The 870,711-nt window shown below is 37.9% G+C and overlaps 1 protein-coding gene, 1 non-coding gene and 2 pseudogenes across 4 annotated transcripts; 1 reads left to right on the top strand and 3 right to left on the bottom strand.

Annotated features, from left to right (window-relative positions):
• Positions 1 to 126,406: 126,406 nt before the first annotated feature.
• CNBD1 (cyclic nucleotide binding domain containing 1) lies at positions 126,407 to 632,746 on the top strand. 3 transcript variants are annotated; one of them, XR_009490548.1, is made up of 14 exons: positions 126,407 to 126,571; positions 149,527 to 149,599; positions 188,370 to 188,477; positions 211,025 to 211,183; positions 398,464 to 398,609; positions 409,127 to 409,305; positions 469,616 to 469,753; positions 472,292 to 472,424; positions 519,724 to 519,833; positions 522,173 to 522,323; positions 568,145 to 568,212; positions 581,871 to 581,977; positions 610,875 to 610,934; positions 632,374 to 632,401. XR_009490548.1 is itself a non-coding variant. In XM_059874508.1 (13 exons), exons 1-13 carry the CDS (start codon positions 126,484 to 126,486, stop codon positions 632,488 to 632,490), a joined length of 1,530 nt encoding a protein of 509 aa, XP_059730491.1. In that variant the 5' UTR covers positions 126,407 to 126,483; the 3' UTR covers positions 632,491 to 632,746. The 3 variants fall into 3 exon arrangements, 2 of the variants coding, with proteins under 2 accessions (XP_059730491.1, XP_024857670.2); XM_059874508.1 differs by lacking the exon at positions 581,871 to 581,977 and having other exon boundaries at positions 632,374 to 632,746; XM_025001902.2 differs by lacking the exons at positions 188,370 to 188,477; positions 581,871 to 581,977 and having other exon boundaries at positions 632,374 to 632,746.
• LOC783984 (colipase-like) lies at positions 355,026 to 355,396 on the bottom strand (annotated as a pseudogene).
• On the bottom strand, positions 369,475 to 370,214 carry LOC100137877 (ornithine decarboxylase-like; annotated as a pseudogene).
• Positions 632,747 to 666,497: 33,751 nt separating the features above from the next.
• On the bottom strand, positions 666,498 to 666,569 carry TRNAC-GCA (transfer RNA cysteine (anticodon GCA)). Its single transcript has one exon. It is a non-coding gene; the product is annotated as a tRNA-Cys (tRNA).
• Positions 666,570 to 870,711: the final 204,142 nt, after the last annotated feature.

The raw sequence follows: 870,711 nt of genomic DNA, 5'->3' as shown, positions 1-870,711 counted from the left end.
GTCCTGGGTGTTCATTGGAAGGACTGATGCTGAAGCTGAAACTCCAATACTTTGGCCACCTCATGCGAAGAGTTGACTCATTGGAAAAGACCCTGATGCTGGGAGGGATTGGGGGCAGGAGGAGAAGGGGACGACAGAGGATGAGATGGCTGGATGGCATCACCAACTCGATGGACGTGAGTCTGAGTGAACTCCGGGAGTTGGTGATGGACAGGGAGGCCTGGCGTGCTGTGATGCATGGGGTTGCAAAGAGTTGGACACGATTGAGCAACTGAACTGAACTGAACTGAGGTTGCTTATTGCAGAAAAGCCTGTAATTTACAGATTTATGTGGCATGGCTGGCTGGAGATGGGGTAACTTTGTAAGGAAGCTTAAAATGGAGATATCCTCAAACCACCTTGCTTTCTCTTTTTTATTGGCCACACCATGGGGTTTCCCAAGTGTCTCAGTGGTAATCTGTCTGCCAATGCAGGGGGCTACATATTTGATCCCTGATCCTGGAAGATTCCCTGAAGAAGGACTCCAGTATTTTTGCCTGGAAAATCCCATGGACAGAGGAGACTGGTGGGCTACAGTCCGTGGTGTCACTAAAGAGCCAGACATGACTGAGTGACTAAAACAAAAAAACGCAGCATGTGGGATCTTAGTATCCCGACCAGGAATTGAACCCATGCTCTCTGCAGTGAAAATGCTGAGTCCTAACCACTGGATTGCCAGGAAAGTCCCAAATATTTTAATTTGTTTCTTTGCTGAGTTGGGTTTTAGGTGCATCATGCAACATCTTTTGTTGTGATGCACACGCTGGTTGTGGCCCACGGGCTCCCGGGTGCCTGGGCTCAGTAGTTGCTCCTCATGGGCTGAGTTGCTCAGCGGCATGTGGGATCTTCCCAGACCAGGGATGGAATCCATGTTCCCTGCATTGCAAGGCAGAGTCTTAACCACCAGACCAGCAGGGAAGTCCCTCCCACTGCCTTCCTTTTGTGAGAAATACTTTTGCATACAACACTCAAAACCTCCTTGTACATCTGAAATAAAAATGTGTCAAAATGCAGGGAAACTGTACAGTTTTAAATGCTGGGTCTGATGGTTATCAGTCAGTTCAGTTCAGTTCAGTCAATCAGCCGTGTCTGACTCTTTGCGACCCCATGAATCGCAGCACGCCAGGCCTCCCTGTACATCAGCAACTCCCGGAGTTCACTCAGACTCACGTCCATCGAGTCAGTGATGCCATCCAGCCATCTCATCCTCTGGCGTCCCCTTCTCCTCCTGCCCCCAATCCCTCCCAGCACCAGAGTCTTTTCCAATGAGTCAACTCTTCGCATGAGGTGGCCAAAGTACTGGAGTTTCAGCTTTAGCGTCATTCCTTCCAAAGAAATCCCAGGGCTAATCTCCTTCAGAATGGACTGGTTGGATCTCCTTGCAGTCCAAGGGACTCTCAAGAGTCTTCTCCAACACCACAGTTCAAAAGCATCAATTCTTCTGCACTCAGCTTTCTTCACAGTCCAACTCTCACATCCATACATGACCACTGGAAAAACCATAGCCTTGACTAGCTGGACCTTTGTTGGCAAAGTAATGTCTCTGCTTTTCAATATGCTATCTAGGTTGGTCATAACTTTTCTTCCAAGGAGTAAGTGGCTTTTAATTTCATGGCTGCAGTCACCATCTGATGGTTATAGCTTTTCCCAAAAAGGATGTTTTATAAATGTTTGACAGTGACCTGTATCCACTGAACCATTAATGCAGTTTGCTGTGATTTGGTGGAGTCTGATTTGACAATTCAAACCTTAGGATTTATCACAGATCATAAGAAAATTATACAGATATTGATTCAAGCATCTTTATCAATAACTTAAAATACTTCCAGTATCTTGATCTTTGTCAGTAGCATGGTGTTCACATAGGCATTAAAATTACAGATGATACTTTCACTTTGTTTAGATCAGTTCAATCAATTAGTCAGTTCAGTCTCTCAGTCGTGTCCGACTCTTGGCGACCCCATGGACTGCAGCATGCCAGGCCTCCCTGTCCATCACCAACTCCTGGAGTTTATTCAAACTCATGTCCGTTGAGTCAGTGATGCCATCCAACCATTGATCCTCCATCATCCCCTTCTCCTGCCCTCAATCTTTCCCACCATCAGGGTCTTTTCCAATGAATCAGCTCTTCACATCAGGTGGCCAAAGTATTGGAGTTTCAACTTCAGCATCAGTCCTTCCAATGAATACTCAGGACTGATTTCCTTTAAGATGGACTGGTTGGATCACCTTGCAGTCCAACTAACTCTTAAGAGTCTTCTCCAACACCACAGTTCAAAAGTTCAATTTTATGGCTATAGTCACCATCTGCAGTGATTTTGGAGCCCCTCAAAATAAAGTCTCTCACTGTTTCCTCATCTATTTGCCATGAAGTGATGGGACCAGATGCCATGATCTTAGTTTTCTGAATATTGAGCTTTAAGCCAACTTTTTCATTCTCCTCTTTCGCTTTCATCAAGAAGCTCTTTAGTTCTTCACTTTCTGCCATAAGGGTGGTGTCATCTGCATATCTGAGGTTATTGATATTTCTCCTGGCAATCTTGATTCCAGCTTGTGCTTCATCCAGCCCAGCGTTTCTCATAATGTACTCTGCATATAAATTAAATAAGCAGGGTGACAATATACAGCCTTAGCATATGCCTTTTCCAGTCTGTTGTTCCATGTCCAGTTCTAACTGTTGCTTCCTGACCTGCATACAAATTTCTCAAGAGGCTGGTCACGTGGTCTGGTATTTTCTTCTCTTTCAGAATTTTCCAGAGTTTGTTTTGGTCCACACAGTCAAAGGTTTTGGCATAGTCAATAAAATAAAAGTAGATGTTTTTCTGGAACTCTCTTGCTTTTCCGATAATCCAATGGATGTTGGCAATTTGATCTCTGGTTCCTCTGCCTTTTCTAAATTCAGCTTGAACATCTGGAAGTTCATGGTTCATGTACTGTTGAAGCCTGACTTGTAGAATTTTGAGCATTACTTTGCTAGCATGTGAGATGAGTGTAATTGTGCGGTAGTTTGAGCATTCTTTGGCATTGCCTTTCTTTGGGATTGGAATGAAAACTGACCTTTTCCAGTCCTGTGGCCATTGCTGAGTTTTCCAAATTTGCTGGCATATTGAGTGCAGCACTTTCACAGCATCATCTTTCAGGATTTGGAAAACCTCAACTGAATTTCATCACCTCCACTAGCTTTGTTCTTAGTGATGCTTCCTAATGCCCACCTGACTTTGCGTTCCAGGATGTCTGGCTCTAGGTTGGTGATCATGCCATTGTGATTATTTGGATCTTGAAGATCTTTTTTGTATAGTTCTTCTGTGTATTTTGCCACCTCCTCTTAATATCTCCTGCTTCTGTTAGGTTCATACCATTTCTGTCCTTTACTGTGCCCATCTTTGCATGAAAAGTTCCCTTGGTATCTCTAATTTTTTTGAAGAGATCTCAAGTCTTTCCTATTCTGTTGTTTTCCTCCAATTCTTTGCACTGATCACTGAGGAAGGTTTTCTTATATCTCCTTGCTATTCTTTGGAACTCTGTATTCAAATGGATGTATCTTTCCTTTTCTCCCTTGCCTTTTGCTTTTCTTCTATTTACAGCTATTTGTAAGGCTTCCTCAGACAACCATTTTGCCTTTTTGCATTTCTTTTCCTTGTGGATGGTCTTGATCCCTGTCTCCTGTACAATGTCATGAACCTCTGTCCATAGTTCTTCAGGCAGAGTTCTGAAAGTTCAGCAAATGGGAAACTGGAAAGAATTTTAGAATTAGAAATGTGAATTTTGGCTCATTCTTTTTCACTGGGTAGATGTGTTAGCTGGCTTCCCTGGTGGCTCAGTGGTAAGGAATCCACCTGCCAATGCAGAAGATGTGAGTTTGATCCCTGGGTTAGGAAGATCCTCTGGAGAATGAAATGGCAACCCACTCTTGCATTCTTGCCTGGGAAATCCCAAGGACAGAGGAACCTTGTGGGCTATGGTCCATGGGGTTGCAAAAGAGCCAGCAAAACTTTGTGACTAAGCAACAACAACAAAGATGTGTGAGTTAAATTGAATCTCTTGCCTTAATCTGGAAATGACATGATGGGGCAAAATGATATTTAAGTTTCCTTCTAACTCTAAATTCTCTGATTTTGTGTACCACAGAAGAAGACAGGAGAAAGAAGAGGGTTGCTTTTCTGGGTGAATTGGCTATTGGAATTTCACCAAGAGCCCTCCAAATTTTTTGTGCAAGGTTAATTGCTGCAGTAGTGACTGCCAGCCCAAGTAAAGACAATCATGCTCCAATATGAATCTGATCAATATGTCTAGATGAAAGCCCTCAATGACTCTTCCTGCTTTTGCTATCATGTCCAGGCTACCATTCTGACCTTTCTTGCCCTTTAAAATTGATCCTTCCCTAACTCTTTCATTTCATGTATAACCCACTCTTAGCCCTCACTGAATTATTCGTGGTAACTTGAATCACACTTCTTTCTCTTACTATCCATGTCTTTCTCTATACATGTCTTTGCTCACAGGTCCTTCTCCTGCCTAAAATCCTGTTCCACTTCTTATCTATCTACCTCGCTGGGTATTTTCTTCTCCCAGCTTTTCTCCCAATAAGTGTACATATAATCCTTTCTTTGTTGTTCCAGTTGTACCTTGTGCCACATGCACACTTTCACTTTATCAATTTTCATTTTACAACCATTTCCAGATCTCTTTTTCCTGTGAAAGAGTAAGCTTGTTCAGGTTGAGGCTGAACATTTTGGTCACCTTCAAATCCCTTTTGCCTGACTCAATGCTAGTATATTCTAAATACTACATGAGTGTTTGTTGAATTAATAATGAGAAAATGATGGTTTAGACCATCTCTTAGCTCAGAATTAATTATAAAGAGGTTGTCTGTGACAGGAACAGCTTATAAGAAGCAGAGAAAATGTCTCTGGAGGACAGAGATGTTCAGTCACTAAGTGGTGTCCAGCTCTTTTCAACCCTGTGAACTGCAGCCCACCCAGCTTCCCTCTTCTTCACTACTTCCTTGAGTTTACCCAAACTCCTGTCCATTGAGTCAGAGATGCCATCCAACCATCTCATCCTCTGTTGGCCCCTTCTCCTCCTACCTTCAATTTTTCCCAGCATCAGAGTCTTTTCCAATGAGGCAGCTCTTCGCATCAGGTGGTCAAAGTACTAGAACTTCAGCTTTATATATTATGGTCTCATTAACTTTTACGAGTAGTTACTCATTGTATGCAAGACTTGATTTTAGGCTGAGCATGGTGTAGGTTAAGAGAAGTATACATAAAATAATGATGGATTTTACAATGAACCATGTTTTAGATTTGATGAACATGGTTTATAATATTTTATATATAATTCTAATGTGTTATTCTGAATATGTATATATCTATACAAATATATGTAATTACACATATGTACACAGAGGTGGTAACAGAGCCATACTAAAATAAAAAGAATCATTAGTGGCAAATAGTACCATATTCTTCCTGTTTAGCTTCAGTAGAGCATTATCAATCATAGCAATGTTACTTGCATTATCTTTTTTGATTTTTGAGTTTTCTGTTAAGTTTACAAGTAGATTTTAGCTTTATAGTTATATAAAAGATACAAGCAAATGGAATTTACATCTAGTTCCAGGTTTGAACATATTTATATCTTATTCCTACAAAATTATTCAAATCAATGTTGGAGGATGCACAATGAAGTTTCCACTTAATAGAAATTCAGACATTCTTTGCGAAAATCTTTGTTGACAGGATTTCAGACATTGCCATTGAAGAGTGATTAAGAGGAATTCTTAATAGTTTTAAAACCACAGCTTCTGTTTCTGAGAGGGTGATGGGTTGGAACGAAATTTCTTTCTTTCCTTTTGGCAGACTATTGGAAACAACCCCTTCACAGACCACAACCTTGTCATGGAAAAGGGGGCTTGCATAACTCAATGAAGCTATGAACCACGGCATATGGTCCCATCACTTCACAGCAAATAGGAGGGAAAAATTGGAAATGGTGACAAATTTTATTTCCTTGGTCTCCAAAATCACTGCGGATGGTGACTGCAGTCATGAAATGAAAAGATGCTTGCTCTTTGGAAGAAAAGCTATAACAGACCTAGACAACATATTAAAAAGCAAAGACATCACTTTGTGACAAAGGTTTGTATTGTCAAAGCTGTGATTTTCCCAGTAACCATGTATAGAGGTGAGAAATGAACCATAAAGAAGGCAGAGTGTCAAAGAATTGATGCTTTGGAATTGTGCTGGAGAAGATGCTTGAGAGTCCTTTGGACTGCAAGGAGATCAAACTAGTCAATCCTAAAGGAAATCAACCCTGAGTATTCACTGACAGGGCTGATGCTGAAGCTGAAGCTCCAGTACTTTGCCCACCTGATGTGAAGTGCTGACTCTTTGGGGAAGACCCTGATGCTGGGAAATATTGAGGGCAGGAGACGAAGGAGGCAACAGAGGATGAGATCGTTGAATGGCATCACTGACTCAATGGGCCTGAGTTTGAGCAAACTCTGGGAGACGGTGAAGGACAGGGAAGCCAGGTGTGCTGTAGCCCATGGGGTCACAAAGAGTCAGACATGACTTAGTGGCTGAAAAACAAATTGAAGACAAACTAAGATTATATTTTCCCCTATGTCTACCAAAGATAGTAATATTTAGATAATTTTATGAGATCACTCTGAATTAAATAAAAATAATCTGAATATTATTTCAATAAAAGAATAGTAGCCACTAAGTTATAAAGGAAACAGCTGGTTTATAATAGATAGCCTAAAGCAACAGCTTGAACGGAAACAACCACGAATTTCCCTTTCTAGGTTTTGGGAGCAGTTTTCATTTTAGGAGATGATCATTAACTGATAACAAGACTGAAGTGTGACCAAGTCCTGAAAAATTTACTGTTCAGTTCAGTTCAGTTAAGTTGCTCAGTCATATCTTATTCTTTGCAACCCCATGAACCACACAGCACACCAGGCCTCCCTGTCCATCATCAACTGCCGGAGTCTACCCAAACCCATGTCCATTGAGTCAGTGATGCCATGCAACCATCTCATCCTCTGTCGTCCCCTTCTCCTCCTGCTCTCAATCTTTCCCAGCATCAGGGTCTTTTCAAATGAGTCAGCTCTTTGCATCAGGTGGCCAAAGTATTGGAGTTTCAGCTTCAACAGCAGTCGTTCCAGTGAACACCCAAGCCTGATCTCCTTTAGGATGAACTGGTTGGATCTCCTTGCAGTCCAAGAGACTCTCAAGAGTCTTCTCCAAAAAAGCATCAATTCTTCAGTGCTCAGCTTTCTTCAGAGTCCAACTCTCACATCCATATATGACTACTGGAAAAACCATAGCCTTGACTAGATGGACTTATGTTGACAAAATAATTTCTCTGCTTTTTAATATGCTGTCTAGGTTGGTCAAAACTTTCCTTCCAAGGAGCAAGTACCTTTTAATTTCATTGCTGCAATCACCATCTGCAGTGATTTTGGAACCCAGAAAAATAAAGTCAGTCACTGTTTCCACTCTTTCCCCATCTATTTGCCATGAACTGTTGGGACCAGATGCCATGATCTTAGTTTTCTGAATGTTGAGCTTTAAGCCAACTTTTTCACTCTCCTCTTTCACTTTCATCAAGAGGCTCTTTAGTTCTTCTTCACTTTCTGCCATAAGGGTGGTATCATCTGCATATCTCAGGTTATTGATATTTCTCCTGGCAATCTTGATTCCAGCTTGTGCTTCTTCCAGCCCAGCATTTCTCATGATGTACTCTGCATATAAGTTATATAAGCAGGGTGACAATATACAGCCTTAACATACTCCTTTTCCTATTTGGAACCAGTCTGTTGTTCCATGTCCAGTTCTAACTGTTGTTTCCTGACCTGCATATAGGTTTCTCAAGGGGCAGATTTTGTGGTCTGGTATTCCCATCTCCTTTAGAATTTTCCACAGTTTATTGTGATCCACACAGTCAAAGGCTTTGGCATAGTCAATAAAGCAGAAATAGATGTTTTTCTGGAACTCTCTTGCTTTTTCCATGATCCAGCGGATGTTGGCAATTTGATCTCTGGTTCCTCTGCCTTTTCTAAAACCAGCTTGAACATCTGGAAGTTTACAGTTCACATATCGCTGAAGCCTGGCTTGGAGAGTTTTGAGCATTACTTTACTAGTGTGTGAGATGAGTGCAATTGTGCAGTAGTTTGAGCATTCTTTGGCATTGCCTTTCTTTGGGATTGGAATGAAAATTGACCTTTTCCAGTCCTGTGGCCACAGCTGAGTTTTCCAAATTCGCTGTACTAAATACATTATATTTAGTAAGAAGGAAAGCAGATAAATTATGCATTTTTTTCAATTATAAAAATTCAGGAAAAAAGTACTGGATACTCAAGACACCTGAGAAACTGATTTTGGCACTCATCTGCAAAATAGAAGATAAAACAACAAGCTCTTAAGGATTTGGGGAAGATTTCTAAAGGTAATGAATAGGATGACTATAAAAAGTATCTGAATCAAATCATTCTTTTTTTTGTGGTTGAGTAATATTCCATTGCATACATGTACCACACTTCTTTATCCATTCATCTGTTGATGGACATTTAGGTTGCTTCCTCATCATGGCTATTGTAAATGGTACTGTAATGAAAATGTGTCTTTTTGCATTATGGTTTTCTCAGGGTATATGCCCAGGAGTGGGATTGCTGGGTCATCAGTTCAGTTGAGTCACTCAGTTGTGTCTGACTCTTTGTGATTCCATGGACTGCAGCATGCCAGGCTTCCCTGTCCATCACAACTCCCTGAGCTTACTTAAACTCATGTCCATCAAGTCAGTGATGCAATGCAATCATCTCATCATCTGTCACCCTCTTCTCCCACCTTCAATCTTTCCCAGCATCAGGGATTTTTGCCCAATGAGTCAGTTCTTCACATTAGGAGCCCAAAGTATTGGAATTTCAGCTTCAGCATCAGTCCTTCCAATGAATATTCAGGACTGATTTCCTTTAGAATTGACTGGCTGAATCTCCTTACAGTCTAAGGGACTCTTAACAGTCTTGTCCAACATCACAGTTCAAAAGCATCAATTCTTTGACACTCAGCTTTCTTTATAGTTCAACTCTCACATACATATATGACTACTGAAAAAACCATTGCCTTGACTAGATGGACCTTTTTTGGCTAAGTAATGTCTCTGCTTTTGAATATGCTATCTAGGTTGGTCATAGCTTTTCTTCCAAGGAGTAAATGTCTTTTAATTTCATGGCTACAGTGATTTTGGAGCCCCCTTAAAATAAAGTCTGTCACTGTTTCCACTGTTTCCCCATCTATTTCCCATGAAGTGATGGGACCGGAGCCCATGATCTTAGTTTTCTGAATGTTGAATTTTAAGCCATATTTTTCACTCTCCTCTTTCAGCTTTATTAAAAGGCACTTCTCTTCATTTTCTGTCATAAGGGTGATGTCATCTGCGTATCTGAGGTTATTGTTATTTCTCCCAGCAACCTTCATTCCAGCTTGTGCTTCATCCAGCCTGGCATTTCCCATGATGTACTCTGCATATAAGTTATATAAGCAGGGTGACAATATACAGCCTTGAAGTACTCCTTTCCTGCTTTGGAACCAGTCTGTTGTTCCATATCCAGTTCTAACTGTTGCTTCCCGACCTGCATACAGATTTTTCAGGAGGCAGGTAAGGTGGTCTGGTATTCCAGTCTCTTTAAGAATTATCCACAGTTTGTTGTGATTCACACAGTCAAAGGCTTTGGCATAGTCAATAAAGCAGAAATAGATGTTTTCTGGAACTCTCTTGGTTTTTCGATGATCCAGTGGATGTTAACAATTTGATCTCTGGTTCCTCTGCCTTTTCTAAATCCAGCTTGAACATCTGGAAGTTCAGGATTCATGTACTGCTCAAGCCTGACTTGGAGAATTTTGAGCATTTCTTTGCTAGCATGTGATATGAGTACAACTGTGTGGTAGTTTGAACATTCTTAGGCATTGCTTGTCTTTGGGATTGGAATGAAAACTGGCCTTTTCCAGTCCTGTGGCCACTCCTGAGTTTTCCAAATTTGCTGGCATATTGAGTGTAGCAGTTTCACAGCATCATCTTTAAGGATTTGAAATAGCTCAACTGGAATTCCATCACTTCCACTAGCTTTGTATGTAGGGATTCCAGGATGTCTGCCTCTAGGTGACTGATCACACCATCATGGTTATCTGGGTCATGAAGATCTCTTTTTGTACAGTTCTTCTGTGTATTCTTGCCACCTCTTCTTAATATCTTCTGCTTCTGTTTGGTCCATACCATTTCTGTCCTTTACTGTGCCCATCTTTGCATGAATGTTCCCTTGTTATCTCTAATTTTCTTGAATATATCTCTAGACTTTCCCATTCTATTGTTTTCCTCTATTTCTTTGCACTGATTACTGAGGCAGGCTTTCTTATCTCTCCTTGCTATTCTTTGAACTCTGCATTCAAATGGGCATATCTTTCCTTTTCTCCTCTGCCTTTAGCTTTTCTTTTTTTCTCAGCTATTTGTAAGGACTCCTCAGACAGCCATTTTGCCTTTTTGCATTTCTTTTCCTTGGGGATGATCTTGATCACTGTCTCCTGTACAATGTCATGAACCTCCATCCACAGTTCTTCAGGCACTCTGTCTATCAGATCTAATCCATTGAATCTATTTCTCACTTCCACTGTATAATTGTAAGCGATTTGATTTAGGTCATACCTTAATGATCTAGTGGTTTTCCCTACTTTCTTCAATTTAAGCCTGAATTTTGCGATAAGAAGTTCATTATCTAAGACATAGTCAGCTACTGGTCTTGTTTTTGCTGACTGTATAGAGCTCCTCCATTTTGGCTACAAAGAATATAATCAATCTGATTTCTGTATTGACCATCTGGTGATGTCCGTGTGTAGAATCTTCTCTTGTGCTGATGGAAGAGGGTGCTTGCTATGACCATTGCTTTCTCTTGGCAAAACTTTATTAGCCTTTGTCCTGCTTGATTTTGTACTCCAAGGCCAAATTTGTCTGTTACTCCAGGTTGCTCTTGACTTCCTACATTTGCATTCCTGTCCCCTATAATGAAAAGGACATCTTTTTTGGCTGTTAGTTCTTGAAGGTCTTGTAGGTCTTCATAGAACCATTCAACTTCACTATCTTCAGCATTACTGGTCGGGGCATAGACTTGGATTATTGTAATGTTGAATGGTTTGCCTTGGAAATGGACAGAGATCTTTCTGTTGTTTTTGAGATTGCATCCAAGTACTGCATTTTGGACTCTTTTGTTGACTATGAAGGCTACTCCCTTTCTTCTAAGGGATTCTTGCCCACAGTAGTAGATACAGTGGTCATCTGAGTTAAATTCCTTCATTCCAGTCCAGTTTAGGTCGCTGAGTCCTAAAATGTTGATGTTCATTCTTGCCATCTCCTGTTTGATCACTTCCAATTTGCCTTGATTCATGGACCTAACGTTCCAGGTTCCTATGCAATATTGCTCTTTACAGCATCGGACTTTACTTCCACATTCAGTCACGTCTACAACTGGGTGTTGTTTTTGCTTTGGCTCCATCTCTTCATTCTTTCTCCACTGATCTCCAGTAGCATATTGGGCACCTACTGACCTGGGGAGTTCCTCTTTCAGTGTCCTATCTTTTTGCCTTTTCATACTGTTCATGGGGTTCTCAAGGCAGGAATACTGAAGTGCTTTGCCATTCCCTTCTCCAGTGGACCACATTTTGTCAGAACTCTCCACTGTGATCCGTTCATCTTGGATAGCCCTACATGGCATGGCTCATAGTTTCATTGAGTTAGACAAGGCTGTGGTCCATGGTAGCTTTATTTCTAGTTTCTTAAGGAATCTCCACACTGTTCTCCATAGTAGCTGTATTAATTTACATTCCCACCAACAGTGCAAGAGGGTTCTCTTTTCTCCATGTCCTCTCCATCATTTATTTTTCGTAGAATTTTTGATGATGGCCATTCTGACCAGTGTGAGGTGATACCTCATTGTAGTTATGAATTTGAATCAGTTGAACTGAGGCAGAAGAACCTAGAACCTGTTGTATAGAGTGAAGTAACTCAGAAAGAGGAAAACAAATATCATACATTAACACATATATATGGAATCTAGAAAATGGCACTGATGAACGTATTTGCAGCAGGAATAGAGACACAGATGTAGAGAATGACTTGTAGACACAGTGGGGGAAGAACAGGGTGGGACACATCAAGAATAGCGCTGAAATACATACATTACCACGTGTAAAATTGATAGTTATTGGGAAGTTGCTGTATAAAACAGGAAGCCCTGCCTGGTGCTCTGTGATGCCCTAGAGGGGTGGGTGAGAGTGTGGGAGGGAGACTCCACAGGGAGGGGATATGTGTATACTTATGGCTGATTCCCTCGTAGCTCAGATGGTAAAGAACCTGCCTGCAGTGCAGGAGATCCGGGTTTGATCCCTGGGTTGGGAAGATCCCCTGGAGAAGGGAATGGCTACCCACTCCAGTATTCTTGCCTGGAGAATTCCATGGACGGAGGAGCCTGGCGGGCCACAGCCCATGTGGTCACAAAGAGTCAGACGTGACTGAGCGACTAATATCCATTGTTGTACAGCAAAAGCCAACACAATATAGTAAAGCAATTATCCTCCAATTAAAAATTTAAAAATTTTAAAAAGATGTGAAACAGTCATATGGTATCTAGTAAAAATGAAAGTGCTCAAGAAATACTTGTTAATTAATTGAGTAAAACAAATTGTATTTCCGAGAGCAATAAGATTTAAAACACTCTGTTTACTAAAGTGTATAATTTTACTGAGCAATAAATATTTGCATTCTTGCTGCTAGCTGTTGTCAGGGATATAGAGATAACCCACGTGTACCCTGTGACACACTCAGAGCCTTCAGAGATGGATAAACAATCACAAGTCACCTTCTCTAATGGACAGATGTGAGTAATGTTATATTAATAGCAGCACAGAACAGCAGGTGACTGAGTCTGCCTAGGTGTGAGTGAAGGTGAAAATGTTGGTCGCTCAGTCGTGTCTGACTCTTTCTGACCCCATGGACTGTAGCCCACCAGGCTCCTCTGTCCATGGGATTCTCCAGGCAAGAGATGAGGTGGATTGCCATGCCTTTCTCCAGGGGATATTCCGAACGTGGGTCTTCTGCATTGTCAGCAGATTCTCTGCCTTCTGAGCCTCCAGAGTGGGCCGTAAAATGGAGAGTAAATCTTTGCAGAGGAGTTAATGCTCACGGTGGGTTTAAATGAGGAGGAATTCAATGAGTAGATGTGGAAAAATAGGACATTCCAGACACAGAGACAGCATGCAGTTAACTAAGATATTACAGGTAAGTGGCAGTTACTGTGGCCAGCACATTGCCCATAGGAGACATGTAACAAATCTTTATTAAACTAGTGGTGAATATTAACAATAAATATGAATATATACATAATTTTCTTTACATTAAATATTAGTCATAGTCCATATTATTTCCAAAGAGGACCAAAGACATTGATTTTGTATTCTCTTCATTTTATAGTTAGCAAAATCATTAAAATAAAAAACCAAATAGTCAAATAAAATCCCCAAATATGTTTTTCTTGAGTTGATGACACTGACTATTTGATGATCTTACAAAGTAGATTTATAGCAACTTGGAGAAAATTTTCCATCATAAAATATGTATAACACTATTAAGAAATATTTGATAGTATGATTTTATGTGATGATAAATTTAGAGTAGGTATTTTTTTTTAATCACCTGCAGGTGTAATGGGACTAGATGTAAATCAGCTGATATGAAGAATTTTTGAAACTTAAGTGATTTTAAATATAGTATTTCAGTGAGTAGAAATACTCTCTCTGATTATAATATTTGCATTGCTTTTAATTTATAATTAAAATGCATGAGCAGCAAATGTAGCAGATATTAAGGGTAAAAATGCCTTCAGGAAATTGTTAATAACTAGTGGCATCTGTGACTAATGAATTCTATATTGGTTTAGACTGTGACTAATAGAATAAATGTTTTGAAAAAATCCTTATGTTAGTATTTTATAAACAGTAATCAGGTCATGATGGATTTGTTATGTAGAATATGGATAGGGTAACTGTGTGAAGTTCCCTTAGTCTTTTACAAAGTTGATTAGCCTGTTTCAGTATTTGAGTCCAATTATGGACTATCATTGCATATTTATTTATTTATTATCATCAAGTGAGCTAACTGAAAGCACTTCAGTTAATTGAACATCATGATCTACTGTTATGTAAGAAGATTAATAGTGCATTTCGTAAAGAAGATTGTCTATATACAATTAGCTCCCTAACTAAGCTGCTTTCCACTGGATTTTTTGGTTTTCTATATTCTAAATTTATCGGTGATCTAAACCTAATGTTTTAGAAATTTTTGAGTTATGTTAGGATGTTCTTAGTCCTAATAATATATCCAGCACTAGTGAAAGTTGGAGTTGGTTTATGACTAATACTGCTGGTTATCTCAATAATAAAAGCAGATATATCCTTGACCCAACATGAGGATGGTACTAGTTTTCAAAATTTACCAATAGTGAAAACTTTATTGATTTCTTAGGTTTAAAGGATGAATATAATATATAGCAATTTGAAAAATTTTTGAGGAAGACGATCAGTTCTTTATTTAGAAGCCAGAATCGATTTCATGTTTGAGTTTTAGTCTCCTGGTTCTTACAGTCTGCCGGATGTTTAATTTGAAATGTCTTGTGCACTTTATGATCAACCCACTTAAAAAGAAAATTTATCTTCCTTACCATCAAACTAGTAGCTTCTTCTGATTTCTTGTTTAGTTAAAGGCATTATCATTCCTTTAATTTCCTCCCGTGCCCTAGTGATATGAATTATGTACCTGTTTCTTTGATTCTTCCTTTACAGTTTCTTCTCTTATCCATTCCCATTTTCAACATCGTCTCTAAGCACTTGGAGATGCTTTACTGCTGTTATGATGTCTGGTTGGCCAGCAGAAGCCATGCATAATGTTCTGAGGCCAGCTGGTTAGCTTGCGTATGTGAAGGCTGGAGACGCCCAGCCCTGAAATGTAATGAGGAGTCCCACAGAGCAGTTGTTGGAGCAGTGTTGCTCATATTCTTCTGTAATTTCAAAGAAATCACTGGTTTCATTAAGTATGAGTTCTAACATTGATCTATAAATATCTCTCATGTTGGCTCTTGCGATGCACTCATTAGAAATTTAAAAATAAACTTCTTCTGAAATAATTTAAAATTTAGAGGAAAGTTACAAGGACATGGCACATAAATCAGTATCTGCTTCATTAAGATTCCCCAACTGGAATACATTTTACTATATTTGTTCCTTCTCTGTCTCACTGTTTCTCTGTATACATACTAATTACCATAGTATTTTCTTGAATCATTTGAGTGCAAGCTGCAAACATGATACCTCATCACTCTTAAGTATTCAATGTGTGTTTCTCCAAAAAAGATTCTCTCCTACATGACCACAGTTCAAACCTCCAAATCAGGGACTCCATATCAATATGACATTGGTAGAGCACTGTTGTCCAATCCCCAGTCTGTTTAAATTTTGCAAAACTGTCTCAACCATTTCTCCTTTTCTTCCTGGTCCAGAGTCCGTTCAGGATCATGTGTTGCAATTAATTGCTATAACTCCTCAGTCTCCTTAAATCTGGAATGAGTCCTCTATCTTTTCCTGACTTTCATGACTTTGACAGTTTTTAAAAGAACTAGCCTATCTTTTTATAGGATGGCATCATCTATTTTATACAATTTTGCCCAATTAATATTTCTAAAAATTTTAATCAAACCTCTCAGATAGTACCAGTCCAAATCTCACATTGGCTCTCTTACATTTACAGTTGAGTTAGGAGGTTAAGGAATTTTCAAATGTTGCTTTTGTAGCTCATGTCATTTTTTAAATTTCACCACAGGTTATACTCCTATTCATCCATTTGCTGATTTGGGGATTCATTTATTCAGTCATTGAAGGCCAGTGGCATTTCATGTGTTATTTCACTTAAGGCTTGTAATACCTTATCAGATTAAGTTTTTATTATTGGCCCCAATAATCAGATGAAAAATGAAGTTTACAAGAATCAAGCAATTTGTCAAAAGTCAAAATAATAAACAGTATAGCTGGGGCTCTAATGCCAAAGCTATGATGCTTTCAAGGGCTTATTTACTGAGCACTGGTGATGCTGAAATTGAGACCCCTGTTGTTCAAAAACTTGCAGCTTAGTGGAGATACAGGCATGCAGATGGAGAGTATAAATATTTAGATGTAGGGAATATAATTCATTCATTTTGAGTCCTGGCACTGCCTTATAATATGCAATCATCCAATATGCCCTGCTAAATAAATATATGGATTAAGTGGAAGGGGTTAAAAAACCCCGCTTAATTAGTTACTTAATTATACCTAAGATTTGCAAATCCATTTTAACCTGAAGAATATTTTAATTTGAATAATCAAAATAGCTTACATTTAAAACTGTGTAATTTTAAATCAATTAGTACTTAAATGAGTGGTTACAAGCTATCTGTACACAGGCAGACAAATGTAGAGAATTTTGTTTGCTACTAGTGAAGTTATATAATACATTATTAAATGAATCTTGTGCGAATCTATATTGAGTTAAATTATTGCATTTAATTCAAAAGATGCTTTCCAAATTTTACACCTCACTTTATTTCTGTAGGGTATTATCAGTTATGTAATTCCAGATGTAAGTTTATGTAAAGTTTCTGTTATGGCCATTTCTGATTCCACAGAATAGTTGTAACTAAAGGGTTTATGAATGTCAACTAGTCTATTCATTTGTTCCTAGGATGTGTCCCCAAAAGAAACTTGTTTGCATTCTAGTGGAAATCTATACCAATGAACTCATTTTCTCTTAACATTTTGATATTTAGTGCATTTATTTTTTTGCATAAAGTTGAAATGTCATCATGAATCATTAGAAATGGGCAACTTGACCTAGCAGGAAACATAAGAGTGTTTGAAACTAGGGAGTGTGGATTGAAGAGCGAGTTCCAGCACTTACTGACTTTGGCAGCTCACAACTTTCATGAACTGTAATTTTCTCTTCTGTGTAAACAAGATAAGCATGCCTTCTTTATAATATTTCCATCCATAATTATTTTTATGTTTAATTAAATGATGTTTGTGACAGTAATCTGTAACATTGAAAATGCTTGATAATAGAAGTTTTAATGGTAATTATAAGTAATAGATTAAAAATAATAATGAGCACAATATTGAGCACATTATATCAGAACACTAAAAATAGGTTATCCTGGTTCATTGGTATATATATATAGATTTAGATATATAGTTGGTTAATGGATAACTTTGTTAAACCCTGTTATTGTAATTCTGCTGCTGCTGAGTCACTTCAGTCGTGTCCGACTCCGTGCGACCCCATAGACGGCAGCCCACCAGGCTCCCCCATCCCTGGGATTCTCCAGGCAAGAACACTGGAGTGGGTTGCCATTTCCTTCTCCAATGCATGAAAGTGAAAAGTGAAAGTGAAGTCGCTCAGTTGTGTCCGACTCTTAGCGACCCCATGGACTGCAGCCTACCAGGCTCCTCCATCCATGGGATTTTCCAGATAAGAGTACTGGAAAGGGGTGCCATTGCCTTCTCCGTGTTATTGTAATACATCAAGATAATTACTTTAAAATCATTTTCTCTAAGATTTCCTCAGTATTTATTGTAGAGGATCAGTAGCTTATTCTACAAGCACATATTGAGACCACAATGAGTTAACACTATCTCAGTTCAGTTCAGTTCAGTCTCTCAGTCGTGTCCAACTCTTTTCGACCCCATGAATCGCAGCACGCCAGGCCTCCCTGTCCCTCACCAACTCTCGGAGTTCACTCAGACTCACGTCCATCGAGTCAGTGATGCCATCCAGCCATCTCATCCTCTGTCGTCCCCTTCTCCTCCTGCCCCCAATCCCTCCCAGCATCAGAGTCTTTGCCAGTGAGTCAACTTTTCACATGAGGTGGCCAAAGTACTGGAGTTTCAGCTTTAGCATCATTCCTTCCAAAGAAATCCCAGGGCTGATCTCCTTCAGAATGGACTGGTTGGATCTCCTTGCAGTCCAAGGGACTCTCAAAAGTCTTCTCCAACACCACAGTTCAAAAGCATCAATTCTTTGGCGCTCAGCCTTCTTCACAGTCCAACTCTCACATCTATACATGACCACAGGAAAAACCATAGCCTTGACTGGACAGAACTTTGTTGGCAAAGTAATGCCTCTGCTTTTGAATATACTATCTAGGTTGGTCATAACTTTCCTTCCAAGGAGTAAGCATCTTTTAATTTCATGGCTGCAATCACCATCTGCAGTGATTTTGGAGCCCAGAAAAATAAAATCTGACACTGTTTCCACTGTTTCCCCATCTATTTCCCATGAAGTGGTGGGACCAGATGCCATGATCTTCATTTTCTGAATGTTGAGCTTTAAGCCAACTTTTTCACTCTCCTCCTTCACTCTCATCAAGAGGCTTTTTAGTTCCTCTTCACTTTCTGCCATAAGGGTGGTATCATCTGCATATCTGAGGTTATTGATATTTCTCCTGGCAATCTTGATTCCAGCTTGTGCTTCTTCCAGCCCAGCATTTCTCATGATGTACTCTGCATATAAGTTAAATAAGCAGGGTGACAATATACAGCCTTGACGTACTCCTTTTCCTATTTGGAACCAGTCTGTTGTTCCATGCCCAGTTCTAACTGTTGCTTCCTGACCTGCATATAGATTTCTCAAGAGGCAGGTCAGGTGGTCTGGTATTTCCATCTCCTTCAGAATTTTCCACAGTTTATTGTGATCCACACAGTCAAAGGCTTTGGCATAGTCAATAAAGCAGAAATAGATGTTTTTCTGGAACTCTCTTGCTTTTTCCATGATTCAGCGGATGTTGGCAATTTGATCTCTGGTTCCTCTGCCTTTTCTAAAACCAGCTTGAACATCTGGAAGTTCACAGTTCACATATTGCTGAAGCCTGGCTTGGAGAATTTTGAGCATTACTTTACTAGCGTGTGAGATGAGTGCAATTGTGTGGTAGTTTGAGCATTCTTTGGCATTGCCTTTCTTTGGGATTGGAATGAAAACTGACCTTTTCCAGTCCTGTGGCCACTGCTGAGTTTTCCAAATTTGCTGGTATATTGAGAGCAGCACTTTCACAGCACTATCTTTCAGGATTTGGAATAGCTCAACTGGAATTCTATCACCTCCACTAGTAACACTATCTAGTCACCAAAATTTGTATGGAGTCCTGAAAGTGAAAGTGAAGTTGCTCAGTCGTGTCTGGACTCTTTGCAACCCCATGGACTGTAGCCTAACAGGCTCTTCCATCCATGGGATTTTCTAGGCAAGAGTACTGGAGTGGGTTGCCGTTTCTTTCTCCAAGAGATCTTCCTGACCCTGGGATTGAACCCAGGTCTCCCGCATTGTAGGCAGACCATCTGAGCCACCAGGGAAGTCCTCATATATTACTGATGGGTGTATAAATGTTATAACCACTTTAGAAAATTGCCAGTTTCTTTTATTTTCAATTCAGAAATTGTATTACATTATCCTTGTCTTACTGACTCTGTTTTATCACAACATATCTTGTTATACCAATTACAACCCAACATCCACAATTGTCCTGGGCCATTGGAATCTGCATCTCTCCCTTCAGTTTCTGGGAAATGAATAAAAGATCTCTTTCTCTATGTCTATATTTTACTCCCAAAGCTTAGTGAAACTAGAGTGTGTTAGTTCTAAAAACATTTCTTTTGCATTTTTTGACTAATACATTCACACATTCCACAGTTTTGGGTTACTGGCCTTTATATCCCACTGAGAGATGTAAAGATTTTTAATAGTAACATTTTAGGCAGTGGAAATGGCAGTTTTCATAGCTGAACGAAAAGCATCCCTGTTTATTTGCCAATAATCCAGATAAACATGAATGGCATTATTCTTCAAAGAGTCTAGTGACAGCTGGCCTACAAAGTGTCACACGGCTGCTGAATCCTGTTTCTTTAGCATGTAACCTACTTCTCTTTCATTATTGCAGTTTGAGGCATGTGCTTGGTTGTGTTTCTCAGTTTCTAATGTGGTTAAACTGCATATTTACTCTATGACTCCTCAATTCTCCTCCTAGAAACTCACCCAACAGAAGTGAGTGCTTCTGTCCACATAAAGACTTGTATGGTAACATTCATTGTTAGCTCGAAACTGGAAATAACTCAAATGTCCAGTTTTGAGAGAATAGTTAAAACTGGGGCCTATTCATAGAGAGAAATATTTCAAAGCAGTTCAAAGGAGCAGACAAGTGATGTATACAATAACACTAGTGTATCTTAAAGCCATTGTGTTGAAAGAAATGAGACAAAATAATGCATAATTAATGATTTAATTTATATGAAGTGAAAGAACAGATTAAGCTCATCCCCACTAATACAAATTCAAATAGCAGTTGCCTCTAGGTGGTGGGTGGGACTGTGGGTATGGGGGGAAGCTGACTGGAAAGGAGCAGGAGGGAACTTTCTGGGGTGATGGAAATATGCTAAATCTTGATCTGGATGATGCTTACCTGGAATTACTATATTTGTTAAAATTTAGTGGTCTACATCGGAGAAGGCAATGGCACCCCACTCCAGTACTCTTGCCTGGAAAATCCCATGGATGGAGGAGCCTGGTAGGCTGCAGTCCATGGGGTCGCTAAGAGTCGGGCAGGACTGAGCGACTTCACTTTCACTTTCCACTTTCATGCATTGGAGGAGGAAATGGCGACCCACTCCAGTGTTCTTGCCTGGAGAATCTCAGGGACAGGAGCCTGGTGGGCTGCCGTCTATGGGGTCGCACAGAGTCGGACACGACTGAAGCGACTTAGCAGCAGTGGTCTACATTTCATATTTACGCATTTTATTGTATATTAATTATAGATCCATAAAGTACTGTGAGCTACATTACCACATTTATGAGCTATAGTGTGTGCTTTTTACTTTGAGGGAACATCTGATGTCTGGGTTAGTCGGGTAAAGTCCTGGAATCCACTCACGTCCTCGTGGAGGTGCAGAGTGGGGGAGCAGCTCTGGATACACAGCGGCGGTAATCCTCCAGTGGAGGGATATACACCGGCCCAGCACACTGGATGGAAACGTTTACTTAGTTGCGTGATATTTTCAGCAGGCTTCTCAGAAGCTAACTCTAGACTGCTGAATGCAAACTTGTGAAGTCAGGCAGGGGCAAGGAAGAGATATAAAGGTCTCTGGGCTTTTTCATACGTCTGTGGTCAGCAGGCAGGTCAGCTGGCTCTGGCAGCTGGTGGATTTAGTCTGATAGTTGGTACGATGTTGAGCCGGCTTCCTTGATTCTCTTTCACGTGGCTTGTCATTCTTCATTTCACTTGGGCCCTTTTACATGGTAGGGTCAGAGAACCAAGAGAATCAAGAAATAAAACCTTTATATGTGAGTTCTTTTCATGTCTTTTACAGCACTTTGGGTAATATTCTGTTGTCCCAAAGCACATCGTATGTTCAACTCAGTTTGAATAGTTAGCAAAGTTAAATTCCATCTTTCAATGGGAAGGAAAGAATTTAATAACATTTTTGGGTAATCTATATAAAGATCTCCACTCAAGATTTATTTTATATATTTACTTTCCAATTTTTTTTTTCATAAAACACCTTTTCTTAGAAGTTTCTAGGCAAGGTAATTTGTAATAGGTAGTTAAATAAGCATCAAGTCATATTACAGAATTTAATCACAGTTTCAACTTTAAAAGCCTAGGGGCAAAAGGGAAGGCTGGCTGGAATAAGATTTGGGAAAACTTTTACAAACTAAAAAGAAATTTGTTATGGCTATATTATGAGTGTTATGGGCCTCCCAGATGGATGAAAACCCCGTCTGCCAATGTAGGGGACGTAAGAGATGTGGAGATGATCCCTGGGTTGGGAAGATCCCCTGGAGGAGGGCATGGCAGCCCACTCCAGTGTTCTTGTCTGGAGAATCCCTGGTCAGAGCACCCTGGCAGGCTAGAGTCCATGGGGGTCAAAAGCAGTCGGATATGACTGAAGCAATTTAGCATGCATGCATGGGTATTATGGTATGGGTATATTTTATCATTTTTATTATTTCTTTTAGTTTTATATAAGAGAATGTCAACTCAAACTAGCTTAAGCACAAAAGAGAATTTATTAAAGGGATATGGAAATGACTCATGGATCCCAGGGAGAATGCTATCTTGCCCTCAGGGTTCTGAAAAACCTCTATCTTCTCCAATTATCGTCTCTTCATATCTCATAATTTTTTTCTTTGGCTCGTCACTCTGACAGAAAATGACTTTTACCAACACCTGGCAGCCAATATGCTACAATTTAGAGTCTTAGAGAATGAACTCTGACACAGGTCCAAAATTTGGGGTGCTGATGGGCCTGCTTGTCCTTGGCTAATGCTCATTCCTTGAGGTCAGGTGAAGCTGCTCAGTCATGTCCAACTCTTTGCAACCCCATGGAATGTAAGCTACCACGCTCCTCTGTCCATGGGATTTTCCAGGCAAGGGTACTGGAGTGGGTTGCCATTTCCTTCTCCAGAGGATCTTCCCAACCCAGGGATTGAACCCAGGTCTCCCTCATTGTAAGCTGACGCTTTACCGTTTGAGCCACCAGGGAAGTGAAAAGTGACTGTTCTCATGGCTATGACGTACATGGAAAAGCAACGATTTCAAGACACTTTTGGGAGAATATACTAGGAGGATATGTGTTGAGAACATTCTATGTAGCCTTATGCTTCACATACAAATAGTTTTTCTTTTTATATGTACCTCTGCACCAAAGTTGTTGAGCTATTTTTTTAATCACCAGTTCAGTTCAGTTTAGTTCAGTCGCTCAGTCGTGTCCGACTCTTTGCGACCCCATGAACTGCAGCATACCAGGCCTCCCTGTCCATCACCAACTCAAGGAGTTCACTCAAACTCATGTCCATCGAGTCAGTGCCATCCAACCATCTCATCCTCTGTCATCCCCTTCTCCTCCTGCCCTCAATCCCTCCCAGCATCAGGGTCTTTTCAAGTCAGTCAGTTCTTCACATCAGATGGCCAAAGTATTGAAGTTTCAGCATCAGTCCTTCCAATGAACACCCAGGATTTGTCTCCTTTAGGATGGACTGGTTGGATCTCCTTGCAGTCCACAGGACTCTTAAGAATCTTCTCCAACACCACACTTCAAAAGCATCAATTCTTCCGCAGAAAGCTTTCTTTATAGTCCAACTCTCACATCCATACATGACTACTGGAAAAACCATAGCTTTGACTAGACATACCTTTATTGGCAAAGTAATGTCTCTGCTTTTTAATATGCTGTCTAGGTTGGTCATAGCTTTTCTTCCAAGGAGTAAGCATCTTTTAATTTCATGGTTACAGTCACCATCTGCAGTGATTTTGGAGCCCAAGAAAATAAAGTCTGACACTGTTTCCCCATCTATTCGCCATGAAGTGATGGGACTGGATGCCATGATCTTAGTTTTCTGAATGTTGCGTTTTAAGCCAACTTTTTCACTCTCCTCTTTCACTTTCATCAAGATGCTCTTTAGTTCTTCTTTGCTTTCTGCCATCAGGGTGGTGTCATCTGCATATCTGAGGTTGTTGATATTTCTCCCAGCAATCTTGATTCCAGCTTGTGCTTCATCCAGCCCAGCAGTTTCCTATGTTATACAGCAAATCTTTGTTTCTTGTTGCATATCTATGTTTCAATTAGAAATCTAGCATTCTATTTCATAATAAGTCAAAAAAGTAGAAGCAAAGTGTCATAATTTTTTTAGTTAGGCAAAAATTCATGAGTTTTCTAAAATATATATTGTATATATTTGTATATCTGTAACAAAAGCTTTTCTACTCCACTTGAAAAAGACTTGAGAAAGAATATCAAAAAAAAAAAAAAAAAAGGAAGAGATGGAGAAACTGGAGAACATAAACTAAATGAAATGGAAGCTCAGAATATGAAATAGAAAAATCACAAAATAGATAAAAGATCATCATAGCTCGACTATAAAGAAAGCTGAGCACCAAAGAATTGATGCTTTTGAATCGTGGTGTTGGAGAAGATTCTTGAGAGTCCTTTGGACTGCAAGGAGATCCAACTAGTCAATCCTAAAGAAAAATCAGTCCTGAATATTCATTGGAAGGACTGATGTTGAAGCTGAAACTCCAATACTTAGGCCACTTGATGCAAAGAAACGACTCATTGGAAAAGACCCTGATGCTGGGAGAGATTTAAGGCAGGAGGAGAAGGGGACGACGGAGGATGAGATGGTTGGATGGCATCACCGACTCAATGGACATGAGTTTGAGCAAGCTCCGGGAGTTGGTGATGGACAGGGAGGCCTGGCGTGCTGCAGTCCGTGGAGTTGCAGAGTCAGACACTACTGAGTGACTGAACTGAACTGAACTGAAAATATCATCATATAGTCCAGTTGTTTTTAAACATTACTGCCCATTAAAAACACACCTGGAGCTCTGGAGAAGAAAAAGAAATAAATATTGAGCATTTGTCTTTTTCAAAAAATTTTAAGGTAATTCTGATATGCATTTGGATTTTGCCATGTGATTACAGACTTTTCTATTAGATCTTAGTTTTGGTGATACAGAGTTCTATTATTTTTCTGTTGACCAATCATGATACAATGGTGTTAAGTGAGTAATAGTTACCTAATTACAATAGTAAAAAATGTTTATCAGTTTTCACAGTCAATAGCCAGGCAAAAAATAAAAGGTAGTCACAGTTGTAAGTCATAATGGGAACATGATTAACCTAAAAATATAAAGTAATTATGTAGAATTTAGGGGGGGAGGTCAAGCAGAGTGATGTGGTAAGTGAAAGTGCACGAATGCACATGTTTTCATCTACCAGCCAGTCTATGTCTTTTAGTCAGTGCATTTATCCATTTACATTTAAGGTAATGATCGATATGTGTGAACCTATTACCGTTTTCTTAATTGTTTAGGGTTTATTTTCTGTAGGTGTTTTCCTTCTCTTGTGTTCCCTGCCTAGATAAGTTCCTGCCTAGATAAGTAGTGGAGAAGGCAATGGCACCCCACTCTAGTACTCTTGCCTGGAAAATCCCATGGATGGAGGAGCCTGGTAGGCTACAGTCCATGGGGTCCCTAAGAGTCAGACACGGCTGAGCAACTTCACTTTCACTTTCATGCACTGGTGAAGGAAATGGCAACCCACTCCAGTGTTCTTGCCTTGAGAATCCCAGGGATGGGGGAGCCTGGTGGGCTGCCATCTACGGGGTCACACAGAGTCAAACACGACTGAAACGACTTAGCAGCAGCAGCAGCAGCAGATAAGTATGGCAGCAGTCTGCTCTAGGGATGATGGATTTTTTTATTGTGGATTATTATTTAGTATTGTCAGTATATGATAATAGTAAAATTATTATTTTTTAATTATCTAAGGGTAATACAGCCCTCTTGTTATTTATAAGGGACTGTCAACTTGCATTACCCCTTCTTGATAAAGCCATTTACCTTCTAATATTTTTTAGTAGTATTTTTAAATTAATGTTTCTGCCTCTTTATTTTTTCCACTAGTGGCTTGGATGATATCTGTTCAGTTTCTATTTGTTTTATGGTTACCCTGATAATGCCTACATTTATCCTCAATCTATCAAACTCTGTTATACAATGCCTTCACTCCTCTCTAGGACAATACAATGACTTTAGAATATTTAACTACAATTACTCTCTTCATGACATAAATATTATTTATGTTTTATCTCTCATAATCTTATTAAAATCACATAAAACATTATTCATGTTATTATTTTTTATAGTCAAAGGTCTTTCTGATTTACATGCATTATTTATCATGTTTAGCCCTTTAAGTTTTCCTGCATCTTAGACTTTTCATCTGACATAATTTTCTCTTTTCCTGAAGTATATTTATTGAAGTTTCTCTCATGAGAGTTTGCTAAAGACAGATTCCCTCATTTCTTTATTTGAAAATGTGTTTATTTCACCTTCATTTTTGAGAAAATGTCTTTCAAGATATATTCTTTCAGCACATTGACAGGTTATTATTTCCTGGCTTCCAGCATTACATTGGAGAAGTCAACTCTTTAAAACTTGACCTTTGAAGATAATCTTTAAAGATCGTCTATCTCATGTTGTTATTCTGCAGATTCACCATGCGTTTCTTAGGCGTACCTTTTTATTTATTTCTGTAAGATCGCTGGGCATCTTTAATCTATGGATCTGTGTCTGTAACAGACAGCGGTGTTACACTGTCTCCCAGTGGCCCCTGCCCCCGTGCGTCCATGCCCTTATTTAGTCCTCTACCGCATTTATCCGGTTGGCTTGTGTTGGCAAGTAGAATATTGCAAGAGTGATGGCATGTTACATCTGAGATTATTCCTCAGATCTCTCTCCCACCCTTTCTCTCTCTCTCTCGGATAATGTTCTCTGGGGAAGTCAGCTGCCGTGTTGTTACATATTGTTACTCGCACTTCTGATGGACCCCTGTGATGAGGAATTGAAGCCTTCCACCAACAGCCCTGCTGGTGATTTTGCGATCGTGCCCTCACCCCAATCAAGCTTTCAGATGACTGATTGTAACCTCATGACATGCTTTAAGCCAGACCCATCTAAGTCACTTCTGAATTCCTGATCTTGTCTTTGTAAAATAATACATGTTTGTTGCCTAAGCCAATTTGTGTTCATCATTTCTGGAAAATTCCCAGCCTTATCTCTTCTACTATTGTTCCTGCTTTGCTCTGTTCTCTCTGCTTCTTTTGACTCTCTCGTGTAAAAATCGGTTTCATTCCCACTTTATTTTCCATTTTGATTTGTCACATTGTGTTGCATTCTATATAATTTATTCTGACTCTACCTCATGAAATCTGATACTATTGAGAAATAAAGTCTGTCAAAACATTTTCTTATCACATTGATGAAAAGTATATACAACTTTAACTTTGAGGGGAAAGCATTTGCTTTAAACTTAATTAGCCTGTGATTATCTTTTTTATGAATATAGATGCAAAATTATCAGCAAAATATTAGCAAACCAGATCCAACAACAATAAAAAAATCATATATCATAATCAAATGGGATTCATTCCAAGTTCACATGATGTTTCAACATATGCAAATAAATCAATGTGATATACGACATCAAAAAAAGATAAAACCCACATGATCATCTCGATAAATGTAGAAAAAGCATTTGACAAAATTCAATATCCATTCATGATAAAATCTTTTACCAAAATGAGTATAAAGGGAACATATCACAATATAATAAAAGCTATAAAAAACTCACAGTCAATATTATACTAAATGGTGAAAAGCTGGAAACATTCCTGCTACAATCTAAAGCAAGACAAAGATGCCCACTCTGACCACTTCTATTCAACATAGTACTGGAACTCCGAGTCACAGCAATCAGACAAAAAAGAGAAATAAAACATATGTATATTGGAAGAGACATGGTAAAATTGTCATTGTATTCAGATGATATGATACTGTATATAAAAAACCCTAAAGATTCCACCTGAAAACTACTAGAACTGATAAATGAATTCAGCGAGGTAACAGGATATAGTATTAACATATGGAAATTGGTTGCATTTCTTTACATTAACTATGAGATATTAGACAGGGAATGTAAAAAAAAAAATCTTTTAAAATCACACTAAAAAAAAAACCCAACAAACAACACTTTAGAAATAAATGTGACCAAGGAGGTGAAAGAATCTAGTTTTAGCAAGAATCTTTCTAAGTTTAACCAGAATTCTCCACCACCATCAATATCTGATTATCTTTCATATTTGATCTTCTTTCTCACTCCTCACTGTCCTCCATGTAGTATCTCATCACACTGGCCTTCCTTCAGCAAGAATCTTGTTAGATCAGTGAGCAAGAATTATATTACCTTTTAGTAATTTTCTACCACTGACTCCCTGGCTTGTTCCTTAGCTATAAAATTCTGACTTTCCTTTGTTATATCTGGAACTGAGCCCAATCTCTCCCCTACTGCAAAACAGCCTATTGTGAGCATTCCTTTGAATAAAGTCTGTTTTAAAATTTTAACAGTTTCATGAGGAACTTTTTCTCTAACAGTTTCATGAATAATTTTTTCTCTAACTGTTCACCACCACACCAAGGCATGGTCTCTGTCCCAGTTAACTGTGGCTTCTGCTTCACCAGATTCTATGTGGTTCCTGGGTTCTGACCTTGACCCCCAGATAAGCCATCCAAGTGAAATTTCAAAATTTCTTGCATAGACAAATACCTTCAAAGTAAACTTATCTTGTGAGTTTGTTTACCCTTCTAGATTCCTATTTTCTCCTCAGCCTTGGCCTAGAAATTTCCTACCATTTGTCAGCTATTTTTCAGTATTTCCAAGAGAGTACTTTTCACATTCCTGGTCAAATTCATTTGATAGGGTTTGTTTGCATACCTTCAGCTTTCTCTCTTACAGAATGAGAACTATAACATCACTTTTACAATCTGGTAACAGTTATTAGATGAGGATGAGATGGTTGGATGGCATCACCAACTCAATGGGCATGAGTTTGAGTAAACTGTGGGAGTTGGTGATGGACAGGGAGGCCTGGCGTGCTGCAATCCATAGGGCAGCAAAGAGTTAGACACGACTGAGTGACTGAACAGAGCTGAACTGAACAGAACAGTTATTAGATAGCATGTTAACACAAGAGAATAGTCTTCGAGCTCTTGGACTAAATCTTCCTAGCGGTGGTGCTGGTGGTTTTGTCACTGAGCTGTGTCTGACTCTTGTTCTTCATGCACTGTAGCCTGCTGGGCTCCTTCTCTGTGGGATTTCCCAGGCAAGAATACTGGAGTGGGTTGCCATTTTCTTTTCCAACTGTAACCCCTGCCATTTGTTAAATTAGCTTCTGCTCAACTGCATGAGAAGGTGCCTGACAGGCTTTATAATCTTAGCTGAATAAGGAGAGGAGAGATTCTGACTGAGTGAAAGCTCTCCCCCTACCTCCACTCCCCAATTAGAAAAGGGAGAGAGAAAGTAGGATAATGGGGAAGGTGTGAGAATGCCTCTTGGTCTGGCCATTTGAAGCCGAGATAATCATCCGCAGTTGACTGTGAGGGACAGAATCTGCTCTGGGCAGGAGGCTGTGTGAGACCAACACAAGGAGGGCTGTGCTGGGGCCCAGGAACGAGGTCTGCATGACTCCACATACGCATTCCCTCACTTTGACAGCCCAGAGTCCCTCCATGTCTGAGGTACGGACAATGACGTTGTCATGAACTACAATGGCAGAGTGAGAAAAAAGAAGAAATAGGCAGTTTTTATTATATATGTAGAATGGGTAAATGACAAGCTTCTACTGTGTAACATGGAATTATATTCAATATCCGGAGATAAACCATAGAAGAACATGAAAAAAATGTATATATAACTGAATCACTTTGCTGTATAGCTGAAATAAATACAACATTGTAAATAAACTATACTTCAATAAAAAAAATAAAAGAAATAGGCAGTTTTTGTGGGCAGTGTACATGGATAAGGTAGAGCCAGACCAGGGGATAAGTTACAAGGAATAGGCTGAATTTTCCTTCTGCTGACAGTCTTGATTATGATATACTACTTTGGGGACAATCAGGGATCAAGGGAAGGCTTTCAAGAGGAGCTGAGAGACCACGGTGCCCTAGAGGGGACACTTGAGTGTTATACCATTGAGATGATACTAATAGCAAATGTTTACATGACATTTACCACATGCAAGGGACTGTCTTAGATGCTTTACCTGTACATGAAGACAAAGTGAAAGTGAAGTTGCTCAGTTGTGTCTGGCTCTTTGTGACCACTTGGACTGTAGCCAACCAGGCTCCTCCATCCATGTGATTTTCCAGGCAAGAATACTGGAGTGGGTCGCCATTTCCTTCTCCAGAGGATCTTCCCAACCCAAGGATGGAACCCAGTTCTCCCGCATTGCAGGCAGACGCTTTAACCTCTGAGCCACTAGGGAAGTTCCTTTACATGTACATGAATCCATTGAATCTCCACACCACGTTGTGAGGTAGGTGTTATTACTTTACAGACAAAGCACCTATGAAGCCAAGAGAAGGTGAAGTGGGGTCTGAATCCAGGCAGAATGGCTCCCGCGTCTGTGCTGTCAATCGCCATGCTGTGGTGAGATTCACGAGTCCACGTGAAGAACTCAGAAACCTCAAGGTCATTTGTCAACACAGCATCCAATGAGGGACTGCGTGCAGATATTGAGTAAGGCCCTTCACTTTTGCTCAAACTCTGAAAACTGAGCTTTTATTTTTTTAAAAAATTTAAGAAGTATGAAAGATGGGATGCCACCTCTCAGAAATCACGCTTTAATTAGTTTCAGATACTTCCCAGGAAATCTAGTTTTCAAAATTTCCCCAGATGATTTCATCATGCAGTCCAGTGTTAACAAACATTGTTTTAACAAGACTTTTTCCATTAAGTTAAACATCCCTTGAATGATTAAGCAACCTGTTCTCAAAGTATGGACCACTCTCTTCCCCCGATTTCGTCAACAGTACCTGGAAACCTGCTCTGCTTAGTTGCTCAGTCATGTCCTACTCTTTGCAACCCATGGGTTGTAGTCCACCAGGCTCCTCTCTCCATGGGGATTCTCCAGGCAAGAACATTGGAGTGGGTTGACATGCTCTCCTCCAGGGGATCTTCCCAACCCAGGGACCAAACCCAGGTCCCCCTCATTGCAGGCAGATTCTTTACCATCCGAGCCACTAGGGAAACTTGCTAGAAATGGAAATTGTTTGGCCCTACCCAGGCCTATTAAATAAGAAACACTTTTATGGGGCCTAGTAATGTGTGTTTTAACTGGTAATTTTCTTGGTAATCTGATGCATGTTAAAGTTTGAGAACCACTGATCTAAAGACGCTTACTCCTTGGAAGAAAAGTTATGATCAACCTAGATAGCATATTGAAAAGCAGAGACATTACTTTGCCAACAAAGGTCCGTCTAGTCAAGGCTATGGTTTTTTCCAGAGGTCATGTATGGATGCGAGAGTTGGACTGTGAAGAAGGCTGAGCGCCGAAGAATTGATGCTTTTGAACTGTGGTGTTGGAGAAGACTCCTGAGAGTCCCTTGGACTGCAAGGAGATCCAACCAGTCCATTCTGAAGGAGATCAGCCCTGGGATTTCTTTGGAAGGAATGATGCTAAAGCTGAAACCCCAGTACTTTGGCCACCTCATGCGAAGAGTTGACTCATTGGAAAAGACTCTGGTGCTGGGAGGGATTGGGGGCAGGAGGAGAAGGGGATGACAGAGGATGAGATGGCTGGATGGCATCACCGACTCAATGGACGTGAGTTTGAGTGAACTCTGGGAGTTGGTGATGGACAGGGAGGCCTGGCGTGCTGCAGTTCATGGGGTCGCAAAGAGTCGAACACGACTGAGCGAATGAACTGAACTGAACTGAACTAATCTTAAGTAATTAGCACAGCTCACTTGTATATAAGTTTCACTCTGAAGTCATCAGTGTTAAATGTTAGGTTGCTTAAATGTTTTTCCTCTGTTTTGAATACTAGATTGTTATGTTATAGTTTGTATTTATCCTGTATTTTACCCATCTAATTCTCGACATTATTAGATAAGCTCTCAGTCTGTCCCTTGTAAATCCACGTTAAGAGATCTGGTTTGGATAAGGCTGCATTGTCTTAAGCTTTATGCTGCATTTTTCCTCGATGAGACATACATGGGAATTATGAATAATTCATCATCTACCAATAGCCTGATAGTGTTTTGGTTAATTAACCTAAAATGTAGGAAAACAAGATAGCTTTTATTAAGAAAATATCTCTGGGGAATAAGTCAGGAGGTAAAAAGTAGTATATAAAATCTAGTCTCCTGTCACTTTTCTAGCTTTTTTTGTTATGTGAATTATAGTAATTGTTGCAGTAGGGAAGTAAACACTTGGGAAATCAGCTGGTGGCTTAGACAAGGTTGGAATCATTATTTGATATGGTCACCATGTTACCGTGTCTGGTTCTTGGCTCTGCAGGCTGAGAAATTAATTAATTTTTCAAGCTTGCCCTTAGGTGATATCCTCAGGGCATTCTTACTACATCAAACCCCTAAGAGACTAGTGTGTTGCCCAGAGTTCTAACTTATTAACTTATTTTAAATAATTAACTTTCAGGTAGGGTAGAGTGAATTCTCTTTCCTTTCAGCAAAGCCATAAGAAAAGACAAATTGTAATTAAAAGGATGCTTGGTGAGCATAGAGCCAGTCCAGAGGGAATGAATTGAAGGATAGATGTCTATTGCATCTGTCTTTCACTTGAGGTTGTTTATGAGGGGGAGAGGTACTTATTGCTAAAATCAGAATATGTTGTTCTCTGGGTTCTCCTGGATGCTTTCTTTTTAGAGAACTCTTCCTATTCTTCCTGTTTGATCATTCACTTTTTCTTGATATATATTCTCTCTTCATTATGGAAACAATGCAATTTATTTGATTATATGTTCTAATCATCCTTTTAAAGAGAACTAATTTATTGAATGTTGATTTTCTATACTTTCATTTTATGTTCAAAGTATGCTTTGAATATGTGTGTGCGTGCATCTACTTGCTTGTGGAAGTGGAGGTGAATAAGTTGACTGCAATTATATTGTGTTTTATTAAATTTCAGTTCAGTTCAGTTCAGTCACTCAGTCGTGTCCGACTCTTTGCAAACCCATGAGTTGGAGCACTCCAGGCCTCCCTGTCCATCACCAACTTCCGGAGTTCACTCAAACTCACGTCCATCAAGTCGGTGATGCCATCCAGCCATCTCATCCTCTGTCATCCCCTTTTCCTCCTGCCCACAATCCCTCCCAGCATCAGAGTCTTTAAATCTAGGACACTATTACTGAGAAAAAATAATTTGTAGTACTAAGGAATAAAACTGTGCTAATCATGAGACAATGCTTTAGCACTTAGACGCTTTATTTTATATTTATAGAATGAACACTTTTAAGGACATGCACCCATCTCCTCCTGCGAGAGCACCAAAATCACAACTAACAGTTGAACAGCCATTGACAGGAGGACACTGGAGCCTACCAAAAAAAGATACCCCTTGTCCAAAGACAAAGAAGAAGCCGCAGCGAGATGGTAGGAGGAGTACAATTCTGATAAAATCAAATCCCATGCCTGCTGGAGGACAATGGTACCATAGAAGTTCTTGCACTGTTGTGAAGGCTCAGAACCCGAAGTCAGGCTATGCAGCCTGGGGACCCGACAAAGGGACTGGGAGTCCCAGGGAATCTGACCTTGAAGGCCAGAGGGATTTGACTACAAGACTTCCACAGGACTGGGGGAAACAGGGGCTCCAGTGTTGGAGGGGACACACAAAACCTTGCACGCACCAAGACTCAGAGGAAAGGACCAGAGAGACCCCACGGGAGACTGAAGCGAAACTACCTGCGCGTGTTGGTGGGTCTCCTGTGGAGGCGAGGGTCAGCAGGGGCTCACCGCAGGGACGGGGGCATGGCAGCAGCTGTCTGGGAAGGTCCCCTTTGGAGTAAACCCTCTTGGAGGTCACCGTTAACTGGACCATAGAGCTGTGGACGTGTCACCTCAGGCCAAAAAACTACCAGGGAGGGAGCACAACCCTGCCCATCAGCAGATAATTGGATAAAAGCTTTACCGAGCAGGCCCTACCCACAGAGCAAGACTCAGGTTTTCCCACCAGCAGTCCTACACAAGTCTCTTAGCCTCTTCCATCAGAGGGCAGACAAAAGAAGCAAGAAGAACAACAATCCCACAGTGACTAAAATAGGAAATATTTGAAGAGATAATAGCTGAAAACTTCCCTAACATGGGAAAAGAAATAATCAGCCAAGTCCAGGAAGCACAAAGAGTCCCAGGCAGAATAAACCCCAGGAGGAACACACTGAGACACATAGTAATCAAACTGACAAAAATTAAAGACAGATAAAATATTAAAAGCACCAAGGGGAAAATGAGAACATACAAGTGAACTCCCATCAGGCTATCAGCTGATTTCTCAACAGAAACTCTACAAGCCAGAAGAGAACGGCACGGTATCTTTAAAACGATGAAAGGGGAGAACCTGCAACCAAGAGTACTCTACCCAGCCAGACTCTTATTTGATGGAGAACTCAAACGCTTTCTGGACAAGCAAAAGTTAAGAGAATTTGGCACCACCAAACCAGCTTTACAAGAAATACTAAGGGAACTTCTCTAGGCAGAAAACAAGAGACGGAAAAGCCCTAAATACAGAAAATAAACCCAAAATAATTAAGAAAACAATAATAGGCTCATGTGTATTGATTAAAGACACCAAAAGACAAAGGCTGGCTGAGCAGATGAAAACACGTGCATGTAGGCACTTCCGCTTAACACATCACTCTGCTTGATCTCCCCCAATTGAATGTAATTATTTTATATTGTTAGGTTAATCATGTTCCCATTATGGCTTGCAATAGTAATTATCTTTTACTTTTGTCTGGCTATTGATTGTGAAAACTGATAAACATCTTTAACTATTGTGATTATATAACTATTACTCAATACCATTGTATCATGATTGGTTAACAGAAAAATAATAGAATTCTATTCTCACCAAAACTACTATTTAATAGAAATACCTGTAATAACTTTTTAAAATCCAGATGCATATCATCAGAATTATCTTGACATTTCTTGAAAAATACAAATGCCCAGGTATTTTTTTTTTTTTTTTTGGCCAGAGCTTCAGATATGTTTCTAATGAACAGCCATGTTTAAAAACAACTGGACTATATGAGGATCTTTTACTTTTATCTAGTTTATTTCACTTTTTATATTTCCTATTCAATGCTTTCATTTCATTAAGTTTGTGTTTTCCAATTTTTCCATCTCTTCTTTTTTTATTGATGTTCTTTCTCAAGCCTTTATCAAGCAGAGTAGAAAATCTTTTGTGTATATATATACATATAATATTATAATATATATTTCAGAAAAGTTATGAATTTTTGCCTAACTAAAAAATTTATGACAGTTTGATTCTACTTGTTTGACTTAGTATGAATAAAATGCTTGATTTCTTTAAAAAGATAGATATGCAACAAGCAACAAATGTTTATTGTATAGTACAGGGAATTATAGTCAACATCTTATAATAATCTATAGTGGTAAAAAATTTCAAAAATAGCATATATGTATATATATAGCTGAATCACACACACAAAAAGAATTCTACTTTCTGAAATTTATTGTCTATCTTTTTGCCAGTTTTTCTAAATGTTTATTGTCCTATTGACATTTAATAACAAGGTATGAGACACAAATTTTTAAATATATTTGGGTAGGATATATAGATCTATTATATTTAAGTTATTAATGACATCAGTCAAGAGGCTCCTATTTTTTTTCTGCACTTAATAAAATATTCTCAAAGAAATATTATTACATCTCACTATAATTATATATTTTTTATTTTCCCTTATATTTCTTCTGATTTTTCTTTATGTATCTTTGTTTATTTGTTGTTAAGGTATCTAATGGTTCATGAAGTCTATCTTCTTTGTGAATCGTACCTTTATCTTTAAAAATATTCATCTTTGTTTCATTTAAAATAAAAAAAAAAGAGCACTTAGGTTCATTTAAACATAACTGAACAAAATAATATATAACTCCTTTTCATAATTTAAATATTATGCCAATAATATAAAACATAAGTTGATTAAAATACTTTAAAATTGGCTCAATAACAGAATTCCTATTTTTCTGAATCATTTTTTCACTTAGAGCCACTGACAGGTGTGTTTTCAATACAATGTCACCATCAATGATGTCAAAAACATTGATGGTTCAGTGTTTACTTAAAAAGTGATACATTGGTAATCATTTTATGTCTTTGTAAAAATTTATTGAAGTATTGTCAATTTGCAATGTTGTGTTAGTTTCTGCTGTACAGAAAAGTGATTCAGTTATACACATATATTCTTTAAAATTGTGGTTTATTACAGGATATTCAATATAGTTCCCTGTGATATACAGTAGGACCTTTTTGTTCATTTTAAAAGTTTTGATGCTGGTCCTTTTCTATCTGATTCCTCATGATTATACTTTTTTCTTCCATTGAATCACAAGTAGCTGGAAGGTAAGTGTTTCTCTTCAAAGACAGCAGGAAGTTTTTTTTTTTTTCTAGTTCATTAGCATATAATTGACATATAGCACAATATAAGTTTAAGGTGTACAGCATAATGATAGGAGAAGGCAATGGCAACCCACTCTGGTACTCTTGCCTGGAAAATCCCACGGACAGAGGAGCCTGGTGGGCTGCAGTCCATGGGGTCGCTAAGAGTCGGACACACTGAAGCGACTTAGCAGCAGCAGCAGCAGCATAATGATATGACTTACATACATGATGAAATTATTACCACAGTAAGTTTAGTGAATATGCGTCATCTCATAGAGATAAAATATTAAAGAATTAGAAAAAATTTTCCTTGTGATAAGAACTCTCAGGATTTACTCTCTTAAAACTTTCATAAATAATGCACAGCGGTGTTAATTACATTTATTATCTTGTACATTACATTCCTAGCAGTTGTTTACCTTATAGCTGGAGATTTGTACCTTTCCACTGCTTTGTCTCATTCTCCCTTCCTCTACTCCCCACCTCTGGTAAACACAAATCTGATCGATTTCTGTTTGTTTATTTGATTTTGAAGTATAATTGACTACAACACTATGTTAGTTTCTGTTAAATATAACATAGTAATTTAATGTTTCTATATATTTCAAAGTGATCACCAGGATAAGTCAAGTTATGAGGTGTCACCATACAAAGATATTACATAGTTAAAAACTATATTCCCCACACTGTACATTTTACACCCATGACATTTATCTTGAAACTGAAAGTTTATACTTAATCTTTCTCACTTCTTTCTTTCCTCCCCTAACGTCCTTCCCTCTGGCAACCTATTTGTTCTCAGTATCTATAACTCTGCTTTATTATGTTCATTTGTTTTGTTTTTCTATGATACATATAAGTGAAATCATACAGTATCTGTCTTTGTCTTAGCAGATTTTTGATTAATGATGGTCCTTATGCAACATATAAATTGATCACACCACCTTTCTTTAATTACTTTGATTTTTTTTTCTATTTATTTGGAGGGAATTGGCAATTTTCTCCACCTTCACTTGCATTGCATGGTGTGGGGAGGTAATATACCACATTGCAATACCAGCATTACCTGAGAGTTCATTAGCAATATAGAATCTCTCACCCACCCAGACTCACTGAATCAGAATCTGCCTGTTTAACAAAATCCCTAGGTGATTCACAGCCTTTGACTGTGTGGATCACAAAAAACTGTGGAAAATTCTTAAAGAGATGGGAATACCACACCACCTGACCTGCCTCATGAGAGTTCTGTATGCAGGTCAAGAAGCAACAGTTAGAACTGGACATGGACCAACAGACTGGTTCCAAATCGGGAAAGGAGTATGTCAAGGCTGTATATTGTCACCCTGCTTATTTAACTTATATGCAGAGTGGTAGTGGTGGCGGTTTAGTTGCTAAATTGTGTCCAAGTCTTGCAATCCCAAGGACTGTAGCCCACCAGGCTCCTCTGTCCATGGGATCCTCCAGGCAAGAATACTGGAGTATATGCAGAGTACATCATGAGAAATGCTGGGCTGGATGAAGCACAAGCCTGAATCAAGACTGCTGGAGAAATATCAATAACCTCAGATGTGCAGATGACACCATCCTTATGACAGAAAGTGAAGAAGAACTAAAGAGCCTCTTGATCAAAGTGAAGGGGGAGAGTGAAGAAGTTGGCTTAAAACTCAATGTTCAGAAAACTAAGATCATGCCATCTGGCCCCATCACTTCATGGCAAATACATGGGGAAACAGTGGAAACTTGAGAGACTTTATTTTTGGGGGCTCCAAAATTACTGCAGATGGTAACTGCAGCCATGAAATTAAAAGATGCTTGCTCCTTGGAAGAAAACTTATGACCAACGTAGACAGCATATTAAAAAGTAGAGACATTACTTTACCAACAAAGGTCCAACTAGTCAAAGCTATGGTTTTTCCAGGAGTCATGTATAGATGTGAGAGTTGGACTATAAAGAAAGCTGAGCGCCGAAGAATTGATGCTTTTGAACTGTGGTGTTGGAGAAGACTCTTGAGAGTCCATTGGATCGCAAGGAGATCCAACCAGTCAATACTAAAGGAAATCAGTCCTAAATACTCATTGGAAGGACTGAAGCTGAAGATGAAACTCCAATACTTCGGCCACCTGATGCGAAGAAGTGACTCATTGGAAAAGACCCTGATGGTGGGAAAGATTGAAGGGAAGAGGAGAAGGGGACGACAGAGGATGAGATGGTTGGATGGCATCACCGAGGAGATGGACATGAGTTTGAGTAAACTCTGGGAGTTGGTGATGGACAGGGAGGCCTGGTGTGCTGCAGTCCATGGGGTCACAAAGAGTCGGACACGGCTGAGCAACTGAACTGAGCTAAGTGATTCAAGTTAGCCAGGCATCCCAATGCATCACAACTTCATCTATTTGTAGGACTCTTTCTTTCTTAATTACTGTAATGTTACTGACTGCTTCTTTGCAAGAAAATAAGGATTTGAGGTAATTTCTCCAACAATGATTATTATTTACTTATTTCCCCACTCCTCTATTTCTATGTATTTCTGTACACTTAATAAGTTAGTTTTAATAATAAATCATAGTCTAGTTTTTTGAAGACATTTTAAATCATAATCTACTCCTAATACCAAGAGTACATATAACTCAATTGAAACAAAAACGGTATGCACAATTATGTATGATCCCTGGTACAGAGTGGTTGCAAAATGATGTAGCTCACTTTTAGAATGTTAAAATATAAACAAAATGTGTGTGTTTTAGGGTTAATGACATATGACAATTATTGAGTTTCATATTAGGCTTTTCCTGCTCTTTGCTTCTTCACTATTTTATCCTGAAAGAAAGGAGATGGCAATGGAATTGAGATTTTAACTTTAGTCTTATGTTTAAAGGATGAGAGTTCCCAGATTTTCCAGACATAAGAACAGGGAATAAAACTGGTCTTCTCATGGTTCCTTGGTGGCTCAGATGGTAAAGAATCCACCTGCAATGCAGGAGACCTGGGTTCCATCCCTGGGTCTGGAAGATCCCCTGGAGAAGGGAAAGGCTACCCACTCCAGTATTCTTGCCTGGAGAATTCTATGGACAGAGGAGCCCTGAGGGGTACAGTCCACTGGTGGTAAAAAGTGAGTCATGACTGAACGACTGACACTTAAAAAGTTGGACACGACTGATGTGACTGAGCACGCACGCGCACTGGGAGAAGATTTTAGGATGGGAGATCAAGTCTGTGTCTTCAGAGCCAGTTTGTGAAAATGCTTTCCTTTTAATATTCACCTTCAACAAGCAATAACAATTTCTCCTACTATGTTGTAGTCACAGGTCTTGCTTCTCAGGATTTCCCAGGCTCTTTGGATGAGGGTCTTACATTTGATACTTGCACTGCCACAGATTCCATCAGGTAAGGTCAGTTGCTAGTCCAACAGAGCGACTTAGGGTCTAAGGCCAGAGCTTAAAAACCTAGTTGGATTAATTTGGCTGGGACTTGCCTGCTGGTCCAGCGGTTAAGAATTCATCTGCCAATGCAGGGACACGGTTCCTTCCCTGGCCAGGAAAGATTCCACATGCCGCAGGAAAACCCATGTGCCGCAGCTCCTGAAATCACGCACCCCAGAGCCTGTGCTCTGCAACAAGAGAAGCCACTGCAATGAGAAAGCCTTTATGTGGATGTGAAGACCAGCACAGCCAAAAAATGAAAATAAAAGTTAAAAGCATTAGTTTGGTTGGAGTAATATAGCGATATGGATTTAGTTTAGTATAGAACTGTTGGATTGCCCACTTCTGATCTTTTTCTTGGTGGATTCTCAGGTGGTTAGGGCCTATGGGATACTCGAAACATGAAAGAGTTGGAATATTGAGCATAGACAATCCAAGTTCATCCACCTGAAAGCTTCCAGGTCTTAAATGCCTCTTTAATTTTTAGGCACTCACTTTTTTCCTCCTCTGTGTTACCAAATGCCTTGCTCATTGAAATTCTATAACATTTCTGGGCAAATTTGACCTGTAGGTCACGCATTGATGAAAAATATATCTTTCTGAACTTTAGTGTGTCTTTCAAAATCTTTAGAGAAAATATTCATGCTGAAAGGTAGCCCATATAAATTCTACTAGATTTGATTTTCTTAAATTGATTGTATAAACCTTGTTAATTTATTTTTCACTTCAGATATTTTTATATTAAGAATAAGTGATTACTGGGGGGAAAATACACATCCATTTTGTGGACAAGGTCCTGTAAGCCTCAGGGCTCTTACACATCAAAGAAAGTTTTTTTTTTTTTTTTTTTTTTTTCAGTAGAGGATGAAAACAGGAGACCCGTTGTTTGCATTGACCTTTAGTAACCTGAAGCTCCTTGGGAAGCTAATATGTGTCATGATATCAAAGAGATGTATTCCTTAAAGTTCTCTTGTTCTTTGCTTCACCAATATTTCTTTATTCTGCATTGACACTGAGATTCCTGCTCTTTTATCATGAATATTTAAAGCTTGTCACTATAAAAATCACATTAGCTAGTTACAGCAGGAACTTGGATATCAAAGGGTGGAACTGAAATAGTCAAAAGTGAAAAAACAAAACAAAACCATCAGTTGGTCATTTACACATGAAATTCAAAATTTGAAAGCCATGTGGATTTATTGTACTTACATTATTAAAATGTTAGGCAGCTTTGCTGTAGCCCAAATCATCCTTTTGAAACATTTGGATGGAAACTTATCGATGCATCAACTGGGACCCTACTTGGATGTCATTTGCTTACCTTAATGTGTAATGTTACACCATTGCAGTCACCTGGTTCTCTTGAAGCTTGTTTATTGCATAATTACAAGGTTACAGGACACCAGGTCTTTTGAGATTTTGGCACGAAGCCAATAATTTTGTTCTCTTTTCTTGCTGTATTTTGGAACTAAATTAACACAAAAATTGATAGCTGCTTGCAAGATATGAAGCAAGCAGCTTTGCAATATGGCTTATGAAGTAAACAGCATTTAAAGTGAATTCAAAAGCGTGTTTAGTGCATTATTACATGTGGATATTAGAAATCCAAGCAATTAGAAAGGGCTATAGTCAAAGCTATGGTTTTTCCAGTCATGTATAGATGTGAGAGTTGGACTATAAAGAAGGCTAAGTGCAGAAGAATTGATGCTTTTGAACTGTGGTGTTGAGGAAGACTCTTGAGAGTCCCTTGGACTGCAAGGAGATCCAACCAGTCCATCCTAAAGGAAATCAGTCCTGAATATTCATTGGAAGGACTGATATTGAAGCTGAAACTCCAATATTTTGGCCACCTGATGCGAAGAACTGACTTATTTGAAAAGACCCTGATGCTGGGAAAGATTGAAGGCGGGAGGAGAAGGGGACAGAGGATGAGATACTTGGATGGCATCACCGACTTGATGGACATGAGTTTGGGTAAACTCCAGGAGTTGGTGATGGACAGGAAGGCCTGGCATGCTGCAGTTCATGGGATGACAAAGAGTTGGACACGACTGAGTGACTGAACTGAACTCAACTGAGAAAGGGCTATAACTAACTCAGGCTTCTACTCTTCAGAGATTATTCCTGTTAAAAACCTTACTTTTAATTTCTTTCTCTCCATATGGGTGGGTATGTATATAGATAGAAATTAATAAAAATAGATATGATATTTGGGATTATCTATACCTACTATATACTTTTTTATTTAGTAGTAACACATTATGAATCCAGTAGATCAAACCAGTTAATCCTAAAGGAAAGTAACCCTCGATATTCATTGGAAGGATTGTTGCTGAAGCTAAAGCTCCAATACATTGGCCACCTGCCATGGAGAGCTGAGTCACTGGAAAAGACCCTGATGCTAGGAAAGATTGAGGGCAGGAAGAGAAGGAGGTGACAGAGGATGAGATGGTTGGATGGAATCACCGACTCGATGGACATGAGTTTGAGCAGGCTCCGGGAGAGGGTGAAGGACAGAGAAGCCTGGCATGCTGCAGTCCATGGGGTCGCAAAAAGCTGGACACGACTGAGTGAACAACAACATCGTGAATAGCATTGTGTCAGTAAGTGTTGTGCTACAACCTTGTTTCTCATGCCGTGTTAATTGTGTGAACTTAACAAATTCTTAGTGTTGAATACTTTCTGATGAAACGAAAATTTACTAAACTGGGTCCTAGTTACTTTGAACTTTGGTTAATAGACTGCACCTGCAGAGTATTAAGCAGCTTGGAAAAGGAAAAGGGTTCAGGGCTTAACTGTATGTTGCCTGCATGAAAGATACGCTAGGAAATAAAATGGCCTCAACTTTCAGCTTAAAGAATGAGGATGGTAATAGTACAAAATGGAATACAGTTTTCTTCAGCTCTCCTGCAGATTTAAGGAAAAGAACTCAGACTCGCATTTAGGCAAGACTCTGAAGCACACCCACTGGATTTTCCTGCCTTTGGGGAATCTGGAGCTATTAGTCATTCTAGAGAAATTTAGACTTGAGAAGATTGTGTAAGAACAAAAGAATAAAGATCAAATTTCAAAAGTTGTTTAATCTTGAGACTATGTAATCAGATGGAATTGCTGACAAGTAGCTATTTCATAACGTTCCTGAGCTAGAACTAGTTCATGCAACCATGATATGGTATAAGTAGATGATAGAATGCTTTTTTTCTTTTTAAAAATTGATTCTGGACTTCTATGGTCATTGAAGGAAATAATTTTTCTCCAAATGATAGTTTATACTTTTAATAAATATTCATTTTTAATCTTAATACTATGTTTTAATATGACTATATTTAAATATCATATGAAAAATTCCTTCTTTACAGGTGTATGCCTGCTTCTTTCAAGCTCTTCATGCTAATTTTATATATAATCATATATATATAATATATTCATATATGGGCTTTCTCATGTAGCATCTTGTAAGAATGAAGCTTTCAGGAAGCTGTTCTTTTCAACTGAACATACCCTCGTACCTATTTATCCCCTACTATCTACACATTCTTCATCTTGTTGTTTTAATATAAACATGAGTGGAACATAGGTATTTCCTTGCTGGGCCTTGTAATTTTTGCATGAAGTTATGCCTATGTAGATGTAACAAATGCTAGTTAAAAAGCAGCTTATGATAGGGAAAAAGTTTAAGAAAGTATTCTGGGAGCATTGAGAGGATAAGATAAATTTAGTTTTGATAAGGAGAGGTTTTGGGGGTAAGTGAAGATTTGAGACAGATCTTAAAGGAGGAGCAAAGTCCAGTAGGCAGATAAGCAGAGTATCAGAAGAAGAGGTCTTATAGCATAAGGTTAAGTGTGAGGATGTTACCTTTAGACAGTTAACATCAAATTTGGGCTTTCTCTGTTCTAACCATGGTTTAAGTTCATAATCTCTGTAAATCTGTTTCCTTCTCTAACGAATAGAAAAATACTATGAATACTATCTAGGCTTTTCAGGAGAATTAGTGGGATAATATTTGTGCCAAATAGACATTCAATAAATTTCCATGATAATTATTACTACAATCTAAGCCCCAGCATTTGGGATAAAAATTTGGCATATAAAAAAAGGCTAAATAAAGATTTCTTAAGTGAAAAATATTTCAACTTGAGCAAAGATATTGAGAAATGTGTATAGGACAAGCTGGGGGAATGGTGACGAGGTTTGGATGATTGTCCATAGGATAAGCATTGACAGTATTGATCTAATGAGTTTGTATGAGTGAGTGGCTTTGAGAGAGGTAATGAGGGCATAAACTACGGCTCTCAGTGAAGTCAGATGAGGGAGGTGGATTGAGGCTGTAGAACATTTAAAGAATCTTATGATGTTTGATGTAATGTGAGTCAGGGAAAGTATGAAAATGACTTTGATATTCATAAGAGAAATATTCCAAAGGTAGGCTTGATGCATTCTACTTAGAATAACAGCACAAACACTGGTTTTGAACAGAGAAAACTTATGCTTATTACTTTGTTCTTTTACTTAACATATTTTTACTTTAGGGAAGTTACTATACCTGTTAAGACTTCAGTCTCTTAATTTTTAAAATAAGAATGAGAATATCCATATATATACATACGTGTATACATATATATATAGTAAACAGTGAATTGCTTCACAGAATTAGTTGATTTTGGTCCACAGATTTTGAAAAAGGTAAAGACTAGAGGCAAATTTGGGAATGGTTTTGCAATGGATGTTATTAGAAGAAAGAAGGATGAAAGATCCATGTAGTACATTTACATTTAGATGAAGAAGCAAATCCAGAGACAAAAGGAAGAGACCAGATAATTGGAAGAATGTAAGTCCACTAGGCAGGCCAGTATCTGTTTCCGTTGCTGCTATATTTCTAATATCTAGATTAGTCTAGGCATATGGTAGGCCCTCAGTAAATGTTCACTTAGGGTAAATAAACAATAGCCAGGAGACTGTAGATTTGAAATAGCAAAACATAGAATACTTACTTTGTATTCTTAAAAAAGTTGATACAGATCAGATCAGATCAGATCAGTCGCTCAGTCGTGTCTGACTCTTTGCGACCCCATGAATCGCAGCACGCCAGGCCTCCCTGTCCAACACCAACTCCCAGAGTTCACTCAAACTCATTCCATCAAGTCAGTGATGCCATCCAGCCATCTCATCCTCTGTCGTCCCCTTCTCCTCCTGCCCCCAATCCCTCCCAGCATCAGACTCTTTTCCAATGAGTCAACTCTTCGCATGAGGTGGCCAAAGTACTGGAGTTTCAGCTTTAGCATCATTCCCTCCAAAGAAATCCCAGGGCTGATCTCCTTCAGAATGGACTGGTTGGATCTCCTTGCAGTCCAAGGGACTCTCAAGAGTCTTCTCCAACACCACAGTTCAAAAGCATCAATTCTTCAGCGATCAGCCTTCTTCACAGTCCAACTCTCACATCCATACATGACCACTGGAAAAACCATAGCCTTGACTAGACGAACCTTTGTTGGCAAAGTAATGTCTCTGCTTTTGAATATGCTGCCTAGGTTGGTCAAAACTTTCCTTCCAAGGAGTAAGCGTCTTTTAATTTCATGGCTGCAGTCACCATCTGTAGTGATTTTGGAGCCCAGAAAAATAAAGTCTGACACTGTTTCCCCAAGTTGATACATTTGGAGGTAAATAGAAAATAGGTAATCTTCCAATACGACAATGTTGTTTAGCCTAAGGAGGAAGGAAGCACAGAAAATGAGGCAAAATAAACAAGCCCTGACTAGTCATCAATTAGGTTTGTAGAAAATAGAAGGCAAGCGCCAAGACTGATGAGTCAGGGGGAAGGAGCTGGTGATGGCCCTGTGCTCTTCTCATGCGCACACTTCTCCTGGGAGAAGAGATCCACTCACATGCTTTTTTTTTTTTAATTTTTAATTTTATTTTATTTTTAAACTTTACATAATTGTATTAGTTTTGCCAAATATCAAAATGAATCCGCCACAGGTCTACATGTGTTCCCCATTCTGAACCCTCCTCCCTCCTCCCTCCCCATACCATCCTTCTGGGTCGTCCCAGTGCACTAGCCCCAAGCATCCAGTATGGTGCATCGAACCTGGATCACATGCTTTTAATGAATGTCTATTGGGATGTGACTCCAAAGTCTCTTCCTTCAGCTGAAATCTTTTCCCTGAGGCTAGAGCTATGTATCTAATGACCTACTCTTACATATTTCCATTTGGATTTCAAAAGAAAACACAAACTTTATTATAAGAACCTGAACTAATTTTCTTTCCCTAAATTACTCTTTGTATCTATTTTCTTTTTTAATTAAAGTTTTAATTTTGAGCTAATTATAGGTTCAAATGCAGTTGTGAGAAATAATGCAGAGATTCCATGTACCCTTTTACAATTTTCCCAAAGGTAACATTTTGCAAAACTATAGTAGAATAGCACAACCAAGATTTTGAATTGATATATTCCTCCTATATATTTCTTTTATTTGTACTTAAGAATTATTATCAAATTATAGGGAAATACTATATACATCAGAGAAGGCAATGGCACCCCACTCCAGTACTCTTGCCTGGAAAATCCCATGGATGGAGGAGCCTGGTAGACTGCAGTCCCTGGGGTCGCTAAGAGTTGGACACGACTGAGCAACTTCACTTTCACTTTTCACTTTCATGCATTGGAGAAGGAAATGGCAACCCACTCCAGTGTTCTTGCCTGGAGAATCCCAGGGACGGGGAAGCCTGATGGGCTGCCGTCTATGGGGTCTCACGGAGTCGGACACGACTGAAGCGACTTAGCAGCAGCAGCAGCACTATATACATAGGGTAGTTAAAAGTTCAAAAGACATGCATAAGTTATGTAGTCATAACAATTATCATTCAAAATTAAGAGTCATCTCTTAATTTTTCTGATTCACATTTTTTTTTTTTTCAGAGTGTAAAAGATGTCCCATTAAAAGGGAGTGGTTTGCCCAGGATCATTCAGTCATTTAGTAACCTTTCTTAGACCATTTTATCATGTCAAAATTGACTTGACTAAGCGCCTTCTGTATATATATTTTTTTGGAGGGACCGGCACTCTCCTCTACCTACTGCCCAAGTCAGAAAATTACCATTTCTCACTCCAATAAAGCATTTATTCATTCATTGTGCTTATGAGAGACAGAATCAATGTAGCTTCAAAACATTCTGGGGCTTATCATATGAACAGAAAGCATACTTTTTGAATACAGAAAATTAAAAAGTATTCAAATGTTTTCTTAGAAGTTAAGTTAATGAAAGATAGTTGGTGCTCTTGATGAGATGGTATAGATTTAACGCTAGAGAGCAAGGACTCTGCTAACCTTTTACGCTATTATGTCCCCAGTTCTGAGCACACGCCTGTTGTATAGTAGTGTGTTAGTTGCTCAGTAAAATCTGACTCTTCATGACCCTATGGACTGTAGCCTGCCAGGCTTCTCCATCCACAGTATTCTCCAGGCAAGATTACTGGAGTGGGTTGCCATTTCTTTCTCCAGGGGATCTTCCCCACCCAGGGATCAAACCTAGGTCTCCCACTGCAGGCAGATTCTTTATGGTTTGAGTAGAAGTCTCTACTTCATGTTTCCCTGTGCTTTACTGATATTTGATTGTTGGTGATGAAGAGTGTCAAGGCATCCTGCACCTTCAGACCCTAACAGCCACATTCTCTGCCCAGAGGCGAGCTCCACATTGGGTCACCATACACCATTCCCCCCGCCCCCCATATGAAGTGGTTAAAGTAACGCTAGGGGATGGGTGATTTACTGTCTTACAAATTTTATCAGAAAATGAGAAACATTAAAAGCAAACCAGCTGAGCATTCAACTTATGAAGTTAGAAACAGAGCAAGAGAGCAAACCCAAATAAGTAGGAGGGAAAGACATAATAAAGGGCAGAAATCCGTGAAATACAGTACAAAGATAACACCAGAAAAAGCAGAGAAGGTTTCAAAATGGATCTTTGAAATGATTAAAAAGATATGGAGACTTCTGGCAAGACTGATAAAAAAGAAAAGAAAATGGCATGCAAATAGACAAAATACAGAGTGAAAAGGGGGAATGTTATAATAACACAGAGATTAAAAATGAAATAAATCAAAACAACCATACCCTAACCAATTTAAAATTCATTGTGAAATTATGTATACATACTTGAAAAAACATAAAAGGGCACAAAAATGGAAGAAATGGAAAATTGAATAGACTAATAAACATATAAATAAATCAAAATGGTAGTTAAAGACTCCTCTTTATGAAACTTAGGCCAAAACATTACCAATCTTTCAAGGAGCTGTTAATTCCAATCTTATAAAAAATTTTCCAGAATATAAAAAGCGGCAAAAGATGCCAAGCCTATTTTATATAGTTAGCTTAAGCCTTATTCTAAAACTGTGTGATGATAGCACAAGAAAAGGTGCCCACTTTACTTACTAACACAAATGTGAAATTCCTTAATAAAAAATCATTAGCCAACTCAACTCAGAAGTGTATAAAAATAATACATTATGAGATAGATTTTATCTAGGAACGCATGGATGTCTGAATATATTAAAACATCTAAGAATTTAATTTATCCATTAATTGACCAAAGTAAAAACATCATAGTTATCTTAAAATTGCAGAAAGATATATTTGATAAATTCTATGTACTATAAAACCCTTAGGAGACAAGATATAGAAGTCTTTAATTTGAAGAGGCTATATACAAATCCTTATTGTAAGCAAACTTGATGGAAAAAATAAACATATTAAAGATCAGGAATAAGACAAGAATTTCTACTGTCACTCTTTTACACAATATTGGATATTCTGACCAAGGCCATAAATAAGAAAAACAGAAATGACTTGTGAGGATTGGTAAGAGAGAAATGCATGCCATAATTTTCATGTATATGATTATCTACTGTATCATTTTCCCGGAGCTGGCATAAAAAATTTAACACAAGTTAGTTGACTCAAAGCAACAGAAGCCTATTCCATCACAGATCAACAGGCCAGAAGTTCAAAATCAAGTTCCAGAATCAGCAGAGTTGATTCTATCTGGACACTCTGAGGCAAATCTGTCCCGTCTTCTCCTAGCTTCTTGTGGTCGCCTGGACATCCCGGGGCTTACAGCCGCATTACTCCAAACCTGCCTCCATCACCACGTGGCCTTTTCTTTATCTACGTGTCTCTACATGGCATTTATAGAAGGACACCAGTCACTGGATTTGGGGCACATGACCTCATCTTAACTGACTACATGTGCACAGATCTTATTTCTAAATGAGGTCACCTTCTGACATTCTAAGTGAACATGACTTTTTTGAGAACACTATTTAATCCAGTACATCTGAATAGAACAAATAAGCCAAGGGAAACAAAAGATGAATTTAGAATGAATATAAAATTTTACACAATCATCAGACACAAAAATCAATGTTTCATAATCAATGACATTTCTCTACACCATATCTAGAAACTATCGTCACAGATAAGATATTCACAATAGCAACAAAGTCCATAAAGCTTATAGAAATAAATATATCAAAGAATACGCAAGATATCTATGAAGGAAATTTAAAGTATATTAAAAGATACACTGTTTTTAAAATTATACAAAAAACATCAGAATAAAAAGAAATATTTCCATATTTTAATGGGATGGCTTAATAGAAAAAAAGTTTATTTTTTATTAAAGTTTAAATTCAATACAATCATAGTCAAAATTCATCCAGTTTTTTTGAGGAACATGATAAGCTTATTCTAAAATGTATGTGGAAGAACAGAGATCTAGGGGTAGAAAAATCAATTATCAAGGAGAAAAAATTATATTTTACACAAACAAGTAAAAAGGTATGTATTATTTAGGCCTATTAGATTGGATACCTATGTGAAGTTGGGGAAACAGAAATGAAAAAGGCAGCTAATCACGAATGAAGAGGCACCTTGCTCAGATCAACGTGTAAATGAACTGAGGCTTAAAATAAGTTATTTTGTGAGCATGGAGTCAGAATAACGGCATTTTTAGAGGGATTTCAGTCTCTATAGAAGGGATAATACTTTTGCCATCATTTCCATGTATTAGGTAGCTGTACCAAGTTTGTAGGAGTTAGTGAACTAAAATGGATGGGAATGGGCGAATTTAATTCAGATGACCATTATATCTGCTACCATGGGCAAGAATCCTATAGAAGAAATGGAGTAACCCTTCTAACCAACAAAAGAGACAGAAATTCAGTACTTGGGTGCAAGGGAGAAAGGGAAATGTATATCTAACTAAATGCAGAGTTCCAAAGAATAGCAAGGAGAGATAAGAAGGCCTTCTTCAGTGAACAGTGCATAAAAATCGAGGAAAAGAGAGAAGGGGAAAGACCAGAGATTGCTTCAGGAAAATTGGAGATATCAAGGGAACATTTCACCCAGAGATGGGCACAATAAAGGACAGAAATAGTAGAGTCCTAGTAAATGCAGAAGAGATCAAGAAGAGATGGAAAGAATATACAGAAGAACTGCACAAAAAAGGTCTTAATGAACCTGATAGCTACGACGGTGTGGTCAGTCACCCAGAGTGAGACGTTCTGGAGTGTGACGTCAAGTGGGCCTCAGGAAGCAACAGTAAAGCTACTGGACGCAGTGGAGAGAAATAGAGCGGATCAGGGGCTCGCGGCGAGGGCAGGGCAGAAGGCTGCTGGCTCAGACGGGAAAGCGGCTCCCTGCAATGCCGAATCCGGGGTCGGGAAGATCTGCTGGAGAAGGCAATGACAACCCACTCCAGCTCTCTTGCCTGGAAAATTCCATGGACGGAGGAGTCTGGTGGGCTACAGTCCACAGCGTCGCAAAGAGTCGGACACAACTGAGCGACTTCACTATCTATCTATCTAGATGGTAGTAGACTCCTCTGAAGGTAACATCTGAACTGAGACCTGAGTGAAGTGAGCTTTGAGGCTCTCAACACAAAGGAGGAATAACCAGTGTGGTAGGAGTGTGCTTGGTGTGTCTGAAGATGGAGAAAGAGGCCCTGGTTACCGGAAGAGAGTGGCTGGAGGAAAGTGGTGGAAGGTACGTTTGGAGGAGTAGCCAGACCAAGCAGTCAATTGCAGGCCTGGTAAGGGCTTCGAACTTAAGCGTCACAGGGAGGGAAAGGCGAGGAGGCACCCACTGTCGGGTGCCTGCACCCTGACGCCTCGCAGCCTCGTCCCAGATCTGGCCCTCCTGGATAGACTGTGTCTCCAGGCTCATCTGCTGTGTCTTTCTCTTCTGTTCACTCGACCTCAGCCGCACTGGCCCCTCTGTGGCTTGCCGGCCGGGCACACTCCAGGAAGACTCGATTCCTCCCTTCATTTCAATCTCTGGTCAAATGTCACCTTCACAGAACAGCCTTCCTGAAGATTCTATTTGAAATATCAGCCTCCATCACTTTTTATCCTCTTCCCACCCTTATACTATGTTTTTTTTTTTTCCTCCTAATGCTTTACACTCTTAATGTCACATTACTGTGCATTTGATTTCTGTTTTTTTCCCGCTAAATTTGCAGGGTCTGGCATATTGAAGATGTTCAATAAGTATTTGTTAGATGAAAGGGTCCAAGGAAAGATTTAGCAAATTCACTTCTATGAATCACATGGGAAACATTGATCAAGTACTTCCTTTGAGACAGACATTATTCTAAAGACTCTAGGTGTGGGAGTGCTAAGTTGTTTCCGTCCTGTCCGACTTTTTGTGACTCTATGGACTGTAGCCCGCCAGGCTCCTCTGGCCATGGGATTCTTCAGGCAAGGATACTGGAGTGGGTTTCCATGCCCTTCTCCAGGGGATCTTCCTGACTGAGGGATCGAACCTTCCTCTCTTAGGTCTCCTGCATTGGCAGGCAGGTTCTTTACCACAAGTGCCACCTGGGAAGCTCCAAAGACTCTCAGTATATTAACTTATTTCATCCCCTCTGTACTTGGAAGTGAGAAAACAGAGGCAGGGAGAGGCCATGGAACTTGTCAAACTCACACAGCTAAGCAGCGTTAGAACTGGGACTTAATCTAGAAGACAGGGCTCCAGAAGTCGGCACTCATCCATGTTTAATCCCATATTCTATTTTTATTTTCTTAAGCTTACTGTTGGATGTTAAAAATTAATATGTACTCTAGCATGCCGTTAACTTTCAAAATTTACTACTGCTCTAAACATGGTAACAAATTGTTTACTTGAACGAACTTTAATATTATTGACAGCTTTATTAGGAGTTTCTGGATAAAATCATAGGAGAGGGAAAAGCAACTGAGCATTTACTAATTTGTTTAGGTCAGGTTGTTAGAGAAGGTAAACGTTTCCATTCTGGTGCATTCATTGGAAACGTATTTTTAACTTGACTACTCTTTTTCCCAATTAATTCTGGAATGAGAGAAAAGAAGGAAGTGACTCATATGGATAAGCTTCATAAGGTGTCACAGGATGAGAAATAGGACAAGGGTCAGTTTTGTAAATTACTAAAAATATGAACTTGGGAAAATTATTCTTAATAAGCAAAAGTGTTGAAATTTAGGGGATGTGTGCCAGATGGTATGATGGGAACTCAACATCATTTTCCCCTTCCTAGGCTTTCTCCTAAATTCTCGGTAATAACATTTTTCCGAATCTCGGCCGGCAGGGTTCTCGATTAGACTCCACCCTGCGGATCACCCATTCTGAGGCTGCAGGTAGTTGACTTCATTGGTGGTAATAAGCCCGCATTTCCTGATTTCCTAAAAACCAGCAGAGACTTTCCCTGACCTGCGCTGCCGCAACTCTCTTAGCTGTGTTTTATAAGCCTCACAGTGTCAGACTTTATTTTTGGGGCTCCAAAATCACTGCAGATGGTGACTGCAGCCATGAAATTAAAAGATGCTTACTCCTTGGAAGAAAAGTTATGACCAACCTAGATAACATATTGAAAAGCAGAGACATTACTTTGCCAACAAAGGTCCGTCTAGTCAAGGCTATGGTTTTTCCAGTGGTCATGTATTGGATGTGAGAGTTGGACTGTGTAGAAAGCTGAGCGCTGAAGAATTGATGTTTTAGAACTGTGGTGTTGGAGAAGACTCTTGAGAGTCCCTTGGACTGCAAGGAGATCCAACCAGTCCATTCTGAAGGAGATCAGCCCTGGGATTTCTTTGGAAGGACTGATGCTAAAGCTGAAACTCCAGTACTTTGGCCACCTCATGCAAAGAGCTGACTCATTGGAAAAGACTCTGATGCTGGGAGGGATTGGGGGCAGGAGGAGAAGGGGACGACAGAGGATGAGATGGCTGGATGGCATCACTGACTCGATGGACTTGAGTCTGAGTGAACTCCGGGAGTTGGTGAGGGACAGGGAGGCCTGGCATGCTGCGATTCATGGGGTCACAAAGAGTCGGACATGACTGAGCAACTGAACTGAACTCATTTCTATTAAATTTATTTCTGGATGAACTACTTTAGACTGGCTTCTGCTTTTCTGACCTGACTCCTAATTGCTGTACACACATTTTCTCAGGAAGAAGAATATATTATTTGATATGTGTTTTATAATTTGTTTCCTTCCACAAGATACTAAAAAAGATTTTTTTTTTTTTTTGGTTAGAAAGTGAATGAAGATATTAGTGTCAATTACTGCCTTAAAATGTTTCATTTGGGTCATTAAAATGGGTAAGTCAAACCAGTTATTTCATAATTTATATTTATATAATATTTATAACTTGTTTAGTACTCCCACAGTTTTTGGAATAAAGTCAGTGGAGATTTCCTTGATAGGTAAGAACTGCCAGATTTTCAGTTCAAAGAAGTGGAAGAACCTTTCAAATATTGTTAAAAAAATATTTGGATGCAACTAATTTCTTCTTCAAAGGAAGATATTTGCACTATCTCTTGATTCTTCTGACCACTCCTACTTTTTTACCACATTCTATGCCACAAAATGACTCATCTTTGTACAGAGATGTTAGTTTACAAAGCACATTCCATATATTGTATCATTGGATCGCACACATTTAAGCTCAGTTCCTATGGTTCCTGTATTTTCTCTTATTGTAGCACTTATGTATTACATTTACATGTTTATGTCTCTTTCACTACCTTTGTATTTCAAACTTTTTTGAGAACAGGAATCATGTCTTAATGATCATTGTCTGACTGATGATTAGCTGGGGGTCAAGCTCTGGGTAGATACTCAGAAGTGGTATATTTAATGGATGGATGAAAGAGGCTGAAATTGAGTTGATTTAAGGTATTTTAGATTCTGAAATCCATGACCTCTATATGGAGTCACTTTACTTCTCATTCAGAATATATTTATGATATCAATTAAGTTGGCAAAATAATTGAAAAGAAAAAACCCGCTAAACCCCACACCATATTTTAAGGAAAGTACTATAAAGGAAAAGGAGATATTTGGCTTTATAGCTGTCTTTACCTTGAATTAACCCCAATTTACCTTTAATACACATCTGCCTGATCTCACCAACATAAATATTCCAGTCTATCCAATAGCTGTGACAAGGAAATGGTTAACAAAAGTAATTCACTTTATGTGCCTAGAAATCTTGACAAATGCTTCCACATCTGAGAAATTCAGGGAAGTAGAGAAAAAGCAGTGACAGATGGGGTGGTTTATTTTGAGCCAAGTTTTAGGCAATCTCTGTGTTGATGAAGAAGAGTTATTCATTCTGGAACACTACTATATGCAAAGAATTACGTAAGTGCTGAAGAGAGGAACGTGTGTTAGCATGGTGTCTGTCCTCAAGAAGTGCAGTGCCTTGCGGAAGAGTCAGATATTCAACAGGTACAATCAGATGTGATAAGTGCTGGATAAACGACAAAGTAAACGATGGGATTTCATATTGAAGGATGCTCTTTATTCTTGGATTATGCTGGAAGAAGTACCCCCTTGATGCTAAGCCATCAGACATAGATCAAGCAGAAAGGACTGATATTATCTGTGCCAATTACCTATTTTCAAGTAAAGTACAGTCTACCTTAGAGGCGCTTGCCCTGGCTTAGAACAATTGATTGGAAACTAAGTGTTTGGAGCACAGAGGAAAAAAAAAAAAAAAAGATCTTACTGGTGGCTTAGACGGTAAAGCATCTGTCTACAATGTGGGAGACCCGGCTTCGATCCCTGGGTTGGGAAGGTCCCCTGGAGAAGGAAATGGCAATCCACTCCAGGACTATTGCCTGGAAAATCCCATGGACAGAGGAGCCTGGTAGGCTACAGTCCATGGGGTTGCAGAGTCGGACACGACTGAGTGACTTCACTATAATGCACACACCCAACTACTTTTTAAGGAAAAAAGAAATTAATCTAAGACTTTCTGTCCTTCCTGTTGCATGTTACAATGAATGAAGTAAAAGTTGCTCAGTTTTGTCTGACTCTTTGCGACCCCATGGATAATACAGTCCATGGAATTCTCCAGGCCAGAATACTGGAATGGGTTGCTTTTCCCTTCTCCAGGGGATCTTCCCAACCCAGGGATCAAACCCAGGTCTCCTGCATTGCAGGTGGATTCTTTACCAGCTGAGCCACCAGGGAAGCCCATGCATGTTAGAGTAAATGAATATAAAAACTGTATATTTTAATTTAAATGTTTAATTTGCAGGAATAGTGCTCAAGAACAGGCATTGGAGGGAGTGGGAAATGTAGTTAAAGTGGAAGTGGTCTTGGATTGATTAATGGGGTTCCTTCACGAACACAAGGCAATTCACGCCTCTATTTTCCACTGAATGGAATTCTTGCAGGTGTGTATACTAATGTTATAGAGTTTTGCTTGTATATCTGTACAAGGAAATTAAAAAAGATTATACGTCATTTTAATTATAGTTAAAAGAGTTTGCATGATTTAATCCACTATTTTTTTTCCCCCCAAAGCAGAGTGACTTTTTATTTTGGTAGACATTTCTTACCAGATAAAGCACATATTCATCAAGAATTGCTGTGATTGCCTAACAGAGAGGAAAAAAACTCTACCCTAAATTAAAAATAAAACCCATCTACTTTAATTATAAAATCAGAATGATTACTACTATTACTGATTATTTAAATATTCATGAGAAAAAGGCTCTAAATTTAGACAGCTGTATTTGAAGATAAGGTATGTTCACATTTCTTATAAAGAGATACAGTTAATCCCTTTCCCCATGGTGGAGCTCTGGGAGAACTATGGAACGTGTCTTTCTTGCTTTCTGTACATTCAAAATGTAGTGAGTGGCACTAAGGGAGTTTTTCTACCAAGTCAAATGAGTGTATCAGGATGCTTTTGCCTTAGATGCACAGAAATAATTTATTTCCTTATTTCTTTTGATTTCACATAATGCTTCAAATATTGACTATCTGAATTTTGAAAATTGACATGTCTATTTTTAAAATATCCACATGAGTGAATGAAATATTGCCTGGTACCCAGGGAAATTCTGTGACTACCTGGAAAGTATTGGAAAACCCATATACCCTAGATAAACTGTTGTTCCAATGCCTAAATGTTAGAACTAAAATTGACTCTAAGGAATAATCCAGTTCAAGCCATGATTTTAGTGACAATGAGTTGAAGGCTCAGAGAGTGGAAGTGATAAAAAGTCAGATTTAGTAGCAGAAATGAGATGGAAATCTAGGCTTCCAGAGTTCCTGGTTAATACCCTTTCTGATGTTTCACCATCCTTGGACTTTTTTAGATCTCAGGGATAAGCATTTCAATTCCCACATCTGGTTTTTCCTTCAAGCAAAATTATTGATTAGGAAATGTGTTTCTGTGCACGTACCTCTTCCTGTGACTTTTTTTTTTCATTCCACTTTCTCACTCTGTTCCTTGTACTTTGTCTTGTTTCTCTTTACCTTCAGAAAATCTGCTACTCCATTAAAGGCTTCTCTTAGAGACTGCCATCTAGTAAATTTGCTGGTAAGACGGGAGGGGGTGAAATGAGATGGACGAATAAAAAGACATTCCATGTCTTTCCCTTGACATTCTCTGAATGCTCTGTCTTGTTTTGATCAATATTTTTCATGAATATTGCTATCACTTTCCCTACTAGATTTTGTGCATCTGGAGGGCAAAAGCCAAGACATTGTCTCACTTTTCTGTTATTTGGCAGGAAAAGAAGTGTGCAACAGATACAGCAAGTGTCAGTACGTTTGTATTTAAGTGGTACTTCAACCAAAGCAGCAGGAGAACACACACCACCCACGAGCTCAGCATCATTTTGCGATGTAACCAAATGTGATATGAATGACATAAAGCTAAGGACACATTTCCATTAATGTTTTTTGAACTTACAAAATCTGCTAACAAGCTATATGCCATCTCAGAAAAGAAGAGCATATGTTGTCCAAAATTTGGTCAAGAACCAAAAACATCACTCAAGATATCTCAAGCAGAAAAGGTTTCAATAAATCACATGAAATGAATTAAACTAGACACATTTAATTCAATAAACTAGATAATGAAGGTAATTAGATGCTTACAAAGCCGTTAGCAGAGCTGGGAGTGTGAAGGTCAGAATAGCGCCTTTTGCTCTGAGGTGTTGTAGTTTTCAGAAAATCTCTGGAACTACAGGAAACTACTGATTTTGTTCACAGTGGAGGGAAGGGCAACCACTTCACTATTCTTGCCTGAGAATCCCACGGACAGAGGAGCCTGGTGGACTACAGTCCACGGGGTTGCAAAGAGCTGGATGTGACTAAAGTGACTTGGCACACCTGCCCTGATTGTGTTCACAGCTGCTTCCAGAGCTGAGCTTGGTGATTCCCAGGAAAGTACCTAAAGGTCCTCCGAGAAGGAAATGGCAACCCACTCCAGTGTTCTTGCCCGGAGAATCCCAGGGACGGGGAAGCCTGGTGGGCTGCCGTCTATGGGGTCGCACAGAGTCGGACACGACTGAAGTGACTTAGCAGCAGCAGCAGCAGTGCAGAAACAATACCCTGGTTTCTGCTTTTCTTTTGCCTCTCAAATTTTATGCAAGTGCTCCCAGCTGGCGCCTTCTAACCTATAATCCCACTCACAGGAATTGTGAAGAAGGTAGCTTTCAGGCTTTAGCTTTGCAACACAAAGGGGAGTCTGGGGCAGGTGGGGAGAAATGGCATCAGGAGTCTAACAACAATCGAACACATAACAATTTCCACAGCTTTTAATTCTTCTGCTTTTACCGATTATTTTAGATTGTATTAATTAAAAAATCCTCCTGAGTGTTTTGTTCATTTAGTCATTTGACAATTTGAGTATGTAACTCATTTATGCATAATACAGTTCTGATTTTGCCAAGAGAGTAGCTTGATTAATTATTCATTAGAATATCCTGTAAGAGAGAACATGATATTTGGGCCATTGAAATAAGTCTTCAAATGAAAAAATCGTGTGGCTATACTCTGACAAAAACTTAACCGCAGGGAAATATTTTGTCTTGAAAGAGTTCTATTTTTGAAAGGAGAAGTATAGTGAATACAAATCATAAATATTTTGGCTTGAAAAAGTTTTATTTTTGAAAGGAAAGTAAGATGAAAGCAAATCATTTATGAAATTATTCCTTTTGCTTTGGGGAGACGCTATAACTTTGGGATTGGAATTTTGAAATAGCTTCCTAGTATAACTTACAGATGAATGATTCTTTGCTTGTACCAATGATAATTATCTAAGTATGACATGTACCTCAAAAACTTTCATGGTAACAAATACACAACTGCTGATACTTGAGGGATAATAAAAGCTCCTTTTATAGAAATGATACTATTTTCCTGCCACTGATCATCACCTTTCTTTGCAAATATTTAATAATTTATACATTTCAAATCTATCAATATATAGAGGTTAAATATGCTTTATTTCCCAGATAAAATATTATTTCCTAATGGATTTAGAAAGAGAGTCACACCAAAGAATAAAAACATGCCTGCACAAATAATAGCTATCTATAAATAGGGCAGGGCTTCCCTGGTGGCTCAATGGTGAAAGAATCCACCTGCCAAGCAGGAGACACGGGTTGGATCCCTGGGTCAGGAAGATCCTCTGGAAAAGGAAATGGCAACTCACTCCAGAATTCTTGCCTGGAAAATCCCATAGACAGAGGAGCCTGGTGGGCTACAGGCCATGGGGTCACAAAAGAGTTGGACATGAGTTAGCGACTAAACAGCAGCATATAAATAGAAAGAGAAATAAAAAAATAGTATCTTTCCACTATTGTTCTTAGAAGGAAAATGGTCCTTTTATGGGTGTGATAGGCTAAAATTTATTAATGTTGTACTGATCACACTTTATTACCTTTGCTGACCCTGAAATTGTCAGCAATAGGATAGGGAGAAGATATTTGTATACACTACATAGGTGGTCTGACTAGAAGACAGTAAGGAAGTGTTCGGGAAAGAGAGGAATTAACAAACAGGAGAGTGTGTGGGGAGGGTGAAAAGTGTTGGAAGAACAAGGATCAGTGAGGGGATAGCATCACCAACTCTATGGATGTGAGTGTGAGCAAGCTCCGAGAGTTGGTGATGGACAGGGAGGCCTGGCGTGCTGCAGGCCATGGGGTCACAAAGAGCTGGACATGACTGAGCAACCGAACAGAACTGAATGACCTGTATTCCTTCAATGCCTTTGGAGAGACATAAAGGAGGCTGAAATTCTGCTTTATTAATTGTTGATATGAGTAATATTATTTGCATCTTTGGACTGCATTCCTTAAATGTAATACAATTCCGAATTGAGCTACAGGGGTTATGGCTCAAACAAGTTTTCTGAGCACGCAAGGCTTATAATTGGATGACCACAGTGGATAGGAGGGAGTCTAAGGGAGAAGAGAATTTCTGCTCCTTACCCATTGAGCTGGTCAACCGTTATGCTTCCTAACTTGGGGAACAGATTTTGCAATGAACACGTCTTCCTTGTGGTATGAGACTTTAGAGGCTGCTCATCTCATACGTCATGGTTGATAGTCCCACAAAAAGGAGACTGACTTTCATAAATATTAGGGCGGTCAGTCAGATAGCTCAAGAAAGCCCCGCTTTTTGTGCAGCCATCCTCTTTGTGTATTTGAGCTTGTGTTTGAATAACCCATGAGTCTTACATGCTGGATAGGGGCGCTCACTGCCTTGTCCGAAAGGGCCGGCCACACTCTTTCCTGACACCTTTCTGTCAGGATTCAGTCATGCACTTTATAAACATGTGAAAGTGAACGTCACTCAGTCTTGTCCGACTCTTTGCAACCCTATGGACTATATAGTCCATGGAATTCTCCAGGCCAGAATACTGGAATGGGTAGCCTTTCCCTTCTCCAGGGGATCTTCCCAACCCAGGAATCAAACCCAGGTCTCCCACATGGCAGGTGGATTCTTTACCAGCTGAGCCACAAGGGAAGCCCCATAAACATTTACTGAGCATTTAATATGTATCAAGAAGTATGCTTAGTTCTGGAAATACAGTAGAGGAAAAGAAAGGTGAGGTCCCAGCTTTCAGGGAGCTGTCATTCAAAAGAGAGCAATGGACATTTAAGAAGCGATAAACCTTAAGATAATCACAGACCCTGACAAGAGCACTGTGGGTAATGAGTAAGGTGATGAGATACAATAGAATAGGACCCCAGGGGCCAGTGTATTCTCCTTCTGGAAAGACATTTCTCAACAATGAGAAAGACTCATCTGTGGGAAGAAAATCTGTTGAAGAATGTTATAGACCAAGAGAGGAGCCAGTATAAAGTTCCAGCCTCTAGAGAGAGGGGACCAGAGTGTGCCAGTATGGTTCCCAAGTTGCAAAGATTTTCTTTGGTAACTCTCTGCCTTCTAATTCTTCCATTTCATAACTTTGGGAAATTTTGCTTAATTTTTCTAAGCCTCAGTGTCTCTATCTTTATTGCAGGATGATAATTTTTTATTGTTTTACTGATTAAATGAGACAATGAAACACCTAGCATGATCTCCCGCACCTAAGAGAAAGTGAAAGGGACTATACAGTCCATGGAATTCTCCAGGCCAGAATACTGGAATGGGGAGCCTTTCCCTTCTCCAGGGGATCTTCCCAACCCAGGGATGGAACCCAGGTCTCCCACATTGTGGGCGGATTCTTTACCAGCTGAGCCACCAGGAAAGCCCAGCACCTGATAGGTATTATGTAAATGATCACTTGTCTTCATCACCATTATTATTAGAATATACTGTAAACTAAAGGTGATGATAAGCCTTCCAGCATTCTATCTATATCTTTTCAGTTTTATCTAGCTTAGCATGGCTTAGGATGCCATTGAAATTAGATTGGAATTGATGTTAGAGCTGTATAATTGGGAAAACATCTGGGCAGAAACAGTACAGAGATTTCTACAGACCTCTCTCTACTCAATCATTTTACTCTATTCATTGAAGACGTTTTAGAAATCACTGCATGAGACAGAAGCACTTTTATCCCAATCCCCTGGCTGCCCCAATCCATATGCCATAAAAAAACAAATTGCCTCTTTACCAACGGTTTGGGAAATTGAGCTCAAGATTTCTAATCAGCTATAGAAAAGTTAATATACCCTATAAATAAGTAATTAATTACCAATATTTTTAGCTTGATTGTCTAGACTGTAATGATTAAACTGAGGACAGATTTTATATTTGGCATGCTGCCCTGAATATTTCCATGAACTTCAAAACAACTCCCCACTCAAATCAGCTTCATTGGAGTGCACAGTTCGATAAGCTGATTTCCTCAACTGTGAAGTCTGGATTTCTTCTAATTCATTTCACTCATGAGACACACTTGTGGAACTCTCACTTATTATTTAAGAAGTACTTGGTGAGGAAAGTAACATGTACCAAGTTTATATTTAAAACTACATATGCAAGCCCTGCCTTACCTGTCTATTCTTCTTTGAATATATCTATCCTTTACTTTGAATGAAATAACCCACGATCCTTCTAAAGATACCAGTAGGAGATCCAACCAGTCCATCCTAAAGGAAATCAGTCCTGAATATTCATTGGAAGGACTGATGCTGAAGCTGAAACTCCAATACTTTGGCCACCTGATGTGAAGAACTGACTCATTTGAAAAGGCCCTGATGCTGGGAAGGATTGAAGGTGGGAGGAGAAGGAGACAGAAGATGAGATGGTTGGATGGCATCACTGACTCTATGGACATGAGTTCGAGTAAACTCTGGGAGTTGGTGATGGACAGGGAGGCCTGGCGTGCTGCAGTTCATGGGGTCACAAAGAGTTGGACATGACCGAGCAACTGAACTGAAGTGTTATTTAAAAGAATTTTCCTGAAAAAATACAAGAGTTTCTATATGGTTAATGGAAGTGGTTGCTACAAATGGCATTGACTTCTGCATCAGACAAAAGCTTCAGTCAGTTTTGCTTTGCAAAGGCAAAGGTTATCAGATATAAGCTTGAAATAATAATGGTTTACCTAACTTGCAGGGAGCAGTTAAAATGCATGTGAAGGGCTAGCACATAGCAAATAAAACCTTCATGATAGATCCAGAGAGAAGCTATGGAAGAAAAGAAAAAGGTTTGTATTTCCGTACTTTTAATGATACTTCCCCCCTGCTTTTCTGGACAAGCGGCCTCACATTTTCTATCTAGCACTGGGACCTCCAGCCTTTCTCATCTCGATGCTTCCTCTTCCATTGCTATTTCTAGTATCTCTCCTCCCTAGGCCTTTACAGTGACCTTCCAGCTGATCTCTCTACCATCATATTAGTTTCTTCTCTTCATCACAGATATCATTTGTCGTTAATATCAGTAGATGATTATTATAACTGTCACTAGGACTTCTAATTGGAGAAGGCAATGGCACCCCACTCCAGTACTCTTGCCTGGAAAATCCCATGTACGGAGGAGCCTGGTAGGCTGCAGTCCATGGGGTCGCTAAGAGTCGGACATGACTGAGCGACTTCACTTTCACTTTTCACTTTCATGCATTGGAGAAGGAAATGGCAACCCACTCCAGTGTTCTTGCCTGGAGAATCCCAAGGACGGGAGAGCCTGGTGGGCTGTCATCTCTGGGGTCACACAGAGTTGGACATGACTGAAGCGACTTAGCAGCAGCAGGACTTCTAATAGTAAGATAAAAGAAGTAACAGTAATAAGGTGAACTGATTTCTGTAAATTATTGCTTTAATAAAAATAAGTTATATGCTGTTATGTTAATATACTAATGAGGGGTTTAGAACGAGTGACTTTCCATGCACGTTGCACAGTATTTTTTTCTTATTTGGATATAAATCGGTTTGCGTGTGTAAAATCTTTTCTAAACTTCTATTCATTACTTGTTTTGCTTTTAGAAATGTTTGTCTTCACAGTTTCAGACACATTAAGACTACTGACCAAACTATATGAGCGTTTTCTAAAATTTGCAATATTTACAAAAGCTGGATCTTGAAGATATTGCGAACCAACTTTATAGGCATAGGCACTTTTAAAATGAGTTGTTTTATCACATCCTTTAAGGGAGAAAGTTTCAGCTTTTAAATAATTGTTTGAGAGCTTTTCAAACATCTGAAGCTTTTCAGTTTATCCCAATTATATTGTTTTGCACTTTATTTCACATGAAATTAAAATTGTAAAACGAATTTAACATCTAGCTATATTTAGTATCTATTTTAATTCTTCTTAGATGGGTCACATAGCGTTATAACTGTTTTCATTAAAGTAAGACACATTCACTGTAGAAAGCTTGGACATAAAGGATACTGAAAAAATTGAAAATGAAAAATTAATAGCAATTAAAGATATTTTAATTGGCTATTTTAAAGAAAAATGTTTATGCCATGAATTAGCTTTCAGCTTTTGAGATGGATGAGCATTATCGGGCATAAGAACACAGGTGGGCTTTTAATTTTTCTTTTGTTTCTCATGTGTTTTATTACAATGGCAATTACAAAAATCAAATCAAATGTTTCTGCCTTGGTTTAATGCAACTATAACTAAATAGACTTAGTTTGAAAAAAGTTATGTAATTAAAGAAAAGGACTTTTAAAAACCTTTTATTATATTGCCAAACAAATCATGAATTTTACTTGTTCAGACATTTGATGTTCTGAAATTAAAGAAACATTTTAATTCTATTATTCATAGAGCATTATGTAAAAGAAAGTAAATCTTGTGAATTAAGTTTTTAGAGAGCAGATTAGGACAAATATTAACAAGAGAAATTCTTTTCTTAAAAATTTTGTTTACAGAATGATAAATGCCACAAGCTTCCTAAGTCCATTAAAGAAAGAATAAGACATCTCTTGTGTTGTAGATTTTGGAGGATTTATGCTCAAGATTGAAAATTTCATACAAATGGCTAACAAACACATGAAAAGATTCTCAACACCACCTATTATTAGAGAAATGCAAATCAAAACTACAACGAGGTATCACCTCATACCGGTTAGAATGGCCATCAAGAAGAAGTCTACGAGCAATAAGTGCTGGAGAAGATGTAGAGAAAAGGGCACCCTCTTGTTGGTGGGATACAGCTGTTATGGAAAACAGTAGGGAGATTCCTTAAAAAACTAGGAATAAATTTACCATATGACTCAGCAATCCCACTACTGTGCGTGTACCCTGAGAAAATCACAATTCTAAAAGACACATATACCTTGTTGTTCACTGTAGCACTATTTAAAATAGCCAGGACATGGAAGCAACCTAGGTGTCCATCCACAGATGAATGGATAAAGAATATGTAGTACTTATGAACAATGGAATATTACTCAGCCATAAGAAGGAATGAATTTGAGTCAGTTGTAGTGAGGTGGATGAACTTAGAGCCTCTTACAAAGAGTGAAGTAAGGCAGAAAGAGAAGACCAAGTATCATATATTAATACATATATATAGAACCTAGGAAGATGGTAATGAGCCTATTTGTAGGGCAGAAGTAGAGACACAGGCCTAGAAAATAGACTTGTGGACACAGCAGGGGAAGGAGAGTGTGGGTGAATTGAGAGACTAGCACTGAATCATATGTATCCCCATGTGTAAAATAGAGATAGGCATGAAGATTTGCTGTATGATGCAGGGAGCTCTAGAGTGCGGTGGGGTGAGAGGTGGGAGGGAGGCTCAAGAGGGAGACGCTATACTTATACCCGTGATTGATTCATGTTGATGAATGGCAGAAACGAACACAACACTGTAAAGCAATTATCCTCCAACGAAAAATAAACAAATTTTTAAAATTGCATTAAAAAATTCTAAGTCAATTTTGAAAAGGTACATAAGAAAGAAGTTAATTCAAAACCAAATTTAATATGTAATAATTAAATAGTTATCTAAACTCCATCTATTAATATTATTCAGAATAAAATATTTCTACAAACAAAATGTATATACAGCTAGTAAGATGTTTACTAAGTTTTTTAAATTTGCCTATGAAGATAAGCTATAAAGATTAAACTGATAAGCTCAACAAGTTTTTCCCTGGTAGTAATCGAAGATAATGAATGAAAGACTGAAATTACGGTCAGTAACCTATTAGCTAAAGTGTGTTGTAAACGTCCAACATTATGCTAAAGATAATATATTCTGTTAAAAACTCAAGAAAAACTATACAGACAGAATATGGTTATGCTGTTACTGATGTATACGTCTTTCTTGAGTTATCTTCACCATGGAGAGGCAGAAAAAGAATATTGTATTAAGAGGAAAATAAAGAGGAAGTTAAAGTGGATTGACCCCAGGGCAGGGAGCCGCAGCGGTGAGGCTGGTTGGGCAGGGGTGCCCTCCACTCCTGGGTGTCTTCCAGCATCAGCTCCAGCCTCCTCTGAACCCCCTTCCCGGCCACTCCAGCAGGGCCTTTGCTTGACCCCCGGCTGCACGTTGACTGACACCCAACAGCCAGTGAAGATGATATGCTCACTGGGAACTGCAGTGGGACAGCCAGGTCACCGGGTAAGTCACCCAGCTCCGCAGGGCGGCCGGAGGGCACGTCCCTGCTGGATAGGGCCTGACGAAGCCTGGTCCACGGGAGCAGAGACTGGCAGGGCACTTCAGTATTCTTGCCTTGAGAACCCCGTACAGTAAAGGAAAAACATGGCCATCAATCTACAGAGGAATTAGAGTTGAATTTTTATAAAATTTAAGAAAGTTTCAATAACTTCCAAATATATTTTATTACAGTGGTTGCAGTGGGATATTTCTTGAATTTCCTATACTAGACTTACAAAGACACTGCATAGGAAATGTCAAGCCAAAGAATTATATAGTAAATGTAAGCATTTTAAATAATATCCCATCTAGGGTCTGAAGTCTTTTATTTCTTTTCCTTTCCCTCTGATTAATGTGGACTACAGGAGAAATCTGTTGTTTCCCATTATGAATTTTTAAAAAGCAAAGGCTTTATTTTGTTAATAGAGAACGTTGACTGTGTATTTTTTTCACATTGTGGTTGTGATATTTTTTTTGTTTTGATCTATCACTTTACCTTTAAAGATTAGGTTTGGTCTTTTATTATTGTGTAAATTTCAGATATAAAACATTATAATTTGACATCTGCACATATTACAAATTGATAACTCCCAAATGCCTACCCAACCACCCAAATGCATCGGGTGGCTCACTTTGGCCACTCGATGCAAAGAACTGACTCACTGGAAAAAACCCTGATGCTAAGAAAGATTGAAGGCGGGAGGAGAAGGGGACGACAGAGGATGAGATGGTTGGATGGCAATCACCGATTCAATGGACATGAGTCTGAGAAAGCTCCAGGAGTTGGTGATGTACAGGGAGGCCTGGCATGCTGCAGTTCATGGGGTCGCAAAGAGTCGGACATGACTGAGTGACTGAACTGAACTGATGATAGCACTTAGAAAATTATCTAATTCCCATTCTTCTGGTGATGGAGAGGCCAGTTTATTGTATAAAGTTTAATCTTCAGGCAATTCTTATAACTAGAAATGTCTTCCTAATTTAATTTAATTGTACTAATTTGTGGCTCAGATGGTAAAGCATCTGTCTACAATGTGGGAGACCCAGGTTCGATCCCTGGGTTGGAAAGATCTCCTGGAGAAGGAAATAGCAATTCACTCCAGTACTCTTGCCTGGAAAATTCCATGGATGGAGGAGCCTGGTAGGCTACAGTCCATGGGGTCGCAAAGAGTCGGACACGACTGAGTGACTTCAATGTCAATGTCAATTTGTTTTTGGTACCTGCGTGTTTGTCCTAACTTTTTTCCTTTCCTGTCATTCTTGAATTATATGGTCCAATTTCATTAATAAAAGTTACCTCTTTAGTACTCAATGGGAAGAGATAGGAGCATATATTAAATAGATGATGGGCAGCTTGTGTACTTTGTATCAGGCTACTTTCTCCACTTAACATGAAACCCATAATGTCAGAAAACTTAGGCCTCCTCAATACAAGGGAAAGAAAGAGATCCAATTTTCAACCATGACTTGAGACCGTTTGATTGAAGAATGCTAACTGATGTTCTTACTTTCCACTGGAGAAGAATACAAAACTCATTATGGGCTGAAGACAGCCTATTGCCCAAGTTATAGGTATATGATTTCTCAGTCCCATGACAGTGATTCTGATATGCCTTGAAGTAAGGGATTGATGCCATGATCTTCATTTTTGAATATTGAGTTTTAAGCAAGCTTTTTCACTTTTATATTCTTATATTTTTTTCTGTATCACCTAACATAGGAACATAGGCTTACCTATATATGTTCCTATGTTAGGTGATACAGTCCTTTACTTCATGGCAAATAGGTGTGGAAAAAGTGGGCTCAGATTTGATTTTCTTGGCAGAAACAGATTTGATTTTCTTGGGCTCCAAAAGTACTGTGGATGGTGACTACAGCCACGAAATGAAAAGACACTTGCTCCTTGGAAGAAAAGGTATGAAAAACCTAGACAGCATATTAAAAACCAGAGACACCACTTTGCTGACAAATGTCCACATAGTAAAAGCTACAGTTTTTCCAGTAGTCATGTATGAATGTGACAGTTGGACCATAAAGAAGGGTGAGCACTGAAGAACTGATGCTTGTAAACTGTGGAGTTGAAGAAGACTCTTGAGAGTTCCTTGAACTGCAAGGAGATCAAACCAGTCCATCCTAAAGGAAATCAACCCTGAATGTTCATTGGAAGGACTGATGCTGAAGCTCCAATACTTGGGCCACCTGATGCAAAGAGCTGACTCATTAGAAAAGACCCTGATGCTGGGAAACATTGAGGGCAGGAGGAGAAGGGGACCACATAAGATGAGGTGGTTGGATGGCATCACTGACTCAATAGACATGAGTTTGAGTAAGCTCAGGGAGAGGGTGAAAAACAGGGAAGGCTGGAGTGCTGCAGTTCATGGGGTCACAAAGAGTTGGATATGACTTAGTGACTGAACAAAAGCAACATAAAAATACCTTTTAAATATTGTAAAGAATATTGCATGCTAACTGTCAATTGTGAGATAACTTGCCAGTGGTTGGCGATTGATATTATATAAGTAATGGAATCTCAAATTACTTAAAATATCAGGATAAATTCAACTTCATTTCTGTCATCTCTGCCCTCTCCCTCCCAAATCTTAATCTGTTTTTCTGAGTGGACAAGAAAGAAATAGAGTGACCAAGCCCAATGATATAGTATTGCACATGTGAACATCACTTGTTCAATTTATTAAGGAATAAAATGACGACCGCCACTGTGATATGAACTGAACAGTGACAATGAGACAAGACAAAACTATAGACGAGTATAATTCAAGGCCACATGTTCCAAGAGACAAGAGTGAAGAAAGATCAGAGGAAAATGGAGATTCTTTTTAAGTAGCAGTCACATTGTGTTGAGGAATAGGGGAGTAGAGAGCATCCAGAAGAACTTTAGGAAAGGAAATGAAGGAAAAATATTGAGATTCATTGTAAATATTGATGGGATGCAGACAGTTGAAGTAGTGTGGGCAGGGTGGAGGAGGGTGAGCCAGTTTGTTGCGGGCACAGACAACATAATACGTTGCATGATAAATCTGAAAATGGAAGTTGAAGTCTGATCAGGGTGGAAGAAAGAGTTAGATTTTATCATCTTAACAGTAGATAATCACTGAGGATTTTGGTTTTAGGGAACAGCTTAATTACAACTGGAAAGCTCCTTAATTTCAGTCTTATTTCTGCCAACTACTCCTTTCTCATGTTCCAATCTTTATTCTTTAATTCAGTAAATATTTACCAAGGTCCTGCTATACATTGAGTATGTTCTAGGCCTTGTGACAACTCAGCACACCAAACAGACAACAACTTCTACCTTTCTGAAGCTTGCATTCTTTCCTTTCATGGAGGATCCCTTCTTTCCATTGTTAGCTTTGTTCCCTGAACATACTTCATAATTAAAAGCCTCTTTAGGCATTTAGGAATAAGAAAGATTAGGGAAGAAAAGAGAAAAGAAATGGCAAGGAAATTGGTGGGATGCTGAAAATTGAGTAAGCGGACATGTCTGAATGGCACTTTTTATTTCTTTGTTAAAAACAGAGGTGTTTATACTCTTCAGTGGTTCAGGCTGCCATAGCACAAGCCTCTTCCATTTCTACTGATGTTCAGGAAGGCACAGGCGGCAAAGGAGAAGGAAAAGAAACAGCTCAACTGCACACCTATACAGCAGCTGAATTTTTCATACCCCACCAAAGCTCTAGTGACTGAGGTGGTAGGTTTTAATTGTCCGAGCCTGACAATTCTATTACCAGGAGCAATAGAATTGATAAAGTTTTGGATGTACTGGATGTGAAAGAAAGGAGCTTCAAATAAGGTCAGGTGACTGAATCTGCCATCTCCGTAAATATAACGCTGCAAGACATCAATATTTCCAATACGACTCTTTGAGAGAAATGACATTATGGTTAGTAAATACAGCATGGTGAATATTTATAGTCTAAATTAAACTTCTGCTAAGAGGTTTGCCAGTTGAATTTGAGCTCACGGTCCTTAGATTCTGAACCACTGGGTTAAACTGACTGGCAAGCCGCTGCATCGGCTGTGGTCTTTGACGAAAGTTAGCCTGTATCTTGAGCGTGTTTGGCATGCAGTAATTGTCTATGGGTCAGGAATGGGTTAATAAGATGGAAGGTTTTTGTGACATGTACCATAGTAAGTTGCTGGATTTTATAAAAAGTTAGGCATGTTAGTGACTTGATGTTGAGTGGGTTCGACTGCCAATATCCTAAGGGTAACACCCTGAGATGAGTTTCCTTAATTTAAACTCTCCTAGAACATCACCTATTTTGTACAGGCGTTTGAATACAGATGAGGCAAGTAGCCTCTAATCTTGTTTCTGAGTCTTTTCCTATTAATGATTTCTCATTTTATACTTTTCTGTGCTCCTTTTCTTGTTTCTTTTCTCCTTTCTCCTTGATTGGTTTATCTAGTGGTCTATCTGTGAAAGGGGCTTCCCAGATGACGCTGGTGGTAAAGAATCTGCCTGCCAACTCAGGACACATGAGAGTCGTGAATTTGATCCCTGAATCGGGAAGATCCCCAGGAGGAGGGCATGGCAACCCACTCCAGTATGATTGCCTGGAGAATCCCATGGATGGTGGAGCTTGGAGGGCTACAGTCCACAGGGTCACAAAGACTCAGACAGTAGACTGAAGCAGCTTAGCACAGGACAATCATTCATGGGTTTTGACAAAGTGAGAAAATGTTTCTCAACAAAAGTGCGAGTGACAAAATGTTTCTTTCACTTAAACATTTAAAGGCTATTGTATGGCTATTAATTGCCTTGATTTCAGTATTGTTGCATTTCAGGGATTAGAGAGGTCAGAGGAGAGGAAAAGAAATGAACAGCTGGTCAGTGGAGCAGACAGAACATACATAACCTTTGTTGATGAAGCTCAGTGTCTTATATGAGCACAGTTCAGAGCACACCAAAACAATGACGACAGTGGTATCAAAGATCACTGATGACAGATTACTAATATATTAATAATAATGATGAAGAAGTTTGAAATCTTGTGAGAGTTGACAAAATGTGACACAGAGACAGGAAGTGAGCAAGTGCTATTGGAAAGGTGGCACTGATAAACTTCTATGCAGTTACCACAGACCTGCAGTTTGTAAGAAGCGTAGCACTATAAAACGTAGTGAAGCATAGTCAAATAGAGTGCAATAAAATGCGGTATGTTGGAGAAGACTCTTGAGAGTCCCTTGGACTGCAAGGAGATCCAACCAGTCCATTCTAAAGGAGGTCAGTCCTGGGTGTTCATTGGAAGGACTGATGCTAAAGCTGAAACTCCAGTACTTTGGCCACCTCATGCAAAGAGTTGACTCATTGGAAAAGACTCTGATGTTGGGAGGGATTGGGGGCAGGAGGAGAAGGGGACCACAGAGGATGAGATGGCTGGATAGCATCACTGACTCGATGGACGTGAGTCTGGGTGAACTCCAGGAGTTGGTGATGGACAGGGAGGCCTGGCGTGCTGCAATTCATGGGGTCGCAAAGAGTCAGACATGACTGAGCGACTGAACTGAACTGAACAGATACTTTTAATTTTGTGAATATTGCTACTATGTTATTTGATCATAATTATAATTCTGCATTTTGGATTCTACACTTTGTCTTAGAGAGTATGCTTTTTTGTATAGTTCATCCTCTTTAATATGTGTACTTTGCCATCCCTTATGTGTGGAATATAAAAAGAAATGATACAAATGAACTTACAAAACAGAAAGAGACAGCAAACTTATGGCTGCTCGCTGGGGGAAGGGAGAGTTAGAGAGTTTGGGGTGAACATGTAGACACTACAATATTTAGAATGGATAACAGCAAGAACCTACTGTATAGCACTCGGCCCTCTGCTCAATGTTATGCGCAGCTGCATGGGAGAAGGGTCTGGGAGAGTGGGTGCATGCATACGCATGGCTGAGTTCCTTCCTGGTTCAGTGTTAAGAGGCTACACACCAATACAAAATAAAGGGTTAAGAAGTAATCATAGAGGTAAAATAAATATATTTCATACCAAAAAAGTGGTTATGGCATCTCTTTTCTTTTCATTTTCACGTGCCCAGTATGTATATGCTCATCTTTTTATTTTTACCTTTCTGCTTTGTTTTAGAAGTCTCTATTGTCAAGCTAATATGTGAATTCACCCCACTAGTATAAAAGATTTGTTTGGTATTTTTGTATTTTAGTATATTACTGTGATTTTTTTGTTTTTACATTTTTATAGTTTGTTTTTGAAACTCGTAATATAGTTTGAATTTGTTTTGCTAATTCTTGTGTAGTTTATAGTTAATTTGTAACATTTATATGCAATTATTCTGATTTTTCCTAATAATTATACTTCTAACTGTAAATTTTTATAAGGAATTATTTTTAATGGAAATTCTATTGACTAGTTACTGTCACTCATAATAAAATAATTATATTTCAATGCTTTCTCACCTTATATCTTTCCTTTCTGTAACTGATTTCAATTAATAGAGACACTTCTCTTAGTTTTTACATTTATTCTTTTTATTATTTTATACCTTCAAGTATCAGCTTTAAATGAATTTTCTTTTCCCTATCCTGCCATAAGAGAAATGAAAATGGGAGCTTAACTTAGAAATACCTTGGACTGGATGTTTTTGTGCATTTTTTCCTGTGTCCTGTGAACCTACAGACTTATTATTTTTGAATTTATGGATAGTTTTCTTCAACCGAATAGTTTTTAAAAATTTTTATCTACCATTATTTTGCATTTCTTTTTTATCAACATCAATTCTGCCTGTAATGAATCTCACTTCTCCATATGTATGATTTTCTCTAATCAACTTGCTCATTTTTATCTTATTTTCTTCCTTTTCCCAATCACATCTTCCATCTTTTACTGTGTTTGCAGCATTATTTACTTTCTAAGTCTGTTTTCCGAGTGGAGCTCATTTCTATGACAGCATTTTTTTCCCATCGTTTCTTTTCTAAGTTCAACGATGTGATATTTTCCTTTATTCTGTTTTCCTACTATTTCTCTCCAGAGCTCACGTCCTTTTCTTTTGAGATTTTATTTTTTGGAGCACTGTATTGATTACATTTTTTTAAATTTTATTTTTAAACTTTACAATATTGTATTAGTTTTGCCAAATAACAAAATGAATCCGCCACAGGTATACCCGCGTTCCCCATCCTGAACCCTCCTCCCTCTCCTACCCTCCCTCTGGGTCGTCCCAGTGCACCAGCCCCAAGCATCCAGTACCGTGCATCAAACCTGGACTGGCGACTTGTTTCATACATGATATTATACATGTTTCAATGCTATTCTCCCAAATCTCCCCACCCTCTCCCTCTCCCACAGAGTCCATAAGACTGATCTATACATCGGTGTCTCTTTTGCTGTCTTGTACACAGGGCTATTGTTACCATCTTTCTAAATTCCATATATATGTGTTAGTATACTGTATTGGCGTTTTTCTTTCTGGCTTACTTCACTCTGTATAATAGGTTCCAGTTTTATCCATCTCATTAGAACTGATTCAAATGTATTCTTTTTAATGGCTGAGTAATACTCCATTGTGTATATGTACCATAGCTTTCTTATCCATTCATCTGCTGATGGGCATCTAGGTTGCTTCCATGTCCTGGCTATTATAAACAGTGCTGCGATTGATTACATTTTTAAAAATTCATGATAACGTTGATGGTCACGGTTTTCATTTGTTTCTTTTTACTAGATTTACAATGTTATATTAGTTTCTGGTGTATGACATAGTGATTCAATAATTTTATAGATTATATGCCATTTAAAATTATTTGCTCCTTTATCAATATTTTTGGGTGTGTTACTAATTTTTTCTGTTTTTTTCACTCCTCTTATTTTCTTTCTGCGTGTTAGGAAAGACTTGTACGATGTCCTTGCGTACTATTACTCATTTGTTTGACGAGGTGGGTTCTAGCTGGACCGTATGTTTTCCTTGAGAGAAAGGCCAAAGCACTCTTTTATGCTGGTATATGTTCTCGTTATAACATAGCATGTATGTGAGTGAGATGTTTATAGTCTACTTCCTCCCAGTCCTCCAAGATTGGCAGCTCTAGGGCTATCAATGATTCAGTCTCTTTTCTCCAACCTGTCTCATCAACAGACTGCTTCCTGACGATGCCGTCTGCCTGCGTGATTCCTCCGTCCGTCTCTGCTGCCAGCTTCTGTTTAATGACAAGCCATTTTGGAGATGCTCCCATGTCCAGCCTGTGCACTCTCTTCTTCTTAGCTTCTGGTTATCTCCAACATTGTGACATAAGTAGGGTTTGTGTTTCAGGGTATTTTCCTCATTTTGAGTAATTTCTGATATAAAATGGGTCAACACTGTTTTAAAACCAGAAGTCTCATTTTCACTGTGGATCTTTGCTTACCTAAATCTCTTGCTTTATTTTCTGTAAATATGGTACCATGATTAGTTGTCTGCATTTATTAATCCATTAATGTATGCACAGTGTTGTATTTTAAAGCAGTTAGTCTTCTTTGTTCAAGGTTGGAGAAATAGTGTGAGGGATCATCTGTTTGTTTCTAAGGTAGGAGCAGAAATTAATAATATCATTATTAACATAATGGCCTCAATACATGTTTTGAGACCTCATTACTGGGATGAGAAACTGGGTCCTATTTGTCACTGGCTATGAAATGCAGAAATACATAGGTAACTCAGTGTTCTCATATATAAAATGGTTTTAAAAAACAGCAGTGTTTTTCATATAATTTTTTATATAACACATTACCTAACACATATAATGTGGTTATAATTGTGTCTGAACATAATGGGTATTTGATAAATGTAGCTCTTATCACATCATTATTTTCACTATTGTTATGCATGCTTTTTTTTTTTCATTAAAACTGAAAGTATTAGTAGCTCAGCCAAGTCTGACTCTGCGACCCCAGGAACTGCAACTCACCAGGCTCCTCTGTCCTTGGGATTTTGCAGGCAAGAATACTGGAGTGGGTTGCCATGTCTTTCTCCAGGGGATCTTCCTGACCCAGGGATTGAGACACAAGGGAAGTTCTTTTTCATTCAAAATGAGTTTAAATAATTATAGTAACCTCTGTTCACTAAGAAAACTTTTGAAGCCAGTTAAGAAGGAGGTGACTAAATTTTAAATTCATAACATTCTAAATGGTTAATTTTTATGAGTCTTTTTGGGACTATTTCAGTCTTCACAAGTCTGCATGAGCAATAATGCAGAGGTCCTGCACTTCATACTTTGTCTAGTTCTAATGCTTATATCTGAAACCCAGGGCTTCCTTATTATATTCTGTGCAATGTTTTTGAAAAAGGTATAGATACATGTGGACCTTGGAGGCAATGAAGTATATAATTAAAAAAAAAACTATATGAAAGCATCTTGTTTTGGAAAATCATTTCATAGCTGCAACAGAAGCTAAGTCTAAACTTGTCATGTTGCATTTTAAAATCTAACTTTTTTTCAGCAGCTTCCCTTCTTTTCAAAATGCTAACTCACAGGAGCAGTGCAAGATGTAATTGAGAGGTAATTAAAATCAAGTCTTAATGTAAGGTTTTGAAGAAATGATGTGAATACTAATTTGGTATAGACTATGCTGAACATTTAGAAGACGTTTAAGAAAGCCAAATGTTTCAAATTTCCCCTTGATTTGATAAAGTCGAAGTGGAATAATCAACAAGAGAGTTTTCAGGTAAGAACTGATAGGAAGAATTTAGGTATAATACTCCAGTACTCTTGCCTGGAAAATCCCATGGATGGAGGAGCCTGGTAGGCTGCGGTCCATGGGGTCGTTAAGAGTCAGACATGACTGAACGACTTCCCTTTCACTTTTCGCTTTCATACATTGGAGAAGGAAATGGCAACCCACTCCAGTGTTCTTGCCTGGAGAATCCTGGGGATGGGGGAGCCTGGTGGGCTGCCATCTATGGGGTCGCACGGAGTCGGACTTTCACTTTTCGCTTTCAAGTATTGGAGAAGGAAATGGCAACCCACTCCAGTGGTCTTGCCTGGAGAATCCTGGGGACGGGGGAGCCTGGTGGGCTGTTGTCTATGGGGTCGCACAGAGTCGGACACGACTGAAGTGACTTAGCAGCAGCAGCAGCATGATCAGTGAAAAGACCAACAACATTAGATGAGCATCCAATTATTTTAGAGTAGAGGTCATATTATTTGTTATCTTTTGGAATTATTTTATTGCACATATTTTTGTGCAGGGATCTTTGATATTTATTGTTAGTTCAATAATCATAGAACATATAGAAGAAAGTCAAGATTTAACTGACTCAGAAAGTTAAAAGAAATTTAGAGGTTATCAGGCACAACAATCCTCTTCACAATACTCGACATAGGGAGTAATTCAGCCTTTGATTAAATTCCACCTGAAGAGCAGGCCAGTCTAATTTGGGACATTTGTAATTGTTATAGAAACTATTGGACAAAAACTTGTGTCTCTGTTACTTAAATCCATGGAATCATTCTTTCCTCCTCTGTCACATTAAGTACAATCACTTTTCCACTGTGAACACGAGCTGTGGGTTACCCAGTACTGAATTAATATGTTCTCTGTTCTGCCCACTAGTGGCATGACAGCCTATTAAATTTTCTCTGTCATATGAACCAGAGGGTATCTTTGATTAAATCTGTTACCATCAATGGCAGAAGTGGAAACACAACTATTTTTCTCACAGTTAAATCCTGAGTGATGAAGACAGCACTTGGAAAAAAATAGAAGCCTTTATGATGTCTACCTACAGTAGGTTATCAATTACGACTCATTATTAGTTCATGAGAGTCATTTGAAATCACCTGATGTGCAGTTATGTACAGTCTAGACAGAAATGGTATGGACCTAACAGAAGCAGAAGATATTAAGAAGAGGTGGCAACAATACGCAGAAAAATGGTGCAAAAAAGATCTTCACGACCAAGATAATCACGATGGTGTGCTCACTCACCTAGAGCCAGAATGTGAAGATCAAGTGGGCCTTAGGAAGCATCACTATGAACAAAGCTAGTGGAGGTGATGGAATTCCAGTTGAGCTATTTCAAATCCTGAAAGATGATGCTGTGAAAGTGTTGCACTCAATATGCCAGTAAATTTGGAAAACTCAGCAGTGGCCACAGGATTGGAAAAGGTCAGTTTTCATTCCAGTCTCTAAGAAAGGCAATGCCAAAGAATGCTCAAACTACCACACAATTGCACTCGTCTCATAGGCTAGTAAAGTAATGCTCAAAATTCTCCAAGCCAGGCTTCAGCAATACATGAACTGTGAACTTCCAGATGTTCAAGTTGGTTTTAGAAAAGGCAGAGGAACTGGAGATCAAATGGCCAACATCTGCTGAATCATCGAAAAAGCAAGAGAGTTCCAGAAAAAGATCTATTTCTGCTTTATTGACTATGCCAAATCCTTTTACTGTGTGGATCACAATAAACTGTGGAAAATTATGAAAGAGATGGGAATACCAGACCACCTGACCTGCCTCTTGAGAAATCTGTATGCAGGTCAGGAAGCAACAGTTAGAATTGGACATGGAACAACAACTGGTTCGAAATAGGAAAAGGAGTACGTCAAGGCTGTATATTGTCACTCTGATTATTTAACTTACGTGCAGAGTACATCATAAGAAACGCTGGGCTGGATGAAGGACAAGCTGGAATCAAGATTGCTGGGAGAAATATCAATAACGTCAGATATGCAGATGATCCACCCTTTTGGTAGAAAGTGAAGAAGAACTAAAGAGCCTCTTGATGAAAATGAAAGAGGCGAGTGAAAAAGTTGGATTAAAGCTCAACATTTAGAAAACTAGGATCATGGCATCCTGCCCCATTACTTCATGGCAAATAGATGGGGAAATAGTGGAAACAGTGGCTGACTTTATTTTTTGGGCTCCAAAATCACTGCAGATGGTGACTGCAGATGGTGGCATGGAATTAAAAGATGCTTACTCCTTGGAAGGAAAGTTATGACCAGCCTAGACAGCATATTAAAAAAGAGACATTACTTTGCCAACAAAGGTCTGTCTAGTCAAGGCTATGGTTTTTCCATAGAATGTGAGAGTTGGACTATAAAGAAAGCTGAGTGCTGAAGAATTGATGCTTTTGAAGTTTGTTGTTGGAGAAGACTTTTGAGAGTCCCTTGGACTGAAAGGAGATCCAACCAGTCCATCTTAAATCATATCAGTTCTGAGTGTTCATTGGAAGGACTGATGTTGAAGCTGAAATTCCAATACTTTGGCCACCTGATGGAAAGAGCTGACTCATTTGAAAAGACCCTGATTCTGCGAAAGATTGAAGGTGAGAGGAGAAGGGGACAACAGAGGGTGAGATGGTTGGATGTATCACTGATTCAATGGACATGAATTTGTGTAAACTCCAGGAGTTGGTGATGTATAGGGAGGCCTGGTGTGCTGTGGTCCATGGGGTTGCAAAGAGTCGGACACAACTGAGTGACTGAACTGAACTAATGTACAGTTTGACTTGCAACTTGAAGTCTTTATTGAGAGACGTTTTCCAATGGGTGCAGCCCACATTCATGATGATCCAACCTTATATTTACCTTTTCCTAATCATAGTAGCCTTTCCTTCCCTCTACCTCCTTCAGATCAGATCAGATCAGTTGCTCAGTCATGTCCGACTCTTTGCGACCCTGTAAATCGCAGCACGCCAGGCCTCCCTGTCCATCACCAACTCCTGGAGTTCACCCAGACTCACATCCATCGAGTCAGTGATGCCATCCAGCCATCTTATCTTCTGTCATCCCCTTCTCCTGCCTGCAATCCCTCCCAGCATCAGAGTCTTTTCGAATGAGTCAACTCTTCACATGAGGTGGCCAAAGTACTGGAGTTTCAGCTTTAGCATCATTCCTTCCAAAGAAATCCCAGGGCTGATCTTCAGAATGGACTGGTTGGATAGCCTTGCAGTCCAAGGGACTCTCAAGAGTCTTCTCCAACACCACAGTTCAAAACCATCAATTCTTCGGCGCTCAGCCTTCTTCACAGTCCAACTCTCACATCCATACATGACCACAGGAAAAACCATAGCCTTGACTAGACGAACCTTTGTTGGCCAAGTAATGTCTCTGCTTTTGAATATGCTATCTAGGTTGGTCATAACTTTCCTTCCAAGGAGTAAGCGTCATTTAATTTCATGGCTGCAAGACCCAATTTAAATTCCATCATTTTCTTAAGGTCGTTTTGTCATGCACAGTGTTGGTAAAACCTGAGCAATCGAAATATGGTGACTGTTTCTTGGCGTACTAGACTCTTCTTGGTAGTGGATCTTCTTCCTTTTAAGGCAATTTCTTTGGAATGAGTTCTGTGATTTGTGGTGCCCCACTGACAAAGCCCCCAAACTTACTCCTCTTCTTTTCAGATTCTTTTCCTTACATTTTCTTGATCACTCTGTTTCTTCCCCCAGTTCCTTGTCACTGCGATCCTTCTACTTCCTTTTTATTTTTTCTTAGTAGGTACTGAAGATCCACTAGTGTGAATTATTAGCAAATGAAAACGAGAGGTTAAGAAGGGCGAAACCTTCCAACTGTCAGAAAGCGAGGGGAAATAATTGTAATCTATGCTTCTAATGCAATAGATCGAAGAAAAACTAAAACAGTTAAGTTTCCATTAAAACAAGGTGAATGTGTATATCCTACCACATGATTTTTGGTATGTTTATATATTTAAAAAGTTTAAATTCATGAGTGATATGTACCTACCTCTTTTTCTATCTATTAAATGATGATTTACTCTTTGCAGATAGCTTGTCATCTTTTAGTAGCTATCCTCTGCTTAGGCAACATAAAATAATTTATTATATGCATTTTTGGAGTGGAAAATTTAGATGATTTTGAATAGCATTTTTAGTTTCTGTTTATCAGGAAACCTGGGGATTTTGTAATAAGAAAATATCTTAGGAAGCCCATTATAACATTTTTACATGCATAATCCATGTTGGTAACAACTGTTCCCAACTGCCATCCGGGGTAATTTGGGTCATTTCTGTAAAACTGTAATGAATCAGGCCTTGTTTTTAAAGAATGCAGTCTGTTCATATCTTCTTGATTTCATAAAACTACGTGATCCAAAGAGATTTTTTTTTTGTTTCAGTTATGAATCTTGAGCATATATTCAACTCCTAAATAGCAATTACTGCAAACAACATAAATGCCTACTTTGAAATTTTGACTTTGTTGATGGTGGTCTGCTCAAAGTGAGTGATGCTCTTTCATGCTGAAGTCCCTTTCTCCTCCATATGTGTCTAAGCAAGGAAAACTAGCCCCTATGTAGTCATCAGCTCCATTGACACATTTTAAGAGATTGAAAAGACAGGTTTTTTGTGGTTAGGCCACAGTTTTCAGACTTCCTCTGACTTTAACTAAAATATTCCTTCAAGAACTTCTTCTGTACATGGAGGAAAACACAGTAATTATACTCTTTTTCTTACTTTGGCATTTAGCCATGGTTGATTAGAATTCTGTTGTTTGGGATGTAGGCCTTCTGATTTCTTTTGTCTTGTATTTTCCTGAGTCTTTAATTAGTGAAGTTTAAAAATAAAGTTTGTATTCAAGCTTAAGCAAAAACCCTGATATATATTAAAAAAAAATTTAAATGTCACTTTGGAATGAACCAATCTAATTTTTTGGGGGGGAAATAGTTTATGTAAGAATATCTTTTTGCTTTCTACAAATGAGAGCAGTTTTATTATGTAAGTTTGGTGAATTTGGGGGCATAGAATTCACAATGCACTTCTTTTGGGTAAAGATCAAAAAGCAATTCTGTTTCTGAAGATATCAAAACTCTGGGAGAAGATTGATAATATATTGCCAGAAAGCTTTTCTTCTTAAATGTGCTCTATGTGCTTTGCTGGGCAGCAAATCTCTGAGAGTCTCCTAATGCTTCCTGACACATTGGTTCTCAACAGTGCAGGCTGATCTTTCAGGTTTTCTGAGTAAAAGCTTTCTATTATAATTACCTAAATCTCTGTGTATGTTCGCATGACAGCATGCAGTGGCTTATGGAAAATGATTATAAATTTTTGGTAAAACATATTCTTCTAAATCTTTAACAGAATGATTTCATTTGCTCCTAGATGTTATTCTTTGGAGATGAAGAAAGTGAGTCTTTGAAGGTTAAGTAACTTGCACAGTCCCGCTGTAGAAAGCACAGGAGCCACTGAGACTTTTTAGTCTAGCGACAGGCTCTTTCCACCAAGCCATTGCTAGTGCTTTGGGAAACTGAACCCAGAGGATACTCTAAATCCACCCTCCCTGTGATTGAAAACACACTTTTGCCTTTTCACTTCTTTGCCCTCTTTTCCAAAGTGAATGTTCTGTTGTGAAGAACTTCTAGCTCCCATGATGGTCTCTAAATTCAGTGTCTGCAGCGTTGATGTGGACGGATGCACACAGTCTAGAGAATGTTATCAAGAGCTCATAAAACCCTTTCTAGGAATAGAGAAAAATATGTAAGCCTCTGGTAACATCACCAAAAAATTCTGCCAGAGCAGGGAATTAAGTCATTGGTGAAGAATAGATTTTCTAAGACACAGTTTATTCAAGGGGGTACTTATGACAATATTCTAAAAGATTATAAAGTCTTTTCCCTAGAAGAGAATTGTATATTTTAACAGATTGGTGGAGCAGATGGAGATTTGACATTCACTACCATAATTTACATTAACATGCTACAAGACAGACTTGCCTTGATAAGAAAGCCCAAACCACTTCAAAAATTCAGAAACAGCTTTTCATCAGTTCATTTAATCTCATTGAAACTTGATTTGATTTAGTCAACTTTGAAAAGAGGGACATCATAAATTTACACCAGGTATGATGATATATTATAGCAAAATCATTTAAAACGTCCCACCTTCAGAAAATGCAATTCATAAAAGTGATGATCTCTTATTGCCAAATGTGTCTATTTCATTATGATGTTCCCTGCTTACTGAAATAGAACAGTGAATGATGCATCTGCTCAAGGAAGCAGAGGAACATTTAAACATCTGTCCAGTATCATAACATATGTTTAAACCTGTACTGAAAATTCCTTTCTTTAATCTTGAAGCCTTATAACTTTAATGGAGTTAAAGTTCTTTGTTTTAGATTTTTCTCTATTTAACATTAGAATTCCCTTATCCTTGACACAGATAATGTACTCCTCACTTTGGAGAACTCAGTCTAATTCAAGATACTTTGTTATTAACAATATTTCAATTATTGAGAGGATTGTAGGAATAGAAATAGGATAGTCAAACAGATGGGATCTAATCATAACCAAAGTGTGAAATAATGGCCGATCATGAGAGGAAAATTATGTGGCAAGTCTTAATAGTTTGTTCAGATCATAATTAGATGTTCTATATCAGTGACTTTCTTAAAGCACATGCTCAGTATATGTCAGGGGACTTTGGTTTGCTTCATATTGATTGGACCTATTACCTAAGTCTCAGGTAAATTAACATTTTCTGGGTTTCAAAGTTAGGCAAATATTGCTCTCCTGAATTTAAACTTAATACAAACAAGGTTTGGGGTCTTAAAAATATGGGGCTGTTTCATAGCATAGCCCTAAACTGCCACTTCACAGTGGCCCTGTTTTAATTTACACAATAATGAGCTACTGGAATTTATTAAGTTGAAACATGAAAATCCATTTGTAGTAGTTTATTGCCATCAAAAGAAAATGTATATCCCCAAATCATATGCATTTTCATTTTTTTACTCTATTGTATACAAGCTAATTTTTCATCCAGTCAGTTGTGACTTGTCTATGAATCATCTTTGCCAAAGTGAAGCAAGATTTATGAATTTTGACACAAACAACAACATGTGGTGAATCAGAATAAGATCAAGTAAATTAGTATGTTCAAGTCAGTTTCACATATGGCCTGGGCTTTTATGAAACTGTGCATAACTCTTGGATAATGTGCAAGAGCTTATAGCACTCTATATAAGGAAGCTATTAATTATCACCAACTACAGGAAAATGTTTTCATGAAACAAAGAATTGTTTGTGAGATGACAAACTCAGAACTCTCAAGGACTTTGGTGGGAAATAAGGTATACTGTGGATCATCTTTTAGGAAATAAAGAAACAGACTGAATGTGGCTTTATGCTGTTGTCTCTTGATTGGCATCTGTGCAGTTTCCCCAGATATCATCTTTACACAGATTCTGACGATGGATATGATAAAACTTTCCTGTGATATGCTCTCCCTGGAGCTGAAATGCATAATTCTAAACTGGGCATATGTCACTTAGCCAGGAATTGTTTCCAACTCACAACTAAATACAGGCTGATTTAGATACACTGCTACTTTGAAATGTCTGTCACAGCTCTTAAAAGAGCTCAATTGTTATTTGTTTTCTATCACATTGATAAGGATTCTGAATTATTAGTTTCTGGCCTGAAATATTCAGCTTAGACCTCTATAGTTGGATTCTTACCCAAAGCTACTAATATATTCATCAGTTATCAAAGTGATAATCTGTCTGCTTGTCTATCACCTGAATGTGAATAAATACATATAAAGATCACTATAAGGAATTGTGTGATCTGTGTCTGATGAGGAATATTGATGTTGAGCTACAGGAAAATGGTAATGAGATATCCTGTAGCCAACTAATAGGGAACTTTGTGTCTTTGGGGAAAATCACCTATTTTTTCAGTCAAGTGGGCCTTAGGAAGCATTACTCTGAACAAAGCTAGTGGAAGTGATGGAACTCCAGTTGAACTATTTCAGATCCTAAAAGATGATGGTATTAAAGTGCTGCACTCAATATGCCAGAAAATTTGGAAAACTCAGCAGTGGCCACATTATGGAAAAGATCAGTTTTCATTATAATTCCAAAAAAGGGCAATGCCAAAGAATGTTCAAACTATCACACAATTGCACTCATTTCTCACGGTGGCAAGGTAATGCTCCAAATCCTTCAAGCTAGGCTTCAATGCAAGAACCTCCATATGTACAACTTGGATTTAGAAAAGTCAGAGAAACCACAGATTAAATTGCCAACATCCATTGGATCATAAAAAAGCAAAGGAATTCCAGAGAAACATCTACTTCTGCTTCATTGACTACACTAAACCTTTGACCTTGTGGATCACAACAAAGTGTGGAAAATTCTTAAAGAGTTGGGAATACCAGACCAGCTTACTTACCTCCTGAGAAACCTGTATTCAGGTTCAGAAGCAACAGTTAGAGCTGGACATGGAACAACAGACTGGTTCAAAATTGGGAAAGGAGTCTGTATATTGTCATCCTGCTTCAGTTCAGTTCAGTCGCTCAGTCGTGTCCATGAATCTCAGCACGCCAGGCCTCCCTGTCCATCACCAACTCCTGGAGTTCACCCAGACTCACATCCATCGAGTCAGTGATGCTATCCAGCCATCTCATCCTCTGTCATCCCCTTCTCCTCCTGCCCCCAATCCCTCCCAGCTTCAGAGTCTTTTCCAATGAGTCAACTCTTCGCATGAGGTGGCCAAAGTACTGGAATTTCAGCTTTAGCATCATTCCCTCCAAAGAAATCCCAGATCTGATCTCCTTCAGAATGGACTGGTTGGATCTCCTTGCAGTCCAAGGGACTCTCAAGAGTCTTCTCCAACACCACAGTTCAAAAGCATCAATTCTTCGGCGCTCAGCCTTCTTCACAGTCCAACTCTCACATCCATACATGACCACAGGAAAAATCATAGCCTTGACTCGACGGACCTTTGTTGGCAAAGTAATGTCTCTGCTTTTGAATATGCTATCTAGGTTGATCATAACTTTCCTTCCAAGGAGTAAGGGTCTTTTAATTTCACGGCTGTAGTCACCATCTGCAGTGATTTTGGAGCACAGAAAAATAAAGTCTGACACTGTTTCCACTGTTTCCCCATCTATTTCCCATGAAGTGATGGGACCAGATGCCATGATCTTCGTTTTCTGAATGTTGAGCTTTAAGCCAACTTTTTCACTCTCCACTTTCACTTTCATCAAGAGGCTTTTTAGTTCCTCTTCACTTTCTGCCATAAGGGTGGTGTCATCTGCATATCTGAGGTTATTGATATTTCTCCCAGCAATCTTGATTCCAGCTTGTGTTTCTTCCAGTCCAGCATTTCTCATGATGTACTCTGCATATAAGTTAAATAAACAGGGTGACAATATATAGCCTTGACATACTCCTTTTCCTATTTCGAACCAGTCTGTTGTTCCATGTCCAGTTCTAACTATTGCTTCCTGACCTGCATACAAATTTCTCAAGAGGCAGGTCAGGTGGTATGGTATTCCCATCTCTTTCAGAATTTTCCACAATTTATTGTGATCCACACAGTCAAAGGTTTTAGCATAGTCAATAAAGCAGAAATAGATGTTTTTCTGGAACTCTCTTGCTTTTCCCATGATCCAGCGGATGTTGGCAATTTGATCTCTGGTTCCTCTGCCTTTTCTAAAACCAGCTTAAACATCAGGAGATTCACAGTTCACATATTGCTGAAGCGTGGCTTGGAGAATTTTGAGCATTACTTTACTAGCGTGTGAGATGAGTGCAATTGTGTGGTAGTTTGAGCATTCTTTGGCATTGCCTTTCTTTGGGATTGGAATGAAAACTGAACTTTTCCAGTCCTGTGGCCACTGTTGAGTTTTCCAAATTTGCTGGCATATTGAGTGCAGCACTTTCATAGCATCATCTTTCAGGATTTGAAATAGCTCAACTGGAATCCTGCTTATTTAACTTATATTCAGAGTACATCATGTGAAACGTGGGCTGGATGAAGCACAAGCTGGAATCAAGATTGCCAGGAGAAATATCAATAACCTCAGATATGCAGATGACACCAATCTAATGGCAGAAAGTGAAGAGGAACTAAACAGCCTCTTGTTGAAGATAAAAAGGAGAGTGAAAATCCTGGCTTAAAACTCTACATTCGAAAAATGAAGATCATGGCATCTGGTCCCATCACTTCATGGCAAATAAATGGGGAAAAAAGTGGAAACAGTGACAGACTGTACTTTCTTGGGCTCCAAAATTACTGGGTATGGTGACCGCAGCCATGAAATTAAAAGACACTTGCTCCTCAGAAGAAAAGGAACGATAAATCTGGACAGCGTATTAAAAATCAGAGACATTACTTTGCCAACAAAGGTCTGTATCATCAAAGCTATGGTTTTTCTAGGGCTTCCCAGTAGCTCAGTGGTAAGAATCTGCCTGCAATTCAAGAGACCCAGGTTCAATCCCTGTGTCAGGAAGATTCCCCAGAGAAAGGCATGGCAACCTACTCCAGTATTCTTGCCTGGAGAATCCCAAGGACAGAGGACCTTGACAAGCTACCGTCCATAGAGTCACAAAGAGTTGGACACGACTGAAGTGATTGAACACACAAGGATGGTTTTTCCAGTAGTTATGTGTGGGTGTGAGTGTTGGACCGTAAAGAAGGCTGAATACTGAAGAATTGATACTTCAAACTTTGTTGCTGGAGAAGACGCTTGAGAGTCCCTTGGACTGCAAGGAAATCAAACCAGTCAATCCTAAAGGAAATCAACCCTGAATGTTCACTGAAAGGACTGATGTTGAAGCTGAAGCTCCAGTACTTTGGCCACATGATCAAAGAGCCGACTCAATGGAAAAGACCCTGATGCTGGGAAAGATTAAGGATAGGAAGAGAAGGGGGCAACAGAGGACAAAATGTTTGGATAGCATCACCGACTCAATGATCATGAGTTTGAGCTGGGACTCTGGGACATAGTGACGACAGGGAAGCCTAGCGTGCTGAAGTTCATGGGATCACAAAGATTCAGATATGACTGACCTACTGAACAACAAGAAATGGAGAAAAGACAGTCTTTTCAATCAGTGGTGCTGGGCAAATTGGACAGGTACACATAAAAGAAAGAAATTAGAATATTTCTTCACATCGTCTGCAAACATAAACTCAAAATGGATTAAAGAGCTAAATGTAGGACCAGAAACCATCTAACTCCTAAAGAAAAAATGTACTTAACACTTTTTAAAATAAATCGTAGAAATATTTTTTGAATCTATTTCCTAAGGTATCTTTTAAAGCAAAGAAAACAACAGGAAGAAGAAACAAATAGAATCTAATTAAACTTAAAATCTTTTGCACATCAAAAGAAACCACTGAAAAAATGAAAAGAAAACCTATTGAATGGGAGAAAGTATTTGTGATTATATGATTGATACCTTTATCCAAAATACATAAACAGCTTATATAACTCAATATTAGAAAAATAACAACTCAATTAAAAAATGGACAGAAGACCTGAAAAATCATTTTCCAAGAAGACATACAGGCAAATGGAAAGATGCTCAACATCACCAATTATCAGAGAAATGCAATTTAAAACCACCATGAGATATTACCTCATACCTGTCAGAATGACTATCATCAAAATGCTATCAAAATAACAAATGTTGGCAAGGATACAGAGAAAAGCAAAGCCTAGTATACCATTAGTAGGAATGTAAATTGGTGTGGTTCCTATAGAAACAGTATGGAGAGTCCTCAAATTGAAAAATAAAGTACTATGTGATCTAGCAATTCCCGTCCTTGGTATGTGTCCAAAGAAAATCAAAACACTAATTAAGAAAGACATATGGACCCCAATGTTTATTGCTACATTGTTGACAATGAGAACCTAAATATGGAAACAACCTAAGTGTTCATCAACAAATGAATGGGTAAAAGCATATATTTACAATGGAATAATCTGTTATTGCAATGGGATAATCTGTTGCTGTTCAGTTGCTAAATCATGTCTGACTCTTTAAGGCCGCATGGACTACAGCACTCCAGGCTCCTCTGTTCTCCAGATTCATGTCCATTGAGTCAGTGATGCTTATCTAACCTCGTCCTCTGCTGCTCCTTTCTCCTTTTGCCTGAAATCTTTCCCAGCATCAGAGTCTTTTTGAATGAGTCAGCTCTTCACTTCAGGTGGCCAAAATATTGGGACTTCAGCTTCAGCATCAGTCCTTCCAATGAACATGCAGAGTTGATTTCCTTTAGGATGGACTGGTTGGATCTCCTTGCAGTCCAAGGGACTCTGAAGAGTCTTCTCTAGCACCACATTTCGAAAACATCAATTCTTCGGTGCTCAGCTTTCTTTATGGTCCAACTCTCACATCCACACATGACTATTGGAAAACCATAGCTTTGACTATATGGACCTTTGTCAGCAAAATGATGCCTCTGCTTTGTAATACACTTGCCTAGAAATATTCAGCCATAAAAAATAATAAATTTTTCTCATCTGTAACAACATGGATGGCCCCCAAGGGTATTGAAGTAGTCAGATAAAGACATAATGTGTGTTATCACTTAAACATGAAATCTAAAAAAAAAAATAATAAAATAAAGCAATTTATATAACAAAACAAAAACAGATACAGAGAATAAGCTAGAGATTACCATTGGGGAGAGAAGTGAGGAGGAGCAACATAGGCAAAGAGGATTCAGAGGCACAAACTACTTTGTATAAAACAAATAAGCTGCAAGGACATATTATACAGAACAAGGAATATAGTCAATATTTTATGATAACTTTAAATGCAGTATAACCTATAAAATATTGAATCTCTACATTGTAGCCTTGAAACTAATAAAGTGTTGTAAATCAATTCTACTTTAATAAGAAAGTTGACCCTGATTGTCCAGCTCCTGCTCTGTTGATGTCCTTTCGACTTGGCAACCGTCTGCTCCTCAATCAAAGGAGTTAGGGTGAGTACACGAGGCTGAGAGGCACTGTGGGAAATCCAAGATGGCCGCTCAGTGGTTCCTGGCTTCGCGGCAAACCTCATTTTCCTCAGCATTCCTTCACGCAGCGCAGTGCTTTTCCTATACTTCACGTGGTAAATAGACATTGTGGGAAGATTTCTATAAAATTGTGAAAATGTTCTACCAGGATTGTCTGACCTTTCAGCACCACAACCCTGAAGAAAATTGTTTTTCTCCTCAGAGGTCTCACCTCTCTCCCTCTGGAGTCTCTGAACACTTGCAAATGACACATGGTACGGGTTACCGAAATATTCTTGTCATTGTCTGTATGTTTTCTGGATGCCTTCTCTTGCTGCAAGGCTCGTGCCTTCACAAAGAAAAAGAAACTGCTCAACATGTGTTTTCCGCTTCAGGGGTAGCCTCCACAAAATCTCCAGGGATCACGGCAGCCATTACACTGGGAAAATTAAAAACTTTTCAAGCTTCTTGAAATTATCACTGTCACAGTCACTCTCAATCATTAGGAAAGACTGTCAGAGCTAATGGAAAAACTGGACTTGAGCAGATTGAGAATTAATTATAGAGGATTGAATGAACTGATAAATACTGTAATAAGTTTTGTCATTTGTCTAAAACGTTACTGGTTTTTAATCTTTTGTTTTCCAAATATAGGGAACTTTTTTTCCAAAACTTACAGTCATTTGGTAGTATCTTTGTAAGCAGAATTGAAACATTCATCTTTTTCTCCCTATATGATCCCTCCAGAATTCAGAAACTCTCAGACTAAAACTGCCCTTTTCCTGAAGCTCTGCAAACTGAAATTAGATAACTTGATATAAACTATGAAGAAGATGCCACAGTTAGGTCATAGTTAAACCTCACATTTAAACAATCATGCCTGATTCTGTAGAAGCCATACAGAAAATTTACCTGAACTCCTGAGGACATCATCAGAGACATTTCAAACTGCAAAGGATGCTTCAGTGACTGACTGCTGCCTGAGCTAAGAGTCTGTTTTATAACCTGGTCCAATCATTAACATTTGTTTGATTGTTTTGTTTGTTTCCAAAGAAGTGCCTCTTACTAAACACCTAATTGTTTATATCATAGGCCTAACTTGGGGAACCTACCTGCGTCACCGCCTCCTGCACTGAGACCCAGTCTGTTTAACTGAAATGACCGGTTTGTTCTCAGAACTGAGAAAATGGTTCAATGAAATGAAGGACTCTAGTAACCCATTCTCTCTCTCCACGGTTACCAACTCAGCGTTTAACATATGAAACTTCCAGGTAAGTTTCAGAGGAGGTAACTGTTGAGGTTTAGAGTGGGCCAGTCAAAAATGTGCCTCAAGGAGGTGTGTTAATTATTTGAATTAAAGTTACTGAAAGAAGCAATCAATGTAGAGGAACACGTGGACCCTCCTTGTTTTCCTGAAAACAGGAAGTGAATCTCCCTTGTGGAAGGTACATTCCCTGCATCTTGGGGTAGAAGAACACCTTCACTGCCAATGGTGGATATTTGGGCCAAGAAGCCTATATAAACAAATCTTGTTACTTTTTTTTTTACTATCCTATTCAAGTTTTGTTTCAAGTCTTCTTTAATTGAGCACCTAAAACCCTGTTTCTCTGTCCTGTCGATCCTTATAAATTTATTGTTTCTTCATCTTTAACCATCTAATAAGCAGAAATTTGTGAGCTCTCCTTAGAGAAGAATGTTATTTTTAAATAAATAAATCATAAAGGTAGTCTAATAATTAGAAATATTAAAGGCTAATATTGATATCTTAAAAAAAGTCCATGAAATCTCTGGATATTGGATGGACCTGTTTAGTTTGTTGGCTTCCAGATTAAGCTACCTTCTAAGACATGGACTATTATTTGCATCACTAATTGTTATCTTAGCCCTATCTGTTAGTTTGATTGTTATGCGAACTAATAGCATTATTATTTCCAAAATATTTGAAATCTTCTGAATCTACTAGAATAATAGTGAACCAGAGACTGGAGACTATTCATCTAGTCTTTGCCTCATCACTTGCCATTCCAAAGAGGTCAACTAGGTTCAGGATCCTGATTGAGATGTGTCTGCCTGAGACCTTAACCCTAAGACCCCTTGTTACTTAAACACAACTCAAGCATGAAACTCTCTTTTCTTGCTCTTTTAACCCTAAGGTAAACTTCCTGTGACAAGTCCATTTCAGCTCTGTGGGACAAAACATCTAACTGATACAAAGGCTTGTTCATCAATGCTTTCTGGAGGAAAGGTTTTAACCAAAAGGGGAAATGATGAGAATTTGAAATCATAATGGAATAATGCCTGTTTAGGCATGTGAAATGGAATTGGGCTGCCACCGGGGATCAGGTCACAGGCATGTCCTTGCACCGCTGAGGACCTGAACTTTGTGAACTATACCAAACCCAAGGACCCCAGCCACGTTTAAAATAACATCTGCTACATACAACTTTGTGGCCTTAAGGTAGTTCTCCCCTTTGTAGTTATTCAGCCATTTTGGACCTCAACCAAGTTCTGCTCAACAAACACTGTTCCTCTTTGCCAGCTCCAGTTATAACCCTTAATAAACAGCTCATGTAACTAACTCTGACCTTGTGGTTTTTGCCTTTATAAGTTTTCTCCATTTTTTAGTCCAATGGAACACAGTTTAAAGGTTTCTTGAATCTGTATCTCCTGGGCTGCAGTCCTAACAACCCTGAAATAAATGCCTCTTTACTTTAATCAGGTTTCTCTTTCTGAAGTTTTGGTTAACAACGGTATTGTCTAAAATATTAAATACAATCTGCCACCAGAGGCAACCAGCTAGTGAATATTACATTCATATGTCATCCTTTAAAAAGCTTATCAAAGGGACAATGCTATGCACTGTGCATCTTTCCCTTTAATATTTAATCTTGGAAATCTCTCCCATGTTAATTATAGATCAAATTCACTTTTTCTAATGATTTCAGGGCAGTCAATTGCATTCAGATGTTCCATGTATCTACTTTTATTCTTAAAACTACTTTAATACTCAAGGAAATTTAGATTATTCCAATACTTTTGCTACCAGAAAATGACTAGTCTTTTAGATATTTTCATGGAATTTTGTAGTATTATCCTTGAGGTAAATCCTTTGAAATGGAATTGGTGAGTCAAATATATGTGCTTTTAAGGTTGTGATATATATTGTCTAATTGCCTCTCCAAAGGCTGTGCTAATTTACATTCTTAATAGTGAATGAAAGCGCCTTGGTTCCCACATCTTGGTCTGTACTTGGTATCGTAAAACTTTAACAATTTTACCAGTCTAACTGATGAAAAATAGTATCTCATTATTGTTTCAATTTATTTATATATGAGTGAGGCTGAACATTTTTCTCTAAGTGTATTGACCTTTTAAAATTTCTTTTTACTTGAGGGTAGGAAGAGAGTATTATATTCATATTACCTTTTGTTCTTATTAATATGGACCTCTTAAATATTAAAAATTATTTTGTCTATCATATATATTGCACACTTTCATCCACTTTTCTTTGGCTTATTTGCTATAATATTAAAAAAATCTGTAATTTAAGTGATTAATTGTATAATTTTAATACATGGATTATGTCTTATCCTTAGAAAATTATTCTTATCAAAGTTGTAAATACATGCACTTAAATTTTTTTTCTAAAATTTTAGTGACTTCATTGTTTAAAAAGGTTTAAATCTTTGAAACAAATAAAATGTGTTTCTCATTGCTAATTCAATTGACTCCCTTCAGTCACACAGCTAGTGAGTGTCAAAGCCTAAACAAAAACTACAACTTTTTGATACATAGAGTCTGGTGTTTCCACTAAAGACTACAAGAGATGGAATCCATTCTGGTCACTTTAAGCAGGGAAGGAATTTATTAATAGAGCTGACATAGCTCCTGGACTTCCTTGGTGGCTCGGTGGTAAAGAATCTGCCTGCCCAGGCAGAAGACGTGGGTTTCATCCCTAGGTCAGGAAGATTCCCTGGAGAAGGAAATAGCAATCCATTCCAGAATTCTTGCCTGCCTGGGAAATCCTACGGACAGAGGAGCGTGGCGGGCTACAGTCCATGAGGTCACTAAGAGTCGGTCGTGACTTAGAAACACTTAACAACAGCACAGCTCATAGGGTCTCTATGGCTTTCACAGAGGAAACAGGGTAGCCTGGTAGTCATGAGTGCCCAACCTGTAGACCTCTGTAATGAAGATGCTGCTGCTGTTGCTGCTTATTGCATGTGGCAGTTGGGACTGCACCCCAGAAGCTCTATTACTGATGCTGTGTTACAACCTGCCTCCAGGGGAAACCAGCTAGTGAATACTATGCAAACACCTCATCCTTTAGTAAGCTTTCCACCTCATTTACCTCTGCCAGCTCACTTGCCAGATCAATTTCCCAGAGTATAGTCTCCATCTTATATTACTAAATTGCAAACTCAACTCCATATGGTGTATTTGATTGGCAAAATTTAGGCTGTGGGTGCATGGGATCCCTGGGAAGGCAGTAACTGGCTTCAAAAAACGTTGATAGCCATGGAGGTCCACTTTGGTTTCCATCCATTCCCTTCAGATTTGTCACTAAGTTTTGTGTGTTGTTGCTTGGGAACAGAGATATCTGTTGCCTACATCATACCTGAGATGAGTAGAATTTTATGGCACACCACTGAAGTTGGAAAGCTCTCTCATTTTTATCAAGAGACAAAAAAGAAATTTAATGTATCTTCTGATTTTGCCTCTAGTACTCAGATGAGGCACATATACTCACAGTAGAGAATTTTCCAGCTGAATAATTTGTTTGAAGTTGCGTTTTAGAATTCTGCATAAATAGAGCTAATTCATTTATAATTCAGTTATTTTCACTCAAAACTAAATATTTGAAAACTTAGATCCAACTTAATGCACCCATGTTGAACATCTATCATGAACAAAGCTTTGTACTGCTATCCACATTCACTGAAGTTGGGAGAATTCTTTTATATCCTGTAATAACGTTTTCAAATTGTATAGTTTAGTATTCAGGAAGAGGATGAAAATACACAATTGTTCATATTAAAAGCATCTACTTTTGGCAACTTTTTGATAGTCTTTGGAACCAAAATATATTTACTTGCTACTATGATATAACTGAACAGAGTCATAAAGAAAAAAAAATTACATCTATAAAATTAAATAGAAATGATAAATCTCTTAAAATACCATACTTGCATATTGAATTATTGAGTGGAAAAATGTATTGACAGTAGATTTGTCAGTTTTAAGCTATACTTCTTTTTGTAGAGCTATTAAACATGAAATATTTTGGAGAAGTTTGAGCCTTACTATGTCATAATTTAGATATTCAGTTGGTGCATAAGATTTCTACCTTTATATTTACTACTTTGACTACTCTCATTTATTACTTTGACTACTTTACCATAAAAATGAACAGGTCTTAAAGAGCATCACATTCAAGTACATGAAGATAGAAATAGTCTGTAACAGAAATGCAGTAAGAAACTCTAATTTTCTTAGAGTTTTCCCTTTGGTTTTCCTTACATTTCATGGAAAATCTATTTTGAAATTGAATATATTTTAATTAAAAAATAATTATCATCAACTCTATTATCAGCTAAAATATAAGGGTTATTTAGAAGTGGGTAAAATAAAAAGCAAAGTGGGCCTGTGCATCCATCTAGTCATTTCCCCTACACTTCAGAGAAGTATTGTGGAATGTACTTTATCACAGTGGTGACTAAGATTTCCAGATTACTGATGATTTTCTTAGGCAAGATTGCTGAAATGGCTTTGGATCTTGTCTGCAGAGCAATGGTTGTGGCTGTTCGGACAGAGAACATCTATTGGACTTCCCTGGTGGCTCAGATGGTAAGTGTCTGGCTACAATGCGGGAGACCCAGGTTCAATCCCTGCGTCCGGAAGATCCCCTGGATAAGGAAACGGCAACCTATTCCAGTAGTCTTGCCTGGAAAATCCCATGGATGGAAGAGTCTGGTAGCTACAGTCCATGGGGTCACAAAGAGTCAGACACAACTGAACGACTTTCTTTCTTTTCTTTCAAGATTGAAGAAAAGGAAGAAGTCTGCATGTTTATAAAACAATCAATCAGAAGTATAGCCTAGAACCAGATAGTCCAAACTGGGTTCCATTACCTGGCTCTAGCAGCAGCAATAATATGTAATTGTAGTTAAAACTGACTAGTACTTTCTCCGTATAATCTTCTGTGGCCAGCCTTCATATGCGTTACCTTATTCAACCCTCACAGCAACCTTGTGAAAGTGGTGCTTTTATTACTTTTATTTAAGAGATGGAAACAGTATCTTCAAGAGTTTAAAAATATACCCAATGTTATATAAGCGGAAAATGAGCTGGGATTCACATCCAGTTTTATAAGACTGCAGAGCTCCAGTTCTAAATCACTGAATTTTATGTTTTTTTTTTCAATAGTATCCTTTTATGCAATAAATATATCATTGCTCTAGATCTCTTAAAGTAGGGGGGAAAAATCAAAGTAAAATTTGTTCTATTTTCAAAGCTAAAAATTTAGTTCTTAGAAAAAGTAGACTGGTCTAATTAAGATAAATCTAGTACTGGTTATATATTCATTCATTTAATATTTATTAGACATCTAAAATAACTCAAGTCCTCTGCACATTAATATTGTTCCTTTTTCCAATAAGATTATAGTCTAATAAGAAGATATAAAGACAGAAATGTATGATTAAATATCAGAGTTTTTATAACACAGATCTAATCAGAGAAGAAAAGAAGGAGGAAGGTGAAATGTGGTGGTATGTGTCGGTATGTGTCAGAATACATGTGGTGATGGCTGAGGGTGGGGTTAGAGTTTACTGAGAAGAAACTCTTCATGAGATAGACGCTTGAAATACGTCTTTGATAGCAAACAGATCTGTTCCAAGCCAACAGAAGGCAGGGCATAGGGTAGGATGGGGGCGTTAGGTAGGCTAGTCAGGGCCACACCAGGGTTAGGAGAGTCCTGGGGAGACGAGACTGGGTTAGCAAAGGGGTGGGGGCAAGGAGGAGCACTGACCATGCCAGGCACTGTGAAGTCAGGAAACTGGGTATTTTAAAAGGTGAAAAAAAGCAAAAAGTGAAAGACACACCTGGAAAGCAAATCAAGAGTTTGGCTTTAATCTGTATGGTGAAAACAGTCACTGAGGAGTTTTAAGCTATGAAAAACATATAATTTAAGTTCTGAAAATATCACTTCATACAAGGATGAATTTGAATTTTGGGGGGAGCCATATGGAAATTTAGCCTAGAGAGTACAAGACAGGTAAAAGAAGTTATTTATGAGGTATGAAAATAAGTTGATAACTCCCACTCCCAAATCATGTGACCATCGTAATCCCTTACCTACAGGACTATGTTTAATTAATGCAGCACAATGTCTGGCAAATAAATACATACTCAATACATACCTGGCACAGAAGTATGGCCTTGAGGTAATTTGAAGGAAAGAGATAATTTTTCAGTGAAGTGAGTCACTTAGTCCTTTCCAACTCTTCCTGACCCCATGAACTTTACAGTCCATAGAATTTTCCAGGCCAGAATACTGGGAGTGGGTAACCTTTCCCCTCTCCAGGGGATCTTCCTGACCCAGGGATGGAACCCAGGTCTCCTGTATTGCAGGCGGATTCTTTGTCAACTGAGCCACCAGGGACGCCCCATGAATTTGCAACAGGGGACAAAGAAAGAAATAAAACTTCCAAGGCCCTGTTTTTTTCTTAAAGTACATTAAAAAGAAAAAAAAATTGTTTGTAGTTTTAATTTACATGTTAGAGTTTTGTACGTATTCTCAGGGGTCAGACATTTTAATGATCTTGGATGACCAAACCTTCCTTCCACGCATTCTCTGTCCTGACTTTACTTGTGGTGTGACCATGTTCATTATAGTCTCAAAGAAGGAAGACAATCTTGTGATAAAAGCAAAGACAACAACCAAAACAATCAACCTGATTCCGAGCATTCCAGTAACTTTTTTGTGTGTGTACCTAGCTGTACCATTAAGTAGTTGGTTTGCATGAGGTGCTTAAAAAGGCCAAAGATAAAGATTTTCTTTTTTTTGTCTATGAAGTTTCTGTTTCTTTATTTTTTGGCCTGTTTGATGTATGTCTGGAACAATGTTGTCCAACAATGAACCAGAATTTTATTTTGCTGAGTTGTTCTAACAACAGCAACAACAAAACAACCCATGTTTTAAGAATTTTCCTTCTAGCACCTAGAATTAATACCTTTTCTATCTCTCTTTTTCCCTTTATTATAGCAATGTCCCTTTTATATAACAACAATTGTAAATTGTTGTTCCCCTTACTTATTGTTTCTGGGAGAAACAATGGTTTTCTATCATTCAAACATCAAAACAGGGTCATTTCAACTATTTTACCTTCAAAGTTCTTTTCCAATTAGTCACATAGCCTATATATTTTTATCCATTTTTTTTTCCATATCTGTGTTCTTTGGGCTAATCTTGTTCCCAAGAGGAACCTTTCATATCTCTTATCTCAATTATTATAATTGCCTTCAACAGGTTCCTTCACTTTATAACCCATTCCTTTTAATTCACATTAAACAGAGCCATGCGATTGATCCTCCAAAACCACAGCTTTGAGTGTATGCTAAAAGTGATAGCAGTAACAATAGCTACAACAAGAAAATTCAATTGCGTCTCACTTTCTTCTAAATTTCTTTGCTTAGCACCCACAGCCCTTCCAGTTCTCACCCAGCTCTTTCCATGGTTGCCTTTCTCTCGTTTCTCTTTCATGCGTCTTACGTCTTTTCTCATTTTATTTCCTCGTCTTATCATCTCAGGCTTTTCCGTCCTCCTGCTTTGCTTATTTTTCTTTGTCAGAGATTGTCTTCCCCAATCTATGCCAGTTGAGATCTTGTTTATCTCTTAAGGCTCTTCCAACATCCCATCTTTTTTGTATTTCCTTCTCAGATTCCTTAATCAGCCATCTCCTTCCTACGAGCTGCATTTTGAAAACAATTTTTTTTTTTTTTTGCAGAAACAAAGCAAGTTATCAAGAGTTTGGTTCTGATGCAGTTATTTTCTTCTGCATAAGTTTATTAACATACAAAAAAAATTGTAGCAACAGCCTAACTATATTTGGCTAGACTCAGAGATGGTTTGGTTGTAAATGGAATATTTTGGACCTCATAATCTTTGATCCACACCAGACTCCCTCTTGTTTATTTGCTTCCCTTCATCCCCATTCCATTTTGTCATTCTCTTACAAAATGTTTGCAGTTTTTTTGTGTGCAAATATATTTAATTTAAATGATATTCTGCCATACATCCCATTTTATTTGTTATTTTCTTGATAAATATTTCTACGTGGACATGTAGCACAGTTATGCTAACTCATACTTAGTATTCCACATAGGGCTGGTTTTCAATCAGTACACAAATGTATGGTCACACAAGTTGTTAAAATATGTGCTTAGTCACTCAGTCGTGTCTGACTTTTTGCGGCCCCATGGACTGTAGCTTTCCAGGCTCCTCTGTCCATGGAATTTTTCAGGCAAGAATACTGGAGTGGGTTGCCATTTCCTTCTCCAGGGGATCTTCCTGATCCAGGGATCAAACCCGTGTCTCCTGTTCCTCCTGCACTGCAGGCGGATTCTTTACTCGCTGAGCCATTGGGGAAACCCCTGTTAAAGCACAGAAATGTCTTGACATGGACTGATGAAGTCTCTCTTAGAGTCTCCTGAGGGCTCCTCTGCTATATCTCTTGATCTCTCCACAATCCAGCATCTAGAGGGATAATACCAAGTGCTTTTTTGGGGGGTGGGCAGATGGGGGTCTCCGGGACCCTGTTTCAGTGCCGAGGCAGGTGTTCACTTTGACAGACTGGGACTGATGCCACTATCTTTGTTATGTATTTCAAGCATTAACCTGATTGGTATGAATCCACCACATTTTGCTTATCTGTTCTTCCTTTGATAGACAACTTGATTGCTTCCAAAATGCTGTTGCTACAAGCAATGCTTGACAAACATCTTTGTAAATGTCCCCTTATGGACATGTGTGAGAATTTCTTGGGATATACTGTCAGATGCAGAATTTCTGGGTCATAGGTTGAAGCTGAGTTGCATAACCACCATCTTTCCCACAGAATGAGCCAACAAAGGAAGTCCAGGAAAAGCAATTTCCTTTTAAGCAGTGTGCTGTGATTTTCACAGAATCTGTTAGATAGAAGAACTTGGTTACATAGTCATGATTAGCTGAAAGAAAAGATGGGAAATGTTGTTTATCTTGCCATGTGCTCAGATAAGTTATTACAGTATAAGAAAAAGAAATAGATTTTATATAATGATGAGCAATCTGCCATGCATGGAAGGGTTAACTCAGCAGGACAGAGTTGCTCAAATCCTGCATACTCCAGAGAAAAGATTATCTTCAGGACTGACCCTTGGCCAGCTCTTGGGAGATGAGCTCTGAGTCCTTGGAATGCCTACCTGGTAAGAGTGTTTTTGTGTGCCTGAGGCTGTAATCCATGAGGTACCAGTTTGATTAGATAAATTATGCTTGCAAAAGGATTTATGGTGAACAATTGTTTTTGCTCTGTGATGGCTAGAGTAGCTGAAGTCAGTTTTGCAAGCAAGCACTGCATACCTGTGTTACTGAGCACCCCCTCAAACCCTGGACTCCAAGGCTCTGTGGACTTCCCTGGTTGGCAATGTTTGGCACACGCTGTTGTATCCATGCAACTCCACTGATAAGGAGACCTAAAAATTTATATCTTGTTTCTCCTGGAGTTTGCCTCATGAAAACCTTTCCTCTTTGCTGAATTTAATAGGTATCTTTCATAATAATAAACCATAAATGTGAGTTTAACAGTTTTTGAGTCTGGTGGTCTTTCTAGTGGATCATTGAACCTGGATGTAGTCTTGGGGATTCCTGACACAGACTCAAATTTCTCCCTTAAAATATTGAAAAAAAATCAACACTTTAATATACTTGCAACCGAATGAATAAATATGTAAAATTTTAATAAACAAGTTATCCTTTCCCCATTTTCAAAATTTCCGAGAATAAATTGGGTATGTGAGAAGTTGTATTAACTCTTCCAAGTCACAAGGGTACTCTGTAGCACAGTGACCCTGGCACTGAATCACATTAGAGTTTCACAGAATAGAATATATCCATACAACTAAATTGGAATCAGACTGATCAGGTCTCAGCAACTGAGGTTGGACGGGGTGGACAGGCATTGTCAAGCACCACTTTACCATACTTGATAAGGTTCACTGCATGTGAGAGCTATCTCAAGGAGAGAATTGGAAAAATAACACCCTTTTACTACTCATCATTTGAGTTGTCATGGAAACTTTGTTTCAACTGGTTGGCATGGTAACCATGTTATCCATGATCCCAAAGAACCAGAGGGTAGGGCTTAAAATTTTGGTACATAATTCAGAAGGTTGCTGATCTTTGATCCAATGCAGTACTTTTCTGATTTGGGTTCTCAGATTTTGTTCTATTTATGTACTTTCTTGAAAATAAAATTACCTGCTTACTATTCTGGATATATGAATCCAACTTGAGTATCTAGCACAATCATTTTGTATAATTGCCTTTGAAAACCATTCGGTTTGCTGTATAGTAATCATAGAAAAATTTTCCCTTGGGTTAATTCCCATTGCCCAAATTGTCTACTTTCTGTTCTCCATGTTTATTTGCACCCATTAAAAAGTACGCATTTTAATAATATCATATATAAAACATGCAATAAAATTATTTTGTTCTGAGTCTGTAGATGACACTGCCAAAGGTACAAGAAATAAAGGTGAATACTTGGAATAAATAGAGGCCAGTGCACCTACTAGCAAGGTCATGCACAAAACCCTTCAAGCTAGGCTGCAGCAGTATATGAATGAAGAAACTCCAGAGGTGCAAACTGGGTTTCAAAGACACAGAGGGCACAGAGATCAAATTGCCAAGCAAAAGAGTTCCAGAAAAACATTTATTTCTGCTTCATTGACTACCCTAAAGCCTTTGACTGTGTGGATCACAACAAACTGTGGAAAATTCTTCAAGAGATGGGGATACCAGACCATCTTACCTGTTTCCTGAGAAATGTGTATGTGGGTCAACAGTTGAACTGGACATGGATCAGCTGACTAGTTCAAAATTGGGAAAGGAGTACCATCAAGGCTATATATTATCACCCTGCTTATTTAACTTCTCTGCAGAATATATGTGAACTTTGCATGTGGAATGCTGGGTTGGATGAATCACAAGCTAGGACCAAGATTGCCAGGAGGAATATCAACAACCTCCAATATGCAGATGACACCACTCTAATGACAGAAAGTGAAGAGGAACTAAACCTCTTGATGAGGGTGAAAGAGGAGAGTGAAAAGGCTGGCTTGAAACTCAACATTGAAAAAACTAAGATCATGGCATCTGGTCCCATCACTTCATGGCAAATAGAAGGGGAAAAAATGGAAGCAGTGACAGAATTTATTTCTTTGGGCTCCAAAATCACTGTGGACAGTGGCTGCAGCCATGAAATTAAAAGGCACTTTCTCCTTGGAAGGAAAGTTATAAAACACCGAGACATCATATTGATGTTTGACAGAAAACAACAAAATTCTGTAAACAATTATCCTTCAATTAAAAAAACAAAAAATAAATAAAAAGTAGAGACACCATTTTGCTGACAAAGGTCCATATAGTCAAAAACTATGGCTTATTCTAGTAGTCATGCACAGATGTGAGAGCTGGATCATAAAGAAGGCAGTTGTTGCCATTTAGTAACTAAATCATGTCCATCTCTTGCGACTTCATGGACCATAGCCTGCCAGGATCCTCCATTTATGGGATTTCCATTTCCTTCTGTTTCCATTTCCTTCTCCAGGGGATATTCCCAAGCCAGGGGTCAAACCTGTGTCTCCTGCATTGCAGGCAGAGTCTTACTGCTGAGCCACCAGGGAAGCCCCAATAAATGATCACCAAAGAACTGATACTTTCAAACTGTGGTGCTGGAGAAAACTCTTGAAACTTCCTTGGACTGCAAGGAGATCAAACTTGTCAATTCTAAAGGAAATCAACTGAAAATTCACTGGAAAGACTGCTGCTGAAGCTGAAGCTCCAATCCTTTCCCCACCTGATGTGAAGAACCGACTCATTGGAAACGACCCTGATGCTGCGAAAGATTGAAAACAAAAGGAGAAGGGACTGGTAGAGGATGAGATGTTTAGATAGCATCACTGACTCCATGGATATGAACTTGAGAAAATTCTGGGAGATAGTGAAGGACAGAGGAGCCTGGTGTACTACAATCCAAGAGATCAGAGAGTCAGATGCTGCTTGGCAACTGAACAACCAAGGTTCAGTTCAAATTTGAGGTTGGAGCATGCGAAGCTGCATTTAGTTCAGTTTTTTCAGGCTGTAGTGATACATTATGATTCCAGAGCAACTAGTTCCTCTGAGATGGTTAGTTTCTGAATGGCAGGATTGACATCTGGCTCATCTTCCACATCCTGACTTTGGTTTGAAGATGACTTTGCATGTAATATAAAACATATTCATGAGGAATATTTCTAACTTTTCTGGCTGGATGACACAAATTTCCGTTCCTAATGGCACCCTGCCATTTTGTGGAGTTGCCTCTCTTCCATCATGCACAGTTTTGGGGGCTGGTGTCAGTGGTAACAACCTCCTCCTGGGAAGGCAAAACTATTGAGGACCTCCTTTTCCCTGCTAGGTGAGGGACTCGTGAACTTAAGCCTGGTCCACTGATCACCCGGAGAACTTGAATGTACTCTTAGTAGCAAGTAATGCTGGGATGGGAGGCGTGGTTGAAGGGTAACAAAGCCATCACCGGAATGTTTATGGTCAAGGTTGGTTGGCTTCTTTGGTTTCTATGGCCTGTTCTCTGCAGCCCGTTGGCTCCGCCCCTTCTCCCACTGTGAGCCTCCAGACTGTAGCAAGTTCTGCAAGCCTCCTAATATTCTCTTCATCAATCCTTTTCATTTTAGATTAGAATTTATTTATATTGCCAATAATGAAGAATCCTGCTGACAGTATATATATGTGGTTTTACTAACTGACATACTAAGAAATCATGAATAAATAAATATGAGTAAATAAATACCTACATCAGGTTCTATGAAAAGTGAAGAAGATAATGATTGTCTAACAGAACTCCAAAAAATACTGAATTTACCTGTAAATTAATCCTTATAGAAAAAAAAATTAGCAGTCTTTACAGGAAAAAATTTAGGGGGATAATGTATTACTCAGATATGGAGAAGAATGATATGTTTCTATAGAATTTCTACAGCTGCTGCCGTTCTGCTATTTATTTCTGTCAGCTGAAAATAGACAAGAGGAAGATTAAATTTAATCCAAAGCAGCCAAATGATTAACTTAGACTCCTACTTCCTAACATTCAATCAATTAATCAATCAGTTGATCATTCAGTAGACATTTATGGAGTTCTTAATATGTCTCAGTCATTTCACTTTGCCCTGTAGGTACAAAGTTGAGTAAACACTCAATGATGACAACTTCCCAGTTCTAAGGAGGAATCAGTCCAGTAGTGAAAGGATAATATATAAGATGAAATAGCGGAAGCTCTGTGTTGGACTTTTGTGCAGATGTCATGAAGGCCTATGAGGGAGCACCTCTCTGGGAAGGAGGAGAGTAAGTATGTCACAGCAGAGAAGATGATGCCTGGGTTCCATACTGAAAGGGAGAAGAGATTTTACAGGTGGAAGGAATAAGGCGTAAGGGGACAGTGTTGATTAGTCATAAGAAATGTATCATGGAGGCTTAGTACAGGTATTTTGAAATAAGTGAGTGGATTGATGAATAATAGTGGGCATGTTACACCATGATTTTGAATTAAATATATTTTTAAAAGATTGTTATGGTCTCTTTTATTGATCCACATAAGCAAATTGTGAATTCAAATTCAGGAATTTCCCTGATCACATTACACAAGAGCAATGTAAATACATCAGCCATTTACGGCATAAATCTGCAAATTTTCTGTAGCAACTCAGAACTTTATCTGAAAATGGAGTTATCTGCTATGAAGAAAACTGATTTTGAACAATAACCATGTTACATTCTTATTCATTAGTATCCAGTAAATCACATTCCTTCCCACAATTTTAGTCATTCGGCCAACTAGCACATCAATTTTATATGGCTTCCATGTCAATTCCCAACTTACTTAAGCCATACAGATGAAGTTTAAAATGCAATGTGGTAAGTTTTCTGGACTCAGCCTTAAGCACATGTGATTTTGGAGTGTGAGGGGAGAGACCTAGGAAGCGTTGACTGAGAAATGTTCCTGTGTTGTCATCATAATGCTGCTAATGATCTTATGTTTACGGTCAACTGGAAAATATTTCTCTCCTCATATGTTTACATTTCCCCTTATTCATTTGTATTAAACTTGCACAAGGACTCTAATGATATTATTTATTATGTACATCACACACTCACTTTCTTTTTCCATGTTCTTTTCTGTCCTGTATCTATGACATGGGAGTTTTCATTTAGCCAAAATCACTTACTATTTTATCAGTCCTACTTAAACAAGTGTGTAAAATGTATGCAAATTAAAGTTGACCCTTGAAAAACATTTAACTTGAAGTGGGTGCATCAGCTTATACATCTGTTTTTTTTTTCCTTTTTTTTTCAGCAAATACCACAGTACTATACGATTTGCAGTTGGTTGAATAAACAGATACAGAATTTTGGATTTTGAAGACAATTGGCAAAATTTTGCTTCCCTGGTGGCTCAGAAGGTGGCTCATTGTCTGCCTGCAACGTGGGAGATTCGGGTTTGATCCCTGGGTCAGGGAGATCCCCTGGAGAAGGAAATGGCAACCCACTCCAGTACTCCTGCCTGGAAAATCCCATGGACAGAAGAGCCTGGTGGGCTACAATCCGTGGGGTCACAAAGAGTTGAATACGTCTGAGTAAGTTCACTTTCTGTAAAATTTTATGGGGACTTTTGACCTCGTAAAAAGTAGGCACCCCTGACGCCTTCCTGTTCAAAAGTCAACTGTATGTGAAAAGACTGTAAGACCATTGTCACTAGGAGTTGAAGGCTTTAGTTACTGTAACTGTAATTAAATATGTCTGCTCACCTTAGAATAGAAGGAATTAAATGGGGGTAGTGGAGAAGGAGATGGCAACCCACTCCAGTATTCTTGCCTGGAGAATCCCAGGTAGGGGGGAGCCTGGTGGGCTGCCGTCTATGGGGTCACACACAGGCGGACACGACTGAAGTGACTTAGCAGCAGCAGCAGTGATCAAAGGGACAGCTCATGTCAAAATTTCTCAGTGTATTTGCACTTATATTCTAGGAATACAGAACATCTACTCTCTTAATGATGAATAACATTGGAATAAAGCCACTGACTTGAGTGTTATGATTTTTGCTGATATGACTGGTTGTTATCCCTACTCTTAAGAGAGTATTGTGGGTCCTGCCTGGAATATGGTAATTGAACTACAAATGTCTGCCGTGGAAAACAGAATGGGATGATTTACACCAACAGTTGGGAGTTGAGGCAATGAAAATACTTAAATGAAAGGCCCCCTTGAATTTATTAATTCCCCAAAAATGTACAGTAACAGCCAGACACACCAGCTTTACTTGGTTGAGTTTGACACACTGGAATTAGGCTATCCTTCTACCCAAATGATATGAGTACTAATGACCCTAGCAAAAGGAGGAGCTGCTTATTGTAGATGGAAACAGTGAGAAAAGAACTTCTGTGAGAAGCAGCAGTCACGGTCTTCTGGGGACAAACCATCTGGGGGATATCTCTCAGCTTCCATATTTGCCTCCAGGGTGGAACTTCATGTGTGCAACATACCCAAAGTAGGTGTTTGGTGAACATGCCCTAGTGAAAGTCAGCTGGAGTTTCAGTTGCCCAGAGGACTAAGTCTGAGGCAAAGACAAGCTGGATCTGTGTTTAAATAGATGCTCCTACCCCAGGCAATAACAAAGGCAGAGGAGATGTCAAGAGGACTATGTGCTCTGAACTTGACTGTGTTTGGGGAATGGGAGAAAGACTAGAAATTCCTCATTTGGAAGCAGATTTTCTCTGTTTTCCCCTGGAGTCATGGCACACATTTTCACCAAATATCTTCACAGAGGAAAACAGCTCTAAAAAGATCCCTCACTTTTCTGTTAAAAGTTTCAACATGTTTTGAAATTTGCACAACTTGTCTCAGTTTGTTCTGAAATTTAGACAGCCAACTTCTTTTTGAACTCAAAATCAGAAAGAAAGAATCTTATTCTAAAAACTTGTTTTTTTAAAACTTCTGGTCAAAATACTCTAACACTCTACTAACAACTGAGTTCTTTAAAAAAGTGATTTTGAGTGCTCTTTTGCTTTTTTCCTGTTGTAATGAAGGATATAACAGCAAGAAATTGAATCTTTTTTGATAAGTAGGACTTCTGCTCCTTAGGTTAGCAAATAAATGGTCTCTTGTTTGCTTCTCTCTCACTCAGCTTTCTAGAAAACATGTTATATATTTATATCTTTGTTTTTTTTTTTTTCTGAGACTAAATTCAGGTCTTTTATTTTCCTCTTTGATTCTCTTTAGCAAATGCCTATATCCATTTAACATTTTGCCTCTTTTTTCAATTGAAATATATGTGACATATAATAGTATGGTGTAATTTTCAGGTATACTGTGTCTTTCAGAGGTGACATTTGCGTACATTATGGGATGATCACTTTGATGAGTCTAGCAACCATCTGTCCCTATACAAAGTTACTGTAGGATTACTGAGCATGTTTCTTATGCTATATATTACATCCATGTGACTTATTTGTTATATAACTGGAAGTTTGTGCCTTAATCCCCTTCACATATTTCATGCTCCTTCCACTCCCTTTCCCTCTGAACTTCTCCTATTGTTCTACCTATAGCCTGCTTTTGTTTCGATTAGTTTGTTTAGATTTCACATGCAAGTGAGACCATACAGTGCTTGTCCTTCTCTGTCTCACTTATTCACTTCTTTTTAGATTCACCCATGCTGTCACAAATGCAAGATTTCGTTTTTTATGACCAAGTAATATTTCACTGAACATTATTTATATATATATATATATGAATAAAGAACATATATGCATATATATGTACACACCACATCTTCTTTATCCATTCATCTATTAATAGATAGCTAAGTGGCTTTTATATCTCAAAACTATAAATAATATTGAAAAAAACAAGGTTGTATATATCTTGTTTAATTACTATTGATATTTCCTTTGAGTAACTATCCAGACATGAAATTGCTGGGTTACATGGAAGTTGTTTTATTAATTTTTTTAGGAAACTTCATACTATTTTCCATAATTGTTGAACCAATTTGCATTCATACCAACAGTATACGAGGGTTCTCTTTCCTCTACAGCCTCACCAACACTTTTTATTGGTTGTCCTTTTGAGGATAACCACTCTCACAGATGTGACATGATATCTCACTGTAGCTTTGATTTGGAGTTCCCTGATGTTTGCTTGATATCAAGCATCTTTTCATGTACCTGTTGGCCATTTATATGTATTCTTTGGAAAAACAATTGTTCATCTCTTTGGGCCATTTTAAAATCAATTTTCTTTTTGATATTGAGTTGTAAGAGTCCTTTGTGTATTTTGGATATTAGCTCATTGTTCCATATATTGTTTGCAAATATCTTCTTCCATTCATTAAGCTTTTTGTTTTCCTGATAGTTTCCTTTGCTCTGAAAAGCATTTTTAGTTTGATGTAATCCCTTTTGCTTATTTTTGCTTTTGTTTCTCCTGCCTGAGGAAATATCCCTCAAAATATTGCTAAGATCAATGTCAAAGAGTGTATTGCCTATGTTTTTGTATATGAATTTTATGTTTCAGGTCTTTAGCCCTTTATATTTTTAAGTCTTTAACCCATTTTGAGTTTATTTTTATATATGGTATGAGAAAGGAGTCGAATTTTATTCTTTTGAAGGACTAGACAGTTTTCCCAGAATCATCTACTGAAGAAATTCTTTTCCCCATTGCCTCCTATGTTGTAGATTAATTAACTATATAAATGTGGGTTTATTTCTGAGCTCTCAATTCTGTTCCAATGATCTGTATGTTTGCTTGTGCCAGAGATATTCTGTTTTGATTATTGTAGCTTTGTAGTATAGTTTGGAATCTGGGAGTGTGATACCTACAGCTTTGTTCTTCTTTCTCAAGATTGTTTTGGTTATTTGGGGTCTTTAGTGTTTCTATACTGGAGAAGGCAATGGCACCCCACTCCAGTACCCTTGCCTGGAGAATTCCAGGGACAGGGGAGCCTGGTGGGCTGCCATCTATGGGGTTGCACAGAGTTGGACACGACTGAAACGACATAGCAGCAGCAGTCAATGGTTACTTGAATACTCACTCACAGTCTGACTTTCCCCATTTTTTTGTACAAAAGTTGTATCATTATGATTTTTAAAGGCACAAATATTAACAGAGGCCAGGATTATTTGTGGGAAAGAGTGATGTTATATCTTCCATTAAACTGCATTATTCTGAAAACACAGATTCTTATTTATGCATCTTTAAGTTTATATTCACCTGTGAGGAAAGTAAATAGAGTATTTGGCTTAAGATTCCTTGGGGACAGGCCTAACCACCCATGAATAATAGCATCTTTATCTTAACCAATTAATTCCTAACCCTTTCTTCCAATGTGAATAATATCATATGGAATTAGAGGACAGTTTTTCTGTCTTCCAAGATCAGAACTGTGTGTTGCAAACACTCTCAAAGACACAAACGAAGAGAGTACACGTAGTTAAAGTGATGGATGCAACTGATACTGAGATAATTAGAAGTATCAGTCTCTTGGAATTTTTCATTTCTTCCAGCAGTAGCCATAGACTGTCTCATCGAATCAAATATTTTTCAGTATTGCATTTACACAGAGGGTCAGGAATCATGTCAGTGTGTGTCTGCCCTAGTTGGGCTGGCATTAAGTACACACAGACCAGTGCACACCTGGTTATAAATAAGGTCTTTAAGAAGTTTTGAGTTCAGCTTTGGCTTCTGGTGAGCTGTACTGATTAACAATTTTCTCTGACCTGCTTGAATCCTTGTTGTGTAGACTCTTGTCTGGGCCCTCATTCCCTCGTGGCCTGCCTCTTTTGCAAGTTTCAGGGTTCCTCTGTGTTACTTAATAGGTAAGACTTCCAATGACTATTCTCCGTACTTTGGAACTCTTATGCTGTACCGCTCCTTGAATTGAACTGAAAAAAGAAAATTATTTGTCAGAGTTGGCATTTTACCCTCTCTGTATAGTTTATATTCAAATTTCATTACTTCATAGTTACATCTTTATTCTGAAGATATTCTAGGGCTGAAAAGTTTTGCAGTGACTCTTAAATCAATTGAGCCATAAGTAGTAATTCTAAAACTAGAAGTCTAAGGATTTTTCAACTTAAAATAGTATTTTTTTTTGACTTCTTAGTTGTTTCAGATATCCATTCTAATGGTTTGAACTCATTCTGAAATTTGCTTTTATTGTAGAGCATGTAATTCAGGCAATTCCCTAAAAGGTAAATGCTCTTAGGAAAGAAAAAAAGAAAAAACACAACAACTTCTCTTTGATGGGAACTCAAATTCAAAGGCCAAAGTTTATTTGTAGTGTTTTGGTTTTTAGCTTTTCATGAATAGGCAGATATGGCTAACAGCAATTCCAGGCAGATTTGACAATTTATCAGGAGACTAAGAAATGACTTTGATGCTTTTGAAAATATAGCTAAGAACGGACATCTCAACTAGGGTCATCATCAGTCAACTGTTCAGCTTGACAGTCTTTTTCAATGTTTAGTCAAGACTGTACTAGGGTATTTTTTTTCTTTGAAGAATCTTTATGATATTTTCCCTAGAGCATCTGCTTTTAAAACTTAAAAATAGATATGACATTCTAAATTTGGATCTCAAAGCATGTCTTAATTAAACTTGGTATCAGTCCAATAAGTATAATTTAATGTGAAATTAGTGACTAAAGCACTGAGAATCTTTTTAAGGTTTTTAAATAATCCATGAATTGCTAATATATCCTTAGCAATGACTGATGCAGATACAGCCCTACTTATTTTCTCTTTACTGTGTAGCTCTCTCAAAATACTTTGATCATCATTATCATCATCATGATGATCAAGAAACTCTAAGGCCAAATTAGAAACATTGTGTGCAGACCTTTTAAAGGAAGTGATCTTTTTCTAGCAGGTGACAACCTAAGAAAAATATTAGCAGTGTAGGTTATTTCAAAATATCTGCATTACAATATGATAATAGTGATGGGTGCCAAGATCCTTCCTTCATTCCATTGTGAAGCCACAGCACAGCTAAAGAGAGGTGGCAAGTTCAGTTAACAATGCATTTAAATTGCCCAAGAAGGGATACACTCAGATTTAAAGGTGAATCCATAACCTGAATTACCAGCAGTAAAGATATAATAGAAAATTATCTAAATGAGTTGTGTTTGCTAAGAAGCACCTAATACAAAACTCCAATTGTGATGAAATTTCTTTTAATTAAATTACCAGTTAAGTCAACAGTAATTTTAATTATTATTTCATCAAAAACCAATGCACTTATATAATTATAGTAAAAATCATTAATAACTAAAAACAAAAATAAAATCTGTTAACCAATGTGGTATGTCCAGAACACAAATAGAAATACTTTGAAAAGATAAGGTTCATCATATATAATGAAATACAGCAAGAATTGTGGTGAGATTTTAGGATATTTAGGCAAATTTTGCTCAAATAACCAATTAATCATCTGAAATGATGATATATCAAATATCATCTCTCTCTCTCACACACATATATGTATATTTATGAAAAATAAAAGAGTCACTCAGATGTCCAAGTTTTTGCAACCCCAGGGACTGTTGCCCACCAGGCTCCTTTATCCATGGAATTCTCCAGGCAAGAATCCTGGAGTGAGTAGCCATTCCCTTCTCCAGGAGATCTTCCCGACCCAGGGATTGAACCCTGGTCTCCTGTAGTGTAGGCGGATTCTTTAGCAACTGAGTCATCAGAGAAGCCCATATGTATATAGGTTGGTTATTGGGCACAAGCTCCCCTTGGAAGGAGGTACCTTCTGAATGCAGATTTTTCTTTAGCTGAGACTAACCTGTTGTTAGGGCAATACATCCTCCCTTGAAGGAAGATTCTGGCAGATCATCTCCATGTTCATAAATACAATTCTATGAACCAGTTTAATTGATATCCTTGGACAGTGCTGGTTAGAAGGAACAAATTAGAAGGAGAGACGTTGCCACATTAACATAAATAATTTTAACCATGTTAAAACTGGGAAGAATTCTCCAAAATTAAAAAAAAAATACAAACATTTAATAGTCTGCCAAACTTAACAACTTAACAAATTCCAAAGGCACTCTTATAGTACTCTAGTATAAAAGTTGATGTTCTTGTTGATAATCCTGAATCAGCAAGCCAGAAAATCTATTTATCAGCTTCTGTTACTTTAAAGTTTAAGTTGAGTTATCTAGAAATATTTTCATCCTTCTTTCTATCACCTTATGCTAGTATTTCAACGTTGGCTGTGGACCAGGTGAGGGGATATAGTGCAGGTGCTGTGGTACTTGCTCTGAACTGTGGACCAGATCTGAGGCCCGCTCTCAAGAGAGACAATGAAGGACAAAGTCCAGAACTGGGCCACCTGTGGAAGGGGCCAAACTGAGGGTGGGAACCAGCTCGGGAATGAAATAGTGGATGAAATGGATGAACAAGAATTACTAGAGCAAACACATACAAGGCAAATCTGAAGGAATTTGCAAGGCAGAGGATGGGTATCCATCATGGGGATTTTTAGTACAATTTACACACCACCTTGAAGAAGGTGAAGAATACATGAAAAAGAGCTGGCGTAGGACCATACTGTGAATGATGCCACGTGAGGAAGCATTGTTAGTGAATTAGTTTTCCGAGGCTGTTGTAACAAAGCACCAAAAAAAAAAAAAAAAAAAAAAAAGCTAGGTGGCATAAAACAAGAAAAAATTGTTGTCTCGCAATTCTTGAGATTAAAATCAGAGGCCAAGGTGTTAGCAGGGCTGTCCTCTCTCTGAAGTCTCTGGAGGAGAATGCTTCCATGCCTCTTCTAGCTTCTGGTGTTTCCTGGCAGTTGCTGGAATTCCTTGGCCTATTGATGTATCACTCCAGTCACAGGGCCATCATCTTGCGTTGTTTTCACATTACTTCCCATCTGTGAAAGTCCAAATTGCCCCCTTTTCATAAGGGCACCTGTCACACTAGAGTAAGGCCCACTCTAATGACTTCATTTTAACTGGATTATCTCTGTAAAGACTCCATTAACAAATAAATCTTTATTTTGAGGTACTGGGAATTAAGACTTCTTGAAATAAATTTCTAGGGCCAAGATGGAGCCACTCCTGGTGGGCTGCCATGTCAGCAAGCTGAAACTTAGACTTCATGTTCCTGTAAATACTTCCCTCAACCAGAAACACAGGGTGTCCAGCCAGGCAAACCCCGACTGCCAAGAACCTGTAATGATTTCTTTGTTCTAAATAAGGTCTGATATGCAACCCCAGCCAATCAATTTAAGCCAAATGCCCTTCCCTGATTCCCTGATTGCCTTCTTTTATAAAAGCTCACAGCCCTGTTCCTTGTTTTGCAGTTCTCTGGACTCCGGAGAGGAGACACTGCCTGCTTCAAGAAGCAAAAAAAAAAAAAATACGAAACCTGCTTAGATCAGTTAAACTGTACTCTTTGAGTATTTTAACAGACTTAAACATGTCATTTTAGGGGACACACTTCAGCCCATAACAGGAAAAGTCTCATCAATCTTACTCCATGTGCTTTAAAGTTTCACAGAGTTCATTCAGGTTGTGCCATTGTGTTGTCTGTCCCTTTTAATTTTTCACTTTATAGATTTTTGTCTTTTCTGGAATTTTTATGACAATTTAAATGAAAGCTGGGAAGAGTTTTCCTGGAGTTGGTATCCAGATGCCATTTTTAACCATATTGTTGTTCTGTTCTTTTGAATGTACTAATATATTTCATGGCTGTTTGGCAGTTTCTCTTAATATTTTTAGGAAAATAAGTCAGATAAGTAAAAGTTGAGAAATGAGGTGGATTTTGGTTGTGTCACTGTAGAATCTCAAATCTCTCGATAAATCCCTTACACCATATATTTCCTGGTTGTTCTCCTTCTCATATCAAACCCTGACTGAAGCAGTTTGACAGGGGAAACAGTAGTTCAGGTTCTGAAAATCAGCTAGATTTTTTTTTATATCCAACCCATCAAAAAAGTGAATCATGTATGATTTTGAAGGACAATCTGATGTATCACAGAAAATGATAAAGCATCAGAATTGTTGTATTCCAAAGCTGTGTTTTGGCTGGCTTTTTCTGGGTAGTTATTTCTCTTCTGTATTTGACCTAATAAAGTCAGGGATTTACTTCAACTAACCCTTTTGTCATGGCCTGTAAATCTGTTCTGTTTTGTTGCAGATACCATGTAACAAAGTAATATTAATAAAAATATTCAAATGGACATCAGCTCTCTTAGTGACCTACAGTTTATTAATACATGAACACATATGCATGCTTTTTATTCAAAGACATTGCCTCTATTAAGGACTAAAGTGTAATTTTAAACTATAGCAGCCACCAAACAACAACCAAAAAACCCAGAAAAATATGACTCCTGCCAGACTTCCTCTGAACAATACGATGTGACTAAAATAGTTCTCTAGAGAAAAAATGCACAACAATGGCTATTTACCTAAGTAACATTTTATGCCAAAATAGCACAATGATTTATAATATTATAGGCCATTTCAGAAGTTGCTACAGGATACCTCGTGCAGATAGTGTAAATTACAGTGATTTGTGGAAGTGTAGAGTGGAAGACTGGAGCAATAAAGAAAGAAGAAGAATATTCTTCCTTGAATCATTGGGGAAAGCACAGCTCAGCACATGTCTCCAGGCAATTTTGAGTAGTACAGTGCATTGAAGTTCAAGTTTCTGAAATGTCAAACCGAAATGACGATGAGATTACATTAGAAAAAAATCAAGATGACAAGTGGCTCATTTGATGCTGTGAATAGTATCTTCATAAAATTCACTTACGGTGTGGTGCACTGGGAAGCACTTGAAGCTCTTAGGTGAAGAGGGAAATAATATTGTTAAATATCTGAGGGGAGGGAAGCAAACCAGGAGAAAGAATTGGGCTGGGCCAAGGGCCAAGAATGTTTAATTTAGGCCTCAAGCGTGAGCCCCTTCCCGATTCATCAGTGACCTTCCAAAAGCTGAAGGTAGGTTGGATGAAGTCGAGAGTCCAATTTTGTCTGCTGTACAAATGAAAAGCAGAATCATCTGTTCGGGAGGTAGAGAGCACTCAGTAGGCTCACTCCAAGAAAGAGGAAACGCCTCACGCCCTTCACAGGCTCTGTGAGTGCTGCCATGTCTGGGCTTCACTCCTTTGGCCACATAATCCTGCAAATTAGGAAGTAAGGATGTGTAAGGAATGGGCAGGAATCATGGGCCATGCACACATCTATGACCTTTCTAGGTGCTTCTCTAGGCAGTTGTGAATATATGCAAGAGAATCTTTAAAATGTCTAAATCATATGAAAGAAAACGCGAGAGAGGAAGAAAAAGAAAGGGACTTTTTTTTTCCTTTTAGATTAGGGGGACACAGTTCACAGCCTCCTGGGTTTAAAGGGAATGTTGCACCTTTAAATTTAAATAAATTTTGAGCACTTGCAGAGCAAAATGTTGGGAATTCAGAGTAATGTATCTGGAGAAAACTCAGGAGAAAAAATAGATTGTTCCTCTAAGGAGCTCCTGGCAGACAGTATCCATACTGTTCAGGAACGATCGCTACTGTGTGTCTTTGTTTAAGAACACTCACTTATTCAGTGGGGTCTTCCTTCCAACAAGAGGCACTGAGATTTAAAGTAAGTTTGGGAAAGTGCTTCTGAAATGTATTTTCCTTTGCTTGAATGGATGATGAACCAACAGGCTGAAGAATCCAGTGGAATTTGAATCCTGGAGGTGAATTTCAACGGCTGGAAGAAGAGAAACTATTTATCATCATCAAGACTGTTTTCAAGTTGTAGAATGGGAACAGTACTAGTTTCTTCCTGGTAGACTTTTGCAAAGATTGAACAAAATAGGGGATAATGCAATAAGAAGTCACTTAGCTTGATAATTAGAATATAGTTCACAGATGTTATCTGTCATTCAACTACTCTCACGAGAATAGAAATTCAAACAGAGATGTCATGAATTAGCCTTTTCTCATAAGGTTATGGAAGTAAACTTTGATCAAATAAACTCAAAGAGCTTGGTAGTAAGTGGAGCACAAATGGGTTTGTGACTTTCAGAGTGAATTTTGAACAGACATTAAAACACCAGGGCACTTCCTAAGCTGGTAAAGTAAATGGCTTAACGTGCAAACCTGGTTAAAATTCTTGGTAATGTAAACATTCTGTAGTCTTTCTTTATTTTATTTAGGAAAAATCTATTTTCAACAAGGAGACTCCATCTGTTTGTGAGTGCCTATAAAGGGAAAGAACTTTAAAGTTGGCAAGAGAAGATATTTTTAAAGTTCTGTGATATATAGAATGTGCTTCAAATAATTTTACCTGAAAGCCATCATGGGAATTGTTAATGCCATCAAGTCTGACAAGGATTTCTGATCTCAGTAGTTTTCCAAACTGCACGTTTGTTATGATGTTTAATTATTTCCTTGAAGAGTTGATTTCATTTAAGATGTTTTTCATTTATAATCAACAGCTGATAACATCTTGATTATTTTAAAAAACCATCTTTCAATGCTCATATGCTCTGCCCTTCCTGCTGAATATTTATATTTTTTATAAGAAGGACTGGCACAAAATCTTACTTTGATCTTTTTGGTTAATATTATTAAGAGTGAGTTTCCTAGGTTGTTCAGTGCTAAAGAATCTACCTGTCAATGCAGGAGATGTAGGTCCCATCCTGGGGTTAGGAGGCTCCCCTGGAGAAAAATGGCAATCGACTCTGGTATTCTTGCCTGTGGACAGAGGAACCTGGCAGGCTGCAGTCCATGGGGTCACAAAGAGTCAGACACAAGCAAGCAACTAAGCTCAGTGCAGCACAGAGTTGATCTAGAGTGTGGCCTCAGTGTTGCAGAAAAGAATCAAATCTGACTGTGTTGTAGAGAAGCCAATTCTAACTCCTAGTTGGAAACTGTTTCTTTGACTTCCTTTTTGTTTGTTTTGTTGTTATAATACATAATAGCCTGCCTCAGAGGACCCTGCCCCTCTGCCTCACGGTACACTGAAGTGCCTTTGTTCAGCTCATAGGTAGAAAATCTGATGCCTGCCCACCTGTGAATAGCTACAACAAAAAGAAGAGATTAACACACCGCTTCCAACAGCTGGCCAATAGGAGAGATGTTTTGCAAGACTGAAGACTATTTCACCTGACTTCCCCACTGCCTCTCCATCTCTGTTTTATCTTTAGACTTCTGTCTCTCATTGCTGCTCTCTCTGGTTCTGTAAAAGAACCTGGCTTCCAAACCCTCAACAATATGGTTACTCTGAGACATTAGTCTGCCATCTTCTCGGTCAGCTGGCTTTCCAAATAGTCTTATTCCTTGGCTTACCTCATCTCTCAGATTCACCGACCTGTTGTGGGGCAAACAGAGCAAGCTTGGACTCAGTAACATTAATTTTATGTGTAGAGCAAAGTGATTCAGTTATACATGTACATATATCTATTCTCAAATTTATTTTCCCATTAGGTTTTAACAGAGTATTGAGCCGAGTTCCCTGTGCTATACAGCAGTTCCTTGTTGGTTATCTATTCTAAAACTCCCAACTTTCCCCCCACCCCCACCTTGTCCTTTCAGTAGCCATAAGTTTGTTTTTTAAGACTGTTTCTGTTTTGTACATCAGTCCATTTGTATCATTTTTTTTTGATTCTGCATATAAATGTGATATCATATATTTGTCCTACTCTATCTGACTTGCTTCACTCAGGGTGATGATCTCTAGGTACATTTATGTTCCTGCAAAAGGCAATGATGTATTGTTGTTTAGTTGCTAAGTTGTGTCCAATTCTTTTGTGACCCCAGGGATGGTATAGCCCACCAGGCTTCTCCGTCCATGGGATTTCCCAAGCAAGAATATTGAAGTGAGTTGCCATTTCCTTCTCCAGGAGATTTTCCTGATGCAGGAATCAAATCTGCGTCTCCTGTTTCTTTATCACTAAGCCACCTGGGAAGCTTTATTTATTTCATTCTTTATAATGGCTTAACTGAATAATATTCCATTGTGTGTGTGTGTGTGTATAGAAATGCAACAGATTTCTGTGAATTTATTTTGTATCCTGCAGCTTCACCAAATTCTAGTAGTTCTCTGGTAGCATTTAAGAATTTTCTATGTATAGTAGCAGGTCATCAGCAAACATTGACAGTTTTACTTCTTTTCTTCTCTGTTTGTCATGGTTAGGACTTCCAAAACTATGTTGACTAAAAGTGTTAAGAGTGGCCATCCTTGTCTTGTTCCTGATCTTAGAGGAAATGCTTTCAGTGTTTCATTGTTGACGATGAGGTTGGCTGTAGGTTTCCCATAAATGGACTTTATTACATTGAACTATGTTCCTTCTGTGCTTACTTTTCTGGAACGTTTTCATCATAAAAGGGTGCTGAACTTTGTCAAAAGCTTTTCTGCATATATTAAGATAATCATAAGACTTCTATTCTTAAGTTTGTTAAAATGGTCTATCACACTGACGTGAGATAGGGCTTCCCTGGTGACTCAGACAGTAAAGAATCTTATATTTCTCTGAGCTTCCCTCTTAGAACTTCCTTTGCCACAGCCCACTGGGTTAAGATCATTGTGCTGTCATTTTCATCTGTCTCTGTGTATTTTTTGATTTCCTCTTTGATTTCTTCAGTTACCCATTGGTTGTCTGGTAGCATATCGTTTAGCTTCCATGTGTTCGTGTTTTTATTCTTGTAGTTTATTTCTAATCTCATAGTGTTGAGGTTGGAAAAAAAAATTGATATGATTTAAATTTTCTTAAATGTACTGAGGTCCAGTTTGTGGCCCAGCACGTGGCCAATCCTGAAGAATATTCCATTTGCGCATGAGAAGAAAGTGTATTCTGCTGCTTTTGGATGGAGTGTTCTATAAATACCAATTAGATCAATTAAGGCCCATGTTTTCTCATTGATTTTCTGTCTAGGTAATCCGTCCAATGATGAAAGTGTGTGGGGTTAAGGTCTCCACTGTTATTGTGGTACTGTTGATTTTTTCCTTTTATGGCTGTTAGTATTTGCTTTATGGGCTTCCCTGGTGGTTCATTGGTAAAGAATCTGTCTGCCAATGTTGGAGATGCAGGTGTGATTCCTAGGTTGGGAAGATCCCCTGGAGAAGGAAATAACAACCCACTTCAGTATTCTGGCCTGGGGCATCCAAAGGACAGGGAAGCCTGGCAGGCTACATTCTAGGGGATCACAATGGAGTCAGACATGACTTAGCAACCAAACAAAACAGCAATATTTGCCTTATATATTGAGCTGCTCCTATATTGAGCATATATAAATTTATTATTATTATAACTTCTTGGATTGATCCATTGATCATTATGTAATTTTTGCTTCTTGTAACAGTCTTTATTTTAAAGTCTACTTTGTCTGATAGGAGTATTGGTACTTTTGATTTTCATTTGTATGGAATACCTTTTTTAAAGATGATTATTGATATCTATGTTCTTAATGCCATTTTGTTAATTGGTCTGATTTGTTTTTGTAGGTCTTTTTTCCTTTCCTTCCTCTTTTGTTCTCTTCTCTTGTGATTTGATGGCTAACTTTACTGCTGTGCTTATTATATTCCTTAATCTTTTTTGTATATGTATCTATTGTGTTTACCATGAGGTTTAGATATAGCAATCTATATATAAACAAAATTGTTTAAAGTTGCCAGTCTTTTGATTTCAGAAGCATTTCTGAATCCTGTATTTTTACTCTCCTCTTCTCACAAGTACTGGTTTTAATATCATATTTTTGTGTGAATGATTTCCTGCTGTACGTTTGACTCTTGGTGAGCGTTTTCATTCATAATTTTCTTGTTTCTAGTGGTGGCCTTTTCTTTTCCACCTAGGGAAGCTTGTTTAGCATTTGTTGCAAAGCTGATCTAATGGTGGTGATTTCTTTTAACTTTTGCTTAACTGTAAAGCTCTTGATTTCTCTGTTGAATCTGAATGAGAGCCTTGCTGAGTAGAGTATTCTTGGTTGTGGGTTCTTCCCTTTCATCGCTTTAAACATATTTGTGCCACTGCCTTCTGACCTGTAGAGTTTCTGCTGAAAAATCAGTTGATTACCTTATGAGGTTCCCTTGTATATTATTTGTTGCTTTTCCCTTATTTCTTTTAATATTTTACCTTTGTTTTTAATTTTTGTCCATTTGATTGTCCATTTGACACTCCATATGTGTCTCTGTGGGTTTCTCCATGTGTTTATTCTACCTGGTATTCGCTGAACTTTCTGGAGTTGGGTGACTATTTTCTCAGCTAGTAGCTCTTTAAACATTTTATCTGGTACTTTCTCTCTTCTCCTCCGGAGCCCCTATAAGGTGAATGTTGGTGCATTTAATATTGTCTCAGCGGTCTCTTAGACTTTCCTCATTTCTTTTGATTCTTTTTTTCTCTGTTCTGTTCTGCAGCAGTGATTTCCACAATTCTATCTTCCAGCTCATGTGGTCGTCCTTCTGCCTCATTTGTTCTACTGCTGACTCCTTCCAGTGTGCTTTTCGCTTCAGTTACTGTATTAGTCATCTCTGTTTGTTGTTTGGGTGGCTCTGGTGGCTTAGATGGTAAAGAATCTGCCTTCAATGCAAGAGACCTGGGTTCAATCCCTGGGCCAGACAGGTCCCCTAGAGAAGGGGATAGGTGCCCATTTCAGTATTCTTGCCTGGAGAATCAGATCTGGGATCTTGGATCATCTTTACTATCATTTTCTGAATCCCCTCCGCCCCCTCCACATGTATATTGCCTATTTCTATTTCACTCAGTTGTTTTTCTGGCATTGTATTTTGTTCTTTTATCTGTGATGTATTCTTCTTCTGTCACATTTCATTTAACTAACTGTAATTGTGGTTTCTGTTCTACACGGTTGTAGTTCCTGCTTCTGCTGTCTGCATCTTGGTGGACGAGACTGGTCTAATGGGCTTGTGCCAGCTTCCTCATGGGAGGGACTGGTTTCTGCCCACTGATGGGGAGAGTTGAGTCTTGTCCCTCTGGCGAGTAGTGCTGTGTCAAGGTCTGTGTTTATTGGGCAGCTGTGGATGAGTAGGCAGCCTGTCTGCTGATGAGTGGGGCTGTGTTCCCACCCTGCTGGATGTTTGGTCTGAGGCATCTTAGACCAAACAGCACAGAAGCCTACGGGCTGTGGGGTGGGGCCAGGTCTTGGTGAGAAAATGGCGCTCTCTTGGAAAGCTTGTGCCAACAAGTACCCCCCCGGAACTGCTGCCTCCAGGGTTTTGTCTCTGCAGTGAGCCACGTCCATAGCTACCTCCACTGTAGTCCCTTCAAAACCAGCAAGCAGGTCTGACCCAGGGTCTTATAAGGTCATTGCTTTTTCTCCTGGGTCCTGGAGTATACAAAACCTTGTGTACCCTCTAAGAGAGGAGTTTCTCTTTCCCCCACTCCTATGGAATTCCTGTTATTAAACCCTGCTTACTTTCAAAACCCGATGCTCTGGGACCTCCACCTCCCAATGTCAGACACCAGGCTAGGGAACCTGACATGGGGCACAGAACTTTCACTCCTTTGAAGAACTTCTGTGGTATAATTATTTTCAAGTTTGTGAGTTGCCTATCTAGTATGGGTATGGGATTTGATTTTATCATGTCTGCATCCTTCTAACCATCTTGCTGTAGATTCTTTTTTTAGTAGGTTCCAGTGTTTTTTGTTGTTGTTGTTTATGGTTATCAGCAGTTAGTTGTAATTTTCATATTTTCATGGGAAGAGATGAGCTCACTTCCCTTAATTTTTATAATTATCCTGTAAATCCTGTAATTATTTTGTAAATCCTATAATTACTTTGTAAGTCCTGTAAGACTGAGCTATTATGATCCCTAAACAGGAACACAAATGTATGAACATGTCAGTTCAGTTCAGTTTGGTTCAGTTACTCAGTCATGTCTGACTCTTTGTGACCCCATGAATCGCAGCACGCCAGGCCTCCCTGTCCATCACCAACTCCCAGAGTTCACTCAGACTCACGTCCATTGAGTCAGTGATCCATCCAGCCATCTCATCCTCTGTCGTCCCCTTCTCCTCTTGCCCCCAATCCCTCCCAGCATCAGAGTCTTTTCCAATGAGTCAACTCTTTGCATGAGGTGGCCAAAGTACTGGAGTTTCAGCTTTAGCATCATTCCTTCCAAAGAAATCCCAGGGCTGATCTCCTTCAGAATGGACTGGTTGGATCTCCTTGCAGTCCAAGGGACTCTCAAGAAGCCCTTAGCTAGGAGTGGCTTATCGTTCTTTGTTCTTATTATCTAGATTTTGAGTCAAATGCTTCTCCATCTTGCCAGTACCTAGGGTTATTTGCTATGATTGTTCAGACTGTTGCTTATTGCCTCTCTAGACCTTGCTGTATTTAAGATTGCATGCCCGATCTAAGGGTTACTGAAGGGTTACATTGGAAATGTGACTAGTTAATTTTATTAATCTAATAAAGCTATTTGGATATAATTCTTGCAAGTCTTTAAACAGACAGGGAAATTGCTTTGGTAAATCTTTTGAAATCCTCTATTAAATCATGCAAGTTTATTTTAAGTTGACATATCTTTCCTAATAAATAAAGATTACAGATATGCCAGAATGAAATACTCAAAATAGGTCTTAATTCAAGCAGGAAGTGATTAGTGCAGTTCTAGAGAAACTACTTTAGCTGTGGCACAACAAATTATACAAATATGTGTAGCCACATCTGTGGAGAAATTTGATCCTCTTTTTCAGGTAAATACATAACCCATTCAAACAGAAGATTATATTTTTCTTATTAAAAATTACTATACACTTAAAGAATATATGTGGCAAGGGCTGTGGGTATATGTCCATGAATGTACTATTACTTAGCTCCATACATGGTAAAAGACTGAATAAAAAACAAGATTTTTTTGAATATAGGTAGTATTTTATTTATACATTATAGATAAGTAATAGTCATATGTGTATATACCAAAATATCATTGTCAATAGGGCCTGGAAAATGAGTTTATTTCTTTAATAACATGTTTATCAATACATTATCCAACTTATCAGTTGGAGTTTAAATTGCTTATAAGTTAATCTTACAGTAAAAATTACTATTTGGAAGGACATAAAAATTATACCTCAGAGCAATTTGCAATAAATGAAACAATAGAATTTAAGTCAGAAGTTAGTGACAATATTTTTGTACTCTGTACTGATTTTATATTAGCAAATTTGACATAAATTGATGTAGGTGTACAGAGTGCCATATAAGTTTCCTTTCTATCCATTCCTATCCATTTCCTATCCATTTTCTATCCATTTATTTATATATGTCTGAATATATAAATAAATACATAAGGATTGTACTTCATTAGTCAGGGTAAGACCATATATGGATTACATATATTTCAGCTAATTTTAATATTACTTTTAATTATTCACATTAAAAAGATGTATATGTATAAATATATTTGAATATTAATGATTTGCTTTGTTATGCTATTATTGTAAGCATCAGTTCAGTTCAGTTCATTTGCTCAGTTGTGTCTGACTCTTTGTGACCCCATGGACTGCAGCATGCCAGGCCTCCCTGTCCATCACCAACTCCCAGAGCTTGCCCAAACTCATGTCTGAGTCAGTGACACCATCCAACCATCTCATCCTCTGTCATCCCTTCTCCTACCACCTTCAATCTTTCCCAGCATCAGGGTCTTTGCATCAGGTGGCCAAAGGATTGGAGTTTCAGCTTTACCATCAGTCCTTCCAATGAATATTTGAGACTGATCTCCTTTAGAATGGACTGGTTGGATCTCCTTGCTGTCCAAGGGACTCTCAAGAGTCTTCTTCAACACCACAGTTCAAAAGCATCAATTCTTTGGCAGTCAGCCTTCTTTATGGTCCACCTCTCACATCCATACATGACTACTGGGAAAATCGTAGCTTTGACTAGACAGACCTTTGTTGGTAAAGTAATGTCTCTGCTCTTTAATATCCTGTCTAGGTTGGCCATAAACTTTTCTTCCAAGGAGCCAGCATCTTTTCATTTCGTGGCTGCAGTCACCATCTGCGGTGATTTTGGAGCCCCCCCAAAATAAAGTCTGTCACTGTTTCCATTGTTTCCCCATCTATTTGCCATGAAGTGATGGGATTGAATACCATTGAAAGGTTGTTGCTGAACCACGAAAGACGCCAGGATTCTTGGCCTCTGGAGGGGAAGAATTCCATCCAGGGCCAGAGATGAGGCTTGATTGCTCAGAGCTTTTGTGTAATAGAGTTTTATTAAAGTATAAAAGAAATAGAGAAAGTTTCTGACACAGATATCAGAAGGGGGCAGAAAGAGTGCCCCCTCACTAGTGTTAACAATTAATTATGACAGTGAATCAAAAGAATGTCTGGAGGTTGTAAAGACCTTACTAGACCCACTCCCATAATTTACATTTTAAGATAACAGGATTAGCCAGAAGGTTTTTTCCCAGAAACTGTCCTCAAGCAGGATACATTATTGTTATAAAATCCTAAGGAATGTAGAGGAAAAAATGTTTGTCCTTTCCGCCTCCTTGAGAATTCCAGACCCCTCTCTCCTTGGGGACCCCTGGACTTCTTATCAAAACTACCTTGGAACTGACTCTCTTACCATGATCTTAGATTTCTGAATGTTGAGCTTTAAGCCAACTTTTCACTCTCCTCTTTCACTTTCATCAAAAGGCTCTTTAGTTCTTCACTTTCTGTCATAAGGGTGGTGTCATCTGCGTATATGAGGATATTGATATTTCTCCTGGCAATCTTGATTCCAGCTTATGCTTCATCCAGCCTGGCATTTTGCATGATATAATCTGCATATAAGTTAAATAAGCAGGTAACAATATATAGCCTTGACGTACTCCTTTCCCAATTTGGAACCAGTCTGTTGTTCCATGTCCAGTTTAGCTGTAGCTTCTTGACCTGCATACAAATTTTCCTGGAGGCAGGTCAGGTGGTCTGATATTCCCATCTCTTTCAGAATTTTCCACAGTTTGTTGTGATCCCACAGTCAAAGGCTTTGATGTTGTCAATAAAGCAGAAGTAGATGTTTTTCTGGAACTCTCTTGCTTTTTTGGATTGTCCAGCGGATGTTGGCAATTTGATCTCTGGTTCCTCTGCCTTTTTTAAAACCAGCTTGAACATCTGGAAGTTCACAGTTCAGGTATTGTTGAAGTCTGGCTTGGAGAATTTTGAGCATTACTTTACTAGTGTGTGAGATGAGTGCAATTGTGCAGTAGTTTGAACATTCTTTGGCATCGCCTTTCTTTGGGATTGGAATGAAAACTGACCTTTTCCAGCATGAACATATATAGTTTATAGACTGTCCTTTCTAGGAACAGGTTGGCCAATGAGAGGACATGTAACACTTTATTTTACATAAATGTTTTGTATCTCTCCAGTTTTAATTTTTATAAATGTCTCGATAATTATACTTTAAAATATAAGTATATGTATTGAATTAATTTAATTTTAATTGAAGCATTCTTCTCTCTGGAATTATTTGAAATATTAATAATCTATAAAAAATTATCATGGTTAATTTCATCATTATTATTATTGGTGTTTGTAATATGGAATGGATACCTAAGGTGTATCTAGAAACACCAACCTATAATATGCTATTGCTGACTATGTAATGGGAAGGGTGGGATTCATATGAAATGTATATTTGAGAAAAAGCTATTATTTAAAACATTTTCAATTCATGTGAATTTCTCAAGGCTTACCTCAGCAATAATAATAACATTACTACTAGTAAAAATGGCAATTGAGTGGTTAGGATCTTAATATTCATTTTTAAATTTAATATTCATAACAACACGACTGAGCGACTGATCTGATCTGATCTGATTGTTACCTTTATGGTGTAGATTAGGATTATGAAATTAAGATTAAGTGACTTGAACAGGATAATTTTACAAGTGTTTGAGAAGTGAGTAGACTTCTGAAGAATATCTAGAAACTGAGATAAAGCTTCAAATGTCTATCAAAGACAAATCAATGATTATGCTATTGTTCTTGGAATGAATTTTAAGATTATTCAGAATATATTGCAAAGACTAATCAAAAACATTTCATGGAAGCTGAATTTGTGATTTCCTGGATTCTTTCTGGACATATACCAGCAGATACTAGCAGATGGTTATGTAGGATCTTGAAGATTACAGAAATATTCCATGGACAGAGGAGCCTGGAAGGCTACGGTCCATGGGTCTGTGAAGAGTTGGATATGACTGAGTGACTATCACATTCACTTTTGTTTTTCAGAGAAAATGAAGTAAGTTTTTAGAATTGCTTATCTTGCTATTTTTTTCCTTAACATTCTTGTTTACTTGCATTAGTTGTTTTCAAGCAAGGTCCAATTTGATGTGAAATTATTATGATGTTAATTTGCTTTCAGTGCATGTTTTTTTTTTTTTTGCAAACAAAATACAGAAAAGAATAAAGGAGACAATGTAGAAAGGGGGGGGGGAAAGAACTAGAAAATAAATAAAATAAGAACTTACAAAATTGGAATCAGAAAGGAAATTGATCAGTAGGAACTTAGGACCTTAGAGAACTTTTCTTTGATCAAAACTACTTGTGAAAGGAAAAAAATCATCTAATACAGCCCCATCTATTTAAAATCCATGAAAACTTCAGTAGCTTACAATTAACTTTTATAAAGATGTACTTGGTTCTTTGAATTTTAAATGTAAGATTGGGAAGAGAACGGATCTGGAGAGTCTGTCAAATGAAGGCATATGAATTCCCAAGGGTTACAGTTGGGATGGCGAGGCGGGAGTCATGCAGATGAAGGTAGCTGGCTAGTGTAGGAAAAATACAAGATTAAATGTAATGAAAAACCTCAACAAATTTGAGTCTACAGAGTTTATAAAACTGGAGACAAGAAAATAGATTCAGTTGAAAAGTTATAGTGCAGTAAAGTTTTTGTTGAGTGACAATTTGATAAGAACTATTATAAGATAAACATGTTACTTTTGTAATGCAGTGAAGTTTTCAATTCTGGCTATTAATGTTTTCCAGATGAAGTTGATCTATGAATAATTATAACTGTATATAATGCTCAGGAATCAGTCATAGCGTTTTTGGGTTATGACCCATTATAGTTATGACACTAGAAAATATTTTTAAATGCCTTCAGAGATGATATGCAGAAGTAAAAGATGCATTAAGACTCTAAATCCTAGCTGTTGTTGGGAGCCTTAATTATTGTGAAGCAGAAGAAAACAAGAAAAAACATATATCATACCTTAGCCGAATATGGTGTATACTGGTGTCTGATCATTAGAAGGTATGTTTTATTGTATGTAGGTAGCCTTGGAGAGCAGTATAAACAGTCCTGTTGCTGCTGTTACATAAAAGGTTTCCAATCTAATGCAGACATTTAGTAACCTGAAAAAAAGGCTCAGGACAGTGAAAGACCAATGACATGAATTCTTCCTTTACCCAACCTGGACTCGTGAGTGCTATGGATTCTGCTGTATCTGCCTGTGCATTATTACTTCCCTCTTCAGTCCTTTGGAGTGGCTATTAATGTTTTCCAGATGAAGTTGATCTATGAATAATTATAACCGTATATAATGCTCAGGAATCAGTCACAGCCTTTTTGGGTTATGACCCATTATAGTTATGACACTAGAAAATAATCCACTCCAGTATTCTTGCCTGGAGAATCCCAGGGACAGGAAGCCTGGCGGGCTGCCGTCTATGGGGTCACACAGAGTCGGACACGACTGAAACGACTTAGCAGCAGCAGCAGCTTAAGTCCTTATTGCTCACTATAGCTCACAAAGCCTCCTTCATAAGTTCCACTGGAATAAAATATCACTCTTCCTGGTCTAGGTTTCACTCTTAGAATACGTATACACACATAGAACTGTGAACTTGAAGATTCCATATTACTTTACCTATCAGGGCATTCCTTAAGGGTTCTGCTTTGTGATGCCTCAAGGAGAGGAGTGGTCATTTGCCTCTTAAGAAGCCTCTGGTCAGCTGCCTTTGAGCCATCAAGATGCCTATGTCTCCTCTTCCAGCAGCCATTCTATCTCATATGATAGCTGTAAGCAATGTGCCTCCTCCTCCACTTCGCAGTATTCCAAGTGAGTGGGGAAAACCTGTAGGGTCTAGCATTTTTTTTTTTTTTTCAATGGTCCTTACCCCAGAGAAAACAAATGGGGCTTTTCAGGGTTGGTAGGCACCCGGGAGCCTTACTGACAACACAGGGGACTGGAAAGAACATAGGGATTCCAACTCTGCTGTGTCCTTCCGAAAATGTTTTTGTTCTCTAGGTTTCCAGTACTTTACTTAGTAAAATGAGTATTTTTATGAGCTCTCAGAGCTTCAAATAACAAATAGTTCAAAAATGGAAAAATACCAAGGCTTGGAGAGGTCGCTTGTCTCACCCGTGAACAGGCCCCTTGCTTTGGACAGGTCTCCAGGTGCCTACCGAGAGTCAGGCTTACAGCCTGTCCTTTGTGAGTTAATTCATGCATAACTTTTACTAGGAGAATTCCTATTTAAAATTTTCAAGGCAAAAAAAGACACAATTCCCATTTTTCTTGCTCTGAAAGTTATTCCCATTTTATTTTAATTTTGTAGTCTTTGGTTTACAATATTAAAAGAACTATACATTTTGAGTTAAACCTTTTGAAGTTTATATAATTTACAGTGTTTTCTCAATTTATAGAGTCAGACTAAACTAGAATATTTTTCTCAAGACCTCTCATCATAGTCATCAAATTCATAGATCTATTATTTGATCACTAATACACTGACTAATAATATGTAATCATCCCAGTGATAGCTGAGATTTAAAAAAATTTTTAGATACTAGCAGTAATTGTGACCTTTTCAACTTCAATAATGCATTTATCTTATTATTTTAATATTTACTGGGCAAATTTCTAGCATTGATTTGAAAAAGCTAACCTATCGTTCTTTTATCTTCCTCTGAGAATTAACTTTTATGTATATATATATATATTTTAAATTAATGAATATAGTCATCAGCAAAAAGTTGCCACAGGCAGCACTTGATACCATTTGAAAGGCTCTACTTAAGCCTTGAACAGTATTAAATGAAGTCCTTATGTTAAATCAAATTTACTCCTATGTAAGCTACTTCTATATGCTTTTATTATTATTGTGCAAAAATTCTTGTATGTAGTCAAAATCATATTTCAGTGTCAGTGAAAATAAATGTCAAATGTAATTTTGTCAAAAAACGGCAGTCTGTACTGTACAGAAAAAAGTTACTCTAAGATGGTTTCTTTTTAGCAGCCTAGGAACTACAGTAGCTGGGAGTTAAAAGATCAAATTAATTTAGAATCAATGGGATGAGATATGAGCTACCCTCTGTAGCGTCTCCCAAGGACACTTAACTTGTGTGAAGTGATTAAAAGATGAAAAATCAGCAGCAATTTAGATCTCAGAACTGAATAGAACATAATGGAAAGGCATGGGGCTCCCGATCGTCCCTTTAGAGTTTCCTGCTTCATGTTCTGTGTGTGACTTCTCTTTAGATACGTGTCCGGCTTGCTTACTAGCTGTGCCTTTGTGCTAACTCTAACAAGTCAGCAATTTCCCCTATTAAACTCTGCTGAAACAATGATCTCATGAAAGTGTGTGTGAGGATGCTTTCAAGCCAAATATGACTGAACCTGAATTATAAAGGAGATATAAGAAGGAGCTACTCAAAATGCAACAGACATAAATAGGAAGGTGCAGTTAAGGACCTTAAATAAAGTCTAGGCATTATATACATTCCAGTTCACAGGGTCAGCTTAGCTATGTTATGTTTAGTGAGTCACGCCTGCCTTCTCTATAAATTTCGTCTGTGGATAACATTTACTGAGGGCTTTCTATAGGCAGTGTGTAAATATTTTGCACGTTATGTTGTTATTTCATTTATTTTCTACAAGAACCCATGAGCTCTGTGGCAAGCAGAATGATGGCCTGCTTACCACAAAGATCCACGTCCTAATCCCTTGAACTATGAGTATGCCGTGTTACTTGGCACATGGACTTACGGTTACAGATGAAATTGAGGCTGTTAATCAGCTGACTTTGAGACGGGACAGTGTTCTGGAATATCTGGTGGGCCCATCATAATCTGAAGGGTCCTTATAAGTGGAAGAGGGAAGCCTGTGCGGCAGATACAGGATGAGAAAGGCTGGATTGGCTATTGCTGACTTTGAAGATAGAAGGAGTCGGTAAGCCAAAGAATTCGGGTGGCCCCTAGAAGCTGGAAAAGAAATGGGTTCTTCTCTAGAGTTTGTGTGGAGAAGGCAATGGCACCCCACTCCAGCACTCTTGCCTGGAAAATCCCATGGACGGAGGAGCCTGGTGGGCTGCAGTCCACTGGGTCGCTAAGAGTCGGACATGACTGAGCGACTTCACTTTCACTTTTCACTTTCATGCATTGGAGGAGGAAATGGCAACCCACTCCAGTGTTCTTGCCTGGAGAATCCCAGGGACGGGGGAGCCTGGTGGGCTGCCGTCTATGGGGTCGCACAGAGTCAGACACGACTGAGGTGACTTGGCAGCTAGAGTTTGTAGAAGGAATGCAGTCCTGCTGACAATATGATTTTAGCTTAGTGAGACCTGTTTCAGACTTCTGACTTAGAGAAGTCTGAACAAAGATAAAAAGTTGTGTTGCTTTAAGCCAGCAGGTCGGTGGTAATTTGTTACAGTGGCAACACAAATCCAGCACATGCTGTATTGTACAGTTAGGGACAGGGAGGCTTAGGCGTCACACTAGTGTTCACGTAGTTGTCAAGTGGTGGAGATTATTCACAGTATCGTCCTTGTTATGAGTTTCCTCTACTCATAAACCAGCAACAAAGTCAGCCGCGCTTTGGCTTCCTCCTTGCCCACCACCCTGAAATCCCTCACACAGTTTACCACTTAAATGATGGTGAGGCATTTGTTTGAATTTTGCCATCTACCTCGACACTCTTGATTTAAGGAAGAGAATATATCACACATCTTTAAATACCAGCCTCCCCCGCCCCAGTGCCATCTCCTTGGCTCTGAAATTCAGACTCACAAACACTCCAGTAGTTAAGCTTCTTAACTCACTTACAAATATTTTCTTTGAAACTTTCAAGCCTTTTACAATCTTTTTGACTTGTATCTCTGGATTCTTCATAATCCAGGAAAGAGATGATTGTTCTCAAAAGCAAAAATGTCATACCACTTTTTATGCTGGGTAAGTTTTCTTTAAAAAATCTTACATGTTAGCTAAAGCTGCAGTAGTTTTACCACCTATGTGAAATAGCATCTAATCTAGGGACGCATTAGATCCGTTATTACTAAGCCGTTGATTTTCTGAAGAGACAAAAGGAAGAAAAAAGTTAAAAATTTTTGGTTTTTTTTAAGGAGACAGAGCGCTCTCCTTTATCATTTGGCTAGAGGAAACCATTTCACACCTATAATTAGTATGGTCCAGTTAGCTACCTTTGTTTGGGTTAATAAGTTATACCTTTTTTTTATTCATACTTATTAGGTTTATCCTTTTGAGAAAGGACAATTCCAAAAGTGTGCTTTGCATTTTGTACTGGTTTATCTGATAATTTCTGCACTTTAACAAAAGGGTTTGTTTGTTTGCTTTCCCAGTAACAAATGGCTTTCAGGTTCAAAAGATGTCAGTGGGTACATTTTGCTTGTTGCAACATATGGGGATGTAGAAGGAAACAAGATAAGATCAGAGATGCTTGAAGGAATTTAGAACAAGATACTACTCCTAAATGAATGCTTTCCTTTGCTTTTTTTTTTTTCATTTTAAGGGCATATGAAAAAAACGGTGTCATCATTACTAACTTTTCAACTGCATTTCCTGTATCTCGAGAGTTGTTATTTCTCTCATAGCAAAATATTAAAAGACCCTCAGAATGTATATTTATCTGTCAGGGGGAATATTACTCCATTTTAAAGTTCTACACTATGCAAATCCTAGGAGTCCAAGTAAGAGAAAGAGGTTTGGGGCTTGTCTGTGGAGAAGCAGACTTTGTAATGTGTAAAGAAAGCAAGGCTGAGAAACAGAGCTGAGAAAGACGAGAATGGGTATTCCAAGAAGGGATAAAAGATGGAAAAAGTGGTCGAGTTATTGTGTGTGTCTCTGGGGGAATGTAATCAATCATCATCCTAATGGAACATAACATCAGACAGTTTAGGAAAAGAAATATTGGAAAGTTGTTTTCTCTACTTTGTTTCAGTTTAAAAGTCACTTAAATTTTTCTTTAAGTCCCAAAGGAGAAAGGATGAATATTTTATTGAAAAAGTAGACTTTTTACTTTGGTCCTCAATGTGCTTATACTTTCTGTTAGAAAATCTTGAATGGCCTTTAGAAATGAAGTTACCGCAATTTAAGTGAAAAAAAGTGGAAGTGTTAGTCGCTCAGTCGTGTCCAACTCTTTGTGACCCCATGGACTGTAGCCCACCAGGTTTCTCGGTCCATGGAATTCTCCAGGCAGGAACACATGAGTGAATGGCCTTTTCCTTCTCCATGGGATCTTCCGGACCAGGGATTGAACCCAGGTCTCCTGCATGGCAACTTAAACTTGAGTTTAATCGTGACTGCGGTGTTCAGGCAGGAGACCTCGAAGAAAATTGCAGCTCATCACAGGTCAGGTCTCTGTAGAGGTCACTCTGGGTCACCCCCGGTCTCAGGCTATTTACTGCTCTGCTCCCGGCAGTCAGCTCTGCAGTAGCTCCTGCTTTAGCCCTCTGGTATTGCCCTTCCAGCCGTCTGTCACCTTCCTCCCAACATACATTGTGGGCCACATTTTCTTGGTGATATGATGATTTAAAAGTAGATCATAGTAACTCTCTGCTCAAAAATTATCAGGGCCCTACTCTCCTCCAAAACTTAGATAACAATTCATTTCCCTCAATCTGACATTTAAAATTTTCATGATTGGGCTTAAGTCTGTCTCTCATGTCATAAACTTTACATTTGATAAAGGGTAAAATGCAGCTAAAATGATTTGATTGATGTTCTTGAAAGCTACCTGCAACACTTCTCAGGAGGATGAGAGAGCTTACTAGGAGTAAACATTCGTGTGACCCTATTTGGCAACTGCCCTCAGAAGACTGTAGGATAGAATCACAACCTTCCAGAAGGGCAGAATCAGGTGCTGCCCTTTTGTGGAAGCAGTTCTCACAGCTGCCAGGGCAGCAGCCCGCAGAGTCCTCTTTGGCCCCCAGGATCAAGGTAATCAGAGTCACAAAGGGCACGGGCAAAATAGTCCTGCCTTAAAAGCCTCATATGAAGAGGAGCTAAAGAGCCTCTTGAAAGTGAAAGAGGAGAGTAAAAAAGCTGGCTTAAAACTCAACATTCAAAAAACAAACATCATGGCATCCTGTTCCATCGCTTCATGGCAAATAAATGTCATGTTTCCCCAAATAAATGGGGAAACAATGGAAACAGAGACAGACTTTATTTCTGGGGGCTCCAAAATCACTGCAGATGGTGACTGCAGCCAAGAAATTAAAAGACGCTTGCTCCTTGGAAGAAAAGCTATGACCAACTTAGACAACATATTAAAAAGCAGAGACATTACTTTGCCAATAAATGTCCATCTAGTCAAAGCTATGGTTTTTCCAGTAGTCATGTATAGATGTGAGTGAAAGTGAAGTCCCTCAGTGGTGTCCGACCCTCAGCGACCCCATGGACTGCAGCCTTCCAGGCTCCTCCGTCCATGGGATTTTGCAAGCAAGAGTACTGGAGTGGGGTGCCATTGCCTTCTCCGATGGATGTGAGAGTTGGACCTAAAGAAAGCTGAGCACCGAAGAACCTAAAGAAAGCTGAGCACCGAAGAACTGATGCTTTTGAACTGTGGTGTTGGAGAAGACTCTTGAGAATCCCTTGGACTGCAAGGAGATCCAACCAGTCCATCCTAGAGGAAATCAGTCCTGAATATTCATTGGAAGAACTGATGTTGAAGCTGAAACTCCAATCCTTTGGCCACCTGATGTGAAGAACTGACTCATTTGGAAAGACCCTGATGCTGAGAAAAATTTGTTTGTCTAATGCTTAGCATTCAAGTGTTTAGTAAATTGACAGAAGAATGAATAAATCTCAATTTGTGGGAATTTTGGTGAAGACTGCTCTTTTACAAATCATTACATAAATAGTACATGCATCAGACACAAGGCCAGGTCATGCTAGTGGTACCTGCCTGCTAATGCAGGAGACCTAAGAGGCCTAAGATTCTATCCCTGAGGGAGGAAGATTCCTTGGAGTAGGAAATGGCAATCCATGCCAGTATTCTTGCCTGGAAAATTCTATGGGCAGAGGAGCCTGGCAGGCTACATACAGTCCATGGGGTTGCAGAGCATCAGACATAACTGAGCACACACACAGAATCACGAGAATATTAAAAGTTGAGTGAGTCTTCCTCCCAGCCCATACTCCTGATCTTATCCTCAGAAGTATCATAAAAATATTTTTTCTCGGAGTTTTCCAAGCATATTCATGTTTATATGTGTTTGAATACACCAAAATACTACTAAAGGATGTTTAAGTTAGTGTGTCTCATCTTCTAATCCACCCTTCTATATTCTGCTTTATGAAACTGGGGCTGGGACTCTGCAAACCAGTTTTTCCCGAGAAGACAGGTGGCCTCCTATCAGGCTCTGTCAATAGCAGTGTTAGAGGCAGATTGGAAGGCAGGAGGCAAGTTAAGGAAAGTGTTTATTCTTCTGATTTCTATTTTTGGTTTTTTTCTCCTTGTTAGTATCTCACCAGAAATGCGTTTTTCACCCAGGCAGTGGCTGGCTGTTCCAGCAGCAGCAATTAATTCCGTTTGCAGTTTTCCCGACATTCTCAGGAACAGCCCCATCACCTCCCTTCAAAAATCCAGTGCCAGCTGCGTAGGCCCTGTCCCCAGAGGGCCATGTTTCAGCTTTGTAGGCCCATTGATCCAGTTTCTAAGTTTTAGTAATTAAACCTCTTTCCTTTGCTTCATCAGCAAGAAATATTGGTGGTAGATGCTTTCTGCATGGTATGTGATGTTCCTTTTTTTTTGTCTTTTCATCTCTTTAATACCTAACAATCCTTTGTATTATTTTTTTCCATTAAAAATACTGATATGGCTTCTGTTTCCTGGCTATTGGATCCTCACTAATGTGGTGGGAATTTGTTTCTAGCAAGTTTTGCTGTTAAAATCAAATAAACACCTTGCATGTACCTTTTAAAGTTGGTAAGCAAGTGCTTCAATAGAACTGCAAGGCCAAAGGATGTGTGCATTTTAAATTTGGTAACTACTGATACTGTCCTCTGAAAGGGCTGTACTAATTTCTAGTCCTCCCATCAGTGCATGTAAACTTCTATTTTACAGCATTTCTACTGATGTCGTGTATTATAAAACAAATGTTTGTCAATAAATTAATTGAAAACAATTTTAACTGCTCTTTATTTTTCTTAAATAGCGAGGTTTAGCATCTTTTCATATATTTTTGGCAATTTGTATTTATGTGAATAGCTGTTTATGTCCCTTGCCCATTCACTAAGGTTTGTTTTCCCTTTTACTTAAAACAACTCTTTGTTTATAAAAGAAACGAGCCCTTCAGCTTCAGCTTTACAAATATTTTTCTCAGTTTGCATTTTTCTTTTGTCTTTATGATTTTTGTGTCTGACAAAGATTTTAGGATGTTTGTGTAGCTTTGTCCTCTGTTATTGATGTTTGCTTAGAATGTCATTTTTCATATCAAGATTTAAACATATTTCCTCCATGCTTTCTCTTAGTGTTGATATAGTTTTATTTTTCAGTGTCAAACTTGTTAAATAAATATTTGGTGCGTCTAAAAATCATTGTGAATGCATTTACTTTAGAATAGTGATGTAAGGCTACAACATAATATTTTTCCAAGTGACCAACCAACTGTTCTAACACCATTTGTTGAGTAATTCTTATCTACTAATTTAAAATGTCAGTTTGTATTAAATACTGGATTTATATCTGGAGTATATTATTACTTTTAACACTAATCTCTTGTTTTCTCTCATCTATTTATACATTCATGTTGAACTTTATAATTTTGAAGCCTTATATTTCAATACCTATTAAGATTAATCTTTACTGATTACTCTTTTTTAGCAGACATTTTTCTGGCTATTCTTCCATTTTTACTGGACTTCTTCAACAAATAAACGTTTTGGTATTTTATCTGGAAAAAATGTGCTAAATTTAAAATTAATTTAAGGAGAACAGACGTCTTTCTGGTGTTGAGTTTTTCTACTCAGGAACTGGTATCTTTATTCAACCTTTCTACTTCCAAGTTATGCAGGTATCCATTTATGACACTCAATAAAGCTTATTCCTAGGCATTTAATTTTTTCCTTTTTATTAGAAAGATCTTTTTCTCATTATGTTTTCTAACTATAAAAGTCATACACAGAAGCTATTGAATTAAAAGATAAAATAAAAAATTGAAGCCACAATTGTACGGAAATGCTGTAAATTCAACATAAAGAAATATACTTTCCCAGAGCCATTTGGCACTCCATCATCCTTAAATATTTCAGAAAAACAAGGACATTCTCTTATTATGTAATCACAGTACATTCATCACAACCAGGAACTTAACACAGATAAATTACTGTAATCTAATCTTTGGACCACATTCAAATTTAGCCAGTTGTTCTTATAGTCTTCTGTAAATAAAGGATTCAATTTAAAATCTCACATTGCATTTCATTGTCTTGTCTCTTTGATCTCCTTTAGTCGGGAACGGTTCCTAAGTTTTCCTTGCATTTCATGACCTTGATGCTGGGAAATTACAAACCATTATTAGTAGGTTATGATTCAGTTTGACTTGTCTGATATTTCCTTACGATTAGATTCAAGTCAGTTATCTTTGGCAGGAATGTCACAGGAGTGATTCTGTGTTCTCCTTCTGTCTTACCAGGTGGTGCATAATTTTACTTTAATCAGTTGATTACAGTACACACAGAGAGCTTTGCTGTAAATTTACTCTTTCCTTTTTTTAAAATTAATAAGTATTTTGTCAAAAAGTATTTTGAAAGTATATAAATATTCTATTTCTTCTCAAATATTTAATCATTAATCATTGTAAAATTATGATTTCCTCATTTATTCAAAAGGGCTTCCCTGGTGGCTCAGCGATAAAGAATCCACCTGCCAAGCCAGAGATGGGGGTTCGATCCCTGGGTCAGGAGGATCCCCTAGAGAAGGAAATGGCAACCTACTCCAGTATTCTTGGCTGGAAAATCCCATGGATGGAGGAGCCTGGCGGGCTCTAGTCCGTGGTGTCACAAAAGAGTGGGACATGATTTAGTGACTAAACAATAACAGCAAGAGTTAATTCAAAGTGTTTTGATGAATTACTATCATTATATGTGTTTATGCCTAAATTGTTTAATTATTCAGTCTTGCCACTGGGAGTGCTCTCAAGGTTGTTAAGCATTTCTTTACTTCCTAGAGCAATAAGATTTTTTTCAGGTTCATCTTGGACTTTTCCTTGCCTGAGCCCACAGACCAGCCATTTTCCCAAAGAGCCCTAGTTCATTTTAATGCAGACTTGGATTTAAAAATCAAGATCAGGTACTCTGGGTACTTTGGGTGTTTGTTGATGTTAGAGTGTTACTACTCCCAGCCCCTCTCAAACAGATTTAAGGAATTAGATTTTACAGTTATTTTTGCTTGCATATCAATTTGTTTCTAATAAAAAATATTTTTGTTTCTATTTTGCTTGCATATCAATTTATTTCTATTGCAACTTAGTGTTGCAACTCTATAGTCATTTTGGTGTTCTCCTTCTATAAGTCTCTTCTCTCAAGTACGAAACCGTCTTCCTATTAATCCAAACGCCTTTGACTAGATCCCCTGTATGTGGCCCATTTTTCGTACCACTACCCCTCTCCTCATCCCCACTGAGGGTCCTACACTCAACCCTGGCACGTCCTGACCCCTCCCATTTCCCACTTTTGTGGTCCTTACCCCTCTTGGCCTCTAATACTCTTCCGGGGCCCACCCCACGTGTGGGTGCCCACCACCCTGGTATTGTGCCTTGGGACACCTTATCATCACCCCACACCTACAGCTGGAATTGACGCCTACCTTTCTCTACTCTCTCAGCAGTTTTGGGACTCGTTGGTTCAGAGGAAGGTAAAAGCTATTGAAAATCTAGTTACTCTCATAATTAGCCACTTAAATTGGTACCCTAAGGGAATTTCCATCTATGAAATTCTGTTTTCTACTTAGATAATTACAATATTATCAAATAATTTTGCCCCTTTTTTCATTCTTTTTTTAACAGGCATACCTTATTTTATTTGTTGTAGATATTGCATGTTCTACAAAATGAAAGTTTGTGGCAGCCTTGCAGTAACTGTCTATTGGCACCATTTTTATCTTTTTAAAAAATTTATTTATTTTAATTGGAAGATAATTACAATATTGTGTTGGTTTTGCCTTACGTCAGCATGAATCGGCCACAGGTATACATGTGTTCCCTGCAACCTGATCCCCGACCCCTGCCACCTCCTTCCCCATCCTATACAGGATTGTCCCAGTACACCGGCTTTGGGTGACCCGCTTCATGCGTGGAACTTGCATTTGGACATCAATTTTACATATGGTAACAACCTCATGCGAAGAGTTGACTCATTGGAAAAGACTCTGATGTTGGGAGGGATTGGGGGCAGGAGGAAAAGGGGACGACAGAGGATGAGATGGCTGGATGGCATCACCGACTCGATGGACGTGAGTTTGAGTGAACTCCGGGAGATGGTGATGGACAGGGAGGCCTGGCGTGCTGCGATTCATGGGGTCGCAAAGAGTCGGACACGACTGAGCGACTGAACTGAACATACATATTTCAATGCAAGAACACTTGTTTACTTCTTGTCTCTGTGTTATATTTTAGTATTTCTTACAGTTTTTCAAACCTTTCCATTATTAGTGTTATATTTGTTATGGTGATCTCTGTCAACTGATCTTTTTTGTCTCTTTTTCCTGAATTTTTATACCTTGCATATTTCTTTTATCAAATCACGTTCCGTGGTACTTGAAGATGTGTGTTGCACTAGTGAATGTTTGTATTCTGTTCCTCAATGTATGCTGTTGCTTGTAGCGTTTCAGCATTAAACATGACGCTGTCTTTTGGTTTTATGTATTCATCAAGTTAAGAACCTTTTTTCGACTTCCGTTATTTAAAAACAGTGTTGAATTTTATTGACGACTTCTGCATCTGTTGAAGTTATGATTTTTAAAATGTTCACTTGTGGTAAATTACATCGTTGTAACTTGAAGTTTCTTCAAATTACTATGATAATCTTAAATTTTTTGTGGGTATGATTATGTTAATATGCTTCTGTACTTAAACGTATTCATTTTTATTTATATATGAGATCAGTATCTGTTTTTCATTTTCACACTGTCGTCACACCTGGATTGCTTTACTTGCTTCATCAAAGAAATTTGGAAGGGTTTTTTTTTCTGTGTTCTGAAACATTTAAATAACATTAGAGTTATTTCTCCTATAAAAATTTTATAGAACTCACCGTGATCACACCTTGCTTTGATACATTTGTGTGTGTGTGTAAGAGAGAGAGAAACTGAACTGTGAGATTACTTTCTACTTCTTTCAAGGCAAATTATTTATTTAGGTTTTGTCTCTCTTCTAGGGTCAATTTAGGAAATATACATTTTCCTGAAAACTCACTCATTTTTAAATCAGAATTTTAATTATTTTGCATGTTGTTGTAAAAAATACATTATCTTTATGATATTTCAAGTTAATTACACCCTAGTTATCTTTCTGACATTGAGTACTTATGACTTTTTTTTGTTTAGATAAGTCAGTAGTTTATTTTTTCCCTTTAAAGAACAAGCTCTTGAATTTGCTTACTTTTCAACAGTTTTTCCTGTTTTATAAGTTCATTAATTTCTACTTTCCTATTTTCTCTCTTCCATTTCTCTTATTATTTTGCTTTTTATAACTTCTTGAGAAGAATGCTTAATTCTTTTTCCTTTATTGTAATATAATATACATATTTAGGGGAGTGTATTGGTTCATGAAAGCATTCACTATTTTTACTTTCTTGATATTTTATAATTTCAGTTTTGATATGCTCTTTGATTTAAGGAATAAATTTGATATATGATTACGTATCTCATTAGCTATGTAAAATAATTATATCCTCAGTGATTCACTTTCCACTTAACTTTGGGGTTAAAAAGGAAAAGAACTTACTGTGGAAATTATTTTGTCTCCTGAGTTTTTCTTTCCAATTAGCTTTTTTTAAACAATTTTTAAAATTGAAGTGAAGTCGCTCAGTCATGTCTGACTCTTTGCGACCCCATGGACTGTAGCCTACCAGGCTCCTCCCTCCATCAGATTCTCCAGGCAAGAGTACTGGAGTGGGTTGCCGTTTCCTTCTTTTAAAATTGAGGTATAGCTAATTTGTTAATACAAAAGCTGAGATTTTTGATTTATAAATTTTAATGCCATTTAATTTGGAAAACATTTAATAGTAAGGCTCCATATCTAAACCTGTATTTCTTGACTCATTAACTTTAGACAATGGATATTGACAATCTAATACAAAATGAGAAAACTTTCTTCATATCTTAATTTGATTATTAATGTCTAATAAATATTAATGTCTAAGTCTTTGGCTAAATTCATACCTTCAAATATTATTAGTACACATCCATTAGTTTTCAAGGTTCTTTAGTCTGAACTACTATCTGTTGTGTGAGGAAATTTATACAAATATGTTTTATACTTTTGCTTCTCTGATGAAACTTCCAATTTGTTACTCATTATTATTTATACTGTCCCCACTAGAATCATGGAGAATCTAAAATTTGTGTTAAGGTTTAAGGATTTACTTAACCCTTGTTAGAACGCATGCTTGCTAAATTGGATCAGTTGTGACTCTTTGAGACCCTATGGATGGTAGCCCACCAGGCTCCTCTGTCCATGGAATTCTCCAGGCAAGAATACCGGAGTGGGTTGCCATACCCTCCTCCAGGGGATCTTCCTGATCCAGGAATCGAACTCACAACTCTTACTTCTCCTGCATTGGCAGGCAGGTTCTTTACCACTAGTGCCACCTGGGAAGCCCCTTGACTAGCACAGTCCATACCATTTAAGCCTTAGTTGTATGTCTATCAAATTGTATTTTTCAGAGAGCTCATGGTACATTATAATCTCTGAAGTTTTTATTTGTTACCTTTATTTTTATTTATATATACCTTATATACTTATTATATATATTTATAAAATTACCTTTATATTTATATTTAAGAAAAATTTGTCTTACTGTTTGTCAGGGAAAAAATTGTCTTACTGTTTGCCAGGACTTTGCTGCAGAGAAAACTAAGGCCAAACTGAGTTTTAACTCTTACAGGAGACACTTCCTCTTTTGGCTGGGTGCTAAAATAATTGTTTACCTTTGAAACAGCAACGTTTAGAAGGTAACCCAGTGCATCTAAAATATCTAGTCTCTTTGTAGATCCTTAACTATGCTTTCTCTTTCCCGTGCTGGGTCATGGTATTTAGTTCTTCAGATTCAGGTCTTTGTATGAGAAAAATGTTCTTGTATTATATATTCAAGATTCCCCCCTCCCCGCCACACATACCCTTACCATTGTTACTATTTCCTTCTTCAGGAATAGTTTTCACATGTAGTGTCTCCTGTCTTCATTTATCACTTTCATCTTTTTTTCTTCTCTATTTATGTGAACATCTATGCTCTAGGACCATATTTTCTTAATACTCTATTGACATTTTTGCTATTTCTAATGTAGATTTTGTTATAATTATTTTTCTTTCCTTTCTTGAATATAACCTGTTCATTTGTAATTTATTTATATAGTTTTATTTATATTTAATGCCTTATGGGTCATTTTTCTTTCATCAAGAGTTTGTGTGTGTGTGTGGTGGGACTTTCTTCCCATTTCCTATTTATTATATCTTCTAATGCATGTTATTTTTCATTTGATAAGTTAAGTGTTTTCACAATTTCTCTTAGAGTATGTTATGCCTAGGTATTAGTATTGTTGAATGATGGTTATTTTTTGGAAGGTGGATTACTTGCAAGAAAAATGAATGAACTAGGGTAGCAGACTGATGGGATTTTCTTGTATGTTAACTGTGAACACTTTCTCATCAGCTCTGTTCTGTACTCTTCCCTAAATTGTATGTCTCTAATTAGTGCTGTCATAATTCAAGTGTCATAATTCTGCCAAGGTTTCTTGGTAGAGATTTCTCTATTTCTCTTTAATGACTGACTGAGATCAGCTGCTTCTGTGATTGTCACCTAACATTTGCCCTCTATTTTACCATTACAACAACCTGACTCCTAAAAAGAATATAAGTACAGGTGGAATTCTTGTTCGACTCTACATTTCATATATATCATGGGCTTAGGGTTCTTGAGAGTATTCAGTCTTGAGACCCTGCCATTCCAGGTAAGAGTTCATCGGTTGTATCCTCCAGGACCCTACAATCTTCCCCTGGAGAACTCTGCTTGTTTCCTCAAACGAGAGAAGTATGCGTATGCTTGCTTCTTTTAAGGTTCATTGACATCACATCATTTGGCTGATGTTCTTCAAAGTTTGTAGTAAGGAAATGTGTTTAATCCTCAGTGTAATGAAGATCTGAATATTTCCCCTTTGTACACTTTTTTACTTAGTGAACTCTTTGCCATGGTGAATAGCTTTTTAATGCCAAAAATGACATTTCTGTGATCTTCAACCTCATGTAGAAAAGAAGGTAAAATGATCCATGTACAGTACCCTACAAGGGGCAGAGTTGTTTCATTTGTTCATCTATTAGCTTTTGGTGGGTATTCTTTGCCATATTCTTTAGAAACTTTATATTCATCAGCTATTCCTGCCTTCATTGGTTTTCCTTGATGTATTTTCCTTGCGTGCAACTGACCTTTGTCTGACATATAGAACAATGTTCTAATTTTCCATTATAATTTAACAAACAATATTTATTTAAATTCAAGCATTGTGTTAAGTTCTAGTGTTTCATATATGAGTGAAGAAGTGGATCCTACCTTTAGGGGACAGTGATAAATTGAAATAAACATTAAGTACAATTGAAAAAATCATAACAAAGGATGATGCTTGCTCCACTACAACTCTTTTCAGGTTTAGTAAAACTGCTTTTTCTGAGTGATGAGAAGTTTAAATGTCACAGACAAGTCAACTTTTGGGATGGATCTAAATGGATGGATAAGCTTTTTTTTTTTTTTTTTTAAGTTGAGAAAGAACCAAAGAGAATATCATAATGAAAGGACTAAATATGTTCATGGAGGAGATAGCAAACGTGTGGAAAATGTGTTATTGAAACATGGGGAGCAAGGGAGATGAACATGGTGGTGGTGTTTAATGAAGTTCAATGAGGTTAATTTATGATTTGGAAAGGCATTGTGTTCCATACAAAGTTATGTGATCACCACTGGGATTTTCTTTCCTTCTCTTTTTTGTGGTCGCACTGTATGGCATATGGGATCTTAGTTCCCCCACCAGGGATCAAACCCACACGCAGTGGAAGTGTGGAGTCTTAACCACTGACTGCCAGGGAAGTCCCTCCCATTGGAATTTTAGAAAGTACTGTGATACTAGCATGAAGGATGGGTTGGGACAGAAGAGACTGGAGTCAGGAAGACTAGAGAGATTATTGCAATAATACAGATGAGACGCCGAGAGGCTCTCAAACACGATTCTGACATGTTGCCTGCATGGGAGTGGCACTTCTTCACAGCGGCCCTATTTGGCGGCTTCACCATTAGGATTGGAGAAGACATGTTTGAAAGATACTTTAGAATACATTTCAAAAGAGGCAGAATGGATGGGTTTCATAACACATTGGCCTTGAAAGGGAAACAAAAGAATGGGACCCCAAGTTGGCGATGGAGTTATGGAAAATAACAGGATTTTCTTAACCCAGGTGGAGGATGCAGGAAAAGGGTCAGGCTTTTGAGGGACAGAAGTATGAGAGGAATTATCACTGAAGTTTTTGCTACCTTGAGTTTGATTTCCCTGGATGATATTCACATGGCTATCAGTAAAGTGAAAGTTAGAATTCTGGGCTAGAGAGTTTGGTGTGAGGATCTGAAGTGTATGTGTGACAGTGGGGATGTGAGTGCTGATAAGCTCATACAAGGAGAGGGTCTAAACTGAGAAGACAAGACAGGGACCCTGAGAATGGATTGGTGGACAGCTTGCTCAGAGGAGGAAGATGGGAGTTTGTAGGGCAGCCTCGTAAGGAAGAGGCAAGTTAGAAAGGCACGGTGTCACAGAGGTCTCACAGGCAGAAACTTCAGCAGTGTCAAACGTCAAACGGGTTAGTATGATGAAGACTGAAAAGAATTTACTGGGCTAGAAACTACAGGATTTCCCATAATTTTTAATAAAGACAATTTTAAACAAATAATGAAGGTAAAAGATAAATTTTAGTGAGTGGAAAAGTGAATGTGAGTTGAGGCAATAAAGATGTAGATGATTGCATTCATCAAGATATAAACAAAGCTGTGTCAACAATTTGTTGTATAACATTCCCCTCATTTTCCCCTCTTCAGTTAATACGTGTTTATTTTAACGTCAACTGCTCAGACAAGGGGCAGAACAACATAGGCCCGCTTGTATAGTTGTCCATGATGGTATGTCAACTTTTATTTTTAGAAGCTCTTCATTGGACACTATTTCTTTGCCTTTTGATGGTTTATTTAATTGAAAATGTTCAAGTGCCTATGTTTATTGAATGTTATTTGAAGAAGAATTAACTTTGGGATTTTAGAAAACAGCAATTAGTGAAGAGAAAAGAATAAACACACTATTAACCATTGACATAGTGAAAGGTTGCTGCTATGAGCCATGAACAATGCCCAGATTCATGGCCTCCAGAGGAAACGAATTCAGTCTGAGGCTTGATCACTCAGAGCTTTTTGTGTAGAAAAGTTTTATTCAAGTATAAAAGAGATAGTGAAAACTTCTGACATAGACATCAGAAGGAGACAGAAAGAGTGCTCCCTTGCTAGCTTTTAGCAAGGAGTTCTGGTGGCTCAGAGGTTAAAGCGTCTACCTGGAAAGCGGGAGACACAGGGGTTCGATCCCTGGGTCAGGAAGATCCCCCGGAGAAGGAGCTGGCAACGCACTCCAGCACTCTTGGCTGGAGAATCCCATAGAGGGAGGAGCCTGGTGGGCTACAGTCCATGGGGTGGCAAAGAGTTGGACACGACTGAGCGACTTCACTTTCACTTATATGCCTATTAGCAAGCTGATGATTAGAGAAAAGAAACACCTCAAAACTGAGAGAGCTGCACCAGGACCCTCTCCCACAACATGCATTTTGAGATAGCAATGGCACAGGGTGAGTCATCCTGGCCATAACACAATGGACATGAATCTTGAAGAAAGGCAGATTTCCAAGCAAATACATAGTTCATTAACATATCCCAAGAAAGACATTTCCATGAGAAAAACTGCATTGGTTAGCTCAAGGTTTGTGATAAAGTCAAGTTCAGGTGGAACCAGGTGTCACCACAACACAAAAAAGAAGCCTCCTTTAATTTTGCGTAGAGAAGGAAAAAACAGAATCTGCCACTCGCAGTTCATCCCTCCTGCCACTTGGGGACCTCTGGCCTCCCACCCGAGCTGTTAACACTCTCGGTAGGTGTGTTTCAGCTCAGTTCAGCCCAGTTCAGTCGCTCAGGCCTGTCTGAGTCTTTGCGACCCCATGAATGGCAGCACGCCAGGCCTCCCTGTCCATCACCAACTCCCGGAGTTCACCCAAACCCATGTCCATTGAGTCGGCAATGCCATCTAACCATCTCGTCCTCTGTTGTCCCCTTCTCCTCCTGCATTTATTCTCTATTATTACACAAATTTAGGCTTATTTATTAATAGAAACATAGAACTAGATCAACTGTCCAAGTATATACAGAGAATTAGTTGCTTATTTATTAATAGAAACATAGAACTAGATCAACCATCCAAGTATATACAGAGAATTAGTTAGACTGATAGTCTCTGATGGACATTTTCCTTTCTCCTACCCTACTCCTTGTTCTTTACTTTAGTCCTATGCTAGAATTCACTCCTACTTATTAGTATAAGAATTGCTATTCTTACTAAAAGTTTATTGATAATGTTTCTGTTACTACTGCTACTTAACCATTTGTACTCTGAATACTGTACTAAGCCAATTTCTACTTATCACTGGATTCATCATTAGAGTAGAGAACGCTACAGTTAATTGCTTTGAAGCAGTCTGTTTTGTAGGCTTCCCAGGCGGTGCTGACGGTAAAGAACACGCTTGCCAAGGCAGAAGATATGAGCAACACAGGTTTGATCTGTGGGTTGGGAAGATCCCCCGGAGAAGCCAATGGCAACCCATTCCAGTATTCTTGCCTGGAGACTCTGACGGACAGAGGAGCCTGGCAGGCTATGGTCCGTAGAGTTGCAGAGTCAGATGCGACTGAAGTGACTTGGCATGCATGCGTACTCTGACATTTTCTCATGGTGTTCTCACATCTTCTCTTTGGCTCCACTGTTCATCTCCTTTATCTTGCCCTATAAGCCACTCAGATGAGCTTAGTCTCATAGTAAATAGTAGTTATGCATTTACAGTATTGTTAAGGCTTCACTTATTCTACGGCTTTCTCTTTGTTTTATGCAAAAGATATTTATCTGTTACACTTTTAAGGGAAAGCTTGTTGGAGAAAAATAATTTAGTCTTCAGTGCAGTTCTGTTCAGTTGCTTAGTCATGACTCTTTGCAACCCCAGGGACTGCAGCATGCCAGGCCTCCCTGTCCATCACCAACTCCCAGAGTTTACCCAAACTCATGTCCATTGAGTCAGTGATGCCATCCAACCATCTCATCTTCTATCGTCCCCTTATTCTCCCGCCTTCAATCTTTCCCATCATCAAGGTCTTTTCAAATGAGTCAGTTCTTTGCATCAGATGGTCAAAGTATTGGAGTTTCAGCTTCAACATCAGTCCTTCCAAAGAATATTCAGGACTGATTTCCTTTAGGATGAACTGGTTGGATCTCCTTGCAGTCCAAGGGACTCTCAAGAGTCTTCTCCAGCACCACAGTTCAAAAGCATCAATTCTTGGCACTTAGCCTTCTTGAGGGTTCAACTCTCACATCCATACATGACTACTGGAAAAACCATAGCCTTGACTAGACAGACAGACCTTTGTTGGCAAAGTAATATGTCTGCTTTTTAATATGTCTAGGTTGGTCATAACTTTTCTTACAAGGAGTAAGCATCTTTTAATTTCATGGCTGCAGTCACCATCTGCAGTGATTTTGGAACCCAGAAAAATAAAGTCTGCCACTATTTCTTTCCCCATCTATTTCCCATGAAGTGATAGGACCAGATGCCATGATCTTCCTTTTCTGAATGTTGAGCTTTAAGCCAACTTTTTCACTCTCCTCTTTCACTTTCTTCAAGAGGGTCTTTAGTTCTTCACTTTCTGCCATAAGGGTGGTGTCATCTTCATATCTGGGGTTATTGATATTTCTCCCAGCAGTCTTGATTCCAGCTTGTGCTTCATCCAGCCCAGTGTTTCTCATGATGTACTCTGCACATAAGTTAAATAAGCAAGGTGACAATATACAGAATTTACCTACTTCTTTCCCTATTTGGAACCAGCTTGTTGTTCCATGTCCAGTTCTAACTGTTGCTTCCTGACCTGCACACAGATTTCTCAAGAGGCAGGTCAGGTGGTCTGGTATTCCCCTCTCCTTAAGAATTTTCCACAGTTTGTTGTGATCCACACAGTCATAGGCTTTGGCATAGTCAATAAAGCAGAAGTAGATGTTGTCTGGAACTCTCTTGCTTTTTTGATGATCCAGCAGATGTTGGCAATTTGATCTCTGGTTCCTCTGCCTTTTCTAAAACCAGCTTGAACATTTGGAAGTTCACGGTTAATGTAATGTTGAATTTAGTCTTATTACTAATTTATACTTATTACTTTATATAAAGATAAAATGTATATTTATATTTTAACATATCTTTATAACACCCATCACAAACAATTCACCATACTGCACAAATATGAAAATATATATCTACTCCTGAAGTAATATTAAGACATGTAAACAAGAGATCATCAATATGTCACTCAGATAAAACACTGGATTTTTCTTCTATTTCAATAATATATAGTGGGCCATATAGTGGGTTTATTAAAGATATATATTGGCTTCCCTGGTGGCTCAGATGGTAAAGAATCTGCTGGCAATGCAGGAGTCATGGGTTCAATCCCTGGGTCAGGAAGATGCCCTGAAGAAGGGAATGGCTATCCACTCTAGTATTGTTGCTTGGAGAATTCCATGGACAGAGGAGCCTGGTGGGCTACAGTCCATGGGATAGCAAAGAGTTGGACAAGATAGAGCAAGTTTAGTTTTTCAATTTAATAATATACAGTGAACCTTTTACATAGTTAAAGATATGCTCAGTTGCTAAGTTGTATCCAACTCTGCAACCCCAGGGACTGTAGCCCAGCCCACCAGGCTCCTCTGTACATGGAATTTTCCTGGCAAGAATACTGGAGTGGGTTGCCATTTCCTTATCCACAGTAAAGATATAGATAAAGATAATTGTTAATTTCACCATGAATTTCAAGTTTAAAATTCTTTATAACCATTCATTTATATCAGCCACTAATCTCTTTTCAAATTTACTCTTCTCAAAATCCTTTATTTTTATCCCCAATATAGGGTTAAGCCTCTTCTACCTTTGCTTAAAGCCCAGATAAGACATATTTATGAAGAGAAAAAAGACTGGAAAATAATATAAGCTTAGTCCTCTTTATACTGTTGAAGCCTTATCCTTCTATTAAATTTTATTACCAGAAATGCTCAACTTTATAATTTCATGGTAAAGTCTTTTGCTTTTTTCCTTTTTAATGAAACTGCATGAAAGACAAGATCTAATATATTGTTCAGTGGCCTTTATGTAAAACCTTTGTGACAAATACCTCTTGGAAATGAGGCTTCCCTCATAGTTCAGTCAGTAAAGAATCTGCCTGCAATGCAGGAGACTGGGGTTTGATTCCTGGGTTGGGAAGATTCCCTGGAGAAGGAAATGGCAACCCACTCCAGTATTCTTGCCTGGAGAATCCCATGGACAGAGGAGCCTGGCAGGCTACGGTCCACGGTGTCACAACAGTTGGACACGACTTAGTGACTAAAACACCAATATATTGTTCAGTGGCTTTTATGTAAAACCTTTGTGACCAAAACCTCTTGGAAATGAGGATCAGTGGAGATTTTTTTTGGTGAATTGTAAAGTATCCTTGGAGAAGGCAATGGCAGCCCACTCCAGTATTCTTGCCTGGAAAATCCCATGGATGGAGGAGCTGCGAGTACTATCTAGCTTATTCTAGATTTTTGAGTTCACTTGGCTGTGCCAAGCCCTGTGCAAACTTGTACCTTCAGATGCTGCAGCTTTCCTCAGGCAAGGTGAACTTTGAATTTTTCTATTCTTTACTGGCAATTCATAGTCTGATAATACCTGTCCTGTGGATTTTATATTTTTGCTTTACCTGAAAGATGAATATATTTACTTTTTCAAAGCCCCTTTCAAAGTCAGAATTTCTCAAACCTTGTCCTTTTCCCAAATCTCTATGGCACCATCCGCCTTTTATGTCCACACCAGTCCCCAGGGCTATTTCTGACCCTGTTCTTAAACTCAGTTAAGAAGATGGACTAAATCAATACTTAGTGTTAAGTCTTTTCTTAACTCATGTATATAAATCTACTATAAAATTTTATATAATATCCTATAATAGAAATATTACTATACTAAAAGTATTTTGATATAATTTAATTGTCACTTGATTCATTTAAAATAATAATTCCATATAATGCTAAAATGCAATTAGCTAATTTTTCCTTAAGTTTTAACTGAGTAATTTAAGTAAGAAGATGCCTAAAATGTATAATTAGAATTTTCAAGTGTATTAAATGGTGATGATTTATGTGGTAGGTAGCAGCCAGTTTTTTGTTTAAATTTTACTAATCTCAATTTTGCATTTAGAAAGTGGTTATCTGCTGTTGATTCATTTTTAGATCACAAAAGGCTTAAACCATTTTTGAAATTTTATGATTCCGTAATCTGGCATTAAAGTGGATATATTTATTGAAATGCGGTCAATGAATACATTTTGACAAAGGGTTAGAAAAGCCTTAGGCCACTGATTTTCTCAGTACCTGTTCACTAAGGGAAGGAGTAATGTGCACCTCAGTGTTTGTTACTGCTTTCCATTCTACAACATTTCCAACAGTATGCATTCTCCCGGGATATGGAGAGGCCCTGTTATGTGAGTGCCCATCTTTGTAATGATGGTTGTCGTCAATATTCTATCTTCCTTTTCATCTCCTTTGAAAGATGTCAGTTCTTTCTGGCACTGAAGGGGAATGACAATTAGTTTGCTTCTTGGCTATGATTACTATCTTTCTGCTTGTAAGGGAGTGTGTGTGATTTGCTTACACTTGAACTTCAGAAGGAATTGCAAAATGAATCCAGACCCTGGAAGATGATTTGTAGAGCTCTGATGAGGAGCTAGCCAACGATGGGGCCCTGCATAGGAATGAACAAAAATGACTAGTATTTCAGAGATAGACAGGGTGATAAAGGGAGAGGGAGACCTCAAGAAAACTCTTGTTTGAATTTTTATATCTAGAGTTCTGGAACCACTTCACGTTTGAAAGGCATAGGATAAAGATTCTGAAAGGCTTGATTCCAGAGAAGTGACGTGATATAAACATTCCATTTACTGGAATTAAACACATAAAATATGCCAGACTAAATCTGACATACATGAAAAACATTAAATTCTTTCCTCTTTTTATTTTTTTTTCTCTTTCCTCTTTTTAATCACCCTATGCAATTGTGCTTGTGTATCAAATAAAGTCTGGTAATACCTCATTTTCATAGTCACTGAATTCCTTTACTATGATGAATGTTTGCAATTAAACTCTGTTTGCAAATTTGGTTAATAAGGTTGCAGAAAATTACATTTTTAATTGATTTTTTTTTAATTTTGCAGACTTGCAAAAATCTAGGCACATTGATTATGGTCAGTTGAATGCATTATGCCACATGAGAGAAAAACAACACAGGTAGGTTATCATGCCTTCCTTTTCCTGTCACTCAAATGAATATGGATATGTTTGTTCCATGGATAAAGTACAGTAATAAACCATTGTTGACTCTCAGAGGTACCTGATTTACCACACAGATAAAAATATCTGAAAACCTGGAGGTTATTTCTCCAGGTTGAAGGGGCAGACTATATATGTCATATTTTAAGGAAACAATTTAGTGTGAAGCACGCATAACTCATCCCCAGCTGGACCCTTTCTAGAACTCAGAAAGCAGTCATAAGAGAAAAAAGCTTCAAATGGTTGAAAACACAAATCCTGAGTGAAATAGGCACTTTAGCTGTGCCTAGGAGATGCCTAGTTGAAATATATTCAACCGAAAGAACTAAAAAAATATTGGTTTAAAGCTCAGGATACTTAAGATATGTGATACTTGAAGATACAATTTTCAAAAAATCTATTTTCTTGTAAACTCCTTTTCCCAAGTTGGATTTTTGAAATTATAAAACTAGCTAGTTTGTTTCCTGTCCATCAGCGTCTATCTATCCTCCTACTTTTCTTCACTGGGAGAGGCCCTTGCCTCATCTTAAGTCATATCCTCTTAACCACTTCAAATTATTTACATCTTCATTGATGTAAATTATTTACATAATTATTACATAATTATTTACAAGTTATTTGCAAATTATTTACATCTTCATTCATGTATTTACATAATTATTTAAAAATTATTACATAATTATTTATAAATTATTTACATCTTACATCTCTCTACTTTTCCTTTCTAGGAGAAAGAGAGGAGGCTATGCTTTTTTAAAAAATTTTTCCAAAGCTTACATTTTTTACTATGCCTTCTTGTCCTTTTTGTACACATGGCATCTTTTGCCATAGGGTTAAGAATTAAATAAACTTACTCTGGAGTCAGGCAAGTTGCCTGGTTTTAATCCCGGCTCAGCCACTTCCCAGCTGTGTGGCCTTGCATAATTTCTTTTTACCTCAGTTTTCTCATTAGTAAAATGGAAATAACAGTCTTATCCATTTCAAAGAATTATTAGGATGATTAAATGAGCTAATGTATATGTAAAGAGTATCTGGTACATGGTAAGAGCTATATAAGTATTTTCATTATTGTTTAAAAAAGCTCACCCAGGCTTTTGACTATTGAATTTATATGCAGCTCCCCCCACCTTTTTTTTTTTTTTTTCACATAAAAGATTTTATGTGAAGCTTTTGGAGCAGAACACTTCTTTTACCCTTATTTTCCTTTTGCTTTCTAGGCCAGTTATTTTATTTTAAAATTTATTTCTAGATTCTACCTCCTTACCTTTGAGGAATCATAATAAGGGAGATTAAATCATGTAGATCTGGGTCTGCCAAAGAATCCATTCTACAAAACTTTTAGCAGCCTTCATCTGTCTGGATTGAGAATCCCTTCCAGGCAGTGTTGCCTCATCAGACAATCGTCTGGTCCGGCTGCAGTCTGGCTGTCCTGCCTCACTTTCTTCTATTTAGTCCCGTGTTTTCTGTGCCTCTCTTAGACACTGTCTGTGTGTGCTCCGTCGCTCAGTCACGTCTGGCTCTGTGGCCCTTTGTACTGCATCCCACTAGGCTCCTCTGACCATAAGATGTTCCAGACAGTGATACTGGAGCGGGCTGTCATTCCCTCCTCCAGGCGATCTTGCCAACCCAGGGACTGAACTTGCCTCTCCTGCAGATTCTTTACCTCTGAGTTATCACGGAAGCCCCTCTCTTTCTTTTTGCAAACACCAGGGGCCCGGAAAGGGGCACATTTTAGGGGGACTATGTATAGGTTTTGGCTCATTCTTTTAGAAAACATTTTGTTGTTGCTGTTCAGTCACTAAGTTGTGTCTGACTCTTTGTGACCCCATGGACTGCAGCACGTGTTCTCCTGGAGTTTGCTCAAATTCATGTCCATTGATTCGGTGATGCTATCTAACCATTTCAGCCTCTGCCACCCTCTTTTCCTTTTGCCTTCAGTCTTTCCCAGCATCAGGGGCTTTCCGGTGAGGTGGGTCTTCCCATCAGGTGGCCAAAGTATTGAAGCTTCAGCTTTGGCAGCAGTCCTTCCAATGAATATTCAGGATTGATTTCCTTTAAGATTGACTGTTTTGATCTCCTTGCAATCCAAGGGAGGGACTCTCAAGGGACTTCTCCAACACCACAATTTGAAAGCATCAATTCTTTGGTGTTCAGCCTTCTGTATGGTTTAACTCTCACATCTGCTTGTGACTATTGGAAAAATCATAGCTTTGACTATACAGACCTTTGTCAGCAAAGTGATGTCTGCTTTTTAATACACTGTCTAGTTTTGTCATAGCTTTTCTTCCAAGGAGCAAGCGTCTTAAATTCATGGCTGCAGTCACCTTCACAAAGTTAGATATGGAAATAGGTATTTAAAATAAGAAAACAAACTACAACAAATTAATAAAGACTTGACATTCAGGTTTCTTTTCCTTCATGAGACTTCTTAAGGCAATTTATCCAAAATACATACATAGAAATTACTTAAGTCTTTCAGAGAGATTTAAGAAAAATTTGCTCTTCCATATTTATTTCATATGTATTATATGTTTAAAATGACCAATGAAATATACTTTTTCCTGTAATAAAAACAGAAAGCCTGAGAATTAAATGACCCAAGGATTAAATTTTTCTTATACATGTAAACTATGAAAGATTGTAGTTTTGGAGTCTACTATTTTCTGGATGCAGTGGAAGGGTATAGAGGCTTCTCATTGCGATGGCGTCTCTTGTTTCAGAGCATGCGCTCTAGGTTGCATGGGCTTTAGTAGTTGTGGCTCCCAGGCTCCAGAACGCAAGATCAAAAGTTGTGGTGCATGGGCTTAGCTGCTCTGCACCATGTGGGATCCTCCTGGATCAGGGTTCAAACTTTTGTCTCCTGCATTGGCAGGCAGATTCTTTACCACTGAGCCACTAGGGAAGCTCAGGTCTTTGTTTTGATATTCAGTTCAATTCAGTCACTCAGTCGTGTCTGACTCTTTGCGACCCCATGAATTGCAGCACACCAGGCCTCCCTGTCCATCACCAACTCCTGGAGTTCACTCAGACTCACGTCCATCGAGTCAGTGATGCCATCCAGCCATCTCATCTGTCGTCCCCTTCTCCTCCTGCCCCCGATCCCTCCCAGCATCAGAGTCTTTTCCAATGAGTCAACTCTTTGCATGAGGTGGCCAAAGTACTGGAGTTTCAGCTTTAGCATCATTCCTTCCAAAGAAATCCCAGGGCTGATCTCCTTCAGAATGGACTGGTTGGATCTCCTTGCAGTCCAAGGAACTCTCAAGAGTCTTCTCCAACACCACAGTTCAAAAGCATCAGTTCTTCAGCGCTCAGCCTTCTTCACAGTCCAACTTTCACACCCATACATGAGCACAGGAAAAACCATAGCCTTGACTAGACAGACCTTTGTTGGCAAAGTAATGTCTCTGCTTTTGAATATGCTATCTAGGTTGGACATAACTTTTCTTCCAAGGAATAAGCATCTTTTGATTTCATGGCTACAATCACCATCTGCAGTGATTTTTGGAGCCCCAAAAAATAAAGTCTGACACTGTTTCCACTGTTTTCCCATCTATTTCCCATGAAGTGATGGGACCGGATGCCATGATCTTCATTTTCTGAATGTTGAGCTTTAAGCCAACTTTTTCACTCTCCACTTTCACTTTCATCAAGAGGCTTTTGAGTTCCTCTTCACTTTCTGCCATAAGGGTGGTGTCATCTGCATATCTGAGGTTATTGACATTTCTCCTGGCAATCTTGATTCCAGCTTGTGTTTTTTCTAGTCCAGCATTTCTCATGATGTACTCTGCATATAAGTTAAATAAAGTGAAGTGAAGTGAAGTGAAGTCACTCAGTTGTGCCCGACTCTTTGTGACCCCATGGACAGTAGCCTGCACCAAGCTCCTCCGTCCATGGGATTTTCCAGACAAGAGTACTGGAGTGGGTTGCCATTTCCTTCTCCAGGGAATCTTCCCAACCCAGGGATCGAACCCAGTTCTTCCGCATTGTAGACAGATGCTTTACCATCTGAGCCACCAGGGAATAAGCAGGGTGACAAGATACAGCCTTAACGTACTCCTTTTCCTATTTGGAAGCAGTCTGTTGTTCCATGTCCAGTTCGAACTGTTGCTTCCTGACCTGCATACAAATTTCTCAAGAGGCAGGTCAGGTGGTCTGGTATTCCCATCTCTTTCAGAGTTTTCCACAGTTTATTGTGATCCACACAAAGGCTTTGGCATAGTCAGTAAAGCAGAAATAGAGATTTTTCTGGAACTCTCTTGCTTTTTCCATGATCCAGCGGATGTTGGCAATTTGGTCTCTGGTTCCTCTGCCTTTTCTAAAACCAGCTTGAACATCAGGAAGTTCACAGTTCATGTATTGCTGAAGCCTGGCTTGGAGAATTTTGAGCATTACTTTACTAGCGTGTGAGATGAGTGCAATTGTGCGGTAATTTGCGCATTCTTTGGCATTGCCTTTCTTTGGGATTGGAATTGAAAATTGACCTTTTCCAGTCCTGTGGCCACTGCTGAGTTTTCCAAATTTGCTGGCATAGTGAGTGCAGCACTTTCACAGCATCATCTTTCAGGATTTGAAATAACTCAACTGGAATTCCATCACCTCCACTAGCATTGTTCATAGTGATGCTTTCTAAGGCCCACTTGACTTCACATTCCAGGATGTCTGGCTCTAGGTGAGTGATCACACCATTGTGATTATCTGGGTCATGAAGATCTTTTTTGTACAGTTCTTCTGTGTATTCTTGCCACCTTTTCTTAATATCTTCTGCTTTTGTTAGGTCCATACCATTTCTGTCCTTTACCGAGCCCACCTTTGCATGAAATGTTCCCTTGGTATCTCTAATTTTCTTGAAGAGATCTCTAGTCTTTCCCATTCTGTTGTTTTCCTCTATTTCTTTGCAATGATCTGCAAGGAAAGCTTTATCTCTCCTTGCTATTCTTTGGAACTCTGCATTCAGATGCTTATATCTTTTCTTTTCTCCCCTGATTTTTGCGTCTCTTATTTTCACAACTATTTGTAAGGCCTCCTCAGACAGCCATTTTGCTTTTTTGAATTTCCTTTTCTTGGGGATGGTCTTGATCCCTGTCTCCTGTACAATGTCACGAACCTCCATCCATAGTTCATTAGCACTCTGTCTATCATATCTAGTCCCTTAAATCTATTTCTCACTTCCACTGTATAATCATAAGGGATTTGATTTAGGTCATACCTGAATGGTCTAGTGGTTTTCCCCTCTTTCTTCAATTTAAGTCTGAATTTGGCAGTAAGGAGTTAATGATCTGAGCCACAGTCTGCTCCTGGTCTTGTTTTTACTGAATTTATAGAGCTTCTTCATCTTTGGCTGCAAAGAATATAATCAATCTGATTTTGGTGTTGACCCTCTGGTGATGTCCATGTGTAGAGTCTTCTCTTGTGGTGTTGGAAGAGGGTGTTTGTTATGACCAGTGTGTTCTCTTAGAAAACTCTATTAGCCTTTGCCCTGCTTCATTCTGTATTCCAAGGCCAAATTTGCTTGTTACTCCAGGTGTTTCTTGACTTCCTACTTTTGCATTCCAGTCCCTGTAATGAAAAGGACATATTTTGGGGGTGTTAGTTCTATTAGTGTGCATTTAAAAAAAGAAACATCAAAATTGGTGAATTTTTGTGTTCAGTTTAGTTCAGTTCAGTTTAGTCACTCAGTCGTGTCCGACTCTTTGTGACCCCATGAATCTCAGCACGCCAGGCCTCCCTGTCCATCACCAACTCCTGGAGTTTACCCAAACTCAAGTCCATCGAGTGGGTGATGCCATCCAGCCATCTCATGCTCTGTCATTCCCTTCTCCTCCTGCCTCCAATCCCTCGCAGCATCAGGGTCTTTTCCAATGAGTCAACTCTTCACATCAGGTGCCCAAAAGAATTTTTGTGTAAGTATTTTAATATTGAAGGTGGAAGAAAAAACATAACGTTTTCAGCATATTATGCTTTATTATTTCAAGAAAAGTAAAAATACAACTGAAACACACCAAAAAATATCTGTACAGTGTATATAGAAGCTTCTGTGACTAATCAAATGTGTCAAAAGTGGTTTGCAAAGTTTCACATTGAAGATTTCTCGATGGACAATGATCCATGATTGAGTAGACAAGTTGAAGTTGATAGAGATCAAATCGAGACATTAATTGAGAACATGCATTGAAAGTCTGCACCAGCTTGGTTATGTTAATCGCTTTGATGTTTGAATTCCACATAAGTTAAGCGAAAAAACCTTCTTGACCATATTTCCACATGAGATTCCTCACTTACACATAGCAAAAATGTTCTGTTTTAAAAACAGATTGTGGTAGGCAATGAAAAGTGGATCATGGACAATAATGTCAAATGGAAGAGATCATGGGGTAAGTGACATGAACCACTACCAACCACACCAGTCTGGTCTGCATCCAAGGCAGGCGATGTGTATATGGTGGGACTGGAAAGGAGTCCTCTATTATGAGTTCCCTCTGGAAAGCCAAAAGTTTAATTCCCTTAAGTACTGCTCCCCAATTAGACCAACTGAAAGCAGCATCTGATGAAAATCATCCGAAATTAGTCAACAGAAAATGCAAAATCTTCCATCAGGAGAACATGCCTGCATGTTTCTTTAATGACCAGTCAAAAAGTGTTACAGTTTGGTTGGGAAGTTCTGATTCATTGCCTGTATTCATTAGACATTTCACCTTTGTATTCCATTTATTTTGGTCTTCACAAAATTACCATAATGGAAAAAAATATAAATTTCCTGGAAGACTGTAAAAAGCACCTGCAACCGTTCTCTGTTCAAAGAGGTAAAAAGTTTGGGGAAGATGGAATTATGAAGTTTCCTGGAAAATAGCAGATGGTATTGGAATAAAACACTGATCACAGGATTCAATAAAGTTCTTGGTGAAAATGAAAAATGTATTTTTTACTTAAATATCAAAGGAATATTTTTGCCAACCCAACACACACACACACACACACACACACACACACACACACACACGTACATATATGTATTCACTGTCTTTGGATAGCTGTCTTTCCTCCCTGTCCAGGGTGGGAAGGGGAAAAAGGGAGGCTGCTATGCCTTACCATTTACCATGTACCTCGTAATGGTATCTTGTACATGGGCTCAATTCCTGCTGTTAAAGCTGCTCCTGTCTACTATTTAAGTGCATGTGAGTTCTTCTCAGTCCTTCTCACTGAGAATCACACACACACACACACACACATGCATGCACATATGCTCAGTCGCTTCATTTGTGGCTGACTCTGCGACCCCATGGACTGCAGCCCATCAGGCTCCCCTATTGGTGGGATTTTCCAGGCAAACCGAGTAGGTTGCCATGCCCTCCTCCAGGGGATCTTCCCAACCCAGGGACAAAATCTCATCTCCTGCGTATCCTGCATTGCAGAAGACACGGAGACGCTAGTTCAATCTTTCCTGAAAAATCTCATGAACAGAGGAGCCTGGCAGGCTACAGTCCATGGGGTCACAAGAGTTGGACATGACAGAGCAACTAAACAACAATATGCATACATCCAGAGTACAACCGTTTCTCACCACTTCTACTAAAACCATCTTGGTCCAGAGCACCAGTGCTCTTGCCAGGATTACTGCAATAGCCTATTGACTGATTTTCTTACTCCATCCCTTGCCCATTTACAGTCTGTAAGTTGGCACAGTAGCCAGGGGAATATTGTCAAAATGTACATCAGAACATGGTTTGCTCAAAATATTCGAATGCCTTCCATATCACTCAAGGTAAAAGCTAAGATGTTCACGGTGGCCTGCAGGGTCATACATGATCTCATCCCACTGCGTCTCTAACCACTTCTGGACAAGACCCTCCCGTTTCTTTTGCTCTAACGCAGTTACCTCCACGAGCCATTCCTACCACACCGAGTATGCTCCTGCCTCAGGGCCTTTGCATCATGCTTTTTATCTGGGATGCTCTTCCTTCAGATGTCTACTCTCCTTCATCCCTTACTCCCCTCAGTGTCACAGGGAAGGACAGAATCTGACTCTATGTTGGGTTGGCTGATTTAACCTCTGCTTTCCATTTCTTTCATTAATATCATCACTAAAAGGATTCTGTCTGTAACTGTGAGCATACACAGTGGTCTGCCTTGGGGAATCCTGCCCATCCACCTGCATGTGAAATGAAAGTGCCTTTGTTCAGCTCACAGGGAGTCACCTTGACCCTGTGAACGGCTGCAGGAGAAATGAACACATCCCCTCCCGAGGCTGGCCAAACCAGGAGACATTTTGCCAGACTTACGGCCTTTTTACTTTACTTCCTCACCTCATCGCCCTTGCTCTTCTATAAAACAAACTAGCATCCAGACCCCAATAAAGTGGTACTCTAGGACCCTAGTTAGCCATCTTCTTGGCTGCCTGACTTTCTGAATAAAGTTCCTCTTCCTTGTCTCAACACCTAGCCTCTTGATTGTGGTCTGTTGTGCAGTGAGCAGACCATGCTCGGACTTGGTTACATCAGGCTTTCTGTGACCAGCCTGTATGAAATAGATACTCTTAGCACTTATTATCCTCTGAGTGTCGCTTTCATTTCTTAATAGGATATCTGGCATATAGTTATACATTTATTTTTGTTTCCTTTCTCTACAGTGAAAACTTCATGAGGAAAAAATTCATTTTATTTCTCATGTATTCTCAGTGATTAGAATAGTATCTGACACATTACTGGTACACTTTAAATATTTGTTGAATAATCTCCTTTATCTGGCATGATAGTTTTCTATAATCTGAATCAATTAATATATTCTTGTTACTACTTGTTGATGTTAATATTACTCCTGAGTGAATATCCCCTAAAGTGCCAAACCTTTTTTATGAACTCCTTTCTCCTGATACTCTTCTTAATCTCCCGTAAAGAAGCTGCCTGCAATACAGGAGACCTGGGTTTGATCCCTGGGTCGGGAAGATCCCCTGGAAAAGGAAATGGCAACCCACTCCAGCATTCTTGCCTGGAGAATCCCATGGACAGAGGAGCCTGATGGGCTACGGTCCATGGTGTCACAACGGTCGGACACGACTTAATGACTAAAACACACACACACACACCATACCATCTTTAATTTTATTTATCCGTCAAAGTCCAGATTGTCTCCCATCAAATGTCATTGTTTTTTATTTTCCTATACATTTGTTTCAGAAAGGCTGTAACCAGGGAGTCTGAATAATTGCATTCTAGCTCTTATTTTGCCATTAAGTGTGATGGAGGTATTTGTAATATCAGTTAAATTCTCAGGGTTCAGTGTTCTCATTTGCAAAAGGAATGACATAAATTTGATCTGACACAAAAAATTTTAGCCTTATTACTGTATAAAGCTGAAGCTATATTTTTATCCACACTTTTATCTTAGTGAATGATAAAATTATCTACACAGCTGTACAAGCCAGAAACTGTTATATCATAAACTCCCATTTTCTCTGCATTTGATAGATAAATTGTAATCACATTACTTATAAGAGCTTTTATAATGGGCTTTTTACATCTCCAGTCTTGTCTCCCAGTGACTCTTCCTTTCCTCCCAGTGATGACATGACTTCACTACACCTGCACAATATTGTTGAGGGTCTTGTACTTTTTGCTCATATTGATGTCTCGGTCTGAATTACCATCTTCCCATTCATCCCCAACTTCCAATAAATAGGTGAACTAATCTTCATAGTCAACCTAAAATCTTCTCCAAGAAGAGTATTCTTCTCCATTTCCACTTGACTCTGTAATATTTTCTATCAGAGCACTCCTGATAATTTATTATGCTTTTGTTTAAAGTCTCTTTTCCTCTATTATAATAGAGATGGCTCTTTGAAGGCTATATTTATTAGATTAAGGTGACTGCCATTATAGATTTATAAGAGAAGTAGATTTAAGGGACTAGATCTGATCGACAGAGTGCCTGATGAGCTATGGATGGAGGTTTGTGACATTGTACAGGAGATAGGGAGCAAGACCATTGCCAAGAAAACAAAATGCAAAAAAAGAAAAATGGCTGTCTGAGGAGGCCTTACAAATAGCTGTGAAAAGAAGAGATGTGAAAAGCAAAGGAGGAAAGGAAAGATATACCCATTTCAATGCAGAGTTCCAAATAACAGCAAAGAGATAAGAAAGCCTTCTTCAGTGATCAGTGCAAAGAAATAAAGGAAAACAATGGAATGGAAAAGACTAGAATCTCCTCAAGAAAATTAGAGATACCAAGGGAACATTTAATGCAAAGATGGGCTCGATAAAAGACAGAAATGGTAGGGACCTAACAGAAGCAGAAGATATTAAGAAGAGGTGGCAAGAATACACAGAAGAACTGTACAAAAAAGATCTTCATGACTCAGACAAACACGATGGTGTGATCACTCACCTAGAGACAGACATCCTGGAATGTAAAGTCAAGTGGGCCTTAGGAAGCATCACTACGATCAAAGCTAGTGGAGGTGATGGAATTCCAGTTGAATTATTTCAAATCCTGAAAGATGATGCTGTGAAAGTGCTGCACTCACTATGCCAGCAAATTTGGAAAACTCAGCAGTGGCCACAGGACTGGAAAAGGTCAGTTTTCATTCCAATCCCAAAGAAAGGCAATGCCAAAGAATGCTCAAACTACCACACAATTGCACTCATCTCACATGCTAGTAAAGTAATGCTCACAATTCTCCAAGCCAGGCTTCAATGGTACATGAACTGTGAACTTCCAGATGTTCAAACTGGAATTAGAAAAGGCAGAGGAACCAGAGATTAAATGGCCAACATCCATTGGATCATCAAAGGCGAGAGAGTTCCAGAAAAACTTCTACTTCTGCTTTATTGACTATGCCAAAGCCTTTGACTGTGCAGATCACCACAAACTGTGGAAAATTCTGAAAGAGATGGGAATACCAGACCACCTGACTTGCCTCTTCTTATTTCAGAAAGCGATGAAAAACTAAAGAGCCTCTTGATGCAAGTGAAAGAGGAGAGTGAAAATGTTGGCTTAAAGCTCAACATTCAGAAAACTAAGACCATGGCATCTGGTCCCATCACTTTATGGTAAATAGATGGGAAACAATGGAGACAGTGACAGACTTTATTATTTTTTTTGCAGAGGTCGGGGGGGGGGGTGGGGAATCCAAAATCACTGCAGATGATGACTACAGTCATGAAATTAAAAGATGCTTGCTCCTTGGAAGAAAAGCTATGGCCAACCTAGACAGCATATTAAAAAGCAGAGACATTACTTTGCCAACAAGGTCTGTCTAGTAAAATCTATGACTTTTCCAGTAGTCATGTATGGATGTGAGAGTTGGACTATAAAGAAAGCTGAGAGCTGAAGAATTAATGCTTTTGAACTGTGGTGTTGGAGAAGACTCTTGAGAGTCCCTTGGACTGCAAGGAGATCCAACCAGTCCATCCTAAAGGAAATTAGTCCTGAATTTTCACTGGAAGGACTGATGCTGAAGCTGCAACTCCAGTACTTTGGCCACCTGATACGAAGAGCTGACTCATTTGAAAAGACCCTGGTGCTGGGAAAATTGAAGGTGGGAGGAGAAGGGGATGACAGGGGGTGAGATGGTTGGATGGCATCACTGACACAATGGACATGGGTTTGGGTAAACTCCAGGAGTTGGTGATGGACAGGGAGACCTGGAGTGATGCAGTCTGTGGGGTCACAATGAGTTGGACACAACTGAGCAACTGAACTGAATTGAACTGAATATGTGTGATCTGATATCTCCTTGTGGTTTTGATTTGCATTTCCCTGATAATTAGTGGTGTTAAAGATATTTTAATCTGTTGATGGCAATCTATATTTCTCTTTGGAAAAATGCCTGTTCAGATCCTCTGCTCATTTTTAAATCAGGCTGTTTTTTTGTTATTGAATTGTATGAGTTCTCTATATAGTATGTGTGTGTGTGTGTGTGTGTGTATATATATATATATATATATATATATATATACACCCACTCCAGTGTTCTTGCCTGGAGAATCCCAGGGATGGGGGAGCCTGGTGGGCTGCCGTCCATGGGGTCGCACAGAGTCGGACACGACTGAAGTGACTTAGCAGCAGCAACATCTCTCTAAAAGGTTTAGATTCAGTCTTCAAATCATATTTTTGCAGTTTAACTTTGTCAAAAAACTTTGTCAAAACAGATCATTTAAGTTTTCTCCAGGAATTTTATAAAATAAAAATCTTGGAATTAACCTTTTATGATTAACTGCAATAGCATGTGGAACTCCTTTGAAAAAAATATAGTTTTAAAGCCATGATGTCATTGGCTAATGCACTTTAAAATAACACTTTGTAGTGGTATTCTCTGAAGACTGATGATTAATCTAACTTTTCATTTAAGTCTAGGGTGTGTTAAATACATTGAGCTTACAACAGAGTATTTTTTTCTTCAACTTAATATTGTACGAAAAGAATCTATACAGTATAATATAAATTAATAGATTATAATATAATAGACAGGAGGAGCCAAGATGGCGGAGGAGTAGGACCGGGAGAACACTTTCTCCCCCACAAATTCATCAAAAGAGCATTTAAACGTCGAGTAAATTCCACAAAACAACTTCTGAATGCCGGCAGAGGACATCAGGCACCCAGAAAAGCAACCCAACTCTTCGAAAGGAGGTAGGAAAAAATATTAAAAACAAAACAAAAAAGAGACAAAAGAGGGAGGGACGGAGTTCCGTCCCGGGAAGGGAATCTTAAAAAGAGAGAAGTTTCCAAACATCAGGAAACCTTCTCACTGCCGAATCTGTGCCGAGCTTTGGAAGCACAGAGGGCAACATAACAGGGAGAAAAAATAAATAAACAATTTAAAACTCGCAGATTGCGAGCCCTACGGTAACTCCCCCAGCAGAGAAGCAGCGCAGACGCCTGCATCCGCCATTAGCAAACCGGGGCTGGGCAGGGAGGCGCGGCGTGGGCTGCATCGCTGAGAGTAAGAATCTGGCCTGAATACCCTGAGCGCTATCTGAGCAAAATAATTTGGGCTAGCAAACCAGACTGTGGGATACCTACCACGCGAAAAGCCAGCCCTAACCTAAGACCGCCAGGCCCGCGCACGGAACAAAGGACTGAACAGAGATAGCCGGCTGCAGACCTTCCCCCTCCGGTGACAGGCAGCCAGAGCCGGAAGGGGGCAATCGCAGCCCCAGAGAGACATTATCTATAAAATTGTAAGCAGGCTTCTTTGCTAACTAAAACTTCTTGGGGGTCTGGACGGTCAACATCTGCCTGAGAAGGTGCGCCGGTTTTACATCCAGATAACCGAGTGGCGGGGAGGCGATAAGTCGCAACATTGGCGCTCGCCTAGGAAGAGCAAATTGGCGCTCGGACCTGGGAAGAGCACAAAACGCAGGCCCAACTGAGTCTGCGCCTCTGAGGACTACCCGAGTGCCTGAACCTGAGCGGCTTGGACCTGGGAGGTGCATGCAGCCCAGGGCCAGCCTCGGATTGTTCCTGGCGGAACAACCTAGAGTCCGAGCAGTGTGGAGAGGGAGGCTACACGCGCCGTGAGCAGGGGCAGACCCAGGGTGGCTGAGGCACTGCGAGCCCACGCCAGTGTTATTTGTTTGCAGCATCCCTCCCTCCCTCCCCACAGCGCGACTGAACAAGTAAGCCTAAAAAAAAAAAAAAAAAAAAAGTGTCCTCCACCGTGCCTTTTGAGTCAGGGCGGAAACCAGATACTGAAGAGACTAGCAAACAGAAGAAGATATAACAGAGGGAAACGCCTTGGAAGCTACAGGCAATAGATCAAAACCCTGTGGTTACTACGGACTACATAGGAAGGGGCCTATAGATCTTGAGAAATATAAATCTGACCAAGGAACTAGCCAAAAATGAACTGAACCCACAACACCCACAAAAAAAAAAAAAAAAAAAAAAAGTCCTAGATATATTTTTAGTATTTTTACGATCATTCTTTCTTTTTTTCTTAATTAAAAAAAAATTTTTTTAAGTCCTCTATTGTTCCTTTAATTTTCACTTTTATAACCTATTACTTTGCAAAAAAAAAAAAAAAGACCCTATTTTTTTCTTCTTCAGCAAACTTCATATATATATATTTTATAATTTTTTGACCTTGTTTTTTTGTTTGTTTGTTTTTGTTTTTTCTTCTTTTCTTTAACATTGTATCTTTGAAATTCCAAACTCTACTCTAGATTTTTAATTTTCGCTTTTGGGTATATGTTATCAATTTTGTACCTATAGTTTTTTTTTATATAATTTCTGTGACTTTTTTTTTTTTCTTCTTCTCTGTTTCTTTCTCTTCTTCTTTTATATAACATTGTATATCTGAAATTCCAAACTTTACTCTAGATTTTTAATTTATGCTTTTTGGTATTTGATATCAATTTTGTACCTGTATTTTCTGTATAATTTTTGTGACATTGTTCGTATTTGTTTGTTTGTTTTCTCTCTTTATTTTTCTTCTTCTTCTTTTTTTTTTTTTTAACATTGTATTTTTGAAATTCCAAACTCTACTCTAGATTTTTAATTTTTGCTTTCTGGTATTAGTTATCAATTTTGTACCTGTACTTTCTTTATAATTTTCGCGACCTTGTTTGTTTTGTTTGTTCGTTTTTTCTCTCTTTCTTTTCCTTCTTCTTTTCTTTAACATCGTATTTTTGAAATTCCAAACTCTACTCTAGATTTTTAATTTTCGCTTTCTGGTATTAGTTATCAATTTTGTACCTGTACTTTCTTTATAATTTTCGCGACCTTGTTTGTTTTTGTTTGTTCGTTCTTTCTCTCTTTCTTTTCCTTCTTCTTTTCTTTAACATCGTATTTTTGAAATTCCAAACTCTACTCTAGATTTTTAATTTTTGCTTTTATGTATTTGTTACCAATTTTGTACCTTTAAGGACCCAATCTTCAGGACCCATTTTTCACTAGGGAGTGAGATTACTGGCTTGACTGCTCTCTCTCCCTTTGGACCCTCCTTTTTCTCCACCAGGTCGCCTGTGTCTCCTCCCTAACCCCTCTCTACTCTACCCAACTCTGTGAATTTCTGTGTGTTCCAGACGGTGGAGAACACTTAGGGAACTGATTACTGGCTGGATCTGTCTCCCTCCTTTTCATTCCCCCCTTTTATCCTTCTGGCCACCTCTGTTACCTTCCTCCTTCTTCTCTTCTCTGTATAACCCCGTGAACATCTCTGAGTGGTCCAGTTGTGGAGTGCACATAAGGAAGTGACTACTGGCTAGCCCACTCTCTCCACTATTGATTCACCTCATCTCATTTGGGTCACCTCTAACTCCCTCCTCCCTCTTCTCTTCTCCATGTAACCCTGTGAACCTCTCTGAGTGACCCTCACTGTAGAGAAACTTATCATCTTTAATGTAGATGTTTTATCAATGGTGCTGTATAGAAGGAGAAGTTTTGAAACTACTGTAAAAATAAGACCGATAATCGGAAGCAGGAGACTTAAGTCCAAACCCTGACTCCAGGGAACTCCTGACTCCAAGGAACATTCATTCACAGGAGCTCATCAAATGCCTCCATACCGACACTGAAACCAAGCACCACACAAGGGCCAATAAGTTCCAGGGCAAGACATACCAAGCAAATTCTCCAGCAACAAAGGAACACAGCCCTGAGCTTCAAGATACAGGCTGCCCAAAGTCACCCCAAAACTATAGACATCTCATAACTCATTACTGGACATTTCATTGCACTCCAGAGAGAAGAAATACAGCTCCACCCACCAGAACACCGACACAAGCTTCCCTAACCAGGAAACCTTGACAAGCCACCTGTACAAACCCACACACAGCGAGGAAACACCACAATAAAGAGAACTCCACAAACTGCCAGAATACAGAAAGGACACCCCAAACTCAGCAATTTAAACAAGATGAAGAGACAGAGGAATACTCAGCAGATAAAGGAACAGGATAAATGCCCACCAAACCAAACAAAAGAGGAAGAGATAGGGAATCTACCTGATAAAGAATTCCGAATAATGATAGTGAAATTGATCCAAAATCTTGAAACTAAAATGGAATCACAGATAAATAGCCTGGAGACAAGGATTGAGAAGATGCAAGAAAGGTTTAACAAGGACCTAGAAGAAATAAAAAAGAGTCAATATATAATGAATAATGCAATAAGTGAAATTAAAAACACTCTGGAGGCAACAAATAGTAGAATAACAGAGGCAGAAGACAGGATTAGTGAATTAGAAGATAGAATGGTAGAAATAAATGAATCAGAGAGGATAAAAGAAAAACGAATTAAAAGAAATGAGGACAATCTCAGAGACCTCCAGGACAATATTAAACGCTACAACATTCGAATCATAGGGGTTCCAGAAGAAGAAGACAAAAAGAAAGACCATGAGAAAATACTTGAGGAGATAATAGTGGAAAACTTCCCTAAAATGGGGAAGGAAATAATCACCCAAGTCCAAGAAACCCAGAGAGTACCAAACAGGATAAACCCAAGGAGAAACACCCCAAGACACATATTAATCAAATTAACAAAGATCAAACACAAAGAACAAATATTAAAAGCAGCAAGGGAAAAACAACAAATAACACACAAGGGAATTCCCATAAGGATAACAGCTGATCTTTCAATAGAAACTCTTCAAGCCAGGAGGGAATGGCAAGACATACTTAAAATGATGAAAGAAAATAACCTACAGCCCAGATTATTGTACCCAGCAAGGATCTCATTCAAGTATGAAGGAGAAATCAAAAGCTTTTCAGACAAGCAAAAGCTGAGAGAATTCTGCACCACCAAACCAGCTCTCCAACAAATACTAAAGGATATTCTCTAGACAGGAAACACAAAAACGGTGTATAAACTCGAACCCAAAACAATAAAGTAAATGGCAACGGGAACATACTTATCAGTAATTACCTTAAACGTAAATGGGTTGAATGCCCCAACCAAAAGACAAAGACTGGCTGAATGGATACAAAAACAAGACCCCTACATATGTTGTCTACAAGAGACCCACCTCAAAACAGGGGACACATACAGACTGAAAGTGAAGGGCTGGAAAAAGATTTTCCATGCAAATAGAGACCAAAAGAAAGCAGGAGTAGCAATACTCATATCAGATAAAATAGACTTTAAAACAAAGGCTGTGAAAAGAGACAAAGAAGGTCACTACATAATGATCAAAGGATCAATCCAAGAAGAAGATATAACAATTATAAATATATATGCACCCAACACGGGAGCACCACAGTACGTAAGACAAATGCTAACAAGTATGAAAGGAGAAATTAACAATAACACAATAATAGTGGGAGACTTTAATACCCCACTTACACCTATGGATAGATCAACTAAACAGAAAATTAACAAGGAAACACAAACTTTAAACGATACAATAGACCAGTTAGACCTAATTGATATCTATAGGTCATTTCATCCCAAAACAATGAATTTCACCTTTTTCTCAAGCGCACATGGAACCTTCTCCAGGATAGATCACATCCTGGGCCATAAAGCTAGCCTTGGTAAATTCAAAAAGATAGAAATCATTCCAAGCATCTTTTCTGACCACAATGCAGTAAGATTAGATCTCAATTACAGGAGAAAAACTATTAAAAATTCCAACATATGGAGGCTGAACAACACGCTGCTGAATAACCAACAAATCACAGAAGAAATCAAAAAAGAAATCAAAATTTGCATAGAAACGAATGAAAATGAAAACACAACAACCCAAAACCTGTGGGACACGGTAAAAGCAGTCCTAAGGGGAAAGTTCATAGCAATACAGGCACACCTCAAGAAACAAGAAAAAAGTCAAATAAATAACCTAACTCTACACCTAAAGCAACTAGAAAAGGAAGAAATGAAGAACCCCAGGGTTAGTAGAAGGAAAGAAATCTTAAAAATTAGAGCAGAAATAAATGCAAAAGAAACAAAAGAGACCATAGCAAAAATCAACAAAACCAAAAGCTGGTTCTTTGAAAGGATAAATAAAATTGACAAACCATTAGCCAGACTCATCAAGAAACAAAGGGAGAAAAATCAAATCAACAAAATTAGAAACGAAAATGGAGAGATCACAACAGACAACACAGAAATACAAAGGATCATAAGAGACTACTATCAACAATTATATGCCAATAAAATGGACAACGTGGAAGAAATGGACAAATTCTTAGAAAAGTACAACTTTCCAAAACTGGACCAGGAAGAAATAGAAAATCTTAACAGACCCATCACAAGCATGGAAATTGAAACTGTAATCAAAAATCTTCCAGCAAACAAAAGCCCCGGTCCAGACGGCTTCACAGCTGAATTCTACCAAAAATTTAGAGAAGAGCTAACACCTATCCTGCTCAAACTCTTCCAGAAAATTGCAGAGGAAGGTAAACTTCCAAACTCATTCTATGAGGCCACCATCACCCTAATACCAAAACCTGACAAAGATCCCACAAAAAAAGAAAACTACAGGCCAATATCACTGATGAACATAGATGCAAAAATCCTTAACAAAATTCTAGCAATCAGAATCCAACAACACATTAAAAAGATCATACACCATGATCAAGTGGGCTTTATCCCAGGGATGCAAGGATTCTTCAATATCCGCAAATCAATCAATGTAATACACCACATTAACAAATTGAAAAATAAAAACCATATGATTATCTCAATAGATGCAGAGAAAGCCTTTGACAAAATTCAACATCCATTTATGATAAAAACTCTCCAGAAAGCAGGAATAGAAGGAACATACCTCAACATAATAAAAGCTATATATGACAAACCCACTGCAAACATTATCCTCAATGGTGAAAAATTGAAAGCATTTCCTCTAAAGTCAGGAACAAGACAAGGGTGCCCACTTTCACCATTACTATTCAACATAGTTTTGGAAGTTTTGGCCACAGCAATCAGAGCAGAAAAAGAAATAAAAGGAATCCAAATTGGAAAAGAAGAAGTAAAACTCTCACTATTTGCAGATGACATGATCCTCTACATAGAAAACCCTAAAGAGTCCACCAGAAAATTACTAGAAATAATCAATGACTACAGTAAAGTTGCAGGATATAAAATCAACACACAGAAATCCCTTGCATTCCTATACACTAATAATGAGAAAACAGAAAGAGAAATTAAGGAAACAATTCCATTCACCATTGCAACGGAAAGAATAAAATACTTAGGAATATATCTACCTAAAGAAACTAAAGACCTATATATAGAAAACTATAAAACACTGGTGAAAGAAATCAAAGAGGACACTAATAGATGGAGAAATATACCATGTTCATGGATTGGAAGAATCAATATAGTGAAAATGAGTATACTACCCAAAGCAATTTATAGATTCAACGCAATCCCTATCAAGCTACCAACAGTATTCTTCACAGAGCTAGAACAAATAATTTCACAATTTGTATGGAAATACAAAAACCTCGAATAGCCAAAGCGATCTTGAGAAAGAAGAATGGAACTGGAGGAATCAACCTACCTGACTTCAGGCTCTACTACAAAGCCACAGTTATCAAGACAGTATGGTACTGGCACAAAGACAGAAATATTGATCAATGGAATAAAATAGAAAGCCCAGAGATAAATCCACGCACATATGGACACCTTATCTTCGACAAAGGAGGCAAGAATATACAATGGATTAAAGACAATCTCTTTAACAAGTGGTGCTGGGAAATCTGGTCAACCACTTGTAAAAGAATGAAACTGGACCACTTTCTAACACCATACACAAAAATAAACTCAAAATGGATTAAAGATCTAAACGTAAGACCAGAAACTATAAAACTCCTAGAGGAGAACATAGGCAAAACACTCTCCGACATACATCACAGCAGGATCCTCTATGACCCACCTCCCAGAATATTGGAAATAAAAGCAAAAATAAACAAATGGGACCTAATTAACCTTAAAAGCTTCTGCACATCAAAGGAAACTATTAGCAAGGTGAAAAGACAGCCTTCAGAATGGGAGAAAATAATAGCAAATGAAGCAACCGACAAACAATTAATCTCAAAAATATACAAGCAACTCCTACAGCTCAACTCCAGAAAAATAAACGACCCAATCAAAAAATGGGCCAAAGAACTAAATAGACATTTCTCCAAAAAAGACATACAGATGGCTAACAAACACATGAAAAGATGCTCAACATCACTCATTATCAGAGAAATGCAAATCAAAACCACTATGAGGTACCATTTCACACCAGTCAGAATGGCTGCGATCCAAAAGTCTACAAATAATAAATGCTGGAGAGGGTGTGGAGAAAAGGGAACCCTCTTACACTGTTGGTGGGAATGCAAACTAGTACAGCCACTATGGAGAACAGTGTGGAGATTCCTTAAAAAACTGGAAATAGAACTGCCTTATGATCCAGCAACCCCACTGCTGGGCATACACACTGAGGAAACCAGAAGGGAAAGAGACACGTGTACCCCAATGTTCATCGCAGCACTGTTTATAATAGCCAAGACATGGAAGCAACCTAGATGTCCATCAGCAGATGAATGGATAAGAAAGCAGTGGTACATATACACAATGGAGTATTACTCAGCCATTAAAAAGAATACATTTGAATCAGTTCTAATGAGGTGGATGAAACTGGAGCCTATTATACAGAGTGAAGTAAGCCAGAAGGAAAAACATAAATACAGTATTCTAACGCATATATATGGAATTTAGAAAGATGGTAACAATAACCCTGTGTACGAGACAGCAAAAGAGACACTGATGTATAGAACAGTCTTATGGACTCTATGGGAGAGGGAGAGGGTGGGAAGATTTGGGAGAATGACATTGTAACATGTAAAATATCATGTAAGAAACGAGTTGCCAGTCCAGGTTCGATGCACGATACTGGATGCTTGGGGCTGGTGCACTGGGACGACCCAGAGGGATGGTATGGGGAGGGAGGAGGGAGGAGGGTTCAGGATGGGGAACACATGTATACCTGTGGTGGATTCATTTTGATGTTTGGCAAAACTAATACAATTATGTAAAGTTTAAAAATAAAATAAAATTAAAAAAAAAAAAAGTAAAAGCAAGCAAAAAAAAAAAGATTATAATATAATATATCTGTTATACATAGTAAATTATGATATATAAATATACACATATGTCATGCTGCTACTGCTGCTAAGTCGCTTCAGTCGTGTCTGACTCTGTGTGACCCCATGATGGCAGCCCATCAGGCTCCACCGTCCCTGGGATTTTCCAGGCAAGAACGCTGGAGTGGGTTGCCATTTCCTTCTCCAATGCATGAAAGTGAAAAGTGAAAAGTGAAAGTGAAGTTGCTCAGTCTGTCCGACTCTTAGCGACCCCATGGACTGCAGCCTACAGGCTCCTCTGTCCATGGGATTTTCCAGGCAAGAGTATTGGAGTGGGGTGCCATTGCCTTCTCCACACATATGTCATAAACATTTTATAAATATTGTATCTCCTAATGTGCAAAGATAACATTCATATTTCTTTCAATTTTCATCAAATAAGTGTATAGATGCTACAACATTTGTAAGGCACATTCAACAAAAAAATCCAAAAGTGGTTGAATAGAGTCAGATTTTATGACTTTCAGGGCAATCACATAAATATAATTGATAAGTAAACATTTTATGAAAAAGCTTATTATCCCCTGAGACTTGTGAGCAGAACTGAGCAGGATGTGGAAGACATAGTGTGCTAGTTAGGATGGTCCCAGCTGCTGTTTGTTGTTGTTCAGTCGCTCAGCCGTGTCCAGCTCTTTGTGACCCCATGGACTGCAGCACGCCAGGCTTCCCTGTCCATCACCAACTCCCAGAGCTTCTTCAAACTCATGTCCATTGAGTTGGTGATGCCATCCAACCATCTTGTCCTCTGTCGTCCCCTTCTCCTCCTGCCCTCAATCTTTCCCAGCATCAGGGTCTTTTCCAATGAATTAGTTTTTCGCATCAGGTGGCCAAAGTATTGGAGCTTCAGTTTCAGCATCAGTCCTTCCAATGAATATTCAGGACTGATTTCCTTTAGGATGGACTTTTTTTGATCTCCTTGCAGTTCAAGGGACTTTGAAGAATCTTCAACACCACAGTTCAAAAGCATCAGTTCTTCGGCACTCAGCCTTCTTTAGGGTCCAACTCACATCCACATATGACTACTGGAAAAAAAATCATAGCTTGACTAGACCTTAGTCAGCAAAGTATTGTCCTTACTTTTTAATATGATGTCTAGGATGGTCATAGGTTTTCTTCCAAGGAGCAAGTGCCTTTTAATTTCATGGCTGCAGTCACCATCTGCAGTGATTTTGGAGCCCAAGAAAATGATGTGTGTCATTGTTTCCCATCTATTTGCTATGAAGTGATGGGACCAAATGCACTGATCTTAGTTTTTTGATTGTTGAGTTTCAAGCCAGCTTTTTCACTCTCCTCTTTCACCTTCATCAAGAAGCTCTTCTGTTCTTCTTTGCTTTCTGCCATAAGGTTGGTGTCATCTGCATATCTGGGGTTATTGATATTTCTCCAGGCAATCTTGATTCCAGCTTGTGCTTCATCCAGCCCAGAGTTTTGCATGATGTACTCTGCATTTAAGTTAAATAAGCAGGGTGACAATATACACCCCTAATATACTTATTTCCCATTTTTGAACCAGCCCATTGTCCCATGTCTGGTTTTAATTGTTGCTTCTTGACCTGCATACAGGTTTCACAGGAGTCAGATAAAGTGGTCTGGTATTCCCATCTCTTTTAGAATTTTCCACAGTTTGTTGTGATCCACATAGTTGAAGACTTTAGCATAGTCAATAAAGCAGAAGTAGATGTTTTTCTGGAATTCTCTTGCCTTTTCTGTGATCCAGTGGTTATTGTCAATTTGATCTCTAGTTCCTCTGCCTTTTCTTGTACACCTGAAAGTTCCTGGTTCATGCACTGCTGAAGCCTAGCTTAGAGAATTTTGAGCATTACTTGCTAGCATGTGAAATGAATACAACTGTGCAATGGTTTGTACACTCTTTGACACTGCCTTTCAAGAATCAACATAATAGAATCTATTTCTTTTTCACATCAAACCCTATAACGCTGTTTCTGATTGGCAGGCTGTTTTTCTGGTTTAGGGACTCAGACTTTCTCCAATCTTTTGCTCTCCGATTTTTTTCTGCTTATCTTCCAAGTTCTCCCTAATAATTTGCTTCATGCTGAAAGGAAAAAAGGTGGAGGATCTCTCATGGAAAGGATTTTTTTTGTGAAGTTGGGGAAAGATTTTGATGATCCCAGTCTGAAGTGGTACACATCCTTCACACCTTATCTTCCATATTCCATTGGCTAGAACTCAGCCAGATACCACAAGAAAGGTTAGGAAATGTCTCCATCTGTGCCTAAGAAGAGAAGGTATGGTTTAGTGTAGTGTAGAGAAGTCTTTGAGATAAATATATGATATTAGATATTATACCTAGAGATGCTGTTATTACTAATCTCTTGCTTTAAGGATAAAGAAATGAGGCATATAAAGTTTAAATGACTGGCTATTTTACATAAAGTATAAAAATTACTATGCTATGCTATGCTAAGTCACTTCAGTCGTGTCTGACTCTGTGCGACCCCATAGATGGTAGCCTACCAGGGTCCCCCATCCCTGGGATTCTCCAGGCAAGAACACTGGAGTGGGGTGCCATTGCGTTCTCTGAAAAATTAGTATACAAGTAGGTTATCTTAACCACAAGACTAGGATTCTTCATGGACTTCCCTGGTAGCTCAGGAGGTAAAGAATCTGCCCTGACTCAGATTCAATTCCTGAGTCAAGAAGTTCCCCTGGAGAAGGGAATGGCAACCCACTCCAGTATTCTTGCCTGGAGAATTCGATGGACAGACAGGGCATTTGCAGAGTCGGACACGACTGAGCAGATTCCTAATGTTACACAATCAAGGAACCCTCCCAAAGCTGTTACTCAGTTGGTGTTCTTCTCTCTGACCTCAGATAGATATCACCCCCAAAATTATTTTGATTGATCCACACACAGAAATTTAGACAGATTTGAAAGTAAGTTACTATCTTAGTCTGCTTGGGCTGCCAGAACATAGTACTTCTTTTTGTTGTTGCTCAGTTGGGAAGGCATGTCCAACGCTTTGCAACCCCATGGATGAAGCACACCAGGCTCCTCTGTCCTCCACTATCTCCCGGAGTTTCCTAAAATTCATGTCCATCCAGTTGATGATGCTGTCTAACCACCCCATCGTCTGCTCCCATCTTCTTTTTTTGCCTGCAATCCTTCCCAGAACCAGGATCTTTTCCAGTGAGTTGGTTATTCCCATCAGGTGGCTGAAGTAATGGAGCATCAGCTTTAGCATCAGTCCTTCCAATGAATGTTCAGTGTTGATTTCCTTTAGGATTGATTGACTTCATCTTCTTTCAGTCCAAGGGACTCTCTTGAGTCTTGTCCAGCACCATCATTCTAAAGCATTAATTCTTTGGTGCTCAGCTTTCCTTATGATCCAACTCTGACATCTGTACATGACTTCTGGAAAAACCATAGCTCTGCCCATATGGACATTTTAACAAAGTCACATTCTCCCATTACAATGGTATCATCTACATATCTGAGGTTGTTGATCTTTCTCCCAGAAATTTTGATTCCAGCTTGTGCTTCATCCAGCCCAGTGTTTCACATGATGTACTATGGATAGAAGTTAAACAAGCAGGGTGACAGCATACAGTGTTGTGGTATTTCTTTCCCAATTTTGAATCGGCCAGCTGCTCCTTGCCTGGTTCTAAATGCTGCTTTTTGACCCACATACAGATTTCTCAGGGGGCAGGTAAGGTACTCCCAACTCTTTAAGAATTTCCCACAGTTTGCTGTGATCTGCAGAGTCAAAGGCTTTAGTGTTCTCAATGAAGCAGAAGTAGCTATTTTTCTGAAATTCTATTGCCTTCTCCATGATTCAGTGAATGTTGGCAATTTGATCTCTGGTTCATCTTCCTCTTTGGAAGCCAGTTTGTGTATCTGGAAGTTCTCAGTTCACATAATGCTGAAGCCTCGCTTGAACAATTTTGAGCATAAACTTGCTAGGATGTGAAAGGAGCACAGTTGTATGGTAGTTTGAGCATTCTTTGGCATTGCCTTTCTTTGGGATTGAAATGAAAACTGACCTTTTCCAGTCCTGTGGCCACTGCTGAGTTTTCCAAATTTGCTAACATATTGAGTCCAGCACTTTCACAGCATCATCTTTCAGGATTTTAAATAGCTCAGCTGGAATTTCATTTCCTCCTCTAGCTTTGTTCATAGCAATTCTTCCTAAGGCCCACTTGACACTCCAGAATGTCTGACTTAGTGAGTGACCACACCATCAGGCTTATCTGGGTGATTGAAACCTTTTCTATATAGTTCTTCTGTTTATTCTTGCTACCTCTTCTTAATCTCTTCTGTGTCTGTTAGATCTTTACTGTTTATGTGTTTTATCTTGCCCATCTTTGCATGAAATTTCCCTTTGATATCTCTAATTTTCTTGAAGCCATCTCTAGTGTTTTCCCATTCTATTGTTTTCCTCTATTTATTTCTTTGCATTGTTCACTTGAGAAAACTTTCGTATCTCTCCTTGCTCTTCTCTGGAACTCTTCACTCAATTCATGTCTTTTCCTTTCTCCCTTGCCTTTCACTTGTTTAAGTCCTCATGCTGTTAATATTTGTAAAAGTCTTCTCAGACAACCATTCTGCAGTCTTGAATTTCTTTTTCTTTGGGATGATTTTGGTCACTGCCTCCTATACAATGTTACGAACCTCCATCCATAGTTCTTTAGGCATTCTGTCTAGGAGATATAATTCCTTGAATCTATTTGTCACCTCCACTCACCTGAATGGCCTAGTGGTTTTTCCTACTTTCTTCAGCATAATGCTATTAACTGTTTTAAATGTCAGAAACTCTCACAGTTCTGGAGGCCAGGCAGTCCGAGTCCAAGATGCGAGTTGATTCAGTTTCTGGTGGAGGTGCTCTTCCTAACTTGCACAGAGGTGCCTTCTCTCCGTGTCCTCCCTTGGCCTGTCTTTGGTGCTTGCATGTGGAGAGAGAGAGATCCTTCTTATTCCTCTGCTTTTATGGTCATCAATCATTTTGAATTGATTAGATACTGATTTGTACAATATAGTTTAGCCTTAATATCTCCTAAAATTTCTATCTCCAAATACAGATGAAACGGGGAACCAGGGCTTCAAAATAAATTTTGAAGGGGTCATAATTCAGTCTACAGCGGTTGCCAATATTCAAACATCACAAATTTTCACATATGTGTTCAGATTTCTGGCTTCTTAAGAAAATGCCCTGCAATATCTAACCACTTTGAACTTCCCTTATTACATGACAAAAGTGGGTTTAAGAGAAGGGCCATGGCTCCCATTTTACGGGCATAATCTCTCCTGTTCACCACAGTCCTCACCTTTTGAAACCTGCTTGGCCAGGGTAAGCATTTAATTTTATGATCCTTGAATATGTAGCATCTTGGACATGGTTTATATTTCTTGTGTGTAAAGCTATTGGTTTGTTTATTTTTACTGAAATATAATTGATTTATAAAATTTTATATTGTGTGTGTGTGTGTGTGTGTGTGTGTGTGAGCTCAGTCATGCCTGACTCTCTTTGACCCCATGAACTGAAGCCCACCAGGCTCCTCTCTCCATGGAATTTTCCAGGCAAGAATTACTTTCAGGTATACTGCATGGTGGTTCGGTATTTTTGCAGACTATATTCCATTAAAAGTTATTACAAAACAATGGTTATAACTCCCTTGCTATATAATATATCTTTGTGGCTAATCTACTTTATGTAAGAGTTTGTATCTCTTAATTCCATACCCCTATCTTGTGCCTCCTTGCTTCTTTCTTCTTACTGATAAACAAGATTTTAAAAAAAAATATATCTCTGAATCTGTTGTGCTGAATACTTTCTTTTTATTTTTTAGATTCCACAAAGACTGTGCAAAATGCACAGTATTTGTCTGACATTTCACTAAGCATAATATTTTCTAGGTTCAGCTACATTGCTGCAAAAGGCAGAATTTTGTTTTCATTGTTGCTGTTCAGTCATGTCAGATTCTTTCCCACCCTACCCACCCCCCCACCCCTCCACTCCCTGGACAGCGACATGCCAGGCTTCCCTGTCCTTTACTATCTCCTGGAGTTTGTTCAAACTCATGTCCATTGAGTCAATGATGCCTTCCAACCACCTCCTCCTCTGTCACCCCCTTCTCCTCTTGCCCTCAGTCTTTCCCAGCATCAGAGTCTTTTTCAATGAATCTGCATTTTGCATCAGGTGGCCAAGGTATTGGATTTCCAGCTTCAGCATCAGTCCTTCCAATGAATATTCAGGATTGATTTCCTCTAGGATAGACAGGTCTAATTACCTTGCTGTCCAAGGGACTCTCAAGAGGCTTCTGATGAGTAATATTCTTATATATATATGACTTCCCCAGTGGCTCAGATGGTAAAGCATCTGCCTACAATATGAGAGGCCAGGGTTCGATCCCTGGGTTGGGAAGATCTCCTGGAGAAGGAAATGGCAACCCACTCCAGTATTCTTGCCTGGAAAATGGATGGAAGAGCCTAGTAGGCTACAGTCCACAGGGTCACAAAATCTTGGGCTTAAGCCATCCTGCAGAAGGGATTAAGAATTCCTGCAGTGTTTATATGGTGTTTGGTGCCAATCAGAGCAGCAGTCCCCAACCTTTTTGGCACCAGGGACTGGTTTCACAGAAGACAATTTTTTGGTGGATGGCAGGGTGGTGGTTTCAGGATGATTCAAGCATGTTACATTTATTGTAGGCTTTATTTCTATTATTATTACATTGGGATACATAATGAAATAATTGTACAATTCACCATAATATGGAATCAGATCATCAGGTATTAGATTCTCATAAGGACTTTGCAACCTGAATCCTTTGCGTGCACAGTTGCCAGTAGGGTTCGATCTCCTCTCTCTATATATACCATATCTTTTTTATCCATTCATTTATTGATGGACACTTGGGTTGCTTCCATATCTTATTTATTGTAAATAGTGCTATAAACTTTGGGAGGCATGTATCTTTCCAAATTAGTGCTTACATTTTTTTCCAGATATATTCCCAGCAGTGGAATTGCTGGATAATATTTTAGTTATAGTTCTAACTTTTTGAGGAAATTCTATAGTGTTTTACATAGCTGTCTTACCAATTTATTTTCCCACCACCAGTGTACAAGTGTTCCCCTTTCCCCATATTCTCAGTAACATTTATTTATTTATTTGATAACAGCCATTTCAGCAGGTGCAAGGTGATACCTCATTGTGGCTTGAATTTGCATTTATGTAGAAATTAGATTTTTATCTCATTTTCATATGTCTGTTAGCCATCTGAACTTCTTCTGTGGAAAAAGAACTATCCAGGACTATTGCTCATTATCAGTTGGGTTGTTTGTTTGTTTCTTGATACTGACTCTTACAAGCTGTTTACATATTTTGGATTTTATACCCAGGCTGCTCATGTCATTTGTAAATAGATTCTCCAATTCTGTTTGCTGTCTTTTTGTATTGTTGACAGTATCTTTTGCTTTGGAAAGGATTTTAAGCTTAATTAGGTCTCATTTGTTTATTTTTGCTTTTATTTCTGTTGGCTTAGGAGTTCAGTTGAGTTCAGTTGCTCAGTCCCGTCTGATTCTTTGCAACCCCATGGAGTGCAGCATGCCAGGCCTCCCTGTCCATCACCAACTCCTGGAGATTACTAAAACATGTCCATTGAGTCGGTGATGCCACCCAACCATCTTATCCTCTGTCGTCCCCTTCTCTTCCCATCTTCAATCTTTCCCAGCATCAGGGTCTTTTCAAATGAGTCAGTTCTTTGCATCAGGTGGCCAAAGGATTGGAATTTCAGCTTCAATATCAGTCCTTCCCATGAACACCCAAGACTGATCTCCTTTAGGATGGACTGGTTGCATCTCCTTTCAGTCCAAGGGATTCTCAAGAGTCTTCTCCAACAACACAGTTCAAAAGCATCAATTCTTTGGCACTCAGCTTTCTTCACAGTCCAACTCTCACATCAATACATGACTACTGGAAAAACCATAGCTTTGACTAGATGGACCTTTGTTGGCAAAGTAATGTCTCTGCTTTTCAATATGCTATCTAGGTTGGTCGTAACTTTCCTTCCAAGGAGTAAGTGTCTTTTAATTTCATGGCTGCAATCACCATCCGCAGTGATTTTGAAGCCCAAAAAAATAAAGTCTGACACAGTTTCCCCATCTATTTCCCATGAAGTGGTGGGACCAGATGCCATGACTTTAGTGTTCTGAATGTTGAGTTTTAAGCCAACTTTTTCACTCTCCTCTTTCACTTTCATCAAGAGGCTCTTTAATTCTTTTTCGCTTTCTGCCATAAGGGTGATGTCATCTTCATATCTGAGGTTATTGATATTTCTCCCAGCAATCTTGATTCCAGCTTGTGCTTCTTCCAGTCCAGCATTTCTCATGATGTACTCTGCATAGAAGTTAAATAAGCAGGGTGGCAATATACAGCCTTGACGTACTCCTTCCCCTATTTGGAGCCAGTCTGTTGTTCCATGTCCAGTTCTAACTGTTGCTTCCTAACCTGCATACAAATTTCTCAAAGGCAGGTCAAGTGGTCTGGTATTCCCATCTCTTTCAGAATTTTCCACAGTTTATTGTGATCCACACAGTCAAAGGCTTTGGCACAATCAATAAAGAAGGAATAGATGTTTTTCTGGAATGCTCTTGCTTTTTCCATGATTCAGCAGATGTTGGCAATTTGATCTCTGGTTCCTCTGCCTTTTCTAAAACCAGCTTGAACATCTGCAAGTTCACAGTTCACATATTGCTGAAGCCTGACTTGGAGAATTTTGACCATTACTTTACTAGCGTGTGAGATGAGTGCAATTGTGCAGTAGTTTGAGCATTCTTTGGCATTGCCTTTCTTCAGGATTGGAATGAAAACTGACATTTACTAGTCCTGTGGCCACTGCTGAGTTTTCCACATTTGCTGACATACTGAGTTACAGCAATTTCACAGCATCATCTTTTAGAATTTTAAATAGCTCAGCTGGAATTCCATCACCTTCACTAGCTTTGTTTGTAGTGATGCTTCCTAAGGCCCACTTGACCTCACATTCCAGGATGTCTGGCTCTAGGTGAGTGATCACACCATTGTAATTATCTGGGTCATGAAGATCTTTTTCGTATAGTTCCTCTATGTATTCTTGCCACCTCTTCTTAGGAGAGAGACCCAAAAACTACTGCTATGATTTTCAGTATTCTGCATATATTGTGTCGAGAAGTTTTATGGTTCCAAGTCCTACATTTAGGCATTTAATCCATTTGAGTTTATTTGTATGGTTTAAGGAAATGTTCTAATTTCATTTTTTTCGTTTATTTGTATGGTTTAAGGAAATGTTCTAATTTCATTTTTTTCACATGTGGCCGTCTAGGTTTCGCAGTATCACTTTTTGAAGAGGCTGTCTTTTCTCTGTTGCATATTCTTGCCTCATTTGGTGAAAATTAACTGGTCAGAGATGTTTGGGTTTATTTCTGGTTTCTCGTTTCTGTTCCGTGAATCTCGACGTCTGTTTTCTGTGCCCATATCATGCTGTTTTGATTACTGTAGATTTGTAGGATCGTCAGAAGTCTGGGAGGGTGATAATCCCAACTTCTTTTGTTTGCTTATTTTAAGATTGCTTTGGCTATTGGGGGTTTTGTGGCTTCATATGCATTTTAGAATTATTCTAGTTCTGTGAAAAGTGTCATGGGTATTTTAATAGGTGTTGCATTAAATTTGTGGACTACTTTGGGTAATATACACAGAATACACAGAAGAACTATAAAAAAAGAGATGGCTGGATGGCATCACCGACTTGATGGCCATGAGTCTGAGTAAACTCCAGGAGTTGGTGATGGACAGGGAGGCCTGGCCTGCTGCGGTTCATGGGGTCGCAAAGAGTCAGAACTAACCTGGGTAGTGTGGCCACTTTAGCAATGTTAATTCTTCCACTGTCAGAGAATGGGACATATTTACAAGTCTTTGTGTTATTTTTAATTTCCTTTATCATGTTTTATAATTTTTAGAGTACAGTTCTTTCACCTCCTTAATTATGTTTTTTCCTAGATATTTTATTTTGATGAGAGTTTATAGGGTTTTTTTTTTTACTATATCTTTCTGATAGTTTATTATTAGTGTATAGAAAAGTAACATATTATTTTATTTAAACTTGTATCCTGCTTCTTTTCTGAATTTATATTTTTTAGTTCTATAATTTTTTTGGTGGAGACTTTAGGGTTTTGTATGTAAAGTATCATGATATCTGAAAAATGGGGACATTTCAACTTCTTCCTTTCCAATTTGGATTCCATTTGTTTCTTCTTCTTATCTAATTGTTGTGGTTAGAGCTTCCAATTCTATTAATATGTCAAATAAAAGTGATGATAGTTGGCATCCTTTTCTTGCTCCTGATTTTATCAGAGAGGGTTTTAGCTTTTCACCTTTGAGTATAATGTTACCTGTGGATTTGTTTTGAATGGCTTTTATTATTTTGAAATATGGTCTCTCTATATCTATTTCAATGAGAGCTTTTATAATGAATCTGCATTGAATTTTGTTGAATGCTTCCCTGCATCATTTGAGACGGTCATGTGAGCTTTATTCTTCGTTTTGTCAGAGTGCTCTATCACAGTGATTAATTTGTGAATATTGAACTAACCTCACATCCCTGGAGTAAGTCCAAGTTGATCATGGTGTATGATCCTTTTCATATATTGTTAGATTCAGTTTGCTAGTATTTTGTTGAGGGTTTTTATATCTATGTTCATTGGGGATAATGGGGGGGTAATGCTCCCCCCTATAATTTTAGGGGGGAGCATCTTTGTCTAGTTTTGGTATCAGGGTAATAGTGGCCTCATAAAATGGGTAGTGTTCCCTTCTCTTTCTTTTTTTGGAACAGTTTGAGAGGGACAGGCATTAGCTTATCTTTATATGTCTGGTAGAGTTCTGCTGTGAAGCCATCCAGTTCTGTATTTTTGTTTTCTGGAACTTTTTCGATGACAGATTCAGTTTCACAGCTAATGATTGATCTGTTCAGATTGTTTATTTCTTTCTGATTTAGTCTTGGAAGATGGTATGCTTCTAGAAATTTGTCAAATTTTTCCAGATTGTCCAATTTGTTGGCATGTAGCTTTTCATAATATTCTCTTATGATTTTCATATCTGTCTTATATTGATGGTGATTTCTCCTCTTTATTACTTATCTTGTTTATTTTGATCTTTCTCTTTTATTCTTGAAGAGAATCTTAACAATTTTGTTTATCTTAAAAAGAACTCTTTTTTCATTAATCTTTTAATTGTTTTTTTTTTTTTTTTTTTTGAGAGTGGGGTCTCTACTTTATTTATTTCCCCTCTGATCTTTAATTATGATGTATCTTGGTGTTGGTCTGCTTGGGTTCATCTTGGGTTCATCACCCTCTATACTTCTGGTATCTGGATATCTATTTCCTTTTTCAGGTTTTGGAAATTTCAGCCATTATTTTTTCAAATACTTTATTGATCCCCTTCTCTCTCTCTCTCATCTTCTTCTGGAACTGCTATTATGAAAATGTCAATATGCTTAATGTTATCACAGGGATCTCTTACATTTTTTTCATAATTTTTCTTTTTGCTATTCTTATTGCATGATTTCCATTGTTCTATCTTATAGATCACTTATGTGTTCTTCTGTATAACTTAGTCTGCTATTCATTCCTTCTACTATTTTATTTCAGCTAGTAAATTGGGTCTTTTTTATATTTTCTAGTTCCATATTAACATTCTGACTGAGTATATTGATTTTTTCCCCTTAATTTAGCTACCATTTTAAATATCAATGCTATGAATTCTTTTGTGGTAAATTGTTTATATCTGTTTCATTTATTTTTTCAAGTGTTTTCTCTTATTCTTTCAAATGAGGTCAGTTCCTCTGCCTTTTCATTTTTCTTAACTTTCTCTGCCCCTATGATCTTATGGGAAACAGTTACCTCTTGTGGTCTTGAAGGATTGCTATTAAATGGGGGCACACCTATACAGACTGCATGTACCCAGTACTTTTGGTAAAGAAGTTGAATTTACGTGGATGCAAGTTGCGGTTTTCTTCAGGGTGTCCTATCAGCTCTGACTTTGGTAGGGGATGTGATGGGGATGGAGGCGCTCGAGGTGCAGGGGGTTATGAAATAGGATTTTCCTGCTTCTCAGTCACCATCAACAACCAATGGGAGTGCTATGTGATCTCAAGTTGCTGGAGCAGGAGCCTTGTGGTTCAGGCCCCAGATGGCTCTGTTACCTTCAAGTGTGTTGTTTTACCCTCTCCCTTTCACCAGACCTCTTGTCCCAGAGGAGGTCCTGGTGAAGCAAGGGGGACTTGGGCTGGCCTCAAGCAGAGCTACAAGATGTCTCTGATGTGCTACTATGCAGACACTTGCAATTGCTTCCCTTGCTGCACTTAGATGTAGCCTTCAGTTCAAGACCACTTTGTCCCTCACAGGTAATCACTGCCCCCAGCCTCCACTCCCACTCTGTTATGGAGCTATCCCACAAGTAGAGGAGAGCCCATGCAAGCTCTCAGTATACACTGGTGGGTAAGGCATGAGCTGCTGTCAGAGATGTGGGCTGCTTCTAATGCACTGCTTCAGTAAGTGCAAACAGCAGTCACTGCCGCCCCACCCAGATTCTTCCCGGTACCCTGTGGCCTCTGCCCCCGTATGCACATCTTTCCCTACTCATGGCCTCCCCAGGTCCTGTGCCACTCTGTGTCATTGAGGGAGGAAGAATGCATGTTTGTTTGACTGGGGATGAGATACATGCCAGGGTATAACCATAGGGTTAGGTTCGGGTTAGAATTAGCCAACTGGCTTTCTGCGTGAATGGAGTCCCGGTTTTCCGCAGCCCACCTTTTAGCTTCAGCAGTCCTCCAGTGAGCCGAGGAGGCTCCTGTTTCCCATGTAGGACCTCTGGGCTGAGACCCCCACACCCAGATCGGGTGTCCCCCTTGTTGTCTCCCTTTTCCTCTGAGTCCTTTCCTGGGGCACGGTCTGACCTAATCATTTTCATTCCCTTGCCACCTGATTATGTGTGCATATTTCTTACAGCCTTGGTTGAACAGGATTCCTTCTGCCAGTTTCTAGTTAATTTTCAATGAGGATTGTTCTTCATATACATATGTTTTGTGTGTGTGTTTCCTTTTTTTTTAATTGAAGGATAATTGCTTTATAGAATTTTGCTGTTTTCCATCAAACTCCAACATGAATCAGCCACAGGTATACATATTCCCCCTCCCTTTTGAACCTCCCTCCCATCTCCCTGCCCATCCCACTCCTCTAGGTTGACGCAGAGCCCCTGTTTGAGTTTCCTGAGACATAACAGCAAATTCCTTTCAGCCATCTATTTTACATACGGTAATGTAAGTTTCCACATTACTCTTTCCATACATCTCATCCTTTCCTCCCCTCTCCCATGCCCATTAGTCTGTTTGTTTTCTGTATCTGTTTCTCCATTGCTCCCCTGTAATAAATTCTTTGGAACCATGTTTCTAGATTCTGTATATGTGCGTTAGAATACGATATTTATCTTTCTCTATCTGACTCACTTCCTTCTGTATAATAAGCTCAACCGCCTCGTCAGAACTGAGTCCAGTGCCTTCCTTTTTATGGCTGAGTAATATTCCATTGTGTATATGTACCATAACCTCTTTATCCATTCATCTATCGATGGGCATCTAGGTTGTTTCCATGTTCTAGCAGTTGTAAATAGTGCTGCAATGAACAGTGGGATACATGTGTCTTTTTCAACCCTGGTTTCCTCAGGGTACATGCCTACGAGTGGGATTGCTGGGTCATATGGTGGTTTTATTCTTAGTTTTTTAAGGAATCTCCAAACCGTCTTCCATAGCGGCTGCATCAGTTTACATTCCCACCAAAAATGCAAGAGCTTTCCCTTTCCACACTCTCCCCAGGATTTATTGTTTGTAGACTTTTTGATGATGCCCATTCTGACCAGTGTGAGGTGGTATCTCATTGTGGTTTTTGATTTGCCTTTCTCTAATAATAAGCAATGTTAAGCATCTTTTCATGTGTTTCATATACATCTATTTTTGGTGTGTTTGAGTGGGGAGATAAGCTACACATCTTCTTACTCCACAATCTTGATTGATCTCCTAAAGCTATAGGTTTTCTCATGTATCTTTTCTTTATCTGCTTGAAGAATTTGGAGTTTTTTCCTTGTAGGTGAATTTCCTTGCAGATTAACCTCAATGAAATGACCAATTTTATTCATAGGCAGTGTCTACGCACACCATGGGAAAATATAAGTATCTTCTGGACAGTGCTCAAATTGTCAAGTAGTTATTTGGATCCATGATCTACTCTCCAACCCTACTGTAGTTCTAAATCTTTCTTTGTCCTTGGCTTTCTAATTATATTTATTTCATGTTTCTTCAAATCTACTTCTCATCCACATTCACATGCATTCATGTACAAATTTCACACGGTTTTAAACAAAAATGCATTCTGACTAAACACATAGGATTGTATGATTTTGTTTCAACAAGAAACTCAGAAATAGGAGTAGTCTGCATTTTGTGATATGGAACAGCCATCAGAGCATTATTTGGCACATAGGACCTCATTCTGAAGACTGACTCTAGCATTTAACTCTTCCATTTTAACCTTTACACATCTTTCACTTCTTGGGAACATTACTTTGGAGACACAAATTATAAACACCAGTTACATGTACACCAGCCATCACACTTTGAAAATTCTCAAGGGTTACATGAAGCAAACATCTTAGCCATACACAGAAAAGAACAAAAGTGAATGTTTTAGCACTTTGATACAAATTTCTTAGCCACTCCAAAGATGATTTATGTAGATTACCAATTGGAATAAGGTTCCAAGTCTTGGAACACTGGATCCATGTAGAATAATAAAAAGATTATGCTTTCGTACTCCTTTGGGCCTCAGTATTATAGTCTAGAAAACGTAGATGACAGTAAGAGTATTAGCTAATAAAATGGTATAAGAATTAAATGATCAGATACATGCAAACTGCCTAGAATAATGCCTTGACACATAGTAAGAACTGACATGTTGATTATTTAGTAGGGTAGCATATCCAAAAGTTTGAGAAAATGGGTTTAGAAGTCAATTTAATTTTCATATGTACCCTTTATCCTCTATTTCCTAGTTAAATGAGTTAGGCAAATTAATATTACTTTTGTAGTTTATGTGTAAGTGGAATTAAATAATACCAATCTTTTCAGCTTGAACCAGGTTGAGAAACATATATGCAGGAAGCAACAGTTAGAACTGGACATGGAATGGCAGACTGGTTCCAAATAGGAAAAGGAGTACGTCAAGGCTGTATATTGTCACCCTGCTTATTTGACTTCTATGCAGAGTACATCATGAGAAACACTGGACTGGAAGAAGCACAAGCTGGAATCCAGATTGCTGGGAGAAATATCAATAAACTCAAATACGCAGATGACATCACCCTTATGGAAGAAAGTGAAGAGGAACTAAAAAGCCTCTTGATGAAAGTGAAAGTGGAGAGTGAAAAACTTGGCTTAAAGCTCAACATTCCGAAAACAAAGATCATGGTATCTGGTCCCATCACTTCATGGCAAATAGATGGGGAAAAAGTGGAAACAGTGGAAACAGTGACAGACTTTATTTTTGGGGGCTCCAAAATCACTGCAGATGGTGATTGCAGCCATGAAATTAAAAGACGTTTACTCCTTGGAAGAAAAAGGAGTTATGACCAACCTAGATAGCGTATTTCAAAGCAGAGATATTACTTTGCCAACAAAGGTCTGTCTAGTCAAGTCTATGGTTTTTCCAGTAGTCATGTATGGATGTGAGAGTTGGACTGTGAAGACAGCTGAGCGCTGAAGAATTGATGCTTTTGAACTGTGGTGTTGGAGAAGACTCTTGAGAGTTCTTTGGACTGCAGGGAGAGCCAACCAGTCCATCTTAACAGAGACCAGTACTGGGTGTTCATTGGAAGGACTGATGCTAAAGCTGAAACTCCAATACTTTGGAAAAGTTGACTCGTTGGAAAAGATCCTGATGCTGGGAGGGATTGAGGGCAGGAGGAGAAGGGGACAACAAAGGATGAGATGGCTGGATGGCATCACTGACTCAATGCATATGAGTTTGAGTGAACTCCGGGTGTTGGTGATGGACAGGGAGGCCTGGCATGCTGCAATTCATGGGGTCACAAAGAGTCGGACATGACTAAGCAACTGAACTAACTGAACTTAATCTTTTCTTGTTATATAAATATAGAATTAGAGAAAAGTAATGTAAAGACCTTAGCAAAATGTTTGTCATATAAGAAATAACAATCCAAAAAACAGATGATTGCAAAATGTGTGTTCCAGATAGAAAAAGAAAGAAAGAAAGAAAGAAAGATCTTAGGAAATTTCCCAATGGTTTCAGTGATTGGAGTTTAGAAAAACAGTAGATTCTTGGTCCGTGCATCTCTACAGAGTCTGAGTAGGAATGAAAATTTCTAATGTCATATAAATCACACATTGCATTATTTGAATCAGTTAAGTTAAATTAAATAGGATTCTTAAAGTATATACTCTGTTTTGTGTAAAGAATTAACATAGTACTTTATGAACTCAGGCCAAGAGAAAAAAGATGCTACAAATATTTTAAAGTGTGGTGCTGTTATTTACATTGACAATGAAACATGGAAATCTTGAAGACTTTTATAAGCAATGTCATGAGGCAAATGTTGATTAAGACGTTTGTCAACGTTCAATTTTAAGTATGATTATTTTTGATAATTATTGATGCAAGCTGTCGAGATGAGCACTCAATATTCTAAAAAACTGACCAAATTTTCATGATGTTGTCAGTTAAAAATTGAATGAAGCAGACTTTTCAGAAACAAGTGTCATTACCTAACACTGACAATTTGCTATATTTCATTAGATTTTGTTATTCACATATTAAAATATTTTCACTGGATTGAAACCTGTATACAAGTAGGAATCACCTGGAGGTTGATATTTAAAATAAAGAAGACTACCTAGACTCTACCTTTGGAGATCTTCCTTCATCAGGAAAAGGATCAGAAATCTATCTTTAAAAAACACCTGAGATGAGTCCAGTGATCTGGATTTCAGAAATGCTGAAATACTGCTTGAAAACATCTTTATTCTGATCCTAAAACAATAGCACATAAGATTTTCATAAATAATTGCAAAGATTCAGATAACTATACTTTGAATAATGTGTATGTAAACTATATATGTGGAGAAGGGAATGGCAACCCACTCCAGTTTTCTTGCCTGGAGAATTCCATGGACAGAGGAGCCTGGTGGGCTACAGTCCATGGGGTCGCAAAGAGTCAGACACAACTGAGCAACTAATACTAATACAATACTAAACTATATATGAATCATCTTGGGAGAATTTTAATTATGTGGTATATTTTATAAGCACTTTAATAAATTACAGAAATAAAATTTTAAGAAGACTCAGCTAAAAAAATAATTTTTTGACAATTAGCATTATCCTAAATTTATTATTCTTAAAATATTTCTCAGTGAAACACACTACAGACAATTTTTATAGTGGATATTTTTTAAGCATAAAATGTTTATGCTTCATATTTTTGTCACTTGCTTTTTTAGACTAAATAGTATAGAATTAAGTTGTATATATTGAGTTTAAAATCTTTCTTTCAGAAGCCTTACGGCACTTATAATAATTTCTCTCTCTCTCTTTTAAGCCGAACCAATATTCTATCAGCACACAATGTGTTTATGAAGCAATATCCTAAAATATTCTTGCAGAAAAAAGTCAGGCTGCCTAAACTTTTCAAAGAGGAAGAGACAAGGTAATGATGTCTTCTTCTGAAAGCAAGCCTTTGTGTGTGCGGATGTGTGCGTGTGTGTGCAGATGTGTGTGAGTGCACAGAAGAACATGTGGAACTCAATACTGAGTGTTTGATCAGTTCCCAGTACTCCATGTTACGGATCCGCCAGGAAAATGGATATTAGTGAGGAAGGCTGAATTCCTACCATAATTCTTCAGGCATTTTAATTAGGTTATATGATAACTGGGACTAATAAATATGTGTAACTTCCCGAATTTTTTCATTAAACAACTATCCCTATACAATAATCTTAATAAGATAAAATACGATTAGGAATGAGAATATAGTAAATGATACAGAGAAAACTAAATAAATTATAATTTGTGAGAGAATATTTCATGTAACCTGAGAATAATCTAGGTGTTTCTGGTTCATTTTGTAAAAAATATATACTACTAAAATTATTCAAGATGACATAAATAAAAGTAATTATGGTATGAATAAAAGAGTTGTAAAAATAACTCTCCAAAAGTATTTTTGAAGCCAAAATAGAACAAAAGCAAAAATTAAAAACTCCTAGTCTCAGTGATATGACTAGATGTTCTTTTTAAGAAAAGGTACTTTCTATGCAATTTAATATTTTTGGAGTATAGAAAATGAATATAGGTTGTGTATTTGCCATGCCTGTATAACAAGATTTCACAAGAATAGCATAAATAAGAAATATCAGTTTTTAGTTATGACTATTAAGACTCTACACATGGACATCACCAGATGGTCAACATCGAAATCAGATTGATTATAGCCTTTGCAGCCAAAGATGGAGAAACTCTATACAGTCAGCAAAAACAAGACAGGGAGCTGACTGTGTCTCAGATCATGAACTCCTTATTGCCAAATTCAGACTTAAATTGAAAGTAGGGAAAACCACTAGACCATTCAGGTATGACCTATATCAAATCCCTTACATTATACAGTGGAAGTGAGCAATAGATTTAAGGGACTAGATCTGATAGACAGAGTGCCTGATGAACTATGGATGGAGGTTTGAAACACTGTACAGGGGACAGGGATCAAAACCATCCCCATGGGAAAGAAATGCAAAAAAGCAAAATGGCTGTCTGAGGAGGCCTTATAAATAGTTGTAAAAAGAAGAGAAGCAAAAAGCAAAGGAGAAAAGGAAAGATATTCCCATTTGAATGCAGAGTTCCAAAGAATAACAAGGAGAGATAAGAAAGCCTTCCTCAGTGATCAATGCAAAGAAATAGAGGAAAACAGCAGAATGGGAAAGACTAGAGATCTCTTAAAAAAATTAGAGATACCAAGGGAACCTTTCATGCAAAGATGGGCTCAATAAGGGACAGAAATGGTATGGATCTAACAGAAGCAGAAGATATTAAGAAGAGGTGGCAAGAATACACAGAAGAACTGTACAAAAAAGATCTTCACGACCCAGATAATCACAATGGTGTGATCACTCACCTAGAGCCAGACATCCTGGAATGTGAAAGCAAGTGGGCCTTAGAAAGCATCACTATGAACAAAGCTAGTGAAGGTGATGGAATTCCAGTGGAGCTATTTCAAATCCTGAAAGATGATGCTGTGAAATTGTTGCACTCAATATGCCAGCAAATTTGGAAAACTCAGCAGTGGCCACAGGACTGGAAAAGGTCAGTTTTCATTCCAATCCCAAAGAAAGGCAATGCCAAAGAATGCTCAAACTACCACACAATTGCACTCATCTCACATGCTAGTAAAGTAATGCTTAAAATTCTCCAAGCCAGGCTTCAACAATATGTGAACTTCCTGATGTTCAAGCTGGTTTTAGATAAGGCAGAGGAACCAGAGATCAAATTGCCAACATCCGCTGGATCATGGAAAAAGCAAGAGAGTTCCAGAAAAACATGTATTTCTGCTTTATTGACTATGCCAAAGCCTTTGACTGTGTGGATCACAATAAACTGTGGAAAACTCTGAAAGAGATGGGAATACCAGACCACCTGACCTGCCTCTTGAGAAACCTATATGCAGGTCAGGAAGCAACAGTTCGAACTGGACATGGAACAACAGACTGGTTCCAAATAGGAAAAGGAGTACGTCAAGGCTGTATATTGTCACTCTGCTTATTTAACTTATATGCAGAGTACATCGTGAGAAATGTCTACTGAAAGAAGCACAAGCTGGAATCAAGACTGCTGGGAGAAATATCAATCACCTCAGATATGCAGATGACACCACCCTTATGGCAGAAAGTGAAGAGGAACTAAAAAGCCTCTCATGAAAGTGAAAGAGGAGAGTGAAAAAGTTGGTTTAAAGCTCAACATTCAGAACATTAAGACCATGGCATCTGGTCCCATCACTTCATGGGAAATAGATGGGGAAACAGTGTGAGACTTTATTTTTCTGAGCTCCAAAATCACTGCAGATGGTAACTGCAGCCATGAAACTAAAAGATGCTTACACCTTGGAAGAAAAGTTATAACCAACCTGGATAGCATATTTAAAAGCAGAGATGTTACTTTGCCAACAAATGTCCATCTAGTCAAGGCTATGATTTTTCCAGTGGTCATGTATGGATGTGAGAGTTGGACTGTCAAGAAAGCTGAGTGCTGAAGAATTGATGCTTTTGAACTGTGGTGTTGGAGAAGATTCTTGAGAGTCCTTGGACTGCAAGGAGATCCAACCAGTCCATCCTAAAGGAGATCAGTCCTGGGTGTTCATTGAAAGGACTGATGCTAAAGCTGAAACTCCAGTACTTTGGCCATCTCATGCGAAGAGTTGACTCATTGGAAAAGACTGATGCTGGGAGGGATTGAGGGCTGGAGGAGAAGGGGACGACAGAGGATGAGATGGCTGGATGGCATCACCAACTCCAATGGACATGAGTTTTAGTAGACTCTGGGAGTTGGTGATGGACAGGGAGGCCTGGCGTGCTGCGTGCAGCCCATGGGGTCACAAAGAGTTGGACATGACTGAGCGACGGAACTGAACTGAACTGATAAGGCATATGTGGGCTTCCCTGGTAGCTCAGCTCATAAAGAATCTGACTGCAATGAAGGAGACCCCAGGTAGATTCCTCGTTCGGGAGGATACCCTGGTGAAAGGAATAGGCTACCCACTCCAGTATTCTTAGGCTTCCTTGGTGACTCAGACGGTGAAGAATTCGCATGCAACACGGGAAAGCTGGGTTGTAAGCACAGCACATACAGGCAGAGAAATAGTGCTAGTTGCTCAGTGGTGTCTGACTCTTCGAAACTTCTTGAACTGTAGCCTGCTAGGCTCCTCTGTCTCTGGGGATTCTCTAGGCAAGAATGCTGGAGTGTGTTGCCATTCCGTTCTCCAGGGGATCTTCCACACCCAGGCATTGAATCCAGATCTCCTGCATTGCAGGCTGATTCTTTACTACCTGAGCCACCAGAGAAGTCCACATATAGGCATACATAAAAAATAAAATGTTTGCAATAGTGTATTAGCATATTGGTACACTACAGTTAAGTTGACTTCATCTCATGAGTACTAAGATTTTTTAGAAAATCTGTTATTAAAATTTTGTAATATTAGTAGCTCAAAGAGAAACTATGTGATGATATCTACAGATGATGAAAAGGCATTTGATTTAATTCAGTATCCATGTCTCATAGTAAAAGCAAAATCAGGCAAGTAAAAATGTGTAATGAATACAATCATGTGACTGTTAAGAAATACAAAATGTTTCTCTCTTTTTTGATCATGAAAAATCATCTGCTCTAAAGTAACAATAAAATATCTTAAAATGGAATTAAGATAAATTACATAAAGTATATTAAGAAATTATAAATCTCATCTACACTTAGCTTACACTGGTCCCTCATGTAATGTGATAAACTCATATATGCCCAGTTGATGAGAAGAGAGCTGCAGTTAATTCAGAGAACATTTGGCAGGATAAAATCATTGAGGAAACAAGAATCTTAGTAGACACTAAATTCCTGCACTATTAAATCATTCACCAATAACCTTTACCTGTTATCATTGTCATATTCTCAACACTTTATAATTCATTTAATTCAAGTGTCCTGTGACAGACACAATAGCCAGACTGAAGTATGACACCTCCTTTGCTGTGGCAGCTCGTGCGAATCCTGATGCCAGGGCATTTGCTAAGCAGTGAAGTAAGACAGTCATGTGCAAGGAGAACAGAATAAATGCTTTATATAACCATTAAAATGACTTGGAGCAATGCTGCACTAATGAAAATAAATGGAACACATGGCAGAGACATAGGGAAACATTGCTACATGAGCAAAAAATGTGAGTGCGGGACGAGAATGAGACAAAGCGCTGTTTGCAACTGTGACCATTATCTAAACTTTTTTTTTTGGGTAGATCATCTAGACAGAAGGTAAACTTTTGGTATATTCACAGACATGGGAAATCAAATAGACACATTAAAAAAAAAAAACTAAATTTTGACCCAGACGACTTGCACTTGCATTGTTATTCCACCCAAGAGCAGAAATGTGTCTTTGGAATTGTCTTTGAACATTGACTGCACTCCAGATTTTTTTACTCAGAAAAAGAGGATAATATTTTCCTACTCAGAGTTATGCATTGAAAGAGTGTTTTAACTGTAATAGCTCTTTATTGAGCTTCCCTGGTGACTCAGATGATAAAGAATCTGCCTGCAGTGTGGGAGACTTGGGCTTGACCCCTGGGTTGAGAAGATCCTTTGGAGAAGGACATGGCTACCCAGTACAGTATTCTGTGTTGGGAGAATTCCATGGGCAGAGGAGTCTGACAGGCTACTATCCATGGGATCACTGATTATTACTGTGGACTGCAGATTTAAACAATAATCACCTCTGCAACAAATTAATAAAAATTCACAGCATTGCTTGCTTCAAACATTTTTAAATAACAAGAAATATATAGACTTTACTCAATGAATTTTTGCATTAGTTTATATCCAAGGAAAAAGAAGTTTAAGATAATGATAATAACAGAAGAAACAAAATGTATCCACAGAACTGTAGAAATCTATGTTAAAGATACATTTATAAAAAAATGTAATTTTTTAGGAGGATGGGAATTTAGATATTTGCAAGGAGGCCTGTATCCCTGTTAATGTCTTTCTTGACTTCTATAAAAATTCCTATTTGATGTTATAGATACTTTAAGGGGACATATGTAATAAAGATAATATTTTATATTATCTTTTGATATTAATATATTCCCTTAATAATATGACTTCTGCACTCCATGCATCATAATGGTTGCAGAGAAAAGAGAAGGATAAATACTGCACTGAGAAGGAGAAAACTATAAAATGGAGGCATATGAGGAAAAGTAGAGATACAGAAGTAGAGGAGGTTAGCTAAGTTTGAAAAGTACTGATCTTCATTCATGCCCACTGGAGTACAAAATGAAGCTGGGCAAAGGCTAACAGCTTTGCCAAGAGAATGCACTGGTCAGAGCAAACACACTCTTCCAACAACACAAGAGAAGACTCTACACATGGACATCACCAGACGGTCCATACCGAATCAGATTGATTATATTCTTTGCAGCTGAAAATGGAGAAGCTCTATACAGTCAGCAAAAACAAGACCAGGAGCTGACTGTGGCAGATCATGAACTCTTTATTGCCAAATTCAGACTTAAATTAAAGAAAGTAGGGAAAACCACTAGACCATTCAGTGGTCATCCAAATCAAATCCCTTATGATTATACAGTGGAAGTGAGAAATAAATTTAAGGGACTAGATCTGATAGAGTGCCTGATCAACTATGGACGGAGGTTCATGACATTGTACAGGAGGTGGTGATCAAACTATCAAACTATTCCCAAGGGGAAAAAAATGCAACAAGGCAAAATGGTTGTCTGAGGAGGTCTTACAAATAATTGAGAAAAGAAGAGAAGCAAAAGGCAAAGGAGAAAAGGAAAGATATACCATCTGAATGCAGAGTTTCAAAGAATAGCAAGGAGAGGTAAGAAGATCTTCCTAAGTGATCAATGCAAAGAAAACAAAACAAAACAAAAAAAACAGAATGGGAAAGACCAGAGATCTCTTCAAGAAAATTGGAGATACCAAGGGAATATTCCATACGAAGATGGGCACAATAAAGGACAGAACTGGTATGGACCTAACAGAAGCAGAAGAGGTTCAAAAAGGTGGGAAGAATACACAGAACTGTACAAAAAAGATCTTCATGACCCAGATAACCATGATGGTGTGATCACCCACCTAGAGCCAGACATTCTGGAGTTCAAAGTCAAATGGACCTTAGGGGGAATCTCTACAAACAAAGCTAGTGGAGGTGATGGAATTCCAGTTGAGCTATTTCAAATCCTAAAAGATGATGCTGTGAAAGTGTTGCACTCAATGTGCCAGCAAATTTGGAAAACTCAGCAGTGGCCACAGGACTGGAAAAGGTCAGTTTTCATTCCAATCCCTAAGAAAGGTGATGCCAAAGAATGCTCAAACTACTGCACGATTGCGCTCATCTCACACGCTAGCAAAGTAATGCTCAAATTTCTCCAAGTTAAGCTTCAACAGTACATGAACCAAGAACTTTCAGATGTTCAAGGTGAATTTAGAAAAGGCAGAGGAATTAGAGATCAGGTTGCTAACATCCGTTGGATCATAAAAAAGGAAGAGAATTCCAGATAAACATCCATTTATGTTTCACTGACTATACTAAAGCTGTCTGTGGAAAATTCTTCAAGAGATGGGACTACCAGACCACCTTATCTGCCTTCTGAGAAACTTTTATGCAGGTCAAGAAGTAACAGTTAGAACCAGACATGAAATAACAGACTGGTTCCAAATTGGGAAAAGAGTAGGTCAAGGCTCTATATTGTCACATGCTTATCAAACTTATATGCAGAGTACATCATATGAAAAGTTAGGTGGATGAATCATAGGCTATACAGATGATATTACTTTAATGGCAGAAAGTGAAGAGGAACTAAAGACCCTCTTGATGAAGGTGAAAGAGAAGAGTGAAAAATCTGGCTTAAGACTCAACATTCAAAAAACTAAGATCATGTCATCCATTCTCATTACTTTATAGCAAATAGATGGGGAAACAAAGGAAACCATGGCAGACTTTATTGGGCTCCAAAATCACTGCTGATGGTGACTGTATCCATGAAATTAAAAGATGTTTGCTCCTTGGAAGAAAGGCTATGACAAACCTAGACAGCATATTAAAAAACAGAGACACTACCTTGCCAACAAAGGTTCCTATAATAAAAGTGGTTTTTCCAGTAGTTATGTATGGATGTGAGATTTGGCACACAAAGAAGTCTGAGTGCTGAAGAAATGTGGTGTTGGAGAAGACTTTTGAGAGTCCCTTGGACTGCAAGGAGATCCAACCAGTCCATCCTAAAGGAGATCAGTCCTGAATATTCATTGGAAGGACTGATGCTGAAGCTGAAACTCCAATACTTTGGCCACCTGATGCGAAGAGCTGACTCATTTGAAAAGATCCTGATGTTGGGAAAGATTGAAGGTGGGAGGAGAAGGGGATGACAGAGGATGAGTTGGTTGGATGGCATCACTGACACGATGGACATGAGTTTGAGTAAGCTCTGGGAGTTGGTGATGGACAGGGAGGCCTGGTGTGCTGGGGTTCATGGGGTCACAAAGAGTCGGACACGACTGAGAGACTGAACTGACTGAATTGAACTTGGGAGCAAAGCCTAAGTATTTAAACAAATATTCCTAGATGACTTTTGAAAATTATTGTTATAGTAAGACCTAACTTGAGCTTCATTCAACATGAAGTGAGAATAATACTGCAGCATTTCTGTGAATGAAGATGCCAAGTGACACACAAAAGCTAAGGCTTTTGATTCCACTTGGCTTGTGTCTAGCATATACAAGGTCCAGAAATGACCACAAACAGTGTTGAGGAGACAATGAGATGCTAACAGCACTGAAGGGCTGTCGGGGAGAAGGGGAGCACAGGTTGCTGAGCACAGGTTGCTGAATAACTGATCCAGGTGAAAGGTAGCCAGCAGGAATGAATGATGTTCCAAAAGTTGCAATCTTTCCTCAGTAGATGCCGGTCTAGGGGCCTGCATAGACCTGCAGTCACGATGCAATAGAAACATGATGATGATCAGCTCGCAGTTCACAGGGAAGAGAAACTTCTTCCTCAGACCATGGTCATATTGGCAACTGGCTGGAAGAAGCACAAGCTGGAATCAAGATGGCTGGGAGAAATATCAATAACCTCAGATATGCAGATGACACCACCTTCATGGCAGAAAGTGAAGAGAAACTAAAAAGCCTTTTGATGAAAGTGAAAGAGGAGAGTGAAAAAGTCAGCTTAAAGCTCAACATTCAGAAAATGAAGATCATGGCATCTGGTCCCATCACTTCATGGGAAATAGATGGGGAAACAGTGGAAACAGTGTCAGACTTTATTTATTTATTTGGCTCCAAAATCACTGCAGATGGTGATTGCAGCTATGAAATTAAAAGATGCTTACTCCTTGGAAGGAAAGTTATGACTATCCTAGGTAGCATATTCAAAAGGAGAGACATTACTTTGCCAACAAAGGTCCGTCTAGTCAAGGCTATGGTTTTTCCAGTAGTCAGGTATGGATGTGAGAGTTGGACTGTGAAGAAAGTTGAGCACCGAAGAACTGATGCTTTTGAACTGTGGTGTTGTAGAAGACTCTTGAGCATCCCTTGGACTGCAAGGAGATCTAACCAGTCCATTCTAAAGGATGGGGAGCACATGTATACCTGTGATGGATTCATTTTGATATTTGGCAAAACTAATACAATTATGTAAAGTTTAAAAATAAAATAAAATTAAAAAAAAATAAAGGAGATCAGTCCTGGGTGTTCTTTGGAAGGAATGATGCTAAAGCTGAAACTCCAGTACTTTGGCCACCTTATGCGAAGAGTTGACTCATTGGAAAAGACTCTGATGCTGGGAGGGATTGAGGGCAGGAGGAGAAGGGGACAACAGAGGATGAGATGGCTGGATGGCATCACCGACTTGATGGAGGTGAGTTTGAGTGAACTCCGGGAGTTGGTGATGGACAGGGAGGCCTGGCGTGCTGCAGTTCATGGGGTCGTGAAGAGTCGGGCACGACTGAGCGACTGAACTGAACTGAACTGAACCTCTCCCAACATATACTCAAACCAAGTTCTGAAAGGAAATGAAATAGAAAATTGACATGACTGAGTCTTCATTTACTTAACAAAAACAAGGTTATTTTACCCTAAATGTTTCAAATTAATGGGACAGACACCATGTGATGGTATAAGTTATTTCAGTCGCTCAGTCTTCTACGACTCTTTGCCACCCCATGGTCTGCAGCACGCCAGGCCTCTCTGTCTATCACCAACTCCCGGAGTTTACTCAAACTCATGTCCACTGAGTCAGTGATGCCATCCAACCATCTCATCCTCTGTTGTCCCCTTCTCCTCCTGCCCTCAATCTTTCCCAGCATCAGGGTCTTTTCCAATGAGTCAGTTCTTCGCATCAGGTGGCCAAAGGATTGGAGTTTCAGCTTTAGCATAAGTCTGTCCAATGAATATTTGGGACTGATTTCCTTTAGGATGGACTGATTCGATCTCTTTGCAGTACAAGGGACTCTCAAGAGTCTTCTTCAACACCACAGTTCAAAAGCATCAATATATATATATATATATATATATATATACACACATATATGTATATATATATAAATAAATTGTCTTCTTTGTACATTGTAGAGTTTAGATAAAATTTAATTCCACCAATCTACTTAGGTGTTAAAATACAAAAACTGCATCCATATAAAAGAGCCAGAGGAAAATGTCCTTTAACAAAGAGAAGCTACAGGGGTTCCTGTCCATATGAAATATGTTATTCTCAATGTTCACATCTCAGGATGCCTGTTAAGGCACAATTAACATGGATACTGACATAACTTTTCTTTAGTAGAAAGCAATTGGAAATCTAATTAGGACATTGTAAGAAGGAAATTTCAGAGTAATGAAAGCAAAAACTAACCTCATGTGAATAGATGTCTACATCATGTATCATCAGGCATGCAAATTGAAACAGTAGTAAGACACCACTATAAACTTATTAGAAGATCCAAAATCCAGAACGCTGACAATACCAAATATCAGCAAGATTGTGGAGCAACAAGGACTCTCATTTATTACTGGTGAAAATGCAAACTGGTACCAGCAGTTTGGTTGTTTCTTACAAAACTCAGCCCACTCTTACCACATAATTCAACAATAACACTTCTTGTCATTTACCCAAAGAAGTTGAAATATATGACACACAAAAGCTGGCACACAAATGCTTATAGCAACTTTATTCATAATTGCCAAACCTGGATGCAATCAGTAAGTGAATGGCTAAACAAACTGTACTACATCAGATAATGAAATATTATTTAGTGTTAAAAAAGAGCCACAGAGCCATGAAAAGACATGGAAGAAACTTAATTGCATGTTACTAAGTGAAAGAAGGCAATATGAAAAGGACACATTGTATAATTCCAACTGTATGATATTCTAGAAAATGAAAAACTAGGGGGATGGTAAAAAGAGTAGCAGTTGCCAGGGTTGGGGGGAAGGGAGGGATGAATGGATGGAATTAGACGATTTTAATGAAAATACTCCATATGATACTATAATGGTGGTTATATATAATTATATGCTTATCCAACCCATAGAGTTGAAGGTCAACACCAAGAGTGAGCCCTAATGTAAGCTATAGGTTTTGGCTGACAGGGATTCAATATAGGTGCATCGATCGTAACGAATGTACTAGACTTGCGGAGGATGCTGATAATGTGGAAAGCTGTGCCTGTGTGTCAGGTGGGGTATATGTGGGAAATCTCTGTACTTTCTGCTCATTTTGTGCAAACAAATACATACAAATACATATAGGAGTTATTTATTTTGTGATCCAAAAAGATGTATGGTGGAGGATGGCAGAATGAACTCTCCTCATGGTCATTTATTATTAAGCATTTACAGAGGTAGCATTATTTGAGAGTCACAGACAGAAAGTTGGCATTGCTTTCAAAACAACTTTCAATAAATTCCAAATCAGTGCTTCTCAACTTTTAATATGTGCATTAATCTCCAGGGTATTGGGAGTGGTTGCTTTTTAAAATGCAGATTTTGATTCAGAAGGTCTAAGGTGGGGTGGAAAGAGTGTTTCTAATAAGCTGGCAGCTGCTGCTGCTCCCGGTCCTTGGACTACAATTGAACTATTCAAATTTTTTTCTTTAAGAAAAGGAAAAAAAAAATTACAGAATTGCAACTTTTTAATGGAAAAATTTAATCCCCCCTTTAAACAATTAATTCATTCATTTATGGTCTTATTTCACTTAGTTAAACTGCATTGCTGTGCATGGTCTTTGGTTAAAATGTACTTGTTTTATTATATTTATAGCAAATATCACGTTGCAGTTAATATGCAGAGTGTGACATTTTGGAGTTTCTGTGGTATATTTTTACTCAGTATATTTTAATGAAGTGCGGCAAGTATCTGTTATCTTTAAAATTTCAATTTTAATTAAGTATAGGATCAGATAAGTAAAAAACATAAGTAGATTGCTATGTTCAGAAGGAGATTCCAAGTTTATAACTTATAACAGATAATGACAGATTTGTAATCATAAATTGCAATATTGTGCAATATCATTTTCTCTCAGCTTGTGTTATATAACAAACAATTGAATGACTTAAGTTGGAAAGAGCGAAAAGATTTTGGGAGTCTGCAAATGGTGTTCTCCCATCCCACCAGCCCCAGGACTCCACCAAGAGTCTTCTCCAAGTTCCAAAGGCAGCCTGACCAGAAGAGTCTGCTGGGATCCTCCTCATGGGCTCAGAAGTCTGTATGCTCACTCAGTTGGTCAAATTACCAATCACTCCAAAAGCTTTCAACATGTGTTTTGTGCAAAAACTGATGCTTTAATTTGGACTTTAGATTCTGAAGAGATTAGGATATCCCAGCTGCTTAAATTAAAGCTCAGAATTTCACTTCTAGATCTAAAAGCAGTGGTAACAAGTGGCTTTGATCTAGATTAAAATGATGTGGAACTTTGTAATTTGTATATTTTCTCAAACATTTTAAAACAATAATTTGGTATAGTACATAAGCTACCTAGATGGATTATAAATTCTTTCTAAAAGTGTAAGTTTAGAAAATGTTGGAAAATAGGAATATTTGGAGATAAAGCAACTGAAAACCTAGGCAAATGAATTCTAATAGATTGATTTAAAAAATCTCTGCAAAATTGATTTTTTTTTTGTTTTTTATTTTCTTCTGAAAATCACAGATCTATTTTGAGAAAATCTATTTTGTTCTTTAGCATTGTCAAAATTACCCTTGTACAACAGGTATATCTAAGTAGTGTTTATTTCATGCTAGCCTGGATCTAGCCTCAAGACATTTAACTATTTAGAAAATATGTATTTAACATTAGAACTAATAAAACTATTCTTGTTATGGTTTAAAACCCATATTTTCACTGAAGTTTTGAGATCTATTGAATGAGATGCTCCCTGTATTTTTAAAAGTCAGAATTAGAACAATTCTGCTTCACTGCATGTGCATACTAAATCACTTCAGTCATGTGCAACCCTGCCGCCCCATGGACCATAGCCTGCCAAGCTTTTCTATCCATGGGATTCTCCAGGCAGGAATACTGGAGTGGATTGCCATGCCCTCCTCCAGGGGATCTTCCTGACCCAGGGATCAAACCCAAGTCTCTTATGTCTCCTGCATTGGCAGGCAGGTTCTTTACCACTAGCATGGCATTATTGGTAAAGAACCCACCTGTTTCACTATTTTATTCTAAAAAGAAAAAGAAATAAAAAGAAAAGTAAAAATTTACACTCTTTGGAAAAAAACCTTATGATACCTCATAAGCTTTGTTTATTTAGTCTTATTCATTTAATATATACCAAGCAGTGACCATGTGCTGAATCAGTCGGGCAGCGTCTCTGTACTAAGAAGGTGCATGTTGGCGTCACTGAGAGGCCCTGAGTAAGAGGGATGAATGAAATGAAATGCGATACAAGTTTGGGGGATGGTTATACTGAAAGAACTTATGCTAGCCACAGATGGTGTCCTGGAAATCAAGGCAAGCATCTCTGAGGGAAGGGATGTTTAAGTTCAAAGATGACTTAAGGGTTGGCTAAAAGAAAGGAAAGAATCTCTGAGGCAGAGAGGCCTGAGTGTGATGCTCTTCATACTGCTGATTATCCAAGGACTCGTGAAGCTCTCCCTACTGATACTCTGCTTGCCCTGTTTAGCAGCTGGGAACAGAAACCTAAAAATGGTATTTTTTCAAAATAGCCCATGTTCTCTGCCACAGATTCCAAGAGGAAATGGTGGCTGGGAGGGGTGCGGGAGGAGAAAGAAAGAAAAAAGGAGGAAAAGAAAAGGGGAAGGAAAAAAGAGAGAGAGAACAAAGAAAGGAGGAAGGAAAGAGGAAGAAAGGGAAGGGAGAAATACAGGGGAGAAACAAAGGACCATCCTGCCAGCCTAGGAGCAGTACTGCGACCTTTCAGAGAATTCTATGAAAGAAAGAGAGGGAACTTTATAGAAACCTAACTGGTTGCTTCAGCCATGGTCTGGGGTCATTCTTTGTGTCATCCTGATGTCATCCAGATTAAAGCCTTTAATATGACATAAATGAAATTCTGTATGGGTTGGGGCGTTATTGTAGCAAAGTGACGGTGATCTGTAGAAATCGTTTATGTGTGCAGGGTTTCCCTGTGTTAAAGTGGACTGATACAGGACAGTTTCAAGTCTGAATCTAAAAACAAATGTCATTTATGTTTATGACTCCCACTGAGGAGTGATCGATTTTGCTGGAAGGGAGGACCTTTGGTTATGCTTCTTTCTTGATGATTTTGGTTAGAAGTATTTGAGAATGGGTGCTAAGAACTGAATTGCCCGGCCTCATAAAGGTATTCTAATTTGGAGTTGTGGAGCAAGTCTGGAGTGGGGAAGGGCAGACAAAAATGGGGTGAAAAAGAAGCAAGAGTTGCTTGTATATTTTTGAGATTAGTTGTTTGTCAGTTGCTTCATTTGCTATTATTTTCTCCCATTCTGAAGGCTGTCTTTTCACCTTGCTGATAGTTTCCTTTGATGTGCAGAAGCTTTTAAGGTTAATTAGGTCCCATTTGTTTATTTTTGCTTTTATTTCCGATATTCTGGGAGGTGGGTCATAGAGGATCCTGCTGTGATGTAACCCTGTGTATGAGACAGCAAAAGTGACGCTGATGTATGGAACAGTCTTATGGACTCTGTGGGAGAGGGAGAGGGTGGGAAGATTTGGGAGAATGGCATTGAAACATGTAAAATATCATGTATGAAACGAGATGCCAGTCCAGGTTCAATGCACGATACTGGATGCTTGGGGCTAGTGCACTGGGACGACCCAGAGAGATGGTATGGGGAGGGAGGAGGGAGGAGGGTTCAGGATGGGGAGCACATGTATACCTGTGATGGATTCATTTTGATATTTGGCAAAACTAATACAATTATGTAAAGTTTAAAAATAAAATAAAATTTAAAAAAATAAAAAATAAAAAAAAAGAAGCAAGAGTAGCCAGGAAATAACTGAGGGGAGATGAGCACCAAGTGAGGAAAACCCCTTGATCCTGGGCAGAGAGGTGAGGGCATTTAGGAAAAGAGAGATCGGTTAGTGGATTTCAAGTACCCTGGTTCATATGTGGTCAGGATCAGTTCAGTCACTCAGCTGTGTCCGACTCTTGGCAACCCCATGGACTGCAGCATGCCAGGCCTCCCTGTCCATCACCAACTCCCGGAGTTACTCAAACTCATGTCCATCAAGTTGGTGATGCCAACCAACCATCTCATCCTCTGTCGTCCCTTTCTCCTCTTGCCTTCAAAGCATCAGGGTCTTTTCCAGTGAGTCAGTTCTTTGCATCAGATGGCCAAAGTCATGTGTGATACAAACATCTAAGATAACCCCAGCATCTGATGAACTCTGCTGTACTTACAAATGCTTTGAATACTTGGTTTAGTTTAGTTTAGTTCTGTTGAGGAAATACAGAAAAAGTTGGTTTCACCTCTGGATAAGCAAGGCATGGAATAAGGAGAGTATTTAAGGAAGAAGCGCAGTGGCAAAGGAGACATCAGGATGTAAGTATAATCTCCTGGGAAATTGCTGGAAATTTAGGAAGAGCTTTCTACTTGCATGAATTTCCATGGGAACTTATTTTAAAAAGATAGCATATGATATTCCTTAGATGCAAAATTTAAAAGAAAATGATGCAAGTGAAATTATTTACAAAACAGAAACGTACTCACAGACTTAGACAACATACTGGTGGTTAGGGGAAAAGGGTGGAAGGAAGGGATAGTTAACTTCAGATTAACATATGCACATTGCTACATTTAAAATGAATAACCAACAAGGACCTATATATAGCACAGTAACTCTGCTCAATGGTATGTGACAAGCAGCCTGAATGGAAGGGGTGTTTTTGGGGAGAATGGATATATGTAAATGTAAGTCTGATCTCTCTGCTGGGCACCTGAGATGATTGCAACCTTGTTAATTGCTTATACTCCAACATAAAACAAAAAGTTTTTTTTTAAAAGAATTAAATAGTGAACAATGTGAAATTATGAGTTCAGTTGAAGAAGTAATGTGAGTGGTGATGTCTCATAAATCCCGTTCATCAAAGACCATATGTAACTAAGAAGAAAAGTCACCTTTGATTTAAAGGGAGTCAGTCCTATGGTTCAAAAAGATATGGTTGAAATTTTGGACTGTCTTCCCTATTGTATAATATTGGTGGCAGGAAATTTTGCTCCCTGTCTCCAAATTGATCCTTCCATTTCCCTAAATTAGGGGTTCCACTCATTACTTAGATTAGCCCTATGGGTTTAAGATTTACTTGAGGAGATTAGTACAAAATAAAAAAGGAAATTCTGAAAATTCACAAGCCACATTTTCTCTGCATTTGATTCTTCAAAAATTTAAAATTAGGTTCAGTTTGTGTGACTCTATAGCTGAATAACTGGAATAGTGTTTATCATTATTTCTTAAGAGTCAGTAATAATCATTAATTCGTATACAGATGTCAAGTAGAGAGCATTAAGTACTGAAATAAGACTGTCCATAGAATGTGGAAATGAGAATGGAAAAGAAACTAAATTGAAGCCATTGAGGGGAATATATAAGAGCTTGACAAATAGCTGATTTTAGAATGCTGAGCAAAAGCAAAGATCAGTTAAAATTAGATGATGTAGATTTGTAATCACCCAAGTGTGTGACCAATTCAGCAATGTTCTTTGGGCGGAAAAAGTAGGGTGATTAAATTGGAAATATGGAAATGATTCATACCTGGGAGCTGAGATAATGAACACAATGAACTCTACTTGGGCTAGATAGTCAAGAAATGTTTGCTAAATTGAATCGTGACTGGAGGGAATTTAGGTTGTAAGTAAAGATAGCACACAATATTCGATTATCATTTTCTAAATATATAGTAATATATTGTTTGATTAAAAATTATCTTAGATATCCCAACTTTTTAATTTGATGCTTATTAATATTTGCAATTAACCCTTAGGAGATAAATCTGTTATAATCTTCTCTAAATAACTTTCTTGTATGTTTGTATAGCTTGTCATATAATCTGGAAAATGTATTGCTGCCTTATTCTGTAGAATACATGTAAGTTCAATGTTCATTTTTAAATGTGGATTTTCTATTGCTCCTTGGAAGTGAAAGAGAAGACATTGAGTCTGTCAAGGACATTAATTTAATAGAAACCAGGGAAATATTGCTTACCTCTGTCTAAACTTAAAATATTCTTTCTTATATTATAAGAGATGACAGGATTCCAATGTTGACTGTCAAGAGTTTATAATGAAACTTGCCTTCAACTCTCCTCAATTTTAACTTTGGATGTATTGGCAACGTGTGGGACAAAGTCAGCACTCTCGCTCAGCACAAAACAAAGTCTGCAACTCACCACCTTCATGCTGGTGCTGGAGACTTACCCTCTGCTATCTCCGTCTTTCGGCATTAGTGATAATGAAGCTAACATCAACAGACAGGGTAGACTTAGTGTACCTGAAGTGACTGGACTTAACTTTTATTATGATAAGTCAGGATGATTTCAGTTTCCTTAAAAAATGACCGAAGAATCCTACAGCAAATATAGAAAGAGTCCATATATTTTTCTGGCTTTAACTACTACTTACTAAAATCTCGGAGAAGGCAATGGCACCCCACTCCAGTACTCTTGCCTGGAAAATCCCATGGATGGAGGACCTGGTGGGCTGCAGTCCATGGGGTCCTAAGAGTCAGACAGGACTCAGCGACTTCCCTCTCACTTTTCACTCTCATGCATTGGAGAAGGAAATGGCAACCCACTCCAGTGTTCTTGCCTGGAGAATCCCAGGGACAGGGGAGCCTGGTGGGCTGCCGTCTATGGGGTTGCACAGAGTCGGATACGACTGAAGCAACTTAGCAGCAGTAAAATTTCTATGGATTGACAAAAAAGTGATGGAGAAGGTTAAAGAAGGATTTTGAGGAATGATAAAATGTTTGTAAGATGGCTAATGCAAGAATATATGGGAAATAAAGTTCTGTGATGGCCTCTAGACTAGTTAGATCTGGGTTTGAACTTCAGTTCTGCAATTTGGTGATTATGGTGCCTTAAGAACATTACCTCAAACTCTGAATCTTAGGCTCTTTATCTAAAATGGAGACAAGAATGCACATGCGAGGGTGATATTGGAGGATTGGTGAGATAATGTATCTAATTTGGCTTTATTTTGCTTAGTGGTGGTGCTAATCGCTACACCTGAGTTTACTGAGGAAAAGAGAAAAATATTTTTTCTATGCAACCAAAATGACCAATAAATAGAACAAAATTTTATTTAAAAAAATCCTAAACACTTTAGATCAGAATTATTATTACCTATATACAAGGAACATAATCACATACATAATTTGTAACAACATATTACATATCTTGGAACAATCTTATCATGTAACAAGTAGGACTTATATGAAAGAAAAAAGAATATTTGGAGGCCTTAGACTAACACAGGGCTTCCCTGATAGCTCAGTTGGTAAAGAATCTGCCTGCAATGCAGGAGATCCTGGTTCGATTCCTGGGTCAGGAAGATCTGCTGGAGAAGGGACAGGCTACCCATTCCAGTATTCTTGGGCTTCCCTGGCAGTTCAGCTGGTAAAGAATCTGTCTGAAAATCAGGAGACCTGGGTTCCATCCCTGGGTCAGGAAAATCCCCTGAAGAAGGGAAAAGCTACCCACTCCAATATTCTGGCCTGGAGAATCCCATGGACTGTATAGTCAATGGGGTCACAAACAGTTTGACAAGACTGAGTGGCTTTCACGAACACTTTCAGTCTACCACAAAGGGCTCAGTTATCAAATCAGACTCAAAAGGATCACAGATCTACCCAGTGTAAAACGTCACTAAAATTTAAAGATGCATGTATTTGTGAAACACAGAGACATAGAGAAGTGAGAGATTACCAGCACAGCTCCCCAGAACAGATGTGATTCACGTCTACAACTCCTGTATGTTACTTTGCCTTGGCAATTTGCACAAGTTAATCACTCATAAACAGATTTTGAATTTTGTATGACTGAACATTTTAGACTATATAATGCCAAAGAATGCTCAAACTACTGCACAATTGCATTCATCTCACACGCTAGTAAAGTAATGCTCAAAATTCTTCAAGCCAGGCTTCAGCAATATGTGAACTGTGAACTTTCAGATGTTCAAGCTGGTTTTAGAAAAGGCAGAGGAACCAGAGATCAAATTGCCAACATCCGTTGGATCATCGAAGAAGAAAGAGAGTTCCAGAAAAACATCTATTTCTGCTTTATTGACTATGCCAAAGCCTTTGACTGTGTGGATCACAATAAACTGTGGAAAATTCTGAAAGAGATGGGAATACCAGACTACCTGACCTGCCTCTTGAGAAACCTATATGCAGGTCAGGAAGCAACAGTTAGAACTGGACATGGAACAACAGATTGGTTCCAAATTGGGAAAGGAGTATGTCAAGGCTGTATATTGTCACTCTGCTTATTTAACTTCTATACAGAGTACATCATGAGAAATGTTGGGCTGGAGGTAGCACAAGCTGGACTCAAGATTGTTGGGAGAAATATCAATAACCTCAGATATGCAGATGACACCACCCTTATGGCAGAAAGTGAAGAGGAACTCAAAAGCCTGTTGATGAAAGTGAAAGAGGGGAGTGAAAAAGTTGGCTTAAAGCTCAACATTCAGAAAACGAAGATCATGGCATCTGGTCCCATCATTTCATGGGAAATAGATGGGGAAACAGTGGAAACAGCATCAGACTTTATTTTGGGGGGCTCCAAAATCACTGCAGATGGTGATTGCAGCCATGAAATTAAAAGACACTTACTCCTTGGAAGGAAAAGTTATGACCAACCTAGATAGCATATTCAAAAGCAGAGCCATTACTTTGCCAACAAAGGTCCGCCTAGTCAAGGCTATGGTTTTTCCAGTGGTCATGTATGGATGTGAGAGTTGAATTGTGAAGAAAGCTGAGCACCGAAGAATTGATGCTTTTGAACTCTGGTGTTGGAGAAGACTCTTGAGAGTCCCTTGGACTGCAAGGAGATCCAACCAGTCCATTCTAAAGGAGATCAGTCCTGAGTGTTCTTTGGAAGGAATGATGCTAAAGCTGAAACTCCAGTACTTTGGCCACCTCATACGAAGAGCTGATTCATTGGAAAAGACTCTGATGCTGGGAGGGATTGGGGGCAAGAGGAGAAGGGGATGACAGAGAATGAGATGGCTGGATGGCATCACTGACTCGATGGATGTGAGTCTGGGTGAACTCCGGGAGTTGGTGATGGACTGGGAGGCCTGGTGTGCTGTGGTTCATGGGGTCGCAAAGAGTCAGACATGACTGAGTGACTGAACTGATAATATTGAATTGTTTCTAGTTTTGCTACATAAATATGATAATAAGGATTATTTTCTATTGTTGACTAAAAAGATGCACAGTGTGAGAGTTGCAAGTTAAGTTTTATTTGGGGCAAAATGAGGACTTTAGTCCGGGAGACAGCACCTCTAATAGCTCTGAGAGACTACTCCAAAAAGGTTATAGGGGGAGGTTGATACATAAGATTTTCATGAAAGGGGAGTTCAGTGCAATCACGTGCATATGTTACAAAAGATTTTCTGCTAGTCACAAGGAGCTGATGTCACCATGAAGGGATTTAATGATTTTCTAGATATGAAGAGACTCAAGGATAGGGGTCATTAAATCAGTTCCTGAAAATATCCAACTATCTGAAGACCTGTCCCACCAGTTTCCCTGGATTGCAGAGATCCTCACTGTCCACACTTAATTCCCCTCAGAGGGTGTTAAATGTTGGCATCTGTTCCAGCACAGGGTTTAATCACCACAGAGGCAGATGGCAAATGGCCTCGTTGTCGTTCAGCTGCTGGCAAATGTTCTTGGCAAGTGCTAATTTGTAGTTGACACTCCCATTTCCCAAAGAGCACCAGACATAACTTCATCATTCAGTCAATCACCATATATGACCCTCTGTTTGTTTCTGTCACTTTTGGTGCTTTGCTATCAGCTGGTTGGCTTCTGGGCTTCTGTCATGGCTCAGCTGGTAATGAACTTGTCTGCAAGTTAAGGAGACACAAGAGACTCTGGTACAATCCCTGGGTCAAGATGATCCCCTGGAGAAGGAAATGGCAACCCACTCCAGTATCCTTTCCTGGAAAATCCCATAGACAGAGGAGCCTGGGGAGCTACAGTCCATGAGATTGCAGAGTCAGACATGGCTGAGTGCAAACATGCCTGCAAGCTGGCAGCAGGTATGACTTCCAGGTTGGCTTCACATGGCTTAAATATCATTGAGGACTACTCTGAATCCTTTGGCTGCCACTTCCCTGGTGGCGTAGGCATTAAGGAGTCTGCCTACAATGCAGGAGACCCAGGTTCAATCCCTGGGTTGGGAAGATCCCCTGGAGAAGGAAATGGCAACACCTTCCAGTATTCTCGCCTGAAAAATCCCATGGATGGAAGAGCCTGGCAGGCTGTAGTCCATGGGGTCACAAAGAAATGGACAGGACTGAGCGGCTTCACTTTCTTTGGCTGGCTTGAGATTTTCAATGTAAAGGCAGGAATTCCGGGAAATTCTTGCTTTTGGCAAATATGATGAACTTGTGCCAGAAGAACATTGGATCAATGGGGACTCACTTTCTAAATTTCCACCCCCCCCAGAGTTCCGTCCACAGAACACTCTTCTTTAGAACATAAGAATTTTATTCCATTGGCATTTGAAAATCAGAGCTGGGGAAAGGAAAGCAGTCGATTGTTTTATACATGAATCTTAAACATTGCTGAGCTTTACTGTACTTACTGTTTATAGATGTAACTAGGGATAGAGTATTAAATAGAGTTCTAGGTTTCTGTGGATAGAATGACTGAGGTTCTCTGAAAATGGTAGAAGGGGAAATAAATTTTGACTCTCAGTTTTATCTTTGTAAATTATGGTGCAGTATCTTTCTGTATCTGTCAGACAAGTAAGTTTTGCTATTAAGCATTAATGTTCTGTGAACTTTGGATTGCAGAAAGCTCTTTCCAGCTGTACTGGAAAGTGGATATGAGTGATTAGACAAATTATGCAAACTCTTTAAGCTGAAATTTCCTTGTCCCATAAATGGGGGATAATATTTATTTAACTTAGTTAATGTTAATGATAAATATGTATATCATGTTTAATAGAGTAGCCAGTACCTTTAAAAAGACTTAAATATAAGTTAGATGTTAATTTGATCATTGTTATTGTTATTCTACATAATGCTTATTTTATATTTAACTTTAAAAAAATTTCATGTTTATAAGTAAAGGTGACTAATCTGTGATCATTTGGATTTTTATCATCTCCAGCTCTATTTTTTTTCTTAAGGATGACAATATTTGTTAGATTGGTTTTCCTTAGGTTTTTTAGTTACCTCTTAATCGGGAAGCTTGGAGCTGGAAGTATAAATGGGAACAGGTCATTCATTCACACATCTCTTGGGGACTTAAATGTATATCGTATGGTAGCACAAGAATACCTTATGGTGGCTGCTTCCAAGATGTTCATAATTTACCAGTTGGAAACAGAAGTTTTTTAAAAACGTACTTTTATCATTGGTGAAAAAAAAAACCTTGCTGGAAAACAACCATGATAAAATAAAGGAAGTGTGGTAACCATTGTCTTAAAATATTTTCCTAAGTATATGTACCTAATTTATTATGGAAAATCTTTTAATCACTTGGGACAGTCATAACATCTATAATCAAATTCTGTACCTAGAAAATATTTTATGTATGGTAATTTTGAGTGATAATTTTGAGACTTTGAGCGATGTGTTTAATTGTGTTACTAATAACCAGAGAAAAACAGACACCGAGAAGGAATATATTATTAAAATGCTAAATTATCTCAGAACAGTGCATTTCTACTCTTGACAATAAAGAGTTCACATCAGTAATTTTTTATACAACATAAAATATTATGCTTCCTTGTTTAGAATACCTGCTGAAGACACAGCAGAAAGTAAACCTCTGCAACCTGATGATTCTCACAATATAGCTATCCATGTTAAGAAAGCGCGAGGTGGGCGCACCTTATACGGACCAAAACAGTATGAAGAGAAGGTAGCGCACTTCATGGCTATTTTAAAGAAACTGTAAGTGTTTGAAATATGTTACTTCTTGTAGTTGGATAATTCTTTTGAATAGCTTTTTTTAAAATCACTGTTTATTCCTATTCAACATGGATAGTCTATTGGATAGGAACAAATCACTACTCTTGCCTCTTCCCCTCAAAACCCAGGGAGAAGTGATTGAGGGTCCCCTTGGGGTGTATTAGTCATATTTACTAACATCATAGATCTTATCATGACTCCATTAGTCACACTGCAATGGGTCTAAATGCTTTATGTAATTCAAACAAAAATAATGCAACTGAAACCTGTTTAATTGATGGATATTTTGTGGTATCTATAGCCCTCCATTTATCTCTAGCTGAACCACGAGCAGATCCACGGCCTATTTGAGTAATGCCATTTAATATATTTTAAAAAATAACTACCTTATACTCTAAAATTTTTCACTTTGTCATCATACTTGAAATTTTAACAAATTGATTTTGAGTAAGAATAGCCTCTTTTTAAAGAAATGTAAATATGCCTGACAAGATTAAGAATACTGGTTATTGATAACAGAGCATTTTGGCTTAATCATATTATTATGTCTTAACTTATACTTAAATTCAGCAGCTCTGAGTAAATAGTGTTAGATGGGAGGAAGGAAAAAAGAGGTTGAAACATTAAAATCGTTGGAAAGGTCATATATGGGGATGTCACCAGAAAGGAAGGCTTTGAACAGGTTGAGGACATTGTAATTGTGAAATGTGTACAAAGAACAGACAACGGGAGGGAGAGGTGAGAGAAAGAGAATTACAAAACTTTCTGTTAAGTTTTGTATTTTGAGGCATATCAGGTTAAATACAACCTTACACGTGTTAGCTAGATCTTGGGTTGTAAGCAACAGAAACTGGCTGGTTAATTAAAACAAACAAACATAAGGAGTGGGGAAAGGGGAAACTTGTGGAGAAATATTGGATAGCTCCCAAAATAGAGAAAGAAGTATTTGATTCTTCTTGGTGTATAACACTGGACTCAGTCAGCTACAACTATTTTTGATTGGAGGTTCTTAGGCTCACACTCTAGTTTCAGAGAGAGGGAGTCAGATTGTTGATTGTTGCGTTTGCTTCCATATTCATATCTTGGATAAAGGCTAATGGGGATCACACCCTTTAATTTACAATTGTACTGAATTTACATTCAATTGGTAAGAGCATTTCAAAAGAGAAAATATCAATGTCTCAGAAAGAGGGGCAAATGGATCATGAATAAACAATATTAAAAGCAATGAATTAAAACGTGATGAAATTTTTATAAATAATTTTGACTGACGTTATTTTTCACTTATTAATGAATTCAGTATATACTTTTGAATCCCTACAGTTTCTGAAAATATCCTTGATTTTGGGATGGCAGTGGTGAATACAATATTTTTGCCCTCATGGGGAGCTTATATTCTAATGTAAGAGGGATAACACACACACACACACACACACACTATATATATGTATGTATATGTATATATTATGTTAGTGGTAGGTATTAGAAATAAAAACTAATGCTGAATATGTGTATAGGGGATGATGGGAATGATTAGAGAAATCATATAATTTAATGAAATGAGAGAGCTAGTGAATCAGATATCTTGGAGAAGTCCATTTCAGGGAGAGGAAACATAAGTGCCAGAGCTAGGCATGACACATGTTTTGTAAACTGGGGAAAAAAAAAAAAAATCAGCAAGCAGGCCAGTGTTGCTTAAGTGCATCGGTAAGGGGAAGAATGGGTAGCAGCGCGTCTTCAGGGTTAGCTGAACCAGATCATTGCTCTGGATCTTGCAGGCTATGGCAGGTTTTCAATCTTGGTATGACAGGCAAATGGGAGTGACATTGTTTTTGTTTACATGGTAATGTGTCATGTATGGAGAGTCTACTGTGGGTACCAGGAGGAGATTTGGGATGACCTGTCAGAAGGCTATATGGAATTGGTCTAGGTGTGAGATAACTGTGGTCTGAATTCTGTTTTTAGGGAGTTCAGTTTGACATGTATCAATAGAACTTGACTTAGCTTTTAGAAAAGTTGTGAGCTGAATAGTTTTCAATTGATATTCCTGGAAGCACATTAGGTTATTAGCTCAACCTGACCCCCAACAAAGATAATGCTGGGCAATTCATCTCATGCTCTCACATGTTTGTATTTGATGACATTGCCTATAACACCACCGGCTTTAAAAACAGAATTATGGATTTCTTTGGTAAACATAATTGATTTCTTTATAAATGATTAATTTCTGGAAAACAAGTGATGTGTATATATAACTGGGGGCGTTGTAGAAAGGGTAGGAGAAGAGACAAACTGATAAATGAGCTGTGAAAAGCAGTTTAAGATCCTCTGAGAAAACTTGGCCCAAATGATTTTTCTCCTACTTTCTCCAATTAAAGATGTTTCCTTTGAGGGAAGGAGGCATCTGAAGATCATTATGTTTCAGTGGAGCAGTGATGTAAAGCCCCTTCTCAGGAATGACTCAGAGGAACTGGTCCCTGAAAGGACATGAGGATTTGTGTCTTTTAGATTTAGGCTGTTTACAGTCCAAATGCAATATGGTTCTTACAGTACTGTTTGCTAGTGAAATGGGGTATAACAGGAGGAAATGTAATCTCAAACTATATTTTAGGGTTACATGCTGATGAGAGAAATATACTTTGTGGGTTATTAATTCTGTTAAAAATGAAAAGTTGGGATAAAAACTAAGTGGAATTGGAGAGGCCCTCTTCTTTACATAAAAAAAAAAAAAAGGTCTTTATTGTGAAGAATTGACTCGTTGGAAAAGACCCTGATGCTGGGAGGGACTGGGGGCAGGAGGAGAAGGGCACAACAGAGGATGAGATGGCTGGATGGCATCATGGACTCGATGGACATAAGTTTAGGTAAACTCCGGGAGTTGGTGATGGACAGGGAGCCTGGCGTGCTACGATTCATGGGGTGGCAAAGAGTCGGACATGACTGAGCGACTGAACTGAACTGGAGTGTCCAATTACTTTGTGCCCTTGTGGACTGTAGCCTGTCAGTCTCCTGTCCATGGGATTGCCAAGGCAACTAATGAGTTGTATGATCTCGGGCTACTTTCTATCTCTTGATACATAATTCACTAATCTATAAAATGGGTACAACTGTTAGTGTCATAGGATCATTGTTGTCGAAAAACCTAAATTAAGTTAATAAATGTAAAGCCCCATGAATATTATTAGTCCATCATAGGTCTTTGTACAAGTCAATCTTCCCTTTCCAAAGGAATCTTCCATGTTATGATAAGAATTTTTTAAAGAAGACTTTGCTATGTACTTCCTATAGCTGAAGTACAAAGAGGTTCCTAGTATTGCAGAATAACAATGGTCATATATATTTTTTTAATTTAAGAAGGAATATGCAGATTTCTCTTAGTTTGTGAATAAATCTACCGTGCTGTGTTTACTCTCTCACTTATGTCCAACTCTTTGTGATCCCATGGACTGTAGCCCACCAGGCTCCTCTGTCCATGGGGATTCTCTAGGCAAAAATACTGGAGTGGGTGGCTCTCTTCCAGGGGATCTCCCCAACCCAGGGATTGAACCCATGTCTCCTGCATTGCAGGAGGATTCTTTACTATCTGAGCCACCAAGGAAGCCCAAGAATATGGAGTGGATAGCCTATCCCTTCTCCAGGGGATCTTCCTGACCCAGGTATTAAACTGGGGTCTCCTGCATTGCAGGGGAATTCTCTACCAGCTGAAGTACCAGGGAAGCCTTTGTGGATAAGTAATTGCTGCTGCTGCTGCTGCTAAATCGCTTCATTCATGTCCGACTCTGTGTGACCCCATAGACAGCAGCCCACCAGGCCCCGCCATCCCTGGGATTCTTCAGACAAGAACACTGGAGTGGGTTGCCATTTCCTCCTCCAATACATGAAAGTGAAAAGTGAAAGTGAAGTCTCAGTCGTGTCTGACTCCTATTATTATTTATTATATATTTATATTAATTTACAAAGGTGCGAGTGATATTTTTATACTAGAGTTTCAGAAACTACTGCTGCTGCTGCTAAGTCACTTCAGTCGTGTCCGACTCTGTGCGACCCCATAGACGGCAGCCCACCAGGCTCCCCCATCCCTGGGATTCTCCAGGCAAGAACACTGGAGTGGGTTGCCATTTCCTTCTCCAATGCATGAAAGTGAAAAGTGAAAGTGAAGTCGCTCAGTCGTGTCCGACTCTTAGCGACCCCATGGACTACAGCCCACCAGACTTCATCCATGGGATTTTCCAGGCAAGAGTACTGGAGTGGGGTGCAATTGCCTTCTCCTTCAGAAGCTACTAGTTGGTCACAAATTAATTAATGTTTAAGAAAATAATATCTTTGTGTCATTCTCCTACTGTTTGGAAATAAATAAATGCTCTCATTACTTATTTCTTGTCATTTTTTTTTTCACTGTGTAGCTATGTCTTAGTCCCTTTGTGTTGCTATAACCAAAAAAAAAAAAAAAAAAACAGACTGAATGGCTTAAATAACAGAAATGTATTTGTCACAGTCAGTTCTGGAGGCTGGGAGGTCTGAGATCAAGGCACCTGCAGATTCCTTGGATGGGGCGGGGCCCCTTCCTGAATCACTGGTGGCCGTCTCCTGGCCATGTGCTCACGTGGCCAAAGTGGACAAAGCTCTCAGAGTGTCTTCTGAGATACAGTGCTCAGTGTGTGGAGCAGGGGGAGAGGGGTTCCCTGAACCAATACGCAATTCAACTCAGTTGTGTTTCTACCTACTCAGAGACAGCACCAGGTTTCATAGTTTGGGGTTCAGATCTGCAAAACTAGTCTTTTCTCCAACTCATTCTCCCCTTTCAGACCACAGTTGAAAGCTTGTGATTCTGACTGACCCACCACAGATTAGAGGTTGCCACAACCCTTCCGTGGACTTCAGATGCCACTCACGAGTCTGGATTGTTGTCTGTACTTCTGACCGACTGACTGTAAATCACAGGCCCCCATGGCCCCTTCCTCAGGTTCAATTAATTTGCTAGAGCAGATCAAAGGACTCAGAGAAACATTTTGCTTACTCGATCACTAGTTTATTATAAAAAAGTATAACTCAGGAACAGTCAGAAGGAAGAGATGCACAGGACAAGGTGTGTGGGAAAGGATGTGGAGCTTACCTGCATTCTTGGAGCGGGAGTGAGTTAAAGTTGCTCAGTTGTGTCTGACTTTGTCATCCCGCTGAGTGTAGCCCGCCAGGCTCCTCTGTCCATGGAACGCTCCAGGACAGAATACTGGAGTGGGTAGCTATTTCCTTATCCAGGGGATCTTTCCAACCCAGGGATCAAACCCACGTTTCCTGCATTGTCATGAGGATTCTTTACCACTGCGCTACATGGGAAGCTCAAAGAAAGAAAGACATTATGCATATTATTTATATTATTGTTTAATAATACATATACTGCTGCTAAGTTGCTTCAGTTGTGTCCAACTCTGTGCGACCCCATAGATGGCAGCCCACTAGGCTCCTCTGTCCCTGGGATTCTCCAGGGAAGAACACTGGAGTGGGTTGCCATTTCCTTCTACAATGCATGAAAGTGAAAAGTGAAAGTGAAGTCTCTCAGTCATGCCCGACTCTTAGCGACCCCATGGACTGCAGCCTACCAGGCTCCTGCGTTCATGGGATTTTCCAGGCAAGAGTACTGGAGTGGGGTGTCATTGCCTTCTCCAATACACATACTATTATTATATAGTACAGCTAATTAATATATATTAAACATTTTTATTGAGGTATAAGTTAGTTACAATAAAATGTATATTTTAACACATTCAATTCGATGCATCTTGACACATGTATACATCTATGAAACCATCATCACTGTATAAATTTGATATGTCTTAACATGTATATATCTATGGAACCATCACCACAATTAAGATAAAGAACATATTCGTCATTCATAAGAGTTCCCTCGTGCACCTTTGTAATCCTCCCTTTACTCAACCTCACACCCACCCCCTTCCCTAAGCAGCCGCTCGTTAGCTTTTGGCCACTACAGTTTCTTTTCAAAATTTGTAGACATGGAATCATACAGCATATTCCGTATTTTAGCCTGGATCTCTCACTGAACACAGGTATTCTGGAGAGTCATTCATGTTGTTTTGCATACCAGTAGCTCATTTCTTTTTTTTTTTTCCTAAGTGGTATTATTACTCAGTGGTATTACTGGTATTATTATTCCTGAGTGGTATTATATTATCCACTCAATAATATGCAACTGTTTTTATCTATTCATCTGTTTATAGACATTTGGTTTGTTTTTAGTTTTTGTCTGTTATACAAAGCTGCTATGAACATTCATGTTCAAGTCTGGACATTTGCCTTCATTTCTGTTAAGTAATGCTCAAACTACCGTACAATTGCACTCATCTCACACGCTAGTAAAGTAATGCTCAAAATTCTCCAAGCCAAGCTTCAGCAATATGTGAACCGTGAACTTCCTGATGTTCAAGCTGGTTTTAGAAAAGGCAGAGGAAGCAGAGATCAAATTGCCAACATCTGCTGGATCATCGAAGAAGAAAGAGAGTTCCAGAAAAACATGTATTTCTGCTTTATTGACTATGCCAAAGCCTTTGACTGTGTGGATCACAATAAACTGTGGAAAATTCTTCAAGAGATGGGAATACCAGACCACCTGATCTGCCTCTTGAGAAATTTGTATGCAGGTCAGGAAGCAACAGTTAGAATTGGTCATGGAACAGACTGGTTCCAAATAGGAAAAGGAGTACGTCAAGGCTGTATATTGTCACCCTGTTTATTTAACTTATATGCAGAGTACATCATGAGAAACGCTGGACTGGAAGAAGCACAAGCTGGAATCAAGATTGCTGGGAGAAATATCAATCACCTCAGATATGCAGATGACACCACCCTTATGGCAGAAAGTGAAGAGGAACTCAAAAGCCTCTTGATGAAAGTGAACGTGGAGAGTGAAACGAAGATCATGGCATCTGGTCCCACCACTTCATGGGAAATAGATGGGGAAACAGTGGAAACAGCATCAGACTTTATTTTTCTACACTCCAAAATCACTGCAGATGGTGATTACAGCCATGAAATTAAAAGACGCTTACTCCTTGGAAGGAAAGTTATGACCAACCTAGATAGCATATTCAAAAGCAGAGACATTACTTTGCCAACAAAGGTTTGTCTAGTCAAGGCTATGGTTTTTCCTGTGGTCATGTATAGATGTGAGAGTTGGACTGTGAAGAAGGCTGAGCGCCGAAGAATTGATGGTTTTGAACTGTGGTGTTGGAGAAGACTCTTGAGAGTCCCTTGGATTTCAAGGAGATCCAACCAGTCCATTCTGAAGGAGATCAGCCCTGGGATTTCTTTGGAAGGAATGATGCTAAAGCTGAAACTCCAGTACTTTGGCCACCTCATGTGAAGAGTTGACTGATTGGAAAAAACTCTGATGCTGGGAGGGATTGGGGGCAAGAGGAGAAGGGGACGACAGAGGATGAGATGGCTGGATGGCATCACTGACTCGATGGATGCGAGTCTCAGTGAACTCTAGGAGTTGGTGATGAACAGGGAGGCCTGGCGTGCTGCGATTCATGGGGTCGCAAAGAGTCGGACACGACTGAGCGACTCAACTGAACTGACATGAATTCTTTATTGATGTAGTCCATTGTTGTTTATTGTTATTTAGTCACTAATTCATGTCCAGTTCTTTGCAACCCCATTGACTGTAGCCTGCCAGGCTCCTCTGCCCATGGGGTTTTCCGGGCAAGAATACCGGAGTAGGTTGTCATTTCCTTCTCCCAGGAATCTTCCTGACCCAGGGATCGAATTCATGTCTCCTGCTTTGGCATGTGGATTCTTTACCACTGAGCCACTAGGGAAGCCCTAAAGTAATCTATACTGCTTATGAATTGCCTTTTAATGTCTGGTTTTACATCTTGAGATTATACTACTTCATTCTCCCTATTTTCTTGTCATTTGAGCCTATTTTTGTCATTTACAGTCCCTTTAGTGGTTTAGTAGAAAATTTAGAGAAGAAATAAACCATCTTTTACTAAAATTTACCTCAAGCCATTAATCTTATTTACAGAAAGCCAATATCCTTATTGACCTTCATTTCTTTAAGTGTCAATGTGGGTAGATGAACTTCCTCTTGAGGAAACATCAATAATATTAATAGCAATAAGAATCAGTTTTTATTGCTATCTTCTAAAAGCATAAATGAGACAGGAAATAATCTAAGCGTTGGGTTTGAAAAAATTGTGCCACTGATTCAAAGTTAAATTGACTAGTGTTTTTTACTTGCAATTAGATTTATAAAACATTTTGAATGTAGTATTCTTAATAAGTAAGCATCCGTTTTTTATATACACATATCCTAGTATGTGTATATACTATATACACAAATCCTAGTAACGCATCCTAATTTCATATTTGTAAATGGTATGCTTTTTGTTTTAGGAACATATATTCTAAGTATAGCTCTCTATGTAGCAAATACATATTCTTTTGTAGAAAAAAGTGCAATCTATACAACAACCTAGGAATATTTGGAATATGAGTATATACACTGAACATTCCAAATAACATCACATGAACAATGTAACTTTTCATTGTCTTCTTTTTTCAGTTATGGAAAGGTTAAGATTACATCTTTGAAATCAGTTCAAATTTTGAATCTGTCACTGAGTTATTAATTCAGAATAAAGTTAAAAATCAAGTCACATTTTTCCTTCTGTAGTCAACATTGTCCTTATCATTAATCACTAAATAACAACAGCATTTGTTTTCTTGGGTTATATGGGTTATATGGGTTAAATGTTATATGGATGATATATTTTTCCTTAGTTTAAAAGAAGAGAATTGTCAGAATGAAAACTATTATAAAGAACACTAAATATCCAATTCCAAATGATTATTCTCCCAAAAATATTTCTTAATACACAAGGACTTTGGATAAATCAGATCTTCAGTATAGAAATAGATTTTTATTTAGAAGTAACCATCTCCTATAGGAGGTCCCATAGGGCTGTATTTCTAAGGCTACTGCCTGTGCCAGAGGCTGCTCAGCTGACTCACCATCACTTATCAGGTTAACTGCTATTTTTTTACAGAGTTAAAAGGTGATACAAAAGCAAAGTGAGACATGCTAGATTCTTCCAATGTTGTTGAAAAATGTAACAATTAAAGGTCCTTGACAGAAAAATCTTTTTGATTAAATTACTTTACTTATATTAAATAATAGTACTTCCACAAACACATATAACTCAATTTTTTCTATTTTCATTGATTTTGATACTTATAAGTTCTAAAAGTCAAATTTATCACCAACTTTCAAGTATTTGCCTTTATTTTTCTCTTCTGACTTCCTTTTTTGATTTCCATACTTGAGACTAGAATTTTTATAACAGTTGAAAATTTATTACTTTAAAGAATAAGGCAAGTTAAACAATGTTCTAAGAATGGCTTTAGTTATGGTATAGTGACCCCGATCCTTAAGGTGACTATTCCCCTGGTTGTGGGCTGTTGCCAGCTGCTGGCTCACAGATACCAGCTCTGAGTGAGGGAGCGATCCAGCCCAAGTTTGTGCCCTTTTGCTGACATTCAGTAACTGAGGTGGATGTTGGAGACTGTTTTATGCCATATTCACATTATGCATTTCTTGACTTTAGCAAATGTCTAGCTCATTGCCCAACTTGTATCTCAATGTGGATTTATGTTCATATTTTAAACACATTTTGAGAAAGTATAAAAGTTTTGCCAGTTTAGATACAAAACCAAAGACATGATCCATGAAAGAAATAATTAATAAGGAAGAGTTTATTAAAATTAGAAATTTCTGTTTTGAGAAAGACAAAGTCAAGAAAATGAGAATGAATTAAGATACATCAAAAGACTGGGAGAAAATGCTTGCAAAAAATACATCTGATAAAGAACTGGTATCCAAAATATACAGAGAAATTATAAAACTAAACAATAAGAAAACAAGTTGATTTTAAAAAATAGACAAAAGACTTTAACAGACACTTCACCAAAGTAAATATACAGATAACAAATAAGTGTCTGAAAAGATATGTTGCCTCACATGTTATCAGGGAAATGCAAGATAAAACAAGCAGGTGATACCACTACACACCCGTCAGAATGTCTGACGTGCAGGACACTGACAACATCAAATGTTGGCGAGGATGTGGAAAACAGGAACTCTCATTCATTTCTGGTGGGAATGCAAAATGGCAAAGCCGTTTTGGAAGAAAATTTGGTGGTTTTTTATAGAACTCAACATCCTCTTTGTCCACGTGTGTTAGTTGCTTAGTTGTGTCTGACTCTTTAGGAGCCCATGGACTGTAGCCCACCAGGGATCTGCTATCCATGGAATGCTCCAGGCAAGAATACCAGAGTGCGTAAGGATTCCCTTCTCCAGGGAATCTTCCCGGACCCAGGGATTGAATCCGGGTCTCCTGCATTGCCAGTGAATTCTTTACTGTCTGAGCCACCGGGGAAGTTGGCAAATGATTGTTCTCACTAACATTTACCCAAAGAAGTTAAAAACTTCTGTCCCCACAAAAATCTGCACATGGGTGTTTATAACAACTTTATTCATAACTGCCAAAGCTTGAAAGCAACCAAGGTGTCCTTCAATAGGTGAGTGGATAAGTAAACCGTAGTAATGCAGACATTGGAATACAACCCGAAGTTAAAAAGAAATTAGCCATCACACCATGAAAGATGTGGAGAGAACTTGATTGCATATTAGTAAGTAAAAGAAGCCAATATGAAAAGACAACATATGATGTGATTTCAACTCTATATGGCATTCTAGAAAATGCAAAACTATGGAGGCAGTAAAACATTCATTCATTGCCAGGACTTGGGCAGCGGGAAGGATGAATCGGTGGAGCACAGACAATTTTTAGGGCAGTAAAAGCACTCTGTACGATATCGTAATGATGAATACATGTCATTATTCCTTTGGTCAAGCACAGAATCTGTATACCAAGAGTGAACTCCAATGCAAATCATGGAGTTGGATAATTATGATGTGTCAATGTAGATTTATTAACTTTAATAAATGTCCTTCTCTGGTGGAGGATATTGATAATGGGGGAGGCTGTGCGTGTGTAGATGCGGGGAGTACATGAAAAATCACTATGACCTCTTGTTAGTTTTGCTCTGAATGTAAAACTTCTCTAAAAGACAAAGACTATATAAAAAAGTTCACTGACTCAGGCAAATCCACAGTTAATATGCTATATTGTATTAAAATTAATGTGGTAGAGTTTATTATAGAGATAAAATATATTTTAACACTTTTGAAAATGACCACAGTCATATGTATTATAGAGTGTATAGTACATATAGTACATAGTCGTATGTTCTAAGAGCCTAACTGCTACTGCTAAGTCATTTCAGTCGTGTCCAACTCTGTGCGACCCCATAGACGGAAGCCCACCAGGCTCCCCCGTCCCTGGGATTCTCCAGGCAAGAGCACTGGAGCGGGTTGCCATTTCCTTCTCCAATGCATGAAAGTGAAAAGTGAAAGTGAAGTCGCTCAGTCTTGTCCGACTCCTAGCGACCCCATGGACTGCAGCCTACCAGGCTCCTCTGTCCATGGGATTTTCCAGGCAAGAGTACTGGAGTGGGTTGCCACTGCCTTCTCTGAAGAGCCTAAAGGGACTACTTAAATTTTTTGGTTACACTTTACTGTGTTTTATGGGGCAAATTATTTGCTATTGTATTATTAAGGGATTTGCAAAGATCTCAAGATCTAGGATAAGAATAATAGTTGATACTTATTGAACTTTGTATTTGTTGTTGCCTTTAATGTTCACAGCAATCTAATTAGGTGGGAGATATTATTTCCCACTCCACCCCCTACAGTTTTAACAGATGAGGAAACTAGGGTTTGCTAGTACTTTCTGGGACTCGAATCTGGGACTGAAACTCAGAATGATCTGAAAGTAAAATGTCTGTTCTCAGCCACTGCAATATACGAATTTGACTATTAATTATCTGCAGAACTTTTGTACGCATAAACTCACACCTTCTGATATACCCACACATGGTACTTTCAGAGTATGTTTTTGAGAGGGAGACTAGACACAGAAGTTTTTTGGAAAATAAGGTGAGACCTTGAAGCTTTACATAAAATTAAGAAACATGAAAGGTCTACGTAACTGAACACATTTGGGTTGATGCAGACTGTGGGAAGCCTGTGGCATTGCTCTGTGTATGCACATGTGTGTATCTGTGTACATGCTGTATGTTTATGCATACTCAAGCCTTCCCAAAGAACAGGGTAGAGATATCTGATTACAAGGGTTTTAGATGCCCTTGGTGGCATAAGTCTCTTAATTCTGTTAATTTAATCTAAGATTTGTTGACATATATACACACACACACACACACACATACACAAACACATACACGCATGTGTGTGTGCTCAGGTGCTTCAGACTCCAAGGACCATAGCATGCCAGGCTCCTCTGACCATGGGATTTCCCAGGTAAGAATACTGGAATGGCTACCCATTTCCTCCTCCAGGAGACCTTCCTGACCTAAGGTTCTAACTCGTGCTTCCTGTGCCTCCTGAATTACAGGCAGATTCTTTGCTGCTGAACCATCAGGGAAGCCTATATATTATATAATATAATATATTATATATATATATAAACTATATATTAATATCTAGTTAATTATCTCCAATGCATGAAAGTGAAAAGTGAAAGTGAAGTCACTCAGTCATGTCTGACTCTTTGTGACCCCATGGACTGCAGCCTACCAGGCTCCTCCGTCCATGGGATTTTCCAGGCAAGAGTACTGGAGTGGGTTGCCATTGCCTTCAACGTAGTTCTTCTTCACTTTCTGTCAAAAGGATATCTGCATATCTGAGGTTACTGATAGTTCTCCTGGCAATCTTGATCCCAGCTTGTGCTTCATCCAGCCCAATGTTTCTCATGATGTTCTCTGCATATAAGTTAAATAAGCAGGGTGACAATATACAGCCTTGATGTACTCCTTTCCCTATTTGAAATCAGTCTGTTGTTCCATGTCCAGTTCTAACTGTCGCTTCCTGACCTGCATACAGGTTTTTCAAGAGGCAGGTAGATTAGATCTTAATTGATTTCATTTTGCAATGCTTTATAATTTTCAATGTATAAGTTCACAACTTCTACAACTTTTGTTGAAGTAATTTCTAAGAATTTTATTTCTAATAGATGTTTTTATAATTGAAATTTTTAAATTTTGGTTTTGAATTTTTAATTTCTTTATTGATTGTTAAAATACTAATTATTGCTTTTCAAATTGACCTATACTATGACCTTGATAATTTAATTTTTAATTCTGCTTGTTATTTCATAGCTTCCTTAGAATTTTTACATATACCATCAAATTATATGCAATAATAGTTTTACTTATTCCTTTCCAATCTTGATGCCCTCAAATATAATTTTAAATAAAATTGAGAGATAGATATTTCTTGCCTTTTTTCTTGATTTTAGACAGAAAGTAATGAGTAATTTACCGCTGAGTATGTTAGTTTAATGTTTTTTTGTAGATTGTTTAACCAGGTTGAGGAAGTTTTTTTCTATTCCTAGTTTACTAATATTTTTAAAAGTTTGTAAATAGAAGTTAAGTTTTATCAAATCATTTTTTCTACATCTACTGAAATTATCTTAAGTTTTCCTACTTTATTCTACCATATTGATTTTCAGATATTAAACTTGCAATCCCAGGTAAATTCCAACAGGTCATAATGTATTATATTTTTAACACATTGCAACAATTTGCTCATATTTTCTTAAGAATTTTTCCTGTTTCTCCATGAGAAGTATGAATCTCCAGTTTTATTTTGTGATCATACTCTTCTTTATTTTCTGAAAGGTTTATACAGGATTGGTTTTATTTATTTAAGTGTTTGATAGAATTCATTGTTGAAGGCATCTGTGTATGCAATTTTCTTTAGGGATGATTTTAAATTATAATTTCAGTGACTTTAATAAAAACTTATTCAAAATTTCTGTATCTTTTTTCAGGTTTGCTAATTTATGATTTTCAAATCTTTGAAACCTATGTTATCAAAGATATAGGTATAACTCTATGTGTGCATTAGTTACTCATCTTGTCCAACTCACAAGATCATGGATGATAGCTCACTAGGCTACTCTGCTCATGGAATTCTCCAGGCAAGAACACTGGCAGTAGGTTGTCATTCCTTTCTCCAGGGGATCTTCCCAACCCAGGAATTGAACCCGAGACTCCCGCATTGCAGATGGTATCTTTATCTAGTCTTATTCTTTTCACGTGTGTGGGATTTGAAGTGATATTTTCTCTTCATTTCTGAATTGCTATTTTGTGTCTTTTTTTCTTAATCAGTCTACTTAGAGGTATATCAATTTCAGAACCAGAAACTGTTGTAGTGTTTGAGGTGGAATTATTAGATCATTTGAGAATATAGTGATGAAAAAGCAGATGTGTTGCTCACTTTTCATGGAAATTACAGTGTCACAAAGTAGTTTGAGAAAAAGCAGGTAAAAATGTAGATAGTACAGCTTATGTTAAGTGTTATGAATTAAACAAATCAGGTATTTTGATAGAGAATAATAACAGGAGTGAAAGATGGGGGTTGGGGCTGCAAATTACAGTCAGGAAGGAGGTCTTTTAGTGGTTGTAATGATTAAGCTGAAATATGAAACATGACAAAGAGCTTGCTGTGTGAATGACAGTGAACCGTGTTCTGGACAGAGGGACAACCTATGTGCGGGTCTCCAGGTAAGAATGCTTTCAGAGTGTTGAAGTAGCTGAATAGAGAGGTCAGTAGGACTTGGAGGGGATGCAAGTAAGTCAACAAGTTTGAAGAACGAGGGTGGATTCAGCTTAAGCAGCAATCTCTGGATCACTGTAGAAACAGTTCTTGACTTTATATATGACAAGCATACATAAATAAATATTTATGAAACAGCATGGTAAGTTCTACAGCAGAAGCATAAACCATAAAGCAAGGTTGACACATTTTTACTTTAAATGTCCACATGTTAAATATTTTAGATTTTGGACCATACAGTCTCTGTTGCATGTACTCAACTCTGTATCATGAAACAGAGACAGGCTATAGTTTTACATGAATAAATGAGCAAGACTGTATTCTTTAAAACAAACCCTGTTTTAGAAAAACAAACAAGCAGACTAACTGAAAAACAGACAGTGAGCTAGATTAGTCCATAGGCTATAGGTTTCTGGCCTTTGACATAAACAACATCTTTTCTTTTAATGAAATGAAAATTCATTAGAATGAAAATCATACAATTGGGAATTTAAGTGGAGTGTTTGAGAATGAGCACTAGTTTTTGAAATAAAAACCGATGGAGGTTACTACATCAGGGCAAGAAAAATACAGGTTATTGCTGGAATGACATGAAATACGTATTTGAAAGGCAGTGTGTATATGGGGAGGTGTGTGTGTGTGTGTGTGTGTGTGTGTGTGTGTGTGTGTGATGTGGAGACAGTGGAATGAACAGAAGGGGACTGGGGAGACAGGAAGTCTTAAAATGTTCTAAGGTGCTTGGAATTGACAGAGATACATTCTTAAAGTATTTTATGTCCATATTTATGTTTAGATAACATTCCTGTGAAAGATGAACTGGAGATGGACAAAGTAGAAATATTTTTGTCAAAAATCCTTGATAGCTTCCTCTTGCTCGTCAAATACGTTCAAACTCCTGTTGTTATTGAGAGCCTCCATGACCTCCATCCATCAGTTCAGTTCAGTTCAGTCTCTCAGTTGTGTTCAACTCTTTGCGACCCCATGGACTGCAGCACACCAGGCCTCCCAGTCCATCACCAACTCCCGAAGCTTGCTCAAACTCATGTCCATCGAGTCAGTGATGCCATCCAACCATCTCATCCTCTGTAGTTCCTTCTCCTCCTGCCTTCAATCTTTCCCAGCATCAGGGTCCTTTCCAATGTCTCGGTTCTTCTCATCAGGTGGCCAAAGTATTGGAGTTTCAGCTTCAGCATCAGTCCTTCCAATGAATATTCAGGACTGATTTCCAAACCAGCTAATCCTCATCCATAATTGCATTCTAATTTAATTTTCCTTAGTCCCTCAAAAAAGTAGCCTATCTTTCAGGCTTGTTCCTACCTGGTAATTTGGTTTCTATTATCTAAAGGCTCATGGGGGTTCCCAGGTGGCGCTGGTAGTAAAGAATCAGCCTGCCAAAGCAGGAGATGCAAGAGACATAGGTTCGATCCCTGGGTTGGGAAGATCCCCTGGTGAACAGAATGGCAGTTCACTCCAGTATTCTGGCCTATAAAATCCCAGCGACAGAGGAGCCTGGTGGGTTATAGTCCATGGGGCGGTAAAGAGTTGGACATGACCGAGTCATGGAGCATACCTATCTAAAAGACCAACTGTCCTTGTTTTTATTATTATTATGACTCTCCCAACATTTTTTATTCAGGAAGAATTTCTAGAGGTTTCCAAAGCCTCTTTTCTTCCCACTCCACCTCTCCTTTGGGGACTGCTGCTCACAATTAGGCAAAATTTACACGCACGTTTGTTGCTTCTTTTTTTTTCTCTTATGGTCTCACCAGAACTATGAACTTTTTGAGCATAGAAATCATGACTTCCTACCAAGCACTGGTCTTAATGCTGAGAATGCTCAAAAGCACAATAAACACATCGATTAATTGATGCAAATATCAATAACACTGACAATTTTACCCGAGCACAAGCTAATGCAAAAAAACTGTAAGCCACAAAAATGTTTTCATTGGGGTTTCTAAAACTTTTTTAATACTCTTGTTTTATATATATATATATATATATACACATTAACTATTTGTACTTTAAAACACTGTAGTGGTAGATTGAATATTTATAAAGTTTTACAGATTCTGTTTTCAGTTTTAGACACCAACATATTTTCTACTTTTGGGCAGAAAGACATGTTCTATCTTAAATAATTAGTTATGAAATTAGACTGGGAGTGGAGAGTAAGCAGAACAGTTGAGTGTCACAAAGCTGACACGGTGAAAGCATAGTGAGGTTAGAGCTTAGACAGTTAGGCATCCTCTGTCTTAAAGACCCAATGCTTTACAGTAATACAGAGTCACAGCTGCAATCTTCATCCTAGGACCATAAGATACTTGCTACCTTTGCTATGGATACACAGTGTATTTAAGAGCCAAGACTCTCATCCCTTTTTGATGATCAACGTGACGTATTTAGAGGAGACTGATTGCTTTAAAAATATAATTATGAAAGCTCTTTACAGAAGACACTTTATATACCTTAGAGAAATTCAGATAATGCAGATCAAGCCTCTTGTGCCTTGTGGCTGATTCATTTCACTCTTCAGTTTCCTGGAGGAGGCCATTCTCCTCTGTCACTGCCTTGGAAATGTGATTAGATCACATTGAGTTTGTCAATGTTCCCAACCCTTTGGTTGGTTTTCCCAAATGTTTAGTCCCCTTTGAAAAGAATTAAGCTAGTTGTTGCTGATGGGGCTTCATTATTCTGTGAAAAAGTAGTTAGAGAGATATTAGCTCTGAGGCAGTTTTCCTACTAGACATGAAACAGGGTCTGTGAAAGCGGTGGGTAGTGTCTGGCTCCTGACTGGTTCTTCTTAGGTCCGGTGTGACAGGACTCATGCATTCTAGTATGACCTTTATTGCATTCTAGCTCTGAGGTCTCTCAGGAGTCACAGTGAGGAGAGGTTATAGTCATTCTCCAAGCTTATTTAACCACCTGAGTCATAAGTCTTCCTCCAGACCCCAGGGTGTCTACTCCCTTAGTGAATCCTAATCTTTCTTGTTGGCAAGGTCGTGCTCACCTTATGATATGGCTTCCTCACCACTATCAGCTCATGGAGGAAAACAGAGAATAGCCTTCAGTGTTCCTTGGTAAGCCCATTTCTTTTTCTTAAAGGCTGAGTAAGGCCAGAGTGCACTCAAGATTCCGTTTCTCCACATCCACATTACAACACAAAGGCAAATCTATACCATAAATACGAAGTAGATACAATTGATTTTCATTCCCTGTGGTTATCATGGTGTATCAAGTTGCTGACAATTCTGACCATTGTTTTCAGAGGAGATATGGGGTTAGGTCCCTTGTGAGTCTCTAGGTTCTCATATTTTGATTAATATATATCCTTGTTTTATGTGTTATTCTGTTTAGAGACATTTTTATTTAACATATGGTAGATTCACGTACATTGAACTCATAGCCAGCAGTTCTAACTCATGCCTAAATGAAGCTTATCTAACATTTTCTCCAGAAGGCACGTTGCAGCCCTCTTACAATTTAGGAATACTAGACAGCAAGTGCAATAGGGAAGAACCTTTTACAAGTTCATGACTAAAGCGATGCTGCCAATAAGCTTAATTATACATAATGGCCCATTTCTGGGAACCCTGCCTTCCAGGCAATGAGAATTAAGCTAAAATATTCTTGTTTAGCTCACAGGAAACATCCTGGCCAGGCCCACCTGTGAATGATTGTATTTATATACCTATATCAATATAGGTAGGGGTACAGATACAGATAGAAATCCTCCCTACAGTCATTCACAGGTTTCACTTTAGTGACTATCAATGAAACTTTTAATTCCTTAAAAAGTCAGGCTCTCTTTTTGTTTTGTCCATCTTAATTATTATTCCCAGTAGTCACTTATCAGTGTTCTTTGTAAGAAGAGGGAAAATAAGAAGAGATCTCTTCAGTTTATTTATCTCAATATTGGGGGGATAATAGAATTCTGCAGATATTGTCATTTGCTAGTATGGCCTTTGAAGGGTGGACTCGGAGATAAGAGCCTCCAGTATATGCCACTGTGCTTCGTTCTGCTATAGAAGCTTTATTTAATTTGATGAAAATTCACATATAAATTGTTTAGTTCTCCTTTCATCTTTCATAGGTTACATCTAATTCAAAACCAAATCTTTCTGAGATAACCCTAAAAATAGAGGGTGTCCAGAATTCGATCCACATGTTTCCTCCAGTTCCACTGGAGCAACTCTGGTCAGAGCCACTGCCGTGTCTCTCCAGGTTCATTTCCATGGACTCCTTAACTAGTCTTGGCTTCTGTTCGTCGTCTGCCACAGCTTGTTCTAAACACAGTAGCAAGAGTGGTCCTTCAGAAGCTAGATCATGTCTCTCCTCTGCTCCAAATCCTGGATGGTTAAAAACAGGAGTTCGTTAAACATTCCGCAAGGCAGTATATGAGTTTAACTCCCTGCTTTTCTTCAAACCCATCATCTCTTAGTAATAGGTCCCACGTTCATTCTATTCCAGCTGCATGGTCTTCTTGCTGTTTCTCAAAAATACCAAATGTATTCTCCCCTTTGCAGTGATTTTTACCTATCCTGAAACCCCTTCTCTCACATATTCTCATGCTAACTCTTCACTGAAGTCTTTGCTGAAATGTTAACTTTTCAATAAAACCTGCCCTGGTCACCCAGTTTAAACTGACAACATATTCTTCTGCCCTGCTTTCCTCACCCTTCTTACTCTAATGTGTTATTCTATATCACTTATTGTCATCTAGCATATTATGTAATTTATTTAATTATGCTTAAGTTCAGTTCAGTCATTCAGTCATGTCCGACTCTTTGCAACTCCACGAATCGCAGCACGCCAGGCCTCCCTGTCCATCACCAACTCCCGGAGTTCACTCAGACTCACATCCATCAAGTCAGTGATGCCATCCAGCCATCTCATCTTCTGTCGTCCCCTTCTCCTCCTGCCCCCAATCCCTCCCAGCATCAGGGTCTTTTCCAATGAGTCAACTCTTCGTATGAGGTGGCCAAAGTACTGGAGTTTCAGCTTTAGCATCATTCCTTCCAAAGAACACCCAGGGCTGATCTCCTTTAGAATGGACTGGTTGGATCTCCATGCAGTCCAAGGGACTCTCAAGAGTCTTCTCCAACACCACAGTTCAAAAGCATCAATTCTTCAGTGCTCAGCTTTCTTCACAGTCCAACTCTCACATCCATACATGACTACTGGAAAATAATTATGCTTACTATTTGTCTATCTTGTTTCATCTCTAGATCATAAGTTCCACAGACATAAGCATCTATGTCTGTCACCAGACATAGATCTTAAGTATCTAGATATGTGCCTGGCATGTATTATGTGTGTAGGAAAATATTTATTGTCTATTTTAAATAGTCAATCATCTCTTTCTCAGGACAGATGATAAGAAAGTGAAATCCAGTCACCTTTTTCCCTTGAAGAAATTACCAGTTCATGCCCATAAAACTTGGCTGAGGGCATTCATTGCTTTATCTCTTTCTGACCTTCATTTTGGAAGGAGTCCAGATTTATTTCAATGTTTGTAAAGAAATGAGGGAGTTAAACATCAAAGATCAGAAAAACAATGTAAAAATATCTTGTTATTTAATATTATCTTGTACATAAATGAAAAGATATGTTGCAAAACATTTTTGATTGTTCCATGTTCTGTGGTTCTTGGTGTTTTAGAATATTTGTGTCAGAACTTTAAAAAAATAAACAACTGATTAAAAAGAAGGGAGCAATTCCTCATTTTATGGTATTCCAAAATACGTAGACCATCAGAATATAAGACTACTTGTTATTGTAACCGGATAATGATAAAAGGAGGTAGCTCAGGATGAAAGAAGCAGTTCAGGAGTTGGGTAGATCTTACTTCATGCAAATCATAATTCTGCTGCTACTTAACCTCTATGTGAGTCTGACCTTTCATAAAGTACTTAAACAGTAAATTGGTGGGCGGAGGTTATTTATCAAGTAGGAGACATCAAAACCTTATCAAAGAGAAAAACACTTTTATTAGGGAAAAAGTAATCTCTTTATTTAAAAAAAAAGGACTTTAACCTATGGAATTGGTAACTTAGACACTAGATGAGATGAAAAGCCCAACAAGGAAACGTTAAGCAACCCAGAAATGACTACAACAGGAGGGACAAAGGGAGAAAGAGGAAACAGCAGAACCCATGAATTAGCGTCACCTCTTAGAAGTGGAAATGATGGGCTGGATCAGAGGAGCCTGACGTCAAGTAGGAGGCTAGCAGTTGCACAAGATGGTGCCCAAGAAAGAAAGAACATGGGATTTCTTTCTGTGTTTCTGGTTTCTCCCTCATGCCTGTACTTGAATTCTGCCCCAGTGCCTCTCAAAGGCCACACCTTTGCAGAAAGAGACAAAACAAGGGGGAGATCAAAGAATAAATCTAACACCAAATACAGTAAGAGTTGACACAAAATATTTGTAAATTAAGCATTATACTTAAAGTACTATTTTGTGTTTTACACATAGTAAATCATAATTTTGTATTATTTTTCATCACCGCAACTCCCAGACTTACGTTGTCTTAGTAAATTCAGTTTTTGAAAATTATGGTTTTTCTCAAAAGATGGATGTAATTTTATTTCTAACACACAAAGCCGCCAAACCTAATCTATATACCACATTTCTTTCCTGTTGAATCAGCTCTCGTGATTGCTGACTGTCTTCAGTGTAAAGTTGAAATTCTTTAGCTCGAAATCAATATTCTTCTCAATGTAACTAGAGCTTACCTCGTCCGCCATTTTCAGCCTACACCAGTTCCCTCTTTCCTCTGGACACAATTTTTCTTTTGCACCTTTGTGCCTCTTCTTACATTACTCCCTATTCTTCTCCCTGTGGCCAGTTCAGCTCCACTGTCCATGCCCAGCTCAAACTTCAGCCCTTCTGGGAGAAGAAACTTTCTTCCGCTTCCAGGTCAGACATGAAACAGGGCAAGAAGCATGGTATGTAAATTACGGTGAGCAACTGTGGAGAACCAAGCTCAAGGGAGCTCCCAGCGTTCAGAAATCAGGGAGGACCCAAGAGGAGAAACTGAGAAGCCACAGGCCATGCGGTAGCAGGATCTCCAGTGTGATGTGACGGAAAACCAAACAGAGCAGCGTTTCAGCAAGAGGGGAGAGATCCTCAGTGTTGAATGGGTGAAGTGCTCAAGGAATAAAGAAGTCGCGTCTGAGGGGGAATTCCACAATTGGTCAGAAACTAAAATAGATGCTCCGTTTCGAATGCTTAGCCTCTAAAAGTGTCCAAGGATACAAAAAAGGATGCAGTTTCATGGCGCAAAGCTTGTCTCAAGTGGCAAAGAAATTCAGGGTAGGATTACTGAGGCAGGAGGGTAGTCTAGGAGAAATTCTACATGAGTTCTGTACTACACCATATGTATTTGAAGACTCAGCATCGAGGCCTCATTTATACAGTCCAACAACACACGCATGGAATAGATATGCTACCTAATGGACATTTGTCAATACAAAAGGTATTGTTACAATGCAAAATGTAGCAGCGGCTCATAGTTAGGAAAATTTCTGTTCAGAGTTCAGTCTCACTGAAGGTAAAAGGAGGGTTCTCTTGGGCACGGGATCCTACAGGTCAATTTTGGAGCTGAGATGCTAGGTAAAGGCAAGACTGTGGAACCTGCTCCAGGCAGCTCTTCCCCTAAATTCTGCCTCAGTTCTGACTGACCATTACTCTGAATTGAGGAGTAAGGGTGCGCAACCTTCTTCAGTAAGTCTCCCTGTTGTCCACGTCCTCATCCCTAACCTTAGTTCTAAGTGAGGTTTCTGGAAGGAAATAATATTTTCCAGACAAAAGACACCACTAGTCCTATTTTCTTTGTATTAATAATTATAGCAAGTGTGAAATGAATGAGCCAAGAAGACAATTAACCTCCTTATTTGCTTTAAATGCTTTACTTCCTAATGTAAGCTGATGAAAGCTAAAAATATGCAACTATTATAATTTTCTTGTTAACATTTAATCGAACATTGTGAAATAAAAATTCATATTATTACTAATGTTCTTAAATATATTCATCATTTATTTTCATATTTTTATACTATAGAGAATGCAGAAATATTAAACTTTTGGATACTCAATTCTCAGCAAACTAGAAAATATTTTCTTAAACAATCTTTAAACTCTTATTATATTTTTCAACTAACTTATGCTTTTAGATTATGTGACAATTTTTCCTTAGTTTATATTTCATATCTTTTGGATATAAAAGTATCTTTTGAGCTTCCAGTCCTAGGTTTCAACAATGGACAGTGACTTTACTCTGAGATTGTAACTTTCCATTTTTGTCCATTGAGTTATCTTTGTCATTTCCCCATGTTACTTAAGATATTTTGTTACATGAATAAATAGTTTCCATATTTATGCTAATTTTCTCTTAGCTTGTGAAATTTAGTTGCCCCTTGTACTTCAGGGGAAATGAAAAGGTTTTTTATTATTGAAAAATACATTTTAGATGACATTCTTAATATTTTCCTTAAAAATTTGGAAAAAATGTTTAAATATTCCTATTTTTATGTTTATAGTAAATTGCATTTTTCTACTTATTTTATCTTATTTTACTTCATTTTTATTTGATGTTGACTAAAAGAGTTTGACTCAGGGTTTGAGTTGCTTTTATTTATTTTATTAATTAAAAATTTTATATAGCTTCTAAAGTTTGCATTCCATTTGTAACTATTATAAAAGATTGGCCATATTTCCCATCTTTTACAATATACCTATGAGCATATCTTACAGCCAGAAGTTTGTGCATTTCATCCCCCAATTGATACATTGTCCCTCCCAATCTCTCCACTGGTAGTCAGTTCATTTGCTCAGTTGTGTCCGACTCCTTGCGACCCCATGGACTACAGCACACCAGGCCTCCCTGTTCATCACCAACTCCCGGAGTTTACTCAAACTCATGTGCATTGAGTTGGTGATGCCATCTAACCGTCTCATCCTCTGTCGTCCCCTTCTTCTCCTGCCTTCAATCTTTCCCAGTATCAGGGTCTTTTCAAATGAGTCAGTTCTTTGCATCAGGTAGCCAAAGTATTGGAGTTTCAACTTCAACATCAGTCCTTCCAATGAATATTCAGGACTGATTTCCTTTAGGATGGACTGGTTGGATCTCCTTGCAGTCCAAGGGACTCTCAAGAGTCTTCTCCAGTACCACAGTTCAAAAAACCTGACAAAGATCCCACAAAAAAAGAAAACTACAAGCCAATATCACTGATGAACATAGATGCAAAAATCCTTAACAAAATTCTAGCAATCAGAATCCAACAACACATTAAAAAGATCATACACCATGACCAAGTGGGCTTTATCCCAGGGGTGCGAGGATTCTTCAATATCCACAAATCAATCAATGTAATACACCACATTAACAAATTGAAAAATAAAAACCATATGATTATCTCAATAGATGCAGAGAAAGCCTTTGACAAAATTCAATATCCATTTATGATAAGAACTCTCCAGAAAGCAGGAATAGAAGGAACATACCTCAACATAATAAAAGCTATATATGACAAACCCACAGCAAACATTATCCTCAATGGTGAAAAATTGAAAGCATTTCCTCTAAAGTCAGGAACAAGACAAGGGTGCCCACTTTCACCATTACTATTCAACATAGTTTTGGAACTTTTGGCCATAGCAATCAGAGCAGAAAAAGAAATAAAAGGAATCCAAATTGGAAAAGAAGAAGTAAAACTCTCACTATTTGCAGATGACATGATCCTCTACATAGAAAACCCTAAAGACTCCACCAGAAAATTACTAGAACTAATCAATGATTATAGTAAAGTTGCAGGATATAAAATCAACACACAGAAATCCTTTGCATTCCTATACACTAATAATAAGAAAACAGAAAGAGAAATTAAGGAAACAATTCCATTCACCATTGCAACGGAAAGAATAAAATACTTAGGAATATATCTACCTAAAGAAACTAAAGACCTATATATAGAAAACTATAAAACACTGGTGAAAGAATTCAAAGAGGACACTAATAGATGGAGAAATATACCATGTTCATGGACTGGAAGAATCAATATAGTGAAAATGAGTATACTACCCAAAGCAATTTGTAGATTCAATGCAATCCCTATCAAGCTACCAATGGTATTCTTCACAGAGCTAGAACAAATAATTTCACAATTTGTATGGAAATACAAAAAACCTCGAATAGCCAAAGCGATCTTGAGAAAGAAGAATGGAACTGGAGGAATCATCTTGCCTGACTTCAGGCTCTACTACAAAGCCACAGTCATCAAGACAGTATGGTACTGGCACAAAGACAGAAATATAGACCAATGGAACAAAATAGAAAGCCCAGACATAAACCCATGCACATATGGACACCTTATCTCTGACAAAAGAGGCAAGAATATACAGTGGATTAAAGACAATCTCTTTAACAAGTGGTGCTGGGAAAACTGGTCAACCACTTGTGAAAGAATGAAACTAGACCACTTTCTAACACCATACACAAAAATAAACTCAAAATGGATTAAAGATCTCAATGTAAGACCAGAAACTATAAAACTCCTAGAGGAGAACATAGGCAAAACACTCTCTGACATACATCACAGCAGGATCCTCTATGACCCACCCCCCAGAATATTGGAAATAAAAGCAAAAATAAACAAATGGGACCTAATTAACCTTAAAAGCTTCTGCACAACAAAGGAAACTATAAGCAAGGTGAAAAGACAGCCTTCAGAATGGGAGAAAATAATAGCAAATGAAGCAACTGACAAACAACTAATCTCAAAAATGTACAAGCAACTCCTACAGCTCAACTCCAGAAAAATAAATGACCCAATCAAAAAATGGGCCAAAGAACTAAATAGACATTTCTCCAAAGAAGACATACAGATGGCTAACAAACACATGAAAAGATGCTCAACATCACTCATTATCAGAGAAATGCAAATCAAAACCTCTATGAGGTACCATTTCACGCCAGTTAGAATGGCTGCGATCCAAAAGTCTACAAATAATAAATGCTGGAGAGGGTGTGGAGAAAAGGGAACCCTCTTACACTGTTGGTGGGAATGCAAACTAGTACAGCCACTATGGAGAACAGTGTGGAGATTCCTTAAAAAACTGGAAATAGAACTGCCTTATGATACAGCAATCCCACTGCTGGGCATACACACTGAGGAAACCAGAAGGGAAAGAGACACGTGTACCCCAATGTTCATCGCAGCACTGTTTATAATAGCCAGGACATGGAAGCAACCTAGATGTCCATCAGCAGATGAATGGATAAGAAAGCAGTGGTACATATACACAATGGAGTATTACTCAGCCATTAAAAAGAATACATTTGAATCAGTTCTAATGAGGTGGATGAAACTGGAGCCTATTATACAGAGTGAAGTAAGCCAGAAAGAAAAACACCAATACAGTATACTAACGCATATATATGGAATTTAGAAAGATGGTAACAATAACCCTGTATACGAGACAGCAAAAGAGACACTGATATATAGAACAGTCTTTTGGACTCTGTGGGAGAGGGAGAGGGTGGGATGATTTTGGAGAATGGCATTGAAATACATATAATATCATATATGGAATGAGTCGCCAGTCTAGGTTTGATGCACGATACTGGATGCTTAGGGTTGGTGCACTGCCCAGAGGGATGGTATGGGGAGGGAGGAGGGAGGAGGGTTCAGGATGGGGAACACATTTATACCTGTGGCAGATTCATTTCAATATTTGACAAAACCAATACAATATTGTAAAGTTTAAAAATAAAATAAAATTTAAAAAAAAGAGAAATATTTGGATACCACCCCCCCCCCCCAAAAAAAAAGCATGAGTTCTTTGGTGCTCAGCTCTCTTTATAGTCCAACTCTCACATCCATACATGACCACTGGAAAAACCATAGCCTTGACTAGGTGGACCTTTGTTGGCAAAGTACTGTCTCTGCTTTTGAATATGCTGTCTAGGTTGGTCATAACTTTTCTTCCAAGGAGTAAGCATCTTTTATTTTCATGTGTTCAGTCACCATCTGTGGTGACTTTGGAGCCCCCAAAAATAAAGTCTCACTGTTTCCACTGTTTTCCCATCTATTTGCCATTAAGTGATGGGACCAGATGCCATGATTGGTTACTCCACTGGTAACCAATAGTTCAGTCTCTACATCTGTGAGATTACTTCTTTTTTGGCTATATTCATGAGTTTGTTGTATTTTTTAGATTTCCACATCTAAGTGATACTGTCCAGCACTTGTCTTTCTCTGACCTATTTCACTTAGCCACATGTTTACCCATTCATCTGCTGATGGACATTTAGGTTGCTTCCATCTCTTGGCAATTGTAAATAATGCCTATAAATTTTGGAGTTCATGTACCTTTTTGAGTTAGTTTTTTTTCTTTCTTTTTTTGGATATACACCCAAGAGTGAAATTGCTGGGTAATGTGGTGTTCTGGAGTATGGCAGTGCTGAAGAAGACTCTTGAAAGTCCCTTGGACTGCAAGGAAGTCAAAGCAGTCTGTCGTAAAGAAAATCAACTCCAAATATTCATTGGAAAGACTGATGCTGACATGAAACTCCAATACTTTGACTACCTGATGCAAAGAGCCAACTCATTGGAAAAGACCCTGATATTGGGAAAAATGGAAGGCAAGAGAGGAAGGAGTGGCAGAGGATGAGACGGTTAGACAGCATCACCGACTCAATGCACATGGATAATAGCAAACTCCAGGAGATGGTGAAGAACAGGGAACCTGGCATGCTGTAGTCCACAGTGTCACAGGAAGTCAGACACGACAGTGACTGAATCAAAATGCTAGTTCTGTTTTTAGATTTTAAGGAACCTCCATACTGTTCTCCATAATGTGTTACCAGTTTACACCCCCACAAGCAGTATATGAAGTTCCCCTTTTCTGCATATCTTGGCCAACCTCTGTTATTTGTAGATCTTTTTGATGATAGTCATTCTGACAGGTATGAGGTGATAGCTCATTGTGGCTTTGGTTTACATTCCCCTGTGATTATTGATGTTGAGCATCTTTTCATGTGCTTGTCGGTCATCTGCATTTCCTCTTTGGAAAAATGTCTATTCAGTTCTTCTGCTTACTTTTTAATCAGGTCTCTCTCTCTCTTTTTTTAATGTTTAGCTGTATCAGCTGTTGGATATTAATCCTTTATCGGCCATATTTGCAAGAATTTTCTCTCATTTGTTTTTTATTTTATCAGTAATTTCCTTAGCTGTGCAAAAGCTTTTAAATTTAATGAGGTCCCATTTGTTTACTTTTTATTTTACTTCCTTTTTTGGAGATGGATCCAAAAAAAGTTTACTACAATTTTTACTAAAAATTTTTTTACTAATTTTACATTTTTTCATTAAATTTTCAAATATCTAGATAAGATATTAAGCAAGTCAACATACTACCCTTTTCTCTTAATAAGATAGTACTCATACAATAACTAAATAACTTTAAAACACTACTGGTACATGAATATGTTTAAATGATATTTGAGGAGAAGGATAAGAGAAGAACTAATCTAATAAATTAATATTTTGGTCTACATATTTATTTCATATAGACTTTAAAAAACACCCAACCAACCCCCTGATGTATTACACTAAGCTTTTGAGATGTTATCTGCATAAACGACTTCTATGAGATGTAGATACTTCTCTTATTGCCTACTAGTCTGAAATGCACAATTATTTTCTTTGTGTTTTAAAATGTCAATTTAGGGCTAATGTAATGGGTTGGTTATCCAATCAGTTTCTCCCTGTTATTTTTTGTTCTAAATGTCATCTTTATTTTAATCTATTTACATTTGTTTCTAAGCATATCGCTTGCTGTTCTCATAGTTTAATGTGTTTTCTATTATATGCTTAATTTTAGAAACAATGAGTATAGAAATCTGGTGGTGAATATGACTGTACTGGTGTTTCTCAGATATTTTACATAGTAATTACTTTCCTTGCCACCCCTTTGTACTTTTTCTTTAGTCTTAAAAGTGCTTCCTGAAGAATTTATCCAGTAAGAGTTAATTTTAGATGTGCTGGGGTTTATTTTTAATGTATATCTGAATCCCCAGTGTTGACAACTCAAATGTATCCCTGCATATAAGGCCCTGCTGAGTGAAATGTTTTGCCACAGCTAACTGTCTGGAAAGAAAAGCAGAAATCATCAGGGAGTTAGCTTGATGTATGAAAGACCCACAGGAAGCAAAATTGAATTGATGTTAGCCAATAGGAGCAATTAAGGAAGAATGGGCTTGTGCCAAAATGTTCCTTGTAAGCTTATTTGGGGAACTTTTATTTCTTAGCCTTCCAAACCACCTTTATTCATCCTTTTATAAACAAAATGTCCCATTCATAATTGCAAAAACATTTCCCTTCAATGCAAAAAAAAATTGTGTTCACATTTTCAATGAATTATAAATTTTTGCTGTCTGACAATCTTGTCTTAATTATGACATCTGTTCTGTTTATGGGCTTCCCAGGTCACTCAGTGGTAAAGAATCTGCCTGGTAAATCAGGATACATAAAATATTTGTGTTCAATCCCTGGGTCAGTAAAATGCCCTGGAGAAGGAAATAGCAACTCACGCCAGTATTCTTGCCTGGAGAACCCCATGGACAGAGGGGCTTGCAGACTACAATCCATAGCATCACAGACATGACTTAGCAACTGAGCAGACACATTCTATTTATAATTAAAAGTAATTACATGTTTAAGTTGAAATGTGTCATGGGTTTTCTATTTTAACTATCCATTTTCTCTTCCTGTTTTGTTCTTTCTTTCTGTATATTATCTGGGTAGCCATGTATTCTTTCATTTACTTTCATTTACAGTAGTAACTGTTATATATAGCCTTGATTTGCTAGTGAAAGTGAAAGTGTTAGTAGTGTTATTAGCTCTGGTGTTATTAGTCCAGTCTGATTCTTTGCAACCCCATGGACTGTAACCCACTAGGCTCCTCTGCCTGCGGAATTCTCCAGGCAAAAATACTGCAGTGGGTAGCCATTCCCTTCTCCAAGGGATCTTCCTGACCCAAGGGTTGAAATTGAGTTTCCTTCATTGCAGGCAGATTCTTTACCATCTGAGAAACCATGATTTACGAGTCTGTGGTAAATTAATGCTCTTCCACTTTCAGAAAATTGAAAATGATCTTAGAACAGTTTAACACCATTTAACTCTCTTTGCCTTTTTTTTTTATCACTTAATTCTACATATATGTTTCTATCTGTCAAACATTATTGGCATCATTTATTATTTAGGCCAATACTCATTTCAATTCACCCACCTATTTATCCTGCTTTGACTTTTCTTCCTCTTTCCCATGCTTGATAGCTTATGGTGAGCCATGTCAGATTCTAGATCTCCGAAGAAGATTTAGCTTCGGGACCAGGGAGCAGGCTTGATCACTCAAGAGCTTTCATGTAAGAGAGTTTTATTAAACTGAAAAAAGGACAGGGAAAGCTTCTGACATGGACATCAGAAGGGGGAGGAGAGTGCTCCCCGCCCTCCCACCCCACAACCCCTGTTAGTCTAAGCAAGGGAGCTACATACTTTTTAAATTGGTTATTACAATAAATCAAAAGAATGTATCAAGGTTTTAAAGATCTTACTAGACCCACTCCCACAATTTACATTTTAAGATGACAGGATTAGAACTAGCAATAGAAAGATCTTACCAGACTCACTCCCATAATATAAATTCTAAATTAACAGGATTAGTCAGAAGGTTTCCAACAAGGAGAAACTGTCCTCAAGCAGGATAGGTTGTTGTTACATAATCCCTAGCACAGAGTTTAAACTGAGTTATTTGTTGTGTAATCATCCATTTTGGGCTTAAAGAAAACAGTAGTTTTATGTGACTAAGACTCAGGAATGTAGAGGAAAAAAGACATTTGTCCTTTCTTCATCCTTGGGAATTCCAGACCCCTGTCTCCTCTTTGCTGAGAAGGCGATGGCACCCCCCTCCAGTACTCTTGCCTGGAAAATCCCATGGACAGAGGAGCCTGATAGGCTGCAGTCCATGGGGTTGTGAAGAATCGGACACGACTGAGCAACTTCACTTTCACTTTTCACTTTCGTGCATTGGAGAAGGAAATGGCAACCCACTCCAGTGTTCTTGCCTGGAGAATCCCAGGGACGGGGGAGCCTGGTGGGCTGCCGTCTACGGGGTCGCACAGAGTCGGACATGACTGAAGCGACTTAGCAGCAGCAGCAGCAGTCTCCTCTCTGAGAGCTCCAGACCCCTCTCTCCTCCTCGGGGACCCCGGACTTCTTATCAACCTGCCTACAAACTGACTCTGTCTGTTCACTTTTCTCTGTCAGGAAAAATTCCTTTCAGTATTTCTTTCTAACTTAGGTCCGCTGGTGACAAATACTTTTATTTATTTGAAACACCTTTATTTTAGCTTTGCTTTTAGAAGATATTTTTACAAGTTGGAAAATTTTAATGTTCACTTCAGTGCATTAAAGTTGCCACAACAGGGTTTTGTCCTCTGCTGCTTCTGTGTCCCCTCTCCTTCCCTTTCCTCATCTCCCTCCTCCTCATCTTCCTTCCTCTCTTTCTTCTTTTTCTTTGACATAAAGTCAACTGAGGGTCTTATTTCTCTGTTTGAAGGGGATATCCTCTCATGACTTGCTGCTTTTAAGTTTTCTTCCTTATCTTTGGATTTTGGAATATTTTTTCCTCTGACATATTAATTTGTTGTTAGTTGATACAGATATGTCAGTTGCTCAGTCGTGTCCTACTGTTTGTGACCCCATGAACCGCAGCACGCCAGGTCTCCCTGTCCATCACCAACTCCCGGAATCTATGCAAACTCATGTCCATTGAGTTGGTGATGCCATCCAACCATCTCATCCTCTGTCATCCCCATCTCCTCCTGCCTTCCATCTTTCCCAACATCAGGGGCTCTTCCAAAGAGTTGGCTCTTCACACCAGTCCTTTCAATGAATACTCAGGACTGATTTCCCTTAGGATGGACTGGTTGGATCTCCTTGCGACCCAAGGGACTCTCAAGAGTCTTCTCAAACACCACAGTTTGAAAGCATTAATTCTTTGACTCTCAGCCTTCTTTACGGTCAACCCTCACATCCATAGTAACCATAGCTTTGACTATACGAACTTTGCCTTTCTCTTCTTTTCTTGGCTATTTGTAAGGCCTCCTTAGACAATCATTTTGCCTTTTTGCATTTGTTTTCCTTGGGGATGGTTTTGATCACCACGGCCTGTACGGTGTTGTGAACCTTTGTCCATAGTTCTTCAGGTACTCTGTCTATCAGATCTAATCCCTTGAATCTATTTGTCACTTCCACTGTACTATGGTCTTTATTTTTGGAAAAACTGCACACAGAGTTTCCTCAAATATTACTTCTTCCCTTACCTTCATTTTTCATTTGCTAGCACTTTAAATACGTTTTAGACCTGTAATCAGTGGCCTATATATTTCCGAAACTACTCTGATTTTTATCTTTTTATTTCTACAAGCTTCATTCTGGCTATTTTCTACTGATTTAACTTCCAATTTACTAATGCTCTATTTTTTTTGTCTAAGCTGTTGTTAAATGTACCTACTAGCTTTTATTTCTGTTATAGTATTTTCATTTTTTTGAATTACATTTTTCTTCTTTATAAATTCCAGTTCTGTGGTAATCTTTATACTGTCATGTCTTCTTGAATATATTGAAAACATTTATTTGAAATCCATGTCTGAAAACTATAATATCTGGATTACTTATAGGTATGTTTCTGCCTTTTTCCCCCTCTTTTTCTCTGCTTTGATTTATAATCATTTGATTTACTCTCATGGCATGTCTAATAATGTTTGTTTGTAAGCCAGTCATTGAGTGGAAGACACTATAGAGACTGAATAATGATATCTTTGATGCAAGAAGATGAATTTTTTTCTGGCAGAGATGATAGGAACAGATCACCATGTTGCAGTTATAGCTGGAAAATTTAGGACTGGATTCAGTCTTTCCTAGGGCTGGTTTTGTTTGTTTTGTCTTCTTTTCCTAAATAATGGCTCTTTAGGTTTTTCAATCAAAAACATGGTATGTTTACTAGGGTTTTCTCCTTCTTGGCAGTCTCTGAATTTCAATATTTATTCTCTTTAGCACCGTGAGATTGTAGAAAACTTTGTTTAGATATCCTGTTAAATTTTATATTTTGTCTGGCTTCTTAGCCTCTTGGCTTATGTAGCTTATGAATCATCAAATGCCTTGAGGAGAAAGCAGGAAAAACCATTTTTCTCATCTCTAAGAATTTCCATCTCTGCAGCATTTTGACTTCATGTCTACTTTAGTTTTCTTTAATACACTAAAAACTGTATGTTTTTTTGTTTGCTTTTGCTAAATGCTGCTGCTGCTGCTAAGTCACTTCAGTCGTGTCCAACTCTGTGTGACCCCATAGATGGCAGCCCACCAGGCTCCCCCATCCCTGGGATTCTCCAGGCAAGAACACTGGAGTGGGTTGCCATTTCCTTCTCCAACGCATGAAAGTGAAAAGTGAAAGTGAAGTAGCTCAAGTTGTGTCTGACCTTCAGCGACCCCATGGACTGCAGCCTACCAGGATCCTCCATCCATGGGATTTTCCAGGCAGGAGTACTGGAGTGGGGTGCCATTGCCTTCTCCGTTTGCTAAATACTCATAAAAATTTACCCTACTTTTATCATTTTTCTTTTTTTCCTTGGGCAGAAGTTATCTGAGAAGACCTACTTTATCATAGCCAGAGCAGAATAATTTAATTTTCGTCTAATATCTTCAAGATAAATCTAAAAAAATGGTTTATTAAATGGGTTAAGTCTTTATTCTCTCTCCTTTGAATAGTCATTTTTATTTAAGAAAAATATTTCATTAAAAACTATATTTTCTTATTTTCTGCTTTTAGAGTTAATGTTAGGTATAGTCAATTTGTTCCAGGACAAAAACTTAAAGAATAAACATAAAGATCATACTCTTTTCAGGGAAGATTAATTGAAACTCTGGAGAAAATAAAGAGTATTAGAAGAATAGCTGAGATAATTGACACTAAGAATAACTGTACATGGAATAATTTATGTTTGAAGGAGAGCAGATTTATTGGAGTATTAAAGCTAAGGAACATCTGGGAACTTTGGTTTTGTACTTTTTTTCTATGAATTAAAATAATCTAGTATAAATAAAACCATGTAGGTGAAATTCTCTAGAGGACATCTAAATCTCTTCTGGGACAAGTTCATCGAGGTTTTTAAATTTACAGGCTATAAAGAATTAGAAAGTCCCTAAGTGAGCAATGAAAACATGCCATCTCTAACAGCAGATGAATGAGCAGGAAATTTGTTATCCAACTTTATGGAGAAATTTCTGGTTGCAGAAATGTTAGTGATTTTGTTGGTTCTTCTTATTGTTGCTGATTTTTGTGAGGGCAAGGCTATACACAATAGTTATAGCTTAGCAGACATCCTTTATTCTTTCAAAGTAATTTTATGCAAGTTAGTTTGAGAAGTTTTCCTGCAGTCAGGAAATGCTCTTATAGTAAATGTATTCTTATTCCTATTATATTTCAATAATTTACTCATACTACATAGACACAAGAAGTATGTGAAAATAATTAAATGTGATTTTGGAGCTGTATTTCTTACATATTTGAGATATTTTCAATTACAGACTTCCTAACCTTTAGCAATCTAATGGATACATTTTCTTATCAAAAGTTGAAATTTAGATTGGTTGATGTAAACCAGTGGGTCTGAACTGGAGATGATTCTGCCTCCTGTGTGACGTTTGGTAGTAGTATCTGGAGATATTCTTGCTTGTCACTCATGTCATGGAGTTCCCACTGGCATCTGTAGGCTAGAGGCCAGGAAAGAGCCTTAACACACCCTTGTGCTGTGCTGTGCTTAGTCCCTCAGTTGTGTCTGACTCTTTGCAACCCCATGGACTGCAGCCCGCCAGGCTCTTCAGTCCATGGAATTCTCCAGGCAAGAGTACTGGAGTAGGTTCCCATGCCCTCCTCCAGGGGATCTTCCCGACCCAGGGAGTGAACCCAGGTCTCCTGCATTGCAGGCGGACTCTCTCCCTTGTTATGGCCAATATCTTAAAGGCATCTCTAGTCTTTCCCATTCCATTGTTTTTTCTCTATTGCTCTGCATTAATTATATAAGAAGGCCTTCTTATCTCTCCTTGCTATTCTCTGGAACTCTGCCTTCAGTTGGTTATATCTTTCCCTTTCTCCCTTGCCTTTTGCTTCTTTTCTTTATTCAGCTTTTTGTGAAGCCTCCTCAGACAACCACTTTGCCTTCTCGCATTTCTTTTTCTTTGGTATAGATTTGGTCTCTGCCTCCCGACCAATGTTATGAACCTCCATCCATAGTTCTGGCACTCTGTCTATCAGATCTAATCCCTTGAATCTGTCACCCCCACTGTATCATCATAAGGTATTTGATTTAGGTCATCCCTGAATGGCCTAGTGGTTTTCTGTGCTTTCTTCAATTTAAATCTGAATTTTATAATAAGGAGCTTGTGACCTGGGCCCAGTTCTTGTTTTTGGTGACTTATAATTGGAGCAGCACTATTTACAGTAGCCAACACTTGGAACCAACTCAAGTGTCCATCAAAAGACAATTGGTTTAAGAAAATGTAGTATATATATATATGTATCCACACACACACAGAATGTAATGTTTCTCAGCTACAAACAGGAATGAAATTTTGCCATTTGCACCAAAATGGGTGGACCTAGATAATATCATACTAAGTGAAGTAAGTCAGACTGAGAAAGACAAATATTATATGATATCATTTTTGTGTGGAATCTAAAAAATAATACAGATGAATTTGTATACAACACAGTAACAGACTCACAGACACAGGAAGCAGACTTAGGGTAAACAAAGGAGAAGGGAAGGTGGGAAAGATAGAGTGTGGGATTAACAGATACGAACCACCACACATAAAATAGAAAACAACAAGATTTACTGTATAGCACGGGGAACTACACTCAGTGTCTTGTAATAGCTTATAATGAAAAATTACCTGGAAAAATATGTGTATATAACTGAACCATTTTGCTATATACCTGAAACTAACACAACCTTGTATAACTGAAACTAATTCAGTTCAGTTCAATTATACTTCAATAAAAATAAATTATTTTGGAGAGTTACATCTTTCTCTTGGTGAGAAGAGAAATAATAGATTGCATCAGATGAGTCCCAGTGATGCAAATAAAGTGAAAAATAGAAGTTTATCTCAGATGATTCCAAGTGGGGTAATCTACCATAAGGAAGAAAAAATATTGGATGCTCTGAACTTTAATGTTTCAGATGAATTTGATTACATTTTGTTTATTCTGGCCCGTCAGTGTATTAAATTCACAAATCTCCAATTGAATAAACATTTATACTACAGGCTTTTGTAGCTGCTGAGATCATACTTTTGAAATTATCCTGCCTGTTTTTATACTATACATTGTCAAATATACTGCCTAACCCTCAGAGAAATGAATATAATTCAAAATTGATTCTCAGTAAACATCTAATAATTGCTGGAAATGTTTTAATAGTCTGTTTAATGGAGATAATTTGAAATTTAAAGACAACTAACATTTGTTTGCTTGAAGAAACAAAATTTGTCTTCTGGATTTGAAAATAGGGAGAGAAGAAAGAAGGCAATTTAAAAAAGGAAACTGTGAGCCCAGCCACCTTCAAATACTACAGTATTTAAATCTTATAGTAAGGCTTCTAAGGGGATATTATTATCACTCTTACAAAAAAGGAATCTGATACTTACGCCATTAGTCTCACTCATAGTGTCCTGGGTAACTTGTCATGTCATCTCTCCGAGATAGAGATGAGACCGGAATTCAGATCCTTTGAAGCAAAGGTTAGGGGTTGTTATGGATGATGGTTTGTGATTCCCCCTTAAGCATATGTTAAAGCTAAATCCCTAAAATAGTGCTAATTGGAGATGGGGCCTTTGGGAAATGACTTGAATATAAGGGTGCCACCTTCATGAATGAAGTCAGTTCAGTCACTCAGTCATGTCCAACTCTTTGCGACCCCATGGACTGCAGCACGCCAGGCCTTCCAGGAGTCAACTCCTGCAGTTTACTCAGACTCAAATCCATTAAGTCAGTAATACCATCTAACCATCTCATCCTCTGTTGTCCCCTTCTCCTCCCACCTTCAATCTTTCCCAGCGTCAGGGTCTTTTCCAATGAGTCAGCTCTTCGCATGAGGTGGCCAAAGTATTGGAGTTTCAGATTCAACATCAGTCCTTCCAATGAATACCCAGGACTCATCTCCTTTAAGATAGACTGATTGGATCTCCTTGCAGTCCAAGGGGCTCTCAAGAGTCTTCTCCAACACCATAATTCAAAAGCATCACTTCTCCAGCGCTCAGCTTTCTTTATGGTCCAACTCTCACATCCACACATGACCACTGGAAAACCATAGCTCTGATTAGATGGACCTTTGTTGGCAAAGTAATGTCTCAGCTTTTTAATATGCTATCTAGGTTGGTCATAACTTTCGTTCCAAGGAGCAAGAGTCTTTTCATTTCATGGCTGCAATCACCATCTGCAGTGACTTTGGAGCCCCCAAAAATAAAGTCTGTCACTGTTTCCACTGTTTCCCCATCTATTTGCCATCAAGTTATGGGACTAGATGCCATAATCTTAGTTTTGTGAATGTTGAGCTTTAAGCCAACTTTTTCACTCTCTTTAACTTTCATCAAGAGGCTCGTTAGTTCTCCTTTTCTTTCTGCCATAAGGGTGGTGTTATTTGTGTATCTGAGGTTATTGATATTTCTCCCAGCAATCTTGATTCCAGCTGTGCTTCCTCCAGCCCAGCGTTTCTCATGATGTACTCTGCATATAAGTTAAATAAGCAAGGTGACAATATACAGCCTTGATGACTGTACTCCTTTCCCAATTTGGAATCAGTCTTTTGTTCCAAGTCCAGTTCTAAGTGTTGCTTCCTGAACTGCATACAGCTTTCTCAAGAGGCATGTCAGGTGGTCTGGTATTCCCATCTCTTGAAGAATTTTCCACAGTTTATTGTGATCCACACAGTCAAAGGTTTTGGCATAGTCAGTAAAGCAGAAACAGAGGTTTTTCTGGAACTCTCTTGCTTTTTCCATGATCCAGCAGATGTTGGCAATTTGATCTCTGGTTTCTCTGCCTTTTGTAAATCCAGCTTGAACATCTGGAAGTTCACAGTTCGGGTATTGTTGAAGCCTGGCTTGGAGAATTTTGAACATTACTTTACTAGTGTGTGAGATGAGTGCAATTGTGCAGTAGTTTGAGCATTCTTTGGCATTGCCTTTCTTTGGGATTGGGATGAAAACTGACCTTTTCCAGTCCTGTGGCCACTGCTGAGTTTTCCAAATTTGCTGGCACATTGACTGCGGCACTTTCACAGCATCTTTTAGGATTTTAAATAGTTCAACTGGAATTCCATCACCTCCACTAGCTTTGTTCGTAGTGATGCTTCCTAAAGCCCACTTGACTTCGCATTCCAGGGTGTCTGGCTTAAGATGAGTGGTCACACTATGGTGATTATCTGGGTCATGAAGATCTTTTTTGTGTAGTTCTTCTGTGTATTCTTCCCACCTCTTCTTAATATCTTCTTCTGTTAGGTCCATAGCATTTTTGTCCTTTATTGAGCCCATCTTTGTATGAAATGTTCCCTTGGTATCTCTAATTTTCTTGAAGAGATCTCTAGTGTTTCCCATTCTGTTGCTTTCCTCTATTTATTTGCATTGATCCCTGAGGAAGGTTTTCTTTTCTCTCCTTGCTATTCTTTGGAACTCTGTATTCAAATGGGTATATCTTTCCTTTTCTCCTTTGCCTTTTGCTTCTCTTCTTTTCACAGCTATTTGTAAGCTCTCCTCAGACAACAATTGCCTTTTTGTATTTCTTTTCTTGGGGATGGTCTTGATTCCTGCCTCCTGTACGTTAGGAACCTCCATCCATAGTTCTTCAGGCACTCTGTCTATGAGATCTAATCCCTTGAATCTATTTCTCACTTCTACTGTATAATGTAAGGGATCTCATTTAGGTCATACCTGAATGGTCTAGTAGTTTTCCCTACTTTCTTCAATTTAAGTCTGAATTTGGCAAAAAGGAGTTCATGATCTGAGCCACAGTCAGCTCCTGGTCTTGTTTTTGCTGACTGTATAGAGCTTCTTCATCTTTGCCTGAAAAGAATATAATCAACCTGATGTTGGAATTGACCATCTGGTGATGTCCATGTGCAGAGTCTTCTCTTTTGTTGGAAGAGGGTGTTTGCTATGACCAGTGCATTTTCTTGGCAAAACTCTATTAGCCTTTTCCCTGTGCTCTTATGGAAGACACCCCTGAGAGCGCTCTAGTCTCTTGCACCAAAGTGAGAGCATAGCAGGACAGGTGTGTGTGAAGAGGGAAGTGGGCTCTCTCTAGACCCTGTACATTCCAGTTCATTGTTCTTGGACTTTTCAGCCTCCAGAACTTTGAGAGATAAATGTCTATTGTTTATAAATTATCCAGTTTATGGCATTTTTTTTTCATAGCAGCCTACGAATACTAAGATGGCGGTCTTTCATCAATTCATGCTTCCTTTATTTGACAGGATACTCTGTTTATGTTTATGTAAGGCTTCAATGAATCTCTCTTGCATGAGAGATTTTCTGTAGATAACAAGTGAAAAAATACACAAACATTGCTGATAAGGGGCTCACAATGCAGACTTTATGGACCTTGTAGATTGAATACAGTAACATGTTAAAAATATAAACAATATTACAGTAAAATATACCTTTTTAGATGATATAAAATAATCATCTCTTAAATATAATATAGAATTTGCAACCTACTGTATTATATATCATATTTTTTTTCTTAGTGTGATTTTTTAATCTGAAAATGAATGTCATAGGCCTAAACACAATTTTTACACTTTGACCTTTTGTACTATTTCCTCACCCTTAGAAAACTGTAATAGTATTTATATATGCAAGGCAATAATCAGATCATGTATTTCCTTAGAAAAATTTTAATTCAAGTGTTCAATTGCCATTAACCATCTCTTCCTTGTAGTCCTGAATATCAAACAGGCCATATCGTACTGAATTAGAATTTCAAACCACTCTCTTGAAAGGAGAAAATGCTTTGTTAGCATGGTTCAGTGTCTTTCTTTCCCAGAAAGCTTAGACTTTATCATTTTAAATATTTATTATGACATTTAAAAGCCTTCTTAGAGTTACTTATTTTTATCATTAGCTAAAAGATATAATCAGATATTTTTGGTCCGAATTGCACATTTTCTTTATGTTGAAAGATAGATTAACCCTGAACAATATTTCACAAAGAAAACTGTCAATGAATTATTATAATACATAAAATATAGAAATATATTTTTAGAATCAAGTATTTCATAATGATTTCTTTGTGTTGATGTTGTTATTCAGTCACCAAGTCACGTCTGACTGTTTGAGACCCCATGGACTCCAGCACACCATGCTTTCCTGTCCCTCACGATCTCCTGGAGTTTGCCCAAGTTCATGTCCATTGAATTGGTGATGCCATCCCACCGTCTCATCCTTTGTTGCCCTCTTCTCCTTCTGCCTTCAATCTTTCCTAGCATCAGGGTCTTTTCCAATGAGTTGGCTCTTCTCATGATGTGTCAATGTATTGGAGCTTCAGTTTCAGCATCAGTCCTTCCAAGGAATATTCAAGGTTGATTGCCTTTAAGACTGTTTTGATCTTTTGGTGTTGAGGGACTCTCTAGAGTCTTCTCCACCCCCACAGTTAGAAAGCATCAATTCTGAGGCTCTCTGCCTTCCTTGAGTACCCTCACATCATTACAGGACTACTGGAAAGACCATCCCATTGACTATACAGGCAATTGTTGGCAAAGTGATGTTTTTGCTTTTTAATATACTGTCTAGGTTTGTCATAGCTTTCCTGCCAAGAAGCAATTTTATTCTAATTTCATGGCGGCAGTAATCATTCACACTGATTTTAGATTCCAAGAAGAGGAAATCTGTCATTGCTTCCACATTTTCCCCTTCTATTTGCCATGAAGTGATGGGACCAGATGCCATGATCTTGGTTTTTAGAATGTTGAATTTTAAACCAGATTTTTCACACTCCTCTTCCACCCTCATCAAGAGGCTCTTTAGTTCCTTTTCATTTTCTGCCATTAAAGTGGTATCATCTGCAAGTCTGAGGTTGTTGATATTTCTCCCTGCAATCTTGATTCCAGCTTGTAACTCATCCAGCCCAGCATTCCGCATGATGTGCTCTGTGTATAAGTTAAATAAACAGGGTGACCGTAAACAGCGTTGCCATATGTTTTTCTCAATTTTGAACCAGTAAGTTGTTCCATATAGGGTTCTAACTGTTGCTTCTTGACCTGCATACAGGTTTCTCAGGAGACAGGTAAGATGATCTGGTACTCCCATTTCTTTAAGAATTTTCTACAGTTTATTATGATCCACACAGTCAAAGGCTTTAGTGTAGTCAGTGAAACAGGTATATGGTTTTCTGGAGTTCCCTTGCTTTCTCTATGATCCAGCAAATGTTGGCAATTTGATCGCTGGCTCTTCTGCCTTTTCTAAATCCAGCTTGAACAACTGGGTGCTCTCGGTTCACGTAATGCTGAAGCCCAGCTTGAAGGATTTTGAGTGTAACCTTGCTAGCATAGGAAATGAGTGCAATTGTCTGACGGTCTGAACATTCTTTAGTACTGCCATTCTTGGGAATGGGGATGAATATTGACCTTTTCCAGTCCTATGTCCACTGCTGGGCTTTCCAAATTTGCTAATACATTGAGTGCAGTACTTTAATAGCACCATCTTTTAGGATTTTAAATAGATTTGCTGGAATTTCATCACCTCCACTAGCTTTATGGGCAGCAATGCTTCCGAAGGCCCACTTGACTTCACACTTCAAAATGTCTGTCTCTGGATGAGTGACCACACCATTGTGGTTATCCAGGTCTTTGAGGTCTTTTTTGTACAGATTTTCTGTGTATTTTTGCCATCTCTTCTTGATCTCCTCTGCTTCTGCTAGCTCTTTTCAGTTTCTTTCCTTTATTGTGCCCATCTTTGCATGAAATTTTCCTTTGTTATTTCCGGTTTCTTGAAGAGATCTCTACTCTTTCCCCTTCTGTTGTTTCCCTCTGTTTCTTTGCCTCGTTCATTGAAGAAGGCTTCTTGTCCCCTCTTGCTATTCTCTGGAACTCTGCATGTAGTCAGGTACATTTAGTACCTTTCCCTTTCTCCATTGCTTTTCATTTCTCTTCTTTCCTCAGCTATTTGTAAAGACTTCTCACACAACCATTTAGCTAGCCTTCTTGCAACTTGTTCTTTGGGATGCTTTTGTTTGCTGCCTCCTGTGCAATATTACAGAACTCTGTCTTTAGTTCTTCAAGTACTCTTTTACTATATCTTATCCCTTGAATCCCTTGAATCACCTCCACTGTATATTCATAGGGGATTTGGTTTAAGTCATACCTGACTGGCCTAGTAGTTTCTCCCATTTTCTTTAGTTTAAGCCTGAATTGCTATGAGGATCTGATGATCTGTGCCACAGTCAGCTCCAGGTCTTGTTTTTGTTGGCTCTGTACAACCTCTTCATTTTCGGCTGCAAAGAATGTAATCAGCCTGATTTTGTTATTGACCATTTGGTGATGTTTATGTGTCAGATCATCTCTTGTGTTACTATGACCACTGCAGTCTCTTGGAGAATTCTGTTAACCTTTGCCTTGCTTCATTTTGTATTCCTAGGCCAAACTTGCCTTACTCCAGGTATCTCTTGACTTCTTACTTTTGCATTCCTGTCCCCTATGCTGAATAGGACATCTTTTTTTGGTGTTAGTTCTAGGAGGTCTTGTGGGTCTTCATAGAACCTTTCAACTTCAGCTTCTTTGGCATTGGTGGTTGGGGCATAGACTTGGATTGCTGTGATATTGAATGGTTTGCCTTGGAAATGAATCGAGATCATTCTGTCATTTTTGAGGTTGCACCCAAGTACTGCATTTCAGACTCTTCTATTGATTATGAGGACTACTCCATTTCTTTATGGAATTCTTGCCCAGAGCAGTAGATAAAATGGTCATCTGAGTTAAATTCTCCCATTCCAGTTCACTGATTCTCCCATTCCAGTTCACTGATTCCTAAAACGTTGATGTTCACTCTTGCCATCTCCTGTTTGACCACTTCCAACTTACCTTCATTCATGGATCTAACATTCCAGGTTCCTATGCAGTACTGTTCTTTACAACACGTATTTTACTTTCATCACCAGACACATCCACAACTGAACATCATTTCCGAGGTTGAAAGAAAGGTTTATAAAATCAAGTTAAATCATTTTAAATGATTAAATATTAAATTAAATCATTATGTTAAATTAACATCATATTAAATCATTAAATATGAAAAATTTTCTTGAATGCATAGAAAGTGACTAAGAAATTTAAAAAATATGAATTAACATCATTTTGTGTTTTGGGAGTAACTTTTGGGTGGAAGAGCAGGGTACGGAGAATTGGCAGATGAAAAAAGTGGGAAAGGAGTTAAAATCTATGATCCCAAATTATATGATTGATTTCTTTTACAAGAGGACTTTTCTAAGCTTTCTGAGAGGAACATTATTATATTTTAAATAGATTTATGAAGTGTTAATTTTTTTCTATAAATCATCTTTTATTTAATTTCAAATGCTTTGCTTTTGTTTTAAATTAAAATAAACTGATGTTATCAAAGCATTCCTTTTGAGACATGTCTTTTTAATGCCCACAAATCAGTAAGACCTACAAACACTGGGAGAATCAAATTTTGTCTTTACAGTGATGATATTCTTGCATTTAATAGAGCTAGAGAGCTATATTTGAGAGAGTTTTCTTTACTTTTCTCTTTTTCTTTTTCTCTTCTCTTCCCTTCTCCTCCTTCTCATCTTTTCCTTTCCTTTCCCTTTCTTCCTACCTTTCTTGCTAAGAGTATAGGGTACCTCTACCTGCAGGGAAAATATGATCTTTTCCATTTTTAAAATATATGTACATAAAAATTCTATTCTAAAACATGGCTAATCTTCAGATAATAAATTTATGTTTAAAATATTTCCTGATTTAAAGAAAAAAAATCAGGGAGCAGAAGAGTAATACTGGAATATTAAAATAAATCTCATCAAAATGACTATTCTATATCCGAGTGAGAAGACACAAAAGATTTCTTTTGTAATATCTCTTTACTCTAATTTGAAACATAAGCAAAATATTTTATTTTAAATGGAAGGTGGAAAAAAAAAGGATATGTTTGTCCTGCAAAATTTTTCATGAAGAAGAGAATTGTTCTTATCTCTCTTTCTCAATCTCTTCCTCGTTTCCCCTTTCATTTTGAAATCTGCATATGTTTCATTTAAAAATACTCTTTCAGGGGCTTCCCTTGTGGCCCAGCGGTTAACAATCTGCCTGACAATACAGGAGACGTGGTTTTGAGATCCCACACGCCACAGGGCAACTAAGCCTGTGAGCCACAGCTATTCAGGCCACGTGCTGCAGCTGCTAACTCCTGTGTGTCCCGGAGCCCGTGCTCCGCAGTAAGAGACGCCATCGCGATGAGAAGCCTGCACGCCGCACCTGGAGAGGAGCCCGGCTCACTGCAGCTAGAGAAAGCCCATGCGGAGCAACGAAGACAGCGCAGTCAAAAAACTAATTTCTTTCACAAGTACTTACGTGAAGACTGAAAATGCAGGAGAGACCAAACAAACAAACGACAAAGGACTCTGAGCATGTACTCTTCAAAGGCACATTAATTGAAACACTAAATACAGGCTCAACCAAAATTATTGCAATTTTTGTATAGTTATATAATTATTAGAAAGTGTGGCAGGTAAATCAGTGTAATTAAGAAAGGTAAAAATAGTCAAAAGCAATTGACCTATGTGAGACAGACAAAGGAAGGGATGAGAAACTGTCTCAAGTACTCTTTTTGAAATTTTTAAAAATATTATTTGGAAAAGATAATTGTGTCATTGGGAATAAAGATTTACAGAAAATAATTTACATATTATTATTTTGCATCTTAATTTTTTTGGCAATTAATATAACAATTATATTTAAATTGTAAGGATATGAGATATGTTTTTAAGATGTATTTTCACTTCCAGGAATTAATTTCTTGAAATATCAAGTCTGAATGTATGTAAAAAATAATTGTAATCTGCCATTAAATTGAAGACCTTTAAAATTTATATAGATCTGATTTGTAATATACTGTGTCAGGCACTTATATGTGTGTTCAGCATTCCATATACAAATTGAAGTCATGAATATAATAAATTGCAATAAAAGTGAAATAAATTTAGATATTCATTTTCTTATTGAATTCTGTACAGTGTTCATTGAATTTAACACATCTGCTGAGTTTTCAGAATTATTATCATCATACAACAGAGATGATTAGTAGTCAAGATAAACACTTCCAAAAGTTTTTTATTTTTTTAAATGCTTGATGACACTAATTTTTTTAAGAAGCCTGCTAAATGTTTTATGGCTGCTGGAATTAATAGAAGTAACCATGGAAACTGTCTTACAATGTTTTGTGGTTGAATGGGATTTAAAATATCCATTTAAAAACATAAACACTTTGACAGCTGTGAGAATATTTACATTTCCTCAAATTTTGATTTGATGGCACTGCTTGGAAAATGGGAGGAATAAAGATTAGAGCAGAAGCTATTCTAGATATTTTTGGAAATCTTATGAAGTGCTCCAGTACTTTGGTTTATCTGTACAGATTGGCCCACATTTGGGGAGGAAGAAAGGAGGAGCAAATCATAAAATTCCAGACATCCTGTTCAGGGGCATGGGAATCGTATTTTCCTTTTTGTTCTCTTGTCTCCATATAGTCTGTTCCTTTTGCTTATTCTTCCCATGTTGGCTCTTTCTAATCTAACTGACTAAACACATTTTAAGTATTTAAAAAGCTTTTAAAGTAAAATTGTCAGTTCATTTTGATGCTCTAGAATTTATCCATGAATGCAGTATATCATTAGAATTCTTAGTAAAACTGCACACCTTTCATGCTATTTAATGTGGGATGATCAGTGATTCAGCTAGGACTCGATATGATGGAAGGAAACCCAGCTCCAGCCATAATCCTAGTGTTCAAGGCAAGAAGAGGGAAAGATGGTGATAAGCATGTCTTCTTCTTAACTGTAACAAAATGTAACTTTCCCAGAAGCCTCCTTCACTAAGCATATTTTTGGTTATATATCATAGTTGGGTCTTATGGATGCTCCCAACTTTTGGAAAAATATAAATATGCCTTTCTTTTTAAATTTATGTATTTTTAATTAGAGGATAATTGTTTTACATTATTGTGTTGATTTCTGCCATATGTCAACATGAATCAGCCATAGGTACACACATGTTCCCTCCCTCTTGAATCTCCCTTCCACCTCCCACTCCATCCCACCTCTCTAGGTTGTCACAGAGGGCTAGATTTGAGCTCACTGTGTCATTCAACAAATTTCCTTGTCTGTCCAATTAGTTCCACTGTGTATATGTACCACAACTTCTTTATCCATTCATCCGTTGATGGACATCTAAATTGCTTACATGTCCTCTGTGCTAAGTCGCTTCAGTCATGTCTGACTCTGCTACTCTGTGGACTGTAGCCCACCAGGCTCCTCTGTCCATGGGCTTATCCAGGCAATATCCTTGGAATGAATGTTATGACCAACCTAGACAGCATATTAAAAAGCAGAGACATTACTTGGCCAACAAAGGTCCATCTAGTTAAGGCTATGATGTTTCCAGTACTCATGTGTGGATGTGAGAGTTGGACTATAAAGAAAGCTGAGCACCAAAGAATTGATGCTTTTGAACTGTGGTGTTGGAGAAGACTCTTGAGAGTCCCTTGGACTGCATGGAGATCCAACCAGTCCATTCTAAAGGATATCAGTCCTGAGTGTACATTGGAAGGACTGATATTGAAGCTGAAACTCCAGTACTTTGGCTACCTGATGCTAAGACCTGACTCATTTGAAAATACCCTGATGCTGGGAAAGATTGAAGGCAGGAGGAGAAGGGGACAATAGAGGATGAGATGGTTGGATGGCATCACCGACTCAATGGACATGAGTTTGGGTAGACTCCAGGAGTTGGTGATGGATAGGGAGGCCTGGCATTCTGTGGTCCACAGGGTCGCAAAGAGTCAGACATGACTGAGCAACTGAACTGAACTAAACTGAACTATCTGGGCAAGAGTACTGGAATGGGTTGCCATGCCCTCCTTCAGGGGATCTTCTTGACCCAAGGAACAAACCTGGGTCTTCTGCATTGTGGGCAAATTCTTTAGCATCTGAGCCACCAGGAAAGCCCCTTGGCTTCCATGTCCTAGCTATTGTAAAATACTGCTGTGATGAACATTGGGGTACATGTATTTTTTTCAATTATGTTTTCCTCAGAGTATACGCCCAGTAGTGGGATTGTCTAATGTTTTAGTTTTTTAAGGAATCTCAATATTTGTTTCCATAGTGGCTGTATCAGGTTGCATTCCCACCAACATTGCAAGAGGGTTCCCTTTTCTCCACAACCTCTCCAGCATTTACTGTTTGTAGATTTTTTGATGATTGGCATTCTGACCTGTGTGAGGTGATACCTCATTGCAGTTTTGATTTGCATTTCTCTCATAATCCATGATACTGAGCATCTTTCACATGTTTATTAGCCATCTGTATGTCTCCTTTAGAAAAAAGTCTGTTGAGGTCTTCTCCCCACTTTTGATTGGGTTGTTGGTTTTTCTGGTATTGAGCTGAATGAACTGCATTTGCATATTTTGGAGATTAATTCTTTCTTGGTTGTTTCATTTGCTAAATATGCCTTTCTATCATGAATCTGTAATGAAATATGGCAAGGGACCAGGGATTGGAAATGGTAATTTTATTATCAGTTGACAGTGTCTCTCCCAGGGACTTAGTCATGGGAAAAAATGGAGAAAAAAGATGTTTTAAGTACATATTAACATTTTAGTAGAAAATTGCCAGTTTATTACCTTGGGATATACTGTGTTATGGAAATGTGTTCAAAGATCCCAGGCTAAGGAGACATTTGTGGGTTAAGTAGTCCAGTATCAGGTAACAAGGAATAAAGTTCTAAAATCCATGGTTGCTTCAACATGAAGTATAAGGAAATTTCTTTTATAACCAAAAGGGACAGAGCCAGTCTGTGTTTTCAAAGAAGATACTGGAAAACTAACACTTGACGTATCTACTGGCCAGACCTCAGTTCTGTGACTGTAGCTGGGTGCAAGAGAAGCAGGGAAGTAATCTCTTTTCTGTGCATCTATGTGCCTGAACAACCTTCTGTTATTGCTATGGAGAAGTGTGTGTGTGTGTTGGGAGGGACAAGTAGTGTCTGGAACATGTTTAACTTTTTGGTTTTTCAGCTTTAGATATTCTCTAGTCACTTCTTACTATAGAAATTAAGGATATCCCATGCATCACTCCCTATCCATACCATTCATGCTTCTGTATCATAATTTTTGATTAAATCTCTTTGGTGTTTTCCATTATTTTTACTGCTGGTTCAGTGGTAAAGAATTCAGTGGTAAAAGCACTGCCAGTGCAAGTACGTGGTTTCAACCCCTGGGTCAGGACAATCTCCTGGAGAGGGAAATGGCAACTCACTTCAGTACTCTTGCCCCTCCCACCGACAGAGGAATCTGGTGGGCTACAGTCCGTGGAGTTGCAAAAGAGTTGGACAGGAATTAAGCATGTCTAATCAGCAACAATTCTTTTTGCAGACTAAACATTAGTCACAGCTGTTCCATATAGCATCCCATTTCCTTTCTCACACAACTTTTTGTTTTTCCTGGAGTTAATAAAGTCTTTAATTTTTTATTTACCTACTTGTTTTTATATCTATCATTAATTTACTTCCAAACTGCTCAAAAGAGTAAGGTTCTCTTACTAGGTCAAATATATCAAATCTATCTATCTATCTATCTACAATGTTTTTGATGCAAGATGCCTGGAGACCTTTGTTTTCCTGCTTCATTTATGATATATGCCGTCCATGCTTGGTGCACATCTGGCATCCTGGGGCTTATTCCCCTTCATCCTGTGAGGTCCCTTTACCTTCCACTTGTAATAGATCAACCTGGAAATTACTACTTCTTCCCAGTTCATTTACTTCCTCCTTTGAGGGCAGCCTTTCCTCTGTGAATTTCTAAGACTGTTAACATTTTTTGAGACCTTGGATATAAAAATATGTTTTTTATTAGTATCTTCTCTCACACTTAATTACTAGCTTGGCTTGATGCAGAATTGTATAGTTCAAAATAAATTTACCTCAAAATTTTGTTGCCTTATCTTTCAACTTCCCAGTTGCTTTTGTGACGCGTTTGATGCTACTGTGATCAACAATTCTTTGAAAATGCCTTTTTTTTTTAAACCAAAGATTTTTTTCTTCCTGGAAGCTTTTAGTATCTTTATTTCTGCAGTTCTGAAATTTCACAATAATTTAATTCTTATGGACATTTTTTTTCATTCATCTTATTGGCCATTTGATTGGCATTTTCAGACTACAAGTTATAACTTTATAAATACAAAAATTGCTCATATTATTTCTATGATAGCTACCTCACCTTTTACATTTTATCATTTTTTTTTGAAAAATACAAATCTTTCAACATTATCCCCCATCCTTTATTGAACTTATAAATCTGACTTTTTTCTTCAAGTTTAGTGTTTTTCAAATATTTCTTTTAAAGGCATCTTTTTATTTTAAGAGTTTAGCATTCTCTTGTCTTTCCTGGGTTACTAGTTTTTTTAAAAAGTATGTTTTCAAATTCTTCAGAGAATACTTCTTGTTGAAAAAGTTTTTTTTTTTTTTTTGTGCTTATGTATTTGTGACGACATTTCATGTTGGAAACTTTTCTCCTTTGTCTAGTTGCCCATATTTAAGAGCAAGGCACTGAAGTGATGACTTAAAATTTTGTTTGTAGGCCTCACATAGGATGAAATAGCTTGTTGCTGGGAATTTCAGTCTTTCTATGTGATTTTCTAGACTGTGTTGTTTTGAAGACTAACCCCACACAGAACGACAAGGAGAGACTGAAGAAAGATTCAGACGACTGCAGATTAATGGGTATCAGGCTTAACAAGCCAGGATTTACATACAAGGCTTATTTGGGGCAGCCTCAAGGTAAGTAGATCTCTGCATGTGCCTGCTAGAGTTTTAGGTGTTTTTAAGAGGCCTTAACTCGGTTCAGCCACATACACTGTCCAGATGGTCTCAACAACACATTGTTTTCTCAAGGCTGTGTCCTTTGAAACTGGCTCCCACTGTGGGGCATTCCAAGGACAGGGGAAAGGAGTAAGGAGCCTCCAGCTTCCCTGGTCCAACTTGAGGCTCAGCTGACGGTCATGCCCTCTAGATGAACTCCTCCTGTAGTTTGGTTAGTTTCACTCTAGTATTATCTTTTAATCTCTGATCTGTTTGTACCATGGGTCAGAGTCTTGATTCCAGTATTCCTGGGACCTGACAATGGGGAAGCTGATGAGCTGAGGGGGTCTCATCGTCTGGTGTTTGGACTTAACACTTACATGGCCCTCTTCTCAATAACATGGCTCTCTGTCTTCTGTTTCCCAGAGTTTGCACAAATTGTTAACCTTCTGGTGTCACCTGTACGGTGTGAGGGAGGGAATCTAGAGATGTAATACCTAGTATAAGCGCATGTTCACTCAGGACTCCTTTTTGTAGCCGTCCTGCCTCTACTTCCCATGAATGCCTTTAGTGAAACCGGTTGCCTCTGATTCCTGAGATTTTCCAGGAGTTTGTACAGTAAATCTTTTACCTTTGTGTGTTTCTTCCCAAGTATAAGCATTTATCAGAGTGGAGAAAGTTGAAAATTAACTCAGTTACTGTGGTCTTTTATTTTTCTAAAATTTTATGACATCTCTTGTCTGCTGTTAACTTTTTTCATTGTTTGTGTATGCTTGAATTTATATATCTTTTTTGGTTCTTTCACTTACATTTTAGTGATAGTTCAGGAAGAGTGAAGATATCTTCAACCTGCCATGTTCAACTGGAAGCTAATTATCTATTGCACATGTGTACATTAATACTCTCTGGTGATTTTTCTGGGTGTATGTATTTGGAATTCAAAAATGATTTTCCTATTCACATTTCTACCTATTCCCAAATTTGCTCACTAATTTAGTTAGTGGATCACAAATTCCTTAAGTTTGTTTGTACTTACTAATTTAAATCTTTTCCTTAGCTTTTTTCTCTTTATTATTTCTGAATACTCATATGGTTGCTATTGTTCAGTCACTAAGTCGTGTCCAACTCTTTGTGATTCCATGGACTGCAGCACACCAGGCTTCCCTGTCCATCTCTATCTCCCAGCATTTTCTCAAACTCATGTCCATTGAGTCAGTGATGCTCTCCTATCATCTCATTCTCTGTTGCCCACTTTCGTCCTGGCCTCAATCTTTCCCAGCATCAGGGTCTTCCAATGAGTTGGCTATTCACATCAGGTGTCCAAAGTATTGGAGCTTCAGTATCAGTCCTTCCAGTGAATATTCAGGGCTTATTTCCATTAGGATTGACTGGTTTGATCTTCTTGCTGTCCTACGGAGTCTCAACAGTCTTCACCAGCACCTCAGTTTGAAAGCATCAGTTCTTTGGCCCTCAGCCTTGTTTATAGTCCAACTCTCACATCCATATATGACTACTGGAAAAATCATACCTTTGACTAAGTGGATCTTTATTGGCAAAGTTATGTCTCTGCTTTTTAATATGCTATTTAAATTGCTCCTAGTTTTTCTTCCAAGGAGCAAGCAACTTTTAATTTCATGGCTGCATTCAACATCTGCAGTGATTTTGAAGCCAAAGAAAATAAAATCTGCCATTGTTTCCACCTTTTCCCCATCTATTTGCCATGAAGTGATGGGACTGGATGCCATGATCTTCAGTTTTTGAACGTTGAGTTTTAAACCAACTTTTTCACTTTCCTCTTTCACCTTCATCAAGAGACTCTTTACTTCCTCTTTGCTTTCTGCCATTAGAGTGGTATTATTTGCATATCTGAGGTGGTTGATATTTCTCCTAGCAATCTTGATTCCAGTTTGTGAGTCATCCAGCCAGGCATTTCACATGATGTACACTGCATAGAAGTTCAGTAAGCAGGGTGACATTATACAGCCTTGACATACTCCTTGCCCAATTTGGAAGAAGTCTATTGTTCCATGTCTGGTTTTAACTGTTGCTTCTTTACCTGCATACAGGAGGCAGGTAAGGTGGTCTCATGTTTCCATCTCTTTAAGAATTTTCCACAGTTTGTTATGATCCACACAGCCATTACTTTAGCATAGTCAATGAAGCAGAAGTAGATGTTTTTCTGGAATGCCCTTCCTTTTTCTGTGATTGAAAAGATGTTGGCAATTCGATCCCTGATTCTTCTGTCTTTTTAAAATCCAGCTTGTACATCTAAAGTCCTCAGTTTATGTATTGTTGAAGCCTAGTTTGACGGCTTTTGAGTATTACCTTGTTAGTATGTGAAATGAGCACAATTATTCGGTAGTTTGCACATTCTTTGTCATTGCCCTTCTTTTGGATTGGCATGGAAACTGACTTTTTTCCAGTCCTGTGGCCACTGCTGACTTATTTGCTGGTATATTGAGTGCAGCACTTTAATGGCATCATTTTTAGGATTTGAAATAGTTCAACTGGAATTCCATCACCTCCACTAGTTTTACTCATAGGAATTCTTCCTAAGGCTCACTTAACTTCACACTCTAAGATGTCTGGCTCTAGGTGAGCAATGACAACTTTGCGGTTATCCGGATCATTAAAACCTTGTTTTGTACAGTTCTTTTGTGCATTTTTGCCACTTCTCTTAATCCTTCTGTTAGGTCCTTGTCACTTCTGTCCTTTATTGTTTCCATCTTTGCATGAAATGTTCCCTTGGTGTCTCCAATTTTCTTGCAGGGATCTCTAGTCTTTACCATTCTACTGTTTTCCTCTATTTCTTTGCATCGTTAACTTAAGAAGGCTTCCTTATCTCTCCTTGCTATCCTCTGGAACTCTGCATTCAGATGGGTATATCTTTTCTTTCCTTCTTTGCCTTTTATTTCTTTTCTCAGCAATTTGTAAAGCTTCCTCAGACAACCATTTTTCCTTTTTGCATTTCTTTTTCTTTGGGATGATTTTGGTCACCACCTCCTGTACAGTGTTACAAACCTGCATTCACAGTTTTTCAGGTATTGTCTTCCAGGTCTAACCCCTTGAATCTATTTGCCACTTCCACTGTATAAGCATGAAAGATTTAGGTCATACCTGGATGGCCTAGTGGTGTTCCCTGCTTTCTTCAATTTAAGCATGTATTTTGTAATAAGGAAATCATGATGATCTCATCCACAGTCAGTTCCAGGTCTTATTTTTGGTGACTGTAAAGAGTCGGACACGATTGAGCGACTGATCTGATCTGATCTGAGAGCTTCCCTATCTTCAGTTGCACAGAATGTAATCAGTCTGATTTCAGCATTGACCATCTGGTGATGCCCATGTGTAGAGTGGTTTCATGTTGTTGGACAAGGATGTTTGTTATGACCAGTATATTCTTATGACAAAACTTTGTTAGCCTTTTCCCTGCTTCAAATTGCACTCTAAGGCAAACCTGGAGAAGTAATGGAAAACCACTTCAATATCCGTGCGTCAAGAAATCCATGAACAGTATGAAAAGGCAAAAAACATATGACATCAGAAGATGAATTACCCAGATTGGTAGGTATCCAGTATGTCACTGGGGAAGAGTGGAGATATAGCTCTGGAAAGAATGAAGAGGCTGGACTGAAATGGAAATGACACTTAGTTTTGGACGTGTCTGGTGGTGAAAGTAAAGTACGATGTTGTAAAGAACAATATTGCATAGGAATCTGGAATATTAGGTCAGTGAATCAAGGTAAATTGGAAATGGTCAAGCAAGAGTTGCCAAGAGTGAACACTGATGTTTTAGGAATGAATGAACTAAAATGGATGGGGATGGGTGCATTTAATTCAGATGACCATTATATCTACTACTGTGGCAAGAATCCTTTAGTGGAAATGAAGTAGCCCTCATATTCAACAACAGTCTGAAATATAGTCGTTGAGTATGGTCTCAAAAATGAGAAAATTATCTCTGTTCATTTCCAAGGCAAACTATTGCATGTCACAGTAATCCAAGTTTATATCCCAATCACTAATGCTGATGAAGTTGAAGTTGAGTGGTTCTGTGAAGACTTATAAGACCTTTTAGGACTAACACCAAAAAAAGATGTCCTTTTTGTTGTAGTGGATTGGAATGCAAAGGTAAGACTATTCATGAGTCCTCCCATTTTGGGCATCAGATTTATCAGAGATTTATCTATTTTATTTTCTTTTTCTAAAACAATACTCTTGGTTGTAATTTTCATTTTTACTATTTTTTTAAAAGATTATAATGGATTAACTTTTTCTTAATCCATTATATCCATTAATTCTTAACATGTAATTTTCTTTCTTCTATTTTGTGGCTCCTATTCTCAATTGTTGAGTTGAATGTTTAAATAACTTATTTTTAATATTTTTCTTTTAACAATGAAAAACAAAGCTTTTAAATCTTCTAGTGAGATTGATGAAATATATGTTTTATTTTGAAGTAGTCTCCCTATTATTAATTTCCATGTGATACATTATTATGGCTTCTAATTACAGTAATTTATTGTTTCAGATTAAAAAAGCAATGTACATATTTTAGAATACTCAGACACAGGAAAGAGATTATATTGTTTAGGGAGGTTGCAGGCAATAAAATGTACAAATGAAAAAGTTGCATTTATTACAATTTCAGTGTAGTCTGAAGTTGTAAAAAATGCAGTGAAGAAAAATAGAAAAGGAAAATGTGCCAGCGGAAAGAGTGGGAAAAACTAGTTTAAATATGGTGTAAAGGAAAGTCTTCTCTAGGAAGATGACATTTGAAAAGATAACTAAATGATGTATAAGAGTGAGCAATGTTTTTTTTTTTTTTTTTTTTTTTTTTTTGCGGGGAGGGCAGAGTAAGGAGTTGCAGGAGCATATCTGAGAGAGGAAACAGCACATATAAAAGTTTGAGTCAGGAATTAAGTTATTTGCAGAAGAGCAAAAATACCAGTATAAGCGAAATGGAATGAGGGAAGAGGAAACTGCCATTAAATGAGAGATAAAGAGTATATTAGGTTTTCAAGATAAGCTATCTGTCTATCTATCAAGGAGATTTATAGTGAGGAATTGGCTCACACAATTAGGAAGCTGAGAAATTCTATGACCACCAGACACAAGCTGGAGATCCAGGAATACCTGTGATGCAATTTAGTCAGAGTTCAAAGGCTCAGTCAGAGAAGTCAGTGATGTGTGTATATCCCGGTGTGAGGGAAGAAGAAACTAAGATGAGATGTCTCACTTTAAGTAGGAATAAAAGAGCAAACCAGTCCTTCCATAGCCTCTGATTTATTTTGGCCTTCAGCAGATGGTGTGATGGCCACCTGCACTGAGACGGCATTCTACTGAGTCCATGGGTTCAAATGCTAATCTCATCTGGAAACCTCACAGACACCCCTAGAAATAATGTTTCGTATGGTCACTTGGTGGCCAGAAAAGTTAACACCTAAAATTGGCCATCACAAAGGATGAGAAAGCTCTAGATTATATGATAGTGCATGGAAAAGTGGATTTGAAAGATGTTGAAGGGTGTTAAAGAAGCATGGGAAATGTTCTTATGTAAGCATTACAAGTATTATCACTGTTTCTCCAGGGATCACCCTGGAGGAATAAAAAAGGAAAGGATGCCAGGTATTCCTGGAATCTAGGAGTGCAATGATGACAGTTACTTTATCAAGGTTGAACTAGCAGAAGAGATGATGAGAAAGTGGTCAGATTTATCATATAATCATAAGCTAATTTTTTTAGCTCAAACATTTTATTTATTTATTTCATTGAAGTATAGTTGATACGCAATTTTGTATTAGTAATAGTCGATGCAGTAGTAAAAGAATCTGCCTGCCAATATAGGAGATGCAGGAGACACGGGTTTGATCCCTGGGTCAGGAAGATCCTGTGGAGTAGGAAACAGCAACTCACTCCAGTATTCTTGCCTGGAAATTTACATGAACAGAGGAGCCTGGTAGTCTACAGTCCATGGGATTGCAAAGAGCTGGACATGACTGAGCATGCACACGTGGACACATTAGTGTTAGTCATACAAAATAATGATTCAGTATTTTTAAAAGCTAGACTACATTAAAAAGTGTTTCAAATTAATGGCCATAATTCCTTGTGCTGTACAATATGTCCCTGTTGCTTATTGTTTTTTTTTTACACAGTAGTTTATATCTATTAATATCCCTTTCCTATTCTACCTTTCCCTGTCTTTCCTCTCCCCAGTGGTAATCATTAGTTTGTTTCCTCAAACTATCTGTGAGTCTGTTTCTGCTTTGCTGTGTATATATCTGTTTATTTTTTAGATTCCACTTTTAAGTGATATTATATAGTATTTATCTTTATCTATGCAGTCTGACTTATGGTGCCTGAGGAAAAAAAATGAATTAAAGTTATTTCTTAGCCTTTGGCCTGAACTGTATTTTTTTTTTTTTTTTTTATTAACTGAGGAGAAAGCTCTGGGAAGAGCAAAGCTTTGGGGGACAGATGAATCAAAGGATCAGTCTTCAATACATTTATTTAGATTACCTATTATTATTTATTAAATATATCTCAGTTGAGAAATTGATTTGACAATGGGATATAAGTACCTGGAGCTCAATAAGGCCTTAGGGCAAGAGATAAAAATGACTTATGAGTAGGATTTAAAACCATGTACCTGAATAGAATCAGCTAGAGTGATTCTTTTAAAGTAGAGAAAAATATTCCAGGCAAGAATTTTACATGGCTCCTGAGAAACCTGTATGCGGGTCAAGAATGAACAGTCAGAATTCTGTATGGAACAACTGACTGGTTCACAACTGAGAAAGGAGTATGACAAGGCTGTTTGTTGTCACCGTGTTTATTAAACTTATACACTGAGCACATCATGAGAAATGCTGGGCTGGATGAGTTACAACCTGGAATCAAGATTGGTGGGAGAAACATCAACAACCTCAGATATTTGGATGATACCACTCTAACTGCATAAATGAAGAGGAACTGACGAACCTCTTGATGAGGGTGAAGGAAGAGAGTGGAAAAGCCAGCTTAAAACTAAATGTTAAAAAAAACTAAGATCATGGCATCTGGCCCCATCACTTCATGACAAATAGAAGGGGAAAAAGTGGAAGCAGTAACAAATTTCCTCTTCTTGGGCTCCAAAATCCCTGTGGATGGTGACTGCAGCCGTGAAATCAGAAGACAACTGCTTCTTGGCAGGAAAGCTATGACAAAGCTAGACAGTGTGCTGAAAAGCAAAGACATCACCTTGACAACTAAGGTGCATATAGCCAAGGTTATGGTCTTCTCTCGTCACATACGGTTGTGAGAGTTGGACCATAAAGAAGGCAGAGCACCAAGAATTGATGCCTTCAGACTGTGGTGCTGGGGAAGACTCTTGAGAGTCCTTTCGATAGTAAGGAGATAAAACCAGTCAATCTTAAAGGAAATCAACCCTGAAAAATCATTGAAGGACTGATGCTGAAACTGAAGCGTCAGTATTTTGGTCGCCTGATGCAAACAGCCAAGTCACTGGAAAAGACCCTGATGCTAGGAAAAATTGAGGGCAGAAGAAGAGGGCATCAGAGGATGAGATGGCTGGATGGCATCACTGATGCAATGAGCTTGAACTTGGGCAAACTCAGGGAGATGGTGGGGGACAGGGCACACTGCAGTCAACAGGGCTGTGAAGAGTCGGACACGACTGGATAACTGAACAACAGCAGAGAGAAAAAAAAGCTAAGTAATAAGCTATATCCAGTAATGCTGTGGAGAATATGAGGTAGTTGGTTGTCAGGGGATGTTTAACTTTAAGAAATCCAATACGTTACATTTTTCTTCCTTTGTGTGCCATTTCTCAAGGATTCTCTGTTCCTTATCAGTTCCTATTTCGGGAACGAGTAGCACTGCAAGCAGTTCTCAGGACTGAGATCATGAGAAAGGGTATCCGCTTGGATTCCTTTCGGTGACTCCCTTCAGTGACTCTTTTCAGCGTCAGCGACCTTGTATGTGTTAGACTATCCATACTGTGGCTATTGATAAAATTTCATCCTGTGTAATAGCTGAGTAATCATCTTACTAAAGATGTAAGCCTGCATTTCTGCTAATAAAATACCCTTGCTCCATCAGAGCTTGGGTACCCGTGTCTTTCTTTCTTTCTTTCATTCTTTCTCTCTCTCTCTTTCACTTTCTTATTGTCGACTCTGGGCCACCAGGTTCTGGCCCATTAAAGGACCGCAACGGTTGATGATTTCAGCAAAACTAAATGACGGAAAAGAAATCTTGATTAAAGTGAATTAAACAGAGATTGGGCAACTACGAACCAGCAAAACTTCTTTTGGAGAGTTTTATGTGATAATAATGCTTATAAATATTTTATGGCCAACAGAAGGTTTTAAGTTAATCTGTTTTTCAGAGAAAAATTTGAAAATACATAGATATGTAGACATATACTATGACTAACAATTAAGTCTTATAAATACTAATTATACAGTGACTATTATATAAATTAAACATATATACCCTACAAGATATAATACAACAGAACTCTAAATATGCTGGTTATACTTTTATATCTTCATATCCTTAGAAATTACATATAATCTGACATTTATTAAAATCATTAATTGTAAACTTAGGTTTACCAAGTTCTTCTTATACTTTTCTATATATAGAATTCAATGCAATGTATTTTACCTATAAACTTTATAAATGTGATTCAAATGTTTCCTTTTTTTGACATTTTAGTTTTATCTAAGTCAGCTCATGTTGTATACACAGTGGCCTTTGGGTCTGATATCAGGATCCAGGTCAGGGCCCTGGAACTCAGCCCTTTGGGTTTTTTAGTAGGTTGGGAATGAACCTTTGGATCTCATGTTCATCACCTGTGGCCATAGGTAAGCAGAACTGTTGCTCAGAAAGCTTACCACCACCTGCGCCCCAAGTCTGCTGGAACCAATGCATATCCTAGAGGCTTGCAGCCCCCGCAACCACTGCCTGCTGGGGAATAAGTTGCTATTTCTTTTTTTTTTTTTTAACCATTTATCATTTCTTTATTATTATTGTTGTTATTATTATTTTTTACTTTACAATATTGTATTGGTTTTGCCATACATCAACATGAATCCACCACGGGTGTACACGTGTTTCCCATCCTGAACCCCCTCTCCCTCCTCCCTCCCCGTACCATCCCTCTGGGTCATCCCAGTGCACCAGTCCCAAGCATCCTGTATCCTGCATTGAACCTGGACTGGCGATTCGTTTCGTATATGATATTATACATGTTTCAATGCCATTCTCCCAAATCATCCCACCCTCTCCCTCTCCAGATGTATAGAACAGTCTTTTGGAAGTTGCTATTTCTAATGTGCTCAGTTTCTCTTCTGTCTCTCCTGATAGTTCTCAAAGCCCCTTCTCTCTTCTCAGCGGGTAACAGTGAGAAACCTGGGGTTTCTCTTCATTGATATGACTTCTGCCATTCCTCTGCCAGAAAGGATTTCTCCTCCCTCTTGAAGAGCAAAGTCCCTGTGTTGACGTCTTCTAGAAAGAGTTGAATGAGGTACTCTTGTTCTTAATGTAGGTAGATGGTTTTAAAAGGATTTTTGTTTTACTTTCAAGATGGCTATTTTTCTTCAATTTTGGTTGTCAATGGAAGCGTATTTCCCTCGGACCATGAAGGCTGAGTCTCAGTGTCATTCCCTTGCACAGTCCTTCTAAGGCCCTGGGATGGATCTTAACCATGTGCTTGCATGGTTGTATAGATTTTTTGGCATTTTTCAAATTAAATTTTTCATATTATGTTTATTAAAGAGGGACTCAGTATAAGTTTTAGGCTCCAAAAAATCTGGATGTGCCCTTTGACATTTTTTTTCTTCTAGTTTTATTGATATGGAATTGATGTACAGCATTGAATAAGGTGTATGACATAGTGATGTGACTGACATACGTCATGAATGATCAGCACAGTAAGCTGAATGAACATCTATGGTCTCATTGATAGAAAAAGAAAAAAAAAATTTTTTTTTGATGATATACCTCAGGATTTGCTCTCTTAACAGCTTTCATATATAATGTACAGTGGTGGTAATATTTATCATATTATATTCCTAGTACTTATAACTAGAAGTTTCTACCTTTTGACTGCCTTCATCCAATTCTCCCTACTTTCTCTTCTCCCACCTTAAATATTTTAAGTCAAATAGTTTTTCTTCTTTCTTTCCCTCTCTTACACTTTCCCTTTCTCTCTTCCTCTTTTTCTGATTGCTTTGCTCCTTCTTTTCTTTTTTCTTAAACTCCTGTTCTGACAATTCTAAAACTCCTGAGAAAAATGGAAAACTCAAGGAGAATAAAACACTAATATTGAACAACTATAACTAAAATGCTTACTGAGCATTTACTAAGAACCAGGAACTGTTAGTTTACACAAATTAATAATCTACGTAGTGCCCGAGGAGAAGGCAATGGCACCCCACTCCGGTACTCTTGCCTGGAAAATCCCATGGATGGAGGAGCCTGGTAGGCTGCAGTCCATGGGGTCGCTGAGGGTCGGACACGACTGAGCGACTTCACTTTCACTTTTCACTTTCATGCACTGGAGAAGGAAATGGCAACCCACTCCAGTGTTCTTGCCTGGAGAATCCCAGGGACAGGGGAGCCTGGTGGGCTGCCAGACGTCTATGGGGTCGCACAGAGTCGGACACGACTGAAGTGACTTAGCAGCAGCAGCAGCAGTGCCTGTGTTCGTGCTGCTGTTTCAATCATGTCTGACTCTGCGACCCCATGGACTGCAGCACACCAGATCTCCTTGTCTATCACCAACTCCCAGAACTTCTTCAAACTCATGTCCATTGAGTCGGTGATGCCATCCAGCCATCTCATCCTCTGTCGTCCCCTTCTCCTCTCGCCTTCAATCTTTCCCAGCATCAGGGTCTTTTCCAGTGACTCAGTTCTTTGCATCAAGTGGCCAAAGTATTGGAGTTTCAGCTTCAGCATCAGTCCTTTCTATGAATATTCAGGACTGATTTCCTTTAGGATTGACTGGTTTGATCTCCTTGCTGTCCAAGGGACTCTCAAGAGTCTTTTCCAACACCACAGTTCAAAAACATCAATTCTTTGGTGCTCACCTTTCTTTATAACATAGAAATATGTTCTTTATATTCATAATGATAATAAACTAAAAATTTTTGAATTAAAAAATGTCTCCAACAAATATTAAAAAGGGTAATATATTTATTGTACGATGAGCTAACAGAATCTGAAACAGAAAATGGGTAAGAAATATAATTCATAAGAGATAAATACAGTTTGTATACTTTAGATCAAAAAAATTTTACACATGAAAGAAGAAGTTTGTCAGCAATAAGTATTTCTCCTTTTGGTTAAAGACTGAAGATAGCCAGCAGTGGGTATAAAACAGGGCTGTCTGAGAAAGTTTTACATTCTGCATCTTTTGCCCCTGGATTGCAAGAATTCTTGGCAGAAACAAGATTTCATAAGAGTGAAACTCAAATTCACCTTTCAATGTAAATTTGATTTGGAAAAGCCAATTTCAGGATTTTTAAACTTGTGCTTGAGACTCTGTGGATGTTTGCAATGAGTAAATAGCATATTCACATCTCTTGCACCAGTGGAAAAACTGTTCTGCTCAACACCCACCACTCAGTGATGGCTTGCCTGAACTTTGTACCAAACAAGAGACAACAAGACACCGGGAGTTAAGAAGTCACTAAATAGGATTACTGTCCTTAAACAAGGTTAATCAATGCCTTCAAGTGGAAAATTCATTTGGATTTGGCTGACTCAGGCTGTATTGACAGCAGGTCACAGAATAATACTGCAAACGGTTTTATTTTTAAGATGCTCTATGAGCCCCACAAATGGCTAGTTTACTTTATTCCTTCTTTTCTAATCACAAAGACTTAATCCTCAATCTCCATTCTCATTGGCCTCCAAGAATAGCCCTCATAATTATTTACACTCATGTTGAATTTACTAACTGTTTAAAAACTAGGGTTTCTTTTGCAATTTGAAATAACTACCTAGTGTGAATTCACCAGGTCTGAATACATTTTGTGTGTCCTATTCTGAGATGGGTTTAGGAGTGTGGGAGTGAGCTGATGACATTTCTAGTAGCTTAACATTTGTCTTTGTTTTGTGTGTTCCAAGCAAGTGTATTTCAGAGACTATGAAACTTGTGCAAGAAAATATGCTTTTAAAGTGAAATGGACGAGAACATTTCCCCCAGTAGTTACATAAAAGAAGAACCAGTAGCTCTAGCTCTGACAGAGGCCGCGTGACTCTCCTAATGGCTTCCCTGCAGGCGCCGCCATAATTATCCTACCCTGTGGTCTGTCCTGTCAGGAGGGCTAAGCTTGACAGGGAAAATGAAATGATCAATGTTATTCAGGATCTATTTTCAGCTGAGCAGTGATTGCTGAGCAGAGATGGTCAATTATCTATTGGTGAGGGTAGGCCATTAGTGACATTAAGGTATGACACCAGCCAAATGAAAAGTGAACTGAGATTGTTGCTAGCCAGCGGCTCAACTTCCACACAAGCGGTTAACAATCATTCAGAAACACTAGCCAGCTTCAGAGGTCTGCAGTGACAACCTGGGTTATTTCCAATTTCCAAGTAGATTTGTACTATTTTGTTATTCAAGGCAAAGTTAATTTCAATGAATAATTTTTATAATGGCAGCTTCTTTCGACACTAATTTTAGGCTTGAGAGAAATGGACACATTAATGCCTGTGTGTATATTTGTGTTGTGTGTTTACAAGTATTAATAAGTGAGCTGATATTGTCATCTTCCTAGAAGGTGCCTAAATTATTAAGGAAGCGCTCACTTTGGCAGCACATACTCTAAGCTATTAAGGAAAATCTGACATTTTCAACAGCTAATATTTTGATTGCTTACTATAAATCAGGTACCTCATTAAAGTGCTCTACATATTATACCTCATTTTCCCCTTAAATGTAAGAAGATTTAAGGTAAATCTTGAGCCTTAGGTTAAAAGTCTTATGCAACTCCACAATTCAAAAAAGAGAAGATAGGTCTTAATACATGTTTAAAAAAGAAGGATTTTGGCTGATTATAATTTTAGTACATGGCATCTACTGATGGGGTTGCCAAGAAAGTGAACCGATAGCTGTGTTAATAGTGTAGCAACTGAAACACAAGAAATCATGGTACAGATCAGACCCATTCAAAGAATGTGTTCACTTTGTGTGTTCTGAGGGAGACTGGCAAATCGTGACCTATGGAGATGAAGGTAAGGGTTACAGAGAGTGGCTTAGAAGTCATATCACACATATCAAGCTCCTTTGGAGTTCAGCTAGAGCTGAAAGCACGAGAGTAGGACAATAGTGATAATTGTCTTCAAATTCTCTCAAACCTCCTTAACACAGGGACCACGTTTCTGTAAAAAGAAGTGTTGATTGGACTTCTTGTGTTGTAAGAGTTGTAATGGCAAGTCTATATGGGCCTCATATGGCTATCCAGTTGTCCAAGGACCACTTATTGAAAAGACCTTGGATTTTCCAATGCTCTGCAGAACCATCTTTGCTTTAGATGAAGTGTTCACATAGTCAAGTGGCTGGTTCTGGCCTCTGTTCTCTTACAGTGTATAGGTATATCTTAATGCTGAGACTGTATCACCTTATAGCATAGCATAGTTAGATTTAACATCTGAAAAGTTCTCAAATCTTGTTCTTTAAGAATCACAGCTATTTTTATTCCTGGAATCTCCGTAAAAAGTTTAGAATCAAGCCTTTAATTTCCAGAAAAGAGGATTTGGAATACTAACTGAGATTCCATTATCAGTATATTGATTTAAGAAAATTCTCTTTCTAGGTAAGGAAAGCCCCTTAGAACACTGCAAATCCACTGTCCTCCACCCTGAAAAACATGCTATTTTTCATGTCTTTTAATTTCTCTATATTTTAAACTCCAAAATACACTAGTATATTTTTTGTTGTGGTTTATATCTGCTTTTATTTCTACTTTTTTATCTTGAAAAAAACCCCAGCCTTTTAGTATATATATATATATATATATATATGTGTGTGTGTGTGTGTATATATATATATATATATATATATTTTTTTTAGCTCAGGTCTTCCAATGACAGATTTAGTCAATATTCTTTGCGTGTCTGAAGACATTATTCCTTACATTCTCTTCCCCCCAGCCTCACCACACCCCCAACCCTTGGTCAGTCACCCTGGAGCCACCCCGCCAGCCTGCAAGATCTCCCCTTGGCCCAATGCCCCGCACAAGAGTGACCGCAGGAGGATCCGGAGGGTGGCTCTTCAGCCCCAGGCCCCTTCCTTAGCTTCACTTTTAAAAGACATTTTCTCTAGGAATCTAATCTGATAGCTAGGTTTTTATGACTAGTTTTGTTTTGTCTTCCATGAGGCTTTTAAAATGTGCGGCTTGTTGCCTTTTATTTCTCAGTAAGACAGGTGCTATTAGAACTTTGATTCCGTTCCGCTTACTCCTCTGCAAACAACTGCACGTGCGCTGCGCCTTCTCAGGGCGTCCTCGATAACGCGCTCTCTGGGTATTTTTCATTCTGTGTTCTTCAGTCTGGCTGTTTTCTTCGATTAGTGTTGGTTCATAAATTCTGTATGTCGTTTCTTCTGTTCCCAACATCTACTCAGTTCTTAATTTGACTGTTGTGCTTTTTCATTTTTGTACTTCTATTTGCTTTTTATAGATTTACCAGTTCTCTGCAGAAGTTCTAATATCTCTTTGAACCATAGTAAGCAAAGTTCATTTTACAACCGATGCCTGATAACTCTAGTATCTAGAGTTTTGTGTTTATTTCTGTCAGTTTTTGTGCTGTTTTTTTTTTTTTGCTTTGTTTTGTTAACGGTGTTTTCTACTCCTGGGCCCAGTTATTTTTATTATTATTTTATGAGCCACTTTTTTGAAAAATAGTAGAAACACTGTGAGCATTAGTGATGCTACCACTCCCAGACAGGATTTACAATGCTTCTGGTAGGATTCTAGGAACAGTATCAATATGGACTTCTTCTTCCAATTTAAGGAATTGAGATGATTCAAGATTAGGCCATATGTAGTCCCTCTGTGATCCTAATTCATTCTTACTCCGAACCTTAACCTTTTGGGCTACCAAAAAATTTGTAGGCTGTTTACTTGGCACGCTTTTAGCTGGCCTGGATTCCAATTTTTGTTCTCTATTTTCTACCTCAAAATGTTAAGAATTAAGAGGTTGAGAGCTGAAGAATTGATGCTTTTGAACCATGGTGTTGGAGAAGACTCTTGAGAGTCCCTTGGACTGCAAGGAGATCCAACCAGTCCATTCTAAAGGAGATCAGCCCTGGGATTTCTTTGAAAGGAATGATGCTAAAGCTGAAACTCCAGTACTTTGGCCACCTCATGCGAAGAGTTGACTCATTGGAAAAGACTCTGATGCTGGGAGGGATTGGGGGCAAGAGGAGAAGGGGACGACAGAGGATGAGATGGCTGGATGGCATCACCGACTCGATGGATATGAGTTTGAGTGAACTCCGGGAGATGGTGATGGACAGGAGGCCTGGCGTGCTGCAATTCATGGGGTTGCAAAGAGTCGGACACGACTGAGCGACTGAACTGAACTGAACTGAAGGGAAAGGAAACTGAAAATACTGAATGTACTTTTCCTCATGGCAATATCAACCCTCTGAAATCTTCGTGTAAATATTTTTATGTTTTGTCCAGGCATTAAAGTTGTCCTCCAAAATTTCCACCAAACTTAGGCGTAAATTGGGCCTTGTCAAAAGGCACATGATTGTGTATGCTGAACTCAAACCTGGCTCTCTCGAATTCTAAAGCACATATTCCTAACCAATATGTGACTTTTTCCTATTAACTCTATATTTAAGTTACAAAGAAGAAAACCACAGTGATTCCTAGAGGTCATGAAGGAAGCACAGATTACTGGAGGTTAGGAACTTCAATACGATCCTACAACAACTTTTGGGAATTCGCCATATCTAGGGTTAGACTTCATCCTTTTATTTTTAGTGACCCAGGATTGTCAGAATGATGGAGGCAAATCCTTGGACTTAGAGTCACAATACCAAGCTCATAGATGGTCATGTGTAAATCCAAATGCCAGCCTACTCAAAATGATCATGAAAAATAGGTTTATGCCAGTCAATTAGTGATCTCTATTACTCTTGATAAGTAACTGGGAAAACGATGAACTATAATTAGAAGCTTGTATGTAATTAGAGCAAGAGTTATTTGGGTGTTACATAGATTACCCTATTCCTAGAACCAGGAGTGCTTAAATCCATGGTTCAGAACATTCTCTTCCCTGAAAGAGCTTTCTTGCCTTATAAATCTGGGGGGCTTCCAATTTTTATCCACTTACAGGGTGTCTCCTATTTCTTCTTATTCCAGTTCTTTCTCCCTAAAGAAATATCTCAGGTACTTTGATCAGAGCTTTAGCTATTCCCAAACTTTTTGACTGAATAATTAGACATTCTTGTTTTATTTCTAGAGTAGTCAATTATTTTGATTGAGTAGGTAGGTTTATTGTTTTAATTTAATGTACAGCTTTATGTATCTTAATTTCAGATAGAAATTATACACATTCTATTGCTTGATTTATTGATAAGCCCCTTTTTAAAATAATTTTACAAATTCTAGAAACTGCTCATATTAAGTTATAATTTAATATTCTGAAAAATAACAATTCTTTCAAAAAGTATGATTAAATCACGCATCTATATGTTTGTATATGTCCATATAATTGGTAAAATATACATTATTTTTGCTTCCTATAATCTACTAATTTTGTTACACTTTATAATACAATTACTTCATTTCTTCAAGCTAGGCAGTTTGTCTTTCTGGGTTTTGCTTGTGAAATAAAAGTTTGGGATTAGATAGTACTGATGGTTCCTTCCAGATCTAAAATGTCATGACTCTGTGATTCATGCGGGCTTGGAAAAGATCATTCCCCTGGCGGCATTTTGCTCTTGGGCATAATCCTCTTGTGTGCCGCTGTCATTAGGGGCATCATCTCTTCTACATGATCAAGCACGTGAGAGGTGAGCTCATTTCTCTAGAGATGGAATATTGAGCGTGTCTACATCTGGCGCTCATATGTGAACAAAATGCTTAAAAATTGATCCTTTGACTGTATTATGCCAGTGAATAAACTTGGGGAAAAGGGGATAAAGCGTCCAAGAGGAAACACAAACATTTCTCAGGGTGTGGGTACACCACGCCTTAAAAATAAAAGTCCACTCTAATAACTGCACACTTTTCATGGAACTACTAATTCTCCTGGTGATATTTTGACTTTGATCTGAAACCCCATGATGTTACCAGAAAACATATGTTGTGTACAATACAACATATCCACTTTGATTTTAGAAAATGCTACTTATGGCAGTTTTAAATGAGGTACAGCTTTCCTTTACACAGTTTAATATTTGTAAAATTTTTAAAAGGACCAATAAGGGAAAGCTTAAAGTGAAAACAAGTTGCATTTAGTCACAAATATTTAAATCATTTTTCCACCTTCCTCCAGGGTAACTGTAGGCTCTCCTTCAGAGATTTCAGAACATTCCTTTCATTTTTCAGTCATCACAAATTAGAATTATTAAACAGAGGCCATTTGTTTTCACTCAGTATTTAATTACTCATAACCTTGTGTTGTTTAAAATTTGCCTTTTTAAAATGTGACTGATCTCCACCCGTGTATTACTTCTTTTTGTAATTTCTCATGCCTCCTAATACATGTTGGTTTTCATCTGAGGAAAGCTAACATTTTCATGTATCTCTCCAATAAAGAGTTAAAATAATCACTCACAAATAGGAGAGACTAGTTTGACCTGAGAATAGTTATCAGGTGAGTTTGTCTTGGAAATAGTTACCTTCAAAATACTAAATAACTGTTATACTCTAAAAAGATGTAATAAATAACCTCCTTTATAGCTTTGGCCAAGTAGACTTTGATGAGGCATTAAGCATATTGGAGGTATGGACAAGGAATCATCTGTTCTTTCAGTATTTAATTGCTTTTCAAATTGCATCCGTGATTTTGACCTCCAGCATAGAGGGAACATGACATACTGGTTACTCATAGAGCAGCAGAACAGCTCGTAGACGTGCACATCTTACTCGTCGGCTCATCGCTTGAGTTGCTCTGTAGTGTCTGACTCTTTCTGACCCCATCTTACTCATCACATCCTGACAAAATTTTGAGTGAATTTAAAAGTGACTTCCACTTTAAATGTGTTTTCAGTAAATTAAGGTGATAATGTTTTAAGTAATATGTTCTTAAAGTGGGAAGAAAAAAATCTTAGTTTTTTTTTTTTTTTTCATTTTGAGTGGATTAAGTGGTCTGGGAAAAAAATAATTGCTTTTCCACTTTCATGTAATTTAGTCTTCACAACAAACCTTTGTGCTTATAATTTTGAAAAAAAATAAGAAAACCAAGGTTACAGGTGATCAGATAACTTACTCATGTGCCAATGTTTATAAATGTTCAGTTTATGTGTGTTTAGGCCACATCGTGAGACTTTTGTGTGGTCACTCATGTTTGTGTTTGGATGAGCTAACTTAGAATATTTTATAGAGCAAAGGGGTGTATCAATCAATAAGTCCATCTATAAGTTTAATACCTCAGAGGAGAAAGATAATTTGTCAGAATCTCTTCTAGGTTTGATGTTCAGTATCCAGTTGCCAAGCTGTGTCTGCCTCTTTGTGACCCCCATGGAGTGCAGCACACCAAGCTTCCCTGTCTCTCACCATCTCCCAGAATTTGCCCAAGTTCATGTTCATTTAACCGGTGATCCAGCCAACCATCTCATCTGTCACTCTCTGCTTGTGCCTTCAATCTATCCCATCATCAGGGTCTTTTCCAAAGAGTTGGATCTTCCACATCAGTTGGCCAAAGTATTGGAGATTCAGCTTCAGCATCGTCCTTCCAATGAATATTCAGGACTGATTTCCTTTAGGATGGACTGGTTGGCTCTCCTTGCAGTCCAAGGGACTCTCAAGAGTCTTCTCCAACACCGCAGTTCAAAAGCATCAATTCTCCCATAGAGTCCATAAGACTGTTCTATACATCAGTGTCTCTTTTGCTGTCTCATACACAGGGTTTGGCAAAACTAATACAATTATGTAAAGTTTAAAAATAAAATAAAATTAAAAAAAGCAGCAATTCTTCGGCACTCTGCTTTGCTTATGGCCCAGTTCTCATATCCATACATGACTCCGGGAAAGACAATAGCCTGGACTATGCAGACCTTTGTCAGCAAAGTGATATCTTTGCTTTTTATACAATGTTTAGGATTGTAATAGCTTTCCTGCTCAGATGCAATCATCTTCTAATTTCATGGCTGCAGTCACCCTCCGCAATGACTTCAGAGATCGCAGATTTAGGGGAAATCTGTCACTGCTTCCACATTTTCCCCTTCTATTTGCCATGAAGATGGGACTGGGTGCCATCGTCTTAGTTTTTTAATATTGAGTTTTAAACTGGCTTTTTCACTCTCTTCTTTCACCCTCAACAAGAGGCTCTTAGTTCCTCTTTGCTTTCTGCCATTAGAGTAGTAGTATCTGCGTATCTGAGGTTGTTGATATTTCTCCTGACAATCTTGATTCCAGTTTGTAACAAATCCAACCCAGCATTTCTCATGATGTGCTCTGCGTATAAGTTAAATAAGGGTGACAGTAAACAGCCTTGTCATACCCCTTTCTCCACTTGAATCAGTCAGTTTTTCCATATAAGGTTCTAATTGTTGCTTCTTGTCCCGTATACAGGTTTCTCAGGAGACAGGTAACACAGTCTGATATTCCCAGCTCTTTAAGTGTTTCCACAGTTTGTTATTATCCATGTAGTCAAAGGCTTTAGCACAGTCAATGAAACAGTAGATGCTTTTATGGAACTCCCTTGTTTTCCTTTCTGATCCAGCAAATCTTGGCAATTTGATTTCTGGTTCCTCTGCCTTTTCTAAACCCAGCTTGGACATCTGGAAGTTTAATAATACTGACACCTAGCTTGAAGGATTTTGAGCATAACCTTATAAGCATTGGGGTGAGCAATTGTCTGGTAGTTTGTACATTCTTTAGTACTGCCCTTCTTGGGAATTTGAATGAAGATTAACCTTTTCCAGTTCTGTGGCCACTGCTGGGTTTTCCAAATTTGCTGACATATTGAGTGTAGCACTTTAATAGCATCATCTTTTAGGATTTTAAATAGCTCTGCTGGAATTAAAAATGTACTTAAAGAACCTATGAATAAAGTTATTTTCTCTTCCCTTCTCAGCCAGGCTACTTCATCTCACTTAATTTTTCCCTCTTCCCAAAGTATTTCTCCACAAGGAAGGCAGAGCTCTAAAAGGGCCTAGATATTACACCCATGAAGCAGGTAAATCTCCAGATCTCCTAGACTAATGTAAGGCTCTCACATAGATGGAAACATAGGAAGCTCCTTTTGGGATTGCCCAGGAATATTGCAAGTGTAGAAACTGTCTTCAACAAAACTGTGTGTTACCTGAGACATGTAAACCAAAAAAAAAAGACCTAGTTGGAAGTGAGAAAAGCAGGCGTGTCTTCTTATAAGCTACACATGCTAATTTGGCGCAAAGATGAAGACTTTTTAAAATGAATAACAAACTTCTGTTTTGTAAACTTATCTGTTTATGTCTTTTGTATGATCTAAATGATTTTGGTGTTATTTCATCATCTATTTGTTGTTATCATGGCTGCCCCTGCTATTGTTATTGTTTTGAAAAATAGTTTTGAATAATTACGACTACAAGGAAGAAATTTTGTGTATGCTCATGTCAGACAGTAAGAAATATAGTGAACAATGGGAATTGGAGTAAACTAGGGCTCTCTTGCCTGGAAAATCCCATGGATGGAGGAGCCTGGTAGGCTGCAGTCCATGGGGTCCCAAAGAGTCGGACACGACTGAGCGACTTCACTTTCACTTTTCACTTTCATGCATTGGAGAAGGAAATGGCAACCCACTCCAGTGTTCTTGCCTGGAGAATCCCAGGGATGGAGGAGCCTGGTGGGCTGCTGTCTATGGGGTCGCACAGAGTTGGACACGACTGAAGCGAGTCAGCAGCAGCAGCAGCAGCAGCATGCAGTATATATATAAAGACAGGTAGAGAGAGAGATCAGCCTTTAGTTTTAACCATATTGCTGGCTGTAGTTGCATTTCATTGTTTAGTTAGCATGACTTTATCTGATAACTGGTGAGTTTGAGTGACTTTTCATTTGTTTATTGACAAATGAAATGAAGTTTTTAAGGAGATCTGTTCAAATATTTTGCCCTTTTTAAAAATTAGATTGTCACCATCTTATTGAGGATATAAACCCATTGTAGGCTGTATGTGTTACAAATATCTTCTCCCACTGTGAGGGTTTACATATCAGTCTCTTAATGCCATCATTTAAGAAACACTATTTTAAATTTTAACATAGTATAATATATCAATCTCTTCCTTTTTTGTTAATAATTTTTGTATCTTGTTTGGGAAATTGAAGCTCTACTGGAGCATTAGAAGATATTCTTTGTTACCCTCCAGAGTTTATGGTTTGTCTTTCACATTTAGATTTATAATTTACTTGAAAATATTTGGCATTTCATTCAATCTGGAGATAAAGCAGCAGTGAACTTGCAGCTTTACAGGAGTCTTCTCATGTATGAAAATAGTTGGTTTCTCCATTTATCAGACATTTTCTATTTTTTCTCAATAATGTTTTATTTTTCTATTTGAATTTGTTAGATTTATTTTATTTAGATTTATTTATTATTTCAGATACTACTGTGCATAGTAGCTTTTAAAATTTTGTTTGAAATATTAAATATATACAACTGACTCTTACATTGATCTTGTGTCCACCAATGTTAGTACATTATTATATTAAATTTTCTTTAGAGTATTCTGTAATTTCTACATATGTAAGCATGCCATTTGCTAGTGAAAACATTTTTTCTATTTCCTCTTCATATAACTTTTATTTTCTTATCTTACTACATTGGACGTAAAATCCACTTATTGTTAAAAGTGATGACAACTGTCAAAAGTCATTGTGTCTGTTAGAGGAAAGCTTTCAGCTTTATGTATGATGATTGTTGTAAAATTGTTTTTCTTATCATACTAAAGATGCTCTCTTATACTCCTGGTTTCCTAATTTTTTTTTTGGGGGGTTAATATTATTGAATTTAAATGAATTATTTTTTATACATCTATTAAGATGATCACATGGATGTTTTTCTTTATTCAATGGTGAATAATTATGTTGGAAAGGTTTTTGAAAATTAAAGCATCTTTGATTCTTATTATAGACCCAACTTAGTTTTATGTATTGTCTTTCAGATTATTGCTTGGTTAAGCTTGTTAATATCTCGCTTAAGACTGTTTTGACTCCTTTCTGTGAGTGAGTTTTGTATTTAATTTTCCTTTTGTGTAGTGTTCTCGTAAGGTTTTATTTTTAAGTTTATGCTTATAAAGTGGACTATGAAAGGTTTCCCCATTTTATTCTTTCTGGAAGCATCTGCTGAAATTTTCTTTTTTCTTTTTAGCTCTATCCCAGGGATGGGGGAGCCTGGTGGGCTGCTGTCTATGGGGTTGCACAGGGTCAGACACGACTGAAGCGACTTAGCAGCAGTAGCAGGGATGGAGTGGCAGTATAAGTTTAGAGTTAGGAGCATAAGTCTTGGCTCTTCCATTTACTTTATCCCTTTGGAAAAAGTACATAACTTCTCTATGTCTCAGTTGCTCATCTGTACAAGGGAATAGTAGTTGTAACTATCTTTTAGAGATTTTATGAGGATTAAACATACTAGTTTTTTGTAAAACTCTTAGAATACTTTCTGATACATAAAAGTACATAATATAAAATTGCTTTCAGCTGTACTTCTCAATTATTCATGAGGTAAAACATACAGTATGCCCATATGCCATTTGCATATCTTCCTTTTGAACTCTGTACACAGGGGTTTTGGAATATTTTCCTGTGTACCTTGTTATTTTTGGCTTTAATGGCTCTCTGAGAGAGACACCTTTAGCCCTTGAGTCTAGCCTCTGTCTTCCAAATTTCCACTAACATAGTGAAGAAACATAGAGATATGTTTGTAAGTGTTGTAAATCAGTATACATTAAACATGCAGATACTTCAAGACATTTCTGAAAGAGTGCATATGTTTTGAGAGAGAGGAATGCAAAGATTTATGTCTTGTGTAGAAAAAGCTGTAACATTCCTAGCATGAAGTGAATGGGAACTACTGAGGAGGCTAAGTGACAGGGCAGAGAGTAGTTTTTAATAAACCTCTGAGAAATGCTCTGATTTCTAGAGTCCAGGCAGAGTGGTGATTCCATAACAATAATTATACCCTACACCTGGATGGTATGTTAATAGGGCCTGATACAATTTGTCCCAAAGATATAATTACCCTCCAAATAGGACTTTTGACTGATGTTATTGGGGGTTTGTATTCTCAGCTTAAATTATTAGGCATCCTAATTGTAATAAAATATTAGATAGTGTAAGGAAATATTAATTAGAATTGTAATTGTAATTATTACTATTCATCCAGTTGAGAGCAGTAAAGCTCTGACAGCCTTATGTCAGGAAAATGTAACTGAGAGATTTATTTGAGAAATTTATGAACAAATATTCACGGTGAAAACTACAGAGGTTTATGAATTAATTTTCTTTGAGACTGTCTTGAATCAGTGTTCATTATTTGAATGAAGAACTGAGCATTCTGAAGTTTCTTAGCTTTGCTGATTTCAAAAGTTGTTGTTGTTTGTTTCTTGAAAACATCACCAAAATAGCATGTTGAAACGAATGGCTTACCACATAAAGGGAGGTATCGATCTTAATGGTGTTTAGTGGTGTCTCAGAATGGAGAAAGCAAAGGCAAGGTATTTATGAGGCTTAAGTGACCTGGATTAACAAGGGTTTTTTCAATGTTTGGGCTTGGTTAAGATTGGTCAAGTTTGGGGATATAATATTTTATAAGTGATAGACCCAGAGAGAAAAGAATATTAAGGCAAGAATTTCTGAGTAAGTCTGAAGATGGAGAAGCTCTGTATAGTTAGCAAAAATAAGACCTGAAACTGATTGTGGCTCATACTGTGAGCTCCTTAATGCAAAATTCAGGCTTAAATTGAAGAGGCTATGGAAAACCACTAGACTATTCAGATATGACCTAAATCAAATCACTCATGTTCATACAGTAGAGATAACAAATAAATTCAAGGCATTATATCTGGTAGACAGAATGCCTGAAGGACTATGGATGGAGGTTCACACCTAAACAAGAAGCAATTACTAAAACCATCCTCAATAAAAAGAAAGGCAATGAGGGAAAGTGGTTGTCTGAGGAGCTTTTACAAATAGCTGAGTAAAGAAGAAAAGTGAAAGGCAAGGGAGAAAGTGAAAGATGTGTCCAACCAAATGAAGACTTCCAGAATATAGCAAGGGGAGATAAGAAGGCCTTCTTAAATGAATAATAATCAAAAGAAATAGAGGAAAATAATAAAATGGGAAAGACTAGAGATAGTTCAAGAAAATTGGAGATACCAAGGTAACATTTTATGCACAAATGGGCATGATTAAGGACAGAAATGTTAAGGACCTAACAAAAACAGAATGGACTAAAAAGAGATGACAAGAATACACAGAAGAACTATACAAAAAAAGGTCTTAATGACCCAGATAACCATGATGTAGTGATCACTCATCTAGAGCCAGACATCGTGGAGTCTGAAGTCAAATGGGCCTTAGGAAGAATTACTTTGAACAAAGCTAGCGGAGTTGATGAAAGTGCAGCTGACCAATTTACAATCCTCAAAGACAATGCTGTTAAAGTGCTGCAATCAATGTGTCAGCGAATTTGTAAAACCTGACGGTAGCCACAGGTCAGTTTTAGTTCCAATCCCAAACAAGGGCAATACCAAAGAATGTTCCAAATACTATACAGTTTCACTCATTTTACATGCTAGATTTAGGAAATGCTCAAAATCTTTCAAGCTAGGCTTCAGCAGTACATGAACTGGGATATTCCAGATACACAGGCTGGGTTTCAGAGAAGCAGAGGAACCAGAAATCAAATTGCCAATATTTGATGGATCATGGAGAAAGCAAAGGAGTTCCAGAAATATATATATACTTCTGCTTCACCGACTACGCTAAAACCTTTGACTCTGTGGATCACAACTGTGAAAATTCTCAAAGAGATGGGAGAAACAGACCACCTGATTTGTTTCCTAAGAAACCTGTATGCTGGTCAAGAAACAACAGTAGAACTGGACACAGAACAATGGACTGGTTCCAAACTGGGAAAGGAGGATATCAAGGCTGTATATTGTCACCTTGCTTATTTAACTTATAAGCAGAGTACATCATGAGAAGTGTTGGGCTGGATGCATCATAAGCTGGATTCAAGATTGCTGGGAGAAATATCAGCAACCCTAGACATGCAGATGATAGCATTCTAATTACAGAGAGCATAGAAAAACTAAAGAGCCTCTTGAAGGTGAAAGAGGAGAGTGATAAAGCTGACTTAATACTCTACTTTCAAAAAACTGAGATCATGGCATCCAGTCCCATCAGTTCAGTTCAGTTTAGTTCAGTCACTCAGTCATGTCTGACTCTTTGCGACCCCATGAATTGCAGCACGCCAGGCCTCTCTATCCATCACCAACTCCCGGAGTTCACCCAAACTCATGTCCATCAAGTCGGTGATGCCATCCAGCCATCTCATCCTCTGTCATCCCCTTCTCCTCCTGCCCCCAATTCCTCCCAGCATCAGAATATTTTCCAATGAGTCAACTCTTCGCATGAGGTGCCCAAAGTACTGGAGTTTCAGCTTTAGCATCAGTCCTTCCAATGAACACCCAGGACTGATCTTTAGAATGGACTGGTTGAATCTCCTTGCAGGCTAAGGGACTCTCAAGAGTCTTCTCCAACACCACAGTTCAAAAGCATCAATTCTTCGGTGCTCAGCTTTCTTCACAGTCCAACTCTTACATCCATATATGACCACTGGAAAAACCATAGCCTTGACTAGACAGACCTTTTTTGGCAAAGTAATATCTCTGCTTTTCAATATGCTATCTAGGTTGGTCATAACTTTCCTTCCAAGGAGTAAGAGTCTTTTAATTTCATGGCTGCAATCACCATCTGCAGTGATTTTGGAGCCCAAAAAAATAAAGTCTGACACTGTTTCCATCACTTCATGGCAAATACACGGGGAAAAATTGGAAGCAGTGACAGATTTGATTTTCTTGGGTTCCAAATCACTGCAGATGATGACTGTAGCCATGAAGTTAAAAGACACTTGCTCCTAGGAAGAAAAGCTATGACAAACCTAGTGTATTAAAAAGCAGAGACATCGCTTTTTCAGCAAAGTCCATGTAGTCAAAGCTACGGTTTTTTCCAACAGTCATGTATGGATGGGAGAGTTGGACTATGAAGAAAGCTGAGCACTAAGAAACTGATGCTTTTGAACTGTGGTGTTGGAGGAGACTCTTGAGAGTCCCTTGGACTGCAAGGAGATTGAACCAGTCAATCTAAAGGAAATCAACCCTGAATATTCATTGGAAAGACTAATGCTGAAGCTGAAGCTCCAATACTTTGGCCACCTGATGCATAGAGCTGACTCATTTGAAAAGACTCTGATGCTGGGAAAGATTGAAAACAAATGCAGAAGGGAGCAGCAGAGAATGAGATGGTTAGATAGCATCCCCGACTCGATGGACATGAATCTGAGCAAACTCTGCGAGGTACTGGGGGACAGAGCATGGGGTTGCAGAGAGTTGGACATGACTTAGTGACTGGACAACAACAAGTGTTCTTATATGTTACCATTTGTATTTGCTATTTCTCATTTTTCTTATGGATTCTTCTTGACCTATTGGCTATAGAGCGTGTTGCTTAATTTCCAAATATTTGGGATTTTCCAAATATCTTTCTGTTATTTACTTCTAATCTAATTTCCTTGCATGTTTTCCATTTGATTTTTAAATTGGTTTGTTTTATCACCTAAAATATAGTTTATCCTAATTAATATGCCTTATGGTTTCTGTTGTTATTGCATGGATTATCCTATAAATGTAAACTGGCTCAAGCAGGTTGATAATGTTATTCAGACACACAATCTCTCCTCTATTTCTTTCCATATATTACTCTGAGTACTGATAGAGTATTTTTGAGGTTCCTAACAATAATTGTAGGTTTGTTTATCACTCCTTTCAGTTGTATAAGTTTTTGCTTCACACATTTAAAAATTTTGTCATTAGAGGAATGTCCATTTAGCATACAAATATGCTCTTGATCCCTTTATAATCCTGCAATGTCCCTCCTGACCCTGGTAATATTTCCTATTTTGTTATCTACTTTGTCTGGTTTATTGTAGCCTCTGTAGCTTGCTTTTGTTTAACGTTTGAATGGTATATTTTACCCATTTATTTTCTATTAAATTTTTTGCATCTCTATATTTAAAGTGGGATTCTTATATTCTGCATATACCTGAATCATATGTTTGTGTGTGTGTGTATGTGTGTGTGTATTTAATTCAATCTCTATATTTTAATTAAAACGCAACACTCGAAAAACAAAGATCATGGCATGCGATCCTATCACTTCATGGCAGATAGATGGGGGAAACAATGGAAACAGTGATAGACTTTATTTTCTTGGCTCCAAAATCACTGCTGATGGTGACTGCAGCCATGAAATTAAAAGATGCTTGCTCCTTGAAAAAAAGGCTATGACAAACCTAGACAATGTATTAAAAAGCAGAAATATTACCTTACCGACCAAGGTCTGTATAGTCAAAGCTATGGCTTTTCCAGTAGTCATGTATGAATGTGAGATTTGGACTATAAAGAAAGCTGAATGCTGAAGAATTGATGCTTTTGAACTGTGGTGTTGAAGAAGACTCTTGAGAGTCCCTTGGACTGCAAGGAGATCCAACCAGTCCATCCTAAAGGAAATCAGTCCTGAATATTCATTGGAAGGACTGATGCTAAAGTTGAAGTTCCAATACTTTGGCCACCTGATATGAAGAACAGACTCATTGGAAAAGACCCTGATGCTGGGAAAGACTGAAGGCTGGTCGAGAAGGGGATGGTTGGATGGCATCACTGACTCAATGGACATGAGCTTGAGTAAACTCCAGGTGATGGTGGAGGATAGGGAAGCCTGGTGTGTTGCTGTCCATGGGGTTGCAGAGAGTCGGACACGACTGAACTACTGAACAACAACAGACCATTACATTTCAGTATGATTGTAATTAGAATAAACCTGCCACTTTCCTGGTTTTTATCTATATGTTCCATCTGTTTTTTTTTTTTTTCTCATTTAGAATTTTCTTTAGAATTGAGTTTTATAAATAATTCCATTTTATTTCCCCTATTGGTTTATCAATTGTAGATCTTTTTAAAACTTTTTAGTGGTTTCTTGAGGTTGTTAACAATGCACAATTTTAATTTTTCACAATCTACCTTTAAATATTATTTATACCATATCACATATAGTATTTAAGTATTATAACAACATATTTCCACTTTCTTATAATTCTTTATTCTTCTATTTCATATACTCTATCTTATATGTTTCAAAATTCACAATACATTGACATTTTAGCCTTAGATAATAAAAGTATCTGTTAAAGCAATTAATAAAAATATTTATATTTAGCTTTATTTTTGTTATTTCTAGAGCTCCTCATTTGTTTCTATAGATGCCAATTTCCATTTGGTAGTATTATCCTACTGGAAGAAATTGAGTTAATATTTCTGGTAGCACAGAACTACTGACTATAAATTATTTCAGCCTTTGTTTGCCCTCAAATATGTTTATTTTACTTTTGCTTTTCATTTGTTTTGAGAGATGTTCTCACTGATATAAAATTCTGAATTAATAATTTAAAAAAATTTTCATTTTAATTATGTTATCCTATTGTCTTCTGGTGTGTATAATTTCAGATGAAAATATTACAATTCTTATATGGGATGTACTATTTTTCTCTGGCCAATTTTTAGATTTTTACTTTTCAAAATTTTTTCCTCTGTTTAGCGAAAATGTGTTAGTTATCATTAAAAAATTATATTGCCTCATATTTTCTGAGTCTTCTTAAATCTGTATTTTGATGCCTTTCATTATTTTTGAAGACTTGCCAATAATTACCTCTTCAGTCAATACTTACTTCATCTGCCTCATTTTCTTATCTTCATCTTTTGGAATCTTTCCATGACTCCTGGATGCTCTATTCTGAATTATTTTAAGTCTCTTTTTTATCTCTTTGGGTTTTAGTTTGAGCAATTTCATTGACCTGCCATCAAGTTCATTAATTCTTTCCTCCGCTATTGTTAAGTCTCCAGTGACTCAATTCAAGGTATTCTTATATGTACCATGCTTTTTATGTCAATCATCATCTTAGTAACCCGAAGGATCATATATGGCTGTGGTTAATTTGGTCTCTTTGTCTTCTTACCAGTGTTTTCCTTTTCCTTGAAGCTTCATTTTTCTCAAAACTTGTACTTCGTAAGCTGACACGTATGTAAGATAGGAGAGTAACAGTGACTCATGCTGGAAGTCGGGCTCACTTTTTCCTTTGTTCAGCTTTTGGAAAGGAAGATTGAGCGGCATTTGGAGCTTTCATTGCTATGGTTACCCTCCGTATGTGTGGTGACCCTCACTTTCCTTATTTGTGTTGCCACTAGAACCTCTCCCAAGGTCCTGGTGAGATCACTGAAAAGTCTGTAAATGAATGTGAACTGTCTTTGAGTCTGAAGCTCCTAATGGTTTTACAATCTCACTATAGTCCTCACTCACATCCTTTTAGAAATTTTAAAGTGATTTTTTTTCTTAACAGTATAGCACCCAGTCCCTCTTCTCATTCTCTGCCTCACTTATACCCCTCTCTCCTTGGATATAGCGGGTTTTCCTTAGATTTTAGGTGCATTTTTTGTCCTGCAAACTCAGCTCTCTAATTTATCTGAAAAATATATACTTTTATAGATTATTTGGCTTTTTCTGATTGTTAGAGCATGGGGAAGACATTCAGGCTTTATACTTGCTAAGCAGAATGCAAATTTTGAAAAGTAGAAAAATAAGGTATATGAGCAGGGAAGAGAATATTTTTTGACAAGTATATAGAGATATTTCTGAAGCAGTAACTACTATATTCAGATTTTCAGATGTTACTATACTGAAATATTGTCTCTTGAGCAATACAAATATTATAAGTCTGCTTTTAAGGCCAAAGCATCATTTATTTTTTTAAATGATGGTTTTACAAAAAATGATTTTACAATTCATTTTATGGGAGTAGATTTGTTGAAAATACAAATTACAGGATTGATGTTAAACCATAAAACAAAACAAAATAATTTAATAATATATGTCATATAGTCAGTATTTAGCTTTGGGAGTTCTGTGAGGTGTTACTAACCAGATCCATTAAAAGTTTATTAACTGCTTGTATTTGAATACTTCTGTTGTAAGTAAAAGAAAATCTGACTTAAACCACCTCAAGCTAAAAAGCAAATGATCTTTCTTGTAAAACCCCAAATTCAAAGGCAGTAAGAATTCTATGCACCGGTTGAACAAGAGGTTCATAATTATTACCAGTGCCCAGTGGCATTGTCTGCAACTATTCCCCTTGGCCTTCCTTTGAGGGTCAGTTTTATCCTTTGTCCAGCCTAGCTATTCAGACCTTACACTTAGGAATGATTCTGTGAAAGGAAGGAAGAGGGCGCAGCATTCAAATGGAAACTCAAGAGTCCTTCCGTTCAAATCAGGTGCGGTCCCATACCTACTCCTGAAGCAATCACTGTCCCCAGGGAAATGTAATATGCTTCCTGAAGTGAAGTCGCTCAGTCGTGTCCGACTCTATGCGATCCCATGGACTGTAGTCTACCAGGCTTCTCTGTCCATGGGATTTTCCAGGCAAGAGTACTGGAGTGGGTTGCCATTTCCTTCTCCAGGGGATCTTCCTGACCCAGGGATTGAACCCAGGTCTCCTGAATTGCAGGCAGACGCTTTACCCTCTGCTTCCTGGATTGGGCTAAATCACAGAATTCTTTCCTAGAAATGTCAGTGAATTAAACATCTTTAATAAAATTAAATACAAAGGAACATCAGGAATACCTGGGAGGCAGAAAACTGGTTGTTAGTTAAGGACTTCTTAGTATCCATTCTCTCTCTCTCTCTCTCTCTCTCTCTCTCTCTCTCTCTCTATATATATATATATTAGTTCTCAGTAGGCACAAAGAAGTAAAGTAGACACTGTGGAGATTTAGAATGCATGGAGAAAATTCACTATCTACATTCAAAAATGGAGCAAAATATGACAATATGTGGCAAAATATCAGTAAACATATTGTTGGGAGATATAACAAGGGAGAACTTTTGGAAATTCTTCTATCAAAATATATTCCTGAGAGTTAGAGGTTTTTAGAGCTTAGAGGTACCTGAGAGATCATTGAGTTCACCTTTCTCATTTTACAGATGAGGTAACAGAGACCAGAAATGCTAAATGATTTGACAAAGGTCATACAGGCAGCAAGCAGTGAAGCCTGAGAGAAGACACAATTGCTTTGGCTTTGAATCTGTAGCTCTTTCCATTACCTTGTTTTATTCTGGAAGAGGAAAAAAAAATTGTGATCACATTATGTGCACATAAAGTCATTTGTCACTATATAATAATCTTTCTCAAGTGATACATTGATTGCAAAAGTCCTATCCTCCCTTCCAAAGGCTGAGTTGTACATATGCCTGCTTATGAATGTCACTTTCACATTGAAAGGCGTATTAGCTTTCCCCCTCTGTTTCAAAGACATTTTTTAAATGTTTCACCTTTGACATTGCTACCTACCAACATTTATGAATATTAAGTAATGTTAGAGGTTAATGCACTGCTAATGATAGGTTGTTGTAACTCAGTTGACCCCTTGGGCATGAGATGTCCAGTAAAGCCTTTTTGCGGCAAAACGAAGTAGTCTTAGTCATACTGTGCCCTACTAAGGACAATGGGATGTTTTGTATATCCATATGGCCTAGATGTCTTTCAGGGTAATCTGAAAAGAGCATTTATGACTTTTATAAATCATTTTTTTAAAATTATTGATGAGTTTACCTCATTTTCTGTACTATGCCATTCATAGTTATGATTCTTTTTAGGACTGCTTGTTTTTTAAATATCATAGTAAATTAACCTTTAATAATATCTAAGTGAAAAAAAATTAAAATCACATCTGAAGGAAATGAACTTATTTTATTAAAAGTAGTAGTAGTATTCAGTGTGATTAAATTTACTAAGGAGGAGTAAACCTGACACTGGTTTCACTCTCATTCTGTTGACACGCTTGCTGAGTCGCCTCAGTCACGCTCAACTGTTTGTGCCACTATGGACTGTCGCCCGCCAGGCTCCTCTGTCCACGGGATTCCCAGGCAACAGCGCTGGAGTGGGTGGCCATCTCCTTCTCCAGGGATCTTCCTGGCCCAGGGATGAGCTCTTGTCTTGTATGTCTCCTGCGTCGGCAGGCAGGCTCCTGCCACCAGTGCCGCCTGCTTCAACCCCATGTCTCTCCATATCAAACACAAAGAGTATAAAAATAATGAATTGAGAGAGTAGTACCACCATATGTATACTACCATATGGAAAACAGCAGGAGGCTGCTACATAGCACAAGCAGCTCAGCTCAAAGCTCTGTGCTGACCTAGCGGGGTGGGATAGTGGGGTGGGAGCGACATTTAAAAGGGAGGAGATATATTTATGCTTATAGCTGATTCACAGTGTTATACAGGAGAAACTAATACGACATTGTAAAGCAATTATATTCCAGTAAAAAGTCCATAAACCAAGTGTTCTTGAAAATAATTTGAAATGTTTAATGCAATAATACAAAAAATGAACATTTATAATTGTCCTAGGTATCTTGGTGGACAGAAGTATAACCAAAAAACAATTTCAGAGGAGAGGAAATTACTTTCATGGAGGAAATTTAGGAAAGACTCCATAAAGAAGAAAGTAGTTGGGTAAGGTTTTTAAAAGGCTTAGTAGAAATTGGAAAAAAAGAAATATTGAAGCATGTAAGCAGGGAACATCACAGAATCTACAGGGAATGGCGGGGTGTCTTGTCAATGGGAAAGATGGATCAATGAAGTGAAGTCGATGGAATCACAGATGAAAAAGCAGGTAGAACATAGTGGAACCAGATCTAATAGTGTTGAGACTAGTATTGGATGAACTATAGACTTGATTCCTTGGTCAGTGATAGTCAATAAAAATACAATCTTGAGAGTCACATGGTCAAGGTATCTAAGTATAAAAAAAGATATTATATTTCAGCTGTATTAAATAGTCTCAAATGTGTGTGTATACACACGTTTGTGTATGTGTGCATGCATGTGTGTATGTAGAGATGGGGTGGGAGAACATGGAAAATAATTAAATGATATTATTGCATATTCCTAGCCGGAGATATTGGAGAAGGAAATGTCAACCCACTCCAGTATTCTTGCCTGAAGAATCCCAGGGACGGAGGAGCCTGGTGGGCTGCAGTCCATGGGGTCGCTAAGAGTCAGACACGACTGAGCGACTTCACTTCACTTTCACTTTTCACTTTCATGCATTGGAGAAGGAAATGGCAACCCACTCCGGTGTTCTTGCCTGGAGAATCCCAGGGACGGGGGACACCAGTGGGCTGCCATCTATGGGTCGCACAGAGTCGTACATGACTGAAACGACTTAGCAGCAGCAGCAAGAATAAATTTGAGAAAAAAATAAAAGTGTCAGATAATTTATGAAAAGTTGGAAGAATGAAGACTGAAAGCAGTTACTGAATTTGATAATTGCAGACCCTTCTTTCTATAAAGACCTGTTTATGAAACAGTCATGAGATAATATTGCAAAATTTGAAAATAAGTGAAGGGTTAGAAAATGGATTTGGAGTTGTAATTCACTCTTGCTTTTTCCCAAAGAATTTTGTATTTCCTTCTATATAAAAATATTTTTATAATATTAGACTTTGACAGTATTGAAAATGTCACTTTTTAATACAAATGTCTTTTATTAATAATGTATAGATATTTGATAACATAGCTAATAAATTCCTCAGATTGGTTATTCAGATATAGTCTGAATACACCTTTTTCATTTTTAGTCACATGGTTCTTCTGGTATACCCTTTCAAAGAATGTAAATGGATTGAGAATGTACAAGACAGGGCATGTTTTAAAAGATAGCTTCAAAAAGATTATTTCCTTTCCCTCATTCTCTAATACATCCTCTGGAGAATGTTAATTTGTTCTGAATGACTGCCTTGTATTGGAGTTAATAACCTTTTAAGATAGTTGACTGATGGTAATGCAGTGTTTACCAACATCTGCTGAAGATGAGGGAGTGATTAAAACTGTATTAATTCAACAGAATATATCAGTTTTCTCTATTCTACTGAATTAACAACTGAGGTGCCATCAAAGTAACAATTATAGTTATATGCTATTGATGTAAAATGTCTATAACAGGATTCTTAAAACATTTTTCAATTTTGTTGAGGAATCATTGAAAAAAAAAAATATATATATATATTTAAAATACCCAATGTAATGATTTTATATACATATACACTATGGAATGTTACCACTTCTCAATATGCTGTGTTGATATTATATACAGTATTGATTTAATTATTCCATCTAACAATTGCAGGTAGATATAGTATTTAACTTTCCTAAAGAAAAAACTAAGACACAGAGAAATTGTATGCAGGAGCAAAGACATAACAAAATGAATAGTCAGGGTAGGGGTTTAGTCTATTGATGCCGCCTCTAACTCCACTCAGTCTCCTATCCTAGAGAAAAAATTTGGTTTTTATATATTCCCAATAATTGGGAAGTTCTTGCATGTACATTTTAAATCCAGAGAAATGTCATGAGTTTTAGGATTAGTGTGTGACCAATTTATAACTGCAAATTGGATTCTAATATATATATATAAGATTCCCAGGTGGCAGTAGTGGTAAAGAAGCTGCCTGCCAATGCAGGAGACATAAAAGACTTGGATTTGATCCCTGGGTAGGGAAGACCCCCTGGGGGAGGACATGGCAACTCACTCCAGTATTCTTGCCTGGAGAATCCCCATGGACAGAGGAGCCTGGCAGGCTACAGTCCATGGGGCTGCACAGTGTTGTATATGACTGAAGCAACCTAATGCACACACACACATATGCATATTATATATATATATATATAATAAAATTCCCCTGCCTCACACCCACTTTGTGGGCACCTACTTTGCTATGAGAGGCATTTTTATTCACTAACATAGTGATCTAAGACGGAAACCTTGGACTCACCTCTGTTCCTCTTCTCACCCTCATTCATGCCTGGTATTTTGAGTTTATCATGGAGCTTTTAACTTTTACCTCCTAAATATCTGTGACAGGGCCTAAGGATTGTTAATATATGAATAAACACAGTATTTTCACCTCTGACTTCTAGGATAAATATATATTATTTCCTTTGTGAACTCTTGGCAACTCCTTTTCTGTAAATAATTTGGTAAAAGGGCCGGTTTTTATAAGAAATACATTAAAAGGGGCTTCCCATTTGTGGGGAACTTGACTTGTTGTTGAGATGAATTCAGTTCAGTTCAGCCATGTCCGACTCTTTGCAATCCCATGGACTGCACCACGCCAGGCCTCTCTGTCCATCACCAACTCCTGGAGTTTACCCAAACTCATGTCCATTGAGTTGGTGATGCCATCTAACCATCTCATCCTCTGCCGTCCCCTTCTCCTCCCGCCTTCAATCTTTCCCAGCATCAGGGTCTTTTCCAGTGAGTCAGTTCTTCACATCAGGTGGCCAAAGTACTGGAGCTTTAGCTTCAGCCTCAGTCCTTCCAATGAATATTCAGGACTGACCTCCTTTAGGATGGACTGGTTGGACCTTCTTGCAGTCCAAGGGACTCTCAAGAGTCTTCTCCAACACCACAGTTCAAAAGCATCAATTCTTCGGTGCTCAGTTTTCTTTATAGTCCAACTTTTCATTTTCTGACCACCTGTGAGCAGTAAAAGGCAGATGAGAACAGAAAGCCTGATGACTTCTTCTGGCTGGGAGAAAGGGAGTGAACAGCCTGGCATTGTGCAGCGCTTAGGGAGTTGGCAGAAAGAAGTGGATGAAACTGCTCTACGGCTGGGAGAGAGCGGCATGCTGACGGGAAAACTGATTGCAGTGAGCAGAAAAGAGAGTGCCTTTGTTTCTCCAGAGAAACCGAAGCAATAGGATGTATGTATATGGGGATAAAGATTTATTTTAAGAGACTCACTCATGTGATCGTGGTGCTGCCAAGGCAATCACCTGCTGGGAAGACTAGAAACCTGGGGAGACTTGATATTGCAGTTTGAGTCCTAAGGCAGCTGGAGGTAGAATTCCTTCTAAAAGCAGGTATCTCAGTCTTTTTCCTTCATGCTGTCAACTGACTGGATGAGGCCTAATCACATTGTGAAGGGTAATCTGTTTTATTCAAAGTCTACTGATATGTAGGGCTTCCCAGGTAGCTCAGTTGGTAAAGAACCTGCCTGCAAGGCAGGAGACCCTGGTTGGATTCCTGGGTTGGGAAGATCTGCTGGAGAAGGGATAGGCTACTCACTCTGGTATTCTTGGGCTTCCCCTGGTGGCTCAGCTGGTAAAGAATTCACCTGCAATGTGGAGACCTGAGTTGGGAAGATCCCCTGGAGAAGGGAACAGCTACCCACTCCAGTATTCTGGCCTGGAGAATTCCATGGACTGTATACTCCATGGGGACACAAAGAGTCAGACACAACTGAGTGACTTTGGACTCCCCTAGTAGCTCAGATGGTAAAGCAACTGCCTGCAATGCAGGAGACCCAGGTTCAATCCCTGGGTTGGGAAGATGCCCTGGAGAAGGAAATGGCAACCCACTCCAGTATTCTTGCCTGGAGAATTGCATGGACAGAAGAGCCTGGCAGGCTACAGTCCACGGGGTTGCAAAGAATCGAACATGATTGAGCGATTAACGCACTGATTTAAAAGTTAATCTTCTGAAGATAAATAAAGCATATCTTCACAGCAACATCTAAATTGCTGTTTGCTCAAACAACTGGGTACCATAGCTTAGCCAGTGGATACATAAAATGAATTATCACAGAGGATTTCCGAGGATATCTCTGTGAGAAGTAGTATGCAAAGTCCTCAAAGTGAAGTTGCTCAGTTGTGTCTGACTCTTTGTGACCCCATGGACACCAGGCTCCTCCGTCCACGGGATTTTCTAGCCAAGCGTACTGGAGTGGGTTGCCATTTCCTTCTCCAGGGAACTTCCAAACCCAGGGATAGAACCCAGGTCTCCCACATTGTAGACAGATGCTTTACCGTCTGAGCCACCAGGGAAGTCTGTTAAAAAGTCTGAAAAGTCCTCAAACCAGTCCTCAAATCCCAAAATGCAGTGAAGAGCACCTTGATTTTCAAAGTTTTGATTGCTGTTTAATGCAATCCTGGCCGGGGGGCATCAGCTTCGATTAAACAACATGTTGAATGCATCCACCTCTTTTCACCACGTTGCTGTCATGCTTCTGTGTGGAGGGTTTCTTTTCGTCTGAAGGATTGTAACGTGGTTACCAGTTAGTCTCCCTGCAGTAACTCTGGTCCTCTGCCCCAATCTTTTTTTCTGCTTTCGTCCTTGAAGTTGATGTGACTTCTACAAAAAACGAGATTCAAGCATTTCCCCCTTCGTCTGAAGAGCTTAGTACTTAGCACTGACTGTAAACTTCTTGACTACATTTCCATCTTCAGCTTACATCGTTTTCTCCTCCATTCTGTGCTTTAAGTGTTCTAGGTCTGTTCCGTTCTGGCCTTCTTCACTTTAACACTTTCACAGTAATTTGCTTTTTAAAAAATTATGCCCAGTGAACTGTCTCTCCTCTCAGCCACACATATTCTTCTACTGCATTTATGATAAGAAACCATTTCCATTTCTTCAGTTCTCAATTTGAATGTCATTTTATCAGAGGAATCTATCCTAACTCCAAGAACAAGGCTGATTCCTCTTTAAATGCTTCCATAAAGCCCTATAATAATTTGTTTAAAAATCTCTATCCCTTTCTAGTCATATTAGCACATACCAGAGATGGAGTAACTAGTGAACTCATGGCTGGACCCACTTCAGAACACGCTTCTACACAGCATCTTTCATAGCGTTCTGTTTTTCTGAAAGTGGCATCTATGACAAGCTCTCTTTTTTCACCCCCCGCTCCCCCGCTTTAAAAACAGTGGATCATGCAGGTCCACTGATGAGTGTGCAAGGGATTTGGATGAACAGGATGTTAAAGGCTCTGGCTTCCCAGAATAAGATGCTATGGATTCACTTTTTAGTGTTTCTTCTCTCTCCTTTACAAGGCACAGCTTTAATTAGAAGAGCTGGGGGTTATTGCAGGTAGGAAGGGCCCAAGCTTTGGGAATATTAAGCATAAGCTCTTAGGCGAATCTCTTTTCAGATCTGAGAGCAAATGCTTCCTTTTCCTGTTACTTTCCCTGATGTTTCTTTCTTCTCCAGTTCTTTTTTAAAATTTAAGTTAGTTTTTTTTATTAAATTTTGCTAGTTAGGCTTACTTTCTTAGAGTGGTTAGAAAAACCATCAAAGAGAAAGAAATGTCATATTTATGCATTCATTTCATAATGAGATGCTAATTTCTTAAATGTTCAAGTTATGTCTAGCCCCTGAGATGTGAGATGACCTAGCCTCATTGTTACAACTGTTCATTGTTTGAGCCTGTAAACCTTGTAAACACAGAGCCTGCAGAACCCTAAGACTTTAATCCAGAAGTCAGCTTAGCAGGAAATTTTGCCCAGGGCTGTTCTGTTAAACCCACAAAAATAATTTGTGCATTGTGGATAAATACCTAGAACCTACTCAAACATCATATTCACAGAAGCAGAGCCTCTTCACCTAACCTGTGAAAGCTTCAGATTAAATGAAGGTTAATTACATTTCCTACTGTTTTGTTTTTACAAAATGAAAAATGCAAAACAAAAAAACTTAGAAGCTGCAAATTAGAATTAACATTTCACTTTCTTTTGGAGGCTAAGAGTTTGTTTATGTTGGCTTTGGATTTCTGGAAAACCTAGAGCTTGCTTAAGATCATACACCTGATGACCTATATTGAACATACTAAACTCATTTAGAAGATAAGCCTGTACTATTTTGGATAACTTCCTATTTGAATATCATCTTTCTTTCTTATTTTCCTTTATTAGATGACTTTCCTCTCTGCTATATATAACAGTCAATAAATAGGTTTTATTTTTAATCTGTGATTTTGCATCATAGATACTAGATATGTTTATATCCTCTAACTAAATTGCCTGTTGATAAGTGCTAATCTTATTGTGTTTTTAACTTGGCCTATGGCAACCACCCAAATTATTATGTTCTGAGCAAATGAGTGAATGGGTGGCTATGTATTTTCTTTGTCTTTAAAACACCCCTTCTTTTTTTGTGTTATTGAATGCACCTTTAGAGGATGTTAGGTCAGTCAGTTCACAATTCTTTTTCCGCTCTTAGACTCACCCTTCAGAGAAGGCAATAGCAAGCCACTGCAGTACTCTTGCCTAGAAAATCCCATGGACAGAGGAGCCTGGTAGGCTGCAGTCCATGGGGTCGCTACAACTGAGTGACTTCACTTTCACTTTTCACTTTCATGCATTGGAGAAGGACATGGCAACCCACTCCAGTGTTCTTGCCTGGAGAATCCCAGGGATGGGGGAGCCTGGTGGGCTGCCGTCTATGGGGTCGCACAGAGTCAGACATGACTGAAGCGACTTAGCAGCAGCAGCAGCAGACTCACCCTTATGCTCTGAGACAGTAAGTCTTTTCAGGTGTTTTTAAATACGACAAAAAGGAACTGATTCTTGGGGAATCAAACAGGGGCTATATTAGTCACCCAGGCTGTCACAGCAAAGACTGTATAGACTAGATGGCTTAAACAGGAGAAACAATTTCTGACAGTTGCGGAGGCTGGGAAGTCCAAAATCAAAGTGCTGGCTAATTGGATTGGTAATGAGAGGCCTCTTCCTTAATTGCAGATGGCCATCTTCTTCCTGTGTTCTCAGGGGGGTGGGGGGACCCTGGTGTCTCTTCTTATAAGGACGCTCATCCATCAAATCAGAGCCCCACTCTATGACCTCATTTAACCCTAATCACTAGCTCCAATTACAAGTCACGTGGGAGTTAGGGTTCAACGTATGGATTTTTGGATCACACAGTTCTGTCCATTGCAGGGGCATTGGGAATTTTTAACATAAAAGTCTACTTTTAATGTGAAAATTATGATTAAATCAGAAGAATCTGAGAAAGAACTCAGCAGAGCTACGGATGTGCAACAGATCCCTTTCCTTCTACGAGTGTGCAACAGATCCCTTTCCTTCTACGAGTTTCCTGCTGTCTAGAATGGAAAGAGAACGGGAAAACCATGCATCTTACTTCCAGCACAATCAATTAGACTCTGAGTTACAGATCACAGGCCAGAAAGTGGAGTCAAGGCGGGGGCTTTGCTTCTTCTGATTCTACTTTTTTCCCCTTACTCTTCCCTTTATAAACCTTTAGTTTACAAAGCTGTGCATAGTGGTAAAAATATATTACAAGGAAATTTGAGTGAAAGCAAATGTAAGTGTCAAAGAACAGTGCAAGAAGCAGTGGATGAAGTAGAAATTAAGGTAAGAAGAAGGGGAAGATCAAGGTATACCAGGACGTAGGCATAGCTCCCTTAATCACATGTCTTTCATTTGACATTATTCTTTCCAGAGCACTTCCTGAGCATGAGCAGTTCACTTTTAGTGAGGGGAAAAGTTTACAGGTTATGTTGAACTTTTCAGGGATGAAGGAAAGTGTTGTGTTTTCTTTTATTTTCTTATGCAATGAACCTTGTGCACATGAGCTTCATTTTGCTTTTCCATTTCAATTCTGATTTTGATATCATGTAATTTTTTCCTCTTAATTCTATACTTCTATTGTTTAAACTAACTCGTGACTTTTTAGTTGGATCTAAAAATGAGTGAGGAGAAAATATTTTTCATAATTTGCAAAAGAAGAAACTGAGGTTCACAGTTTATGCAACACATGAGATCACAGACCTCCCACATGATGAAGTTGATTCAAACCCAAGAGTGTCTGATTCCAAAGACTGCTGTCTTTTCATGTAAAACACTTCAATGTGTACCAAGAAAAGCATTTATATTTCTTCACTTGACAAGCACAGGCTCTGTCTCTAGAGACCATTAAAAATAATTACAGTCTTCATAGTGGGGCAGGAAGCAGTGTTCTGCTTTGATGTATGAGAAGAATAACATTTTAACTATGATTTTTGACTTAATTCTTCATTAGCTTACATCATGTTGAGCTTTTTGGGGAGCATTTTAGTGCAATACATGTGACTACAAATTTGATTAGATTAACTGGCGGTTGATTATGCTTTGCCACAAACTTTCCTCCCTGTTGCCTCAGGTGCTTTTTAGTTTACTGCGATGATCAGCAACTAGAGAGATTTGCACTCTTGACACCTTAGCAGGTAAATTAACTTCACGGTCTGTCAAATTCCACTAGAGTCATCATAATTTTGACCGTGTTGTGACACACAAAGCTTGTAAAGTATTTTAAGTGGCTTGAATATTGATGATACATAAATATGTATGTCTAAAGATGAATACAACATAGTTATGCCACCCTTTGCCTATTACTATAGGGATAAAACTCATTTCATCAATGAAAAATTCCCAGGGATGATCAATAACTTATACTGGAAACAAAGGTGTAACACATTATGATAAATTGTTATTTTAACACTCATAAGAAAATTATAAAACTCATGAATAGGTTATGTAGAAAGAGTATGGAGTTAGAGAGACTTGGGTTCAGATACTAGTTCATTCACATCATGGTTTTATAGCCATAAGCAAGCCTTAGTTTTCTGTACTGTGCTAAGTTTCTTTAGTTCTGTTCAACTCTTTGTGACCCTATGAACCATAGGCCACTATACTCCTCTGCCCATGGGATTCTCCAGGCAAGAATACTGGAGTGGGCTGCCTGAGCCCGCCCTCCTCCAGGGGATTCCCCCCTACCCAGGGATTAAAGCCAAGTCTCTTATGTCTAACCTGCATTGACAGAGAGCTTCTTTACCACTAACTCCACCTGGGAAGTTCCAAGCCTTAGTTTACTCACTTCTAGAAACTTCAGGTTAACAATTATGATAGCTTTCAAGCTTTATTTTTGACAAATATTATATTTGACCATGGGCTTCCCTGGTGGCTCAGATGGTAAAGAATCTGCTTGCAATGCTGGAGACATGGGTTCAGTCCCTGGGTTGGGATGGTCCCCTGGAGGAGGGCATGGCAACCCACTCTATTCTTGCCTGGAGAATCCCCATGGACAGAGGATCCTGGCGGACTACAGTCCACAGGGTTGCAAAGAGACTGACACGACTGAGCAACTAAGCCCAGCCTGTATTTCACCAACTATTTGGAATAAAATAGTTCACAGAAGAGAGGTGATGGTGATCTTGCTATGAACAACTTAAGAGTTTTAAGCTTCAGTTGAATAGACAAACACTACAGTGAATAATAGGTATTCTGAAAACTAACCCAGTCTGGAGTAAGATGGTTCTAAAAAAGTAAGAGAAAACTTTTTGAAAAATGAAACTTAAAACATGACTGTACATTATCTAGTGGGGAGAAAGACCACTTCAGAGACATGGAGCTTTTGGAAGGTATATAGCAGTAATATTATGCCCAAGAGTATAAAGCATATTAGGATTTTGGACTGTTTTCAAAGGTCAGAGAGAAATCAGATAGGATTTGCTTCATTCACTTAGTTATTCATTGAACAACTATTCATTACCAAACTTGTGTTAGGCACAATTCTGGGTTCTAAGAACATAAAAATAAACAAACAGTAAAAATTATTAACCTCATGCTTACATTACAGTGGGAGAAGACAACCTGAAACAAGACTATCTGTTGGGGAAAAGCACATTTAAAATATAAGGCAAAGTTAAGGGACTCCATTTTTAGAAAAAATAATCCAGAATGGCAGCCACATACTAAGCAGATAGGAAGGAACTTGAAGCACTCAGAGAGGGCCCAGATGGTAAAGGACTATTGCGTATTGTGACGACTTTGGCTTTTACTATAAATGAGGTACAAATTCTTGAACAGAGAAATGCTATTTCCATTTTATACTTTAAAAAATAATCTTTGGCAGAGACATAATAGTATCTGTTTCATATTTTAAAGGAATAACTTAGCTACTGACTTGAGAAAAATAGTGGGATAGCAAGGGCAGAAGTTGATGAATCAGGAGGCAGTTGCAACGTCAGACTAAGCCACAGTAACCAAGGTAGGTTTAACCAATTTCAGAGGCAATCAGTAGACACACTCTTGAATATGTTTTGATGGTTGAGCGTTTAATGTTCTCTGATATTTGAATGTGAAAGTGAGAAAATAGAATATCTAAGGAAGATCTTTCACGTGGAGATAGTAAGCGAGTAGTTAAATATGGATGTCTGGATTCAGGGAGAATAGCTATACATTTGGTCATTTTGTAAAGCCACTAGACTGGATGACATCACCAAGGAAATGTTTGTGGACATAAAATGGAAGTTGCAAAATTGACACATACTTTTAAAGTTAAGAGGTCTGGAAGAAGATGAAGAACCAGGAAAACCATTTAAGAAGAAAAAGCCAATTAGTTAGGAGGAAAACAGAAAAAAATATGTATTCCTGGAAGGCAAGTAACAAAAGTGGTTCCAGGAGGAGGACATGTAAAATTCTGCTGAAAGTTTGGGTTAAGTTGAAGACTGAGAGTTGACCATTAGATCTAATAGTGTGGGGCTATTGGCGATGTTAACAAAAGCAGTTTCTTTAGAGTTGAAGCTATGGCTTTTGGTACTGGAGAAGCTTTGTCATTATTACCAATATGCAGATAACAGTATCTTGATAAATTATTTTAAGATTTTTAAAAGAAAACATCTGTTTGAAAAAGCTGGAAAAAAACAGGCAGAAACTGGAGGGAATTTGACCTTTGAAAATGAAAACAATATCAGATGATATTTGTGTATTTGCAACTTTTTTTTGTCCTGATGGAATTCTTGATCTGAGGTCAGGATAGCAGAAATCCAAGTCTTAAAGGCTTACATTGTCAGAGACTAGAGTGCAGAGCTGGCAAAGTAGCTGGAAAATGTAAGTGGAAAACTAGAGTTGGTGAGTCTTAAAGTCTATGTCGTAACTCTACCAAAGGCTTTGTTTTCCCACTGAACTACGCATGTAAGGAAGGTTCCAGTTCTTCTAAAATCAGTAGCTATAAGAAAGAAATGAACAGAAATTTCAGCTTCTGTCTATTGCTGGAGATAGATTTTTGCAATTTGAATCTGACTACCTGTTGGAGCAAAACCTCAATACCGTTCAGAGAAAAGTAAATCCCAGAGTATGTACAATGTACACAGCACAATGCCAAGCACACAATAAAATATTGCTAGGCATAAAGTAGCAGGAAAAAGGTACTCAATAAAAGTATCAATGAATAGAAACTCTAAGACGATACAGATGTTGGAAACAATAGACAACAACTTTCAAGCAATTATTATGTTCAAAAACAAAAAGCAAAACAGAATCATAATGAATTAACAGATGGAGAATCCAAACAGAGAAAGTGTAAAAATGAACTAAATTAAAAGTCTAGAATTAAAAACAAGTAGTATTGAGACATCAGCCTGGTGGCAGGGTAAGAAGCTCCCTTACCGTCTCCCCTGTAATCTACAACAAGTGAAAATACTCATAACTCAATACAGGTTCCTCTGCACCAAGCACCAGGATGCTGGGTAGATCTGCACATCTGTATGTCTGAAGGTGGTGGAACTGAACCCAGAGAGAAGGAGGAACAGGGGAATGCCAGTGGTGGTACCCATGAGCTCAGACCCATGGAGAGACAGCCCCAGAGGACACAGTAGCAGCAGAAAATGTGGAATAAATGACTCCAGCCTACTGGTTGCAGTGGTGCCTGCAGGCACAGGGAATTGGGGAACAATGGCAGGGGGAACTGTGATCCAGTTTTGGCAGGCCCTTGACACTCGGGGGCCCTAGCCCCTGCCCTCAACAGTAACATCTATAAGCCTGACAACTCCAGAACGGCAGAGATGCCCAACAATCCTAACGGCCTCCCCGGAGCTCCTCCTCTCTAAAACGCAATGGCAGTGCCTGGGACACAGACAGCTCTGGGTGCTGCAGAGGTGCCTGCCATCCTGGTGCCCACATCAGCAACACCATTGACAGCAGCGACACCGACAGCAGGGACGTCACTGATCCCAGAGGCACAACCACCAAGAAGGTGCCTGGCAGAGGGTGTGGACGAGAGACTGCAGGCTCGCAAATATAGACAGAGGCAATATTTGTGCCATAGCGCCACCTACTGAAGAAGAAAAGAAAGGCCTCTAACAGCACCTGTTGAAACGTGAGAATCAAACTTCAAAAAAAAAAAAAAAAAAAGTTTTACCCAAATAAGAAAGGTGTTCACTACTACAAATGTGCCAGCAGTGGAAACTCATCAAGCACTGTGATGAAAATGTGGCAACATGGTATCTTTCTCTTTCTCTCACACACACATCAAACACTATTCCCCAAGAACCAAACTTTGAGTTATGGAAGTTTGCAATCTGATAAAGAAATCAGCATAGCTAACATGAAGAAACTCAATGAGCTACAAGAACACTCAAGATGGTACATCAACTATACTTCAATTAAAAAACAAACTATTAAAAAAGAGAAAATTTAAAAAGGCAATTCAATGAACTAAGAAACAGAAGGCATACTTTACCAAAGAGATTGAAACTCTAAACAAATAGAAATTCTTGAACTGAAAAACTCAATAAATAAGATGAAAAATGCAATAGAAAGCATCAAATTACAGCAGACTATATGAAAGAGAGAATTAGCAAGCTTGAAGATATAAATCTAGAAATGATTCAGGTAGAGAAGGAAAGAGAACTAAGATTTTAAGAAATGAAGAAATTATATAAGAAATATTCTATCCCATCAGGTAAGGAAATATAAGTATAATGAGTATCCCGGAAGAAGAGAAGAGAGAAGGGAGCAGAGAATTTATTTAAAGAAATAAAAGTCAGAACTTCCCAAACTTGGGAAAGTAACTGGATATTGAAGTTTATGAAGCTAAAAGAACTCCTAATTATCTCAAAGCAAAAAGACCTTCTCTAAGAAACACTATATTAAAACTGTCAAAAGTCAATGATATAAAATTTAAAAGTAGCAGGGAAAAAAGACAGTGACCTCCAAAGGAATCTCTGTGAGGCAGTCAGATTTCTCTGCAGAAATTCTAAGGACCAGGAAAAAGCTGAATGCCATCCAAAAAGTACTGAAAGATAAAAGCTGTCGTCCAAGAAAACTCTACCCAGCAGTGTTATCATTCAAATATGAAGGAGAAACATTTTCCCAGACAAACCAAAGGCAGGGCACTCATCACCACTAGACCTGCCGTATGAAGATGTTTACGGGAGTTTTCCTGCTAAAACAAAAAGACAAATGTACACAAAAGTTTGAATAACACTATGAATAGATGAGCATAATCAGAAATGGTAACTTTTTATACCATAAGAGGTTGTTAAGCATTTAATTAGAACATACATGTTAAAGAGAAAAATGAGAGCAAAAATGACACCTTTAATCCGGCGATGAACTCACAACATAAAAAAAAAACAAAAAAACACAGTAATTTGAGAACTCAAAACACAAAAAGGGAAGAGGAAAATATGGAACCCATAGAGGCAAGTGAAGAAAACATATTATCAGTCAGAACCCTGATGTGCTTTCTTCAGTATCTTGGAAGTCAGACTCAGTGGGACCGTCACATCACGTTCAGTCCTTTAAGGGACAAGCCCTCCTTCAATCTGCAGCGTCTTCCCCACAGGACAAAAGCGTGGCTGCCCCCCCCCCCCCCCCCCCCCCCGGTGATGAGTGTGGATGCGAGGTCTTCATCCTTAAAGACTCTGCATTTAAACTGACCTTTTTAAGGTTAGGTCTTGGACATGGACAATAAAATTTCTGGTCACACGTTCTGGGTGCCAGCGCTAAACCTCACGAAGCTAAGTCCCCTCGAATGAAGTCCTAGTGTCTTCACAGCAGGAGTCATTGTCAGGGTGCATCTTATTCTGCCAGCTCGGCAGTTTCTTCGTTTTGTCACGCAGCTACACTCGACGGCTCATCACCCTGTAACGCCAGCAACAGCAGGAGCAGCTCTCCCTCTGGCGTTCCCTTGTCACGCTCTACGTGAGAGTCAAATGTAAACGCTTCATTCTGCTGTTCAAATCTGAGACAAACGGTAGATGTTCCTACAGAAAAACATATCTAGGTTATAACCAAATAGCAGCTGTTAGTTTTTTTCTGATGTGTAAAGGCCATCTTGAACTTCGCAATATTTTCATTCTGATTCCACGTGTGGCTCTCCCCCCTCTTTCCCTTCCTTCCTTCCTTCCAGCTTCTGGGACAAGAACGAAAAACCACACTGAACTGTTTCTTTCTCCAGCTTCACTGGATGTGTTGCTGGTTTTTATTATCTTACACCATACTCTGAAGATAAATGTTCTGTATCCTGAGAGGTTCCTATTCTTATGCATTTATTGTATATTTTGCTGATATCGCAAAAACGGTATGTACAAAAGGATACTCTTGGTTTCATCCCCCAAATCTGAGTTCTGGTGTACTTAGAGGACATCTCCTAACCGTGGCTTACCAGAAGGTCTGTTACCTCTCTGCTGCCTCCTTCCCTTCATTTCCTGCCAACCTTCCTTGTGCTCTAGTTTCTAGCAATATTCATTTCTCTTCCTTATGTATAGACGGCTCATTCACACTGGAGGATGCTGTCCATCCCTGATCTCTTTGCCTGTCATGCTCCCGGCTAAAGTATTTCATCTTCAGAGAGCCTGTTTGCAACTACTCTTCTAAAGTTATCATCGCCCATGTCCATTATTCTCTATCTCAGCATCTGGGTTGCTTGCTTTTTTTTTTTTTTTTAAATAGCACTAATACCCTAGTTTGAAATTGTTTTATTTGTAAAAATACAAGCTTCAGGATGGTAGAAATCATATCAATATGTATTATATATCCTAGTAGCCCTATTACCTAATTTAGTATCTGGTGAATCAGTTCAGTTCAGTCGCTCAGTCGTGTCCGACTCTTTGCAACCCCATGGACTGCAGCACGCTGGGCCTCCCTGTCCATCACCAACTCCCACAGTTCACTCAAACTCATATTCATCAAGTTGGTGATGCCATCCTACCATCTCATCCTCTGTCATCCCCTTCTCCTCCCACCTTCAGTCTTTCCCAGCATCAGGCTCTTTTGCAGTCAGGTGGCCAGAGTATTGGAGTTTCAGCTTCGGCATCAGTCCTTCCAATGAATATTCAGCACTGATTTCCTTTAGGATGGACTGGTGAATATACAATTAATATTTGATGAATGACTATATCTCAAGGATTTATCTTGCTGGGGCATTCCTTTTAGCCACCCTTCAGCACTGCAGCACTGGCATTACTTGACTTGGAGCTGACCTCCTGGGAAGACCCAGACTTCTCCTAAGAACAGCTTGCTCCAGCCTGTGCTCTGCAGCACACCCACAAGCCCTGAGCAACTGAAACGCCCTTCATATCCCTGCTATCTGTTCATTTCTTTGCTACCTATCTATGTATCTCTTTAAATAGAATACCTACTTATTCCTCTAGTTACGTGTTTCCTTTAGAGGTGAAATCATGTCATCATGTTCATATAACCAAATAGGAATAATACATACTCTTAAATACTTTTAAATTGATAAAGGAACCCTCTTCTTTCTATTAGTGACATAATAATCTTGTGTACAGGCTGTTCACAGCTGTATTCTAAGAGGCTTGGGATAAATTGACATCTCAATCATATTTGCTCACAAATGTTATGTCATATATGTGGTTTTTAAACTCCCTGCTTAGTCTTCAAACTACTTTTAAAAGTGTATTGAATATACCTAAAGTAAACTTTTAAGCTATGCTTTCAAACAAGATGTTTCTTAAAATGTCTTGTATTCTATAAAAAAATAGGGCTTTGAGGTCAAAGTTGGGTGGACAACTTTAAAGTTGTTCAAATGGTAATTTCCAGGTAGGGGTATATAGCAGAATCACTTGGGGTGTTTCCCCCCCCCAACTTTATCAAGGTACAATTAACAAAAATTGTAGTGTATTTAAAATATACAATGTGATAATTTGGGATTTCCCTGGTGGCTCAGATGGCAAAGAGTCTGCCTGCAATGCAGGAGACCCAGGTTTAATCCCTGGGTTAAGAAGATCTCCTGGAGAAGAGAATGGCAACCCATTCCAGTATTCTTGTCTGCAGAATTCCATGGACAGAGGAGCCTGGTGGGCTACAGTCCATGGGGTCCCAAAGAGGTGGACACGACTGAGTGACGTACACTTTGACTTTTTATATATTGTGAATGGATTCTTGTAAGGCTTTTAAAAATTACTCAAATGACTAGGTCCAATATGAGATATCATGAATTAGTGAGTCTGGCTATTGGTGTTTGTGTACTTTTTAAAAGCTTGCAGATGATTCTGACACATACTTCTTAAGAATCAATACTCTTGGTAACTTACTATCCAAATTTTTCATGAATTAAAGGAACATTGGAGAGTGTAGGAGAGGAAAAGTTAGGAGCTTTTGCTGTGTGAACACTAAGACAGTCCTCAATCAAGGTTCGGGATCATTTTTATTTTGTTAATCTGCTTGATACATTTGCAATGTTGGTAACCTCTTCATATATATGAGACTACTTGCCTTTTGCTTACCTGTAATCTATTACTGTATTTATGATAATAGTGACTTTCTTCGTTTGTGTTAGGATGTTTTATAACTTGCTTTGGTTTCAATGAAATACCTACTTTTCTTGTGTTTCATTGCCTTTAATCTCTTGATCTGAATGCCAGCCACAGTTTTATGGCTTCTACAGCGACAAATGCATGTCTTTATCCATAACAACAACAAAAAGAGCATTTGATACAAGTTTTCTGTACAGCTGGAAAAGGTTGCTTTACTTTATCCTCCACTTTTTTCCACTTGTATATTATTGTTTTTAACAGATTGAAAGAGTTCAGGTATTCAGCTTGTCTAAGTATATAATCAGCTAGACTTAATTGCTACAAAATCTGGAATTTATGAAGATGGTATTTGATCTTGTTTTCCGTTGAAGGGAAAATAAACAAAAGCTGAGATAAGATTCGAAGTATATTGAGCAGTAGGGAGTGATACTTCCAACCCCTAGGGTTACTTCTAATAGACCTCGAAGGACAGTTCACATAGGCCCACAGTGACAGAGAATCACTTCGGCTGATCTTTAACTTCAGTATATTTATGCACAGGGTCTGAGAGGTAACACTCGTGTGTGAAGTATATCTGGCACACTGTGGTTAGGAAATGTGGTTAGGAAATGTGCAGGAGGACTTGGAGAGTTGCCTGCAGATTCTTAATATCTTAATTCGTTAATATCTACACAGTAAAATATTTGCATAATTCAACTCACATAAATCTTATTATAATATAGAGCTGTGCTAGTGTCCCTGAACTGGGTAGAAAACATGTCAGAGTTTATTCTGTACAGAAGCCTGAGCTAGATAGGCTTGAAGACAAACGTTAATAGAAAAGAACAAAAGCTGCCCTGGAGATGGTTTACAATATGCCTCATCCCAGACCTCCTTTGTCCATGATATTCCAGTTTTGCTTCTTCCAGCCTTGTGACCAAACAGCTAAATCATTTGTCACTGCTCATGAATCTGTTTATATTTTTATCCACTTTTCTCTTCACACAAAAAGAGTGGATGACCTAACGCTGTCTGAAGCTCTGCCCTTTGGGAGAATTTCTCCACACCGCCGTCTTTAGGGCCACCCCTGAGTGGGGCTACGGTACAGTAACCAGTGCTCTGAAAACGTGCCCAGTTCTTTGTGGCAGGCACGCACTTGCTTTACAATGTTAGGTACCGCCCTTTGAGTCCTGCGTGCTTACCAGAGATTCTACATGGATTTTTTTCCTAGAAGAATACAAATATTGTTTATTGGTTGAAATACTACCCTTTCATGCTATCTGACATTCTTCTCTCCACCTATCATTTTTTATAATTTAGTTTTTATTTTATGCAGGAATATAGTTGATTTAAAATGTGTGTTAGTTTCATGTGTACTGCAAAGTGATTTGTTATACATATACATACATCCTTTCTTTTACAGAGTCTTTTCCTATATAGGTTATTGCAGAATACTGAGTAGAGTTCCTTGTGCTATACAGTGGGTCCTTATTGATTATCTATTTTACATGTAAGTGTTAAGTGTTAGTCGCTCAGTTGTGCCCGACTCTTTGCAACCCCATGGACTGCAGCTCACCAGGCTCCTCTGTCCATGAGATTTTCCAGGCAATGATACTGGAGTGGGTTGCCATTTCCTTCTCCAGGACATGTAGTATATATGTGTTAATCTCACATGTTTAATTTACCCCTTCTTCCTTCCCCTATTTCCTTTTGGTACCATAGTTTGCTTTGAAGTCTGCAATCTGTTTTTGTTTTGTAAATAAGCTAATTTGTATCATTTAAAAATATTTTAAAATTATTTCCCTTATTTTTGACCCTGTCATGAGGTTTGTAGGATCTTAGTTCCTTGACCAAAGATTGAATCTGGACCCTAGCGGTGAAAGCAGAGTCCTAACTACAGGACCACCAGGGGATTACTGTTTGTTTCATTTTTTTAATTGCACATGTAAGTGATATCATATAACATTTGTATTTCTCTGACTTTACTGCAATTAAAATGATACTATCTAGGTACATCCTTGTTGCTGCAAAAGTCATTATTTCATTCTTTTATATGGCAGTTCTATTTTTATTTTTTAAAAGAACTTCTATGTGCAGGCATGTGTGCTAAGTCTCTGTGTCTGACTCTTTGTGACCCTCTGGACTGTGGTCTGCCAGGTTCCAGAATATTGAAGTAGGCTGCCATGCCCTTCTCCAGGGGATTTTCCTGACCTCGGGATCAAACCTGCATCTCTTACATCTTCTGCATTGGCAGGCAGGTTCTTTACCACTAAGACCACCTGGGAAGCCCAAGGAATTTCTATACTGTTCTCCATAGTGGCTGCACTAATTTAAATTCCCACCTACAGTGTAGGAGGGTTCACTTTTCTCCACACCTTCTCTAGCATTTATTGTGTGTAGATTTTTTGATGATGGTCATTCTGACCAGTGTGAGGTGATACCTCTTACAGTTTTGATTTGAAGTTCTATAATAATTTGTGATATTGACTGTCTTTTTATGTACTTTGGTCATCTGTATGTCTTCTTTGGAGAAAAGTCTATTTAGATCTTCTGCCCATTTTTCGATTATGTTGTTTGCTTTTGTTGATATTGAGCTGCATAAATTATTTAGATTTTGGAGATTGAACCCCTGTTGGTTGCCTCATTTGCAAATATTTTTCTCATTCTATAGGTTGTCTTTCCATTTTTCTATGGTTTTCTTTGCTGTGAAAAGTTTTAAGATTAATTAGGTCCTTTTTTTCTAAATTTTGTTTTTGTTTTCATTACTCTAGATCTTGCTTTGATTTATATTCAGTGTTGTGTCTATATTTTCCTTTGGAAGTTTTACAGTACCCAGTCTTACATTTTGGTCTTTAATCTATTTTGAATTGATTTTTTTGTGTTTGGTGTTAGAAAATGTTCTAATTTTATTCTTCTACAATAAGCTGTCCAATTTTCCCAGTAGCACTTATTAAAGAGACTATCTTTCCTCCATTGTATATCCTTGCCTCCTTTGTCATATAATAACTGAACAGGTGTGTGGGTTTATCTCTGGACTTTCTACTCTGTTTCATTGATCAATATTTCTATTTTTGTGCCAGTATATCATACTGTTTTGATGACCATAGCTCTGTAATACAGTCTGAAGACAAGGTGCTTGATTCCTCTACCTCCATTTTTCTTTCTCAGGATTTCTTTGGCTATTTGGGGTCTTTTGTGTTTCATACATATTGAAAAATTTTGTGCTAGGTCTATGAAAATGCCACTGGTAATTTGATAGGGATTGCACTGAATGTGTACATTGCCTTGGGTAGTATATTTATTTTTACAATATCGATTCTTCCAGTCTGAGAACATGCTGTATCTTTCCATCCGTTTGTGTCATTGATTCCTTTCATCAGCATCTTACAGTTTTCAGAGTATAGGTCTTTTGTCTCCTTGCTGCTAAGTCGCTTCAGTCGTGTCCTTCTCTGTGCAACCCCATAGACGGCAGCCCACCAGGCTCCCCCGTCCCTGGGATTCTCCAGGCAAGAACACTGGAGTGGGTTGCCATTTCCTTCTCCAATGCATGAAAGTGAAAAGGGAAAGTGAAGTCGCTCAGTCATGTCCGACTCTTAGCGACCCCATGGACTGCAGCCCACCAGGCTCCTCCATCCATGGGATTTTCCAGGCAAGAGTACTGGAGTGGGGTGCCATTGCCTGTATTTAATTCCTTTGGTGTGAATGATAAGTAAGATTGTTTGATTTCTCTTTCTGATATTTTGTTGTTAGTGTACAAGAGATTTCTGTGCATTCATTTGTATTCTGCAACTCTGCCAAATTAATTGATGAGCTCAGGGAGTTTTCTGGTAGCATCTTTAGGATATTTTATGTATATTATCATGTCATCTGCAGAGAGTACCAGTTACTTCTTTCCCAATTTGAATTTCTTTCTTCTATTTCTATTTCTTCTCTGATTGCTGTAGCTGGCACTTTCAAAACTACATTGAATAAAAGTGGTGAGAGTGGGTATGCTTCTCTTATTCCTAATCTTAGAGGGAATGCTCTCAGTTTTTCACTATTTAGAATGATCTTTGCAGTGGGTTTGTCATATATGGACTTTATTATGATGAATTCACTCATGGTTCAGAAGGTAAAGAATTCACCTGCAATGTGGGAGACCTGGGTTTTATCCCTTGGTGGGGAAGATTCCCCTGGAGGAGGGCATGGCAACCCACTCCAGTATTCTTGCCTGGAAAATCCCCATGGACAGAGGAGCCAGTCAGGCTACAGTTCATGGAGTCACAGAGTTGGACATGACTGAGCAACTAAGCTCAACAAGCACCTATTTGCTCTATGTCCACTTTCTGGAGAGTTTCTATCAGAAGCGAAGGTTGAATTTTTCTCAAAAGCTTTTTCTTCACATATTGAGATAATGATATGATTTTTATTATTCAATTTGTTAATATGGGGTATCACACTGATTGATTTGTGGCTATTGAAAAATTCTTGCAGTCCTGGAGCAAATCCCACTTGACCATAAGACCCTTTTAATGTATTGTATCCAGGTTGCTAGTATACTGTTGAATATGTTTGTGTCTATGTCCATTAGTGATATGGGTCTGTAATTCTCTTTTTTGTGTGGTATCTTTGTCTGGTTTTGGTACCAGAGTGATGATGGCTTCATAGAATGAGCTTGGGAGTGTTGCTTCCTTTGCAATTTTTTGGAAGAGTTTCAGAAAAATCAGTATTAACTCTTCTCTAAATGGTTGATAAAATTTGTCTGTGAAGCCCTCTGGTTCTGGACTTTTGTTTGTTGAAAGTTTTTAAATCACAGTTTCAATTTCAGTACTTGTGATTCATCTGTTAATATTTTCTATTTCTTTCTTGTTCAGTCTTGGAAGAGTCAGTCTTTCTAAGAATATGTCCATTTCTTCTAGATTGCTTCCTACTTAGAAATGCTTTTGCTGTATCGCATAGGTTTTGGATCATGTTATATTCATTTTTGTATTTTTTATTTCCTCTTTAATTTCTTCAGTGATTCATTGGTTGTTTAGTAACAAATTTAGCGTCCTTGTGTTTGTGTTTTTTACAGTGTCTTCACATGTTCCTCTTTATATTTATTCGGTATTGGACCCTGCACTTCCTGGACTTGAATGAGTGTTTCCTTTCCCATATTAGGGGATTTTTGGTTATTATCGTCTCAATATTTTCTTGGGCTCTCTCTCTCTTCATCTAGCTGTTTTTCTAAGATGAGATTTTGTCTCTTCATATAGAACATATTTCTCTGCTGTTTTGTTTGGTCTAAGTTTCTGTGTTTGTAGCCTCTGTTCTGCAAGGTTAAAGTTCTTCTTTTTTCTGGTGTCTGGCCCTTGACCCTGGACATCTTGGGTTATGCAGTCTTACTGATGGGAGGGACTGGTCCCTGCTCATTGGTGCATGGAGCAGGATCTTGTCCCTCTTGTGAGCAAGGTCATGCCAAGGGGCATATCTAGAGGCGACCATGGGCTCAGGATGACCTTAGGCTGCTTGTCTGTTGATGGGTGCGGCTGTGTTCCCATCCTCTTGGTTGTTTGACTTGAGGCGTCCCAGCACTAGAGCCTGCAGGCTAGAGGGTGGGGCCAGGTCTTGGTGCCAAAATGGCAACCTCCAGGAGAGCTCACGATGGGGGCTCCTGTTTCTTTTAGAAGAGTTATCTCGGCATGCCCCAGACCAGGAAACTCCTGAAATCTTTACTGATTTAGCAGCTATCTCCTGTCTTCTGCAGAATTTATCTGATCAGGCATCCAGAGAGCATGCCTCTTCTTGCTCATCAAGTACGATTCACATGATGCCATTGATATGATGGGCCAATCTGATGGTCCGTGCAGCATCCAGATAATTCGTGTCCTTTGGCACTATTGTGTGACAGAAACTTAAATTAGCCCTTGCATACAGCAGCCATAGAATGTATATGTTATACATCACATGTGAAAGTAACATTTTCTTCTCTTCCTAATGGATATGGAAAAGAATGCATTTGCTGGATGAATAGCTCCACACCTCATAGCAGGGCAATATGAATGCATTCTAGTAAAGATATCACATCTACCATGTCAGCTGCTTTAAGGCTGCCATGAAGCTGAGTTTTTCGCCATCTATTTTTATTCAACATTATCTATCTCTTCAATTTTTTATTTTTATATCTGTGTGGGGCAGACTGATGAAATGAGATATGATGAGAACCACTACCCCTTCATCTCAGAGGGTAAAATTAAACTCTTTAACTAATTTCAGGATTTACTATGTATTTCTTTTTTATTTACTAACTTGGTCTATTTCAGGAGCTTCCACTTGTCTTTTCCTAAAACAATAATCCTTATACCACTAGGCAAGGAGTCAATGTGAAAGTTTTGAAAGCTGCTAAGTGTGTTCATTTAAAAAACACATTCAGGGTTTGAGAAATGACCACTAAGTGGACGCATGGACACAGTAAAAAACTGTGAGATAAACCTTGGCTAGGATTCCATTTATTTTCTGAACTTATCACTTGCAGCTCAAATCCTATATCCATCTGCCCTTGAAAAATATAAGTATTCTCCTTAATCCAAGGTATATTTCCTTGGTTATGGGACCTCTTTGGTCCCATTCTTCAAAGACATCTGGCCTCCCTTTCAGTCAATGCAGTTGTGGTCTGAGAACTAGTTCAGGCTTGAGAACTGGACAGTGGACTGCTTTTCTATAGGATAAGCTGATCAACCTTCTGTTGATTCATTCTTGATCTCTGTTGATTATATATTAAGCAATATTTTTGGTTACCGCTCATCCATCCTTCCTCTAGGATCATGCTGCATGAGTCATCTCCACAGAGGCTCAGATTGTAAAGAACCCGTCTACAATGCAGGAGACCCAAGTTTGATCCCTGGATAGGGAAGATCCCCTGGAGAAGGAAATGGCAACCCACTCCTGTATTCTTGCCTGAGAAATCCCATGGACAGAGGAGCCTGGCAGAGTACAGTCCATGGGGTCACAAAGAGTCAGACACGACTGAGTGACTAACACTTTGAGCCACCTCCATAGATCTGTGAGTCAGGTCCAGCCCTGGTTCTCATTAAGATCAGATTGTCTATAATGGTAGTTACTCTGACATTGTCTCTGACAGTTAAGTGACGTCATATGCTCTCTGATATTCTGGAAAGTTATTGTCTCCATTAATAGCAGGGAGACCAGTTCTGAAACTTTATCTCTACAATACAGAATTCTCCAAAGCACGGGTGCCTCCCTTATGAAGGCATTCCTTGCTGTCCTGATAAACAGAATGTCTTCTGGGTGCTCCTGAGAACAGTGTCAGATGTGGGGTCTTTCATTCTTATGTAATGGATTCACTCTTGCACCCCCACTTTTCTGAGACTTTTCATTCTTTGTTCCACAATTCTGAAATCATTTCTGCATGTAATATAGGCCATCGGCGTCTCTGATCTTTGAGTAGAGATTCTAGTTATTAAAATGCCTCTAAGGGCCATGTCAGGCAATTAAATCCAGAGTCACGGGAGAGTGACCTATTTCTGACAGAAGTTCTTCTAACTAGTTTAACATTCTATTCAGCACTCTAGGATACATTTCTAGGCCAAGCTCCTGGAGAACTAGTTATATCCTATAATCCTTTATCAGAAAATCACTCCCTCCCATAGTGGGCTCAGCAGTTTATCAACGATCCGTCTATTTGACCCTCAGGAGGTTTGACCCCCACCGCTGGTCTGGTGGACAGAATAAGAGGCTCAACATTGAAGATGGCAAGTGCCGTCCTGTGAGACAGCTGCTCTGAGGCCCTCTCACGGTTCGGAGGCCTGGGAGATGCTCTAGATACTTCTGTCAAGTGGAGGTGGGGTATGCTAGCTCATAAAACTCAGGGTAGCCTAAAGTTGTGTGCTTCTTCATTGCAACTGTACAGATATCCATATCTCAAATCTTAAGGTGCCAGTCTTTTCCCAGTAAGTCCTAACTTTGGTATGTGAGCATTGCCAAGGTGAAAATTCAGCTTTCTCTGATGTTCTCTTACTTTTGCAGTTAATTCCTATAATTAATTAGGCCTCAAACAGCACTAGGTGACAGTCTCTTTAAACCCTGCCAAGGGGGCACTCTGATTCCCAGATTTTGCTTTAAACTGTTGATTGACTGATTGGAACCTGTCATTTCTCCCTAATAAATTAGTAGCTCTCAGCCATACCCACTCAATTGTACACTAATTTTAAAGTTACTTTTTCCCTGGATCTATCAAATGCCAAAGACACTAAAGAAGCTAGTACATCTGCAACTAGTCCTGTCCTAGAACACCACGGTGTAATTCTCAGCACCTGCTTCATCACACTGCATACACCACTGGTGACCAGGGCTGGGGCCCTCACTGGGACGACTAAGAAATTCAACTTTAAAATTCTATCTTCACAGTCTACTCTAGAGACATCCCTGCCACCAGCTGTCTCAGGTCAGGTTTCTTACCGGCGAAACTTCAAAAGGGGGTTCCTATGTGAGGTAAGGTTCTCAGGAAAAGCTTGTAAGCGAATGAGGGGAGGAAGCCAGGATAGAGGAAAAAGCTAGTTATCAGTTCAGTTCAGTTCAGTTCAGTCACTCAGTAGTGTCTGACTCTTTGCGACCCCATGAACTGCAGCACGCCAGGCCTCCTTGTCCATCACCAACTCCCAGAGTTCACCCAAACCCATGTCCATTGAGTTCGTGATGCCATCCAGCCATCTCATTCTTTGTCATCCCCTTCTCTTCCTGCCCCCAATCCCTCCCCGCATCAGGGTCTTTTCCAACGAGTCAACTCTTCGCATGAGGTGGCCAAAGTATTGGAGTTTCAGCTTCAGCATCAGTCCTTCCAATGAACACCCAGGACTGATCTCTTTTAGGATGGACTGGTTGGATCTCCTTGCAGTCCAAGGGACTCTCAAGAGTCTTCTCCAACACCACAGTTCAAAAGCATCAATTCTTCGGCACTCAGCTTTCTTCATAGTCCAAGTCTCACATCTATACGTGACCACTGGAAAAACCATAGCCTTGACTAGAAGGCCCTTTGTTGGCAAAGTAATGTCTCTGCTTTTCAATATACTATCTAGGTTGGTCATAACCTTCCTTCCAAGGAGTAAGTGTCTTTTAATTTCATGGCTGCAGTCACCATCTGTAGTGATTTTGGAGCCCAGAAAAATAAAGTCTGATGCTGTTTCCACTGTTTCCCCCTCTATTTCCCATGAAGTGTTGGGACCAGATGCCATGATCTTAGTTTTCTGAATGTTGAGCTTTAAGCCAACTTTTTCACTCTCCACTTTCACTTTCATCAAGAGGCTTTTTAGTTCCTCTTCACTTTCTGCCATAAGGGTGGTGTCATCTGCATATCTGAGGTGATTGATATTTCTCCCGGCAATCTTGATTCCAACTTGTGCTTCTTCCAGCCCAGCGTTTCTCATGATGTACTCTGCATAGAAGTTAAATAAGTCAACATGGCTTCAAATTCAATCTGATTTCACGGGGGATTTTTGAAGCAGGGTGGCTCAGATGGAAAAGAATTCACATGCAATGCGGGACACCCAAATTCAATCCTTGGGTCATGAAAATCCCCTGGAGAAGGGAATGGCTGTTCACCTCAGTATTTTTGCCTGGAGAATTTCATGGACAGAGGAGCCTGGTGGGCTACAGTCCATGGGGTTACAAAGAGATGGATATGACTGAGCAACTAACATTTCAGAAGCATGATTTGTACTAATGAGATTGCTCTCTCCACGAGCAAAGGGGATAGGAAGTAGCTGAAGGTTACCCCAGGCAAAGGGTAGATGCAGGACCACCAGGACATGTTCGGGCAAGTTGACTCATGCCTGTCAAGGACAGTTCTTCTGAGAAGAGTTTCAGTGTCAGCTGCCGGCAGTTATCAGGAATGGGTGGAGGAGCCAGATAAGAGGAATCCAGTGGGAACATCCATGGCATCTGTAACACTCATGATAGAATATTTGAGAGGCAATGTAATGTTAATAGGCTGACCTTTGAAGTATTATAGATCTGCATTCCTTTGGGCAAGAAAATTAACCTTTCAGATTTTGTTTCCTCTACTGTAAAATAAGATAATAACTCATCTTAAATTTGAAAGGATTAAGTGAAGATGAATCTGTAAAGGATCCAATAGGTGCTAAATTTTTGTTATGTTGACTAAGCAAGCAAAACTTGTCTATTTTACAAGGAAAAATATGTATGTTTATTGAATTCTACTTAACATAGAAACTAGTCTATAACTCTTAATTACCTCGAAAAGAAAATGTGGTACTGTACGTCTTATATCAGTGCAAAGTAAATGAATAAATCAGAAAACTGAAACATTGACATCACTGGTAAGAATAAAAAAAACATGTATTATTTAGCCAAGATATAGAAGCAGGTCTTACATATGAATTAAGCAGTGTGATTAATGTTCAAAGAAAGTGAGCTACTATTAGCATTTCTTTTCAGCATACTTCTCAGTACAATTTTTGAAAAGGTTATTGGTGAAAAGGTATGCATGGCGTGAGATTCCTAACGTGCATATAAATTTCTCTTCAAAGTTCGGGATGTCACTTTGTTTCACTAGTGGTTCTTTGGACGTCTTAGTCTGAGTGCCTTAGTTTAGGATCAGGTTTTCAGCCAAGTGATGTGATCTTTTTTCATGGAACACCCAAGCATTATCACATGAGCCCTAGCATTCACTGTAGGCAAGTGATTCATTAACTTGCAAGACAATCGACATGTACAAGGACTGTGTCCTGGTTCTTTTCCCCTCACCTCTTTTCCTTAATTCAATTTCATCTTTGATTTTTATCTGCAAATTCTCATTTTCTAGTTCCCTTTGGTAGCAGGACTCTTGCAAGTGCCCTCTGCACTTGAATTTCTTCATCTGATTATAACAGTGTTTGCATATCGTGAATGAAACAATTTACCCAAGAGCTTTTGGATATCCTTGGTAACTGACACCTGTGCTCTTCCAACACAGCAGCAAACATGTTCACAGCAAACATGTTCACGTCCACGTAATAACTCTTATTATTAACCGCTTCACTTCGGGAGGCTGTCCTCTAGGCAAGCATATTTCTTTCATATCTAAAATAAATATGAAATAAATGTGCAACCAAAATCATATATAAAATGAATATGAAATAAATGTGCAACCAACCTCTAATATAAGTTGTAGCATAATATGATGCCACAAAGCAATCATAAAGATAAGCTGCAACATGCAATTGTTTGTTAAAAGGGATTGATCCTTAATTATCATTTAATCTATATAACCTACCAGAGGTGACATGTAATGACTAATTTATTGAATCCATCAGCAAATGTGGTTAGGAACTATATATATAGACACTAGCTTTTTAAAAATACATCCCTCTCAGGCATACAACTTCTTTTTCACTTAAAAGTGCTTTAGACAATATTCTTTAGAAAAAATTCTCGACATAAAAAAATATGAGACATATACAATACACAATATCATGAATTTACCATTATTAATATCAGTTTCTAGAACATTTAAAACTGTAATGTGTTGTATATGTATATATATTATATATATGTGTGTGTATATATCACATATGTGTTGTGTGTGTCTAACCTTGTCTCTGTTAACTGCATACATTAGGATACCCACTGAATTTAATGTAAATATCAACCACTTTGAAATTACTTGCAATCTATTTGATGGTAATGAATGAACATGAAAATATGGAAGGAAATGGGAATACTTTAAATTGCTCCTAGTTCCTGAGGCTTTCTTTCAAAAAGAATCTGAATTTTCCCATACTAGAAAATGTTTTCCACTAGATGTGGAAAATAGCTGCACGTGTTTCTAGAGTGATATTAAGTGGAAAGGCACAAATACCTGGTATTTGGACGTGTGAAATAGCTCTTAAGATGGGAGTTCCCACTAGACGGCTTATAGATAGGTACCCAGAACTTGAGGTCCAATAAATTTAAGATGATCAGAGTTGTCTTACTTGATAATTCTCTCTCAAAGGCCAAAAATATTGTTGAGTCTTTTGGAGACTGTTTCTCTGCAAGTGTCCATAATTCATATTTATTGTTGTTCAGTCGCTCAGTCATGTCCTACTCTTTGCAACCCCATGGACCGCAGAACACCAGGCTTCCTGTCTTTCACTGTCTCCAAGAGTTTGCTCAAACTCATGTCCATTGATTCGATGATGCTATTCAACCACCTCATCCTCTGTTGCCCCTTTCTCCTCCTGCCTTCAATCTTTCCCAGCATCAGGGTCTTTTCCAAAGAGTTAGCTCTTTGCATCAGGTGGCCAAAGCATTGGAGTTTCATCTTCAGCATCAGTCCTTCCAATGAATATTCAGGACTAATTTCCTTTAGGATGGACTGTTTGGATCTCCTTGAAGTCCAAGGGACTCTCAAGAGTCTTCGCCAACACCACAGTTAAAATGCATCAATTCTTTAGTGCTCAGCTTTCTTTATAGTCTAACTCTCACATCCAAATATGACTATTGGAAAAGCAATAGCTTTGACTAGACAGACTTTCATTGGCAAAGCAATGTCTCTCCTTTTTAATATACTGTCTAGCTTGGTCATAGCTTTTCTTTTAAGGAGCAAGTATCTTTTATTTTCATGGCTGCAGTCACCATCTGCAGTGATTTTGGAGCCCCAAAGATAAAGTCTCTCACTGTTTCCATTGTTTCTCCATCTCTTTGCCATGAAGTGATGGGACCAGATGCCATGATCTTTGTTTTCTGAATGTTGAGTTTTAAGTCAACTTTTTCACTCTCCTCTTTCACTTTCATCAAAAGACTCTTTAACTCTTCTTTGCTTTCTGCCATAAGGGTGGTGTCATCTGCGTATCTGAGGTTATTGATATTTCTCCTGGCAATCTTGATTCCAGCTTGTGCTTCATTCAACCTGACATTTTGCATGATGTACTCTGCATATAAGTTAAATAAGCAGGGTGACAATATACAGCCTTGACGTACTCCTTTTCCTATTTGGAACCAGTCTGTTGTTCCATGTCCAGTTCTAACTGTTGCTTCCTGATCTGCATACAGATTTCTCAAGAGGCAGGTCAGGTGGTCTGGTATTCCCATCTCTTGAAGAATTTTTCACAGCTTTTTGTGATCAACACAGTCAGAGGCTTTCACATCATCAATAAAGCAGAAGTAGATGTATTTTTCCGGAACTCTTGCTTTTTCTATGATCCAGCGGATGTTGGCAATTTGATCTCTGGTTCCTCTGCCTTTTCTAAATCCAGCTTGAACATCTGGAATTTCATAGTTCATGTATTCGTTAAGCCTGGCTTGGAGAATTTTGAGTATTACTTTGAGGAGGTGTAATGTATATTTTACAGGATATACTTCACTGAGAAAATACTTGAGAACTGAGCTTCAAGTATTTCTCACTGAGCTTCACTGAGAAAATACTTGAGAACAGCTTTGAAGGAGGCGAAGGAGGGAGTTCTGCCAGTGTATCCGAGAGGTTAGTCCTCCAGGTAGAGGGCACAGTCTGGGTGCAGAAGGCACAGAAGCCCTAAGGCAGGAGAGGGCTTAGCATTTCTAGCAGGAGCGAGGAGGCCAGTTGTTGCTGGAATGGTTTGAGATATTAAAGGTGTGATGACTTTTGCGTTCACACAATGGGAGGGATTCACGATTCTATATTCAGTGCCCATCTATTGCATGTTCTCGTTTCTGTACTTCTGCTGCCCAGCATCGGGCTTCTTAACTTTAGAAATAGCCATTGCCACTTTTGCCTTCACTTTAATTTTTTTTTCCTTTTTAAGCACACCTGGTAAGAGCATAGTTGCATGCCTAACTACTTTTCCTGACTACAACTTCAGTTTGTCAAAGGCCCTGAATTTTTCTTTGTACTTGCCTTTTTCACAGAAATATTTTTGAACCTTTACTCATAGAAGCGAGTAAAGCCTGATGCACATGTTGCCAGTCTCATTTTTATCCCTTACACTTAGACAGCTGTTCATAGCTCTACTGCTTATGCACTTTTCATTCATTAGACAGTCAGCAACTCCTGTGTACCTAGTACTGTTCTGTGTCTATGTAAGGACATAGAGCACCTTCGAAGCATAAATCTTCAGTGTTCTCGGTTGCATGAGTCCAAAGGCTAGCAATGGTGTTTACACAAGAGGAGAAATAGTAAAATATAGATCCAGGAGTTGCAGTTTTAATAGAAAAAAATGACTTTTTAAATAGACTTTATTTAATTTCTGTCATAACAATTTAAGTTAATGGAGAGTCAGAAGCTATTTTAAAGAGTGAAAAATAGTTGTAAAGCTTTTTCAAAAGGACATATTAGTAGTTGGTGTATATGTATGTATATATATGCATACATACATATACAAAAGTCTGTTTACATTGAAAATCTATATATACACATAGCAATCTTACAGAATTTCTTAGAGAAAACAAAACTCTCTTTGCTTTGGAAGTCTGTTTCACCCACACATGGCTCTGATTTGTTCTGCTGTTCACAACTTATGAGGTTTTTCTAGTGCTGTCAAAATATTTCTCACATCACACAGACATAATAATGGAGAAACTCCAGTGACTTTTGACAGCTGTGTAATGGTCTTTAATGTTAGTATGGATTATGTTGGGGGTTTAAACTATTATTCAGATCAATAGTACTAATGTTGAGCTGGTATTACTATGTTGAGCACATACAATTTGTATCTTCATAACAACGAAAATTAAAAACAGACAAAGGAGAGGAAAGAGAACACTGATATTTAACATAAAAATATAGATTTAATTTTTTACACTAAAGATGATAACAGCTACTTATTATGTAACTGTATTTAGGCAGAGTGATTTTCCTATACTGCTTTAACAAAGTTCCATAATTTGTTATGCTTTTTTATCATTCAATTTAAAATATTTTAAAGTTTATTTCTTGAGTTTTCCTTTGACTTGTGGATTTTTTTAGCAGTGTGATTTTTTTCACTGATACATAATTGATCTTTATTCTAGATACATTATGTTTTATTGATTTTTAAATTATTTCATATTGTTAAAGAACAGTGTTGCAGGATTTCAGTATTTTGAAATTTATTGAGACTTGTTTTATGGCTCAGTATATGGTCTATCTTGGTGAATTTTCCATGTATTCTTAAAAAGAATATATTCTGCAGCCTTTGGGCATATGTATTATAATTGTCAACTAGGTCGAAGAAGATGATAGTGCTGTTCAGATCTTCCATGTCTTTTCTCCTTTTTAAAATCTTGAGAAAGGAATGTTAAACTATGCAACTATAATTGTGAATTTGTTTTTTATTTTAATTTTGTCAAAATTTTCTCAGATGTTTTGAGGCTCTGTTAAATGCATGAATATTTATGATTTTTATTCCTTTTTAGAATTTACTATTTTTTCATTTTAAAATATTTCATTTTCTTGTTGCCTTAAAGTATAACTTAAGTAGTACTAATATTAATCTGAGATTCTAGCTTTCTTACATGATACATGTGGTTTACCTATCCATTCTTTTACTTTCACCTACCTTTATGTTTTATATTTAAAGTATGCCTCTTGTAGAAAGGATGCTATGTCTTGTTTCTGCATACCTTCTGAAAATGTGTATATTTAAAATTTTGAATCCTCAGTTCTGTGCATTTAATGTGCTTATTCATTATGTAGATTTTTGCCTACCATTTCATTACATCTTTTCCATTTTCCCCACGTTTCTGTTTCTCTTGTCATCTTTGTTTCTTATTTTTTGTAAAAGTTAACTCATTTTTGAAAATAAATTTAACTTATATAATAGTTTTGTGATTCTATTTCTTTGGATATCTTAAATGGTTTCTCCAAGGGATACAATATATGTTTTTATCCTTTTTTATTGGACTACAATAGCCTTGCAATACTGTGTTAGTTTCTGCTGTACAGCATCATGAATCAGCTATATGTATACGCATATCCTCTCCCTCTTGAGTCTCCCTCCCATCCTCCATTCCACCCTGCTAGGTCTTCACAGAGCAGGCAGCGAGGCTCTGTTTGCGGACAGTAGCTTCCCACTGGCTGTCTATTTGACACAGGTAGTGTCTGTAAGAGGAGAAGGCAACGGCACCCCACTCCAGTACTCTTGCCTGGAAAATCCCATAGATGGACGAGCCTGGAGGGCTGCAGTCCATGGGGTCGCTGAGGGTCGGGCATGACTGAGCGACTTCCCTTTCACTTTTCACTTTCATGCATTGGAGAAGGAAATGGCAACCCACTCCAGTGTTCTTGCCTGGAGAATCTCGGGGACAGGAGCCTGGTGGGCTGCCATCTATGGGGTCGCACAGAGTCTGACATGACTGAAGTGACTTAGCAGCAGCAGCAGCAGCAGTGTCTGTAAGTCAGTTCTGCTCTCTCAGTTAGTCTGTCCCTCACCTTCCCCCTGCCACGTGTCCACAACTCTGTTCTCTACAGTTATGCCTTTCTCTTTTCCCAGTCTGTTTAGAGTTAAGTATTATATGATTCCATGCAAAATAAATAAATAAATAAAAGCTCTGCAATCGATATTAGACTCCCTTTCACTTCACTTTGGCTATCGTTGTCATATATACTATATCCATAAGAGATATATCTATATACATTGCACTTACACTCTTTTACTTTTGTAATTAAACATTTAAAACTGTTACCTGTAAGTGTTGCTCTTGTGACATCTCATAATTTATTTTTTATAATTCAATTCAGAATATTTTAAAATTTCTCTTGAGCTTTTCTTTGATCCATAGATGAATTATTTTTGTTCTTATGTTAAATATTAGAACATGCACACACAGGTCTGTGTGTATTCAAATCCCATAGTACAATGCTATGTTTTGCTTTAGCTGGTCATAAGTTTTATTATTAGTACAGAGAAAAACATTTGTGCTTATTGACTTAAACTCCATTTCTGATAGTCTTGATTTCCTCTCTAGGATTTGTGTTTTAACTTGATACCATCTTCTTTTATCTAGAGCTTCTTTTATTATTTCTTATAATGTTTTTAGCTAAGGATGAATCCTCAATTTTTATTTATTTATTTTGTTTTTATGTATTTGATTAGGATATTTTCACTGGATGTATAAATCTAGGTTCTCAGTTTTTCTTTTAACACCTTAAATATTTGTTCCAGTTTCTTATTTTGATTTTTTATAATGAGAAATAGATGTTTGTGTTGTTTTTATCTGTAGATAGTGTCTTTGGGGAGAATTGCTTTTAAGATTTTCTTGGCACATTGGAGTTGCAACTGTTTGACTTTAGTATGCATCATAATTTTTTTTTTTTTGTATATACAGTTTAAGTCTTCTTGGGATTACTGAAACTATAACTTTTATATCTTCACTATTTCTTCAAGTACTTTTTTCTGCTTATTTTTTCTCTTCTCTCTCTAAAGGACTCAAATGTATGAATGTTATGACTTGATGATATTCTGCAAATCACTGAAGTTCTGTTCAATGGTTCTTAATCTATTTTCTCTGCTTTCTTCAAATTGAAAAACTTTTATTAATCTTCAAGTTTGATTATTCTATTTTTTTACAAATTTTCCAACTGACCACTCCTTAATGAGGATATATTTTTTTAAAATTTAGATGCTTTTTATTTTCATAATTTTGATTTCATTTGTTTTAATATTTTCTATTTCTCCACTGAAATTTATTTTTTATTTATTCACTACAATCATGCTTTCACATACTTTTTGATAATGATTATACTTGCAAATTTAAAACACTTCTCTGCTAATTTCAACTTCTGTAATATTTTAAGTGTCAAACTATATTTTTTTTAATCTGTCTACTAGTCATCTTTTTCTGTTTCTCATATGTCTAATAATTTTGACTTTTACCTTCAACATTGTGAAGACCCTGGATTAAGTTGTGTTCCTCTCAAAACTGTTGATTATTTGCTTTAGCAAGCTGGATCAAAACTCCAAATTCAGCCTTTTCTGCAGTGAGCAGAAGCTGAGAGCTCTGTTTATAATTTTAGCCTTATCTAGGCTGTTTGTATGTTCCTTTAGCTAGACAGGGTGTCAGGTTTATAGAAGAATGAATCAGACAATAATTTGAAGTTATTGAACTCTAAATCTGATACTAAGAACGGAAAGAGAAGGGGAAAGCCATTTGTCATGTGTGATTCAATCCTGATGCAGGTTTTCCCAAACTATTCTGATGATAGAGCGTTCAGAAGCATTTGTTTAGCTCCTATCTGAAAATTGTTACTTAATAAAGCACTTCACTTTTTGCTTTATACCTTCATTATTTGATGTTAAAAATAGACTAGAAGTTATCAAATATTAAAGTATTTGCCAGACATTAAAAGTATTGATGATTCCTTTATTTTAAATATAAGTTTGTATTATTGGATAAATGTGTATGCTTTTAAATTTGTTCATCAAGTACATTGAAAAACAGCTACTAATAGTGTAAGTCTGTGCTATCTGTATGATTAATTTATTTAAAATGTAAGTTTGAGTTATTTTGCCTGTGACTCGGGTTCTCAGGGAGCCAGCACATTCCCTGACTTTCCAGTTTCCCTGTACAGTGTGAACAGCGTTTGGTAGCAGGTGAGCATACTGATCATTTTGCACATGATGGCGTCTGGAGACAAAGAACAATGCTGAGATTCCTGCAGCCAAGGTTGGTGTGGGAGGGTAGCTAGAGTTTCCAATGATCTGAGACGAAGTCAGATCAGTTGACAAGCTCTCATGACGAGAATAGAAGCAGCAGCCACAGATTCCAACACAACCAAGCCTGAGGACCAAGAGATGCTGATGCCAACACAGGCTAGAAGTTCCTGATCAGCTGCACCTCTTGATGTTGCATTAATATAAACATATCAGCCTTCCCTCTCGAGTCATTGTCATTGCTCAGTCGCTCAGTCATGTCTGACTCTGTGACCCCCATGTGCTGTAGCACACCAGACTTCCCTGCCCTTTACCATCTCCCGGAGCTTGCTCAAACTCATGTCCATTGAGTTGGTGATGCCATCCAATCATCTCATCCTTTGTCATTCCCTTCTCTTCCTGCCTTCAATCTTTTCCTTGCTTGCTTGCTTGCTCAAACTCATGTCCATTGAGTTGGTGATGCCATCTAATCATCTCATCCTTTGTCATTCCCTTCTCTTCCTGCCTTCAATCTTTTCCAGCATCACGGTCTTTTCAAATGAGTCAGTTCTTCACATCAGGTGGCCAAAAAGTATTGGAGCTTCAGCTTCAGCATCCACCCTTCCAGTGAATAATCAGGATTGATTTCCTTTAGGACTGATTTATTTGATCTCCTTGCAGTCCAAGGGACTCTCAAGAGTCTTCACCAACACTGCAGTTCAAAAGCATCAATTATTGAGTGTTCAGCTTTCTTTATAGTCCAACTCTTATATCTATACATGACTACTGGAAAAACCATAGCCTTGACTAGACGAAACTTTGTTAACAAAGTAACGTCTCTGCTTTTTTAATATGCTGTCTAGGTTGGTCATAACTTTTCTTCCAAGGAGAAAATGTCTTTAATTTCATGGCTGCACCCATCATCTGCAGTGATTTTGGTGAAGTGAAGTGAAGCCATTCAGTTGTGTCCAACTCTTTGAGACCCCACGGAGTGTAGCTTACCAGGCTCCTCTGTCCACGGGATTTTCCAGGCAATAGTACTGGAGTGGATTTCCATTTCCTTCTCCAGGGGATATTCCCAACCCAGGGATCAAACCTGGGTCTCCCGCATTGCAGACAAACGCTTTACCATCTGAGCCACCAGGGATTTTGGAGCCCCCCCCCCCCAAGAAAAAAGAAAAGTCTCTCACTGTTTCCACTGTTTCCCCGTCTGTTTGCCATGAAGTGATGGGACCGGATGACATGATCTTAGTTTTCTGAATGTTGAGATTTAAGCCAACTTTTTCACTATCCTCTTTCTCTGTCATCAAGAAGCTCTTTAGTTCTTCGCTTTCTGCCATAAGTGTGGTGTCATATGCATATCTGAGGTTATTGATATTTCTCCTGGCAATCTTGATTCCAGCTAGTGCTTCATCCTGCCCACCATTTCTCATGATGTACTATGAATATAAGTTAAATGAGCAAGGTGACAATATACAGCCTTGACATAGTTGTTTTCCTATTTGGAACCAGTCTCTTGTTCCATGTCCAGTTCTAATTGTTGCTCATGAGGCAGGTCAGGTGGTCTGGTATTCCCATCTCTTTCAGAATTTTCCACAGTTTAAGGTGATTCTATGAAGACCCACAAAACCTTTTAGAACTAATACCCCCCAAAAATGTCCTTTTCATTATAGGGACTGGAATGCAAAAGTAGGAAGTCAAGAAACTCCTGGAGTAACTAGCAAATATGGCCTTGGCGTACACAATGAAACAGGGCAAAAGCTAATAGATTTTTGCCAAGAGAATGCACTGGTCATAGCAGACACCCTCTTCCAACAACACAAGAGAAGACTATACATATGGACATCACCAGTTGGCAAACACTGAAATCAGATTGATTATATTGTTTGCAGCCAAAGATGAAGAAGCTCTAAACAGTCAGCAAAAACAAGACTGGGAGCTGACTGTGGCTCAGATCATGAACTCCTTATTGCCAAATTGAGACTTAAATTGAAGAAAGTAGGGAAAACCACTAGACCATTCAGGTGTGACCTTAATCAAATCCCTTACGATTATACAGTGGAAGTGAGAAATAGATTTTAGGGACTAGATCTGATAGACAGAGTGCCTGATGAACTATGGACGGAGGTTCGTGACATTGTACAGGAGACAAGGATCAGGACCATCCCCCAAAAAAAGAAATTCAAAAAAGCAAAATGGCTGTCTGAGGAGGCCTTACAAATAGTTGTGAAAAGAAGAGAAGTGAAAAGCAAAGGAGAAAAGGGAAGATATATCCATTTGAGTGCAGAGTTCCAAAGAATAGCAAGGAGAGATAAGAAGGACTTCCTCAGTGATCAGTGCAAAGAAATAGAGGAAAACAATAGAATGGGAAAGACTCAAGATCTCTTCAAGAATATCAAAGATACCAAGGGAACATTTCATGCAAAGATGGGCTCAATAAAGGACAGAAATGTTATGGACCTAACAGAAGCCGAAGATATTAAGAAGAGGTGGCAAGAATACACAGAAGAACTGTACAAGAAAGATATTCATGACCCATATAATCACAATGGTGTGATTATTCACCTAGAGCCAGACATCCTGGAATGTGAAGTGAAGTGGGCCTTAGAAAGAATCACTACCAATGAAGCTAGTGGAGTTGATGGAATTCCAGTTGAACTATTTCAAATCCTGAAAGATGATGCTGTGAAAGTGCTGCACTCAATATGCCAGCACATGTGGAAAACTTAGCAGTAGCCACAGGACAAGAAAAGGTCAGTTTTCATTCCAATACCAAAGAAAGGCAATGCCAAAGAATGCTCAAACTACCGCACAATTGCACTCATCTCACACGCTAGTGAAGTAATGCTCAAAATTCTCCAAGCCAGGCTTCAGGAATACGTGAACCATGAACTTCCTGATGTTCAAGCTGGTTTTAGAAAAGGCAGAGGAACAAGAGATCAAATTGCCAACATCTGCTGGATCATGGAAAAAGCAAGAGAGTTCTAGAAAAACATCTATTTCTGCTGTATTTATTATCCAAAGCTTTTAACTGTGTGGATCACAATAAACTGTGGAAAATTCTTCAAGAGATGGGAATATATGGTAACTACTCCTTATGTCAACACTTCACATACTTTGTTTTAAATTTCTCTCCCTCTTTATCTCTCTCAAACATCAACACACATCTTTTACATTTCTATTTAAATAAGAAACAATGATTAAAAAATGAAAATTTTATGTGAATTGATCAAAAGCACATTATAAATGGTAGATATAAGATGCAAATTGTAAATTAAAGTCTCTCTCCCTTCAAAGGAATTTGCTTTTCCCATTTATTCTTGTGGTCTGAAAATACTGATACTTCCTCATTGTATTTTTCCTCACTTAACTGATGGCATATGATTATAAAACTTTGAGCTTGAAGAAGACTATCCTATAAAATATTAAATGTAAAAAAGTCTTGATGATTTAGACAACCTGTTAATATTAAACATAATGATTGACTAAAATATTGATATTTATTGAAGTCACAGTATGGAATGACAGATTACGAGAGAATTTTTGTCTAGAAGAATAAAGCATTTCCTTGTAAATTTTTTATATTCAATTTTTAAAATTATAGCAATATATCAAAATTCATGCTAGATGCATTAAAAATTCAAAGATTCAGCATTTCAGTTGTCAAGATACCACATTATGCAGAATCAGAAACTTTAATAAGAAAAAAATTACCATGAGATAAAATGCGAAGAAGCCCCAGGGTAGGTGTAACTTGTGGCAATATGTTGGTGGCTATTATAATATTTCATCTGTAGGATCTAAATAATTTCTGGACCTTGTCTTTCTATCATAAATAATACAAAGTTACTGTTTAGGTCTGCTAAACCTTTAGCCATTTTTAGGATATATTAAGTTTTTGAAGAAAACTATGGAAGGAACATATCTCCTAAAGTGTTCACTCTAAACATTAAAAAATATATATATTCTGTTAACATTGTTGATTACCTTTAAACATCTATGGGTTGTATAGTTCATAATAGTGTTCACTCTTGGTCTTTTCAAAATCAATGTACTGGAAATGGCTTTAGTTTTGAAACAAGCTGCCTAAGTTTCATTTAACAATATGACTACCAAATAAAAATAGATTTTCTGATTACAGATCTTAATGAGACTTATTTCAGCATCAAACTATATTTCCAGTGATAGAAATCTATATTGTATTCACTAACATAATGGAAGTGTATGTGCTGTATTTTGTGTTGATTTCTTTGTTTCTTGAAAAAGAAGGAACTGCATAAATGTGTATGTTCCTATACTCTTCTTTCTACTAATCATATTATAAAAAATTGGTTCAGTATCTTTCTGTACCTATGTTCTAAATTTTCAGAAAATCAAAGCACATCACCAATTCTCCTACTTATAGTCAAGCTAATGTATATTTCATTTAGGACAGATGATTTTCCACCCATTTTTAGTATTCTTCAGGTTTAAACATTTTCAAAGTCCTCATAAGTATAACTTATTTCAGTAACTGATCTTGTATTGGTCTTCATGTATAATATTTTCAAATAGTGGTGGTTCTAAAACATGAAAATATACATAATCAGTTCAGTTCATTTCAGTCGCTCAGTCGTGTCCAACTCTTTGCGACCCCATGAATTGCAGCACGCCAGGCCTCCCTGTCCATCACCAACTCCCGGAGTTCACCCAAACCCACATCCATCGAGTCAGTGATGCCATCCAGCCATCTCATCCTCTGTCGTCCCCTTTTCTTCCTGCCCCCAATCCCTCCCAGCATCAGAGTCCTTTCCAATGAGTCAACTCTTCGCATGAGGTGGCCAAAGTACTGGAGTTTCAGCTTAGTTTTAGATAAATGAAGAGCAGCAGTTGAACTATTAGCCTAATGTAAAAAGGAAGGGCAAGATCAGTTAGTATAAGTCCTATAGGAACACTCACGAAAGTTTTGATTTGACCTTATGTCTAATTACAGTTTATATTCTAAAAAATTAAAAACAATTTATTTTTAAATTTTACAGTACTCACGGCAGCTCATACTAAATATTTCATGTTTTTAATACTGATCATGTTCATAAATTGCATTTATAATGTAATTATTTCTTTGAAGTTGGGTAGATTTATCTGGTGGCAAAGATTTAAAAAAAAAAATTTCTTTAACCATGAAGCATATTTAAGTACATAAAGCAAACTAGAACATCTGCATTTTGCCATTGCATCAGTTATCTTTATTTTCCCTTCAATGTGCCTATTTTTTAATACATTTGTTAACATTTATCGAAATCCAAGTATTTGGCAAGAGAGAGCAAAAAGAAGAAACAGGGTTACAAATCCGTGAAATAAGGTCATTGTACCACTTTTAGAAATGAGTGGTATTTTTTTTTCTGAGTTTATTTGTTTTTGAAATATACTTGACCTACAAAGCTATGTTAGTTCCTGTTAGACAACACAGTGATTTGCTGTTTCTATATATTTCAAGATAATCACCACAAGTCTAGTTACCGTGTGTCACTATTAAAAATACTATATAGTTATTGACTACTTTCCTCACACTGTACATGAAATGAGTGGTATTGTTGTTTTGAGGAGTAGCTGTTACTGGGCCTACCCACTCTAGTATTCTGGACTAGAGAATTCCATGGACAGTCCATGGGGTCTCAAAGAGTCGGACACAGCTGAGCAGCTTTCACTTTCAACATTTCCACCTGGTTTTGTAACCATGATATAGCCAACTATTAATTTCTAACTTTGTCTTCATACACTTTTGTCCATCATATGCCCCGTGATGTTGGTGTCTCAACTATTCCAAGTATTGGTTCCAGGTTTGTGCTAATTAACCCAGCATAGTATTAAGCCAACAGGACATCTATTAATGGCACCCATATCAACACATTTAACTTAATCAAAGACTCTGAAAATTAAATTCATAGATATGTTCTACTGTTTACTATTAAACATGCATATATTTATATTATTATCAGAGTATTCAAAATAATCTACTTTCATTTGTGTTTTTTTTAAAATACTATTTTAAGGCAACATCACAGGGCCACAGAATAGATCCTCCCAATAAAATAACTGCTAAGTGAAGTGAAGTCACTCAGTCGTGTCTGACTCTTAGCGACCCCATGGACTGCAGCCTACCAGGCTCCTCTGTCCATGAGATTTTCCAGGCAAGAGTACTGGAGTGGGTTGCCATTGCCTTCTCTGAAATAACTGCTAAAGGGCTTTCTAATAAAAGTAAAATATGTCATGGGTAAATTACACCAAATATAAATGCTAATGCATTTTAAGAATTGTTAAAATAAGTTAATTCTCATAAGATAAAATCATAGAAAAGTAAGATGAGGCAATATCAGAAGAGAGAGATCTAAATATTAAGCTAAGATCTAAATAATAAAGTTGTGAGAAATAAAAAGAGAAAGTGACTATTCAATGGTGTGACAGAAAGTAAGCCCAAAAGACTTCAGAAATATGGAGAAATTGAACTGAGTTTTCTCCACCAAGCTTAGGACACTTGAAAAGATCAAAGTGTTCCTAGGTTGCTGGTATTCCTTGGAACTCAGGAAAAGAAAATTCACCTTTAAAAGAAAGTGTCCTCAATTTATGCCCAAAGCGATCTATCTCATGGATGACATTTAAACTTTTGACTTTCATTAAAGCACAAAATCACTCAGCATTTACAGAAACAAGTTACCACTATTAAAATATACTTAAATAACACGTAGCAGACTTATTCCTCCAATGAGTGAATATTCATTGGAAGGACTGATGCCAAAGCTGAAACTCCAATACTTTGTCCACCTGATGCGAAGAGCTGACTCATTGAAAAGACCCTGATGCTGGGAAAGGTTGAGGGCAGGAGGAGAAGGGGACAGCAGAGGATGAGACAGTTGGATAGCATCACTGACTCAATGGGCATGAGTCTGAGCAAACTCTGGGAGATAGTGCAGGACAGCAATTCCCAGTGTGCTGCAGTCCATGGGTTGCAAAGAGTCAGACAGCAGTTAGCAACTGAACATCAACAGCAAATTCCTCCAATGACTTCAGAGACTCTAACGTCAGATTCAAGATGTAAATGAAAAGAAGGAATAGAAATTAGTTAAATATAGGAAACAATAGAAAATGTCTTGCTGAATTTGGAAAAGAAATCCCAAGAGATATTTTAGAAATTAAAACATTATTATGGAAATAAAAACTCACTTCGTTGTTGTTCAGTCACTAAGTCATGTCCGGCTGTTTGCGACCCCAAGGACTGCAGTACACCAGGCATCCTTATCCTTCACTATCTCCCACAGTTTGCTCAAACTCATATCCAATGAGTTGATGATGCCATCCAACCATCTCATCCTCTGTCATCCCCTTCTCCTCCTGCCTTCAATCTTTCCCAACATCAGGGTCTTTTCCTATGAGTCAGCTCTTCACATCAGGTGGCCAAAGTTTTGGAGCTTCAGCTTCAGCATTAATCCTCCCAATATTCAGGACTGATTTCCTTTAGGATTAAGTGATTTGAACTCCTTGCTGTCCAATGGACTCTCAAGAGTCTTCTCTAAATCTCACTAGGTGTAAGAAAAAGAAGACAAATAAATTTTTATAGAAAATAAATTTTATGGTAGAGTTTTAGGAGGTAGTAATTTTAGCATGTGTATAAAAACATAAAAGACCCAGTTAGCCAAAACAATTTTGAGAAAGGATAGAGCTGGAAGAACTGTGCTCCCTGGCTTCAGACCATACTACTAATGCAAAGCTATCATAATCAAAGCAGTATGATCAGATCAGATCAGATCAGATCAGTCGCTCAGTCGTGTCCGACTCTTTGCGACCCCATGAATCTCAGCACGCCAGGCCTCCCTGTCCATCACCAACTCCCGGAGTTCACTCAGACTCACGTCCATCGAGTCAGCGATACCATCCAGCCATCTCATCCTCCGTTGTCCCCTTCTCCTCCTGCCCCCAATCCCTACCAGCATCAGAGTCTTTTCCAATGAGTCAACTCTTCGCATGAGGTGGCCAAAGGACTGGAGTTTCAGCTTTAGCATCATTCCTTCCAAAGAAATCCCAGGGCTGATCTTCAGAATGGACTGGTTGGATCTCCTTGCAGTCCAAGGGACTCTCAAGAGTCTTCTCCAACACCACAGTTCAAAACCATCAATTCTTCAGCGCTCAGCCTTCTTCACAGTCCAACTCTCACATCCATACATGACCACAGGAAAAACCATAACCTTGACTAGATGAACCTTTGTTGGCAAAGTAATGTCTCAGCTCTTGAATATGCTATCTAGGTTGGTCATAACTTTTCCTTCCAAGGAGTAAGAGTCTTTTAATTTCATGGCTGCAGTCACCATCTGTAGTGATTCTGGAGCCCAGAAAAATAAAGTCTGACACTGTTTCCACTGTTTCCCCATCTATTTCCCATGAAGTGGTGGGACCGGATGCCATGATCTTCGTTTTCCGAATGTTGAGCTTTAAGCCAACTTTTTCACTCTCCACTTTCACTTTCATCAAGAGGCTTTTTAGTTCCTCTTCACTTTCTGCCATAAGGGTGGTGTCATCTGCATATCTGAGGTGATTGATATTTCTCCCGGCAATCTTGATTCCAGTTTGTGATTCTTCCAGTCCAGCGTTTCTCATGATGTACTCTGCATAGAAATAAACAGGGCGACAATAGACAGCCTTGACGAACTCCTTTTCCTATTTGGAACCAGTCTGTTGTTCCATGTGCAGTTCTAACTGTTGCTTCCTGACCTGCATACAAATTTCTCAAGAGGCAGATCAGGTGGTCTGGTATTCCCATCTCTTGAAGAATTTTCCACAGTTTATTGTGATCCACACAGTCAAAGGCTTTGGCATAGTCAATAAAGCAGAAATAGATACTTTCCTGGAACTCTCTTGCTTTTTCTATGATCCAGTGGATGTTGGCAATTTGATCTCTGGTTCCTCTGCCTTTTCTAAAACCAGCTTGAACATCAGGAAGTTCACGGTTCACATACTGCTGAAGCCTGGCTTGGAGAATTTTGAGCATTACTTTACTAGCATGTGAGATGAGTGCAATTGTGCGTAGTTTGAGCATTCTTCGGCATTGCCTTTCTTTGGGATTGGAATGAAAACTGACCTTTCCCAGTCCTGTGGCCACTGCTGAGTTTTCCAAATTTGCTGGCATATTGAGTGCAACACTTTCACAGCATCATCTTTCAGGATTTGAAATAGCTCAACTGGAATTCCATCACCTCCACTAGCTTTGTTCGTAGTGATGCTTTCTAAGGCCCATTTGACTTCACATTCCAGGATGTCTGGCTCTAGGCCAGTGATCAAATGACTGTGATTATCTGGGTCATGAAGATCTTTTTTGTACAGTTCTTCTGTGTATTCTTGCCATCTCTTCTTAATATCTTCTGCTTCTGTTAGGTCCATATCATTTCTGTCCTTTATCGAGCTCATCTTTGCATGAAATGTTCCTTTGGTATCTCTGATTTTCTTGAATGATACTGATGCAGAAACAGACACACAGATCAATGGAACAGAATAAGCAATCCAGAAATAAGCAAGTGGTGCTGGAAAAATTGGACAGTTACATGTAGCACCATATATGAAAATAAACTTGAAATGACTTAAAGATCTAAATGTAAGACCAGAAACTATAAAACTCCTAAAGGAAAGCATAGACAGAACATTTTGTAACATAAATCATAGCTATATATTTTTTGGATCTGTATTTTCGAACAAAAGAAATAAAAGTAAAAATAAACAAATGGAAACTAATTAAACTTATAAGCTTTTGCACAGCAAAGGAAACCATCGATAAAACCAAAAAGACAACCTACTTAATCAGAGAACACATTTGTAAATAACAGGACCAATAAGGGGTTAATATCCAAAATATATAAACAGCGTTACAATTCAATGATGGTGAAAAAGCAACCTGATTAAAAACAAGCAGAAGACTTGACTAAACATTTTTTTCAAAGAAGACATACAGGTGGCTAATAGGCACATGAAATAATGCTCAACATTGCTGATCATCAGGGAAATGCAAATCAAACCACAATGAGACATCACTTCATATCTGTCAGCATGGCTATTACGAGAAAGAACACATGTAACAAATGATGAGAAGGGTGTGGAGGAAAGGAAGTGTGCACTTTTGGTGACAATGTAACTTAGGGCAAACTTTGAGGAAAATGGTATAAAGACTTCTCAAAAAAAACTAAAAATAGAGCTACCATATGACCCAACAGTTCCAGTCTTGGGTATATATCTGAAAAACAAAACAAAACAATACTAATTTGAAAAGATACCTGCACCTCAATGTTCATAGCAGCATTATTAGCAATTGCCAAGATATGGAAGCAAGCTAAGTGTCCATCAACAAATGAGTGGACAAAGATGTGGTATATAATATAAATACAATGCAAGACTTCCATGTCATAGAAAAGAACGAAAAAAAAAAAAAAAAAGCCACTTGCAGCAACATGGATGGATTTGGAAGGCATTATGCTTACTGAAATGTCAGACAGAGAAAGGCAAATAATGCATGATATCACCATACGTAGAATCTAAAAGTTGTAGCAAAGTAATGAATATAACAGAAAAGAAGCAGATTCGCAGGTATAGAGAGCAAACTAGTGTCATCAGTGGGGAGAAGGAAGTTGGGAGGGGCAACATAAAGGGAAGGGATTAAGAAGTACAAACTATTATCTATAAAATAAGCTATAAGGGCATATTATACAACATAGGGAAAATAGCCAATATATTGTAATAACTATAAATGGATAATAACCTTCAACAATTATGAATCACTTGTATCATATGCCTGTAACTGACATAATATTGTATATCAACTATAATTAAAAAGAAAGAGCTGAGGGTAGATATTTCAAAATCATAATGGATACTAAAGGAGAGTAGACTACAAAAACCTCTAAATTCCCAAGAAAAATTAATGTCAATTTTAGAAATTATACTTATCAAAAGTATCTTTTATGGATCAGGGCCAAATAAAGACATTTTCAGTTGCACAAAATTCAACACGTGGTCACCAAAGAAAATTTTAAGGATGCATTTTAGGAAGAAGTGAAATAATTCCATAATCCAGGCTTATAATGAAAAAAAAAAAAAAACCTCATAGGCAAATTAACTACATGCAATTCATGTAAACAAAACATCTGTATAAAGTTATAATAATCACATTTGGAATAATAATATACATTTAATTTTGGTCATTTCCTACTGCAACCCTGTAAAATAGATTTATCAATATTGTTTATTTTAAAGAATAGAGATTCAGATAGGTTTATGCCCTAAGATTAATTTAGAAGGGGCAGAATTAGATTTGAACTCAGAATGTTATGTGGCAGCCAAGGAAGAATACTAATCTGGAAGCATGAATAGACAGATTAACATGCTGCAATCTTTAATTTATAGACTGCAGAATCTCTGTGAAGAATGTTGACATATAGCTCAGCATGCTTTTGTGAGTCATATACTGCCAAAATTCTCCAGTCCTAATCAAGAGGGATCTGAATCTGACTCAGAATAATAACTGACATGTGTCCTTGGTCATACAGTTTCCAGATCTGAGTATAAAGGATAAAAAGAAACAAATTTGAGCCCATGTTTTCAGGAGTGTCTGTAAGTTAGTTATATCACCCTGCAGCAGAGTGCTGTGATAGTACAGTTGTTAATCATAGGGATCAGTTTCCCTGGGAAACTTAAGACAATCTAACTGACTAAACAGTTCATTTCACTGCAAAAGGAATGAGGCCCCAATCTGTTCCTTTCAGTCAGTTCAGTCGCTCAGTCGTGTCCAACTCTTTGTGACCACATGGACTGCAGCACACCAGGCCTCCCCGTCCATCACCAACTCCCAGAGTCCACCCAAACTCATGTCCATTGAGTAGGTGATGCCACCCAACCATCTCATCCTCTGTCATCCCCTTCTCCTCCTGGCTTCAATCTTTCCCAGCATCAGGGTCTTTCCAAGGAGTCAGTTCTTTGCATCAGGTAGCCAAAGTATTGGAGCTTCAGCTTTAGCACCAATCCTTCTAATGAATATTCAGGACTGATTTCCTTTAAGGATGGACTGGTTGGATCTCCTTGCAGTCCAAGGGACTCTCAAGAGTCTTCTCCAAAGTCACAGTTCAAAGGCATCAATCCTTCAGCACTCAGCTTTCTTTCTAATCCAACTCTCACATCCATACATGACTACTGGAAAACCCATAGCTCTGACTAGATGGACTTTTATTGGCAAAGTAATATCTCTGCTTTTTAATATGCTGGCTAGGTTGATCATAGCTTTGCTTCCAAGAAGCAAGCGTCCTTTAATTTCATAGCTGCAGTCACCACCTGCAGTGATTTTAGAGCCCTCAAAATAAAACCTGTCTGTTTTCATTGTTTCCTCATCTATTTGCCATGAAGCAATGGGACCAGATGCCATGATCTTAGTTTTCTGAATGTTGAGTTTTAAGCCAACTTTTTCACTCTCCTCTTTCAGGTTCATCAAGAGGCTCTTCAGTTCCTTTTTGTTTTCTACCATAAGGGTGGTGTCATCTGCATATCTGAGGTTATTGGTATTTCTCCCGGCAATCTTGATTCCAGCTTGTGCTTCATCCAGCCTGGTATTTCACATGATATACTCTGCCTATAAGTTAAATAAGCAGGGTGACAATATACAGTCTTGATATACTCCTTTCCTGATTTGGTACCAGTCTGTTGTTCCATGTCTAGTTCTAGCTGTTGCTTCTTGACCTGCATACAGATTTCTCAGGAGGCAGGTAAAGTGATCTTTTATTCCCATCTCTTGAAGAATTTTCCACAGTCTGTTGTGATCTACACAGTCAAAGACTTTGGCATAATCAATAAAGCAGAAGTAGATGCTTTTCTGGAATTCTCTTGATTTTTCGATGATTCAACAGTTGTTGGCAATTTGATTTCTGGTTCCTCTGGCTTTTATAAGTATAGCTTGAACATCTGGAAGTTCACAGTTTGCTGGGGTCCAGCCCCAGTGGATCCAGGGAATTTGAAGCAGGGATGGCGTCGGCGAACTGGATACAATAGCTTTAATTAAATATTAATTAGAGATATAAAGAGTAATAGAATAAGGATAGCTCAGTAGGAAAATTCAGTGGAGAAAAGAGGCTGAATAACTTGGTTTACCTGGAAAGCCAATACAATTTCAAGACAAGAAATTTGCACTACCTACGTAGGCCGCAGGAGTCCTCCCATCCTCCTGAAGGAGAGGAGACACTAAGGCCTCCACGGTCAGATCTTAGAAGCCCAGACATAATTAGTAGGCTTGATGAGCCCCCACTCTCCAGATGGGAATTCAGCCAGAAAGTGAGAGAAAGAACGACATGGGGAGACCAGTCTTTCGAGGAACTGATCCCATTCTTTATTTTCCAGGGTCCGCTTTTATACATAGAGATGTAATACAAAAGTCACGCGGGGTCAGCAGTCCTGATTTTATCAAAATCAGGTGCTTCATACAAATGTATACAAAGGTCTTAGGGGTGTTGCATCATCTTCTGGCCAGGGGGCCTGCTGACAATTTATGACCCTCTCCTTCTGACAGCGGTCAGTCAACCAAAACACTTATTTCTCCAGGGGTGATTATTCTTAAAACAGATGCCACCTTCCGAAGGCGCCAGATAAAGTTACATTCCTATAGGGTGAGGGTGCAGTGGGTTTTAATTAAGGAAAGAATCTACTTAGCCTAAAGTCTAACGTGATTAATATCAAAGGTTAATACTTATTTCTTCTATATATTCATTAATGTGTATAAGGGCAGAGGATGTGGAGACTTAGCAGCAAACATTGGCTCAAAAAATGAAAAACCCTTCACCAATACAATTTCTAATCAGCCCACTATACTATACTAATAATTTCCTAACTTCTCAAAAGAATCTGTTTTTAGAAAGTTTAGAGCATCTCATGCCTCTCACAGTTGGGAGGCTGTGAACAATCACATGTGGCTGGAAGAACCTGTTCAGGCAGGCTAGAGGACTTCCAAAGGAGTTTGTAGGTTGAAACACTCTTGTCACGCCCAGGAACTTTATCAATTGGAGCTGTAAGTTAACTCTTTTTCAGAGAGAGGTGGTGGGGGACAGCGCCCCATAAAGTCAGAGGTGTAGGTGAGAGCACAAAGCAGTAAAGTAGGCAGACTCTGGTTTTGGGGGTAGGTGCTCGAGAATTTCCAGGGGGACTCCTGAGGCTCGATCCCGCCTTTGCGTATGCCAAGCCTCCTTCCTCATGACCTTTGCCACAGGCGGAGTTCCTCACGCTGGCTCCCGGCAACAGTTCACGTACTGTTAAAGCCTGGCTTGGAGAATTTAATTCAAATAACCATTATATCTAGTACTGTGGGCAAGAATCCCTTAGAAGAAATGGAGTAACGATTCTAGTCAACAAAAGAGTCGGAAATGCAGTACTTGGATGCAAGTTAAAAAATGACAGAATGGTCTGTTCCCTTAACTATTCCCAGTATCCAGAGTCATGAGACTCCATATCTCACATATGTGATACTGTTCTACCAATGTCTTACATGCTTTGAACTAACAGTCTTCCTGTTGTACACACTGTCCACAGCCTGAACACTTATACTTAAAAATCTAGGGGTAATTTCTTTTTCTATCTATACCTAGGTAAAACAGATTATTCATTTGTTGTTGCTACCGAATGTATGGTATGTTTTGTTGGTGATTACATGTAACAATGAGCTCACTGATTTCATAAAAAATAACATACCATTGTTATTAGGACTGTACTAGAGGAGAAATGGGAGTCCTTGGATTAAGATCGTAAGATTACTTACTGGCATGAACCTTTTTTAAGTAGCTTTATGACATTTTCTCTATCTCAAGAAAGCTTGTATGATTTTGCATTATTGCTTGACTGAGAGTGATAGGGATGTATTTATAGTTGAACTGTGATAAGAGACTATGTTAGGTAGAGAGTATCTTTGACACTGTATTTGTATAAAAGAAATGTATGTACAACTGGAAATTAGAGGGGGAGATAAAGTGCATGTGTCCATCACTGTCTCTGCAGTTATCATATGCGATGCACTATCCTGACTGAGTAGCCACAGCAAAACAGTCCTTATTTTCATGTGCCTTGACTCCCCTGAGCATAGACACCTGGATTTCTGGGTTAGAACTCAGTCCAAGGGCAGACAATCCATAGATGAACAAGACTTGAGGTGGATTTTTGTGAAGGAGTAAAGTGGGTCTTTCTCTTGACAATTCAAACGAGAAAAACAGTGGTGTGAATCAGGTAGTAATGGGAATAGAAATGGAAATGATGCAGCAAATTAAGAGTAAATGCACAAAGGGTCGCTGATAAGTGAAAATTATGAGGGAACATAAGAGACTTAAAAGGAAAAATAGCAAAATAGAGATCAGCTATACAGAATAGAACAATACAAGTATTTTGTTTACAAAGCCCACAGCAATAAGAGTAAAGATACACTGAGTCAAAAGATGAATGTTCTATAGAGTGAAGATCTACATGACTTTCCACTTTTGCTGTAGTTCCTAGAGTTCCTTGAATTCTAAATGGGATTTCAGTTCTAGTTCCTTTGAGGCCCAACCATATTTGATTAAGATTCTTCTCTTTTTGTGTGTGAGTTGATGTTTCTTTTCTCTCAAGCAAGAGAACTAAGTCTGAATGGCTTAAGCAAAATCTACAGTTCGTTTCAAGATTATGTCAAAGCAAAATCTCACTGGACAGAATCAAATAACAAAGGAATACTTTATTCAGCTGAGACAGGGGTCAAGACCACTGAGATAGAGGAGAGATTAAACTTAACATCTCTGAAAAAAGAAGTGGGAGAGTTTTTAAGTGCTGGAGTGAGCTAGTGAAAGTGCTGGAGGGCGCCAGTGAGTTGTCTATTTCATTAGACCATTTGTCTTTGCTAAATGGCACTTACTGAAGTTCAGTTCAGTTCATTTCAGTTCAGCGCAGTGGCTCAGTCGTGTCCAACTCTTTGGAACAACATGGACTGCAGCATGCCGGGCCTCCCTGTCCATCACCAACTCCTGGAGTTTACCCAACTCATGTTCACTGAGTCGATGATGCCATCCAACCAGCTTGTCCTCAGTCATCCCCTTCTTCTCCCGCCTTCAATCTTTCCCATCATGGGGGTCTTTCAAATGAGTCAGCTTTTTGCATCAGGTGGCCAAAGGATTGGAGTTTCATCTTCAACATCAGTCCTTCCAATGAAAACTCAGGACTGATTTCATTTAGGGTGGACTGGTTGGATTTCCTTGCAGTCCAGGGGACTCTCAAGAGTCTTCTCCAACACCACAGTTCCAAAGCATCAATTCTTCAGTGCTCAGCTTTCTTCATAGTCAAACTCTCACATCCATACATGACTACTGGAAAAACCATAGCCTTGACTAGATAGACCTTTGTTGGCAAGGTTGTCTCTGCTTTTTAATATGCTATCTAGGTTAGTCATAAATTTCTTGCCAAGGAGTAAGCATCTTTTAATTTCATGGCTATAGTCACCATCTTCAGTGATTTTGGAGCCCCCCAAAATAAAGTCTGCCACAGTTTCCACTGTTTCCCCATCTATTTCCCATGAAGTGATGGGACCAGATGCCATGATCTTAGTTTTCTGAATGTTGAACTTTCAGCCAACTTTTTCATTTTCCTCTTTCACTTTCATCAAGAGGCTCTTTAGTTCTCTTCACTTTCGGCAATAAGGATGGTGTAATCTGCATATCTGAGGTTACTGATATATCTCCCTACAATCTTGATTCCAGCTTGTGCTTCATCCTGCCCAGTGTTTCTCATGATGTACTCTGCATGGAAGTTAAATAAGTAGGGTGACAATATACAGCCTTGACGTAGTCCTTTTCTCATTTGGAACACGACTAAGTGACTGAATTGAACTGAACTGTTGTTCCATGTCCAGTTCTAACTGTTGCTTCCTGACATGCATACAGATTTCTCAAGAGGCAGGTCAGGTGGTCTGGTATTCCCATCTCTTTCAGAATTTTCCACAGTTTATTGTGATCCACACAATCAAAGGCTTTGGCATAGTCAATAAAGCAGAAATAGATGTTTTTCTGGAACTCTCTTGCTTTTTCAATGATCCAGCTGATGTTGGCAATTTGACCTCTGGTTCCCCTGCCTTTTCTAAAACCAGCTTGAACATCTGGAAGTTCACGGTTCATGTATTGCTGAGGCCTGGTTTGGAGAATTTTGAGCACTACTTTACTAGCGTGTGAGATGAATGCAATTGTCTGGTAGTAGAGCATTCTTCGGCATTGCCTTTCTTTGGGATTGGAATGAAAACTGACCTTTCCCAGTCCTGTGGCCACTGCTGAGTTTTCCACATGTGCTGGCATATTGAGTGCAGCACTTTCACAGCATCATCTTTCAGGATTTGAAATAGCTCCCCTGGAATTCCATCACCTCCACTAGCTTTGTTCGTAGTGATGCTTTCTAAGGCCCACTGGACTTCACATTCCAGGATGTCTGGCTCTAGGTCAGTGATCACACCATTGTGATTATCTGGGTCGTGAAGATCTTTTTTGTGCAGTTCTTCTGTGTATTCTTGCCATCTCTTCTTAATATCTTCTGCTTCTGTTAGGTCCATACCATTTCTGTCCTTTATTGTGCCATCTTTGCATGAAATGTTCCCTTGGTATCTCTGACTTTCTTGAAGAGATCTTGAGTCTTTCCCATTCTATTATTTTCCTCTATTTCTTTGCCCTGATCACTGAGGAAGGCTTTCTTATCTCTCCTTGCTATACTTTGGAACTCTACATTCAATTGGGTTTATCTTTCCTTTTCTCCTTTGCTTTTCACTTCTCTTCTTTTCATGGCTATTTGCAAGGCCTCCTCAGACAGCCATTTTGCTTTTTTGCATATCTTTTTCTTGGGGATGGTCTTGATCCCTTTCTCCTTTACAATGTTACAAACCTTCTTCCACAGTTCATCAAGCACTCTGTCTATCAGATCTAGTCCCTTTAATCTATTTGTCACTTCCACTGTATAATCATAAGGGATTTGATTCAGGTCATACCTGAATTGTCTAATGGTTTTCCCTACTTTCCTCGATTTAAATCTCAATTTGGCAATAAGAATTTCATGATTTGAGCCACAGTCAGCTCCTGGTCTTGTTTTTGCTGACTATAGAGCTTCTTCATTGTTGCCTGCAAAGAATATAATCAATCTGATTTTGGTGTTGACCACTGGTGATGTCCATGTGTAGAGTCTTCTCTTGTGTTGTTGGAAGAAGGTGTTTGCTATGACCAATGCATTCTCTTGGCAAATTCTATTAGTCTTTGCCCTGTGTCACTGTGTAATCCAAGGCCTAATTTGCCTGTTACTCCAGGTGTTTCTTGACTTCCTACTTTTGCATTCCAGTCCCTTTAATGAAAAGCACATGGTTTTTGGATATTAGTTCTAGAAGGTCTTGTAGGTCTTCATAGAACTGTACAACTTCAGCTTCTTCTGCATTAGTGGTTGGGGCATAGGCTTGGATTACTGTGATATTGAATGGTTTGCCTTGGAAATGAACAGAACAGAGATCATTCTGTCATTTTTGAGATTGTATCCAAGTACTGTATTTCCCACTCTTGTTGACTATGATGAAGTTTCTTAAGTTAGACTTCCAATTTCCACAGAGACTGGGAGATAGGTTCTCTGTCTTGATTACACTTCAAAGGGATGGCTTTAAGGTCCTTGAGGAAGACATTCCTGGGTTGTAAAACAGGCAAGAGGTTACATTTACATCTCAAAGGAGCAGTGAATTTACAGTTAAAATTTTCTAAAGTGAATGCTCTAAAAAACGGTCAGGGATTTATCATCAGGAATAAACCTACTTAAAGTTTAGTTAGATTGAGGGAAATATTAAGACCTTCTTGGTCAATCACCAGAGAGGAGATTTACATCTCAAAGGAGCAGTGAATTTACAATTACAATTTTCTAAAGTGAATGCTCTAAGAAACAGACAGGGGCTTATCATCAGGAATAAACGTGTCTAAAGTTTAGTGAGATTGAGGGAAATGTTAAGACCTTCTTGGTCAATCACCTGAGAATTTAAAGAGCTGAAACCTTGACAATCAAGCTTTAGGGAGGCAAAGAGCAGAAAAGTTGTAGTGACGTTGGCAGCAAGAGGTCTGTGTTCTCCCAAAACACCATCGCAAAGGCAGCATAGTTGGGCTTCTCTGGTAGCTCAGAGGGTAAAGTGTCTGCCTACAAAGCAGGAGAACTGGGTTTGATCCCTGGGTTGGAAAGATCTCCTGGAGAAGGAAATGGCAGCCCACTCCAGTACTCTTGTCTGGAAAATCCCACGGATGGGGGAGCCTAGTAGGCTACAGTCCATGGGGTCGCAAAGAGTCGGACACGACCCAGCGACTTCACTTTCACTTGCTTTCTAACTATGTCTTGGCTGTATCTTTGCAGTTACTTAAAAACTATCAAAAATATCATTTTGACCCAGTTTAGATGGAGTGCATATATATTCATTTTTTCATTCATTCAGCAAGTGTTTACTGAGTGTTTACAATGTACCAGACACTTTCTAAACATAGAGATTTATTCATTAGTGAAGAAAATATTCAAAACTCTCTGTATTTAAATACATAGCAAGTCAACAGATGGGACCAAAATAATTAAACAAAATATTTAGCAGTGGCATCAACCAGATGATGGAGTAGGAATCTTCTTTTACCTTTCTTTAGGATGTTTCTACCATCATTTCCCCACAGAAACTTTATTTTGTCAACAGTCTGCAGGTGAGAGTACTTTTTTGGGAGTTCAAATTTCTAGTAGCGAAGTTCTAGCATACCATTAGAGCAATATCTATATCTGTATATAATATATCTGAGAATGGGTGTGTTAAAGAGGGGAGAAGAATGGTTTCCCGTCATCTGCATCATCCCTTTCCCAAGGCAGCAGAGCTCAGGGCCATGCAGTTTCTCCCGTGGAGGAATGCAAGAACTCAGTGAATGAGTACCCTCCTTCCAGCTCTTCGGACACTGCTAAAGAGGCTCACTTCTTTCTTGCTGTACCTCGAATACTGAAATTATAAAAATGAGAGGGAGGGGGAAGGGAGTGTTTCTCAGAATTCATCACAGGGCAGCAGAAGCTTTATGAACTCCATCAAAAAGTCTACCCATGAGCCACTTGGGATGCCTCAACTGTGATTCTACCAACTGGCACATGAGAGCCCTTAATATTAATCCTCTGTGTTCCTCACCCCTCCCCACGTTTTAGATTCCCCATGCAGCCTCATGCACAATGGTAAGAAGCTTTGGCAGAGGGCTAACACACATGCACAGAAGGCTTGCCGCCTCTGTGGGATCGGAAGAAGCCCATACTTCAGAATTCGGGTCCTGCCCTAAGGGAAACAAACGGGAGGCTCTCAACCCCCAGTCTAGCATTGCAGAATTGAGAGATGGCATGCCACTTTAAATATCCCCTCTCCAGAAGGAGCAGGTAGCGTGGAGCAGGTACATTCAAAGAAAAGTTTTGAGAAAGGCTCAGAATCTCTAGTTAGGCTCACTTGTGAAGGCATTTCTCTATGAACACTAAAGGTCGGTAAAGACTGGAGGAGATGAGCGCTTCTTCAAATGTAGAGACAGTAGTGCAAGACTTTGAGGAGCATGAATGGCCAAAGACACCTGAGCCCCAAAGGTACACAGGGCACACAGTGATTTTTCCATAACCAGCCCCCTAAAAAGGAAATCTAAGGTACCTGGCAAATAATTCAAAATAACTATTTTAGGAAGCTCAGCGAGTTACAAAAAACACAAACAGACCACTCAATGAGATCAGGAATAAATGTGTATGTAAAATGAAAAGTTCAACACAGAGAAATCATTAAAAAATACAAAAGTTCAAGACCTGAAGAATAAATTGAATGAAATGAAAGTGTCAACATCATATTTAAACAAGCAGAATAAAAAAATATCTGAGCTAGTCCATGACATTTATGATATACCATCAAATGAACTAATGTCTTCATTATGGGAGTTTCAGATATAGAAGAGAGGGAGAAAGAGGCAGAACATTTATTTAAAGAGATAGTGACTGAAAATTTTCCAAATCTGGAGACAAATATGGACAACCAAGTGCATACAGATGAAAGGTCCAAAATGATATTTAGCCCAAAGAGGATTTCACTGACAAATCAAACCTTAAAAAAAAAAAAAAAATAGAGAGAGAGACAGTTTTGAAAGTAGCAAGAGAAAAGAGAGGGAGATCATAGAAAAGGAAGCATCAATAAGATTACTAGCTGATTTCTTAGCAGACAACTTACAGGGCAGGAGGCGTGGCATGGGCCTTCCAAGACTAAAAAGAGCTGATGGAATTCATGCTGACTGGACCTGTTTTAAAAGAAATTTGAAAGGGAGTTCTTCATACTGAAATGAAGCTAATTTAGTAACAATAAAACAAATAAAGTACAAAGTAAAGGCAAGTATATAGCCAAATTCAACATACTCTTTTGATGCAATAGCAGTTTATGAATTACTTTTAGTACAAGTATAAACTTTAAAAGACAAAAGTACTAAAAAAAAGCTATAGTTACAATAACTTGGTAATGGGTATACAATTTAAAAAGACATAAATTGTCAATCTTGAATAAAATAGAGCAGAAGTAAAACAGTTCCTTATGCAATTGAAGTTGTCATTATCAGCTTAAAATAGGCTGTTACAACTATCAGAAATTTATGGAAGCCTCATGTTAAAGTGAAAGATGCTCAGTCGTGTCCTTCTCTTTGCGACCCTATGGACTATACAGTTCATGGAATTCTCCAGGCCAGAATACTGGAGTGGGTAGCCTTTCCCTTCTCCAGGGGACCTTCTCAACTCAGGGATTGAGTCCAGGTCTCCTGTATTGCAGGGAGATTCCTTACCAGCTGAACCATAAGGGAAGCCCAAGAATACTGGAGTGGGTAGCCTCCCCCTTCTCCAGCGGATCTTCCCGATCCAGGAATTGAACAGAGGTCTCCTGCATTGTAGGTGGATTCTTTACCAACTGAGCTATCAGGGAAGTCCAAGCTACATGTTAACCATAAATCAAAAACCTATAGCAGACACACAAACACACAAAAGATTGTTGTCATTGTCTGCCGCTCAGTTGTGTCAGACTCTGTGATCCCGTGGACTGCAGCACACCAGGCTTCCCTGTCTTTCACCATCTCCCAGAATTTGCTCAAACTCACATCCATTGAGTCGGTGATACCATCCAATCATCTCATCTTCCATTGTCCCCTTCTCCTCTTGCCTTCAATCTTTCCCAGCACCAGGGTCTTTTCTAATGAATAGGCTCTTTACATCAGTTGGCCAAAGTATTGGAGCTTCAGCTTCAGTATCAGTCCTTACAATGAATATTCAGGACTGATTTCCTTCAGGATGGACTGGTTTCAACTCCTTGCAGTCCAAGGGATACTCAAGAGTCTTCTCCAACACCACAGGTTAAAAGCATCAATTCTTTGGTGCTCAGCTTTCTTTATAGTCCAATTCTCATATCCATACATGACTACTAGAAAAACCATAGCTTTGACTAGATGGATCTTTGTTGGCAAAGTGATGTCTCTGCTTTTTAATATGCTGTCTAGGTTGGTCATAGCTTTTCTTCCAAGGAGCAATAAAGAAATTAAGATATGTCATTACAGAAAATCATCAAATCACAAGCAAAATAGCAAGCAAGAAAGAAGTGAATTTTAAAAAAAAATCAGAAAGCAATGAACAAATTGACAACAGAAAGCCCTTACCTAGCAATAATTCTTTATTTTAAATAGATTAACTTCTCCAATTATAAAATATAGAGTGAATAGATTAAAAAAAGAAAACACACACACTGTATACTCTCTATAAGAGATTCATTTCAGTTTCAAGAACACATTGGCTTAAAGTGAATGTATGGAAGAACTACTCCAAATATTCCAAGCAAATGGAAACCAAAAAAATAAAGAAGATGTGATATACATATATATATGAATATGCATATACATAGATATAGAATATAATAATTCCATTCTATTAATTAATATAATTCTATTATTCTGTATAATATATATAATAGAATAATACTCAGGCATTTGCAGCAACATGGATGGATTTAGAGGGTATTGAAACTGTTAGTCACTCAGTCATGTCTGACTCTTTGTGACCCCAGGGACTGTAGTCTGCCAGCCTCCTCTGTCCATGGAATTCTCCAGGCAAGAATATTGGAATGGGCTACCATTTCCTTCTTTAGGGGATCTTCCCCACCCAGGAATTGAACCCTAGTCTCCTGCATTGCAGGCAGATTCTTTACCATCTGAGCCACCAGTGAAGCTTAGAGGGTACTAGGTTAATTGAAATAAATCAGACCAAGAAAAATGATTCCCATGTGATTTCACTTATTTGTGGAATCTAAAAACCCAAATCAAACAACAAACAAAACAAAACAGAGACAGGCCCATAGTTATACAGAATAAACTGGTGGTTGCCAAGGAGAAGGGTTGTTGTTATTCAGATACTCTTTGTGACCCCATTGACTCCAGCAGATCAGACCTCCCTGACCTTCACTACTCCTGAAGTTTACGCAAACTCTTGTCCATTGAGTAGATGATGCCATTCAACCATCTCATTCTCTGTCACCACCTTCTGCTCTCAATCTTTCCCCACATCAGGGTCTTTTCCAATGAGTCAGCTCTTTGCATCAGATGGCTAAAGAACTGGAGCTTCAGCTTTAGCATCAGTCCTTCCAATAAGTATTCAGGGTAGATTTCCTTTAGGATGGACTGCGATGTGCCCTAGTTGGCCCGTATTAGGGCGGGTGGGTTCTTAGCATGTGGAGCCGTAGTTCCCTGACCAGGGATTGAATCTGGGCTCCCTCCATTGAAAGTGTGGAGTCTTAACCACTGGACTGCCAGGGAAGTCCCAAGAAGGGTGGTAGGGGGACAGAGAAAATAGGTGAATGGATTAAAAGGTGTAAACCTTCAAATCTAAAATAAATGAATCATTTATTACATTATGCGACATAATGTATATGTCAGGAATGGAATTGATGATATTGTAATACTTTATATGTTGCAGGATAATAACTGGTCATACTGTACTGATCATTTCATAATATATAAGTGTATTCAATTACTAAGTTGTCCACTTGAAATTAATGTAATATTGTGTGTTAATTATAACTAATGGAAAGAATTAGTTCTAATTCTAATTAAATAAAGCACATCACTAAAGACAAATAGATCATAGAAGAAATAAAAAGGGAAAATAAAAAATATCTTGAGACAAACAGAAATGAAAGCACAGCATACCAAATCTCATGGGATGCCCCAAAGCAGTTCTGAGATGTGTTTATAAGAAATAATTTCAGTAAGAAAAAGGAAAGATCTCAAATAACCTATTTTTGCTTCTCAAGGAACTAGAAAAATAACAAACTTGGCCCAAAGTAAGTAGAAGGGAGGAAATATTAACAAAAGCCAGAGCAGAAATAAGTGAAATAGAAACCAGACAAAAATACAATATATGAAACTAAGAGTTTCGTTTTTTTTTTTTTTTTTGAAAAGATGAACAAATAAGAAACATTTTTGGTAGACCAAGACAAAAAGATGTCTCAAATTCAGAAATGTAACAATGGATATTGCAACAGATACCACAAATACTATGGGTCATAAGTGACTATTATGAATAATTATACACCAAAAAATTGGATAACCTAATAGAAATGGATACAATTCTATAAGCATGCAACCTAACAAGCCTGAATCAGGATGAAACCAAAAATCTGTATAGAGCAATAGTGAGTAAGGAGATTGAGTCAATAATGAGAAACCTCCCAGCAAGAAAAGTCGAGGGCAGATGATTTCTCTGGTGAATTCTGATAAATTAACACCAATACTTCTCAAACTCTTTTAAAAAAAGGAAGAGGAGGGTACATTCCCCAAATTCATTTTATACATCCAGCATTACTTTATAGCAAGACTATATGGACGTCAAATGAAAAGAAAATTACAAGCGAATGTCTCTGACAAAAAACAGACCACAAAAATCCTCAGCAAAGTACTACTAACTGAATTTGACAGCCCACTAAAAGGATCATGCAATGCAATCAAGTGAGATTTATCCCTGGGATGCAGGGATGGCTAATACATGTGAATCAATCAATACACGTACCACAGTAACAAAATTGTGAAAGTGTTAATTACTCAAGTCATGTCTAATTCTTTGCAACCCCATGGACTGTAGCCCATCCGGCTCTTCTATCCATGAAATTCTCCAGGCAAGAATGCTGGAGTGAGTAGCTATTTCCTTCTCCAGGGGATTTTCCTGATCCAGGGATCAAATCTGGGTCTCCTGTACTGCAGGGAGATTCTTTTTTTTTTTATCCAGGTGACTGGGGAAGGTTTGCAAGAGGGGATTTAATTGCCAAGAACCCAGTTAGAAGGCGGAGGTGCCAGTCGAGGCGGTGGCCGGCCGGGGGCTGGTCCTGGTGGAGGAGCGTCCTGGGGTGTGCTAGCCCGGGTGAGCTCGCTTACTCTGTGGCATGTCAGAGATCAAGGCAGACGCCAAAGTTGGTGTTGGTGATGGAGCCCACGATGGTCTTGTCGACGTCGCAGGTCAGGCCCCGCTCACAGGGACACTTGTAGTCAACCCCATAGAGCGTAAAGGCGGAGCTCTCGCTGTTCCTGCTGGCCTTGGGTGCGCAGCCGGCCAGGCTCAGGCCGTCTTCCCGGTAGCAGCACTTGCTGTGAGCTCACCCTCATCCAGGTTGATTATGATTCCCCGGGGGTCGGGAACTGCATAGACTACTGCACGGGCGACGAGCAGAAGGCCGAGGACCTTCTCCATGATGAGTGGGCACAGCTGGTGTAGGTTGCAACCGGCAGATCAGGTCAGGTGGCAAAAGACAGATTCTTTACTCTCTATGCCACCAGGGGCACCCACCATATTAACAAAATGAAGGATACAAATCATATGATTATCTCAATAGATTATGGAAAAAACATTTGACAAAATTCAACATAAAAACTTTCTATGAGGTGGGTATAGAAGGGATATACCTTCTATAATAGAGCAAATTTTTTTATTGCTGTGATAAATGTCATGGGAATTTAAATAGGAATTGCATTAAATCTATAGATTGCCTTGACAGTACGGATATTTTAACAATGTTAATTCTTCCAATCTGTGAACATGGGATATCTTTCCTTTTGTTTGAATCTTCTTTAGTTTCTTTCTTCAAAATATTTTTCAGTGTATGGATTTTTCACCTCCTTGATTAAATTCATCCCCAAGTATTTTATTATTTTTGATATAATTTTAAATGATAGAGTTGTATTTCTTTTTCAGGTTGTTCTTTGTTAGTGTATGCTGCTAAGTCGCTTCAGTCGTGTCCGACTCTGTGCGACCCCATAGACGGCAGCCCACCAGGCTCCCCCGTCCCTGGGATTCTCCAGGCAAGAACACTGGAGTGGGTTGCCATTTCCTTCTCCAATGCATGAAAGTGAAAAGTGAAAGTGAAGTTGCTCAGTTGTGTCCGACTCTTTGCAACCCCATGGACTGCAGCCTACCAGGCTCCTCAATCCATGGGGTTTTCTAGACAAAAGTACTGGAGTAGGGTGCCATTGCCTTCTCCGGTTAGTGTATAGAAACACAATCAATTTTGGGGGGTTAATTTTGTATTTTATAACTTTGCTGAATTTGCTTATTAGTTCTATCATTTGTGTGTGTGTGTGTGTGAAATCTTAAGACTTTTTTTTTTGCATAAGATTTACATTCAGCAGAGACTGCTTTACTTCTTTTCCAACTTGGATCCATTTTATTTCTCTTTTGTCCAATTGCTCTGGTTAAAACATCCAGTATTGTTAATAGGAGTGGACATCTTTGTCCTGTTTCTGATCTTACATAAAAAGCTTCTATTTATTTACTATTACTATTTTATTTTTTTTTACTATTGCATATGATAGCAGCAATGGGCTTTTCTTATAAAATCTCTATTATAGAAGGTACGTTCCTTCTATACCCACCTTGTAGAAAGTTTTTATGTTGAAAAAGAAAAAGTTATATGCAGGGTGGACCAATGTGGGGAGAATCTGGAGTTGGCTGCAGCATGAGTGGGTGATGATATGAGTGTAATTATGGAAGGAAAGAATTATTAAACCTCAGCCAAAGAGGACGACTAAGGAGACATTTTGAAAACTGGGGTAACCACAATTTTACTTAATTCACAATTTTGAATAGCACTAATCCTATATTCCTTGTCAAGAAGGCTGTAGATTGATAACTCTCAGCAGCCCCTCCATGCAAAGCTGTTTCATAGTTGGTTGTTTGGTTGCTAAGTCATGTCCTACTCTTTTAAGACCCTATGTAGTATAGCCCACCAGGCTCCTGTGTCCATGGGATTTCCCAGGCAAGAATACTGGAGTGGATTGCTGTGTCTTCCTCTGGGGGATCGTCCCGACCCACAGACTGAACCTGGGTCTCCTGCATTGCAGGCAGATTGTTTATGCTGAATCACCAGGGAAGCTCATAAAGCTGCCTATTCTCTACAGATTCCAAATATCTACACATAATTCTACTCTTACATGGTTCTAGTATTTCTATAGTGAGTTTTCAGATTATTTCTGGTTTTCCAAATTTTCATTAATGAACATATGCTAGATTTTAGTCCCTTCAGTCGTGTCCGACTCTTTGCGACCCTATGGACTACAGCCAACCAAGCTCCTCTGTCCGTGGGGATTCTCCAGTCAAGAGTACTACAGTGGGTGGCCATGCCCTCCTCCAGGGGATCTTCCTGACCCAAGGATCGAATCCAGGTAACCTGCATTGCAGGCAGATTCTTTACCACTGAGCCACCAGGGAAGCCTTTCTAAAACAGAAGAAAAAACAATAAAAATGTAAGTTCTCAAGGTTAAATAAAGCAATATATTTATTTATATACTGAAAGCCATTGTGGTTTCAGGAAATTGTGTCCTATTAGTTCTACCTCTTTTAAGTTTTCTAGCCTAAAATAATATCAAAACAACTTCCAATAAACACTCGATGCAAGGAGAATAGATGTAGAAATAGGATTTCCTTCACCTTTGTTAAGAAGGATATTCTATAGCTTTCCTGTATGTGGTCAGCTTGTTTAAAAAGTGGTTTAGGGTGACATGCTCACACATGTTTCTAACTTGACTGGTTAGTATTTACTTTTCAGCTTGTTGAAGGTCTCTCTAATTGGATAGAAAATGTTAGTTACTCACCACAACATAAAATAGTGGAAGGTGACCTGAGGAAAGCACTTTACTAGTCTCTTGGGAAATAAAATTACTTATCTGTAATTGTTTTGCTAGCTGAAGAAATATATCAGACTGCCATTTCTACATGAATTTTCTGGATATGATGTGACCTACGACTTTAATGTCAATGGAAAGAAGCTCTTGTAGAGTTTCTCAGCCTTTTGCATGCTCTAGTTAACCTGAGGGACCTTTCAGCTATAATTCGTAGAGAAAGACTGCAGAATGACGTGGAGGAGGGAAGCACTGAATTGTAAGTCATATGCCAGCAGGCAGGTAACAAATTATGGACAGAAGCATTGGGAATAAGAAAAAAGAAAAGTAAAATATCCCCCTATCACCTTACCTAAAAGCAGACAGTGTCACGGGACATTGATGAAGTAAATGTCATAAAATTCCAGAGTGTTGTCTGGAGCTTGGGTGAGACACGTAATTAATTGCTCATTCATTCAATGACTGCTTGTGGCTCACCTACATTGTATGAAGGACCGTGTCAGGCAATGGAGATGCATCCGTAAGCCAGGTAGACACGGTCCCTGTATTTAGATAGAATATGCAATTAAACAAGCAATAACATGTTGGAGAGAGGTAAACTGTATTTCGAGACTTGTACAAAAATCGACATCTTATCTCATTTTGGGAGAATTTAGAACGACGAAAAGGCATGAATAATAAATAAGGAGTTCAGTGGACTTCCCTGGTGACTCAGACAGTAAAGCGTCTGTCTACAATGCGGGAGACCCGGGTTCGATCCCTGGGTCGGGAAGATCCCCTGGAGAAGGAAATGGCAACCCACTCCAGTACTATTGCCTGGAAAATCCCACGGACAGAGGAGCCTGGTAGGCTACAGTCCACGGGGTCACAAAGAGTCAGACACGACTGAACGACTTCACTTATGGTGCTCCAGAAAGAAGAAACAGTATGTAAAAAGACCAGAGAGACAAGAAACTGGGCTGAAGAGAAGGAAATTCAGGATGACTGGTGCAGAGCACCATGTTAAATTGGAATTGACACCCAAATAAGTCCAAGTGCATTCTTCTTTCTACAATGATTTATCAAATGCCTAACAGTTTTTGATCTAAGATACAAAAATAAAATATTTTCTAAACTTTAGTATCTTCAGTTATGGAAAATAAAATAAAACCAACAGTAACACAGAGTGAAAAGTGATATAATTGTGAGAGCCTGAAGCTCTAAAGAAACACATAAGTAGGAAAATAAGGAGGAAAGTCTAAGAACTGAAAAAGTTTTAAGAGGTGATTCTTGGATCGAATCTTAAAGGGCCATGGGGAGTTGATTAAGGAGGGGAAGGAAGTGCATTTAAGCAGTGGGACAGCGTGTCCAGTGGTTTAGAGACAAGAGAGAACAAGATACATTTCGAACTGTGAGTGGGATGTTTTTACTACAGTAGCATTTTCCAAAGTACGCCTCAGGAAACATCCTGTAAGAAAGAAGGTCTGAAACAGGTATATTGTCTGTCCCATTCTTGGAAAGTCACAATGCCCATTAGCTCAGTAAAAGATCTGAAAATATCTACAATGAATAACATAACACTGTTTGGTTCAGCATTTTTTCAAAATTGCTTTATCTTAGAACTTCCTCTATTATCCTCCTTTTTTGTGGGGGGAGGGATCAGGTGTTGAAACCAATTAAGAATCTATGAAACACAGTTTGGAATTGATAGCAGGACCTCCCTAAACTGGGTGGCAGGGAGTGTCAGAGGATGAGGCCACAGAAGCAACTGCTACAGGTTAGATCACAAAGGCCTTGGTCTGCCCGTCTTGTTGTTAGGGAAGAACGTAACTGGTCTTTCTTCCAGTTGAAAGGAGCCCCACTCGATGATATACCAGGCCTTAGCACTCGCTCCACTCTAAGGGGGTTGGGAACCACCTCTCTGAGAGGTAAATTAGGAAATATTTAAATGGAAGTTTGGGCATATGGTCATCATATTTCCTCTTTTCAACTTAGCTTTTATTGACTATAGTAAGAACACTTGACGTGGGATCTATTTTCTTTAGTTATTGAGCGCACAATACAACATTGTCGATCACAGTATCAGTGCTATACAGCAGATATATAGTCTACTCATCTTCCGGAACTGAAACTTTGTACCTGCTGAATAGCAACTCCCCATCTCTTCCTCCCCCAGCCCAAGAAATCACCATTCTACTCTCTTTTTTTAGATGTCTGACTATTTTAGACTCCTCGCATGAGTAGTATCATGCAGTATGTCCTTCATTGAGTGGTTTGTCTCATTTAGCATAATATCCTCAAAACTAATCCATTCTGCCACATATGACTGGATTTTCTTCCTTTTCTTCAGAGCTAGTACACATACTATATATTTTTATCTAATATATGTACTACATTTTCTTTATAGATCGTTTCCGCATCCTGGCCACTGTGATTAGTGTTGTAATGAACATAGGAATGCAGATACATCTTTGAGTTAGTGGTTTCATTAGTTTTGGATAAATGCCCATAGTTGACTTTGCTGGATAATATGGTGTCACTATTTTTAATCTTTTGGGGACTCTCCGTACTGTTTTCTAAAGTGACTGCACCATTTTACATTTCCACCAACAGTGTACAATTTCTCTACATCCTCATCAATGATTGTCATTTATTTTTTGTTGTTTTGTTTTCCTAGCAGTCATTTTAACAAGTGTGAGGTGATATCTCATTATGATTTTGATTTGCATTTCTCTGATGATTAATGATGTTGAATATCTTTACATGCATTGCCCATTTGTATGAGAAATGTCTATTTGAGTCTTCTATCCATTTTGTTTTTTTAATTGGCTCCATTGTTTTTTTTTTGCTGTTAAGTTGGAGGAGTTGTTCATGTGTTTTGGATATTAGTCTTTTATTAGATATATTGTTTGCAAATATTTGATCTCATTCCATAGTTTGCCTTTTCATGTGTTCACCATTCTTTGCTATGCAAAGGTTTTTTGGTGTTTGGTGTTATATTCAAGGAATCATTGTCATAAAGACAGACATATAGACCAAGGTAACAGAATAGAGCCCCAACATCAACTCAGGCATACATCACAAGTCTTCTAGGACACAAAGGGTAATCTCTTCAACTTATGCTGCTAGCAAAACTGGATAGCAACAACCAAAAGAACGAAATTGCATACTTATCTTAAAACACACACATAAATCAACTCAAAATGGATTAAAGACTTAAATGTAAGACCCGAATCTGTAAAACTCCTAGGAGAAACCATTCTTCCACTTGAAATATGTTTTTAGAAGGGAGCACTCTCTCCAGGTGGGGAAAGATACTCTTGTTCAGCAATACCTAGGGCTGGGATAGTTTTTCTGATTATAGAAAAAGCTTCATTAGTAATAAAGTAATAAAAACAATAAAAAGTAATAAATAAAATAAAAACATTTAAAAAGTAATAAAAATAATCATAGCTTCATTAGTAATAAAGAGAGTGCTTTGGTTATCTATTTCTTATTATCTTCACAATTGGGCAGGTAAGAATGCTATTTATTGTCTTCCAAGAGATCCAGGTATTAAATAATTTGATCGCTATTGCGTAGGTCATTGGGAGTCATTGAAGTATTTTACCAGTGAGCAACATGATCAGACTTGCATTTGAAGGTTTTGATGGCAGTGTAGAAGCTATGCTGAAGGGGCACATGTGGAAGTTGAGAAGCTAATTAAAAAGGCAGAGTCCAGGCAAGAAAAGATCAGAGCTTGAATTACTCCAATGGCAGTGGTAATATGAATAAGGAGATATGGGTATGGTGTTTAGTTAGAAAGTTGAATCAACAGAACTAGGAGCCAAGACGTGTGCGATGTAAAATAGAGAAAATCTAGGATAACTCACAGATTTTTGAATGGAGGTGAATTATATTTGGTTTGATGAAAGTGTACAACCTTATTTCCAGCACACTGAGCTGAACATGCTTTAGAAATGTGCCGGTGGAGGTGTACAGTTGTTACATTATATATATATATATATATTTTTTTTTTTTTCTAAAGTTGAGAGACCTTTATAGTGCAGAAATGCACGCATAGGGGTTGCTCACATCTAGTGATGTTTGAAGTCCTGGTCTCAGTCACTCTTCAGGAGAGTGTGTGGGTAGCGGTCCCACTCAGTATTAACCCCATTATGTGTCTAATGTGTACCAGCACTATAGTCAGGACTTTGCACACAGGTCTCGTTTACTTCTCTCGGTAGTTCTTTAAGGTGAACACAATCACCATCATTTTACAAATGAAACTGGAGTTTCCACTTGTTTTGGCAACTAATAATTCATTTGGTTCATAATTATTTCCAGGATAGCTTACATGTATCCGATAAAATATACTTGTAATCAGACACACACATAGACATGTCTTTGTGGTTTGTTATTGCAAATAGTTTTTGTAGGGGGTGTATATTCAAAGAATGTTGCTAAGTAATGCCTTTTGACAAATTTAATTTTAATCTTGATTGGGATTTCAGTTTGTTATGGGAACAAAGAACAGAAAATCATGGTGCTGTCATTCCCTTTTCGTTTCTCTATCAAAGATCAAATTCAGAGGCATACTTTCTATAGCATTTATGTCAGAAACATAATTCCCTACTAGAATTATAGTAAAAAGAAAAAAAAAAGGAAGAATATACTTATTTTGCACATGCAATTGGAGGTAGGGAAGTGGTCCAGGATCTAGAATTTGGTGAAAATCACTTACTTTGAAGTCTAAGGCACAGAGCTAAATGAGTTTGTGACCCCCTTTTATGGGGGAGGTATTTGGATAGTCGAGTTTAGAGGAAGCCTCTGCACCCATGAGCTTTAACGGCAGATTGACCAGCAGATGAACATTATCTTAAAAAACAGCCTACTCCAAAAAGCAAGTTAATGTAGATTTATCAGCAATTGTTTACGCACCATCTGATTTCTGAGAGTTAAACTTATCAATACTATTTCTTTTCTAATCATATGTGATTTTTTTAATCATTGGTCTGTCTGGCTAACTTTGAATATTCAATAAGATTTTTTTTGTGTGTGTACATACATCAGTTCAGTTCAGTTCAGTCTCTCAGTCGTGTCTGACTCTTTGCGACCCCATGAATTGCAGCACGCCAGGCCTCCCTGTCCATCACAAACTCCTGGAGTTCACTCAGACTCACGTCCATCGAGTCAGTGATGCCATCCAGCCATCTCATCCTCTGGCATCCCCTTCTCCTCCTGCCCTCAATCCCTCCCAGCATCAGAGTCTTTTCCAGTGAATCAGCTCTTCGCATGAGGTGGCCAAAGTACTGGAGTTTCAGCTTCAGCATCATTCCCTCCAAAGAAATCCCAGGGCTGATCTCCTTCAGAATGGGCTGGTTGGATTTCCTTGCAGTCCAAGGGACTCGCAAGAGTCTCCTCCAACACCACAGTTCAAAGGCATCAATTCTTCGGCGCTCAGCCTTCTTCACAGTCCAACTCTCACATCCATACATGACCACAGGAAAAACCATAGCCTTGACTAGCCGGACCTTTGTTGGCAAAGTAATGTCTCTGCTTTTGAACATGCTATCTAGGTTGGTCATAACTTTCCTTCCAAGGAGTAAGTGTCTTTTAATCTCATGGCTGCAATCACTATCTGCAGTGATTTTGGAGCCCCCCAAAAATAAAGTCTGACACTGTTTGCACTGTTTCCCCATCTATTTCCCGTGAAGTGATGGGACCAGATGCCATGATCTTCGTTTTCTGAATGTTGAGCTTTAAGCCAACTTTTTCACTCTCCTCTTTCACTTTCGTCAAGAGGCTTTTTAGTTCCTCTTCACTTTCTGCCATAAGGGTAGTGTCATCTGCATATCTGAGGTTATTGATATTTCTCCCAGCAATCTTGATTCCAGCTTGTGCTTCTTCCAGTCCAGAGTTTCTCATGATGTACTCTGCATATAAGTTAAATAAGCAGGGTGACAATATACAGCCTTGACGTACTCCTTTTCCTATTTGGAACCAGTCTGTTGTTTCATGTGCAGTTCTAACTGTTGCTTCCTGACCTGCGTACAGATTTCTCAAGAGGCAGATCAGGTGTTCTGGTATTCCCATCTCTTCCAGAATTTTCCACAGTTTATTGTGATCCACACAGTCAAAGGCTTTGGCATAGTCAATAAAACAGAAATAGATGTTTTTCTGGAACTCTCTTGCTTTTTCCATGATCCAGCTGATGTTGGCAATTTGATCTCTGGTTCCTCTGCCTTTTCTAAAACCAGCTTGAACATCAGGAAGTTCACGTATTGCTGAAGCTTGGCTTGGAGAATTTTGAGCATTACTTTACTAGCATGTGAGATGAGTGCAATTGTGCGGTAGTTTGAGCATTCTTTGGCATTGCCTTTCTTTGGGATTGGAATGAAAACTGACCTTTTCCAGTCCTGTGGCCACTGCTGAGTTTTCCAGATTTGATGGCATATTGAGTGCAGCACTTTCACAGCATCATCTTTCAGGATTTGAAATAGCTCAACTGGAATTCCATCACCTCCACTAGCTTTGTTCATAGTGATGCTTTCTAAGGCCCACTGGACTTCACATTCCAGGATGTCTGGCTCTAGGTCAGTGATCACACCACTGTGATTATCTGGGTCGTGAAGATCTTTTTTGTGCAGTTCTTCTGTGCATTCTTGCCATCTCTTCTTAATATCTTCTGCTTCTGTTAGGTTCATACCATTTCTGTCGTTTATGAAGCCCATCTTTGCATGAAATGTTCCCTTGGTATCTCTAATTTGCTTGAAGAGATCTCTAGTCTTTCCCATTCTGCTGTTTTCCTCTATTTCTTTGCATTGATCACTGAGGAAGGCTTTCCTATCTCTTCTTGCCATTCTTTGGAACTCTGCATTCAGATACTTATATTTTTCCTTTTCTCCTTTGCTTTTCACTTCTCTTCTTTTCACAGCTATTTGTAAGGCCTCCCCAGATAGCCATTTTGCTTTTTTGCATTTCTTTTCCATGGGGATGGTCTTGATCCCTGTCTCCTGTACAATGTCATGAACCTCATTCCATAGTTCATCAGGCACTCTATCTATCAGATCTAGGCCCTTAAATCTATTTCTCATTTCCATTGTATAATCATAAGGGATTTGATTTAGGTCATACCTGAATGGTCTAGTGATTTTCCCTACTTTCTTCAATTTAAGTCTGAATTTGTTAATAAAGAGTCATGATCTGAGCCACAGTCAGCTCCCGGTCTTGTTTTTGTTGACTGTATAGAGCTTCTCCATCTTTGGCTGCAAAGAACATAATCAATCTGATTTCGGTGTTCACCATCTGGTGATGTCCATGTGTTGAGTCTTCTCTTGTGTTGTTGAAAGAGTGTGTTTGCTATGACCAGTGCATTTTCTTGGCAAAACTCTATTAGTCTTTGCCCTGCTTCATTCTGTATTCCAAGGCCACATTTGCCTGTTACTCCAGGTGTTTCTTGACTTCCTACTATTAGATGGTAAAGAATCCACCTGCAATGTGGGAGACCTGGGTTCGATCCCTAGGTTGGGAAGATCCACCAGGAGGGCATGGCAACCTACTCCAGTATTCTGGCCTGGAAAATCCCATGGACAGAGGAGCATGGTAGGCTATAGTCCATGGGGTTGCAAAGAGTTGGACACGACTGAGTGACTAAGCATAACACATATATATACATTTTGATAAATCTGAAAATAGAAAGTAAATATCGAGAGTGCCTAGTGGGAAACAACAGGAAAGAAAACCCTTAACACCAGTGGGTGAGTTGATGTCAACTGGAATTCCAGAATGCAGGCTGAAGGTAGCCATGATAGGTGGCCATCTTGGCCAAAGTCAACAGATACATTGGTATCCCACATTATGACCACCCTGCTACCTGGAATAATTAACAGCTGCCTACATATAGAGATACATTTGACTTCTTTGTACATTCTGCAGAGTGCAGCAGACGGTGCTTGGCTGACATAAAAGACACTTATTGACGTTCTTCCCTTGCTCTTCCAAATCTCCTTTCTCAAGTGCCTACACGCCGGGGCCTTTGCCTGGTGACTTGACTGGATTCCCAGGGCCACTCTTCCAGTTAAGCAAGCTCAGACTGGTCAGAGGGATCTCAAGATCCTTAGAGTTTGGAATTCTGAAGTCTTTATAATGGACATATTTTCATTCCTAGCACATTTGTCTATTTTTCCTTTCACTGTGCAAAGCAGTTTGATTTTTCTAAGTTAAAAAACTGTTTGGCATGGATAAAGAGCTGTGATTTCTCTCTGTAATACATCTCATAAAGTTGGAGTAAACGGAAGTTGGCCATTCATTCTCCTTGTCAATCACATAAGCTTTGAATCACATAGATGAACTTCAGATTCACTAATTACTGCATTATATTATGATGAGCATGTAACTAAACTTATACTTTTTTTTTTAATTCTACAATTTGGTCGGCTAGGTGTAATAGGTTTTTATACAAAATGTAATGAGTTATTGTGTATCAAGTGCTTAGGATAGTGTCCGATCTTCAGAAGGTAAATAGAGTATACCAAGAGTGTTATTCATTTGGCCCTAGGCTTCATCCCTCTTGGGTCAAACTGCTTGGCGTAAAATATGGAGTCCACACTTTAGCAGTCTGGACTTTGGATAAGTTATGTAACATCTCTCTGGCTCAATTTCCTCTTTTGCTACGAGGGGTTCATAATAAGATCTAGGCTTTAGGTTCATGATTCTCATTAAGTTCATGATTCTCATTAAGGTTCATGATTCTCATGATTAAGTAAGTAAAGCTCTTAGAGTGGCTCTAGATAATCCTGAACCCTCAGTAAGGATTTCTGATGAAATGGATTATATAGTATATCAAAATTACTGGCACTGTGCGGTGTTGTCAAAGGTATCGTGGGAAACTGGGCGAAGCTTACGCTCAATAGAAGGTATAACAATTGTTAAGATAAACTGGGGAGCTGGAGAATCGGTCCAAAGACAGATGCCTGTCGTTACACGGTAAAGCCATAAATACTCTGGTATTATATGTAAAGACTTTTTACTCTGAGACGAGTGCCTAGTCTAATCAGTTCATAGCACTACATAACGATCGTCAGCATAATATCAATTTAAGAGTTTACATTAAATAAACTTTCTGGAGTTAAAGAGAGTGAGCAAAAACTAAAACAGAAGCATTCCTTAGCAAACACCTTCATTGTTAAGCAAGTTACATTATGCAGAAAATACCATATCTCATTTCCCACACAATTTAATAGCCTGCCAGCTATCATTTAGCAGGATCAAGCTATACATCTTTTATACAATTTGAGGAAGGCTTATGGCAACTCATTACTTCTTTCACTTTTTAAAAAGTTTCTAGTAATCTTTTTTCCTTTGTAGTTAACAAGGTGCTGAACTCTAAGTTTTATAGTACAAACTGAGTGTATGATCTTGCCTGGTTTCCTTGGGTGTTTATTTGCATAGATTATGCAAGGTCAGTATTGGATTCCAAGGAAGCATAGAATCAGTTCTAACAGTACTTGCCGTAATCCTTTCCAGTGCGTGACCCTTCAAATGATATCTTAGAATTCCAAGTGGCCTTTGTTAATTTGAATGAAGTAAAACACTATTTTTTTTTTTAGATTAGTCTAAAAGCTATACTTAAAAAACACACACACACATATATGTTTTTGGAATTTTCCTAAGATATAAAAAAATAGACTGATTCAGAAATTATTCTTCTAGCCCCTACATAAAGCAGAATTAAAGCATTGAGTGTTGACTGACGAAATGCAGCTTGGTGCAGTGGGAGACAGGGCTCTTGGCTGTGGGTGTTCCGTCCTTGTGGCTCTGTGAGGCAGGAGTGGGATGGTAGCTGAAGGAACGCAAACTTCCATGTTTGCCTTCTTCTTGGAGATGGGACCAATCTCTGTCACGCCTTTTAAGGTTGTGTTGCTGGATGAATATCCATTCCATCTGCCATAGGATGAAAATTGCTCTTCTAGACAGTTTCTGATGACCTCTGAAGAGCACCTTCTGCAGTTAACCCCTGGCAGTTGGTCCATTTCTTCCAAGAATCATGGCTGTGCCAGAGCCACCACTAATCTGTTTCCTAAATTACTTATGCATTTCTGGCTGTTGGAGCCTTCTGTGATCAAGCAAGTGAGCTGGGCTACCTTATTACCACCAGTGATATAATAGGACTTACAAATCAAAGTGAGTGCTCATATTTTTAATATGTCAAAAAAACCCTATATACATCCCAACACAAGCAACAATAAGAGAATTCTTCTCCATGCCTTGGGTTCAATGGAGTAGTGTGCTAAGCGAAATACGTCAGATCGAGAAAGACAAAAACCACCCAATCCATCTTATATGTGGAATACAAAGATAACACAACAAATCAAAAGTCAAAAAACAAGCTCATAGATAACAGACAACACATTAGTGGCTGCTGGAGGCAAGAGGTGGGGGTGGAAGAAATGAGTGAAGGGGAATCACAAAGTTAAAAAAAGGAAAAATCAAGACTGATTCACAAGTACATTCACAATTAAAATACATTATAAAAAAAGGTCAACCTAACCAATAATTTAAAAAGGTGGATTTAAAAGTGAGATAGTAGGGGATCTGGATCAAAATGGCAGAGTAGGAAGATCCTGAGCTCATATCGTCCCAAGGACACACTGAAACTGCAACCGCATATAAGACAACCATCTCTGAGACCAACCTGAAGACTAGCAGAACAGATTTCCTACAACTGAGGATATAAAGACAAGGCCACATCTGGAGGGGTAGGAGGGCCAGAGATGTGGTCGAGTCAGAATCCACACCCCAGGTGCAGTGACCCCAAAGCAGGAGGGTTATGAAAGCTGCAGAGGTCCCCCAAGGAACGAGACCTCTAACTGACCCCATGCTGGGATCCTTACCTGGGGAAACTTGCACTGGAAGATGAGTCCCCATAATCCTGCCTTTGAAAACCACGGGGTGTATATTTGGGAGAGCCTGAGAGCTGTAGGAAGCCCAGACTCTGCTCTTGATTCATACATAATCGCTTCAAGGCCCAGCACAGGGGCCATAGCTTGAAAAGCATTAGAATGAAGGGGAGATCCATTTGCTAATTTCAGGAAGTGAGCCAGAAAGGCAGAGATCTGCTGGGACTTTCTCCAGGGACAAAAATGCTAGCAGGCTCCTTTTTTGTTGTTGTTTCATATTGATCAGTCCTTCCACTTAGCTGGCCTGGTGCTGGTGGGCACCTTTTTCTCACTCTCCATCAAGGTAACTAACACCACGTGTTTAGCCCCAGCCCAGAATTCCTCTGAGGACCATCTCACCATACCGCTCACACTAGCCTCGAAAGTGACTCCCACCCCCACTCCACCGGGCAGGCCACGCTGACCAGGACCAGTGCGCTTTCAAAGTGGCTCCTGCTCCAGGTAGCCAACCTTTCTCCACTTAGTGGGAGCCTCTGCCAGCGTGAATCTCCCTCCAGAGTAGCTCCTGGCTTCTGGGACGCCAGCCCCCGCACCAGAGTTCCAGTACAGGTGTTATCGGATCTTGCAGCCAGTCCAGGGGCCAGTTCTGTGTTGTCAGCACACGTGCAGCAGTAGAAGCCAGGCCTGACAGACAACCATGTTGGAGGGGCCAGTCTCCCCCAGCTGCACAGTAGCAGTAGTTGCGGTTAAGCCTTGGAGCCAACCCCACCCATCAGCCTGCCTGAGGCAACCATAGCTAAACCACAACACTCTGAGATTCAGGAAAGCCGCCACCAGTACACAGCAAATACATTGAAATCAGCCAGCTGCCACGTCAAAGACACAGCAGGCACCAGAGATGGCCTGGCTGAAGGTCTCAGGATCAGCACAGACATTTTCCATGTGGAAGCTGACATCAGTGACATCAATACTTAGCTCTTTTGCGCATTCCTAAAGAAGCCTGCTAGTTTTGACTCTGGGGCCAAATTTCATACTGAGGTGGCAGACTGCTTTGGAATCATCGGTGGCAACCCACAAAACCGACTTTGCCTTTGGATATGCCCTGGCAACTTTTATCAGCTCGACTTCATTATCAAAAGTCGTCATCTGGATTCCATTATTGGCAGCATACTTAATCTGAGACACTTGCTTATAAGAATTCACAGAGATAATCCTTTCTGGAGGCACCACGAGACTCTGCACCAGTTGTATCCCAGTCATGCTGGCACAGTCAAATCTTATTCCAGTGGAAGCTCAGGTCTTCACTGTGGTTCTGCTCTCATTGCACTTGACTGCATTAAAGGGGATGACCAGCAGAAGAGCTTTCAACCATCTCAATTATTTCTTTAGAATGTCTTCCTGGTCTGCCACGTAGAAAGCATCCTTATCATCAAAACAAGAAATTTCTTTTTTTTTTTTTTTGGTCCAGAATGTCTTTGCAGTAAAGCCTTTGGTCAGGAAATGGCAGTCAAACTGTTCACTACCAAAGTTGTTCATAGTTGCTTGATGTCTTTCTGAAACACAGCAAAAAGGAAAACTAAGAAATTTTAAAGACATTATTGCCAGCTTTTCACAAAAGCAGTTCTCCAGGAATTTCGAGTCCCACTGAAGATGCATGTGCCCTCAGTGCAAGGGAGGGAGTATTCTGACAAACACAGAATTCGTGGTTCATCTTAGAAGGCATGGGTACACCAGGCCGGCCCCACAGAGATGCAGGACCACAGGCTGCGCACTGCTCCGTCTCTGCTCCCATCAGCTCCTCATCCAGCCACTGCCCGCAGAGGGCTGCAAGCCCAAGCTGGCGCTGCAGGGCTGGCAGAGAGGTGTTGCTGGTGGACGCTGAGGAGACTGAACCTAAAGGGACTTTGGATGGACAAGAAAAGGCCATAACTGGAAATAAGAAAACAAGGAAAGAAGACTATCTCACTGATAAAAGCATATATACAGAAAAGGTAGTGGATCAACCATCTATAAATTGAGCATGACATTTAAAAGACAAACAAGTAAAATCATTATACCTAAAATAGTTATGAGATACACACAAAAAATGCAAAATAAGACACCAAAAGCATTAAATGATGGGGGAGGGCAGTAGAAAGTTGCTGCTTTGACAATGCACACAGATTAAATGACTATCAACTTGAAAATATATTGCTATACACATAGGTTGTTATATATGACCTTCATGGCAACCAGAAACCAAAAACCTATAACAGATGTGCAAAAAATAAAGGAAAAGAAATGTAAACATAGCATTAAAGAAAGTCCTCAAATCACAACGGAAGATAAAAGGAAACAGAAAGGGAGAGAGTAGAGCTGCAAAACCAATCAGACTACAAAGGACAAGCTGTAAATAATTACATTTGCTGTGCTTGATCATGTCTGACTCTGGGACCCCATGGACTGCAGCCCGCCAGGCTTCTCTGTCCATGGGATTCTCCAGGCAAGAACACAGGAGTGGGTTGCCATGCCCTCCTCTAAGTGATCTTCCCACCAGGGATCGAACCAAGGTCTTTGTATTGCAGGTGGATTCTTTACCATCTTAGCTACCAGGGAAGCCCAAGTATACTGGAGTGGGTAGCCTCTCTATTCTCCAGGGAAACTTCCAAACCCAGGAATTGAACTGGGGTCTCCTGCATTGCAGGAGACCAGCTGAGCTACCCAGGAAGCCCAAATAATTACATAACTATCAACAATTGCTTTAGATGTAAATAGAATAAGTACTCCAATCAAAATACATAGGGTAGATGAATGGATAAAAAAAAATAAGTAGCTTTTGTTATTTTGAAGTGTTTTTATACTCCTTTATTTTTACACAAATAGTAGTATAAAACTCATTTCCAAAATTGATTTTATATTTTTCTAAAATATGACACCTAAATACATAAATACATTGTTTATCATAGGTATAAACAACAGAAGCATGGAAAAAGCACAAAGAACTTTGTATAGTACATTTTCTTCAGCTCTAGCTTTATCAAGAAACAGTGCTCATCAACACCATCTGAAAATGAAAGACATTATAAAAGGTATATGGATATGCTCCATGACTTCATTTGTAGCAAAGTGACTTTTATCATGAGGGTCAAAATTGACTATGTTCTTGAATTATCAATATATTCTTCTAGAACAATGTTGTTAACAACTTAAAGCAGTAGTCATGATGTTTTAAAATTATTAACAAATGTATACATTATCCAATAGTCAATCTTTACTTAAATCACTTTAAGTCAGAATATAAACCTGTAAAGGAATCTCTGCATAGTAGAATTAGTAAGACGTTGTCAAACAACTAAATTATGGGAAGACTCCTAAACTAGATGAGGCTTCATTTAAAGTTTTCTCTAAGCAGAGATTTTTAACCAGAGGCAAGGTCTTATGACAATTACAAAATCCAGAATGTGTTATAATGGAGATCAATATTTAATGATTGAACTATCTGTGTAGTTCCTTAATTCAAGCATCTTGTTTCTAGGAACTGGTTTAGCTGCTCTAACAAAGAGATCCTAAAATACAGTGAATTACATAACTTAAGCTTTATTTTATTTGCTTGTGTAACAGGCTAGAGAAGTTTAGGCTGGCAGGAGCCTCAGCTTCAGCAAGATATTCAGGAGCTAAATTTGCTTTCATCATGTTACTTGCCATCTCACATATATATAACCCTCCATATATATCTGCAAGGGGAAATGTAAGAGTGGAAGGGGAGGGAGAACAATTTCCTCTTTATGCATGTAATCAGGAATTATCCACATCACCTTCTTTCACTATACTTTGGCAAGAGTTTACACTTGACACAGTCAGCTGCAAGGGAGGCAGCTACTGCGCAGCTAAAACTTGCAGGGAATTCTATTACAAAAGGTAGAAGGGGAGGCTGAGAGTGACAGACAATCTGCAGTCACCCCTATTCTTTTTCATGACAATATAAGGTAGAAGGTATCAGAAAAGACTAGTTACATGACAAAATACACATGACCTGCTTAGTTAGAAGAAAACTCAGAGAATATTGAGCAAACTAATAATTGAATGCACATAAAAGCAGCCTAGACTTCCAAAAATAATAAAGATAGAGAATTTTAAAATTGTTAGAGACACTTTATTGAAGAACTGGAAATTCTAAATCAGTTTCTACAGCACAGAGTGTAACTTATTCAGACAATGTATTATTTTCAGGTATGCCTTACCAAGTAACTTGGCAAATCTAACTACATATCCACTTCCAAGTACAGAAAAAAATAAAATAAAACCTATTATGGACACAATAATATTTTCATTGGTTTATACAGAACACTGTAAAGCTCTGGAGTACAAAATTTAAAGGCCAAAATGTGACGAAAGCATTTTGTGCAGTGTGTGTGCGCAGTCATTCAGTCACGTCTGACTCTGCAACTCATGGACTGTAGCCTGCCAGGTCCACTGTCCATGGAAATTTCCAGTCAAAAATACTGCAGTTGGTTGCCATATTTTTCTCCAGGGGATCCTTCTGACCCAGGGATCAAACATGCATCTTTTGTGTCTCCTACATTGGCAGGAGGGTTCTTCAGAACTAGCACCGCCTGGGGAGCCACAGAGCAGCATGTTATCAGATTACAAAACAGTTTCATACTTGGGTCTTGGTCGAAGTGTTGCTCTGTAAAGGGTCTCTTTATGGAGTTAATTCAGATATGCTGAGTGTTCAAACACATTGCAGGGTCTTTCTACAACAAAATATTAGACATCCCCCCTCTTTTATTTTATTTTTTTTTTGACCTACAACATTATGTTAGTTCGTGTACAAAACACAGTGGTTTTATATCCACATGCATCTAAAAATGGGAATTCCCAGGTGGCACTCGTGGTAAAGAAGACACCTGCCTGTGCAGGAGACATAAGAGCCACAGGTTCAATCACTGGGTCGGGAAGATCCCATGGAGAAGGAAATGACAACCTTTCCAGTATTCTTGCCTAGAGAATCCCATGGACAGAGGAGCCTGGAGGGCTAAAGCCCATGGGGTCACAAAGAGTCAGACACAACTGAAGTGACTTTAGCACACAAAATGATCATCGTGATGAGCCTAGTCATCTGTCACTACACACAGATGTTACAGAATTATTGACTATATTCTCTGCACTGTACATTTTGTATCCATGGCTCATTTATGTTGTAACAAAATTTGTACCTCTTAATCTCCCTCACAGATTGATTTCTCTCCTTCCCATACTGATCTTTCTTGACAACCACCTGTGTCTTCTGTGTATCTATGACTTTGTTTCTGTTTGATTATGTTTATTCATTTGTTTTGTCTTTTAGGTTCCACATAAAAGTGAAATCACATAAGATTTGCTTTTCTTTGACATTTCACTTAGGTCAATATCTTCTAGGTGCATTCATATTGTCACAAATGGCAGGATTTCATTCTTTTTATGGTTAAGTAATGTTCCAGTGCTTATTTACATGGACTGTATAGTCCATGGGATCACAGAGTCGGACATGACTGAAATTTTCACTCCACTTCATATAAATATTTACACACACACACACACACGTATAGAAATGGGATTTCAAAAAAATTTACTTCTGCTTCACTGACTACACTAAAATCTTTGACTGTGTGTATCACAACAAACTGTGGAAAATTCTTAAAGAGATGGGAATACCAGACCACCTTACATGTCTCCTGAGAAACCTGTATACAGGTCTAGAAGCAACAGTTAGAACTGGACATGGAATAATGGACTAGTTCAAAATTGGGAAAGGAGTACATCAAGGCTGTATGTTTTCATCCTGATTATTTAAATGCAAAGTACATCATGCAAAATGTCGGACTGGGTGAATCACAAGCCAAAATCAGGATTGCCAGGAGAAGTATCAACAACCTCAGATATGCAGATGACACCACTTTAATGGCAGAAGTGAAAAGGAGCTGAAGAGCCTCTTGATGAAAGTGAAAGAGGAGAGTTTTTACTGGCTTAAAACTCAGTACTCAGAAAACTAAGATCATGGCATCTGGTCTACCAAGGTCCACATAGTCAAAGCTATGGTTCTACCAGCAGTCATGTATGGATGTGAGATTTAGACCATAAAGAAGGCTGAAAGCCAAAGAACTGATGCTTTCAAACTGTGGTGCTGGAGAAGACTCTTGAGATTCCCTTGGGCAGCAAGGAGATCCAACCAGTCCATCCTAAAGGAAATCAAAGCTAAATATTCATTGGAAGAACTGATGCTGAAGCTGAAGATCCAAACTTTGGCCACCTGGTGTGAAGAGCTGACTCATTGGAAAAGACTGTGATGCTGGGAAAGAATGAAGGAGGGAGGAGAAGGGGACGACGAAGGGTGAGATGGTTGGATGGCATCACCGACTGGATGGACATGGGTTTGAGCAAACTCCAGAGATAGTGAGGGACAGGGAAGCCTGGTGCGATGTAGTCCATGGGGTGGCAGAGAGTCAGGCACGACTTTGCAACTGAAGGACAACTACAACAATATAAATATCCCACCTCTTCTTTATCTGTTCATTTATTGATGGACTCTTAGGGTGTTTATATGTCTTGCAAAAAGTGCTGCAGTGAACACAGAGATGGGTATATCTTTTAAAATTAGTGTTTTCATTTTCTTCAGATAAATACCCAGAAGTGGAATTGTTGGATTAGATTGTAACTTATTTTGAAAACTTTGAGGATACTTGAATACTGCTTTCCATAGTGGCTGCGCCAATTTACATCCCCATTAAGGGGGATATGAACATATTCACTCAGGAATAGGATTTTTTTTCTGAGTCTAAGCTAAAGTAGGTATTGCATAAAAGGAAATAAGCCAAGAAAAAACATATACTTACCACAGGAATATTAAAAAAAAAAAAAACATCCTTAAACACTGACCCACATTGTAGAAACTCAATGAATATTTTAAATTAAATTTTAATGCTTAATATTGTTCAGTATGCTAAAGTTGCAAGGAAATTTATAAATTATTTAGAAGAATTTGAGTAATCAAATTGATATAGTTAAGTTGCAGGTCTGGAAATTAAAATTTCTGATTTTTCATAATTTTAACTTCTTTCTCAAATTTTAATCTTGACTCATAGAAGTCCCACAGTTTTAAGACTCTGTGGACAATTTTTACTGGGACTTCAATATTAATGTTTAATAAAAACAATCCACATTTCTATTCAAATTTCTTGTTATTTTTGGGTAAGTAAGTTATTACTTACCCAAAACAGGTTGCAAACCGAAGAATCATTCTGAAATCCTGTTTCCTAGCATGCAAAACTAACAAGTCACCAAATTATGTCTGACTTTTCTTTGTAGTACTGTTTCTTATTTATGCACATTCACCTAGTTTCTTTGCTATTATGTATTTGGATTGTGAAAAAGGCTGAGCACCGAAGAATGGATGCTTTTGAACTGTGGTGTTGGAGAAGACTCTTGAGAGTCCCTTGGACTGCAAGGAGATCCAACCAGTCCATTCTGAAGGAGATCAGCCCTGGGGTTTCTTTGGAAGGAATGATGCTAAAGCTGAAACTCCAGTACTTTGGCCACCTCATGCGAAGAGTTGACTCATTGGAAAAGACCTGATGCTGGGAGGGATTGGGGGCAGGAGGAGAAGGGGATGACAGAGGATGAGATGGCTGGATGGCATCACTGACTCGATGGACGTGAGTCTGGGTGAACTCCAGAAGTTGGTGATGGACAGGGAGGCCTGGTGTGCTGCGATTCATGGGGTCACAAAGAGTCGGACATGACTGAGTGACTGATCTGATCTGATCTGATCTGATGATATAATTATTGTAAACAAATTCATAGCCACACTTTTATTTCCTAGCTATAACTTTCTGCAAGTGAAATTTCTAAGTCAAAGGTTATAAACTTGTAAAATGAAATAAATTTTTAGCCATTGGGAGATTACATAAAGAAATTAACTGTGACCTTTCTTCATGCTCTGCATCCAGGTACTGAACTGTCTTTTTTGACATCTCCTACTTAGCATACTCAAAATAGAACTCTCGGTTTTTACTGCCCACCTGCCTCACTGTCAATGACTCTAGAGTTATTTTCCATTTCCTTCTCTCACCATACGTCAGATCAAGATTCACTGAAGTGATAAATGTAAGCATTATATTTAATAATTTCTGTCCCTTTTACACCACATGTTGGTAAGTCTTTTTAGGTTTGTCTCCAAAATACATCTTGATTTTGTCTGCTTCATTACATTCACACTGACATCAGTCTCTGATCAACTTGCCACCTGGATACTGTGATAGCCTCCTTTGTAGATTCTTGGACTCTGCTACTTCTGCCTTCTAGTCTGTTATATACACAGCTGCCAGAATGCTCTTTTCAAAGCACAAACTGAATTGCATTGGCTCTCCAGTTAAATCTGCTTACTGATGTACCATTTCTCTTCTAATAAAATCTAAAACAAAACAATTAAAAGAAAACTAAACTTAACAAGTCCACGAGTGACTTGGGGGACCTGGTCCTGCCCACTCTTTTGAAAGTCAGCTCTTCTCATTCTTCTTTGGTGCTCCAGTCTCTGGTCAGCTTCTCTTCTCTTCCTCAGGATTTCTGATCTTTGCGAGTGTGCTTCTTTCTTTTATTTTTCTTTTTTTTTTTTAGTGTGTGGTTGCTTTACAATGCTGTGTTAGTTTCTGCTGGACAAGAGAAGCAGCTATATGTATATATGTATCCCCTTCCTCTTGGGTCTCCCTCCCCAAAATCCTTCTTAGTAATAAAAAAATAAAGATTTAATGCATTATTATATACTCTGTTGAAAAAGGAAAAATGCATTTTGTTGGGGGTGGGTATGCAGGGCTCCCGACACTGGTCGTTCACCGGAAACTTCTCTTAAGAGACGAATATTTAAGGGTAGACAGAAATATAAGGAAGAGCCATCCATAAGTTTTTGTGACAAGAATTGTTGGAAAATAAGCTTATTTCCATTTGGGCAGCCCTTTTCCAACTATTCTTGCTGCAAAAATTTATGGGTGGCTCCTCCTCATACTTCTGTTTATCCTTAAATATTCTTCTCTGAGAGAAGTTTCCCATTGACAACCAATGTCAGGATCTCTGTATCTGCACCACACACACACACAATATTTTTCCCTTTTCAACAGAGTATATAATTATGTATTTAATGTTTATTTTTTATTACTAAGAGAATCACAGCCCATGCTCAGTCTATCATTTTTAACAAAATCTGTAAAGTCATTTTCTTAAGCTTAAATTCAGTAGCTGTTATGTGATCTTATAAAATATTTTAAGTTTTTGGTAGCATAAATAATGCATGCTCTTTGTGAAAAAAATCAGTATTATTTGGAAACATTAGGCATAAAACATATTTACCTTAAATCCCACAACTTTGATATTATCACCATTAACATTTCTGTGACCACTCATTCAAATATGTCTTTAATATCATATTCAAACATATTTATGCTTTTATAAAGAGAAATCAAAACATACATGCTTTGTATGGACATTTATTGTAAACTGTCATTTAAAAATTTGGCTTCTTTCCACCTTTTCTCCTTAAATATGATTTAAAAAAATACTAACACATTGCTATATAGATATTTATATGATCAGAAAGATTTATTATTATTTTACAATATTGTGATAATATTGAGGCACTTTGGATTGCTTTTCTCAATTACCTTCTATATCATGAAAATGTTGCCAGCTTTATGGTTATAGAGTTAATTCTGTGTAATGTATCTCTAGTATTTCTAACAGCAATCTCCCAGTTGAGAGGCATATTCTATGAACTAGGCTACAGTAATCATCCTTGTGATGTTGCTTAAGGGTGAATTTAAAATTTAGATTTGGAAATCTGACTTAAGAACTCATTAACCTAATATGTCTGGTGTACTATAACCTGCATTTTTTGTTTTTGAGGTAGAATATTTCAATTTATAGTTAAAGCTTTTCAGTCTTGTTTTGTTGGTGATACTTATCAATGTACCTGGGATTGACAGGGCTGGGATTCAGAGGAGGTGCCAGAGCATGTGCCAAAAATCTCAGTAGTCAAGATAAAATATTTTTAATGCAAAAATTTTGAAAAATAAAAATAAATGCAAAATTCTATGATGAACAAAATATCAGAATTTTAAATAGATGTGTTTTCTTGATTTATTTTATGATTCTTCATTTTTATTCAATGACAAGTACTGTTATTTTCCATCTGCTCACAGTTTCTGAACCACTGGGTGATCGGGTCCCTACTAGGTGGATTTATGAAGGCTGACAATGGTGTGTGACAATGGTGTGTGAACAGATTAAGCAATGCAGGGTTTTATATTCACTCATGGGTTTTATTATAGACTTTTTTATTAACATTTTCCACTTGACTCAAAATATGGGAGGTATTTTGGTAAGTCTACATACACGGGGCATTTTTTTTTTTTTTTTTTGCTTCTGTTTCCAATTTAGCTCCACATGACAGTTCTAGATGAAAATATTGTGATTTACTCATCTAGAAAATGTCATTATATTTCTTCATTATGTTCCCTTAGTCTTCAATTATTTGAATATCTAGTTCAGTAATAAGCTTAATTAAATCATGCTTGCACTGAATTCAGTCTGTCAAAGATTAAGTCAGTTTGTTAACTTAGGTTAAAATTTACTTTTTTATCATTCTTACATTAATATTTACTGACTTTTCAGCTTTAAATGAATATTTGCAGTACAAAATACAGCAGATATTACTGGTTTCTTCTTATTATTGCTGCATTAATAAATTATGAAAAATAAAGATAACCATAAACAATAGTCAATTTTTAAAAGTGTTATCTCTCTATTCTCATGTAGAATGGCAGGACAGAGGAAAATGATCTCTGGCTTAAGCTGTATCTGACACTGACGCTATCAGTATTATCTTGAAATCTGAGGCTACTCATGTTCATTAAATAATAAGAAAACCAACTATTGGAATTTACAGTGCTGCTGTTATATTACATGAAACAGTATAAGTGAAACTGTTTTGAAAATGTCAAAATGCTATTCAAATTATTCTTGAATGCTATTAACTATGCTATTCTTGAATGCTAATAATTATTCAAATGCTATTATAATTATTCTTATCATGTATATTCATTTTTTTCCATAGAGAGAGAAGGAAACATTATAGGGATATAAAATGGAAGTAAAAATGTAGAAGGGAGTACTTAAGAAGTAATTGTCATGACCCAAATTGTAACAGCATGGCTAGCTCTGCTACTTCCTCAGAATATACTCTTGCTATGAAAACGGTTTTTTCCTAAGAACCTCACAATGTTGAAAATCATTTTATGAAATCATTGTTCCAATGGGAGAACGATTGAGACTTAGAGAATTTTACCCTCAAAATAATGGAGTTTTTTTTTCTATAGTAACTTCAATATGGAATTATTTTAAATAGCAAAACTTCTTAATTCTAAATCTTACCATGTTACTGAGCAAAGCCAGTGCTGATAATGAAGAATATGGTTTTTTTTTTTTCCCAAAACCATGGTCAAAATATTAACACAGTGCGGCTTATCATTCTTATTACACACTTTATAAAAACACATGGCACAAAGTTTTACTACCCATACGTCTTAACATCCTTTTTTAATCACATAGCAACCAGTATTAATGAGATAATGCAATTCATATTCCTTAATTAATTGATGCTATAGTAAATAAAGTTATAAAGTCTTATACTGTAGTAGAATTGAATGTATTATAAAAATATCTTTCTAGTATATTAGAAAGAAGACAGCTCTGAGAATAATTATAACAAAAAAATGGTTTGGATTTATATTGAATGAATTTGGGTAGTTGTTGAAGCAGAGACATTACTTTGCAGACAAATATCCATATAGCCAAAGCTATGGTTTTTCCAGTAGTCATGTGCAGATGTGAGAGTTGGACCATAAAGAAAGCTGAGCACTTAAGATTTGATGCTTTCAAACTGTGGTTTGGAGAAGACTCTTGAGAGTCCCTTGGACTGCAAGGAGATCCAACCAGTCCATCCTTAAGGAGATCAGTCCTGAGTGTTCATTGGAAGGACTGACATTGAAGCTGAAACTCCAATACTTTGGCCACCTGATGCAAAGATCTGACTCATTTGAAAAGACGCTGAGGGCAGGAGGAGAAGGGGACGACAGAGGATGAGATGGTTGGATGGCATCACCAACTCAATGGACATGTGTTTGAGAAAGCTCCAGGAGATGGTGAAGAACAGGGAAGCCTGGAGTGCTGCAGTCCATGGGGTCACAAAGACTCAGACACGGCTGAGCAACCGGATAACAGCAACAAGAAGGTATACAGAGAAGATATAACTGCAATGTGGTAATGATAAATATTAAAGCAAAATTCACTTGCTTTACACAAATTGATAGTCATGCTGCTGCTACTGCTAATTCGCTTCAGTCGTGTCTGACTCTGCGATACCCCATAGACGGCAGCCCACCAGGCTCCCTTGTCCCTGGGATTCTCCAGGCAAGAACACTGGAGTGGGTTGCCATTTCCTTCTCCAGTGCATGAAAGTGAAAAGTGAAAGTGAAGCCGCTCAGTCGTGTCCGACTCAGCGACCCCATAGACGGCAGCCTACCAGGCTCCTCCGTCCATGGGATTTTCCAGGCAAGAGTACTGGAGTAGGTCACCATTGCCTTCTCCGTGATAGTCATGAGGCCTGAAAATAACTTGGGGAATTTATTAGCAGCAGAAGTAGCTAAGGAACATGTGAAATAATTCATTGTGCTCAGTAGCTAAGTCATATCTGACTCTTGGCAAGTCCCTGGACTATAGCCCACCAGGCTCCTCTGTCCTTGGGATTTTCTGAACAAGAATAGTGGAATGGGCTTCCATTTCCTTCTCCAGGGGATCTTCCTGACCCAGGGATGAAACCCATGTCTCCTGCATCTCCTGCATTGGCAGGCGAAGTTCTTTACCACTGAGCCACCTGGGAAACCCTTCAAAATAAGTCATTTAGTCCACAAATACTGAAGGCAAAAGGAGAAGGGGACAACAGGATGAGATGGTTGGATGGCATCACCAACTCAATGGACATGAGTTTGAACAAACTTAGGGAGATAGAGAAAGACAGGAAAGCCTGGTGTGCTGCGGTTCATGGGATCACAAAGAGCCAGAAATGACTTAGTGACTGAACAACGAATAATACAGAATGTAATAAAACCTCGCTTTTATTTGCGTATAGTCTAGTAGGAGATCACCGTCAAGAACAAGAAAAGAAAATACATACAAACACACATATGCATGCAATAAGGTCTCTTGCACTGAAGGCAGATTCTTTACTGTTTGAGCCACCAAGGAGTGTGGGCTTCCATTTCCTACTCCAGGGGATCTTCCTTACCCAGGAATGGAAGATCTTACCCGTGTCTCTTGTGTTTCCTGCCTTGGTAGGCAGGCTCTTTATGAGTAGTGCCACCTGGGAAGACAAAATCATATAGAGCAGTATTACTTTTCCTCAAAGCCTAACCAAACAGATGTTCTCCATATTGTCATTTTTATTTCCAGCCTTCAAAAAGTAACATTTTTTAAAATTGAAATAGTTATATAGCTATGTTTCAATAGCTATCTACAGATATGTTTATATAGTCTCAAATATATAGATTTTGATCAAATAGATATAAACTTCACTATATATTTCAATACTTATATACGTCTTGTTGTGGTGAAGAGGCTTGTGTAACTAATGAAACAATGAGCCATGCCTTTCAGGGCCACTCGAGATGGTTGGGTCATAAAGGAGAGTTCTGACAAAATGTGGTCTGCTGGAGGAAGACATGGCAAGCCACTTCAGTATTTGTGCTTAGAAAATCCCACTGATGGAATGAAAAGGGAAAAGATATGACATTGGAAGACGAACCCCCAGGTCAGGAGATCTCCAATATGCTACTGAGGAAGAGCAGAGGGCACATAATAATGGCTTCAGAAAGAATAAAGCTGCTGGGTCAAAGTGAAAACGATGCTCAGCTGTGGATGTGTCTGGAGGTGAAAGTAAAGTCTGATGAAGTAAGGAACAATATTGCACAGGAATCTGGAATGTTAGGTCTATGAATGAAGTATTTTGGATGTGCTCAACACAGGAGACAGCAAAAGTGACCATCTTAGGAATCAGTGAACTAAAATGGATGGGAATGGGTGAATTTAATACAGATGACCATTATATCTACTGTAGTGTAAGGCAAGAATCCCTTAGAAGAAATAGAGTAGCCCTCATTGTCAACAAAAGAGTCTGAAATGTAGTACTTGGGTGCAATCTTAATAATCTTGATTCATTTCCAAGGCAAACCATTCAACATCACAGTAATTCAAGTCTATTCCCCAACCACCAATGCTGAAGAAGCTGATGTTGACCAGATCTAGGAAAATCTACAAGACCTTTTAGAACTAGTACAAAGAAAAGATGTGTTTTTCATCAGAGGGGAATAGAATGTAAAAGGAGGAAGTGAAGAGATACCTGGAGTAACAGGCAACTTCGGCTTTGGAATATAAAATGAAGTAGGGCAAAGGCTAAAAGAGTTTGGTCAAGATAACATAATGGTCATAGAAAACACCCTTTCCAACATGAAAGATGATTGTACACATGGACATCACCAAACGGTCAACACTGAAATCAGGTTGATAATATTCTTTGAAGCTGAAAATGGAGAAGCTGTATACACTCAGCAAAAAACAAGATCTGGAGCTGACTCACATCTTGAGCTCCTTATTGCAAAATTCAGGTTATTTTGAGGGTCAAGATCCCTTAAAATCATAAGGCATCTTATAATCAAGATCCCCTTTGACCTAAATCAAATCCCTTATGATTATACAGTGAAGGTGACAAATAGATTCAAGGGATTAGATCTGGTAGACAGAGTGCCTGAAGACCTATGAACAGAGGTTCATAACGCTGTACAGGAGTCAGTGACCAAAACCATCCCCAAGAAAAACAAATGCAGGAAAGCAAAATGACAGTTGTCTGAGGAAGCTTTACAAATGGCTGAGGAAAGAAGAGAAGTTAAAGGCAACGGAGAAGGGGATAGATATACCCAACTGAAAGCAGAGTTCCAGAGAATTCCAGGAGGAGAGATAAGAAGGCCTTCTTAAATAAAAAGTGCAAAGAGATAGAGGAAAACAATGGAATGGGAAAGACTAGAAATCTCTTCTAAAAAATTGGAGATATCAAGGGAAAATTTCATGCAAGTTTGGGCATAATAAAGGACAGAAACAATAAGGACAGAAGCAGAAGATATTGAAAAGAGGTCTTAAGAATAAACAAGAGAACTATACAAAAAAGATCTTAATGACCCAGATAACCACAATGGAGTGGTCACTCACCTAGAGCCAGACATCCTAGAGTGTGAAGTTAAGTTGGTCTTAGAAATCATTACTATGGGCTTCCCTTGTGGCTCAGCTGGTAAAGAATCTGCCTGCAATGTGGGAGACCTGGCTTCTATCCCTGGGTTGAGAAGATCCCCGGAGAAGGGAAAGGCTCCCCACTCTAGTATTCTGGCCTGGAGAATTCCATGGACTCAGTCCATGGGGTCGCAAAGAGACTGAGAGACTTTCACTTCACTTCACTTCAAGCTAATGGAGGTGATGTAATTCCAGTTGAGCTATTTAAAATCCTAAAAGGTGTGGGTTGGAGTGCTGCACTCAGTATGTTGGCAAATTTCCCACAGGACTGGAAAAAGTTCATTTTCATTCTAATCTTGAAGAAGGGCAGTGCCAAAGAATGTACAAACTACCATACAACGGTGCTCATTTTGCATCTTATGAGTTTATGCTCGAAACCCAACAGGCTTCAGCAGTACATGAACCAAGAATTTCCAGATGTACAAGCTGGGTTTAGAAAAGACAGAGGAAGTAGAGATCAAATTGCCAACATCCATTGGATCATAGAAAAAGCAAAGGATTCCAGGAAAACATCTACTTCTGCTACATTGACTATGCTAAAATCTTTGACGGTGTGGCTCACAACAAACTGTGGGAAATTCTTAAAGAAGTGAGAATACCAGACCACCTGACTTGTCATCTGGTCCCATCACTTCATGGTAAATAAAAGGAGAGAAAGTAGAAACAATGACAGATTTTATTTCCTTGGGCTCCAAAGACACTGAGGAAGGTCATTGAAATTAAAAGGCAATTGATTCTTGAAAGGAAAGCTATGACAAACCGACAGTGTATTAAAAAGCAGAGACATCACTTTGCCAACAAAGGTATATATAGTCATAGCTATGATTATTCTAGTAGTCATATACAGATGTGACAGTTGGATGACAAAGAAGGCTGAGCGCTGAAGAACTGATGCTTTTGAATTGTGGTGCTGGAGAAGACTCTTGAGAGTCCTTTGGACTGTAAGGAAATGAAATCAGTCTTAAAGGTAGTGAACCCTGGATATACATTGGAAGGATTGATCCTAAATCTGAAGCTCCCATACTTTGGCCTCCTGATGCAAAGAGCTGACTCATTGGAAAAGACCCTCATGCTGGGAAAAACTGAAGGAAAAAGGAGAAAGGGGCAGCAGAGGATGAGATGGTTAGATAACATCACTGACTCAATGACTATCAATTCCAGCAAACTCTGGAGATGGTGGAGAACAGAGGAGCTTGGTGTGCTGCGGTCCTTGAGGTTTCAGTGTTGGACATGACTTAGGGACCAAACAACAACAGTTTTCTTCAGTTTAAAGAAATCAATTCAAAAAGCAAAACAAATTAAAAAAAAATCAATTCCAGTGTCAAAGTTTTTTCTTCCATAAAACAAATAAGGAAGTACATAACTAACAACGTCATGCATTTTAGTATTTCTTTTATTCAATGCCAACCTAAAGGATTTTCTCCATATTGTCATTGTTACCAGTTTTAAAAAAAATAACATTTTAAAAAATTAAAATATTTAAAATAGTATATTTCAGTAGCTAACTAAAGATATGTGTATATTTTTCAAATATATAGATTTCAGTTAGACATAGATATAAATTTTGTTATCTATTTCAATATCTATATATACATCTACTTCAGATAAGTAGATATATAAGCTACAGATAGATACTGAAATACAGCTATATATATATATATATTTATATCTATATATACATATAAATAAATACAGTTATATATATAAATATATATATTTATGTCTATACCTATGTAAATACCTACTCATCCATCCACCTGACACATGTAACTACTTGAAACTTTGCTAAGCATTTATTTCCCCTCAGATCATGGAAATGTTAGAGCTAACCTAATGAAATTTGTTTGTCTATTTCCTTGATCCTAACATTAGATAAGGAAAGAGTACACTCTAAAGTATATGTTAAAGAGGATAATAGGGCATTTCTTATATTTTATTTTTTCTGGCTAGCATTTTGACAGTAACTGAAATGTAGTCACAGTTGTTTGGACGGGAAAACTTTTAAAGTGGTCTCACTAGTCAGCATCCTGACAAAAGAAGTCTCTCCTGTTATGACAGTGATAATACTGCTGGATACCAGTGTTATTCCAGTGGAGGAGTCTTCTTGAGATTGAATTACACTGCTTTTTTCTTGACCCGTAAAACTCACTAAATATATTCCAAACTGATTTTAAAAACTCGGCCTGCTAGATGAAATTGTACAATCTGCTGTAATAGCCTTCTCACTGATCTCAGTGCATTAGTTTTAATCCATCTTCCTTTGTATGGCCAGAGCAAAAAAAAATGCAAATCCCTGTAGTTATTACTCATAATGAAAGTCTTTGGATGACTTTAACTTTTCTTATGGCAAAGTCTAAAATTCTTAACAGAGTTTACCATGCCCCTAGGATTTTACCTTTCTGTCACTTTGGCCTCATTTCGTGTCCTATTTCCTCCTTTGCCTTCTCTGCTCTGATTTGTCTGGAGTGTCTTTACCAGTCTTCTTGAATACTTGACTCTGGACCTTTGGGCATGAAATTCCTTATACCTTCAACACTGGTATCCTCCCTTTCCCCATTGCCCAATTTATTCTTCTGGAATATTCTGGACCCGACTAGACTAGGTAGGTCTGTATTACTTTCCACAGAACAGTGCTCCACCCTTCATAGCAGTTTTACAGAAGTTCCACAGCCACGTGTTCCTGCGTGCCAAGTCGCTTCAGTCATGTCCGACTCTGTGGTGCTATGGACTGTAGCCTGCTAGTCTCCTCTGTCCATGGGATTCTCCAGGCAAGAATACTGGGGTGGGTTGCTGTGCCCTCCTTCAGAGGATCTTCCTGACTCGGGCATCGAACCTGCTTCTCTTACGTCTCCTGCTTGGCAGTCAGGTTCTCTACCTGGGAAGTCCCTCCATAGCCATGTGTTAATCGCTCAGTAGTGTCTGAAGTTTTTGCAACCCCAAGGACTGTAGCCTGCCAGGCTCCTCTGTCCATAAAGTTCTCCAGGCAAGACTACTGGAGTGAGTTGCCATTTCCTTTTCCAGGGGAATCTTCCCAACCCATGGATCAAACCAGGCTCTCCCACACTGTGAGTGGATTCTTTACCATCTGAGCCACCAGGGAAGCCTACAATCCACAGTCATATGTTTCCTTTAATATCTAACTTCTCTACTGTATTTTATGTTGTGGAAGATAAGGAACGTATTTGTCTTTTTCTTTGTTGTATGATGCCAATATTTGGGCTTCCCTGGTGGCTTAGTGGTGAAGAATATGCCTGCCAATGCAGGAACCATGAGTTCGATCCCTGAATCAAGAAAATCCTCTGGAGGAGGAAATGGCAACCCATTCCAGTATTCTTGCCTGAGAAATCCCAAAGACAGAGGGGCCTGTGGGATACAGCCCATGGAGTCACAAGAGAGTCTGACATGACATAGCGACTAATGAACAAAAATGCCGATATTTAGAATAATATCTAAAAATCAACCATTTCACAATGCTATTTGCTGAATAAAAAATGAATGAATGATCAGATAACATGGGCTCTTTTTTAGCTGACCAAAAACAAAATCCAAATACGGGTAGAAACTGCTGTTTGCCTTCTGATTTTAACATGTAGTCATTACATTCCTCTGAGCATAAGAAGAGAAGTAGGTGATTAAGTTGAGAATAATTAAGATTCCTGTCAGTAAAATTGCTTGTCAGTCTCTCTTACAGAAAAATCCATCACATCAGTTTTGTTTCTCGGAAGCAGCTCTTTCAAACGTGTAAGGACAAAAGATGTATGCTAAGTCGATTCAGTCCTGTCCGACTCTGTGTGACCTTATGGACTATAGTCCCCCAGGCTCCTCTGTCCATGGGATTCTCCAGGCAAGAATACTGGAGTAGGTTTCTATTTCCTTCTCCAGGGAAATGTTCTAAACCTCTAAGTTCTAAACCTCTGTGCATTTTGGTAATCCATGGTTATCTTATTTATTGAACCTGAGCACTTTAGGAAGTGAGATTATAGGTGACTTTTGAAATATTTTGAGATCTTACTTACGCCCTTTTTGTGTGGCTACTGTTAACCACTCGGGTCTTAGGAACCAAGTCTGTGAAAGATGTTAAAGAAATGTTCTTTGTTAAAGAAATGTCATGAAGGGTCTCAAAATTCTCTAATTTGGTGTTGGATTCCTAAAGAAATATAAATTAAGTTCTTTGAAACTTGTTTTATGACCTGCTTCTTCTAAAAAATTTCAATCAGCAGATTAGTTTAGTATGTTCTTTAATCACATCCCTGAGAAATGATAGGAAATCTGTTATTTTATCTTGGAGGTACATATCTTTTGATTTTTTTCACACCACAAGGAAAAGCCCTACTCGTCCTCTCCAGACAAAAAGAAGACACATTTAAAAAAAACTCTCTATTTTCTATAATATATACATTCTAAGCTTGAAAAGAAGAGTTAAAGTTGCTGTCACTGATCTTTTAATCTTCAACAGTGTCTAAGAATAGCAAAGAAAGCCCAAACCATCCTGTAACTCTGGTGTCTGCATTTCATGACTGACCAAACCCAATTTCTGGAAAAACTGATAATGATCAACACTTGTCACCTGAATTTGGATGATCAAATAAAATAAATTGTTATTCTGTTCATTCATCCTTAACTGATGAGGCAATTCAAATGAGAAGTCAGACAGAAGGTGATGTGCATATTAATAATCAGTGATTCAAGAAAAATTCTGGTACACACTAGATTCCATGAAAATAATTTTATACTGGATTAGTTGAAAGCATAAAGGGGAAATGGAGAAAAATAAATGACTTTTGGGGAAAATCACATATTTAACTGTTTTAAATAATTTTGTTCCTTTGACAAATAATGCCTTTAAAATGAGTAAGGAGGCCCAAGGGTATGAGTGTGTGCATCCTTTAATTAAAGTGACCTTTTCAGCTGGAGTTTTTTTATCCCAATAATCTGTGGTTCACAGAACATTGGATCAAATGTTATATTCTTGCTAAAACCCAGGAATTTTAGCTGAAAAAATGTTTTTGCATTTCCAAACATAACGCCATCAAGTCGCAGCATGTGTTGGGGTTCCTTGGCGCACCAGGTGGGGACCCTAGGGACAGATATAATCAAATGGAATAGACTCGCCGGTATTCTGCTCCCAGCTGGTAATCCACACTGTAATGTCAACCTTGTTTTTCTTTTCCCAAATTGTAAACCTGAGCAAATTTCACCATGGTCTTTAATTCAGGCTGATACCTTTATTTTGCTCTGTGTTCCTCCTTCATGCCTTAAAAAAATTTCTACCTCTTTTCACTCCAGATTCAAAGACTTCAGTTTTTAATCCAGTCTGATTATTGATGCTATTTTCTTCTTATTGTTTCTTTTGCTTAATAACTAGGCATTAACTCACAGGTAGATTTACCCTGAAGGTAATGAAGCTTTAGGCTTGTCATTTGATGAGCATAGGTCCCTTCCACAGCCCCGGGAGAGGCCTTAGAAATGTATTCACATGGTCATAAATTTTTGTAAAATTCACAAAAGTAAGATATTTTAACTTTAATCGCTTGTTTTCTCTTAGCCTGCCAACTTTCTTTTCATTGCTTGACATTCATGACACCTGGCATAGGAGTGGCTTCTGGTGCTGTGTGGATCCAGTTTAGGGAGAATTGAGTTAAAGATATCATTTTGGTCTAATGGGATATAATTTTTGATTCTTAGTCATTGTTGTACATGCAGGTTATTACTGCTCACTGTTCTAGTGTATGAATGACAGTCTGCATTAACCCTATCACTCACCGAGAGGACCCAAAACATCTAGACTGGATCAGAATTACCATCACCATATGGCAACCAGGTAATAGAAACATGTGAGCAGTCAAATGGTGCATACTTTGAAATGTATCAAGAGAGAATAGAATGCATGGAACAGCTTTTCACATTTTAGGGCTCACGCATGAAACAAATGTGGATTTAGATATTCCCAAATTTGACAAGAATTCTAATGTTTAAAAAAAAACATTTTTAAATTATTGAGAACAAATTAAAAAATTTTTACTCATCAAGCTCATTTTTATTCTTTCAATAAAAATGACTTAAAATTGGTGTCATACAAATAGGCAAAAAAAAATGCAAGAAATACAGTAAAAATTTAGAATAGCAAATATAATAGTTGTTGTTGCTGTTCAGTTGCTAAGTCATGTCCCACTCTTTGTGACCCCATGGACTGCAGCACACCAGGCTCCTCTGTCCTCCACTATCTAGATGTACTTATACAACTAATTAAAAAATTCTGTACTATTTTTCTGGTTTTGATGATGTTTGAAATTGTCTAGCTTTTAAAACTTTTAATTTATGTCCTTGCTTCCCTTCCTCAGCTCAGTTCAGTTGCTCAGTCGTGTCTGACTCTTTGCAGCCCCATGGACTGCTGCACGCCAGGCCTCCCTGTCCATCACCAACTCTCAGATCTTATTCAAACTCATGTCTGTTGAGTCACTGATGCCATCCAATCATCTCGTCCTCTGTCCCCTTCTCCTCCTGCCTTCAATCTTCCCCAGCATCAGGGGCTTTTCAAATGAGTCAGTTCTTTGCATCAGGTGGCCAAAGTATTGAAGTTTCAGCTTCACCATCAGTCCTTCCAATGAACACTCGGGACTGATCTCCTTTAGAATGGACTGGTTGGATCACCTTGCAGTCCAAGGGACTCTCAAGAGTCTTCTCCAACACCACAGTTCAAAAGAATCAATTCTTTGGTGCTCAGCTTTCTTTACGGTCCAACTCTCACATCCATACATGACCACTGGAAAAACCATAGCCTTGACTAGATGGACCTTTGTTGGCAAAGTAATGTTTCTGCTTTTTAATATGCTGTCTAGGTTGGTCATAACTTTCCTGCCAAGGAGTAAGCATCTTTTAATTTCATGGCTGAAGTCACCGTCTATGGTGATTTTGGAGCCCCCCAAAAGATAAAGTCAGCCACTGTTTCCATTGCTTCCCCATCTATTTGCCGTGAAGTGATGGGACCGGATGCCCTGATCTTAGTTTAGCCCTTAGTTTATGTCGTTAGTTTAAGTCCTTATGGACTAAGGAATAAGCTTCCCTTCCTAAATAAATACATTTGTTCCAATTTTGTAATTTATAAATTTATTCTTTATAATTTGTCATGCTCAGTAACACCTGGAATAGTCCCTCCCCTTACTCAATTACCCAATAACTCAAAAAAAAAAAAAAAAAGAATGAAAACAACTATAGTGAAGGTTTAGCTAAGTGAATGGGAACCAAGGATCCAGAATGAGACTACTGGAATAAAATTCTGACTCTACAGTTTCTTATCTATATGACCCTGAACAAATTACCTAACATACGTAAGCCTCAATTTTCTTATTTTAAAAAGGAGGAAATTGGATTTAGGAAATATAAGTCCTTGTAATTTATGATAACATAAAGAATTTTTAAATGGTGGGCAATCAACTAAATAAAATAATAGAACATTCACGTTGAAAGGAACCTTGGGTTTTGTGTGATTTTACTTTGGCCCCGTGACTCTCTCACTGCTCCTTCAGATGTGAAGGAGGAGAATTGGGTCTCGTTTGGAAACTCACCTAGCCTCCCATTCAGTAAACTAGTGTAGGTCTGCTTCCATTTATACACAAGTCTGTGTAAGATTTAGTTTGAGCAAAGTGTTCTGTGACTGTGTGTGTTTGAACACCATTGCTCGTGTCCAATCCTTGTGTGCACACTAAGTCGCTTCAGCCGTGTCTGCCTCTCCCACCCTATGGACTGCGGCCGGCCGGACTCTCCTGTCCATGGGATCCTCCAGGCAAGGATACTGGAGTGGGTTGCTACTTCCTACTCCAGGGGATCTTCCCAACCCAGAGATTGCACCAGTGTCTCTTATGTCTCCTGCATTGGCAGGTAGGCTCTTTATCATTGGGTCGCCACCTGGGAAGCCCCATCCCATCCATATGTATATATAAAACCACTTGAGAGCATTAGTAAAAATATTAAACATTGCAAACAAATAGTCATCTGTTCTCCATATGATCTGAATCTCATATGTGGTAATAAGATGTTATTTAAAAGTAAACAAAGCAATACTGACCACAGAAATTTCTGATGTCCACATCAGAGCTTAAATATTCAATGAAAATGGGATAATGATAATAAGCAACTTGAGGAAACATAAGCTTCCCCCCAGTTCTCAGGGATACTGAAGGAATACCAAGTCTCCCACAGTACAGAAGACTGAGCTCCCTGGTGCCTTCTGTTTGGTTGGATATTTTTAACCATTATTGAAAGAAAATATGCACTCAAACTGCAGGAGGGCTTGACAAGGAGCTAACTATTTGAATTTTTATATACATTTTCAAGGATCTGTTCCATTGTTTTTAATCTTCTAAATTGTACTTTTAATTAGAAAACGTGATTTCTTTATAGCTCTTACTCAAATTGCCTGACAGAATAATCTCAATTCCTCTTTAATTTGACAGCTTTTTAACTATATGAATCAGCTCTGTCCAACAAATATCTTCATTTCCAATTAAAAAATTAATTGTTTTATGACAGGACCTAAAGATATTTTCTTTGATGTTTATAAGTCACTGAGAAGAAAAAGTTAATCAGCCTCTCTGAAGTTTACTTTCAATTTTAGAGAACTTCATGGGCCTTCTGGCAACTCTTCCTTAATACATTTTTCTTGCAATTAGCATTCCTCCTGAAATCTGATTCCAGGAAATATTTTGCAAGTTTTGTTGTTGTTATGTGTGTGTGTGTGTGTGTGTGTAATTGAGTGTTAGAATGATTTGTTCTTCACTTAGCATATTTTAGTATTTCAATTTCTTTTTAATCATCCTTAACTATGTGTCCTTAAGGAAGTAAACCTCTTTTTTAGTTTAAATATTGCTTCATATAACATTTTCCACCGCTGCTCTCTCCATTTACTTGCACCTGCATGTTCTGATTTACTACAATTTTATTGGCAAGCATCCTACTCGAGTTAAATGGCTCTATTTATGTGTCTTTTAATTTAACTTATAATATTTCTTCAACAAAATTTTCTGCACATGGAGTCTGACTGCTTTTCTAGCCACTGCTACAAGGGCCCAGTCAATCCTCTTATACGCTTGAATCCCCTCTTGGGGAGAAGAGTTGTGAGTGGAGTAACAATGGAAGACAAGCACTTTTATGAAAGAGTCTAAATCTTTTTAAAAAGGCCACGTGAGTCTGCCAGTGTTGGAAGTTAAACTTTGTGTAGTCTCAATATTTAAATTGACTAGAAGATGTCATATTGATAAACAAGTGCAAGAAATTTTGCTTATTTTACTCTTCAACCTAGTGAATTAGGGATTATTAGGAAAGCTAGATTAATTGAAAAAAAATGCAGAAGCTCCATTTCATCTACACATCTAAGTAAATTAGTGTTAGGAGTATAGAGACCATAAGAGAACACTAACCACTTTCCCACAGCCACAGATAGGTTTTCTAAAATGATCAAACTCTCTTCTCACCAGCACGAAGTATGATGAATTAGTGGAGAGTGAAAAAGTCAACAGGTTAACAAGAGTTTTACACAGTATAGATCATGTGTCCCTATAACTTGAAACAAACAGAGGTTCAGGGAATGCTAGTGTGAATGCCAATGGCTACACATAACAGAGTTCAGCAGATGCCAGTGCATGCAGGTGCTGGTGATCAGAAGCCACAGGCCTACTTATCATGGCTCTTTCTAAGCTCCTAAGTTTGAGATGATCGCCAGGAGAGCAAGGCATGGAAGAGAAATCACATCATTATTTTGCTTGCAACTGCAATGCCTGAAATACTTGGAATATATTAAGATGTTGCTTTTTGTCACCAGCTGGAATTGGGGCTAGAAATAGAAATAAAGATGAGTAAATGAACATGCAAAGGGGATAATCTTTTTTTAACACCACTGCAAGTGGCCTGATAATTCTTAACAATGATAATGATAAGAATGGCAGTATTAAACAACTCCCTATTTAGTGGTACTAGTTTGAACACTGTAGTTTTTGAAGCATCTCTCAATATATGAATGTCTGCTTTTTGTCTATCTGGTTTCTTTCACTGAAATTTTTCTACATTCAGAGTAGATCAGGAAGATGTGGTAAGAAGGAGTGGGTATGATGTGTGTAAAAGTTCCTGCCAGAAGAGAAATGTAGAGGTTGAAAGAGAAAAGTCCAGTTTAGAGAGAGGAAGTGAAGGTCAGGTTTTCAAAACTGAATATCTTATTCCAACATTTTGAGGATAGTAAACACAAGGGTGTGTGTTAGACTGCGCTGAAAAATGTTGGGATTTCATCGTTTGTCAGGGTGTAGTCTCAGACGCCCTAAAGACAGGTGCCCACAGGGCAGCGCAAGCGAGGCAGGCGCAGCGGTAATCGGAGCCCGAGGCGACTTACAGCCCCTCTCGTTTGCTCATTTTCCAAGCACGACATTCCAAATATTTGAAAATTCTTGAGTGCTTGGGTAGGAAAGATGGAATTAAACTGAAAAGCAGGAATATATAAATCCTTTTTATCAGAAATAGGATTTCCAGAGTAAGATTATGTTAGTTGAAGAAAAGAAATGGTTTTTATTTTCAGTCAGAATATGTAAATGATAAGCCCGTTCTTTTTTTTTTTTTTTTTTTAATCAAACTAATAGTTATAATTTTGGGATGACTTCCAGACTTTTAAACTTTATTTCTTTTAATGCCTTCTGTTAGTAATATTATTTTACAAATGTTTTTGATTGTCCCACCCACCAGGGCCACATGTACTTCCTACTGCTTGTCATTAAGTGAGTGAAATCTATGCTGACTTTGTGCTGTGGGAGGAAATTAGGGGTGTTGCTATCAATTGGAGAATTTAAGGTTCAGCATGGAGTACAGGTCTCCTAGAAAGGCAAAATGAGGACCTCTGTATATCTGCTCCTCTATACAAGCAATGCAATATTGGCAAAAACTGTCAAATTTTTTTTCAGAACTCTGAAATTAATCAAATGCATGCAACAAAATGAGGAGCATTTATTCAAGACAAACAGCAGAGTTTGTAGCTTTTTATCTTGACCTATTTTAACCCTTCCATCTCCAATTCTGCGATGGTCTTGAAAACTGGCAGCCTTGCAACTTCTGGGAGGACAGATTGTTCAGAAGCACCTTAAAAACCCACTGCCAGATCACTGCTACACTGATTTGCCTAGCAGTGTCCTGGAAAACCACATTCATAGGGTTTTGCTGTTATTTGGCCCTGGGAAGGAGGGGAAAAGTTATTTCCAGATTTGCTACATTATCCAAACCGTTCAATTTTAAACAAAAATTATAAGACATGCAAAGAGATAACACGTGTCTCCCATTTGTAGGGAAAAAAGCAGCCAAGAACAAACAATGCCCTTAGAAGATTCAAATGTTAGACTTAGTAGACGAAGATTTTAAATCTACCATTAGGAAGAGGTTCAAAGAAATAAAGGAACCTGTATCTAATGAATTAAAGTAGAACATGAAAACAGCCTCCCCATTGGCAAAAGTTGGGTGACTTAATAGTTCAGGCATTTAAGAAAATCTCCAAACAAGTATTAGATGAATAAGTGAAATGAACAGAGAGTTAGCTGCACACTATGGCTCTGATGGTAAGGAATTCGCCTGCAGTGCGGGAGACCTAGGTTCAATTCCTGGGTTGGGAAGATCCCCTGGAGGAAGGCATGGCAACCCACTCCAGTATTCTTGCCTGGAGAATCCCATGGACAGAGGAGCCTGGCAGGCTGCAGTCCATGGGGTTGCAAGGAATCAGAAACGACTGAGCGACTAAGCACACACACACACGTAGGGCATACACCCTGGTGGCTTAGACATTAAAGGATCCGCCTGCAATTCAGGAGACCCGGATTCATTCCCTGGGTTGGGAAGACTCCCTGGAGGAGGAGATTGCAACTCACTACAGTATTTTTCCCTGGAGGATTCCGTGGACAGAGGAGCCTGGCAGGCTACAGTCCAAGGGATTGCAAAGAGTTGGACATGACTGAGTGACTAACGCTTTCACCCACTCATGAGAATAATAATGTCTCACCACATAGATAATATCGCTAAAAGAAATTACAAAAAGATACAAATACAGATTATGGAGTTTAAAAGTACAGTAACAAATAAAAACTTCACTATAAGGGTTCAACAATAGATTAGCTCTGGCAGAAGGAAAGTTTGATAAACTTCAAGAAGATGTATATATTAAGATGATCCAGTCAGAAGAACAGAAAAAATAAGAATGAAAAGGATGAACAGAGCCTGACAGACCTATGGGACATCACCAAGTATACCAGAATCAACACAATGAGAATCCCAGAGGGAGAGAACAAATGAAAGAGAGAGAATATTTGAAGAGAGAATAGCCAAATATTTCCAATTTGATGAAAAATGTTAGGCTACTCATCCATATTGGTAAATGTGGCTATTATATATATATCTAACAACACAATTCATTTCTGAATCTTCTCTAATCCTTTTCATTTAGCTTGATAACTGGTCAATTTTACCCAGGTAGTAATTCATGGCTGCATGAATTATTATAATATAACTAACTCTGAGCAAACAAAACCCAGTAACTTTCTGGCTTTGCCCAACTATTATCAGAGAAGCTACAGGTTTCCTAGGCACTTGGTCTATCTTTCAAATTATTGTAGGCAATTACCATATCAAATGTCTTAACACTAAAAACATATGTCTGTTTTTAAAATCTGTGATATTATTTCCTTTTCATCCACTGTTTCATTGCTAATCAATGACATTTACTTCAGGATTTGGTTATAATATCATGCCATTTCTGAATACTAGTTCTTTATTATTGCATCTGAATTACACAGTTTTAAATGATGTTAAATGGGATGCTAGTTTACTCAAAACTATTTCTTAAGAATATTTCTTAAAGAGATGGGAATACCAGACCACCTTACTTGCCTCCTGAGAAATCTGTATATAGATCAAGAAGCAACAGTTAGAACTGGACATGGAACAACAGACTGGTTCAAAATTGGTAAAGGAGTACATCAAGGCTGCATATTGTCCTCTTACTTATTTAACTTCTATGCAGAGTACATCATGAGAAACGCTGGGCTGGAAGAAGCAAAACTGGAATCAAGATTGCCAGGAGAACTATCAATAAGCTCAGATATGCATATGACACCATCCTTATGGCAGAAAGTGAAGAGGAACTAAAGAGCCTCTTGATGAAAGTGAAAGAGGAGAGTGAAAAAGTTGGCTTAAAACTCAACATTCAGAAAGCTAAGATCATGGCATCCGGTCCCATCACTTCATGGCAAATAGATGGGGAAACAATGGAAACAGTGACAGACTATTTTCTTTGACTCCAAAATCACCCCAGGTGGTGACTTCAGCCATGAAATTAAAAGATGTTTTCTCCTTAGAAGAAAAGCTATGACCAATCTAGACAGCATATTAAAAAGCAGAGACATTACTTTACTGACAAAGGTCCGTATAGTCAAAGCTGTGGTTTTTCCAGTAGTCATGTATGGATGTGAGAGCTGGACTATAAAGAAAGCTGAGCGCTGAAGGATTGATGCTTTTGAACTGTGGTGTTGCAGAAGACTCTTGAGAGCCCCTCGGACAGCAAGGAGATCAAACCAGTCAATCCTAAAGGAAATCAGTCCTGAGTGTTGGAAGGACTCATGCTGAAGCTGAAGCTCCAATACTTTGACCACCTGATGCAAAGCACTGACTCATTTGAAAAGACCCTGATTCTGGGAAAGATTGAAGGCAAGAGGAGAAGGGGGTGACAGAGGATGAAATGGTTGGATGGTATCATTGACTCAAGGGATGTGAATTTGAGCAAACTCAGGGAGATAATAAAGGACAGGGAGCCTGGAGTGCAGCAGTCCATGGGGTTGGAAAGAGTTGGACATGACTGAGCAACTGAACTGAATGAAAAGTAAATAAATATCATCTATCATAGGATAACTGTGTTTTATTTAAAATTACACATGCATCTTTCAACTTAACATTTATATTCTCAAATGTTAAATTACAGATTCATTTGCTGTGACTGTAATAGCATTTTAAAGAATAAAGAATAAATAATAGCTAAAACATCAATCATTTTACAGTCTAAAAAGGTATTATTATTATAATGACTAATACTGAGAGATATAATCTTAAAACTGAAACATTGAGTTTTCTATTAAATAGGTAAATGCACTATTTAATACCCTATAGTTTAAAGTTTCATGGAGGTGCATCTTTATCTTGAAAGAACACATTTTAAAGATTATTAAGACAAAAGAGAACACTATCACTTATTCTTTAACAATCATTTTAAAAACAAGAATAAACAAATTTGGAAACTCAAAAATCAAGAATTTTTTGGTCTGTTTCTTTGTACTTATGCTATAGTCTCTTAATATGCAACCTTTTTTATTTTAAGGCCCATTCATAGGACTCCATCTGAACACAACATTGTGTGGAAGATGCTGAAAACGATTCCAGATTTAACCTCTCAACTACTTGATGAGCATCTGAAAGTACTTAGTAAGAATGTCATTTCTGAAACCTGGATAAAAGGCAGCACAGGTAAACTGAATAATCTGGAGGAAAATTTGGCAAGACAAACCGTGTATCACTATTTTGAGTTTTCCGTCAGAGTAATCTTAATTTCACTTGACATGCTAGAGTGTACTGTTTGGATGTCTATCATTTGTAAAGTTATACGTAGTGAAACAAATAACACTTCACATTTTGGTAATTAGATTTTAAAGGTCTACAGTGGTGTTTCTCCCTTTTGAACATGTATCAGAATCCCTCAGGACTCACTGAGATGTGTTGCTGTGCTTAGCACCTAAGGTTTCTGATTCAGTAGATTTAGGATGAAGCTTAATTTGCATTTCCAATAACATTCCAGGGGTTTCTGCTAGTCTGGGAACCACACTTTGAAAACCATTCATTGACACACATATTCAATAACAATCTAGCATTGATTTTCATAGTTAAGACAGTACTTATTTGTCAAATAAGTCTAAGTAGTTGACTGACCCAGATATTGAGGGAAAAAAAAAAAACAAAAAAAACTTCAGACAAATTTTAGTTAAGTTTCCCATTTTAATTTCTAGTGCCTTGACCAGGGATATGATGGATGCATTAATAGAAGCATTTTATATGTTAATATTTTGGGGTGGTGGCATATAAATAAACACACACACAGAGTCACACACACACACACCTAAACCAACAGATTTAAACATTATTCTTTTGCATTTGTTTAATACCTATTAGAAAATTATGAAAAGGCAAAAACATATGACACTGAAAGATGAGCCTCCCAGGTCAGTAGGTATCCAGTATACTATTGGGGAATAGCCGAGAAATAGATCCAGAAAAAATGAAGAGGCGGATCCAAAGCAGAAATGGCACCCACTTGTGGCTGTATCAGGTGGTGAAAGTAACTCCAGTGCTGAAAGAACAGTGTTGAATAAATCAAGGTAAACTGGATGTGGTCAAACAGAGATGGCAAGGGTGAACATCGACAGTTTAGGAATCAGTGAACTAAAATGGATGGGATTTAATTTAATTCACATGACCATCATATCTACTAGGGGAAAGCATCCCTTAGAAGGAATGGAGTAAACCTCATAGTCAACAGAAGAGTCCAAAATGCAGTACATGGGTGTAATCTCAAAAGTGACAGAATGATCTCAGTTTGATTCCAAGGTAACCATTCTATATCACAGTAATCCAAATCTATGCCCCAATGACTCGTGCGGAAGAAGTCCATAAAGACCTACAAGAACTTTTAGAACTCACACACACACACACACACAAAATGTTCTTTTCTTCATAGGGGATTAGAATGCAAAAGTAGGAAGTCAAGAGATACCTGGAATAACAGGCGAGTTTGACACCTGTTTGGCGTACAAAATGAAGCAGGGCAAAGGCTAACAATTTTGTCAAGAGAACACACTGGTCATAGCAAACACCCTCTTCCAACAACACAAGAGACAACTCTACATAGAGGCATCACCAGATGGTCAATACTGAAATCAGATTGATTATATCCTTTGCAGACAAAGATGGAGAAACTGTATGCCGCTAAGTCGCTTCAGTCGTGTCCGACTCTGCGACCCCACAGACAGCAGCCCACCAGGCTCCCCCATCCCTGGGATTCTCCAGGCAAGAACACTGGAGTGGGTTGCCATTTCCTTCTCCAATACATGAAAGTGAAAAGTGAAAGTGAAGTCGCTCAGTCGTGTCCGACTCTTAGCAACCCCATGGACTGCAGCCTACCAGGCTCCTCGTTCCATGGGATTTTCCAGGCAAGAGTACTGGAGTGGGGTGCCATTGCCTTCTCCAAGAAACTGTATAAAGTCAGCCAAAACAAGACTTGGAGCTGACTGTGACTCAGATCATGAGCTCCTTAGTGCAACTTTCAGACTTAAATTGAAGAAAGTGTGGAAAACCACTGGGCCATTCAGGTAGGACCTAAATCAAATCCCTTATGATTATACAATAGAAGTGACACATACATTTAAGTGATTAGATCTGATGGACAGAGTACCTGAACAATGGATGGAGGTTTGCAACATTGTAAAGGAGGCAGTGACCACAACCATTCAAGAGAAAAAGAAATCCAAGAAGGCAAAATGGCTGTCTGAGGAGGCCATACAAATAGCTGAGAAAAGAAGGGAAGTAAAAGGCAGAGGAAAAAGGAAAAAAAATGCCCAACTGATGCAGAGTTCTAGAGAACAGCAAGGAGAGAAAAGAAAGCCTTTCTAGATGAACTATGAAAAGAAAGAAGAAAATGATAGAATGGGAAAGACTAGAGATCTCTTCAAGAAAATTAGAGATACCAAGGGAAAACTTCATATACAGATGGGCACAATAAAGGGTAGAAATGGCAAGGACCTAACAGAAACAGATACAATTAAGAAGAGGTGGCAAAGATACACAGAATTGTAGAAAAAAGGTCTTAATGGCATGGATATCCATGATGGTGTGATCACTCACCTAGAGCCAGACACCCTGGAGTGTAAAGTCAGGTGGACCTTAGGAAGTACTACTATGAACAAAACTAGTAGAGATGATGGAATTACAGCTGAACTATTTCAAATCCTAAAAGATGATGCTGTAAAAGAAGACGTTGCTTCACTCAATATGCCAGAAAATTTGGAAATCATCAATAGCCACAGGACTGGAAAAGGTCAGTTTTCATTCCAGTCCCAAAGGAAGGCAATGCCAAAGAACCTTCAAACTACGGTACAATTGTGCTCGTTTCACACACTAGCAAAGTAATGCTCAAAATCCTTCAAGCCAGGCTTCAACAGTACATGAACCAAGAACTTCCCAACGTTCAAGATGATTTTAAAAAGGCAGAGGAATCAGAGATCAAATTGCCAACATTAAAAAAAAAATCCACATATATTTTGTGTTGAATTCTCCACAATGAATGTATATTTATGTGCTAGTGTTTGTAAGTAGCTCTTAGTTTTTTATAAAAGGTTTTAAAACTAAAATTAGAAGCAAATATTGTATTCTCCAGGTATTGTAATGACTTGTGTGAAACCGATAAAATATGAACTTTCATTACTTAACAAAGACCAACTTTAAAATGTGAAGATTTATGTTAAATAAGACTTTGCAATTCATTTCAGTAGTGCATATTTTTAAACACATCAGACATTTTATTATCTGTGTTTACACCTACATGTGCAACAACCCTTCTCTTGAGTTTTTAAGACATCTCATTCTGGCAACTCATTTGTGTTTCACTACCAAAGCAGTCAACTCATTAAATATCTGACCTTTGTAAATCTCTTTGTTCATCCAACTCTAAAACAAAACAAAACAAAACAGGTCCAGCCAGGTGTCTTTCTTTTCCCTTTTTCTTTATTCATGTGTGCACTTCCCTCCCTCTGCTGTTATTTAAAGTATTCCCCCTAGTAACCTCTCATCACCAGGCTGCTGACTTTCAATCTGCTGCTAAGGCTTTGGTTTCTTTCTTGTAATTCTGCACAGCTGTTTGCACCTTCTGGTCTCTTTTCTGATCATAGGATTTTTTATCGTTTCGTCATTTAAGGCAGCTTCCTACTCACTTAGCCTCTCATGAATTGTTTTCTTAAACAATAAAATATTAACAAGAGCAGCAATTTCTTGATTTCAAATACTGAATAATACACATACATATTTCTAGCTTAGGTGAAAATGGTACTAAAAACATGAGTACTATATGACGATCATTATATATAAAGATTATTTATACCACTATAATAAAATACTTTATATATATATAGTACATGTGGTAAACTCTATATGCTATATAGATATAGTTTACTTAATTTAATCAATCCCAAGAGTTTCCCACTGGATCTCATTTTATGGCCCGGGCAGAGGGCATTTTTAAGACTGGCAAACTAAAGTTCAGAAAGCTAAGAAAATTAGCTTAGAAGAGAATCCAATTTAATGGCTAATATGGAATTGGATTATAGATAAAAGTTTTATTAATATCTACCTTTAAATTAACATTGCAACATTGCTATGAAATTATTGATATAGGGATTTTTGTCTCTTAATACATATATGTCAATTTTGCCCTTTTCTTTACTTGAAGTCCATTAAGTCTTAATGTTACTTCTCTGCTATTTCTTTCAATTTATTCCCTTTTAGTCTTACTTTCTATGAGGTTATATCACAAAAACTCCATAGCTCCTCATTTTAAAATATTGTATTTATTTTTAATGCTGAAAAATATGTTTAGATTACTAAACCTTAAACAAATCTTAGCGTGCATAGACTTTATTTTCTGTGGTGGCTTAAATTTCTCATAGCATATAAAACCATAGTAGTTACATCTCATGAAAAATTTAATGGGCACCTTCCCCGTATATAAATTAACCATAATTTGAACAATATGCTCTTACAATAGAAGTAATAAAATATTTAACCTTACCGTAAAGACTATGGCTCTCTTAAAGGCAAACGAGGCCTTGAAGAATGTATATTGATTCTAAAGAGCACATGTGCTTTCGCTGCAACTAAGGCGTTCTCCGTGGGTCATAAAGATTCATCCATGAAAGTTACGTTAATTTTCTCAAAACCTCACAAATGTCTCTTGGATAGGGCGTGCATGTGTGCTTCGTTATGTCCGACTCTTTGAGATCCAAGGGACTATAGCCCGCCAGGTTCCTCTGTCCGTGGAATTTTCCAGGCAAGAATCCTGCAGTGGGTTGCCATTTCCTTCTCTAGGGGATCTGCCCAACCCAGGGACCGAACCTGCGTCTCTCATGTCTCCTGCGTTGGCAGGTGGATCTCTACCGCAATACTGCCTGGGAATCCTCTTGGGTGGGAGGAAGGTAGAAATGAAACTGGAACCGTGAAGTGCGGGGAAACATTGAAAAAAGTTTCTGGAGATTTAATATGGGGTTTTAAGTATTGTTGACTAATTTAAATATTGTAATTAGGTAAGTCTTTTTCATCTGTATTTCTAAAAGTTTATTAAAGCTATCCAAAATTTTTTTAAGTAATCTTTTTATTGGTAAAATTTGGTTATTTATATAGTTTTGAAATTCTAATTTACTTAAACTTGAATAATAAATTCAGCAACATAAAAATATATTTCACTGTTTCACTGAATATTGGAAAAATAAAAAAATATATGTAGATAATTTGACTTAGCATGATGATTTCTGAATTGGAAATTGAACTTAGAAATACATGATTCTCCCAAGAATACATAATGGATGCAAAAATGGGACTAAATACAAACTTCCTAAACCAGTACTTGATCCATCTATAGTATCTTTTTTTGAAAAGAAAAAATTATCATTATGTAGTAAATCATTTAAAATGGTATCTACCTAAAGACCTAAAGGTAAGACTGGAAACCATAAAACTCCTAGAAGAGAACATAAACCAAACAGTCTTTGATATTAATTGTAGCAATATTTTTTGAGTGTATTTCCTAAAGCAGAGGAAATAAAAGTAAATATAAACAAATGGAACCCAATTAAATGTAAAAGCTTTCGCACAGACGAGGAAACCATTGACAAAAAGACAACTTATTTAATGGGAAAAATTTTTTGCAAGTAATGTGATTTTTATATAAATGGAGTTAATATCCAAAATATTTAAACAACTCATACAACTCAACATCAAAAACGTAATCAACTCAATTAAAAATGAGCTGAATAGATATTTTTCAAAGAATACATACAAATGGTAAACAAGCACAGGAAAAGATGCTCAATCTCAGTGTCAGGGGAATGCAAATTAAAACCAGAGTGGAACTCTATGTTACACCTGTTACTATGCCATATGTCAGATAACACAGAGAGCCACTATGCTAGAATGGCTGTCATCGAAGACCAGAAATGACAAATGTTGGCAAGGATGTGGAGAAAAGGAAAGCTTTGTTGGCTGTTAGTAAGAATGCAAAATGGTGCAGCCACTGTGGAAAGCAGTATGGAGGCTTCTCAAAATACTAGTATAAGACCCTGCAGTCCCATTTCTGGGTATTCATCCAAAGAAACCAAAAGCACTAATTTGAACATGCACCCAGTATTCATAGCAACATTATTTACAACTGCCGAGATATGGAAGGAACACAAGTGTCCATCTACAGAAGGATGAAGAAATAAGATTGAATACTATTCAGCCATAAAAATAATATTTTGCCATTTGTAGCAACCTGGATAGACTTAGAAGTTATTATGTTGAGTGAAATAAGTCAGAGTTGGAAAGACAGTTATATGATATCACCTATATGTAATATCTAAAAATAAAACAAATAGGGGCTATAACAAAAAGGAAACAGGCTCACATATATAGAGAACAAACTGGTGGTTACCAGTGGGGATAAAATGAAGAGAGGGGCAAGATAAGGTAGGGTAGAGGATTTAGAAGTACAAATTACCTTGTAGAAAATAAATACACTGCCAGGATTTATAGTCAGTACAATACATGGCATACAACCATGCATGCTCAGTCACTTCAGTCGTGTCCGACTCTCTGCGACTCCATGGAGCATGGCCCGTCAGGCTCCTCCGTCCATGGGATTCTCCAGGCAAGAGGACTGGAGTGGGTTGCCATTTCCTTCTCCACTGATAAAGTATGAAGTGAGTGAAGTGAAGTCACTCAGTCGTGTCTGACCCCCTGCAACCCCATGGGCTGTAGCCCCCCAGGCTCCTCCATCCATGGGATTTTCCAAGCAAGAGGACTGGAGTGGTTTGCCATTTTCTTCTCTTGGAATATAACCATATTTTATAGTAAATAGAAATGGAATATAACCTTTAAAGAATGAGTCACTATGTTGTATATCTGAAACTTACATAATACTGAACATCAGCTATATCTCAATAAAAAAGAGAAAATTATATCTACCTAATATTAATAAAATATTTTCTTTTAAAATAGAGCTCCTCTTTGCCATTTCAAATACAGCTATCATCCTTTATATAAATGGAGTTAGCAGCTTCCACAATAGCTTCGTTTGACTGCTTTTTAAATAAGTATAATTTGGGTACTGATGAGATATTTTCTGACCAAAAATATTTTCCATGGATCTCAAAGTCCCTATATTACTTAAACTCCTTAGTTGGGCTTCCCTGGTGGCTCAGATGGTAAAGAATTTGCCTGTAATGCGGGAGACCTGAGTGATCCCTGAGTCAGGAAGATTCCCTGGAGGAGGAAATGGCAACCCACTACAGTATTCTTGCCTGGAGAATCCCATGGACAGAGGAGCCTGGTGGACTACAGACCATGGGGTCACAAAGAGTAAGACACAACCAAATTCCTTAGACTGCTCGAACTCTTAAGGCCTCCTTAATATCATAAATATTTTTAAAATGTAATATAAAAATCAATACATTTCAAGCAGAATTTATTTAGTTAGATTCACTGTCACTGGGCCAAGGATGAAGGAAAAGGAAAATTTCTTCCAGAGGACTGAAGACTGGCCTTCATCAGTAAGGTGAACATGTTTTGTGAATAGAATTCAGTGAAATTCCAACAATATTCACACAGAAATTGTGTTCAGCTGTGAGTAACAAAGAACTAGAGGACATTAGTTTCTAACATTTTTCAGATTTATTTGTATTTATGTTACAGGACAGTAGCTTAAAGATATGAGGTGAAGCCTCTGAGATTCTCCTCGCATTTTCCTCAGCTCAAATATCCGACACCCATTCTAGCAGGGAAACAGGGGTGATGTGCATATTTGGAAAGCAAAAATCCTCTCAATGTTTTATTAATCAGAATGATCATGTGAGCACACAAGTAAGCATCTCTGGGAAATGAAAGGTGTTTTTTCTTATACAGCCCACATGAAAGCTATTATAAAACAATGTTTCAGACTTCACTGGTGGTTCACTGGTTAAGAGTCTGCCTACCAATGCAGGGGACATGTGTCTGAACCCTGCTTCAGGAAGACCCCACATGGTACAAGACAACAAAGCTCACCTAACGCAACCGCTGAAACCCTCAGGCCGCAACCACTGAAGCCCACACGCCATAGCACTCACGTTCCACAACAAGAGAATTCACTGCAACAGAGAACCTGTGCAGTTCAGTTCAGTCATTCAGTTGTGTTTGACTCTTTGCGACCCCATGGACTGCAGCACACCAGGCCTCCCTGTCCATCACCAACTCCCGGAGTTCACCCAAACCCATGTCCATTGAATCGGTGATGCCATCCAACCATCTCATCCTCTGTCGTCCCCTTCTCCTACCACCTTCAATCTTTCCAAGCATCAGGGTCTTTTCCAATGAGTCAGCTCTTTCCATGAGGTGGCCAAAGTATTGGAGCTTCAGCTTCAACATCAGTCCTTCCCATGAATACCCAGGACTGATCTCCTTTAGGATGGACTGGTTGGATCTCCTTGCAGTCCAAGGGACTCTCAAGAGTCTTCTCCAACACCACAGTTCAAAAGCATCAATTCTGTGCCACTCAGCTTTCTTTATAGTCTAACTCTCACATCCACACATGACCACTGGAAAAACCATAGCCTTGACTAGATGGACCTTTGTTGGCAAAGTAATGTCTCTGCTTTTTAATATGCTGTCTAGGTTGGTTATAATTTTCTTCCAAGGAGTAAGTGTCTTTTAATTTCATGGCTGCAATCACCATCTGGAGTGATTCTGGAGCCCAAAAAAATAAAGTCTGCCACTGTTTCCACTGTTTCTATTTGCCATGAAGTGATGGGACCAGATGCCATGATCTTAGTTTTCTGAATGTTGAACCTGTGGGCCACAATAAAGATTCAGCAGAGCCAAAAATAAAATATAAGTATTTTTTAAAGCAATATTTCTACAGTGCCTTAGTCACATAGATTAGATGTTTAATAAGAAATGATATTGCGCTATCTGGGAAGTATTTATTTTAAACTAAGGCATCCAAAGAAACACAATGTTCGCTTTAATGAAGATTAAAGAAAAGCACTATTTTATAGTCACCATGTACAGATGGCTTAAAGCTCAACATTCAGAAAACTAAGATCACGGCATCCAGTCCTATCATTTCATGACAAATAGATGGGGAAACAGTGGAAACGGTGGCTGACTTTATTTTTCTGGGCTCCAAAATCACTGCAGATGGTGATTGCAGCCATGAAATTAAAAGATGTGTATTCCTTGGAAGAAAAGTTATGACCGACCTAGACAGCATATTAAAAAGCAGAGACATTACTTTGCTAACAAAGGTCCATCTAGTCAAGGCTATGGTTTTTCCTGTGGTCATGTACGGATGTGAGAGTTGGACTATAAGGAAAGCTGAGCGCTGAAGAATTGATGCTTTTGAACTGTGTTGTTGGAGAAGACTCTTGAGAGTCCCTTGGACTGCAAGGAGATCCAACCAGTCCACCCTAAAGGAGATTAGTCCTGAATGTTCATGGGATGGACTGATGTTGAAGCTGAAGCTCCAATACTTTGGCCACCTGATGGGAAGAGCTGTCTCATTGGAAAAGATGCTGGGAAAGACTGAGGGCAGGAGGAGAAGGGGACAACAGAGGATGAGATGGTTGGATGGCATCACCAACTCAATGGACATGGGTTTGGGTAGACTCCAGCAGTTAGTGATGGACAGGGAGGTCTGGCATGCTGCGGTTCACGGGGTTGCAAAGAGTCCAACATGACTGAGAGACTGAACTGGTGTACAGATGGTGTACAAAAGATCCCCTCCATTAAGGACTCAGTTTAGACAAAAGCAGAGAAGGCAAGCAGGTGACATGTCATACGGCATAAAAAGAAAGAAATGCAGGTATCCATTAAAATCAAGTTGTAAAGGTTTTATTTACAAGTTAATAAGCAAATGGTAAGCAAAGCACCACACTTGAATAATGTACTCCTTTGGAGCCATGTAATGTAAATAACAGAGAAAAGAAGCGACATCATCCAGTTCCCATGATGTGCTTCTCCAAAGTGACGGGCTTCAGAAAAACTAAAAGTGATCTGTATTTCGTTCAAAACCTTCACTAGCGAATGAGCCTTCCGACCTTCAGGCATCTATTTGAACTTTAGGTAGTGGGGCTGGATGACAAATTGTGGAGAGTTAGAAAATGGAATAGAAGAAAGACTGAAAAAAAAAACAAAATTTTTTCCTAGTAATGATCCATTTCTCTTTTCATAGTATATTCTTTACTCAGTTCTACGAGTCATCCATCCTGTCTACAGCAAAGATAAATGAAAATTATTAGTGATAAACTGCTACTTATATAAAACAAAAAGAATGGCATTTTTGAAGGGGACAGAAACATTTTAAAAGGTTCAAGGGCTTTTCTGGCACTTTTCTCCTCATTTTGTCTTAAACCTATTAATCTTGATACGTCACCACGATTCTTTCCTAGAAGGTATCAGTTCCATAAGGGGATTGATTACTCTAAATAGCTGTCAGCAAATAGTATTCTAAGTGTAGATATCTTTGTTATTTTTGCTATTTGTCTAAATTTTTGTGATGCCTAACTGCTATATTAAAGTCACTGTCAATGAATAAATAAAAAGAAATCTGCTCAAAGGGAAGCAATTGTAATATGTATTGCAGACACATATACATCAAAGCACCTTTGAAATAAGGTCTATAGTATATCTTGTTTGGTTTTGTTTTCTTTCAGTGATTGGAAATGATGGATTTTATATAATACTGAAAGGCCTAGCTCGACCTCAAACACAAATATATAAAAATCTGATTGAAGAACATGACTCTACAACCTCTTTCATACCTCAGAGTTTTCACAGCTTTGATTTCAGTGAAGAGTTCAGAAACCCTCTATTGGCTGGAGTTGGTCCCATGGTAAGAAATGAATATTTGCTCCTTCAATAAGCAATGATGTATCATTGTTATAAACTTTATCTCTTCCAGATATTTACATATGTCCAGTGTTACCTGAAATATTAAAGCTAATATAACTTTTAAAAATAAAAATTATACTGTCATCACAACTGGAGATGTGTTTTAAAAAAATTAATGTGGGATGCCTTCCACAACATACGGCCCACTGGCGTTTAGTGGTGCATTTGATTACTGAGACAAAGCCATTGTAACTGGATCACTAAGTGAAGAAGGAGATAAGAGGGAGGGAGTGGTTTAAGAAAGGGAACACAGAGGACAGAACATGAAGGGTCTTTTAAATAAAATTAAGAGTGTGTGCTTGTGCTATTTATCTCAAGAGCAATGATAAGGTAATCAAAGGGTTGATTCTATTACAATCAGAAAGTCTCAATTGAAGAAAACACTTTGTTTATATGCAATGTTTGAGGACTATCAACTGGCTCAAATAAAGATTAGTATCTTTCTGGATACCTGGATACCCAACATGAGGGTCAGCACTAGTTCAACTAGAATTGCAGCTCTAAAAGCCAGTTTTGGATGTAGGGTGATCAAGATGCTCAGGGGAGTAAATAGCCAAAGAAACTAATGAAAATCAAATGATTTAGCACTATGGATTGAAGTCAGGAAGACCTAGAATATTCTCAGATTCAAGAAGGATAAGCATGGATAAAGACAATAAAGACAGACATGGATAAAATATTAACTTTTTTTTTCAGTCGTTAAGTCATGTCCAACTTGTTGCAACATCATAGACTGCATCACAACAGGCCTCCCCATCCTTCACTATCTTCCAGAGTTTGCCCAAGTTCACATCCATTGAATCAGTGATGTTATCCAACCATTTCATTTTCAGCTGCCTTCTTATCCTTTTGCCTTCAGTCTTTCCCAGCATCAAGGTCTTTCCCAATGAGTCGACTCTTCACATCAGGTGGTGAAGAATATTGGAGCTTAAGCTTCAGAATCAGTTCTTCCAATGAATATTCAGGGTTTTTTTCCTTTAGGATTAACTGGTTTGATCTCCTTTGCTGTCCAAGGGACTTTCAAGAGTCTTCTCCAACACCACAATTCGAAAGAATAAATTCTTTGGCACTCAGCCTTCTTTAGGATCCAACTTTCACATCCGTTCATGACTGCTGTAAAACCATAGCTTTGATGTTATGGAACTTTGTCAGCAAAGTGATGTTTCTGCTTTTAATATGCTGTGTAGGTTTGCCATAGCTTTCCTTCCAAGAAGCATTGTGTCTTCTAATTTCATGGCTGCAGGCACCAGCTTCAATGACTTTGGAACCCAAAAGAAAAAATGAGACAAAAACATAGAAGTATAAATTGTTGTTGATCACAGATGAATGAGTAATGCTTCTGACCTTCTATCTTGATTGGAATGGAAAAGAATGAACTCACCACTCAGTGGCCACCTACTGTGTTGTTTTTCAGTCATTCAGTCATGTCCAACTATTGCGACCCCATAAACTGCAGCATGCCAGGTTTCCCTATCCTTCATTATTTCCAAGAGTTTGCTCACAGTCATGTCCGTTGAGTTGATGGTGCCATCCCAGCCATCTCATTCTCTGTCACCCCCTTCTCCCCCTGCCTTCAATCTTTCCCAGCATCAGGGTCTTTTCAAATGAGTCAGCTCTCTGCACCAGGTCCCAAAGTATTGGAGCTTCAGCTGCAGTATCAGTCCTTCCAATGACCATCCAGGGTTGATTTTCTTTAGAACTGACTTGTTTGATCTCCTTCAGTTCAGTTCAGTTCAGTTGCTCAGTCATGTCCGATTCTTTGCGACCCCATGAATTGCAGCACGCCAGGCCTCCCTGTCCATCACCAACTCCTGCATTTCACTCAGACTCATGTCCATCTAGTCAGTGATGCCATCCAGCCATCTCATCCTCTGGCGTCCCCTTCTCCTCCTGCCCCCAATCCCTCCCAGCATCAGGGTCTTTTCCAATGAGTCAACTCTTCGCATGAGGTGGCCAAAGTACTGGAGTTTCAGCTTTAGCATCATTCCTTCCAAAGAAATCCCAGGGCTGATCTCCTTCAGAATGGACTGGTTGGATCTCCTTGCAGTCCAAGGGACTCTCAAGAGTCTTCTCCAACACCACAGTTCAAAAGCATCAATTCTTTGGCGCTCAGCCTTCTTCACAGTCCAACTCTCACATCCATATATGACCACAGGAAAAACCATAGCCTTGACTAGATGGACCTTTGTTGGCAAAGTAATGTCTCTGCTTTTCAATATGCTATCTAGGTTGGTCATAACTTTCCTTCCAAGGAGTAAGCGTCTTTTAATTTCATGGCTGCAGTCACCATCTGCAGTGATTTTGGAGCCCAGAAAAATAAAGTCTGACACTGTTTCCACTGTTTCCCCATCTAGTTCCCATGAAGTGATGGGACCAGATGCCATGATCTTAGTTTTCTGAATGTTGAGCTTTAAGCCAACTTTTTCACTCTCCACTTTCACTTTCTTCAAGAGGCTTTTTAGGTCCTCTTCACTTTCTGCCATAAGGGTGGTGTCATCTGCATAGCTGAGGATATTGATATTTCTCCCGGCAATCTTGATTCCAGCTTGTGCTTCTTCCAGCCCAGCATTCGTCATGATGTACTCTGCATATAAGTTAAATAAGCAGGGTGATAATATACAGCCTTGACATACTCCTTTTCCTATTTGCTTTTCCTATTCTGTTTTTTAATATGCTGTCTAGGTTTATCATAACTTTTCTTCCAAGGAACAAGTGTGTTTTAATTTCATGGCTGCAGTCACCATCTGCAAAGACTTTGGAACCCCCCAAAATAAAATCTGTCACTGTTTCCATTTTTTCCTCATCTATTTGCCATGAAGCGATGGGACCAGATGCCATGATCTTCATTTTTTTTTTTTTTTTTAATGTTGAGTTTTAAGCCAGACTTTTCACTCTCTTCTTTAAGCCAGTTTCTTCACTCTTCTCTTTCATCTTTATCAAGAGGCTCTTTAGTTTCTCTTCACTTTCTGCTGTTAGAGTGGCATCATTTGCTTATCTGAGGTTATTGACATTTCTCCTAGCAATCTTCATTCTCAGTTCAGTTCAGTTCAGTTCAGTCGCCCAGTTGTATCTGACTCTTTGTGACCCCATGGACTGCAGCACACCAGGATTCCCTGTCCATGACCAATTCCTGGAGCTTCCTCAAACTCATGTCCATTGAGTCAGTGATGCCATCCAACCATCTCATCCTCTATCGAACCCTTCACCTCCTGCCTTTCAATCTTTCCCAGCATCAGGGTCTTTTCCAATGAGTCAGTTCTTCGCATCAGATGAACAAAGTATTGGAGTTTCAGCCTCAGCATCAATCCTTCCAATGAGTATTCAGGACTGATTTCCTTTGGGATGGACTGGTTGGATCTCCTTGCTGTTCAAGGGACTCTCAAGAGTCTTCTCCAACACCACAGTTCAAAGGCATCAATTCTTTGGCACTCAGCTTTCTTTATGGTCCAACTCTTACATCCAGACATGACTACAGGAAAAATCATAGCTTTTTCTAGATGGACCTTTGTTGGCAGAATAATATCTCTGCTTTTTAACATGGTTAGTCATAGCTTTTCTTCCAAGAAGTAAGCGTCTTTTAATTTCATGGCTGCAGTCACCATCTGCAGTGATTTTGGATTAGAATCTTGATTCTAACTTGTGATTTAGCATTTCACATGATGTACTCTACTAAGTTAAATAAGTAGAACGATAATATACAGCCCTGACATACTCCTTCCCAATTTTGAACCAGTCCATTTTTCCATGTCCAGTTCTAACTGTTGCTTCTTGACTCGCATACAGATTTCTCAGGAGACAGGTTAGGTGATCTGGTATTACCATCTCTTTAAGAATTTCATGGAGTTTCTTGTGATCCACAGTCAAAGCCTTTAGTGTAGTCAACAAAGCAGAGGTAAATGTTTTCCTGGAAATCCCCTGCTTTTTCAATGATCCATTTGATATTGTCAATTTGATTTCTGGTTCCTCTTCCTTTTCCAATACCAGCTTGTACATCTGGATGTTCTCTGTTCATGTAGTGTTGAAGCCTAACTTAAAGGCTTTTGAGCATTACCTTGCTAGTTTGTGAAATGAGCATAATTGTGTGGTAATTTGAACATTCTTTGGCATTTTTCTTCATTGGGATGTACACGAAAGCTGACCCTTTCCACTTCTGTGGTCACTGCTGAGTTTTCCAAATTTCATGGTGTATTAAGTGAAGCATTTTAACAGCATATTCTTTTAGGATTAGAAATAGCTCAGCTAGAATTCCATCACCCCCACTGGCTTTTTTAGTAGTCATGCTTCCTAAGGTCCACTAGACTTCACACTCTAAGATGTCTGGCTCTTGGTGAGTGACCACACCATCGTGGTTACCCGATCATTAAGACCTTTTTTTGTACAGTTCTTCTGTGCAGACCCAATACTTTTTCAATCTGTTTTAGAAAAAAAGAATATCACATTTTGCAGAGCAGCTATAATTAGGGCCATTTCTTTGTTAACTTTATAGTGCTGCTGCTGCTGCTGCTAAGTCGCTTCAATCGTGTCCGACTCTGTGCGACCCCATAGATGGCAGCCCACCAGGGTCCCCCGTCCCTGGGATTCTCCAGGCAAGAACACTGGAGTGGGTTGCCATTTCCTTCTCCAGTGCATGAAAGTGTAATCCACTCCAATCTTCTAGGATCTGGTTGTTTGCTTGTTGAGGACAAAACTCAAGAATTTAATGAAATAAGATGGGACTACCAACTCTGAATCCTGAATTAGGTCTTTGAGTGCAGCAGTAATAGGTGTCATTCTTCCAGGAATGTAGTAGTGTTTTTGTTTCAGCTTTGCTGATGTATAATCTGACAAGAAAATTTGTATATGTTTAAGGTATGTATCTTGATGTTTTGATATATGTATATACGTTGTGAAGTGATCAGCACAGTCAAGCTAATTAACATATTCATCATCTTATATAGTTAGATTGTTGTGTACTTGTAATGAGAACACAATATCTATCCTCCTAGCAAAGTTCAAGTATACACTATTGTGTGTGTGTGTGTGTGTGCTCAGTTGCTCAGTTATCTTTTATTGGTTGTGACTCTATTGATTGCAGCCGAAACAGCTCCTTTGACCATGGAGTTTTCCCAGCAAGAATACTGGAGTGGGTTGCCATTTCCTACTCCAGGGGATGTTCCTGACAGGAATCTAACCTGCATCTCCTGCGTCTCCTGCATTGGCAGGCAGATTCATATTGTTGATTATATTCAGTTCAGTTCAGTTCAGTTCAGTTGCTCAGTCGTGTCTGACTCTTTGTGACCCCATGAATTGCAGCACGCCAGGCCTCCCTGTCCATCACCAACTTCTGGAGTTCACACAAACTCATGTGCATCGAGTCGGTGATGCCATCCAGCCATCTCATCCTCTGTCATCCCCTTCTCCTCCTGCCCCTAATCCCTCCGAGCATCAGAGTCTTTTCCAATGAGTCAACTCTTTGCATGAGTTGGAAAAAGTACTGGAGTTTCAGCTTTAGCATCAGTCCTTCCAATGAACACCCAGGACTTTTCTCCTTTAGGATAGACTGGTTGGATCTCCTTGCAGTCCAAGGGACTGTCAAGAGTTATCTCCAACACCACAGTTCAAAAGGATCAATTCTTCGGTGCTCAGCTTTCTTCACAGTCCAATTCTCACATCCATACATAACCACTGGAAAAACCATAGCCTTGACTAGACAGACCTTTGTTGGCAAAGTAATGTCTCTGATTTTGAATATGCTATCTAGGTTTATCATAACTTTTCTTCCAAGGAGTAAGCGTCTTTTAATTTCATGGCTGCAGTCACCATCTGCAGTGATTTTGGAGCCCAGAAAAATAAAGTCTGACACTGTTTCCATTGTTTCCCCACCTATTTAGCATGAAGTGATGGGACCAGATGCCATGATCTTAGTTTTCTGAATGTTGAGCTTTAAGCCAACTTTTTCACTCTCCTCTTTCACTTTCATCAAGAGCCTTTTTAGTTCCTCTTCCCTTTCTGCCATAATGGTGGTGTCATCTGCGTATCTGAGGTTATTGATATTTGTCCTGGCAATCTTGATTCCCGCTTGTGCTTCTTCCAGCCCAGTGTTTCTCATGATGTACTCTGCATATAAATTAAATAAGCAGGGTGACAATATACAGCCTTGACGTACTCCTTTTCCTATTTGGAACCAGTCTGTTGTTCCATGTCCAGTTCTAGCTGTTGCTTCCTGACCTGCATACAGATTTCTCAAGAGGCAGGTCAGGTGTTCTGGTATTCCCATCTCTTTCAGAATTTCCCACAGTTTATTGTGATCCACACAGTCAAAGGCTTTGCATAGTCAATAAAGCAGAAATTGATGTTTTTCTGGACCTCTCTTGCTTTTTTCATGATCCAGCAGATGTTGGCAATTTGATCGCTTTTACTTAGCATAATGTCTTTCAGGTTCATTTGTATTGTCAAAATTGTCAGAATTTCCTTCCTTTTCACACTTAATAAAATCCTATTGTTTGTGTATATATCGTATTTTTGAGCTCTGTTCACCATGGATAAACACTTAGGTTGTCTCCATGTTTTAGCTATTGTGAATAATGATTCAATAAACAAGGAAATGCAGCTGTCTCTTCAATATCCTGTTTTCCTTTCTTTAGATGACAGCACAGAAATGAGGTTCCTGGATTGTATTGTAGTTCTGTTTTAATTTTTTGAGGGAAGATCCATGCATGTGTGCATGTTTAGTCACTTCAGTCATGTCTGACTCTCTGCGACCCTATGGACCACGGCCTGCCAGGCTCCTCTGTCCGTGGGATTCTCCAGGCAAGAATACTGGAGCAGGTTGCCATTTCCTTCTCCAGGGAAGCTCCATACTGTTTCTTAAATGCTCTACCAATTTACATGTCCACCAACAGTACACAAGGATTCAATTTTCACCACATTTTGCACATTTACCTATTCTTTTTGATAACAGCCATTCTAACAGATGTGAGGTGATATCTTATTATGGTTTTGATTTCATTTCCTTGATGGTTAGTGATGTTGAACACCTTTTCAAGCACTTGCTCGTTTTAATGTATTATTTTGAGAAATATCTATGTAGGTTGTTTTTGCATTTAAAGAATTGTGTTATTTGTTTCTCTGCTATTGAATTGTGTGAGTTCCTTATATATTTTGGATAGTAACCCCTTATCTGATATATGGTTGAAAAATTTTCTCCTGTTATATCGGCTGCCTTTTCATTTGTTTATATTTATTTTGCTGTAAATAAGCTTTTAAGCTTAATGTAATTCTGATGGTTGATTTTTACCTTTGTATTTTTGATATTGTGTCAAAAAAATCATTACCAAGACCAGTTTCAAGGAGCTTCTTTCCTGTGTATTTTTCTAGGAGTTTTGCAATAGCAGATCTTGTGTCTTTAATCCATTTCAAGGTAATTTTTGTAGTGTGCTGTAAGATAAGAATTCAGTTTCAGTATATGGCTATCTGATTTTCCAAGCACTATCTATTGAAGAGACTATTCTTTCCCTGTTGAATTTTCCTGAACCCTTTGTGAAATATATGTTGACTGTATATGGTGGCATTTATTTCTGAGCTCTCTTTTCTGCTCCATTGGTATGTCTCTATTTTTATGCTAATGCCATGTTGTTTTAATTACTATATCCTTGTAGTAGAGCTTAAAATTAGATCCTGTAATACCTCTACTTTTGTTCTTTTGTCTCAGTATTGCTTTGGCAATTCAGTCTTTTGTGGTCCCATACAAATTTTAGGATTTCTTTATTTCTGTGAAAAATACCGCTGGAGTTTTGATAGGGATTACATTGAATCTATATATGACTTTGTATAGTATAGACATATTCATAGTATTAATTTGCTCCAGTCCATGAACATGGGATACTTTCCCTTTGTACCTTCAATTTTCATCATAAACATTCTGCAGTTTTCATTGTACAGATATTTCAGTTCCTTGGCTATATAAATTTTTAATTATTTTATGTTTTTGATATTATTGTGAGTGGGATAGTTTATTTCTTTTTCAGGTGTTCTATTAGTATATAGAAATGCCACTGATTTGTGTATATTAATTTTATATCCTGAGGCTTTATTGAATTTTTTGATTAGTTCCAACAGCTTTTTTTGATTTTTCTGCATATAAGATAATTTCACCTACAAATAATAAAACAATTTACCGTGTCCTTAATGATTTGGATGCCTTTTATTTCTTCGTTTTAACTAATTGGTCTAAGATTTCAGTATCATGTGGAATAATAGTGATGAGAGTGATATCTTTTTCCTAATCTCAGAAACAAAGCTTTCAATCTTTCACCATTGAGTAGGATGGTAGCCATGGCTTTGTCGTAATAGCCTTTATTATGATGAGGCATGTTCCTTCTATACTCAATTTGTTGAAATGAAAGACTGGTATATTTTGTCAGATTTTTTTCTGTATAGATTGGATGATCATATGATCTTTATCTTTCATTCTGAGAATGTAGTGCATCACATTTATTGATTGCATATATTGATCTATTCTTTGCCTCCCAGGGATAAATTCCACTTGGTCATAGTGTACAATTCTATTAATATGCTATTGAATTGGAGTTGATAATATGCACATTTTAACTATGTTAATTTTTCCTATTTGTGAACAAAAAATGTCTCCATTTATCTGTGGTTTCTTTAATGCCATTACTGTTTTATAATTTTTAGTACATATCTTTAAGTTTATTCCTAAGTATTTTATAATTTTTGTAAATGCTTTCTCAATTTTTTTCTATAATTTGCTATTATGTATAGAAAAGACACTGATTTTGTATATTACTTTTGTATTCTGCAAATTTACCGGATTTATTTATTATTTATAATAATTTTTGGTGAAGTTTTTCAGGTTTTGTACATATAACATCATGTCATATACAAGCAAGTTATTTTATTTCTTTCTTCTGATTTGGATATCTTTTCTTTCTTTCTCTCCTTTTTTTTTTTTCTTCTCCTTCTCTTTCTCTTTGCACCATTTCTCTGCCTAGGATGATAGTACTATGTTTAAGAGAAGTGGAAAGAGTGAGCCTCCTTGTCTTGTACTAAATATTTTTAGGTTTTTATTTGTGGATTGCTGTTAAATTGTTACTTTTGTGGGGGGATGAGGACTGGGTGGGAATTCCCAGCCTTCCATCTTGCTGATGTCTATGATATTGTTTTGATTTACTATCTTGGCTAAGGTGGAGGATAGTAGGGAGAGGGAATTTCAGATTTCTACTTGATCTTCCTTACTGATAGCTTTTACCAAAAAGACCAAGAAATCAATATGGGATCAATATCAAGTATCCATTCAAATTACGTATTTAAAGTCCATGGAAGTTGTCATGTGGTGGTTGTATGAATCCAGTGGAGCTACTGTGAACCAGACCTGGACCAAGCTCAGTTTTTTTATTTTTTATTTTATTTTTTTTCCCATTCTGAGTCTTCGTTGCTGCATGCATGGGCTTTGCCTCTAGTTTTAGAGAGCAGAGGCCACTCTCCGGTAGCAGAGTATGGGCTTCTCATTGCAGTGGTTTTTCTTGTTGAGAAGCACGGGGCTCTAGGGCATGTGGGCTTCAGTAGTTGCAGCACGAGGGCTCGGTAGTCGCGGACCCCAGGCTCTGGAGCACAGGCTCAGTAGTGGTGGTGCACAGGCTTAGTTGCCCCACAGCATGTGGGATGCCCCTGGATCAGGGACTGAACCTGTGTTCCCTGCATTGGCAGGTGGACTCTTCACCACTGAGCCACGAGGGAAGCCCCCAAACTCAGTTTTTTATTGTATTCACTATATTTTCTCACAGTAAAGATGGCAATTATGATTGGACTTAATGTACCAGGTTTTAAAGTCTCTACCCTGAGTTTCAGAGTTCAATAGAGTACTTGCTGGGGTTGTATATGCAAGATTATTTGGAGCTATGGTACCCTTATAATAAAATATTAAATCCAATTTTTACCTTTTTCTGTCTTCCAACTATAGAAGAATAGGTTTTCCTTATATGCTACCATGGAGTTCTTTGGTTATATCAATTTAAGCTGATGATGAGTTTTCCTAAAAAATTATTTCCTTTATCCATTGTATTTATATCCCCCCCAAACAGTTATTCTTTTTGAAAATTTATTTTTAATTATAGTTGAATTTCAACTTCGTGTTAATTATTTCTGTATAGAAACATGACTCAGTTATTCTTTTCTATGGTTCTCATTCTCAACATTCTCAACATCTCAAAAGTCTGAGATACTGTAGCTTCCTAAGCGTTGTCTTCTGACAATACCCTAGCCCTGTTCAACACCATTAAAAGTTTTATCAATTGTACTGCCACAGCAGGCCAGGAGCTATCAGTACTAAAGTAATGGCTTTTTATTGCACGCTGGCTGGCAAGCAGTTCATAACTCTAAATCATTCTTTTTTTCTAGTACTTATAAAATATTTAAAAAAATAATATAGATAAAAGCAGACAATTTTGTTGCATGTCAGCAACTCTAGCAATTTTGTTCTTAAGTCTGCTGAAGAAAAAGTATGTGACTATTGCCTATAATTTAATTTGGATTGCTAAAAATATTAAGTATCTTTATTGACTCTGTTTTCTATAGGAAACGTGAGTTACATTTTAAAACATGCTATTCTTTGTCTAATTTTATTGACTTGCTTTTCTGTGTATTTATTTAAAAAATAAGCATTAAATATTATTTATGTTTGGGAGTTTTGTGGTTTTTCACAGAGGGTTATGTGTTATTTTTCCTCCATCTATTTAGCTTCTTTACCACTATTTGCTTTTTTTATTGTGTTGAATCAGAGAATCACATAAAAAAAGAGAAGTAATACTATCTTAACTATTTAATTTAAAATTTTGTAAACAAGTGGGCATTATCTGAGTATAATGAGCATAAAGTGAAAAACATTCAAAGAATCAAATACATTTTTCCTGAGATGCAAACATAGCACACTTATTCCCTGTTACAGATCTAAATTGGACTAAAAAATTGGTAAAGTACAAATAACATTTTTTGTTTTTGTTTTTCTTGATATTGATTTATATAGTAAAGCAAATTTGTTTTGTGGTGGCTCAGACAGTAAAGAATCTGCCTGCAACATGGGAGACCTGGGGTCCGATCCCTGGGTTTGGATGATCCCCTGGAGAAGGGAAAGACTACCCATTCAGTATTCTTGCCTGGAGAATTCCCATAGACAGAAGAGCCTGGAGAGGGCTACAGTCCATGGGGTCGCAAAGAGTTGGACATGACTGAGTGAGTAAGCACATCACCTATTAAGGAAAAGAGAGAAAAAAACATTCATTTACAAGATCATCAGTAAGGATCCTAAGTAGTTTTAAAATCTTTAGTTTATTTTTATTAGTTTCACAATTTTTCAAAGAACACTCATAAAGAGAATCAAGTTTCCTTAGAGTCAACTCAGGTATGATATGGTGTATGTTAACACAAACACACACACACACACACTGCATTTTATACCTTATTTTGTATTTTATACTTTATATGTCCCTATAATTGATATATATTTGGTTATGCTGGTATTTTTATTAAAATGTATTTTTGACATGATAACATTTAGCAACATTATACAAGCAATTTTTAAAAGGAAGCTCTTTATTACTAAAAATAACTTTATAGTTTATTAGTAGAGCTTTTCTTTGAACAATAAACATTTGAAGACTTGTGGAATGAAAATCATTTGATAATGTATATTGAACAATTTGGACCGAGTAGGGTAAAAAAAAAAAACAAAAAAATTGGAGAAGGAAATGGCAACCCACTCCAGTATTCTTGCCTGGAGAATCCCAGGGATGGGGGAGCCTGGTGGGCTGCCATCTATGAGGTTGCACAGAGTCGGACACTACTGAAGCGACTTAGCAGCAGCAGCAGGGTAAAATTACAAAATAGCTTTAATATTTTTAATAACAAAGCTTTAAACAATCTGTGTAGTAGTATTTTTCCATGCTCCCTGGATGAAATCTCAGTCAGATTCCCAGTTATTAACAAGTAGCCTCATTTTTTAGATATTAAAATTTCCAGTCTTATCTTCATATCAAAATTTCAAACTCTCATGTTTGAGAACACAACTTGCATCTTATTAAGCTATAATTCTGCAGTGGGGGAAGTAGTTCACAATAGTTTATTCCCTCTTTCTTACTCTGCATCCTCTTCTATTCATTAACTGCTTTTTCTGCTCCTCTCAGAGGATCAGGAAGGAAGGGAGAATAAATATCAGAGGTGAATTTATGGTTACCGTCAGTGATTTGGTGTCTAAATGCAATCTTTTGTATGTCCTTTCTTCTGTAACTCCCTGGCATGCTCAGTCATGTCTGACTCTTTGTGACCCAATGAACTGTAACCTGCCAGGCTCCTCTGTCCATGCTATTTTTCAGGCAAGAATACTGGCTGCTGCTGCTGCTAAGTCGCTTCAGTCGTGTCCGACTCTATGCAACCCCATAGATGGCAGCCCACCAGGCTCCCCCATCCCTGGGATTCTCCAGGCAAGAACACTGCAGTGGGTTGCCATTTCCTTCTCCAATGCATGAAAGTGAAAAGGGAAAGTGAAATTGCTCAGTCGTGTCCGACTCTTCGCGACCCCATGGACTGAAGCCTACCAGGCTCCTCCATCCATGGGATTTTCCAGGCAAGAGTACTGGAGTGGGGTGCCATTGCCTTCTCCGCAAGAATACTGGAGTGGGTTTTTATTTCCTTGTCCAGGGGATCTTCCCAACTCAGAGACTGACCTGTGTCTCTGTGTTTCCTGCATTGACAGGCAGAGTCTTTACCACTTGAGCCATCTGGGAAGCCCAATGTCTGTATAGTGAGTTATTTAATACAACTTTTATCCCTGGCTTCATGCAGTGGAGACCGCAGAAGTCTCTCTTTTGAATCAATTCACCACTTCAGGCAGATCCCCGGGTTTGCTCCCTTTGCAGACAGTTCCACACTCTTTAACTTTGGTGAGTCCACCTAGCTGATGGGAGAGGGAGAGCCAGACACTTAGCCCATCAGCTTCCTGTCTTCTTGTGACTGAACTCAGGTTTGGCTGCCCACTGATCAACCAGTCAATACTCACAAGGTAGGTGAACGGTTGCTTTCTCAGAGAAAGGAGATTGCTTTCTCAGAGTTCTAGCAACCTGGGGAGAAGGTGGATTTGTGCTCCAGATCAACTCGGAAGAGTCTGCTCGGCTATGACTGCTTTTGGAGTCTCAATGAATCATCCAGGCAGGAAGTTGGGTTCTGTGTCATTTTCCCTTGCATGCAGACTGGCTGACTCCTGTTGATTTTTCTTCAGATGCTATCTTGCCCACGTGATCTGCCTGCAGGATTGCTAATGAGGCTACTGGGAATAGAGAGCTAGTCATTTTCTTACTACTTAATTCTTCATTCTTATTTCTTTCAATCTGGGAAAAGAATCAACAGGTTAGCAAGGCACCATGTGGATTCATTCAGTGGAGAGTAAGTTAGGAGTTAGGTTAAATTATCTAGTGATCTCATTCCTATAATGAAGTTCTTTTAAGGCCAGAGAGGAACAGAAGCAGGCAGACAGGAAAGGGGCAGAAAGAGCTTCTTTCAGTCCTCACTTTGAGCTTTGGGCAAAGGGAAGGAGGAGGAAGGGAGATAACTGCAGGACTCTGACAGCTCTCACTACACAGACCTCTCTGTCTTTTCCATCAGTACTCTGATCTCAGTTTATAGTCTCTCAAGGTGGAAAATGAGCTGAAGTTCACAAAATCAATTTTACGACTGATAAATCTCTATGCAAGTCCTACACATTTTAATTTCTAATACTCTGAAGCAACAGGAAAACTCACTTTCACTGTAGGAAAACTACCCTGAGCACTCTGTTACATAAATATCCATTCAATCTTTATTATGTGTGTATATATAGTCTACTTTATATCACTTAAATTTCTATGAATACAAGTTTAACATCTTAGAATAATTGAAAATATTGCACTTAATATTATATGTGTTTTAGGTATAATATATACTATATAATGTATGTATCCTGTGAGATATTATAGCTTAATATATAATAGAATGTATCTATACAAATGTAATAGGATGTTGTGTGTACACATAAAAAACATATAACACATAGAATGGAATAGATTATATATATTTCCACATGAAATCTTACATATAAAACTATTTATTAATTTTCTTGAAACTCCCCCATTTGACAAACACTGGGATATTGAAATATATCTATATTACTTGTGGGTTTTGCCACACGAAAAATCAGTTTCAACAAGATAGTTTCTCAGAGTAAAAAAAGTTTTTTCATTGTGTGTGTGTTTATGCATGCTAAAAATTCAGTTAAATCAACTAGTTTTATTAAACAGTTATTATGTAAATATTTTTAAGTGCTGTGTTGAGTATACAGTATAATCTTGAAATGGTTAGAGATATAAATTTTGAAATTGTCTACATAGAAATGTGATATTAAATCCATAAGACAGATAAAATCTTCAGGAAAATAGTATTGAAAAGAAAGAGTTGAACTCAAGGAGCAAATCTTGAGTAAATTTCTCATTTGAGAAAAAGGAAAGTAGTCACTATATAGCCCAGCAAAGGAGCTGACTAGAAATATGACAGGGAGAAGAAAATTGCCCTGAAGGTGATATGATTAAATAATTATTGATATTTGGGGCCGTTCCTTTTACAATGAGAACTTTGCATGAACCCCTCATGTTTTCTTGCCTGGTTGTAGGTTGTGACTCTTCGTGAGTATTTTGTTATGTGACTTGGTAACATCCTAGACTGGAGAAAATAGGTTTCCTTTGAGCAGTATAATTTAACTAAAAGTTAAAACTTTTATTTTTGTTTAAATTTATTTTTTAATTGGAGAAAGATTGCCTTACAGGGTTGTGTGGGTTTCTGCTGTAGAACAATAGGAATCAGCCATAGTTTTCCATGTATCTCTTCCCTCTTAAGCCTCCTTCCTCTCCCCTCATCCCACCCCTCTAGGTCGTCACAGAGGGCCAGGCTGGGCTCCCTGTGTTATGTAGCAACTTCCCACCAGCTCTCTATTTGACACTTGATAGTGTATATATGTCTACACTACTTTTTCCATTTGTCTCACCCTTTCCTCCCCCCGCTGATTCCACAAGTCCAATCTCTCCATCTGCATCTCCACCCTCTCCTTGCAAATAACTTCATCAATAGCATTTTTATAGATTCTGTGTGTATGTATTAATACACAATATTTGTTTTTCTGACTTACTTTACTGTGTTTAACAGGCTCTAGGTTCATGCAACTCACTATAACTGACTCAGATTAGTTCCATTTCATGCTTGAGCAATATATATATTCCCATGCTTCTTTATCCACTCATCTGTCAGTAGTCACCTCGTTTGCTTCCATGTCCTACCTATTGTAAATAGTGCTGCAATGAACATTGGGGTACATGTGTCCTTAAGAATTGTGGTTTTTCTCAGAGTATATGCCTAGTAGCGGGATTGCTGGGTCATATGGTATTTATTCCTAGTTTTTTAAGGAATCTACATATTCTTCTCCATAATAGCTATATCAGTTTGCATTTCCACCAACAGTGTAGCAGAGTTTCCTTTTCTCCACACCTTCTCCAGCATTTATTGTTTGTAGATTTTTTGATGACGGCCATTCTAACTGCTGTGAGTTGATGCCTCACTGTAGTTTTCATTTGCATTCTCTAACAATTAGTAATATTGAACATCTTTTCATGTGTTTGTTGACCACCTGTATGTATTCTTCGGAGAAAAGTCTGTTTAGGTCTTCTGCCCATTTTTTGACTGGGGTGTTTGTTTTTCTAATATTGAACCATATAAGCTGCTATATCCTTTGTCTCACTTGCAATTATGTTCTCCCATTCTGTTGTCTTTTAATCTTGTTTATTATTTCATTTGCTGTGCAAAGACATTTAAGTTTAATTGGGTCCCATTTGTTTATTTCTATTTTTATTTCCATTACTCTAGGAGATGAGTCAAAGAGGATCTTGCTGTGATTTATGTCGAAGTGTGCACTGGCCTATGTTTTGCTCTAAGAGCTTTATGGTTTCTGGCTTTACATTTAAGTCTATAATCCATTTTGAGTTTATTTTTGTATATGATGTTAGGACATGTTCTAGTTTCATTCTTTTACATGTTCAGTTCAGTTGATCAGTCATGTCCATCTCTTTGCGACCCCATGGACTGCAGCACACCAGGCCTCGCTGTCCATCACCAACTCCTGGAGTTTACTCAAACTCATGTCCATTGAGTTGGTCATGCCATCCAATCATCTCATCCTCTGTTGTCCCCTTCTCTTACCACCTTCAATTTTTCCCAGCATCAGAGTCTTTTCCAATGAGTCCGTTCTTCGCATCAGGTGGCCAAAGTATTGGAGTTTCAGGTTCAGCATCAGTCCTTCCAATGAATATTCAGGACTGCTTGCCTTTAGGATGGACTGGTTAGATCTCCTTGCAGTCCAAGGGACTCTCAAGAGTGTTCTTCAACACTGCAGTTCAAAAGCATCAATTCCTTGGTGTTCAGCTGTCTTTATGGTCCAACTCTCACATCCATACATGACTACTGGAAAAACCAAAGCTTTGACTGGTAATATCTCTGGTTTTTAATATGTTGTCTAGGTTGGCCCAAACTTTTCTTCCAAGAACAAGCGTCTTTTAATTTCATGGGTGCAGTCACCATCTGCAGTGATTTTGGAGCCCAAGAAAATAAACTCTGTCACTGTTTCCATTGTTTCCCCATCTATTTGCCATGAAGTGATGGGATCAGAGGCCACGGTCTTAGTCTTCTGAATGTAGCTGTACGGTTTTCCCAAACCAATTATTGAAGAGACTGTCTATTCACCATTGTATATTTTTGCCTCCTTTGTCAAAGGTACGGTGCCCATAGGGAATGGATATAGCTCTACTTTGTTCCACTGGTCTATATTTCTGTTTTTATGCCAGTACCATACTGTCTTGACGACTGTCTCTTTGCAGTATGGTCTGAAGTCAGGAAGGTTGATTCTTCCAGCTCCACTCTTCTTTCTCAAGATTGCTTCAGCTATTCAGGGTCTTTTGTGTTTCCATTTGTTCTAGTGCTTTTTCAGTGGTGGAAAATACCATTGGTATTTTGATACAGATTGCATTGAATCTGTAGATTGTTTTGAGTAGTATAGTCATTTTCACAATAGTGATTCTTCCAATCCAAGAATATGATATATCTCTCCATCTGTTTGTGTCATCTTTGATTTCTTTCATCAGTGTCATATAGATTTCTGCATACAGGTCTTTTGTCTCTTTAGGTGGGCATTTTCCTAGGTATTTTATTCTTTTTGCTGCAATGGTGAATGGGATTGTTTCACTAATTTCTCTTTCTGATTTTTCATTGTTCATGAATAGGAATGCAAGGGATTTATGTCTATTGATTTTATATCCCACAAATTTACTATATTTATTGATTTGGGCTAGTAATTTCCTGGTGGCATCTTTAGGGTTTCCTGTGCATAGAATCATGTCATCCGCAAATGAGGGTTTTATTTCTTCTTTTCAGTCTGTATTCCTTTTATTTCTTTTTCTCGTGTGATTTCTGTGGCTAGGACTTCCAAAAATATATTAAATGATAGTGGCGAGAGTGAGTACCCTTGTCTTGCTCCTGATCCTGGAGGAAATGCTTCCAGGTTTTCACCATTGAGAATGTTTGCTGTGGGTTTGTCATAGATGGCCTTTATTATGTTGAGGTAGGTTCCTTCTGTGCCTCCTTTCTGAAGAGTTATTATAAATAGGTGTTGAATTTTGTCAAAAGCTTTCTCTGCATCTATTGAGATGATCGTATGATATTTATCTTTCATTGTATTAATATAGTTAACACAATGATTGACTTGTATATATATTAAAGAACCCTTATATCCCAGGGATAAACTCCACTTGCTCGATTCCTTTAATGTGTTGCTGGGTTCTGTTTACTAGAATTTTGTTAAGGATTTTTGCATCTTTGTTCATCAGTGATATGGTCTGTGATTTTCTTTTTTTGTGTATGGTATCTTTATCTGGTTTTGGTATCAGGAGGATGGTGGCCTCCTAGAATGAGTTTGGGAGTTTTCTTTCCTCTGCAATTTTCTGGAAGAGTTTGAGCAGGATAGGTGTTACCTCTTCTCTAAACATTTAGAATTCACCTGTGAAGCCATCTGGTCTCAAGGTTTTATTTTGTGGAAGATTTTTGATCACAGATTTTATTTCATTGCCTGTGATTGGTATGTTCATATTTTCTATTTCTTCCTGTTTCAATCTTGGAAGGTTGTAGTTTTCTAAGAATTTACTCATTTATTTTAGATTGTCCATTTTATTGGCGTATAGTTGCTTGTAATAGTCTTTTATGATCCTTTATATTTCTGCATTGTCTATTGTAATATCTCCTTTTTCATTTCTTATTTTATTAATAAAAGTCTTCTCTCCCTTTTCTTCTTGATGGGTCTGGCTAATGGTTTGTCAATTTTATCTTCTCAAAGAACCAGCTTTAAGTTTCATTGATCTTTGCTATTGTCTTCTTCATTTATTTTTTAACTTATAACCACTCTGATTTTTATGATTTATTTCCTTCTACTAACTTTGTTTTTGTTGTTCTTTTTCTAGTTGCTTTAGGTGTAAGGTTTAGCTTATTTGTTTGATGTTTTTCTTGTTTCTCTAGGTAGGCTTGTATTAGGATATGGATTGTAAACTTGCCTCTGAGCATTGCTTTTCTGTATCCAGTATGTTTTGAATTGTGTTCATCATCCTGTTTCTGGCATAGACTATGGGTTTAATAAACAATAGTGTGTTATGTGGTGTTGGAGAAGACTCTTGGGAGTCCCTTGGACTGCAAGGAGATCCAACCAGTCCATTCTGAAGGAGATCAGCCCTAAGATTTCTTTGAAAGGAATGATGCTAAAGCTGAAACTCCAGTACTTTGGCCACCTCATGCGAAGAGTTGACTCATTGGAAAAGACTCTGATGCTGGGAGGGATTGAGGGCAAGAGGAGAAGAGGACGACAGAGGATGAGATGGCTGGATGGCATCACTGACTCGATGGACATGAGTCTGAGTGAACTCCGGGAGTTGGTGATAGACAGGGAGGCCTGGCGTGCTGCGATTCATGGGGTTGCAAAGAGTCCGACACGACTGAGTGACTGATCTGATCTGAGTGTGTTATTATTATTGGGTTTCCCTTGTGACTCAGCTAGTAAAGAATCTTCCTGCAATGCAGGAGACCTGGGTTTGATCCCTGGGTTGGGAAGATCCTTGGAGAAGGGAAAATCTACCCACTCCAGTATTCTGGCCTGGAGAATTCCATGGACTATATAGTCCATGGGGTCACAAAAAGTTGGCCATGACTGAGCGCTTTCATTTTCATCATTACTCTTAATGTAATTGCATCAGATTAAGAACAAAATATTAAGAATATTGATGCATACTTCAGGATAATTAACTCTCCTCCAACTTTTACCATGGCTGTTAGGCTGGAGTCAATCCTTATCCTAAACACTTCCTAAAAGTTTTCCACCAAATTAAATCCTACTGGAAACATCATTTCTCAGGTATGATACATTCCGTCGGTCTTCAGCAGCAGTGAGTTTACTCATTGTGTCAGGAACTAGGTATTTTCATTCCCACTTGAGAATCTCTGCTTCTTGAGTAGCATTTTCAGGAGCTATAATCTTGGGAGGAGAAGCTTATATACATTATGGAGACATTCTGTTTTTCCCTATCCTCTCCTTCCTTGCCTCCAAATCACGTCACAGATCTTCCTTCCTGTGTTCCCATTTGTATTGAGGCAGGTTCCTAGCATGTACTACCTAACTTTAGTAGTTAACTCATTAGGAATTTGCTTCTTATTCACTGGTTAGACCATCGGGTCAGATCAGTCACTCAGTTGTGTCTGACTCTTTGCGACCCCATGAATCGCAGCATGCCAGGCCTCCCTGTCCATCACCAACTCCAGGATTTCACTGAGAACTCACATCCATCGAGTCAGTGATGCCATCCAGCCATCTCATCCTCTGTCGTCCCCTTCTCCTCTTGCCCCCAAATCCTTCTGAGCATCAGAGTCTTTTCCAATGAGTCAACTCTTCACATGAGGTGGCCAAAGTACTGGAGTTTCAGCTTTAGCATCATTCCTTCCAAAGAAATCCCAGGGCTGATCTCCTTCAGAATGGACTGGTTGGATCTCCTTGCAGTCCAAGGGACTCTCAAGAGTCTTCTCCAACACCACAGTTCAAAGGCATCAATTCTTCGGCCCTCAGCTTTCTTCACAGTCCAACTCTCACATCCATACATGACCACAGGAAAAACCATAGCCTTGACTAGACGAATGAAAGCTTAATCAGTCTTCTAACAGGGATATCTGGCTAACCCATGATCTTGAAACTCACATTTGTCCTTGTTTGCTCTGGTTATTCTGTATTGCCATCATTGCTAATTAATGTGTCCTTTCTGTCCACAATTTAGTTTTACTATTTCTAGTTATCTATATATCTAGTTACAGCTGTCTATCACAATCTCCAAAATTCCATTTCACTACTTACCAAATAGAATTATATACCTCAATGCTGTAGACCCTTGTATGCTTGCCAGAATGCATCAGTCTGTCTCTCAGTCACATCCAACTCTTTGCGACCCCATGGACTGCAGCACGCCAGGCCTCCCTGTCCATCAACAACTCCCAGAGTTTGCTCAAACCCATGTTCATCGATTTGGTGATGCCATCCAACCATCTCATCCTCTGTCATCCCCTTCTCCTCCCACCTTCAAACTTTCCCAGCATCAGGATCTTTTCCAGTAAGTCAGTTCTTCACATCAGGTGGCCCAAGTGTTGGAAATTCAGCCTCAGCATCAGTCCTTCCAATGAGTATTCAGGACTGATTTCCTTTAAGATGGACTGGTTTGATCACCAGATGTATAGGATAGTCTTACACATCCATATTAAGAAGAAAGTGCACAGTTAGAGACAGAAGGTAAAGAATAAGGGAAATTCTAAGTGCAGGTTGAAGTAATGAAAATTATGATACAAAAGCACAGAGTTTGATATGAAACAATCATAGGCTTGAATCCTGACCCTGCTGTTTACTAGCCATTTGTTCCATTATTTTTCTAAAGCTCTATTTCTGTGTTTGTAAAACAGATTTAGAGGTAGTGATAGTATTATTAATATCCTCCTCTTACTACTCTTCTGAAGATTAAATAAGATGATTGATGAAACTGCTTTCCACAAAAAAAGGGCTCAATACATTTCTGTTATAACTATTGCATAATAGTAACAGATTTAAATTGCCAAATAAACTTTATAGGAGCAATTACTATTTAAGTTTAAAGCAAAGAGTAGTAGTATTAAAACAAAGAGAGTAGTCAACAGATAAAGAAAGTAGTTTGAAATGATTAGATTAGAAATGGATAGAATAAATTAGGGAAGGCATTCTCTGTGTTTATAAAGAGCTGCTAAGAAAATAGAATCAAAATCCACAAAGTATTTTTGTGTGTGTGTGTCAATGAATAAACCTCATGACTAAATAAACACATCTGAGGGCATATTTTGGTAATAATTCTAAAGATAGTTAGGAGAGTAGAAGATCTTGAATTTGGGGTTTAAGGAGTTTGTATTTACTTGAACACTGTGTGAAATCATATACATTGGTTTATACCCACAACAGCATTCAACACAATAATTTAGCTGTGGTATATTTTTGAAAAAATAACAATAGAAGTATTCTTCATGGTGTCTGGTAGATGAAAAAAGAAGGATAATTAGATGATCACTACTATGGTATTAGAATAATATATAATATAGTGATATTATGACAGCTGAAGTACACAGTGATTAAAATTGTATACCTTTGTCATTCAAATACTTTAAATAATGTAATACCAGTACCAGTGCATGCATACAGGAAACAAAATGATATTTATTTGCAATCATTTCGGGAGCTATAATTATATCATTTATATTCTTGCTAAAATTAGAAAAAGCAATGAGTCTGCCTTTTTTTTTAATTGAATACATTGGGTAACCAGAGGTAATAAGCACATGTACATAATTTAATTGCTTACTGAATAAATTTAACTACTGATATTTATGTTAAATATTGGATTTCCCTGTAGCTCAAAGGTAAAGAATCTGCCTGCAATGGAGGAGACCCGGGTTTGATCCTCGGGCTGGGAAGATCCTCTGGAGAAGGGAATGGCAACCCACTCCAGTATGATTGCCTGGAGAATCCCATGAACAGAGGAGCCTGACAGGCTACAGTTTATGGGGTCGAAAAGAGTCAGACACGACAGAGTGACTAACACTTCACTTCATATTAAATATTGATTAATTCCTTTGTTTAATAGGAATATATCCCCTCTCGGAGGACTACTTTCTTGGCCTTTATCAGTTGCTAGCTAGTCAGTCAATAACAAATTGTGCAAGTGAGGATTAGGAGGTAAGGATGGGGACAGAGGTCGGAATTGGTAAAACAAATTTGTTGCTAAAATGCGTGCGTCCTTAAAGTAGAGCAAGCATATTCTGAGCAAGTTAATCACTTGATCATTGAATCCTGAGTTTTCAGTCTCCCTACTACTAAATAGTTCTAATCTGTGTTAGCAGCAAAGATTGTGTCTTTCTTATACCTGAGGGTAATTGAGCCATGAGGATCTTACTCATACTGTCCAAAACATTTCAAGCTTCATCAGATATTTGTATAAATTTGGGGGGACTTCAGAAGCAGTGATAAATGGTTGTTCCCACTGGAGAAATAATACATCATTTTAATATGATAGTTGAATAGCAATTTCATCTCTAGATCCAGAATAAAGCTCAACCAATATTTTCAAATGGTAATTTATTCCAAATAATTTTAAGCTATAGGGTAAGCAGAATATTGGGATATCCTGAAGACTAAAACAAAGTCATGTTTGATAAGCATAAAGAATTTCAGGATATTTAATTTCCAGGTCTCCAGATTTCTGAAAGTAAAGGTTGCCTGATCTTCTAGGTATGCTGTTCTCTAAGCTGGTTGTCTTCCTTTTATTGCCTCTCCATATCAAAATACTTGTCAGGGATACATTCTTCATCCAGACTTCTGATCCCCTCCTTCTCTTATTTCATTCATTTAGGGCTCGTCTTGGATGGTTTTCTGCTATCTTAGAGGTTGGTCTTTCTGAACCCCTGTCTCAACTCTGCATGTTAAGGTGACTTCCTTGAGATTGGGGAGTTTATATTTCTCTGTTGCCTAGCATTCCATAAACTTTTAAGGTGTTCAATAAGAGTAAATCAAATTTAACTTGTATGTACTGCTACTGTTTTTACGGATTACATTTATTTTATCTAAATTTAAAATATGTGCAGTATTTTGTTTTTGAAATGTTAAATATTAGATTACTTAAAAGTTAAAAACCAAAAAGTCAGTCAAAAAAGATGGGAACTTAACATACAATTGTTTCTCCAATCATTTAAAAATTCAACATATATAGCTTGTGATGGATTTAAAACATGAAGGTATTTCTTATCATGTAGAGACCTTCTGTTTTCACAGTTAAAATATGTGGTATAACTAAAAATTAACCTTAAATCATAGAAAACAAACTATTGTTTGAAAATAAGTTAGAAAAAGTAAAAATTATGCTGCCTATATGATATTTTTAATTATGATAGTATGATGACACATTTATAGAAGACTTACTTGGGAAATACAGAACAAAGTAACATATATTTTTGCTATATATTATAATTATTTTTAGTAGATAAATTAAGATTTTTAGTTAGAGTTTCAATACCAAACTCTCAAAGATTAGTAGAATAAATAGACAGAAAAGAAGGAAATAGTAGGCTTGAAAAGCACTATGAGCAATTTCAACATAATTAAAATTTATACAGTTTTCACAAAACAGCAAGATACAAATTCTATTTAAGTTCCCACACACTATAAATCAAGAGACACTGGAATATATACAGGAACAGAAAACAATGTGTAAAAATTTCATCATCTAAAGTTATTATGTTAGAAATCAATATCAAAGATATTTGAAAATAACCTTCATATTTTCACATGCGGTGTGACATTTACCAAGAGAAATCTTTGACTTAGTCATTGAAAGCATCAGTAAACTTAAAAGACTGAAAAACACATAGGGCGGTTGCAGAGAAGAAAGCACTGAAATGAGAAATTAATGTCAGATACTTTAAAACCCCATGTGTTTGGAACTTAAATGTCCACTTTTAAATGATAGGCTAAGAAGCCATAACAAGGAAAATTAGAAAATATTTGTAACAGTAAAAATGAAAAGAAAATTTATCAGAATTTGTTGATTTCAGCTAAAGCTGCTCAATGCAACTAAATAGAATGTGGAATCTTGAATAAAGTATGAAAACAAATAATGGACAGTAACATAAAATTTTGTGAAATTTGAACAAAATCTATAGTTAGTAATACTGTGTCATATCCTTTTTTTTTTTTTTACAACACAGCATTTCTTTATATTCTCAGAACTGGATTACATGTTTCAAACCTCTTTCAATTATTTTCTTAAATGACTAAGATAATAAGCTTTCTAGATTTTAGCAGTAATACTAGATGCCAGAATAAATGGAAATATATCAAAATTTTGAGTAAATATAAATTAGAAATCTAACATTCTATTCATACTTATTCAGACAAGTGGAACCGCATGTGATAAATTTTTGTTAGGCAAAAATATATGCTACCTAAAAAGTATGTTATTTTAAATACATTAAAATTTTTTCTACTACGTTTGAGAAAAAAACATCAAAAATGAGACAGAAAACTTGGAAAACATTAACTAAATTAAATGAGAGTGTGGAAAATTAAATTTAAAGAGTGAAACAAACTAGATAAGAATAAAGGTTATCATATAGTCCAGTCATTTTTAAACATGGCTGCTCATTAGAATCAACCTGGGGTGTTGGAGAAAAAACAATACTTGAGCATTTGCATTTTTTCAAAAAATTCCAGGATAATTCTTATATGCATCTGGATTTTAAAAAATGATTACTGATTTTCCTATTAAATGTTAGCTTTAGTGATATAGAATTCTATCATTTTCTACTGACAAATCATGATACAATGGTATTAAAATGAGTAATAGTACTTAGTTACAGTAGAAAAATATGTTTTACCAGTTTTCACAATCAATAGACAAAAAATAAAAGACAATTACATTTGAAAGTCATATCAGAAACATGACTAACCTAACAATATAAAATAATTACATACGATTTGGGAGGTTGGGTAGAGTGATGTGTTAGGTGAAAGTGTATACATGCACACGTTTTCATGCATCCAACCAGTCTTTGTCTTTTGGTTGGTACATTTAATCAATTTTCATTTATGTGATTATTGATATGAATGGTCCTATTTCCATTTCTTAATTGTTCTGGGTTTATTTTTTGTAGGTCTTTTTCTTCTTTTGTGTTTCCTGTCTAGAGAGGTTCCTTTAGCAATTGTTGCAAAGCTGGTTTGATGGCACTGAATTCTATTAACTTTTGCTTGTTTGTAATGCTTTTGATTTCTCTATCAAATCGGAATAAAAGTCCTTCTTGGTAAAGTATTCCTGGTTGTAATTTCTTCCTTCTCATCACTTTAAATATATCGTGCCATTTTCTTTTGGCTTGTAGACTTTCCATTGAGAAATCAACTAATAACTTTATGGGAGTTCCCTTGTATATTATTTGTCTATTTTCTCCTGTTGCTTTTAATATTTTAACTGTGGTTTGTTATTGTTGTTCAGTCACTAAGTCATGTCCAACTCTTAGTGACCCCATGGACTGTAGCGTACCAAGCTTCCCTGTCCTTCACTATCTCCTGGACTTTCCTCAAACCCATGTCCATTGAGTAGGTGATGCTATCAAACCATCTCATCCTCTGTTACCCTCTTCTCCTTTTGCCTTCAATCTTTCCCAGCAACAGGGTCTTTTCCAGTGAGGCAGGTCTTTGGAACAGGTTGCCAAAGGATTGGAGCTTCAGCTTTAGCATCAGTCCTTCCAGCGAATATTCAGGGTTGATTTCCTTTAGGATGGACTAGTTTGATCTTGCTGTCCAAGGGACTCTCAAGAGTTCTCCTACAGACTTTTGTCAACAAAGTGATGGCTCTGGATTTTAATACACTGTCTAGGTTTGTCATAGTTTTTCTCTCAAGGAGCAAGTGTCTTTTAATTTCATGGCTGCAGTCATCATCCCCAGTGATTTTGGAGCCCTAGAAAATAAAACCTGTCACTGTTTCCACTTTTCCCCCTTTTATTTGCCATAAAATAATGGAACGAGATGCTATGATCTTAGTTTTTGATGCTGAGTTTCAAGCCAGCTTTTTCACTCTCCTCTTTCACCCTCAGGAAAGGATTCTTTAGTTCCTCTTTGCTTTTTGCCATTAGAGTGGTATCATCTGCATATCCCAGGTTGTTGATATTTTTCCCAGCAATCTTGATTCCAGCCTGTGATCCAGCCTGACATTTTGCATGATGTGGCTTCCCTTGAAGCTCAGTCAGTAAAGAATCTGCCTGCAATGCAGGGGGCCTGGGTTTGATTCCTGGGTTGGGAAGATTCCTTGGAGAAGGAAATGTCAACCCACTCCAGTATTCTTGCCTGGAGAACCCCATGGATAGAAGATCCTGGGATGCTACAGTCCATGGGGTTGCAAGAGTCAGACATGACTTAGTGACTAAACCACCACCACCACCACCACTCTGCATATAAGTTAACTAAGCAGGGTGAAGATATCCAGCCTTAATGTACTCCTTTCTCAACTGAACCAGTCCATTGTTCCATGCCCAGTTCTAACTGCTCTTTCTTGACCTGCATACGGGTTTCTCAGGAGGCAGGTGAGGTGGGCTGGTATTCCCATCTCTTAAAGAATTTTCCACAGTTTGCTGTGATCCATAGTCAGAGGCTTTAGTGTAGTCAATGAAACAGAAGATGTTTTCTGGAATTCTTTAGCTTTTTCTATGATCTAATGGATGTTGACAATTTGACCTCTGGCTCCTCTGCCTTTTCTAAATCATCTGGAAGTTTTCAGTTCAAGTACTGTTGAAACCTCGCTGGAAGGATATTGAGCATTGCTTTGCTGACATGTGAAATGAATACAACTGTATGGTAGTTTGAATATTCTTTGATATTGCCCTTCTTTGCAGTTGAAATAAAAACTGACCTTTGCCAGTCCGGTGGCCACTGCTAGGTTTTCCAAATTTTCTGGCATACTGAATGAGGCATTTTAACAGCATCATCTTTTAAGATTTGAAATAGCGCAGATGGAATTCCATGGCCTCCACTATCTTTGTTCATGGTAATGCGTCCTCAGGCTCACTTGACTTCACAGGATGTATGGCTCTAGGTGGGTGACCACACCATCACGGCTAGCCAGATCATTGGCTTTTTGTTCAGTTCTGTGTATTCTTGCCACCTCTTCTTAATCTCCTCTGCTTCTGTTGGGTCCTTGCCATTTTGGTGCTGCCGTTCTTAGAATGCTGCCTTTCTCCCTCAGTTGTTTTCACTCTTCCAGACATGGGGTGGCGCAGCACGTGTCCTTTCATTAGTGGAGAAAGCATTTCCACAAAAAGCCCAGATGGCACAAACCTCCACTCCTGTCTCACTGGCAAGACAGGGTCATAGGTCCGTGGTCTGAATGTTTGTATTCTCTTAAAATGCTATGGTTTCTCCTGTGGTCATGTATGGATGTAAGAGTTGGACTGTGAAGAAGGCTGAGGGCCAAAGAATTGATGCTTTTGCACTGTGGTGTTGGAGAAGACTCTTGAGAGTCCCTTGGACTGCAAGGAGATCCAACCAGTCCATTCTGAAGATCAGCCCTGGGATTTCTTTGGAGGGAATGATGCTAAAGCTGAAACTCCAGTACTTTGGCCACCTCATGCAAAGAGCTGACTCATTGGAAAAGACTCTGATGCTGGGAGGGATTGGGGGCAGGAGGAGAAGGGGATGACAGAGGATGAGATGGCTGGATGGCATCACTGACTTGATGGACGTGAGTCTGAGTGAACTCTGGGAGTTGGTGATGGACAGGGAGGCCTGGCGTGCTGCGATTCATGGGGTTGCAAAGAGTCAGACACGACTGAGAGACTGAACTGAGCTGAAAATGCATATGCTGAAATATTAACACCCAGGGTGATGGTATTAAGAAGTAGGGCCTTTAGGTTATAAGAGTAGAGCACTTTGAATGATACTGAGCCTGTAAAAGTGGCTTGGAGAGACCTCTCAACTGTCTTCTATCATATGAGAATACAAGAATTTTGCAACCTAGAAGAAGGCTTTCACTGCCATGCTTGCACCTTGATCTCAGACTTTCAGCTTCCAGAACTATGGGCAATGTCTCTTCTTTAAAAGCCACACAGTCTGTGGCATTTTGTTACAGCAGCCTGATGGACTAAGACAGTCCACCTTTCAACTCAGAATTGATAAGAGTGAATTTATCACCCTATTAGCCTAGAACAATCAGCCTTCAGCACCATGGGCTTAATCCATGATCCCCAGGCACTTTGAAACCTCATGCCTTAAAGAAACCAGGTTTCTGTTAGCAAGTAAGGCAGGAGAGTGGAAGTGCTGTTGAACAGATGTATATATTTCTGACACAAAATTCTCAGAAGTTAGTTTGGGATTATGCAAAACCTTTTAATAATTCTGTTGTGGTTTAGTCACTAAGTTGTGTCTGACTCTTTTGCGACTCCATGTACTGCAGCCCACCAGGCTCCTCTGTCCATGGGATTACCCAAGCAAGGATGCTAAATAGACATAGATACCATATATAGACAAAGTTCTCCATGAAGACAAGACCCTTGAGACCATTAGTGTAATTTCAGTACCTTCATTTTTGTGGTGTTGTCTTCCTGATATTTTGAGCATTGACCACGACTGGTGCCTTTGTAATACGAGATTTTTTTTTCTTAGGAACTGAAATGACCGCTTCTGTCTAGGCGCAAGTTAGCATTTATTCTTTCCGAATGTTATGGTGCATCTCTACAGCAGATGGCCGGAAATGTGTTCAATCACACAATTTTTCTAACTATACTCTTTGGTCATTTGAAGACCACCATATACAATCAGAAGTTTGGGATATAATCCTTCATGCTCCCCATGTGGACTTGTTCCCATCTCTTACATCAACAACTTCTATACTTATCTTTCTAATATTATACCTTGAATAAGTTTTCTTTGCAGAAACTATTTTTCAATTGGTGATTTGAAAATGATCTTTGTGGAATCCATTTTGATTAAAACATTTGATTAGCAGATTCACGTATTTCCACATAAATTGATAATAATGTGAGTATATTTTATGGAAGAACAAACACATAAAGACATTTAAATTAGATTAAGTCCCTGGTGTGCCTCCTGACATTCCTTTCTAGTTTTTCTATGCTCTTATAACCAGAGTTATATTCATTTTTATGACAACTATGGTGATAGAGGGAGGCCTGGTGTGCTGCGATTCATGGGGTTGCAAAGAGTTGGACACAACTGAATGACTGAACTGAACTGAAGTGGTGGTTCAATTGTGGTTCAAGATATACCAGATTTTACAAAGGAAAAAGGAAAAGGCTTTTTCTTTGCATTCTTACTTAAACATGAAACAAAGTATACTTTTTCATTTTATCCAATTCTATGAAATTGATTCACTATTTAATATCAATGATAGTTGACTTTCAATATTTTGTTATTATAATGAGTTTTAACATTATTCAAAATCAATTATGTTTTTATTTCAACTATTATATGTACACAAAGAAAGACAATTTCATAGCTACACTCTGTAAATATCTTATAATCAGAAAAGCAATTAGCTATTTTACCTAGAGAATAAGTTAATAGAAGCACATAATTTATTCTTTCACTGGTTATTTTAATACTGTTAATTCAACAAACCTTAATTAAGCATCCGTGTTGTGTGTGTACTGACTGCTGAGTATGGAGAAAATAAAAATGAGTTCAATATTGTCATTGTTCTCAAATTTGAAGTCTAATATGCAATATTCATAAAACTTTCTTACATGTTATGGAGAACCGCAAGCTTAGAGGAACATTTCTTGCCTCTAAAGAAATAATTTATAATTATTTTAATAATTATTTTATATTTATTTATAATTTGACTGGGTGCTCAATATATGTACACATAGAAATTATATGACAACATGAGATAATCTTTATGGAGTGCTAAATTAACTGGGACAAAGAAGTTCTACAGCATTTCAGAGGCAGGGGAGACACTATGGGTTTAATGTCAAATAATGCTTGTTGAGAAGGAGGAATTTGTGATAACTTTTAAAAGATAAGATTTGATTATAAAGTAAGGGAGAGGGCACATATTTTGTGTGTGTGTGAAGAATCCTGTTTTGAGCAATGATTTAGATATGAAAATAAACACATACTTGGCAGCTGTGAAGTTTAGAAAATTCAGTGGTAAATGGATAAAGGGCAGAGCTAAAGAAGGAGTAAATAGAAAGTGAAAAGGTAAGACTAAGCCAGATGTCCAAGGGCATCTAAATGATAAGCTGAAAAGTTAACAAGGCAACAAAGTTTGGACAGTTATCCTTCTCCCTTACTCCCCAGAGTCACCTTCTATCCTTCTATCCTTTACTTTTCACCCCAAGGCTAGCTTGTAGGGATTAAATCCAAGGGCTCTTTTGCCCACTGGCCTGCAATTGGATTCAATCCGTGGAGACCAGAAAGAGCAGGAGAGTGGAGGTCAGAGTATTTGTTCCTGATTCCCACTCTGCAGTGTCAGTAGCTGAGGCTCCCATCTGAAGGTCACAGTGCATTTCAGTGGACCTCTCCACACACACATTTCACCTAGTCTTCAGGGGCTCAGAATGCCTGTGCACATCTTTCATAGCCCCTGGATAATACATACTCACATTTGATCTCCCTATATCCTAATAAGTAGTTTCTTCATTCAATTCTTTTCATATTACTGTGGTATTTCACCCCTGACTGATAAAGAGGTAAATATGGAAGTAATTGTTTCAGAAATATTAATATTATGGCAGGGAATCAGAAATAGATCAGCAAACTAGAACTATGGAGAGAATTAATGAACAGAATTAAGCACCCAGGGGGCAAATTCAGGTAATGAAAATACATGAATACTATTAAAGTAGTAATGATGAAAGTTATGGACAATAAAGATGATAACAGCATGTTAAACATGGATTGAACAGTCATGAGAATTGCAAGCATATGAAAATTAAAAGGGAATAAGAATTTGCTTAAATACAGATGTTAGCAACTGAAAGATTTTGTGTCATCAATAAAAACATTTTATCATACATAAAACAAAATAGAGAAAAGATCTCTAAATTAGGCTAGACATTTACTTTATGAATTTTACATGTGTTTTATTTATGGAGACGTGTGATTACTATTACAGATATAAGTCAGAAATGGAGACCAGTGTAGGAATGTTACAAATAGTGATGATATCATGTCATTAGTGTTGAGTTCTAAGATATCAGAGTTATCTAACGTGTAGAGCAGAGATCTGAGAACGAATCACTTGGAAATGCTCCCACTCACCCAGTGTGAGCAGAAAGAGGACGCAGTCAAAGAAACAGAGAAAAAAAATTCCAGAGATAGATGGAAAATGGCCCAGAGACTAAAATTAAAAATAAATAGATAAATAAACCCCAATTTCTGTATTGAGTACCTTATCCAGATTATTTAACTAAATTAATTTCTGTTACAATCAATGATCAATAACATATACTATAATCAAATTATTATATGACTTTTTCTCTTAGAAGAAGTAAAAATAATTATTTTTCTTCCTGGTTATATTCCAATGACCAGTTTTTTAAAAAAATCTCTGCTGCATTGAATAAGCAGATAATTTACTATCTGATCCTATATGTATTAATTATGGCTTAATCATCTACAGTCCAAGCAGGGATTGTAGATTGTATTATAGGCCATAGTGATGCAATCATATTCTGCAGAAGAAAAGGCTCTACCATTTTTTTTTTTATTCACCCAGTTGTGTTCGACTCTTTGTGACTCCATGGACTGTGGTTTCTGTCCATGGAATTCTCCAGGCAAGAATGCTGGAATGGGTTGCCATTTCTTTCTCCAAGTTACCATATAGGTTAACACTGATTTTACCTTTTAATTTCATTCAACCAAGGATTAATAGTCACAAATGTATTTTAAAATCTACAGAAGAGAAGAAATATGTTAAATGTGGAAAGAATTAATGTCTAATGACCTGGGATATAATCCTTGTCTTATTACTTTTGAGCTACAGGAATCTAGGGAAAAGTCACTTAAAACTCTTGAACAGTAGCTAGATGTCATCTATTTCACAGAGAGGTAGAAAGTAAGCAAGGGTAGTTCTACATGTGAGGAGCTGGGAAGTCACCACTCTTTCCTTGAAAGTAAAAAAGTGTACAAACTGTAATATCTACAACTCTTCTTGTATCCATAAAAAAAGAGAGGGCATAGGACAGACAACAGCCTGCAAGATTGAAAACAGATAAATACAGTGAGTCAGGGTTTACCAGAAATGAGGCTCAGGAGTCGAAACTTCTTTGGGAACCAGTGCTAGGGTACAAAAATATGAACTCTGACAAATTGTTGGAAGCCTCGTATAGACAACTCAGTTAAAATCTTCAGAGGAACTCAGTCTTCAGTTTAGTTCAGTTGCCCAGTCATGTCTTTGCGACCCCATGAATCGCAGCACACCAGGCCTCCCTGTCCATCACCAACTCCCGGAGTTCACTGAGACTCACCTCCATCGAGTCAGTGATGTCATCCAGCCATCTCATCCTCTGTCATCCCCTTCTCCTCCTGCCCCCAATCCCTCCTAGCATCACAGTCTTTTCCAATGAGTCAACTCTTCGCATGAGGTGGCCAAAGTACTGGAGTTTCAGCTTCAGCATCATTCCCTCCAAAGAAATCCCAGGGCTGATCTCCTTCAGAATGGACTGGTTGGATGTCCTTGCAGTCCAAGGGACTCTCAAGAGTCTTCTCCAACACCACAGTTCAAAAGCATCAATTTTTTGGCGCTCAGCCTTCTTCACAGTCCAACTCTCACATCCATACATGACCACAGGAAAAACCATAGCCTTGACTAAATGGACCTTTGTTGGCAAATAATGTCTCTGCTTTTGAATATGCTGTCTAGGTTGGTCATAACTTTTATTCCAAGGAGTAAGCATCTTTTAATTTCATGGCTGCAGTCACCATCTGCAGTGATTTTGGAGCCCAGAAAAATAAAGTCTGACACTGTTTCCACTGTTTCCCCATCTATTTCCCATGAAGTGACGGGACCAGATGCCATGATCTTCGTTTTCTGAATGTTGAGCTTTAAGCCAACTTTTTTACTCTCCACTTTCACTTTCATCAACTCAGTCTTAGGGGGGCCTTTATAACATTGTAAGATTTACCTCCAGGATCTTGCCTAGGTTTTTCATAGTAAGTATCAGAGAAAAATCTCCTTGGGCTTCTGGTCAGGGGAGAAGCCATTTTTAAATACACCACAGCACTCTGCTCTTCTTAACAAAGCCTGACCTTAGGGAAAACTGGTTAACCAGAGCCTAACCTGATGGAGTTTTATTGGAGTATAACTGAATTGGGAAAAGGGAAATATCCAATCTAGCCCAGCCTAGCCATCTTGTTCCATATAAGTGGGAAGAAAAACCCTAAGAAACACTTGTGAAATTCACAACCCAAGGGCACAGGCTTTCTAAAAGACTGACACATTCACAGCCTACAGACTGTAGAATGCCTCCTCTCTCCCAAACCTCACCACCACATTACTAAGGGTCTTTTTACATCATATCCTTTTACCCATTTCATCATGTCTGGGCATCAAGAGAAAAAAAATTGCAAAGAGACAAAATATAATATAAAAAGCGTCAGAACCAGACATGAAAAGAATGGTGAAATTATCAGACTAATAATTTAAAACAATGCTAAGGGCTCTAATGGATAAAATAGACAGCATGTAAGAATATACGGACAATGTAAGAATATATGGACAATGTAAGCAGAGAGATGGAAATCACCAGAAAGAAACAGAAAGAAACATTAGGGGTCAAAACATTGTAATAGAAATCAAGAATGTTCTTGATAGGCTTAGGAGACTGGACATGGCTGAGGAAAGAATCTCTTTTTGTTATCTTATTAGAAATCTACAAAATTGAAAAGCAAAGAGAACAAAGACTCAAAACAAAACAAACAAAAGAACAAAATATTCAAAGACTATGGGACAACTACAAAATATGCAATACATATACAATGGAAATAATAGGAGAACAAAAAGAGAAAGGAACAGAAGGCATATTGAAGCAATGAGTGAAAACCACAGATCCAGAATCTCAGAGAACACCAAGCAAGATAAATACCCTCCCACACACACAAAAAAGACAAACAAAAGCAAACAAGCTTTACACATTGGCATTCTATTTTCACGCTACAGAAAATGAAAGATAAAGAAATTCTGAAAAGAGCCCTGGTGTGTGAGGAACCTTATGTATATAGAGGGATAAATAATTTCATCTGACTTTTTGGAAGCCACAGAAGCAAGAGGGGAGTGAAGTGAAATGTTGAAAGTGTTGAGAGAAAAAAAACCTACTGATCTATAATTCTGTACACCGGAAAATTATCCTTCAAAAATAAAGGAGAAATAAAGACTTTAGAAGACAAATGAAAATTGAAGGAATTTATTGCTGATATACCTCTTTTGTAATAAATCTTGAGAAACTTTTCAGAGAGGAAGGAAATAATATAGGTCATAAACCTGAATCAACATAGAAGCAAGGAATATCATTGGGGAAGAAATGAGTGAAAGTTTATCTGTTTATCCCACTAAACAGATATAAGGCATGAATTTCTCCTTTCACAATTCCTTTTCAACATTGTATTGATAGCCCTTGTTAATTCAATAAGGCAAGAATAAAGAATAAAAGTTATACAGGTTGGGATAAAGGAAGTAAACATGTGCTTATTACAGGTGACATGATTATATATAAAAATCTGAAAGAATAGACAGAAATATCTCCAAGAATTTATAATAATATAACAAGGTCACAGAATACAAGGTTAATTTTAAAAGTCAATCACTTTCTTATGTATCAACAGTGAACAAATGGAAATTGAAATTAAAAACACAAAACCATTTATGTTAGCATTTTCAAAATGAATTATTTAGGTATAAATTTAACAAAATATATACAAGATCTGTGGGGAAGGAAATGGCAAGCCACTCCAGTATTCTTGCCTGGGAAATCCCATAAACAGAGGAGCCTGGAGGGCCACAGTCAACAGGGTTGCAGTGAGTTGGGCATGACTTAGCAAGTAAACTACCATCACGTACAAAATTTATATGAGCAAACTACAAACTCTGATTACAATTAAAAGAGGCTTACTCCTTGGGAGGAAAGTTATGACCAACCTAGACAGCATATTAAAAAGCAGAGACATTATTTTGCCAAAAAAGGTCCATCTAGTCAAGGCTATGGTTTTTCCAGTGGTCATGTATGCATGTGAGAGATGGACTATAAAGAAAGCTGAGCACCGGAGAATTGATGCTTTTGAACTGTGGTGTTGGAGAAGACTCTTGAGAGTCCCTTGGACTGCAAGGAGATCCAACCAGTCCATCCTAAAGGAGATCAGTCCTGGGTGTTCATGGGACGGACTGATGTTGAAGCTGAAGCCCCAGTACTTTGGCCACCTGATGCGAAGAGCTGACTCATTGGAAAAGACCCTGATGCTGGGAAAGATTGAGGGCTGGAGGAGAAGGGGATGACAGAGGATGAGATGGTTGGATGGTATAACTGACTCGATGGACATGAGTTTGAGTAAACTCCAGGAGTTGGTGACGGACAGGAAGGCCTGGCATGCTGCCGTCCATGAGGTCTCAAAGAGTCAGACACGACTGAGCAACTGAACTAAACTAAACTCTGATGAATTAAATCAAAGAACTAAATAAATGCAGAGATAGTATGTTCACTATATGAGGCCTCAGTATTGTTGAGATATCACTTCTTCTCACTTGATCTGTATATTCAATGCAATCCCGACCAGATTGCCAGGGAGTTATTCTATAGATGTAAACAAAATGGGGCTTCTCTGGTGGCTCAGATGGTAAAGAACTCACCTGCCATGCGGATTCCTGGGTTCATCCCTGGGTTGGGAAGATCCCCCAGAGGAAGGCATGGCAACCACTCAGTATTCTTGCTTGGAGACTCCCCATGGACAGAGGAGCCTGGCGGGCTACAGTCTATGGGACTGCAAAGAGTTGCACACAACTGAAGCAACTAAGCACGCAAAAACAAAATGATTCTAAATTTTATAAAGAGGTAAAAGCCAAGAATAGCCAACACAATATTGAAGGAGAAGAAGAAAGCTGGAGAATTGATGTAACCCAACTTCAAGATTTACCGTAAAGCCACAGTAATAAAGACAGTATGGTGTTGGTGAAAGAAAAGACAAATAGATCTGTGGGAGAAACTAGAGAGTTCAGAAATAGAGCCCATAAATATGCTCATCTAATCTTTGACAGTGGAGCAAAATCAGTATAAAACAGCAAAGATAGCCTCTTCAACAAATGGTGCTGAAACAACTGGATACCCTCTATCAAAACTAGGAATGCAGACATAGACATTGCTGTTCTTCAGTCATTCAGTTCAGTCAGTCACTCAGTCGTGTCCGACTCTTTGCAACCCCATGAACTGCAGTACGACAGGCCTCCCTGTCAATCACCAACTCCCGGAGCCTACCCAAACCCATGTCCATTGAGTAAGTTATGCCATCCAACCATCTCATCCTCTGTCATCCCCTTCTCCTCCTGCCCTCAATCTTTCCCAGCATCAGGGTCTTTTCCAATGAGTCAGCTCTTCACATCAGGTGGCCAAAGTATTGGAGCTTCAGCTTCAACATCAGTCCGTCCCATCAACACCCAGGACTGATCTCCTTTAGGATGGACTGGTTGGATCTCCTTGCAGTCCAAGGGACTCTCAGGAGTCTTCTCCAACACCACAGTTCAAAAGCATCTTCAGTGCTCAGCTTTATGCTCCAACTCTCATATCCATACATGACTACTGGAAAAACCAAAGCCTTGACTAGATGGACCTTTGTTGGAAAAGTAATGTCTCTGCTTTTTAATATGCTGTCTAGGTTTATCATTGGAGAAGGCAATGGCACCCCACTCCAGTACTCTTGCCTGGAAAATCCCATGGATGGAGGAGCCTGGTAGGCTGCAGTCCATGGGGTCACTAAGAGTTGGGCACAACTGAGTGACTTCACTTTCACTTTTCACTTTCATGCATTGGAGAAGGAAATGGCAACCCAATCCAGTGTTCTTGCCTGGAGAATCCCAGGGACGGGGGAGCCTGGTGGGCTGCCGTCTATGGGGTCACACAGAGTCGGACACGACTGAAGCGACTTAGCAGCAGCAGCAGCAGGTTGATCATAGCTTTTCTTTCAAGGAGGAAGCTTCTTGTAATTTCATTAACGTCCCCCACTATTGTTGTGTTACTGTTAGTTTTTCCCTTTATCTTTTTTAGTATTTGCCTTACATATTGAAGTACTCCAATGTTGGGTACATATATATTTATAATTGTTATATCTTCTTTGACAGTGCCTTCTTAGATACAACACCTTCATAGATACAAGCTATGAAAGAAATAATCTATAGGCTATATTTCAGTAAAATGAAAAACTTCTGCTCTGCAAAAGATAACGTCAAGAGAATGAAAAGACAAATCACACACAAAAGCTACATTAGCTACATCTGGTAATGGTCAGTTCAAAATATAGAAAGAACTCTTCAAACTCAATAACAAGAAAATAACCGGATTAAAAAATACACCAAAGACCTTAACACCTCACTAAAGAAGACATACAGATAACAAATAAGCATACAGAAAGATATTCCACATCATATGTGAAGAAGGAAAATGGAAATTAAAACAACAATAAGATAGCACTACATACTTATTCACAGAGCCAAAATCTGGAATGCTGACACTACCAAATATTGGTGAGTGTGTGAATTAACAGTAATTTTCATTCATTGCTGATGGGGCTGCAAAGTTGTTTAACCACTTTGGAAAACTCTTTGGTGATTTCTTACACTAAGTATATTCTTACTATATGATTCAGCAATTGTGTCCCTTGGTATTTACCCAAAGGAAATGAAAACATGTAAACACAAAACCCTGCATGCATATTTGTAGTAGTTTTATTGATAATTGCCCAAAATTGAAAGGAATAAAATGTGCTTTAGTAGGTAAATGGTTAAACAAACTGTGGCATATCCAGACAATGGAATATTATTCAGTGATAAAAAGAAATGGGCTATTAAGCCATGATCACACATGGAAGAAGCTTGAATGCATATTGCTAAGTGAAAGAAGTCAAAGTGAGGATTACAACAGTATGCATTCTGGGAAAGACAAAATTATGGAGACATTTTAAAAAGTCAGTGGTTGTCAGGGATGGTGGTGAGAGGGGAAAAGATGAATAGGAAGAGCCCGTTCCTAAGAGGACTTTTAGGGCAGTAAACGTATTCTATGATCTAACGATAGATTTACGGTATTATACATTTGACCAAACCCTTAGAATGAACAACCACACTGTACACTTTGGACTGCAGGTGATTATGTGTCAACTCAGGTTCACCTTTGCTAAGAAATACATCCCGTTGGTGAGTGATGTTGGTAATGGGGGAGGGTATGCATATTTTGGAGCAGAGGTTATATGGTACATCTCTACCTTCTCAATTGTACTATAACCTAAAGTGGCTCTAAAAAATAAAGCTGTAGAAAAGGTATTTGGGACACAACAATTGTGACCCATGGAGCCAAGGGACCATCTGAAGTTGGTGAGGAGGATGGGGGAATAGGGATGAGGCATGGAACGTTTTAAGAGAAATCTACAGGAAATCAGAGTTAGAAGGGATACGGAATAAACTCTGTGCATGTTCACAATTTATTGAGTAGGTATAACTTTATTTACTGTTAATGACTTGATCTAATTACATCTTTGCAAGAAAGTCAAGCTGTGCAGTAAAGGGAGAATTAATGATTACATTTACTGAGCAAAAGGATCAGAGAAATAAGAAGTCACTCAGGATGGAATTGGGAATTTTAAATTTTTGAAAAATCTATAAGTGCAATTAGTTATTTAAAAAGTATTGAAATGAATATCTATGGTTATAATTTTTCAGCATTCCTTCTCCTCGCCTGCTCTGTGCCTGGTCTGTGCATTCACAGGGAGCATAAAGGAGTCTATGGTTATAATTTTTCAGCATTCCTTCTCCTCGCCTGCTCTGTGCCTGGTCTGTGCATTCACAGGGAGCATAAAGGAGTGATTGGACCAGCTCAGGCTCTGGAGCCAGCCTGCCTGAGTCCCAGGGCCGCCTCTGCCACTTAATAGCTCTGTGATCTTGGGAGGCTTACTCAGCCTTCTTAATCTCACTTTTGTCACTTTGAAAATGAGTATAGTAATAAACTCATATCATAGGGCTATTATGAGAATTCAAAGAGCTAATATTTGTCAGGTCTTGAGTCCACCGTCTTGTATCAGGAAGCAGTTTATGTCTTTATTAAATAGAAAAATCAAAACGGACTGCTGTTGCAAGATTAATGTACTTAATAACTATCTATTCTCTTATAATATAATCAGTAGCTATAAAAATATAGTATAACATTTGAATCCGAGTGATTGAGCAGCCTCACTCAGTCCCAGACTGCTGTGCAAGTTGCTAATGGTAAAGTTCCTCCCCATTATAGTTGCTGTACATCTCCTGATATTTATTTTCTTTTCAACAAATCCATCCTTCTTGCCCTCTTTGAGCCAAGAGTTTTGACTACTAATATTCTTCCTTTCCATGTCTAAAAATCAGTAATTTTAAAACAAATAAACAAACCAAAACCAACAAAAATCATTTTTATTTGGTTCAGTGCAGCAGACTTTTTTGACACTAGCATCATAAATCTTTAAAGTGTTAGAGATTCTTGACAGCTTGGGAAAGCACATAGTAATACATTTTTTGAAGTTTGCCTTATGTTTTGCTAGAAGTTCCTTTAGCAGATTGCCTTCTATAGCATGCTGTTTTCCCCAAGAGTTGTTTAGTTCTTCCCCTTTTTTCCAGGGCTTCCCTGGTGGCTCACACAATAAAGAGTCTGCCTGCAACGCAAGAGACCCAGGTTTGACCCCTGGGTCGGGAAGATCCCCTGGAGAAGGGAATGGCTACCTACTCCAACATTCTTGCCTGGAGAATTCTATGGACAGTGCAGCCTGGCGGGCTACAGTCCATGCGGTCACAAAAGACTCAGACATGACTGAGTGACTAACATTTTCACCTTTCCCCTTTGTTCAAGCAAAAACCACCCCGATGTTTTATTCAAATGTACTTCGACATTTCAATTCACCCTTCTTTGTAATATTGTTTTCTTACTATAGGACTTCCTACTATATCACTTGAAAGTATTTGAAATTCAACAACCAACTATTTGAGATTGTTTTGCCAAAAGTTTTAGTTTCATTTTAGGTTTGAAGGTTCATTAACAAAAGAAGCCACAGGTTACAACAAATAAGCAATTTAATTTTTTTATAGAAGAGTTATTTGATGTAGTTTCAATATATAGTTATTAAAATTAAAGAAATAGCAGCAATAGAGAGAAGTAACAGCATATACATCACCAAATTGAGCCGGCACCTACATCCAGACTTGAACAGGGCTAGGATGTCCCACATTAACAGTAAATGGAGTCTCAGCTGGAAAAGGGTTCCAGTGCATCCACCCCACGGGCAAGACTTTAAATTCCAGTTTTGGGAGCTCCCCTTATATTCCCAGACCACAAACTGATGGCTACAAGTTGAATGTTGAAAATTATAACTACAGATATTCATTTTCATGCTTATTCTTTTAAAATAACTAATTGCACTTACAGATTTTTCAAATCGTCATCAGTCTGCATGCCAAAATGCAGCTCTGGTTCTACTTTAACTTTTACAATGCTGTTTCATCTTGTGAGTCATGAAACTTCTTAGACCCTCGGGGGTTGGCCAGACCTCCAGGGGCTCAGAAATGACAAGACTCACTCCCTCTCTTATCTAAAGTGCTGCCTGACTTGCTGGTAACAATTGGTGTGATCGAAAGCAGGCAAGTAGTCCAGGTACTGTCCAGGCAGATCAGAAGCAGGTCAGAAGCCTGCTCTCCTGCTTCTGAAGCCTGAACAAGACTACCTCCATTTTAACTTCTCTATCAGATACGTATCTAAGTACAGATATACTGTGAAGACCAGAACCCTTTTTTTCCCCTCCTGTGGGAATAGGTTTGAGCATGAAAAGCCTCTTGGTAACTGGTGCATCCCTCATAGACTCATCACTGCCACACGTGTGAGTACATCACAGGCCTGTGGTTTGCTCTGTCTGTTTCCAATGCCAAAGACTCAAGTACGTTTAGGCACAGTCCAAGAACTATGCTTTATCCCTAGTCAATTATTTATTAAGCACAGTAACGAAGATGGCTGAATATTATGTTTTAACTATATTATTAAAAGATAAAAAATTAGAATCAGAAAGTCAAAAGCTTTCTAATTGAGTTCCAGGATAGGTCCCCTCCCCTTTAATAAAATTACTTTTCAATTATGGATTTAATTATTTTACTTCCTTTCCCTGCTTTTAAGAACCCCATTAACACGGTCTTTTCTAGTGAGTCAGTTCTTTGCATCAGGTGGCCAAAGTATTGGAGTTTCAGCTTCAGCATCAGTCCTTCCAATGAATATTCAGGACTGATTTGCTTTAAGATGGACTGGTTGGATCTCCTTGCAGTCCAAGGGACTCTCAAGAATTTTTCCAACACCACAGTTCAAAAGCATCAATTCTTCGGTGCTCAGCCTTCTTTATGGTCCACCTCTCACATCCACATGTGACTACTGGAAAAATCATAGCTTTGACTATACAGACCTTTGTCAGCAAAATAATGTCTCTGCTTTTTAATATACTGTCTAGGTTGGTCATAGCTTTTTTTCCAAGGAACAAGTGTCTTTTAATTTTAGGGTTGCAGTCACTATCTGCAGTGACAGCCACTAAATGACCTGCAAAACTAAAAATATTTGCTTTCTAGTACACTATAAAAAAGGTTTGCCAGTCCCTTCTCTAAATTGAAAATACTAAAGAACTGACTAAACTGTAATAGAACATTATTGTAAATACCTTGTGGATTTAAAAATAAAGAATTCACAGAATTACAGGAAATAATCAGAAAATGCCATTAATAAAACAACAAGAGAAATATAACAAAATTTTTGTTGCAGTACTTTTTAAAGGACAGTGTACATATTCATTAAAAGGTACTAGAGAAATGTTCATGGACAGGACCATTCAATATTTTAAGATGACAAGTCTCCCAAATGATCTATAAATTTCAAGGAATTCCAGTGGGGAAAAAAATCAAGTATCTTTGTGGATAGTGACAAATTTATTTTAAAAATTATACTAAAGAGCAAAAGGCTAAGAATAGTGTGCTGCTGCTGCTGCTGCTAAGTGGCTTCAGTTGTGTCCAACTCTGTGCGACCCCATGGACTGCAGCCTACCAGACTTCTCCGTCCATGGTATTCTCCAGGCAAGAACACTGGAGTGGGTTGCCATTTCCTTCTCCAATGCATGAAAGTGGAAAGTGAAAGTGAAGTCGCTCAGTCGTGTCTGACTCTTAGCGACCCCATGGACTGCAGCCTACCAGGCTCCTCCATCCATGGGATTTTCCAGGCAAGAGTATTGGAGTGGGGTGCCATTGCTTTCTCCAAGAATAGTGTACATATGTCCAAAGAAGACACTTTGAAAAGGGGGATTTTTCTTACCAGATAGCAAGATACCAAGACTTAAAATAAGCTACATAATCAATATAGTGTTTTTATAGCAAAATAGTGGGTCATAGATGAACACAGTGGCAGCCAGAGAATTCAAAATTAGGTGCAGATGTATGAGCTCTCATGAGAAACAATGTCACAAAGAGCAGTGGGGATAATCAAGACTATGAGCTAAGACAATTGGTTATCTACATGGATAGAAAATATAAAATTGCATGTTTGCTTCCCATTATACGTAAAAATAACTTCAGATCACAGGCTTAATTGCAAAAGGGATAAGCTCAAATATTTTAGAAGATGGTGTGACAGAATTTTTTTCATGATACCATGTTTGCAAATGCTTAAGTATTTTTTAAATGAGATTCTTATAGAACTAAACTATAAGAATATATGGTTAAAGTCAAGAACTTTTTAATCATCTCTTGATACCCTAAGTAAATGAAGAGACAAATATACATTGAAAAAAGATACCTTCAACATACAGAAAAGGCAAAGAACTAATGTCTGAAATATATAATGATCCACAAATCTAAAAGGAAAATATAATAAAAATACAAAACATATAAATCAATCTTTCACAGAAGAGAAACTATGAATTAAATGTAAAGCAAATGAAAAGTTGCTCCACCATTTCATCAATCTAGGAAATACACAGTACGTACATTTTACATTTAAAGTCACTACATCTAAATAACAAAAAGTACTACAATCAGTAGTGTATGCTGAGTCACGTCAGTCATGCCTGAGTCTTTGCGACTCTATGGACAATAGCCCACCAGGCTCCTCTGCCCATGGGATTCTTCACGCGAAAACACCGGAGTGAGTTGCGATTCCCTTCTCCAGGGGATCCTCGAATCTCAGGGATCAACCCAGGAATCTCTTTCGTCTCCTGCGTTGCCAGGACGGTTCTTTACCACTAGTGCCGCCTGGGAAGCTCACAATCAATAGCAGTACTACCAAACTGGAAAACATTTTAAAAAACAGATAATACAAAATGTTTGAGAAGTTTCACAGAAACAGAATGCATTTATGTGGCAGATGGGGTATAAATTAGAACCTGTACTTTAGAAGAGTTTAAGATTAGATGTTAAAGTGCCAACACATCCTATTGCATGGAAATTGCATCCTTAGGCATTTATATTAGAGAAATAGTTACATATGATATGAAGAGTCATGCACAATAATGCTTATATCATCATTGCTTTATACATGCAGACTTATAGTAACACAAATATTCATTAACATTATTTTGAATAAATAATTTGAGTATCATATGCAGCAGTGAAAAGTGAAATGCACTAGGTACTAGGTTAGCATGGTTGAATTTCAAACCTTTATGTTTGTCAGAAAAACAGAATGCTATTTACTCTTATATTTTAAATAATGTGAAGAAAGAGATAAAACCATACTTGCATACTCTGTTTTTAGGGTTATTTTAAAGTTTAAAAAATTAATATACTGATAATTAATATAATGACTTTCTATCTAAATAGGAAAACTTGTTTTCTTTAGCCAGATAGTCAGCACACAGAAGTTCATTTTATTACTAATTTAATTTTTATTGAAGTATAGTTGACTTACAATCTTATATTAGTTTCAGGTGTAAAACATAATGATTCGATATGTCACCTGAAAATTTAGTTTATGGTTATCCACTGAGCTGTGTGCATGAGCTTAAAGGATATAGTCTGGGCTGTTCAGGAGAGTTTACATTGTGAGAGGTGTAACACGTCAAGAACACATTTGCTGAGTTCTACAGGTACTTCTTTTCTTTGCTGATCCTCTTCCTTCCTGCAATCTTAAATGTATCTGTTATGTGAACTAGAAAATGTGTAGCTTGTTAAAAGACTTTGAAAAGAAATTTAGCTCAAAGAGAGAAATAAAGACACACACACACATATAGAACATACAATCTACAAAGTGCAATCAATATCAAGTACTCACACACTCATTACCATGTGATGTGAATGGATAGATGAATAGTTCAGACACTGTGTATTCTGTTACTGTTGTTACTGTTCAGTCACTAAGTCACATTCAACTCTTTGTGACCCCATGAACTGCAGCACTCCACACTGCCCTTTTATTCACTGGCTTCCAGAGTTTGCTCAGATTCATGTCCATTGAGTCAGTGATGCCATTCAACCATCTCACCCTCTGATGCCCACTTTTCCACCCACTCTTAATCTTTCCCAGAATCAGGCTTTTTTGCAATGAGTTGACTCTTCATCTTAGGTTATGGAAATTATCAGTTAAAAATAACTGTGATTGTATTTTGAAGAAAAGAGATGACGGGAGAATCTTACTATAAAACAAAAATTGTAATACAAAACAAAATTTAAACTTTTTGACTTAACAATATAAAAAATTAATAACTCAATACATGTTTATCAGCAGATTAAATACAAGAGAGAATTTCTAATTTAAAAAATAGATTAGTAGAAAAAATTACTGATTACAGAAAAGGGCATATGAATAGTCTGTTCAGTGGCGCAGTCATGTCTGACTCTTTGTGACCCCATGGACTGCAGCATGCCAGGCCTCCCTGCCCATCACCAACTCCTGGAACTTACTCAAATTCATGTCCATCGAGTCCATGGATGAGATCCAACCATCTCATCCTCTCTCATTCCCTTCTCCTCCCACCTTCAATCTTTCCCAGCATCAGAGTCTTTTCAAATGAGTCAGTGCTTCGCAACAGGTGGCCAAAGTATTGGAATGCCAGCTTCAGCATCAGTCTTTCCACTGAATATTCAGGACTGATTTCTTTAGAATTGACTCCTGGGATCTCCTTGCCACCGAAGGGACTCTCAAGAGTCTTCTCCAACACCACAGTTCAAAAGCATCAATTTTTTGGTGCTCAGGTTTCTTTACAGTCCAACTCTCACATCCATGCAAGACCACAGGAAAAACCATAGCCTTGACTAGATGGACCTTTGTTAGCAATCTAATGTTTCTGCTTTTTAATAAACTGTCTAGTTTGGTCATAGTTTTTCCTCCAAGGAGCAAGCATCTTTTAATTTCATGGCTGCAGTCACCATCTGCAGTGATTTTGGAGCCCAAGAAAAGAAATTCTGTCACTGTTTCCATTGTTTCCCCATATATTTGCCATGAAGTGATGGGACCGCATGCCATGATCTTAGTTTTCTGAATATTGAATTTTAAGCCACCTTTTCACTCTCTTCTTTCACTTTCATCAAGAGGCTCTTTAGTTCTTCTTCACTTTCTGCCATAAGGGTGGTGTCATCTGCATATCAGAGGTTATTGATATTTCTCCCAGCAATCTTGATTCCAGCTTGTGCTTCATCCAGCCTGGCATTTCTCATGATGCACTCTGCATATCAGTTAAATAAGCAGGGTGACAATATGCAGCCTTGATGTACTTCTTTCCGGATTTGGAACCAGTCTGTTGTTCCATGTCCAGTTCTGACTGTTGCTTCTTGACCTGCATACAGATTTCTCAGGAGGCAGGTCAGGTGATGGATAGAGGTGATGACAAATTCTGACAAGTTAGTAATAAACTTTAAGGAAAAAGAATAAGAATGGGACAGAAGAAATATTTGGTACTGCCTGAAGTAGTACAGGTTGAAAACATGTTCTCTACTATGAAAAGGCATCAAGCAACAGATTCAAGTTGTATATGAATTACAAGCTAGGCAACGACATCTAGACACATTAGAAACTAATAAAACCAGTCAGAGGAAATCTTAATGTTGAAGCTGATAGAATGGGCACAACCTGTTCAAAGGTAAATCTTGATACTCTCTCAATAGATCATTATGTCACAAAACATGGAATGACGATTATTTAAGTAGTGAGATAAAAGCAGTTGACAATCCATACATCTATAGCCAGAAAAAAATATCTTTTAAGGCAAAATAAATATGTGTTCACACAAATAATAAAGAGAGATCTCATTGCCAGAAGAACTGTTCAGAAAGGAATCCCAAGGCAAAGAAATTCTGAAAGAAAAAAATATATATATTGCCTCAAATAAACTACAAGAATTTAGAAAGTATTGACGAACAAAAGGAATTTGTGGATATGTGGTTAATCTAAATATTCTTTGACAGTATAAAACAGTTTTACCTGTGGAGGTTTACATGTATATAGAAGTGTAACAAAAGTGGTAAACCCAAAAAAAAGAGGATATGGTAAATGGATTTAAAGATATTTTGCATCTTTGCCTTTCTGAAAAGTAAAAAAAAAAAAAAAAAACCTACTAATTTAGAGTATACTCTAGCAAGACAAAGATATATCTTATTGTTACTAGAGCAACCACCAAAAAATAATAATAAATATACTATGCTAAATAAAGGTATATCAAAATAACAGAAAAATGTTTGATTAAAATAAAGCAATGAAGGAGAGAAAATGACACAAAAATAGAAAAATAAAAAACAAAAACAAGCATTAACATGTCAGATTTAAACCTACATGTACCAATAATTACATTTATAAAAAAACAGGTGAAATACTTCAATTACTAAACAAAGGTTGTCAGACTACATAAAATAAACACCCTATATGTTAACACATCTTATTGCAAATATGTAGGAATTTGCAAAGAAAGATAATAGAATATAATAAATCAGATACCACTAAAAAGAAGTCTGGGATAGCTATTCTGATGGTAGGCAACATATGCTTTATTGCAAAGCACCATTAAAGATAAGGAAATATTTCATGAATGTGAAATTATATGCCCTAAAGTTATAACCTGAAATATATTAAGTGAAAACTTATGGAGCACAAAGAAGAAATAAACTCACAGCTACAGTGAGGGATTTCGATGAAATCTGATACAGGCCTAGACCTAAAAAAGACATCAATACAGACATAGAAATTCTGAACAGCACAACAAACTGGATCTAGTAGATTTGTATTCAACATTGCAAACAGTTACAGAATACACACTCCTTTTAAGGGCACATGAAACATTTTTAAAAATTGACTTGATGCTGTCATAAGATGAGTCTCTACAAATTTCAAATGATTGATTCAAGCAATTCAAATTTGAAATCTTCAGTAACCACAGTGGAATTAAGCAAGGAAGGCATCAGATAAACTTGATACCAAGTTCAAGATTAACCTATAATTTTTTTTTTACAACAGGACTTTTAAAAATATTTCATTAGAATATTACTGATCTTAAAGTGGCTGCTTGTGATGATTATGTAACTCAGGCTCACTTGCTGCTGAAAGTGAAGTCGCTCAGTCATGTCCGACTCTTTGCGACCCCATGGACTGTAGCCCGCCAGGCTCCTCTGTCCATGGAATTCTCCAGGCAAGAATACTGGAGTAGGTTGCCATTTCCTTCTTCCTTGCTGCTGAAAATATCCCTATATTGGAGGGAAGGAAACAAATTTCTTTATCCTCACAATCTAAAGTTAGTAATATAATTTTATCATTGATTTTTTAGAGTGCCCATACTTATAAGAGCATTGCATGTTATATAACAAAACAATAGAATGCATACTTTATTAGAAATCCGAGGGGTGACTGATGAACCAGGTGATTTTGTGAAAGAAATGAGATTTAAACTGGGTCTTAAAGCTGGGTAAAATCCAGAAAAGCATCCAGTGTGCTAGCTATTTCAGACAAGTGTTTCTTTTGAACAGTTAAGAGGTGAAAATACCCTGAGGGTGTTTGAAAAAAAAAAAAAAACACTCTTGTTTTAGAGGAAATAAAAAGAACTTCTCCTTCTCTTATTCATTATGATGTCTAGACTCCTCTTGCTAAAATATATAAGGGAAATAAAAGGACATCTTTTGTAGCCAACTTTTAAAGAAGAATTTATTGACTATATCTAAAAGTCAAGTTGATTTGTTGTGAGTTTCACTTGTTGCTGTTCAGTGGCTAAGTTGTGCTGACTCTTGGCAATCCCATGGACTGCAGTACACTGGGCTTCCCTGTCCTTCAGTATCTCCGGCAGTTTGCTCAAACTCATATCCATTGTGCCGATGATGCCATCCAACCATCTCATCCTCTGTTGTCCCCTTCTCCTCCTGCCCTCAGTCTTTCCCAGCATCAGGATCTTTTCCAATGAACTGGCTCTTCGCATCGGGTGGCCAAAGTATTGGAGCTTCCGCTTCAGTGTCAGTCCTTCCAGTGAACAGTCAGGGTTGATTTCCTTTAGGGTGGACTGATTTGATCTCCTTGATGTCCAAGACATTCTCAAAAGTATTCTCCAGCACCACATTTTGAAATCATCGTTGGTGCTCAGCTTTTTTAAGCTGTGGTCCAACTCTCACATCCATATATGACTACTGGTAAAACTATGCCTTTGACCATATGGACCTTTGCTGGCAAAGTAATGTCTCTGCTTTTTAATATTCTGTCAGGTTGTTATAATTTTTCTTCCAAGGAGAAAAGCATCTTTTAATTTCATGGATGCAGTTTTTACTTAGAGACTGCAGAGTTATTAATACAATCTTAAAAGATCAATTCTTTTTCTATAGTAAGAAACATCTTCTTTGACTCAGCATACAAGTTTGGAGCAAATGTACTCAAAGAATTCTTTTAAGTCTCAACCTTTGGGATGACATAGTCCCAAGCAGATTATCCTTACAAAGTTTGTTCCTTCTAGATGTCACAATACGGTCTTAATAAGGCCAAAATCCTCCAAAAGATTATAAAAGGCAACATCTTTCCCTGCCTCTTTTATTTATAACATTGTTAAGAAGGTATCTTCTATATAAGCCTTTTATTTTTTTTCAAATTTCATGATAATTTATTATTATTATTATTTTTACTTTACAATATTGTATTGGTTTTGCCATACATCAACATGCATCCACCACGGGTGTACACGTGTTTCCCATCCTGAACCCCCCTCCCACCTCCCTCCCCGTACCATCCCTCTGGGTCATCCCAGTGCACCAGTCCCAAGCTTCCTGTATCCTGCATCCAACCTGGACTGGTGATTCATTTCTTATATGATAATATACATGTTTTAATGCCATTCTCCCAAATCATCCCCTCTCCCTTTCCCACAGAGTCCAAAAGACTGTTCTATACATCTGTGTCTCTTTTGCTGTCTCGCATACAGGGTTATCATTACCATCTTTCTAAATTCCGTATATATGCGTTAGTATACCGTATTGCTTTTTCTTTCTGGCTTTAAATCATAGGGAAAAAGCAATCTTTTTCTGTGTATAGCAACTGTTTTTAACCTTTTTGGAAACAGAGAGACAACCTTGCAAATCTAATGAAAGCTGCATAAACTCAAGAAAAAATGGAAATTTACAAACAACCATATATTGTGGTGCAAAATATTAGGAGTTTAAGAGTTTTAAAATTCATCCTTACAGGTCAGTCTTGAACCCCTCCTCTATCGAGGCTTTATATTTTCTCTGTCTCTTCAGTCCCTTAAAACAAAGAAAACATGTTTCATAGTGTTGAGAACAAGACCTTTCCTTGGTTTAACAATAGCAGCTGTAATTTTAGTTATTCATCTTGTTTAATGTGCCTGGAAGCTAGAATAAATGGGAAAATAGTACAAGAACAAAAATTGTACCTAAGAAAGTCTTTTTTTTTTTCAGAAAAGTTTATTCTTGAAAATGTAGTTTAAAACAAATCTCAACATGAAGCTTTTATTAAAAAAAAAGTGTGATGGATGTGTGTGCATCTGTGCTCAGTAGCTCAGCCATGTCTGACTCTTTGTAACACTGTGGACTGTAGCCCACCAGACTCTTCTGTCCATGGGATTCTCTAGGCAGGAATACTAGAGTGGGATGTCATTTCCTCCTCCAGGGGCTCTTCCTGATCCAGGGATTGAACCCACATCTGCTGCATCTTCAGCACTGGCAGGTGGATTCTTCACCACTAAGCCACTTGGGAAGCCCCATAAAGGATGGACCAATTCTAATGTTCAGAGGCAAGTTACTTGGATTATGCATTTTTGGAGAAGTTAATTCTTAAATCATGGGAATACATTGCTTCACAATAAAGTTATCTAGCAATTTATTTTTCAGTAAAGTGACATGAGATTTTGGAAGTAAGAGGACATTTTCCTTTTGTGTGCCTCTACTAACTATCCCCCTAAACAAGATTATATACAAAATCTTAAAAATATTTTCCAAAAAAATTGAGAAAGATTGAGTTTTAAATCATTAAAGTAGATTCATAATATTATCTAATTTTAAATTATATTTATTGAAAAAAATTAGAAAATGCAGAAAAGGGCTTCCATTCTGGCTCGGATGGTAAAGAATCTGCCTGCAATGCAGGATACCTGGGTTCAATCCCTAAGTTGAGAAGAGCCCTTGGAGGGGGGTATGGCACCTCACTCCAGTATTCTTGCCTGGAGAATCCTCATGGACTGAAGAGCCTGGCAGGCTACAGTCCATGGGTTCTCAAAGAGCTGGACATTACTGAGCCACTAAACACACACTCACAATAATAAAGAGAATTCTCTGCAATTTCATCATGTAGCTGCTGCTGCTGCTGCTGCTAAGTCGCTTCAGTCATGTCGACTCTGTGCGATCCCATAGACAGCAGCCCATCAGGCTCCCCGTCCCTGGGATTCTCCAGGCCAAGAATACTGGAGTGGGTTGCCATTTCCTTCTCCAATTCATGAAAGTGAAAAGTGAAAGTGAAGTCGCTCAGTCGTGCTGACTCTTCGCGACCCCATGGACTGCAGCCTACTAGGCTCCTCCATCCATGGGATTTTCCAGGCAAGAGTACTAGAGTGGGGTGCCATTGCCTTCTCCGTCATCATGTAGAGGTAACAGCTATAAATATTTGATGTATATAATTTAACATATTTTGTATATCAACATAAAGATGTTAAGAGATAATACAAGCATGAAAAATATGATAATCTTTAAAATTGAAATATAGTTGATTTATAATATTGTGTTAGTTTCAGGTATATAGCAAAGTGACTCAACTGTACATTTAGATTTTTTCCATTATAGTTTACTACAAGATATGAAATGCAGTTCCCTGTGCTATACAGTAAATCCTTGTTGTTTATCTATTTTTATATGGTTCTGTGCATCTGTTAATCCATATTCCCATCTTATCCCTATGTGTACCTCCCCTCCCCTTTTGGTAACCTTAAGTGCAATTTATATGTCTGTTAGTCTTTGTAAATAAGTTAATTTATGCTATTTTTAAATATTCTGCGTATTTCTCTGATTTGCTTCACTTAGTAGGATAATCTCTAGTTCCATCCATGTTGGTGCAAATGGCATTTTCAATTTTTTAAGGCTGAGTAATATTTCACTGTATATATACACCATATCCTCCTTACCCATCAATCCTAAGAGTTGATGGACACTTAAGGTGCTTTCATGTCTTGGCTATAGTGAATCAGATTAGATCAGATCAGTCGCTCAGTCGTGTCCGACTCTTTGTGACCCCATGAATCGCAGCACGCCAGGCCTCCCTGTCCATCACCAACTCCCGGACTTCACTCAGACTCACGTCCATCGAGTCAGTGATGCCATCCAGCCATCTCATCCTCTGGCATCCCCTTCTCCTCCTGCCCCCAATCCCTCCCAGCGTCAGAGTCTTTTCCAATGAGTCAACTCTTCGCATGAGGTGGCCAAAGTACTGGAGTTTCAGCTTTAGCATCATTCCTTCCAAAGAAATCCCAGGGCTGATCTCCTTCAGAATGGACTGGTTGGATCTCCTTGCAGTCCAAGGGACTCTCAAGAGTCTTCTCCAACACCACAGTTCAAAAGCATCAATTCTTTGGCGCTCAGCCTTCTTCACAGTCCAACTCTCACATCCATACATGACCACAGGAAAAACCATAGCCTTGACTAGACGGACCTTTGTTGACAAAGTAATGTCTCTGCTTTTGAATATGCTATCTAGGTTGATCATAACTTTCCTTCCAAGGGGTAAGTGTCTTTTAATTTCATGGCTGCAGTCACCATCTGCAGTGATTTTGGAGCCCAGAAAAATAAAGTCTGCCACTGTTTCCACTGTTTCCCCATCTATTTCCCATGAAGTGGTGGGACTGGATGCTATAGTGAATAGTTCTGCTATAAATGTTGGATTACTTGTATCTTTTCAAATTAAGACTTTTATCTTTTCTGGATATATGCCCAAGTGTGGGATTTCTGGATCATATAACAACTCTCCGCTTTTAGTGCTTTGAGGAATCTCTGTATTCTTCTCTATAGGGGCTATATAGTGCCAATTTATATTTCCATCAACAGTGTAGGAGGGTTCCCTTTGCTCCACACTTTCTCCAGCATTTATTATTTATAGACTCTGAATAATGGCCAATCTGACTGTTGTGAGGTATACCTCACTGCAGTTTTGATTTGCATTTCTCTAATAATTAGCCACACTGAACATCATGTTATGTGCTTCTTGACCATATGCACGTTTTCTTCTGAGAAATGTCTGTTTAGGTCTTCTGCCTATCCTTTGACTGTATCATTTTCGCTTTTGTTGTTGGGTTGTATAGCTCTTTGTATATTCTGGAATTTAAGCCCGATTGATCATATACTTTGCAAATATTTTCTCCTGTTGGGTAGGTTGTTTTTTCTTTTCCTATGGTTTCCTTAGTTGTGCAAAAGCTAAAAAGCTTGATTGCTGCTGCTGCTAAGTCGCTTCAGTCGTGTCCGACTCTGTGCGACCCCATAGACGGCAGCCCACCAGGCTCCCCCGTCCCTGGGATTCTCCAGGCAAGAACACTGGAGCGGGTTGCCATTTCCTTCTCCAATGCATGAAAGAGAAAAGTGAAAGTGAAGTTGCTCAGTTGTATCCAACTGTTAGTGACACCATGGACTGCAGCCTACCAGGCTCCTCCACCCATGGGAGGTCCCATTATTTATTTTTATTTTATATCTGTTGTCTTAGAAGACAGAGAATGTTGTTTTGAACTTGCATTTTAGATGTTTTTTTTTAAAAAATGTCTAAAATTAAACACAAGCTTTCTATTATCATTGAAAAAAATAGAAGGAAGTTTGAAAATAAATATAATAAATTTTCTGTCATTTTCACTTCACCTCTTCTCTGAATAGCCTTGTAATTACATTTGTACAGCTTTTCTTGAACTGACACAAGGATAAACAAATGTATACACTTATACAGAGTACTGTTTTTGTAATCGTTCCTTTTAAAAAGTATTTAAAAAACTAGATTTGCATCTGTTATTTTTTTCATCATAAGCAATGTTAAAATCTTTAGATGTAATTGATTTTTAACACTTTGTTAGAACTTAAAGTTATATGAATGTATATATATATAATTTATTCACATAAACATGTCTGTATACATACATACATAGACATACAAGCTACACACAACACACACCCACATGTTGACCTAAGCTGGGGACCATTACAGGGATCCTGCAGTCAGGAGTTGCTGTAAAGTGCTGCATTAACTTCTTTAAATATATCTCTAAGAAAGCAGTGAACTAAATTTAGATTCTTAGGAAAGGAGTTTCTGGAAAAGTATTTCATATGTTTTGTAATTATTTTAGTAAATATTGCCGATTATTTATTTTCCATTTTTAAAGTTTTGTGTTTTTTGGTACACTTTTTCACCTTATGTATTAAAGTATCTCTCCAGTCTCATAGCTTAGAGTAATTTAGTATTTTCAATCTGATGGATTAATAAATATAAAACTGTTTTCTAGTGAGGTTGAGCATATTTCTTCCCTTTGAGGTTCATTTGACTATTTTCTTCTGGAAATTCTGAAAATATTTTTCTCATTTCTTGTAGTCATTTGCTTTTGTTGTTTTTATTTTTAGGTCAAATTATTAGTGTCATTAGACATTTTAGGTACATAAAATTTTATCACTTCTTCATTTTTATTTCATTGCATTTATTTCTCCTTTCCATTTACAAAGTTCTAATTCTTATAATATTAAACTTGTAATTTGAACTAAGAAAAGCTACATAAATCTTTTTTCTTTCCTAGTTTCAGAGCATAGATATTTTCAAGTATTTTAATTCTATCTTCCTGTACCTCTCCTTGGCATTTCTGTTGTAAATTATTTTAAGTTTATTTTGTTTTAAATGCATTCCATATTAGTTATTTAAAAATTTTATATATGAAAAAAATTTTTTATATATGAAAAAATAAAATTTACATTTACTAATTTTGTCAACTTTTTGCATTCATTCTTTTTGAAATGAATGTTTTCCTAGCTAAAATACAATTTTTAGCAATTTGTTTCACATACTCTCTGAAATTATCATCTTTTTTTAACCCATTCTGTATTGCTTTTTTAAGTAAATACACAATTCTAGTTCTTTGAAAGTTCTTTTTCTTGAGCACTTTGAAGATGGCCAAAGTTATAGAACAGAATGGAAATGTTATAAGCATTAATCACTTAAATTAATTCAATCAAAATAAGTGAGTGTATAAAGAGTGTTAGAAGTTGAATCCTTGCCTGATATTGAGTGTCTGATATTAAAAAATGAATCAAGAAAGAAAACCTTAAGAATTTTATTCAAGGTCATGGATGATTTATGCTTTCATAAGAATTTATTGGGTAACTCAGACTGAGTCTTATTAAAAAACAATTAGAATATTAGGAAAAATGTGTATAAATCATCTGCTGGAAATGATTGATAGTTAATGAGACTAGGTGGCAAGAAGACACAGAAGAACTACATAAGAATGGCCATAAGATAACCATGATAATGTGGGTAATCACCCAGAATTGGACATCCTGGAGTGTGAAGTCAAGTGGTCCTTAGGAAGCATTACTACAAACAAAGCTAGTGAAGGTGACAGAATTCTAGCTGAGCCATTTAAAATCCTACAAGATGATGCTGTTAAAGTGATGCACTAAATATGTCAGCAAATTTGGAAAATTCAGCATTGGCCATAGGACTGGAAAAGGTCAGTTTTCATTCCAGTCCCAAAGGGCAATGCCAAAGAATATTCAAATTACTGTACTATTGCACTCATTGCATATGCTAGCAAGATAATTCTCAAAATCCTTCTAGCTAGGCTTCAAGGTACATGAACCAAGAACTTCCAGATGTACAAGTTGTATTCAGAAAATCCAAGGGTGGGGTGGGGAAAGCAGAGGAAACAGAGATCAAATTGTTAACATCTATTGGATCGAAGAGAAAGCAAGGGAATCCCAGAAAAACATCTGCTTCATTGACTACACAAAAGCCTTTAACTGTGTGGATCACAAAAACCATGGCATAGTCTGAAACAGATGGGAATACCAAACCACCTTAGCTGTCTCCTGAGATACCTGTTTGCAGATCAAGAAGCAAAAGTTAGAACCGGCCATGGAACAATGCACTGGTTCAAAATTGGGAAAGCACTATATCAGGGCTATATATTGTCACCCAGATTACTGAACTTCTATGCAGAGTACATCATATGTAATGCTGAGCTGGATGAATCGCAAGCTAGAATCAAGATTACTGGGAGAAATATTTGGGGTTTTTTTTTGAAAATTAATGACTGTCTGAGGAGGCCTTACAATTAGCTGTGAAAAGAAGAGAAGCGAAAAGCAAAGGAGAAAAGGAAAGATATATCCATTTGAATGTAGAGTTCCAAAGAATAGCAAGGAGAGATAAGAAAGCCTTCCTCAGTGACCAGTGCAAAGAAACAGAGAAAAACAACAGAATGGGAAAGACTAGAGATCTCTTCAAGAAAATGAGAGATAACAAGGGAACATTTCATGCAAAGATGGGCTCAATGAAGGACAGAAATGGTATGGACCTAACAGAAGCAGAAGATATTAAGAAGAGGTGGCAAGAATACACAGAAGAACTGTACAAAAAAGATCTTCACGACCCAGATAATCATGAAGGTGTGATCACTCACACTCACCTAGAGCTGGACATCCTGGAATGTGAAGTCAAGTGGGCCTTAGGAAGCATCACTACAAACAAAGCTAGTGGAGGCAATGGAATTCCAGTTGAGCTATTTCAAATCCTAAAAGATGATGCTGTGAAAGTGCTGCACTCAATATGTCAGCAAATTTGGAAAACTCCGCAAATTTGGACTGGAAAAGGTCAATTTTCATTCCAATCCCAAAGAAAGGCAATGCCAAAGAATGCTCAAACTACTGCACAATTGCACTCATCTCACATGCTAGTAAAGTAATGCTCAAAATTCTCCAAGCCAGGTTTCAGCAATACGTGAACCGTGAACTTCCAGATGTTCAAGCTGGTTTTAGAAAAGGCAGAGGAACCAGAGATCAAATTGCCAACATCTGCTGGATCATAGAAAAAGCAAGAGAGTTCCAGAAAACCATCTATTTCTGCTTTATTGACTATGCCAAAGCCTCTGACTGTGTAGATCACAATAAACTGTGGAAAATTCTGAAAGACATGGGAATACCAGACCACCTGACCTGCCTCTTGAGAAACCTGTATACAGGTCAGGAAGCAATAGTTAGAACAGGACATGGAACACCAGACTGGTTCCAAAAAGGAAAAGGAGTACATCAAGGCTGTATATTGTCACCCTGCTTATTTAACTTATATGCAAAGTACATCATGAGAAACGCTGGGCTGGAGGAAGCACAAGCTGGAATCAAGATTGCCAGGAGAAATATCAATAACCTCAGATTTGCAGATAACACCACCCTTATGACAAAAAGGGAAGAGGAACTAAAGAGCCTCTTGATGAAGGTGAAAGAGGAGAGTGAAAAAGTTGGCTTAAAGCTCAACATTCAGAAAACGAAGACCATGGCATCTGGTCCCATCACTTCATGGGAACTAGATGGGGAAACAGTGGAAACAGTGTCAGACTTTATTTTTCTGGGCTCCAAAATCACTGCAGATGGTGATTGCAGCCATGAAATTAAAAGACGATTGCTCCTTGGAAGGAAAGTTATGACCAACCTAGACAGCACATTCAAAAGCAGAGACATTACTTTGCCAACAAAGGTCTGTCTAGTCATGGCTATAGTTTTTCCAGTAGTCATGTATGGAATTGAGAGTTGGACTATAAAGAAAGCTGAGTGCTGAAGAATTGGTGCTTTTGAACTGTGGTGTTGGAGAAGACTGTTGTGAGTCCCTTGGTCTGCAAGGAGATCCAACCAGTCCATCCTAAAAGAGATCAGTCCTACATGTTCATTGGAGGGACTGATGTTGGAGCTGAAACTCCAATAAGTTTGCCACCTGATGCAAAGAGCTGACTCATTTGAAAAGACCCTGATGCTTGGAAAGATTGAGGGCAGGAGGAGAAGGGGATGACAGAGGATGAGATGGTTAGATGGCATCACCAACACAATGGACATGGGTTTTGGTGGACTCCAGGAGTTGGTAACGGACAGGGTGGCCTGGCATGCTGTGGTTCATGGGGTTACAAAGGGTCAGACACGATTGAATGACTGAACTGAACTGAACTGAACTGAACTGAAAGGCCAGTTTTATTAAAAAATAAAAGCATCCTAAGAACAAAGTCTGGGAGTGGGTGATGGACAGGGAGGCCTGGCGTCCTGCGATTCATGGGGTCGCAAAAAGTTGGACATGACTGAGCAACTGAACTGAACTGAACTGAAGACCAAACAGTGATATATAAATCCTGTAACACATGTTGAATGAGCTACTCTCATCCCAAGAATGAATGTCCATTGTGGCCTTTAACCACACTAAAATGTTAATGAAGAGGAGCATCTCAGTAGCAGAAAATTCAATATTCATTCATGATAAAATAAAAATTAGCACTTAAACATGATAAAAAGCTCACATTCATTTATAATAAAACAAAACTAACAGTAATTCTTGACAAAACAGAAATATTACATATAGCGTTACTATAACATGATTTTCTCAGTTATGCAGATGATACCACTCTAATGGCAGAAAATGAAGAGAAACTAAAGAACCTTTGACGAGGGTGAAAGAAGAGAGTGAAAAAGTTAGTTCGAAACTCAACATTAAAAACACTAAGATCAAGGCCTCTGGTCGCGCCATTTCATTGCAAATAGAAGGATAAAACATGGAAAGAGTGACAGATTGTATTTTCTTGGGCTCCAAAGTCACTGTGAATTTTGAGTCCAGGCATGAAAATAAAAGATGCTGCTCTTTGTAAGGAAAACTATGACAAAACTAGACAGTGTATTAAAAAACAGAGACATCAACTTGCTGACAATAGTCCAAATAATCAAAATTATGGTTTTCCAGTACTCATGTACATATGTGAGAGTTGGATCATAAAGAAAGCCAAATGCCAAAAGATGCTTTTGACTTGTGGTGTTGTAGAAGACTCAAGAGTCCCTTGGACCACAAGGAGATCAAATTAGTCAATCCTACAAGAAATCAACCCTGAAGATTCATTGGAGGGACTGATGCTGAAGCTCCAATACTTTGGTCACCTGATGCGAAGAGCTGATCATTGGAAAAGACCTTGGTCCTGGGATAGATTGAAGGCAAATGGTGAAGGATGTAGCAGAGGACAAGATGGTTAAACAGCATCAGTGACTCAATGGACATGAGTTAGAGGAAACTCCAGGAGATAGTGGAGGACAGAGGAACTTGGTGTACTACAGTCCATGGGGTCGCAGAAAATCAGACAGGGCTGAACAACAACAAACCAACAACTTGCTTTTCCCATTTAACATGTTATACAACCTTTAAGGTCTTAAGCTTTATATAAAAGCATTCAGTTCTGGTTCCTCACCTTGTATGGTCCTGAGTTTCCTATTCTAATATGTGTGACAATTCCTAGACCTCAGACCCTGAGACTTTCATCTAAGTTTGATATTACTCTGGACCACTTTGGTTCCAACAGTTACTTTAAATTCCTTCTTGATTTTCGAACCGGCAGATTCAATTTCAGCTACTCATTCAACTAAGGACAAAATTCAACTGTTCTGTGGATTTGAAGTGGAACAGTAGAGATTCTCCCACATCACTGGTAGCCGGCCATATTGACCTGATGTCTTCTCTGAGAACTTACCCCTGTTTATCTAGATGCCCTTCAGTTTTTCGCAGGCAAACACGAATACAAATCTTCTATGTAGCTGTACACATTCTCACTACATCCTAATAACTTACAGTATGTACTCTAGTGGTAATATTTTTGTTATGCTTAGTATCTATTTGTAGCATAGTAAGTTAGGAGACCCTACACGAATACATATATATGCCAGTGATTTATCCCTGCCTAACAGTATATTCATTTTCATTATTACTACCGACATGAGTATAACAAAATAAATAGAAGACCCATAGATACATGTACACTATTTTCTCATCACTTCAACAAATATTCATTGAATGGCTCTTATGTACAAAGCACTATTTCAGGCATTTAAAATGAATCAGTGAATAAAACAGAAGATCTATTCTTATGATTTATTTTCTTCATGCTAGTGAAAAAATAAAGTTTTCTTGTTTTGGGAAAGTAATATTGGCCAGAAGAAAAGACTTCAGATCCTCTTCTTTCACACACCTGGAGCTTGGCCTATGATACTCCCTTTTGTAGACTCTCTTAGACTGATTCTATCATTGATATTTTTATGTTGATGAATAATGATGAGGTTTAAGTAGTCTTGGTTTTTTTACAGCTTGGACAATGGAGTACCTTTGGAACCTTGGAAGTTGCAGCTAATATTGAATCAGAAACAAAGGAGTATTCAGTGGTGACAGAAGAAGACTGTGAAATTCTTAAAATTCCAGCAAATAATTTTGCAAAGTTAAAAGCGGTATGTTTTTGTTGTTGTTGATGGTGGTGATGTTCAGTCATTAAGTTGTGTCTGACTCTGTGACTCCAGGGACTGCAGCACACTGGGCTTCCCTGTCCTTCACCATCTCCCAGAGTTTCAGTTCAGTTCAATTCAGTTCAGTCGCTCAGTTGTGTGCGACTCTTTGTGACCCCATGAATCACAGCACGCCAGACCTCACTGTCTATCACCAACTCCCAGAGTTCACTCAAACTCACATCCATCGAGTTGGTGATGCCATCCAGCCGTCTCATCCTCTGTTGTCCCCTTCTCCTCCTGCCCCCAATCCCTCCTAGAATTAGAGTCTTTTCCAATGAGTCAACTCTTCACATGAGGTGGCCAAAGTACTGGAGTTTCAGCTTTAGCATCACTCCTTCCAAAGAAATCCCAGGGCTGATCTCCTCTAGAATGGACTGGTTGGATCTCCTTGCAGCCCAAGGGACTCTCAAGAGTCTTCTCCAACACCACAGTTCAAAAGCATCAATTCTTCGGTGCTCAGCTTTCTTCACAGTCCAACTCTCACATCCATACATGACCACTGGAAAAACCATGCCTTGACTAGACGGACCTTTGTTGGCAAAGTAATGTCTCTGCTTTTCAATATGCTATCTAGGCTGGCCATAACTTTTCTTCCAAGGAGTAAGCGTCTTTTAATTTCATGGCTGCAGTCACCATCTGCAGTGATTTTGGAGCCCAGAAAAATAAAGTCTGACACTGTTTCCACTGTTTCCCCATCTATTTCCCATGAAGTGATGGGACCAGATGCCATGATCTTCCTTTTCTGAATGTTGAGTTTTAAGCCAACTTTTCCACTCTCTTCTTTCACCTTCATCAAGAGGCTTTTTAGTTCCTCTTCACTTTCTGCCATAAGGGTGGTGTCATCTGCATTTCTGAGGTTATTGATATTTCTCCCGGCAATCTTGATTCCAGCTTGTGCTTGTTCCAGCCCAGCATTTCTCATGATGTACTCTGCATATAAGTTAAATAAACAGGGTGACAATATACAGCCTTGACGTACTCCTTTTCCTATTTGGAACCAGTCTGTTGTTCCATGTCCAGTTCTAACTGTTGCTTCCTGACCTGCATACAAATTTCTCAAGACGCAGGTCAGGTGGTCTGGTATTCTCATCTCTTTCAGAATTTTCCACAGTTTATTGTGATCCACAGTCAAATGCTTTGACATAGTCAACAAAGCTGAAATAGATGTTTTTCTGGAACTCTCTTGCTTTTTCGATGATCCAGCAGATGTTGGCAATTTGGTCTCTGGTTCCTCTGCTTTTTATAAAACCAGCTTGAACAACTGGAATTTCACGGTTCACGTATTGCTGAAGCCTGTCTTGGAGAATTTTGAGCATTACTTTACTAGCGTGTGAGATGAGTACAATTGTGCGGTAGTTTGAGCATTCTTTGGCATTGCGTTTCTTTGGGATTGGAATAAAAACTGACTTTTTCCAGTCCTGTGGCCACTGCTGATAGCATATGTCAAAATCCAAAACTGCATGAATAGGTGATCACAACTTAACTCTGACCCCCCAATTCTGCTGCATTAGGAAAACTTATTTTCTTCAGTTTTAACAACTTATTCTCTTTCATTCAAATTGCAAAATATATCCATCTTGTATTTCTCTTCCCCTGAAGGGTAGAGGTGAAAGTAGAGGAAGTCTGTATAAATGGTGGATTGGGGGACCACTATGGTCATCCTCTGTCAGAAATTCTTCATGAGATTTAACCCTGGTGTGTGTGCCACAGGCACTGCATAGGCTGAGTGAGATCCTGTGTGGGAAGGAGATCAAGAGACAACCATCTTCTTGATTTAGGTCTTTAATAGTTGAGATTTCTTTTGATGTAGTGGTCTCAGTGATACAGAAGACTTTCCCAATATTCAGTGAAGTGTGAAAGTGTTAGTCGCTCAATCATGTCCAACTCTTTACAACCCCATGGACTGACTGTAGTTCACCAAGCTCCTCTGTCTGTGGAATTCTCCAGGCAAAAACAGTGGAGTGGGTAGCAATTCCCATCTCCAGGGAATTTTCCTGACTGAGGGATTGAAACTGGGTCTTCTGAATTGCAGGCAGATTCTTTACTGTCTGAACCATAGGAGAAACCTGAGATTCAACTTCCTTTCAAATCTCTGGTTTCAGAGTGGCTGAAAAGGTTTCACATATTTGGTTTTATTTTCAAAATGTCAGTAAGTATCACTTATTTGGTCAAATAAATGTTCCATCAGATACAACATTTGAGTGTAGTCAACTATGATAGAGTTCTTTTAAAAATGCTAAAATATTTATAAGAATTTAAAAATAAATAAAAGGTGGGAAAATATTTTAGTAGACAATATGAAGATTAAAATTTCAGTAGGGTTATGTGGTCTTGGTTTTATAAAAATTCAAATATATTCTATTATAGTTTGCATTCATATAACCTTTATTTGTCTTTTCACTGCCATTTGCCTATCTTCTATCCTTTTATCTTTTTTTAATTACTTAATACACAAATTTTGATAGTGACTTTTTGTTTCAGGAAAAGACAAAACTGGAAAATCAACAGAAGGTGAAATTAATCCATAAGTGTCCATATTATGTGGAGTGGCCTACTTTATCCATATACGAACTAGTTACATTCACTAAATGGAAAAAATTTCCCCCAGGTCATGGTGAGTTTAATGCAATTTTTGATTACTTTCTTTACATTATATTATTGAAATTTGTAAGAGCTCATAATTTTAATATTTATTTTATAAATATTATATTAAATATAAAGATATCAAATATTTTATAATTTAGTACTTTATATACTATTTTGTCACATGTGTTTGTCTAATATATTTCATGTTAACTTTCAGTTGGATGTTTAGATTGTTGCTTTTTTAATTAAACATCATTCTGTATTGATTCAAAGGGTGATCCAGAAGTAGAGTTACTTCCACATCCTCTATTTCTCCCCACAATCCCTACCCTTCTTGATTTACCCTTTCTGTCAATGTAAGGACCAAACTATATGGTATAAATGCAATGAGAAATTATAGTCATTTTTGTGTGTGTGTTATCTTGGAAGAACACATACTTAAGTTGCACATTTGCTTGTCTGAACCCATGCTACACATTATCAGGGAAAATATCGTTACACAGAGTAGTTAAGATTAAAAGCAGGAGCCGCAGTAGTGATGCTGCCTGTATTTCCAATATTTAGAGCTGCAATGATGCATGAACATGTTGGATTACATATACACAAAACATGTAGGTGGCATTGAGTCATTTCTACAATATTTTCATCTATGAGAAGTATACTAAATAAGGGATGCCAACTGGAATGGGTTGATTTTGGGTCCCGTGAAATTCATTATGTGAAGCCCTAATCTCTTGTTGTTATTCAGGCACTAAGTCATGTCCAACTCTTGCCACTCCTTGGACTGTAGCACACCAGGCTCCTCTGTCCTCTGCTATCTCCTGGACTTTGCTGCAATCCATGTCCATAGGTTCAGTGATATTATCTAACCACCTCATTCTCTGCTGCTCCCTTCTCCTTTTGCCTTTAGTCTTTCCCAGCATCAGAGTCTTTCCAATGAGTCGGCTCTTCACATCAGATGACCTAAGTATTGGAGCTTCAATAATAGTCCTTACAGTGAATATTCAGGGTTGATTTCCTTTAGGATTGACACCTTTGATCTTGCAGTCCAAGGGACTCTCGTAAATCTTCCCCAGTACCAGTTTGAAAGCATCAGTTCTTTGGCATTCAGCTTCTTTATGGTCCAACTCTCACATTTATACATCAGTTCAGTTCAGTTCAGCTCAGTTCAATTGCTCAGTCGTGTCCAACTCTCTGTGACCCCTTGGACCACAGCAGGCCAGGCTTCCCTGTCCATCACCAACTCCCAGAGTTTACCCAAACTCATGTCCATCGAGTTGGTGATGCCATCCAACTATCTCATCCTCTGTCATCTATACATAGCTACTTGAAAAAATATATACCTTTGACTATAAGGACTTTTGTCAGCTAAATGATGTCTCTGCCTTTTAATACACTGTCTAGGTTTGTCATAGCTTTCTTTCAGGGAGAAAGTGTCTTTTAATTTAATAGCTGCAATCACCATCCACAGTGATTTTGGAGCCCAAGAAAATAAAATCTGTCACTCTTTCCACTTTTCCCCCTTCTATTTGTCGTGTAATGATGGGACCAGATGCCATGATCTCAGTTTTTTTTAACACTGAGTTTCTAGCTAGCTTTTTCACCCTCCTCTTTCACCCTCATTAAGAGGCTCTTTAGTTTCTCTTCATTTTCTGCCATTATAGTGGTATCGTCTGCATATCTGAGGTTGTTGATACTTTTCCCGCCAATCTTGATTCCAGCCTGTGATTCATCCACCTCTACATATAAGCTAAATAAGCAGGTTAACAATATACAGTGGCCTTATCATACTCTTTTCCCAGTTTTTGGAAATTTCCCCCCAAACCAGTCATTTTTCCATGTCTGTTTCTAATTGTTGCTTCTTGACCTGTAGATAGGTTTCTAAGGAGACAAGTACGGTGGTCTGGTACTCCCTTCTCTTTCAGAATTTTACACAGTCCATGGTGATCCACAAAGTCAAATGCTTTAGCACAGCCAGTGAAGTGGATGTTTTTCTGGAATGCCTTTGCTTCATCCATGATGCAGCAATTGTTAGCAATTTGATCTCTGGTTCCTCTGCTTCTTCAAAACCCAGCTTGTACATCTGAAATTTCTCAGTTCATGTACTGCTAAATCCTAGCTTGGGGGATTTTGACAGTGACCTTGATAGCATGTAAAATGAGCTCAATTGTATGGTAGTTAGAACATTCTTTGGTATTGCCTTTCTTTGGGAATGTAATGCAAACTGACCTTTTCCAGTCTTGTGGCCAATACTGAGTTTTACCAATTTGCTGACATATTGAGTGAAGCACTTTAACAGCATCATCTTTTAGGATTTTTAAACAGCTCAGCTAGAATTCCATCACCTCCACTAGTTTTGTTCATAATAATGTTTCCTAAGGCCCTTAGCCGGGAGAAATATCAATAACCTCAGATATGCAGATGATACCACCCTTATGGCAGAAAGTGAAGAGGAACTAAAAAGCCTCTTGATGAAAGTGAAAGTGGAGAGTGAAAAAGTTGGCTTAAAACTCAACATTCAGAAAATGAAGATCATGGCATCTGGTCCCATCACTTCATGGGAAATAGATGGGGAAACAGTGGAAACAGTGTCAGACTTTATTTTTCTGGGCTCCAAAATCACTGCAGATGGTGATTGCAGCCATGAAATTAAAAGACACTTACTCCTTGGAAGGAAAGTTATGACCAACCTAGATAGCATATTCAAAAGCAGAGACATTACTTTGCCAACAAACATCCGTCTAGTCAAGGCTATGGTTTTTCCAGTGGTCATGTATGGATGTGAGAGTTGGACTGTGAAGAAAGCTGAGCACCAAAGAATTGATGCTTTTGAACTGTGGTGTTGGAGAAGACTCTTGAGAGTCCCTTGGACTGCAAGGAGATTCAACCAGTCCCCTGGGATTTCTTTGGAAGGAATGATGCTAAAGCTGAAACTCCAATGCTTTGGCCACCTCATGCGAAGAGTTGACTCATTGGAAAAGACTCTGATGCTGGGAGGGATTGTGGGCAGGAGGAGAAGGGGATGACAGAGGATGAGATGGCTGGATGGCATCACTGACTCAATGGATGTGAGTCTGGGTGAACTCTGGGAGTTGGTGATGGACAGGTAGGCCTGGTGTGCTGCAGTTCATGGGGTTGCAAAGAGTTGGACATGACTGAGCGACTGAACTGAACTGAAGGCCCACTTGACTTCGTATTCTAGAATGTCCGACTCTAGGTGAGTGACTGTACCATTGTGATTATGTGGATTATTAAGACCTTCCTTCAGAGAAGGCAATGGCAACCCACTCCAGTGTTCTTGCCTTGGAGAATCCCAGGGACGGGGGAGCCTGGTGGGCTGCCATCTATGGGGTCGCATAGAGTCGGACACAACTGAAGCGACTTAGCAGCAGCAGCAAGACCTTCCTTGTATAGTTCTTCAGTGTATTCTTGCCACCTCTTCTTTATCTCTTCTGCTTTTGTTAGAGCCTTATTGTTTCTGTCCTTTATGGTGCCCATTCTTGCATGTAATGTTCTCTTGATACCTCTAATTTTTTTTGAAGAGACTTTAGTCTTTCCCATTATACTGTTTTCCTTCATTTCTTTGCATTGTTCATTTAAAAGGCCTTCTTATCTCTCCTGTGAAACTCTGCGTTCAGGTGGGTATATCTTTCACTTTCTCCCTTGCCTTTCACTTGTCTTCTTTTCTCAGCTATATATAAAGCCTCCTCAGACAGCCTCTTTCCCTTCTTGCAATTCTTTTACTTTGTGATGATTTTGGCCACTGTCTCCTGTACATTGCTATCCCCCATCCATAGTTTTTCAGGCACTCTGTCTACCGCATCTAATTCCTGGTATCTATTCATCACTTCTGTTGTATCATCGAGGGACTTGATTTAGGTTATCCCTGAATTGCCTAGTGGTTTTCCCTACTTTTTTCAGTTTAAGCTTGAATTCAAATATAATGCTACTTGGATGTGGGACCTTTAGGATACAATTAAGTCATGAGAGTGGAGTCCTTCTGAATGATATTCGTGCCCTAAAAATTAGGACGAGAAAGAGTTGATCTCTCTTTCTTGGCTATGTGAATATACTGCAAGAAGACAGTTATCTGCAAACCAGAAAGAAGGCTGTTATCAGATATTGAATCTGTTAGCACCTAGTTGTCCCAGCCTCCTAAGTTCTAAAAGAAAATGTTTACTGTTTAAGCCACCCAGCCAGCACTAATCGTTATCACAGGCAAAACTAAGTCACTAATACAAGAGGAGCTATGGTAGGTGGGTCAGAGTTTTGGATCTCATTCAGTCAGGAATCACTATGGTGTCCGACCTCAAACCTGTAGATCATAATTGCAGTGAAGGATGTGATCAGAAGGAGGAGAACACTTCTGAATTAAGTTTAACACTAAAGTTCTAAAAAGAATGAGTCTAATTTATAAATTCCAAAATGTGACTATTCTAATAACAAAACTATGTTGAAAAAGTGGTGGAAACTGGCTATAAGATGTTATTTGAGGAAGTCACTACATAATAGGAAAGTGAGGTGTAGCATAGACTATATAGACATTTCATTTCTTGAAAAAAGAAAAAAATAAGTACATTATGCTTCAAACGCTGAGTCCCTAATAAACCTGTTCAATTTAGTGCTACTCTGCATACTTTGCTGAATTTGTTCCAAGTTTTTTCTGTGCTTTTTATATATTATTTATCAGTTTTTAAAATGCAGTGTTTCACCCACATTTAGCCAAATATTTATTTTCATCTTGCTTATAAAAATTGAATATGGTATGTTGCATTTTCTTTCAAGAAACATTTTTTTCCTAATGATGTATTCATTTTTTGGCCAAAAGTGTATTTAGAAGACAAGTAGTAAACTGATCTGTAAAAAATTGGAATTTAGCATTTGTAAAGTCAGTATATGTATTGTGTAGAATTATTATCTATTTTTTGTTTTTTACTTTACAATATTGTATTTGTTTTGCCATATATCCACATGCATCCGCCACGGGTGTACACGTGTTCCCCATCCTGAACTCCCTTCCCACCTCCCTCCCCATTTTTAAATTGAGTGTTTGGATTTACCATAGGGTCTTCCTTTTGTATTAGAAATATCGACTCTTGGCCCATACTTCAGTTCCAGGGCTATCTTATATAAGAATATTATAGCCTTGCCAACTTAGCAGGATCTTAATAGTTCTGAGATGATTTTAAAGGAAGGAAGAAACTGTAATCAAAGAGTTTTTTCAACTACATGAACCAAAAGGATATGGGATTTGGAAAAAGGGGAACAATCATGGTTTTTTTTTTTTATTTATTTGATTACTAATGATGAATAATTTGTGTTTCAACCTAAAATATTTAACTTTAGCATCAAAAAGTTAAGAAGATCCTGACTTGACACATAGTTTCTTAGACATGCTGGGTTCAAGTTTGTTTTTGGTGAATGTATTTTGCACTAATGGTGGAAACTATTATATTGAAAAATCTGTGATTATATTTTACAAGTCAAAAGTTACATTATTCTTCTTCTGTTCCCAATTGTTTAAATATTTCATCCTTATTCTTTAACAGTTTAAAAAACCATTTTTCCTCCTTAGGGAAGAATGGCAATTTCACTAGATGATTCTCAAAACTTCTTTCATCTCTAAAATACTATGGTTCCCATAAATAAACATACTGAAGTGAAGAATAAGTTCTTTTAATCTAATTTTCTTTTATGGTGCTAGCAAACATGATATATCAAAGAGAAAGCATTAGATATAATCCATCTCAACTTTATTCAAGATTTATTTTGTAGCTCAAATTATACTTTCATTATCTAGGTTTGAAATTAGCAGTTGTATGAATTCCAAAGCATAATTATGTGTGTTTTGATCTTATTTTAGGAAAATATATTGGTGAAGTTTCAGAGAAATTTTGTTATTGAAAACCTTGATAGAACTTAACATTAATCCCTGGAAATCTATGATATAAGTAAAGCTTATTTCTGGCTCTATTCCTGTGTTAACTTGTCTTTTTTTCTGTCTGCTTCATTTGCAAAGGGAGACTGAACATAATGTATGTGTACAAAATCTTCCCTGGTGATCTTTTTTGAGGTGTAATTGACTGGATAATGGCAACCAGCTGATCTCACTAATCAACCTATGTCTATGTGTATCGTGTGTATAAGAACAAAATGGTAAATTCGTTAGACATCAATGAACCATTTGTGTAAATTTTATTGTTATCTTGCTTATGTCAATACGCTCCATGTTTTCCAGGTTGGGTATGATGCAGCAAGCATAATAATTAGAGATACTAAAAATGTATTATTGAAGTTAGTTCTAAAAGATAAAATATGCAAATATAACAATTGTGAAAAAAATCTAGACTTCACAAACCAAAAATGGAGAGTTTTAGCTACAACATTTCTACCTAATGTTTCTAAACCCCAGTTTTTGGACATCTGTCTTTGCAGATGAATTAACTATGGAGGCTACCAAAACTCTTAGCCCCAGGACACTCCCAAGCATCCCAGAACCAGGCTCACATCTTGGAGTGCCAGTGATTGTGATGTGCTTTTCTTTCTCTCTATCTCTCTCTTTTTTTTTTTTTTTTGCATTAAGTGAATATTTTGTAATGTAGCATATTACTTCATTTAATTATTTTAATAGACTTTACTGCTTAAGGAAGTTTTAAATTCATGCAAAAACTGAACAGGAGGTACAGAGAATTCCCATATATCACCTGCCCCTGATCTTGAATGCTATCCTTGATTATTAGAATATTCCACCCAAGTGGTTCCTTTCTTATAGTAAATGAATCTACATTGAAACATCATCAACAAAGCCCATAGTTTATGTTAGCACTCATATTTGGTATTAGACATTCTGTAGCTTGGACAAATAGACGTTTGTCCACCATTTTGGTATTGTGCAGAGTACTTAATGCCTTAAAAATTCTCTGTGCTGTACACATTCATCTCTTCAAACCTCTGGCAATCAGTGATCTTTTTACTGTTTTCTTTTGATTTTGCCACTTCCGTATTGTCACTGAATTGAAATCATACAATATGTATATAGCTTTTCAGATTGGTTTCTTTCCCTTTAGCATTTAAGTTTCTTCCCAATCTTTTCATGGTTTGTTAGTTAATTTCTTCTTAACACTGGGTATATTCCATTGTCTGGATGTAACTCAGTGTGTTTAACTGTTCATATACTGAAAGACATCTTAGTTGCTTTCAGGTTTTGGCATTCTGAATAAAGCTGCTAAAAACATTTGCATGCAGACTTTTCTGTGAACATTAGTTTTCAACTCTTTTGGGTAAACATTAAGGAGTGAAATCACTGGATAATATGATAAAAGTATGTTTTCTTTGTGAGAAAGTAAAACACTGACTTCCAATGTGGTTGTACTATTTTGTATTTCCACCAGCAATACGAGTTCCTGTTGCTCCTTGCTGGCATTTGCTGCTGTTAGTGTTCTAGATTTTGGCCAAATAGATTTGCATCTATTTAGCCAAATAGATTTTAGCCAAATAGATTTGCTTTAATTTCCCTGATGATATATGAGTGGAGTACCTTTTCATGTGCTTTTTGATTGATATATCTTCTTTGGTGAAGAGTCAAACTCTTTGTCCCATTTTTAAAAATTATATATATATATATATTTGTTTTCATATTGTTGAGGTTTAAGTATTCTTTATATATTTTGGATAACAGTGCTTTTCAGATATGTCCCTTGCAAATATTTTCTCCCAAAGTGTTCCTTGTCTTCTCATAATCATAATACAATGTATTTTTGAAAAACAGAAGTCTTTAATTTTAATGAAGACACCACTAGACCCAAGAGACATGGGTTTTAATCCCTAGGGTTGGGAAGATCCCCTGGAGTAGGAAATGGCCAATCCACTTCAGTATTCTTGCGTGGGAAATTCCACAGGCACAGAAGCCTGGAGGGCTACAGTTCATGGGATTACAAAGAGTCAGACAAGACTGAGCTCATACCCAAGGGAGCAAGTCTAGTTGTTCCAGCACCATTTGTTGAAGAGACTGCTTTTGTTTCATAATATTACTTTTACTCCTTTGTTAAAGATCTGTTGACTGTGTTTGTGGAGTACATTTCTGGGCACTCTATCCTGTTTCACTGATGTGTTTGTCTGTCCTTAAGTCAATATCACACTGTCTTGTTTACTGTTGCTTAATAGTGTTTTGAACTCCAAGCCAGGCTTCAGCAACATGTGAACCGTGAACTTCCAGATGTTCAAGCTGGTTTTAGAAAAGGCAGAGGAACCAGAGATCAAATTGCCAACGTTTGCTGGATCATGGAAAAAGCAAGAGAGTTCCAGGAAAACATCTATTTCTGCTTTAATGACTATGCCAAAGCCTTCGACTGTGTGGATCACAATAAACCATGGAAAATTCTGAAAGAGATGGGAATACCAAACCACCTGACCTGCCTCTTGAGAAACCCGTATGCAGGTCAGGAGACAACAGTTAGAAGTGAACATAGAATAACAGACCAGTTTTCCAAGTAAGAAAATGAGTACATCAAGGCTGTATATTGTCACCCTGCTTATTTAACTTCTATGCAGAGTACATCATGAGAAACGCTGGGCTGGATGAAACATAAGCTGGAATCAAGATTGCCAGGAGAAATATCAATAACCTCAGATATGCAGATAACACCACCCTTATGGCAAAAAGTGAAGAGGAACTCAAAAGCCTCTTGATGAAAGTGAAAGTGGAGAGTGAAAAATTTGGCCTAAAGCTCAACATTCAGAAAACTAAGATAATGGCATCTGGCCCCGTCACTTCATGGGAAATAGATGGGGAAACAGTGGAAACTGTGTCAGACTTTATTTTTTTAGGCTCCAAAATCACTGCAGATGGTGATTGTAGCCATGAAATTAAAGATGCTTACTCTTTGGAAGGAAAGTTATGACCAATCTAGATAGCATATTAAAAAGCAGAGACATTACTTTGCCAACAAAGGTCCATCTAGTCAAGGCTATGGTCTTTCCAGTGGTCATGTATGGATGTGAGAGTTGGACTGTGAAGAAAGTTGAGCACCAAAGAATTAATGCTTTTGAACTGTGGTGTTAGAGAAGACTCTTGAGAGTCCCTTGGACTGCAAGGAGATCCAACCAATACATTCTAAAGGAGATCAGTCCTAGGTGTTCTTTGGAAGGAATGATGCTAAAGCTGAAACTCTAGTATTTTGGTCACCTCATGCAGAGAGTTGATCCTGGAAGGGATTGGGGGCAGGAGGAGAGGGGACGACAGAGGATTAGATGGCTGGATGGTATCACCAACTCGACGCACATGAGTTTGGGTGGCTGGTGTGCTGCGATTCATAGGGTCGCAAAGAGTCAGACATGACTGAGCAACTGAACTGAAATGAATTGAACTGAACTTAGATAGTGGCCGTCCTTCAACTTTGTTCTTCACCTTCAATATTGTGGGGACTTAATCAAACACACACACACACACACAGAAGAATTTAATTTGGATTGCATCATATCTATAGATCAAGTTGAGAAGAAATGACATTTTGATGATAATATCTTCCTGTCATAAGCATGAATTGTCTCTCCTTTAATTGAGATTTTTTTAATTTCTTTCCTCAGAGTTTTATAGTTTTCCTTGTATAGGTCTTGCACATATTTATTAGATTTATACCTAAGTATTTTGTTTTGGGGAATCTAAGGTAAATATTATTTCATTTTAAGTTTCAAATTCCACATGTTTGCTGTTAGTTGATACAAGTATTTTTGGTTTCATGAATTTTTTATATTGATTTTTCTGTTTTTTATTTTCTTGATTTCTGCTCCAGTGTTTATTACTTTATTCCTTTTTCTTCATTTGGATTTAATTTGCTTTTCCTTTTCTAATTTTCTAAGTTGATGTTTAGATTTTTTTGTAAGCTATTTCTTTTCTAATAAATGAATTCAATGCTATAAATTTCCCTCAAGGCACCGCTCTCACTGCATCCCATAATTTTGATGAATTTTTGATAAATTGTGTTTTCATTATTTTAACTCAAAATATTATTGGATTCCTCTTGAGATTTCTTCCTTGACCCATGTATATTATTTGGAAAAGTGTTGTTCAGTTTCCACGTATTTTGAAATTTTCCAGTTTTCTTTCTGGTATTGATTTCTAGTTAATTCCTTTGTGGTCTAAGAGCACACACTGATGATTTTTATCCTTCTAAGGTCAAGTCATGTTTTATGGCCCAAAATGTGTTGTCTATTGGTGAATGTTCGATGTGACCTTGAGAGATGACTATTCTGGTGGTGTTGTACAGAGAGGCTCTATTCAGTTCACTAGTGGTGACATTGAATCCAACTAAGTCCTGCTGGATCTTTCTCTTTCTGAGAGAGAGGACTTGAATTCTCTAAACTTGATAGTGGATTTATCTACTTATCCTTGAGGTTCTATCACTTTTGCTTCATATATTTTGATGCTCCGTTTTTAGCACATACATGTTAAGTATCATTATGTTTTCCTGGACAATTGACTTCTTTATCATCATGTTATGCCCTTGTTCATCTCATAAAATTTCTTACTTTGGAGTTTGTTTTTCTAAAATTAACATAGCTATGTGCACTTTCATTTGGTGAGTACTAGTATGGTGTATTTATCTCCATAAAGTTATTTCTAATTTATATCTGTCTTTGTATTTAAAGTGGGTTTCTTGTAGACAACCTATCATTGGGTATTTTTTTTCTTTTTATCCGCTCTGATAATGTTTGTCTTTTAATTGGTACATTTAAACCATTGGTATACAGAGTTATATTGATATAATTTTATAATATTCGCCATATTTATTACTGTTGTCTCTTTGCTACCATTGTTCTTTGTTTCTGTTTTCGCTTCTGCTCATTTTCTGCCTTTTGTGATTTTAATTATTTCATATGATTTCATTTTCTTTCCTTTTTTAACATGTAAGTTTTACTGTTTTCAGTATAAACATTTTTACTGTTTCTTATGGTTGTCCTGGAGTTTACAATATACACTTATAACTAATCCAGGCCCACTTTCAAATAACGCATCGATTTACAGTAGTATGAATACCTTGTATTAGGTTGGCTAAAAGGTTTATTTTTTTTTTTTCTGTAAGATGAATTTACGTAGTGCTCAGTTGTCTTTAACTTCATTTGAAACAGTTTTGTTAGGTTGTATTGTGATAGCTGTCACATCAGCATCATTTTTTTAAAAAATTACCAAAATTGGTGAATTTTTGTGTAGCCACTTTAATGTCGAAGATGTAAGGGAAAAAGCAACATCTTTCAGCATTTATGTTTTATTGTCTTAATAAATATAAAAATGAAGCTGAAATGCAAAAAGAAAAAGAAAAGATTTATGCAGTGTATTGAGAAGGTGCTATGACTGATCAAACATGTCAAACGTGGTTTGCAAAGCTATGTGCTGGAGATTTCTCACTGAATGATGTTGCATGATTGGGCAGGCCAGTTGAAGTCGACAGCAATAAAACTAAGACATTAATTGAGAACAATCAACATTATCCCATTGCCCTATGCAGGAGATAGCTGACATACTCAAAATATCCAAATCAAGCATTGCAATTCATTTGCACCAGCTTAGTTATAGTCATTGCCTTGATGTTTGGGTTCCATATAAGTTAAGCAAAAAAATAAATATATAAATAAAAACCTTCATGATCGTATTTCTGCATGCAATTCTCTACCTAAGCATAATGTAAATGTTTTATTTTTAAAATAAGTCGTGACAGGTGATGAAAACGGATACAGTACAATCGTGTGGGATGGAAGAGGTCATGGGGCAAGGGACATGAACCAGCACCAACCATACCAAAGGCCAGACTTCATCCAAAGAGGGGGATGTGATGTATATAGCAGGATCGGAAGGGATTCTCTATTATGAGAACTGCCACGTTTCCCTGGCAGCTCAGTTGGTAAAAAATCTACCCGCAATGCAGGAGACCCTGTTTTGCTTCCTGGGTCGGGAAGATCCCCTGGAGAACAGATTGGCTACCCACCGCAGTATTCTTGGGCTTCCCTTGTGGCTCAGCTGGTAAAGAATCCTCCTGCAATGAGGGAGACCTGGCTTCAATCCCTGGTCTTGAGAAGATCCCCTGGAGAAGGGAAAGGCTACTCACTCCAGTGTTCTGGCCTGGAGAATTCCATGGACTGTATAGTCCTTGAGGTCGCAAAGGGTCAGACACGGCTGAACGACTTTCACTTTCACTTTCTCTATTATGAGCTCCTTCTGGAAAACTAATTAGTTCCAACAAGTAGTGTTCCTTATTAGAACAACTGAAAGCAACACTTGATGAAAAGTGTCCAAAATTAGTCAACAGAAATGCATAATCTTTCAATAGGAGAATGCAAGACTGCATATTTTTTGATGACCAGGCAAAACTGTTACAACTTGACTTGGAAGTTCTGATTTATTCTCTGTATTCACCAGAAAATGCACCTTCAGATTTATGTATATTTCAGTCTTTATAAAATTCTCTTAATGGAAAAATTTTAAATTTTCTGGAAGACTGTTAAAGGCACCTGGGTCATTTCCTTTCTCCAAAAGATAAAAAGTTTGGGCAAGATGAAATTATGAAGTTTCTTGAAAAATGGCAGAAGATAGTGGAACAGAATGGTAAATACATTGTTCGGTAATGCTCTTGGTGAAAATGAAAAATATGTATCTTTATTTAAAAACCAAAGGAACTCTTTAACCAATCCAATAATAACAAAATAATCCTTCCTCTCACCTCTTCTATCATTGCCGTTACTCATTTTACTCATACACAACATAGTTAAGCAGATGCATATTTATAAGCATACATATTCAAATATAGTATTTCTATTATTGTTTTGAACAAAGTGTTATCTGTTAGATAAACTAAAAAGAAAAAGTTTTTATTTTACTTTAATTTTCATCCTTCCCTGATAATTTCCTTTTCTTTATATAGAACAGAGTTTCTGGCCTATATCAGTATCTTTCCCTCTAAAGAATTTAATATTTGTTACAAGATATTTCTAGGTCTTCAGTTTTTATTTGTCTGAGAAAGTCTTTATATCTCCAACTACTTTTGAAGGATAATTTTACAGAGTCCAGAATTTTCCACTGGTAGATTTTTTTTTCCTCTTAATATTGGCAATATTTTACTCCTCTCTCTTCTGTTTTCACGGTTTCTGAGAAGGAGTTGGTTGTAATTTTTATCTTTGATCTTCCGTATGTAAGATATTTTCCCCCACTCTGGCTTCTTTCAGGACTTTTCTTATCTCTGATTTTCTATATATTGGAAATAAAATGCTGCGATGTAGTTGTTTAGGTTTCTGTTCATGCTGCTGCTGCTAAGTCACTTCAGTCTTGTCCGACTCTGTGCGACCCCATAGATGGCAGCCCGCCAGGCTCAGCAATCCCTGGGATTCTCCAGGCAAGAACACCGGAGTGGGTTGCCATTTCCTTCTCCAATACGTGAAAGTGAAAGGTGAAAGTGAAGTCGCTCAGTCGTGTCTGACTCTTAGCGACCCCACGGACTGCAGCCCACCAGGCTCCTCCGTCCATGGGATTTTCCAGGCAAGAGTACTGGAGTGGGGTGCCATTGCCTTCTCCGTTCTGTTCATATATATATATATATATATATATATATATATATATATATTATATAATATACATATATATATAATATATATGTATTTTTTTTTGAATAGGGGAGGGCACTTATGCTGTATATATCCGGCTTGATATTCTGTGAGCTGCTGAATGAGCATATTGTTTGGTGTCTGTTACTATTTTTGAGAAATTCTGAGTCATTATTAGTTCAAATATGTCTCCCTTCCTTTCTCTCTTTCTTCTTCTAACAGTCCCATTAGGTATGTTATACTTTTCGTAGTTGTCTCACACTTCTTGACTATGCTTTCTTTTTATCTTCTCTTTGCCTCTTACTTTTTGATGTTTCTAATTAGATATCCTCAAGTTCAGAGAGTATTCCTCAGCTGCGTGCAGTCTGCTGATAACCCTTTCATAGACATTGTTTTTTTCTTCTGTTATGTTGCTTTGTATTTCCAGTATTTATTTTTGATCTTTCGTAGAACTTCCATCTCTCTGCTTCCTTTGTCCATTTGTTCTTGCTTGTTGTCTACTTTATTCATTAGAACCCTTAGCATAAAAATTCCTGGTTTGATAATTCTAGCATCTCTGACATGTCTTGCTTACTCTGTCTTTTCTATCTGTGATTTTTGTTTTGTAGTATTTAAATTTTTTTTCTTGATATCTAGGTATCAATTTGCTATAATATGTTTTGGTTATAAGGTTGTAAGGTGTAGAGGGAGGAAGTCTGCACCTTATCATAAGGCTATGACTCTCAAAGGTGAACTTCACATATAATCCAATCTTCTCCCATTCCTATTAGAGAGGAAAAGTGGGTCAGAGTTGACTGGAATTAGGTATTTCCCTTCAATTCTGTTAACCTTTGATAAAAACCCTGTTAGGTTAGACTTGACCCACGTAGGCCTCGATAAGAACAGAGTATTTGGTCCTATTTCATGTCAGAGTATAAGACTGCTGGCAGAGATTCAGGAGGTAAAACTCATAAATGCATGTGGATTCTCTGTTGCTTGGATCCCCGGGGTTTTAAAATCTCACATTTATCTACAGCAAGCCTTCCGCAATTCATTAATTACAGTGCTGTTCTTTCTACTTCAATTCTGGTTCTTATGGAGGTTTCTACTCTAGTAAGTTGTGATTCTCTGTATTTATTTGTTAATATCTTCAGTTCTGTGAGTGGCATTTTGACTTATCATCTCATTTCTCTTATGATTTAAGAATTCTTGAATTTTTTTCAGTTTTCTACTTGTTAGGATGCAGTGGTATCTCCCAAGCTCCTTACATGCTGGACTGGAAAAATCCTTTTATTTTTCTTTTACTCTACTTGTTACTTCTTTAATGTTAGTTCTAGGGCAACCATACACATTTCAATTTATCAGAACCTGCTTCAAATTTACTAACTTATTTCCAGTTCAATATAAAAATACTACAATGTATAGCTCTTTTTCCTCTTTCCCTTTTGTGCAGTGTTATTGCTGTACATATTTCATTAAAATATGTTACAAACTGAACTAAAATTATCATTATTATTTTATGTAGTCGTGTTTTTTAAAGAAACTGAGAAAAAGAGATGGAAAGTATGTTTACAGTGTTTGCTGTTTGATAACCCCTGTCTTAACACTAATCGTGCTATGTCAAAATTAATGGCTTAAGAATCAGTTTTCTTAATAAACTCTGGAATGCATCCATCTTATTTTCCAGTATCCAAAAAAGTACTTAGAATTTGTAGGCCCTTGAAATATATGTTGAATGAAAAAAAATGAATAAATGTTTTGATGGTGGTGTGTGCCTTTAGGCCCTAGTTAGCACATATTTCTTCCAGAAGTAATTAATTTAACTCTTTACTGATCAGTATGGATGGATTGTTGTTGGTGGTAGTTTAGTTGCTAAGTTATGTCCAACTTTTTGTGACCCCATGGACTGTAGCCCACCAGACTCCTCTGTCCATGGGATTTCCCAGGCATGAATACCAAAGTGTCCTCCATTTTCTTCTCCTGGGATAGATGTATTGCATTAACACTAAGCATAAATTTTCTTTGAGGAAAATGCTATCTGTTGATTTACTCTTAGTATACTTATATATGCTGCTGCTGCTAAGTCGCTTCAGTCATGTCCGGCTCTGTGTGACCCCATAGACGGCAGCCCACCAGGCTCCTCCATCCATGGGATTTTCCAGGCAAGAGCACTGGAGTGGGTGCCATTGCCTTCTCCATACTTATATACAGTATGGACCATAAAGAAGGCAGAATGCCAAAGAATTGATGCTTTCAAACTGTGGTGCTGGGGAAGACTCTTGAGAGTCCTTTGGACTACAAGGAGATCCAACCAGTCAATCTTAAAGGAAATCAGCCCTGAATACTCACTGGAAGGACTGATGCAGAAGCTGAGGCTCCAATACTTTGGCCACTTGATGTGAACAGCTGACTCATCGGAAAAGACCCTGATGCAAGGAAAGATTGAAGGCAGGAGGAGAAGAGGGTGACAGAAGATGAGATGGTTGGATAGCATCACTGATTCAATGGACATGAACTTGGGCAAATTCTGGGAGATGGTGAGGACAGGGAAACCTGGCTGCAGTCCAGGGGGTCTTGAAGAGTCAGTTAAGACTTGGTGACTGAACAAGAGCAACATACTTAAACATATTTTGTTGTCAAATTTTGATTAAAACAAAGTTTTTGTTTTAATATCGCTGGGTAAAAATGTAATATATATATATATATGTATGTATATATATATTATTGCATTCAGTCAACCACCAAGAATTCTGGCAGGCTACAACATTTTCAATTCATATCCAGTTAAAATAGAAGCCAGTTTAAATTTGATATACTGTTAATGAGACAGCCATTAGCATGGTATTAAGAATAACATGGAACAACAGACTGGTTCCAAATAGGAAAAGGAGTACATCAAGGCTGTATATTGTCACCCTGCTTATTTAACTTATATGCAGAGTACATCATGAGAAACACTGGACTGGAAGAAACACAAGCTGGAATCAAGATTGCTGGGAGAAATATCAATAACCTCAGATATGCAGATGACACCACCCTTATGGCAGAAAGTGAAGAGGAACTAAAAAGCCTCTTGATGAAAGTGAAAGTGGAGAGTGAAAAAGTTGGCTTAAAGAAAACGAAGATCATGGCATCCAGTCCCATCACTTCATGGGAAATAGATGGGGAAACAATGGAAACGGTGTCAGACTTTATTTTTGGGGGGCTCCAAAATCACTGCAGATGGTGACTGCAGCCATGAAATTAAAAGACGCTTACTCCTTGAAAGGAAAGTTATGACCAACCTAGATAGCATATTCAAAAGCAGAGACATTACTTTGCCAACAAAGGTCTGTCTAGTCAAGGCTATGGTTTTTTCTGTGGTCATGAATGGATGTGAGAGTTGGACTGTGAAGAAAGCTGAGTGCCAAAGAATTGATGCTTTTGAACTGTGGTGTTGGAGAAGACTCTTGAGAGTCCCTTGGACTGCAAGGAAATCCAACGAGTCCATTCTGAAGGAGATCAGCCCTGGGATTTCTTTGGAAGGAATGATGCTAAAGCTGAAACTCCAATGCTTTGGCCACCTCATGCGAAGAGTTGACTCATTGGAAAAGACTCTGATGCTGGGAGGGACTGGGGGCAGGAGGAAAAGGGGACGACAGAAGATGAGATGGCTGGATGGCATCACCGACTCGATGGACATGAGTTTGAGTGAACTCCAGGAGTTGGTGATGGACAGGGAGGCTGGCATGCTGATATTCATGGGGTTGCAAAGAGTCGGACATGACTGAGCGACTGAACTGAACTGAACTGAAGAATAACACCAGGTAAAAGCAGTTTGAAATTCTGTTCTCTTCAAGAAATTACCTGGGGCAAAACATTTTGAATCTATCAAACTAATCATTTTTATTGCTAGCCATTATGTTCATATCTCACTATATATGCAGTCAACTTCTATAATGTAAGGGGATGGAAGTGGAATCATGTCTGATAAATATACATATCATCTCCTTCCTACTTTTTAAATTTGTCATAATACACATTGTTATAAATATTCTCATGAGAAATAATTTTTGCTTATGGTGGACTCTGCACATTGTATTTGTCAGTGTCTCTTCCATGCACTTCTAACCTGTCTTAGTCTACTGTGAAGGCTAGAAAAGCTAAAGACTGCATCTCCTATATCCACTGTAAGTGCTTTAATTTTGATTATGGCCTGAGTGCTGCCTTGCGGATACGTTTACACAAAGTTTGGAAGAAGTCAGGGAGCAGCTCTTCTTACGAGCATATGGTGTTTCTGATCTGACTCCTAGCATTACTACCAATCATTGGAAAGACAGAGGTCTTCTCTAAGAGCTTCGTACTGTGGGGGAACATTCTCACTAATTTTTTTCCCCTGACTCTATAATTGTGTGTTTTTTATTTTAATATTTTCTTTATTTGGCTGCACTGGGTTTTACTTGTGGCATGTGGGATCTAGTTCCCTGACCAAGAATTGAACCTGGGCCCCTGCACTGAGAGCTCAGGATCTTAGCCACTGGACTACCAGGGAAGTTCCTGACTTGAGTTTTGAAACAAGGTTCCATGGCCCTCTGACAGTTTTTTTTTTACATCTTCTAATAAACTGGTTTCTATTTAAATTTAGATAAAAAAAAGCCTATTGTTTGTATTCAGAAACCAAGATTAGTACCCTGGCCGCTTGTTGTATCAAAGATGATTTCTTTTATAAATAAGTAATTTTTCATAATTTCTTCATTTGACTTTTAGTCAAGTAACATTTTTACTAAACATTTATTATGAGAAAAACATGCTAGCTGCTTCGGGGAGATTAAAAGAAGTGCCTTTAAAGTCAGATGAAATCATGTATTTGAGTAGCTATCATGTAAAGTTTGGGCTTCAAAAGTGGTTCATTTGGCAGAGAATCTGCCTGCAATGCAGGAGACACAGGAGATGCAGGTTTGACTCTTTCTGGGTCAGAAAGATCCCAAACCCTCTCCAGTATTCTTGCCTAGAGGATCCCATGGAGAGATGAGCCTGGTGGGCTACAGTCCATAGAGTTGCAAAGAGCAGGACACCCCTGAAGTGACTGAACATGCACATGCCTAAGGTTTGGTTCTGATCTCAAAGAATTAACAATTACAAAAATATATAAGATTGAGAGGGAGAATGTTTTGGACATGATTGGACGGTGCCTGAGAGCGATAGTTGTAGGCAGGAAAAATATGAGTCAATACAGGGCTGCAGATCTTAAATCAAAACAATGCACCTTTCAAGTGCATCTTTAAAGAGTGCCTCATTCAGGTCAGCGATTATTCACCAGCACTGGGAGCTCAGTCAATACCATAGAGATCTGAAGCATTTTAACTGCCAGATTTATATGCATTGCCTTATTTTACGGCAAATGTGGTATCATTAAAGATTTTCAGTAGTAGAAGGGGCTTGAAAAAGGAAAAGTTTTAGAGGAATGAATTAGTCAGAGATATATGAGTGATGAGAGACACTAGAAAACCAGGAACAGATAGTCATCTATTTTGGTAGCTGTTTAGTCGCTAAGTTGTGTCTGACTCTTTGAGACCCCGTGGACTGTAGCCTGCCAGGCTCCTCTATCCATGGATTTCCCAGGCAAGATTACTGGAGTGGGTTACCACTTCCTTCTCCAGGGGATCTTCCCAACCCAGGAGTTGAACCCTCATCTCCTCCACTGCAGGCACACTCTTAACCACTGAGGTACCAGGGAAGCCCATTTTGATAGTTCCGGGGGGGAGGGGGGGTGGGGGTGGGGGGAAGGCACTGGTGATGCTAATAACGGAAGGAGATTCATGTGAGACCTATTTTAATTGTTCGAGGTATTGCATGAAATAGACATTTTCAAGTACATTTTCAGTACGCCCTTGCACTGTTAGCAGCCTACACCACGTTTTGTTTTTGTCTTGCCTTTTTAAAATATCAACCAGAATACGTTTTTGCTGCATAGATATGTGTAGATCTTGGATTTCAGCCTAAACTCTTACTCTAGTTAGTCACCAAGCAGGATTCTGAAGCATGGTTTTAAATGAACCTGTGCTCTCCGTCAATACCTCAGAGTTAAAACAGTTGTACTAGTATTTCCCAAAGGTAATTAAATACAGACTACTCCATCCCCACTTTCAAGACATTTGTGAATGTAAACAAGTATTTTATGTTCATGGAACAGATGCTATTTTTCCTACCCAGAACCCAAAGTAAGCAGAGCTTTCTCAATGACTTGCTACATCTATGGACAGATATTTGTAACATGCTTTCATTGAGAAACTCGGTATTATGTAGTTTTTTTTTGTTTGTTTTTTTACTTCTTACATTGTAAAAGCACATATATTTCCTCTCCTCTCAGTTTGGTCATTAAAGCCCAAGTTCTTTGGTTGTTGCATTCTGTCAATGTTCCCAAAGCTGCTGAAAGACCTGTCTATGACTTGATTTTTAACCTTATTATTATTACTAATTTATATTCTGACTAAAGGATTATATGCTATAGATCATCTAAAGATACAATTTCAGAATATGTGTATTTTTATTATTCTAGCTTATACATTTATTTCTCAAGGTCACTTAAGTATAATCCAAAATTTCTACATGAACATTTTTTTTGTTATAATTTCTTTCACATTTCAAGAAACCTTTTTTTTTTTTTTCATGAAGTGGCTGTCTCTCTCTTTTTTAAATTTTCCTTACAATTTGATAATAGACTTATTTGCTAGAGTAATAATTAATAATGGAAATGTGTAATGACTGTATAAAATTAAACAATTTTATCGACATCCTATGAAAAAGCTTTAGTTTATTATATTAGGTTGGTGCAAAAGTAATTGCAGTTTTGAGTTGTCAAAATTTGCCATTTGATATTTGAATGCCATTCTTAAATAAATGTGTTTTACATCAATTTAATGTGCATTTTTTGCTTTATATATTTTTACCAATGACCTACTGTGTGTGTGTTTGTCACTCAGTCATGTCTTACTCTTTTCAACCCCATGGACTATAGGCCGCCAGGTTTCTCTGTCCATGGAATTCTTCAAGCAAAAATGGAGTGGGTTGCCATTCTCTTCTCCAGGGGATCTTCCCAACCCAGGGATCAAACTCTGGTCTCCTGCATTGAAGGCAAATTCTTTATCATCTAAGCCGTGAGGGAAGCCTTATTACTTGCTGTTTATTTTACATGCATTTTAGACTGTAGAAATTATATTAGACAAAAAGCAAATTCGAGCAGTTTTTTAATTTGAGTTCAAAATTGGTCATAAAGCACCAGAGACAGCTCACGACATCAACAATGCCTTTGGCCCAGGAACTGCTAATGAGTGTACAGCAGCGGTGGTTCGAGAAGCTTTGCAAAGGAAACGAGAGCCTTGAAGATGAAGAGTGCAGGGGCCAACCATCGGAAGCGGACAACGACCTACTGAGAAGATCATCCAGACTGATCCTCCTACAGCTACAGAAGCGGTCCAAGAACTCACCGCCGGTCATTCTATAGTCAACTGGCATTTGCAGATTGGAAAGGTGAAAAAGCTTAGTGAGTAGGTGCCTTGAGAGCTGACTGAAAAAAATCCATGAGATGCACTGAAAACTCCAGTGTCTGCAGCCAGCGTTGGTCAACAGAAAGGGCCCCATTCTTCTCCACTGAGACAATGCCAAACCACACATCACACAATCAACACTTCAAATGTTGAACAAATTGGACTATGAAATTTTGCCTCATTTGCTATATTTACCTGACCTTTCACCAACCAACCACCATTTCCTCAAGCATCTTGAAAACTTTTCATAAGGAAAACGCTTCCACAACCAGCATGAAGCAGAAAATGCTTTCCAAGAGTTCAATGAATCCTGAAGCAGGGATTTTTTCGCTACAGGAATAAACAAACACTTCTCATGGGCAAAATTATGTTGATTGAAATGGTTCCCATTTTGATTAATAAAGATGTGTTTGATTAAATAATCAACAATTGAATCATTTAAATAATGATTTAAAATTCAGAGTCCAAAATTATAGTTACTTTTGCACCAACCTAATAGATGCTGTAATAATTTACCCTAGAAATATTATAGATTGCATATCATTAAATATAATTTTTATTAATATTTTAATTGTGACTTTTTTATTTCATAGTTAATAATTTGCCCATGTAGAAAATATATGAATCTAAATGCATGTAGATAATATCTTTAAAGCCAGACTTTATTAGATCCTGAATACAGTATCTTGAACATTTTGTCAATAGAAAATAAGACACACTGCTATGAAAATCCAAAGATTTGTTGCTTGAAAAAAAGTCATTTTGGAGAAGTTCTTATTTAGGTGACATAACATGTTCTTAAAAATTGCACACTATTGATCAACTTGGTAAATATAAATTTAACAACACAATTAGATTATTTCTTTTATTATGACAGGCATAACAATGACTCTCTAAAGATATATTCATTTCCTAATCCTGAAACCTGTGAGTATTACACATACCTACAACTACCAGCTAAGAAAGGAAAGGAATGCATCCTCCTCGGAGGGAACCTCCAGAGGGAGCTCAGCCACGTCCACACCTTGATAACAGACATCTGCCCTCCAGAACGACCGGTGAATACATTTCTACTGTCTCAGGCCACCTAGTTTGTGACCATTTGTTGCAGCAGTCACAGGAAACTAGTACCATTGATTTTGTTCTGAATCGATTTTGCAATCTGACAAAGGTTTATTAATATCCATGGGATACATCCAAACAAAAGTTGTAGGAATTATGTAGCTTACTCAGAATTAATTAAGTTTTAAGTAAGACAAAGATGAATAATAAGTTAAACACTTATGTAAAGTTAAAAAAAAATACTGCTGATTTAAGTAATTATCCAACTACTAGAGAGTAATAATCAACCATTTATTTAATTAATCAAATCCTTGGAAATATATAGGATACTACTGAATATCATTTAATAATAAAACGTTCACTTATTCCAATTTCCTGTGAGTAAGTAGAAGTCCTCGCGAACAACCAAGGCAACGTTGGAGATCTTTATGAAACACCTTTGTTGTTGCTGGCTGTTAGTCAATAAGTCGAGTTTGATTCTTGTGACCCCATGGACTGAACACCATCAGGCTCCTCTGTCCCTGGGATTTTCCAGGCAAGAATACTGGAGTGGGGAGCCATTTTTCTTCGCTAGGAGATCTTCCCAACTCAGGGATAGAATTCACATCTCCCGAACTGGCAGGTGAATTCTTAACAATGAGCCACCAGGGAAGCCCCCATGGAATACTTAACTTTTTTCTACTTTCCACATATGACTTTTTACCTTGTCAGTGCAAAAATTATAGTCTTTCCTATGAACGAAAATTAACATTTAGCATTCTATCTTTTGACATCCAGAAGCAAATTTGCATTTTGCTCCACACACATACACAAAATCCAACTCCATTTACTCACATTTTCAGTTCAGTTCAGTCCCTCAGTCGTGTCCGACTCTTTGCGACCCCATGAATCGCAGCACGCCAGGCCTCCCTGTCCATCACCAACTCCCGGAGTTCACTCAGACTCAAGTCCATCGAGTCAGTGATGCCATCCAGCCATCTCATCCTCTGGCGTCCCCTTCTCCTCCTACCGTCAATCCCTCCCAGCATCAGAGCCTTTTCCAATGAGTCAGCTCTTTGCACGAGGTGGCCAAAGTACTGGAGTTTCAGCTTCAGCATCATTCCCTCCAAAGAAATCCCAGGGCTGATCTCCTTCAGAATGGACTGGTTGGATCTCTTTGCAGTCCAAGGGACTCTCAAGAGTCTTCTCCAACACCACAGTTCAAAAGCATCAATTCTTCGGCGCTCAGCCTTCTTCACAGTCCAACTCTCACATCCATACACGACCACAGGAAAAACCATAGCCTTGACTAGACGAACCTTTGTTGGCAAAGTAATGTCTCTGCTTTTGAATATGTTATCTAGGTTGGTCATAATTTCCCTTCCAAGGAGTAAGCGTCTTTTAATTTCATGGCTGCAGTCACCATCTGCAGTAATTTTGGAGCCCCCCAAAATAAAGTCTGCCACTGTTTCCACTGTTTCCCCATCTATTTCCCATGAAGTGATGGGACCATATACCATGATCTTAGTTTTCTGAATGTTGAGCTTTAAGCCAACTTTTTCACATTTTATGCAAATCAAGTATATGAAAATACATTTTATTTTCTCTAAACAAACCAAATATGTGGATACTTCAGTCTATAAAAATGCTCAATGATAAATACTTTTTGTTTTAATCAATGTTACCTCTAAATGTTCAAAACAGAATTTCTTTCAATGCTAACTCTTGTACAGCATAACAGTATCAATTGCTCATTTCTATTTTTCAGTATATAAAAAATGTTCTATAATAACTATTATTTTTATAAATAAATAAATAGGCGTAATTATAATTTGGTGTTTAGACCCTCAAAGAAATCTAATGATTAAAGAACAATCTCTATTGAATACTGTGATACACTGTTCAATCTCCCACCTGTGGAACTGCATTAATATAAGTCCTTGCCAGTTTTCATCATGTTTGAAATTATAAACTTTTTGCGATGGCTTTTTTTTTGGAAGATACTTTTATATTTGGAAAGATGTGATGGACAAAGATAAGACACCAGAATTATGGAAGTAGGTGATTAGATATATAGTGTATGGTGTGTTATGAATTTTAAGGGGGATGGGAAGTGATAATAAAAATAAAGTTGCTTTATTTACTTTGAAATTCTAAGGCCTAACCCATTACGGTATGAAATCAAACCAGAATTATACAATAAGTCTGCCCAGGAAAAGAACATGGATTAGACCAAAGGACTCCTTTTCTGTATGATGAGGTCTTGAGTATGTCTAAAAAGATGAAATAAAGAAGTAAGAATGATTCTATCGAAGCAGAAATTAGAGGAAGAGTCTGTATAGTTTGGTAAGACTGTAATTACCTATGATGATCTTTTCCACTGTACCCCTGATGGCTATATAAAGAGAAATAAGTTTTTTTTTTTTAAAAAAAACATGAAACTGAATATATAATTCACAAAGTATTATAATGTAATAATATATGATTTTGCAGAAGTATGCATCTTAGAACAAAGCTGTCCAACTGTAATAGAATAGAAGGCACATAAACATTTTAAAGTTTTTAGCAGTGACGTTTAAAAAAGTAAAAAGAAGCAAATTAAATTAAATTTAATATAGTGCAGTCCCTCCTTATCTGTAGGGGATACAATCCAAGACCTAGAGTGAATGTCTGAAATGTGTATAGCACAAACCCTATATGTATACTGTCTTTTTTCTTATTCATATATATCTATGATAAAGTTTAACTAAACAGGCAGAGTGAAGAGATTAACAACCATAACTAAAAATAAAATAGAATAATTATAACAATATATATAATAAAAGTCGTGACTGTAACCTTTCTCTTTCAAAACATCTTACTGTACAAATTTAATGTCTTTTCCATCTTAACTAAAAACTTACCAAACACTTTGGCTGTAACTTCTGAAGCTGAAGTGTGACCACAAAATTAGCATACATTTCTTTTCCTTTCTTCACAATTTCACAGATAGAAGATTCACTCTTATTGTGTATCTTAGTAACCTCAGCATACTATTTTTTTTTTCCCATTACCTATTAATTCAGGAGCTTTTACCTGTTCATTTAAAGGAAGCACTTACTTTCTCTTTGGCATATATGAATTACTAGCATCACTACTCTTGCAGCTTTGTGTCATAATTAAGTACAATAAGACTCACTTGAACACAAGCCCAGCAGTTGACCTGATTACCAAGATGGCTGCTAAGCGACTAATGGGCAGGACACGGGAGACAAAGGGATGATTCACATACTGGTGCCACAGAGCCGGGCAGGGTGAGATTTCATCAGGCTACTCAGAACAAGGTACAATTTAGAATTTATTAATTATTTCTTGAATTTTCCACTTAGTATATTCAGACCATTGCTAATTATGGAAAGCAAAACTGTGTTAGCTAAGTATATACAATTTCAATAGGCAACCAACATAAAATTACTAATTGGATACTTTGAAAGTGAAGTCACTCAGTCCTGTCCCATTCTTTGAGACCCCATGGACTGTAGTCTACCAGGCTCCTCTGTCCATGGGATTTTCCAGGCAAGTGTACTGGAGTGGGTTGCCATTTCTTTCTCCAGGGGATCTTCCCAACCCAGGGATCGAACCCAGGTGTCCTGCATTGCAGGCAGACACTTTACAGTCTGAGCCACCAGGGAAGCTTAATTAGATACTTTACATCATTTTATTAAGAATAAGTGTTCAAAGTCAATCTTAAAAATCCAATGTGTTTTTTACACTTCCAGTACATCTCTGATTGGCTTCACTGCTTTCCGATTCTCAACAGATGCATATGGCTAGTGGTTCCATAGTGGACAGCAGAGATTTAGATACTCTTCTTGCTATTGGAAAACATAAAAAGAAGCAAAAATATTGATGTAAAAGATTTACAGAACTGGATTTTTAGAATTACTGATAGTAAAGATGAACTATATGTCTGCTTTTGTTAAAACAGATTTTTTAAAAATAATTATAATGGCTACTTCCTAAAAAGTGACTCTAGGTAAGAAGGTAGATCATGGAATTATAAGTTTGTTTTCCTAACTCTTACATTTCAATGTCTTAAATTTCTCTGGAATTACACATTTACAGATGAGTAAAAATGTATGTGTATGCATGTGTGTGTTGGGAGTGGGTAAGATTACTTCAGGAATGTGAAAACCATTACATTTAATATTTTCATTTTCATTTTTAAACAGACAATATCATACTAATAAACAGGTCTATTGAGAAACCACACAACTTCATCTTCATAGATATTAATAGCCCTGATAAAGTGATATTTATATTTCTATAATTATTAGTGTAGACTTTATTTAAATTAAATTATATTCTATAAGCATCAGGGAAAGTGAAAGAAAGTGAAGTCGCTCAGTCGTGTCCGACTCTTTGCGGGTTGCATGGACTGACTGTAGCCTACCAGTTTCCTCCATCCAGGGATCTTCCAGGCAAGAATACTGGAGTGGATTGCCATTTCCTTCTCCAGGAGATCTTCCTGACCCAGGGATTGAACCCGGGTCTCTCACATTGTAGGCAGACGCTTTACTGTCTGAGGCATCAGGGAACTTGGTATTAAAAGGCATTTTTAACAAATTATTAGCAAAACATTTTCAAGTGATTTGATAAATCTGATTTCTAATATTGAGATTATAACTACATTACTATACATTTTTGTAATAAAGCTAACTGGAAATTCCAGAAAGTTAATATATATAAATATATCATAAGTATACTCATTTTATATTCACAAAGGGAAACTATATTAAGGGAAACTGATATTAAGGAAAACTAAAGCTCAAAATGTACTTTTCCAAAATTAGACTTTTATAATATTTGAAATCCAGAATGGACTAATGAAAAAATGAATCCCCTTTCCATTATACTGTCTTATTTCTTCAGGAAGTGTTCTGGTGTTTGGAAAAGTCAAAAGAAAACTGCCCTTGTGTTAGCAGACATAGGTGTGTCAGACTCCAGGCAGTACACAATCTGGAGTTTTGTTTGTTTGTTTCTTTTAAGTCAAGTCGAGAGTATTATTCCACTTATTTGCCATTGTGAACTCTGAGGAATAACTTTCCTTCATCAATTTATATGTCTACTACTCTGCTTGTACTGCTGGCCAAACTTTTCTAGTCCCCATGCTCTTATTAAATCACATTCAATTTATAGAATGTTCCCTGCTTTCTCTTTTAGAAGAAACACCAAATTGTCTAATGTTTTAAGAAACTTTTATTGCTATAATAAACAGTGAGGAACAGACATGTGATTAAAGCCCTCTGTGCCCTCTTCTCTTTTTCTGTTTTCACTTAGGCATTACAGTTCAGTTCAGTTCAGTCGCTCAGTCGTATCCAACTCTTTGCGACCCCATGGACTGCAGCACACCAGGCCTCCCTGTCCATCACCATCTCCTGGAATTTACTCAAATTCATGTCCATTGAGTTGGTGATGCCATCCAACCATGTCATCCTCTGTTGTCCCCTTCTCCTTCCTCCTTCAGTCTCTGCCAGCATCAAGGTCTTTTCAAATGAGTCTGTTCTTTGCATCAGGTGGCCAAAGTATTGGAGTTTCAGCTTCAGTATCTGTCCTTCCAATGAATATTCAGGATTGATTTCCTTTAGAATTGACTGATTATATCTCCTTGTAGTCCAAGGGACTCTTGAATCTTCTCCAACACCACAGAGTTCAAAAGCACCAATTCTTTGGTGCTCAACTTTCTTTATAGTCCAACTCTCACATCCATACACGACTACTGGAAAAACCATAGCCTTCACTAGATGGACCTTTGTTGGCATAGTAATGTCTCTGCTTTTTAATAAGCTGTCTAGGTCGGTCATAACTTTTCTTTCAAGAAGCAAACATCTTTTAATTTTATGGCTGCAGTCATCATCTGCAACAATTTTGGAGCCCCCCAAAATAAAGTTTGTCACTGTTTCCATTGTTTCCCCATCTATTTCCCATGAAGTGATGGGACGGGATGCCATGATCTTCGTTTTCTGAATGTTGAGCTTTAAGCCAACTTTTTCACTCTCCTCTTTCACTTTCATCAAGAGGCTCTTTAGTTCTTCACTTTCTGCTATAAGGGTGGTGTCATCTGCATATCTGAGGTTGTTGATATTTCTCCCAGCAATCTTGATTCCAGCTTGTGCTTCATTCAGTCCAGCATTTCTCATGATGTACTCTGAACATAAGTTAAATAAGCAGGGTGACAATATATAACCTTGACATACTCCTTTCTTTACTTGAAACAAGTCTGTTGTTCCATGTCCAGTTCTAACTGTTGCTTCTTGATCTGCATAAGACTTCTCAGAAGCAGATAAGGAGGCCTGATATTCCCATCTTTTGAAGAATTTTGAAGTTCAAGCTAGAATCAAGATTGCCAGGAGAAATATCAATAAGCTCACATATGCAGATGACACCACTCTTATGGGAGATAGTGAAAAGGAACTGAAGAGCCTCTTGATGAAAGTTAAAGAGGAGAGTGAAAAAGTTGGGTTAAAACTCAACTTTAGGAAAACTAAGATCTTGACATCTGGTCCCATCACTTCATGGCAAATAGATGGGGAAACAGTGGGAACAGTGGCTGACTTTATTTGGGGGACTCTAACTTCACTGCAGATGGTGACTGCAGCCATGAAATTAAAAGATGCTTGCTCCTTTGAAGGAAACTTATGACCAAGCTAGACAGCATATTAAAAAGTAGAGACATTACTTTACCAAAAAAGGTCCGACTAGTCAAAGCTATGGTTTTTCCAGTAGTCATGTATGGATGTGAGATTTGGACTATAAAGAAAGTTGAGTGTTGAAGAATTGATGCTTTTGGTGTTGGAGGAGACTCTTGAGAGTCTCTTGGACTGCAAGGAAATCCAACTAGTCAATCTTAAAGGAAATCAGTCTTGAATATTCATTGGAAGGACTGATGCTGAAGCTGAAACTCCAATACTTTGGCCACCTGATGTGAAGAGATGACTCATTGGAAAAGACCCTGATGCTGGGAAAGATTGAAGGCAGGAGGAGAAGGGGATGACAGAGGATAAGATGGTTGGATGGCATCACCAACTCAATGAGCATGAGTTTGAGTAAGCTCTGGGAGTTGGTGATGAACAGGGCATCTTGGGTGCTGTAGTCCATGCGGTCCCCAAGAGTCAGACATGACTGAGCGACTGAATTGAACTGACTTCTTTAAAAACAGAATGAGTACAGATGCTTCAGTCTAAATATGAGACAGCATGAGGACTAGCTAATGGAAATTACCCCAGACCATATGTCATCTCTGAGTGGACTTAAAAATGGTTCAGCTCTCTCTTGGCAGATGCAACCTTCTACCAGGGTACACAGTATGGTGATGGGGACAGGAGGTGAATTTGAGCCACGCTAATCCCTGCAGGGAGGTGGCTGTGTCTTCCAATTCTCCCTCCTTTTCTCTGGTACTTGTGATGTAGATCTGATCTTGGATTTGTCATTGTTAACTAAGGGGAAAGAGGGCTGAAAATAAGGAGAAAATAATGAGAAATTAAGAAAACAATAGTTGAAGAAATAGGTGAGGGATATTAAGAGGTATAAAATTTCAGTGGGAAAGTAAATGAGTCATGGATATCAAATGTACAGGGCAAAGACAGTCAGTAACTAATATCTTATATTGTAATGATTTATAATGGTGATCATGTTTAAATGAATAGAAATATCAAATCACACTACGTTGCATGTGTGCTGTGCTTAGTCGCTCAGTCATGTTCGATTCTTTGTGACCCCATGGACTGTAGCCCACTAAGTGTTCTGTCCAGGGGGTTTTCCAGGCAAAAATACTACACTGGGTTGCCATGCCCTCCTATGTTATATAATAGAAGTAACTTAGTGTTGCAATTCATTTACACTTCTAAAGCAAACAAATCATAGAAAGGGAGATCAGATTTGTGGTTACCAGAGGTGGAGTCTGGAGGACAGGTAACTGGATAAAAGTGATCAAAAGGTATAAGCTTTCAGTTATAAGATAAATAAATGCCCGGGTTATAATGTGGCTTCCCCCATGACTTAGTGGTAAAGGATTCATATGCCCATGCAGATGCAGGTGATGAGGGTTTGATCCCTTGGTCAGGAAGATCCCCTGTAGGAGGAAATGGCAACCCACTCCAGTATTGTTGCCTGGAAAATCCCATGGACAGAGGAGCCTGGCTGGCTACAGTCCATGGGGTTGCAGAGAGTTGGACGTGACTGAATGACTGAGTATGCAAACACACTCAAGGACAGTGTATGACATGTAAATGTAATTAACACCAAATGTGTTGAGTAAATCCTAAAAGTTCTTATCACAAGAAACATATTTTTGTTTCCATTTCTTTAATATTGTGTCTATATCAGATGAAAGATTTTCACTAAGTTCTGATCATCATTTCATGGGGTACACAAGGCAAATCATTCTGATGTGACAAGTGATTTACACAATGCTATATTCCAACTGTATTTCAGTAAAACTAAAAGAAAAAAATAGTGAAAGTAAAGCAAAACATTGTTTTCACCCCTGGGATTCTTGATTTAACTAGCAACTGTTAATACATGGAGAACATATGTAGATCAGTCACCCACAATTAGCCCTACTTGCAGTTGAAATAAATAGATATTCACCAAAAGTTCAATATAATTATATTTTTGTTATAAAATATTTTTAGATGTTTATGGATTAATTTTATTAATATTATTCTCAAGAATGGAAACTTTAAAAAAATTATTTCTGGGTACGTGAATATATACAGAGTGACTAGATGTAAAGAATGTGATAACAAAAATAATTCATATCTGAATCTGCAAGTACATACGACATATAATACCCAGAACTCTGTAGAATCATTAATACCCATTAATACCCAGTCATATAATACCCAGAACTGTCTGTCCTCATTGCATTTAGAATCCATAGTAAAGAACTTAAAAAAATATTTTTTAAATTGTTTACTGCTAAATTGAAAGCTAGACATGTTAACTTCTAAGAGGCTAAAAATTTACAGATGTACTGGTATGTTAGTATCAGTAAGTGGCAACTTAACTGAAATAAAATTAGAGTCATATAAATGACTCGTTGGTAGATTAAGCCTTTATTTTATTTGAAATGGTTGCCATGTATGTCTCATGTTTTGATGGAGGAATAAGGCCTCTTTGAAAATGGATCCACATTATAGATGTGTATGGTTTATTTTTTTTTTTTAACTTGCATGAATTCTGCTAGCAAGTCATTTAAAGAAGAACAAAAAATAAAATCTTATAGCTAGAATATTTTAGTTTGCAACTCACAGTTATTAGTCCTTTCTGGTAGATTCACCTTCTGATAGATTCATCTTTAGATTTCATAGAAATATGAACTCTTTCATGTGTAAAATATTTTTTAGTTTAATATTTGAATTAAAATTTTAATTACAATGACAAATACAAATAATATGAACAGCATTTCTTAACAAACACAATTGACTGTTGTCAAGAATACAACTCACATGATGGTAATTGAAGGACATGAGGCTATTGAAGTACCACTGATTAGCTGTAGATATTCAATGAGACAAGGGCATGTGTTATGTTTACAGAGACATTTAACTTGTCATATATTAAATGGAGTCTGGTTAAGAGAACTTTTGCTAAAAATTTAAGTGATCAGAGCCTAACAGGAAGACTTTAGGGATTCTAACTTTAGTATATTTTATTGGGTATTTTTGCATTTCCATTACAGAAGTCAGACTCAGTAAATCAAGAATGAGAAACAACAAAACGTAACATAACTAGGAAGCTTAGGAACTTCTCTTTCAGAAACAACTGGACCCAAGATCTGAACTAAATTCACTGTGATTATTTGTTTTAGTCCTTTATTCAGTTTTGCTTTCTCTTCATTTTCTTCTCTACCATGGTTCCCATATTACGGCAAAAAATAACTACAGGATGCATTTTCATCACAGCCAACAATCCCTGTGAACAAGTCCTTTTTCTGATTGTTCCAGGAAAAATCTGGTATGACTCACTGCTAAGCTTGAGTCTCACGTGCTCTCGGAACAACTCACTCTGGCTAGGGTTGGAATTTATTGTTCAGCTGGATCTGGATCACAGTCTTGCCTCTGGAAAATGGTAAAGTCCTCCTAGAACTACGTGGAATGCCAAAGGGGATAAGTGTGTTTCTACGGTGCTGTTGAGACAACAAAAGTACATGCTTTATCCAAGTGGAAGTGTGGTATTACACAACGTTCTTTAAAGCGTTTGTGCAGCACTCAGGCAGAAGTCGTGAAAGCGCCACCTCCAGTGCGGCCCAGCTATGCTTTGTCTTCTCTGCCTTCACGGTTCCAAACCACTTCTGCTTCTGCATCCTGCTATAGCCTCATAGACCTGTCATTTCCTGGTGCCTAAGAAGAGGTATTGTGCTATTAGGTTTGGTTCTTAAAATTACAAACTTTCCTCTAAATTTCTCAGAGGCCATGTTTCTGGCGATATTGCTTCATGTATTTATATTTGCAACTGCCTTCATATTGCTTCACAAAATGTAATCCCCTGCATGAATTTTCTGAAGTCACTAAAATGATTCTTGCTCATTCTTTTTAAAAGAAGAATCTTGTAAGCTTCCATAGTTTCAACAAAGCAAAAATCTGTATCTATCACCTAGACTATCTCTTGGACTGAGTGTTACTGGAAGACTTTTCTCATTTTTCTTTAAAGCAAGTTACTCTCTTGTATTGGGTTGGCCAAAAAGTTTGTTCAGGTTTTTCTGTAACAGCTTATAGGAAAACTTGAATGAATATTCTTGCAAACCCAAAACTTAATCTTCTTGAAGAACCATATCAGTGCTTTGAGATAATAATCTAATTTTAACAAGTTCATACTTTTTTTTTTGGTAAATCTATTTTTCATGACTATGTGTGAGTTACATATGCACAACCTCCTATATTCTTTTGGGACAATAACCACATGATTAGTTTTGACTCTTTAAATATTAGCACTACTGAATTTATATCAGTGGTATTGTTACACATTTTGGATCCCAACCAACTGTTTATTCAAGATTTCCCAAACTACTAGTTAATCACAAAATGATCAGGTCTTCAACTTCTGTGAAATACAGTGGATATTTACATTGCTTGTAAAAAGAAAGAAAATTAAGACTGCTAGGGGCTTAATCTACCTGTGACTATAGTATTCTTATTTCCTATTTTAATGTTTTTGCATGTCTACAGCCAATGACAACCACATGAGCAATTACTCGTAAGTCCATATGTTGTTTTTCAAACTTTAATAAAAGTGTTATTTATATATTTTTATTCAATCTAGGACTTTACAAGACTTAGAAGTTTCAGATAATAGTACTCCATAAAAGTCCTTTGTTGAAACAAGACAAATCTTGGATCAGTAGAGCGCAGACATGTCGAACCTGTTTCTCTCCTGATCTCTTTAGGCTCCCACATTTTACAGAAGCATTTAGGAGACAGTTACAGCTTGTCTGGAAAATTCCATGGAAAAAGAAGCATAGTGGGCTACAATCCACTAGATCACAAAGAGCAGGACACAATTGAGCAACTGAGCACACACACTCATAGAGCAATGAGATTAATAATTGCCCTGAGAAAAATATGCACATTCATATACGTTTATGCTTAAAGGCTATAACAGTTCTGCCTGAAGTTCTCGAATGGCATGCTTTCATTTTTTGAATTATGCATTATTTAAATTTTAACCATGTTTATGAGGAAAATGCCATTTTCCAATGTTTATTTTAACATAAAGCAAATTCTTCACTCAGAAAGTTTGGATAGGTTTTATACTAAAATACCGTGTACCTAAATTCTATTTTAGACAAGACCGTTATTGAACTTGAGAGATTTCCTTCTTTTTACACATACTATATTAATATTAATCCACTTATGTTTGCTTGACAAATATTATTTTAGAAAATGTTGCTGAAACCTATCTGGAAATAATATTTACCATAAAATATAAAGTATAAATCAAATTTGGGTTGCTATTCAAGAATGAATGATGTGTTTGAATAAGGTGACAATAATTATTCAAGTATTTTACACAGAACAATTTTATATGCTTAAGCAGTTGTTCTCAAGAAGTACTTTGGCTCCTTAATTTATTCATGCATTTATGAATATTTAAGACATAGTTTTAAAGAGTAGAAATATAATATGTAATACTTGGACAAATCTTTCAATCATGAAAGTGATATAAATAGTTTTTAATGTGTGTGAACCTCAAGAATATTACTTAACAAACTACCTCAGCCACTCATTCACCTGGGATGTCTTTGAGAAGAAAGTGATATTTTTATCATAGGGAGCACTGATACCTTATATTTTGTTGTAATGTTCTCTTAACTAGAATAATACAGGTTTAAAAATTATTTATTGTTAAATAAGTGGTAAGAGATGTAAAAAATAAGTTAGTTAAAAATATAACATTTTTAATAGTTCATTTACTTTTATTATATAATGATGTTAGAAAAGATATGTCAGCAATAGAAATAATTTGAGTAATACTCACCAAGACAAAAATCTTCCCTTCCATTTTGTATCTTGCATTTTCCTGTCTGGTTTTTTTTTTTTTTTTTTAGAAGACTGATCATATTTAGTGGCAGCTTCTTCTAGAATATTAGTGAGATCCTTGCTGATACCAGAGGTACATGTAATAAAAATGTGAATATTTTAACATGCCTAAAAATAGTTAATTTGATTAAATTTTCATGGAGTAGATTATACCAACGTTGATGCTGTTATTCAGTCTCTCCAATGTTCCTTTCAGTTCAGTCCAGTTCAGTTCAGTTGCTCAGTCATGTACGACTCTGCGACCCCATGAATCGCAGCACGCCAGGCCTCCCTGTCTATCACCAATCCCGGAGTTCACTCAAACTCACATCCATTGAGTCAGTGATGCCATCCAGCCATCTCATCTTCTGTCATCCCCTTTTCTTCCTGCCCCCAATCCCTCCCAGCATCAGTCTTTTCCAATGAGTCAACTCTTAGCGTGAGGTGCCCAAAGTACTGGAGTTTCAGCTTTAGCATCATTCCTTCCAAAGAACACCCAGGGCTGATATCCTTTAGAATGGACTGATTGGATCTCCTTGCAGTAAAGGGACTCTCAAGAGCCTTCTCCAACACCACAGTTCAAAAGCATCAATTCTTTGGCACTCAGCTTTCTTTATGCTCCAACTCTCACATCCATACATGACCACTGGAAAAACCATAGCTTTGACTAGATGGACCTTTGTTGGCAAAGTAATGCCTCTGTTTTTAATATGCTGTCTAGGTTTGTCATGGCTTTTCTTCCAAGCAGCAAGCGTCTTTTAATTTCATGGCTGCAGTCACCACCTGCAGTGATTTTGGAGCCCCCCAAAATAAAATCTGTCACTGTTTCCATTGTTTCCCCAACTATTTGCCATGAAGTGATGGGACCCGATGCCATTATCTTCATTTTTTGAATGTTGCATTTTCATTAGAGATTGAATTAAACACATAGATACACACATAAGATTCACATATATGCAGTATGCAAGAAGATCATTCTGTCATTTTTGAGAATGTAATGTAAATCAAATATTTCATTTGGTAAGCAGATTGTTTGAAATACTAAGGAAATAGGAAAAATATGGCAATTTAATATAATACAGAGGTGTTGTTTCAAAAGATTAGGGAAAAGATAGTTTATTAAATGCCTGATTGTTGGACAAGTATTAAAATGAGACAAATGCATTCAGGTGGATTAAAAGCCTCTGTGTAAACTAGGATGTCATAGCACCATTATAAGGGAACACTGGCAAATTTACTTCCTAACTTTTGGTGGAAGATGCTCTTTTACGCATGGCTAAAGAAACATGTAAAATATCTTTTTGAAACTAAAATTTCAAAATTAAAACTGAAATATTAATCCTAGAATAATAAAAATTCAGTATTCTGCATGGCAGTGTGATTCATAGGTATTAATACATAAAAGCAAGCTGATAAAAATGTTGTACACCTGAGAAAAATGATTCCTAATATAAAATGGCTCTTAACCAATTAATTGTAAAATCTCTGGTGGGTAGAAAGAGAGGGAGAGGAAATGAAGAAAGGAGAATGAAAAGACAATTCTTATCATTCACCTTTGCTCATCGTTTTGAAAATTCAATTTTATGTAATTGACATTTTCTATTTGATTGACAATCATTCAAAATTTCATTAACAAAGATTTTCTAGGATTGGAAAACAAGAATCTTATGTGCTTTTAGGTAGGCATATCACTTGGTTTGACATGCTTCAAGACTAATCTGGCAAAAATCTATAAAAACATAACAATCTTTATATTAATAATTTCTACTTCTAAAAATATATACTACCAGTAAATGTGCACTTGTTTATTCAAAGATATATGTGCAACAATTTTTTTTTGCTTTAGAAAGCAAATATCCATCAGTAATGGGCTGGTTAATAAATTAGGGAACGTTTGTATAATGGGGATCTTCCCAATATAAAGAATGAAGCATATACAGATGCATAATGTACGATCATAAAGTACATTATGCATCTGTATATGTACAAATAAATGTACAAATGCATAATGATATACAAGATACACTGAAAAGTGAAAAAGGGCCAGACAGTGGGTAATTATTACTTTGTATATAATATTTATATTTGATACAGCTAATTAAATATTGATATGAATTTGTAAATATATATTTAATATATATTTAAAAGAATAGCTGCAGAAGAAAGATAATCTGGGTTTCAATCCTGCCTGTACACTTTCTAATTGTGAGGCCTTGAGTAAATCATGTAACTTCTCTGTGCCTTATTTTCTCCTTTGTAAAATGGGGTAATAATCACACTTTGAGCAGAGGGTGTTTTTTGTGTGTTTGTGACTGCCTGGATAGGGATATCTCAATTTTATTAATCTTCTCAAAGAAACAACTTTGATTTTCATCTATTTTCCCTGTCATTTTTCTGATTTCTTTTTCATTGACTTGTACTCCTATCTTTATTAGTTCCTTTCTCCTGTGTATTTTGACTTTAATTCAGACTTTTAGTGTCTTAAGCCAGAAGCTGAGGCTACTGATTTGAGATTTTTTTTCATTTTTAATATTGCCACTTAATGTTATTCCCTCTAAGTCCTGCTTTGGATGCTTATGCAAATTTTGGTATGTTACTCTTTTTGTTTTCATCTTTCAAAATGCTTTCTAATTTTATTTTTCCTCTTTCACCTGTTCCTAGGAAATATGTTATTAAACTTAAAAATATTTTAGATTTTGCAGGTTAATAATTTTAAATTTAATTTTGTTTTAGTTAAAGAACATATTTTGTATGATTTAAATATCTTTAAGCTCATTATTGAGAGCCTCAGATATGCAGATGACACCACCCTTATGGCAGAAAGTGAAGAGGAACTAAAAAACCTCTTGATGAAAGTGAAAGTGGAGAGTGAAAAAGTTGGCTTAAAACTCAACATTCAGAAAACGAAGATCATGGCATCCAGTCCCATCACTTCATGGGAAATAGATGGGGAGACAGTGGAAACAGTGTCAGACTTTATTTTTTGGGGCTCCAAAATCACTGCAGATGGTGACTGCAGCCATGAAATTAAAAGACACTTACTCCTTGGAAGGAAAGTTATGACCAACCTAGATAGCACATTGAAAAGCAGAGACATTACTTTGCCAACAAAGGTCAGTCTAGTCAAGGCTATGGTTTTTCCTGTGGTCATGTATGGATGTGAGAGTTGGGCTGTGAAGAAGGCTGAGGGCCAAAGAATTGATGCTTTTGAACTGTGGTGTTGGAGAAGACTCTTGAGAGTCCCTTGGACTGCAAGGAGATCCAACCAGTCCATTCTGAAGGAGATCAGCCCTGGGATTTGGAAGGAATGATGCTAAAGCTGAAACTCCAGTACTTTGGCCACCTCATGCGAAGAATTGACTCATTGGAAAAGACTCTGATGCTGGGAGGGATTGGGGGCAGGAGGAGAAGGGGACGACAGAGGATGAGATGGCTGGATGGCATCACTGATTCGATGGATGTGAGTATGGGTGAACTCCGGGAGTTGGTGATGGACAGGGAGGCCTGGTGTGCTGCGATTCATGGGATCGCAAAGAGTCAGACACGACTGAGCGACTGAACTGAAGTGAAGCTTATTGAGACTTTTTATATGGCCCAGAATAAGGTCTATGTAGTATGTGTTCCGTGCATACGTGTAACCAATGTATATTTTGCTATTATGAGGTGGAATATTAGTTTTAATTAAGTGTGGGATATTTTGGATGTCATTTCTTAAAGTGCTCGCTCAGTCTTTTTTGGGTATGCAAATAACATGTACTAGATGGATTAAGCCTGTCCCATGGCTCAGTGTGCTCTGTTCTCTGTGTGTCTGTGTATACATGTCTGATCCTCTTTTTTTTTCCTTCTCCACTTCATTTTGGATAATTTCCATCATCATATCTTCTAAGTGACTAATCATTGTGTCTGTAGTGTCTACCGTGTAGGTTGTGTATTTTTCATGTCAGATACTTTAGTTCTCATCTCTAGAAATTTGATTTGCTTTATTTATATTTTCCATGTTCCTACTTACAAATGTTCTCTTTCTACTAGTTTATGGGATGCATATGTAACAAAGGTTCCCTGACCCTTTCTTTTCTCTTCCGGGATTCATATAATGCGTATGCTGTACTATGTGATGATGTCCCGCAATCCGCTACGTTCTCTTCACTTTTCTTACTCTTGTTTTTTTTTTTTTTTTTTATCCTTTTTCTTCTCCTTAATTTCTTGCTCTTAAGCCTCAATAATTTTCAAAGTCCTGTCTTCAAGTGTGCCGATTCTTTCTTATGGCTAGTCAAAAGCTAAGTCCCTACAGTGAATTTTTCAATTCAGTTATTTTAATTCTTCAGTTCTAGAATTTTTATTCAGTTCCTCTACAGAATTTTTTTGATGTCAATTATTTACATGTCTGTTCTCTCTTTTAATTTACTGAACCTATTTATGATGGCTATTTTAAATTCTCTGTTAATTCATATTTCTTCATTTCTTTAGGATCATTTTCTTGTGATTTAATTTGTTTCTTTGAATGTCCCATATTTCCCTACTTTTTGTATGTCTAGATATCTTCTGTCAGAACTTTGGAGTGTGAAAAACCATTCTTCTCCCAGTCTTTGTGACATAGTTCTGCACAGGGAGGAACTTCTTCAGTCAGCCTAGCTAGATATACTAGCGATCTCTGAAGCCTTTTCCGGGAATGCATTTTCTCTGGTCTTGTGTGTTTAATCTCCTTGTTGAAGAGGTTTGCCAAGTCCGAGTCAGGACTGCTGCATACTGTCTGTATGTCGTACTGCAGACTCTGGTACACGCAGGGAAGTGTTTGTTCTCAGTGGATCTCAACCTGGCACCCTGTTCCCGTCAGTGCTCAGTTTCAGACAAGATGCAAATCAGGCAGCACACGGAAAAGCCGGAGCGGTGATGCCTGCCTCAGTCTTCTCTCTCCCCTGAGGGAGAGGCCACAAGCTGTTTTGGACTTTGCTGCACCACGCGTGTTCTGGGGAACATGCTACTCAGCTCTTATTTGTTCTCAGAGGTCCCCAGGCATCTAGATAAAGCTCTATCTGTGCTCTCAGAGAAGCAAGGCGGAATCCAATGGCTCAGGAAGTTCCCCTGAAAGTTCAAAGCTTTGGACATACAGTCCAGCCTTCTCTCTCCCTCCCTGGACAGAAATCAGAAGCAGTAATTTTCTCCTGATCCTGTGGAGTTGTGCTGGGGGAGGGAGTGATGGGGAGACGATGACAAGTGTGTTCCATGGGTGTTTTTTTAACCAGCTTTGATATGGCTGGTTTTGTGCTTACCTGGCTGACAAGAGACTCTTATTTAGTTTCTGGACTTCTGACAAATAGACTTGGTCTATGGATTGGTGTGGAATCAGTGTCTCTGCGAGAGGAAGGAAGGTCTTGGGTTTGTTATTATACCATGTTGCTGAAAACCAACTTATTTTTATTCTGTAATTATGGTATACCTCTACCAGAGACCACATTATAAATCAGTTGCTAAAAACATTTATTTTTAAAAATGTTTTATCTAATGTAATAATGAAATAATATATAAGCAATGTCTACATTTATTATATACTTGTATACTGAATATTACAAAGCATAATTTATACTTACAAACATTGACTGTTACAGTCATCAAGCTTTTCCTATATTTTGCCAGATTTTTAACTCAGAAGCAAACAGTTTTTGCATATTTTCAACCAAAGTTAAATATTATAGAGTTAATGAACTCATTTCCACTGGCTTTTATAAAATTAGCATATTCCACATCAGGAACAGTTTCTAAAGTTATGAATTTTAGTGAAGAAGTGAAATGACGTGAAAGTTGCTCAGTTGTGTCCAACTCTTTGCGACTATATAGTCCATGGAATTCTCCAGGCCAGAACATTCCTGTCTCCAGGGGATGTTCCCTTCTCCAGGGGATCTTCGCAGCACAGGGACTGAACCCAGGTCTCTGGCATTGCAGGCAAATTCTTTACCATCTGAGCCACTCTGGGAAGCCTGAGAATACTGGCGTGGGTAGCCTATCCCTTCTCCAGCAGATTTTCTCAACCTAGGAATCAAACTGGGGTCTCCTGCAATTCGGATAGCAGGCAGATTCTTTACCAGCTGAGCAATCAGGGAAGCCCCTTGAATTTTAATGGAAGCATGATATAATATATTCAATGGATTATCATGTTTTATTTAAGCATTTCCCTATTGATTTTCAAGTTGCATAAAATATATTTTATGTATACATATAATACGTACAGTTTTGTCTACTTATATATTTAAATACCTGATTATTTCCTTAAGAAAAATTCTTACAATTAGATCCATTTCATCAATGTGTCTAAAATGTTAAAGAATTTTGACACATGCTGTAAATTTATTTCTTATAAAACCTCAAACAACTTTTTCATTTCATTTAGACCATTAGTGTATAAAAAAAACCCAGTGTGCAGGAGAATAATATATAGTATATAATGGAGGATGTATCATGTATCAGAGGGGAAAGGCAAGTCATTTTTAAAATAAAAATGTTCTTAGAAAAACAAATTTGTTAACTTATCATGTTAGAATGTATTAATCAGCCTCTACCAGTTCTAAAATTCAAACATGGCATAGGGTAAGAATTAGGTTTTGGGTATATTGAATATATTTGATAAAATAAAAAAGGAAACTTTGACAAAAGTGTTAGAAAATAATCTGCACACATGGGAGGAAGTTCAATAAGCTATTTAACCTGAAAGTATGCTACAGAAGTTACTTAAGATGGAAATGAACTATAGCCTGCCACCTCCTCTGTCCATGGACTTCCCCAGGTAAGAATACTGGCGTAGGTAGCCATTCCCTCTTCAGGGATCTTCCCAGCTCAGAGATGGAACCCGGGTCTCCTGCATTGCAGGTGGATTCTTAACCCTTTGAGACACCAGGGAAACCCAGTTATTAACTTGAAACTAGAAATAGCAATAATGGGTACGGGTATGCAATTTATATTGAGTTGTTTAACATGTGAAAATAATGTGATTAAGAGGAAAAAATAGTTTCAGAGGAATAAACAAAGATATTGTAAAAGAAGATTAATTAAAAAGTTTATAAAATCTAATTTAAACAATAATATTCCATTAAAAAATGAAAATAGGATTTATCACATTTTTTAAAGTTGTTTGAAAAATGTTAAAAATAACAAATTCACACTTTTTTTCTCATCATAATAATGTATACAAAAATGAAGCTGGATTATCAGTAACACTAGTCTAGACTACATTAAGATATACAAAGTGGAATATATCTTGAAATAAATTATTGTGAAGTTAATGAAGTAAATCATTATTTCAAGCAATGAACAAATTTAATTATCATCTAGGTATAAATGGTGCCTAGGTATAAATTATAAATGCATCATACTATTCATGTTCTTTCTTGACCAGTCCATTTAGTACATGATTATTCATCTCTAATACAATATTGCTTAAGTAATTTAACTGAAATCAATGTAGATGATTATGTAGTGTCAGAATGAAGTTGCTAATCAGTGCATCCTTGTGAAATGGACAATTACAATGATTATAATTTATGGTTGAAATATTTTAATATGATTGTCAGGTGAAAATGAAGAAACTGTTTAATATGAAAATAATTTTCTTCTATTAAAAGTGATATTTATAAAGTACTCTTTCTTGCAGATTAATTTAGATTAACTCTTCAGTCCTCTAAAAAACTCTATGAAATAAGTTCATTTTGCCATTTCAATTGAAAATAGAATTTGATTCCAAATGTCAGGCTAAACACAGACATGTATGCATGTGCACACACATACACACACACACAGATATGCAACAAGATTCATCACAGTGCTAAGCAAAAGAAAGAATAATGATATCCATGAATCGGAAATATTTTTGGAAGATGACAAATTACATTTTTTATGTTATTTGAAATGTTTTTTTTTTTTTTAATATTTGTTTGCTTAGCATGTAGTCAATCATTGGTAATGTCACCTAAATTCTTTGATGATCGACCCCTGCTGCATAGAAAGAAATATTCTGGTACTTGACCCATATTTGCTTACTTACGACTACTTTTGTGGAATAAAAATTCTAAGTATGGTAATTATGAAGCTTGATTTATTCTGACTGTGGAACCGTAAATGTAACTGACCTTCCTTTAAATGTTAGTTCTTTCTACAAAACTTTCTCTTTTGTTACATTAATAGCAATGCTTCCATTTCTTAAGCCAACAATTCATAGTTCATGTAAGAAACAATAACTGTGTAAGCTAATGGGAAGCATGACTTAAATATACGTATAGTTATGTTTATAACATATGTATATATAAATATAGTTTAATACTATGGTGGCTATAATTAATGAAGCTCGTCGGCTAATGTATCTAGTAATACATATTTTATTAAGGGCTCAGTTTCCCTAAAATAGTATTTTCATATCTGTGGGACTCTTTTGAAACCTGGATATGCATGAATTTATTCAGAAAGAATTTTTTCCTGGGGATTTAGAGTTGCAAAACAACTTTATAATTTAAAAATCAATGTTTGGTACCTTATAGATGGTGTAGACATTACTCCCAATACCATGAGCTATGGTTAAGAATTTTCAGACAGATTTTCTCTTTTCTTTTTCCAGTCATATAGTACCACAACTAGAAGAGGAAAATATCTTCAGGAACTCTCTCTGTAAGGTGGGATTTTTCCAGTTCACCCCACAAGAATATTGCTCTTGGGGGTTTTATGAAGGAGGATGTGCATGTCTAATCTCTCAGACAGACTTTGCCACTGGCTCTAGGGCTTTCTTTATCCTGTGACTGCACTCTCTTTTTATTTCTAGCTTTTGAGGTTGGTGTTTTTGTCTGTTTGTTTTTGCCTAGTACCACCTCATATACTTAAAAACATTTCATCCAAAATTTTTAGTCATGATGCTTGGTTTCATAAAAACTTAAGGCACCATGCTATGAGCTTCCTCTTGTGCTCAGTTGACTTTTTGAGAAAATTGCAATTCAATATTGAGATGTTGCATTTGTCCATAAAATATTTATTGAATGGCCACTTTGCAAGTAGGTGCATGAATGAAAGGTAAAGATAAAGATCCTTGTCTTGATGGAGCTTGCATCCTAGTGGTTAAAGGACATAACACACAATAAGCACAAGAAATAAATGAGTGAATTAGCATGTTAGATAATAACAAAACCATGAGGAAAAAGAGAATAGGGTAAGAGAGCTGGCAAAGAGAGGGCTAAACTGTAGGATGATCTATCACAGTAGACTTCATTGAGAGGGGGAGATCCGAAGAAAGACGTGGTAAGTGTAGGTGAGTGTGTCTTGGCTATCTGGCTGGGCATCAGATCCCCATAATCTCTTCTGCCCTGACTTTTAAAAGGCTCTCAGTTCAGTTGAGTTGCTCAGTCGTGTCCAACTCTTTGTGACCCCATGGACTGCAGCACACCAGGCCTCCCTGTCCATCACCGGCTCCCAGAGTTTGCTCAAACTCATGTTCATCGAGTCAGTGATGCTATCCAATCATCTCATCCTCTGTCATCCCCTTTTCCTCCTGCCTTCAATCTTTCCCAGCATCAGGGTCTTTTCAAATGGGTCAGTTCTTCGCATCAGGTGGCCAAAGTATCAGAGTTTCAGCTTCAGCATCAGTAAAAAGCTCTAAGCAACAATATTTGTCCTACCTTGGAGCATGGAATGGGAGGAAAAGGGAAAAAGGAGCAAGAATGTGGAGGAGAGAGGAGGGTTCAGGGAATCTAACATCAAGTCTGGACCTTCTTCATTTATCTTAATTTTTAATGAGCAACCAATCATATTCTGTTACTTTCTGTGAAATGATTCTATAAATGTATTGTATTAGTAAATTCTTTTCTTGGAGAGGCTTCCCTAGTAGCTCAGACGGTAAAGAATCTGCCTGCAATGCAGGAGACCTGGGTTTGATCCCTGGGTTGGGGAAGATCCCCTGGAGGAGGTCATGGCAACCCACTCCAGTTTTCTTGCCTGGAGAATCCCCATGGACAGAGGAGCCTGGCAGGCCACAGTCCATGGGGTCAACAAAAAGTCGGGTACAACTAAGCAACTAAGCACACAAATTCTTTTCCTGGAATAGTTTCTGAGGCATGTTCAAAATTTAAAATTTCTTCCACCCATATTTCTCTGAATTTTCTCTATCAATAATTAATATAACCTTTTTTCGCCCAAATCTCATACTTGTGAGATTAGAGAAATGCTCACTTATTTTTATTTCTATGTAATGTGACAAGTATTTAACTTGCATGAGAGAATTTTACATATAGTGCTCATACTTTAGAATAATGACCTATTTTAACCTGGCATAAATTCAGAAGGTGTAGTATATTAGGAAATTAGTCAGTGATCAATTTTTCTGACACATATTTCTATTCAATATTTGCTTCCACTTAGCCATAAGTATTCTTAAATGAGTATAAATATAGATTTTCAAATAATAAAGAGGTAGTGTTTAATATTGGTTAAAGTTTCATTAGTATGGACCCTTACAGAAATACTCAGCATTTGTAAATACAAAGTCGTTTCTAACCAAGATTTTTGTTAGCAACATTGCAACAGCAAAAAAGTATATTCATAAGGAAAACATGTTCAAAAATATTTCCCCAAATTTAAAGTAAAGTTTAAAAGTAGCACTTGCTAGCATTTGTTTCTTTAATATTGTTGTTTTCCTAGTAATCAAGTTTTACAAGAACTGGTATCCATTCAGCTAATGTGTGTTCTGCTAGAGGTGCATCAGTCTTACTGATCCTCTGATACAAAACTGTGTTTTGGTCTGTTAGGCTAATGGACTTGAGCTTATCTTAATTAAGAAGGTGTCCTTTAACAATCTTTCTAATCACTAGTTCCCATCTAAACTGAGACCTTAACTGTTCCAGTGCTGATTCTAATAGCCAGCTGGGAATTATCTTTCTTATGATGACTTCTTCTAACTGACCTGAAAATTGGAATAAAATTATTTTATTAGATTTTTTTTTTTTTACTATTCTCTGGTATATAATAAACAACAAGAAGGAAAAGAACAATACCTGATGCTCCCTTTCTATGAACCCTTCTGATTTTCTTCCCTTTCTTATTTACCTTTAAGATAAAATCAGGTTTCCTCTTTTCACAATGATCTAATAATTTCAGGTTTTAGAATATGAGTGTGAGTTTTGATGAGGCTCTTTAAAAGCCTAAGTTTGAAATACAAATAAACTTTATTTCCTGAATATTACCTTCAAATAATAACGAATAAAATTCCTCCTATGTAGTCCATGACTAAATCTTTCCACTTAAAACTGTATTATAATCCTTTGGATATTTCTATGTTGTTCATCACTTTCTGTGTAACCCAAGAGGAAAAGGTATGGAGATGGCAACATTTATCTTGACATCAATGGCGTAAGTTCTTTGCAATGTGAAGCAGGATCAAAGGCTGAACGATTAAAATTAAGAAACACAAGAGAGAGGTGTTGAATCTTTACAGGCAGTAGGTGCAATTCTGTTCCTAGTCAAATAGTATCTAAAATGTCTTAAGTGTAATGAGACATATTTTTGTAATGTCATTAAATTCAGCCTGCTTACATAGATGAAAAGGGTTTTGCTGTGTTGTCTTCATTAAGATAAACATTTTCTCTGATTAGTATAGAGACTATAGACAATTACTCAGGCGGCAACTGTCCCCTCTAAGGAGGGAGGTTGCCTCATAGGTTTTACTGCAGTGGTTCAGCTTTTCCGTTGTTGCCTTGCCTTTAATACAAAGACAAGCTGATCTCCATTCTCTTTGATATTATACACGCTTCTCTATATTCTATATAAGGCTTGACTTTCAAGAAAAGATTTATGATAGTGCTGCTCGAAAAGTTAAGAATGTGGGCTTCTTTAGTATCGGCTTAAGTGTATCCTTCTCTTAACTATAACATTGCCAGAAGACTCTATGCTTTTCTTTATGTATATTGATTGATTAAAAGAAGTAAAACAATGTCTGCTATCATATCACATTTTGGCAAACGGCTACTCTTTACTCTTTTTAATTGTTGTGTCTATGAAAAAATTCCCATGTCTATACAATTTACACATAAGTCCATAGCTGTATTATGCTCTGATGTTTGAAGATAACTTTATACTGTTATTATTTAATAAACAATGTATAAAACAGTAGAAGAGTTACATAAATTTTTATTCAAGCAAAATAAATGACTTGTGACAAATAACCTTTTACTTCCTTTTTTTATTATACACTTTGAGCTCTGAAGCTCTAAATGTTAAATATTCACAGATTTTTCTCCGTTTTTTCTTTTTTGAGACAGTTGTTAAATCACTGGCAGTTTGAAACAAGTCATGGCATGAATATCTGCACCATGGAAATCATCAAATGCTACAACTGGGGCTTGCCCCAAACTCCTCTTCCTCTCCTCCACCACACAGTTTACTAGCAAACCGTACCAAATTCTTGTCAATGTTTATTTCTATTTTAGGTGCTGGTATAAATATCTGACATAAATTTTTCATATAATAAGCATTGCCTGTATACTGTCATTCATTAAGAAGTTTACTATTAATAGTTGTTGAATTAAACATACCAACTTTTATTGTCCTAGTAACTAAAATAATATCTTCTAGAAACTTATGTGAAACAGTGAATTATCTCTTTTGTTTACAGTGATCGTGGAAAGTGGAAATATAATCTCTTTTGTGGCTTATATTAATTCTGGATATTGTAAGATTTATAGAAATATCATAGGATTTTCAAAACCACAATCAAGAAAAGTGGTAAGTTTTAAATGTATGTATTCTTTTTAACTGATTAATCTACTTTAAAAAATAGGAGATATTAAACATGTTTTTCTTGTGTTTCTTGGTCATTTATTATTGTCTTGTGAAACAGCTGTTCAATTTTTTTAACTAATTTTCATTGCATTTATTTTCTTCTTGTTACTGAGCTATAATATGTAAAATAAATTGTAAGTTATGTTGAGTTGTAAGACTTAGAAATGACCTAGAAGCACATTAAAAGATTCTTGACATTATTTATCAAAGAAATGCAGATTAAAACCACAAAAAAATACTTTGATAAGCATATCAGATTGGTTAAACTATACTTAACATATGACCCAGTAATCCCACTCTAAATATTTACTCAAGAGAAATAAAATCTACATTTACCAAAAGTCTTGCGTGAAGCTTCACATGTCAAAAAGTAAGTAACAATTTAAATGCCCATTGCCAGTGAAATGAAGAGAAACACTGTGGTGTTCTCCTTCACTGGAATGTCATGCCTCAGCCAAAAGAACCTCTGATGCACACAAGAATATGGATGGATCTGGAAGCATTAGATTGGGCAAAAAAGTGAAACTCAGAAGAATACATTCTGTATGATGTCAATTTTATGAAGTTCTAGAATAGGCAAGTTCTAGTTCAAACTGGATTTAGAAAAGGCAGAGGAATCAGAGATCAAATTGCCAACATCCATTGGGTCATAGAAAAAACAAGGGGATTCCAGAAAAGTCATCTACTTCTGCTTCACTGACTACGCTAAAGCTTTTGACTGTGTCGATCACAACAAACTGTGCAAAATTCTTAAATAGATGGGAATATCAGACCACCTTACTGGCCTCCTGAGAAACCTGTTTGTAGATCAAGAAGCAACAGTTAGAACTGGCCATGGAACAATGGACTGGTTCAAAATTGGGAAAGGAGTACATCAAGTACATCAAGGTGTATATTGTCACCCAGCTTATTTAACTTATATGCAGAGTACATCATGTGAAATGCTGAGATGAAGCAAAGATGGAATCAAGATTTCCAGGAGAAATATCAATAACTTCAGCTATGCAGATGACACCACCCTTATGGCAGAAAGCAAAAAAGGAATTAAAGAATCTCTTGATGAAGGTGAAAGAGGAGAGTGAAAAACCTGGCTTAAAACTGAACATTCAAAAAAGAAGATCATGGCATCCAGTCCCATCACTTCATGGCAAATAGATGGGCAAACAATAGAAACAATGATGGACTTTATTGTCTTGGGCTCCATAATTACTGCAGACAGTGACTGCAGCCATGAAATTTAAAAAAATACTTGCTCCTTGAAAGAAAAGCTATGACCAAAGTAGACAACATATTAAAAAGCAGAGACATTACTTTGCCGACAAAAGTCCGTCTAGTCAAGGCTATGGTTTTTCCAGTAGATGTATGGATGTGAGAGTTGGACTATAAAGAAAGCTGAGTGCTGAAGAATTCATGCTTTTGAACTGTGGTGTTGGAGAAGACTCTTGAGAGTTCCTTGGACAGCAAGGAGATCCAACCAGTCAATCCTAAAGGAAATCCGTCCTGAATTCATTGAAATGATGGATGCTGAAGCTGAAGCTCCAATACTTTGGCCACCTGATTTGAAGAATTGACAGATTGGAAAAGACCCTGATTCTGGGAAAAATTGAAGGTGGGAGGAAAAGGGGGTGAGAGAGGATGAGATGGTTGCATCACCGACTCAATGGACATGAGTTTGAGCAAACTCCGGGAGTTGGTGATGGACAGGGAAGCCTGGCATGCTGCAGTTCACAGGGTTGCAAAGAGTTGGACATGACTGAGTGATTGAACTGAGCTGAACTGATAATCAGCAGATAGGATGAATTGTAATAATCTTTTTTTTTTATATTTTATTTTTTAATTAGAGGGTAATTACAATATTGTGATGGTTTTTGACATACATTAAGCCTGGCATACTGCAGTCCACGGGGTCTCAAAGAGTTACCTCATACAAACAACGTATACTAAGTTATGGTTGCTAAATGGTATCCTAGGATGTTGAAAAATGGAATTAGTTCAAGGTTTCATAAACATCTTGGTGGATTAAAACATTTAATTTGTAGATCACTAAACTATGATGCTTTCAATTATTTTATATATGCTGAAATTCTCTTATCAATCTACTATTTTTCTAATAAAATTTAAGTATATGTATAAATAAGTGTCCTCTTGATTTGCATGAAAATGCTAATTTATTTTAAATACCATATACCCAAAATATTTATGAACAGTATGTTTCTGGTGGTAATAATATTTATCCATTACGTGAAAGTGATTTCATTAAACATTATCTGTGTCTATTACAGAAAAAAATTCAGAAACTTGTTTATATGGGTAGACTTAACGAGAAGGAGTCTTTTGGTGAGATAAGTGTTCTTCTTCAAGTTCCTTTCACCTGCACAATAGTTACTGGAAAAGACGTTGAGATGGCAATTATTGAAGATAAGGACCTACATGGTAAATACATAAATGCCTTTTATTTCAACTATTCTGCCATTGTATTTGATAAGTTTTTTATAAGAGTAGTTGTATTTCATAGACAAATTCATATACTCAGGTAAGTATGGGTGTATGTGTGTTATTTACAGAGAAAACATATATAATCCCATTTATAACTTCATAGTTTATCTACATTAATTGTGCTACTTTTAGAATATATTAGCAATATTTTATGGAAAAGGAAATGGCAACCCACTCCAGTCTTCTTGCCTGGAGAACCCCAGGGACGGGGGAGCCTGGTGGGCTGCCATCTATGGGGTCACACAGAGTTGGACACGACTGAAGCGACTTAGCAGCAGCAGCAATATTTTAAAAGACTTGAATCATAAATTACTAAAATCTCTTTGTTAATTCCCTCTATCATTAATGGAAACATTTCCTTCCTTTCTAGATTTTTTAAAACCACTGCTTCTTTGTTTCTTGTTCATGTCAATTTTGTACTATCATCCAATATATAATCCAGATCAAGTGTACATAAAAATCCGTGGCTTGCAGTATTTAAACTTTTATCCTAAATAAATTTTTTTATTGGAATATAGCTGATTCACAATGTAGTGCTAGTTTGAGGTGTACAACACAGCAAAGTGAGTCAGTTATACATGTACACACACCCACTCTTTTCTTTTCCTTTTTAGATTCTTTTCCCATATAGGCCATTACAGAGTATTGCATAGAGCTCCTTGTGCTATACAACAGTTTCTTATTATTTGTCTATTTTATTACTATATACCAAAGTGTGTATGTCAGTTCTAATCTCCCAGTTTTCCTTCTTTATTCCTTAAATAAGTTATAAAGAAGTTATCCTTCTTTATTCCCTGGCAACCAAAAGTTTTTACATTTGTGGCCATACTTCTGTTTTGTAAATAAGTTTATTTATATCACTTTAAGGACTTCCCTGGTGGCTCAGAGGTTAAAGCGGCTGCCTGCAACGCGGGAGACCTGGGTTCAATCCCTGGGTTGGGAAGATCCCCTGGAGAAGGCAATGGCAACCCACTCCAGTATTCTTGCCTGGAGAATCCCATAGACGGAGGAGCCTGATGGTCTACAGTCCACGGGGTCACAAAGAGTCGGACACGACTGAGCGACTTCATTCTCACTCTCACTCTCATATCACTTTTACTTAGATTCCACATTTAAGTAATATCATGTGATATTTATCTTTCTTTGTCTGATTTACTTCAATCAGTATGACAATATCTCAAGTCAGTCCATGTTGCTGTAAATGGCAGAATTTTGTTCTTTTTTATGACTAATATTCCATTGTATATATGTACCACAACTTCTTTTTCCATTCCTCTTTCTTGGACATTTAGGTTGATTCCATGATCTGGTTCTTGTAAATGGTGCTGCAGTGAACATTGCGGTGTATATATCCTTCTGAATTATGGTTTTCTTTGGCTATAGCCTTAGGAGTGAGATTGCTGGGTCATATAGTTATTTTAGTTTCAGTATTTTAGAAGACACACTATATTGTTCTCCTTAATGGCTGTACATTCCCACCAACAGTGTGGGAAGTTTCCCTTTTCTCTACACACTCTCCAGATTTTATTATTTATACACTTTATTTGATGATGGCCAGTCTGACCATGTGAGGTGATATGTTACTATAGTTTATATTTCTCTAATAATTAGTGATGCTAAAATTTTAGAATAATCACCCAGTCATGTGTGATTGACCCTCTAAATACTATAAATATTCAAATAGGATATGCACTTGAATTTGAAATATAAATGATAACATTGATTAAAAGATCTAGAAACATAGAAATTAACATAGGTGAGAAATTTACTTTCAGTTCAGTTCAGTTCAGTTCAGTCGCTCAGTCGTGTCCGACTCTTTGCAACCCCATGAATCGCAGCACGCCAGGCCTCCCTGTCCATCACCAACTCTTGGAGTTCACTCAAACTCATGTCCATCAAGTCAGTGATGCCATCCAGCCATCTCATCCTCTGTCGTCCCCTTCTCCTCCTGCCCCCAATCCCTCCCAGCATCAGGGTCTTTTCCAATGAGTCAACTCTTTTCATGAGAGATTTACTTTAAATAAGCTCAATTAGAAATTTTTCATATTATTTATATATGATTTGGCTGAATTCTCTTTTCTGAATTTCAAGGTTTTTTTTTAAATGTTTCTTAGAGAATATGTATCCTCTACCTTTATAACTCTGGTTTTGTTTAGCTTCAAATTCATGTGTCAACTTTTAGTAGGTATCCGTTTGAAATTGCATTGACTACTTCTTTCCTTCTATGACATTCACTACCAAACCTCTCAAGGTACATGTCACTTAAGAATATGTACTAACTTCTAATTATATTTACAATAGTCTCACTTGACATAGGCTAGATTTTTCTTTTCATGTACCAATGACATTAACTGATGCAAGTTAAATACACTTTGGACTCTTTTGCTTAAAGTAACATATCACACATGAAAGCCCTTCTTTCAAGCATGTATCAGAATCATCTTTGTCATCTGGCAAACTAAAATTCAAATAGATGTCATAGTTTAAGTTTTATTTGTGTTTTTGTGAGTATTCATATTTTTAAATTCCATGTATTTGTTCATTTGGAACTGATGTTATAAACCTACTGACGTGTTGGGTGACTAATTAAACATTTAGTTTTCCAATAATGCATTTTACAATTCCTCTCCAAATTTACTGTTTTTAACAATCTTTAATAGATTGCAACATAATCCACATATGAGAAGAAAACGTTATCTCAGGGATATAGTTCACACTCTATTTACTCCCATATAAATTATGGTAAAGAACCAATATCACTTAAATGATCCAGTTTATTAACGATATTTAGTAAATACCTAAAGGAAGCAGTGCAGTCACTATATTTTTACTAGTAAGTAAAACAGAGGAGAAGGCAATGGCACCCCACTCCAGTACTCTTGCCTGGAAAACCCCATGGACAGAGAAGCCTGGTAGGCTGCAGTCCATGGGGTCGCTAAGAGTCGGACACGACTGAAAGACTTCACTTTCACTTTTCACTGTCATGCATTGGGGTAGGAAATGGCAACCCACTCCATTGTTTTTGCCTGGAGAATCCCAGGGACAGGGGAGCCTGGTGGGCTGCCGTCTATGGGGTCACACAGAGTCGGACACAACTGAAGTGACTTAGCAGCAGCAGCAAAACAGAATTCAAGAAACATAAAAGAGTGCATAAATGCTAAATATTATATATGGAGAATTACATAGAGGAAATGTTCAGTAATTAATTGGACATTATTTAAAAGGACTTAAAGTATTTTTTTTTTCATTTAGATTGTTAACTTTTGGAAAATAGCAAATAACTTGTTTTGTAATCTATGTACATTCTTCTCAGATGTTACCTTAAGTGTCTAAAAAAACTAAGAACAAGATTATTAAGTTTAAGCAGTATAAGTATATATTTTCTTAATATAATGACACTGGGAATTTAGCTTATCTGATTACTATTTTTATTAAGGTAAAATATATCTTTGCCCAGATGCAGAATTTATACCTCAAAGTCATTTAGATTAAAATTATAAATACTAACTACCTTAATTTTATTGATATCTGAAATTCTCATCATACCATTAAAACAAGTGTACTACTTTTGTAATGAGAAATAATTGCTTTCATGTAAAAAATGGATTGCCACTGTTATTAATTATATCTCATTAGACCATGAATAACTGAAAAACTAGGAGACAGCTATGGATTTAAATGGGCTTTTTCTAAAAGGAAAATTCCAATTTCAAGGTGTCATCAGTACACACTATCTGAACGTTTTTGTTTGTTTTTTATTAGGAAGAATATCAAAAGACTTTTATCTCTGATAGTAATTATTTTAATCAAAAACCTAGGAAACCAGGTTTTTTTATTTTACCACAGATAGGTCTTTTAGATGTTTTAGAAGCAATGAATGTATTCTTATTGAAAAGATCTCCATCCCAACACCCTCGGTATTTCTCCTCTCTGCTGAGAAACGTTATAACCGGGTGTCTCCTTGGTAACAAAGTTAACCAGAAAAGCTTAGGCTCTTGAATGATTTGCTACCGTCACTATGCTTTCCTTTCCTGTTTGTTTTTTGTTTCTGTTTGATGATAAAATTGTTGTATAAATATACATTTCCCAGTTAAAAATAAGGTATGACACAATAATTTTTGTCTTGAAATCCTTTTTACTCATTACTAATAATGTCAATAAAGAAACATAAATTAATTTGAGGTTAATTTTTATTTTATTTTGGACAAAGTTTTGTGTGAAAATAATGTATTTCATGTAACTTTCTCAGAAACTAATGTAGTACAACTTCATTCAGTTCATTAGGAATTTCATAAACATATTGAAGAAAAATATATTGTTAACGATAAAACCATTCAAATATTTTAAACATTTTGCGGACATGTAGAAGTAGTTCACAGTTGGGAAATTAAGTTTATTTTATGAAATATCACATATCTTATACATTATATATATGAATAAATGATAACATTAATCAGAAAACAAGGTTGACCTTGGAATTTTAATTATTTATATTAGCTATTGATAATTTTTGTAAAGTTTATGTTTATTTTGCATAAAGAAGTCAATGTTTTGCTTGGGTATTTTCAATAATTTGTTTCATAAACAAAATATTAAACCATTTCAGTTTATGGTTTTGGGGATGACAGAGTTGACTTAAGTCTGTTTTAAGAAAAGAAGCAGAAAGATCTATAACACTCTATTCTCAATTTTAGACTTGCTGATGCTCTACTTTATAATACACATTAAGCTACTTGTTCTACTCAATGCTGTTCTATCATAAATGTAATCCTTGATGAATTATGCAGTCAGTGATTCAAAGGGTGTGTGTTTGCATTGTTCTTCCATGTCTCTCCACAGGAAGGGATACTTGTAAGTAGGATTATTTGCTATTGGTGAAAATGATCTTACACAATTTGGGCACATTTAGTTTAAAAAATTTAACTATAACCATTTTGCATTCTCCTTGCATAAAAAATTAAAATGTTACCCTGGGTTTTTGGGTGCTTCTATTAAAATATAACCACAAACTACTGTATACACCAAAGAAATAACTGGTTTATTGAACAAGTTCAACTTTGCATTCACAAAGCAATTGTGCAATGTCTTCCACATTCTTTGGTATTTTTTCAGTGAGAGGAGTTTTCCCGCTGCCCTTTAAAAACAAGTCTAATGATTTCATGAATACTCTTAAGTCATAAAATATACTAAAATTTATTTTTGGTTTCCAAGTATTCTCAACTGAGTTATTAATGCATCTAACTTGATAAGAAGCATGTATCCAAATTCGATGCAGTGTTGATTGGCTGCTACATCCTTGTTCCGTGTTTTCTTGCTGCTTGTCAGCTGGGGAATCCTTCTCAGCCACTAGAGGCTGCCCCATTCACAAGCCCTCTCCATTTCAGCAATGAAAAACTCCCATCTGATCTCTCACACTGAGTCATTCAAATTTCTTTTCTCTACCAACTGCTTTTAAACAGCTCATGCTGTGGGTGATCTTGTTAGGTTCATCCAGATAAGCTCTCTAGAAGATCAACTTGTTAGTGTCTTACTTTTTTCTGTGAAATCTCTCTGATTTATAATATAACATAATAATGGAAGTCATACCATAATCATGAAGGGCACATTAGAATACTGCTGCCACATTGCTGGGGGCATAATTAACTATATAAAAACCACTTCATTAATTTTCTCCTTTGATGAAGACAGTATACTATGGTGAGAATATCATGAGTGTTTCAGATAAAATTTCAGTGTGCTAATTTATAGTCTGTCATCTTCTGTGGGGCTTCTCTGGTGGCTCAAATGGTAAATAATCTGCCTGCAATGAGAGAGACCTGGGTTTGACCCCTGGGTTGGGAGGATCCCCTGGAGGAGGGCATGGCAACCCAGTCCAGTATTCTTGCTGGAGAATTCCATGGATGGAGGAGCCTGGTGGGCTACAGTCCACGGAGTCCATGGGGTCATAAAGAGTTGGGCATGACTTAACAACTAAACACATTATCTTCTGTGAATTGTGGTTGTAAGAAATTACCCACCCCTAGATTCCAATGTTTTAATGGTAAAACTTGGTATAACAATAATTACTTTCTAGAAGTATCCTGACCCAGATTAAAGCACTTAGAAAAGCATCAGATACACATTCAGACTTGCATAGTCATATTTGGAAATTTTACAAAAATCTGCATATTGGGTAATCAAAATAGCTAACATTAATGATTCTTTACTGAATTAAATTGCTTTATTTGCATTATCTCATTATGACAGTCCTTTGAGTTAAGCTTATTAAACAAATTTTACAAAAGAGGAAACTAATGCTTATAAAGCAGAAGACACTTGACAAATAAACAGGAATTTGCAGTGATGGAGCCGGAATTCAGGCCCAATTCTGTACAAAGCCCATGCTCTTAACTATGCTTCTCACTTTATAGAGGGGAAATTGGAAACTTAGAAAAAGTGAAATATTTAACTGAGGACATTTGTCTAACGTGTCAGAACACATCTTGGAAACCAACTTTCAAGGCTCACAGTTATATAATACTAAGCATTGGTATGCCAAAGCCTTTGACTGTGTGGATCACAATAAACTGTGAAAAATCCTGAAAGAGATGGGAATACCAGACCACCTGACCTGCCTCTTGAGAAACCTGTATGCAGGTCAGGAAGCAACAGTTAGAACTGGACATGGAACAACAGACTGGTTCCAAATCGGGAAAGGAGTACATCAAGGCTGTATATTGTCACCCTGCTTATTTAACTTATATGCAGAATACATCATGAGAAATGCTGGGCTGGAACAAGCACAAGCTGGAATCAAGATTGCCGGGAGAAATATCAATAACCTCAGATATGCAGAAGACCCCACCCTTATGGCAGAAAGTGAAGAGGAACTAAAAAGCCTCTTGATGAAAGTGAAAGGGGAGAGTGAAACAGTTGGCTTAAAGCTCAACATTCAGAAAACTAAGATCATGGCATCTGGTCCCATCACTTCATGGGAAATAGATGGGGAAACAGTGGAAACAGTATCAGGCTTTATTTCTGGGGGCCCCAAAATCACTACAGATGGTGACTGCAGCCATGAAATTAAAAGACGCTTACTCCTTGGAAGAAAAGTTATGACCAACCAAGATAGCATATTGAAGAGCAAAGACATTACTTTGCCAACAAAGGTCCGTCTAGTCAAGGCTATGGTTTTTCCTGTGGTCATGTATGGATGTGAGAGTTGGGCTGTGAAGAAAGCTGAGCACCGAAGAATTAATGGTTTTGAACTGTGGTGTTGGAGAAGACTCTTGAGAGTCCCTTGGACTGCAAGGAGATACAACCAGTCCATTCTGAAGGAGATCAGCCCTGGGATTTCTTTGGAAGGAATGATGCTAAAGCTGAAACTCCAATACTTTGGCCACCTCATGCAAAGAGTTGACTCATTGGAAAAGACTCTGATGCTGGGAGGGATTGGGGGCAGGAGGAAAAGGGGACGACAGAGGATGAGATGGCTGGATGGCATCACTGACTCAATGGACGTGAGTCTGAGTGAACTCCAAGAGTTGGTGATGGACAGGGAGGCCTGGTGTGCTGCGATTCATGGGGTCGCAGAGTCGGACACGACTGAGTGACTGAACTGAACTGAACTGAGGCTAAAATAATGGTGAAAGTAGGCCTGTAGGCCATCTAAATGTCCCAGGAGAAAATGTTTTCTTGCCTTCTCCAGATTTTAGATATCTCTTTCAATCCTGGGTTTTTTCAATCTCTTCCTCCAAAGCCAGCAGTGGCCTACCTCTAAATCTTTCTCTGACTCTTACACTTTGCCTCATTCATCCACATATTTTTAATTATAGAATGAAATTTATATATTTATTTTTTAAAAAATATACACTGCTTAAGGATTGCAGTCTTATTTATAGCTATTACAAAATACTGGCTATATCCCCCATGTTGTACAGTGCCCCCTTGTAACCTATCTTATACCAACTCCGGGAGTTGGTGATGGACAGGGAGGCCCCGAGTGCTGCAGCCCATGGGGTCACAAACGACTGAGCTACTCAACTGAACTGAACTGTACAAAGGTGAGTTTTAATAGCATAGCCTTTCTTGATTTGGATGATGAATTATAGTAGTATCATTTATTGATACTAAGAATTTTCCAAAATAAACTTCAGGAGATGTGTATATATACATATGTGTATATATATATAACAAATTTAAGCAAATCATAAAAATCCTATGTAAATAGTTCCAGGGCTTCCCAGGTGGCACTAGTGGTAAAGAGCCCTCCTGGCAATTCAGGAGACTTAAGAGACACAGTTCCCTCCATCTCTGAGTCAGGAAGATCCTCTGGATGAGGGCATGGCAACCTACTGCGGTAATCTTGCCTGGAGAACCCCATGGATAGAGGAGCCCGGTGGGCTACAGTCCATAGAGTCACAAAGAGTCAAACACCACTGAAGTGACTTCATACACACACAAACAGTTATATGATTATATACAAAAGAATGGAGATATATCCACCAGGTTGTCAACTACTGTTGTCAGGATGTGGATTGAGTAGCATATTTGACTTTTGAAATTTAAAAAAAAAATCTATTAAGAATATTTTAAAGGCAAAAAGATAAACATTGAATAGATTATTTGATTCCCAATTTATGAATCTTCAAAAGTCTCATATTTTTCCAATTTATTTTAGTATTCAATTTTGTAAGATGTATTCATTTTTTAATGTGATTATATTATGAAGATACCAGTTACTTTAAAAATGATAATGGAATTCTCAACAGTTCATTTCAGTGGTTATCCCATCTGCCTCATATAAAGATAGCTGTTTCAGTCTACCTATTCATTAGACCCTTGACTTTATACCTAGTCTCATGCCCATTTGAGATATCTGTCAAAGGAGTTGAACCACACATTTTTAAAGTACTACCATATCCCTGGCACTTTGTTCGGTGCTCTAAAATTGTTTGCTATTTCCCTTTTAGAGAAAAAGAAGTAAGTTCCTTTATGTGTAACTTTTCATCATTATTACTATACTTATGAAAACAAAGAGTCAGCATTTAAAATAAGGTCTTCCTGACTCCCGATTCCTATACTGCTTCTCATACATTTATAATTCTGTTATTTTTCATACTATAATTTTAATGTATCCTCCTTTATGCACATTGAAACTTTTATACTGCAGGAATTCTTTGTGTTTTTTTTAAATTTTATTTTATTTTTAAACTTTACAATATTGTATTAGTTTTGCCAAATATCGAAATGAATCCGCCACAGGTATACCCGCGTTCCCCATCCTGAACCCACCTCCCTCCTCCCTCCCCTACCCTCCCTCTGGGTCATCCCAGTGCACCAGCCCCAACCATCCAGTACCGTGCATCAAACCTGGACTGGCAACTCGTTTCATACATGATATTATACATGTTTCAATGCTATTCTCCCAAATCTCCCCACCCTCTCCCTCTCCCACAGAGTCCATAAGACTGATCTATACATCGGTGTCTCTTTTGCTGTCTCGTACACAGGGTTATTGTTACCATCTTTATAAATTCCATATATATGTGTTAGTATACTGTATTGGTGTTTTTCTTTCTGGAACCTATTATACAGAGTGAAGTAAGCCAGGAATTCTTTGTTTTTGAGTGGCAGTTCACAAGTACAAAACTGACCTGCACTTAGAATTATGTCATCTTTATCAACATCACCAAATTCATACAAAAGAATAAATACTAGCAAATTATATTATCTTGGTTTTAAAGAAACACTATTCAATGTTAGAGAAGTGAGTGAAAGTGAAAGTCGCTCAGTTGTGTCCAACTCTTTGCAACCCCATGGACTATACAGTCCATGAAATTCTCCAGGCCAGAATACTGGAGGGGGTAGCCTTTCCCTTCTCCAGGGGATCTTCCCAACCCAGGGATGGAAGTCAGGTCTCCCACACTGCAGGCAGATTGTTTACCAGTGAGCCACAAGGCACGCCCAAGGTTAGAGAAGGAATGGGTAAAACAACCAGTTGAAAGCAGGGTTCTGTTAGACAATGAATCTTCCTAGTGGTACAATCCAAATCATGTGAAGTGAAAACATAGAATTGTGAAGACGTTTAATGCTCTTTGGCTTCTTAATATTCTTAGTATTCTTCTAGAATACTGTTTATGAGGTACCAACAATTCTTTGATTTTAAAACATAGTGATATAAATTTAACTGCTTGCTAAGACTGATGGTGATTATGAGACCTCAGTATTTTTGACTTGCTGAAAATTAGAGTCAAGGAAGGCTCATTCACATAGCTTTCAAATTCATTTGACATGTGTTTTAAAGTAGATGTACTGCTTGAATAATATAATAATATTAAAAGTAAGAGAGAGAAGTTTAATTATGTATTATCTGCATGTAACATTGTATAACAGAATCCTAATAGAATTGGCTATTTCATCTGTAGCCATTAAATAGTCTTAAAATATTTTGTTCATCTTTCAACAGATATTTATGAATGCCTGCTTTGTAGAAAACACCATTCTAAGCACTGGGGATAAAATAGTGAACAAAACAAAATCCTTGTTTACATGAAACTTACTTATTGGGGGAGATAAATACTAAAAAAATGTATGCATATATTACATGTCAGGCAGTAATGAGTGCTCTGAAGAAAAACAAAGGATATCAGAAGATGGAGAGATGCTATTTTAGACAAAAGGATCAAGAAGGAACCCCTAATAATATGATATTGTACCTGAGACCTGAGGAAAGTGCAGAATGTCTGGAGGAGGAAGGACAGGGTCAGAATTAATGAAGAATGTAAAGTCTGAAGTAGAGCCTGCTGAGAATGATTCATGATCAGTTCAGGGTACTTCGAATGAATGACTAAGCAGGAACATTGTAAGAGATGAAATCAGAGTAGCAGCAGGAGAAAGGTGGATATAGGGTCATTAAACTTAAGGATCTTTGATTTTACTCTGGGTGAGGCTTTGGGGATTTATAAAATGAAGAGGAATATAATCTAGATTTGTTTTTCTTTAATCACTTTAGTTCCATATGGAGAACATATTTGAAGGGCAAGGATTGAAGTGAAAAGATCAGTTGTGAGGGCATTAGAAAGTCCATGTAGAAAATGATGATGGCATACTCTAAATCAACTTACTAATTCAGCAAAATCCCTATCAAAATCCCAGCCTGCCCCTTTTTTTCCTTTTGGCAGAAAATGACAGACTGTTACTAAAATTCATATAGAAACACAAGAGATGCAGAATAGCCAAAATAATTTTGATAAGAAGAAATATGGAAGACTTCCAAACTTTAAAACTTATTGCAAAACTGTGTAGTAGTTGCATAAAGAAAGACATATATCAATGGAATACGACTGAGAGTCTAGACATAAACTTCTTATAGTTACGGTCAATTTTTGACAGATGACAAAATAATTCAAAGAGAAAGAATAGCAATTTCAAAAGTGATCCTGAGATAATTGGGTATGCTCACTCACAAAAATGAAGTTGGACTCCTACTTCACGCTACAGGCAAAAATTAAATTTAAATAGTTGCAAAGACATAGAATTGAATGTAATAACAAAACTAATAAGACTCTTAGGATAAAATTTGGGAGTAAGTCTTTATGACCTTAAGTTAGGTAAACTCTTTTTAATTATGATACCAAAGTACAAGCAAGAAAGGGAAAAGAAGTGACTTATTGAAGTTCATTAAAATTAAAAAATTTTGCATTGCAAATTATACTAACAAGAAGTTGATAAGGCAATCCACAGAATGGAAAAAAGATTAGAAATAATTTTTATAATAAGGTATTGAATATAGAAAGAGTGCTAACACCCCCATTAAAATCAGTGAATAGTCTGAACAGATATTTTTCCAAAATATAAAATAGGGTACTGTGCACATAAAAAGATGCTAAGCGTAATGATTAAGAAAGTGCAAATCAAAACTGCAATGAGATAACATTTCTTTTCCACTATTGTAGCAAAAATTTTCAAAGAAAGACAATAAATGCTTTCAAGGATGTGAAGTAATGGGAATTCTCATACACAACTGATGGAAATACAGAATGGCGCAACCACTTTGAAAAATAACTCGATAGTTCTTCATAAAAACAAACATACCTTTACAGCATAACTAAGCAATTGCACTCGTAGGTGGTTGTAACAGTATTATTCATAGTCGCCAAAACCTGGAAACAAATGTTCATCAACTGATAACATATGATATATCCATACAATGGAATACTGAGCAATAAAAAGGATTGAAGTACTGATTCAGAGTGCAGCATGGATGGGGCTTCCCTGTGGCTCAGATGGTAAAGAATCTGCCTGCAATGCAGGAGACCCAGGTTCGATCTCTGGGTTGTAAAAATCCCCTGGAGAAGGGAATGGCAACCCTTTCCAGTATTCTTGCCTGGAGAATTCCATGGATGAACCTTGGAAACATTGTGCTAAGTAATAGAAGCCAGTCACAAAAGATCGTATATTATGTAATCCTGTTTCTATGAGATATCCAGAATAAAATCTATAGAGATAGAAAGTAATTAGTGGTTGTTAGGACTGAGAGAGAAAATGGAGAGGGATGAAGAGGGACTGTTAAAAGATGTGAATTCTTTTGAATGGTGATAAATATTCTAAATTAAATTGTGGTATGTTTCAGTTCAGTTCAGTTCAGTTCAATTCATTTGCTCAGTCATGTCCTACTCTTTGCGACCCCATGAATTGCAGCACTCCAGGCCTCCCTGTCCATCACCAACTCCTGGAGTTCACTCAGACTTATGTCCATCGAGTCAGTGATGCCATCCAGCCATCTCATCCTCTGTCCTCCTGCCCCCAATCCCTCCCAGTATCAGGGTCTTTTCCAATGAGTCAACTCTTCACATGAGGTGGCCAAAGTACTGGAGTTTCAGCTTTAGCATCATTCCTTCCAAAGAAATCCCAGGGCTGATCTTCTTTAGAATGGACTGGTTGGATCTCCTTGCAGTCCAAAGGACTCTCAAGAGTCTTCTTCAACACCACAGTTCAAAAGCATCAATTCTTCAGTGCTCAGCTTTCTTCACAGTCCAACTCTCACATCCATACATGACCACTGGAAAAATCATAGCCTTGACTAGACGGACCTTTGTTGGTAAAGTAATGTCTCTGCTTCTTAATATGCTGTCTAGGTTGGTCATAACTTTCCTTCCAAGGAGTAAGTGTCTTTTAATTTCATGGCTGCAATCACCATCTGCAGTGATTTTGGAGCCCCAAAAAATAAAGTCTGACACTGTTTGCACTGTTTCCCCATCTATTTGCCATGAAGTGATGGGACCAGATGCCATGATCTACATTTTCTGAATGTTGAGTTTTTTTTTTCTCTTTTTTTTTCTTTAATAGAAAATTATTTAATTAGTATACATGTGTTCCCCATCCTGAACCCTCCTCCCTCCTCCCTCTCCACACACAAAAAGTTTTAAGCCAACTTTTTCACTCTCCCCTTTCACTTTCATCAAGAGGCTCTTTAGTTCCTCTTCACTTTCTGCCATAAGGGTGGTGTCATCTGCATATCTGAGGTTATTGATATTTCTCCCGGCAATCTTGATTCCAGCTTGTCCTTCTTCCAGTCCAGCGTTTCTCATGATGTACTCTGCATAAAGTTAAATAAGCAGAGTGAAAATATACAGCCTTGATGTACTCCTTTCCTGATTTGGAATCAGTCTGTTTTTCCATGTCCAGTTCTAACTGTTGCTTCCTGACCTGCATACAGGTTTCTCAAGAGGCAGGTCAGGTGGTCTGGTATTCTGCTCTGTAAACACAGGCTGCTTTTCTGCATGGGCTTTTCTCTAGCTGTAGTAAACAGGGGCTACTCTCTAGTTGCGGTGCATGGGTTTCTCATTGCAGTGGTTTCTCTTGTTTAGAATCATGGTTTTCGGGCACGTGGGCTCAGTATTTGCAGCTCCCAGGCTTTAGAGCACAGGCTCAACAGTTGTGGTATATGGGCTTATTTGCTCTGTGACTTCAGGGATCTTCCAGGATCAGATATTGAATTCTGCGTTGGCAGGCTGATTCTTTACCACTGAGCCATCAGGGAAGCCCTTTTTGTTGCTGATCCTGTTCATGATATCCGTTGTCTTGGTGCTCCGACTGTTCACTGATCCCAGGGTAGGTGAGACTCGAGCTAAGAGGCTGGAAGAAGATGCAAGGAGCTGTAGGAACTACAGACACGTTTTTTCTCTCCTGGCTGGGACAGCAGCCATAGCAGCAGCCATAACACAACCATAATGTAGCCAGAACATACCCTCATATAACATAACCATGATGTCGAGCCACTGTAGCCCCAGTGTAGCAGCAGCCAGGGCTTTCATGGTGAAGCTCATACAGGGGAACCTCACAAAGTAGCCCATGAGCAAGTGAGTACCCTGGGATGTGCATGCGCAGGGCTGGAAGTGATCTCAGCTGTGACATAATCATTATTTACAAAAAGTGGAGCAAGAGAGCCTGACCATTCCATCTTGGCTAATTTGCACTCCCCACACCCCTATAATCTGAGCCACCAGGGAAGCCATTATGGCTCAGCTGGTAAAGAATCTGCCTGCAATGCAGGAGACTTGGGTTTGATCCCTGGTTTTGGGAAGATTCCCTGGAGAAGGGAAAGGCTACTCACTCCAGTATTCTGGCCTGGAGAATCCTATGGACTGTATAGTCCATGGGGTGACAAAGAGTCGGACATGGCTGAGCAACTTCCACTTTCACTTTGGGCTTCCCTAATGGTAAAGAACCCGCCTGCCAATGCAGGAGACATAAGAGACACGGGTTCAACCCCTGGGTCAGGAAGATTGCCTGGAGAAGGAAATGGCAACCCGCTCCAGTATTCTTGCCTGGAGAATCCCACGAGGAGCCTGGCAGGCTACAGTCCATGCAGTCGCAAAGAGTCGGACATGACTAAAGCGACTTAGCACGCATGCACACATACACGTATTGCAGGCTTTTAATCATTTTAATTTTTTTAATCTAAAAAATGATTATTTGAAAATGGTTTCGCATCAAAGTTTGAAGGTCTTTCTACAGCTTTACTGTTTGTCTGTTTTGTTTTAATGTCATAACTATGAAATGACTAAGTTCTTGGACAGAGGAATTGAAAAGATAGGGATGACATTAACTAGAATCTAGGAGTTTGGGCTGCCGTCTTATGGGGTCGCACAGAGTCGGACACGACTGACGCAACTTAGCAGCTGCAGCAGCAGCAGGAGTTTGGGAGTAGAGTAAAATTGGGGGTGGAATCAAGAATGTATTTTTAAGCATGTTAACTCTACAGACACTAAGTATTATCAGGAGGAGATTTCTGAACAGCAGACTGGCAGCTGTTCATTGTTCAGGGAAAGATGGGGAAACAATTTTTACAGACAAGACTCAAGTCCAGTTCACACTATGACTTAGACAACTATTCTTGGTCTTCCAGTAATATTCTACCCCCAGAAACACTGCATTTGAGCTGTTAATTAGATATAATATGATCCACGTAGTTTTAATTCTTTTTTAAATAACAAAAATGAGAGTTTGTAAGTAGACCTACACACTACATTATTGTTTACTATTGTGTTTTGTCTAACACAAATTTAAGTTCATGACAGTACATAGGATATAATTAAAACTAGGCTTGACAATTTCAAAGAAATATAAACTACACTTTCTTTCTCAGAAGAGATTGTGAAGTTCATTGAAAGTATGGATTGCCAGAGAATGTCAGTTGCACTTAAACAGTGGGAAGTTTAGGAGTAATAAAGGGTCAATATTTAAGATGTAACAGACTAAATGGTAAGTGCAAGTAAGTAAGTGTAGGACATATAAGTACTATACTTTGCAAGACAGAAAAAAAAGCACCTGGGGACTCGGTGGTCATAGAATTACTATAAAAAAAGTGTGACTTTTTTCAGATCCACAGACAACAGATGTGAATACATTGATAATACAACCACTCTATGGATAAATGTATATTAAAAGTAAACATAATAATTAAAATAACAGAAACAATAAAGATGATATAAAATTACAAACTATATTTTTCATGGGCATGATCAAGGGGTATATTTTTTAATCTGTTGATTAGATAAAATAATCATCCATACTGAGTATGTTATGAGTATGCTAGTACCATGGGGAATATTTAAAATCAGAACTGCCTTAAATAATTATATTTTAGCTTCTCCAGGCCAGAATACTAGAGTGGGTAGCTATTCTCTTCTCCAGGGTATCTATCCAACCCAGGGATCTAACCCAGTTCTCCCACATTGCAGGCAGATTCTTTGCCAGCTGAGCCACCAGGGGCATCCATATTTTAGCTTAGTGATATAAAATAAGAAGATTCTTGGTAATATGAAGCCCTGATAAAAATCAAGTAATTATCCCCAACTCTAAACCTAGTAGCTATTTAAATGAGAAATCACCTATGAGCTGGGGAGTAAGGCGGTGTGGTAGGATGGTTCAACTTTGTATAAATGTATTCAGTTCAGTCAGTTCAGTTGGGTCACTCAGTCATGTCCAACTCTTTGTGACCCCATGGACTTTAGCACACCAGGCTTCCCTGTCAATCACCAACTCCCAGAGTTTGCTCAACTCCTGTCCATTGAGTTGGTGATGCCATCCAACCTTCTCATCTTCTGTAGTCCCCTTCTCCTCCCACCTTCAATATTTCCCAGCATCAGAAACTTTTCCAGTGAGTCAGTTCTTCACATCAGATGGCCAAAGTTGCAGCCATCAACTCCAACATCAGTTGGAGTTTCAGCTTCAGCATCAGTCCTTCCAATGAATATTCAGGACTGATTTCCTTTAGGATGGACTCATTGGATCTCCTTGTAGTCCAAGGCATTTCAAAAGTCTTCTCCAACACCACAGTTCAAAAGCATCAATTCTTCGGCACTCAGCTGTCTTTATAATCCAACTCTCACATCCATACATGACTACTGGAAAACCATAGCTTTGACTAGACAGACATTTGTTGGCAAAGTAATGTCTCTGTTTTTTAACATGCTGTCTAGGTTGGTCATAGCTTTTCTTCCAAGGAGCAAGTGTCTTTTAATTTCATGGCTGCGGTCACCATCTGCAGTGATTTTGGAGCCCGCCCCCCCCCCAAAAAAAAAAGGAAAGTCTCTCACTGTTTCCATTGTTTCCCCATCTATTTGCCATGAAGTGATGGGACCGGTTGCCAAGATCTTTATTTTCTGAATGTTGAGATTTAAGCCAACTTTTTCATTTCCTCTTTCACTTTCATCAAGAGTCTCTTTAGTTCTTCTTTGCTTTCTGCCATAAGGGTGGTGTCATCTGCATATTTGAGGTTACTTATGTTTCTTCCAGCAATCTTGATTCCAGCTTGTACTTCCTCCAGCCCAGCATTTCTCATAATGTACTCTGCATATAGGTTAAATAAGCAGGGTGACAAAATACAGCCTTGACATACTCTTTTTCCTATTTGAAACCAGTCTGTTGTTCCAAGTCCAGTTTTAACTGTTGCTTCTTGACCTGCATACAGCAGGTCAGGTGGTCTGGTATTCCCTTCTCTTTAAGAATTTTCCACAGTTTGTCATGATCCCCACAGTCAAAGGCTTTGGCTTAGTCAATAAAGCAGAAATAGATGTTTTTCTGGAAGTTTCTTGCTTTTTCGATGATCCAGTGGATGTTGGCAATATGATCTCTGGTTCCTCTGCCTTTTCTAAATCCATCTTGAACATCTGGAAGTTCACGGCTCACATATTGCTGAAGCCTGACTTGGAGAATTTTGAGCATTACTTTGCTAGCATGTGAGATGAGTGCAATTTTGCAGTAGTTTGAACATTATTTGGCATTGTCTTCCTTAGGGATTGGAATGAAAACTGACCTTTTCCAGTCCTGTGGCCATTGCTGAGTTTTCCAAATTTGCTGGCATAATGAGTGCAGGATTTAAATAGCATCCTCTTTTAGAATTTGAAATAGCTCAACTGGAATTCCATCGCTTCCACTAGTTTTTTTCATAGGGATGCTTCCTAAGGCCCACTTGACTTTGCATTCCAGGATGTCTGGCTCTAGGTGAGTGATCACACCATCGTGGTTATCTAGGTCATGAAGATCTTTTCTGCATGGTTCTTCTGTGTATTCTTGCCAGCTCTTCTTAATATCTTCTGCTTCTGTTAGGTTCATACCATTTCTGTCCTTTATTGTGCCCATCTTTGCATGAAATGTTCCCTTGGTATCTCTAATTTTATTGAAGAGATCTCTAGTCTTTCCCATTCTACTGTTTCCTCTATTTCTTTGCACTGATCCCTGGGGAAGGCTTTCGTATCTCTCCTTGCTATTCTTTGGAATAGAATGTTGAATGGATGATGTTGAAGCTGAAACTCCAATACTTTGGCCACCTGATGCGAAGAGCTGACTCATTTGAAAAGACCCTGATGATGGGAAAGACTGAAGGCAGGATGAGAAGGGGACGACAGAGGATAAGATGGTTGGATGTCATCACTGACTCAGTGAACATGAGTTTGAGCAAATTCCGGGTGTCTGTGATGGACAGGGAGGCCTGGTGTGCTGTAGTCCATGTGGTTGCAAAGTTCGAACACGACTGAGTGACTGAACTGAACTGATTCTTTGGAACACTACATTCAAATGGGTATATCTTCTCCTTTGCCTTTTGTTTCTCTTCTTTTCTCAGCTTTTGTAAGGCTTTCTCAGACAACCAGTTTGCCTTTTTGCATTTCTTTTTCTTGGGGATGATCTTGATCACTGTCTCATGTATAATGTCATGAACCTCTGTACGGAGTTCTTCAGGCACTCTGTCTATCAGATCTAATAGCTTGAATCTATTTCCACTCCCACTGTATAATCATAAGGGATTTGATTTAGGTCATAGGTGAATGGTCTAGTGGTTTTCCCTACTTTCTTCAATTTAAGTCTGAATTTTGCAATAAATCTTGTTTTCAGTTACAATTTGCATTCTCACTTTTTTCCTTCCTTCTCTCTGTGGCTGATGAGAAAGTCTAGCATAGTAATTCTATTCTTTTGTCTGAACTTATCTGTATATTAAGGCTGTGATGATTGAAAAAGGCAATCTAACTAATAGTGTATTTTAAGGTTTAAGAATCTTTGTGTTTTACTTTTCTGGTGCGAGACTGACTATCTGTATATCCGAGGGTGACATAAATTCTTACATAGTTTATTTTTTAACATTTAGTTTAGGTTTCAGACAATTGTTAGGGAAATTAAATAAATAGTTCTGTTTCAGCTTCAGAGACAAAGCAGAGCAGGCCTCTGACCTTGCTTCTAGCCTGCCTGGACACTGCCCAGACTGGGAGTGACTGGGAGTGAGTGTCTGCCAGGAGTGCAAGAGGTGCAGCGCCTTAAATAAGATGTGGGAGGAGACTTGAGATTGCTGAAACCTGGAGGGGGCCAGGGCAATCAAGCCCCAGGCTTAGCAACATTCCCAGTCTCACATGACAAAACCAAGTCATTATCCTGAAACCAAGCTTGCAATTTGCTCACAGATTGATGATGATATCAGTTTGGGTCCACCCTGGGATTATAAGCGGGAACCCCAAACTGCAGTCTTTGAAGTCTCACCCACAGACCTTTTCCCAGTTGGTACTCCAGATGCACTGTGGCAGGGGAATTCCCAGCACTGTTCAAGTCTGGATGTTGGTCAGAATCCTATTTGGTGATGTATCTTCTGCTCTTCTATTTTTCTTTTCTTTTAATGTTAGTATTTTGAAAGTAAGCTAGATAATTCTCTAGTAAATATTTGTATTATTTATTTGTATATAATGAGTGGCTTATTTTGTTAACAGATCCTTTGAACCTGAGATGAAAGTGAAAACTTTTGACAAACATTATTTAAATTCAGTTTATTTGGTTAAATCATTTTGATTTTAATTTTCTATGGTTCTTTTTCTACTAACTCAATAAAAAAGAAAATACCATTTTTACATGGGCTAAAGAAATATCTCTATTGTTTATATGACTGCCATGATGAAGTAAATCAAACTGAAGTATTATTTGTTTCCTCACACTAATAGAGTCCATAGAGTCACAAAGAGTCAGAGAGGACACAGGTAAGGACACCAAATCACCAAATCAATTATTTGAATTAAAGTAAAATGATATTGGTTTAATACCTTGTTCACGCTTTGTTCACTAAACATAGGTCAATAGTTCAGAGTACTTTTGATTAATGACTTGTCTCTTGAGAATCTGACAATGTAAAGTTAAATATATCCTTTGAATTTGGCATATATGAGAATAGACTCCTTCTAGATAAAGTTTAACATGAAAATAGATAGTAATATTTGAATTGAATGTAAAGATCCTGCAGATAGAGTACATAGTTGGTTGTATGCCAGTGATATTGGCAAGGATTTTTTTGGTCAATAATAAAAATATTATTTTTGCTGAAGTTCTATGGCTTTGAGAATTGTTCTGGGAAAATTTTTCTTAAAAGTCGTTTATATGTTACACAACCTACTGAATTGTTCACTCATTTGAGAAATATTTATTGATGTCCTAATGGTGCCAAACACTTTCTTAAAATGCTATAATCAAGATTTACAAAGTCGTTTTGAGCGTAGCAAAGGAAGAGAATTGTTTTGTGTAAAGTAGTGTTGTGAAACCTTGGTGTGTGCCTGTGTCATTTTAATCCTTTGAGACTCTCACGACAGCTAGTGACCATTCCCTTCAGAGGCAAGGCAGGGATGTTACATAGGCTTGCCCACAGAGCCTTTTCCATACATTTTAGGAGCACATAGAGGTTAATGGAAAACATAAAAACATCACAGAGAAGGCTTACGGGAGACATATGGAGGTGAGTTTAGGTGTGTTTTCCTCCAGCTCATTCCTTCCTTAGAGCTCAGAAATTATGGCACACAACCTTCTTCCATCTGTTGTGAGTGTTTATCTATAATGTGACATGATTATTCAGTCATATAAATTAATTTTTTCCAAACACCACATTATTAGTTTTATAGGACTATAGACATTTCCTTTAAATAATTGAGCAAACTTCTGTTAGAATTGAGATGTTGCCTCCTTTCACTGAAATGTCCATGGTCAACCTAAAATCAGATGGTTTTTTTCATGTCATCTTAGATATTTGTCTTTTATACTACTTCGTAATCTAAAATTTTATGACAGAAGTTTTCAAGGGAAAATACTATTTTATTCCTTGTATATCTTCCCTTTTAAAATGCACTTTTAATAAAAAATAACATTTAATATTGTTTCTGTGGGGGGAAAAAAATCAACTATGTACCACCTAAATAGTCAAACTAAATAACACACCTAAAAGTAGTAAAATTTCTCTTATAAATCTCCCCAGTTCCCGCCTTTGAGACAGCCATTTCTTTTTCTTTATTTTCTTCAAGACTTTAAACACGTATTTATATGAGTTTATATAGAGAGTTAACCCTTGAACAACATGAGTTTGAACTGTGTAGGTTACTTATATGCAGATTGTTTTGCAATAAGTATATTGGAAAATTCTTCAGAGATTTGCAATAAGTTGAAAAAACATGCAGACAAGTCACAAAGCCTAGAAATACTGAAAAAAAATTAGTTATGTCATGAATACACAAAATATATGTTGATACTAGTCTATTTTATCATTTATTACCATAAAATATTCACAAATTTATTGTGAAAATTAAGATTTATCAAAACTTCTGCACACAAACGCTTACAGATCATACATGGTGCCATTTGCAGTCAAGAGAAATGCAAGTGAATGTACAGATACAGTGTTAAAGCAAACCTGTGTCACATTAACTCCAGTACATACTGGACTGCTGTCACAATGTCATAGAAACCTCCTGTTGCTGTCACAATGAGCTCAAGAGTTGTGAGTATCTGCTTAAAATTCTGTGTGGTACTAATCATCTTCACATAAGCAGTTGATCTTGGCAGTAAACTGGTATCACAGTAAAAAGTGATGGCTCATTGTACTTGCACTTCTGTCGTTATATTTAGCACGATACCCTAAACCTTGGGTAACGCCAGGAGACCCATATGAAGTGTCACTAGTGATGCCAGAAGTGCTCCAAGAAGCACGAAAATATATGACATTGCAAGAAAAAATGGAATTGCTTGATATGTACCAGTGATTGAGGTCTGCAATTAAGGTTGTCTGCCACTTCAAGAGAAATGAATACAGCATAAGGACCATTATATAAAAAAAGGAAATAAGGAATGCCATTGCTGTGGTCATTCCACCAGATTCGAAAATCTTGTACTTCTTGCAAACTACTTTTTAAAAAAATATCATATTAAAAATGCAGTTTGATGTGGGTACACGACTGGTCTAAGAAAGACATATCTATGAATTTCTAACATGATTTGAGAAACGTGAAGTCATTATATGACAACTTAAAGCAAAAGAAAGGTGAAGGATCTAAAGCTGGAGAATTTAATGCCAGTAAAGGATGGTTTGATCATTGTAGAAAGAAATTTGGCTTAAAAATATCAAGATAACAGGTAACTGAGAGGCAACAGATGAGTTCCCAGATGCTGTTAAGAAAATCATTGAGGAGAAAGGATATCTGCCTGAGCAGGATTTTAATGCAAGCATTCCTGGGGGGGAAAACGCCACAAGGGACATTTATTAGAAAGGAAGACAAGTGAGCACCAGGCTTTAAGTCGGGAAGGAATAGGACAATTTCACCATTTGGTGCAAATGCTCTTTTCTCAAGTGCTTCTAACTTCTGAACCTTGAAAAGATGAATAGCAGCTGCCAGTTTTTTGTTTTTTGTTTTTAATTGTACAACAAAAAGACCTGGACAATAAAACACTTCTTCTGGGTTTGTTCCATTTTTGTTTTTTCCCTGAAGTCGGGAAATACCTTGCCAGTAAGGAATTGCCTTTTAAAGTGTTTGTTTTTTTTGGCGGGGGGGTGGGAGGGGGGTAATTCCCATAGTCACCCAGAACCCCATGAGTTCAGGGCCGAAGGCACCAATGTGGTCTGCTGCTGCTGCTGCTAAGTCACTTCAGTCGTGTCTGACTCTGTGCTACCCCATAGACGGCAGCCCACCAGGCTCCCCCGTCCCTGGGATTCTCCAGGCAAGAACACTAGAGTGGGTTGCCATTTCCTTCTCCAATGCACGAAAGTGAAAGTGAAGTCGTTCAGTCATGTCCGACCCTCAGCGACACCATGGACTGCAGCCTTACCAGGCTCTTCCATCCATGGGATTCTCCAGGCAAGAGTACTGGAGTGGGGTGCCATTGCCTTCTCCGCCACTGTGGTCTACTTGCCCCTAAATACAATGTCTCTAATTCAACCTTTAGACCAGAGGATCATCAGGACCTTTACAATGGACTGTGAACTCTATGGAAGAGAATCCTGATGAAACATCATAAAAGTCTGGAGGATTACACTTTTGGAGATGCCATCACTGTTATAGAAAAAACTGTGAAATCCACCAAACTTGAAACAATAAACTCCTTCTGGAAGAAAACTGTGTCCAGATGTTACACATGACTTCATAGGCTTTACAATAGAGCCAATAAAGGAAATCATGTGGATATAGAAGAAAAAAGAAAAAAGAAAAAGGTGGAGTGTAAAGGGTTCCAAGATATGGATCTTAGAGAAACTCAAGAGCTAATAGACATCACATCAAAGGAACAAAGAGAAGACAATCTGATGGAGATGAGTGCTTCCGAACCAATGCTGAAGAAAATGAAGAAGCAGTGCCAGAAACAAACAAAAGAAATTGACAACGGATGGCCTGACAGAAGAGTTCTGATTATTGAAGCCTGCTTTTGACTTTTTTAAAACATGGATCCTTGAGCATTGAAACTAAAACAGACAGTAGATGAGGGATTGGTACCATATAGAAGCATTTTTGGAGAAACGAAAAAGCAAGGAAATCAGACATAAACTATAATGCATTTTTATAAAGTTACATGGGGTGTGCCTGCCTCTTTTGCCTCCCCTTCTATCTCCTCCACTGCTTCTGTATCTGCTATCCCTGAAAAACAAGACCAACCCTCCTTTTCCTCCTCCTCTTCAGTAGCAGAGTAGGACACAACTGAGTGACTTTCACTTTCAGCCTACTCAGTGTGAAGATGAGGAGGATGAAGACTTTCGTGATGATCCATTTCCACATAACAAATAGAAAATAATCATCATACCATATAGTTAATACACTTCAGTTCAGTTCAGTCACTCAGTCGTGTCCGACTCTTTGCAGCCCCATGGACTGCAACACACCAGGCCTCCTTGTGAATCATCAACTCCTGGAGTTTACTCAAATTCATATCCATTGAGTCAGTGATGCCATCCAAACATCTCACCCTTTGTAGTGGCCAAAATATCAGAGTTTCAGCTTCAGCATCAGACCTTGCAATGAATATTCAGGACTGATTTCCTTTAGGATGGACTGGTTGGATCTCCTTGCAATCCAAGGGATTCTCCAGCACCACAGTTCAAAATCATCAAATTTTTAGTGCTCAGCTTTCTTTATAGTCCAACTCTCACATCCATACATGACTACTGAAAAACCATAACTTTGACCAGACAGATATTTGTTGGCAAAGTAATGTCTCTGCTTCTTAATATGCTGTCTAGGTTGGTCATAGCTTTTCCTTCAAGGAGCAAGTGTCTTTTAATTTCATGGCTGCAGTCACCATCTGCAGTGATTTTGGAGCCCAAGAAAATAAAGTCTGTCACTGTTTACACTGTTCCCCATCTATTGCCATGATGTGATGAGACCAGATGCCATGATCTTAGTTTTCTGAATGTTGAGTTTTAAGCCAACTTTTCCATCTCCTCTTACACTTTCATCAAGAGGCTCTTTAGTTCTTCTTTACTTTCTTCACTTTCACAAAACATAAGTGTGGTGTCATCTTCATATCTGAAGTTATTGATACTTCTCCCAGCAATCTTGATTCCACTTTGTGCTTCATGCAGCCCAGCATTTCTCATGATGTACTCTCCATATAAGTTAAATTAGCAGGATGACAATACACAGCCTTGACATACTCCTTTTCCTATTTGGAACCAGTCTGTTTTTCCATGTTCAGTTCTAACTGTTGCTTCCTGACCTGCATACAGGTTTCTCAAGAGGCAGGTCAGGTGGTCTGGTATTCCCATCTCTTTAGAATTTTCCACATTTTGGGGTGATCCACACAGTCAAAGGCTTTGGCATAGTCAATAAAGCAATAGATACTTTTGTGGCACTCTCTTGCTTTTTCAATGATCCAAGGGATGTTGGCAGTTTGATCTCTGGTTCCTCTGCCTTTTCTAAATCTAGCTTTAACATCTGGAAGTTCACAGTTCATGTATTGTTGAAGCCTGGCTTGGAGAATTTTGAGCATTACCTTGCTAATGTGTGAGATGAGTGCAATTGTGCTGTAGTTTGAACATTCTTTGGCATTTCTTTTCTTTGGGATGGACTTCCCTTGTGGCTCACCTGATAAAGAATCTGCCTGCAATGTGGGAAACCCGTGTTCGACCTGGTTTGGGAAGATCCCCTGGAGAAGCAAAAGGCTACCCACTCCGGTATTCTGGTCTGGAGAATTCCATGGACTGCATAGCCCATGGAGTTGCAAAGAGTTGGACACAACTGAGCAACTTTCACTTCTCTTCTTTGGGATTGAAATGAAAACTGACATTTTCCAGTCCTGTGGCCACTGCTGAGTTTTCCAAATTTCCTGGCATTTTGAGTGCAACACTTTCACAGCATCCTATTTAAGATTTGAAATAAGTGAAGTGGAATTCCATCACCTTCACTAGCTGTGTTCATAGTAATGCTTCCTAAGGCCCACTTGACTTCACATTACAGGATGTCTGGCTCTAGGTGAGTGATCATACTATTGTGATTATCTGGGTCGTGAAGATCTTTTTTGTATAGTCCACCAGGGCTTCCCTGGTGGCTCAGAGGTTAAAGTGTCTGCCTGGAATGCGGGAGACCCGGGTTTGATCCCTGGGTCAGGAAGATCCCCTGGAGAAGGAAATGGCAGTCCACTCCAGTACTCTTGCTTGGAGAATCCCATGGAGGGAGGAGCCTGGTGGGCTGTAGCCCATGGGGTCACAAAAGGTCGGACACGACTGAGTGACTTCTATGTATTCTTGCCACCTCTTCTTAATGTCTTCTGCTTCTTTTAGGTCCACACCATTTCTGTCCTTTATTGTCCCCATGTTTGCATGAAATGCCCTCTTGCTATCTGTAATTTTCTTGAAGAGAGCTCTAGTCTTTCCCATTCTGCTGTTTTCCTCTATTTCTTTGCATTGATCACTGAGGAAGGCTTTCTTATCTCTCCTTGCTATTCTTTGAAACTCTGCATGCAAATGCCTTTTGCTTTTCTTCTTTTCACAGCTATTTGTAAAGCCTCCTCAGACAATCATTCTTTCTTTTTGCATTTCTTTTTCTTGGGGATGATCTTGATTTCTGCCTCCTGTACAATGTCAGGAATCTCCGTCCACTGTTCTTTAGGCGCTCTGTCTATCAGATCTAATTCCTTGAATCTATATGTCACTTCCACTGTATAATTGTAAGAGATTTGATTTAGGTCGTATCTGAATGGTCTAGGGGTTTTCCCTACTTTCTTCGATTTAAGTCTGAATTTGGCAATAAGGAGTTCATGATCTGAGCCACAGTCAGCTCCCGGTCTTGTTCTTGCTGACTGTATAGAGCTTGTCTATCTTTGGCTGCAAAGAACGTAATCAATCTGATTTCCGTATTGACTATCCGGTGATGTCCATGGTTAAAGTCTTCTCTTGTGTTGTTGGAAGAGGGTGTTTGCTATGACCAATGTGTTCTGTTGGCAAAACTCTATTAGCCTTTACCCTGGTTCATTTTGTATTCCAAAGCCAAATTTGCCTGTTACTCCAGGTATTTCTTGACTTCCTATTTTTACATTCCAGTCCCCTATAATAAAAAGGATATCTTTTGGAGGTGTTAGTTCTAGACGGTCTTGTAGGTCTTCATAGAGCTGTTTAACTTCAGCTTCTTCAGCATTACTGGTCGGGGCGTAGACTTCGATTACCGTTATATTGAATGGTTTGCCTTGAAAATGAACAATGATCATTCTGTCATTTTTGAGATTGCATCCAAGTACTACATTTTGGACTCTTTTGTTGACTATGATGGCTACTCCATTTCTTCTAAGGGATTCCTGCCCACAGAAGTAGATATAATGGTCATCTGAGTTCAATTCACCCATTCCAGTCCATTTTAGTCTACTGATTCCTAGAATGTCGACGTTCACTCTTGCTATCTCCTGTTTGACCACTTCCAATTTGCCTTGATTCATGGACCTGACATTGCAGGTTCCTATGCAATATTGCTCTTTGCAGCATCGGACTTTACTTTCATCACTAGTCACATCTACAACTGGGTGTTGTTTTGCTTTGGCTCCATCTCTTCATTCTTGCTGGAGTTATTTCTCCACTGATCTCCAGTAGCATATTGGGCGCCTACTGACCTGGGGAGTTCATCTTTCAGTGTCCTATCTTTCCTTTTCATACTGTTCATGGGGTTCTCAAGGCAGGAATACTGAAGTGGTTTGCCATTCCATTCTCCAGTGGACCACGTTTTGTCAGACCTCTCCACCATGACCCATCTGTCTTGTGTGGCCCTACATGGCATGGCTTATAGTTTCATTGGTTAGACAAGGCTGTGGTCAATGTCATCAGATTGGTTAGTTTTTTGTGATTGTGATTCTCAGTCTGTCTGCCCTCTGATGGAGAAGAATAAGAGGCTTATGGAAGTTTCCTGATGGGAGAGACTGACTGAAAGGGGAACTTTGTCTTGTGCTGATGGGAGGGGCCATGCTCAATAAATCTTTGATCCAATTTTCTGTTGATGGGTGGAGCTGTGTTCCCTACCTCTTATTTGAGTGAAGTCGCTCAGTTGTGTCCGACTCTTTCTGACCCCATGGACTGTAGCCTACCAGGCTCCTTTATCCATGGCATTTTCCAGGCAAGAATACTGGAGTGGGTTGCCATTTCCTTCTCCAGGAGATCTTCCAACCCAGGGATTGAACCCAGGTCTCCCACATTGTAGGCAGATGCTTTACTGTCTGAGCCTAACCAGGGAAGTCATCTGGGGCCAAACTATCCTGGGGGCTTCCCTTGTAGCTCAGTTGGTAAAGAATCTGCCTGCAGTGCAGAAGACCTGGGTTTGATCCCTGGGCTGGGAATATCCCCTGGAGAAGGAAATGGCCACCCACTCCAGTATCCTTGCCTGGAAAATCTCATGGACAGAGGAGCCTGGTGGGCTGCAGTCCATTTGTTTACAAAGAGTCAGGCACGACTGAGTGACCAACACTTACTTACTTATACTATCGTGGAGGTAATGAAGATAATAGCGACCTCCTTCAAATGTTCCCCTGTATGCATTGCTACACTCGGTGCCCTCAAGTGCCCCCAACTCTGCAGCAGGCCACCACCGACCCAGGCCTCTGCTGGAGACTCCTGGACATTCACGGGTAAGTTGGGTCACTCTCTTGTGGGGTCACTGCTCCTTTCTCCTGGGTCCTGGTGTGCACAAGGCTCTGTTTGTGCCCTTCAATCTGTTGCTTATATGTGTGCCTTCATATGAGAATATAATAAGTATGTGGCAAGAGTTGCGTGACACAGTTTTCACTAGCATCTAAGTAGTGGTTGTGTAGAACAGCAGTGCACCACTTGAATTAAGGTGGATAGCCTGTCCTTACTTGGGCATAACGTGAGTGATATTAAATGTAATATTAATAATATGTTCAATTTCTTAGTGTCATAACTTTGCTTTCAGATAATTACATTACTTACAGTATGCCTGTCTCATAATTGGAGACATTGTGTATCAGATTATCATCACAGGTGTTTTCTTAAAAAAATGTAACAAAGCTTCCAATAGTGTATTATGAATAGGAATATAATATGCTGTATGCCATAAAGGTTTACAAGGATTCATTCATTAGTGTTAGGCAAGGCTACCGTGTATCAGTCACATAGATTACACTAGCCCATAGTTTTATCACTGATTTTAGGTGAAACTGTTTAAAAGTATACATTTTTCTGTTTCTGGACTTTTGATTATTTTATTTGTTGATTTATTATTTGAAAAGTTTTCACACTGTCTTAGTTACTCATTTTATAGTACAACTTTATATTTGTCAGGGACACTTCTTCCTTAGTTTTTTTTTTTTTTTATTCTTGTGCATTATTTCTTTCAGAACTGCAATTTTTAAAAAAAATTTTAACCCTAGAAATGAGTAGTTCTGTTAGTAATATTTGTATAAGAGGAGTAAACTGCATCCCATGACTAGAAATGCTGGCATAACTGCTTTAGTGTGCCCATTTTCTCAGTTGTATGTATTATTTCATCAGTCACCTTCATCCAATGCCCTTGCCATAGCCTAGTAAGGCTGTGCTATTACAAAGCAAAACTATTTGTTTTGTGAGAATGAAATCAGAGCAAAAGAAATGATGTGTTTTGCTAAGTGCTGGGAAATATATATGAAGCCTAAGTTTGCCACAAAACGGTTTCCCTCTACACTTAATATAGTTTACCAGACAGTTCATGACAGCAAACAGATCTTATCTCTTTCTTGGTTAGTGTTGGAGATATAGTGAAATTACATTTTATGTTCATTGTCTGCAGAATTCTATGTAGATTTCCTTCCTTTTTTGAAACATAGCATGGATGCAAACCTCATAGATGCAAATTTAGCCATGCCTTCAATTATGCTATGATTAGATTATAATCATCAATATCCTCTAAAATTTTAGATACCAATGTCTTTGTATTATGACCTGGATTATACCTGTGTTAGAGGCCAAGCACATTTCTGCACGTATTTCCTTGTTATATTAATAAATTTCAAATATCACATCTTCTTAACTATCTATTTCTTAGTGACATCTAAATATTTATGTTTGGATTTTGTTAGTTAAACTTTTGAAAAACTAAACTGTTTTTCCATTTCTGGAACTACCTTATTTTATCCTTATGTGTTGACATAGTTTGGACACTCCTTGTTTTGAGAAAATAGATCCCCAGAGAAAATAGAAATTGCCTAGTTATAGGTGAGCCTGTTTGTAAACCAGATTGTGGATCTGTATTAGAAACGTAATAAATACTTTCTCTACTCACTTGAGTTGAATAAAACTTAAAATGTATCCAATATAGATTACTTACGAGCCTCTCGATTTTTAAAAATGTTGTTCAGGCTACCTTTGCTTTCAGTTGCATACATTTCCTAAAACTATAGATTTCCTTACCTAATGCATCTTTATTTAAACCTGCTTCACCCTCTTTTTTATTATATTTCAAAACAGCCTTTCACCATTCTAAGTCTCAGGGAGGGCTACAGGGTTTATACAATTCCTCTGTCTTAGAAGTCTATATTCGCAATGCCACCCATGCTCGATACTTTAAGCAGGAATCGTGTTTGGCTCAAAGGTTTCTTCTTGCCTTTCTTAGTTTTCCCTATAACTTATTGGGCTTTAACTCTATTATCAATATTCTTTTAGACCAAGAATGGCAGTAAATCTAAAACAAACACAGATTTTATTGCTATAACTTTCAAACCCATCTAGTCACCTATGAGGAGAAAATTATTCTCTTAGTGGGACACTTTTCCTACTTCCTAGCTTGCTATTCTTCGATGATGAATTTTTTAATTAAATCGAGGACAGTTTCCACCCCCTAAAGTTAAGTTAAGCATCCTAAAATAAAACTATTTTTTCCATTTATTTTTTATTATAATGGAACAAATATATTTCTGTTTTCTTTTCATGCTTCATTTTATTTACTTCACTGCTTTGACCTGTGATGATTCAATTAACAAGTTATTTTTGTTATTACTGGTGTTCCTTTTATGCATGCATATGAATCATGAAGATTAAATAAGTGAGGATTTTAAAGAAGCTACCAAATGTGCACTAGTCCCAGGGACCCCTGTGTCCTAAGGTGTTGTCAGCCTTGGGCACCTTGCATACACGTGATTTTAAGGTCTCTTAAACACTTCCTGATACCCTTTCCAGTTTTCCCCAGTGCCTCCTTCCAACTTCTTCAATATGTAATTTTTGTGAGGGAAATTCACTTAATGAGATACAAACGTATCTAGAAGAAAGGAGTATGGGGTCAGTGTTTTATAGGTCTGACTCTGGAACAAGCCTGCCAGGTTCCAAACTCTGGATTCACACTTACATTCTGGGCTTTCTTGAATAATTTATGAAGTCACTCTTCAGCTCTGGATGCCAAAAATTCAGTCATCTGGGAGAGGAGGAGGATTACTCAAATATTTGACCCTTGGAAGATCCCAGTCCTGATCCATTCAGAAGAAGGGGCTCAGAACAGGGTCCTGAAGGACGCTTGACATGCCAGTCATCTTGTATTTCGTCATGGGACAATCTGGGGTCTGGACCACCTGAGTGCTCGTGGGATCCTTAAGGTGCTTTCACAGTGGTTATTTAACTTAGATGGTGAGGAAATATTTCAGTATTGTAACTGGTTCAGCTGAACAGAACTATGACTGATACTCAGTTATTTATATCAGGTCCTTTCCAGAAAGATTTTTCTAAGGACCAGAGCAATGATGTCAGGAAAGAATAAAAGAAAGGTAACCATACCAATTCGAAGGTGAAAAAGAACTGAAACCGCTACTCACTTCCCACTTCACAGATTAACATCGGTGGTCAGTGCACGGGCAATGGTACCTCGCGATGCTGCTCCTGCTGCAAGATATTCATTACACCTTACCTTCTTTGTCCCCACCCGCAGTTGTTCTCCAAGACTCAGCAGAGAGTTTATGAGCTACCGATCACTCTTCCACTATAATTATTTTTCTGTTTAAGATAACCAGATTTAATTTCTCTAGTTTACAACTGAGAACACTGTTAAATAATCTGGTACCAGTACTGGATTACTGGCAGTGACATAACCCCCAAGAAGTAAATCAATTTGCTGAAGGACTCTATGATTCTTGGTAGAAAATTGAAATTTTGTTGACATGCTTGGTTAGATTATGGTTTGTTGTACATTTGGAATAAGAGCAACATCTTTAAGAATTTGTTAGGAAAATATCAGGATGTTGCGACATGCTGATTAATTATTATGGCCATCATATGTATTTCCCAAGAAAGAGACAAGTTTAGGCCTCTCTGGACACAAGGAATAAAGAAAAGACAGTTTTTTAAATAAACATTTTCCCCCTGTTGAGGTAAAGTTGATATCCAAATTGATATCAGGATTTCAATTGCTGATAACTGGATTCTTTGCATTGCTGGAAAATACACTGTAATCCAAATTTAAGGTCTGATAACTGACAGAAAGATAGAATTCTTAGAAGATAAGATTACTTAGTCTGAACTCTTAACCCTCTTTTAAATACCTCTGGTTAACCCTGTGGTTTCAACTTCGGCTGCACATGGCTTTTTAAAAAAATAATGATGCTTTGTTTCCAGCCCTGAAATTCTTATTTAATTAACTTTTTAAAAAAAAATTATTATGAGCATTGGTTTTTAAAATGTTCCCTAGGTAATTCTTGAACAACAATTCTTTCTTATTGAAGAAGTCTCTGGAATGTAGCCTGGAGGACAGAATCATATAGGTTTTGGTTTATCTCGGTTTGAAACTGTTAATTTGTGGACTAGAGGGTACTTAGTACACAAAGGCTTGCGGTGAGGAAATAGGAAGGCCTCCATAACAAAAACTGCCTAAGTATCATCTTTGGGCACGGTTCCTAGCCAACTGGATAAAACTGAAATAAGTATATTAGGGGCAGGTTTTAAAGATAATCTTATTAACATAAAACAAGGCTTTAAAGTCCCATATTCTTATTCTTCTCACAGTTAAATCAAATAGTTTCTTCATTACCTAGAACAATGCCTCACACAAGGCAGGCACTCCCTGAAGGGAAGCATTGTTTTTGATGACTATTATCACTATTATCATTGTTATTTTCACTCCTCCTCCTCCTACTATTGAGAGTAAAAGAGTGAGTGTTTTCTAAGTAAATCCCGGACTATCTCAACCACAGTTTTGAAGTGTGTTTTCTTTGCTGCAGCACACAAGATTTGTGTTTTCACAGTTCCTTTAGATCCCTGGCCTTAGTCGCTTCAGTGTCTGACTCTGCGACCCCACACACTGTAGCCCACCAGGCTCCTCGGCCCATGGGATTCTCCAGGCAAGGATACTGGAGTGGACTGTCGTTTCCTCCTCCAGGGCAGCTGTCCTACTCGGGGATCAAAACCAAGTCTCCTGCATCGTAGCTGGATTCTTTACCGCTGAGCCACTGGGGAAGCACAGATGGCTTATTATTGCCTCAGACCAGATAACCGACGTTCTTAATCTTTGATTTTGTGAGAGACCTGAATGAGTCAGTAACTGCATGGTTTGTGTTCTGGAATGAGGCAAGGGAGACATCATGAGAATTACTCATGCTATGCATCTCTTGAACACTCCATCCTTGAGCTATGACAGCTTATTTGGCATGAAATGTGACTAACAATATCAATGGCAGAAGGAACGCCTGCATTTAATATTCTGGCCAATATGCCAGGGTCACTATTTCAGAGATTTTCAAACTATCTCCATTTTTATTGCGATTCACATTAGAAATATTACAATTACAGATATCTATTTTACCACTGAAAATTTAAGCTCTGGTAAACATCAAATATCTGATAACAGGTGTAATTAGGGAGATTAATCATCCAGTGACAATGCGAAATCTCTACCCATTTGCATCTTACTTTCAATATATTTAGGATTTCCCTGGTGGCTCAGACAGTAAAGCTTCTGTCTATAATGTGAGAGGCCTGGGTTCAATCCCTGGGTTGGGAAGATTCCCTGGAGAACGAATGGCAACCCACTCCAGTACTCTTGCTTTGAAAATCCCATGGACAGAGGAGCTTGGTGCAGGCTACTATCCATGGGGTCGCAAAGAGTTGGGCACGACTGAGTAACTTCACTTCACTTCAATATATTTCTTTGAGGACCTTGAAGTGGAGCTTTATTTGGGGATTCACCAAAATGACAAGATTATTTTGATACTTTGCATCATTTGGAGATATATCTTCTTTTAATTAAATAATTATATAATCAAGAGAGATTTTAAACGACCATTCACTTAATGACAGTATATAATCTAAGTTATTGATGCCAACCTTTGTTCATGAATGGGGAATATTTCAAATATCTTATAAACATCTATAATGTGATATTATATTGATAAGTATAGATTGATAAAATATTCAGTGGCAAAATCTGCTATGAATTCAATAACAATTTAAGTGATTTTTGTATCAGAATAAATTTTAAATACATTAAAAATATTTTAAAAACATATTCATTCACTAATATATGGCTTATATGTGGGTTTACATGCCACTGGTAGCATCTTCTTGGTTGCAGACCCAGATTGAGAAACAGGGTATAAATCAGACATTTAAAATACCACAGAAGCCCTTTCTTGACCTTTCCCAGTCATGTAAAAAAAACCTATCTACATCCTCAAAGTAAATTACATTCTTGCTGGCAATTCTGTGAAGTTATGCGCATTTTTAAGTTTTGTATAAGGAAATACAGTGTATAGTTTAAGTTTATGGCCTCTTTTTGCTCATTATTTTATTTGCAAGATTCATCTATGTTGCTGTTTACATTAGTATTTTGTTTGTTTCTATTGCTGAATGATATCCTCTTATCTGATTATACTATACTTTTTAACCAATTCTTTTGCTGATTGATATTGTTGAGTAAATTGGCATTGTTTATAATTTGGATTTGTTATGAGAAAATACTGCCATGAACATTTTGACATTCTAGTAAATGTCTTTTACTGAGTGTATTTCAGGTAGTTCTTTTTCTCAGAATTGAATTTCTAGGTCATAGTTTATGCATATATTCAATTTTAGTAAGTACTGAAAAATGATATGTACACATTTCACTCTTCCTATCAGCCTATATGAATTCTCTTTACTTCCAATCCCTGCAAACTCCTTGTATTTTCTGTCTTTCTAGCAATTTGGATAGGAAGTTAACTCTTTATAGTTTCAATTTGTATTACCTTGAAGAATAATAAGGTTAAATAATGGTTAAAATATAATCATTTGTGATTTGGATATCCTTTTTGATATCCATTTGTTTGTTTGAATATTGAGTGGCCTATATTTTTATTCATTTGTAGATTTTTCAGTAAATTATATACATGAGTCAGATGTATATATTGCATGTATTTTCTCTCACTTGTTGGTTTCAATTTTCTCCTAGTGAATTTCTCTTAATACTTTTGTTAGATGAGAAGTTTTTCACTTCAGTGCCGTCCAGCTCATCATTTTCCCCCTATATAGTGATTTCTATATTCTTTCACTGAAGCTCACGTCTACCCCATATTCTTAAAGACAGTTGTCTACACTATCCTGTAGATATGTTCCTTTATTGTTTCACCTTTCCCCTTTAGTTCTCTTCAATACAATATGGTTTTCATTTTTTTGTTTGTATTTCATGGTTTGAATTCTTGGTAATTATCTTTTCAAATATTGCTTCCTCTGCCTTATCCACTTTTTTCGTGGGATTATGACTCTTGGCATATCAGACATTTTCTGAAATTTTTTCTCTGAATTTTCTTTCCATGCTTAAAGCTAAGCATTTTCTTCTGAGCTATATCAATTCATTAATCCTCTGTGAATAAATCCATATTCATTAATCTTTTAATCTTCTCAATCCTACCTATCAAGTCTTTAATTTTTGTTTCTTATTGTTCTGTAACCACCTTTTTCTTTTTTATTAACAAAAACTGGCTATCTACTAAAATTCTCTATCCTAAAATGCATTTTCCATAAACCTGTAAATCAAAATTGTTGTAGCGTCCTTATAATTTTAACATCTAGATCATCTTCCTAAATCTCTATTTTTTATTTTCTTTTTTACTCTTTTTCTTTTTTTGTATGTATATTTATCTTGTATGGTGATAGCCTGGTAATATGTGATTGAATCCTAATTATTGTGTAAAAATATAGTAGGGTTAATTTTTATTTCTGAATGGTCTTATCTTTCCCGTAGATATTTACTTTTGCATATCTCTGACTTATCTCCTGAATCTAGTATTGAAACTGAGCTAATTTAAAGCTGGGTTTCAGTTGTTTTTCGGGCTGGGCTATTTCAGATTTGCCCTTGTACACCGAGTGTAGCCTTCCAGGATCTGGCATATTAATCAGGTTTCTTAATTGGCCCTGAGCTTCATTTCTCCCTTCCCTGAACTTGCAAGACTGCCAGAAGATTTACATAGCTTCTTAGCCTCATACACCAACCTCTAGTTATTTCTGAATCTCTAGGTTTCCTCGTGCTTAGGAATCAGCAAACATCAGGAAAGAAAAAATGGCACTGAGCTACAGTTTCATGTTCCATTCTCTCTGAGGTTTTTTTTTCCCTCAAATTTTGGTTGTCTTAGTAATTTTCTGATGCCTCCAAAGAGATTTAATGTGTTTTACCCAGCTTTTCCAGTTGTTCCTGTCAGTAGAGTTGGTCTGAAACAAACTAGTCCATCATACGCAAAAGCAAAGTCCCAAATATAATGTATTTTTGATAGGCCTGTTATGGTTTTTTCTACAAGAATCTGAAGAAAGAGCAGCTTTCCATTTACATGATATCACAACTGTCTAACTAAATAATATCAATTATTTTTACTTTTCTTCAAAGGCCTTGTTTCCAGTTAGCATTGTGCTTGCCAGGTACCTCCCTGATTTACTCCCGTTTTGAAATGTAGGAGCCCATGCTGACCATGAATTTTAGTGTAAGCCTTATTATTTTAGAAAATAACAGAATTTTAACTCCTACTACTATACTTGAGACTCCATTTAATTGAAACACTTTTCTGAATCCTTTCCAAGGGCTTTGGATACTTTTTCTATTCTGCTCCCACAGCTTTTATTATATGATTTTTCATGTTTTATTTTAATTATTTGTCTCTCCCTATCACTAGAGTATAGATCCCCTGGAGAAGGTCATGGCACCCCACTCCAGTATTCTTGCCTGGAGAATCTTATGGACAGGCTAAAGAACCTTATGGACAGGCGGGCTAAAGTCCATAGGGTTACACAGGACAGACATGACTGAAGGGACTTAGCAGGCACCACTACAGTATATGGCTATCCAAAGTCATAGCTATGCTTTATTTATCCTTATTTCTGGCACACAATTGAAGATACATATTTTTAATGAATGAATGAATAACATAATTCCCTACATAATCATGTTCAACTTGCAATTCACTAAGAGTATCAACTCCTTCTATCTATAGTTAAGCTTAGACATTTCATAGGCAGGATTAGTTGAGTTACATATATATTCATCTCATTCACAAACATATTTTAAAAAAGTCATTCTACAAAATTTTCACAGTATGCTATTGCAAAAAGATGATTATCTATAACCAGCCAGCTAAGTTGTTCTTAAAAATATATTAATGAACACAGGGTAAATAATAAGCCCCCACCAGAAACTGAATTATTTAAATTTTATTTAGAATTTATTGACAATTTTTATCCTTCTCCTGAGATGTTATTTTTTATTTTAGGTTTTTTACATATATTTCTATAATAATTATAATATATTCATTATTGCTTTCTAAATTGCCACCAAGTTACATGCACTGAAACATTTCTGGTAAATTAGCTGAATTTTCCTCTTAAAAAACCATAGCAGTAAAGTGACAAATGCTATTGTAATGACTTTAGGTACTATTTTCTCATAAATACTAAGATGAGTGGCCTTGAAGTGAATAGCTTTAAATAATATTGCTGAAACAGAATGTGATTTTCTGACACAGATGGCTTTTACTGTATAGAGAAATACTTGACATAAGTTTTTTTCTCTCTCTCTCATTATTGCAACTGATTAAAATTTTATGAGGATTACCTCAACATTCATTAGTCCTTTTGGGGCACAAGTCCAGCAAACTGCCCTTGCCCACTATTAATGATCAGAGGTAACTTCAACACCTTAGATTTATAAGACAATAAAGGTCAGGAAAAAAATTTAAATAACTTAGTCTGGGTTTTTTTTCAGATTAAATTGAGATATTTACCTCCTTCATTTTGTCCATTTTGACAAATTGGGGAATGACATTCACTTTTTAAATATACTGACTATTTTCTTATAACATCCCAATTCCTCTGATATATTATGTTATTTTATACGTGTTCCTTTTAAATATTAAAATTGGAATGAAGTGACATCTGCAAAGTATAAAAATAACAAAAGCAAAGCGGTTAATACTGGATCAACATATCACATCTGGCCAATGTCCATGGCTAGCATTCTACTCTCAAATGTTAGACAAAAGAGTAACATGTGCCTAAAATGCACAAGTAATTTTTATTAAGACAGCTCTGTGCTCTGATGCTTTAACAATCATCTGCATGTTCTCTCTTCATATATTGTTTTCCAAGTTCATGAGAACCTAGATCTTTATGGTACAATTACCAAGAAAAATATGCATTTTCATAATATACTGCTGCTGCTAAGTCGCTTCAGTCATGCGTGACTCTGTGCGACCCCATAGACGGCAGCCCACCAGTCTCTCCCATCCCTGGGATTCTCCAGGCAAGAATACTGGAGTGGGTTGCCATTTCCTTCTCTGTCAAAATATACTGCTGCTGCTGCTGCTGCTGCTAAGTTGCTTCAGTCGTGTGTGACTCTGTGCAACCCCATACACGGCAGCCTACCAGGCTCCTCTGTCCCTGGGATTCTCCAGGCAAGAACACTGGAGTGGGTTGCCATTTCCTTCTCTGTCATAATATACTAGGAGACATTATATTTTCTTATTTGTGTTTCTTGGTAGTTTATTTACCTGTATTTTGAAATAATTCAAGTTTAAATTCACCTGAAGGTTTGTTTTATTTTTAATAACTAGTGTCATTTTAAGTATTTACTTTGGTAGATTTTACTCTCTTATTTAATTATAACCCTTGAATTTTAATTGGTGAGCCTAAACAGCAACCCAAAGAGTCAGACCCAACTGAGTGACTGAACTTAACTGTCTGAAAGACCTATGAAAATTATCTTCCTTAAAAGTAATGGGAACAACATTGGCAAATTTATGAAGATAAAACTTTTTCAGTTTGCTGAAAATTGACCAAATGCTTATAGCGATCTGAGGAGCATTTATTTGAGTATTAATACAGCTGAATCTCAGTAAGACCAGTGAGCACTGTGGCCTTTTCCTTACAACCACGTGCCTTTTCAACTCTGCAATAGCCTTGAAAACCAACAGCCGACCATCATGGTGAAACTGTAATCTCCAGAAAGGCAGAGCAGGTTGCTACTCCTTCAAAACTTCCTCCCCAGAGACCTGTCATTCTTTATCCTGTCCAGGGGTTCTCTGAAAGATTGTCTTTATGTGACATACTCAGCTCAGCAGCGAAACTGAAAGTTGCTCAACCCTGTTGATTCTTTGGGACCCCATGGACCATAGAGTTCATGGAATTCTCCAGGCCAGAATACTGGAGTGGGTAGCCATTCCCTTCTCCAGGGGATCTTTCCAACCTAGGGATCAAACCCAGGTCTCCTGCATTGCAGGCAGATTCTTCACCAGCTGAGCCACCAGGGAAGGCCAAGAATGGAGTGGGTAGCCTATCCCTTCTCCAGGGGATCCTCCCCAACCAGGAATTGAACCAGGGTCTCCTGTATTGCAGGCAGATTCTTTGCCAGCTGAGCTACCAGGGAAGCCCACAAAACCTCTTTTCCCAGGTGTTTTTTGAAAACAGTACGAGTTATTTAAACTGTTGTTTAACCTAGCAGCTGCTGAGGACAGTGGATAACATTTGGAGAAAACAGTAGGCTGAAACATAGCTTCCAATTCATTTTACGAAGCAAAAGCATGAGGTATTATACCTTGTATGAGGTATGATACCAAAAGCAGACAAAGATATCACAAGTTAAGACAATTATAGGCCAAAACCTTTAGGAATATAGATGCAAACTTCCTTAACAAAATACTGTCAAGTTGAATCCTGCCCTTATAAAAAGAAATTATACACTATGACGAAGTAGAATTGTTCCTGGGAATGCTTGTTTATTCTGCATACAAATATCACTCAATGTAATAACTAACAATGTAATGTTTGATTAATATACCATATTGACATGAATAAAGAACGAATATTACATTATTTCTTTGACAAAAAGAATGCTTAATAAAGTAGAAGTTGAAAGAAATTTTTATATCCTGAAAAAGATCACGCATTGGATAATTAGGTAGAAAAAAAAAAAAAAGAAGATGTCTATTTGGAATGGAGGAATTAACATCTCCTTAGGAATTAAAAAAAAAAAAAAACACACAACTATCAGCCAATAAATCAGGTCAGCAGGATACAAGATTAATATACTGAAATTAACTACTTCTGTGCCCAAGCAATAAACAGTCCATGGGGTCACAAAGAGTTGGACACAACTGAGCGACTAAACTGAATATACCTGAAACAACCTGAAAATTAAGAAAATAAGTCCATGTGTAACAGTATCAAAAAGAACAAAACACTTAGGGATATATTTAAGAAACAGAGACGTTTGACTTGTGCACTGAAAACTACAAAGCATTACTGAAACAAAGAAAACTAAGTAAATTAAAAGGTGGCATGTGTTCATTTACTGGCAGACCTAATGCTGTTAAGATAGCAATACTCATCGAGTTGGTCTACAGGTTTGACATCAGTTCAGTTCAGTTCAGTTCAGTCGCGCAGTCATGTCCATCTCTTTGCGACCCCATGAATCGCAGCACGCCAGGCCTCCCTGTCCATCACCAACTCCCGGAATTAACCCAAACCCATGTTCATCGAGTCGGTGATGCCATCCAGCCATCTCATCCTCTGTCGTCCCCTTTTCCTCCTGCCCCCAATCCCTCCCAGCATCAGAGTCTTTTCCAGTGAGTCAACTCTTAGCATGATGTGGTCAAAGTACTGGAGTTTCATCTTTAGCATCAGTCCTTCTAAAGAACACCCAGGACTGATCTCCTTTAGAACGGACTGGTTGGATCTCCTTGCAGTCCAAGGGACTCTCAAGAGTCTTCTCCAACACCACAGTTCAAAACCATCAATAATTTGGCACTCAGCCTTCTTCACAGTCCAACTCTCACATCCATACATGACCACTGGAAAAACCATAACCTTGACTAGATGGACCTTTGTTGGCAAAGTAATGTCTCTGCTTTTGAATATGCTGTCTAGGTTGGTCATAACTTTCCTTCCAAGGAGTAAGCGTCTTTTAATTTCATGGCTGCAATCATCATCTGCAGTGATTTTGGAGCCAAAAAAAATAAATAAATAAAGTCTGACACTGTTTCCACTGATTCTCCATCTATTTCCCTTTAAGTGATGGGACCAGATGCCATGATCTTAGTTTTCTGAATGTTGAGCTTTAAACCAACTTTTTCACTGTCCATAATCCCTATCAAATGTCAAGTTTTTTTTTCTTGCAGAAATTAGCAATCTGATTCTAAAATTAATATGGAAATTATGAAGAATTTAGAATAGTCTAAAGCATCTTGAAAAAGAACAGCTAAGTAGGCAAACTCACACTTCTGGATTTCAAAATGTACTACACAAGCTACAAACAGTCATGACTGCGTAGTACTGGCATACAGTAAATATTAGACTAATGGAATATAATTAAAAATCCAGAAATAAACCCACATAGATGGCACAGTGGTAAAGAATCTGCCTGCCAAGCAGGAGACATGAGTTCAATCCCTGAGTCGGGGAGATCCATTGGAATGGCAATCCATTCCAGTGTTCTTGCTAAGAAAATTCCATGGACAGAGGATCCTGGTAGGCTGCAGTTCATGGGATTCACAAAGAGTCGAATATGACTGAGCACACACACTAGGCTAGGCTATTTATGATTAACTGGTTTTCAACAATAGGGCTAAGACAATGTCAATGAATGGTGCTGGGAAAATGGATATCTACAGGCAAAAGAATAAATTTTGACCCCCCCCCACCAACTATATGCAAAATTAAGTTAAAAATGCATCAAATACTGAAATATACCACCTGAATTTATAAAATTCTTAAGAGAGCTGAATCTTCATGACCTTGCATTAGGGAATGGTTCCTACATATAATACTTAAAGAACAAGAACAAGTTAACTTAATAACATTTTTTTTTAAAGACGAAATTTTGTGTGCATTAAAGTCACTATTAAGAAACTAAAAAGGCCATGCATGCATAAAATGGAAGATATGTGATTTGCAAATTGTATATCTGATTACAGTCTAGTAATATATATGCAGTATATATATACAGTAAGATATATGCAGAACTATTGAAATTCTACCAAAATAATCATAAACATTTAAAAAGTGAGCAAATTATTTTGAACACATGTTTCCAAATTAGGGAAAATGTTAATTAGAAAATGTGATGTCACTTCCATTCACTAGAATGACAAAACAAAAATCACAGACAATAATAACTGTTAATGAGAATGTGAAAAAATTAGAACCCTCATACATAGTTTGTGGGAATGTAAAATGGTGCATTAGAAAACAGTTAACAGTTCTCCAAAAGTGAATCACTGAGCTTTCATGTGGCCCAGTAATATCACTTGTAGGTATATACTCAGAGGAGTTGAAAACATATGTCCACACAAAAACTTTTACATGAGTGTTCATAGCACCAAAGTACAAATAGCCCAACTGTATTTATGAATGACTAAAGAAGCATGGTGCATCCGCACAATGGACTTTGCTTTTGTTCAGTAGTTAAGTCATGTCTGAATTTCTGCAGCCCCATGAACTGCAGAACACCAAGCTTCCTTGTCCTTCACCATCTACCTGAGTTTGCTCAAACTCCTGTCCACTGAATCAATCGGGTCATCCAACCATCTCATCCCCTTTTCTTTCTGCCCTAATCTTTCCCAGAATCAGGGTCTTTTCCAATGAGTTGGCTCTTGGCATCTGGTGGCCAAAGTATTGGAGATTCAGCTTCAACATTAGTCTTTCCAATGAATATTCAGGGTTGATTTTCCTTAGGAATGACTGGTTTGATCTCCTTGCAGTCCAGGGGACTCCCAAGAGTCTTCCCCAGCCTCACAGTTCAAAAGCATCAATTCTTTGGCATTAAGCTTTCTTTATGGTCAAACTCTCACATCCATCCATGACTACTGGAAAAGCCATAGCTTTGACTCTACAGAACTTTTGTCAGCAAAGTGGTGTCTCTGCTTTCTAATAAACTGTCTAGATTATTAGTTGTCTAGGTTTAATAAGCTGTCTAGCTATCAGGAGCAAGTGTCTTTTAATTTCATGGTTTCAGTCACCATCCATAGTGATTTTGCAGCCCAAGAAAATAAAGCTTGTCACTGTTTCCATTTTTTCACCATCTATTTGCCATGAAGTGATGGGACTCGATGCCATGATCTTAGTTTTTGGAATGTTGAGTTTTAAGCCAGCTTTTTCACTCTACTCTTTCACCCCCATTAAAAAGCTCTTTAGTTCCTCTTCACTTTCTATCACTAGAGTGATATCATCTGCATATCTGAGACTTCTGATGTTTCTCCCAGCAATCTTGATTCCAGCTTGTGATTCATCCAGCCTGGCATTTTGCATGATGTAATCTGTATATTAATTAAATAAGCAGGGTGATAATATACAGCATGTGATATTCCTTTTCCAATATCGAACCAGTCAGTTCTTCCATGACTGATCCTAACTGTTACTTCTTGAGTAGCATACAAATTTCTCAGGAGATGGTAAGGTGGTCTAGTACTCCCCTCTCATTAAGGATTTCCCATAGTTTGCTGTGATCCACACAACCAAAGGATTTAGCATAGTCAATGAGCAGATGTTTTTCTGGAACTCCCTTGCTTTCACCATGATCCAACAAATGTTGGCAATTTAATCTCTGGTTCCTCTGCTTTTTTGAAATCCGTCTTGTACATTTGGAAGCTCTTAGTTCACATACTGCTGAAGTCTAGCTCAAAGAGTTTTGAGCATAACCATACTAGCATGTGAAATGAGCCCAACTGTATAGTAGCTTGAACATTGGAATTTCCCTTCTTTGAGGTTGCAGCGAAAGCTGACCTTTATCCAGTCCTGTGACCACAGCTTAGTTTTCCAAACTTGCTGACATACTGAGTGCAGCACTTTAACAATTTCATCTTTAAGAGTTTAAGTGGCTCAGCTGGAATTCTGTCTCCTCCACTGGCTTTTTTCATAGCCAGTGTGTTTGTAGAGCTTCCTAAGGCCCCTTTGACTTTACTCTCCAGGATGTCCAGCTGATGAGTGACCACAACATCCTGGTTATCTGGCTAATTAATACCTTTCTTGTATGGTTCTGTGTATTCTTGCCACCTCTTCTTAATCTGCTCTGGTTCTGTTAGGTCCTTACATTTCTGTTATTGTGCCTATCCTTGCATGAAACATTCTCTTGATACCTCCAGTTTTCTTGAAAAGATCCCTAGTCTTTCCCATTCTATTGTTTTCCTCTATTTCCTTTCATTGTTCATTCAAGAATCTCTTATCTCTCCTTGCTATTCTCTGAAACTCTGCATTCAGTTGGGATTACATTTCCCTTTCTCCTTTGCCTTTCATTTCTCTTCTTTCCTTAGCTATTTGTAAGGCCTCCCATGGCAACCACTTTTCCTTCCTTCATTTCTTTTTCTTTGGGATGATTTTGGTCACTGTCTCTTGTACAAGGTTATGAATCCCCATCCATAGCTGTTTGGGCACTCTGTCTACCCGATCTAATCACTTGAATCTATTCATTCAATCTACTCTATTATCATAAGGAATTTGATTTAGGTCACGCCTGAATGGCCTAGTGGTTTTCCCTACTTTCTTCAGTTTAAATCTAGATTTTGCAATACGGAGCTCATGATCTGAGCCACAGTCAGTTCCCAGTCTTGTTTTTGCTGACTGTATAGAGCCTCTCCAGAGTCCTATTGGCTGCATAGAACATAATCAATCTAATTTTGGTATTGATCATATAGTGATGTCCATGTGTAGAGTTGACTATTGGGTTGTTGAAAAAAGGAATTTGCTATGACCTGTGTATTCTCTTGACAAAACTCTGTTAGCCTTTGCTCTGTTTCATTTTGTATTCTAAGGCAAAACTTGCCTGTTATTCTGGGTATCTTTTGATTTCCTAGTTTTGCGTTCCAATCCCTTATGATGAAAAGGACATCTTTTTCTGTTAATTCTAGAAGGTCTTGAAGGTCTTCATAGAACCCGTCACCTTCAGCTTCTTTGGCATTGGTGGTTGGAGCATAAACTTGGGTTACTGTGATGTTGAATGGTTTGCCTTGGAAATGAACTGAGACCATCCTGTTGTTTTTGAGCTTGTATACAAGTGCTGTGTTTTAGACACTTTGCCTTGACTGTGAGGGCTACTCCATTTCTTCCAAGGGATTCTTGCCCACAGTACTGGGTGTAATTATGTATACTTCCCTTTTATTCTCAAATATGCTCCCATTTGGTTGATAAATTAGTTTGTATCACAAGACTTAAGAGCATAGTATCTTATATTAATAAGCATATGCTGGTATTTTTAGCCTCTGTCATGGAAAGTAATTCTGGCAAGGAATAAGGTAATAGCTTTGGTATGGGCAACTGATAATATCTGCCACTAATTAAGTACTACATAATTTCTAATTTTGAAATTAGACATTGTATAAATTAAATAATTCATACTAAAATTCTCTGTGATTATCTGGTTGTCTGTGAATGTGAATTTAAGAAGAATCCTCAGTGAGCCAAGCCAATTTTATTATCAGGGAAAAATCCAATTTTGTCTTTTTATTTCAAAATATTGATAAAGATATTTTTAGCTGCTTCTCCATTTTTGCTTTTCTATTTCTTTTCATGATATTCTAATATATTTTGTTTGGTTTTCCTGCAGCATTAGACCCAGTGACCAAGCAACTTATGCTTCAGACAGCTAAGCCAACTTTTGGTCATCTGTCAGATGTAAGTAAAATGTTCAAATAATAACACAAATTGCTGTTCATGATAATTAAATGTAAGCATTTATTATGTTTAAATATGCTTGGTTTTCTTGCTAATAAAAATGAGTTCATATTATCCACCACAGAAAATAATGGAATAGGATATTTGTAAAAGTTCTTACAATGATCCATTTACCTACTTATGTGTTTCAATGTTATGGTAATACTTCTATAATGTGCAGACTTACAACACACCACAAAGACATCTATGGCTTATCACAACAAAGTTTACCATGTAATCATTCTTACATAAAAAAAACTTCCCTATTTTTGTTCTAGGAGCTTTATAGTTTCAGATCTTATGTTTAATTCTTTAATCCATTTTGAGTTGATTTTTGTATATAGTGTTTAAGATAAAGATCTAATTTCATTCTTTTTCATTTCTGCAGTGTAGGCACATAGATGAACTTTGGGGAGCTTATGCTAAATGATATAAACCAGTCACAGAAAGACAAATACTGCACAATTTTACTTACATGAAGTAACAAATTAGACTCGAGGGAGCAAAAATTAGAATTGTGGTTTCCATGGATTGGGGGAAGAGGTTAATAGGGAGTTGCTAACTCCCCATTCCAGGGTATCTTCCTGACCCAGGGATTGAACCCAAGTCTCCTGGGTTTCTTGCATTGCAGGCAGATTCTTTACCATCTGAGCACCAGGAAAGTCCCTAATTAATTGATATAAAATCTCAGTTTTGCAAGATGAATGTTCTAGAGGTCACCTGTACAACATTCTGCCTATAGACAATACTACAGTATTATATACTGAAAAATCTGTTAAGTATATAACACTTTTTCAGTGTGAGCATATTCTTTTCATGTAAATAAGATATAATTGCCATAAATGCAGCTTATACCAATCTCTATAAAACTTACATTTATAATGTATTATAGAATGCGTGTGTGTGCAAGCTCAGTCGTGTCTGACTTTTTCAGACTCCCATGGATGGTAGCATTCCAGGTTCCTCTGTCCATGGGGTTTTCCAGGCAAGAATGCTGGAGCAGGTTATTTCCTCTTCCAAGGGATCTTCCTGACCCAAGGATGGAACCCACATTTCCTGCAGCTCCTGCATTGGTAGGCAGATTCTTTACCACAGAAACACCCAGGAAGCCCTTGTAGAATGCACAGAGGGTCATTATAAATTATACCATTTAGAATATTTTTTCTCTTTTTTTAAATTTATTTTAATTGGAGGATAATTTCTTTACAATATTTTGTTGGTTATACAAGAAAAGAAAAACATTGAACAAGTTTATGATATAATGAGAATATGGGGAAAAGTTTAAATCAATAACATTCTGGAGAGGTCTGAAGAAGGCTAGAATCCTGATGGCATTGTTCTACATAAAAGGAAGGGAGAACCCAAGGCCACATATCTGTAGTGAGTATTTGTGAGAATGGAAGATATGATGTGCGATTTGAGAAAATAGTAGAAAAATCAAGGGAAAAGGAAGTAGACTGGCAATTTAACCAAATAAGAAGATTGAGGCCCAGAAATCCCTGAAGGAAGTTTTTAAAGACTAACTTGTTTATGGCTTCCCAGACACCACTGGTAAAGAATCCGCCTGAAAAAGCAGGAGATGCAAGAGACAAAGGTTCGATCCCTGGGTTGTACAGATACCCTTGAGTAGGAAATGACCACCTGCTCCAGGATCCTTGCCTGGAAAATTCCACAGAGGAGCCCATGTGGGCTACAGTCCATGGGGTCGCAAAGAGTCGGACACGACTGAGCACAGCACTCACACACAAACGTGTTTATGGAGTGGAGCTCAGAGCCAGACATCCCTTCCATCTCCCCACAAAATTCTTAGTGAATCCCTTTAACTCACTTATGTTTTGGTGTTTCCTTGTGGTTGAATTTGAACACACGTGGAGTATTCCTTTAGGACTAAAGAGTGGTGAGAATAGAAGCTCCCCAGAGAGAGCAACATGTGGGTTATTCTTTGAATACTCATCTGGGATTTCTGAATGAAGATGCTCTTCTCATCTATGTTTTGGATTAAATCATTGTGATAAAACTGACTTCACTATGGTTGCCAAATGATACACACCTTGATGGTAGTTGGCCTATGACTGAGTAGAAGACAGACATTATGAGGTGAACATTGTGCAGTTTAATATGGAAAGATTCAAAGTGAAAGAAAGTGAAAGTGTTAGCCGCTCAGTCGTATCTGACTCTTTGCAACCCCATGGACTGTAGCCTCAGGTTCCTTTATACATGAAATTCTCCAGGCAAAATTACTGGAGTGAGTTGCCATTCACTTCTCCAGGGAAGCTTCCTGACCCAGGAACCGAACCCAGGTCTCCACATTGCAGGCAGATAAAGTGTTAAATACATGAACCATTCCATATATTTGAATGAGAGATTTAAGAAATGTCATTCTGAAGTTTTAAGCTAGTAATGGATATATAACTGAGCTACAACAGATAACCAAATCTTAAGATATTAAAGCATTTCCAGGATTATTATAAAATGTCCATGACAGATGTCACCTGTAGAGGTGAAATTCCCTAGAGAAAGTACACTATTGGGTGATTTGGTCATCCATCAAGTATTAGAATGATTTAGTGAGGTTGAAAGCTGCCAGAAAATAGAGAAATGTATTGGGGGTGTAATGCCAGTGACATGAGAAAAATATTTTGATTTGTGGCTAGAATATGCCACTGAAATGCTCAGAAGGAACAGGTTTAAAGTAGAGAAATGAAAGAGATTACAAAATCATTTGTAAGACCAGTGCTAGGACTTACATAACGTGGATGTGTCTCTCTGTTTTTGGTGGCATTATATGATAAAGTGGAAAGTAGCTGGGGCTAAGATGAGAGGATTTTGATTCTAAATCAAAGAGACAAGAAATAAAATACCTTTACACATATTTTGAACACTAAAGAGACTTTGTAATAAGTCTTCTGAAATATGATGTGGAGAAAATACTGGGACTCCTCAGAAATAGTACTTTAAGAGCAATTTATAAATTAGCCTTCCTGGAAAGACCTTGAATTCATTAATAAAACAAACTTGCCCCTTTATATCTGTCTCTTAACTGTTTTAAAATAAAGAAGACTAAAGGTAGGAATTCCTGCCCTCAGTAAACAAAAAGAAATAGCCGACTTGAAACTTCAATTGTCATTTTAAATTGGCCCATCTGCAGACCGCTAATACGTGTCTCATCTGCCTGAGATCATATGAGATGAAGAACAGGAAGAAGTTGGCTTCCCAAACTTGCCCTTGGCACTGGAATTGCCCACTAATTTGATTCTGGTCTGGTGGTTGTCCTACATAGAACTGGAAGGACCACCTGAGGCAGGAAAAACAGATTTTGGAAATAAAAGCAAAGAGCCTTCCAAGAGGCGAGGAAATAGAAACCACCATTCATTTTGGTTATTTTAAGGGTAGAAACCATAATCTTCTAGAGAAATTAAGCTCATGGAATGAGAGGGTTTGAAAGGAATGCTGAGATATCGGTGTGAGCAGCTTAGTCGCTCCTTCGTGCCCAACCCTTTGTGGCCACACCCGCCATGCAGGCTCCTCTGTCCGTGGGATTTTCCAGGCAAGAACACTGGAGTGAGTTGTCATTTCTTCCTCCAGGGGATCTTTCCGATTCAGGGATCAAACCTGCGTCTCCAGTGTCTCCTGCATTTTCAGGCGGATTCTTTACCACTGAGCCACCTGGGAAACCCAGGGATATCAGTATTAGGGGCTAAAGGTGTTTGTGGAAGGTGGGCTATAGCTCAGAGGATAAAAGGTGCTAAATAGATACGGATTGAACTTTTAAGTTCACCTCTAAACCTCCCCTTTTGTAGCAATAATAATTGCATACTTCCTGACTTAAGAATACCTACTGACCCGTGCTGTGTGCTTAGCTGCTTGGTTGTGTCTGACGCTTTGCGATCCCGGGGGCTGCCGCCCGCCAGATTCCTCTGTCCATGGGATTCTCCAGGCAAGAATGCTGGAGTGGGTTGCCATTTCCTTCTCTAGGGGATCTTTTGAACCCAGGTCTCCAGCACTGCAGGTGGATTCTTTCCGTCTGACCTACCAGGGAAGCCTGATCTCTGCTGACACAGGTAGAATTTTGCTTGACTGAGGGAGGGCTTCCCTGTGGCTCATATGGTAAAGAATCTGCCCCCAACGCAGAAGACCCAAGTTTGATCCCTGAGTTGGGAAGATCCCCTGGAGAAGGGAATGGCTACCTACTCCAGTATTCTTGCCTGGAGGATTCCATGGACGGAGGAGCCTGGCCGGCTACAGTCCACGGGGTCACAAAGAGCTGGACGTGAGTGAGCAACTAACACTTTCACTTTACTTTTTTTCACTGACCTCTGTTGACACAAGTGTAATTTTGCCTGACTTGACTGAGAGAGGGGTAAATCCAGACTCAGAAGAAGAGATTTCTCCACAGTTAAGTCATCAGACTGGAATAGGAGACACCACCCCAAAAGAAGACATTGAGAAAGCTCTGGATTGGGACAGGAATTTAAGCAAATAGTCAATGGAGCCCTGGTAATACCAAGGAAATCCTGGTGTTGTCTTCTCCTTGAGAAGATTTTGGGTGGGGGAATGCCCAGATATTTTTCTATAGGAAATAATATAAATGAGAAAGAAAAAGGTCTGTTATTCACCAGGGTGAGTGGATGTAGGAACGGCTGGAGAGGAGAGATGAACTGGCAGGAAAGGGCGACCCTGTGAGCAGAGATCGAGGCCATGCAACCTGGGATCTGAGTATAAAGGGGAAAGTGATGTGTCAGAGGAAAAAAAGCAGCAAAAGCAAAATGGATTAAGGAGTAAACCCTAAGTTGGAAGTACAGCCAAAGAAAGACTTAGAAGAAAATACACATTTATAAACAAACTAAGTTGGTTGCCGTTGCAGGTTTAAAGTACAAGTTCTGTTTCCCCTCAAAAATCTTCAACTGCTTACTAACGATTTTTTTTTTTTCTTTTTTAACACTCAGTGTAAAAAGATGCCAGCTCTGACTTACACTTTAGTGGGGACAAGAACAGATGCTGCCTGCAAAGCCAGCCACATGTGTTAAACCATATAGCACAGAAAAATCAAACACACTTTATTTTCCAAATGTGCTAATAGCCATGCAAGTGTTCATTTTTAATTCTGTATGTGCCCCCGTGTTGTTTTATGATAATTCTAAAGCTGTTTCAAATTTTGCCTCCTTCAGGGGCATCTACGCTGGTCCTTTGCACAAGCCAGAATTCTTTTGTTAACCAATTCTTGCAGAATCATATGAGCAGAATACATATCTGAGAAAAATACCTGTATCCTTTAAACATTTTTTCATGCTGATCAGCATTTTTCCACAGTCACAGAGTTTTATTGCCTCGTTTTTAATATAAAGCATCTTAGACACAGCTCAGTAGTATTTTTATAATTATTGAATTTTTCAACAAAGCCAAAGTCTTATGTGTATTACCACAAAGAGTCAGCTTCAATATTCATTTTCGACCTTTCTCCCTGTTTCTCTATTCAGACTATGTTTAATTCTCCTATGTTTACTTCTAAAAGCTCTATTGTTTTAATTTTCACAATTTATCTGAAGTTGGCTTTTGGGAATGGTATGATTTTAAGGCCAAGTTTCTTGTTTATGTTTTTTCTATGTGGATATTCAATTTTCTGAGTTCCATGTAATAAAAAGGCCATCCTTTATCCACTGAACTACATTGCCACCATTGATATGAATCAGGTGACTACATATGCATGAGTTTATTCATGTATTCTCTCTTTTTTAATATAGGCCCATTGACTATTCCTATACCAGTGCCACAGTGGCTTAATTTTTGAGAATTACATATAAATTTGGGACTTTTTGCAGATTAAATCCTTCTACTTTGTTCTTCACGATTATCTTGTCAATTCACTTCATCTTTGAATTTCCTTTAAATTTTATAATAAAATTGACTTATTGAAATACACAAAATAACGTGTTGAGATATTGAGGTTTTCTATTTGTCCTCATTTTTCAGTAATTTTATTTTGATGTATCTATCTTATTTCTATTTATTCTCTTTCAGTGTTAGAGCTTTTTCAGTCTCCAAGTTTATATCTTTAATTCGTTCTGGAAAATGCTCATCCAGGATTGTTTCAAATAATGATTCCACGTCATTCTTCTTCCTTTCCATCTCAGACTCTACTTAAATGTGCGTGAGAAAATTTTACTCTATATGTATTTTTTCTACGTATTTTCTATATTTATATTTCTTTTGGTCTCTGCTTCACCTTACTGGCTTTCAGCTGCTCTTCTTTCCAGTTCACTAATCCTATTTTCTACTCTTTAATGTGGGGTTTATCTGTTGCCATCTTAAATTCCAATGATGTAGATTCTAATTATCGGATGATAGCATATTTTTTCTTCCTTTTCGTTCACCTTTTTATACTATTTTCTTGAACACATTAGTCAAAGTTATTTTCTTTGACTATGATAAGAATATTTAACATAGATTTACCCTTTAAACAAATTTCTAAGTGCCTGTATTGCACTGTTATCTATAGATGCATCATATAATAGATCTCTACAGCTTATTTATCTTGCATAACTGGCACTTTACACCTATTGAATAGCAATTCCACAGTCTACTCTCTATTTATATGAGTCTGGCTGTTTTAGATACTTCATATAAGGGGAATCATGTTGTATTTTTCCTTTTGTAAACTGGGTTATTTCGCTTAGCATAAGGTATTTCAGTTTATCCATGTTGTTGCATATGACAGAATTTTCTTCTTTTTTAAACTAGAATAATTTCCATATATATAAATATATACACATACACACACAGACATACCATATTTCTTTATCTAAATGTTGATGGACCTTTCGGTTGTATCTGTATCTTGACTATTTTGAATAGTTCAAAAGCATGGGACTAAAGATATTAATCTGATGTCTTGATTTTAGCTTTTTTTGACTGCACTTTCATAAGAGGCCCTGCTGGATCGTACGGTAGTTCAGTTTTAATTATCGAGGAACCTCCATATCATTTTCCATAGTGGCTATACCAATTTACATTCCTACCTACTGTGTACAAGAGTTCTAATTTCTCCACATGTCCACCAACAGCTATCCTTTGTTGTTTTATAATAGCCATACTAACATGTGTGAAGTGAAACTCAGTGTGGTTCGAATTTGCATTTGTCTGACGGTTAATGATATTCAGCTCCTTCTCATGTACTTATCGGCCATATATATGTCTTCTTGAGAAATATTTAAGTTGCTTTCTCATTTTGTGTTTTGTTTGTTTTTTGAACCAGAATACGTAGTAAACGACTAATTATTCCATCCCTAAAATATACTGGATGCTACAACAGCAGGTTTCTCAGATTTGGGTATGGTCCCTTCCTCATGTCTCCATCTGTGGAATACCATGCCAATGACCATTTGTCATTCAGTCTTGGCACTGGAGCTGTACTGTTTGCCACAGGTCCACTTCTCAAGGTGGTCAAATCACAGTGACATCATATTATGCATATCTCACTGAAACACTTTTCACTCCATTTGTCATCTTATTTCTGTAGCCTAGTCCAAAAAACTATCTTTTTTCAACCTTTAAAAGAGCTAAAAATCTCTTCGTTATAAGCAAGGGCATTTATTTGGCCCATGATCTCTGTCATTGTTGTCTTCAGAAACAAATAGTAGTAATGCAACAGATTTCAAACAATATGTTTAACAAATTTTCCTTTTGAAAAATTATGAACTTAATCATAGAGGATCTATAATTCAGAATATTAAAATTTCACTTTTTCTGAGTGTAAGTTGCCCTTAAAAGGTTGTGTAGAAAATGTTTATCTTATTAACTAAGAATTTACATATATGTGTGTGTCTAGTGTACTAACAAAATATTTCAATAAGATTGTGATGTATGTTTACCCATTTTTAAATCAGTTTATCTAGGGTTTTTTTGTTTGTTTGTTTGTTTTTTTGCTATTGAATTAAGAATGAGTTCCTAATATATTTTGGATATTAACCCCATATCAGATATATGAGCTAACTAGTATTTTCTCCCATTCTGTAGGACATCTTGGTGGCTCAGACAGTAAAGCGTCTGTCTACAATGCAGGAGACCAGGGTTCAAGCCCTGGTTCGGGAAGATCCCCTGGAGAAGGAAATGGCAATCCACTCCAGTACTATTGCCTGGAAAATCCCATGGACAGAGGAGCCTGGTAGGCTACAGTCTATGGGGTCGCAAAGAGTCAAACATAACTGAGCGACTTCACTTCGCTTCACTTCACTTCTTCCTAATATATTTTGGATATTAACCCCATATCAGATATATGAACTAACCAGTATTTTCTCCCATTCTGTAGGACATCTTTTAATTTTGTTGATTATTTCACTTGTTGCAAAGAAATGTTTGAGTGCCATGCTATCTCACTTGTCTGTTTTTGCTTTCATTGTTTGTGCTTTTGGTGTCATTTCAAAGAAACCATTGCCCAGACCAATGTCACATAACTTTCCTTATATTTTCTTCTAGAAATTATACAATTTCAAGTCTTATATTTAGTACATTTTGAATTGATTTTTTTATGTATAGTGTAAAATAAGGGTCAAATTTCAGCATTTTGCATGAATATATTCAGTTTTCCCAATACCAGTTGGTGAAAAGGTGATCCTTTCCTTATTGAACATTCTTGGCCTCTCTTTGAATGTAAGTTGACCATATATGTGAGGTTTATTTCTGGGATCTCTGGTTCCACTGGTCTTTATATCTGCTTTTAGTCTAGAACCATACTGTCTTAATTGCTGTAGCTTTGTAATTTGAAATCTGAAAATGTGATAAACACAATTTTGCTCTTCTTTCTCAAGATTGCTTTGGCTATTTGGGGCCTTTGTGATTTCATATGAATTTTAGGATTGCTTTTCCTTTTTCTGTAAAAAATACCATTGGGATTTTGATAGAAATTGCACTCAGTCTGTAGATTAGTTATGGACATTTTAACATCGATTTTTCCGCTCCATGAACACACAGATATAATTTATTTTTTTTAATCGGTGTTTTATAGTTTTCAGTGTACAAGCATTTTAACACCTTGGTTAAGTTTATTCCTAAGTTTTCCTTTTTTTTTTTTTCAGTACCGTGGTAAATGAGATTATTTTCTTAATTTCTTTTTCACGTATCTTGTTGTTATTATTCAGAAACATAACTTATGTTCACTTTGTATCCTGCAACTTTAAAACTAGACAGAGTACTACAAGAAATGATAGCCCAATGTTCTTTGAGAGCATAGAATCAAAAACCTCACAAAATACTTGCAAACCAAGTTTAGCAGCACATTGAAAGGATCATACATCTTGATCAAGTGATGCTTATTCCTAAATCAAAAGGATAGTTCAACATAAATCATTTAATGTGATACACCAAATGCACAGAATGATAGATAAAAATCACGTTCATATCAAAATATGGAGAAAAAGCATTTGATTAAACTTGCTAGTCTTTCATTATTAAAGCTCTCAAAAAACTTAGTAGGAAAGCACATCAACATAATAAGTGACATATATGACAAGCTCAGGGAACTTCCCTGGTGGCTCAGTGGTGAAGAATCTGCCTGCGATGCAGAAGACGCAGGAGACCTGCCTGGGTTTGATCCCTGGGTCAGGAAGATCTCCTGGAGGAGGGCATGATAACCCACTCCAGTACTCTTGCCTGGAGAATTCCATGGAGAGAGTAGCCTGGCAGGCTGTAGTCCATTGGGTCCACAGAGTTGGACATGACTGAAGCAACTTAGCACTCATGACAAGCTCACAGATAATCTCATACTCAACGTTGAAAAGCCAAAAGCATTTACTCTAAGATAAGGACCAAGGCAAGGATGCCCACTGTCACACCATTTTTATTCATTGTAGTATTGGAAAATCCAGCTGAGACAATTAGTCAAGAAAAAGAAATAGAGAGCATCCAAGTTGGAAAAGGAGAAGTAAAATTATCTGTTTATAGATGACATGAGCTCATATGTAGAAAATTCTAAAGAATCCATGAACACACTTACACACACAGACAAAATGGTCAAAGTTATTTTAAAGTACTAATCTCCTATGCTCTGCAGGAACAATAGTCAACCACAAAGTAATCCATTCTACCCAGAAGCAGAAGTTCTGCATATTTTTTTTTTGCTAAAATCGTGAATCAAAACACTTTCACTGGGTTAATTTTTTTTCCATTAGCTTCTTTGGCTTGACCACTTTTCAGGGCTTCCCTGGTGGCTCAGTGGTAAAAGAATCAGCCTGTCGATGCAGGAGACATAAGTTTGATCCCTGAAGGAAATGGCAACCCACTTCAGTGTTCTTATCTGGGAAATCCCACCTGATATGAAGAACTGACTCACTGGAAAAGATCCTGACGCTGTGAAATATTGAAGCCAAAGGAGACAGAGACAGCAGAGGATGAGATGGTTAGATGGCATTACCAACTCAGTGGATGTGAATTTGAGCAAACGCTGGGAGATAGTGGAGGACAGAGGAGCCTGGAGTGCTACAGTCCATGGGTCACAAAGAGTCGGACACATCTTAGCAACTGAAAACCAAGAACCACTTTCCTATGGTTTTCAGTTTCCCAATGAGTGATTCAAATGCCTTTCAGCCCCTAACATCTGGAGTCATTCAAGTTGAGTCTCCCTTGTACCCCAGCATCTTCCCCAGCAGGAATACCTTTGTTGTTTAGCCACTAAGTCATGTCTGACTCTTTTATGACCCCATGGTCTAGAGCCCACCAGGTTCCTCTGTCCATGGGATTTCCCAGCCAAGAATACTAGATTAGGTTGCCATTTTCTACTACAGGGGACCTTCCAGACCCAGGGATTGAACATACCTCCCCTACATTGGCAGGTGGATTCTTTACCACTGCCCGACTAGGGAAGCAAGAATAGCTTTACTTATGATAATTAACTTACCTATCCATTTTAAACATTTATATATTAAGATTATGCCATTGCATGAAATAGAAATTCCTTTTCTCTAACTTTATTCTTTGTGGGAAGGATAGACTTCAAGCAAGGCACTTAATGACCATGATTTGATAAATTAATAAATCCTATGGAGAACAAAGGAAGTCTGGTAGTTACACAAGAATAACTGACAGAATGCACAAAAAGATTTTTAAATATGCAAAGACTAGAGAGACATTACTTTGAACTATAGTTGACTCACACTGGTTGAAAAAGAAGCAAAAGGAGCAGAGAGAATAAATAATAGCACTTAAAGTATTGTGAGACTAATTCAATAGCAGACAAAACTAGTGAAGAATTTAACCATCCATCTAGTCAAGGCTATGGTTTTTCCCGTGGTCATGTATGGATGTGAGAGTTGGACTGTGAAGAAGGCTGAGTGCCGAAGAATTGATGCTTTTGAACTGTGGTGTTGGAGAAGACTCTTGAGAGTCCCTTGGACTACAAGGAGATGCAACCAGTCCATTCTGAAGTATATCAGCCCTGGGATTTCTTTGGAGGGAATGATGCTAAAGCTGAAACTCCAGTACTTTGGCCACCTCATGCGAAGAGCTGACTCATTGGAAAAGACTCTGACGCTGGGAGGGATTGGGGGCAGGAGGAGAAGGGGACAACAGAGGATGAGATGGCTGGATGGCATCACTGACTCAATGGACGTGAGTCTGAGTGAACTCCGGGAGTTGGTGATGGACAGGGAGGCCTGGCGTGCTGCGATTCATGGGGTCGCAAAGAGTCGGACACGACTGAGCGACTGAACTGAACTGATAGACTATTACATTCAATGAAACATATTAAGAAGAGTAAAACTAGATATTTTGCACAATGGAAAAATATAGTCAGAGACCCTTTGTAGCTGGTGAAAAGCCTTTCAGTTATCACTGTCATGCTAAATCCAGGAGTTGGCGAGGGACAGGGAGGCCTGACGTGCTGCAGTCCATGGGGTCGCAAAGAGTTGGACCCAACTGAGTGACTGAACTGAACTGAAACACAGTTTTTAGTAGAGCCAAGCAATGATATTTAATTTTTAAAGTTAAAAATCAAAAATTTCATTCTAGAAATGTAGGGCATGTAGTAAATGGAAAATTAGAAGGAAAATTAAGACCTTTTTCTTTATTCAGCTCCTCCCTACTTCTTAGGTTCACTTGTCAGTAAATATACTTTCTGAAATATTCTGGAAATCTATGGAAACCTATATTTCTGTTGTACAAGAAGGGATTAATCAAATACTCTCTGGAAAAGGCAGTCTTTAATGCTTGTTCCGATGTTCCCCCTTTTAACCTGACTGAAAGTCCTTACTGACTGTGGAGCATTGGGCCCAGTGGTCCTGATCTCAGGGGCCCTTGGCCTGTGGTGGCGGGAAACAGGGCCCCAGTTCCTGGCTAGAGAGTGAAGCTGAGTTGCAGGAGTGAGAGCGGAATCCTAGCCACTAGACCAGTGGTTAGTGCCGAGGCTCTGGCCTCTCAGCTTTTCATATTTTCCAGCTTCTTTTTGTTATTTGACTAAGTGACCAGCTACAAATGGGCTGAACTTTAAAACTGAAGAAAGGAATTATTTTAGTTTTGTTCCTCCTATTTAATCTACTTCATTTAATCTACTTAGAACAAGTTGATGGTTCTCCACCTGGAATACAATAGGATTACCTATGGAAGTTTTTTGAGTAGTTATATTTATTCTCCTCCTATTCTGCAATTTCTAATTCAGGATTTTTGAAATGGATGTCAGACAACCTGCATTTGTAAAAATTTCATGAATGATTATATTACAACTCTCTTCAAGCTTGGAGACATTTACCTGGCACTAATCCACAAACATGTGTTTTTTATATTTTGCTGTTTAGTCCTGAAATTAAAAAACAAAAACAAAAACAAAAAAACCCTGCTTTTAAAAGACCGTTAGGTCAATCCAGGTTCTCTGTTCAAGTACGTGTGTTCATCATACGCATAATTAGCTTTAAAACAGATGATGGCATTGATTATCTTTTAGTTCCAGTAACTCTTAAAAGATTTGGTTTTGTACTGAATAAGAAAAAAATAAAATAATAACATTAGAAAAAGCTGACAGGAAACAGAACTTGGAAGTAATTGTCACTTATTCTCACTCACTTGAGAATCGGTGATTGAGAATTTCCTAAACAATACTCAGTCCAGCTCTTTGCTTAGATCTGGCAACTTTTCAAACCGTCCTTTAGAAACAAACCAACAGACTTCAAAACTCTTCTACGTATTAAGCCACAAAGTATATAAACCCGGAGCAAACATAGCAAGTTGTTAAGTTTTACTTGAAAGTGATATGGCATCTCCTTTTATCTGTGTGCCCGTATGTACGGATGAGCACTCACATGTGCACACAGGATAGCTCCTGAAGTAGCGTGAAATGCAAAGCCTCCTACTTTAGAAACACCGCAGTGGATTGCTGGGTTAAGCCACGTCGTCTGATAGTCGTGTCCACCCAAACTCGATTGCTTTGACTGCTGAATTGGGTTCTGTGTCATAGCATAGCTGAAGTTGAGAATGATATTACTAGAAATGTCACGGCACTTCTGACATTACTGTGCTGTAAGGATGTAAGTGTGGGTGTAATTTCTAATATTCTTTTTAAGACACATGGGAAATGTTTTTCTGGCTACAGTGTCAGTAATAGGTCTTTTCCTGAATGAGTATATTGTTTTCATTTCAAGGATTCTGTGACCCATTAAATGAAATATTGATCCTTCTTTGTGTTGACTACTAGAAAGCTTCAAGCTAAATCTGTGTCCCATCTCCAGCAGATGCACGGAAACATTTGGTAAGTCTTCAGTGCACTCATCTTGCTTCTGACATCATCCTCCTTTCCTATCCTCATTTTCCCTCTGTCCCAATTTTCTCACTCTTGATTTATTTTATTTGCAGCGTTGAATATATTTTTTACAAGAAGACTGTTTTAAGATATCTCTTTTAACAGGAAAAGAAAACAAAGTGAGTTCAAGCTAATCATTATCACACGGTACCAACCACCTAATTTAAATAACTTTACCTTTAATCAATGTATATATATATACATACATTTGTGTATACGTATATGTGGGTGTGTATATATATATACACACACATTATCTGGAGGAGGAAATGGCAACCTACTCCAGTATTCTTGCCTGAAAAATCCATGACGAGGAGCCTGGCAGGCTTCTCTGTCCATAAAATCCATGGTGAGTTGCCGGGGTCCTGCCCCGGCTGATCCAGGGTATTCAAAGCGGGGACAGCGTCGGCAACCTATTTATTTAAATATTTTATCAAAGATATAAAGAGTAATAGGATGAGGATAGCTCAGTAGGAAAATTCAGTGGAGAAAAGAGGCTGAGTAGCTTGGTTTACACGGGAGACCAATAAAACTTCAAGACAAGAATTTTGCACCACTTACGTAGGCCGCAGGCGTCCTTCCGTTCTCCCGAAGGAGAGGAGACACTGAGGCCTCCCCGGTCGGATCTTAGAAGCCCAGGCATAATTAGTAAGCATGGCGGGTTCCGCGCTCCAGATGGAGACTCAACCAGAGTGAGAGAGAGCGACATGGGGAGACCAGTCTTTCGAGAAACTGATCCCAATTCTTTATTTTCCACGGTCTACTTTTATACACTGAGATGTTATGCAAAAGTCACGCGGGGTCAGCAGTCCTGACTTTTATCAAAGTCAGGTGCTTCATACAAATGTATACAGAGGTCTTAGGGGTGTTACATCATCTTCTGGCCAGCGGGGCCTGCTGACAATTTACGACCCTCTCCTTGTGACAACGGTCAGTCAACCAGGACACTTACTTCTCCAGGGGTGATTATTCTTAAAACGGACGCCACCCAAATAAAGTTACATTCCTATAGGGTGAGGGTGTAGTGGGTTTTAGTTAAGGAAAGAATTTACTTAGCCTAAGGTCTAACGTGATTAATATCAAAGGTTAATACTTATTTCTTCTATATACTCATTAATGTGTGTAAGGGCAGGGGATGTGGAGACTTAGCAACAAACATTGGCTCAACAAATGAAAAACCCTTCACCAATACAATTTCTAATCAGCCCATTATACTTATACTAATAGTTTTCTAACTTTTCTAAGGAACCTGTTTTTAGAAGGTTTAAAGCATCTCTCGTGCCTCTCACGGTTGGGAGGCTGTGAGCAATCACATGTGGCCGGACAAGCCTGTCAGGCAGGCCAGAGAACCTTCAGAGGAGTTTGTAGGTTAAAACACTCTTATAATGCCCAGGAATTATTATTAACTGGAGCTCTAAGTTAACGCCTTCTCTGAAAGAGGTGGTGGGGGACAGCCCCCCGTAAAGTCAGAGGTGTAGGTGAGCAGAAAGTGGTAAAGTAGGCAGGCTCTGGTTATGGGGGTAGATGCTCGAGGATTTCCAGGGGGACTCCTGAGGCTCGATCCCGCCTTTGCGTATGTTGAGCCTCCTTCCTCATGACCTTTGCCACGGGCGGAGTACCTCACTCTGGCCCCCAACAGTGAGTCTGTCCATAGGGTCACAAAGATTTGGACATGACAGCAACTGAGCATACACGTATATATATGTATGCACACATAAATATGTGTGTGTCGTGTTTTAGCATTAGTTGCTCAGTTGTGTCCGACTTTTTGCGACCACATGGACTGTAGCCACCCAAGCTTCTCTGTCCATGGAATTCTCCAGGCAAGAATACTGCAGTGGGTTGCTATGCCCTTCTCCAGGGGATCTTCCTGACCCAGGGATCCAACCCAGATCTCCTGCATTGTAGGCGGATTCTTTACCATCTGAGTCACCAGGGAAGCCCTAACATATACACATATAAATACGTATGAATATAAATGATATGCTTTTGCGATGATCAAAATGATATAATTTTGCGATGATATTCTTTTGATTGTTATCATTCAGTCACTAATTTAGCATATTATTTAATTCATGGTTTAAATAAGAATGTACAGCAATATATTAAAATAACCAAGATTATTACCAGAGAAGTTTAGAGAGAGCTTTTTATTTTATTTGCTAGGCTGAATTAATGTATGATAAAAGAAAAATGTACAAAGAGAGTAATTACAGTTCAGTAAGTCCCCTGCATAGGAACATTCAAGATGAGAACTTTAAAAGATGAGAATGTGTCTTTCGCTAATGTCAGGTGTGAGTGAAACTGTAGCTTGTCTTCCATCTCCTATTGCTGCTGATCCTTCAGCTCTACCATCTTGAACCTCCTCTCTCTGCTCCACTTAGTAAATCGTCTTGCCTGTTAACTTGATGCCAGGCCCTGAATGCCAGCTGTTGTACTGTACTACTGTACTTTTCAAGGTACTATACTGTATAATTAAAAATGGTGCCTTTATTTTTTGTGCTTGTTTTATTTTTGTATTGTTTATAAGAAGAGTATTATAGACTCATTACAATACTATACAGCAGATTGTGATTGTTGGGTACCTAGGCTACCTGTATTGGACTTAACAAAATTGGAATGGGCTCTTAGAACAGAACGTTTTAGTATGTAAGGGACTTATTTTAGGAACGTAATTCAGAAAACACTTTAATTAAATGGATAAAACGATCCCTGCCTTTAGATACTTCCTGAATAGACTCAATAGGCAAGCGTTTAATTTAATTAATCATTTAATATAATCAATTTATTCTATTACATTTCCAGTCTTAAGCATCGCTGTGGATCATCTGTACTAAATGATTTTATGATTTTAAAATTCAGTTTAAATTAAAATGTTTTCTAAAAGAAATATAGATAATAACTATAAACTCAGAGGAATTTTAAAAGATTTATTGTGACTACCATATTTAATATTCCCACCAAAACAATTATGAAAATAAAGCTTAGGAAGTAAAAAGAAATGTTATGTTGCAATATGAAAATTGCTCTGCTCCTCATTAGAACAAATGTTATAGTTTCTTAAAAGTATTCCTAATTTAATATGCTTTTCTTTTCATGCATAATAATTGTAAGAAATCCTTCTGTTTGTAATCACAGCTTTCCAGAAGAAATAAAACCATAAAGCAAACTTTTAAAACTTGGCAATGATTTTTTCCTTTGAAAATAGATTTTCAAGTTTTCTCATTGGAACAACTTTTTTTTTCTTGCATAAATAATTTTAAAAATAATAAAGAATGTTTGAGGTTCTCTGCTCTTTCAATAATTTTATTTTTGAAACAGGAGAATCATGTTATTACATTTACAGTGAGATGTTCACTGTTGCCATTTACCTGTGTATAGGATGCAACATACTTTTTGCTCATGAAATACAAAAAGTACAGATAGCTATTGCTTAATGTCTAATTAATATTGCTAGGTTTTTCCTACTGTACTCTTAAGTAAGTCATATATGAATAATTCTATCTGTATTTAACAGACAAGTGTGCCAAAGCTGTACTACTTATATGTCCTGACAACCACCAGGGAGTTAATTACCCCAAAATTTATACCACAATTTTCTTCATCTAGTAGGAAATTAGAGTCACCATATGATCTATTATTTTTCACTCCATAGGCACAAATTGTTGTTATTCAGTCACCTAGTCGTGTCTGACTCTTCATGACCCCATGGACTGCAGCATTCCAGGCTTTCCTGTCCCTCACCAACTCCCAGAGTTTGCCCAAGTTCATGTCCATTGAATCAGTGCCATCCAACCGTTTCATCCTCTGTCACCCTCTTCTCCTTCTGCCTTCAATTTTTCTGTGCATTGGAATCTTTTCCAATGAGTCAGCTGTTCACATCAGGTGGCCAAAGTATTAGAGTTTCAAGCATGAGTCCTTCCAAAGAGTATTCAGAGTTGCTTTCTTTTGAGATTGACTGGTTTGATCTCCTTGTTGTCCAACGGACTTTCAAGAGTCTTCTTCAGCACCACAGTTTGAAAGTATCAATATTTCTGCACTCTGCCTTCTTTATTGGAGAAGGCAATGGCACCCCACTCCAGTACTTTTGCCTGGAAAATCCCATGGACAGAGGAGCCTGGTAGGCTGCAGTCCATGGGGTCGCTAGAGTCGGACACTTCATGCATTGGAGAAGGAAATGGCAACCCACTCCAGTGTTCTTGCCTGGAGAATCCCAGGGACGGTAAGCCTGGTGGGCTGCCGTCTATGGGCTTGCACAGAGTCGGACACGACTGAAGCGACTTAGCAGCAGTAGCAGCAGCAGCCTTCTTTATTGTCCAGCTCTCACATCTGTACATGACTACTGAAAAGACATATATTGACAACCTAATATGTGACAAATTCTATTGTTAGTCACACTGACTTAACTTGATGCTTTACATTGCTGATATGTGATGCTCTTCTAATTTCTATACATTTATTTTTGGGACAAAAGTTTTCCAGCCTAAGGAAAATTAAGATGTGCTACTTAAGACTAGAATTTCTTTTTACTATGGATTTTTTTCCTTATCCCATAAAAGGTTACTGATTGTCATATTGAAAAGTGAAAGCCGCTCAGTTGTATCTGACTCTTTGTGACCCCATGGACTATATATACAGTCTGTGGAATTTTACAGGCCAGAATACTGGAGTGGGTAGCCTTTTCCTTCTCCAGGGGATTTTCTCAACACAGGGATCAAACCCCTGGTCTCCTGCATTGCAGGCGGATTCTTTACCAGCCGAGCCACAAGGAAAGCCCTTTCATATTGAAGGTTTAACCAAAATCTTAAATTGTTTAGGTTTGACCAAAGTCTTTCATTGTTTAGGTTTTATTTCAAATTAGTGATAAATATTTATTTTTAAATCTAATTCAGGGTTAAATTGCATAATGACTGTGTATACATGTGTGACAGAGGAAAAGAGACATAATAGAGAGATGGGGTGGTAGAGAATTTGTTACGTTGATCTCGTGAGGGAGATAGAACAATGATACAAATTGATTAGTGATTATAGCAATACAGAAGATTTTACACATAAAAACTGAAGTACACTGTAATATAACCACTGTCCATTTCATTAATTGTATTTACCATGGACAGTTATATTGAAATATATTATGAACCTGGTAAAAGTGCAAATTCTTAAGTGTACAGGTCAGTTTCTGGGGAGTGACCATAACCACGTAGTCACAGTGAGTTTCACAAGGTTCACGGTATAAAACATTCCTAGTATAACAAGAGCCTCCCTACTTTCCATTTCATATCACTGATCTCTCTCAAAGGTAACAATTCATCTCACTTTCTCATCATAGGTTAGTTTTACCTCCTCTTGAACTTCATATAACTGGAATTATATAGTATGCTTTATTTGTCTTTGTTTATCCCCCTTATATTATGTCTATATAATTTTTCAATGCTTGTTGTGTGCAGCAGGTTTTGGTCCTTTTTCACTAGTGAATGGTAGTGTTTGGTGTGTATATACATATACATACACATATATTCTGTGGTATAAATATATACCAGAACTTACGTATTTTTGGTGGGAATGATACAATTGCTTTGAAAAACACATTGGCAAAATTATAGATGCTTTGAATGATGTTAGTTTCCTCCAGAAGATTTAAGTTTTCTCAGAAGAGAAAGGTCATGAGAATATTACCTTTATTTCATTGTCATTCAGTCTTTCAGTAATGTCTGACTCTTTATAACCCCATGGACTGCGGCACGCCAGGCTTCCCTGTCCTTCACCATCTCCTGGAGCTTGCTCAAATTCATGTCCATTGAGTCGGTGATGCCATCCAACCGTCTCATCCTCCATCATCCCCTTTTCCTCCTGCCTTCAATCTTTCCCAGCATCAAGCAGGGTCTTTTCAAATGAGTCAGTTCTTTACATCAGGTGGCCAATGAATTGGAGCTGAAGCTTCAGCATCAGTCTTTCAAAAGAATACCCAGGACTGACTTCCTTTAGGATTGACTGATTTGATCTCCTTACTGTCCAGAGGACTCTCAAGAGTCTTCTCCAGCACCACAGTTTAAAGGCATCAATTCTTTGGTGCTCAGCCTTTTTATTGTCCAGTTCTCACATCCATACATGACTACTGGAAAAGCCATAGCTTTGACTATACCGACCTTTGTAGGCAAAGTAATGTCTCTGCTTTTAATATGCTGTCTAGGTGTGCCATAGCATTTCTTCCAAGGAGCAAGTGTCTTTTAATTTTGTGGCTGCAGTCACCATCTGCAGTGATTTTGGAGTCCAAGAAAGTAATGTCTGTCACTTTAAATAATACTGGTTTATTTTCAAGTTCTCAGGTTTCTTATAACAGAATCTTGTCTTTCTTGAAGCTATCCATTCTACAAATATCATCTAAAATTGTTCCCAACCTGAAGATAAGAATATTAAAGGCACAATCATTTTCTTCAAGTGACTCAAAATTACAGGCAGACTTCAACATATCTACATTAATAAGTGTAATATAAGCACACAATGTGTTGGTTTTATGGCAGTTGAGGAAGCATGGGGAAGATTAGCATTATACACTTATGCTTTCATTCTTCTTGACTCTAGATTTGGAAAATAAAAAAATCTTCTCAAACTCTATTTCAGCTGAGTGGTCATGTGATCCAGTTCTAGCCAATGAAATACTTTAGAATTTTTCTGTAGATAACTTGACTTCTAAAGAAACAGACAATATCTCACTAGCAGAATATTTTTGGCCTTCCTCATTATTCTGGATTGGAACACAAGTTGGAGAAAAGATGTTGTAGCAAGAAGATATCAAGAGCATGTTTCCTTGAATACATCTGTTAATTGGGTAGTCTACTCCCAGATTTCATATGTAATTAATCTAATCAACCCCTGACTTCTTTAGCCATTGCAGTAGGGCTACGTTTATTTTTAGGACAAACAGTGAGATGAGAAAAACAACAGCTAATTTTGCAGGCAGCAGAATATAGAGAAATATAGATGGAATGAGTCTACATGAAAAGTATATCATTTTATCTAAACCTTGAAAAATGAATAGGCTTTTCTGGATGTAAATACTAAGAAGTGGTGAGATTATCTGTATTTTAAGTACCACATGAGGTGTAAGAAAAATGCAAAGTTGAAATGGAGAGGATATGTTGAATATTTATGGGAGAGAAGTCTGAGAAGGAATGTGATGTTGTTTTGCGAGTGACTTGAGCTTTATATACCCAGATCTTCTCCTGAGGTCTCAATGATTCCTTAAGTAGGAAGTTCTTTAGGGGTTCCTGGACCTAATTTCAAAGCATAGGCAAGTGTATGTGTGTGTGTGCACACACGCCTGTGAAGGCGTCCCCTCAACAACAAGTAAAGTTCAGATATCAGCGGTGTCCAAAAATTCAAATAAATGTAACTCAGTTCTGATGCCATCCACTCCTAGATGGCATCAGAGTCCGCCAATAAAGGTTTCAGTCCCACAAGATGGCCCTTCACTTCAGAGACTAGTTGCAAGCCCTGTGCTTCTGACTGGCTGGCTTATATTAGAAATTCCCATGACCCCCTCCTGGAGTTCAGTTAATTGGCTAGAACAGCTCTTCAGGAAATGCATTTACTCATTAGATTGCTGATTTATTATCAGTCATTCGTGTTTGACTCTTTGTGACCCCATGGACTAAAGCCTGCCAGGCTCCTCTCTCCATGAGATTCTCTAGGCAAGAATATTCGAGTGGGTTGCCATTTGTTTCTCCAGGGGATCTTTCCAACCCAGGGATCAAACTTGAATCTCCTGAATTGCAGGTTCTTTACTGTCTGAGCTGCCAGGGAAGTGATTTATTATAAAGGATATTAAAGGATAAAAATAGCCAGATATAAAGATACATAGATTGAGGTTCTGAACAAAAGAATTTCTATCCTTGTGAAGTTTGGCCCAGAACCTAGAAGGTCTGGTTCTCCAAGCTGGAAGCTCTCCAAACCCTCTACTTTGGGGCGTTTATGGAGGTCTCATTACATAGGCATTAATTGTATAACTCATTGGCCATTGGAGATTAATTCATCCTCTACCCTTCTCCCCTCCCAGGAAATCAGAGGGTGGAATTGAAAGTTTCAGTATTCTATTCTTGGCTCCCTTGGCAAACAGTCCCTTCTACATGCTTTCTCTAGGTGCTTCCAAAAGCCCTCTTCATTAACGTAAAGCTGGTAGCAGTGGAAAGACATTTGTGATAAAATAAGAAGACACCCATTTCACCCATCTCATGGCTCTGCAGAATTTTCAGGAACTGAAGACAAGATATCAAATGTCTTAGCAAAAGATGATCTCATTGCTCTTATTGCTCAGGAAATTCCAAGGGTTTTGTGAGTTGCGTTGAAGGGCCAATTAGAAGCTGTGGATGAATACCAAATGTGTATTAGAAACACATTTTGATCACCTGAATGACCAAATATGTGTATATTTCTTGTAAATAATGATAATGCAGAACATATGCAGCCAATGTTTCATAAAAATTACTTGTGTGGAAAACAGATTGGGGGTATGAGTACAGCAAAGGCTTGATGTAAGTAACATACCCCAGGTATACTTCGTTCTGTGACTTCCATACAAATGTATTGAGATGATGTAATATAATGTAACTCCTCAGTGATATAATTCAAATATGATCTGTAAATCTCCATTATGAGAATGGCCCTTGATATTTTTGGAGAGATATCAGTATCCACATAAAGTTACAAAGGGTAAAATGAGCAAGAGTGCTCCTACTAAGATCCTAAAGCGAACTGTTGCTTTTGTTTTGTTTTGTTTTTCCTTCACCTGACAGAGCTTGTAGTTCATGAACTTCTGGGCCCAAAGCAAGGGACATCTGTTCAGTTGCGCTTTTCATTATTGATACGCTAATTAAAAATGACTTTTAGCTTTTATCATTTTGTATATTTTTCATTATACATATGCCCGGTGGGATTTCACCATGGGTGTTGTCTTAAAATTCTCAGACAAATAAACAAAGCAAACTATTCATTATTGCTTCTGGACTTAACGTTGTATATGATGTAACTCTAAGTGCTTTCTTTCACCTTTCTCCGGCCAGAATATTCTGGGATTTCCTCCAGGATCAAGATCAGCTCAGTGGGATCCATGCATCTGTAACATCTGGACTGTCTCAGTGTAGCCTTGTCACTGCACACAGAGGCGGGTGAAGGTTGAAGTTTTCATAAAGTACAGCAGCCTGCTTATATTTTGTAGCCAAAAGCACAAGCATATTGTCAGCTGCCTACTTTCTAATGCAGGGTTCTGATACATTATTTTCATTACTCACGCAACACCAGTCACAAAATACCAAGGCAAACTTACACCAAGCTAGAAACCATTCAGCATCTCTGTGGAATGCAGAGGAAAGAAGATAACCCCCCACCCTAGCCCTTCCTTTGGAACCATGGCTTTTAAACAGATATGATATATATTTATTATAGCACGTGAGAAGAGTTAGTAAAGCTATAAATAATAACAACATAATTGCAGAGTAACAACAACAAAAATCTGTCATGAACCTGTTTGAATATGTCTGCAACCTGTTGGGATTTTCTTGTTTTCCTCTCCTATCCAGCCTCTAACAGAGGGGTTGCTGCTGCTGCTGCTAAGTTGCTTCAGTCGTGTCCAACTCTGTGTGACCCCAGAGACGGCAGCCCACCAGCCTCCCCGTCCCTGGGATTCTCCAGGCAAGAACACTGGAGTGGGGTGCCATTTCCTTCTCCAATGCATGAAAGTGAAAAGTGAAAGTGAAGTCACTCAGTCGTGTCCGACTCTGTGTGACCCCAGAGACGGCAGCCCACCAGGCTCCTCCATCCATGGGAGTTTCCAGGCAAGAATACTGGAGTGGGGTGCCATCGCCTTCTCTGAACAGAGGGGTTACCCATTTCCAAAACTGCTGAAAAGTTAGGTCTCCCCTGTAGCTCAAACAGTAAAGAATCTGCCTGCAACGCAGGAGACTCAGGTTCGATCCCTGAGTTGGGACGGTCCTCTACAGAAGGGAGTGGCAATCCACTCCAGTATTCTTGCCTGGAGAATCCCATGGACAGAGGAACCTGGTGGGCTACAGTCCATGGGATTGCAAAGAGTCAGACAGGACTGAGCGACTAACACTAAGTGGGAGGAAGAACTGAGTTAAAATAGTAGATTAGACAATAGGGTATTTAAAAACGAATATCAGTAACATTTCATAAACACACATGGATAGATACAGTTGTAGATACATAAAAGGTGTTTTTGAATAGGGTTACACTTCTACACATTAACGTTGAACATAATGCTTAATATTTCAGAATGGATACAGTTATACAAAGCCACTTGATAATATATATTTATGGGTAATAATATATACCAAGTTGAAAAATCATGAATTTAATAATATCAAAAGGACCAAAATAATTTTTAGCATATAATTATTATAATTTTAACCAGCAAAATAAAGCAAATATGAATTTTCTAGTTTATTTAATTCTCATTACAGTATCAAAAATACTTTATTGATTTACAAAAATAACGTATTACAAAAATAAAACAAGTGACAGCATATGAGATTTCAATACTCCAAATAATTTTAAATTGTTATAAAACATGAACATGATGAAAGTCTTTTTTAAAACAAAGTTTAGAAAAGATGCGTATCGAGTAAAATCAGCATGCTACTTTCTCACGGGGCTTCCCTAATGGCTCAGACAGTAAAGAATTGGCCTGCGATGCAGGAGACCCAGGTTGCCAGTCCTGTTTCATGTGTTCTGTCATCTCTGCCCACTAACTTTTAGATGTCACATGCATGTATTCCATGATAGATGCTTGAGATACAGACTGTTAAGCATAAATATCATTCAGTTTCAGAATCACCTTGCTTATGGACAGCTAGAATTATAAGGTCAAAGATTTAGGAGATTGATCGTTTGGTTTGCAGTATTCTTGGAAGTTTCTTGCAGAAGATAAAATTTGAGGATAAGTTTTGAACAATAGATCAGAATTGGAAAGAAAGCAGATACTGCTGATAGCTGCAAGAAATATAAATAACAATGAAGTAAAGAAGAAAGGCAGCATATTCATCCACATGTATAAGGAACTGAATTGCTATAGGTTGTGGAAATTTTTAAAAAATATTGTCGTGAGACAAAGAAAATTTCCAAGCCCTCTTTTGTCATAACCAGGCATCATAAAAAAGAAACAGTAAAATATAGAGTGAATTATAACAATTTTCTTACAGGTCTAAGAATGATAAGAAAACTAGATAATCTGTGATTGTCACAGATATTCTTTGCAATTCCATGGACTGTCCATGGAATTCTCCAGGCCAGAATACTAGTGAGGATGGCCTTTCCCTTCTCCAGGGGATCCTCCCAACCCAGGGATTGAACCCAAGTCTCCCCGCATTGCAGGCAGATTCTTTACCAGCTGAGCCACAAGGGAAGCCCAAAATATAGAGTGAATTATACAAATTTCTGTACAGGTCTAAGAATGATAAGAAAACTAAATGACCTGTGATTATCACAGATATTAACTTTTCTTTTTCCTAAATCACACATTCTTCATTTTAATAATAGAAATAAATGCTATCAAATACTTATGAAAGAAATTGATGGATTCATATTAAAAATGAAAAACACAACATTCAGCAGAGCTTTGTTTTTCAAAAGATACTAGAAGTAGCTTTATTATTTTCAATTCTCTTTGATTTTATATTGCCATATTTGAGTAGTAATAATATTTGACAGATTAGATATAGTTGGATGGCATCATTGACTCAATGGACATAAGTCTGAGCAAACTCTGGGAGACAGTGAAGGACAGGGAAGCCTATCATGTTGCACTTCATAGGGTCGCAAAGAGTCAGACATGACTTAGTGACTGAACAGCAACTTACTATATGCTTTACATTTAATAGTCAAACCCTCACAAGAATTCTATGAAGTGGTGCTATCAGTATCTGTTTTTAAGAGAATAATTTGAGTACCAGGAAGTTGGATAATCCCCAAATCATCTGCCTAATAAAGCTTATGGCTGGAGTTTGAAACCAGGCTACATGGTTTCAGAACCCAGGTTCTTAATCCCTCTCTATTGAGTAATGGGTATCTTGAGTAATCCATTCTAGGAATGCTAACTTTTATATTAACATTTCATTTGGGAAGCTGTAGGTAAAACTTAATTGACCCACAATTTTACTTAAATATGACAGAATTCTGTTTTATTTAATCTATGTATTGGATACATATATAGGATATATATGTATATATAACTCATGAATTATATATATATATATATAATTCATGAATTATTTTTTAAAAATATTTAGTATACAATTGACAAACTTGATTTCCTTTTACCTTCTTTCTTTACTGCTTATATGATATAATTCAGTCAGTCAGTCAGTTCAGTCGCTCAGTCATGTCCAGCTTTTTGCAACCCCATGAACCACAGCATGCCAGGCCTCCCTGTCCATCACCAACTCCCGGAGTCCACTGAAACCCATGTCCATTGAGTCAGTGATGCCATCCAACCATCTCATCCTCTGTCGTCCCCTTCTCCTCCTGCCCTCAATCTTTCCCAGCATCAGGGTCTTTTCCAATGAGTCAGCTCTTCACATCAGGTGACCAAAGTACTGGAGTAATTAAATAAATGTAAATATTTACTTTTATCTAATTTTATTGTCATGGTTTTAGGATAGTCTTAACATTTCTACTATTATTTTGAAATCTTTTGCTTATAAACTATCATTCATAGAAATTTTATGGATAACTGAAATAAATCGAGATTAATTCCTATGCCATTTTAAAAAGAAAACATCAGTAAGAAGAAAACATTCACATTAATTCAAGTGTGAAATAGTGTGCATACTCATAGCCCATCATTGCTCTAATGACTGTTGACTGAAAAGACATTCAACATCTCATCTTTTAATAAAGTCTGACAACACACTCCTGATAATGTAGGCCTCATTGATTTTTCTTATTTCTGAATTTATTACATTTGAAATTTACAGATCCTTGGCTGACTTTTGGTATCAAATGGTACCATAAAGCATCATGCATTTAAGACAGTCCTTAAAATAGTCAAATATTGTATTACTCCGCTTTTACACCATTTAAAGACTACAAGAGCTCTGGCACTGCCTTGGAAACTCACTGAATGTTTAGTTTCAACTTCAGTTTTCCGTTGATAGGCTTTGACTCAAACAAATTAATACTTTATCTATTTATAGTTTATTCCATGCAGTCTTATTTTTGTGATGACTTCTGCTACATGAATTAAGGTATTCAATTTTATCCATTGTTAAGGATCCTATTCTCTTTTGATCATCACTTTCTTCTGGCATTCATTTCTACAATATGCCTTATGATGACTAACCCTAGATCTAATATTATAATTACAAAAATATTTTTGATGATTGACTAATTACTCTGTCTAGACTAGGACCCATTTGGTAAGATTGGTAATAAATCTTAGAATTGAAGATAACAGGAATATCTAAGAAAGCCACAAGTGAACAGTGCTTATTTCTTTAGCAATAAAGAGATTCAGCAATAAAGCTGTTACCTTGGGATAGCTTCTTTTATTTAAATCTTTCATTATTTATTATTTAAAATGTTTAAGCCCTATATCTTCAACAAGATTATACATTATAAGGACAATATTTTTCAAATTTCAGAAACCTCACAACAGCACTCAGTTCAGGGCCTTGTATAAAGTAGATAAAAATATCTTTAACTGATTGAAAACAAAAAATGTGGTGAATTAATATTTCAAAAGTTTACATAAGACTTAAACAAGTGAAATGTGACAGGGAATCCAGGCCAAATTGCATTTTGATAACGATCTCCTATGTGCTCCAACAAACCTGATTCATTTCTCAAGTTAATGACCTTTCCTCTAAGCCCACGATTTTCCCATTTGATTGTATATATTCCAGACTCCTCTGTGAAGTTTAATCTCTGGACTTTTTTTAAACAAATGGACATAGAGTCTAAGGTGCTTTGTGTGATGCTGCTTACAGATCACAATTACTAAATGATTGTAGATGACTTTAAATTTTAAAATTTAGATAATATAACCTCTATACTCTCTTCTAGTTCTAAAACCCATTCATTCATATTCCATGGCTTATAAGTTAGAGTTCAAGTAACTCAGCTAATACCAGCTCATCCATGACTCAGCCCCTACAGACTTTTCCAGGGTTTTCTCCTGACATTTACTCTTTGTTATGATCAACTAATGCAAAATTGCTTAAAAGTATTTTTAGTGCCCTGTCCTATTTCATGCCTCTGTGCCTTTGCCTACTTTCTATTCTTTTATCAGCCTAGCAAGTTCATCTTTCTAATCCCGTCCACGGGAAATTCTCTCTAAAGTCTTTCCCAAAGCTGCAGCGCTGCTGGGAAAATTCCTCTCTGACTCTCTCCTGTTCTGCACAGCTCTTGCACCTTGTGCATCATTTAATTTTACTGGTGAGACATTTGAAGTCATCTCTCTACCCTACTAAAATGTAAGCTGTTTAAATGTGGAAGCAGCCTTTCTCTATCTTTAACCACTAAGATGTTAAGATGAGGTGAACATAAAAACACACCTAGTCCACTTGCCATGTTTTATAATTGAAGACTGCTATAAATGTTAAATGCTATTTATATTTAAAATTTAATTTATATTTTATTTAGAACTGTCAAAGTATACATCAGAAATTACTTGCAAATCAAGTGAATTTTCTTACTCAAGTAATACATTTATATGTCAGTTCTGTGTTGTAAAAAATAAAAGTTCCCCTGGTCTGATAATGCATGTTCTCATGAGGATTAGAGAATTGGACTGATTTCCTGTCATGAAACAAGGAAATCCCATTAGTCTTTCTAAAAATCCTTCTGGTGGCCTTCTGAATACAGTAATATATTTGACAGCATATCTTTATAGATCTATGTCCTTGTTATCATAAGTCTAACTTTCATGTTCTAGAAGAACTTGCCATTGTCATCTGTCAATGATTAGCTATAAGGTAGGAAGTGTCATTGGAGGGAATAATATAGATTTTTTAAAATGTTTATTTCATATACCTTTATACTTTTGAACTTTACATAAGGTACACTTATATTTTTATTTTTAGTAAATAAAATAAATAGTGTATCTGACTGAGTTTGGTTCAATAACTATTTAATTAAGTCCCTCAAAAACAATTTATTTTGAAAATAATTGCCTTTTGAAAGAATTTGATCAATGTCTTCTTTATATGTTGTCTTTAACACTGTAAACCGGAGATGTAGTTTCTCTTTTCAAAATTTTGACTCTTTTGATTTAAGAATGAAATATACAGAAAATAACTGAAATAAAAACCAAGATCTATTTTGTCCTTTAATATTTCATCCTACCAACACAAAATAAAACATAATATCAATATTTCTACTGGAAATTTATATAGAGCAAACATAGTAATCATTGATCCAAATATATGCTTCCATTTTCCAGTAGAAATGAGTTTGCATGATATGACCCAAATAAAATATGCAGATTTCTGTTTTGTACCCCATTTTATCTAATGTTCTTCTTTAATTAATCTATAAAGTTAGTGCTGAATTGTTAGCAATTTCTGAAATACTGCCTCTATTTTATTTTATTTTTTCTGTTTCTTATGTCTTCCAATGTGCCTTTTCTCACTTGGATTTTTTTTAATGTGTTCATTTCTCTATGTTCTATGTACCAAAATGTTTTACTTTCAACTCACATTTGAATGCTAGGTTAGTTGAGTAAATAACTGTAGCTTCAACATTATTTGTACTGCTTCATTGTTCATTTTACAAATAAATAATCTGAGGTGAACCTCATTTTTTTCACTGTGTTTTATTTTTTAAGTTTCTGTTTTGACTCCTTGTCAATGAATGTTGGGGTCTTTTGTTCTGAACACATAACTCTTTCCAAAGGGTGGGAAATTTTCTTCGATTCCTACCATTCAGTTTTCATTAACTGGGTTATTCATCAAGTATTTATTATGCACCAGCTATGTTCCAGTCAGTATCTGAGTGTAGACGACAGAGTAGGTGATAAACAGCAAGTGCCAGAAGTCTAGGGAAGGAGATCAACAGTAAATAAATAAACGATTTTGATTGCAATCAACATTGTGAGGATAAAAATAGCAAAACGTGGAGTGCTTTGCATGAAGTGTGTTAGCCTATAAAACTCTGATAAGGAAGGCCCTGTGGATAGGTTGATAAATGAGCAGAGGTCTGAAAAAAAGTTGAGGTAATGAATCTAATATTTATTGTAAAAGTGTTTTAGACAAAGCAAACAGACATATACAAAGACTGATTCTTATCTGAGTTAATATGTTAAGCAACTGCAAGGAACGGAAAGAAAGCCAGTGTGGCTAGAGTGGAAGGAGCAAGGATAAAGCCAGAAGGAGATAATTTAGAAAGGTTACAATGACATCTGAATACTCAAGTCCTCTCATTGTAAAGGCTCTGTTATCCCTCTTGGGACATGTGCCATGAATCTTGAAAATTCTAGATTTGGTTTTCAACTTTCTAACGTTACTCTCATTCCTTGATTTTTCTTTCTTTCTTTCTTTTCTTATTTTTTAATGTAAGATAAAACCTCAGTTCAATCTTATAACTTAAGAGTGAATCACCAATTATATCCATTTTACTATTTATTGGAAGTGTTAAAAGAAAAACTAGTTATGTTTTTAATATCCAAGAATATAATATAGCATCAAATGTATCCGTTGTGTCCTATATATTTTATGGTTCTTGAATTTATGTCTATATTTACATATGAGACTCCACACTGACAGCTGGAGTGCTGTGTTCAAACCAGCTTGAACATTGTACAAAGCTGAGAAATGGGGAATCTGCTTGTAGGAGCTGTAGCTCTGCGGGGTTACATGGAAACTGGTAGCAGGGAGAAATCGCTGATACCACTGATACGTGTCTGGGTGTGGACTCCTTCAGGCCTCACGTGTTCAGGGCCTACAGGAGCAGAATGCTGGGAAACTGCTATGCTGCCCTATTTCTCTGACCCAAAACTTACTCTGCTGCTGCTGCTAAGTCGCTTTAGCCATGTCCGACTCTGTGCGACCCCATAAACAGCCTCCTACCAGGCTCCTCTGTCCCTGGGATTCTCCAGGCAAGAACACTGGAGTGGGTTGCCATTTCCTTCTCCAATGCATGGAAGTGAAAAGTGAAAGGGAAGTCGCTCAGTCGTGTCTGACTCTTAGCGACGCCATGGACTGCAGCCTTACCACGCTCCTCCATCCATGGGAGTTTCCAGGCAAGAGTACTGGAGTGGGGTGCCATTGCCTTCTCTGAAAGTTACTTTAGGTTTCCTCTAAATGAGAGCTCCCAGTTCACCTTCTAACTGTGGAATTACTTTATTCTGAAGACGTATACTAAAGTCAATAGCTCTGACTGTGAAGAAACATTCAAAGAAGCCACTTCGTATAGTCAGTAACTGACTGAATTCAGAGCACAAGCAAATGTTCCTTCTTCAGGAAAAGGTTTTGTTTTTTTTTTTTTTTTAATATAGTTTGTCTAGTCAAGGCTATGGTTTTTCCAGTAGTCATGTATGGATGTGAAAGTTGGGCTGTGAAGAAAGCTGAGCACCAGAGAATTGATGCTTTTGAAATGTGGTGTTGGAGAAGACTCTTAAGAGTCCCTTGGACTGCAAGGAGATCCAACCAGTCCATTCTAAAGGAGATCAGTCCTGTGTGTTTTTTGGAAGGAATGATGCTAAAGCTGAAACTCCAATACTTTGGCCACCTCATGTGAAGAGTTGATTCATTGGAAAAGCCTCTGATGATGGGAGGGATTGGGAGCAGGAGGAAAAGGGGACGACAGAGGATGAGATGGCTGGATGGCATCACTGACTCGATGGACGTGAGTCTGGGTGAACTCTGGGAATTGGTGATGGACAGGGAGGCCTGGCGTGCTGCGATTCATGGGGTTGCAAAGAGTCAGACACGACTGAGCGACTGAACTGAACTGAACTGAACATTGATTTAGATGAGATTATCATTTTCTTTGTTTATTATATCATTTTGCCTTCTATCTTATATCTTACTGGTTTGTTCTGCTCTCCTCTCTTATACTACTATCCATTTGATTTTATTTTAATATTTTCCTTTCACTTCACTGGAATGTGAGTGGGGAGAAATGCTCAGTCAACACTTGTATTCTTTCAACCATATTGAATCAGATATCCCACTAGATATTTACCTAAAAATGACACAGTCTCTCCAGCTTGGTGCTCATAAACAGTAAATAATAGGAACAAACTAAGCAGGAATATTTCTATATTAATAATTGAGAAATTTTTCCTCTGGAAATAGTTCTCAGTGGGAATGGATACTTGCCATTTCTTTAATAGTAGGCATATACAGAGCTTCCCTGGCAGCTCAGCTGGTAAAGAATCCACCTGCAATGCAGGAGATCCCAGTTTGATTCCTGGGTCGGGAAGATCCCCTGGAGAGGGATAGGCTACCCACTCCAGTATTCTTGGCCTTCCCTGGTGGCTCAGACGGTAAAGAATCTGCCCACAATGTGGGAGACCTGGGTTCGATGCAGGTAGATTTTTTTACCAGTTGAGGTACCAGGGAAACCCATATATTTGCATAAACAAGTTTAAAATGTTTTACTTTATAAAGCAACTTCCAGTACTTCAAATCCTATTGAATATTTTGCCTAATAACATTATTTTTCCTTAAGAAATTAAGGTTACATGCCAAATTTGTGAGCTAACAAAATCACCATTCTTTCAAAATAATAAATATAAGTAACATATGAACATAATAAGACTTTTATTTGAAATTGCATGAGAGATCTGAAGTTCAAGTGAATTTAATTATTGGGGTATTATCACACATTTTTAAGTGAAAACTGACATTGCAAATGCCAATTATGTTGTTTCTCAAAAATGCTTTTCTGTTAGGAATAGCACAGGCATTCCAAAAAAAGAGTTGACAATTTAGTTAGAAATATTAAAGAATTGATATTAAGAAAGGTACACAAAATAAAGAAAATGAATTACATTATATTGATCATCATTATTAAAAATATTTCATGTAGAAGGTGTAAATGTATTCATTATCCAGGATATAGAATAAGAATTAATAGTTAAAAGTCATAAGAAACTTTGTTTCAAACCAGTGTAAGACATTTTATTGTAAGTGTAAGACAATGTAAATTTTATTAGATCCTATATATACACCAGTGGCCCTTGCTCGCCTGTGAGCTGCTGAAACCCCATCCCATGGGAGTGTTCGAGTTAAGACTGGGATTCCATGTGTTAAGAAACTTACAGAGAAAACTTACAGTGCTATTTTTTGTTGTCTAATCGGTACCACATGCCCAACTCTTTCCTGATCCCATCGACTGTAGCCTCCCATGCTCCTCTGTCTTTAGGATTTCCCAAGCAAGAATACTAGAGTGGGTTGCCATTTCCTTCTCCAGGGGGATCTTCCTCATCCAGGAATCAAACCCACATCTCCTGCATTGCATTGTATTCTTTACCATGGAGCCACTGAAGAAGCCCAGTACTATGGGGCTAATAAAATGATGTCTAAGTTTCCATCTAAAAGATTCTATAATCTTTTTCTAAATGTTGTTTCTCTATAAATACAGGGATCACAAGTCATGTGTCTTTGCTTAAGGTTAGATTAGGTCCTTTAGAAAGTTTGTTGGTGTTTTGCTTTTGCTAAACAATGGATTTTTGTTGTATTTGTTAAATAATCACTCTCTCTTATTTATTAGCAATACTCTAAATGAATGCTTTCCTAAAATTAGGAAAATAGAACAATGTAATTTGATTATTATTTATGTTTCTTTAATCTGTCAGACAGTGTTACTACTTTCTAGGAAAATGGATGTTAGGTTTAAATTACAAGAATCTAATTTTCTAATCTTGTCATCTAAAATTGCAAGATTAAATTTCACTGTAAACAATTGGAGACGATTTTTAAAGTAAATCTGCAGTTGCCATTTTCTTTCCGTTACTCCAGGTGCTCTGTTTCTTCAGAGGGAGCATTTTGTGATAGGTTTGAGAGCTTAAGTGGGTAAGATTAGAACACTTTAGAGAAGGAAAAAGAGTTAATATTTGCTACCTAAGTATAGCATCTTCAATATTTTAAGCTGTAGATGATTTCATAGGTCTGTTTCTCACAGCACTAAAATTGGATGATTCCTTAAGGGTTATTTTAAAAGGAATCAGAGAAAATTCATGTTATATCTTATATAGAGCTGCCTCATGTAATCTCTTTGTAATAAAATCTGAAAAAAAATTACAATATATCACCTACAAAAAAAAAAGTTTAAAAATCTCAATGTTGATTAGAATTTCTGTATTATTGTTCAATGACATTTCCATTTTGTTTAAACAACCCATTATTTAGTTGGCATACACTTTACAAAAATTTTATTTATATCTCTTTTTCTTCTATATGATCAGCCATGAACTATACTTGCAGTTCACAAAGACCTAAACATAATGTTGTGATGAAATTAGCTGTTTGTACAACAAAATCTTTTCACTTTCCTCCTGAACACAAAGCCAGATTACGTTTTTCAGATTTTCTTGTAGTTTTCAGATTTCCCACGCATGATCCTCCATTTTCCATCTTCTCTTGTTTGATTCTGGATTCAGAGGGTCTAGAGGAGGACTCTGAGGCCTCTGGAATGAAGGAGCCACGTTATGGGAAGAGTCTGGGTCCCTGAATGACTGTGCACAGCAGGACCACCAGCCATCCCTGCCGGCCTGCACAGAAATAAACCTTGAAGTTTCTTACAGTGCTTAGCCTGTATTTCTAACAGAAGTCAAGAGAAGACATATATATATGTGTATATATATACACACACACATATATATATATACACATATTTTTTTTTTACTCTGTTTGTGAGAAAGCATCATCAGTGTTTATCAAGACATAAGATATCTATTTTTAGTGTAAATTCACTCTGAGTTTAAAGAAAAATTACTTATCTTCAGGTTGGGAGGGCCTCCCTGCAGAAGGGCAGCAGACATAGTGTCAGAGCACATGCAGCCTAAAGGTGATGTGCCGAGCTGGTGCTGAGTCCCCAGCTTTTGAAGCTGGAGAAGGTTGCCCACTTAGGAGGGCTGCCCCTTTTAAAGAGTGTCAGCCCTGGAGAGGGTAGAGGGTAGATCCCTTCCAGAGGGTCTAGAAATGCCATGCAAGATTTTGGAGCTTGAGGAGGGAAGAGGGTTCCTTGCGTAAGGGTGCTGCCAAGCCCTAGTGTTGGAGTCTGCATGGGGTGAGGATTCCCGAAGGGAGCGGACAAGGTGCGGACTATCACGTAGGAGGCACTGAGGAGGCTGTTGTCTGTCCATTAGCAGGGATCCACCAGCGGGCAGTGTGAATTCCAGGATTACTGAGGAGTGTAGGATGTCTGAGATGGAACTTCCTTGGGGGGAATTCCCTAAGGAGGAAGTGAACAGTGCTAGAGATAGGAAATTGGTCATCTACAGGAAGAATAACCAGTGAACAGCACTAGAGATAGGAAACTGATTACCTACAGGAAGATTAACCAAATACGTAAATATGTTAAGGATGACTTAAGGCAGTTTACTCACTATTAGAGAAGTTAGTTACAATTTGTAAAAGAGAAAAAGAAAACTAGAAAGAAACCTGTAGTAGCACACTGAAATTGAAAGGATTGAATGTTGGTTCAACTGGATGTATAGACTTGTTCTATCCACTGAGAGAGCTTGGGAGAGGGACACTCCATAGCAATGAGCACGTGTAGCAGCTGCTGCTTGGAGGCTGAATGTATATAATACTATTTATCTATATATATTATCTATACAATATATATTATTTACACTATAAATTATATAACAACATATAATATTGATTATAACTTTTGAATAAAATTGAAAACCGTATTTCCAAACACAAATAAATAATCAGGGCTGAAGATGCAAAGAGGAATGGAGCATTTCTAAAGTAACTCCCCCATAAAATATGTCCTAATTACAAAAGGAAGAAAGGAATATATAAGAAAAAGTAGAAGAGTTAGGTAGACAGCTTCTTAATCATGTTATGAGTTTCGTAATTTTGATGGTTATATTATGAGCATGTAGGAAAAGTCCTTGTTGATAGGAAATATTAAGGTATTTGAGAATGATGGGTGGGGTTGCTTAAAGAAAAAAATCTAGAAGTTTCAATAATTATTTATATATTATAAATTTAAGAAACTAACCAATAGAATTAATGCTAATAATGCCATTCAGTTGCTAAGTCATGTTCGACTCTTTGCTATCCCATGGACTGTACTATGTCCGGCTCCCTTGTCCTTTACTATCTCACAGAGTTTGCTCAAATTCATGTCCATTGAATCAGTGATGCTATCTAACCATCTCATCCTATGCCTCCTCCTTCTCCTTTTGCCTTCAATCTTTCCCAGCATCAGGGTCTTTTCCAAACAGTCAGCCCTTCACATCAAGTGGACAAAGTATTGGAGCTTCTGCTTCAGCATCATTCCTTCCAATGAATATTAAGGACTGCTTTCCTTTAGGATTGACTGGTTGGATCTCCTTGCAGTCCAGGGGACTCTCAAGAGTCTTCTCCAACATCACAGTTTGGAAGCACTGATTCTTCAGTGCTCAGCCTTCTTTATGGTCTAACTCTCATATCTGAACATGACTACTGGAAAACCCATAGCTTTGGTTGGCAAAGTAATGTCTCTGTTTTTTAAATATGCTGTCTAGGTTTGTCATGGCTTTTCTCCCAAGGAACAAGTGTCTTCCAATTTTGTGACTGCAGTCACAATCTGCAGTGATTTATGAGCCTAAGAAAATAAAATCTGTCATCGGTTTCACTTTTTCCCCTTCTATTTGCCATGAAGTGATGAGACCAAATGCCATGATCCTAGTTTTTTGAATGTTGAGTTTCAAGCCAGATTTTTCATTCTCCTCTTTTACCCTCATCAAGAGGTTCTTTAGTTCCTCTTCACTTTCTGCCATTATAGTGGTATCATCTGCATATCTCAGGTTGTCGTTATTTCTCCCAGCAATCTTGATTGCAGTTTGTGCTTCATCCAGTCCAACATTTCACGTGAGGTACTCTGCATAGAAGTTGAATAAGCAGGGTGACAATACAGAACTTTGTCGTACTCCTTTCCCAGTTTTGAACCAGTCAGTTGTTCCATGCCCAATTCTGACTGTTGCATCTTGACACACATACACATTTCCCAGGAGATATAGCAATAAAATGGAACACTAAATTGAAAATAGCAAAGGATTTGAACAAACATATCACAGACTAAAATATGGTAGTGATCAATAAACAAGTGAAAAGTGTTCAGTATCGTTAATCAACAGAAAAATCCAATGTGAAACCACAATTGCATACTATTTTATATGTAGCAGGATGGCTAAAATTTAAAAATGTAAAAAAGAACATATAACTGAATATTTATATGGAAAAAATGAATAATAACCCTATTCTCATTCTATAAAAATAAAATCATCATCATCATCGTTTAAGACAAAGTAACCGTAAAACCTAGAACCATAAATCTAGAAGAAAGCATAGAAAAATGTGTTTAATGACCTGGATGTCATAGATTAGCACGTAGCAAGATGAAAAGCAATTAGATTTTACAACCAGCTTCGAGAAATCTTTGCCATTTCCAACAAAGTTAAGAAGTATTTTTACTCCTAAGTATTTATCACAAAGGTCAATGAATACAAAAACATTTTTACAAGAATGTTCATAGTGTTTTAAGTCTTAATAATAAGAAATGAAAAACCCAAATATCCATCAACAGGAAAGCTAGTTAGCTATCTGTGATTCATTAAAACAATAGAAAACTGCTTGGTATAAAATGTAATAGACTGATACACACAAAGAATACACATAAAAAAATCTTATAGATATTATGCAAAGTGAATAAAACTAGAAGCAAAAAAGATGACATATTGTATGCTTTCATTTAGTAAAATAGTCAAAAATAACCTACAGCAGTAGAAGTCAGATAGCAATTGCCTCTGTGAAAAGGGGTTTGACTGAAAAGAAGATTGTTATAAGGAAAATTTCCAGGGTGAGAATTTGTTTTGGGTGGTGAAAGCTCATCAAACAGATAATGTAAGAAAAGTACGTTTTATAGTGCGTAATTTATTCTTCAATTTAAAAATAATTTGCTGAAGTTTCACTTATAAAGGGATTGGTTAGGGTGCAGTTTTAACTCACTTGAATAGAGTTTATTGTTTATTAAATTCAGAGCATGGTTACACTGGCTTGGGGAGGATGACACCTCACCCACTGAACTAACAAAGGGAGGAAGGCAGGAAGGAAGGCAGGCAAGTAGACAGACAAAAGCACTTGATTTTTTGTTTCTCTTTTGTATAACTAACAAATATTTATTGAGCACCTGCTCTGTCCTCTATTCAGGCTTTGCAAATAGAGTGATAAATAAGTCAAATGACTCACTGCCTTCGCAAAGCTTCTAGTGGGGAGAAATGAATTAAGTGTACAATGTCAGATATTCCGCTTGAATGGAAGCAAGGAAGTCCACACGGAGAAGACACTTGAGTAAGCTAAAAATGAACAATGAAGGAAGCCACTTAGAAATTTTTGACAAAAGATATTAATTTAAGAATTTATTTTGATAGTGCAGATAAATTATCTTTTACGTTATAGTTTTTATTTTGTTATTTTATGTAGAAATGGTATGAAAATAATGAAGATAAATATGATTTTTTAAATGTAATGTATCATTACTTTTATTTTTGAAAAAAATATAGTTTTGGCATCAGTGTAAGGACTGGAATTTAGGAGGATATTATTATCTAATACATAAACAAAATTATACTCTTACAAAACCAAATGATGCTATTAGGAAATTTTACAGTCACTTGTCAGAATTTCTTACACATAAGAGACGATCTAGGGTTTCCATTCCTTGCATATGTTTAGAGTGTCACCCCGGACTTCTGCTACTGCTGAACATCTGTGTTTTGTTTTCACTGAAAGATGTCTCATTTGGACTGCCAAAAGAGAAGGGGGTCATTAGTTATTCAATAATGTGAAGTTATCCAGCAGACTATCCCTGTATGAGGAATATTAATGTCAGTAGATTCATAGCCATTACGATTAATCCTAAGGATTGCTTCACACTGGGAATCGTTATAGGCATAATTTCAAAGGAGAATGTCAAACTATCACACATCTCAAAATAAAAACAGAATCAGTTTTATATAGCATTTACTTTTTGGGAAACATTTTTAAGCTGATATTTTCTGAATACTAAAGTGAAAACATAAAGAATGAACAAGGTAGGTATTTATGTGTCTGCTGAATTCCCAAGATTCGAGTTATATTTCTGTAGCTTGTGTTCATGTATTTTAGTGAAAGATGAATACTTCATGTGACTGCGCTCTATTAATTTATTTATTTTATAAATTACAACAAGTTGGTATCCCTCATGCTGAACAACTGGAAACTTTCAATTTTACTTGAAAGCCCATATTCCGGAAGAGAAACAAGCAGCTGTACAGTACACATCTTTAATATCCTTATTACTACATGAGAATGTATAAAACCAATTCATTATAATTTGAATTATTTTGATCATACATAAGCCAAAGGTACTATTACAGGTTTTGATATGAATAGTTGGAATAAGTGGTTCATTCTTTTTGCTGCTTAATGTATCTTTTAATATTCATGTTTGTGCTCTTCTAAAATGTATAAATATAATAGACATGCAAATATGTCTTTCTAAAATGCCAAAGTGACTTTTTATATTTGATAATTAAAGACTCTCTGGGAGACTATTAGTAAGATAGTTGGTGATTTTTTATATTTAGGTACATATTATATAAGCTTTTATTCAATATATGTGTGTGCTGTAGGCTAAGTTGCTTCAGCTGTCTGACTCTTTGCGGCCCCATGGACTGTAGCTGGCCAGACTCCTCTGTCCATGGGATTTTCCGGTCCAGGATATTGGAGTGGCTTGCCATGCTCTCCATCAGGGGATCTTCCTGATCTAGGGACAGAACTCACGACTCTTACATCTCCTGCATTGGCAGACAGGGTCTTTAACACCAGCACCACCCTGGAACCCCTATGTAGATCTATATTCACTCACTACAGTCACACTTTGAATTTAAAAGTAATACAAACAAATAGCTGATATTCACAGAACAAATGGATTAATAACTTAGTGATACATAGCAGCATAGAGATCATGTTGACCAAATCTTTATTTTTTAAAATGGAAACAATTCTGATTTCATCTTCCTGTTCCTTAGTATACTATAAAATGGAAGTTTTATTAAAACAAGAGAGTGCATGGAAAGACTGCACACTTGCACGTGTGCAGTGTCCCTTTATATAAATATAATTAAATTGCTTATATATTTGGTAATTATTCATTATAAGCTACCAGTAAAACTTTGTTTCAAGACACCATTTGTCTTTGAAGATGTGACTCTGCTATACATGAGGTATTGCTCAAATAGGTTATCCCATATCTTTTACCATGTGTCTATTTGACCTCTACTATTATTTCCCAGCCCTCCAGTCATGCATGTGCAAGGTTTGAATCACAAGTTGTTGTTTTCAGTCACTCAGTCACGTCTGACTCTTTGCAGCATGGACTGCAGCATTCCAGGCTTCCCTGTGCTTCACTATCTCTCAGAGTTTGCTCAAACTCATGTCCATTGAGGCAATGATGCCATTCAACTACTTCATCTTCTGTCACCCTCCTCTCCTTCTTGCCTCAGTCTTTGCCAGTATCAGTCTTTCCCAACAAGTTGGCCTTTGTATTAGGTGGCTGAAGTATTGGAGCTTCAGCTTCAGCATCAGTCCTCCCAGTGAAGATTGAAGTCTGTCACTGTTTCCTTTTTTCTCCATCTTTGCCATGAAGTGATGGAACTGGAGCCATGATCTTAGCTTTTTGAATGTTGAGGTTTAAGTCAGCTTTTGCACTCTTCTTTTTTATCTTCATTAAGAGGCTCCTTAGTTCCTCTTCACTTTCTGATACTAGGATTGTTTCATTTGCATATCTGAGATATTGATACTGCTTAATTCCAGTTTGTGATTCATCCAGCCCGGCACTTCACATGATGTACTCTACATAAAAGTTAAATAAGCAGGGTGATGATATATAGGCTTGAAGTACTCCTCTCCCAATACTGAACCAGTCCATTGTTCCTGGTCCAGTTCTAACTGTTGCTTCTTGACTTGCATACGTATTTCTCAGGAGGCAGGTAAGGTGCTCTGGTATTCTTGTCTTTTTATGAATTTTTCACAGTTTCTTGTGATCCACACAATCAAAGACTTTAGTGTAGTCAATGAAGCAAAAGTAGATGTTTTTCTGGAATTCTCATGCTTTTTCTATGACCTGATCGATGTTGGCAGTTTAATCTGTGCTTTCTCTGCCTTTTCTAAACCCAGCTTGTACATCTGGAAGTTCTCAGTTCACATACTGGTGAAGCCTAGATTGAAGAATTCTGAGCATTACCTTTCTCACATGTGAAATGAATACAATTGTATGGTAGTTGGAACATTCTTTGGCATTGTACTTCTTTGGGATTGAAATGAAATCTGACCTTTTGCAGTTCCATGGCCACTCCTGAATTTTCCAAATTTGCTGACACATTGAGTGCAGCACTTTCACAGCATCATCTTTTAGGATTTCAAATAGCTCAGCTGAAATTCTATCCCCTCCACTACTCTGTTCATCAAGGCCCAATTGACTTTACACAACAGGATGTCAGGCTCTAGGTAAATGATCACACCATCATGGTTATCTGGGTCCTGAAGACCTTTTATGTACTCTGTGTATTCCTGCCACCTCTTAATATCTTCTGCTTATGTTAGGTACACATAGTCTCTGTCCTTCATCGTGTCCATCTTTGCATAGAATGTTCCCTTGCTATCTCTAATTTTCTAAGAGATTTCTAGTCTTTCCCATTCTATGGTTTGCCTCTACTTTGCATTGTTCACTTAAGAATGATTTCTTTTCTCTCCTTGCTATTCTTTGAAACTCTACATTCAGATGGTTATTATATCTTTACTTTGCTCCTTTGCCTTTCACTTCTCTTCTTTTCTCAGATATGTGTAAGGCCTCCTCAGACAACTAATTTGTCTTGCTGCTGCTGGTGCTGCTAAGTCACTTTAGTCGTGTCTGACTCTGTGCGACCCCATAGATGGCAGCCCACCAGGCTCCCCCATCCCTGGGATTCTTCAGGCAAGAACACTGGAGTGGGTTGCCATTTCCTTCTCCAATGTATGAAAGTGAAAAGTGAAAGTGAAGTCGCTCAGTCATGTCCGACTCTTCATGACCCCTTGGACTGCAGCCTACCAGGCTCCTTCATCCATGGGATTTTCCAGGCAAGAGTACTGGAGTAGGGTGCCATTGCCTTATTTGTCTTGTTACATTTCTTTTACTTGGGGATGTTTTGGTTACTTTCTCCTTTACAATGTTATCAACCTCTGTCCATAGTTTTTAAGCACTCTGTCTGTCAGGTGTAATCCCTTGAATCTATTTGTCCCTTCTATCATATAACATAATGGATTTGATTTAGGTCATACCTGAATGGCCTAGTGGTTTTCCCTACTTTCTTCAATAAGTCTGAATTTTGCAATAAGGGGTTCATGATCTGAGCCACAGTCAGTTTCTGGTCTTGTTTTTGCTGAGTGTATAGAGCTTCTCCATCTTAGGTTGCAAAGAATAGAATCAATTTGATTTTGGTTTTGACCATCTGTCCACGTGTAGAATTGTTTCTTGTGTTGTTGAAAGAGGGTGTTTGCTATGAGCATTACATTGAATCACCATACAAAGACTAAATAATTAAAAGAAATATTGGCTCATTTAATTAATCTAACCTTTTGTTTTTCTATAGGAGGACGTCAAAAAGGAATATTTGCAAAAGGAACAAAAGAGAGAATGGAAAAGTTTCAAGGTACAATACCATATATTGCAACAAATATTTAGGATAGCTATTTATTCAAACTGCATTAAATGAGTAATAGCTTTTCCAGAGAGTATGAATATTAAAGAAAGTGAAATTTTTATTATAATAAATGGATGCTAAAGTATTTAGTAGAAATACTAAAATATCATTTGTTCTTATATATTAATACTGCTGTGTAAGAAACATATCAAATAAATTTGTGGTAACTTGTTTTTCTCTTAGAGGGAAGATTATGCATTTAGTACCTTCTGTGTGTTTAGATTATGTATGCTACATCATTTAACCCCAATAACTCCTGTGATTACTTTTCTTATTTTATGGAGGAGGAAACCAAAGACTGGAGGTTAAGGAAATGGTTCAAGAAACTTCCAGTGAAACAGCTTGGGTGAAACAACAAAAGAAGGAATGGAAAATTCAAGATAAAATGAGTTCCTTGAAATTTAATGTCTCTTTCTATGAGAGACATAGAAAGTAGCTTGCAAGTGATATTAAAACTATACTTTGTAATATATGCATCAAAAGAAAAGCTGTTGACTCTAATGATCTCCATTTTGCTATGAGATTAATCCAAATTTTGTCACTTTGAAAAATTTACTGCCAGAATCATTATCACCATCACTGTCTCCACCATCACGTATCCAGTACCATTTGTAAGATACGCACAGTAGGTGAAGCAGCTGTAAATATTTCATTCATGTATATCACTAAATATTTGTATGTTTAAAAGCAAAAATGGTATAACTCTGAAGACTATATCACAACTGAGACACGTAAGCTCTGATTTGTGCAAAATAATCAAAAGGAACACAAAATAAGGTCCTAAGACAATGCACCACATTTTAGAGTAGCAAGCTCTTTTTTTTATGGCTAACACAGTAGAGTGTTCTGTGAGATACCACATCATTGGTATGAAGTAAAAATGTCATACATTTAAATGGGACATTTTATTTTTCAAAAATGCTCCAGCAGACACCTCCAATAAAAAGAACGAAGGGTAAATGTTTTTCAAACAGTTCAATCCAACATAGGTAGGTGCTGCACAACGACTATATGACCTTAAGCCTAGAAAATGTCTTTTCTAGGTGTTGTAGTCGTGTGGGGTGGGGGAGTCTACCTAAGACTTAGAAGAGACAAGTGTGTCAGAAAGATTTTTCAAATATTTATTTCTGTTGAAGGAACAGTGAAACAAAGGGTAGAATGAATCCCTACATCAAAATACTACCTTCTATAACCACATGCAACAATGAAATATTTGAGCTGAATGACAGCTTGCTCTCGCCATGGTAAATTTCTAATTCAGTGTTCTAGATAAGCTATTCTTTCTAAGTTTGCTCATATTCTTGTCAATGAGCTTTGATTTTTCTCCCATTGGGAATTTTCATGGCTCCAAATATTATAATTTACCAAAAATATAAGGTTAAATCTATTACTGAAATATATAGTATTTTTTCTTTTAAATTCTAGTTCTAAAATAAAATTAGATCATGTCTATGCTCACACACAAAATAAAAATAAATAAATAAAGCTATTTTGATGCTTTCCATTTTCCTTAAAGAAATTTAAATCTTAAAAAAAAAATAATTTGCATGTGATTTTGTAAGAATTTTGCCCCTACCAAAATCCTGTCTGCTGAACTTTCAATTCTCTAAAAGACCATTCTCTCTCTTTTCTAAAACACCTTTACCTGAGTTAATTTATAACTGCTAATTTTCAGCTTAACTACTACACTGTAATTTCAATAAGGGAAAGAGATTGACAGGCACAGTGCCTGTCACATAATGGGAACTTGATAATTATGAAAAATGAATGAATTATATACACACTAGCAGCAGATGCCTTTGCTATTGAAGTGATCTGGAATAAAGGGGACATAACTTTGTCAATGTCACCCCAAATCTATGATGAGGGAATCCTTGGAAAATCTGGGAGTTCAAAGTCCTTCATCCAAGCTATTTTTTTCTTTAATAATTTTCTTCTGTAGAAATATTGTTATTGTGAAACAAAACTCCATCTCAGATGAGACTTATACTCAGTCAAAGCTCAGATCAGGAGTTGAACCCAAAATCCCCCCCTTAGGAGTGGACTCAAATCCACTGTCTTCTAATTAAAACTGCTCACCTGGAGTCAAGACTTACTGAAGCCCAGGTTCTTTTGCCTCATCATAGAAACAATTCAGGATGAGGCAAAGGGATAGGTGGATAGAAAACAGTATAAAAAATTAGTATAGGAAGTTCGTAAAAAATACAAATGGGCAGGTAAGGGAACACAGTCCCAAGAACTAAGAAGGCTGCATTTATTTTCATCAAAGGAAACATGGGGAAGGAAGAAGACCACCTTCTTCCTCATTCTCTGCGAGGCATCAAGGTTTAAATCATTTGTTTCTCCTTTGACCCAATATGGTCTAACCAAAACTGTCACGGCACTGTTTAAATTATATGCATATTAGCAAAAAGGTGGTAACATGGTACTAAAAAACAGTAATTCATCTCAGATTTCTGTATAATGTCCCCTATCACCTAGATTCTTTCCCCTACATTTCTGACTTGGCTACATGCAAAAATTCTACTCTTCAAGGACCATTAACTCTTTGACTTCATGTAATAAGATTCACATCTCATATATATTGTTTTTAACAATTTAGGATTTTTAGATTTTATTTTATTGTGTTTTAAATATTAGGATTTTTTAAGTTTTTAAAGAATTTTTTAAGTATTAGGGTTTTTATTTTATTTTGTTGTGTTTTAACTATTAGGATTTGTGACTTGAGTGTGCCTGGCACCTGAATGTGCCTAGTCTTCCTTCAAGGTAGAGTAGATTATAGATTGGATTCTTTCCTTGAGTGTTTATTAGCCTACAACAGTCTCCCAAACTTGCTTAAAATTCATATTCTGTTTTTAACTCTCTAGTGAGATTTCTAACTATAATATTCAATTATTCTCTATGAAAATGATTCATAGAACTTCTAGCTGGATATGTAAGATGATAAGATTTATTAAATTTATTGTGGAAACAATTTAAGGAACGCTATTCACAGAGTTGTCCCTGAAGTTGTTGCTGTTTTCTCAAGTCCTTAAATATAGATTGCTTGCAAGTTCATCTGTCACAAGAATTCTTGTTAAACATGTGCTATTACTTAACATTTGATGATAGGTCCTGGCAAGATTTCTGTTACAGAGCCAAGGAGTAGTCATGGCTCACCTTGATTTCCTTTCTATATTGGAACTCCTATGTTGGGGGACTGTGTAATTTCCTTGGTTCTGAATCGCCACAGCAAAGATTTGAAACAGAGGATCAGTGTTACAGGTCGATTACAACTCAGTTTTATTCAGCAAGGAAAGGATAAGACACCCTTGAGGGGTGAGGGCAAGCCAACCCCAAAGGAGAGGCCTCAATCTGTCTTGGCTTCCTCCTTTTATATGTTTGTCTCCTTCCTCCCTGAGCCTGATGCAAATTGGGCTGGCCAAGAAGGGGACGTCTTTGTTTCACATGAGGTTATCACTCCAGTCCATGGATCTTCTTTTGTTCCATTTTCACGAGTTTTTCCTTTCTTCGTCTTTTACCCACTGCCATTTTCAACTCCTTTCTCCTATTTTAACTACCTAACACCTAGGCCTTAAAAAAAAAATTCTGTGACAATGGGAACATCAGATTTCATATTAATAGTTTATAGACCTCATACTTACACTAACAAGAAGAGACTGTGAACTATGCTTTCTAGCCCTATAGCTAGAAATGTATGTATTCTATATATTTTTGTTGTTGTTGAGTTATAAAACTGGAGCTAAAAACCAACTGGAAATTGTATGGACCAATGCATAGCTGTACACAATAGTGTGATTCATATTTTTTGGCCTTTTCATACTGAAAAGAGATGAATCACAAACTGGAATCAAGATTGCTAGGCAATATCAACAACCTCAGATATGCAGATGATATCACTTTAATGGCAGAAAGTGACGAGGAACTAAAGAACCTCTTCATAAGGGTAAAATAGAAAAGTGAAAAAGCTGGCTGGAAGTTCAACATTCAAAAAATTAAGATCATGGCATCTAGTCCCATCGCTTCATGGCAAATAGAAGGGGAAAAAGTCAAAGTGATGACTGATTTGATTTTCTTGGGCTTCAGAATCACTGCAGATGGTGACCACAGTCATGAAATGAAAAGACTCTTGCTCCTTGGAAGGAAAGTTATGACAAAGCTAGACAGCATATTAAAAAGCAGAGATGCCACTTTGTCAACAAAGGTCTGTCCAGTCAAAGCTATGGTTTTCTAGTAGTCATGTATGAATGTGAGAGATGGATCATAAAGAAGACTGAGCACCAAAGAACTGATGCTTTTGAACTGTGGTGTTGGAAAAGACTCTTGAGAGTCCCTTTGACTGCAAGGATATCTAACCAGTCAATCCTAAAGGAAATCAGTCCTGAATATTCACTGGAAGGACTGTCATTGAAGCTGAAGCTCCAAAACTTTAGCCATCTGATGTGAAAAGCCAACACCTTGGAAAAGACCTTGATGCTGGGAAAGACTTAAGGTAAAAGAGGAGTAGGTGGCAGAGAATGAGATGGTTAGTTAGCATCACTGACACAACAGACATGAATCTGAGCAAACTCTGGGACATATGGAGGACAGAGGTGTGGTACAGTCCACCGGGTCCCAAAGAGATGGACACACCTTAGTGACTGAATGACAACACTGCTGCTGCTGCCGCTGCTAAGTCGCTTCAGTCGTGTCCGACTTTGTGCGACCCCAGAAACGGCAGCCCACCAGGCTCCCCAGTCCCTGGGATTCTCCAGGCAAGAACACTGGAGTGGGGTGCCATTGCCTTCTCCGAATGACAACACAATGGTGTGTTAATCAATGTGAAGTAAACTATTCCTCTCCCTCTCAAAACAAAGAAACAAAAACTGTTTTCAGGGTGCAAATAATCTCGTCATAGCCAATTTCCAGCTCCAAACATGATGTCACTGTTCATGCAGTTGGAAAGAGATGTACCCATTTGACTCTCATGGGACAGGAACTGGCCCTAACACACGAGAAGTTCCTGATGTGTGTGAGATTTGGTGCTTGTGAGGTCGAAATTACCAGGCAGTCAGTATAGGACTCTATAGGACCTCTGAGTCTTGTTTTCAATGAATATCTCGATCCATTAATCTAAAGCTATACCCTTTGTCCAGAATTCCTGGAATTTGGGTCTGATAAATTATCAGCACTCAGATCTAGGGAAGAGCAGCAACAGTTAGAACTGGACATGGAACAACAGACTGGTTCCAAATAGGAAAAGGAGTATGTCAAGACTGTATATTGTCACCCTGCTTATTTAACTTCTATGCAGAGTACATCATGAGAAACGCTGGGCTGGAAGAAGCACAAGCTGGAATCAAGATTGCCGGGAGAAATATCAATAACCTCAGATATGCAGATGACACCACCCTTATGGCAGAAAGTGAAGAGGAACTAAAAAGCCTCTTGATGAAAGTAAAAGTGGAGAGTGAAAAAGTTGGCTTAAAGTTCAACATTCAGAAAATGAAGATCATGGCAACTGGTCCCATCACTTCATGGGAAATAGATGGGGAAACAGTGGAAACAGTGTCAGACTTTATTTTTTGTGTTCCAAAATCACTACAGATGGTGACTGCAGCCATGAAATTAAAAGACGCTTACTCCTTGGAAGGGAAGTTATGACCAACCTAGATAGCATATTCAAAAGTAGAGACATTACTTTGCCAACAAAGGTCCGTCTAGTCAAGGCTATGGTTTTTCCTGTGGTCATGTATGGATGTGAGAGTGGACTGTGAAGAAGGCTGAGCACCGAAGAATTGATACTTTTGAACTGTGGTGTTGGAGAAGACTCTTGAGAATCCCTTGGACTGCAAGGAGATCCAACCAGTCCATTCTGAAGGAGATCAGCCCTGGGCTTTCTTTGGAAGGAATGATGCTAAAGCTGAAACTCCAGTACTTTGGCCACCTCATGCGAAGGGTTGACTCACTGGAAAAGACTCTGATGCTGGGAGGGATTGGGGGCAGGAGGAGAAGGGGATGACAGAGGACGAGATGGCTGGATGGCATCACTGACGATGCACGTGAGTCTGAGTGAACTCTGGGAGTTGGTGTTGGACAGGGAGGCCTGGCGCGCTGCAATTCATGGGGTCACAAAATGTTGGACACGACTGAGCAACTGAACTGAAGTGAACTGAGCAATTAATTTCTGTTCCATATGCCTGAGGGAAAAACTACTGATGATCATTAATCTTTAACCCACATACCTGGTCCATTGTAAAATGGACAGGGGTCATGAACAAGGGTGGAGGTTAATCTGAAGATCAAGAGAAGCCATAAGGATGTTAAGTTAAACATTATGACCTTTATACTGATTATTGTTTAGTGGCTTCAGTCCTGTCCAACTCTTTGGAGACCCCATGCACTGCAGCCTGCCAGGCTCCTGTCCACAGATTCTCCAGGCAAGAATACTGGAATGGGCTGCCATTTCTTTCTCCAAACTGACTGATTAGAAATGACATATTTTAAGAACAGGAGCCAACCAAAACTGTACAGATTAAAACTGGTAAGGATATAAACTGCTCTAAGTCCCACCTTTGGGGGACTCTTTATCCCCACTCAGTGTCTATGCTGAGAGCTTTGTACTTTCCTTCTCTTTAATACATTCTATTTGCTTGCTACTGTGTTTGTGAGGTTCCCATTTAACTTACACAAATCTGACTTAAACACTAGGTCCAGGAAGGTGGCTTTAAGAATTTCCAGAGAGTAAAGAAAGTGATAATGAGAAAAGGAGCCATTCTACCTAGACTGGGTGAGTCATTCTGTTAGGGGAAGCACACTGATTGAAACCACCCACCCTGGCCAGGCACTATAGTAACCATTTGCATGACTTGTTTTATGATGAAGATTTCTGAGTGTTAGACAAGAATCCAGTTTCCGGCTGGGAAGGGGTCCGCCTTCCTGCAACAATTCTACCCCACCTCCTGAGAGGTAAGGTAGCCACTAAAGACTATTATGGAAGATCAAGTGAAATGTAGAAATTTGGGGAATAATTGTTTATATACTGAAATATTATTTTCTAAGTGTTTTATACATGTGTATCCCTCTTTTTTTTTAATTTAAGGGACTCATGAATAGAAACAATAAAATACAGAATAGCATTAAATGCATATGAAAATAATAAATACTTAAAGTAAACTTGAATATAGAAGTGAGAAAAGAATAATTTGACAGATTACTTTCTAATGCCTTTTCAGTTTTCAATTTTAGATTTAAAATATTGAATCCTTCAGTAGTTTGAAATAAAAATGATATAATAACAATTCCAACTTATGTACTTCACTCAAATTTATTCTCAGGATAGAGATTTGTGTTTTTTTTTTTTTGTCTGTTTTGTTTTGGTTAATTTTCAGTTTATTTTCAAAAAGTAATTTTGAAATTATTTTGTTCTATTTGGAATAAATAATAAAATGTTAATAATTATGAATTGAAATAGAACTGTGCATCAGAGCAGAAATCTAAAGTAAATGACCTAAAGTAGGTGAAACACTACAAAAATTAGAATAAAATTGCATTTCAAAATATCTGGAATAATGGCTCCTTATTAGTTTTTAAGCTGTGTTTAAATTTTAATGTAAATATTCAATAGGTTGCAGAAATAGTAGTCCAAGTCATGGTCTTTGGTCCACAAGTATAATTTACACGGGTTAAGTGGTTTTATACATTTTGGGAAAGCGGTGCAGTGGACAGGAGCTGTAGCGCCATTTCAGTGGACATAGTAAATTATTAATGGTGTTGGTTACAGTTGTTTAGACTTTTTAAAATCAGTCTTTATAGTTCACAAGCATTTCAGATTAATCAAAGACTATTAATGCTTATTGCTTTCAATAAGAGACACAATGGACACAATTTAGTATATTCCAAATTGTACCAAAAAAAAACACAACTCAAAAAACCCCAAAAAGTTACTCCCCAAAATACAAAGAAAGTGCAAAAATTTCTCACTCATTTATGTTATAACTAATGTAAATTTTTTCCTGTCTGTAAGTCCAGAGCCAAAAAATGTATAATTCTGTAGGGAGAAAATTTCATGTAAATGTCAGTGTTCAAATGCCCTACTTGCATATGTATTTTTGATAATTGACACATATTTAAATCAGCATTTGCCCTAGTTCTTTGATCCCTAACATTGTATCTATACTACATCTCTTCAAGCAAAATTAAATATCACTTATTCTTCTCTTTTCTAGGCTATATTTCATTAGTTCCTTCAATTCCCTTCATAAATGCTGTTTCTTTTAATTATTGTGTTGCTCTCTTCTGGACCCTAAATGATTACCATGAGATTACAAAATTAAATTTCACTTGTTATGCCTAAGTCTTTAAGTATCAAATTATCATATTAATTGACCTGTTACCTCAGGCTAGTCTTCATGACTAATACGGAATATGTTATTAAGAAGTGAAAATATTTTTCTTTTGCTATTATACCAAAGTTTATCTTTTTATTGTAAAATCGATATTTTATTATTCTTCCCATTGAAATTATTATTAAAGGAAATATTAATCATTAATTCTCTGAACTGTGTTTAAAGCTTTTAAAAGGACAATTGAAGCTTTTTTTTTTTTTTTAACACCCCTTGCTCAACTTTTTTTGAGAACATTGTCTCATTATCTGACATTTTATTTCTGTTCATTTCCTGCTGTAGATTTTAGATTTCTTGAAGATCTCTTGTTTACATATGTATGTCCAGAACAAAGCACAGAATGGCATATAGGGAAGACTTCAGTAAGCATTAGTTAAATGGTGAAAGTTGATATCTGGATAATCAAAATCTTATGAAATGTTAAAAAAAAGAAAGAAAGAAAATAGCAAGGTATAAACAGTCACTTCTTTTATGGATCTTCTGGATCACTTTTATGGGAGATACATAATTATAGAAATATGGACACAAGTGTATGCATAATATGTGAGAAGTTCTCTAAAGGATGCTGCAAAGGAAAAGAAATAGGCAGATGAGATAGAAAAAAGGTACATCTAACAGTGTTTTCTTTGACTTAATGGAATTTGCTTTATTATCTTGTTGAAGACTAAACCTAAAATCCTAGTTATATTAAGATAATTTGTTATTTTTGATGCAATTCCATTTAGCACTTTTTATATCTAGTTTCTATTGAGGTGAAAATCACATAACTTAAAATTAAATATTTTAAAGAGAACAATTCAGTGGAATTTAGTACATTCATAATATTGATATTATGCAGCCACAATTTCTAAATTATTTTCAACATCTCAAAAGGAAACCTCATATCTACCAAGCAGTTATATCCCCAATCTCCTCTTTCTCCTATCCTCCAGCAGTCACTCATTTGCTTTCTGTCTCTATGAATTAACATTATTTTCAGTAAGTAGAATCATACAGTATGTAACCTTTTCTCTGGCTTCTTTCACTTAGCACAGTGTTTTTGAGCTTCATCCAAATTGTAACATGCCCTCCATTATTATGCCTGAACCACTTGCATGTAGGTATCACAGCATTTTTGTTCATTCATCTGTTTTTTTCTTCCAGTTTTAACTTACATATAATTGACATACGCCGCCGTATAAGTTTAAGGTGTACAGAATAATGATTTGACTTCATACATCATGAAATGATTTCAGTATGTTTAGTGAATATCATCTCACTATAGATGAGCAGAATGGTGTTAAGATTAGTGTATTTTTTGAGACTTTCCTTATTTATTGAGGTAGATATCTGTCACTCTAAATTTCCCTTTTAGAACTATTTTTGCTGCATCCCATATATGTATATACCAACATATATGGGATGTGTGTATATGTGTATCCATTTTCACTTATATCCAGGTTTTTTTTTTTTTAATCTTCCGATTTCTTCAATGGCTCATTCTTTGTTTAATAGTGTGTTGTTTACCCTCCATGCGCTTATGCTTTTTGTAGTTTTCTTATTGTACCTAATTTCTAGTTTCATAGCATTGTGATTAAAAAAGATTGTTGATATGATTTCAGTTTTCTTAAATTTACTGAACCTTTTTTGTGATCGAGCATGTGATCATATGAGTATATGATCTATGCTTGCTAGCATGTGAGCCTGGAGAATGTTTCACATTCACTCAAAAAGAATATGCATTCTGCTACTTTGGATTGGAATGTTTTTATATATATATACATACTTCTATGAAAAAAGCATGCATTAGTCACTCAGTCATGTCCAATTCTTTGTGACCCCAAGAACTGTAGCCCACCAGGTTTGCTGTCCATAGAATTCTCTAGGTAAGGATGCTGGAGAGGGTAGCCATTGCCCTCTCTAGGGGATCTTTCTGAACCAGGGATTAAACCCAGGTTTCCCACATTGCAGGCAGATTCTTTACCATCTGAGCCACCAGGGAAGTCCTTATATATATAGATATGAGAGCTCGACCATTAAGAAGGCTTAACACCAAATGCTTTTGAATTGTGATGCTGGGGTATACTCTCACAGTCCCATGGACAGCAAGGAGATCAAATCAGTCTATCCTAAAGGAAATCAAACCTGAATATTCACTGGAAGGACTGATGCTGAAACTGAAGCTCCAGTACTTGACCACCTGAAGTAAAGAGCCAATTCATTGAATAAGACCCTGATGCTGGGAAAGATTGAAGGCAGGAGGAGAAAAGGGCAACAGAGGATGAGATGGTTGGATGGCATCATTGACTCAATGGACACAAATTTGAGTAAACTCTAGGAGATAATGAAGGACAGGGAAGCCTGGCATGCTGTAGGCCATGGGACTGCAAAGAGTCCGTTTCGACTGAGCAACTGAACAACAAATATATATATATTCCAGCTGGATGATATATTAATTAATGTAAATGGCATGCTAAAATTACCTAAAATTGTGTTACTATCAATTTAAATCTCTTAATATTTGTTTTATGTACTTAAATTTTCCTATGTTGAGTGTATATATGTCTACAAGTATTATATCTTCCTGTTTGATCAGTACCTTGATCATTAGGTTCAGACAGTAAAGAATTCACCTGCAGTGTAGGAGATCTGGGTTGAGTCTCTGGGTTGGGAACATTCCCTGGGGAAGGAAATGACAACCTATTCTAGTATTCTTGCCTGGACAATTCCTAGGACAGAAAATTATAGTCTATGTCTAGTGGGGCATGGGCTGCTTTGGAGAGTCTTGGCTGACCACCAGTAGATTGGATAGGTAGAATCAGAAATGGCATCCCCTTCCAGCATTAAGCCAGTTAGATAAAATTGCTTGCACACATGCTGTGCATACTAAGTTGCTTCAGTCATGTCCAACTCTGCAACCCATGGACTGTAGCCCTCCAGGCTCCTCTGTCCATGGGATTCTTCAGGCAAGAATACTGGAGTGGGTTGCTATGTCCTTCTCCAGAGGATATTCCTGACCCAGGGATTGAACCAGCATCTCTTGTGTCTCCTGCATTGGCAGACAGGTACTTACCACTAGTATCAAATGAAAACTGGCACTTACCAGCTTCTCTGTACCCAGAGTGAATTCCAACAGATCCCTACTCCTTGGGCACATACTCTGTAATTATTCAGTGAATCTTTTTATGTATGCATGCTGCTGTGTGCGTTAGTCGCTCAGTCGTGTCTGACTCTGCGCAACAATATGGACTGTAGTCTGCCAGGCTCCTCTGTCCATGGGATTCTCCAGGCAAGAATACTGGAGTGGGTTGCCATTTCCTTCTCCAGGGGATCTTCCCAACCCAGAAATCAAACCCGGGTCTCCTGCATTGCAGGCAGATTCTTTACCGACTGAGCTATGAGGGAAGCCCTCTAAGCATGCTAAGTTGCTTCAGTTGTATCCAGCTCTGTGAGACTCTAAGGACTGTAGCCCTCTGGGCTCCTCTGTCCATGGGCTTCTCCCAGGAAGTATACTCCAGTAGGTTGCCATGCCATCCTCCAGGGGATCTTTCCAAACCTGGGATCGAACCCACACTTCTTACATCTCCTGCACTGACAGGTGGGTTCTTTACCACTGGTGCGGCCTAGTAAGCCCCTCCTTATGAACGACCCAGACACTTTTCAGAACGTTGCCTCTGTACTGGAATTCAGAGAGAGTTTTTGAGCATGCCCTTTAAGAGTGGAGTCTCAGTTTTCTATAGCCTCCCCAGTAGTCAGGGTCACACAAGTACCATTGATTTTCAAAGCCAGATATTGTGGGAGATCATTTTCCCAGTGCAGATCCCTTGGCCTGGGGAGTCTGGTCTGGGGCTTGAATCTCTCATTCCTCAGAGGCAACCTTCAAGGCTGTGATATCCTTTCTGCCTAGAGGTCACAATACTGACAGTGTGGTTCATGGCCAGACCCTGCCCCCCACTCCCACCCATCTCACTGTGGCATGTCCTTTTTATTTTCAGTTGTGGAACATATTTTCTAGTCGACTTCAAGTGATTCTCAGAGATAGTTGCAGCATAAGTAGTTGGAATTTTGGTGTGTTCATGGGAGGAGGTGAGTCCAGGGTCTTCCTACACCACCATCTTTTCCTACGCCTCTTTGTAACACTTCATAAATGTGAAAGATGCTAACTATCATGAAACTTTGCCTTTCAGAGCTTAACATTTATTTGATCTCAATATATAATGTGGAATTTGTAGAGTAGTAGCATAATATAACTCAGAGTATCCTAAGGGAAGTAGTTGTAATTCACTTGTTTTTCTCTTTTGTATGGAAAAAAGCAGAAGGAGCTTTAATGTTAATTTTGTGCAGTATGCATTGTAATGTCTTATCTTGAATATATACAGCTCTGTGAGTTTTCCTTAATTCTCAATTTCCATGACTCTAAACATAATGATAAATATTCAGATCACTGTAATCCAACGGTTGTTTTAAACAGTGGCTAATAATATAGCATCTGTCTAAATCCAACCAGTCCATTCTGAAGGAGATCAGCCCTGGGATTTCTTTGGAAGGAATGATGCTAAAGCTGAAATTCCAGTACTTTGGCCACCTCATGCGAAGAGTTGACTCATTGGAAAAGACTCTGATGCTGGGAGGGATTGGGGGCAGGAGGAGAAGGGGACGACGGAGGATAAGATGGCTGGATGGCATCACTGACTCGATGGACATGAGTCTGAGTGAACTCTGGGAGTTGGTGATGGACAGGGAGGCCTGGCGTGCTGTGATTCATGGGGTCGCAAAGAGTCGGACACGACTGAGTGACTGAACTGAACTGAACTGAAATTTTACATAGACCAATTGCATATGTTATATGCAAGGCTAGTGTCCATTTATCAGTGATACGAAGATAAAAAGTTCAAGAATTGAGCAGTGGGGCTGAAGAGCTAAATCAGTTTCAGGTAGAAGGCCACACTATGTTCAGTGGAGAACATATTGTCATGAGTCCTGAAGTGTGAAGACAGCACATCATAAGGTCCGTGTAGGGATTGCAGGTCCATGTGGGGATTCAATGTGTCGGCATTTCTTGTTTGTTTGGTTGCTTGCTTTGAATTTAGAAATACAGACTGACATAGATTATGAAGCAACAAATTGATAAATAATTATATATAAAGCAAGATTCAGCATGTAGAAGGCTAAGCCAGGCCACAAACTGAATCTACTGATAGGCACACATTGCAGTTTAGAAGTCAAGCTTCCTACCCAAGCAAAGGGCAGGAAAGTATGTTACTGGCATAAAAACTGATAAATAAATGGAACAGCCTAGAGAGCTCCAACTTAAGCCCACATGCTGCTGCTAAGTTGCTTCAGTCGTGTCCGACTCTGTGTGACCCCATAGACGGCAGCCCACCAGGCTCCCCTGTCCCTGGGATTCTCCAGGCAAGAACACTGGAGTGGGTTGCCATTTCCTTCTCCAATGCATGAAAGTAAAAAGTGAAAGTGAAGTCGCTCAGTCGTGTCTGACTCTTCTCAACCCCATAGACTGCAGCCTACCAGGCTCCTCCGTCCATGGGATTTTCCAGGCAAGAGTACTGGAGTGGGGTGCCATTGCATCGGGGGAAACATTCGTCACCTGAGTGCCTGTGCACGACCCTGAGTATTTCCTGACCACAATAAGACCAACACAAACATAAAACTGAGATGTTCTTTCCAAGCATCACCACACCAGTATAATAGCCTCCTCTAAGCCACATAGATAGGGTCAAATAATTTATAGCAAAGGAGCCAAATTATATAATGGAAGAAAACATAGGATAAGTTCCTTGATGCTAGTTTGGCAATACTTTTTTTGGATTTGATACCAAAAGCCAAGACAACAAAAGCAAAAATAAACCAGAAATAGAAATTTAGAAACCAATTAGAAAACTTCTTCACAGAAAAGAAACTATCAAAAATGAAAAATCAACCTCTACAATAGGAAAAATGTTTGCAAATCCAATAATTTTTATAATAGTAAGTTTGTACATGTAAGAAAGATGTGTAAAAAATTTACAAACATCTTTTGAAGAACATGTTTATTTTTATTGACACAAACAGATATATAGGTATATACAGATGTCTCTGGGTATAATATGCATGCATTCTGTGTATTCCTGTCTTGAATGTGATACATTTATTGATTCTTTGACTCTTGTATTTCAAAGATAAAAACACAAGCTAAGTTTTTAAGTAAACTATTCAATTTCCTGAGAAACAATTTGCCATCTGATGATCACTGATTTTTTTCCCCATCTTTCGTGACATGAACTTAATGTTGTTCTTGAGAATCTAATCCCAACAACTGCCTTGCTCTCCTTGCCTTTCCCTTATCTTTGCAAGTGAAACTGGTTGTCAAAGTGTCAAAGCTGGACTATGTTTCTGATGTTGAGCTTGCCCATTTCTCAACTGCTGCTTTTGATAAAAGATGTAATCATCTGGGAAATATAAATGCAGTTTGTGGAGAAAGCTGAGTCTTTCTCAGAATGAGTGTTTAATGGGTCAAGTTCTGTCATCAGAAACTCACAGACAATTCACACTGGGATACATGTGCAAGAGTGTGGGGATACGCAGATGGACTTTACGCTTTGTGTTTAGCTTGGCAGTCTTTGTCCTTACTGCTTGTTGCATCATTTTATAACAATAACATCTTCTTCCAAGATTCCCATGACTATATTTTTAATAGAAAAACCTGGTTTTTATAAAATTTGAGAAAAGGAGTTTAGCTAGGGAGGCTGTGTTACAAACCTTTTGCCCATTTTCAAACCAAGCGATAAATTTAAAAAGCCCTGTGTCTAATGTAAACCTGAAATGAAGAGGTGCTGAAAAGTATTGAAATTAATTTTCCAGTGCAATGGGAAAAATTCAAGTTCTGTAATATCAGCTTCTGCATTTTATCTTTTAGCTCTCCCAAATTTCTCTCTCTCTCTTTTTTTTTTCTCTCTCTCTTTCTCTCTTTTTCTCTCTCATGACAAAAGATATGCTTTAACTTACCATCCACTAAGCTCATTATTTCCAGTTCCTTTCTGAGCTTTGTTGCTAAACATGCTCATGGTATCCAGATAAAGAAAAGTCCTGTGAGAGAGAATGAGGATCTGTTATATTCTACAGGGGTGAAACTTGGAGACATTATGCTAAGTGAAATGAGCTAGACATAAAAGTGCAAATATGATTCCACTTACAGGAGGTACCTAGAATAGCCAAATTCCATCTTAATTTACAGAGGCAGAAGGTAGGGTAGCAGTTATCTGGAGCTCGGGGGTGAGTAGAGTGGGGAGTTTCTGTTTTGTGGATGCAGAATTTCAGTTTGGGATGATGAAAACCTTTTGGAGATGAACAGTGGCGATAGTTACAAAACAATGTGAATGTAGTTGAGGCCACCGAACTGTATGTCTCTAAAGGGTTAAAATGGTGTTTTATGCATATTATATTACATTGAAGAGACAGAGAGAGAGAACAAAAGCATAAGACAAATGAATACATTTTAGACCATATTTGAATTCCCTAATTTTGGAGAAAGAAAATTTTAGTTTTCCATTTTATCTGTTTTTGACAATTAAAACTTAATAGCTTAAATTGAACACACAGTTAATACAGTATATTACCAAATCTAATATAACAGCAATAAAACTCAACAAAGCCTAACTCTGACTTTTCTTAAGACTTGGCCCTCTAAAAAGTGTACTCCTAACAAAGTAAATTAGTAAGAATAAAATAAAAGTTACTAGCATCTATTTTTTTTTTCAACTTTCAACTATTGTGTTTATAGTGGAGTTTTAATGGGAAAATATTCATCATGAATCCAGAAAATATATAGAGAATAGTTTCCACATGGTTGGTGGAAACTGAAAGCGCAGAGGGGTGTCTGAAGAGCTTCTCTAAAATGTCACAAGTGAAATCATTTTATATGCTCTGTGAGAGGGAAGACGTGTGCTATCTCCCCAATAGTGCCAAGCGAGGCGACCTGCTTCAGAGAGAGTAACTGCGTGGTAGACCCGGGGAGAGTGGGTCCCAGACACTGGTGTCTCACAAGTGATGGGGTCAGCCCGGGTTAAGAGGCATCTGTGTGTGCTTCAAGTGCTCAGTCGTGTCTGACTCTTTTTGACCCCGTGGACTGCAGCCCACCAGGCTCCACCGTCAATGGAATTTTCCAGGCACGAGTACGAGAGTGGGTTGCCATTTCCTACATCACGAGATCTTCTCAGTCCACGGACTGAACCCGGGTCGCCCGTGTCTCCTGCATTGTCAAGCATGGGTTCTTTACCACTGCACCATCTCGGGTGGGCTCAAAGCAGAGCATGTCATTAGTGACCATGAACACAGACCACAGCTTCCCCTTCGAAGGCGTGAACTACATTAGACTCATGACATTTGCACTATTCTGAAAAGAATGGAAAGGATATCAAGAGTAACTAAATTCAATTTCCTGTAAGCCCTGGGTAAATTTTTCAAAGTAGATTAAATTTATTTTAGAAAAATCAAAGATTTGCTACTTTTTTGTGCTGCATGATAGGGTAAACTTTAGGACTGTTGAATGAGTTTACTTTTTCCTGAAAAAAAAAATCTGCTAATAAATTTATGCTATATCTTAATACCAATGGGGATGTAACTATACTTGAGGAATAGGTTTGCTTTATTCAGAAACGTAAGCCATGAAACTTACAAAATATCATTTTAACTTAGTTGCCTATGAAGTCAAATATGTTTGGTGCCAAGGTGCAGCAACTTCTATTAAGAGTTCTCATTTGTTATTATTTTTGTGTTCTATGAATTGTGCCCTTACCTGGCTTTATTGGTCTTCTTTGCTTTTATTTCATCTTCTATTTACCTCTAATTATTTTTACAAAAATATTAATATATATAAAAGATAAATAAGCAATCATAAAAAGTTTGATGCTAATTTCAAGAAAATATTTCTATTGATATAAGCTTCTGACAAGAAAGAATTCCTGAATATATTTCTCCGATATTCTACTACATTTTTTGTCAGCAATTTTATTCGTTTTTACTTTTCAGTCATTAATATCAGATCATAAGTTTTGTGGGGGTTTTGAACTATTTACCTTAAGGAGGACAATGCTCTATCTAAAAATTCAGTGATAACAAAAGAGAAGATTGACTCAGATTCAAATCTGGGCTTTACCATTTTTGAGCTGCATGACTCACAGGTTACTTAATATTTCCAAGTCCTAATTTGAAATTTTTTAACTTATGTAACATTTGTCCCCTAGTTTCCATAAGTTCAAATCTCAGTGAAACAACTGATGTATTTGTGATATCAAGTATCTCTTATTTTTGTTGTAATTCTATATATTCAGATCAGATCAGATCAGATCAGTCATGTCCGACTCTTTGCGACCCTATGAATCGCAGCACACCAGCCCTCCCTGTCCATCACCAACTCCCGGAGTTCACCCAGACTCACGTCCATCGAGTCAGTGATGCCATCCAGCCATCTCATCCTCTGTCGTCCCCTTCTCCTCTTGTCCCCAATCCCTTCCAGCATCAGTCTTTTCCAGTGAGTCAACTCTTCACATGAGGTGGCCAAAGTACTGGAGCTTCAGCCTTAGCATCATTCCTTCCAAAGAAATCCCAGGGCTGATCTTCAGAATGGACTGGTTGGATCTCCTTGCAGTCCAAGGGATTCTCAAGAGTCTTCTCCAACACCACAGTTCAAAAGTATCAATTCTTCAGCACTCAGGCTTCTTCACAGTCCAACACTCACATCCATACATGACCACAGGAAAAACCATAGCCTTGACTAGATGGACCTTTGTTGGCAAAGTAATGTCTCTGCTTTTGAGTATGTTATCTAGGTTGGTCATAACTTTCCTTCCGAGGAGTAAGCATCTTTTAATTTCACGGCTGCAGTCACCATCTGTAGTGATTTTGGAGCCCAGAAAAATAAAGTCTGACACTGTTTCTACTGTTTCCCCATCTATTTCCCATGAAGTGGTGGGACCGGATGCCATGGTCTTCATTTTCTGAATGTTGAGCTTTAAGCCAACTTTTTCGCTCTCCACTTTCACTTTCATCAAGAGGCTTTTGAGTTCTCTTCACTTTCTGCCATAAGGGTGGTGTCATCTGCATATCTGAGGTTATTGATATTTCTCCCGGCAATCTTGATTCCAGTTTGTGTTTCTTCCAGTCCAGCGTTTCTCATGATGTACTCTACTTAGAAGTTAAATAAACAGGGTGACAATATACAGCCTTCATGTACTCCTTTTCCTATTTGGAACCAGTCTGTTGTTCCATGTCCAGTTCTAACTGTTGCTTCCTGACCTGCATACAAATTTCTCAAGAGGCAGGTCAGGTGGTCTGGTATTCCCATCTCTTTCAGGATTTCCCACAGTTTATTGTGATCCACATAGTCAAAGGCTTTGGCATAGTCAATAAAGCAGAAATAGATGCTCTTCTGGAATTCTCTTGCTTTTTCCATGATCCAGGGGATGTTGTTAATTTGATCTCTGGTTCCTCTGCCTTTTCTAAAACCAGCTTGAACATCAGGAAGTTCACGGTTCACGTATTGCTGAAGCCTGGCTTGGAGAATTTTGAGCATTACTTTACTAGCCGTGTGAGATGAGTGCAATTGTGTGGTAGTTTGAGCATTCTTTGCCATTGCCTTTCTTTGGGATTGGAATATAAACTGACTTTTTCCAGTCCTGTGGCCACTGCTGAGTTTTCCAAATTTGCTGGCATAGTGAGTGCAGCACTTTCACAGCATCATATTTTAGGATTTGAAAAAACTCAACTGAAATTCCATCACCTCCACTAGCTTTGTTCGTAGTGATGCTTTCTAAGGCCCACTTGACCTCACATTCCAGGATGTCTGGCTTTAGGGCAATGATCACACCATCGTGATTACCTGGGTCGTGAAGATCTTTTTTGTCAGTTCTTCTGTGTATTCTTGCCATCTCTTCTTAATATCTTCTGCTTCTGTTAGGTCCATACCAGTTCTGTCCTTTATAGAGCCCACCTTTGCATGAAATGTTCCTTTAGTATCTCTGATTTTCTTGAAGAGATCTCTAGTCTTTCCCATTCTGTTGTTTTCCTCTATTTCTTTGCATTGATCACTAAGGAAGGCTTTCTTATCTCTTCTTGCTATTCTTTGGAACTCTGCATTCAGATGCTTATATCTTTCCTTTTCTCCTTTGCTTTTCGCTTCTCTTCTTTTCACAGCTATTTGTAAGGCCTCCCCAGACAGCCATTTTGCTTTTTTGCATTTCTTTTCCATGGGGATGGTCTTGATCCCTGTCTCCTGTACAATGTCACGAACTTCATTCCATTGTTCATCAGGCACTCTGTCTATCAGATGTAGTCCCTTAAATCTATTTCTCACTTCCACTGTATAATCATAGGGGATTTGATTTAGGTCATACCTGAATGGTCTAGTAGTTTTCCCTACTTTCTTCAATTATTACTTCTTATTACTATCAATGTTAACAGAAAAATAGTATAAATGCATCCTGAACTATCTGGATTACCACTTTGAAGTATCTGTTTACTGCCCAGATTAATTTTCTCTGTGTTTAATTAGTATTATTTTAATTATCAGTACTTTTGTAAATTTACCTTTTTGATAATTTTTTCTTTGTAATAATTGAATGGTAACTAATAAAATGATATTACATGAAAAAAAGTTTTTCAGCCCTGCAAATGAAAATGAAGTATGAAAATTAAATTAATAGGCTGCACAAAATAGTCAAAGCATACTCAACTAAAAACAAAAAGTTATGCTGTAAGAACAATAACATATTTATTTCCTGAAGCTTGATATAACTTAAGGTTAATTATAGTATCTTTCAAAATAAATTAATGTTAACATGAATATCATTGCTTTCAGAGTTGTTTTACAGACATTTTCTATGTTTTAATAGGTGCAAAGTATTTATATTCTAAGAATTAAACATCATTTTATTATTATATATTTAGGCAACATGTAATTACTCACATTACTCTAAGAGTCAACTAGGATTTTTATTAAAAACTGCCTTAATGTCTTCTACTGAAAAGTAATCAAATGCTCCCATCTTTCATGTTTATTGTGGGCATTAAATGAGACAGTAGGCATTCAGCACAAACTTATTCCTTTTCACTTTCTTATAAATATCACCTATTTTCCATGGCTTTTATTTTATTCTCTGTTTTCAAACTAAAGTCAATATAAACAAAATTAAATCTAGAATTATATGTATTTTTAAATATTAATGTGGTCTTCCAGATTAGGCTAAATTTTGCCATGGTACAAATGATTCCCAGGCCTTGGTTACTCTCAACAACAAAGGTTCACTTCTCACACACTTGTCTAGTATAGACTGACATTCGTCTACATTTGGCTGACACTCAGAGTGTTGCTCTCACGTGACTAAAGAGAGATAGTGTCAGAAATTGCCAATGGCTCATGAAGCTTCTTTTTGGAAATGCACACCCCATGTCTCAATCTATCAGCCAAAGCAAGGTACGCAGCGATAGCTGGCATCAATGGAACAGAGAAGTCTAAGCCTCTTCTAAGGAGGGGCACCACAGACAGTTACCCTCTTAATTTGGAGGATCCAAAGAGAGACATTAAACAATGTATTATAATACAAGCTCTTCCAGTTATTATAATAGCTTATAATATTGACAAGTAATAAAAATTGGGCAGATAACTCCTTGTTCAATCTCCTTTAACATCAGTATCAAGATGATAAGCTAAATAATATGTATAAAATTTTTCAGCGAAAAGAAATGCTTTATAACTTCAAATATAATTTCTCCTCATAATCTTGTTTTAAAATTTAAAAAAAGCTCCATTCAGAAATAACTTCTAGATATAAATATTGAAAGGGTTTTATTTAATAGAAAATTGTGTATAAATTGTATTTTTAATAGATTTTGGTTAGGTGAAAATTCTACCAACAAATATGTTAAGAGAGATTCATATTGTTTATTTCTATTTGTTTTTATATGAAACTTATGCTTTATAACCTTAGGATTGATAGGGTTAATTATTTTTAATAATCTTTTTTTTTTTCTAGGATACAACAGTGAAAAACTCCTTGTATCATAATGGAATTATTCCAGGCTTTGGAAAATGGGACCATTCCTATAGCAGCATTCGTAGGCATCTCAAGGATACTTTAGTCAGTTATTAAACAAACCAACTCATAAGAAACTGGGGATTTCAGCAAGAATTATTCATTCATTTTGTCTTCATTTGAAATCACTGTAAAGGTCTTCATTTGAAATCTCTATAAGGGTCTCTATTTATTCCTATTGCCTAGCTTCCTACTAGCTTACTCACATAAATTTCTGCTGATATACTTATATTGGACAACTGAATTTTCTTTCATGATGTTAGGGTCTTGTAGCATAAAAACACACACAAAAAAATTTTGTACCTAGATTTTAGAGAACCAAAAATTTAAAAATAAAATTTCTTATAATTTAACTCCCAATTCCTATAATTAAATTAAATATTATGATTTGACTCATTATATTAAGTATAAAATTGAAACAAAAGTAGGAATTTTTGGTTTGCTTTTTAAAACCTATTAATAATGCTGTTTTATTTAGCATCTTAAATTTGTTTGCAAAGCATAGCTTATTTTTGGCAGATTCTATAGTATGTGTAAGAAAGATAAGAAAACCTTCCTCAGTGATCAATGCAAAGAAATAAAGGAAAACAATAGAATGGGAAAGATTAGAGACCTCTTCAAGAAAATTAGAGATACCAAGGGAACATCTCATGCAAAGATGGGCTCAATAAAGGACAGAAATGGTATGGACATAACAGAAGCAGAAGATATTAAGAAGAGGTGGCAAGAATACACAGAACTGTACAAAAAAAATCTTAATAACTCAGATAACCATGATGGTGTGATCACTCACATAGAGCCAGACATCCTGCAGTGGGGTGTCAAGTGGGTCTTAGGAAGCATCACTACAAAAAAAGCTAGTGGAGGTAAGCTATTTCAAATCCTAAAAGATGAAGCTATGAAAGCGCTGCACTCAATATGCCAGCAAATTTGGAAAACTCAGCAGTGGCCACAGAACTGGAAAAGGTCAGTTTTCATTCCAATCCCAAAGAAAGGCAATGCCAAAGAACGTTCAAACTACTGCACAATTGCACCCATCTCACACACTAGCAAAGTAAGGCTCAAACTTCTCCAAGCCAGGCTTCAACAGTATGTGAACCATGAACTTCCAGATGTCCAAGCTGAATTTAGAAAAGGCAGAGGACTCAGAGATCAAATTGCCAACATCCATTGGATCATCGAAAAAGCCAGAGAATACCAGCAAAACATCTGCTTTATTGATTATGCCAAAGCCTTTGACTATGTAGTTCACAACAAACTGTGGAAAATTCTTCAAGAGATGGGAATACCAGACCACCTTAACTGCTTCCTGAGAAATCTGTATGCAGGGCAAGAAGCAATAGTTAGAACTGGACGTGGAACAACAGACTGTTTCCAAATTGGGAAAGGAGTACATCGAGGCTGTATACTGTCACCCTGCTTATTTAACTTATATGCAGAGTACATCATGGGAAATTCTGGGCTGGATGAAACACAAGCTGGGGTCAAGATTTCTGGGAGAAATATCAATAACCTCAGATATGCAGATGATGCCAACTTTATGGCAAAAAGCGGAGAAGAACTAAAGAGCCTCTTGATGAAAGTGAAAGAGGAGAGTGAAAAAGTTGGCTCAAAACTCAACATTCAAAAAACATGGCATCCACTTCCATCACTTCATGGCAAATAGATGGGGAAACAGTGGAAACAGTGAGAAACTTTATTTTCTTGGGCTCCAAAATCACTGCAGATGGTGACTGCAGCCATGAAATTAAAATATGCTTGCTCCTTGGAAGAAAAGTTATGACCAACCTAGACAGCATATTAAAAAACAGAGATGTTACTTTGCCAACAAAGGTCCATCTAGTCAAAGCTATGGTTTTTCCAGTAGTCATGTATGGAGGTGCGAGTTGGACTATAAAAAAAAGTTGAGTGCCAATGAATTGATGCTTTTGAACTGTGGTGTTGGAGAAAACTCTTGAGAGTCTCTTGGATAGCAAGGAGATCTAACCAGACATCCTAAAGGAAATCAGTCCTGAAGACTCATTTAGAAGGACTGATGCTGAAGCTGAATTTCCAATATTTTGGCCACCTGATTCAAAGAACTGACTCAGAAAAGACCCTGATGCTGGGAAAGATTGAAGGCAGGAGGAGGAGGGGACAACAGAGGATGAGATATCTGGATGGCAACACTCACACATTGGACATGAGTTTGAGCAAGCTCTAGGAGTTGGTGACGGACAGGGAGGCCTGGCGTGCTACAGTCCGTGGGGTCGCAAAGAGTCGGACACGACTGAGTGTCTGACCTGACTGAAGATGACTTACCCCATTTGGACTGCCATCAGAAAGTGCTCTAGACTGGTTTGCTTATAAACAATAAAAATGTATTCCTCACAGTTCTGGAGGCTGGAAAGTCCAAGATTAATACAGCGGTAATTGTCATATCTGGTGAGGCCCGGCTTCCTGATTCACAGTCTGCAGCTTCCTGTGTCCTCACATGACAGGCGGGATGGGGAGCTCTGTGGAAGTAAAGAGCACCAATCCCATTTATGAGGGCTCCACATTCATGATTGAAGCACCTCCCAAAGGGCACAGCTTATGTATTAAGATTTCAGCATATAAATTTTGGAGGATACAGACATTTATAAGCAAACACAAATTTTACCCACTATATTTTAAAAATATATTTCATTAAATCAAACTTGCACATGATTCTAAAATAACCTGTTTAAAAATGTATGCCTCTCCTTTATTTATCATCACCATTTTGACTGATGCATTTTCTTTGATGCTATCAAAGAAAATGTCTTTCTGATTTCTATAACATCTAGAAAAGTGCCTACAAGATAATCATGTGACACATCTCATTGCTTTATTCCCTGGTGGCTCAGCTGGTAAGGAATCTGCCCTCAAAATGAGAGACGTGGGTTTGATCCCTGGGTACGGAAGATCCCCTGGAGAAGGGAACAGCAACCCACTCCTGTATTCTTGCCTAGAGAAACCATTAACAGAGTAGCAGTCTACAGTCTATGATGTTGCAAAGAGTCGGAAACTACTGAGTGACTAATAGTTTCACTTTTTCTTTTTCATGTTCAAACATTATTTCTGATAATATGTGCTTTATACTAGGAATTTATCTATACAATATCAGAGAAATGAATTTAAGCAGAAATAATAAAGATGAAGCAGTTTATTCAAATATCAGTTGAAATATAAAAATCTCAGTTGCTTTCCCTTCCCTAGTTGGAGTAAAAGAATTGATAAATTCAGAGTGGGTTTTGAAAATGACTATGCGTGACTTGCCTAATAGAACACTTTAAAATTCCATTTTGATGATTCCAAATGTCTTCAAATATAAAATAGTTTCAAATTCTCTCAAAATCTACAACCTAAACAAACTTTTAATTGGACCTAAAATTGTATAGTAAGTTTTGACACTTAGAACATTCATAAGTAGTGCAAATATTAGTGGCTCACCACTTTAAAATATTTAGCATTTTTATAATATATGAATCCTCCAAAAAACATTTACAAAGTGTTTAATGCATGCCAGGCATTGGACCAAGCATGAGACACTAAAATATAATTAAAGTATAGACAGTTTCTATTGGGGCTGATCTAGGCTTGGAGAAAAATGTATAAGTAAATTCTGCAATTATGTAATAAGTACAAACTGAGTACATGCTAAGTATGATGGTGTTATCCAGAAAACAGTGATCAAAATCTTAAATTTTTCAGAGAAGTTTTCAGATATTAAGAAAGAAGATTTAAGTCCATAAAAAGAAGATGGACATTTTTCTGACCAGGTCCAAGACAGAAAGTCTTTTCAGAAAAAGATGATGAAGGGCATGGCAGACACATGGAAAGGGCAAAGAACAATAAATAGTTCAGAATGTTTAATTACTGAGGCATTCCTAGACTCGAGGGTACTTGTGAAGACACATTAGAAAATGATGTGGCAAATGGTGAGATCAAGGTCAGCATCATGTGGGCGCTGCTTCTGCAATGGTGACGGGCCTCATGCTCAGAAAATCCTGAGTTAGGTTAAATGCTTGTCTCATTATCTTGAAATTCATAATCATTTATGAACAAGTGACCTAGTATTTTCGTTTTTCACTAGACTTAAAAAATTATGTAGCTGGTTCTGAATGATTTCTTTATTATAATTAAGTGTATATACACCATGCTAAAGGCTTGAGTTTTATCTTATGAGGCCTGTCGGTCATTATATAAATATCATGTTCATATTTTAGGGGAAATCACACTAGTGGAGAAATTAGAAGCAAAAACACAATAAGAGAACAACAGCAATAGTCCAAGTGAGATATGACAGCTTGAATCGATCAATGCATGTTGGATAAGTGGATAAAAATTCAGAGACAGTGAAAAGAAAAAAATTAAAAGGACTTGTGTAGTTATAGGCAGAAAAGGACACAAGTGTCTACCAAGTTGCTTTCACATATTTTAACCATTTACCAACCTATGATGGGAAAGTCTGATTAGTTCTTGTATCCTTATGATGCAATCTTTAAGGATGCAAGCGTTAAGTCTTATCTCTGCCCTACAGACTACCCAAAAGCAATTCTGATAAAGGGTACTCTACACTGCGGATCTGTGAAAACCAGATCTATTCTGAGTCTTGTAGGAACTCAAACTTGTTCCAGCTGCAGATTTTAGTTCGTTTCAAAGGCTAGAACAGAATTAGAGAGAAAGAGAAGAAGTTATATATAGAGAGACATTATGAATGACATACATGTATGTGTATGTATATGCAGAGAGGTAGATGATAGGTAGGTAGGTAGAAGAGATATGTTTCTGGGCATTTTGTTTTTACATTTTTTAAGGTGAAAAATATTCTTCTTCTATCACAGTCAAATAAATGCATCCACTTGTTTTGCAACCCACTCCCTATAAGTTATGCAATTACTGCCTTAACTTGGTTATTCTCTCTTCTTCGTTATCAAAGTCTTCTATCATGCAAGGTAATCTTCAGCATATAAACTTGCAGTACTCTAAATGTTCCCAATGACAACCATAATAACATTCTTCAAATCACTTATTTGCAATTATTAGCTGTCAGTTAACTTCACTGTTAAAGACAGATTTTCTTCTTTAACACTGTCTCCATTCTCCTAACTCACATTTCCTCGTTTATATTATGAAAATTGAAGTTCATGAATATAGGTAAAATAATGATATAGGGGACATTCATATGATCTCTATTCCTATTTAACAAGTAATAATAGGAGCCCTTTTTCCAATAGAATCAGAGTCAATAATTAATCAACTAATGGGAAAATTTGATCATACTGAAGATTTGTGGAAAATTATGTATATTGAACCCTTTCCATAGCCTTGAAGAACTTCCCTGGTGGCTCAGACAATAAAGCATCTGCCTACAGTGTGGGAGACCTGGGTTCAATCCCTGAGTCGGGAAGATCTCCTGGAGAAGGGAATGGCAACCCACTCCAGTATTCTTGGACTTCCCTGGTGGCTCAGACGGTAAAGCGTCTGCCTATAATGTGGGAGACCCAGGTTCGATCTCTGGGTCAGGAAGATCTCCTGGAGGAGGAAATAGCAATCCACTCCAGTACTCTTGCTTGGAAAATTCCATGGATGGAGGAGCCTAGTAGGCTACAGTCCATGGGGTCGCAAAGAGTCGGACACGACTGAGCGACTTCAATGTCATGTCATGTCATGTCTATATATAATTTGTATATGTATATGTACATCAAACACTACAATATTAAAACATAAAATGAATTCATTTATTAAACAGTTATCAGTTAAGATAGTTGTTGCAGTAATAATATATTTTTAACACAAGTGAGAACTTATTATGAGTCCTTAAGCAGATAAACTCAATTCTCTCAAAAGCCACATGAAGCAGGTTCTATTATTATTCCCTACTGTACAGATAGGGAAATGAACACACATGGAGGTTAGTATTCTAGTAAATGTTAATAAACGTTCTTTTGCGTTTGTCAATTTGTTTTCGATGAGAATCATAAGGAAAAATCCAAATCATTAGCAAACTAACAAATCTATAGCAAACTAACAACACATACTTTGTTAAGCACTAAATGAAATTAGAACAAATTTTCTGGCTGTGTCAAATGATCTCATTCATTATTGCAGAAAAGAAATGTCTTTAGTGGCTCCTAGAAGAATTCCATAGTCCTCTGCCACTATCCTCAAAGTGTGACCTTCTGTTTGATCTGACAATACAATAAGCTGTAGAGGATTTGACTAGCATTCTATAGCTTTCCTTTTAATTTCTTTTATGATGTGCTGCTTCATACCTTCCCTTTATGAATAATGTAGGCTTGGATATAGTTCTTTTAAATCTTTCATGCTTAAAAAAACCATGAAAATATATCAGATCATGTACAAATTGCTATCTGAAAGTGCTTTTCAAGCTCTTCTCTTATGAATGAAATGAAATACAGGAGTTGATTCATGTTGACATAAATGGAGAATACTGACAGTATAAAGTGGTTTGGATCACCATGAAATTATAGAATTATAAGATAATAAAACTATAAAGGCCTTGAGAAATCTTCTGTTCAATCTGCTTGTCTTTAGACAGGTAAATGTCTAAAATATTTTTTGATAACATTTTTTTAGACTCTTTCTGAATATCGCCAAGCAGAAAAACTCCAAAACCCACCAGAGAACTTCAATAACTGGTTTTGATTATGAAAGGAAAAAACAAAAAACAGAACTTTTATATATAGCAAAAATGTTACCTAATTTTTACTAAATGACTATTTATTTTTTCCCCTTTGACTAAAGGAACACAAATGTTTTCATACTTCTTAAGACCTCACTATTATTTTTTTACTTGTCATTGTCTCTTTCTAGTTTTTTCAAATAGAATAGCCAAAATTGAAATTTTTACTATTTGATTCTTATAGAGTGATATCACACAGTAATATTGCTCAGTCAGTGTGCCTTATGGTGATTTTGAATAAAAATTAAGCAAGTTTTGCTACTTTATATATTCCTTCCAATTTTTGTCTAACCTTAGTGCTCCCAGTATATTAACCATTAGAGCTGAAATGTTCTCAGGATAACTAGACTTTAGTGGTGATAAAAAATTATCTTTATCAAAACCAAGGTTATCTGTCTAGTTACCTTCACATCCTATGTATTTTTTACGTTCTTTAAGATGCTCACCTATGGCTTTATCAGAGTATAATGTCGAAATGGTTAGAATTTGCACTTGGAGAATGACATAAAGAATGTGTTACCAACAGTGACACCCTCAATTAACACTCTAAGCCTTGTCACATAAGTTTAATAACATTCTTGCCTCTGCTTTATGTTTTTTTTGGTTTGTTTTTTTCCTTCTCTCACAAATTGACTTTAGCAAGTTCCTGTTGAATATTTCCAAAAAGTTATTACACAGCTACCTCAAAGTCAATAAATTCAAAACTAAGCTCACAATTTTCTTCTGAAAATTATCTCTTCATCGTGTGTTTTGCTGCTCAGCTGATGGCATCATCAATCTTAGAAGTTATGCTTATTTTCCTTTTGGTTCCCAAGTTAAAAATCCCTGGAAAAAAACACCATGTCAAATTTCATAAAGTGTACCAAGGGTCAATTAGTACAGTCAAGACATGGGCTATAAAAATATGACAGCTGTCATAAATTTGAAATAGGCAGTGGGGTAGTAAATGATATTCCCAGAAGTTGGGAGTGGAATCAGGATGATTAATTAATTAATGTCATCTGCTGCTGAAGTCCTGATTGATTAATTTCACCAAGATAGGAAAAAGAGTGAGTTTAAAGGAAAGATGCTAAATGTAGTTTGGGATAAGTTGAACTTTCAGTTTCTGTGAAAACACAGATGGACATGTCTAAGAAGACACTAGATATTTAGAATGCAAACATTAAGGATTAGGATTTGGGTGTTGAAAATAGTGAAAACCTTTTAAGTTATGTAAATTAGATTGTGCCAGAAGTTTATAAAAACCCAGTGGGAGAATCACAGGGATACAGTCAGGACTCAGAAACATCTAGAATCCAAACACAAATGCCATAAGCATTCTTAGCATCCATATTCCATCTCTTATTTGTATGAAAGTCATTCTGTGGAAGTTTTATTTCAGTTTAGTTCAGTTCTGTCGCTCAGTCATGTCTGACTCTTTGTAACCCCATGGACTGCAGCACACCAGGCCTCCTGTCCATCACCACCTCCCAGAGGTTACTCAAGCTCGTGTCCATCCAACCATCTCATCCTCTGTTGTCCCCTTCTCCTCCTGCACTCAATCTTTCCCAGCATCAGGATCTTTTCAAATGAGTCAGTTTATCTTGCCGACAAAAGTCTGTCCAGTCAAAGCTATGGTTTTTCCAGTAGTCATGTATGGATGTGAGAGTTGAACTATAAAGAAAGCTGACCGCTGAAGAATTGATGCTTTTGAACTGTGGTGTTGGAGAAGACTCTTGAGAGTCCCTTGGACTGCAAGGAGATCCACCCAGTCCATCCTAAAGGAAATCAGTCCTGAATATTCATTGGAAGGACTGACGCTGAAGCTGAAACTCCAATCCTTTGGCCACATGATGTGAAGAACTGACTCGTTTGAAAGTTTTCTTTGGCAGATTGTATTTTTCAAAGATCTACTTCCATATTGAAGTAGATCCCAACTTACAAGGTGTTTTTTTTTTTAAATATAAAGTTGGTACCTGCTCATCAAAAAGTATATATTCCCTCATTTTGAACACAGCTGACCTTTGCAACTGTTTTGAACAGTAGAATGAAATAAAAATGAGACTATTATTATATATAGAGGGTAGGTCACAGTTAAGAGAGCTCCATGTGAAACATTCCTGCTCTCTTTCAAAGCACATACCTAGGGGATTTGGAGCCCCACAAGTATGGTTACTATATTGCTTATCCTGTTAATGATGCCAACTGTCTTGCTATTTTCACTGTTCACATAGTTCACTGAACCCAGGCTGGGAAATGCTAGAGATAAGAGGCTGAAAGAAGACAGGAGGAGCAGTAGGAACTGCAGACACGTTTACTCTCTCCTGGCTGACACAGCAACCATAGCAGCAGCTACAACACAACCACAACAGAGCCATAACATACCTCATATAACATAACCATGATGTTGCGCCACTGTAGCCCCAATGCAGCAGCAGCCAGGGCTTTCACGTGAAGCTCATCCAGGAGAACCTCACAAAGTAGCCCGTGAGCACGTGAGTACCTCGTGATGTGCATGAGCAGGGCTGTATATGACCTCAGCTGTGACATAACATTATCTACAAAATGTGGGGTGAGAGAGAGAAGCCATGGGATGAGAGCTTCTGACCATGCCATCTTGGCTAATTTGCTCCTTCCCTACAGCTAGCCTGATGCCGTAGTACTTGAGACATCTGCATTTTGGAGAGAAATACAGGGAAACTCATCTGTCCCAATATTCTCAGACCGAGCTCCAGACGCAGGACAAATCTTTATGACGAGCCCAGGAATGGCCGCCATCTTACTTCAACTCATGAGGGACCCTGAGACATTCTTATTTATTTACTCTCTTGGAAGTAGACTGTGTTTCTGACATCACCAAAATTTCTGCTTCCTCTGAAGTTTCCCACTGCCCTCTAGTTTCATATCTGTTGAGCACTGGGTGGTTTTCATTATTTTCTGACTGGAGCAAGTATAGTGGTTGGTGAGAATGCCTTAAAAACTGAACAATACCAAGTTCCCCTCTGACAGGTGTGGGGATTTTCTGGAAATGAAAATTGAACTTGCCCATTGAATTCATTTTGTTTGGGGGAATTCCACTGGATAATATGTAAAGTCAGAAATCTTGTGCTGATATATAAATTTGGATTTTTTTCTCTTCTGATTTTAAGTAAACCAGAAGATATGATATTATAGATATGAGTTCTATATATAATTTTCCAGTTTAAATGTGACTTGTTTTATCTTTGAGTATTAGAAAATAAGATATGTAGATGTGAAATAAAGCTTATTTTTTTATAGAAAGCTACTCCTGAGTAACAGGAATAAGGTGCGAACTGGAGATACTAGATCAGCATATGTATAACAGAAGACATTCTCAATTTCTCGGACTCTTCCAAGGTAATGAACACATTTAAAGTTCTAATACAACATTTTTTGCTGGGCAAATCACCTTTCCCAGCACAAAAACAAAACAAATAAACAAACAAACAAAAAAACCATGATGTTTTTTCTTTTAACCTTCAACAGTCATTGATCCTCAGTTATAGACATAAAATAGCTTCACAAAAATTGTATATGCTCTCTTAGCCTGGTATTTTCCATCTCTTTCAGATGAATTAACCATATTCTTTGACATTGTATATAGCAATTCTATTAAAAGCCACATAAAATAGTTACTGTCATAGAGTTTCAACTTCCATGAATATGATAAATATCAAAAGATGTCCCTTTTACCAACTGCTTACATAACTTTAAATACTGTACTTTCTAGTACATGGGCATAATAATAAGTATTTACAACAATAAATCAGCTGACTGCAAGATTTAGTGCTATTTAATATAAATATATAAAATGACTGAATTTAGTCTATCTTACATCATACGACATGGGAATTATTACTATGCTAATTAACAAAGAAAGGAACTTGGGTTTGTCCAAAGTAAGATGACCAACAATCCTGTCTTACTCAGTACTGAGTAGTTTCTCAGGACATAAGATATTCAGTGCTAAAATTGAGACTTTCAAGGGCGCCCTGATATGGTTTATTGGTATATCAGTAGTTGATGCAGAGTGAAAAACAGCTTTACTGAATCCAAAGGCCAAGAATACAATTACTAGGCAATTTTCTTCCCTAAGAGATATAAGGATTGTCACTATTCCCCTTTCATTTTGAATTTAATCATTTACAAAATTTTTTTTATCATCTCAAGTGAAATTTTCTAGTTCCAGAAGCCAGTTTCTCTCTCAGGTAGGATTTGCTGTTGCCAGTAATCAAAACCCAACAAAAGCTAGTTTAATTCAAGGAGGCTTTAGCATTTGATCAATATTGTTAAATACTAAAAAGAAACTAAATGATATAATATCCAAGATTCATTGAAATATTTAATTAAGCATTTTAAAAAGTGATTTTTTAAACTTTTACTTCTGAGTCATCATTTTAACAGTCAAATAAAAAACAGTTGAACCTCCAAATTAATAATGATTAAACTTGCAATGTTTTTGCTCAATAAATATTTCTAAAAGTTCCCAGTTAGTGGTTATAATCTCCCAGTTACTTTTTTTAACCTCAGCTCAGATTCCTGTTCTGATATTTTCTATTTTGCCTGGAAACTCTTAAGCTTCCCCAATGCTGGTTTTACAGAGAAAATACAACTGGGGGGAAAAACAACCCTCCCTGGCCCAATCCAGACATTGACAGAAGTTTAGTTGCTGGAGCTGGGAAAGGGGAATTACAGCACATGGGGATTAGATCTGTCATTACTTCTCACAAAATCTACTGGACATGCCCAGTCAAAAATGTTTTCCACTAGCCCTCTAACTTTGCTCCCAGCTATGACATGCTAGAGTCCCACTCCCACTCAGTTCAGTCTTTCTCGCATTCCCTGCCCTTGAGGCCCAAACACCGGAGTAACCTACAAGTCAGTTATCTCTTCTACAGTGAGACACCCAAGGGAAACACCTCTTTATCATTATATGCTTACTTGCCTCACCAACTATCTTTCAAACTAGATTATCCTTTAAATATACAAAAAGTTCAATAATGTATTCAAAATTAGGGTTAGACATCACTCAAATTCTGCTTTTCACAAGAAGAATTTTGAGATAAATTTTAAAATTTCTTATAACAGGAGGAAGAAGAATTGCTTTGATTTTGGTGAAAGCAGCCAGGGAAAGTAAAAAGAAATTGGACTACACTTGCAAGAAGCTTGGCGTAGATGAGAAGCATATAGATTTGGCGTTGTCTAACAGGGGATACATTTTTATTCAAGGTTTATTTTTATTTTCTATTTTCCTTTTCTTTTCTTGCTTCTTTTCTTCACTTTGAAATATATGGGAGACTTATATGTTTAAGTTAAAGACAGGAAAGTACAGAATGTGAAAGTGAAGTAAAAGTGAAAGTGTTGGTTACTCAGTCATGTCCGACTCTTTGGGACCCCATGGACTGAAGCCCACCAGGCTCCTCTGTCCATGGGGATTCTCTAGGTAAGAACACTGGAATGTGTTGCCATGCCTTCCTCCAGGGGATCTTCCCAAGCCAGGGGTTGAATCCAGGTCTCCTGCATGGCAGGAAGATTCTTTACCATTTGAGCTACCAAGGAAGGCCAAGAATATTGGAGTGGGTAGCCTATCCCTTCTCCAGGGGATCTTCCCAACCCAGGAACTGAATGGGGGTCTTCTGCATTTCAGGCAGATTCTTTACTGGCTGAACTACTAAGGAAGCCCAAGAAACCCTATGTAAATACATATACGCCACCTTCTTATAGAACCTGTATGTCATACAATTATAAAGCTTGTTTCCATGAATGAACTCTTAAGTTTTCAATCAAATTTTTGGCTCATATTTTTAAAATCACTGAACTGACAGAAAATATCCTCCATTGAAATAATTACCTATTAATATGATATAATCATTTAGAAAGTCAAATGCAATCAACATTTTGTTTGTTAGTATACTTTGAGTTTTAAGTAACCAAATCTCCTGCTACTAAAGTGTTTAGCATGATGATATTACTTGCCCACTGCAATGTATTTTTTTTAGGTAGATGGGCCCCAAGATCCAAGAATTCAGCACTCTTTCCATTCAGTCCTTCTCAGCATGTCAGTTCAGTCCTCAGAGACCAAGTTCCTTTAGCAGATTTATTCTTCTCTCAGATTTTACTCTCTGAATTTGGGGATGTGATGAGACTCTCATGAAATGGAAGTCTCTATGCAAAAGGTGTTTATCTCTGGAAACCTGCTGTTCTGCTGGAAAGATGAATGTAATTTGGATGAGAAGACATCTTTTTTGCCAGCATCCAATCCGTAGAATTGAGAATTTGAGCAGCAGCTGATCCAAGAAATAAGACAATTGGACAAATAGAATGTAGGCAGACTGGAAATAGAATGTTTTGTATGGGACCAGAAGCGAGAAGCATCCAGGAATTCCCTAGAAGTCTTTAGTTAATGGAATGCTTTATAAAAAATTAAAATGGGAAGTATGAAAAAAAAGGCAGGAAAAAGCAACAAAAACTTCAGAAATAGAGATTTGACCTACCATCATCTGAGATAAAGTATGTTGAATATTGGTTGATTGATTCATACGATAATAGAATAGAACAGGAGCAAGTAGCAACATAATTTCAGAAATTGGAAGACAGATGGAAGAATTTTAAATGGCATTTTAAGTGGCATTTAAATTTAATTAAATTTAAATTTTAAAAGATATTTAATTTTAGAAGACTTAGAAATATAAACTATAAGAGTGAGGAAAGCCAAAAGTTAACTTTTCTTTAAAAGGGAAACCTCAACAGGTTTGGTAGCTGACACTTCCAGATGATTCCTGAGAGGATATAAGGAGAGTGCTAAAATTACGATGGTTGTTTAACAGCTACTACTTAAGAACTTAAAGTCTTAGATTACCTTCTACACTTTGGTGGTTGGTTTTTCCTCCTTCAGGGCATTAGAAGTCTAAATATTTTTTCCTAGTAGGGGATAATGAAGGTCACTGGGCCCAGGACACCATCAGGGACTTTGTGAAGTGAAAGTCGCTCAGTCCTATCCAGTTCTATGTGACCGCATGGACTGTACAGTCCATGGAATTCTCTAGGCCAGAATACTGGAGTGGATGGCTGCTCCCTTCTCCAGGGGATCTTCCCAACTCAGGGATCGAACCCAGGTCCTCCGCATTGCCTGTGGATTCTTTACCAGTTGAGCCACCAGGGAAGCCCAAGAATACTGGAGTGGGTAGCCTATTCCTTCTCCAGCGGATCTTCCTGACCCAAGAATCCAACTGGGGTCTCCTGCATTGCAGGCGGATTCTTTACCAACTGAACTATCAGGGACTTTATATCATATCAAAAAATGAAAAAAAAAATCCCACAATAAAGGACATACATTTCCAGGTATTGGTCGTGGTGGTGGTTTAGTTGCTAAGTCATGTCCGGCTCTTGAGACCCCATGGACTGTAGCCTGCCAGCCTCCTCTGTCCATGGGGATTCTCTAAGCAAGAATACTGGAGTGGGTTGCGAGTCCCTTCTCCAGGGGATCTTGTTGGCCCAGAAATCGAACCCAGGTCTCCTGCATTGCAAGGAGATTCTTTACCAACTGATCTACAAGGGAAGCCCTTCCAGGAATTAGGACATCCAACATAGGAAGGGCTTCCCCTGTGGCTCAGTGGTAAAGAATGTGCCTGTAGTGCAGGAGATGAGAGTAGACTCAATCCCCGGGTTGAAGATCCCCAGGAGGAAGAAATGGCAGACTACTCCAACATTCTTGTTGGGAACATTCCATGGACAGATGAGCCTGATGGACTACAGTCCATAGTGTTGCAAAGAGTCGGGCATGAGTGAGCAGGTGAACAGAGCACACAGCACAGCACACACGGAGAAGAAAAGAGGACTCTCTAGGATGACAACTGAAGGATATTTTAGTATACTTAGGTCTTCATTACTCTGTAACAAGAAAGGAGGTCAGCCTGTTCTGTTTAGATAACATTTGTCATAAAACAGATTTGCTGAAGGCTATCTTCATATTGCTTTTATCATTATATGTCAAATTTGTAACATAATTAAGTTAGGAGTTCGCATTCACCAAAACAGGGAGTAAATAAAGACAAAGGTGAGGATAAGGTCCAGAAAAACAAAAACAAAAAAGAAAAAAAAAAAAACCTCTCATTTAGGGAAGAGATAAAGGAAACTGTTCCAGAATAATAGAGAAGGAAATATTGTGACACCATATTTATAGCAGGCCTAGAGAACAGAAGTGAGTAGAAGTAGAATGCAGTTTTTCAGGATGATGTCTCAAAGAAAAGAAAGAGAAACTGTAAAATGCCTGATGGTATCTCCCTTAAGGAGAAAACTGCTGAGAAACAAACAAGGGAGGAGGTTACAAAGAAGGATAGTGAAGGAAAACAAAGGAATTATTGACTTTAGGAAAAGAATACTTCTACTAGGATGGATATGATGAGTGTAATAGAGAGCAAGAAGTGTTAGTGAGAATGTGGAGAAATTGTAAACCCCACAGGATCCTGGTAGTGATGCAGAAGACTGTAGTGGCTGTGAAAAATGGTTTATTATTTCCTCACAGGTTAAACATGGAATTATCATATGACCCAATAGCAATTGCATGCCTAGGTGCCTACTAAAATGAATTATAAACAGGTACTAAAGCACATAGTTGTACATGAATGTTCATAGAAGCAGTATTCAAATAGTCAATTTGTAGGAAAATAATGTACATAAACAGCTAAATAAATAAAATGTGCTACATACACAGAGAACATTACTGTTTAATAGAAAGATCAAAGTACTGATATGTGGCACATCATGAATAAACTGCAAAAACGTTATGCTAAGTGAAGTAATCCAGACGAAAAAGATCACAGATTTTATGATTCTATTTATATGAAATAGAATAAGTAAATCTATAGAGACAAAAAGCAGACTTGCGGTTTCTAGGGATTTCAAGTAAGGGGGTGGGAGTAGTCATTAATTGCTTAAGGGGTACAGGATTTTCTTTGGAGGTAATAAAAGTATTTTGGAAATAGTGGTAGTGGTTTCACAATCTTGTGAATATACTAAAACCACTTTGTAAAATCATCCATTTTGTGTTATATGAATTTCAACTCAATTTTTAAAAATGGGAAAAACAGAAAACAAGAAATAAATGAAATCATGATGTGCTATAGTCTAAGTATGAATCACAGTGTTTGTACAGATATAAGTAATAAGAAGCCAATATAAAATTTCTAAAAATAATCATTAAAATGGTAACAGAATCATCACGTCACCAGAAATTTAGAGATGCATAAATGCACTAAAAAGTGAAAATGATCCATCTTTGGGGGGAACTTAGGGGAATGTGAAGGAATGGAGCAGAAACTGCTAGATTTTTCTATAAGCTTTTGGTAATATATGATTTTCTATATAATGCACATTTATTATAACAGTAATAACAATTAATATTGTATTAATCACTAAGTTATTAACTGTTTATGTGAAAATCATAATGTTGACATCATAGTGTTTTTAAGCTAAAGCAAAAGAAAAGCACCATAAAATTGTAACTATTTTGAAAAAGACTAATATCCTTTGGGAAAAATTCAAAGCATTGAACATGCAATTCATGGAGACACATTTCAAGTCATTAAGCTGTGAAAATCTTCTCGGCTTCTCTGACAATTAAATGAGTTTATTTTTTTCAGTGATGTGGAGCTATAACTGCTTGGAATACTACAAAATGAAAAAAAAATATTTTAAGAGAAACTGGGTAATATTTACTAAATCTTTGTGTGTGTGCGTGCTGAGTTGCTTCAGTCATGTCCAGCTCTTTGCAACCCTATGGACAGTGTAGCCTGCCAGGTTCCTCTGTCCATGGGATTCTCTAGGCAAGAATACTGGTTGGGTTGCCATGCCCTCCTCCAGGGGATCTTCCCAAGCCAGGGATACACTCCACATCTCTTGTGTCTCCTGCATTGGTAGGTGGGCTCTTCACCACTAGTGCCACCAGGGAAGCCCACTAAAATCTTTAACATCTTCAAGTTTCAAACCACTTTCTAAACTGAATCTCACTTACACATGCAGTCCCTTATACACAAAATTCTACAACTTCCTTCAAAGTCTGTTAATACTGTCTTACAAGTAGATAAACCCGTAAAGATAAGTATTTTTTTCAATATTGTTTTGTAATAGGGTACTGATTAAAGTCAATCATTGGATAGACTACCATGCAGTCATTTCAAGGATACTCCTTAAATGGATATACTGACAACAGAAAGTGTGAAAAGCAAGTTACTAAATAATACCTATTGTATAAGTCCATTCTTCGTTTCCGACTCTTTGCGACCTCATGGACAGTAGCCTGCACCAGGCCCCTCCGTCCATGGGGTTTTCTAGGCAAGAGTACTGGAGTGGGTTGCCATTTCCTTCTCCAGGGAATCTTCCCGACCCAGGGATCGAAACCAGGTCTCCCGCATTGTAGACAAACGCTTTACCGTCTGAGCCACCAGGGAAGTATTCATGTATATAATGCAATTTAAATATTTTTAGATAATAGTGTAAAGAAAAATGCAATTAACAAAGGCTACTTAAAAGGGACAGGCTATGAAGAGATTAGCAATTTGCATTTTCCGTACAAATTTGTAAGGTTTTCTCAAAGATGATGTGTTGGTTTTCTTAGTGAAAACAAAACAGCTATAGAAAATAAATTATTCATATGCTTCTTAAGTCAGTCTTGGAGAGCTCACAAGACTACATCACATAGATATGAGTAATTAGTCTGTATTAATGTACATTTAGTTCATATTGATTACTTAATAAATGTGATCACATAGAAGCAAAGGTACAAGGAAATTAATTGACTACTTGTTCCAAGAAAGCAGAAAACCATAGTCATTAAGTGAATTTTCAGTTACCAGGTTAAACAGAAGCAGCACAGTTCATACCCTCACATACTCTTGGCACAGTTTTGGGATCTATCTATCTATATATCTTTTTTTTAAACTTAGATTCCTCTGATGTAATTAAACCATTGACCTAATTTTGACTTATTTTCCTTAAATCTCCCCACCAGAAAAGCAGTTATTTCATTCTTAAATAAATACCAGAAACAAATATTGCATGCAGTATCCCATTTTCAGATTATTTAAAATTCTCAAAGAATCTGAAGGCTCTGCAGATGTCAGTGTTTAACATCACCTAACACAACTACTCCCCGTTACCTAAAATCAGAGAAATAATATTTCTTGAAACACGTCTTGGCTGGTTTATCTCATTACAAACATTCATTCACTCAGCCTTTATTTATCTTCCATTTCTCACACCACGTCTCTCCAGTGCTTGTGGAGAAATTGATCAAATGATCTCAATTTCACATCTGAAATTTGGGGTACTGGTCTTCTATAATCTCAAAAATATCAAGAGCTTTTTTAGGGAACCTAAAATAATTGACTGGGAAATTAAAAGTTTCTAAACTTACATAACTGGTTATAATAGTTACCAGACAAAGAAACAACAATTTGGAGCAATCTTTTTTTATTAAACTTAAAACACATGCTCAAACCACCGTGATTTGCTTTCTAGTGCTCTGTAAAAACAAATCTGCTTTCTCATGGATATATAAGCCAGCAGAATAAAATGCTTTTCTTGGTCAGAAGCCTTATGTAATATTTCAAACGTATTTTCTGTTGTACACCCAGCCCTGTTACAACTGCCCTCTTTTGTTCATACTCAAGAACTCCCAGTTCTTATTCAGGAAACCAGCCTTGAAATCACCTATGACAGTTCTAAGGGTTCTGACTATAGGTGGAGTTAGGCTGTTTTGACTTTTAAAGGCTGAAGTTGATGTCGTTTTGGAGAAATGCTTTGAATTTCAGCTTGTTTTCTCTAAGCCTTCTGTCTTTAATTATGCACAAAATGAAATGACTAAACAAACTCTTTTATCTGTGCTTCTCCTGAAACAACCCAGGTTTATATATGTGCATGTGTGTGTACATGTATCTGGCTTCAGTCTAACCCCCATCCCTCAGTATTTCTTTATAATTAGAACAGAAAATAGAGTAAACTGATATAAGTTGAGACTGAATCAACAACACTATCCGTCCACCCTTTGGCATTTATATTCCATTCATTCCAGTTCATTTCCGTTCTTCTGGCAATCAGCAGTATTCAGTAAAGTCGTGCCTACCACTTTCTAGCTTTTAAAGAGCAATATACAATTTTACAATTTCTATGCTTCAGACCCTTCTTATTTAGTGTCTTTTCAGATTAGCTTCCTTAATAATTGAACATAATTTTTTCTTGTTCGTTTTAAAGTTCTAAAACTCTTCTAAAAAATTAGATGTGATGTTTGTACAATATATATATAGTTTTAGAAGACAATTGGTGTACTTTTCTGTAAAATGTAACTTTCTAGCTTTCTTAATTTAATTTTGATTCCATTAGAATATATATTTGAATATATTGGATTTAATCACTAAATTGAAGTCAAGGACTTTCTTTTTTTTTTCTAGAGGAAAGTTATTAAACATTAACCTAGTCATAGAGTCATTTGGAAAGGCATATTAAAAAAGAGACCCTACTTTGCCAACAAAGGTCCATCTAGTCAAGGCTATGGTTTTTTCCGTGGTCATGCATGGATATGAGTTGGACTATAAAGAAAGCTGAGCACCAAAGAACTGATGCTTTTGAACCATGGTGTTGGAGAAGACTCTTGAAAGTCCCTTGGACTGCAAGGAGATCCAACCAGTCCATCCTAAAGGAGATCAGTTGTTCATGGAAGGACTGATGTTGAAGCTGAAACTCCAATACTTTGGCCACCTGATGCGAAGAGCTGACTCATTGGAAAAGACCCTGATGCTGGGAAAGATTGAGGGTGGGAGGAGAAGGGGACAACAGAGGATGAGATGGTTGGATGGCATCACCGTCTCGATGGACATGGGTTTGGGTGGACTCTGGGAGTTGGTGATGGACAGGGAGGCCTGGTGTGCTGCGGTTCATGGGATTGCAAAGAGTCAGACATGTCTGAGTGACTGAACTGAACTGAACTGCATACAAATTTAAAGGAATCCATGAAATTATAAGAACATTTGAGCAGTTTCCATAAGCAATCTTGATACCTCAGAGATCTCAAAATGTGTTAGCATTTTAAAAATTTGAGAGTAGATGGCTGCAAAATCTAAATGTATCATATGTTTGCCACTACCCTATTTTACATGGGCTTCAGATCAGATCAGATCAGTCACTCAGTCGTGTCCGACTCTTTGCCACCCCATAAATCGCAGCACACCAGGCCTCCCTGTCCTTCACCAACTCCCGGAGTTCACTCAGACTCACATCCATCGAGTCAGTGATGTCATCCAGCCATCTCATCCTCTGTCGTCCCCTTCTCCTCCTGCCCCTAATCCCTCCCAGCATCAGAGTCTTTTCCAATGAGTCAACTCTTCGCATGAGGTGGCCAAAGTACTGGAGTTTCAGCTTTAGCATCATTCCTTCCAAAGAAATCCCAGGGCTGATCTCCTTCAGAATGGACTGGTTGGATCTCCTTGCAGTCCAAGGGACTCTCAAGAGTCTTCTCCAACACCACAGTTCAAAAGCATCAATTCTTCGGTGCTCAGCCTTCTTCACAGTCCAACTCTCACATCCATACATGACCACAGGGAAAACCATAGCCTTGACTAGATGAACCTTTGTTGGCAAAGTAATGTCTCTGCTTTTGAATATGCTATCTAGGTTGGTCATAACTTTCCTTCCAAGGAGTAAGCGTCTTTTAATTTCATGGCTGCAGTCATCATCTGTAGTGATTTAGTATGACTTAAATATATTTTTTGGTCTGAATCCTTGAAGAATCTGCCAAGTTCTTTTTTTAAACCAAATTATTTTGTTACAAAACACTTCATCACGTCCTCCCCCTTAACGTCATTTTTTATTGATGATCTATATAACTTGAATCTCTGAAAGTGATCTTAATAATCACATGTCTGTGATTTGTTTTACATCATCTTTTTTTTTTTTTTTTAAAAAAGGCTTTAGAAGATTTGTTTGATCCTAGATATGTAATAGTCCTTTTTACAGTTTCATCCACTTATGAGCTACAAGGAGAATGCATGTGAAAGGCACGTATTTCTGCTGGCCAGATGTCAGAGTGGTGGAGATAAGCTTATTGGTATGATAAGGATTTCCATTATTTTTTATTCACATATTTCACACATCCTTAGACACTTACAAAGGCAATATTTCAAATGAACCATTGAAACATGTACCTTGGGCAATCAAAAATTTTGACATTGGTTATCAAATAGATATCATTGATTCTACTTTCAGACATTACTATAAAGAGTTTCCAATGAAATAAAAATCAGTTTGGACTTGTGGCTTATCTAACTACTGGCAGTGCGAAACAAAACAAAACTCCCTATTCTTGATTTTTCTTACGTGCTAATGTTGTTTGTCTAACACAGTGTTTCTCAAAATACAGCACTGTTTTCAGAAACATCAACATCATCTGAATCTTACTAAAACACAAATTCTGGGACCCCACTACAGACTGACTGTATCAGAAATTCTAGGAGTGGGACCCAGAAACACACATTTTAAAAGCTGTTCATGTGATTCTAATGTACACTTCAGATTAAAAAACACTATTATGATAGAATTCTTAAAATAGATTTTAGTTTTCCTAAATATTTATTAGAAAGCTTCCTGGAAAAGATATACTAAAAGCAGATGATGTCACTCAACTAAAACCATAGGTAGCATTGTTAAAGAAACTATTTTTTCACCACAAATATATCTCCCCAAAAGATGGAGGTTTAGATACTCCAGATACTCTATTTGCAGTTCTTGAACTGATTCACTGAACCAGAAAATTTTGGAACCATTATATTTTAAGTGAACATCTATGGTAATGAATGATTAACTTGTAGTTTGTAGATGTTTCAAACTGCAGATTGCATTTTACATGCATGTTTTTTGTTAAGCTGAAGAGGCTAAAAATGTATAACTATTTTCAGACATCTTGATAAATTATCATACTGAAATTTATTAAGTACAAAATGCTGTGATCCAAAAATATGTTTCATGTCATAAATAAACATGAGAACAAAATTTCTTAATCATCATTTTTCAAAAGCTTAGTCCTTCCCTTTTATACATATATTATATTCCATCATAATCCATATAATCAATGACTTTATTGCTCTGAAATATTTTGTGTCCATTTTGGCAAAATAAGCTATGGAAAAGAAAATAGTTTTTCCATATATTAGAATAGTTCCATATGAATCTTTAATCTTATCAGTATGTAAGCTGCCGATTTAATTGAATTTGTCTCTAGCTATCTCATTTACTTCTTCAGTAAGAGATACAAGAAATCATTTGTGTGAATCTGCATGCTAAAAATGTATATCACAGCACAGTAGTGTTTCTACTAACATATATTTGAACTATTAGGTTTTGTAATAGCAAAAGTTTCATTTTCAAATACGTAATACAGTTTTGAAATTGCATTTTCTTTGAAATTGGCTTTATACATTTAACCCTGTGAAGGTTTAGATGAGTATATATTCATTTATTTATTATTTTTATTGGAATATAGTTGATTTGCACAGAACTATTGGTTTTTAGTGGATCAGTGATTAATGTAAATTAGTTTAACACATAATCTTTGCACCAAATAGTAAAATATTGTTTAAATAAGTGTTTCATGGTTTTATTAGGTAAAAAGACCTGTCATTCCAATGCATATTTATTAATGTCCCTAAATCTTAACTTTAAAATAGACATAATATACACTGCCAGGATTATTATAAAACTTGATTGACAGACTCGATATCCAGTGAATATGAGTTACATCAGTTCAGTTCAGTTCAGTTGCTCAGTTGTGTCCAGCTCTTTGCGACCCCATGAATCGCAGCACGCCAGGCCTCCCTGTCCATATAGTGTATTAAAAACGGTTCAGCACATCACATAATGCTGCAAAATAGTGATGAGTGGAAGCTTGCAAATGTATAAAATAACAGGGCAGATAATCTATTAAACAATGCCAAAAAATATCAAGAAATAAATAATGTGTCTCTGAAAACAAAGGTGTGTCTATATAATAGAGCTAAGCATGTAAAATTAAAGAGGGAGGCCAGGGAGTTTGGAGGGGAAAACACAAAAATAAACATGGGAAATAGAAATTAAAAAATGGTAGAAGAATGCAGGTGTGAATAATTAGTAGGTGATTAATCAATGTTACTTTATATTAGCAGATGATTTTATAATATTTGCTAAGTGACTGCATGGTTACCAAGATGTGGGATTTGTTGATGTTATGTCTCAATGGGAAAGGAGATAGTCAAAAGGGAGCTCAAATGTTTATTATGTAAGGATGAAAGGATTTCCAACTCTCAGCCATTTGTGAGGTCGCTATTTTTAAGCCTTTCTCTTCTGTTTTTAAACTCTTTGGGTTGATGTTATTCTTCCATTTGGGTTTCTTAAGTAAAACAACCACAAAGAATAAATCTTAAAAACAAGAAACTTATTTTAGGGTGATGAGAAAAAAATATTGTCTCAGCAAGTATACAATGTATTCATTGTAATCAAGGTGTTATACTTATCCCTAAATATCTATTTTTCTATTTTTGAATGATTACTAAGGTCTATATTTGTCTCACATTTCATGTGATGGACAGTCATTGAGGATGGGAGGCTGTGTCTTTTCTTGCTGAAGAACTGGATCTCAATTCTCATCATGGTTGGTTCAGAAACTACTTTTAAGAAGTCTATGCTTCAGCAACACTTTTTTGAGCAGAACTGGGCTTCCCATTAATTCACGAAATGATTTGATCATGTCATCTGGTTGCTCTGCTAATCACTAAAAAGCAAGGACCAGGAAGTAGAGTCATCTTTTGGCTGGATGGCAGACACCAGAGAATACCAAAAATTGTTGGCTGTCTGGTTTTAAATTGGTTGCCCTCAGAATATTCTAGTGAATAGAGGAATGTATGAAAAAAACTGCTTGTATTGTATCTCTGCTTTTATCTTTGATAGGTAACATAAAATAAACCTTTGGTTTGAGACATAAGGAGATTTGCTACTAAAATTGTCTACATATTAATTAAGGGTAAGAACATCACCAGATGGTCAACACCGAAATCAGATTGATTATATTCTTTGCAGCCAAAGATGGAGAAGCTCTATACAGTCAGCAAAAACAAGACCAGAAACTGACTGTGGCTCAGACCATGAACTCCTTCTTGCCAAATTCAGACTTAAATTGAAGAAAGTAGGGAAAACCACTAGACCATTCAGGTATGACCTAAATCAAATCCCTTATGATTATACAGTGGAAGTGAGAAATAGATTTAAGGGCCTAGATCTGATAGATAGAGTGCCTGATGAACTATAGAGTGAGGTTCGTGACATTGTACAGGAGACAGGGATCAAGACCATTCCCATAGAAAAGAAATGCAAAAAAGCAAAATGGCTGTCTGGGGAGGCCTTACAAAGAGCTGTGAAAAGAAGAGAAGCAAAAAGCAAAGGAGAAAAGGAAAGATATAAGCATCTGAATGCAGAGTTCCAAAGAATAGCAAGAAGAGATAAGAAAGCCTTCTTCAGCAATCAATGCAAAGAAATAGAGGAAAACAACAGAATAGGAAAGACTAGGGATCTCTTCAAGAAAATCAGAGATACCAAAGGAACATTTCATGCAAAGATGAGCTCGATAAAGGACAGAAATGGTATGGACCTAACAGAAGCAGAAGATATTAAGAAGAGATGGCAAGAATATACAGAAGAACTGTACAGAAAAGATCTTCATGACCCAGATAATCACGACGGGGTGATCACTGACCTAGAGCCAGACATCCTGGAATGTGAAGTCAAGTGGGCCTTAGAAAGCATCACTACGAACAAAGCTAGTGGAGGTGATGGAATTTCAGTTGAACTATTCCAAATCCAGAAAGATGATGCTGTGAAAGTGCTGCACTCAATATGCCAGCAAATTTGGAAAACTCAGCACTGGCCACAGGACTGGAAAAAGTCAGTTTTCATTCCAATCCCAAAGAAAGGCAATGCCAAAGAATGCTCAAACTACCGCACAATCGCACTCATCTCACATGCTAGTAAAGTAATGCTCAAAATTCTCCAAGCCAGGCTTCAGCAATATGTGAACTGTGAACTTCCTGATGTTCAAGCTGGTTTTAGAAAAGGCAGAGGAACCAGAGATCAAATTGCCAACATCCGCTGGATCATGGAAAAGCAAGAGAGTTCCAGAAAAACATCTATTTCTGCTTTATTGACTATGCCAAAGCCTTTGACTGTGGGGATCACAATAAACTGTGGAAAATTCTGAACGAGATGGGAATACCAGACCACCTGATCTGCCTCTTGAGAAATTTGTATGCAGGTCAGGAAGCAACAGTTAGAACTGGACATGGAACAACAGACTGGTTCCAAATAGGAAAAGGAGTTCGTCAAGGCTGTATATTGTCACCCTGTTTATTTAACTTATATGCAGAGTACATCATGAGAAATGCTGGACTGGAAGAAACACAAGCTGGAATCAAGATTGCCAGGAGAAATGTCAATAACCTCAGATATGCAGATGACACCACCCTTATGGCAGAAAGTGAAGAGGAACTCAAAAGCCTCTTGATGAAAGTGAAAGCAGACAGTGAAAAAGTTGGCTTAAAGTTCAACATTCAGAAAACCAAGATCATGGCATCCGGTCCCATCACTTCATGGGAAATAGATGGGGAAACAGTGGAAACAGTGTCAGACTTTATTTTTCTGGGCTCCAAAATCACTGCAGATGGTGACTGCAGCCATGAAATTAAAAGACGCTTACTCCTTGGAAGGAAAGTTATGACCAACCTAGATAGCATATTCAAAAGCAGAGACATTACTTTGCCTACAATGGTTCATCTAGTCAAGGCTATGGTTTTTCCTGTGGTCATGTATGGATGTGAGAGTTGGATTGTGAAGAAGGCTGAGCACCGAAGAATTGATGCTTTTGAACTGTGGTGTTGGAGAAGACTCTTGAGAGTCCCTTGGACTGCAAGGAGATCCAACCAGTCCATTCTGAAGGAGATCAGCCCTGGGATTTCTTTGGAAGGAATGATGCTAAAGCTGAAACTCCAGTACTTTGGCCACCTCATGCGAAGAGTTGACTCATTGGAAAAGACTCTGATGCTGGGAGGGATTGGGGGCAGGAGAAGGGGATGACAGAGGATGAGATAGCTGGATGGCATCACTGACTTGATGAACATGAGTCTGAGTGAACTCCGGGAGTTGGTGAAGGACAGGGAGGCCTGGGGTGCTGCGATTCATGGGGTGGCAAAGAGTCGGACACGACTGAGTGACTGATCTGATCTGAAGAACCTAGTGCTGGCTTCCCAGGCGGTGCCAGTGGTAGAGAACCTGCCTGCCAATGCAGGTTAGATGTAAGAGACACAGGTTCAATACCTGGGTTAGGAAGGTCCCCTGAAGGAAGGCACTGCAGCCCACTCCAGTGTTCTCGCCTGGAGAATCCCATGGATAGAAGGACCTGACAGGCTGCAGTCCGTAGGGTCACAGAGAGTCAGACATGACTGAAGTGGTTTCTCACATATGCATGCAAGGACCGAGTGCAGCGAATGGACCTCTAGGAGAAAGTGTAGGGGAGAGGCAGGGTGGCAGATGGAGGCAGAAGTGAGGAAGAAGGTAAGACAAATAGAAATAAGTTTTGGGAAAAACCATTTCTTACCATTATGAGGGTCTTGGGTTAATGAACAGAAAGTTATTATTTAATTTTTCCAATTTAATTTTATGAAAGAAAAGAATGGAAAAAGGTTGAAAAAAACAGACTTCAAACTTCTTGTACCTATTATGAATGGTGTGAAGAAGGCAGTGCTCAACTGAGAAAAAACTCTTCTGTAACTTAGGTACACCACTGAACAAGTTAGTAGATCCTCTAATCCTCAATGTCTTCCATTGTACTGTATAAATAATAATGTATCTGAGTTCACATACTTGTGGGAGAACATGAATTGATAATGTGAAAAGCTTAGAACAGTGCCTGGCACTTACTTATTACTTACTAAATGTTTATTACTACTTTTCTCTTCTCATATATTCAATTTATTATATATTCACTACATATAATGGCATGCTCTGTGAACACACCAAATATTAATACCTTTGTCTCAAGATAGGTTTCCCAGATAATAGGTGTGGTTGAAATTTATATACAAGAAGATTATTGGAGAGTACATTTAAGTATTAAATTATAAATAAAGTAGTATTGTTCACAAGGAACCAAATATACTATTGCTTGCCTCAAGTGCATACTAGGATCATGCAAGTGATCCAGGTGATCACGACCAATTACCCCATCAGATGCGATTTCATTTCTTCCCTTTTGGTCTCTTGAAACAGAAGGCTAAAGTGACCAGTAACAGCCATAGCTTACTTAAAGTTTAGAAAAAGTCTTACTGCAGTCCCTGGTGGGAAGAATAAGGAACTCTAAACCTATAGAGCCCAGAGTTTCAGGAAGCCTAAGTTCCCCAATTAGATCATCATTAATAATTAAGTGGAACCATTCCTATTTCCAATCCTTGGTTACTAGATATGAGTGTTGTACCTATGGGGACACAGACAAAATAATATCAATTTAGAGTATATTGTTTCATAGAGGATGGTATCCCATCTACACACTGACATTCCCAAGCTGAAGCCCCAGCTGTGCCTTCAAATAGCTATTCCATTTAACTGTCAGCCTGGCAATTTCTGAGTGGTGGGGTTTGCAATGGATCTAAAGTAGGGGTTCCCAGCTTCCAGTTCATGGCCCGTGAGGAATCCTGTCGCACAGCAGAAGTGAGCAGTGGTGAGTGAGCTAAGCTTCATTTAGCTTTAAGTGTATATAAGCTGCTCCCATCTCTAGTGTTACTGCCTGAGCTCCAACCCCTGTCAATCAGCTTTGGCATCAGGTTCTCCTAGGAGCATTAACTCTGCTATGAATTGCACACACAAGGATCTAGGTCTCTTGTTCCTATGAGAATCAAATGCTTTGATGATCTGAGGTGGAACTAGGGCAGTGATGCTAGTGCTGGGGAGCAGCTGCAAATATTAATTATCATTAGCAGAGAGGTTTGATGGCAGGGAGACCATAATAAATCAATTCCTTGCAGAAGTATATTAAAGCCCGATCAGGGAATGGCGAGTGGCAATTAAGCTACATCTGGTGGCAGGTTTTATAGCAGCAAGCAACTTGATGGACTCAGTTGTACAGCTGCATCTGGTGGCAGGTTTTAATTTGGAATGCAACACTTGGTCCGTGCATAGTCTATCCACTCTTTTATTTACTGGTTCCATCTGTGCCTCTTTCCTGCACCATGCACTTGTCTCAGTAACCATATTCAAAAGCCTGTAAGCTAACCGTGGCCAAAATGATTAAAAAACAAACATCACTGGAGAGCTTCTTTGAAAGGGGGGAAGATCCAATGATGAGACAGCAGAAGACTCTAAAACTGCCAAGAAAAAGAAAGCTGCATTTAAAAGAAAATACAGAGTCCTACCTAAGAGTTCATTCCAACAGGTGATTCATATTCCCCAAGCCAGCTCTGTGTAATCTGTGGTGACCAGCTATCCAACAAAGTCATGAAACCTTCAAAACTGCTCTGCCACATAGAGACCAAGCACCCTGTGTTAAAGCATAAGCCTTTGGGGTTTTTTCAAAAGAAAAAAAAATGTGACCATCAAGAACAGAAGCACTTACTGAAGGTCACTACTTCATCAAATGTGTCTGGACTGAGAGCATCATACTTACTGACCTAAAGACACTTACCCCTTGAAAGGAAAGCTATGACAAACCTAGACAATGTATTAAATGGAAGAGACATCACTTTGCCAACAAAGGTCCATATAATCAAAGCTATGGTTTTTCTAGTAATCATGTACCAATGTGACAGGGGGTGGGGTATATAGTCACTACATTGTGTCCAACTCTTGCAACCCCATGGACTGTAGCCTTCCAGGCTCATCTGTTCATGGGATTTCCCAGGCAAGAATACTGGAGTGGGTTTCCATTTCCTTCTTCAGGGATTGGATCATAAAGAAGGCTGAGCACTGAAGAATTGATGCTTTTGAATTATGGTGCTGAAGAAGACTCTGAAGCATCCCTAGGACTGCAAAGAGATAAAACGAGTTGATCCTAAAAGGAAATCAACCCTAAATATTCATTGGAAGGACTGATGCTGAAATTGAAGCTCCAATACATTGGCCACCTGATGCAAAGTGCCGACTCGTTGGAAATGACCCTGATGCTGGGAAAGATTGAAGGCAGGAGGAAAAGGGGGCAAAGAGGATGAGGTGATTGGATGGCATCACTGGCTCAATGGACATGAGTTTAAGCAAACTCCAGGAGATAGTGAAGGACAGGGAAGCCTGGTGTGCTGCAGTCTGTGGGGTTGAAAAGAGTCAGACAGGATTTGGTGACTGAACAACAGCAATTGACCACATTGCTAAAGCTAAGAAGTCCTTTACTACTGGCTTAGAGTTGCAGCGGCCACAGGACTGGAAAAGGTCAGTTTTCATTCCAATCCCAAAGAAAGGCAATGCCAAAGAATGCTCAAACTACCACACAATTGCACCCATCTCACACGCTAGTAAACTAATGCTCAAAATTCTCCAAGCCAGGCTTCAGCAATATGCGAACCATGAATTTCCAGATGTTCAAGCTGGTTTTAGAAAAGGCAGAGGAACCAGAGATCAAATTGCCAACATCCGCTGGATCATGGAAAAAGCAAGAGTTCCAGAAAAACATCTATTTCTGCTTTATTGACTATGCCAAAGCCTTTGATGTGTGGATCACAATAAACTGTGGAAAATTCTTTAAGACATGGGAATACCAGACCACCTGATCTGCCTCTTGAGAAATTTGTATGCAGGTCAGGAAGCAACAGTTAGAACTGGACATGGAACAACAGATTGGTTCCAAATAGGAAAAGGAGTTCGTCAAGGCTGTATATTGTCACCCTGTTTATTTAACTTATATGCAGAGTACATCATGAGAAATGCTGGACTGGAAGAAACACAAGCTGGAATCAAGATTGCCAGGAGAAATGTCAATAACCTCAGATATGCAGATGACACTACCCTTATGGCAGAAAGTGAAGAGGAACTCAAAAGCCTCTTGATGAAAGTGAAAGCGGACAGTGAAAAAGTTGGCTTAAAGCTCAACATTCAGAAAATGAAGATCATGGCATCCGGTCCCATCACTTCATGGGAAATAGATGGGGAAACAGTGGAAACAGTGTCAGACTTTATTTTTCTGGGCTCCAAAATCACTGCAGATGGTGACTGCAGCCATGAAATTAAAAGACGCTTACTCCTTGGAAGGAAAGTTATGACCAACCTAGATAGCATATTGAAAAGCAGAGACATTACTTTGCCTACAATGGTTCGTCTAGTCAAGGCTATGGTTTTTCCTGTGGTCATGTATGGATGTGAGAGTTGGACTGTGAAGAAGCCTGAGGGCCGAAGAATTGATGCTTTTGAACTGTGGTGTTGGAGAAGAGTCTTGTGAGTCTCTTGGACTGCAAGGAGATCCAACCAGTCCATTCTGAAGGAGATCAGCCCTGGGATTTCTTTGGAAGGAATGATGCTAAGGCTGAAACTCCAGTACTTTGGCCACCTCATTTGAAGAGTTGACTCATTGGAAAAGACTCTGATGCTGGGAGGGATTGAGGGCAGGAGGAGAAGGGGACGACAGAGGATGAGATGGCTGGATGGCATCACTGACTTGATGGACGTGAGTCTCGGTGAACTCCGGGAGTTGGTGATGGACAGGGAGGTCTGGCATGCTGCGATTCATGGGGTCACAAAGAGTCAGACACAACTGAGTGAGTGATCTGATCTGATCTAGAGTTGAATCTGCCTGATTCTAGGGACATTTGTTGAAAACTTTTAGAAGAGGCTGCAGTTCGAATGGTGGCATGGGTTCCCCTTTTGGTTGGCACCCAGATGAGGGCTTCCCAGATGGCAATGGGTAAAGAATCCACCAGCAATACAGGAGACAGAGAAGACTCAGATTTGATCCCTGGATTGGGAAGATTCCCTAGAGGAGGAAATGGCATGCTACACCAGTGTTTTTTCTTGAAAAATCCCATGGACAGGGATGCGAAGAGTTGAGCATGACTGAGTGACTAAACAAAACAGAATAATTAGATGAATTAATGAAATAGGAGAGAATATTGGGGCACAACTGTCAGAGAGGATTAATGAGTCACAGCGACATGCAATCCAGGTTGATGGTCTACGGATGCTGACGACAAGGCAACAATGCTGGGGTTAGTGAGCTCTATTTTCAGGAGGATGTGTAGGAGGAAGTGTAATGTGCACTTTTGTTGCCAACTTATACCACAGCTGGAGAACTATTCAAATCTTTAAATGATTACATAACAGGAAAACTGCATTGGTCATTTTGTGTTGGTATACGCATGGACACAGTGGCTGTCATGACTGGACGGCTTTCTGGTATCATTCTTAGAGTCAAAGAGGTCACTTCTGAATGTGAGTCTATGTATTGTATCATCTATAGAGAAATGTTGGCGAACCAAAAAATACCACCTGAACTTGATAATATCTTGCAGGATGTGATTAAAGTTTTCAACCGCATTAAACTCCATGCCTTTAATTCAGTCTGTTTGTCCAGCTCTGTGAAGAAACGAACACAGGGCACACTTCTTGTCTTGTGCATAGAAGTGAGATTGCTTTCTAAATGCGTACCACTGGCCAGAGGCTTTGAGTTAATGAGAGCCACTCCAGAGATTTCTTTTAGAAAAACAATCACCACTGACGGCAGATTTCAGTGGCATAGATTGGGTTGCAAAACTTGCTTACTTGTGTGACATATTCAACCTGTTCAATGAACTCAGTCACTTCAGGGGAGAACAGCTGTGTTCAAGTGAGTAGATACAGTGGCTGCACTCAAAGCCAAACTGGAATTATGGGGGCAATGAGTAAATATTGGGATTTCCAACATTAGCAGAGATTTTGAAAGAGATTGATCCAGGGCATTCTTTCTCCCAGAGAGTGCATGATCACCTATCTCAGCTCTCAAAAGAGTTTGAGCATTACTTCCAAACCACAAAAGACCTTCGGGTTGGGAAGGAATGAATCCATGACCCACTTGAATCCAGGTGAATCAACTCTATTTTTGTTAGAAGGGGATCAACTGCTTGAGATCACAAATGATGGTTTCCTGAAAAGTATGCTTGAGACAATTTTAAATCTCCATATGTTCTGGATCAAACTCAAGGCAGAATATCCTGAGACTGCCACAAAAGCCCTGAAAAGCCTGGTTCCATTTCCAACATCCTATATTTGTAAAGCAGTGTTTTCTCTAGTGACAGCAACCAAATGAGATTATGGAGTGGATTGGACTTAAGATGCACAATTTGTGTGTCACTGTCTCTCCTCACCCCCAGAGGGGACCATCCAGCTGCAGAAAAACAAGCTCAGGGCTTCCGCTGGTCCTGCATTATGACGAGTTGTACAATCATGCTTCATGTCACAAAGTAATAATCATAGAAATTAAGTGAACAATAAATTTAATGTGCTTGAATCATCTTGAAACCTTCCCCCAAGCCTGGTCTGTGGAAAACTGCCCTCCACAAAACTGGCCCCTGGTGCCAAAAATGTTGGGGCCACTGAGCTAGAGGATCTCTTGAGTGTATACTCACTGAAGTCCTCTGCTGCCATAACGTAGGACCCATGGTCTGATCTAATATTGAATTGGATGCTACACTGGCAAATCTGATGCTCTAGAAAGTAGTTCAAATATTCTTCATCCTATTATTCTGAAGCAAGCTGAGAACTTGCAGGCAAGAAAGGTAAATTTATATGTAAATATACGTGGCTTTCCAGTAAAAAAATGACTTTTCACCTCTTCTAGGAATAAGAAAGGTTCAGTTTGGGGAAGAATGGATACATATATATGTATGAATGAGTTCCTTTGCTGTTCACCTGAAATTACCACAACATTGTTAATCGGCTACACTCCAATACAAAATTAAAAAAAAAAATTAAGTTAGAAAAAATAAAGATTTGATGTAATAACTCAAGTGCTTAGTATCTTCCAGAGGTGGTGCCATATTTAGGAGTCAGCATAGGTTTCTTCTGGGGCTTCCCTGGAGGCTCAACTGGTAAAGAATCTGCCTGCAATGTGGGAGACCTGAGTTTGATCCCTGGGTTGGGAAGATCCTCTGGAGGAGGGCATGGCAACCCACCCCAGTATTCTTGGGCTTCCCTTGTGGCTCAGCTGATGAAGAATCCACCTGCAATGCAGGAGACCCCAGTTTGATTCCTGGCTCAGGAAGATCCCTTGGAGAAGGGATAGGCTACCCACTCCAGTATTTTTGGGCTTCCCTGGTGATCTAGATGGTAAAGAATCTGCCTGCAATGTGGGAGACCTGAGTTTAATCCCTGGGTTGGGAAGATCCCCTGGAGGAGGGCATGGCAACCCAGTCCAGTATTCTTGTCTGGAGAATCCCATGGACAGAGGAGCCTACAGTCTATGGGGTCGCAGAGTCAGACATGACTGAGCACCTAAGTACAGCATATAGATTTCTTCTGCTAGAAGCTGGGCTTTCAGCTATGGAAGCCTTGCAATAACCTCTATCATTTCCACTGCAGCTGCTCTATTAGTCTGACCATTTACCACACTGGACTTGGCTCATGTTAAACAGCAAAGTCATTCTGTCTGCCCGACTGTTCAATGTATCAGCACAGAATACGCTCTTTGGTGAGTGCTAACATGTGAAACTTAGATTTTCTCACTTCATGACCAAACCCATATGTTCATCTACATATTTCTTCTTTGAAACTCTTTATCCCTAGCCTTCCAATATTTTTCCTTCTAGGACTCTGAACAACCAGCCAAGGCATTAGTCACTGCTTATGAAACTGTATATATTTTTATTTAAAGCCAATTCTCTTTCCACACCAAGTAGATGATGAAATATACTTCCTGAAGTTTGCCGATTAAGAAGATGTTCCTTCTTGCCCATCTTTGAGCTCCTCTTGTGGGGTTTCTAGTAGAGCAGCAGCCTATTATTAGTCTGGACACATACACCTAGTTAATGAAGCCTTTGTGAACCCAAATCTGAATTTTCATTTTCTGCTGACTGACCATAAGAAAACCTCCATACAGCAATAAGCATACAATGAGGGCTACTTGTCAGTGCTATAGTAGTAGATGGCATGAGAATTCAAGCCAGCTTAACTTATCTGTGCCTTCCAATCCTGTTTATGCTTAATCTATAAAGTGAAGTGAAGTCTCTCAGTCGTGTCTGACTCTTTGCGACCCCATGGACTGTAGCCCACCAGGCTCCTCAGTCCATTGAATTTTCCAGGCAAGAGTACTGGAGTGGGTTGCCATTTCCTTCTCCAGGGGATCTTCCCAACCCAGGGATCGAACCCGGGTCTCCTGCACTGCAGGCAGACGCTTTACCATCTGAGCCACCAGGGAAGCCCAATCTCAAATAAGAGGAATGCAAAAGATTGTTCAAACTACCATAATATTGCACTCTTTTCACATGCTAGTAATTTTATGTTCAAAATCCTTAAAGCTAGTCTTCAGCAGCAGTATGTGAACTTAGAACTTTCAGATGTACAAGTAGGGTTTAGAAAAGGCAGAGATCAAATTGCAAACATTCATTGGATAATATGAAAAGTAAGAGAATTCCAGAAAAACATCTACTTCTGCTTCATTGATTATGCTAAAGCCTTTGACTGTGTGGATCACAATAAACTGTGGGAAATTCTTAGAGATGAGTATACGAGACCACCTTACCTGTATTCTGAGGAACGCGTGTGCAGGTCAAGAAGCAACAGTTAGAACTGCACATGAAACAACTGGCTGGTTGCAAATTGGAAAGGAGTATGACAAGGCTGCATATTGTCACCCTGCTTCTTCACTTTCTATGAGTATATCATGCAAAATTCTGGGCTGGATGATGCACAAACTGGAATCAAGATTGCTGGGAGAATTACCAACAACCTCAGATATGCAGATGATACCACTCTTAATTGCAGAAGGTGATGAGGAGCTAAAGAGCCTCTTGATGAGGGTGAAAGAGGAGAGTGAAAAAGCTGGCTTTGCAACTCAACGTGAATAAAACCAAGATCATGATATCTGGTTCCATTATTTCATGGCAAATAGAAGATAAAATAGTGGAAGTAGTGACAGGTTTTCTTTTATTGGGCTCCAAAAATCACTGCGGATGGTGACTGTACCCATGAAATTAAAAGATGCATGGTTCTTGAAAGGAAAGCTGTGGTAAACTTAATTCACTAAGTAATTCACTAAGTGAATTAAAAAGCTTAGATATCATTTTGTTGACAAATGTTGTATAGTCAAAGTTATGATTTTTCCCATAGACATGTATGGATGTGAGAGTTAGATCATAAAGGAAGTTGAATCGCTGAAGAAATTTTACTTTTGAGTTGTGGTGCTGGAGAAGATGCTTGAGAGTCTCTTGGACTGCAAAGAGATTAAGTCAGTCAATCTAAAGGAAATCAACCCTGAATATTCACTGAAAGGACTGATGCTGAAGCTGAAGCTCCAGTACTTTGGCCATCTGATGGAAAGAGCCAACTCATTGGAAATTACCTGGTGCTGGGAAAGGTTAAAGACAAAAAGTGAAGACGGTGGCAGAGGATGAAATGTTTAGATAACATCATTGACTCAATGGTCATGAATTTAAACAAACTCTGTGAGGTAGTTAAGGATAAAGAACCCGGTGTGCTGCAGTTCATGGGGTCCCAAAGAGTCAGACACGACTTAGTGACCGAACAACAATAAAAGTGTTAACTGAATTGGAGTAAAGAATCGATCATTTTAAGATGAAAGTAGGAAATATGAAGATGACTCAATTAAAAATAGATAATTCAATATCTGAAATTAAAAAAAAAAACTAGAAGGAATGAGTACTAGACTAAGTGATACAGAGGAATGCATATGTAATCTGGAAGATAGAATAATGGAAATCATCCAATCATTAAAGCAGAAAGATAAATGAAAGAAATGAAAACAGTCTATGAGATCTCTAGGAGAATAAGTGTGCCAACATTAGCATGATAAATATTCCAAAAAGAGAAGAGGACTGAAAAATATTTGAACTAATTTTGGCTGAAAAGTTCCCACACTTGAAGAATGAAGGAGATGCCAAGGTGCAGTAGGCATCACAGAGTGTCGCAAACAACACGAACCCAAGCACGCCCACACCAATGAACAGAGCATTTAATGGCGAAATTAAATCTGAAAAAGAATTCTAGAGGTAGCAAGGGGGAAAAAGATTCATGTACAAGAGAATCCCCACAATGCTATCAGCTAATTCTCCTGCAGAAAATTGCCAGGACAGGAGGGAGCAGCATGATATGTGCAACATGCTGAAGGGGAAAGTGGAGGGAACCATTAGACCATTCAGGTATGACCTAAATCAAATCCCTTATGACTATACAGTGGAAGTGAGAAATAGATTTAAGGGACTAGATCTGATAGACAGAGTGCCTGAAGAAATATGGATGGAGGTTCGTGACATTGTACAGGAGACAGGAATCAAGACCATCCCCAAGAAAAAGAACTGCAAAAAAACAAAAGGGCTGTCTGAGAAGGCCTTCCAAAGAGCTGTGAAAAGAAGAGAAGCAAAAAGCAAAGGAGAAAAAGAAAGATATACCCATTTGATTGCAGAGTCCCAAGGAATAGCAAGGACAGATAAAAAAGCCTTCCTCAGTGACCCATGCAAAGAAGTAGAGGAAAACAACAGAATGGGAAGGACTAGAGATCTCTTCAAGAAAATTAGAGATACCAAGGGAACATTTCATGCAAAGATGGGCTTAATAAAGGACAGAAATGGTAGGGAAGTAGAAGATATTAAGAAGAGGTGGCAAGAATACACAGAAGAACTGTACAAAAAAAGATCTTCACGACCCAGATAATCACGATGGTGTGATCACTGACCTAGAGCCAGACATCCTGGAATGTGAAGTCATGTGGGCCTTAGAAAGCATCAGTATGAACAAAGCTAGTGGAGGTGATGGAATTCCAGTTGAGCTATTTCAAATCCTGAAACATCATGCTCTGAAAGTGTTGCACTCAACTCAGCAGTGGCCACAGGCTTAATCTATATGTGTACCGATTTCATCTTCACTATGTTGCTACTGGACCTGCATGACCTTATGACTTGGTGGTTCAGACAGAGGGTAGTGCTTCATTGGTACTTGGTATCTTGTAGTTAGCTGCTCCATTTCTTTGAGAGAAATAGAATGTCAAAATCAGTTTCACACTACCCTCCTAATATAAACTCAAATTAGGTTTATTTGCCATTTTGTATATCACTGAACTTTGCATTTAGAATTGTGAAAACTGGCCTACAATTTTCCTCTCTTGTAATACTTTGTCAACTTAAGACTGAAGTTATGCTGCTTATATACTCTTAAGGAGTCTGTATAATTTCTTTCTTAGTCTTTGGCAGAATTCACTGCTGATGCTATCTGGACCCAGATTTTCTTTTGGGGAAGAGTTTTTATTATAGCTTTAATGAATTTAATTGCATAAGAGTAATCAGGTTTTCTATTTATATTTTAGTCACTTTAAGAAGTTATGTTCTCCACAATGAATTACGACACTATAGCAGTCGGAATGGCAATCATTAAGAAAATCTACAAATAGCAAATGCTGGACAGGATGTGGAGAAAAGGGAAACATCCTACAGTATTGGTGTGAATATAAGGTGGTGTAACCACTATGGAAAACCGTGTAGAGGGTCCTCAGAAATTTAAAAGCAGAGTTGCCATACGATCCAGAAAACGCATCAGCTTCCCTGGTGGCTCAGATGGTAAAGAATCTGCCTGCCATGGCAGGAGACACGGCTTCCGTCCCTGGGTCTGGAAGACCCCCTTGCTGTAAAACTTTTCTTCCTCTCGACACTCCTTCTATCCTTGCATTAGCTCACTGCTCATCAGGGCTTCTCTAGTAATGACTCATGTGATTCTTATCTTCACTTCCTGGTTCCTTCAATCCAGTCTCGAGTTTCGTTTTTGTTTTGTTCTTTGAGGGCATAAATTGGATCAGTTTGTGATGTGAATGAAATTATCAATTGTCACCCAGTACTCTGTTGCTGTCAGTCCCTAAGTCGTGTCTGACTCTTTGTGACCCCATGGACTGCAGCATGCCAGGCTCCTCTGTCCTCCACTATCTCCCAGAATTTGCTCAAATTCAAGTCCATTGAGTCGGTGATGCCATCCTTTGCTCATCCTTTGATGATGCCATCCATCTCATCCTTTGCTCCCCGCCTCTCTTTTTTGCCTTCAGTCTTTCCCAGAATCAGGATCTTTTCCGATCTGTTCTTTGCATCAGGTGGCAAAAATATCAGAGCTTCAGCTTCAGTCAATAACTCTAGTAACTGCTCGCTTTGACTTTTCTTACTCATAGAATCAGGTCTCTCATTCACCTTAAATATTTTGGATAGTGTGAATAACATTTAAAAAATATTTTTCACAGCACTGTGAAACATATTCTTGCAACAACACGAACTTTTTGCCTCTCTATCCCCATTCCATTGTGCTTCTCGCACTTTGTATTACTGTGAAAATGAAACTTTAAATGATTGTCTGCCTAACATTTTTTGCTAAGAAAATTTTCCATGAATATTATAACTTCACACTCCTTTCACTTGAATCTCTAGATCCTTTATAGAATGTTTACTACTAAACTTTGTCATAAAACCTTTTACTTATGTAAAAATCAGCACAAACTTTCCTGAGAAATTAGACTGATAAAATGGCTTTGAGTGGAAGATATTCTTCACACAATTTTCCCTCAAAATGGACATATCTCTTCTTCGCTGCTTTTCTTTGCTATGAAAACTGCATGCTCAGTTCAATTACTTGGTGGCTGACACTTACATTACACTTGAATAAACCATGTAAATTCAGATCATTAATCTAGCCAGCTTATCATAATTTTTAGTTATTATAATACTCAATTATAGTTTGAGAAACATGCATGACTTCACTAACAGAATGTTTAGAAAAGTCCTAGTGTTTTTAGACTTTTGAAACTTTCTAGAAAATCTTCCAGACTCTAGGAAGATTGAAATCGCAGTTAGTTTTCCTTCACTGGTTCACTCAACACATATGTGTAACAGCTACATATTAGGAACTGAATATGTGGGGGTAAGCAAAACATCAATGATACTTGACATAAGATAAGAGGGATCATAGACATTTCATGAGAAAATAAATAATTATAGGTCTTAATTTAGAGCCAAAAGTCCAATGTGGACCATCTTAGCAAAGATGCTTTCCATATATTAAATTAATTTTATATTAATGCTAAACTCAGAAAAAAAAATCTTCCATGTGAAGTCTTTGTTTTAAAATTACATCAGATCAAGAATATACGTAACAGTTCCATATATCCTGTTTAATATCAAATTGATATTTGAAAAAATATTTTAAAAATATTTTTTAAAAAGTCCATTTAACAATTTCAGAAAAATTCCAGATGATTTTCTGAATTTTTTTTAAATTTCTTTAATTTTTATTTTTAACTTACTTCAGTGCTGTGGCCCTGAGTTATAGGGAATGGCCCTAAAGCTGTTCCTTCAAAAGAACTGCTAAACATGGTCTTGGTGTGTGCATGCTCAGTTGTTTCGGACTCTGCGACCCCATGGACTGTAGCCCACCAGGCTCCTCTGTCCATGGGATTTTCCAGGCAAGAATATTGGAGTGGGTTGCCATTTCCTTCTCCAGGGGAAAATGGTCTACTCTAGACCAACTCAGTTTCATTTAATTTATGCCCATAAGTAAGTGGTTATTAAATGCGTTAGCCACTATACAAAGCTTTGGAAGTCATTGCTGATATTACTTAATCTCTTCTAGTGTTTTATAACTGCATAGACCTGAGAACACTTTAAGAGGTATTTATGCATATCTGCAGGAAATTTCATAAGGACTCTCAGAATGAAATTTAGAATTGTACAAGAAAGACTGTATGAACTGAACGGACCAGATATCTATCTCAAGGAAAGATTTTTTTATTGTTTAGTTAGTCATATCCAACTCTTTTGCAACCCATAGACTGTAGCCTGCCAGACTCTTCAGTCTGTGGGATGTTCCAGGCAAGACTACCAGTGTGTTGCCATTTTCTCCTCCAGGGTATCTTCCTGACCCTGGCATCAAACCCACATCTCGGAGTCTCCTGCATTGCAGGGGGATTCTTTGCCTCTGAGCTACCCACCAGGGAAGACCAATAAAAGATTAATTATATATATATATATATCAATAACCTCAGATATGCAGATGACACCACCCTTATGGCAGAAAGTGAAGAGGTACTAAAAAGCCTCTTGAAGAAAGTGAAAGTGGACAGTGAAAAAATTGGCTTAAAGCTCAACATTCAGAAAACGAAGATCATGGCTTATGGTCCCATCACTTCATGGGAAATAGATGGGGAAACGGTGGAAACAGTGTCAGACTTTATTTTTTGGGGCTCCAAAATCACTGCAGATGGTGACTGTAGCCATGAAATTAAAAGGCGCTTACTCCTTGGAAGGAAAGTTATGACCAACCTAGATAGGATATTGAAAATCAGAGACATTATTTTGCCAACAAAGGTCCGTCTAGTCAAGGCTATGGTTTTCCCAGTAGTCATGTATGGATGTGAGAGTGGACTGTGAAGAAGGCTGAGTGCCGAAGAATTGATGCTTTTGAACTGTGGTGTTGGAGAAGACTCTTGAGAGTCCCTTGGACTGCAAGGAGATCCAACCAGTCCATTCTAAAAGAGATCGGTCCTGGGTGTTCTTTGGAAGGAATGATGCTAAAGCTGAAACTCCAGAACTTTGGCCACCTCATGAGAAGAGCTGACTCATTGGAAAAGGCTTTGATGCTGGGAGGGATTGGGGACAGGAGGAGAAGGGGACGACAGAGGATGAGATGGCTGGATGGCATCACTGACTCAATGGACGTGAGTCTGAGTGAACTCCGGGAGTTGGTGATGGACAGGGAGGCCTGGCGTGCTGCAATTCATGGGGTTGCAGAGTCAGACACGACTGAGCGACTGAACTGAACTGAACTGATACCTGTGAGAAGCTGGTCTGGAATCAATATTTATAGAAATAAAAGGCAAGAATACAATTAGAAAGACACTTTTATAGAAAAACAAATATTAGAAATCATTAAGCCTGACTATGGGAATAGGGGAATATATATATATTATGCTGTTGTAAACTCAAGAAATGAAAAACACAATGTCCCCACATTTCTACCACATTTAATATATTTATTCAATCAGCTTGAAGACAGAGTTTGGATTTAATTTGCTTTGTGGGAATTTGTGAGTCTTAATTTTTACATAAAAAGAAAGGGGCAATTCCTTTGCATATATTTGATTATGTAGGAATGATCTTTCAGAAATGATGCATTTCCAGGGAAGGCTCAGTGCCAAGAAAAGAAAAGAGTTGGTGGTTTGAGACAGCTGGTTATATTTATCAAGCCTGGGGTTCCTCTTGTGTGGTGGCCTTGCCCGAATTTTTAGTTGTGTGGTTAGCTAATAATATGAAAACACAATATAATGGGAGGGCCAAAAATGTTCATTCTATAGCCAACAAATGCTATACTTGTGCCAAAAGATATAGCTTTTTTACACCATACATTATAAAAATATGATATCATTTCAAATAAATAGTGTGGAAAAAAGAAAATGGCTAATAACATATCTTGATGACACATACAAGGAATATTTCTTTATTAATGAAAGCCTATGCTTAGAAAAAAAGAAAAGAGTAAACCATCCATTATTTTTAATCACTGAAAATTAGTCACAGAGAAAAACAAATGGGTTTTCTGTCTACGTATGCATTTTTCATTATAATCATGGAACATATATTTTTTTCACTAACAGTGTGATTTCATTCAAGGCCTGCAAAATGCCTTAAAATAATTTTCCTGAGTTTTTTCCTACAAGGTTTGTATGTATTTGAGGGCAGATGCATGTGATAAATAGTCACATTGGGAGCTACAACCAGGGGAGAAAAGATGAGGAGGATTCTGAAATCTCGGTCTTTATTTTAATGAATAGGTTTGATTTCATAAAAGAAAAGTTACACTGTAGTAATTCAACCTTGCCATGCAGGGTTTGTAACTTATGTCCACTTTTTATCTTCCAACACTTACTTTTGTGGAGGAGTGCCCTGAACATTCTCTGTTGGTTCTTAGAACATTTACAACCCATCCGTGATTTCCTGAGTATTAGGGGCTGAATGTCTGTAATACTTCCAAAAATCTTTGCCTCCAGTGTTACATGTACAGTTTAGGTTGCACCAATAAGATGCATTCATAGGAAGTTTGGTGGGCTGAAAAGAAGCAGACACCACTTTCTTCCTTCTAAGGCCGCAGGCTGACAGTGGGGAAGCTGTGGTGCATCACATCTCTGACCCCTCTGCGATAAATTTCAAGTTGGTATAAATTTTGCAACTTGGAATTCGCCAGTCTGCAACAATTTTCTAAATATCTAAAGGCTTGCATAACATGCCTTACTTCCTTTGTTAAAATCAGAGATCATTTCTGTATTACAAATTGAGCCAAGAGTGATAGATTTGCCTATCAGTTCAGTTCAGTCGCTCAGTCGTGCGTGTCCAGCTCTTTGCGACCCCGTGGACTGCAGCACGCCAGGCTTCCCTGTCCATCACCAACTCCCGGAGCTTGCTCAAACTCATGTCCATCCAGTCAGATTTGACTATAATTTTACATAAAATTAAAGAAAGTCAATGTAGAGTATCCAGTCTTTGACTTCGAATATAAAAGCCATTTATGAATTAAGGCCTAGTTGAAAGTTGAAAAACCAAAAATAATTTCTACCATATTAAAGATGTGTCAATAATCATGTCATAATATATTATCAGCTTTTTTTAAAATCAGTTCCTGGTTATATGCCATACGGAAAAGTTTTCATTACTAAAATGCGTTTGAGTTGTCATTTTGGGAGACACATGGTAAGTTACTTACTATAAGCTATTTTTTATATCTTAAAATAAAGTAAAATTAATATATTATTAAAACATGTTATGCTTTCTTAATATTATGTTTTTTTTTTTTTAAAGAAACCAATTATATTTAATTATAGTGAATACAAAGTTTGGTTCTAATATCTTTGTACTCTCTCTGGCATTTAACTAATATAAAAACTGACTACGCTATGCCAGAATACTTTATTTGCATCACTAATATAAATACAATAGCTCTGAAAAGAGATAGAATATCTTTACCTGGAACAGATGTGGACCATGTGAAAAAAACAAATTATATTAAGTCAGAAATAGAATACATTTAAAGTACAAAAAATGTTTCTATACAAGATGACAACAATCAAAGAAATATAACTGCGCTTACTATCTCATGTCAGAAGGATAATTACAAATGAGAACTTCTAAATATGCTGTTGCATTTACAAAAATAAGTGTAAATTGTAGTTCTCCCAAAAAAGAGAAGTTATCATTCAGAATCAGTGGGAAGCTTGATCTTCTAGAGACTCAAGGAAAAATTTAAAATTTGGGAGCAATTTTTAAACGACAACTGTCTTAACTCAGGCTTCAATAACAAAACCCCAGACTAAGTGTCTTAAACAACATGCGTTATTTTTGAGCAGTTCCGGAGGTTGGGAAGTCCCAGACCAAGGTGCCAGCGGACCGGAGTTTTGGTGAGGGTTCTCCTGGCGGGCAGACTGCCATCTTCTCAGCGTATCCTCACACGGTGGCGAGAAGGCAAGCGCCAGTCTTCCTCTTCTTATAAAGGCCGGAAGCGCATCAGAGCGACCCACCTCCTCTAATCTAATGATTTCTCAAAGGCCCCACCTCCTAACACCGTCATATTGTGAGTTAAAGCTTCAACATATAAACTTTGGGGAGACAAAAACATTAGTTCACAGCCGCATGTCTACTTACAAAATGGTTACTAAATGCAGCTATATTTTTAGTGCCGTCATATGAACTTCAGAATGCATATTTACAAATGAATTATGCTATATCAAATTATTCGCCAAGGATGACGCCGGATGAAGAGACTGTTAAAGAATACAAATGGCTTCCCTGGTGGCTCAGTGGTAAAGAATGTGCCTGCCAGTTCAGGAGACCTGGGTCTGATCCCTGTCCCGGAAGACCCCACCTGCCGTGGAGCAACCAGGCACCGCAACGACTGGGCCAGCGCGCGAAGGCCTCGGGCCAGAGCCGCAAATACTGAGCCCATGACCTCCTGCATCTGAAGAGTCATCCTCGAGTCAGGGCTCCGCGAGAAGCTGGTCCATCGCAACTAGAGAATAGCCCCCACTCTCCGCAACAAGAGAAAAGTCTGAGCAGCAGTGAAGATGCAGCACACACAAAAATGCATAAACAAATAAAATTTTAAAGGCAACAAAGAATTCTTTTAAGAAAGAATACATTTACCAATAGATCTCTTACGTTACATTGGTGAATGCTATTTTTTAAAGCATATTTTGTTTGTTTGTTTGTTTGTTTCATTTTATGTATTTGTTTATGTATTTTGGTCTGTGCTGGGTCTTTGCTCTCTGTGGTACGCAGCCTTCTCTCCTGGAACACTGTAGGGCATGCGGGCTTCCGTAGTCCTGGCACACGCGCGCAGTCGTTGCGGCGCCCTGGCTCGGGAGCGCTGACTCAGCAGCTGTGACTCACTGGCTTTGTTGCTCTGAGGCCTGTGGGATCTTCTCGGATAAGGGATCAAACCATTGTCTCCTGCGTTGGTAGTGTTGTGTGAAAATTGTATAAGGTTTAATTATGTTGAATTTGTTCATAGTGCTTTTCAGATCTACTATATCCTCCTACTTTTAAGTCTAATCATTCTACTAATTTTTGAGAACGTGATATTGAAATTCTAGCTAAAAGGCTTAATTTATCTATTAAAAATACTGGTTATATATAGTGGAACTGTATGTAACTTTGTTCCATATTTGTTCCATATTTTCCAAGTCTCTTGTAAATATGTTATCATACTTTCGTAATTAAAAAAAAGTTTAATTAAATAGAAAAGAATACGAACATGTATTTAATACATAAACACCTGAAGAATCTTATAAAGTATAAAAAGGTAGTGCATCTGAAAAGGAACCACTGATAATAAAGTTACTTCAAGAGGAATGTAGGAGATGGGGCCAGTTATAATATCACCACATTTCTCCAATCACGTTTCATCTCTTCGGCATGAGATTGTAGGAATTTTTTATACCATAACATCAATAAATTGCTCAATTAAAAAAAAAACAAGTTGTTAGTCTTCTGGATAAGCTTTTATTTCTAGTGCTTTTGCAAGGGAAATAGAGTAGTCCTTATTTTCCTTAACTTTGTTCATTTCTCTTTATTCCATTGTCCTGTCCTTTTTTGAATATATGTAAAAATAATTAAACATATATGTTTAAATGGTTATTTGTTTTCAGAATATGTATTTCAGTCTGTTCTGGTATTTTGTCATTTTCCCTTTGGATGTTATTCCTTTATTTGAATACTTTTTTTGGTCAAATGTGTTATCAGTATATTCTTCCACTGTATGACTTGTATTACTCTTTATGGAAACTTACAAAGAAATGTTAATGTATCATTACCTTTTTGTTTAGTGCTCATTATACCATGTTTATGAAATCTCTACTCTGAAATCATACAAATATACTTTATGATACATTCTAAAGTTTTATCATTTTACTCTTTATATACATCTATCTGTAGTATTTATGTATGTATATGTATATCATGGAGAAGGAAATGGCAACCCACTCCAGTGTTCTTGCCTGGAGAATCCCAGGGACGGAGGAGCCTGTTGGGCTGCTGTCTGTGGGGTCACACAGAGTCAGACACGACTGACGCGACTTAGCAGCAGCAGCAGCATGTATATAATATCTATCTCTTGATATTTTAATTTCCTAATCTTTATACACTTTACATTCCTGAGACGTAATCAATTTTATCATAATGCCCCTTACCGTGTGGCATTATGGTGGGCCACTACTCTAATAGTGTCCTTGGAAAAGGAGAAATGTAGAGACAGACACACATGAACAGGGAGAATGCCAGGTACAGTGAAGGCAGGATCAGCTGATGCGTCAACAAGCCCAGGGCCAGCAAGGATTGCCAGCAACTGCCAGAAGCTAGGGGAGAGACAAGGAATAAATTCTTCCTCCCAGCCCTCAGAGGAAGCCTTCCCCTTCCTGCAGGTGGAAAATCAGCGGTCACTCCAACCACAACTCATTTGAAGAGAATTTATACTTTTCCTCAGACTGCTTTAGAAATTTTTCTTTTTTTCTTTTCCTGTATGAAGTTTCCCTATGAAATGTTTAGACTTGTATTTCTCCTTACATACATGATTTGGGTTTCGTTGGACTTCTTAAATTTATGACATAAGGCCTGTCATCAGTTACGGAAAATTTTCAACTTCTATCTCTTCAAATGTTTTTTTTGGAACCATTAATCTCCTTCTTCTTTTGAAATTTCAATTAACTAGTCCTTTTTCCTATGCTTGTTTTGTCTAAAATATATCCTGCATTGTCGACTTTTCCCTCATGCTGAATTCTGGATTATTTATTTTATTTTATTATTTTTTTTGACTTTTTACAGTACATTTTTTTTTCTTTTTTTAATTTTATTTTATTTTTAAACTTTACAATATTGTATTAGTTTTGCCAAACATCAAAATGAATCCACCACAGGTATACCCGTGCTCCCCATCCTGAACCCTCCTCCCTTCTCCCTCCCCATACCCTCCCTCTGGGTCGTCCCAGTGCTGAATTCTGGATTATTTATTTTAATTTGTTTTCTAATTCAGTAATTCATTCATTTAACTATTTTTAACCTGCCTTTAAATCCACCAATTGAGTTTTTAACGTTTATTTTTTATTTATTCTTTACCACTTTTCCTGTGCTGCTTGTTTTAGTTCCTATTTCCTATTTTTATTTTAAAATGTATTCTCTATTTCTTAAAACATATAAAATGAAGTTATTTTGTAGTCTGTGCCTGATTCCAATATATGAAGTCTTTGCAGGTCTACTTATGTTGTTTGTAGTTTCTACTGAAAGTGAAATTCACTCAGCCGTGTCTGACTCTTTGCGACGCCATGAACTATATAGTCCATGGAATTCTCCAGGCCAAAATACTGGAGTGGGCAGCCTTTTCCTTCTCCAGGGGACCTTCCCAACCCAGGGATGGAACCCAGGTCTCCTGCATTGCAGGCAGATTCTTGACCAGCTGAGCCACCAGGGAAGCCTAGTCTCTGCTAGTTATGTTATTATAGTAGGCATGTTATTATACCAGTTCTGTCATTATATGTTTGCTGTGTTTGTGAATATTGTTACTAGATATTGACAGTTCTGAATAGTTTAGAATTAATTGATAGATAGGGTGAAGATACCTTCCTCAAGAAACAATTTGTGTTACATTCCTCCAGAAGAGCTTTAAGACATGTACCCTGAAAGATGCCCAAGTTTCAGATCATGTGAAAACTTCTCCATTTCTTATCTACTCTCAACCTCAGGGTATTTTTGGAGACACAACTTATTGTGGGAGCACTTCCTCTTTCACTCTTTACCTTCTGTGAATAAATGGCTTTGATATTTTGACCCATTCACTGTTTTAAGTTTGTAAAAATAAAACTTCAGAACTTTCAGTTCTGCCAATATGTTATGGGAAGAGTACTTTTTTTTCTCATTTGTATCTATCTCTGAATTCTCACTTCTACCTCAAGATAAGTTTGGTGATTTCTTACAAATATCTGACCATTTAGAGGCTCTTAAGAATTTTTCCCAAATGTCCTTTAAAAAAATTTTTTTTGATAACTAGTTTAATCTCTTCTCACAAGAAACGAAAATCTCCCCATTAATCTTTTTAATAATGCAATTTAAGTTTTTGAGGGAGCAGCTAGGCAGGCACATTTTTACAACTAGGATAACATTTTTTGCACAGGTATCAAAGATTAATCTGTTTTGTAGTAGACATCTAGAATAAGTAAATTTCCCCATTTAATGACTAATTCTATAGTGAAAAAGTCCTTTGTCTTATGTATTTCGTACTTACCTCTTTGAATAATACTTCTCCTTGTCTAATGTAATTATTTGCTTGCATGTTGTACAAGGCACGTAGCCCTCTGCTGCTGCTGCTGCTAAGTTGCTTCAGTCGTGTCCGACTCTGTGCGACCCCATAGACGGCAGCCCACCAGGCTCCCCCGTCCCTGGGATTCTCCAGGCAAGAACACTGGAGTGGGTTGCCATTTCCTTCTCCAATGCATGAAAGTGAAAAGTGAAAGTGAAGTCACTCAGTCGTGTCCAACCCTCAGCGACTCCATGGACTACAGCCTTCCAGGCTCCTCCATCCATGGGATTTTCCAGGCAAGAGTACTGGAGTGGGGTGACATTGTCTTCTCCGGTAGCCCTCTAGGCAGACCTGTGTTTTATTCTTGTACAAACTATAGCAAAGTGGCTATGTGCTCTACCCTGGAGGTAGGACACTCGAAGTCTAACACTTCCACTGACCCCTCTGTGACCACCATACCTCTCTACGACTCAGTTTCTTGTTTATGAAATGAGAATGCAATTTATCACGTAAATAGTTGAGGATTAAGTTAATATAAGTGGAGCAATGACATCTCCCAATCATATGATAAATATCAATCATCATTATTTTAAGTATGTTCTTTTATGGAACACTGTACTTTTGGCAAAATGTTCAATAAGTACTTGATTAATGATAGATCAGCTATAATTATTCTAATACTGCCAAGCAATTGCATGGTGGAATGCTGCATGCACTTTTTGAAGAGCAGAAATTTATTCCTGCAAATTGAGACAGTCCTCAAGGAATGGTATTGAAAGCAATTAATCTATTTTTAAAGTTGGTAACCTAAAAAACAAGTTACTTTCAATGAATTCTAAAGAACATATTAAAAACCCATGACACTGATAGAAATTTTCTTAAATTGCTTATGCATGTAATTAATGATATTCATTTTTGGATTGTAAAAAGAGCTCATTGAAATATATTGCAGCCCTCTTCCATGTATTACAAGATTCACAGGATGCCAGGAAGTCTGTTATATTTAGGACTACATAGAAAGGTCTGATTTCATGTAGCTAAAGTTCACATCTGATAAGTAGAATTAATTTTAGGCAATATCACTCAAAACTTTTAAATGGCCATTTTATAATTTCCTTACCCTAGTACAGATATGTCTCAGGGAAAACAAAGAGAAAGCCTTTCTCAGCACAAGTCACTCCTAGCTATTGTCCTGTATTAAGCACAAGCCGTTCTCTTATCTAGTCAAACTATTTTTGGCCAAATATGGAAGTTTAATTAAAAATATGTAAAGAAAAATGACTATCATTTTTGAACAGAGCACCCAGCCAGAGGGAAATTTTATCATTTTGGCAGAGAGGTAAAGTAAAAGAAGACAAAGAGACACATTTTGACCATATCCTTTCTCTTTTATAAAATAATCCAAATTGATACCATGTCATAACTGTGCTCCAATTTAATTTTATTTCAGCTTTTATCTAACTTAACATCAAATCCCCAAGAAGAGAATATCTAACCCACATTTCCAAATCGTACATTTTAACATGGAATTCTTTTGTTCCAGTTGAATCTTGCTTAAACATGTATTAAGAAACTCAAATGTAGAAATTCACTATTATTTGTTTGAAACAGATGTTCACTTTCGTGGTGAGGTAACGTCCTCATTCTTATTTTTCTAAAGGTTTGGTCATGTATTATGATCATTATAAGTTTACTTTATTTAACCTACTGCCGTGATATGTTCTCTTATTAGATTGATTATTTCAAATCCCCATTGAGTTGAATTTTTTATTTTGGTCATGTTAGATCATTATCTTAATATTCAGTTTAATTGAATTTAATATATTTTCATTTGTAATACTGCTTTGGATCTTGTAGTTGAGGGCTGTTTTACATATTTTGGTATTAAAATGCTACCAATATTGGAAAATGCATATGAATATTTGAGCATTTTTTCTGTCTTTTAGCTCTTATATTGGACTTTTAGAAGTTTCTTACAAAAGTAGTTTTCAAACAACTGGGTCTGTTATATGAGTGAAACAATTTTTTTTTTCCCCAGTAACAGTTGAAAAATTCTGAAAAAAGCTTCTTGGTAAACATTGAAGAAATTTTAACTAATTACAGTATTTTAAGTAAAATAGGTATTTGTTAAGAACTGTGAAATATCTTTTGAGATTTTACCATGCTTGTAAGCTAATTTAGTCTTCTAGAATTTCATGGATGCTGAAGGAAGACACAAGACCCCAGGATCAAAGACATAGGACTTATTACTCAAGGCATGGCAGGCAGAAGGAACTCCATTCATATTGGTTCCCTCTGCCTGTAAAATCCCATAGGAACAATGCGGAGCAGCCTAGATAGATGTGTACACTCAGTGGGTCATGCCACAGCTGAGCTTAGGAAAATTCTAATTTATGAGGAGTTGCTGACAAACGTGCCCCAACTTTGCCTCAGAGGGTGACATCTTTATTATTTTGGAAAGCAAACACGTCTGCCTTTTGCCCCACTGGGAAATACTATCTCTGTCTCTCATGTGCTGTGCTTAGTCACTCAGTCGTGTCCCTTTTTGTAACCCCATGGACTGTAGCCTGCCAGTATCCTCTGTCCATGGTGGTTCTCCAGGCAAGAATCCTGAACCAGATTGCCATGCCCTCCTCCAGGGGATCTTACCAACCCAGGGATCGAACCCAGGTCTCCTGCATTGCAGGTGGATTCTTTACCAGCTGAGCTACCAGGGAAGCCCCATCTCTATCTCTCATGCCCATTCACTATAAAACACATTCTCTAAAAAACTGCCTGTTCAGTGACTTAGAAGTGACTCAAAAGCTCAGAAGATGGGAAGAAATGCCTATGGATAACTATCTTAGAACAGTTTCTTTATCACTATGTTTCCAAATATATCTTAAGTTTTGTCTCCAGTATATAAACTACCCTTTGCTTATGTCTTTTATCATTCTTGCATTTAATTTGTTGCTTTATGACTATTTCATGATTAAATTCAATCTAATTTCTCTTGTTTATGCAGAGAACTTAATCCTCAGTGAAAGTTTTGCTCACCATTCTGCTGAGTGTCACCTTTGTGTATTTCTTGTCTGTGCATTATCTATTTCTTTGTATTTAGAAAGTACATTTTTACTTCTGAAACACTGTTTTGCTTTTTATCTTATGGTATTTTAAATTAGACAGCTTATTAATTTCCTCTACATTAATAACCAATAGAAATCATAAAATTAGTTTTCTGGCCCACCTACAGAAAGATGAGTGTCTTTGTGTAATGCTTTTAAATATTTACAAATAACTTCAATTTGCTCTTAACCTTTGGTTTTCTTTCCTCTTTTCCCCTTGTGTGGTGAAATATAAGTAAGCTAATAAGTACTGATATTTGACTTTAGTGCAGTGTAACAAAATAGTGTAGCATGCAAAAAATCCTCTAAGCATTGGTAGGAACAGAATAACAGAAAATAAGGTCTTTTCCCTTGCCAAGTTTGCAAAATGGTGTATATCCACCATAGAAGTTTTCAAAATTGCAATTTTGCAATATTTTCTGAGGTTAGTATTATTTTCATTGAAATGTTGATTTTCAATATTGTGTTAGTTTTAGGTGTAGAGCAAAATGTGTCATTTATATATGTGAATATGTATATGAATATATATATTCAGATTATTTCCCATTATAGGCTATTATAAGACATTGAATATAACTTTGTTATACAGTAAATTCTTATTGTCTATTTTCTGTATAGGCATTTTATCCATTTATTCCATATTCCTAATTTATGCCTGCCCCCCCTTTCCCTTTCGGTAATCATAAGTTTATTTTCTGTGTCTCAGAGTCTATTTCTATTTTCTATATAGATTCATTTGTATTACTTTTTAGAGTCCGCATTTAAGCGTTATTATTTTTACTATTTATTTTTTAATATATTCTTCACTGAACTGTAAGCTCCATAAGAACATTGACTATACTTCTACCCACATATTGCCAAAATGTAAGTCTCTAACCTTATAATGCATAATATTAGAACTTCTCCCTATTTTAAAATATTTAAGTTTTAGTTCTTCAAACAAAACGGCCTTGTTGCCTCAGTTTCTTACAGCTTAGCTAATATATTTGGCAAGCTATTCCCAGTTTTCTTAAAAGAGAGTCAGAACTTCTCTGAGGCGGAAACATGCCAGAACAATTATTACACACATAAAAACATTACCCCTCAACAGTCATTTAGTTTTGCAAGATTAATTTGAGTCTCTTTTCTTGCTCTTAATTCATTATGACTACTCAGCTCACTTGGATTATTTCTTGGGGATATTATTTTATTATTTATTGCCTGGTAACCAGAATTCTGTGTTTTTTAAATATATAATATCATGTGATCATTTTAAAGACTTTGGCATTCCTTGCCCATTACTGTATTTAATTCCAAGGACAAAGTTCAAGATTGTCTACATTAAACTCCATACAACTTTCTTAAATCAAGGCACACCTTCTGCAGCTATTCTACATGGACCTTGCACTCCAGCCACTGATGGTCATTTTTACTTTTTAAACTTTATATATTTTTTATGCTTTCATGTTTTTGTCCAGAAGAGATGACTGGGAAAGCAAGTTAACCAAAATAGTTTAATTAAAAACTGTTATAGAGTTCAAGCTTTTATTGCTCGTCACAGAATAAGCCAGTAAATCAAGAGAAGAGGTGTTGGGCCAGGAATAGCACATTTCTTTGGAAAGCCAGTAGACCAAGAAGATGGGGGACTAGTGTCCCAAAGAACCATCTTAGCCAAGCTAGAGTTCAGGCTTCGTTTTTACTAAAAGTGGAGAGGGCATGGCTGGTTGTCACAAATTTCTTGGTGTCAGAATCCTTTGTTCTTGCCACTGTTCACAGAGGTCTGGTCACAATGTTCCTGTAAGCCTCCAACAAGACATATATTGTTCTCTGCTCTCAATGGAAAAGGTCAGCCCTGCAAAGCAGAGCATTAACAAAGGGCTATTATGTATGAAAGTGAAAGTGAAGTCGCTCAGTCGTGTCCGACTCTTTGCAACCTTAGGGACTATACAGTCCATGGAATTCTCCAGGCCAGGATACTGAAGTGGGTAGCCAGTTCCTTCTCCAGGGGATCTTTCCATCCCAGTGATCCAACTCAGATCTCCAGCTTGGCTGGCAAATTCTATACCACTGAGCCACCGGGGAAGACCCACTATTATGTATATTTTGGGCTGTAAACCACATTCTTTTATAAAGATGTAGAGTGAGCATGACTAAGCAAGGAAACAGAGCACAAAAGAGCTAATGGAATAGGTCTAACGTGGAGTCTTTGCTCTTCTCTGTTACAGAACTGTAGTAAACAGGCAAATTGAGTGATATACAGTGAAAAAGTGGAAAGTGAAAGTGTAGTCACTCAGTCGTGCCCAACTCTTTGCGACCCCATGACTGTAGCCCTCCAGGCTCCTCTGTCCATGAAACACTCTGGGCAAGAATAATGGAGTGGGTTGCCATTTCTTCAATTAATAGAATACACATAGATAACCTTTGTAAATAGGTTAAAGGAAGATAAATAATCAGTTAAATTCACAGAAATAGGAGGATTCAAAGAATATTGAATTCCTTGAACTGTCTGGAAACCAAAGAACTAAAGCAATAACCAGAAAGAAGAGTTGAAACAATGTAAGTAACAATTATTAAAGTGTTAAAAAAAAGTTATTCTCAAGAGCTATTATGAAAGCAGTAATTTGAAATTGGGCACATAGCCATGAGTCTGGAAGCAAGATTCCCTAGGTAATTACAGGAATTCACTACCAAGTTCACAGGATTCCTGCTGTATAAAATATAAGTTGGAGAAAAATGCAGAAGGTTATTTTGTCTTAAAGAGAGAAAGAAGTGTTAACTATGGCTGCCTTTATATATTACGTTCAAGCAACTTAGTGCACCAAATGCTAAAGCAAATCAAAAGAACAGTTATATTGTGATCATCATTTACTACTTAGAAATACTTTCAGCCACAGTATATTCTTTGAAAAAGTAAAACATTAAAAAGAGTTAAGAAATGGAGAATTAAACACTTGTATTGATTTAATAAATATAGAATTGCATTATTTTCAGTCAATTTATCTTGAAAAAATAGCCCAAATATATTGTCACTATCAATAGTAGTGAATACCTAAGCTATCTTTTCTAAAGATAAGGCATGTTGAATGGGATGCAAAATAGCATAACAGGGAAGAATAAATCTGACTCCATATTTGATCTCTTACTTTAACCTTTACGCCTTCTTGCCTTAGTCATGCTAGCTCTGTGCTTTTCCTAAAAGAATATGGTCTTCTTCAGTCGTTCAGTCATGTCTGACTCTTTGTGATCCCATGGACTACAGCATGCCAGGCCTCCCTGTCCATCACCAACTCCCGGAATTTACTCTAACTCGTGTCCATTGAGTCGGTGATGCCATCCAACCATCTTGTCCTCTGTCATCCCCTTCTCCTCTCGTCTTCCATCTTTCCCAGAATTAGGGTCTTTTCAAATGAGTCAGTTCTTTGCATCAGGTAGCCAAAGTATTGGAGTTTCAGCTTCCACATCAGTTCTTCCAATGAATATTCAGGACTGATTTCCTTTAGGATGGACTATTTGGATCTCCTTGCAGTCCAAGGGATGCTTGAGAGTCTTCTCCAACACCACAGTTCAAAAACATCAGTTCTTTCATGCTCAGCTTTCTTTATGGTCCAACTCTGACATCCATTCATGACTACTGGTAAAACCATAACTTTGACTAGATGGACATTTGTTGGTAAAGTAATGTCTCTCCTTTTTAATATGCTGTCTAGATTATAACATTATAGGAAATGAAGATCTTTTCTGTATAGTTCTGTGTATTCTTGCCATCTCTTTTTAATATCTTCTGCTTCTGTTAGGCCCAAACCATTTCTGTCCTTTACTGAGCCCATCTTTGCATGAAACGTTCCCTTGGTATCTCTAATTTTCTTGAAGAGGTCTCTAGTCTTTCCCATTCTATTATTTTCCTCTATTTCTTTGCACTGATCACTGAGGAAGGCTTTCTTATCTCTCCTTGTTATTCTTTGGAACTCTGCATTCAAATGGGTATATCTTTCCTTTTCTCCTTTACCTTTCACTTCTCTTTTCTCATGTATTTGTAAGACCTCCTCAGACAACCATTTTGCCTTTTTATGTTTCTTTTTCTTGGGGATGGTCTTGATCCCTGTCTTCTGTACAATGGCACGAATCTCCATCCATAGTTCTTCAGGCACTCTGTCTATGAGATCTAATCCCTTGAATCTATTTCTCACTTCCATTGTATAATCATAAGGGACTTGATTTAGCTTATATCTGAATGGTCTGGTGGTTTTCCATACTTTTCTTCAATTTAAGTCTGAATTTGGCAATAAAGAGTTCATGATCTGAGCCACTCAGTTCCCAGTCTTCTTTTTGCTGACTGTATAGAGCTTCTACATCTTTGGCTGCAAAGAATATAATCAATCTGATTTTGGTATTGACCATCTGGTGATGTCCATGTAGAGTCTTCTCTTTTGTGGTTGGAAGAGGGTGTTTGCTATGACCAGTGCGTTTTCTGGGCAAAACTCTTTTAGCCTTTGCCCTGCTTTGTTTTGTATTCCAAGGCCACATTTGCCTGTTACATTCCATGTTCTTATGAAATATTGCTCTTTACAGCATCGGACTTTACTTCCATCACCAGTCACATCCACTCCCATCACCAGTCACATCCACAACAGGGTGTTGTTTTTGCTTTGGCTCCATCTCTTCATTCTTTCTGGAGTTATGTGGGCTATAGCCTAAAGTATATAGGATAGCCCATTTCTCAAGACTTTGACCTTTAAGAGTCCATTCACATAGAGATAAGTTGCCGAACAGAGAATAACATTTGTTGTGTTGGAGGTAAGCATTCTTGAACCAAGACGTTTACCACAACTAACCATGTCCTGCATCCACCATGCCTTTAAAAATGCTTTGCTGAAACTCTTCTGGGAGTTCAGGGTTTTGGGTTTTGGAGCATTGAACCCACCCCCCCTTTTTTTTTTTTGCATGACCATATAATAGAACTTTCTCTGCTCCAGACTCTGACAGTAGGTTTATTTGGCCTCACTAAATATCAAACACATGAACTTGTGTTTGGTAACAATCAGATCAGATCAGTCACTCAGTCGTGTCTGACTCTTTGCGACCCCATGAATTGCAGCATGCCAGGCCTCCCTGTCCATCACCAACTCCCGGAGTTCACTGAGACTCACGTCCATCGAGTCAGTGATGCCATCCAGCCATCTCATCCTCTGTCGTCCCCTTCTCCTCTTGCCCCCAATCCCTCCCAGCATCACAGTCTTTTCCAATGAGTCAACTCTTTGCATGAGGTGTAGTGCATTCTAAACAAGACAATAGGCTACCTAATTGACTCAAGTGTTCATTTTGATCATAATCTTCATGGGATATCTAGAGAAGAAAATAATAATTGATTGAAAGATGCATGTGACACAAATATAGAGCCTGTTTCAAGAAGGAGTCAAAGTAAATATTCAAGGAGAATCTCATTTCATTAAATTTTTTGTTCCTAGTCTCTACAGCCTTAACACATACTTGTTGATTAATAACTAATCAATAATACCTGCATAAATGTTGGTTGAAATAAAACTCAGATCCATACTCTTAAGAGTTATAATATATTTATTTGTGTTTTTCACATTGAGTGTGTTATTTTTGTGGAGTAAATGAGTTCATGACTGATAATAAGCACTATTAAATGCATGTACATCCATTTCTTTTCTTTCTTCTCTGTCTCTCCCTTTGCCTTTTACTAGAAAGAGGGTCAGAGAAGGCAATGGCACCCCAATCCAATACTCTTGCCTCGAAAATCCCATGGATGGAGGAGCCTGGTGGGCTGCAGTCCATGGGGTCGCGAAGAGTCAGACACGACTGAGTGACTTCCCTTTCACTTTTCACTTTCATGCATTGGAGAAGGAAATGGCAACCCACTCCAGTGTTCTTGCCTGGAAATCCCAGGGACGGGGGAGCCTGGTGGGCTGTTGTCTATGGGGTCGCACAGAGTCAGACATGACCAAAGCGACTTAGCAGCAGCAGCAGAAAGAGGATTTACAGCAATTTTCAGAGAATGGAGAGAGTTTTGCAGAAATAGATAGTCACAAAGACTTTCAGTGTAAGCCTGATTTGCTCTACTCCTTAATATGATATCTTCATCCTATAATGTTATAATATATACAACTACATCAAGGCTGTATGTGACTTGCAAACCAGGAACAAAATTAGCATTCAGAGTTCTAGCACCCTTTACTTCACTCAAAGCACTACTACATATTTATACATATATATATATCTTAAAATAATTTTATTATTCAGTTTGTAAAAGGTAATCTAATTTTGATTTAAAAAGCGGAAAAAATGGAGCAATGTCATGTCTTCAAAATAAATTCTTCATCACAGGAACATTAAATTAGGGGTTTTAAACAAAGTAGGATATGATAGAGCATACAACTATGAAATAAATTTACATTTTACCAGAGTCCTATTCTTTGCATCCTCTCCTATAGTTCTGTTTAAACAGGTGTATCACAGATGTGGAAACATCTGGCAGGTCAACACAATTCTGCCATGATCATACACAAGTTAGGATTGTGCATTTTTTGATATCTGATTGTTAGTAAGGACCTTTCTCTGGACAAATTTTGGTACATTGCATCAAGTGATATATTTCCACTTGGTTTTTCTTTCTTTCCACTAAGTGTTTTCACATGTGTTCACTGGAAATATTTCAGTAGCCATGGTTACTTATTATTTGTTTTAGAAATATATGTATAATTCTCATTGACCTTTAAGTAATCACCTACTCAATTGTTAAGAATAGACTGAATTATAATCGATAGATTTTAATTTTATTTTTTCTTCTCCAAAGAATTTTGTGGACCTATTCAAATTATAAGAAAATTGCTTCAATTGTGCATGATTAATTATACCAGTCCATCAAGTTCCTGAGTATTCCTTCTTCACTTAGTTATATGTTAAGGAAATGAATGAAACTTCTTTTAACCTTATACATAGCCAAATAAAAGCCTTCATTTTCTTTCATTAACATAATATAGAGTATTGAGTATACATATAATGTATGTAGTTAGTGTTTATACTATATGTTTGTAATTTTAGGAATTTTTTTTGGTAGAGAAGGGGATAAAAATTAGAAGATTATAGATTTTGAAATTTTGTTTTTGTAGTACACATTTGTAAGTCCCACAATAAAAAGTTGCAATGGTTGCTTTAAATTATCTGCTTGTTTTTATGGGCCGAGAAATATTTATGAGACTAAACAAAATATTTTATAAAGCTCAGAGCCTAAATATCTATAGCATTTACCCAGATCAGAGCAAACTAATAAGATCGACAGCACTTTACAGAGAGTGTCTGTAAATCCTGAGGGGAAAAGCAGGTTGTACCATTTGGTTCAGTGCTGGCCATTTGGGTGATATGTGGTGACAGTAAGAGACTTTTCTTTCCTGAAAAGACTGAGGCTGTGTGACCCCAGGGAGAAGCAAGTACGGTGGGATGCTCTAAACCCCATCTACTATTTATCAAGATGTGAAATATATTGCAAACAGCCCAAAATCATACACCATAGAAACAACTTTAGCCTGGGAATAGAATAGAAAAACAAGGAAAATATCATGATAAACTAGGTTCTATGCTATATTTCTCAGCTCCATTTCTATCGGTTTATCAACTGTTTCTTTATTTTTCTAGTTACTTTAGAATTTCTTGTTGAAGAAGATTTATTTTCAAATGCATCATGAAGTATTAAAATTGCAAGGTCCTTATTTGTTTGATTCTTGTCCTTCAAAACATGCATTTTTCCTAAAAAGACGATTTTGTTTGTGTGCAAAATCAACCACTCATCTACATTCTAATCAAGTTATTGTCATCTTAAATATGAACTCTGAATATTAGCTCAGGAATTCATGACCACTCCACATCTGCTTGGAAGACCAACAAACCTCAATCATGAGTTTACAGCGTCTCCACAGGACAAGAGCACCAGGAGGGGAGGTGTGAAGTTCTGGATATTCTGGTCTCCTAAAATGGTCCATTATACATACTCAGTGAAAACCATTTTTGTTCTTTTTTTCTTTCATGCAACCACAAGATTATTACAGAGTTGCACTCAAGAGGTCCAGAAATTCTCACAAAACCGTCTGCATGGCAATCAGCCTACAATGGGCTTCTGATTCCTTCACCAGCGAGGCCAAGTCAACTTCCAAGTTTCCAACCAGGGTGTTTGCAGCGTGCCTCCCTCTTTGACAGCTGTTGAATGCCATGAGGGTTACAATAGCACATGCTGGGAGGACTCCAGATGTCTTCCCACAGTGGTGGGTCCATTTCTCATGAAAGACAATGAGAGAGAAAGACTGACATAATATTTATAGAAACTTCTTGATCTCTGGTACATTGTAAATGTTTACCGTTCAAGGTGGGGAATCTGGCTGCTTACCAAATGTATTTTTTCACCCCTGAGTTTAACGTCAGGTTAGATTTAAATATTTCTAGTTCCTCTCATTATCCATATTTACGTCTCTGTCTCAATTCTGAATCAGTCTCTTTCTCTTTCTCCCTCTCTTTCTCTTATTCTATAAATATTTACTGTTCCATTTTTTTCCAAGCTTTATTTAAACTCATTTCTGCCTGTCTCGGGCAAATAAGAGAGTTTCCATTCTTTGCACCTGTCTCTACACCAAAAATACTCGACTGATTCAATCCAACATTGGCAAGGTTTCTAAATTATTAAACCATATGGAAAGAAGCTTTATTGAAATACTGAAGCAATTTACTTCCTAAAGAGTACTTTTCATTGGACCGATTTGGTTTTGAACACAACCCCTCTGTGTAGAGATGTTTCTTTGGTCTTGCCCTCCTCATACATTCTAAGAGGTGAATGAAGAGAGAACTGTTTTAGTCCAATAGTTTAATTTTTTTAAAAAAAGGAAAGATAAGAAATTAGTAAAAGATGCTGAAGAAAATATCACAAAACGTGATATTGGGCTAGTTGCAAGTTTATTTTGAGAGAGTAGGGAGTGAAGTTCTGTCTCTTTTATAAAAGGAGAGAATTCAATGCTTTGTTTCTTTCTTTCTTTTTTTTTTTTTTACAGTTCCTTCCAGTTCTAATATTTACTAATCTATGGTCCAAATTTTTCCAAGCCCTCCTGCTTTCTACAGCTCTCATGTTACTCCCCCACCTTAATATCTGATGTCATCTTTCATTATTTCTTTAAAAATAATCTTGTTCTCATGAACTCCCTTCCCTTCAACCACACCAGAAAATGAAAGTAGAGAGAAAAAAAACTGATAATAAAAATTGAATAAATTTTGGTCCATCATGCTATTTTCTATACTGAAGATACTAAACAAGGAATATCCTTTGATGACTTTCTTTTGCAGTTGCAACATTTTCTTAATTACTCCGGACAGAATAAGCTACTACATGAAAAATAAGCAAATTGTGCTTTGATTTTGGCAGCAAAGTCTATTAAAACAGCTAAAGAAAAGTCTTAAGTAGACCAAAATTCAGATTTATTGCATATGCTACTAATTTGTATTTATTTTGATTAATATTAACACAAACATTATGGCTTTCCTGGTGGCTCAGATGGTAAAGAAACTGCCTGCAATGCAGGATACCTGGGTTTGATCCGTAAAATGGGAAGATCCCCTGCAGAAGGGAATGGATACCTAAATCCAATATTTTTGCCTAGAGATTCCATGGACAGAGGAGCCTGGTGGGCTATAGTCCATAGGGTCACAAACAGCTGGACACGACTGAAGCACTAACACACACAACATATAAATTAGTGAATGGTTAGAAAACCATTAACTAAATGGTTTTCTTTTGGTTATTGAAAGCTATTTTGTTTTAAATTTCTTTTTTTTTAATTTAATTTAATTTTTCAACTTTACAATATTGTATTTGTTTTGCCATATATCAAAATGAATCCGCCACAGGTATACATGTGTTCCCCATCCTGAACCCTCCTCCCTCCTTCCTCCCCATACCAACCCTCTAGGTCGTCCCAGTGCACCAGTCCCAAGCATTCAGTATCGTGCATCGAACCTGGACTGGCGACTCGTTTCATATATGAAATTACACATGTTTAAATGCCATTCTCCCAAATCATCCCACCGTCTCCCTCTCCCACAGAGTCCAAAAGACTGTTCTATAGTTTTAAATTTAAGTATAGTTGGAAGTACACATTCTTCCCTTGTTTTGCTCATTCGTAAGATATTTCAACTCAGAACTGCTCCATAAGAATGATTGCTCAGTCACCACTTAAACATTAAGAATGCTTTGTGATTTGTATTTTAATAGGCAAGGTACTTTACTTTCTAAAAATCTTTCTCTACCACTTCTTTTGTTAAATGCTTTGGTTATGAACAGTAGATCATTGGTAAATTAGGTATCTAAATTTGAAAACTCATGCTATGACATTTTAAGACAAATATACAATTAAAAATCTAGCATTATTAAATTTTTGAATGAGGAACAACTAAAGTCTAGTTTCTTAGCAACTTTGTAACTGGTAATAGAGCTGTCCCTTATTATTGGAGGGTGATTGCTTGCCAAACTCCCTTGGATAGCAAAATCTAAGAACTCTCAAGACCCTTTTTAAAAAATGGTATAATATTTGCTAGTAAAAGCCAAATTTAGAAAAGGTAGAGGAACCAGAGATCAAATTACCAACACTCCTTGGATCATAGAGAAAGCAAGGGAATTTCGGAAAAATTGGCTTCATTGACTATGCTAAACACTTTGTGTGGATCACAGCAAACTGTGGAACATTCTTAGAGAGATGAGAATACCAGACTACCTTACCTGTCTCCTGAGAAACCTGTATGCAGGTCAAGAAACAAGAATTAGAACCAGCCATGGAACAATGGACTGGTTCAAAATTGGAAAGGAGTACAATAAGGTTGTATATTGTCCCTCGGTCTATTTAACTTATATGCAGAGTACATCTTGTGAAATATGGGGCTGGATGAATCACAAGCTAGAATTAAGACTGCTGGGAGTAATATCAAAAACCTTGGCAGGAAGTGAAGAGGAATTAAAGAGCCTACTGATGAGGGTGAAAGAGGAGAGTGAAAAGCTGGCTTAAAATTCAGTATTAAAAAAAAAAAACAAAACTAAGATCATGGCATCCAGTCCCATCACTTCATGGCAAATAGATGGGGAAAAGTAGAAAGAGTGACTGGCTTTATTTTCTTTGGCTCCAAAATCACTGCAGATGGTGATTGCAGCCATGAAATTAAAAGACGCTTGCTCCTTGGAAGGAGAGCTATGACAAACCCAGATAGCTTATTAAAAAGCAGAGATAGCACTTTGCTGACAAAGGTCTGAGAGCTTGCTGCTGTGAGCCACGTGCTACACCAGGATTTGTGACCTCTGGAGAAGAGGATTTTGACCTGGAGCCAGAGACAAGGCTTGAAGACCAGAGCTTTTTGTGTAGCAGAATTATTAAAGAATAAGAAAGATGGAGAAAGCTTCTGACATAGACATCAGAAGGGGGCAGAAAGAACGTCAGTTTGTTAGTTTTTAGTGAGGTGTTTTATGTCTGTTAGCGAGCTGCTAATCAGATAACAGAAACAACTCAAGGCTGAGGGAGTTTCACCAGGCCCCTCTCCCACAAGATACATTTTGGAGAGGGAATGGCACTTTCTGGCGCGCCATCCCTGGCCATAAAACAATGGACGTGAATAGTGGTTTGTTGAGCTGTTATCAACCCAAGGTTTAAGAAAATAAGGTTAGTCTTAGGCAGAACCTATTTGAAGAAAGGCAGATTCCAAAGCAAATACATAGCTTCATTAACATAGCTTAAGAAAAACATTTCCATAAGGAAAATCACATTGATTAGCTCAAGGCACAACCAGGTGCCATCAGCACAGAATTAAAAGAAGCCTCTTTTAATTTTGTGTTGGGAAGAGGAAAAAAAAAATGTCTGCCACTTGCAGTTTATTTCCCCCAAAGTCATGGTTCTTCCAGCAGTCATGTATGGATGTGAGAGTTCATCAAGAGGACTTAGCCCCACAGAATCGATGCTTCTGAACTGTGGTGCTGGAGATGACTCTTGAGAGTCCCTTGGACTGCAAGTAAATCAACCAGTCAATCCTAAAGGAAAAAAAAATAAAATCCTGAATACTCATTGGAAGGACTGATGCTGAGGCTGAAGCTCTAACATTTTGGCCACATGTGTGAAGAGCCAACTCACTAGAAAAGACCCTGTTGCTGGGAAAGATTAAAGGCAGGAGGAGAAGAGGGCTACAGAGGATGAGATGGTTAGACAGTCTCAGTGACTCAATAAACAACAGTTTGAGCAAATTCTGACAGTGGAGGATAGAGGAGCTGAATTCTGCAGTCCATGGGGTCACAAAGAGTTGGACATGACTCAGTGACTGAACAGCAACAAACAAAATAGTATTTGCTTATAACCTGCTCACATTCTCCCATATACTTTAAATTATCTCTTAATTATCTTATAATACTTAATCCAGTGTAAACACCATGAAAATAGCTGTAAATACAATATAAATGCTATGCAAATAGTTGTAAGCTTGCAGGAAATTCAATTTTTTTGTTGTTTTGAATCTTTCTAGATAATCATTTTCAATTAATGTTTAAAATCTGCAGTTGGTCAAATCCTTGGATATGGAGCCTGCTAACATGAAGTTTCAAGGGTACAATATTGTGGACTATGATCACTATACTCTGCTGTAACCCTCCAGGATGCATTTACTAAGTAGCTCTAAGTTTGTCACCTTAAACAGTATATCCCCAATAGCATTGTAATTTGAAGAAATTTAAGACATGAGATGAATTAGTTTATCCAACACTGGAAGTGTAAGAATAAACATGATTACTATTTTTTTTTTAAAAAAAGGAAAAAAAAAATCCGGTAGGGCTTCCCTGGTGGCTCAGTGATAAAGAATCTGCCTGACAATGCAGGAGACACAGGTTCAATTCCTGGTCCAGGAGGATCCTATATCCTGGGGGAGCAACTGAGTCCATGTGCCACAAGTTTTGAGCTTGTGCCCTAGAGCCCAGGAACTGCAACTGCTGAGCCCAGAATTGCAATTACTGAAGCCCGTGAGCCCAGGAGACCATACTCCCCGAGAGAAGCCTGTGCAGGGCCAAGAATAGTAGCACTCTCCCCTCCCACTCATCACAACCAGAGAAAGCCTGAGTGCAATGACAAAGAGCTCACACAGCCAAAAATAAATAAATAAATATCTTTAAAATGAAAATTTCTGAAGAGTATCTTTTAAAAAATAAAACTATCTGAGCTGACCTTTAGGGCTCCTATTTAGAACTTAATTTAAACAAGGAACTGAATTTAAACCAGCTTCCTAATGGAAAATCAATTCACCATAGCCAGTAGCCAGGAATCTAATATAATGAAGAGCTTAATATTTTGCTTGGACTTTCCTGGTGGCTCAGATGGTAAAGTGTCTGCCTACAATGCGGGAGACCCAGGTTCAATCCCTAGGTCAGGAAGATCTCCTGGAGAAGGAAATGGCAACCCACTCCAGTATTCTTGCCAGGAAAATCCCATGGATAAAGGAGCCTGGTAGACTACTTTCCATGGGGTCGCAATGAGTCTGACATGACTGAGCGACTTCACTTTAATATTTTACTTGTCTTCTGCCCATGCTCTCCTCCACTTTCCAGGAGTGGGAATTCTACCATGGGGTAAGGACTGGATGAAGTACTGTTGTCTAGAGGTAGGTTATAGTACAAAGGTACATAATTAGTGGGAAGAAAAAGGTTTTTTTACACAACCCATTTGAAATGGGGTTTATTCCCTACACTAATTAATTTCTAATAATTTGTATTTAATATTATTGTTGTTTTGCATTGATTATTTATACCATCTCCAATAAAACAAGATTAGAGTTCAATAAAAGCTGGTCTTTAGTGTAGGAGGCAGCAGTAGGAATAATAGTTGGAAATTTCTCTTCACCATTAAAATCACTGTTCAGACTGAAAGAACATCTGTTTAACATGGATGCACAAGCTGAAAAGTGGAAATTTCTAGATCTCTAGACTACAAGTTGGAGAAACTGAAGATTACTAAGAGCTGAATTAGAAGTTATATAGTTCAACATACTTACATTATTGTAAAAGTATTGTCAGGAAATGGGGGGTGATTTTCCTTAAACCTATATCAGATAATTATCTTCTGCAAACACTTTTATTTAGTAGACTGCTGGAGTTCATTTACAGAATGACTGGCTTTGTCATCATCATTTCATCTATGATCTCAACAACTTCATTACCCTAAGTAATTCAGTTTCCTTATCTCTAAATAAGGATAATGATAGCTCCTACTTTATAGAACTGACATTAAAGTTAGACGTGTAAAGAATTTAAAGAGTTCAGTTCAGTTCAGTTCATTCATTCAGTCATGTCTGACTCTTTGTGACCCCATGGACTGCAGCACGCCAGGCCTTCCTGTCCCTCATCAACTCCCAGAGTTTACTCAAACTCATGTCCATTGAGTCAGTGATGACATCCAACCATCTCATCCTCTGCTGTGCCCTTCTCCTCCCACCTTCAATCTTTCCCAGCATCAGGGTCTTTTCAAATGAGTCAGCTCTTCACATTAGGTGGCCAAAGTATTGGAGTTTCAGCTTCTGTATCAGTCCTTCCAATGAACACCCAGGACTGATCTCCTTTAGGATGGACTGGTTTGATCTCCTTGCAGTCCAAGAGACTCTCAAGAGTCTTCTCCAGCACCACAGTTCAAAAGCATCAATTCTTCTGGCACTCAGCTTTCTTAATAGTCCAACTCTCACATCCATACATTACTACTGGAAAAACCATAGCCTTGACTAGACAGACTTTTGTTGGCAAAGTAATGTCTCTACTTTTTAATATGCTGTCTATGTTGGTCATAAAAGAGTAAAGCACAATAATTTATTGAGTAAAACAATAAGTGTTAGTTATAATTAATCCTATTAGAATGTATATTCAAAATTTTGAAATTTAAAATAATTGGTTTTAATTTAAATTCAGTTAATTATGAATGGCAAATAATTTAAAGTTCATAAATGCTAATGTTCTTATAGTTTAAGCAACAAAATCCTAGAGCTGTTTACACTGCCAGAAAATCCAAGATATACATATAAAGCAGTGACGATATGGGCAATTATTTTCATTCTACTTACTAATATTTCAAGGAAAAAAAAAAGCCCTTTACTTGTTTAATGCCGTATTTAAATATATTTACTTTAATTGGGAATTTTTCTTCCTATTCATCAAACTACATTGGTCATTTTAAAATACCATTATCTTTACATTGAATTATTCATTTTTTTAAACTTTATTGAAAATTTTGCAGCATCTTCAGTATATTTCCAAATTTTCATGTTTTTTTTAAACAACTGGTAATACACTGATAATTATATTCAACCCCTTTATTAAATTCAAAGCAAACCAAAAACTCACTGTTTTCTAAATGTGTGCTTTTGTTTCATTTTTATACTAAATAAGAATAATAATAGCATTCTGAATTTAGTACTCCTCTTTAGTAACCATTTTTTTATTATGATCTAAAATTTTCTTTATTTTTAAAGTACATTTACATTTTTAAGTCATTCTTTGTGCAGAAACAGATGAGTTGTTTTGCTTTCTACCCTCTTAAAATTGTTTTTGTAATACACTTCTTGAAATACCAAACCTATCATCATACTTTGGATAAATCTCCATTTGCTTTGGCTTAGAACAGCTTAAAACAGGAATTCAGGTCCCTGACAGAGACTTAAGTTAGACCAATGCAATGAGAATGCTGAATCCTAAACATTAGACCTCTAGGGACCAGTGTCCAGTGATGAGGCCCTGGCTTGTCAGCTCTGTAGAAATGAATTTTTACATAGAGACAGGAAGTAGTGAAATGGTACAGTATTTATCAAGAGGAAAAGGACACATGTGGATAGACATATGGGCCAGCTCAGAGAGAGGGGTACGCCCCTGTGGTAGTTTGAGTCACTCATACGTGGCATTTCTTCCTGGTTTCCTTTAGTCGGTCATCTTGCCTTGCCTGGTTCTGAGCCCGTATTTGGTTTCTCTAAGGGTCTTCCATGTGTGTATGTACATCACTTGGTCAAGGTGGGTTCTAGTGAAGAATGGGTAGGGTAGCTTGGCATCACGTACTTTAGGTAAGCTGCACTTCAGTAGGCAGGTTGGCTCCCCCTCCCTTTTTGACCTCCAAGGAGCCTTTTTGGGAAGTTCTCCTTGAAGTCAAGAATGAGGAAAATGTGTCCTCTCTATCTTATCTGGGCAGAGCTCCCCTCTTGCTTCTACTATCTTCATCTCAGAGTGTTGGTCTATAGGGAACGAACTCCTGATACTCACCCCAGGGGTCCATCCATCTCATGCCTCAGAATAATTTCAGTGTTGACAATTTAGGGGGAGCACTCATACTATATCATGAATTATTGACAGACAAGATGTCAGATATTTGTTGTAATTTAAGATCCACTTTTTTGTCACATGTTTTCTCTATAAAGCCACAATAGAAGAATGAAAAATCCTGGCCAAAACAAGTCTTCAAACAAATGCTTCTGGTAATACAGAAATATTTTTTGTTCTACTAAATGATTCTTCAATAGCAAAGTAGATTAAAATTAAGCTACAGTCTAGATTGTTATCAAAGTTTAAAGAATTTTGAAGTCAAAGCAGATTTTGCAAGGATAGGTTAAAGGATTCATCAACTAAAGCTTGGAGATTAGAGGGTATTCTCAATAGCTCAGTCTGGTTCAAGTCACTCTTTCAAAAACAACCTTCTATGGCCAAAGAGACTTACCTGGTGGCTCAGACGATAAAGTGTCTGCCTACAATGCGGGAGACTGACGTTCAATCCCTGGGTCGGGAAGATCTCCTAGAGAAGGGAATGGCAACCCACTCCAGTATTCTTGCCCCCTCACCAAAAAAAGGGAAGCGAAAAGCGAAGGAGAAAAGGAAAGATATAAGCATCTGAATGCAGAGTTCCAAAGAATAGCAAGAAGAGATAAGAAAGCCTTCTTCAATGATCAATGCAAAAAATTGAGGAAAACAACAGAACGGGAAAGACTATAGATCTCTTCAAGAAAAGTAGAGATACCAAGGGAACCTTTCATGCAAAGATGGGCTCGATGAAGGACAGAAATTGTGTGGACATAACAGAAGCAGAAGATATTAAGAAGAGGTGGCAAGAATACACAGAAGAACTGACAAAAAAGATCTTCACAACCCAGATAATCATGATGGTGTGATCACTGACCTAGAGCCAGACATCCTGGAATGTGAAGTCAAGTGGGCCTTAGAAAGCATCACTATGAACAAAGCTAGTGGAGGTGATGGAATTCCAGTTGAGCTATTTCAATCCTGAAAGACGATGTTGTGAAAGTACTGCACTCAATATGCCAGAAAATTTGGAAAACTCAGCAGTGGCCACAGGACTGGAAAAGGTCAGTTTTCATTCCAATCCCAAAGAAAGGCAATGCCACAGAATTCTCAAACTATCACACAATTGCACTCATCTCACAAGCTAGTAAAGTAATGCTCACAATTCTCCAAGCCAGACTTCCGCAATATATGAACCATGAACTTCCAGATGTTCAAGCTGGTTTTAGAAAAGGCAGAGGAACCAGAGATCAAATTGCCAACATCTGCTGGATCATGGAAAAGCAAGAGAGTTCCAGAAAAACATCTATTTCTGCTTTATTGACTATGCCAAAGCCTTCGACTGTGTGGATCACAATAAACTGTGGAAAATTCTGAAAGAGATGGGAATACCAGACCACCTGACCTGCCTCTTGAGAAATCTGTATGTAGGTCAGGAAGCAACAGTTAGAACTGGACATGGGACAAGAGACTGGTTCCAAATAGGAAAAGGAGTTCGTCAAGGCTGTATATTGTCACCCTGCTTATTTAACTTCTATGCAGAGTACATCATGAAAAACGCTGGGCTGGAAGAAGCATAAGCTGGAATCAAGATTGAAGGAAGAAATATCAATAACTTCAGTTATGCAGATAACACCACTTTTATGGCAGAAAGTGAAGAGGAGCTAAAGAGCCTCTTGATGAAAGTGAAAGAGGAAAGTGAAAAGGTTGGCTTAAAGCTCAACATTCAGAAAATGAAGATCATGGCATCTGGTCCCATCAATAGATGGGGAAACAGTGGAAGCAGTGTCAGACTTTATTTTTCTGGGCTCCAAAATCACTGCAGATGGTGACTGCAGCCATGAAATTAAAAGATGCTTACTCCTTGGAAGGAAAGTTATGACCAACCAAGACAGCATATTGAAAAGCAGAGACATTACTTTGCCAAGAAAGGTCCGTCTAGTCAAGGCTATGGTTTTTCCATTCTTCATGTGTGGATGTAAGATTTGGACTGTGAAGAAAGCTGAGCACCAAAGAATTGATGCTTTTGAACTGTGATGTTGGAGAAGACTCTTGAGAGTCCCTTGGACTGCAAGGAGATCCAACCACTTCATTCTGAAGGAGATCAGTCCTGGGTGTTCATTGGAAGGACTTATGCTGAGGCTGAACCTCCAATACTTTGGCCTTCTCATGCGAAGAGTTGACTCATTGGAAAAGACTCCGATGCTGGGAGGGATTGGGGGCAGCAGAAGGGGATGACAGAGGATAAGATGGCTAGATGGCATCGCCGACTCGATGGACATGAGTTTGAGTAAACTCCAGGAGTTGGTGATGGACAGGGAGGCCTGGCGTGCTGCAGTTCATGGGGTCGCAAAGTGTCAGAGACGACTGAGCGACTGAACTGAACTGAACTGATAACCAAAGAGGCAAAAGAATCCTAAGAATACAGTGAGGGAAGGCACAATTTACTGAAGAGGGGGTTTTGTTGTTTTTGAAGATGAGATTCATAGAAAACAAAAATTAATAGGACTAGTCTACTTTAGTCCAATGGTTGACTTCCCAGCAAACACACATTTACATACAAACTGGTACAAACTCTTCTACATTTCCAAAAATACTCTCACTCAGCATGATGAAGTGTGCATCTCTTTTCCAAAGTGAGATATCCCAAACTCATTCCAAGCTTAAATCCTTGTGAATCAGTGATTTGATGTCCCAGATTTTCTGACATTCATTTTATTTTATTTAAGTTTATTTTATACTATTCAGCACGGAAGCCTGGTGTGCTGCAGTCCATGGGGTTGCACAGAGTGGGACATGACTTGGCCGCTGAACACCAAAGTGCTATTAATCTTGGGCAGTTCCAGATCTTACTTCTAATAAATTCTGCAACTAGAGAAATCCTGACACACTTGACAATATAAAGAAAATGAAAAATATGCATTAAATATTTATATGCCACTTCATATCCTCTCAAGTAAGTCATAACAGAAACCACTTTGCAATGGAAATTGATTCCTCTCATTCAAGAAGGAGTTTCTCTAAGTCTTCTTTCCTAATCCAAGATCCTACTATTTCCTATTTTACTCATTAACTTTAGGATCTGATAAAGAATTTATCTTCTGCAGTTAAGTAAGATGTACAGTACTTAACCACTGAACCTTCCTTGTTTCAGGCAAACATGTCCCTTAAAAATTTACATGCTTATTTTCCTCTTGTCTCTCTGCTTTTAAATACACCAGCTTAGACATGAGCTCGTTCCTTTCTTGTAATATTTCGAAAGTTACTAGAAATTTGTTGAGCACTAATCCCCAGTTTTCATGATGTGTGGTGTTCTTTGCACACTTCTGCACCATCTCCCAAAAAAGAGATGGAATAAGGAACCACCACTGATGCATTCTTTCATTTGGCTGAAATAATCTCCTAATGATTTAATGGCTTAAGAATTAGGAGATTGCTCTCCCTCGTTTCCTGTCCACATCAACTGGTGGAAAATACAGACTAGGTTAAGCTGCTACAAATTCAAATTCCTTTTCTGGTAGGTAATTCCAGAATCAACAGCCGGACACACAGCATTAGTAAACCTCTTCTAGTCATCACATTTAGCTGTGTTCTGTTATCCAGTCTTAATAAGAAGTAAAGAAAACATCTGTCTTTTTTATCTAATGACTATTTTGTATTGTCTCATATTTGATTCAGAACTTATGCAAGAAAGAGAAGTGGTATTTATGGGACTCTCAAATACTAAAAATTGAAGGAAATTTATGGAAATATTTAAGCAACTTTACTGAGGGTCTGGGATATCAATTCCACTAGGTAACCTAACTAATAGGGGCTTTCCAGGTGGGATTAGTGGCAAAGAAACCACCTGCCAGTGTAGGAGACACAAGAGACACGGGTTCAATCCCTGGATCGGGAAGATTTCTTGGAGGGGGACATGGCCACCCAGTCCAGTATTCTTGCCTAGAGAATCCCATGGACAGAGGAGCCTGGCAAGCTTTAGTCCACAAAGAGTCAGACATGACTGAAGCAACTGAGCATAAGCCCAACTAATAGGTACTGATCATTGTCTTTACACAGCAATATATAGAGAAAATTTATTCAAATTACGGATACTACTGAAAATTAGGGAAATATTTCTCTATTCTCAAATAGAACTCACATTTTCTGTTTGGGGGTAAGGCAAGAGAAAAAGACATTTTTTAATCCATTTCATTCTAAATGGTTCGGTTGTTAACATTTTGCTTTTACTTCCACCCAAAGGTCATTTCATTTATCCATTGCATTTGGAGGTAGAACTGTGGATGGAAAAAACTAGAAGGTGGAAGATCAGATATAGAAGAAACATAACACTATTACAGCCCCTTTTCATGTAAAATTTGCTGTTTTACTCTTTCTTTTGTCCCTTGGAGTTCTATTTTGGTAATGTAAGGCCATTTTATGCATGAGTATAGTTATTTTCCTTTCATTAAAATGGATCTAACAGTTGATCCATGCATCAGTTTCATCTATAATCATGACTTCAAAGAAAATTGGAGAACAAAGTCAATTATTCAAATAATCTAGAATCACATTTTTATACTCAGTGTCAAGATAATTGACAAAAGCATCACAGACTTCAATTACCTCAAAAAAGGTACATTGATTCTCTTCGTCATTTGGAATGTTTTGATATGGCTTTTCATTTAAACCATTTTATTTTTATTCTTTTATTTTTAAAACATATTTTATCATTGCTTTTTATTCTTCTGTAAATATGTAAGCATCTTTTGTGAATGTTTCGCCTGCTGTGCTTCTAAAATCCAAAATGAGTATAGAAACGATAGATCTGTTTGTTGCTAGAAACTTTAGATTTTTTTAGTGCACTTATTTTTTCTTTCTTAAGTTTTTCTGCAATTACAATGAGTCACTATTCTCCTACTATTCCCCAAGTGTCTATTTTTCTAGTGTCTCACATCTACCAAGATGAGGCAGAAAAGTAAAAAGGCAAAAGAAAATTATCCATAGAGGAGCTTTCAGGAAAGGAGCAAAGAGAAAACCCTGCTTCCATCAAGGTTCAGTCTCTGTGAATCAGTCAGCAAGAGTGAGAAATCTGAAAGAAAATATATATTGGTTTTGTTGCCATATTTAAAAATCTTATTTCAAGTACACATTATTATCAAATGAATGAAAAGGAAATGACTGTGAAATGAAATATCCGCCTTCCAACAGAAAAGAAGGATAGAGAAGATATCATTCTGTGAGGGCAAAAGTACACAATTTTGCAGGCAAGTAATTACTTTCACTTCAGCCTCAGGGTCTGACACCAGCTCTCCTCCAATGGCGCTAAATAGCAATAGTGATTTCAGCATGCAATGCTGAAAATAGCTCTGCCCCAAAACGCTCCTTCCGTTGAATTCATGACAGAGCAGTAACCAGAAATTCTGGTGGGGGTTTGTATTCCCCGCGTATCTTGCACATCACCGCTGTTAGTACCAGGGACAGGACTGCTGCAAGTGCAGCAAAAGTACTCAAGGTACCAGTCTCTGTATGGGCTGAACATAGCACATCCTGAGGCCAGCTGTCGAGACATGGTCACATGTTTGCATACAAGGCATCATTTTCCCTCCAGCTCTTCACTTAGAGTAAACAGCCAAGGCAACTGTTTGAGCAATAATGAACTGAATCTCGCCTTAGCAACACTCTAGTTTTTTGTTTTTTTTTTTTAATAAATATCAAATAGTATTCTACTTTTAATAATAATGTGAGTTTTTTTCTTCTGTTTTCTTTTTAGTCTGACTATTCTGGAAAATCATGTTTCATTACTATAAATCATAAGAAACTGCTTTACATCTCTCCTGCATTAACATTTCAAGAGTAACAATATGACTGTGTGTAGAATTTCAAATGTTGCTACCTGAGTAAACTGGACATTGCTTTAAGGAAACATTACAGTTTCTATAATACAAATCCCAGAACCCAAGCTAAATAAGAATATGCCACTACTCATACTAATGGTGTCTAATAAGTTACGTTTTATGCTTGTTATTTATCCCTTTTTTAATTTGTTTGTGTTCTGAGGTCTTCTGAGGGAGCAGAACTATATCAATACAGCCCTGACTACCTTTTCTTTAGCTGTGTGAGTCTTTAAAGGGCTCAGTTATCCATTTATTGCCTTTGGCGGAAAACTATGAAAGTGGATAAATCGCAATGATGCAAACTTGAAATATACATGTATCACATGATATTATAAGATAAACTTGATCATGAAGAAAGTAAGCTATCAAAAAAGTAAGCTATCAAAAAAGTAAGCTATCAAACAAAGTACAAGCTATTATTTTGGAGATGTTCAATTATTTTGTTTTATAACAGATACAATCTTTTTAAAATAAAACATTATTAAAATTAATAACTCTTTACCCACTTTCCTGACATTTTAAAAAACAATCTTATGTTAGTTTTAATAATGAAACATCTTTGTTCAGTTAATATAATATTATCAGTCTTCTAGAGGAATATAGATTGAGGTGTTAGATAACATTGAGTAATAAAAGTAACTGAAGGGAGATGGAATTTAAGATTTAGATGGGGTCAAAGCAAATTCTTAAGACAAATGCAAAATTTAACCAAGTGCTTGAAAGAAGACAAAATTTTACAATAACTGTAACTGTAGTCTTTTCAAATAGAGATTACTATTAGTTACAATTACATTTTTCAAAGACTTAACTTATATATCACAGGATATAGAAGTAGAAATGACCTCAAAATAAGTCTAAGCAAATGAGTAAATCAAAGAAACTTTCTATTAAAAAGAATTGAAAGTATCTATATCTTTTTATCAGCATCACATTTTGCCTACAAATAATTTTTTATTTCAGCATCCTAACACCATCCATTCTTCATGGAGCTGTGGTTTCATGGGGGTTGGCAGTTCCCAAAGCCAGAGAAGAGATCCTAATCCATCTAGACACTCATTCCAGCCGTGTTTCCCTTTACTTGTGGCTGGCTTAGAACTGGGCGTGGACTCTAATTGTGGCCAGGGGTGTGAGAGGAGAATTTTTCTTGGGGTCTTTGAAAGTATATTTCTTTATCTTCCAAAAAAAGCTAAAAGAAAAACTCTCTTCTTCTTTGGAGATGGCTGTCCTGGGAAAACGGAGAAGGCAATGGCACCCCACTCCAGTACTCTTGCCTGGAGAATCCCAGGGACGGGGGAGCCTGGTGGGCTGCCGTCTATGGGGTCGCACAGAGTCGGACACGACTGACGCGACTTAGCAGCAGCAGCAGCAGCAACAGTCCTGGGAAATGTTATCTAGAACTATTGTAGCTATTTTGTAACTCTTAGAAGAAGGAATATGAAGGGCAAATACTTAACACAGTGACAGAGTAGAGACAGGAGGAAAAGCAGGATTCTCAGTGTTATTAGTAAACTTCAGATTAGACCAGGGCAATAGCCTGCCTTAATTCTGGTATTTTTCTTTAGTGAGATGAATAATGATGACGACGATATTGTTCTAGATAATTTGAAGTGGTATTTCTATTTCTTCTCGTCAAAATACTCCTAAAATATACAATTTCTTACACATACCCACACATACACCCTGTCTGGTGACTTGCAAGAAAGTCACCAGGCAGGTGACTTTTAATTATAAACATGAAAGGACTAAGAATTCACAAAGTAAAAGAAAAGAAACAATACTGAGACGTTAATCCGTGATTGTTTGGTTACACCACGAATAACCCAGTGCTCATGTTGTCACCCACTCATATGACAACCTGGAAAGAGAAAAGATCTAATTTCAGAATCTTTCCCCAAAGCATCAGGTAATGCCAAAATACTTAGTTACTTAGCTGGCATTTATATAGGAGCATTTAGATAAATTTATATCATGCAGACCAATCAGTATATTGATTTCATTCCAAGTATTTTGGCATAATGGGGAATAATCTAGGGTAATTTTGAAAGTTTGAGACAAGAATTTCATTTCTAGTTATCCAGTGAAAGATACTGATTGAGTGTATATCGTGTCTCATATTCTCTGAGAAGTACTAAAATTAGAGAAGTGAATAAAACACAGACCCAACTGTAAAATCCCAACACGTAATTCAAGGTGTTAGCACCAATAATATCTCAGGTCTCTCTCCAAGGTATGGATAAAAGAAGGTGAAGTAATTCTCATACACTTATTTCAGATATAATCTGTGTTTCCAAAGCAACAATCAAAATGGAAGATTTTTAACTAAATATGTTTACCATGTAGATTTTTGGAGAAAATAATTTGTACAGAAATCAGTGTAACAGGGCTATTGCAGGTGATCTAATTCATAGCATAATTGTTTAATTTCGCTTTCTAAGTCTTTTTTAATGTCTAATAGAATAGACATGAAAATCTAATTCAATCATTTGTTTTGATTAAAAACCCACTGCTGAAAAAGCTTCTGTCTTCATGTTATCCCATAGCATCTGAAGATCCATTTTGGCTCACATAATTTTAGCACAAAGAGCTTGAAATGCATTTCAAATACAGTGTCCATGGTGTGTCAGCATTAAAAATGTTAGAGTATTTATTGTTGTGTGGAGCTCAAATTTGAAAGGGACAGCTGATAAAGATGTTATTAAAATCTTGCCTGTTAAGGAATCTTATGAATTATTAAAATCCAGATCCTATTCTTCCTTCTTAAATTATTCTTTTCAACTTCTTGTTGCCACATGCACCACCCTCCTCCAGTCTTAAGCAATTACCCTTTCTAAGGTCAAAGAAGCACCTATAGGGCCTGTCTGGAAAGCTGAGATAAGGGCTTATGGTTCGGCTGAACTAGCTGTTGGACTGAAACATTACGATCAGGTTGGAGAGGAAGCCATTACCTTGGGGCTCTCTGAACAGCTAAAAGAGATTTATTCTAGTACACTTTCCATCAATTCTTGAATGTCTGTCTTTATATTTATACAGCTTCATTTTCATTTAGCTACAAAGTGTTGACTTTGTATTGATTTATGTGCAATGCTAGACTGAAAATTGGAGGTACATTTTTAGATTTAAAAATATACTTTATGAAAGATGGATTAACTGTCTGTTAATTTCATTAAAAATGTTCAATAGAAATGATCCTATTCAAACTGTTCATACTTGAGGTTTATTTTAAAGCAAAATTTCTTTTATGTATTTATTTTTTCTTCTGAAGAAATTTTCTGTGCATTTCCAGAGGAAAGTTTTATTTAATCAATGCTTGAGTTTAAAAATACTCATAAACATTCCATCAAAGGAATTTGCTGGGTTAATGCTATGATTGGGTCTTTATGAAAGCAGGGACACAAATATTTATATCATAAATCTGTTCTGTTCTTTTATCTATAACATTGAATGTTTGCAGGGACACGTTAAACTTTGGTTTCTGGCCTGTTTAGACAGAGAGAGTCATGTCAGCACCTTCACCGACGCTGGATTCTTAGATGCTGATGAAAGATCGTTAGCCAGGGCGGAGTGGGGACAAGCAGTGCCCCCGTGCGACCACAGCAGAAGCCTATGAAAGTAGCATTTTGCTCTGGACTCAACCCTCCATCAAAGTAATTATAAATACATCACTAACAAGCAGTTCTGATTTTCATCGTACATGGGTAACAGCAGAAACGTTTCTAAGTATTCCAGAGCTAAAGCAGATGGGGCTAAAACACTTCATTATGCCTTCAGCTGGATCAAAGCAAGAAGAGAGGTGGTATATAAAGCCACTGGTGAAAATATGCAATACATTTACATAGTCATCTGAGCACAGACCTTACAGATAAATGCTAATATGATAGTGTGGATTGTTGTTTTTTTTTAGCCAAAGCCCCAAATCTGCAATGGCTGTTTAAACCATTGGGCTTCCCTGGTGGTTCAAGTGGGAAAGAATCGACCTGAAATGCAGGAGACCTGGTATTGATCCCTGGGTCCGGATGATCACCTGGAGAAAGGAATGGCTACCCATTCCAGTATTCTTGCCCGGAGAATCCCATGAACAGAGGAGCCTGGAGGGCTATAGTCCATGAGGTCGCAAAGAGTTAGGCACAGCTGAGCAACTAAGCACGTTTAAACCATTATGCAAGAATTCTTTAGACGTGCACTACTAAATTTTCATCCATGTGTATACCGTTTACTCTGTTATGAAAATATACGGCACTTAGAACATTTCTTAGTGAGTTATGCAATGCAACAGAGAGCAAGATTAAATTTATATATACATAATTTTACATATATATAATTTCATATATTATTTTGATATATAATTTTCAGGTTATGTATATATACATTTATTAATAATTTTCTCTATCATGCCAGGCACTGAACTAAGCATTTTCATGTATTATCCCATTTAATATTTTTTAAAATTTCTAGAATACAAGTATTGTTATCATTACTGTTTTTCAGAGTGGAGTCTGGGTAGTTTTAAGTAATGTTACCTTACATGGCTAGTAAGCAGAGGGATTATGATCCTTACTCTTGCAACAGAGAAAGTTGTATATTTTCTGGAATAAGTGAATTTTGTCTTCTAGTTACACGTGAGGTCATTAATAAAAGAGCAACCATGTAATCGTGTGATATTTATTAATAAATTTAAATACATTCTAAAGCAAAATAGTTATGATTATATCATAATGATTGTTTCCTTCCTTCTTTTTTGTTTTTAATTTTTTAAAGGGTGTTGTCATAATTTCAAAATCTAGTGTGGCCTCTACACTATAAGATCTGCATTTACTTATTTTAAATTATTCTATGTATAAGCATAGAAAACTTGAGGAGTGGATTTCCTCTTTAATTTTGGGGGTAAGGGAGGGCTGTTGAAAGTTCTTGTAAAACATAAATTCAGATCAATTCATTTATCAATTTCAACTCTTCATTTGTCATTCAAGGGGAAAGATAAGGAATCTTGGTTAGGAAAAGAAAAACTGGCTGAATTAGTTCAATTGTCTTTACAGAGTTGAAACCATGTCATAATCAAAATCTGAAACTGAACATTCTCATTGTCTTACTGATAATAAAAATGCCATTGCCATTCTTCTCAGAATCCATGTTGTTTGAGAGAAAAGTAGGAAAGCTTTCTAATAGTAGATAACAGTAATGTTTACTGAAATAATTACTTCATGAAAGGACAGAGCCATATTTTGGGGGGCCTGAAAGTTATAAAATATGGAAGCCTTTTTAAAGAAAACACATACAGCATTCCACAAATAATGTAATCATGGTCAATTCAATACCGCCGGATGTGAGAAGTCATATACAGAATGCCTTTCTTTCGGGGGACTGGGCAAGTCTAAGTAAAACGCCCAGATGCTTAAACTCCAAAGGCTTCAGGTTTATCTCTCTTTGACTGAAGGTTTAGACTCTGTATTGAGCTTATTTAACTTCCATCTCAAAAAAATGAGAGTGGAAACTGAGGCCTGGAAAGACTGAATAAGCTCCCCAAGAACCAAAGATGCCCACTCGTCATTCAGATGACAAAACACACGTATCTGAGTCCTCTCGGTTCTTTCTGTAGATCTTATCAGTATCTGCAAATAAATTTTATAAACTGAGCATGGAGAGAAAAGGGACAGTTTGTTAACACTGGTACTTTCATGAAGGCTCTAAAAATTGTGTATTTTTATGTTATTTTTTCTACCGAGATTTATTTACAGTGTTCCCCAAAGTAAACAGTTTGTTGGCATCAGATCCTGCATTATGGTAGTAATGTGTTAGTAACAACAGCAAAAAAAAAAAAAAAAAAAATCAAATGGAACCAAGAAATGTTTTATAGAACAATATGATAATTATCTGAGGAATGGAGACATTTTCATATTGAGAAGAAACTAAGTCTTCAACCTATATTATTCCATTTATTATTCAGTATGAAGAGATATGGAAGGCCATAGAAGCCTGACACTTTTTACATGGAAGATTTAATAAATAATTATTTATCCCACTGTATAGATAAATAGGGCAAAAGGAAATTAGTAATGCTATGAAGAGATGAAGCCAAAACAAGGAAAATAAAGTACCTCTTATTCTTTGAAGTAGTGGGAGGTAAAATAATACAATATGTTATCCTTAGAAAGGGATTTTCAAAATGTTTTCGTTGGAGTTCTAGGAATTTCAAGACATTCCTGGACACTGCCTCTCTACCTCAGACACATCTCCACCAGTATCATATATTCTAGACACACATTTCTTAAAGAAAGTAAAGAAATAAAAGCAGACTGTGTTTATGGAGGAGACCCAGGAATCGTGTCCTACAGGTACAAGTAAGGGAAAATAATAACATGCTGGCTTTAGAAGTTTATTGATACACGTGGAACCAACTAAAACCAAATCAACACAAGTTTTGCTTATACAAATAAACCCCTACCGGGTATGTGTGTAATGGACCCGTGGTGCTCTTTGGAAATCCATATTCAGATCAACCAGAATGAATAATAGTTCACGAGGAAGAAATCCTATGATGGTGATACATCTTTTGAGCTTAGAATTGAAACAACTGGAAAATTCTCAGACATTAAAATTTATCTTCTAATACCTGATCGAGTTTGAAAGTTTGTTCTTAAGTCTTGGTTTAAATGTGAAGAAAGAATACTAAATCACTGCCACTCACAATAAGAGTAGAAATGCTGGTCCAAAGCATGGGGAATGGGACAAGCACAGTAATGTTAACTGAATAAATAAATTAATGATTAATTAAATCAACTTACCTGTAGGGAAAGTGTTACTCTTTCCTTGAAATTCACTGAGAATGCCTAGTAACTGTGGCAAGCATAGATAGCCTCATAAACACTGATTCTTGAACTATGAACCTTCCAAGATGTCACAGAAGTGATTTTTACATTACTTTGAAGAAGCCTGGGGGTCTAGGAGGTGTGGTTGGTTGGTTGTTTTTTAATGCTGATTAAAGACTTAAACTTTTCAAATAATCCATTGTTTTTTAATATTTCATGAATTTGCAACTCTAAGTAAAATTTCAACATAGAAATATTTATGTCTTAAAAGATGACAGTCACCATCCTAAGATCCTTGAGTACATGTGTGATAACTGGAGAATCTCATTAATGGGGTAAAGAAGGAGTTTGCAAGGGGAATGAGGGTACTATAATTGCAAGTAAAACCTTAACCAGCTTAACCAGCACACACGCTAAGCCCTCTTTTATACAAAAAACTGGTAAGGCCTGGGAATTTTAGATTGTCAAAAAGATGCACTTCACTTACTCTTCCAGGTTTATGGATGTTGAATGCCACATAGTGATATATGGCAGTGGCACATATCACATATCTGAAGCCTGTGGCAGTAATTAGCCCTTAGGCTTGAGTACAATATATTCAATGAAACTACAAGAATTACTTCTGAAACTAATTATAGCCACGACATGCTACTATTATTAAATTTTTAGCCGTTTATCTGTAAACTCGTGAAGCTTGGTCCCAGTCAACTGCATGAGGAAACGAGAACAAGAAGTATAAGGATACCATACTCTACCTACCATGGCTTCACTAGAACAACTGTGGGTCCACATGAATTGCCTTTTGAATTGTGGTGGACCTGCTGAGAATTAGGTTGGGGAGTGAGAGGCATTTTACCTCCTTATACACCAAGGTTCTCATAATATTTAGCTTTTAATAGAGCAAGGAAAATTAAACCACACCATGAGTAAAAAACTTCTGTAGAATTTTTATTTAAAAGGTTATCATATTTTCATTTTTATGGAAAATGAAGCTATTTAATGCCTTATGGGTCCCACACAATAATAGGCAGAATCCTGCAGAGAACATTGTAACAACTTGCAATTTGATATTTACTGAGCACAGAAACATGTTGGACAGTGTCTACCGGCTGAATTAGATGAACCTTTTGCTTCAGATCAGATCAGATCAGGTCGCTCAGTCGTGTCCGACTCTTTGAGACCCCATGAATAGCAGCACGCCAGGCCTCACTGTCTATCACCAACTCCCAGAGTTCACTCAAACTCACATCCATCGAGTCAGTGATGCCATCCAGCCATCTCATCCTCTGTCGTCCCCTTCTCCTCCTGCCCCCAATCCCTCCCAGCATCAGAATCTTTTCCAATGAGTCAACTCTTCGCATGAGGTGGCCAAAGTACTGGAGTTTCAGCTTTAGCATCATTCCTTCCAAAGAAAGCCCAGGGCTGATCTCCTTCAGAATGGACTGGTTGGATCTCCTTGCAGTCCAAGGGACTCTCAAGAGTCTTCTCCAACACCACAGTTCAAAAGCATCAATTCTTCGGCGCTCAGCCTTCTTCACAGTCCAACTCTCACATCCATACATGACCACAGGAAAAACCATAGCCTTGACTAGACGAACCTTTTTTGGCAAAGTAATGTCTCTGCTTTTCAATATGCCATCTAGGTTGGTCATAACTTTCCTTCCAAGGAGTAAGCGTCTTTTAATTTCATGGCTGCAATCATCATCTGTAGTGATTTTGGAGCCCAGAAAAATAAAGTCTGACTCTGTTTCCCCATCTATTTCCCGTGAAGTGATGGGACCGGATGCCATGATCTTCATCTTCTGAATGTTGAGCTTTAAGCCAACTTTTTCACTCTCCACTTTCACTTTCATCAGGAGGCTTTTGAGTTCCTCTTCACTTTCTGCCATAAGGGTGGTGTCATCTGCATATCTGAGGTTATTGATATTTCTCCCGGCAATCTTGATTCCAGCTTGTGTTTCTTCCAGTCCAGCATTTCTCATGATGTACTCTGCATATAAGTTAAATAAACAGGGTGACAATATACAGCCTTGATGAACTCCTTTTCCTATTTGGAACCAGTCTGTTGTTCCATGTCCAGTTCTAACTGTTGCTTCCTGACCTGCATACAAATTTCTCAAGAGGCAGATCAGGTGGTCTGGTATTCCCATCTCTTTCAGAATTTTCCACAGTTTATTGTGACCCACACAGTCAAAGGCTTTGGAATAGTCAATAAAGCAGAAATAGATGCTTTTCTGGTACTTTCTTGCTTTTTCCATGATCCAGAGGATGTTGGCAATTTGATCTCTGGTTCCTCTGCCTTTTTTAAAGCCAGCTTAAACATCAGGAAGTTCACGGTTCACATATTGCTGAAGCCTGGCTTGGAGAATTTTGAGCATTATTTTACTAGCGTGTGAGATGAGTGCAATTGTGTGGTAGTTTGAGCATTCTGTGGCATTGCCTTTCTTTGGGATTGGAATGAAAACTGACCTTTTCCAGAGGTTATAAAATAAGTTAACACACATTTTAAGAGAAAAGACCTAAATGTGCATGATTTAGTATTTCCATTGTCCAAGCAGAAAACAGCTCTTATTTTTCCTATTGAGTTCTGTGTTTTATAACAAAATATCAAATTCTATTTTGAATATTATATTAAGTATATTAAGATTAATGGCACATGTTAGATAACCATTAAATAAGATTTAGTCATGTTTTGTCAAGGTATCCCAGATAAGTAGTTATGTATTCAGAAAATACTGGGTGAGTGCATGTTTAAATTAAGAAATAAAAATTTTGATTCCTTTTTTTCATTTAGCATTATCCTCAAAAAGATCTTACAGGAGCTTTGTAATTTAAAAGGTGCCAACACACATTATTGTCTAAATGTAATCAGTCATATACATGCTTCCCTCTTGTGTCTGAAAGACAAAATTTAATTATTTTTTAAGATCTTCACTACTCAGCCATTTAACTGAGTTGATTATAAAACACATTATGCTGAAATATGCAAAAGTTTCTTAACCAATGTTTCCATATTCAGAATATACAGTGTATTATAGGAATGTGCATAGAACATGAACTTAGGAAAGGTGTGGGAAATTAATAAAAGAAAATGATTCTAATTCCATTTCAAATATAAAAGTTACTAAGAGATACTATGTACTGAACATCATGCAATACACTAAGAATCCAAGCTGGGATGAAACTGTGAAGTGATGGTATCAATAAAGTTATGACTGTCAAGTAATGAACAACTCAGTCACTCTGTAAAGAGAATACCAAAGGTCTCTAAGGATGGTGTTCCTGAGGTTAAATTCTTAAAAAGAGGTAGAGGCACTTGCCTCCTTCAATGCTGATAGAAAGTTTAATTTAAAAAATGCTGTTTACGTAAAAACTTTGTATTCATCAAAGAAAAATGAAAATTGAAAAAATTGTATAAAAACCTATACTCATGATGGTTCTGTTCCACTTGCTCTGATTTTAATCTATCAAACCATTCTTTTTAATATTCACTTATTATATCAGTTTTTGAGTCCATTTAAATTAGAAACAATAGAACAATCTTCCCTAAACACTTAAGTACTGTGTCACTAAGTAGATCTATATTTGTTCACAGTATTTTTTGATGCAAAATCAAAATAGAGTAAACTGCTTGAGTCTATATTCCCAGTAAAAACTTTTGAAGACACACAACACTAACATCACCTCCAAAAATTCTCCCTTTTCCCACTAAATTTCTGCCCTAATGGCCACAAATGGCTGTTTTGATAGCATCTTCTAGATTCATCCATGTTTTTGCTTATATCAATATGTTCTTTTTTTTTTTTTTTGCTAAAAGTGTGGATATTAAAAAGCTAGTTTTTGCACTGTTTTTCTGATGAATATCTGGGTTGATTTTTATTAAAGCTATTAGAGATTAAACTGCCATGAAACTCCTTATACAAGTGTTTTTATCCATACATGCATTTCTAGTGTGACTATGTCATTTTGTGTTCATTCCACAATGCATGAGTGATCCAGTTTCTCCACATTCTCAATACACTAAAAAATAAATTAGCTATTCTGGCTGCCTCTGAATGTCATTTCTAAACAGCAATCTGATTTTTGATATTGCTCAATTCTATTGGCTTATGCTTTGAGTCATGAATTTAAGAGTATGTGCCCCATTCTGTTATTTTAACCTGGTACTTGGGAGAATCCAAAAGATATGAATTTATAAAAGACATAAAATCCATCGTAATACCTAAACTTCCAAAGTGTATTCTATTTTTCTTTTCTAGCACTTCTTACAGCAAACTGTGGAAAATTCTTAAAGAGATGGGAATACCAGACCACCTGACCTGCCTCCTGAGAAATCTGCATGCAGGTCAGGAAGCAACAGTTAGAACTGGACATGGAACAACAGACTGGTTCTAAATTGGGAAAGGATTACATCAAGGCTGTATTTTGTCACCTGGCTTATTTAACATATGTGCAAAGTACATCATGCAAAATACCAGGCTGGCTGAAGCACAAGCTGGAAACAAGATTGCTGGGAGAAATATCAGTAACGTTACTCAGATATGCAGATGACACCACCTTTATGGCAGAAAGTGAAGAAGAACTAAAGAGCCTCTTGGTGAAAGTGAAAGAGGAGAGTGAAAAAGTTGGCTTAAAACTCAACATTCAGAAAACAAAGATCATGGCATCTGGTCCCATCACTTCATGGCAAATAGATGGGGAAACATTGGAAACCGTGGCAGATTTTATTTGTTGGAGGCGGGGGCGCCAAAATCACAGTTGATGGGACTGCAGCCATGAAATTAAAAGAAGTTTGCTCCTTGGAAGAAAAGTTATGACCACACTAGAGAGCTTATTAAAAAGCAGAGACATTGTTTTGCCAACAAAGGTCTGTCTAGTCAAAGCTATGTTTTTTCCAGTCATCATGTATGGATGTGAGAGTTGGACTATAAAGAAAGCTGAATGCCACAGAATTTATGCTTTTGAACTGTGGTGTTGGAGAAGACTCTTGAGAGTCCCTTGGACTGCAAGGAGATCCAACCAGTCCATCCTAAAGGAAATCAACCCTGAATATTCATTGGAAGGACTGATGCTGAAGCTGAAGCTCCAGTACTTTGGCCACCTCATGCGAAGAATTGACTCATTTGAAAAGACCCTGATGCTGGGAACAATTGAAGGCGGGAGGAGAAGGGGACACAGAGGATGAGATGGTTGGATGGCATCACCCAATGGACATGAGTTTGAGTAAACCCCAGGAGTTGGTGATGGAAAGGGAAGCCTGTCATGCTGCTGTCCTTTGGGTCGCAATGAGTCAGACATGACTGAGTGACTGAACTGAACTGAGCACTTCTCCACTTTGAAATTCCATATTTATTCTGTGACTGTATGTTACATTATTTGCTTACTGTTATACCTACTACATCTGAGTTAAATTCACCCATTCCAGTCCATTTCAGTTCGCTGATTCCTAGAATGTCAACGTTCACTCTTGCCATCTTGTTTGACCACTTTCAATTTGCCTTGATTCATGGACCTGACATTCCAGGTTCCTATGCAACATTGCTCTTTACAGCATTGCACCTTGCTTCTATCACCAGTCACATCCACAACTGGGTATTGTTTTTGCTTTGGCTCCATCCCTTCATTCTTTTTGGAGTTATTTCTCCACTCATCTCCAGTAGCATATTGGGCACCTACTGACCTGGGGAGTTCCTCTTTCAGTATCCTATCATTTTGCCTTTTCATACTGTTCATGGGGTTCTCAAGGCAACTCCAGGAGTTGGTGATGGACAGGGAGGCCTGGCGTGCTGCGATTCATGGGGTCGCAAAGAATGGGACACGACTGAGCGACTGAACTGAACTGAACTGATACCTACTACTACCACTAGAGGGCAGGAATCTTGTCTCTTCCCCACTGTATTGCTCCTGCCTACTGTATAACACCTAATGAAAGTAAAAGTGAAAGTCGCTCAGTAGTGTTCAACTCTTTGGGATCCCATGGACTGTATAGTCCGTGGAATTCTCCAGGCCAGATTACTGGAGTGGGTTGCCATGCCCTACTCCAGGGGATTTTCCCAACGGAGGGATTTAACTGAGGTCTCCCGTATTGCAGGCGGATTCTTTATCAGCTGAGCCACCAGGGAAGCCCATAACACCTAACAGAAATGCATAATTATTTAATGCTAATATGCGTTCTAAACATGTTCATATCTTGAAAATGCAATTAATAAATATATGATTTATATTGGTATTTACAGAAATAATTGTTTAAAAATCATCTCAGAGAGTATTCTATAATATTTTTGTGCATTGGGTAAACTCATTTTTATCACATATACAAGAGTTAGAAAGGCCTGAGTTAACTCCTGCTGCGTTTTTAAATATCAGAGAAAATTATATTCTTGCTCAAAAGAGAATCTTTTCTTCTTTAAAACATTTCTAGGAAAAACCATTTTTTACAACTTTAAAAATCAAATCTTTACTACCAATAAAAATAACTCCTTTCTATAATTTCATGTTTTATAACTCTGGTAGAAAATTTTAAGAGTAATTCAATATCCTTTATTTCAGACACAGTACAGAAAAAGTTCCCCCAAGAAGGACTTAAATCATACTTAAAAATTTTCAATGAAAAAGGTTGAATCATCTATGTATTACTCCCCATTCTTAATTTGTGATCCATTATACGTAATTGATTTTTTCAGTGCCTTGCCCCTGTGTTCTTGCCCTACTCTACCACAAGGAAGACCCTTCTTAGCACACGGCTTTTTGCCTGAGAACCTGCCCTTGCTGGTAATGTCTCTTAGCCGTTTATATAACAGACTAGCACTGCTAGAGAATGAACTCTGAATGTTGTGCTCCCACAGGGACTGATGGCAGTGGTGTAGGAACATCGGCTCTCAGAGCTCTCCCAGCAGGATTAAGCTCTAGGAACCAACCGTGCACAACTGCTTGGAGAAAAGCACTTTATTAGCTGCATTACTTTCTCTCTCTTACTTTCTAATCCTAACAACTGATGCTTTATGGAATCACCTCCAAAATAAACAACTTGGATTTTAATCCTTTTCTCAGGGTCTCCTTCTGGGGGACCCAAATGCAGAATAAAAATCCCTATTTGAATTAGAAAAAAAGGATAGCAGTTTTTGCATCTCTACATAAAAGTTTGTGAAATTCTTTTAATTCTTCTGTTCACTTTCAAGTTTAATAAATAGTGTCATATTTAATATTAAATCTGTGATTTTTGCAGCACTAACTAGAAATTGATTAGGCTCAGAAATAAACGTTAGAGAAAGAGGCAAAAACTTTGTAACTGTTTATCTGCTATCTAGGAGCAAAATTTGCCACCCCAAAATATCATTACTCAGTTGCAGCTTGCTCTGCTCACTGTGCAACAGGCCAGTGAATCTGAAAGACGAGGTGTTGATGCAAGGAAACAACTTTATTCGGAAAGCTGGCAGACTGAGGAGATGGCAGACTAATGTCTCAAAATAAACATATTGTTGGGGACTGGTGCCAGGTTCTTTTATAGAACCAGAGAGAGAAGCAGTGAGGAGCTGAAAACAAAATAGAAAGGGAGAGACAGTGAGGAAGTAAAGGAAAAAGGGTCATCAGTCTTGCAAAACATCTCCGAGAATGGCCAGCATCAGGGAAGGGATGTATTAATCTCTTCTTTCTTGCAGCTATTCACAGGTGGGCAGGGATTGATTATCTCTCTGTGAGCTGAATGAAGGTACTTTAGCAGCTAGGCAGAGGGGTGAGTTCCTCTGAGGCAGGTCATTATGTATGACTAAAATAACAACAGCAATGAAAAGCAAGTCAAATAAACAGTTCCAACATGGAGTCGGAATTAGTTCTTCTCTGATACAATATGTCTCTTTGGCATGTTAAGTATTTTAAACTGGTTATTTTCTAAGAAACAATAGGCATGGAAAAAAACTCTGAAAACTAAGTAAGGGTTCAGTTCAGTTCAGTTCAGGTCAGTCGCTCAGTCGTGTCCGACTCTTTGCGACCCCATGAATCACAGCACGCCAGGCCTCCCTGTCCATCACCAACTCCCAGAGTTCACTCAGACTCACGTCCATCAAGTCGGTGATACCATCCAGCCATCTCATCCTCTGTTGTCCCCTTTTCCTCCTGCCCCCAATCCCTCCCAGCTGGGAATTAGGGGTCACCCTTTAGTTAAAAAAAAAAAAAAATATATATATATATATATATATATATACATTTTCAAGGGAAATCATTTTGTAAGGGTCTTCCCACACTGTACCAGGAAGAGGTTGACCAAATCCCTAGGAACATATCAGTGTAAAGCCTTTGACTTAAATCTTCATAAAAACCTTACCCTTGTTTACTGGGATTTTCTTGGTAACCTCCCATAACTGCCTCCTCCACCCTCAACATCCTTGTTTGTCTTTAGCTGGAGGGTGGTATTTAAGGTGAGGACTTTGCCATTTTGGAGAGTTACTACATTTTCCTGGGCCTCTTCCTTGTATGAAGTGAAAGTGAAAGTGTCATTTGCTCAGTCCTGTCTGACTCAGCAACTCCACAGACTGTAGCTGATCAGGTTCCTCTGACAATGGATTCTCCCAGCAAGAATCCTGGAGTGGGTGGCCACTCCCTTCTCCAGGGGATCTTCCCGACCCAAGGATCAAATCCAAGTCTCCTGCACTGCAGGCAGATTCTCTACCGTCTGAGCCATCAGAGAAGGCTTCTTCCATGTATACATGTTATTCAACAGTTAACTGATATGTTTCTTGTTTATCTGTCTCATTCAGTTGACTTCTTAGAGGAGCCAGAGGGATTTAGGAGAGTAAGGAAAAGCTTCTTCCTCCCAGCCACCATATTTCTCATCTCCTCCTCACCTTCCTCCTCCTCCTCCTCCAGTCACTGCACTGCCTCTGGCTCCTCAGGGTTGGAACAGAGAAAGAAGAGAGAGGACACAGACAGAATGCTATAATCCGGAAGGGTGTGGCTGATGCCATAATGCTGGCTATGCTGGCTTTTTCTCTTCTTGGCATTACGGAGGGTGAGAAATTGCCCCATCTTTGCTGCAGATCTTGCTTAGGACTAGGGCCTGAGGTAAGAACGTAGTCCCCAACTGGGATTTTCCACCTTTGCTGGCTGCTTCTGCATTGGCCACCATACCCCTGCCTCTTTCAGCCAGGATCATCTTTCCTCAGCAAGAGAGCCCTTGGGTTTTTCAAGGCTAGATAGCTTCTAGAGCTCCATGAAGTCTCATGCATCCCTGCCTATGGTCAGTGAAAATTGAATTTGCTCCCACCAAAGCCCCCAGCTCTGCAAATCCACCAGTCAGGCAGCTATAAGCAGCCCAGGTCTTTGGAATCAGACTCCTCTGAGAGAGAGTCAACCGTTCCCCCAACTCTAACAAACCAGGTTAAGGGCTAAGGGTGTCAGGGGAGTGTGTAATTCCCTCCAGTCTATCTCACTGAAACAAAAATTTGAAACAGCAGATCGATCAGCGTTACAGCTTACAGCTCTGTTACAGTTTTATTTGCCAAACAAAGTACACCCTTGAGGTGTGAGGGTGGGCTGACCCCAAAGGAGAGGACCCAGCTGGTCTTGGCTTCCTCTTTTTATATATGCTGTCTCCTCACTCCTGAGCTTGCTCTATGCAAAATAGGGCCAGCCAGAAAGAGGGTGTGTTTGTTTCACCTCATGAATTTTTCCTTTGTTCCCTTTTTGCGGGCTTTGCCCTTTATCTTTAGCCACTGCATTTTGGAGGACTTTTTCCTATTCTAACGACCTAACAAGTGTCTCTCCATTCCATTGCCCAACCTACTGGTAATAAACATGGCCATGCTCTGTGAAAGGATTTCTTAGTTTCCTTACTTGGCTTCAGATAGGGAGTAGAAAGGAGAAATATACAACTCTTCCCATAGAGACCAATTTCTTATGATCTTTGTGCTTCCCTTCATATTGGCTTGAGGAAGCTCATAGAAAAGTATTTATCCATCTGTCTTCTGGGTTACCCCTTAGCAAGTTCTGTACAGCTGATCTGGTACCTCACTTTCAAATTAGTATTTAACACCCATTCTAATCTTTGTGACCTCAGCTGAAATTTTGAGACAGCATAGGTCTCAAAATATATTTTATATTTAATATAATATATAATGTCTCAAAATATAATCCTGCTACAGCTATAATTAAAAATCTAAGTAAAAGAACTGAAATTTTTAGGGCTTACATTAGTCCAAAATTTGTCCTACATCTTGATCATACATTCAGTTCAGTTCAGTTCAGTCACTCAGTCCTGTCTGACTCTTTGTGACCCCATGGACTGCAACACGCCAGGCCCCCTGCCCATCACCAACTCATGGAGTTTATTATCCTGTTATAATTGACTTATTTTATATATCATTTGATCATTTTCACTAGTGACACCCAAGTTAAGAATTCGATTTACAAATATTTTATATCAAACGATTCTTTAGGCATTGAGACTAATTTATAAGGATAGTATGTTTATGAAAACACCTGGGCATTAGCAGTTATTTTCAAGAATTGCTAAAAAATGTCTTACATGTAAAATATACTATGAATTCTAAAATGACAAAAGAAATATTGCATGTCATATTCTGTAAGCTCTCATTACCCAAATTAATTACAGATTCAACATCAAATATCATTTTGAAAGTCTCCCTTCTTCAATACTTTTCTATATTTTCAATAATGAACATATATTCAGTGTGTTTGAAATTTACTTTTAGAAATAAAAATAGCTAAATCAGAATGCAGCAGCTGTGTTTTAAGAAATCTTCAAAGGGTTGACATTCTTAGAGCCAGCTTTTCATCAGGCAGATTAGTGAAGTGAAGTGAAAGTTGCTCAGTTGTGTCTGACTCTTGCAACCCCATGGACTATATAGTCCATGGAATTCTCCAGGCCAGAATACTGGATGCGTAGCCATTCCCTTCTCCAGGGGATCTTCCCAACCCAGGCATGGAACCCAGGTCTCCTGCATTGCAGGTGGATTCTTACCAGCTGAGCCACCAGGGAAGCCTCAGGGAAAAGAGTTCAATTCAGTTCAGTTCAGTTGCTTAGTTGTGTCTGACTCTTTGTGACCCCATGAACCGCAGTACACAGGCCTCCCTGTCCATCACCAACACTTGGGGTTCACCTAAGCCTGTGTCCATCGAGTCGGTGATGCCATCCAACCATCTCATCCTCAGTCGTCCCCTTATCCTCCTGCCCTCAATCTTTCCCGGCATCAGAGTCTTTTCAAATGAGTCAGCTCTTTGCATCAGGTGGCCCAAAGTATTGGAGTTTCAGCTTCAACATCAATCCTTCCAGTGAACACCCAGGACTGATCTCCTTTAGGATAGAGTGGTTGGATCTCCTTGCAGTCCAAAGGACTCTCAAGAGTATTCTCCAACACCACAGTTCAAAAGCATCAATTCTTTGGCACTCAGTTTTCTTTATAGTCCAACTCTCACATCCATACATGACCACTGGAAAAACCATAGCCTTGACTAGATGGATCTTTATTGGCAAAGTAACGTCTCTGCTTTTTAATATGCTGTCTAGGTTGGTCATAGCTTTCCTTCCAAGGAGTAGGCGTCTTTTAATTTCATGGCTATAATCACCATCTGCGGTGACTGTGGAGCCCAAAAAAATAGTGTCTGACACTGTTTCCACTGTTTCCCCACCTATTTCCCATGAAGTGATGGGACTGGATGCCATGATCTTCATTTTCTGAATGTTGAGCTTTAAGCCAAGTTTTTCACTCTCCTCTTTCACTTTCATCAAGAGGCTCTTTAGTTCTTCTTCATTTTCTGCTAGAAGGGTGGTGTCATCTGAATATCTGAGGTTATTTATATTTCTCCCGGCAATCTTGATTCTAGCTTGTCCTTCCTCCAGCCCAGCGTTTCTCATGATGCACCCTGCATAGCAGTTAAATAAGCAGGGTGACAATATACAGCCTTGACGAACTCCTTTTCCTATTTGGAACCAGTCTGTTGTTCCATGTCCAGTTTTAACTGTTGCTTCCTGACCTGCATATAGGTTTCTCAAGAGGCAGGTCAGGTGATCTGGTATTCCCATCTCTTTCAGAATTTTCCACAGTTTATTGTGATCCACACAGTCAAAGGCTTTGGTGTAGTCAATAAAGCAGAAATAGATGTTTTTTCTGGAACTCTTGCTTTTTCAATGATCCAGCAGATGTTGGCAATTTGATCTCTGGAGAAGAATAGCATCAGTTAATTGATTTGGTCATTATTTAGCATTATAATTATTCTAATTACTGGGCAAAAACAGTTGGCTATTTTACTGTTAGAGTTCACTTCATGATTTTTCTAAACCAATGAAACATCTGTAAGATGTTCACATTTTATTTCAGGCTGAAATATTGATCTAAGATGTGGTTGCAAAGACATGGAATCCACAGGCATAGTGTTTTTGTGAAGATATTAAGAATAATGATTTTCATAGAAACTCATAAACTAGGGATACATGCATCATCGTTTTCTCTTATGTCAAGTTTGGAAACAGAGCCTTTCTTAAACCAGAAGACTATTTAGGGCATTCATCTCACTGAATGTCAAAATGATTATTTGCCCAAGGGGAATTCTGCTTTATAATAAATAAACATGGGCTTCAGAGATTTACAGAATTTGGGGTGGCACGTAGTAGTATAAATTTTCCCACTTTCTTTTAAATAAGAAATTTCTTGAGACGCTTAAAAATCAATTAATTTTAGACTATAGTTTGCAATAGTATCAGAACTTATGACATTTTTCTGCAGTGGAAACGTAAATTGTCCTCTTGGTTTTAGAAATTAAATGATCCTTAGAAAACACTCTGTTTAAAAGGTGTTATTGACTTATTACATACAAATGATTAGTATGTTTTTGCTGAAAAGCAGAATCATATGCCTTTAACCAGCAAATAACCTTTCTCTGTTTGTAAATAAAAAATTGCCTTTTCTCATGGCAGGCAGTGAACAGAACCTGAATTCTAAGAGTCACTCTGCATTTTTTTCTCATTCACATCACAGTGGTAGCAAGGTTCTGGAATTAGATCTCAGCTGACAATTTGGGTAATGAATGCGGCACAAAAAGAATTCTGATTGCTCTTAAACAACTGCATCATTGGCTTTCTATCGTATAAGCAGCATTTAGCTTTTCCTCAGGAAATAACCTAAAAATAGAGGAAGGAGCTTAGATAATGATGGTCTCACATTTAAGATGTGTGCTAACATTCTCAGGGTGATACACAATGAGCAAGGAAAGAAAAAACAAAAACCAGGAAGAATGGGAGGCAAGAGCTCCTCCGAGGCTATATGGGGAGGAGTGCGTAGTCGTAGCCTGGATCTGAACAGCTTAATAAGGATAGAAAGAAGAGAATGCACATTGCAGGGAGAAAGCCAATTCTGATTCCGTGTTAGAAGCTTTGTCTTTGACTTGCTTCTCATTGTTTTTGTTATTACAATCATACTTACTATCTTGGCTCAGAGGACCCTGCCCCTCTGCTTAACTGTAGATTAAAGTGCCTTTGTTGAGCTCATAGAGAGATAATTTGTCCCTGATTGATGCTTTTGAACTGTGGTGTTGGAGAAGGCTCTTGAGAATCCCTTGGACTGTGACAGTTTCCTAAAGGAAATCATCCTTGAATATTCATTGGAAGGACTGATGCTAAAGCTGAAACTCCAGTACTTTGGCCACCAAGCTCTGTGAAGAGCTGACTCATTTGAAAAGATGCTGGGAAAGATTGAGGGCAGGAGATGAAGGGGACGACAGAGGATGCGATGTTTGGATGGCATCACTGATTCAATGGACTTGAGTTTGAGTAAACTCCGGGAGTTGGTGATGGACAGGTAGGCCTGACGTGCTGTAGTCCATGGGGTCACAGAGAGTCGGACATGACTAAACGACTGAAATGAACTGATACTAGAGATTCAAAATAACCATGATCTTAGATAAAATGAAATTCATTTTTCTTTTACATAAGTGTACTAATGGAATGATTAGTATTATTATATTTTAGATACTAAAACCAATTACTTCAATGAGCAGCAGATGTTATTAAAAGATGAGTTTGTTTCCATTTTATCACCATGATAAATTTCTAAAATAGTCTGGACTTCTCAGATGGCTCATTGGTAACAAATCTACCAGCCAATTCAGGAAACCTGGGTTTGATCCCTGGGTTGGGAATGTCGGGAGAGTTTGTAATTTCATCAGTTCTGTCTCATCACAATAAAAATTTGAAGTAACCAATGGGCCAGTGTCAGAGCCCTCAGAGGAACCAGTGTTACAGCTCTGTGTTACAGCTCAGTTTTATTTAGAAAGTAAAGGAAAAATACATCCTCGAGGCATGAGGGCATGCTGACCCAAAAGACGTGAAAGAAAGAGAGGCCCCCAGGCCCTTTGGCTCCTCTCTTTATATGTTTTTTCCTCCCCCTGGGCCAGCCCTATGTAAATTGGGCTAGCCAGGAGGGTTGTTTGTTCTACCTGAGGTCCTCACTCCGATCCTCAGACCTTCTTTTGTTCTATTTTCGTGGGCTTTTCCCTTCCTTGTCTGTTAGCCACCACAATTCTGGACTCTTTTCCTATCTAACTACCTAACAGGAAGATCCCCTGGAGAAGGAAAGGGCAACCCACTCCAGTACTTTTGACTGAAAAATTCCATGGACAGAGGAGCCTGGTGGGCTACAGTCCACGGGGTTGCAAAAGAGTCAGCCATGACTTAGTGACTAAGAACAACATGTATGTACTATTGTTACCAAGTCCAAGCTCACCCTGCTCACTGCACAACAGGCCGGTGAATCTGAGAGACGCGGTGTTGAGGCAAGGAAGAGACTTTAATTGGGGAGCTGGCAGACCGAGACGATGGCAGACTAGCCCCTCACAGTAACCATTTATCGGGGTCTGGACGCCAGATTCTTTTATAGGTCAGAGGAAGAAGCAATGAGGAACTGAAGTTAAAAGGCAGAATAGAGAGGGAAAGGTAGTGGGGAAGAAATTGAAAGGGTCTTCACTCTTGGCAAAGCATCTCCAAAGGAATGGCCTGCCTTTCAAAGCAGTGTGTTAGTCTCTCCTGGTCACAGGTGGGCGGGGACAAACTATCTCTGCATGAGCTGTACAAAGGCATTTTAGTTTACAGTCAAGCAGAGGGGCAGGGTCCTCCAGGCAAGCCATTGTTTATGATTATAATAACAAAGCAATGAAAAACAAGTCAAGGAAACCATTTCCAACATGCAGTCAGAATTGGCTTCCTCCCTGCAACCTTATGTCATTGCAACCAGTCATTTATATCACCTTGTGCTGTGCTGTGTTTAGTTGCTCAGTCATGTCTGACTCTTTGTGAGCCCATAGACTGTAACCTGCCAGGCTCCTCTGTCCATGGGGATTCTCCAGGCAAGAACACTGGAGTGGGTTGCCATGCCCTCCTCGAGGGGATCTTCCAAACCCAGGGATCGAACACAGGTCTCTTGCATTACAGGTGAATTCTTTACCAGCTGAGCTACCAGGGAAGCCCTTATGTTGCCATGCTGCTGCTGCTAAGTCTCTTCAGTCGTGTCCGACTCTGTGCGACCCCATAGACGGCAGCCCATCAGGCTCCACCGTCCCTGGGATTTTCCAGGCAAGAACACTGGAGCAGGTTGCCATTTCCTTCTCCAATGCATGAAAGTGAAAAGTGAAAGTGAAGTCGCTCAATCGTGTCTGACTCTTAGCACCCCATGGACTGCAGCCTACCAGGCTCCTCCGTCCATGGGATTTTCCAGGCAAGAGTACTGGAGTGGGGTGCCATTGCCTTCTCCGTATGTTGCCATAGTACTGAGCAAAATTATTTTCTAAAAAGAAACAAGAAAAATAAAAGCAAAGCCTACTTTTAATCCATTTGTATTAGTATCACATAGGAACAAGCTGCACTGAGAACAGTAAGTTGCAATGAAATCAATCACAACAATGTATTTTCTTTTTGGAGGATGTTAAAAGGTAATATGAGTTCTTGGCTAAATGGGCATAGCAATGTATTTTTAAAGTTTTATGAGAAACTGAAGCTCCACAAACACTTTAATAGACAAAAATAATAAAGTAATTCTTAAAAGTTAAACTTTAATAAGAATAACTTGTGATTTGGAAAAATACAAAGAGACAGAATAAGAATAAAGTATTTGGGAGACATCTATTCAATTTTATTTAGCTGGTAGTAGAGAAATAGCATGTTAATACTGTAATATCAAGATGCTAATTACATCTCAAAATGAATAAATCACATTGTATAGAGAATATTTTTTCTAAAGGTAGCAGGGGTTATGATATTCTGGGTTATTCAGAACACACCTGAACATTAAATACAATTTTGGACACAGTAGCAAAAAGGCATGTTTAAGCTGGAGCACTTCCAGAAGAAAATAAACCAGCAAGTGAAAATCTGAGACTGTGCCAATTCAGAAGCCAGAACTGTGGCCTCTTGGAGATAAACATGTAAGAAATGTGGCAGCTGTCTTAAAATACCTAGAGTGTGTCAGGTTACAGGACATTAAACCTAGTTCATGTAGTCTCAAGAGACAGTACTCAGACTAGGCGAGGTTTTGGTTCAATATTTAGTCAATATCTTTCTAATAACTCGAGCTTTTTGGAAGTAGAATCGACTACATCAGTAGGAAGTGAATGATCCACCACACAATTGTACCTTCACAAACCAAAGCTTCCCTGAAAGCTCAGTTGGTAAAGAATCTGCCTGCAATGCAGAAGACTTGGTTTTATTCCTGAGTCAGGAAGATCCCCTGGAGAAGGGATAGGCTACCCACTCCAGTATTCTTGGGCTTCCCTTGTGGCTCAGCTGGTAAAGAATCTGCCTGCAATGTGGGAGACCTGGGTTCAATCCCTGAGTTGGGAAGATTCCCCTGGCGAAGGGAAAGGTTACCCACTCTAGTATGCTGGCCTGGAGAATTCCATGGACTGTATAGTCCATGGGGTCACGAATAGTTGGACATGACTGAGCGACTTTCACTTTCACTTCAAACCAAGGGTATATTTTCTAGAAACATTTCTGGAGAAGACGTTCTTAGATGTTCTCTAAGCCTCTTTGACCGATCACTCCTATATTACTTTTAAGTAGAGCATGAATGACACATCCATACATGGCATCCTTATTCATTGATTCAAGCTATTCTACTTCTCAGGCTTTGGGGATGCTGCATTCTTTTAGCCGTGTACATTAGAAGAATTCTGCAAATTGCAGAATTTTAAGAAAAAAAGGTATGTTTTGACTGTTACTGGTGGTAATTCTATAATGAAAAATATATCTTATTGGTACCCTGATGTTAAAGATAACACTGAACTCAGGACCTCAAGTGAAATCGTGTTAACACGATAGCAGCAGCAATCATTCTCACAGATCCTTGCAGGATTTCCTTCTTTCCTTGAAATATGAGTGACTAGGATTGCCAATTTGTGATTGCCAAAACTACACCATAAAATTCCTTAAAAAAAAAAGAAAAAGAAAAGTAAGAGGGACAACGTCTAGTGGCTGAGATGGTAAAGAATCTGCCTGCAGTGGAGGAGACCCAGGTTTGATCCCTGGGTTGGGAAAATCCCCTGGAGAAGGGAATGGCAACCCACTCCACTATTCTTGCCTGGGAAATCCCATGGACAGAAGAGTCTGACCAGCTACAGTCCATAGGGTGGCAAAGAGTCAGATGCAGCTGAATGGCTAACACTATCTTTTTTGTCCACTAAAATCCCTAAAGTATTATAAGAGGGAGGACCTCTGAAAATGCATTTTGTAATAGGTAGGATCTGTTTTGTTTGAAATAGCTCCAGCTCAAAATGTTAGCTTCTAGAACATCAGTGTTCCCATCAAGAGAAAAAAAGAAGCTAGATAACACACACAGATACACACAAGCAACAGAAAACAAGGAAAAAGCTGTTTGAAGGCCTTGGAAGAACAAGAAAGCTAGACTTAAAGGATTAAGATGTCAGGAAGAAAGGAAATATCTTACGGTGAATCTCAAAGTGTCTGCCCATCCAGAAAATGCTGGCCAAGGAGAAAACTGCATCGCAGTGTCTTCCAGTCTCATAAGCCTGAGTAGATAAAAACTAAAGTTCCGGACTATAAAGACAGGCACCACACTAAAAGACAAGATTTAGAAAAAAAACAAATTGGTCTATTTTTTTCCCTCAAGAAATTCTACCAGTTACTACACTGTGTACAAGATGCTTAAAACTTGAGCAGAAATGGACATATGAGAGGCTAAAATTGACCAGGGACTGCAGAAGTCCCACGTTGAAAGGGGGAATAAGAACAAGAATTCATGACCTTCCAAAAAAAACGGGCTCTGGTAATCAAACCTAGATTTTCAGTTGAGACTTTTAAGGACCACACCCTACCAGTAAGAGCAGACCAAAATAAAGAAACCTTTAACAAGGAACCATCATCTCCCACTAATTTAACTGTTTTCCAAAAGAAACATAGATTCTCTCTTCGGAAAACTGGCATCATTCAAAGGCTAATTATATTTTTATGCACAATGTTTGGGATTAATGTACTTGGTACATTAGAATAAGCATTTTTTTCCCCTATGGTGACTACTAGATGGAATCTCAGATGGTTTGAAACAGAAATGAAAATCTGTGTGATTCCTTTGAATGAGCTCTGAACTCTAGGCCAAAATTTTGTCTAGTTTCATATTTGATTTTTATCTATTTAGTGAATATAATTAGCTCACCAAGATTAAATCAATGACATAAGGGAAGCATTTCAACCAGGGAAAAAGTTATATTGAGGGATGAATGTAACAGAAATAAAGAGAGAGAGAAAGAATAAAGGAAGAGAGGGCTGGAGAGAGAGAAGGAGGAGAGAATAAAACAGCCTTAATATGAAGAGATCCCAATAATAACTAATAGGGGAAAAATATCTTCAGTTTCTTTAAACTTAAAATGTCACCCAAAAGGCATTTGGTGAGTTGTTTTGCCAGTAAATATCATTATCTGTAAGGAAAAAGACTAATAGACTCTCTGAACTGTAATGGCCTCAGTAAAATATATAGTCAATTTTTATAAGACATAGTATAATACATTTATCTCAAAATTATAGTGTCTCTGATAAATAGTGCACTTGTCTTTGTTACAGAATTTAGTACTCTGTATATTGTGGGATATACACCAAGTTTACAAGACTAGGGTAATGAGAATTGGTACAAACCTGAGGCTAGCATTGTGATCCTATCTGACGTTTTCATTCAGCAGTGATGCATGCAACTTTGGCCAACAGTGCAATGTAAAAAGGCGGATACATCCATACAACCCGCATCTCTTTTGTCACACATCTGTACGGCAATGAGGGTCACTGAGGCAGAGTGGTCCCCAGATTCCAGATTCAATATATATATCCTCAAGTCCCCTGCAGGGATTTCAACTTTTCAGATCCAGTAGACTGGCCGCTGAAATCTCCAGGCAGTTATTCTTTAAATGGAATATCAGTGCATCAGCTTTAGGCAGAAAATTTTGATGAGTTCTCAGAGTTAATTAATCTTGAGTTTTAATGTCATCATCAATAAACAAATATTAAGGGACTCACTGTACAGTGTATCTCAGTACACTGAGATAATTATTTCAATTGCTTGTCTTTAAGAGCTTATTCCACACAAACAGCAATATCTTGATGGTAGATGGTAAACTTATTTATCTTTCAGTTACCAATGCAAAGGTCACTTGTACAAAGATGTATTTTTGTATTTTCCAAACTAATATAAATCCCCTACTTAAAAAATTCTCATAGCATAAGGTCCTTCTAGTTTTCTGTAGGACTTTTCACATTGGAATTTTACCCTTATTTCAATAGTTATTGGATAAATATCAGTGTTTCACAAGTACCATAAATGATGTGAGGAAGGGGAATATGTCTAATTTTGTCCACCTTTGAGTTCCAGAGAAGTGTTTGTACTACCACATAATGGATGTTTAAAATTATTTACTGACTGAACAAATCAATGCATGGAAGATTTAATAAAACAATAGCCAATGAAAGAGAGTGCAAAGGCTGCCTTAAAATTCGACATTCAAAAAATGATCATGGCATCCAGTCCAATCACTTCATGACAAATAGATGGGGAAACAATGGAAACAGTGAGACTTTATTTTGGGAGGCTGCAAAATCATTGCAGATGGTGACTGCAGCCATGAAATAAAAGACACATCCTCCTTGGCAGAAAAGCTATGATCAATCTAGACTGCATATTAAAAAGTAGAGATATCACCTTGCTGACAAAGGTCCATCTAGTCAAAGCTATGACTTTTCCAGTAGTCATGTATGGATGTGAGTGTTGGACTATAAAGAATGCTGTGTGCCAAAGAATTGATGCTTTTGAACTGTGGTGTTGGAGAAGACTCTTGAGAGTCCCTTGGACAGCAAGGAGATCAAACCAGTCTATCGTAGAGAAAATCAGTCCTGAATATTCAATGGAAGGATTGATGCTAAAACTCAAGCTCCAATACTTTGGCCACATGATGTGAAGAACTGACTCATTGGAAAAGACCTTGATGCTGGGAAAGATTGAAGGCAGGAGGAGAAGGGGACGACAGTGGATGAGATGGTTGGATGGCATCACCAACTTGATGGACATGAGTTTGAGTAACCTCTGGGAGTTGGTGATGGACAGGGAAGCCTGGCGTGCTGCAGTCCATGGGGTTGCAAAGAGTCAGAAAGGACTGAGAAATGAAATGAATAAATTACAGAAGGCGTAATAGTTATAAAAAGTATCTAAATGCTTTGATTTTTGGGGGTGTAATCAAAAGAATCTTTTTTAAAATGCACTTAATCAGATTGTTCAATGCATTTAATTAAAAAAATATTACAAACAATCTTTTGTTAGGAATTTTCTTTTTTTAACTTTCCTTTTTTAAAACTTTTATTTTGTATTGAGGTATAGCTGATTAACAGGGTTTCTCAGGTGGAGCAGTGGTAAAGAATCAGTCTGACAATGCAGGAGACACAAGAGACATGGGTTCAATCCCTGGGTCAGGAAGCTTTCCTGGAGGAGGAAGTGGTAACCCACTCCAGTATTCTCACCTAGAAATTCCATGGACAGAAGAGGCTGGTGGGCCACAATCCTGAGTGTCATAAAGAGTTGGACATGATTGAGTCCATAGCTGATTAGCAAGTAATGTTGTGAAAGTTTCAGGTGAACAGTGAAGGGACTCAGTTATACATATATATGTTTTCATTCTCCTCCAAACTCCCCTTCCATCTAAGCTGCCATATGACACTGAACAGAGTTCCCTGTGCTCTACAGTAGGACATTGTTGGTTATTCATTTTAAATATGCTATTAAGTCACTTCACTCGTGTCCGACTCTGTGCGACCCCATAGACGGCAGCCCACCAGGCCCTGCCGTTCCTGGGATTCTCCAGGCAAGAACACTGGAGTGGGTTGCCATTTCCTTCTCCAATGCATGAAAGTGAAAGTGAAGTCACTCAGTCGTGTCTGACTCTTAGCGACCCCATGGACTGCAGCCCACCAGGCTCCTCCATCCATGGGATTTTCCAGGCAAGAGTACTGGAGTGGGGTGCCATTGCCTTCTCCACATTTTAAATATAGCAGAGTGTATATGTCAGTCTCAAACTCCTTGGCAACCATAAGTTTGTTTTCTAAGTCTGTGAGTCTATTTCTGTTTTGTAAGTCTAAGTTCATTTCTATCATTTCTTTTTAGATTCCACATATAAGGGATATGATACAATATTTCTCCTCCTCTGTTTGGTTTATTTCACTGAGTGTGACAATGGCTAGATCTATCCATGTTGCTGCAAATAACATTATTACATTCTTTTTAATGGCTGAGTAATATTCCACTGTATACGCAATATATACCACATCTTCTTTATCCATTTCTCTGTCAATGGACATTTAATTCATTCCATGACTTGGCTACTGTAAACCGTTCTACAACAAACACTGGGGTGTTTGTATCCTTTCAGATCATGCTTCTCTTTGGCTATATGCCCAGGAGTGGGATTTCAGGGTTATATGGTAGCTCTGTTTTTAGCTTTTTAAGGAACCTCCATACTGTTCTCCACAGTGGCTGTACTAATTTGCATTCCCACCAACAGTGTAGGAAGGTTGCCTTCTGTCCAAACCCTCACCAGCATTTGTTGTTTGTGGAGTTTTTGAGGATAGCCATTGTGGCTGTTGTGAGGTGATATCTCATTGCAGTTTTGATTTTCATTTCTCTAATAACTAGCAATGCTGAACAACTTTTCACATGCTTCTTGGCCATCTGTATGTTTTCTTTGGAAGATTTAGTAAAATAATAGCCAATACATTACAGAGGACCTAACAGAGTTACAAAAACTATCTAAAGTATCTAAATGCTGTGATTTGGAGAGTACAATCAAAAGAATCCTCTTTAAAAATATACTCAATCAGATTGCTCAATGTATTTAATTAAAAGTATTATAAAAAATCTCATCTTAGAAATTTTTTGATAAAATGCAATTATCCATATGTGAAGTCAAGGCTATGGGTTATCAAGTGGTCATGTATGGATGTGAGAGTTGGACTGTGAAGAAAGCTGAGCACCGAAGAATTGATGCTTTTGAACTGTGGTGTTGGAGAAGACTCTTGAGAGTCCCTTGGACTGCAAGGAGATCCAACCAGTCCATTCTGAAGGAGATCAGCCCTGGGTGTTCATTGGAAGGACTGATGCTGAGGCTGAAACTCCAGTACTTTGGCCACCTCATGCGAAGAGTTGACTCATTGGAAAAGACCCTGATGCTGGGAGGGGTTAGGGGCAGGAGGAGAAGTGGATGACAGAGGATGAGATGGCTGGGTGGCATCACTGACTCGATGGACCTGAGTTTGGGTAAACTCTGGGAGTTGGTGATGGTCAGGGAGGCCTGGCGTGCTGTGATTCATGGGGTCGCAAGTAGTCGGACACAACTGAGCGACTGAACTGAACTGAACTGAAGATACTGCATTAGATATTACTTTGATTGCTGGGTTGTTTAGGGTCAATATTTAGGGATATGTCAATGAATGGGAAAATTTTCACATGTGTTCCTTTTCAGATTAATCTTCATGGCCTAATAATAAAGAGAATGAGTGAATGGGCATGTGAGAGAGTGTGGTAGGAAGGGAGGGAAGGAAGGAATGAGCAGAACTTGGCACGAACATAGTGTAGTGGTTTAGATCCTGGTATTAGCTCTAGATGGTTGGGATTTATAAATCTCTATCTAAGGTGGATTCACTCTGTGTCTTATGCAACATTTTAAACCCCATAGGGGACTGTTTTTTCAACTGTACAAAGGTATTATTAATGTGCCTATACTGTCAGGCAATCAACAGGATAATTGCAATAATGTATACAAAGTGTCTTAAATTGTGGTAATCATCACTGTAGGTGCTATGCAAGCATTCACAATTAAGTTTTCACCCTTCTTAAGCTTAATGTATTTCAATCCCAGAGGCATATTTTTGCATTTTTCAGAACCTTAACTCTTTAGACTCAATGGACATGAGTTTGGGTGAACTCTGGGAGTTGGTGATGGACAGGGAGGCCTGGCATATTGCAATTCATGGGGTTGCAAAGAGTTGGATATGACTGAGCAACTAAAATGAACTGAAACCTTGCTATAGTGCAGAAGAGCTTTATCCCCTCTTACCTGTCTACACATTTGGAGGTTCTCATAAATTGAGTCTTCACTAGACAATCAAATTAATCCTCAGGTTCCCCAGGGTGCTCAGTGGTAAAGAATCTCCTGCAAATGCAGGTGCTACAGAAGACGCAGGTTTGTTCCCTGGGTGGGAAGATCCCCTGGAGGAGGAAATGGCAACCCGCTCCAGTATTCTTGCCAAGATAATCCCATGGACAGAGAAGCCTAGTGGGTTACAGTCCATGGTGTCACAAAGAGTCAGACATGACAGAGCACACACGTGCACACTTTTAAATACAGTTTTAATCATATATGCATATTGGTTCTATTGCAATACAAATAGTATTTTGTTTTCATTCTGTAGCCCCAAATGCTTTTAAGAAAGAAACTGTCTTCAAGATATTCCCAAGATACCAATTTTAATATCAATTCTCCTATATTAAAATTGGAGGGAAACATCAGTAATAAAGCTTAAAATTTTAAAAATCAGGATTAAAGCTTTCTATACTCTTATGTTTTTAACATTAATGGGTGTGTTATTAATATACATCAATGTTTACTATGATTTTCTAAAATCTAAAATATCCACAACCCCTCTAAAACTTCCATATTCAAATAACAAGCCTGGTATAAGAGGGACATGGTTCAGTAAATAAGAAAGGGGTCATTGAGTCATAAAGCAAATACATTGAACTTTCTGTTTCAGGATTGAATGAATCTGAGGAAATTTTCAAATGTCAGAAAATGCCAGTATACTAAAATTATTAAATAAGGCATAAGCATTAAAAGGATAATTCAGTCTCAACAAATACCTTATACCAATCCAAAAAGCATACGTGATTCAAGGCTTAAATTTATTTAAATTTGGGAGCATTTGAAACTAGGCAACTGTATCTATCTATCTAGGATAGATAGAGTACCTGATGAACTATGGACAGAGGTTTCTGACATTGTACAGGAGACAGGGATCAAGACCATGCTCATGGAAAAGAAATGCAAAAAAGCAAAATGGCTGTCTGGGGAGGCCTTACAAATAGCTGTGAAAAGAAAAGAAGTGAAAAGCAAAGGAGAAAAGGAAAGATATAAGTATCTGAATACAGAGTTCCAAAGAATAGCAAGAAGAGATAAGAAAGCCTTCCTTAGTGATCAATGCAAAAAAATAGAGAAAAACAACAGAATGAGAAAGACTAGAGATCTCTTCAAGAAAATTAGAGATACCAAGGGAACTTTCATGCAAAGATGGGCTCGATAAAGGACAGAAATGGCATGGACCTAACAGAAGCAGAAGAGATTAAGAAGAGGTGGCAAGAATACACAGAACTGTACAAAAAGGTCTTCATGACCCAGATAATTACGATGGTGTGATCACTCACCTAAAACCAGACATGCTGGAATGTGAAGTCAAGTGGGCCTTAGAAAGCATCACTATGAACGAAGCTAGTGAAGGTGATTGAATTCGAGTTGAGCGATTTCAAATCCTGGAAGATGATGCTGTGAAAATGCTACACTCAATATGCCAGCAAATTTGGAAAACTCAGCAGTGGCCACAGGACTGCAAAAGGTCAGTTTTCATTCCAATCCCAAAGAAAGGCAATGCCAAAGAATGCTCAAACTACCACACAATTGCACTCATCTCACATGCTAGTAAAGTAATGCTCACAATTCTCCAAGCCAGGCTTCTGCAATACATGAACCGTGAACTTCCAAATGTTTAAGCTGGTTTTAGAAAAGGCAGAGGAACCAGAGATCAAATTGCCAACATCTGTTGGATCATCAAAAAGGCAAGAGAATTCCAGAAAAATATCTATTTCTGCTTTATTGACTATGCCAAAGCCTTTGACTGTGTGGATCACAATAAACTGTGGAAAATTCTGAAAGAGATGGGAATACCAGACTACTTGACCTGGCTGTTGAGAAACCTATATGCAGGTCAGGAAGCAACAGTTAGAACTGGACATGGAACAACAGACTGGTTCCAAATAGGAAAAGGAGTACATGAAGGCTGTATATTGTCACCCTGCTTATTTAACTTCTATACAGAGTACATCATGAGAAACGCTGGGCTGGATGAAGCACAAGCTGGAATCAAGATTGCCAGGAGAAATATCAATAACCTCAGATATGCAGATGATACCACCATTATGGCAGAAAGTGAAGAGGAACTAAAAAGTGTCTTCATGAAAGTGAAAGAGGGGAGTGAAAAAGTTGGCTTAAAGCTCAACATTCAGAAAACTAAGATCATGGCATCTGGTCCCATCACTTCATGGGAAATAGATGGGGAAACAGTGGAAACAGTGTCAGACACTATTTTTGGGGGGCTCCACAATCACTGCAGATGGTGATTGCAGCCATGAAATTAAAAGACGCTTACTCCTTGGAAGGAAAGTTATGACCAACCTAGATAGCATATTCAAAAGCAGAGACATTACTTTGCCAACAAAGGTCCATCTAGTCAAGGCTATGGTTTTTCCAGTGGTTATGTATGGATGTGAGAGTTGGACTGTGAATAAAGCTGAGCGCAGAAGAACTGATGCTTTTGAACTATGGTTTTGGAGAAGATTCTTGAGAGTCCCTGGGACTGCAAGGAGATCCAAGCAGTCCATCCTAAAGGAGATCGGTCCTGAGGTTTCTTTGGAAGGATGCTGAAGCTGAAACTCCAATACTTTGGCCACCTCATTCGAAGAGTTGACTCTTTGGAAAAGACTCTGATGCTGGGAGGGATTGGGGGCAGGAGGAGAAGGGGACGACAGAGGATGAGATGGCTGGATGGTATCACCAACTCAATGGACGTGAGTTTGAGTGAACTCCAGGAGTTGGCGTTGGACAGGGAGGCCTGGTGTGCTGCAATTCATGGGGTCGCAAAGAGTCGGACACAACTGAGCAACTGAACTGAACTGAACTGAACTGAACTGTTATCCATAGCTTTTTCATTGCATCTTCAAAAATATATTAAAGACCTACTATGTGTCTACCAGAGTTCTATATTTTGGGGATAGAAAATTTAAAATAAGGTCTTAGTTCATAAGTGATTAACATATATTAGGTTCCATGGATACTGGTCAAGTAAACAAGTAAAATAATTCTGAAAATTGTAAGACATATAAAGCAAAATTCCCAAAACTGTCAGAGGAGAAACTTTTGAAGAACTTATATTAGGATAAGATATGCCTGACCAGGAGTAAAAAGCTATATAAAGTTTTAAGGGAATAGTTATAGACAGAAAAATCACCCAGTGCCAAAACCTTGGCAAAGTAGCTACCTGGGGTTGGCAAGTCGGTACACCAACAAGGAGGCTTTTATGGCTGGAACTCAGTATATATTTATTAGAGAGAGAGAAAGAGAGAGTGGTAGGCTAGGACTAGACAGTAAAAATCTTAGGAGATATTGGAGTATAGCTTAGACTGTCTTTATTATCATCGATATATGATATACAGTTAGGAGCAGGACAGTGCCAGAATCTGAATTGCAAGATAACTGGTTGTTACTGAAGCAATTTAGATGGGACCTAATGTTAGAGTATAATGATAGCAGTAAAGATGGAAAAGGTTGAAGGCTAAGAAAAGGAAAATGTTCTGGAATAATGGCAAGGTTTTGATTTAACTAATTATTTACTAAGTAAACTTTGGAAGAAGAATACAGTTGGGGAAAATCAAGAATTTTACTTTTGCCATGTTATATTTCAAATTCCTATTAGACCTCCAAATTGAATTTTTAATTAAATCAATTAGATACATAGCTCTGGGAGAAAATCTAAAATGGAGATACACATCTGAAAAAGTCACAAATGGAGATGCATACACATGGAACTCACTAGTTGAAGGAGAAGAGCAAAAGCTTCAGTAGCAATATTGAGGTCATGCTGACATTGTTGCTTGAGCAGATGAGCAGAACCTTGTAAAAGGGAAAGGGGTTGCCCTTATCGTATGAGTTCTCTGATAACTGGCCTTGGGGAAATTAGGAAAATGAATACTGGCTTTGAGTTTAAGAGCCGTATAGGGGCCTGATACAGGAAGTGTTTAGGGTATGGCGTTTGGATTAATTGGTTTGTGAAAGGCACATTCACAGAGGAATCATTTTTTATCTTTAGGAATTAATCAGCCCTGGAAGGGGCAGACTATTTTAGATGAGCAAGGCCTTAAGTTATCAAGGCATCAAATGATACAAAAATGAAGAACATGGTTAATATATAAAGTTTCCTAATACAAAAAAAAATAAGGAAAATGTGATATGAAAGAGAAAAATGAAATGGCAAGAAACAAGGAATTTTTAGTTATGTCAAAAATGACTGAGAATAGACAAAGTTGAGAAGAGGAAAGTTACCATTGACATTGTCAACACAGATCTTCCGATAACCACAAAAACAATCTCAAAAGAGCTGTGAGATTGAAGCCTGTCAGAGTGAGCTGAGGACTCGATGGGGGCAGATGAAAATTTTGAGATAAATCTTGGTAAGAAGAGAACAAAGCAATGATACATAAGATCACTTAATTTTGTTTTACCACTCAGGTTTCAAATTTGCTTGGTGAATTCCATTAAAGAAGACCTTGATTTTGCCAAATGAATGCTGAATGCTGAACTTACCCCCAACTCTTTTTGCTCTCTCAGTTCTCAGAATAGACACAAGAGCCTTAAAGTTGAGGCTACATATTGGAGTTTTCCAGACAAAGGGGAAAGACCTAAAGATAATGGCATTTCATCTCTGACAGATGGCCTCCTGAGATGATCTTACAGTGGAGCTCAGATTCACAGCTGAAGCTACATACCCAGAGCTTCCAAAACAGAATGTTCATGATTCTTTATTTATACAACCATGTATGAGTTTTCAATGGAAATAAGAGTTTATGATGTTCAAGATTCTAGATTTCAGATCTACACTGTCTGGCTTAAAAGCAAACATTATTACTATCTCTGTGGGTATCTTGGGTAGTACATTTAATTTCCTTTATCTCTAAAATGAATACTATTTACTTCCTACTGCATAGGGTAACTAATAAGAAAATAGGAAAGATATTCTTAGTAAGCATTATATCAATGCCAACGATTCATGTTATTGTTTTATGACTATGAAAAACAGTGAAAATGAAAGTCACCCAGTCGTGTCTGACTCTTTGTGACCCTATGGATTATAAAGTCCATGGAATTCTCCAGGCCAGAATATTGGAGTGGGTAGCCTTTCCCTTCTCCAGGGGATCTTCCCAACCCAGGGATCAAACCTAGGTCTCCCACATTGCCGGTGGCTTCTTTACCAGCTGAGCCACCAGTGAAGCCCAAGAACCCTGGAGTGGATAGCCTATCTCTTCTCCAGCAGATCTTCCTGACCCAGGAATTTAACTGGGGTCTTCTGCATTACAGGTAGATTTTTTACCAACTGAGCTACTAGAGAAGGTGATAGCAAAACAAGAATACAACGAATGAATTTAGATAAATATGATGGCAAAACAAAAGGATAACGAATGAAGTTATATAAATAATAGTATTGAATAAAACTGAAAATAAAATAACTCTAATTTTCTAAAAGATCAGATCAGACCAGTCGGTCAGTCGTGTCTGACTCTTTGCGACCCCATGAATCGCAGCACGCCAGGCCTCCCTGTCCATCACCAACTCCCGGACTTCACTCAGACTCACGTCCATCGAGTCAGTGATGCCATCCAGCCATCTCATCCTCTGTCGTCCCCTTCTCCTCCTGCCCCCAATTCCTCCCAGCATCAGAGTCTTTTCAAATGAGTCAACTCGTCGCATGAGGTGGCCAAAGTACTGGAGTTTCAGCTTTAGCATCATTCCTTCCAAAGAAATCCCAGGGCTGATCTCCTTCAGAATGGAGTGGTTGGATCTCCTTGCAGTCCAAGGGACTCTCAAGAGTCTTCTCCAACACCACAGTTCAAAAGCATCAATTCTTTGGTGCTCAGCCTTCTTCACAGTCCAACTCTCACATCCATACATGACCACAGGAAAAACCATAGCCTTGACTAGACAGACCTTTGTTGGCAAAGTAATGTCTCTGTTTTTGAATATGCTATCTAGATTGGTCATAACTTTCCTTCCAAGGAGTAAGCGTCTTTTAATTTCATGGCTGCAGTCACCATCTGCAGTGATTTTGGAGCCCAGAAAAATAAAGTCTGACACTGTTTCCACTGTTTCCCCATTTATTTCCCATGAAGTGGTGGGACCGGATGCCGTGATCTTCGTTTTCTGAATGTTGAGCTTTAAGCCAACTTTTTCACTCTCCACTTTCACTTTCATCAAGAGGCTTTTTAGTTCCTCTTCACTTTCTGCCATAAGGGTGGTATCATCTGCATATCTGAGGTTATTGACATTTCTCCTGGCAATCTTGATTCCAGCTTGTGTTTCTTCTAGTCCAGCGTTTCTCATGATGTACTCTGCATATAAGTTAAATAAGCAGGGTGAAAATATACAGCCTTGATGAACACCTTTTCCTATTTGGAACCAGTCTGTTGTTCCATGTCCTAACTGTTGCTTCCTGACGTGCATACAAATTTCTCAAGAGGCAGATCAGGTGTTCTGGTATGCCCATCTCTTTCAGAATTTTCCACAGTTTATTGTGATCCACACAGTCAAAGCCTTTGGCATAAGACCAAGTAAAAAAAAATCCATAGAAATATTGGAAGACAAAGCTGAGAAAATATTAGAGAAAAAAGTAGCAGAGAGACAATGAGATAGTACAGGGGAAAAAATTAAAGAATTAGAAAATCATTCAAGTAGGTTCAGTATAAATTTCTTCTCTGGCATCTGAAATAAAGAGGATGCTGAGAAAGGATATTTAAAAAGCATGGAAGAAAGGAAATGATCAACAGAAACATACCAAATGATTTCCCAGATATGAGGGGTTTGAATTTCCAGAATAATAATAATAAAAAAAACTGAGTTTTGGGCACAATAGATGAAATAGATCCGCACATTATTCTACTCTAACAGAACGCAATTTCACACACATGTGAAAAACTAAATTTTAATGTGTACATTTCAAAATTTGAGTTTCAAAAGTGAGAGAGGACTTTACCTTGAGTAAAATCAGTAGAAACTTCACAAGCAAGGCTGTAGTGGGTATGAATAGAACATGAGTAAGGAAGAAGTAGAGACAGATCTCAAAATTCTACAGTCGTTGCTCATTCCTGAAGGACAGTCTTCAGTAGCTTCTGAACGGGAGTTACTGTTAACAGGAGATTGACATGTACAAGGTGCAGATGGGGATGGGTACGTGAAAGTGCCCTGGGTCACCGGCACTGATACAAGTTAGTCAAATGAAAAGTCCTCAGATGGGCAAGCTTCTTAAAGTAAACATATAAACATTATGTATGTGTGTCAATCAGCACTTTCCAGGGAAACAGAAACAGTAGGAAGTATATTGATCTTTCTCTTTTAATGTGAAGTCTTATGAGCTCTAAGCAAGGATCTGTGCTTTGGCATTTTCTAACTTCTAGAAATTGCTTTCATTGCTTGCCCCTCTGCACCTTCCAAGCCAGTTATGACCAATGGAGTTGGGCTCACATAGCATCACTGTGATACTGACTATCCTGCCTCCCTCTTCCACACTGAAGGATGACTGGTTACACTGGGCCTCCTGTACTGTTCAGGACAGTTTTCTTCTTTTAAAATAGGTTGATTACCAACCTGTTTCCATCTGCTGTTTTAATCCCTTTTTGCCATATAATGACACACACTCAGAGGCTCTTGGAATTGGGATACAGACATCTTTATTCCACCTATCACAGCCATGATCTCCTACAAACAAGCAGCAGCTGCTTTTTAGACAGTTCACATGTACCCTGCAACTCTCAACTCGTCTTTTCCCACTCATTTACAAGTTACTAAGAGTTGACTCATTGGAAAAGACCCTGATGCTGGGAAGGATTGTGGGGGCGAGGAGAAGGGAACGACAGAGGATGAGATGGCTGGATGGCATCACCAACTCGATGAACAGGAATTTGGGTAAACTCCAGGAGTTGGTGATGGACAGGGAGGCCTGGTGTGCTGCATTTCATGGGGTTGCAAAGAGTCAGACACGACTGAGCGACTGAACTGAACTGAACTTGGTCTTTATGAGCATCAGAGGCTGTAATACTTGTTATAAACATCTATGTTTGTGAAAGGCATAAAGCTATTTTTTAGAAACTAGATGATTATTCAATTTTCATGAGCCCAGGAATTAAAGCAATCTGGAGTGACTCCTACATTTTATTAGAAGACTGGAGTCTTTTTTCTCTTTCTAGTTGACCATAGTCGAAAAAAGTCATCGCAAATAAAACTAACATTTTAAAATAGCTCCTAGGAATTAACAACTCTGCTAAGTGCTTACATGTACAATCACAAAATTTTGGTTGACTTGAAATGGACTAAGATTACTTTGCAACAAAAGCTTGCAAAAGATTCAATTGAAAATTGAGTTGTATCTTAGTTCCAAAGTTGAGAAGACATTAATATCAAAGAATAGGAAATGTTTTCAGGTGTAATTTAATTCAACTACCAAACTGAGAATAGGCATGAACAAGTTATTTGTGAGCAATGACCAGACATCATCTTTTGTGGCAGAGATTGAAACAATTTCTATTTTCATCTTTTTTCACTTTGTTTTGTTGTGCATGTGTATATATATATATGTTTTTGTAAATTGTTTATTTGTGTTATAGAGACAAAAACATTCCAATATCTTTTTGTAGTCTATTAAATCTAGGATCTTGGGAGGAGAAACATATCCATATGCAGAGACACAGAGAGGAAAGAGAAGAATAAATACTAAGTTCTCAGGATCACCCCATCCTAAGGGATAGCTAAACTTCTAAAATTAACACTTATTTTGCTGCAGAGCAAGGAGCTGTGTAATTCTGCTAATCTAGAAAATTTCCAAAGCAGTCAGGACAATGTACATGTTCTTTTCCAATGTCATTATGCACAGCAGGGACAGAGGAATGCATTGTGGAACCATTAGCTTAAATTAAAATTACACCTTAGAGTGAAATTCTGCACTAATGTACATTATGTTACTTGAGGGTGCCTTTGCTTCCTCCTCTCTTCGTTGAGTTAAACATGAACTTGGTTTCATTTGGAAATCTAAGGAGGGAAAAAAAAACCTCATTACATTACCATTTGTATTCTGCTTTGTGCGGAGCAGCTTTGGGGGCCTAACATGTGAGGATTCTCTCTGAGTCTTCTCCTGCCTTTGTTCCAACTGTGTGGGTTCTAGGAGGTAAGAAGGAGTTATAACCTGCTGTTGAGTACCTCCGTTAAAAGGCAAAACTGTAATGTAATATGCTTGAAAAAGACTTTCTCTCATGATGCCTAATTACAAAGGAGATTTTATGGAAATATGTGGATTATTTACAGTTACTAAGCATATGGTCCAGATTTCCTTTCTGTATAATTCAATCTGGAAGCCTACATGAATGATTTCCTTTGAACCATATTTTACAATGAAATATAACATGCTGTGTACACATGTTATATACCTCATAGTATATAGTAAGTAGCATGGCATAGTAAGCAACATGAATAAATATTCCATATATTTGGGAGGGTTCAGCCCTTACCTATAGTTACCTATCATTTCTTCCTCATATGTCATATCTGCATGTAAATATATATATATATATATACACATATATATAATATACACAATGAATAATTTTATATGTGTATATACTTATATATATGTATATATATATATATATATATATATATATACACATGGGAATAATTTTACCAGCATATGTAGTTCAATCTCATTTATTTCATAGGGAATAGCCTACTCATTTGTAGGTAGCTTCTCTGATTTGCAAGTGTTTTATTCAATAATGGTCCAGACTAAACTTATCTTAAAAAGGAATTTTACTATTGAATTAATTAAATTTTTTTCTTTAATGGCCAAGATCTGATTTTACCTGTTCCTCAACTTGTGAAACCATTGTTCAAAATTTTACTTTTACTAATAGAATGAAACTATGGCTACTTTTTTGTGAAAGTTTTTGAATATGTCTTTATTATCTCTCCTCATTTAACTTATAAATCTAGTTCTATGTGATGAACTGAATGAGAGAAGTAATTAGAATCATTGTTTCTGTATATGATAAAGTTTTTTAAAAAATCATAATATATATGCTAAAAAAGTATTCAACATATATAAAACTTAAAAAAATAATTTTTACTGTTAGCTATCATCAGCAAGGAACCAGAAAGCTTAGTTAGGGCCTATTTGGCTTTTTGTGAAAATCTACAAAATGTAGGGCAAAAAGTAACCTTTTTAATTTGGTCCCTTCTTTGAAACCCAAGTCCCTAAAAAGAACTATTTAGGTAACTGGATTTTCCTCCCAACTAGAACCCCTATTCTTTCTCCTCACTACGCTTCATCTTCCATCCTGGCTCCAGAAAATTCATTTCCTAAAGACATAGAGTATATCAGCTCTTGTTTTATAACATTGGTTTACCCTCAGGCTTTTCACTGAGGTAAGGCAGAAATGTATGAATATGTCAGTGTTAACAAAAAAAGCCTTTTGTACCTCACTTCCTATCATCAGATAGGCTTGAGGTCATTACCACCCAAATAGGACACATGTGAGGGAAAAATTAGTAATTACCCTGTGACAACAGGCAAAGGCTATGGTTTTTCCATTAATCATGTACAGGTGTGAGAGCTGGACAATAAAAAGGGCTGAGCACCAAAGAACTGATGCCTTCATATTGTGGTGCTGGACAAGATACTTGAGAGTCCCTTGGACTGCAAGGGGATCAAACTAGTCAATCCTAAAGGAAACCAACCCTGTAACATTTATTGGAAGGACTGATGCTGAAGCTGAAGCTCTAATAGTCTAGCCATCTGATGCAGAGAGCTGACTCATTGCAAAAGACCCTGTGCTGGGAAAGATTGATGGCAAGAGGAGAAGGGGAGGACAGAGGATGAGAAGTCTGGATAGCATCACTGACTTGATGGACATGAGTTTGAGCAAACTCTGGGAAATACTGAAGGACAGGGATGCCCAGCATGCTACAGGTCTTGGGGTTGCAAAGAGTCAGACAGGACTGAGTAAAACTGAACAACAACAGGCAAATTAGAAATGTTGGCTGCAAGTTTGAGGTCTGTTGCATCCAAAAATTAGGGTTAAAAAAAGAGGAAAGTCCCTTTATGACTTATTTAGTTTTCAGCTAACTATATATATGTTTACTCAACAAACATTTGTGAATGCTTACTCTGTGCCAATCATTCTGCCAGGAGCTGTGACTACAAAGATGAGCAATTTTCAATGTCTGTCCTTCAAGTTAAGGACAAGCACTTGAAAAATTGCTGCATTGATAGCAAAGTCCCAATCTCTTTTTTGACACGGGTCTCTCAGAAAGTACCTTACACTCTGTGGAATTGCCTTACTCCTGCTGGCTTTATTAACTTTTTGGGCAATGACCTCAAATTTCCTTTGTGAACACATTTACAAAATGAGTATTAACTCTCAATATTTCATTTTAGCCACTGATAAAGTCAAGAAAACACACCTAATTATACTTTTGATACTATAGGCAAAATGCAATGACAATTGACTGAATATTTTTGAGGGACAGGAAATTCAGTTCAGTTCAGTCACTGTCATGTCCCACTCATGCAACCCCATGAACCACAGAATGCCAGGCCTCCCTGTCCATCACCAACTCCCAAAGTTTACTCAAAATCATGTCCATTGAGTCAGTGATGCCATCCAACCATCTCAATCTCTGTCGTCCCCTTCTCCTGCCTCCAATCTTTCCCAGCATCAGGGTCTTTTCAAATAAGTCAGCTCTTCGCATCAGTTGGCCAAAGGATTGGAGTTTCATCTTCAACATCAGTCCTTCCAATAAACACCCAGGACTAATCTCTTTAGGATGGACTGGTTTGATCTCCTTGCAGTCCAAGCAACTCTCAAGAGTCTTCGCCAACTCCATAGTTCAAAAGCATCAATTCTTCAGCGCTTAGCTTTCTTTATAGTCCAACTCTCACATCCATACATGACTACTGGAAAAACCATAACCTTGACTAAACGGACCTTTGTTGACAAAGTAATGTCTCTGCTTTTTAATATGCTGTTGAGGTTGGTCATAACTTTCCTCCCAAGGAGTAAGTGTCTTTTAATTTCATGGCTGCAGTCACCATCTGCAGTGATGTTGGAGCCCCCAAAAAAAAACAAAGTCAGCCACTGTTTCCACTGTTTCCCCAGCTATTCGCCATGAAGTGATGGGACTGGAAGACGCTTACTCCTTGGAAGGAAAGTTATGACCAACCTAGATATCATATTCAAAAGCAGAGACATTACTTTGCCAACAAAAGTCCATCTAGTCAAGGCTATGGTTTTTCCAGTGGTCATATATGGATGTGAAATTTGGACTGTGAAGAAAGCTGAGCACCGAAGAAGTGATGCTTTTGAACTGTGGTGTTGGAGAAGGCTCTTGAGACTCCCTTGGACTGCAAGGAGAGTCAAACAGTCCATTCTAAAGGAGATCAGTCCTGGGTGTTCTTTGGAAGGACTGATGCTAAAGCTGAAACTCCAATACTTTGGCCACCTCATGCAAAGAGTTGACTCATTGGAAAAGACTCTGATGCTGGGAGGGATTGGGGGCAGGAAGAAAAGGGGATGACAGAGGAAGAGATGGCTGGATGGCATCACCGATTAGATGGACAAGAGTTTGAGTGAATTCCAGGAGTTGGTGATGGACAGAGAGGCCTGGCATGCTGCAATTCATGGGGTTGCAAAGAGTTGGACACGACTGAGGGACTGAACTGAACTGAATGTCTCTGGATTTCAATGTACTGTCTAGGTTGGTCATAGTTTTTCTTCCTAGGAGCGAGCGTCTTTTAATTGCATGGCTGCAGTTACCATCTGCTATGATTTTGGAGCCCAAGAAAATAAAGTCTGTCACTGCTTCCAATGTTTCCCCATCTATTTGCCAAGAAGTGTTGGGACCGGATATCATGATCTTAGTTTTCTGAATGTTGAGCTTTAAGCCAACTTTTCCCCTCTCCTCTTTCACTTTCAACAAGAGGCTTTTTAGTTCCTCTTCACTTTCTGCCATAAGGTTGGTGTCATCTGCATATCTCAGGTTATTGATTTTTCTCCCGGCAATCTTGATTCCAGCTTGTGCTTCTTCCAGCCCAGCGTTTCTCATGATGTACTCTGCATAAAAGTTAAATAAGCAGGGTGAAAATATACAGCCTTGACATACTCCTTTTTCCTATTTGGAACCAGTCTGTTGTAACATGTCCTGTTCTAACTGTTGCTTCCTGGCCTGCATATAGGTTTCTCAAGAGGCCGGTCAGGTGGTCCGGTATTACTTTGCCATAAAAGGTCCAAGGTTGAAGTTGAAGTGCTAATACTTTGGCCACCTGATATGAAGAATTGACTCATTTGAAAAGACTCTGATGCTGGGAAAGATTGAAGGTGGGAGAAGAAGGGGACGACAGAGGATGAGATGGTTGGGTGACATCATTGACTCAATAGACATGAGTTTGAGCAAACTCCAGGATTTCACGATAGACAGGGGAAACTGACATCCTGCACTCTATGGGGCTGCAAAGAGTCGGATGTGACTGAGCTATTGAAATGATGATGAGCTAATGATGGTACAGCATTGATGGCACTATGAAAGTTAGCTTGACCCTTTATGGCTATAGTTAGGTACTGTTTTGTGTGACATCAGGAAAAATGATAGCATGAGTGAACTTTTGGGAAGTACCTTTGCACTCTAGACAAAAATTGATTGTGACATGATACTACAACTAAAAATATCAGTCATGTTTCTTGAGATAGGCTTGTATTGCTATAAATTTCCCTTTTAGCACTACTTTTACTCCATTCCATAGATTTTGAGTTGTGTTTTCATTGTCATATGTTTTCTAGGTTAATTTTGATTTCCTTTGTGATTTCTTTAGTGATCTATCAGTTATTCAGAAGTGTATTGCTTAGAGTTCATGTTTTTGTGTTATTTATGGAATCTAGAAAGATAGTACAGATGAATCTATTTGCAGGGTGCAATTTAGATGGATACATAGAGTGCAGACTTGTGGATACAGTGGGGGAGGAGACAAATTGATAGAGTAGTGTTGAAGCATATATGTTACCATATGTAAAATTAGATAGCCAGTGGAAATTTTCTGTATGATGCAGGGAGCTCAAATCAGGTGCTCTGTGACAACCTAGAGGGGAGAGATTGGATTGGAGGTGGCAAGGAGGTTCAAGAGGGAAGAAACATTTTTATACCAAGAAATGATTCATGTTGATGTATGGCAGAAGCGAATTGCTGTTGCTGTTCAGTCACTCAGTCGTGTCCGACTCTTTGTGACCCCATGGACTGCAGCACCCCAAGTTTCCCTGTCCTTAACTATCTCCCAGAGTTTACTTGAGCTCCTGCCCATTTTGTTGATGACGCCACCTAACCATCTCATCCTCTATTGTCTCCTCCTGCCTTCAATCTTTCCCAGGATCCGGGTCTTTTCCAATGAATAGGCTCTTTTTGTCAGATGAACAAAGTATTGGAAATTCAGTTTCAGCATCAGTCCTTCCAATCAATGAATATTCAGGATTAATTTCCTTTAGGATTGACTGGTTTGATCTCCTTGCTGTCCAAGGGACTCTCAAGAGTCTTCTTCAGCACCACAGTTCAAAATCATCAGGTCTTTGGCAGTCAGCCTTCTTTAAGGTCTAAATCTCACATCCATACATGACTACTGGAAAAACCATAGCTTTGACTATACAGACTTTTACTGGCAAAGTGAGGTCTCTGCTTTTTAATACTGTCGAGATTTGTCATAGTTATTCTCCCAAGGACCAAGTGTCTTTTAATGGCTGCAGTCACCATCCGCAGTGATTTTGGAGCCCAAGAAAATAAAATCTGTCACTGTTTCCACTGTTTCCCTATCTATTTGCCATGAAGTGATGGGAATGGATGCCATGATACTAGTTTTGTGAATGTTGAGCTTTAAGCCAGCATTTTTACTCTCCTCTTTCACCTTCCTCAAGAGCCTCTTTAGCTCCTCTTCACTTTCTACAATTAGGGTGGTGTCATCTGCATATCTGAGATTCTTGATATTTCTCCCTGCAATCTTGATTCCAGCTTGTGCTTCATCCAGACCAGCATTTTGCATGATGTACTCTGCATATAATAAATAAGCAGGGTGACAATTTACAGCTTTGATGTAATCCTTTCCCAATTTGGAACCAGTCCATTTTTCCATGTCCGGTTCTAACTGTTGCTTTTTTTCCTGCACACAGGTTTCTCAGGAGACAGGTAGGGAGGAAGAAACCAATACAAAATTGTAAACAATTTTCATCCAATTAAATATACATCGATTTAAAAAATAACAGTCAAATACCTACAATTTTGATAGGTTAAAGAAGACTCTGCTGCTGCTGCTAAGTCTCTGCAGTCATGTCTGACTCTGTGCGACCCCATAGACAGCAGCCCACCAGGCTCCGCCGTCCCTGGGATTCTCCAGGCAAGAGTACTGGTGTGGGTTGCCTTTGCCTTCTCCCAAAGAAAACTCTATAAATTAACAAATTAACAGTCCATATCACTGGCAAATTTTACTCTTCAGAGTTGTAGACATACAATGTTTTTATTTAGTTGACATCTCGCTTTGTGGGTGAGACCTGGAAAGACGAAACAGACTCGAAGGTAGGATTCAAATTCTCAGCAGGCTTATATTCTTAAAGCAAAAACAATACTACCAATAAAGAAACACTCAAAAGCAACTTACAAGCAATACTCGTAAGGCAAGTAAACAAAAAATGAGAGCAATATTACAAAACTTGAGGGGGGGATACCCCCAAATTAGCATAATTGAATGGTTAAATTCCCATATATATAATTTTTATTATTATGGATATGACTTGTGAATTTCCCATTGTAACCATTACGCAAATTATAAGACTATAATATTTGACCTCAGACGTATTTCTCTTTCACTGTAAAACCTTGCACTCAAAAGCAGTGAAAAAGGTACTTTCTTACTTAATATCTTCTGCTAAGTCGCTTCAGTCGTGTCCGACTCTGTGTGACCCCATAGACGGCAGCCCACCAGGCTCTCCCATCCCTGGGACTCTCCAGGCAAGAGCACTGGAGTGGGTTGCCATTTCCTTCTAGAGAACAATAACATAGAATGGGGACACAGAGAAGTCTTCTTTTTTTGCAGCTTTGTGATTATTTTTAAAATTACACCATAGATTTTACCCTCATTTTAAATTCTTTTTGATTTAAAAGAATACAATAGTTTTAAACGAACTGACTAGAACAAAAATCTAACTACATATATCAAAATAAAAGTGGATAGTTTTTATAACTCTTGAGTTTGATGGCTCCCTGAAGACACCTTTGAGGGGAAATCCAACAATATACCAATTCTGATGTTCTTTGTTTTAATAGTTGCAAACTCCAATTTCCACTGATATTTTGCAGCATTTCCAAAATGTTTTCATAAGAAAAATAGCTCCTTTGGATATTAATAAACACTTGTTTGCTATCATTGTTCTTGTTTTTATCCCTATGAGTAACAAGTTTGGAAAACATTGGGATTAACATAGTTAAAGATACTTCTTTACTACAAGACTTTTTTAAAGTTTTTAAATATTTTTTCAACCTTTCTAGAAGATGATAGGATGCATTATTCCTGAAAATTAAATAACCAAGGAACGAAACCATTCTTACTGCGACTGGGGAGTTGGTGTCAAGTGGGGAAATTTTTTCAGGGGACAACACTGTCAGGGAATTTTACTTTGAAGTACACTTATCTGAATATCAAAGAACATGCTGAGAATACTTAATTATTATTGCTTTGGATACAGCCAAAATCTACTACAGTGTCTCAGTCACAATGATGAGCATGGTTAATGGATTATCCTCTTGATTATTTTATGATAATTTGGCAACTTCTTAAAATTGAAGAATAGTTTGTTTACAATGTTGTGTTAGTTTCAGATGATATATTTATTCTCATTCAGATTGTTTCTATCATAGGTCATTACAAGACAATAAGTATAGTTTTCTGTGGTATACAGTAGGTCCTTGTTGTTTTCTGTTTTATATGCATTAGCGTGCACTGTTACTCCCAAACTCCTAACGTACCCCTCCCCCACATTTACCCCTTGGTAACCATAAGTTTGTTCCCTATGTCTGTGAGTCTGTTCCTGTTCTGTAAATAATTTCATTTTATCATCTTTTAGATTCCGTAAATAAGTGGAATCTAAGTGGATATAAATAAATGGACAGTGGATATAAAAATATCATGGTATTTTTTCTTTCTCCGACTTCACTTAGCATTTCACTTCGTATGGCAATCTCTAGGTCTATCCCTGTTGCTGCAAATGTCATTATTTCATTCTTGTTCTATATATACTCCAAATATATGCTTATATCACATATTCGTTATCCATTCCTCTGCAGATGGACACTTAGGTTGCTTCCACATCTTGGCTCTTGTAAATAGTGCTGCTATGAACATTGAAGTGCATGTATCTTTTCAGATTAGGGTTTTCTTTGAATATATGCCTGGGAGTAAGACAACTGGGTCATATGGAAACTCTATTTCTAGTTTTTTAAGGAACCTCTATACCGTTCTCCATAGTGACTGCCCCAATTTATATTCTTGATTTCCTTTTCTGATTTGTATTTCCTTTTGCTGTTCTGATTGGATGATTTCAATTATCTAACTTCCAGGTTGCTATGCATTCTTCTGTATCACCTGATCTGCTGTTAATTACTTCTGGTGTATTTTTGTTTGTTTATTACTATATCCTTCAACTCTGATTGGTTCTTTTTTATTTCGTCTATTTTTCTTGCTGAAATTCTCATTGTGTTCATCTACTGTTTTCCCTAATTCGGGTAGTCTTCTTATTACTAATGCTTTGAATTCTTATTTGGTAAGTTACTTCTGTCAGATGGTAAAGAGTCTGCCTGCAATGTTGGAGACTCAGGTTGATCCCTGGGTTAGGAAGATCCCCTGGAGAAGGAAATGGAAACCCACTCCAGTATCTTTGCTTGGAAAATCCCATGGATGGAGGAGCCTGGTGGGCTACAGTCTATGGGGTCACAAAGAGTTGGACATGACTGAGAGACTAATACTTTTCATGCTTTCTGTTTTATTAGTTCCCCCGCCACCCGCCCCCCCCCCCCCCCCCCCATCCAGGGGCTTTCTCTGGCTGTTTCAATTGAAATGAATTTCCCTTTCTCATTTCGCTTAACTTCCTCTGTTTCCATGAAATGAGGTGAAACAGCTGTTTGTTGAGGTCTGGAAAGCATGTCCTTGTGTGTTAGCCCCGCTATGTGGTCTGTGAATGCCCAGTGTCTTTGAAGTGAGAGCAAGCTTTGTATAGCGTCCGTCCACAGCGTCCATCCTGCTGCTGGAGCAAGCAAGTGTGCAAGAGCTCCTTGTAAGTGGGATCCAGACTTCCCCCAGCCCTCCTGTCAGTCTCACTGGCCCACCAAGTAGCCAAGGGTGCTCATCTTGCCTTTTTGGCACCCCAGGCCTGGGTTACTTAATACGTGGCTCAAAATACTCACCGCATGTGTAACTGTCCCCCTCTTCTGCATTCCCTCCCGGGGACGCGGCTCCCAACCTGATGGGTTTTATTCCCTTGTTACCCAATTCTGTGGGGATTTTTGTAGCAGCCTTGGTGGTACAGGAGTTTTTCTGACAGTCTTGTTTAGGTTTTAGTGATGATTGTCCACTAGATATATTTTTGATATGTTGGGTGGGAAAAAATGAGTTTTACATCCTCCTATTCCTTCTTGATGTCTTCCCCAATAATTTGGAAACTTTTAAACAGTTATCATATTTCTTCATGTTATAAATGGCTTACATTATTTCTAATTTCAGCAGGTCATGTGGTCTCTTTTAGTTTTCATTTGAAACTATGAAAATATTCATCTGAAATTCAGTAAAGTGTATAAAATCATTTTTGATGCTTATCAGTTCCATCTAAATGTTATATTTTAATTTCTTTATGGGATAAGAACACACACCCATGCATTGCTGAAATATTTACTTAATTTAGAGTTACTACTAAATAGAAATTTGTGATTGAAATTATAACTATACATCTGTAAGGCAATCATTCTATATGACAGAAAAAGGTATTAAATCAAAGTAAGTGTATCAGAATTGTATCAGCTATAACAATCTCTAAGAATAGGAATAGTTATATTTAATAATAATAATAATTTAACATAAATAATTTACCTTTCCACCTAGTTAATCCTGTATATTTGCAAATGTTCCTGAGTAGGCTATTGATTATATTTGCCTTTTTATTTTATTTTGGTGGCATAAAGTAGTGCTGTAACTCAATTTAAGAACATAAACAAGAAGAAAATATATAAACAGCTAAGTTTGATAAAATAATAAATACAATATGAATATTATAAAGAGTCACTCTTCTGCATATTCAAAACATATAACTATGTGATTTATAAAAAAATTACTATGACACTTTATCTCCTTTCTGCCATATCTAATTTATGTTTCTATGCAGAGCCATGATATTATGAGGGCTCAGTGTTCTTGGTTGGATTGGTCTAAAGATAATGACAATTTTGCTACCCACATCTCAAAACTACAATTTCCAAACTATCATTTCCTCCCAAAAAATTCCTTTTTGGAAATGGTTTCTTTTCATTTTCTTTTTTAAAGTCATCCATATACCATATTTATTTTGAGCACGTGTTTCTTCTTTTTCATATGTTTATAAGCAATTGAGAATTCGAATCCAATACTCAGGATAGATATTTAAGGAGTAAGAGCTTCTAGAAAACAATAATAATTAAAAACATAAGGCGTAGAGAAATTTCTCTTAAAAGGGAGAGAGCGGAAAATGTACTGTTGAATCCAGTTTGAAAATCTGACGAAATGACCTTTAAATCAACTACTACTGGGTAACTGATCTTTCCTGTTGACCCCAAGGTCTTCCCTTGATAGGATTCCACTTCAAAGCATGCAGCCTAAATTTTTTAAAATAGAATTTATACTTTATTTTACTGTGCAAGTTGTTTTTAAATTGTCCTGATCTGTATTGTGCTTTACCACATTTCTGCCCTAGCTGCATTCAGCAACAGAGTTAACAGGTCCAGATTCATAAAAGAAAATAACTCCCTAAGAGCATAATATTAAAATATTTCAGGTTGTAAAATAATTAAAACACTTCTGCCCATTAAATGAGTATAAATAATGCATCAAATTTGAATATATCTGAAATGGGTTGCAATGGGAAATAACCTAGGTGTCTGTTTATTAACTCTTTTAGACATGTTCATTGGTTTTCTAGTGATTAATTTTTTAGCAAACAAGATATTATTAGGAAGAAAGCATAAAGTCAAAAGTTTGGTAAACTTATATATAGTACCACTTAAGAGTCACCCAAAATCCTTACCCACTAAAATCTTGAATGAGGGTGCTTACTGTTTCTTAACTCTTGATTTTTGCTGAATGTTATGAATTGCTCTCCAAAGTGTACCTATAATTCCTTGGAGTAAGGAATTATATCCCTCAATTCAGAAGAGAAACATATCTTCTTCATTTATCCTCAGAAACAATGGCATTCTGATTTTAGCAAGATTTCCTGACTTCAGCTGTACTTGCCAACAATAAAGTCAGTTAAGCTATAACTTAAATCTGTTAAAGTAATCAGAAGCAAGAGCACAGAATAGGTTTATCTCAGAGAAAGGTTAAGAATATAAAGCAATTTCTTTTAAATAAGCAAATTGAATTAACCAGCAGTTATTCTGAGAGTAACATAAAATGTTTACACACCTAACCAACGCAAATAGAGTATATATCCTTTAAAGTGTTTTTGTACATTTGTAAGATTTATAGTCCATCTTATTAAGTTACTAAATTGATATGAATATTAGTACAAATATTATTTTTCTTGTCAAGGTGTTAGTCACATTACTAACTACCAAAATTCTGAAAATAAATAAAAGCTATCATATGAACACATCTTAACATGTGTTCATTTAATTTAATCATATATTAAATTATTTCTGATCAACATGTATTGATCATCATTTGATCAGTAAAGTAAGTGTGAAAACACCAGCTGGCACTGCATCCAGTGTCATTTCCATATAGTACTTTACTCTTAGCTTGATAGTTAACAATGAAGTTATACTTTTTACCACCAAAGAGATAATTTATTGCTATAGACTTTAAATTTAGAATCCAAAATTTCTGAAATAAAATATAATATTCAAGCTATTGCTACTTTTCAATATAATTTCCTGAAAAAGTGTCATACAAAATAAACATGAGGGTATTGCTGCTTTTAATAGAGTCATATATTTTCATCAAAACGTTTAAAACGTGTTAAGATATTATTCTACAGATATATTTTTCAGTCACTTTAAAAAATCTAAAATTTCTGGAGTCGTTTTGACTTGGGGATACTGAGAGTACATAATTGCAAATACTGCTAGATTTAGTGACCAACAATTATAGAACTACATACTATGCAGGTCACCCTCTGGGACCTTGATTTTCTTTTGGGGTTAGATGTGCAACCCTAGTCTGGCAATCAACTTTAACCATGAACTTACTTACAAAGGTGTAATCCTTTCACTTTTTTTACATAGGACTATTTGGAAAGATAATTTCTATTTTGGATTATGAGAGTCTAATTAGGGCATCCTTTATAAAATAATACATGGTAATCCTAATAGAGAGTAATGGACGCTGGGATTGGGTCTACTGTAGACTGAGTTTTCAGCACTGTCTTCTCTGAGTAGATGATATTATAGAAAAGCTTTGTAAACAAAAAAGAGAAGGAATCTCCTATGAAAAAACAAATAAACAACAATGACAAGAAAATAAGTGGAATATTTAAAAATAAATTACAATGAGAAAACTTACTATTTGGCATGAATTCAATTCAGTTCAGTTGATCAGTCATGTCCACCTCCTTGTGACCCCATGAACTGCAGCACACCAGGCCTCCCTGTCCACCACCAACTCCCGGAGTCCACCAAAACCCATGTCCATTGAGTCGGTGATGCCATCCAACCATCCCATCCTCTGTTGTCCCCTTCTCCTCCTGCCCTCAATCTTTCCCAGCATCAGGGTCTTTTCCAATGAGTCAGCTCTTCGCATCAGGTGGCCAAAGTATTGGAGTTTCAGCTTTAGCATCAGTCCTTCCAATGAACACTCAGGACTGATCTTTAGGATGGACTGGTTTGATCTTCCTGCAGTCCAAGGGACTCTCAAGAGTCTTCTCCAATACCACAGTTCAAAAGCACCAATTCTTCAGTGCTCAGCTTTCTTTATAGTCCAACTCTCACATCCATACGTGACCACAGGAAAAACCATAGCCTTGACTAGAAGGACCTTTGTTGGCAAAGTAATGTCTGTGCTTTTCAATACACTGTCTAGGTCGGTCATAACTTTCCTTCCAAGGAGTAAGCATCTTTTCATTTCATGGCTGCAGTCACCATCTGTAGTGATTTTGGAGCCCAGAAAAACAAAGTCAGCCACTGTTTCCACTGTTTCCCCATATATTTGCCATGAAGTGATGGGACCAGATGCCATGATCTTAGTTTTCTGAATGGTGAGCTTTAAGCCAACTTTTTCACTCTCCTCTTTCACTTTCCTCAAGAGGCTCTTTAGTTCTTCTTCACTTTTTGCCATAAGAGTGGTGTCATCTGCATATCTGAATTTATTGGTATTTCTCCCAGCTATCTTGATTCCAGCTTGTGCTTCTTCCAGCCCAGTGATTCTTATGATGTACTCTGCATATAAGTTAAATAAGCAAGGTGACAATATACAGCCTTGACATACTCCTTTTCCAATCTGGAACCATTCTGTTGTTTCACATCCAGTTCTAACTGTTGCTTCCTGACCTGCATACAGATTTATCAAGAGGCAGGTCAGGTGGTCTGGTATTCCCATCTCTTTCAGAATTTTCCACAGTTTATTGTGATCCACACAGTCAAAGGCTTTGGCATAGTCAATAAAGCAGAAATAGATGTTTCTGGAACTCTCTTGCTTTTTCGATGATCCAGCAGATGTTGGCAATTTGATCTCTGGTTCCGCTGCCTTTTCTGAAACCAGCTTGATGAGGAAGAAAGATAATCCCTTGAGAAATGATCTCCTATGTGTCAAACAGCAAATTATCTCTGAATTTCAAACAACTTTAAATTCTGTTTTTGTTGCTAATGAGTGCAAAACAAATTGAAGATCCCATGGATTGCTTTGCATATTCATTTCTTGGAATGTTAAGATACTTCCAGATTATGATAAATTGAGAAGTTTCATTACTATTATCCTCAAACTGATAACATACAAACTTTGGTAAGTTGCATGCCACTGATGCAGTAAGAATACAATTAATTTAAAAATTGCCTGGCTGATCACAAAATAATTCTAAAGTGATCTGTCAGTGTTCTCTCTGTAGGAAAACTGACCTCTCTACAGGGAAATTCACTGCCTTCATGAAAGAGTGTCTTCAGCCCTGAAAAATCCTGTGTCTCACCTTTATTCTTTAAGATTGCACCATGACCAGAATTGCAAGTCACAGATTTATAGTTTACCCATATGGGCAGTGCGTATTTTTGCATGTAAATATACTTCATTCTTTTACCTAAAAATAGTACAGTAAAGCAAACCATGAGAAACAACCTCCCTTCTACCATTTTTCTCTTAATTAATGCAATAACAAAAAAGCAAGATAATGTTGGGAATTAACAGCATTAGGGGGGTGGTAGTATTTTCTAGCAATTAAAAATACTTCAAGAATTTCTGTATGAGGACTTTTCATGGACACTGAAAATGATCTTTTATTTAGAGATCATCTTTCATTCCACTGAAAATGAATATATTTCCAGCAGTGCAGAGAAGAAAACTCAGCCTTGACATTTAAAATCCTTGTCTGTATTACTATTCTGTGGAGGGGTAAAAAGAGCAGCTGTATTGCACTGGGGAGAGAATTATCATATTTTGTTCTATATTCAAATAGACTTGCTATATTTGATACAAAGGCTCAAATTTACCCTGAAATGAAATTTAGGGTCCCTGCTAATTTTTCATGATGTGTTTTTCAATAATCCACTTTATGATATGCAAACATTAAGTATCATTTTCAAATAGAGCTTTCTCTAGGGGAGAGCTGAAACTATGACCCCTGAAGAATAAATCCCCTCCACTTAAGGGTCATTAGATGTCACTTCTCTCCCAAATGATGCAGCTGTAAAAAGGTTTCTGTTTTCCTTGGCAACAAACTCAAATTGTATCCAACAAGGAATTAAAAAGCATTTAAATGCGAACTACAGATGTGTGAGCCATTTGGAAAAATAACTTACACTGACTTAAGTGAAACTTATGGAAATTTTTTGAACTAACTTGGAACCATTTTAGAAGTTTAGATCATAGTCAAAATATCTCACCACACTATTTTATATCACCCTTGGTGGCTGCCTTTTGATTTCCATAAGTACATTTAGTCTCTGTGAATGTACCAGAAACTCATTCCTAGTAGTTGAAAGACTACTCAAAGTGCAAACAATAATGTGAAGAAAAGAAATATTTTCTTCTGTTCAGGTTTTAGGTATGCATATAATTTGTATCTGTCTATAAATATATACAGACATATGTAAGTATATATATATTCTTTGGTGAAGAATTGGTGCTTTTGAACTGTGATGTTGAAGATTCTTGTGAGTCCCTTGGGCTGCAAGAAGATCAAACCAGTCCATCCTAAGGGAGATCAGTCCTGGTGTTCATTGGAAGGACTGATGCTGAAGCTGAAACTCCAATACTTTGGCCACCTGATATGAAGAGCTGACTCATTTGAAAAGACCCTGATGCTGGGAAAGATTGAGGGCAGGAAGAGAAGGGGATGACAGAGGATGAGGTGGTTGGATGGCATCACCAACTCGATGGACATGAGTTTGAGTAAGCTCTGGGAGTTGGTGATGTACAGGGAAGCATGGTGTACTGCAGTCCATGGGGTCGCAAAGAGTTGCATGTGACTGAGTGACTGAACTGAACTGAACTGAAGCAAGATATGGCAAGTTTGAACATTGACATCTAAGGAATCAGTGAACTAAAATAAATAGGAATGGTGAATTTAATTCAGATGACCATTATATCTACTACTGTGGCAAGAATCCCATAGAAGAAATGGAGTACCTCTCATAGTCAACTAAAGAATCCAAAATGTAGTACTTGGGTGCAACCCCAAAAGTGACAGAATGATCTTGGTTCATTTCCAAGACAAACCATTCAACATTATAGCAATCCAAGTCTAGCCCCAAGGACTGATGCCAAAAAAGCTAAAGTTGATCAGTTCTGTGAAGGACTACAATACATTCTAGAGCTAACAACAACAACAGCAACAAAAAAAAGCTCTCCTTGTCATCATAGGGGATTGGAACACAAAAGTAGGAAGTGAGGTGATACCCAGAATAACAGCCAAGTTTGGCCTTGGAGTATAAAATGAAGTAGGGCAAAGGCTAGAAGACTTTTGTCAAGAGGCCTGCTGGTCATAGCAAACAACCTTTTCCAGCAAGCCAAAAGATGACTCTACACATGGACATCAACAGATGGTCACTATAGAAACCAGATTGATTATATTCTTTGCAGTCAAATATGGAGAAATCCTATAAAGTCAACAAAAACAAGACCTGGTGTTGACTGTGGCTCAAATCATGAGCTCCTTACTGTGAAATTCAGGATTAAATTGAACAAAGTAGGGAAAACCACTAGGACATACAAGTATGAGCTAAATCAAATCCCTTATGATTATACAGTGGAGGTGACAAATAGATTCAAGAGATTAGATCTGGTAGACTGCCTGAAAGACTATAGACAGAAATTCATAACATTCTACAGGAGACAGTGACCAAAACCATCTCAAAAAAAAAAAAAAAAGAAATGCAAGAAGGCAAAATGGTTGTCTGAGAAATCTTTATAAATAACTGAGGAAAGAAGAGAAGCCAAAGGTGAGGGAGAAAAGGAAAGATATACCCAAGTGAATGTAGAATATCTGAGAATAGCAAGGGGAGATAAGAAGACCTTCTTAAATGAACAATGCAAAGAAATAGCAGGAAACAATAAAATAGGAAAGACTAGAGCTCTCTTCAAGAAAATTGGAACTATCAAGGGAACATTTCATGCAAGGGTGGGCAAAATAAAGGACAGAACCTGTAAGGACTTAACAGAAGCAGAAGAGATTAAGAGATGGCAAGAATACACTGAAGAACTATACAAAAAAGTGACTCACATAATCACGATGGTGTGGTAACTCACCTAGAGCCAGATATCCTGGAATGTGAAGTCAAGTGGGCCTTAGGAAGATTTGTGAAAAGTGAAATTGTTAGTCAGTCAGTTGTGTCTCCCTCTTTGCAAACCCATGAACTGTAACACATCAGCCTCCTCTGGCTATGGAATTCTCCAGTCAGGAATACTGGAGTGTGTAGCCTTTCCCTTCTCCAGAGGATCTTCCCAACCAAGGGATCAAACCTGGGTCTCCTGCATTGCAGGCTGATTCTGTACCATCTGAGACACTGGGGAAGACCTTAGGAAGCAATACTAGGAACAAAGCTAGTTTAGGTTACAGAATTTCAGCTGAGCTATTTAAAATCCTAAACAATGATGCTGTGGAAGTGCTGTCCTCAATATGACATAAAATCGGAAAAACTCAGTAGTGGACACAGGGCTGGAAAAGATCGGTGTTCATTTCCATCCCAAAGAAAGGGAATGCCAAAGAATTTTCCAACTACCATACAACTGTACTTATTTCACAGGCTAGCAAGGTTATGCTGAAAATTCTTCAAGTTAGCCTTTAGCAGCATATTAACCAAAAGCTTGAAGATGTACATGCTAGGTTTGGAAGAGTCAGATTAATCAGAGATTAAATTGCCAACATCAGTTGGATCATAGAGAAGGCAAGGGGATTTCAGAAAAAATCTATGTGTACTACACTGACTATGCTATAACCTTTGACTGTGTGTCATGATAAACTGTGGAAAATTCCTAAGAGATGGGAGTATCAGACCACTTTTCTTGTTTCCTGAGAACCCTGTATGTGGATCAAGAAGCAACAGATAGAACTGAACATGAAACAGCTGACTGGTTAAAAATTGGGAAAGGTGTACAAAAAGGCTGTATTTTGTCACCCTGCTTATTTTACTATTTCTGCATAATTATTAATAATTTACTACATAATTATTTCTACATAATTTATATGCAGATTGCCTCATGCAAAATGTCAGGATGGATGAATCACAAGCTGGAATCAAGATTACTGGAAGAAATATTAACAATCTCAAATATGCAGATGAAACTACACTAATGGTAGAAACTGAAGAGGAAGTAGAAACTATGTCTCTTGATGAGGGTGAAATAGGAGGAAGAAATAGGAGAAAAAGCTGGCTTGAAACTCAACATTAAAAAACTAAGATCATGGCATCTGGTCCCATCACTTCACAGCAAATAGAAGAGTTTTAGTGGAAACAGTGACAGTTTTGATTTTCTTGGGCTCCAAAGTCACTGCAGATGGTGACTTCAGCCATAAGATTAAAAGACACTTGCTCTTTGGAAGGAAAGCTATGATAAACATAGACAGTGTATTAAAAAGCAGACACACCAGTTTGCCAACAAAGGTCCATCTAGTCAAAGCTATGTTTTTTCAGTCAGCAATCATGTACAGATGTGAGATTTGGATCACAAAGAAAGCTGAGTGCTGAAGAGTTGATGCTTTCACAGTGTGGTGCTGGAGATGACTCTTGAGAGTTCCTGGAACAGCAAGCAAATCAAACCAGTCAGTGCTGAAGGAAATCAACCCTGAATATTCATTGGAAGGGCTGATTCTGAGGCTGAAGCTCCAGTACTTTGGCCACCTGATGTGAAGAGCTGACTCACTGGAAAAGATTCTGATGCTGGAAAGATTGAAGGAAGAATGAGGAGGGTGTGGCAGAAAATGAGACAGTTAGATAGCATCACTGACTCAATGGACATGAATTTGAGCAAACTCCTGGAGATCATGGAGAACAGTGGAGCTGGGCATGCTGAGGCCCATGGGATTACAAAGGTTTGGACATGACTTAGTAACTGAAAAACAGGAAGTAACAAAGCGTGGTTACTTTTTGAAATTATGCCAACATTCTTAATTCTTCCTAATGATTCTATCCCTCTTTCTTTTGTATGTCCCAGTTTGAGCCTCAGTTTTGTCAGTGGACACAATTGAACTACCGTCCAATTGAATCAGGTGTGGTCATGTAACCTAAACCCTGACCAGTCTAAGAACCAAAGTCTAAGAAAGTCTGAGGTCACATGCTTTCACCATTTGTATTTTGTCATAATCAACATGCTATGAAAATTGTTTGAATAGGCATATGTTGGCATTAGTGAATGAAGTCGCTCGGTCGTGTCTGACTCTTTGCAACCCCATGGACTGTAGCCTACCAGGCTCATTTGTCCATGGGATTTTTCAGGCAAGAATACTGGAGTGGGTTGTCATTTCCTTCTCCAGGAGATCTCCCCAACCCAGGGATTGAACCCAGGTCTCCTGCATTGTAGGTAGATGCTTTACCACCCATCAGAGCCACCAGGGAAGTCATTATGTCAGCAGTAATTTTTATTTTTGTTAAGATCTACCAAAGACATCAGGAAGGAAGCAAAATCAGGTTTAATTTTTGTTTGTTTGTTTTATATTTGGCATTAAACACTGGCCAATAAGTGAATAAAATTTAGTCTCTTTTTTCTTTCTTCTAGTAATTATTTTTTAATTGAAGGGTAAATGCTTTACAGAATTGTGTTAGTTTCTGCCAAACATCAACATGAATCAGGAATTCTTGATGTTCATAATCCTTTTAGTTTCTGGAATTATGCTTCACTTTAATTGGCTTTTCTTTGTCTAGACCAGCTGTATAGGATTGGGTTATCTGAAAAGAGAAAACAAATTATTTCAATAACTTTGAAAATTGATTACTCACAAATGGAAAACATTCAGCACTTTGTAATCTAAATATGGGAGTTCCTGGTAACTCAGTGGTAAAGAATCTGCCTGTAAATGAAGGAGATGTGGGTTCGATCCCTGGGTCAGGAAAATGTCCTGGACAAAGAGATGGCAACCCACACCAGTACTCTTTTGCCTGGGAAATCCCTTGGACAGAGGAGCCTGGCTGGCAACAGTCCATGGGGTTGCAGAAGAGTTGGAAATAACTTAGAGACTAAATAAGAACAAATAATCTTAATATTGTGGAACACTCCTATGGATGAACAGCAGTAAATTTCTAGTTTATTATATCTATTTTTAAAAAAATTTGATTTATATGCAGACTTAAATTTATAAGAAACTGAAAAAGGATTTTTAAATAGACAAGACTAATGTTTGAAAACAAGTCAAATAGCAATAATCTAGTGAATTCTTTTATAGTTAAATCTATATTATTTAACAGCAGGAAACCCAAAAAATTACAATTTATTAAGCTGAGAGTGATAAATATCATAGCTTATAATGAAGGTTTTTTCAGTTAATTTAGGTTTGGATATGTTTTGAAACTCACATTTTTTTTTAGAAACAATCAATTATTCATGTCATTAAATTTAGGGCTTCATGTATTTTAAAATACTATGGTAACTTTAATGTCTCAATAGTAATTTTGAGGAAAAGATTATTGTTAAAGTGCTCAGGCAGCAAGGAGATCAAACCAGTCAATCCTAAAGGAAATCAACTCTGAATATTCATTGGAAGAACTGATGCTGAACCTGAAGCTCCAATACTTTGACCACCTGATGCAAAGAGCCAACTCTTTGGAAAATATCTTGAAGCTGGGAAAGATTGAGGGCAAGAGGAGAAGGGGCCAATAGAGGATGAGTTTGTTGGATGACATCGCTGACTCAATAGACAAGACTTTGAGCAAGCTCCAGGAGATGGTGAAGGACAAGGAAGCCTATTGTGTTGCAGTCCATGGGGTCACAAAGAGTTGGACACTATTTAGCGATTTCTAATGAGGATTAAATATTAACATTAAAAGAAGTAGACAGGATTTTATCTACCAGAGTGCCTACTCACTACCTATTTCTCATGGCAGCAAAGATGCATAATTCTCTTTTTGTTTTTTATGAGGTAAGGAAACAATTTTAACTTTCCTTGGGGAAGTGGAAAGCAGATTTGAAGATTTATAGTGATTATTTCTTAAAGGCCTTCCAGGGTTATGTGTTATGTGCACTTTGCTGCACTCTGCAAGATTTGCTAAGTTTTGTTTCACCTACTGCTTTGCTTCCTCATTTCTCAGGAAGAAGAACTCTATGTTGCAGTATTCCATCATCATCAAGCTTTGTGTCTTTTCTCTGAGTATTTCTTCTTGAATTTTATGAAGTTACCTTATTTTTATTTTTAACTCTTAAGCATCTGGAAGATCAGTGATTAACTAGTCATATGAAAAGAGAATGCAAAAACTCTAAAAGCAGAGATTTGGGGTAGTCAAAAAGTAGAAAAAAATTATTACAATTAATTCAATAATTGTAACAAGTGCTTTGGCCATCTGATGCGAAGGTTATTGGAAAAGGCCCTGATACTGGGAAAGATTGAATGCAGGAGGAGAAGGGGACGACAGAGGATGAGATGGTTGGATGGCATCATTGACTCAGTGGACGTGAGTTTGAGAAAGCTTCAGGAGTTGGTGATGGACAGGGAAGCCTGGCATGCTGCAGTCCGTGGAGTCACAAAAAGTGCAACACAACTGAGAGACTGAACTGAACTGGACAAACGCTTAATTAAGACTTACTATGTACAAGGCACTTAATGGGTGCTCTATTAATGTATTTAATTCTCCAAAAAAAATTGTGAGAAAATTTTCTTTCATTTAGTAGACAAGAAAACTGATTTTAAACGCTAAATAGGTCCCAACAGTCACTCTTAAATACTTTTTATACATATAAGTGGTCAATTATATATTCTCTTTGCCTATATAGCTCTTGGAACATGGGAATTTTCATTTAGTATTTGTAAAATAAATACAATAGTTAACAAATTAATAAATTTTAATCAAGTTTAGAAATCAGGAGATAGAAGCTATTGAACTTTATAAATGGAATGCTGATTTTATTATTAATAATAAAATTAAAGGAGAATTCATGAAATATAGAAGTGACCTTAGAATTCAGCCTTTGATGATAAAGTGGGTAGAAAGTGAAAAGTGAAAGTGAAGTCGCTCAGTTGTGTCTGACTCTTTGTGACCCCGTGGACCGTAGCCCACCAGGCTCCTCCGCTTATGGGATTCTCCAGGCAAGAATACTAGAGTGGGTTGCCATTTCCTTCTCCAGGGGATCTTCCCGACCCAGGGATCAAACCCAGGTCTCCCACATTGCAGGCAGATGCTTTAACCTCTGAGCCACCAGGGAAGCCCAGTAAAGTGGGTAGTACAGAGCAATGTGGAAAGGAGACATTAAGTACAATGAAATCAGGAAATTTAGATTAATGAATGTACAAATGCTTGCTCCTACATTATGGTCACACAAACATGAACTTCTAACAGATTGAAGACTTAAATGCAAAAGCTAAAACTATGAAATGAATGGAAGAAAATATGACATACACCTTAATGGGAAAAATGGGAGAATATCTTCATGATATAAACATATTTCATAATAAAAATTTTGAAAACAAGCCAAGAGATAATTTGCTGGATTAAATTATATCAAATTTAAGGATTTTAAAATATTTTTTTATGATAATGGTCACTATCTACATAACCATCAAAATTTTCCTAGCCTCTCCTGTAGCTAGATTTGGGAACTGTGTCTTATTTTGGGCAATGGGCTGTATGCCAAGTTAACACGTGTTACTTCTATTAAAACACACTTAGAAAAGAGTATGGTTAAACCATAATTTCTATCTCCTTTTCTCTGTATCAGTGGAGATCATATTTAAAATGGTAGTGCCAACAGATGGAGACCTCTTAGACTCCTAAGTCCCCACTCTGAAAGGACTCTTCCTTGCCAGAACTATCACAAACTTTGGATGATATTCTGTGTTAAAACACTTAGATTTTGAAATCATTTGTTCCTATAGTATAGCCTACTCTCTCCTGACGATTATACCCATCAACAAAGGCTAGAAGATGATCTGAAACCAAAAGAAAAAATAAATGTAATATAAAACGAACTCCTAGAAGTCAACAAGAAAGGTATAAGAAATACAATAAAACCAATAAGCAAAGGACAATAATATAAAATTCAAAACACAGAATAATGAAATTCTAATAAATATTTGATTCTAATTCACTAGAAGTTTATCATTGTGAATTTTAAAAATGGTAATGCTGAAGATAAATATTGGATAATAGCAAGTGTTATTGAAGAAATATTTAAAGTTTCATATACTTCTGTTGAGAGTTTAAATAGTTGCAGTCATTGTAGAAAGTGCTTTTTCAGAACTTAGTAAAATACTATGTGTATAACTTGGGGTCTAGAAATTCCACTCCTGGGCATAGATTCCCACTCAGTCCAGTAACTCCTTCTTGTCTGTTTGTAATAGAAGATTCTCATTCTCTATGGAACAGATTAAAAAAATGTAGCAAATTAAATTATAGAATATTGTTAGTAGATAGAAACAAAGACTATATATATATATGTGTGTGTGTGTGTGTATAACAAAGTCATAAAAAATAATATTGTTTGAGAGATGAAATATTTAGATACAAATATCAATAGCATTTATGTTGACTTTAAAATATGTACAATAGTATATTTAAAGGCATATATCAAATAATGGACATATACCTATGTGGGAGGAAGCAATAGCAGTATTTGAAAGAAAAGATTTTTTTTTCATCAGTGTTTATAGTTTTCTATATATATCTTTTGTTTCTTTAGGTAAAAATTTTCCTAGGTATTTTATTCTTTTCATCACAATGGTGAATGGGATTGTTTCCTAAATTTCTATCTTCTCATTGTTAGTGTATGGGAATGCAAAGGATTTCTGTGTATTAATTTTATATCCTGCAACTTTACTATATTCATTGATAAATGCCAGTAATTTTCTGATGGTGTCTTTAGGATTTTCCATGTAGAGACTCATGTCATCTTCAAACAGTGAGAGTTTTACTTCTTTTCCAATCTGGATTCCTTTTATTCCTTTTTCTTCTCTGATTGCTGTGGCTAAAACTTCAAAAACTCTGTTGAATAGTAATGGTGAGAGTGGGCACCCTTGTCTTGTTCCTGACGTTAGAGGAAATGCTTTCAATTTATTTTGCCATTGAGGATAATGTTTGCTGTGGGATTATGGCTTATATTATGTTGAGGTATGTTCCTTCTATGCCTGCTTTCTGGAGAGTTTTTATTATAGTGGGTGTTGAGGTTTGTCAAAGGCTTTCTCTGCATCTATTGAGATAATCATATGGTTTCTATCTTTCAATTTGTTAATGTGGTGTATCACATTATTGATTTGCAAATATTGAAGAATCCTTGCATCCCTGTGATAAAGCATACTTAGTCACAATGTCGGAGAAGGCAGTGGCGACCCAATCTGATACTCTTGCCTGGAAAATCCCATGGACGGAGGAGCCTGGTAGGCTGCAGTCCATGGGATCACTAAGAGTAGGACACGACTGAGCGACTTCACTTTCACTTTTCACTTTTAACTTTCATGCATTGGAGAAGGAAATGGCAACTCACTCCAGTGTTCTTGCCTGGAGAATCCCAGGGATGGGGGAGCCTGGTGGGCTGCCATCTATGGGGTCGCACAGAGTCAGACATGACGGAAGCGACTTAGCAGCAGCAGCAGCACCAGTCATAATGTATGATCTTTTTAATATGTTGTTGGATTCTGTTTGCTAGAATTTTGTTGAGGACTTTTGCATCTATGTTCATTAGTGATATTGACCTGTTGTTTTCTTTTTGTTGTGGCATCTTTGTCTGATTCTGGTATTAGGGTGATGGTGGCCTCATAGAATGAATTTGGAAGTTTACCTTCCTCTGCAATTTTCTGGAAGAGATTAAGGAGGATACGTATTAGCTCTTCTCTAAATGTTTGGTAGAATTCACCTGTGAAGCTGTCTGGTCCTGGGCTTTTGTTTGTTGGAAGATTTTTGATTAGCTTCAATTTCTGTGCTTGTGATGGGTCTGATAAGATTTTGTATTTTTTCTGGTCTCAGTTTTGGAAAGTTATACTTTTCTAAGAGTTCATCCATTTCTTCCAAGTTGTCCATTTCATTGGCATATGATTGCTGACTGCTGCTAAGTATCTTCAGTTGTGTCTGACTCTGTGTGACCCCATAGATGGCAGCCCATCAGGCTTCCCCGTCCCTGGGATTCTCCAGGCAAGAAAACTGGAGTGGGTTGCCATTTCCTTCTCCAATGCATGAAAGTGAAAAGTCAAAGTGAAGTCTCTCAGTCATGTCCGATCTTAGCGATCCCATGGACTGCAGCCTACCAGGCTCCTCCGTCCATGGGATTTTCTAGGCAAAAGTACTGGAGTGGGGTGCCATTAGTCTCTTATGATCCTTTTTACTTCTGTGTTGTCTTTTGTGATTTCTCCATTATCATTTCTAATTCTGTTGATTTGATTCTTCTGCCCCCCCCCCTCTTTTTTTGGAGGAGTCTGGCTAACGGTTTGTCTATCTTATTTATCTTCTCAAAGAACTAGCTTTTAATTTTGTTGATTTTTTGCTATAGTCTCCTTTGTTTCTTTTTCATTAATTTCTGCTCTGATTTTTATGATTTCTTTCCTTCTACTAACTTTGGGGTTTTTCATTTCTTCTTTTACTAGTTGCTTTAGGTGTAAAGTTATTTATTTGATTTTCTCTTGTTTCTTGAGATTAGCTTGTATTTCTATGAACCTTCCTCTTATCACTCCTTTTATTGAATCCCATAGGTTTTGGCTTGTGTTTTTATTTTTATTTGTTTTCATGCATTTTTTTTAATTTCTTCTGTGATCTGTTGGTTATTCAAAAGTGCTTTGTTTAGCCTCCATATGCTTGTATTTTTAATAGTTTTTTCCTGTAGCTGACATCTAATCTTAACACATTGTGATCAGAAAAATTCTTTGAAATGATGTTCATGGATTGGAAGAATCAATATAGTGAAAACGAGTATACTACTCAAAGCAATCTATAGATTCAATGCAATCGCTATCAAGCTACTAACCGTATTTGTCACAGAACTAGAACAAATAATTTCCCAATTTGTATGGAAACACAAAAAACCTCGAATAGCCAAAGCAATCTTGAGAAAGAAGAACAGAACTGGAGGAATCAACCTGCCTGACTTAAGACTATACTACAAAGCTACAGTCATCAAGACAGCATGGTACTGGCACAAAGACAGAAATATACATCAATGGAACAAAATAGAAAGCCCAGAGATAAATCCAAGCACGTATGGACATCTTAATTTTGATGGAGGCAAAAATATACAATGGAGAAAAGACAATCTCTTTAACAAGGGATGCTGGGAAAACTGGTCAACCACCTATAAAAGAATGAAACTAGAACACTTTCTAACACTATACACAAAAATAAACTCAAAATTGATTAAAGATCTATATGTAAGATGAGGAACTATAAAATTCCTAGAGAAAAGCATAGGTAGAACATTCTCTGACATAAATCATATAAATCCTCTATGATCCACATTCCAGTGTATGGAAATAAAAGCCAAAATAAACAAAATGAGACCTAATTAAACTTAAAAGCTTTTGCACAATGAGACTGTAAGCAAGGTGAAAAGATAGCTTTCAGAGTGTGATAAAATAATAGCAAATGAAGCAACTGACAAAGAACTAATCTGAAAAATATACAAACGGGTCATGAAGCTCAATACCAGAAAAATAAATGACTCAATCAAAATATGGCCCAAAGAACTAAAAGACATTTCTCTAAAGAAGACATTCAGATGGCTAACAAACACATGAAAAGATGCTCAACATCACTCTTTATCAGAGAAATGCAAATCAATAGCACAATGAGGTACCATCTCATGCTGGTGAGAATGTCTGCTATCAAAAAGTCTACCACAATGAATGCTCGAGAGGGTGTGGAGAAAAGATAACCCTCTTACACTGTTGGTGGGAATGCAAACTAGTGAAGCCACTACGGAGAACAGTGTGGAGATTCCTTAAATAACTGGAAATAGAACTGCCTTATGACCCAGCAATCCCACTGCTGGGCACACACCGAGGAAACCAGAATTGAAAGAGACACGTGTACCCCAATGTTCACCACAGCACTGTTTATAATAGCCAGGACATGGAAGCAACCTAGATGTCCATCGGCAGATGAATGGAAAGAAAATGTGGTACATATGCACAATGGAGTATTACTCAGCTATTAAAAAGAAAACACTTGAGTCAGTTCTAATGAGGTGGATTAAACTGGAGCCTCTTATACAGAGTGAAATAAGTCAGAAAGAAAAATACCAATAGAGTATATTAATGCATTTATATGGAATCTAGAAAGATGGTAACGACAACCCTATATGCAAGACAGCAAAAGAAACACAGATATAAAAACAGACTTTTGGACTCTGTGGAAGAAGGTGAAGGTGGGACGTTTTGAGAGAATAGCATTGAAACCTGTATATTATCATATGTGAAATATATGAGCAGTCCAAGTTTGATGCATAAAACAGGGCCCTCAAAGCCAGTGCACTGAGACAACCCAGAGGGATGGGATGGGAAGGAAGGGGGAGGGGGTTTGGGGATGGAGGGGGGACACATGCACACCCACAGCTGATCCATATCATTGTATGCAAAAACCACCACAATACTGTAAAGTAATTAGCCTCCAATTCAAATTCAGTCCAGTTCAATCGCTCAGTCATGTCTGACTCTTTGCGACGCCATGGACTGCAGCATGCGAGGCTTTCCTGTCCATCACCAACTCCTGGAGCTTACTCAAACTCATGTCCATCGAGTTGATGATACCATCCAACCATCTCATCATCTGTCGTCCCCTTCTCCCCCTGCCTTCAATCTTTCCCAGCATCAGGGTCTTTTCCAAATGAGTCAGTTCTTCACATCAGGTGGCTAAAGTATTGGAGTTTCAGCTTCAGCATCAGTCATTCTAATGAACATTCAGGACTGATTTCCAATTAAAATAAATTAATTAATTTAAAAAAGAAAAAAAGAAGTTCTTGACTTAGATAAAAATGATAATAAAGTATGAGCTGGAAAACATGATTAACTCAACACTCTGCAAGTGAAGCCAAAGAGAAAAGAGATAAAATAATAAAATACTGGGGAAATGAGAGTTATAATAGGAAGAATTAAGAAATTCCCAACTGTGACCTTCATTGAAACATTTGCTTTTTAGGCTTATGAAAATAATATGAAAAAGAATGCTAATGAGTGCAAAATCAGTCAAGAAAATAAGCCCTATTTGACCCAAATTCTTATTCTGATGTCTAAAGCACAAAAAGAAAGTCACTTATTATTCCTTGTAGTTCTATGTTCAATAATTTTATTGAATTAGGCTTCCACATTATGAAAAATCATGAAGAAATATTTCTGTTCTTTGAAGTCTTTCCTCTTTTTTCTTGTAAAATTACAGCACCAAGAGAGAGAAAAACATTTTTAATGCCATACAAGATAAACTGGTATTAAACATAGCTTTCTTTGGCAAGGCTTATTTGTAGTAGATTTTCATATGTTTATTAAAAATGGAAGTACAAATCCTACAGAGTCACCCACACAAAATAAACCAGCTTGCATGATGACATAAGGAAGTACAGTATGAGACAGTACGTGGGTATAATTTTGTTCAGACGTTCAGTAAAACAATCACCACAGGAAGTACAGCTGAAGTTGGAGTCCAAGTTCATAAATCCTCAGGCTTCCTAATGGCATCTAATCATTCAAGTTTCTAAATAGTTTGCATACTAAGTAAAAATAAAGGGACAAGCCCATATTTTATAACCTTTTGTGAATCTAACATTGCTTATGTTTTGCAGTAAATTTGTGACAATTTTATCGACAATGCACAGTAAGATTTGTGACAACAGCCACTGACAAAAGTTTTTATTCTAAAGATTGCTGATTTTCAAAAGAGCCTTTTGAACATGAAACTATATATGCTCATTTCTGTTCAGCTCTAGGTCAAGAAAAGGTCATTTTATAGGAGTTATGGTTGATTATATGTTAACATTCACAGAAAACAGACTATGGCTATTTTAGAATCAAAATGACAGCTATATGAAATGATAATGTAGCTATATTGGGAAACATAATTAAACTACCTTTGTGCTTTGAATGATAATTGCAATGAGACTGCTTGGTGAAAATTTGATGATGAGACATGGAAGTTGAAACGTTACTAACTCCAGTCTTATTTAGAAACACAAAATTTAATCCAGTCTGGTGGAAAGTATTTAGTTCTAAGTGTTAAGTGAGAAACCAGTTAAAAATTGTTCTTTCCTCTTAAGTCAGCAAACTGTACTGTGACAAATGCCTTTCTCCAGACTAGAGAAGAGTTTCTTTTTATACAATTGAGCCAACAGCAGGCCAAATTTTTGCCTCACGTATACCACTCTGTTGTAGACATTAGGCAGGAAACCAGAGCCCTGCTGCTAAGCACAGTCTAAAAAGGGCCTGAAGACCCCAGAAGACACTCAGGCTGCTTATAGAGAAAGGCCAGGTGGCTCTGGAATCAGAACAGGGTGCTGCCCTTGCTGTGAATTTTTTCATTGACTTAGGATACTGCAAGTTACTTCTGTGGATTTCCTGAAGTTAAACTGCCCTGCATTTCTGGAAGAAGACAACTTGCAAATTGTATGTTGTCAAATCAATGATGTACATTTTAAAATAATTTATTACTTTTAATTCAATACATCTTGCATGCGATGAGATGATTGCTTATTGTTAAGTTTGAAATAGTTTTCTTTATTCTTAACATGTTATGGAAAAACTCAAGTGGACTTTTTGCCTAACACACTAATTCAATATAAATACAAAGATTACAAGAATTGTACTGTAACTCCTTGAATAGATGCTGTTTTATATATCATATATATATATATATATATATATATATATATATATATATATATATATATCTCATTCCCTTCTCCAGGGGATCTTCCTGACCCAGGAGTTGAACCTGGGTCTCCTGCATTGTAGGTAGATTCTTTACCATCTAAGCCATAAAGCAGGCCCCAGTTTTATAGGGTTTTTTTGGTGCAGGGATATATATGCGTGTATGTGTGTGTGTGTGTGTGTGTGTATACAACTTTAGTTATATAATCTTTTTTCACTGCCATTGCATCAAAGTGGATTATTTTGCTCTAAAGACTTAGATACAACTTGATTTATACTGCATGTTTGTTTAATTTCTCTACCAGTCAAGTTCTGCTTCCATCTCAAGACTCTGATCAGATCAGATCAGATCACTCAGTCGTGTCCGACTCTTTGCGACCCCATGAATCGCAGCACGCCAGGCCTCCCTGTCCATCACCAACTCCCAGAGTTCACTGAGACTCACATCCATCGAGTCAGTGATGCCATCCAGCCATCTCATCCTCTGCCGTCCCCTTCTCCTCTTGCCCCCAATCCCTCCCAGCATCAAAGTCTTTTCCAATGAGTCAACTCTTGGCATGAGGTGGCCAAAGTACTGGAGTTTCAGCTTTAGTATCATTCCTTCCAAAGAAATCCCAGGGCTGATCTCCTTCAGAATGGACTGGTTGGATCTCCTTGAAGGCCAAGGGACTCTCAAGAGTCTTCTCCAACACCACAGTTCAAAAGCATCAATTCTTCGGCGCTCAGCCTTCTTCACAGTACAACTCTCGCATCCATACATGACCACAGGAAAAACCATAGCCTTGACTAGACGAATCTTTGTTGGCAAAGTAATGTCTCTGCTTTTGAATATGCTATCTAGGTTGGTCATAACTTTCCTTCCAAGGAGTAAGCGTCTTTTAATTTCATGGCTGTAGTCACCACCTGCAGTGATCTTGGAGCCCATAAAAATAAAGTCTGACACTGTTTCCACTGTTTCCCCATCTGTTTCCCATGAAGTGATGGGACCAGATGCCATGATCTTCGTTTTCTGAATGTTGAGCTTTAAGCCAACTTTTTCACTCTCCTCTTTCACTTTCATCAAGAGGATTTTAATTCCTCTTCACTTTCTGCCATAAGGGTGGTGTCATCTGCATATCTGAGGTTATTGATATTTCTCCCGGCAATCTTGATTCCAGCTTGTGTTTCTTCCAGTCCAGCGTTTCTCATGATGTACTCTGCATATAAGTTAAATAAACAGGGTGACGATATACATCCTTGACGAACTCCTTTTCCTATTTAAAGACTCTGATAATCTATATAAAGTGGATCATATCTCTTTCTTCCACAGCTATCATCTTTCTTGATCATTTTCTACTCTTGCTATTTCTTTTTTAAAGAACTTCTCTATTTCCCAACATCACTGATATAATTTTCTATTATATAATGAACTGCTTTCTTTCTTGGTACCTTATAATGAACATTAGTTTGCTACTGTATTTTATTACCTTTTTTTTCATTATCTCTGTTCACCCCTCTTAATTTAATTCTATATCTCAAAAAGAATTCTATTTACATATCAGTTTTTTCTCTATTTAATATGTTTTTGTTATTTTATTATACTGAAGATATATCATATGTATTGAAAACATTCTTTTGTTTTCTGTAGAAATCATTTATATATGTATAACTTCTTCTGCAACTTAAGGTCAATAATTTACTTTTTGCTGTGGTTGTCACCTAACTAAAAATTTCTCCCTCGTTATTCATCCTTGAAAGAAAGATGGTCTATGCTGCTTAATGTTTCTCACCAACAGGTATGTGTAATCCCTTTGAACCATATCACAATCACAAGAAATACCTTTGTACATATTTTTGTCTAGGAGATAAATGTCAATGTAGTTCTCCTGGTATAGCCAGACATTTCCTTTTGTTACCAATTCCCAGTCTTTGGAGTTTAAGGAAATGAATTTTTGTGTAGGTTATTTGCAATAAGTTATAGTTATCCCTAGTGGCTCAGATGGTAAAGAGTCTGCCTGCAGTGCAGGAGACCTGGGTTCGCTCCCTGGGTCAGGAAGATCCCCTGGGGAAGGGAATGGCTACTCACTCCAGTATTCTTACATAAAGAATTCCGCAGACAGAGGAGCCTGGCAAGCTATAGGCCCTGTGGTCACAAAGAGTTGGACACGACTAAGTGAATAACACTTTCACCTTCATAGTTCTTCTTTAGAAATAATGCATTAAATAATACATTAATTCCAGAGTATACACTATTGCAACTCTTTTTGTAAACCTCTGCTTAACTTTACATCAAAGACATTTTCTTTTTACTATGGATGTATCACTGAATTTTCAGGAAAGGATAAAGAATCTCAAAGTTTTTATTTTTAATTCTAAGATTTATCATTGGAAAATTTTAATATAATAAGACATTTAAGGTTTTAAATTGGTATTGATTCTCTCATAGTCAGTCTCAAAAATTAAAGGAGGGGCTACATTGTCAGTTAAGGCCTGATGTCATAAAATGTGACCGACATAAGATTTCACTCATCCTTGAAGTTTCCCAAAGTCATTCTTTGAATTTAAACAATGGATAGTTTTTTGTCTAAGAAAAACAACATTATTAAATTATCTTCAGTAATTGAAAAGGAAGACTATCTGAGTTGCAGGAAGTCCAGAGTAAAATAAAATCATATGAAGTAAACTAAACTTATCTTATAAATACCATATGTGTAGACTCTGACGATGGCTTTTGTTGATTTAGTATGAAAGTAATAGAATAGGAGCTTGAATCATTGTCTGAAACAGAAAAAGTCTGAAACACTTTTCAGAATTAGCTTTTTATTTTTTAATCCTACACTTCACTTAAAAAGCACTCCCATTATTTTTTAAATGGTAACATAGTTGGAATAATAAGAGATCTGACCAAGTTTTTGTTGTTGCTGTTGGATCATTGTTTGGAAGCTCGTGGAAAATCCCTTTACCTCTCTGCCAGACTTTAGATTTCTGTCCTTGGTATATTCCTGCAATGATATCGACCAATGGCAATAGTTACTGTGAAACTTGGAAAGAGTTGTCTTTCACATGTGTGGAAGTTAATGAATCGTATTATCTCCAGAGTAGGGATACTAAACATTGAGACTCTGGAGGTAAATTTATTTTATATTTTGAATTTTGAACACTTTCAGTGTCTACATTAATTATGTTTGTATGGTCAACCCCTGAGATAATTAAGAAAGGTAATAAATTTATCTCTGAAGCCCTTTCTTAACTCTTTCTGAACTTTTTTCTTTTTTGTTGTTGTTATAGCCATATTCCAGGTATTTGGTAATTTCCACTTCTCTAATCTCTCTGTCAGAAGAGAATATGTAACAATTAAGTAAATATTAGCATCACAGTGTGAATTTTTTCAGTGATAAATTCCCTACAACCATTCTCTGGAGTTCTTTGTGAGAGTTATGAGAATTCTATATGTCCTATAGGGGAGAAGGTGAAATAAAGCAGACCTGGGTCAAGATTTAACATTTTATTTTTATAGGATGAAATTTAAAAACTACTTCAGTTTTTCCATCCTCAATTTTTAGATTAATGATTTCTGTAATTAATATCATAAAAATTAAGTGATGAAACCATATAAGGGAAGTAATTTATTACTTAATAAGCACTCAAAATACATATTTATGTATAAATGATGTGTAAATGTAGAGCTAGGAAACCTGAAAAGAGAATATTTGAACATATTGGTAATTATAAAACCTGCTTATGTGTAGTGTCATTCTCACTTTTAAAGACTGTGAATCCTAAGCAATTATTTTAGGAAAAAGGATCTTTCCATGCTCTTGCTAGTCACAAAATAAAAACTTGTATCACCTTGGAAGTATTTGGAAAGTGATTTCTTCTTTTTCTTTAATTTACTCTTCCCATTGAAAATAAGTGACAGAGATTTATTTATTCAGATAAGTTATGGTGGTGCTTTTTCTTAATTAACTAGATATAATAAAACAGTGACACCACCATATTACAAGTCTTTCACGAGTAAATAGATTCCGGATTGGACAAGGTCAGTACTTTTAAAAGATTTCAGTTGCAAGTTATTTTTTTTAATATAAAATGTTATGTGCAAACACCCTATATAAAACAGATAAGAAAATGGCTGGATAGTTCGGAGTGTGAGGAGAGATGAGCATATCACTGCACTGAGAGGGTTTCAGATTGTGCATTGCAGCTTTTAAGAAATTTCCACTTTATAGTATCAAATAAAGGAATGCACAGTTATTAAATAAAATTCCTCTCTTTTCCAAGTATGTACTGTCTGAGGCTGGATTATATGGAAATATAGTTGCTGCTATTCAGTTGCTCAACCGTGCCCAACTCTTTGTGATTGCATGGACTGCAGGGCACCAGGCATCCCCATCCAGCACCAACTCCCAAAGCCTACTCAAGCTCATGTCCATCGAGTCACTGATGCCATCCAACCATGTCATCCTCTGTTGTCCCCTTTCTCCTCCCACCTTCAATCTTTCCCAGCATCATGGTCTTTTCCAGTAAGTCAGCTCTTCTCATCAGATGGCCAAAGTATTGGAGCTTCAGTTTCAAGATCAGTACTTTCTGTGAATATTCAGGGTGGATTTCCTGTAGGACTGACTTGTTTGATCTCCTTGAAGTCCAAGGGACTCTCAAGAATCTTCTCCAACACTGCACTTTGAAAGCATTGGTTCTTTGGTGCTTAGTGTTTTTTCTCGTCCAGCTTTCACATCCATAAATGACTACTGGAAAAACCATAACTTTGACTAGATGGACCTTTGCAAACAAATAATGTCTCTGCTTTTCAATAAATTGTCCAGGTTTGTCATAGCTTTTCTTTCAAGGAGCAAGTGTGTTTTAAATTCATGGTTGAACTCAACAGCCACAGTGATTTTGGAGCCAAAGAAAATTAAGTCTGTCCCTGTTTCCATTTTTTCCTCATCTATTTGCCACAAAATGATGGGACCTGATGTCATGATCTTTGTTTTTTGGATGTTGAGTTTAAAGCCAACTTTTTCACTCTCCTCTTTCACTTTCATTAAGAGGCTCTTTAATTCCTCCTTGCTTTATACCATAAGGATGGTGTCACCTGCATATCTGGGGTTATTAATATTTCTTGATTGCAGTGTAGATTCATCCCACCCAGCATTTTGTATAATGTACTCTGCTGCTGCTGCTGCTGCTGTCACTTCAGTCGTGTCCGACTCTGTTCGACCCCAAAGACGGCAGCCCACCAGGCTCCCCCGTCCCTGGATTCTCAAGGCAAGAACACTGGAGTGGCTTGCCATTTCCTTCTCCAATGCATGAAAGTGAAAAATGAAAGTGAAGTCACTCAGTCGTGTCCGACTCTTAGCAACCCCATGGACTGTAGCCCACCAGGCTCCTCCATCCATGGGATTTTCCAGGCAAGAGTACTGGAGTGGGGTGCCATTGCCTTCTCCAATGTACTCTGCATATATGTTAAATAAGCAGAGAAATACAGTCTTGACATACTCCTTTCCCAATTTTGAACCAGTCTGTTGTTCCATGTCTGATTCTGACTGTTGCTTCTTGACCTGCATACAGGTTTCTAAGAAGACAGGTGAAGTGGTCTAGTATTCTCATCTCTTTAAAAATTTTCCACAGTTTGTTGTGATCCACACAGTCAAAGGCTTTGGCATAGTTAATGAAACAGAATTAAATGTTTTTCTGGAGTTCTCTTGCTTTTTCTATTATCCAACAGATGTTGGCAATTTTATCTCTGGGTCCTCTTGCCTTTTCTAAATCCAGCTTGTACATCTGGAAGTTTTCAGTTCACATACTGTTGAAACTCACCTTGGAGGATATTGAGTATTACTTTGTTAGCATGTGAGATGAGTACAATTGTGCAGTAGTTTGAACATTCTCTGGCATAGCCCTTCTTTGGGACTGGAATGAAAACTGACTTTTTCCTGCCCTCTGGCCACTGCCTCATTTTCCAAATTTGCTGGCATATTGAGTGCAGCACTTTCACAGCACCATCTTTTAGGATTTGAAATAGCTCAGCTAGAAATACATCACCTAGCTTTCTTTGTAGTGATGCTTCCTATGGGATCTTCCTGTGGATGCTTCAGCTCTGGGAGTTGGTGATGGACCAGGAATCCTGGCCTGCTGCAGTCCATGGGGTCGAAGAGTCGGACATGACTGAGCTACTGAAATGAACTGATGCTTCCTTAGGCCCACTTGAAGTGGGCCTAAGCCAGAATGTCTGGCCCTAGGTGAGTGGTCACACCATTGTGGTTTTCCAAAACATTAAGATCTATTTTTGTACAGTTCTTCTGTGTATTCCTGCCACCTCTTCTTAATCTCTTCTGTTTTTTTAGGTACACATTGTTCCTGGCCTTTCTCGTGCCTATGTTTGCATGAAATGTTCCCTTGGTATCTCTAATTTTCTTGATGAGATTTTCTAGTCTTTCCCATTCTATTGTTTTCCTGTATTTCTTTGCATTGTTCACTTAAAAATGCTTCCTTATCTCTCTTTGCTATTCTTTGGAACTCTACATTCAGATGACTATATCTTTCCTTTTCCTCTTTGCCTTTCATTTCTCTTCTTTTCTCAGCTATTTGTAAGGCCTCCTCAGCAATCATTTGCCTTTCTTTTTCTTGGCAGTGGTTTTGATCCCTGCCTCCTGTACAATATTATGAACCTCCATCCATAGTTCTTCCAGCACTCTGTCTATCAGGTCTAATCCCTTGAATCTATTCATTACCTCAACCATATAATCATAAGGGACTTGATTCAGGTCATACCTGAATGACCTAGTGGTTTTCCTTACGTTCTTCAATTTAAGCCTGAATTTAAGTCTCTTTTGCCTGGCAAAGCAATAAAAGCTATTCTTTTCTACTTCACCAGGAACTCTGTCTGTGCATTTCTCTTTGGCAACAGTGAGCAAAGACATTTCAGCAGCACCATTTGCAACCATTCTAGCAGCATTCACAACGGCTGCTACACAGTTCTGTGCTGGTGTCAGATTGTTCGCTATGTCTACAGTGACTAGTGTTTCCTGCAGTGAAGACTAAGTAGCATCCAGCGAGGGCCATGTACCGTTCACCCAACTGATGCAGGAGCCACCCCAGCACCTGTGATACCCCCCTTTAAGTCCTGACACCTGTGAAACCTTTTCAACTCCCTTAAATTATGGATTCCCGCTTTACTTCAGGGACGTCAGTATTTGTGTCTTTTTAACTGGTGAGGCAGAGGGATGGTTAGTCCCCATTGTTACTGTTCAGTCCCTAAGCCATGTCTGACTTTGTGACCCCGTGGACTGCAGCACACCAGGCTTCTGTGTCCTTCACTACCTCCTAAGGTTTGCTCAAACTCATGTCCATGGAGTCAGTGAAGCCATCTAACCATCTCATCCTCTTCCACCCTCTTCTACTCTTTCCTCAACTTTTCTCAGCATCATGGTCTTTTTTTCAGTGAGTTGGCTTTTCACATTGGGTGGCCAAGTATTGGAGCTTCAGCTTCAGCATCAGTCCTTCCAATGAATATTCAGGATTGATTTCCTTTAGGATTGACTGGTTTGATCCCCTTGATATCTAAGGGAATCTCAAGAGTCTTCTCCAGCACCGCAATTCAAGAGCATCAGTTCTTCAGAGCTCAGTCTTCTTTGTGTTACAGCTCTCACTTCTGTACATGACTACCAGAGTAACCATAGCTTTGATGATATAGACTTTTTTCGACAAAGTGATGTCTCTACGTTTTAACATTTGTTATTAAAATCATATTAGTTATTGTTTTTATTGAAAAGTATCTTTCCTGGTGGCACAGATGGTAAAGAATCTGCCTGTAACGTGGGAGATTACATTACATACTGTACAGTTCAGTACATACTGAACCCTGCGTTCAGTCCCTGGGTCAGGAAGATCCCTTGGAGAAGGGAGTGGCTACCCACTCCAGTATTCTTGCCTGGAGTGGTCCACAGACAGAGGAGCCTGGTGGACTACAGTCCGTGGGGTCAAAGAGTCAGACAAGACTGAGTGACTAACACTAACACTTTCCACCTGGAGGCTCCATTATCTCCCAGCCTCGTGTACAGAGCTCCCTGCTCCCTTCCCAGGTTCTATTCCTAGACCCCCTCCAATCTCACTTTTTGTGAATAGATTATTAAGAAAAAAATTGCCTTCTAGATTATGCCAGACAGAGGAGATCTGGCTCTGGATTGGTTAGTTTGCATATCAAAGCCATACTGTGGGCTGAGTCCTCTGCTATCTCTAAGAACTGGCTAGCGCCTGGAAGGGCAGTCTCTTCCCTGCCAGAAATATTTTTTAACATGTCAAAACATCACAGTACACAAAAAATTAAAATATATACAGTACTGTTACTGAAAGGTGTGTGCAGTCTGGCTGCTTGCTGCTCAAAAGCAAATAACCAGGCCAGGTTGGTTCAAGGGAAAGTTTGGTTTATTTCAGATGCTGACAACTGGTGGTGGGAGTGGGTGAACATCTGTCCAAAGATCAACTTCTCCCCTCTGGCAACAAGTGGGGCAAGACCTTTTATAGACAGAAGGTGTAGGTGATAGAATTCCAGCTGAGCTATTTCAAATCCTAAAAGTTGATGCTGTTAAAGTCCTGCACTGAATATGCCAGCAAATTTGGAAAATTCAGCAGTAGCCACAGGACTGGAAAAATGAAAAAAATGAAAAGTTTTCATTCCAATCCCAAAGAAGGGCAATGCCAAAGAATGTTCAAACTACCAAACAACTGCACTCATTTCCCATGCTAGGCTTCAGCAGTACGTGAACCAAGAACTTCCAGATGTACAAACTGTATTTAGAAAAGGTAAGAGGAACCAGAGATCAAATTGCCAACATTCACTGGATCATAGAGAAAGAAGGGAATTCCAGAAAAACATGTACTTCTGCTTCTTTAACTACACTAAAGCCTCTGACTGTGTGAATCACAACAAACTGTGGAAAATTCTAAAAGAGATGAGAATACAGACCATCTTACCTGTTTCCTGAGAAACTTGTATGCGGGTCAAGAAGCAACAGTTAGAACTTTACATGGAGCAACTGACTGGATCTAAATTGAAAAAGGAGAACAACAAAGCTGTTTGTTGTCCCCCTGTTTATTAAACTTATATACAGAACACATAAGGCTGTTTACTGTCACTCTGTTTATTAAAGTCATATGCAGAGCACATCATGTGAAATGCCAAGCTGGATGAGTTACAAGCTGGAACAAGATTGCTAGGAGAAACACCAACAAGCTCAGATATGCAGATGGTACCACCCTAAGGGAGGAAACAGAGGAACCTAAAGAGCCTCTTGATGAGGATGAAAGAGGAAAGTGGAAAAGTTGAGCTTAAAGCTCAACATTAACAAAACTAAGATCATGGCATCTGGCCCCATCACTTCACGGCAAATAGAAGGGGAAAAGGTGGAAGCAGTGACAGATTTCCTCTTCTTGGGGTCTAAAATCACTCAGATGGCAACTGCAGCTGTGGCATTAGAAGACAATTGCATCTTGGCAGGAAAGCTATGACAAACCCAGACAGTGTATTAAAAAAGGAAAGGCATCACTTTATCAACAAGTTCCACATAGTCAAGGTGATGGTCTTTCCAGTAGTCATATACAGATATGAGAATTGCACCATAAAGAAGGCTGAATGCCGAAAAAATTGATGCTACTGAATTATGGTGCTGGAAAAGACTCCTGAGAGTCCCTTGGACTGCAAGGAGATCCAACCGGTCAATCCTAAAGGAAACCAGTTCTGAATACTCATTGGAAGGACTGATGCTGAACCTGAAACTCCAATACTTTGGCCACTTGATCCTAACAGCCAACTCACTGGAAGACCCTGAAGATGGGAAAGATTGAAAGCGGGAAGAGAAGTAGATGACAGAGGATGAAATAGTTGGATGGCATCACCGATTCAATGGACACGAACTTGGGCATAATTCAAGAGATGGTGAATGACAGGGAGGAAGCCTGGTATGATGCAGTCCATTGGGTTGCAAAGAGTCAGACACAACTCAGTGACTGAACATCAACAACAACTGTATATGTTTAAAATGTAGATCTTAATGATTTAACTTATGTACATCATTAAGTCATTGCTACTGCAGTTTTAGTGAACATCTATTATTTCATACAGATTCAAAATTAAAGAAATAGAAAAATATTTTTTCATTGTGATGAAAACTCAGAATTTACTTTCTTAACTTGCATATATAATTTATAGCAGTGCTAATTATGTTAATCATGTGTATGTGTGTGTGTGTGTTATGGTCTAAAGTATATCTCATCCAAAATTCATATGTTGAAACTCTTATAATTAGAACCTCAGAATGTGACTAATTTTGAGAAGAAGCCTGTTATACTGGAATGTTATACTGGAGCTAGTCCAATTTTACTGGTGTCCTTATAACAAGAGGAGATTTGGAAATGCATAGTGAAACATCGGATGCTCATGAATAGAAAAAAGACCATGTGAAGTTATAGGGATAAGGTAGCCATCTGTAAGCCAAGGAGAGAGATCTTAGGAGAATCAAAACCTGCCAACACCTTGATCTTGGACATCTCGTCTCTAGGTCTTCTCAAGTAGATTTATAATTAATGGGTGAAAATTTCATCATGGAGTACAAAAGAGTAATAGCTGTATGAAAGCATGGATTAAAATTTCATTTTCTCCTAACTGTGTTTCAATTTTTGTCATTTTATGATTTTTATGGAAATTTAATTTGTAAATGTGCTTTGTGATTCCCATGCTAAAATTCAATAAATGGCTTGTTGAAGCACATATCACGAGAGTATATAGTAGAAATGTCTACTAAAAGTAGAAAGAAGCATCTTAAAAAGTTCACATACTCAACATTACATATTTGCAAAACTTCACACTTAACAGTCCATCTACAATTATCTGCACCATAGTGAAATTCATGTATTCATTTTGGATATTTCTTTATGGAAAAAAGAAAAGGAAAAATCAATACTTTGAAAAAAAGTAGATACAACTGTAAATACTATGGAAACATTTTTGGAGGACCTAGTTAAAGAAAATCCTAAAGTCTCAAGTAATCTGGAATTTTCCAAATTTCATTGAACTATTAAATAAAGAAATCCTTACATAGTAATTCTTTATTGTCTCTCTTACATGGAAAACAGAATGATTTCATTTCATGTTGTAGAGAGAAATTTTCAACAGGTAAGATTTCAAATACAGTTATAACAGGATAGATAGGAGTTAAGCAACACAAAATGAAAATTGCTTGTGTTACCATTATAAAAAAACAAGTTAATTACTTATAGGACACGTCCTCTTAAAAACAGGCACACACTAAAGTGTGTTTTCATATTTTAGGATATTGATTGGAATGTATTTAATGTCAATAAATATAAGCAGTTGAAGCGCTTAGTTGACTCAGAGCCTGTTTCCTAGAGGCAGAGTTCAAAACTATAGTTAGAAGTCTCTTCAGTCTTTCTTATATGCAGCCCACTGATGAAGAGTAAGTTTTGGAACTTAGGGACATAGCCCATTATATTAATTTTTCCATCCTCTGATGTTGTTTCTTCTTCTTATATATTGCTGTCTCCATATATTAATAATAAAGACAATCTCAGTACCATCAAAATCCTTGCTATCACTTACATAACTTTTATTACTCAGTATTCAGAAAGAGGAAATTACATTTTATCATATTTAATCTAAACTGGTAATAAAACCAAAGCACGTAAATTACAACACTATGTGAATTTTTATGACCTTGATTTGGGTTAAAATACTTATCTTGATGAAAGTGAAAGTGGAGAGTGAAAAAGTTGGCTTAAAGCTCAACATTCAGAAAATGAAGACCATGGCGTCTGGTCCCATCACTTCATGGGAAATAGATGAGGAAACAGTGGAAATAGTGTCAGACTTTACTTTTCTGGGCTCCAAAATCACTGCAGATGGTGACTGCAGCCATGAAATTAAAAGACGCTTACTCCTTGGAAGGAAAGTTATGACCAACCTAGATAGCATATTCAAAAGCAGAGACATTACTTTGCCAGCAAAGGTCCGTCTAGTCAAGGCTATGGTTTTTCCAGTGGTCATGTATGGATGTGAGAGTTGGACTGTGTAGAAGGCTGAGCACCGAAGAATTGATGCTTTTGAACTGTGGTGTTGGAGAAGACTCTTGAGAGTCCCTTGGACTGCAAGGAGATCCAACCAGTCCATCCTAAAGGAGATCAGCCCTGGGATTTCTTTGAAAGGAATGATGCTAAAGCTCAAACTCCAGTACTTTGGCCACCTCATGTGAAGAGTTGACTCATTGGAAAAGACTCTGATGCTGGGAGGGATTGGAGGCAAGAGGAGAAGGGGACAACAGAGGATGAGATGGCCGGATGGCATCACTGGCTCGATGGATGTGAGTCTGAGTGAACTCCGGGAGTTTGGAGATGGACAGGGAGGCCTGGCGTGCTGTGATTCATGGGGTCGCAAAGAGTCGGACACGACTGAGCGACTGATCTGATCTGATCTCTAATGTACCATAATGTTTCATTAGCTAAACATTCATTAGCTTCCCTCTTAAAAACAGGCCTCTCCTTTCTTCATCATTTCTTTTTCCATCAACAAAAAGAAAGTCTGGAATGGTTTAATGTTCTTCTGGTTCCACACTGCTTATCAACTACCATTCTGTTCACAAAATTTCAAGTACTCCCTCTTTATATCCTTGTCACCATTATCTATTAACTTTAGAGTCACAACTTGATATTTTACATAGATTATCATACTTGACTCACATTCTTATCAACTTCATAGGCTACCATCATCAGAATACCCATATGCACTACCATCACCATTGCAGCCAGCCATATGGTTAGATCCTGTCATTTAATGTGCTTTTTAAATCATTTCCCTACTTTGGAAGAATTTTCATATGACTGCAAACTGGATGAAGGCTTTCACACTATTTTCCACATATTGAAATTTGAAATTTCTCTCATCAGATCATCCTTCTTTTACCCTCTTTTCAATCACTGCATTGAATTCAGTCTTCAAAGCCGTTCATTACATCTTCTTAAGTATCGCCATCTTCTAGTTACATTAAGCTTTCATTTGCTTTATTTCAGATATTTTAGAGAATATCCTCAACAGAATCTCATATCCCAATTCCTTCAACTATACTTGCTTTTGTCAGCTTCTAACTGTAGTTCTAACCAATGGTCTATTTGCATTATCTGGATAAAATTACATAATCTGCAAAACCTGATAGTTTTTAACCTGAAATAAACCCTCAACTGCTGCTTAGTTGTCCTTTCACTAATTCCTAGTTGGTTAAATTTTCTGTTTTGCTATGTGGCTAGTCTCAGCCACTTCCTTTCACTCAGTGAAGCAAAATGAAACCAAAAAAAAAAAAAAAAACCTGTGCCATTAAAAAATGAACATATTTGCGACTTGCTCAAACACAACCATAGGTTCAGTATTCCTAGCAAATTTCTCCACAGTCTCAGAAAAAACATGTGCTCCAGTCCCAGCCAAGGCAATCATGTTCATTTGTACCGCTGCCCAGAAGCCCTACCACTTTATCTGAAGCTCACAACCTCGTTATCCTTTCCTGTTTTCCACCATCACCACTTGTCCCTCTCAGTAATCCTAAAAAAATTTAAAAATATTCCCTGTCCAAAAGAAGATATGAATTTTTAAAAGTCTCCTTTACCTGGGAATAAAGTAAAGAAACATGGCAAATCCTACATCAGCCATGAGACCAAGTTCAGAATCAACTGTCATAAACCACACTGACAGTACCATGTAACACTGATATGATAGAATGAAAATGACGGTTTTACTCTGTGATCTACATTCCCTTAAAGCACAGTCCCAGTCTAATTTTGAGAAACTCTGCTCCTCATACTGCAAGTTCATCTTAAACAATAAAAGTCAGAGAAATTATCACACTAAAAGAAGGCTAAAGAGATATAAGAACTAAATATGATGTAGTACCCTACATGAAACCCTGGAAGAGAAAAAAAAGTTAGGTAAAATAAGCAAAAGTGTGTGTGTGTGTGCACGCGTGCGCGCGTGCTCTGTTGCTTAGTCGGGTCTCTTTGTAACTCCATGGACTGTAACTCACTAGGTTCCTCTGTCCATGGAACTTGCTCCAGGACATCTTGGCAACCTAGGGATTCAACCAGTGTTTCTTGAATGTCCTGTATTGACAACTGGATTCTTTACCAATACGCTACCTGGGAAGCTCAAACAAACCTTCTCCAAGGGATCTTTCTGACCGAAGAAGTGAACACACATCTCCTGCATTGGCAAGTGGATTCTTTACTCATGAACCACCAGAGAAGCCCCAAATATCACCCCCCAGCACACACAAACACACAGGTTAATCTATTATTAATATATTGCTATGGCAATTACTCACAGTTGATGAATGAATAATGACATATTTTGTTAAATAGAATTTAAAGTTTATTTAAGGAAACCTGAATAAACTAAAAATTCTATTTGATAAAAATGTATCAATATTAGTTCATCAAATATAAGTAAGAAATGTAAGGAGAAAGGAAAGATACACCCAAATGAATGAAGAGCTCAGAGAATAGCAAGGAGAGATAAGAAAGTCTTCTTAAGTGAACAATGCAAAGACAGAGGAAAACAATAGATTGGGAAAGGCTAGTATCACTTCAAGAAAATTGGAGATATCAAAGGAATATTTCCTGCAAAGATGGGGTCAATAAAAGAGAGAAATGTCAAGGACCTACCAGAAGCAGAAGAGATTAAGAAGAGGTGGCAAGAATACATAGACGAGTGTACAAAAAAGATCTTAATAACCCAGATAATCACGACAGTGTCATCACTCAGCTAGAGCCAGACATCCTGGAGTAAGAAGTCAAGTGGGCCTTAGGAAGCATGACTACAACAAAGTTAGTGGAAGTGATGGAATTCCAGTAGAGCTATTTCAAATCCTAAAAGATGATGTAGCTGTGGAAGTGCTACACTCAATATGCCAGCAAATTTGGAAAACTCAGCAGTGACCACAGGACTGGAAAAGGTCAGTTTTCATTTCAATCCCAAAGACAGGCAATGCCAAAGAATGTTCCCTGGTGGCTCAGATGGTAAAGAATCTGCCTGCAGTGCAGGAGACTTGGGTTTAATCCCTGGGTCAGAAAGAACCCCTAGAGAAGGGAATGGCAACCCACTCCAGTATTCTTGCCTGGAGAATTCCATGGACAGAGGAGCCTGGTGGGCTGCAGTCCATGGAGTTGCAGAGTAGGACATGACTGAGCAAGTGACACACACACACAAAGAATGTTCAAACCACAGTACAATGGCACTTATATCACATGCTAGCAAGATGATTCTCAAAATCCAAGATAGGTTTCAGTAGTATGTGAACTGAGAACTTCCAGATGTACAAAATGGATTTAGAAAGGGCAAAGGAACCAGATATCAAATTGCCAACATCCGTCGGATCACAGAAAAAGCATGGGGATTCCAAAAAACCATCGCCATCTGCTTCATTGACGACACTAAAACCTTTGACTGTGTGGATCACAACAAACTGTGGAAAATTCTTAAAGAGATGAGAATACTAGACTGCTTTGCCTGTCTCCTGAGAAACCTGTGTGCAGGTCAAGAAGCAACAGCTAGAATCATGGAATGACAGACTGGTTCAAAATTGGGAAAGGAGTACGTCAAGGCTGTATATTGTTACCCTGTTTATTTAACTTATATTTAGCGTACATTATGTGAAATGCAGGGCTGGATATTTCACAGGCTGGAATCAAGGTTGCTGAGAGAAATATCAACAAACTCAGACGTTCAGATGATAACCCTTTACTGGCAGAAAGCAAAAAAGAACTAAAGAGCCTCTTGATGAAGGTTAAAGATGAGAGTGAAAAAGCTGGATTAAAACTCTATCTTTAAAAAACCGTGATCATGACATCCAGTCCCATCACTCCATGGCAAATAGATGGAAAAAAGTGGAAACAGTGACAAATTTTATTTTCTTAGGCTTCAAAATCACTGCAGACAGTGACTGCAACAATGAAATTCCAATACACTTGCTTCTTGGTAGAAAAGCTGTGACAAACCTTGCTGCTGCTGCTGCTAAGTCGCTTCAGTCGTGTCTGACTCTGTGTGACCCCATAGACAGCAGCCCACCAGGCTCCCCTGTCCCTGGGATTCTCCAGGCAAGAACACTGGAGTGGGTTGCCATTTCCTTCTCCAGTGCATGAAAGTGAAAAGTGAAAGTGAAGTCGCTCAGTCGTGTCCGACTCTTCATGACCCCATGGACTGCAGCCTACCAGGCTCCTCCATCCATGGGATTTTCCAGGCAGGAGTCCTGGAGTTGGGTGCCATTGCCTTCTCTGATGACAAACCTTGATAGAGTACTAAAAAACAAAGACATCACTTTGCCGACAAAGGTCCATATAGTCAAAGCTATGGCTTTTCCAGTAGTCATGAATGGATGTGAGAGCTGGACCACAAAGAAGGTGGAGTGCTGAAGAATTGATGCTTTTGAACTGTGGTGCTGGAAGACTCTTGAAGGTCCCCTGCAATGAGAAGAGATCAAACCAGTCTATCCTAAAGGAAATCAACCCTGAATACTAATTGAAAGAACTGATGCTAAAGCTGGACCTCCAATACTTTGGCCACTGGTTGAAGATTCAACTCATTGGAAAAGACCCTGATGCTGGAAAAGACTGAGAACATGATGAAAAGGGAGAAAAGGAGGATGAGATGGTTGCATGGCATCACCAACTCAATGGACATGAGTTTGAATGACCTCTAGGAGACAATGAAGGACAGGGAATCCTAGCATGCTGAGGTTCATGGGGTCTCAAAGAGTCAGACACAACTTATGGACTGAACAAAAACAAAGGAGTTTACAGGGCTTCCCTGTAGCTCAGCGGTAAAGAATCCTCCTGCCAATGCAGGAGGTGTGTGTTTGATCCCTGGGTCAGGAAGATCCCCTGGAGAAAGGAATGGCAACCCACTGCAGTATTCTCACCCGGGAAATCCCATGGACAAAGGAACCTGGTGGGCTATAGCCCCTGGTGTCACAAAGGAATCTGCCATGACAGGGATTAAACAGCAACAGCAGAAGATAGATGGGAAATTCCTGTACTACCTGTATATTTTTCACTGTTGTAAATATGAAACTGTGCTATAAAAATCAAATCTATTAAAACAAGAAAAGCCAATCAGGAGTTAGGTCACTGAAGATGATACAATCACCTGTGTTAATAGTAAAGCTCATATTTACATTTGCAATTACACCTTAATTGAATACCCATTATGTATCTCCTGACTCTAACCTGCAGAATTTCTCAGAATAATGAACAAACTGATGATTACCATGAACAAAATCGAGGCTTCTCCATGTTGAGATACCTGTGTAAATCTTACAGCATGAAAGGACACAATTGAGCAAACCAGAATTGCTTACTCTCTCTGGACAGCTGGCTCAAGAGTTAAGAAAGAGGTTTTATTTGTACATGTCAGCTTCTATTTTCAAAGATAACACTGAAATTCTACAGAAGAGGGTAGAATGAGAAAGTTTATGGACACGATCAGCATTATATCCAGTTGAGGTCTCGTTACAGAAACAAGGACAGAGTGGGATTTCCGTCTAAGACAGAGGACTAATCACAGAGAAGAGCCCCATACAATGTTCTAGTTTTATAAAATCTTTTCTCTGGAATATCCCAAGAGGCTTTCTGATGTGCATTCAGTTTTCAAACCCTGAACAGCAAAGACAGCATGCTTTGAGAGGTGTGAACTTCATTCTTAGAAGTATAGTCCACATCAATCCTGTGGACACCAAACTTCTTAGAAGACAGGTCTTGCACATTCTTAATTTCATCAGCTTGCAGTCTGAAACTGTTCCAAGACTAAACCACCAAGTTTTTCTTTTCATATAAGAAACTATTTTTTACTTATTTTTAAACAATGTATTTTTCTCAGTTTATAATAATATATGTTTATTGATGATAACTTTAAATTTAAAGAAAAATTAAAAGTGCAAAAGTGAACAGAAACTTTAATTGTAATCTGATCCCCACAGTATGATCAAAACTAAAACATGGATTTTTTACCATATATATCCCCCCCCAAGTTTATATGCTCTCTAATCTTATTTTCCAAGCATAGATACATTTGTAAACATAAGGTCTCCAATTCTGTTTCTCCAAGTAACTTTTTGGCCCAATTCATCCAGCTTTTTGGCCCACCAATCTTTTTGTCAAAGTTGCTCTTATCAGGATAATTAACAACACTTAGGTTGCAAAACTTATTAGGTAAATTTAATCTCTTGTAATATTTCTGCATCACAATAGTATTGGTGGTGGTTTATTCATTGATGTATATAATATATATGATCTATAATATATATAATACAATATGTAGATTATATTATAAATTATAATTTGTTAGTAATTTTGTATTTTATTCATATTTTATATTTTAATATAGATAAATCTAATTTACTGTGTTTAATTTATAATTTTATTATAGACTAGTCTATACACCAATATAGGCTAGATTAAATGTTAAGAATGTATATAATATTCTATATTTAATCTTTGTAAAAATTTTGCCATACTGCATTAGTAATGAAATCATCATACAGTATTTGAAACACTGTTATTTTTAAAAATATGGTAGAAAACATTTTTAGAGTTTCATCAATTGCTGATACTGCATTTTTTGATGTTGCGGTATCTTTGGTCACCATAATGGATGTAGTGGTCCTGCTTCAGTGCATCAGGGAATGCATACACTTTGTCACATATGTTACTTACAAGGGGATATGTATTTCTTAGTGCTGGTGCAACATATCGCCTGTCCACTAGAGACTGTTCCTACATGAAATGGATAAAATATTTATTGATGGCGAAATACGTATAAACAAATACAAAACGGATTTGCCATTCCTTTTGTTCAGATAGTACATCATTTTAAGAATGAAAAAAAATGCCTCAAGTTCTGCATAATTTGACTCTTACCTCATTTTCCAGTTTTAACTTTTATAACAGCCCGTTTGTTCTCTGTGTTCCAGGGCCTTCTGTCTGTCATGACCATATTCTTACTTCTGCTCCTGTGGGGCTTTTGCACATACTACTTAATTTTCTCTTCTTCAAGTCTACCCTTGATGAACACAGGCAACATTTTTCATCTTTCTGTCATCAAGGTACTTTTTCAAGGAAGCTTTAGATGACTCTTTTAATATGTCAAATTTCTTTCATATCAGATCAGTCGCTCAGTCCTGTCCGACTCTTTGCGACCCCATGAATCGCAGCACGCCAGGCCTCCCTGTCCCTCACCAACTCCCAGAGTTCACTCAGACTCACGTCCATCGAGTCAGTGATGCCACCCAGCCATCTCATCCTCTGTCGTCCCCTTCTCTTCTTGCCCCCAATCCCTCCCAGCATCAGAGTCTTTTCCAATGAGTCAACTCTTCACATGAGGTGGTCAAAGTACTGGAGTTTCAGCTTCAGCATCATTCCTTCCAAAGAAATCCCAGGGCTGATCTCCTTTAGAATGGACTGGTTGGATCTCCTTGCAATCCAAGGGACTCTCAAGAGTCTTCTCCAACACCACAGTTCAAAAGCATCAATTCTTTGGCACCCAGTCTTCTTCACAGTCCAACTCTCACATCCATACATGACCACAGGGAAAACCATAGCCTTGACTAGACGAATCTTTGTTGGCAAAGTAATGTCTCTGCTTTTGAATATGCTATCTAGGTTGGTCATAACTTTCCTTCCAAGGAGTAAGCGTCTTTTAATTTCATGGCTGCAGTCACCATCTGCAGTGATTTTGGAGCCCAGAAAAATAAAGTCTGACACTGTTTCCACTGTTTCCCCATCTATTTCCCATGAAGTGATGTGACCGGATGCCATGATCTTCGTTTTCTGAAGGGATGGAGCCAAAGCAAAAAGAATACCCAGCTGTGGATGTGACTGGTGATAGAAGCAAGGTCCGATGCTGTAAAGAGCAATATTGCATAGGAACCTGGAATATCAGGTCCATGAATCAAGGCAAATTGGAAGTGGTCAAACAAGAGATGGCAAGAGTGAATGTCGACATTCTAGGAATCAGCAAACTAAAATGGACTGGAATGGGTGAATTTAACTCAGATGACCATTATATCTACTACTGTGGGCAGGAATCCCTCAGAAGAAATGGAGTAGCCATCATGGTCAACAAAAGAGTCTGAAATGCAGTACTTGGATGCAATCCCAAAAATGACAGAATGAACCCTGTTTGTTTCCAAGGCAAACCATTCAATATCACAGTAATCCAAGTCTATGCCCCAACCAGTAATGCTGAAGAAGCTGAAGTTGAACAGTTCTATGAAGACCTACAAGATCTTTTAGAACTAACACCCAAAAGAGATGTCCTTTTCATTATAGGGGACTGGAATGCAAAAGTAGGAAGTCAAGAAACACCTGGAGTAACAGGCAAATTTGGCCTTGGAATATGGAATGAAGCAGGGCAAAGACTAATAGAGTTTTGCCAAGAAAATGCACTGGTCATAACAAACACCCTCTTCCAACAACACAAGAGAAGACTCTATACATAGACATCACCAGATGGTCAACACCGAAATCAGATTGATTATATTCTTTGCAGCCAAAGATGGAGAAGCTCTATACAGTCAGCAAAAACAAGACCGGGAGCTGACTGTGGCTCAGACCATGAACTCCTTATTGCCAAATTCAGACTTAAATTGAAGAAAGTAGGGAAAACAACTAGACCATTCAGGTATGACCTAAATCAAATCCCTTATGATTGTACAGTGGAAGTGAGAAATAGATTTAAGGGCCTAGATCTGATAGATAGAGTGCCTAATGAACTATGGACGGAGGTTCATGACATTGTACAGGAGACAGGGATCAAGACCATTCCGATAGAAAAGAAATACAAAAAAGCAAAATGGCTGTCTGGAGAGGCTTTACAAATAGCTGTGAAAAGAAGAGAAGTGAAAAGCAAAAGAGAAAAGGAAAGATATAAACATCTGAATGCAGAGTTCCAAAGAATAGCAAGAAGAGATAAGAAAGCCTTCTTCAGCGATCAATGCAAAAAAATAGAGGAAAACAACAGAATGGGCAAGACTAGAGATCTCTTCAAGAAAATCAGAGATACCAAAGGAACATTTCATGCACATTTCTTTACTGTATGTTTAAGATATCATGTGTTGCTCTTTCTAGCATTAATCAAAGTTGTAAATATGTGTGACTTATGATTAATATCTTTCTCTACTACTAACTTTTAAGCTCCATGACAGCATAGACCTTGTCTACTTTGATTCACCATTTCATTCTCAGCATTTAGAATTATTACTCAATCAATATCTGTAAGTGAATAAATCAGTCAAAGAATAAACAATAAATATACAAGATAGGATAATTCTTATTTTACAAATGAGAAAATTCATTTGAGAAGTGTATTATTTTCCATAAAATCATATGATTAGTAATGACACATTTGACTCCACGTTTATCTGATTTCAAATGTGCACCTTTCCAGACAAAAAGAGATAGGCAGTAATGATAACCATAGAAATGCATACAATACAGAGCAAGCAGTTCAGTCATCTATAATACTTAGAAAAGACATCTGAACTCTTCTTTATATATAGGTTTCATTTCTTAGAGAATTGAAACAACTAATCTAAAACAAGGCAGCCAAGTGGAAATTGCCTGTTTCAAGATATTGTCAACTTTGGAATACAAAGTAGAGGACAAATAATACATATTTCAAAGTAGACCTTTAAACAATAATCTCATTTTTTTCCCCCATTGCTGCTGCTGCTGCTGCTAAGTTACATCAGTTGTGTCCGACTCTGTGCAACCCCATGGACTGCAGCACGGTAAGCTTCCCTGTCCATCACCAACTCCTGGAGCTTGCTCAAACTCATGTCCATTGAGTCGGTGATGCCATCCAATCCTCTTATCCTCTGTCATCCCCTTCTCCTCCTAGCTTCAATCCTTCCCAGCATCAGGGTCTCTTCCAATGAGTTGGCTCTTTGCATCAGGTGGCCAAACTATTGGAGCTTGAGCTTCAGCATCAGTCCTTCCAATGAATATTCAGGACTGATCTCCTTTAGGATGGACTGGTTGGATCCCCTTGCAGTCCAAGGGACTCTCAAGAGTCTTCCTTCTCCAGCACCACAGTTCAAAAGCATCAATTCTTCAGCACTCAGCCTTGTTTATAGTCCAACTCTCCCATCCATACATGACTACTGGAAAAACCATAGCCTTGACTAGGCAGACCATTGTCGGCAAATTAAATTTTAGGAGCTATGAATTGACTTATCAATGGAAATAAATTGTTCCCACTTATCAATGTAAATTCTTTGACAGATCACTTAATTTCTTTCTTCATTCAAATAGCTTTTTTTCAGGCCTAGCAGTATCAATCATCCAGCCATTCTTTCTCCCACACATCCCTTGGCCCTCTGTTGTCCTTATAATCAAATTTTAAAAAGGTCTTATGTCCTCTGTGTCTTCTACATTTCTAACTTTATTCTAATTTTCTAATTTTTAAAATTCTCAGAGTTCATGCTTATAGAATATTAAAAATTATTCTCATACTTGTTCCTTGATATCATTCAGTTAGAAAACAGTGAAAGCATAAAATGTACATTTTTCCTACTGAATTTAGTGTATTTGTGGTAGTACAACAGTAAGGCTCATCTTATTTTTCACTCATGATTTTTTCACTTTTGTGCCAATCTCTTTCTTCGATTGAACTTACTCTTCTTGGTATCTATCCCTCTAAGCCTACACACCATGTTCCACATATTTAACAAATCCCTTTTCCCACTGACACTGTGACTTACATTATTCACAGCCTTGCTACTAAAAATACCACTTCCTCTGCCTTATTTTTGTCAGTTATTAAATTGAAATAGTTTCCATTTCAACTGTACCACCAAAGATGAAATAAACTAAGAATATTGAAGTACTTCAAAAGGTATCAGTTCATCTAATCTAGCTACTATAACTGCTGATTATTCTCAGGGAGTTATTTTCTCAATAAAACTTAACAAATTAAGTGCAGACTTACAGTCTGTGTCTCTACTATGAGACTACAAATGTCTTTGAAATACTGAACTAAGTTGAATATAATTAGAAAGTCAGACTTCTCTTCAAACTTCCAAGAGATATTTCAGCTTCAGTTATAGGCACCTATGACTGGTTTCTTTTTAAAGTTTGCGTGTGTGTGTGTGTGTGTGAAATATAATTGATTCATAATGTGTCAGGTGTATAGCAAACTGATTCAGTAGTATATATACATGTTATTGTTCAGTTGTCCAGTCACATCTGACTCTGCAACCCCATGGGCTGCAGTACCCCAGGACTCCCTCTCCCAAAGTGTGTTCAATTTCATGTGCATTGCATCATTGATATCATCCAGCCACCTCATCCTCTGACACTCTCTTCTCCTTCTGCCTTCAATCTTTTCCAGCACTGGGCACTTTTCCAGTGAGTTGGCTGTTTGAATCAGGTAACCAAAATATTGGGGCTTCAGCTTCAGAATCAGTCCTTCCAATGAATAGTCAGTGTTGATTTCCCTGTAGATTGACTGGTTTGACCTCCTTGCTGTCCTAGGGACTCTCAGGAGTCTTCTCCAACATCACAGTGTGAAGGCATCAATTCTTTGGTGTTCTGACTTCTTTACAGTCTTGTGACAAACCTAGAGAGTGTGTTGAAAAGCAGAGACACTACTCTGCCAACAAAGGTCCGTATAATCAAGGCTATGGTCTTCCCAGTGGTCACCTACAGTTGTGAGAGCTGGACAGTATATATATATATGTTTATATATAGGTTATTATAACATAGCTGCCTGAGCTGTACGGTCAGTCCTTGTTGTTTATATAACAGTGTGAGTCTGTTATTGTATATATAGCCGTGTGAGTCATTAATCCTAAAGTGACAATTTATCCCTCTGCCACCTTTCCAGTTTGATAACTATAAGATTTTTTTTCTATGTTTGTGAGTCAGTTTATGTTCTGTAAGGAAGTTCATTTCCATTTTCTTTTGATTTCACATATAAATGATTAGCCTATGATACTTGCATTTCTCTTACTTCATTTAGTATGATAACCCTAGGTCTACCCATATTGCTACAAATGGCATTGTTTCACTATTTTTCAAGGCTGATTTCTTAACATCTACGCCTGTCAATCTTCATATTCCACCTAGAGTGTTCTCTATGAAACACAGATCTGAACTTCTCCTGGCCCATGTATCCTTCCCATATTCAAAACAATTGAATAATTTATTGTTGCTCCGAGGTCAGGGGCAGCAGCCGAGAGGAGCTACCCCATGTCCAGGGAGCGGTGGTTGCACAGGCGCAGGAGGGCCGAGAGGAGCTACTCCACGTTCAAGGTCAGGAGGGGTGGTGGTGAGGAGATACCCCTCATCCAAGGTAAGGAGCACTGGCTGCACTTCGCTGGAGCAGTGAAGAGATACCCCATGCCCAAGTTAAGAGAAACCCAAGAAAGATGGTAGGTGTTGCGAGAGGGCATCAGAGGGCAGACACACTGAAACCATAATTACAGAAGGCTAGTCAATCTAATCACATGGACCACAGCCTTGTCTAACTCAATGAAACTAAGCCATGCCATGTGGAGCCACCCAAGATGGGCAGGCATGGTGGAGAGGTCTGACAGAATGTGGTCCACTGGAGAAGGGAATGGCAAACCACTTCAGTATTCTTGCCTTGAGAACCCCATGAACAATATGAAAAGGCAAAATGATAGGATACTGAAAGAAGAACTCCCCAGGTTGGTAGGTGCCTAATATGCTACTGGAGATCAGTGGAGAAATAAGTCCAGAAAGAATGAAGGGATGGAGCCAAAGCAAAAACAATACCCAGCTGTGGATGTGACTGGTGATGGAAGCAAGATCCGATGCTGTAAAGAGCAATATTGCACAGGAACCTGGAATGTCAGGTCCATGAATCAAGGCAAAGAGGAAGTGGCCAAACAGGAGATGGCAAGAGTGAATGTCAACATTCTAGGAAACAGCGAACGAAAATGGACTGGAATGGGTGAATTTAACTCAGATGACCATTATATCTACTACTGTGGGCAGGAATCCCTTAGAATAAATGGAGTAGCCTTCATGGTCAACAAAAGAGTCCGAAATGCAGTACTTGGATGCAATCTCAAAAACGACAGAATGATCTCTGTTTCCAAGGCAAACCATGCAATATCACAGTAATCCAAGTCTATGCCCCAACCAGTAATGCTGAAGAAGCTGAAGTTGAACGGTTCTATGAAGACCTACAAGACCTTTTAGAACTAACACCCCAAAAAGATGTCCTTTTCATTATAGGGGACTAGAATCCAAAAGTAGAAAGTCAAGAAACACCTGGAGTAACAGGCAAATTTGGCCTTGGAATATGGAATGAAACAGGGCAAAGACTAATAGAGTTTTGCCAAGAGAATGAACTGGTCATAACAAACACCCTCTTCCAACAACACAAGAGAAGACTCTACACATGGACATCACCAGATGGAAAACACTGAAATCAGATTGATTATATTCTTTGCAGCCGAAGATGGAGAAGCTCTATACAGTCAGCAAAAACAAGACCGGGAGCTGACTGTGGTTCAGATCATAAACTCCTTATTGCCAAATGTAGACTTATATTGAAGAAAGTAGGGAAAACCACTAGACCATTCAGGTGTGACCTAAATCAAATCCCTTATGATTATACAGTGGAAGTGAGAAATAGATTTAAGGGCCTAGATCTGATAGATAGAGTGCCTGATAAACTGTGGAATGAGGTTCATGACATTGTACAGGAGACAGGGATCAAGACCATTCCTATAGAAAAGAAATGCAAAAAAGCAAAATGGCTGTCTGGGGAAGCCTTACAAATAGCTGTGAAAAGAAGAGAAGTGAAAGCAAAGGAGAAAAGGAAAGATATAAACATCTGAATGCAGAGTTCCAAAGAATAGCAAGGAGAGATAAGAAAGCCTTCCTCAGTGATCAATGCAAAGAAATAGAGGAAAACAACAGAATGGGAAAGACTAGAGATCTCTTCAAGAAAATTAGAGATACCAAGGGAACATTTCATGCAAAGGTGGGCTCGATAAAGGACAGAAATGGTATGGACCTAACAGAAGCAGAAGATATTAAGAAGAGGTGGCAAGAATACACAGAAGAACTGTACAAAAAGAATCATCATGACCAAGATAATCACGATGGTGTGATCACTGACCTAGAGCTAGACATTCTGGAATGTGAACTCAAGTGGGCCTTAGAAAGCATCACTATGAACAAAGTTAGTAGAGTTGATGGAATTCCAGTTGAGCTATTTCAAATCCTGAAAGATGATGCTATGAAGGTGCTGTACTCAGTGTCAGCAAATTTGGAAAACTCAGGAGTGGCCACAGGACTGAAAAAGGTAAGTTTTCATTCCAATCCCAAAGAAAAGCAATGCCAAAGAATGCTCAAACTACCGCACAATTGCACTCATCTCACACGCTAGTAAAGTAATGCTCAAAATTCTCCAAGCCAGGCTTCAGCAGTACGTGAATCATGAACTTTCAGACGTTCAAGCTGGTTTTAGAAAAGGCAGAGGATCCAGAGATCAAACTGCCAACATCCACTGGATCATCAAAAAAGCAAGAGAGTTCCAGAAAAACATCTATTTCTGCTTTATTGACTATGCCAAAGCCTTTGACTGCATGGATCACAATAAACTGTGGAAAATTCTGAAAGAGATGGGAATACCAGACCACCTGATCTGCCTCTTGAGAAACCTATATGCAGGTCAGGAAGCAACAGTTCAAACTGGACATGGAACAACAGACTGGTTCCAAACAGGAAAAGGAGTACATGAAGGCTGTATATTGTCACCATGCTCATTTAACTTATATGCAGAGTACATCATGAGAAACGCTGGGCTGAAAGAAACACAAGCTGGAATCAAGATTGCCAGGAGAAATATTAATAGCCTGAGATATGCAGATGACACCACCCTTATGGCAGAAAGTGAAGAGGAACTAAAAAGCCTCTTGAGGAAAGTGAAAGAGGAGAGTGGAAAAGTTGGCTTAAAGGTCAACATTCTGAAAACGAAGATCATGGCATATGGTTCCATTACTTTATGGGAAATAGATGGGGAAACAGTGGAAACAGTGGCTGACTTTATTTTCCTGGGCTCCAAAATCACTGCAGATGGTGACTGCAGCCATGAAATTAAAAGATGCTTACTCCTTGGAAGGAAAGTTATGACCAGCCTAGATAGCATATTGAAAAGCAGAGACATTACTTTGCCAACTAAGGTCTGTTTAGTCAAGGCTATGGTTTTTTCAATAGTCATGTTTGGATGTGAGAGTTGGACTGTGAAGAAAGCTGAGCGCCGAAGAATTGATGCTTTTGAACTGTGGTGTTGGAGAAGACTCTTGAGAGTCCCTTGGACTGCAAGGAGATCCAACCAGTCCATTCTGAAGGAGATCAGCCCTGGGATTTCTTTGGAAGGAATGATGCTAAAGCTGAAACTCCAGTACTTTGGCCACCTCATGTGAAGAGTTGACTCATTGGAAAAGACTCTGATGCTGGGAGGGATTGGGGGCAGGAGAAGAAGGGGACGACAGAGGATGAGATGGCTGGATGGCATCACTGACTCGATGGATGTGAGTTTGAGTGAACTCTGGGAGTTGGTGATGAACAGGGAGGCCTGGCGTGCTGCACTTCATGGGTTCACAAAGAGTCAGACACGACTGAGCGACTGAATTGAACTAACTGAACTGATTGTTGCTCCAAAGTGAAGCCCAATGTACTTAATATCTCAAACTATGCACTCCATTTGGGGTCTGTCTCATGATCCTTCTTCTCTACTGAATATGTGTCACTCCCTGCCACAGGGCCTTTACATATGTTGTGTCCTCTTCTTGAAAGGTTTTTTCCTTTATTGCCACCACTTATGCAAGACCGCTTTTACTTCCTTCAGATCAAGTTCAAACTTAACAGTTATGTATAAAGATGTACATAAATAGCTTTATTATCCCATTGCATTCATTTACGTGCTCTCAGAATGCCACAATTAATATCTAGTCCTTCCACTGGAACCATTGTCCACCATTAATTCTCCAGCATGATGAATCATGTGTGGCTAATGAATAAATAGAAAATGAGTGACTAAATTTGATTACAATGCCATTTATACATAGAGAGGGAACAATCACAGAGAGATAACTGATAGCTGGTATAATAATAATAAAGCTAGGACCATGGAGCCTCTATAATATATACCATCTTACAGAAAACTAGAATGAACTTTTTGGTCAACCCAAAATTTTTATGCAATTCTAGCATCTGGCTATTTCTTCTTCGTAACTAAGCTTGTTCTCAATAACTGGAGCATGGTAAGTGGAATTCAGTTCATCCTAGGTTTATGAACATGATCAAGAGCATTTAATACATGCCTTTAAATTTGCTTTTAGGGACTTCTCTGGTGGTCCAGTGGTTAAGACTCTGCATTTCTCATGCAAGGATCACAGGTTCCATCCCTGGCTGGGGCATTAAGATCCCCATGCCCATGGTGTGGTAAAAAAAAAGGAAAAGAAAAAAATTTTTGCTTTTGTGTCCATAATGTACAGTGGCAATTTAACTTTTAGCAAGTATTTGATATGGCTCAGAAAGAAATACTACTTTATACATAGGCTGCATTGTATAATATAAAGAACAAAGAAAGGGCAATTCAAATTTATCCTTGACTTCTGAGTTGGAAACATATGAAGTATTAGCTAGGTGACTAGGAATAAACCATGTTCCCTGAGTTTGTAAAGTGAGTACATTATCTATCTGACACAATTATCGATAGTGGTGAAGAACCCACCTTAAGAGACACAGGTTGGATCCTCTGGGCATGACAACCCACTCTGGTATTCTTGTCTGGAGAATCCCATGAGCAAAGGAGCCTAGCGGCTACAGTCCATGGAATCACAGAGTCAGAAAGGACTGAAGCGACTAAGCGTGCATCACACACTCTTGTTAAATGTTGATGTCATCATGATGATGATATGCTCCTCTTGCCGGTATTAGCACTGGGTGAAAAAAGATCGTCTTACATACAGAACAGAATATTTACACTCTACATGTTATCCAAAATAAACAATTTAAGATATTACCATTTTGTATACAATTGATTTTTTAAAATATATTTCCTACATGGATTTATTTCCTTATAACTGAAACACTCATTATTTTATTTATGTATTTATTTATTCATTTTTATTTAGGGCCACCATGCTTCCTCATGCGTCGGGTACCAGCCACTGGATCTCTAGGAACCACAAGGAGCTCTGCGCAGGCAGCAGAGAATCTGCTAGCTCACCACAGGCTGGTGGCCACCATCATCGGGACTCCTCACTCACTATTTTAAATGAAGATTTCCTTCCCTTTTTTCCCACCAAAGACATTTTCTCTGGATTATGGAACTATTGTAACCTCACCAGTTTTCTGATTAATCAGGAAAAACAAGTGATCAATACTGAGTAGCTTAAAAAAAGCAATGAAATTCATTTGAATCAATGTTTTTAATTTGCAATCATTTACACTGCATGTTTCCAAAAAAAAAAAAAAGCTTAATTCACTGAAGCTTCAACTGAAATCAGCAAAAATTGTGTGCAGGAACTCTTTAGTTTTATTTCATTTTAAATGTGGAAATGGAAACACCTTTTTATTTATTTTTAAATGAATAATTTGTTTTACTTTAATTGTAAGTATATTAAAATATTTTAATATGACTTCAAAATATGTATATATTAAATTAATTCTGACCTTGTGAAAAGTGGGATATATGGTTTCTTGAAAGTAATAGACCAACTGTGTATTTGTAATTTTTATTTTATAATTTGAAGTGGATAAATATCATGATACATATAAACCTTCAGATTCTTTTTTTCAAAAGATCTGAGAAAACACTGTTAGATGAGAAGAAAAAGTGGTAGTTACTCTGTCAAAAACAAAGTAATAATATAGAAAGTAAAAGGTAAAAATATTTATGAAATCTGTTTTGAGAGAAGATTAGGTAATTTTTTGAAGTTTCACCAAATTAGCTATGAAGCAAGGGAAAGGTATACCCAACTGAATGCAGAATTCCAGAGAATATCAAGGAGAAATAAGAAGGCCTTCCTCAATGAGCAATTCAAAGAAATAGAGGAAAATAGTAGAATGGGAAAGTCTAGAGCTTTCTTTTAAAAAATTGAAGCTATCAAGGGAACATTTCATGCAAGGATGGGCACAATAAAGGACAGTAAAGGCAAGGACCTAACAGAAGCAGAAGCGATTAAGAAGAAATGGCAAGAATATGCAGAACAACTGTAGGAAAGAGGTATTAATGACCTGGATAACCACAGTGGTGTGATCACTCACCTAGAGCCAGACGTCCTGGAACATGAATCAAGTGGACCTTAGGAAGCATTTTTATGAACAAAGCTAGTGGAGGTAATGAAATAACACCTGAGATATTTAAAATCCTAAAAGATATTGCTGTTAAAGTGCTGCACTCAATATGTCAGCAAATTTGGAAAACTCAGCAGTGGCCTCAGAACTGGAAAAGGGCAGTTTTCAATTCAATCCCAAAGAAGAGCAAAGTCAAAGAATGTTCAAACTATCGTACAATTGTGTTCATTTCATGTGCTAATAAGGTTATGCACAAAATCCTTCAAGCAAGACTTCAGCAGTATGTGAACTCAGAAGTTCCAGATGTACACCTGGATTTAGAAGAGGCAAAGGATCCAGAAACCAAATTGTCAAAATTCACTGGATCATAGAGAAAGTAACGTAAATCCAGAAAAAAAAAAAAATCTACTTTTGCTTCACTGACTACTCTTAAACCTTTGACTGTGTGTCACTACAACTGTAGAAAATTCTTAGAGATGCAAATAGCAGACCACCTTACCTGTCTTCTGAGAAGCATGCATGTGGGTCAAGAAGCAACAGTTAGAACCAAACATGGAACAACAGACTGGTTCAAAATTAAGAAAGGAGTATGACAAGGCTGTATATTGTTATCCTGCTTATTAACGTATATGCAGAGTATGCCATGCAAAATCTTGGGCTGAATGAATCACAAGCTGGAATTCAGATTGCTGGGAGAAATATCAACAATTTCAGATAAGCAAATGACACCGCTCTAATGGAAAAAAAAAAATGAAGAGGAACTAAAGATCTTCTTGATGAGGGTGAAAGCATAGGGTAAAAAAGCTGGCTCAAAACTCATCATTAAAGAACTAAGATCATGACATCAGATCCCATCATTTCTTGGCAAACAGAAGGGGAAAAACTAGAAGTAGTCACAGATTTTATTTTCTTGGGTTCCAAAACCACTGTGGACATTGACTGCAGCCGTGAAATTAAAAGATGTTTGCTCCTTGGAAGGAAAGCTGTGACAAAACTAGACAGCATACTAAAGAGCAGAGACATCACTTTATCGACAAAGGTGCATATAGTAAAAGCTATGGTTTTTCCAACTGTGAAAGTTGGACCATAAAGAAAGCTGAATGCTGAAGAATTACTACTTTTAAACTGTGGTGATGAAGACTCTTGACAGTCCCCGGGACTGCAAGATCAAACCAGTGAATCCTAAAGGAAATCAACATTGAATATTCATTGGAAGGACTGATGCTGAAGCTGTACCTCCAATACTTTGGCCACCTGATGCGAGAGCTGACTCATTTGAAAAGACCCTGATGCTTGGAAAGATGAAAGGCAAAAGGAGAAGGTGGTGGCAGAAAATGAGATGGTTACATAGCATCGCTGATTCAATGGACATGAATTTGAGCAAACTCCAGGAGACACTGGAGTACAGAGACTTGAGTGGTGCAATCTATGAGGTCTATGAGCTCCCAAAGAGTAAGACACGACTTAGTGACTGAACAGCAACAAAGTTATGAGGCAAAAGAAAAGACACTGTCTTCCTTCTTATTAGTCATAATACTCTTACATTTGAAAAATACTTCAAATAATCCAGATGCTTTAACATACTTTATCAAACTTGATTTATTTATCAACATGATGAAATTAGCCAAAGAGGACATTATTACCTCAAAGAGGTTAAGTACGATTTTGAAATTGTGATAGTTTGAACTGATAAGTGGCCAAAAGCCCTCCTTTATTCACTGCCAATCTAGTCTTCATTCCATGCTACTCCAAATCCTCTAATATTTAGCATGTATATATTAATATTACATAATTATATATTTATATATTATATCAGATCAGATCAGATCAGTCCCTCAGTCGGGTCCGACTCTTTGTGACCCCATGAATCTCAGCACGCCAGGCCTTCCTGTCCCTCACCAACTCCCGGAGTTCACTCAGACTCACGTCCATCGAGCCAGTGATGCCATCCAGCCATCTCATCCTCTGTCGTCCCCTTCTCCTCTTGCCCCCAATCCCTCCCAGCATCAGAGTCTTTTCCAATGAGTCAACTCTTCACATGAGGTGGCCAAAGTACTGGAGTTTCAGCTTTAGCATCATTCCTTCCAAAGAAATCCCAGGGCTGATCTCCTTCAGAATGGACTGGTTGGATCTCTTTGCAGTCCAAGGGATTCTCAAGAGTCTTCTCCAACACCACAGTTCAAAAGCATCAGTTCTTTGGTGCTCAGCCTTCTTCACAGTCCAACTCTCACATCCATACATGACCACAGGAAAAACCATAGCCTTGACTAGATGAACCTTTGTTGGCAAAGTAATGTCTCTGCTTTTGAATATGCTATCTAGATTGGTCATAACTTTCCTTCCAAGGAGTAAGCATCTTTTAATTTCATGGCTGCAGTCACCATCTGCAGTGATTTTGGAGCCCAGAAAAATAAAGACTGACACTGTTTCCACTGTTTCCCCATCTATTTCCCATGAAGTGGTGGGACCGGATGCCATGATCTTTGTTTTCTGAATGTTGAGCTTTAAGCCAACTTTTTCACTCTCCACTTTCTCTTTCATCAAGAGGCTTTTTAGTTCCTCTTCACTTTCTGCCATAAGGGTGATGTTATCTGCATATCTGAGGTTATTGGTATTTCTCCCGGCAATTCAACCGGAATTCCATCACCTCCACTAGCTTTGTTCGTAGTGATGCTTTCTAAGGCCCACTTGACTTAACATTCCAGGATGTCTGGCTCTAGGTCAGTGATCACACTATCATGATTATCTGGGTCATGAAGATCTTTTTTGTACAGTTCTTCTGTGTATTCTTGCCATGTCTTCTTAATATCTTCTGCTTCTGTTAGGTCCATACCGTTTCTGTCCTTTATCGAGCTCATCTTTACATGAAATGTTCCTTTGGTATCTCTGATTTTCTTGAAGAGATCCCTAGTCTTTCCCATTCTGTTGTTTTCCTCTATTTCTTTGCATTGATCACTGAAGAAGGCTTTCTTATCTCTTCTTGCTATTGTTTGGAACTCTGCATTCAGATGTTTATATCTTTCCTTTTCTCCTTTGCTTTTCACTTCTTTTCACAGCTCTTTTCACAGTAAGGCCTCTCCAGACAGCCATTTTGCTTTTTTGCATTTCTTTTCTATGGGAATGGTCTTGATCCCTGTCTCCTGTACAATGTCATGAACCTCATTCCATAGTTCATCAGGGACTCTATCTATCAGATCTAGGCCCTTAAATCTATTTCTCACTTCCACTGTATAATCATAAGGGATTTGATTTAGGTCATACCTGAATGGTCTAGTGATTTTCCCTACTTTCTTCAATTTAAGTCTACATTTGGCAATAAGGAGTTCATGGTCTGAGCCACAGTCAGCTCCTGGTCTTGTTTTTGCTGACTATATAGAGCTTCTCCATTTTTGGCTGCAAAGAATATAATCAATCTGATTTCGGTGTTGACCATCTGGTGATATCCATGTATAGAGTTTTCTCTTGTGTTGTTGGAAGAGGGTGTTTGTTATGACCAGTGCATTTTCTTGGCAAAACTCTATTAGTCTTTGCCCTGCTTCATTCTGTATTCCAAGGCCAAATTTGCCTGTTACTCCAGGTGTTTCTTGACTTTCTACTTTTGCATTCCAGTCCCCTATAATGAAAAGGACATCTTTTTTGGGTGTTAGTTCTAAAAGGTCTTGTAGGTCTTCATAGAACCGTTCATATAAGCATATTTAATTATATATTATAGTATATAATTAATATTAATATAAATTTAATTAGTACTTAATACACACAAAGAATATATATTTAAGCTGGTGGAAAAGATAAGTACAATATTTTCCATATTTTCTTGTGGGGGAGGAAATTTGAAATGTGACTTTGAATTTATCAGTAAGCAAATATGGTAAAATTTACTGAAAATGCAAAGTTAATTTATGATTCTGGATTCAAAACAACTTTAAATCTGTAATTTGATACTTTTAACTTGAACTGCTCTCCTCTAGCTGCCATTGCCAAGGAGGCTTCACACAGAGGGAGTGGAAGCAGCTTATGACTGCCTCTCCTGCGCCTTGGGCCCAGTTCCATATATGGTAGGTCACAGACTGTCACTGAGCCCAGGAAAAGCCCCAGCTCAAACTTGCTCTAGCCCTAGCCCCTCCACCTCTAAAACCTCCATCAGTATGGTAGGTGCCAGCACACCCTAGAGAAAAATGTGGCTTGTGCTCACTTCAGACCAACTCTCCTGCCAAAGGCACTGGATATGTGCAGACTTCATAGGGATGTGCCACGCATGGACACCACTTCAAGACTGGGATAGGCAATCTTTTACCTAGTTACCAAAATGATCTTGCAAAAAGTACTAAATGGTCTTCTTTAATTGGAAGAGAAAAGAAGAAATTATAGGAAAGGAAAAAACCTGTTAGTAAAGTCAAATGTACAGTAAAGGCTGTACATCAGCTTCAGTAGATGCTAGTACAAAGATTAAAGGACAAAAATTGTAAAATCATCAATAACTACAATAAACAGTTAAGAGATAGAAGATTTGAAATTTGACATCAAAGAAACGAAGCATGCAAGAGAAGAATAAAAAATGTAGATTTATTAGAATGTGTTTGAATTTAAATGCCTATCAGTTTAAAATATGTGGATCCAGTTATAGGTCAACAACACAAACTCCATGGTCATCACAAATATTTTGCAAATGGAAGCAAAAGGAAAGCTCATTGATACCTCAATGAGGTATCAATACTCATATCAATCAAGGTAAAATTTAAAGCAAAGTCTATATAAAAAAGATGAAGGCATTATAAAATGATAAAAAGATCAACACAAGAGGATATTGACTTTTTTAACATTTATGTACCTAGTATCTGTTCAGTGAAAAAAAAAATATGAGTGAGATTCCTAGCTCTTGAATCTAGTCTTTGAAGTGAAGAAAATTGACTTATTCTCTGGATTTATGCAAGTATATTCTACTTCTAGATATCTGACCAAAGAAATAAGGTATCCCTCTTTTCAAGACACACGTCTGACTGACACTGCAGTATTCTTACATATCTCAAACGGTGTATGTCTCTAGGAGAGTGCCTTCTGCAAAGGCATCAAGGAGATACTCACTTTGCTGGCCAATAGGACACAATGAAAAACCATTCTACAGTTACATAGTGTACTTGAGGAATAAATTAAAGAGTTAATTCAACATGTAAGAGCTGAAGTAGCATTTTAGATCTGTTTTTGATGTAACTTTGGGTATATTTACTTCTATAATCATTTCATAGAGTAGTTGCTCAATATAGCCATTTTTCAAACTTTCTCTCTTGCTTAAATGGTCCAATGAATTGATTCAATTTATCCCAACAAAGGTTTGAAGCTATTTTATTTTCCCCTGAATGACTAGTTGATTTTTGTCTTGATGGAAATCTCAGTTCAAAAACATTTCTGCTGAATCAGTATCACCGCTTCCTTTAGTTAGTCATGAAGCTAATTTCAGCAGAGGTTTGGGATTAAGCAAGAAAATGTAGTGTACTGACAATCTGGCCAGACCTTAATTTATAGTCTTGTTTAAAATTAAGGTTGGCTTTGCCTTTGGCCTCAAGACCAGAGACACAATTCATGCTAGATCTATCATTAGGTCAACCAAAAGAATGTAGCTAAATTGCAGCTATATTTATCCTTGGAATCATTCATTTTCTTTACTTCTTCATACTGCCTGCTCCTTCCTATATATAGGTAACTTTAGGGTTTCCTTGTACATGTGTCAAATCCACAGTGGAATGGATATCTCCAGGCTCCTATCTTCTATCACTGCCTCTACGTTAGAACTTTCCTCCTACTTTCCACCAAGATGTATTTGCCCAAAGGAAATTATCCCAAATAATTGCAAAAAATGCATTTCTTTTCAATCTAGAGAAGTTTTTAAGAAGCATAGGCTGAGTACAAGATGTATGATTAATACTTGAAAAAAGAATGGGAAGGAGGTAGGATTAAGCAGGAAAAGAAATTTAATTGAAATGAAGGCTGGACAACTTCAGCTGACTCAGCAGGGAACTTTGGAAAAAACACTGCCCACAAGAGCTGTGCTACGCTGGGCCTAAATGATCAAAGTCCCATCACTTCATGGCAAATAGATGGGGAAACTGTGGAAACAGTGACAGACTTTATTTTAGGAGGCTCCAAAATCACTGCAGATGGTGACTGAAGCCATGAAATTAAAAGACGCTTACTCCTTGGAAGAAAAGCTATGATACACCTAGACAGCGTATTAAAAACATAGACATTACTTTGCCAACAAAAGTCCATCTAGTCAAAGCTATGGTTTTTCCAGTGGTCATGTTTGGATGTGAGAGTTGGACTATAAAGAAAGCTGAGCACCAAAAAATTGATACTTTTGAACTGTGGTGTTGGAAAAAACTCTTGAGAGTCCCTTGGACTGCAAGGAGATCCAACCAGTCCATCCTAAAGGAGATCAATCCTGAATATTCATTGGAAGGACTGATGCTGAAGCTGAAACTCCAATACTTTTGCTACCTGATGCAAAGAACTGACTCATTTGAAAAGACCCCGATGCCGGGAAAGATTGAAGGTGGGAGGCGAAGGGGAGGACAGAGGATGAGATGGTTGCATGGCACCACTGACACAATGGACATGAGGTTGAGCAAGCTCCGGGAGTTGGTGAGGGACAGGGAGGCCTGGCGTGCTGCAGTCCATGGGGTTGCAAAGAGTTGGACACGACTGAGCTGAGCTGAACCGAGTGACCATGGTTTGTACCTCCACCTTGTTTAATCACCATCTGCAGTCTCCCCTAGGAGCCGTGAGCTTGTGTATAGCACTGTCTAGAGCTGTCATCTGGAGGCACTGTGCTGACTGCATTCTCCACGGCTGTATAGAAGTCTATGTATCTCCACGAGCTTGCTCAAACTCATGCCCATTGAGTCAGTGATGCCATCCAACCATCTCATCCTCTGTAATAACCAGAGGAGATAAAATGAATATTTCCCAAATATATGTATATGCAGAAACTTTAATTTTCTTCCAATAATGTATTTAATATCTTTCAGAACAGTAGTAATTTGGAATATCATATTAAATAAATAGTTGCTAACAATTTGGTGAACACTTAGTGAAATTTTTCCTCAAATTAATCTAACCAAAATAATATAATTTTATTTTAAATTGTTATTTAATTGTGAGATTAATATAGTATTGCAAATATTGTTAAATATTTGACAGACATAAGCTATCCTAGGTAATTGATTTTCTGGTGGGTTATATGATAAAATATTGACTGATATTAATTTTATTCTGTAGGATCCTCTGTTTGAATAATTTTCTAAAATTTTTGATTAATTTTTGATACTCAGTTGGAGAAAATGTTACACTGATATGGCACTGAGCTCTATATTTGATCTTATTTTTATAAAATAAATACATAATTATAAAACAAAATACCTATTTGGTATTTCTATCAGTAACTTTAATAAAAACATTGATAGCATGCTTATCAAATTCTCAAGCAATGTAAAACTAGAGGATTGAGTTTATGTACTGAAATTCAAAATCCAAATTAGAAATAAGCACTATAGCTAAATGTATGGTCACAAACTAAGATAAATTTAACAGGAACATACAATAATCTGTGTATTATTTTCCAAATTCCTTGCTCAAGTATATGCTGGATATTATCAGAATTTAATAAAGCTCATATGCAAAAGATTGATAAGATTTGGTAGATTACAAACAGTATGTTTCAACACAGTAATAACTGTTTTAAAGGCTCACACAATTATTACATGGAGATAATAGAATTGTTTTCTTCAGAGATTAAATTCAGACATACTTTACTTTCCCTTGGGTATCCCACATCTGGAATATGTTTAGTTTTGGTTTGCTGTTTTAATAAGGGGTTGACAAACTGTAAGTCTTTGAGGTACAGAAACCAAGATGTAATTATATGACATCAAAAATATTGAAAGGAACTGTAGATTTTAGCTTAGAGAAGGCCAAACTAAAAGTTGAAGGTAGGCATTGGATGAACTGTCATATTAGGAGGGAATAAACTGTTCATGTGATATTCCAGAGGAAAAAAGATAAAGAAAGCTATTTTTGTATGGTTGAGTATTAACTTTCTTGGACTACTGTAATTAAAATTTTTACAAATTTGGTCACTTAAAAACAATAGAAATATATTTTCTCACAATTCTGAAGGTTTGGAGTCCAAAACCAAGGTGTCAAGAATGCCATGCTCCCTCTGAAGATGAGGGAAGAATGCTTCCTTGTCCCTTCACCTCTGGCAGTTGTCAGAAACCTTTGCATTCTGTGACTTGTGGCTACATCACTCCTATCTGTCTCCGTCATCACATGGCATCCTCCTCCCCTGTCTTCATGTGGCCCTTTTAAAGGACACAAACATCTTAACTAATTACACCTGCAAACACCTGATTTCCAAATAATGTCACATTCTTCAGGTTTTAGGTAGACATACATTTGAGAGGACAAGATTGACCCCAGTATAGTCTGCCCACCTCCCAGTTCACATCTGTCCCATATACAATGTTCACTCTATTCCAATAACCCCCAAAGTCTTCACCTATTTCATCAACTCAAAAAGTTGCATGTGTCTCCATCAAAATCACACAAATCAGAAGTGGGTGAGACTCTGGATATGATCTATCGTAAAGCAAAATTCCTCTTCATCTGTGGACTTGTGAAACTAGAAAACAAGTTATCTATCTGCTTCAAAATACAGTGGTGAGACAAGCAAGAATAGATATTCCCAGTGAGGAAGGGAAAAAATGGAGCTGTGTCATCCCAGTCTCTGCCTTCTGTGATCCCATGGCTATCTTCTCTCTGGGTTTTCACATGTCCTTCACATAAAGATACCAGTCATTGGATTCAGGATTCTCCATGGTGGCAGAGTTGGAAGCTTTGGAAATAAAGAGATGGAAAAAATGTAATTTTCACGATCACTTTAAACATATATTTTTAACTGTGCCAATTCCAGATCTTTGTGAAAAATCCTTGGTCAACAATGTTTCTGTATTTTTTGACCACAAACATACCTTGTAGTTTTCATTTCAAGGTGACTTTCACTTTGTGGGTAAGGACTAGATGTATTTTGAAACTTGAATCCTGCCTTTCTGAAGGGCATGGGTTAAGCTAAAGATGAGCAATGATTTCCAAAGAAATTGATGTCACTGACAGAAAAGTGTTCCTGACATAAAGGATGTTAAGGAATTGCTCCTCACAGTTCCTGTGTCCCTTTCATCAAGTATCGACTATTCAGTGTAGAAAGATGATAGAAAAAAAACTTGGACATAGTATATAGCTTTTGTTCATTTATTGTGCCCCCTTCTGTGTTTGTCCATGCAAATCTATCTGAAGGAATAAACTGAGACTTAGAAGAGACTTTTTTTTTTTAACCTAAAACAGTTGGATATTTCTGGGGGAAAATCTCCTGAGTAAAAGGATAAAATGAATTGGAACTAATTATGAATAACCTCCATCCAGGATTTACTTTTATAAATCCTCAAGTTTTACAAAAATAAAAATCAAAGAGACAGGTGCTAGCTAGGGAATGCTACCCAATCCAATAACTCACCAAATTCATCAGTCCTTAAATCTATTGGTAATTTTGCATAAAAAAACACCCAAAACTCAAACAGCTTGTTTTGTTTATGGATTATCTGGATTAAGCAAATCACTATTCTATTTTACTTTGACATTAACATATACTCCTTCTGTTCTACTCTGAGGAATACTTAGATTCCAGATGAGTGTAAATGGTGAAGCTTTAAAATATATTCCACAAATATCCCTTTAACAGAGAATATTTTATTTATGGAAAAGAAGATTAAAGTTGTACATGAGACGTATCATTTAACACCTGAAAGATGATCATGACAAAAATAATTTACATTATGGCCTGAGAAGAAATTAGAAGCTCCACAAATTCTGGGATCATTGCTTGTTTTTCTGTTTGTTTCCTAATGCATGCTTAGGACCTAAACTGTGATGGGCATATGATACTCAATCAACGCACTGCCTGGCATGTTACAGTTCATAGGTTTGCAGTGTTGGACATGCCTTAGTGACTGAACAGCAACAACAAATCACTCAATATTTGTTTGATAAATGAACAAAACCATAAGGTCACATTTCACCTTAATGTGAAGATTTATTTTCATAGGCATGTTCAAAGTTAGAAGTAAGCTGCTTATTACTGGATGAATTAACTATTGAAATGGTTGACCATTTGGCTAACTAATATTTAAATATTAAATGAGCAGTTCCACAAAATACACCTACAGTTAATTTCAAACAATTTGTGAAAGTATGTCATTTTCAAATGCTATTCCCCAAAGATGACTTAGATTATATGACAGGTATTATTGTACAGTACAGGAGAATTCAGAGTAGTTGCTGACATCAGTGGCTGAAGAACATGTAAGGGGAAAGAAATAGATTGTCTGTGACATCTGAGTAAGAAGACATTGAATTTAAACATCCAGGTAGAAAGTGTCAAAGGAGAAAAAAGAAGGGAGAGAGGGAGGAAGAAGGAAAAGCAAAAGAAAGGAAAGAAAGGAGAAGGAAACAGGGAGGGAGGAAGAATTATATGAGAAAGTGTGCAGTGTTTATCCATGTAGATCAGAGTTGATTCACATAGTTCCAATATTTTCTGGAACCCACAAAAATTTACATTTCTCCCAGTTTCCTTACCAATATGATGAAGATAAGAATACTAAATACCTCAACAGGTGGTTTCATGCATTAAATGAGATAATCTATAGAAAGAATTTAGATGTTCAGTTCAGTTCAGTTTAGCCGCTCTTTGCAACCCCATGGACTGCAGCACGCCAGGCCTCCCTGTCCATCACCAACTCCTGGAGTTTACTCAAACTCACGTCCACTGAGTCAGTGATGCCATCCAACCATCTCATCCTGTCATCCCCTTCTCATCCTGCCTTCAATCTTTCCCAGGATCAGGGTATTTTCAAATGAGTCAGCTCTTCGCATCAGGTGGCCAAACGATTGGAGTTTCAGCTTCAATCTCAGTCCTTCCAATGAATATTCAGGACTGATCTCCTTTAGGATGGACTGGTTGGATCTCCTTGCAGTCCAAGGGACTCTCAAGAGTCTTCTCCAACACCACATTTCAAAAGCATCAATTCTTTGGTGCTCAGCTTTCTTTATAGTCCAACTCTCATATCCATATATGACTACTGGAAAAAACCATAGCTTTAGGGACTCTGGCTGCAGGAGACCCGGGTCACACAAGCATGTGGCATAATCCCTCTTGGGGGAGCTCGCCATCAGCCCCAACATAGAGCTGCCAAGTAGACTCCCACAAGCTGCAGAACAATTATACCAAAGAAATTCTCACACTGTTAAGAAAGTTCTAGGACCCACAACAGATTCCCCAACCTTTGGATCCAGCAAAGGGACTGAAAAGCCCCAGGAAATTTGACTCTGGACGCCAATGGGATTTGATTACAGAACTTCCACAGGACTGGGGAAACAGACTCTTGGAGGGCACAAACCAAACCTTGTGTGCATGGGGAGCCAGGAGAAAGAAGGTGTCGCCACTAGAGACTGAGTCAGACTTGCCTGTGAGTGTCTGGGAGCCTCCAGTGGGTCAACAGTTTGGCTTCAGGCCAGACAACAGGGAGGGGACACAACCCTGCTCATCAACAGAAAGTTAGAAGATTTACTGAGAACGGCCCCGCCCATCAGAACAATATCCAGCTTTCCCCACAGTCAGTCTCTCCTATTAGGAAGCTTCCATAAGCCTCTTTATCCTTATTCATCAGAGGGCAGACAAAATGTAAACCACAGTCACAGAAAACTAACCAATCTGATCACACGGACCACAGCCTTATCTAACTCAGTGAAACTATGAGCCACTGTGTAGGGCCACCCAAGATGCGCAGGTCATGGTGGAGAGTTCTGACAAAGCATGGTCCACTGGAGAAGGGAATGGCAAACCACTTCACTATTCCTGCCTTGAGAACCCCATGGACAGTATGAAAAGAAGATCTTCAGATACAGAATATTCAGGTATAGAATATTCTGTAAATATTCATTTTGAACATCAGCAATATAATGTGCTTGTTTTTAGGAAAGTAATTGGACGTCTACATTGTTTTCTGCTTTCAAACCATAACAGCAGAAAGCTGAGTGGTTTTTGTGACCTCCTGGCCAAAGACCAAGTGAGTTGGACTTTCTGCACTCCTGGCTCTGAGAAAGCCTCGTGTGCATGGATTGATGGAATAAATATTTCTTAAATTTTACGTTATTGATTTTAATACATTGACAATAATTCCTGTTCCATGTTTCAACAACTTGTTTTGTTGAATTGAAATAATAATAATGGCATTATAGAAACTACTAACTATAAAAGTTGGAGCTTTGGTCAGAGTTAAATTTTAAATGAATACTTTGAATTTCTTCTTCCTCCTCATAATAACCTTCCAATGGTTTCATTTTCTTTTGTGCTACAGTGCATTGTGAGAGACAAGCATGTTTTTCTGTGTTTACACCATCCAAGCAAATAAAAGACTTTTCCCTCTAACATTTGAGGTTGCACAAAATACAAGTATCTTCTTTTAATTTTACAAGTATCTTTTTTTTAATTAAAAATCCTAGTATATACTATAGGAAGTGTATTTTACATCTAATGACTGATCAATATTCAAGCCATCATTTGGTAAAGCTGCTTGATATTATTTTTTGGATAATTTTATGGTGACTTTTTAAAAATGAATGCATTTCTGCTAGTCAGAAATTAATCTGAACCCTCAAGGCTCAATTTCAGATTTGAATTTCAAGTTTCAAGGTTTGATGTCAGCCTTGCAAATTTCATCCCTCAGGGTCTATCTGCATAAATCATTTATACTACACTATATCCGAGCAGATCCCATGTAAAGAAAGATTATGGTTTTTAAGTTGTCAAAAAAAATGTGCTCTCAGAAAAGACTACTTAAGATTCTAGACTATCATCTCATAATAAAAGTCATGGTATTTCTTTTTTCTTTTTTACTGTGATTTTCAATAATAAACACCTTTCATGTTTTGTCATTATCTCTCTCCTTCCCTCTCCCTCTCTCTCTTTTAGACACGCACAAACATAAGTAAACAAAGCAAAACAATAATGAAACAATACTTAAATTTACAAATGTGCCTTTGTAAAGGTAAATGTGCCTTGACATTTTTTTTCTATTTTTATTTTGTCCTATATATTCTATTCTACTGCAGTCTTTTCTATTTAAAATAAAACATGTATCAGTGTTCACCAAATTGGATTTATGACCCATTTATGGTTACAATAGGCAATGAAATGTGAGAACACCAAACAATTTTTCAGAAACTACAGCTAAGTAGTGACCAATCAGTTCATCCCATGCTTACTGCCAGAAAGATGAAAGTCTCATTCTGAATAATACCGAGCAACAGAATGTCTGTTGTTAGAGCGTGGGTGGCCAATTTCTGTCTTAGAGGCCAGATTCCTTTAGAGATCTGCACTCTTCCAGGTATAAGGAAGAGATAGTTTTGGCTTTTTCCTGCCGACACCAATTTAGTTCCAACCAATTTAGCCTTTGTTCAGTATTTTTCACTTTATGAAAGTTTTATAACTAATGCACCATGTTGTAATAGAAAATCTTCTGAAATGGATAACATAATGGATTCGATTTTTCAAGAAGATTTACACAAATCTAAGATTTTTACTTAGCATAAATATTTACTAATAATTTTAAGAACATAAGCAATTGTAAAGCACCAGAGCAATAGAAAATGTATAGGTTTTCCAATGCAGTTTCCCATGTCTTTTTTTGCTACTGCTAAAATACAGTCTCATACCAAATATACAGTATCTTATACAGAAAGAGTCATTTTGGTCAGAAACATCTCCATTCATCCTCACATAATTACATATTTTCTGTGACATTTTTCAGGGAATCATACTCTGTAAAACTGTATATTCCAGATTTGTTTTCCAAAGTAATGCTAAATAAATGAGATTTATCCAGTTAAAAGCATTCTAAAAATAGGGACTCTCCAGAGGGGGGGGGGGGGGGGAATTATTTACCAGTAGGACTACACTGCCATATTTTATAAGGAGATTTATCAGGGTCAAATTCTTTCTCTCTTGAGAATGCTTCTTCCATTTAAAAAAAGGATAGATTGCGGTTCAGCTTGCTAATCATTTACTTCTCAAATATTTTTGATAAACCTCCATTTTGCATCTCCAGGTTCTGCCACAAATGTGAGATGTATGTGAGATGTAATGGGCTTGTTTAACAGGGGGAAAACCTACAAAGGAAATTGGGCTCACTTTCTTGATTTGACTCAGTTATCATCATAACTAACACTTCCCTTTCAAGAATGGCTGTTCAGATAATCATAGCACAAATAGGTAGGAAAAGCTAGTACCTTCTGGTCTTTAGTGGGACTAGAAGCATTCAGTGCTGCTGCTCCTTCTGACTTCTTGAGTGCCAGCTAATTTTACTGTGGCTTATGCCTACCCGTCAGATGAACAGAACTGCCATTCCCCTTGTCTGTGTGGTCAGTCAAGAATGTGTTGGGTATACTGGAATTAAATGCTGGACAGTCCTGTCTTAGATTGTATCTACATTGTCTTGCTACAAATGTTTTGTCAGATATTCTATAGGTAAAATCTAAAATACCTTTTATTTTAATTAACATTTTATAAACTTTTTATGCAAGAATAAGCCTTAAAACTGCATGTTTAATTTTAAAATGCAAAATTTTCATTTCTAAAGAAAATTGGTAATGACTATGTGATTTATGTAAATTGTCTGTCATAACACATTAATACATATTAAAGTGGGAGGGAGGAAACATACTAGCATCATGTACCACGTGAAGGCAAAATTTATGGAAGATGCATTAGTATCTAATTGAAAAGTTAGTAAATATTTTAAGAGGATTATTAAAGGACAGAAAGTACAGGTATACAATTCATGTTTAATAATACTCTGTGAAGTAAGAATTTTATTTAGCTCAAATGATATTTTAAAAATAATTTTGTTCCTTTATGATGGATGAAAATATGATTCTTCATTAGCAGAAAGCAACATTTACATGATACGCACTTTACATCCATGTCATTAGATGCTTCAAATAAAAAATCTATTTAATATTGAAAATTGTTCATTTTCAACAAATTTTAAATCAAATAAATCTTTTGGTATATTACTCTATTTAAGTTAAATGTCTAATATTACTGCAAGTATGATTCTACAGCAGAAAGGTCAACATAGAAGATGATTGCTTTTCAATAATAAAATTTTTGGTGATCCAGTTTCATGGTATAAACAATATTATTAATAAGTTAAATATAAACTACTAATTATATGTCAAAAATCAGCAAAAGTTTACTAATTGAAATTAAAGCCACTATATCAAAAATTATGTTATATACATATTTATAATAAACTACGAAGCTAAACTACATTAAGAAATTGATGCTAAAAATAAAAATAACTTCAGGAAGAGCAATACTGCTATGATTTTTTTCTTTGCTGCTATTTATCTGTTAAGGCATAGATATGTTTGAACCTTTGAGAAAATTTGTAAGTCAAAATATCTTATGTCTTCTAAATTTTTATGTCTTGTTTACATATCTCCTAAATTTTATATAGCTTCTAAAGTTTAGTCACATTCGATCAAATGAATTGGAAATTTGCAACTAAAGTAAACCAGAAAAAAAAATGAAAAAAGTAAACCAAATTTCAGGTTTTTAAACTTTAACCCAATTCAGTATCTAGACAGTATTTGAAAACTGCAAAACACTCAAACTTATCAAAAGGAAAACAGGGACCTGAAGAAATTAAATTATGAATTCTGAAATGGAATATCCATTTAATTTGAATTTCTATAGTTGCACTCCAGAATATTTTGATTTTATGAAGAAAATATGTTAGAGCACGTAGTGTTAAGTATATACATTGATCATTGACACTGGAAATGAAAAACATTAAGAAAGTCTATGATTTTTAAGCATCTACAACATTAAAAGAAATGCAAAAAATAAAATATTTAATAAGATCACTTTATAAAAAATTGTCAAGAACAGTTACTCAAATGGTGACAAAAAAGAGTACCTACAAAAACATTTGACCTAAGATATTTACATATTGAATGCAAAATAAAATTACAATTTATATAAATTACTTTTAGAAGAATTTCCTTTGAGCTTACGGAAGGACTGATGCTAAAGCTGAAACTCCAACACTTTGGCCACGTGATGCGAAGAGTTGACCCAATAGAAAAGATACTGACACTGGGAAAGACTGAGGGCGGGAGGAGAAGGGGACAGAGAAGGGGATGACAGGATGAGATGGTTGGATGGCATCACCAACTCAAGTTTGATGTCGAGTTGGCATCACTCGACATGAGTTTGAGCAAGCTTCAGGAGTTGGTGATGGGCAGGGAGGCCTGGCGTGCTGCAGTCCACGGGGTTGCAAAGAGTCGGACACGACTGAGCAACTGAACTGAACTGAAGAGAACAGTTATAAGGGCATATTTTGAGATGATTACCTCTGGGAGAAGAGGACTTAGGTTTGGAGGTTATTTTCTATCATGCTTCCACTTTTTCCAGTTTTCTATAAATCCTTTTCGGGTCAATTCACGGGCAGACTGCCATAGATTATGTGTGAGGCAGTTTGCTGATGGTCAGTGTCCTTCCCACCCACATCATGTGAGATGGGTCAAATCTGTTAGCATTCTTGAATGACACTAAAAAGTGAAAATATATACTTGATTAGAATAGAAGTATTACTATGTCAAATAACGACACCTAAATTATACCCAGATTTAGAAATTAACAGTATTCTGGACAAGTACCCATATGTTATGGTGAGAAATCATTGTCCTAAGGAAGATTTAGTGTGTGTTCCATTTAGTTTCCTAACAGGTTTGAGTGAGACAATTGGTTCCCCCATATTCCTCTATCACAGCCATTAGTCTGCTTGTCATTTTGACCCTCACTTTTTTATTTGCAGAAGACGTTATCCATAGAGAGTAAGAAAGTCAGGGCTAAGGCAAGTCTCAGGTTATTCAAGGGGCCAAGAATTCATTGGGCACCAAATAAAAGCCTGTATCTCTCTAAGGCCCCAGTTATCTCCATGTTTTTCTTATCACCATTTCCCTCCTCTGCTCCCCCCATTCTGCCTTGTGGACTCTTTCGGGTGAATGGATGGGATAAGAGGTCTTTCATTTCTGTTCTTTCATATTATTCACCTTTATCAAGGAATGCAAATGGCTAATTGCTTGAATAAGGAGTGACTGTGGGAAATTGTAAAGGAAAAGCAGAGAAAAGTGAGGGAAAAAGTATAGTATCAAGGCAAAAAAAAAAATGATTCGATACCTTTTAAATTTTATCTTGGGCTTAAGAAAAGGAAGTGTCTCCCAGACAGACAAAATATGCATAAAGGTACTTTGGAATGGAATAGATGTTCTATTTAGAGTTCCATAAATTTCAGATTATTTTGACTATTTTACTAATAAGTGATGGCAGGACACTTAGATTTTATTCTAAAAATATGGAGATATTAGTGAAGCATTTCAAGCAGAGAAATCATTTTTGCTTTGAAAGATCACTCTGGATGCTGAGTTAAGAATGTATTGTAGGAGGGTAAGAATTGAGGTTAGCACTGTAGCTATGAATATTAAAAACATGTGGTCTGATTTGGGCTGTATATTGATGGGAGAATCTAAAAGGACTTGCCTGGTGAAGTGGATGTGAGATGTAAGGGAAATGTAGGAATGAATAATAATTTCTTATTTGATAACTTTCCTGAGTAAATAGAGAGAGATGGAAATGGAGATACTTTGGAGAGAGTAGATTTGGGTGTTGGAAATTGTATTCCATTCAAAAATGTAGCATTTGCCAATGGAATTGAGAACCTAAATGAAGATGTTGAGAGAAAAGCTTGATATTCATTCAGAAGATACAAATATAAGGGACATCAGCATATAAGCACTATATGAAGTAGTACAGCAGAGTAACTCACCAGGAACGGGGAAGCCTGGTGGGCTGCCATCCATGGGGTCGCAAAGAGTAGGACACAACTGAAGCGACTTAGCAGCAGCAGCAGCAGCTCACCTAAGGGGAGAGCATAAAAAGAAAATAGAAGAATCCAGGACAAGACTGTAATAGAAAAGTAGTTGTTGAAAAAGCCACCAAAATAGAAAACCAGATGATATTATAAATTCAAGAAGTAAGGAATATTTAAACTATCAAAGTTGCGAGTGTAAGTAAGAAAAGGACAAGAAACTGGCAATACATTTTGGCAAGTTGGAGGTCATTGGTGAGACTTTTCAGAGGGGAGAGAAAAAAGGACAGCCAGATTTTTTAATGAATATGTTGAGGAGTAAATAAGATATGAAGAAGTGTGTAAAGGCAATACCACCTAGGAGTTTCTTTGAAGAAGAGTTGAGAAATGGAGAGTAACTGCAAAGAAATGTAAGAAAAAAATAAGATGGATAACATTTATGCAGAACAGTAAGGTGATGAGAATGTTCTAGTATGTGGAGAAATAACTGAGGCAAATAGCAAATTGAGTTCCTGCTTTATGAAACTGAAGTTAATTCAGAAATTAGCAAAAAAAAAATATAAGACTGGTGAATGAAGCTTTTTGATGTCCCTGCATGAATTTTTGTGGTGTTTAATAATGATTTTCATTACATCTTGACATCATGGGATATTTTGTACCATTTTACAACTGGAGAGATGAAGATAGAAAAATATGGGAAGACTTAATAGACATCAGTCACTCTAAATATCGCTTGAGTTTTTTTTTTTTTAATCAAACCTTGTTAAAATCCTCGAAGTTAATAAAACATTACAACCAATTCTTAAAGGTGAGGTGAATTTAATGTCTCCTGCCTTAAGAGAACAGTGGCTGATGAGAGTATTTGAAAATCTCAGAAAATGCATTTCACAAAATCAAACGGTGGAATATAAAAGCCTTGCTATAAACTAATGAAGGATTGAGAGTTGAAGCTTAGGGTCCTTTAAGAGGAGGTGAACCTTCTCACTCTCGTTCCTTAAGCAATGTGCATCAATGGATCTTTCCCAAGACGTGGCCTTTCTTTAGGTCCCAAGCTAATGCATACACAGCACAAAGTGTTACTATGGAAATGCTTTTCTTAGGCTCTATGTTAATGGTTGTAATTGTTACAAATCTTGCCTGGGAACCTGTCTCTCAAGACTTGTACCCCTGATGACACAGCAGCAGTGTATCTCGACCAGAGAAATTTTCCCAGAACCCATTCTCCCTGGTTAATCTTGTGACACAGTTATCTCAGGATGCATGCCTTTGGAAGGGGTCTGGTGGAACTTTTACAACCTTGAAGTGTTCTTTTTATCTATTCTCAGCAACCAGTTGAGAGGAATATAAGCCTTGCTTAAGATAATGAGGCAGGTACTCTCCTGCCTCCTTCCAGTGTCAATCTCTCTCTCCTTTTTTTTTTTTTTTAAATTTATTTATTTAAATTAATTGGAGGCTAATTACTTTAGAATATTGTAGTGATTTTTGCCAAACATCGACATGAATCAGCCACAGGCACATGTGGGTTCTCCATCCAGAACCCTCCTCCAGTGTCTCCTGCTGTAAGCTTTCTCTAATTCCTGTTACTTTAATAAAATCTACACAAAACTCTGAGTGACTGAGAATGTCTTTGGTCCTGGAGTTAAATCTTCCCCTTTGGAGACCATGAATCCAGCAGCACCATCCACCAGAAGCTAAGATCAAGCCTTGGGAAGTTGGAAAGACTTTTTTAGTAGTAGATTATTAGTGTGTGGAATTGGCTACTGAAGAAAGCAATAAACTCTTTAACTATGAACACACTGAAAATGATTTACGCACTTGAGTGTACAGTTTACGGCCTTTAAACATTAGTTGTGCAAGTGGAGAGATCATTAAGCACCATATGGGTTCTTTCTTTGAAAAAGCCCTATTTCAGAAGAGCAAAGGATGGAAAGGAAACAGGATTTCTGTTTCAAAGCACAAATTATTTTCTTCGTTTTAAGACAAGGAAAATATTAAATGAGTAAAATCTATTTTTATAGTAATCTAGATAAGAGTGGAAACAAGTTAGCCAGAAGAACTTTCATCATATCCCGGATTAGTGAAACATGACCTGCTTGCAGTAATCCAAGGCCAAGGAAGGAAAAAGTAGCATTATTCAGGGAACTGAAGGACAATGGAGCAGCAGTATTTTACAATGACGATGATAATATGGATTAGCTGAGCTTAACTAAGTATTCAGCAATTTTATCATGATGCAGTTTTGGTGGGTTTTTTTGGACATTTATAAACATGACAACACAGAATGCTGACAATACCTTCTTATACACTTGCAGACTGAAGAAGACTATAATGGAAAACATTTCAATACTCAAAGCCCCCAAAAGTCCATTATCTACAATATCCAGGTCGTTGAGCTAAACTGTGCTTTATTTACCTCTTGCTGATAGTTACCATGCTGCTTAATACTCCTCAATATTAATCATCCATGAATTACCACCAGCTTCCTGTTCCAGTTCCTTTCATTTTATTAAAAAATTAAAAAGTTAGATACAAGCGAATCCATATTACAGAAGAAAAACATATTGTGCTCATCCATTGGCAAACATCTATTCCAATATCACAAGGCTGTTCTAACAAATTAAATGCTAAAGTCAGAAGGCTGTATAATTTTGATACCTCTGAGGGCTTGTTAACATTCTGATTTTTATGCTATAGAAATATTTTAAAATTGGCTTCTTTACTGGAGAGAAAAGCAAGAGCCCCCGCCCCTTGTTTTCCTTTACATTGAATTGGATTATAATATTTAGCAAGGACTTACAACCATATTTCCAAAGAATTCGTCTGATTGAAACACATACAATTTCACTCACAAAAATCAAACTATCCAAAAAGGATGTGGACAAGAAATGTGCTGCGCTTAGTCACTCAGTCGTGTCTGACTCTTTGCGACTCCGTGGACTGTAGCCCCCAAGGCTCCTCTGTCCATAGGGATTCTCCAGGCAAGAATATTGGAGTGGGTTGCCATCTCCTCCTCCAGGGGATCTTCCCAACCCAGGGATCAAACCCAGGTCTCCTGCATTGCAGGTGGATTCTTTACCATGTGAGCCACCAATGGACAGGAAGTACTCAAGATCTCATCACGACCTGTGATAAAGCAGAATGACAAAAGTCAGTGTAACTTAGGTGTCTGGGTAATAGAAATAGTGCAAAAATAGACCTTCTGATACAATAGGGTTTGATTTGCAAATCAACTCACACACCATAATAAATTCAGGTGTGATGTCAAAGTAAAGTGGCAGTCACCTAGGTTCACATGGATTTGTGTTTTCTAGTTAGGATTGTGGAACAGGAAGTATTCACACTGAGCTAAACCTAACAAGCCGTGAAGGAGAACTGTGTCCACAGATGGCCATTCATCTCCAGTGTTCAAAGCTCAATTCAGTTGTGTGTTCTGTCCAAAAAAGTTTTATTCTGTGCTGCTTTCCAATCTGGGGGCATTTCGGGGCATTCCCTGCATTTCCATAGTTCAGTGGCTTCAACCCTTCCTTATACTGCTTTCCAGTGAACCACTGTCATCTTTTTTAAAAAGATAAATTCCTGCATTTATTGTTGTCTTTATTTATTAGAAATTCAATACATCTTTTTAACTGTGCTAGTTTTTTCATTGATATATTATGTTAGCTGGGACTCTGGTTAGAACATCACACAGGTTCTGAAAGCTCTGTCCTTGATTTTATTTATTCCATAAGCTCAATTATTATCAGTGTATAAGCTTTTTTAAAAAGATATATATTACAATATATCAAAGTATCTGTTGTAATATTTAGACTCATAAGATGGAACACTACAGACCAAAAAATAAAAATCACTCATTGCCCTTGGGACACAGCCTTCTTTCTGAGTCTTTTTTTACAGGAGAATAGGCAGGAAGGTCAGGGTATTCACATTCCTCTGGTAAGTCTTTGATTTTTTAAAAAAATTCGTGTACGTGTATGTGTGTGTTGGTGTGAAATAGAGATAGAGAGAGAGACAGAGAGATAGAGATATAAACAGAGGTAGAAAGAAAGAGACAGAGAGAAAAATTTGCTCAAGAGACCCAGGAGCTAAAATACATGGAGACATTAGTTCTTGCTATTTTAACCAAACCAATCACATCCTATTTAATCAACATTCAAAGGTTGCAAATATTCACAAAAGAGCCAAGGTTTTGAAGATTTGGAAATCAGGCCACATTTAGGCATTTAAATGTGGCCTCATATTCAATCAAATTTTCAAAAGAAATATAGGCGAGAAATGCCAAGTTACTTTTACAAATATATTTATATACGTTAGTGGAGGAGAGTCTGGAGACCTCACCACACATGAACTTCAGTTTTTGGTAAGGAAAGATGCAAAGAAGAATCTAAGGTCTTATCTGTTGCAAGAAAGTTTATTGATGATAAGGAAAGAAATAACAGAGAGAACACCTCAAGAGAGACGTGGGCCATGCCAAGGGAGGCAATGGCCCTGCAGGGCTGGAGTACATGATATTTAAGGCAAGGTCATTTGCATAACCCTGTGGGTCCTTGATTGATAGTCTTGACTGTACTATCAGTACTTGACAGTACTCTTGCCTGGAAAATCCATGGACAGAGGAGCCTGGTAGGCTGCAGTCCATGGGGTCGCTAGGAGTCGGGAACGACTGAACGACTTCACTTTCACTTTTCACTTTCATGCAGTGGAGAAGGAAATGGCAACCCACTCCAGTGTTCTTACCTGGAGAATCCCAGGGACGGGGGAGCCTGGTGGGCTGCCGTCTATGGGGTCGCACAGAGTCAGACACTTAGCAACAGCAGCAGTGGGTCCTGGATTGATAGTCTTGACTGACAACTGCAGGTTATATAACAAGATCCTCTATCACGCATGTCCTTCCCATAACTCAGTCTAATTCGATGCACATGTTCATAGAATATTTATGAGCAGCTAATGAGTCCAGTGACCACCAAAGGTTACTTTAGTACATGATAATGTATGGTATGGACATAGGCTAGAGTAGGGAAAATCACCATCCATCCACCAGTAGGGAATTTTTTTGGCCACCTGACTATCCCAGATGTTTAGCTGAAGGGGCTACCTCTCATTGCTCTCATCTAACTTTCTGGGTAATATATACAGTTTGTAAAAATGAGAACATGCAATTCAGTTAAGGAAGAACTGAGAAGATTGCTTTGTCTCATAAAGTTGCAACAATTGAATATTATCTTTATTCTTTATGTCTAACTGATAGAGTAAAGGGACAAAATAGGTGATTACATAGTTAATCTTACCTGGGGATCATAAATTAAAAATGAATTCAAATAAATAAATTTAAATTAAAAAAAAAAAAAAAAACATAGGCGATCCCTGTAAGCTAATGAGTATTCAAGAAAGTAGGTTTGCTTAACCACAAAACTATGCAGGCTTCCTTAGCAGCAAAACCATGAAACACGAGACACACCCCCAAAACAATAGAACAACGTTTGCATGAGACCCACACGCTGCCCAGAGAGCTCAGAAAGATGATTCTTAGGACATGCTCTCTGAACACATAAGAAACAATAATTTGTGGACCTTGCTTGACCACACAGGGACAAGAAAGCTCCTCTTCTCAACCTGGCGAAAGAGCAGATGATAGAAACCTGACATGACATCCACTCAAGAAAGAGCAAAAAGTTGTTCTCCTCTTAACCTAACTTTTTCTTTGATTATAAAACTGTATCCCAGTATGTTCTGAAGGCATGGCATCCTCTCACCTGTCTGCTTATAAGCCTCAGAAGAGTTCAACTCTAATAAATCACTTCTTATCTATCACTTTGCTTCTCATTGAATTTTCCTTGCACGGAGAAATAAAGGACTGTTACCAGAGCTCTTTCGAGCCTCTAGAAATGATACCAATCTGTTTCAAAACTTTGTTGCTGCCATTCATAAATCACATTGTAGATATCCTCTTAATATCCGCCTTTCCCAAAAGGAATTTGAGCCATTTCAGAATAGGTAATATGCCTTACACATCTTTGCATCCTTAACACGATGGCGGTGGTGGTGGTTTCGTTGCTGTCATGCCCGACTCTTCTGACCCCATGGACTGTGGCCCACCAGGCTTCTCTGTTCATGGGATTTTCCAGGCAGGAATACTGGAGTGGGATGCCATTTCCTTCTCCAGGGGAACCTTCCTCACCTAGCGATTGAACAAGCGTCGCCTGCATCGCAGGCAGTCTCCTGCACCGTACTCAGATTCTTTAGCACCAAGCCACCAGGGAAGCCGTAACACAGAGCTTAGAAATCAAAGGCTTGTTGAGAGAACAAATAAATTAAAGTATTTTGGATACAAATATTGATCTCTTTCTCATAATTTTCAAATGCTAATTTGAGGAATCAGGACCTTACATACGATCTGCAAAGGACATCCCACTCCATACTATTTATTACTACTTCTATTAATGGTACTTATTATGTATAATATTATATTGCATGTCCTTCTTCATATGCCCACTATTATGACCATATGGGGAACTTTGGAAGATATTTTTGCCTTTTAGAGAGCACATAATTTTTGACATGTAATAGATGGTCAATAAATATTTCCAGAATATAATACATTATTTGAAGATATTAGATAGATAGATATATAAAATCATAAGTAAAAATTTTCACTAATTTTGAAATACAGAAATCATATTCTAATATTTGAAATGATCTCTAGATGAACGACTATTTTAGTGAGGAATTTCAAGATGCAAATAAACTTTAAAGAACTTTTTAAATACTTGAAATCATAAGTAACTCACTAGTTACAAAACTAATACTTAGCTTCAAGTTTTTGAGGATGTATGCCTATGGCAGATTCATTTTGATTTTGGCAAAACCAATACAATTATGTAAAGTTTAAAAATAAAATAAAATTAAAAAAAAAAAAAAAAGAAAGAAATTTTCGTAAGACAGCTTGCAATCCAAAACACCAAAAAAGGAGATTTCGGAATGCTGTTTTTTAGAGTGCCTAAATTCTCAGAGGTTGGAATTATTCAATCATGCTTAAAAATGAAACACAACTAGTGGAAATAAAGAGATGAAGAAAATTTTGACTGAAAAACAAATTTATTTTGTGTGCTATGAGATGCTGTGATTCAACATGATGCGATATTGATGTTGGTTTTCCCTTTGTGTTTCTCTCTGCTCCTCCTCTCTTTGTTCTTATAATTACAAGCTTCAGTGATGTATAATGGGGGTATCAAATCACAGGTTTTGAAGCAACAAAAGTCCTGCATTGGAATAGTCTACTGGTTCACAACATCTTCTGGTTACAAAGAAGTGACATTGTTTAAAAAAAGAAAAAAAGAAGGAAAACAACATCAAAAAACCTCTCAATACCACTTTAAAAGGAAATGCCTTCGTGAAGGGCATGTCCTATACTCTAGAATCAAACAGACCCTCACATTAAGATGCATTCTTGCTGCCTATTAAAAAGTTTGAAACCAGTCATCTTGACTTCTAAAAGATCCACTTGCTGAAATGCTTCTACTCTCTCTTAAAGCCCGCTAAATAGAGAACTCCACGAAGACGTATGTAGTAGTCCTAGCCATCTCCGGTATGCAAACAAGTGCCCTCACCAGCTTCCTTGCCCCTGAAGCCTCAGTTTCATTTAAGCTTTTTGTGGTGGCATTGATCAAGCTATTCCTTTTTCCCAGTTTGATTAAGGTATGTTGAGACATTATGTAGGTTTAAATGTAGTGTGCTGATTTGACACATGTATATATTGCAAAATAATTATCACAATAAATTTAGTTAATATTTATATCTCCTTACTTTTTTGGTGTGACAAGGACATTTAATAGTCTACTTTTTTGCAACCTTCAAGTATACAATACATTATTCTTAACTATAGTCACGGTGCTATATTCTAGATCCCTAGAACATGTACCTAGAAATTTGTCCTCTTTGACCAACATTCCCTCTTGACAACTGCCATTCTATTCTCTGCTTCTATGAGGTTTTTTTGGGGGGATTTGATGTATGTATAATGAGATTGTACAGCATTTGTCTTTCTTTGTTGACTTATTTTCATTTAGCATAATGCCCTCAAGATACATCCATATTGCCACTAAATGGTGGCATTTCCTTTTTATGGATGAATAATATTACATTGTAAATATGTGCTATATTTTCATTATGCATTCATCTACTGAATAGTTGATATACCTAAAGATTTGAATGTATCAAATAGGAACACCATTCAGGTGAGACATTTGTCTTGCATTGAACAAAAAATGTGATGTGAAACTTTTATAATATATATTTTCCACAACCAAAATCAGCCAAACATTGAAAGAGAAAAGTCATGTTAAAATATTTTCACTAAGGATTACAATGAACAGCCAAAAATGATGCTCTTTGATCAATCAGTCACCTATTGGGGGAACTCAGAATTCAACACGATGAGATCACAAGGTACTTTACAATTAGAATTTTCCATTGGATTGGCATAGTATATTAAGATTCTATATTCTACTCTCTGGCAGTTCAGTGGTTAACACTTCACCTTCCAATGCAAGGGGCATGGCTTCAGTCCTTGGTCAGGGAACTAAGACCCCATATGCCCCATGACCAAAAAGACAAAACATAAATAGTGACAGAAACAATGTTGCAGTAAATTCAATAAAGACTTTAAAAATGGTCCACATCAAAAAACACCTTTTTAAAAAGGCTTAAAACAAAACAAAAAGGTTCTATTTTCAAATAAAAGTGAATACTCAATAAGCCTCAGGAAAACTCTCTATAGTTTCCATATATCAAGAATGTAAGATATTTTAAAGGAAATTTAATAAATGAAATTCTTAGCTATGGGAGTCTTGCATTAACTATATAGGAATCAATTCTATGGGTATGTTAAGAAAAATACCAATTCTGTACACCGAAGCTGAGCTTCCAGTTTCCCTAAGATTGCCCAATTTGTACTAGTTTCTTCCTCAAAGGAAAAAAGGCCATCATTGCAAAGTGATTTTGTCACCTACCAGATAAAAGTGTTCCATAAATTTGGACTCACCAGTGTGAGGCTATAATGGGGAAAGCTGCACACAGTTATTTATGTACTTCCAACTTTATACAATGCATTACAGTGAACATAAGCCACTCTTTCTTACTTAAATACTTCACTTTAAGTTATGAAGCTGTTCAAAACCAGAAGGCTTAAAGACATTGAAAAAAGTGCTTTTTGCTTCTTTTTTTGTTTAACGTAGCAATTTTCAAGCTTTACCCTCAGCAGAGATTCAGACACGATTGATTTAGTTTGGGCATCAGTATACTTTTGAAGCACCCCTGGCCATTCTAATGTGTAGTTAAGATAGAGACCATTGCTTCATAGTGTACCATTGACAACATTTTCTGTAAATCTGAAAGATCAATGTGAATGATTGATCACTATTGAAAGATCAGTAATCTGTGTGACCTTTAATAACAATATTTAAAAAGTCACCAAATAAATTTGCTTGATTACAAACCTTCTTCATCTATTTTTTTTCAATCATAAAATCATATTAATACAATTTTCCATATGATCAAGTAGATCCCTGATTACTCCCAGGCTTCTACACTCTCCATGAAAGTGAAAGTGAAAATCGCTCAGTTGTGTCCCACTCTTTGCTACCCCATGAACTGTAGCCTGCCAGGTTCCTCCGTTCATGGAATTCTGCAGGCCAGAATATTGGAATGGGTAGCCATTCCCTTACTCCAGGGGATCTTCCCAACCCAGGGATTGAACCCAGGTCTCCCATATTACAGGAGGATTCTTACTGTCTGAGCCACAAGGGAAGCCCACATTCTCCACAAAGCCTCATCTAATCATGAGATGTTCAAAAGGCACATATGTGTATAGGTATGAGGAGAGGAAAAAAATTTAACTGCAGTTAAAAGACATCTTATATTTTATGCATGATTTGTAAGAACATTCCTTTAGAAGAAGAATCTGAGGAACTCAAGTCTTTTCTCATCTAGGAAGAAAAGAATAAAGGGTTTGTACAATTTTAAATTAAAGTATAAAAATGTCATAGATTTATACTATTTCCTCTTGCTATCTATAAGATTAAGTTTCATCAGATAACAAGAGAAGTTTTTTTGTAGTAAGCTGGAAATGCTATTGTTCAAAATCACTAGGAAGTTCTTGGTTCTATCTCCTTATTTCTTGGTTCTTATTTTTTTCTTTCTTGCAGGCACAGGCTGCAACGATGAAGTAGGAAGGAAAGAAGAAAGAGAGGGAGATAAACACATTGGAAAGGACCGTACTGTCACTCATTGACCTGAAGCAAAGAGCATGAGAGGTATTTCTTTAGCAACAATGGATTTATTCAGGATCAGCAGTGAATTTCAATTCGGGATTTGCAAACATGGTAAGCCACCTGCGAGTCTCCACAGAGCCAGAAAAGGATAGCATGTTTATAGAGAGGAAGAGGCAGTTGGGAGGGCGGTAGGAAAGAAAAGCCCATGGGTTTTTCATGGCCGAACCCTTGCCAGGAAAGGAGAGAAGTCTTTCTTTTTCCTGGTGGGCTTTCTTCTTCCTCCTGCTGTTTTCACAGGGCATGAGAAATTCCAATTTTCTCTTATCTTTTAAGGTTAGTTTACTTAATATTTGATTAAAATTTCTTTTCACTATTTTTTAAAATTCTGTAATACTTTTACAGAAACTACAAAGTTGAAAATTTCACTCCTTGTGTGTGTCTTTTTTTGTTTGTTTGTTTGTTTATAGCTAAAGAGAACTAGCTGTGCGGGCGCAGGAGGGCCTAGAGGAGCTACTCCACATTCAAGGTCAGGAGGGGCGGCAGTGAGGAGATACCCCTCATCCAAGGTAAGGAGCAGTGGCTGCGCTTTGCTGGAGCAGCCGTGAGGAGATAACCCACGTCAAAGGTAAGAGAAAGCCAAGTAAGATGGTAGGTATTGCAAGAGGGCATCAGAGGGCAGAAACACTGAAACCATAATCACAGAAAACTAGTCAATCTAATCATACTAGGACCACAGCCTTGTCTAACTCAATGAAACTAAGCCATGCCGTGTGGGGCCACCCAAGACAGGCAGGTCATGGTGGAGAGGTCTGACAGAATGTGGTCCACTGGAGAAGGGAATGGCAAATCACTTCAGTATTCTTGCCTTGAGAACCCCATGAAGAGTATGAAAAGGCAAAATGTTAGGATACTGAAAGAGGAACTCCCCAGGTCCGTAGGTGCCCAATATGCTACTGGAGATCAGTGGAGAAATAACTCCAGAAAGAATGAAGGGATGAAGCCAAAGCAAAAACAATACCCAGTTGTGGTAGACACTGGTGATAAAAGCAAGGTCTGATACTATAAAGAGCAATATTGCACAGGAACCTGGAATGTTAACTCCACAAATCAAAGCAAATTGGAAGTGGTCAAACAGGAGATGGCAAGAGTAAACGTCGACATGCTAGGAATCAGCAAACTAAAATGGACTGGAATGGGTGAATTTAACTCAGATGACCATTATATCTACTACTGTGGGCAGGAATCCCTTAGAAGAAATGGAGTAGCCATCATGGTCAACAAAAGAGTCTGAAATGCAGTACTTGGATGCAATCTCAAAAATGACAGAATGATCTCTGTTCGTTTCCAAGGCAAACCATTCAATATCACTGTAATCCAAGCCTATGCCCCAATCAGTAATGCTGAAGAAGCTGAAGTTGAACAGTTCTATGAAGACCTACAAGACCTATTAGACTAACACCCAAAAAAGATGTCCTTTTCATTATAGGGGACTAGAATGCAAAAGTAGAAAGTCAAGAAACACCTGGAGTAACAGGCAAATTTGGCCTTGGAACACGGAATGAAGCAGGGCAAAGGCTAATAGAGTTTTGCCAAGGGAATGAACTGGTTGTAGCAAACACCCTCTTCCAACAACACAAGAAAAAATCTACACATGGACATCACCAGATGGTCAACATCGAAATCAGACTGATTATATTCTTTGCAGCCAAAGATGGAGAAGCTCTATACAGTCAGCAAAAACAAGACTGGGAGCTGACTGTGGCTCAGATCATGAGCTCCTTATTGCCAAATTCAGACTTATATTGAAGAAAGTAGGGAAAACCACTAGACCATTCAGGAATGACCTAAATCAAATCCCTTATGATTATACAGTGGAAGTGAGAAAGAGATTTAAGGGCCTAGATCTGATAGATAGAGTGCCTGATGAACTATGGATGGAGGTTCATGACGTTGTACAGGAAACAGGGATCAAGACCATCCTCATGGAAAAGAAATGCAAAAAGCAAAATGGCTATCTGGGGAGGCTATACAAATAGCTGTGAAAAGAAGAGAAGCGAAAAGCAAAGGAAAAAAGGAAAGATATAAGCATCTGAATGCAGAGTTCCAAAGAATAGCAAGAAAAGATAAGAAAGCCTTCCTCAGCGATCAATGCAAAGAAATAGAGGAAAACAACAGAATGGGAAAGACTAGAGATCTCTTCAAGTAAATTAGAGATACCAAGGGAACATTTCATGGAAAGGTGGGCTTGATAAAGGATAGAAATGGTATGGACTTAACAGAAGCAGAAGATATTAAGAAGAGGTGGCAATAATACACAGAAGAACTGTACAAAAAAGATCTTCATGACCAAGATAATCATGATGGTATGATCACTGACCTTGAGCCAGGCATCCTGGAATGTGAAGTCAAGTGGGCCTTAGAATGCATCATGATGAACAAAGCTAGTGGACGTGATGGAATTCCAGCTGAGCTATTTCAAATCCTGAAAGATGATGCTGTGAAAGTGCTGCACTCAATATGCCAGCAAATTTGGAAAAGTCAGCAGTGGCCACAGGACTGGAAAAGGTCAGTTTTCATTCCAATCCCAAAGAAAGGCAATGCAAAGAATGCTCAAACTACCGCACAATTGCACTCATCTCACACGCTAGTAAAGTAATGCTCAAAATTCTCCAAGCCACGCTTTAGCAATTTGTGAAATGTGAACTTCCAGATGTTCAAGATGGTTTTAGAAAAGGAAGAGGAACCAGAGATCAAATTGCCAACATCTGCTGGATCATCTAAAAAGCAAGAGAGTTCCAGAAAAACATCTATTTCTGCTTTATTGATTATGCCAAAGCCTTTGACTGTGTGGATCACAATAAATTGTGGAAAATTCTGAAAGAGATGGGAATACCAGACCACCTGACTTGCCTCTTGAGAAACCTGTATGCAGGTCAGGAAGCAACAGTTAGAACTGGACATGGAACGACAGACTGGTTCCAAATAGAAAAAGGAGTACGTCAAGGCTATATATTGTCACCCTGCCTTTTTAACTTATATGCAGAGCACATCATCGGAAATGCTGGGCTGGATGAAGCACAAGCTGGAATCAAGATTGACGGGAGAAATGTTAATAACCTGAGATATCCAGATGACACCACCCTTATGGCAGAAAGTAAAGAGGAACTAAAGAGCCTCTTGATGAAAGAGGAGAGTGAAAGGGTTGGCTTAAAACTCAACATTCAGAAAACGAAGATCATGGCATCTGGTCCCATCTTCATGGGAAATAGATGGGGAAACAATGGAAACAGAGTTAGACTTTATTTTCTTGGGCTCCAAAATCACTGCAGATGGTGACTGCAGCCATGAAATTAAAGACGCTTACTCCTTGGAAGGAAAGTTATGACCAACCTAGATAGCATATTTAAAAGCAGAGACATTACTTTGCCAACAAAGGTCCATCTCATAAAGGCTATGGTTTTTCCAGTGGTCCTGTATGGATGTGAGAGTTGGACTGTGAAGAAAGCTCAGCGCCAAAGAATTGATGCTCTTGAACTGGTGTTGGAGAAGACTCTTGAGAGTCCCTTGGATTGCAAGGCTATCCAACCAGTCCATTCTAAAGGAGATCAATCCTGGATGTTCTTTGGAAGAAATGATGCTAAAGCTGAAACTTCATTACTTTGGCCACCTCATGCGAAGAGTTGACTCATTGGAAAAGACTCTGATGCTGGGAGGGATTGGGGGTAGGAGGAAAGGGGGACGACAGAGGATGAGATGGCTGGATGGCATCACCGACTCGTTGGACATGAGTCTGAGTGAACTCCGGGAGTTGGTGATGGACAGGGAGGCCTGACTCTCCTGGTAGTGGAGAGTCGGACATGACTGAGCGACTTAACTGAACTGAAGTGAAAGAGAAGTAAGGTCATCACATTGAAATCAGTTTCTTATACCCCCAAAGTATGTTGCAAGTAAAAATATGGAAGGTTCACCTCAGTTGTCTCTCAGTCACGTCTGACTCTTTGCGACCCCATGGACTGCAGCACGCCAGGCCTCCCTGTCATTCACCAACTCCCAGAACTTCTCAAACTCATGTCCATGGAGTCGGTGATGCCATCCAACCATCTCATCCTCTGTCGTCCCTTTCTCCTCTCACCTTCAATCTTTCCCGGCATCAGAGTCTTTTCCATTGAGTCGACTCTTCACATCAGGTGGCCAAAGTATTGGAGCTTCATCCTTAGTATCATTTCTTCCAATGAATATCAGGACTGATCTCCTTTAGGATGGACTGGTTGGATCTCCTTGCAGTCCAAGGGACTCTCAAGAGTCTTCTCCAGCAACACAGTCAGAAGCATCAATTCTTCAGCTCTCAACCTGGAACAGAAACTAATGTCAGCTACCACCAATACATTCCAACTATATAACACAAATAAAACAAAACATAGCTGCTACAAATCCCAATCTTTAGATGATCATGAGGCCTAAACTGAAATCGCAATTCCTCTCTTCTACCATATAGTCATGTGCTCCTTATCCTCTCCCAGCACTTCAACTGGTTTATTTATTTATTTCACTTGGTGGAGCAAAATCTTCATTTTCATTATTCTTTTCACTCAAAATTAGGTTAAGGAGGTTCAGGATGGGGGACACATGTATACCCATGGCTGATTCATGTCAATATTTGGCAAAAATCACCACAATGTTGTGAAGTAATTGGCCTCCCATTAAAATAAATTAATTTTTTAAAATCAGGTTAAATACTTTTGTAAAAACTGGCCAAATAAATAATGATTGAATGTTTATTGAACTCTTCACATACACAGTCACTGTAACAGAGCTTATTCTCTTTTTAAACCTTTTAAACAATTCCAGTATTTCCATTTTTCATATGAGCTAGCAAGTTCTGAATATTTTAATAATATGTAAAAGCTTCTTATCTAATTTAGTGACATATATGTCAGCAAGAAAGAGTCAAACACAACTGAGCAACTTTCACTTTCACACTTTCATATCAAAAACAACAAATTATCTAACTCAAGAGCTGACTCAATTGAAAAGACCCTGATCCTGGGAAAGATTGAAGGCAGGAGGAGAAGGGGACGACAGAGGATGAGATGGTTGGATGGCATCACCGACTCCATGGACGTGGGTTTGAGTGAACTCTGGGAGTTGGTGATGGACAGGGAGGCCTGGCATGCTGCAGTTCATGGCGTCACAGAGTCGGACATGACTGTGCGACTGAACTGAACTGAAAGCTTACCATGTTTCTCATGACTGATGCAGCTTTTGGACTCTCACATACCCCCTAAAAAACATGTTTCTTCTATTTTGTAACATTAAAAAGAGAGCACAAATAGTACTCAGATTATAAGATGACATTAATATTACATAATTAAACTTTGAAAATAAAAAACTGAATTTTCATTTCTTTCTATATATTCTTGTAGGGTTGTGTGAGCATTTGCTAGAGAATTCCAGAAAGACATCTACTTCTGCTTCATTGACTATGCTAAAGCCTTTGTGTGGATCACAACAAACTGTGTAAAATTCTTAAAGAGATGGGAATACTAGACAGCACTACCTGCCTCCTGAGGAACCTATATGCAGGCCAAGAAGCAACAGTTAGAACCAGACATGGAACAATGGACTGTTTCCAGATTGGGAAAGGAGTATGTCAAGGCTATATATTGTTACCCTGTTTATTTTACTTATATGCAGAGTATATCATGTGAAATGCTGAACTGGTTGAAGCACAAACTGGAATCAAGATTGTTGGGAGAAATATCAATGACCTCAGATATGCAGATGACACCACCCTTATGGCAGAAAGCAAAGAGGAACTAAAGAGCCTCTTCATGAAGGTGAAAGAGGAGAGTGAAAAAGCTGGCTTAAAACTCAACATTCACCCTGTGTACGAGACAGCAAAAGAGACACTGATGTATAGAACAGTCTTATGGACTCTGTGGGAGAGGGAGAGGATGGGAAGATTTGGGAGAATGGCATTGAAACATGTAAAAATATCATGTATGAAACAAGTTACCAGTCCAGGTTCAATGCATGATACTGGATGCTTGGGCCTAGTGCACTGGGACGACCCAGAGGGATGGTATGGGGAGGGAGGAGGGAGGAGGGTTCAGGATGGGAAACACATGTATACCTGTAGTGGATTCATTCTGATATTTGGCAAAACTAATAAAATTTTGTAAAGTTTAAAAATTAAAAAAAAAAAAAAAAGATTTTCTGTTAAGTGGAAAAAAAAAAAAAAAAACTCAACATTCAAAAAACTAAGATCATGACATCTGGTCCCATCAGTTCATGGCAAATAGATGGGGAAACAATGGAAACAGTGAGAGATTTTATTTTCTTGGGCTCCAAAATCACTGCAGATGGTGACTGCAGCTGAAATTAAAAAATGCTTGCTCCTTGGAAAAAAGCTATGACCAACCTAGAGAGCAAATTAAAAAACAGAGACATTACTTTGCTGACAAAGGTCCACATAGTCAAAACTCTGGTTTTTACCAGTAGTCATGTATGGTTGTGAGAGTTGGACCACAAAGAAAGCTGATTGCCAAAGAATCTGTGAACTGTGGTGTTGGAGAAGACTCTTGAGAGTCCCCTGGACTGCAAGGAGATCCAACCAGTCCGTCATTTGTGTAAGCTCTGGGAGTTGGTGTTGGACAGAGAAGCCTGGTGTGCTGCAGTCCATGGGTTCTCAAAGAGCTGGACACAAGTAAGCGGCTGAACTATGCTGATAGACCATACAGTATTATTCAGCCTTAAAAAGAAGGAAATCCTGTCATCTGGGACATGATGAGCCTCGAAGGCATAGTGCTAAGTGAAATAAGCTGGATGAAGACAAACGCTGCATAGTGAACACATGTAGTCTAAAATTGTTTTAAAAGTCAAATTCATAAAAACCTAGAGTAGAAAAGTGGTTGTCTAGGGCTCTGGAGTGGGGGAAATGTGAAGACGTCAATGAAAGTGTACATACAACCTTTAGGTTATAAAACAAATAAGGCCTGAGGATCTAATGTTTAACCTGATAACCATAGTTGGTAACACTGTTGTATAACTGAAATTTGTGAAGAGAGTAGAAAACTGTTCTCACTGATAAAAGGAAGAAATAATGTTTTAGAAATATAACTCTCTCTCTTTCACATGTTTTTGCCATTTTATAGGAAAAGGGGAGACATAATGAGACCATAAACATGGACCTCACTTGTCTTCTGTATTCTATAACCCAGAAGCAACTGGTTTATCCCACTAATTATATAGGGGAATAGGCTTTTGAATGCTCAACTAAAGTGCCAGGCCAGGAAAAAAACCTGGGAATCTGGAGCACTGTCTGTTAGCGTTTGGTACCTGTTGTGAACCCAAAGCTGTTAAGTGATCACGTGTCTCCAGTAGCTAAACAAAAGGGCCCTGGAATCAAGGTCTGAAGTAGGATGGAACCATGTGTCCTATTGACTTCCTCATAGAATTTGTGCTTCTAATCCATTCATCCTTAGAATCTTCTGGAATAGAGCTCCAGATACTAAGGGGGGAAATGTTTCCTCTAAGGGATACAATAAGAGTCTGCTTTGTGGGATCTTCCCTCCAATATACTCACAAAAAAATAATGACTAGACTAGATGACAAGGATGGCTAGAAAAGCTAGAAAACCTAACTGACCATATTAGCAAGACAAATCGGTATGCAATGGGGACCAGGAGAAATGTGTCTGGAATAAAGAGGGCTCTTTTGTCATCGCTCGCTGCTTCCATGCCTGGTAAAAACCATGAACAGATAATGGGAGCAACTACAACATCATAAGGGCCAGTTCAATAAGGCCTAGACTCCTTATGGACAAAGATCTGGACCACCTTGCTAGACATTTTAAAGTACAGATCATAAATAAATAAAAAGATTTTCCAAGATCAGCTGCAGCAGGGATGATTCCACTTCAATTTGTTTGATTGTTTTGCTAAGTAACCCTCTTTAAAGTCTTTTGGGGGGACTTCCTTGGTAGTCAGTGGTTAAGACCCTGTACTTCCACTGCAGAGGACATTGGTTTGATTCCTGGTCAGGGAACTAAGATCCCACATGCCACATGATGTGACCTAAAAAATAAATAAAATCTTTTTTCAACTGTACTTACATCTCTCCTCTCCAAGAAGAAAGAACATTCTGTTTTCATAAGTGAGTGTGAACTTACTGGAATGGCTCAGGGTGTATACTACAGCAGTCCAATTTTTGTGGGTGTCCAGATCCACTTAGACCTGCCTTCTCCCAAGATCTTGGCTTCCCATTTAGAGCTCCCCAACAAAGGAATGGCACCCACTCCAGTACTCTCACCTGGAAAATCCCCTGGACGGTGGAGCCTGGTAGGCTGCAGTCCATGGGGTTGCGAAGAGTCGGACACGACTGAGCGACTTCACTTTCACTTTTCACTTTTCACTTTCCTGCATTAGAGAAGGAAATGGCAACCCACTCCAGTGTTCTTGCCTGGAGAATCGCAGGGACGGCGGGGCCTGGTGGGCTGCCGTCTATGGGGTCGCACAGAGTCGGACACGACTGAAGCGACTTAGCAGCAGCAGCAGCAATAAAGGAATGATGTAACATCAAGTAATAAACAGAGGTAAATTTATATTTCTATCATACCATCCAGCAATTTCATACCTTGAGTGTTTACCTACAGAAAATGAAAACACAAATTAGAAAAGGTAGGGGGAGAGTGGGGAGGAGGTCCAAGAGGGAGGGCATGTATGTGTACATAGAGCTGATTCACTTCATTGCGCAGCAGAAACTAACAAAACACTGTAAAGAAACTATACCCAAATACAAAAGATTTGTGCACCCCAGTGTTTCTAGCATAGCAGTATTATTTACAACAAGCAAGATACATAAGCAACCTAAGTGCTCATTGACAGATGAATGCATAAAGAAGATATGTATATGTATGGGCATGCTGCTGCTGCTAAGTCACTTCAGTCGTGTCCGACTCTGTGCGACCCCATAGATGGCAGCCCACCAGGCTCCCCCGTCCCTGGGATTCTCCAGGCAAGAACACTGGAGTAGGTTGCCATTTCCTTCTCCAATGCATGAAAGTGAAAAAATAAAGTGAAGTTGCTCAGTCATGTCTGACTCCTAGCGACCCCATGGACTGCAGCCCACCAGGCCCCTCCATCCTTGGGATTTTCCAAGCAAGAGTACTGGAGTGGGTTGCCATTGCCTTCTCCATGTATGTGTGTGTGTGTGTGTGTGTGTGTGTGTATATATATATATGGCTTCCCAAGTGGTGATAGCAGTAAAGAACCCATCTGCCAATGCAAGAGATATAAAATATGTGGATTCAATCTTTGAGTCAGGAAGATGAAAATCCCTTGGAGGAGGGCATGACAACCCACTCCAGTATTCTTGCCTGAAGAATCCCATGGACAGAGGAGCTGGTGGACTACAGTCCACAGGGTTGCAAAGAGTCAGACACAACTAAAGCAACCCAGCACACGTGCGTAAGTTAGTAAAGCTAACTCAGCCTTAAAAAAGGGTGAAACCATGTCATATGCGACAACGTGGATGGACCGGGAGAGCATCATAAGTGAAGTAAATAGGACAGAGAAAGACAAACACCATATGTTTTCACATGTATGTGGAATCAGAAAAACCAAACAAATGACTCACAGATACAGAAAACAAAATATTAATTACACAGAGGCAAGAGATGGGGGAAGGGTGAAATTGATTTAGGGGATTCAGGGATATAAACTGCCAATTATAAGATAAATAAGCCCTAAGGATGTAGTGTACAGCACAGGAAATATAGTCAACATTCTATAAAAACTAGATAGAGTATAATATCTAAAAATTTTGAATCACTACATCATGCATCTGAAACTAATATAATATTGTAAGCCAGTTATGCTTCCATTAGAAAAAGAAAGTTTATCTCAGCCTTCCCCATGGACATGGATTAATGCTCAGCAACACCTCTATCACAATATTGTCAGTGGAAGCCCCAATAATTCCAGTATCCCAAACTCATGGTAGCTCTATCGTCTCAGCAACTGCCCAAGATAGCCAAATAATACAACCTTGAAGTGGAGAAAGCTCAAACCCTATAGAAAAATTGTTGACCACTGAGACACAAGAGACAAGAGACCTGCAGACCAACTGCTCAACCATGGTCTCCATTCTGATGGCAGGGCATTGAATTATGTTTCTGATTAACTACCTAAGTGTTCTTGTAAGGATGTGATCGGTTTGGTAATACGCAACCTAATTTTAGCTTTCTCTCCAACTCTGCCTCATCTTTCTCCCATTCTCCTCCAGTATCTCCCTGGATTATAACCCCCCAGTAAAGCATTAACAAATAAGCGTAGTCTTAGTCTATTTTCTAGAGAACCCAAGCTCAGAAACCCTCCTCAACAAGTCCTCTGACGTCTATCCCTAACCCCTGTTGCCAGCAGAGGTAGCTGCTGAACTTCAATTAATGGATTTATGAAAATGTTTTACCTGTGTTTGTTTCTTAAAGAACCCTGAGATCTACCTAAAGATGAAAATCATGAAGAGTCTCTAAATTCCTTTTTAAAGAGTCTAATTGAACTTGCTTTTCAACAAAAGAAAAAAAATTTAGTTTCAAACAGTATAAAATTTGGTGCAGATGTATGAGTACTTGGCATACATGTTTGCTAAAGATTAAAACATCAATAGGTGAAAAGAGGAAGAAAAGTACATTGGTGTCAACACAATGCCATAGTAAACATTATTTCATTAAGCCTCATGTATATGAGAACAATAGACTTTCGTTGTGAAATATTTAAACAACATATGAGAAAAATGAAACTAAATGGGAAAAGTATAAACTTTTGAAAAGTTTTGACAGAACAGTGTCAGATACAGAAAGTGAGAAAAATAGAGAAGGAAATACACAGCCTAATGCTCATCAAAAAATTTAGAACATATTTTTATAAATAATATATAAAACTTATTTAATAATTCACTAGCTCCTTTTTTTCCCCTCACACCTAGTTTTCTAGAGCCTCATTTTCTCCCCATAGAGTTGATAAATTTGGTAATTTGAATATAAAAACTGTCCTGCCAAGCAACGGATTCGCTTTGTAGTCACTATCGGTCAGCATTAAAAATCCTTGCATTTATTATGTAAAGTAAAAATATTCATTCTTATTAAAATTATGTTTTTAATATTAATGGAAACCATTTTAATATGCATGTATAAAGATCACAGGACTTTGACAAATATGTTATTTTATGAACCATCATTTAGTTTTTAGGAAAAATATGAAGCGAAGAGAGTTTGACTTGGTCAAAAACACAACCACACAGGAAATCTACTCATAAGTTCTGTTTGACAGGCTACAGCTTAGCCATCATTTTGCATTTCATATGCTTTTCCCAGGTTGGTCACTCAGTCCTGAGGCTGTTACTTATTCTCAGTTCTATATATAAAGACACTGAATTCTTCAAAAAATCAACATCTTGTACTAAAATAGAAACTCCAAACATCAATCTTGGTACCAGCTTCTCATTGCCCTGCAGAGGCTCTTAATCTTGTTAATTGCAGATAATTACATTAGGAGAAACAATGTCATATAGCACAAGAATTATTAAGAAGCAACATCTTTAGTGCAACAATTGTTTGTAGAAATAATTTAAATTAATATTTTTAAAAGAAAACATGATTGTACTTTTTAAAAGAATAATACTACTGGCAAAATAATTGGCAATATATTTTTTGACTCTCCATAGGCATCAACTATAGATGTTAAGATTGTAAATGTAATTTTTTCTAAGTGTTTATTCATTAATACCTCAAATATTTACTTACTACATGCTAGGAATTAAGCTTGCTGCTGAGGATATAAGAGCAAAGGAAGCAGTTTGTTACATTCACTGAACAGACACTGATAGGATGGTATCAGGAGATAACTGTTACAGAAGAACCAGAAGGAACAGCAGTTTTCATAACTGCTATGAACTTGGGACTGTGATTTAACACATTCCAAGAAAAAGATACCATTTTTTGGTAGTGTTTCTAAGCACAGTTTGGACAATTTTATTTAGCAGTCACAAATCAGTCCACTGGCACAAGTTTTAAGAGGTCAGTCAGTCAGTTCAGTCGCTCAGTCGTGTCTGACTCTTTGAGACCCCATGAATCGCAGCACACCAGGCCTCCCTGTCCATCACCAACTCCCGGAGTTCACTGAGACTCACGTCCATCGAGTCGGTGATGCCATCCAGCCGTCTCATCCTCTGTCGTCCCCTTTTCCTCCTGCCCCCAATCCCTCCCAGCATCAGAGTCTTTTCCAATGAGTCAACTCTTCGTATGAGGTGGCCAAAGTACTAGAGTTTCAGCTTTCGCATCATTCCTTCCAAAGAAATCCCAGGGCTGATCTCCTTTAGGATGGACTGGTTGGACTGCCTTGCAGTCCAAGGGACTCTCAAGAGTCTTCTCCAACACCACAGTTCAAAAGCATCAATTATTTGGCGCTCAGCTTTCTTCACAGTCCAACTTTCACATCCATACATGACTACTGGAAAAACCATAGCCTTGACTAAACGGACCTTTGTTGGCAAAGTAATGTCTCTGCCTTTCAATATGCTATCTAGGTTGGTCATAACTTTTCTTCGAAGGAGTAAGTGTCTTTTAATTTCAAGGCTGCAGTCACCATCTGCAGTGATTTTGGAGCCCAAAAAGATAGTTTCCACTGTTTCCCCATCAATTTCCCATGAAGTGATGGGACCAGATGCCATGATCTTGGTTTTCTGAACGTTGAGCTTTAAGCCAACTTTTTCACTCTCCTCTTTCACTTTCAGAAATACAAATAAAAACTATAATGAAATATCACCTCACACTGGTCAGAATGGGTATCATAAAAAATCCACAGACAACAAATGCAGGAGAGGGTGTGGAGAGAAGGGAACCCTCCTGCACTGTTGGGAGGAATGTAAGTTGGTACAGTCACTATGGAGAAATGTATAGATGTTCTTTAAAAAACTAAAAACAGAGCTACTGCATGGCCCTGCAATCCCAGTAATGGGCATATATCCAGAGAAAAACATGGCCTGAAAAGATACATGCATCCCAATGTTCATTGCAGCACTCCTTACAGTAGCCAAGACATGGAAGCAACCTAAATGTCCATCAACAGAGGAATGGATAAAGATGCAGGGTGTGGAATATTACTTAGCCATGAAAAAGAATGGAATAAGGCCATTTGCAGCGAAATAGATGGCCCCGGAGAGTGTCATACTGAGGGAAGTGAGTCAGACAGAGAAGGAGAAATGCCATATCACATCCTTTATATGTGGACTCTAAAAATAAATGATACAAATGAACTTACTTAGAAAACAGAAAGAGACTCACAGACTTAGAAAACGAACTCCTGGTTGCCATGAGAGGAAGGGATCATTAAGTACTTTGGGAAGGTCATGTACACACTGCTATATTTAAAATGGATAACCAACAAAAACCCATTGTATAGCACATGGAACTCTGCTCAATGTTACGTGCCAGCCTGGAGGGGAGGGGGCTTTGGGGGAGAATGGATACATAGGTATGACTTCACTGTTCACCTGAAACAATCACAATATTGTTAATTGGCTATACCCCAATATAAAATGTTTTAGATGTTAAATAAATAAATAGAAAAATGAAAAAAAATTCCCCCCTTGAATGTGACAGAGGCCTGTGAACATTATGGTATATCACACTGTGTTTAGGTTATATTATACAGAAGAAATCGTTTTTCAGGTGTCTTATGCTTTCTGTAATTGGTTTATAGCTAATCTAAAAGGATATTGTCCTCTGTGGAACTATTTAAGTGACTCTTAGAAGAGGTCTGAGAGATTTTAAATGAGAGATTGACCTGATCGCCTTGAAAGAGGAAGCTGCCTTGCTGTATATAGGACTCAACATAGAGAGCAGTGGGTGAACGCTAGGAGCAGAGAATAGTCTTTTGCTAAAAATCAGTAAGTGGGGACCTCAAACCTACAGTCACAAGAACTGAATTGGCCAGTAACCATTGACCTTGAAACAGGACCCTGAACTTCAAATGAGACCACAACCCTGGTTGAGATTCCAGTATTCTTGCCCGGAAATCCCATGCACAGAGGAGCCTGGTAGGCTACAGTCCATGGGGTTGCAAAGAGTTGGACACGACTGAGCATGCACTCGCGCATTGATACTAAAACATTCTGTTATTGAGAAACTAATATATTTCAAGTAGGACAGCACATGTATCATACATATTAATATTGGGAAATTGGCAAAGCGACCAATAATAGCTTGCTTCCATCAGAAATAAACCTAAAGGTTAAAATATATTAATGTGTGAAAAATAAAAGTGAAACTGATGGGAAAGACAGATAAATGTTGAAATCTTTAAATGTAATGATGTGAGCAGGGATTTTGTTATTTTCCTCTCTTAAATTTTAAATTCCCATTTGGTGTCTGGCTTCGTTTGAAAACAAAAACTTTTTACAAAGCTACCAAGTAAATTCTTTTGATATTTTAAGCTGAATCAAAACCAGGAAATATCCTTTTGTGGGAAAGACTCCCAAAGAGTGCATGGATTTTTGATCAATTTCATAAACATACAGACTCTGGAGGGTCTGGCCATCCCATTTTTGTGTATATACAAACAATGCAATGTTGGAAGAATGAAGTCCACCTAAAATCACAGTGCTTATATCTACCAGTCACTAAAAAATGTCATTGAAAACTCATCTTTGGTTTTAAAATTTTCAGGTAACAATATGGATCATAAAATTTACTTTCCAAAATAATTGCCATCCCAACAAAGTTTTCTAGAATAAGTCTATTGTCCTTAGTGTTAATAATGTAAAAAAGTGGGTCATAGCAAAGCCAATACTTCTGGAAAATTTTTAGGAAAGAATCAATAATTTTGCCAAAAAAAAAAAGATAAAATTCACTTAAGTTTAATAAACTAACATTTGTAAACAATTTCGGAGAAGGCAATGGCCTCAAAAGTACTCAGAAGTACTTTTGACTAGAAAATCCCATGGACGGAGGAGCCTGGTGGGCTGCAATCCATGGGGTCGCTAAGAGTCGGACACGACTGAGCAACTTCACTTTCACTTTTCACTTTCATGCACTGGAGAAGGAAATGGCAACCCACTCCAGTGTTCTTGCCTGGAGAATCCCAGGGACCGGGGAGCCTGGTGGGCTGCCGTCTATGGGGTCGCACAGAGTCGGACACAACTGAAATGACTTAATAGTAGCAGTAGCTGTAAACAATTTATACATAGATATATCTTTTAAATACTTCTAGGAATACAATTCTGAATGTCATTGGTAAGATTAAGGTAATTATGTGCTATATTGAAAAATCGGAATTGAACTAAGTTGTTTAAAAAAAAAAAAATCTCTTATAGCAATAACCCAATTCTGCAGGCAAGCACACAAAGAGAAACAAATCGAAAAAGTAGAACATATGTCTATTTTGCTAGTTGTGTCTTTATACTAAGTTTAAAACTGAATCTAAACCAAAAATGATGAGAACTAATAATTAATATAATTGCTGCTAAGTTGCTTCAGTCGTGTCAGACTCTGTGCGACCCCATAGATGGCAGCCCACCAGGCTTCCCGTCCCTGGGATTCTCCAGGCAAGAACACTGGAGTGGGTTGCCATTTCCTTCTCCAATGCATGAAAGTGAAAAGTGAAAGTGAAGTCGCTCAGTCGCGTCCGACTCTTCTCGACCCCATGGACTGCAGCCTACCAGGCTCCTCCATCCATGGGATTTTCCAGGCAGGAGTATTGGAGTGGGGTGCCATTGCCTTCTCCGATAATTGAGGGTTTTGTAAATTATATTATTAAAATTAGTCACACAGTAATTATATCTTTTCAGTAGTTGATGTGGGATCAATAGATAGAACAGCACTGTACTTAAGAACAGAGAATATAGTAACCCAAGAGATTTCAATGAAAGTAATCTCTTGGTTTTATTTTGATGGCGTATGTGTCTAACTGGCCAGAAATTAAAATTTTATCTTATTAAATCATTACCTTGTTTTCACTTAGATATTGATCAGTACTTCTGCTCCTAGGATGTATCAAAATGTTATGACACTGCTATGTATCTTTTATATATGAAAGTCTTCATTTTTTTATGTAACTAGATTTTTTGATTATTAAGAAAATAAGTAAAAAGTAAGATGTTTTTGTCCTCTTTTACTCATCTTAGGTCATACAGTAATCTTTTGTATTAATAACTTATTACTTTCTGCACCTCTCATGTACAAATTTCCCTAGGCCTAGTGTTATTCAAAATTTGATCTGATTTACACCTTAAGTTTCAAAAGGTAGGCATACAAACTATGAGAGGAAACTCAGAGGTATCATTAATACCTATAGCTATAACGTCTAAATAACAAACACATTTCAACCTTTCTCTTTAAACTCTCACTCTCACCATCTTCTTCTCAGTGGGTTTTGCTTGTACCTCTCTGTTAAATATTTCACTACTTTTTTGTCAGCTTCTGTTCCTCAGATCCTTTGACTTTTTGATGTTCGCTAATGTTAGATATTAGAACTGGACATGGAACAACAGACTATTTCCAAATAGGAAAAGGAGTATGTCAAGGCTGTATATTGTCACCCTGCTTATTTAACTTATATGCAGAGTACATCATGAGAAATGCTGGGCTGGAAGAAGCACAAGCTAGAATGAAGATTGCCAGGAGAAATATAAATAACCTCAGATATGCAGATGACACCACCCTTATGGCAGAAAGTGAAGAGGAACTAAAAAGCCTCTTGTTGAAAGTGAAAGAGGAGAGGGAAAAAGTTGGCTTAAAGCTCAACATTCAGAAAACAAAGATCATGGCATCTGGTCCCATCACTTCATGGCAAATAGATGTGGAAAGAGTGGAAACAGTGGCAAACTTTATTTTGGGGGGCTCCAAAATCACTTCAGATAGTGAATGCATCCATGAAATTAAAAGACACTTACTCCCTGGAGGAAAGTTATGACCAACCTAGATAGCATATTCAGAAGCAGAGACATTACTTGGCCAACAAAGGTCCGTCTAGTCAAGGCCATGGTTTTTCTAGTAGTGATGTATGGATGTGAGAGTTGGACTATAAAGAAAACTGAGTGTTGATGAATTGATGCTTTTGAATTGTGGTGTTGGAGAAGACTCTTGAGAGTCACTTGGACTGCAAGGAGTTCCAACCAGTCCATCCTAAAGGAAATCAGTCCTGAATATTCATTGGAAGGACTGATGCTGAAGCTGAAACTACAATACTTTGACCACCTGATGGGAAGAATTGACTCATTTGAAAAGACCCTGATGCTGGGAAAGATTGAAGGTGGGAGGAGAAGGGGACGACAGAGGATGAGATGGTTGGATGGCATCACCAACTCAATGGACATGAGTTTGAGTAAGCTCCGGGAGCTGGTGATGGACAGGGAAGCCTGGTATGCTACAGTTCATGGGGTCACAGAGATTGGACATGACTGAGTGATTGAACTGAACTGAACTGAACATTCCTTCACACACCTATATTCTTAATCTGCAGATTCTCAGGGAATTCATTTTTACCCAACTTTTCAACCTAATCTATATAGGGATCCCAAATATGTGTTCTCAATTCAATCCAAACCTCTAAGGATTAATTTTGCCTAGAAACTTCCAGCCAGATATTCCATGGATACCTCAAGCTTAGCACAATCTTTATATGCAGGCCAGAGAAGTTTTTCTCTTGGGAATTTCATCTCTACATAGCCTGCCCTATATCTTCAAAATAAAAGGGCAGTACACTGGAATGCCATTCTTTTATGGGAGACAGACAGTACTTCAGAAAGGAGAAATGGTTAAATGAAAGAAATGACAATCTAATCACCCTGTAAAATCCTACCTCCGAATATCTAAAAGAGTAGCATGTTCTGTTATTGAAAAGTTTTGTGTTTTTTTTCCCCCATTTTTTCCTAAGGATTCTGAGGCATTAGCGTGGAATTTGCAACAGTACCATATGGAGACTGTGGAATTGCCTATATGTAGAGCTATAGAATGTGCATGAAACATGATACCAATTTTTGTTGACAACAAAATGAATACCGCATGTCATAAATACAACAATTTATTTTTTTATAAAAGTTTTTAAGACTAATTAAATTCAAAAATTTTCAGCTTAATTGTAATAATTTCACTTTAAAATTTGATACACATTTAGTATACTTTGATTTTCAGTTTTAATAATCTTAGAAAAAGTTCTGAAAAAATTTTTTGCATTTATTATTTTTACATTTTTGTAAATAATTTACATTTTTGATGAAGATCTATTCAAATTCTAGACATTTGAATAGAATTCTATGTTATTTTCAATCATCTAAATCACTCAGTGAATATAATTCACTGTCATGATAGTAATTAAAAGTACAGCCCAGAAAAAGAAAAAGATAAAAAAGAGACAAGAAACACAAACATTTTCTAGATGAGGCATGTTTTTCAAAGGAGGGTAGTAGGATGTATCACTTTTAACAATTAGTTAGCTTGACTTCTGACTTGAATACTTAGAAATACGGCACAGGCACATCCGTTGGCACTCTTTCCATAAGCCCTAAAAATGTTAGGGGTGGGACTTCCCAAAGTCTTGTGTCCACAACCCAACTTAACTTCCCCTTTTAAACCTACTTTCCTTCATTGATTTTCTATCTTGATGTGTGACACAACCTACCACCCAATGACTTAACCCAGAAGCCTGAATGTCGCTTTAATTTTTCACACTGAACATCTACCCATCAAGGTTGTATTTACTTTTTAGTTCATTTACATAATATCTTTAAAACTGTCCCTTCATCAGATATCCTTCCTCTAGCCCCTACAAAGCAGCCTCTCCCACTCATCCAGTGACAACTTTCCTCTAATTTCTTTATTGTGCTTACTAGTTCGGAAATTATTATATGTATGTACTTACTTATCCATGGTTAATCTCCACCCCTTCACTTGAAGATAAGCTTCAAGAAGGTCTATCTCGGTCATAATTGTATTTAGGGAGCTTAGCATAGTATCTGGCACATGATAGCCACTCAATAAATAACCTACTAATTAATAAATTTTCTTTGTCCACATAGAATGTTGTCATTGGCTTTATTAATGCATTTAGAATATTTTTTCACTGACTGTTTAGAGAATCATTCTCTTAAATAATTGGATTTTCTTAGCTACAGTGGTGATTAACATTTCAACAAGCAAACTTCGGCTAGGTGATGAAAGATGCCTGAATCCTGGAAGAATTCTCCCCTGTTTAACAATCTTCTGAACTTATTTTATTCTTGAAAATGCTATTCTTTTAATAACATGTGATAATTATTTTTAACAGGCTTTCCTTTAATTACAAAAGATAATTTTTATCATTTATCAGAAAAAATTAAACTATAAATTTACAAATAAAGATATTCTTTAATGGCTCACTTGGTTCTGAAATTTATTTGGCCTGTATGATCAATTTTTTTTTTAATTTCTATATTCTAAACATTGGTGCTTCTTGACATTGGTAAAACAAACATATGAGGTCAAAGAATGTGCAAGTTACTCATATTAAACACAACCTTGAAATAATATCTTGATTAATGTATGTGGTTGTAGACACATGTCTTGCTTTTCTCCAATTATATTCTTTGTCAGAAGTAAGGGTTTTCAACATTTCCCGTGGAATTCTATTATGTTTTTTCATTCTCTTTCCCGTGAGGAGAATACATGACATTTTTTTTTCTCAATTCCCTGCTTTGGCTGTATTATTTTAGTCTATGGAACAGATGGCTTTCAAATTATTGAGCTTGCTCTTGAGAAATGTCTTTAGAAATGCAAACTTAGTCAGAAAACCTTTAAGCAATTTTTCATGTGGTTTTCATAGAGTTAGTCTATGGGACTTATTCTGAAAATGGATAACATTATTCATATCTAAGATAGTATAAATTCAACTTCATTTATATTTTTCTGAATGTGTAAAATACTTTAAAGGCAGCTAAAAGACTACAAGTGGTCGATCAGTAAATACAAGCAAAACTTTAAAATGAATTTAAATTAATTCAAGAAAGCAGAAGAAAGCAACTGTTTTTAATTCTCATCAAGAAATCATTCACTTTCTCTTAGTTTCTTAATAAATTCTTTGTTTTTAGAAATGATTTTTCCATATCCACATTTGAATTCTGAAGAAATATTCCTGTGTCTGCCCTTAATCTTCTTCTGGCTAAACCCCTCAAAGCACACCAGTTATCTTTGTAAACCTGCAACAGTACATCTTTCTAAAACTTGTTATTTTTTGAGTCACTGTGTTGATCAAAAAATCTCAGAAGCTTCCGCGTCCACTGATGGCATCCATAGACTTCACTCTTTGAGCCCGACCTGAGTTCATCTCTTGGTTAAACATTTGTGTGATCTTTCAGGCCTGCTCATAGGTAATCAAAAAGGCTTTCCCTGACAGGCCTTGTGGGCAAAAGTGCCCTCCCCACACCCAGCTTTGTGCATAGCCAAAGCACTGTGGTCATTGAAGGGTGAAGCATATTGCAGTTTGTAGGGCACCAAGATTTGCTACCCCAAAATGTGTCCGTTTGGCATGAGCATTAATTTATTCTGATTTTTAAAGAAACAGAAGACTCAGGAAGTCTTTCTGTTTTAACTTCCCCCTTGCTGTGCTTAGTTGCTCAGTCTGACTCTTTGCGACCCCATGGACACGCCCACCAGGCTCCTCTGTCCATGGGGAGTCTCCAGGCAAGAATACTGGAGTGGGTTGCCATGCACTCCTCCAGGGGATCCTCCCAACCTAGGGATCAAACCCAGGTCTCCCACACTGCAGGAATATTCTTTACCTTCTGAGTCACCAGGGAAGCCCTAACATACTGGAGTGGGTAGCCTACCCCTTCTCCAGGAGATCTTCCTGACCCAGAAATCAAATCACGACTTCTTTCATTGCAGGTGAATTCTTTATCAGTTGAGCCACCTTCTCCATGGACATTTAGTCACTAAGTCATAAACACCATATAATACCACATAGTAAGAGAGGGGGAAAAAATGTCAAGGCACATTGTGGTTTTCAAGGATTTCTTTGTCTTGTTGGACATTTATACTCTTTTAGCTTTGCTAGTCTATAAAATATATGTATCCGGTCTTGTTGAGAAAGTCCCTGAACACTGCATCTTAACATTACAGAATCGACCACCTAAGCCTCTTCTTATTTGTTCTTATCCTCTAATGCTGGTTTCCTCCATAAACAGATATGGTTCAGGAAGAAACAAAAAAGGAACATTATATTTGTGAAAGGTCCTCTTAAATATTCCCTTTATGCTAAGATCATAACTGCCTTAAGGAATAACAAGAGATGAGAAAATTTGTCTCACAAACTTTCCTAAGAATCCAAGAAACAAGGGAAAAATTCATTATGAATAATATGACACAAAGCTTATAAAATAAATAACAATCATTGTTTAAGAGGTATACAAGATAAAGGGAGAACTTTAACAATTGTCAAGAAATTGCTGTGTCCATCCCCTTATTGTTGAAGCCTATGCACACTACCATCTTCCTGACCTGTGAAGTACTACTATATTAAAAGATAACTCATCACATAGAAAAAGTTGCTTATCTTTAAGTTATGATATAAAAATGTGGCCAGGAGAACATGAAAAAAAAAAAAGTGGAACCAAGTTATAGTAGGAGGGATTTATGCTAGCTATAATAAAATATAATGAAAGTAAAATGCAATGCTGCAAAGAACAGTATTGCATCAGTTCAGTTCAGTTCAGTCACTCAGTCATGTCCAACTCTTTGCACCCCCTGAAGTGCAGCACCCCAGGCCTCCCTGTCCATCACCAACTCCCGGAGTTCACTCAAACTCATGTCCATCGAGTCAGTGATGCCATCCAGCCATCTCATCCTCTGTTGTCCCCTTCTCCTCCTGCCCCCAATCCCTCCAAGCATCAGTCTTTTCCAGTGAGTCAACTCTTCACATGAGGTGACCAAAGTACTGGAGTTTCAGCTTCAGCATCATTCCCTCCAAAGAAATCCCAGTGCTGATCTCCTTCAGAATGGCCTGGTTGGATCACCTTGCAGTCCAAGGGACTCTCAAGAGTCTTCTCCAACACCAAAGTACAAAAGCATCAATTGCATAGGAACCTGAAATATTAGGTCCATGAATCAAAGTAAATTGGATGTGGTTAAGCAAGAGATGGTAAGAATAAACATCGACATCTTAGGAATCAGTGACCGTAAATGGATGGGGATGGGTGAATTTAATCCAGATGACCTTTATATCTACAACTTTGGGCAATCATCCCATAGAAGAAATGGAGTAGCCCTTATAATCCACAAAAAGAGTCTGAAATGCAGTACTTTGAGGTGCAACCTCAAAAATGACAGGATGATCTCAGTTCGTTTCCAATGCAAGCCATTCAACATCACAGTAATCCAAGTCTGTGTCCCTACCGTTGGTACCAAAGAAGCTGAAGTTGATCAGTTCTATGAAGACCTAGAAACCCACTTAGAACTAAGACCAAAAAAAGATGTCCTTTTCATCACTGAGGATTGGAAAGCAAAAGTAGGAAGTCAAGAGATACCTGGAATAACGGACAAGTTTGGCCTTGGAGAACAAAATAAAGGCGGGCAGAGGCTAACTGAATTCTGCAAGAGAATGCATTGGTCATAGCAAATACCCTTTTCCAACAACACAAGAGATGACTTAACATCTGGAGGTCACCAAATGGCCAATACCAAAACCAAGTTGATTGCATTCCTTGTAGCCAAAGATGGAGAAGGTGTATACAATCAGCAAATATGAGACCTGGAGCTGATTGTGGCTCAGATATTCAGCTTCTCATAGCAAAATTCAAGCTTAAACTAAAGAAAGTGGAGAAAATCACTTGGCCATCCAGGTATGACTTAAATCAAATCCCCTATGAATATGCAGTAGAGATAATGAATAGATCCAAGGGATTAGATCTGGTGTCAGAGTGCCTGAAGAACTATGATGGAGGTCCATAATATTGTACAGGAGGCAGTGAACAAAACTATAGCAAAGGAAAAGAAAGCAAGAAGGCAAAGTGGCTATCTGAGGAGGCCTTATAAATAGCTAAGAAAGAAGAGAAATGAAAAGCAAAGGAGAAAGGGAAAGGTTCAGTTCAGTTCAGATTCAGTCGTGTCTGACTCTTTGCGACCCCATGGACTGCAGCATGCCAGGCCTCCCTGTTCATCACCAACTCCCGGAGTTCACCCAAACCCATGTCCATTGAATCAGTGATGCCATCCAACCATCTCATCCTCTGTTGTCCCCTTCTCCTCCCACCTTCAATCTTTCCCAGCATCAGGGTCTTTTTAAGTAAGTCAGTTCTTCGCATCAGGTGGCCAAAGTATTGGAGTTTCAGCTTCAACATCAGTCCTTCTGATGAACACCCAGGACTGATCTCCTTTAGGATGGGCCGGTTGGATCTCCTTACAGTCCAAGGGACTCTCAAGAGTCTTCTCCAACACCACAGTTCAAAAGCACCAATTCTTCGGTGCTCAGCTTTCTTTATAGATTACCAAATATTTTTCGATTTTGGAAGAACAACCTGGAGAGAAAAGAAGACCTTCTTCAATGAACAGGGTATAAAACTAGAGGAAAACAATAGGAGGAAGAAGACTAGAGATCTCTTCAGGAAAACTAGAGATATCAAGGGAACATTCTGCCCAAACATGGGCATAATAAAGGATATAAATGGTAGAGACCTAGTAGACTGAAGAGATCAGGAAAAGATGGAAAGAATACATGGAAGAACTGCACAAAAAAGATCCAAATGTACCAGATTGCTACAATAGCACGGTCAGCCACCCAGAGCCACATCCTGGAGTTGAAGTCAAGTGGGCCTTGGAAGCACTGCTGTTAATAAAGCTAGTGGATGCGATGGAATTCCTGTAGAACCATCTGGAACCCTAAAAGCTGATACCATCAAGGTGTTGCATTTAAAATGTCAGCAAATCTGGAAGACCCAGCAGTGGCCACAGGACTGGAAAAGATCAATCCTCATCCCAATTCCCAAGAAGGATAGTACTAAAGAATGTGCTAGCCATCAAACAATTGCACTCATCTCCCATGCTAGTAAGGTCATGCTTAAAATCTTGCATTCTAGACTTCAGTATCATGTGAACCAAGAATTTCCAGATGCCCAAGCTGGGTTTAGAAAAGAAAGAGGAACCAGAAATCAAATTGCAAAAATTCCTGGATCACAGAGAAAGCTAGGGAATTTCAGAAAAACATCTACCTCTGTTTCATTAACTACACCAAAGCTTTGACTGTATGGATCATTATAAACTGTGGAAAGCTCTCAAAGAGATGGGAATACCAGATCATCTTACCTGTCTCCTGAGAAACCTGTATGCAAATCAAGAAGAAAAAGTCAGAACCCTGTATGGAACAACTGACTGGTTGAAGATTGAGAAAAGATTACGACAGGACTGTGTGCTGTCACCCTGTTTCTTTAATCTATACGCTGAGCACATCATGGGAAATCCTGGGCTGGATGACTTACAAGCTGGAATCAAGACAGGTAGGAGAAACATCAACAACCTCGGACATGTGGATGATAACACTCTAACAGCAGAAAGTGAAGAGGAACTAAAGAGTCTCTTGATGAGGGTGAAGGAGGAGAATGAAAGAGCTAGCTTAAAACTAAATAATAACAAAAAACTAAGATCATGGCATCTGGCTCCTTTACTTCACGGCAAATCTAAGGGGAAAAGGGTGGAAGTAGTGACAGATTTCCTCTTCTCTGGCTCTAAAATCACTGCACATGGTGACTGCAGCCATAAAATCAGAAGATGTTTGTTTCTTGGCAGGAAAGCTATGACAAACCTAGACAGTGTGTTAAAGAGCAGAGACATTCCTCTGCTGACAAAGTCCATACAGTCAAGGCTATGGTCTCTCCAGTGGTCACATATGGTTGTGAGAGCTGGACAGTAAAGAAAATAGAGTACCAAAGAATTGGTGTCTTTGAACTACGGTGCTGTAGAAGACTCCTGAAAGTCTTTTGGACAGAAAGATGAAACCAGTCAATCATAATGGAAGTCAACATTGAAGACTCATTGGAAAGATTGATGCTGAAGCTGAAACTCCAGTATTTTAATCTTCTAATGTGAACAGCTGACTCACTGGAAAAGATCCTGATGCTGGTTGAGGGCAAAAGTGGAAGAGGGTGTCAAAGGATGAGATGGCTGGATGCCATCCCCAATGCAATCGACATGAACTTGGGCAAACCCCCGGAGATGTTCAGAGACAGGGAGGCCTGACAGTCCATGGGGTCACAAAGAGTCAGACGTGACTAGACGACTGAACAACAACAACAACAAAATAAAATATATATTACAAGGTCCTGTTAATACAGGGAAGCTGTGAAATACATTTCCTTATAAAAGTCAATCCATCTAGGATTCATTTCCATCTACCTGGGATGGAATAGACATGATCTCACATAAAAGCAAGGTGGTTAGCAAAATGACTTGTCACTCCACTCAGTGGATGCCATTTTTAAAAAATGTAGTACTTTTAATTTAGTCTTTTCCTTGGAAAACAAACAATAACCAAGTTTTATCATCCAACTGGTGAAACAGTATGTGGAAATGAGGGTGATGCATTATTCTCTTCTCTCCATACTTGATAAAGTGTCCATGTTCTCTATTTAGGTGATTTTTTCATCGCAGCTGGGAGAATTATACAAATGCCAAGCAAATACAGGTGAGATTGTGCCCATGATTAGTATTCTATGGAAAAGTAGGCTTGACTGCTGCTATCTTAAATGTTAGGTATTTTTCAATTTAATATGTAACCTTTTCATTCTCATTTTCTTATTATGGTCCACTAGTTCTCCTATTTGTTATTTTTAAACACAGATTTTACTCAAACATCCTGCAATTCAATAGCTCTGCTTTCACTAAAATTCTCTTAGAGAACCGGGAAGTTAGCAAATGACTCAAGCAGATGATCTGAATAATGAACATTTGACCTGTGTATTCTAGTCAAAAATCATGAGCGTTGTTCAGCTTTTGTCACAGTTTCAAGGTATTAACATTTTTTAGACAAAATACCATTTAAGATCCATGGATTGGATCTGCTTCTGCTTCTGCTTCTGCTTCTGCTTCAGTAGTAACCTTCTCTCCTTCTTACTTCTACTGTTACCTTTATCACCATCACTTCCTAATACTGAAGTGCCTAACCAGGTAAACATGATAATGAGTGACTCATAGGTTCTAGCAGTAAAAGACTGAGGCTTGAATCTGACTCAAGCACTTTCTGCTTGTCCATCTTTGGACATATTAACTAAACTTCCTAATGTTCTCTCATTAAAAAAAAAAAAAAAGGGAACAATGCACACTTTACAGGATTGTTGGCATATTTGTGCTGAGTCGTGTCCGACTATTTGTAGCCCCAAAGACTGTAGCCTGTCAGTCTCTTCTGTCCATGGAATTTTCCAGGCAAGAATTCTGGAGCGAGTTGCCATTTCCTATTCTAGAGGGTCTTCCCAACCCAGAGATCAAGCCCGTGTCTCTTGCATCTTCTAAACTGTTGTTTTTCAGGGGTTTGGTGGAGTCCCACTCTTTGCAACCCCATGGAGTATAGCATGTCCGGCCAAGTCATTCACCAACTCCTGGAGCTTACTCAAGCTCATGTCCATCAAGTCAGTGATGCCATTCAACCATTTCATTCTCTGTCGTCCCCTTCTCCTCCTGCCCTCAATCTTTCCCAGCGTTGGTGTCTTTTCCAATGAGTCAGCTCTTAGCATCAGGTGGCCAAAGTATTGGAGTTTCAGCTTCAACATCAGTCCTTCCAATGAACATTCAGGACTAATTTCCTTTAGGATGGACTGGTTGTATCTCCTTGCAGTCCAAGGGACTCTCAAGAGTCTTTTCCAACACCACAGTTCAAAACCATCCATTCTTTGGTGCTCAGCCTTCCATATGGTCCAACTCTCACATCCATACATGACTTGTGGAAAAACCATAGTTTTGACTATATGGACCTTTGTCAGCAGAGTAATCTCTGCTTTTTAGTGTGCTGGCTGGGTTTGCCATAGCTTTTCTTCCAAGGACCTAGCATCATTTTCAATTTTAATTTCTTACATTGACAGGCAGATTCGTTACCACTAGCACCACCTGGGAAGCCCTGTTGAAATATTTAAGTGAGTTAAAATGTCTAAAATATCTCACTTCGTGTGAGCAGTTGTTAAAGGTGTAAGATAATGCTAGTTCCTGTCTCCCTAAAGATACCAGTGCCTGTTCTTGTGAAGACCTCCATTCTCTCCCTTGCAAAATTGTTTCCATTTTATCACTCTAGTCACCTGGGATGCCCTCAATCCTGTATTTTCAGGTCCTTTAATTTCATGCCTGAATTATTTCAATAGTCTCTCAACTTGCTTTGATCTCCAGGTTCTTCCCCCTCCCTTTTCTCTTGTTCACTTTTGCCAAACTAATCTCTCTAAAGCGTCATTCTGACTCTGTCATTCTGCTGCTTTAAAATATCTAAAGAACTTCTAACAGACACGAGGAACGTTGAAAACTGCTCATTGACATGGCAGACTAGGCCTCGACCTGATATAAACCAGCTGGCATTTGTGTCTTAGCATCTGTTAAACTCCAGGTGCTTTGCATGCATTTCCTCTAATCCTTACAACAATATGGCAAGACAGGCATTATTATTCCCAATTTATACCAATAGGAAATAGAGGATCAGACAGGTTTTAGCACTGGCCAAAATTCAACAACCACAAGGTAGGGGTGTCTGAACTCACATCTGGTTCTGCTTCCCTGTAAAGTCGGCATATACTACCTCCCACACAAGTGTGTCCCCACGGTGGACTGTCTATAGACTATTCTTACACCTCACATGCTTCCAATTATGTGGTTACATGTTGGCATCTGCCCTGAGCCATGAGCTCGTCTCCTGGAGGGACTATGTCCCTTTTTTCTGGGTGTCTCTCAGCAGCTGCCTGGCACAAAAGGGACACCCAGAAAGGAATGTACTTTGAATGAAGGGACTGAAGTGGGCTTTTAGGGAAAGGAGCAACCAGTGTGGTGTGGGTGATCTTATTTTGAAGTCGAGGCACACACTCACTAAAAGGTTCAGGCAGTGTGGAATGTCAGATGAGAGCACGAAGGTGAACGTGTGCTCACGTTTCAGCTCTGCCTTGCCTCTCTTCCAGCGATGAGAGCTTGCACTGCTGTGTTTCAGGATTCCTTTCACACCTAAAACCATACACCATACATTTTCTCTTGCCTTCACGGTGATGCTTCCCCAGTCTCCTTTCCGTGATGAGCAGTTGAAGCCAGGCCTCTGCAGTGAAAGCCCTGAATACTGACCACTAGGCCACCAGGGAACTTCCCACACTGTGTACTTTTTAAAATTACATGCATTATGAATTTTGCTTCTCCTCATGTTGTATTCTGCACTTAATAGTCGTTGTAGCCACTTTATATGAACAAGTGACTTTATTACTTAAGGGTAGCTCATAATTATAGCTTTATTTTAGAAATAAATAATGTCGTCTGCCCAGGGAAACACAAATAACTTTTTAGTACTCAACTGTGCACTCGAGGTCTAATTCTGATCATACACAACATAGTCTCATTTAAAGCTTATTATATAAATATGAGTGTGTGTGATTTAATTCTTCTTGGGTGGCTGAGAAATCATGAGTACATTCATTTCTGCATTTAGGATTTATGGATATGTTTATAAAGAATAATTTAATATCAGAAAACAGGTAGAAAAGAGTCTAAACAAATCAATTTAATCAGTCCAGTGACTCAAATTTGAAAAGGAAAGGATAGGTAGGCTCAAAGCTTAGCTCTAATAAAAGGTAAGCTTACTTCAGGCTTTAAAATACACAAGTAAAGCCCAACCACTTACTGGCACAACAGTATATTGCAACCCAAATGTTCATCAGCAGATGAATGGATAAGAAAGCTGTGGTACATATACACAATGGAGTATTACTCAGCCGTTAAAAAGAATACATTTGAATCTGTTCTAATGAAGTGGATGAAACTGGAGCCTATTATACAGAAAGAAGTAAGCCAGAAAGAAAAACACCAATACAGTATTCTAATGCATATATATGGCATTTAGAAAGATGGTAATGATAACCCTGTTTGTGAGACAGCAAAAGAGACACTGATATATAGAACAGTCTTTTGGACTCTGTGGGAGAGGGCGAGGGTGGGATGATTTGGGAGAATGGCATTGAAACATGTATAATATCATATATGAAACAAATCACCAGTCCAGGTTCGATGCATGATACAGGACGCTCGGGGCTGGTGCACTGGGATGACCCAGAGGGATGGTACGGGGAGACAGGTGGGAGGGGGGTTCAGAATGGGGAACACGTGTACACCCGTGGCAGATTAATGTTGATGTATGGCAAAACCAATACAATATTGTAAAGTAATTAGCCTCCAATTAAAATAAATAAATTTATATTAAAAAAACTATATTGCTGAATTTGAGCAGTTTCTTTGCAGATGCCTATATTTTTGCATTTTTCTAAGATATGAGTTTTCCAAGAAGTAGATAATTGTCAGCAAACCCTCTCACTATTATTTGCTTTTCAGCAGCACAATGATTAGTGGAATAGGTTAGGCACAACTACCCTTGGGAAACCAATTAATACTTTAATACTAGTCAAGAAGAGAATGCTGGAATTAACCTTAACTGAAAAGCAGCTCCCAGGCCTTGTTGATATCTGCGATGATAAATACAGGACAAAGAAACAAATGTTAAAAAAAAAAAAACAAAAACAGGTAATGGCAGAAATAGCAATATAGAACTAAAGATTAGATTCAATGTTTACTAGGATTTGGTAATTCAATTTCAGTACTGGCATTTAGATTATTGGTTATTTTACATCAGAAAGAGTGGATAAGGTAAAAACACCACGAAGCAATAATGGCTATTTATCATAATAGTATAAATGATTTTATTTATTTTATTAGGCAATTTTCCATTCTCTTTATGAGAGGCAGTGCATGTCTGCATTGCTACATAATTGGTTTCGACTGCTAGCCATCTGACAAAGTTAATTATTACATGTCTGTGTGGAGGTCCTAGGAGAGGTTCCAATATCTACAGAATTCAGTTTGAAGCAGCTCTATCAGGTAGCAGAGGGAGAGTGAAATCTTTTTGCTTTCTTTATGCAAGAAATATGATCAATTTCTACTATGAACATAGTAGAATTTAGCTTTCCATTTAAAATATTTTTATTTCTCCCTCCAAAAAGATAGGTAACATCTAAGAAATCTTTTAAAAATGCAAGCTAAAATGGTGGTCTTTTAATACACTAATTTACAGAAATATTTTCTTATAGGTCTCATATTTTGTGGTGGAAGAACTTGGTTCTTATTCTTGGTACCTACTCTCAATACAATTGTGAGTGTGTGTGTGTGTGTGTGTGTGTGTGTGTCAACAAGAGAAATATGTTTCTAAGTGTAAGTGATTATGGCTGCCAATTAAAAGAAATAAGGAAAATCCTACCAGACAACACTGGAAAAATAATAATACCACAAATATTTACTTAAGATGACCATATAATTTCTCACTGAATGCAGGCAGCCTTGAGAATAAAAGGAGATACTATTAATACTAGGCTAAAGTGATAGTTGCTCAGTCATGTCTGACTCTTTGTGACCCCATGGACTGTAGCATGAAAATTGCTATATTTATTTGTCAAAAAATTTCATTTGATTCACCTTATGCTTATTAGGGTGATTTTTGAGGCTTCCCTGGTGGCTCAAGCTGGTAAAGAATATTCCCGCAATGCGGGAGAACTGGGTTTGATGCTGAGTTGGGAAGATCCCTTGGAGAAGGTAAGGGCTACCCAATCCATTATTCTGGCCTGGAGAATTTCATGGACTATACAGTTCATGCAGAGAAGGCAATGGCACCCCATTCCAGTACTCTTGCCTGGAAAATCCCATGGGCAGAGGAGCCTGGTAGGCTGCAGTCCATGGGGTTGCTGAGGGTCGGACATGACTGAGCGACTTCACTTTGACTTTTCACTTTCATGCATTGGAGAAGGAAATGGCAACCCACTCCAGTGTTCTTGCCTGGAGAATCCCAGGGATGGGGGAGCCTGGTGGGCTGCCGTCTATGGGGTCACACAGAGTCCGACACGAATGAAGCGACTTAGCAGCAGCAGCATATGATGTCAGCCTTGTAATTGTTCTTTCATATTCTTTTCAGTGTAGCAAATAGGTGTGTCATAGTTCATCCGTCCTAAATAGAGACTCATTACTCATATCACATTCAGAGTGTCCCTTTAATACCATTACAAAAATAACTGTTCATCATCATTTAATATGTTGGGCAACAAATTCTATTTCTCTTACCATAGGCTATCATGGATGATTTCTATATCTTACAAATAATTCGCAAGTGGAATTATATGAAGATGCAATTCAGAAAAACTTAGTTCCTAAAGTACTAAATCAGATGATATATTAGTTTACTAGGGCTGCCATAACCAAGGTGCCACAGACTGGGTGGCTTCAGTTCAGTTCAGGCACTCGGTCGTGTCCGACTCTTTGCAACCACACGAACCACACCACGCCAGGTCTCCCTGTCCATCACCAACTCCCGGAGTTCACCCAAACCTATGCCCATTGAGTCGGTGATGCCATCCAACCATTTCATCCTCTGTCGTCCCCTTCTCCTCCTGCCCCCAATCTTTCCCAGCATCAGGGTCTTTTCCAGTGAGTCAGCGCTTCACATGAGGTGGCCAAAGTATTGGATTTTCAGCTTCAGCATCAGTTCTTCCAATGAACACCCAGGACTGATGTCCTTCAGAATGGACTGGTTGGATCTCCTTGCAGTCCAAGGGACTCTCAAGAGTCTTCTCCAACACCACAGTTCAAAAGCATCAATTCTTCGGCTCTCAGCCTTCTTCACAGTCCAACTCTCACATTCATAAATGACTACTGAAAAAACCATAGCCTTGACTAGACGGACCTTTGTTGGCAAAGTAATGTCTCTGCTTTTCAATATGCTATCTAGGTTGGTCATAACTTTCCTTCCAAGGAGTAAACATCTTTTAATTTCATGGCTGCAATCACCATCTGCAGTGATTTTGGAGCCCAGAAAAATTAAGTCAGCCACTGTTTCCCCATCTATTTGCCATGAAGTGATGGGACCAAATGCCATGATCTTAGTTTTCTGAATGTTGAGCTTTAAGCATAATTATTTTTCTGTTAATTCTAGGGGCTAGAAATCTGATGCAAGGTGTTGGCAGATATGGTTTCTCTAGGCTTCTCTCCTTGGTCTGTAGATGGCTTTTGTTTCCCCATATTTTTACCTGGTCTTCCCTCTGTGTGTGTCAGTGTCTTTCACACCTTTGCTTATAGGACACCAGTCAGAGTGGATAAACCTCACCATAATCACCTTATTTTCCCCCAACTGCCTCTTTAGAGACGCTGCCTCCCACAGGTTTACATTGTGAGCTACTGAGGCTTGGAATTTCAGCACATGAATTTAGGGAGGAATGGATGAGACACAATTCAGCCCGTAACATGGCATCAAGTCTTAATGGTCTTAAGTATTCTTCCAAATAAAATCCATAATTTAGTTTGAAAATCTACCACAATTCATCCCCAAATCTAGTTTTCAGGACTGGACAAACCCTCTCTGAAATATTAATAGGCAGAGTTATTTTAAAGCAGCATCACCAGTCAATTTTCTGTGATTACAATAGACTATGTAAGTCATATAAAAATCTATTTTGATATGTAGCTTCAAGGTTGTTTTACTATGAAAAATTGCTCTAATAAGCTAGTGTAAATTCTATATATCCAGTGCATTTTCCAGATGACATTTGACTTGGGGTAAGAATGGTTGCCTTTCATTCTTACTCAGGGTAAGAATGGTTGCCGATAAAGGACAGAAATGGTATGGACCTAACAGAAGCAGAAGATATTAAGAAGGGATGGCAAGAATACACAGAAGAACTATACAAAAAAGATCTTCACGACCCAGATAATCACAATGGTGTGATCTCTCACCTAGAGCCAGATCTCCTGGAATGTGAAGTCAAGTGGGCCTTAGAAAGCATCACTATGAACAAAGCTAGTGGAGGTGATGGAATTCCAGTTGAGCTATTTCAAATCCTGAAAGATGATGCTGTGAAAGTGCTTCACTCAATATGCCAGCAAATTTGGAAAACTCAGCAGTGGCCACAGGACTGGAAAAGGTCAGTTTTCATTCCAATCCCAAAGAAAGGCAATGCCAAAGAATGCTCAAACTACCGCACAACTGCACTCATCTCACATGCTAGTAAAGTAATGCTCAAAATTCTCCAAGCCAGGCTTCAGCAATACATGAACCATGAACTTTCAGATGTTCAAGCTGGTTTTAGAAAAGGCAAGGAACCAGAGATCAAATTGCCAACATCTGCTGGATCATGGAAAAAGCAAGAGAGTTCCAGAAAAACATCTATTTCTGCTTTATTGACTATGCCAAAGCCTTTGACTGTGTGGATCACAATAAACTGTGGAAAATTCTGAACGAGATGGGAATACCAGACCACCTGATCTGCCTCTTGAGAAATCTGTATGCAGGTCAGGAAGCAACAGTTAAAACTGGACATGGAACAACAGACTGGTTCCAAATAGGAAAAGGAGTACGTCAAGGCTGTATATTGTCACCCTGCTTAGTTAACTTCTATGCAGAGTACATCATGAGAAATGCTGGACTGGAAGAAACACAAGCTGGAATCAAGATTGCCGGGAGAAATATCAATAACCTCAGATATTCAGATGACACCACCCTTATGGCAGAAAGTGAAGAGGAACTAAAAAGCCTCTTGATGAAAGTGAAAGAAGAGAGCGAAAAAGTTGGCTTAAAGCTCAATATTCAGAAAACGAAGATCATGGCTTATGGTCCCATCACTTCATGAGAAATAGACGGGGAAACAGTGGAAACAGTGACAGACTTTATTTTTTGGGGCTCCAAAATCACTGCGGATGGTGACTGCAGCCATGAAATTAAAAGATGCTTACTCCTTGGAAGGAAAGTTATGACCAACATAGATAGCATATTCAAAAGCAAAGACATTACTTTGCCAACAAAGGTCCATCTAGTCAAGGCTATGGTTTTTCCAGTAGTCATGTATGGATGTGAAAGTTGGACTGTGAAGAAGGCTGAGTGCCAAAGAATTGATGCTTTTGAACTGTGGTGTTGGAGAAGACTCTTGAGAGTCCTTTGGACTGCAAGGAGATCCAACCAGTCCATTCTAAAGGAGATCAGCCCTGGGATTTCTTTGGAAGGAATGATGCGAAAGCTGAAACTCTAGTACTTTGGCCACCTCATGCAAAGAGTTGACTCATTGGAAAAGACTCTGATGCTGGGAGGGATTGGGGGCAGGAGGAGAAGGGGACGACAGAGGATGAGATGGCTGGATGGCATCACTGACACGATGGACGTAAGTCTGAGTGAACTCTGGGAGTTGGTGATGGACAGGGAGGCCTGGCGTACTGTGATTCATGGGGTCACAAAGATTGGGACATGCCTGAGTGACTGGACTGAACTGAAGAATGATTGCACTGTAGCGTGGAAAGAACTTTGGTAAAAAGGATTTCTAGGTTTCAGGACTCTCTCTAAGGTAATGTTAGTTATAACCTGACCTGTAACTGACCTAATTTTTAGCTTTCTTACTAATAAAATCAGGATAATGTTTCTACTTTGAGTTGTTTTGAAAATTATATTTTGTTTGACAAATATTGCAATCCTTAGTTTTACAGCCATTCAAATAATTCTGCTCTTCTTTTTAAAATATTTCATTCAGTTTAGGCAATATTCAAGTTATCCATGCATACTGAAAACCCAAACAGCTTCCAAAGGTATCTCTTTTTAATAAGCAACAGCAAAGGCCTTAAAAAAAATCTGGCTCAGCATATACAACAATAATATCCTGCAGTATGGAGAACATAAATGTATTTTATTGTTTCTCCTCTGAAAAGCGAAAAAAAAAAAAAAAATTGCCTGATTTTATGGTTACAATCTGAGAAGAGAAAATCCAAGGTCAGGACATACACACTTACATACATACACCGACAGAGAAATTAATTAACACAGACTTACATTTTGAGGAAGTGAACCAGGCATGACAGATAAAAGCAAGGAGTCTACTAGATTATAATCACACAGATTCTCCTGGAGGTGATGTGATCAACACGTAACCAATGAACAACTGAACCCATCAGGATGTACCTCTGGCATACCACATACATGCGTAACACGTTCACTTTCTGAAGAGTTAAGGAAAACATACCTGCAATGCACTGATTAGTGCCACATCCACCTCTGAGGATCAGAATGAAATTCTAGGCCAAAGAAAGATAGAGGAAGCCTTCAAACTGAAACTCTGGCTTTTGCCTTTACTTTGAAGGATCTATCCTGTAATAGCTGCAGAGCTGTAAAAGGATGTTGGTCACAGAGGAAAGTGTAGCTTGAGTTGAATCTGAAGTTTGAGTACACAATTTTGTCTAGAAAAAACACTGGCAATGTAAAAAAGGCACTATCTTTCCCTTCAGTTCATTTCAGTCACTCAGTCATGTCTGACTCTTTGCGACCCCATGGACCACAGCACGCCAGGTCCCTCTGTCCATCACCAACTCCCAGAGTTCACCCAAACCCATGTCCATTGAATCGGTTATGCCATCCAGCCATCTCATCCTCTGTCATCCCCTTCTCCTCCCACCTTCAATCTTTCCCAGCATCAGGGTCTTTTCAAATGAGTCAACTCTTCACATCAGGTGGCCAAAGTATTGGAGCTTCAGCTTCAAATACTATCCTCCAAAGAATATCAGGATTGATTTCCTTTAGGATAGACTGGTTGGAGCTCCTTGCAGTCCAACGGACTCTCGAGAGTCTTCTCCAACACCACAGTTCAAAAGCTTCAATTCTTCGGCGCTCAGCTTTCTTTACAGTCCAACTCTCACATCCATACATGACCACTGGAAAAACCATAGCTTTGACTAGATGGACAATATGGACTAACCACATCTAAATTGACTGCAATAAGTTGTGTTTACATGATGCTGTACAATATAGTTTTATGTAAGACTCCTTTTTTGTATTTTTAGTATTTTTTTTAACTTGGTTTCTGTTTACTAATGTAAAGACACTTGGGGATTTCAAAACAAAGAAAGCTTATGAGTCAAAATAAAGTGCTATTGATTTCAATAGAACAAACATAACATATAAATTGATAAAAAGCATTCATCTCTTATAAATGTGTTTTCAAAACAAGGCTTTTACCTTCAGCCACTAGTAAATCAAATAAAGATAATTCGAGCTTCTTTTTGAAAAAATTTGAAAAAAGGTAGGGAAATAATTAATGTACTTGTATAGATGTCCTTAGACTCTGAATATCTAGAATTTATAAGGGTAGCTGCAATGTAGGGAGTATTCTTTTTCTTTTTTTTAAATTTTTTTCAGTGTTAAAAATAATAAAATTTAAGACTAGATTCTATAAGATTTCCATTCTAGTACAAATGATCTGATATGCATAGTATATGAAACTAAATAATTATTGTGTGTGTTTTTTTTTTTTACCATTTCCCAGCAGTAGAAAAATATGAAGCAAGTAGTACACTAAAATTAACATTGTATTAGAGTGCTGCAGTTATAGTAATAAATGACATAACTGGTAGGCTGAAAAAATTTCCAAGAAAAAAATCAATATTCCACAGTTCAAATTTAAGAGATAATAATATCAAGATATTTAGTAAAAAATGATTTAAAAGCCATTTTGCTGTTCATGTAGTACAGCAGTTTATTGAAAACTTCCTGTTGCTTGTTCTTTGATTAATTCTACCATCTGGAGATACAGTTACAAATGCCCTTTGTAATTAACAGATAATCCAAATAAGGGAAATATTTAACATTAAAATAGAAAAATATTTGATTTCTATTGTTGCTTCAGCCACCAGCAGAGTAAGATTATTGATTACACACACACACACGTATTCAATATTGATGACAGATTCCCAAAGTCTAAAAACGATTAGAAATTAGTTAATACATTATTCCTTTTGCGTCTTCCTCTTGTTCACTGATTCTGAAAACTATAACAAGTCTTTTTATTGAGCCACTTTATCCTTTGGAGATTTTCTTTGCTTTCAGTTCTATTTGGGTATTCTCTAAGAGAATACCTAACAGCACATAGGTTA

Source organism: Bos taurus, chromosome 14 (genome assembly GCF_002263795.3).
Source record: "Bos taurus isolate L1 Dominette 01449 registration number 42190680 breed Hereford chromosome 14, ARS-UCD2.0, whole genome shotgun sequence".
Taxonomy (NCBI): Eukaryota; Metazoa; Chordata; class Mammalia; order Artiodactyla; family Bovidae; genus Bos; species Bos taurus.
The sequence above is the reverse complement of the archived record's forward strand: the minus strand, read 5'-3'. Positions and strand labels throughout refer to the sequence as shown.

Coding starts and splice junctions, on each gene's coding strand:
- CNBD1 (XM_059874508.1), top strand. CDS start 126,484: ATGCCTATGTCTCCTCTTCCAGCAGCCATTCTATCTCATATGATAGCT. Junction 149,600..188,369: donor ATGAGAGAAAAACAACACAG/GTAGGTTATCAT, acceptor CTCTCTTTTAAG/CCGAACCAATATTCTATCAG. Junction 409,306..469,615: donor TGGCTGGAGTTGGTCCCATG/GTAAGAAATGAA, acceptor GTTTTTTTACAG/CTTGGACAATGGAGTACCTT.